At 42.7% G+C, this 1080193-nt stretch overlaps 1 protein-coding gene and 1 long non-coding RNA gene across 5 annotated transcripts; one reads left to right on the top strand and one right to left on the bottom strand.

Moving 5' to 3' along the window:
- Positions 1 to 151457: 151457 nt before the first annotated feature.
- On the top strand, positions 151458 to 159702 carry LOC141124216 (uncharacterized). Its single transcript, XR_012240801.1, has 3 exons — positions 151458 to 151549; positions 155722 to 155964; positions 158802 to 159702. It is a non-coding gene; the product is annotated as an uncharacterized lncRNA (long non-coding RNA).
- A 95438-nt stretch (positions 159703 to 255140) lies between these two features.
- DLC1 (DLC1 Rho GTPase activating protein) lies at positions 255141 to 857694 on the bottom strand. Of its 4 annotated transcripts, XM_073608297.1 has the most exons (18): positions 857045 to 857694; positions 833619 to 834684; positions 733018 to 733167; positions 705438 to 705563; positions 606384 to 606417; positions 291036 to 291107; positions 282570 to 282651; positions 275287 to 275350; positions 272376 to 273775; positions 268471 to 268647; positions 264878 to 265037; positions 264590 to 264788; positions 263437 to 263650; positions 261653 to 261767; positions 261025 to 261243; positions 260413 to 260630; positions 259961 to 260134; positions 255141 to 258720 (listed from the first exon to the last, which is right to left on the bottom strand). In XM_073608297.1, the coding sequence occupies exons 2-18, from the start codon at positions 834636 to 834638 to the stop codon at positions 258600 to 258602; spliced, it is 4545 nt and encodes a 1514-aa protein (XP_073464398.1). In that variant the 5' UTR covers positions 834639 to 834684; positions 857045 to 857694; the 3' UTR covers positions 255141 to 258599. The 4 variants fall into 4 exon arrangements, with proteins under 4 accessions (XP_073464398.1, XP_073464407.1, XP_073464415.1 ...); XM_073608306.1 differs by lacking the exons at positions 606384 to 606417; positions 705438 to 705563; positions 733018 to 733167; positions 833619 to 834684; positions 857045 to 857694 and adding an exon at positions 522860 to 523096; XM_073608314.1 differs by lacking the exons at positions 606384 to 606417; positions 705438 to 705563; positions 733018 to 733167; positions 833619 to 834684; positions 857045 to 857694 and adding an exon at positions 321061 to 321434.
- Between the last annotated feature and the right edge of the window lie 222499 nt (positions 857695 to 1080193).

The raw sequence follows: 1080193 nt of genomic DNA, 5'->3' as shown, positions 1-1080193 counted from the left end.
GCATTTATATTCTACTTAGGTGGTTGCATCGGTAGGGGCAGCAGTTCTCTCTTCATTCAATTCCGTAAGTGCGGGTCCATGAACATATATTTTTTCTTTGCTTTTACCCATCATGAGATGTTTTTTTGTGTGACACCTTGGTAAAGAGACAAGTTTTTATAGGCCATCAGTTTAGACTGAACCAGCTGATATTAATTTGCACTAGCAAGGGGCATGATTGCTTTCTATTTACTGATAGATTTCAGCTGGTGTCTTTGCTTTCCATGCCTTTTTGCACCTCCATTTCTTCATGTGTTCAATACTTTTTTCCCTGTGCCACGCCATTTTATTACACATAACTTAATTTCTAAACTTATTTGTTTTGGTTTCTTTGTAAGCATGGATTGCATGGGTTGTTGCCAACATGTGGTGAAAAGTTCATGTCAATAGCACCTTTAGAAATAGATTTACCTAGAAAAATGGTGACATGTTCCAAACTTATTTTACTCGCTGTGTATATGTATGAATATAACATTTATTTTATTTATCAGAAGCACTGTTTTGCCTAATGCTGAGCTGCAGCCCAACACGACAAGATAAAAACTTAAAGAAATGAAAACATTTTTTCTGCAACATGCACCTACAATCCAAAGTTATCCCCTGTTTTACCTATTTTCTGCCACTAGATGTCCTGTCTGACATCCAGCATCATTCCGCTACTTTCTCTGACCTAGGCTGTCATGGACCCATGTCAGCCTATAACTGGAGAGTGAGCTCACTTCTCTGTCACTCAGCTTTCTCTTCTTATCAGCATGAAGATTGTCGGTACATGAACTGATTTTATCTTTGTACTGCTTCTTTCTCTCCCTCTCAGGGTTTGGTGAACAGAAACTGCAGCAGACTGATATCAGTTCAAATTCAGGTACTTGCACTGCTTGAATTTAAAAAGTATGTTTAATGACATATTAATGATTATAGAGCAGATGCATCTGAGCATCACAAAGCAAAAATGCTTTTTAATTCATTTTTAATATTCAAAGCAAACTCCCCCATCCATCCATGTCTCTATGCTTTATTTTGCTGAGAAATCACTTAGAAAAACATAGCATTTCTGGCCATGGCCATCTTGAGGAAGGGCAGATGATTAATGTAGCATTGGTTTCCTGGGATCCATCTGCCCTTAGTTCAGACATACAAGTTTCAGCGCGTGCTTAGCTGCGAAAAACCCCCCTCCCCTCCAGAAGACTCCTGGGATGTATGACATCATGTGCCTAGGCAAGAAATCAGGAACCAAGAAACCAATAAGCAACTGAAGAAACGTACAAAATTGTTTAAAACAAGTAATTTAGGGCATAAGGGGAACTAGGAAAAAATTAATTTTCGTTCCCACACTTGGGCACTACTTTTTAAATGCATTTTTGCATAGACAACACCCCTATGGACTTTATGTTAAAAGTTCTCCAAAAAATATCCTGCAGTTTTTTTGTCACCATCCATAAATTAATGTAATTGTGAACCAAAAAAAAAAAAACGAAAATCTTATGGTGCTGGTTTTGCTTGTAACTTTATTTCTATTCATTTTAGCAACACAAAATATCTCTCAAACTGACATTTACACAGGTGTGTAACATTTCAGACAGGTATTGGTGCATTAGTATACTCAAGAGGGAATGTAGACCATGAAATATGGCAAAGTTGTAGAAAATATGCTTCAACTTTATAAATTGGCACCAAGCAAAATTAAACATACACAATGTAAATGTATCAAAACTGAGATGTTGTATTCATCAAAATTTTCAGTAGGCACTGTGTAATCAAATAAAGTTAAAAAAAAGCGGCACACTTTACCACAAGTTGCCTGAACTTACTCAAAATGCAACCCCACCCCCCTTAATGCGAAATAATGCCAAAAATTGACAATTCTACAATAGATTCTTTACAGCTCAAAAATCACCCTAAAATATGAAATGGTGTCTTCACTCATCAGTCCAATTCCTATCACTGTCTTCAGAGCTATCGTCCAATGTAGCTCCTTCCTCTTTTTCTTGGGAAACATTCACCGACATAGATCAGTACAAGACAATCTTGCAGACTTACAGGAACCCATACATACAGGTCACCCGCACACCCCCCCGGTGCGGTCGGGTCATCAGTACCCACCCCAGCTGGTCGGTCAGTTACGAGCCTGCCACTTACCTCATCTATGGCGTGGGCAGTGCTTCCCTCCGGACGGCAGCTTCCGCCGTGCATCTCCTCCCTCCTCCTCCTAGACCAATTGGAACGCTTCTCCTTTCGGCCAATAGGGAAACACTTCCTGATTGGCCGGGAGGAGAATCAGTGTGACAATAGCGAATATTCACAACACCCTTTTTTGAAGCCTATTAGAGCCTCTGGCTCAAATCACGTGCTTCCAAAAAAAAAAAAAAACCTTTGGAATCCATGTGTTTGGCGGGGCAGGGATAATAGCAACATGCGAAGCATGCTACACCATATGTTTGGTGTGGCTAATTGTGCTAATAGTGGGAGTTGCTTAAAGGGGTATGGTTTAATAACACTTAAGCGTACTTTACCCTGGGTCAAGAGTGCGTAACACAGAATATAGAGGCCAAAAGTAAGTAAAGTGCTTCCCAAACAAACATTCCTCCCTCCTCCCAATAGAATTCTCCCCATAGCACTTTTACAGCTGCAGAATTCACCATATTATTATTATTATTATTATTTTACAGGATTTATATAGCGCCAACAGTTTGCACAGCACTTTACAATATAAAGGGAGACAATACAGCAACAATACAATTCAATACAGGAGGGTCCGGAGGGCCCTGCTCGTGTGAGCTTACAATCTAATAGAGAGGGGCTGGTGAAACAAAAGGTAGTAACTGTGAGGGATGAACTGATGAGGGAAGTAGAAGATATCGTTGTTAGCTGAAGGCAGGATAGGCCTCCCTGAAGAGATGGGTTTTCAGGGATCGCCTACAGAGTGGACAGAGTAGGAGATAGCTGGACAGATTGTGGTAGTGAGTTCCAGAGGATGGAAGAGGCTCTGGAGAAGTCCTGGAGACTAGCATGGGAGGAGGAGACAAGGGAGCTAGAAAACAGGAGGTCTTGGGAGGAGCGGAAAGGAAGGTTTGGGTGATATTTGGAGACAAGATTGGTGATGTACTCAGGGCAGAGTTGTAAATGGCTTTGTATGTTATTGTTAGTTTTTTAATTTTATTCATTGAGCAATGGGAATCCAGTGGAGGGATTGGCAGAGAGGGGTGGCGGACACTGAATGGTTGGTAAGAGGTGAGACATAACAAGTGAGTAAATAAGTTGCTTAGTGGTTTCAACGGTTAAAAAGGGGTGTATTTTGGAGATGTTAGAGAGGTAAAGTCTGCAAAATTTGGACAGCAATTGGATTTGGGGCTGAAAGGATAGGTCAGAGTTCAGGATTACACCTAGCACTCTTGAATAAGGGGAGGGACAGATGGATGTATTATTGATCCTAATGGAGAAGTCAGGGGAGAGGGCACAGGCCAGAGGAAATATTATGAGCTCAGTTTTAGAAAGATTGAGTTTGAGGAAGTGATGTGACATTCATACTGATATGTCAGTTAGTAAGTTAGTAAAGCACCATATGCTTGCAGGATGGGGAGGAGTCTGTGGCATCAGACGGAGCATGCCACCTCTTCAGCAGCCCTTTGCCTTTCTATGCACAGGCAGTAGCCAACATGCTCATGTGACAGGTCATGTCCCAGGCAGCTTTTAAAAGTGGCTTCCAGCAGAGGGCTCTCCAAGTCATAATCCATTTCAGTATAGTACTGTCACAAAGTGCCATTGGAGTCTATTGCTACTGATTTACTGCTTCACATGGCACCCCCCCCCCTTCCCTCTTCCCTCACATTAAAACACTGTGCACAGGGCAGCTGCTCCTCATTGGTGCCCATCCACCCCCCTGTTCCTGCCCTGTACTCTAGTATAGTGTTGAAATACTGTCTCCAGGCCTACCACTGCAAATCACCATCACAAAGAAGAGCAATGTGGCAAATACTCCATATTCTTAACCTCCTGTAAATTATTGACACAAGCTTAGGGGGGCAGGACCTGATAGACCACTTGATATCAGCATGTGACATCATTAATAACCCTGGACATAGCCAGGAGCAGACACACTCCTCCCCTCCTCTTCCTGCTCCAGGCCAATCACAGAAATGTTGCTAAGACATATTTCCTTGTACGCATCTGGGCCGGGGACACTATTAAAGTTGCAAATAAATCAGATTATTTAATGGGGACAAAATCTGGGACACTGTTTCCCAGGGACAGCCTACTAAAATCATGGACTGCCCCCTGAAACTGGGGATGTCAGGTCACGCTACTGTACAATCACTCCTAATCTTTCTCTATACTAAATTCACATCACTGCCAGTAATTGAAGTTGATAGTGGTAGTGTTTAAGGAGGTACAGAGCAGCAATAATTACAAATTTGAGGAGAGTGCGTAGGCGCCCCTCTAGCTGCAGCATATAGCTGAACCCTCCAGCTAGTGGTCTACAGGAAAATGAGCCACCTAGGGGCAGGATCAGGGCTTTTTTTCAGCAAGAAGGCTGGGGGAACGCAGTTCCAGCACCTCCAGAACTGAATGTATGTAATGGCAAGGGGTGCTGGGGTGTGCTGGAGAGTCTATTGATGCTGAGAGGATCTGTTTTTGCAGAGGAAGTGGGGATCTATTGTGGCTGGGGTGGATATTATGTTGTTGGGGGTATGTTGTTGCTGGGAGGGATCTACTGTTGAGGGAAGGTCTATTGATGCTGGCTGCTGGGGAATCTATAGTTTCTGGAGGGAAACTATTTTTGCAGGGGGGTCTATTGTTGCTGGGGAGGGCTATTGTTGCTGGTGAGGGATCTGTTGTTGCTCAGGGTGGGAGTTATGTTGCAGGGAGTCAATCATTGCTAGGAGGGATCTACTGTTGAGGTAGGAGTCTAATGTTGCTGGCTGTTGGAGGGTCTGTTGATACTGGCTGTTGGGAGTCCATTGCTGCTGAGGTGGATCTATTGTCACTGAGGTATCCATTGTTGCTAGATTACTATTTTACTGCCTTTCTTGTTATCATTAACAAATTCCATACAAAATACTTAGCACCACAAAACGATACTTGGTTCTCTATTCTCTAAAAGGGGTGGTACTGGGAGGTGGGTAAGGTGTGGAACAAAGGAATGGTGCTCGGAGGTGGGTAGGGGGCAGAGTCAAGGGGTGACTCGGAAGGGAGTTCCTGCACCCATTCTCTGAGAAAAAAAGCCCTGGGCAGGATTGTTTAGCTTGTTTCTAGCCCAGGCATTACATGCAGACTGCCATGTCTGTTACATGTGCACCGATATGACCTTTTCCACTACCTTCCTTCTAATCTGTATTAATGTTAACTCCTTTTAGGCCTGGAGCACACTCTCACTCAGGACCCTGCATTCTACATATGGTTGAAGGTTCTCTGTAGGTCCAACCAAATGGGAAGGGGGATCTCTTCCTTTACCCACCACCAGCTCCTAGGCAGATCAGGTTTGAACTCGTCACATAAAGACACACTTTCCCAGGTATTTGCTGTCCATATTAAACTACATCTTTAGACCCACACATTATTCCCTATTCATGACATCACCCTACTTGGAAACGTATTTTTGTGATTAAATTCTTCACGTGAAAAGTTGTAAATGGTCCATGGCAATAGGATGAACACAGTTTATGGTTTTATATGGTAAACTGTAGCATTAAAACTGTCAATAGAAATGGCAAGCAGGCCCAAACAAAGGTTGTTCTCTTACAATGTCCAGTACAATTCCAGGGGGAAATGTGGTACTCACAATTACTATTGCATCAGCTTCTTCGTAGTTCCCATTATAGGGCCACCTCTCCCTTGAAGGTTAGAACACACACCCAGCTTCTCTTCTACATCTTGGGTACTCTCTTGCTTCAACCTCCCACCTCTAAGTTTCTCCCATACCTAAGAACCTCTCTCTTTGCCTACAGGATGGATTTTACAGTGGAGGGGAAAGAACCATTTCCTACACGTTGGTGGGGTGCTTTGCCAGTACAGTTGTAGTTGAGGCTTGTCATAAAGCAGGCTATTTCCTATATAGAGAAATACAATAAACTCACATTACATAATCCTTTATCCTGTATAAAATAAAAAGAGAAAATGACATTATGTTTCTTATCAGAAGTATTTTAGGTTTCTTACACCCTTTCAGCTTTACACCATCAGGGAGCGTTCTTCTCTGCTCTCTTCAGTGTGGAACGCCTACAAACCTCCACCCCTGTTCTTCACATTACATGTGTAATCCTTCTGCTGGAGCTGTGTATTTACAGGCCCCTGCAGATAGACACTGAGGGATTTTTTACTTTTATAGAGTAACAGCGCTGATTGTTTATTCATAAGAGTAAAATAACAGTCAGCTTAAAGAGGGGACAATAGCTCAGTGCTGACCATGCCTCTCTCACATGAACACCCATAAATTGGGCTTCAGAATGGGGTAGAGCTAAAGCCTGAAAAAGAGGTGCCTTTAACCCACAATGGGGCCACTGATTGGATCAGGAGCAAGTGCAAATAAAAAAAAAATTTTGGGAGAATTCTCTTGGGGTCCATGCACACTGGGCATAAAAACTGCTACTTATACAAGTGTTTTGTGTTTACTTCAGCCTGTGGAAGCAGCTCTATGTTAGTCTATGCGTCCATGCACATTAGGGAGTTTCCGGGCATATTTTCAGAGGAGTGTTTAGAGGCAGAAAAAAAACCCCTTCAGAATTGCATTTTTGGAAGAGCTTTCGGTCAGAAAAAACAAGTAATTGTAAATGACCACCTTGTAAAACAACCCATTCAGTTTAAAAGAGAAATAAAAGGCAAAACATTTTTGTATAGAAATAAAAAAAATATATAAATACCTTTTTTCCATTTTTTTCAAGTGATGTCATTCCCTCTGTTCTCAGCTGCATAGGAGCTGGGGAGAGGAGAAGCAGAAGCACACTGAACTTCCCAGTGAATGGCTGTGCAGGGGGAGGGGGGGTGTCAGGACAAGTCTGATCATTGGAGGAAAGCAGGCTAAGTTCCCAGCACAGATAGAGAACTGACCATGCTGTGCTCTTCTGCTTAGTATGGTCAGTTTTTATTAGAAGCAGAGGGACTGACAGGAACACCAGGGATTTCACACAGGAACCAGTACAAAGATGACAGGATACTTTCTCATACAAATACATAGTACAGCAGGCACATATCAGGAATATGAAAACGTTGCGGTAAAAAAAACTCTTATGCCACGTACACATGGTTGGACTTTCCAACGGGAAATATTAGATGTGAGCTTGTTGTCGCAAAGTCCGACCGTGTGTATGCTCCATCGAACATCTGCTGTCGGATTTTCCGCCAGCAAATAGATAGCAGGTTCTCAAATTTTCCGCCAACAAAACTTTGTTGTCGGAAAGTCTGATCGTGTGTACACAAGTCTGTCGCACAAAAGTTTACGCATGCTCGGAATCAAGCAGAAGGAGCCGCACTGGCTATTGAACTTCCTTTTTCTTGGCTCGTCGTACGTCTTGTACGTCACCGCATTCCCATGTTCATAATTGTTGGCCAACATTTATGTGACCGTGTGTATGCAAGACAAGTTTGAGCCAACAACCTTCCAACAAAAAATCCACGGTTTTGTTGGCGGAAAGTTTGATCGTGTGTACGCGGCATAACACTTATAAAGGCGGCATTTAGAAGTGTTCAACGTTTTCAAGTGTGGATTGAAAAATGAGCAGAGGGGAATGTTTTGGAAAAAACACTTTTAAAAAGCAAATGCCCATAAACTTTCCTAAGCTCTTGTGCAATATGAGCCACTATGAGTATTTTTAATGCCGTTTTTTTTCTGCTAGAGGTTCTTCCATTATTTTTGCTCCTGTGCATGGACCCTTAGTCTGGAAAGGTACATTTTCAGATGTTTTTATTTAAGGAAGAAACTGGAGATTATCCACAGTATAAACCTATGGTATAGAAAACATCTCCTTGTGGTAACACCTGGGTGATATGTGTAATAGACTATGTCTGTCATATTAGGAAGGATTAGAATCTGAAACAGTCTAGAATGTTCCACTCGTCATCACTAGGGGCTTGACCTATTTACGGCTTGTCACTATTAACTACCTTGTTTTACAGTCTCATATAGTCTTCACTGCATTTAGAGGGTTTTTGTGTGGGAAAAGGCTGACACTATGTCAAGGGCTCACAGTGCGTTCATCGTTGGATTTTATTGCTGTTAAGTCTTCCCTCAAACAGACATTTTAGCATATTTGTGGACAGACAGATGACAGAAGTGTGTTTTCCAGTCATCGGGGAAACATTCAGGTGGTTATACATTTGCCCACGCTTGTTTTCCAGCCGAATGTAACTAAGACTGGTCAGAGCATGCCTTCCATTCACAGTCATGGTGGCAGACTATTTTTACATGTATGAATACAACAATAAGAATGTACTAAAGCAGAACGCTTGGACGGTGCATTGTTTCATTATTCTGTTACTATTTCACATTTACTATAAAAACGTATTTGTGTTAGACAATAGAGGGCAGTCAGATATGAACAGGCATGGTTCAATTATTCACTTGCATGGCCAGTTCACCCATACAGCTTGACTTAGCATTTATGTTTATGGGTGTAGAGAAAATGGAAGGAGCCTACAAAGGCAAGAAATTCCCCTCAATCAAGAGCAGTCAAGTTGTGGTCATTTGGCTGACCTATAAACATGAGAGCATTGGCCCATCCATCTCTCCAAAGGGAATTAAGGGTAAATCTTTCCAACAAGCACAGATAAAAACTGACAACAGTTCTAGCCTTTCCATAAAAGCTTGGTTGCATTACAGCCTTTTGTATGCTGCTATTTGTACTGTTTTTTATAATTAGGGGCAGAAATTATTCCAATAATATATGATATTTATTTATTTCAGTTACTTATATAGCGCCGTCAATTTATGCAGCGCTTTACATGTACATTCACCCTACCCTCCAGGAGCTTACAATCTAAGGTCACTAACTCACATTCATACATACTAGGGGACAATTTAGACAGAAGCCAATTAACCTACCAGCATGTCTTTGGAGTGTGGGAGGAAACCGGAGTACCCAGAGGAAACCCACGCAGGCACAGGGAGAACATGCAAACTCCAGGCAGGGAGGGTAGTGTCGTGGTTGGGATTCGAACCAGCGACCCTTCTTACTGCTAGGCGAAAGTGCTATCCACTACACCACTGTGCCACCCATATTTATCCTCCTACCATCTAATGCCTGCATTGTCCTAGCGATATCAGGGAGACCGCCTCTAATGACAACAGGAAATGGGTGGCGTTGGGAATTGAAATGTACACTCCAGTTGAACAAAAAAAATGCAGACAGACATTGGGGGTTATTTAGTAAATGCAAATCCACTTTGCACTACAAGTGCGTTTGGAAGTGCAGTCGCTGTGGATCTGAGGGGGACATACAAGGAAAATGAAAAAAACAGCATTTTAGCTTTCACATGATTGGATGATAAAATCAGCAGAGCTTCCCCTCATTTCAGATCTTCCCCTCAGATTTACAGCGACTGCACTTTCAAGTGCACTTGTAGTGCAAAGTGGATTTGCCTTTCGTAAATAACCCCCATTGTGCTTGTTACATTTATTTGGCTGTTATCTTCCTTATTTTCTGACTGGTTCAGAACCAAGATGCATGTAGTGCGCAGGAACAAAGGATATTCAGTGAAGAAACTTGTAACAGTAATCTGGAAGACCATGCTGAAAGACTATAGATTTACTAGAGATTATATTTGAAATAAATTCACATATTGTTTTAAAGAGTTTTAGACCTCTATGACCTCCTTAACTGTATGTACTGTGAAGTAATTCCTCCTAAAGATCACAACAGTTGGGTTTCAGTTGGTTTCTAGCATCTTACAGCACCTACTATTTAGTTTAGAAGGCTTACAGACTTTGGAAGTCTCTGCTGTCATAGAAATAAAGGACAAAAGAGCTGCGATCTCAGTGCCTCTGCTGTGAACTTTAAAAATGTATTTTCCACAGTGCCTGCCTACAGAGGTCAGTGATACCTTGTATTAAAGCTCAGTTACTGCTTGTTAAAGAGGAAGTAAATCATGATAGGTTTTACTTCCTCTTTATTCCTCTGCAAAGTAAAAGCATAATGGGCTAGTATGCATCACATGCTAACCCATTAGTTTGCACTTACCTGCAAACGAAGCCTGCGATATCCCAGAGGTCCCAGCTGGTGGGCGCGTCCATCTTAACGGCTCTTCCATCCGGGGCCATGGACTCCGGCCCTGTGACTGTCCTGAGTCGCGTGACGTCACTCCCGCGCGTGCGGGCGGGAGCCGACGGTTATGGCACGGGTCCTTTAGAAACCCATGCCCTTTCTTCAGTGTGCATGCGCCAATGACGTCGGCACAAGCGTATATGGTAAATATCTCCTAAACTGGAGATATTTCCAGTACCTACAGGTAAGCCTTATTATAGGCTTAACTGTAGGTAAAAGTGGTGTGTAAGCGTTTACAACCACTTTAAGAATATGTAAATACCAGAATATCCATGGTCTGGGCAAAGGTGTATTTTAAAACTGAATTCCAGGTATCGTTTTTAGCATAGTTACATTGGTCCAGCTTGGACCAATGTAAGTATGTTTATTCTATACCTATGGGATCTCTGTGGAAGTAGGGTATCACTGTAGTAGTCAGCATGCAGCATGGTAGCTGCTTGGCATGGGCCTCAAAAAATAATGAGAACCACTGTAGTATCGGTGGCTGTGAGTATTACGGTTCATCCCCACAGTGGCCCCCTTAATTATGCAGCAAGGCAACTGCTTGGCATGGGACTTGGAAGATAATGAGGATCACTGTAGTCGCGGTGACAACTATGGTGATTCTCCGCTTCCGCAGTAATACCACAGGTATGGCATATGCATACTTACATTGGTCCAAGCTGGAGCAATATACCTGTGCAACAAAAAGTCATACCTGAAATTCAGAGTTAAGGAAAATTAGGTTGATTTTCCTACTTGAGCACAGCTACAGGGCTTACTGTATAGCATCATCAGTGTTCTTGCATTTATTTTACTAGCTGTCTAAAGTGCAAAGTGCCCAAGACATAGAGGAATGTGATTGGTGATTCAGCCCAGTTGCATTCATCCAAACTGTAATATTATTTTTGTGTAACATGTCCATTTAAAGCCAAGAGCAAAAATATGTTTGTTTTTTTTTTTTTTAATATTTAGCCTTGATGAATTATTGTCAGGCACCAGAGGATATACCAGATGTTCATTACAAGGACTTCATATCATCCTACCACAGCAAGAACTAGAATGTGTTTCCTTCCTTGCTTTGTTTTAGTTTGTGTGGGTGAAGCTAATTCATATACAGCATGCAATCATTAATTAGATTTTGGTATTATCACAGAAAAGAATAACATAAACTATAGATGAGTCTTTGAAGAGAGCAAGCATATACAGTTACATGGAATGCACAGCCATTTCTGGAATTTGGTATTTGGGCTGAAATGTCAAACGTTATTAAGTATTTTCTTGGCAAGATAAGCAAAACAAATTATGAAATAAAACATCAAACCACTCATATTTTCTGCTGTCATGTATGAAATATATTTAATGTGAACCTGTCATAGGAGAAATATGAAGGCTGTCTTTTTGTTGACCTCTTTCAGTATATGCTAGTTAACAGGCTGCTATGCTGACCTGGTGGCTTTAAAGGCAGTGTGTAATGGTATTTTGTACATAATGTATTCCTTTTTCATTTTGGCCATGGCTAATTATAAGATATTTAAATTATACAGTATAATATATATTTTTAAAGCAGGTAATTATGAAATATCAAATATTAATATATTGCAGTCTTCTATTCAGCCAGTAGGTGGAGATTTAAGCTCCTTTTTAGATGTTTTTCTCTATCCTTTGTAAAAAGCCTGAATTTACAGCCAGAATTTAAAAACAATTAAAAAAAGAAAGTAATTAAATCAAAGGAGTGACGTATCCCTTATTGGTTGGCTTTGCCGAAAAAGGTTTGAATCAGACAGAACGAGACTGAAGGCAGGGAGCTTCTGCTTTGCTGTCTCTTTAGATAACCCATAGTGCTTTAGGAAGCCTTTGTGATGCACTATTCAAGCAAAAGTAACCATTAAAAACACAGATTACATCACATTAGAGAGTTTGAATATCTTTATTCAAACTTAATAATGAGTACCCAAATCAGCCACAATGTCAGGAAATAAAAAATGTACTATTTATTATTAACATGTACAGTTGTATAAACCATTCAATGAAAACCAAAGCTAAATAGCATTACTGTACACATAGGTGAATACTCTATATTGATCAGTACTCATTGGTACAAATTACCTTCATATATCTTCCTGTCAGTAAACTGTGAATGTGTTATTGGCCTGGGGAAGATACATTCATTGTTATTCTTGTTAAAGCTGGGACTCCCTTCTCACCCCACTACCCTTTACCTTTACCCTTCTCGAACGAATTGCTAGGTTTAAAAAATTACGGTATATAAAAAGCCTCTAAAATCCTCTTTTAGTTAGCTAAACATGGTCACGTGAAGCTCTGGGTCCTGAGTTCTTCTTCTGCACTGCAGAAATTTACATGGGTCCCCAGACTCCCTACTTGCCCCAGAAGATCCCAGTGGTGTAATGACGAGGGGCAATAACAACGCTGGTCAGCAGTACGCTCAACTACAATGGTGGATAGGTCTCCACTACCAGAAAAGGCACAGAGGAGCATCATGTGAAATACACAAGTATTACATACAAAGAAAAGATCAAGTAGGTACATTTTACATTTGATATTGTATTTATAAGAAAGGGTTTATGACAACAGATAATATAACTATCTCAGTAGATTCCCCACTTTCAATTAGCTAAATAGCAGCCCTATCTTAACCATACTAAAAAGTGTCAAAGAACAAACAACACAAAAATAAAAATTATACTTCACCAATATTCAAATAATAATAAAAAACACACCCAGTGCTGAATGTGAAGTTAAACAAATCACAATAACAATGTCCACATAAACGAGATCCTATAATGGGGGAATTGGCACTGTTCAAACAGGTGTACAATAAATATTAAATAATATGTAATGAAAAAAATGAAAAAAATGAATAAAAATAGATGAATAAAATAATATGAGAAAAATATAATCTAAGTGAGAATGTACCAAAATATTATACTAAGGTGTGATCTGGAATGTATCAATGGAATATAGTACACAAAAAATTATTAATAAATAAAGATTTAACTAACGGTGATATAAAACACCAAATGACATGTTGTAAAAAAACGTCTAAAACCACATTAAACCACATTAACCTACACGCCTATTACCCCTGCAGGGGTTAGGCGCTCTGGTGAGTGAGGGCACGATTGGGGGTGCAGTGGAAGATGGGGAGCACTTGCTACATCACTACATCAAGAATTTTCTTATTGGATTGATACATTACGGTTTTTCTGAGACTTTATGGATTTTGTTTCAGGACACTGAATTTTTATTATCAATTTTTATTATCACTTTTTACACTTAGTATTTTTTCACTATTTTGGTGTTTTTGTTACCTCTTCACAGTGGTTTAATGTGGTTTTAGACGTTTTTTTACAACATGTCATTTGGTGTTTTATATCACCGTTAGTTAAATCTTTATTTATTAATAATTTTTTGTGTACTATATTCCATTGATACATTCCAGATCACACCTTTTCTAGCACTTTGCACTTTACAGTTTAGTATAATATTTTGGTACATTCTCACTTAGATTATATTTTTCTCATATTATTTTATTCATCTATTTTTATTAATTTTTTTCCTTTTTTTTCATTACATATTGTTTAATATTTATTGTACACCTGTTTGAACAGCGCCAATTCCCCCATTATAGGATCTCGTTTGTTTGAATTTCACCAAGGTGATATTCTGTGTCGGGGGGCTGCAGTTCCTTTTTTCTTCCTAAGTGCGGAATCATTGATTTTCAATGTCCACATAAAAGTTCACTAGCCATATACAGCATCTAATGCCCACGAGGGTTATTGATCATAATATTGATTATAATATAGGTATTTATATATATATATATATAGGATGCTCGGGGCCACTGTGGATAGAAGGGACTAAAGTCTATTTGTGATATAGTGGGTGTGGATTGATATTTAATTTGGTATGGTTTAGATGCTAGCCCAGTTAAAAAAAAAAAAAATACTACTTCGCTAATCATTTTTCTCTTTTTATTTTCTATTATGAATCGAAGGCTGATATGTAATGTGATTGGATCTTGAAATTGCATTAATATTTTGCAATGTGTATGATGTTTTGTTTTGTTTTGTCTCTCTGTTTTATTAAAGAAATAAATAAAAAGATTTATAAAAAAAAAAAAAAAAAATGTCCACTTTAAATTAAATAATCTCCAAAAAATGTGTTTCTGTAAGTATCTTCTATTATATCATGCATGCAATCTTCACACCACACCTCATGTTTGACATGCCACTACTTCCCCATAAGGCATATGCCCACCAAATTAATTTGCCTTACACTCTCATGTCGGCAAAATGCGCTTTTAACCTTGAGGTTAATCACTCCACCATCGACAATCTCCAGATCACGTTTTATAAGCTGAGACTAAAATCACTAATGTCTCCTTTTTTCTATTCAAGGCTCTCTGCCCAAGGCAAGTGTACTCCTAGCGACACTTCTCAGTGTGACAGAGAGTCTTGAATAAAAAAAAGAAGACATTAGTGATTTTATTCTCGGCTTATAAAATGTGATCAGGAGATTGCTGATGGTGGAGTGATTAACCTCAGAGTTAAAAGCGCAATTTGCCAAACATGAGAGTGTAAGGCAAATTAATTTGGTGAGTATGCACATGCTTTATGGGGAAGTGGTGGCACATCAAACACGAGGTGTGGTGTGAAGATTGCATAATATAATAGAAGATACTTACAGAAACACATTTTTTGGGGATTTAAAGTGGACTTTTGTATGGACTTTGTTATTGTGATTAGTTTCACTTCACATTCATCACTGGGTGTTTTTTTTTTTTTATTACTATTTCAATATTGGTGTAGTAATTTTGTTTTTGTGTTGTTTTTTCTTTGATACTTTTTAGTATGGTTCAGATAGCGCCACTATTTACCTAATTGAAAATGGTGAATCTATTACTATTAGTAGAGATACTCTAGTAATTTTTCTTGTGCAAAGAATTTTATTGCAAATATATATCAACAGAATAATACAAAACAGTGATGGATAGATATAGAATTAACAGGTATAAAACTGCCTGCATCCGTCAGGTAATACTGACATTCAAAGAATTAAGCCAGGTCTCAGGCCGCTCAAGGCCAAGGCCAGGCGACATACTAAGAAGAGGCATCCCATGTTTACTAGCCTAGCGATAAACTGCAAACACAGAATATTATGTTTGCAAAACACTCTTGAACATTTAAAGGATGTCTAGCGAAATGTTATTGTAATACGTAACATTACATAGATAATAAAAGAAAAGAAAAAAAAAACAGAAACAAAATCAGATTAAATTGTTTAACCTCAAAAAAGATAACCTAGCTTTGTATGAAGTAATTTTTTTTTTTTTTTTTTCTTCCTCCACTTCGCTACCTTAAGTATCCAGTCTCTGTAGACTTAAGCCCAAGGGCCTGAATAAGAAAAAGGAAAGAGGAATTGAAAGTGGGAGTAGAGGGGGGTGGGAAAAGAGGGGGGGAGGACCCTGGGGTGGGGGGGGGGGGGGACGGAGGCTCATTATAGGGAAAGAAGCTCTAGGTCAAATCTTGATGGACGATTATGGGTCACCCAGGGGTGCGATAACCTGAGGAATTTATCATGCGTGTCCAATAATATGGCCATAAGTTTCTCGTTTACCATGATATCATTTAACTGCCTCAAAACTGAGGTTCAGAGTTTTCCAGGCCCTTGCTATGGTCAATTTAGTTGCGGTAAAAATATGTGCTGCTAGTTGGCATTCAGGACGAAGAAGTTCTGCAATTGGTTTCCAAAAGAGGGCCTCAAAAGGGTCCCGCTTTATAGTGGTATTAAAAAGATTGCGTAGTAGTGCGTATACTCTGACCCATAATCTGCAAACCCTGGGGCAGGTCCACCAGATATGCGCCATCGTGCCCTCCTGTGAGCACCCACGAAAACAGAGGGGGGAATAAGATGGGATGAAGCTTGCTAATCTAGCCGGGGTATAGTACCATCTATAAAAGACTTTGTAGGCGTTCTCCAAGAAGAGAACATTCTTAGAGCATTTGGATAGCATAATAGTCATACCTAGCCAATCCTCCGGGTCTAATTGTTTTCTGAGTTCGGCTTCCCACTGAAGATGATAAGGTCTCAATGGTGGCGTCTTGGAATTAATTATAGCAATATATATGAGGGAAATCAGACCCGAGGATTGGGGGCGCGATCTACAAAGACTTTCAAATGGGGTCATGGTAAAGGGGGCCGATTGGGATTTTGTAAGCTGTTGGAGAAAATGCCTAATTTGCAGATAACTATAATGTTCCTTAAGGGGGATATCGTGTGGGGAACGTAAAGCCACGAAAGGGATGATCTTGGTTGGGGTGAATAACGAATGGATATCTGTAAAGCCGTTATCAGACCACCATTTAAACTGCAATGGATTACCACAACCTGGTTGAAATAAAGGGCAGTGGAGGAGGCGAAGTAATGGGAGATGAGGAGAAATTAGGCCTGCTGAGTACTTGACCGCATACCACAGTTTAAGGGAGTGAGCCAGATAGGGACCTATGGTAGAGGGGCGATGTGCTTTAGGAAGCCACGGAAGAGAAGCTAGAGGTGTTGGGTGTGCGTTAACTAAATCCATGGTGGCCCATAGTGGCATTTGTTTACTCTAGTAATTTTTAAATCTGGAGTGATCATGATTTGTTCATTTTTTGTGATTTATAGTATTCCATCTGTGGCGCATTGGTGTACAACAGGTGACGGGTCACAATTCTTTTGACAGACAATATAATTAATTACTATTCCAATAATATATTTGGATTTTTTGAAAAATCTATATTTTTATTTCCGGAATTGTTCGGAATAATGCCCAAAAATAGAAAATCTTGCCCATTTAGCATATTTACTTTAGAAGGAGCATACATTTTGATGTACCTCAGTCACACTTTTAGGAGGAAATCAATTGCTCTATCTGCATGCTTTCACCTGGGGGAAACCTACTTAAACATTTGGGTAACATAGCAACCCTGTGAAAAAAGTGTTCCTGTGGAAGCTGAAATTACAATATTAGCAAGCTCAGGCCCCAGTGTTAACCATTAAAAGAGAAGAAAGGGATTATAAAAGAAAAACATACATACTCACTTCCAGGTTGCAGCATCTCCAGGGTTTATCTGGCCTACACTGGCTTTAAGACCTAGAACTAAGTGAGCACATGGCCGCTGATTGCTCTGCTCTTGGTCTACTCCAAGCAGAGAGTAGTGATTGTCAGTCACAGCTCTCTACTCTGCTCTTCCCATGATCACTGGAACACCCGGCTGGGGTGGGGGCGGCATGGCTGGCTCTGGCTCTCAGCCACAGGCTGAACTGCAGAGGCACCTGTCAATCATGCAGCTTGGTATTGTTGGAGTCCTTCCCAAGCTTGGCTCTGCCCCATCAGCCTATAACAGGCAATAGACCACTGTGACAGACTCACCCGGGACAGAGGCTATTGGAGGGGACTGAACGCAAGCCTCTTGCCCACCGATTATGGGCCCTGGCATTTGGGGGAATGGTGCTCTCTGTGAGCTGTATGCCTGGGGACCCTGGGGTTGATGTTACTTTGGATTCAGCTCCATGTCCCCCCAAGACACACGGACTCTAGGAACCCTTTATATGCCATATTAGAATGGTGACTGATTCATACCGTTGGGACTCCTTCTGGTAAATGCTAATGTCATCAATTCCAGCTACCTGTCTGTTGTCTGCTATAATGTGTTTTTTTGTAAATAAGTCTAGTGTGCCTCTAAGAGTCTTTTCACCCATTGTTTGTGTTAATTAACTCTGTTACTGTGTGAAGCTCGGTGACCACAAGTCTGGGCAAAAGGTCATGTCTCAGTCACCTAGGCTGTATAAAGGATTAGATAATTAGCTCATGTAATTAGTTTACAGTTGTATTGGTAGAGGAGGTTCCAACGGCATATAAAGTCTTGTAATTTTGATTCTTAATAAAACAGTCCATGTTAGCAGTGAAGCAAGTCTCGCCTTGTTTTATGCTGAGAGCGGTTGGAATATCTGATATCTGTATCCAGACTACAAGGAAGTGGTATACTGACGGAAGCACTCAAGCGGAGTGTGGGACGTTCCATGACAACCACTATCAGCTGATTCTGGATCACAGGTAAACATAAGAAAATGCACTCCTGTGGCCCTAAAGAGCTTAGGCCATACTTCTCTTTTAAGCCACAATATTGGCCAAGCTTATTACAATAGCATATGTCACAGTACTAGAATTATTGATTGAAACCACAATTAATCAAAATGTATGTAAGCCCTAACAATGAACGTTCCTTATTTGCTCTCGTTTGATCTGTTAAATATACCACTGAAAGCACTTTGTTTATGTTTGATAAGTGCAAAAAAAAAAAAAAATCTGTCCTGCCAAAAATCCAATGCTGTTCTGTGCAACCTGCTGTGTTACCTCAAATAGTTTTATCAGCCCTGCCCAGGGTACCTATGTGAATATAGAATACCTTCCCCTATGTAATGAAGATAAGCAGAGGCAGAGGGGTTCTGTTGTCCTAACAAACATCCTGTCCTAGTGTGACTCCTCCATAGTTACAGTATAATGAGTGAGTGTTGGCACCCAAGAATAAAAAGTGGGCTACTGGCAGGATCACCAAAAAATAAAACTAATGTAGCAACCAAATCTAAGGACTGGTAAGCTGCATTATTTTACATTGCTGTTCTTGAGTTCAGATACACTTTAAAGCCAACTTGGTATCATATGAGACAAAATTTAGGTTATATAACTTCTGCACAGCAGAAATCACTTAAAGTGGCTGTAAACCAAATGTGCAGCAATTAGCAAAGACATGCATCATGTTTTAGCTTTTGTAATATTAATCCAAAACGCATTTGTTTTACCTCTGTTTTTTCTCTGAAAAACTCTGGTCTGTGGGCCACAGCTCTGGATGCAGAGTGGTGACGTCACAGGACTCTCCTCACATCTGTGCAGTCCCCCTGGCAATCACACTAGCTTGGCTTAGCATTAGTCTGCTCCTAACGTCTGTCAATCAAAGGTGATGGGGTGTGGTGCCACCATTTTTTTGCTGGTGTCTGGATTTTTTTCATTATCAGAGCAGGGAGGATTGGAACTGACAGGCTGCTCTTTTCACAAGCAGACTAAGGTCAAGTGAGTTGTGATCTTATGCTGTAATAGATAAACTGTTCGGTTTACATTCTGTTTTTTGGGTTTACAACTACTTTAAAGAGGAGCTCCAGGCTCCTTTAGAAAAAATTAAAAGTCAGCAGCTACAAATACTAGGACACTTACCTGTCCACTAATCCAGCGGTGTCTTCCCCCGAGCCGATTTTATAGTCGGCTCTCTGGTGCTGCCACCGCCATTTTGGGTAAGGGAAACCAGTAGTGAAGCCTTTTGGCTTCACAGCCAGTTCCTTACTGTGCGTGTGCGAAGCGTGGGGAAGGAGGAGGGGGGCCGAACTTCCGCATGTCTTTGCCGCAGTGAAGTCACCCAAGAGTGGGAGCAGGTACCTGGTTTTGACAATCCCCCCTGAAAGGTGTCAAATGTGACAGCGGAGGGGGAGTAGGAAAATAAGCAGAGCTTCCCCTTTTGGGTGGATCTCCGCTTTAAGCTTTTTAAAGAAAATGTATAATGCTTTTATATATATTTTCTGTAATATGGTCAGGACTAAATGTTACAACTTTTTTTATGTGACTCTTCCTGTCTGTTGGAAATTGCCATTGTATAGGGAGCTCAACAGCTCAAGCTGAAATTTACACAACTGATTGAGTTAAAGGAGTGACACTTCTCCCTCCATCTTTCTGGCCTTCTCTCTTTGTACTGGACTGTACATAGTTTCAACTGGAAGGAAAAAGCCTGAAGGCAAACAGCTTCTGCTGTTCTTTCTTTGTAGAAAACCCATATTACTCTATGAATTCAGTTTTATGACTGTATGTTGTAATAATTATAGATTTTAAATTTCAAAGAATAGTAACAACCAAATCAACACAGCTTCCCCTTAAATTGATGTTGCCTTTGCCAGTTATTGTGCAGCTCTTTAAAGCCATTGCAGAAAGCTAAATAGAAGCGGCAATATAGTTGGAGCTGCAGACGTTGCTCTGTACTTGTATGCTTCCGATAATTATTCAGCAAGGTTGCTCCAAGATGTAATTCCTTTGCTACACTGTAAATGTAATCTGTATTGGAAACTCATTAGTGAATTGCTGCATTTTCAAATGCTCTTTTGTTTGTGACAGATTCCCTTTATGCTATTGAAGACCTCCATTTACCTTTGTGTTCAGCTGCCCAGACTTAGAAAGTTTAGGTGCATGGTATCCAATATCTGAATAAGTGAACTCTGATCTCCACCTGTGTCTTAGTGGTGAAGATATGAATCGTTGAGATGAAATGTATATGATAAAGAGGATCAAGAGACATAGGAAATGAAAGGAGCTCGTTAAAGCTGGATATTTGAGACAGAAAATTCACTCATCTTGAAGCAACAGGATGAGAGAAACAATAAAAGCTCTAATGGCTGAGCAGTCTTCAGTAATCAATACAGAGTGAACAGAATGCCAATGCAGTTCAATGTGTTCACAAGCAAAAATCAATGCTGAAACAGAATGTATAACGTGTATATATACAGAGTGTGTATATACAGTGTCTTAAAAAAGTATTCATACCCCTTGAAATTTTCCACATTTTGTCATGTTACAAAAAAAAACGTAAATGTATTTTATTTGGATTTTATGTGATAGACCAACACAAAGTGGCACATACAGTATCTGTGAAGTGAAAAGAAAATGATAAATGGTTTTCAAAATGTTTTACAAATAAATATCTGAAAAGTGTGGCGTGCATTTGTATTCATCCCCCTTTACTCTGATACCCCTAACTAAAATCTAGTAGAACCAATTGCCTTCAGAAGTCACCTAATTAGTAAATAGAGTCCACCTGTGTATAATTTTATCTCAGTATCAATACAGCTGTTCTGTGAATCCCTTGGAGGTTTGTTAGAGAACCTTAGTGAACAAACAGCATCATGAAGGCCAAGGAACACACCAGACAAGTCAGGGATAAAGTTGTGGAGAAGTTTAAAGCAGGGTCGGGTTATAAAAAAAATATCCCAAGCTTTGAACAACTCACGGAGCACTGTTCAATCCATCACCCAAAAATGGATAGGGTATGACACAACTGCAAACCTACTGTCACGGAATGTCCCACACTCCGCTTGAGTGCTTCCGTCATATACCACTTCCTCCCAGTCTGTATACAGATATCAGATATTCCAACCTCTCTGAGCAGAAAACAAGGCGACACTTGCTTCACTGCTAACATGGACTGTTTATTATGAATCAAAGTTACAAGACTTTATATGCCGTTGGAACCTCCTCTAACAATACAACTGTAACTTAATTAACATGAGCTAATTATCTAATCCTTTATACAGCCTAGGTGACTGAGACATGACCTTTCGCCCAGACTTGTGGTCACCGAGCTTCACACAGTTAATTAACACAAACAACAATGGGTGAAAAGACTCTTAGAGCCACTCTAGACTTATTTACAATAAACCCATTATAGCAGAATTGATGACATTAGCATTTAACAGTAAGAGTCCCAATGGTATAAATCAGTCACCATTCTAATATGGCATATAAAGGGTTCCCAGAGTCTGTGTGTTTTTGGGGGGACATGGAGCTGAATCCAAAGTAACACCAACCCCAGGGTCCCCAGGCATACAGCTCACAGAGAGCACCATTCCCCCAAATGCTAGGGCCCATAATCAAAAGGCAACAGGCCCGGACCCAGTCCTCTCCAACAGCCTCTGTCCCGGCCAGATCCGTCACATTTCTCCCCTTTCGGCAGGAGACTAACACAGGAGGAGACCCCAGACGGGTTGACTCCGAAGTTAGTCAGTAGTTCCAGTCCTCTAATGCCTGTACCCACACAGTACCCCAAATAAATTATTCCAAACAGAGTATTACTCACCCAGCCAACCTCTGCCTCTCTCAGAGAACATATCTGCCGCTGGGGAGAGGCCTGGACTGGCCCTTCTCCCTGGAGTCCTTTCTGCCGCTGGAGAGAAGACAGGGGGACTGGGCTCACTCCGTCATGCTGTTGGGGATCTGGGCCGACTGCCCACCATCCCTGGAGTATACAGGTGGAGACTGAAGTCCCATCCACCTTCACAGGAAATCCATCTCCTGTTAGTTGAGGGCAGAGTCCAGCAGTATTCAGCCCTGTTGCCAGCCCTCCTGCTGGAAACCCCACACCATCTGCTCTGGCTACCTGTTGGGGAGGGAGGCCGACTGCCCCACCTCCCTGGAACTCTGTAGTTGTTGCAGGTGATGGCCAGAGGTTGGTAGCACTCTGCCCGGTTGCCGGTGCTTCAACTGGGGAAGTTCCCTGTAACTCCACAGATACTGCTGTTGGTGCGGGGCAGAGCACAGTGAAGTTTGGCCCCAATAGCAGCTCTTCTGCTGGAGGCTCATCAGGTTGTTCTTCCTCAGCAGAAAAGTCTATTACATCCCCTACCTCTATAACTGGTGTCTGTGGATAGAGGTTCACCATCTCCTGTCCATGGAACTCAGAAGATGCCATCAGTGCTGAGCAGAGCGCAATGAAGTTTGGCCCTAATCCCAACTCTTCTGCTGGGGGCTCACTCGATGGTTCTTCCTCAGCAGAAAAGTCTATCAAATCCCCCGTCTCTGCAACTGGTGTCTGGGGATGGAGGTTCACCATCTCCTGTCCATGGAATCCAGAAGATGCTATCAGTGCTGGGCAGAGGTTAGCAGAGCTCTGCCCTGTTGTCAGCACTTCAGGTTTGGGGATGGCAATCTCCAGATTTTCCACTGCAGATTCTCTGGCATGCTGCTGGACAGGCACATTCCTCCATCCAAGATCATCCCATGCAGAAACAGGATCATCAAGGTCAGTCAGCACTTGCTGTATCCGCCATAAGACCTCCACCTCCATAGCTGCGGGGGCAGGTTGGCAAAGCACACTATTGCTCTGCCACATTGCCGACTCTTCAGCCAGGATTTCAGGGTTGTCAGCTGGTATTTCCTGATAGTCCCAGGCAAAGGGAGCCCAGCCCTGGCACCGAGCAATGTCTAGCAGCCGTCTGTAGGTGATCTCTAGCTCCCATTCCTGAATGGCCAGAAACTCCAAATCTTCCTGTGCCCAGTGCACTTCCGAAATGTTCAGTAGCCCTTCTCTGAAATCCATGATTTCGTCCACCCGCCACTCCAAATCACTCCCAAAGTTAGGGTCCCCTGTCAGCTTCACAAACAACAATCCCAAGCCGCCGTAGCTTAAGCCTTCCGTTGGGCTGTCATCCGCTATCCAGGGACATGCTTGGGATATATGCCACCGGAGGGCTCTGTAGCTCTCATCCAGCTTTATCTCTGCCCAGACCAGCCTGCTTAATTCAGCTGTCTGCTTCTTGTGTGGTTTTTCTCCCAAAAACCGCACCCGCAGTCCGTACTGCGACCAGTACCTTTCCTCGATGGAGGGGAGAACTTTTCCCTGGTGTCGCTGCTCACGGGCTAGCGCTTCCTTCCAGAGTTTGCAGCGAATAGAATCACACCATCCCAGCAGGACCTGCTCCGATACTGGTCCTCTGTGCTGTATCTGCATCTCTCGCAACCTCCTTCTGAATTCCTCATCCATGGCGGCTGGTATCTGTACCTCTCCTCTCCTGCTATCTGGACCTTGGATCCAGATGGAAGTTTGGATGTCCCAGACTGTAGGAAGCTTTCCCGCTGCTTGCCACCAATGTCACGGAACGTCCCACACTCTGCTTGAGTGCTTCCGTCATATACCACTTCCTCCCAGTCTGTATACAGATATCAGATATTCCAACCTCTCTGAGCAGAAAACAAGGCGACACTTGCTTCACTGCTAACATGGACTGTTTATTATGAATCAAAGTTACAAGACTTTATATGCCGTTGGAACCTCCTCTAACAATACAACTGTAACTTAATTAACATGAGCTAATTATCTAATCCTTTATACAGCCTAGGTGACTGAGACATGACCTTTCGCCCAGACTTGTGGTCACCGAGCTTCACACAGTTAATTAACACAAACAACAATGGGTGAAAAGACTCTTAGAGCCACACTAGACTTATTTACAATAAACCCATTATAGCAGAATTGATGACATTAGCATTTAACAGTACGAGTCCCAACGGTATAAATCAGTCACCATTCTAATATGGCATATAAAGGGTTCCCAGAGTCTGTGTGTTTTTGGGGGGACATGGAGCTGAATCCAAAGTAACACCAACCCCAGGGTCCCCAGGCATACAGCTCACAGAGAGCACCATTCCCCCAAATGCTAGGGCCCATAATCAAAAGGCAACAGGCCCGGACCCAGTCCTCTCCAACAGCCTCTGTCCCGGCCAGATCCGTCACATTTCTCCCCTTTCGGCAGGAGACTAACACAGGAGGAGACCCCAGACGGGTTGACTCCGAAGTTAGTCAGTAGTTCCAGTCCTCTAATGCCTGTACCCACACAGTACCCCAAATAAATTATTCCAAACAGAGTATTACTCACCCAGCCAACCTCTGCCTCTCTCAGAGAACATATCTGCCGCTGGGGAGAGGCCTGGACTGGCCCTTCTCCCTGGAGTCCTTTCTGCCGCTGGAGAGAAGACAGGGGGACTGGGCTCACTCCGTCATGCTGTTGGGGATCTGGGCCGACTGCCCACCATCCCTGGAGTATACAGGTGGAGACTGAAGTCCCATCCACCTTCACAGGAAATCCATCTCCTGTTAGTTGAGGGCAGAGTCCAGCAGTATTCAGCCCTGTTGCCAGCCCTCCTGCTGGAAACCCCACACCATCTGCTCTGGCTACCTGTTGGGGAGGGAGGCCGACTGCCCCACCTCCCTGGAACTCTGTAGTTGTTGCAGGTGATGGCCAGAGGTTGGTAGCACTCTGCCCGGTTGCCGGTGCTTCAACTGGGGAAGTTCCCTGTAACTCCACAGATACTGCTGTTGGTGCGGGGCAGAGCACAGTGAAGTTTGGCCCCAATAGCAGCTCTTCTGCTGGAGGCTCATCAGGTTGTTCTTCCTCAGCAGAAAAGTCTATTACATCCCCTACCTCTATAACTGGTGTCTGTGGATAGAGGTTCACCATCTCCTGTCCATGGAACTCAGAAGATGCCATCAGTGCTGAGCAGAGCGCAATGAAGTTTGGCCCTAATCCCAACTCTTCTGCTGGGGGCTCACTCGATGGTTCTTCCTCAGCAGAAAAGTCTATCAAATCCCCCGTCTCTGCAACTGGTGTCTGGGGATGGAGGTTCACCATCTCCTGTCCATGGAATCCAGAAGATGCTATCAGTGCTGGGCAGAGGTTAGCAGAGCTCTGCCCTGTTGTCAGCACTTCAGGTTTGGGGATGGCAATCTCCAGATTTTCCACTGCAGATTCTCTGGCATGCTGCTGGACAGGCACATTCCTCCATCCAAGATCATCCCATGCAGAAACAGGATCATCAAGGTCAGTCAGCACTTGCTGCATCCGCCATAAGACCTCCACCTCCATAGCTGCGGGGGCAGGTTGGCAAAGCACACTATTGCTCTGCCACATTGCCGACTCTTCAGCCAGGATTTCAGGGTTGTCAGCTGGTATTTCCTGATAGTCCCAGGCAAAGGGAGCCCAGCCCTGGCACCGAGCAATGTCTAGCAGCCGTCTGTAGGTGATCTCTAGCTCCCATTCCTGAATGGCCAGAAACTCCAAATCTTCCTGTGCCCAGTGCACTTCCGAAATGTTCAGTAGCCCTTCTCTGAAATCCATGATTTCGTCCACCCGCCACTCCAAATCACTCCCAAAGTTAGGGTCCCCTGTCAGCTTCACAAACAACAATCCCAAGCCGCCGTAGCTTAAGCCTTCCGTTGGGCTGTCATCCGCTATCCAGGGACATGCTTGGGATATATGCCACCGGAGGGCTCTGTAGCTCTCATCCAGCTTTATCTCTGCCCAGACCAGCCTGCTTAATTCAGCTGTCTGCTTCTTGTGTGGTTTTTCTCCCAAAAACCGCACCCGCAGTCCGTACTGCGACCAGTACCTTTCCTCGATGGAGGGGAGAACTTTTCCCTGGTGTCGCTGCTCACGGGCTAGCGCTTCCTTCCAGAGTTTGCAGCGAATAGAATCACACCATCCCAGCAGGACCTGCTCCGATACTGGTCCTCTGTGCTGTATCTGCATCTCTCGCAACCTCCTTCTGAATTCCTCATCCATGGCGGCTGGTATCTGTACCTCTCCTCTCCTGCTATCTGGACCTTGGATCCAGATGGAAGTTTGGATGTCCCAGACTGTAGGAAGCTTTCCCGCTGCTTGCCACCAATGTCACGGAACGTCCCACACTCCGCTTGAGTGCTTCCGTCATATACCACTTCCTCCCAGTCTGTATACAGATATCAGATATTCCAACCTCTCTGAGCAGAAAACAAGGCGACACTTGCTTCACTGCTAACATGGACTGTTTATTATGAATCAAAGTTACAAGACTTTATATGCCGTTGGAACCTCCTCTAACAATACAACTGTAACTTAATTAACATGAGCTAATTATCTAATCCTTTATACAGCCTAGGTGACTGAGACATGACCTTTCGCCCAGACTTGTGGTCACCGAGCTTCACACAGTTAATTAACACAAACAACAATGGGTGAAAAGACTCTTAGAGCCACACTAGACTTATTTACAATAAACCCATTATAGCAGAATTGATGACATTAGCATTTAACAGTACGAGTCCCAACGGTATAAATCAGTCACCATTCTAATATGGCATATAAAGGGTTCCCAGAGTCTGTGTGTTTTTGGGGGGACATGGAGCTGAATCCAAAGTAACACCAACCCCAGGGTCCCCAGGCATACAGCTCACAGAGAGCACCATTCCCCCAAATGCTAGGGCCCATAATCAAAAGGCAACAGGCCCGCACCCAGTCCTCTCCAACAGCCTCTGTCCCGGCCAGATCCGTCACACCTACCAAGGCAAGACTTGGCTGTCCACCTAAACTGACAAGCTAGACAATCAGAGCATTAATCAGAGAAGGTGCCAAGAGGCCCATGGTGACTCTGGTGGAGCTGCAGAGATCCACAGCTCAGGTGGGAGAATCTGTTCACATAACAAATATTAGTCGTACACTCCACAAATCTGGCCTTTATGGAAGAGTAGCAGGAAAAAAGCCATTGTTGAAAGAAAGCCATAAAAAGTCCCGTTTGCAGTTTGCGAGAAGCCATGTGGAGGACACAGCAAACATGTGGAAGAAGGGTGCTCTGGTCAGATGAGACCAAAATGTAACTTTTTGGCCTAACAGCAAAATACTTTGCATGACAAGTGCAAACTACAAGTGCAAAGTGCACTTGGAAGTGCAGTTGCTGTAAATCTGAGGGGAAGATCTGAAATGAACGGAAGCTCTGCTGATTTTATTATCCAATCATGTGCAAGCTAAAATGCCGTTTTTTATTTTGCTTGCATGTCCCCCTCGGATCTACAGTGACTGCACTTCCTGCAATTTCAAGTGCACTTTGCACTTGTAGTTTGCACTTGTAGTGCAAAGTGGATTTGCCTTTAGTAAATAACCCCCTATGTGTTGCAGAAAACTAACAATGCACATCACTCTGAACACATCAACCCCTCCGTGAAACATGGCAGTGACAGCATCATGTTGTGTGGATACTTTTCTTCAGCAGGGACAGGGAAGCTGGTCAGAGTTGATGGGAAGATGGATGGAGCCAAATACAGGGCAATCTTAGAAGAAAACCTAATAGAGTCTGCAAAAGACTTGAGACTGAGGCAGAGGTTCACCTTCCAGCAGGACAACAACTGTAAACATACAGCCAGAGCTTCAACGGAATGGTTTAGATCAAAGCAAATTCATGAGTTAGAATGGCCCAGTTAAAGTCCAGACCTAAATCGAATTGAGAATCTGTGGCAAGACTTGAAAATTGCTGTTCAGAGCCGCTCTCCACCCAATCTGTCAGAGCTTGAGCTAGAATGGGAAAAAATGTCACTCTCGAGATGTGCAAATCTGGTAGAGACATACCCAAAAAGACTTGCAGCTGTAATTGCAGTGAAAGGTGGTTCTACAAAGTATTGACTCAGGGGGGCTGAATACAAATGCACACCACACTTTTCAGATATTTATTTGTAAACATTTTTGAAAACCACTATACAATATATATATATATATATATATATATATATATATATATATATATATATATATACAGGGCTTTTCTTCAGCGGGAACACGGGAGAACGCGGGGGAACGCAGTTCCGGCACCTCCAGCACTAAATGTATGTAATAGCATGGGGTGTGGGGTGTGCTGGAGGGTCTATTGATATTGGCTGCTGGTGGATCTATTGTCACTGGTGGGGATCTGATTTTGTGTGAGGGTCTATTGTTGCTGATGGGGAATTATTGTTGCTGGGGGGTCTTATGTTGCTGGAAGGGATCTACTATTGAGGGAGAGGTCTATTTTTACTGGCTGCTGGAGGATCCATTAATGCTGGCTGCTGGGAGATCTGTTGTTGCTGCTGGGGGGGGGGGGGCGCGTCTAATGTTGCTTGGGTGGATATTTTGTTACTGTGTGTGATATTTTTTTGTGGGTGGTTCACTGTTGCTGCAGGGAATCTATTGTTGTTTGGGTGGAGTCCATTGTTGCTGGGGGAGTCTATTGTTGTGTGGGGATCTATTGTTGGGATTCTATTGTTGCTGGCTGCAGGGGATCTATTTTACTGCTTTTCTTTTTTATCATTAACATGTTCCATACAAATGATTTAGCACCACAAAATGATACTTGGTTCTGTATTCTCTAAAAGGGGCAGTACTGGTAGGTGGGTAGGGGGTGAAATCAAGGGACAGTAGTCAGAGGTGGGTAAGGGGCAGAGACAAGGGGTGACTCAGACGGGGGGAGTTCCTGCACCTATTCTCCGAGAAAATAAGCCCTATATATATAGATATAGATATAGATATATATATATATATATATATATATATATATATCTATATCTATATCTATATCTATATCTATATCTATATCTATATATATAATCTCACTTACACTAAAGCCTAATACACACAATGAGATTATCGGACAAATGATCTATATATGAGTGTATATGCATATACAGTATATGAAGATTCATTTCTAGTTGTTAACACGGGATAGTGTCTTTTTCTGTATTATGAAACACATGTATGAAACACATCTTACTGTAGATATGTATTCAGCTTGTCCTTACAACACTGCCTTAGACCCCATTCACACAGGGGCAACACGACTTGCAGGTCGCCTCAGCGAGGCGACCTGCAAACGACTGCCCGGGCGACTTGCAAAACGACTTCTGCATAGAAGTCTATGCAAGTCGCCCCAAGTTGCCCCCGAAGTCGTACAGGAACCTTTTTCTAAGTCGGAGCGACTTGCGTCGCTCCCCTTAGAACGGCTCCATAGTACAGAACGGGAGGCGACTTGTCAGGCGACTAGGTCGCCTGACAAGTCGTCCCTGTGTGAATGGGGTCTTATACTATGAATGCTTAAAATTCTTTTATGATCTAACATCCTGGTGCCCAACCTGCGGCTCTCTGGCACAACTCCTATATCATATTCACAGTCTCTGACAGTCTCCTGCAGCATGTCTGCAGTCTTTAACCATCTCTTTTATCATGCCCATAGTCTTTGGCCATCTCTTGTATCTTGTTTGTACTGTTTGTATGAAAATAGCCACCCTCTCTTGTTCTCTCTTATGATGGACTATGGGATTTGTACTGTGCATAGGGCAGTGCACATGACCACAACTAACATTCACTGCTCATCCTAAACAAATGGATGTGTGGGGTGAAGTGAGGGGGAAAAGCAGAAGTTCAGGAGCTCACGAAGGACATTATGAGGAGGCAGAAAAACACAGTAAGGAACGATTTCATGAAAAACAGATTTCAGTATAGATGATTTTGGGAGGCTAAAGATATCAATTGTTTGTTTGTGATGTGTGTTGCACTTCCATGTGCACCTTAATGCAAAGGCTAGTGTAGCGGTACCCCCGTAGGGGCTGCTGGTTGTTGTGGTCTGTCTGTCACCCTGCCCAGCCAAGCACAGTCTTCAGACATTCAGTAGTCATGAAACAGTCCAAACACTTTGTTTTTTTATGTTTTATTGGGGGAATTAAACTTGGGGGACTGAGAACTATATACATCTCCAGTATATATCACTTCATCTCTTCCTCCAGCACAAAACTTGCTCGCAGATTATCACTCCCAGGACCATCACTGAATGCAGGCCTGACACTGGCTCAGCCAGGCCCAAAGCAAATGCCCTTTGCAGGAAGGGACCGCAGGCCCCTTTAGTGTAGCAAAAATGAAGGTAGTTCCAATGCTAGCTGTCCCACCTGGCCACTGATTCCAGTACCACCTCTTCAGGCCCTGCCAGCCCTCCAGCTGCAGCTCACTCTCTCTCCACTGCCTGTACCACCACAGTCCACTCTACTGGCTCTGCACCCATCTCAGACTACAATCTCCTAGTCCTCTCAGGCATGCCTCCCCAGTCCTCCTGACTGTGTGTCACTCACCAGCCCTCCTGGTTGTGGCCTGTTGTTCCTCCCTGGAGACTTGCCTGGCAGTGATCTCTGGCTGTCCTCTCCTTGCTCCCGTGCCTCCTGTCCAGGACACCTCCTTGTGTTGTGAGAAGGTCCTGTCTAAATCTGAGACCAGGCCCAAGGTCACCCCCCCAGACTGGGAACTCCCTCCAAGGCCACGGCAGCCTAGCACTTCATCTCCAGCTTCCACCTGAACAAATCCTTCCCAGCTGGGCTGACCCTGAGTATTTAACCCCTTCCTGACCAGCCTTCGCAGTTATACTGCAGCAGGTTGGCTCCCCTGCGCGAGCCATCGTAGCTGTACGTTGGCTCTTCAAGTTGCTTTAGCAGGCGCGTGTGCGCGCATCGTGTCCCCAGAGCCGATACCCGTGCCCGCAATGACCACCAGGCACCGAGAACCAGGATGCCATAAATCTATCCCTATAACTTTTGCGCAAACCAATCAATATACGCTTATTGCAATTTTTTTTTACCAAAAATATGTAGAAGGATACATATCGGCCTAAACTGATGAAGAAAATTTTTTTTTTAATTTTTGGATTTTTATTATAGCAAAAAGTACAAAATATTGTGTTTTTTTCAAAATTGTCGCTCTTTTTTTGTTTATAGAGCAAAATATAAAAACCGCAGAGGTGTTCAAATACCACCAAAATAAAGCTCTATTTGTGGGGAAAAAAAAGGACATAAATTTTGTTTAGGTACAAGATCGGACGACCACGCAATTGTCAGTTAAAGCGACACAGTGCCGTATCACAAAAAATGGCCTGGTCAGGAAGGGGGCAAATCCTTCCGAGGCTGAAGTGGTTAAGGAGGCCTGCCCCCCTGCCAATCCAGGTTGGGGATTGGTCAGGGCTCCTTAGAACACTCCAGCCAGCAACACCTCTCCTCTCCTTCTTCCTTTCCAGAGGATTCCAGCATGTTCTGGAAAGAAGTGGGAGGTTCTAGTGATGCTGCCTGTGAGTCACCCAGCTCTGCCTGAGTCACTCCCAACCCAGATCAAAACAAACAGGCTTGGCTGCCAGCCAAACCTGAAATTTACCTACACTACAGAAAACCTAACTACTGTAGCAACCTAGAGGGTGCTACACTCTCCCCTCCCCCTCCCCTAACGTCCAGCCAGTCACTGAGGGAAATTTGAAAAAAATGGCTCCTGGGCCCAGGAGCAAGGACATCTCATAAAAATACAGTTTTGGGAGGGGGAAGGGAATAAACTTTTTAAAAATCTTTTTATTTTTTTCTGTAATAACACACAAACAACATAACATACATTAGCACAGCCAACACTTGGCACCAGCACCAAAGGAAGGACCCACGCAGGGGTCACAGAGAGGTAATACGTTCCAGTGAGATGTCAGACATTCTACAGATACCAGAGGTGACCATCATCAATCAGCTGATATGTCTCATGCTCCATGGCTAGACCGGCAACAGAAGGGAACAAACTTGGATCGGGCTATGCACAAATATCAGTATAAAAAAATATAGACATTTGGTTTTGTACTATATATACACATTACTAACTACAGATCCCTGTAGCTAACACACAACAACACTGTACATCGTGCTCCAGAGTACCCCCCCCCCCCCCAAAGGGAAGCCCTTTGCCCGCAGGAATTCTTGACTCCATCCGGAACAAAATAGACAGCTGTTCATACTGGAACCCTGCATCGGAAAGGACAGAAGAATACAACATCCTACCTCTAACAACTATCTACACATTACAGCATTTTCTGTCATGAGGGGTTAGCATCCTGCCGACAGAAAATAATAACATCACAACCACATGTATCACTTCAAAACATTTTTTCATTTTGTTCTGTCAGGAGGAGTAAGCATCCTGCTGACAGAAACAATAGAGGGAAAAAAGCACAGCACAAGAAGTGAACAGTTCTCTTTGGAGTTCCTGGTGGGAGGGGCCCCTCCCCGGACTATCAGGCTCCTTAAAGAGTTAAGGGCAGAACTTTGACCTCACCCAGAGTTCATCAGCAGCAACGTCCATCCAATAGGCTCTGATCAGGGTGGCAGTCCGGCCTTAGTCCTGCAAGTCAGAAAAGAAGAAACACAGTCTGCAACCTTCACAGCAGTCCATGTTGCACTTTCAGTGGCAAGCTGTACACTCCAACAGTCCCTCACACATAGAAATGCAGGTCAGGCAGCCTCTTACTACCACCCCCTTCTTCTCTGATGGAGACAGAGTGGCTCCTGGCAGGTGGTCCTGCTTTCATGACCACCACTCTGTCTTTTTAGATCGCTCTCCCCAGCCTCCAGTCCTTTTGAATGTCATCAAACCGAGCCCAGGTCTCCTTACACTCTGGCTCCCGCAAAGACTAGGGTTGTGCAAGTACTCTACACTAGTTCATCCTCCATTCTCCCCGGCAGTTCTCCATGATGTCCATAGTGTCAGGAGGGACATAAGGGTAATCCAGGCCCCACTCCAGATCAACTCTACGCTGAACTTCCCCCTGGAACCTGGAAAACCTGGGCAGTTCTATGGGTTTCCCTTTTCCTGGCAGGATACAAGCATCATTGGACCTCTTGACCCACTGCCTGAATTTAGCTGCTCTGGTCTGGGTGGTGGAAAGTCTGTTGTAGAAAAGTCTGCTGCTGATGGGGGTTCCTACAGTTTCTTCAGCTCCCATAGCCAGATCTTAAACATCTACCACCTCGGACTGTATTTCCTGGACCTGGAAGCCTCTCATCTCCCATACCTCCACCGAGCTGCTGTGGAATGACCAATACGCTATTTCTTCCAGGGACCCGAACTCCGCTGGCAGTCTGGAGGATCCTCAATCTATGGCCCTGTCCTTACCTTCCCCTCCTGGCTCACCTGAGGGCACATCACCCTCCTGCACTGGCTTCTTCCAGGTCAAGCTAGCAAGGGACATAGAAACAGCCGGCATTTCATTGATTTCTACTAGTTCCTGTTGGGCAGTGCTTACAGTTACCAGGTCCCTCTTCCCTTATTTCGCTGGTGTTTGCAGGGGAGTCACCAGGCTCAGACTCCACCCCGCCTTTCCACGTTGTAGTATTGTGGCTCCTGCTGGCTGGATGCAATCCGTGTAAGCGCTTCGCCACAATGACCGCACTGGATCCAGGCACTGACCACCTTGGTCGGTATCCAGCATTCTGGACACAGCAGGCACAGGTGCTCCATCCCCTCGATCAACCCGAGGGCAAATGCCCCACGATGCTCCAATCGGACACCGGGGCCCACCAGTGTCTGATCTGCAAGAGCAGTGCTGGAAACACATGAGCACACTCCGCCATCTTGCTCCTCTGCCTCGTTGGTGTCTGCTAGCAGAAAACACTGGGTCACCTCTAGGGCATGGTGCCGCCCCCTCGTTTCCAGACAGGCTGGTGTCTGCGAAACTGATAGGCAGGCCCCACCCTCTGCGTGCTGCTGTAACCCCTTGTTAGACAAACTGAAGTTTGCAGGGACACTGAAACTAGCAGGACTTGTCTGGGCATGTCGCAGGGCAGATAACTGCTGACTTTCCCGGTGGTTGCCGGTAGCAACAATAAGGTTTGTAGCCCATGCCTCACTGAAGGGAACATTCTTAGCACAGTCTCACCTGCAAGCTTACCCTGATCAACCCAGGCAACAGTAGGCATCTCCAGGCATACTTTACTGTTTAAAGCAGGAGTTTGAAGCAAAAGTTCAAGATGTCCAGCATTTGCAAATTGCTGGACATATTTGTAATCCATGGGCGTGATTGCCTGCCGTAGCTGCCATGGGTGACAGCACATGGTAGAAAAGTCACTGAAAAGCATGTTTTAGCACAAGTGTCTGTCCCAGCCACAAATGGGCAACTGGGTAAGCAAGCAGCAATAGCTCCCGTTGTTTGCTGTAGGCAATGGCACTTGTTGCTGTATTGAACTGTAGCAGGCAGAGCACATAAACCCTTCCCCGGTTCAATCCCTCAATAGTGGTGGAACAAAGTGCAGTTCCCTAGCTCAGTCAACTTCGGTTGCTAGGGGCAATGGCTGGCAGGTTACCTGTGAACAGACGATCCCGGACGAGCCCCCAAATGTACTGGTATCCCCGTAGGGGCTGCTGGTTGTTGTGGTCCATCTGTCACCCTGCCCAGCCAAGCACACAGTCTTCAGACATTCAGCAGTCATGAAACAGTCTGAGCACTTTGTTTTTTATGTTTTATTGGGGGAAATAAACTTGGTTAGGGATAGGGTAATTATGAGATGCCCAGTTAATTGATGAACAGACAATGTAGGGACTGAGAACTATATACATCTCCAGTATATATCACTTCTTCTCTTCCTCCAGCACAAAACTTGCTTGCAGATTATCACTTCCAGGACCAGCTAGCACTGAAAAGCAGGCCTGAGACTGGCTCACCCATGCCCAAAGCATATGCCCTTTTCAGGCAGGGACCGCAGGCCCCTTTTGGTGTAGCAAAAATGAAGGTAGTCCCAATGCTAGCTGTCCCACATGGCCACTGATCCCAGTACCACCTCTTCAGGCCCTGCCAGCCCTCTGGCTGCAGCTGCCTCTCTCCAATGCCCGTACCACCACTCCACTGGCTCTGCACCCATCTCAGACTGCAATCTCCCAGTCCTCTCAGGCGTGCCTCCTCAGTCCTCCTGACTGTGTGTCACTCACCAGCCCTTCTGGCTGTGGCCTGTTGTTCCTCTCTCTAAACTTGCCTGGCAGTGCTCTCCTGTTGTCCTTTCCTTGCTCCCTCGCCTCCTGTCCAGGACACCTCTTGTGTTGTGAGAAGGTCCTGTCCGCACCCGAGCCCAGGCCCAAGTATAACTTCCCTTCAGCTTTGATAAAACGAAGTCGATTATCCAGGGCAGAATATTATCAATTGTTTTGCATCAATCTACAGCGCTGGGATAATTTGTTTATGAATACAGTCGTATTTTGATAATTCAGTTTATGAGTTTAAATCTGGGGTATGCAACCTGGGGCCCTCCAGCTGTTGCAGAACTACAAGTCCCATCATGCCTCTGGTAGTAATTGTAACTGCCAGCCTTGCAATGCCTCATGGGAAATGTAGTTCCATAACAGCTGGAGGGCCCCAGGTTGCCTACCCCTGCTTAAAATGATGGAAACAAAGATGTGATTGATAATGATTGCAAGTGCATCTCTGGTCACAAATGTAAAATCATATATTAATTTCTACATTGTATTTCAATTATTTCTAATCTTCTCCTATTAATCTGAATGATCTTGAAGTTTGCAAACTTATTTTGGGAAGATCCCCACACATTTGCTTCCTTGAATTCTGTGACATGTATTCACTATGACCTGTGGGTAGGCACTGCTATATCATATATATCACAGAGCCTGTGTTCTGAACTGCAGAGGTGCTGAGAGGAGGAGTTTTGGGGGGCGGAGTAAGTACAGGAATCACAGCTTGTAGGCAGCAAGGTGCCATGGGATATGTAGTCCTTAGAATGTGAAAATAAATTAAAGAGGTGAAGCTGCAAAGGGAATCCAAGAAGTTGTGGAAAGAGATGGCCAACAGACAGAACTGACAACATGAAATGAGATTTTTCAAGTGAGCTTATACTGGAACTGTAAAATATAACTACTGTTTGTATTGTTATTACAATGCTTATGTTTTAAAATGAAAGTGTATGATATGACCGTAGATCTCCTTTAACTTTTGATCAAAACCCAATTCCCTGTGTGTGACATATCGATCTATTAGGATGTGGACTACAGATCAGTTATTCCTATTGGAAGAGATCAATTGGAAAAGAAAAAAAAACATAATTTATCAAAGTGAGTATGCCCCCCCCTTCAATTAGACTTAATACTGACAATCAAACAAAACCAATGCACTGTGTTAAAACTAATTGGTGATATCTTGGCCCTTACTGAGGGCACATCAGCTATCATTATATTGTGACTGGTTAAAACTCTTGATGCAAAGTTTGTGGATATTTGCACTGTGCAAAATGGTAAATTCCAAAATAAATTCTGGTTCATGCATGTCAGTTTGCTTTTTTTTCAATCAGAATTACCTATAGGGTAGGATTATAATCTTATTTTTGTTCAGATAAAATTTGTTTGATGGTGATCATATTGAACAAATAGGACAAGGAATTTCCAGCTCAGGTGAAAAGATTTTAACTGTAATGGCTTTGCCTCAGAGAAGAACTATGTTAAGTACACAAGACAATAAACCACTAAAAGAGTACAGGCTGTTCAATAGGAAAGGGAATGTTAGTAATTAAGGTGAACCTGTATTTACTTTAAATGCCTAATCATGCACAAATGAAATAAAAAAAACAGGATTTTTGGTAGCATGTGATTTGGTTAATTTAAGTAAACACAGCTTCACCTTATTTTTCAAGTAAACAATCCGTGCTCCTTTAGTAAATGAACCCCAATGTCTACATGCAAAGGGGGTTATTTACAAAAGGCAAATCCACTTTGCACTACAAGTGCAAACTACAAGTACAAAGTGCACTTGAAATTGCACTGAATTTGCACTTGGAAGCGCAGTGCTGTAGATCTGAGGGGGGCATGCAAGGTAAATAAAAAACAGCATTTTAGCTTGCACATGATTGGATGATAAAATCAGCAGAGCTTCCCCTCATTTCAGATCTACCCCTCAGATTTACAGTGACTGCACTTCCAAGTGCACTTTCAGTGCAATTTCAAATGCACTTTGCACTTGTAGTTTGCACTTGTAGTGCAAAGTGGATTTGCCTTTTGTAAATAACCCCCAAAGTGTCTTTACCATAAAATAGAGTAATCTATACCCAAATAATAGGAACCAATAAAAAGGAAATACCAAGAAAATTATACATTTTAATTGGTTGTGACAAGTTACCGCCCTTTGCATTAAGCCAGTGCAACTCCTAATAATTATATTTGCATTCCTATCTTAAACTGCTGAAACCTCATTCTGATTTTGAAAAAGCTAGCAATTTTTTTTTACAGCAGCTTGGATTGCTTCTGTCAGAAAACAGGAAGATAGTTCAATTGTATTCCTGCATTGTTATGGTTGAACAGGCTAGACCTGAGGAAAACATAAACTATAGAAAACCTTAGGACATTAAACCAGTTCCAGCTGTAGGATCCCAAGTTCCAGTGCCAAAGATCTTCAAACAGCACACAGCCACAGATCACAGGTGTGCATAAAACATACTAATCCAAGGCGTTCTCATTATATCTAATACTCAATATAATAAATGTTGCCATTGCTATCCTGGTTAAACCATACCTCCCAACTTTCTGAGATGGGAACGGGGGACAACTATTATCAAAAGTATGTAGGCATAGGACACACCCCCTGCCACGCCCCCCTTAAAGGAGAATTATACAAAAAATGATAAGTTAAACCTACAAGTGCTTTTGTTTACCACTACTATTCCTTTATATTGGCTTTTAAAATTTACAAATGCAGCAATTTAGAAATTGGATGAAAGGTTTAGCACTGTGAAACACTTTTTGAAAGATAAAAAGTGCATTTTATATACAACTATATAGATCAGACCAAAATGAGGGACAAAAGAGGGACAGAGGGAATTTGTTCCAAATCAGGGACAGTCCCTCGAAATCAGGGATGGTTGGGAGGTTTGGTTAAACACTCTCCATCGTTCCTCCTTTTTGTCAGTAATCTGGATCACACAGTAGGGCTGATGCATTAAGCTGAAAAATGGAAAAGAAGCACAAAATCTGAATTGCTGCCCATGGCAACTACTCTTGCGACTCTTGTTCATATTTTACAAAAAAAAAAGAGAAGATTGATTGGCTGCTTGTGTGTAAGACTCCACCACTGCTATTGTCTGCTTCTACCTCTCTGCAGCATATATAATCCTGTGGTTCTGTGCATGTAGATTCTAGGCTAAGCAGATAAAGTAGGGCACTCACTTAGACCCCATACACACTATTAGATTTTCTGCAGATTTTTGTCTTCAGATTTACCAAAAACATATAATATGAGGTCAAACCTTTATGCCCTGTACACACGGTCGGATTTTCCGACGGAAAAAGTGCGATCGGATCATGTTGTTGGAAATTCCGATCGTGTGTGGGTTCCATTGGACTTTTTCCGTCGGATTTTCCGACACACAAAGTTTGAGAGCAGGCTATAAAATTTTCCAACAACAAAATCCAATTGGTTAAATTCCGATTGTGTGTACACAAATCCGACGCACAAAGTGCTACGCATGCTCAGAATAAATTAAGAGACGAAAGTTCTTGGCTATTGCCCTCAGAATGATCGGATTTTCCGACAACTTTGTGCGGCCGTGTGTATGCAAGACAAGTTTGAGCCAACATCCGTCGGAAAAAATCCTAGGATTTTGTTGTCGGAATGTCCGATCAATGTCCGATCGTGTGTACAGGGCATAAGAGTTTCAATTTGTATGCAGTCAGGCAGGCCCTTGCACTACATGGTTTTGGTAAATCTGAAGACAAAAATCTGCATAAAATCTAATAGTGTTTATGGGGTCTTAAAAAACACATTGTTAATTATTGGCAACTCACCAAATCTGAAAACATTAGGAATATTAGAGTTTCTCCCAAACAAACTTGACCATGGTTTTAGTTTTTACCCCCTACAGGGGCAAACAGCACTAGGGTGAATAGGAATACCATGTTTTACAAATGCATGTAGCAATGATTACCTAGGAAGCTGCTAGAAATAATTGGGTTCTCCCAGTTGTCTCCTGGCTTCCTGCCCTGTATCTGGATCCATCAACTCAACAACAAACCCCTCAAAAAAATCAGAGTCCAGTCCTTAGGGTGTTTTTACAGCAGCAGCAATGACGAGATACCATTTTTTAGTGGCGGCGATTCTAAAGCTGGTAGGATGCAACTGGTGGCATCTGCTTCCTGAGACACAGTGAGAGGAATGGATGTCGTTCCTCCCCTGCATGATGTCAGAAACGACAAGGATTCAATCACTTCCGGCTGCGGTTTTTGTTTACAGTTACCGGCTTGTAAAAGCATCCAAACTGATCTCTGTTTGATCAGATGCTTTGGAGGCCAGAGGAGACATCTGGGATCTAATAGACTCCAAATGCCTCAATAAAGAGGACCTGCTACTGCTTATTGTTATCACAAGGAATGTTTTTATTCTTTGTGATAGCGATATAAGGCTGTTCACACTGGCATTAGGAGCAGGCGCTTGAGAGGTGTTAAAAACGCCCCCAAACGCCTTTGCACAAGATATAATAGATAGCACATTGTGCTGTTCACACGTTAGTGTCGCGCCGCTTCAAAATTGAAGCCTCGTGTTGAGTCAGGAGGCGTTTGAAGCCTTTCAACGCCTCCCATTCAAGTCTATGGTAACGCTGCGCAAATGCTCTGGCAGGCGTTTTCGTGTGGTTGCGGCGCGTTAAAATTTGTTTATTTCTGTCACTTTCCATTGTGGATCAGTTTAATGCTCATCAAAAGCTACGAAACCGCACACAGGGAATTTAGGGAGCGTTTTTAATGTTTGTAAAATGCCCCATACTAAAGCTCATTAACGCCTGTCTGACGCCCATACTTATTCCATACAAACGCTATAGGAGCGTTTGTTGAGTGTCAGAAATTTAGTAAAGTGTAAACAAGCCCTAAGTGATCAAAAAAAGAAAATACAATTAAGAAACTGTGTAAAAATGAAAAAAAAATTAAATAATTTTTCAAAGTGCCCCTATCCCACTGTGCTTGCACAAATGAGAACGCACGTGTCAGTCCAGCACAAATGTGTAAATGGTGATTGCAGCACATGTGAGCTGTCACCACGAACGTCAGAGCAAGAGCAATAATTCTAGCATTAGCCCTCTTGTGTAACTCCAAACTGGTAACCTGTAAAAGCTTTTAAAGCGTCACCTACGCAGATTTTTAGGAAGCTTGGCATCGTTCCACAAGCGTACGCAATTTTAAAGCATGATATATTTGGTATCTAGTTACTCGGTGTAATATCTTTTATATTTTACCAAACAATTGGGTATTATATTATGTTTTTGTGCATTATATTTCATTAAAGTGTATTTTCTTCCAAAAGTTTGCATTTCAAAAACCGCTTCGCAAATACAGTGTGACCCAAAAAATTGTTACACCCACCATTTTATTCTCTGGGGCCTCTGCTTAAAAACTACCGTATTTATCGGCGTATAACACGCACTTTTTTCCCCTTAAAATCAGGGGAAAATCGCGGGTGTGTGTTATACGCCGATCCCCGCCGATCCCCCGCTGACTGTGAGCAGAGGAGCGAGCGCCGCCGACATTCATACATAGCCGAGTGTACTCGGCTAAGTTCGGCTAGCTCCGCTCACAGTCACGCCCAGTCCCGCCCTACGATGGACATAACACTGGGACTGGGCGTGACTGTGAGTGGAGCTAGCAGAACCTAGCCGAGTACACTCGGCTATGTATGAATGTCGACAGCCCTCGGCTCCGCCCACAGGGCTACGAGAGGAGCCGAAAGCAGCCGAGAGCCGCAGAGAGACACAGGACCGGCTCTGTGTCTCTCGGCGGCGCCATATTTAAAAACTGCAGTGACACTAGAAGGCTGCAGTGTCACTGGGCAAGGCTGCAGATGACACAAGGCTGCAGATGACACTGAAATGCTGCAAATGACACTGGACAAGGATGCAAATGACTCTGGACAAGGGTGCAAATAACACTGGACAAGGGTGCAAATAACACTGGACAAGGGTGCAAATAACACTGGACAAGGGTGCAAATGACACTACAAGGCTGCAGATGGACACTGATAAGGCTGCATTGATGGGCATTTAAATGTAAGTTTTTTTCCTTAAAAAGTTTTTTTCCTTAAAATTCCCTCCTATACTTGGGGTGCGTGTTATACGCCGATAAATACGGTATATACTGTAAAATGTTTGGGGGTAAAATTATGGAGAGGAATGTCAGAATTGGCCCAGACTGGAAGTGGTTACATTTCTTACATTTAACATCCTCATCTAATTACTGTCAGTTTTTTGGGAAGGCACATTTTTACTGTAAAAATGTATATGTAGAACTATATAGTATTTATGGTAAAATTCTATTTTAACAATCATTTAAACTGTAATTGTTAACCACAAAATAATCAAAACTAATAGAAATATTTCTGGCAGTTGTGTTTCATTTAAAAAGCAAGCTTAAAGTATAACTAAAGCCATTCTAACTAAGGCCTCGTGTACACTGTTGCTGGTAAACAGACGTTTAGGAGCAGTTGGGCATTTTTTTCAACTGCTCCTGAACTCTCCCCTATGTTATCTTATCAGTACATGTACACAGGGTCGTTTATAGTCGTTTCTAGACAGGTGAGTTTAGAGGCTTTTTTTGAAATCCAAAAAAATGGGTTCAGAAGCTGCGTTTAGAGGCATTTCAAGCTCTAAACGCGGTAACTTGTGAGTTACTGCATTTAGCCGCGTTTCGTTTAAAGGCATTTTTCATTTTTGGCTATTTTGAAAATAAAACGTGGCAAAACGCGGCAAAATGCGGCAAAGCGACACTGAACGCAGCATGTAAACCCTGGCAAAAATCACACTTAGTTTTGTTTTTCCTAGCTGTATCTCATTAGGGAGATTTCCTTCACTACCTGTCGTATAGACTCCACAGGTTAGATTCTAAACCCTCATCACTCTATCCAACGCTAAAAAGAGTTTGCCTTTAATTATACTTTGAACCCCAATTCCAGGAAACTTGAAAATTCTGTCTTGCTGTGGGACTGCGCCAGCACTGCAAAGGTTATTTGGCCATTTAGGTCTAGGAACATAAAAAAAGCTGATTTATTTATGTTATCCTCCTTGCTGCTAGACTGGTCCCTGCAGCATCTGTTCCCCCCATGCTCTGGTTGTCTATGGTCCTGATGTTACCAACAAACAAAGAATTTGCCAGCACACTTACCAGCCAGCCTGCAAACAACCAAATTGGCCTTGTCTAACAGTTTATGTTAAAAACAAAAGGATGTCCATAGCCCTGCACTGGATGTGATGAGGCTGGGGAACAGGAAGTATAGTCTGCCAGAAGATTGGGTAAGTAAAAACCTTTTCCTCTCCCCTAGACCTAAATGAGCAATTAACCCTTGCAGTGCATGCGCAGTCCCACTGCAAGGGAGCTTTTTCAAATTTCCCAGAGTTGGGCTTTAATCATTTACATCTGTGTCTTAATCCTTTTTTCTACATATTAGTTGATGAGTTAGTATTGTGTCCTCACTACAGTTGCAGATTTATAAGAATGACACTAGGTGGCCCCATAACCCCACATAAAAATTACAATGATTCCACACTTATAGCTGTGAATACATCTATTGTATGACAGGAAGATTTTATGAGAATAATTCATACTATTTAAAATGCATGTATTTATTCTTATGCTACATGCTGCATAAAATATGATTGCATATAAAATAATACTTATGTACTCCAGATTATGCACAGATGAGTTTTCAACAATGACTCTTTTAAAAGTATTTATGATAATACTCAGCGTTCAAAACAAGGTTTTAAAAAAAGAAAGAAGTGCATATTCCTTTCTGTAACACTACCCCTGCAAGGGCTGCTGGTAACTAGCTCCTCTACTCCTGCACAGCCAGGCAACACGCATTTCCAACTTGCATGCAGACTCAAGATATCAGTCCATGGGCTTGCTTTGTTGTTTTTATTGGGGAAAACAACTTGGATAACACAAATGAGGACAACCTTCTTCTTACCCTGTTTCCCCGAAAATAAGACCTACCCCGATAATAAGACCTACCTAGATTTTCAGGAAGGGCTGCAATATAAGCCCTACCCCGATAATAAGCCCTAGTTTAAAGTTTAAACTGCTAGAATCCTCACTATTGCAGTGTTGTATAGTGTGGAAGGTGTGTGTTTTCTGTGGTCTGGTTTAATCAGGTGCCTTCTTATAGCGCCGCTAAACTGATCTCCGCTGCTCTTCCCTTCTCTTCTCCTGGCTGTCAGCAGGGGATCTCAACCTCCCTCCCTTTGCATTGCTCAGAGCGGGCCATGGAAGTGCCACTCAGCTGATCTCCGCTGCTCTCCCCTTCTCCTGACTGTCAGTGGGGGATCTCGACCCTCCCCTCCCTCTGCATTGCTCGGAGGGGACCATGGAAGTGCCGCTCAGCTGATCTTCACTGCTCTTCCATTCTTTTCTCCTGGCTGTCAGCGGGGGATCTTGGTCCCCCCTTCTGCAGTACTCGGTGCAAGGAAGACAGCTCAGGCAAGTCATGGAAATGCCGAGCGACGCTATAGGAAGGTGAGACATACACCTTTTGCACTGTATATTGCTGTAGTGGCGAGGATTCTGGCAGTTTACAAGCACTTTTGCTATTATTCACACTGGGTACATTGCATGGCAAGCCCTAGCCTGAAAATAAGCCCTACTGTGTTTTTGGTGGCCAAACTTAATATAAGACACAGGCTTATTTTCGGGGACACACCGTATGTACAGAGAAAAATAGTATTTTTATAACAGCTTACCTGTAAAATCCTTTTCTTGGAGTACATCACGGCACACAGAGCCTTATAGTTATTACTAAGTGTGTTATATCTCACCTTCAGGTGCTGGACACTGGTGTAATCAATTAGACAGGAAGTTTCCTAACTATATAACCTCTCCCATACAGGGAGCACCTCAGTTTTTGTAGCAAAGCAATAAGTGCCCCACAAGAGGGGCGGGAGCTCTGTGTCCCGTGATGTACTCCCGGGAAAGGATTTTACAGGTAAGCTGTTATAAAAATCCTATTTTCTGAGGGGAGGGAAGACACAAATGAACGCAGACTGCCATCACACCTGATAGAAATTAGTGAACGCATGTATAGATGACCAAGTAGCGGCCTTGTAAATCTGAGTCATAAAGGCCTGGTAGCACACAGCCCATGAAGCGCTCACTGCCCTGGTAAAGTGCACTCTAAATGAAAAGAAAAGGAGAAAACTTTTTTTTCAAACCGCAAGCCTAAATAATAACTTGACAAAGTAACATTAAAACAGTTGATTTAAACGCTAATCTGCCCTTTCCTGAAACCTCCTCGTAGCGCCACAAACATCAGTTTTCCGTATCTGAGAAGTCACTTCTGATAGGCCTTGACTGCTCTTACTACAACGAGAGAGTGCAACCATTTTAATAGCCGATTTGAACGCTGCCTGCCCATTTCTAGGGTTCTCTAGCAGCACAACAACATCAGTTTCCCATCTCTGAAACTTTCAGATAGACCTTTAACCGCTCTCACTATATTGAGAGAAAGTAATAACTTTCTTTCCACAGAACAAGGTTCTGGTAAAAAGGAAGGTAAGAAATGTCTTGATTCAAATGACAGCTAGATCCTTTTGGAAAAAAAAAGGCTGGGTGAGGATTTAACATCACCATATCCCTATGAATAATTAAGTATGGCACTATACAAAAGAAAGCTGCCAAAGCCGAAACTCTCGTGTGGAGGCTACCGCAATCAAGAACACCAATTCCCCTGTTAGGAGGATCAAAGGAATATGGTGCATCGGCCCAAGGTGCTGTCCTTGTAAGCCGACAAAACTAGACTCTACCCAACGGGCACAAGTGCGACCTAACTGGCGGATTTATAAGTGTTGTCCCTTATAAAGAAGGCCCGGATCAAAGAATGCGAAGCAAGTGGCCTTTGAAAAAAACACTAACAAAGGCTGAGATCTGACCCTTGATGGTATTCAAGGCTAGCTTAATTTCTACCCCCAACTGTAGAAAGGCAAGAATTCTACCTATGACATACTTCCGAGGATGACATCTTTTGGTTTCACACCAGATAATCTAGGCCCCCCCAGACTCTATAAGAAATGGACCTAGAGGCTGGCTTTCTTGCATTAATCAGGGTAGTTACCACTGAACCTGAAAGCCCTCCGATTCTTTAAAATGTGGGCTTCAATAGCCAGACCGTTAAATTTAGCGATTGTAAGGCCGGATGGAATACTGGCCCTTTGCGAAAGCTGCCAACCTTACGATCTCTGCATACCAGGATCTTCTGGGCCATGCCGGGCTACTAGTATTACCGGCTTCCCTTCCACTTTGATCCTGCGTAGAAGCTGTGGAAGCAGCTGAACTGGGGGGAAATGCATAAATCAGTGAAAACTGATCCTACGGGGTCACTAACGCATCTGTCCCGTGTGCGAGTGGATCCTTTGTCCTTGACACAAAGCTGTCCAACTTCTTGTTGAACCCGGACACCCATAAATCTTATGTCCGGGGCAGCCTTTTTGTGGCATCTGGTCTGAAAAAAGTTGGGGTGCAGAGGCCATTCTCCTGGGAACAATCGTTGAGGGCTCCATGGAGCCGTCTGCCAATTCTCCATTTCACGAAATGAAGATTGTCGATAGGCAAGGTATAAGCTCCTCTGCCCAAACCAGAACATGGCTCACTTCCCTCTGGCTGCATGACTTCTAGTGCCTCCTTGGTAAATGAAGTAAACCACTGGTGTGGCATTGTTGGATTGTACCCTGACAGAACAATCCTGCAATCTAAACGCCCAGGCCATTAAGCCAGACGTGCCATCGGAAGCTATAGAATGTTGACGGTCAAGGCTCTCTCGGAGCTTGACCACTTCCCCTGGGCAGTGGTCTCTTTCAGGACTGGTCTCCATTCCTAGAGGCCAGCCTTCGTAGCCACCACCTCCCAGGTAATCGGCATGAAGGATCTTCCTTTCTGCCAATCTTTTGGTTAAGAACCACCAACTGAGATTCTGGCGTATCCCTGGGACCAGACCCCTTGGATAATGCCTAGGTTAGGATCTACTTGTTCCAGGCAGACAAAATAATGTTTATAGCAGCCTTGAATGAAACTGATAGCAGAAAAACAAACACTCCTGCGCACAAGTGGATTTCAAGACAGTCTATATAATGTCACAGGCCTTGCTGGATGGACTGGGAGGGTACAAGAAGCCTATGGGAATTTTAAAAACCCCAAGGAGGAGACAGAGGCTTTGGCCATCTAAGCGGAGGGTAAGTTATACGCAGTTATATCTCTTTACTAGTGGTGGAAAACAGGTAAGACATGCAACTACTCACAGGAGATAATCCTTAAGATTTCTCTTAGGATTGTCTTCACTTACCTTATCCCCGCCGCAGGATACTGCTGAGCACAGACAGATCCAGCCTTCACCCATCACGGCGGGTAGTGTTGTGCCAACCTTCATGGTTCTGGGTTCCTATTTAAAGGAGACCTCTTCCCAGGAGACCTGTACAAGACTCTGCCAGAAAACCTTTGCGCATTTTTTTAATACGTGCGCAAAGTGCTGGATCCCAGAGCCCAGTCCTACAAGAGAGACATTACAGGCCTCGCTCTTCCACGAGGCCCGGGTACCATCCATCTCTGGCATATTTTGGCCCTTCAGATGGATCCGGTTGTGTAGCTCTTGGACCCCCGCAGGGACCCTTCAGCAGAGCTTTCTTCTTAGCACATCTTTAACCGTGACCAACACCTTAGACGCTGGTGAAATAAACGAGGTGCTCCCTGAAGGTGAGATATAACCCACTTAGTAATAACTATGAGGCTCTGTGTCCCATGATGTACGATAAAGAAAGATCCTGGACTGCTCTCCTTGCTAGAAACACCCAGTTTCTTGGATCAGTGGCAAAGGACCTTACAGGCCAGGAGCTCTCAGCCGCCTTTGGAAAATAGCACAAAATGTTGCAAAACTGCATGCAGGAGTATCTCCTCTCCTCTTGTAGAAGTGCTCCTAGCTCCACTGCCTGAAGGTAGTACCAGCCCTCCTGGCTGCTTGTCTACCAGCCCACCCGGCTGCTCCAAAGATCAGCGTTAAAAGGGTTAAGCACAGCGCTATCCTTTAAAACCTTGCTACATGTGGCAGTCTTTCCCCTTGGGAATACCTTGGTGTGCTGGTGTACTCACTCTGTCTTCCTTGCTCCCTGCTGCTCTTAGGCAAGATTCCTTCTTAAATAGGATGCTAAAAGGATTCCTCCAAGCCAGCCTGAGCCCCCCCCAGGACCTGTGGGTCCCCTCCTAGGCCATCGACAACCCAGGGACGTGCGGTGAGGTCAGTGGCTACTGAGGCACTGGCTAGTATCAGAGCCAGATACACACAGGTTACATACGCCACGAACGTTAGAGCGAGAGCAATAATTCTAGCACTAGACCTCCTCTGTAACTCTAAACATGTAACCTGTAAACAGTTTTAAAGCGTCGCCTGTGGAGATTTTTAAGTACTGAAGTGTGTGCAATTTTAAAGCGTGACATTTTAGGTATCTAATTACTTGGCGTAACGTCATCTTTCATAGTATACAAAATAATCGGGCTAACTTTAGTGTTTTTTTTTTTTTTTTTTATTCATGAAAACGAGTTTCTTTCCAAAAAAATTTTAAAATTGCTGATCAAATATCTTGTAACATAAAAAGTTGCAACGACTAGCATTTTATTCCCTAGGGTGTCTGCTAAAACAATATATACAATTTTGGGGGTTCTAAAGTAATTTTCTAGCAAAGAAATTATGATTTTTACATGGAGGAGAGAAGTGTCAGAATTGGCCTGGGTGGCAAGGGTTTATTAAGTAAATATTATACAAATAATTATTATATATTGTTTTTAAGGTAATTTACTATATTTTCAAAAACTGTACTCAAGCAGGTGGCTTAACGGACAAATTACTGAAGTTTGAAGTTAAAACTTCCAACCGGTAATTTCACAGTAAATAGATAAATAATAAATGATTATGTTATAACATATAATAATATATGATTTTTGTACCGTTTCAGCAGCAGAAGATTATCATTCTCCCTCTTAACTGTGTGAGAAAAACATGGGATTGTGGGTAAATCTTATACACATAAACCCATGTTTTTTCCTTCTAGTTAAAGTGAATGTAAACCCAATGTCCTTTCTAAACTACTGCCATAGGGGTTATCTATAAGGATATACATGCCTCCTGCATGTATCTTTACCTGTCAAATGTCTCCCCTCTGTCTGTTACGAGAGCCAAAAAACTGCAGATTCTGTGGGTGGGTCTGTTGTCTGGAGCTCGGTGGGTGGAGTTGTGATGTCAGTAGACTCCCCGCCCACATCTACACTCCCCTTGTCAGTATGCATTTTCTCCTGTGTATTTCTTACACTGAACTTCTGATATGATCTCTAACATCCAGTGAAAAGACAGGAAAGTAACCACATGACTTCAGCATGCCAAATCATGCTGAGGTGTGGAACAGCCAATCCTTGCAGAGCTGCTGAAGAAAGGAGTGGGGGTGGGAATTAAAAAATAATGGATGTCTTAGGCTAGTGCACGAGATATGTAAATCACCTGTCACTCACAGCAAGGGGGAGGACAAAGTTTTTCTCTATTTGTCAAGTTTTATCTCACTGAACAATAAAAGAGGATTGCTCAGAGCTGGATTAACTCTTTGTGGCAAGACTGGACTCAAATGATAGGACATCTTCTACTCTACATTATGACATCAAAAAAGAAAAAAAAAATTTCGGGTTTACATCCACTTTAAGACGGCTAGTTTGGAAGGGAGTATGTGTCTTTTAGACACATTCCCCCTTCTATGACACTACAGTGGGAGGACAGCCTCCACTGCAGCATTTTTATTGGACAGCTGGGGCCAGTGGTACTTTACCATTGGTTCAAGGCTCCAAGCTGTCCATTGAGCTCAGTACCTCTGACAAGTAGTCACTGTAAACTCATCCTCTCAGTCTGCTGCAAACAGTGTGCCAGTTTGTATTTAAACTGGCCACTCTGTATGTAGCTTCTGATAGACTGCACATGGAGCCCCATATCTCTGGAACCATAGGTCCTAGGAGCCCCAAATTTTGACCAGTGGTGGGGTAGGACTTTGGCTATCTACCCCCCATTTTGAGTCTCTGTGACCTCAGGTTGCTGAGCTACGACCCTCCACCCTCCACTGACTGCATGTCCCTGCGACAACCTCCTCAACACTCCATCTTCCACCCGAATCCCTGTTGCTTAGGCTCCACTATATTTATGTGCAGGTTTAGCCACCCTGACAGGCCCCTTGCCTGGGGATTGGCCCAAACTCCAATGAACATTCTGACCCAGCCTCTTTACCTCCGCCCACTAGCTTTTAGAAGTTTCCAGGGACCTCCAGAACTAGGGGGAGATGATAGAGGACTGGTCTGCAGACCTTTACAGGCTTACACAGTTACCATGAGTCATGCCAAAATAAATGTACCTACACTAACACTAATAGCACACAAGAGGGTGCTACAGGGGAGGCCCTTCCACTAAGGGCGCACTGGCGCCGCCCCCCTATCCATCGCTGCCTCCCCCATCCATGTGTCCAGCCCCTTGCAGGATGCCAGATGCATGGATTCCAGTGGGGAGTGGGTGTTTTTTGAAGCACCTTATTAAAGCCAGAGGCTCTAATAGGCTTCAAAATAGGGTGGGCTCGGGGCACAGAGAATGTGCTCGGAGCCCACCCAGGTGTGTTACAACAGAGAATTATTATTCGCTATTGTAACACTGATTCTCCCCCCAGCCAAGCAGGAAGCACGTTTTGAGACCCGTCACCCGATTGGCTGAAAGGACAGGTGTTCCTATTGGATGCCTAGGAGGAGGGGAGGAGCCGCACGCTGGAAGCCACCGATGGAGGAGAGGACACGCAGCCCACCACCTGCCTAGATGGCAAATAGCGGGGGGGGGGGGGAGGTGCTGCTGGCACCAACACCAACCGCTGCTGGGGTGCTATATTTTCATCCACTTGGCGGCAAGATTCAAATTTACAAGATCTCTGAGCAGCCTTTCCTCAGCACACACTTTGCATTCTGGATATTACCATTTAATGATTTTCTTGATGTTACTTATCGGACTGTTCTTATTCTACAGTCTCTCATCCTCTCCTACACTACTCTGTCAATATGGCTCAAAGTTTAGTTACTTTTTACACCTCTCTTGGCAGACTGATCTCTTTCATTGGCCTCCAATACCACTTGCTCCCAGATTATACCAAGATCAACTCACCCACTCTTGACACTCTTCGTTCTGTTCTAAATTTTATTTTATACTATCAGTCATATCTTTTTGGATACCTGAGATGTGCCTAAAAGTCAAGCTGTATAAAACGGGGTTAAAGTATGCATAGACCTGAAGTGATTAAAGTTTTATTTTCTAAAGCACTGTGTATCAATCACTTACCATGTTTTTTTTTTAAAGAAAAAAATAAATTTCACATTTTTTTCATCATGTTGTATCTTAGTGCAGTCGCTTTGCAGCCACTTTTGTCTATATTCATGCACTCCAGCAAAGGCTGCATGACATTTCTCAAGGACGTTCCTTGATGGTGAGAACAGTGAACAATACCTGCAAAATATATGTTGAAATATGAAACTGATAGTCTCCATTGGACGTCTGTGTCACCCTATAACAAGAAGTGCCTGAACAAGAACCTTCTTGGTAGAATAGCAAGGTATTATTTTAATGAAAGCTTCGGACTTAAATATATTAAAAATACTTTTGAAATTGCACTCACATGTTAAAGCCTGTATGGGCTTTTAGTGATTTTCTTTAAATATTATTTAATCATCTTCCCACCATTATTTCCCAAGCCATCGCTTGAGATGTCTCTAACCATAAATGGTACCAGCAATTTAGCTAACTCACAAGTTCATCCTTGTCTCTTTCCCTACCTTCATTCCTTACATCTCCAATTCCTGTAAATTCTACTTGTGCATTACTAGAATATGCCCCTTCCAAGTCTAAAGACCGCCAAAGTCATTGTATTTTCAGCTACTACTACTACTACTATTTAAAACTATTTTCTCACTTTGGCTACTGCAGTATTTTCTTATAGTCATTTCCAGTAACCAGAGAACATTTCAGTACTAATTGTATCTAGGCTTCTCCCCCTTCCCCCTGCCTACTCTTTACTCTGGTAAATAATTTTTTGATTGGAATGGAATTTTTCCATACTTTCACTATTTTTTTCCCCTGATAAAGATACCCAGAACTTCTCCCTCCTCCTTTCCCTAATTCAAACTTGCGTGTTTGTACAAACACAGTTCTTTGGAATAGTTGGCAGGATCTGGGGGTACTTAGCCAGTCATCAAAGTCTGTAGGTTTCTTTACAGTATTTATCCCTCCCACTACTTCTTATTTACTGTCCCTGTTTGCATATCACTTAAATAGCTTCAAAAGATACTAATCTTTATCTTTAAAACACTTTGAGAAGATCTAAAAAAAAAAAAAAGAAGGGGGGGGGGATTTGGGACTTTAAATGAGGCACATATGTGGTGTGCCTCCATCCCTGAATTCAAGACTAAAAATAGGAAAGTTGGGACTTTGAAATGAGGTTATGGACACTGTGGAAGTGACTGGATAAAAAACATATTTATTGATCGTAATGAAATGCACAATCATATCATATCAATGGTGACCACTACATGGCACCAAGTGGGTATATATTTGATGTACTCTTGATGTCTGTATTACGTTTGCACATACAGATGTGCTTGTAAATACTTTATGAAATGATATTTATTGCAATGTCTTTTATATAAATGTGTTCTATGATATTGATATGATTGTGCATTTCATTACAATCAATAAATATGTTTTTTATCCAGTCACTTCCACAGTGTCCATAACCTCATTTCAAAGTCCCAACTTTCCTACTAAAAAAAAAAATAGGGTATGCAAAGAATTTAACCACCTCAATACTGAACGCTCCCCCCCCCCCCTTTCAGCCAAGGCCAATTTTCAGCTTTCAGCGCTGTCACACTTTGAATGACAATTGCGTGGTCATGCAACACTGTACCCATAAGAATTTTTTTTTCACACAAATAGAGCTTTCATTTGGTTGTATCTAATCACCACTGTTTTTTTTTTTTTTTGCTCTATATCCTAAAAAAGACCAAATAAAAAAAAAAAAAGAAGAAGTTTTTCTTAGTGTCTGTTATAAAATTTTGCAAATAAGTAATTTTTTTCATATATTTTGACCAAAATGTATACTGTTACATTTCTTTTGTAAAAAATAACCCAAATCAGTGTATATTATTTGGTCTGTGTGAGAGTTATAGAGTCTACAAGCTACTGTGTGAAAGTTATAGAGTCTACAAGCTATGGTAGCAATCATTGAAAATTGATCACACCTGACGTACTGAGTCTCATTTCCTGAGGCCCTAACAAGCCAAGACAGTACAAATGTCCCCCAAATTACACCTTTTTTTGAAAGTAGACAGTCCAAGGTATTTAGTGAGGCATGGTGAATTTTTTAGAAGTTGTAATTTTTTCCCACAATTGTTTGGAAAATAAAGAAATTAAATAAAATTAGTTTTTTTTCACAAAAATGTCATAATAACAAGTTATTTCTCACACACGGCATAGGCATACTTACAAATACACCCCAAAATACGTTCTGCTATTCCGCCTGAGTATGGCAATACCACATGTTTAAGACTATTTCACAGTCTAGCCACATAGAGAGGCCCAACTTCCAAGGAGCCCCTTCAGGCATTATCTACTTTAAGACCTGGTCTTCTGACATTTTTGTTTACAAGTAAAAGTCTGTATTATATATTTATTTTTACAGAAGCCCTAGAGAATAAAATGGTGGGTTTTGGAATTTTTTATGTCACACGGTATTTGTGCAGCGGTTTTTGAATGCAATGTTTTGGGAAAAAGTACACTTGAATCAATTTTAACGTACACAAAAACAATATAATACCAATTTTTTAATAAAGTATAAAATATGGTGCTGCACCGAGTAAATAGATAACAAATATGTCACGCTTTAAAAAAATGGAGAACCCTTGTGGAATGGCGCCAAACTATGGTATTTAAAAATCTCCATAGTCGACACTTTATAAGCCTTTATTGGTTACCAGTTTAGAGTTACAGAGGAGGTCTGATGCTAGAATTATTGCTCTCACTGTGATGTTCACGGCAATACCTCATATGTGTGGTGCAATTGCTGTTTACGTATGCGTACAGGATCAGAGCATGTGTTCACCTTTGCACGCAGGTATGGAAGGACAGGGGCGCTTAAAATATATTTATTTATTTTTTATTTTTACACTGTTTAAACATTTGGATTATTTGGTACACTGTGACATATGTTTTTGTGCACTATAAACTGTGACAGAAGTTGATGGGACACTAGTACAGATGTTGATATGCACTTTGGACAGGTGCAGATAGTGCTTGGTGCACTGTTGACAGATGGCTGCAGTCTGTGTGATCTGTGTGTAGCTGAACAGTAAAATCATCAGCTTAAAGGCTGCAAATGTCTATACACATTGTACAGGACGCCAGCAATGGGCCCTTGACAGCAGGTATATTTCCCCACTATTTGGATTGTGGTTCCTTTAGGGATCATGGTTTGAAGGTAATGTTAAATACTCAGGGGTTCTCACCCATGCAGGATAAAGGGATTCCAGGGTAGTCCGAGTGGAGAGGATTGATTTTCAGTCCTTGTTAGGGACCTGAAATTACAGAGGTTCGAAGAGTTTTGGGTGGGAAGAACCTCCAAGCCCTGGTTACAAGGACTCTGCTCCTGAACTGGTTAAGCTACATGTAAGGAAAGTCCTGAAAAGGAACAGAAAACCCCTGAAGCAGCAGAGAAAGCCCGAAAACCCCAGTGTGGGACCAGTAGAGCACCAGTGAGCCATTGCCTTGTTTTCCATTTGAACTGGAGTTATATAATGTTTTGTGTTTGTTAGCTGAAGTAAGCTATTTTGTTTTCTTGACTGGTTGTCTGTTTTGGAGAGACCAATAAAGACTACTTACTTTCACAAGCTGCTTGCTAGTGATCTTGGGCTACCATTTGATATTACCTATTTGTCTAAACTAAACATTTGTAAAGGGGCCTTTGTAGTAATTTTTTTTTTTTGATAAGGGTCGTTCTCTTCATCAATCCCCACCTAAATTTTATACTTTGTACGCATACAATACAAATTGTCCAAATTGTCACTCTCCCACTGCCCTACTAATGTCCTTCTCACTCATTACATCATCTCACGCATGCTTATAAAATCTAGCATACCATATCCTCTTTTCTTCTTTAAATTTAATTTTAGATTAGCATCTAGCTTTATAATCTATAAATTGTTTCTTAAATTCTGCCTACATATGCATCTTCTTTGCTGTTAAACTGTAGGGTAACAGTAGTGACCAGAAAAGTTTTTTTAATTGCTTCCTCTAAGAGCACTTAGATGGACATATGCTGTCGCCAGTTGTATGATCAAGCTTAAAACAGCTGTCATCTCTTTTCTATGGTCAACTTTTTCTTTGCCCATGATGGAGTTCAGACTTCCCTCTTGGGTACATTCCTATATTGGCTATTGTCTTCTCTGTTTGACCTTGACTTCTGACCTTTAGAATTTTAGCCATCTGCAGTGACTCTTTGCTGTCTGACTTCTCTGTCTGGATTGTGAATTAGATTGTTGTTTTGTTGTGGTCTTTTTTGTGTCTGACTTTGGCTCATAACATTTTGAATTACTTTAACTGCTGTTTTCCATATTTTTTAATCATTGAGGGTCACCAAACACCAGTAGGTCTATCAAGCTGCTAATAGTGCAGACTACAGCTAGATTGGTCTGGACTAGAAATTAATTTATTGAAAAATTGGGTAGGAATTGCAATTCAAACAGAGAAAGTCCTTATTAAGTAAGGGTCTGTTGGCTTTTTTTTACTACATATGAAGTATTTTAGTTATCATATAGAAGAAAAATCACAGCTGTTGTGTAAGAGTTTGGTTGATGAGAATGAGGAAATGACACTGTCCATACATAACTCCTTTTCCTCATGTAGAATTTCACAAAATATACTAATGCTTAACAGCAGTGAATTGACCTCTGCAGCCCATATTCACTGGAAATTGCCAGATCCGTTTCTGAGATCATTCTGGGAATAGCTAAAATTTAAATGAGCACTCACAGTTGAACGTTTAAGAGCAGATGGGCCAGTTAGCTCAGAATAAACAAATCATGATATTACATTAAAATGTTAAGCAGCATGTATCACATAGTGACTTAATTTGGGCTCCAGGGTATCACTGAATGCTGGATAGGGATGATATCATCAAGCTTACCAACAGACCCTTCAACCATGAACCACTTTATACTCTGCCCCTGAAATTCCCACTACTTGGAGAAAATCTGCTGCTATGTCAGCACAACCTTCACAAGAGTTGACTGGTTACAAAAGATTGCAATCAGGAAAGCAAAAAAAAAATCAGGAATAAAGAATTTTTTAATGAAAATGTTCCCAAGAAAGCAAAAGTTGTGGCCACAAAAAGCCTCCATATAAAACAGTCACTGTTGGGTATCTCCAGGCTCAGTTCCATTTCTTGACCTTGTATTAATCAGCGCTTCCTATAGTCCTACCACATGGTTTTGTTTTTCAATCCAAATGCGATTAAACGTACACTTGAAAATGTACAATTGAAAACCTGTAAGATACATAGCACAGCCTACACTCACACCACCTTTTAGTTTTTATTATCCAGACAGTAATGTAGTGCACCAGTCTACCTTGGTCCCTTGAAAGTAGTATATTGAAAAAAAAACCCTGCTTGTGATGCAGGAGACACATCCACTTCGGGCTCCTTACTGACTCTCACATTCAGAAAGCCTGTCAGATGCCTTACCTCCACCAATCAAGCTCCAACCTGCTTTGGTAGTTTGTGACTGTAGACACAACAGGAAGTAAGATGTAATCTCTCTTTTCTTCTGTTCCAAGCTCATTTGCTTTATTTTCATCTAGTAATCTTGCAAATAACACACTTCATGTCCTTGGGTAGCTACGTCACTCCCAGTTTCTGTGGAGGAAGCCATGGTTGTAACCAATGCTGCTCTCCTGATATGAACTAAAAACATGTCCGTATCCTTTCATCACCATTAAATTGGTGGCAGGTCACTTGGTGATTTTCAGAGGATAGCGAGGAAGGAAGGTATTTGTCAGTGCAGCTTACAGAAAGTGACAAAGACACTACATTTCTGGCAGGATCAACAGGTACTTTCTGTATTTGCTGAAAATTTTATTTTCTAGAAAAAATAGAAAATAAATGCAGCTAATACATTTAAGGACTGTAAGCTGCAATATATATTACACTTTTGTTCTTGAGTTTAGTTATCCCTTAAGTTAAACTGAGTGGAGTTTTGGGTTTTAACACAACTGCAGTGTTTCTGCAATAGCATTAACTGTCTAGTAGGTAACTGGCTTGCTTTTTAAAATACCTTTAATTAGAGTTACAAATATCTTACCTTATCTCTCAAAAGCTAATATTTTATGATTATAATACAGTGAGGGAAAAAAGTATTTGATCCCCTGCTGATTTACGTTTGCCCACTGACGAAGAAATGATCAGTCTATGATTTTAATGGTAGGTTTATTTTAACAGTGAGAGACAGAAAACCAACAAAAATATCCAGAAAAATGCATTTAAAAAAGTTATAAATTGATTTACATTTTAAAGAGTGAAATAAGTATTTGACCCCTTCGCAAAACATGACTTCGTACTTGGTGGCAAAACTCTTGTTGGCAATCACAGAGGTCAGACATTTCTTGTAGTTGGTCACCAGGTTTGCACACATCTCAGGAGGGATTTTGTCCCACTCTTTGCAGATCCTCTCCAAGTTATTAAGGTTTCGAGGATGACGTTTGGTAACTTGAATGCTCAGCTTCCCCCACATATTTTATATGGGATTAAGGTCTGGACACTGGCTAGGCTACTCCAGGACCTTAATGTGCTTCTTCTTGAGCCACCCTTTGTTGCCTTGGCCGTGTGTTTTGGGACATTGTCATGCTGCAATACCCATCCACGACCCATTTTTCATGCCCTGGGTGAAGGAAGGAGGTTCTCATCCATATTTTGATGGTACATGGCCCCCTGCATCGTCCCTTTGATGCAGTGAAGTTGATTTTGGTCTCATCTGACCAAAACACTTTCACCCAGTTCTCCTCTTAATCATTCAGATGTTCATTAGTAGACTTCAGATAGGCCTGTACATGTGCTTTCTTGAGCAGGAGGACCTTGCGGGCGCTGCAGGATTTCAGTTCTTCACGGCGTAGTGTGTTACCAATTGTTTTCTCTGTGACTATGGTCCCAGCAGTCTTGAGATCATTGACAAGATTCTCTCATGTAGTTGTGGGCTGATTCCTCACCGCTCTCATGATCATTGATACTCCACGAGGTAAGGTCTTGCACGGAGCCCCAGACCGAGGGAGATTGACAATTATTTTGTGTTTCTTCCATTTGCGAATAATCGCACCGTTGTCACCCTCTCACCAAGCTGCTTGGCGAAGGTCTTGTAGCCTATTCCAGCCTTGTGTAGGTCTACAATCTTGGCCCTGGCATACTTGGACAGCTCTTTGGTCTTTGCCATGGTGGAGAGATTGGAATCTGATTGATTGATTGCTTCCGTGGACAGGTGTCTTTTACACAGGTGACAAGCTAATCTCAGCTCATTACCTGTATAGAAGACACCTGGGAGCCAGAAATCTTGCTGATTGATAGGGGATCAAATACTTTTTTCATTCATTAAAATACAAATCAATTTATAACTTTTTTGAAATGCATTTTTCTGGATATTTTTGTTGTTGTTCTGTCTCTCACTGTTAAAATAAACCTTCCATTAAAATTATAGACTGACCATTTCTTTGTCAGTGGGCAAACGTACAAAATCAGCAGGGGATCAAATACTTTTTCCCCCACTGTAATCATTACCTGTCACCAAGTCTAATGAAGATGGCAGGAAAGTTGCTTGACTATGGAAGCCTGAGTGTCCTTGATCAGTCTTGGACTCACTCTTTTTCTTGGGAATTCCGTATAGTTTCTGAATAATTTGAACAATTAATCTTGTTCTGGGTCACTCCCAAAACTCCCCCACCTAAAAATATCTTTTAAAGATTTTATTATTGCAGTTGCTTTGTTAGATGCTCAGACTACATAAACTGGTGCATCTCAGTTTGAGGTAGTAACTCTGAAGTATGTGTGCTTTACCAAATGCCTTATGGTGTCACCCAGTTTAGACATTATGTTACCTGACAGTGCTCAGGACTAGACATGGTTTACCTGGGTGACATGCCATTCCATTAGTGGTTAAATTCATGTGCTGTTAGGACTTGTTTTTTTTATTGATTGACAACATTGTCAAATTCTTTAATGCATTGGGTTGGAGGTCATTGGTGTTTCTTCTTTTTCACAGTGTTACAAAATAATAAATCATTCAAAAGTCATTATAACTTTATAAAATGTAAATTTTTATGGCCAAACCACATGGGCCTATTGTAGCACCTACTTTTTTAGGGAGTCTGTTCCTTACCATTATTCAAGTTTTTAAGGGCATGGTTTATGCCTTTATTTACGGTTGAGTCAGGGGTCCTATAATACTTGTGCTTCCTCTTTTTCTTGGTCCCTGCTAGGATCATTTCATTTTTGAACTACCAAATGCCTTACCTTATTAATGAAAGCAAGCTAAAAAAATAATTCTTTCCAATTATTACTATAGTTGAGGACTGACTGGCAAACTGTAAGCCTCATCCGAAAACTAGATTTTGAAAAACACTTTAGAACGGTTGGTCAAAATATCCATTATTTCTTTTTATGACAATTTTGACAAATCAGTAAGACTGAGTGCACAGTGTTCGGACCTCCAGGAGCTCTAAAAAAGCTTTGAGTGTAATAGTCATATGAGGGGACATGAGTTGTGTTGGTAGACTAAAGTCATCAGTCACCACCTAATCTTTATGGTGATGGAGCAGTACATTGAGAATTGCTTTGCAATCTGCTACATGACCTCCTACCACTTGAATAACAGGATTAAATACATTCCGATGAGGTTTATTGGAGCTTAAAATTGCATTAATTGCCATTAACCTGTAGGATCAAGCCTGACATATCTTATCATATCCTCACACCAAAGAGAGGCTTTGCATATTACTATGAAATATGAGATTTCCAAAGCTCTACAGACTCCTCACTTAATGCACAAACACATAAGGCTCTCTTGTATTTTCTAATTCACACTTGCTTCCTCTTTGCTTTACTTTGTTTTAAAATGTCATTATGAGAATGGTGGAAGTACGCAAGATGTGGCTAGTATGATCTGTCAGGATAACATATTTGAATGAGAGGATTTTCATTTGCAGCAGAAATTGGTAATGATGTAGATATTACATTACAGTGTCCTGTCCCTAAACCCTCTCTCCCACAGTTCTGTTTAAGAGACAGTCAATCTCCTTGCATGCAAGAAGTGTCTGGCGCCCATTAATCTACCTTATATTGCACCCACCATGCCTTGTAACCCACTCTACACAGGAGAGGAGAGGGGGGGTCTAAGGCTTAGTTCACCGCCCCTTCCCCTTGTACTCCCAGTTAACACACAGGGAGCTTCTGCCCCCTCTCACAAGTCACATGACAAGGGGTGAATGGAAGAAGGACAGTCTGAGTTTTCAGTCTCAGTGCAGGCTCTCTATCTCCCCCTACAGGCTAGAGGGAGGAAAAAAACAAATCCTTTCCTCCAGCAGAAGCCGACCAGTGGCTCCTTGTAACAGGAGTGAATCACTCCTGTCAGTGAGGAGTGGCACAAGCGGCTAAGTCGCAAGCACCCCCCTCAGCACGGTAAGCAGGGCAGGTGCCTGTTTAGCCCCTCCCTCATCCCAGCCCTGCTAAAGCGTAAAGGTTTTTTACTTTAATGCATTGTATACTGTACATTAAAATGTTAGGGAGATTTCCCTTTACTTCCTGTCCCAAAGCCAAAACAGTAAAAGGGAGAAATCCCTCGAAAAGGATGTAATCCCTGGTTGTCACCAGAACTAGTGTCCCCATTGGAAAATTTGCAGCATGCAGGATTGTGATTTACTTTTATGAAAATACAGGAAAAATTTGCAGCATGCAGGACTGTGATTTACTTTTATGAAAACACGCAGTCTAATAGAATTCAATGTAAGTGTACCTAAAGCTGCAGGTAAACCACACATACAATTGCGCTGCCACCAAACCACAGCCCACCTGTGTGAACCCGCTATTAGGGTTAAGAAAAGATTGAATAGTAGAGGAGATCGGGGTGGTAAGAGTATGTGTTAATGAAAAGCAGAGTGAAGGAGTACAGAGAATTAGGACAGAACATTTAAGAGTTAAAATAAAACTGAGATGGAAAGGGTGTCAGGCAGACAGCTGTGTGGAATGTCCAGAGCTGAGACCAGAGGCTGCAGGATTTGTGTAGTGGAGATTTATGGAGGGGACAGCTGATAGGAGAAGGGGAGAAGAGCAAGGAGGATGGCTGCTGACTTACTGATCATGCAGGAAAGTTAGAGAAAGAGGTGTAGACAGGGGTGGAGCTGAGATGAGCCAGACCAAGTGAGAGTAACAGGGAAGATGGTGAGGTGTCCTGGGAAGGAGAGCAAGTAGAGGGTGGGAGTGTAGCTTGCTGGAGGAGAGAGTAGATAGATAGTAGTTAATAGCAGAGATAAGGCAAAGTTGGATGGAACAGGGAGTTGGGTAATCAGTATATTGTGCTGTTAATATAAGGCACAGGCCTTATAAGGTCAGTGAGACAGGAGCAGCAGCTGAAACTCCCAGTGCGCCCCCCTCACCACAGCTTAAAACAACACCCAGGGCAAGTGTCCCTTCTGCCCACCCCTTGTCCCAGCCCCATGTGCAGGTGTTCCATGCATCCCTGTGCAGACAGTCCCATTCATGCCAATTGGGATGCAGCAGCTGCACGGGCAATCTTCCAATCTTACATCTGTGAAGGTGTGGGTGCATGATCCCGAAAAAAGACAGTGTGAGTTCAGGGACATGCACCCGGACCCACACGGATGTCAAATTGGGAGCAATGGCTGTGTTGCTACACCCGAAATTACATCAATGGAACTGCCTGCACAAGCATGCATGGAACACCTGTACAGGTAAACACGGCCTTGGAGGGACATATACTGTCTGAACAAGATCTTACTATGCTTTTTTTATTTTGCTTTAATTTTTTTCTTAAATTTTTTTTTTAATATTTTGTGCTTTTCTTTTTTATATTTTGTGTTTTTTTTTTTTTAGGGTGGGGAGTTGGGCTTTGGTTAGATGTCAGAGGTCCGAACATACCCCTGATGTCTCTTTTTTGAGACAGAGAGAGGGACTGAAGACAGCCCCTTTCCTTTCAGTTTCAGCTGCATTGTACATGAATGAATAGGAGTCTGTATAGAGACTCCTATTCACTCACCAACTGAACCACAGTAAACATTGTTTTAATATGCTTCAGTGATGAATGGAAACAGGAGCGATCAGTACTGATCGCTCACTATGTCCATTCAAGGAAAGGAAGGGGGCTGGTAAACACATGTTTATTAACCTCCCCCTCTGTGTGCCCCAGCAGCAGAAAGGGGGGGAGGGAATTCTGTCCAGCAGCACAGCGAGGATGGATGCCAGTCGATCAGTGAGGGGGCCACTGCTGGGGGGGGGTCAAAGTGATGGGGGGTGTATGTAAGTATTTTGAGAGCCCCTGTAGCTGCCCTGCAGCACCTGAAGCCAGTGGGAGAGGCAGGTAGCCAGGGTAGTCACAGGGGATCGGGGCTGCGAGGAGAAGAGATTGGTGTGGGAAATCAGTGCTGGGGGGTTGAATCATCGGGGAAAGGGCCGAATGAGTGGGGGGAGGCAAAGAACAGCAGCAGGAGGTGGAGAGGCTGCAGATCCAGGGAAGCAGCAACATCAGCGACATCGGTGAGGGGTGGTTACATTTTAGGTGAGTAGCTCTGATCAGCGTATTGTCATCTGCTGATCAGAGCTACTGGTTTGCTCAGCAGAGTGTGCTGACCAGCTCTGCTACAATTCATGGTCACTGAAGTGACCATGAGCTTATAGGAGAAGGAGGAATGTTAGGTCCGTACGCCGTACGGAGCTGGCAGTGAAAGCGTTAAAAATTAATATACTTGTTAATATAGAAATAATCATATATCTAGACATAATCATAAAAACTAATGAACAAAATATAATAGCCCCTGAAAGCTGGTTACAGCGGCACTTCCAAAGGATGGTGATAAATACTGTGTACTAAGAATAGTCTGGTGTGGTAAGTGGGGTACCACAAGGCTCTGTCCTGGGACCAATTCTGTTTAATTTATTCATTAATGTTATTGAAGATGACATAAATAGCTCTAATCATTTGTTGGCGATACAAAGACAATAACTTCACAGCAGATTACAGAAACCTTACAAGAAGAGGGGCAGGCAACTACATGGCAAATGAGGTTTAATGTTGAAAAATGTAAAGTAATGCACTTGGGGGCCAAAACATTAATGCAAGTTACTAGTTAGGGGGAGAACCATTGGAGGATTTCAGGATGGAAAAAGATCTGGGGGTCCTAGTAAACAGTACAGGCTCAGCATTGGCATGCTATGCCAAGCTGTATCAAGCAAAACAAGCAGAATATTAACATGCATTAAAAAGGTATTTACTCAAGGGATAAAACTATAATTATGCCACTTATGCCCCCAAGGGTCAACGCATTTCGTGGGTATCCCGCTTCTTCAGGACCAGGACACAGCAACAGATTTTTTTAATTCATGGCCAGATTGAATAGCTCTCAGTGATGTATATGATATGTGTAGCTGATGCAGCTAAAACGCACAAATGATAGCTATCAGCCCCAAAATGTGTACAAGACAAAATCCACAAGGGAAATGGAGAAAAAAGAACACCGGGGTTTTCTGATACCAAAGGAAAATTTAACACGTCATATAGCATAAAAAAAAGTATTTTATTGAAAATGGTTAAAATTACCGCTGTATTTTTTTTCCCTCCCTTCCATTTTTTTTTCTTTTCCTCTCTTTTCAGTTGCTGATCTTCCCTGCACAGTGCTTAAAGTGATTGTAAACATTGGATTTGTTTTTCTTTTTTACACACTTGTCACACTTACCTGCTCTGTGTAATGGTTCTGCACAGAGCGGCCATGATTCTCCTCTTCTGAAGTCCCCCGCTGGTGTATCTGGCTCTTCCTGCCTCCCGAGCGCCCCTTTAGCAAGCCACTGTCAGGTCACTTGAGTCCAGGTGACAGATGCACCCCGTTGGGGTCAGGAGTGCACCACTAAGATAGTGGACCCTAAGGCTGACTGCTGCGGATGGAACTCGGGGTGGTTCAGGAAGACAGGTCCCCTGGAGCACCAACACGGATCCCACAGGGAGTTAGAGCATAGATTCCCCAGGGCGCGGAGTTTAAGAGCCAGCAGGTGTTCACCAGAGCCTCTAGTAGTGAGGATGGACTGGGCTGCAACTGGCTCCAGGTCGCGCCCCCCAGGGTCTCCCAGCTCACGGTAGGCTACAGGAGGATGGAGATGAAACAGCAGCCCAGGACAGCAAGGGATAGTAAGAAGGTAGCCAAATGTCGGGGCGACTAGCAGACAAGGATAACAGAGAACACGCCAAAGGTCAGGGTCACAAGCAGACAGGGATAGTCAGGAACACGCCAAGATCGGTAACAGAGACAAATTTAGAGCACACGGCAAACAGGAAGCCAAACAGACAATATTGCACGGCAAGGCAGGCTTGGAGAATACAGTGTTAAATAGTGGTTCCTGTTGAGGCTAGGGTGGAGCCACACTGAGGGAAGATTACTTAAGCATGCAGGTGTGAGAGTACAAGCCTCAAGGCTGATACACAGACCAGGTAAGAGACAGACAGGTCATGAATGTATTACTGCAAGGTCATGACAGTACCCCCCTCTTACGAGGCCTCCCCCTTTCCCGCTTTGGACCAGGCTTTGAGGGGAACTTCAAATGGAACTTTCTCAGAAGACGAGGTGCGAAGACTTCAGATGCAGAAATCCACGATCTCTCCTCAGGACTGAAACCTTTCCAATCCACGAGATATTGAAGGACACCTTTACAGAAGTGAGAATCCAAAATTTGACTAACCTCGTATTCCTGATCATCTTCACGGACTGGAGCCAAGGTAGGGAGAGGACGAGAGAACTTATTGAAAACTAAAGGTTTCAGAAGGGATACATGAAAGGAGTTTGAGATCCTGAGGCTTTTAGGGATCTGGAGTTTAAAACAAACAGGATTCGGTTTAGAAATTATATTGTAAGGACCAATGAATCTCGGGGCAAACTTGAGAGAAGGAACCCGGAGTCTGATGTTCCTGGTAGAAAGCCAGACTTTGTCTCCTGGCTGTAGAGAAGGCGGCTTACGCCTGCTACCATCAGCAAAACTTTTGAACTTGTTGGCAGCTTTTTGGAGGGAATTATGAACGTCAACCCACATGGAATTGAATGATTTCTGAACAGTAGCCAAAGCTGGGATGTCAGAAGAACAGGTCATAGGAAGAGGGAGCTGAGGATGTCTTCCATAAACAGTGACAAAGGGTGTCTTCTGAGAACTGACGTTGACATGATTGTTGTGGGAGAACTCTGCCCATGGGAGTAATGATGCCCAATCATCGTGATGAGCCGAGACCAAGGTACAGAGAAAGACCTCCAACTCCTGATTAAACCTTTCAGTCTGGCCGTTGAATTGGGGATGGTAAGAAGATGTAAAATCCAAGGTAATGTTGAGGGATTTGCAAAAGGCTCTCCAAAAGCGAGAAGTAAACTGAACACCCCTGTCCGAAACAACATGGGAAGGGACACCATGAAGACGGAAAATCTCTCGTACGAAAATGGGAACCAAGGCAGGAGCAGAAGGGAGACCAGGAAGAGGAACAAAATGGGCCATCTTGGAGAATCGATCAATTACCACCCAAATGACCGTATTCTTCTTAGAAGGTGGAAGATCGGTGATGAAGTCCATGGCTATGTGAGACCAGGGCTCCTTGGGAATGGGCAAGGGCATGAGAAGACCAGCAGGAGCCTGCGTGGAGGACTTAGACTGGGCACAGACATGACAAGCCTTAACATAGTCTTTGGCATCCGAACGGAGAGTAGGCCACCAGTAGTGGTGACTGTGGAGGAGGAAGGATCGAAGAAACCCAGCATGACCTGCCACCTTGGAGTCATGTCCCCAACGAAGGATCTTAGCTCTTAGGGGACGAAGGTCTTGCCAGGAGGAATTTTTGACTTCAGGGTGGTAGAATGGGCAAGGATGCATGAAGTAGGGATTATCGGCTCAGGTTCAATGGTAGGCTCCTCATCCTGAATGTCAAAAGATCTAGAGAGTGCATCAGTCCGATTGTTGCAGGAACCAGGTTTGAATGTAATGGTGAAGTTAAAACGGGAAAAGAAGAGACTCCACCTGGCTTGTCTGGGATTCAATCGTTTGGCATTCTGTAAGTACTGCAGATTTTTATGGTCAGTGAAAATTGTTATGGAATGTGGGGAACCCTCCAAGAGATGACGCCACTCCTCCATTGCCAATTTAATCGCAAGAAGTTCCCGATCACCAATAGTGTAATTCTTCTCCGCCTGAGAAAATTTTCTGGAGAAAAACGCACATGGTAGACATTTTTTCCCAAAGGATTGAAGAAGCACAGCTCCCACCCCAGTTGAGGAAGCATCCACTTCAATAAAAAATGGATCCCCCGGGTCAGGTCGCCTCAACAAAGGTCCAGAAATGAAGGCCTGTTTCAAATTATGAAAGGCAGAGACAGCTTCGGGTCAAGGCGATAATTGGCGCAGTAATAGAGCAGTAATTCCTAATGAACTGCCTGTAATAATTAGTGAACCCAAGAAAGCGCTGCGTGGCCTTGAGGCCGGCAGGAAGAGGCCAGTTGGTAATGGCTGAGACCTTCCCAGGATCCATACGAAGACTGAAGTTAGAGACGAAGCATCCCAGAAACAGGACTTCAGAACATTCAAAAGAACATTTCTCCAGCTTGACGTACAGATTATTTTATCGAAGGCGCTGAAGTACAATCCGGACATGGTCTCTGTTAACCGACAGACTATCTGAAAAGATGAGAATGTCATCCAGGTAGATGACAACAAATTGGTAAAGCAGATCCCTGAAGATTTTGTTAACAAAGTTTTGGAACACCGCTGGGGCGTTACACAAACCAAAGGGCATGACCAAGTACTCGTAATGCCCATCTCTAGTGTTAAACGCAGTTTTCCATTCATCCCCTTCCCGTATTCGGATCAAATTGTATGCACCCCTGAGATCCAACTTGGTAAAAATTGCGGCACCTTTCAACTTGTCAAATAGTTCCGATATTAGGGGATATCGATTTTTGATCGTTACTGCATTTAGGCCTCGGTAGTCAATGCAGGATCTTAGGGTACCATCCTTTTTGGCAACAAAAAAGAACCCTGCTCCTGCAGGCGATGAGGATTTCCGGATGAATCCCTTTTTTAGATTTTCCCCAACATACTCAGACATGGCCTGGGTCTCTGGGATGGACAGAGGGTAGGTACGACCCCTGGGTAGAGCTGCTCCGGGAACAACAAGGTCAATGGCACAGTCAAAGGACCTGTGAGGAGGAAGCACCTCAGCTGACTTTTTACAGAACACATCCCGGAAATCGCTATATGCAGCAGGAAGGGCAGAGGATACTGAGGTGGTAGCCATGGGCAGTCTCCCCTTAGGGGCAACCTTGAGTAGGCAGGAAGAGAAACAGGAGGGACCCCAAGCCAGGATCTGCCCAGAAGTCCAGTCAATGTGTGGAGAGTGGAGCTGCAACCAAGGAAGCCCCAATACAATAGGGGTTGAGACCTTAGGAAGGATAAGAAAGGATATCCACTCCTGGTGGAGTATCCCTACCGACATCTTAACAGGAGGGGTCTGGAAGCGGATAGGGCCCCCTGGAAGAACAGTGTCATCAATCGCTGAGACCACCAATGGAGCTGTGAGGGGTAAAAGGGTAAGGTTCATGGAAGATGCAGTTCTCCAGTCCATAAAGTTGCCAGCGGCTCCCGAATCCAGATAAGCCAAGGCCGAGTGGGAGGAAACGCCAACATGAAGAAACACTGAAAGAAGGAGACGAGAAGATGACTTTTCTGGGTCCAATACTCCACCTTCCAGATGTATTACCCAAGCTTTTCCTAGACAAAATGAGCAGGTGTCACGAAAATGACCTTTGCCCCCACAGCAGAGACACAGGCCCAGAGTTCTGCGCCTAGAACGTTCCTCGGGGGATGGCCTGGTCTGGCCCAGCTGCATGGGTTCCTCAGTCGGCAGGAAATGCTCCACAGGACAAAAAGGGGGGAGCTCAGACTGACTAAGGACCAAGGAATGCTGGCGTCGCTTTTCTAGGGTCCTTTCCTGAAAATGAATATCAATCTGGTTACACAGGGAGATAACATCGTCCAGATCAGTGGGGATGGTTCTTCCTGCTAATTCGTCCTTCACTCTATCAGAAAGGCCATGCAGAAAGGTTGCGACTAAGGCCTCATTGTTCCAGCTCAGCTCAGCCGTCAGTATGCGGAAACAAAGAGCATACTGTCCCATTGAAGCAGACTCTTGGCGGAGACGTAAAAGGGCTTTGGCTGCTGAAGAGACACAACCTGGTTCCTCGAAGATGTTCCGGAAGAGTTTCAAAATATTAGAGAGGCTGGAAACCACTGGGTCTTTCCTCTCCCACATAGGGGCAGCCCAAGCTAAAGCCTCGCCGGACAGGAGAGAAATAATATAGGCTACCTTTGCCCGATCAGACTGGAAGTTTTGGGGCTGGAGTTCGAAATGAATGGTACACTGGCTAAGAAACCCTCTGCAGGCCTTGGAATCCCCAAAGTAATGGGACGGAGCTGGTAAGTGCAAAGGGTTAGCGGCTGCAACTGTCAGCGGAGCTGATACGGCAGCCGATTGCGGCTGTGGAACTGGGGAGCCTAAGGAGACTTGAAGTTGTTCAAAGCGGGAAGCAAAATCCTGAAGGAATCGCATCACCTGGGTCTGATTAGATTCCTGGGTCTTGAGTCTGTGGACTATGCCCTGCAGCTGATCATCGGCAGGTAATGGCACATCAGCCGGGTCCATGGTCGTGCAAACTGTCAGGTCACCTGAGTCCAGGTGACAGATGCACCCCGTTGGGGTTAGGAGTGCACCACTAAGATAGTGGATCCTAAGACTGACTGCTGCGGATGGAACTCGGGATCGGATCCCACAGGGAGTTAGAGCATAGATTCCCCAGGGCGCGGAGTCTAAGAGCCAGCAGGTGTTCACCAGAGCCTCTAGTGGTGAGGATGGATTGGACTGCAACTGGCTCCAGCTTGCGGCCCCCAGGGTCTCCCAGCTCATGGTAGGCTACAGGAGGATGGAGAGGAAACAGCAGCCCGGGACAGCAAGGGATAGTAAAGAGGTAGCCAAATGTTGGGGCGACTAGCAGACAAGGATAACAGAGAACGCGCCAAAGGTCAGGGTCACAGGCAAACAGGGATAATCGAGGACGCGCCAAAGGTCAGGGTCACAAGCAGACAGGGATAGTCAGGAACACGCCGAGATTGGTAACAGAGACAAACTTAGAGCACACGGCAAACAGGAAGCCAAACACACAATATTGCACGGCTAAGCAGGCTTGGAGAATACGGTGTTAAATAGTGGCTCCTGTTGAGGCTAGGGTGGAGCCACACTGAGGGAAGATTACTTAAGCATGCAGGTGTGCGAGTACAAGCCTCTGATACACAGACCAGGTAAGAGACAGACAGGTCATGAATGTATTGCTGCAAGGTCATGACAGCCACAAAGTATAGTATAGAGTGCCCCCACAGCAAGGTAAAAAAATCTTCTGCCTTTTAGAATCACTTTAAATTGCTTCCTCCTCCTGCCCAGGACTACATGTCCCATGAGGCATTGCTCCACACTTACAGTACTGACTTGTATGTGCTGCACTGTATTTTATGATATGTAAACATATAATACATTTTGTATGCAGGCCAACTAATCGGCTGACCAAATAATCGATTATGAAAGTAGTGGACAGCTATTTTCATGATCTATTCTAAGTCCTAGAACCTAGGAACAGAGGAGACAACCCATTTATTACTGGCAAGGGTGCATACAAGGTAAGCTTTTATTGTTTGCTGTGAAACCTTTATCTCATATCCACCTTTATCTTGTGGTTATGTATTTTTTATAATAAAGGAGTATTTTTCATTTTAAAAAAAATGGCCCCTGTAAACAACATTATAGGGGGAAGTAGATGTGAATGTTGTTGACAAACAATACAATAAAAGAAAAGTTTCATACAGCATATAGCAATATTCCTGATTGTAAGATTCCAAGAAGCCAAAGATGCATTTCAACCTTGATAGTCTTCCTCAGGGGATTTCCCTTGCATAACAAATCAAGAAGCTCTCTAGGGTACAAAAATACAGTGATTATGCACATAAACAGAGGTAGAGACATGCCTATAAACAGTCTCTTGCAGAATGAAGATCATAACACAATGCACTTACATGGTTTTATACAAAATGGGCTTATGGTTTTATACAAAATAAGAGCAGGTTGCGTGATGCTGAAGGTCCACAGAAAAAAGCGGAACTGGGGGGGGGGGGGGGTATATGTCCACATATCTCCTCTTTGTATATGATATAATCTCAAGGATCATCTCACATAGAGATTGCTGGGGCAGTTGTTCAAACTCATGCTATAGTATGGGTTCTTCGTTCTGTGAAACTGTAATAATGAAAGAAACTTAAGAAGTGTTATTGTATTCCAACTTCTTAAAAGGTTTATAGTATGTATACAAAAGCACAAATAATTTTTCTTCAAATGGAAGGACCATTGACGTGTGGACTGCCACCACACCTAGCCTCCCCTAGCCAAGCCTGTGTCCCTTTCCGTACTTATTGCTAATAGGTGTTCTTCTTTCCCATCTTAGAAATTTGGGTAGGTAGTCAAGCATATCAATACCAGCAAGTAAGAAAAAATAAAAAAACACAACACAAAATCCCAAAAAGTAAAAAAATAACAAATAAACCTTTAAAAACTGAAAGTAAAAGTTTAGCTAAAAATACCATATGTTTACAGCTTTATACAGCAGCCCTCAAAATTTCCACTCAGCTGCTCGCATTTGGCTAGTGGAAATAAGCTGAGGGCGAGTATGGATGGAGCTGCATCGGGGGGGGTCGGGTGACGGTTGCCAATTCTTCTCCCAGTCATCGGCCAGGAAACTGTAGGGAAGGGAGAGGAGAGGGGAACTCCGCTGTCAAAGTCCCACCTCCTGTACTGGCTCCTATATTAGACAGCAAACTGATCCAATGCTGGGAAATTTAAATAGAGTGACGGCTGTCATAGGAGCCGGTCCTGAAGGCTGGACTGTTTGACAGAGGCTGTCGTTTCAGATCCGAGTTGTGTCACAGAAGGAGATCCCCTCTCTCTATGACCTGGCCTCTCTCTCCTCTCCCTCTCCTCCCGTCCCCCCGATGTCAAATGCGAGCAGGCGAGTGCAAATTTTGAGGGCTGGCTGATCGCTGGGAGGAGAATTGGCTCCCATGAGGCTGCATTGATGGACACGATGAGGCTGCATTGATGGGCACTGATGAGGCTACATTGATGGGCACTGATGAGGCTACATTGATGGGCACTGATAGGCTGCACTGATGGGCACCAATGAGGCTGCACTGATGGGCATTGATAAAGTTGTTAATATTTATTTCTGTAACTTAATTCTGCATAAAACATTTAACAGTGTCATTTCATGAGATAATTTACGACTGCGTGTTTAGGAGCAGAATTAGGGGCGGGCAGGGTAGGAGTTGGGTGGGGAAATTGGTGGAGAGGCTGCATTGATGGGTACCGATGAGGCTGTATTGATGGGTGCTGATGAGGCTGCACTGATGGGCACTGATAGGCTGCATTGATGGGCACTGATGAGGCTGCACTGATGGGCACTGGTAGGCTGCGCTTATGGGCACTTATAGGCTGCATTGATGGGCACTGATGAGGCTGCACTGATGGGCACTAATGAGGCTGCACTGATGGGCACTTATAGGTGGCACTGATAAAGTTGTTGTTAATCTTTATTTGTATAACTTAATTCTGCATAAAACATTTAACAGTGTCATTTCATGGGATAATTTACGAGCGCATGTTTAGGGGTAGAATTAGGGGCAGGGCAGGGTATTGATTGGGTGAGGCAACTGGTGGCGAGTAACTCTTAAGGCCTGGCTAGTAGCTCAGGACTTGAAATTCTGAGCCCTGGTCTACAGAATAACGGAAAATTGACTACAGAATAACGGAAAATTGTTACCAATACTTACTGTAATTTTCCTTTCCTGGCCTGCCCTCACGTCAGGTAATGGAGGAGGGAGGAGCCTGGTAATGACTCTGTGCACGGCGTGAGGATCCTGAGAACCCTCTCCCTGCAGCTGAGAGGAATGATCGGCCTGATGGGAAGGTGTAGGTAGCTTCCCTCCCCGCCCCCCCTGCTCATCACTCTCATCACTCTCTGAGCTGTCTTGCGGTGTAAGCCAGAGGAAGTTTGTACCTGCGTCTGCCTGCATCCCCCCCCCCACCCCTCCGTAGTCGGACGGGCTAGAAGGCTCATCGAGGACGGGGGGTTAGGAGAACTGGAAAACTGCGGAGATCGGAGCGCTTCGGAAGCGACGGCAGCAGGGAAAACGGTGCGCTGCTGGGGGCTGTTTCAAGTCCCCAGCGGTGTTGCCGGCAGCGGAGAGCGGAGGAACCAGCTGAAGTGCACCGGGAAATTTCGGAGGAGAGAGCCAGGAAGGTGGGTGAGCAGAGCAAGGAGCAGCGGCAGCGGACACTGAAGAGCTGAGAGCGGAGAACAGCTGCGACTTCAGCGGGTCAGACAGACCTGGGCAGATTGATAACATCAGAGACAGCACCTGAGCGTTCGCAGCATCAGAGAGCAGCAGCAAGCAGTAGTGAGCGTCCCTTTGTGTCCCAACTTCAACAACAACTAAAAGATAAGTACCGTGTTTTTTTTTTTTTTTTTCCTCTTTTGGCTTTTTTCTATTGCAATCAGGGCCGGACTGGCCCACCGGGATACCGGGAAATCCCCCGGTGGGCCGGCTGTCTGGCTGCCCCTGGTGTCGCTGTGAGGGCAGCGGCGCCTGAAAGAAACATGGCCGCGGGGCCGCCAGGCTTACATGCAACTGCGCATGCGCCAGAGCTACTGTCGGAAGTGTGTAGGGCTTTCCCGAGCTAGCTGTGCTCGGGAAAGTCCGTACACACTCGGCAATTCTCGGAAATGCGGGCGCATGCGCAGTGACGATGGCGCCGATCGCGCCATTTTTAAAAGTACCGCAGTGAGTACTCGTCTGGTGGCCTCTTCCTCCTGCCCCCACTGCAGCCTCTGACCACCTGCCCCCACTGCAGCCTCTGACCACCTGCCCCCACTGCAGCCTCTGACCTCCTGCCCCCCCTGCAGCCTCTGACCTCCTGCCCCCACTGCAGCCTCTGACCACCTGCCCCCCCTGCAGCCTCTGACCACCTGCCCCCACTGCAGCCTCTGACCTCCTGCCCCCCCTGCAGCCTCTGACCACCTGCCCCCCCTGCAGCCTCTGACCACCTGCCCCCCCTGCAGCCTCTGACCTCCTGCCCCCCCTGCAGCCTCTGACCACCTGCCCCCACTGCAGCCTCTGACCTCCTGCCCCCCCTGCAGCCTCTGACCACCTGCCCCCACTGCAGCCTCTGACCTCCTGCCCCCCCTGCAGCCTCTGACCACCTGCCCCCACTGCAGCCTCTGACCTCCTGCCCCCACTGCAGCCTCTGACCTCCTGCCCCCCCTGCAGCCTCTGACCACCTGCCCCCACTGCAGCCTCTGACCACCTGCCCCCACTGCAGCCTCTGACCACCTGCCCCCACTGCAGCCTCTGACCTCCTGCCCCCACTGCAGCCTCTGACCTCCTGCCCCCCCTGCAGCCTCTGACCACCTGCCCCCCCTGCAGCCTCTGACCACCTGCCCCCACTGCAGCCTCTGACCTCCTGCCCCCCCTGCAGCCTCTGACCTCCTGCCCCCACTGCAGCCTCTGACCACCTGCCCCCACTGCAGCCTCTGACCTCCTGCCCCCCCTGCAGCCTCTGACCTCCTGCCCCCCCTGCAGCCTCTGACCTCCTGCCCCCCCTGCAGCCTCTGACCACCTGCCCCCACTGCAGCCTCTGACCTCCTGCCCCCCCTGCAGCCTCTGACCACCTGCCCCCACTGCAGCCTCTGACCTCCTGCCCCCCCTGCAGCCTCTGACCACCTGCCCCCACTGCAGCCTCTGACCTCCTGCCCCCACTGCAGCCTCTGACCTCCTGCCCCCCCTGCAGCCTCTGACCTCCTGCCCCCCCTGCAGCCTCTGACCTCCTGCCCCCACTGCAGCCTCTGACCTCCTGCCCCCCCTGCAGCCTCTGACCTCCTGCCCCCACTGCAGCCTCTGACCTCCTGCCCCCCCTGCAGCCTCTGACCTCCTGCCCCCCCTGCAGCCTCTGACCTCCTGCCCCCCCTGCAGCCTCTGACCACCTGCCCCCACTGCAGCCTCTGACCTCCTGCCCCCCCTGCAGCCTCTGACCACCTGCCCCCACTGCAGCCTCTGACCTCCTGCCCCCCCTGCAGCCTCTGACCACCTGCCCCCACTGCAGCCTCTGACCTCCTGCCCCCACTGCAGCCTCTGACCTCCTGCCCCCACTGCAGCCTCTGACCTCCTGCCCCCCCTGCAGCCTCTGACCTCCTGCCCCCCCTGCAGCCTCTGACCACCTGCCCCCACTGCAGCCTCTGACCTCCTGCCCCCCCTGCAGCCTCTGACCACCTGCCCCCACTGCAGCCTCTGACCTCCTGCCCCCCCTGCAGCCTCTGACCTCCTGCCCCCCCTGCAGCCTCTGACCTCCTGCCCCCACTGCAGCCTCTGACCTCCTGCCCCCCCTGCAGCCTCTGACCTCCTGCCCCCCCTGCAGCCTCTGACCTCCTGCCCCCCCCTGCAGCCTCTGACCTCCTGTCCCCCCCCCACTGCAGCCTCTGACCTCCTGCCCCCACTGCAGCCTCTGACCTCCTGCCCCCCCTGCAGCCTCTGACCTCCTGTCCCCCCCCCCTGCAGCCTCTGACCTCCTGTCCCCCCCTGCAGCCTCTGACCTCCTGTCCCCCCCCCTGCAGCCTCTGACCTCCTGTCCCCCCCCCTGCAGCCTCTGACCTCCTGTCCCCCCCCTGCAGCCTCTGACCTCCTGTCCCCCCCCCCTGCAGCCTCTGACCTCCTGCCCCCCCTGCAGCCTCTGACCTCCTGCCCCCACTGCAGCCTCTGACCTCCTGCCCCCCCTGCAGCCTCTGACCTCCTGCCCCCCCTGCAGCCTCTGACCTCCTGCCCCCCTGCAGCCTCTGACCTCCTGCCCCCCCTGCAGCCTCTGACCACCTGCCCCCACTGCAGCCTCTGACCTCCTGCCCCCCCTGCAGCCTCTGACCACCTGCCCCCACTGCAGCCTCTGACCTCCTGCTCCCCCTGCAGCCTCTGACCACCTGCCCCCACTGCAGCCTCTGACCTCCTGCCCCCACTGCAGCCTCTGACCTCCTGCCCCCACTGCAGCCTCTGACCTCCTGCCCCCCCTGCAGCCTCTGACCTCCTGCCCCCCCTGCAGCCTCTGACCTCCTGCCCCCCCTGCAGCCTCTGACCACCTGCCCCCACTGCAGCCTCTGACCTCCTGCCCCCCCTGCAGCCTCTGACCACCTGCCCCCACTGCAGCCTCTGACCTCCTGCCCCCCCTGCAGCCTCTGACCTCCTGCCCCCCTGCAGCCTCTGACCTCCTGCCCCCCCTGCAGCCTCTGACCTCCTGCCCCCCCTGCAGCCTCTGACCTCCTGCCCCCCCCTGCAGCCTCTGACCTCCTGTCCCCCCCCCACTGCAGCCTCTGACCTCCTGTCCCCACTGCAGCCTCTGACCTCCTGCCCCCCCTGCAGCCTCTGACCTCCTGTCCCCCCCCCTGCAGCCTCTGACCTCCTGTCCCCCCCCCTGCAGCCTCTGACCTCCTGTCCCCCCCCCCTGCAGCCTCTGACCTCCTGTCCCCCCTGCAGCCTCTGACCTCCTGCCCCCCCTGCAGCCTCTGACCTCCTGCCCCCACTGCAGCCTCTGACCTCCTGCCCCCCCGCAGCCTCTGACCTCCTGCCCCCCCTGCAGCCTCTGACCACCTGCCCCCACTGCAGCCTCTGACCTCCTGCCCCCCCTGCAGCCTCTGACCACCTGCCCCCACTGCAGCCTCTGACCTCCTGCCCCCCCTGCAGCCTCTGACCTCCTGCCCCCACTGCAGCCTCTGACCTCCTGCCCCCCCTGCAGCCTCTGACCACCTGCCCCCACTGCAGCCTCTGACCTCCTGCCCCCCCTGCAGCCTCTGACCACCTGCCCCCCCTGCAGCCTCTGACCACCTGCCCCCCCTGCAGCCTCTGACCTCCTGCCCCCCCCCCCCTGCAGCCTCTGACCTCCTGTCCCCCCCCCTGCAGCCTCTGACCTCCTGTCCCCCCCCCTGCAGCCTCTGACCTCCTGTCCCCCCCCCCCTGCAGCCTCTGACCTCCTGTGCCCCCCCTGCAGCCTCTGACCTCCTGTCCCCCCCCTCCGCAGCCTCTGACCTCCCCTGTACCATCGGCAGCCTCTGACCTCCCCTGTACCATCGGCAGCCTCTGACCATCTATTGTCTTATATCACGTCTGCAGTCTGGAGTGGAGTCAACAGTGGGAGTGCCTCAGGGATGGGGGTCATGGGAGAAGTCATACATGTATGGACTATGGAGAGGAAACTATGGGATAAAACCAGAGCCACCGAGCTGGAGCCGACTGACTGAGCCCTGCATGGTGCACCTGAGAGGAGGTCAGTGACAGCGCCACCAGGTCAGCCTGAGAGGGGGGGGTCAATACAATATTGTAAGGGGGCACTGATATAAAGGTTTACCCCTTATATCAGTAAACCCCGTACCTTAGTGTTTTCTTTCTGCAGAAGGTGGTCTCTGGTCACCAGAGTCCTCCCCACATTCACAGAGTTCCCCTTTACATCATAGTCTGCAGGATTCCACCTTACAGTGCAAGGGGGAACTCTGATGTAAAGGGGAATGCAGTGGACTCTGATATAAGTGGGGTCTCTGGTCACCAGTGCCCCCCTTTTATATCAGAGTTACCGCTTAGATCATGATCTGCAATGTTCCCCTTTATGTCAGAGTTCCCTTGCACTGTAAAGGGGAATCCTCCTGATATATGGGGGAACTCTGTGTTGGGTTATATTAATCTGACTTTCATGTAAATGGAGAAATATGGTTTTTGACTTTTGTTTAACTTAACACATTGCTAATAGCAGTTTATAGCTTAAATATTGATATTTGCACTGAAAACTGCCATTTACGGCACCTTTTTTTTGCAGTGTCAATAAAAAATGTGCCAGTAAATGGCATGATTTTTACCTTGAAAAAAATTGCTGCTGTTTGTAAATTCCATGTCTCTCTTATCTATATATAATACACTCTTCAAATGTGCTTTAAAATGTATGGTTTTCCCTTTTGTGAACAAGAAAATAAAGACGTTATGCGATTGGGCTGGTATAAAAATACTATGGGGCTGGTATGAAAATATTTCCAGGGCTGGTTTTTATTCCCAGTCCGGCCCTGATTGCAATTGTCTTGAAGTGAACAAGCAAAGGAAAAGTAATAGAACAAAAGAAAGGGAAAGGGAAAGAGCACATTGAAATAAAATTGAATGAAAAGCGAAAGTAAATGAAAGTAAACGAAGGCGAAAGAGCTGAAAAAGTAGAATCAAGTGAGCTAAGAAAAATAATAAAAACAGGGGAGAAGAGAAGGAGAAGGTGAAAGAGAGACAAGCCAACGGAAGAGTTGTCTCCCAGCCCCCACCTGTTTGCTGCTGCTGCTGCTGCAGTATCTCCCTTTCTTGTGATTTTTTTTTTTTTTGTTTTTTTTTTGTTTTTTGTTTTTGGTTTTTGTTTTTTGCAAATGGTACTAACTATAGGCTTGATAGTACAAACTATAGAATAAGAACAAATTTCATAGTAACAAAAATGTGGAACATATAAGCTCATACTGGAACTATATAAATCATCTTGCTGAATACTTGAATTAGATTACATTATATCGCTAAAACATTTGAATTATTTTGCTGAGCACCTGGGCCCTCATGTACACGGGCTGTTGGGAGAACGTTGTGAAAATGCCAGTGTCTTTGCAGTGACTTTTTTTTAACTTTTTTCAGCTTTTTTCAGCGTTTTTGCAATAGCGTTTTTTGAGCGTTTTTTTTTTTCCTCTTTTGGCTTTTTTCTATTGCAATTGTTTTTTTGAAGTGAACAAGCAAAGGAAAAGTAATAGAACAAAAGAAAGGGAAAGGGAAAGAACACATTGAAATAAAATGGAATGAAAAGTGAAAGTAAATGAAGGCGAAAGAGCTGAAAAAGTTGAATCAAGTGAGCTAAGAAAAACAATAAAAACAGGGGGGGGGGGAACAGGGGAGAAGAGAAGGAGAAGGTGAAAGAGAGACAAGCCAACGGAAGAGTTGTCTCCAAGCCCCCACCTGCTTGCTGCTGCTGCTGCTGCAGTATCTCCCTTTCTTGGGATTTTTTTTTTTTGTTTTTTTTTTTTTTGCAAATGGTACTAACTATAGGCTTGATAGTACAAACTATAGAATAAGAAGAAATGTCATAGTAACAAAAATGTGGAACATATAAGCTCATACTGGAACTATACTGCTGAATATATAAATCATCTTGCTGAATACTTGAATTAGATTGCATTATATCGCTAAAACATTTGAATTATTTTGCTGAGCACCTGGGCCCTCATGCACACGGGCTGTTAGAAAAGCGCTGTGAAGACGCCGGTGTCTTTGCAGTGACTTTTGTTAACTTTTTTCAGCTTTTTGCAGCGTTTTTGCAATAGCGTTTTTGAGCGTTTTTTTTTTTTTTCTTCAATGGATCAAAAACGCTGGAGGACGTTGGAGAATGATGTTTTTGGGCGTTTTTGAGCGTTTTTTAGCGATGGAGCGTTTTTGCAGCTGAAAAACGTCTCTCAGAACCCATTGGGCCTGGGTTTTTTTTTTTTTTGCAGCTTAGGAACGCCTATGCCACTTGCAGCTCAGAGACGCCTAGGTGGGCATGAAGCCATAGACTAACATAGACAGGCCTTTTTGAGCTGCAGAATGGGCTTAGAAAAGCAGCTGTAGAGATGTCCGTGTGCATGGGGACTTAATACTATGGTTTAAACAATTGAACAGCACCAAGGAATGCTTAATGTACTTAAGGTAGTAACATAACTTCTGGGAAACGGAGACTACTCATATCTCATTAATTATCTCTATTATTGGATTGTGAGGAGGATGGTGGGTATGAGAACGGAACAAAAGAAATATTAGTAAAAATAAGTCAATTTAAGAAGGCTGGGAGATTTTTTCATCATTAAGAGACCCCAACCAAGGGGTATTCTGGAAGGCAGCTTCGAAGATCTTATAAATCCAGCCATAGAAACAAACATGAAGGGGAAAACAACAAGAAGTGCGGGAGCAATACCGAAATCACCTAGGACCAGCCTAGGCCCAAGTCCAGGCCCTATGAACAGGTATATACAGCAAGGAATCGGAGAAGGAGAGAAACAAGTGGGTTCAAAGGGCAGACAAATAGATACAAAAGAGAAGGACAACAAGGATAAAAAAGGCCAGTATAAAGTACAAACAGAAACCAGCCACCTCTCAGAACCCAGAATGGAGCCAGAAATGGGAGAGGAAGACAGAGGAAAGGAGGAAGGACAACAAGGGCCACAGTTGCCAACAAAACAGGATATGGAAAAAATGTTCGCGGCACTAGAGAATTCCCTAAAAGCAGAGATATCAACACTCCATAAAGACATGGGATATATGTTAAACAGAGTGGAAGAAGTAGAGATCAAAGTAGACCTACATCAAAAAAACATAAAGGAACTGGAAGAGGAAATAAAGAAACTAAAACGGGAACAACAGGAACAATCATATAAAATAGAAGAGCAAGAAAATAGAGATAAAAAGAAAAACTTGAGAATACGCGGGTTACCGGAAACAGAACAAGCAGAAAACCTAATAGAAAAAATGAACAATCTCTTCAACCAAATCTTGGGAAAGGATGCAACCAACATAATAGGAATAGAAAGTGTCTTTCGAGTAAAAAAACCTCAAAGGTCCTCAAGGGAAACACCTAGAGATGTAATAGTACGCTTCGAAAAATGGGAAGAAAAAAAACAGATCTGGATAAACCTAAAGAGGAAAACACAAATAGAGTTTGCGGAAGGTAAATTACAAATATTTCAAGATTTGTCTCAAGAAACGTTGAAAAGACGACGGACATTAAAACCACTATTAGGAATCCTCCGGGAGCAAGAAATTCAATACAACTGGGGTTTTCCAGCATGTCTAATAGCAAGGAAAAACGGAATAAGTGCGAGGCTAAGATATGTGGAGGAGATTCCGGACTTTTGCAACAAACTAGAAATCCCCTCCCCAGAACTGGAAAAATATGCAAATAGACAGGAGCGAATAACGGCAGGAGATGACCTGCAATGGCAATTAAATTCAAGGAACAGACATCAAGATGTGGAATCTCGAGGAAATTAATAACTGAGAAAATACCACACATTAGTGCAAGGGGCCTTAGAGTGGAGAGGGGGGGGGGGGCTGGGGTTGATGGGATGGGAAAAAAGGAAAGTAAAAGGATTGGTAAAACACAACAAAAATGCAGGGAGAGGAAGACAGGGACTCACGGAGTGGACAGGGGGTCGCCCTATTAGTGCTTAGGCGAGGGGGGAATAGGGTGTCTCACAGAGCTCCGCCTCACAATAAATAGAGCAGAGGGGGCAGGGTGTGCCCCACAAAACAAAGTAAAATGCTCTCAGCTCTAGAGAATATGGGGGTAAAAAACCCATATCAGAAAAAAGGGAGGGGGAGGGTGGGAGGAGGGAAAAGGGAGGGAAGGAGGGAGGGGAGGGAAAGGTCTGATCCACATGAGTGGTTACATAGGCGCACCTATTTTGAGACAAGAGATGAGGAGACCCCGTGCGTCCGCTGGGTGTCCCCTCCACCCGGCCTTCTAAGAGGATCGGGTGGGGGGGAGGGCCGGAGGACGGGCGGGGAAGAAAAGGCACAAGAATGGAAAACGTGAACAGCATAAAAATAATCTCCTATAATGTCCGAGGACTAAATTCCCCAGGGAAGAGAAATATCATTCTCCGAGAACTAGAAAAAAGTAAAGCAGAAATAATTTTCCTACAGGAGACGCATATAACCCAAAACTCAAATACCAAAATTTATTCAAGAAACATACCAACATGGTATCAAGGAGACTCGCCAATAAGAAGGGCCAAAGGAGTAGCCATCGGTTTAGGGAAAAATGTACGTTTTCTAATAGATCAAAGGAAAATAGATCCGGAGGGTCGATATCTTTTTATTACAGGAACTATACAAGGGGTAAAATATACATTGGCTAATGTCTATTGTCCTAATAAGAACCCTAAAAAATATTTGATAGATATCATTAAAATACTAATGGAATTCAAACAAGGAAAATTAATACTAGCCGGAGACTTCAACTTCAGCATGGATAACAAAATGGACAGCACCTCAATAGTAAGGGACAAAGAGGTAAAACAACTAAAGAAATTAAAAAGAACACTATATGAACAGCAACTAATAGATCCTTGGAGAATTCAGCACCCCAGCACAAAGGACTACACATTCTACTCAACAGTACACAAAAGTTACTCCAGATTGGATTACATCATAGTCGAACATAGAAACTTGGAAGAAATAGAAGAAACAAAAATAGGTATAATAACCGCCTCAGACCACAGCCCAGTAACGTTGAGAATGAAAATAAAAGGAGAAGTCTTTGAAAGGGGTCCATGGAGAATCAATGAAACTTTATTAGAAGACAGCGAGACCGAAAAAAGTATCATAGAAGAAATTAAAAGATATTTTGAGGAAAACGATACACCAGAGGTATCGAAAGCAACTATATGGGAGGCGCATAAATCTGTTAATAGGGGCAAATTAATAGCCATAGGGGCAAGAAAAAAACAGGAAAGGAAAACAAACATGCAACAAATAATTAAAGAAATTTATGAATTGGAACGAAAACACAAAAATCAAGTAAACAACAAAATCTTCGGCCTATTATCTCAAAAGAGAGAGCAATTAAAAGACTGGATGGAACAAGAAGAAAGGAAGGAGTACAACAGAGTAGTACAAGAAAAATACAAATGGGGTAACAAACCAGGAAAATACCTAGCAAATTTGGTAAAAAAAAAGAAGTCTTTGAATTACATTGAGAAGATCAAAAATGAAAAAGGAGAAGTGGTAAATAAAACTACAGATATAGCGATAACATTTCAAAAATACTTCAGCTCCCTATATGCAATAAAAGGACAGGAAAGTTGGAAAGAAGCGAATACAAGAACAAAGAGGATACAAGAATATCTAAAAAAAGCAAATTTACCAAAAATAAAAATAGACCAACTAGAAGAATTGGAAAAAAATATTACGCAAGAAGAGGTAAAACTGGCATTAAAGGAAACTCCCGTAGGAAAAAGTCCAGGACCAGACGGGTTCACGGTCAAATACTATAAAAAATTTGAAGAACAGCTGACTCCAAAACTATTAGAATATATGAATTCCTTAGGGGAAGATGAAGAAATAAGAAGTGAATCGCTACTAGCTCATATTACAATACTACCAAAAGAAGGGAAAGACAAAGTTAACTGCTCAAGCTACAGGCCAATAGCCCTATTGAACGCTGATGCGAAGCTGTACTCCAAGATCCTGGCCACTAGGATAAAAAAACTAATCCCACAGTGGATCAACCCGGACCAGACTGGTTTTGTCCCGGGGAGAGAGGGGCGGGACAACAGCCTAAAATCATTACTGTTGTTGCACAAGAAGGTGCAGAATGAGACCCCAGTTCTATTCCTGTCATTGGATGCAGAAAAAGCATTCGACAGGGTAGACTGGGGTTTCATGATGGATACATTGCGGCACTTGGGTATCGGGACAAAAATGATGAAGTGGATAACAAATTTGTATAATGGCCCGACAGCAGTCGTAAAAGTAAACGGTAGACTCTCTCCAAACATTAAGATGCAGAACGGAACACGGCAAGGCTGTCCACTGTCTCCACTATTATACGTATTGGCTTTAGAACCATTATTAGCAACACTCCGCAATAACAAAGAGGTAGAAGGAGCGAGACTAGGAGGAAAAGAGCATAAGATCGCAGCTTACGCGGACGACATCTTGATGTACGTATCCAACCCAAGAGTGTCACTCCCAAACATATTGAAAGAAATAAAAAAATACGGAGAACTGTCAAACTTCAAAATTAATCCAATAAAAACGGAAATATTAAACATAGGACTAGAGAAAAAGGAAGTTCAGTTTTTACAAAAAGAATTCCCATTTACGTGGGTAAAAGAACTAAATTACCTTGGAATTAAAATAACTCCTAGAGTCGAAAAAATTTACCAGGCAAATTTTATCCCATTGATCAATGAGGTCAAAGAAGAAATGAAAAAGTTAAGAATACAGCCACTTTCATGGATTGGAAGAATAAAAAAAAAACCAAGAATCAAATACATGCTGATTACAAGGAAAAAGGAGCACGGAGGTCTGGCCGCTCCAGATATAAGTAGGTACTATAAAGCCATAGTTTTAACACGAATGTTAGAGTGGACAAATGAGAAAAATGAAAAAAAATGGGTGGAAATGGAAAACATAATAAGCGGAGTCACATTACATAAGAATATTTGGATTCCACGGAAATATAGAACATTGGACACTGACACACACGAAATAACAAAACATGTATTTAAAATTTGGGACACTATTCACTTAAAGAATGAATGGAAATATAATTCACCACTATTAGCACTCACAGGATCGAATTTCTTCACCCCTGGGAAGGAAATATTTGGAATTCAAGGAATACGTAACCCACAATTGAAAGATATCACTAGAAATGGCAAAATAAGAACACGCGTAGAAATAGAGGAAAGGAATGGATGGAAGATGAATGAATGGAATTATAATCAACTAAGGCACTTAGTAAGCACAATACCACACCCACTGAGAGACGAAACGAAATTAACCGCACTGGAAAAGCTATGTAGCAATGAAATACCATTGAAAAACGGAACATCAAAAATTTATAGTACACTGACAGATTTGGAAGCACAAGAAAGACCAGAATACATAAATCAATGGGAAAAAAAAATGAATATAAAAATAGATAACCAAAAAGTGGAAAAAATGATAGAAATGGGATATAATAAGGCCTGGGACATGAAGACTATTGAAATGAATTATAAACTAGTAGCAAGATGGTATATGACCCCAGTAAGAATACACAGATTTCATCAAGACAAAACCTCTTTGTGTTGGAGAAAATGTGGCCAAATAGCAACGATCATACACATATGGTGGGAATGCCCAATAATAATGGAGTACTGGAAGGAAGTGTTAAATAACATAAAAGAAATAACTGAAGAAGAAATAGAACAAAACATCTGGACTTGCCTCTTCCATATCTATAATAAACCTAAGAAACAATATAGAAAATCAATAGTACCTAACCTCCTGAATGCGGCCAAGGCCTTAATTTCCAAGAATTGGCTAAAAAGTGGAAAACCAGACATTAGAAACTGGCTAAAGGAAATAGATTATCACTACAAAATGGAAGGAGGAGAGAAAAGGGATAATAGTAGATGGGAAAGTTGGAAAAAATACAAAGTCTCAGACATTTATTTAGATAAGATAAAAGAAAGAATAGGTGCAGAGCCAAGTGGATAAATAAATAACATAAAGGAACGGACCAAACACAGGGGAGGGGGAGGGGGGTGGGGGGAAATAAGAGGGACTGAGAGAGAATAAGATAATAGTCGGTTCATATTTATAGGAGGCGTTTTGTCGTCGATTTTTAAAATTATTAAATAATATCCTAGAAGGGGAAAACAATAAAGATGTGACGGAAACAATCCACAATGATGTGAAAAATGAGAAGAGATAAAGTTTGACATATAAAGTTGAAATAATGTCTCTCAGAAAAATTTTCGCTGAAGTGGAAAAAAAAAAAAAAAGAATAACGGAAAATTGTTACCAATACTTACTGTAATTTTCCTTTCCTGGCCTGCCCTCACGTCAGCACACAATGGGTTAACCCCTTCCTCCAGTCTCTCATTACCACCTTCTCTTAGCTGATAAAAGGGAGCCCCTCCTCCCCCGCCCTTGTTCCATTCACTAGCGGACGACAGGCTTGTAGGGAGGGAAAAAAGATTGTACTGATGTGAGGGCAGGCTAGGAAAGGAAAATGACAGTAAGTATTGGTAACAATAATTACAATCCTGCATATGTCTTCAACCGATATTTTAGCAGAAGCTATCCATGAGGCTGCCACCCCTCTTGTTGAATGAGCTCTAATAACCTGTGGAGGCGTCAGCCCCTGTTTCTCATACGTGAGGCTTATCACCTTGGTGATCCAGGAAGCTATGATTCTAGCTGATACTGCTTCTCCTCTTCTAGGTCTTGACGGCAGGACAAACAAGGTATCCATTTTGCGCATCTGTAGAGAACGGTTTAAGTAGGTTGAAAATAAGTTGACCATGTCCAATGGTCTGAGATCTAGTTCCTCCGCTTCTCTCGGCGGTTGCGTGAAGCTGGGTAGGACCGCCTCCCAATTTACATGGAACTTGGAAACCACCTTAGGGGTTAAAGCTGGCGAGGGCCTTAGGATCACTTTGTCCGGGAGAATGATGCAAAAAGGATCTTTGCAAGATAGAGCTGCCAGCTCTGAAACTCTCCTCACTGATGTTATGGCTGTGAGGAAAATCAGCTTGACTGTCAGGAACCATAGTGGGCATTTCTCCGCAGGCACGAATGGGTGTTGGAGCAAAGCTTTTAGCACTGTGCCCAAGTCCCAGGCTGGCAACAAGGACTTCCTTAGTGGTCTTATTCTTATGGCCGCTCTAAGAAATTGCTTTATTAGCGGTTCGTCTGCTCACTTGTGGCCTGTGAAGCCAGACAAGGCTGACACCTGCACCTTTATGGTGTTGTATGCTAAGCCCATACTTAGAGCTGACTGTAAAAACTCCAGCACCTGCGCAATGTTTGCGGACAATGGGGCAAATTTTTGTTCTAAAGTGAATGCTGTACACTTTCTCCAAATCCTGGTGTATATGGCATTAGTTGTGGCCCTTCTTGACTTCAATAGTGTCGAGATTACCTCCTCTGAGATGCCCTGAGACTGCAGTCTGTCTGATTCAACAGCTATGCTGTCAGTTGCAATCTGCGTGGGTTTGGGTGACACCATTGGTCCTGCTGTAGGAGGTCCCTCTTCAGCGGCAGCCATATTGGGTGAACTGCCACCATCTGCAGGAGCAGTGGGAATCATGGCCTTCATGGCTAGAAGGGTAGGATTGCAATTGCATGGACGTTCTCCCTCGCAATTTTTAATTGGGTTTTCATTATCAGAGGTACCGGTGGGAAAAGGTAGACTAAGGGAAATTCCCACGGAATTGAGAAGGCATCTTGAGCTAGCACTTCTTTGCAGTGGAATCTGGACACAAACTGGGGTATCTGTGCATTCCATGGGGTCGCCATCAGATCTACCGAGGGTGTACCCCACCTGTAAAACATTGTTTTCAGATAGTTCTTGTTGAGTGCCCACTCATTTTTTGTTGGGAAAATCCCGACTCAGATGGTCTGCTATGTAGTTTTGACTGTGTAGGCTGTATGTCACGGCTTCCAAATGTGCCTCGGCCCAGATGAATATCTTGGTTGCCAACTGCAGTAGAGGCAAGCTCTTGGTTCCTCCCTGTTTGGTTATATAAGCAACCGCCGTCCAGTTGTCCAACCTAAGCTTGACCCAAGCTCCCTGAATCAGGTTCTTGAATGCCAGTAGGGCTAGGTATGCTGCCTGTAACTCCAACAGGTTGGAGTGTCTGGTCTCCATCCTGCTCCATTTGCCTTAAACCCGTTTGCCGAGGCAGTGAGCGCCCCAGCCCCGGAGACTGGCATTCGAGGCTATCTGGATCCAATCTCCGGGGCTGAGAGAGACAGAGTTCCTGGCGCTATCCACCACGTCAAGCCCTGGCGGATCCATCTTGGTATGAAGATTTTTTGGTGGAGTGATACGCCATCCCACTGATTCAGAAACGATGTTTGGAATGCCCTTGTATGGAATCTTGCACAGGGAACAGCTGGGGTTGCTGCGGTAAACATTCCCAGAAGCCTCATACAGTCCCTCGCTAACAGCAATGAGGACTCCATCACGCTGTTCACGCAGGCTACTAGCTCGGCTATCTTGCAATGTGGTAGCGAGACCTGCCCTTTGCTTGTGTTGAAAACAAGCCCTAGGTACTCCATCTCTTGGGAGGGAATCAACTGGCTCTTCTGCTTGTTGATAATTCAGCCGAATTCGGATAGAATTTTCAGCACTACTTCGCTTTGTGCCGTTAACTCCTCGTTTGCACCGCCACTACCAAGATGTTGTCTAAGTAGTGGAAAATTTTTATGCCCCTCAAACGTATAACAGCGATGGTAGCTAGCAAGATCTTGTAAAAAACTTGAGGTGCTGTGCTGATTCCGAAGGGCAGACATTTGAACGGGAAATGATCTTCCCCTACCATGAATCTCAGGTATCTTTGGTGAGGCCTGTTGATTGGGACATGAAGGTAGGCATCTTCTAAATCGCCTGATATTAGCCAGTCCCCTGGTTGCAGAATTTATATAACTGTAAATATTGATTCCATTTTGAATGTCTTGGGATCGATGTAGTGGTTTAGAGATCTTAGGTCTAAGACCAGTCTGAGATCTCCGGACGCTTTGGGCACCAGAAAAATTGGGGAGTAAACCACTGTTCCCTGCTGCTTTAGAGGAACTGGCGAGATTGCCTCTTTCTGAAGTAATTCGGTCACATATTCTTGCAAGCACCTTAATTTCTTCTGATTTTGTGGCCATTCTGTCTGGACAAGGATGTCCGGTGGTTTTTCATGAAACATTATCTTGTATCCTCGTTTGACTGTTTTCTGGACCCATTGGTCTATGACTTTCTCCACCCATACCTTCCAAAAGGACGCTAACCTGGCACCCACCTTAGGGGGATGGGCGGTCAACCCGTCAAAAGGACTTCTCCAGTTTCTTAGTGGTCTGAGCGGCCTTAGACTTCACGTTTCGAAGAAAGGAGCTTTGTGAGCCTCTCCATTGGAGTCTCGTATATTCTTGGCCTGGTCTATATGACCTGGCCTCCTGCGCCCTTCTGAACTCTGATTGGCCTGACCGAGCGGTTTGCTGTCTCCTTTTGGGTCTCTGGTAGCAGACCCGACTTCACTCCAGTAGCTCGTTTAATAGCTTCCTCCAGGGTGTCCCTGAATAGCATCTTGTCCTTGTATGGAATGTTACAAAGTGCCTGTTTCGTGGTACTGCCTGCCACCCAATGGCGTAACCATAGGGCCCTTTTCGCCGTTACTGAAAACTTCATAATTCTTGCAAGCAGTTTTACTAGGTCTATAGAGGCTTCTGCCATAAAGGTGGCTGAGAGATTAAGTTCCTCCATTGCCAAAATGATTCTGGCCGTCTCTATGTCAGATTTCAGGGCCGTCTCCACATTTGTGACCCAGACCTTCAGATCCCTGGAGATCGAGGTTAGGGCTATGGCCGGGTGGCAAGCTGCACCAGCAGTTAAATAGATCTTCTTTAGATCTGTGTCTGTGCGCCTGTCCATTGTGTCTTTGAAGGTTTTAGAATCCTGCAATGGCAGGGACACCTGCCTTGCTAAGCGCTGCAAGGCCGCATCTACCCCTGGAGGTGACTCCCACAAGGCAGCAGCTGGAGTGTTAAATGGATATAGCCTTAAAAAGCGATTTTGTACATTTGCCTTCCTTTCTGGCTTTCCCCATTCCTTATTGAATAATTTGCGGATCTCCGTCATGAACGGGAAGGTTGCCCCTTGCCTTTTCAAGTTAGGGAAATATCTTTTAATTTTTTCCGGAGGCAGAGTGTCTTGTTCCCAGTCCATGGCCTCCCTCACTGCTACAATGTAAGGGTCTATGAGTTGGAAGTCGAATAAATATTCTGACAGTTCATCAGAGTCTGAAGAACCTCCTGAAGATATTTCAAGCCCCGGTGATGAGTCTTGCTTCTGCTTAGATGGGTTCTTGGCTGTAGGCTTAGTCCCGGAGGCACTTACGCCTGCGACCGCCTGCATACTCTCCGTCACCACCTTCTGAATATAGTCCTTTATCCTACGTGCCTCTGTTTCTCTATCTGTGGCTACATCTCTTATGCATTCTGCGCACAAGAGTTTCTCAGGGGAGGATGGCGCTGAACAGACCCAGCAGGCCCTTTGGCGGGATGGCCTCTTGTCGCACTTGGTTCTGCCACCATAGCGGTCTGAGCATTTTTGCGGCGTGGACTGGTCATTGCTTGGGATCTATGTCCTGTGCGTGACCCAGATGCACGCAGAGATTTTGAGCGGTGGCTGGACTTTTCCTTCCGCGACTCTCTTTTTTTAGGACTTCTACTCCTTTAAAGACAAAACACCTTATTATAGTGGTGTTGCGCTTTTTGTTTTGTGGCCCTGTAGACCCCTCTTACCTTTCCGACAATCCTCATGCACTTTGGGGCTGTGGTAAGCTCATACTACAGCAACAAAAAACAGGATATAGAAATAAGTAAAAAAAGTTTTATTCTATCGCTTTTTTTTTTTTTTTTTTTACTTGTTCTTTAAAGGAAATTACCTTAATACTGGATACGGAGTCACTCGGGGTGGCAGCAGGTTTGTAGGGTATCTGAAAAGCTGTAAACACATGGTGTAATGCATTTTGTTATCATGGCTCAGTAAACACTGACAAAGCCCAGCCACCCCTCCCCCTCCCTCTGTGAAGGAAACTCACCAGTAACTTCCCTCACTATCTGTGGCAAACAGCACTGGAGCTTCTGGCTCTCCAGGCTTTATGGTGAGCATTGCTAGGTGACGCCTGACACCTCTGCCCCCACAGCCCCACCCCCCTGTGAGGTCATCACCGACCGACAGGTGGGTAGTATGCCCGCAGGGGAGGTGGGTAGTATGCCCGCATGGCTCCTGCACATAGAGCGTCCAGTGTGATAAAAGGAACTACCTTTATTGTTCTGGACCTTCTGATCCCAGGAGAGGCTTGAACCTGGGTGGGTGGGTAGGTTCGGTAGGGGGGTGTAGTCTAATCTACGAGCATGGTAGCCTGGAGTCCGACCAAAAAAAAAGGAACAAGGGGAGGAGGGGCTCCCTTTTATCAGCTAAGAGAAGGTGGTACTGAGAGACTGGAGGGGGGGGGGGTTAACCCATTGTGTGCTGACGTAAGGCTGGCCAGGAAATGCCCATTGTACATGCCTCAGACAACAATAATGGTGGTGTGTCCTTTGCCTACATACTTTTTGCTAATAGGTGTCCCTCTTTCCCATCTCAGAAAGTTGGCAGGTATGCCGTCTGTATTTTAGCCAAGCAAAGCTGGGCTGCAGCAAGAGGGGCCATGAATAATTTGTATGAAAGAAAAATGTTGTGGGATGTTGTGTAAGCAAGTACAACTGAATTATAAAAAATAACATTTTATTAGCACTCAACACCAGTACAGCACCCAATGCCATTAAAATAATCACGGCTTTTCTTTTTTATTAAACACTCTGAGTCCCTGGTTGTTAAAATGTTTGTGACAATACTGATTCCATTGACAGAATGATTCAAAGCTGATTCATTCTTAGTAAATCTTCTTATCCATACTATGCATCATGCCTTGGCTGTGATTGCAGACCCTGCTTTGTGCACCTCATGCTCCATAATACTTTGATTTCAATTCATCAATATATGCTGATTGAAGAGTGAAAGCCATGACTGACACAATTTTCCATACTTTGGTTGAAGCTTTTCAAGCATCTTAGCACCCTTTCACACCTTACAGAAACATGGGATGGAAATGTGCAGGAACCATCTTGCCTCTTGTTTCTCACATGGGCCATTATGGCAGTCCAACAACAGCAGATTTCATAAAATGCACATACCATTTAATAAAGTATGTCAACTGCACAATTACTAAGGAGCCTTTCAAGCTGGACTCTTAATCTTGTCTAAATGGAAGAGATTGCATATTTCATTATAGTTTTTGACAAGGAGAGGCAGGGGGTAAGGAACGGCCACGATTGGCTGCTTCTGTCGGCCGATATCCCAACCCCCCATACAGGGGAAAGCAAGGGGGGACTATTACGGTACTTTATATAGCTGGGTATTTAGTGAGAAAAGGTAGAGGGAGAGATAATAGTACTAGACATTTGGGATGATGGTACTTTTATCTGGTAATCAAATTCTTCTAATTTAGGCGCTCTTCTTTATTATAGTTTTTGAGCAAAAAATCCTAAATGTGATTTCACTTGATGTAGTCCCTATTCTATACCACTTATTTATTTAAGCATATGTTTCTGTTAATTTACATTTTTATTATTATATCAGCAGTTTATATGAAAACAGTTCTGTAAAACTTTGACTGCTCCATCCAATATTTTATGTCATAAATGTTCATATTTTATTTTGGAAGTCTGCCTATTGCTGTCTACTGTCATCTAAGGCAGAGGACCTTCAATCATCAAAATATAGTAAAACACCTTTAAAAATTTTGTAGAAAGTCAATAAAAACACATAATTACCTGTCACTGCAGGCTTTAGTTTCCTGCAATTCTTTAAAGCTGAATTCCAGTTATACATATTTCTGCATAGTTACATTGATCCAGGTTGGACCAATATATGTATGCATGTGTCATACCTGTCTGATCCTCACGGAACCTGCTAGTTCCTGGGTCCGATGCTGAGCAGCTGTAAACACACGATGGTTCACTCCATTCAGAGAACACTTTCTCAAAGAATTCAAAGCATTCTATGATTAGACATGGTGGAGATTGTGATGTCACCTGCCCGCCTGTCCACCTTGTCAGGGCCGAGCAAGCCAACTATGATATTCACTAAGCAGCGGGACAGCTGCTTGGCATGGGACCCAGAAACTAGCTATGATCACTGTAGTAAGGGTGACAACTATAGTGATTCCCAGCCTCCACTGGGATTAGCCAGGTATGACACATGCATACTTATATTGGTCCAAGCTAGACCAATGTAACTAGGCAAGATTATGCATACCTGAAAGCTTTAATTTTTCTTATCTGTAGCACTTTTCCCCAGGTGACCATATCTGGTAAGGGCAAAAGATTCCCATTCCTTTAACTTCCTGGAGTTATAATCTGATCCCCTATGACAATGCACATAAACAGTAGTAAGAGGGATAAACAGACTGATGAATTGCAGGATTTTGTTCATTTGTGAATAGCTTTGTGTGTGTTTCCTTAAACATGTGACAGGAGTCGGGACACTTCATCTGAGAGAAAAAAAAAAGACTTCCCCTGAAAGGCACTAGTGACGTAGTCTTCCTGGGGGCACATGTGAGTCCCTGGCTATGACACCAGTGCTTCAACAGACCAGGAAGAGACATTCAGTTATATGTAAATAACAGACAAAATATTTGATTTAAAACATGACTTGAAAAGTTGCAAATGTTTTTCTATCAGCATGCAGAGGGGCAAACGATTTTAGTCTAGGGGCAAGATCCACTTCAGAGCTGAACTCCTGGCTGTCATATGCAGTGGCGGCCGGTGGACTTTTTTTTTTTGGGGGGGTGACAGACAATATGCCAACACCCCCCCCTCCCGTCGGTCAGTCGGTAGGTCGATAGGTAGGTAGCACTTACCCCATCTCTGGCGGCTTCCTCTGCTTGGTGGCGGTGGCCTCCTTGTCATTACGGCGACGGCAGCGGCTTCCGTTTCCTCCCCCCTCCTTGGCAGCCAATCAGGAGTCCTCTCTTTTCGGCTAATCGGAAAACGGGTCTCACACCCACTTTTGATTGGCCGGATTGAAGATCAGTGTTTCATTCGCTGTTGTAACACACCTGGGTGGGCTCCAGACGCATCCTCTGCGACCCAAGCCCACCCTATTTTGAAGCCTATTAGAGCCTCTGGCTCTAATCAGGTGCTTAAAAAAACAAACAAAACCTGGCTACTGTAATTCATGCGCCCGGTTCCCTGAAAGGGGCCGGGAGCATGAATAAGGGGTGGCCTACAGTGGCCATGGATAGATTCATGCGATGCATGAATCTATCCATTATGCATATAGGGGTGTGGAGAGGAGAGAGGGGGCGGCACCCAGGTGCCCCTAATGGACGGGCCACCACTGGTCATATGTAAAAAAGGCAATGACATTGTAGAGGAGAAATTGCTAATACAGTATATGGTGTCACTGTAGTCAACAGCGGAATATCAAGTTTGGAGCTTTTTAAAAATCAACATCTTTACGAAAGCCATAAAGAATTTGAAGATTCTGACACTGTTTTATACTTGGATCCTGCAGATAACTGTTCAGAATGGACCGTTTTAGAGTAAATTTAGTATTATGCTTAATGTTCTACCAGACACAGATGTTATTTTATCTAATTGTTGGGCTGAAGCATGTACAAATGCACTTTTTCTTTTGAGCTGTACAAAACTGTACTGCAACTTTGTCACAGTCATAAAAGCCCTGATATATTGTTGCACAATTTAGATCTACCACACGCTGTTAGATTATGTTACCAATATCAATAGGAAGGAAAGCAAATTAAAAGATTGTTATCAGACAGAACAACCTGTATAGCTTGCAACATTCTCCTTCCTTCTCTATCATAATTTAAAACACTTCACATGGCCCAACTGCAGGAAATCCATCGATTGCTTGAATTTACAACTTCTTCCTCTAAATAGCCATTGTGACAACTGTCTGTTTTACTTCATTCCTACAGCAATCTAGGGTTCTTCATATACAGTGCCTTGAAAAAGTATTTATACCCCATTGACATTTTCCACATTTTGTCATGTTACGACCAAAACCATAAATGTATTTTATTGGGATTTTATGTGATAGATCAACACAAAGAGGCACATAATGGTGAAGTGGAAGGAAAATGATAAATGTTTTTCCTAATTTTTTACAAATAAAAATCTGAAAAATGTGGCGTGCATTTGTATTCGGCCCCCTTTACTCTGATACCCCTAACTAAAATCTAGTGGACCCAATTGCCTTCACCTAATTAGTAAATAGAGTCCACCTGATGCAAGGCACTGTATCTCAAAGAGAGTCTTGTATTTGATTTCCAAGATCTGCACACCTTCCACCGCATTTTTGAGTAGTTCCCAATCTTCCTGAAGCATTCTCAATATATTGCATATTGTTAAAGCGGAACTCTAGCTATGTAAAAAATACCGGCTCCCCTATTTTTCCAGGTCTATTCCATTAGTAGCATGATTTTTTATATGAGTGTTCTGACAACAAAACTAATAAAGGGACTGGAGGATATTAGTTATGAAGAAAGGTTAGGAGCACTGAACTTGTTCTCTCTGTAGAAGAGACGCTTGAGAGAGGATATGATTTCAATGTACAAATATTGTACTGATGACCCCACAATAAGGATAAAATTTTTCCGCGAAAGGGAATTTAATAAGACACGTGGTCATTCACTAAACTTAGAAGAAAAGCGGTTTAACCTTAAACTACGTAGAGGATTCTTTAATGTAAGAGCGGCAAGGATGTGGAATTCCCTTCCACAGGCAGTGGTTTCAGCGGGGAGCATCGATAATTTCTAAAAACTATTAGATAAGCACCTGAACGACCACAACATACAATGTAATACTGACATATAATCACACACATAGGTTGTACTTGATGGACTTGTGTCTTTTTTCAACCTCACCTACTATGTGACACCTAGTAAAACTAACCTTAACGTATAACTAAAAGCAAAACTTTTTTTTTTTTTAGTTTTGGGTACAGTGAAGAGCACTATAGCAGCTGCTTGCAATAATCGGAAGCGAATCCAGCAGGCTGGTTGTACCCAAGTTGATTGGTCGATCAACTTGGTACATTCAGCCTGCCCATTATTGGTTCGAATCTCGGCCAGTTCAGCAGGAACCGGCCGAAATTCGAACCACGTACGGCTGGCCTAAGTAGGGCTGATCTAATCATATTTATAATTTCTGGACTGCACTTTTAAAAGCTTGGCAGCTGTGTTCTAGATGGATATTAAGAGATTAGACAAGATAAGAAAAGAAAATTTGAATGAACGCATGGCACTAATATTTGGAAGCTGAATTTCCAACACATTCATGAAAGTGTCACTAAATGCAACATTTTTTAGTTTAGTTTTTGATACAGTGGAGATGGATTAAAAATCTTGTCAGGTTTCTGGACCCCCACTGGTCCTGTTATCAAATGCTTTCCCCACATGGGGCGAAAGCACAAAGGATAAATGCTTCACAGTCAAAATCATCAGATGCTCCAGGTAATGTTCTAGTCAATGTTTTGCACAGGTCTCATTTGTGCATTGAGCCAATCTGAATAGTCAATCTTTTTAAACCGATCCAAGAAAGCACAGCACCTGTTTTTTCCCATATAGAAGGAACATAGCACTGGCGCATGAAGGTGACAAAAGCGTCATCAGCCCTGGGTAAGCTCAGACTAGAAGCAATTTGGAGCTTACACAGGTTTTCAAAGTCTTCTGGTGATTGCTCGGACCGCCTAGCAACCAATCACTAGCTTGTTAATAGGAAAAGTTAACTTTGGCAGCTCCCGTTCCCCTGTCCAGTGCTCTGCTCCACTGCAAGTCTCTCTGGACGCCTGCCTTTACACGCACATGAACAATTATGGCATCCCAGTCTTATGCCCCGTACACATAATAGGATTTTCCAACGGAAAATGTTTGATAGGATCTTGTTGTTGGAAATTCCAACCGTGTGTAGGCTCCATCGGACATTTTCCATTGAAATTTCCGTCACACAAAATTTGAGAGCTGGTTCTCAAATTTTCCGACAACAAAATCCGTTGTCGGAAATTCTGATCGTGTGTACACAATTCCGACGCACAAAGTTCCACGCATGCTCGGAATCAAGCAGAAGAGCAGCACTGGCTATTGAACTTCATTTTTCTTGGCTCGTCGTACCTGTTGTACGTCACCACGTTCTTGACGTTCAGAATTTCCGACCAACTTTGTGTGACCGTGTGTATGCACGACAACTTTGAGCCAACATCCGTCAGAAAAAAAACATGGATTTTGTTGTCGGAACATCCTATCATGTGTACAGGGCATAAGTCCGTAGGGTTCAATATTGAGTTGGCCCACCCTTTGCAGCTATAGCAGCTTCTGGGAAGGCTGTCCACAAGTTTAGGAGTGTGTCTATGGGAATTTTTGACCATTCTTCCAGAAGTGCATTTGTGAGGTCAGGTACTGATGTGGACGAGAAGGCCTGGCTTGCAGTCTCTGCACTAATTCATCCCAAAGGTGTTCTATTGGGTTGAGATCAGGACTCTGTGCAGGCCAGTCAAGATCCACCACCCCAAACTTGCTCATCCCTGTCTTTATGGACCTTGCTTTGTGCACTGGTCCAAATCATTTGGTGGAGGCGGGATTATGGTGTGGGGTTGTTTTCAGAAGTTGGGCTTGGCCCCTTAGTTCCAGTGAAGGGAACTCTTAAGGCGTCAACATACCAAGATATTTTGGACAATATCATGCTCCCAACTTTGTGGGAACAGTTTGGGGATGGCCCCTTCCTGTTCCAACATGACTGCGCACCAGTGCACAAACAAGGTCCATAAAGAAATGGATGAGCGTATTTGGGGTGCAGGAACTTCCTGATCTCAGTCCATTAGAATACCTTTGGGATGAATTAGAGTGGAAACTGTAAGCCAGACGTTCTCATCCACATCAGTACTGGACCTCACAAATGCGCTTCTGGAGGAATAGTCAAACATTGGCTGTTAGGCGGTCTGAGCAACCAATCACCAGAAGACCCTATAATTCATTAAAAAAATATATATATCAGGTAACAGCACAGGGAGATCAAGTATTTTAAATGCTTATTTGTAGTGTTTTTCCTTTCCAGTAATGATTTTACGTGTAATGTGTCTCTGAACTTGCTAGAAAATGTGACTCTTATAGGAAAGGTGAATTACTGTCTGTACTGGCCTAGCTCCTCCACCTTTCTGGTTCTTGCATAGCCATTTATGTAGCTGTTGGGGGAGGAGCAAAGTGAATACTATAGGGTGTCAGAGCTTTGTCTGCTGACATCACATTAAAGATGGCGACAACAGCAGTCTTAGGACCTTTGAATGTCTTTGCAAGAGAGGCTTTTACAGCACTTGCACAATATTTGTTAAATGCACACATAATCTTAGAGGATTGTTGTATATGTTTTTAAAATTTTTTTTTTTTGCATTTTTGTGTATGTAAATTTATGTGATAATATGGACATAATATGTCCTGTATGATTTTTTTGATTTACGTGTTTTCTCTGTTTGTTTAGTAGTAACTAGGGATGAGCCAAAGACCCCAGGTTCGGTTCGCAGCAGAACATGCGAACAGGCAAAAAATTAGTGGAAACACCATTAAGGTCTATGGGACACGAACGTGAACAATCAAAAGTGTTAATTTTAAAGGCTTATATGCAAGTTATTGCCATAAAAAGTGTGTGGGGATCCGGGTACTGCCCCAGGGGACATGTATCAATGCAAAAACAGAAAATTGTTTCATACTTACCGTAATTTTCTTTTCCTGGTGCCTATCCATGGCAGCATACCTGTGACAAGCTCCGCCTTGGCTCCTCCCTCAGGACCAGTGAATATTATAAAAGAAAGGGATTAGTGCACTCCCAGCATTCTACGTAATATAGCATAGCGGGGGTGGGATTGTATGCTGGCACGGATAGGCACCAGGAAAAGAAAATGACGGTAAGTATGAAACAATTTTCTGTTTTCCTGGTGCCTACCTGTGAAAAATAAGCAGCTGAAATGGGTGGAATGATGCATAGTAAAAGATTTTGTTGAAAAAGAATTTAAAATAGGCAAATGCCGGCCTGATAGCCTGTCTGCCAGTTTCTACAGATGAGAAAGCTGCTGGGTCTACTTTGTAACATCTTGTAAATGCATGTTGGGATGACCATGATGCTACCCTTTAGATCGTTTTGATGGATACGTCTGCTCTGGCTGCCGTGTCTACCTCCGGCGGACCGTCTGGCATTGGAGAATCTTGTCCCGACTGTGGATAAAGTTTTCCTAGGCAAATGAGAGGAAAAAACATTATTCTTTTTTCGTTTCCAATGTCTCTGATATCATCCATCAGAGTAAGCCTATGTTTCCACTATTGCGACCTGAAATTTGCACACTTTTGCCACAATTTTGATGCGACTTGAAACAATGCCTGTGTATTCTTGAGGTCTATGGACCTCAAGTCGCTTCAAAGTGGGACCAAAGTAGTGCAGGGACTATTCTGAAGTCGCTGCGACTTGAAATCGCACAGATAAATGGTACTCATTGGAAATCATGGGGTACGACTTTGTCATGCGGCTTTGCAAGTCCCAAGTAGCATGACAAGTCGCACTAGTGGAAACCGAGCCGAAAGAAGGAAACCTGCTTCTTTAGAAATGGAAAGTACATCTTTTAACTACTCAGGTGTAGTGTCGGCTTTCTCCCAGCCAATATCTGGCTTTACAGGCTGGACATAGGGCTAAACTAGGAAAAAGTTGAAGTCCGAAGGCCAAGCTCTTCTGAGGTATCCTCAGGGCCCCCCATCATCCAGATGTCTAGGAGGGATACTTGCTGTGTGGTGAGAGGATTTTCTTGAGGATGGGCCAGGAAGAGTTAACTTCTCTGGAGGAGATTGAGCTAATTGTTGCAATGGAATTGCTGTTGCTTGTTCCGCTATATATCCCCTGCCCATCTTTTGAGTAGGACAGCTTAGCTGTTAACCCTCTGACTCTGTCTGCTGCATAGACTCTAAAAAAGGTTTTGCGGACCAATTGGCTGGTAATGGGATAACCCCGCATGCTTGGCATTTAGGGACTTGAGAGTTGGTAAATGTGAAGAACTATGCCTTTTCACTGATGAACCCTCACTGCTTGCATGGTATCCTGATCTGGATGGTGTGCCCTGGTTGGGGGCCTTTATAGGTTTGTTTATGTCGCCTTGATGTCCGCTTGGACTTCTTCTGGCGTACAAGGCTGAAATACATAAACGTACAAGCATAAGTGCTCTCTTTTTTTTTTTTTTTTTACTCACCTGGACGACGATTCCTACCTTAAATGTTGAAGAGGGTCTCGTTCGGGTGGCGTACTGATTATTTTAGGCAGCAGACAGAAAAAACAGCTAGAGAAAGATAAAGGAGTTAGCGACTGGTATTTCAGCTGGATCAAGGGAACGGTATTCCTGAGTAAAAAAAAAAGAAAGAAATTAAATTTACGGTTGGCAAAAAACAGGGTCCCCTCCAGGGGCTCCTCGCATAGGCAACCTCCTCAGATGACAGCAGGCTGCCATGTTGAAAGCCCCCCAGTGATAAACAATGGAGAGGGGAGCAACATCTTGTAGAAGATACAACCCTCTAAAAAATTATTTTGACAAACAAGGGCAAAAAAATGTAAAATTTCCCCCTATTCAAGATGGCCAACACAACCTCAGGCCAGACCCCACATGTGTGGCCAGCGGCACTAGGACCTATGCGGCCTGCCCGACTCAGCACGGCCCACCGGGCCGGCTCCTGAAGTCCGCGCATGCGCAGAGCAGGCAGGAAGACGTTGAGGGACTCAGAAAAGCTAGTGCGAGGTGCGAGCTGCCCACTATAGTAACCAGGAATGAAGGTACAATATCACAAGGAGAGGAAGGTGGTGCGGGAGGAAGAAAGCGAAAAGAGAGAGGAACGCAAAGAAAGGAAAGCGAGAGAGAAATGGAAGGCTAAGGCGAAGTGAAAAATAGATATAGCTGCTTTCTCTGCTGCAGGCTTGAGCAAATGCCAGTATATAAATGCAGATAGGAGCTCTTAGTTAAGAGACAACTGCTGTCCCAAAAGACCCACAGAAGGGACTCCCTATCTTATCAGCGCATTTAGCATAGAATAGGGACTGCATCTGGGAGAGGCTTGAACCCAGCTGGAAGCTGCCGACTGCAGAGTTAAGGGACATTTGACCACCATTCACTGACCATGAGGTATGAGGAAAAAAAAAGGAGAATGCTGGGAGTGCACTAATCCTTTTCTTTTATAATATTCACTGGTCCTGAGGGAGGAGCCAAGGCAGAGCTTGTCACAGGTATGCTGTCATGGATAGGCAGAAGGAAAAAAAAGTTTTTAAAACCTGACGTTTTTTTCAGGAGCAGTGATTTTAATAATGCTTAAAGTGAAAAAATAAAAATGAAATATTACTTTAAATATCGTGCCTGGGATGTCCCCTTAGTCTGCCTGTAAAGTAGTGCCCATGTTCATAACAGTCCCGCAACAAAATGACAACAAAATGACATTTCTAAAAGAAAAAATGTCATTTAAAATTGCTCGCGGCTGTAATGTATTGTCAGATCCCGGCTATATACATAAAAAAATCATTGAAGAAAACGGTGTGGGTTTCCCCCAGTCCATTACCAGGCCCTTCGGGTCTGGTATGGATATTAAGGGGAACCCCACGCCAAAATAAATTGGGGTCCAGCCTGGTAGGGGCAGCACAGTGGTGTAGTGGTTAGCACTTTCACCTAGCAGTAAAAAGGTTCGCTAGTTCGAATCCCAACCATGACACCACCTGCCTGGAGTTTGCATGTTCTCCCTGTGCCTGCGTGGGTTTCCTCTGGGTACTCTGGTTTCCTCCCACACTCCAAAGACATGCTGGTAGGTTAATTGAATCCTGTCTAAATTGGCCCTATTATGTATGAATGTGAGTTAGGGACCTTAGATTGTAAGCTCCTTGAGGGTAGGGACTGATGTGAATTTATAATATATATATGTAAAGCGCTGCGTAATAAAATACCATAAAATAATGGTTCAGGAGGGGGTGCATTCTCTCATCCCTCCCCCCTTTTCCTGTGGCCTGCCAGGTTGCGTGCTCAGATAAGGGTCTTGTATGGATTTTGGGGGGACCCCCATGACATTTTTTTAAATTTTGGCGAGGAATTCCCCTTAAAATCCATATCAGACCTAAAGGACCTGGTATAGATTGGGGGGGCACCCCATTTTTTTTTAAATGGGGGCCCATCCCATTTTTTTAAAAAATGTTGGCGCGGGTTCCCCTTAATACACTATATTATATATACTACACTGCCTGAATATAGATTCTACACTGAATATCTAATCTACACTAAATGTAGAGTGTATATATATATACATACATATATATATATATATATATATATATATATATATATATATATATACTAGGCTGTATATATATATATCAAATACACTGCCTGCACGCCACTAACCAAGCTGCCTAATCTCTCTTCATTCATTACACTATATACGGCCGCCGTGTAAGCAGCAGCCTTATATAGTGTGGGGCGTGGACTTAGGTCCCAGAGCCATAATTGGCCAAAGACACCCTGCCTTTGGCCAATTATGGCTCTCTCAGCAGAGCGCGCTGTGATTGGTCAAAGCATGCAGGTCAGGTGCATGCTTTGGCCAATCATAAGACGCCAATGGATTGCGATCTCGCAGTGCATTATGGGGCGTTCCGCTGCGCTCAAATTTGCCCCGAACGCCCCATAACGTTCTAAATTCGGCGAACGATCGAACACCTGATGTTCGAGTCAAACTTACGTTCGACTCGAACATCGTGCTCATCCCTAGTAGTAACTTTACCACGCTTTTTCCTGAAGAAGCCGGAACGGCAAAACATTTTGAAATGTAAGCGTAACTAAAGAGAAAATGTTTCCCATACTAAATGGATAACAATATGTGTTTGTACAAATGTTTTTAATCTATTTTTTGTGACTAAATACTGTTGTTTTTAAGAATGTTTGGTGTACTTACTTGTTCATGCACCTAAAAAGTTCTGCGTCCCCTATCCTCGTTCTAGTGTTGTATATATTCACCCACAGCTATCATACGGACCACACACAAGTTTTTCCCTGTGAGAGTTTGACAGATTATTAGAAGACGAGGTAAATGTGTCAGGAAGCAGCTGGTTACAGGAAGAATGTGAGCTGAGAGGATGCTGTGCGACAGAATGTAATTATTGTTATGTGTATATCTCACTTCTATCTTCTGCAGCATTGAACAATGGCGACTTCATGGCATTTCACAGACAAACACAGACAAAATGGGCCCTATTTACACATTGTCAGTAGAGTGAAAAAGACACCTATTACTGGCCTTGAGCAAGTGATAATTATTTAACAAGCCTTTCATTACCCTGGTACACATATCCTTACTGATCTTATAATGAACTGGAAAAAAGACCATTTACATATAATATGTAGAATGTTTACTCATCTAAGGAACCATTCACACCTGTTTGTTTTCCTGCAGTTAAACATACATTTTATTGCATGAAAAAGTGTTTGAAGTAGAAACCCCATTTAAAATATTTTGCACCTAGTTTACAATACCACTACAGTTTTCCAGGCATTAAAGTGTAGGTCAGGTCAAATTGATTATTTTTGGATTTGAATGGAGTAGAAGAGGATTGACTTGGTATTTTAAATGAACATAACTTTCCTTTATTCGCTAAGCTAAATGAATATTCTTTAACAATTTAGCAGGTAACCTAACAATAAAATGGGAAATCCAACATCAATCACATTGTCCAGCAGTCTAGATTCATCGTCTGTTGTAATGAGCTGTGGTCACAACAATGATCCTGTCCCTCCAGACTCCTGTCGCAAATGACAGCTCCCTGGTCAGCTGCTGAATGCCAACAAACTGATGCTGGCTGATGTCACTGACCACGTATGGTCATGACCACATGCGATCAATTATGTTACCTGGTATCCCATGGCCTTCTTGTTACAAACAGAATTGGGCCAGGGAAGAAACTGACAATAGTGGCAATAGGAAATTAAATAAGTAATAAATCTCGTAGAGTGGTCTATTTTTTCTTTTTCTTTTTTGGTCGGTTTGCCTTTTGAGTAGTAGTTGCATGCTTGATCTACCAATTCTTTCGGATATTCCTTATGAGAAAATTTATTTTTTAATGATATACTTAATGTATCATAATCAGTTTCAAGGGTACAGTTTTGTCGTAAATTACAGAACTGACCTTTAGGTATGTTTTGTGTCCATTTAGGGTAATGGCAACTCTTATAGTGCAGGAAAGAGTTGCCGGCCGTAGGTTTGGTGTAATTTTTGGCCATAATGGTCTCACCCGCGTGGCCTAATTCTAAATCCAGAAAGGCCAGGCTAGTGGAATCAGAGACGTGAGTAAAAGATAAGCCATAAGAGTTATGGTTACAATGATCCACAAATGAAGGGATCAAGTCAGGGGAACCATCCCAGATGACAATTAGGTCGTCGATATAGCGACCAAAAAATACAATGTTGGCAGAATGGGGATTGTGATTGCTGCTCTTTAGGCCCTATTATAAGACCCAGATATGCACAAGCTTGCAAATGACCTTGAAAAAGATCAAAAAACAAACAAACATTTGGCTCCCATATAATTCAAATGGTAATGGGTTCGGGCACCATGTGTGAGGTTTGCAGATTTCAGGCTGAATTTGTGAATCCTCCTGCAATAATCATTAGATACTGCCTTGTGCTGTTGTTCACACTGTGCTGTGTCCAGGGCTATTTTTATATCAGTTTAGTCCCCTTTCACACAGGTGAGCTGTTTGTCCGTTTTTCATCCATCCGTTGACGGATGAAAAACAGACATCAGTGCATCTTCATTGAAAAACACTCCAAAGACATGCTAGTAGGTTAATTGGCGTCTGCCTAAACTGGCTCTAGTATATGAATGTGAGTTAGGGACCTTAGATTGTAAGCTCTTTGAGGATAGGGACAGATGTGAATATACAATGTATATGTAAAGCGCTGCGTAAATTGACAGCGCTATATAAGTACCTTATGTAGCACACTCTACCATCAAAGCAAAACAATCGTTAAATAATTATATATATATATAAAGAATCTTATAGAGCCGTGAGCTGTTATACTGTGACTCAAGTATCTACAGTCTAACTCCATTAGAGATATTTCCATAGGTGTCAATAAAGATCTTAAAGTTCTTGGAGAAGGTATCGAGAAGCAATGCCCAGTAGGCAATCAATTTGAAAATGCAATTTCACTGAGTTTTACCGGAGGAAAACCCTCGCAAAAAGGGAGCAAAAGAAATAGATTCATTTAGGCTCGGAGGCAGCATGGCCTGTAACTGGAAGATCCATTTCTGCTCCTTCTGGAGCAGGACCTTATTCCAGTCGCCTCCTCTATCTGGTATATGCATTCTGTAAAGTGCTGTGAACGTTACCTTAGGTACTGTATCTTTCAATGGTTCGGTAGGGGTCCTCTAGGAGGTTTTCCTTTTTTCCTTTCTCTCTTTTCCCCCCCTCTCCCACTTTTTTTTCTCTTTCCCCCTCCCCCTTATGCGCTCCATTGCAACTCTCATCACATGTTTACACCTTCACTTACTTTTTACTCAGACTTATATTTTCCCACTTTTTCACATAGGTATTCTCAATTCTATATCTGGCACTTCCCCCATCTATTTACAGTGCCTTGCAAAAGTATTCACCCTCCTTGGCATTTTTCATGTTTTGTTGCCTCACAACCTGGAATTAAAGCAAGGTTCCACTCAAATTTTTAACTTAATCTTACCCCCTTCAGTTAATTGCATAGATGTTCAAATGCCGCACGAAATTTTTTTTTATCGCTGTAATTACCTTTATATTGTACTTTATTGTGGCACTTCCTGTCTCTCCTCCCATGGGAGGAGGCGTGTTTATTGCCTTTCCCCGGCGTCTCCTGGGAGCTTAGTGTTAGGCTTCCCAAGATTCAGTGCATGAACAATGATCATGCACGTCAACAAGCTGTGAATGAACAGCATTCACTGCATCCCGGAAATCATTGCTTGTGGGCTTCACATGCCCACAAGCAAGATGGAAACAGCCAGCATCACATTTTTAAAGTTATTCTTCAGTACGAACACAGACAGAGGCAGAAATATTACACCCAAACTGTGAGTATTATTTTGGGATTAGCAAAGTGTCTCAATGACCTAAAAAAAAAAAAAAAAGATTGGTCGCTGGACTCCCACTTTAACATGGATTGTTTGAGGATTTGCATCATTTAATTTACAGAACATGCCCACAACTTTGAAGATATTTTTTTTGTATTGTGAAGCAAACAACAAATAGGACAAAATAACAGAAAAAAGTCAATGTGCATAACTATTCACCACCCTAAAGTCAATACTTTGTAGAGCCACCTTTTGCGGCTATCACAGCTCCAAGTTGCTTTGGATAAGTCTCTATGAGCTTGCCACATCTTACCACTGGGATTTTTGCCCATTCCTTGCAAAACTGCTCCAGCTCCTTCAGAGTGGATGGTTTGTGCTTGTGAACAGCAATCTTTAAGTCTGACCACAGATTTTCTATTGGATTGAGGTCTAGGCTTTGACTAGGCCATTCCAACACATTTACATGTTTCCCCCTAAACCACTCAAGTGTTGCTTTAGCAGTGTGTTTGGGATCATTGTCCTGCTGGAATGTGAACCTCCATCCTAGCCTCAAATCACAAACAGAGTGGTACAGGTTTTGCTCAAGAATATCCCTGTATTTAGCACCATCCATCTTTCCCTCAACCAGTTTCCAGTCTCGACTGCTGAAAAAGATCCCCACAGCATGATGCTGCCACCACCATGTTTCACTGTGGGGATGGTGTTCTTTGGGTGATGTGATGTGTTGGGTTTGCGCCAGACATAGCATTTTCTTTGATTGCCAAAAAGTTAAATTTTAGTCTCATCAGACCAGAGCACCTTCCTCCATACATTTTGGGAGTCTCCCGCATTCCTTTTCGCAAACTCAAAACGTGCCATTTTGTTTTTTGCTGAAAGTAATGGCTTTCTTCTGGCCACTCTGCCATAAAGCCCAACTCTATGGAGCGTACGGCTTATTGTCATCCTATGTACATGTAGCGGTCATATATTTGGTATATAATGTAATGTATGTTATATCTTAGTATCTGGCGCCATCTAGCGGCCAAAATATGAAAGGACTGCATCTTTATTTTTCACCATTTAAGAAGTTGACATGGAAGTGTTTTGTTTGTTTACATTTGGACATTAACTTGACCTACCCATAAAGCCCATTGACTCCCATGAACATCAGGAGAACTGAACTGCATTGTGGGAAGGTTATAAAAGGGCTGGGAGCGGCCATCTTAGGGCTCTTGGACACGCAAGGTCAGCCTGGGAGGATCTGTGTGAGGTCTCCAGCACAGCATGGCCTACCTCCACGGAAGAGCGATCCGAGCAGCAATATTGCAACATACCAGTGAGCTGGGCTGATGACGGAGCAAGACTGGGAAGGAGCCAGAGGAGCTTGTCGGATTCATCTGAGAGTGTGGGAGCGTCTCGTTGTGTGGAGTGGAGAAGCGGTGCCGGCCGGCTGGAGACAGAACCTTGTACATCAGAGCAAAACCTCGAGTGCAACGTTGTCCTGGTTGGGTGAGAGGGCTGTTGCCCAAAAGCTTCTTAATGCACTTTTACACATTCATCTGTACAATACAGAGTTGTTGGAACCCATAGTCCCACAAGCAAAGTCAAGAGGATTAGACTGAGCTAAGATTAGGCTTCGGGCCTGTGCCACATTGAGGATTTAGTGCTGTGTTATGGGCATCAAAGATAGTTGCAGTGCTGCTGTGCAGAAACTTTGACTCAATATTCAGCCTGCTTTTATCTGGAGTCTTTAACCCCTTGGAATACAAATTCAATTTATTCTTTGCTAGAAGAAGAAAGAAGAAAAGAAGGACTAATCTAATAAAACACAAGGCATTGTGTTTCTTTGCCACATTGAGGTTGTTGTGATACTAAATAATGGGGGCTTCCTATATGTTGTACTATCCTTTATTAAATTAGTCTCAGATTTAGTTATAGTTATAAAGCGCGCACAGAATAGGATAGTGCTCATAGTGAGATCAAATCAAATCACTCTGTCACTTATCCTATGTTCCTTTAGCACATTAATAATAAGTTATTTCAAACACTTTACATCTGTGTAATATCTTTGTAGCTGAAGTCAGTTGACTGTCAGACTACGTTGGTCTGACAGTACAACCATTGTAGTGTTTACTTTGAAGCAATTACAGTAAACAAAGTTCTTATTTAAGTACGACTGTGTAAGTGTTGTTTTCCTTTGCAACAAGAAGCAAGTGGAGGCCAAGGTAAAGACAAACAGGTATATTACATTGTGTATTGTGAACTTGCCATTAAGGTTTTGTCTTGACTGCACACTATTACACCACAGCTGTGTCAGGGGCACTGACATAATTTGAAGGGGAAATAAAGCAGAGTACCAGCCCAAATAAATCAGCAGCTCCTTCGGGGGTCAGTGCTACACGTGGGGGCTCCTCTGGGATATCTGTTACTCTGCAAGCAAACCCACCCTTTGGCGCAAGTATGGACCCCATCACAGTGGTCCAGTGGTGCGAAGCAGAAGGTGGTCGCTCAGAAGCGAGCGTGGCAATTGATCTCCCAGGAGAAGACTGGAAAGAAAAACATGTAAAAGTTGTGCAGGCACTATCCCCCAGAGAGGAAGGCCTGGGTGATAGCTGTGAGGCCAGACTATGGGACCTCCCGCACTTATGCCCTACTAGAGTGGAGGAAGGGTGTCCCTGCAAATTTCCAAGGTAACAGTGTGAAACTGTCTGACAGAACCAAATTCTGTCTGACGCACCCAGAGAGGCCAGGTGAGAACCCTATCAGATCCACACAAGTGAAATCAGTCAAGACAAAAGTTCCCTCCCAGACACGTCTGACCACAGTTGAACCAAAAGCAAAACTTTTTAGGGAACTTTGTGGCAAAATGTCAGAAGGGCAACCTCACATATCTTGGAAATGCATACCAGAAACTCAGCATTTTCTCTGGAAGACAGCCTGTACCCCTAGAGGAAGGCAACTTTGAGGAGTGGTTGGAGCAAACCACCCAGGCCCTGGATGAATGGGACATGCCAGAGGCGCACAAGAAACAGGGGATCGCAGAGAGCTTGAGAGGGCCTGCTTCGGAAGCCATCCGAAACTTGAAGCTCAGCAAGCGAGATTGCATGGCTCAGGACTACTTAGACATCTTACAGGATGTGTTTGGACGGACGGAGAAGGTTTCTGACCTGATCTACCAGCTGGAACATGCTTATCAAAGTGAGGGAGAGAAGCTATCGGAGTATATAAGGCGTTTGGACAGTATCATACACTAGATTTTGTTGAAAAAGGGACTAGACCCTCGGAAGGTGGATGAAGTCCGAGCCAAGCAAGTCCTTAGGGGTGCCCAGCCATTGGACCCTATAATGCTCCAGTTAAGAACCCGTCAAGATGGTGGTGTCCTGAAGTACCCGGACCTGATCGGAATTGTGCAGGAAGAAGAAGCCATCCTTGAGAAGAAGAAAGAAAAGATCCAAAGGCCAAAATCAGTCGTTGGAGTTAGGACGGCTAGTGCAACTAATGGCGACCCTCAGATTGAATTTCTTCAGACCCAGGTGGCACAGTTGATGGAGATGATGGCCCTGTTGACCGCCAAGCACGTCACTCCACCTGATGGAGGAGTTCAAGCACCCAAAGAACTGGTAAGCCCCACAGTTGTGGAAAAGTCCTGTTTCAAGTGTGGAGGAGTTGGACATTACAGGCGGCTATGCCCAAGCCTAAAAACAGAAACAGAAACAAAACTTCAATGGCCGGTGGAAAACTTCAGAGGGCCCCAGTGAAGGAGTCAACTTGGCGCCCTACTACAATAGCCAACTCCAAACCGAACTATACACCCCAGACCCCTACAATCACAGCTAGACCAAAACGGAACAAAAGGAACCCACGGAAGCAAGGCGTGAAGGTACAAGCCACGGGGTAAACATGCTAAAGCAAAATGGATTTCCTCCCAAGCTAGTGGGACCTTCCCCGATTGTCCCAATTCAAATAGAAGGCATATACATGAAAGCCCTGCTGGACACTGGAGCTCAACTAACTCTGCTATACAAAGACTTTTATGAGAAATATCTCAAACATCTCCCCTTGAAGCAGCTGGAAGAGCTGGAGATATGGGGTTTAGGGACACAGAACTTCCCCTACGATGGATACATACCCATCAAGCTTACCTTGTGGCAGGAAAGGCTGAAACTTTCGACACCTTGGCAGTGGTGTGTCCTCGCCCTCCAGGGGCTGACAGAAGTTCCCTTATTATTGGGACCAACACTGACTTGGTAAGAAGACTTCTAACTCCACTTGTACAGGAGAAGAACACTCCAACCAAGGGAGTGCACCCCATGCTAACACAGGTGTATCAGGATCTTGTGCAGGAACAGAAGGCCCCCCCCAGAAGGAGTGGGAAAAGTCTGAAGAAGAAGATAAATCCTTCTCTATCAAGTTGAGTTGGAGACAGCCTGGTCCCTTCGTCATTCTTGAGATGGAAAGACAGAAAGAAGACAGGGGCCTGGAAGTTGTCCCTGAAGTGTTGTCAACTAAAGCGCTGAAGAGAAGTAAAGGACGTATCTCGGTCAGTATTCGCAACACAACAGCCTTGCCTGTAATGGTACCTGCCAGACTACTGCTGGGGCAGGTCAGTCCAGCAACCCCAGTCTCACCGTGTGGCATCATGGGAGAACAGGATGGAGAGATTCCCTTGGAAGAGTTCTACCCAAAGAACACACCTCTTACTCCTGACTGGAGGGAGAGAGCGAAGAACCAGCTTCTGAGATGGAGGACTGCTTTCTCAAGAAGTGAGTTCGATGTGGGGCTTGCAAAGAGTGCCGAACACAAAATCAGGTTAGAAGAAGATAAACCCTTCCGTGAGAGGGTAAGGCAGATCCCGTTGGGAGATCTGGAAGATCTACGGGAGCAGCTGGCTGAACTAAAACGGACGGGGATTATCCAAGAATCCCGGAGTCCATATGCCTCTCTGATAGTAGTTGTAAGGAAAAAGAATGGCTCTTTGCGACTATGCATTGACTATAGGACACTAAATCGGAGGACCATCCCAGATCAGTACACCACACCTTGGATAGAGGATGCCCTGCAGAGTCTAACAGGAGCAAAGTGGTTCAGTGTGCTAGATCTTAAGAGTGGGTACTATCAGATCCCCATGTGCTCTGAAGATAGAGAGAAAACCGCTTTTATTACCCCTGTAGGATTCTTCGAGTTTAATCGAATGCCTCAAGGTCTGTCTGGAGCCCCAGCAACTTTCCAGCGATTAATGGAGAAGACAGTGGGTGACATGAACCTCATTGAGGTGTTCGTCTATTTAGACAATGTCATAGTGTTTGGCCAGACACTGGAGGAGGATGAAGAGCATTGGAGAAGGTCTTGAAGAGATTACATGACGAAGGCCTGAAGCTCTCCCTGGAGAAGTGTCACTTTTACCAACCCTCAGTGAATTACTTGGGCCACATCGTATCCGCTGAAGGAGTGGCAACAGACCCACAGAATTTGTAGGCCGTTACCTCCTGGCCTAGACCAACTAACGTGACTGAACTTAGATCCTTTCTAGGTTTCTGTTCTTATTACAGGCGGTTTGTGGAAGGGTTTGCTAAAATAGCCCACCCACTCACCGAGCTGTTGAAGAATCAAGAAGGAACTGGCTCAGATTCAGAAGGCTTGGGGAAGCCAAAGGAAGGCCCCAGAAAGAAGAAAGAGTCCATCCAAGAAGAATGGACTTCACAGTGTGAAGAGGCTTTCAGACAGTTGAAATGGAGCCTTACCACTGCTCCGGTTTTAGCCTATGCAGACCCTTCTAAATCCTATGAATTGCATGTGGATGCCAGCCGAGACGGGCTGGGCGGAGTGCTTTATCAGGAACATGATGGACAACAAAGGCCCATCGCTTATGTGAGCAGAAGTCTAGTCTCCGCTGAGTGGAACTACCCCACTCACAAATTGGAATTCCTGGCTTTAAAATGGGCTATGGTAGATAAACTCAAGGATTACCTGTATGGTGCAGAGTTTGTGGTTAAGACAGACAATAACCCACTTACTTACCTTCTTACCACAGCAAAGTTGGATGCCACAGGCGGTTGACTACACTCTCAGCGTTCACATTCAGCTTGAAATATAGACCAGGAGAGGGCAGAAGGCGGAGCCTAGCAGAGCAGACATGCATTGTTAGAGCTCCACACCGCTGAGGAGAGAAGAGAAGGACAAAGCGGAGCCTGCAGGCTCAAAAGGTATCCATTTGAACCTTTTTGCCCCAGGGAACAAACTGTGAAAGTTTGGGCAGGAAATATGGTACTGGGAGGAAACCGTGGCAGAAATAAAAATCACCTCACAAAGAGCTCACAGGCACTCACTGCAGCTGAAGCAGCTCCAGTCACCTCACAAGATACAGCATCAGGGCACTCTCACAGACAGAAAATGTCACAGCAAGACTCTCCATTTGAGTCAGATACAGAACAAATCCTCTCACAAACTTCTCCACAAGCCTCCTCAGTATCCCCAGTAATATTATTACAATTTGAAAAGATGCTTCATAAGGCTTTAAAACAAACCTCAGACCAAATAACAAAAAGCCTAACCAAAGAAATAAGAGAGCTGGGAAACCGCACCGCAGCCTTAGAAATAAAAATGGATGAAATTGAAATTACAACCCAAGAAAATATAACAGAATTGGAACAATTAAAAAAAGAGAATTTAATACTTCAAACTAAGCTCGAAGATTACGAAAATAGAGCCAGACGTTCAAACTTGCGCATAAGGGGAATACCTGAAACTGTGACAGACCTGCAATCTACTATTACTGCTCTATTACAAGAACTAAAGCCAGATATCCCTATTGAACGTTTAGAACTGGACAGAGTACACAGAGCCCTCACAGCCAAAAAGAAAGATGGACCCCCACGTGATATAATCACAAAATTTCATTATTACAGAACGAAAGAACAAATACTAATTGCTGCAATAGAAAAAAAGGAACTTAATTTTCAAGGACACAATTATCAAATTTTTGCTGACCTATCCCAACTTACTATTACTAAAAGACGATCCATGAAACCCCAACTAATGGAACTGCAACGCCACAACATTATGTATCAATGGGGCTTCCCCTTTTCAGTCAGATTTAACTACCAAGGTACAATTTACAGAAGCAGATCAGCAGATGAACTACAACAAACCCTTTTAAAATTAAATCTGACAGAACCCACAAGCAGCAACACTCCCACACGCAGAAGAATAGCGTCATCTTCACCTTCAGGCAGCACCCAGAAAATTTCAGAACAAAATGGGAATCATCATTCTCACAAAAGAGGCCGTTATGCCACATCATCCATGGACCAAGAAGATTCAATGGACTGACATCCTAATTCCTGATATCTCTTCATATATTATACTAAGAGATGGTTCTCTATAAAAAAACCTATATTTATAACTGAATGTAACTGCATTCTGATAGTCACACACTGTGTGGGATCATGTTACATTCCAGTTATATTTCTTATTACTTCTGATTCATATAGCCTTAGAATATATAAGTGAAATAAGGAAATTCTTGTTCAGTTATATATTATCAGGTAATAACAATAGATTTATTACTTTTTAGGACAAATATGTTCAATAATCCAGAAGTAATGGAAGCTTTTTCTTTCTTTTCTTAAAACAAATATATTATTACCTAACTAGTTCCTAGAATTATGTTTTTGTTTATTCTAATCTGAAGCAATACAACCTCAATTTTATGAGTTAACATATCTAAACAGTTACATATGAATAAAATATGTAATTGTTTACTCTAAAAGGGTTAAAATCCCAAAATAATTCAAACTATCGTCATCAATACCAAAGTTATTAACAGTACCTTTCTAACTGAATTATTTAGCCTAGGGCAAGACTAAACATATACAACCACCCTGGAATAAATAATTTCAACAAAAACTATATTCTGCACTCCAATTAATGAATCATCATTTTGATGTCTTTTGACATAGCACTTCTCTCCTGTAAGCGGAAGATCCGTGTACCCCCATTAGCCCTCCTCATTCTCCCAACCATATTATGTGGGAGTGTGACGAAGGCACTTATTCCCCTGAGAGAGATATTTATTCTCTTTCACGGGTAAATTGTGATTACTTGCAAAAAATAATTTATACAATGTATCATCTAATCTCATATGTTTTTTGTTTACTCTTTACTCCAGAATTCACTGGTTTCTTTTCTATCTATTCATCTCTTCAGTCCACACAGGTTGATCTGCGCAGTCAGCTCTGCATAACAAAAAGTAAGTCAAAACTATTTGATCTATTGCCATGGCACCACTGAATATACTTTCCCTGAATGTTCAGGGAATAAATGTCCCTCAAAAAAGGACCAAAGCCTTCCGTACTTTCCATAACAAGAAGGCTCACATAGTATGCCTCCAAGAAACACACTTCACCAAAGATTCTACTCCAAAATATATTTCTCCTTTTTATCAACAAATTTACACGGCTTCTGCCTGTACCAAGCAAAGGGGAACTCTAATTGCATTTCACCGATCCACACCATTCACCTTATCATCAGAAATTAAAGACCCAGAAGGTAGATACCTGATACTCATGGGTTATATAATGGATACAGCAATCACGGTGATTTCCTACTACGCTCCTAACAAACAACCTACACCATTCCTCTCACATATATTACAAGTGATTAATACACACAAAATAGGAACAGTGATAATGTGTGGGGATTCGAACCAGGTCCTCCTCCCATTTCTAGATAAATCACCTTTTACACCATCTAAAATAACCTCTAGATTACCTTTTTCTCAACTTCTTTCCAAATACAATCTGGTAGATTCATGGAGAGAAAGTAACCCAATGAAAAAGAAATTCACTTATTTCTCGCACCCTCATCAAACCTTCACCAGAATAGATCATATTTTTCTAACAATAGGAATGATACCAGAAATTATTGCATCAGATATAATTCCGATTCCGTGGTCTGACCATAATGCAGTATACACTACTATAGCCTCAGCCATACCAAAAGCGCATGACCCAACGTGGTACTTACCGGACATAATGCTCAAACACCCACTACATCAGATGGCCATTGAACAAGCTTTAAAGGAATACATATCAATTAATAATACAACAGACATCTCCCCAATAACACTGTGGGAAGCTCATAAGCCTGTCTTGCGTGGTACAATACAAAGACAAATGGCACTATTTAAACGGGAACGCAAAAATCTAGCAAAAAAACTAGAGCTCAATTTTAATGCAGCCTGCATATCATTTCAAGATAATCCATCTCAGAGTACAAAATCTCATCTGGAAAAATCTAGATTGGAATACGATCTATTTCTCACTGAGTCAGTTGATAAATCCCTCAAACGCTCCAAACACAATTTCTACATGAATACAAACAAACCAGGTACATATTTGGCTCGGGCATTAAATTCAACTAACAAATCTTTCAAACCAATACGTTTGAAATTATCAAAAAATGTTTACACTTGTAATCCAGTTAAAATAGTCCATAAATTTCACTCACATCTCGCAACTTTATACAAGACAAACAATGAATTTAATCCTACAGAAGCTGAATCCTTCTTCTCAAAAATAACCTTACCTGAGTTATCTCAGAATCAAAAAAGCAGTTTGGATGAGCCTATAACTATAGATGAAGTTGCTAACGCCATAAAAGACCTAAAACTTAACAAAAGACCAGGCCCAGACGGCTACTCGGCTTTATACTATAAAACATTCTCAGAAATACTCTCTCCCATTCTCACTGAAACTTTTAACAAACTTCTAGATGGACATTCTTTTCGGCAAGAAACACTAATGGCAATTGTTTGTATGATCCCAAAACCCCTTTCTGATGATACTTCCTGTGTGAATTATCGGCCTATCTCTCTGTTAAACCTCGATATTAAATTATTAGCAAAAATAATAGCAAAACGCCTCAATAGCATTATAGGAAAATTAATACATAGAGATCAAGTAGGCTTCATGCCAAATAGACAGGCAGGCGATAATATACGCAGGGCAGTGTTATTGGCACATATTGCTAAAAAACGGAAAATCCCTTTATGTTTTCTATCTCTCGATATTAAGAGGGCATTTGACACAGTATCCTGGCAATATATGCAATATTCATTACAAAAATGGGGTTTTGGACCCCACTTTTTAACATGGATCAAAGCATTATATAATAAACCCAAAGCCTATATAAAATATGCTGGATACAAATCTGAAGCCTTTAATATCGAAAGAGGTACCCGACAGGGTTGCCCATTATCTCCCTTATTATTTGCCCTTATACTCGAACCCATGGCCCAATACATCAGAACAAACCAAACTATAACTGGCATTGAAGTAGGAGGTATTACACACAAATTATGTATATTTGCAGACGATATATTACTTTTTCTATCATCACCACAGGTCTCTGGTCCTAACTTAATACCAGCTCTTGATGGATTTGCAGCCCTATCCGGCCTTATGATTAATCCTAAGAAATGCCTAGTGCTTAATATTTCACTCACAAACATGGAATTGATCCCGGCTAGGGCTGCACTCCCATTCACATGGGCAGAAAAATCAATCCCATATCTTGGAATTCATTTAACAGCATCTCATTCTGACTTATTCTCAACCAATTATCCTCCTGTATTAAGACAGATCACAAATCTAATAAAACAATGGTCGCAACTTCCTTTATCCTGGATAGGGAAGATTAATGCAATCAAAATGACTATTCTACCCAAATTGCTTTATCTATTCAGAGTCCTCCCTATTCCAATTCCTTCCTATTTTTTGAGAATAGTACAAAAAAGAGCAACTTCGTTTATATGGGGATCTTCTAAACCACGTATACCTATACACACACTACATCTTCCCAAAAATAAAGGAGGCCTGGGATACCCTAATTTTACTAACTACTACAGAGCAGCACATTTGGCCAGTCTGTCCAAATACCATGCAAAACAGGAAATCCCATTATGGGTATTTATAGAGGCTTCAGAAAATGACCCTCTATTAATATCAAATTTATTATGGCTTGATCCTAAAGACCGCTTTAAAATTCATAATCCCATAACTAAACACTTCTTATCTCTCTGGGATAAACTAAAAACCAAATATCAGTTACAATCTCCACACAATCCTCTCCTTTCTTTTATCAGAAATCCGGCCTTTTATCCGGCATGGATCTACCCAAATTCTTTTAAAGCTTGGACAACATCAGGCATTCAGACACCAAATGACTTCATAGCATCTAAATCATTCCTTTCATTCCCATCGCTTAGAGAAAAATATGATCTACCAAACTCTGAGATATTTAGATATCTCCAAATCAAAAATTTCTATACACCATTCCTAAAGGGGGATACACCATTATCCCAATTATCCATTTTTGAATCAATCTGTACAAAAGATCCATTTGCTAAAGGTACAATTTCATCACTTTATAATCAATTATATGGAGTAGCAAATCTTAATAGACCCTCTTACGTTCAGAGGTGGGAGGAGGACCTGGGACGAACTTTAGAAGACACGGACTGGTCTAATATATGGCTCACATCTAAGTCATCTTCACCCAACATCTTGGCACTGGAGACAAATTATAAAGTCCTAACTCGCTGGTACCTTGTACCCGCTAGAGTGGCAAAATATTCACCTAATACCTCAGCTCTTTGTTTTCGAGGATGCCCAGAAATAGGCACATATTTACACATATGGTGGACGTGCCCAGTAATCCAAACCTTCTGGAAGGAAGTCTTCGTGATTGCATCTAAAATATTTAAAAAAATAATACAACCAGATCCATATTTAACTTTACTTAATCTAAAACCGGAATGGTTAACACTCTCTCAATTCAAACTTATGATCCAACTAATAACGGCTGCAAAACAAACAGTGGCCAAGGCATGGAAATCTCCTACATTGGTACTAGCAGAAACAATTCACAGAATGAATAATACAATGTCCCATGCTAAGATGGTAGCCATCGATCAAAATCAAATTCCAAAATTTGAAAAACTTTGGCATCCTTGGATAAAACAACAGTTCCTGTCAAATTTCAATGACTCTGTCCTGTTGCCATGGTAACAGATTAAATGACTTACAGAGACACCCATTCTAAGGCTTCAAAGAGAACTAAAAAGAATAATAAACTGACGAGCGGGACAACCTTGTGGACCATACCTCTACCTTTCAACCCTTTTTCTTCTTTCTCTTTCCTTTTCTCCACCTTACGATTAAAGCTCATTATCAGAATTTATTTGACTTATATACACTCTACTTGTAAACAATATGTATAGTAGGTATAAATCATTTAAATACCTACAAAAGTAACTAAGGAAATGATATATATCTTTAATTTAGGTTTACGTGAACCCAATGTTTAATATTTGAAATTTCATGATATTTACCTATATAAACCCTACTGTAAAACAATGAGCTTACTTTATAGATCCTTGTAAACTTACTTTATGTATCTTTATGTATCTTTATAACATTGTATACTCAATAAACTTCTTTTGACAAGGAAATATAGACCAGGAATTGGAAATAGAGATGCTGATGCATTATCAAGATGACCTCACTGTTCCCAGGGTCAAGAAGAAGAATGGACTCAGCTCACCTCAGAAGGAGTGAGAGCCCTTTGTGATGGAGCACAACAACAAAATAAAGGGCAGAAGAAGTTGGAGTGTCTGCTGCCGGAGTGCCTAAGTGTTACTGTGATGTCACTCAAATTGAAGAGGAAAGTTTACCAAAGCTGTCAAGGAGGGATCTTCGGTTGGACCAACAACAAGACCCACTTTGTAGCCTGGCGCTGAAGGCTTTGGAGAGCAAACACCCTGACTTGTTTCTCAAAAGCACTGAAAAGGAAGCTCGTGTCTTACACAAAGCGTGGGATCGGCTACAGCTCAAACAAGGGGTGGTCTACCGAAGGGGACCCTCTGATGATGGTGAAGAAAAGCGGCAACTGTTTTTACCGGAGAAGCACCGAGAGAAGGTACTGATTGCTCTGCATGACCATCATGGCCATTTGGGAGTGGAAAGGACTTTCCAGCTGGTGAAGGACAGGTTTTAATGGCCCTATATGAGGACTGAAGTAGAGGGCTATTGTCACTCATGTCTTTGATGTATACAGAGGAAGACCTTGCCTCAGAGAGCTGCCCCAATGGGCCATTTGGAGAGCCAAGGACCGATGGAGCTGGTTTGTATAGATTTCCTGTGTGTGGAATCCGACTTAAGTGGAAAGGGGAACATTCTAATAGTTACCGATCACTTTACTCGTTATGCTCAAGCATTCCCTATTAAAGACCAACAGGCCTCCACAGTGGCGAAGGTTCTGGTGGAAAAGTTCTTTGTCCATTATGGTCTACCACAACGAATTCATTCACTCAAGCTGTTGGATCTCTTAGGTATTTGGAAATCTAGAACCACCCCATACCATCCACAAGGTGACCCTCAGCCGGAGAGATTTAACCGGACTCTTTTAAATATGATGGGAACTCTGACATCTGAGCAAAAACCATATTGGAGCCAGCACATTACTCCATTAGTACATGCATATAATAGTACAAAGTGTGATGCAACAGGATATTCCCCCTACCGGCTAATGTTTGGAAGAGAAGCCAGACTACCGGTGGATTTGGCTTTTGGAACCAGTCTAGATCATACCTAAGCGACTTCTCACAGAGCATATGTGGATAGGTTGAGGAAGAGTCTGAAAACTGCTTATGATAAAGCCCAAGTCACATCAGACTACAGAGGATACAGAAACAAAAAGAACTTTGATCTCAAAGTACGGGTTCAAGATTTACAACCCGGTGACCGAGTTCTATTGAGGAATTTGGGAATTCCAGGCAAGCACAAACTGGCTGATCGCTGGAAATCACAACCCTATACAGTGTGCAAGAAACTTTTAGGACTTCCAGTATATGAAATTCGGCCAGATGGAAGCACTGGACCAATAAAGACTTGGCACTGTAATCACCTCCTGCCTCTCACGTAAGCAGTCAGGATTACCGCACAAGAGGAGCTGCCATCCACATCCACTGTTGTACACAGACGAGTCTTAGGCCTGAACCTTCTGTTACTAAAGAAGAAGAGGAGATGGAGATAAGCTGGCTGTGGCCATCTGAGATATCGGAATCTGAAGTGGACCTTCCATTCCAAGCAGGGGGAGAGGATGGTGGAATTCTTAGACCGGAGGCTCCTGAATTCATACCCAAAAGTGGATCAAGGAAAGATACAGAGGAGTCTCAAGTTTTTCTACCAGAAACAGATTTGGGAAATCTAAGCACTAATTCCGATGCTGAGACACAAGAAAAGGAAGGAGTTGAGGAACAAACCAACTTGCCTGAACCGCCAAAAGCACAGAGGACCAAAAGAGTTATTCGTCCCACAAAGAGGCTAACGCATGAGACATTGGTTCTGTGTTCTGAAGGAACTAACTTTACTGCCAGAAGAAACTCTGAAAGGCCTGATACTCTTGCTTTTGACTCAGAAAACCAAAACCCTGTCTCACCTCTTGACACACCTGTACATGACATTAAAGTGTCGACTGTGAATGTACAGGACAGCTCCCCATCATGTGAAAATTGGTGGGAAGCTCCCCTGTCGGTTTTTTGTAACCGTATAGAATCAAAAATGTGTTACAGAAACAAAAATCTTACATCTCTTTGGGGACCAAAGAGTTCAAGCAGGGGGAGTGTGTAGCGGTCATATATTTGGTGTATAATGTAATGTATGTTATAATCTTAGTATCTGGCGCCATCTAGCGGCCAAAATATGAAAGGACTGCATCTTTATTTTTCATCATTTAAGAAGTTGACATGGATGTGTTTTGTTTGTTTACATTTGGACATTAACTTGACCTACCCATAATGCCCATTGACTCCCATGAACATCAGGAGAACTGAACTGCATTATGGGAAGGTTATAAAAGGGCTGGGAGCGGCCATCTTAGGATTCTTGGACACGCATGGTCAGCCTGGGAGGATCTGTGTGAGGTCTCCAGCACAGCACGGCCTACCTCCACAGAAGAGCGATCCGAGCAGCAATATTGCAACACACCAGTGAGCTGGGCTGATGATGGAGCAGGACTGGGAAGGAGCCAGAGGAGCTTGTCGGAGCCATCTGAGAGTGTGGGAGCGTCTCGTTGTGTGGAGTGGAGCAGCACAGCGGTGCCGGCTGGACACAGAACCTTGTACATCAGAGCAGAACCTCCAGCGCAACGTTGTCCTGGTTGGGTGAGAAGGCTGTTGCCCAAAAGCTTCTTGATGCACTTTTACACATTCATCTGTACAATACAGAGTTGTTGGGACCCATAGTCCCACAAGCAAAGTCAAGAGGATTAGACTGAGCTAAGATTAGGTTTCGGGCCTGTGCCACATTGAGGATTTAGTGCTGTGTTACGGGTATCAAAGATAGTTGCAGTGCTGCTTTGCAGGAAATTTGACTCAATATTCAGCCTGCTTTTATCTGGAGTCTTTAACCCCTTGGATCTTTGCTAGCAGAAGAAAGAAGAAAAGAAGGACTATCTAATAAAACACAAGGCGTTGTGTTTCTTTACCACATTGAGGTTGTTGTGATACTAAATAATGGGAGCTTCCTAGATGTTGTTATATACTTTATTAAATTAGTCTCTGATTTAGTTATAGTTATAAAGCGCGCATAGAATAGGATAGTGCTCATAGTGAGATCAAATCAAATCACTCTGTCACTTATCCTATGTTCCTTTAGCACATTAATAATAAGTTATTTCAAACACTTTACATCTGTGTAATATCTTTGTAGCTGAAGTCAGTTGACTGTCAGACTACGTTGGTCTGACAGTACAACCATTGTAGTGTTTACTTTGAAGCAATTACAGTAAACAAAGTTCTTATTTAAGTACGACTGTGTAAGTGTTGTTTTCCTTTGCAACAAGAAGCAAATGGAGGCCAAGGTAAAGACAAACAGGTATATTACATTGTGTATTGTGAACTTGCCATTAAGGTTTTGTCTTGACTACACACTATTACACCACAGCTGTGTCACGGGGACTGAGATAATTGAAAGGGGAAATAAAGCAGAGTACCAGCCCAAATAAATCAGCAGCTCCTTCAGGGGTCAGTGCGACATACAGATACTCCAGTCTCTGCTGTGGAACTCTGTATCTCCTCCAGGGTTACCTTAGGTCTCTGTGCTGCCTCTCTGGTTAATGCCCTCCTTGCCCTCATATGTAATGACAGATCATGTGACACTTAGATTGCACACAGGTGGACATCATTTCACTAATTATGTGACTTCTGAAGGTAATTGGTTGCACCAGAGCTTTTTATGGGCTTCATAACAAAGGTGGTGACTACATACGCACAAGCCAATTATCAGTTTTTTTATTTCTGAAAAATAGTTTTATGTATATATTTTTCTAATTTTACTTCACCAACTTAGACTATTGTGTTCTGGTCCATCACATATAATTCAGATTAAAAAAACACATTGAACTAAAGGCTGTAATGTAACAAAATAGGTAAAAAGCCAAGGGGGGGGGGGGGTGAATACTTTTGCAAGGCACAGTATCTCTATAAATTTATTTTATTTTTACATCTAATTTTATTAGATCTTTACAACATGCAGTTTGCCTATAATATCGGGCTGTCACTCATTTTATTTCATTTAATACTCCTGTATTAAATTTATGAAATTTTCCATATGTATTAGCTATAATGCACTTATAGCATTGTTCCTTGACACTTCAATCGCAGGTGCTGTTTCTCCGTCCCTGCACCTTGAACTGGCATTTGGGAATTTCCATTTGTGAGACTCCTCGTAAGCCACGCATGAGCAGTCTGGGCTCCCCCTCTGATGTGTCGGCCGACTGGAGATTCCCGGTGGGATCAAGTTAAGGGGTTCTAGAGAACCGTAGGATCAGGAGATACTGTACAACACAGTGTGATTAGTAATTATACATTATGATGTTTGCTATTATCGCTATATTTATATCTATGAATTCCAATATATGAAAACATTTTTTACAGCGAACAAATCCTCTGAAGAAGACCCAGTGGGGTCGGAACGCATCAGAATTTGTGTACCATCAACATTTTTGTGTTCAGTTATGCACTATTGTGTTTAGCCTCATTTGTGTTGCATATGCAGCTCCTGTACCACAGCTCATATTTTAATTGTCAGTGTCATTAATGTCATTAATAAAAATTAAGAAATTTTAAACTTCATGTAGTATATATCTTTTATATAATTGGCTGCCTAGAAAACCCCATATGGGGGACATTTCCTTTCTGTTATATTAGTTACAGCCCTCTGCTATAGTCTATACTGTGCTCCCTAGAGGGACCTTATATCAGTTACTGCCCTCTGCTATAGTCTATACTGTGCTCCCTAGAGGGACCTTATATCAGTTACTGCCCTCTGCTATAGTCTATACTGTGCTCCCTAGAGGGACCTTATATCAGTTACAGCCCACTGTATAGCTATATGAAGCAGGAAGTGGCTGGAAGCGCCCTGAGTCTACATGAGACTACGCAGACTGTCACATGGTACAAAGCCAACACTAAATCCAGAATATCAGGAGATCTGCAGACAACATAGCAACATGGTACAGAGGAATGGATGTGGAGTGACCATTCAGTGGTGTTTGAGAAGATGTCACAGGAAATGTCACAGCGCACCTCCATCGGTACATAGAGGGACAGACTGCACTGAAGATTCCCCTATTGCTGGGACTACATTTATGTCCATTTTACAATTCCTAAATGTGAGTTGCCATTTGTTTATTAATGTTTGTTAAATGTTTTTTAAGAAAAATCTGCACCCAGAAGCGCCTCTCCTCTCCTTCTTGTTGTTTTAGTACAGTGGGAACTTGGATTCTGTTCCCCCCTGGACGGCTGCCGTGAGCGTGGATCCTCTTCCCCCCCTCCCCCTTTTTTGCTCCACCCTTCCTTTGGTTTCCATCATCACCCTGATTTTCCTTGTCAAAAGAAGTTTATTGAGTATACAATGTTATAAAGATACATAAAGTAAGTTTACAAGGATCTATAAAGTAAGCTCATTATTTTACAGTAGGGTTTATATAGGTAAATATCATGAAATTTCAAATATTAAACATTGGGTTCACGTAAACCTAAATTAAAGATATATGACATTTCCTTCGTTACTTTTGTAGGTATTTAAATGATTTATACCTACTATACATATTGTTTACAGGTAGAGTGTATATAGGTCAAATAAATTCTGATAATGAGCTTTAATCGTAAGGTGGAGAAAAGGAAAGAGAAAGAAGAAAAAGGGTAGAAAGGTAGAGGTATGGTCCACAAGGTTGTCCCGCTCATCAGTTTATTATTCTTTTTAGTTCTCTTTGAAGCCTTAGAATGGGTGTCTCTGTAAGTCATTTAATCTGTTACCATGGCAACAGGACAGAGTCATTGAAGTTTGACAGGAACTGTTGTTTTATCCAAGGATGCCAAAGTTTTTCAAATTTTGGAATTTGATTTTGATCGATGGCTACCATCTTAGCATGGGACATTGTATTATTAATTCTGTGAATTGTTTCTGCTAGTACCAATGTAGGAGATTTCCATGCCTTGGCCACTGTTTGTTTTGCAGCCGTTATTAGTTGGATCATAAGTTTGAATTGAGAGAGTGTTAACCATTCCGGTTTTAGATTAAGTAAAGTTATATATGGATCTGGTTGTATTATTTTTTAAAATATTTTAGATGCAATCACGAAGACTTCCTTCCAGAAGGTTTGGATTACTGGGCACGTCCACCATATGTGTAAATGTGTGCCTATTTCTGGGCATCCTCGAAAACAAAGAGCTGAGGTATTAGGTGAATATTTTGCCACTCTAGCGGGTACAAGGTACCAGCGAGTTAGGACTTTATAATTTGTCTCCAGTGCTAAGATGTTGGGTGAAGATGACTTAGATGTGAGCCATATGTTAGACCAGTCCGTATCTTCTAAAGTTCGCCCCAGGTCCTCCTCCCACCTCTGAACGTAAGAGGGTCTATTAAGATTTGCTACTCCATATAGTTGATTATAAAGTGATGAAATTGTACCTTTAGCAAATGGATCTTTTGTACAGATTGATTCAAAAATGGATAATTGGGATAATGGTGTATCCCCCTTTAGGAATGGTGTATAGAAGTTTTTGATTTGGAGATATCTAAATATCTCAGAGTTTGGTAGATCATATTTTTCTCTAAGCGATGGGAATGAAAGGAATGATTTAGATGCTATGAAGTCATTTAGTGTCTGAATGCCTGATGTTGTCCAAGCTTTATAAGAATTTGGGTAGATCCATGCCGGATAAAAGGCCGGATTTCTGATAAAAGAAAGGAGAGGATTGTGTGGAGATTGTAACTGATATTTGGTTTTTAGTTTATCCCAGAGAGATAAGAAGTGTTTAGTTATGGGATTATGAATTTTAAAGCGGTCTTTAGGATCAAGCCATAATAAGTTTGATATTAATAGAGGGTCATTTTCTGAAGCCTCTATAAATACCCATAATGGGATTTCCTGTTTTGCATGGTATTTGGACAGACTGGCCAAATGTGCTGCTCTGTAGTAGTTAGTAAAATTAGGGTATCCCAGGCCTCCTTTATTTTTGGGAAGATGTAGTGTGTGTATAGGTATACGTGGTTTAGAAGAGCCCCATATAAACAAAGTTGCTCTTTTTTGTACTATTCTCAAAAAATAGGAAGGAATTGGAATAGGGAGGACTCTGAATAGATAAAGCAATTTGGGTAGAATAGTCATTTTGATTGCATTAATCTTCCCTATCCAGGATAAAGGAAGTTGCGACCATTGTTTTATTAGGTTTGTGATCTGTCTTAATACAGGAGGATAATTGGTTGAGAATAAGTCAGAATGAGATGCTGTTAAATGAATTCCAAGATATGGGATTGATTTTTCTGCCCATGTGAATGGGAGTGCAGCCCTAGCCGGGATCAATTCCATGTTTGTGAGTGAAATATTAAGCACTAGGCATTTCTTAGGATTAATCATAAGGCCGGATAGGGCTGCAAACCCATCAAGAGCTGGTATTAAGTTAGGACCAGAGACCTGTGGTGATGATAGAAAAAGTAATATATCGTCTGCAAATATACATAATTTGTGTGTAATACCTCCTACTTCAATGCCAGTTATAGTTTGGTTTGTTCTGATGTATTGGGCCATGGGTTCGAGTATAAGGGCAAATAATAAGGGAGATAATGGGCAACCCTGTCGGGTACCTCTTTCGATAATAAAGGCATCAGATTTGTATCCAGCATATTTTATATAGGCTTTGGGTTTATTATATAATGCTTTGATCCATGTTAAAAAGTGGGGTCCAAAACCCCATTTTTGTAATGAATATTGCATATATTGCCAGGATACTGTGTCAAATGCCCTCTTAATATCGAGAGATAGAAAACATAAAGGGATTTTCCGTTTTTTCGCAATATGTGCCAATAACACTGCCCTGCGTATATTATCGCCTGCCTGTCTATTTGGCATGAAGCCTACTTGATCTCTATGTATTAATTTTCCTATAATGCTATTGAGGCGTTTTGCTATTATTTTTGCTAATAATTTAATATCAAGGTTTAACAGAGAGATAGGCCGATAATTCACACAGGAAGTATCATCAGAAAGGGGTTTTGGGATCATACAAACAATTGCCATTAGTGTTTCTTGCCGAAAAGAATGTCCATCTAGAAGTTTGTTAAAAGTTTCAGTGAGAATGGGAGAGAGTATTTCTGAGAATGTTTTATAGTATAAAGCCGAGTAGCCGTCTGGGCCTGGTCTTTTGTTAAGTTTTAGGTCTTTTATGGCGTTAGCAACTTCTATAGTTATAGGCTCATCCAAACTGCTTTTTTGATTCTGAGATAACTCAGGTAAGGTTATTTTTGAGAAGAAGGATTCAGCCTCTGTAGGATTAAATTCATTGTTTGTCTTGTATAAAGTTGCGAGATGTGAGTGAAATTTATGGACTATTTTAACTGGATTACAAGTATAAACATTTTTTGATAATTTCAAACGTATTGGTTTGAAAGATTTGTTAGTTGAATTTAATGCACGAGCCAAATATGTACCTGGTTTGTTTGTATTCATGTAGAAATTGTGTTTGGAGCGTTTGAGGGATTTATCAACTGACTCAGTGAGAAATAGATCGTATTCCAATCTAGATTTTTCCAGATGAGATTTTGTACTCTGAGATGGATTATCTTGAAATGATATGTAGGCTGCATTAAAATTGAGTTCTAGTTTTTTTGCTAGATTTTTGCGTTCCCGTTTAAATAGTGCCATTTGTCTTTGAATTGTACCACGCAAGACAGGCTTATGAGCTTCCCACAGTGTTATTGGGGATATGTCTGTTGTATTATTAATTGATATGTATTCCTTTAAAGCTTGTTCAATGGCCATCTGATGTAGTGGGTGTTTGAGCATTATGTCCGGTAAATACCACGTTGGGTCATGCGCTTTTGGTATGGCTGAGGCTATAGTAGTTTATACTGCATTATGGTCAGACCACGGAATCGGAATTATATCTGATGCAATAATTTCTGGTAGCATTCCTATTGTTAGAAAAATATGATCTATTCTGGTGAAGGTTTGATGAGGGTGCGAGAAATAAGTGAATTTCTTTTTCATTGGGTTACTTTCTCTCCACGAATCTACCAGATTGTATTTGGAAAGAAGTTGAGAAAAAGGTAATCTAGAGGTTATTTTGGATGGTGTAAAAGGTGATTTATCTAGAAATGGGAGGAGGACCTGGTTCGAATCCCCACACATTATCACTGTTCCTATTTTGTGTGTATTAATCACTTGTAATATATGTGAGAGGAATGGTGTAGGTTGTTTGTTAGGAGCGTAGTAGGAAATCACTGTGATTGCTGTATCCATTATATAACCCATGAGTATCAGGTATCTACCTTCTGGGTCTTTAATTTCTGATGATAAGGTGAATGGTGTGGATCGGTGAAATGCAATTAGAGTTCCCCTTTGCTTGGTACAGGCAGAAGCCGTGTAAATTTGTTGATAAAAAGGAGAAATATATTTTGGAGTAGAATCTTTGGTGAAGTGTGTTTCTTGGAGGCATACTATGTGAGCCTTCTTGTTATGGAAAGTACGGAAGGCTTTGGTCCTTTTTTGAGGGACATTTATTCCCTGAACATTCAGGGAAAGTATATTCAGTGGTGCCATGGCAACAGATCAAATAGTTTTGACTTACTTTTTGTTATGCAGAGCTGACTGCGCAGATCAACCTGTGTGGACTGAAGAGATGAAAAGATAGAAAAGAAACCAGTGAATTCTGGAGTAAAGAGTAAACAAAAAACATATGAGATTAGATGATACATTGTATAAATTATTTTTTGCAAGTAATCACAATTTACCCGTGAAAGAGAATAAATATCTCTCTCAGGGGAATAAGTGCCTTCGTCACACTCCCACATAATATGGTTGGGAGAATGAGGAGGGCTAATGGGGGTACACGGATCTTCCGCTTACAGGAGAGAAGTGCTATGTCAAAAGACATCAAAATGATGATTCATTATTTGGAGTGCAGAATATGGTTTTTGTTGAAATTATTTATTCCAGGGTGGTTGTATATGGTTAGTCTTGCCCTAGGCTAAATAATTCAGTTAGAAAGGTACTGTTAATAACTTTGGTATTGATGAAGATAGTTTGAATTATTTTGGGATTTTAACCCTTTTAGAGTAAACAATTACATATTTTATTCATATGTAACTGTTTAGATATGTTAACTTATAAAATTGAGGTTGTATTGCTTCAGATTAGAATAAACAAAAACATAATTCTAGGAACTAGTTAGGTAATAATATATTTGTTTTAAGAAAAAAAAAGAAAAAGCTTCCATTACTTCTGGATTATTGAACACATTTGTCCTAAAAAGTAATAAATCTATTGTTATTACCTGATAATATATAACTGAACAAGAATTTCCTTATTTCACTTATATATTCTAAGGCTATATGAATCAGAAGCAATAAGAAATATAACTGGAATGTAACATGATCCCACACAGTGTGTGACTATCAGAATGCAGTTACATTCAGTTATAAATACAGGTTTTTTTATAGAGAACCATCTCTTAGTATAATAAATGAAGAGATATCAGGAATTAGGATGTCAGTCCATTGAATCTTCTTGGTCCATGGATGATGTGGCATAACGGCCTCTTTTGTGAGAATGATGATTCCCATTTTGTTCTGGAATTTTCTGGGTGCTGCCTGAAGGTGAAGATGATGCCATTCTTCTGCGTGTGGGAGTGTTGCTGCTTGTGGGTTCTGTCAGATTTAATTTTAAAAGGGTTTGTTGTAGTTCATCTGCTGATCTGCTTCTGTAAATTGTACCTTGGTGGTTAAATCTGACTGAAAAGGGGAAGCCCCATTGATACATAATGTTGTGGCGTTGCAGTTCCATTAGTTGGGGTTTCATGGATCGTCTTTTAGTAATAGTAAGTTGGGATAGGTCAGCAAAAATTTGATAATTGTGTCCTTGAAAATTAAGTTCCTTTTTTTCTCTTGCAGCAATTAGTATTTGTTCTTTCGTTCTGTAATAATGAAATTTTGTGATTATATCACGTGGGGGTCCATCTTTCTTTTTGGCTGTGAGGGCTCTGTGTACTCTGTCCAGTTCTAAACGTTCAATAGGGATATCTGGCTTTAGTTCTTGTAATAGAGCAGTAATAGTAGATTGCAGGTCTGTCACAGTTTCAGGTATTCCCCTTATGCGCAAGTTTGAACGTCTGGCTCTATTTTGGTAATCTTCGAGCTTAGTTTGAAGTATTAAATTCTCTTCTTTTAATTGTTCCAATTCTGTTATATTTTCTTGGGTTGTAATTTCAATTTCATCCATTTTTATTTCTAAGGCTGCGGTGCGGTTTCCCAGCTCTCTTATTTCTTTGGTTAGGCTTTTTGTTATTTGGTCTGAGGTTTGTTTTAAAGCCTTATAAAGTATCTTTTCAAATTGTAATAATATTTCTGGGGATGCTGAGGAGGCTTGTGGAGAAGTTTGTGAGAGGATTTGTTCTGTATCTGACTCAAATGGAGAGTCTTGCTGTGACATTTTTTGTCTGTGAGAGCGCCCTGATGCTGTATCTTGTGAGGTGACTGGAGCTGCTTCAGCTGCAGTGAGTGCCTGTGAGCTCTTTGTGAGGTGATTTTTATTTCTGCCACGGTTTCCTCCCAGTACCATATTTCCTGCCCAAACTTTCACAGTTTGTTCCCAGGGGCAAAAAGGTTCAAATGGATACCTTTTGAGTCTGCAGGCTCCGCTTTGTCCTTCTCTTCTCTCCTCAGCGGTGTGGAGCTCTAACAATGCATGTCTGCTCCGCTAGGCTCCGCCCATCTCCCCCCATCACCCTGATTTTCATTCATTCATTTGTCTTAACCTTTTTTGGACTTCCTGCCCCAACCATCATATTGATTGTGAACTTGAGGTTCCTTCATCTGTATGTATACATCACTATGCTCATTCAGCACTTTTACCTATTAACCTGGGGATAACAATTGTTTTAGTTTGGCACATTCTACTTATATATACTCTGCTATAGTCTATACTGTGCTCCCTAGAGGGACCTTATATCAGTTACAGCCCTCTGCTATAGTCTATACTGTGCTCCCTAGAGGGACCTTATATCAGTTACAGCCCACTGATATAGTCTATACTGTGCTCCGTAGAGGGACCTTATATCAGTTACAGCCCACTGCTATAGCCTATACTGTGCTCCCTAGAGGGACCTTATATCAGTTACAGCCCACTGCTATAGTCTATACTGTGCTCCCTAGAGGGACCTTATATCAGTTACAGCCCACTGCTATAGTCTATACTGTGCTCCCTAGAGGGACCTTATATCAGTTACAGCCCTCTGCTATAGTCTATACTGTGCTCCCTAGAGGGACCTTATATCAGTTACAGCCCTCTGCTATAGTCTATACTGTGCTCCCTAGAGGGACCTTATATCAGTTACAGCCCACTGATATAGTCTATACTGTGCTCCCTAGAGGGACCTTATATCAGTTACAGCCCACTGCTATAGTCTATACTGTGCTCCCTAGAGGGACCTTATATCAGTTACAGCCCACTGCTATAGTCTATACTGTGCTCCCTAGAGGGACCTTATATCAGTTACAGCCCTCTGCTATAGTCTATACTGTGCTCCCTAGAGGGACCTTATATCAGTTACAGCCCTCTGCTATAGTCTATACTGTGCTCCCTAGAGGGATCTTATATCAGTTACAGCCCACTGATATAGTCTATACTGTGCTCCCTAGAGGGACCTTATATCAGTTACAGCCCTCTGCTATAGTCTATACTGTGCTCCCTAGAGGGACCTTATATCAGTTACAGCCCTCTGCTATAGTCTATACTGTGCTCCCTAGAGGGACCTTATATCAGTTACAGCCCACTGATATAGTCTATACTGTGCTCCCTAGAGGGACCTTATATCAGTTACAGCCCACTGCTATAGTCTATACTGTGCTCCCTAGAGGGACCTTATATCAGTTACAGCCCACTGCTATAGTCTATACTGTGCTCCCTAGAGGGACCTTATATCAGTTACAGCCCACTGCTATAGTCTATACTGTGTTCCCTAGAGGGACCTTATATCAGTTACAGCCCTCTGCTATAGTCTATACTGTGCTCCCTAGAGGGACCTTATATCAGTTACAGCCCTCTGCTATAGTCTATACTGTGCTCCCTAGAGGGACCTTATATCAGTTACAGCCCTCTGCTATAGTCTATACTGTGCTCCCTAGAGGGACCTTATATCAGTTACAGCCCACTGCTATAGTCTATACTGTGCTCCCTAGGGGGACCTTATATCAGTTACAGCCCTCTGCTATAGTCTATACTGTGCTCCCTAGGGGGACCTTATATCAGTTACAGCCCTCTGCTATAGTCTATACTGTGCTCCCTAGAGGGACCTTATATCAGTTACAGCCCTCTGCTATAGTCTATACTGTGCTCCCTAGGGGGACCTTATATCAGTTACAGCCCTCTGCTATAGTCTATACTGTGCTCCCTGGAGGGACCTTATATCAGTTACAGCCCTCTGCTATAGTCTATACTGTGCTCCCTAGAGGGACCTTATATCAGTTACAGCCCTCTGCTATAGTCTATACTGTGCTCCCTGGAGGGACCTTATATCAGTTACAGCCCTCTGCTATAGTCTATACTGTGCTCCCTAGAGGGACCTTATATCAGTTACAGCCCTCTGCTATAGTCTATACTGTGCTCCCTAGAGGGACCTTATATCAGTTACAGCTAGAGTTACCACCTCATCCCTTTAAACCCGAACACATATTAATTACACAGGTTCTAAGGCTAATTTAATGCAGATAAGGCACCAAGTGAGTTTAATTACCACCTTAATCAGCCACAGAACCTGTGTAATTGATATGGGTTCGGGTTTAGAGGGATGAGGTGGCAACCCTAGTTACAGCCCTCTGCTATAGTCTATACCATTGTTTCTCAGCTCCAGTCCTCAAGGCGCCCCAACAGGTCATGTTTTCAGGATTTCCCTCAGATGAAAAAGCTGTGGTAATTACTAAGTTAGTGAAACTGATCAAATCACCTGTGCAAAATAATCGAAAGCCAGAAAACATGACCTGTTGGGGCACCTTGAGGACTGGAGTTGGGAAACACTGGTCTATACTGTGCTCCCTAGAGGGACCTTATATCAGTTACAGCCCTCTGCTATAGTCTATACTGTGCTCCCTAGAGGGAGCTTATATCAGTTACAGCCCTCTGCTATAGTTTATACTGTGCTCTCTACAGGGCCGTTGCAAGGATTTTTGACACCCTGACTCCCCCCCCCTTTGCCAGTGTTAAATGGTTTGATTCAACCCTCTAACTGCTACATCTGCAAGACAGCTCGTTCTTTCGAAAAACAACAGACTTACTAGCAGGATCACCAGGTGAATATAAAAGAGAAAACCTAACAACAAAAAACAAAACTAATGCAGCCACCCATCTAAGAATTGGTAAGCTGCAGTATAATAAATATTTTTCTTTGCTTTAATACCACTTTAAGTGGATAAAGTTAATCAAATAATTCTGTTATACATCAATGTATAGGCAGATGATGGGAAGGAAGGAGTTAAAACAGGAGATAAACAGATTGGAGTAAAGCTACTTCCAGTGCTGGCAAAGAGAGAGAGGGGAGGGGGCAGAGAGAGAAAAAGAGAGAGCAAGGGGGGTCAGGGAGAGAGAGATGGGGTGGGGGTCATGGAGAGAGAGGGGTCGGGGAGAGGGGGGGTTAGGGAGAGGTGGGGGTCAGGGAGAGAGAGATGGGGGGGTCATGGAGAGAGAGGGGTCAGGGAGAGAGAGATGGGGGGTCATGGAGAGAGAGGGGTCAGGGAGAGGGGGGGTCAGGGAGAGAGAGGGATCAGGGAGAGAGGAGGGGTCAGGGAGAGGGAGGTCAGGGAGAGAGAGGGATCAGGGAGAGAGGAGGGGTCATGGAGAGGGGGGTCAGGGAGAGAGGAGGGGTCAGGGAGAGGGGGGTCAGGGAGACAGGAGGGGTCAGGGAGAGGAGGGTCAGGGAGAGAGGTGGGGTCATGGAGAGGGGGGTCAGGGAGAGAGGAGGGGTCAGGGAGAGGAGGGGTCAGGGACAGAGGAGGGGTCAGGGAGAGGGGGGTCAGGGAGAGAGGAGGGGTCAGGGAGAGGGGAGTCAGGGAGAGAGGAGGGGTCAGGGAGAGAGGAGGGGTCAGGGAGAGAGGAGGGGACAGGGAGAGGGGGGTCAGGGAGAGAGGAGGGGTCAGGGAGAGGGGGGTCAGGGAGAGAGGAGGGGTCAGGGAGAGAGGAGGGGTCAGGGAGAGAGGAGGGGTCAGGGAGAGGGGGGTCAGGGAGAGAGGAGGGGTCAGGGAGAGGTCAGTCAGGGAGAGAGGAGGGGTCAGGGAGAGAGGAGGGGTCAGGGAGAGGGGAGTCAGGGAGAGAGGAGGGGTCAGGGAGAGGGGGGTCAGGGAGAGAGGAGGGGTCAGGGAGAGAGGAGGGGTGAGGGAGAGGGGGGTCAGGGAGAGAGGAGGGGTCAGGGAGAGAGGAGGGGTCAGGGAGAGGGGGGTCAGGGAGAGAGGAGGGGTCAGGGAGAGAGGAGGGGTCAGGGAGAGGGGGGTCAGGGAGAGAGGAGGGGTCAGGGAGATAGAGAGAGAGATAGAGGGGGGTCAGAAAGAGAGAGAGAAGGGAGCAGGGTCTGGTCAGTGAAAGTGCTCACTCACTTGGAATGGTTCCCAGGGGGCTCACTGGTTCATTCAGCAGTTTTTCAGTGTGGCTGTTGGCTGCTTGTTTTTAATCTTCCTGCCCACCTCCCTTCACAGACGGAGCACACAGGAGGGACGGGACTCAGGAGAAGTGTAAAGTGTGAAGCTGCTCGGGGTAGACATGCTGGAGGTGGATTGGATGGAGCACACAGGAGGGGCGGGACTCGGGGTAAGTGTGTAGCTGTTCAGGGCTGGCATGCTGGAGGTGGATTGGACGGAGCACACAGGAGGGGCGGGACTCGGCGGGACTCGGGAGAAGTGTGTAGCTGTTCAGGACAGACATGCTGGAGGTGGATTGGACAGAGGTCTCTTGGGAGAAGTGTGTAGCTGTTCAGGACAGACATGCTGGAGGTGGATTGGATGGAGCACACAGGAGGGGGCGGGACTCGGGAGAAGTGTGTAGCTGTTCAGGACAGACATGCTGGAGGTGGATTGGATGGAGCACACAGGAGGGGGCGGGACTCGGGAGAAGTGTGTAGCTGTTCAGGGCAGACATGCTGGAGGTGGATTGGACAGAGCACACAGGAGGGGCGGGACTCAGGAGAAGTGTGTAGCTGTTTAGGGCAGACATGCTGAAGGTGGATTGGACAGAGCACACAGGAGGGGCGGGACTTGGGAGAAGTGTGTAGCTGATGTGACATCATGATCTCAGAACGGAGGGGTGGGGATTGCTGGACACACATCAGAGCGTAGAGTGCCCTGCTGGGGGGAGGCTGGGTGGTTGCTGGACACATGATGTCAGAACGGAGAGCCGAGCGGGGGGTGGCGCTGCTTGACACATGTCAGAGAGGCTGCCTGGTGGATACTTGCAAGCTCTGTTGACAGTGCAGGAGTAGAATAAACAGCAGCTGGGCGCCCTAGGCGGTTGCCTAGTCCGCCTATTCGTAGCACCTGCCCTGGCTCTTGAGAAGGACCTTATAGCAGTTACTGCCCTCTGCTATAGTTTATACTGGGATAGTCTAGAGGGACCTTATATCAGTTACTGCCCTCTGCTATAGTTTATACTGGGATAGTCTAGAGTGACCTTATATCAGTTACTGCCCTCTGCTATAGTTTTTGTCTAGATGCACTTTTATATCAGTTATGGCCGTCTGCTATTGTTCATACTGTTCTCTGACCATGTTGTCATCCCCCTATATGTAATGTGATAGCAGACACGAGTCTAAACAAGGCTTGGGTCAGGAAAAGGCCACTCTACAGATTTGTTAAATAGTACATTTAGAAAACAGTGAAAAATCTTTCTTCCTTTATCTTTGTCTCTTCAGTTCTGAATTGCACTTCCTCCGAATCTACTGCTGCAGGGCAAATTGTTTGACAAGGCTACTCCTTTACTTATCTGATGACCCTAAGCTGGCTCAAGGTGCTGAAAAAGTGGTATGTCCTTCCTTTTGAGGATCTACAATATTATCACATATCTAGAATACATGTCCTGAACATGACACCCTTTATATATACACTGCTAGCCACTACGTTTCTTCTATATAAAGTCATTGCTCAAATAAATCATCACTGTCGCTGAATATAACTCAGAGTACAATTGCAATGAAAACTATGTTATGTACAGTTAAGCTGGCTATATATATGTATATATATATGTGTGTATATGTATATATATATATATATATATATATATATATATATGAACTTCTGAACTACCTGCTGAACCAGCCAAATTTCAATCCATGTATGGGCAGGCTGGTTGTACAGAAGTCAATCTGCTGCTCGATTGGCACCGCTGGCTATAACTGATTAGTGTATTCTGATGGCAGGGAAATCTCCCCCATCAGAATACAAAAACTCAGTGGGGAGGATTCCCTCTAGGGTTGCCACCTGCCACCTTTCACCCAGACAGTTCGTGTTCTGAATCATGTGTCCGGGTTCCAGTCCACCTGAAACCCGGACACAATATTCAGACAGGAATGTAGCTCAGAACAGTGCATGATAGGAGGGTGAGGGGGCAATATGCACCCCACATTACTATTCTCTTTGGAGCGCCCAAAGGTGTCCCAGGTCTTTTACAATCCTATAGAGTATGCAAAAAAAATTTTATTTGCTGTGCGCCGCTAAAGTGTTCAGGCTTGGCTTGAAGAAAAAGTGGCAACCCTAATTCCCTCATCCACCTCAAATGTGAGTAATTTTTTTTTTTCGTTCAACCTGCTGGTTAAAGGAAAAAAATGACTAATCTTTGGGCTGCTTTAGAAGTGAAAAATTCTATTGACAATAGCAGGGGTGATCACTTCAGTATATATTATGTACTAAGATTTCCAGCATGTTGATTGTGATTAGTCTAGATCAGCAGTCATCAACCTGTGGTTTGTGGACCACTGATGGTCCACGAGAAGGTTTTGGTGGTCCCCAGGAGTTCTTCTGCAAATCAACATCAATGTTGTTTCCAGTGTTGTTGTCAATGTGCGCTTACAGTCAATATTGTTAGTGCACTATGATACCTGATGCCTCCTCTGTAGTTCCGGCTCCTGTGAACTCAGAGGGAGGCACCAGGAGTAGTGCAGAGACCAGAAGGTGAAGGAGGCGCAGCGCTGATCTGTGACTGTGGGAGCAAGCATGGAGCTTTAGCACATGGCTAGATAAAGATGTAAGATTCAATGATGAGTCTGTGTAAGGCAGCAGTGTGATGCAGGGGGGGGGAGAGGGGCCAGAGAGCCAGAACATTGTGTGTATAAGGCAGCAGTGTGACCCAAGGGGAGGGGGGCAGAGAGCCAGAACAATGTGTGTATAAGGCAGCAGTGAGATCCAGGGGGAGAGGGGCAGAGAGACGGAACATTGTGTGTACAAGGCAGCAGTGAGATCCAGGGGGAGGGGGACAGAGGGCCGGAACAATGTGTGTATAAGGCAGCAGTGTGATCTAGGGGGAGGGGGGCAGAGAGCCGGAACATTGTGTGTATAAGGCAGCAATGTGATCCAGGGGGAGGGGGGCAGAGAGACGGAACATTGTGTGTATAAGGCAGCAGTGAGATCCAGGGAGAGGGGGACAGAGAGCCAGAAAAATGTGTGTATAAGGCAGCAGTGTGATCCAGGGGGAGGGGGACAGAGAGACGGAACATTGTGTGTACAAGGCAGCAGTGAGATCCAGGGGGAGGGGGGCAGAGAGACGGAACATTGTGTATACAAGGCAGCAGTGAGATCCAGGGAGAGCGGAACAGAGAGCCGGAACAATGTGTGTATAAGGCAGCAGTGTGATCCAGGGGGAGGGGGGCAGAGAGACAGAACATTGTGTGTACAAGGCAGCAGTGAGATCCAGGGGGAGGGGGCAGAGAGATGGAACATTGTGTATACAAGGCAGCAGTGAGATCCAGGGGGAGGGGGGCAGAGAGCCAGAACATTGTGTATACAAGGCAGCAGTGAGATCCAGGGGGAGGGGGGCAGAGAGCCGAAGCATTCTGTGTATAAGTGTCTGCAGGATTCAAAATTGTGAGTTTAGTGGTCTGTGAGGCCTGAAAGGTTAGGGACCATTGGTCTAGATTGGTCTCTAAGCTGCAGCCTGAGGGCCGGACTTGGCCCTTTGCTAGCCTTTTTTCGGTCCTTGAGACACTATTCCTTCCACTTATTTGAGTCACTATTCCTAACACTGTCAGCAACAGTGGGGCATAATTCCTGCCACTGGCACCAATAATGGGCATTATTCTTCCTGGTAATACCAATGACGGGGCACTATTCCTCCTTCTACTGATCACAGGTACTATGTAACTGATGTTGGGCCTGGGACATTTTCTACCTTCACTGGCCACAATCCGGCCCCTCTAAAGTCTGAAGGAAAGTAAAGTGGCCCTTTGTTTGAAAAGTTTGGAGACCCCTGATGTAGATGGTGGGACACATACATTTGTAACAGGTCCATTTTTGTTGCAATTTTATTTTCCTAGTCCATAATTCAGGCCCAGTGAATTGTATACTCTTGTGGACATAGAGTGCTATTTTGCCTTGGATCACTAGCTGCCTTTTCTTTCCATTGCAGAAACACTGTGATGCATTAGTGATATGACAATCACATTGAATGTTCTTAACTTGTTATTTCGTGGTTCATGTAAAACATGTATTTATTTCCTCAGAATGGTGTCACTTTAAGTGCTTTATGTTTGCAGTTTACGACAATGTATTCACTTGCTGACTTGTTAACTGCCGAAGGGGATAAATAACTATTTCCTATGTCCATCTCCAATGATACACTTCATTACATCAGTCCTGTCTTCTGCACGAAAAGACTCTTTACTCCCATCACTCACCAAGTACTCCAGAGAGGCTGCAAAGCTCATTTGTAATACCAAGACAGAGGGAAAACATTGCAATGATTTATTCAATACATTTGACAAAGTCATGCTCCTAGTTTAAGTGGTTTGGCGCAAAGGTTCCTAAAAACATGAGACATCTTTTATTCCTTGGAAAGACAATGCTGTTGACATTCCAGGTTGACTTTCTGACAACTGAAACAGCAAGTAAAGAGCTGGAGGGAAATACCTGAAATCCTTTTGTAATAATCCCTGTAAGGAATATGGGATGCTTTCTGAATGATTTCACCGCGAAGTCTTCCGTTGCTACAGGGACACATTTCTGCTATGTGCTCATTCACTGCAGTTATGCAAAGTATTTCTTTCTTTCTTTTTTAAGATATATAATGACTTTTATTGGCATTTAAATCAGACTCCTGAGGGCATCTGTGCAGAAAAAATACTTTCTTTCAGCCATGCCACTGTTGTCCCAGTTGTCTACCATCTTGGAAAGTTGCCCCTTCTTAGGATGTATGTGTCACAAACATTTACATTTTTTCGTGTCTTGTAATCAGAACCAGAATCATATTTCCTGGCCAGCTGTCTTGTGCTGTCTCCTTCCTAGCCCAGTTGGTTGGCTAGCCCTATTGTCACACTAACTAGATCAGCCACCATAACCAAACAAGAATAGGCGTGTGCAGGGGGTGTGCTGGGTGTGCTCGGGCACACCCTAATCACTCCATGAAGTACAGATTCCCCAGTGCTACACACTTCTACAAACTTGAAGGTTCTTTTCTTGGCACAACAAAGTATATCTGGTTTTCTTCAGAACAGATTTTAAACTTTAGGACATGTACCAGCCAGGAGAAAGTTAAATACACGTAAGTATTTCAGGCACCCCAGTGTGGCAGCTTTACCATGGGATGCAGGTTTTCCAAAGTGCTATCTACTCTTCACAGAAAACCTCATCCCTGCTTCTCTGAGCTTATCTGTTTAATAGGAAGCGCTGTAGTGGAATTTTCAGCCCGATTCTCTAAATATAAGTCTATACATTTTTATTGCTAGTTTTAAAGCGATCAGAGCAGCTGCAATTGTTGCTTTTTTCATATATTGATCCTGAATCCTGAATCCTGAACCTACAGTGCCTTGCAAAAGTATTCACCCCCTTGGCTTTTTACCTATTTTGTTACATTACAGCCTTTAGTTCAATGTTTTTTTAATCTGAATTATATGTGCTGGACCAGAACATAATAGTCTAAATTGGTGAAGTAAAATTAGAAAAATATATACATAAAACTATTTTTCAGAAATAAAAAAATGATAATTGGCATGTGCGCATGTATTCACCCCCTTTGTTATGAAGCCCATAAAAAGCTCTGGTGCAACCAATTACCTTCAGAAGTCACATAATTAGTGAAATGATGTCCACCTGTGTGCAATCTAAGTGTCACAAGATCTGTCATTACATATACACACCTTTTTGAAAGGCCCCAGAGGCTGCAACACCTAAGCAAGAGGCACCACTAACCAAACACTGCAATGAAGACCAAGGAACTCTCCAAACAAGTAAGGGACAATGTTGTTGAGAAGTACAAGTCAGGGTTAGGTTATAAAAAAATATCCAAATCTTTGATGATCCCTAGGAGCACCATCAAATCTATCATAACCAAATGGAAAGAACATGGCACAACAGCAAACCTGCCAAGAGACGGCTGCACACCAAAACTCACAGACCGGGCAAGGAGGGCATTAATCAGAGAGGCAGCACAGAGACCTAAGGTAACCCTGGAGGAGATACAGAGTTCCACAACAGAGACTGAAGTATCTGTACATAGGACGACAATAAGCCGTACGCTCCATAGAGTTGGGCTTTACGGCAGAGTGGCCAGAAGAAAGCCATTACTTTCAGCATAAAAAAAAATGGCACGTTTTGAGTTTGTGAAAAGGAATGTGGGAGACTCCCAAAATGTATAGAGGAAGGTGCTCTAGTCTGATGAGACTAAAATTTAACTTTTTGGCAATCAAAGAAAATGCTATGTCTGGCGCAAACCCAACACATCACATCACCCAAAGAACACCATCCCCACAGTGAAACATGGTGGTGGCAGCATCATGCTATGGGGATGTTTTTCAGCAGTTGGGACTGGGAAACTGGTCAGAGTTGAGGGAAAGATGGATGGTGCTAAATACAGGGATATTCTTGAGCAAAACCTGTACCACTCTGTTTGTGATTTGAGGCTAGGACAGAGGTGGTTCACCTTATAGCAGGACAATGACTCCAAACACACTGCTAAAGCAACACTTGAGTGGTTTAAGGGGAAACATGTAAATGTGTTGGAATAGCCTAGTCAAAGTCTAAACCTCAATCCAATAGAAAATCTGTGGTCAGACTTGAAGATTGCTGTTCACAAGCGCAAACCATCCAACTTGAAGGAGCTGGTGCAGTTTTGCAAGGAGGAATGGGCAAAAATCCCAGTGGTAAGATGTGGCAAGCTCATAGAGACTTATCCAAAGCGACTTGGAGCTGTGATAGCCGCAAAAGGTGGCTCTACAAAGTATTGACTTTAGGGGGGTGAATAGTTATGCACATTTTCTGTTATTTTGTTGTTTGCTTCACAATACAAAAAAAAAACATCTTCAAAGTTGTGGGCATGTTCTGTAAATTAAATGATGCAAATCCTCAAACAATCCATGTTAATTCCAGGTTGTGAGGCAACAAAACACGAAAGCTGATCACATACTGATATTCAATACGGTAGTGCAGTCCTAGTTTGCTGTGCATATTAACCATCCAAATAAAACCTACTGTTCCTAAAAGATTCACCAATAACCTTGCATGTTTTTCTGAAAATGAATAAAAAAGAACAAATGTAACTGGCTCACTAAGTAGTTACATTTGACTAGCACCAATCTAACCAGCATGACCAAAAGCCCCTGCTACGCTGTTGGAGGAAAAAGGCAATGTATGGATAGGTATTTATTGTACTTATCACTGGAATCTCTTATCCAAGCACATGAAATCTCATAAGCTAGCTGGTGATAGAATTTCTGTGCATGAATAATACAATAACCCTCCATGTATGGCTCACTTAGACTTTTTACTACAGACTCCTTCAATGACAGCCATGGGCACTTGATGCAGTTTTATTCCTACATTTAAAAATGGTTGCAATGGTTAGACAAAAAAAAAAATAGAGAAAATTCATATTTTAGGCACACCTTAGCTGCTGTTTGTTCTGCTTGTTCGCTTTGCGCTGGTGCGTACATTCTATAGCAAATCACACTTGGTAAATTCTGCATTTAGCTGTAGCCTGTGCTTATGGATATATGTATTACGCATGTGGTTGCTAGTTAAATTCTGTAAGCATATAATTTTTTGGTTTTTGAGTAATCGATGGATTAGTGTACATGTACTGTATAGTCTTTAATAAATCAGGTGTTCTAGAAATCTAAAAGTGCATCAAGATTACCCTGTATTTTGTAGAGTAAGAAACTATCATATGACCTCCAATTCCTTTCTTTTGATTCACATCCAGGTGAGGGGACAGCCATCTAATTAGTCTGAAATGATGACCCGACAGATAATACTTTAGAGACTTAAGTGCCCACTTAATGGCTAAGCAGTCTCTCTCTCCAGTATTACAGTATTTCAGCAATAAGTAAGCTTTCTGTTTAAGCATACCACTGGGTGTTTCTCCCCACTGGTCATTTGTGACAGTACTACTCTAAAAGCATATGTTTGTACTAGGATTTTTTTAATTAATCAAGGGCTGACTTTAGAGGGAAACTATAATGGTTTTGGATCAATTTTATTTAATGATTTAGTGTTTTAAAACTGATATCTTATATGTATAAGAAAACTTACATAGTTTGTTATGTATTGTATAGTAACAATTTAATTTGGTGTAACAGAGCATTATGGGGTTTCTAAAGAGAGAGTGCAGCAGAAGCTATTTGACTTCAGGCTCTCTCTCTGATTGAAGGTTCTAATGGAGCTATTTGAAAAGAGCAGGCAAACAAGAAGGATGGATGAGCATCAGCACAGGATTGTTTTGTTTTAAAGAAAAACAGTGATGCAATTATACTGTACATTATGTTGTACATTACTTAAAGTGGTGTTCCGGCCGAAATTATACTTTTTAAATAAAAATACCCCTATAATACACAAGCTTAATGTATTCTAGTAAAGTTAGTCTGTAAACTAAGGTTTGTTTTGTTAGTTTATAGCAGTAGTTTGTTATTTTATAAGCTTACAGCAGGCTGTGGCCATCTTAAGTGTGGACATCTGAAGCCAGACTGTATTTCTTCCTGAATCTCATCTTTGCAGATCTCGCACATGCTTAGTGCAGCACAAGCAGTGTAATAGGTTTCAGGTCAGGTTTCCTTAGCAACGGCAGTTTCAGTTTCAGCGAAGTTGCCTCCCCTTCCCAGAAGGCATTACAAACAGGAAATTATGCTATGGACCGCGGCCAGGGAGAAGGAAGTGAAAAATGAATACAGCAGATATACAGTAGGTGCTGAGAAAAAAAATAAAAAAAATCCAATTTGTTTACAGTCCACAGTTTAGTGAGGGATGCTGAAGAGTTGTAAAAGTGGGTAGAACTCCACTTTAACACCAACAATTTTATTTTACATAGTTCTGAACAAAATGCAGTGCATTCCTGGGGGGTGGGGGCATTGGCAGGCTCAGTCTGCTCTGGTACAACCACTTTTAAACAGTGTGTTGGTGCAGTTGCCATTGAAATGCAGAGTAGCAGTAGTGTCCTGGATGCTGGAACTCAAAAGTATTCCACCAAAAAAGATATATTCTTTCCCATGCATTTTTGTCACACAAATATGCTCTTCATGTCATATCTTCAGGACACACTAGTCAAGCAAATAGTAACAAACCCTTGGCAGTGCAAAACTCTATTTGCTCAATAGAAAGAGGGCAACTAGCAGAAACGTGTACAGTTATGATACACCCCCAGTACTGTATTTGGTGTAGTTGCCCACTAGATGTACAAATCAAGGTTTTTAGCTCCTTGTAGCCTGCTTCTGTGCTTTCATCTGCACCACTCTACACCACTCTACACTTAGGCCTCATGCACACGAGACGCCGGTGCAAACTCTGCTGAACACATGTTTTTAAAAGCTGAAACTGGTGTTTAGAAACGTCCTTTTTGCCATGTTTGCATGCCGCCTTTTACCACGTTTGCGTCTAGAAGCGTCTGCAGAGCAGAGAATGACATTTTGTGACCCAACTTTGAGGCCCCGTATCTCGGGGCCACTTGGTGCTAGGAACCCCAAATTTGGTGTGCTAACATATTGGAGCTAGCACTACAACATATCTATGTATATATTTGGGGTTCCTAGCACCAATTGGCCCCGAGATACGGGGCCCCAAATTTGGGTCGCAAAATGTCAAGCACTTTTTTGTAGCAGAGAATGACATTTTGTGACCTGACTTTTCCCCATATCTCAAGGCCACTTGGTGCTAGGAACCCCAAATTGCACCAGACCCCTGCTGTGAACCGCATCCGAACACCATGTGAACCTAGCCTAAAGCTGCAGGTTTAACTTAATTCTTGGTGGTCAACTTCTGCACCACCTTGGCTAAAATGTTTAGGGCTTTCTCTGCTATTCCTGCAAATGCTTGTTCACAGACTAGCTGGGAGCCAGCTGCTTATTTGAGCCTCAGCATTTTAGACACAGTTAGTAAATGGAATTATAACCCTTTTAATGTTTCTGTGCTTACACATTTTTGTGCCTTACTCATACAGTGCCTTGCAAAAGTTTTCACCCCCTTGGCATTTTTCGTGTTTTGTTGCCTCACAACCTGGAATTAACATGGATTGTTTGAGGATTTGCATCCTTTAATTTACAGAACATGCCCACAACTTTGAAGATTTTTTTTTATTATTGTGAAGCAAACAACAAATAGGACAAAATAACAGAAAAAGTAAATGTGCATAACTATTCACCCCCCTAAAGTCAATACTTTGTAGAGCCACCTTTTGCGGCTATCACAGCTCCAAGTCGCTTTGGATAAGTCTCTATGAGCTTGCCACATCTTACCACTGGGATTTTTGCCCATTCCTCCTTGCAAAACTGCACCAGCTCCTTCAAGTTGGATGGTTTGCGCTTGTGAACAGCAATCTTCAAGTCTGACCACAGATTTTCTATTGGATTGAGGTTTAGACTTTGACTAGGCCATTCCAACACATTTACATGTTTCCCCTTAAACCACTCAAGTGTTGCTTTAGCAGTGTGTTTGGGGTCATTGTCCTGCTGGAAGGTGAACCTCCATCCTAGCCTCAAATCACACACAGAGTAGTACAGGTTTTGCTCAAGAATATCCCTGTATTTAGCACCATCCATCTTTCCCTCAACTCTGACCAGTTTCCCAGTTCCGACTGCTGAAAAACATCCCCACAGCATGATGCTGCCACCACCATGTTTCACTGTGGGAATGGTGTTCTTTGGGTGATGTGATGTGTTGGGTTTGCGTCAGACATAGCGTTTTCTTTGATGGCCAAAAAGTTCAATTTTAGTCTCATCAGACCAGAGCACCTTCCTCCATACATTTTGGCAGTCTCCCACATCCCTTTTCGCAAACTCAAAATGTGCCATTTTGTTTTTTGCTGAAAGTAATAGCTTCCTTCTGGCCACTCTGCCATAAAGCCCAACTCTATGGAGCGTACGGCTTATTGTTGTCCTATGTACAGATACTCCAGTCTCTGCGGTGGAACTCTGCAGCTCCTCCAGGGTTACCTTAGGTCTCTGTGCTGCCTCTCTGATTAATGTCCTCCTTACCAGGTCCATGAGTTTTGGTGTGCGTCCGTCTCCTGGCAGGTTTCCTGTTGTGCCATGTTCTTTCCATTTGGTTATGATAGATTTGATGGTGCTCCTAGGGATCATCATAGATTTGGATATTTTTTTATAACCTAACCCTGACGTGTACTTCTCAACAACATTGTCCCTTACTTGTTTGGAGAGTTCCTTGGTCTTCATGGCAGTGTTAGTGGTGCCTCTTGCTTAGGTGTTGCAGCCTCTGGGGCCTTTCAAAAAGGTGTGTATATGTAATGACAGATCATGTGACACTTAGATTGCACACAGGTGGACATCGTTTCACTAATTATGTGACTTCTCAAGGTAATTGGTTGCATCAGAGCTTTTTATGGGCTTCATAACAAAGGGAATGAATATATACGAACATGCCAAATATAAGTTTTTTATTTCTGAAAAATAGTTTTATGTATATATTTTTCTAATTTTACTTCACCAACTTAGACTATTGTGTTCTGATCCATGACATATAATTCAAATTAATAGAAAATTGAATTAAAGGCTGTAATGTAACAAAAAAGGTAAAAGCAAATGGGGGTGAATACTTTTGCAGGGCACTGTATTTGCAAGATCAAACTTCAAATAGAAGGCAGAAACAGTAGGATCAATCCACAAAGAGTCTTGCTATTTCTAAGCAATTCCAGATTTCCACATGCAATTTATTAAAAGGAGATCACAACTCAAGTGCATAACAGAAGCTCTACACTGGCAACAAAACAGTTTAACAACAACAAAAAACCTCCAAAGCGAAAATAAATAATGCTGGTCCGAGCAGTAAACATACAGGTTTCTTCAGGGACATTTTAAGACATGGGTGGGCCCAGAATAAACATCTCGTGAAGATGCAAAGTCTTTGAGATCCATAATTTTAAGGTAGGGATGGGAAGGCAAGACCACCATGTAAACTGCTAAGGTGTTCTGGTTCCCTTTACCACTACACTAAGCAGACTGGATTTTCTGGCAGATCGGTGGGTTGCAGCAAGCAAACCCTGAATAAGGTGATTCACACTCTTTAAAAAGGTAAAATGTAACAGCCTGTCTGCTTTATGTGGACCTAGACTGGGCAAACTTATCTTTCAAATAATGTGAGAATTACTGTTAACTAGTTGTAAATAATATAGCATGTACAGTAAGCATTCTGGAACTGCTATTTTGCCCAGGCTTACTTCGACATCCATTGGAGAGTGTCAATTAAAAGGCTCTTCTTAGTCTTATGCCGCAAACACACAACCAGACTTTATGGCATACTTTGCCCGGCGGACTTTTCGACAGACTTTACGATGGACTTTCCGAATGAACGGACTTGGCTACACACGATCAACCAAAGTCCGACGGATTCATATGTGATGACGTACGATCGGACTAAAACGAGGAAGTTCATAGCCAGTAGCCAATAGCTGCCCTAGCGTCGATTTTTGTCTGTCGGACTAGCATACAGACGAGCAGACTTTTCGACCGGACTCGAGTCCGTCGGATAGATTTGAAACATGTTTCAAATCTAATGCCGCGTACACACGACCGGACTTTACGGCATACTTTGCCCTGCGGACTTTTCGACGGACTTTATGACGGACTTTCCGAAAGGAACGGACTTGCCTACACACGATCAACCAAAGTCCGACGGATTCGTACGTGATGATGTACAACCGGACTAAAACAAGGAAGTTCATAGCCAGTAGCCAATAGCTGCCCTAGCGACGGTTTTTGTCCGTTGGACTAGCATACAGACGAGCGGACTTTTTGACCAGACCCTAGTCCGTCGGATAGATTTGAAACATGTTTCAAATCTAAGTCCGTTAAACTTTTGAGAAAACAAAGTCTGCTGGAGCCCACACACGATCGAATTGTCAGACGAAATCCGGTACGCAGGACCAAGTATGCTGTAAAGTCCAATCGTGTGTACGCGGCATAAGTCCGTCAAACTTTTGAGAAAACAAAGTCCGCTGGAGCCCACACATGATCGAATTGTCTGACGAAATCCAGTACGCCGGACCAAGTATGCCGTAAAGTCCGATCGTGTGTACGCGGCATTAGACTCACTGGCTCCTGTGAGGCTAGGAATACATAGTGCGCCTAGGCATAGATTCCGGAATCTGAAAATGGCAGGACAGTGTTAGTGCTCTGCTTCCTGTGAGGTAAATTTATGTACTATGGAATGGAAGTCTCAAATGTCCTCCAACATATGCTTTGCCACGCAGACAAGAGGAGAAATGTTTAGAGTACACAGGACAGAAAATCATCTTTATGCCGCGTACACACGGTCGGAATTTCCGGCAACAAATGTTCGATGTGAGCTTGTTGTCGGAAATTCCGACCGTATGTAGGCTCCATCGGACATTCCGACAACAAAAATTTGAGAGCTGGATCTCAAATTTTCCGACAACAAAATCCGTCGTAAATTCCGATCGTGTGTGCACAATTCCAACGCACAAAACTCCATGTATGCTCGGAATCAAGCAGAAGAGCCGCACTGGCTATTGAACTTCATTTTTCTCAGGTCGTCGTATGTGTTGTACGTCACCGTGTTCTTGGCAATCGGAATTTCTGACAACATTTGTGCAACCGTGTGTATGCAAGACAAGTTTGAGCCAACATCCGTCGGAAAAAAATCCAGGATTTTGTTGTCGGAATGTCCGATTGTCTGTACGCGCCATTAGAATCAGCAGCTCATAAGATAGCAAGTGGAGAATATGAGCAAGCATTAAATTAGGGCAGCATTATTACAAATCTCAGGTCCCTATAGCAACATCTGTACAAAATCGGTGCAGAGAGCATAGGAATACACTTAGAGATAAACAAGAAACACAGGCTGGGAGTGCACAGGTGCTGACAAAGAAACTTTAATGAAGCTTGGCAAATGCCCCGCGTGTGCTGATTTTCTATTTATCTTAAAGGGGCCCAGTAGAACCCCGGGTCAGTAGTATCCACACTCAGCATATCCCCAGCTCATTAGTACCCTCATTCAGCAGATCCCTAGCTTATAAGTACCCTCGTTCAGCAGATCCCTGCTGGGTAGTAACCCCCAGCTCTGCTGATGCTCCACTCAGTAGTAACCCCCAGCTCTGCTGATCCCCCACCCAGTAGAAACTCCCAGCTCTGCTGATCCTCTGTTTTGCTGATCCTTCTCTCTCTCCTGTTCCTGCTCACCTCCTGCTATATTGCTCCTACACTGCTCACCACGTGTGACATCTTCTAGTTTCTCCTGCTCTTGTCCCCCAGCTCTGCTAATCCTCTGCCGCTCAGTCCTCTCCCTCTGGTACCCGCTTCTGCCATGGCATACCCATGTTGCACACCATGTGTGCCAACTGCTCTGCTCCAGTCTGAACCCCGCTCACCTTCCAGCTGTACCACACTGCACACCGGATGTGACGCCTGCACCAAACACTTCCATAATTTATACACATGAAGTTACTTCTAATGACATATTTACGGTTTTCTTGTTGGTTTCCTAGTGCATCCTGGGATATCTTATACCTGCAATACCTCCAAAACAAAGCGAAGCTAACGCTGAATTAAAAGGCCCCTCAAAGGTTTCAGATGCTGTAAGCAAGCATTGTCATAGACTTTTATTATTATTATTATTATTATTATTATACAGGATTTATATAGCGCCGACAGTTTACGCAGCGCTTTACAACATTAGGGCAGACAGTACAATTACAATACAATTCAATACAGGAGGAATCAGAGGGCCCTGCTCGTTAGAGCTTACAATCTAGGAGGATCAAGTTATACAAAAGGGTAATAGCTGTGGGGGATGAGCTAATGGAGAAAATAGTGCAGTTATTAGATGGAGGCAGGATAGGCTTCTCTGAAGAGGAAAGTTCTCAGGGATCGCTTAAAAGTGGATACATTTGGAGACAGTCTGACAGATTGGGATAGGGAATTCCAGAGGATGGGCTAGGCTCGGGAGAAGTCCTGGAGGCGGATATGGGAGGAGGTGATGAGGGAGCTAGAGAGCAGGAGGTCTTGGGAGGAATGAAGAGGGCGATTAGGTTGGTATTTTGAGACTAGGCTAGTGATGTAGCTGAGGGCAGAGTTGTGGATGGCTTTGTAACTTATTGTTAGTATTTTGAATTTAATTCGTTGGGCGAGTGGCAGCCAATGGAGGGATTGGCAGAGAGGGGTAGCAGACACTGAGCGATTTGTAAGGTGGATGAGTCTGGCAGCAGCATTCATGATGGACTGAAGGAGGGATAGTCTATTTAAAGGTAAGCCAATGAGGAGGGAGTTGCAGTAGTCAAGGCATAGACTTCTATGGAGGCTTTGGAAATGCTTTGAAGCACCATAAAAGCGACATGGTATGGAGTATACTTTTTGAAGCAAAGCAAAGCAAACGCAGCATGTGAACAGGACTGTAAGGTTCCCATTTTATTTAGTGACAGGAGCTTTGATTGGTATTTAGAGTGCTTTAAAAAATCACGTCCAATGCCACATTCTTAAGCGAGTGTAAGCAAGCCCTAAAAGGAAAGGAGAGACATGATCAGGATACCGACTGAGGAACACAAAGCTGAGATAAGCTGGGACATGCTGGGAACACACCGGGCTGGAAACAGGCTGGACATACTGGGAGCAAAAGGCTGGAATCTAGATGGGACATCATGAAGACACTATGAATGCTGGGAATCACTGGAGATACAGGAAAACATTTGATGAGAACAGTAGAGTGAGAGGCAGAAAGTGTCAAGCCAGGGACTGTACTAACTAGCACCAAACTCCGGGGGAGACAGGGGAACATATCAAGGGTGCAAATATGGAAAAAAAACAGGTGCTGTAACAGCACACTCCCTGCCTGGTATCAGTAGATTCCACTATAATATTGAAATTACATTACAACAATATGAAATATCACATAAAAAAATATAAATGTTAATGATGAACCTAAAAAACATAAAAGAAAGAGAAAGGCTTACAAATTTATGTAAGTCCAAAAAGAAAATGAAGGATAAGCTTTCAGATAAGTCTTTTGTTTCCTGAACTTGGCACATCCTAGAACAGTCCATGAAGACATCACGTCACTTCTCCATAGGTGGTAAAGCTCCAAGGTCTATTATGGGTAGGAGTAAGACTCTCTAGTTGGTTGAAGGAACATCTTGACAAGTTGATCTTTAGGAGACTCTGCTTCTTGTTTGCGAAGAAAAAGACTTTCACAATGGCTGGTGTAGGTGACACTAATAAGCATCTTATGCCCTTCATGGGTAGTAGGGTTTCTGGTGTGATAGCTGTATCAGTTTGGGTCTTGAATGATGTATCTGAAGATGAATTACATTAGGTCAAGACTGTTGCAGTAATGTAAAGTCAAAGTCTTTGGAGCTCTCACTGGGATTCTCTAATGCCGTGCACACACGAGCGGAATGTCCGAGAGAAAAAGTCAGATGGGAGCTTTTCATCATATATTCCGATCATGTGTCTGCCCCATCAGACTTTTTACGTCGAAAATTCTGACGGACCTAGAAAGAGAACATGTTCTAAATTTTTCAGACGGAACCAATTCCTATTGGGAAAACCGCTCGTCTGTATGCTGCTCCGTCGTACCAAAAACGACGCATGCTCTGAAGCAAGTGCAAGATGGAAGCTATTGGCTACTGGCTATTGAACTTCCGTTTTCTAGTCCCGTCGTACGTGTTGTACGTCACCGTGTTCTGGACGGTCGGAATTTGGTGTGACCGTGTATATGCAAGACAGCTTGAGCGGAATTCCATCGGAGCTCCGTCGGAAAAACCTTCAGAGTTTATTCCGACGGGAAAACCGATCATGTGTACAGGGCATAAGTGAAGTCATGTAATTGTTTTGTAGTTGACAGCTTTCGTTTCATCAATGACAGGACCAGCCTGAGGTTGCAGTTGGTCTGCTGTGAACTGATGAACATCAGAATTGTCATTCAGGATCTTGATATTAGTAGATTCCTGATCACCTGTTGAAGGCTTAGTCCTGCTACTGTCAGTGGCAGTTTGAGATGTTGTCCCACTGATGCTGCTGTTGGATGATTCTCTAATTTAGACTTGATTGCTTATGGCAAGGGTCTTCAAACTACTGCCCTCCAGTTGTTCAAGAACTACAATTCCCATCATGCCTAGTCATGTCTGTGAATGTTAGCGTTTTACAATGCCTCATGGGATGTGTAGTTCCGCAACAGCTGGAGGGCCGTAGTTTGAGGATCCCTGGCTTATGGGAAGTCTCATTTTCAGAGTGGGTGTTTTGTGAGATGAAATGGGTGTCTTGAAGGTGTAGGATACTACTTCTCTCTTTTCAATACACATTGAAGAAGTGAAGTGGCAAATGAATGATCGCCCCGTTGTCTAAAACAACATACCTGTACATTCTGACAGCTTAATCTGGCTGTCCCCGAGTAAACACTTTCACCTGAAATATTTTAGCACTGGTTTTCTCTAAACTCACTGCATTTCTGAACTTCACTGCTCTCCCAGCCATGGTCTGAAATGGATGTAAGATCTTCAGTGGATAGTCTAATGCCACATACACATGAGCGGACTTCTCGTCGGACTGAACTCCAAAGGACTTTTCGACAGAGTTCCGACGGAGTTCCAATGAAACAGACTTGCCTATACATGATCACACCAAAGTCCGATAGTTTCGAACGTGATGACGTACGACTGGACTAGAATAAGGAAGTTCATAGCCAGTAGCCAATAGCTGCCCTTGTGTCGTTTTTGGTCCGTCGGACTAGCATACAGACTAACTGATTTTTCGATAGGAATCAAGTCCGTCGGAAAGATTTGAAACTTGTTCTATTTCTAAGGTGCGTCAGATTTTTAGACAGAAAAGGTCCAGTAAAGCCCACACATGATCAAATTGTCCGACGGATTCGTTCCGTCGGACCTTTGATGCCGAAAAGTCCGGTCGTGTGTATGCGGCATTAGGCTGAAGTGTGAACATCAATGTCACTTTCTGCGCACTTAATTGTAGTCTTGAAGTCTCTTGGGAAGGGCTCTGTGGATGCACAACTGAAGCAAATGGTATGGCTTCTAAGAAACGTTTTGCATTCTTTAAAGGACTTTCTCTTAAAGTGATTGTAAAGTCTAGTTTTTTTTTAAATAACAACCATGTTATACTTGAGTGCCCCCTCAGCCAGTAGCTTTCCATGGGGGCACCCAAAGGGATTCAGAGCTCTGTGTATCCATTCAGACCTGGAGCCGCAACCTGGCCCTGCCCCCTCTCTCCCCTGATTGGCTGACTGACTTTGAATGACAGCCACAGGAGCCAATGGTGCCGCTGCTGTGTCTCAGCCGATCAGGAGGAGTGTCTTGTGGACATCACTGGAGAGAGAAGGGGCTTAGGTAATTAGGGGGTGCTGGGGGCTGCTACACACAAAAGGTTTTTTATCTTAAATGCATTAGAATAAAAAAAACCTTCTGCCTTTACAATCCCTTTAAACATGCAACACTTTCTGAGAGGGTGTGGTTTGTTTTGAATGGGACAGTTTAGGTCCTTTATCCTTTCTTTGCAGTTGCTGTTGATAGTGAGCTGAACAGTGGAGAGTGTAAACAAGTTTTGCTTTTGACTGCTGGTGATTGCTGTGTTGCATTTTGCTTTTTTAACACCCTTTCTGTCACTTTTTAAACAGCCTTTTTTTTTTCTTTCCTTCCTTCAGCCCACTAATTAAGGGGAGTGGTTAATTGGTCACAGGTGCTCGAGGCCTATATAACTTTCTGTAGAACTCATTTTGAGCCTGCCACCTTTTTTGCTTGCTGGAACTTAGACCAAGTGGAACTGGACTAAGTGGTGAGTTAAAAACAAGAGGTTATAACAGGGGTCAAAGTACCTGTGTATTGTAAGTACACAAGTCCTGCGAGTGCATGTGGGCTGTATTGAGTATTAGTGTCAGGTAGTACCTGAGTATTGTGAGTGCATGTGGTCTGCAAGTGCATATAGGCTGCGAGTGCACGTGAGCAGCGAGTACTTGTGTATTGTCTTTTCGAATACCTGAGTATTGTATTGTTGAGTATTACTGCCAGGCAGATAGTTGTTAGGTAATTTGAACAGGGTATAATCCCCAATCTTCATTAAATTAGTAGGTACAATGCCCGGCAGGTGTGGAGATGTGACTTGGTGTACATCTTGCGACATGTATGCGTTCCGTGATCATCTGATGATAAAAATTTTCCGCAGAAGGGAGTTTAATAAGACATGTGGCCACTCATTAAAATTGGAAGAAATTAGATTTAACCTTAAACTGCGTAGAGGTTTCTTTACTGTAAGAGCGGCAAGGATGTGGAATTCCCTTCCACAGGCAGTGGTTTCAGCGGGGAGTATCGATAGTTTCAAAAAACTATTAGATAAGCACCTGAACTACCCCAACATACAGGGATATACAATGTAATACTGACATATAATCACACATATGTTGGACTTGATGGACTTATGTCTTATTTCAACCTCACCTACTATGTAACTATGTAACGTCAGTCCTCCTAAATGAGACTTTTTTAAAGTCTGTATTTAGTGGTTAGGTTTTCTCTTCTTGTAGTTAGAGGGTTGGGAATGCTTAATCAATATTATCAAAGCCAATAATTGAGAAGCTTGGATTGTTCTTACAGTATCTCACAAAAGATACTCATCCCTCACATTTTTGTAAATATTTTATTATATCTTTTCATCTGACAACACTGAAGAAATTACACTTTGCTACAATGTAAAGTAGTGAGTGTACAGCTTGTATAACAGTGTAAATTTGCTGTCCCCTCAAAATAACTCAACACACAGCCATTAATGTCTAAACTGCTGGCAACAAAAGTGAGTACACTCCTAAGTGAAAATGTCCAAATTGGGCCCAAAGTGTCAATATTTTGTGTGGCCACCATTATTTTCCAGCACTGCTTTAACCCTCTTAGGCATGGAGTTCACCAGAACTTCACAGGTTGCCACTGGAGTCCTCTTCCACTCCTCCTCCATGACGACATCACTGAGCTGGTGGATGTTAGAGACCTTGCGCTCCTCCACCTTCCATTTAAGGATGCCCCACATATGCTCAATAGAGTTTAGGTCTGGAGACATGCTTGGCCAGTCCATAACCTTTACCCTCAGCTTCTTTAGCAAGGCAGTGGTCATCTTGGAGGTGTGTTTGGGGTCGTTATGTTGGAATACTGCGACCCTGCGGCCCAGTCTCTGATGGGAGAGGATCATGCTCTGCTTCAGTATGTCACAGTACATGTTGGCATTCATGATTCCCTCAATGAACTGTAGCTCCCCAGTGCTGGCAGCACTCATGCAGCCCCGGACCATGACACTCCCACCACCATGCTTGACTGTAGGCAAGACACACTTGTCTTTGTACTCCTCACCTGGTTGCTGCCATACATACTTGACACCATCTGAACCAAATAAGTTTATCTTGGTCTCATCAGACCACAGGACATGGTTCCAGTAATCCATGTCCTTAGTCTGCTTGTCTTCAGCAAACTGCGGGCTTTCTTGTGCATCATCTTTAGAAGAGGCTTCCTTCTGGGAAGACAGCCATGCAGACCAATTTGATGCAGTGTGAGGCATACAGTCTGAGCACTGACAGGCTGACCCCCCCTCCCCTCTTCAACCTCTGCAATAATGCTGGCAGCACTCATACATCTATTTCCCAAAGACAACCTCTGGATATGAGGCTGAGCACGTGCACTCAACTTCGTTGGTTGACCATGGTGAGGCCTGTTCTGAGTGGAATCTGTCCTGTTAAACTGCTGTATGATCTTGGCCACCATGCAGCAGCTCAGTTTCAGGGTCTTGGCAATCTTCTTATAGCATAGGCCATCTTTATGTAGTGTAGAGCAACAATTCTATTTTTCAGATCCTCAGAGAGTTCTTTGCCATGAGGTGCCATGTTGAACTTCCAGTGACTGGTATGAGAGAGTGAGAGCTAAAGCACCAAATTTAACACACCTGCTCCACAGGTGTATTTAACCAAACTGGAAAAGCTAGAATCTGGGGAAATTGTGCATGGCAACCAATCAGCTTCTATCATCAGCTTGTTCAGTTGGGCCCCTTTCACATGGGCTGGATCCGGTATTCTCAGCAGGGGATCTGTCCATTGATTCCTTGCTGAGCTGAGCAGAGCAGGCGGGTGACAGGTCTGTGTCCTCTCCACCCGAGCGGACAAGGACACAGCCCACTTTGTTCCATGAGCAGTCGGATGCAAACAGACCAGCTGTCCATTTACACTCAACTGCCCTCCAATCTGATCAGATCGGATTGGAGGTAGGCGGGTGTAAATGGACACAAGTCCATTTACGTCCTCAGCTCCATAGTGGAGAATGGAGGATCAGATTGGGTTCGCCTAAAAAAATTGATCAAAAGATCGGACCACTGATGTGAAAGGAGCCTTAATGTGTTATTAAACCCAGAACCTGCATTCGCTATAACTGGTCTCACACAGTACACAGAACATGGAAATGCAATAGTTTTAGTAAAGTATAAACTGGTAAATACCCTTTTTCATCAGCTGTATATAACAATTAGAGCAATCTTGTGCATATAGATTGTAGGAGGAGTTTTCATTTCTCCCACAATTGTCCTATCAGGCTTCAAGACCCCTGACCCTGTGTCTGGACATGTCTGAAAAGTGCTGATTGGCCCTATGCTGATCACATGCACCCTCCCAAGAAAAAAAAAGAACTCTCTAGCTATACACACCGAAATTAAAACTCTGTAAATATCAGGTTTTTTTTTTTGAGTCTCTGGAAGAAGGGGAAGATCAGAGAAGACGAGATCAAAGAGCCTTTTTACACAATGCAGGGGATTAACCCCTTAGGTTCCACACTAAGGGGTATAACAAGCATGCTATACTGCATATACACACTGATTTTACTGTTGTGGGTTTAGGAACACTTTAATCATTCACCTGGGGTGGCATCTTTATTGTTAACATAGTGTTCCATATTTCAATAAGCCCCTGTCCACAGACCATGTTACCCACCACCACACATTTGTAGGGATGTGACCCTTGTCCTCTCAACATTGGAATAGGTTGCTTTGTCAATGCAGGTGTTTGGAAGCTGGCAGTGGGTTATAGGGAGGGGGGGATGAGAGGGGGTAGGGTGTTAGCAAGGTTGCAGTGGGGTGCCAGTGTAATGAACAGGATGAGAATGACAGGTGGTAGGGTTTTAGCAAGGTTGCAGTGGGGTGCCAGGTGTGATGAACATGAGGATGACAGGGGGTAGGGTGTTAGCAAGGTTGCAGTGGGGTGCCAGGTGTGATGAGGATGACAGGGGGTAGTTGTTAGTTGCAGTGGGGTGCCAGGTGTGATGAACATGGGGATGAGGATGACAGGGGGTAGGGTGTTACCAAGGTTGCAGTGGGGTGCCAGGTGTGATGAACATGGGGATGAGGATGACAGGGGGTAGGGTGTTAGCAAGGTTTCAGGTGGGAGTAGGATGACAGGGGGTAGTGTGTTAGGAAGGTTGCAGTGGGGTGCCAGGTGGGAGGAGGATGAGGATGATAGGGGTAGTGTGTTAGGAAGGTTGCAGTGGGGTGCCAGGTGGGAGGAGGATAAAGATGACAGGGGGTAGTGTGTTAGCAAGATGGCAGTGGGGTGCCAGGTGGGATGAGGATGACAGGTGAGAAAGAGGAAAGGCACAGAAAGTGAAAGAAGGATCACAAATATGAAAAAAGAAAACAACACATTTTTGGCACGATCTGTATTATTTATGAATTTATAAATTGGGAAATAAATGTATTTTTAAAAGTTTAGAAATATCTATTCCCTCATATGCACGTCTGCAGGCTGTAACTGATGCTTGGAGAGGTCAAAAAAAGAACAGTGCAGTAGCATGTATGTATAGTGGTGTTATCTAGTTCATGGGAATCACTGCCTCTTGAAATCCACTATATCCTGTGCCCTCATGCTGTTATGGGAGGTGGAGCATCCATCAATCAAGATGTGATATCTCATCCACTGTGTTCTTTTTTAGTTACTGGGCATGGAGGAGGAGGGAGGGACTCAATCAATACCATGTCAATACCATGTGACCTGAAAAGCTCAACTGAAACAGGAAATGTTCTCTCCAGCAATAGAGACCAAACTGAGCATGTGCAGCAGGACTACTCTGACTGTGTCTTATCTGGACTTGTCTGCAGGAGGGGGAGGATCTGTGCATACAGGATCAAACAGCCTTTTTTACACAATGCAGAGGATAAATCACTTAAGTTCCACAGTGAGTATAACAAGCATGCTATTCTGCACATACAGACAGATTTTACTGTTGTGGGTTTAAAATCACTTTAAGCTTTAAAAAATGAAGCATAATATAGAACTCATTGAGTCCCTAATGGAACGTCTGACTGATAAGGTAGACCATCACCATGCAGTTTGGGAACCCTGTCATCTCAGAGAGATGTCTACCTTACTTTTGTTTCCTCTTATTTCTTTTCTCGCTGCTTTCTAAATAAATAAATAAACTAGTTGGCATCGGATCATCTCCTTTGGGTTTGATGTTGTTAGGAACACTTTCCTCAGGAAACTACTACAATGTTATTGTACAACTAGTTTGATTGACTTTCCTGTAGTTTATGCACTATACTGTAGCTGACCCTAGCTGCAGATTTGAAGGCTTCATTCGTTATCTAAGTGAATTAATGTAAGTACTCCATAAAGGACTGCTATTGGATTCTTGTAAGATTTCCAGTGCTTGTTATTCTCCTTTTTATATTGAAAAAATACTAAAATGTAATAAAAATTGTCAATTCTAAAAAAGAAAAAAAAAATGAAGGATAGAAGCTGATTGGTTGCCTTGCCCAGCTGCTCCAGCTGTGCTCTAAAGGTTAGTGGCAGAAAACAAAGCTGGAGTAATAATTAACCACTTAAGGACTGAGCCTCGTTTTGAGATTTGGTGTTTACAAGTTAAAAACAGTTTTTTTTTGCTAGACAATTACTTAGAATCCCCAAACATTATATATATTTTTTTCTAACACCCTAGAGAATAAAATGGCGGTCATTGCAATACTTTCTGTCACACCATATTTGCGCAGCGGTCTTACAAGCGCACTTTTTTTTTGGGAAATTAATTAATTTTAATTAAAAAATAAGACAACAGCAATATTTTTCCAATTTTTTTTTTATATTGTGAAAGATAATGTTATGCCGAGTAAATTGATACCCAATATGGCACACTTCAAAATTGTGCCCGCTCGTGGAATGGCGACAAACTTTTACCCTTAAAAATCTCCATAGGCGATGTTTAAAAAATTCTACAGGTTGCATGTTTTGAGTTACAGAAGAGTTCTAGGGCTAGAATTATTGCTCTCACTCTAACGATCACGGTGATACCTTTACATGTGTAGTTTGAACACCGTTTTCATATGCGGGTGCTGCTCTCCTATGCATTTGCTTCTGCACTTTTTATGTTTTATTTTTACACTGTTCTTTAAAAAAAAATGTGTCACTTCTATTCCTATTACAAGGAATGTAAAAATCCCTTGTAATAAAAAAAAGCATGACAGGACCTCTTAAATATGAGATTTGGGGGCAAAAAGACCTCAGATCTCATATTTACACTAAAATGCACAAAAAAAATGCCCCTTTAAGAGCTATGGGCGGAAGTGACTTCACTTCCGCCCTGCAATTCTATGGAGCCAAGCGGGGGCCATCTTCCCCTCAGTCAGCTCCATACCATAGACTGAAAAGGATCCGATCGCCTCCGCCGCTACCGACGGCTCTGGTAAGTGGTGGAGGGCACTGGAGCATGGCGGGAGGGGGGGGCCTCTCCCGCCACCGATAAAAATGATCTTGCGGCAAATCCACCGTAGAGAACACTTTTATCTGAAAGCCGACTGCCCGCTAAAGAAGAGGATACTGGGGTTATGGCAGCTAGCTGCTGCCATAACAACGATATTCCTCTTCAAACAGCCAACGTATAACGACGGCGAGCGGTCGGCAAGTGTTTAAATATGTACATCAGGGCAGCCATATTTGCTTAATGCATATGCATAGAACCTCATGCACACTGGACATTATATAAAAACCTTAGAATGAGTTCTGCAAAGTTTTTGCAGTACCTTTTTTTTTTTAGCGTTTTTTTTTTACCTGTAGCGTTTTTTAGATTTTTTTTTAGCAAACTATACTCCCACAAAAGGTTATGGCTCAAAAACGCTGATAAACGCCAAGAAGCTACGCTTTTCAGCATTGTTTAGCTTTTTAATGCGTAATGTACACACCGGGCGGACTTTTCAGCATCAAAGGTCCGACGGTCTTTCCGACGGACTTTTGACGGACTTCCAATGGACTTTCTAACGAACGGACTTGCCTACACCATCACACCAAAGTCTGACGGATTCGTACGTGATGACATACAACCGGACTAAAATAAGGAAGTTGATAGCCAGTAGCCAATAGCTGTCCTAGCGTCGGTTTTCGTCCCTTGGACTAGCATACAGACGAGCGGATTTTTCGACCGGAATCGAGTCCGTCGGAAAGATTTGAAACATGTTCCAAATCTAAAGTCCGCCTGATTTTCGCCCGAAAAAGTACGCTGCAGGTCCGAAGAAGCCCACACATGGTCGGATTGTCCGACGGATTCGTCCCGTCGGACCAGTCTGGTCCAAAAGTCCGCCTGTGTGTACATGCCATTAGAGTGTTTTTACAGCTGAAAAACTCCTCTTAAAACCCACTAGTTCTGAGTTTTTCTCCAGCCAGAAAACGCCCCTGCCAAAAAATGCTGATAACAGCCTATGTGTGCATGGACACATACGATAACATGCTGGGGGGGTCTAGTGTGTATGAGGCCTTATGTTTGTATTTTCATGCTCATTTTCACAATAACAATCTAGGAGTCAATTGAAAACAATGCACTCGATGTGCAGCTAATATGTTTCAACAAAATGTTTTATTTAAAACAATAACAAAAATATAGAAAAAGAGATCTGGTAAATATTCTAGTCATATCACAAGCTATTTCCTTCACACTGCATGCCTACAGAAGGCATTCTTTGGACTGTTATGCTAATTTAATACTCACTATACCATTTATACTTTTTTCTCTCCAAAATCCTCCAGATTTGTGCATGATAAGGAACTGTGTCGTGATCGATAAGTAACAGCAATTTGTCAGAAGAGGATACAGTTCATTTGACTGAGAAGAACTTGTATTATTACCAAGGAGAGGTGATGGAGAAAAGCTTTGTTTTTTGCCAATGACTACCATCTCCCAAGGTGCTGATAGGAGCACTATGGCACACCATGTGAACTCCTTTAACAAAGGACTTTTTTTCAGATGGAATTATTGTTGATAGACTACAGACAATGTTCTGCCTCATGAATTGCTGAGTGCAGGGAGGGCCGTGCTGCCACTCTGAATCATTACTACGCACCTCTAGAAGTTGAAACCTCTCCAAGACTATCTAGTTACAGCTAAAGCTTGACATGAGCCATTTAGGAATTGAATCACAAGGGGCACTGATAAAATCTAAAACACTACTTGTCTATTATTTTCCAGTGCCTTAAATATTAGGTTGCATTTATTTAAAGTGTAATCTTACATCCACACCTCTAGGATTTGTGTTGAAAAATACAAGATAAATGCTATTTTCCTTACAAGTGCTGACAGTGCTGGCATGCATGCAATTGTTCAAAATGTTTTAATAAAGAAGAAAAAAAAGGTCAGGGTCTGTAATGGAGCCAGAAAATATTGTGTTCTTAATAAATATTTGCACAGTGTAAGTACAGTCGGTGTGTGAGATGGTGACAAGAAAGTGATGGAAGGAAGTGACATTTCTAGGATGTTATCATGTATAAAATACCCTCCAGAAAGTAATAAGTGGTGACAAAACATTTAGTTTTTTAGGTGCTTGGCTTTAAAGGCATAGTAAGTGTACCTACCTGGACCTTAGGTTTTTCACCTGCATAAGATGTGTATTGAACGTGTAGTGTTATTTGTTGATAATACTCACAGCCTATAATAAATTTTCATATCCCTGTATCTGCAGTTCCAGCTTGTGTTGAAACATTAGGCATTTGCCAGCACACCATGAATCAACAAGATAGCATCCAAATGGATTGTTTATTGCATGATCACATCACAAGAACAGTGCAACATTTCAGAGTCACGCAGGACTCCTTCGTCAGGCCCCGTGCACTGTTCTTGTGATGTGATCATGCAATAAACAATTTGTTTGGACGCTATCTTGTTAATCCATGGTGTGCTGGCAAATATTTCCTTTGTGACTTTCTGAACCAGTTTCCAGCTGTGTTGCTGCGGCACCCAAACTTTTAAGGGCTTATCCAGGATAGTGTGCAATGGGAACATAGAGTATTATATGAAACATGAGGCATGACGCATGGCACTGCACAGGTTAATGCATGACCTTTGTCTGTAGGGGTGGATCCAGAGTCTAGTCCCGGGAGGGGCACTGCCACAAAATAAGGTGTTGCTTACAGAACTGGATTTAATGTATCATACAATCCTAACCTTGTTTAAAACAGTGACACGTTTATCATTCCAGATTAGATTATTACATTACAAGCTTTATTATTACACTTGTCCCCTCACTTGTGTCACCTTTCCTCTTTATTACTGTCACCCACTTGTGTCACCTTTCTTCTTCAATACTGTCACCCATCTTCATTACTGTCCCCCACTTGTGTCACTTTCTTCTTCATTACTGTCGCCCACTTGTGTCACCTTCTTCTTTATTACTGTCCCCCACTTGTGTCACCTCCTCCTTCATTACTGTCCCCCACTTGTGTCACCTTCTTAATTACTGTCCTCCTCCCCCACTTGTGTCACTCACCTTCTCCTTCACTACTGCATACTACTATTCCACCCAATCCTCACCCTATCCCCTCTCTGGGGCTGGGCTCTAGTGAGTGGTCCACTCTGGTCCCTCAGACAGTCGCTCAGGCAGGCCGCGGGCAGGAGGAGGAGAACTCGGGCAGCTGTGGATCTGAGCCAGCCCAGCCAGCAGTGCAGCAGCAGCACACAGACCGAAAAGGTGGCTCAGCTGCTGAAAGTCACTCGCTCTGCATGCAATGCTGCCGGGTGGTGGTGGGCCATGGGTTCCAGAGATTGAGCAAAGTGGTGAAGACACTGGCATGAAGAATATCACACACACCAACCAGTCCTTTCCTACTGCCAAGTCACTCCCTCTCATGCTGCTGCGGGCCGGAGCAGGAAGAGGTGGGTGGCGACAGCAGTGCAGTGCACTCTGAGTGAGGCGGAGACGGTGACATCACCGGTTGCTAGATGCCAGGCAGGGCGGCCCTAGCATTCTGTTCTGGCAATCTAGTTTAGAAGGGTGGCTGTGTCCCAGATTTGGTAATATTTTCTCGGGGGGGGGGGGGGGGGCAATTGCACTGTTGCCCCCCCCTGGATCCGCCCCTGTGTATGAGCTAAGAATTCCTGTGAGAAAAACAACATATTCCACAATCCATGGTTCTCTTAGTCCAGCCCTGGTGCAAGTAAGAGTTGCACAGTTATTAGATCTGACAAACACAAGCAGGCAGAGCATTCACAGGCACACAGAGAGCTCACTTGCAGTTTGGAGATGATGTGTTATATCATATTAGCACTCCCATATTTTGTAATGCAATACGGAGGGTATGAAGAGGCAAGCATTGGATGCTGTGTGACCCAGAATAGGAACTTGCTCTGTCCCTTTGATGGATAGGGACCAGCTAGCTGAAACAATGCATGGACATAAGGGAATTGATCAGCCGTGAGACTACGAACTGCAGCCAAAACATGTGAGTCCTTCATTACAAGGAAAGGCAAACAAACAACACCGGGATATATAACTACACTAATGCCTAGTTAAAACAACAAAAACAATTGAAAGTGAATTCCAACCACACCAGTCTATGTCCATTTAACTTCTATGTTCCCAAATAAACTCTGACCTTGTGGTTGTGGGGGTCTGCAGGTTAGAGGCATATAGGAACATAGAAGCCCACTTTAAAAATAAGGAAGCTCCCACATACTGCCCCTCCCAGGTGAATGAGTAAGGGATACATAGCACCCCTACTTATTCACAAAAAAGGATTGAAATAGTAAATATACACATCACACTTTTTTATAAAAAAAAGAAAAAAAAAAAGAAAAAAAGAAAAGCCTACTGATAGACATGTCCAATTCAGTTTCACCATTTTCTGCAAATGCAGCTCGGATCCCTGCCACAAAATGTAAACATGGAGCAGGGTATACCAAGTAACGTCATTGATGAAATATGGCCATGGCCTGGCCCCATATGAACAATGCCACTGCCCAAATATGGCCATGTAAGCCCTATTTAGACTGTGACGTCAGGCACTGTTCCTGCCCCTTTGTTTATATCCCTGGTCCACAAATGAATGGGGCTGTGTGACATCACTGGTTCCTAAGGACACGACAGGTCTCAACAACCACTGCTTCCTTAACAGCCATTGACAGCAAAAGAAAGAAGCTGAAATATTGGCAGGAACATTGTGTCAGCTATTAAAATTATGCATTTTGCCTTAATAATATCGTAAGTGTATGTCCACCACAGATACTGGTGTAACGCAGGCTATTTATAAGTTCTGCATAGGATAATTGCTGAAATATCACATGATTCTGCTTATTGACTTGGTAAATCACTGCTTGCACATTGAAAACCTCTGCTTGTTCTTGACACTGATCCTACATATGATTTGGTGCCTTCCTGCTCAGCCGTTACTGAAACCAACTTGTGACTCGACTTTACTCATAGCTGAATGTTCTGTATCCATGGTGTACCACTAGCTGTATTCCTGATCATCTGATACCAGCACTCTCAAGTTCCAGTCTTCAGTGTCTGCAACCTGGCACTTGTGCCTTTCCATCACTCTTGGAGACCAGCATCTCATCTTCCAGTGTTGCTAGGACAGGAATTGTGCAGGAAGCCACACTATCTCAGGATCTGTATACAGGTATGTGACACAAATATAATAGAGGTAAAAAAACTAACTTAAATGTGTGGCTACTGCCAAATGAGCTAGAGGTCCGATATTCAGGCGAACACCTAAACAAGCAGCGTTCGGTCTGAACCCAAGAACTCATCCCTAAATATCAGATAACAGATACCACTGCCTCCACAAACAGTAAAGGAGTACCAGTCACAACAAGGCCTGGAAGAACTAATATGTCAAACCTTCTAAAATCCATGACCCAGAGAAGTTATTAATACTGATCATAGAAAGTTCGACAATCACCCAGAAAACTACAGGAGCTGGAAGTCAATGTTCTAGTCAGTAGTTCGGGACCTTAGCATCCCACCTATGCAAGAAGTGGATTTGCTAATCACATGGTTAAGCCCTCAGTCATCGTATTATGTAAGGAGACTTAAAACTGTTTGCATCACCCAGAAGCTGAACCCTGAAGTTACTAAGCTTGCGCTGTGTAAGAGAATGCAGAGCTTGAAATTGCAAAGAAAGACCCATATCTACATAGACACTGCATATTGCTTTGCAATATCAAAGAAAAATGAGCAACAGTGGTAACAAGGTATGAGGAGAAAACATTTCTATTTTTTTTCTTCCTTCTTCTCGAAGTTCATCAGAGACTTAGAGCTACAGTATCTCACAAAAGTGAGTACACCCCTCACATTTTTGTAAATATTTTATTATATCTTTTCAAGTGACAACAAGTGAAGCAATGACTTTCAAGTGAAGCAATGACACTTTGCTACAATGTAAAGTAGTGAGTGTACAGCGTGTATGAGAGTGTACATTAATGTCTAAACCGCTGGCAACAAAAGTGAGTAGACCCCTAAGGGTCGGTTCACACTGGGGCGACTTGGGATCCGACTTGTACGCCCTCAAGTCGCCCCAAGTCGCCCCAAGTCGCTTTGCATTTAGGTTAACATGGTAGGCAATGGGAGCGTCTTAATTGACACTACTGAAGTCGCTCCGACTTCAGAAAAGACTCCTGTACTACTTCTATCCGACTTGTAGGCGACTTGTACCCATTCAACTCAATGTAAGTCGCCTGCAAGTCGGATCTCTCTGTAAAGTCAAGCGACTTTGCAGAGAAAACCCCTCCCTCCCCCCCTCCCTCCCAGAGAGGTGATTGGCCACAGGCGAAGTCGCCTGTCATGGAGGCGACTTCAAGTCGCCTCGTAATGTGCCGAAGTCGCGCTGAAGTCGCGCTAAAGTCGCGCTGAAGCCGCGTTGAAGTCGCGGTACAAAGTCGCGCTAAAGTCGTGTTGCCCATGTGTGAACCGACCCTTAGTGAAAATGTCCAAATTGGGCCCAAAGTGTCAATATTTTGTGTGGCCACCATTATTTTCCAGCACTGCCTTAACCCTCTTGGGCATGGAATTCACCAGAGCTTCACAGGTTTCTACTGGGGTCCTGTTCCACTCCTCCATGACGGCATCATGGAGCTGGTGGATGTTAGAGACCTTGCACTCCTCCACCTTCTGTTTGAGGATGCCCCACAGATGCTCAATAAGGTTTAGGTCTGGAGAAATGCTTGGCCAGTCCATCACCTTTACCCCCAGCTTCTTTAGTAAGGCAGTGGTCATCTTGGAGGTGTGTTTGGGGTCCCTATCATGTTGGAATACTGCCCTGCGGCCCAGTCTCTGAAGGGAGAGGATCATGCTCTGCTTCAGTATGTCACAGTACATGTTGGCATTCATGGTTCCCTCAATGAACTGTAGCTCCCCAGTGCCGGCAGCACTCATGCAGCCCCAGACCATGACACTCCCACCACCACGCTTGACTGTAGGCAAGACACACTTGTCTTTGTACTCCTCACCTGGATGACTCCACACACGCTTGACACCATCTGAACCAAATACGTTTATCTTGGTCTCATCAGACCACAGGACATGGTTCCAGTAATCTATGTCCTTAGTCTGCTTGTCTGCAGCAAACTGTTGTGGGCTTTCTTGTGCATCATCTTTAGAAGAGGCTTCTTTCTGGGACGACAGCCATGCAGACCAATTTGATGCCGTATGCGGAGCATGGTCTGAGAACTGACAGGCTGACCCCCCACCCCTTCAACCTCTGCAGTAATGCTGGTAGCACTCATATGTCTATTTCCCTAACCTCTGGATATGACGCTGAGCACGTGCACTCAACTTCTTTGGTCGACCATGGCGAGGACTGTTCTGAGTGGAACCTGTCCTGTTAAACCGCTGTATGGTCTTGGCCACCATGCTGCAGCTCAGTTTCAGGGTATTGGCAATCTTCTTATAGCCTAGGTCATCTTTATGTAGAGCAACAATTCTTTTTTTCAGATCCTCAGAGAGTTCTTTGCCGTGAGGTGCCATGTTGAATTACCAGTGACTGGTATGAGAGAGTGAGAACAATAACACCAAATTTAACACACCTGCTCCCCATGTGAGGGGTATACTTACTTTTGTGAGATACTGTATATATATATATATATATATATATATATATATATATATATATATATATATATATATACACACATACACACACACACACACATACACAGTATATATATACAAATACAACGTAATATAAAGTCATGGCCAAAAATATTGGCACCCCTGCATTTCTGTCAGATAACGCACCACTTTCCCCACAACATTTTTGCAATTACAAATGTTTAGGGATTCTCATGTTTATTTCTTTTGTTTGTATTGGTATGACACAAAAAAGTGGAGAAACAAAAAGCCCAATCTGACACATTCCACGCAAAACTCCAAAAAGGACTGGACAAAATTATTGGCACCCCCAATTTAATATTTGGTAGTACATCCCTTGGAAAAAATAACTGAAATCAGTTGCTTCCTGTAACCATCAATTCATTTCTTATACCACTCTACTGGAATTTTGGACCACTCTTCTTTCGCCAACTGCTCCAGGTCTCTCAGATTGGAAGGGCTCCTTTTCCCAACTGCTGTTTTGAGATCTCTCCACAGGTGCTCTATAGGATTTAGATCTGGACTCATAGCTTGCCAGTTCAGTACTGTCCAGCGCTTTGTCTTAAACCATTTATGGGTACTTTCTGACATGTGCTTTGGGTCATTGTCCTGCTCTCTCCTCTGACGTAGACCCAACTTTCTGACACTGGGCCCTACATTGCACCCCAGAATTCTTTGGCAGTCTTTAGATTTCATAATGCCATGTACATGGTCAAGACATGCAATGCCTGAAACAGCAAAGCAACCCCAAAACATCAGTGAACCTCCACCATGTTTGACTGTAGGGACTGCATTCTTTTCTTTAAAGGCCTCATTTATTTTTCTGAATGATGGGCTTTTACCAAAAAGCTCCAATTTTGTTTCGTCTGTCCACAGCACGTTCTCCTAAAAGGATTTTGGTTTCCTCAGGTAAGTTTTGGCAAACTCTTTGATCGATTTTTCTCTTTTGTTCATGTCCAGGGAGATTAACTACAGTGCCATAGGGTGTAAACTTCTCAACAATTTTGTGCACAGTGGACACAGAAACATTAGGATCTCTGGAGATGGACTTGTAACCTTGAGATTGTCCATGCTTTTCCACAATTTCTTCCATATGGCACACAAAGACACACAACAGAAAGGTTGAGTAAATTTTTCAGCATTTTAAATGGTTGCCGGTGTGATTTCTATATTGTCAGCATCTGTTAATTGATACAGGTGAGTTTAATCACCAATTACAGGAGCATCACAAACTTGGAATGCAATTATTTCTTACAATTTTGAGAAGGTGCCAATAATTTTGTCCAGTCCATTTTTGGAGTTTTGTGTGGAATGTGTCAGATTTGGCTTTTTGTTTCTCCACTTTTTTGTGTCATTCCAATACAAAAATGTTTAAACAACTAAAGATTTATTTAAAAAGCCAAATAGAAGCTTACATAAATTGGATTAAAAACGCATATAAAATGAAACAACAGCATTACAGACGCCTCTCACATCACTTCCAGTCCGCTCTTTACTTCTGGCCACACCCTACACATTGCGTCACATAACTTCATCAGGGGAAATGGATTGGATCTCAAGTGATCATTCAAGCCCTCAGGTATAAGAGTTCTCAAGGTGTGGATCCATTTGGATTCCTTCTGGCTTATGGTTCTCACCTTGTGTGCCCCCCTCCATGGTTTTATATATTTTTCTATCCCCCAAAACTGTAAATGTGTGGGGTCTTTGTTGTGGACCTACGCAAAATGTCTTGATACATTGTGTATCCGGAACCGGAGTGTTCTGTGAGCACTAAGCAGTTGTGTGCAGTCACTAGAACACTGATTGTGTGCATAAAAGTCTAACTTGAAGGAGTGTTTAATACACACTTGGAAAAAATTTTTTGGACTGTAGTTCACTTTTGTACTTTATTGGTTGTGATATTTAGGTTGTCGAATGTCACTTATATTTGATAACTCTATTTCATAATTTATACTTATAATTTAGAAATTGCACTGATCATTTTATATTTACATTTATTCAGGTGCACTGTGTAGACTATAGGTCTAGCAGCAGTTTCATTTACCACTTTTGTAATTAGTTTATTCACTTGGTAGCGCGAGGAAATGCAAGAACAAAACAATTTAAAGCAAGCTGATAATTCATCAAGGTGATCTTTATTTTTTTTATTTTTTTTTTACACTTTTATCAAAAAATTCTAAATAAAAGCTATCCCCTTCCTTTAAAGCATTCATTTTTTCAATCTTAGGCAACATTCACTGAGACTGTCATTGTTTGAGGATTCAAGGAATTATGGAAGTTTAGAACTACTATTTTAAAAATGAATAAAGTGAAAATAATCTTAATGCCCCATGCCTCTACATAACTGATGACAAGCACAACAGGAAAAGCTGAACACACAATAAACTGTAAATCTCACTGAAAGCTTTGAGACTCAGTCAAGGAGAAAAGTAAGAAGATTGACTTGAAGAGCAAATTTCATGGCTACGCACAATATTTTAAAATCTTCTTTTCACCACATCAAGCAATTTGCCTCTCTTTTTTTACTTTAGACGGTGGAATGATGTGGTCATAATTGAACTTCTAAAGATGCCATAGCAAAGAACTGTCTCTCTAGGGATTATTGTATGTTCTCATATAATGTAATGGTCTAATGAGTGCAAGCTGGTCCAGACTGTGAGAGAAATCTGGTTTACAGCTCATATTTCATCTGGTCAAAGCGAGCCGTCCCATCCCTTGCACTAACTTGTATAATTGCAGCATTCTGATCCGTTAAGCCATGCATTACAGATTTACATTATAAATATACAATTGTTTTCCTAGAAACAGAGCCAGGGTTTAAATATATTATAGAATTTTTTTCTCACAGTAAAGAGAAATACATTTTTCATAAGGCTTGGTGTAAAAATGTCAATAGTGTCCCAAAAAGGGCTAGTAAACATAAGCAAAAGACAGATTTGCTTTGTTTTCATATATCTGTAGAAATGTTCAAAACGCATATCAAAAACAAGGATATATACAGTGCATTCAGAAAGTATTCACAGCGATTCACTTTTTCCACATTTTGTTATGATATAGCCTTATTCCAAAATAAATATTTTCCTCAAAATTCTACAAACAATACCTCATAATGACAACATGAAAGAAGTTTGTTTGAAGTCTTTGCATATTTATTAAAAATAAATAAACAAAAAAAATCACATGTACATACTGTAAGTATTCACAGCTTTTGCTCAAAACTTTGTTGAAGCAACTTTGGCACCAATTACAGCCTCAAGTCTTTTTGAGTATGATGCTACAAGCTTGGCACACCTATTTTTGGGCAGTTTCTCCAATTATTCTTTGCAGGACATCTCAAGCTCCATCAGGCTGGATGGGCAGTGTCGGTGCACAGCCATTTTCAGATCTCTCCAGAGCTGTTCAATTGAGTTCAAGTCTGGGCTCTGGCTGGACCACTCAAGGACATTCACAGAGTTGTCCCATACCCACTTCTTTGTTATCTTGGCTGTGTGCTTAGGGTCATTGTCATGTTGGAAGATGAACCTTTGCCGCAGTCTGAGGTCCAGAGTGCTCTGGAGCAGGTTTTCATCAAGAATGTCTCTGTACATTGCTGCATTCATTTTTGCCTCAATCTTGACTTGTCTTCTAGCTCCTGCCGCTGCAAAAACATCCCCACAGCATGATGCTGCCACTACCATGCATTACTATAGGGATGGTATTGGCCAGGTGATGAGTGGTGCCTGGTTTCCCCCATACATGACGCTTGCCACTCAGGCCAAAGAGCATTGTTTCACATGGTCTTAGAGTGCTTCAGGTGCCTTTTGGCAAACTCCAGGTGGGTTGTCATGTGCCTTTCACTGCGGAGTGGCTTCCGTCTGTCCACTTTACCAAACAGGCCTGATTGGTGGAGTACTGCAGAGATGGTTGTTCTTCTGGAAGGTTCTCCTCTCTCCACAGAGAAACAATGGAGCTCTGTCAGAGGGACCATTGGGTTCTTGGTCACCTCCCTGACTAAGGCCCTTCTCTCTCAATTGCTCAGTTTGGCCTAGCAGCCCACTCTAGGAAGAGTCCCAATGGTTCCAAACTTCTTCCATTTACGAATGATGTAGACCACTGTGCTCATTGGGACCTTTAATGATGCAGACATTTTTCTGTACTCTTCCCTAGATCTGTGCCTCAATACAATCCTGTCTCAGAGGTCTACAGATAATTCCTTGGACTTCATGCCTTGGTTCTAAGGGACCTTATATAGACAGGTGTGTGCCTTTCCAAATCATGTCCAATCAACTGAATTTACCACAGGTGGACTCCAATCAAGTTGTATAAACATCTCAAGGATGATCAGTGGAAACAGGATGCACCTGAGCTCAATTTTGAGTGTCATGGCAAAGGCTGTGAATACTTATGCACATGGGATTTTTCCTTTTTTTATTTTTAATAAATTTGCAAAGATTTCAAACAAACTTCTTTCACGTTGTCACTATGGGGTATTGTTTGTAGAATTCAAAGAAATTAATGAATCTAATCCATTTTGGAAAGATGCTGTAACATAACAAAATGTGGAAAAAGTGAAGCATTGTGAATACTTTCCGGATTCACTGTAAGGTAAAGTTGGAACTGTAAGCTTAGTGGGATATTTTGTTCATTAATTCCATTGAAAAATTAATTTTAGATCTGAATGAATATCTGCAGATACATAATTCTTTTATCCAAGGGCAGAGCAATACAACTCCTTGTGCTAGCTGCCCACCAGCGAAAAAGCTCTGTTCATTTGTGGTCGTCCACAGCTTTGTTTACCAGACATCTAAAATCGAATGCAATCAAAATCTCTTGTCACCATTCTGAAGTAGTGTGATGATTTGAAATTCTTTGTGGTGGTCATAGAGTGGTACTGGATATGGGGTTTTCATGGGTTATCAAAATGTGGACAAAGTCATTACTTGAGCCCAGTTGGTCTGCATTTGGAAGCTCACCACAAATACAGGGGCCCACCAGGAGAGGACATTAATCTGAAATGAGAAATCCAAGTGTAAAGTCAGAGTGCCAAATGAAAAATCTTTAGGAGTCCAAAGTCTTTGTTGTTCAACTGATTACACCAAGCAGGGCAAAAGACAGCCAATGCATTCTGGGGTCCACACAATCCTCCTTCATCAAGGCTCAGTAAAATTGCAGAACGTTAAAGGATAGGTTCACCTTTGGAACATGTTCCTGACCCCCTCTCCCCCTGATCCCCCCCTCACTTTTTAAAAACAGCATGGCTGTGTGGGGCTCCACCCACACAGTCATGTCATTCATTCAAAGGATCCTGTGAATTAATAAACTGCAAGTACCATCTGCCACTGTGGTTTCAATTGGCTGCAGGGCGCTGAGGGGCACTCTCATAGTCCACTGACATGTCCTCCGGCTTTCAAATAGAAAGCCCATATATAGGTACAGCCTGAAAGCTGGAGGACATGTCTGCAGGAGCTCACATTGAACCCATGACCTACTGGTCACGGGTGTAATGGTTTTTCAGGCTCCTGCAGGAAAAAGTATTAAACGCATATTTTTTTCTGTAAAAATGTGTGCATTTTATTATATCTTCTGTAAAAATGATTTTAGCTTTTAAATGCACTCAAATGTAGTCCTAGGCAGATTATTTTTTAAACAACAATCAGTGCTTGTGTTCACAGTCGATTGGCAAGAGGTGCCTTGCCACTTCTAATTTTCTTTGACCTATTACAATTTTATAAATAGTTATACTAAAGGTGCAAGTAGTAATAAAAAGTCCATTGACAAAGTATAAAAGTTCGTAAGTGAAGATATCCGTATGGAAATTAAATGATTCTGGATCAAAACTCTTCCACCAGTGTTACCCGTCACCTGAAGGTAAAAGATGGAGGCTTACCAGAAAGCCTGCAACCGCCCTTATTCAGGGGGTCAAAACAGGCTCAGTAGATCAGTCAGGAAACACAAGAACACTTTAGGATCTTTTAAACTTCCCTCCAAGGCAGCCGGTTAGTGTGAATAGAAGGCACCTAAATAGCACGTTCCCAGGAAGTCATCCCTATGTTACATGTTATCCGACAGGTCCGGCATGGAACAGGAGAAAGAAGAAGGGAAGGCTCCAATTGTGTAAAACTTCTTCAGTAGTTTATTAAAATACTCAAATAAAAAAACACTCCTTGCAAGGAATAAAATGGCTCTGCTAGTATTAAACACAAGACTTCTTTGGGGATTTGAAGGGTTTCTTCCCCTGTAGGAGGTGTAAAGTCTGTAAGGTTAATGCGTTACAGGAGAGGAGACTCACCGAATTTACTTCACAGGGCACTGGTGCCACATATTCCATCAAATCGTTTATATCGTGCACCACTAAGTGCGTTGTATACTTATTGAGGTGCCCATGTGGGTTGGAATATGTGGGTCGCACAGTCTGGATGCTGCAGGTCAGGCTAGGGGAACACATCACGAACATAAAGAAAGGCTTTGACAAACACAATGTTTCCAGGCATTATGATCTTAAACATAGTAGAAATCCTGAAGGTACCACCTTTATAGCCTTGGAAAAATATGTTCCTCATTGGCGTGGTAGTAATGGTAAAAGAACTATATCAAGATCTGAAACTAATTGGATCCATAGATTGGGATCCCATGTCCCTAATGGCCTAAATGTGGAGTGGGACATCAACTGTTTCATTAATAATTGTTGATGTCCCCTCTAGCCATTTTTTCTATTTCCTAATAGGTGGGTTATTAATGTCATTTTAATAGGGCTCATACAATATGCTGTTTATTCTCAATGGTCTTTTGGTCATATATAAGATTGCCTTCTTTGCTCAATTAGGCTTATTGTATATAAAGGGCTTTTTTAATAATTAAGTTTTATAGTAATCTTCCCATTTTCAAGGGTTGTATTATTTGGCTAAATAGTTAATATTTACTTTAATGTATGTGTTTCACTAGTTTAGTAGATATCCACAAGATGGCACTGTCCATTATTTCCACCATTACCTTTTTAGGCTTAATCCGAGCAGTGTTACATCTGCTGTGTGGACATCAGAGGGGAATTTAAAATCCTTTAACTGAATTAGTTTAACTTAGTTCTGACGATTAAGGCCATCTGTGTTTTGACCAATAGGCTCTGGGTGTCATTCTAGTTACCAGTGGATGCGTTTCTTGTTTTCGCCGTTTGGTTATATAAAGCGCATGCGCGTGCGTGCTTGCGTACCCCTGATGACGTCAGTTGTGACGAAACGGTCGTAGGGTCATCACGTTTGTACGCATCGCGCATGCCCTTGTGTTTGATACTAGCAGAGCCGTTTTATTCCTTGCAAGGAGTGTTTTTTTATTTGAGTATTTTAAAAGACTACTGAAGAAGTTTTACACGATTGGAGCCTTCCCTTCTTCTTTCTCCTGTTTCATGCCGGACCTGTTGGATAACATGTAACATAGGGATGACTTCCTGGGAACATGCTATTTAGGTGAGGGCGGCACAGTGGTGCAGTGGGTAGCACTCTCGCCTAGCAGTAAGAAGGGTTGTTGGTTCGTATCCCGACCACGACACTACCTGCCTGGAGTTTGCATGTTCTTCCTGTGTCTGCGTGGGTTTCCTCCGGGTACTCCGGTTTCCTCCCACACTCCAAAGACATGCTGGTAGGTTAATTGGATCCTGTCTAAATTGGCCCTAGTATAGGTATGAATGTGAGTTAGGGACCTTAGATTGTAAGCTCCTTGAGGGTATAGGGACTGATGTGAATGTATAATATATATATATGTAAAGCGCTGCGTAAATTGACGGCGCTATATAAGTACCTGAAATAAATAAAATAAATAAATAAATTTAGGTGCCTTCTATTCACACTGACCGGCTGCCTTGGAGGGAAGTTTAAAAGATCCTAAAGTGTTCCTGTGTTTCCTGACTGATCTACTAAGCCTGTTTTGACCCCCTGAATAAGGGCGGTTTCTGGTAAGCCTCCATCTTTTACCTTCAGGTGACGGGTAACACTGGTGGAAGAGTTTTGATCCAGAATCATTTAATTTCCATACGGATATCTTCACTTACGAACTTTTATACTTTGTCAATTGACTTTTTATTACTACTTGCACCTTTAGTATAACTATTTATATGGTATTACTATTTGTTATCACTATATTGCTATCAGTACATCTGAATAGCATCACAATAATATTGTATTTGATTAGCACTACTGCACTTTATTATACACCTATTTCATTATTTATGGCACCTATCTAGCGCTGCACTTATATTATTTATTGCAATTATCATTGCCTCACAGAGCCTATATTGGTGCGATCAAGTGATAATCCTCATCACTATAGGTTTAGGCAAACTACGCCAAAAAACACCAGCAGACCAAGTTTGGGGGACCATATTGGATGTTTTCAGCTACACTTGATGTTTTTCCCCAGGTTAGGATGGGGCTGGAGGTGTCAAGCTAGGCTTTGCATTTAATGGATTAGTCTGTCCATTCTGATATTTTATTTTTTTTTTGTAAATTCTTTTCTCAGCATTTGTCTGCTGGGAATTCAATTTCTGTACTTGAACTTCTAGGTCATAACACGTGCTGCGTCCATTATGGTGGGCACAACTTGCCCTGTTGTCTTTTTGCATTTATTTTATATTATAGAGAATTCAGCAGGAGATGCTGGAACACACAAAGATGGGCAGGAACATCCACAATTCCCTGATGGACTGGGAATTATGACCTTGACATTTCCCTGCTGGGACTATCGAATGTAAGAAGGCAGGGGTTAACTCAGCCCATGAAGATCCACCAGTTGGTGATAAAATATCATTTTTAGGTGGATTAACCCTTAAGCATACATATTTAGGTAAGTATCTGTTTGCAAGGAACTTTGTGTCATCTGGGTCATATATGCACATGTCAATTTTTCTGTGCTCTCCTTTTGACAAATCTTAAACGATTTCCCTTTACACATCTGCTTAATACTGGTTTGCTGTTCATAAGTCAGCCCCGCTGCTGGCTCTTGTGTGCACTGATTGTGATTTTAGTTTGAAGCAACATCTTGTGTGTACTTCATCCAAAACAAATTCAAATGAAATTAATGTTTGTGTTTCAGCAGGGAAAACCCATACATGTAATTTTTGGTGTTTCCTGAGGTTACGTGTTGTTTTCCTACAAGGAATTCCTGGCAAATTGCAGTTCTGCTTATGATATCTTTCCATCTTGCTGTGTTCCCCAGTATATCAACATCCCTCTGTATTAGGGCAAGGATAGCTTACCTTGTTGAGGAAGCACATTTTAAATAAACCTTAAATGTTACTTATTTGAAAGGTAAAACAAGCAATGGCCACATTAAAATGTAAAATGACTGTAGTTCCCCCTATGAAAGTAAACTCTTCTGGCATTCCCATGATTCCTACTACAATCCACATATGCAGGGATCTGATGTTCCGATCCTATATGCAGCTACTTTTCCTTATCTTAGCCTGTTGAAGTTGGTCTGAGCTACAAAATCAAACAATGATACAAGAAGAGCTTCCCCTATACCTTGTTTTTTATACAACATACTGCTCTAACTAGACCATATGGGTCTTGGTTCAAAGTGAACCTGACTGTCTTTTAAGCATTTAAAAGTAAAAGACCATGAAAACTTTCCGATGTGTGTCTCTCTTAAACCATACCTCCCAACTTTCTGAGATGATAAAAGGGGACACCTTTTTAAGAGAAAGTATGTAGGCATAAGACATGCCCTCTTTATGTGGATCATGAAGAATTAATAAAGCAGAAATGATTGCTTAACCACTTGCCGACCGCCAATAAACATCGGCACAATGGCAGCGGTGAGCAAATGGGCGTACCTGTACATCCCCTAGTGGGCGCGCTCGCCGCTGCATACTGTGTGACCGTGCTCGCAGGTCCCGTGGAATTGATGTCCGCCGGTGTCCCGAGATCGTGTCACAGAGAGGCAAAACGGGGAGATGCCTATGTATAATGAAATATGAGTGGTGTATCCGCGCAACAGAACAGAAAATTAAATTAAACTGGAAAATACCGCATAAAGGACTGGACTGCTGCCTCCACAGATGTAATCTCCACCAAAATGGAAAAAACAGAGGGTGAATGAAAGGTTAATATGTGGGTGTGGCGCTGTCCTAGGTATTAAGGATACCTTGTGAATCGTGTATAAGTAAATTACCATGTGAATAAACAAAATCACATATAGACAAAAACGCATATAACAAAAACAAAATAAGCAAAATAAGCAAAATGACCCACTATAGGTGAAGGGGAGGGGGGAAAGGGAGGGAAAGTAAGAGGGAGTGGGGTGGGGGTCAAGCCAGGAGGAGTGACTATGCTAGTGAAAAATTTGTGAAAATTTTCCAACCACGTATAATATTGATATAAAAAGTCTTTATCAACATAAAATGCTAAATAGATTGAATAAATTGAATGGTGACTGGTGCTCGGTGCAGTATAGGTGAAAATCTTGATATTCCTGTAGACCTAGGCAGGTATATTCATACATGCATCCACTGCCTATATTAATCTTGGTAACCAGGTGCTCCTGTCTTGTGATCATGCAGACACTCACCAGCTTCTTTAACCCCTGCGGGGGTAACACGCAGTCACAGTGTATGCCACTGTGCGGCAATCCACAGGCAGTCTCTGGGTCACGGTGACGTTTTAGGCATAAGAGAAGAAAGAGGAGATTTCCATAGCGTAAAACCATAAAACACTCTTTATTGAACGCAGATGACAGAGTGGTACTCACATTTAAGCAGTTTATAGTAGACAACCAAGTGTCATCAAACAGGAGAGCGTCAGGTTTAAAAATTGCGATCCTCTGGGAGGTGGTGCAAAGGCGTCAGATAGGCCACGCCCCAATTTATTCAATCTATTTAGCATTTTATGTTGATAAAGACCTTTTATATCAATATTATACGTGGTTGGAAAATTTTCACAAATTTTTCACTAGCATAGTCACTTTGGATGTTATGAATCAGACACTCCTCCTGGCTTGACCCCCCACCCCACTCCCTCTTACTCCCCCCCCCCCTCCCTTTCCCCCCTCCCCTTCACCTATAGTGGGTCATTTTGCTTATTTTGTTTTTGTTATATGCGTTTTTGTCTATATGCGATTTTGTTTATTCGCATGGTAATTTACTTATACACGATTCACAAGGTATCCTTAATACCTAGGACAGCGCCACACCCACATATTAACCTTTCAGATGCCTATGTAAACAAGACATTTCCCTGTTCCTGCTAGCAACATGACAGAGGCCTCCTGCTCCCTGTCATCGGGAGCAGTGATCTCTGTCATGTTGTAGTGAGCCCACCCCCCCCACAGTTAGAATCACTCCCTAGGACACACTTAACCCCTTGATCGCCCCCTAGTGTTTAACCCCTCCCCTGCCGGTTTACATAGTAATCAGTGCATTTTTATAGCACTGATCGCTGTATAAATGACAATGGTCTCAAAATAGTGTCAAAAGTGTCCGATGTGTTTGCCGCAATATCGCAGTCTGGATAAAAATCGCAGATCGCCGCCATTACTATGAAAAAAAAAATGTATAATAAAAATGCCATAGATCTATCCCCTATTATGTAAATGCTATAACTTTTGCGCAAACCAATCAATATACGCTTAATGCGATTTCTTTACCAAAAATATGTAGAAGAATACATATCGGCCTAACCTGAGGAAAAAAAATTTTTTTTAATATTTTTTGGGGGATATTTATTATAGCAAAAAGTAAAAAATATTGCTTTTTTTTCAAAATTGTCGCTCTTTTTTTGTTTATAGTGGAAAAAAAAAAAAAAAAAACACAGAAGTGATCAAATACCACCAAAAGAAAGCTCTATTTTTGGAAAAAAAGGACGTCAATTTTGTTTTGGTGTAACGTCGCACGACCGCGCAATTGTCAGTTAAAGCAACGCAGTGCCGAATCGCAAAAAGTGCTCTGGTCAGGAAGGGGGTAAATCCTTCCAGGACTGAAGTGGTTAAACCAATGTACAACTTTTTGAAACTTATTTTTCCTTCATGTGTTTTTAAAAGCAATACGTGCAGTAATATAGAGGCTGAATGAAAGATTTAGTGTATAAAACTTTTGACAGTTAAATAATGCATAATACATAATCCGTATATGAGACCAAAAAAAGGAAATAAGAGCATACTAGCTCATTATGAATTACTTACCTGAGATCGAAGCCCCCACAGCGGTCCATGTTCACCGCTCCGGCCGGTGACATTGCTCCCAGAGTTTCCTCCGGGTATTGCGGGCTCTGGCGCTGTGACTGGCCGGAGCCGCGATGACGTCACTCCCATGCATTGCGCGTGGGAGCCGCCGGTAACGGCACAGTCTAATTGAAGCAACGGCACGTACGATGACGTCGGCACATGCAAACACAGGGGATATCTCCTAAACCATCCAGGGTAGCTACATGTAAGCCTTATTATAGGCTTACCTATAGCAAAAAGTGTCTTGTAAGGGTTTACAACCACTTTAAACTAGTTTTACTTTGCAAGGCCTAAGCCTTGTCCACAGCTACCCCACTGTCCAGTGATAGTGCCTTGGTGGCCAGTATAGACACTATAAATGTATAGGGGAATGGCAGTGGGGGGACAGATTTAAAATAGCTGACTGGTTTGTTTTAAATACACAATAGTAGGCTGTGCTTGGTTATATACTACACACAAAAAAAGCTGCTGGAAACACAACATAAGAAAAACTTTTATATCATAGGTGCAGCGGTAAAAAAGCAAAATCAGATTGTAAAGTCTGATTTACATATGACTTAACAGTCCATTAAAAATAATTCTTTATTCTGCATGAAAATTAATTGAAATAGCAATCAGCATGGATAGACAAGGTGTATCCAATGAAAATCCGTCACCAACACCTGTCCACACTGCCTCTTACTCCTTGGTATGGACCTTCACCAAGGAAGGTCAGACATGCATTTTCCAAAGCAATCCTGGAAAAGGTAGTACACTCGCTTGGTTAAAATCAGAAACCAACAATATAGAATGAAACTGAATTTTCCTACAAAATGGCTGCCTTGTTCCATTGCACGATGCCGTGATGTGTGACGTCATTGCGCATCAGGACGCGGAGGACATTTTGTTGGTTGTAAACTTCAGTTTTATTCTATATGGCTGGTTTCTGATTTTAAACAAGTAAGTGTACTTCACCTAAAAAACACTACACTATGTTACGTTCCTTCTATTCTTCCTCACATATCTGTGAGTAATTAAGGAAAATGCAGGCAGCGAAGAAGTGTTCCAGCAGGAAGAGCATGGTGGTTCATTTCCAGGGACACCAGTTCAGGATTGCTTTGGAAAATGCATGTCTGACCTTCCTTGGTGAAGGTCCATATTAAGAAGCAAGAGGCAGTGTGAACGGGTGTTGGTGACGGCTTTTCATTGGATACACTTTGTCTCTATCCGTTCGGACTGTTATTTCAATTAATTTTGATGCACAATCAAAAATGATTTAAATGGAATGTTAAGTCATATGAAAAGCGGACTTTACGGTTTGTTTTAAGGGTTGGTCAAAATGCCCCTTTTAGCCAGGAAATTGCCTCTGTATGAGCAAACCTTACACTTTAATTTAGTAAAGAACCACACATATAAAAAGTATATAAATAATGTGACACAGCATATTTAAATTAAAGTATAACTGAAGGCAAAACTTGTTTTTTGTTTTGGATAGGGCGGAGAGGGATTAGTACACCTGTCAAGTTATTATCGCTGCCTGTGCCCCCGTTGGGGCGATATACCCTCTCATTGGGGGAGATTTACTAAAACTGGAGCTCAGAGAATCTGGTGCAGTTGTTCATAATAACCAATCAGCTTCTCAATTCAGCTTGTTCAATGAAGCTTTGACAATAACACCTAGTAGCTGATTGGTTACTATGAACAGGTGTGCCAGATTTTCCATGTTCCAGTTTTAGTAAATCTCCCCCTATATGTCATCTTTACCATTATCACTGAGAGTAAAAGTGTAAGAAAAACCCAAACTTTGGATTGCCACCAGAACAGCTAAAGAAAGTAAATCTTCCAACTGGGAGACCAGTTCTGGTGACCCTGGTGACAACCAGGGATTTCCTCACTTTGAAGGGATTTCCTCTCACTTCCTGTTTTGGCTCTGGGACAGGAAGTGAAAGAAAGTCTCCCAAATGTGGGCACAGACGGCATAAAAAAAACCTGACAGGGGTTATAACCCTCTTTTATTCAATCCAAAATGAAAACAAAACATTTAGATTTTAGTTCTACTTTAACTGTACACTGTGCACATTTAAAGCAGTTGTAAATCATAACTCAACATTGTGTATCATAAATAACATTTTTAAATAAAATATTTGTTTTCTTTTTTTCACCCATTACTGCATTACAGTCCTGCTAATCTCCCATAGCACCTATGCAGCAATGTCTTGCCTACATATGCTTCAGTGATGGCTGAATGGCATTTCTCATGGTTGGTTCCCTGATGGTGGCAACAGCGAACCATGCCTGAGTAATGATGATTGAAACAGACATTTTTGTCCGTCCAATGTGACAGGGTGACAACAAAAGGAGACTATTGGACGTTAGGAATAGAGCATTAGTCTAGAGGAAATGTCTGAATGAGGATTATCTTGGCAGCATTACCAGGTAATATTTTACTAAAAGCAGCATATTTTAAAATATTGAAAACTACTTTTATAATTCCATTAGCACGTTAAAGCATATGTATATGAGATTTTAGTGAAAAAAGGCATATATTATGGAAAATTGTTATCAAATACTTACCGTAATTTTCCTTTCCTGGTGTACCCTCACGTCAGCACGCCATGGGTTAATCCTCAGTAGGTAACCCCAAGGACCACCGCCAATAGATAGAATAAAAGACCCACCCTCCTAATCCCCGGTGTTCTTTAACTAGATAGCGACAGGCCACCAGGGCAGGAAAGTTGTGCTGACGTGAGGGTACACCAGGAAAGGAAAATTACGTTAAGTATTTGATAACAATTTTCCATATTCCTGGCTTACTTCACGTCAGCACACCATGGGATATAACTAGCAATAAAGAAGAAGGGCAGGAAAAAACAAAAGGACACTTAGCCAAGATATGCTGCATAATAAGGAAAAACTAATTTTATTACTCTTGTAAGGCTGCCGAGACCACCGCTGCCCCGAACTTTGTGGATGCTGTGGCCTGGATATCCAGGCTATAGTGGCGCTATAGTGGCGCGGAAAGGTTGTGCAGGAACTCCAACTGACAGTCCTACAAATGTCTTCTAGCGGAACTTTAGCGTATGCTGCCCAGGAGGCTGCCATCCCTTGCGTTGAATGAGCATATGTCACTTCCGGAGGAGCCAGACCTTGGTTCTTGTAGGCTAGGGTGATGACCCTTGATACCCAGGAAGAGATAAATCTTGACGTTGCCGCCTCACCCTTTTTGGTGCCCACTGGGAGGATAAAAAGGTTATCCACCATCCTAATAGGAGCAGATCTTTTCAGATACATGGCCAGCAGGCTCATCAGATCCAGTGAGCTGAAATCCTCTGTTAGTGCAGATGAAGGTATTTGGTCAAAACTTGTGAGGATTGCCTCCCAATTCTCATGGAAGCTAGATGCGACCTTAGACCTCAGACTTGGAGCAGATCAGAGAATGACATTTTGTGGAAGTATCACACAGTAAGGTTCTTTGCAGGACAGAGCCGCCAATTCTGAAACTCTCCTTGCTGAGACTATGGCGGCCAAAAACACAATTTTTAAGGTCAGGGACCATAAGGAGCAAGAGTCTGGAGGTTGTGTGAGTGACCTGAGGACCAAGCCGCAACCCCAGGAAGGTATAAAGCATTTCCTTGGTGGTTTAATGCAAATTGCAGCCTGCAGAAAATGCCTGATTAGGGGATCTTCAGCCCACCTATGCCCGGTGAGAGATGATAGGGCAGAGACCTGCACCCTATTCGAGTTATATGCTAACCCCTTATCTAGGGCTGACTGCAGGAAATCCAGTATGTTTGGCCGAGAAGGAGATTGAGGAGAAAAGTGCTAGCGTTCAGCGAACTCTACAAATTTTGTCCAAACACGTTCATACATGCGGTTGGTTGAGGTTTTTCTGGACTTCATTAGAGTCTGTACCACCTGTGAGGAAGATCCCTGAGCCCTTAATCGGGCCGATTCAGCAGCCATGCCGCTAGTTTTAGTTTTGCCAGGTTGGAGTGTCGCCACTAGTTCTGGGTCAAAAGGTCCCTCTTGGTTGGAAACGGGATTGGTGGGACTGACAACATCTGTATGATTAAAGGAAACCAAGGCCTCCTCGGCCATTGGGGAGCCACCAACACCGTGTGGACCTTCTCTGCTCTAATCTTTAACAGGACATTCAATAATAATGTGATTGGTGGAAAAATGTACACCATCGGAAAGGCCCAGCGGATCAAAAATGCATCCTGTGTTAGTGCTCCTGCGTAACTGTATCTCGTCACAAACAGGGGAAGCTGAGCATTTTGTGGGGTCGCCATCAAATCGACTGTGGGCATGCCCCACTTCCTGAAAACTGTCCAGAGGTACCTCGGTTGGAGTGACCACTTGCTGTGTTTGGGGAAATGTCTGCTCAGCTGATCTGCCAGTTGATTCTGACTTCATGGGAGATATGCTGCTGTCAGGTCCTGAAGATGCTCCTCTGCCCAGGCAAAGATGTCTGCCGACAGGGGAAGGAGCGTTAGACTCCTTGTCACCCCTTGGTGGGCAAGGCATGAAGATTTTGGCACCAGGAAGATTGGGGAATAGAATCCTCCCCCTCTCTCTTCTGCCGTTACATCCTTGATGGCCCCTTTGGAGAAGAGTTCGTCTACATAGGTTCACAAGGACTGTCTCTTCTCGGGACACTCTGGCCACTGAGTTCTCACAAAGGAATTTGGAGGGTGGTGTAAAAACTCTATAGAGTATCTGTTTTCTACAGTGTCCAGGGTCCAGCGATCGGTAACCTTCGCCGTCCAGACCCTCCAATAGGAGCTTAGCCTTGCTCCCACCGGACAAGCCTGGGTGGACGCACCCTCAAAAGGACCTTTCATTTGTCTTGGCTGCCTGTGCTGCCTTAGACTTGATGCCCCGGAGAAAGCAAATTTGAGTCCCTCTACATTGAGGTCTCCCCCGTCCTGGCCTGTACCATTTTGCCTTCTGGAAGTGTTTGTAGGTTGACTGACTGGGTTGTCCAAGTGGTTTCTTTCGGCCAGGCTGAGGGAGAAGAGCCAACTTACCTCACGTGACTCTTTTAATTGCATCATCCAAGGTCTTTCCAAACAGTAGTTTACCATTGTAAAGTATGTTGCGCAAGGCCTGTTTGGAAGTTCCGTCTGCCGTCCAAATGCAGAGCCACAGGGCCCTCCTTGCTGTAACAGCACTGGCCATAGATCTGGCTAACAGCTTTACTAAATCTACCCATGCCTCCGCAAGGAAATCCACTGAAATGTTTGGCTCCTCCAATGCAAAGTAACCGAGTTCTCCAAAGGTAAGGACACATGCCATGCCAAACGCTGCAAGGCTGCATCCACATTTGGTGGGGTCTCCCAAAGGCTAGCCTGTGAAGAAGGCATAGGATACAGTTTTGAGAGTTTGTTTTGCAAATTCAGTTTTTTATCCAGTTTCTCCTATTCGTCCTCGATTAATTCCTTAATCTCTGTAAATACTGGGAAGGTAGGTCCCTTCCTTTTCAGGTTAGGAAAGAACCTACGGATCTTTTGTGGTGGGAGTAACTGTGACTCACACTCCAGGGCTTCCTTAATTGCTTGCACAAAGGGGCCTACCAGATTATAATCAAAGGTCCCAGGCCCAGCATCCTCTGGATCTAAGGATAACTCTGATACCTTCTCTTCAGGTGAGGCGCGAGATGTCTTGGGCTGTGTAAGCCTATGGGAAGAGTGTCTCGTTGGAATCGCCATGTCCTGGAGGCTCTCCTGTAGCGCCTCGCAGATACAGTCTTTAAACCTCCTTGCATCATCCTCTTTATCTGCTGCCACTTCCCCAAGGCAACCCTTGCAGATAAGCTTTCCAGGCAACGCTGGGAGTTTGCAGGCCCAGCACAGACCCTGTGGAGGATGTTGCGCTTGAGTCTGGACAGGGGTAGATGTCTTGACACCCAGTTCATGCGGGTCAGGAGAGAGCGAGAGCCTCCGTACAGATGGACAGGATTCATGGCGCTGCGGTGACACAGGACAATTGCGGGACTTATGCTTGGATGAGCGTCTACTCTTTGGGCTTCGGCTCGTGCAAAACAGCCAAGACAGACAACCGTGAGCGAACGGTTAGCACTCTTTTCCCCATCGTCCCACGCCTTGTACCTTTCTTTAGATCTTTATGCCTCTGACCTGTGCGGTGTGCTCATCTAAAGAAAAACAAGAATCACTGCATGTGACAGGGAGCACAGAGAGAAACTCTCTTCCTACCCCCTGTTTTTCTCCTAAAAATATATATTTTTTGTGTCATGTCCCCTTTAAGCAGCTTACAATGAGGGAAGGCAGCAGGGTGCAATGGGTGGGTTGCTTGCTAAGTCCACAGGCAGGTCACTAATCAGTAAAAAACTAAAAGAAGAAAAGAAAGATTACTTACACTACAGCCTCTCTGATAAGAAAAAGGAGGAAGAGAGAGACTATCTTACCTGGAACTGACATGCAGAGAAAACAGGAAGCATGGCCGCTCAGGCCATCTGACTCTCTGCCTTTTGTTTAACCACTTGCCGCCCGCCATATAGCAAAATGACGGTGGCAAAGTGGTTTCAATATCCTGCTGTCCAATAACGGCTGATCACGATGTAAACAGTAAGAGCCATTGATCGGCTTTTCCTCACTCACATCTGTCAGACATGAGAAGAGGAGAGCCGATTGGCTGCTCCTCTGACAGGGGGGTCTGTGCTGATTATCAGCGCAGCCCCCCCCCCGGGCATGCCCACACTGGACCACCAGGGATGCCACCAGGACCACCAGGGATGTCACCACCAAGTATGCCACCCTAGACCACCAGGGATGCCAATCAGTGCCCACAATGGGCATCATTGATTGGCAGGCATTATTGTTTGGCACTGATTGGCATCAATCAGTACCATACATTACAGTACATCAGTGCCCCCTATCAGTGCCCATCCATTCCCATCCGTGCCGCCTATCAGTGCCCAACCGTGCCGCCTATCAGTGTCCATCAGCGCCACCCATGTGTACCCATCAGTGCTGCATATCAGTGCCACCTATCAGTGCCCATCAGTGCCGCCTATCAGTGCCCCATCAGTGCTGCATATTATTGCCCATCATCAGTGCCCATCAATGCCACCTCATCAGTGCCACCTCATCAGTGCAACCTCATTGGTGCCACCTCATTGGTGCCACCTCATTGGTGCCCTTCAGTGCCGCCTTATCATACCTGTCAGTGCAGCCCCATCAGTGCCCATCAGTGAAGGAGAAAACTTATTTATTTACAAAGTTTTGTAACCGAAACAAAAAAAAACATTTTTTTCAAAATTTTCGGTCTTTTTTTCATTTGTTTAGCATAAAATAAAAGTCCCAGAGGTGATCAAATAAAACCAAAAGAAAGCTCTGTTTGTGGGAACAAAATGATAAAAATTGAGTTGAAGTTTAAAAGTGCACCAGTGAATATTCTAAATGAGTCATCACTACAGAGTGTTTCTCTCCTTCCAAACAGGCTGCTAACCACAGATTTTGACCTATTGAAAATTAGGTCATTATGTGCCTTGCCCTTTAAATAGGCTTTGTATCCATGCAAACTTTCACTTCATCCATTGAACATAGAAGCGATTGCCTCTTTAAACAAGCATTACCCCCTTAAGGTTAGACTTTGGCTTCAGATAAATATCCAAGATGGGTTAAATCATCTATAAACCTCCTATAAAACAGCATTTCAGGCTTGCTGACACATGCCTGTCTTCCCAGTCACTCATAAACAGGTTTACAAGGGTTGGCGAAAATTTTGCGTCCATCGCCACCCCACTCTTTTGTTGGTAAAACACACCAGAATACCAAAAATAACTGTGTGATAAACAAAAAATCCAAAATTTTACCTAAAAAAACTTTTTGGGTGGGATGGGATATCATCCCTTTTGCTGAGCGCCCAATTAAGAGCTAGCATGGCATCATCATGATCAATCACAGTGTACAATGATGCTTCATCGGCCGTTACCAGCCATTCAACCTCATTTCCATACAATTGCATTTCATTAATACATTTTGTAAATTCTTTAGTATCTTTAAGATAGACTTTTGTCTGCAGAACGCTGGTTTGTAAAAATGTATCTAAGTACTCCCCCAATCTTGCGGACACTGATCCAATTCCATTCACAATCAGCCTGGAGGAGCCTCAGCATTATTATGAATCTTTGGTAATGTATAAATCACCAGAATTCTGCTGCAGACACTAGGAATTAACTAACGCTTTTCTTTCTTTGTTAGTATATTATTTCTGTATCCATATTCTACTAATGGTTGCAATTGTTCTTGCCGTGCACATGAATGGCAGCCAGAGTGTTAACTCACAGCAGGAGAAGGATATTTAAGTACAGTCACTGCGCCATGCAGCCACCCACTGTGACGAAGTCGGAAGTGATGAAATGCATCAGAGCATGGCTACATGGCGACTGTAGGAGACACCAGGGTGGAGATAACGAGTCCGGAGTTGGTGAGATGAACTAATCTAGCTCCAACACAATACCTGATGCTAGTCTCATAGCTAAAGCGCATGAATTGTTTTAACGAATGTGAGGTGCTTTCTAATTTTTAAATAAACATTGTGGTGTGGTTATTGTACCATTGGGAGTCTCTTTTTCTCTTATATGACATCTGGTCATTCGTGATCCAAAGCGAGGCATTGAAAAACACTTATTTGGAACCAGAATTGATGTATTGATATACAAAACTGTTTTGCCAAACATGAGAATGGGAGGCAAATTGATTTGGTGAGTTCTTTTCTGATGGGAAGAGGGATCACTGGTGCACGCGAGGAGGTGTTTTCGATTTGAGGTTACTTAAATAAAGGAAGATTGCACTATTGTAAATTAAAGAAACGAGCACTTTGGTGATTTTCACTAATATCAACATTGGGTGATTTTTGCTCATGACTTTGTCATGGATTATGTTTATTTTAATTAAAATTTTTAATTTGTTTGAATAATATATATATATATATATATATATATATATATATATATATATATACATATGTACACACCAACACATCACAGCACTACTTTTGAAAGTGAATCGTTTTTTACTTGATCATTTTTGTATATGTTTATATTACATGGTGGCAGCAGTGAAAATATTTTATGTTTATAATTTTTGCTTGGAACACATGGATAAAATTGAGATATAGTCATAGTAGTTTGAAAGATTTGCTCTTTAGCGCAGAGTTTTTTTACACATGAATAAAATGAACATGTATTCTACCTGAAAAAGAGGTTATATTATTAAATTATTATATCTTATAATTAAGGGGTTATATTCAATGAAACATAAAAAATGTGGGGGAAATGAATTGTATATACTCCCAGGGTGAAGAGTAACTCCTCCGGGAGGGCCAAACATTTTTTTCCTTTTTCACACTTGTTTTTGTATTGAACTTTTCCTGTGTCAACTTTTTTTTTCCTGACCCCTAGAAAATCAATATACTGTACACAATGATTTACAAAACAATGAATCTGACTGACAGTAAATTCCAGATCAACATTCTACACACAAGTAAAATGAGTATAGAGGTGAATGTGTGTTTAGTCCAAAGAAAAACAACAAAGAAAAATACAGAGAAAAAAAAAAACATTGCCTGCATGTAGCCCTTCCCCAGTATTTGCTCTTCTGTAAGCCTGAACTGAACAATGGGCCTTCTCTTGGGAAAAACAACTACTGGAAGTTTTTTGTTTGGTACATCAGTAGGCAGCGCAATATAAGCCTGACCGTGCATGGACAGATTTCTCATCGACCATTAAGTAACGATCACAATACATCTGAACCTATAGTAAATTTTATCTTGAATTGTACATTATTTTTTTTAAACAGGGGCATTTCCAAGGACAAAACTTTAAAATCAGGGAATGCCTCAAACATCTGGACAATTGGCAGCCGTGACAGCATCATATCTGCAATTCCCAAACCTCAGGATTACATAGAACAGAATAGGAAAGGTTATTCTAGCACATGTGCTCAATACAGAACGAGTTGTTCTGTCCCTGTTCCTTTGTTGCTCAATATCAGATATTAACTGGATGTGACAACAATTTAACTCTTATATATGGAAAGCGTTTGCAGATTGCGTCTCAGGCTCCATTCACACCAATGCATTTTTTTCATGCTTTTTCGCAAAAACGCAAGACATTTTTTTAACATGGGTTCCTATGGAACACATTCACATCAATGCATTTTTGTGCCTCTGCGTTTTTGCAAAGGGTCAGGGACTTTTTTTCATTTTTGGTTCAACAGAGAAGCTGCAGAAAAGCATGTAGTGCATTTTTACATTGATTTTGCCACGATTTGCATTCTGGGTTTTTTAATGTGCTCTACAACAAATTTGCCCAAAAAAAGCATAAAAAAAGCTAAATGCAAGTCGCAGCAAAATTTTGGTAAAAAAAAAAAAAAAAATGCAAAAAAGCACTGCAGAGACGCTCAAAAGCAAACTGCATAGGTGTGAATGGACCCTAAAACTGACTAGTGCCTGGTACACAGGGTGAGATTATTGGACAAATGATCGTCCGTATGTTTTTGCATGCTGGTCTCATATCGAAAATGAGGAGGTTACTAAAGTTACGAAAATTCAAAAAAATCTTGTATGGCAGAAAAAACATTCGGAAGTGATGTCATGTATTTGTATTATATTTTTGGACGAAAACTGTACTGATTAAATGAAAATCGTACGATTTTCCTGCTTGTCCCATTGGATAATATCGGATTAACTCATGTTTGGCTCTCAAAAACTGTTTACTAACGTTCAGCTAATCATACAATCGCTTTGAAAGTGGTATTTACGTACGATTTTCTGATCGTGTGTACAGGTCATAATGAATCTTTCCAGGATAAGAGATACTTATACAGATTACATAATCGTTGTTTCTTTTACCTGATTTCTGCTGTGTTGGACAGCAAGTGTCAGTTCAGTACTTTATAAAAGACCCCCTACTAATCTTTTCTGGTGGGAGAAGTTGATCTGTTGCAGTGGATTTTTCAGCAAATCTCTACTGTTTCCTTGGGATAAAAGTAGCAATGGTTTGTTTGCTTGGTACATGATAGGCATATCATTTTGAGTGACTTACTGGTCAGGATCCATTCTGAACTCCCTTTGTATGTCTGGGGTTCATGTAATTCTGTATGCATTTAATAACTAAAATCCTAATCATAGTACATATATATTAGTAAGCCCTGTCAGTTAGAAATAGGCACCATGTGATGGTGTTGGAAAGTATGATCTTTCATGTCCCTAGGGTGTAGAAGATGTGTTTGACTGCAGGGAAGGATGTGGTGTACATTAAATACCTCTGTTGTAAAAAAGGTTTAGTTCTGTGAGCTGGTCACTGCTCTTTTTTTTCTAGAGATGAGGTCTGCTGATCCCTTCAACCTTTCTTTTAGCTGTTTGATGACATGTAATGTGGTAGCCTTTATTTTTATGGTTGTTCCTGGAACACTGGGGGCTTTGCTGCAGGGTCTCTCTGTGTTTTGATCTTTTATAGTAGAAGGATACGGTTGCACAGCTCAAGTGGTGTGTCTGTTTGACATCTGCTCTTTCTTTCTCTCTCTATTTCTGCACACACAATTTCTTACTATAAAGAAACTTAAAAGTGATACTCAACACACACTGTTTGTTGCATCGCAGTATCCTGGGGAAGTTACTTACCTTGTCCCCAGGATCCTGTGATGTCTTCCCGCTGTGTCCGCGGGCTGTGTACTCCGCTCAATCTATCACTGTGCCGGGCTCCGTTCCCTGCGAGCGTCATGAAGCATGGGGGCGGAGCCTGGCGGCAAATTCAAAAAGTGAAAAAAAAAAAACCACATACAGTACACTCTACTCTTACAGATTAGGTTACTGTATCAAATCATTTCACCTCTCTTTTGTCCCTAATGTTTTTTCCAGTGCCATGCATGCAGTTTTATATTATAAATACTGTTCTTTCTGCCTGGAAACTTGAGAATGTCCATGGCAACCAAAAAGTGTCCCTTTACATCAAAAGCGATAGTAAATTAGAATCACTTGCAGAATTGAGCGATAGTGATTTGTGGGGAAATTTGTCATCAAACACTGAAAGTGACAACAGCAACAATTCTGCAACTGAGAACATTTCAATGTTTTTGATTTAATTATATTATTGAATACATTTTATTATTATTATAATGCATTTATCCCTGTGTATGGATACTTTAAGTTGCTGCAAAACACACCTAGTAGGGTGCTAATCAGATTTTACACTCAATACAAAATAAGGCATTGCATAAAAGGGGCAGAGGTTACACAATGTAAGCTTTTACAACTGACAGACAAGGTTGTCCATGAAGGATTTTCATTTTAAAAGAGAAGTATGACCAAAGCTCTTTTGGCCATACTTCTCCTGTGGCTCACAGGAGTGCACTTAAGCAGATCATAGACGGTGCTGTTAAGGAAAAAGGAATTTGCATGATTCCCCCATCAACACAGACAGTGCTCACAGGGGAATTCTTCTTGCAATGACATTGTCTTCTCTGGGAGAAGACAGATATTATTGCTAGCGATATTCTCAAGTAAATCCAGCAGACTGGTTGTACCCAAGGTGATTGATTGATCAACTTGGTACATTCAGTCTGCCCATACACCGTTCGAATCTTGGCTGGTTCCTGCTGAATCAGCCGAGATTTGAACCGTCTATGGCTGGCCTTAGTTAGGACTAAAGTCCACTGATGGCCGATGTCACAGAGCTGGTCCAGGCTCTGCAGGGATCCTGAAAATAATGTTGGGATCCACCCAGATGCCTGACCGCCAGCTGGCACAGCCTTTCAGCCTGTAGCCACTGCCAATAATCGTATGATAAATCTGACATGCTGGTTGTACCTAAGTCAATCAATAGATAAACTTGGGTACAGTCTGCCTGCCCATACATGGTTTGAATCTCGGCTGGTTCCTGCTGAACCGGCTGTGATTCAAACCGTCTATAGTCGGCTTTAGCTGCAGTGAGGTCTTTAAGGATGTCCAAGACCAGTGTGTGTTGTCTGGTAAGTATGCCTAGATGGCAGTTAGCAATGAATTAAATTGAGAGGTAAAGTGACATGGTGAAATTATAAACTAAGGTGAAATCAGTAATTGAGCAGCAAAATCATCCATAATGACAAGGTAAGCTGAACAGAATTAAAAACCACTTACAACAATTACAAAGGCATGTCAGCTTACATATATTTGTTCAAACTCTGTATTTAGCTTTTTACCTGGAGCATTAGCGCAAACAGATTCCGCATTTACTGATACCAGGGAAATGAACACCGAAAAAACAAATGAGGAACGTCAGAGTGACATTAAAGGGAAAGAAAACAAGAGTTCACAGATCCTCTGCATTTTTTATGTCAAGACTAATAATCAGTTTCAAATAGATCTCAGGATAATCTTCTCACTTGTTTTGACTTTAATCAGAGGTGTCACTTATGCCGCAATTTTCAACATATTTTCTAATTTGTTATTTAGATGACGAAGAATGCAAGTGTTTCCTGAACTGTCACCATGGCTTCCTGATAAATGCAAGACCAGTCTAAACGTGTTCTTTTATCTCTGCTGAGCTTTGTGTTTTTCATTCCTTTATTGAAATGTTTATGATTTTTGTAACAGGATAGACATTGCAATGTATAGGATGTTTCTCATTCTATATATTAAAAAAAGGTCAGGATTTTCATTGTGTCTGCACAAGCACTGATCCTTTTACCATGTCTGCTCCTCTCAATAAACAACCACCAAAAAGCAAAATTTGTGGCTTTCCAGCAGACATGCTCTCTTAGGGACTGTCTTCCTTTGTCACATGATCACTCTTGGAGCACCTACAGAATTTATCTGCTTAGAATTTTGTTGCAGTGAATTCAATTGCTAAGTAATTACATTTTTGCAGCTTTTGAAGCTAGCTGCAAAATGGCCAACTTCAGTAGCTGCTAGCATTATTTAGCCGCTTAGCGACCACCCACTGTAGATATACTGCGGCAGGGCGGCTGCTCTACACCAGATCAAGTACCTGGCACGTGATCTGACACTTCTGGCTCTGGGGAGCTTGTACATGTTGCCGGCCACCCGCTTCCGCTGAGATTGGACACAGTGGGAGCCAATCAGTGGGTCCAGTGGATGCATTGTCCGCCGGGACCCACAGATTATTCAAGAGAAAGGCAGAATAGCAATCTGCCTATGTAAACAAGGCAGATCGCCATTCTGTGAGACAGGAATGTGCTGATCCTGTTTTCCTGCTAAGCAGGAGCACAAATCTTTACATTCCGCCAGTCAAAGCACTCCCCCCCACACACACAATTAGTAATCACTCCTAGGGAACACATTTAATCCCTGCCAGTGTCATTAGTACAGTAACAGTGTTCTAGACTGTAAGCTCTAACGAGCAGGGCCCTCTGATCCCTCCTGTATTGAATTCTATTGTAACTGTACTGTTTGCCCCCATGTTGTAAAGCACTGCACAAACTGTTGGCGATATATAAACCCTGTAGAATAATAATAATTATAATAATAATAATAATAACAGTGCATATTTTTGGCACTGATCACTGTATTAGTGTCACTGGTCCCCAAAACGTGTCAGTTAGGTGTTCGATTTGTCCGCCGCAATATCGCAGTCCCGCTATAATTCGCTGATTGCCGCCATTACTAGTAAAAAAGAAAAAAAAAGAAAGAAAAATATACCATAGATTGTAGACGCTGTAACTTTTGCACAAACCAATCAATATTTACGTATTGGTATTTTTTTTTTTACCAAAAATTTGTAGCAGAATACATATTGGCCTATATTGATGAAGAAATTAGATTTTTTACATTTTTATTGGGAATGTTTTATAGCAGAAAGTAAACATTATTTATTTTTTTTTCAAAATTGTCAGTTAAAATAACGCAGTGACGTATCACAAAAAATGGCCTCGTCATGAAGAGGGGGGTAAACATTCCGAAGCTGAAGTGGTTAAAACAGGAAAGTGCAAAATCGGGTGCATATGTGCATAGTAGTCAATTAGCTTTTAACTTCAGCTGATTGGTTTCTGTCCAGATCTGCACCGGATTTTGCACTCCAGTTTTAGTAAATCAATCCCATAGTCTCTATAAGGACATTTGTATTGAGAGTATTTGCTACTACTCTGCTATAGAAACACAGAGCACTGGAGTGTAAGAGCAGGGAGCAGTTTTTAAAATGCAAGCAAACAAATAACAGAGAGTATAAATAATTCTTCTTGGAAGTGGAAACAATAGTGAGCATGGTATAGGTTATTTGGCACATATTTGTATTAACCCTTTCGCTGCTGGGCCCTGTGCTCCATTTTTACACTCAGGTGGCCAGACCATTTTTTGCCATCTTTCCTTTGCTTTTTTATTTTTCGCTTATAGCTTTCAGAGTTTGTAAAAGACCCCCCAAATCATACTATTGATTTTTAAGGTCCCACAATATTTGCGCAAATGTTTACCAAAACAATATTTTTGCTAAAAATCCACTAAAATCATTATTAGCAGATAAAAACACAGCAAATTTTACAAAATTCCTACTAAATATAAAAGCTTAACCTGTATTGAGTTAATAAATAACAAATATTTGTAACTTTTAAATTTCTGCTATTTTGCAAAATGGTGAAAATCGAACAGACGCAAAAGTGTAAATATCCAAATTTCTCTAAAAATCTAAAGGTTTTCATTGTTCCTTTACAGCTTTAAGAATTTGTGAAAGACCCCCAAAATATATTTTCTGAAAGCATATGACCTCTAGAATAAAAAAAGGTGCCACTGATTTTTTAGACCCCGCGGTATTTGCGCAAATGTTTATCAAACGATATTGTCGCTAAAAATACACTTAAACCATTATTAGCCAATAAAAACACAGCTAATTTTACTAAATTCCTGCTAAATCCCTACTAAATATAAAAGCTTAACCTGTATGTAATTAATAAATAACAAATATTTGTCATTTTTACATTGTGCCTTTTTGCAAAATGGTTAAAATTGAACGTACGCAAAAATTTAAATATCCCAATTTTTCTAAAAATCTGAAGGTTTTCATTTTTCCCTTACAGCATTCAGAATTTGTGAAAGACCCCCCAAACCATATATTTTCTGAAAGCACATGACTAGTAGGATAAAAAGAAGGTGCTACTGATTTTTTTTTTTTAATCAAAAAGGTGTTTATTGAACAAGTAGCTTCCATTATACAAGCATAGCTTCCATTATACAAGCATCATACAGTAATATACATGTGAACGGAACATTTCAATCATCATTTATTACCGAAAGTTCTATAACATTCCAGTGCTTCACCACTCTATGATCAATAATCTTTCAAAGAGCCTCATGGGCCCCCCCCCCCAGGACATTGTAACAATCTGGACATTACCAGTTCCTTAGGACTCAGTCCAGGGGTGTCCAACCATGGTGCCCAAATCCTCTCAAATCTATTAGAGCTGCCCCTATGTTGGTAAATGCATTTTTCCATATTCAAGGTGTTGCCCATATGCATTATCCAAGATTTCACTGATGGCGGCGAAGCCGATTTCCAGCCAAGCAATATAAGTTTGCGTGCCTGGAACAGTGCCCTAGTGAGTGCTATTCTAGTCATCTCTTCCGGAACAATATCTTCTAGGACTCCTAATATACAATGAATTGGGTCTAGGGGAATGTTAGTCTGGAACACTTGATTAAGTGTCCCCAGAACCTCACTCCAATACCTATGGAGTTTTGGACATCTCCAAAGTAGATGAATGAGATCTCCTTGATGTCGTTCACATCTACTACATAAAGGATCTGGCCTTCTACCCATATTATAAAGTTTAAGTGGGGTGTAGTGCACTCTAAGTACTATATATAGTTGGGATACCTTTTGGGCCACATTGAGAGAGCATATATTAATAGATTGAAGAGCTTCTTCCCATTAATCTCCCGTAATTGGACCTATATCCTGCTCCCATAGGGATGGTGCCTAGTTGGGTGCGTTTTTACAAGTTGCATCAGTAACATTTGATAACAATATGAGATAAATCCTTTAGTTTCTGTGCTAGACTGTATCAAATGAAAAATAGGGGTGGTTGACAGAGTCCAGGGAGTAGCTTTTCCCTGTGTGTCCACCGCATGCTTGAGCTGGATATAGGAATAGTACATAGTATTTGGCAAGTTATACTTGGCTTGTAACTCTGAGAATGTCATCAGCCTGCCATCTCTAAATATATGGGATAAGAGAATAACACCAAATGAGCGCCATTTGGGACCCTGTTGCAACTTTGCTAACTCAGCGTACGAGAGATTCCCCCATATTGGACTATATTCCGTAAAACCTGTCACTTCTTGCAGCTGCCTTCCCTTGTTCCAGATTTTCTGTATCAAAGTGAGAGTGGGTGTCAGTTTGTTGGACTTGTGAAACAACTGGGCCTCAAGGCCCATCGGAATTGTTTCCGCTCCTGTCCCAATCAGCATTAACTGCGCCGATAAGCCAGTTGGATCCCGGGCCATGGAACCAACCAGATGCTGCAACTGAGCTGCTATATAGTACAGCCAAGGGTTGGGTACTGCCAACCCTCCGCTGTCCTTGGGGTTTTGTAATTGTTCCAACTTGATTCTAGGGGTGCCCGTACTCCACTGTAGTCTTCGGAAAAGAGTGTTAACCACCCTAAAAATCTTTAAATGTATCACCACTGGAGAGTTGTGTAAAAAATAGAGTAGCTGTGGCATTAGTATCATTTTTATTAAATTTGCCTTACCCGCCAGTGAGAGTTTGAGCCTGTTCATTGTATTAATTTTGTCCCTAAATCTGGACAGCAAGGGATGTATATTTAGATGACAATATTCCGCTAGTTTAGGTGAAATTTGTATGCCTAAATATTTGAATGATGACGTTACCGGAACCGAGCAGGAATCTGGCAAATTCACCACTCCCCCCTCGTCCAACAACATCAGAGCCGACTTAGACCAGTTAATTGTCAGGCCAGAAAAGTGGCCAAATCCGGCAATGATTTTTGTCACCTCCACCAGAGACATTGTGGTGTCCCCCAGGAATAGCATCATGTCGTCAGCATACAGCATAATCTTTTCGTGGAGGTTCCCATATTTAAATACTGTAATCCCCTTACTGGCCCTTACTGCAGCAGCCAATGGCTCAATGGCAATGGCAAAGAGCAGGGGAGACAGGGGACATCCCTGCCTTGTGCCCCTGCTCAGAGCAAACGCATGAGACATCCTACCTGACATCCTAATGGTCGCCTTCGGGGAGGCATACAGCAGTTTAACCCAAGCTATGAAGCGATTTCCGAACCCAAACCTGGATAGTACCGCCCAGAGATATCACCAGCCCACACTGTCAAACACCTTGTTGGCGTCTAGGGATAGCAAAGCCCTGTTCCCCTCATTATCCGACTGTAACTGCATATTGAGGAATAGGCGTCTGAGATTGGTGGCTGTGGATTTTTGCGGCATAAAACCGGCCTGATCGGGACGTATTATAGAATCAATGATTCGGTTGACCCTAAGTGCCAGGACCTTAGCCAGGATTTTAACATCACTTTGAAGTAGAGATATGGGCCTGTATGAGCTCGGGTCAACCGGATCCTTCCCAGATTTCAGTAATAAAATTATATTAGCTCTAGTCATGGAGGTTGGTAAACTACCTTCCCTAAGAGAGTCATTGAACACTTCCAACAGGTGTGGCATTATCCACTCGCCATATTGAGCAAAAACTTCCATGGGGATACCATCCTCTCCTGGAGCCTTGCACGTGGGAAAGGAGCATGCTGCATGTTGTAACTCTTCCAATGTCAGGGGAGCTTCCAGTGATTGTCTAGCCTCCTCAGGCAGAGAAGGCAGATCAATCCCTGAAAGATAAGTCTCTAGCTCGTTATCTGTGTAATCATCCCTCGCTCCATAAAGATCCTTGTAGAAGGATGCTAGCTCTGACAAAACTTAATCCGGGTCATTGACCACCTTCCCACTGGCTGTGCGAATTGCTCCAACTGCCGGGGACAGTTGCTGTGACCTGGCTATTTTTGCCAACAGACGTCCCATTTTTTCCCCTTCTTCGTAAAATGCCTGCTTGCTAAAAAACCTTTTGCGTTCTGCGGCAGAGGATCTCAAGCGGTCCAGTGAATCCTGGGCCGAAATCCATGCCTCCCTCGCAGAATCTGTGGGGTCAGTAACATAGATTAGTTCCAGCCGACGCACCTGATCCCCAACCTGTTCCAATAGTGCTGAGGAGTTTCTTTTGACTGTGGCTATCTCAGCAATAAACACTCCCCTAAGGTAGGCCTTAAAGGCTTCCCAGTTTTGAATTTTGTCTGATATATGTTTGTGAGAGTTAAAGAATCGCTCTGGCTGGAAATTCGTTCTGGGGAATTAAACAGTTTCAGCCAGAAGGCATTGAGCTTCCATGGCGCCCTAGGTAATGAGGTTGGGGGTTGGGCAATCAGCCACACAGCCACTGGCGAGTGGTCAGATACTCCACGTGGGAAATACTCTATCTTAGATATCTTAGATATGCATTCTAGCAAATTAGGGGTGCCTATACTAAGGTCTATACGGGACAGGGAACCATGAGTTTTAGAGAAGCATGAAAACTGCTTTACTTTAGGGTTACGTATGCGCCATAGGTCGGTCCAACCTAGTTCCACAATTACGACTGAGCGCTGTACCCCTGCCACCCCTAGGAGAAGGGACTGGGGGATGTCTATCCAATTTGGGATCTAGGTAGCAATTAAAATCTCCCATGATCAGCAGTGGGACATCAGGTTTGCCTGCCAGGTACGTCAGCAACAACTGCAACACCTCCCGCAAAACGGGGGTGGGATATATATAAAGGCTATCAGCAATGTTAAAGTATACAACTTACAGTAAATGAATACAAATCTACCAGCATTATCCACTAGCGAGTCCAGTTCCTGGTATGACAGTGCTTTGTGTATCAGTACACTCACCCCACGGGAATAAGCGGTGTGAGTGGAATTATATGACTTCCCCCCCCCTACATACTGCAAACAACTCACATTGTCTCCCAGGAGATGTGTCTCCTGAAGGGCAATAATGGCTGGATGGAATTTGCGCAAACCAGAGGAGATCATGGTCCTTTTTAAAGGGTCATTCACTCCGCGCACATTCCATGAAACTATGGGTGTGGATACCATTGCAAACATTCAAAAATACATTGGAAGGGAATTCCTCTGGAGATCAGAGCAGTTCGGGCTACATGGTTGCCTTAGTGCATTGGATTATGTTGCATCAAAGAGCACTTTTTCGGCAAAGGGTTTGCACAATGGAAGCTCGGTGTTCGTAAAGGGTGGATATTCTCGCGCAACTGCGCGGCAAAGCAGTAGAAAACAAAACAAAAGTAGAAAGAAACTGTATTGAGAGCCCTGGATCCAGCCATGCCATAGCGCACACAGCTAAAACTGTCCAGGAGCTGTAGGGTATGTGGTCTGTTCTGAATATTAACGCCAACAGGGCTTTGTAACAGTAGCCATGCAACCCATGACTTCATACATCTTTTAAGCACCCGGCACGGTATTATCACCCGTGAGGGCCTGCGCTTCAAGTGAAAATAACTGGTGTGAAAGAAAGAACAATGTTTCTGCGGTTTTCACTCGCTGTGTAAGCAACTAGTATAGTTCGCCTTCAGACTGATAAACATAAAAGGGGAATAGACGCCCTGCTATCCCCTGCAACTCTTCTGCCATATCTGGTTTATCCGGCTCCGTCATCACGGCCCTGGCGACGCAGAGCTTGCTCATTTTGATCCAGCCATGTTGCAGCCTCTTGCGCATTTTCAAAAAAGTGGTTCTGTCCGTTGGCCGTCACTCTTAGCTTGGCTGGGAACATCATTGCATAGGATAATTGTGGCCTTTGTAGCCTTTTCTTAACATCTGCAAATTTCGATCGCCTGCGTTGTACTTCGGCTGAGAAATCTGGGTGAAATGAGATTTTGGTGCCGTTATGTTTGATCTTGCCCTTTTCTCTGGCCAGTCTTAGTATCACCTCCCGGTCCTTGTAATTCAGGAGCCTGGCCAACATTGATCGCGGGGGGTTCCCAGGAGGCAGAGGGCGTGGGGGCACCCTGTGTGCCCTTTCCACTGTGTAAATGGGAGAGAAAGGTTGTGGGGTCACGTCCTTCCACTTTTTCAGGAAATCCCACTATGCGCACATTGTTGCGTCGCAGACGGTTCTCAATTTCGTCAGTTTTACTAAGGGCTTGAAAGGCATTTTGAGTGGCCATCCTGACATCTCTGTGAAGGGGGGGCAACTGGTCCTCCACGTCGCTCACCCGACCCTCCACTGCTGTGGTTCTTTCCCTGATCTTTTGTAGATCTTGGCGCATAAGGGACACTGTTTCTTTCAGCCCTCCAAATTTCTCCTTCAAATCATCTACAGAGGCAGTACATTTGTGCACAGCATGCAGGATTTCACTCAGAGATGGCTGAACATTGTCCTCTGTGGGGGAGTCAGATGGATCAGACATGAGATCCTGCTGCATGTCTAATGGCATTGTGTCATCTAGCATGCTTGTATCTGCCCTGTTAGCCAGCTCAGAGGTGTATAAGGGCTGGGGGGAGCCATGAAGAGGGGAATCAGAGCGCCCAGCCAGCTTTTGAGCATAGCAAAGCATGTCTCTGGATTGCTCCTTGTTTTTAGGGAGTTTGCTGGACTTACCCCCCTGTTCGGATCTCTTCTCTAGGCCGCGCTGTGCTTTAGGAGGCTGAGACTGGCCGGCGCCATCTTGGTCAGCTTGGGACTCCCAGGCCTCGGTCTCCGTTCGGTTCCCCCGGGTCATCATCAGCTCAGGACGGTTAGCCAACAGCACCGGATGTCTCCAGGAGGTATCAGGCAGCGAAAACGGGCGAAAACGATGGTGAGGAGAGGATATTAGACAGGATCATCAGCGGGAGCTCCGTGCAGCAGGTCTGCTCACATGCCTCGTCAGGCCACGCCCCCACTAATTTTTAAGGCCCCACAATTTTTGTGCAAATGTTTATCAAATCACTATTTTCACAAAAAAAAAAAAAAACTCACTAAAATCCTTATTTGCACACATAAACACAATATACAGTGGGGACAGAAAGTATTACCCCCTTAAAATTTTCACTCTTTGTTATATTGCAGCCATTTGCTAAAATCATTTAAGTTCATTTTTATCCTCATTAATGTACACACAGCACCCAATATTGACAGAAAAACACAGAATTGTTTACATTTTTGCAGATTTATTAAAAGAGAAAAACTGAAATATCACATGGTCCTAAGTTTTCAGACCCTTTGCTCAGTATTTAGTAGAAGCATCCTTTTGATCTAATACAGCCATGAGTCTTTTTGGGAAAGATGCAACAAGTTTATCACACCTGGATTTGGGGGTCCTCTGCCATTCCTCCTTGCAGATCCTCTCCAGTTCTCTCAGGTTGGATGGTAAACGTTGGTGGAAAGCCATTTTTAGGTCTCTCCAGAGGCTCAATTTGGTTTAAGTCAGGGCTCTGGATGGGCCATTCAAGAACAGTCACGGAGTTGTTGTGAAGCCACTCCTTCATTATTTTATCTGTGTGCTTAGGGTCATTGTCTTGTTGGAAGGTAAACCTTCGGCCCAGTCTGAGGTTCTGAGCACTCTGGAGATGGTTTTCGTCCAGGATACGTGGCCGTATTCATCTTTGCCTCGATTGCAACCAGTCGTCCTGTCCCTCCAGCTGAAAAACACCCCCACACCATGATGCTGCCACCACCATGCTTCACTGTTGGGACTGTATTGGACAGGTGATGAGCAGTGCCTGGTTTTCTCCACATATACCGCTTAGAATTAAGGCCAAAAAGTTCTATCTTGGTCTCATCAGACCAGAGAATCTTATTTCTCACCATCTTGGAGTCCTTCAGTTGTTTTTTAGCAAACTCCATGCGGGCTTTCATGTGTCTTGCACTAAGGAGAGGCTTCCGTTGGGCCACTCTGCCATAAGGCCCCGACTGGTGGAGAGCTGCAGTGATGGTTGACTTTCTACAACTTTCTCCCATCTCCCGACTGCATCTCTGGAGCTCAGCCACAGTGATCTTTGGGTTCTTCTTTACCTCTCTTACCAAGGCTCTTCTCCCCCGATAGCTCAATTTGGCCGGACGGCCAGCTCTAGGAAGGGTTCTGATCCCAAACATCTTCCATTTAGGGATTATGGAGGCCACTGAGCTCTTATGAACCTTAAGTGCAGCAGAATTTTTTTAGTAACCTTGGCCAGACCACAATTCTGTCTCTGAGCTCTTCAGGCAGTTCCTTTGACCTCATGATTCTCATTTGCTCTGACATGCACTGTGAGCTGTAAGGTCTTATATAGACAGGTGTGTGGCTTTCCTAATCAAGTCCAATCAGTATAATCAAACACAGCTGGACTCAAATGAAGCTGTAGAACCATCTCAAGGATGATCAGAAGAAATGGACAGCACTTGAGTTAAATATATGAGTGTCACAGCAAAGACCATGTGATATTTCAGTTTTTCTTTTTAATAAATCTGCAAAAATGTCAACAATTCTGTATTTTTCTGTCAATATGGGGTGCTGTGTGTACATTAATGAGGAACAAAATTAAAAAAAACTTAAATGATTTTAGCAAATGGCTGCAATATAACAAAGAGTGAAAAATTTAAGGGGGCCTGAATACTTTCTGTCCCCACTGTAACTTACGTAATTCCTGCTAAATTCCTATTAAGGCCTCGTTGAGTGGGGTGTGCTAAAGCGTACGCCCATGGAGGGCCGCGTTTACCTGCACAGGCATACACAGGTATTCTGTGCATCCTTGTGCAGGCAGTCCTATTCATGTCAAATGGGACACAGCAGCTGCAAGGACAGATCTAACATCCACGTGGGTGTTGGTGCATGGACCCAAATGTAGACAGTGTAAGTTAAGGGACATGCACCCATACGGATGTTAAGGTGGGAGCAGTGGCTGTGTCCTTGCAGCTGCTGCATCTCAATTGACATGAATGGGACTGCCTGCATAGGAATGCACGGAACACCTGTGCATCCATCTACAGCTAAACACGTCCCTGTAGTGGTATGCCCTGCGTGAACAAGGCCTTAGACTTTGTTTAGACTTATGGTTGGGGAGGAGGCATGCAGTTGTGGCACATTTGTTGGCAAAAATGGGCCTAAAACAGGTGGTGAGGAGGCATTGCATCGCTCCCTCACCGCCTGTCAGTAGCCTCTGGAGGGTAGCCTTGAGCTTTAGAGGCAAGGGCAATTTAGACACATGAAAGCTATGGGGTAAAAATGAGTGCTGGGGGGACAGATGGTGTAGGAAGAGGACAGCGTGGGGGGGGGACAGAGCAGAGAGCAGACATTTTGGGCAGTGCAGGAGGGGAAGAAGCAGTGGGTGACAGATAGAAAGGCAGCAACCGCAGGGGGGGGGGGTCATTTTATCTGAATAACTCTGATCAGCAGCTTGTTAGCCGCTAATCAGAGCTATATTTTTGCTCAGCAGAGTCTGCTGAACATTTTTGATATATGTTTATGGTCACTGTAGTGACCATGAGCTTATAACAGAGCAGGAATGTAGGTCCGTATGGACTTGGCCACCTGCAGGCAGTTCTGTAGGTCCATACGGTGTACAGACCTGGCAGAGAAAGGGTTAAACTCTTTGGCTTACCACACACATTACAATTTGATTATCCAGTCTGCTTTAGATCTACCAAGTATGTAGTGCAAATGCCTGCCTCCAATTGATTGGACAGTTTTGGTAGAAGTTAATTGTACAGAGATGTTCCAGATTTTGGAACATGCCAGTTTGTGTAGATTTTACTAAATTTCTGGGGGTACAATGGTGAGACCTCCCAGCTATGACATCCAGCATCCTGAATTCTTATGCACATGCAAAGGAGAATGCAGCAGTGGGAGGGAGGCCCTTCATTTTGGTCAATTTAAGTGGACCTAAGTGGAATTTTTCAGTAGGAAAGCAAAAAAACTATTTAGTTCACCACTCACCATAGCTTTTTCCTTTTAGATTGTAAGCTCTAATGAGCAAGGCCCTCTGATTTCTCCTGTATTGAATTGTATTGTAACTGTACTACTTGCCCTAATGTTGTAAAATGCTGCACAAACTGTTGGCGCTATATAAATCCTGTATAATAACAATAATAATTTGTAAATGCATTTTTACTTCTGTTGTATTCCCTATGTCACCATTGATTTCCCTATTCCCTCAAGCAACACCTTTACTAGTATTACCAATGCCACTAGCATCACATTAGATGATGTTGCTAATACTGGCAGACCCTTAGGAATTGGGTCTTACCTTAGAATGGCCCAGAAAATTGGCAGTGACAAGCAGGATGCTCCTATCATAATAACGATAACAAGAGAGGGGTGCACCGACCTAGCGCATTACCACAATACATTTTATTTCAAAATAAAATAGCAGTCATTATACTCACAAATGCATGGTATAAGTAGGCTTATCACAACAAATGGAACCAGTCGTCTTCAGAGCTGCTGCGTTCTACCAGTAAATCGCTTTCTTGGCTCTGAGGAAATAGGCTCGCCCTCTAAATACATCAACCAAAACCACGGAGACCTCCTGTTCTCCACATACCACTGGTAGAATACAGCAGCTCTGAAGGCGACTGGTTCTATTTGTTGTGATATGCGTACTTATAACATGCGTTTGTGTGTATAATGACTGCTGTTTTATTTTTTTATAAAATTTATTGTGGTAATGTGCTAGGTCGGTGTGCCCCTCTCTTGTTATTGTTGTTTTGCAGTGTATAAGGATACCCATTGTCCCGGGAGGGGGGCAAGGTCATAGGCGCCAAGGAAGAATTCCTACACCACACATCTCACAGTTCACTATTTGAGCGCAGGAGAAGGACTTTTGCATGTTTCAATCTTTTTTTTTAGGAAGCTTCTATCTCCTGTCTGACTGGACTGGTTATTTATATCCACAGTTTTCTGTTGATTTGTCTTTTTTTTTGCACATTTTGTAGCAGTACAGGAATGAACGAATCGCCCAGGGTTTATTGCATGGGCTATGCATAAAATTCACGATATTGTCTAACAATTACAAACTTTAATCTGAACCCCATCAAAGTTAATGAGGAAAGGGGGAAAGGGCAATAATAATAATAGGCAAGTGATTGTCAAACAAAATGCATGGGGAGCTGGGCACTGCCATAGGGTACATATGCTATTGGCCAAAATATTTTAAAATATCATACAACAGGTGGAGAACTCTTAATGCGACTTGAAGGTTGACACCGGAAAAACACCATTCCTTTATGTGGGGATGTGGAACAGTGTGATCCTCACGTAGAGTGTCAACGACAATGTATACCGGCATCACATATTTTGGATGAGTAACTGATTTTTTAACTTTTACATTTATCTTGACTAAAATACAGCAGTAGTATCCCAAACGGATTAGTTCCAATAAAAAAAAAAGTTTTGGCTGCAACACCTTTGAATTGTATGGAAAATAGCAATATGGGTAGGTGACAATGACTGAAAAAGGGAAAAAGGGGCACCGACATCCCTGTAAATAAATGTACAGAGGGGGATTTTTGGTGGGACTTTTAAGGTGCCAACAAAGGAAATAAATAATTTCAATCCATAATAGATATAAAAAAAAATAAATTACAAGATTTTTATTGATACATACAATACATAAGAAGATTGGATATAAATTGTATACACATGTGCACGGATACATCCAGAATTCAGAATCTAGCCAAGAAAATAGTGTACAAATTAGTAAGATAATGAAGTGAGGTTAGGGGAAATAAATCCACTAAATAAATAGGTGAATTAGAGGAGGGGGTGGAGGAAGGGAGCAGGAAGAGGTGACTGAAGGGGAGGGGGGGAAGGGGCGGGAAAAACTTCCCCCTGTTCCATTTTCTATCTTTTCCCAATCCCAATTCCCCCTCCCCCCCATATTTGGCTATGGGACAGGACATGAAGGTAAATCTTCGCAATGGGACACAGATGACGAAAAAAATTCCAACAGGGGTTATAATCCTCTCTTGCTCTATCAAAAATACTCTATTCAAAATGAAAGAAAGAAAGGTTTTCCCTATAGTTCTACTTTGAGATTTTGCTTGTTGAAGCCATCAAACAAAAGGTATGTAATCAGTACTGAATTGAAAACAAAATATATTTCCCAAAGAATAGCCAGAAATTTTGTACAGTTGATGCCTAGCATATAAGCAGCTTATTGTAGTGGATCTATATAGCCCTTTTTTTATATCAACAATTCCCAAGCAAGGCCATGCCATTCAGAGTTAATGCAGGCTCCTCCTCTGGTCGGCAATGTGACCAATCACACCTTGAACCTCCCTGGGTGCTCCTCCTATTTATATGTGTGGTGGCAGAGTGTGTGCCCCTGACGATGTCATATGTGGCAAAATGCGTAGTGATGAGCTGGGATACACACCTACCATGCATGTGGAATCTGGAATGTGAAAGACTTTTCATGTGACTGAAGTGCAGCATAGTCTGCATGATCTGTGAGTGTACTTTGAAAACAAATATTTCTTTTTAAATGGGTCTTCACTATGGATAGTGTCTTTCTTTTGTCCTTTTATGTGGTACATGGTACCACATAAAGGGACATAAGAAAGACACTATCCACTATCCAGATGTTACCATATCTTGGTAACATATCTGGAGGGTCGTGAAGTGTGGTAATTTTCTATCACATTTTAGTGGTGCACTTTTTGGTTTTTCATTTATAATTTATAAAGAACTAAAAATTAGAGTGTATTATTTTATAAGCAGTAGCCAAAAATATTGTACAGTTGATGCACAGCATTTAAGCAGAGTTATCTGGCCACCATTTTGTAGGGAGAGATGAGAGAGATTTTAGCATGCATTACAACTTTCAGTGTATTTTTCCAGTAACAATAGCCAGAAATATTGTATAGACTCAAGGCACACAATGTAAGCATCTTTAGTAGGCTGCAGTTTAAGAGGGATACGCCAGCAGCTTTTAAAGAAGAAATTAAAGTATAACTAAAAGCAAAACTTGAGAGGGATTAGAACACCTGTCAAGTTTTATTGCTGTCTGTGCCCCCATTAATGAGTTACACCCTCTCTATTTGTCCAATTTACCGTTATCATTGAAAGTGAAAGTTGTCCCCAAAAAAGTAATAGAGAGGAAATCCTCCAATGGGAGCGCTAGTTATGGTAACCTGGGGGTCCCCAAAGAATTCCCTTAGTTTGCAGGGATTTCCTCTCACTTCCTGTTTGGCTATGGGACAGGAAGTGAAGGAAAATCTCTGCAATGGGACACAGATGGTGAAAATAAATCTGATACTGGTTATAACCCCCTCCCTTGCTGTATCCAAAGTGAAAAAAAAGTTTTGCCTATAGTTCTACTTTAAAATTAGAGAGTTAGCTTGAAATATTGTACTGATTTCATACACTTTAAGCATGTTTTCTTGGGTGCATTTTCAGAATTAGAGACCAGAATTGGGTGCATATTCAGAATTAGAGACCAGCCAGGTTTACAATCAAGAAATCAAAATTACAGGGTACTATTTCATAGAAAAAAAGACAGAAAAATTGAACTGACTCAAATGACTGCAATTAAATTAAATCAAAATCAGAGTGTATTTTTTCAGAAAAAGCCAGAAATATTGTACTGACTCTATGAATACTATGTGAGCACTTCTACTAGGCCTCATTTTTTGAGTAAGAGACCAGCTAGGTTTGTAATCAAGATATCTAAATTAGTGTTTATTTTTTACAGAAAAAAGGAGGAAATAGTGTACTGACCCCATGCAAACACAGTATCACAGGGAGAAGATGCGGCAGGTTTTGATTGAGTATTTCAAATTAGAGTTTACTGTTTCACAGAAAAATCCAGAAATACTGCACTGACTCCATGCAGAGTATTTAGGCACTTTTACTAGGCTACATTTTTACAGTGAGAGTTCAGCCAGGAATATAAAATATGAAAATTAGAGTGTAGTATTTTTAACAGAAGAAACTGCTAGAAATATCGTACCGACTCTATGAACAGTACAGACTTTCAGATGGAACCACCAAGTAGTTTTTAATCAATAAACCAAACTTTGACATTTTTTTTTTAGAAAAAGCCAGAGTATTTACGCACTTTTACTATATCAAATTATTGCAATGATAGACCAGACAGCTTTTAGTCAAGCAATTTAAAAAAAAAGTATTGTACTGTCTCCATGCTCCAAGCACAGTATTTAAGCACTTTTACTAGGCCACATTTTAGGAGTTAGGCACCAGTCAGCTTTTAATCAAGAAATTATATATATATATATATTCTATTATTTTATAGAAAAATGCCACAAAAATTGTACAGACTTAATGAAAACTATCTAAAAAGCTTTTGTAAGCCACATTTTCAAAGGAAGAGACCAGGCAGGTTTTATTGTGAAATAAAAATTAGCACATACTGTGCAAACTATGGCCAAGGTTTTAGCCTTGACACTCATTAGTTCATTGGGTTCTAATGGACTTTGAAAAGTAAATTATATTGTTTAGGTGCATTTTTTCATTTTTTTTGTAATTCCTTTATTTTCCAAAAAATGTTACAGTTCAGTGGACAAAAAACACAAGACAGCGTATATGAATATAGTAAAAACAAAAACAGAAACAAGTCACTTAAAGGGCTAGATGCCATATTAGTAGTGTAGAGCAACATTTCCCTCGATTATACTATCTGCAAAACATATATAAGGAATGAGCCACGCGTGATAGCTGTCTGTGTGCCAAACCGGGAAAGTTTTCTGAGAGTGACCCTATTTACTCACTTAGACTGTATAGCTATCACGGCCAGACAGTGAATAAAATATTCTCAGCTGGTTAGGAGGGATACCCCCTAGGGAACCAGCGGAGTCCAGTTATGGGATACAACCAAAATGTAATGCAAACCATGATATTCATCATATCTGACTAAACCTTCCCAAAACTGGGGGATTGTGGAGGGAGATATAGAAAAGGGAATGGAGGAAGAGAGGAGGGAAAGAATCACCACAGAAGGGGGAAGTGACATAGGGGAACGGGTAGACCAGTAGTGAACGTAGAAGGTTAAAGGGAGGATGGATGAGGAGGGTAAAAGGAAGGAAGGAACGGTGGCGGAGCCCCCGGACCAGGAGGTAACCCCAATCCAGGAGTCATTCAGTCTGTGCCACCTCACGGAGGTATGCCTCAGAGTAGATATAATGTTGCCATGGTCGCCATGTCTCCCGAAAGGTCTCCTCCCTGCTGTACAGGGTGGCAGTGAGATCTTCCATGTCTAGCAATTCATTGACCTTGGCATATCACTGGGATTTCGTTGGTGGGGTCTCCGATCTCCAACACAAGGGTATGCATGCCTTGGCTGCATTCAGTAGCTGAATAGTAAGGGAGGCTTTATATTTCTTGATTGGTCATCTAGAGAGGTGCAGCAAGCATGACCCGGATCCCCCTCTAAAGTGACATTAGTCAAGTGTCTGATCGTGCGTGTCACCTCCAGCCAGTAGGGTTTAATTTTAGGGCAGTCCCAAAAGATGTGAAACATTGTTCCCTCTCCCACTCCACAGTGCCAGCAGAGACTAGGAACTTGCGGAAAAAAAACGGTGCAGAGTGGAGGGCACTCTGTACCAATGAGTCACAATTTTATAACAGGTCTCTTGGACTCTGGTGGCCAAGGATGATTTCTGGGCGAAATGTAAAATCTTTTCCCTCTGTGATTCATCAAAACAAACTCCCAAGTCTTCTTCCCACTTAGAGAGGAAGCGGGGGATAAACCCCTCAACTGGTGAGATCAAGGAGGAATAGATTAGGGACAGGGAGTGCGGATTGGTTCTCTGCGGTGACATATTTGTTCCAGCTCCGTAAGCAGACGCAATATGCCCTGAGCCTGTGTACATCGGCGTAAAAAGTTACGCAGTTGGAGACCGCTCAAAAAATCCAATGGTGGGTTTGAGGCCTCCAACCCAGCAGCTGCAGTGAGTTAATGAGAAGGTTAATGAGACAAGGTTGAGCTACTTTAACATTGTACATCGGCGTAAAAAGTTACGCAGTTGGAGACCGCTCAAAAAATCCAGTGGTGGGTTTGAGGCCTCCAACCCAGCAGCTGCAGTGAGTTAATGAGAAGGTTAATGAGACAAGGTAGAGCTACTTTAACATTCGAAATGGTACCCGACAGGGCTGTCCTTTGTCCCCGCTGATCTTCATACTTACCCTAGAACCCGTTTTATGCAGCATAAGGGCAAACCTGGGCGTTGTCGGTTACCACAAATCTTCCGGGGCTCATAAAGTTGCCGCTTTTGCAGATGACCTCATCTTCTTCCTAGCGGACCCACTTGCCTCGCTCCCTATGTTACTTCACTCCCTTCAGGAATATGGGGCTCTCTCCCTCTTTCAAATCAATATGACCAAATCCTCCCTACTTAATATCACGGTGGGCTCAGACATAATACGCTGACTGCGCTCAGAATATCAATTCCACTGGGCAACCAACACTATCCCCTATCTAGGGGTAGACATTACCCCCGACCCTGCCAATCTCTATCAAGCAAATTTTGCCCCATTACTTCTTTGTCTCAAAACGGATTTACATCACTGGCACCATTTCGAATGTTAAAGTAGCTCGACCTTGTCTCATTAACCTTCAGCGCGGCTGTGGGATGGGAGTAGAGGGACAATATCCAACTGAGCATCGACGAGCGTAGACCAATATGCTCTAAGGTGGCCCATATAAAAGACCAATCTACCCGGTCGAAAGCCTTCTCCGCGTCTGTTGACAGCAGGAGAAGGGGTCACCGTGAGGTCCGGGCTGCATGGATAAGGTTTACCACTCTAATGGTGTTGTCATGGGGTTCTCACTGTGGTACAAAGCCTGCTTGGTCTTTATGGATTAGGCTCGGTATATGTAGGAGTAACCTATTTGCCAGTATCTTGGCAAACAGTTTCAGATCAGCATTCAGGAGAGCTATCGGTCGATAGCTCCCACAATGCAGGAGATCCTTCCCCTCCTGTGGAATGAGGGATATGTAAGCTCTAAGGGTGTCTATGGGAAAGGAATTGCCTTTTGTGATCGAGTTAAGTGCAGATACCAATGGCTTGGAGAGCGTCTCAAAAAAGGTCCTGTATTATGCTGGTGTAAGACCGTCAGGGCCTGGGGCTTTCCTTGGCTTTGAGTTAGCCAGTGCTACGCCCAACTCCTCTGATGTAATGGGCTCCTCTAATTCTTCCTGAACAGTGGTCGGGAGGGAGGGCATGTCTGAAGTAGCTAAGTATGTGCGCGGAGTAAATCCCCCGGCGGAATTAGGGTCCTCGGGCAAGGGCCTGTCTAAGTTGTAGAGACCGTCATAGAATGACCGAAACTTCTCTGCCATACCGGAGGATGTGGACACCCTCCGGCCGGATGATGCCAAAATGTGGGAAATGTAGGTTTTGGTACGGGGGCCTCGCAGTGCTCTAGCTAGGAGGGAGCCAGGTTTGTTTGAGAACTCGTACATCGTATGGCGTGCCCATGCCAGCTCTTGTTTCGTTTTATGAAATAGAAGTGAGCGAAGTTCTTCGTGAGCTTTGAGTAGTTCCTGGTAGGTGGAGCGAGCAAGGCTAGCCTTGTGGGAGCACTCTAGGGTCCGGATCTGAAGGAAAAGTTTGTCAGTTTGTCGTGTTCTCTCCCGTTTAAGACGGGCTCCTATGCGAATTAAAATGCCCCTTACAACCGTCTTATGTGCCTCCCACATCACTAAGGGATTGGGGACCGAGGCTTCGTTTATGGAAAAATATTCCTGTAACTTGGCCTGTACCTCCGCGCGAATCTCCTCTGACTGCAGCATAGCCTCATTTAGTCTCCACGAGGGTGGGGTTTGGGTCACCGGTCCCAATTGAAGTGTTAAGTGTATCGGTGCATGGTCCGAGAAAGAGATGACATTTATGGAAGTGGCCACCACCCTGGCTAGATCCTTATGAGATAATAACAAATAGTCCAGTCTCGAGTAGGAGTGATGGACTTGGGAGAAATAGGAATAATCTCTATCATGAGGGTGTAGCAAATGCCAAGGATCTATCAGGCGCAGGGTATGAAGGTCTGTTTTCAACCGTTTAAGGTGTGCATATGAAAGATGGGAAGCGCCCCGTGAGGCGTCTAATGAAGGGTCCATCGTAAAGTTAAGGTCTCCCCCAAAGATGAGCATCCCCTCCGAGAACTCTAGTAGCCGGGGTAGTAGCCCCCGCAAGAATTGTGGGTGATCCACATTAGGAAAGTACACATTGGCGAAGGTGACCTGCACGTCAGATACCTTCCCCTTAAGCAGACGAAAACGGCCCTGTGGGTCCACCCGCTGCGCCTTAAACGTCCACGGTACCGATTTGCTACAAGGATGCTGACCCCCTTGGATTTGGAGATGGGCGATAGGCTGTGGTATGCCGTCGGGAATGACCCGTTAGTCAATTTAGGAATATGATCGCCATGTAAGTGCGTTTCCTGTAAAAAAGCAACTTGAGCTTTGCCTCTGCGTAACTCAGCTAAAAGTTGAGAACACTTTTCTGGAACATTGAGGCCACGTACATTGAGGGAGGTAACCTTTAGGAGACTCATTGCGTCGTCTGTCGTCAAGGCAAACACTGTTAATAAGATGAGGAGAGCAATCCTCCTCAGCCCACGTCCCCACCCAGCCGAGGGGCAACACCACCTAGGGAGGGAGAGGGGTAGGGACAGGGGTGGATAGAAGGGGAGAGTGGAACGTGTGCTTGAAGGGGGGGAGAGAGAAAGGTTTAAAGAAAAGATTGATCTTTAAATAGAATTACTCTATGGACCCCCGATTAGCACTAAGAATTCCAATCGGGAGACCGCCCTAAATGGGGGTGGTTAGAGCAGCGAGGATCGCTATTCGGCAAGTAGATAAATAACCAAAAGTTAGACAGAAAAAAAATCATTCTGTTAGGTGATGCACTAGATGAGGACAGTGAGAACCATAAAAAAGATATAACATTAGAACCAGCTTAATATCAGATAAACTCTAACGTACTACTGTCATTTATGTGACATATGGATATACCTGTTTTCTATAGCCGCATAGCGCTGATGCACTCGTGGGAAGGCCCTAAAACAAGAGGGTCCCGCACATGCCATGTGTACCAATGGGTAGAGCCTGTACAGAACCCCCCGCCTCCCACCCCCCAGTGCATCAAGACCGGGCACCATCTCTCCTGGAAAGGAGATACTCTCCACAGACGGATGGAAGAGCAAAGGTAAGAGAGCCGCAACACAGGATAAATAACCTAAAAATAACACAGAAAGAAAGAAACCCACAAAAACACAAAAAACCAGGCAGCCTGTATTGTGTCCCTGACGGATAGGCCCCGTTATACCAAAACATAGGTAGATCCGCACATGACGCCCACTGGCGGATGAAGGGACAACCGACGGGGGTGAAGTCTAGCGCGAAATCCCAACGAGCCCCGGCATCGTGACCCACCGGGGTGCAAATAGGCATAATCCCAAAATTGACAGTCAGAGGATGTCAAATATGCCCCAGAGTTAGGGGCATAGGGCCAGTGCACCGGACCCCATCCCAAGCAGCCAACCACCCCACCACCCACCACGGAAAGAGGTCAGACCGGGGGAGTGATGTGCAGAGAAACATATGTCGATTCCTATTGCGGCCTGCCAACATTGTGTGTACAATTTCCCCCCTCCCCCTCCCTGCCCAGTGAACCCCAAAAAGAAAAACAAAAAATCTCTCAGGGTGGAGACGTCTTCTTCTGTGGGAGATATATCTGGCCAGTCAGTAGTGGAAAAGGGGAGAGAAAGCCCACAAAAACATGTCTCCTAGATATAGTCAAGTTCTTGTTAGTTGACGGAGATGTTCCTGAATAGGTCACCAAACAGAGGGGAGGTGATGAAAGCTGCAAACAGAGAATGCCGCATAGTCTTACCAGTTCTTGTAGGTTGGAATGCGGTCAGTCTTCAGGGGATGTCGGATGCGGTCTGAAGGCTTCTCGGTTTGGCGGGCGGGAACGCGGGCACCTGACCTGTTGTTGCCTGGGTATAGCTGGACCTGGTGTCTCCTGAGAAAGCAGATAATCAAACCAGTTAGGCACACTGATCGCAGGTTTGGCGATGAAGTGGAATAGGTCAGGGAGCTGGTCAGGTGTGCGGAGATGGAATTCTGATCCTTGCTTTTTAACAATCAGGAGAAAGGGTTGGCCCCAGCAGTATGTGGCATCGGCTTCCCGTATCACCTCCAGCAGGGGCCGCATCAGCCCTCGCATGACACGCGTTTGCCTGGATATATCAGGGAAGATCCGTATGGGGGCCCCGTCAAAGTCAATCGGGCCCTTCTCCCAAGCTAGGCGTAAGATGTCCTCTTTAATTGTGAAAAGTGCACCCTGCACAGGACATCCCGGGAAGATCGAGGTCGACCGATGTCCGCTGAACGGGAGGGGGGCCCTGGGACCCGGTATGCGGTGCACCCTATCCAGTTCCAAATCTGCAGTAGATGGTTTGCCCAAAACCTGGTTCAGAATAGCAACAACAGTGGAGCGGAGATCTGGACCCATGGTGGCCTCCGGAATACCTCTGAGGCGTAAGTTGTTCCGCCTGCTCCTGTTTTCGCCGTCATCGAGCCACAGGTGGACATCCACAAGATGGCGACGAAAAGCCTTATGCTCTGTCTCTAGGGATGTAATGCGGGCATCAAGGGTTGCATTGGAGGACTCAATAACAGTTACCCTCTCCTCCACTGTGTCTACTTGCTGTTTCAAGTCATGCAGTTCTCTTGTGAGAGCATTTACAATTGAGGTTGCCATGGCGTTTAAGTCCTGCTTGGTGGGTAGGCCCGAAACTATGTCCCTTAGGGATCCCTCCATAGGGCCACTCAGTCCCCCTGTGCCCTCCGATGACAATGGAGTGTCCACAAACGGGTTGGCAGGGGACTGTATGGGAGAGTGTGCCCTGTGAGGGAGAGATGGAAAATCCTCCTCCGCTGCAGTGACATCTACCTGCATGCCCTTCTTACTTGTTGCGGCGGTACTCACCGGAGGAAGTCGTGGCAGCGCCATCTTGCTCCGGCCAGCCGGTGAGGAGATTTGATGTTGCCTCAGGAAATAGTGGGAGATTTCGGGTCCCCTCCATTCCTCGATGGCCGGCGGGTGTGAAGCTGGCTTGGCTGGTAGGCTCTACGGGTGATTCTCACCCCGTTCCAGTGCAGAGCTCCTAGCGGTGCGTCCTCATGCTTCCATAGTTAAGCCACGCCCCCTGCATTTTTTCATTTGCAGATGCAGAACCTGCTCACCCCCTACTAGCTGTGCATGCAGAATATCTGCCTCTCCCTTTAGTTATATAGTAGGGGAGGTTGAAAAAAGACACAAGTCTATCAAGTCCAGCCTATGTGTGTGATTATAGGTCAGTATTACATTGTATATCCCTGTATGTTGCGGCCGTTCAGGTGCTTATCTAATAGTTTTTTTTAAACTATCGATACCCCCCCCGCTAAAACCACCACCTGTAGAAGGGAATTCCACATCTTTGCCACTCTTATGCCCTGTACACACGGTCAGACTTTCCAACGGAATATGTGCGATCGGAGCTTGTCGTCCGAAATTCTGACTGTGTGTGGGCTCCATCGGACTTTTTCCATTGGAATTTCCGACACACAAAGTTTGAGAGCAGGCTATAAAATTTTCCGACAATGAAATCCGATCCTTTAAATTCCGATCGTGTGTAGACAAATCCAACGGACAAAGTGCCACGCATGCTCAGAATATATTAAGAGAAGAAAGCTATTGGCTATTGCCCCATTTATAGTCCCGAAGTACGTGTTTTACGTCACCGCGTTCAGAAAGGTTGGATTTTCTAACAACTTTGTGTGACCATGTGTATGCAAGACAAGTTTCAGCCAACATCCGTCGGAAAAAATCCATGGATTTTGTTGTCGGAATGTCCGATCAATGTCCAACCGTGTGTACGGGGCATTACAGTAAAGAACCCTCTACGCAGTTTAAGGTTACTTGTAATTTTAGTGAGTGGCCACGTGTCTTTTTAAACTCCCTTCCACAAAAAAGTTTTATCCCTATTGTAGGGTCACCAGCATGGTATTTATAAATTAAAATCATATCCCCTCTCCAGTGTCTCTTCTCCAGAGAGAATAAGTTCAGTGCTCGCAACCTTTCTTCATAATTAATATCCTCCAGACCCTTTATTAGCTTTGTTGCCCTTCTTTGTACTAGCTCCATTTCCAGTACATCCTTCCTGAGGACTGGTGCCCAGAACTGGACAGCATACTCATGGTGCAGCCGGACCAGAGTCTTGTAGAGTGGGAGAATTATCACTTTATCCCTGGAGTTAATCCCTTTTTAATACATGCCAATATTCTGTTTGCTTTGTTAGAAGCAGCTTAGCATTGCATGCTATTGCTGAGCCTATCATCTACTAGGACCACCAGGTCCTTTTCCATCCTAGATTCCACCAGAGTTTCTCCCCCCAGCGAGTAGATTGCATTCATATTTTTGCAACCCAAATGCATTATTTTACATTTTTCTACATTAAAACTCATTTGCCATGTAGTTGCCCACCCCAGTGATTTGTTCAGATCTTCTTGCAAGGTTTCCACATCCTGTGGACAAGTTATTGTCCTGCTTAGCTTAGTGTCATCCACAAATACAGAGATTGAGCTGTTTAACCCATCCTCCAGGTTGTTTATGAACAAATTAAAAGGATTGGTCCCAGCACAGAACCCTGGGGGACCCCACTTCCCACCCCTGACCATTCCGAGTATTCCCCAGTTATCACCACCCTCTGAACTCGCCCTTGTAGCCAGTCTTCTTTTTTTTTTTTTTTTTTTCAAAAAGATTTTATTTGATTTTCAGAGAATACAGTAATAATGCAGTCTTGTGTACAGTCTTGTTTTGTAGCATAAACATAAGCAAATAATAGAAGAACTACTTGGTTACAAACTTGGTTTTTTACAGTAAGAGAGGATTTCCAGTGTATGTACCCATGCAGGTTACTGCGTGGCATGTTTACCAGATCATAGCAGTGCAATAAATGGTAACAAATAGTGGAGACCTGGATGGATCTGTTAGTAGCCCTGAATACATTGCATTTTAGAACCTGAAGAAAAAAAAAAAAACACAAAGAAAATAGTACTAAGAGGAAATAACGAAAACAGGGGGGGGTGGGGAATGGGAGGGTAGATGGGGGGGGGGGAGGGGAGCCCTATATAGATTGAGAGAGTTATTGTGGTATAATGTAATGTCGTACAAAAATTGTCCAGCATTAATATTTATTTCTATATGAAGTATATAATTATTTATAATTATTTATGTAGACCCACTGACGTTGATGTTGGCTCTGGCGTTAGGTTGGCTGGTGTCAGAGATTGGAGTGTGATTCCGATTGTAGTCTTGAGCTGACGTCGGGGGGAAGGAATTGTAGTAGGAAAAGGAAGATGAGCTGATGTTTGATATTTCTTCTTTTGAAAGAGATGCCTGCATGAAGGCTTGCCATTTGGAGTAGAAGTGATCTGAGGAGTTTTTTTGTTTGAAGTCCGTGTTTAGGCGGTCTTTGAGTAGAAGTTGCATGAGGTCCCGTTTGACTTGAGTGATATTGGGGCTTACAGGTGTAATCCAGTTTTTTAAGATGGTTCTTCTTGCAATTAATAGGCAAGTCAAGGACCACCCTTTGTGTGATGTGGTGTCCTTCGGGTTCTTTGTAGAGCCGACCCTGGTGACGGCCGTTTTGGACCATGGCAGTAGGATTGGGTCCCAGTAGCCGAAGATAAGAAGCAGAGGATCCTTGGGTAGTTTAATTAGAGTCACTTTAAATATGTAGGCTATAACTTGGTCCCAGAAAGTGGATATGTAGGAGCAGTGCCAGAAACGATGAGCTAAGGATGGTTTCTGGTGTTTACAGAGTGGGCAGATGGCTTTGTTCTTGTCCGTTTTAGAAGATAAGAAAGGCATATGTGCCCTGTGGGCTATTTTCAGTTGTGTTTCTCTCCATATTTCGTTTGGTGTTAGCTTTTTGACTGCGTTAATCCCTTGTAAGATTTTTTCTACTAGGTTTGGATCAGGGAAGTCTTTATTCCAGTTTTTAATTGATGATGACGAGAGAGGTAGAGAGGATTTGTTGAGGAGTGGTTTGTATATGTCTGAGATTTTGTATGTGTTACTCATTATCATTTGGTCCGTGACATTTGTTTGGAACCTTTTGACGTCTTGATTGCACGCCTCCCTTAAGAAACTGATACATTGCCCATAGTAGAAGTTGTGAATGGAGGGTAGAGAGAAGGTTTTCGCGATGTTGGCGAAGGGTAGTGGTTGACCCGTCTGGATGTTGCAGAGATGAGAGAATTTAGTTAGGCCTTTCTGTTCCCATGTTTTGAATGATATGTGCTCTAGACTCGGCGGAAATGCCGGATTTCCTTGAATCGGGAGGTGTATTGACATAAAAGGGGATACCTTTAGTATTTTCCGTGATTCTCTCCAAGCTACTGCTGTGTCCCTTAATAAGAGATTATGTTGGTGGGGAGAGGGGACTGACTTCCATCTGCAGTGTAAGAGGGCTACAAGTGAGTAGGGATGGGCCATGTGGGATTCCAAAGAGAAGTTTGAGTATCGAGAGGACTGGGTTATCCAGTCTAGACTTGTTCTTAGCAAACATGCAAGGTTATACATTCTGACATGCGGGAGACTGATGCCCCCTTCGCGTCTGGGAAGATAAAGTTTTTTTAAAGCTATACGTGGTCGTTTGTTCTGCCATAAGAATTTAGATATAGCGTTGTTGAGTGAGGTCACATCTTTATGATGGAGAAGTAGTGGGATGGTTTGCATGGGGTAAAGTAGTCTTGCAAAACTGACCATTTTTATTAAATGACATCTTCCCAGAAGCGAAAGGGGCAGATCCATCCAGGTATTTAATTCCTGAGTTATTTTTGATATCAAAGAAGGGTAATTGAGGTGGTATAGCGAAGAAGGGAGTTTTCCTATTTTTATTCCTAAGTATGTAATGTGGGATTTAGCAACAGGGAAAATTGATTGTTGGGTCCATTTAGGTGCGGAGTGGGAACCGATGGGAAGAATTTCGCTTTTGGTGTAATTAATACGGAGGCCCGAGCATAAGCGAAATTCATCGAATACATTTTTTATGGTTAGCATATCTGACGAGGGGTTGGCTGAAAATATAAGGACGTCATCTGCAAAATGTGAGGTACGTAAGTCGTGTGGGCCTATCTTTAAGCCATGTAGGGGGGCTACTGATGTTAGATATCTGGAGAGTGGTTCTAGTGCTATGTTGAAGAGGAGTGGCGATAGGGGGCAGCCCTGGCGTGTGCCCTTATGGAGGCGAAATTCTTCTGATAGGAGACCTGCCGCCACTAACCTTGCTGTCGGAGCTGTGTACATGGCGGTAATAAGGTGGTGGAAGGGGCCAGAGAAACCTATTGCCTTCATTTTCATGGATAACCAGTCGAAACTGACGTTATCAAAAGCTTTTTCCGCGTCTAGCGTGATAATGGCATGATCCGTGTTTGGGTGATGTATTGCGTGTTCTAGGGCCAGCATAACTTTGCGGATGTTAAGCTTGGCTGTACGTCCTTTAATAAAACCTGACTGGGCGGGGTGAATTAGGGAGGGCATGATGTCTGCTAGTCTGGTGGCAACGATTTTTGAGAGGATTTTAACATCTAGGTTGAGAAGTGATATGGGCCTGTATGATCCTGGTTCTTGGGGGTCTTTACCCTTTTTTGCCAGTAGTTTTAGATGGCTTGGTTCCCCGAATGAAGGTATGAACCCCCTGACCATATATGTTGGTATACTTGGAGGAGAGTAGGTTCTAATAGGGGTTGTAGGGTCTTGTAGAATTCGCTGGTGAGGCCATCCGGGCCTGGGGCTTTAGACAGGGTTAAGTTGCGGATAGTTGCCGATATTTCGGGGAGAGTGATAGGTGCGTTTAGGGTTTCTAGTTGTGTTGGGGAGATTTTGGGAAGGGTTATTTTTTCTAGAAAAGCGCGTGCTGTTTGTGGATCTATCGGGTCTGAGGCATAAAGAGTGGAGTAGAATTTTTGCATGACTTTGTTAATTGGGAGTGGAGTGGCGTGGAGGGTACCCGCTTTATCACGTAGGGATGTGATATGGGTTGGGCGGTATGGACCCTTGCAAAGTCTGGATAGGAGTTTTCCTGCTTTATTCCCAAATTTATGGAAAGAGGCATCTAAATAGGCCTTCTTGGTATTTTCTAGATTGTTTACCCAAATGTCAAATTCCCTTTTCGCTATCTGCCATTCAGAGCGTGTTGTTGGAGAGTCTTTGGTGTACATATCTCGTTGTGCCCAGTGTAAACGAGAGCTGGCCTCTTTGTACTTAGTTAGGGTGTTGCGTTTGAATGAGGTTGCATAAGAAATGATACGGCCCCTCAGGAAAGCTTTACCAGCGTCCCAAAATAGGTTGGGGTCGTGTATGTGTGGGGCGTTGTTTGAGGAGTATTCAGCCCATGCGTCGGTGATGTAATTTTGGAAGTCAGTGTTGTTATGTAGATAAGATGGGAACCGCCATATATTGGGGTGTGGAGGTAGGTCTAGATTATCTAGTGTCACCTCTATAGGGGCATGATCTGAAATGGTTATGTCGTGGATGGTGGAGTTTTGGAGGTAGGGTAGAAGGTTGTCAGAGCCGAAGATGTAGTCTATTCTGGTGAATGTTTTGTGTGGATTAGAGTAGAAAGTGAATTCCCTGTCTGCTGGGTGGGAGAGGCGCCATAGATCCTGGAAATGGATGGATTCCATGGTACTAGCCAGGAGGGAAGGGGGTAGTGGGTTAGTGTCCTTTTTTGGTCTTTTTTGTGAAGATCTGTCATCCATCTGATGGAGGGTGTCATTGAAATCTCCTCCGATTAGATGAGGGAGATGTGTGTTTTCTAGAAGCCAACTGGATAGTTCAGTGTAAAATTGTCTGCTTGGATTGTTAGGGGCATAGACATTTGTTATAGCTAGTTCTTTGGAGCCTATTTTGATGTGTACCGTAAGTAGACGGCCCTGGTCGTCGTTTGTTGCAGACAAGACTGTGCACGGGAGGTTCTTGTGTATGAGTAAGAGAATGCCAGATTTGCGTCCTGTTGCCTCTGAGCCTAGAACAGTGCCAACCCAGAGTTTCTTCATGCGATGAAAGTCTGAGGCCGGTAAATGTGATTCCTGAAGAAGTGCTATATCGGCTTTGAGCCGCTTGAGATGCCTAAGGATTTTCATTCTCTTTTGGGGGGATCTGAGACCCTTTACATTCCAGGAGAGTATTTTCATATTAGGGGGGTTGAAAAGGGATGTGTGTTATTAAGTGTGTTTTAATATTGTGTGGAAGGTGTGATAGTACGTCAGCTGTGTCTGGATGTCTGAGGTTGTTATGTGGGAGGTGTATAAGTACGAGAGTGGATTTGATTTGGCTAGGGCCGTATGAAAGAGAGGGGGGGGGGAGGGGATGTAACCTGTAAGGAAAGCAACATAGGGAAAAGTATCACCAGTAAAACATACGAACATGGAAACTTCGCTTTTTTCCGCATGGAGTCACTGTGTAGGTCAACTCCCATCTCAGGACGGAGGTGATATAGCCCCAGAGAGCCCTTTGCCGTGAGACAAGTGTTCATGTGGGCATCAAGGGGTCTCATATGAGGGGGGGGGGAGGGAGTGCAGTTGTCCGCACACAGTGAGGCCAGGAGGATGTAAGAAAAACAAGAAAAACGTTGACATTTACGAAAAGGAATATCTTGCTAGGAAGGGACCTGTAAGAAAGGGAATACAATGGAGAGGCAAACATATGTATATGAAAAATATTGTACATTACGTGTAGATGAGGTACAGATGGTACGTGGAACCTGAGGGAGGACAGAGAGGATTTTACTGTCCAAAATTTTGGGACCGATGGAGGTGGGTTTCAGGTTTTAGTTCAGCGGTGCGTAAAGCGGTGCTGGTCCGGGATCGAGGATCTAAATCGCTTGGGGGAGTCTTTACGCGGGCTTCGTTGATCCAGGGAGCGATTGATTGAAGTACCTTTCGACGGGGTGTGTTGTTGAGTGTTGGGGAACAAAGACCGCATGTAGGCTTCTGCTTCTGAGGGTTCCTGGAAGGAGAGCTGGTCCCCGTTAGGTGTCTTGAGGCGTAGGGTGGCCGGGAAGGCTAGGGTGAACTTGATCTGTTGCTTAAAGAGTTCAGAGCATATCTGTTGAAAGGCCTTGCGTTTCTTTGAAACTTCGATGGAGTAGTCAGCAAAAATCAGGACTCTCACTCCGTCAATTTGTAGCGAGCGAGATTGTCTAAATTTTTGAAGAATGAGAGCCTTGTCGGAATAATTTAGATATTTGGCTATGATGGGCCGAGGATTCTTGCGTTCTTCATTATACGACCCCATCCTGTGAGCGCGTTCCACTGTGCAGGGGCTAGTTAGGCCTAGCGCCTCAGGTATGCGTTGGGAGCAAAAGTCCATTAGGGCAGATGCTTGGAGGGATTCCGGAATCCCTACGAATCGCAGGTTGCTCCTTCTAGATCTATTTTCAGAATCGTCAAGTTTTTGGATTATATATTGGTTCGTTTTGTCTTGTGCTTGTTCCGTGGCTTGAGCTTGGTACATCTCTTCCTCCATGCTTGATAGGCGGTGCTCTAGCTCGTTTAGCCTAGTGTTGTGTTCTCCTAGCTGGGCCTTTATCTGTTTCATCCCCGCATTTACAGCCTTTTCTACTGAAGCAGATATCATGGGGGACAGAAGTGCTGCCACTGCCTGTGCTATGCGCTCGGTTTTGTGGTCCCCGGCAAACTGTGGGGAAGTAGCTGGCATGGAGAAGGCCTGAGGAGAGGGTGCTTGAGGAGAGGAAACCTGGGAGTGTGGCTGAGCAGGGGATATCTGAAGGGATGTGTGTGGAGCTGTGCTTCCACTTACTTCCATCTCCGCTGTGTGTTGCTGCTGCTGCTGGTGCTGGTGCGCGCCTGTGTAGGCTTCCGTGAAGGCCGAAGCCGGGGCCTCGATTTGCGGCTGGGCCGGCGGCGCCAGGGCCGTGTTGGAGCGGGAGCCGCGGACCTCCACGAAACGGTCCATAGAGCGGGTGTAAGTGCCCGAGGTGGCCGATGGAGGTTTCTGGCTTCTGGGCCGGATTTTTAGGCAGGTTTAGGTGTCCTCAGAGCGGGAGCTGTGAGAGAGTGCAGCTACTCCATGCGGCGCCAGAACCGGAAGTCGTAGCCAGTTTTCAATCCATGTACTCACCCTATGGTCCATGCCAACGGACCTTACTTTGTACAGTAAACGTTTATGGGGAACTGTGTCAAATACTTTTGCAAAGTCCAGATACACCACGTCTATGAGCCTTTCTTTATCTAGATGGCAGCTCACCTCCTCATAGAAGGCTAATAGATTGGTTTGGCAAGAACGATTTTTCATGAATCCATGCTGCTGATAAAGTTTTCATTACTAAAATCTTGTATATAGTCCCTTATCATCCCCTCCAAAAGCTTGCATACTATTGATGTTAGGCTAACTGGTCTGTATTTCCCAGGGATGTATTTTGGCCCTTTTTTAAATATTGGTGCTACATTGGCTTTTCTCCAATCAGCTGGTACCATTCCGGTCAGTAGACTGTCAGTAAAAATTAGGAACAATGGTCTGGCAATTACTTGACTGAGTTCCCTAAGTACCCTTGGGTGTAAGCCATCTGGTCCTGGTCCTTATTAATGTTAGGTTTCCCAAGTCTATTTCTAATTCTGTCCTCTGTTAGCCATGAGGGTGTTTCCTGGGATGTGTCATGAGGACAAATACTGCAGTTTTGTTTACTAAAGCCCCCCAATTCCCTTGTGAAGACTGAGGAGAAGAATAAATTCAATACCTTCGCCATATCCCCATCCTTTGTAACCAGATGTCCTTCCTCATTCTTAATGGGGCCAATATGGTCTGTCCTCCCTTTTTTACTGTTTATATACTTAAAGAATTTCTTGGGAATTTTTTTGCTCTCCTCCACTATGTGTCTTTCGTGTTAAATCTTAATCGCCCTAATTGCACCCTTACAAATCTTGATGCATTCTTTGTAAAGTCTGAATGCTGACGATGATCCCTCAGTCTTGGATTTTTTGAAGGCCTTCTCCTTTGCTTTTATATGCATTTTTACATTAGAGTTAAGCCATCCAGGACTTTTGCTCGCTCTTTTAAATTTATTTCCCAAAGGGATGCACTGGCTAATGCCCTTATTTAGTATGCTCTTAAAGCAAACCCATCTCTCCTTCATGTTCTTTGTTCCTAAGATTTTATCCAAGTTTATATCTTCTACCAAGGATTGTAGTTTGGGGGAGTTGGCTCTTTTGAAATTCAGTGTCTTTGTGTTCCCCTTGTGTTTCCTATTTGTGTGATTTTTACTGAAGCCAATTGACCTGTGATCGCTGTTTCCTAAATTGCCCTGTATTTCCACATCTGTGATCAGTTTTGTATTGTTGGTAATCAGTAGATCTAGTAACGCCTTGTTTCTAGTTGGTGCGTCTACCATCTGACCCATGAAACTGTCCTGCAAGACATTTAGGAACTAGCGAGCCTTAGACGAATGTGTGGTTCCCTCCGCCCAGTCTATGTCTGGATAATTAAAATCCCTCATTATGATAACACTTCTCATCCTTGCTGCTAATCCACATTGTGATAGGAGGCCCGTCTCCCCCTCCTCCCTCAGGTTAAGGGGCCTATAGCATACTCCCAGCATTATTTTCCTCTAAGCTTCATCCCTTTGGAGCTCTACCCATAAGGATTCCACCTTCTCCCTAGCTCCCTTATTGATGTCATCTCTCACATTCACTTGTACATTATTCTTGATATACAGGCATACCCCTCCCCCTTTTTTACCCTCTTTATCCCTGTGATAAAGGGAATACCCTCCTTGAATGGTTGCCAGCCAATCATGAGAGCTGTTGAAACAGGTCTCTGAAATTCCTACAAAATCTAAATCCATGTTCAATAGTATCTCTAGTTCACCCATCTTGTCTGCCAGGCTCCTGGCATTGGTAAACATGGTACATTTAGACTGGTCGCATATTTTCCTTTTATTGGGTGTTCCGAGATTGCAAATAGGACTTGTTACTATACTTACCTCAGGTTTATGTGCTTTAGTCAACCTACCACTAATGCCCCCAATACTACCCTCTGGACAATGTTCATTGCTGACTATCTCTACCTCTGGACCCTCCCCACCCGTTGCCTAGTTTATAAACCCCTCTAACTTTTTGGCCATCTTTACTCCCAGCAGATCTGCACCCTCCTCATTTAGGTGCAGTCTGTCCCTTCTATAGAACTGGTGACCGACTAAGAAGTCAGTTCAATCCTCCAGGAAACCAAACCCCTCCTTACTACACCAGCTCCTCAACCACTTGTTTGCTTTCCTAATCTCCCTCTGTCTTTCTGGTTTGGCTCGATGTACCGGTAGTATTCCTGAGAATACTACCTTGGAGGTCCTTTTCTTCAATTTAGCTCCTAAGTCCTTAAAATCGTTCTTTTAGGACAATCCCCCTGCCTCTGACTTTGTCATTGATGCCAACGTGCACGATGACAGCCGGGTCTTCCCCAACCCCTCCCAGTAATCTGTCCACCAGATCTGTGATGTGCTGAACCTGAGCGCCCAGTAGACAGCATACAGTTCGGCGCTTCAGGTCTTTGTGACAGATTGCCCTCTCTGTCCTTCTAAGAAATTAGTCCCCTACCACCAGAATCTGTCTATCCTTTCCCTTCGCATCCCCCCCACTCTCACTGGAGGAGTTCTTCCCTTGGCAGCTAGGAGAGTCCCTCAGCTCCAGCAGTTCTGGTCCCTGACCGGTTTCACCAATGTCACTCAATAGAGCGTACTTTTTAGGATACTCCAGCCCAGGATCAGCCTCCCTGGCACTTCCCCCTCTATCCTTTCCTGACTGTCACCCATCTACTCGTTTCTAGTGCCTGCACCACTTTGTTTCCACTCGCCTCTGTGCTGGCCCCTGGGCTTCCAGGGAAACAATGTGCTTACATATTGCACAGCAGTATTCACCCTCGATCAGATGATCAAGGAACGCATACATACCACAAGATGTACACCGAGTCGTAGCTCCACATCCGCCGGGCATTGTACCTACTAATTTAATAAGGATTGGGGATTATACCCTGTCCAAATTACCTAACAACTAGGTTCCTGACACTAATACGCAACAATACAATACACAGGTACTCAACAAGACAACACACATGTACTCGCCACCCACGTGCATTAGCAGACCATGTGCACTCACAGACAACATGCACTCGCAGACCACGAGTCCTGTCTAACTTTATTTGCAGCTATATCAATAGGGGGATTGAGTATTTGGTGTTTATGTGCACTTCACAATGTGGAGATTTGGTCCACTAAACTGTACTGCAAACAAATTTGCCCTGCCAAACCCCTAAAAATATAATTGCAAAACTATTAAAATAAAATGCGCAAATTCTATTTTTTCTGTGTGTTCGATTCCCCCACCTTGCTGAACTGCTGTGTAAATAGATGGCTGTGTGGCTGCAAAACGGGCTGCATTTTGTGCCTACTTGCTCTTCTCCCCCTTGGCTGTGCTACTGGCTGTGTAAAATCCCCCTAGCCCCCTGCCCCCCAGCTTACAGTGCTTGAGCAAGTGGAGAGTCTGTGAGAAGAAGACTGGATGACACAACAGCCCCAAGGGACTCTGGTAATTGTAGTCCTTAAAGGAGCATAGTGATATTCATATCAATGGAAGCTAATGAAGTGGCAGACTTTAATACTCAGGATTCTCTGCATATCAGAAGGAGAGAGGACAGGGTTTTTTACTGGCCAATTTACTGGAGATTGGAGGAGTTTCAGAGAGAGAGGGCGAGAGAGCGAACCTGCTACTGGCACCTGTCTGCCTGCTTCATAGAGAGCCAGAGGACTGAGTCTTGTGAGGATATGCTACCCAGGGTGTCTGCATTCGTACACACCAAAGACTGAGCCACTGTGGGTCTCCTGTGTGCAGGGACCTGGAGCAGTGCAAACCCATTACTGGTGTGTCTGTGCCCACACTATGGACCAAAGGACTGAGACACTGAAAATTTACCTGCTGTGCCAGAACCCAAAGCTGAAGGGACCCATTGCTGTGTATACTTACAGTCAGGGAGAGCCAGTGAGAAGCCAATCTTGAGGACTGGGACTTCTGGAACAGCTGATTGCCAGTCATATGGGACGAGTCCTGTCACCTGATACACTCACAGACCTGTCCCTTGATACACACAGTAAGTGCAATAGAGACTACACTTTACTTAGCAGCCCATGGGCCATCCATTACACTTTCTTAAAGAGACAGCTTTATGTGCACCACCTTAGAGAAGGGACCCAAATATAGCTAGCTAACAGGGACAATTATGTGCCAGCACTTTATAGTCACCCTCAGGGGTACCCCTTTTTCAGGAACACATATGCTCACCAGCTACTGGGGCTGTACACGTAGTGTACACACAAAGACCCTTTTATTTTTTCTGAGTTAGTTGATGTCAATATTTTAAACCTGTTCGAACCAGTTATAACTTGGTTGAACATTGCTATAGTTCAGTCGATTGCCAGTTTATGGACCAGTGCTTATTTATCTAGTACAGAATCTTTAAATCTTTTAATTTATCTGTTTAATGATTTATGTATTGTTTAATTAAAATACCATACTACATCTAATTAATCTACCACTAACTTGCATGTGGCCTGTATCTGTGTGTTATTATAGCGTGGTAGAATAATAATGATTAAGTTACACAGGTAACTCTGCATAGTGGAGCAGACACGGACCTGTCATCCGCCTGCTCAACGGTGATCAGTGGAGAGATCCTCCGCTGAGCAAGTGGATTATACTGAGTGGAGGCACCCATGTGAAAGGGGCCTAAGAGTCGTGGCAGAACAGAGAAACTATCATTACCAGCAGCTCCTGTGGGAGGTAAGCGCTAGGAAAATATATCTCCCTTAAAGAAAGAAAACCTAAAGCAGTAAACCCTAAACTTTTAACACTCATTTCCTAACCCCAACCTGTTTTTTTGAGTTTTTTAAAACCTAAGTGAAAGTTAAAAAAGAAATATGAAAATGTGAAATAAAAAACATACAAAGAAAAAGGTCTTTTGGGTCTATGCACTGTGAAAGAGAGGACTCAATACTGTGAAACTCACTACTCTGCATTTCACAATAATGTAGCACACTACATCACTAGGTTTAAGAGCCTGTACATTAGATTCTGTGGGCTGAAATCACACCCAAGTCAGACCAAAGTAGTGCAGGAACCTTTTCAAAAGTCAGAGCGACTTTTGTAGTATCACTTAAAATGTCTCTCATAGGGAAACATTGAATTTGACATGTCATGCGACTTGCGGTCTCACAAGTCGGATCTCATGTTGCACCAGTGTAAACCAAGCCTAATACTTTTTGGCCAAACTATATAATACAATAGCAACTCTTTCTCTCTCTACAGATACTGTGTGGTTGTCCCTAACTTCTTCAGGTCTCTCCAACACACATTGACAAAAGACTACTAACTTTGATAGAGGACTATCTAAGCCACCTGGCTTCATTTCAGAGGCGTGGAATTACAGTGTTAATAATTTGCTGCTAGAGTGATGAACGGCCACATTAGTTTACCATTTTCCCAAACTGCAAATAACTTGCGTTTGGGTTCCACTCATGTTCAACCTGAAGCCGAAGCTTATCCCTATAGAAGTACTGGTTGCACTGACATGTTCGTCCCTGGATGAATGAATTGTGTCTCAAGAAGAAAAGCACAATTTTCCGTTTTATATTGTCTCCGTTGTATGTTATAATCTATGTCAAAGATTCATACAGAAAACAATTTCACAAATTAGGAAAACCAGTGATGATCACCATAGCAACAAAACCAATTTTCATTTTAACAGCTTCTAGTACTAGCCTTTTCCCCAAACTATTAAAAGGGCAGAACTCCCCATATATGATTTGCCATAAATCACAACATCCCTGCATAGAGCAGACTAGAATTTTAGTGGATTAAGGTGGTGGCAATGAAACAGAACATCAGCAGTCATTTTTTTCCTATAGTAACCCATAAAGTTGATGTACCGTTGACATGTTTTTGGGGCATAGGGGAAGGAAATCAGACTGTGCACATGAAAAATGCTTGCAACTGCAATAATTATATAGGCATATAACATTAGAAAAAAAGGCAGCTCACTCCCCTCTTGGTACACACAAATATTGTATGCTAAATACAGTGCCTTTCAAACATATTCACCCCCTTGGCTTTTTACCTATTTTGTTACATTACAGCCTTTAGTTCAATGTTTTTTTAATCTGAATTATATGTGATGGATCAGAACACAATAGTCTAAGTTGGTGAAGTAAAATCAGAAAAATATATACTTAAAACTATTTTTCAGAAATAAAAAAAATGATAATTGGCATGTGCGTATATAGTCACCCCCCTTTGTTATGAAGCCCATAAAAAGCTCTGGTGCAACCAATTACCTTCAGAAGTCACATAATAATGATGTCCACCTGTGTGCAATCTAAGTGTCACATGATCTGTCATTACATATACACACCTTTTTGAAAGAACCCAGAGGCTGCAACACCTAAGCAAGAGGCACCACTAACCAAACACTGCCATGAAGACCAAGGAACTCTCCAAACAAGTAAGGGACAATGTTGTTGAGAAGTACAAGTCAGGGTTAGGTTAAAAAAAAAAATCCAAATCTTTGATGATCCCTAGGAGCACCATCAAATCTTGGCAAACCTGCCAAGAGATGGCCGCACACCAAAACTCACGGACTGGGCAAGTAGGGCATTATTCAGAGAGGCAGCACAGAGACTTAAGGTAACCCTGGAGGAGCTGCAGAGTTCCACAGCAGAAACTGGAGTATCTGTACGACAATAAGTCGTACGCTCCACAGATTTGGGTTTTATGGCAGAGTGGCCAGAAGAAAGCCATTGCTTTCAGCAAAAAGGCATGTGGGAGACTCAAAATGTATGGAGGAAGGTGCTCTGGTCTGATGAGACTAAAATTTCACTTTTTGGCCATCAAAGAAAATGCTATGTATGGCGCAAACCCAACACATCACATCACCCAAAGAACACCATCCCCACAGTGAAACATGGTGGTGGCAGCATCATGCTGTGGGGATGTTTTTCAGCAGTCGGGACTGGGAAACTGGTCAGAGTTGAGGGAAAAATGGATGGTGCTAAATTCTTGAGCAAAACCTGTAGCACTGTAGTGTGATTTGAGGCTAGGATGGAGGTTCACCTTCCAGCAGGACAATGACCCCAAACACACTGCTAAAGCAACACTTGAGTGGTTTAAGGGGAAACATGTAAATGTGTTGGAATGGCCTAGTCAAAGCCCAGACCTCAATCCAATAGAAAATCTGTGGTCAGACTTAAAGATTGCTGTTCACAAGCGCAAACCATCCAACTTGAAGGAGCTGGAGCAGTTTTGCAGGGAGGAATGGGCAAAAATCCCAGTGGTAAGATGTAGCAAGCTCATAGAGACTTATCCAAAGCGACTTGGAGCTGTGATAACCGCAAAAGGGGGCTCTACAAAGTATTGACTTTAGGGGGGTGAATAGTTATGCACATTGACTTTTTCTGTTATTTTGTCCTATTTGTTGTTTGCTTCACAAAAAAAAAAAAAAAAAAAATCTTCAAAGTTGTGGGCATGTTCTATAAATTAAATTATACAAATCCTCAAACAATCCATGTTAATTCCAGGCTGTGAGGCAACAAAACACGAAAAATGCCAAGGAGGGGGGGTTGAATACTTTTGCAAGGCATTGTATTTTAGATGGTGCAAGAAGATACAGAAAGCAGGGCATATACACTCACTGGCCACTTTATTAGGTACACCTAGCTATTCCCGGGTTGGACCCCTTTTTCCTTCAGAACTACCTTAATTCTTCATAGCAGAGATTCAACAAGGTGTTGTATACATTCCTCAGACATTTTGGTCCATTGTACCATATGAATGTTGCAGCTGAAATCAGCACTCATTAGACCAGACAAAGTTTTAACAATCTTCTATTGTCCAATTTTGGTGAGCCTGTGCAAATTGTAGCCTCAGTTGCCCGTTTTTAGCTGACAGTAGTGGCACCCAGTGTGTTCTTCTGCTGCTGTAGCCTATCTGCCTTAAGGTTCTATGTGTTGTGCATTCAGAGATGGTATTCTGCATACCTTGGTTGTAACGAGTGGAGTTACTCTTGTCTTTCTATCATCTCAAACCAGTCTGCCCATTCTCCTCTGACCTCTGAAATCAATAAGGCATTTTCGTCCACACAACTGCCACTCACTGGATATTTTCATTTTTTTGGACCATTCTCTGTAAATCCTAGAGATGGTTGTGCATGAAAATGCCAGTAGATCAGCAGTTTTTGGAACACTCAGACCAGCCCGTCTGGCACCAACAACTACCACATCCAAAGTCACTTAAATCCCCTTTCTTTGCCATTCTGATGCTCAGCTTGAACTTCAGCAAGTCGTCTTCACCACGTCTATATGCCTAAATGCATATAGTTGCTGCCATGTGATGTGCGGATTAGCAATTTTGTATTAACAAGCAATTGAACAGGCTTACCTAATAAAGGTGAGTGTATATAGTATATAGTGTTGTAATTGAGTGTTGATCTAAAATCTCTATATAAGAAGACAATGCAGTGCTTTTTAGTTTTAGAACAGAGTGAATTTTGGTTTCTATTGCCCCCTCGCAGTTATCTTTCTGACTATACAGTGTTCCACAGTTTTTCAGATCTGTTCTATTAACCATATGATACTCTGCAAACATGCCTCGGGCAATATTCATAGTAACAATAAAGTCAATAATGAGTCAACAAAGAAATAGTAGATGACTAAAAAAATCAGGAACATATTGGGCATTGCAAATCCTCAATCAAATATTTGTAAGTATTGTCATCTATTCAGATCATTCCACATTTTCAAGCTCAAAGTTCAATCCAAGTTTAAATTAAATGCATGTATTATAAAGAATTATTCGTAGCATTGGATTTCAGTTCTAAAGAACCTTCCTAATAGTGATATGCAAACCAGAAAAGTTTGAGTCACAGGAGGTTCAGCAAACCTAAAAAAAAAAAGTCCCTTCCACTTGTACAGTATTAAAACCCCTTATAGCACATTTTAGGATGTACCACTCTTTCTCCTTTCTTTTACTTTTATCTATCTCTCTCTATCCTAATTTCTTGTTTTTTTTTTCCCCTTTCCCTCTCTCTAGGCTGGGAGAGCGGTGCGGGATTCAGGAACAGACAGGATTCGGTGACCCCTGGCAAATTGTCATTCACCCCACAGGTTGAGAACCATTGTTCTACATATTTTTGGTAAAAAAAAATCGCAATAAGCGTATATTCATTGGTTTGCACAAAAGTTATAGTGTCTACAAATAAGAGAATAGATTTATGGCATTTTATTTATTTTTTTACTAGTAATGACGGTGATCAGCGATTTTTAGCGGGACTGCGACATTGCGGCGGACAGATCGGACACTTTTTTGGGAGTAGTGAGATTTATACAGCGATCAGTGCTAAAAAATGGCCACTGATTACTGTATAAATGACAATGGCAGGGAAGGGGTTAACACTAGGGGGCGATCAAGGGGTTAAGTGTTCCCTAGGGAGCTGATTCTAACTGTGTGGGGAATGTACTGACTCTACTAGGAACAGCAGATCTCTCTCTACTTCCCGGTCAGATGCCTCTCTGTGGAGCGATTGTGGGTGGCCGGCGGACATCGCGGCCACACTGATTGCCTCTGGCCACGTAGGCGCCTGCTATAGGCTTTAAAGGGACTGTCGTACCGATGCGGCGATTTGCGCAGCCGAGCCATTGTGCCGCAGTATAACTGCAGCGGCTGGTCAGCAAGCAGTTAAGATCCTCACAGAGGACAAGGGGGCTCTCTTTACATTTGGAGGAAAAGAGATTTCATCTCCAAATACGGAAAGGTTTCTTCACAGTATAATGTTGTGAAAATTATAAGTGTCTACAAATTACGGTATATACTGGAGTTTATGTAGCTATAGACGCTAAACTAGTAATGGTGGTGATCAGCAACTTAGACTTAGTGTGGCGGCTAATTTGGCACTAACTGACACTGTCTGGGAGGGACACTCACTGACACTGACGTCACTAGTGACACTAATACATTGATCAGTGATAATAATGTACACTGTACTAATGACATTAATGGGTGACAGGGGTGATTAGAAGGGCAATCAAGGGGTTAACTGTGTGCCTAACAAGTGAATGTGTGCTGCTTTTACTCACAGGATCTGGCTGTCTTTTCTCCCTAAACTCAGAGTTGATTTCAGGGAAGAAGAAACAGCCAGATCGTTGTTCGGTGTTCTGTGTGTTTGTAAACACAGAACTCTGCTCTGTGATTGGCCACAGCCGATCAGCAGGTATAGAGCGAAAATCATGGGCTGTAACCTGCTGACAAACTTGTGCTGTGTACAATGACAGCACAGTTATAAGTTGGTGGGCGCATGTTCCTTAGATAACACATTATTTACTGACCTATGCGGTGCTTCTCAGGGACGCTGTGGCTGCACTACTTGTTTTTCTCCCATACTGTGTCTCCTTAGCAGCATGCTGGGCTCTCTCTCTCTTCCTTATCCTGTTTGGAGGGCGGTTTCCCTCCAATCACCTGGTAACTGATTAACCACTTCAATACTGGGCACTTATACACCTTCCTGCCCAGACCAATTTTCAGCTTTCAGTGCTGTCGCACTTTGAATGACAATTGCGCGATCATACAACCCTGTACCTAAACTAAGTTTTTATTATTTTGTTCCCACAAATAGACCTTTCTTTTGGTGGTATTTGATCACCTCTGCGGTTTTTATTTTTTGCTAAACAAATAAAAAAAGCCCGAAAATTTTGAAAAATATAAAAATTTTGCTTTTGTTTCTGTTAAAAAAAATTGTAAATAAGTAAGTTTTCTCTTTCACTGATGGGCACTGATAAGGCGGCACTGACAGGCACTGATACGGCGGAAACGATGAGGTGGCACCAATGAGCGGGCACTGACGATGGGCACTGATATGCGGCACTGATGGGCACTGGTAGGCGGCACTGATGGGTGGCACTCATATGCAGCACTGATGGGCATTGATAGGCCGCACTGATGGGTGGCACTGGTTTGCACTGATGGGCACTGATAGGCGACATTGATGGGCAATGAAAGGCGGCACTGCTGGGCACTGATAGGGTGGCGCTGATAGGCAGCACTGATAGGCAGCACTGATGGGCACTGATGGGCACTGATACGTGGCACTGATGGGCACTGATACGCGGCACTGATATGAGGCACTCATGGGCATCCCTGGTGGCACTGGCAGTGGTAGGCATTGAAGTGGGCACTGATTGGCAGCTGCCTGGGCACAGTGTGGATGGCTTCCCTGGTGGTCCTGGGTCGAATCCGATAAACTGATAAACAATCAGCACAGACCCCCCCTGTCAGGAGAGCAGCTTATCGGCTCTCCTCTACTCACGTCGGCTCTTTCTATTTACATCATGATCAGCCGTGATTGGACATGGCTGATCACGGGGTAAAGAGTCTCCGGCAGAGACTCTTTACCTAGATCGGTGTTGCGGGGTGTCAGACTGACACCCCGCAACAACGTTCGCCTTGATGCGCGCCCCCGGGGGCGCGCAGCGGCTCGATATCCTGATCATATGACGTCCGGTCAGGAATATCAAACCACTTTGCTGCCGTCATTTGGTAATAGGGTAAGCGGCAAGTGGTTAAATGACAGATCCTCACTGGCTCCTACTTGTAAACAAACTGGCAGGGATCCTAGGTCACCTCATTGACCAAATATGGTCATGATGTGGAGCTTCATTGCTGTACAACATGATTGATGCTGGATTTTCGTGGGGTAAATTGTTTATTCTTTTTTCTAATAAAGAACGGTGTGTTTACTATTCACATTTTCTTTGTGAATGAGTAACAAGGTGTTCTATGCATGCCTTACGGATTTACCTGGGGGTGTGGCAAATATCTGGGATTCCCCTTATTCTAAAGTGTTCGAAATTCCAGAGAATTTGATTAATCCCCCTTTCGCAGTCTCCAAGATCCCTTTTGAGGTACAGGATGAGGGGAAGAGGCCTTGGTCTCCAACAACATGGGGAAAGGTGCCTTGCAAGGGGGAGGCTTTGCTGCCTCCCCTTGCAAAGTACACCACAAATATTGAGGAAACGTGGCTTGCTATGGTTTAGGATGTGGAAGTCATACAATCACTGCCCCCTCCCTCCCTTTTTTGAACAGTCAGGCTGCATGCCTAGGTAAGAATTTTTTATTAATTTTAGGGGGACCCCACACTTTTTTTTTGTCAGCTAACCATTTAAATAAATACTGGTGTGGGGTTCCCCTAAAAAGTCATAAAACACACTTATCCAGGCATGCAACCTGATCGGCTAGGAAAAAAGGGAAGCTAGCATGCAGGTCCTCTTCCTGAACCATACCAGGCTACATGCTCAACTTTTGGGAAGGCATGTGGCACAGAGGCCTCCTCCCCACATCCTGTCCCCCATAAAGAATGTAGGGGTCTTCAGGGGGAATTTATTGAAATCTGGAACTCTCCTTTAGAAGTATCGTCCCTCAGATATTCGACTCCCCTTATTAAAAAAAACAAAAAAACATGTATATAGTATCCAATACTTCATATGAGGAAGGAACAAGTTAATTTTGAAGATTACTGATGGTCCCTATAGTACTGTAAAGTTGGCAGCATTCCAAACCACATAGAAGGCTAAAATCATATAGTATGAGTTTTAATTAAAAGATTCAGCAAAATCCCAATAATTACCCAACGTCTAAGAATATCTCAGGGAGGAACATTGTTAAACACATGGGAAACTATATATTCTTAACCACAACATGCACTTCTATGAGTGGTTAAATACATCTCTCATGTGAGTCGGAGATGTATCCAGGATCGTTTCGTTAATGATTTGTTTTAAAGCTATCTTTTTCTTTCCTTCGCAGCGAGCTGAGCTTTTTTTTTTTTTTTCGGGTCCCGTGGGCATCGTGATTAATGAAGGATCTACACTGGAGGACATTGTTTTTTATTTTTTAATAAAGGACTTGTCAAAAACTCATGTAGTGTCTTTATTCACTTTTTATGCTTTTAATGAATGGGTAGGATACTCATTTGCATAGGAGGGGGCTCTGTGGGGTCCCCTTGTTAAAGGAAGATTCCAGATTCCGACAAGCCCCCAGACCCCCACCACTACCAGCCAGAGTTGTGGGGAAGAGGCCCTTGTCCCCATCAACATGGGGACAAGTTGATTTGGGGCGGGGGGGGCAGAGCCCCCACCCCAAAGCACCCCCCCATGTTGAGGGCATGTGGCCTGGTATGGTTCAGGGGGGGTTCGCTCGTCCCTTCCCTTTCCTGACCTGCCAGGCTCCATGCTCGGATAGGGGTCTAGTATGGATTTTGGGGGGGGGGCCCACACAATTTTTTTTTACATTTTGCCATGGGATTCCCCTCAAAATCAATACCAGACCTGAAGGGCGAGGACCACGCGCCGTTTTGCCGATATTTCTTTTTGATGGCAATGCTTATTTTTACAGTCATCTGTCAGCGGGGAAGCCCGATGACAACTAATGACTCATCAGTTATTAAGGATGCAGTGGCTGGCTTCCCAGCCCATTCCTTAACAACCAGCTATACACAGTTTGTTAAAGAGAAAAAAAAATGCAAAACGCATCAAAAACGCATGTACAAAATGCACTGTAGAAAGCATCAATCGCAAACTGCATAGATGTGAACCGAGCTTAAATGTTCAAATAAAGAAAAGCCAAGATGAAGCATATATGAGTGGCTGCTATGTTTGTTCTGGATGGTGTAGATCAGGGGTCCTCAAACTTTTTAAACAGGTGGCCAGTTCCCTGTCCCTCTGACCGTTAGAGGGCCGGTCTATAGTTTAAAAAAAAAAAAACTATGAACAAATTCCTATACACATTGATAGTGTCCACGCAAATTGTATTCTTTGAACACAGACACTATATTCTGGCATATGAGACCCACAGATCTTTCCTTGTACTGCATGAAAAAGTAATCATAAGTCCATTGTTCTTTGTATATCCTACACTCCGAGTCAATTTTTCTTTTTCTTGACATTATTGTTTCCAAGGGGATCCAAATTGCTATTAGTAAAATACCTATATATATATATATATATATATATATATATATATATATATACAGCGCTACAAAAACAATATACTAGCAATAACTTTGCCCACACAGAGACATACAGACTGCACTGCCCATCAATGCTCGCCAACACAGCCCAATCAGTGCCCGCCTCACTATCAGTGCAAGCCCCCCCACCTTCATTGCAAGCCCCCCTCACAGCCTTACTGTGCCAAACAATGTCTCACCAGTCAGTGTGTGTGCACATCGGGCATCTCCTGCTGCTGTGTCACAGCTCACTGTGAAAAGTTCGGGCGCGCTGTGATAAAAGTCCCGCCTCCTACCTAGACCAGCTCATGTGATAGACAGAACACTGCCTCTATCACACGAGCTGGTCTAGGAGGAGGGCAGGACTTTTATCACAGCGCGCCCAAACTTTTAACAGTGAGCTCCATGACACAGCAGTCTCCCGCTGTGTTACAACCAGCCCGCGGGCCATAGTTTGAGGACCCCTGGTGTAGATGCTCACAGGGGGTGTAAGAACTGCTTTTCTCCCCATACAGATCAATGGAAATGCAAAATCAGCTTGATGCAGCTCATAAGGAGGTCAACTGCAATTCATACACAGCTGTAAAGAACTCTGACTTATTTCAGAAGAGCCTCAAACTTATCTAAAATGCAAGATGAATGGATTTGAATCCATACTGCATATCTTTTGAAGCTAGCATAGTGTGTTGTCACAAATTTGAACAATTTCTTGACCGGAAGTAATTGAAGCCTAGATGCCCAGGCCAAATTCAGTTTCAATATGTGTCTGTTACCTTGACTAACTCTGTGACTAAAGCAGGAAGGAATAACTTAGACGGATGTGGCTACCTCCAAGGTAACTTCTCCCAAAATATTCAGTACTATATTCCCCAGCTTGGGTGCTCAAGTGGTTTAGAGTTAAAGTAGAAACTATGGACTCCCTATTAAAAAAATAAAAAAATAAATGTGCCTCCAAACACCAGCATCATTTGAACATACTGTATATGCTTATGTGACCCTACAGCTAAGGGGGTTATCTCAAATATCTATGCCCTAATTTTAGAAGGTGAAGCACCCCACCCCCACCCCTATGTGGCAAAATGGGAAATGGACTTGGGAAGTGGCCTGGACCAGGGGTATTGAGAACAAATATGGCAAACCATAGCTCTCTGCTCCATTAAAACATCGGCCATAGAATCCACATATAGATTGCTTTTGCAGTATTTGGTCCCACAACACCTAACAAAATTTATACCAACCACTTCAGACTAATGTTTTCAGGGATGCCAGTCACCAGGCACCCTCTTACATATATGATAGGAATGTCCCAAGATTAAGAGTTTCTGGACTAGTATGTACTAATTAGCATACACAATATCAGGCAAAGGAATAGGAAAATCATCTAATGAAGCACTGTTGAACTTTAAAAGAGGAGTATAGGTTTAAAAAAAAAAAACAACTGAGCAATCACATGACCACTGATTGATCAGTTCTCAGCTTTCAGTGAGCAGAGAGCAGTAACTCTCAGTCACCAGCTTTCTGCTGTGCCCCCCAGCACTCACTGGAGCCCTGGGCTGGGGAGGGGGCGGGAGCAGCGGGCTCAGTCTCTCAGCAGCGCACTGATAGGCTGAGCCAGCTGCGGCCAGTCATCTCGGCAGATCCTGACATTATTGTTGAGATCCCTGCAGAGCCTGAACCAGCTCTGGGATGTTAGCCGACAGCAGACTTTAGCCCATTGTTGGCTGATTCTGGGTCACAAGAGTGCACTTGAGAAGTATGGCCAAAAGAGCTTTGGCCGCACTTCTCCTTTAAACCTTCAGAATGCACAAGGTTGCAATTTCGGCTTCTGATGTTTCTGCTCAGCGCAGCAAGGCAAACTCTTGCAAAGTCATAGTGGTCTTCTACCCCAGTAATCTCTCAGGTGAAGCATAAAATGGTATGGTTTCTGATCCATGAGAAATTGGCTGCAATCCTTAAGGATACAGCCTGTAAATTTGAGCAGACATGGACCGCATGGGTAGTCCTTACTGACTTTATGAAGAGGACCACTCCTACGAATTCCTCCCACGACACTGCTTTCTGGCAAGTAGTCACTACCGACATGACCCCCCCATTTACTCCCTTCCCTATCGCTGTCAATACCTTTCCACCAAATCGTATTTTCTTCTCCTCTTTTCTGTCTTGACTTTTCTTTCATCCTGTTGCTCACTGCATCGTCAACCATAATCTCCCCTAAATATGGTTCTTGTCTAATCACTCACTCAGTAACTCATCATTAGGACACTAAACAGAACTGAGCCCAACTTTACATTCATCTTATTACCATTTCCCTACATGGCTATCCCCATTTCGGGTGCTAGAGAAAATGTATCTGTTCACATAACTGTGTTGTGCTGATTGTAAGGTGATAGATGGTTGTATGTTTTCCTCAGATGGCAATGTACCATTATACGTATTACAAGTGTTACAAATTCTTATGTTGTAATGGTACTATAAACCTTCAATAACATTAACTGAAAAAAATTAAAAATAAATAAAACAAAAAAAATATGCTGGGGCACTAGTGCATCTTTACTTACAGTTTTCTCCCTTGTTGCTATTGCGTAATATATTTAATGATACTCTAAATCATGTGTGGGAAACCTTATCAATATACATTGGCTATATCCTCAAAAATATCAAAATGTGAAAGTGAATGAATTTCCTCATGTACCCTGCATCAGGAAAGATCATGAGGAGGTGGGGATATATAAAATGCCCAAAAGAAACAAAGAAAAATTGTAAATTAGTTAAAAACATACATGATATTCAAAACATTGATATATAAAAAAAAAACATATATTAGCAACTGCACGCTCTAATAATTAATATATCCAATGAGGATAACTATGAAGATGTGTATAGGGAGTCAGAATTGTTGCGGTTCGCATATCTTGAGGCTTCTTCAGGATCCTTTTAATGGTTAATAATGAATCAGAGATGCAACTAATAAAGAACAAAATATATATTAAAAACAGACATCAAAAAGTACATAATATATCATGATGAATAAAAAAATGTTTATATATAACTTTGGAAAATTTTATATAAGTCAATGAGAAAAAAAAAGAGAAAAAAAATGTAATATTATAATCAGGTGATTTCATGAGAAGACAATATTCAGCACTAAGGAGGGAAACAATGTGTAGGGCGGGATACAAAACCCACCACTGCTTAATGTAATTCTAGAAAATAACTTACCGAAAAACAAATACACACTGACCAACTAGTCTCTATTGGGTAGTTTATACTGGGGGTCAGCAACCAGTAGATCACAGACAGGTGACTGGCTTGCTAACTCGCCATTTCAGAGCATCAGAGTGCAATGCAGAGGGACTACTTGTAAATGTGTAGCTGTAGTAAGGAGCAAGAGCTGCATAAACCGATGCCTCCTCTGTATTGCCGGCTCGTGTCCCATGCAGAGTGATACCAACTGCACTCCACCTCCTATCCTAGCTAGCCGTCGAAGAGTGGTGCCAGCAGCAGGAAAGAAGAGATACAATACACTGGGCATAATAGTATAGGGCTGCTTTCACACTGATTTGCTGCGGTTTACCCACACCGAGGGTGCAGTGCAGTGTACCTGTCACTTTCCTGCTCTTAGCCATAGACTTCTGTTATATCCTGCAGGTTTGCTGCACTTTCTGAAAGCGCACCAAAACTCATGAATGCAGGTGTTTTGGTGAGCTTTCAGAAAGTGCACCAAACCTGCAGGATCTAATAGAAGTCTATGGCAAAACTCTAACCCAGGAAAGTTGCAGATGCATTGCGCTGCACCCGCAGTGTGGGTAAACCGCAGCACATCAGTGTGAAAGCAGCCTTAAAGTGGTTGTAAACCCTTACAGACCACTTTAACCTACAGTTAAGCCTAGATTAAGGCTTACCTGTAGGTACAAGAAATATCTCCTTAACCTACACGGTTAAGGAGATATTTTTCTAAAAAGGGGCACCGAGCATGCCGAAATGCAGAAATGGCACAAGCGCACCGAGCATGCCGTTAGTGAAGGCTAACATACCGTCACTGACGGCTGCCGCGCGCATGTGCCGGAGTGGCATCATTGCTGCTCCGGCCACTTACAGCGTCGGAGCAGCGATACCCAGAAGGAAGATGGACGCTTCGTGGAAGAGGGGACAGCGGTGACATCGCAGGCTCCTGTGTCAGGTAAGTGACACATAATGGGCTACTATGCAATGCATAGTAGCCCATCATGCTTTACCTTTGCAGGGAAACAAAGAAGAAGTAAACCCATCAGGGTTTACTTCCTCTTTAAAGAGGCCTCAGAACAATAAGGGTTTTTTTCACAAGTGCAGCAGGCAGTGCTGCATCCCTGAAAAGCGTTCAGAGTGTGTTTGACAGGTGCTAAGGAGGCGATATGTTGCCTCCTCACCCCCTGATTTAAACCCATTAATGTCGCGCAATGCGTGCGATTTCTACGTGGTAGTATGCCAATTAGAGGTTAAAATCAGGTGTGAGGTGGTGGCACTGTACCTGGTGATCTTTGGCTTCTCCCATGTTGTTCAGGTAGATCTCCACCTCTTTAAGGTTGCCTACCCCTGGTTTATACTATGTCCATTGTGGAATGATGAAGAACTTATCCATATATTATACCTATGGATAACCATGCAGATAGAATGCAAGTGTCAGTACACCTCTATTAATATTCCCAGTATTAAAGTGTTTGCTAACCTAAAAGAAAAAAAAAATATTGGATCCTGTTCCCTTAAAGCATGTTATACAGCACAGTGCTTGTGCTGTGTTATTTGGTCCCCTGTAACACCTGAAATACCTGGCTGATCCTGCCTGGCTATACCCTCCCCTCTGTAAATTAACCACGGTTTATCATGGCTGCTGAGCCCTGACACCGTGGTCAGTTTACGTGCCTCTGCCATCCGCAGCCCTGCTCTCTGCTCTCCTCTGTGCTCCTGTGTCCTCCTCCCCCTTCCCCTCCCTGCCTGTCAGCTTGTAACAGTGCCCGTCCCTCCCCTTACCTACTGCTACAATCCCCCGTTATAATAAATGCTGTGCCCCACTGTATGTGTTTTCTAAAAAAATCTGACGATAAATACCTTATTTTATAGCGCCGCTCATGTGACTGGCCTTCTATCTCTCACTTTGCTGCCAGACCCGGAGAGGAGAGAGACGTCCGGTCACTTGACCGCCAAGCGGCACTATAAAATAAGGTATTTATCGACAGATTTTTTAGAAAAGACATACAGTGGGGCACAGCATTTATTATAACAGAGGGGGTGGTATCAACAACAATAAGTGGCTTACTAACCACTTTAATGAACCATAATCTGATGTTTAATAGAAAAACCACAGTCCCCACTCACCTATGTAGCGGTGATATACACTTGACAAAGGTATGTGGAATACATCTGCCAGCTAGCTGGACAAAATGGCACAATATGAAGTTTGGGCATTTTAAATATCCCCATCTCCTCATGATCTTCCCTGATTCAGGGTACATGAGGAAATTCATTTAATTTCACAAATATATTTAAAGCGGACCTTCAGTCATTTTTTCAACTTTCCATCTACTAAATCTTCTGCCCTTGTTGTATTAACTTTGGATAGTTTTTTTTTTTTTTTTTCTGCCAGTAAATACCTTATACAGCCCACTTCCTGTTTCTTGTCTGGTCATTTGTCTAGGCTTATGGCATCATTCACAGCTCTTACTCTCTCACTCTCTTGAGAGTTTGCCAGGAAGAGAGGGGGGGGTCATAAGAGGGCCAATGAGAGCTGCAGGGCTGCAGAGCTGGAGGTCTGCCTGTGTGAGTCTGTGTAAATCCAGGAAGTGAACAGGCAGCAGCTTCAGCTGCCCACAGTTAAAATGGTTGCTGCCAGACTCTGTGGAGGGAGATTTCTGCAACCTATTTGGCAAGTACAGAATCACAGTGTATATAAAATAATATGCAAATTGGTTGGAGGGAAGTTCAGAATGGCAAAGATGTTTTTATTCCAAATTATGTGAGCAGACCGCAGTTCCTCTTTAATGGGTTTAACACCTGGAAATAAGAGAATTGATTTGTGATTTCCTGCAGTTAGTGTTAGATACGATACGTTCCTGGAATTTATGGGTTCTGTGATTTGTAGCATATCGGGTGAAGAGGCATATGAAGTTTACATACCTCCCAACTTTTTAAAATGGGAACGAGGGACACCTATTAGCAAACCTATATAGCATAGGACACCCTTTTAAAGGAAAATTATACTAAAAAAAATTAGTTAATTCCACAAGTGTTTTTTTTTTCTACCACTACTATTCCTTAATACTAGCTTTTGACATTTACAAATGCAGCAATTTAGAAATTTGATGAAAGGTTTAGCACTGGGAAACATTTTTTGAAAGATAAAAATGTGCATTTTATATACAACTATAAAGATCAGACCAAAATGAGGGACAAATGAGGAGGAATGAGGGACATTGTTCTAAATCAGGGACAGTCCCTCGAAATCAGGGACAGTTGGGAGCTATGGGTTTAGGAGAGTTTGCTAAATGCGGTTGGCCTCTAAAGTATCAGAACTACACAATTCGCCTGTTTTTCAAACTGAATTCCTTTTCTCTGCTTACTGCTTATTGGTTGCTATGGGCAGAACTCCAGTTTTCCTTCCCCCAGATCTTAGATATCAGCCCCTGGGTTGCACACAGAATTTCCTCACGCCTCGAGATTAACAGCAAACTAACATCTGGAGCCTGAGAAAACATTCCACACCAGTGAGACTGTCAGGTGTATTACATCACGTCAGTTTCCTTGGCAGGCCTGCAATGATTGATTTCACACTCCTTCACAATGAAATCTGCTAATTATCATTGCATGTTCCACATGTTGTAATAAAACCATGCTGTCAGGAGAAAAAGCAGGTAATTTGCTTAGTAGATGTGTGAGAGGACGCACAACACAAATGTGGATGGGTGGATGAGAGCACACTGTGAAGGAGTCTATTCCCTGAGGGGTGGGTGGCCAAATGAAAACTTGAATATAGATTACATAAATGTCATGCATATGTTATTGAACACAATGTGCACATTGTATAGTTGTTACATCAAGCACCAGTAAAGCCGTGAGCTTTATGGAATATTATAGTGTAAAAGAGCAATACTCTTCAGTAACCCAGCTAAAGTTCATTGTAACTACACTAAATGAGACCAATAAGACTCATTCTTATTTTGATTGGTTGCCATGGCTGACAGTAAGCCATTGTTTTGCACTATACTTTCAAACCTCATATAATTTGAATACTACTTTTTCTTTGGCTGTTAAACAGATCTGAACATGTCTAAAGACGTGGGGTTACAATAAGAAGCATTTTGATGAAGGTGGTGCCAGATAAGATGGAACAATTCTTAAGCTGTACCCAGACAGGGGGAAAAAAGATGACTGTGTGTGGACATATACAGTATATATATATTGTGACATGGAATAATTAGCTCTTGTGGTAGATGTGTTTATACAGTGAATTCATGGCAGACGGGAACTATATTTAAGGGCCTGGTAGACCATTTTTATTAAAAAGGCAGAAAGCAAAAACATCAGTCCAACATAAAGTTTCCCATGTAGGGGATCTTCTCCAGCTTCAGAAGAACATAAACAATGGAAAATGTCAAGACACCTGGCTCATAAAGTCACTTAGTTTTCATTGCAGTGTCACGCTGCACCACTTACCAGTATCTCTGTGTTGTCCAGCTCTCCTGGATAGTTGGCTCTCTAAGCCTTTAGTCACAGCGCCCTGCTGCACAGCTTATGGATTTGGGTTCTCCTGACACCCCGATAGGAGCCAACCTGGCTCCTGAAACAAGACCTGCTGTCTCCTGCCTGGGGCACCTCTGACCCCTCAGTGAGACCCTCTTTCTCTTAACTGGGTACCTCCGACCCCTTGATAAGACCCTCTGTCTCTTGGCTTCTGGCTGCGGGCCCCTGACGCCTGGGTGAGACCTTTCATCTCCCACATTGAGAGCAGTCTCCAAACTGGAAGCTCTGAGCTATCCTCAGACCCATGTATATAACGTCCCTGCACACCTCTGTACTCAGCCAGGTTGCAGGCATCTAGTAAAACCCAGGCACAGGATTGAATGTTCAGATCCAGAACTACAAAAATCCAGAGAAAGACAAATACACTAGTCTGGAATGTCGCAGTCACCCTAAATGCAAATCATGTGTCACATTTCCTATATACTTACAGTGACAGGGCCTCTCAGTCACTTTTATATACAGTGATACCTCGGTTTGCAAGTAACGCGGTATACAAGCGTTTTGCAAGACCAGCTATATTTTTTTTTTAAATCCTAACTTGATTTGTGAGCGCTGTCTCACAAGACAAGCAGGGCTCAAGCCGCTGGTGTATGTATTACCGTATGTGGCCAGAGGTCTGGGGTGCTGGAGAACTCGGAGACGCTGGGTGGGGTGGGCGTAACGTGTGCCCGGAGCACCCGAAAGTGTCAACAGTTCACGAGTGTCTCCGAGCGTCACCAGCACCCCCACACCTCTGGCCACATACAGTACTGCATACACCAGCAGTGGTTGTTGAACGAATTATGAGGAAACTTGCTTTGATATACGAGTGCTTTGGATTACAAGCATGCTTATGGAACTAATTATGCTCGTAATCCAAGGTATTACTGTGTATGTATATATTATATATATATATAGGATAGATAATCGACCTATACGAATGATATCTGTTTCAATACTTACAAGCCTATGCTGTTCGTGCAGTGTAATAAGAAACACATCAACCCTTGTATAATTCCATTTTTGCAACTGCCGAGTGTCTGGATCAGTCAGATTATTATCATCATCATGAATAGTCTCAGAGGAGTTCTAGGATCACACCATACACTTTCATTTTATAACATCAGCATTGTAATAACAATACAAACAATAGTTATTTTTGACAATCCAATAAAAGCTTTTTCATCCTGCGTGTCTGCTGGCCATCTCTGTCTACATCTTCTTGGATTCCCTGAATACTTTTCAGCGTCTCCTCTGCTGTTTTACTTTCAATTTCTATGGACTACATGTCCCATGGTACCTTGCTGCCTGCAAGCAGTGATTCCTGTACTCACTCCTGAAACTCCTTCCTCTCAGCACCTCTGTATTTCAGAAGGCAGGCTTTGGGAAATGTGTGACACAGCAGTGCCTACTCACTGGGCAAAAATTATTGAAATACAAAGTGGAAATTAATATATGATTTTACATTTTGAACACAGATACACTTTAATGAGACATTGCTTTTCTATTTATTCTGTATAGCAGTCTTTCTCAACTTGGGTTCCTCCTGAGGTTGCTAGTTCTGTGAGCATTAGTACACCGATCTCCTATTTACACTGATTACCAGCACAAGTTGTTGCTTCTACACACTGACTGTTATTAGGGGACACCACCAATTTGTACTGGAGCCGGTCACAATCTTCTGACATCCAATTTGCAATAGTGTGAACCCAGCCTCAGGTGAAAAAGGCTGGAATACAGCATTCCTCTGCTTCTATTAGAAGAACTTCAGATAACGACCTGAGAAATGGAAACCCAGATTGTGTACATGAGCTTGGTTTCATTTAATATGTCTATTGCTCATTGCAGTTAGGAACAATGCTGACAATATTCTTTTGATTAGCACTTTAATGTTTACCTCTAGATGCCTGCTCTTGCTTTTTTTTTTTTTTTTAATTTCTTGTAGAGTATTTAGGACCCCTATAAAAAACAGGGGTTCTTTGACAGGCAAACGTTAATCACCTCCTATGGTTGTGGAATCTATGCCTCTCTCTCAAGTCACTATTGGTTAGTGGAACGAATTGTAGAGGCATTCAAATTAGGCAAGAGGGGTGGGGCAGAGCCATCTCCTAGAAGTAGTAGTTGCCACTTGAATGGAGTTGATCTGAAGTAAAAAAAAAACAAATGCATTTGGGTACCTGGCATGAGGAACTATTGATTGTTTTTTGGGTTTGCTTTAAAAAGAACCTATGGACATTTAAACGCATTGTACAATTTCAAATGATTTTGTGGGTTTTAAATAATTATTGTAGTTCTATTCCCTGTTACTTGCCTTACCTTGTACTGATGGGCTCACATGTAGTGGCTGTAGTTGGTACATAGCTGATCTTACCGCAATGTTCATGTATTCATTCACCTAGCTTGCCCCTATTCACTCAAGAGACAGGTCACAATTTCTACCTAACCACTTCTTCTGTCAGTGGTCATCAACTCCTGTCCTCAGGGCCCACTAACAGGCAGGTTTGCAAGATAACTGAAATATATCACAGGTGATATAATTTGCTGCTCGGTGATTGCAGTATTCTAGTCTGCATCTCCCCAAGGTAATACATAAAACCTGGCCTGTTAGTGGGCCCTGAGGACAGGGTTGATGACCATTGTTCTATGTTCAATCACAAAAGTGGGAGTGCTAATGTCATTAAACTGCATGGTGAGCTCTCTGGTAATTGCTCTGCCTGATTGTCTGTTTGGATCCTTTCACATGGGCGATCCACCCCACGGACTCCGCTTTATTCAGCGGAGAAACGATCCGCTGATCAGGTGGAAGACAGGTCTGTCTCCGCTCACTGTGCTGAAATGGACCTGTCAGAGCCCCACTCTCCTCTATGGGGAGATCAGATGAAAACGGACCGCCTGTCTGTTTTCATCCGATCCGCCAGAAGGATAGAAAATAGGGTCACCATCCATCTGGTTTTCACAGACAGGATCAGATCGATTAGCAGCGGGTGTTAGCAGGCCTGTCAGTGATGACATCCGCCGCTCCATAGGGTGCTTTCAGATCGAACACTTTCCCCTCGCCTCATCTCTATATACATATGAGAGTGTTCTAAAGTCCTGTAGTACAATTGGGAACAACTCTGTTGGGGCCGACAACACTGCATCGCATTTCAGTGTGGCAGTGAAAATGTTGTCAGCTCATTTCACGAAGTTAGCCAAGTTAGATTTCAGGCAGGATCAACCTACACAATATTACCAAAAGTATTGGGACACCTGCCTATACACACACATGAACTTTAATGGCATCCCAGTCTTAAGCTGGCCATACACCTATAGATTATCTGCAGATTTTCTATGGTTGGATGGAAAAAGTGGGAGATTCCTCCGTCCACACAGTTTAGCGAACATGGAGAAATCTGTTACACTTTTTCCATCTAACCATAGAAAATCTGCAGATAATCTATAGGTGTATGGCCAGCTTTAGTCCGTAGGGTTCAATATTTAGTTGTCCCACCCTTTGCAGCTATAACAGCTTCAACTGTTCTGGGAAGGCATTCCACAAGGTTTAGGAGTGTGTCTATGGGAATGTTTGACCATTCTTCCAGAAGCGCATTTGTGAGGTCAGGCACTGATGTGGATGAGAAGGCCTGCAGTCTCCAATCTAATTCATCCCAAAGATGTTCTATCGGGGTGAGGACAGGCCAGTCAAGTTTCTTCACCCCAAACTCGCTCATCCACATCTTTATGGACTTTGCTTTGTACACTGGTCCAAATCATTTGGTGGAGGAGGGTATTATGGTGTGAGGTTGTTTTTCAGTTCCAGTGGAGGGAACTCCTAAGGTGTCAGCATACCAAGACGTTTTGAACAATTTCATGCTCCCAACTTTTTGGGAACAGTTTGGGGATGGCCCCTTCCTGTTCCACAATGACTGCACACCAGTGCACAAAGCAAGGTCCATTGCACATAAATTGCAAACTGAATTTGAATTGAATTCCGATGTTCATCAGTAGCTGGTTCAGTGGTGATAGAAAATGCACTGTGTGCAGAAAACCGGTTCTCTCTGCTGTGAAATGTTGTCCACCCCCAAATAATTCAACTTTAGTCTTATCTGACCCCCTTAAATGCAGCTCACCATCCAAATAACACTATTCCTACAGTAAAGTATGGGGGTGGTAGTATCCTGTTATGGGGGTGTTTCTCTGCAGTAGGGACTGGAGCACTTGTCAGGATAGAAGAAAAATAGATGGGGCAAAAAAAACATCAAATTCTTGAAGAAAATCTGCTACCCTCTACCAAAAAATTGTCAGCTGGAAGAAAGTTTACCTACCGATGTGACAATGACTAAAGTAAACAGCAAAAATGACCACACAGTGGTTGAAGGAGAAAAAGGTGAATGTCCTTGCATGGCTTAGTCAAAGCCCAGACTTAAACCCCATTGAAAATCTTTTGAATGACTTGAAGACTGCAGTCCACAAAGTCACCATCAAATTTAACTGAACTTGAGCAGTTCTGCAAAGAAGAATGGGCAAACATTGCAAAATCTAGATGTGCAAAGTTAATAGATATATCCCAGCAGACTAAATGCTGTAATTGAAGCAAAAGGTGGTTCAACAAAATACTGACATATGGGGGGGAGGGGGTGATCCTTTTTCCAACTCAGTGATACTGTTTTTGAATTTTTTTTCTGACAAAAAAAAAAGGTGTCCGTCTTCATTTCAGGCTGCAAAGCAACAACATCTGATTATTTTAAAAAGGAGGGCGATTTTTTTTTTCTATGCCTACTGTATATAGAATTATTTTATTACTTTTTTGCATATTATATTGCATTTTATTGTAGTTATAGAAACATCTAGAAAAAAAAGTATATTTTTAAAACAAAACTGTTGGTACAAGGAGTACAGTTTACATCCAGTGAGTGGTTTTAGTAAGCTGTGTCTCACATCAAAGGAAGAGTTATGTACAACTGATACTACTGTCTCAATTTCACTTGTTGCCTGGAAATGCTCTTTGTATGGGCCCTAACCTCAGATAGGTCTATTCATGCACATGAAAATGTACACTACAGATATTTATTACCTCTTGAAGGCATCAAAGTACTCTTCCTGATACCTTCATCTTTCCTTCTCTCCAAAAGGCCAACACATATTTAATTAGACATTATGTACTAAGTTGATGGCCCAGATGGCACAGTCTTGTAAATTCCGACATCTGTGAAGTTGCCTTAAAGTGGTTGTAAACCCTTACATATGAAAGATATTAAAACACATCCTCCTACATTGATTGTACCTGTTTATCTGCAGTCTCCTCTTCTCTACCATTCAAAGTGCAGAATTTATAAAGCTTGTCTGAGCTTCCAGAAAAAAGGGGCAGAGAGCAGAAGTTACACACTGCAGAGCTCGGTGAAAGTTGATTGGAGGGAAGAGAACACACCCTCCTTCACACAGGAACAGAGCTGAGACTGTTAATCGGCTGGAGGTCCCTTCCTTTGTCACCTTTTTTCTCTTGGCATCAGGAAAACTTTTCAGAAGTGATTCATGCTGATAGCAGAAGAATCAAACAGCAGACAGAAACGACACTTGGTGCTCTTACCCACTTAGGGATCGAGCCTCTTTCTGAGAGTTGTTGTTTACAAGTTAAAAACTGTTTTTTTTGCTAGAAAATTACTTAGAACCCCCAAACATTAAACATTTTTTTTTCGAACACCCTAGAGAATAAAATGGCGGTTGTTGCAATACTTTGTCACACCGTATTTACGCAGTGGTCTTACAAGTGCACTTTTTGTGGAAAAAATACATTTTCTTGAATTAAAAAATAAGACAACAGTAAAGTTAGCCCAATTGTTTTATATATTGTGAAAGATAATGTTACGCCGAGTAAAGTGATACCCAATATGTCACGCTTCAAAATTGCGCCCGCTCGTGGAAAGGTGACAAACTTTTACCCTTAAAAATCTCCACGTTTAAAAAAATTCTACAGGTTGCATATTTTATGTTACAGAGGAGGTCTAGGGCTAGAATTATTGCTCTTGCTCTACCGATCGCAGCGATACCTCACGTGTGGAAAACACCGTTGTCCTATGCGGGCGCTAGTCACGTATGCGTTTGCTTCTGCACGCGAGCTTGTCGGGACGGGGCACGTTTAAAAATTTTTTTTTTCTTATTTTACTTTTTTTTAGATTTTTACACTGTTTTTTTTTTAAAAATAGGAGTTTTTTTACAGCTTACCTGTAAAATCCTTTTCTTGTAGTACATCATGGGACACAGAGCCTTAAGTAATTACTTAAAGGGTTATAGGCTACCTTCAGGTGCTGACACTGGTAAACCCAATCAAGGAAGTTTACTTCCTATATAACCCCTCCTCCTTCCAGGAGCATATCAGTTTTTGCAGCAAAGAAATATACTTAATCCCAAAAGAGGGGCGGGACCTCTGTGTCCCATGATGTACTCCAAGAAAAGGATTTTACAGGTAAGCTGTACTAAAAATCCTATTTTCTTATCGTACATCATGGGACACAGAGCCTTAAGTAATTACTTATTGGGACGTCCCATAGCAATGCTACTTGAGGGGAGGGAGAAACAACCCACAGGGTACACACAGACTTGAGGATTTATACTGCTTACACTGCGCCCGAAGGCAATATCCTTATACCTCCTTACATCCACCTGATAAAATTTTGTGAATGTAAAACTCACTGAAGACCAAGTTTCGGCCTTACCGATCTGAGCCATGGAGGCCCAAGAAGCACTAACTGACCTGGTAGAGTGGGCCTTAACTTGAAATGGGGGAATTTTACCCCTTAAATCATAAGTTTGAATTATCACTTGCCGAATCCACTTAGCGACAGTGGATTTCGATGCTGCCTGTCCTTTCTTAGGACCCACTGGCAGAATAAATAAGACATCAGTCTTATGAATCTGAGCAGTTGCCTTAAAATAGATTTTCACTGCTCTCACCACATTTAAGACAATGTCAATGTAGTGACTTTTCTTCCCTGAAACATGGTTTTGGAAAAAACGATGGCAGGACAATATTGGTTCAAGTAAAAACCTGAGATCACTTTCGGCTGGACGAGGGCGTAACACCACTCTGTCCTCATGAAAAACCAAATATGGCTCTTTACAAGAAAGAGCAGCCAATTTCGAGACCCTCCTTGCTGAGGATATAGCAACCAAAAATACCAACTTCCTTGTCAGAAGGACTAGGGGAATATGCTGTATTGGTTCAAATGGCTGTTTTTTGTAACACAGACAAAACTGAGTTCAAGTCCCAAGGGTTCAAGGGAGGTTTGACGGATGGAATAAGCCACGTCACCCCTTGTATAAAACCCCGGACTAAGAATGAGTAGCAAGTGGTCTTTAGAAATAAGACCGATAAAGCTGAGACTTGGCCTTTTAATAGTACTCAAGGCCAATTTCATTTCTACCCCTAATTGTAGAAAGGCAAGAATTCTGCCTAGGATATATCTCCAAGGTTGCCAACCCTTGGATTCACACCAGGAAACATAAGCCCTCCAGATTCTATAATATATAGTTCTGGAAGCTGGCTTCCTTGCATTAATCAGGGTAGAGATAACTGACCCGGAAAGCCCACGCTTCTTCAGAATGTGGGTTTCAATAGCCAAGCCGTTAAATTTAGAGACTGTAAGGTAGGATGGAATATTGGTCCCTGTGAGAGCAGATCTGGCCATAGTGAGAGGGTCCATGGGCCCTCCACTGCCATCTTTACAATTTCTGCATACCATGACCTTCTGGGCCATACTGGTGCCACTAGAATTACCGGCTTTCTTTCCAGCTTGATCCTGCAAAGAAGTCGAGGCAGCAACTGAATAGGGGGGAATGCATAGATCAGAGAGAACTGATCCCATGGGGTCACCAACGCATCCGTTCTGCATGCGAATGGATCCCTTTTTCTGGCCACAAAGTTGACTAACTTCATGTTAAAGCTGGACGCTAGAAGATCTACGTCCGGAGTCCCCCATCTTTAGCAAACAGCCCAAAATATGTCGGGGTGAAGAGACCATTCCGCTGGGAATAACTGCTGGCGACTCAAGTAGTCCGCCTGCCAATTCCCTACTCCCGGAATGAAGACTGCCGACAGGCACGGAACATTCCTTTCTGCCCAAGTTAGAATATGATTAACCTCTCTCTGCGCTGAGAGACTTTCGGTGCCCCCTTGGTGATTGATATAGGCCACAGCTGTGGCATTGTTGGATTGAATCCTGACAGGACAATCCCGTAACCTGAAAGTCCAGGTCTTTAGAGCCAGACGTACTGCCCAAATCTCTAGGATATTGATGGACAAGGTTCTTTTTTCAGTTCTTGACCACTGTCCCTGGACAGTTGTCTTTTCTAGTACTGCTCCCCAGCCTGAAAGGCTGGGATCCATTGTTACCACCTTCCAGATGACTGGTCTGAAGGATTTTCCTTTCAGCAGATTCTGGGTTAGTAACCAAGTGAGGCTTTGGGACACTTTTGGGGACAGCTGCATTGGCAAGTCTAAAGCTTGAATTGTTTTGTTCCAAGCAGACAGGATACTGTTTTGCAACAGTCTTGAATTAAACCGGGCATAGGGAACTGCTTCGAATGAAGCCACCATGTTTCCTAGCAACCTCATGCAAAGGCGAATCGAGGGATCGCCATTTCACCTGACCATGCACACCAATTCTTATGGAATTGATCTTTGCCTGAGGCAAGAACACTTTTTCCTGGGCTGTGTCTATGACCAGACCCAAGTATGCCAGCTTTTTTAGCGGTATTAAGGAAGATTTCTCTAGGTTGAAAATCCAACACAACTCTTCAGATAGTTGGTTGTAGTGCATACACTTTGCTCCAAAGGAGCCACCGACTGATCTATTAGTAATAGATCGTCTAGGTATGCTACGACTGTTATGCCCTGGGCCCTTAACTTGGCTAGAGGTGGGGGCCAGCACTTTGGTGAACACCCAGGGTGCTGTGGCTAGCCCGAAGGGCAGGGCTACAAATTGAAAATGTTGCTGTTCTAACTCAAAGCACAGAAACTTTTGATGAGCGGGAAATATAGGGACATGCAGATATGCATCCCTGATGTCGATTGATGTCAGAAGTTCTCCTCCTAGAAGGATAGAAATTGACCGGATCGTCTCCATGCGAAAGGAGCGGATCTTCAGGAACTGATTTAAATTTCTTAGATCTAGAATGGGTCTGACATCTCCATTTGGTTTCAGTACCATAAATAAGTTTGAAAAAAAAACCAAAACCTTGCTCTTTTGTGGGGATCTGTATGATCACTCCTTGAGATATTTATCGGTCTAGTTCCTGAAACAGAGATTGTCTTTTCTCTGGATCTTTGGGAATGCTTGACCTCAGGAAGCGAGATGGTGGAAAGTCCTGAAATCCCAGCTTATACCCCAGCGTTACCGTGGAGATGACCCATCTGTCTTGAATTTCTTCTTTTCCGACTTCTGAAAACTGCAGAAGTCTTCCCCCCCACCTTGGTAAGGGGGGTTGCCTCTTCATAATGCTTTAGGATTCTGGCTTGCAGGTTTCTGACCCCAGGACTTCTTTTGAGCCTGGGTCTGACTCTGAGATCCTCCTCTAGAGTGTGACGGTGGAGGCCGTCGCCCCTGCCTAGAGGCGGAAGCCCCTGGCGTAGGGGAAAGAGCCCATTTAAATGAATGGTGTTTATACTTTCTTTTGACTGGCAAAAGAGTACTTTTCCCACTAGAAATTGTTTAGATATATTTGTCCAAGTTTTCTCCACATAGTCGCTCCCCATGAAAAGGAAGCCCAGTTAGGAGGTCTTTACATGGTGCTTCAGCTGACCAAATGTTTTAACCATGGGATTCTACGCATATGCACAAGCATAAGCGTAAGAAGGGATGCCTGGTGAATAGAATCTTTAATAGCATCTATGGCAAAGCATAATGCTTTTGGTAGTTCAGCCAAATCCCGAGCTTGTTGTGCAGGAAGCTCTCTAAGGGCCTGTTTAAATTGGTCCTTTAGGGATTGACAGACGCTTATTACAGCGACTGCAGACTGAGTAATGACACATGCCATGGAAAAAGTAGATCTTAACAGGGGTTCCAACTCCTTATCTGTTGGATCTTTAAGCATCTGTGCATTGTCTACTGGACAAGTTAGGCCTTTATTAACATTGGAAATCGCAGCGTCAACTGCTGGTATGTTCCATTTTTTGGAGAATTTCTCCTCCAGGGGATTGCAATTTTCTTAGGAGGGAGAAAATGCTTATCTGGGTGTTCCCATTCAGCAAACATAAGCTGTTCTAGTAATGCATGTGCAGGAAATGCATGCAAAGGTTGAGAGGTTTTCAAGGAACCCAAGGAAGAAACTGAACTTTCAGGAGACTCCGTTAGGGGTAGCATGAAAGTAGAACGAACCATCTCCATAAGAGATTGTATCAGCAATTTCTCAGATTTGAGAGGCTGAAAAAGGCTCATCTACCATTGTTTCCTTCGCAGAGGAATCATCATCGGTTTGTTTTTCCTCCTGATCGACTGAGGGTAACACCTCATCCTGTGCCCACTTGTTCCCCTTGCAAAGGTTCTGAAGTGCGGGAGGGGGATCTAGCATGCTTCCTATCCATCTGAATGGAGGATGCGATTAAAGCCGCTAATCTTTCTTCCAGACCGTGCAGGAAGGAGGAAAGGACATCTGCAGTCACGTATACAGTGGCTGAGATGTGAGAAGCAGTTGCACCATCAATTTGTTCCAATTGCCATAACTGGTAATTCAGGCAAGGATGACAGAATGGAAATGCGAATCGGGATCCTAGCTCCTGGGGGTGAAATCTTTATGTGGTATCTTTTTTGGTAAGCATAGTCCTAAATACAAAAACAGAGGCACTATACAAATTGCACTTAATCACTGAAAATAGTCATGACATTTAAAGCCGCTATAAAATTCAGCCTAGTGCTGTGAAAAAGGTCGTTCCTGTATCAGGAATACCAGTTTGCAACCCTCACATGTCCCATAGCTTTTGTGTCCTTGTGTTGCAGGCTGCTTGTTTTCTCCTTGTCTGCCCAGGAGACTCGTGGACATTCACAGCATAGCGCTTCGGCCCCACCCCCTCCGGGAAAAAATTCTGCCTCTTTTTACTTTTAAAATGTTCCTGCGCTTGTGCGCGTCATTTTTGGGACCAAACCAACACGGGGGGGGGGGGGGGGGGGGGATAGCAGGGACCCATCCAGCAGCAGGCACAAACAGTGAAATCAGCCACAGTTAAAACAATAAGCGGTCTTAGCGGGACCTCCGCACCCCCCCTGCGGCGGGAGGGGGGGGGAGATAATGTAAGGGGCGTACAGCACTGCCGTCCCCCTAACCCTATGGTCCCATCGGGGGGGGGGAGAAGAAAACATTTTTGCAGCTTTATTTTACTTTGCAAAGTCTCCCTCCACACGCTGCTGCAACCAGACACGGACTGAGTTTAAGGCATGACAACATTTTTTCCCTAAAGGAAGAAATACATAGATGTTTTTAATACACAAGTTTCTTCCCTTACCTTATCCTTGTCGCAGGATTTGCTGAATTAACAGATAATCCAACCTTCACCCATCATGGCGGGCTGTGTAGCAAACCTTCAAGGACTGTAAAGAGCACCCATCAGGAAGTTTAGGTAATGTAACAAGACCTAAGCCCTGGGTTCCTGGGGTCCAGCCCCACAAAGAGGAGTTGCAGGCAAAACCTGATGAAAAAACTTTCTTCTGTCTGTTTTTTTCATAAAAAGATATTTTTTGGAAAAATTATACTGTTGCTGTGACATGTCATAGTGGACAACTGCAGTCCTCCAGCTGCTGTGGAACTACATGTCCCGTGGAGCATTGCAGAGGCATGATGGGGCTTGTAGTTCTGCAACAGCTGGAGGACTGCAGTTGCCCACTCCTGTTGTAAAGCAGCTGAAAAATCTGCTTTACCATGCGTGTATTTGTAAAATTCTCACTACAAGCATACCCAGCAATCTCTCCTGTAGCATGGTTTGGACTTAATAAAAGACTCCAAGAAAGCTTCTTTTGAGACATTTAATAGTGCATTTGGCTATATTTTATAAAGACATATGCATCACGATATAAATCTATTTTCTATGCTCTTTCACTTTAATGTTTGCCATGTTTAGCATATTTAAAAATCGAGGGAATGTATCCAGGTACAAAAATGAAACATATTTGAGGTATAAATACATTTATATCTTAAATAATTACCTTTGCCATGCATTTACTATAATGAACATTACACATAACATTAAAGTGGTATGTACAGTGAGGCTTTTATACAGTCAAAAAGATTACAATGCCTATACAAAGGTTTAGATATTTACGATATATATGGAAACACTGATAATGAAAAACACTATTATTTTGCCCATTACATAAAACAAAATTCTTCATTAAAAAGCATTTCAATTAATACTGACAATGGTAAAAACACGTCTTGCAACAACTTTCATTCACCAAGGTTCTCTCTTCAGTCTCCATGCAATTAAATTACCTTAAAGTTTCAACATTCCTCTTCTACCTGTACAGTTTAGCTCAGTGGCTCCTCCCAAATCCAGAGCCTCTTTCCACTTCATTCTGCCCTCAGCTACAACAGTATTTGCTACATGTTAAAAGTTATATTTCAGATTAGCAAATACAGCCGCTATTAACACAAGCAACCCCATAAAAGTATTTAAATTGGAGATAAGAAATGAGTATAGCACTCACGAGCCAGCATGGACCATCTGAAGGCCAGCAGGCACTTCTGAGGAACTAGGGAATATCATGTAGTCCTACTGACAAACTACAGCAATAGAAAAGGCATAAAAATATTTAGAAGGCAGCCAAAATGTATCTGGGGTATTGCCTACCTTACTCTGGGACATGACCAACTCTATTCTGAATAAACCTTTGCCTTGTTGAGCCTAATTTTAGCACAACAAACATTAACCTTATACAAATAGATAATAAGCTTTTTCTTATGCTTCACGCATACTTGCCAACATCCATGCAAAAATGTAACTGACCTATTCACATGTATGCATTTTAACACTTGTCAATGTATGTACCCATTTAAGCCATAGTTTTAAATGGTGTTCGTTCACATAGATATACTTTGATGATGTGTATTGCCCATACACCTATTGATAATAGCAGCATGTGAAAATGCATATCTGTTAATGCACATAGAACATAGAATTCTAGGATTTGCAACACTTTCACGTTGCTGGCTTATAATGCATTAAGTCCAAGAATGTGTATGTCACCTCGTAGACTTATGTCTTATTTGCATTTTACATTATTACTGAGCACTAGGAGAACAGCTATAGTTACACTTTTAGCATTCCAAACTGGACCTTTACAGCAACTAAAGAGTGGACTGCAGCTGCTCTGCCTGCCTCTCCTCTTGTCCAGTCACAGAAGGCTTTGTAATATGTTACAAAGTATTCTGTGAATGAAAAGCAGAAGGGCGGGCAGTCTCACAGCAGCCGTATCTTTCCTGTCGGAGCATCGGGAGCATAGCAATAGCTGTACTCCTGACGCTCAGTACAAAATTTAAATAATTAAAAGAGATCAGACCATAAGGTAGCATACACCTTGGTGGACTTAACCCCTTATAAACAAGCAGATTTTTAAAAGTGCTGCAATTGCTTCTTTAAATCCCACTCAGGGGAATTTTTTTTTTCCTTTTACAACAGTCAGGACAGGAAGGGAGGGAAAATCAATAATTGGACTAGTTCACAATTTGTTTTCCTGCTTTGCTAGAAATTTTTATTTAAACCTCTCAACCTGTTATTGCAGCCTTTGTCCCTTTAAGGCTCGCCTGTGACCTGAAAATCACGCTACTAATGGTGCGACTTTGACAGGTGACTTCCTGGTGATTTGCTGGTGACTGGATTACTACTTTGATGTGACTTTCGGGGAGTGCCTAGGAAATCATCCTGTAATGTCAGATCCAAATCACATCAATATAGATGAGAATCCGACTTCCATTAAAGTCTACGGGCACAAGTCAGATAGAAGTCGCTTTGAAGTAGTACAGGAACCTTTTCTAAAGTCGGAGCGACTTCAGTAGTGCCAATTAGGACAGCCCTCATTGACTAACATGGGATTTTACGTCATACGACTTGGGGTCTCACAAGTCAGATCCCAAGTCGCAGCAGTGTGAACCAAGCCTTAGGAGAGACTTACTCCCCTTTGTTGGGACACCTGTCAAGATGTGAAGAGACCGCTCCTCAATGGGGACATATAATATTAAAACTTAGGTTTGGCAGAAGTTAGACTTATGTCTAAGTGTCCTAAGTCAGCACAGCATGGGGGTTTTGTGGGTTAAAACCAATACCAGAACCTTGAATCAGTTAAAAAGACTTCAGTGAAACCATAGACACCTGAGTTCCACCAGGAACTTGGGTTTTAAAATACATATACTGTAGAATGATGCTAAGAAGCCATAGATCTTTCACATCCTGGATGCCAAGAAAGATGAACGGTGTTCCTAAATGGCCAGAGATAAATAATTCAGGCTAATTAAATATGGAATTGCATGGAGGCTGACTGCCTATTCACATATAAAGTGGGCTAAATCAATAAAGCAGTGCCAATGGCAAATAATAATATTGCCGATTCCTAATCAGAAGACCTCAATTATATATTCTAGATGGCTGCTAGGGTAACTGCACACTGCATTACTTCATTAACTCAGTTAATAAACCCAAGGTAAGCATGGTTCCACTAGGCTTGAATGTTGAAAAGTATGGGTTTATTGTGCAATGAAAAAATAAAAAAAGTCAGTTCATCAAGTTATTTTGTATAATGCAATTTAAAGAGCGTTCACAGTCCTGATATGGAACAGCAAGACGGCTCAGACAAGGGATCCCGAGATGAAATTTAAAACCACAGCAATTAGCAAATGTGCATCAGACTTGTGTCATACAGAAAGGACAGTTTGACCACTTTCATAACTCTAACCATTACAACGAAACCTGAGATTAAAACCAATACAAGTAATCTATCAGTGTACCAGACACTAGATGACTGGACTAAATTCACAAGGGGGACACACATTCACACATGTTCACTGTGCAAATATTTCTCTTCTGAACATACAATGTTTATAGATATGCATATAAGCGTAAGTACCAATTATTCCAGTGGATACACCAGTCCCTCAGTATGCTTAATTAACACAATGACAATATACAAGATAACTGCATATAGGAATGTGGCATTATTTTAACAATACATACTTTCCAATAAAATCCTCTTGCTTCTCAGAAGCAGTCAATTGATATGTACTAAGACATATATGATGGAAGCCTAAAGGCTGATGAATTCTAGTCCATGGCACTAAGCACCATAAAAGACAAAAGCAGCTTCATTTCTTGGATTTGACTTTTTTCCAAGCAACTTTCAAAAGTCCAGGATCTTCCATTTTGCCCTGACATCTTTCATTTCACTTCCTTGGGAACCCTGTCGAGACAATTGTGCGATGTCACCTTGACTTTGCGTTATTGCTTTCTGGTTGTGGATTGATAAACGATTCTCGAATCCTAACTACCTCTGCAGCGCATAACTGTCCAAAAACTTTATTGTACCATTCCGGCATGTGGCCCCTGAAACATGAAAGAAGAGGTCTGATTAAATCTATATATTCAGCATAATAGCCGTTATGCATTTATAAGTCAACAAAGCTAGCGTGAAAAAAAAAAAAGATTTAAAAGCTGAATTCTAGATATAAAAAGATACAAATTAATGTAGCTTTGTAAATATTAAAATGTAATTTTTGGCAAGAGTTCTGCTTTCACCTAGCCTTATAAAGTTGTATGATTCAAATGATCCAGAAGATAAGAACCACTATTTCATTCTGCTGATAAATTCTAATTACAGCTGGATATTTAAATTCAACGAAGAGTCTTTTAAAGAGACAGTTTATTGGCTGAAATTATATGACCAAAAAATTATGCCTATTGGCACTTTTCGTGGCAAGTTCCTTGCAAGTAATCAATAGAGCTGAAATGGCCATCGTTAGATGATTCCCACACTGTGCTGGGCAAATCACTTATTTTATTAAGGGTAACCGTAGCACTGTTACTCTTTGGCAGGATGGTAGCAGAGCAGGATAAAACCAGTAGAGAGCTCACTATCTGGTGATTGCTGGATTATCAGTATCTGCTGAACTTTAAACCTATTCTGCTGAAGAAAGTGTAGTCGATATCTAGACGTAGACAGTTTGAACATACAGAAGGTACTCAGGAGGTGAAGCATGTGATGAGGGATGCTTGTGACAAGCCTAGTCATGTGGACTGAGTGAAAGACACTCTAAGGAAGTCTCATTCATATAGTTGGAAGTGCCAAACCAAATACAAGATTAAGTCAGTCACATTTTTTTAAAACAACATGTTCCCTTGGAGACAACTGACTGCTTACACAAGTGCAAATTTGTTACGTCATTCTTGCAAAGAATGTAACTTGATTTTGCTTTAACACAGTAATGCTAATAAATCCTTCGGAACCCTAGCAAATAGTTTATGGAATTTCTTTTGAATGCAAGCTAGTATATACAGAGTGTGTACCTGGACACAAGTAAATATTTCATTTTTTTTTTTTTTCTTTTAACTCCAGGGTATCTGGAAAACTCAGTCACTCAGTGACCTATGCTGGAGGGGAACATGCAGCTTACACCAAGATTTTGAAGGTATACCTCACCACAGTGTTTGCACATACCTTCTTGATACACTGAAAACTGGGATTCCTAGGAGTCATTCAAGCATGCTGAATAAAGGGGTTTTCTACTACTTTAAAGGTAGAAAACCGCCAAGTTGGGCGTCTAGACATTTACTGAGTGGTGCTTACCTCAGATCAGCTCTGCACAGGTAGGTAAGCTTGGATTTTCCTGTGCCACAAGGCTCAATGAGGTATTTGGACTGAAGTACATTGACTCTTACTCCAAGTAAAGGAGCTTGTTCATGGTCAACTGATATAAACTGTAGTATGTAAGCGCCTTTTGGTAAATTGCTTCTCCATGATCTGTAGAAATTAAAGCATATATATTAACCTTTTAAAATCCATAATACACTAGAATTAAATTTGCATTAAATACAGGTACACAATTTTAAACCCAATAAACATAGCAAGATAAAAAAAAACAAAACATAGCACTGAAATGCTAAGTCACATGTCTTTAGCAGGTGTACACTGGAATTTTCTATGTGGCCTTTTTATATTTGTTAATGGATAACCATTCATGGATGACTACAGTAGACACTGGATGTTCAGCAAATTGGTTTGGTTTTGTGAACACTCACCTTAAAACAACAAAGTCTCTAGCTGGATGTGGAGCCATGTTGTTCTGTACATATTGATAAATGTCGGTGTGCTCATCTAAAGTCTCTACAACTTTTGAGTCCAACAGATCCTCGTCCCATAGATGCTGCTCCCTCAGTAGGCGCTGAAAGACATCCTCTGGCTGAGCTGCAATCTCGATAGTGCTTTTCCACAGCCGAAGGGGAGGGCCATCAGGGACCTGAGAAATAAATACATAGCGGTAAGAAATTGGGAAACAACTTACTCAATGACTATTAAACTGTATGATGCCAGTGAGACAAGTCACTACATAACCATCAGTCATCCATTCTACACTATGGTAGCCATACTATGATAGATATGAAATGCAATAGCAAAGCAAAACCTGGTTAACTGCACCTTAGGGGCTACAATTTGCAAAAAGTTAAGGTCGAGAAGAGCTGAAGGAGGAATAAGCTTTTGACTTTCCTCATAAAAAAAAAATTATGCATTTTGCAAATAGGAACTGTGTTGTGGGCTACAGAGTGCATTTTCTTTTTTAGATGATACTAGTTGTAATAATGACACACACAGGATTAGGTGTACTTAAATCCCAAAGTTTAAGCATGACTCACTTTTTTGTAGGCAAGGTCAGCCTGTTCTGATGTGGAGCAGCTGACCCAGCCTTTGAACTTGTCCTTGGCTTCTTTCAGCAAACTATCAATTCCCTCCTGAAGGAAAGCTTGATAGTCACAGAGCCCCTCGCTATTCCCATTGACCAGCTCATCCAGACACACTGGCCTGAGGTCCTGTTCCATGTATGAATTACGACACTTGCTCATTTCTTCAGGAATCTGAGTGGAAAAAAAAAATGGAAATAAATCAAGATCAGATTAGCTAAGCCATCTAACAATAACACAGTTGTAAAGATTTAATGTGTTTAGGAAAAGATTGAGAACATACTTAATAAATCACTGACATACGATTATTATGAGTACACAGGGAAAAGTATTGGACAGTGTACTGTGTGCAGTATTGCATAACAATGCAAAAATTCAGTTAATCCAGGACTTTTAAGCCATTATATAAGCAGAATGGCAGAAACGGGTTTAGTAAATGAAAAACAAATTGTGACGCTGAATTCTGGTGACTAGATATGCAGGTTTAGGAAGTAATCAGAAAGCAGGGGATGGTATTAATTTGCAGTTATACAATATGCTACGAAGATTTGAGTAACTCTGAACACAAAGTGACAGCTGGTACCTGAAAAAGTTTCTTGCACTCAGCAATCATATGTGCCAGGCCTTGGGTGGCAGCAAGGTTTTCGTTCAGGTCTTTCTGATCAGGTTTCCCCAAGCTTTGTTTCCTCTGCATGACCCTGGAACAATGTATACAAAAAAGGTACAGTTAAGATTTTGTGACCGATACAAATCAGTTACTTCGGTAGGTCAGTACAATGTGGGAATTAGACCGATAACTTAACCATTCCCAAATCATCTCTTAAAGTTTATGTAAACCCCAACAATGAACATTTTCTATTTACTCGCTTTAGGTCTGCTAACTATACCATCAAAAGAATTGTGTTGTATCTGTTTGCTAAGTGTAAAGAAATACCCGCCAATCCTGCCAGAAACGTACATCAGGAAATATGTTAGGACTACAGAATCTACCCTACATGTTATTCGGTGAGGGGGAGCGGTTTTGTTTTCCTAGCACTTCCTGCGCTAGGGTCACAATGTTGCTCTTCCATAGCTATAGTATAGTGAGTATGTGCAGTCAGCCTAGGACAGGAACTGTGTTACTAGCGCAAGGCCACTAGTTGAAAGTAAGCTTGGAAAAAAAAAAAAAAAAAAAAAGAAGAAGAGAACCAGTTCACCAAACCCATCTATGGGTTTAGATACGCTTTCCCCTCTCTAACTAGAGCAGACTGAACTGGGACCAGATGCTTTTCACTTTGCATGTGGGCACTGCTCTATAGTGGAGAGCTGGAAGAATATATTACCCAACATATATTCCTGATATGTGTCTGCTGTACCATGTACTTGTGGTAAAAAGTATCCTGTTCTCTTTGTGTGAAATCTTTGATGTTCTGGCCAGTCCTCCCGATTTCCTGTTCTAAACTGGCCACGCTAGGCTAGAAGCACATCCTTCCTAGCGTGGTCAGTTTTCTGGTTGTGTTGGGGGAACAGCCTGCCTCATCTCCAATGAAAAAAGACACAGCCTTTCACTGGGAAGATCAGCGTACTGCTGCTTCTCCACTCTCAGCTCTCAAAATCCCTTCTGCAGTTCAGAACAAAGATTATGTGACCACTTATAAAAATAGGTATTTATGATGGTTTTATATACTGAAATATGCCAGTCATGATGGTTTTATACATGGAATGGGTAAAGATTCCCATTTACTTTAAGTAGGCAGTAAAGTCAATCTCTCCTACTACAACAGAAAGAGCTGAGCACTAAGATTTTACCAGAGCAGACAGTGCTCAATTTTATTTTCCAATACCAAACACAAGTAAACACTGTCCCACTAAAAACATGACAATTGTAGATTGATAGGTTCACTTACTGTAATAAGGTAGTGCAAAGTGCAGTAAACCATAGCAACTAGAGCATCAGTTTATTGTAGACAAATGATAAAAAAACTATATCTGCTTGGTTGCTGTGTATTAAAGCAAATTTAGATTGCCTTAAACAAAACCTGTATATTACTTCATAGTGCTCTGTAAATATATATTTTTAACAATGGATGCAAACTTTATAGTAAAGCTCCGCTAGCTTTGTATCATTTTGAAAAAGAAAATTTCTACAATTCAAAAAGTCAAGCCAGCTCTATTATACATAATAGGCATCAGGGCAGGTGTTATTGCTGCAATTACATGCTAAACTGTAACATTATTTCACTGATGCGTTTTGCTTTTAAACGCAATACCTCTCTGCAGCTGCATCAGTGTTCTGCTAATCATCATTACTGGAGGCAACCATTCTGTGGGAAGAGGCTACCAAAGTACATTGCTGGACAAATTGACAGAAAGTTGCTGTAAACATACCTAGGAGAGGAGTTCTCTCTCTTTAGGGTATTAAGGTGGAATAGAGAAGGAGCCAAACATACAGCCAGATTGGTGGGTGTCATCTGGTTTTCATCCACAGCTGCAGCAACATCGCTCAGGAAGTACAAGAGAGTCTGCAGAACCTCCCTGTTCTCATCAGGCAACAGCATAATGGCAGCCTTGATTGCCTGGAGACGCTGGTCTTTTGGAACATCTACAGAGAAAACCACCAAAAAAAAAAAAAAAAAAAGAAAATCAATGTAGAAGAACACATCATGCATACAGCTGTGCACAAGAATACACCATGCATGTAGCACTGTAGGCCTAATACAAAGGTTTCAATTCATAAAACTAGGCCTAAAAAATAAGTTAATACATGGAAGTTTCTTCTTAGCATGTCATAATAGAGCTATCCGAACCAGAAAAAAAAAAAAACTAAAGATGAAGTGACTGTCAGTAGTTTGCCACAGCAGTGTATGGCAAAGGTGGGCACAGTCATTTTGTCAAGGGCTAAATTTCTCACCTGTGGCAAAGTGGGGAAATGTCTTAATATTTATTGAATCCAATAGGGTTTTTTATTTTTACTTTTTTTTCCCCAGGAGATCGGACTTCCATTCTAAGAGAACACAACAATCACATGTAAAATCCAGCAGGTTGGTTGTACCAAAGTTGCAATTGCTCAACTTGGGTACATTCAGCCTGCCCATACATATTTCGAATCTCGGCTTGTTCCTGCTGAACTGCCCGAGATTTGAACTGTCTATGGCTGGCTTAAGGCCCAAGTAATCGCCTATGACCATCAATCCCTAGGAAAAAAAAAATTAGTGCTCTAACAATCAAAAGTGCCTACTGATACATTTTCTATCTGTTTAGAATCAATTCCTCCCTTTACTGTGGAGAAAATGGAAAGAAATGCTCATCACATATACAATTCATGGTTGTAGCACTATTGCTGTGCCTGCCATAGGATTTAAAAACAGACAGGTCTCACCACCTGTCTACGGGTACTCTTAGGCATGGATATATTCTAAAGGCCAGGTTTTATTTATATCACTGTCAGCTCTGGAGTCAAGAATATTTTGAGCTTTGCAGTTATTTGCACATCTGCTTGGTCAATCTCTATGAAAATGTTTTAACAAAAACAACTACTTACATTGATAGATTTGAAGAAAGGTTTCAGAGAGTTTGTTGGTGAGTAGAGGTTCAGGTAGATCCCTGAAATACTGCTTCAGCATGTCAGCCACATCATAAGCAGACTGTCCCTCATATAAGGACCCATCAGCATTGCTCTCAATTATCTCTCTCAGTGCCAGGATCCGAGACTTGACTCCTGATTTTCGGAACAGCCCCACCTTTAAAAAAAAAAGCAAAAATGTAGAAATATTCCTATGTATACTTAGAGGGAAAAACAACTACTCTAATAATGTTCCCTGAGACGCACCTGATCCAAGCACTGACTACGCAGGTAGCGCATGGCTTGCTGTATGCACTGTGGCAATGGCTGGCCAAACCTTTGTACATTGATCGTTAGCGGAACACCAAACACATTCTTGTCCTTATAGTCTGGAACTCTAACCCGTTTCATAAACTTTGGTACAGCCCTATGTAACAAAATCAGTAAAGCAAATGTTAGATTACACAATAAATGCACATTTAAAAAAGTAATTTATACTAATCTAAGTAAGGCAAAATCACTAAGAATATTTAAAGTTAAGAGTACTTGTCTGTGATACCTTTTTTTTATTTTATTTGCATTAACAGTTAAATCTACAGAACAACCTTTCATGGGTACCTGAATACACAAATATTAGTACTGCTTAGACTTATGCCTCGTACACACGGTCGGATTTTCCAACGGAAAATGTGCGATCGGAGCGTGTTGTTGGAAAATCCGACCGTGTGTGGGCTCCATCGGACTTTTTCCATCGGATTTTCCGACACACAAAGTTTGAGAGCAGGCTATAAAATTTTCCGACAACAAAATCCGTTGTCGGAATTTCCGATCGTGTGTACACAAATCCAACGCACAAAGTGCCACGCATGCTCAGAATAAATAAAGAGATGAAAGCTATTGGCTACTGCCCCGTTTATAGTCCCGACGTACGTGTTTTACGTCACTGTGTTCAGAATGATCGGATTTTCCAACAACTTTGTGTGACAGTGTGTGTGCAAGACAAGTTTGAGCCAACATCCGTCGGAAAAAATCCTAGGATTTTGTTGTCGGAATGTCCGATCAATGTCCGACCGTGTGTATGGGGCATAAGATGGAAGGAGTAGGTCCCTGAAAAATTGTCCTAAAAACTTGAACTGCTGGTTGAAATAACAAAAGTATCACGGAGCGATACTCAACCATGTTGTTGCAAGCACACCAATATGGCTACAATCACTAAGAATATTGAAGGAGAAACACAATCTTCATATCTCTTGTCATTGGCAAACCCACAAGAGGAACAGTCAAATGGCCTGATTGGGCGTTTTCCGTTGATTGCTACTGTTTCCTCTCATATTAACGCTGCTAACCCCCCCTTAATACCACGTATTTATAATGATTGTTTGCAAAAAAAAAAAAAAGACCTGTTTATAAGCCTTCTCATCCAACCTCCATTTAAGATCGTTGGCCAGCTATTAGGAAGGCAAGGTCTTTTCTACTTTCTTTACCCCTTTAATTAAATATAAAAATAAAGAATAAAAGCAGCTATAAATCACACAATCTACAAAATTCACTGAGTAAACATTTAATTGTTCAGGATTCTATTTAGGCAATGAATTCATTTCAGAGTTCGCTTAAGAGTTTCAGCTAAACTTGTAAGAAGAAGATACTGTTCTATTAACTGTGGCAAATAATGAAGGCTGTGCAGAAGCCAAAAGGAAAGTCAATAAATCCTGCTGCGAAAGACCCCTAATAATGTCATTTCTTCACTCTTCTCTTCATGAAGTCAAAATAGCCGGGTTAACAAAGGAGGTTTGTGCATCCAGCTCGGCCTTTAACAAAGCCTCAAAGTGAGGTCTGCCACCCAGTACTATGCAGAACAGCAGGAATCTGGTGTAAAGCTTTAGGGGCTGTCAGCCAGAAACATCACTTCTACAAATGAGTTCTTTGAAAAAGAATAAGGCAATTGAAACAAACATGACCAGTACCACAGTAAAACAATGCTCAATAATTCCCCTTTATGTTTGGAACAATTTAAATTGCATCCAACACTTCAGTGTTCAACAAAAAAATAAATAATCAGAATAGAACTAAAGACTAACTGAAATCTCTCTTCTTGGACTGTCATATTGGTTCATACTAGAATTACTGAAAGGAAATAATGTTCCCTTTGTACATTGGAGTAAAAGCTCACAACATTATGAGTCATATTAGGAATCTTAAACATGCATGAACTTTTTGCAAATCCCCTGTATGCTGCGACAATGACCGCCTTTCTGGGAATTCAGATAATTATGACTTTGAACGTTGATGCCGTGGGTTACACATATTTGTGGTGAAGAGGAAGATGGGACACTGTTACATGTTTTATTGTGCCACTGGCAAACCCATGAGCAATTTGCAAGTTATCCACACTTACAATCTGTGACAATTAGGTATCTAAAACAATAGGCTTTATTTTGTAACAAAGTATTACTGCGATGCATTCCATAGCAGCCCAGGTCGAATACTACGTTAATGTAGACGGACCAATATTATGTAATGAAATGCTGTATATTTGCATGTATGCTCCTCTTAAACATTTTCTTAGTTGTTCCAGGATATGTAATATTTACAGCAATAGCTTTTTTGTTAGCTTGTCTTGAATGGCCATGCAAATTTTGTACTTGTGTCTACTTCTATAAACAAAGTTTGGATGACACACTGCTAACTTCTGAGATTGAGAGTCATGTTCTTCAAATAATGAAAGGCTGCAGGAAACAGGCGAGTACTTAAAAAATAAAAAGTAAAAGGATTTTTTTTTTTTTTTCAGATTCATACTTACCTAGGTGGATGCAGCATTGGTCTCATGCTGCATCTCTCCCCCAGCGCCTCTGCACTGAGAACGAGCGATCGAACACCACTGATCGCTCGGTTTTCAGAGCACCGTGAGCAGAGAGGTGGTCAAAGCTCTCTTCTCCCTTCTCGCTCACTAAAGCGCTGGGCTGTGGAGGGGCGAGGGTGGCCAGCTCAGGCCCTCAGTGGCCTGGGTGCGTGAGTGACCAATCACCAGAGATGGAAGTGAACAAATGCCTTGGAATCTGGTCATGAAACCAGCAGACATGGTAGACGCCAGCAGTGGTTTCTGCATTAAAAAGATATTTCATGGCTTTTGTCAACTTTTGAGACATAAATGGAGCAGGTCAGTAGGGAGCTTGTATTTGGCAATATCTCCACTTTAAAGAGCTTTAAATAGAAGTTGCTCTAGCCATGATCCAACAGACCCAAAATGTTGTTTTCCCCATTAATAAATGCCAAAATCTGTATTTTCTATGCCTTTCGGTACAATAACACTTTTTTCACATTATTATGCGTTCCATCTCTCAGAATTCGAACATGGCAAATTAAAGCGGAACTTGGGGGGGAGTGGGAGTTTGGCCCCCTCCTTCTCCTCCAGCCTTCTGGGACACATCTCAGGTCCCAAAAAGCTGCGGGACCATTCACAAAGTGCAGCGCGGCTCGTTCATGCGCAGAGCAGGGGAAGCTGGCTGTGAAGCTGCAAGCAGTCACAGCCGGCTTCCCAAAGTAAACATACCGGCGCCTGGTTCCGAAGGTGGCCAACAAGCCGGCTTGGGTGAGGAGAGCACTGGACCCCTGGACAGGTAAGTGTCCTATTATTACAGTACAACAGCTACAGCATCGGTAGCTGTTAACGTTTAATTTTTTTGTTTTCAGGGGGAAGAACCACTAAGTAAAAATGTTTAAGGTAATACAATAGAAGGTACACAATACAGTTTAAGGCAAAAAAAAAAAAAAAACACAATCCAAAAACACACAACAACCATTCCTAACTTTGGGCAGCTCCTACCCTCTCTCCTGGTCTGTCATATATGCCATTTACTTACCAGCTGAATCCATGTTTATTTGAAGGGGTATACTTCTCCAGGAGGGCAGTTAACTTCAAAAGTGAGAACTTCTGCAGTAAATTGATTTGAGTCACCGACTGGCTGTTTATTTGCAAAGATGCAGATCTCAAGCTGGGGCGGTGTGAACTTTGGAAGCTATGCCATCTAAATCGATGCCTGCAGCGTATAAAGACATAATATGGATGTGAGTGGAGCTTACAGTTCTCCAGATATTTGCCAGGATTAGGTTAACACGCCTCAGCATACATGTATGAATCACTCTGACTGATCACCATGAAATTCCCATAAGAACTCTCTACCTAACACAGTCTGGATTTCAGTTAATAGTAAAGTATACTAGAATGCAAGCTAGGGCACAGATGTTTATAAAGGCTGGCCAGACATGTCCCAACATTCACTAGTGGTGTGACTGATCTGGGCATCATTGGTGATATATTGGCAGTGTGTGGGTTAACTCCTGAGTAACCTCGAGCAAAGTGGCAAGCGTGCTGTAGATTGGCTTAGACAAAGAATATGGATCACGTCTCAGTGGTGTGTGGTTTCAGAGATGCCCAGCAATACTCTCACCAGCTGTCATTGTAAGCTCTGGTTTATACAGGCTTTCGGCTTGAAAACATTCGTCTGAAGAGCAATGTGCAGAGCTAACACTTAAAGGAATTTCAGCAAGTACTGAGCAGCTTTCTAGAATCCCATAAAGCACTCTTCAGCGCCAGTTTGGGAGTATTTACCATAATGGCACTGCTGGCTGTCACTTTAAACAAGCCGTTAGACATAACAGCACTGCTTGTAGCTTTTTTTAAAACAAACTCTTTTAAAAAACCCTTTTTTAAAACTCTGCTCTCACAGAGTTCTGTGTTCCATGTTTCAGATGAAGATTGTTTACAGGGACATTGTCATGTGTGATAGAAGCTGCAATTGCTAAACTTTCAGCCAGCTCCCTGGGAGTTATAGCTGATGTTTTAGGTCAATGCTGCCTGAGTCACTGACTTGAAACATGTATAAGGATAAGGAATTCTCATTTACAGAATGCTTGTTTGTCTGGTACTCAAGAATACTGAAGTCAGGCACAGAAGGAAACTAGCATTTCCAAAAGGAGGCCAATAATGGTAGCTCACCCATACTTTTCATGGCAGATTCACTTTAAAGACTTCAAGAATGCTGGTTAAAGTTTGCTCATTCCTTTATATAATGCCTCGTAAATTAGTTGCTGTATACACCACTTAAAAGAAAAGTGCGAGGTAGAAAAAAAAAAAAAAAATCATACCTCACCTAGATGAATGCTGCATCTATCCTCAACTGTCTCTACACTGAGCGAACAAAGGCTACCGATCGCTCGGTTCTTGGTCTTCAGTGAGCCGGTGACTGTAAACTACCCTCTGCTCCTCCAGCACTCACTGGAGTACCAGGGCTGTGGTGAGGGTGGGAGTGGCTGACTCAGGCCCTCAGCGGCACACAGAGGCTGAGCCAGCTGCTGGTCCCGGCATCTGGGTGGATCCTTCCATTAAAGTTGGGATATCTCTAGAGCCTGGACCAGCTCAGTGGCATCAGTTGACAGCCAGCTATCAGCTAAATATGAGTCACTGGAGTGCAGAACAATGTGCACTCCTGTGACACCCAGGAGAAGTAGGGCCAAAAGAGTTTTGGCCCTGCTTCTCCTTTAAAAAAAACAAACAATCTTGACTCAGAGCCACTTTGTCTCAAAAACAAGGGCCCATTTATACTAGTGCATTGCAGTAAGGGCTGGGCTGTCAAACCACCATAATGCAGCACACTGTGCTTCCTGCACTGCAGTAACATGCGTTCCTACTGCAAGGTATTGCAAAGTACTGGTAAAATTGGGCTGCCAGGAATTAGGCAGCATGTAAGAAATGCAGAGAACTGTGCGAAGTAGGTCTAAGAGATATACCTATACAATTTAAAGCATAGTGGCAAAACAAAAATTCCTGTATCCCACCGCCTTTATACATTTACAGACTTTAGATACAGAAAGGTTAATGGTTTCACAATCATGGCCAGCCAAAGCCCATGAAAAATGTACATTCTGTGGCATGGGGGCTATGCACTAAAATATTGCACATCTGTCTTTGAGAATTTTGGGATGACATAATTGAGTGCATGAGTGCCAGCAATCATGGGCAGACACCCAGTTAACCCTCGATAAGCCTGCACCAGAGATATCCAGCCAAACTCTCTCTCTCTGTTCTAAAGCCATAGAAACACACATTTTGGTAATCTGAATGTAAACGCAACACGTTGATCATGCTTGCACATTCCTTCTCTATATTATTATTATTTTTTTTAGGACAGCTAAAGATATACTTGGCAAAGCAATTTGTTCATCGTCAAGGAGGTCCCACTTTGTTCTTCCTGGCGGTACACTATCAATTCCTGTTCTGCAAACAGGAAGTCAAGTGAGCAAGGTCATGATGCTTTCCTGACAGATAACCCTGGTTTCACATATTTCACACAAGACTTATAAACATTTCCACTTTTAACAGCATATGTATGCATGTTACAATTAGCCCTATGGGAAACAGCTGCTTTTAGTCAAGTTAGCGTTCCATATATTCTAAACTTTATTCAAGACTAATGTTACACATGTGCAGGTAGCTTTTTTCTCGGAAGAATGACTGATTATATTTGTTGCTGTACCAAAGGATTACCAAGCACCAAGAAAAGCAAGTAAACCTTCCAACACATGTGAGTTTCCTCCTTGTGCTCTACTAAACAGAATACTTTTCAGAGCTACTTTTTACAGTCAAATGTTGGCACAGTGAAAAGCCCATCACACCCGACCACCGTTTGTATGAACATAATTGGCAGTTTATTGCTGTTCAGCAACTCAAGTTTTAATGATTTTGTTGAAGGGACAGCCTTTTCTGATTGTTACCCAATTATGTACAGATTAATTCAAGAAAGTCCTTATTGCCTATGAGCACTATGAGTCTAAGAAACTTTGAGCACAGGGCATCAATGCTTTATTTACTATCATGTCTACTTTTCTCCTACCAGTGTGATGGATCTGAACATTAGTATCTAAAGGCAGGTTATGGGTGGCACGAAGTGCTGGAATCCAATATTCCAAAATTTCATGACTGTTCATTTTCATGTGAAACACATACTGCACTTTCTCTGTGCAAAGGCATTTTGGCTCCTGGTTATCTTTGCAAAAATGGCAGATGATTTAGTCATTAAAAACTGGTCTGCTTCCCTGTACCAGGGTTAAAGGTACAAGGAAGGTAAGAAGGAAAAGACACACAGCACCAAACTATTCCAAACCACAAGTCTATATGTTGAGAAAAGAAGTGACATCACACTAAGGATTTCTAGCTTGTTTATAATGTTTTACTCCACCAACAGAGCTTAATCAAAGAGTGTCCACGTACAGCAGAAGAATAGGTGAACTGAAATACCAGGAGGAGGGCGGCACTTGGCAAAGCAGAGTTCTTCAGTGCAATGTAATCTCCTGTCAAAATACTCAGACTGAGGAGAATAATGCAGCATGAAGAGCCAATCAGATGTGCAGTAGCAGTGCCAATAAGAGGAAAGAGCAGAGTGACAGACTTCCATCTGCTGCTTCTCCATTCGTTGTCCAGTCACAGGCTGGAATTGGGAAGGAGATCTATAACTGCTACCTAAACTGCAGCAGAGAGATTTCCTCCCCTTCCAGAGCCATATAAACCTCAGAACCAGGTGGACAGAAATAGAAATGCTTTGGCAGGCAAAATAGCCTCTTTTATAATGTATGTTTGTTATTTGAGTAATTAGCGGTTTACCAGGAAATCTGTTTTAAAGTAGCTTAATACAACACATAGGATGATTTAGAGTATTAGCCAGCTACTGCTAATCAATGTGAAAATAAAAAAAAAAAAAACACAACCCACCTGTTGGATCGGGTCAAGGATGCCACTCCAGAATCCCTCCTTCCTTGGATTACTGTTGTCTCATCACATTCATTCAGCGAGTTCCCAGTGCTGTCCAGATCACTAAGCACACTGCAGTCATTATCAATATCTAAAAGGATCTGCTTTGGAGAAGAAGGGCAAGGAGACACAGAGTCTAGAGCAGAATCTGAATCCCCCTCATCATAAAATTTCTCTGTCCACTGGTTGACTATCCTCTGCATTCCTTTTACATGATATAAGATGTCATCCAACTCTGGGAAAATATCCTCACTTTCCAGATCAGCCATATCACTGTTACTGGAATACAAAAAAGTGCCTGGGACATTGTCATAGATACTCAAGCGGTTACCTTCAGAACAACAAGAATTGCGCCTTCTGCTGCTGAAAGAACTTTTGCAACTGTTGACGCTGGTGACGCTGTTTTCCCTTGTGAAGTCATGTCCATGAAAACTGCCATTTCTCCAGCTTAAAGAACTGCTGTCCGTAGGAGACAAATTTCCATTAGAAAGTGCTTTGGGAAAGGTTCCAGGTTTGTGGTCATCAGGAATAAAAAAAACATCCTCACCAAAACTCTGGTTCTTAAAGTTTTGTTCCAGAACATCACTGAAAGTTGATTGGTTGAATGGATCAAAGCCTTCTAGGTACATTCCAACTCTCTTGTGGCATGCGCTTAAGCTTCGTGTTCTTGTAACTGGACTAGGGGTGCTGACAGCACTGCTGGTCTCAGACTGACTACTACTGCTGCTTGTCTGTGTGGAGTTTGATATACTCCTCTTACGGATTTTTGGGGCATTTATATGATTTCCATTCAAAGAAGAAATTTCCACACAGTTGAGTTGTTTTAGCTTATCGTCATCAACGCCTTCTTGTAAGATAGGTTCGCTTATTGTTATACCAGTTTTAGCCTGAGATTTCTTTTTGCTGTGAGACGTTTTGATTTTAAGACTTTCCATTCTCTTTAGAAGGCTCTTTGTTCTAGACCTTGAGTTCTTTTCATTTGCTTTGATGTTGAAATTAAAACTGGAAAGTTCTTTCGGTGATGGAAGGCTACCAAATGAGTCATCATTGGCAAAAAGGTTTCCAGATGAACATACACTGACAACAGAGTTTGTTCTTGTGTTGCTTGCCTCACTGGGAACATGTGCTCTTTGGCTGTCACTGCTGGTACTGTGAATGGAAGAAACTTCTTGGTGTTCACTTAAATCTGTTAGAATGCTGTCTTGGCTTGCTGCATTTGCCAGCTGGTGTGATTCTCCAAGTAATGCTTTATGTCCCTGAAACACATCAAGTTCTTCCAATCTCGACCACCTCTTGCTGTCCCTCTGGAATGTCCATTTACCACTGATTGCACAAGGCTCATCTTCATCTGAATCTTCACTCTGTGTAGTGAGCAGGAAGGTAAAAAAAATGAAAAATGGAAAAACAGTGTGATGTCCATAGTAACTAAATGTTCTATAACATGTTATATAACCCTTTCTGTGATGTGACTGCAATTTGTTTAATCTGTTGGACATTTTTATGCTGTTTTTAACTTGCAATTTTAAACCGGTTCCATTGGGTATTTTTGTGCTGACTAGATAGACTGAAAGACACTTTTGTATTGTTCAGTGTCCTGTCCTACCCATGTGCACTTTTTTGTTCTACTTTTTCAAGTCATCTGTAATTGTTTTACAGTCTTATTTATTTATATATATATATATATATATATATATATATATATATATATATATATATATATATATATATATATAATATAATATAATATATATATACATACATACACACACACACACACATATATATATACACACACACACACAAAAAGTAGGATTACTAAACCTCTTTGAAAAAGGGATCTCTTATTGACTAGATGAGAAAGGCTTGCTGAGATAAAGTATTAATCTGTACCAGAGCTACCCCTTATAACTAATACCAACATCCAATGTATTAGAGGCTACATTGAAGTGATTGAAGTGAACAGTTAGTTAGGACCTTAGTTATTATTAAGAGCCAGGGAAGATACGACAATCAATCATCTGAAAAGTATCTACAGCCCAAACTTCCCCCACTAGGTGAAATTACTAAATTTGTCCTTGGGACTACTTTTACCAGGACAGGAATATAGGTAAAATCCAAAATACGGAGCCATTACCAGAAATGGAATGGATGGGAACTCTGCCAAGATAAAAATTGGCTCCTGTGACCATCTAAGAGGGGATTTCCTCTCACTTGCTTTTGCAATAAAGAAAAAAAAAAAAAAATCGATCCAATGGAACACATGACAAAACTCACACGGGTTTTAATCTCTCTCTACTCAAAGCAAAATGAAAAAAAAATGTTTTGGCTCTAGGATATATGTAAAAATTACTAAGATCACACAATTTATAAATGTTAGACAGGCCTCATGAATACTTGTTAGGATAAGAGAATATATGTTCTTTATACAATCTATGCTCTACTATTATCTTTGTTTTAGCAATCATCCTTTAACCTCACCCAGAAAACTGGTCAACGGAAAGAACCAGGACATCATTTTGATACACATATTAGTTTTACCTATCTTTTATACCTAACTGGAAGCCATTTAGATTGTATATGTCATTTGAAGTTTCCATCCTCCTGCTGTGCTTCCACTGGTGTATTTCCCCCATAACCCCTCCTCCCAACTTGAATTAAAAACATCTCCTTATCTTCAGAGGGTTCATTAAAATTCTTGTAAAATTAGAAGGTGATTTCAAACGTGACAAGCCATTTCATTTGCATTTCAATCTAAAATGGATTATCACTTGTAAAGGGAACCACCAATTAACTAGCTGACCGTAATATGGAAAGGGTTACATTCTTCATTTAAAAGGCTATCAATGGTTTTAAACCTTTTTGTAAAACTTACCCTTTTTCTGTTTGGGCTGATTTCAAGTTTCATCACCGCACACTTATTCAGAGTGTTCAGCCGCCTGCAAAATAATTAAAAGATATAAATATAAAATGCTTGCTCTCTATGCTATGCTAGGTCTTTTTTAAAATAATAGAGAAAAGTATTATTTTATTAAATAAAATATTTACATGACACCTAATCCATCTCCCAGAGGGCAGCTAAAAAATCCCATCAAAAAAAAAAAAAACCCTCAAAAATATTTCAGCATAACACACACTTAGTAGGTAACAACTTTTTTTGGGTTTTTCTACAGCATTTAAAATAGAACGTCTGTACACCTAAAATACCTGCTTTTAAATGCACACTCAAACATGTAGCTATACAAATTACTTCAAAAAGCTCCTTATTTCTTATTAGCTAGGAGGCAACTGGCAATACAAATCCCCTTTAAGACTATTCTTAAAAAACAAAAAACAAAACACAAACACACAACCTGAGAATTTGCCAAAATAAGCAGCCCTATGTTTAAGGAAATCTCTCTTTATTTACAGATAAAATATGCTGGACTAGCAAAAATCTTAATATCATCTTTGTACGAGAAGGCAAACAGGCATTGGTTTAAATTCTTTATAATGAATACACACTACACAGCTTACAGTGCTCTTTATACTCCTTAACTTCTCATATTTTGCTATCAAGTTCAGAGGTATGCGCTTACAGGATTTGTATATCTAACTGGCCAAGTAAGTCCTAGTTGCATTTAGCAGGGGATTAAATTGCAAAATTCACAAACTTGTTTTTTGTTCAAAAATGTTACTACTTTTACTTCCAAGAAACCATCCATGATGTTTCTCCGTACTGAACCTCAGGAGAATATTAGTGGTCAGTAAGTGAGTAGGACTGTGTTGCTTTTATACTGGTCACAAATACAAAGGTCCTTGCAGTACAAAGGTTTATACGTTTATGCTTTTCAATAGGTGAAATGTTATGAGGGCATCTAAAGTAATGTTGGACAAATCCATCAAGACCTGTTTCTAACTTGGTATTGTGATTACTAATCACTTGTCCAGCATCTATTATTTATGATGACCACACATGGTTCAATTTGAATGTATTATAATTCTATACTTCAATCACATTTAAAAGAATAGAGAAAAAAAAAAAAAAAAAGTGTATAAGCCTTATACAATCTTCTGTTTAGTTTTCATTTTGAGTCTGCATAAAACGTAACAGGTTGGATGTAAAAGTGATGTTTGTAACGTGTAGTATAATATATTTGTTTTATTTTTATTTCACCTTTTACAAAATGAATAAAAAAGTCTTAATGAAAATTTTATGAAATTGACTGCAACTTGATCTAATCAAATCTAAAAGAAATCAACGTGCATCCACTATCAGAGAAAGCTTTAGCTTTTCTTTATATGGATGGCATGCAAGTTTGGATGCAACTAAGAGAAAAGATATCTAGCTTAAAAAAGAAAAAAATAAATAAATAAATAAATACGCAAGCAAACAAACCACATTTCTCTGACATTCCCTAACTGGTAGCAAGAAGATGGCTCCACAATTTATAGTCCATGCTTGCATCCACTAACAAGCATAAATGGCTACAAAAGTGTTGATGGAAAGATCCAACCACCATCTGAAATTTCACTTTTGGTTTTAGAATTTTTAATAAGCTTAGGAAAAACTGAGCCTGAATAATCACTTTTGGGTGAACATGTATAATTTTTACCTATATATATTCATTCAGAGCTACTGTATTAAGTTAGAGCTCAACTCCAGGCAAATAACTGAATAGAAAGATGACCAAAAAGGATTTGTATTTGTGTACATCCAGTCTGGAGATTTACATAGCCCATGTGGATAACACCACTTTGGTAATGGTAATGCTGTAAAAGGAATACAGCGGTGTCCCTGCTACAGCTCAACGACTTACTAACTGGACAGTGAGAGAGCAGCAAGCAGACTGTCAAGGTCTTCCCTCTGCTCTCACCTCCTAACAGCATGTTCCTAGTCAACAAACTGGAATGCAACATACCTGATTGGCTACCAGTCACCCAGTTTGAATGCTGCTATATTTGGGATTAGGAAGATACTTAGGATATGGTGATGTGGAGATCAGAGCTGGGAGGTGGCTGTTTTTAATATGAAATATACAGGGACGAGATAAGACTGGACCCTTTTTTATAAGCTCTGTATTAATAAAATATAAAAAAATATACACTTGATAAATGTACGCGTGTCCTTTAGATGTGTTTAAATGGCACACTTTAGCATCTACAAACATGTTCATTTATCACAGGGAAACATTTTCATTTTGTACAGAGAAAATGTTGGCCCCAAGACGTCAGTCTCTAGAAAACATAGGATACTCACAAAAAGCACAGACTGGCCTTTCTTCCACATTTAAACATCCAAATGCTAAATCCTAAGCAAACAAGTTGTGTGGTTGATTCATGTTTTTTCCCCTGCCAAATATATACAAACTATTTCAAAAATGCATTTGGTATGCACGGCAGAAAAAAGGCCCTTTTAATGCTTTTTAAAAGTCTAAGTAATCACTAAAATAGAACATGGGTGAGTTGCTTGGCTCTACACTGAATGTATCCTTATTTCCTTGATCATACCAAGTATTTTGTGTTCAATGAGTGGAAGATGGGGTGACCAGCTAGTGCTGACCTATTACCATCTGATAACCTGGTCAGTGCTGTAAACGTTAATGAGTTCTTGCAATAAACTTTTTGCTTTAGGGGAGAGCTGCACGTGACATACTTGTTAAGACTGCTTTTATTCTCTAATGGAAACGTTATAATTAGAGAAGCTGATTTTCTTCCAACTTGAGCTAGTCAAACACTACACAACCCCTTTCATCTGAATTCAACAGATCTGGCATTTATGGAATCCCATATTCACCACATTAAAAAAACAATGTTCTACATTTTGCAAAGAATATCTCCTTAAATTTCACCATGAACAAATTAGAACTTTTTTTTATTTTCACTATTATGAAGACTAGACCTAGGATGGTGACTGCCCAGATCTGTCTGTCTTAACTGGAAATGAACTCATAAGATTTAAATTTGCCATAATGTGTTGCCATTGACAAACTGTTTTAAAGGAACGGGCTCCTGCATTGTTATCCTAATCAGCTCCTGGTGATTTGAAAAATGGTGGAGCCACTGTCTAAAAAGTCTAGACTCCCTCCTTATATACTTGCTTTGGGGGGTCAGTGGTAGAAACACTATGATTAAGAGGACAGCCCCAAAGCCTGGCAATGCAGATATTTCCATTATCAAGGGTTTACTTAAACCTGTGCCCAACCGTTCTTTTTCAGTGGCTTGGCTGACATATGGATGCACAGTAGCTTCTGCATGTAATTCCTTCTGATTTGCTGCTATAAAGGTCACTTGACACAAGCATCTGCTGCCCAGCAGCTCCTTCTGCTTAGGGAGCCTGCACCAGCTAAGCATGTAAAAAAAAAAAAAAGTCAAGTATAATTCCAGTGAGAGCATGAAAAGCGCTTTAACACAGACCAACCAACGATTCATATTTCATTGTTCTGATTACAACAGTGGAGATCTAATTTGTTTCTTTAGGGTGCTGTGCTTTGTGCGTCAATGTTACATAGTAGGTGAGGTCGAAAAAAGACAAGTCCATCAAGTCCTACCTATGTGTTTGATTATATGTCAGTATTACCTTGTATATCCCTGTCTATCCCTGTATGTTGTGGTCGCTCAGGTGCTTATCTAATAATTTCTTGAAACTATCGATGCCCCCCGCTGAGACCACCACCTGTGGAAGGGAATTGCACATTCTTACCACCCTTACAGTAAGGAACCCTCTACGTAGTTTAAGGTTAAACCTCTTTTCTTCTAATTTTAATGAGTGGCCACGTGTCTTCTAAAACTCCCTTCCACCAAAAAGTTTTATCCCTATTGTGGGGTCACCAGTATGGTATTTGTAAATTGAAATCATATCCCCTCTCAAGTGTCTCTTCTCCAGAGAGAATAAGTTCAGTGCTCACAACCTTTCCTCATAACTAATATCCTCCAGACCCTTTATTAGCTTTGTTGCCCTTCTTTGTACTCCATTTCCAGTACATCCTTCCTGAGGACTGGTGCCCAGAACCAGACAGCATACTTTAGGTGCGGCCAGAACAGAGTCTTGTAGAGTGGGAGAAGTATCGTTTTATCTCTGGAATTAATCCAATTTTTAATGCATGCCAATATTCTGTTTGCTTTGTTAGCAGCAGCTTGGAATTGCATGCCATTGCTGAGCCTATCATCTACTAGGACCCCCAGGTCCTTTTCCATCCTAGATTCCCCCAGAGGTTCTCCCCTAGGTGTATAGATTGCATTCATATTTTTGCCACCCAGATGCATTATTTTACATTGAACCTCATTTGCCATGTAGCTGCCCACCCCATTAATTTGTTCAGATCTTTCTGCAAGGTTTCCACATCCTGCAGAGAAGTTATTGCCCTGCATAGCTTAGTATCGTCCGCAAATACAGAGATTTAACTGTTTACCCCATCCTCCAGGTCGTTTAGGAACAAATTAAACAGGATTTCATTTGACTAAAATAAGCACTCAACACTCCTTGCCAAGATTTTGAAAGGAAATATTTGGGGCACAGCAAAACTATGTCTGGCCTGTCATGTGAGGTAGTTCTTACCACTTGAAAATTAAGAACAATTCCACACCAATTCATTAATATTCTTAAACAGGGGCATAGCTATACAAGCCATAAAAAGCACAACAGTAAAAAAGGAAAAAAATAAAAAATCTTAAACCACATATGTTATTTAACCTTCCCTTAGCTGTACAAGGTAACAGAAATATAACAATGTATGATGTTTGAACAACTGGAATTATCTAGTCCTATCCAGCTGCACACAATTCACTTCCACAACCTGCACATAACTTTGATCTGCAGTAGAGAATCTTCAGTCTTGCTGATAAGGCCATCTAATCTCTGCAAGACTTTAATATTAATGTGTCTACACAAAAAAAACTGCACAGTTGGCTGAAAAAAGATACAGCCCAGTCTGTTTCCAGGAAGATAAACTTTTACTGTTGTAAGTGTAACTGAATAGTTCTGGAAATCCAAGCTAAAATCTGTCTGATACGCCTGGTGTCAGTTACAAGAAAAATCATGTCTGCCCAGATTACATTTCTGGTGTGTCACATTTTATGGGTACCAAAGAACAAAACAAGGGAAGCATGTTGTCCTTTAGTGACCTTCAGTATTGTCCGGGCAGCTCCGAAGAAACGTGAGTCTCTCCTAAACATTAGTTCATAACATTGTTTTAAAGCAAAAAAGGAGGAGAAATTTAGTTAGAATTCCCTAATCTTTGTAAAAAAAAAAAAAAAACACAGATCTCAAGTAGATAAGATTTATACCAGTACTAATTGAGGAATGAACTGCAGTCTCCAGCTATGAATTTGGCTCAGCATCATCATAAAAAAAGGGAGACCTACTTCTTTTGGGGTTCCCCAAGCTCTGTCTACAGTCTTATTATACTAGCAAGTGATGAGCACAGGAAACGCCTGTGCATCAGCGTCTTAAAAAAATCCCATTTTAATAACTAATGCATACGAATCTAGTTAGTGTGCCAACTACACTCCACTATCAAAATTCTAGGATAAAAAAAAAAAAAAGAAAAAAAAGGTTATGACAAAGCCATTAAAAGTGCTTATTTTACCCAACATGGAAGTTCACGAGGCAAAGAATGTTAGATAAGCTCCCTAGAATGTATGATACACTGTATTTGGTAATTTCATTCCATCAGGCAAGAAAAACCCAAGAACTGCACAGAATATTCCAGACCAATTACACGAGGCTAAAAAAAGACTGTCTAATCGGTTGAGTGGAGCTGCCAGATTGCTATGAGATGAATGTAGGAAGTTTTCATCTTCCAACAGTTGAATTAAATGAGATCTTCAAAAAGGGTACATGTGCCTGTGACTTGAATAGCAAATCTGAACACTGGAATGCAATAGGAATAATGCTCAAATTAGCTTTCAATATATTATCTAAAAATATTTATGGAACTGTTGGTAGCAGTTTTTAAATGTAGCTAGCAAGGGATTAGGTAAAGCCAAAAGCACCATCAGGCAGTACTGTATTAAAAAACAAAGTCTGTTGAGGGGCTTTGGCTAATGAATGTAATTTATGACAGAAGAACTAAAACCAAACACAAATACTTCTTTATGCCTTTGTGTGACAAGGGTCAGCAGTTTTCAATATGGGACACCTTAGGTCCTTGCTCAGGCATTCTTGGAGAGTTTGCACACAGATCATCTTAAGACACATGACCGGCTACTTCTTTATAGCCATTAGGCCATGAAACTGTTCTACTCTGTAAATGTATGCCTGAAAAGCTACCGGACTTTTAACATTCTTTCCCTGTGGGGATTGTTGGTTTCTACAAATACACATCAAATTAGTCTTTTCCTATAATGCAGACAGCGTGCTAATAACCAGTTAAGGTTAGTACAATTTAATACCTGGTCAAACAACAGCTGTAGTGATAACTACAAGTGCCTTCCATTTCCAATAAACTCCCCGGTAAGATGCTGTGTTATGCATAGTTAACAAATGAGTGACCATAAAAGGCATCAATTAAACGGAATTGTCAGTGTTAGATTTTAGTTTGTTTTTGCTTGGAGAGTAATTTGCAAGCTATACACAGGGGCAGCACAGTGGTGTAGTGGATAGCGCTTTTGCTTAACAGTAAGGGTTGCTGGTTCGAATGTCAACCACGATACTACCTGCCTGGAGTTTGCACGTTCTCCCTGTGACTGCGTGGGTTTCCTCCAGCTATTCCGGTTTCCTTTCACACTCCAAAGACATGTTGGTAGGTTAACTGGATCTAAAAATTGTCCCTAGTATGTATGAATTGAGTTAGGGGCCTTAGAGTGTAAGCTACTTGAGGGTAGGGACTGATGTGAATGTACAATGTATATGTAAAGCGCTGCGTAAATTGATGGCGCTATACAAGTACCTGAAATAAATAAACTTAGCTAATTATGGCCACCACTAAGAAATGTTGCTTTCAGCCCACATTACTGGTTTATGTTGGAACGGTTTGCTACTTTTACTTCTTGTAAGGATTATCTGTATGTGGTTTTATAATTTAGTTATATTGGGCCAAGTATCGGTCCATCTGCTATCGGCAAAAAAGTCAATAACCAGTGTCAATATAAGGTAAGAGAGATAACTTGGCTTTAATCAAATATATACGGCATATATATTTTTTTCTCCATGAAAAAACTCATTCCATTAGCACCAACCTGCATAAGGCTTCGATTGCATCTCTATCCAGGAAATCATGGTCCTTCTTCACAGCAGAGATGTCGATGGGAAACAGAAGATCTGAATGAGGTACAGATAAACATAAAAAAAAAAAATATAGTATCATCTTAAAAGATGGATCTTGTCCTTCAGATAATAAATGTAAATGATGGTACAAAATATTGCAATCCATATAAAAAAAAAAAATAAAAAAAAACACCTAGGTCTAAAACATGCCTGTACAAAAAGAAAAAAATAATAGATTTATATTTGCCTCACCCCCACTTTTCACAATATTGGATGTGACATCATCATGAGGAAGATTCTAGGGCAATGCAGAGCAAGCAAAATTTCACACTAAGCCTCCCGAGTCAATTGTGCCCTGGATCTAGCCGAAATGGAAGGGGCATCATCTTTTCCTAGGCATCCTGGGCAGAAGATTAGGGTGAGGCAAGTATAAAGATGACCATACATGGGACAAATCAGCCAAGATTTAATCTATTATTAATCTATGGGCAGGCTGACTGTGCCCATCCATTCATCAACTTAGGTATAACCAACCTGTTGGATTTTTGACATGCTATTACTGCCGTCGGCTATAGCCGCTAGCAGTAATCGTGCTCTGATGGCCAGGAAGGTTCCCTGTCTCCCCCTGCCGGCAGAACATAATGGTGTTGCAGAAGGCATTCCCCCATTAACACCGGATATGTTGATTAGGGAATTGAGTGATATTCTTTCCTTCCATCCATGGTCATCTTTGGTCTTCTTAACCCCTAACTTTTTTTTCCCACAGGTACCTTTTATACCTACCAATAGCAGGTCATTTGGAAAAGACAAGAGGGTTGCAACAGTGAAAGCAGACCTTGCATTTTACTGCTTTAAAGTAGATCTAAATCCTGATTGGGTGATGTTTAGTCTGCAAAAGGATCATGCATCAAACAATTGTCATGTTCTCTCTTTCTTTACAAAATACCATTTTACCATTTTTGCGTTGCTTCTCTGCAGCAGCCCCTTTTAGCTACTTCCTGTCTACATGTATGCACTTTGATACTCCATTGTTCCACACTGATGGACAAGTGACAACCATAGAACATGCCTGCACAATATTTCAGCACAGCCATTTGCACTGTCCACCAGGGGAGCATGTGACGGCTGACTCTCAAATCTGACAACTCAATATGTCTTTTCTACCTCCAAATTGTAGCAATATTCTGTGCAACTGGCCCATTCCTTCTTCAGATGAGAAAAAGGAAAAAGGACACATTTAGGGTCCATGCACACTGGGCTTAAAAAAAAAAAAACACTGCTTCTACAGGAGTTTTGCAGGGTTTTTTTTTTATCCTGCCTGTAGAAGCAGCTCAATGTTATCCTATAGGTCCATGCCAATTAGGGAATTTAGAGGCAGAAAAAAAGCTCTTCTGTATGTGTTTTTGAGAGAAGCTTACAAGCAGAAAAAACATTTAACACTCATAAACGTGGTGTTTAGGAGCATTTGCATTTTTTAAGTGTACATTAAAAAATGAGCAGAGGAGAAGGTTTTGGAAAAAATGCTTGTAAAAGCAAAATACCCAGAAACTCCCCTAAACTTTTGGGCAATATGAGCTTTTATGGGTATTTTTTTCTGCCGCCTTTTCTGCCAGAGTTTCTGCTCCTAGTGTGCTCCCTTAAAGTGAAGATGTATTTCCCAAGTAATGACAACTTTCAGTGAGAACTTTATAATTCTGTAAAGAGTTAAAGGAACCAGATGCTTCCTGGACACAACTATGAAAGAAAAAAGTAGGAAGAAACTCCAAGATAAATGATGGCTGGTGCCATCTCAAATACCACTGCTAAGGCATAACTTCATAAGGATGGCGCCTTTACATGCAGCCTTGATAAAACTCACATGGGACACGGTGGAAAGGTCATTGAAGCTGGGCAAAGCAAAGATAAAAGCCAAAAGAAAGGGAACAAGCCAGCTGAATTTAAAACATCTGCAAAGGATCAAAGCTTAATATGATGCTATATATCCTACTTAAAAGATAAATATTTGCCCAGTGTGACCACATGTTCCTAGTATCTTGCAAAACAAAACAATCAGCAATCAATTATTTACCACACAAGTGGGACTAGCACAGGGAGTAGACAACCTTTAGTGCTCCAGATGTAACTGAACTACAACCTTTGACAGTTAGCTGGTGGGGAATTCTAGAAGACGTACCCCCTATGGGTGAAAAGAATTGCATAGCACAATGGGGACAAGTGTAGGAGGAAATTAACAAAAAAAAGGCCAGATTATTAAAGAGGTCTGGATAATCTACTGGTCTGCCTTACCTTTCCGGTAACCAGCTATAACAAACAAAACACTCTCACATGCATGATTATATTATTTAAAGTAATGTTTTGAGCAATTGAACACCTCAAAGGAAGTTAACCTGTCAAGCACTAGAAGGCAACTACAGCTTAGAACTACTATATTAAATGAAGATGACACCAATGTTGCTCATTTCAAATTTTTATTATTTTCGTACAGATTTTGACGCACCAAATAAATGAGCAACCTCCTCGACAATTAATTTATGAACATTTTTCAGTAAATTAAAAGAAAAATAAATCCTTTCTACCATAAATATTTAGAAATCTGGAAATCAGCTGTGATCAAGGGGGTTGTGCCAAAACGTTAGCCCCTTGTGCCCTCTTATGTGTACCTAATAAACCATTTACTAAGGATTTGGAGTGCTGGCTTCTTCTATTGGAATTCGCTGATTACTTGCTGTCGTGAGGACATCATAGCCTGAGCACCCTCCCGTGGTCTGCAACTGATATGTAGGATATTTCCTTGTAGAGCGCTGCATTTTTTGACTGTTAACTATCCTAAAGTGGTTTTAACGCGAGAAGGTTTTTACCTTGTATTACCTGCATTAAAGGTAAAAAAACCTTTCACTAGTTCGCTTCCACCCTAAATACTTACCCAAGTCCTGTATCGATTCAGTGTTGTGCTCATCTCTAGCAGGGCTGGTCTCTGTTCTTGGTCTCTCAGGACAGAATGATAGCTGTGGGAGCCATTGGCTCCTGCTGCTGTCAATCAAATCCAGTGAGAAGGGGGGGCTGCACACACAGCCCAGATCATTTAGCGAGCCTGCACATGTGCCCCCATAGCAAGGGGCTTGCTATGGGGGCATGTGGAAAAGAAAAGGAGTGGACAAAGCCAGTAGGGGACCCCAGAAGAGGGGGATCCGGGCCATTCTATGCAATACCAGTGCACAGAGCAGGTAGGTGTAGCCGCTCTTATTTTAGGTAGAAAAAAAAAAGGGGAGCCTTTACAAATCACTTAAAAATTTTTTTTGTCTTTATACTGAGTAAAATAAAAGTATGAAAATTAGGTTTAAGGTGGGGGTGCACTTGCTTTGTAATTTGATGGGTGGGAGTTATCAAAAAGGTTCAGGAAAGACAGAGCTCAACCTTGCTTTTTTTGCAGGGTGACAATTAAGTCCCTACTGGGCAAAGGGGGCTATGGGTAGGAGACCAAGTTGAAGCCATTTTTTTACTAAGAGGCACTCATTATATGCCAAGTGCGGACGAGCATTATATGTGCGGATGAGTGCCATTTTGTTGTAGTTATCGATGTGTCTTATGAACTAGGTTTAAAGCGGTGTTCTACCCTGAAAAAAGTTTTTTTTTTTTTTTTTTAAGTCAGCAGCTACAAACACTGCAACTGCTGACTTTTAACAAGGTAACTTACCTGTCCAGGGAGCCTGCGATGTCAGCCAGCCCCCCCCCCCCCCCCCAGGCCGATCCGTCCATTGGATTGGGTGCAGGCGCCACCATAGTAGCTAAGGGGAAACCGGCAGTGGAGCCTTCAGGCTTCACAGCCAGTTCCCTACTGGTCATGCGTGAGTCGCACGGTGCTTTCTGAATGGCCCTGTCGTCTTCTGGGACACACACAGGTCCCAGAAGGTAGCGGGGGGGGTCTTTTCTTTAAGAACAAGTTCTAAAAGTTGGGTGGAACTCCGCTTTAACTACAAAAAAAAAAAAAAAAGGTGTTCCACCTTATACTATGCACAGTAACAGCACAGCAAAAGTGTGTGTAATATTTTATCTTCCTAAAAAAAAACTGAAAAGTGAAAAATGTTTTGGTTGCATAGAATTTTTTCATGGCTGGAGTTAACCTTTAAATTAAGTTTATTTGATTTCCATAAACAATAAGTTCCCCTATCCAGATCTAATACATAAGACCCACCTGGTCAACAATATAACAGGAAGAAAGAAAACAAGTGGAAGAACGGCTCATTGGATTTAATGAGGAATTTGTTGTTTTCTTTCAGAAATAAAGGGAAAACTGGGAATGGCAATAAATTTGCCTGATAGCCATCTTAAATATAAAAGAAAGCTTAGAACTTGCTTGTTTGCTACATGATTACAATGAAGTAGTAAGCAGACTAACTCTATTCTTTTAAAAAGATAGCTCATTTGGTAAGTATTCCCATATGGATACACAACTCTATTTATATAATGTTAAAATTTTGAAAGAACTGTAAAAGTAATTTCAGTAATTGCGTTCCATCCGGGTTTACCGACCATCCCATATGTTTCCTTCTTTTTATGTGATGTTTGGGTATTCTATATTCACACTTCCTCTTATTGATGGTGAAAAGCTTTTGCTGCAGAATGAATTTTACGTGATATACTTGGCAGTAACCAAACTTTAAACAGCTGGTTAAAGCATTTGTCAAGCTCTGAAAAAGCATAATGCAAAGCAATGGGTTTGTATGGACAGTGCAGAAAGGGGCAGCAGAAAAAGAGGGTCTGTATTAGAAAGAATGAGGAATGCTGGTCTGTTACCTTGGGTTAGGCTTTAACAGTGTACACAAACTATGGGTTAGGCCAATACAACTTTAAGAGTCATGTGGCATACATAATAGGGTCTATTAGAGATCATGAAGTCGAGCCTCGTTTTCCTGCATCTGCCATGCACTTGACGCGCATGCCAAAACACAAGTCTGCAGAAATGGATTCAATGGTGTAGTATGGATACATTCCAAGGCCAGCCATACACAGTTAAATATTTTTCAATCGGCTGAACCAAAAAAACAAAAACAAAAAAAAAACAAAACACACGATTCCTCAATCCATGCTATACTGCAGACAAAACTTCCACTGCTACTATTGTATTTGGACAGCTGGCTTCAGCAGCTGTCTGAATACAATACCCAAACAGCAGCTGCATTTGAATGGATGCAAATGCTGCTTGGCCAATAACTTTCCATCCAGCACCTTGAAAAATCAGGAGGAAAGTTGGCAACAGGATTATCCACGTAGCAAATTTTGGCCGGTTCTTCAGGAAATGGACAAAATTCGCATAGTGTATGGTAAGCTTTAGGCTGTGTTAGACCTGCTTTGCATTGCATTATGCAGCAGATCCAGTTGAGATTGGTTTACATTATAGGCAAAGCAGGTCAATTGCAGCTGTATGTTGTATTTTGTCTTCAAATGCATACATTTGAGTAGAGCTGTTTTTAAATGCAAAAGGTAGCATTCAACAATACCTTTTTACATGAGCCCTAAGCATTATTCAAAAACAGCAGTATCCTATTGCAACCAACACTGTACATCAGCACCTATTTTTTTCTCTATTTTCAGGCAAGCATCAATGCCCGCTTAAAGTGACTTTGTCACAAAGAACATAATGAAAAAAATAAAATAAAAAGAAGAGGGGTGGCATGTTCCCTTCAGCTGCCTCTGCTATGGTCCAATGCCAAGCTGTTACGAACAGGCAAAACTCCTAGTGATCATGGTGGGAGGAAGGAAGCAGCCCAGCATTAGGACATAGCAGTGAAAGCTGTCGCAGGTAGGTACAGGCACCTCTAGTGATAGTGCAGAACCTCTTTAAGAAGTTGTGTGAGAATATAAGAGGTCATGCTCGCCAGTTTTACAAAATAGCCAAGTATTTAATAACTTTACAAAACATTCAAGTGTATGGATAATACCATTAGTGAGGTTTAACAGACTCAAACCACAGGGGTAGATGAGAAACTATGATTACCAGGATTCCAAGCATAAAAACTTGCTGCTCCCTATAGTATAAAAATATAACTTTACTATCTTAAATGATAATCTTCCGTATCAAATCTGTAGAAGCAGTAAAAACATAACTATCATGTGACAACAAATGCAGACACATTTAAAACATTAAGATTTAATTCTCAAGGTCAAAGTAATACATGTCCAATTGAGAAGTTGCATTTCTCTAGTTTATTCAATATGCAGGAAATACAAAAGTAACAATATGAAATAGCAACTGTTTAGAGCATAGCAAAAAGAGCATCAAAACTGTTGTTACTTCATGCTGTTATTTTCTATCTCTTTCTGGAGCGTTGTCATGCTATCAACCTGCAAATGCTGCCTTCTACAGATCATGTGTGTATTATGCAATTTTTTAAGGATTCATTGCCACTGTCACATAAAAATTTAAGTCAATTAAAATAAAGTAGGTATATTTTCTGATGCAGGTTGACATAGAAATAAACTCCATTATCATTCAATATTCAGCAAAAAACAATAGAATGGGAGAGAGCTATTTTTAACAAAAGGAACACCAACTGAAAAGCTCTACAGTTAAAGCCTTGTCCAGGAAGTGGCCTTTACTGACCTACATCTGCAGGCAAATCTCCCTTCTAGTTATTTTTGGCTCACAAGACGTTGTTAACCTCTTCCCAGCATGAAAGATTTCCAGGATTTACAAGATCCATTCTTCTCTTCAGTTTAGAGAATTTCAGCTGTTCTTAAAATTACTTTTAAAAAGGTCTCAAAAGATTTAAAAAAAAAACAAAAAGAAAAAAAAAAACACTTCTCTAGAATGAATGTCCAAGAACTTAGTCACTTCCGCCAAACTGCATAACAGTTTTCCACCAAGTCAAACTATTAACCTAAGAGCCTGTTTCTTTAATGATTGGGTATAATTGTAGGAAATGAGGTTTTTCTTCTCCCGCAGAGCTGGCAAGTACGTTCATTGACACACACACACACACACGACCACCTCTGTGTGTCCCACTATCCTTTGTGTATGAGGAAGACATGGAGTAGACACAACAGAGGAAACGAAACCTGGACTACAGGTATTTGGCTGCGCTGGACATCCCAGGGATCCAAGAATGCATCCGTTTCACGTCAAACTAATTATTTGTGTTAGAAATGCTTATTGTGTAGCGATTCATTTTTGAAATGCTATCATTCAGTTGCTGGACCAAAACTTTTATTTCTCACAGTACAGCAGCTTTCTTCTTTAATTTTGCCAAGTGTACAAGAGGAGAACTATTAAAAGATAATACTGTGAAGTCTGCACAAGTCTTACAAAAGAAAAAACATGTTTTTTTTCTCAATTTTTCCTAAAGCTAGAAGCTGTATTTGTAGCTAGTTCAGAGGCTAAAGTTTGCTATACAAATGTAGATTTCTCTTCTATAGTGTGGATTGAGAGATCTCCCCTGAAGACTAACAGCCAGTACCCGTTGCTGTCAGGATTCCCAATCAGTAACTGCATCTGACTGTATGTATTCACTACTCAATCTTCCACCTGGCTCCTTCGACAAAAGTTGATTTTTCAATCGACTTTTGTCAAGCCACGGTTGGAGTCACCACAGCTCATATTCCATCCAATTCAGCACAAACTGGTTGAAGTTTGAGCCATCCATGGCAGTCTTTTAAAAAGGCAAAGCTTGTATTGCTTTTAATTGCCCAACCCTGAGTAACAATAATACGTATCAGATTTCACAAGTCTTTTGTGGAAAACAAAAGCCTGACTGTCCTGGTGTCAATGAGACTCCCAATGTGGTTGTCAGGATGCATGTGTCACAATACCAGTCTGGATAAAGCCAGGTACACACTGGCAGTGTTTTGTGGGGCAACCCCCCTGGGTTGCCCAAAGAAAAAAACAAAAAAAAACAACCTGACAGCTCCAGTCGGGAGCCGCTGTACTAACCATGCAAAGTTAGTTCAGCGATCTCCCCCCGATAAGCGCTTCCACCAGAACACTCCGATCAATCTGCCATTGGCTGAGAGCACTGATTGGGAGTCGGTCGGCTGATGGTTTTCCAGCATGCACGTCTGATAGAAGCGGTCCAACATACAAACAGGCCGAATGTCGGCCGGCTTTTTTTGAACCGGACGTTGTCTCCTGACATTTGGTCTGTGTGTATGGGGCTTAAGTCACATTTGGCCCATAGATGGATAGTTGTAAACAAAGTATGAATCAAAATGATCTATACAGTTACTAAGATAAAAACTAACAACTAACCAAGTTTTTTTTTTTTTTTTTAACAAGATTTTTTCTTACTTAGTTTTTAACAGTTTTATTAGACATTTGATATTAGTGTGAGGATTTAGTATGAACACAGAATACTTCTCAAAGCCAATACAAAATAAATTTGACCATTTAAAGTAAATAAATAATTTAAAAGAAATTTTGCATGTCCATGCTATACAACACCAACCTTCATAAAGTTGTGCATACTGAGGAAATCCTGCTGCCCGCAGCCAATCACATGCTTCCTTTGCTTCTATTTCTGCAAGAAAACAAAAAGAGACCCCACTGTTAGCGATTTGCAGAGTAACAAGTTCTTTAGCACAACTCCTACTCTCTCTATAGAAACAGTATTAACATGCAAATGTGCTACAAGGGGGACATAGCTTTCTCCATTGTCATTCATGGTCATTTCTCTTTTTAAAAAGGGGATTACTTTTCACTATTTCCTTTATTAATTAAATCACATTTTATACACGTGTCCCGTAACAGTGAATATCATTCAGTTTTTTCAACAGTCTGACAAATGCCTAAAGGTTTTATGAAAATCAGACTTTGCTTAAGGATGACGCTGTCAACAAGTATTAATAAAATGCTGTACCATCTTGTAAATAAATGTTAATGCATGACGAACCTTGTAATAACTGGAGAATTTACATTAAAGACTTTACACAAACAGGTTTTAAAAGACCTAAGTAAGAGTACAGAGCTCTTGTATGAACTGTATAGGACACCATAAGGATTAAAAAAAAAAAAAAAAAAAGGGAAAAAAATTGAAGTAGTGAATCATAGGCCAAGACACCCAATCATACATTTTTTTAATAATTCAAAAACACCCATAGCCACATATGAGAGGTCAGCTGTGCAGCCTTAACTTGAAAACCAAGAGAGCAGAGTGCCCCATAAAGTGTATGTATCACTTTTTGAGCCATCTTCAGATTTTAGGAAAAGTTAACTAGCCTATCAAATTAATGTTCCCGCAAAAGTTTATAACAAACTGGTGTCTGCCTATCCCCAAATATAAGAAAATGTCTTACCCAGGCAAAAATTCCCCCTCGCGGCGGAAAAAGGGTTAAAACCGCCCGCAAAGCGCAGCTGCAGCAGCGCTATGTCAGCTGTATAGCGGTGCTGCCCCATTGATTTCAACGGGCAGGAGCGGTGTATACAGCGCTCCTTCACCGTTTCAAAGATACTGCTAGCAGGACTTTTTTCAGCGTCCTGCCAGCGCACTGCTCCAGTTTGAAAGCCCTCAGGGCTTTCACATTGGAGAGACTGCAGCGGCTGTTTCAGGGCACTTTGCAGGCATATTTTTAGCGCTGTAACACCCCAGTGTGAAAGGGGTCTAAATGCTGCTAATGCATAGAATGCATTAAGATGAAAAACCTTCTGCCTTTGCAATCACTTAAAGCCTCATTCACACAATGAGAATATCAGAGGAATGATCATCCGATCTTTTTTTTTTTTTTTTTTTTGCATACTAGTCTCATATTGAAAAATGAAGAGGTTACTAAGTTATGAAAAAATTCATGGATGACAGAATATGACTTCAGAAGTGATGTATTGTGATGTGTCTGAGTACGAAAATCGTACGTTCTGGTACCATATAAGAAAAAATTTTGCGTTTGTCCCTTCGGATCACTTCACATGAACTGCCGTGATCGGCTCTTAAAAGCTGTGTACTAATGATCAGGTTATCTTACAATTGCTTCAGAAGCAATTTTTTTCTTCTGATTTTCTGAACAAGTGTACTAGGCACTTGTCCTCCACGGAAGCAAATGTTCCTTGGCTACTGGACTGGAGAGAGTGGAAAGAGCAAATTGATGAATTCAGGACCCTGTTTAAAAACATGAATATCCAAAGGGAGTTAGGGGATGCACTGCACCAGCATAACTTAAATGCCACATGTAGAGAAAGTTAAAAAAAAAAAAAAATTGGCATTTTAAAGGCTTGTTTCACTTTTTGTTCCGTCTATAAAGAAATTGAAGAAAAATCATTAACTGCTGGTCATTTTGGAGGATAAGTTGACCCTCCACATTTATCTTTTCTCTGTAGTTTCTACCACCTACCATTGAAGTAAACAAATGCTAGAATATGTCAACCTTGATAACAGAATGCATTGCATTAAGTACAATGTGCCTGAGTGTATCAACTTTAAAAACCAATTAAATGTTTTCCAATATAATTTTTTTTTGTATATAACAGTTGATTGTTTTCTGAAGGTAACACATTCAAATATCTGTCCTCCAGATTTTATATATCAAGTCTTCTTAGGAGGAATGTCTAAATCTGTGGATTTAAGCCAAGCCTGTGGTATGGTGTAAAGTAAATTTCTATTGAGTGAAATGAACACTGACTCTTTCACATTTTGCTTAATCAAGCAAGCAGGTGGTGAGCAATCAAATTCACAATGTTTATCCAGCCTTGACTACATTCAGTTTTCTTGATGGGCCAGAACAAAAAGACTTAATTAGACACAATTGACTAGACAATTTTACCACCTACTTGGTTAGGATACGATTACTGGCCAATGTGACACTTCACATTTTCCAACACAATCATGTTCGGGGCTTTAAGAAAAACCCTCAGACATTTGACCTTTCAAATCTAACACTTAAAATATGTAATAATAGGCAGGTCAAGGTCAACTAACTTGTAAGTCCACGGAATGCTACAAAAGCAGAATTGCAGTCTTTCTAAATGGTCTAGTACTAATTAGCATGGTGGATTTGCACAGTACAGAAAGTGTTGTAGTAATAATCCCTGGTTTGGGGTTCCAGCTCTGCAGCTAAAATGATTTACACCTTGGACAAGACAGAGAAATTGGAGGAATGAAGGGGCTTCTAAATAACAGACATGTATTTACAGATTGTCTGCCATTTACTCCTGCCTCAGGTTAAAAAAAAAAAAAAAAAAAAACACATGAGAAGTAGCACGTAGGACTGCTGCATGGGCACCACTATTGAAAACTGGCCCATTCTAGGAGTTACGACAAATAAAAGAGAAAAGACCTAGGAATTCCATTTAGGCAGTCTGTAGACATACATGAAAAGAATTGTTCAATAAGAAAAATAGAGAGCCCGGAAAGAAAAAGAAAAATTTACAAGTCAGTATTTCTTCGTGGATTACAGCCAACAGCGTAGTTAACGGACAAAAGCTCTCCGATAGTACAAACAGGAAAAGACTTGAGCATTTCCACCAGTTGGTATCAGATTCTCCTCTGCCACAACTACAGTCAACCCACACCAAATTGCTTTATTTTAGCCAAGAATAGAATGGAGGAGAAAGACACAAATGATAATATGGGGGTTACCATTTAGAATTAAAGTATTATTGGAAAAAAAATCCCTTTTTGAAGCTGATAATTGCACACTGGAGCTGCTATGGTACACAATCTATTATCAAAATCAAAGCTACCATCCATAATACTGCTTGCTATCTCCTGAATATTAAAATGACCTTTCGGTATTTATAAAAAGGTAAAAATGTTTCTTTAGCCTTGATAAGATAGAGCACCAAAACCATACCCATCAATATCCTAGTCCTGGGGCACATTTGATAAAACATTTTAGAATAGGCTATCCTCTTTAGAATCTGAAAACTAGATATGCCCTACAGTATATGTTCTGCTTTTAATTTCATACTTAAGGGATTTCTAAACCACAGAGTGGTTTTAAATTGGTAAAGAATGCTTATGGTGAACAGGACACGTTTGGAGTGAATGTTTTTAAAAATATATTAAGAAGCAAAAGCAATTATTGGCCCTGAGAACATCCGGTCTGCAAATCCTTACTTTGGATTTATATCTTCCATATTGGAATGTGGCAGATAACATCTCATTGTGTGAACAGGAATTCTGGAAGATGCAGCACGGTGCATGCAGCAGGAAATCTCTCACGTAATGTTGTATTGTAAAAAGCATGCAACAGGCACAGGAGGGGGAAGGAAACAGGAAATTTTTATTGGAAGCAGCCTTGTTTGTTAGCTGGGTTCACAAAGCTGTCCTGCTTGTTTCAATGAAGGTTAGCAGATCTCCTTTGTATACAGAGCTGGGAACCATTAGGCAATATCAAGCTATTTCCGTGGACTTTAGCATGCAATTAATCTAAAGGATAAAACATTTAGGTATTTCATCAGTAAACCTCCCGGCCTCTAAAATACCAAAGTACACTGCCTGGGTATGTAAGGGTTAATGAGAGCACTCACATCAAACAGATGGCTCTACAACCTTGGAACTCAGACATCCTCCTGGTCATCCTGGCTCCTAAGAACAGCAGGGGAAGCTTTTCTTATCAGCACCTCTGGCTCTTTTAGGGACATTGCCCTGCCAGCTGCTGTGAGGATGTGCAGATTCACTGCTGTGTAATATCAGTCTACCTCACCAGGTGTTAAAGTTCTATTGCTAAAAGTGTCACCATGAACATAGCTAAAATTTCAAACAGTGGAGAAACCCATCTTTCAAAAACAAAATTACAAAAATGATTTCTAAGTTGAAGCTACAGTTTGCTTTAACCAAAAAACACAGTGCCTATTAGGGATTGACTGATACGATACCGATATTTCTGCAACCTCTCAGGCCAATAGCTGATATGGTCTGCCGATATTTTGTACATTTAAAAAAAAAAAAAAAAAGAAAATTTACTTTTTTTATATTACTGTTATTGCTGTAAACATCCCTTGTGACAGTAATAGGCAGTGACAGGTACTCTTTATGGAGGGATCGGGGGTCTAAGACCCCAAAACCCCTCCACTGCACTTGTAAGTATTCAAAACGTCAAGATCTGCGTTTTTGAATACTTTCTATTTTTTAAAACTGGCGCCTTTAAAAGTGGTCGTAAACCCACAAACAAAAAGAAGAAGAAAAAAAAAAGAAAAAAACCTTCAAGACAAAAGGCATAATGAGCTAATATGCATAACAGATCGAAGCCCCCGTAGCGATCCCCGTACACTGCTCCGGCCGGCGACATTGCTCCCGGAGTTACTTCCGGGTATTGCGGGCTCCGGCGCTGTGACTGGTCAGAGCCACGATGACGTCACTCCCGCGGGGGCCGCCAGTAACGACACACTTACTGAAGCAATGGCAAGTATGTGCCATTGCTTCAGTGCGCATGTGCAGATGACTGACTTCGACACATGAAGATACAGGGGATATCTCCTAAACCGTGCAGGTGAAGGAGATATCTGGGGTAGCTACAGGTAAGCCATATTATAGGCTTACCTGTAGCAAAAAGTGGTTGTAAAGGGTTTACAACCACTTTAAAATGCTAGTAATCCGGGAAATGATGTCATGACACCGCTTCCAGGTTACTAGATCCGAGACCCGAACAAAGCATCGGCTTTGTTCAGGTCTTCGGCCAGCCGGCGATCGTGTCGGCTGGTTGCTTGGGCCTCCCGGGGGGGATAAGAAAGCCCGGGTGAGCGTCAGAAGGGGGGGGGGTCCCCTGCAGCTGCATGCATCAACCCGATCTGGCCTTCCCGATAATCGGTCGATCCCTAGTGCCTATTTTTCAAAATCCAATAGGGTCTACTGTTTGTTTATTTTCCAAAGTTGGCCAAAGATGGATCGAAACTCCTCCAGCTCAGCAGGGACCAACCGAATTTTGATCATTGTGTGGCTGTCCTTGTTTGACAGAATTTGATCTTTAGCAACTTCAGTTGAACAGACATGTTGGAAAACTATTGTCTATTAGCAGCTGTAGCTTGTTAGTATGGATAAAGGAATCTATGGCCAGCTTTATAAACGTGCTATTTAATGTGTGCATATTTATCATATTTACATGTGCCCTAAATTTGATCTCTTAGCTAAAAAAAAAAAAAAATTACCAGCACCTATGAAGTGTGAGGGACTGCCTGATGGAATAATTAAAAAGGTATGTCTAAAGCAAACTAGTCAACAGTGGGTGCCTGCATGGTTAGCTATGCGGTCCTCAACTGGAATCATGGACTGGATGCTATTTGCATAGACTTTGCATGTTTTCCCTATGTTTGCTTGGGTTTCCTCAAGGGTATTTCATATTCGAAGACATGCTGGGAGGTTTCTTGGTTTCAGTCTAAATTGACCCTAATATGTATGCATGTGAGTTAAGGAACTTGGACTGAGGGTAGGGACTGATATAAATGTATATACTGTATGTGAGTACGTAAAGAGCTGCGTAAATTGGCAATTCCACTCTGCTGTTCAATACACTGCCAATGAATGCCAGAACTTTAGCTCATATTTTAAAGCTGGACATATATGGACTAAAGTTCAGCTGCATGTTCCGGTTTATAAAGAAGTCAACCTATCAACTGACTTCTCATGAATCGGCTTGTAGGCAAATTTTTCCTCAATCAGCGCATGAAGTTAAAATCAGCTGCAGTGCTCATTAGTGTATTCGGACAGCTGGGAAGTCCTGCTGTCAGAATACAATGACACTATGGGAGGGGGGATTTCCACATCCACATCGAATGTGTGGATGGGGGGGATCGTTTCAGTCTTTTTTTCATTTATCTGGCTAGACCAAAAACCTGAACCTTGTATGGTCAGCTTAAAGGGAAATGTATGATGCACGATCAGCCTCCTCCTTGGACAGCTGCTCAGATCAAATCAATTAGCTACATAGGAGGTCCATTGTTTTGAATGCATCTGAGTAGACTCAAGCCAAGTACACACGATCAGAAAGTCATACAAAAAATACCACTTTCTAAGAGACTGTACGATAATCTGATCGTTAGTACACAGCTTTCTTCCGAAATTATCCGAAGGGACAAAAATGAAAGATTTAGCTCATGCAATACCAGATTGTAAGATTAACGTTTAATCAGTACAGTTCTTGTCTGAAAATACAATACAAATACATTACTTCCAAATTTTTATTCTGTCGTACGAAAATTTTCAGACTTTAGTAACTTATTCCTTTTCGATATGGAAAAAAAAAAAAAGAAAAGGGACGATCATTCGTCCGATAATCTCATCAAGTGTAGTAGGCTTAACAACCTTGAAATGACAGAAAGAAAAAGCACAGTAAAGCACAGTCAAAGAATAAAGCAAGGTCTACATGTATCAAGAGGAATTATGGTTTCCTCCTGGTACACGTGGGTTTGCCTTCACATTTTGTCCTGGTGACAAAGATGCTAACCCTTTCTGACTCTACCCAAGATTTAGAAAAATGGTTTTGCTGAAATTCTGCTTTTGGTAAATTATTAGTTTACATTTTTCATTATAAAAAGACAAAACTACATTTTTTTGCTACTATTACAGGTGGACTCCAGAGCACAATTAAAAAAGTGAACAGATGCTGAAAGTGTACATAAAATGGAATATATTTTTTTTCTGCAGAGCTCTGGACAAGTCAACTCTTCATGACCCCCTCTGGAAACTACCCGATTCTAAGGATACAATTCTGCTTAAGAATGCCTAAGATTGCTGATAATTTTCCCCAATATGCTAGAAAGCCAATGTTTTCTTTCTGACATTTCCTCTCCGTTTCCTTCTACTCCTTTGTACTTGAGCATACTTATGATGAGATTAGAGATTTCAATAAAGGGGCTTTTGTACGCCTTTGAGAGTCAGATGTGCAGAGCCAGCTCCTGGAAGAGGAAGGCACACTCTAATAACACGATCCCTAGAAGGAGATGGCATGCCAGCCCTTTCACAGAAACGTGATGACAGTTGAAGAATTACTTCATTTGCATCAATGACTGCGGCTTTTGTACACAAAGCTGACATTTTCAAAAGCTACCCAGGCATGTAAAGCTTTCTAGCAAGACTGTACGTGTACAGTTAAAAGTAGACAACAAAATTAGTGCTATACAGTCCAGTGTGTAAGGAAGTTTGCATACCACTGTATTACAGCTACTCAACACCATCTCTTACAATGGGAAGTGTCTGATGAACATTTGTAATTGCATATAGAAAAGCATCCAGGATAAAATGCAATAAAAGAACAGTAACCCACATACCAGAGTTCAAGATAAAATTAGGATGCTAGTGGTCACTGCACTTTGCATTGCTGCACTACACTGTTAAAGATGTGTAACATTTTGCAAAATACCTACATACTTTTTTTTGGTACAAAAAACATAAAATATACCAACCTCAATTCAGTAAGCTATAACAATTTCTATTTGCCACAAAACTATTTTATTAATATAAACATTTTTTTTAACAAGAAGCTACTGTAAAACGCACATGAATGTTTAAAGTGTATATAAAAAGGGAAAAAAAAAAAAAAAAAAAGAAAAACAAACATGCAGTACAATACAAAAAAACTACCTGTTCATTATTATTATTGTTATTATTATAATATAGGATTTATATAGTGTCAACAGTATGCACAGTGCTTTACAACACAAGGGCAGACAGACAGAAATGTACTCAGTTCCTAGGTTCTATTGGACCAAGCGTTTTCAGCCCTTCCCAAACTACTCGACTACTTACACTCTCAGATCTATACAACAGAAAGGCTAATAATTGTATAGCTTTAGGACTGTTCCGAATTTCAGACAGACAAGGACAACCACACTTTTTTTTTTTGCAACTACCAAAATGCTTCCAATGGTATATTTAACATACCGAAAGGGACCAAAAAGATAAGTTAAATGTTGGGGTTTACATGGGCTTTAATTATTAATATTAGTGAATTATATAATCATGGGCTTATTAATTATTCCTGTTGCATGTATCCAGCCATCTTATCCATTCAACCAATACTCCTTCAGAATTCTCACAAACCACAACTTGCCGGTGAATTCACTGCATTCTCCGAAATATTGATTAAGCGCTTTAAAAGGCTATATGCCATTGAGCTGCTTTTGGAAAGACACACACTGGAAATCCTTACTGACAAACCATTAGGACAGCCAAATTCCTGGAGAAAAATTGACATGGGGGTACTCAGCCATGCAAACACAATCTGGCCATCCTCTCTTAAGGACAGAGGGTTCTAGGAACATTCCAGATGAATTCTCAAAAATGACTGACAGACTTTTGCCAAACCCAAGACAAAACGTTGGCAAAAAAAGGCACCAAATGTAACATTCAATTACTGCCTAATTAACACCATTGCAAGCATCTCCCAGTAGGCATCTAATGAATAGCCAACACCATGCGCATTGTTAGCATGTTGTGACAATCTCTACGCTCGATTACTAACACATGGATGCTTATGCAGGAAAAAAAAAAAAAAAAAAAAACAGAAACCCCAGGGATATTTTTCTGCTGCTCTCACCTGGGTTAAACTGCTACTTTGCACATTTTTTCTGGCTTTGTATACATAGAACTGTACCTTTCCCGTAAAATTAAAGTTCTGCTTACACTGTTCAAGTCCCTTCCCCCTTCACAAATCATTACTAGTAGTTGTAAAATGTACAGGTGAAAAACAAAAAAAAAAACAAAAACTAGGGTTTGTACTCGCCTTAGCCTCATTTTCTGCCTGTGGCACCTAGGCAAGGATGACATTGCACTCTTCCCAGCTAAATCATGAGGAATACAGAGCAGTTGGAATCTCATAAGGCTGGATTCACACCTATGCATTTTTAGTGCTTTTTGCATTTTGCACTACAGAACGTGTTCCATAGGAAACCATGGTAAATGGACTGTAGTGCAAATCTGCAAAATGCAAAAAGCACCAAAACTGCATAGGTGTGAATCCAGCCTAAGAAGACTTTCCTGCAATGACCGGGTGTGTCTTCTCCTGAGATTTTGCTTGCTCTGCATTGTCCAGGAGTGTTCCTGGAAGAATTACAGGTACATTTTTCATCTAACAGTAGGTGATTTGTACAGTGGGGTGGGAGTGCAGACAATTTGAGTAGACCTTGCATTTTACTGTAAGGTCCACGCTAAGCCCGCAACACACACACACACACACACACACACACAGAGTAATTTAGCCAGTGCTGTGCCAGAAAACATCCACAATGGCCAGTACTGAGGCTACTGTGACCCCTTCAAAGCACACTGATAACCTGGGGGGGGTTAAGCGAAAGGGAGGGAGAGGGTGGTAGAGGGAGAGGGGGAGAGAGGGGGAGAGAGGGGGAGAGAGGGGGAGAGAGGGGGAGAGAGGGGGAGAGAGGGGGAGAGAGGGGGAGAGAGGGGGAGAGAGGGGGAGAGAGGGGGAGAGAGGGGGAGAGAGGGGGAGAGAAGGAGAGATGAGAAGGAGAGATGAGAAGGAGAGAGGAAAAAAAAAAAAATCCAGCCACTTATGGTTGGCCTATCCCACCTAAGCACATGGTCAAACTGCTGTCATTTGCCAAGTATCGCTTTGTGATTACAAACTTTGCAGACAAAAAGCTTTCAACCTGGATATGAAAATTATTAGATATGAGATAGTAGCTGGAAGATTAATCCATTAAAATGCAGGATCATTTAAGCCAAACATGACACCAGACACACCCCTGGTACTGGGTTGTACTATAATAAATAACACAGTACTGACCACTTTTTTTTATCCTGGGCTGACTCAGTGATAACAGACATATGACTTGTTTCCTGCTAGGATCGTTCCTGGCCAAATTGGGCTATGACTATATTTTATGTGTAGCCTGTGTGAAGCATATTACTCAGATATCAAAAAAATAAAGAAATTATATACAAGTCGTATACAACCAAGGACACAAAGCTGCTTGTACATCTAAGTCAGAATGCACTAGGTCTTCCATTCTGTAATGGGACATATTTTCATTGCCATAACTGTGTGATACACTGGATGGTAACATTCTTCAGAAACCATTTGTATGGGCTGGTGAAAGCAGGAAGTCATTCACTTGTAACACAGATATCAGTGTTTTCAATAACCCACATAGAGGAATAGGACAAATAAATAAACAGAGCCATTCATTGAACTGCCAGGCCCCGTCTACCCATTCATTCTTCATTAGCCCCTGCCCTCCTTTCTACCGACTCATAGCGCCTGTCACTGCTGGAGGGGAGTGCCTGCCTAGACTGAGAGGAGCCAGGTGTTTGGGCTTACATGCTTCCTGGACAGGCTCCACAGCCAACGTCCAACCATCTTGAACTAATGAACATGACAAAGGCCAATACAGATTAACGTTTCACTACCCTTTACTAACAAATTCAGGGATCAACAGTGAACCCCCCCATTTATCCAAACACCCAACTCTGTTTTTGAAGCAAGAATTTCTCTAAGCATCTTCATCTATTACGTCTCCAACATTTAGGCCTTATGCACACTGGGTAATATAAGTGCTGCTTTTAGGAGCGTTTGATGTTTTTTTTTTTTTTTTTCTGCCTCTAAAATTCCCCTCAGTGTTAGCCTATGTGTCTATGCACACAGGCTTGGGTGTTAAACTAGACAAAAATCTAATTGTTTTGATAAAAACAAAGCTTTATGTTATGATATGACACATACAAAAATTACAATTTTTCTTTATTGTAGTATTAAAAGCATAACCAAAAAGGTAAAACGTTTTTTTTTTTTTTTAATTTTGGAAAGAGTGGAGAGAATTAGACCCCCTGTCAGTTTGTATTGCTGTCTGTGTCCCCGTCAGGGAGATTCACCCTCTCCATTTGTCCTGTTTAGCATGGTTATTGAAAGTGAAACTAAAAAGAAAAATCACAAATTGGGTTGTCCCCAGAAGAAGGGAAATCATCCAAAGGGGACACTAGTTCTGGTGACGTGGGGGTCCCCAAGAGATTTCCTTAATGAAGGGATTTCCTCTGACTTTGTTTTGGCTATGGGACAGGAAGTGAAGGTAAATCTCCCCAACGGGACAATGAGGGCAAAAATAAACCTTACAAGGGTTTTAAACCTCCCTTACTCTCCAAAATGGAAAAAAAATTGCCTACAGTTCTACTTTAAAGATTATGACCTTTATTGATACACTGTTGTACGTTGCCTGAATGGTTATTATGCACTTCCTCTACGCAATTGTTCATGTTAAGCTTGCATAAAAAGATTGAAATATAAATATAAAAGCTCAATAGAAAAAGGAAACTCACATCCCAAGGTACACAAAGCACTATTTTAAAAGGGGAAAATAAAAAAAGCTCTGAAATAGACATCTTACTTCCCACCTTGATCTTCAGTAAAAGCCTCAGTATCTGGTACTTCCCAGAAAGCCCCAGCCTAAGGCCCCTTTCACACGGACGGATAGAATTGTGCTTTTAGCTGCGGATTTTCTAGTTTAAAGCAAAAGCACACAATGCTTTCCTATGGCCCCATTCACACACTGCATTTAGCTGCGATTTAGTTACATGTGGTTTGGTGCGGATAGAAAAAATAGAATTGACTGCGTCCAGGAGCAATTTAGCGCAGCTATCTGCACATAACTGCAGGTAATCGTAGTGTACTATTTCTCCTGTGAATAGCAGCGGCAACAAGGAAAGAAAAGCAACAGGAAGCACATCAGAAATGACAAGAATGTTCCAAACGCAGCTAAACGCAGCCGCATGTAAACGCAGGTAATCTCACTGTACAAATGCAGCTGATTGCAGTGTCTGGAGTCTTGAATTTCACAGAACATATTATATGCTTTTAACTGTGGCAGAACAGCTGTCCGCGTGAAAGGCGTCTAAAGCTGACCATACATTAGTCCCTTTTTTTTTTTTTTTTTTTGACTCAATTTCCCTATCCACATAGTCGATGTGGACGGGGGAAAACCTCCCCGCTACACTATTGTATTCTGACAGCAGGTAGACTTGCCAGCTATCAGAATACACTGATCAGTTCTGCCAGCCATAGCCAGCGGTGCTGATCGAGCGGAAATTTTCCGGTAGGGCGGTTGTACAGAAGTTGATTGGTAGATCAACTTCTGTTCAACCACCCTGTCCATTCATGGATCAGAATTCAGCCGGTCCCTGCTGAACTGGCCAAATTTTGATCCATGTACGGCCGGCTTGGGATAACACGAACAGCGTGGATGGAGAAATCTGCAATGCTGGCTATCGTATGCCGACAGCCTGAACCCATGTCAGAATACCTTAACAGTGACTGAATCTCATTGGATGAAAGCGCTGTTTGCCCAAGAATCTTTTGTCCAGCTCTCTCAGAAGATCACCCAAACTTTAGAGCTTTTTATGTAATAAGCGTATATGTAACATTTTTTTTAAATAGAAAAGTAGCATGTTTATGGCAAATACATCAAGCTTAAAATATGCGTCAGAGTGCTCTAAAATTAAAATGTCAAAGTTCCACAGTTTTGAATAAGTATGCCTAAAACAATAGTTCATTAAGAACATAGCAATGGGGTAATATAGTAGATGTAGGTCACAGGATTCCACAATGGGTGAACTAAAAGCCAGGAGATGCTTTTCTCTTGGCACCGATCTGCTAACTCAAATAGCCCTGTAGAAATCTCACAGCTATAACATTCTTCCATATTCGTCAACCTTGCGGTCAAACATAATAAACAATAAGAAAGACAATCCTGACATCCTGTGCACCACACACATGGTTATTTACACTACACCCCGCTTCCCTGTCTGTCAATGTTTAAGAACAAGTAAGAACTATTTTAGGAATGACAGAGACCAGCAGAATTTAGGTTGAGTTTAAAGAATAAAATAGAAAGTAGTCTCCCCTAATCTACAAGATAAAGTTGCAGACAGATTTTTTTTTTTTTTTTTGGCAATCAATTTTGTCAACTGAAAATCAGGACATTATGAGATTTAGGAGATACTAATCAGACCAAAATGAGATTCACAGTGCGTTATTAACAGGAAGATTACCAAATAAAACCTTGAAAAGTGTCAGCCACACATTTTACCTGATGGATTGTACTTATTAAGTACATTTACCACCAGTATATTCACCAGATCGGGTCTCATTCACTGCGAATCTGGATTTTCCATTTTTTAGTGGGAATGCAAGCCTCTTTTGGGGCTCCTTTTACAAAATATGTAGTCAAACAGGTTTTTAAACTTTAAACTCTGTACATGTGCATATGCAAGAAAAATGAACGCATTTCAACAAGCCTAGTTTACACCATTATTACAGCATATTGTATTTTTTTTTTGTACTGGGACTCACATGAATGCATAGCAAAGGCAAGTAAATGCAACTCTGAATAAAAAAAAAAAAAATAAAATAATGCGCCGGAAACACATGTAAACGTGCATGCAGAACCCCACATTTAATGCGGGGATTGTGGTGTAAACAAGTCCTTGGAGAGAAAATTGTCAATGATATTTAACAGTGATTTTTCCATTCAACAGTTGACACTAGCGTGTTCTCCAGAGCAGGTCGCATTCATGGTAAAGCTGGAATTTGCATTTTTTTTAATGCAGGTCTCAGTAAAATTAGGCTAATGTTACAGCCACTGATCCATTTAGGCCTCACACACAATGAGAATATCTGACAAATGATCCTCTTTTTTTGCATGCTGAAAATGAAGGTTTCTCAACTTAAAGCGGTTGTAAAGGTAATTTTTTTTAAAAAAAAAAATAACAAACATATCATACTTACCTTCACTGTGCAGCTCGTTCTGCACAGAGTGGCCCCGAACCTAGTCTTCTGGGGTCCCTCGGCGGCTGTTTCAGCTCCTCCCCGCAAGCATTCACCACCTTAATGTGAGCTCCCTCGCATGGTGGTGAGTGCTTGCGGGCGCGCTCCCGTGATACAGCCGGCGGCTATAGCCGCTCGCTGTATCACTCGGCCCCGCCCCCCGGCGCGCTGCGTCATCGGATGTGATTGACAGCAGCGCGAGCCAATGGCTGCGCTGCTTTCAATCCATCCACTGCAGCCAATCAGCGACCAGGCTGAGCTGCAGCGAAGATGACAAGAACGTGCAGCGAAGATTCGAGGCGTCAGGTAAGTAAAACGGGGGGGGCTGGGGGCGGCGGTACTGTCAAAAGTTTTTTCACCTTAATGCATAGAATGCATTAAGGTGAAAAAATTTTTACCTTTACAACCCCTTTAAGAAAATTCTCGTAGGACAGAATACAACTTCAGAAGTGATGTAATGTGTTGTATTCTTTTGTTTCGCATGCATGGTCTTGCGCTTCCAATTTTTTTCAGGCGAATACTGTACTGAGTAAAAACGGAAATCACACGATCTGGTATTGTTCGAGAAATATTTGTGTGTTTGTCCCTTCAGGTAATTTTGTATGAACTGTCATTATCAGCTCTTGAAAGCTGTGTACTAATGATCAGATTACCATACGGTCGATTAGAAAGTGGTATTTTTCATATGATCGTATGTATTAGGCTTTAGGGAGAGAAAATTGTTGATGATATCCATCAGTGATTTGTCCATTGATCACCATGGAGGGCCCACTGTGCTTGCTCCCAAGTTCAACTTATGCTCACAGTCAACAGAACAGATGTTCAGGTCAAGACCATAAGCTCAAAACGACCAGTGGCATTTGCCTCCTGCTCCATATCATAAAAGCAAGATGGGATGCTGCATTCGTATAGCTGGACTTGTTCACAGCTTGTGCAAAAGCCAAGTGGGGGGAGGGAATAGGGAATTCAGCAGTTCTCTGTGTAGAGCCTCTACTGATCTGTGCCACTGATAACCTGAGAGTAATGGTCTCTCATGCAGCCAAACATAATCCAGGTGGCCTGTCTGCTGCACAATACACATATGGTGGATGGTCTCATGTAGATTTATACTGTTAATTGGAAATATTCAGCGTGAGTAAATAAAGGAAAGGGTAGTTTAGCAGCTGAAAACCACAGGTTGCCCAAACTGAATTTCAGTCCACAGTTGGAACTTTTGTTGCTTTTGTTGACAATTTCACCTCCTCCTCAATAGGGCTCCTGAACACAACAATTTACTTGCAATGTATTTCACTGGGTGCAAAAAGCGGCTGTTGCTATTATTCAGGCTAAGAAGTCATTGACACAATGCAAAAAAACAAAATTGTATAACAAAAGGTAACTACATGAATCCTAATATTACACATGCACACATCTCAATTTTTACTGTTCTTATACAAAAACAATGTTTGGTCCATTTGAAAAACCTAGCCAAGGGTAAAACCTTGGACCTCACAAGCACAATATATAATGCATTTTACAAATATATTCCCTATTACACCACTAGGCCCAGTCAAACAATGTCCTCTTAGAATCAGTGCTATGCTACAAATCCAAAAAGTACCATGCATCCCAGCGTAGGTAATGGGCAGGAAGGAAACCGTCCAGTCACCAGACTGTTTTCCTTAGTTGTCTTGCCAACCAGGATTATCCAGCTCTGGCAGAAACACGCAGAAGACTTCTAGAACTATATCAGAAGGGGCTTCCAAGGGAATGTCTTAAGACCCTTAAGAGAGTTTCATACCCATACATTTCCCCAAAATAATTCCTATGTATCTCTCCATCAAGATGCAAACTAGAACAGGCCTAGTCTATGGAGAAGGGGCCCAGCCCAAGCAGAATTGGCCCAGCCTATGGAGAAGGGGCCTAGCCCAAGAAGAACGAGCCAAGCCTATGGAGAAGGGGCCTAGCCCAAGCAGAACGGGCCTAGCCTAAACATCCATATGTAGCACAGCCTGGTATAAATGAGCGCTAACACAATAGCATAGGTGACTGGAATCTGGGTGCTTGCCACATCACTTTCTATGACTCTTTTTTTGTGGGTATTAGCATGTAATTTTTTTTTTTACAATCTCTGCACAGTATTGAGAACTTGCAATCCTTGAAAGCGCATGTTATGGCTCCCTACATGGAGCAATAGCCAAAGTGCCAGCAATGTCCGAATCAGCTGCCTTGTTGGTCATATACAGCTCAAATTTAGACCAATTCCTCTAAATTGATCAAAGTTTAAGCTGTGGGTGGGCCCTGCTGACACAATCCAGCTCAACAAGGGGCTGAGTGGAACAAAGTTGGCCGAACAGTAATTGCACTCAATTTAGCTGCAGTCACTCTGACAGCTGCAAATACTGGAGCTGTCTGAATACAATAGCCGACAGGGGAGATTTGTACACCCACATTGTTTAGCATTGATGGGAGACTCATTGAATTTCTTGTATGACCTGCTTTAATCGTAGACCTCATGCACACAGGACATTTTTTTTATTGCCTCTAAATGCAGTAGGCAGAACCCCCCCCACACCTCTTCAGTGCAACGCTTTGCTAGAACATACATATTAATGTTAGGGTGTTGTGGTGCCTTTCATTGTCATTGGTTCTAATAACCCAACACACCTCTGAGGCACACGTGTTGCAGCACACTACGGCACAAGGTAAAGCACTACTGTGGGTTGTGGTGTATCTGCCAAACTGCGGCAGGTTGAATTGTTTTGTTTATTCTGGCCTGTTGGTAGTTTAACTTGAATGGATTGCCTTAATGCAACGCATATTAAAACAAGACCAAGGTGTGAATGTCCCCAATAACTACCTACCTACCTACTACCTACCTACCGGGGGGGGGGGGGGGGGGAGTGTTCTAACCATTACCCACTAAATCCGAGAGAAATTAAAAGAAGTTTGGGAGTTTTAAAACAATATTACCAAATAACCAATGATAAACCCAAAACCAAAAATGTACTACACTGCAGCTTACTAAACATGAAATGTGGTGGTTGCTCTAGTTTTATTTTTTTAGGCTTTTCCCCCCCCCATTTGTTATCACCTGGTAATGTGGCCAGTAACACACTTCCTGTATTAGACTGTCTACAGAAGGAGCAACAAGACACCTTTGAACAGTAGCAATGTCAGTCTGGGGGGAGGGGAGAGTTAGATGTACTAGCAGATTTAGATATACTAAACAAATTGAAGCCAAACTCCAGCTAACACTTTTAAGCAATAACAGCAACAGTTTTGTTCCTTTAAGGATTAAGGTTTTACATGAATCATTAAAAGCTGAACATTGTGTAGCATTGTGTAGCAGTCACAAGCCCTCCCTTCTACACAGGCTCTGGTCTTGTCCTTCTATCCTACAGTTCTGGAACCAAGTTGAGGCTTTTGTGGTGACAATCGTAAGCCTTCGCCCTCACAAGAACATTTTCCTCTTACTATTCAGATCCTTGGATGCTACCAACCAAGACTTGCCTAGGAATCAGATTAGAATTCTACAACACAATAAGGCTTGGCTCTCTTCTTACTACATGGCAGCCAGGAAAGCAATTCTCAAAAAGTGGACGTCCCCCCTTCCATTACAGACTTGAAAAACGACCTACTGAACCTCCTCAGGTTGAAGAGGCTGAACCAAGTCTTCCCTACCCACCAGAAATCTCCACGATTCTATCATAAATGGGCTGCTTTTTATTGATAAACTCTTACACTGGCAGACCGACAGGCTACTATGGACTCACCATACAACACAAGGCAGTTACAACAGACATTGGGGGTTATTTACGAAAGGCAAATCCACTTTGCACTACAAGTGCAAAGTGCACTTGCTGTAGATGCGAGGGGGACATGCAAGGAATATAAAAAACAGCATTTTAGCTTGCACATGATTGGATGATAAAATCAGCAGATCTTCCCCTCAGATTTACAGCGACTGCACTTCCAGTGCAATTTCAAGTGCACTTTGCACTTGTAGTGCAAAGTGGATGTGCCTTTCGTAAATAACCCCCATAGTGTCTTTTTGGTTCTACGGCAAGGCCACATCTATACCAACACAATCGTTAAACCAGCTTTACACTTACGTCCATGGATCTTTAAATGTGATGACTATATAACTACCGCCGTATATCTATTAAGAATTTAATGGTGGAATCGCAGGAGCAAGGAAACCTCTCTTGAAACCATCAGAGCCAATGTTCTAAGTCCCATTTCATACTTTTAAAGTTATGCATAAATGTCTTTATGAACATATGTTGGACTACCCGAGCTCCATGATAGCTCAGGTGATGTAAACCTGGCCAGGGTTCACTCCCCCCCCCCCCAAATATCTTGCGAACCCTCACTTTTATAATGTTGTGTCAGGTATCATCAATTGCATTTCGTGATGTCAAATTTATCGCTTTATTGCACTGAACCAAACTCACCAAAGATTGAAACGCTTTATTGAAAAATCAAAATACATTTTCTTAAAAAAAAAAAAAAAAAAAAAAAGAAGAGCTGAACATGTAAGCACCTCTGTCAGTGTTAAATGGTTTGCCTCAAACTACTACATCTGCAGGACAGCTTTTTTGTGTGAAATATAATAGGACTTACTGGCTGGATCACCAGGTGAAAATAAAATAAAAAGGAAAGTAATGCAGCCATCACATATAAGTATTGGTAAGCAGCAATATAAGAAATGTTTGCTTTTAACACAGTTTTAAATTGACTTTAACAATCACAATCATGTACTGCAGGCAAGAAAGATTATTGTATATGGCCATTCGTTTTTGCCTTATGAATGCAGTCGGTCCAGTGTGTTCTATTATACCAGCAAAGGAAAAGGAAACATCTGAAGTTATTATTACTGTATGTTTAGAATGCTTTTTTGTCACATACATTGCATGTTAGGGTGGATCTGGCATTGTCTGGAGCAGTTAGGAGTCCAAAAGCATTGGCTCATTTCCTTCTTCCTGTCACTAGGGAGGACACAAGTACAAGACCCCCTTGTTTACCTCTGCTGATCATCCTGTTCAAAGCAGCATCCTAATTTCCAAGCCAAAACAGAGACACCACCCAAAAGCTGAATGCTGCCTATAGTCACAATAGGACATAGACATCATAGTGCCATTAATGACGGACACAAACGTAACCGAGCAGGAACTGCCTTATACTACACAAGTGCAAAGAGCACACGGCTACGTGCCTAATTAAAGAATTTACGTTTAAAGGAAAGCTGCCAAGTGAGAAATATGTAGGCAGCCATTGCTGACCTCTCCCTCTGATAAGGCTAATTGGCTGCCTGTCTCTGGGTTCAACGCTAGGAGCCAGTGACCCAACACAAATCAGCAGCAACTGAAGTCAAAGTGAAGTCAGAATTTCTAATCTGCATCCTTCTTCTAGTTCAGTGACTCAGAAAACATTGAATTCAGAAGATCAGCATTACAACCAGACCAACAGCATTTTAGCAGGCAGGCAGCAATAGAGGAGTTCCAGCCCGTATTAAAAACAAAATTAAAAGTCAGCAGCTACAAATACTGTAGCTGTTGACTTTTAATATAAAGATACTTCCTTATTCAGGGAGCCTGAAATGTCAGAGGAATGGAAGAGGGGCTGTAAATGACGTAGGTCGCTGCGCCACCCTTACATGGAAGTGGGAGCGAGTACCTGTTTTAGGTATTCAAATGTGGCACCAGAGGGGGGGGGGGGCAGATAACATTCCACTTTTGGGTGGAACTCTGCTTTAAGCCAGCCATAGATTAATATTTTTGCAATTATTTCCAGCGGCTATATCCTCTAGCAGTAATCATTGCGTTCTGCCGGCCGTGAAGGCTCCCTGCCAGTAGAACACAATAGCGCTGTGGGAGGGATTTCCCCATCAACATAGTGTTGATGGGGGAAGTGGGCAATTTTTGCTTTCTTTCCACCCATGGTTGCAGGAAAGAAAATCAAAATGATCTATGGGCTACCTTAAGGGGCTGATCAAATGAAAGTATTCCAACACTCCAGTTGGTGAAAAGTCGATTGTTAGATTGACTTCTGTCAAGCAAGACTGGCCATAAACGGATAGAAATCCATCCAGTTTCCCATGAACTAGCTGAATTTCAATCCATTTAGGCCGGCTTTTAGCTGGTTATACGTTCTCATCAGTACACTGGATGACATGACAAATGTTTGAAAGTGCTCAAAAAAAAAAAAAAAAAAAGTTAAAAGTTACTTTTAACATTTGATTTTGGAGTGATTGGACTTTCCAGAATGAAAACCACATTCACTGTTGCTTTCTCAAAATTTTTGTCCATTCTGCTCCACTAAATTTTCCCATTACTGGGGTCCAACATGAACATCGATTATCTAATGTTGGGTACTTGTGTAGATCCCAAGTGTAATCTGGTAATAAACTGCTCTCACTTACAGAAGCTGGACTGGCTGCCTATATGTAAATGAGCTAACCTACTAAATTAGATACCCAGAAATATTTGCTGCAGGAATACTTGTTCTTCATATTATGTCATTGGGTTAGTTTAGATAGAAATAGTGCCAAGTGGAAGACTACCTTAAAGCGGAACTTCAGCCACAAAAATGTTTCTTTCAATATATTCCTCAAAAGCATCAAAGGCCATAAATTCACTTTGTGTTCATCAAATGATTTTGCATATTCAAGATATTGCTTGTAAAAAGTAGCAATGACAAGCCTTGGCAAAGAGCAGAGCTGTGGGTGGGGCCATCAGGCTCCATCCACTATAAGCTTTACAGAAAACCACAGGAGGGGCAGAGACAAGACCAATCACGGCTGGTGTTTTTTTTATTTTTTTTGGGGGGGGGGGGGGGGGGGGGCGAAGAACCAGCACCCCGGGGTGGCGGCATCTAGGTGGTGGAGTGCGGGCAGCTGCTTTGGTGTCCCCTTCAGCACGGCAGGCGGGCCCCATTTAGGTGGCGAGGTGTGGGCAGCTGCTCCGGTGTCCCCTCCAGCATGGTGGACAGGCCCCATCTATGTGGTGGAAGGCGAGGTGTGAGCAGCGACTCCAGTCTCAGCTTCTCCAGCAGCTTTTGCCGTTCTCCACTCTCTTCCTCCTAAGCGCTAGGCATCCAATAGGATCACCCGACATCAGTCAATCGGGATACAGGTCTCACAAGCGCTTCCTGATTGGTGGGGAGGAGATTTAGTGAGAAAATAGCGAATACTCATTTGCAATCTCACAAATGGGTGGACTTCGGGCACAGTGCTCTGCGCCCGGAGCCCACTCTTTTTTGAAGCCTATTAGAGCCTCTGGCACTCCCCCCCCCCCCCCCCCCCCCCCATTGGAATCCATTGTCCAGTGTCCTATATGTAGATCAGGGGGCCAGACGACACCCGTGCAACCCTAATGGATGGGCGGCCACTGTCAGTCACCCTGCACTAGGAGAGAGAGCAACAGTGAGTGGTCTTTATTACAGAAAGCTTCTGCTCAGAGACCATGGGGTTGATTTACTAAAGGCAAAAAGACTGTGCACTTTGGAAACTGCAGTTGCACATGGCAAGAGCAGTTGCTCCAGAGTTTAGTAAATGAGCAGAAGCTCTGCTGACTTTCATCAACCAATCATGTGCAAGCAAAAATGCTGTTTTTTTTTTATTTTCCTTGCATGTGATTGGGTATTCTTTGCAAAGTGAAGCTTTACCTCATTTACTAAGCTCTGGAGCAACTGCACTTGCAGAGTGCAATTGCACTTTCCAAGGTGCACAGTCTGCTGGCCTTTAGTAAATCAACCCAAAAGTATCACACTGGATTACTGCACAAATCTGGAAGAAATACACAAAATACGCCAAGATTTGTGGAAGAATACACATGCTTCTTGTATTTAGACAATATCTTTTTATCCTGGAGTTCAGCTTTGAATAGAAACATGTGTATCCGAAAATGTAAATGTCGTAGAGGACCTTGGATACATAACTCATTCACATTTACAGCTTCAAACTACTGCCACCCATTTACACTGCAGTGCACTTTGGGTTGACATTAGCCTGGTAATAAATGGTGTAGCTTGGCCACCTTTTCTATATGGCACACGAAAGACATCTTAGTGTGACGATTTACACGGTCCTATCCACTCCTGAAAAAAGTCAAAAGCTTTCCTGGGTTCTCAGGAGGAATGATGACAGCAAGGCAGCCAACAATTTCAGGAGGGGGTCAGCCATGGTAGCCTCTATATTTTGTCAGTACAGGTTTCCTTGAGAAGGAAAAAAAACAAACAAAAAAAAAAAAAACACACCAACATTTTTCTGTAGGTACTGTACAATATAAATACATGTATCTCTTTTAGAGTTCTACAAATTCTAAGACATTCAGACATGTATTGGCGGGTACATGATCACGTTTAGGCGGAGTGTGACTCAGGTACACATGGTATGGGCTGCCCAATTATCCCAAGCGCAAGATCTCATGAGGCCATCAGCATGTAAAAGACAAAATGGTAACTGAACCAAATGCTTGGTGCTTACGCTACACAACTAACCCATTTAGATAGACAAGCTGACATAGTACAGTAATTAAGATTAGAAGAAATGCACAAAAATGTAAAGTGTTGGGCCAGCCATACATGGTTCAAATCGTTAATGGGCAGGCTGAATGTACCAAGTCGATCAAATTGATCCACTTGGGTACAACCAGCCTGCTGGATTCTCTTGCGATTATTGCTAGCGGAGGCTGTAGAGGCTGGCGATAATCACGGTCTTCTCCTAGCGGGGACAGCTTCCCCTGCCCAGCCCTGACCCCCGCCAGGAGAACATAATGGCCTGTGGTTGCAGGAAAGAAATATGCTTTGTGTATGGCCGGCCTAAGAGAAAACTTAAACAATGAAAGGCAATTGACTGCCATTGCCAAGCTCTCATTTTAAAAATACCTATAGCCTGGTTGGTGTGTTAATCCAAAAGGCATCATAACTTTATTTCACGGATTTGACATATGTATGTAGATCAGCTGTTTTTCCAGCTTTCCTCTGACTTTTCTAGGTGCATGCTAGTTACCAGTCAGTGACTCAACGTACTTAAATCAAAGAGGCAAGAACTGGAATTTTCAGAAGGAGGTTCCCATTGGCAGCCTCCACATTTCGCACAGTACATGTTTCCTTTGTATTCACCAAATTGGTCTGAACAGTTATACAAAGCTGTTGTCTGTAGTCTGATCCTATATTACTCATTGACTGCTGTGGCATTATACACATAACAGCCAATTAGTTCAACAGAATGGAATTATAATTTTTTTTTTTTTTTCAAATGCAAAAAAGGATTAGACTGATAAGAATCAAACATCCATGGAAGCCATCCAAGTCGTATATTTTTTGTTACTTTATGTTTTTTTGTTATAAGAAAAGGAAACATGTATACTAAAAATTAAACCTAAAACACTAAATATTTAAAAAGTGGAAAGAAACAATGCCCCTAGTGGACAAACTACTGAATAGCATTAACACTGGTCTTTCCTAAAGAAATACTATTGAACAGATTTGTTTGGTTTGTTTTTTTGTAAACCAGCCCTGTGAAAAAGTTTGATACATGGTCACAATCAAACAAGGAAAAGTACAAAAAAAAAAAAAATTTTTTTCAAAATTCCACACTGCAAGTACTGAAATCTGAGCAACATAGTAGGAACATACCATATTTTTACAGAAGTAGCGATGATAAATGCTTGTTAAAATCTAAACAGAGGAATGCAATGTAAGCACATCTGCTAAACATTTTCTACCATTCTTTTCATGCCAGACCTGTCACTGACATGCATGGAGGAGAGGGGCCAGGTAAAGTGAGAGACACTGCCACCATCTGCTACCATACAAAAGGGCAACGTGGCAGAACAAAGTTGGACAGTTAAAGTGAAGTTAAAGACATCACCTAACACCAATTAGCCACGCTAAGAGCCAGCGATGGCCTGTGGACCAGATGGATGCCGAATTAGGTAACCCCTCCAGGCCTGCTGACAGATTTATACTTGTAGGATGATCTACAATCTGTTACGGTATTATTTTTCCCTTGGTTCAGACGAGGCACACAAAAATGATGTGACAAGCTGCACCCCATCCTCTGCTGGGAATAGAAAGGCTTACAAACACACATAAATGTCCTCAGACAAGCAAAGAAAAAGTTGTTATTTATAACCAATTCAAACCTTGGCATAAAGTAATGAAGAAGAAATGCAGTAACCTAAAGCAACCAATCAGATTTCACTTTTCATCACTCTAGAGCCATGCAGGCTATAAAGCTGACCTTACATGTCAAACTTTTCAAGCAGTTTTTAAACCATGACTGGGAATCCAACATACGGCTGAAAGAGGTTACCAGAAAACAAGCCTCCTATCACCCACGAATGATTGACCTGGGCTATAAAATGACAGCATCAATATAAGATATTGAAAATATCAATTGAAACCGGAAAGACTACAGCAATTTCGACAAAAGTGATCAGATTATTTAGGCAGGGCTTGATCAAGGCAATATCAGTTTGATCTCCTTCCATTTCCATGCTCAAGCAGTGTTGGGCCAAAATGGTTGAAGCCGCTGCAATGTGTATGGTGGGATGAGTGCTAATTGGCTGCTGCAAGTTGTTCTACTCTTTCACTTAAGCTGGATAGAAGTTCGAATGAAAATTCTTAGGAAAAGTCTTTGGCAAATTTGTACAATTTGTAAAATTCTTGGATTATTATCAGAACATTTAAAAGGAAGCGCCACCCAAAAGAGGAAGCTCTGCTTGTCTGCCTCTTCCTCCCCCCCCCTCTGCTGCCACATCGGGGGTGCGGGTACCTGGTTTTGACAGGTACCTTGCTTCCACCCCCCGGTGAGTTTGCTGCGGCAAACTCAGCCGGAATCTCGGCCTTCTCCTCCTTCCCCCACCACTAGGCCATCGATAGTTTCCCTCAGCCGAGATGGCGGCGGTGGCAGCACCCGTGAGCTGATTGAAAAAATTGGCTCGAGTGAAGACGCCGCTGGATATGTGGACAGGTAAGTGTCCCAATATTAAAAGTCAGCAGCTACAGTCTTTATAGCTGCTGACTTAATTTTTTTCTGAAAGAGCCTGGAGCTCTACTCTAAATATCGTTGAAAGATTTTGTGGGGTTATATAAGGCTGGCCACACACACACAGAAATTTTTTTCCTGCAAAAGAAGTTTGCTTGATTCCCCCATCAACACAGACAGGGTTGATGAGGGAATCCCTCCTGCCGGGCCATTGTCTTCTCCTGACGGGGGAGCAGGGGAATGCCGTCCCCGCTGAGAGAAGACAGTGATTATCGCTAGCAGCCTGCCCAATAATGGTTCGAATCTCGGCCAGTTCAGCCAGAGTCATACCATGTATGACCTGGCCTTGCCTAAAGTCCAAAATCTGGTGCAGTTCTGCATAGAAACCAATCAGCTTTGAGGATTTTTTCAAATCCTAATTGAACAAGCTGAAGTTAGAAGCTGATTGGCTACCATGCACAGCTGCACCAGATTTTGCACTCTAGGTCAGTGATGGCAAACCTTGGCACCCCAGATGTTTTGGAACTACAATTCCCATGATGCCAAGGTTTGCCATCACTGCTCTAGGTTTTAGTAAATCATCCCATGTGCCTTCAACATTTGATTTTGGGATGACTAAAGTGGGGTACACACTATGAGAAAAATCAGAAGAAAAATTCCATATGAGGCGTGATATTCCTATAGTGTGTATACAACTTTCGACATCCGATTCAAACAAAAAATTTCTGAAGGGACAAACCCAAAAATGTTTCTCGTACATGAACAGAACTATTAATTTTCATTTAATGTGTACTGTTTTCGCATGAGAAAAAAAAATTAGATATGAAAGACTGCGCATGATCAGAAACAAACAAAAAAAATAAAGCCTTTGTTCAAGAATTTTCGTACAATTAGTACCATCCTCGGTGTCGTCCTGCTGTGAAATATCGAGGAAAATGGGATGATCATTTGTCCAATTTTCTTACGGTGCGTACCGGGCTTAACACAACATAAACTGTTGGAATACCATTTGAGAAAAAATTTCCATCTTGCTCTCAAATTTTCCCATCACTGTGGTCTAAAAGCAAAGTCAATTAGACCCACCAATGCTTAGAAAAACAAATTAACTTTCTTAAAACCTTTTCCTAAGAATTTTCATTCTAAATTCTACCCATCTATGGCCAACTTTATATTACAAGCCCAATAATGTTCAATTTCCAAGCCATTTACCTGATGATGCTTCCAAGAACTACATCAATGAATCTTAGTAGTTAAACAGATACTTTTCACAATTATTTACTTTTCTCTGAAGAAAGGGAACAAGTATTTCATCACTCATGCTGATAACACTGGTTGGATCCAACAGTCCATTCAATCGAAATCCTCATAGCAGTCACAATCTCCTTTTAGGCTTATCAACAAGACTTGGCCACCTTAAAGATAGTGTCTTAGATACTGGCTCCAAGGCTGGCCCATTACAGAATATACCTGTGCTAGACTTGGCCTCACTGAAGCATTTTAGCACCACCAAAAGACCCATATGTTTTGCTCACAGGAAAGCAAACAGGCATGACAGCTCCACGACAGAAGGAAAATGTGTTTTCTATTTGTATAAGTTATATATGGGATTTTTACTGCCAGCAGGAGGTGTTGCTTTTAGGGTGGGATCAAAAGGCAAAGGTATGACATCATGGGCACCACAAACAGGAGGGGGTCATTTGCCTTCTAAAATCCTGCAGACCAATTAGCAAGAACTTCAAAAGAATTTTCTTGAGTCTGCACCCTTAAAAGAAACACATGCCCATAAACTTGCTGAAGTCTGGTTTACAGAACGCGACCCTTGCATAGATCATACATAAACGCACACACTTTTTCTTTGTTTAAGGTTGCATTTTTTAGTATAACAGTCAGTTATGAATTAGGAGTTTATAGTGATGAGTAACCCAGGAAATGCATCATGACTGATGTCAAATGCTGCCTAAATTATTTTTGTAAAATATAAGTCATCTATGCTAAAACTGTATCCAAATCCAAAAAAAAAATGCATTTAATTCCCTATATACTGGAGTAGCTGCATTAGTTTTCTTTTTCAGGCTTTTTATCCTTTTCCCTTTGCAACTTGTGATTCTACCACTAACACTTCAATACATAGAGTACATTTAATGTATTGAATCAATGGAGGAGCAGTGTTGTCACCCTAGGATGGGACTACAAACTCTTCTCCTTTTCAATACTACAAATTTTTAAGAGGTAGGTGTCTGTAGTCTTCAGAGATAGCTACTAAAAGGGTGCCTTCCTGTCCTATTCCGACAACACTTACTGTATAGCAGCAGCATGCCCCCCCCAAGGACAGGAAGTGTGATGAGACTACACAACACCTCCCTCTTGCTTTAACTCCATAACAGTGTGAAGGTGTTCTATAGACCACAAAGGGCAGGGCTGATAATATTTGAAATTTCAGAGCAGCACTGACAGCTCACTACAGAAAATTAGACACTTCTGGCAGAATCAGCCATTTTCCTTTTCTGCACTTATACCCCCTTCACACTTACACTCCTATTTACATGTTGATTATGATTCACAAAAATGGCAAAAGAAAACAGTTGGTTGACCCTGTACAATGGATATTTTCCTGCCACCACTGATTGGCTTGGATTTGTGTGAAACTGTCTTGGAATTAGACATTGATCGCATTTTATTGCACAGTGCATGGGCACCATTGGAGTATACATACACTAAAGTGAGGTCTGATTAAATGCACGCATGCTCCATCAAATAGTGAAATCAAATGATCAAACACTCCCTGTAAACACAAGGAAAATATAGCAACCAATGTGAAATATAAAGTAGGTTTGCTGGAAAGGTGGAAGGGGTCTGTGGATTAGTAGAAGCCCCCAACCTAGGATAGGAAGGATGGAAGGGGTCTGTGGATTAGCAGAAGCCTCCCAAGTTTAGGATAGGCAGGATGGAAGGGGTCTGTGGATTAGTAAAAGTACCCCAGCGGTTTATAGGATGGATGGAAGAAACTGTGTATTAGTAAAGCCCCTCAGCCTAGGATAGATGGAAGAAGTCTCTGGATTAGTAGAAGCACCCCAAGCTTAGGATAGGATGGATGGCAGGGGTCTGTGGATTAGTAGAAGCCCCCCCAGCCGGAGATAGGAAGGGTGGTAGGGGCTGTGAATTAGTAGAAACCCTACAAGTCTAGGATGGGAATGATGGAAGGGGTCTGTGAATTAGTAGAAGTACCCCAACCAAGGATAGGATGGATAGAAGGGGTTTGTGTATTAGCAGAAGCCGCTCCAAGCTTAGGATAAGAAGGATGGAAGGGGTCTGTGGATATGTAGAAATGCCCCTAGGATAAAAAGGACAGAAGGGGTCTGCTGAGAAGTAGAAGCCTCCCAAACCTAGGCTAAGAAGAATGGAACAAGGTCTGTGGGTTAGAAGAAGTCCCCCAGCCTAGGGTAGGAATGATGGAAGGGGTCTGCAGATTAGTTGAAGCCCGCCCACCCCCCCCAAGCCTAGGATGGGAATGATGGAAGGGGTCTGGTGATAAGAAGAAGTCCCCCAATCCTTCGGATGGATGGATGGGGGTCTGTGGATTAGTAGAAGCCTCTGAATCCTAGGATAGGATGGATGAATAAATGCGGGCTGTGAATTAGTAGAAGCCCCAAATCCTAGGATGGATGGGGTCTGTGGATTAATAGAAGCCCCCTAGCCTAGAATGGGAATGATGGAAGGGGTCTGCGGATTAGTAGAAGCCCTCTATCCTAGGATGGGAATAACGGAAGGGGTCTGCGGATTAGTAGAAGCCCCCTATCCTAGGATGGGCATGACGGAAGGGGTCTGCGGATTAGTAGAAGCCCCCTATCCTAGGATGGGCATGACGGAAGGGGTCTGCGGATTAGTAGAAGCCCCCTATCCTAGGATGGGCATGACGGAAGGGGTCTGCGGATTAGTAGAAGCCCCCTATCCTAGGATGGGCATGACGGAAGGGGTCTGCGGATTAGTAGAAGCCCCCTATCCTAGGATGGGCATGACGGAAGGGGTCTGCGGATTAGTAGAAGCCCCCTATCCTAGGATGGGCATGACGGAAGGGGTCTGCGGATTAGTAGAAGCCCCCTATCCTAGGATGGGCATGACGGAAGGGGTCTGCGGATTAGTAGAAGCCCCCTATCCTAGGATGGGCATGACGGAAGGGGTCTATGGATTAGTACAAGCCCCCCTATCCTAGGATGGGAATGACGGAAGGGGTCTATGGATTAGTAGAAGCCCCCCTATCCTAGGATGGGAATGACGGAAGGGGTCTGCGGATTAGTAGAAGCCCCCCTATCCTTGGATGGGAATGACGGAAGGGGTCTATGGATTAGTAGAAGCCCCCCTATCCTAGGATGGGAATGACGGAAGGGGTCTGCGGATTAGTAGAAGCCCCCCTATCCTTGGATGGGAATGACGGAAGGGGTCTATGGATTAGTAGAAGCCCCCCTATCCTAGGATGGGAATGACTGAAAGGTCTGTGGATTAGTAGAAGCCCCCCAGCCTGAGATGGGACATGGAAAGCCCATTATTAGGTTGCCCCATCATAGACCATCTCTCACCTCCCAGAAAATAATGAAATCTGGGCGGAAGGTGGGATGAAAAGCTCAGTGTATGCCCCCAGTCTCCAGCAGCTTTCTTAATGAAGTGCGGCCCCTCCAGCTGTCAGGGGCCACACTCCACACAGACATTCCCACGCTGCCTGAGAGCCCCGAGGATGAGGAGGATGAGAAGGATGAGGATGATGAGAAGGATGAGGATGGCCCATAGAGGAGAAGATGGGATCTTACGTGTAATGATCATTATCTCCAGCTTCTCTCTGCACATAGGTGGATCCAGTGCTGGGGGAAGGTCCGCTAGAAATCTCCTATGCAATCCTCCCGGGGTGATGGGAGCCAGCTGGAAGCAGTCATTGCAAACAGCCAGAATGGTGGAAAGATCCAAATTCCAAGGGGATCCACACTGCCTGGGGTGTCCGGCCACAAGTCACAGGACGGGGGTAGTAATCCAGAGAGTGTCCGCGGAAAGTGCCATGTTCTATGGAGGGCTCTCCGTCCTGATCACACTACGCCCGGCCACTCAGCGCCTCCTATGATATGAAGCGGCCAGCTCGGCACACACTACATTCATACAGCGTGCCTCTCCCACCACACCGAGGCGTGTCATCCTCCACTGCTCTCCACACACACAGCGCCATCTACAGGGCAATGTGCTAACCGCAGGAGGGGACCACAAAAGGTTCATAGAGGAAAGCTACAGCTCGGATTTCTCATCATCGGAAAAGATTTCTCCAGCCTGGCAAAGCATGGAGCCTGGATACTGGAGCTACTCACACATTCCTCACCAGGCTAGATGTTTTCACAAATGTGTCATGGAAGGTGTGGAACCATGAACACTATAAAGCAAGGAGTTCTTAAAACATGAAAAGTCAGCAGCTACAAGCGCTGTATCTACTGACTTTTAATATAAGGACACTTACCTGTCCTGGGATCCCGCGATGTTGGCGCGGTTGCAGGCACCAGCATTGCGGGTAAGGGAAACCGACACTTCAGGCTTCACAGCCAGTTTACTACTGCGCATGCACGAGTCAAGACTGCACTTTCTGAATTGTCCCATCATCTTCTGGGACACACGCAGGTCCCTGAAGGTGGGGGGGGGGGGGAAGGAGGGGCCGATACAAACGTGAAAATGATGTACCTTTCCGCCGCGAGGTAGGACAGAAGTCCAGCTTGAAAACAACAGAAAATTTACAAAACTACTAAAAAATAAAAAAAAAAGATATCCAAAAAGGAGAGGGGGGGGGGTGTTGGATGCTCTATTGTTGAAGACCTGGTTGAATTTAGCCTGGAACTCCACTTTAAAGTGATATTAGGGCTCATTTACACTTGCTTCGGCTTCAGCACACATTAATGGCTAGTTTACACTTGCTTCAAAACATGGCTTCGGACAGGCTTTGTTAAAGCTCTCTGAATGCCAGTCAAAGCTCCTGTCACTAAATAAAATGGTTAGCTTACAGTCCTGTTTACACCTTGTTTTTGCTTTGCTTCAAAAATTATACCCCATGTAGCTTCAGTGGTGCTTCAATGCGTCTTCAAAGCCTCCATAGAAGTCTATGGAAAAGCTTGCTTGAAATCCCACCTGAGTCTCATCGAAGCCCCACCAAAGCCTCATCAAAGCCCCACCAAAGCCTCATCAAAGCCCCACCGAAGCCTCATCAAAGCCCCACCGAAGCCTCATCGAAGCACCAAGCAATAGTAGGGTGTAAACAGGACTGTAAGCTAAATATTTTATTTAGTGACAGGAGCTTTGACTGATGTTCACAGAGCTTTAATAAAGCGTGACCGAAGCCATGTTTTGAAATGTAAACTAGCCCTAAAGTGTTACTAAACCCAGGACCCTGCATTCGCTATATCTGGTTTACCACAGAGCATGGAAATGCAATTTTTTTTAGCAAATATAAATTGCTGAATAACTTTTCTCATCAGCAGTATATAGCTGTCTCATGACTTCTATGAGCAGGCCTTTTTTTCAGTGGGAACACGGGGAAACGCAGTTCAGGCACCTCCAGCACTGAATGTATGTAATGGCAAGGGCTGCTGGGATGGGGCATGCTGGAGGGTCTATTGATGGCGGCTGTTGAAAGATCAATTGTCACTGTTTTTCCGGGGGGGTCTATTGTTGCTTGTGGGGGATCTATTGCTGCTGGGGACTATCGGTTATGCATTATATGTAATGATGTCAGCGAACGACCTCCAGCCAGAACACCTTAGGGAAGAGACTCAGAGGGACAGGTCACACAATTTCTTTTGTGAATGAATAGCCAAGGGCATTATGTATTCCCTATTCATTCATGATGAGGGGGGCGGTTATATAGAAGCAGTAAAACCTTGACTCAGTCACCTGATTTTACTGCCTCCTGATTATCTGTGTAAATGAGCCCCAACACACTTTCATGCTTCCTGTCCTAGAGGGACAATGCTCATTTACTATACTATATTTATGAAGATGCAGTGTTGTTACCCAAAGATAGGAAGTGTGTTAGGACTACAGAACACTCATCTCCTCATCTCTATAACAGGGAGGTGTGTGTGTGTGTGGGGGGGGGGGGGCGGTGTTGTTCTGTAGTCTGTGAACTGGGCTAAGCTGATAACACTGTTTAGGGTATCAATTAGTGGTGGCTGGTGTTCCATCGGTCGGAGGGGGGGGCCGCAGGCGGACCTTGACCCCCCGTCACTCCAGCCCACACCAGCACCACTCCCCCGTCACCAGCTCACTCACCCCGTGCTGACAGGCGGCGGCAGCGGTGGCTTCCTCCCACCCTCAGTCTCCACTGTGTCCCGGACTGCCCTTGTGTCTCCTCCTCCTCCTTCCTTCCTCAGCCGTACATCTTCTCCTCCAATCAGAAGGCTTCTCCTTTCAACCAATTGTCACACAACTGGGTAGGCTCGGAGCGCAGTGCTGTGCGCTCCAAGCTCACCCATTTTTGAAGCCTATTGGAGCCTCTGGTCTTTAATCATGTGCTTAAAAAAAAAAACACCCTGCATCTAGATCAGGGGTCCGGACGCATGGATTGGGGGAGGGGGGTACCCATGCGCCTCTAATGGACGGGCCGCAACTGGTATCAATGCACCATGGGCAGACTGCACAGGAAGTTAGGAACACACTGGATTTCTGGCAGGATTAAATGTATTTTTCTGTATGTGCAGTAAATTTAAAGAGCATGGGTAAATATGCATGTATTGTGTAGATGTACTCTTTTTTTTTTTGGCTGTACGTTAATTTTCAATATAATCAAAAATAAAAACCGTTATAGCACATAACGTTTGCTCTACAGCTTAGTGGTTTCAACCTATTAGCTTAGTGAATACTGTACAACCCAATTATAATCCCGATAACGATTTAAAAAATGTAAGAGAATCCAGTTTATAACAATTTAGACAAAGGCGGCCAAGAACATATACAGTACATATATAAAGAATGATCTGCTAGTACAATATGTACATTGTGCCAAAGTATGTCAGCTCCGTAAGTGATTCATGTGAATATCTTACTAGATCAAATTCCTTGGCTCTGCATTAATACAATTACACAGTAAATAAATTGTGCTATTTAATTTAAACATGTAGTGATGTAATCGGGATATAGGAGTACAAGATTGACTTCCTCTCTTTTATTTTGTGATATTATAATCTGTTATGAAACCACTGTGAAGGAAAGCCAGTAAATGAAATGTTGAATGATTAAATATCTATGTAATGTCTATGCGGTGAGAAGTGCCTAAACCGAATATAAAAACTGATATTGTTACATTCTGACGACAGTATGTAGACCAGGAATGACTCTAACAGCCAAAAATTTGACAATCTGTAATTTGTTTGGCAGGTTCCTCATTGTTCTCCATTGAAGTGTGGAGATAAGCCGCATAAACATTGGAAAATGTCCTCATGTGCTAATGATTGACTCCAGAGAGGATGGTCATATTGCCTAGGACATCACAATCACAAGTGATACTAGATGTCTAAGAAAATATGTCCAGTCTACCCCAAGTGTAGATTATTATCATTTACACCACAATCCCTGCATTCAGTATGCAGTTCCACATGCGCATTTACATGCATTGTAATGCATTTGCAGTGTGTTTGCCTCGTGTTTTCAGTGCAGTTGTGGTGCCATTTTTAGGTATTATTTTTGACTTGTTTTCTTACTGAGTTGCATTTACCTGTGTTTGTTCATGTGCATCCATATTTACTTACAAAAAATGCAGCATACTATACTTTTTTTAATGAGAAGTCAAACCAAAATAATAAACACACATAGGGGTTGATTTACTAAGGGCAAATCCACTCTGCACTACAAGTGCACTTGAAAGTGTACTTGTAAGTGCAGTCACTGTAGATTGCTGTAGATCTGAGGGGAAGCCCTGCTGATTTTATCATCCAATCATGTTCAAGCAAAAATGCACAGGGACTATTTATCACAGCGCTCCTTCAGTGTCACCTACAACTCTGTCTCCTCCTCTCCATTGCCCCTTTCTGTGGGGGTCCCCCAAGGCTCGGTTCTTGGACCCCTTCTCTTCTCTATCTACACCTCCTCCCTTGGTCACTTAATAACTGCCCACGGCTTCCAATACCACTTATACGCTGATGACACCCAAATCTATCTGTCTACTCCTCACATCACTCCTTCAGTCTCCTCTCGCATTACTAACTGACATATCAGCATGGGTGTTGCTCCACTTCCTTAAACTAAATCTCTCTAAAACTGAGCTATTAATATTCCCCCCCGCCCGTGCCCCCCTCCATGACTTTTCCATCAAAATCAACAATGCAACTATCAGTCCCTCCCCTCACGCCAGGGTACTAGGTGTAATCCTAGACTCTGACTTGTCATTTCAGCCTCAAATCCAATCGTTGTCAAAAGTTTGTAGAATTCACCTCCGTAACATCTCTAAAATTCGCCCTTTTTTAACAAATGAAACCTCCAAGCTCCTCATTCACTCCCTTGTTATCTCTCGCCTTGACTATTGCAACTCCCTTCTCATTGGCTTACCTCTCCATAGGCTATCCCCTCTTCAGTCTATCATGAATGCTGCTGCCAGACTTATCCACCTTACCAACCGCTCAGTGTCTGCCAACCCTCTACTTCAATCCCTACACTGGCTCCCAATCACCCAGCGAATTAAATTCAAAATTCTAACCACAACATACAAAGCCATTCACAACTCTGCCCCGAGCTATATCACTAATCTTGTCTCCAAATATCACCCAAATCAACCTCTCCGCTCCTCTCTCATCTCCTCCTCCCATGCTCGTCTCCAGGATTTCTCCAGAGCCTCTCCCATCCTCTGGAACTCGCTACCTCCATCTATCCGGCTATCCCCTACTCTTGCTACCTTCAGGCGATCCCTGAAAACTCATCTCTTCAGGAAAGCCTATCACGTCTCCAACTAATCTCCTACCACTTTCACCAGCTCATTCCCCACAGTTACAACCTTTTATACCACCTGCCCCACCCTATTAGATTGTAAGCTCTTCTGAGCAGGGCCCTCCTAATCCTATTGTATTGTATTGTATTATAACTGTATTGTCTCCCTTTTATATTGTAAAGCGCTGCGTAAACTGTTGACGCTATATAAATCCTGATTAATAGTAATAATAATAATAATAATAATAATAATAATAAATGCTGTTTTTTATTTTCCTTGTATGTCCCCCTCAGATCTACAGCAACTGCACTTCCAAGTGCACTTGTACTGCAAAGTGGATTTGAGTGGACTGAGTGATCAAAGACAGCTGATCGCTCAGTTCTTGGGCCCACTCTGAGCACAGAGAGGTGACAATCAGTCACCAGCTCTCTTCTGTGCCCCTCCAGCACTCCATGGAGCACTGGGATTTGGAGGGGGAGGGAGCCTTTGGCTTAGCCTCTCAGTGTTGTGCTGAGAGGCTGAGCCAGCTGCCAGTCAGGCATCTGCACGTATTCTGACATTATTTTCAGGATCCTTGCAGAGCCTGGACTGGCTCCATGACATCAGCTGGCAGTGGATTTTAGCCCGCTGTCAGCTGAATCTGGGTCACAGGAATGCAGAAATATGTGCGCTCCTGTGACTCACACGAGAAGTATGGCCAAAAGAGTTTTGGCCACAGTTTTCCTTAAAGGCTTATTAAAATACATTCATTTTTCTTGCATATGCGTTTGTACTGCGATTAAAAATGCATGTGACAGCATCTGGTGTAAACGAGTCCTTAATGTCTGAACCCAAACGTCCCTATAGGAAATATAATAAAAATGCAAAACATACCCTATCTCCTGTGTTGTCCCCAACAGATTACTTTTAAAAAGAAAAGCACTGGTGGGTGCTCCTCCAGGGAAAGGCGGTTGAATGGAGCTGGGGCAGAAAATGGGTTTGTGGCTTTAATTTGAGTTTCATATGATTCATTACAGCCAAATTCAACAGATGTTTTGCAGTCCCTGTGGTGCAGTGTTTATCAACTCCAGTCCTCAAGGCGCCCCAACAGGTCATGATTCCCCTCCAGTGAAATGGCTGTGGTAATTACTAAGGCAGTGAAACTGATCAATTCATCTGTGCAAAATAATGGAAAGCCCGAAAACATGACCTGTTGCGGAGTTGAGAAACACTGCTCTACTGTATACTGCAACCGTGTGTCATATCAATGAATAAATTATAGACAGCGCTCGCTCCACCTTATACTATTATAAAGTGCCACTAATATAATGGTATATACTGCGTATCTATTACTAAACCATTCAATGTCATAAACCAATCATGTGCTGAATTGTTTACAAATAAATCAATAAAAATTTATACAAAATTAAAGTGACAAACAAAGTTCATAAGTGATAGCTGTGCAAAACAAAGTCTTTTTCCTTGTAATGAAGTGCTGTTGTGCTCCGTTTCCAAATGATATCTATGCATCCACCTCGTGAGGGACTGTAAACACTCCGCACTCACCAGATATGATGGACTCCTTTACCATATAGCAAGGGGAGTCTGCTGAGCTTGTAGGTCTTTTTTTGGGGACCTATCCCACCTATCCCAAACGCGTCAAGATGAATCTCCTGTACTTCATTACCGGCCCAGAGAGTGGAACGCACGCCATGTAACAGGCAGCGACCACTACTCTCACACGTACAGAGGCCGTTTTTGTCATTGTGATGCCCAGTTCGGTTTTATATGATTATTTTTATAAGCAGCTCACTTTACAAATTTTTTAATCCATGTAAAATGCCTACATTCAATAAATTGTTTAAGGATTTTACACCATGAAGAGTTTTTTTTCTCCTTGCCTGTCATATCAATCTGTGATTAGCAACCTTAACAGAGGGTGATGCTTGGAATCTTTGAATACAGGCCTGCATTGTTGAATCTTTTATTGGCAAAAAATCATTTATGTTGAATCATTTAATGACTACATTTTGGCATCAAATTTAAATCCAAGCCTCCCCACCAAATAAAGAAAAACATTGGAAGTTAATCTGGCCATACGCTGAACAACAGTCCACCCATGGAACCAATGGTAGGAATTTCAGATGATTTAGCAAGAACCAGTCAAAATACATTTTTTGGGTGGCCCTGTCAGCACCGCCTGGCTCTACAGAAGTACATTTTTTCAGTTGATTTTGTCAAAAGGTGCAGGTGGAGAATTCTTAGCCAAACAGTCTCTTCTTGCATTTAGATGCATTGTTTGGGTATTCTGACAGCCGCAGGGCCCAGCGGTCACAACACAAAAGCCAGCACTGCAGATTTATTCATCCATGCTGTTTAAAGTGGATTGAGGTAACAAGTGATTTCACATGGATGGGGGTAACAAGATTTCTCTCAATGAGCTTGCAGGACTGGATGAGAGAAATCTTAACGTGATTTGCAAGTTTTGGAGTTTTTTGCTAGTAGTGACATGTAAAGTCACTACTGGCAAAATATTTTTTCCTCTTGCTCCTATTTTTTTGTACACCATATGTGCCTTATGCACCCCCAGCTCATGACCAGCATCTGAGAGATGCTTTTAATGGAACCGGGTCCTGGGACAATGTAACTCCAGACCAGCAAAAGATGTCAGCAGCCATGGACTGAGTGATGAGTGGGGGCGCAGAGATCTGGAGGAGGTCACACTAGAGCAGACTTTCTCAACCTTTTCAACATGGAGGAATCCTTGAAATAATCTTTCGGTCTCAGGGAACCGCTGTTGAAAATGTCTATATCTGCAACTCATGATACATTGGTGTGATGGTCAGTGGAAGAGTGCTTCTTACATCTGTTGTCTTCGGGAAGAATCCCCCCCCCCCCCCCCACAGATAGCTAAAAAGATTATTGGCGTCACTGGGAACTTATCTGAGAGACAAAAATTGGTCATTGCTCAAGGAACCCCTAGCAACCATTGGAGGAACCCTGGTTGAGAAACCCTGCACTAGAGGGTAAGTGAGCATTAAAGTGCAGGTATACTATGCATAATTGCACACTGTGGCATGTCTCAACATCTATCCCACGCATACTCGCCTTTCCTATGCTCCCCCTCTGTAACAAATATAAAGTAGGTGTTATCCCAATTCGGCTGCAATGCAAATATTTTCTCCTGGGCTCTCAGAAAAAAAATATGTTTGGCTGAAGTGTTCAGCAGAAGATGACCTTATTAGTCTGTTACTGTTCTTACATTGTCCAATCACCAGGCTAGGGTTGATAGACATCCCTTTACACTTTATTCCTTCTACAGTCTATAATTGAAATATCTTTATATTTATTTTATCTGTGTATTTTGGTCGTTTGGAACTCAGCTTTAAACCCGTCACTCCTGTCATGGCCAGGACATTTCCAATCCTTATCTTTTCTAATGCTCATCCTTGCACGTGACCGCTAGAGTTTTTTGCTGAACTTTTCAACTTCTAATGAAGATATACTATTAGACACATAACATGTGACCCTATTTAGCCTCAAGTCTTCATCTTCATTACGGCTCTTTAGGAACAATGGCTCACTTGGTCATATGTTTTTTGGTAAATAATGTTCCAAGAGGTCACCCTCATAGCATTACCTCTAAATTGACAGCTTTCATCATCTGGGAATGAATCTGAGTACATTGTTAAATATTGGGGCCAAATGTATATTATCACTTGTTATTTTTTATTAACAATAAAACAAAAAAGTAAAACAACCCTATGAAACCCATGAATGACTATCCTTCATTGTTCAGACATCTTTAAAAACGATGAAAAAATTACATAGCACAGTTTTATTGTTAAAATTAATATAAACCCTAAAAATTAGTTTCTCTTTTTTGCTACTTTTTGGCCTGTTAAATATACCATTGAAATTACTTTGTTACAGCATATCTGTTCAATACGTTCAAAAATAACCTGGTGATCATGTCAGAAATTCAAAGCTCCCCTTTATCTTGTTCACACTTCTTGTTTTTTTTATATTTCAATCTATTATTAATACATTTCCAAAGAAAATAATTTTTCAAAGCAAGTAATACAAAGGTTGCAAAGCAAATAGGAAACAATTGCATGTGCACATTGCACTTATTATGACACTGGTTGGTGAGTTAGGCCCCTTTAAAATGTAGGGTTGCCACCTCATCCCTTTAAAACCAAACTCATATTAATTACACAGGTTCTGTGGCTGATTAAGGTGGTAATTAAACTCACTTAGTGCCTTATCTGCATTCAATTAGCCTCAGAACCTGTGTAATTCATATGTGTTCAGGTTTAAAGGAATGAGGTGGCAAGTCTATTCACACGGGCGCCTACATTTGCCAGACTCTGCTTGCTTAGCAGGGGATAGCTGCACTGATCCCCACTGAGCAGGCAGATGACAGGTCCCTCTATGGGGAGATCAGATGAAAACGGACCACCTGTCCATTTTCATCCGATCATATCCGATCCCCCAGACGGATGGAAAATAGCACCACCATCCGTCTGGATTTTGTGGACAGGATCGGATCGGATAACGGTGGATATCAACAGACATGTGTCTGCTGCTCCATAGGGGTGGATGGAGGGAAAAACTGACAGGCGGACCTGATCAGACAGCCCGTGTGAAAGGGCCCTTAGGCATTTAATAATAATTATGATAGTGTTGTATGGGGCAACCATTAGTAAGATAATAATAAGAAATTGCAGTGTGTTTCAAAAAGAATGACCCGATTTTATATAGTTATATGTAATAATGAAAATGGGCAGTGCCTCATACACACGGTTGGATTTTCCGACGGAAAATGTGTGATAGGACCTTGTTGTCAGAAATTCCGACCATGTGTAGGCTCCATCACACATTTTCCATCGGAATTTCCGACACACAAAGTTTGAGAGCTTGCTATAAAATTTTCCGACAACAAAATCCGTTGTCGGAATTTCCGATCGTGTGTACACAAATCTGACGCACAAAGTGCCACGCATGCTCAGAATAAATAAAGAGATGAAAGCTTTTGGCTACTGCCCCGTTTATAGTCCTGACGTACGTGTTTTACGTCACAGCTTTTAGAACGATCAGATTTTCCAACAACCTTGTGTGACCGTGTGTATGCAAGACAAGTTTGAGCCAACATCCGTCGGAAAAAATCCTAGGATTTTGTTGTCAGAATGTCCGATCAATGTCCGACCGTGTGTACGGGGCATTACAGTTACATAACAAACTATTAAAGTGGTTGTAAACTCTCCCCCACAACTTTATCCCATGTAAATCTTACTTGCTTAGTATTGTTGTAATACTTTTTGTTCTTTAGAATGAAGTCACTGAGCATGCCCATATCTCCCCTGATTTACGGCACACTCTGTGTGCTTGTCTGTCTATTATCAGGACTTCCTACGGTACAACACTGAAATCCCACGAGACTGTATTATCACTCAGAGCTTCCTACTACACCCCATGGGACCATTTCCTGGGCATTGGACAGCATTACTGCAGTCTTATCAGCTGAAGCTGATAAGACTGACATAGGCAAACACTAGTTAATCAGCGCAAGAAAATACTATGAAATAAAATAAGTCAGCTATGAGCAGGGAAGCAGGGTTGCCATAGAAATGTTGGATTGAGAAGGAGGCTTGGTTAACAGTACAGGAAGTGCTCAATTTAAGGGCGGAAATACACCCTACTGTGGACTCAGAAAACAATACTTAAGATGGTGCTGCCTTACCCCTGGAAACAAGTTTTTTAAAGTTTCTTTAAACAGTAAGTAATATGTGATTTGGACTGGATTACAGTGACTATAGTTTGATAATTACTTATTAAAATGGACTAAATGAAATGAAGCATCAGAGTGGGAGAGTTTACTTCCTCTTTAAGTAGGTCCTCAAGTTTTACTTGTTATACATGTTCTATGTGCCCACCACCTGCTGGTACAGATAACATGAAGACGATAGCTGCATTCGTCCCTAATGTGTCTGAGAGTGTAAGGCCTCATGTACACTGCTGCTGGTAAACAGACATTTAGAAGCAGTTGGGCATTTTTTTTAGCTGCCCCTGAACTCTCCTCTATGTTATCTTATCAGTACATGTACACAGGGTCGTTTATAGTAGTTTCTAAGCAGTTGAGTTTAGAAGAATTTTTTGGAACGCCATAAAATGCATTCAGGACAGATGTTCAGAGGCATTTGAAATGCTTGTAACAGCTTGTAAACGCTGCTAAATGCAATAACTCTTGTTTATATATAAATATATATATTTTTAAACGCTTCTAGACACAAACGCGGCTAAACACGGCATGTGAACGCACCTAAACGGACATTTTTAGACATCGGTTTCTAGCTGTCAAGTTAAATAGTTCAGGAGAGGTTAAACAACATCCTGTGTACATATAGCCTGATGCCGCGTACAAACCATCGGACTTTCCGCCAACAAAACCGTGGATTTTTGTTCGAAGGTTGTTGGCTCAAACTTGTCTTGCATGCACACGGTCACACAAATGTTGCCCAACAATTCCAAACGTGGTGATGTACGACGAGCCGAGAAAAAGGAAGTTCAATAGCCAGTGCGACTCCTTCTGCTTGATTCAGAGCATGCGTGAACGTTTGTGCGACAGACTTGTATACACACGATCGGACTTTCCAACAAAGTTTTGTTGGTGGAAAATTTGAGAACCTGCTAAGAAACATTTGTTGGCGGAAAGTCCGACAGCAAATGTTCCATGGAACATACGGTCGGACTTTCCGACAATGAGCTCACATCCAACATTTCTCGTCCGAAAATCCGACCGTGTTTATGCGGCATTAGATGAAATGTTGCTTCATCACTAAAAATCAACCACGGTATGAATCTGTCGTTTGCCATGTCGGCTAAGAGCATATGACAGAAATCTAAACGTTTTCTTCTGTCACTTACACAAAGTGCTTGCACCAGCTGCAATCAGTATGGCCTCAGAAGCAAACGTCGTGTTAAAGTGATTGTAAAGGTAAATAAAAAAAATTTAAAAATGTGTCTCTACTTACCTGCTCTGTGCAATGGAATTTCACAGAGCAACCATGAATCTCCTCTTTTCGGGTCTCCCGCCAGCGCTCCTGGCCCCCCCCTTTGTCCAGCACCTGGATTCCCATGGGGGACTCGTGCATACTCGCACCCAAGCCCTGCTGTTGTGTTTATTGACACAGACAGTGGGACTCGGCCTCACCCCCCCCCCATCACTGGCTTTGATTGACAGCACTGGGAACCAATGGCTCCCTCTGCCCCAGTAAAGCCAACGAGACCCAGAAGTCAGGGGAGAGAAAAACTGCAGACATAGTTACATAGTAGGTGAGGTCGAAAAAAGACACAAGTCCATCAAGTACAACCTATGTGTGTGATTATATGTCAGTATTACCTTATATATCCCTGTATGTTGTGGTCATTCAGGTGCTTATCTAATAGTTTCTTGAAACTATCGATGCCCCCCACTGAGACCACCACCTGTGGAAGGGAATTCCACATCCTTGCCGCTCTTACTGTAAAGAACCCTCTACGTAGTTTATGGTTAAACCTCTTTTCTTCCAATTTTAATGAGTGGTCACATGTCTTATTAAACTCCCTTCCGCGAAAAAGTTTTATTGCATTGAAATCATATCCCTTCTCAAGCGTCTCTTCTCCAGAGAGAATAAGTTCAGTGCTCGCAACCTTTCCTCATAACTAATATCCTCCAGACCCTTTATTAGCTTTGTTGCCCTTCTTTGTACTCGTTCCATTTCCAGTACATCCTTCCTGAGGACTGGTGCCTAGAACTGGACAGCATACTCTAGGTGCGACCGGACCAGAGTCTTGTAGAGTGGGAGAATTATCGTTTTATCTCTGGAGTTGATCCCCTTTTTAATGCATGCCAATATTCTGAGTGCATTTCTGTTAGATCAACAGGTATTTTTTTATACTTGCTGGGTCACCTGACAAGTCGCCTCCCGTTCTGTACAATGGAACCGTTCTAATCGGAGCGACGCAAGTCGCTCCGACTTAGAAAAAGGTTCCTGTACTACTTTGGGGGGGACTTGGGGCGACTTGCATAGACTTCTATACAGAAGTCGTTTTGCAAGTCGCCCTGGCAGTCGTGTGCAGGTCGCCTCGGTGAGGCGACCTGCAAGTCGTGCCGCCCCTAATGTGAACCGAGCCTAAAGGAATATGATTGTGGGAAACGCACATGAATTGCAAAGATCGCATATTTGTTATTATTTTTCCCCAGGTATAAACCTTGATAAAGGAGAACTAAAAAAAAAAAAATAAAATAAAATAATAGAGTATATAAAATTGCTATACAAGCCATTTGGTAATTTAATAGTTTTATTTTTTTAAATACCTTTCCATTTCAATCTGAAGGCAATGACATTTTTTTAAAATATTCAAAAATTCAATGCCATATGTTAACCTGAAGGTGTTCTGTACATTGGTGTACAGAACACACCCAGAAATGTCGTTTCCTGCTTGTGCCTCTAAGATAGAGTACATGTATAGTTTTAGGCATCCACTGCAATAGGCATTTCAATTTTGCTAAGGAACCTCCTAAGGGTTAGTTACTTCTAATAGGGATACCAACATACCAATACTACAGTTTTTCTCATTAAAACCCTGAAAGTGCACCATGTGGTTATAATGGACACAGACTCTCTCATTCAAAAAGCAGTCTGGAAAGGACTTTGTGAAACAAACAGCTTTTTCTTCAGAACAGGACTTTCCTACAAAGTTTTTTAACATCGGTGCAATGTATATTGATCACCCAGAAGAGATTTTTTTTTTTCCTAAATAGGTGGATCAATACTTTAAATATGAACTCCATCCAGATCGGATGTTTCAGGTTATTGAATGGGTTGAGTTACCCACTGACTTCTTGTATATCTAAAGCCTCCTACACACGATCCGATTGTTGGCAGGGGATAGTGTGATGACAGACTGACTGCCTAAAATCCGATCGTTAGTACGGTCCTTCAGACAATTGTTGTCCAACTTTCGGCCAACAAATGTTGGATGGCAGGCTAGTAAATTTTCGGCGGACAACGGTCTGTTGTCAGATTTTTGTATCCTCTGTACACAAGTCCATCACACAAAAGTCCAAAGTACAAACACACATGCTCAGAATCAATGCTCACCAAACATGACATTAGCAGAAGGTGCCCAATGGGTGGCGCTCAAGAGCTGAAATTCCACGCAGTACGTCGCTTGGTTCGTATTTGTTGGCCGACAATTGCTTGCCGTTAGTATGCAAGAAAAGTTCCTGGCACACCCTTCGGACAAAATTCTGACGCTCTGTTGGCCAACAATCTGATCGTGTGTAAGAGGCTTTAGGGATTCCACTGGTGAGTTTAATTCCTTAGTTACAACCTAACCCCTGTCCCTAAACTGTTTACCATCTTACTTTCAAGAACATGTGTAGTGATGTAAAATGTGCCCCTCAGCAAATAAATGATTTCCCCTGGGCTCCCATGAGATAAAATAGGTTTGGCAGAAGTGTTCAGCAGAGGGATGACCTCATTAGCCTGCTGCTGTTCTCACACTGTCCAATCACCTGGCTGTAGGGATATAAAATATACTAAAATATCTTTTAAAAATCTGCAGTGTTCATAAAATAATACCCGGGGGTTGATTTACTAAAACTGGAGAGTGTAAAATCTGGTGCAGCTGTGCATGGTAGCCAATCAGCTTCTAACTAGAAGAGGCAGTCTTACCACATTCTATGCGGACACAATGGGGTTGATTTACAAAAGGCAAATAGGCTGTGCACTTTGCAAAGTGCAGTTGCCCTCTGCGAGTGCAGTTACTCCAGAGCTTAGCAATTGAGGTATGGCTTCACTTTGCAAAGAGTACCCAAGCATAACCAAGGAAAATAAAAAAAAAAGCATTTTTGCTTGCACATGATTGGATGATGGCAGTCAGCAGAGTTTCTGCTCATTTACTAAGCTCTGGAGCAACTGCACTTGCAGAGTGCAACTGCACTTTGGAAAGTGCACAGTCTTTTTCCCTTTAGTAAATCAACCCCATTGTCAAGTTGTATTCACAATTTCTATGTGGATTTCTTTCTTTCTATATTACTTTTGTAATTTCTGAAAAACTTGTTAATAAAAATAAATTCAACCTTTCCACAAATAGAGCTTTCATTTGGTGGTATTTAATCACCACGGGGGTTTCTTTTTTTTGCTAAAAAGACAAAAAAAAAGTTTTTCTTAGTTTCTGTCAGTAAATTTTGTAAATAAGTAATTTTTCTCCTTCACTGATGTGCGCTGATGAGGCTGCACTGATGGGCACTAATGAGTCGGTACTGATAGGCTGCACTGATAGGTGGCACTGATGAGCACTGGTGGGCACTGATAGGTGGCACTGATGGGTACTGATAGGCGGCACAGATAGACGGCACTGATGAGAAGGCACTGATGGGCACTGAAAGGCAACACTAATTGGTGTCACTGATGGGCACTGCTGGGGCTGCACTGGTGATCAGTGCCCTGATTACCTGTACAGTCTCCCCTGTGAGGAAATGCCACTGATCGACTCTCCTGGCCTCACACTCTATCAGTGTGAGGCCAGGAGAGCCGATAAATGGCACTTGCGTGTTCACATGTGATCAGCTGTGATTGGACACAGCGGATCACATGGGTAAAGAGCCGCGTCATCGGCTCTTTACCGAGATTGGGGTCGCGTCATGTCCTAGGGACAAGGAGCAACCGCGATCACTGCGCGCCCCTCTGGGTGTGCGAGAGCGGTGACAATGGGGCGACGTCATATGACATTGCCTGTACGGCGGGCGGGAGGTAGTTAAGGAGGGTAGTTTTATACAGGGCAAAGACTTGCATGGGACCTAGTTTTACACCACACTGGCTCATGAGTATAGCTATGTTGTTTGAGAAGTCTAGTGTCAGTTTTCCAGAATTATAGCAGTCAGGGCCTATTCCTGCATGTAGCAAGGGGAGCAAGTGTGTCCGGATAGAAAGGGAGTGAGCTCTTGTAAATAGAAATTGCCAGGTCAGGACAAAAGTGAGATTTTTGTCAATGAGGTTGTCAGTAGCAGATAAGAAAAGAGATGGGGTGAAGTGGCAAAGGTTTCTACATGTAACTGCCTGTCTAGTGAAGGGATAGGAACTTGAAGACCGCGCGAGTGTGAAACTGATAAGGTTCTGATCAAGGAGAAGAAAAGGGTGTTGGAGAGTTTGCAAGGAGTGCAGAGGTAGGAGAATACAAATCAAGGGTGTTGCTGTCAGAGTAAGTAGGAGTGCAGGTTTACACCTTTTTTAAACTGACATAAAAAACAAGTTCTGCTGTAACATCTGAACAAATGAGGCAGAACACACAGGGGAGTTTATTTACTAAAGGCAAATCCACTATGCACTACTGCAGATCTGAGGGGGACATACAAGAAAAATAACAAAAACAGCCTTTTTCCTTGTACATACTTGGATGATAGAAATCAGCAGAGCTTCCCCTCATGTCAGATCTACAGTGACTTCCAAGTACACTTTTAGTGCACAGTGGATTTGCCTTTATTAAATCAACCCCAATGACTTATAATATCAGAAAAGTCCACACTGAAATGTCAACTAAGGTGGACCTGTGACTGTGCTTTGTAGGTTCTTTGTGTGCCCGCAGATTTCAGCTACACTATGCCACCCTTGGTCCTGTGATATTACTAAGCAAACATTTATTTTCTGTCATCTCCTTTGAACACTATTTCCTTGGTAGACTATAAATCACATAGTTTGCATCACAGCTAATTAAGGGAATATGTCTGCAGAGGAGTCAAAATATGACCTCCAAGGTCAGACTCTTCAAGGCTGAGCTAGCTTACAGTCTTGCGCAATCACAATATTTTGCATTGCTATACTTCACTAAAAACCAAAAATAGATGGAATCTGCTACAATAAACTGCAGCAATGGTTAAAATACTGAAAATAATGAATGTTTACATACATAATAAATATTTCTTTTTGCCAACAAATCTGAGTTAGATAGGCAAGGAATGTTTTTTAATACAATTCAAGCATATTTAAACCCTTATATCAGGAATTCCTTTACAAGTGTAGTCCACAACACCAACATAAGATTGCATAACACATCTGTGGCACAAAAATGGAATTAAAAGACTGATGCTATCATAGAAAATGATTTTTATTTATCTTCCATAATAGTAGGGGCAGTAATGGGAACAAACTGACTGTACATGGGCATTTACAATTCATGTATGTTTCATATGTTGGGAGCAGACCAAAAATACTTTATTTAAAGTTGCTTCCTGATTCTCCTACCAGAGGAAGCTTTTTGGAGATGTTAGGACCCCTCAATGCATCTTTTTTCACTCTTTCTAGCTTGGGCGGTCAATACTGTAACTCACAATATTTAAGTGGAGGGCTTTTTGGTTCCATTTTGACACACCTTACATCATACACTAATCAGTTATTCTATAAAATTGCATACAAAGTTACCCGCACATGGGATACATATTTGACAATGTAAAGTACCGTATTTATTGGTGTATAACATGCACCAGCGTATAACACGCATTCCCAATATAAGAGGGAAGTTTCAGGAATTTTTTTTTTTTTTTTAAATAAGCCACTTTGAAGCAAAATAATGGTCAGTGAGAACCAATGCAGCCTGATTAGTGCCCATCTGCAGCCTCAATGCAGCCTAATCTGTGCCCATCTGCAGCTTCAGTGCAGCCTGATCTGTGCCCATCTGCAGCCTGTTCTGTGCCCATCTGCAGCTTCAGTACAGCCTGTTCTGTGCCCATCTGCAGCCTGTTCTGTGCTCATCTCCCCCATCAATGCAGCTCACCATCTCTCATATGAAATCACCGAGCTGTCATCTGTTTCCTCGGCTCTCATTCAGCAGTCACATACACAGTCCCGCCATCGGCATTAGACCAGCTCCTGTGACAGACAGAACACTGGTCCAATGCCGGTGGCGGAGGCGGGACTGTGTGTGTGACATGCGAGCCGAGTTAGAGCTGAGCAGAGAGTGAGTGGAGAGGAGATGACGGCTTAGTGATTTCCAGCAGCACTCGTCCCCCTCCTTCCCCTCCGAGGTACGCTGTCAGCGTATAACACGCACCCGCGATTTTCCCCATTTTCAGGGGAAAAAAAGTGCGTGTTATAGGCCAATAAATATGGTAAATCTAAACTTAATTACTAAAATCACATTAAGGCTACTTTCACACTGGAGTGCTTTTCAGGTGTTTTTGCGCTAAAAATAGCGACTGTAAAGCGCCTGAAAAGCGCCTCTCATGCCTCCCCAGTGTGAAAGCTTGAGTGCTTTTACACTGGGGCGGTGTGCCTGCAGGATAGAAAAAAAGTCCTGCAAATTTAGCAGGCAAATTTCCCTGCCCCAGTTGCTGAACCGTAAAAAGAAATTCGGTCCCAGCCATACACATGCTCAGGGTCTAAATGCTAGCTTGGCCAAATTGCTAGCACTGCAACTGCTGCCTTTTCAGCATGTAGACTCTGCCCCCTTTCGTGAATTTGTGGAATGTTCTGTACCTCAGTGGCAGGTTCCAAAATGCTGTTTCTTTTCACGGAAGGCCATTCCAGCTCTCTACCGGCATGTGGAAGGCAATGTTTTTGCCTCGTTGGACAGGGAGGTCAGTAGTAAGGTGCATATTACTGCTGACTCATGGTCCAGCAGGGCAGGGACGTTACCTTTCCTTCATGGCAGACTGGGTAACTGCTGGCAGCTGGGAAGGATGCAGGACAAGGTTGAGTATTGTTGGAGCTTGTTCCCCCACCATGCCTCCAAAATGCTAGTGGTGATTTTGCCACAGCTCTCTTCTCTACCCCCTCCTCTTCTTCTTCCTCTATGGCCTCTTCTGCAGATTTGTCCTGTGAACCAGTGGTGCTCCGTAAGCGTTCAAGGGGCTACACAAGCAGTCCGGCAAAAAGATGCCATGCAGTGCTTGAGTTGGTCTGCTTAGGGGACAGGCGCCACATTGGAGCAGACATTCTGTCAGCTCTGCAGGGGCAGGCTCAGAGGTGGTTGACACCACGCCAGCTTAAGCCAGGAATGGTTGTATGTGACAATGGCACCAACCTTCTCTCTGCCCTCCAACAGGGACACTTGACCCATGTTCCATGTTTGGCACACGTCCTGAATTTGGTGGTGCAGTGGTTCTTGAGCAGGTACCCAGGCTTACAGAATCTCCTGAGGCAGGCCAGAAAAGTCTGTGGTCATTTCCACCAGTCATACAATGCCAGTGCTCGGCTGGCTGACATTCAAAGGGAATGCAACCTTCCCACCAACCGTCTAATTTGTGACATGCCCACCAGTTGAAACTCAACGTTGGCAATGCTGCAGTGGCTGCGCATGCAGCAGAGGGCCATCAATGAGTACCTGTGCGATTATTGCACCAGGACAGGGTCAGCAGAGCTTGGCTTCTATTCACCACGCCAGTGGCTACTGATCAAGGAGGCATGCACTGTCCTGTCACCATTTGAGGAGGCCACAAGGATGGTGAGCAGCGACAATGCATGCATCAGTGACACTGTCCCTCTAGTCTTCCTGTTGGAGCACACTCTTCGTGGAATAATGGACAGGGCACTTGAGGCAGAACAGCGGGAGGAAGAGGAGGACTTCCTTACCTCTCAAGGCCCCCTTTATCCAGATAGTATTCCTGCGCGCCCGCCAAACACACAGGAAGAAGAGGAGGAGGATTGTATCAGCATGGATGTAGAGGATAATACTCAGCAGCAGTCTTCAAGGTATGGTTTTCAGTCCCCAGAAATCCAAGGAGATGTACGTGGCTGGGAGGAGGTAGTTACGGATCATGTGATCCTTAGTGGCCCAGAGGACTCAGAATTGAATGCCTCTGTAAATTTACGCTGCAGGGCCTCCCTGATTCTGCAAAGCCTGCGAAAGGACCCTAGAATTCGGGGTATCAAGGAGAGGGATCATTAATTGCTGGCAACCCTTCTTGATCCACGTTACAAGGGTGAGGTTGCAGAATTCATCCTGCCTTCGTAGAGGGAGCAGAGGATGAAACATCTTCAGGAGGCCTTGAAGAAAGGTTTGTGCAATGCATTTCCAGAACCTAGGAGGTTACAATTTCCTGGTGCTGGAAAACGTGTTGCTGAGGCTTCGTTCAGTCAGAGGAAGAGCGGTGGAGAAAGTGGCCGGCTGACCGATGCCTTTAAACAATTTTTCAGTCCTCAGCACCAAGGTCTGATCAGTTCAAGCAACCATCACCAGCATCTGCATTACATGGTGCAAGAATATCTAGGGGCAAGAGCAGACTTGGGGACCTTTCCAACAGAGCATCCACTGGGTTACTGGGTCTTGAGGATGGACCACTGGCCAGAACTTGCTCAATATGCAATTGAGCTACTGGCCTGTCCTGGATCCAGCGTTCTTTCTGAACGCACATTCAGTGCTGCTGGAGGGTTTGTAACGGATCATATAGTGCGCCTGTCCACAGACTCCGTTGATAGGCTCACATTCATAAAAATGAATCAGTCTTGGATCAGCAGCTATCAAGCACCTGATGCTGATGTAACTGATTGAATTCGCTATGGATGTGGGATCCCTTGAAGACTGTCTATGCTGACTATCCTATTCCTCCTCAGTCTTGATGATGCTAGCTTCCAACAGTATTTTTGGTTTAGGGCATCACCACCACCACCCAAGGCCCAATTTTTCTGCCCCTGTTTAACAATTTTTGATATAATATTTCAATGTAGGGCCCGTTCCTGCGGCCAACAAGAGTATCTGTGAGGGGTTACAGTGTTGTGGCACCACCACCCAAGCCCCAATTTTTCTGCCCCTGTTTAACAGGGGCATGTAATTACAATTGTTATATAATATTTCAACGCAGGGCCCATTCCTGCGCCCAACAAGAGTATCTGTGAGGCGTTACAGTGTTGTGGCACCACCACCACCACCCAAGCCCCAATTTTTCTGCACCTGTTTAACAGGGGCATGTAATTACAATTCTTGATATAATATTTTATAGCAGGGCCTATCTCTGCACCCAACAAGCATAACTGTGAGGGCTTACAGTGTTGTGGCACCACCACCACCACCAAAGACCCAATTTTTCTGCCTCTGTTTAACAGGGGCATGCAATTCCAAATCTTGATATAATATTTCATAGGAAGGCCCTTTCCTGCGTCCAACAAGAGTAACTGTGAGGGCTTACAGTTTTCTGGTACAACCACCAAAGGCCCAATTTTTCTGCTCCTGTTTAACAGGAGCATGTAATTACAATTTTTGATATAGTATTTCACAGCAGGGCCCGTTTCTGCGTTCACCAAGAGTAACTGTGAGTGCTTACAGTGTTCTGGTACCACCAACACCCAAGGCCCAATTTTCTGCAGAGTATATAGGGCAGGCCATAGAGTATATAGTGCCTGGGGGACCCCCACACCAGTGGCGTAACTAGAACCTTCAGGGCCCCGATGCAAGAAACCATGAAGGCCCCCCTGAGCCCCGGACAGGGCCCTTTCCTCCGAGCCCGGTGGAGGAACAACGGGGCCCGGTCTCAAGTGGGTGGCTGCATATAAAGAAACCGATTTCTCCATTTCCCCCTGCTTCTCCACTTCTCCCTCCCGCAGGCATTCAGCGGCTGTAGGAGGAAAATGGAGAGATGGGTTCCTCTATGTCGGAGTTTCTCAATCTTTTTTCAGGACCCGACAATACATTACAGCCGCGAGTAGTTTTAAATTAAATTTTTTCCTTTAGAAATGTCATTTTGCTGTGGTATTGTTCTAAACATGGGAAAAATGTGCTACTTTACAGGCATACTAAGGACACTCCCCAGGCACAATATTTAAAGGAATATTTCAATTTTATTGTTTCACTTTAAGCATTATTAAAATCACTGCTCTCGAAAAAATGGCCGTTTTTAAAACTTTTTTTTGCATTGATACATGTCTCCTGGGGCAGGACCCGGGTCTCAAAACACTTTTTATGGCAATAACTTGCATATAAGCCTTTAAAATTAGCACTTTTGATTTCTCACGTTTGTGTCCCATGGACTTTAACGCTGTTTGCGTGTTCGATCAAATTTTTTGCCTGTTCGCATGTTCTACTGCGAACTGAACTGGGGGGTGTTCGTCTCATCCCTACTGGCTACCATAAAGGTGGTCAAGAGCAAAGATGTGCTGCTGACACTTGAGCAAATGTACATAGACAGGAAGTGGCTGAAAGAGGCCAGATGAGATAAGCAGCCTGAGATGCAAAAGAATGAAAAGAAAGGTGAACACATTATTCCATGACAAAAAAAAAAGACACTGGCAATTGTTTATGATACACACTGCTTTAGCTAATTAAATACTGTCTAGTAAGGGTTTACATCTATTTTAGGTTCATGTAGTCTGTAGGTTCATTAATTCACAGATGACCTCACAACCAATCAACATTAGAAATTTGTACCATGAGTGGCTCTGTCGGCGCCATTGGTCTTGACAAAAGTTGGTTTCACAAATAAATTTTGTCAAAGGAGTCAGGCAGAACTTTCTCATACAAACAGGTCTGGATTCCAATCAGGTGCAGGCTCTGTTCAGATATTCTGACAACTGGCTATCAGAATACAATACTCAGCCCTACAGATTCATGCATCCCTGCTGTTTAGTTTTGATGGGGGAATCAAGTGGTTTTTTTTTTGTTCAGCCCGCTGGGCTAAACAAGGAAAATCCTAATGTGTGTAGTCAATTTTGGGATGGGAAATGAGGTTACATAAAAACCAAATTGGAGAGCATATGCAGTAAGCATACAATGAATTCCATTGTTTCCCACAGAACTGATCTTAAGCCTCGTACAAATGATCGGATTGTTCGCCAACAAAACCATGGAATTTTGTCCAAAGGGCGTTGGCCCAAACTTGTCTTGCACAATTGTGCACAATTGTTGGCCAGCAATTATGAATGCAGTGACGTACTACGTTGTTTTTAAGCTCTTTATCGCCACCCTTTGGGCTCCTTCGTGCTTTTCATTTTGCACTTTTCATTTCGCTCTTTTCAGTTTGTTTCTGAACGTCAGTTAGTCAACCAAGCATGTTGGGTAATTGGAGGAGATAAGGTGTTATTTATTATTGGCCTTGGAGTCATTGCTTTGACATTATTTTTTTGGTTGAATAATGATTTGCTTTGGTATTTTTTCTATATTTTTGGATGCATAGAATGCACTTTTTGGTTAAGTTCTATTGGCAGATAGCATGTCTAATTTTATTTGTTTTCTTTTTGTAATGCACAATAAAAAAAATTGTGTAGAATAATACTTGGCTATGTGTTTTACTTCAAATTACATTTTGTGAGTAGGCAGTTACATTTTAAAAAATACAATGTAAAATTGACAAGGGACACCAACATAGTTAATAATAAAAACTACGGGATAATGGTGTTTTGGTAACTTGCCCAAATAAAAACAAAAAACAAAACAAAAAGCATAATAATATTATTATTGATATCACTAGAAAAAAAAGCCTTTGAAAATTAGTTTGAACTCCATCAGTATCACCAGCAAAGCAGCTTTATTATTATCCCATTAAAGAAGAAGAGAATTGTGCACTGCATTTCGAGATTTCATAATTTGCTGCGTCACAAATGTTAATTCTCCATTACGAGTGCTAGCTTACAAAACCGACCGCTTCTGGCTTGTCCTTGCTTCCGAGCGTGTTTGTACTTTGGACTTTTGTCCAATGAACTTGTGTACCAACGTTCGGAAAATCTGACAACAGACATTTGTCCGCGGAAAATTTTAAAACCTGCTAGCCAACATTTGTCCGCAGAAAATCCGACAACAATTGTCCGATGGAGCATACATACGGTCTGATTTACTGCCAACAGCCTGTCATCGAACATTTCCCGTCAGAAAGTCCCATCGCGTGTATGAGGCTTAAGTCTGGATCATGACAAATGCGTGCACAATCAAAACTTAAAGATCCCACAACTTCCTAGCCAGACTAGAAGATTTTAATGTGTATGGCTAGCATTTGTCCCATGTAGTGTGACCCTAGCTCACAATAAAGCTTAATAAGATTGATGGTATAACTGAAAAAAATAACATTTATTATGGGGGAAGGGGAAAAGAATGTAATTAAATTAGCCAGACGGATTAAAGGACTTGAATAGATGAGCTGCCCTGTCTCCACTAAATCTTTAAATAAACATTATATAGTTAACACTAAAGGCCACAAAACGGATCAGAAGCCTTAATTGAGAGATAATCTTTTAAGTAAATGTACAGAGAACATAATGCTTTTTTATTTTATGTCTTCTTTTAAAAATTTCAAAGGGTGACACATTTGCCTTTACCCTAAATTTTGGTATATGTTCAGTAATCTAGCCTTCGTATAACCCTCTACACAGCTAATTTCTAAATTGTTCTAAAATGGAATGTATGCTAGTCACTGAAGGTCATACCATTGGACTGCATACTGTGTACCTAGTGTAACCTTGTGCTGAAGTACCGTAACTCCTAGTTCTGGTACACAGGATGTGGTGATACATTAACTTAATGAAGCCTGCCTTTATAAATTGAAGACACTTTTAAATACAATGAGGCATGTTTGTGGAAATGCAAAAACCACACTGGCTTAAATAGTGTGACAGTTATGTTCTAAGAGGTTCCTGTAAACAACACCTTTTCAACAAACATATAAAAACTGGTCAGGCACTAAATACACATTCACACTAGACGTTGTTCAAGCTACATTGCACATTAGTGTCTACAGTTAGCTAGGGAATGTTTACATCATTGGGGCTCCATGGTGCTTCAACAATCATGGAAACAAAACATTAAAAAAGTATTATCAAGTTTGGAAAATGGTTTTGGCCTAAAATCCACCAATTTTAGCTGCACTACCAATTCTGTTAAAAGAAGATTCACTGAGAGATTCACTAGAATTAAGTTTCTGACCTTTCCTTCTAAAACTGCTTTCTGTTGGAGTTGTAGCTTTAAAATGTTCTGAAGGTTCACTAACCTTGAACAAATATAGAAAGTAACCTCTCTGATCCTAATTTACAGCATGCTTGTTCCAGAGCTCTGACTTAAAAGTACCGAAGCCTGACACAGCTGGTCAACTAACATTTTCAGAAGAAGACCAGCTATGGCAGCCTCTGCATATCTCTGGTGTCAGGTATCCTTTAAGCCTTATACACACGGGCCTAATGTCGGCCGGCATTGGCCGGCTCAATGAGAACCGGTGTTCTGCCGAGAAAGTTCCGCTTGGCGGATAAGGACCCCCCTCTACTGCGCAGGCGCTGCGCCTGCGCAGTAGGATCCGGCGGAAATAGCCGAAGGGGAATAGGTCCAAATCAGCTGTACACGGCGCCTGTAAGAGGGCCCCTCGCGGGCTCGCTTCGCTCGCCACGCTTCGGGCACGGCCTCGCTTCGCTCGGCTCTTTTAGATTCCCCCTCTAGGTCCACTTGGATGGTAGGGAAGGAACCTGGACCCAGAGCGCAGGCGCCGTGTACAGCTGATTGTCGATCTTGAGCTTCGGCTATCTCCGGCGGGTGTTAGTAGTTCATACTGCACAGGCGCTGTGCCTGCGCAGTACAGGGGGGGAACTTATCTGCCGAGGGAACTTATTCGGCAAGACACCGGCCATCATTCAGCCCGTGTGTATGGCAGCTGGTCTGACAGAAGCCGACAGTTCGGCCGGCTTCTATCGAAGACTCATGACTGAAAAAGGTCTGCCAACCGGCTGAGAGCGCTTACCAGAGTGTTCTGGCAGGGAGGTTGCCCCCCTGTCAGAACACAATAGCACAGCAGGGGAGATCGCTGTACTAACATTGGATTGTTAGTTCAGCAGCGCTGACCTGAGATGTCAGGTTTTTTTTTAATTTAACCCGCTGAGTTGAATGAAAAAAAAAAACACTAGTGGTGTGTACTAGGATTTAGGCGTAACCTCTAAAACTGCGACTTTTCTACTACTAGGAGCTGTGAGACTCCCCTTTAGATTCTTTAGGTATTTTGACATCAGACATACATTTTTACTCATAAATAGGTTCAGATAGAGTTCAGATAAATGAACAGATATCTGCTCTTATAATAAATAGTCATTATTGTCTTTATGGTCATTATATGATGATGTCATCTTTCCAAAAGAATGGTCTCTAGGCCACTGTAACTATTTGTTTGTAGTTTCTTGCATGGGGTTGTATGTTTGGCTTTGATTATGAATATAATGTGGTGGTAGCACTTGTTAAAAAGTGGGTCACACCAGTTAGTTTGGATGGCCCAATTTCTTTTAAAGGAAGATCACTCTTTAGCCTCTTAGTTTAAGAACTTTACCTTTTCTACCATGAGGCTGGCCACTAGGAAATTTGGAACTCCCATTTAGTTTCTTTAGGTGTTTCCATCATCAGACATATTGTTTTTATAGATTGACTCTGCCCATAAGTAGGCTGCAGATAGAATTCAGATAAATGGACAGAGATTTGCCCATATAATAGTCATCAAAGTCTATATAGTCATTATACGATGATCTTATCTTCTCAAGTGAGTGGTCACTAGGTCACTGTAACCATGCTCCGTAGTTCCCTGTATGGCTTCCAAGTTTGGCTTTGACAATGAATAAACAATAATTAATTTTAGAATAAATGAGTTTAGAGAAGTATTGAGATGAGCAAGAGCAATGACTTTAATGATAGCAACCAATCATGTTTTGGTATATTGTAGTCAGATCAATTAAAAGCAGATTTCTGAATAGTTGCTATTAGCTACCTAACTTTGCACAACGTCTCTGATTTCTGCACTGAATAAGGCAGTTAGTTATAACGTTGAATATGATAATGACCAGCATCTACAGTAAGTGGAATTCAGAATAATACTTGGAAGTTGTAGACAGAGAAAAGAAAGTGAGCAGGGCAGTGAAAGCAATTTCCATTTACCACACAAAATCAGTTTAAAGTATGCACCAGGAATTTATAAAAAAAATGTGTTTCCAACAACAAACGGCAGACATGTTAATCTGCAAGGAGCAGGTGCTGGTGGTACACAGGAGCCGACGTGTGCTCCCTTTCAGATAACAGCCACAACCTCTATTGTGTTTACAAGAGAAGAAAAGTTGAAAGATCAAAGCAAGTTTGAAGTGTTCTTCAAAATTCTGTTTTTCTAATCCTGCTATTTGTGAGAATAAAGTACATGGTACAGAGCAACAGAAGGCAATGACAACACAAGCCACTGTCTCTCCATATTTTCAGTGCAGTATCATATGACATATTCTCAAGGTTTGGAAAAATCTCGGGATTGTCCATAAACTGGGGAAAATCAGTTCTATTGCCATTAGACCCCGTTAGTGTAGACACTCCCTTAAATAATAATAGGTTAGAAATAACAGCGTTAGCAAAATATCTGGGTATTAAAATATCCAAGGACCCAGAGAACTACCTAGATAATAATTTAACCCCCTTGTTAAAGAAATTCAAAAGCAAGACTGAAATATGGAAGGGCCTCCTGTTATCAACAGCGGGCAGGTGTAATTTAATTAAAATGCTATGGCTCCCCCAATTACTGTATATAATGCAGAACTCGCCAATATGGATACGTAGGAAATGGTTTAATAAAATAGAAACAATATTTAGAGACCTTGTATGGAAGGGGGGATCCCCTAGGATAAGGTTTCAGACCCTACAACTCCCTTCGCGAGAAGGGGGGATGGCAGTACCCCACCCACGTAGTTATTTTTTGGCAGCCCAGCTGCAGCACTTGGGGAAAAATTCGACCATTAGGGGATGTAGCAATGAGAGATTGATGATCACGGGAACCCGCCATAGGACAGTGATAGAGACATTGGAGGCGGACTCCTTTATACATAAAACGCCTACGGTCAAATTAATAATAAAAGTTTGGAGATCCATTAAAGCCTTGAAGGGAATGAATGGATGGGCCAAATGTACTCCATTGTGGAATAATAGGAACTTACAAGAACTACAAGCAATAGGAATAATTAAAATATGGGAAAAAAGAGGAATAAATAAATTAGTTCAGCTATATAATCAGTCTTCCCTAAAACCCTTCTCCTTATTGCAGGAAGAATTCGATACACCAGATCGGTCATTATATAACTATATACAAATTAAACATGCCCTTAAGACACAGTTTGGGGATCAGGGACCCTCCTGGAATGAGTCCACTGTGCTTCAGAAGCTGGGTGACCAGGGGGGCCACTGCGGGTTTATAGCTGAAATATACCCACATATCTGTAAAAACAGTATAGAGGCCCCGGGAAAACTCAAAAGTAGAGGTAAATGGGAGAAAGAGTTGGGTGTGTTTTCAGACGGGCAGTGGAGGGAGATACTAGCGGGGGGATATCGGGTGTCGGTCTCACCTGCCCAAAAGATGTCACACCTGATGTTACTCCATAGGACGTATTACACCCCTAAAAGGTTATTTGAATTTGGGGGGAGAATAGATGCCAACTGCCCTAGATGTCAAGATGTGGGGGACTTGTTACATATGCTATGAAAGTGTCCGAAATTATTTCGGTATTTGTCAGAGATAGTAGAAACCCTCAATAAGACTTTCTCTTTAGAACTTAAAATGGACCCGAAATTATGTATTTTAGGAGTAGGGGAGAGTATAATAGTTCAGAGATGTCTCTTTCAGGCAAGAAAGTTAATTGCTCAAAGATGGCAGGCAAGAACCCCCCCTCGGAAAGATGAGTGGATTAAAACGGTGACTGAAACAATGTGGAAGGAAAAGGCAGTATATATAAAAAGAAGGAACCTGAAAGAATTTAAAAAACTCTGGAGACCCTGGTTGGAGGAAATGGGATACCCGCTGTAGGGAAATATAGAGATAATGTCCTTACGAATAGGGAAGTTAATATGTGATAGAATGATTTGTACTGGGTAGGTTGGGCAGGGGGGGGGGGAGCAGGGGAGTCGGGGAGGAGGGGGAGGGGAAGGGGAAGGGAAGAGAGGGAAGGTATAAGGTTAAAACAATAATAGAGCACTTTTGTTACGGGGTTCTTATGTACATCTAATAGTGGTGATTTTTAGTAATATGATATTGCATGAATATTGTATACTATGATGTATTTTGTATGAATATAAATAAAAATTATCAAATTTAAAAAAAAAAAATTCTGTTTTTCTAATCCTGCTATTTGTGAGAATAAAGTACATGGTACAGAGCAACAGAAGGCAATGACAACACAAGCCACTGTCACTCCATATTTTCAGTGCAGTATCATATGACAGGGCAATGATGGCTAGATATTCCTCCAACCTGGACAATTCAAAATAGGCTTATGTTACAGTGAAACTAAATTGTATCTGACCACAAACTGAAAACACTATTTAATTTATCTTTAATATTCAAACCAAACTCACCCACCTATCCATGTATTCCTGCTTTATTTTGTTGAGAAATCATTTTGAATCCCCCTCCCCCCAGCTGTGTTTTCTTCCCGGAATCCATCTGCCTTTAGCTCAGGCATGTAGCCAGGAAGATGTGCTTAGCTGAGAAGAAAAAAATTGCTCTAGGCCATTAACCAGCAACTGAAGAAATGTAAAAAAAAAGTTTAAAGCAAGTAAATAATAATATACCTTCCTATTCTATTCACTAATGCAGCCTAAGGATTAAAAATTGTTAATGTTGATTGAGAGAGTTTAGTTCTGCTTTTAAAAAGTTTATTTTCAGTAAAACCACAGCTATGTGAGATATCTTGTAGAATATAGACAGCAGAAATTATATAAAAATCTCAACTTTCACTGTCAAAGTTGAGTTTGGCCCTACCTCTTCCCACCTTCTAAATCCCCCTATCAGTCACTGATCTGCCAATCCTATTAAAGGACCAATAGGGGGGCCTTGTAGGTGGAAGGGGCTGGGCTAAGTTTGACATTAGCAGGAAAATAGTGATTTGATATAACTTTAACTTGTCTACTGATCACTAATTGTAACCTTTTCTATTTAATTTATTTCAATTTTTTTATTGTATATAAATTTTATTGTATTTTTATTTTCTTATCTCACGTGCCTGGGGTCGATTATCCAGGATTGTGACAAGTTTCCTTTAAATATATCGCACTGCAGAGGTTTACAAATTTTAGATTTCATCAGCTTGGCTGAAGGTTCAAAAGATTATTTTCCACCTATTTCATCACTGCTCTTGTCAGGCTTTTCTAAACTACAAGGCTAAAACAACAGGATAATCTCTAGTATCCGTTAATCATTGACCCCAACCTACCCATAGTCACAACTTGACAATGAAAGAAAGAAAACCTTAATAAAAGATCAAATTGTACATATTATACATCTTGTAATTATCCACATTCGTAGTCACGATAAGTAATATCCACAGCTGAAAACCTCTGAATCAATGTTAAAGTATCCCTGTTATAGGAGAAATATGAGAGCTGCCATTTTTGACCTGCTTCTGGAAATGCTAGTTTCCTGGCTTTAATACTTTTGAGTTTTAAAAAGCATGCAAAAAATAAGAGAAAAGAGAAAAAACTGAATTTCTAATGACTATATTTGTTTTAGGCCAGTGACACAGACAGTACTAAAAGAAAAGTATCGGTATGAAATCCAAGCAACTAGTATTTTCAGAGGGAGAGGTTAGCAATGCTGCTGGAGGAAAACCACCCAACCGATGTTCCACAATCTCTTGCCAAGGTGTTTCACTTCTCCATGTGCAGCATTTTTGAGTGGACTGATTTCAACAAGTAAATATTTCAATTAACATGTGAGTATAAAGGTATGAAAAGTATGTGAGTCACCAGTGTTGCCTTGTTTTCAAAGGTGCAGGCTCCAGGGCTGTCATTTTTATCTTTGCCACACTAAAGATGCTACCAACACTGCTCAAATTTTGGCCAATTACTGCAGAAATGGACAACATTTGAGTCATAGGTCTAGCTAGCTGTTGTATACAATATCTGGCAAGGAAGATTTTTTCATGTATGCTTTTTAGTGTGGTTGGGAAAATCGGTTGATTTCTCTTGTTCAGTCTATTGGGCTGAACAAAAAAAATCGAAAGGTGTATGGCTTGCTTAACTAGTGATTGTCCTGAGGCAAGCCTGCAATCAATGAATACTGAAAAGTGTAAACTCCCATTCTGCATTCTTGTTGCAGATAAGCGACTGCATAGGATGTGAAGTCAGGATGGTATAATCCAGATAAAAATGTAAAAGTAAACTTTGAGAAGAATACAGGGAGCACAGCCATCATGTTTGGTATTTTAGGCTTTCAGCCATGCATTACTGTTTTACACTAGTTCACCCACTCACTTTTGTTGGCTGTCTACTGATCTGAGAAACCCAGTTCTTGATGCATAAGAGCTATTCCTAGACAGTCGCCTTGTAGGCTTCTTGATGTCTTTCACATACAGAAAGCTTTCAGAAAGTATAGTCCAAGAGATGAGCTTCACAGAGGACTGACTATTAGATTACAGGGAATGTAGATGAAGGTAGATTAAAGTGGAACTTTATTCAGAAAATTAAGTCCTGCTAGATCACCTCAGGTTGGCCCATTTTGCAGGTATAGCTATGTAAAACATTAAAAAACAAGTGTCTATACTGTTTAAAATCCAGAAATACACTGTCTCACCCTGCTCTGCACATGCTCAGTTGTTCTCCATTTTTAGGACATTTTTAGGCACTGCTGAATTTGTAGAGGTAGATCTACTGACAGCCTTAAAGCAGAATTAAACCCTCCTATATTTTACAGCCAAAGAAGCTGCTTCTGTTTGATCTGCAACTGCCATGGTGTCAGTTATGACACCAGCCATTTGATGGTTTGACAGTTTGGTTGAGGACACAAACAAATGTGCAGTTTGTATTTCCCAACATTCCAGAAATGTAACTGTTTTCCTAAACCAGTAAATCGATAGGTTTAGTTCAACTTTATGATTTGCTGCTGTTAAGGGGCTCTGGGCTTCAGCAAAATGGCAGCCACCAGCAAGAAGAAACAGTAGCAATGCTGGAGGCAATTTACAGCACACACTAATGTAGAATGTATGTTCCTTGCTAAAGAACATTATTTTTTATCAAGTTGTTATGGGTAAAGTTCCACTTTAAACTTGGACACCATCTTTGCAGCATGGGAGAGTGTCTGCACCTCAGGGTCTGGGAGCTTAATTAGTGCTCAGTACAGAGTCTCTTTAAAAGTCCTTCAGATCCTGTCTGGGAGTGCTTTATGCAGGTTTGAGGAAAAAGTAAAATTGAAAAGCAGACTGCCACTGTAAAAATTTTTTATATATACCATTGAGTAGTTTTTTTTCCAATTGGGATTACAGTGGCAGCCGTTAAAGTGCGCTCTTCAATTTTACTTTTTCTACATTTACATTCTTGGATGTGGTGCCACGCAATACGGGTGTTGTATCTGCTTCCCTTAGGTTTTAATATAGACTGTAAATGTAAACAAATTTTTAGCAGGCCTCGGCAGTTTCTTTTAGCAAGCTTTAAGCTATGCTAAAAGCCTGCTGAAAGTGAACGTTAGCCTGTCCCTTGAATTTTGCAGCTCAGTTCTTATACAGTATTTCCTTTTTAATGTAGACTTCCATATGCTAAAATCTATGGTCTCGGTAAAATTGTTTTTTATTTTATTTTAAAGGTATATAACCATAAAAATGTTGATGATTCTTTGGACACGTAGAACGTGACAGAACTCACCAGTAAACAATAATTAGAATGTACTATATTGCACATGAATCTGAGAGTGTTACTTGTGAAGGGCCTAGTTACAATAGTCAGCTATGTTTGGATTTCCTCCTGCGGAAATAACCATTTTAAACCACCTGGGCTGTGTTGCCAATTACATAAAAGGCTTCTGTAGATTAAGCCTTGGGGGGCCTGCAGAAGAGAGGAAATCTTTCTAAAGCAATTGCTCAGTAAAGCATGATATCTATTACTCCCAGAGCACAAGTATGACCTTGGATGTGTTACCACCTAGAATGTAAATTGCACAGAAGTTTATATAGATAAAGCCTGATGACCTCATTTATTAAAGTGTTTGAAAGAAGATCTGTCTGTATTGACCACAGCAATCGATAAAATGTATAATTTTTCAAATCCTGGTAAAAATGAAAAGAAGAATGTGACATTGCAAATGTCCTTTTTGGACACTATAATAATCATGCCCCATGTTTTTCATACCAGTTATTATCTTTTTAGAGGGTCATCCACTCTTTTCAACCCAAATCCTTTTGTCCCTTTTTCCTCCACAACTGTTGCTCTTTTAGGATCTGATTTAGAAAAAATACATGAAGTGACATTTGGAATTGTGGCCGATAGAAGCCTATCAAACGTCTTTAATTTATCCGTAAAATGTAAAGCAAAACCAAACTGGTAGCTTTTCTGTTAGTTTTAGTTTAGTGTTTACTATCTTCTCTCCAATTTTCAGCTCTTTAGGGCTCTTTCACACCATCACGTTGCAGTAACATGCAGTAAAGTGTTCATAATGCACCAAGCACGGTGCAATGCGTTTTAGTGCATTTACCATAGATGATGCAATTTTCTTTTCTGCAACCATAGGAAGAAAAATATATTGCTCAAATCCCTCCCATGGAGCTATTGTGTTTTCCTGGTGGGGGGCGCTGGGAGCCATCACTGCCAGGAAAATACAGTGATTATAGCTAGCAACTATAGCCACTGGCAATAATTGCATGTAAAAATTTGACATGCTGGTTGTATTGATGGGTCGACTTGGGTACACCTAGCCTGCTCATAGATGGTTTGAATCTCAGCCAGTCCCTGCTGAACTGGGTGCAATTTGAACCATCTATGGCTGGCTTAAGGGTACCTATGCTACCATGGTGAACAAAAACAGAGCAGTATTGATTTTAACGACAACGAGCCCTTAGTTCTGATGTATAAAACAGTACATATCTTTAAAGTCTTATTTCTTCTCATGTTGTTGAAATATTATAAGAATAACATAGTAAATACTGTATATTTTACCCATAAATGTAAATGTGTCCCTTTTTAAATTCTCAGAAAACTGAGGTGTGGGATTGTGTGGCCACAACTAAACTAATACAAATTCAGTGAAGCCTAAATACAACACTATAATTATGGACCAAAGAATTCAAAAGTTGAATGTGAAGTTGTGTTCCAGAGAAACACGGTGGCGTAGAGGTTAGCTGTTTTGCCACACATCATTTAAATTGGAAGTTCTTCCTGTATGTGTGGGTGTCCTGGTTTCCTCACACAGTCCAAACAGCAATGACAAAATAGACCCTAGAGTGGGTATGGCTTATTAAGGGCCCACTTACACTACAACTTACCGAAAAACATGACTGCATTCAATGGTGCCATTTCTGTGCATGTTTATGGGTGTTTCAATGCATTTTTATGCACTTTTTTCATGCATAAGATGTGTTTGTGCATGTTTACACACATTTTTGTGCATCATGGTGCAATTTTATGCAAGCATGTTGCATAAAACCACACAGATCTGAAACTCAAAGAAACCCCGCATTCTAGTGTGAACATGATGCATAAAAAACTATTATGTGTAAAAATACAAGCAACTGCACACGGGCCTTAAAGGGCAAGGATTGATGTAAATGATTCAGTGCTCTCAGTTAACGACTGCACCATATATTGACACTACATAAATGAGTAAATACTGTAGGCTTCTTTAGCTAGGTAGATTAAAGCAATTGGGGAACTGGCGCTACCCAATATGGCCCTAACTAGATTAAAGAAAATTCTAAGATGTTTCGGCTCAGTTCCCAAGCCTAATTTATAATACGTATAATATCGGAGTGTGGGTCTCAAAAATAATCGTGTAAAAAAGGTGACACCTTATAAATACTCACTAAGTGTGTGTGTTAGGAACTTTTAAAGTGAGGGTAGTAATGACAGGAGTTAGGGTGCAGCTCCACTAAAAAAGTACTGGGATGCACACCAACCCTCATCCATCCACCCAAATGTAAATAATATAAATCAATCCAATAACGAAAAATTATAAATGAAAAACATAAATATTCTAAAGTACAGGACTCTCTAACCTTGATATAAACATTAATTAATATGTGCACACCCTAATTTGACATGCAAAAAATGTCCGCAATGATTGCATAATATAAATGATTGTCCAATGTGTAGTCCAAATCCTTAAGCAAACGTGAAACCATAAAAGCAATAGGTGAACAGAAAAAATGTTTCAAGATTCAACAGGATCAGGTGACTTCAGTGCACAGCAGGTATGGTGACTTGGTGCTCCCCCAATGCATCCCCACTCACCAGATGTAGTTACCCCTACAGGGGTAATAGGCATAGAGTGGGCAGCTGTATCCAGATCTCCTCCTTGGGTAGCTGTGTTACCTCATCTGTACCTCCGACAACCTGTTCACTTAATCAATGGGGTTCCGGAATATACTCCAATTAGGGCTCCACCTCGGCAGCAAGCAGCACGATCCTCATGGGAAAAAACAAGGGGCTCCCATAGTGTAGTAAAAAGGATTTATTTAAAAATTAAGTGTATAAAAAACACAATCGCTAATGGCGATAATAGGCTGAGCGATTTCGTCACTGGACGGAACGTCCAGTGACGAAACGCGTAAGATGAAGCCAAGCCACGCTCTTATGTCACACCCGGAACTTCCAACTTGGAACGCAGTTGGTACGCACGCCACGGACTGGCTTCCCGTACATTGTCCCTGTGTTTCCTCGCTCAGCCTATTATTGCCATTACACCAGAGAAGGACACTTACTGTGCAGCAGGGAATCATGGGGCATGTAGTACCTAGGCAGCCTTATGCAATGGAATTGCATGATTGCAAGAACTACAGGGGCCAAAATCCCTGCATACAAAGAAGGAGAGACACAGGACTGTTTTCCAGGCACATCTAAAGGCTGAAAGACCGCTACACTTGCTCCACCTACAGAAGGGCCCCACCGTAAGCTAGCCAATGGGGACAACTAGACACCTGCTATTGGGGCTGTATGCATAGTGTGTGCGCAAGGACCTTTAATTTCTTGAATGAGTTGATGCAAACACTTTAACCCTTTCATGCCTAAGCCTATTTCTGATATTTGTTGATTACAAGTTAAAATTTGAATTTTTTGCTCGAAAATTACTTAGAACCCCAAACATTATACATATATATATTTTTTAGCAGAGAATCTAGTGAATAAAATGGCGATTGTTGCAATATTTTATGTCACATTGTATTTGCGCAGCAGTCTTTCAAATGCAATTTTTTGGGAAAATAGACACTTTCATGAATTAAAAAAAAACTATGATAATGTTATACTCATGATCTCCATCCCAACCCTCTCCTTACTGGCAGTTCAAGAAATTTTCCATCAGTACCGTGTCCTATTACAAACTTAACTCCACTAAATCCTTGATCCTCCCCCTGCATCTCTCATCCCACTTAGAATCCCTCCTGCGAAAAGATCTCCCCATACACTTGGACCATACAGGCTATTCCTTACCTAGGGATTAAAATCTCCTCTTCCCCCCACCCAACGCTATGATTTAAACTAACTTTTTTTGTCCAGAAACAACCTCAACTACATGATCAAATGCGAACCTCCGGCCTGTCTAAATTGGGAAGAATAGCCTCCTTTAAGATGATTGTTCTACCTAAGATAATATTTCGTACAGTAATGTTACCGGTTACTCAAACTTTCTTCTCTTCAATGCAAACAGGCTGATCACAAAATTCATTTAGGACAATAAACCACCCAGATGCGCTCACCATATATTAGTTAGGCACTGCAACCAAGATGGAGTAGGAATTCCCCACATTCATACCTATTATTATGCCTCTATGCTGGATCAATTATATTTTCGGTAGAGAACACCGGCTCCTCCTTAACAGGGGGGAGAGTGGTTAGTATCTCCTGAATGTAATTAGGTAGGAGTGACGGGAACAACAGTTGAGCCTTCTGGTCAAGGGCTCTCTGTAACCTCTCAGAACTCCAGGCCTTCCTGGCTGGGGTGGGAGCCGCGCTGACTGGGCTGTTGGTCAGGGTTGTGACGAAAAGCCTGTGGTGAATGTGCCCCTGAAGTGGCAGTTGAGGGGGTGACATATAATCACTGTAAGTGAGGGTCACTTTGATTTATGGCACCGTGGTCACTTTACCAACACACTTTTTTCACACCTTCCTCTAGGGCTGAGCCTTTTGGCTAGGACCAGGGGACATTTTTATTCCTGGCCGAAGGGCCTGGCCATTGCATTGCACAATGGTCACTCTTTCACTTTTCCCACTTCCTTCTCCCCACTTTCCTATTTATTTTACCCCGTGTTTTGTCACTTTTTTGTATTTTTTTGTTTGGTGTTCACGTTTGTCACTGTGTGATTAGTAGGGTGTGGGTCCTCGGGCCTACCCTGAATGTCTTAGGATGGGGGTGGACATAGGCCTTTTGACTTGGTTCGCCCCCTCTCATGGGGTCTCCCTTCGGGGGAGTCCCACCGAGTACTTGGGTGGGTCTGTTTCGGCAGACCTTCCAGAGAAAGGGGGTCCATCTGGTTTCGGACAGATGGACCCAAGTGAAGTACTTCAGTCCCCATCTGGAGCCTAACGCCCCGGGGGATCGGGGTAAGGTCCTTCCTAGGGAGGATCAGTGTAACATCCATTGCATGTTTTGTGTCACCTCTTTATGTGTGTGCACTTTTTTTGGCACCGGGTGGAGTTTTTGGGTGTGTTTCACACACCATGGGCTTTTCAAAAAAAAAAAAAAAAACTGGTGGCACCCATCCTCCAATAAATCTTGGTCAACTATGGAACACTCGCCTTACAAAAATATTAGCTTACTAGATACCCTCCTACTCACTACTGCAGGCTCCCCCCTCCCTACAACATCCCTCTCCCCATCAGCTAGAGCATCACTCCTAGCCTGGAGGAAATATACCCATGACACACCACCTAACCAACCCTCTCATACTCACCCTATCCCTCTTAGTGTTCTATCGAGTCAAATATCAAACCTTAAAATCCTACACTGGCATACATATGGAATCAACACTCTACTGGATCTCACCTCCAACCACTCTTTGAAAACTTTCAGGGACCTCCAACATGATTTCCATCTGCTAGACACAAATAACTACACTTATTTGTGGATCAGTCACTTCCTTAAAACTTCTAAATTTCCCTTTATATCCCTGAAACATTACATAGATTCTATTCTCAACCCACGTACCCTAAACATAGGATATCCGTAATATACGCAGCCTTAAATGACCAACAACCCTACTCCCAAGTCACTACTCTCCCAAAGTGGATAGAAGAACTGAACATTATAGAAACTCCCCTTATGTGGCATCGGGCTTTCAAAACTAAATACACAGCATCTCATTGCTCCAACCACTGGGAAGCTTATCAAAAAACCATACACAGGTGGTACTTGACACTCTACAGGTTGTCAAAAATATACCAGGGTCGTTCCACTACTTGTTGGAGGTTTTGTGGCAGCATAGGCACCATCTCCTGTGGTTTTGTAGATCTCTTAGCTCCTTTTGGAAACAAATTTTCTTCCTAATCTCTTCAATATCATACATCTCCACATTGCCCAACCCATCACTAGCTCTACTCCACCTGAGGGTAGAGAAATTCCCTCCGAGATCACAAGTGGCTATAATACACCTTCTACTAGCAGCAAAGCTAAATATCACCAGACTTTGGAAAACTTTGGAAACCCCTTCCATGGCGTTCACACTCACAGACCTTAATCTTCAATCTGAGATGGAGAAACTAATATCTATGCATAGGTTTTTCCTAGCCAAGTTCCTTTTTTCAATGGTCTTCACATCCTAGCTGCACTGTACAAATGTAATGTTTTCTCGGTTAACCCAAGTTCATTAAAACTGGTTTGTCGTTTGACGTTGTGGCGTTGCTTTCATGTTTACACAAAGATAAATGAAACAAAGCCGTTTCCAGCCTCCTCCCAGTCTCACTCTAGCCGGCGGAAGTGGCGGATCTTGGTTCGGGTCTCCCGGTGGGACGGGAGGCCCTGGAAGAGCATCGGAAGGCGGCGGGAGGGGAGGAGGTCCCATCTCGCTCCTTCGGGATATCAGCTGAGCGGCTTTTAGCCGCATCGGTTGTTATCCCTGAAGAGCCAACCGCCCGCTCTAAAAAACAGTCCCCCTTAAAGCCGAGGCCGCATATGTGCGTACAGTCGGCGCTAAGGGGTTAACCCTGTTGCTCTGGTTATAACTTTGCTAGAAAATTGCTATAGTTAAATTTACTGCCAGCTTATAGGTTATAGCTCGTTTACCTAGTATGGTATCCATGAATCTGTTTATTTGCTTGTGGAATGATTTGTTAACTGTTTAACTGCATTTTTTCAATACATTCATTTAATCTACTACCAGTCACTTGACTTATTTCCTGTGTAGTGTTATAGAGTGTAGCATACTAACTTAAGTTACACAGGTGTGAGCGGCTTTCTACCTATAACTGGGTGTGTCAGAAGGGATGAGCAACTTTAAGAGTCGTGGCAGAACAAAGAACCCATCATCACCAGTGGCTTCTGCAGGGGTAAGTGCTACACTTTAATTTAATGGTGCTGTTGGATAGTACCAGTTTTAAAAATTGATCATAAATTATTAAAAGACAGGTTCGCTTTAGAATAAATTAGCTTCCCAACCTATTGTAGGTGCCTATTTTTTTGATGGCAGTGATTACAGTACAGAAAATTTGTATGAAGCTGACAACGCCTGTGCAGTAGCTTCCCATAGACTCAAATGGACCTTACTCTAACTGTATTGGTGCAGCCCATTCACGTCTATAGGAAATTACTGCTAGGCTAGGGCATCACTGGACAAGAATACCACACAAGGGCCCCCAGCTGTCCGGGCCACACATGGTATATTGATCTCATGCAGGGCTAATTTATGGCCATTCATATCTAGCTTTCAGTATACCCACATATGCTTTCAATACTACCTGCTGAATTTTTGGGTGGGCGCACTGTTCACATTGGGTCTGTCCTGCCTGGCTATCCCCTCTGATCCCTTGTGGGACCTGTGGCTCTACCGTTCTGACTTGTGATCCCCTCAGGATGTGCTGCAGCAGTCTGAGGCTTTTGCAAATCTGGTCCATTTGTGCATGCTCCACCAGACATCCCCTTAATAAGATTGTTCACAAATAAAACGCATTGGGAAGATCAGTGGCAACACAATTTTCCATTTATGTACGGTGTTTGTACATTAATTTCCTGTTAAGAGGAAAGCTGATGAGTAATTGCACTTAGAGACCAGAGCATTTTATGTATATATTGATTTTTTAACCATTTTTTGTATAAATAAACGTTTCTACTTTTAAAAAATTGTCTGGAATAACATTTTCTGGCTGCAACTAAGTCCCATGGCAGGTGCATTTTTTTCATATAGTATTTAAGGGTGGAGCAGCCCTTAATCCGTGATATACTTACCTCAATTCACAAAACCACACAAGGGCTGTACACACAGCAGGAGGCTGCCACTGGCAGACAGTGGTAAGTAGGCACCTAGATGTGGGTTTAGCTTGGAAAAAGTTAGAAGGCTAGGAACATGGGCAGGGGTAGTTTTTATACTAAACTGAACCTGTTCTTTAAATACTGTCTCTTTTCTCACAGCTTACATATTTTATAGAATAAAGCATACAAATGTCATATGATTGCATTACATTGAAACATTTGACTTAAAGGATTCAGTTTGAGATACTTTTAAAATAACTTTATAATTATAATAGGTGAAGGTTTCATGTAACAATGTATATCATTTTTTTATTATAGATTAAAAAAAGTCTGCTTTTGAAGGTAACTTGTAATTCAGCATACTTGCTAATATAATCTATAGCTATGGAAACAACGGAAAAGAAAACAATATTATTTGTCGCTATAATTCTTAAATAACCTAAGTCCTTCAGATTGGTCTCAGTCTGATGATGTGGCTGAGCGTGCAGATGGCCCGTGTTCCTGAAAGCTGCTGAGAAACTGACCAGATGGGGATTGTTTTTCTGAATAATGCAGGTGCTGCAAATAATACTTGTATATAATTATCATTAATAATCAGAGCCACCCTGCAGATACTGCTTGGAAAGATTGATGAAGTACAGCGAGAGTGTAATAAAATAATAAGATTACATCATGGAAATGCATAATGAATTAGAGGATGTAAACATAAGAGGTCTACAAAGATAAATGGGCAACATTATAGAAAGGCAGCTTGCATACATGAATAGAAATGTTATTTATTTTTAAGGAATTAAAGCTGTTATCTCATCTGTCATAAGGCAGGCTAAAAATACACCTAGTATTAGTGCTGCCCTAAGGGTTTAACTAGATAATGTCAGGCAATGTCAATGTGGTTACAGCATCTATAATCATGTGCAGCTAATATCAGACAATAAAATTTTTTAGAAGCCAACCTAACATTTATCATTGGTTTTAAATTTTTAGGAAGTGTGCTGTTGGCCCAGCCTATCTTAGGAAGTGTGCTGTTGGTCCAGTCTGTATTAGTAAGTGTGCTGTTGGTCCAGTCTGTATTAGGAAGTGTGCTGTTGGTCCAGTCTGTCTTAGGAAGTGTGCTGTTGGTCCAGTCTTTCTTAGACTGGACCAACAGCACACTTCCTAAGACAGACTGGACCAACAGCACACTTACTAAGACAGACTGGACCAACAGCACACTTACTAAGACAGACTGGACCAACAGCACACTTCCTAAGACAGACTGGACCAACAGCACACTTCCTGTCTTAGGACGCTGTCTAGTCTGTATTAGGGTTCATGGACATAGAGATTTTAGAGGCACAGAAGCTTTGTTTTCAGACAATACATTGGACGTGCATGCATAGGTAAGAGCCATTGCAAAGAAGAACCAGTGTTTACAAAAGTATAGCCACATACAGCCATTTCTATGTTTGCCTGGATTTACACGACTTCTGCAGCTCCGCAGCCGCGGTAAAATTTTGGGAAAGTATGATAGGCATACTGTATAAAATACCTGTAAAATCTCTGAGTACATGAACCTTTAAAATTGTGTTCTCCAACTGTTTTTTTTCCAGGGCAGGTTTATTCTGGTCATTTATAATAATGGCAGGTAGATAACCAAAGTCTCTGGCATCACTCCATCCCACTTTTTCATGTGTGTCAGCAGCTCTGGGCACAGAAGTGTGCCTGAGGCCTGGTTAACACTGATACGACATGTGCTCAGACTTTGAGAGCACGTGTCGCATGGCAAGTTCCACCTCATTAAGTGCAATGGAACCGTTCTAATAGGAGCGACTTGAGTTGCTCCAACTTAGAAAAAGGTTCCTGTACTACTTTTGATGCGACTTGGACATCACTTGCATTGACTTCTGTTAAAGAAGTCGTATGCAAGTCGTACCAAAGTCACACTGGGATATCGGCTTCAAAGTTGCGCGACTTTGCGGCAGTGTGAACCGGGCTGGAATCTCAAGAGTCAAAAACAAACTGGGTTTGATTTGCTAAAACTGGAGAGCGCAAAATGTGGTGCAGCTGTGCATGGTAGCCAATCAGCTTCTAATTTCAGCTTGTTCAATTAGGCGTTGACAAATAAAACCTGGAAGCTGATGGTTTCTTTGCAGAACTGCATCAGATTTTGCACTCTCCAGTTAGTAAATCAACCCCACTGTGTTTTAAATGTTGTCCTGGCTATCCTACTTACTGTATCTGTAATTTTATGGCCTTGAAGGATGAATGTAGGACTTCAAGTAAGAAGAGAAGAGTGCAGATTTCTCAATAATTAAACTTTGTGAGTCTCAAGCTCTAGTGACAGGGGCTCCATTCACAAAGCGGTATTTTACTGCATCTGAGTATGCGGTAAGGTACTGCACAGCGTTTTTCAAAAAGTTTTTTGGCATTCACTAAAAAACTCTACTAAAATACCGCATGAGTTATTTTATGAAGTCATGCAGCAGTGTAACGCCTGGCGGCAGCTGACGTATTTATTCACATTGATAGACAGGCGTTGTTAAGGAGCGGGCCTCCGTGTCCTTAACAACCGATGAGTCATCAGCTGTCAGCAGGATTCCCCTCTTGACAGCTGAATGTAAAAAAAAGAATTGCTGGCAATAAAAAAAAATCTGAAAAAAAATGGCGTGGTCTCCTGTTCCTTAACAACCAGTACACATTCAACACATACCACATGCCTGGACCACTACTTAATTACCGCATGCATTTAATTATTTATTTACTTTTGTGAATTGAGTTTAACGCCTCTTCATGTGGCATTTACCCAGCGTTACAGGGTTTTGTGGTAAATACCGCAGAACAGTATAGTGAATTGACTGTTACAGGATTGCATGTGATATTTAGGCAAAATATGTCTGGAAACCTAAGTATCGCATGCAAGTTCCTTGTGTGAATGGAGCACAGTATCACTGTTAAAGAACATACAGTAATATATTTATGGTCTGAATCAGTTTTGCCAAGGTCAGAAATTGCAGTAGCTAGCCACATAGGTAAGATCAAGAGCACGGGGACAAACTAACAGGAGAAAAGTTCAAAACTAATCTTAGAAAGTATTATTTTACCAAAAGAGTAGTTGATGCTTGGAATAGACTTCCAGCAGAGGTAGCGAATCAGTCAACAGCAAGTTGATTCAAACTTGTTTGGGACAAACATAGATCTATACTCTGACAAAAAAAGTTAAAAAAATGGAGGCAGACTCGATGGATCACGTGTTTTATTTTTCTGCTGTTTCATATCACTGTGACCACATCATTCAAGAAGAATTAGGGCACTTTCACACTGGGGTGGATGGGCTTTGGTGGTAAAGCGCGGCCATTTTTAGCGTTGCTTAACCGTTGTTTTTGCTGCGCTTTTCAGCCTCTAGCGGGGTGCTTTATCACCAGATAACGGCCGAAAAGGGTTAAAAGTGCCTGCAAAGCGCCTGCAAAACGCCGCTGCAGCGGCTCTTTGCCGCAGATCGATTTCAATGGGAAGGGGTGCTTTAGGAGCAGTGTATACACCGCTCCTGCAGCTCCTTAAAGATGCTGCTTGCAGGACTTTTTTAAGAATCCTGCCAGCGCACCGCTCCAGTGTGAAAGTACTTTGGCTCAGAAGTCCATAGCTCTGTGCAAACCATGACTTCAGCTAAGCCTAGTGCACACGGGCCGAATGTCAGGCGGCATCGGCCGGTTCAATAGAAACCTTTCGGCCTGTGTGTATGGCAGCCGTTACAACAGAAACCGTTGATGAAAAAGAAATTGGAATCCGGATGGCCGCACTTCAACGATAATATCTTTATTGGTAAAAATCCATACAGAAAAAGATGAAGTAGATCGCTAACATGTTTCACACCATAACTACTGGTGCCGACTGGGTTCTGTCTAAGGGTCAGGACCAAAAAAGATATGCCAGCTGGCTCCCGATCAGTGCTATGCTAACATTGGATTGTTTTTACAGTGGCTGTGACCACTTTTTCCTTCATGAAAAAAAACAAATAGTGTGTACAAGGCTTTACTCACAACTTAATACAGGACTTTCAATTGCTCTTAATGGCTAAAGGACATAATGGGAGTGCGGAAGGAAAGTTAAGACTTAGTTAAGGTTAACCAGTTGCTTTGCAAAGTATGGGCAAATCACAGGTTTACATTAAGCTAAATAAATCCAGTATAGTGAAAGAGAAAGCAAACAATGAACTACAACAATCTCGGTTAAGTTTGAAGTTTTCCTGGTAAGGACAATCGTAAGTGTTGTTATATTGGTTCCTAAACCAAATATTTTCTAGGCTAACCCTAGAAACTTTGATCCCTTAGCTACAAATTAAAGGCTTAATTCTTACCTGCATCCCAGAGGAAACCTCTAAAAATCTTTAGTGTTGGAAATATTCAGGAAAAGAAAAGCATTTACCTTTTTGCTCTCTTCTGCCCCAACATTTTCAATTTTCTGACTTGGCTGACAATACCTCGGTGGATATCAAAGAGCAAATCTCTAGAACGCAGGACTCACTTTATAATGGACTCACAGCAAGCTAAGCCACCATGTCAGCTAATAAAGGGATTTCTAATGAATCTTGGCACTCCGCCAAAGTTTTTTCTTTCTTCTTCTAGTTCATAATACAACAGCATGCCATTCTTAATAAGAGGGGGGAGGAAATGCATAAATAATATTGGAGCACACCATTGGAATATAACTAACCAAGTTGCAGACATTTTTGGTCCAGTCTTGTGCTAGTCCAATAACAATTTTTGAAAAATCAGATCACAGTATTACAGTCAGGGCCTATGCTCTTGTGTTTTAAAGGGTTAAAACAATGATCTGTGGATCATGTGAGGATGATGGTGAATTGAAACAATGATAAGCTTCTTTTGGTTTATGTGGATGCCAGCAGCAAGAGCTCCCCATTGGAGTCCTTCAAGCCTCATCACAGATTTTTACTCGAGCTCTAGCATAAGGAACCTCAGTCATGTAAACGAAATAAAAAATTCCAAAAATGAAAAACAAGTACACGTTGGCACACTTTTGGATGGTGGAAGTCAGCAGAGCTTCACTTCATTCATTAAGCTATTGTAAAATTCTCTTGTGAATACTTGCCTTTAGTAAATCAACCCCAATGTGCTTAACCCGCTTGCGCCTGTGCCCCCCAGGCCCTTGGAAAATTCCCTTGTGATGTGAACAGCCTACTTGCCTTTAGTAAATCAAACCCAATGTGCTTACCCCCTTGCGCCTGCGCCTCCCAGGCCCTTTTATGGGATTTCAGGTGTCGGGAGGTGAGGAGGGGTTCATGATCACGTAACCGCCATGATTGGTTGTCACATCGGTCACATAATTGGAAAGCTCCCGATCGCAAAAAGCAATCAGGAGCTTTCCGTTAGCCACCCGTAATTATGCCGGCAGTGCCCAGGGCGCACGGTCTTGGCACAGCTGTGTCTGCTAATCGGTACGCATATATGCGGCCTCTCTGTGCCATGGCCCACCAGCCAAGAGGCCGTATATTTGTGTGCCATCAACACCTAGGGATTAAACCAATTAGGGGCAATTTAGGAAATTTACCACTTGCTGTCACAGCATAGGCATTTTACAACAAAAGGTTGGGGACTTTAAATATATATGATTAATTTTGCTAGTTCATGGCATATTTCATCAAACGAAAAAATATGCAAGAAACTTAAACTGAAAAATTCATTTTAAGCAACTACAGTATTTTTTTTACTTGTGCATATTTGAAGAGCCTGGGGATCCTTGCTGCAAAATTTTCCATTCTGGCTCTGACTGACTTTAGTGAAGAATGCTCTGGAGCACAATGAGGTACACACAGCTAAACCTGCACAGGAAAGAGCCAGATGTTGAAAATGTTTAACATAAATTTCTCAGTAGCACACTGAGCATTTCATACTGCTTCCTCCTCTAGAAAAGTATCTGTCTGCAAATGTGAGTCCCTGGCTCCCTGTTAATAAACCTGATTCCAAACTGCCTTCTGAAAAAGACAAAATGGCTATGATTCTATAAGTGAGGGAATCATCTTTTCACATTCACTGTACTGTTTCATTTACCTATATATGATGGGTTTTTAGTAGCATAAATTTGAAGTAGGTGCCATTTCACTAATCAACATGGTATTACATGAATTGGATCAGAAAGAAGGAGACACATTTTGTACTCGTAAGTGTATGTATACGATTTACTGTATACTACATCTCAATACACAACCTACCAGCTTACCAAGGATGGTAAAGATCAAGAGGGAGTTCAACCCTTTATAAAAAAAAACAACACTACAGGTTAACTGCTTTGCATGTTCAGAGAACTCTATGTGTACTAGTGGTGCCAACAGAACTCATAAGAAATCAAAACTCTATTGTGACTTACCTTGATATATTACATTGGGGGAGATATTATCCGGATCGGGGCTTTTTTTCTCAGAGGAAAGGTGCAGGAACTGCCCCCTTCTGAGTCACCCCTAGCCTCCGCCCCCTACCCACCTGACTGAGAACAATCCTTTGCTTCCACCCCTACCCACCTCCCAGTACCATCCCTTTTGGATGAATACAGAACCAAATATCGTTCTGTGGTGCACCCCTCTATCTACCAACAGCAGATCCTCCTGACAACAATAGACCCCCAGCAACAATGGACCCCCTGCAACAAAATACCACCCCAGCTACAATAGACCCCCAGCAACAACAACAGATCCCCCAGCAATCAACATCAACAGATCCTCCAGCAGGCAGCATCAATAGACCTTCCAGCAGCCAGCATCAATAGATCTCTCCCTTAACAGTAGATTCCTCTTGGCAACAATTGACCCCCAGCAACATAAGACCCCCGGAAAAAATAGACCTCCATGCAAAAATAGATCCCCTCCAGTGTCAATAGATTCCCTCCAGTTATCCCCCCAGCCCCAGCAACAATAGACCCTCCAGCACACCCCAGCCCCTTTTGCCATTACATACATTCAGTTCTAGAGGTGCCGGAACTGCATTCCCTGTGTTCCCACTAAAAAAAAAGCCCCGATCCTGTTAAAAAAACATAAAGGCATTATGTGAAGGTGTGTGTATGTGTGTTGGGAAAGGGGCTGGGTGGGTTTAATTAAAGTATATCCAAATCCAAAAACAAAATGTTATGTGATATATTGCAGCTTAACAGTTTTTATATGTGACGCCTGCATTTGTTTTCTTTTTGTCCACCTTGTGATCCTGCTAGTAACACACTTCTGGGTATCAGCACTTACTGGGGTTGGTTTACTAAAACTGGAGAGTGCAAAATCTGGTACAGTTCTGCATAGAAACCAATCAGCTTCCTGGTTTTAATGTCAAAGCTTAATTGAACAAGCTGAAGTTAGAAGATGAATGGCTGCACTGGATTTTGCACTCTCCAGTTTTAATAAATCAACTCCACTATATTGTATCTATGAAGGATCAGTCTTGTCAACCGTGGACAGGACTACAAACTTCAAACCTTCTCTTCTTAGGGGTAAGTGTTCTGTAGTCCCCAGAGATAGTGGAGCACAATATGACAGAAAGAATGAGCGGAGGGAGCTCAGGAACTTATCAGCTCATGATTTCTGGCAAGATCAATAAGTATTTTTGTACTTACTGAACAAATATTACAAACATTTCTAACATTATGTATTATAGACCAAAAGTGAGCCAATAAAAGAAGTTCATTGTTAGGGTTTACATACACTTTAATCGAAGATAATTAACAATGAAATCATTGAGGCTGCCATTTGTGACATCAAAAACTCTTCAGTACTTTCTGAGGGTGATCATAGAAAGATCAAGATTTGGCCGATTTAGCAGGAACCGGCCAAATGTTGATCAGCGTGTGGCCATCTCTCTTCAGCAGAAGTCAATCAAATAAATGGAGAAGGTCGGAAAACTGTTCTCGATCAGTGGCAGCTGTTCAGTGTATTTTGACAGCAGCGAGTGCAGTTGTCAAAATACAATGTCCAGGCAGGGGTATTCCTCCATACACCTCCTTTGTGTGGGTGGAGGAATCTGCTAGTTCTTTTGGTTCAGCCCACTGGTTAAACCAAAAAAAGAAAACTGACCCTGTACAGCCTGTTTAAGCAAATGCCTCAGATCAATCATGCCTAATCAAGTTAGGAATTCTGACAGCATAATCAAAGAATTTAAATGAGACATTCAATTTGTACTTTCAAGGTCAAAAAAGGTATCTGCCACATTTCCTTCTATTATAGGTTTTCTTAAAATAAAAAAAAAAGGATTTTTATGTAGCACACTGATGTTTAGGCACAGTTGCTAGTAAATTTACCTGCCAAGTGATAGTTGCCTTGGCCAATTGATAGGAGGTCAATTGATTCCACCCTAATTCTGTAATTGCTGCACTTCTCTCTTCTGTCATTAGATAGCCAAGTATCTGGTGGCATTAGATAAGACAAGGGCATTGCAAGGACAGATTAGGAATAGATAGTGTGTCTCAGCCAATGGGCAGGGATTTTCTTGGGTCCCTTGGCCTACTGGCAGAGCCTATTTATTTGGGTGAGGTCAGGTGTCTGGGTGGACGTGTGTTGTATTGCCTCGGGCTGCTAGGCCAGAGCCTGAGGCCTGTCCCGGGGACATCTGGCTGCTAGGCTGTCTGAGGGCCTATACAGAAGCAAGAGAGGGTTGGGACTGCGGCTTGCAGTTCAACCAAAAGTGATTGTTTTGCCAGCCGGAGAACCTGTCGTAGTCAGAGGCAGAGGGGAAGCTCTACACAGAAGGATGTCAGCTGTCCCTTACTCTGGAGGTCACCATTAAGCCTGGAGAGGCCCAGGACTTGGCTACATTTATATGAACATTTTGCTTAGGAAGTTCTTGGCTGCCATAGCAGCCAGTCAGAATCCTTAAATCCAAAGCTGTAAAATGACAATTGGAAAGCTGATGGCTTGCTATGGATGACAACTTTTTTCCGTTGATATCTCAGCCCTGTTGTGTGTTCAGAATATCCACTTTACATATATAGTTTATAGGTAGTACTACTTCATGAAAAGTGTGTATTATATTATGTTATAAACACTAGATACATTTCAATAAAATTTTATATGCTGCACACTAAACAAAGAAAGAAAATATGTCTCAGGGCCTAAATTCTTTTTTTTATGCTCTACTGGCTGATGTTCGTATGCAGGAACAACTGGCTGTTTGGGAACCCTCCGTGCAGAAATAGAGCATTCCTGTGTTCAGTTCCTTTATATTACTTTTATTTATTTAATTCAGGTATTCAAATAACTCCAAAAATCCCTGCCCTCAAGGAGCTCGCAATCTAGGGCACTTATCTCACATGCATACATACACTCACACACACTAGGGTCAATTAAGATTAGCCAATTAGCCTACTAGCATGTCTTTGGAGTGTGGAAGAAACCCAGAGTAACCAGAGGATACTCACAGAAGCATATACAAACTTCGTGCAGATATAGGGTTTTGATTTACTAAAGGCAAAAAGACTGTGCACTTTGCAAAGTGCAGTTGCACTCTCCAATTGCAGTTGCTCCAGAGCTTAGTAAATGAGGTAAAGATTCACTTTGCAAAGAATACCCAATCACATGCAAGGAAAATTTAAAAAACTGCATTTTTGCTTGCACTTGATTGGATGATGGAAGTCAGCAGAGCCTTTGCTCATTTACTAAGCTCTGGAGCAACTGCACTTGCATAGTGCAACTGCACTTTGCAAAGTGCACAGTCTCTTTGCCTTTAGTAACTCAAACCAATAGTGTCCTGGCTGAGATTCAAACCAGATACTCCAGTATTGCAAGACAGTAGTGCTAACCACTGAGCCACTGATAGTTAATGACAATAAATTCCACCTCCACCGCCACCTGCTGGTGGCTTTAATTGTGTGTTTTATGACATTTTCTTTACTATGTTCAGGATTTAAAGTGGAGTTCCGCTTACAAAAAAAAAAATTAAGTCAGCAGCTACAAATACTGCAACTGCTGAATAATGGGACACTTATCTGTCCAGGGTCCAGCGATGCGGGGGAACGAAGCCCTGCTCGTCTCCCCCTCCTCTTTGCAGTGTCGGCATTGTCACTGTGGGTGCCCGGCTGCAAGCACTGTGCATGCGTAAGCCGCGCGGCGCGCCGTGACTGGCCGCGCAATCATCTGGGACCTGTGACGTGTCCCAGATGATTGCTGAGAGGGAGGGGGGAGAGGTGATCTCCTTCCCGGTGCTGCGGTGCGCTAGGAGGAAGTGGGAGCTGGAACCCTCTAAAAAAGAGGGTATCCGCCCCCCCCCCCCACAAAAAAAAAATGACATGCCAAATGTGGCATGTCAGGGGGTCACCTTCCCTTAAAGCGGAAGTTCCATTTTTGGGTGGAACTCTGCTTTAAGAAACATTTTTACCATGTTGGCTTCTACTATGCTGTGAATAGCCTATGTATTAGGTCTCCTGTTATTCTAGTTATTTCACACATACCCTGGAACAAATCACTATAGGAACACACATACCCTTCCTGTTTGTTAGATCATATGAAGCTGTCTTGTTTCTCAATAGAAGCAGTGAACACCGCAGCAGGTAGTGCTGGACTTTCTTATCAGAAAGTCCAGCATGTTTTGCATACAAATTGTATTAGAAAGCCTGTGTGTGATACATTATTAGTAAAAAAGAATTCTAACAATGAAAAAAAATGTCAAAAATATATTTTAATCTTGTAAATGAAAATGACCATAAACAATTATTGTTTTCCTTTAAAATGCATTGATTTCTTCGGGGTTCTGTTAGCGCCACTAGTACACGTGTATACAGTTGTTATTTGATAACTTCTTCCTCTGTATAATCCACACATTTGACAAAGATGCATAGCATTCATATTGTTCACCGTGATGGTTTAAAGGTGTGACAGATTAGGTTGTCCAGTTTGCTTTTATATTGCGTCTTTAACCTGGCCATAATCTTTAGAGAAATCTAACAGATTTCTCCATCCACACTACACAGTACAGATGGATGAATCTCCCGCTGTGGCTGTCTTCTGACAACTGACCCCACCAGCTGTAAAAATACCAGCACAGTGGCTGTATTTGCTTGGATGCAGGTGCTGCTTTTCAGCCCAGCTTCTTACATTTTTCAAATGAGGGATGTCGGGCAGGAGACAACTGATATGGCCACCAATTGAGCAAATTTAGATCGGTCAGAAACCAGCCTAAACTCACTCCGTGTATGGTCAGCTTCAAGGTTACTTGTTGATAATAGACTGCGACTTTGGTATCAGTGACCAAGCATGATCAGATATGGAGTAATACACACTTAAGCCCGGTATACACGAGCCGAATGTTGGGCCATCATTCGGCTCGTGTGTAAGGCACCCGGTCCGACACATGCCGGCTTCTGTTGGGCGAGCTTGGAACCAATGCCAGAGAGCACTAATTGGGGTGTTCTGGTTGGGGGGGGCGTCCCCCTGTCAGAACACAACAGCTCAGCGGGGGAGATCGCTGTACTAACATCAGATCATTAGTACAGTGACTCCGACCGGAGCTGTCAACCTGCTGGGTTGAAAAAAAAAAAAACTAGTAGTGTGTACCAGACATAAGGCGAATTTCCATGGGTTACAGGAAAGAACTTTGCACGATTTTCCAATCAACATGGACAGTGTTGACAGGGAAATCAGCAATTTTCTTCTCCTGGTGGGGGTGGGGGGGGGGGGGTACATTCAGCCTGCCCATTAAAGTGGAAGTAAATCCATCCATTTAACAGTTTCAATAAACAGTTACATTTCCGGCACATGCCGGGAATGTAACACTCCCATTGGTTGTGCTCTCAACCAAACTGTCAAACCATCCAATGGCTGGTGTCATAACTGATCACACGTGCAGCAACATGGCAGTTGTGGATCAGAGGCCAAGATGGCAGCTTCCTTGGCTGAAAACGATAGGAAGGTTTACTTCCACTTTAATGGTTCAAATCTCAGCTGGTTTAGAGGGAACCGGCCGAGATTCAAAACATGAATGGCCTTAGAATTAAATGGTCACATACTCTTAGATTTTTCTCATAAACCCTGAGGGCAAAATAGAAAAAAATTAACAGACTCCTTCATCATGGCTACATGAATCCCCCACTGCACCTATTGTATTTACGACAGCCACTGCCTATTCTGTGTCAGAACACCCGAACAGCAGCTGCAACTGAATGGATTTAGCCGTTGTTCAGCCAAAAATGTTCCATCCAGCTCCTTTGATCATCCAAATCAAGAATATCCACAGAGCAACCCACAGAATGAATTTCTTCTGTTTCATCTGCAATTAGCCGAAATTTGCATAGTCTATGCGCAGTGGTCTCCAAACTATGGCCCGCCAGTTGTTCAGGAACTACAATTCCCATCATGTCTAGTAGTGTCTGTGAATGACAGAGTTTTTCAATACCTCATGGGACGTGTAATTCCGCAACAGCTGGAGGGCCATAGTCTGGAGATCCTTGGTCTACTGTCAGCTTAAGTTCTTTTGAAAAAGAGCAGGGAATTTTAAAGAATAAGGGTGTTATATTATGAGTTGGGAAGATATTTGTTATCACAAGTTCACAATCTGTGGCAGAGGAAGCAGGAAATCACTATCTATGGCAGACAAATATATGTAAACATTTTTAAGATTATCGTAAAATAATATTGTTAACGACGATAACTTAAACATGATTGTAAGAAGTCTCTTCTAAGATTATTTTTATAACTGCATATAGTCTGAAGGTATTCCACAGTGCTTCAGAGAACATAGGATCATTTAGCTCCTGCCCCAAAGCATGAATACAATGTTATCTTCTTACTACGGTAATACAGTCACATACATTTTAGGCGGGCAAGCTGTAAGTCAGTCAACTTACCAGCATGTTTCTACATTTGGGTAGGAAATGGGAAACCCCAGAGGAAACCCACACAAACATGAGAGAACATACAAAGTCCATGCTGTCTCTCTGGTGGGAATTGAACCCTGGAGGAGCACAGACCTGAAAGTGGTAACCCCTTAACCACCATACTAGCCACTAAAGAGACAAAAACTTTTTTATTAGTAGAACAGCATATCTGTATTTTAATCCATTCATATACCAACAGTATATTACACAATAGAAGAAATGAAAGACGTCTACAAAGCTCTACCTGTCCAAAATCAAACATTACAGACCGAATCATGTTTATGCAGGCATGCCGCCAATTCATTGTTAAGCTATGCAGAAAAGGAAGACACATTTGGCGTATTTTTTAATTCTTTTTTTTTTCTAAGTCTCACAACAATGCTGTTCTATTTTCATTGTTCCTGTTATGTAAGTGAAGTATTCGCACGTTCCAGACAACTAACGTTTGTAAGTTATTAGGCAATATATGGGGAGAACGGCTGCCAATGCAGGAAGGGTGAGGTGAAGGGTGTTTGGGGGTGGATGGGTGGGATGAAGGAATACAGACTAAAAACCTCAAAGGAAGATGCAAGACACTGTGGCTTTTGTTTTTTGTTCCAAGATGGAAATAACTGTCTCCAGCTCTGATAAGCTGTCCTTTTGATCTCCCATTCTTATAATTAGCAATAGACACTAGGCCATTTTATGCAGCTGTTTTAATTCAGATTTTAGACTATATCTCGCTGTGTTGTGGTCATAGTGTTGCAAAACATGCATATTCACCTTTCACTCCGGTGACCCTGGTTAATCATATACGGTTACGTTTGTGCTACTGTTTTGGTTCATTTAAGGGTAATAGATTTAACCACATTTGTAAATATTTTTGCTTGCTGCCAGTGTTACCTGATAATCCCAGTCTAAGGAATATCATATGATAAGATCTTGTTATATAAATATCTACCATAGGGTCATGTCCTCAATGCAAAGGTGGTCGATTTATGACTAAGCAGCTGCAGAGATGACAACCTTAAAGTATTACTAAACCCAGGACCCTGCATTCACTATATCTGGTCTCCCACAGTACACAGAACATGGAAATGCAACTATTTTATTAAATATAAACTGCTAAATAACTTTTCTCATCTGCAGTATATCACAGTCTTGTGACTTCTATCAGAGTCTGGTTAAAGCTTGTAGGAGAAGTTTTCATTCTACTCTGGCTGTCCTATGAGGCTGCAGGACCCCTGACCCTCTGTCTGGACAGTGCTGGTTGGCCCAGTGTTGATCACATGCACCCTCCCAAGAAAAAAAAAACTTTCTAGCAATACACACCAAACTGAGCAGGAGATGAATTGGGAACTGTGGAAGAAGGGGAGGATCACAAAAGACAGGATCAAACAGCCTTTTTAGACAGTGCAGAAGATTAACCCCTTAGGTTCCACAGTGAGTATAAGAAGCATGCTTTACTGCAAATAGGAGACTGATCTTACTGTTGTGCGTTTAGTAACACTTTAAGCAGACAATAGATAGCTCCGTTTTTTTGTTCAACCAGTGGGTTGAACAACGAAAAAAAAATGGACTTGATTCCCACATCCACATACTCGATGTGGATGGGGCAATCCTTCCTGCTGAGCTATTCCTGGGGCAATCCTTCCTGCAAGGAGACTTCTCCGCTGTCAAAATACACTTATCAGTGTTGCAAGCTATAGCTAGCAGGGCTGAAAAAATCCGACAGGGTGGTTGTACAGAATATGATCGGTAGAAATTTAACTGGTCCCTGCTGAACCCGCCTAATTTTAATTTATGCATGGATGGCTTTAGAGGAAGGTTTTTTGGGAACTATCTATACTGTACTTTGTGTGCACACTGCATCTCTTAAGCAGCCCATACATTAATCATTTTTTTTTGTTCAACCAGCGGGATGAACTAAAAAAAACTGATACAATTCCCCCATCGACACATTCAATGTGGATGAGGGAATCCTCCCCACTGAACTATTGTATTCTGACAGCAGGGAGACTTCCCCTCCATCAGGATACACTGATCAGGGTTGCAGGTTATAGCCGGCAGCACTGATCGTGTGGAAAAAATCCAACAGGGTGGTTGTACAGTATTTGAACAGTAGTTTGAATTCTGTATAATTACTCTGCACATACATGAATCAAAATTTGGACAGTCCCAGCTAAGCCCGCCGAATTTTGATTCATGTATGGCTGGCTTTAGCTGGAAATAGCAAATCCTAGACTTAAAAGGGAAGGGATGACTAGTAGATTAAACTACAACACAAGTAAGAACATTGGAACAGTGCTAAACCATATGAATAAACACAAACAAAAAGTGTATATAAAAAAATATAAACAAACAAAAAAAATATGAATGATGTGTGGTTACACCGTAGGATATCACAGTAATTGATACTAAAAATGTCCCAAAGTAGATATTATAAGTGAATTTATAAAAAAACGTCCAACAATGTTGATAATGTTAAATAAGGTCCATAAACACAAATGTGCATAGGTAGATTATAATCAGTGAAGAGTTCCACCACTACAAACAATGTGCCGACACCACAAAAATTGCGCGCTTACCACAAGGCAAGCTAGATGAGCTTGCGGCTAAATACCCAGCCAGGGCCTTTATCCAGAGGGTTCTGAAACGGTAACTCCAGATGGATATATAGAAACTGAAGGCTAGAAAGATGGACCTTAAAGGCACACAAGTAGATCATATAAAAGTAATTATATTTTTTATTTTGTAGAAAATTGTTAAAAAAGGGAAATTGTTACATATAGATGTATATAAAATTCATGAAACTAATATTGTATAACCTATGGTTGAATAGTTCAACCCAATGGTTGAAATTCCCATAATAGTATCCAAGTAGGGATGTAAACATGGAATGATGTGGGTCAGAATGTGAATCCAGGCACAAAATATTCACTTATTCGCTCTAAATGTTGCGCGTAAGGATACGCTTCTTCAGGAGCATAAAGATAGATAGGGTACTTTATGTGAACATAAATGGCATTGGACTTATTGGAAGGTAAGTAAAAAACTAACCAGTCCCGGATAAAAGATCATATAGTCATCAAATCGCAGGGATAGTTGCATAATAGTTTGCTGGTAAGCAAGAATTATATGGATATATCCAGGGAAGAGTAGTAACTAACACATAGCTAAAGAGACACAGATACTGGTAATATAGACCAGCCTGTGTATATTTAGGTTACAAGACCTGTTCAAACCTTGTGGGGAAACAGGCTGAAGGCTCAAAGAGGCTGATACCTCGAAGTTTAGAGCCGCGCTGTGTAGTGTGTTTGTCTCCTGGTATCCAGTTAGCGCCTGCAAATCCATCTTTCTAGCCTTCAGTTTCTATATATCCATGATCGGGACGTTGGCACACTGTTACCTGTGTATTCACAGTGTCACCCTGTGAAAATACTCGTTAAATTTGTAACCTTTCTCGGTAACTCCAGATGGTCGATATGGTGGAAGAGATATAAGCAGCAGATGGCTGGGATAACTCGATCAGCTGACCTAAGGGGAGGAAATGACATGCTGACATCATTGCGTTTATCTGTCTAAGCGGACGGGCGTTCGCAAGCCGGCCGGCTATTTGCAGTTTTATCTTCTTATTTCTGTAAGTGTATTTTTATTTCCTATTAAATGGTACTTTACCGGATTTACGCTATGGTGAGTTCCTTTTTTCCCTTTGGGTAAACGTTTGACTACTTCCCATGGTTCCTGATTGATCGAGTTATCCCGGCCATCTGGAGTTACCATTTCAGAACCCTCTGGATAAAGGCCCTGGCTGGGTATTTAGCCGCAAGCTCATCTAGCTTGCCTTGTTGTAAGCGTGCAATTTTTGTGGTGTCGGCACATTGTTTGTGGTGGTGGAACTATTCACTGATTATAATCTACCTATGCACATTTGTGTTTATGGACCTTATTTAACATTATCAACATTGTTGGACGTTTTTTTATAAATTCACTTATGATATCTACTTTGGGACATTTTTAGTATCAATTATTGTGATATCCTACAGTGTAACCACACACCATTTTTTCATATTATTTTGTGTTTGTTTATATACATTTTTTGTTTGTGTTTATTCATATGGTTTAGCGCTGCTACATTCTTTTCCAATTTTATCTAGTGTGTATCCAACTTTTAGCAGCTGCTTATTTTTATTCTTTTTATTTTATTTTATTTTCACTATTAGAGGTTCTTAGTAGCGCGGTATTTTTCCCACCGTTTACAGTAAGAACATATTTTCCAACTGGCCCTCATTTGATGGGACTGACTGTCACAGCCACTTAGCTGCCTCGCTCCAGTGCTGGTCCATCATTTTTCTCTTGCAGCTAGGTTTTGCAGGGAGTGCCCTGGCCATGTAAATAATCCCAGGGACTGTTTAAACCTAAGTGGGACTAACGGTTACTGCTTGAGCACTGAGTCAGAGGTACTGCCCAGTCTCTGTGCTATATTCATGCTCCCAGCATTAGTCTGTTTCGCTCCAGTATTTTGTGCTACAGCCCAGTCCAGTCTGCTACAGTCCAGTCTGTTACAGTACAATTACAGTACAGCTTGCTGCCAGTTCAACGTCCAGTACAATTCTGCTGCCAGTCCTACTACAGGATCTACCTAGTCTCTGCTCAATAGCCACAAAATGCTAGTTGACTGGCTGTAGGGCTAACCCACCTGAATGAGTGACTTGGAACATGTGTGCAGTCTGGAGAAGAATTGATAATATCTCTACACACTCATCCCTAATAATTTGCTGTTACGCTGGCCATACACTGTGCAAGTTTCTGAGCAATCCTGATGAACCAATCACAATTCACTACGTGTCCCTGTTAGCCGCTCCCACCTGATATTTTTCGATTAATAATCAAAAGAACCAAAACAGAACATTTTCTTCCAAACAATGGCTGCATCCAGTCATTCAGACAAACATTTACAGTTCTGGAATACAAAAGGAACAGGAGGAGATTTGTCTATCCATGCTGAATAGCTTGGTTGATGGAGTCCATTCATTTTTTTTTATTCAGGCCACAGGTTGTATGGTCAGCTTTAGAAGGTGGTCATATCTGTTTGACCTTGTCTGGACTACAGATCCACTTAGGCTGGTCATACACGGTTCGAATCTCGGCCGGTTCCTGCTGAAGCGGTCAAAATTCGAACCGTTAATGGGCTGGCTGAATGTGCCAAGTTGATCGATTGATCAACTTGGGTACAACCAGCCTGCTGGATTCTCCTGCAATTATTGCTAGTGGCTATAGCAGTTTCTGTCTATCACTGTCTTCTCCTGCCGGGGATGGCTTACTCCACTCCCCCGCCCCCCCCCCCCCCCCCCCCACTAGATAATTGCTTGGCAGGAGAGATTCCTCTGTCAGCACTGTCTGTGTTGATGGGTAAATCATGCAAATTCACACTTTGTATGGCCTGCCTTAGACTAGGTTCACACTATGAATCGCCTACGAATCGCACAATTCACATACAATTCAGTGTCGTGAGATTTACCCCCAGTAATTTTGAATGGGCTCAAATCACATCGCACTAAAGTAGAACACTGCTTTTGGAAACACACAACACTGGATTCTATGGTACTTTTGTACCATGTGATTCGGAGCAGGCAAATGCACTGTGCTTGAGTCCTGCATTTGGGGTGTTGTTAACATTGCACTGACACCCACTGCAGATTACAAGGGCAGTGCATTTTGAACGCTGTGTGGGAAATGCGCACGGATCGTGGGTTTCCCGCACTGCATTCTAGCATCAACTGAGGCAAAATACACGTAAGATTTTTTGCCTGACCTGACACACCAAGGCATGCTTGTAATTATCAGCATAGGTGTGCACAGCTTATTGCATTGGGGTGTGCACCCCAAAGCTGTGTGTGCGTGCTTGTGTATGTGCGTGTGTATGTATGTATGTATAAATATATATATATATATATATATATATATATATATATATATATATATATATATATATATATATATATATATATATATATATATCTCTCAATTGTCCCTGATTTTGAAGGAATGTCCCTGATTTGGAACAATGTCCCTCATTCCTCCTCATTTGTCCCTCATTTTGGTCTGTTCTATATAGATGTATATAAAATTCACTTTTTATTTTTCAAAAAGTGTTTCCCAGTGCTAAACCTTTCATCCAAATTCTAAATTGCATTTGTACATTTTAAAAGCCAATATAAAGGAATAGTAGTGGTAAAAAAAGCCCTTGTGGATTTAATTAACTTTTCTTTGGGGTTAATTCTCCTTTAAAGGGGTGTGGCAGGGGGGCGTGTCCTATGCCTACATACGTTTGGTAGTAGGTGTTCCTCATTCCAATCTTAAAATGTTGGGAGGTATATATATATATATATATATATATACACACACACACAGACATGGACGGTGTCAGTAGAGTAGAGGTCGGTGTCAGCAGGGCACAGATTGGTGTCAGTAGGGCAGTGGACGGTGTCAGTAGTTATTTATTTTAATGATTTTATTTATTTTTTTTTACAATTTTTTGGGAGCTTCATTAAAATATCAGCTTTAGTGAAATATCAGCACCAGACAGTGGGGGGAATCTGCCTTACACAGGGTGATTAGGGTGTGCCCAGGCACACCCGGTACACCCCCTGCGCATGCCTATGATTATCAGTAAGTTTTGGGGCTGCTTAGGACAAATATCACATTACTTTAACTAGTACAATTCTCTAGTCTCATGCTATTGCAAATCATACTACATGCATGCCTTAGAAGATCCACCAAGATCTTTTTTTAGTTTTAAAGAACGCAAATGCATTTAAAGAAAATGTAAAGAAAGCAGAGAGTTGGGACTTAAATTATTATGTAGGTATGCATGGGGAAGTCAGTATGAGAAAAGCAGATTAAATGTACGTACGTCAGAAATATTTTAAAGGTGATGTGGAACCTTGGATAGTACAATCAAATACTTGACTTGTGATGATTGGCATGGTTACAAATACTACTTTAAGGAGAACCTTTAGCTCAATGGTCTAAAGAAGAACATATTTAGCATTCAGCAGATTTACAGAATATTTTCCACATATTTCCAAGCACCATGAATATTTTATTTGCCCATCCACCTTCTGAAAACATTCCTAGGTTTGTTTTATATAAGTATGGGCTTTTGTAAATAAAACATTAAAATTAATTAAATATTTGTCTAAAAAAGTGTGCAAGCCTCTGTACAGAGTGGCTGGTATGTTAAGTGGTATGTAACTATTCAGTATGTACAGTTTGATGCAATCTTCACAGCTACTCGTCTCCTATTTATCAGTGGACCAGAATGCTAAATTGGAGAAGAATCAAATATTCATCTGAGGTCCAGTGAACAGTTTCAGATGTGACATGGATGCCAGAAATTATGGTCACAAATAAGAAGAATACTAATGTAATTTTTATATCCTAACCCTGTGAATAATTAAAGCATATCTAAACAAAAACAAATATGCAATATAATACAGCTGATTTTCCATTATTATTATTATTACTATTCTTTTTCAGAATTTATATAGCGCCAACATTTTGTGCAGTGCTTTACAATATAAGGGAGATGGTACAGTCACAATACAATTCAATGCAAGAGGATTAGAAGATTGCTGCTTTTGAGAGATTACAATTTAACTCTGCGCTATAGCCGAATGACAGCTACAGCGTGGATCTGCTTTGCTGGGGGGGGGTCAATAGACGTCCTCCCCTTGGAAAGTTGGTCTCACCCCCGTGCAGGGCGCGCAGGGCGCGCTGTGATCACTCGAGTCAATGAGACTCGGGTGATCACAGATCGGAGTACGGGGTCGATGTGAAGTCTACAAGATACGGATAGCATTTCGATTTGGGAATGACAGACTATGCTGCTTCCATGAACTTTAAAGCGTGTCTTTCTATCCTCATCTCCATTACATGAAGGGAGGGAAACTTGCACTTGCACTACAAAAGAAAGCTCGAAAGGAAGATAACACTGTTTAAGATTTCAGTAGAATTCCCAAGAAGTGATAAGGACATTGCATTTTTGGCAACATCAACAGTTCTTTGGTTTAGATATCCTTTAAACAGAACTAAACTGGAGTCCAATCCATATAATAGTAAAATACACTGTTTCTAACTATATTTAGTACGTTTCTTCCACTATTATACAAGGGAATTTAACTTTGTAGCATATATTTTGCATACGTGCTGCATATCAGTGCAGCCTCATCAGTGCCTCCTCAACAGTGCCCATCAGTGCCGCCTCATCAATGCTCATCAGTGCTGCCTTATCAGTGCCACCTTATCAGTACCCATCAGCGCAATCTATCAGTGCCCATCAGCGCAGCCTCATCAGCACACATCAGTGAAGAAGAAAAATTATTTTTTACAAAATTTTATAACAGAAACTAAGAGAATTTTTTTTTCTAAATTTTCTGTATTTTTTGGTTTGTTTAGCAAAAAAATTAAAACCCAGTGGTGATTAAATACCACCAAAAAAAAGCTCTATCTGTCTAAAAAAAATGATAAAAATTTAGTTTGGGTACAGAGTTGCATGACCGCGCAATTGTCAAAGTGCAACAACACTGAAAGCTGAAAATTTTCCTGAGCAGGAATGGGATGAAAGTGCTCAGTAGGCAAGTGGTTAAAGCCCTTATATGAGATACTTATTATTATTATTATACTGGATTTATATAGCGCCGACAGTTTACGCAGCGCTTTACAACATTAGGGCAGACAATACAATTCAATACAGGAGGAATCAGAGGGCCATGCTCGTTAGAGCTTACAATCTAGGAGGGAGGGTCAAGTTATACAAAAGAATAATAGCTGTGGGGGATGAGCTAATGGAGAAAATAGTGCAGTTGTTAGATGGAGGCAGGATAGGCTTCTCTGAAGAGGAAAGTTTTCAGGGATCGCCTAAAGGTGGATAAATTTGGAGACAGTCTGACAGATTGGGGTAGAGAATTCCAGAGGTTGGGCGAGGCTCGGGAGAAGTCCTGGAGGCGGATATGGGAGGAGGTGATGACGGAGCTAGAGAGCAGGAGGTCTTGGGAGGAACGGAGGTGGCGATTAGGTTGGTATTTTGAGACTAGGCTAGTGATGTAGCTGGGGGCAGAGTTGTGGATGGCTTTGTAACTTATTGTTAGTATTTTGAATTGAATTAGTTGGGTGAGTGGTAGCCAATGGAGGGATTGGCAGAGAGGGGTAGCAGACACTGAGTGGTTTGTAAGGTGGATGAGTCTGGCAGCAGCATTCATGATGGACTGAAGGGGGGATAGTCTATTTAACGGTAAGCCAATGAGGAGGGAGTTGTAGTAGTCGAGGCGAGAGATAACCAGGGAGTGAATTAGGAGCTTTGTGGTTTCATTGGTTAGAAAGGGACGTAGTTTAGAGATGTTGCGGAGGTTGAGGTTGAGAGTTCAGAGTCCAGGATAACACCTAGCACCCTGACATGTGGGGACGGGTGGATGGTTTTGCCATTGCTCTTGATAGAGAAGTCAGGGGAAGAGGCACGTGGGGGAGGAAATATTATAAGCTCGGTTTTGGACAAGTTGAGTTTGAGGAAGTGGTGTGACATCCATACAGATATGTCGGTTAGTAAGTTAGTGATGCGTGAGGAGACTGATGGAGTGAGTTGAGGGGTGGAGAGATAGATTTGTGTGTCGTCAGCATAGAAATGATATTGAAAGCCATGAGAGGCTGACCCAGGGAAGAGGTGTAGATTGAAAATAAAAGAGGTCCAAGAACAGAACCTTGGGGGACCCCAACAGAGAAGGGAAGAGGAGTGGAGGAAGTAGAATTGTAAGTGACACTGAATGTGCATTGGGATAGGTAGGATGAGAGCCACTGAAGAGTCACGGAGACCAAGGGAGTAAAGTTTTTTGAGGAGGAGGGGGTGGTCAACCGTGTCAAAGGCAGCTGAAAGATCCAGAAGTAGGAGTACAGAATAGTGTCCGTTGGTTTTTGCAGTTAGTAGGTCATTTGTGAGTTTTAAAAGAGCAGTTTCTGTGGAGTGTTGAGGGCGAAATCCAGATTGAAGGGGATCAAGAAGGTTGTTTTTAATGAGGTGGTCACTCAGTTGGTTGTAAACCAGGCGCTCAAGTAGTTTAGAGGAAAAGGGGAGCAAGGAGATAGGGCGTAGGTTGTTAAGATTGGTAGGGTCCAAGGACGGCTTTTTAAGTATGGGAGTGGCCAGTGCATGTTTTAGAGCATGGGGAAGATGCCAGAGGTGAGGGAGAGATTGAAGATGTGGGTTAGAGAGTGTAGGATGGGGTCAGAGGGCGACCATAGCATTTGAGAGGGAATAGGGTCCAGGGGACAGGTGGTTAGGTGGGCGATAGAAAGGAGTTTAGCAACTTCGTCTGTAGTAGCAGATTTGAATAGGGGTAGTGTCAGTTGTACCTGTTGACATGGGGTCTTAGCTAGGGGAGATACCTGTAGAGTGGAGATTTCATCACGGATTGTATCAATCTTGTTTTTGAAGTGATTAGCGATCTCCTGGGCAGTAAGTAAGTCAGTGGGTGGAGGCGGTGGAGGACAAAGTAGAGAGTTGAAGGTAGAGAAGAGTTTACGGGGACTGGATGAAAAGGTGTTAATAAGAGTTGTAAAATAGGTTTGCTTGGCAGTGTGGAGGAAATAATAGTATTTTTGGAGGGCAGATTTGTATTGGTTGAAGTCTTTGAGAGACCTAGTCTTGTGCCACAGACGCTCAAGAGCGCGACTACGTTTTTTGAGAATTTTAGTGTCATCTGTTTGCCAGGGTTGTAGGGGTCGAGGCCTGATTCTGCGTGTAGTGAGGGGAGAGAGCTTGTCCAGGGTGGAGGACAGGGATTTGTTGTAGATGGACGTGGCTTGGTTGGGGCAGGACAGGGGAGAGATTTTGTCATAGAGGTGGTCAGTAGCAGAATAGAGGAGAGAGGAGTTGAAGTTGCAAAAGTTTCTACGGGTGATGGGTAGGTGATTGGAGGGAAAGGTGGTGGAAGACAGGGGGAGAGAGAAACTAATAAGGTGATGGTCAGAGAGAGGAAAAGGATTGTTTGAGAAGTTGCATGGAGTGCATAGGTAGGAGAATACAAGGTCAAGGGTGTTGCCATCAGAGTGAGTAGAAGCTTGTACCCATTGCTTCAGGTCAAATGAAGAGGTTAGACTACGAAGTTTAGAAGTAGCAGAAGTGTTTGTATTAGCAGGGATGTTGAAATCACCGAGAAGGATTGTGGGAATTTCCGAAGAGAGAAAGTAGGGTAGCCAGGCAGAGAACTCATCAAGGGTAACAAGACACTGGTCACCGCCTGGGCGGCCTCCTGGCTCACCTGTCTCACACCTATCCATTCAATGCATGTGCTTCCACTGTGGAGACACTTATAAATTTAGTGTTAGGACTGCAAGTAATACAGGGTGCCTTGACGAGGCCTTGCAGCTTTCACATGCGTTTGCAAATGTGTGCTAACTAAACCCCTGCCTTTAACATACGGTTAGACAGGTAAATTTGGTTGGTCAGCAGACTGGTTGGTGAGTTGAGCTATGGAATTGTCTTTTTCTTGTAGAGAACTCATCAAGGAAAGTCGATAATGGTCCAGGGGGACGGTAGATCACAGCAATTCTTAGGGAAGTAGGAGAGAATAGACGTATACAGTGGGCTTTGAATGAAGAGAAAGAAAAAGAGGGAGGAGAGTGAATAACCTGGAAGGTGCTCTGGGGGGATAGGAGGAATCCCACTCCACCTCCTTTGCGTCCATTAGGCCTAGGGGAGTGAGTCCAGTGAAGGCCACCCTGGGATAGGGAAGCAGGAGAAGGGGTGTCAGATTCATGGATCCAGGTTTCGGTGAGAGCAAGTAGATTAAAGGAATTAGTGACAAAGAGGTCATGAACAGCAGTGAGTTTGTTGCAGACACAGCGGGCATTCCAGAGGGCGCAGGAGAGAGGGAGGTTGGTGTTGGGAAGAAGAGGAATGGAGACTAGATTGCGTCTACTGTCAGATGGTGTAGGGTGATGGGTGTGCTGGGTACAGTTAAATAAGGGAGGTCCAGGGTTTGGGGAAATATCTCCAGCGATTAGGAGAAGCAGCAGAGTAAGGGAGGTAGTATGAGAATGTGATTTGTATCAGGGGACATGCTTCAGTGTCCTGGGGGGGTTGTTAGCAAGTGGGCTTAGAGTTAGAAAGAGGTGATGAGTGCAGTAATAGGGGGAGGGGAGAAGTGAGGGTGATATGTACAGATTGTGGGGTGGAGCAGAGGGGTGAAGAAAAGAGACTTTGTGGAGAGAGGCAGCAATTGTGAAAAAGAGGATAGGTAAAGAGTGCATGTTTCAGAGAGGAAGGAGAGATATTTTGAAACTGGGGTCACCTGCAGTCTTTTGTAGTTTGCTTTGTGCAAATCGCTGAAGTGCAAGAGCAGAAGTGCCACTTATTTAAAGAACCTCACTTCTTTAGAAGGACCCCTGTATGTGCAGACCCCTGTATGTGCTCCCCCGTTAAGAAAGCCTTGTTATATACTGTGTTGGGTGTGGATGGAATCTGGCAATTAATCAATTAGGAGGTGATATAAAGGCACACAGCTAGTAGAGCAAAGCTTTCACATCACAATCAAATTGCAGGACGACCAAGAGGACAAAATTGTAAAGATAAGGCAGCCCATAATTTAGGTAAGACTTAATAGCTAAATAAACATTGAAATAATGTGAACATGGCTACAGATGGAGTTGAAACAGCGGTGACAAACAGATTTACCAAGTATATATGTAAGCAGTCAGTCAATTTTCAGTTTGTAGGACATGGGGTATAAACGCAGATTACCAAGTATATATGTAAGCAGTCAGTCAATTTTCAGTTTGTAGGACATGGAGTATAAACGCAGATTACCAAGTATATATGTAAGCAATCAGTCAATTTTCAGATACTCGTTTTAACTAAGGTCTCCACTACTTTGGCAGTAATATTGGGTTCTTTAATGTATTACCTATACAGGTAATCTTTTGAATGATCTTAGAGGATCTCCCTGCTCTTTGAACCCCATCTAATTCTATTTGCAGGTCTTTATCCAAATAAAAAAGCGGGTACAAAAAATGTTATAGGAACTCAAATAAAATGGAAGCAGATGGTGCTGTGGTAACCAGTAAATGTTTAGTTCAACTTGTTAATCTATAGTACAAGTTGGTTGTTATAGGAACAAGTCCAGAGGGTTGATCTTATGTTACATGCATTATTATGAGAACGATTTCATTTGCAAAATAACAGGTGCCTGCAATGATGAGCAATTTGATACGCCATGTAAAACCGCGCTGCCAGACTCGTTATGTCATTTTCCACTCTCATTACTCTAGAAAAATACTGGTCTTAAGTAACATAATTCTTCCATGTCATGTAAATATTTTGAACAAATGAATATAGGAATCAAATCCGACAGCTGTGCTAAAATTAAGACTCATCTGATAAATTTTGAATATATGGTGTTAGGAAAAAATTAGATGATAGTATATGAAAGCCTATTTATTAGGGTTAGATTTCATTTTAATATTCAATTTGAAATCACTTTATATGATAGTTTTTTTTTAAATAAATCTTTTGTGCAAAATTGAAAAAACTACAACTACTACAATAGAGCCCAATAAAATCTGAAATACCTGAGAAATATTAAAGGTTAAATTCTCATTCTTCCCTTTGTGTGAGATGTTTTGGCAAGATCTGTTTATGGCTAATAACAGCCAGAAGACTCTATGCTCATTAATTACCACCATAATGAAGGTACTTTCAGGCCTTGCTCCCCCTAGAACTGATATTTAGTTTTCAAGTGGTCACTACTTGACTAGACCTTCCTCTATATTTCTATATCTTTTTCAGAGGAATAAGGACTTAAAAAAGGCAAAATACAACTTGCAAGAGTTTTTTGATATGATGTAGCATAAAATCCTTCCTGCTGCACTGACTTTTATGCAAACTAAATGAAGAATCCAGAGAGTGCTCAAATATGAATAAAGGAAATGCAGCTCTCCCAACCTACACATGCAGCATGAGAGTAAATCCAGTTGTAGAAGTGAGACTCTTTTAATGGTCACTAAGTGAATGGAGCTGGGAATTCAGTGCACAGATCTTATTATCGTAGTCCCCAAAAGATAAAGCATGACATGTTTGAACATTTGAAAACTAGCCAAAATGACATTCAGTGGTCCCATACTTGAACCCAATAATCAGGGCCTTATCTGATACCTTTTGTGGTAAGAAAAGATCAAATGGGTCTACACACCTATGTGGATAAAGTAAGGTGTATGTTTGCTGAATGTTCACAGAAACAGATGAAACATGCTTTTTTGTGATTTCACAAATCATTTTAATGGGCTTCCTAATGTGTGTAGGCACAAAAAATGCAAAAAATATAATTTCCCCCTCAAAATATGCTCAACAGCAGTACATGGGTGGATTACATTGGAAACATGACATGCCTAAGACATATGGCTATCTAATCGTAGTGCATAGATGGATTTTATTGCATCAAAAAACAAACAAAGCTGCAACAATTTGGACACCCCAGGAATTCTTCAATCCACTTATTTACTACATTTTAAAGCGGAGTTCCACCCAAAAGTGGAACTTCCGCTTTAAGTACTCCTCGCCCCCTGACATGCCACAATTGGCCTGTCATTTTTTTTGGGGGGGGCTGGGTACCTGGTTTAGAGTGGGACTTCCTGTCCCACTTCTCCTTCCGACTTCTGGCCGCCTAGGCGACTCCTAGGCGGCCCCTCCCTTCTGGCAATGTTCTGGGACACGTCACAGGTCCCAGAAGATTGCCTGGCCATTGACGACGCGCAGCTCTACTCGCGTATGCGCAGTGCGTGCCCGGCTGTAAAGTCACAAACTGTCACAGCCAGGCATCCACACTCACAATGTTGGCGTCATGAAGAGGAGGGGGAGAGAACGGAGGCTCTGGGGGCGGCCGTATCGGTGGACCGTGGGACAGGTAAGTGTCTGTTTATTAAAAGTCAGCAGCTATACTTTTTGTAGCTGCTGACTTTTAATAAACTCAAAAACCAGTGGAACTCCTCTTTAATGTGCTGATGACCTATTACAGTATATGAATGTTATTGATAAAGCTGTATGTCGTTACAGTACCCAAAAAAGGGAGACTTCTGCTCTGGTGTTTGATAGGAATATAGTTTGAATATGGCTACATAATACACATGTCATGTTATACATCCATTGTCTGTTTGCCTTCATTAATTGTATCCCTACCTCTCTCTGTAGCAAGGGAATGCTCTATATACAGTAGCTAGTCTCACTCTGTTTTCAGTGTGTCTAGTTTCTGTTCTGAGCACATATTATTGCTGGAGCTAGACATACTGTGATTTTTATCTGATGTTCATCTGTGAAGATTTGCACAAGTTTTGAATTAAAGCTTTGTATGATCTGCAATATGTTATTTGGATTGGGTCACTGAGGTTGATTTACTAAAGGCAAATATATTGCACTGCAAGTGCATTTGCTCTAGATCTGAAGGGAAGCTCTTAAATGAGGGGAAGGTCTGCTGATTTCTATCATTCAGTCATGTACAAGCAAAAATGCTGTTTTTTTGTTTTCCTTGCATGTAATTATTATTATTATTATACAGGATTTATATAGCGCCAACAGTTTACGTAGCGCTTTACAACTTGAGGGTGGACAGTACAAATACAATACACTTTGATACAGTAGGAATCAGAGGGCCCTGCTCCTTAGAGCTTACAATCTAAGAGGGAAGGTCAAGAGATACAAGAGGTAATAACTGTGGGTGATGTGCTGATTGAGAAGATAAATGTACAGTTGTTAGGTGGGGGCCAGATAGGCTTCTCTAAAGAGATGAGTTTTCAGGGATCGTCTGAAAGTGGATAAAGTAGGAGAAAATCGATGGATTGGGGTAGAGCATTCCAGAGGATGGGGGAGGCTCTGGAGAAGTCCTGAAGGCGAGCATGGGATGAGGTGACAAGGGAGTTTGAGAGCAGGAGGTCTTGGGAGGAGCGAAGAGAACGATTAGGTTGGTATTTTGTGACTAGGTTAGAGATGTAGCTGGGGGCCAGGTTGTGGATGGCTTTGTGTGTTATAGTTAGTATCTTGAATTTAATTCGGTGACTGAGTGGCAGCCAGTGGAGGGATTGGCAGAGGGGTGTAGCAGACGCTGAGCGGCTTGTGAGGTGGATGAGCCTGGCAGCAGCGTTCATGACGGACTGAAGTGGGGATAGCCTATTTAGAGGTAAACCAATGAGGAGGGAGTTGCAGTAGTCGAGGTGGGAGATGACCAGGGAGTGGATTAGAAGCTTTGTGGTGACACTGGTTAGGAAGGGGCGTATCTTGGAGATGTTGCGGAGATTGAGGCGGCAAGTTTTGGATAGTGATAGAATGTGGGGTCGAAAGGTTAGTTCAGAGTCTAGGATTACACCTAGGACTTTGGCGTGGGGAGATGGGTTGATAGTTGAGCCATTGATATTGACAGGGAAATCAGGGGAAGTGGCACCTGAGGGAGGAAATATCATGAGCTCGATTTTGGATAGGTTGAGTTTGAGGAAGTGATGTGACATCCAGGCTGATATGTCTGCTAATAAGTTGGTAATGCGTGAGGAGACAGATGGAGAGAGCTGGTGGGTGGAGATAGATAGATAGATAGATTTGGGTGTCATCAGCGTACAGATGATATTTAAAGCCGTGGGAGGCAATCAACTGACCCAAGGAGGTGGTATAGATTGAGAAAAGGAGAGGTCCAAGAACAGAACCTTGGGGGACCCCAACGGAGAAAGGAAGAGGAAAGGAGGAAGTAGAGTTGTAAGTGACACTGAAGGAGCGGTGGGATAGGTACGATGAGAACCAGCAAAGAGTACAGTCACGGAGACCAAAGGAGTGGAGTTTTTTGAGGAGGAGGGGGTGATGTAAATAAGTATTCTTTGCAAAGTGAAGCTTTACCTCGCTTACTAAGCTCTGGAACAAGTACATTTGCAGTACACAGTAGATTTGCCTTTAGTAAATCAACCGCACTGTCTGCTAATTCTACTGAGACTGTATGTTACAGCTATCTTTCCACAAATGGATCAGTTAAAGATCAAACTTACAGTTCTTACATTAGACGGGCAGAAAAGCACACATTTTATAAAACCTACCAAATGCCCTGCAACCAGAAAGAATGAAAGACTGAATGGCTTAGTAGAAATTTCCTCATTCATCAAACATAGTTTTACAGTGACCCATGGACCCTATTATTCAATTCATTTCAATGACTACCCAAACCAAGCCCTTTTGTGAAAGAATGAGAGAATGCTGGCAATGCGGACTAAACCTCAATCTCCCATGTGAACATGGCTTAAAGTATATGTAAACACAATCACAAACTGTATAATCTTTAGGATGTTACTGTCATTTTCAATATTTTTTAATCTGTAGCTTTCATAAAAATAATACATTTCTACCATGTCCAGGCACTTGCTGTTAGTACTTCCTCTCTCACAGTTGTGTTCCTATGTTATCACCCTGTCACATCTGTGTCCAATTGAAAACGTAATTGGTCATCTCAACACACGTTATGCAAGTATGGTCCACTGTTGTCACCATCAGGAAACCTGACCAGAGAAATGCAAAAATGTTCAATTCGTAAGGGAATTTTCACTTAGCTTAGTGAATGTGGTGAAAATTCACTTTGTAACAAATATTCAGTTACGTGCAAGGAAAAATAAAGTATTATTTCTTGCACATGATTAGATGATAGAAGTATACAGACCTTCACCTAATCCCTTGCAAAGTGAGCAGCCTATTTTGGATTTAGTAAATCAACCCCTGTATATCCTGGGCTTTCAAATGCAGGAATTTCTAAAGTGGCTCACCAGAACCATGTCTAAACCCTAACGCAAAGCAGATGCAGCTGTACTGACAGTGTGCTCCTACAAACAGGTACTTTCTGACAGCCTAATTGAGTTTTCATAGGCTGTGATCATTAAGTCATAAAACTCTGATATCTCCATCTAATTATAATAATTGGTTGTTTGTTTTAACAAATATTTGTTTTAAAAGACAGGAGTGTGATGGATAGATCTTGAGAGGAGCACGGAACCAGCAACTGCCAAACCATTATTCTGAAAATGCATTGTCATTCTGCCCCTCACGCCTCAATACTTTAAAGTATAGACCTGAAGCAAGTATGCAAATTAGGATTTCTGACCATCTGTTTCAGGTTTCCTTAAAAGCCCAACTTTGGGAAAACTGTTTGAAAATAAAGTAGAACCCCATCAGGTTCTTAAAGTAGTAGTAAACTCTGCTTAGTCATATAATAAAGCTTACTAGTAGGTAAAATGAATAACATCCAAACATGCACTGTTTAGGAGACAGTCCCATGTTTTGCAGCTGGTGACAGCACCGGTGCATGCGCACTGCACTCTGAATTGAGGGCACAGTAAATGTGTTGCTGCCGCGACTCTTATGTGCATGGGCAAGAGTGACATCATCGTGGCTGGGCCTTTCAAATGGCCAGAGCCCACAGACCCAGAAGGAAGACCAGGTGATAATGACAGCGCACCGCTCAAGGGTTTAATTTTAGCGTAAGACCTTCATAATGTGCTCGTATGCAATGCATACGAGCACATTATGCCCTTAACTTGTAGAGAGACTTGATTTTTGTCTTCTTTTATTAGACTTTACTATTGCTTTAAAACAAAAGGTAGCTAAGGCTGTAATACTCATCTTCATTTGGGAGTTTCCCACAGTATCTATTCTTCTCTATAAGATAGTTTTCCCAGTTGAGTGACACCCGCATTACTTAGCCCAGAAGACTGAGGCTTTACTATAAATAGAGCGTGTTATTGGCCCCTCCATGTCCAATTATTCACTATGTAATGTTGCAGAGAGTGTGCATTGATATCATCTCATCAAACATGCTCTTTGTATCATTGAGGACTGGCCACTGCTGAAATAAGACCAAAGAGAAAGGAGACCCAGCCAGTCCCAGTACTGACCTCACAACTTCAGAATAGTATAAATATACTAGAAGGCCCTGGAGGGGAAGGGGTTACATTTGGGAGTGGGGGGGTTTAATTCCTAGGACCTCTGGTCTACTTTTGCATCACATGGGAATCAAAAATTTCCTTATAAATATCTACTGGATTGTCAAGTAGTAAAACGAGGAGCCAACCAAAGGGCTTTAGGTGGCTGATTTAAAAAACATTGAATTTAAGGTGTGTGCTTCGTGCATTCTAATGTCAGTTTCCATGGGTCTCTGCTCGCCCCTTACTCCATATACCAGCTGTCACTGTGAAAACATTCAATTTAATAATGGTTGAACGTATGCCAAAATACTCTAATTCTAATTATTTAAACATACAATGTTCCATAGCACTGAAATATTGTTTAAACAGGATATATTTTGTAGTTATTTGATTTATTGTTGCTAGAAATCAGGCATAGTAGGAACTGTTAATCTGATGGATTTGGGATTCAGTAAAATGATGTAATGTACGCAATAATGGATAAGGTGTGGACTGCATTACTGTGTGCAGGGATCACTACATTTACGCAACTTGATTATCCTGGAGACAGAGTTTAGAGAGCAGTGAAACATAGCATAACTATGACCAAAGGCTCGGTTTTATTGGCCTCATTTCACCAGAGGAGACAGAGATTTAGAGCAATGGGAGTTTTGTCTTATTTGGACCCATCTCACATCTGCAGAAGGGCGGTTTCTCAAAGTTTTATAAAGAGCTTTATAATCTCACTTTCCTCTTCCAACCACATGAAGTCACTTGGACAGCTTCCATTTCAGCAGCTTTTACACATTTTTCTTGTTTCTTATACCACAGCTGAGGCATGGACTTTACAGAATCAAAACACTCTGGGGGTAGTAGTGACATTTATTTTGTTATTTTTTAAAATATCGAATGTCTAATAGTAACGCCAGTATATAGGCAGCACTGGGATATGACATAAATCAGTTCACATAACCTATGTTTATCCTACTCACAAACCAACTGCTGACCACATAATATTTTAGTCCACCTGTGAATTGTTTAGTATATTTGATTTACTAACTTTGGAATGCTTAGATTCTAAGCTCCTATAAGCAGGTCCCCCATTACAATTTTACTACTATAGAAGTTAAAACAGAACTCCCGGCAAACAGCTAAATACACATATGAAAACATATAAAGGAATCTGTTTTACCTGAGCTTTATACAGCTCTGCTACAAAGCATAGCCCTGTGTGTCAGAGCAGAAGACCTGACTTGACTCTGCTGCAGTCAAGTAACAATTAGGCCCCTTTCACTCGACGTTCCAACTGTATGTTTTTCATTCATGCTGTTTTGGATGAAAAATGGACAGCAATGCATCTATATGGGCTAACAGATGTATAAGGATTGGAATCTGTTTACATTTTTTTCTGTTTCAGTCCATTTTTTAAACAGGACAAGTCTCTGTCTTATTCTGCTTAAAAGGACCTGAACAGAAGTATACAGATGTAAACAGACAACATCCATTTTTACATCTGTTTTTGCATCTGCTGGGGACTCATCCCTGCTGTCAGCTGGTTGTTTTAAGGAGCCGACACCTGCCCTTAAGTCTGGTATGGATTTTAAAGGGGACCTCATGTAAAAAAAAAAGGCATGGGGTCCCCCTCCAAATACCAGACCCTTATCCAAGCATGCAGCCTGGCAGGCCAGGAAAGAGGGGACAAGTGTTGCTCCCTCTTGAACCATACCAGGCCATATGCACTCAACATTGGGGGTTGCACATTGTTGTGGGGCACCCCCCCAGGCAAAGAACCCACGTTGATGAGAACAAGGGCCTCCTTTAACATTAAGGGGGCCCCCAGATCCCGGCCGCTTCATGTGAATGAGTAAGCGGTACATACCCCTACTCATTCACCAAACAAAAGTCAACTGTAAACAAAAACGCAACACAGTTTTGACAAAAAAGCCCAATGTACATTGGTTGTAGGGGTCTGTGGGCTGGGTGCTTATCAGATTTTGGAAGCCCTCTTTAACATTAAGGGGGCCCCCAGATCCTGGCCTCTTCATGTGAATGAGTAAGGGGTACATACCCCTACCCATTCACCAAAAAAAAGTCAACTGTAAACAAAAACGCAACACAGTTGTGACAAAAAAAGCCCAATGTACATCCATCGCCAATCCCCTTGTACAGTGATGTAGGTCCACATCAATCACAATGAACGACGGTCGCTGACTCGCACAAAAAAAATGCCGCACACCAACACCTGACTGCCCCATTGCTTGCTGGTGTGGAATGACAATTTCAACCCCACCCCCCCTGTCACTGAATTAAACTGAAGTTCTCACATCTAACTGAAGTGCAGTTGTATTCACAGGTATGAATGCACCCTTACCTAGGGAGGAGGGCATGGATAGTTCACAGAAAATATCTGGCAAACTAATACACTTGTTTGAGAATTCTATTAGGATCTGGGGGTATTGTTTCTGTGCCTACAGAACATGTATTGATCCTGAAAAAAGAAAACACCTGCAGCCACCAAATCTAAGGAAGAATTGGTAAGCTGCAATATAAACTTTTTTGTTCTTGGGCTTAAATATACTTCAAAGGTTACTTACAGTTGGCAATTATTTCTAAATAATTATTTATTTAATAAATTACACAATTGCATGCTTTGCAACAATGTCAGGAAATGGTAGACCACACTCCTATATGTATGAAAGGAACATATCATTCAGTATTTATAATTTTTAGTGCCAACAAAATGCTTAATTTTTTGTTGTCACTTTGCCTTGTTCTAAGCATTAAATTTAGATGATTTGATCATATAATCCACAAGGCAGGAAAAATGTGTCTATATGTTCTACCAAACACAGAAATAAACGAATAACATATCCATCAGAGGGTTGGTTTGGTAGACACCATGGTGGTGGTGAGTGTGTGTATGTACATTGGTGAAAATATGATTATTACACAATAATATTATCATGTGGATGAACAGTATTGAGGAACATATATTAAAGCTAAGGCATTTTGTCTTGATTTACAGTGCCAGGCAGCAGGATTATTTGCCTGCACACACCTGCAGCAATTGCTATTATTTTTTGTTTCTCCTCTACCTGAACAGATCACACTATGCCATAGACATTAGAAAGTCTATAATTCTTGTTTTTCTTTACCTATTAATTTACAGACATTTTTGTTTGCATTAAATAAGCATGTATATATAATTAATGACACTCAGCTACTCTCTTATTGAACACAGTAGTGTACTGGCTAGAAAAATACAACCTAAACTCCTAAACTATAGACAGAAACCACTAAGATATGTAACCAGGTATGTTGACTAAGGTCTGATTTTGCTCCTATCTTGGCTTTGTACATGCTAAAACTCTTAGCTCTGAAGACAATAATGTGTGTGATAATCTAAAAGCTGGTCACACACATAAGAGGACAGTTGGATTTGAAGGCATAGCCCAGTTACCCTTTAGCTGGTCCATTGACCAGCTATCATTTAAACCTAAACAGCTGTTCAAACTCGGCTGTGGATGCCGAACAGGGAAGCCATTGTCTACCCCTACAGGCCTTATATTATGGGACAGTCCAGTAGCATGTGCTTCTGCCCATAGGCATGAGGCTATGGATAAATCTAGGAAAAATGCTAGATTGCTAAAAAGTAATCATGTTTGTTGGTACCTTTCACAGTATACACAACAAAGTTTTACTGTTAATTATGAGAGATAGTTTTCTGTAGGCAGTGCCTAAGCAAAGTACCCAAGGATTTACAGTTTACAGCAATGACACTGCATCATTCTTGACTGCTTTCATTTCCAGAAATGAAGCAGCCATCTGCAGCTTATCCCCCTACCCAAAAATTATTTTATTTGAGGGGTGAACATTTTTGAGGCGTGGGCCTCTCTTACCTACAATTGCCTACAATGCCAAGAGCTCTAAACCATGCCGTGGCTCCTCCAATGAAAATTATTTCCATATGACAATTTGGCAACCGCTGTTTAACAGCTGTCACCTCCTGCTTAATGGCAGTCATGGACTCTTTGAATTCTTTGATAGCCTCATCCAACACAGACATGGGAGAGGGAGCTCATAACCCATTGTTGCAGATTTTACAATCCTTTGGGCAGCTCTTACCCAAGCTCCTTCATCCTGTCAATCTCATTTTGTAGCCCCCTGGAGAATCCTTGCGTTCTGTCCTCATTAAGTTCTTCAAGGCTTGTTTCAGCTACCTGGACCAAATCTCAGAAATCAATTTAATACAGATCACCTGATCAGCATCGAGTATAGTATCGCAGCCAGGCCCATCTTTATTTTGCAGGTGGTTCCAAAGCTCCTGCATGGCCACTTCCTATTGAGGAATAGTTACCCTCTCTTGTTGATCTCATGTAAACAATCTTATGTGGAGTTCTACCAGAGAGGTAATGTCACCGGGACCTCCAAGACTCAGGCAGGACTATCACTGCCTGATAGGCCTCACCTTCCAAAAAACGTATGGATAAACCAGGAAGGTATGCCACAAGGATCTAGAACATACATGCAGAGCTCTTCAGACATTCTGTCTAACCTGTCAGCGGAATATTCATGCTATTAATTTTTTGGATTAACGCGAGTGCAGCTCTATAAGGCACTATTGCGCCCTTCTCCCCACACACACCACTGGGGATGATAACTCCATCATCCTGCAGGCTACGTTAAGTGTAGACAGGGCCTAACCAGGTAACCCAAGCATTGGGAGGTATCAACACAGGTGAATACTTAAATGTTGTTTATATTGTAGAAAATTAATGCTCAGAGAAATAAAGCAGTTTACAATGCAATTAATGCATTATTTGGCTATATTAGCCTTCTTTTCTGGGATCCTTTGCCGGTGTTCTGTCAAAATGGCCAATTCATCGAGATCTCCAATCACGTCACTTCCGGTTACTGTAAACTGTCAGTAATTGAAGATTTTGATGAATTGCTGTTTTGACACAATACTGGCAACCGTGTACACTTCGGTACACGATATTATGAGCGGACATTGTTAGTCCGCTCTGATACAAGCCAACAAAATGGCTACCTGTGAGGCGGAGAGACATTTTTCCTCCTTACTCACTGTTCTGTCAAAAAATCGAAATCTTGTGTACTGGAGTGTACACGGTTGCCAGTGTTGTGTCAAGACAGAAAGTCTTGTGTGGGTTTCCACCATGTATCCCAGTTTCCTCCAACACTTCAAAGACATACTAATAGGTTAATAGGCTTCTGTCTAAATTAGCTCTAGTATGTATGCATGTGAGATATTGACCTTAGATTGTAAGCTCCTTGAGGGCAGACACTGATGTGAATTTACAGTATGTAAAGAGTTGTGTAAATTGCCTGTAATTAATAAAGATAAAAAAAGATTTACAACTGTCTAGGTCCTCAGGAAGCAGGTAAAGTGAAAGTCTATCAGATGCCACCCTGAAACTGCCCAACCACCACTGTCTAAAAAAAAAAAAATATCCAAAGCACGAGGTCTTTTTCAGTATAAGTCATAAAATAAAAAAATGGCAAAAAATGGCAATTTGGCATTCTTGTCTTTTTACTATATAGAGGTCAAAGAGTTAGGGACTCTTCCCAGATAGCAAGGATAACTTGCCACAAATTTGTGGCAGTGCTCAATTGTAAGTCTTGTTAACTTGCTGCACATTTTCACTGGAAAGCTGTACACTTGCAGAGCACTTGAAACACAAGTTCTAGTTGACACTTTTCCAATTTGTAGAAAATTTGCGTGGCAAGTCTCTAGCAAGCGCAAAGTTGTAGTGGTGAGTCTACAGCAAGAGCTCTGCAAGTCTACAGCATGAAAATTCAGTCACAGTGACCCCTGTGGTGGGATGACTATTGCACAACATAACTGAACCAGAACTTGCAGAAGACTTGCAGAATGCTTGCAAAGAAAGATGATCTGGAGTCATGTAATGCAGACTTGCTGCAATTGTGTGAAGCCTGGCAAATCTAGCAATAGCTTAGCAAGTCCTTTTCAAACTTTCAGCGCAATTCCTTGCTATCTGGGTTGTTAATCCCCTACAGTATTGTTTCTAAATGATACGTGTTACAAGCTGTTACGGTTATCATTAAAGTGTTACTAAACCCAGGACCCTGCATTCACTATATCTGGTCTCCCACAGTACACAGAACACGGAAATGCAATAATTTTAGTAAATATAAACTGCTAAATATCTTTTCTCATCAGCGGTATATAGCAGTCATGTGACTTCTATTAGTGTCTGGTTAAAGCTTGTTGGAGTTTTCATTCTCCAACAATTGAGAATGCAGGACCCCTGACCCTCTGCCTGGACAGTGCTGATTGGCCCTGTGCTGATCACATGCCAGATAGCAAGGATAACTTGCCACAAAATTGTGGCAGGCTTGAATTGAAAGTTCTGTTAACTTGCTGCACATTTTCAATGGAAAGTTGTAGACTTGCAGAGAACTTGAAGCACAAATTCTAGTTGACACTTTTCCAATTTGTAGCAAATTTACGTGGCAAGCCTCTAGCAAGAGCAAAGTTGCAGTGGTGAGTTTACAGCAAGAGGTCTGCAAGTCACAGTGACCCCTGTGGTGGGATGACTATTGCACAACATAACTGAACCAGAACTTGCAGGAGACTTGCCGAATGTTTGCAAAGAGAGTTGATCTGGAGTCATGTAATGCGGACTTGCTGCTATCTGGGTTATCATTTAAAAATCGGTCATTTTATAAGTGGATGGGCAGATCTATGGATAAAGTTTGATACCCCTTTAAATCTGTGAATAACAAGTCTGTTTTTCCTCTCAGCAGTTATGACATCTTCAGATTACTTTCCCTTCCATTTTCTGTGTGTAAAAAAAGTAATTCTAGCCTTCTATTTCTGACAGGACACGAAGCATGAAAACAATTTTGTGTTTTGGGATGTTGTTAGGCATTGTGGGAAAGAACACCATTATGAAGGAGAGATATTAACATGCCTGACATAAAATGTACAATCTTCTCTTTGATAATGCTAAAACTAAGTGCATACTAATTTACAGAGAAAGGAACATTAAGTTCTAAACAAGGAGCAGTATACAAAATATAATAGGCTCCAGCCTTGGGACACTGGAATGACCAACATTACATGGCTGCTGTCTTGTACTGTCAATGGAGCTTTGTCATTCTTTCCCTAGGCTGCTGTAAATACACATTCCAGGCTGAATTTGGGATGAAAAAACATGTGTGATTCACTCATGGGGGAGTTGTTGAAAATCTGTAATTACTTAGCTATGCAGTTGTAAGATTTCCACAGAATGCCACACACTGTTCTAATCTGGGTCAATAAGGAATATGGACCTGCTATCTGTGGGTTCTAATTTCTTCAGCAAAACAATTTGACATAGTTAATGTGAGATGACTTCAGAATAGGTTGTTTTCTTTATTTTTTTTATTATGGGAACAACTTTTGTCTGTTTCATTTTTTTTCCCCTTATCTCTAGAGGAAATGGAAAATGGCATTTATTCTTGCTGGATGTGTTTTCTCGATATTAAAGCGGAGTTCTGCTTAAAAAAAAAATTAAGTCAGCAGCTACAAATACTGCAGCTGCTGACTTTAAATAATCAGACACTTACCTGTCCCTGGATCCAGCGATGCCCCTCTTGTCTCCCACTCCTCTCTCCGCCAATGGCATGGTCTCTGTGGGGGCCCAGCTGTGGCTTCACAGCCGGGCATGCACTGCCCCTTCCTTAAGATAGGCCCAGCCCAGTGGAGTCACTAATTCTGTGCAGTCCTGCTCTGTATGCAGTGTACACATGATTGATATGTAAATTGCAGTGGCATTGATATGTAAAATATGCATTGATATGCATTGCAACGTCCATCGCCACCATATTACTACCCTATTAATTCTACCCAAAGGCACCCTCTCTCTCATTCCCCCTTTCTCTCTCTCTCAACCCCTCCCTCTCTTTATCACCCCTCTTTCCCCTTCTCTCTTTGTCCCCCCTCTTCTCTCTCTCACCCCCTCTCTCACCCCCATCCCCCTCTCTCTCACACCCTTCTTTTCTCTCTCACCCCTCTCATCCCCCTCTCTCTCACCCTCCTCTATCTCACCCCCCCTCTCTCTCACCCCATCCCCTTCTCTCTCTCTCACCCCCCCTCTCACCCCCATCCCCCTTTCTCGCTAAGCTCCCTCACCCCCTCTCTCTCACCCTCCTCTATCTCACACACCTCTCCCCCTCTCTCACCCCCCATCCCCTTCTCTCTCTCACCCCCTCACTATTTTATTTAATTTGTTTAAATATTTAATTTCTTTTAACAAAAAATTGTCTGCGCTTTCATTTTATTTATTTCCATAAAAAGGCCCACCAAAATCATGAGCACCAGGCTCATAATGCTCTTAATCTGGCCCTTCCTGTGTGTCCTAGGACAGTTACAGACATAGTTTGAGCTCAACGTTTAGAGGCAGGAAAAAAAAAAAACCTTCTGGTTCGCGTTTCTGATTGGAGCAGAAAAAATTCAAAACTTTTCTAAACTCGTATAAACTTTGTACACAAAATGCTCTATATGAGCTTTTTTTTTTTTCCTGCCAAGGGAACTGGAGTTTTTTTTAAGCCCAGTTTGCATGGAACCTAATTTACCTTTTTACTGAGTGACCAGAGAACTGGTAAAGAAAAACTCCAGCCAAAAATATGATAAAAATGAAAAGCCAGTTAAAAGATAAAATAACAAAACATGCTTTTGTTGCAATATTCACCTTCCATTCAGAGACTTTCCCCCAGAGTACCTTTTTGCCACTAGTTGTCCTCAGTCTGATGACCAGCATTATTGAACCAACTTCCTTTAAGCTCAGGTCTTACTGGACCTGCCCCAGCCTGTGAATGGACCATCTAAGCAAAAGCAGCACAGTAATCAGCTCATCTGTCACTTTGCACTCTCCTCCTATCAGCATGCTTTTTGTTAGCACATGAACTAATTAGCTCCATGCTAATTCTTTTAACATTTCAGCTCTTTTGAACATGGACTGCAAGAGGCTGATGTCAGGTCAAATTCAGTTACCTTGCTTGCATTTAGAATACATTTAATGATCTATTCTACGCTCCCCCCAGGACCCCCTGCTCTCAAGCTCCCTTGTTACCTCCTCCTATGCTCGCCTACAGGTCTTCTCCCATTCTCTGGAACTCCCTGCCCCAGTATGTCCGGTCAGCTCCTACCCTGTCCATCTTTAGACGATTCTTGAAAACTCACTTATTCAGGGAAGCCTACCCCACCTCCATCTAAGAACTCTACTTGAGTCAGCTCCATCAGATCATCCCCTGCAGCCATTACCTTTTGTACCACCTCCACCTCCCTTTAGATTGCAAGCTCCTTAAGCAGGGCCCTCCTACTCATGGGTGTCCACAGGTAGGGGCGGGGGGGCAATTGCCCCACCGGAATCGTTAAGAAGGTGTTGCAGTTGCCAGCTGCAGTTCCCGCCATGGCCGCCGCTGACTTTTTCTGAGTCAGCCAGCTGCTCTCTGTTCTGACACATCTGATGTCCCTCCCTCACCCCCGGCCCGATTATCAGATGAGATAGCTCGGCCACTCGAAAGTTCCGCTGCTCCTCTTCTGTGATTGGCTGCCTGCCTGTGTAAGTGTTGTGTAGATCTGGTCGGCGCCGCCCACTCAGTGCAGTCAGTGGCCGAGCCACTGAGTGATACACTGCCCGCGTCTACTCATCATCACAACACAGGAAATCCTAGCCTGAAGCGAGGGGCATATACAGTTGCAAGCAACAGAAGAAGAACCACAGGTAACAGCAGTTAGGATGAGCATTTTGATTTATATATTGCTGGAAAGTTGGACAGCTATTACCGGAAAGATATGTCTGTGTATGTTAAAGCGGAGTTCCACCCAAATTTTGAACAATATCTGTATGTATTCTCTTCCTTGCCTAGATGTTGACATGCCGTTTAAAAAAATGTAAATCGCCGTAATTACCTTTTATTTTTCTATTCTTCTTTGCACTTCCTGGTTCTCCTCCCGTGGGAGTAGGCGTGTTTCTAGCCTCTCCCAGACTCCTGGGAGCTAGTCTCAGGCTTCCCAGGATGCCACTGAGCATGTGCGGGAACGAGCAGTGAATGCTGGGAGCACAGCATTCACCACATCCAGGAAATAAATGCTTGTGGGCTTCAAATGCCCACAATGAAGATGGAAACTGCCTGCAGTGAATAATATTAGTTATACTTTCCGACGAAATCTGACACAGGCGGACATATTACACACAATATGTGAGTATGTAATGCTGAGAAGAAAAGTTTGTGAATGAACTCAAAAAAAAAAAAAAGGATAGATAGGTGGACCCCCGCTTTAAGAGATAATTCATCTTCTTCACTTTGTATAGGTTGTTTTCATCAAGATCAAAATATGGCCAAAACAGATGTATTGCAATACATTGCAATATAAAAAGATGTACATTCTCTAGGATATATGTATATGGGCATGGACTGGGGGTACGCCAGGCCTGAGTAACTTCCAATACAAAGTAAAGCTGAATTATCTCTTATATAACACTGGAAAGATATATGTGTTATATAAGAGATAATTCAGTGTCACTTTGTATTGGAAATTACTCAGGCCAGGCATACCATGCCCATCTAAATATAGCCTAGAGAATGTACATCTTTTTATATTGCATGGGTGACCTTAAAATGATGCCCCCCCCCCGAAAAAAAGTTCTTTCGGACGCCCATGCTCCTATTCCTTCTGTATTGAACTGTATTGTAATTGTACTGTCCCTCTTTTTTTTGTAAAGCGCTGTGTAAACTGTTGGCGCTATATAAATCCTGTATAATAATAGTAATCTATTACAGAGCTGAAAAAATCTGTGTCTTTTATATCTGCCTGGAGTTCAGCTTTAATTTTTCCATTAAACTTCAACAGCACCAAGGTTAGAAGTTCTTCTCAGAATCCCTTGCAGTTATATTCAACAGTCTTCTAAAAGATGTTATGTACAGGGCTGTAACCCTTTGTCACATACTATAGTTCTGTGTTGTCCATCCTCCCCCTCCAGTATAAATGTATGTGAAGAAGGCCATAGTAGACCAGACAGAGGACAATGTATAAACCCGTGTCTGTGTCTGATATACTACCATTAGTAACGGGTGGAATGGTGTTGACATTGTCTTTCATCACATGTTTCAGTCTAAATGCTAAATATTGAATTGGTACATTTAATGTGCTACATTTCCATATTTAGGGGTATATTTGTAATTGTGTTTGCCCATGATTCGCACAACCTTTGTCCAAGATTTGCCTATTTTTCACAAAGATTTGATTGTTCGCTTTTAGGCTCCATGCACACTGGAGCTCATAAACGGCCGTTCTGAACGTCAGATTGCCGGCAGGAAACCACTGCTTTAAAAACGCGATTTTATCAGCGTTTTGCATTGCCGTCAATGCACGTTTAGCGGCGCTAGCTTTTAACCGCATTTCTCTGCCTCTATTCTCCCCTATGGGAGCCCATTGATTTGAATAGAAGTTGCACTGCAAGTCGGATCATCGTGCTGAGGATGAAGGGGAACCCTCGCCAAAATGAAAAAAAAAATTGGCGTGGGGTTCCCCCTCAGACAATACCAGGCCCTTCAGTCTGGTATGGATTTTAAGGGAAACCCCCTTCGCCGAAAAAACTACGTGGGGGCCACCCAAAATCCATACCAAACCCTTTTCCGAGCATGCAGCCCAGCCGGTCAGGAAAGGGGGTGGGGACGAGCGAGCGCCCCCCCCGAACCATACCAGGCCGCATGCCCTCAACATGGGGGTAGGTGCTTCGGGGCAGGGGGGGGGGGTCCCCATGTTGATGAGGACAAGGGCCTCTTCCCGACAACCCTGGCCGTTGGTTGTCGGAGTCTGCGGGCAGGAGGCTTATCGGAATCTGGGAGCCCCTTTAATAAGGGGGCCCCCAGATCCCGGCCCCCCATCCTATGTGAATGAGTATTGGGTACATCGTACCCCTACCCATTCACCTGGGGAAAAAAGTGTAAAAAATAAAACACACTGCACAGGTTTTTAAAGTAGTTTATTAGTCAGCTCCGGGGGTCTCTTCCGACTTGGGGGGTCTCTTTCTTCTCCGTGATCTCCGGCCTCTTCTCCCTGTCTTATATTGGCATGGGGCGTGGTTATGATGTCACAGTCCCGGTGCATGATGGGAATGTGACGTCATAAGGGGCGGGGTCACTGGATGACATCACCCGGTGACCACGCCCCATGCCAATATAAGTTGTTGCGCACCGCTCACCCGGCATTACAGCGGGAGAGAGCGTCGTGTCAACATCGGAAGAAGACCGGAGGGAAGAAGACGACGGAGAAGACCAGGCCACCACTAGCAAAGGAGCGGCAAAAGAGCAGAATATATCGGAGGAGCCCGGCAGAAGAAGTGGAGAGCGGCAGAAGAACTGGAGACCGGGAGAAGAGGCCAGAGAGCGCGGAGAAGAAAGAAGAGACCCCCGAAGTTGGAAGAGACCCATGGAGCTGACTAATAAACTACTTTAAAAACTGGTGTAGTGTGTTTTATTTTTGACACTTTTTTCCCCAGGTGAATGGGTAGGGATACAATGTACCCCATACTCATTCACATAAGGTGGGAGGCCGAGATCTGGGGGCCCCCTTATTAAAGGGGGCTCCCAGATTCCGATAAGCCTCCCGCCCACAGACCCCAACAACCAATGGCCAGGGTTGTTGGGAAGAGGCCTTTGTCCTCATCAACATGGGGACAAGGTGCTTTGGGGTGGGGGGGCGCAGCGCCCCCCCTGCCCCGAAGCACCTACCCCCATGTTGAGGACATGCGGCCTGGTACAGTTCAGGGGGGGGGGCGCTCGCTTGTCCCCACCCCCTTTCCTGACCGGCCGGGCTGCGTGCTCGGATAAGTGTTTGGTATGGATTTTGGGGGGACCCCACGTCGTTTGTTCGGCGAAGGGGGTTCCCCTTAAATTCCATACCAGACCGAAGAGCCTGGTATTGTCTGAGGGGGGAACCCCACGCCATTTTTTTTTTTATTTTGGCGAGGGTTCCCCTTCATGCTCAGCACACAAGTCACACCGCAAGTCGGATCATGATGATCCAATTTGCAGTGCGACTTCTATTCAAATCAATGGGCTCCCATAGGGAACCATTGATTTTGAATAGAGGCAGAGAAACGCCGAACGAGGCTTAGCGCTCTTTTTACAGCGTTAACTAGGGTTGTCCCGATACCGATACTAGTATCGGTATTGGCACCGATACCGAGCATTTGCCCAAGTACTTGTACTCGGGCAAATGCTCCCGATGCTTCCCCCGATACCTAGAAGACAGCTGTGATCGGCGTGTGGGGGAGTTACAAGATTCTCCCCCAGCGGCTTTCACCAGCTTTAGTGACATACAGCGGTGATCGGTCACCGCTGTATGTCACTGCATCCTCCTCCATGCCCCCTCCGTTCCTCTGTGCCTCTCCGCTGTCCCCCTCCGTTCCTCTCTCCTTATCTGTGTCTCTCCGCTGTCCCCTCCGTTCCTCTCTCCTTATCTGTGCCTCTCCGTTCTCCCCCTCCGTTCCTCTCTCCTTATCTGTCCCCCTCCGCTGTCCCCTCTGTTCCTCTCTCCTTATCTGTCCCTCTCAGCTGTCCCCTCAGTTCCTCTCTCCTTCTCTGTCCCCTGCGTTCTCCCCCTCCGTTCTTCCGTCCCCCTCCTACTTCCTTTGTGTATGGACAGAGTCAGCTGACTCTGTCCATTCACATAACTGAAACATGGTAATCTCCTGTGATTACGATGTGTCAGTTTATGAATGGAGAGGAGCCGCTGTCTTCTCTCCATTCATTCTCAGTGCAGCTGAGGCTGCAGAGAAAGGGACTGGGGAATCTCTATCCTCTGTCTCTTTCTCTGTCTCAAGGGGGAGATATCAGAGGTCTGTTAAGACCCCTGATATCTCACCAAAACCCCCCAAAAGGGCCGATTAAAAAAAAAAACAAAAAAAAAAAAAAACAATAAAGAATAAAAAAATATTATTGTAAAAAATAAAAATTGTAAAAAAAAAAAATAACACACACATACAACGTTCACCCCCTCCCCCCCCCCCCCAAAAAAAAAGCAAGCACTGTTAAAAAAAAAAAAAAAACTGTCACGTGACATTAAAAAAAAAGTATCGGTAATCGGTATCGGCGAGTACTTGAAAAAAAGTATCGGTACTTGTACTCGGTTCTAAAAAAGTGGTATCGGGACAACCCTAGCGTTAACCCTCGTTTACCACCTTTTACCGGTGCCTGGCGTTTCCAGTACTACTCTTGAACGCGAATTTCTGGCGTTCAGAAAAAAACCCATAAACTCCACTGCTCATTAAAGCTAAAAAACGTCCATGTGTGCATGGACACATAGGCTAACATAGAGTGGAGTTTATGGGCTTTTAAAAAAAACACCCAAACTCCAATAAACTGCAGTTTATCAGCTCCAGTGTGCACAGAGCCTTACTCTGTTACAGTATTTGTTCCCATTTTCAAACAAGATCTGCCCAAACATTCACCCAAAATTCAACCTGAAATAAGGAAATAACCTCTATTGTACACCCATCAGCTGCCTGTATAATAAAGTAAATGTCAGCTAAAACGGATGGGCAAATCCTATGAGATATGGGGGGAATATTTATTGTACTAATTGCCTAGTGAATCTTTGACAAGTTTACCCCATGATGTGGCCAATGTTATAAGGTGGCTGTATGCATGCAATACCGCAATACTAAGTAGCATTTGCATGTGATGTCCTGTGAAATTCATCATCACTGCTTATGTAAGTTATATTTAGAGGGGGGGTGGGCAGGATGCCTCCCTACAATGGCTATGGCTTTAGGATTCTTTACAGAATCCCTGCCCATGGATCAGGCAGCACTACATGTTGACTCTTTAAAAAGAAAGGAAAATAAAAGCAACAGTAATTTTATTGTTAGCCAATCATTTCTGTATCCATTTTGCTGTGTTTTGCACAGTTAGGCTGGCCATACATCATGCAATTTTCTTTCCTGTACCCAGGGGTTGAAGGAAAGTAAATCACTAGATTCCTCCATCAGCACAGTCAGTATTTATGGTGGAATCCCTCCCACATTCTGACAGTGGGAGGTTTCCCCGCCATCAGAATACAATGATCACTGCTGCTGGCTATAGCCACCGGCAGTGATAAACACCGCCCCCCCACCTAAAGGCAGGTTGTACTGAATCGATTGATAGATTGATTTCAATACAACTAGCCTGCCCATAGAGAAAAATCCAGCTAGTTCAGCAGGAACCATCTACGGCCGGCTTTATTGTTGTTGTTTCTGATCCTAGGTATTGTGTAGTAAAGTTTTTATTGTCAAATCAATGCCAGAAAGTTTTTTCTTGAGAAACAAAAACAATTACATCCAACCAGCGGCGTCACTAGGGGGTGGCTTTTGGGGCTATAGCCCCGAATCTTTCTCCCATAGCCCCGAGTCTCTGAAGGGGTCCCCAAGGGGAGGGGAGGCTCTCTGGGGACCCTGATGTAAGTTGGGGGCTCTCTGGGGACCCTGATTTAAGGGGGAGGCTCTCTTGGGACCCTGGTTTAAGGGGGAGGCTCTCTCGGGACCCTAATGTAAGGGGGGCTCTCTGGGGAGCCTGATGCAAGGGTGAGGCTCTCTGGGGACCCTGATGTAAGGAGGGCTCTCTGGGGATATACATACACACACACATGTATATTATATACATGTGTATGGCCGCCCAAGCGTATGACTTTCTTCACTACGCTGCTATGGGCTCTAGCCCCATATCTTTTGTAGACCTAGCAACGCCCCTGCATCCAACTAAAGTAGAAGCAGGCATATAAAGGGTTTTCCAACAGCCTAGAAATCAGGTTATTACACCTCTAGGGAAATATTACTATAGAGATACAGTATGTTGGGCTAGTGGAGATACTTCACCATACAGACCCTCAGTTACTAACACATGCAGTATATATATTTACAAGCATATCCATACACACTCACCGGTCACTTTATTAGATACACCTAATTGCTTGGTAACACAAATTGCTAATCAGCCAATTACATGGCAGCAACTCAGTGCATTTAGGCATCTAGACATGGTGAAGGCGACTTGCTGAAGTTCAAATGGGGAAGAATAGGGAAGAATGGGGAAGAAAGGGGATTTAAGTGACTTTGAAAGTGGCATGGTTGTTGGTGCCAGACAGGCTGGTCTGAGTATTTCAAGAACTGCTGATCTACTGGAATGTTCACATACAACCATTTCTAGGGTTTATAGAGAATGGTCCGAAAAAGAGAAAAATATCCAGTGAGCGGCAGTTGTGTGGACAAAAATGTCAGAGGTCAGAGGTGAATGGGCAGACTGGTTCCAGATGATAGAAAGGCGACAGTAATTCAAATGACCACAACCAAGGTATACAAAATACCATATTTGAACTCACCACACAACAAGCCTTGAAGCAGATGGGCTACAGCAGCAGAAGACCACACCGCTTACCACTCTTGTCAGCTAAGAACAGGAAACTGAGACTACAATTCGCACAGTTTAACCAAAATTTAATAATAGAAGATTGGAAAAAACGTTGCCTGGTCTGATGCGTCTTGATTTCAGCTGTGGCATTCAGATGGTAGGGTCAGAATTTGGAGTAAACACCATGAAAGCATGGATCCATCCTGCCTTGTATCAACAGATCAGGCTGGTGGTGGTGGTGTAATGGTGTGGGGAATATTTTCTTGGCACACTTTGGGCCCCCAATTGAGCATCGCTTAAACGCCACGGCCTACCAGAGTATTGTTGCTGACCATGTCAATCCCTTTATGACTACAGTGTGCCCATCCTCTGAGGGCTATTTCCAGCAGGATAACGCACCATGGCGCAAAGCTCAAATCATCTCAAACTAGTTTCTTGAACATGACAATGAGGTCACTGTACTCCAATTGGCTCCACAGTCACCAGATCTCAATCCAAGAGCACCTTAGGGATGTGATGGAATGGGAGATTCACATGGATGGGCAGCTGACAAATCCGCAACAACTGTGTGATGCTATCATGTCAATATGGAGAAAAATCTTTGAGGAACGTATGCAACACCTTGTTGAATCTATGCCACGAAGAATTAAGACAGTTCTGAACGCAAAAGGGGGCCCAACCCGGTACTAGCAAGGTGTACCTAATAGCGTGGCTGGTGAGTGTATATATTTACAAGCATAAAAGTGAGAGAGTTACCTGATCCGGGGAAAGGTCTTGGCTGGGTTTTAAGCCATAAGCGCAAACGACCCTTTGAAATGAGGGCTCTATAGGAGCTGGTAAGCAAGTTTTTAGCTTTTGGTGGAGGCACTGGTGCATAAGATCACTAAAAGGTGGTGGATGGTGGAGATCAACACCAGTAGTGTATAGGATCTATCATCACAACACTTGTGGACTGTTTTGTTATCTGCAATCATTTTTATTTTGGTTTATTTATCGCAATACTATATATTTTTTATATCTACAAGCATATCACTTATGCCATGTCTTATGCCACGATCAAATTTCTTGTCGGAAAAAGATATGACGGCTTTTCCGACGGGATTCCGCTCAAGCTTGCCTTGCATACACACGGTCACGCAAACGTTCGCTGAAATTACGATCAAGAACAAACGTTCCGAGAAATTAAGATCACTTACGTCAAGAACGCCGTGACGTACAACACTATGGCAAGCCGAGAAAATTAAGTTCAATGCTTTCGAGCATGAATTGAATTGTTTACGAGCATGCGTAGGGATTTTGCGCGTCGGAATTGCCACAGACGATCGCATTTTCGGATAGGAACTTTTCCCGACCGAAAAATTGAGAGCATGCTCTCAATCTTTTGCTGGTTGGAATTCCGTCAGCAAAAGACCGATGGAGCATACACATGGTCGCATTTTCCGATGAAAAACTCTCATCGGTCTTTTGCGGCCGAAATTCCGATCGTGTGTACGCAGCATAACTTATTTTCCAGCTCTGAGAAGTCATATGGCTGAGAGCCAAAAGCAGCAAAGAAAGCTGATGCTGGAAGGTGTGGGGGTGAAATACTGCGTACACACGGTCGGATTTTCTGATGGGAAATGTTCAATGGGAGCTTGTTTTTAGAAATTCAGACCATGTGTAGGCTTCATCGGACATTTTCCGACAAACAAAATTTGAGATCTGGATCTCAAATTTTCCGACAACAAAATCCGTTGTCGTAAATTCCGAGCGTGTGTACACAATTCTGACGCACAAAGTTCCACGCATGCTCGGAATCAAGCAGAAGAGCCGCACTGGCTATTGAACTTCATTTTTCTCGGCTTGTCGTACGTGTTGTACGTCACCACGTTCTTGGCGATCGGAATTTCTGACAACATTTGTGTGACCGTGTGTATGCAAGACAAGTTTGAGCCAACATCCGTCAGAAAAAAAAACATGGATTTTGTTTTCGGAATGTCCAATCGTCTGTACGCGGCATTACACTAAATCATGTCTGTAAGAATACCTACCTTTCACAAGGCCCACCAATAACTGAGGCACTATGGCACACTTTATTTTGTACACTTTAGCCCACAGAAATCTGTCCCAACCATGAAAGTGCCACTAGGTTAACGTTTCCCCAGTCTTCCCTTGTAGGGATACATATGATAATATTGCCTTATTATATTGTTAGGCCCAAACTCGTTTTCATGGCCTCATTTAACAGAATAATGGTCAATGTCAACGGGCATTGTTTTCCTGCATTTGGAATTCACAGCAAATACAGGTCAGCTAAGTTCTACTGACTTGTTTGAGCGGTACACACGGCAGTTCAGAGGCATTTCTTATTATAGTGTGTTTGATCTTCAGGCAAAGCAGGTCAAATGCAGCTTTTTCTTGTCAAACTCTGGGTTTTCTATTCAAATGCAGCTGCAGGCATTCTAATGGAAAATGCAGAGTCTGACTACAATGTACTTTGACAGAAAAAGTACCCTAGAGCCAACGCAATGAGGCACTATTTAACATTCATGAAAGAAAAGATTGCCATGACCAACTGGTAACATAAACATTTAGTACTTATGACAATTAATAGGTCAGCCAGGGCCAGCCCTACCATGGGTCCCAGTGGGTCTATTGAACCCAGGCAGCACTTTGAGAGGGGCAGCAAATTGAACCATGACTGCCTTTCCTTCTCTTCTATTTACCCAACAAATTGACGACCACAATTTTTTTCCCCAGCAGTTTTGCGTGTCATGATGACAAATGCCCCCGGGCTGCCCCGCCTGCCCCTATACTACCCTAGCTTGCCCCTATACTGCCCTAGCCTGTCTTTATACTACCCCAGCCTGTCTTTATACTACCCCAGCCTGCCCCTATACTGCCCTAGCCTGTCTATATACTACCCTAGCCTGTCCATATACTGCCCTATAGCCTGTCTATATACTACCCCAACCTGTCCATATACTGCCCTATAGCCTGTCTATATACTACCCCAACTTGCCCCTATACTGCCCTAGCTTGTCTATATACTACCCCAGCCTGCCCCTATGCTGCCTTAGCCTGTCTATATACTACCCCAGCCTGCCCCTATACTGCCCTAGCCTGCCTATATATACTACCCCAGCCTGCCCCTATACTGCCCTGGCCTGTCCATATATTACCCTAGAATGTCTATATACTACTCCAGCCTGCCCCTATACTGCCCTGGCCTGTCTATATATTACCCTAGAATGTCTATATACTACCCCAGCCTGCCCCTATACTGCCCTAGCCTGTCTATATATACTCCCCCAGCCTGCCCCTATACTGCCCTGGCCTGTGCATATATTACCCTAGCCTGTCTGTATACTACCCCAGCCTGCAATAATACTGCCCTAGCCTGCCCCTTGGAATTGAACATAATGGTATATCATATAATTTTGCATATAGACAAGGTGCTGTTGCATGTAAATCTGACTTCCTGATAAATTTAAATTTTGTTTTAATTATCATGATATAAAATAATGGATGTGGGGGCCTTTTGGTGGCCGTGGTGTTTTTTGGGGGGGGGAACATTCCATTCTTGGACCCAGGCAGCACAATGTCTTGGGCCAGCCCTGAGGTCAGCCCATAATATTTTAGCTTTTTGATAGACATTGAGGCTTGGTTCACATGTCTGTGCAATACAAATTCAGCCATACAAACTGTATGGCTGAATTTGCATTGCATTAGGACCAAACTTGTGCAGGAATTTTTTTTTTCCGCACCAGAAATTGGATCACATGGGTGTTCACACCCATGCGATCCAATTCCTGCACTATTTCACAGTTTACACTGCTATCTGCAAACCGATCTGGGGGTGTTAATAACTTTGTATTGACACCCACACCAGTTTGCAGAGGGCAGTGTGAACCGCCGGCGACTTAGGTGTGATGCGGGTACCCACGCTGGATTTGCAGGGTTTCCCGCATCGCACCAGTGTGAACCAGGCCTTAAAAGTTAAATTGTATGCAAACCTTAACAATTAATTGTTATTACTTAGTCCCTACCAGCCCACTCCCTCCTCAATGGATTTGACTGACAGCAGCAGGAGCCAATGGTTCGCGTTGCTCTCAGCCAAGCTTGTGAGAGCACAGAGAGGGAAGAGAAGAACTGAAGACAGGTACAGCACAGGATGCAGCAACTGTTTGGGTATTCTGAAGCCACTCACACAGGCTTTCAGAATACAATAACTGGGCCTGCAGATTCAGTTATTTGCACTGTATAGCATTGGCTGGAAGAATCTGTTAATCTGGCCATGCGTGGGTCATTTTTTTACCATTGGGTTGAATGAAAAAAACTGACCCTGAGGTGGATGGGGGTATACTCCCCATAGCGCTTGTGTATTCTGACAATGGGAAGACTTCCACGCTGTCAGAAAACACAGATCAACGCTGCTGCCTATTGCTTGTCTTTCTGATCGAGCAGCTTTTTTACGACAGCGGCCACATATGAATCAATATTCGGCCAGTCCCTGCTGAACTGGCTGGATTTCGATCTATGTGTGGCCAGCTTTAGATGTTTTTCATTCAGACTACAGGATAAATGAAAGAAACCTATGACTGTATGGCCAACGTTATGCCACCTAATTTCTTTATAAACTCTGATCAGCATATAAATAATCACACCTATTTCCATGACACATTAATTAGTGCTATAAAACACACAAGTTTTAACTCTGTCAACACCTATGGGAATTAGGACAAGAAGACCATAATTACTATACAATGGATTGGAAATGCCTAAAGGTTTCTTGGTGTAATAGAAACTAATGACGGAGCTCCTACAGTTTATGGCTACATGGATATCATTACCAGTTTCAATTGTAGCATTCTTGACTATTGTCAGGAAATGGAATATTGGAAGAATACCAGTTGGACACTCCCAATAAATAGAGCTGTTACTGCAAAAGAAGTGACACGCAGATGGCCATGGAAAATGCACCAATGTTCTTTTCTTAAAGAATCAGAACCCATCTGCAAATTTATATATATACATTTCCACAATTCAAATATAATGTACATGTGAACCATTCCATCTGCATTGCTATCCTTAGGGAGGTATGGAGGGAGGGGGTGTTGGCAGCGCTTACAGATCATCAGGTATTACTTTAGTGGAGGATTCAAAAAGAAGAAAAATTCAAAATACATTAACGGAATAACTCTTTATATGAGATTTTAGTGGAAATATAGCCAAATATACACCTGTGCAATTTAAAGTAGAAGTCCACCCTAACACTAAAATCCCTGCATCTACAGACATCCACAATCTAACACTAACCAATCTAGCCCTGTAAAAAAAAAAACTTGCACCACCACCCAGGGCCGGGACAAGGGGTGGGCAGGATGGGCGGCTGCTCTGGACACTGTGGTATCATGTGAGGTTCGGGGGCACCACAAGGAGATTAGGGGGAGGGGAAAACTGTGGGGGTGGCAGAAGGTAAGAATTGTTCTAGGAGGGAAATTTGGGGAGGTGTGTTCGGAGTGGTGATTTGAGGGGGGATTTGTGTTGAGAGGGGAGATGAGGGAGGAGGATTTATACTAGGATAGGAGATTTAGGGGGTTTGTGCTAGAATAAGGTAATATAGTGTGTGTGTGTGTGTGTGTGTGTGTGTGTGTGTGTGTGTGCGGGGGGGGGAATCTGTACTAGGAGGGGATTTTTTTGGAGGAGGGGGAGTTGTGCTAGTAGGGATGATGGGGGGGGGCATTTGTGCTATGAGGGGGAATTTGGAGAGGTGTGCTAGGAGTGGTGATTTGAGGGGGGCGGGGTGTTTGTGTTGAGAGGGGAGATGGGGGAAGAGGATATATACTAGGATGGGAGATTTGAGGGGGGTTGTGCTAGAAAAGGTAATATGGTGGGGGGGAGGGGTTTGGGCTAGTAGGGATAATTGGGGGGGGGCATTTGTGCTAGGAAGGGAAATTTGGGAAAGGGGGATTTGTGCTAGGATGAGAGACTTTGTGCTGGGAGAGGGGATATGGAGTGGGGGGGTGGATAGGGGGTAGAGAATTTGGGCTAGGAAGGGGGGATTTTTTTCTGGGGGGTTGAGAATTGTGCTGTAAGCATATGTGGAATGAGAGGATTTCAGCTTGCAGATTAGCGCTCATTTTTTTTTGGGGGGGGGGGTGTTTTGCTTACACATATTGCTCATACATCTTGGGGGGCGTAATTTGGCATGTTCTCCCTGGGCTCTAGATGACCTTGTTCCAGGACTGCCACCACCACCCCCGAAACCCCCCTCCCGTGGGAGACAGATGGGAGTCTGCGATCCCCCCCGCGTGTATGTGACCGTTGGGAGGCCGCAATTGCAGGCCCTACGGCAAGGAGGCACAGATGGGATCCGAGCCAGGAGCCAAGCCAAGATGAAGAGATGAGCTTGATGAGGGAAGAGCCGGGGCTTCTCTTCCCGGCTGAAGAGGAAGTGGGTGCTGATACTCCCTAGCCAATTGGATCTCAGAACCAGCTTCCTGATTGGCTGGGAGGAGAATCAGGAAGACAATAGTGAATATTAATTCACTATTGTCACACAACTGGGTGGGATCAGGGCACAATGCTCTGCGTCCCGAGCCCACCCTTTTTTTTAAGCCAATTAGAGCCTCAGGCTCTAATCATATGCTTAAAAAAAAAAACATTGGAATCCATGCATGTAGATTTGGGTCCAGGCACATGGATTAGGGGGGCATAGTAAGTCTATGGGTGACGTCACTCCCCATTCATTTCACAGCCGTTGTCGGCCGTGTCCTCTGCAGGGCTTCTGCTGCTGGAGACCGAAATGCATTGGCTTCAAAAAAGGTATGTATATGGATTTCTTCGTTACAGGGTTAGGTTAATGTTAGATCGTGGATGTCTGTAGATGCAGGGATTTTAGTGTTAGGGTGGGCTTCTACTTTATTGTGCGACAACGCATGACAAGAGGATTTCCAATGCTTTCCATGGGGCCCGATCACACCTGTGTGCTGCGCTTCTGTGTGTCAGGAAAAGAAACCCCCGGGTGTTTTTTTTGAGCATCAATGAGTGTTGGCTCCAGCAAGTTCAATGGCACCACACAAAAAAATGCAAGAAAAAATTATGAAAAATGTGTAGCTGCTAACTTTTACTATTATGCAGTGTACACACAGTCAGACGTTTTGACGGGACTGGTCCGACGGACCGAGTCCGGCAGACAATCCGATCGTGTGTGGGCTTCATCGGACCTTCAGCAGACTCTTCCAGTCGAAAATCTGACGGACTTTAGATTTGGAACATGCTTCAAATCTTTACGTCGTAACTCCGCCGGACCCAGAAATCTGTTTGCTAGTCCGACGGACAAAAACTCACGCTAGGGCAGTTATTGGCTACTGGCTATCAACTTCCTTATTTTAGTCCGGTGTACGTCATCACGTACGAATCCGTCGGACTTTGGTGTGATTGTGTGTAGGCAAGTCCGTTTGTTAAAAAGTCAGTCGGAAGTCTGTCAAAAGTCCGTCGTAAAGTCCGTCGGACCAGTCCGGTCGAGAAGTCCGACCGTGTGTACGCTGCATTAGGGTACTTACCTGTCCAGGCATCCAGCGGTGTCCTCACCCGAGCCGATTCTTGAATCAGCTCTCTGGCGCTGCCACCACCATCTTTGCTGAGGAAAATTGGCAAAGAAGCCTTGTGGCTTCACCGCCAGTTTCCTACTGCGCATGCACGAATCACGCTGTGCTTTCTCAGTGGGGTGGCTGTGGGGGAGGAAGGAGGAGGGAGTCGAACTTTCAGCTCACTTTGCACTGGCAAACTGAGTTAAAAGTGGGAGTCAAAATCAGGTATCTGCTCCCCCCCAAAAGGTGCCAAATGTGGCAGCAGGGGGGGGGGGGGAGGAGGCAGACAAGCGGAGCTTCCCCTTTTGGGTGAATCTCCGCTTTAGAGTGTTACCAAACCCAGGACCCTGCATCCCATAGTACACAGAATATGGAAATGCAATAGTTTTAGTAAATATAAACTGCTAAATACCTTTTTTCATCAGCAGTATATAGCAGTTTTGTGACTTCTATCGGTGTTTGGTTAAAGCTTGTAGGAAGATTTTTCAATTTCCCCTGATTGTCCTATGAGGCTGCAGGACTCCTAACCCCCTGTCTGGTCAGTGCTGATTGGCCCTGTGCTGATCACATGCACTCGCCCAAGAAAAAATAAAACTCTCTAGACATACACACAAAACTGAGCATGTGCAGAATGCCCCAAGGCTCTGTTCTAACAGGAGATGGATTGAGAACAGTGGAAGAAGGGGAGGATCAGAGAAGACAAGATCAAACAGCCTTTTTACACAATGCAGAGGATTAACCTCTTAGGTTCCACAGTGAGTATACCAAGCATGCTTTACTTCATATACAGGCTGATGTTAGTGTTGTGGGTTTAGTAACACTTCAAGTGTTACTTCTCTGTGCAGATTCAAGTGTTGTTACCCTCTTCTCTTATTTTTTTCTCTTTCCTATTTCCACAGTTGTGCAGATTTAGCTATTCAAGGCACATATTAAACCATTAAGATATCACCTACAGTTTTTTTACTAATTAGCCACTCTATTCAGGGAAACATTTTTTTTCTTAGAGTTTAATGCATTTGGGAAGGTTAGAGTTCCTGTCAGGTTTTTACTGCTATCCGGGGCTCAGTTAGAGAGATTTACCCTCACCTCCTGTTCTACCGACATTTTACCAGACAGGGAGTGATGCAAACTCTTCAACAGAAATACAGACAGAAATAATAATGCTTTCCCGTAGTAGAGTCCGGAACAGGAGTTCTAATCCATGCCTACTCTACTGAAAAGGAGGAAAAAATATATGGTTTGGCATACACTTTAAAGCTGATCAACAACCTTGGAGAAGATAAATGCATTAGTGGTTGATAATACAAGAAACAAGGAACAAGGAAAAATTCATAAGAATCCTACAAAAACAATTGTATACACATATTCTTAAATACTCATAACAGACACAAAATGATTCATGAGTTTATATTACTTGTATTTAATTGACTTTGTTTAAATAATATGTCTGTATTGTGTGGACATCAGTGAGTTGAATCACTTCCCAGTTTATATTTCTCAGAAACTTAAAGTGTTACTAGACCAAGGACCCTGCTTTCACTATATCTGGTCTCCAACAGTACACAGAACATGGAAATGCAACTAGATTTGTGAATATAAACTGCTAAATATCTTTTCTCATCAGCAGTATATAGCAGTCTTGTGACTTCTATCAGTGTCTGGGTAAAGCTTATAGGAGGAGTTTTTATTCTCCTCTGACTATCCTATGAGGCTGTGGGACCCCTGATCCTCTGTCTGGACAGTGCTGATTGGTCCTGTGCTGATCACATCCAAGAACAAAAAACCTCTAGCAATACAAATCAAACTGAGCAAATGAAGAGTGACTCCAAAGGCTCTGTCTTATCAGGAGATGGATTGGGGACAGTGGAAGAAGGGGAGGATCAGAGAAGACAGGATCAAACAGCCTTTTTACACAATGGCGAGAATTAACCCCTTAGGTTCCACAGTGAGTATAACCAGCATTCTTTACTGCATGTACAGACTGATTTACTGTTGGGTTTAGTAACACTTTAAGTGGAGGCATTCCCCAGTACTTTGTGTCTCCTCCCCAACTACAAGACTATAATATAAGGTGTTACTGGCTTGTAGCTGTTAATTATTTATTATGCAGAATCCTTTAAAGTGGTATTAAACCCAAAAGCAAACATTTATTATAATGCAGATTACCAATTCGTATATGTGATGGCTGCATTAGTTCCCTTTTTTAGGCTTTCTTTCTTCTAGTTTCACTTGGTGATCTGGCCAGTGATTTGGTTGTTTTTCTACAGAAAAGCTCTCCTGCAATTACAGGGAAACAGACCATTTAGCACTGACACGAGTGCTGAAAATGATCATCTTATGTAAAAACTTTACCCCAAAAGAAAAAAAAAACATTAAATCTGCTAGTACTTCTAAAACTTCCCTCTCCCTTCACCCAGACTGACAATGATGCTGTCCAAATCTGCCCCCTGTGGTTCTTCATCCAGAGTGGTGTCTGTATAATACAGGAGGTGTGTTACTGGTCACCTCCAGTAAATAAACCTAATACGCCCACTACATCTAATGATTGGTAAGCTGCAATATATAACATTTTTGGTTTGGGGTTTAATACTGCTTTAAGGGAACATTTGGCTTTCTAATAACCACAGCAATTGAGCTGAACAGGGAATTATTTACTGTTGGACTCCTTGAGATATACTTACCTGATCTTTGTCACTCACAGACTAGGGTTGCCACCTCATCCCTTTAAACCTGAACACATATGAACTACACAGCTTCTTTGGCTGATTAAGGTGGTAATTAAACTCACTTGGTGCCTTATCTGCATTTAATTAGCCTCAGAATAATTCAAAGGTGTTCGGGTTTAAAAGGATGAGGTGGCAACCCTATCACAGACTCACCGATTCAGTGACATAACACTGCTCCTTCTCCAGGTTGAATAATTGCCTAGCGTTATTCAACCCACTTCCTGAGAGGCCAGGGCGTCAAGGCTCCACCCCTCACAGGAGAACACTGCAGAGAACAACACCTTGTTATTACATGGATGCAGCATTTAGGATTTCTGTCAGTAGAGTGATGGTCCTTAAAGGTGTGCAGAGGAGAAAAAAAAAACTCCTAGGTATCCACCAGAACAAAAGAAATAAAAGGAGAGGCAGGAGAGCCCTTATGGTGTAGCAGAGACAGTGACATTTGTTTTATATGGCAGTGGTCATCAAGCCTGTCCTCAGGGCCCACAAACAGGCCAGGAGAGCAGCAAATGATATCACTTGTGATGTATTTCAGTTATCTTGCAAACCTGGCCTGTTAGTGGGCCCTGAGGACAGGGTTGATGACCACTGGCATATGGTGTTGTGGAAAATAGAATAATATATAACAAGGTTGGAAAAGATCAATTTATAGCAAATGCAACCTTCCGACTGCGCATGTAGAGGACACCACCGTCTATATACAGAACAATATCAATGCCTTTGGAAACCTAATCCTAGGTCCTTATGGAGAACATCAGGTGTGATGAACTTGTTAGGCCTCATGGACATTTTTAACACTGCTCTTAGGGGCATCTGGCATTTTATTTTCTGCCTCAAAATAACTCTGCATGTTATCCATGTGTCCATGCACAAACAGGCATTTAGAGGCAGAAAAAACCCTCACTGGCAGTGTGTCCAGGAGCAGCAGTGTTTTGGCAGAAAAAACACCTGACATGTGTAAATGTGTCTATAAACGTAAGTTAACCTTAGGCATATTTAGCACTTGATCGATTAATTGAGTTAACTATAACTACACAAACCCACAAGCTCCTCTGCCAAACCAGTTTTTGATGGGTGTTTTGCTCTACCACTAATGTGTATTCAGGACCAACTAACTCCCAGAAAAAGAATGGGGCGAAAAGGACCATCAAGTCAATGGACTCAGCCGAACCGACACCTGGAAATAAAGTAACTGTACAACTTGTTTTTAATTATGACTACGCTCCTCCTGTAGACCCAACAGAAAGTTAGAGGAAATATTTCTGAAGTGAGGAATTCCCCCTTGGATCCCCCCTTATTATTGGAACAAGTGTCACCATTGGATGACTTCCCCTTTATTTCAGTGATAACCCATAACTTTGGCTTTTCCCTCACCTTGGGTATTGGTGATAAAGGTCAGTGGGACTAATAGAGAAGGAATCTCTCCAGGGGTGACTAGGGTTGCCACCTCATTCCTTTAAACCTGAACACATATGAATTACACAAGTTCTGAGGCTAATTGAATGCAGATAAGGCACCAAGTGAGTTTAATTACCACCTTAATCAGCCAAAGAACCTGTGTAATTAATATGTGTTCAGTTTTAAAGGGATGAGGTGGCAACCCTAGGGGTGACACAGACAGTAATAAAAACCTAACAGGGGTTCTACACCTTCCACACTTTATATATGCTTTACATGATAGTCTTGGGTGGATTTGGCCTCCAGAGACTGGAAAAGATCTATGGTGTCTATGGGAGATGCTGGCGCATGTTCTGTGGAAAACGTAGACGACGCCATGAGAGACCATAGCTGTCAGCTCACCACATATGAACATCTTAGGTGTGTAAAAACATTTTGATGAGCAGACAGGGAGGAGGAGTGGTGTAAGGATACTTTGTGTAAAGTGCACTTATTCTTCAATTTTCATTTCATCACACATTTTTTATTTAATCTCTCTGTGCTCTTTGAAAGCAGCTAATCTGTATTGCCACAGAGCAGACGTCTTCCCATTAGGAGAAGTATTCCTGACATATTTGTAGGCAGAGAGAAGTGTTCCCATATGAAGCAAAAATGTGAGCCAAGTCTGAGTTTTTTTTTATCCTCTTATAAATCTATAAGCACTCTCGTTCAAGATATAATCCTACTTACTGTATATATGTCAACATTCCACAATGAGGTTATAACACAAATCACATGCTGCACTATTCAGGCCATAGCATAACAACTGTGCGCTTTATTACTGTATGTCTGCTTTTCATGTGTTCAGCACACAGCTATGAACAGCTGCTGCTAAGAGGAGCTGACAATATGTTTCTTTTATTTTACAAATCTGCAACTCTAAGCTGCAATTTAGATAATTGTCCATTTCGTTATGGATCTACTATGTACTTGGTGATCTAATTTTATACAAATAACATTTTATGGAAAGTAGAATTGCAACCAAATGAGAGCAGAAGGATTAGGTTCTCTCCAGTTTTTTTTTTTTTTTACTTGCTTTCTATGTCCCCGTTGGAAAGATTTTTCTTAATTCCCGCCATGACCCTGAGACAGGAAGTAAGGGAAAATCTGGCAAATGGGAATGGGAAAAAAAACGAAATATCAGAATTTTTACAGCTGAACTGACTTTTGGACCATTTATGATACTATAGGTTAGTTTTTTAAAGTAAAAATATGAAAAATGTTATGCTTACTTGCTCTGTGCAATGGTTTTGCACAGAGCAGCCCTAGTCATCTTATTCTGGGGTTCCCAGCCAGTGCTCCTGGCTCCTCCCCCTTGACCAGTGTCCCCAATAGCAAGCTGCTTGCTATAGGGTCACTGGTGCATGCTCGCTCCTGAGCCCCGCTCTATGTGTCCATAAGACACATAGAGCTGCGGTTCAGCCACACCCCCTGGTCTCCCCTCATTGGCTCACTGGCTGTGATTGACAGCAGTGGGAGCCAATAAGGAGAGAGAGACCGGGACAGCCGAAGCTCCCATGCACATCGATGGATCGAGAAGGGGCTCAGGTGAGTATTAGGGGGGCTGTGGGGGAAGCAGAACACAGAAGTTTCTTTACTTTCATGCATGGAATGCATGAAGATAAAAAAAAACTTCAACCTTTACAACCACTTTTAAGCATGTGACATGTTTGACTGCTGCAGTAGGGAAAACTTTTACTTTAAACTCATACAGTACATTAAGCACAGAACTGCCAGTGCTGAAACTTACAGATCCAGCCGTAGCACACAGGTAGTGTCTGTCACTTATTTGGCACCTCTTCTATTCAGAAAACGATTTGCATTCTTTTCACTGAATACAAGCAGTCCTGTTATTGGAGGGGAAATTGTGACATTCCACCCCTCCTTCATTCACAGAACCCCTTGTATACTGTGGTAGAATGCAAGACATTTTCTGAATGGAAAAGGTGCTGAGTGAGCAACCTGCTATGACCTGTGCACTCCAACCGCATTTGTAATGTTCAGCACTGAAACCTTGAAGATTACTGTACTGTATGGAAGGAAATGTTTTCCCTAATGCAGCAACAGCCACACACACATCATACATTGTGCTTGTGGTAATTGATTTTTACAGTGCAAATGTCCAAAATCACTTTTGGACGGAGTTCAATACCGGACATTTTCACCCCCTTCCTTCCCAGACCAATTTTTAGTTTTCAGCGCGTGTTGCACTTTAAATGACAATTGCGTGGTCGTGCGACGCTGTACCCAAATAAAATTGGTGTCCTTTTTTCCCCACAAATAGAGCTTTCTTTTGGTGGTATTTGATCACCTCTGCGGTTTTTATTTTTTGCTCTATAAACAAAAGAAGAGCAACAATTTTGAAAAAAAAACACAATATTTTATACTTTTTGCTATAATAAATATCCCAATTAAAAAAAAAAAAAAAAGTTTCCTCAGTTTAGGCCGATATGTATTCTTCTACATATGTTTGGTAAAAAAAATCGCAATAAGCATATATTGATTGGTTTGCGCAAAAGTTATAGCGTCTACAAAATACGGGATAGATTTATGGCATTTAAAAAATTTTTTTATTTATTTATTTTTTTTTTACTAGTAATGGCAGCTATCTGCGATTTTTTTCGTGACTGCGACATTATGACAGACACATCGGACACTTTTGACACATTTTTGGGACCATTCACATTTATACAGCGATCAATGCTATAAAATTGCATTGATTACTGTATAAATGTGACAGGCAGGGAAGGGGTTAACCACTAGGGGGACACGAGGGGTTAAATATGTTTCCTAGGGGAGTGATTCTAACTGTAGGGGGTGGGGACTCACAAGAGGAGGAGACCGATCGGTGTTCCTCTGTACTGAAAACACAGATCGGTCTCCTCTCACCTGACAGGACGTGGATCTGTGTGTTTGCACACACAGATCCATGGTCCTGCTTGGTTAACGGGCAATCGCGGGTGCCCGGCAGACATCGCGGCCGCCGGGCACACGCACCGGGTCCCGAGCAACGCAGCGGGCGCACGCGCGCCCCCTAGGCTACCAGGAAGCCCAGGACGTCATATGATGGCCACCCAGGATAGAAGATCCCATCTGTGGCCGTCATTTGACTATGGGCCGGTGTTGAAGTGGTTAATTAGATAGCGTGTACTAGACTTGTGCACTGCCGAAAAATGAATTTGTTTTCGTTTTCATTTCATTCATTTTTTGTTTTTGTTTTTTGGGTCATTCGTTACGACCGCAATTCGAAAATTCGTAAATTCGAAAATCCGAAAATCCAAACATAAGAAAGAAAATTCGAAAATTAACTAACTAATAATAACTATTAAATTATAAGTATTGGAATTTCCTTTCAAATTTGGCTGTTAGTGAATGTAAGAAATACAAAATTTATCCAAAGTTACGAATTATTCTAAATAACGAATGCCACATATAAACGAATGATATGGAATTAATTCATAATAAATAATAATAATAATATTAAAAAGTTTTTATTATTATTATTGTTATTTATTATTATTCATTTGTTACGTTTTATTATTATAGATACGGCATTCGTTATTTTGTATAGTTCATAACTTCGGATAAATTTGTATTGGTTACGTTCACTAACCCAGCCAAATTTGAAAGGAAATTCCAATACCTATAATTTAATATGTAGTAATAGTTAAGTTATTATTAGTTAGTTATTTCAGATTTTCGAATTTTTCGGGTTTTCAAATTTCGAATCTCTGAATTTTCAAATTTCTGAATATTCGAATTATCGTATATTCGAATGATTGAATATTCAGAAAAATTTGTTAAACGGGTTTTCGTTAATTCGGATACTTCCAAATTAACGAGTTTGTCGAAATTTGTTAAACGAATTCGGAACAAAACGAATTGCACATGTCTAACATGTATCACCTTTTATTCTTGCCTAAATTTCTCTTGGAGAAGTTGTCCCCACTGGGGAGATTTCCCCCTCACTTCCTGTCCTGGCCACCACAGTCGGTAGATCAGGAAGTGAGGGGGGTCACAGACAGCAATAAAAAATCCCAACAGAGGCCCTAAATTTTACTTATGCTGTCTAAAACAAAAAAAAATGTATTGGCCGGTATTGAATTTTACATTTTTAAATGGGAATTCTGTTATATTTGAACAAATATCCATTCCTCACCTTTAACGTGCCAGAAAAGCCCTTTCCTCTTTGTGATTTTGTTTCGCTTTGTTACTTGCACCGAGTAATGTTCGCTTTAAATAAATCCAAGATATAACAATAACACCATCTGCATTTAATTCACTCCACATAAAGTAAAAAAACAAATCCAGATGTCTATCTTAGAAGAATCCAAGAATATAATTTACTGTATGAAGCTTATTTTGTAAAGGCTGGAGGAATATCTGTATTTCACTCTATTTTCCTTATTATTGAAAAAATGATTAAATAGCAAAACTGTTGGAATATACTGTATATTATACCTCAGTAACAGCAAAGTAGCACAATTTTATTCTTTATAAATACGTCTCTAAATGTCATAAGATACAGTATAGTGCAGTTTAATTGTCCCATAAACAAAAACACATTTTTATCATACTTGCAAGCTGGAGGCTGTAGAAATAGGCAGTTGCGCTGAGGTTTCCACCCACTGACCATCCTAATAATTCAACACTACAGCCAGAGGGCCATGGCAAAAATTCCACCCCCCTGGGGTGTTTGGAAGGCAGTACCGCCGCTGAATGTGACCCATAGACATGTTCGGTTCGTTTCGTTCCAAATTAAAATTTGGATTAATTGTAGTTTTTCGGCAATTCGGATGTATCCGAATTTCTGAATTAAAATAGTACAGAATTTAAACGAATCCGAAACAATAGAAAAAAAAAAAAATCGGACGTAATTCGAATTGTTTTCTAATCTTTTTCGAATACTTTTTGGATTTGAATCGTTTTCAAATTTGAATACGAAAAGTTTTCAAATTTGAATAGTTTTCAAATTAGAAAAGTTTTCGAATTTAAAAAGCTTTCAAATTCAAAACGTTTTCCAATCTCCAAAGGGGATAGAATAGAAAAAAAAAATAATAGAATAGAAAAGAATATAACATTAGATAAAAGAATATAATAGAGTAAAACAGAACAAAATAGAATAGAAACTAAAAGAACAGAATAGACTAGAATATAATAGAAACTAATAGAATAACATAGAAAGAATATAACCATCTTCTGAAATTCGAATTTCAAATAGAATAAAATTGAAAAAGAATAGAAAAAAAAAGTCATAGTCTTTTGGCTAAAATGCCATTTTAATTCTAGTCGTATTTTAGTGATCTGAATAGTTTTCGTTTTAGTCATATTTTAGTCAACTAAACCGGAATGGGTTTAGTTAAATTGTAATGCATCGTTTAAGCATTTTTTTTAGAATTGCCAAACTCATTATATACTCTTGGGGTAAAAATTGAATAACATGTTATTTATGGTATTAAGGTTTGAACATGCACTACAGACACAGATTTAGCAAAACAAAGTGCAACTCTATTGGTTGTAATGCTATTGCACATATTACCGGAATATATTACCAGCATTAATTATTAAGAAAGAAAATAATTAATATCTTTTTCTTTCAGCAACATAGTAGATGCCCCCTACTTATTCTTATGTGGTAGTGCAGTATTAATTTTGATGTCAAATTTAGTTTTAGTCATAGTCTTTTGACTAAAATGCCATTTTAGTTTTAGTCATATTTTAGTCATCTGAATTGATTTAGTCATATTTTAGTGGACCAAAATCTCCAGTACCGGTGTTAATTTTGTTGATGAGAATATTTTCGTTGACAAAATTAACACTACTCCCTACACTGTTTGCATTAATAGAAACACACAGCTCTGTAGCCTAGGATGACAAGACACTTCCTGTCTCCTCCCTCCTCCTTCCCCATTCCTTTTCCCAGCTAACAGACTGACTGGAGACTGCACTCTCCACTGTTAAAGCGTTAACTTCATATTCCTGATAGGTGCCTGCTGTACCATCTACTTGTATGAGAAAGTCTCCTGTTCTCTTTGCATTGCTTCCTTTATGGGAAATCCCCGGTGTTCCTACCAGTCCCTCTGCTTTCCTATTAAAAACTAACCGCACTAAACAGGAGAACACACCGTGGTCAGCTTTTTAGCTGTGCTGGGAACTTAGAATGCTCTCCTCCAATGATCAGGCTTGTCCTGACACCCCCCAATGCATAACCATTCACTGGGAAGCTCAGTGTGCTGCTGCTTCTCCATCAGCTCTTATGCAGCTGAGAACAGAGGGAATGTGATCACTTATAAAAAAAAATGAAAAAAGGTAAAAGGTATTTGTAATATTTTTTTCTATCTATAGAAAAATGTTTTGCATGACATTTCTATTTTAAACTAAATGAGTTGTTTTACAAGGTGATCATTTACGATCACTTTAACTCTTTCAGGAAAGCAGCACTGAGAGAGTAGGAGCCAGCGGCTTTGAAAGTCGTACACTGCTGGGATAAGAACTTTAACAAATAGTTTACTGAGGAATGTTTATTATATTGTGCTCAATGTGTTAAACTAAAAATACAGAAGGTTTAATAAGTGATCAGTTGCTGATAATGGTCTTACCAATGTAAAATTCAGCCTGTTAGAAGTAAGAAAAAAAAAAAAAAAAAAAGTTAAATGACTAAACAGATCTCAAGAACACATGTGACTGCAAAATAATCAAATGCCTTAAATGTTTTTTTTTTTAGAGTTTCTGTAAAACATTACCATATGCAGCCTTTTATGGAAATAAAACCTACATTTAACAGCCCCCAAACTTCCGGCCTAAATATTTTGGCTTAGAGCCTCTGAATGTCATCACTTCAGAAAATAAAATAGAAACTATGACCCAAAGGCTTTAAGTAGATCAAATCATTGCTGCCTGCTGTTTCTATATAAGTTTGTTATATTTGGAGGGAATTTTATTTTAATATGTACTTTAAGATCGCTGGAAGAATTACTTTTTTTTTTTATATGACCTGATTTAAAAATTAAATGGACCATAATATTGTATTTGTATGGTGGGACAGAAGTCGGAAGTGACATCTGGAACTGTTTAATATAGCTCATCCTCTTCACAGTTCAGTGTGATGTGCCATACAGTAAGATTATTATAGTTTTCTTCTCCCTCCCAAAAGGACACAGTTATATTTCCATTTAGGAAGATTAGTGATATTATCTACATACAGGAACTCAACCATGACCCCTCAAAGCCCCCTCACACACATACCCTCCAAACCTCATCAATTAGTGGCTGTGGTCAAATTTCACTAACAGTGGGAGGGTCTCAAGAGGCATTAACCACTTTCCGCCCAGCCCATAGCAGATGACGGCCGGGCGGTGGTTCAGTTATCCTGACTGGGCGTCATATGACATCCAGCAGGATAATATGCCACCACGCGCCCGCGGGGGCGCGCATCGCGGCAATCGGTGGAGCGGTGTGTCAGTCAGTCCGTGTGTCAGTCTGACACACCGCTACACCGATCTTGGTAAAGAGTCGGAGGCTCTTTACCATGTGATCAGCCGTGTCCAATCATGATGTCAATAGGAAGAGCCGTTGATCGGCTTTTCCTCACTCGCGTCTGACAGACGCGAGTAGAGGAGAGCCGATCGGCAGTTCTCCTGACAGGGGGGTCTGCGCTGATTGTTTATCAGCTCAGCCCCCCCTCAGATCACCACACTGGGCCACCAGGGATCGTCACTAGGCTCACCAGGGAAGGGGGCAACATGTGGATGGCCAGGTATGTACCCCATGGCCATCCACATGTGCCCAATGTGCCCAGCCAGTGCCCAATCTGTGCCAACTGATTAGCACCATTATATAGCACTGATGCCCAGCAATGCCACCCTTAGGGGCATCAGTGCCATCAATCAGTGTCATCAGTGCCACCCATCAGTGTCCATCGGTGCCACCTGTCAGTGCCCATCAGTGCCCACCTATCAGTGCCCATCAGTGCCCATCCGTGCCACCTATCAGTGCCACCCATAAGTACCCATCAGTGCCACCCATAAGTACCCATCAATGCCACCTACAAATGCCCATCAGTACCGCCTATGAGTGCCCATCAGTGCCACCTATCAGTGCCCATCAGTGCCGCCTATCAGTGCCCATCATCAGTGCCCGTCAGTGCCACCTCGTTGGTGCCACCTCATTGGTGCCCATCGGTGCCGCCATATCAGTGCCCGTCAGTGCAGCCATATCAGTGCTCATCCTTGAAGAAGAAAACGTACTTATTTCCAAAAATTTTTAACAGAAACAAAGAAAAACTTGTTTTTTTTCAAAATTTTTGGCCTTTTTTTATTTGTTGCGCAAAAAATAAAAAAACTGCAGAGGTGATCAAATACCACCAAAAGAAAGCTCTATTTGTGGGAACAAAATGATAAAAAAATTGTTTGAGTACAGTGTAGCATGACCGCGCAATTGTCATTCAAATTGTGACAGCACTGAAAGCTGAAAATTGGCCTGGGAGGGAAGGTGTCTAAGTGCCTGGTATTGAAGTGGTTAAATACCAGGAGTGCTTTACGTATAGAGCGCAGAGTTTGGAGGGGGTTAACACAGAGAGTGCAGAGTTCGGGGGCGCGTTATGTACATAGTGCAGATTTCAGGGGGTGCGCTACATACATAGTACAGAGTTCAGCCTTCTTCCACAGTCACTTACCTCTGCATCCCCCATCCACATTTCACTTTCACCCCTCTTCAGGTCTGACTTCTCCATGTAACCCCCCTCCTCTTCCCCCCTCCTTAAAGCGTTTGTTATCCCAAAAAAAAATGTATCCTGATCCTTTAAAGCATGTTATATGACACAGTGCTTGTCCTGTGTCATTTGGCCACCTAAAAAACCTGGCCGATCCTGACAGTTTCTCCCCACCGCTCTGTAAACTGACCACAGTGTATCATGGCTGCTGAGACCAGACACCGTGGTCAGTTTATGTGCCTCCGTCATCTGCAGCCTGTTATCTCCTCTCCGCTCTGCTCCTGTGTCCCCCCTCTCTGTCTGTGTGTGAGACGCCCCTCCCCCTCCTGCTGCTCTCATAACACTAACCTGTATACACCATAAGCACTTCCCCCTATTGCAGTGTCCCCCCCCCATGAATGATTTATAAATATAAATGCTGTAAATATCTCATTTAAGAGCCGAGATTGCGATCACATGACCAGCCAGCTCTCTCCTCCTCTCCTCCTCCCCTCCTCCCCTCCAGACTGACATCAGCCGGGACTCTCAGCCCCTCCCGCTGCATCTCTCAGAGGAGGAAAGGAGAAAGCTGGACAGTCATGAGATCGCAATCTCGGCAGTGAAATGAGGTATTTGCAACATTTATTTTTATAAATCACACACAGAGGGGGATACTACAATAGAAGGCAGTGCTGATGGTGTATACAGGTTAGAGTGGCTTACCAACCACTTTAAAAGCTCCACTACCTTCCACATGTATTACTTTTGTTGCTGTATTAAGCTGAAGCACCCAACCAACTCTGGTATCTCCCCACACACTGTAGGTGGCTCCACCTCTCTCACTCAGGGAGATCATCTGGGGGGTGTCGGCATTTGCACTGCACCCCGGGCACCTGCATCTCCCTTGTACCCATCCTGCACTCAGTGGGAGCCGCACAGGAGATCAGATCTGTGGGAGCTGTTGGAAGACAAGCTGTCACTTCTAAACACAGAAGCCGGAAGTGTTAGCGGTAGGCAGGGAGCAGAGGGCCTGAGTAAGAGGTGGTGGAACTGAGTTCCACCAAGTTCCAGCTGAAAAAATGCCCTGTCTACAGCTATAGTTTAAATGCTATGAGACAAGAGTATAAGCAGTACAGTTGCATCGACTAGCATTCTTGCCTTGGGATTCTATATTCAGATCCCACCATTGGCCATATCTACGTGTAGTTTTTCCAAATTATTAAAATGGTTGTAAACCCTTACATATACCCAGTGGAGTGATTGGCCTCAGGTGATACACAGAGATAGAATAAATCCTCCTACATAAGTTGTACCTGTTTATCTACAGTAATCTCTCCTCTACAGCCATTCCAGAATTTATAAAGCTTGTCTGAGCAGTCAGAAAAAAGGGGCTGAGAGCAGAAATCACACACTGCAGATCTCAGTGAGGAGAGCTCTGACAGCTGATTGGAAGGCAGGGACACACCCCTCTTGACACAGCACACTGTAACAGAGCTGAGGCTTTCAATCAGCTGGAGCTCCCTCCTCTGTCATGTTTTTCTCTTGGTGTCAGGAAAACTTGTCAGAAGGGATTCATGCTTCTAGCAGAGGAACAAAGCAGCAGACAGACATAACACTTAGGACTCTTAATAGAGAAAAGTACACACTATAGAGCAGGGATATGCAATTAGCGGACCTCCAGCTGTTTCAAAACTACAAGTCCCATCATGGCTCTGCCTTTGGGTGTCATACTTGTGGCTGTCAGAGTCTTGCTATGCCTTATGGGACTTAGTAGTTCTGCAACAGCTGCAGGTCTGCTAATTGCATATCCCTGCTATAGAGGTATATGCTTTGTTCATATTTCATGTCTGAGGTTTACAACCACTTTAAGTATTTTCAGTGTGGATGATGCTATTTTCTTCCACAGTTCAAAAGGGCACAGTCAGATTAAACCTAATCTACAGGCAAGCTGATGTTTTATTTAAAATCCTACCACCGCTCCCTCCCCCACTCAAACAGCACAGCCAGGTCTGTGCCCTACCTGCAGACTACACAGCAGTTAAATAATACACGCTGGTCTTAGATCCATTTCACACTGCGACTGGACAATATAAGAGCAGAAGCACCATTATGATGTCATTCCTTTTGTATTTTGTCAGCTTATTGAGGGTTTTTGTAAAGAGCTGCATTAAACCTCATAACAGCTGAACATGGGAAGCTGGTCACAACTGATAGGGAAAAGGCAAACTTATTAAATAATTTTTCACTTCAGCTTTTACAGATGACAAAGACAGGTTTGATATTTGTAACAGTAATACTACCAATGTTTCACCGAAAGTACCACTGTGGTTGACTGAAAACCAGGTACAGAGAAAGAGGGGACTAGAGAAACATAATGTAAACTAATCACCAGTTCCAGATCGCTTACACCTGTGAGTCCTTAGGGAACTCAGTTATAGCCAAGCCACTATTTCTAATTTTTAAGACAGCTACCACAACTGATTGGTGTAGAGCAAATGTGGTACCAATTTACAAAAAAGGAGATGTATACTAGGAAACTACACACCAGTCAGCCTAACATGAATAGTATGTAAGGTATTTGAGGGAATTGTAAGGGACTCTATACAGAAATTTGTCTGTGATAAAAGTTATCATAAGTGACAATCAGCATGGATTTATGAAGGATTGTTCTTGTCAGACCAATTAAGTGAGAAATTGGATGGTGGAAGTCCAGTTAATGTAGTTTATCTAGATTTTGCTAAAGCAGTTGACACTGTACTTCATAAACATTTATTCTACTGTATAAATGTAGCACCCTCTACCTTAGGTAGGTTGCTAGAGGAATTATTTTTTTTGTTTCAGCCAGTGCAGGCAAATTTAGGCAGGCCTAGCTGTTTGTTTTTGATCTGGGGGCTGGGAGTGGTTTGAGAGCAGCAGCAGGTGACTGACATGTGGCTTCATCATTCTGTCACCTCCCTCTTCTGGAAAAGAGGTGGGGAGAGAGGAATGGAGTGGCATGAGGTGTATCTGGGAGCAATGACCAACCCCCAACTAGGATTTGCAGGGGGCAGGCCCCCTATATATATCCTAGGTTAGCCTGCTGGGGAGGAGTTGTCGGGTGGAAGAACTGAGTGATGGAGTGTTAGGCTGTCGTGGCCTTTGAGGAGCCCCCTATCTGGGGGGGGGGACTTGGGCCAGGGCTTGGAGAGCTGGGAAGAAACCCCTCCATACAACCCAAATGAGGGGTGTCCTGAACAGGAGCAGGAGAGGGCAGTGGGGAACATTGCTGGGCAAATCATCAGGAGGGATCCATCTGTTGTTTGGTGAGTGACAGAAGATCTGTGAGAGACATGCCAGGAGTGGATGTAGAGCCAGAGGGAGAGACTGTGATGTTGTTGGCGTTAGAGACAAGCTGCTATAGCCAGTAGGGTTGGCCGAGTTTGCACAGGACTGACTGGAACCAGTAGTCCACATAAACCACAGCTAGCACAAAAAGACTCTTTTCAGTTGCTATTGGTTGCTACACCAAAGGGGACTGCAGACCCCTACCAGCAAATGGCAAATCCTTAACTGTTGGGTCTTATTCAGAGTGGGGCCTAACCATGTGCTAGCTGTGCCAGGAATCAAGCATTGTGCAGTAGAGAAAGCAGCGTTGACTCATAAGTAGGGATGAGCCGAACACCCCCCTGTTCGGTTCGCACCAGAACATGCGAACAGGCAAAAAAGTTTGAACACGCGAACACCGTTAAAGTCTATGGGACAAGAACATGAATAATCAAAAGTGCTAATTTTAAAGGCTTATATGCAAGTTATTGTCATAAAAAGTGTTTGGGGACCTGGGTCCGGCCCCAGGGGACATGGATCAATGCAAAAAAAGTTTTAAAAACGGACGTTTTTTCGGGAGCAGTGATTTTAATAATGCTTAAAGTGTAATATTCCTTTAAATTTCGTACCTGGGGGGGTGTCTATAGTATGCCTGTAAAGGGGCGCATGTTTCCCGTGTTTAGAACAGTCTGACAGCAAAATGACAGTTCAAAGGAAAAAAAGTCATTTAAAACTACTCACGGCTAATAATGAATTGCCGGTCCGACAATACACATAATAGTTCATTGATAAAAACGGCATGTGAATTCCCCAAGATAGAAGAAGCATTTAAATAAAGGAATTGTCAAAAACTGTCTCTTGTCATTTTTAACATTTTTGACACTTTTTCTTGTGAAATGGTAGGGGTACCCCTTACCATTTCACACGGGGGGAGGGCCGGGATCTGGGGGTCCCCTTGTTAAAGGGGGCTTCCAGATTCCGATAAGCCCCCCGCCCGCAGACCCCCACAACCACCGGGCAAGGGTTGTGGGGATGAGGCCCTTGTCCCCATCAACATGGGGACAAGGTGTTTTGGGGGGCTACCCCAAAGCACCCTCCCAATGTTGAGGGCATGTGGCCTGGTACGGTTCAGGAGGGGGGGCGCTCTCTCATCCCCCCTCTTTTCCTGCGGCCTGCCAGGTTGCGTGCTTGGATAAGGGTCTGGTATGGATTTTTGGGGGGACCCCACGCCATTTTTTTTTTAAATTTTGGCGCGGGTTCCCCTTAAAATCCATACCAGACCTGAAGGGCCTGTTATGGAATTTAGGGGGACCCCCACATCATTTTTTTGTTAAATTTTGGCTTGGGGTTCCCCTGTGGGGAATTCCCATGCCGTTTTTATCAATGAACTTTTATGTGTATTGTTGGACCGGCAATTCATTAATAGCCGCGAGTAGTTTTAAATTACTTTTTTTCCTTTAAAATGTCATTTTGCTGTCAGACTGTTCAAAACACAGGAAACATGCGCCCCTTTACAGGCATACTATAGACACCCCCCAGGTACGAAATTTAAAGGAATATTATACTTTTATTTTTTCACTTTAAGCATTATTAAAATCACTGCTCCTGAAAAAAATGGCCTTTTTTAAAACTTTTTTAGCATTGATCCATGTCCCCTGGGCAGGACCCAGGTCCCCAAACACTTTTTATGACAATACCATGCATATAAGCCTTTAAAATGAGCACTTTTGATTTCTCCCATAGACTTTTAAAGCTTTCGAATTTGCCGCGAACACCCCAAATTGTTCGCTGTTCGGAGAACTGGCGAACAGCCGATGTTTGAGTCGAACATGAGTTCGACTCGAACTCGAAGCTCATCCCTACTCATAAGTGATGTGCTGGAGGAGTATGGAGCTTTAGAGACTGAAAATACAGATTCTAAATATCTTTCGTTCGTTTAAAGTCAATTATCTGGGCATCCAATGTCCTCTTTACCCCATCCAAGTTAAATTCCTCAATAAAACAACAAAAACAAGATGATGGACTGTTAATTGTTCAATAAGAAGTGACTGGAAGATAATGCTGGGCTGCACAGGGTGACAGGTGGAACTACTACACTCCGCAACCCCACGGGTGGCACCGCTACATAAAATAAGGTATATTGGAGTTGGTGGAATTGTATGTACATGAATAATAAACTGGTTGAATGAATGGGTCCAGAGAATAGTTATAAATGACTCATTCTCTGAATGAACTAAAGTTGTGAGTGATGTGTTCTGTCTTGGGGCCAATGCTGTTCAATTTGTCTACTAATGATAAAGAGGTTGGAGTCAAGAGTTCAATCTCAGTGTTTGATGATGATACCAAATTATGCAGGAAAATACCTTTGGCATCATTACAAGACTTTGAGAAAATATGGGGTTTGGCAGCTACAGAGCAGGTGAGGTTCAATATTGAGAAATATAAAGTAGTATTTTTTCGACTTGGGTGGAAAAAATACACATGCAAAAAATAAATAAGAGGGAGCTCCTATGGGGGACTCAGTGATGGAAATGCATCTGGGGGTTCTTGTAGATCACATACAATGCTGCAGCTAACAAAATACTCTCATGCATTAAAAAGGGCATACATTCAAGTGATAAATGAACACTGATTCGGCCTCATCTTGACTATGCAGTTCAGTTTTGGTCACCTATCCTCAGGAAAGGTGTTGTTGAATTAGAAATAGTTCAGCGATGGGCAGCAAAATTAAAAAGGGGAATAGAGGCCTTCATCTATGAGGCTTGATTACATAGATTACAGTTACTCTGAAGAGACACTTTGGTGGGGATATGATTACAATGTACAAATATATCAAAGGTGACTTCAGTAACTGTAATAACCTGTTTACTCTAAGGTCCCTCAAGAGAACACATGGCCATAATTTAAGCTTAGAAGAAATCAGTTTTGACCTTAGATTGTGGAAAGGGTTCTTTACTGTTGGAGAAGTAAAAATGTGTAACTCCCTTCCCCCAGGAAGTGATACTAGCTTAAAGAGTCAACAACTTAAAAAATCTTTTAGATGTCTTTCTCAAGAAACAGATCATACAGGGCTATAGGAATTATTAGAGAATAAAAATAACACACACACACACACTCATAGGTTAAACTAGATCAGGATAATATGGGCTCATCTGAGGTGCAGAATCCTAACCGGTGTTCCCCAGAGATCCTGATGGTGGGGATGGGTTTTGCTGCATGCTAGTATCAGGTCGCTGTCTAGTAGCAGGTAGGGATAAGCAGAAGTGTAGTCAGTAAACAAGCCAAAAGTCGGTAAGGAGTGGTTGCAGGTTGGGAGGAAGCAGAAGCGTAGTCAAGGAACCAGCCAAGGGTCGGTAACGAGTGATAGCTAAGATATAGGCAGCAGGACTGACAAGAGCAAGATATTGGCTAAATGGATCACTATAATCTGGCAAACAGGGCAAAAGTATGTCTTTAATAGGAAGTTCATGGGAGGAGACAAGGGCTCAAGGTTCAAGACAGACAAGGTTCAAGGCAGGATCATTCAAAGAATTGTCCAGGGGGCTGTTCAGCATTCCAGGTGGCTCAGCAAGAAGAGACATCACCAGATACAACAGAGTTTAGAGGTTTAGATCTGGGCCCTAACAATTAGTGTTCCCATTGGAATATTTCCTCTGTGTTACTGTTCTGATGTCAACCCAAAATTTGGGTTTTTCTTTTACTTTCAATGATAATGGTAAACAGAACAAAAAGAGCTGGAAATCACCCTAACAGGGGCACAGACAGCAATAAAACTTGACAAAAGTTCTAATCCCCACAGAGATTATTACCATTTCAAGCCCAAATGAAAATGCTGTGGCTGAGGAAAAAACCAAGTGGAAAAAGCACATTAGAGAAAGATCCCTCTAGGAACAATTTTTAACTCCAGCAAAGACTATTACACTGTCAAGCCAAAGTGAACATGCTGTGGCTGAGGCAAAAACTGTTGGTTAGGGGATTACTGGTGCCATACAGGCTGTGAATTCAGAATCTGTCTCTCAAAGGGTACACGTTTATGCCCAATACAAGCTTACAATAAGAGATTCATCTAAATTGCAATGAAGAACTGCACATAAACCAAGCAAATACTGCTTCAGGTGTACTTCAACACAGCACACTGCAAACTATATTGTCTGCCCTGAAAAGATGAACGGTGCCATAAATGAAAAAAAAAAGTGCTGTACTTCCACTGCTAGACAGCTTTGTGAATTTAGTGCTATGGGTGTTATAGCTTAATTGCAAATAAATATGTTGCTCCCATTCCAGATAAACCTTTGTGCAGTAAATTCACACTTAGTGGATGGTCCAATTGCCTCTATACTACCAGTGTCCAAAGTTTCACCACTCAGTGAAACCTTACTGGGCTGTGCAAAGAGCTTTGTACACAAAATTTAAAGTGTGATTAGATGTGAAGCCAGTGTGTTAGAAATTGAGATCCTGACCTGTCTTTGTAAAGGATACATTCTCCCAATAACTTAAAGGGGTTGTAAAGGTTTGTTTTTTTTTTTTTTGTTAAATATCAAACATGTCATACTTACCTCCTCTGTGCAAGGCTTTTGCACAGAGTGGCCCTGATCCTCCTCTTCTGGGGTCCCCCGGGGTTGCTCCTGGCTCCTCCTCTTCTCGAGTGTACCCATGGAGAGCCGCATTCGATTGGGGCACTTATGCGGGCGGGCTCCCGAGTCCTGCTGCTGCGTCCATTGACACAGACAGCAGGACTTGGCCCCGCCCCCCGGCTCCCGTGTCACTGGATTTGATTCACAGCAGCAGGAGGCAATGGCTCCTGCTGCTATAAATATATCCAATGAGGACCCGAGACAGCGACTGGAGCTGCTGTGCTCATCTCCGTTGATGGAACAATCAGGTTCAGGTAAGTAAAAGGGGGCTCTGGGGGGCTGCTGCACTACAGAAGGTTTTTCACATAATGCATAGAATGCATTAAGGTGGAAAACCTTGAGGATTTACTACACCTTTAAGAAATAACTAAAACAAGATGTGACTGAAAACATTGTTTTCAAAAACTGATTTTTTCAATCCTCAGTAACAAACCTGGTATAAAATGCTATCCTCGGCATATTTGTATATGGCCCAGCTCTGGATCTTTACGACAAGGACCTTAAAGTTGTTCGAAATTACGAAATTACATTGAATCTGCAGGACTGAATAGATAATTTTTGAAATGCTGCTTTAGATAAATTCAGCTTTTTTTTGGATCACAATGTATTACAAGAAGGACTATTGCCAGGTACTGAGCATGTTCCACCTAACTTTTGGACCCTATGTGCTGTCTTAGGTCTTACTTTATATAATATCTAAATATTATCTAAATTTACTGGAAATGCAGACATGGTGTACATGGTCTGGTTAGAGGCCGTCAAGTACAACTTTGAACCAGGTAAAGAGCTTATCATGAGTAGTCCAGAACTAGCATTGCTTCATCCTTCTTTACCTATTATTGTTACTACAGATGCTTCAGACTATGGCCTTGGTGTACCACACAATTTCATGCAGAACAGATAGAGGAAACTGCTGCTTTTGCAAACAGAGCCCTTACAGAAGCAGAAAAAAGTAATGCACTGTAGAAACAAGTGGTCCTAGCAAGTATTTGGACAACAGAAAATAGATAACATACATGTGAGTCAACAGTTTAGCTTGTGGACTGATCATAGTTCTTTAACTATTTTGCTTAACTCCAAGGGACTAGGGCAAGCAGGAATGCATGCATATACCGTATATACTCGAGTATAAGTCGAATTTTTCAGCCCTTTTTTTTGGGCTGAAAGTGCCCCCCTCGACTTATACTCGAGTCACTGCCGTCTGTCTGCATGATCAGCGTGTCATGCAGGCAGACGGCTGCTGGCGTGTGATAATTCCTTCGGAGGCTATTCCAGCTTTCAAAAGCTGTGCCACCTGCTTGTCTGTGATAGGCTGAACAGCTGTCAGTGTACAGCCTATCACGGACATTCTCTCATCCTCGTCCGTGGTATGAGAATGAGAGAATGTCCGTGATAGGCTGACCACTGACTGCTGAGTGTTCTGCCTATCACAGATGAGGAGGAGGCGTGGCTTTTGAACAGTGGAATGGCCGCCGAACATACACGCTGATCGGAGGATGGAGATCGCCACAGGGAGGCTGCACAGGACACAGGTAGGCTGCACAGGGACACAGGACACATGCACACAGGACACATGCACACAGGATACATGTACAGGACACAGGGACACAGGACACATGCATAGTTGCCAACATTGAAAAAAAAATATGTGGGACACTTTTTTTTGCTGTAGGCGGAGCCAATCAATAATTAGGAGGCGGGGCATTCGTTTGTAGGCGTGGCCTAGTAAAAAATAATAGTTGCGGCGCGCGAAGCGCGCCGCGGCGAAAAATGGGCGTGGCTTACGCGGAAAGTGGGCGTGGCTTACGCGGAAAGTGGGCGTGGCTTACGCGGAAAGTGGGCGTGGCTCAAGAGGGTATGGTTAGAGTCTGAGATGAATGGGGGAGAGGGAAAGGGGGAGAGAGGAATGACGGGACAGCAGCCCCAGGTCCTACACAACAATAGAAATATGTGTATTCTAGAAAGTTTAACAATCAGCAGATAAAGATACTCCAAACACCTGGTGTTAACGCTTCAATCATCCCGGCACCATGGTTGTTATGGTGTCAGGATGATTGAAGCGCATTATTTCTATTATTACATTGTAATATAAAATTAACCACTTGCCGACCGCCGCACGACTATATACGTCGACAGAGCGGCACGGGCAGGCAAAAGGACGTATATGTACGTCCTTGCCTGCCCGCGGGTGGGGGGTCCGATCGGACCCCCCCCCGGTGCCAGCGGCGGTCGGCAAATCTCCCCCGGCGATCGGAGGTGAGGGGGAGGCCATCCATTCGTGGCCCCCCCCTCGCGATCGCTCTCAGCCAATGGGATCATTTCCCTGCCTCTGTATTGTACACAGAGGCAGAGGAAATGATGTCATCTCTCCTCGGCTCGGTATTTTCCGTTCCGGGCCGAGGAGAGAAGACTGCAATGTAAGTGCACCAACACACTACACACACAGTAGAACATGCCAGGCACACTAAACACCCCGATCCCCCCCCCGATCGCCCCCCGATCCCCCCCCAATCACCCCCCCCCTGTCACAAACTGACACCAAGCAGGTTTTTTTTTTTTTTTTTTTTTTTTTTTCTGATTACTGTATTGGTGTCAGTTTGTGACATTTACAGTGTTAGGACAGTTAGTATTACCCCCCTGTAGGTCTAGGGTACCCCCCTAACCCCCCCTAATAAAGTTTTAACCCCTTGATCACCCCCCGTCACCAGTGTCGCTAAGCGATCATTTTTCTGATCGCTGTATTAGTGTCACTGGTGACGCTAGTTAGTGAGGTAAATATTTAGGTTCGCCGTCAGCGTTTTATAGCGACAGGGACCCCCATATACTACCTAATAAATGTTTTAACCCCTTGATTGCCCCCTAGTTAACCCTTTCACCACTGATCACTGTATAACTGTTACGGGTGACGCTGGTTAGTTTGTTTATTTTTTATAGTGTCAGGGCACCCGCCGAATAAAGATTTAGCCCCCTGATCGCCCGGCGGTGATATGCGTCGCCCCAGGCAGCGTCAGATTAGCGCCAGTAACGCTAACACCCACGCACGCAGCATACGCCTCCCTTAGTGGTATAGTATCTGTACGGATCAATATCTGATCTGATCAGATCTATACTAGCGTCCCCAGCAGTTTAGGGTTCCCAAAAACACAGTGTTAGCAGGATCAGCCCAGATACCTGCTAGCACCTGCGTTTTGCCCCTCCGCCCGGCTCGGCCCAGCCCACCCAAGTGCAGTATCGATCGATCACTGTCACTTACAAAACACTAAACGCATAACTGCAGCGTTCGCAGAGTCAGGCCTGATCCCTGTGATCGCTAACAGTTTTTTTGGTAGCGTTTTGGTGAAATGGCAAGCACCAGCCCCAGGCAGCGTCAGGTTAGTGCCAGTAGCGCTAACACCCACGCACGCACCGTACACCTCCCTTAGTGGTATAGTATCTGAACGCATCAATATCTGATCCGATCAGATCTATACTAGCGTCCCCAACAGTTTAGGATTCCCAAAAACGCAGTGTTAGCGGGATCAGCCCAGATACCTGCTAGCACCTGCGTTTTGCCCCTCCGCCCGGCCCAGCCCAGCCCACCCAAGTGCAGTATCGATCGATCACTGTCACTTACAAAACACTAAACGCATAACTGCAGCGTTCGCAGAGTCAGGCCTGATCCCTGCGATCGCTAACAGTTTTTTTGGTAGCGTTTTGGTGAACTGGCAAGCACCAGCCCCAGGCAGCGTCAGGTTAGTGCCAGTAGCGCTAACACCCACGCACGCACCGTACACCTCCCTTAGTGGTATAGTATCTGAACTGATCAATATCTGATCTGATCCGATCAGATCTATACTGGCATCCCCAGCAGTTTAGGGTTCCCAAAAACGCAGTGTTAGTGGGATCAGCCCAGATACCTGCTAGCACCTGCGTTTTGCCCCTCCGCCCGGCCCAGCCCAGCCCACCCAAGTGCAGTATCGATCGATCACTGTCACTTACAAAACACTAAACGCATAACTGCAGCGTTCGCAGAGTCAGGCCTGATCCCTGCGATCGTTAACAGTTTTTTTGGTAGCGTTTTGGTGAACTGGCAAGCGCCAGCGGCCTAGTACACCCCGGTCATAGTCAAACCAGCACTGCAGTAACACTTGGTGACGTGGCGAGTCCCATAAGTGCAGTTCAAGCTGGTGAGGTGGCAAGCACAAGTAGTGTCCCGCTGCCACAAAGAAGACAAACACAGGCCCGTCGTGCCCATAATGCCCTTCTTGCTGCATTCGCCAATCCTAATTGGGAACCCACCGCTTCTGCAGCGCCCGTACTTCCCCCATTCACATCCCCAACCAAATGCAGTCGGCTGCATGAGAGGCATTTTCTTTATGTCCTCCCCCTAGTACCCCTACCCAACGAACCCTCCCAAAAAAGATGTCGTGTCTGCAGTAAGCACGGATATAGGCGTGACACCCGCTATTATTGTCCCTCCTGTCCTGACAATCCTGGTCTTTGCATTGGTGAATGTTTTGAATGCTACCATTCACTAGCTGAGTATTAGCGTAGGGTACAGCATTGCACAGACTAGGACACACTTTCACAGGGTCTCCCAAGATGCCATCGCATTTTGAGAGACCCGAACCTGGAACCGGTTACAGTTATAAAAGTTACAGTTACAAAAAAAGTGTAAAAAAAAAAAAAAAAAACACAAACAAAAATATAAAATAAAAAGTAATAGTTGTCGTTTTATTGTTCTCTCTCTATTCTCTCTCTCTCTATTCTCTCTATTGTTCTGCTCTTTTTTACTGTATTCTATTCTGCAATGTTTTATTGTTATTATGTTTTATCATGTTTGCTTTTCAGGTATGCAATTTTTTATACTTTACCATTTACTGTGCTTTATTGTTAGCCATATTTTTGTCTTCAGGTACAGCATTCACGACTTTGAGTGGTTATACCAAAATGATGCTTGCAGGTTTAGGTATCATCTTGGTATCATTCTTTTCAGCCAGCGGTCGGCTTTCATGTAAAAGCAATCCTAGCGGCTAATTAGCCTCTAGACTGCTTTTACAAGCAGTGGGAGAGAATGCCCCCCCCCCCCCCCATCGTCTTCCGTGTTTTTCTCTGGCTCTCCTGTCTCAACAGGGAACCTGAGAATGCAGCCGGTGATTCAGCCAGCTGACCATAGAGCTGATCAGAGACCAGAGTGGCTCCAAACATCTCTATGGCCTAAGAAACCGGAAGCTACGAGCATTTTATGACTTAGATTTCGCCGGATGTAAATAGCGCCATTGGGAAATTGGGGAAGCATTTTATCACACCGATCTTGGTGTGGTCAGATGCTTTGAGGGCAGAGGAGAAATCTAGGGTCTAATAGACCCCAATTTTTTCAAAAAAGAGTACCTGTCACTACCTATTGCTATCATAGGGGATATTTACATTCCCTGAGATAACAGTAAAAATGATTAAAAAAAAAAAAATGAAAGGAACAGTTTTAAAATAAGATAAAAAAGCAAAAAAATAATAAAGAAAAAAAAAAAAAAAAAAAAAAAAAGCACCCCTGTCCCCCCTGCTCTCGCGCTAAGGCGAACGCAAGCGTCAGTCTGGCGTCAAATGTAAACAGCAATTGCACCATGCATGTGAGGTATCACCGCGACGGTTAGATCGAGGGCAGTAATTTTAGCAGTAGACCTCCTCTGTAAATCTAAAGTGGTAACCTGTAAAGGCTTTTAAAGGCTTTTAAAAATGTATTTATTTTGTTGCCACTGCACGTTTGTGCGCAATTGTAAAGCATGTCATGTTTGGTATCCATGTACTCGGCCTAAGATCATCTTTTTTATTTCATCAAACATTTGGGCAATATAGTGTGTTTTAGTGCATTAAAATGTAAAAAAGTGTGTTTTTTCCCCAAAAAATGCGTTTGAAAAATCGCTGCGCAAATACTGTGTGAAAAAAAAAAATTAAACACCCACCATTTTAATCTGTAGGGCATTTGCTTTAAAAAAATATATAATGTGTGGGGGTTCAAAGTAATTTTCTTGCAAAAAAAAATAATTTTTTCATGTAATCAAAAAGTGTCAGAAAGGGCATTGTCTTCAAGTGGTTAGAAGAGTGGGTGATGTGTGACATAAGCTTCTAAATGTTGTGCATAAAATGCCAGGACAGTTCAAACCCCCCCCAAATGACCCCATTTTGGAAAGTAGACACCCCAAGCTATTTGCTGAGAGGCATGTCGAGTCCATGGAATATTTTATATTGTGACACAAGTTGCGGGAAAGAGACAAATTTTTTTTTTTTTTTTTTTTTTTGCACAAAGTTGTCACTAAATTATATATTGCTCAAACATGCCATGGGAATATGTGAAATTACACCCCAAAATACATTCTGCTGCTTCTCCTGAGTACGGGGATACCACATGTGTGAGACTTTTTGGGAGCCTAGCCGCGTATGGGACCCCGAAAACCAAGCACCGCCTTCAGGCTTTCTAAGGGCGTAAATTTTTGATTTCACTCTTCACTGCCTATCACAGTCTCGGAGGCCATGGAATGCCCAGGTGGCACAAACCCCCCCAAATGACCCCATTTTGGAAAGTAGACACCCAAAGCTATTTGCTGAGCGGTATAGTGAGTATTTTGCAGACCTCACTTTTTGTCACAAAGTTTTGAAAATTAAAAAAAGAAAAAAAAAATTTTTTTTTTTGTCTTTCTTCATTTTCAAAAACAAATGAGAGCTGCAAAATACTCACCATGCCTCTCAGCAAATAGCTTGGGGTGTCTACTTTCCAAAATGGGGTCATTTGGGGGGGGTTTGTGCCACCTGGGCATTCCATGACCTCCGAAACTGTGATAGGCAGTGAAGAGTGAAATCAAAAATGTACACCCTTAGAAATCCTGAAGGCGGTGATTGGTTTTCGGGGTCCCGTACGCGGCTAGGCTCCTAAAAAGTCCCACACATGTGGTATCCCCATACTCAGGAGAAGCAGCAGAATGTATTTTGGGGTGCAATTCCACATATGCCCATGACCTGTGTGAGCAATATATCATTTAGTGACAACTTTGTGCAAAAAAAAAAAAAAAAAAAAAAAAATTGTCACTTTCCCGCAACTTGTGTCAAAATATAAAATATTCCATGGACTCAACATGCCTCTCAGCAAATAGCTTGGGGTGTCTACTTTCCAAAATGGGGTCATTTGGGGGGGGTTTGTGCCATCTGGGCATTTTATGGCCTTCAAAACTGTGATAGGTAGTGAGGAGTAAAATCAAAAATGTACGCCCTTAGAAATCCTGAAGGCGGTGATTGGTTTTCGGGGCCCCGTATGCGGCTAGGCTCCCAAAAAGTCCCACACATGTGGTATCCCCATACTCAGGAGAAGCAGCTAAATGTATTTTGGGGTGCAATTCCACATATGCCCATGGCCTGTGTGAGCAATATATCATTTAGTGACAACTTTTTGTAATTTTTTTTTTTTTTTTTTTTTTTTGTCATTATTCAATCACTTGGGACAAAAAAAATGAATATTCAATGGGCTCAACATGCCTATCAGCAATTTCCTTGGGGTGTCTACTTTCCAAAATGGGGTCATTTGTGGGGGTTTTGTACTGCCCTGCCATTTTAGCACCTCAAGAAACGACATAGGCAGTCATAAATTAAAGGCTGTGTAAATTCCAGAAAATGTACCCTAGATTGTAGGCGCTATAACTTTTGCGCAAACCAATAAATATACACTTATTGACATTTTTTTTACCAAAGACATGTGGCCAAATACATTTTGGCCTAAATGTATGACTAAAATTGAGTTTATTGGATTTTTTTTAGAACAAAAAGTAGAAAATATCATTTTTTTTCAAAATTTTCGGTCTTTTTCCGTGTATAGCGCAAAAAATAAAAACGGCAGAGGTGATCAAATACCATCAAAAGAAAGCTCTATTTGTGGGAAGAAAAGGACGCAAATTTCGTTTGGTTACAGCATTGCATGACCGCGCAATTAGCAGTTAAAGCGACGCAGTGCCAATTTGTAAAAAGTGCTCTGGTCAGGAAGGGGGTAAATCCTTCCGGGGCTGAAGTGGTTAAATCATTCAACTCACCATAATGCAGAATCAGTGGGATCCCTGAGCGTGTCACTAGCCACGTCGCCTGCCACCAGCAGAGTCTGTCCTTGCATCAGGTGCCCCCGCCAGAGTCTGTCCTTGCATCAGGTGCCCCCGCCAGTGCAGCCCCCCCCTCAGTTAGTGCAGCCCCCCCTCAGTTAGTGCAGCCCCCCCTCAGTTAGTGCAGCCCCCCCTCAGTTAGTGCAGCCCCCCCTCAGTTAATGCAGCCCCCCCTCAGTGCAGCCCCCCTTCAGTTAGTGCAGCCCACCCTCAGTGCAGCCCCCCTTCAGTTAGTGCAGCCCACCCTCAGTGCAGCCCCACTCAGTTAGTGCAGCCTCCCCCCCTTAGTGCAGCCCCCCCAGTTAGTGCAGCCTCCCCTCAGTGCAGCCCCCCCCAGTTAGTACAGCCTCCCCCCTCAGTGCAGCCCCCCTCAGTGCAGCCTCCCCTCAGTGCAGCCCCCCCCTCAGTTAGTGCAGCCCCCCCTCAGTTATTGCAGCCCCCCCTCAGTTAGTGCAGCCCCACTCACTGCAGCCCTCCCTCAGTTAGTGCAGCCCCCCTCACTGCAGCCCCCCCTCAGTTAGTGCAGCCCCCCTCACTGCAGCCCTCCCTCAGTTAGTGCAGCCCCCCTCACTGCAGCCCCCCCCTCAGTTAGTGCAGCCCCCCCTCAGTTAGTGCAGCCCCCCCTCAGTTAGTGCAGCCTCCCCCCCTCAATGCAGCCCGGCCCCCGCTCAGTGGAGGAGCGGCCGGTGTTCTGCCGAGAAAGTTCCCCTCGGCAATGGCGGACCCCCTGTACTGCGCAGGCGCAGCGCTTGCGCAGTACGGGGCTGGGGAACTTTCAGGAAGACACGGCGCCGGCGCCGTGTCTTCTGCTCGCTTCAGTGGAGAGGGGAGGGGCCGTGCAGCCAAAGAAGCCGCTTCATTGGCTGCACGGATCGAGCCCCCTTCCCCTCTCCACTAGAGGCAGCTAGAGCGGCAGCGCCGGCCGCCATTTTGCTGGAGCCCGCTGCTCCAAAAAAAAAAAAAAAAAAAAAAAAAAAAAAAAAACCAACATTCCCGATTTTCCTTATGGAAAATCCCGATTCGGGACACTCTCCAATCGGGACGAGGGTCCCAAAATCGGGATTGTCCCGGGAAAATCGGGACTGTTGGCAACTATGCACATGTACAGGACACAGGGACACATACACATGTACAGGACACATGTACAGGACACAGGGACACATACATATGTACAGGACACAGGGACACATACACATGTACAGGACACATGTACAGGACACATACACATGTACAGGACACATGTATAGGACACATGCACAGGACACATACACATGTACAGGACACATGCACATGTACAGGACACAGGACACATGCACACAGGACACATACACATGTACAGGACACAGGGACACATACACATGTACAGGACACATACACATGTACAGGACACATGCACACAGGACACATACACACAGGACACATACACATGTACAGGACACAGGGACACATACACATGTACAGGACACATACACATGTACACATACACATGTACAGGACACATGCACAAGACACATGCACATGTACAGGACACAGGACACATGCACAGGATATAGGTAGGCTGCACAGGACACAGGGAGGCATGCAGCTGCAGATGGGCATGGTTGACCCTCTGCATTTCTCACCCTCGTCTTATACTCGGGTCAATAAGTTTTTCCCAGTTTTTTGTGGTAAATTAGGGGCCTCGACTTATACTTGGATCGACTTATACTCGAGTATATACGGTAGATAGATGTTCAGAAAGGCTACTCAATTTTACCTGCCTAATACATTACAAAACTGGGTTTAAAAAGAGTTACTGTCATGGTAACCCGTACCTGGAGCTCCTACTACAAAGGATAAGTACGTTGAAGTCATTACATTTACTGATATAGATGCAGTTACAACATTTAAGCTCCAACAAGCTTGTCTTGCATGTGCAGTACAAGTACAATTACAGGACCTTATACAAAGTAAATGGCCAAGTTAAAAAATGACGTCATGTTCTACAGCCTTACTACAGTATTAGATATGAACTGTTCTTAGTTGATGGCTATATTGTCTGTGGATGTCATTGCTTACTAGTAGTACTAGACTTGGAGAGTACCTTATACAACTTGCATATGAGAGTCACCAAGGGCTTGTAATAACAAAGAACTATACTGGTGGCCAAGCAAGGATACCCAAGTACTAACTGACATTCAATCTTGACAGTGTCATGACAAATCTGCTGTCACACACACTCCACCACTCCAGCCATTGCCATTTTCTGATTCTGTTTGGGAGAAGCTTGCTATTGATATTTTAGGTCCTTTCACTTGTGGACTGATTTGTTATAATATGAGTGAATTATTACAGTAAATAGCACTTGTCCCAAATATAACATCTGCTACTCTAATTACTTTACTGTGGCAGCACAGTGGTTTAGTGGTTATCACTTCTACCTTGCAGCATTGCTAGAATAAAGTGTTACTAAACCCACAACAGTAAAATCATTCTGTACATGCAGTAAACCGTGCTTGTTATACTCACTGTGGAACCTAAGGGGCTAATCCTCTGCATTGTGTAAAAAAGGCTGTTTGATCCTGTATGCACAGAGCCTCCCCTTCTTCCACTGACTCCAAAACAGGACCGGATAAGACAGAGTGAGTGGAGTCAGGCTGCACATGCTCAGTTTGGTGTGTATTGCTAGAGATTTTTTTTTTCTTGGGAGAGTGCATGTGATCAGCACAGGGCCAGTATGAAAACTCCTCCTACAAGCTTTAACCAGGCACTGATAGAAGTCACAAGACTGCTATATAGTGCTGATGAAAAAAGGTATTTAGCAGTTTATATTTACTAAAATGATTGTATTTCCATGTTCTGTTTACTGTGGGAAAACAGATATAGTGAATGCAGGGCATGCAGGGCCCTGGGTTTAGTAACACTTTATTGGCTAACCTGTCTAAATTGACCCTAGTTTGTGTGTGTGTATATATATATATATATATATTTATATATATATATATATATATATATATATATATATATAAACAACATTACCAAATGGGACATCTGCCTTTATATGCACATAAACTTTAATGGCATCAGAGGGTAGTCCATAGGGTTAAATATTGATTTGGTCCACCCTTTGCAGCTTCAACAGCTTCAACTTCTCTGGGACAGCTGTCTACAAGGTTTAGGAATGTGTCTATGGGAAAGTTTGACCATTCTTCCAGAAGAGCGTTTGTGAGGTCAGGCACTGATGTTGGACTGACTCACAGTTTCCACTCTAATTCTATTATGTTGGGGTCAGGATTCTGTGCAGACCAGTCAAGTTCCCCCACCCCAAACCCGCTCATCCATGTCTTTATGGACCTTGTGTGTGCACTGGTGCGCAGTCATGTTGGAACAGGAAGAGGCCATCCCCAAAATCTTCCCAAGAAAGTTGAGAGCATGAAATTGTCCAAATTGTCTTGGTATGCTGATGCCTTAAAAGTTCCCTTCACTGGAACTAAGGGGCCAAGCCCAACCCCTGAAAAACAGCCCCGCACCATAATCCTCCACCACAAGATTCAACAGTAAAGAGTTGAAACTTATTCCAGTGACCTCTTTAGTCACTGTCACATTATGTAATGGATCCTGTTGTCCCTGTTACAGAAAGTGGAGGGAAATCTAAAATGTTAAGTGTCACAAGAACATGAGATGGGGGATATTCTTCTAACAGGGTGACCTGTTTTAGTGACAAGCTTGAAATGTTGGATTTCCTCCTCACTTTGGGGAGATTACTACTTATTTCCTGTTGTGCCTCCAGTACAAAAAGTAAGATCAGCCTTCCCATGTTCTACATCTTTAAGTCACCTATGATTTGCTGTGCTTTTCCATGTGTGCATGTGTTTTCTTCAGTTTAGCACAGCAACCATAGTTGTGATATGCTTGCTGGCTTCTCTTGGATAGCTAGCCGTAGTACAGACCTATCTTTGAGTATCAGCACTGAGAAAGGTTTATCCTGTGCCCAGTGTGAAAACGCAGAACCGCCCCCCCCCCCCCCCCTTCGTCGCTGTTAATTTATGACGTAGAATAGGCATACCGTACTACATTCATTCTTCGCCTTCTTGTTCTTGCTGTCTATGGTGTGCATAAAGTGTTCACTATATATGCATGGTCTGTCACTTGCTTTCTAAAAGCTGAGAGGTGTTTGAGCATGCACAGTGTGTTTTTGTTATGTCAGTTCTGGGTGGCTGAGGCAGAGAATAGACATGTTGGGGGATGGTGTGACATCAGTAGCTGTTGCAGCAGACATGAAGCCTTGGCCCACTGATTGTCCACCACTAATCTGGAGCATACATGCAGTGAGGTGAGCACATGTCCCTACTCCCCCCATCCCTAAATATTAGAGCAGCTGGGGACCCAGGAAATGAGACCTACATGGAATGGGTAATATAAAAACAAAATACCGACAAGGCGCTCCTAGAGTGACATGTGGATGTTGGCTATGTGAGTAGTGCAACCGAGGGCTAGGTAGCAAGGGGTCCAAGAGCACCAAAAACACAGAAAGCAGTAGCTCCAAAAAACAGTTTTACTTTATTCCACAATTGGTTAAAAGCCAACCATGAATCATAGCGATGGTTACCAGTAGATGATTAGCCGCAACCCTCGGGCATTCAGGATATACCGGGGGACGGATGTCAATCTGGTCCCAGTGATCTGTGTTGGAGCAAACCCGCCGGCCGCGGCAAGGAAACGGAGGGAATACCTGGAAGTCTGTGAAGGTGGACACAAAACAATGGAACACACCAGAAATACAAACGGATTGCCAGGATAACATGTTTAGGGGCACGACCCAGGAGGATTTGACAAAGGGGCATGTCCCGAAACATGTGGATCACCTCAACCACATTGACATTCTTGTCCCCTGGTATATCTTGAATGCCCGAGTTTTGCGGCCGGTCATTTACTGGTAACCATCACAATAATTCAGTGTTGGCTTTTAACTAGTTGTGGAATAAAGTACATTTTATGGAGATACTGCTCTCTGTGTTTTTGGGGCTCTTGGACTTCTTGCTAGCTAGCCCTTGGTTGCACTACACACGTAGACAACATCCACATGTCACTTTAGGAGCACCTTTAGTTAGTGTTTTGCTTTTACATTTTCTTGCCACTATCCCAGTGGTCACTCTGAGGCTGGCAATCAGCATTTTTTTTTTAAGTTTAATGATATTTATTTGTAAACTAGAAAACGTTTTGGCTGGAGTTCCACTTTAACATTTTCTTGTACATATGGTTATTAAAGTGTACATAAGCATATGCGTCTTGTATGCATTTCTTTGACATGCAATACTAGCAGTTCCGAGAATGACATCTACAGTATATATTGTTATCATCTTTACCGGATTCCCCCTACACATTCCGTACATTCAGGATCTGTTTCTGCACTATGTGTGGAGCCACAGGACATATTTGTCTGTTTACCAGCAATGAGCAAGAAAGATGCTTTATTACAGCATAACTGTCACTGATCAAAGAGATTTCTGAGAAAGCCGCATTTTCACCTATTTACAGGGCTTCTATTAACCTGAGCAGTGTTATTAGCTGGAGTAGCAAATTTACTTCAGGCAACCAGATCATCAGAAGCAGATACAGCCCAGAGGGATCAAAGGTAGCCCACTCTTAGAATGATTCCCGTACATCTGTTTGTTTTTATCCCTCATGTTATTTTAATAGCTCCTTGGAAACATCAAAGCTTTTTAGAACTGACCCTTCTCTCTGGCCTTTTCAGTCTTGGATTGGGTTGCATTGTTCAGCAGGAGCTACCACCGAAGCATAATTGGTGTTAAAATAATAATGGACTGTTGACTTGGTCACTGGTCATGGCACATCTGAAAGGAGGAGGGGCAGTGCTAGAAGGCAGCAGTACACAATATTATGTAATTAGATCTTCAAGAACTGACCTCATAAGAGTTGCCAAAGAGTGTTAATGGTACTCATAATGGCTTTTTTTTTTAGCCAATTAGCTTTGGTAATTATGAAGCATTGAGTAGTTCAGTTTATAAGAAAAACTCTATCCCTCTTTGTAACAGCATCGCCGGCACAGAGGCCATAAATACAGGTTAGGAAATGATATACTATCATTGATGACAGTACCGTTAACTGCACCAGGTAACTGATATGATAATAGACTACTTGTTTAATTCAACCTTCATTTAAAGGCAATTAGGTGTTTGAAAACAAACTTGAGTATTACGGGCTTAAGGATTGTTTTTTTTAAGAGCAACCGATTCAGATTTAGATTTCCCATAATGGACTTCTATGAGTGACTCCACCATTTTTCCCACTTGCCTACTAGGTCAATTCTGACTTCTCTCACGTATGTAGAAATCAGTGTTTTTTTGCTAGAAAATTACTTAGGACCCCCAAACATACATATATATATACACGCACTGTAAATATCTAGCAGAGGCCCTAGAGATATATATATTAGCGATCGTTGCAATTTCTTATGTCACACAATATTTACGCAGCGATTTTCCAAACGCAACCTTTTGGGAAAAAATACACTTTAATGAATTAAAAAAAACCCCACAATATATAACCCAATTGTTATGCCGAGTAAATAGATACTCAACATGTCATGCTTTAAAATTGTTCTCGCTCATGTAATGGCGCCAAACTACGGTACTTAAAGATCTCCATAGGCGACGGTTTAAAAATTTCTAGTTTAGAGTTACAGAAGAGGTCTAGTGCTAGAATTATTGCTCTTACTCTGACATTCGGGGCAATATCTCATGTGGGGTTTAAACACCGTTTACATATGTTGGCATTCACCACTGTACACGAGTATGGGGGGGGGGGGGGGGGGGCGAGGGCTTTTCACATTTTTTATTTATATACGAGGTATGTCTATTAAATAACGAGACTGTGATCCCACCTAGTAAACAAAGCAATCAGAACTGCATGCGTGGTGACCTTCAACAGGTTTGAACCTGCATGACAAGCAGCAACACTCTATGACGTTCAGTTGATTGTGAGTCGGCATTTAGTTTGGTTGTGTTTTCTGTGGTGTGCCGAACAAATGCTAAGTTTAAAAGTTGAACAATATGTCAATTTGAAATTTTTTGTAAAATTGCACAAAACACCAACAGAACGTTTTCAAATGCTTAATACAGCTTATGGGGATGACCGCCTGTCTCATGCGCATGTGTTTGAGTGGCACAAAAGATTCAGCGAGGGACATGAGAACGAATTCCCAAAAGTTAAATCAGTGCTTAAAGGAACACGTTTTGAGTCAGTTGATGCTGTAAAGAAGAAAATGGCGGATGTGTTGAAACAGCTGCCAGAAATTGATTTTCTCCATGCTTTTGACCAGTGGAAAACAAGACTGCAGCAATGTATTAGTGCAAGTGGGGAGTATATTGAAGGGGACAAGCATTACATTTGTAATACATATAATGACCGCAACATACAGGGATATACAATGTAATACTGACATATAATCACACACATAGGTTGGACTTGATGGACTTCTGTCTTTTTTCAACCTCACCTACTATGTAACTAAAGGTGAGTTATTTAATCAGTCTCGTTATTTAATAGACTCACCTTGTATATAGACGCGTCTTTCTTTTTGACCATTTACAAATAAAACTTTATGCTTTTTTAATCATGTGTTTGTAATCCTTGGGTATCGAGATCCATTTATTCCCCTTTGGGGGCTCAGTTGGGGCGCCCCTAAACCCTTTTGATGACTACATTTATTAGGATGATGGTACCCCCCCTCCTTACCCTTGGTATTTGTTGAAACCTTCTAAGGCCTATACCCTATTTATTACCTCACGTGTGGGTTGAACAGCGTTTACATATTTGGGCATGACCTATGTATGCGTTCACCACTGCGCATGAGCACAAGGGGGGGGCTTTAAAAAAATGTATTATTTATTTTATAACTTTTTTTGGTTCTCAGTGCTACTGGTCAGCCCAAGAACCATCGAAAAGTGGCAGGAGTGGGGGGGGGGGGGAGCAACCCCTTTTGCTGCTTCTAAAAGTGATACAGCTGCTAATAAGCCGCTTGGATCACTCTTTTAGCGGTTAGAGAATCGCCATCTGAAAAAAACAATACCGAGGTTATGGCAAATTGCTGCAGCCATAACCCAGGTATTCCCCTTCCATCCAAGGAGGTCATTTGTCTATGGCCCAGTTGGTAAGTGGTTACATTATTTATTTATGTGTTTATTAATTGCAAATTAAACTGCAATCGTGCTTATCAATAATAGGATAGTTATTACTGCTATTAAAGTGGTTGTAAACTCTTACATATGTATATACCCAGAGAAGAGACTGGCCTCAGGTGATACACAGAGATGAAACAAACATCTCCTACATAAGTTGTACCTGTTTATCTGCAGTCTTATCGTCTCTACAGCCATTCAAAACGTATAAATCTTGTCTGAGCTGTCAGAAAAAAAGGGGTCGGAGAGCTGAAGTTACACACTACAGAGCTCAGTGAGAAAAGCGGACAGCTGTTTGGAGGGACAGGACACATCTGCTTCACACAGCACGCAGGAACAGAGCTGAGGCTGTCAAATAGCTGGAGGTCCCTCCCCTGTCACCTTTTTTCTCTTGGTGCCAGGAAAACTTGTCTGAAGTGAATCATGCTGAAGCTGATAGCAGATAAACGGGGTAGTAGACAGAATGACACTAGTGCTCTTAGCTGAGACACACTAGAGGGATGTGCTTTGTTCAGTTTTCATCTCTTTAATGTCGTGGTTATTATTATTGCTTTAATATTGTTATCATCATCACCAGGTATGTTGCTCTTCTTATTATGTCGGTGTACACAAGGGCTAGAATCACTACAGTACCAAGTTAGCAGCAAGTTCTTTGCCGCTTACGTTTGCTATTATTCCTGCTGACATTTTCTGTTTTCACTGGCCTTTCTAGCTCCACTGTCTAAAAATATATGAGTTACAGTGGATATAAAAAGTCTACATACCCCTGTTAAAATGTCAGGTTTCTGTGATGTAAAAAAATGAGACAAAGATAAATAATTTCAGAACTTTTTCCATCTTTAATGTGACCAATAAACTGTACAAAATTGAAAAACAAACTGAAATCTTTTAGGGAGGGGAAGTAAAAGATAAAAAAATAAAATAATATGGTTGCATAAGTGTGCACACCCTCTTATAACTAGGGGTGTAGATGTGTTCAGAATTAAGCAATCACATTCAAACTCATGTTAAATAGGAGTCAGCACACACCTGCCATCATTTAGAGTGCCTCTGATTAACCCCAAATAAAGTTCAGCTGTTCTAGTAGGTCTTTCCTGACATTTTCTTTGTGGCATCCTACAGCAAAAGCCATGGTCCGCAGAGAGCTTCCACAGCATCAGAGGGATCTCATTGTTAAAAGGTATCAGTCAGGAGAAGGGTACAAAAGAATTTCCAAGGCATTAGATATGCCATGGAACACAGTGAAGACAGTCATCATCAAGTGGAAAAAAATATGGCACAACAGTGACATTACAAAGAACTGGACGTCCCTCCAACATTGATGACAAGACAAGAAGAAAACTGGTCAGGGAAGCTGCTTAGAGGCCTACAGTAACATTTAAAGGAGCTGCAGGAATATCTGGCAAGTATTGGTTGTGTGGTGCATGTGACAACAATCTCCCATATTCTTCATATGTCTGGGCTATGGGGTAGAGTGGCAAGACGGAAGCCTTTTCTTGCAAAGAAAAACATCCAAGCCCCGCTAAATTTTGCAAAAACACATCTGTAGTCTCCCAGATGCAGGTGGAAAAATATGTTATGGTCTGATGAAACCAAGGTTGAAGTTTTTTGACTATAATTCCAAAAGATAGGTTTGGTGCAAAAACAACACTGCCCATCACCAAAAGAACACCATACCCACAGTGAAGCATGGTGGTGGCAGCATCATGCTTTGGTGATTTTTTTCTTCAGCTGGAACAGGGGCCTTAGTCAAGGTAGAGTGAATTATGACCAGTTCCAAAAACCAGTCAATATTGGCACAAAACCTTCAGGCTTCTGCTAGAAAGCTGAACATGAAGGGGGACTTCATCTTTCAGCATTAGAACGACCCAAAACATATATCCAAATCAACAAAGGAATGGCTTCACTAGAAGAAGAGTAAAGTTTTGGAATGGCCCAGCCAAAGCCCAGACCTGAATCCCATTGAAAATCTGTGGGGTGATCTGAAGAGGGCTATGCACAGGAGATGCCCATGCAATCTGACAAATTTGGAGTGTTTTTGCCAAGTCAAGATGTGCCATGCTGATAGACTCATAACCAAAAAGACTGAGTGCTGTAATAAAATGAAAAGGTTTCAACAAAGGCTTCAACAAAGTATTAGTGTAGGGGTGTGCACACTTATGCAACCATATTATTTTATTTTTTTATTTTTACTTCCCTCCACCTAAAAGATTTCAGTTTGTTGTTCAACTGAGTTGTACAGTTTATAGGTCACTTTAAAGGTGGAAAAAAATCTGAAATGATTTATCTTTGTCTCATTTTTTTTCATCACAGAAACCTGACATTTTAACAGGGGTGTGTAGATTTTTTATATTCAATGTAGGTTACTTATATTTGCTTAAATATTATAAGTAAAGAAATCACTCAAATTAGGTTATTAGCTGTAATTTGGGTTTGTAAGCACAGGACCTTCCTCTTCGACATCTGCTGTTTCCTTGAGGCATAGTTATGTTAGTTGTAATTGTCTGGTCTATAGCAGGAACTATAAATTTTGTATGAAAAAATACTGGTCTTCATGTCCTTTTCATATATTAGCCCACTTGTGGCAAACTAGGATTGCAGAGTGAGAGCACACAGAGGCAATTCACATGGAACCTGACGTGCAAGCTTTTATTAAGAGATTTGGGGGTACAGGAAAAGTGGCTTTAGGATATAACTCAGACAGTCCATGGAGTGGTAATGGGCTCAGCTCTAATACAAAATTCACAGCAATGGGCTCAGTTATACGCCATTCATGGGTAGCTACAGTGGGGACGGAAAGTATTCAGACCCCCTTAAATTTTTCACTCTTTGTTATATTGCAGCCATTTGCTAAAATCAAAGTTATTTTTTTTCCTCATTAATGTACACACAGCACCCCATATTGACAGAAATACACAGAATTGTTGACATTTTTTGCAGATTTATTAAAAAAGAAAAACTGAAATATCCAATGGTCCTAAGTATTCAGACCCTATGGTCAGTATTTAGTAGAAGCACGCTTTTGATCTAATACAGCCATGAGTCTTTTTGAGAAAGATGCAACAATTTTTTCACACCTGGATTTGGGGATCCTCTGCCATTCCTCCTTGCAGATCCTCTGCAGTTCTGTCAGGTTGGATGGTAAACGTTGGTGGACAACCATTTTTAGGTCTCTCCAGAGATGCTCAATTGGGTTTAAGTCAGGGCTCTGGCTGGGCCATTCAAGAACAGTTGCAGAGTTGTTGTGAAGCCACTTCTTCATTATTTTAGCTGTGTGCTTAGGGTCATTGTCTTGTTGGAATGTAAACCTTCGGCCCAGTCTGAGGTCCTGAGCACTCTGGAGAAGGTTTTTGTCCAGGATATCCCTGTACTTGGCCGCATTCATCTTTCCCTCGATTGCAACCAGTTGTCCTGTCCCTGCAGCTGAAAAACACCCCCACAGCAGGATGCTGCCATCACCATGCTTCACTGTTGGGACTGTTTTGGACAGGTGATGAGCAGTGCCTGGTTTTCTCCACACATACCACTTAGAATTAAGGCCAAAAAGTTCTATTTTTTTTATTTTTTTATTTTTTTTAGCAAACTCCATGCAGGCTTTCATGTGTCTTGCACTGAGGAGGGGCTTCTGTCGGGCCACTCTGCCATAAAGCCCCGACTGGTGGAGGACTGCAGTGATGGTTGACTTTCTACAACTTTCTCCCATCTCCCGACTGCAACTCTGGAGCTCAGCCACAGTGATCTTTGGGTTCTTCTTTACCTCTCTCACCAAGGCTCTTCTCCACCGATAGCTTAGTTTGGCCGGACGGCCAGCTCTAGGAAGGGTTCTGGTCGTCCCAAACATCTTCCATTTAAGGATTATGGAGGCCACTGTGTTCTTAGGAACCTTAAGTGCAGCAGAATTTTTTTTGTAACCTTGGCCAGATCTGTGCCTTGCCACAATTCTGTCTCTGAGCTCTTCAGGCAGTTCCTTTGACCTCATGATTCTCATTTGCTCTGACATGCACTGTGAGCTGTAAGGTCTTATATAGACAGGTGTGTGCCTTTCCTAATCAAGTCCAATCAGTATAATCAAACACAGCTGGACTCAAATGAAGGTGTAGAACCATCTCAAGGATGATCAGAAGAAATGGACAGCACCTGATTTAAATATATGAATGTCACAGCAAAGGGTCTGAAGACTCATGGCTGTATTAGATCAAAAGGGTGCTTCTAATAAATACTGACCATAGGGTCTGAATACTTAGGACCATGTGATATTTCAGTTTTTCTTTTTTAATAAATCTGCAAAAATGTAAACAATTCTGTGTTTATTTCTGAGAAAACTGAACAGAAGTAATTGTTTAAATGGTTTGCTACATCCAGGTCCACTTTAACATAAGCGTCGTGCCTAGTTTTCATTTTATCAAGCTCACTGTACAGTATTTTTTCCTTTCATCTCTGATATACCTAAAAAAGGGGTTGTCTCTTAAAAAAAGGTTGTGTCTCCTTTCTCCTATATATGCTAAAAGGTTGAAAAAAACATAAGTCCCTTTGATCAGTCACTGTTGTCTCTCTAACTCCTCCTTCCTAAGTCACTATGATTGAATGAAGCCATTAAATGAAGATCCCCAAGCCTCTGGGATATTACACCCCCTGGGACCTATCCTTACCCCCTCCACCCCCCTCCACTCCTAGTTCCCCTATTCCTATCCCCATCTTCCCCAAATTACCCCTTCCCCCCCTGCCCCCCCTTCCCCACTCCTCCTCAAGCATCTTCTGCCCCCTTCTTTTTCTCTCTTTCCTATGCTCGTTCTTCATCAGATTACACAGTCTTAGTTTTAGCCCACCATGGACTATCCCAGATGGGGAGAGCCCATATATACAATAGCATGTATAAGTAGATAGCAACACCCCACACCACATGATCTTCACTTCTCTCAATCCCTCTAAAAGCAGCCCATGCTGTTCTTCTAAACTGTCCAGCCTAATATCCCTGCCTAAACAACTTAAGGGTTACCTGTTGTTCTTGTTAGATTACAAAGCACCTTAAACGTGCCCAATTGTCCTGATAGGTGATCCTTTCCCCCCTGCTACCCATGTTTGTTCTAGGAGACATGACAGAGATCTACTGAGTGATTGGGAACAGTGATCTCTGTCATGTCCCTGCCAGTCCATCCCCCTACAGTCTGAACACACCCAGGGAACACAGCTAACCCCTTGATCGCCCCTACTGTTAAACCCTTCCAGCGTCATTTTTACATTGATCAGTGCATTTTTATAGCACTGATCAATGTAATAATGTCACTGGTCCCCAAAAAGTCTCATTTGGGGTCAGATTTGTCCGCCTCCAATGCAATACTGCCAACGCACACATTCCTGCGCAAACGGCTGTATCTTAGATTGGGTGCTGAAATGACCAACGGCTGGAACCGACTGCAATCATGAGAAGGAAGTGTTACCAGCACATCAGGATCTCCAAAATTGGGTCCAAAACTTTAAACACATAGTATCAAAAAATAAAAGCGACATTTTGGAGCCACGCAGGACCTCTTTATCACGCATGTGACAAATTGTGATACAAACAGTCCACTATATAAAGAACCATTCACCAATCAGTATAAAGAGGAAATAACCCCCAGCCCGCCCCGACATCCAGTGACATCATATCCTGTCCATAAACTTGTGTGTTTGCTTCCTATTTACATAAAACAGCCATCAGGCTGTCATAACCACTTTGGCCAGAGTGGATCAGTGTACTAGTATTCTGTTCATACTACAATGAATCCTATTTACACAGAGAACTAACCTGCAATTGCAGCCTCATCAAACGTGTCTGTTCCTTTCCTTAATTGTGTACTTCTACCTGGCCGTTTACTACCGTTGCTAGGTGACTGTTAAGGGCTTGCCTTTCTACTCCAATCCGGTGACACGCTATGCACATGCCCTAGGGGATCAATACGTCAATGCAGATGTCCGCAATTGCCATGCCACTTCATGACTCTGGCGGCAGTCTGCAATTAGACAGGGAGCACACTGGGGCTAAGTGAAGTGAAGAGAAAAAAAAAGTGAAAACCGAGTGTGAAAGTGAGTCATGGCCACTGCACCTCGAAGATATGGAAAGTGAAAAAAAGACGAAAATTGAAATAAAATATGCAAAATAAAGTAAAAAGAGAAAAAAAGAAGAAAAAAAAAAGGAGAATAGGAAAAACTAAAAGAAAAATATACAAGTTATAAAAAGGTAACAAAAACCAAAACAAAAATTAAAATAAAAATAAAAATATATGAAAATAAAAATAAAATTAACTATAGAAAAAAATTAATAAAATAGAATAAAATAAAAAATGAGAAATGAAAAAAAAAAAAAAAATCATAGATCACCGCCATTACCAGTAAAAACCATAATAAAAAAAAGTCCCTAAATCTATCTCATAGTTTGTAGACACAATAAGTTTTGTGCAAACCAATCAATATATGCCTATTGTGGGTTTTTTTTGCCAAAAATATGTAGAAGAATATATATCAGCCTAATAATGAATAAATGTGTTTTTTTTATATATTTCTTTTGGATATGTATTGAAGCAAAAAGTAAAAAAAATGTTTTTTTTTTTTCAAAATTGTCGGTCTTTGTTTGTTTATAGTGCAAAAAATAAAAACCACAGAGGGGATCAAATACTCTGCTGCTGTTCTAGTACAGAAAACATGCTGTTGTTCTGCTCCTGGGCAGTAAATAAGCAAAGCAGACTGTACTATCAGTAGGTAAGTTTTCCTGATTAGTAGCAAGTATGTTACTAAAACATATAAAGCCACGCAGTAAAAGACATTGCAGGCTCACCAGGGTGTGTAAGAAAAGGTGCAGGCTGCTTTACAAATAGATCAAGCATCCTCGTCGTTGATCGTTTTGTATCGCAAAGTCTTGGAGGCAGCATGGTTTTAGAGTGCCTTATTAACAAGTTCAGGCATCCGCAAGTATATACAAAACAGGAACAGTAACAACCTTGTACAGATTATAGAAAATATAATACATGTAACAACTGTAAATAGTGACATCTATGGGCCAGAGGTATGAAAAACACACTATTTTACTACAGGCTGCCAGCTGAAAACTAGCAGAGGGGGCGGAAACAAGACCAGTCACCCTGCACAAGGAGTGAGAGAGCAACAATGACTAGTCTTTATTACAGGAAACTCCTGCATAAAGGTAAAATGTTATGCTAAAACAGTGCACAGACCTGGAAGAAATACAAGATTCTTTTATTTAGATGACATTTGCTTACCCCAGAGTTCAGCTTTATCTACATTTCTTGATGTACTGTATATTCCTTTCAAAGCCTTGGAGACATTGTGTAATGCCAGGCAGGAGTCTACTAACAGTCATTATATATGTTCATCTTAATTAAAATATTTTTTAGTCTGGTAAACATGAATTCATGGTAAAAATAATCACTCCATTTCATTAGGTAATACACCACATGGGAACAAGCTTGGATCTAATCTGCTAAAACATGTGTTGGTAACAAGAGATTTTATCACTTATCGGACAAATTATGGCACATACTTCAAATGTAGCTTGAAAACAAATTGCTGGACAATTTCCACATTCTAAAGGGGAGGGAGGTTATGTTACTGGAAGGATGAGCAGTCTTTTAAATTGATCAGGCACCATGCCAGATATGTACATGTCTTTTCAGAGATAATTTCAGGTTTCTTCATAAATTCCAATCTATCACCAAACAAAGTTATTTTAAAAGTGTGATTAACAGCATAGTACACTACTATATGTTATTGCATTTGTCAAACATACACTAATCACATTCCAAAGCTCAAAATCTTACAAACAAACTCAAATGTTAAATGTCAAATACAGCACACTATCTTTAGAATTAAAAGGAGACAACTTCATCTATGAAAAAAATATACTGTATATTAATATTAGACTTAAGCTATGACTCTGGAGCTTCCATCCATAGCTTCCATCCATTAAAGGTTGCCACTTGTGAACAGCTGCAGAATCTAAACCAATGGTGGCAGAAGCCACTTCTTGCCGTCCGAGGTGTGGACTGCTGGGACAGTCCTCCTTATAGCAGGAAGAACCAAATCAGAGGGCTGGTTTACTAACACAAACTATCATAATGATTTTCAGAAAAGCATTCCAATTTAGAATTGCAGCCATTTCATTTTCCTGCGTCTATCCAGTGTTGTTTGTGAGATATCTGGGTATATTTGAGGTTGGTCTCCATACAGGTGTTTCAATTCACTGGCTTATCGCTTATCATTGGAAATCCTCATCGCTACCAATAACCCAACTGAAAACTAGAATTAATAATATTTATCTCATGGCAAAAAAATTTCCACACTTTACACAATACCACATATTTACTTGAGAAGAAATGGAACCCTTGGTTCACACACTCAGACTATATTTAAATCCTGTTTAGAGAATCCTTCTTCAACTAATATCACTCAGTGACATTAAAAAAAACATACCGTACTTTAAAATTACTACCTGATTATTTGTTTACCACTTGTATCAAATATAAGAAATAATTATTCATCTACGTTTTTATATTGCCACAATCCCTATATTTTGATGACTTTTATATACTGTATTTTACTGGACTTATGTTATAATGTTTTGTACCATTATTTTGTACCTAATAAAAAGTTTGTAAACAAAAAAAGAATTGCAGCCATTTGCCCATGACCTTGCAATATTACAATAGTTTTGCAATAAGGTTATCACAAAGATACAGAATCCACCAGTCTGAGAAATGAACACCTTGCCTAGTAACCCCAGAGGTTGAGCAGTCCATGACCCTCACAAGGTCCCACCACCCACTTATTTATTATTACAGGTACTTAAACAGCACTGTCAATGTATGCAGCACTTTTCATATATATTGCACATTTGCATCAGTCCCTGCCCTCAAGGAGCTTACAATCTAAAGTCCTTAACTCACATTCATACAATGGTCAATATAAACAGGAGCCAGTTAACCTACCAGCATGTCTTCGGAGTGTGGAGGAAATTGTAGTACCTGGAGGAAACCCACACAGGCACAGGGAGAACATGCAAACTTCAGGTAGGTAGTGCCATGGATGGGACTCAAACTGAGAACCCTAGTGCTGCTAGGTAAGAATACTAACCACTTAGCCACTGTGCTGTCCAGAGAACAGCAAATGCTGAAGGCCTGAAACTCAACCAAAATAAGTCCTGAAATCTTTGCAGCACTGCAACAGACACAAACATATCCTGTTACAATGTTACAGCCATTTACAATGGCCATATATTTGTTGGAGCAGATTCAAATTTAACAAAGAGCACTATGGCCACACTATGGTTTAGCCTGACCCATAAAGCAGATTCAGTAATTGTTTGTGGGATGTCCTGATATATCACAGGTTATTTGTGGTTAATGTGGGTGGCATGGATAAATGTCATTTGTGTAGTTTGGCCTTATACTCTTCTAAAAACCACAGAGGAAGACAAGAATAATAAAACTAAAATTTAGCAAAAGTTGCAAGTGTATGCACAGTTGAAACTCATATAAAGATAAATAAAATGTTAAAATAAATCGGAGATACATTTAGTATTACGTTAATATTGCTGTGACCAGTATTTCAAATTGGTGTCATTATAAAATTATTCAACATCTCCAATTACCAAGGATGTTTATGGGTTGGAGTAACATAATATATAATAGTCGCATCAGCTTCAAATTCTTGCTGCTCATTTTGTGTTTCTTCCATGTAGGTCCTCAGTATTACTAAATTAGATGTAAAGAAGGATTAAAGTTTCTAAGCCCTAGGAGCTTAATGTCATCACAATCATTACACAATCTTCACTGAAGGGTGTTATTTGAAAAACTTTCTGTAATTTTGATACCGCAAGGCATATGTCAACACGAGAAGATCAGAAATTATAAATCAATGTAAGTCACATTGTTAGGAGCCAGCTCCAATAGTAATACGCAAGAAAGAAAAATACACCAATACTTCAAAAAATAATCAGTTATACAACAAATATGCAATAGAAAAGAGGAACTCGTTCACAAACAATGGACCGCATTCAATAAAAATTGTACAAAATACAAACATTTTAAAAAGTTTACACATAAACCTTTGATTTGTCAAGGCTGGGTTCGCCCAAGTGTGCAATTTTAGTTGGCTGGGCTGAAAATAGTGATCTGGCTACATAAATAGAATAATTTAACTGGGATGGGGCATGCTAGTTGTTGAGTATTCTTGAGATAGTATGTTACATAATACTAGAACACTAGAACTATCTGTATTTAAGGTACACAGCAGCCAATCAAAATTTTCACTTAAACTTACTCCCAAGCACCTCTGGATTTTTGTATAGCCAACATAGGACAGCAGTGGAGCCAGGGATGGCACATAGTTAACCACACATGTTGTTACTGTCCCTAAAATATATCTAACCCCACAAACAAAAGTGAATATATTGCAGTACATCATTCTCTGCAACAGCAGTGCCCCCCAAACTTACCTGAGCCCTGTATCATTTCAATGCTGTGCCCGGCTTCAGTTTTCTCTCCCCTCTCGCTGCTCTCACAAGTTTGGCTGAGAGCAGCAAGAGCCATTGGCTCCTGCTGCTGTCAGTCAAATCATGAGAGGAGTGGGGGTGGGGCTGAGCTGTGCTGGGTGTGTCAACAGGCGCAAACAGACTGGCTCAGGATTGAGTCTGCAGGTGTGCCACCATAGAAAGTGACTTCCTATAGTGGCACACTGAGAAGAGAAGGAGCCAAGAGCACCGGTGAGGGAGAGAAGAGCAGATTTGGGGTAGCTCTGTGTAAAACCATTGCACAGCGCAGGTAAAAACCTGTTTGTTTAAAAAAAAATTAACATTTACAATCGCTTTGATCACCAGGGCCAGATGGCTTACACCCAAAGAACCTCCAAGAACTTAGCTATGGTAAAGCCAGACCGTTAGTCCTAATTTGTAAGGACAGCTTACTGACTGTAATGGTACCAGCTGATTTGCGAAAAGCTAACGTGGTACCAATATATATAAAAAAAAAGGCCAAATATATACCTAGAAACTACAGACTAGTCAGTCTAACATCAATAGGATGTTGGGACTATTGGAGAAGATGATGAGGGGCCATATCCATTAATTTGCTGATAAAAAATAGTGTCATTAGTAGTAACCAGTATGGATTTATTAAAGGTTGTTCTTGCCAGACCAACCTTAACATTCTATGAGGAGGTGAGCTGTAATTTGTATAGAGGAAGGCCTATGGTCATGGTATATCTGGATGTTGTCAAAGCATTACATAGAGTACCCCATACATTCTTAAAGTGTGATTAAATGTTCACTTTTTATTTTTCTAAAATAACAAACATGTCATACTTACCTGCAATGGTTTTGCACAGAGCATTCCAGTTCCTGCTTTTCTTGGGTCCACCGCGGCACTCCTGGCTTCTCCTCCTTTTGAGGGTCAATAGAAGCACACAGTGTGGCTCTAAGTCAAGCCCGCATGAGTATCTTCCCATCAAGCGGCTTGCTGGAAGGGTACTCATGTGGGCAAGATTTTGAGCCGCACTGTGTGCGTCTATTGACACACATAATGCAACTCGGCCCCACCCACCACTCCCTCATCACTGGATTTGATTGACAGCAGGAGGAGACAATGGCTCTCTCTGCTCTTACAGAATCCAGTGAAGAGAAGGTGAGGAGAAAGAGAGTGAGCAATACTGCTGCTCTCGTGCACAACGCTGGATCAAGATCAAGATCAGGTAAGAATCTAGGAGTGGCTGCGGTGGGGAGCTGCATCTAAAGGGTTTTTTATCTTAATGCAGAGAATGCATTAAGGTAAAAAAGCTTTAGCTTTGAGAACCACTTTAATTTACAAATTGAGGTCTGTTGAAATTGCCGATAGTTTATGTACCTGAAGCTATTAGCCATAACCCCGGTAAACCACTTCAAAGCTGCAATGAGTATATTTGTATTCATGTAATTAATAAATGGTGCTTAAGGTAATGCACAACACAGGTGCACCCTTCTTGTGTCTTTTTGATGTACAGTCAGGCTCAAAAGTTTGCATACCCTGGCACAAATTGTGAAATTTTGTCATTAATATTGAAAATATGACTGATCGTGCCAAAAATGTATTTATTAAAGGATAGCAATCACATGAAGCCATTTATTATCACAACAAAAAAGAGCTGCATGGTTGAGCTGCCAGAAGGAAGCCTTTACTGTTGTTGTTGGGCATATTGTAACCAGGCTTTTTTGTGGAACTTGTACAGTAAAGGCTTCTTTCTGGCAATTTGACCATGCAGCTCTTTTTTGTTCAAGTATCATTGTATTGTGCTCCTTAAAAACAACCACACCATCTTTTCATCAAAGACTGAAACAGACTTAGAAACACGCATCAAAAATAGCTTTTCCAAAAAACCATCAAGCTGCATCGGAAAGATTTTAAGAACAAGAGCTGCAGTTCGAACTGCATAGAGAAATACAACTTTCAATGAATAAATTCAGATTCTTGTTTGTCAGAGATGTAGAGGACTTGGTCAGTGGCTACAGTTTTGTGGCCAATACACCAATCATTGGAGGCAAAATATGAGCTCCTTTTTTCAGTTAAGACAAGCTTGCAGTTCTATCAGTCTATTTAATCAATTAATTAAAGCGTTTGTTAACCCAAAAAGAAAATGGATCCTGCTCCTTTAAAGCATGTAATATGACACATGTCCTGTGTCATTTGGTCGCCTGTAACACCTAAAAGACCTGACTGATCCTGCAAGTTTCTGCCCTCCCCTATGTAAATTGACCATGGTTTATCATGGCTGCTGAGCCCTGACATCGTTGTCAGTTTACGTGCCTCTGTCATTCGCAGCCCTGCTATCTGCTCTCCTCTCTACTCCTGTGTTGTCCTCCCCCCTCACCTCTCTGCCTGTCTGCTTGTGACAGTGCCGCCACTCCCACCTCCTGCTTCTCTCATAACACTAACCTGTATACACCATCAGCACTACCTCCTTTTGCAGTGTCCCCCTCTGTGTATAATTTATGAATATAAATGCTGCAAATACCTAATTACACAACTGAGATTACAATCACATGACCAGCCAGCTCTCTTCTCTCCTCCTCCTCCCCTCCTGACTGACGTCAACAGGGGAATCTCGGCCCCTCCCGCTGCATCTGTCAAAGGAGGAAAGGAGAAAGCTGGCCGGTTATGCGAACGCAATCCCGGATGTGAAATGAGGTATTTACAGCATTTATTTTTATAAATCATACACAGAGGGGGGGCCTGCAATAGGAGGCAGTGCTGATGGTGTATACAGGTTAGAGTGGCTTAACAACCACTTTAAGATTAGTTATGATAATTGCATTTTACATTTTGTCTTATAATATTGTTTTCCTGAATATGTTATAGATATTTACCTATCAAAAGCTTCAATTTCATGGTTTGTTTTAATGATACTATGTTTTTCTTCACTTTAAATAGCTGAGTTTCCCTGATCTCCTCATTAGACACCTAAAAGAAACTTCAAATGATCTCCACTCAGAAGACAGTGATACCTTAAGAAGCAATAACCTGTGTAATGATCATTATGAATGACCCTTTAAGGCATGTTCCAAGTAAACCTACCTATGGAACCTACACACACTGGCCACTTTTTAAGGTACACCTTGTTAGTACCAGGTTGGCCCCCCTTTTGCCTTCAGAACTGCCTTAATTCTTCATGGCATAGATTCAACAAGGTGTTGAAAACATTCCTCAGAGATTTTGGTCCATATTGACATGATGGCATCACGCAGTTGCTGCAGATTTGTCGGCTGCACATCCAGGATGCAAATCTCCTGTTCCACCACATCCCAAAGGTGCTCTATTGGTTCGAGATCTGGTGACTGTGGAGGCCATTGGAGTACAGTGAACTCATTGTCATGTTCAAGAAACCAGTTTGAGAAGATCTGAACTTTGTGACGTGGTGCATTATAATGCTGGAAGTAGCCATCAGAAGATGGGTACACTGGAATCATAAAGGGATGGACATGGTCAGCAACAATACTCAGGTAGGCCGTGGAATTTAAACAATGCTACTGGTACTATGGGGCCCAAAGTGTGCCAAAAAAATATCCTCCACACCATTACATCACCACCACCAGCCAGAACCATTGATACAAGACAGGATGGATCCATGCTTTCATGTTTTTTGCGCCAAAATCTGACCCTACCATCTGAATGTCGCATCTGAAATCGAGACTCATCAGACCAGGCAACGTTTTTCCTATCTTCTATTGTCCAATATTGATGAGCCTGTGCGAATTATAGTCTCAGTTTCCTGTTCTTAACCGACAGGAGTAGCACTCGGTGTGGCCTTCTGCTGTAGCCCATCTGCTTCAAGGTTCAATGTGTTGTGCGTTCAGAGATGGTATTCTGCATACCTTGGTTGTGACAAGTGTTTTTTTGAGTTACTGTTGCCTTTCTATCATCTCAAACCAGTCTGCCCATTCTCCTCTGACCTCTGACATCAACAAGGCATTTTCGTCCACACAACTGCCACTCACTGGTTATTTTCTCTTTTTTGGACCATTCTCTGTAAACCCTAGAGATAGTTGTGTGTGAAAATCACAGTAGATAAGCAGTTTTTGAACTACTCAGACCAGCTCGTCTGGCACCAACAACCATGCCACGTTCAAAGTCACTTAAATCCCCTTTCTTCACCATTCTGATGCTCGGTTTAAACTTCAGCAAGTTGTCTTCACCACGACTAGATGCCTAAATGCATTGAGTTGCTGCCATGTGATTGGTTGATTGGCAATTTGTGTTACTAAGCAATTGAACATGTGTTTCTAATAAAGTGGCTGGTGAGTACATATCAGGCACACCAGCTGGACTGAGGCAAATATGTTGCCAGGGCTATATCAGATGGCTGACCCTGGAACTAATTTGTATCACACTGGAAAAGTTGAAGTGATTTTGAGCCAACCTAATAGGAAATTAGTAGTTTGTAAATTCTCATGCACATTGGCAAATTAAAATATTCTTATGCATGGTGGATCTTATTGCTAGAAGCTGGCAGAAAAATGCAGCTTAAAATTTTTAATTTTGACATGCAATTACGCACATTTATGCATGTTTGCAGGCATATAGAAGCATACGCGTGTAAACTCATTCTATTGGCTAGAATATTATTATTTATTCCAGCCACTAGAATGCATTTATAAGTGTGTGTAGCACCCTGGAGTTTAGGCAGGGTTGCTCCTCACAAATTTACTTGCCAGGAGTAGTTATACTGGTTGATTGTTAGAGATCCATTGATTTCTCCCTAAGTTTGGCCTTATCGCACTTTTCTCTTCTACCACTAGGTGGCCGGGTACCTGGTGGTACTAGATACGAGAAGGGCAACCCCTGGTCAGGTTATGGGTATATAGGGTACCTCAGCCAATGGGCAGAGGTTTTCTTGTATCCCTTGGCCTGCTGGGAGAGCCTAAATATTTGGGTGAGGTCAGGTGATCTAGGTTCTGTGCCACCTGGACATTTGTCTGGGTGGACATGTGTCGTGCTCCCCACTTCTCCCGGCCGGAGAACCTGTCAGTGGTCGGAGGTAGAAGGGAAGCTGTCGCCACGAAGGGACCAACAACCTTATTACCAGGGATCACAGTGAGTAACTGAAGCAAGTCCCGGAGCAGCATTCTCACTAGACGGGGACAGTGAAGAATCGGGAAACTTCACTGGGAATCAAGTCAGGGACCAAGCAAGCGGAGGAGACGCTTGCAGAGCAGCCTTGTGTGTCAAGCTAGGGACTGAGCAGGCAGCGTGGCTGAAGCTTGAGAGTTATCTAGAGTGCCATGCTAGGGACCCAGCAGAGAGGCGGGGTGACGCTTGAGGAAGATACCACCGTGAAGATTGGAGGAGCTCAAGGGATTCAGTGGCAGTGAATCAGAGGATCTAGTGAGAGACCAGGAGCTCAGTGTATGGAAGAACTACAAGGAGAAGTTGAATGAAATTGAAAGAACTGTTATGCTTTGTGTTAGGAACTGTTAAAAACTGTTGGAGACAGCATTCCTGCAGGTGCAGATGTGGCTTCTTGCTGGAGGCCTTTCCCTGCACAGCTGTCCTCCTATTGAAGTCTCGGAGTCTGATAATTGAACTTGCAACTACCTAAGGGTGTCCTAGCCCTAACCCTGTCTCCCCCAAAAGTACAAAAAGGACTGTTAAGAGAAATAAAACCTCTTTTACATCCAAGAAGTGTCTGGTGCCCAATGACTTTCACCATCTTTGAAACACACTACATACAGAAGGATCTCAGCTATCTCTGGCTCTGGAGGTCCTCATTAGACCGAAGGAGGCCTTGGACCTTGCTACATGTGTTTATCCTTTCTATGCATGTTTATGAGCATTTACGTGCAAAAAAGTGCAAATACATCCCTAAACGCAGAGTACATGGGAACTTTAGCTAACATGCAGCTGTGTTCAGAGGCAGAAACAAAAAGCAAGACACCTCTGAAAGTGGCATTTTTTTTATGCACGTGTACATGAGGCCAAGCACTATTTTATAGAGATGGAGTCGCTCGAGGAATTTAACATTGGCTACTTCTGTAATCAAGGGAGCAGTAATTGTTTGCTCTGGCCTGTTCAGGGTCTCACAGGCTGAGTGTTTTACTACGTCCCCCGCCTCTGGAAGAAGCTTCCAGAGCTTAGGATGGGAGAGTCAAATCAACCAGCCTGAATATTTATTGGGTTCTGGCAAATCCCTGGAGGGGAAGTGTCCAGAAGAGGACCAGAATGTTGATAAAAAGTTTTAGGCACTGGAGAGCAGGGTTCCTCTTCCCCATAAAGGTTCCAGATTTGCAGGGGCTGCTGCTGCCAGGCCTTGGAGGTACCAGGATCAAAGGATGGACTTTGCTCAGAGATATAATGTACTAAATGCACTTTAGGCATCTTTATGCTGCTCAGGTAAGTGTACCTATGTGCATGTAGCCTTATTGTTAATTGCAAGACAAATAAAGATAATACTTTATCATAATATTTTTCTTAACTGGTAAGGCCTTTTCTATATACTGTATCATGTTTTTCACCCTACTTCCAATTTTTAATATCTAACATCAAAAACAAAAATGTAATATATTACAGCACCAGTGAAGTAACCTCACATATGCCTTCCAGGAATGCCTTGTCACCAGGGCCCTCCATGGAGATCTTGAATCCTAACTGCGAGATCTTGGGCAAAAAAAAATGTTGACTAGTGTAATGTCGTACAGCACAAGCGCAAGATGAAGGTCATGACATTAGACATCTGACAACATTACTATCATCTGTTTAAAAAGAAAAAAAGTGTTATTCCTAGCAGAGTAATGTAATAATGTAGCCCACAGTTGTATCTCTTGACCTTCCCTCTTAGATTGTAAGCTCTAAGGAGCAGGGCCCTCTGATTCCTACTGTGTTAACGTGTATTGTATTTGTACTGTCTACCCTAAAGTTGTAAAGCGCTATGTAAACTGTTGGTGCTATATAAATCCTGTATAATAATAATAATAATAATAATAGTATGGTGCAAGCATGAGATGAGGTGCTTCTTCCTTCTCCTCACAGCTCACTGATGATGCCATAAGTCTTGCCTTGCGCTGTACCTTTTTTCTTTCAATGGTGGTGTGTGTTTCTGGCTGACAGGGGACATGGACAGACTGGGGAACCATGCAAAAATGAGGCAGGAAAGTGCTACTAACTTTATTTGTTTTAGTTAGTTGAATTTAGTTAGGTGGTCAGATTTATTAGGTTGGGGGGTGGGGGTGGGGAGGTCCAGTTTAAAAACATTTTCAGTTCAGTTCACAGACAGTGACAAAGGCATTGCATTTCTGTCAAGAGGAACCAATGAAGCCACCACATCGAACATCACCACACCACATCATGGGTACAAACGGACTGAATGTCGGAAAACATTTGCTAGTTCAAAAAAAAAAAAGAAAACAGCTGACATTCGGCCCGTGTGTATTTCAGTTTATTGGACAAGAAAACCAGCAGCTGCCCAACTCCTGATTAGCGCTCTCAGCCAATGGCAGAGAGCCCTGATTGGAGTGTTTTGGGGGGATCCCCCTGTCAGAACATGACAGCTCAGCGGGGGGAGATTGCTGAACCAATGTTGGATGGTTAGTACAGCGGTTCCGACTGGAGCTGTCAGTTTTGCCATTGGGTTGCATTAAAAAAGTGTGTGCCAGGACTGGTAAGCTGCAATGAGTTACATTTTTATGTATGGGTTATCCTTTAAGACAGTGGTTGTATACCTTTTTTTTTTACTTTTACCTACAGGTAAGCCTATAATAAGGCTTACCTGTAGGTAAAAAAAATATTTCCTAAACCTGTACGGTTTAGGAGATATTCCCCTCGCAATGAGCTGAATGAGCTGAACCAATGTTGGATGGTTAGTACAGCGGCTCCGACTGGAGCTGTCAGTTTTGCCATTGGGTTGCATTAAAAAAGTGTGTACCAGGACTGGTAATCTGCAATGAATTACATTTTTATGTATGGGTTATCCTTTAAGACAGTGGTTGTATGCCACTCACAGCGCCGAAGCCGCGATACCCGGAAGACACGCCGAGGGGAAATGTCAGCTCCCTCGGCGTGGATCGGGTGAGATACCGGCGCCTCGTTCTAAGGTAAATATCTCATAATGAACTCGAATGCGGTGCATACTAGCTCATTATGCCTTTTCCCTTGCAGGTGTAGGAAAAAAAAAAAAAAACAGCGGGTATACAACCGCTTTAAACCCTGCTAAAGAGTTTCACAACCTCATCCTGAATTTCACTTTCTTTTGCAAGATGATGAACTGGCATACAAGCTGCTTCATAAAATATTTTTTTTAATTTTAAAGGGTAGTAAGAAAAGTGATGGAGCAGACAAACACTGGAATAGATATCTGCAGTTTAGCAAATTTGCTTACAAGTAACAAGTTTCATTTGTTTACTTTAAACAGTTTGCCGAAGATAACAATGTTTTTTCGGGTTGCTGCACTGAACCTTTATAAAAGTCACTGACCCTTTCATAAACCAGGTGAAGAGTGCTTTCAAAATGTCAAGGTCTTTTTTTTGTGTTGGTGAAGCTCACTGTGCTAAGCTTCTACATAAATCTTTTTATATATTGACATGGCAGAGTCACCTGGCTGCTTCAATGTCCTTATCTATGAGAAAGATATTCGTGTTTGACTAAGAAGCAGGCTTGAGCCCACCACACACATTTAAACCAGCACTGTACAGTACAGAGTAACGTATTGCTTCTGGATAAAATTTTCCACTGTAATGTAGTGTTTAATTTTGTTTGGCCACAAAGTCAATAACAGTTGCTGCCTTCACAGATGAAGTAAGAAGAATTCATTCTTAGCCTTCCTTAGCCGGAGGTTAAGTATTTTAAGGTTGAAAATAAAATGTTACATAGATATGTATATTAGTAGATCAGCTATATTTGCTTCCATCGGCAATTTAATTTATTTTTTTATCTTTTGTTTTTTGTTTTTTTTAACATTCAACATTTCTCAAGGTTAACTATTGTATGTATGGGAAGTTTGTTTCATAAGATTTATTGATTCAATTACAACTACTAATAATAAGTATAAATCTCTACTAATGGTAATACAGTATATCTAATCCAATTTAAGCCCATTAATAATCATATACAATAATAGTATTACATTTGAACCTGTTCATAATATTATTGTAATGTGTTTCCCTTAAATTAAAAAGGCATTACCATTTTTTAATTTCTTTATTTTGTACATTGAGTCAAGATGAATTCAGAGCTTCAAGGAAGACATTCCTACAGAAAGAAGCCCAACCGTACCTTATAGGTGTATTTTGCAATAAACTTTGCATAGGAGGTATATGCTGTAGTCTTGATTCTTCATTGTATGCACTAATGCCGCGTACACACGAGCGGATTTTCCGTTGGAAAAAAACATGGATGGTTTTTCCGACGGAATTCCGCTCAATCTTGCCTTGCATACACACGGTCACACAAAGTTCTCTGAACTTCAGATGGTCAAGAACGCGGTGACGTAAAACACTATGACGAGCCGAGAAAATGAAGTTCAATGCTTTCGAGCATGCGTTGAATTGTTTCCGAGCACGCGTAGGAATTTTGCGTGTCGGAATTTGTACAAATGATCGCATTTTCGGATAGGAAATTTTCCCGACCAAAAAATAGAGAACCTGCTCTCAATCTTTTGCTGGCTGGAATTCCGCCAGCAAAACAGCATACACATGGTCGCATTTTCCGACAAAAAGCTCTCATCTGAGTTTTTCTGGCGGAATTTCCGATCATGTGTACGCGGCATTAGACTGGAAAAGCCTTGTGTGTATAGTGAACCCAAGGTGAGTCCGAAAGTGTTTTTTCAGAACAGTAACAGAAAACTAATTTTGGGGGGTAGACTGGTAGAAGATTGAATACTATGATACGGAGGTTTGGGTTGGTGGGGGGAATTGGAGAGAGGTGAGAGGGAGGGGTGTAGGGGAGGAAAAGGAAGCGACAAGAATTAAGGGGTGAGGGAGTAGGAAAAGAGTGTGGAAGGGGGTAGAGGGGCGGAAGAGTGATGGGGGAAGAGAAAGAGAGGCTTCGGGGGTATGGTTGCTCATCTTAGAAGGAGAACATGCAACCACAGAGAAGAAAACCATTATATAGCGGGAACTCAAATCTCAAGGAGGATATAGCTAAGAGAGGTTTGTTGCCTCTGTAGTCACCTATTCAGTATTTATGGAGGTCACAGGAAAATATGAAGCCAATCCATGGAAACCATATATGGTGGAATTTTTGTTCTGTATTGTGTAAGGCTTCCATAGTCAGGGTTTTGTTTATTTTGGAAAACCAGGGTCGTTTGATGGGGTAACGGGCTGCTTCCAGAGGATAGGAATACATGCCTAGGCAGCACAAAGTAAAGAATGCATTACTATTTAATGGAGATGATACAGTACTCCACAGTCAAGATCTCAAGAGTGGGGCTAAAGGTAAGTATTTAGGTATGTGCCTTAAACTGAGGGGGCGCAGTAAAAGAAAACTTCAATTAAATTTGGTTTGGGCTTGCAGTGGATGCAGAATGTGGCTAGGACAATTCTGTTAATGTTGCACAGTTAAGAACTCAGGAGCAGGACTGGAGGTATATATTTTAGCAAATAGCTGCCAGGGAATGGCTGCTTCCATCAACACCTAGTTGTTTTGTTTCATGATGTATTTACTTTATAAGAATGTTTATTTTTATTGTGTTCTGAGTACAGTGACACTTTGGGTCGGGTATGGATATTCAGGGGGACTCTACACAAAAAAACAAACAAAATTCTCGAGGTCTCCCTAAAACGTATATAAGACCCTTAATGGAAGCATACAGCCTGGCTGGCCAGGAAAGGTGGGGTGAGCTTTGTGGAGAGGTTGCCTTTTCAAGGGGAACCCCCTAGCAAAGCACCTTGTCCCAATGTTGATGAGGACAAGGGCCTCTTTCCCACAATCCTGGCTAATGGTTGTGGGGGTCTGCAGGCAGTGTCTTATTGGAATCTGGAAGCCCTTCCCCACATGAATGAGTATTGGGTAGAAAGTGAAAAAAAAAAAAAAAGAAGACCCGCCACACACGACTGATCCCAACATTGCACATATCCAAATGATAGCTCTCTGAGCTGTCATCACCTATATAAGAGAAGGGGTAGGGATAGTTGTGGCACCATTGCCCAAATATAGTCATGGCTACATTTCATCATATAAAGTTAAGGGAAAGCTCCCTTGCCAATTGAAAATTCCCTTGCCTTTAGTGAATCAACCCCTTGTCGCTTTAATATACACAGTAAGCTACATGACAACTGGAAGAGAAAATGCTCCATGCTTGACATCTAAATGGCGGAAACAGGCTTGCAGAGGTGAAATTAACAGTCCTAACCCTTAAATTCTCTCCACAGAATGTTTTTCAGTGGAGCTTTTTTTCAAATTATTCCTCTACCTCTATTCACCTCCACTGAATGTCAGACCTACTTATCACAAATCTCTGGTAACTAGGAAGAGCCCAGAAATTCCAGTAATGTTCACAACAGGACATAAAACAGCAGAAAGTGGGAAACAGGTACACACCTATACTTATCTCAATTTACTACATTAATAACTTTACTGATCTGACAGATTTGTCAACTTTTATTTAAATGTACAATACAACTTAAAGTGGAATTCCAGGCTAGAACTAACCAAGCTTAAAACTGCATCCACTCGCCATCTAACATCTATACTAACTATCCTGTAGAAGTAGAATGTATATACTTACTTATTCTCAGGTCGTTCCAGTCTGGCCACGTGATCGGCTCCCTGTGGTTGATTTCAGGGAGAGGAGAGATAGTTGACAATGGATGCCTCATAGTAAGCCTATGGGTGATTTCGCCGCCCAGGCATGCCATCCATTTTTGGAGCTCCCTCCTCTTCCCTGAAGCCGGACGCTGGAGATATCACATAACCGGAGTGCTCTGAGACTAGATAAGTATATGCATATTCCCTCTACAGTGTAGTTAGTATAGGTGTTAGAAGAGGGGTGGGGACAGTTTTAAGCTTAGTACTAGCCTTGAATTCCACTTTAAGTTTCAAAGGAAACATTTACTGACTTCTAAGCAAGATCATAAATAAGTCTGCAAAATCATCAAAACTTTGCTGATGTAACAGTCACTTTTCCATTGTCTCTCCACAGACTTTTTTTCAACTATGCTTTTTGAGCAGTAAGAGTACAGCTTGACTTTGAAAATAAAAACAAGGTAGCCTGAGTTATATAAGCTTGCTTGACGCACACAGCTACCAGATAAAAGCTATCAATTTACCAAGACTTAGAACATAATCTCTATTGAGCGGACATGGAAATGTTGACACTGCAGGCTGGGACAGATGCCAACAAGACTGTGTTTTATTATTGCTTACTCCACTGATTCAGAATGCTTTTTCTGCTGTGTACTAGTGTACTTAGTGTTAATGCACCATCAATTTATCAATTTACCACCGCAGCATTTGCAAGGCAGGAGGCTAATGGACTACAACTTTTGCTGGGTTTCCATATTAAATCCATACATACTGTACATCTGACTTAGCTGTCCATAAGAAACTCAAATTAAATATATATACACATATATATATATATATATATATATATATATATATATATATATATATATATATATATATATATATATATATATATATATATATATATATATATATATACACCCCTCACATTTTTGAAAATATTTTATTATATCTTTTCATGTGACAACACTGAAGAAATTACACTTAGCTACAATGCAAAGTAGTGAGTGTACAGCTTGTATAACAGTGTACATTTACTGTCCCCTCAAAATAATTTAACACACAGCCATTAATGTCTAAACCACTGGCTACAAAAGTGAGTACACACCTAAGTGAAAATGTCTAAATTGGGCCCAAAGTGTCAATATTTTGTGTGGCCACCAATATTTTCCAGCACTGCCTTAACCCTCTTGGGCATGGAGTTCACCAGAGCTTCACAGGTTGCCACTGGAGTCCTCTTCCACTCCTCCATAATGACATCACAGAGCTGGTAGATGTTAGAGACCTTGCGTTCCTCTACCTTCTGCTTGAGATGCCCCACAGATGCTCAATAGGGTTTAGGTCTGGAGACATGCTTGGCCAGTCCATCGCCTTTACCCTAAGCTTCTTTAACAAGGCAGTGGTCGTCTTGGAGGTGTGCTTGGGGTCGTTATCATGATGGAATACTGTCTTGCGGCCCAGTCTCTGAAGGAAGGGGATCATGCTCTGCTTCAGTATGTCACAGTACATGTTGGCATTCATGGTTCCCTCAATGAACTGTAGCTCCCCAGTGCCAGCAACACTGATGCAGCCCAAGACCATGACACTCCCACCACCATGCTTGACTGTAGGCAAGACACACTTGTCTTTGAACTCCTCACCTAGTTTCCACCACACCCGCTTGACATCATCTGAACCAAATAAGTTTATCTTGGTCTCATCAGACCACAGGACGTGGTTCCAGTAATCCATGCCCTTAGTCTGCTTTTCTTCAGTAAACTGTTTGCGGGCTTTCTTGTGCATCATCTTAAAAAGGGGCTTCCTTCTGGGGAGCCAGCCATGCAGACCAATTTGATGCAGTGTGCAGCGTATGGTCTGAGCACTGACAGGCTGACCCCCCACCCCTTCAACCTCTGCAGCAATGCTGGCAGCACTAATACGTCTATTTCCTAAAGATAAACTCTGGATATGACGCTGAGCACTTGCACTCAACTTCTTTGGTCGACCATGGCGAGGCCCGTTCTGAGTGGAATCTGTCCTGTTAAACCGCTGTATGGTCTTGGCCACCGTGCTGCAGCTCAGTTTCAGGGTCTTGGCAATCTTCTTGTAGCCTAAGCCATCTTTATGTAGAGCAGCAATTCTTTTTTTCAGATCCTCAGAGATTTCTTTGCCATGAGGTGCCATGTTGAACTTCCAGTGACCAGTATGAGAGAGTGAGAGCGATAACACCAAATTTAACACACCTGCTCCCTTTTCACACCTGAGACCTTGTAACACTAACGAGTCACATGACACCATGGAGGGAAAATGGCTAGTTGGGCCCAATTTGGACATTTTCACTTAGAGGTGTACTCACTTTTGTTGCCAGCAGTTTAGACATTAATGGCCGTGTGTTGAGTTATTTTGAGGGGACAGCAAATTTACACTGTTATACAAGCTGTAAATTACTTTACATTGTAGCAAAGTGTCATTTCTTCAGTGTTGTCACATGAAAATTCTTCTGCTCCGTGACACAATCGCGGGCTCCCGGCGGACATCGAGTCTGCGGGACCCGCAGTCACGGAGTGCACGGCGGGGGCTTGCGCGCCCACAATGCTGTGATTTAAAGGGGACGTACCTGTACGCCCATTTGCCCAACCGTGCCATCGTGCCGACGTACATCATCGTGTGCTGGTTGGCTATTGGTTAAAGTGGTTGTAAACCTCAGACATGAAATATGAACAAAGCATATCCCTCTATAGTGTGTAATTTCTGTCTGCTGCTTTGTTCCTATGCTATCAGCATGAATCACTTCTGACAAGTTTTCTGACACCAAAAGAAAAAATATGACGGGAGGGTTCTCCAGCTGATTGACAGCTTAAACTCTGTTCCTGTGTGCTGTGTGAAGGGGGGTGTGTCCCTTCCCTCCAATCAGCTCTAAGAGCTCTCCTCACTGAGCCCTACAGAGTATGACTACAGCTCCCCACCCCCTTTTTTGGGAACACTTAGATAAGCTTAAAAAAAAAAAATACTGTAGCTAGATAGGTACAATTTATATAGGAGGATTTGTTTCATGTCTGTGTATCACCTGAGGCCAGTCACTTCACTGGGTATATGTAAGGGTTTACAACCACTTTAAAAGAGAAGCTTGACCAAAGCTTCTTTGGCTATACTTCTCTTGTAGGTCACAGGAGTACAATTACTTTTGTTCTTCTGTGACCCCTGATAGCTGATGGGGCAGAGCTGCCCCAGGCTTGGGATGGATCCAGACAAAATTGTTTGGATCCACTCCACTGCCTGATTGACAGCTGGTTCCACCTTTCAGCTTGCGGCTAAGTGCTGGAACCAGACCCTTCCACCTTCTTTCCAGCAAGCTCCAGAGTGGAAAACATTGACTGACAGTTACTACTCTCTGTTTGAGTGATCACATGACTGCTCCAGTTTTCAGTTTTGAAACAGTTGTGGGACAGCTGCAGCATCACAAAGATGCTGCAGCATTGGAGGTGAGTATGTTTTTTTTTTTTTTTTTAATCCTACACTTCTCCTTTAACTTCTGTGTATAATCTCTATATATTTATCTATTGCAATATGCTGGCTCTCCTTTCTGCTTACCAATACTGAACAGTTACTGTGTTTCGCTGCTAATCTTTCAAAAGATTGTCAATAATCAAAATACAGAACAGTAGGAAGTAAAAATGTAAAACGTCACATAAATATTACTTTTTAGGTAAATAATATAATAATATAATATAATAATCACTACAAAAAAAATACACTATAGTCACACTATAGATTTTTTTAACTGCACTTCCCCTTTAGCTCTGCATTTGTAAAATCGTGAATTGAATAAAATGTATTGTAGCTATAACAATCAACAAGTAAAACAATAAAAGTAAAACTAATGGAAGATATTAAACACAGAAAGTAAAAAAATTTGAGCCCGGATAGCATGAAATTGAAACCATTTACCAGGATAGTTCATATAGCGCAATGCATGATACCATTTGTGTTCAGGCCTAATTGACACAGAAAATAATATGCCCATAGGGTCTTAATATGTGTCAGTAGCCAGATGTATGCTGTAAAAGCAAATCATTACCATAATCAAAATGTAACAAAAAGAATGAGCTGAAAGAGAAATAACTAGAGGGAAGTGAGGGGGAATGAGCAAAGACACTAGTGGCAGAAGCTTTCTCTTGAGGACATTCTTATTCTCATTCTAAGTAAATGAATATTACATTGTTCCGTCTGGAGGGAAATTCGTTGATTTATTTATATAACTCTGTACTCAAAGAGGCCTATCTCTTTATAAATCATAAAAAAGAACAGTATGTTCATATTTTTTTCTTTCACAATAGCTAAAATAACTTCCCATCACAAATGTTATAACCTGGTCGTCGGAGAAAGCGAACATTTGTCAGTCGGATTGTGTTAAGACATGTGAGGCTACATCTGACATGCTTGTTCCACAATCGGCACTTGTCAAACCCATAGGATTAAAGATGCCATCAGCAGCAGCTAAAGGTCTTGTTTAGAATCTAAATTGAAGTGGCCTGGTTATCATTTTTTATTAAAAGCTGCAGCAAACATTAAATTTTTTTGGCATCAAAGGCTCAGTAGGGAAGCATTGTTTGGCCCCTTTACAGTGGCAGAGCACTGGAATAGGTCACAAACTTCAAAAGGTAGTGCGGGATTTATCCTGCAGCAAACAGAAATATGGCATCTGAAGTCTAGGTGCTGCAGAAACATTGGATGCCACCTTTTCAGTGCCAGAGCACTGGAACAGACCACGAGAGATAGCAGGAGCTGGTAATAGTGGCAAGTATCATTTATTTATTTTTTTGTTTGAGTTGACAATTAAAAGTTTAGACTGTAACATCGGTAGCAGGAGTTTTTTTAGTTATTGGTAATCCAAAACTGGTTTATTTTAATGAAACTAAGCTGATCCACATTGTCAGGGGAAAGCTGATTTGCCACTTCATAACAAACAGTCCTGGTACACTGAACCCCCTCTCAGACAGCTCACTAATTTCATGGAAACCCAGAAGCTCCTACCTACTGTGCAATCTCCAGTGTGTGCTGTGGCTGTGTAGATAGAAAAGACAGACCTTTAGATGGTGTGGCCCAACCACTGCTTTATCCGGCAGAACCTGCTCGCCTCTGCTACTTTCATGTGCCTCATTTTGGCCTGCCTAACATGTTTAATAAAGGGGTTTGCCTAAATTTAGGGGGGAAAAATAAGTAGTGCTTTTGTGCACACTACTTTACCGCACAATAACGTGCTGCAAACCAAAGGTAACTCTGTATTTGTCAGCAACAATTTAAAGTGACATTAAAGGATCATTTAAAAAAAAACAAAAACATTACTGTACTTACCTGCTCTGTGCAGTAGTCCCGATCCTCCTCTTTTTGGGTCATCCACAGCTGCTGCTGGCTCCTCCTTATCAGCCAGGGCCTCCATTAGCAAACCGCTTATGAGTCCATAAGACACACAGAGCTGCGGCCTGGCCCCATCTCCTGCTCTCTCCTCATTGGCTCACTGGCTGTAATTGACAGTAGCAGGAGCTAATGGCTCCCACTGCTGTCTCAGCCAATGAGGAATGAGAGACCCGGGAGAAGCTCAGTTCTCGTGCACATCACTAGATCGAAAGGGAACACAGGTGAGTATTATGGGAACGGCACAAAGAAGTTTTTTTTACCTTCATGCATAAAATGCATGAAGGTAAAAAAACTTTGAGCCTTTAAAACAATTTTAATAATGCTGCACACCCCCAAAACAGGCATTAGAAAAATAAAGTCAAACAAACCCACAAGAAATATACCCCAGCCCATTTTTAGTTGAATCACAGAGCAAAGCATTGCAGCTGTTGCATGTGTACACCTCCGGCTACTGCCTCTGCAGCTAAGAGGGGTAGCGGTTGAACTGTGGCTCAACAGCAAGAATTTACCAACCTCACTTGTGAATGAGCCCTAATAGTGCAGCCAGTAACAGCACCTCCGACCACCATGCCAGCCACAGTGTTGCCCGATCAGTGTAGTTAGAATCAGTGTTCCTGAATGCTACCATGCCAGACCAGTGCAACAAGCAACAGTTCTTTATCACCACTACACTAGTTGCACTGTCACCATAACAGTGTAAGCCAGTAATGTTTGTTTGTTGCCACACCTGTCCCAGTGTCACCAGACTAGTGTAAGTCAGCAGCAATGTTCCTGAATGCTGCCACAATAGTTCCTAGTGTCACCAGACCAGTGCAACCAGCAACAGTGTTCCTGATCATCCCCACACTAGTGCAGTTGTTGCCTCTGCCTGCAGCCTGTACTGACCCTGGCCTGTTTAATGACAACATTTCTGCCTGCTGCCTGAACCAATCCTTTGCCTGTTTGCTGACCATGCCTCTGACTGCTGCTTAACTGACCCATCTGCACGTCAGGCTTACTGTGTTCCTGCGAGACATCAGTCCCAACCATCTTGACAACTGTACTCCTGGAATCACAGGAACTCTTTTGTTCTTCCTATCTCCAGCCTCCTGTACTTCCTGGCCATTGAACATGGCATTCCTGGGGGTAGTTACATACCAGTAGGTTAGGCTTGCTTGGCTTATAGGAACTGGGACTGCTATAGGCGATGCTACACTAAGCTATATTCCCTGACCACTCATACAGCGATAACCATTACAGCACATTGTTTTTGGCACAACTGGTTGATTTGTGTGATACACAAGATACAATGTCCAGTATATCTTCAGTCCAGACACTAAAAAAGACTCACACATACTGTATGGCATTGCCATACTCGGGAGGAGTAGTAGAATGTGTTTTGGGTTATGATTCTAAGCATGCCCATGCTGTATGTGAGAAACATCTTATTAAATTTCCACGTTTTCTAAAAACTTATGGCAAAAAAATTAACTCTTCAAAAGATTTACTATGCTTTAAAAAAAAAAAAACAAAAAAAAACCTTGGAGTGTTTACAAAATATGGTAATTTTGTGGGTGTTTCCAATGTCTTTGTGCCCCAGGGACTCCAAAAACATGATAGGTAGTCTGGAAATTACATGCGTAATTTATGTCCCTAGAAAGTCTTAAGGTGCTGCAAGGGCATTTTGAGCCCATGCAGCACTTTAATGGTAATTGCAGCACTTTAACCTATGTGGTTAGGCTGTGAAAAAGTCTCACACACATGGCATTGCCAAATTTGGAAGGAATAGCAGAATGTGTTTTATGGTGTAATTCTAAGTATGGCTATGCTGTGTGTTAGAAATACCTTATGTATGCATATGCTGTATGTGAGAAATATCTTATTAAATTGAGAACTTTGTGTAAAAAAAATATTTTTGCTTTCTTTCCACATTTTTCAAAAACGTATGGCAAAAAAAAGGCTTCAAAAGACTCTCCATGCCTTTTAATAAAAACCTTAGAGTGTTTACTCCAAAATATGGTCATTTTGTGGATTTTTCCAATGCCCTGGTGCACAAGGGCCTCCAAAAGGTCAGGAAATTAGATGTGTAATTTATGCCCCTGAACACCTGAAGGTGCTGCAGGGGCATTTTGAGCCCCTCTATGTGGCTAGGCTGGGAAAAATCTCAGACATGTGGTATCACCATACTGGGGAGGAGCAGCAGAATGTGTTTTGGGGTGTAATTCAAAGTATGCCAATGTTGTGGGTTAGAAATATCTTATTAATTGACAACTTCACATTTTCCAAAAATGATTCACTATGCCTTTCAGAAAATACTTTGGAGTGTTTTGCTTTCCAAAATGGAGAAATTTTGTGGGTGTTTTCACTGTCTTAGTTCTCCGGGGCCTCCAAAATTGTGATAGTCAGGAAGTGAGATGTGTAATTTACGTCCCTGGAACGCCTGAAGGTACTCCTTGGATTTTGGGCCCTTTTTTTGCACCTAGGCTGTGAATAAGTTTCACACATGTGGTAGCCTCATACTTGGTAGGTGTAGCATAATGTGTTTTGCGGTGTAGTTGTATACATGCCTATGCTGTGTGTGAGAAATAACTCGTTAAGATGACAACTTTGTTAAAAAAAATCTTTTATTGCATTTCTTCCTTTTCCAAAAAATGTGACTAAAATTATAACTTAAAAAACTCACAATGCCTCTTATTACATACCTTGGAATGTCTACTTTCCAAAAAAAGGGGTCATTTTGGGGGTATTTGTACTGTCCTGGTATTTTAGGGCCTCAAGAAATAAGAGAGTCAGTACATCAGGATTGATCAATTTTCAAATATATACTACAGTTTGTAGACTCTATCAAACTTTTACAAAGACTTTGATTTTTTTTATCAAAGAAATGTAGCAGAATGCATTTTGAATATATTTGCATTTAGAAATATTTTTAATTTGCAATATTTTAAGAAAACATTTTCTTTTCAAAATTTTTGATCTTTTTTTGCTTATATAGCAAGAAATAAAAACCCAGTGGTGAATAAATACCACCAAGAGTTATTGTCATTTAAAGTTTCATAGCACTGAAATCTGAAAAAAATGGCCTGGGCAGAAAAGGGGTGAAACAGACCGGTCTGTGGTTAATGTCCCCTTTATCTAGTAAGTGGGCCACCACTGCAAATGATAGTTGACCAACCATAACGCTAGTGGAAATTAACTTATATCTTGTTACAATCTTCATATGTCTATGGCCCACCTTAGTTGCTACTTAACAAGGCCCATCATGTTTGCTTATTTTTTTTTCCTAAATTGTCATTTTCTTTGGAATTTGGAATTAGAAGGCTAACTATTTAATTAGGACATTAAATATATATGAAGTTCTTGCACAACTTTCCATTGAGTAATGTTTCTGTATATGCTTTACCAAATTAACCAAAGTATTCAGTTTTTTCCAGCTTACAGCCATGTTTTGTAGTATACAAGAGCAAATACTAGGCCAAGTCAATATGAGGTTAACAATTCCCAAGCAGGGTGTAGGAATTCAAAGTGATAATCAGCCTTTGCTTCCACCATGTCAGATAGGATTGCATTAGACAGCTCCACGGAATTATTTCATCATAGGTCTACAGCTGAGGCCAGTTGGTCATCATTAACAGGATGAAGTTCTTCATGACATCAGGAAAATTCTGTATCCAATTTCAGCATTTGGAATGATTTCAGAATGACTTTATATGATTTTAAACTACATGATTATTTATAATGGTATCATAGCTATTGTTCATAGTAGGGATTTTTTTCATCTGATAAGAAAAAACATGGTAATTGAATTCCTTAATAGTCTGGGGTTCCAAACTTTTTGTATGGAATGTCTGCTGTTTAGTTTTTCTAAGTTAGAAAAACAAGCATAAATGTAAAAAAATATATAATCCTGTAGCATATCAGGAAGGATATCAACAGGTGTTCTCAGAGCTAGATATAGCTTTGTCTAAAACAAGCAACTGGTTATACAGTTTCTTACTTCATTGTAAGATTTCTAGTATAAACATATAACAATGCTAAATTAATGCATATCATTTCCAAAGAGAAAAGAAATATGTTGTCCACAACTCCTTTACAGGGTTAAAGGTGGCCTCACTACAATTCTGTCTGATTTGCCCTCTCGTAGTATCCACTTACCGCACCCCTACCTCCTCCATATTATACCTGCCAGCATTATCACAAATATCTGTAAAACTGGAGACTATCAACTTCATAGAGTAGTAGGAACTTATGAAGTGCCCACCTTGTGAGTCTAACAATTGCCTGCTGGCAATGGTTGCATCACTAATGCCCCGTACACACGAGCGTATTTTCCGTCGGAAAAATCTTGGATGGTTTTTCCGATGGAATTCCACTCAAGCTTGGCTTACATACACACGGTCACACAAATGTTCTCTGAACTTTCGACCGTCAAGAACGCGGTGATGTACAACACCACGATGAGCCGAGAAAATTAAGTTCAATGCTTCCGAGCATGCGTCGAATTGTTTCTGAGCATGCGTTTTTTTTGCGCGTCGGGATTGCATACAGACGAACGGAATTTTCGTCAAGAACTTTTTCCATCGGAAAAATAGAGAACCAGCTCTCAATCTTTTGCTGGCGGAAATTCAGACAGAAAAAGTTGGATGGAGCATACACACGGCTGGAATATCTGACCAAAAGCTCCCATCACACTTTTTTTACGGAAATTCCGACCGTGTGTATGCAGCATAAGATACTGTTTTGAAGACAGCTTACTAATTTCAGGGCTTGCCTACTCTTTTTGCCTACAAGACCCTTATTTTTTGTATATACGATATATTTATTTGTATTTATAGGTTTTCCTTGTTGACAAATTCAAAGTGCCCACTTTAGGAGATTGTCTTTGGTCTTTCTTACAAAGAAAAGTTATTATAGAGGTTAATTCCAAAGAGATGGAGCTCAGCGGAGAAATTTTAAGTTAATTCATTCTAAACATTCACCTAAAAAAAAAAAATGTGAAAAATACCGTAAAACTGACTTTTAAAATCAGTTGACATGAGTCTATTCTGATTTCTCTATCAAAAGCTGTAGCCTAGAAAGAGGGATGCATTTTTTTACATAACATTGGGAGTAGATTCGCTTAGTGTAACACTTAAAAGGCATAACAAAGGCAGGTACTATACTATCAACTAATCTATATGGGCAGAAGGAGAGGCACTGATTGCTTGGTCCTAAAGCTAAGCTGTATCGTAATTGGGATCATCATACCTAATGCTATATAAACAAAGTATATTCTAGCCATATCCTCACAAAGTCTCTGCTGTAGTCCAAGCTGGAAGCACTCATGCAAGGGTTGCTATGGCAGGACTCCATGGGGCTAACCAAAAAAAAAACCACATAGCAAACATGGTAAGTGCTGAAGTCAGCTCCACTATATACAGTACAGTGCATAAAATAAGTATTGAACATATCACCATTTTTTTTTTTTGGAAATATATTTCCAAAGGTGCTATTGGCATGAAATTTTCACCACGTCGATAACAATGCAATGCATACATACAAATAAACCAAAACAAATAAGTTCAGAAATTATGTCTGTAGCCAAGTCCCGGGCCTCTCTAGGCCTAATGGTGACCTCCAAAGTTAGGGACAGCTGACATACTTCTATGTAGAGTGGGTTACGAGGCATGGTGGGTCTAATGCAAGATAGATTCATGGCCACCAAACACTTCTTGAATGCAAAAATATTTATTGTCTCTTAAACAGAACTGGGGAGAGAGGGTTAGGGCCAGGACACCCTTTAGTAGTTGCAATGTTAATTGGCAGACTCCGAGATCTCTACAGGTAGACAGCCATGCAGGCAAAGGCATCCAGCAAGACACCACATCTGCACGGGTAGGATAGGATTGCTGTCTCCTATGGCAACAGTCTTGTAACAGTTTCTAACATAAGCTGTAACAAACTCCTTTACTTCCTCTACAATCTTCCCTTGTAGATCTTCACTCAACTGAGCTCCCAGTCTCTCTCACTAGACTTGCTGATCCACTGCCACTGGATCCCTTGAGCTCTTCCAATATTCGCACACAGCATCTTCCTCAAGAGTCACCACTGCGTCTCTGCTGGGTCTCTAGCTTGGGACTCACAGATACTCCTCAAGTGTCACCCCACTGGCCTGCTCTGTCCCTGACTTGGCACACAATATTGCTCTGCAAACATCACCTCTGCTGGCTGGGTCCCTGGCTTGACACCTGCTGAAGTTTCCCAATTCATCACCGTCCTCGTTTGGTGAGAATACTGCTCTGGTACTTGCTTCAGCTACTCACTGTGGTCCCTGGTAATAAGGTGGTTGGTCCCTTCATGGCGACAGCTTCCCTTCTACTTCCGACCACTGACAGGCTTTCCAGCCGGCAGAACCGGGGCACACAACACATGTCCACCCAGACAAATGCCCAGGTGGCACAGAACCTAGATCACCTGACCTCACCCGAATATATAGTCTCTCCCAGCAGGCCAAGGGATTCAAGAAAACCCCTGTCCATCTCTGGCCACACTGCTCTCTTGCTTCTGGATAGGCCCTCAGACAACCTAGCAGCCAGATGTCCCCAGGATAGGCCTCAGGCTCTGGCCTAGCAGCCTGGGGCAGTACAAAACACGTCCACCCAGACAGCTGTCCAGGTGGCACAGAACCCCGATGACCTGACTCCACCCAAATAAATAGGTTCTCTCAGGAGGCCAAGGGATTCTAGAAAATCCCTACCCATTGGCTGAGATACCCCATGTACTCCTAACCTGTCCTTGCAATGCCCTTGTCTTACCTAATGTCGCCAGGTACCCGGCTGCCTAGTGACAGAAGAGAGAAATGCAGCAATTCCAGAATTAGGGCGAAGTCAGTGCAGCAATTCCAGAATTAGGGCGAAGTCAGTTGACCCCCTAGCAATTGGCCAAGGCAACTATCACTTGGCAAATAATATATATCACCTGGCAAATTATTTATATATATATATATATATATATATATATATATATATATATATATATACACAGTAAAACCTTGGTTTGAGAGTTACTTGGTTTGATAATGTTTTGCAAGACAAGCTAAATTTTTAAATACATTTTGACTTGATATACAAGCGATATCTTGATATACAAGTAGTGTCATGTCACAACTGAGTATAAAAGAGAAGAGAGGGGCCTCTAAGTGTAGCAATATGGTTATATTTAATGAAGGTACAACATTTAGCAACTCACATGGTTGATGACTATGACAGGCACATCTAAGTATGCAGGCATCTGGGGTAAAGCTGTCCTCATAGACTGTCCTCCACACCACCATCAAAATCATCCCTTCCACGCTGCGCTCCACGAGGGTTTCAAGCCTCACCTTCAAGATAGTCTTCCCGGTCACGATTGCAGACTGACATCGGTGAGAGCCGGCGGTGCTGAGGGTGGTCTATGTGGACAGCTTTAACCCAGATGCCTGCATACTTAGATGTGCCTGTTTTAATCATCAACCATGTGAGTTGCTAAATGTTGCACCTTCATTAAATGTAACCTTATTGCTACACTTAGAGGCGCCTCTCTTCTCTTTTATACTCTGTAGCTCCTGCTGGATTTTGCTTCCAATCCCCTTGAGGAGGCAGCCATTTGTGGATGGACATTTTATTGTTACACAACCACATTGTTATAATCTTTTTATATGGACTATAAACTGAAAGACCTATGAATAAATGGTTGTGGAACGAATCACCTGAGTTTCCATTATCTCTTATGAGGAAATTTGCTTTGATATACAAGTGCTTTGGATTACAAGCATGTTTCCGGAACGAATTATGCTCGCAATCCAAGGTTTTACTCTATATATATATATGACTGAAAGAGATGTGGATCAAATAAACACGTGACAAGACTTACAACATAAATAGACCTGAAGTGTGCCTTGGTGGTCTGGTCGGTATGCCAAGAAAAGGGGGCAAAAAACTCAGATAGGGGAATAACTCTTTATTGATTCTTGTGGTTATTGAGCCAGTTTGGTGAAGGTTTGTGCCATTTCTTCCTGATGATTTGGGATGTGGCAAAACAAGCGGACTTCCATCGACCTAGTTTCTTAATTACATGGTCTGGTACTCCCGGCTAGGAGGCAGCTGAGGCTGCTCCAATCCGGAAGGAATGTCGAGAGAACTGACTGGGGTTGAAGCCCAAGTTGCTTAGGATGATCCTGACATGCTTGATAAACTGGCTGCCACTCAGGGGGCTGATTAGAAAGAGTAGCAAGGAGCTACCATCCGATTGGCTGGGTAGATGGGACAGTAGTTGGTCGAGCACCGTCACTGGGCACCAGGCGTTGTTAGTTTAAGACAGGTTGATGTCAGCCCCGGGACCAGTTTGTTGCTTTTTGCAGATTGTGAGTTGAAGGGTGTAATGGTTCGAAAGCAAGTCAGGTGGTGTCGGAGCAGTGTCTGACTGCCGGAGTCGCTGACGGTAAATTCACTAGGCTGTAGGATACCATGCAAAGCCTGGAAGATGGCCGCTTGGACAACTAGGCTGGGCAAAGTCCCAAACGGAGAATGAGTAAGGATTTCAGACATGTCTCTGAAGAGGGCACTCATGATTAGGGATGAGCCGAACACCCCCCTGTTCGGTTCGCACCAGAACATGCGAACAGGAAAAAAGTTCGTTCGAACATGCGAACACCGTTAAAGTCTATGGGACACGAACATGAATAATCAAAAGTGCTAATTTTAAAGGCTTATATGAAAGTTATTGTCATAAAAAGTGTTTGGGGACCTGGGTCCTTCCCCAGGGGACATGGATCAATGCAAAAAAAAGTTTTAAAAACGGCCGTTTTTTCAGGAGCAGTGATTTTAATAATGCTTAAAGTCAAACAATAAAAGTGTAATATCCCTTTAAATTTCGCACCTGGGGGGTGTCTATAGTATGCCTGTAAAGGGGCGCATGTTTCCTGTGTTTAGAACAGTCTGACAGCAAAATGACATTTCGAAGGAAAAAACTCATTTAAAACTACTCGCGGCTATTGCATTGCCGACAATACACATAGAAGTTCATTGATAAAAACGGCATGGGAATTCCCCAAAGGGGAACCCCGAACCAAAATTAAAAAAAAAAAATGACGTGGGAGTCCTCCTAAATTCCATACCAGGCCCTTCAGGTCTGGTATGGATATTAAGGGGAACCCCGGCCAAAATTAAAAAAAAAAATGACGTGGGGTTCCCCCTAAATTCCATACCAGACCCTTCAGGTCTGGTATGGATTTTAAGGGGAACCCCGCGCCAAAAAAAAAAAAAAAAACGGCGTGGGGTCCCCCCAAAAATCCATACCAGACCCTTATCCGAGCACGCAACCTGGCAGGCCGCAGGAAAAGAGGGGGGGACGAGAGTGCGGCCCCCCTCCCTCCTGAACCGTACCAGGCCACATGCCCTCAACATTGGGAGGGTGCTTTGGGGTAGCCCCCCAAAACACCTTGTCCCCATGTTGATGAGGACAAGGGCCTCATCCCCACAACCCTGGTCGGTGGTTGTGGGGGTCTTATCGGAATCTGGAAGCCCCCTTTAACAAGGTGACCCCCAGATCCCGGCCCCCCCCTGTGTGAAATGGTAAGGGGGTACATAAGTACCCCTACCATTTCACGAAGAAAGTGTCAAAAATGTTAAAAATGACAAGAGACGGTGACTTGACGGGACTTCCCTGTGGCATTCCCCGTGACGTCACAGGGAAGTCCCGTCAAGTCACCGTGCGTCAGAGGGGGGCGGGGTCACCGGGTGGCCCCGCCCCCGTTATTTAAGAACTGTCAGACGAGGAGCGCCGTCACACAGCGGGAGCCTCCCTCCATGCCAGCATGGATTGCGGAGCGGCCCGGAGAAGAAAAGAAGAAAAGAAGAAGAGAAGAAGAGAAGAAAAGAAGAAGAGAAGAGCGGGAGCCTCCCCCCCATGCCATGGGTGCGGAGCGGCCCGAGGAGAAGAAGATAGAAGACGCCGCGGAGGAGATGCTGGACGAGAACGCCGGAGGAAGAACCAGAAGAGCCAGAAGAACCAGAAGAACCAGAAGATGAAGGAAGATAGAAGAAAGAAGAAGCATTTAAATAAAGGAATTGTCAAAAACTGTCTCTTGTTATTTTTAACATTTTTGACACTTTCTTCGTGAAATGGTAGGGGTACTTATGTACCCCCTTACCATTTCACACAGGGGGGGGGCCGGGATCTGGGGGTCACCTTGTTAAAGGGGGCTTCCAGATTCCGATAAGCCCTCCGCCCGCAGACCCCCACAACCACCGGCCAGGGTTGTGGGGATGAGGCCCTTGTCCTCATCAACATGGGGACAAGGTGTTTTGGGGGGCTACCCCAAAGCACCCTCCCAATGTTGAGGGCATGTGGCCTGGTACGGTTCAGGAGGGAGGGGGGGCCGCACTCTCGTCCCCCCCTCTTTTCCTGCGGCCTGCCAGGTTGCGTGCTCGGATAAGGGTCTGGTATGGATTTTTGGGGGGACCCCACGCCGTTTTTTTTTTTTTTTTGGCGCGGGGTTCCCCTTAAAATCCATACCAGACCTGAAGGGTCTGGTATGGAATTTAGGGGGAACCCCACGTCATTTTTTTTTTTTAATTTTGGCCGGGGTTCCCCTTAATATCCATACCAGACCTGAAGGGCCTGGTAAGGAATTTAGGGGGACTCCCACGTCATTTTTTTTTTTTAATTTTGGTTCGGGGTTCCCCTTTGGGGAATTCCCATGCCGTTTTTATCAATGAACTTCTATGTGTATTGTCGGCAATGCAATAGCCGCGAGTAGTTTTAAATGAGTTTTTTCCTTCAAAATGTCATTTTGCTGTCAGACTGTTCTAAACACAGGAAACATGCGCCCCTTTACAGGCACACTATAGACACCCCCCAGGTACGAAATTTAAAGGGATATTACACTTTTATTGATTGACTTTAAGCATTATTAAAATCACTGCTCCTGAAAAAACGGCCGTTTTTAAAACTTTTTTTTGCATTGATCCATGTCCCCTGGGGCAGGACCCAGGTCCCCAAACACTTTTTATGACAATAACTTGCATATTAGCCTTTAAAATTAGCACTTTTGATTTCTCCCATAGACTTTTAAAGGGTGTTCCGCGGCATTCGAATTTGCCGCGAACACCCCAAATTGTTCGCTGTTCGGTGAACTTGCGAACAGCCAATGTTCGAGTCGAACATGAGTTCGACTCGAACTCGAAGCTCATCCCTACTCATGATAGGTAGGCGTTTGCCACTGACTACGGGTTGGTGCTTCAGTATGCCCCGTAGGAGGGACTTGACTGCATGGGCCAAGAATACTGATGGTTTACTGGGGTCCTGTAAGGACAGGAAATGCTGGTCGCTGGCTAGGTATAGCCTGATAGTATAGTGAGAAAGGGCCAGCTGTGTGTGGCAATATGATATAAAGGCTAGGACGTGTCTAACGTCTCCTCTCACTGCTCCGGGGCAAGAGGCCAAAAACTTGCAGTAAGTGTTCTAAGCAGTGCGATAGGCCTTCAGTGTGTTGCATGCCAAGGAGTAGTTAATGAGCTGGGTTGGGTTGGCAAGATGCAACTTCAGTCCATCATCAGCAATGACCAAGGTGGGACAGGAGTAGTTGCTGGGCCAGCTCCAGGCTCCTGCTGGAAAAACAAAGTAAGGTTGAAATAGGACAATGCATCAGCTGCGATTTTACATTTGCCTGGAATATGTCTATAAAAGATATTAAACTGGTGACAGAGTGACAGCTGCGTGAACCTGCGCAGGAAGGACATGATGGGGAGGAACTTGGATCTACCTTTATTGATGATGTCGGCTGCGGCCTGATTGTCTGTGGTGAAGAGCACCGTCTGTCCTGTCCAAGTGTGGCCCCAGACCTGGGCAGCTGCCACAATGGGATACAGCTCGAAGAGTGATGAAGACTGGGTGAAAGCAGAAAGCAAGGTTCGGCGAACCAGTGGTGGCCGGAAATGGCCGCGAAGCCCGTGGAGGCTGCGGCATCGGTGACCACCTGTGGTGGCTCGGCTGACACTGCCAGGATGAACATTGAAATGCCGTTACAGTTGGTGAGGAACTTGTCCCACATATCTAAGTCTGCTACTGCTGCTTGGTCTAGTTTGAGAACTGTTTCTTGCACTGGTGTGAGAAAAACTAAAAGCTGTGATATAAAGGACGATCCTTGAGGAATAATCCTCATCAAGAAGTTCAGCATCCCTAGTAAGGATTGCGACTGCCTCATTGTGCACATTTGTGACTGGGTGAAGTCATGGATAACTGTCTTGGTACGGGCTAGTTTGTCGGGAGGCACGCTAGCCTGTATGGCATGCTCGTCCAGGGTGACACCTAGGGAGGTGATAGAGTGTGCCGGGCCTTCCACTTTATGCTCGGCTATGGGCACATTGAGATTGCTAAAGACTATTCTCAACCTGTCTAGACCTGCCAGTGGTGTGCCTGGTTGTTCGATGAGCAGGAAGTCATCGAGGTAGTGGATAACCATCTGACGGTGGGCCTGGTGTGACTTTACCTGAAATGAACTGGCTCACCCCTGTCATGCGAATGACCCTGGTGAAGATGCGAACTGTACATTCTTCCCCTCCTATTTTTTACCTGTGGAGATAAAGTCCAACCTGGTGCCGGATGGAAACCTGAACTAACCTCAGGGAGAAAGACAGAGAAAAGATGAATGGCTCGCGTGCCACTGGAGATGAATGGCCAACTGGGTGCCGCTGCGTGTTTGTGTGGCTGATTGTTTGCCACCTAGGTGTGTTTGCAAGTTAGTTTGTGTGTGGGTTTGCACGTAGGTGTGTGCCGCAAAGTGTTTTATACTACTGGAGACTACATTGCATGGTTGCAAAGGTGTTAGTGAGTGTCAGGTTGCAAGGGTCTCAGTCTGGTTTGCTGAGACGATATTGCGTGATTGCAAGGGCCTCGATGAGTATGAGGTTTGTTTTGAGACGGCATTGCGTAGTCGCAAGGTTCTCAGTCAGGTTGCTGAGATGGTATTGCGTGCTTGCAAGGGTCTAGATGAGTATGAGGTTGTGTGAGAAGATATTGCGTGGTTGCAAGGGTCTCAGTCAGGTTGCTCAGACGATATTGCGCGGTTGCAAGGGTCTCTGTCAGGTTTGCTGAGACAGTATTGCGTAGTTGTAAGGGTCTCAGTGAGTGTCAGGGTGCTGAGCCGATATTGTGTGATTGCAAGCATCTCAATGAGTATGAGGTGTTTTTTTTTTAATATATATATTTTTTCTTTATGATGATATTGCGTGATTGGAAGGGTTTCGATGAGTGAGGGGTTGCTGAGTTCATATTGCATTTTGCATGGGTCTCAAATGAGTGTCAGATTGCTGAGACGAGATTGCGTGGTCGCAAAGGTCTAGACGAGTGTTATGCCCTGTACACATGGGTGGACTTTTTTGGCAACAAAGGTCCGACAGTCTTTCCGGCAGACTTTCGACTGACTTTTCAACGGACTTCCGTCGAATCGCACTTGCCTACACACGATAACACCAAAGTCCGACGGATTCGTACGTGATGACGTACGACCGGACTAAAATAAGGAAGTTCATAGCCAGTAGCCAATAGTTGCCCTAGCGTTGGTTTTCGTCCATCCGACTAGCATACAGACGAGCAGATTTTTCGATAGGAACTGGGTCCGGTGGAGTTCCGACGTAAAGATTTGAAACACGTTCCAAATCTAAAGTCCGTCAGATTTTTGACAGAAAAGGTCCGCTGCAGGTCTGCTGCAGCCCACACATGACCGAATTGTCCGACGGATTCGTTCCGTCAGACAAGTTTGGTTGAAAAGTCCGGCCCTGTGTACACGGCATTAGGCTGCTGAGATGGTATTGCATTTGCAAGGGTCTCAACAGGTGTCAGGTTGCTGGGCCGAGATTGCGTGGTTACAAAGAGGGTTTTATTTATTATTATTATTTTTAATTAATTTATTTATTTATTTATTATTATTTTTTTGTATTTTTTTTTGTGACAAGTGAGAGGTTGCTGAGATGAGATTGCTTGGTCGCAAAGGTCTAGACGAGAGTTAGGCTGCTGAGACAGTATTGCCTTTGCAAGGGTCTCAACAAGGGTGTCAGGCTGCTGATAAAAATTTGCATGGTTGCAAGGGTCTCAACAGGTGTCAGGTTGCTAGGTTGAGATTGTGCGGTGGCAAAGGTTTTTTGATGAGTGAGAGGTTTGCTGAGACAATGTTGCGTTTTGCAAGGGTTTCAACAGGGGTGTCAGGCTGCTGAGACGATTTGCATGGTTGCAAGGGTCTCAACAGGTGTCAGGTTGCTTGGCCAAAATTGCGTGGTGGCAAAGGGGTTTTATTTTTTTTAAGTTAGAGGTTGCTGAGACGATATTGCTTTTTGCAAGGGTCTCAACAAGAGTGACAGGCTGCTGAGACAGTTTTGCATGGCTGCAAGGGTCTCAAAAAGAGTGACAGGCTGCTGAGACGGTTTTGCATGGCTGCAAAGGTCTCAACAAATGAGAATTGGGTTACTGAGAAAAAGGATAGAAACACCTGGTTTGTTTGGCGGCTTACTGTACCCCTAAGCGAGCAGTATAAGTGATAAGAACAACGTCCATTTGATTTGTAGGTACCGTAGGGGCAACTAACAAATGATATGGGAGACAATGAATGGTAACGAATTGATAGGGCATAAAGAATATGGTAACGAATCTTACTTGCGACAGTGGGCCATGCGAGTGGTTCGCGGCAGACTGTGGCGGGAGTGCAACATATCGGGAAGGTGTGGCGTGATGCTGTGCACAAGGCAAAACAACAAGGTTTGGTGTAGAAAATAGAACGCGAGAAGTGCGTACGAATGATTCATAAGTTCCACTGCGGGAACCGAACACATGGTACGGGCGACAGCACGAGTGGCCACAAATTTTGACATGACAAAGCACGGTAACGAATGCTACCTGTGACAGTGACCATGCAACTGGGTTCACATTGGACAGGAGCGGGTGTGCAACACATCTGAAGAGTGTGGTGTGGCACCGTGCATGACGCACAGAAAATAACTTTGGTTTGGTAAATAAATGAGAGGAGAACCGTGTACAAACGATTCGTAAGTTCCGCTGCGGGAACTAAAACACACGGCATGGGGGATAAAACGAATGGCAACGGTAGAAAGTATGCAATGTATCTGATACGAATTGGTTGTAAAGAGAAATGACTCTGATATGAATCGGTTGTAAAATGTATGAAATTAATCCGATACAAATTGGCAGTAAGCAGTATTAAATGAATCTGATACAAATTGGTTGTAGAGTGTATACCACCCCTTGCTCTGAAACCAAACACATACCAACTACCCAGCCCCCCAGGCTAATCAAGTGCAGACAAGGCACCAGGTGGGTCTAATTACCACCTCAATCCGCCACAAAACCCATACAAACAATACATGCTCATCTCCAAATGGACGAGACGGCAACCCCATGGACAGTGAATCTTATAACCAGTGAAGCCTATGGCGAATGATATCGGACAATGACTGTCAGCGGCTCGGAGGCTTGGATTTACAAACAAATCGTATGTATGGCAGAAGGAACTTACAAATGTACTATGCCTGTGCCGAATGATGTTGGGACATGAGCAACAACAACTCGGAGGCAGGCTTTTTTATGAAAGGGATACAGGATAGGAAGCATAATGAATCGCAAGATTGCACATGTTGTAACGAAAAGGTTCGAATACTACCCGCGACAGTGATCGGGAACCGCCAACGAAGACCATGAATGGAGAAGCCGCAATGCACTTGCGATCGAATGCAAAGACTCACGAACATGAGGTGAGCTGGGAAGAGTTGGCCCAGTGACGTGTAGTATCGCGGACTGAACCGTCAAAGAGCATGGGCGAACGGGCTGCTTAAATACCCTCCGGGCTCCACCCATAAATTCAGGCCACCATACTGGCCTTTATATATATATATATATATATATATATATATATATATATATATATATATATATATATATATATATATACACACACACACACACACACACACACACTTTTTTTTTTAAATGAAAGGGTTTAAAAACACTTTAGCCTCTCTCGCTGAAGTCACACGATCATGGATCATGACAACATCACAAGGCCCACTGAGATCTACCATTAACAGCATGCACTGGATGTGTCAGAGTGTTATGCCACCACTACAGCCCATAGGAACCATTTTCTGATATTTTGTGCCTAATATATCAAGAATGCTAACTGTGGAGCAATAGTGTAACAAAGTAAAAAAATTGCCTTGGCCTCCGCTTTCAACCAAAGCATACAAAGCAACACAATTACACAAACAGCACATACTTTTCTGTTCTTAAAGTTTTTGTAAATCCTTACATATACTCCTTCTACATAAGTGGTTCATGTTTATCTGCAGTCTTTTCTTCTCTACATATGTTCAAAGTCCATCATTTATAAAGCTTGTCTGAGAATTCAGAAATAGGGAGTAGAGAGCTGAAGTTACCCTCTGCAGACATCAGTGAGGAGAGTTCTGAGAGCTGATTGGAGGGAAGGGACACACCCCCTTCACACAGCACACAGGAACAAAGCTGAGGCTGTCACTGTGCTGGAGCTCCCTCCCGTCACCATTTTTCTCTTGGTGTCAGGAATACTTGCTAGAAGTGACTCATGCTGACAGCAGAGGAACAAAGCAGCAGACAGAAATAACACTCAGTGCTCCTAATTAAGACATGTACACACTATAGAGGGATATGCATTTCATGTCTGAGGTTTACAACAACCACTTTACCTCCCTGATTGTTCCAACCACACACCTGAAACAAAGAAAGTATTGGTGACTGTCCCACCAACGTCACATAAATTAAAGAATTTCCCATATTGGTTTTGGACTCTCCCTATAAATGTGGTCAACTCTAGAAATTCTGAAATTAACAAAGTAATGGCGAGATAGACTCAGCTCCAAAATGTATCATATCCTGTATAGAAAGATAACACAAAATTAAGTTCAGCATTTGCATCTTCTTGTCCTAGGCGCATTAAGTGAGAAAAGCTTTGAGGGTAGAGTATTTTAATAAGCTATATCATCTGGAATTTATCAACACCAACTCAGTGTAATGAAACATTCCAGATGTTAATTGATGTATTATGGCTTTAATCACACTAAAAAAGTCATACAGACGCACCCAATCCATAAGCACGCGGGAGTGCTAGCATGACAGCCTACTTTTAACCACATATTTTTGATGAATAAAATAAAAGCCTGGGGGAGTAGCTGGAGATAACCTTCCTTTTTGTGTGCTCTGAATATTCTGTAGCCAGTCAAACTTGAACAAGATGTTGTATAGGAATCTGTTTATGCTAGCACTATGCTAGCAAGGCCAAAAAAAGACATAAGTGCTGAAGGTGCAGTATATTTCAATAACCACTTACAGCTGTTATAATTTACATAGGAACTTGAAAAACAATTTGTTCTCTATAGATATATATTTATTATATATGCACAGATCATCATGCAGCTCAGACTAACATGTTGATGTAAAAATAGTTCTACAAAATCTGATCTTTACCTCCCACAAAAAAACCCCAGATATTCCACATTGGAAGCATTTCTAATACTCTCTGACCGCCAACCTTAAATGTGACATGGTGGTTTGGATCTTTTTACATTGCTGCATATCTTTGCTCTGCAGTGCGACAATTTTAACTCGGCAGTACCACTTGTCAAACGTATTTTTTTCGGTCAATGGGATCAGTTCTGGTGTTGTAATTTAATCTTTAATCTAAAATCCCCATGGGGATTGAAAAAAATAGGCTTTTAAGAGGCAGTAGCAGGTGCCCCCAGAATGCCTGCTAAATTGGCTTTCAAATGCCTCTGAAAAAGCAATTCACCTTGAGTCGCTTTTCATAGAGGTGTTCGAGTCCTAGGAGAAAAAAAAATTCTGTATTGTTCCATGATTCTAATTGCCAGGTCTAACTCAATTATGTCCTCTTAGGTCTCATTCACATTTGCAAATGGGGCAATTTGTGATTAGCTGTGGGAGACAGCAGGGATCCCTGTGATTAGCTGTGGACAGCTAGCCCCTTTGAAAGCAATAAGAGGTAGGGTGCCCACGTGTCCCGGATTGCCTGGGACTATCCCGCAATTGCCATGTATGTCCCAGGTCCCGGTCACCTTCATTCCGGGACAATACAGTGTCCCGGAATGAAATAGAGGACACAGCCTGTCAGCCAGTGCAGCCACCCTACATTTCCTGGACTGGTTGCTAAGGCCAGCCCTGCCTGGCGTCTAGCAACCAGTGATGTCCCAGACTATCAGAGTCAGACAGGCCAGGAGCGAAGCCCACGCTTAGTGCTGCACAAGTCTCTGCACCCACCACGGCCCCTCCTCCTCCGATGCCCAGCGTCATTTAGCAGGGACTGGTCTGGTGTGATCTTCACTCTCCAGTGTCAGCCCACGCTGACACTGGAATGGATGTGGCAGACTGCTGCTACTGCTCAAGTGACAGGTGGGGGGCCCGGTGATGGCATGAGAAAGCAGAAGTGGCAGAGTCTGTCAGGCTGCCCGAAGAGGAGCATCACATGCAGTGTCCAGACTCCAGTCCCAGATCTTCTCCTCCCCCCTCCTCCCTGCACTTCACCGCAAAGACCGAGGACATGTGCTGCAGAAAGAGAGTGACACCTACTACAAGGAACTGCAGTAATTCAGGTACAGATAACATGGGGACATACACCACAGGCTGGACCGGGCTTATGTCAGGGCTGTGGCAGGGAGAGAGCAAGCAGTACTGGAATAGGGCAGCCATGAGGTGGGTGGCGTGCTCTGCTTTTCCTAACATTGACCTGGCATGGATTAATGGCCATCACTTCTCAGGACTCTCTGCAGGGGGCACTCTGGAGGTACTATCTGTGTGCCTCCAGAGTGCCCCTTAACTTTCTCCATAGTACCCCTTAGTACAGTAGTACTAAGGGGGCACTCTGGGGGGGGATGTAAGGGGGCACTTTGGAGGAGGATGTAAGGGAGCACTCTGGAGGAGGATGTAAGGCACACTCCAGAGGATGTAAGGAGGCACTAAGGGGGCACCCCGGAGGATGTAAGGGGGCTCTGACCCTTACACCCCCCCTTATAACCTCCAGGGTGCCCCCTTAGTGCCTCCAGAGTGCCCCTTTACTTCCCCCTGAGTGCCCCCTTAGATCCTTCGGAGTGCTCCACCACCAAGGTGGTATAGCAGTGGCTGACAGACTATCGGGAGGTGGTATTGCACTCCTCTCCTGTGTATATTACCCACCTCCATACACTCCGCACTCCTCTCCTGTACATACTACCCATCACCATACATTCCGCACTCCTCTCCTGTACATATTACCCACCGCCATACACTCCATACTCCTCTTCTGTACATATCACCCACCACCATACATTCTGCACTCCTCTCCTGTACATATCACCCACCACCATACATTCCGCACTCCTCTCCTGTACATATTACCCACCTCCATACACTCAGCAACCCTCTCCTGTACATACTACCCACCGCCATACATTCCACACTCCTCTCCTGTACATATTACCCACCGCCATACACTCCGCACTCCTCTCCTGTTCATATCACCCACCGCCATACACTCCGCAATCCTCTCCTGTACATATTACACACCGCCATACATTCCGCACTCTTCTCCTGTACATATTAACCACCTCCATACACTCCACACTCCTCTACTGTACATATTACCCACCGCCATACACGCACTCCACTCCTGTACATACTACCCACCATCATACATTCCAAAATTTTCTCCTGTACATACTACCCCCCACCATACATTCCGCACTCCTCTCCTGTACATACTACTCACCACCATACATTTCGCACTCCTCTCCTGTACATATTACCCACCGCCATACACTCCGCACTCCTCTCCTGTACATATTACCCACCGCCATACACTCCGCACTCCTCTCCTGTACATATCACCCACCGCCATGCACTACGCAATCCTCTCCTGTACATATTACACACCGCCATACATTCTGCACTCTTCTCCTATACATATTAACCACCTCCATACACCCCACACTCCTCTCCTGTACATACTACCCCCCACCATACATTCTGCACTCCTCTCCTGTACATATTACCCACCGCCATACACTCCGCACTCCTCTCCTGTACATACTACCCACCATCATACATTCCACACTCTTCTCCTGTACATACTACCCCCCACCATACATTCCGCACTCCTCTCCTGTACATACTACTCACCACCATACACTCCGCATTCCTCTCCTGTACATATTACCCACCGCCATACACTCCGCACTCCTCTCCTGTACATACTACTCACCACCATACGCTCTGCATTCCCTATTTAACATTACCACATTCTGCACTATATAAGTAATCTCAGACTCTCTTTAACAGCACCCCCTTTAAGCCAATATTTATCGCAATTTAAGACATGTCCACTGTTTACCATGATGCGCTTTGCATGCCATATTGATATTGTTCTTCTTCTTGATGCCTAGGGCCCACTTTTGATCTTGCACACGGGCCTGCTGATTTCATGATATGCCCCTGCCCCAAAAATCGGCAAAAAAAGATGTAAAATATTATCTTTTTTTTTTTTGTGGGGGGGGGGGGGGGTGTCCCTGAATGGCAGTTTAGAAATGTGGTCAACCTAATAGGTTAACCACAGCTGTGTATAGCTTCCACAGCTATACACAGCTGATCGCATGTAATCGCTCATGTAGTGATTTACTGCCAATGATCAGCCCTAGACGCAGACAGTCTGTTAGCTTTTCATTACTTTCAATGGATTTTCCCACCACTAGTCCCATTGGATCTCCTGCAGCTAATCACAAACAGCCCCTTTTTGCAAGTGTGAATGGGGCCTTAGTTTTGGACATTACTCATCAGCATAACATATATGATTAAGGCTAAACCAGGAAAACAAAAACTCAGCTTCTATAATGCAGCTGTGGCTTTTCCTACTATATATGCTAACTTCTGTTAACCTGGTCTAAAAAAAAAAAAAATTCCAAGAGACTGCAACTTCTGGTGTCTGGACCCTTCTTCATTCAACACTGCTAAAGATGGCCATGCATGGATCAAAATTCAGCAGGGACTGGGTGAATTTTAATCCATGTATGGGCACTATGGTCAGGGCCGGGACAAGGGGTGGGCAGAAGGGAAGGCTGTCTTAGGCACAGCGTGTATTATAGGGATGGGGGCACCACAAGTTCCTTCTACTATAAGGCTGACAGAAGTAATAATTGTGGCATTACTACTTCTGTCAACCCAGCACTGGAAGTGGCAAGGAGATGAGGAGAGAGCTGGGAGGAGGTGCAGGCTGTGCTCTATTCCCCTCCTCTTCATAAGCTTGCATATAATGAAGGGGAGTGGGAAGGGCAAAATTTGGCATCTTTGCCCTGGACACTGGAAGATCTTGTCCCAACTCTGACTATAGTTGTACAGAAATTGCTCTACTGATCTGTACAACCACCCTGTCAGGTTTTCCCTGCTCGATCGATTAATGTATTCTGATGGCAGGAAAATCTCCCCACTGTCAAATTACAATAGCTCAATGTGAGGATTCCCCCATCAACCTAGAATCTGTAGAATGTGTTGTATGTAGTATTCATTGGTCTGTCCATTTCTATGACATTAGTAATATATATATGCAGCCCTCAAATTTTTCACTCGCCTGGAAAATGATGGCTGACAAGCGTGGGCTGCTTCGGAGCACCGCCAGCAGGTGGGGTTGAATGGGAGCCATTCTCCTAGCCAGGGGAAAAGAGGAGAGGAAGAGTCAAGCTTGCTAATTATCAGAGGATGGGGATTACCCACTGTAACAGGTTTCATTTGAATTGTTGGGTTTCCGACGCCGCTCACTATCACATACAGCCCCGCTTCCTCACCCGGCGCCACTCAGGTGAGATTGTACTGATGGGTACAGGTGAGACTGTACTGAGGGGTACAGGTGAGACTGTACTGACCGGCACAGGTGAGACTGTACTGATGGGTACAGGTGAGACTGTACTGACCGGCACAGGTGAGACTGTACTGATGGGCACAGGTGAGACTGTACTGAGGGGTACAGGTGAGACTGTACTGATGGGCACAGGTGAGACTGTACTGACGGACAGAGGTTAGACTGTATTGATGGGCACAGGTGAGACTGTATTGATGGGCACAGGTGAGACTGTACTGACCGGCACGGGTGAGGCTGTATTGAGGGGTACTGATAAAGTTGTCGCTAATATTTATTTTTGTAACTTTGTAACTTAATTTTGCATAAAACATTTAAGTGTCATTTCATAAGATAATTTATGAGAGCGTGTTTAGGTGCGGGATTAGGGGCGGTACATGGTTGGGGTTAGGTGGGGCAACTGGTGTCAAGTAACCCTTAAGGCCTGGCTAGTAGCTCAGGAGTTGAAATTTTGAGTTACACCGATATCGGTATTGGTGCCGATACCAGGCATTTTTGCAAGTATCGGTACCCACGAAAATGCTCCGATACCCAAAGCCGATACCAGAAGTGATGTCAGCTTGGAAACAGAATGCCTTCTCCTCCTCCTCTGGCCGGCTGTCTCCTCTGGCGGGTACCATCCTTTCCAAGTGGCATCATTGGGGGGGTGCGTACTGCACCCGGGTTACACCCCAGGAAAAGCCTGCGCAAGTGGCAGTCCCAGCTCGTTCAAGTCCTGCCTGTGAAAATGATTGGTTGCTGGGCCCGCCTAACATCCCAGCAACCAATCAGGTGCATGTAACTACCTCCTCCTGAGCTGCTCCACCTCCACCTACATCCCACTGACAACAGAAGGGGCCTGAAGTCTATCTGGACCGGGACACTGCTGCTGAGCTGGATGGCTGGGAGTCTGAGGGGACCTGAGTGCAATCTGGACAGGACACTGCTAATGTAAGTGAGCAGGACTCCAGGGATGGCTGCACACTGAGGAGGGGGGAGGGGGCAGGGATCACACAGGTGTATTCTAGAGGAAGGGAGAAAAGGCTTCCCCAGAGCTGTCTACATCCCTATTTTACCCCACCCTCACTTACCCTTCTATTCCCCCCCTGCTCTTTACCCAACTCCCTAACAACCCCCCCCCCCCGACTTCCCAAACCACCCCTCTATCTACTCTTCCTAGGTGATAGGTATCGGTAAGTGGTATTGGTGAGTACTTGAAAAAAGTATCGGTATTCGTACCCTGTGAAATGGTATATATATATATATATATATATATATATATATATCTATACAGTATATAGATATATATCTATATATATCTATATATATATAGATATATATATATATAGATATATATATCTATATATATATCTATATATATATATCTATATATAGATATATATATAGATATATATATATAGAGAGAGAGAGAGAGAGAGAGAGAGAGAGAAATCTATATATCTATATAGAGATATATCTCTATATAGAGATATATCTCTATATATCTCTCTCTCTCTCTCTCTCTATATATATCTATATATATCTATATATATATATATATAGATATATATAGATATATCCATACAGTTGTACTCATAAGTTTACATACCCTGGTAGAAATGATGATTTCTTGGCCATTTTTCAGAGAATGTGAATGATAACTAGGGATGAGCTTCGTGTTCGAGTCGAACCCATGTTCGACTCGAACATCGGCTGTTCGATCGTTCGCCGAATTGCGAACGTTATGGGCCGTTCGCGCTAAATTCGTGTGGCGCGTCACGGCCCATAATTCACTGCGGCATCGCAGTGCATTGCTGGCTGATGATTGGCCAAGCATGCACTATGACCCGCATGCTTGGCCAATCACAGCGCCGTCAGTAGAGAGAGCTGTAATTGGCCAAAGCCAGGGTGGCTTTGGCCAATTATGGCTCAGGGGATTTAGTACACACCCCACACTATATAAGGCCGCCTGCACGGCGGCCCTGTGTAGTGTGTGTTCCGGTGTGCTGAGAGATAGAGAGAGAGAGAGACAGTGTCATTTGATTTGAGTTAGATAGATTAGGCAGAACAGTCAGTCAGTTAGCTGCACTTACAGTGTATTGTGTATATATATGCATCCCAGGTGTTGCATATATATATATACACTGTATTCAGTTTAGCTAGATCCGTTCCTGTTATCTTCTATCTAGACTATTTACATTTAATGCAGTGCGTCCTGCTCACAGTGTTCAGCTAGATCCGTTCCTGCTATTTACATTTAGTGCAGTGCGTCCTGCTCACAGTGTTCAGCTAGATCCGTTCCTGTTATCTTCTAGACTATTTACATTTAGTGCAGTGCGTCCTGCTCACAGTGTTCAGCTAGATCCGTTCCTGCAATTTACATTTAGTGCAGTGCGTCCTGCTCACAGTGTTCAGCTAGATCCGTTCCTGCTATTTACATTTAGTGCAGTGCGTCCTGCTCACAGTGTTCAGCTAGATCCGTTCCTGCTATTTACATTTAGTGCAGTGCGTCCAACTCACAGTGTTCAGCTAGATCCGTTCCTGTTATCTTCTAGACTATTTACATTTAGTGCAGTGCGTCCTGCTCACAGTGTTCAGCTAGATCCGTTCCTGCAATTTACATTTAGTGCAGTGCGTCCTGCTCACAGTGTTCAGCTAGATCCGTTCCTGCTATTTACATTTAGTGCAGTGCGTCCTGCTCACAGTGTTCAGCTAGATCCGTTCCTGCTATTTACATTTAGTGCAGTGCGTCCTGCTCACAGTGTTCAGCTAGATCCGTTCCTGTTATCTTCTAGACTATTTACATTTAGTGCAGTGCGTCCTGCTCACAGTGTTCAGCTAGATCCGTTCCTGCAATTTACATTTAGTGCAGTGCGTCCTGCTCACAGTGTTCAGCTAGATCCGTTCCTGCTATTTACATTTAGTGCAGTGCGTCCTGCTCACAGTGTTCAGCTAGATCCGTTCCTGCTATTTACATTTAGTGCAGTGCGTCCTGCTCACAGTGTTCAGCTAGATCCGTTCCTGCTATTTACATTTAGTGCAGTGCGTCCTGCTCACAGTGTTCAGCTAGATCCGTTCCTGCTATTTACATTTAGTGCAGTGCGTCCTGCTCACAGTGTTCAGCTAGATCCGTTCCTGTTAAATTCCTACTGACCGGCAGGCTTGTCTGGTTACAGTATATAAAGCTACCTGAAGAAAATTACAGGTGTTCTATTTGATCCTATTAGTACCACGGTCAGGCAGCTAGACTATTTACATTTAGTACAGTGCGTCCTGCTCACAGTGTTCAGCTAGATCCGTTCCTGTTATCTTCCTACTGACAGGCAGGCTTGTCTGGTTACAGTATATAAAGCTACCTGAAGAAAATTACAGGTGTTCTATTTGATCCTATTAGTACCACGGTCAGGCAGCTAGACTATTTACATTTAGTACAGTGCGTCCTGCTCACAGTGTACAGCTAGATCCGTTCCTGTTATCTTCCTACTGACAGGCAGGCTTGTCTGGTTACAGTATATAAAGCTACCTGAAGAAAATTACAGGTGTTCTATTTGATCCTATCAGTACCACGGTCAGGCAGCTAGACTATTTACATTTAGTACAGTGCGTCCTGCTCACAGTGTTCAGCTAGATCCGTTCCTGTTATCTTCCTACTGACAGGCAGGCTTGTCTGGTTACAGTATATAAAGCTACTTGAAGAAAATTACAGGTGTTCTATCCCAGCTTAGTGCAGCTACAGGCCATTAGTATGTCTGGAAGGCCAAGAAGGAGAGGCAGACAGTCACAAGCCAATAAGAGAGGGCAAGCAGGCTCTGTGTCTAGTGCTGGTCGTGGAGACGGTGCATCCTCATCAGCACGTGGCCATGGGACACGCTTGGCCTTTTTTTCGGCAGCTGGCCATGTTGAGCCGCAACATGCGGAAGACTTGGTCGAGTGGATGACCAAGCCGTCCTCATCCTCCTCATCCTCTCTCACCCATGCCCAGGGTGCTTTGTCTGGCAAAGCAGCGGCCTCTTCCCTCAGCTCAATGTCATCAGTGACTCCTTCCCTAGCTCCACCATGTCCTCATGAGGATTCCCTCGAACTGTTTGACCACAGTGTTGGGTACATGCTCCAGGAGGATGCCCAGCGTTTGGAAGGCTCTGATGACGATACTGAGCTCGATGAAGGCAGTAACATGAGCGCGGACAGAGGGGGTGCCCAAGAAGGACAGCAATCTGGCAGTCATGCTCCCCCTGCTGCAGCATACTGCCAGGTTTGCTCCAGTGATGAGGAGGGAGGGGATGATGAGGTCACTGACTCAACGTGGGTGCCTGATAGGAGAGAGGAGGAGGAGGAGGAGGAGGAGGAGGAGGAGGAGGAGGAGGAGGAGGCGGCAGCACATCACCAACGAGGCAGGATGCCCTCCAGGGGCCAGCCTAAGGGCAGCACATTGACTGCATCACACCCCAAAGCTCCACATGTGCAGGGCGCTGCAGTCTCTGCGCGTTATTCAAAAAGTTCTTTGGTGTGGGCCTTTTTTGAGACGAGTGCATCAGATCGCACCGCTGCTATTTGCAACATATGTCTCAAGCGTATCTCGCGTGGCCAAAATATCTCCCGCTTGGGTACCACATGCTTGACCAGACATATGTTGACCTGCCATGCAGTTCGTTGGCAAGCGTATCTAAAAGACCCACACCAAAGAACAAAGAGGATCTCTCCTTGCTCCTCATCAGCTGAGATTTCCAACCCCACTAGACCTTCAGTCCTCTCTGAGACCTGCAGTGAGAGGAATGAAGGTGTAGAATTAGGTGTGTCACAGCCAAGTACTTGTGGGCAATCTGCTTTTGGTACACCGACGTCAGATTGTACCAGGCAAATTTCCCTGCCCCAGCTGCTGCACCGCCGAAAGAAGTTTGCTCCCAGCCATCCACATGCCCAGCGGTTGAATGCTAGCTTGGCAAAATTGCTAGCACTTCAACTGCTGCCTTTTCAGTTGGTAGACTCTGCCCCCTTCCGTGAGTTTGTGGAATGTGCGGTTCCTCAGTGGCAGGTACCCAAACGCCACTTTTTCTCACGGAAGGCGATTCCGGCTCTCTACCGGCATGTGGAAGGCAATGTCCATGCCTCGCTGGACAGGGCGGTCAGCGGTAAGGTGCATATTACCGCTGACTCATGGTCCAGCAGGCATGGACAGGGACGTTACCTAAGTTTCACGGCGCATTGGGTGACTCTGCTGGCAGCTGGGAAGGATGCAGGACAAGGTGCAGTAGTGTTGGAGGTTGTTCCGCCACCACGCCTCCAAAATGCTGATTGTGACACACCTCTCTCCTCCACCCCCTCCTCTTCTTCTTCCTCCATGGCCTCTTCCTCGGAACCAGCGGTGCTCCGTAGGCGTTCAAGGGGCTACGCAAGTACGCAGGCCAAAAGATGCCATGCGGTGCTTGAGCTGGTGTGCTTGGGGGACAGGAGCCACACTGGGGCAGAGGTTCTGTCAGCTCTGCAGGGGCAGGTTCAGAGGTGGTTGACGCCACGCCAACTTAAGGCAGGAATGGTGGTTTGCGACAATGGCACCAACCTCCTCTCTGCCCTCCGACAGGGACAAATGACCCATGTGCCCTGTTTGGCTCACGTCCTTAACTTGGTGGTGCAGCGGTTCTTGGGCAGGTACCCGGGCTTACAGGATGTCCTGAGGCAGGCCAGGAAAGTCTGTGTGCATTTCCGCCGGTCATATAATGCCAGTGCTCGGCTGACGGACCTCCAAAAGGAGTTTAACCTGCCCAAGAACCGCCTAATCTGTGACATGCCCACCAGGTGGAACTCAACGTTGGCCATGCTGCAGCGGCTGCACACGCAGCAGAGGGCCATCAATGAGTACCTGTGCGACTATGGCACCAGGACAGGGTCAGGGGAGCTTGGTTTTTTTTCCCCACGCCAGTGGGCCATGATCAGGGATGCATGCACTGTCCTGTCACCATTCGAGGAGGCCACGAGGATGGTGAGCAGTGACAGTGCATGCATCAGTGACACTGTCCCCCTTGTCCACCTGTTGGAGCACACGCTGCGTGGAATAATGGACAGGGCACTTGAGGCAGAACAGAGGCAGGATGAGGAGGACTTCCTTAGCTCTCAAGGCCCCCTTTATCCAGACAGTGTTCCTGCGTGCCCGCCGATCACACAGGAAGAGGACGAGGAGGAAGAGGAGGAGGAGGAAGATTGTGTCAGTATGGAGGTGGAGCCTGGCACTCAGCATCAGCAGCAGTCTTTAAGGGATCAGTCCCAAGAAACACATGGACTTGTACGTGGCTGGGAGGAGGTGGCTGCGGACCATGTCGTTCTTAGTGACCCAGAGGACTCCGGACCGAATGCCTCAGCAAACCTACGCTGCATGGCCTCCCTGATCCTGCAAAGCCTGCGTAAGGATCCTCGTATTCGTGGTATCAAGGAGAAGGACCAATACTGGCTGGCAACCCTCCTTGATCCACGTTACAAGGGTAAGGTTGCGGACCTTATCTTGCCATCGCAGAGGGAGCAGAGGATGAAACATCTTCGGGAGGCCTTGCAGAAAGGTCTGTGCAACGCGTTCCCAGAGACTGGGAGGTTACAAACTCCTGTTTCTGGACAACGTGTTGCTGAGGCTTCGGTCAGTCAAAGAAGGAGCGGTGGAGAAGGTGGCCGTCTGACCGATGCGTTCAGACAATTTTTTGGTCCGCAGCCCCAAGGTATGATCGGTTCCAGCAACCATCGCCAGCGTCTGTTTTACATGGTGCAGGAATACCTAGGGGCAAGATCAGACTTGGACACCTTTCCCACCGAAAATCCTCTGGGTTACTGGGTCTTGAGGATGGATCACTGGCCAGAGCTTGCACAGTATGCAATTGAGCTACTGGCCTGTCCTGCATCCAGCGTTCTTTCGGAACGCACATTCAGTGCTGCTGGAGGCGTGGTAACCGATCACAGGGTGCGTCTGTCCACCGACTCGGTCGATCGGCTGACCTTCATAAAAATGAATGAGTCTTGGATCACCACCAGCTACCAAGCACCTGATGCTGATGTAACCGAATAATTTTTTTTGAAATCTCAGATCCCTTCAAAGACTGCCTATGCTGATGCTGAGTGACTATCCCTGAGTAATTATCCTCTTCCTCCTCAATCATCACGCTGATAGCTTGTAAGAACATTTTTGGTTCTGGGCGCCACCACCAGTGCCTAAGGCACAATTTTTCAGCCCCTGTTTAACAGGGGCGTGTAATTACAATTTTTGATGTAATACTTTGCAGCAGGGCTCGTTCCTGCATTCCAACTAGAGTGTCTGTGAGGGGTTGCAGTGTTGTGGCACCAGCACCAGTGCCTAGGGCCCAATTTTTCTGCCCCTGTCTAACAGGGGCGTGTAATTACAATTTTTGATGCAATACTTTGCAGCAGGGCTCGTTCCTGCGTTCCAACTAGAGTGTCTGTGAGGGGTTGCAGTGTTGTGGCACCAGCACCAGTGCCTAAGGCCCAATTTTTCTGCCCCTGTCTAACAGGGGCGTGTAATTACAATTTTTGAAGCAATAATTTGCAGCAGGGCTCGTTCCTGCGTTCCAACTAGAGTGTCTGTGAGGGGTTGCAGTGTTGTGGCACCAGCACCAGTGCCTAAGGCCTAATTTTTCAGCTCCTGTTCAACAGGGGCATGTAATTACAATTCTTGATCTAATATTTCACAGCAGGGCCCTGTGAGGGCTTACAGTGTTGTGGCCACAGCAACACCTAAGGCCCAAATTTCTGCTGAGTATATAGGGCAGGACCCTACTTTCAAACATCTAACTTACAAACGACTCCTACTTGCAAACGGAAGGAGACAACAGGAAGTGAGATGAAATCTACCCCTAGGAAGGGAAATTCTCTCCTGTAAGAGTTAATATGGGAAAACAATTTCTCCTTTCCACTGATGCTTTCCAATCCTTGTTCCACAAAAAAACCCAAATTTTCAAAAAACATTTTTCATTGGGACAAAAAAGTGAGGTGAAATCTTCTGAAGAGGAGGAAAGACAGCAAAACAAATGTCACAGGGGTGATAACCCTTCCCTATGTTTTCCAAAAAGCTTAGAAAAGATTTTTTGGCTGGAGCTAAACACGTTAAAAATGTTCAAAATTACAAACAGATTCTACTTAACAACAAACCTACAGTCCCTGTCTTGTTTGCACCGCCTGTATACTGCTGTTCAGAGTATATAGGGCCTGGTGGCCCCACACCTTTCCTTATTTTAATTTGGGTGCGGGGTTCCCCTTAATATCCATACAAGACCCAAAGGGCCTGGTAATGGACTGGGGGGTACCCATGCCGTTTGTCTCACTGATTTTCATCCATATTGCCATGACCCGACATGACATTAAACCCGCAAGCAGTTTTAAATGAGATTTTTTCCTTTAAAAATGACATTTGGTGCAGGGACTGTTCTAAACATGGGAAACACGCGTCACTTTACAGGCATACTATAGACACCCCCCAGGTACGATATTTAAAGGAATATTTCACTTTTTTTTTTTTACTTTAAGCATCATTAAAATCACTGCTCCCGAAAAAACGGCCGTTTTTAAAAGTTTTTTTTGCATTGATACATGTCCCCTGGGGTAGGACCCGGGTCCCCAAACCCTTTTTAGGACAATACCATGCAAATTAGCCTTTAAAATGAGCACTTTTGATTTCGAACGTTCGAGTCCCATAGACGTCAATGGGGTTCTAACGTTCGTGCGAACTTTCGGTCCGTTCGCGGGTTCTGGTGCGAACCGGGGGGTGTTCGGCTCATCCCTAATGATAACACAAAAACTTTTCTTTCACTCATGGTTAGTGTTTGGCTGAAGCTATTTATTATCAATCAACTGTGTTTACTCTTTTTAAATCATAATGAAAACAGAAACTACCCAAATGACCCTGATCAAAAGTTTACATACCCCAGTTCCTAATACTGTGTATTGCCCCCTTTAACATCAATGACAGCTTGAAGTCTTTTGTGGTATTTGTGGTTGAGGCTCTTTATCTTCTCAGATGGTAAAGCTGCCCATTCCTTTTGGCAAAAAGCCTCCAGTTCCTGTAGATTCTTGGACTGTCTTGCATGAACTGCAAGTTTGAGATCTCCCCAGAGTGGCTCAATGATATTGAGGTGAAGAGACTGAGATGGCCACTCCAGAACCTTCTCTTTATTCTGCTGTAGCCAATGACAGATTGACTTGGCCTTGTGTTTTGGATCAATATCATGTTGGAATGTCCAAGTACGTCCCATGGGCAGCTTCCTGGCTAATAAATGCAAAATGTTCCTCCAGTATTTTTTGATAACTTATGCTGTGTACACACGAGCGGACTTGCCAACGGGCTAAACTTCGTCGGCAATTCCGACGGAAAGATTTAGAACATGTTCTATATCTGAGTCCGTCGGAAATGCTGACAGAAAAAGTCCGATGGGGCATACACACGGTCCTATGCTATTCACAAAGACAGTATAGGAGGGTGCATGGCCAAGCATGGCACTGTATAAATTCAAATGAATAATGGAATGTAATAACTCCTATGAATTAAAACAGAGGTGTTGGTTGCATATTCACATATCCAACGAGTAAAGGATGTTTTCATGGTTTCCAACAAAATGGATAGAGCATTGGAAAATTAAATTAATGCTGCTGGGGCATTAAGTTTTAAAGTGAAACTGTTTCTTTACTTTACCCTGCATCAACAAAGTTGATCAAACTTTAGTGGTCTTTCTTGAAATAATATTTAAATAAATTATAGATAATTATAAATTATACAGTATATAACTATAAATAATAAATGAAACAATATAGATTTCCTTCCTACTGGATATTTTATGTATGTAGGTGATGCTTTACTAAGCCACATAGTTTGTATAGGGTTAGTGTCCTTGTTTATATTTGTTCTGATTAACATGGTCTGTTGGTGAGTGCAGTCTGATTGCGGGATATGCTTTTATGTTAAAATAATTTTATGATAAACAAATTGCTAAATTCTTCCTATGCATAGTATACTACATTATGTTCCATGATCTATGAGTTTAAAAGAACCCTAGAAGTGTTTAATTATACAACTGTTTACTACATATGAAAAAAATGTATTATGAAAACAAAGAAAGTCCCTTTAATCTCCATTATGTAAAGGGTATTGATGCAAAATCCAGTATTTTTGGCCTTTACCTTTTATTAGAAGGAACGTTGACAGGCAAGCATTCCTTAGAGTGTAGGCAAACAGCTTTAACACAATAGTAGAGCCTTCATTTCATTCCTGCACTCCTACACAAAGCTCCTTCTAGACTGAAACATTGAGCAAAGCAATCCATCCCAAGTAGTTTTACAAAAAAGGTCACTTTTATTGATCCTGTATTGTTAACCTTTACATTCTATTTTATGTTTTAAGCTATTTCTGAAATGCTAGAAAGGAATTAAGACTGACAGTAAAAGATAGCATTATTTAGCCTCTCATGATATATGAAGCTCATACAGCAGGTGCCCTCCACTGAAACTAAGTTGAGTAAAGGTTATCTTCATTAACCTGTTCTGAAATATATAAATTATCCTGCGCTGTATATTGTATAATACCAGCTTGATAAATGGTTTCAGTGCAAATATTAAGTACAAAAATGTTTACTTAATATAAAAACACATCTGTATGTGCTGCAAAAAAAAAAAGAAAAAAAAAAAAAGAAGAAGAAGAAGAAGAAGAAGAAGAAGAAGGTATTATTTCTGCAGACAAATCCAAGAGATCAAAATCCCTTTAAATTAAAAATAAAATAACTATATCATTTTTTTTTTCGATGAATAAGTGATGGAAACATGAATAATGACAATTTACCTATGCATAAATTTTATAAAATGTGGCTAAGCAAATCGACCTGAGTTCAGGTCACAAACAGTTTTGCAAAATCTTGCTTGAAGTTCATGAACCTTATGGCAAACTCCCTTTAAAGTCTATGGGGCAAATTTTGTTTTCTCATTCATTCATTGACAGACGCAGCCTTCTTATTCAGAACCATAGGGTTATATTGGGTTATATACTCATGGCCGACAGCCCCCCACTTCAGTGGCGAGGAGGATCTGTCTGGTTGCATTACCCGCGCACTTCGCTGGAGCGGTAAATAGGGGGCCCCCGCCTCTCCTTTCCTGGAGGGGTGGGGGGTGCGGGTACTCCCTGGGTGGTCGGTCCCTCCGGGGTTCTCCTCCATCCCTCCGCCCCTCCTTTCCTTCCCAGGTGAGGCCCAGGCTTCTGGCCTAGGGGCTTTGTGGACACACTGCCCCCCCTTCCACCCTTGGGTTTGCTATGGGGGGGTATCCCATGGGCCCACCTGCTGCATTTTGAGGCCCAGGAGGTGAGTGACTGGACATCCATGCTCGGGTGACTGGGCGCTGGGGGGGTGGCCCCAGAGTGGGTGGCAGAGGCCACCATTGTCCTTTTGGGGTCCGGGGGCCACACACTACTGGACTACCTACCAGCTCTGTACCGCGTGGGGGTCCCCGAGGCCGGCTGTGGAGGCCACTGCTTCCATAATTTAGGCCGCGGCTTGCGGCAGATGAATCGGCACGATCCCCCCACTCGCGGCAGATGACCGAAAATTTAGGCCGCGGTTTTTACGGCCTACTAGGCCATGGTTTTTGTGGCCTACTAGGCCGCAGCTCTTGTGGCTTGCTGGGCCATGGCTTCTGCGGCCTGCTGAGCCTGGTGGCTGCCTACTGTGAAGGGCCTTGGTCGGTGCCCCCTGTGAGGGGCCTTGGTCGGTGCCCCCTGTGGTGGGCCACGGTCTGTGCCCCTGTGTGTGGGGGGGCCATGGCCTGTGCCCCTGTGGGGGGCCACGGTCTGTGTCCCTGTGAGGGACCGCAGTCTGTTCCCCCCTGTGAGGGGCCGCAGTCTGTCCCCCCCTGTGAGGGGCTGTGGTCTGTCCCCCCTGGGAGGGGCCCCAGGTCTGTCCCCACTGTGAGGGGCCCCAGGTCTGTGGAGGGGCTTCGGTCTGTGCTCCCTGTGCGGGGCCTCGGTCGAGGGGCGCTGGCTTTCGCACTTATTGCATCTGTGCAGGAACCTTTTTTCAAGATGGAGAATGCAGAGGTGGCTGTGGCAGAGGGCCAGTGTCCCTTTGGATAAGCGGTTTTGTGGGGCAAAGGCGTTCCCTTTTCCCTCTTATTTTGACAAAATTGTCCATGAGGACTGGGAGTGTCCAATGTGTTTTTTATGTTTCCAAGAACACTTGCTGTAAGCAAGTTCCTCCTTCAGTAGTGGATTGTTCCAACAGTAGTGGATCCCCCTGTCTCTAGGTCCTCAGTGGTGCTAAGACATGTATTTTGGGGGGGCGACACTGAATGGCATCATGTCATGTCTTGATCTTGTCCGGTTACAAGATAGTTTTCCGGCTGTGTTCCTCCAAAGAGTTTTTTTGCTTCCAAGGGCGTTTGTTGTCAGACTGCTGGCTATTCTCCGTGGGGGGCTGTGCAAGCCCCATTTCTGTAGAGTGTGATGGCCCCGGTTCCCGTGCTGAGAACGGTTTCAGGGATTTTATTCAAACCTGTTCACAGTCTACAGGATGGAGGGTATGGTGCATATAGTGCATTTAAATCTGGACTTCAAGGCCTTGGCCTGCCGTGTGGGGGGTACAGTAGTTCAGGATGGAGTCCGTCCGCACATCGGTGGCACTCCATCATGGGGAATTTCTGACTTCTATAGACATCACGAATGCTACTTACGCATTCTGTCCTGTACCCGACTCCAGCACTTCCTCCGTTTGTTGCTGTGAGTGCGGAGCATTACGAACGTGTGGTGTTGCTCCTTTGGATCTGGCCACTGCTCCTCGGGTGTTCACGGGGTGTTGGCCCCGGATCTGGCCTGCTTACGTTGGTGGAGGTTTGCGATCCTGGGCTGCCTGGACGATCTTCTTTTCCGACTCATCGACTACTCAGTGGAGCAACGTAATTCTTGACTGATTTCAGGGGAGTCTATACTATTGGAAGTCTGCTTGGCCCTGCCAGATAGTTAGATTATCTGAGCCTGACCCGGGCTTCAGCTCTGGCCGTTGTGTTCTCCTCCCGGACAATACAAGTTGCAGACTGCGGTTTTCATTTACTGTCCGGCAGATGAGCTCCTCTGTGGATCTGCATGTGGGTGTTGGGTCTGATGGTATCTATTTGTTTGAGGCATTTTCATTTGCACAGTTCCATACAAGCTCCCTTTGGGGAGATCCTGTCATAATGGGACAAATACCCAAGGTCTCTGGACAATCAGATTCGGCTGAGTTAGGAAAGTATGATGGCTTCACTCTCCGGTTCTTCGGTGGGGTAAATCCTTTCTCCCCTTGTATTGAACAGGGTGACCACCAATGCCTGTCTGTCTGGGTGGGGAGAGGTCCTGGGACTATGCTCTGCTCAGGGTCGTCGGACGTTAGTGGAATCCGGACTACCAAGTAAGATCCTGGAACTTCATGCGGACAGACTAGTTCTGGATCATGGATGGATTGACTTCGGGGGCTCCCGGTACTAATCCAGTCAGACAAGGCAATGGCGGTGGTTTATGTCCTTCACCAGGGCGGGCCTAAGTAGACTGTTGGTGGCCCTGGTTGTTGCCAGTATCCTCCGGTGGGCAGAGTGTCTCGTTCCGGCCCTTTCTGGCGTACGCTTTCCAGGAGTTGAATACTGTAAAACAGATACCTCAGTTGGTTAGGGCTGGACCACGGGGTGGGCCCTTCTATGGGCCGTGTTTCATCGTATTTGGCTCCGCTGGGGGCACGCCTGAGGTAGATCTGTTTTGCGTTCTAGCTCAACAGGACGGTACTAAGGTTTTTGGCAAGGTCACAGGATCTTCTGGCGGTTTTAGTAACCCACGTTTGCTCTATGCCTTTCTTCCTCTCCAACCTCTGCTGTGGCTTTTTGGCAGGATCATGGCTGTGGGGATTCCGGTCGTTCTTTTGGCTCCGGATGGGTCCCGGTGGTCTGGGTACGCTGGCCGGTTGCGCCCGGTTGCCAACGTTCCTTGACTACTGCCTCTCAGGAAGGACCTACTGTCCCAAGGACCGTTCTTCCATCCTGCTTTAGAGTCGCTGGTTATTAACGGCCTGGCTGTGATGGGCCAGGTGTTGCAGTTTCCAACACTGCGGATGGGGGGAAGGGAATATCACCGCTCCAGTTAGGTCAGCCAAAAATGGGATAAAACCTCTCCTCCAGTGTAGAAGCCACAGGTGCTGGCAATGTATATAGCAATAAAATAGGAAGAAATTCTGGACAGCTGCACTCCAAAAATTGCCTTTTATTCAAAAAACAGGATTAAAAAATACATGCCACAGCAGAACGGACAGAAAAGCTGATGCATTTCACACTATAAACAGTGCTTAATCACTGCGAATGGGGGGATGAGAAGGAAGGGGCCTTGAGTACCATCATGGCCCAGGTGTCAGCCTGTGTGGTCTTCTTCAGCATCTCCTGTTCTCGCACTTCCTGGTGTGTACCTTTTATTCCAGGGGTTAGACGTCTGTTTCCACCAGTGCATTTTTTTTCAACCGCCGTGGGATCTGATATTGATGTTTTGGTTCTCCAGAAACCTCTCTATCTCTCCCTCAGAATATTCGGGAGATTCCACTACTTACTCTGTCTCGGAAGGTGGCCTCTTGGTGGGTATCACCTCCACTCACAGGGTGTCAAAAAGGGTGGTGTTATCTTGTCGTTCATCTTACTCAGGTTAAGGTGGTGCTTTGCCCCTTTTTACAGAGTTCAGTCCTTGGATTTCCATTTGAATAAGGACATTATGTTGCCTTTCTTGTGTTCCTGGTCAGCACTTTCCAAGGAATTTGTCTTATTGGCCCTGAATGGGTTTTTGCGAATGGGCCAAGAGAGGGGCTGTCTGTTTTTTTCTGCGACTCTTCTGTGGATGGAGGGCTATTCTGTCAGGGATCGGGTGCCTCCTTCCCTGTTATGGCGCATTCTTCTTGGCGCTTAGTTCTTCTTGGGCCTTCTGTCATCATGCGTCCATTGTGCAAGTTTGCAAGGCGACCACTGGTCGTCGGTGTACATTTTCACAAGTCTATGAAGTGGATGGGTTGGCATCTGCAGATGCCTCTTTTGGCCACAAGTTTTTGCAGGCTGCTGTTTGGAGGGTCTATTCCCTCTTGAAGGGGTAGCGTTCAGGTTGGGGTCCAGCTGGTCCTGTGTTAAGCTCTTGGTCTAATAAGCAATTTTCTTGTCAAACCAAAGGCATTATACGCCTAACGCTGTCTTGGGGAATATGCACCTAAGCCAAAAATAAAATGAAAAAGAAGTCTCCTCCTACAAAGAATTGTCACCTCTCCCTAACCGCCCCAATTCACACTGACAATATGGTTCCTGTAAGCACAACCTTTAATAGAAAGAGGGTTGGGTTATTAATTTCTTCAAATTACTGGCTCTTGTGACTCAGCTGACCATGGGCAAAGGCTGTGGGCTGCATTATAGGTGTTCCTTATTTCAAATGGGGAACCTGCAAAGTTTTTGGACAAAAGCTTGTGATTTATGAAATTTTCCAAGTGAATCAATCAATCACTCAATAAATAAGTACATTAATAAAATAATAATAATAATAATAATAATAAACAGACTTAATAAATGGTAGCGGCAAACCTGAACCTCATTTCTGGTATGGAAAAACTCCTTTTACATGTATCTAGTACATTTCTTGACGGCAAGAATAATATTCTTTCCAGAAACTAATCACTAGCAATACTCTAGTAAAAAGTTGAAAGAGGACCTATACCATGGTTGTGCCCAAATAAAGTCTTGCAGAGGAACGAAGACGTGGTGCTAGTATTGTCTGTAGCTTCCCTACAGTTGATCTTTTTTCCAAGACTGACTTGCTTTTCTTTGTTTTGCACTGTGCCTGTGTGGCAGTGGCCATTTTGGTACAGGAATAGGCTTGCTTCTTCATGTCAAATGCAGACCCCTGTTCACTGGCACTCTAATGAACTAATGAACTGTGGACTCATGATTGGTGGGAAAAATGATCAACAGGTGCAGCAGAGGTGCAAGAACCACAGATCAGCAGCAGCACATGAGGAGATAAACATCAATGTGCATCAGGAGAGGGGGGGGGGGGGGGTATTAAGGATCTATAGAATGACAATAAATGGAATAGAAGCAAAGAGATCCCTGCATTGCAGGTCCTTAGATACAGCTTCCTCTTCAGCAGCCCAATGAGACTTATAGTAGTGATATTACTAATGGTCACTACAGTGTTCAGGAAGCCACTTCAAATCTTGTGATAAATGCAGTCATCAGAGGAAGGAGTGAGCAGGATATATGTTAAATGGCCTCACACTTCAAACAAAGAAGTGCCTAGGTACTGTCACATGTCAGGAAATGTACTTCAAATTTTCATGTAGAATTCAAGGCAACAGTCAGAGTTTTTTAGGGTACTACTAAACCATTAATAAAGTTGACTTTCACCATCTTTAATCATGTTGCACAATTCTCCTCTTCCTAACGCTGACTCCCGTTACATAATTAGATGCTGATATCACAATCATAGAAGGCTTTGGGGCATCTCCAGCACATTGCATATAAACAGCCAAATGTCATCAATGCCTAGCTGCAAAAACCTGGAAGAGACAAGTAGCCCCCTAATGATGTCAGAAGGGAAGAGGGTGGCACAGGACCCAGCAGGCTTCGGTAGTGCAGTGGGTTACACCAAACAATGTTGGATTCCCTAGGTGTGTGAGTATGTTTATTGAGGACAACCAAGTGTCAAGGTAAGAGGAAGGAAAACAATTCTAATGGAGGGATGAAGTTCCTTTTTAACCATTCTTTATATTTCCCTTTAAAATTTACTTTTTGAGTAGATTAAAAAAAGGACACAAGAACCTTGCTTTCAAAGTCTCTTAGAATTCTATTGTAATGACTAAATAGCCTTTCTATTGTTAGCCTTATTATCAAGCAAATATCATCAACTAAATTACTGCCCACCCAGAAGCAAACCATTAGTGGGTCATCAGTACTGTAGAATGACCAGATTTTTAGGCCTCAGCTGTTTCCATTGCTTTTAGAACTAGGGGACCTTTTTCCTGATAAGGCTTAATGTCTGGTTGAATCCAGCCTGTTTTCTAGTGGAACTGAAAAGAAAGCCCTTTATAGTTACACAATGTGACATTGGCAGATCAAGACAGCAGGAAACCCTAATTCAGAGATAACACATTGACATCCAGTATTGTTTGACAAAGTGCCCAGAGTATATGGGCAAAACATCTGCTATACTTTGCCACCAGTTCTGCCTCTATGATATTATCTGACTTTGGTATACAGTGTATAAGAGCAGGTTCACACCTGTACTGTGTGGTCCGGGTGCAGTGTGATTTATGAGAGTTTTATGCTCTACTTTAGGTGCGCTCTCATTGACTTCTATTGGACGGTGCGTTTTATGATGGCGTATCAAAGTCCTCCCTGCTGCATCTTTTATGCGCTTTCAGAAAACTCACAGACTGTATGCAATGGAAGTAAATCGGAATGCACCTAAAACCGTATGTAAAAATGCAGATACAATCTCGCTGTACCTAAACTGCACACTGGTGTCAACCTGGCCTCAGTCTAGACCTGATGGGAACATGAATCCACAGCTACCCCCAAGACTGAAAGCTCATTATGAAAGAATTTTTACTTTTTCAGTATTACATACCCTCTTTTCCCTTCTTAGGTTCACAGTCTCAGTACTTTAAGCTTGTAATAAACTCCGAAACATATTGGGTTAGTATATTTTTTGCTCAAGTTTTCTCTATGTACATTAACTTTACTTTATCATCTTAAATAACTGTTAATTTATTAAATCCTTAAAATCATTGAAACTTAAAATTCATGCTTCCTCATCAAGAAAGATATAATGAGAGCAGGCAACCGATAAGGCAAAGCAGAAGTGAGCAATATCACATTGCAAAGCAAAAAAAAAATAAAAAATTGCAAAAAATAAATAAAATGCCAGTGCTGGCCCAGTGACTTAGTAACATTGTATTAGAATAATCACTAACAAAAGATGCAAATGGGGCACGGTGTTATAAAAATGCATTCAAAATATCTAAGATAAAAAAGGAAGACAAAGCAGTTTAACCTTTTAGAGAACACAGTACCAATGGCATAAATCTCAGCATTTGCACACTGCAGTAGTTACATTCATGTAAACATACAGGAGTTGATTTACTAAAGGTAAATAGGCTGTCTACTTTACAACAGAATTTTCACTTAGCTTAGTAAATGAGGTGAAGTTCTGTTGACTTCCATCATTCAATTATGTGTAACTAAACATACTGTTTTTTTCCCTTGCAAGTGATTGGCTATTTTTTACAAAGTTCATTTATACCGCATTCACATAGTTAAGGAAACATTCCCTTGCAAGGCGAACTGTCTATTTGCCTTTAGCAAACCAACCCCTCTGTGTTTATTTCTAAATAAAAACTATCTTATATTAGAAAACAATGATAAGGTACAAAATATACAAAATTAAACTGTATCATTGCTAGAGCTCTTAGCCCATTGTTCATCTTTAGATTCATCCCTCATCTTGCAGATGCTGAGGTCATACATTTAAATAGTAAAAGCCTGGCCTTGGCAAAGTCAACAGTACCCTGGAATTGAAAGCACTGGGGAGCTGCCAGAGGAAATGCCATCAATTTCTCACTACATAGCTCATGTATGCCAAATGACACACACTCCTTGGCAATAAAACAGATTCGAGTTATTGCGAGTTGTAAATCACTACAGTATCCCTCCTCACAAGGGTACAATAAGGCTTTATAAATCATCTCAAAATAAAACCACTCCTATATAAGCTATGCACTGCTTATCAAACTGAACCAAATTCTACCTATACACAGACTGCACCATGAAAAACACCTGCTCTCGGGCCATGGAAATGCTTACTTAGCACACCTAAATTATTATAAACAAACTGGATTACTGGTGCTTACAGGGGTTTTAAATCCTCTCACCTGCCAGTCGTTTTTCTCTTGCATTTTTCCAGATAACATCCAGAGCTTTAGCAGTGGAATTCCTAATATGATCACTCAGCGATCTCCTGAGTGGATTTTTTAATAGCTTCTCCATTTTATGTGAACTTCCAAAAAAATTGCATCAGTCCATGTCACTGCACCAAGTTCACAGCTGCGATCAGCTCCTGCAGTCCTCCTAGACAGAGAGCTTATCCTTCAGGAATCAGGCAATGCAGTCTTCACTGCAGACACAGGGTAGCTCATACTGCAGGCAAAATGCTGACAAGCTGCCAAGTTTGCCACTCTTAGTACATCTGGAATATGTTTCAAAGGATGCAAGACACATTAATGTAAATGCACTGGACTCTCACTCTGCACAATTATTAAGATTGTGTTTAAATCATAAAAGATGCAATATATTTTTAATGTATAGATTTATTACAATACATGTCACAAAATCTTATACCCAATTTAGTAATATAATTATAACTTATATTTTGCTTTCTCTATGATATTTTTGGGCATAGTCAGTAATGATGAAGGAATGAAGATTCAGCATGTCTACTCTTCCCAGTGGCAGAAGCAGAAGCTTAACTATTACCTGCACAAAAATGAGCAAATCCAAAGACTAAACATATACATGGCAGCATAATAGGAAAAAATAAATATATACAGTGTATATAGTGACAGTGCAAAGAAGGCAAAAGGCAAAAGTAATACAGTGTTCACGTGAGTGCAGGATGTGGTGCTACAGAATAATACTTTTGAGTGGAAAAAACTGGCTTTTCTGTTTTCTCCAGGTTTTGTAATTTCCAGATTGGGTTTCAGAGTTTGGAGGCATCAAAAAGCTTTGGGAGGGAAGAAGCCTCTAACCCAGTGTCTAGGTCTTGCTGGAGACCAGCAGGATGCATGTAGAGGTGTGCACAGCCTTTGTATTTACAGGCTTGGCCATAGCTATGGGCCCAGGAAACAGGTGTGCTCCACCTAGGAGCCAATGCTCCACGTTGTAGACAGGAAGTACCTTGTCTAGAGGACTGAAGGAACCTAGAGTCCTGACAGAACTGAGAGAGCCTGCAGAGCTGGGAGGGCTGAGAGAGGGGCCCATGCAACAAAGAGCTGCAACCAAAGAGAACTGAGAAAGCTGCAACTGTTGTACGTGAGCACAGGTGTGCTGTTAGTCAGTCTTGATAACGAAGGCAAAAAGCCTGAGCAGAGGTATTACAAAGAGAAGGGGCCAGGAGGCTTTGTGTTATTTTGGCCTTTTTGTGTTTTTCCCTTGAATGCTATGTAAAGCTGAAACACAGTTCTGAGTTAGATTTTCCCTATATATATATATATATATATATATATATATATATATATATATACACACAAACACATACAGTAGTATCTCACAAAAGTGAGGTAAGTACACCCCTCACATTTTTGTAAATATTGTATTTTATCTTTTCATGTGACAACAATGAAGAAATTACACTTTGCTACAATGTAAAGTAAGGAGTGTACAGCTGGTATAACAGTGTACATTTGCTGTCCCCTCAAAATAACGCAACACACAACCATGTCTAATCTGCTGGCAACAAAAATGAGTACACCCCTAAGTGAAAATGTCCAAATTGGGCCAAAGTGTCAATATTTTGTGTGGCCACCATTCTTTTCCAGCACTGCCTTAACCCTCTTGGGGATGGAGTTCACCAGAGCTTCACAGGTTGCCACTGGAGTCCTCTTCCATACTTTCATGACGACATTACAGAGCTGGTGGATGTTAGAGACCTTGCGCTCCTCCACCTTCCATTTGAGGATGCCCCACAGATGCTCAATAGCGTTTAGGTCTGGAGACATGCTTGGCCAGTCCATCACCTTTACCCTCAGCTTCTTTAACAAGGCAGTGGTCGTTTTGGAGGTGTGTTTGTGTTCGTTATCATGTTGGAATACTGCCCTGCAGCCCAGTCTCCAAAGGGAGGAGATCATGCTCTGCTTCAGTATCTCACAGTACATGTTGGCATTCATGGTTCCTTCAATGAACTGTAGCTCCCCAGTGCCGGCAGCACTCATGCAGCCCCAGACCATGACACTCCCACCACCATGCTAGATTGTAGGCAAGACACACTTGTCTTTGTACTCCTCACCTGGTTGCCGCCACACATGCTTGACACCATCTGAACCAAATAAGTTTATCTTGGTCTCATCAGACCACAGGACATGGTTCCAGTAATCCATGTCTTTAGTCTGCTTGTCTTCAGTAAACTGTTTGCGGGCTTGCTTGTGCATCATCTTTAGAAGAGGCTTCCTTCTGGGACGACAGCCATGCAGACCAATTTGATGCAGTGTGCGGTGTATGGTTTAAGCACTGATAGGCTGACCCCCACCCCTTCAACCTCTGCAGCAATGCTGGCAGCACTCAAATGTCTATTTCCTAAAGACAACCTCTGGATATGACGCTGAGCACGTGCACTCAACTTCTTTGGTCAACCATGGCGAGGCCTGTTCTGAGTGGAACCTGTCCTATTAAACTGCTGTATGGTCTTGGTCACCGTGCTGTAGCTCAGTTTCAGGGTCTTGGCAATCTTCTTATAGTCTATGCCATCTTTATGTAGAGCAACAATTCTTTTTTTGAGATCCTCAGAGAGTTCTTTGCCATGTTGAACTTCCAGTGACCAGTATGAGAATGTGAGAGCGAAAACACCAAATTTAAACACACCTGTTCCCCATTCACACCTGAGACCTTGTAACACTAACGAGTCATGTGACCTTGGGGAGGGAAAATGGCTAATTGGGCCCAATTTGGACATTTTCAGTTAGGGCTATACTCACTTTTGTTGCCAGCGGTTTAGACATTAATGGCTGCGTGTTGAGTTATTTTGAGGGGACAGCAAATTTACACTGTTATACAAGCTGTACAATCACCACTTTACATTGTAGAAGTGTAATTTCTTCAGTGTTGTCACATGAAAAGATATTATAAAATTTTTATAAAAATGTGAGGGGTGTACTCACTTTTGTGAGATACTGTATATATTGTATTGACAATACTAGGCTCAATTGGTATTGTCAATGGTAAACCATGCACCAGACAGGGACACCCAGAAACAGTCCAAGCAGGTTTGGCTTGTATTTTTATTCAACAAGGCAGCAGAGAAAAACTGTTTTGGTGTAGGAGGGCTCTGTACAGGAATTTAATAGCATTAAACAAACAAAACATCTGCATGTCCAAGCCCCTAAACTCAAGTCAGTTCTTAACTAACAGGGTACCCCCAATGGGTTTCCAAAAACAAAAAGACAGCTCTTTTAGTGTTCTGTCAGCAGTCAGCGTTTTCACCCAGCAGCAGGCTCACTCAGAAGACAGAGTAGGTGAGAGAGAGAGAGAGTCTTAAGTATCAGCCAGCTTACATGTAAATAAGAACCAGTGGAAAGCTCTAACTTATTAGTGAGGTCTGACTTCCAGGTGAGATGTAGACGTACGAATAAAGGCTTTTTTCCCACCAAAGCTTTACAAAGCATATGGGCTCCAACCGTCATCAAAAAACTATATTTAAACTGGGAGCAATGGGGATCTCTGTACATACTCACATCATCATTTGCTGCTTTTCCAAGCACTTTTATTGCATTTCAAAAACTGGGACTAATCATGTGACACAGGACAACGCACAGACCCTTCTACACAGGAACATAACACCCTTTGGCACACAGTTACTTAACACCACTGCTAGCAAGAAAATTGCTGCTTTACTAGCAAGCACCTGTCCCTGGCTTCCAACACTTGCATGCTGCCAAGCACTGGCAGGAGGAATGCAGAGGGAAGTTAAGCATGTCAGGCACCCATCCCTCTGCATTCCTTCTGACATCACTTTCCTTGGTGAAGTGCTGGAAGATGGAGACAGGTGCTCACTCTCAAAGCAGCCATCTCCATGCTAGCAGCAGTGTCAGGCAGCTGTATGCCCGAGAAGGGTAAGGGGGGGGGGGCTGTCCAATGTAGCTAGTGTTACAGGGCATCTTGGGAGATGGGACAAAATACTACATGTATGTTGTCTCATGGAGAATCAGAAAATGTAAAAAAAAAGTTATAATTCTTCTTTAGCAATCTCCATCCCCCCCCCCCCCCCGAATATTATACTCATCACTTGCTTGTCTGGAACCCAGTTAGATTTGGGCTGTGCAGGCTTCACTGTGTCACACAGCTGTGCCACACAGCCACTTGACAAAGTATTTTCGGTGGCCATACATACACTTTGCTTGATTCATTTAATGGTAATGTGATGAGAGTTCTGGGGAACTAACTGTGAATGACCCAAGGAGGTTGCCCAGCCAATATCTCACCAGACCAAGGACAGGGATGATTGGAAGGGGATTTACATAGCTTTCACCCAGGATTCACACATTTCCCAAACAAATCCAATCAGAAAAATGTGTGAATCTTGAGTGAAAGTGGTGTGAATCTTGAAAAAAGACGCCTCAGATTTCAGTTGCTTTTATAAAGTTATTTACTGTCCACATATGCACAATATGTATTTTATTCTTTCTATTTTAGCATGACGTGTTGTAAAGTGTAAAAATTTTGCCTGTTTCTGCAGTTCCGTATTAGAATTTTGCCAGTGATTCAACTGAAATGGTATTTTCCAATACTATGGGCTAGCTTTCAGCACAGATTTCAGCAATAAATCTCATCTACGTGAAATGTTGAGGATATTTCAGGCCAAGCATTCCTATTGTAAGATTTCATTGTTAATCGTTTGAGATACCTTGGCCTCCACCTGGACTTAATTATAAGACCACTCGACTCAGCAAATGAAAAAAAGTTACTTTACTAAAACCAACAAGCACACAGAAACAGCTTGCAGAAGGAACTATTCTTTCTACTTTGCTTTATGCACGTTAATTAGAAAGTCTTTCTCCCAACATAACTCTATTGTATACCACATTTCCTGGGGAGAGAGGGCTTTGACCCTTTTAAAAAGCTTCTTGAGTGAGTTAAGTGGATCTTTCTTTTAATTTCAAATGGTGCATTTGCAAAATCATGTGTTTTCAAGGCTGGCAGCACCTTTTATGCTATCATCATTAAACAGAAAAAAATAAAGTGTATCTCTCCCAAATCTATTATTAGGCATTTTTTGTTTTGATAGGTGAGCCAAAAGGAACCAAAAGGTTCTTCACTGAAGTAGTGTGCACCTTTGCACAACAGAACTTCTCTTTCCATCCCACATCCCAAGAAGAATATTGTTTAGTTTTGGAAAAGACTGTGTCTATTCCTTTATGCAAGTTGCCCCTTTATGCTTCAGGATCAACTGTGCATCCAGAACTCCTGAAAGCTTAGCAAAAATGCAGCCTGTCAAGTTAGACCTTTTTTGTTGGTCCCCAAATTCCTACTAATTCCTAACCCATTGAATTCATTGCTTGCTATGCACTGCACTAATGATAGCCAACAAGTCTGAAACAGTTTGGAATAGATTAATCTGTAATATTATAATGAATCTGTACCTTACAACAGTTCTGGATGCCCAATTGGCTGATTAGCAATGATTTTCATTGCTTGCACACTATCCCAATATGAGGGATAATAACTTTATTTTTGGATATGTGAAGAATGACACAAGTAAACACCTTCAGCATTAAGAAAGTTCTGCTCTGTTTCAATGAAGGGCTTTTTGGTTCATTTTGCCAGCCTCACCATAACCTGTTTACATATAGATTTCCATTCAGATATAGCCAGATGCAGGCTACTGTAGTATGAATACAGCAGATGTTATCTTCATTACAGCAGGCTGCTCCTGCTTCCCTCTAGTGCTGCATGCAGACTGTTTGCATCATACTGCTGAGCCAAGAAGAAATAGACCGTGAGATTTGTAGTCCTGTGTTCAGCCATAACTGGATTGCTGAGTCTCCCTCAGACTACATTTCCTAACAAGCCGCCCACCAAGAAGGGGAATTATGGGAGAGGCTATAAAAGTGGTTTCCGGCAGGCCTGGGACTGATCTGTAAGCACCCAAGCTGCTGCCCAGCCGCTGTGTATGTGGCCTGCCAAGAGCCTGGGAGCCATCGTTGTACCGCCTGTGAGAAATCGCACCGCTGAAGTGTGCTTCCAAGTGCACTTTCAGTGCACTTGTAGTGCAAAGTGGATTTGCCTTTAGTAAATCAACCCCTCTGTATCACTGGCTGTGTGCTGACTGCCTTCAGGATTTGGTGAGCGGGCTAAAGCCCAAGCTGCCTTGTTGTCAACAACATACAACACATGGATACTACATGCAGACATCATAATCTGGACTTCAGAGGAGGTTGTCCCAATTATCATACTCACTGCTTATCTGCTGAATGCTAGAACTCTCTATTTTTTCTTTCAGCATTTCCCTTTTTTACTACACTTTGAGCTCCAAAGTGCCGGTGAAGACTACATCAGGCCTGACACTTGGACTACTTGTATTCCATCATGCAATGTGTGAGTTGACCTGAATACTACCTGAATCCATTCCCAATAGGAGTAGAATTCCCTACAGGCCAGTGTCTTCCCCTAGTCACCACCTTAGTATAATTGAGTTGTCCGGGCCCATCCTATTATCCACTGTTTACTATTTCTGCATATTTAACTGTTATCATCTGTTGCTGTCTGATTATTTTCCTGTATGTACCTCATTGCCGAGTGTTCAACTCAACCAGCTTTGGGTGCTGTCCCAGGGTTTGGCTGACGTACACCTTACTGCACCCACTGTTTGTTTTGCCAATACAGAAAGTCGCTAAGTTCAGCTTATATCCAGCGGCACTCATGGGGAGGAGGGGGGAGTAGCGCTACACAGATATAACAGGTAGTTGTGGGACATTATTCTTAACACATTCCACTTTGTCATACTAGCTAACCCCACACATGCTTTATGTATGATACACAAGGAGCAAAACACAATACACTAAGCAACAAATCCAAAAAAATTATCTTTCGAGAGTCCACTGAAAGTTGGTTTCTGACTGATATGGTTTATTGAACATGTGTTACCATATAATGATTTAACCAAATTTGAACCATTTATCATTAGACATTAAAAGCATTAGTAATTAAATTAAGGTTCTTTTAGCTCACATCTTAGAATCTGTTGTTCCAACAATTTTGAACATGCCTTATCTCCACCTGGTCTTTCTGAACCATCTACCTAGTACAGATACAGCAAAGCATTTTAAAAGGACAGTATCAGTTTCCTTCCCATCAGGTTAAAATATACATTTTCAGATCAGTCTCCCGGTCTTATGTTAGGGTGCACACTGCAGTGCATTCATTATTAGGTTGAGGAGCTGTATAGAATTTTAAAATGCGCTGTTAAAAACAGATTCAATAATTTATAAGTTTAGGGGTAGGATAAGTGCAAATGCAAAATGTACTGGAAAATTTGGATGAGCGGCAACACAGACAATACATAGAGTTTTCACTAGGGGTTGTTCCTTGTTTCTGGCTGAATACACACGTTATCTTGTTATTAGCATATCACATATGAAATATGTACTACCATTTTTAACATGGACATAGATAATAAGAAAAAGGGCAAGCTGCTAAGTTTGTTTATAAATTGGTATATAGTGCCAAAAATGGTGGCACAATCTTCTCTTAATATTATGAAGAAAGGCGGCAGCGCTATGAACAATTGGCATTGTTTTCAGCATCCAATCAGATTCAAAAGTGCCCTGAAAAGTTACAGTAGAAACAGTGGAATAACTAGAAATCACAGGGACCCATAAAAAGTTTTAATGGGAACAGAAAAGCCGCCATGTACAATTCATCCACTGAAGTGGATGCAGTTGTTATACTAAGGTAAGTACAAATCTGGGTGTATGTGTTTGTGTTTGGAGGGGGGGTTATTTAGCCAGGGATCTAGAGAAAAGGGAAAGAGTACATTGTTTAAATAAGTGCAAATGCAAAATGTACTGGAAAATTTGGATTAGCGGCAACACAGACAATACATAGAGTTTTCACTAGGGGTTGTTCCTTGTTTCTGGCTGAATGCACACGATATTATAATATAGATTAGTTTGCACAAAAATTATAGCATCTAAAAACTGTGGGATATTTTTTTTTTTCATTTTAATATTTTATTTTTTTTACTAGTAATGGTTGTGATCAGCGACTTATAGCGGGACTGTGATATTGCGGTGGACAAATCGGACACTAACTGACACTTTTGACACTTTTTGGGACCAGTGACACTAATACAGTGATCGGTGCTAAAAAATATGCACTGTACTAATGACACTGGCAAGTAAGGGTTAACATCAGGGGCGATCAAAGGGTTAAATGTGTTCCTAGCCAGTGTTTGGTTACTGTGAGGGAGGTGCTTTTACTAAGGGAAGGCATAGATCTGTGTCCCTGCTTATCAAAAACACGGGATCAATGTCTTCTCTACTTTTAGAATGACAGTCTGCCTTGTTTACATAGACAGATCGTTGTTCTGCCTGTGTACTAAACAATCGGCGGGTACAGGCGGACATTGAGTACGCAGTACCTGCTGCTAGGCTCCCGGTTTGTGTGATCACAGCGGGAGCAGGTTGCTGATGGTGTGCATGCGGGCCCTGGACCCGGAAGTGTCAGATCAGGTACTAGGTACGTGATCTGGTGCAGAGCGGCCACCCTGCTGCAGTATATGTGCGGTGGGCGGTGGTGAAGCAGTTAAAGGCTGAGTTCACTTTTTTTTCTAAATTCCAGCTTCCCTATGTACCAATATAGCAATAATGTGCCTCTTTTGCAAAAAGGATAACGTGTTGTATAATATTTCACACCAGCAGCCCTTACCTAGGCATCAGTCTGATCTACGGAGACCTTCTCCATTACTTCCTGGATGGCTCTTAGGTTGGGAAAACCAGCGTGACACAGGAAGTAGTTCACCAGCTGACCTGATTAACACACACCATGCCACTGCCTTCCCCATTCCGGGATATTGCTCACACCCACCTGCACAGGTGAAAGCAAGTCTAATACAGTGGTCACCATTCTCACTAAAAATTCAGGCAACATTTTTTTTTCTTACCTCCATTTTGCATAGATGGTTCATTTGGCAGAATGTGCAGGAGAACATAACAGCCTATGTGGATCAGAACTGTAGTTTTGACAACAGAAGTGTGTCCCTGAAAGTCTGTACAGCTCACAATACACTATATCTGATTGTACAGGCATACCCCACTTTTAAGCACACAATGGGGTTTATTTACTAAAGCTGGAAAGTGCAAAATCAGGCTTACGTTTGCAGAGAAACCAAAGGGCTTCTAACCCCAGCTTGTTCAATTAAGGTTTGGTAATAAAACCTGGAAACTCATTGGTTTCTATGCAGAAGTGAGCCTGATTTTGCACTTTCCAGCTTTAGTAAATAAACCCCATTGTGTACTTAAAAGTGGGGTTTGCCTGTACAATCTCCTTTAGATCTATCATCAACTACGTAGTGCAAGGGCCTTCTGGATACAGAATGATTGGATAGATGGTGTGTCCTCATATTACACAGTTTTGGTAAATCTAAAGCAGATTGTACAGAGATTGTACAATCAGATTGTATAGTGTATGGCCATCTTTACATACCTAAAATTAACTAGTTAAAAAAACAGGTGACAAACACAACAAAAAGCACAGAAAAAAAAAAAAACGTGCAAACTGCAACACACCGAAATGTCCCAAGAGCTACTTTACCTTATGTAAGGCAACGCAATGAAATCAACTGTCTTCTCTATGCATGTTGTGAAAAAAAGCTGTGCGCTCCCACTACGATAGATGTGAATGGGGCCTGAAAATGAAATTGGTGTGTTTACCCAAGAACAGTGAGGCTCCTTTCACATCTGTGTGTTTCTGAATGCTTGGCAAACTGCAAAGATGGCCTACAGGAAGTGAATGCTGAGAGATGATCTACAGGAAGTGATGAAATCTGAAAATCATTTTAAAAATTCAAATAAACTGACAAGACTTTAAACCTCCTGTGGATAAGGTAGGTGAGAGAAAAGCACATTGGGGATGGCCGGGCCAGAAATGGCATTGGAAAATGCTTCTATTTATTATGAAAATTGAAATTCATCCCAAAAAGGTGAACTTATCGTTTACATTTTTTGAAGTGGTGGTAAAAGTATTGAACTTGAGTTCTAGATACATCATCCAACTGTATGCTGAGCATAACCAAGACTTCTATATCAATAAACAAACCTGGAATGTGTTTTGGTCAACACTGTTAGGCCCCTTTCACATGGGCTGTTCAATCAGGTCCACCTGTCTGTTTTTCAAGCAGATCTAATCAGGCCATTCATTTACCCCTATGGAGTGGCGGATGTTAGCAGTGACATGTCCGATGACATCATCCGCTATCTGATCCGGTCCACCAAACTCAGACCAATGGTGGTACTATTTTGCATCCGTCTGGCGGATGGGATGGGATGGGATCGGATGAAAACGGACAGGCGGTTCATTTTCATCTGATCTTCCCATAGAGGAGAGCGGGACTCTGACAGATCCTTATCTGCACAGTGAGCGGAGATGGACCTGTCATCCACCTGCTCAGCGGGGATCAATGGAGCGATCCCCTGCTGAGCAAGCGGAGTCCGTCGAAACGGACCTGCACTTTGTGAAAGGGGCCTTAAAGATATTATATAAATCGATGTTTGAAAAATGATGTTTCATTGTTTTTGTAGTATATCTATTCTAAGAATAAGATTGAGCTGAAAACTGCAATGACAGCAGCCTTGCTTTCATCATCTTGTGTCATCTCATGGGGTAGATAACAGGTAACAAGGAATTTCGTCCAAGCAACCGGTCAGGAATCAAACTGGCTGCAATCAGCTTTATTATGGTTCTAACATAAAAAGGGAAGAAAACACATTTTTTTTTATGTAATAACAAATGCAGTTTGTCCAAATCAATAAAAAAAGAAATCACAAAAAAAACATAGCCTGTCCAACTCTAACTGCACATCAAAGGAAAACTTTCTTTTTTTAACTTTGGATAGAGTAAGGGAAGGATATAACCCAAGTCAGTTTGTTTGCCATCTGTGTCCCACTGGAGAGATTTCCCTTCACTTCTTTTTCCATAACCAAAACAATAAAGGAAAGAAAAGCTTTCCAATGTGAAAGAATTTCTGGTTGTCACCAGGGTATCAAAACATCAGAACTAGTGTCCCCTAGAATCTCTCTAATGGAGACTCAGACACAAAACCCCCAAAAAACAGGCAGGTGTTCTAATCTCTTTTTATTCCATACTAAAAAAAGAAAAATCTTGCTTTTAGTTATACTTTAAGTCAATTTCTAACAGTGAAATAGACCTTGCTCCTGCCAAATGCTGAATCTCTCCCTCAAACCAATTGTTTACGCTTCTTCTAGGTTTGTCTGAGTTTACAATACCCCTATGAGGCTCTACTCCTTCTTCTGTAATGAACAAGCACAGGTATGGCATATAAAACAAAAGGAGAAGCGCCTCTTAGTGCAGTAGGACTGGTAATTTTAATACACCCCAAATAAGAGCTACTCACATCGGTACAATAAAAACACACTCATCATGAATGAGGGTCTGGGATGCCAGGTGGAAGAGAAGCCCACAGGAACCACAAGATGTCTTGATTTATGCGCCTCAGGGATGAGGATGAAGCAGGCCCATATCTCAATTGATCCAATGAATTGCAGCATGGAGCACAACACTGGGAGCAGTGTGCGGCGGGAACGAGTCAGCAGGGCCAAGATGCAATGCAGCGCGTTTCAGAGCATGCGTCGTGCTGTATTGGAGCATACATACTCCTTTGTCAAGCATGTTTGACAAAGGAGCGCATGCTCCAATACAGCACAGCGCATGCTCTGAAATGTGTTGCATTGCATCTTGGTCCTGCTGATGTCATCCCACCGCATGCCGCTTACAGTGCTGCGCTCCAAGCTGCAATCCACCGGATTGAGATAGATACAGGCCGGCTTCCTCCTCGTCCCTGTGGCGCTCACAGCAAGACATCTTGTGGATCCTCTGGGCTTCTCTTCCACCTGGCGTCCCGGACCCTCATTTATGATGAGCATGTTTTTATTGTATCGATGTGAGTAGCTCTTATTTGGGGTGTATTAAAATGACCAGTCCTACTGCACTTAAAGGGGGGTTCTCCTTTTGTTTTATCTTCCATTATTCTAGAGCCAGCTTCAGCTTTTGAACTAGCCTGCCCTGATGATGGACTTCTTGGTCTCTTTTTAAACTTATTTTAATAAATATTTGTTTTTACAGAGATAATCAGCCTCTGTGCCTACCATTCCCCCTCTTTCAAAGTTATGGCATATGCAGCCTTTATTAAAGATGTTGCAAACCTGTGAAATATGAACAAAACATATTCTTCTATAGCATCTGCTTGATTTAATCCAGAGAACTAAGTGTCATTTATGTCTGCTGCTTTGTTCCTTTGTTATCTGCATTGGTCACTGCTAACAAGTTTTCCTGACACAAAGGAGTGACAGGGGAGGGAGCTCCAGCACACAGCCTGTGATTGACAGACTCAACTCTGTTCCTGTATGCTGCGTGTGGGGGGTGGGGGGGGGGGTATGTCCCTTGCCTCCAATCAGCTCTCACTGAGCTCTGCAAAGTGTGACTTCAGCTCCCCACCCCCAGCTTTCTAAAAGCTCAGACAAGCTGTATAAATTCTGTACTTTGAATGACTGTAGAGATGACTGAAGATAAACAGATACAACTTATGTAAGAGGATTAATTTCATCTCAGTGTATCACCTAATGGCAGTCACTTCACTGGGTATATGTGAGGGTTTGCAACCACTTTAAGTCATCTTTTCAAAACTGGATTTTACTGTGCCACCCTTACAATACAAGAAGATAGATTGGGCAAATTATATATCAATTATTTAACATAGTTTGTAAAGAAGGCCTAATTTACTGAAGATAAATGAAGTAAAATGAAAAATGTGCTTGCTTCAAATATACAGCCATATGTAGTGGGTCTTCCTTATTTTAACTCCACAGCACACGATTGAACATGAATTCACTTCACTTTTCTTTAGTATTTCACCTCCACAATCTGTAAGATCAGGACAATATACAATCAAGGACATAATAGAGTATGAAGAGTCATGACTATATGTATACATGATTGTTCTCATTCTCTTTCACAAGCATAGAACACTGTTCTGTGAATGATGGCTCAACCTATCATGTCAGAGTAAATCGAGAACAAAAGATTTCTAACATATGTTCAGGAAATTCTCACCTGCTAACATAAAGCACTCTACTCTTTCCAAAAGTAGAACACTGATTGCAAGCTCTGGACTCATACAAACTAACAAAACTTACACAAATACAACACTTGTGTACACATCACCAAATTACTCATGTATGCAAACACTGCAGTAGGTTAACAGTACATAGAAGTTTTGCTATGTTCACAAAGTAACAAAAATACGACTTATGAAGCTACATAGATATACAAAACATTACAGCTAGTAGATATTACTGTAAGTCATTTTCTAAGGGAAAGTGCTGGGCAGCCGCATGTGGATTTCAGCAAACCTGAGACCATAAGAAAAATTAAGCTTTGCATTTATTCCTTTTTTTAAAGTGATGTCCCCCTCCAGAGCCATCTGTCGCCCTGCTGAAAAGGTTGCGAATAATGGCTTTTTCTGTTGTTTTTTTTTGCAGCACACCCCATGTCCAGACAGGGGACATGCCTCTCCTTCTTTTCTGCTAAGAGAGCATTTGGGATGTACTTTAATTGACCATGGAGGGGAAAACTCTGTGTGTAAACATGCATGAGCTGAGAGCTTGTCTGCCATCAACAGAAGCAATTTGTAGATCTTATAGAAAATTGCCACAGGTTTACTTTAAAGGGTATGTCAATAATCTCAGAAGGCTTGCAAAACGTAGACAACAGAAAAGGCACCAGGTAAGTGGTGTTTGCTCTTGAGGGATTCCCACACATTGTTGAGGAGCCACCAGTGACTGTGTTTTTTCTTTGCCTACCTCTGGAGTTGTCCATTTGATCACCTCACCTTCCTTGCTCTCCAGCCCTGCATGGACTTCATGGACCTTGTTATTACCTAATCCAATCTCCTGTCGGTAAAGTTCTTACTTACTAATCATTAGTTTGTGCATTGCTTGTTTGCAAAACATATGTGGCTTTAACATCAAGTTCACAAGGAGCTTGATTCAGAAGAGTATTCAATCAGGGAGGTGCTCCCTCTTACAAACCATCTATCCACAAATGTACTGAACGGTGCAGATTCTATCAGCCTGAGCATTTAGGGGGATCTGGAGGGGGGGGGGGGGGGGTGTCTGGTGAATCGGCCAAGCTCCCCATTTAAACATCTTTTAGACAGAGTCTAACCATTTTGTAGATGGCTTGTTAAACTCGCTTTGTCATCCGTCACAGTACAGTTACATATGAAATTGACAAGAAAATTAGAAAATGAAGGTTCGATATCTTGCTAGGATTGAAAACATGCTGAAATAACTGAAGCTGACAAATCATGTAAAAGTTTTCCCATGAGGTCCTTAGGCTTCTGACAGCTTGACTATGATTTAATTTTCATATAAGGGGGAAAAGTGCTAGAAAATTGCAATATTCTATATTTGCATATTGTATTTCAAGTCTTTTTCTATAATCAGGCTAACATTTAAAGTCAAAGTTAATTAACATGGAAGCATTGACCTTATATTTTCCAAGGCTCCTTTCTGTAACTGATTAGGCCTCAGGTGCACCCATCAAGCAATGTTCTCAACATCTTTTGAGTGAACAGGCCTGGTAATTAATATGCTGCTTACTCTGATTAGCTTAGGAAATCTCTTTTAGGTATGTGTAGATTTAAACTCAGGACTACTTTTCTGTCCTTGAGGACTGAACTTGAGGAATCCTGATTTATAAGACAGCATCTGGACACAACAGATCAAAAGGCCTCTACAAATCGGTCATTCTGAAATGCTTCAACTCGTTTCTGCTGTCAGAACTCAAGCTTTCATTGAACTTCAAGCTAGCTAACATGTCTTACTTGTGCAAATGCCTTCACAGGCAGGGTCTGTACTTTCTCATGACCACTGAAATAACATTCTTACTCATCCAAAACTCCGCATCAGCTGTTTTACTTCTCTACACATTAGCCTACTCAATGCATGGAGATCTTTACAATGTCTTACAGTGAAGATGTCACAAATATGTAAAAAAAAATATGTAAAATGCCTTTTAAAGCTCCTTTATACATAATTATCTTAGATTGTAAGCTCTAACGAGCAGGGCTCTCTGATTCCTACTGTATTAAACCGTATCGTAATTGCACCGCCTGCCCTTATGTTGTAAAGCCCTGTGTAAACTGTCAGCGCTATTAAAATCCTGTATAGTAATAATAATTAGTGATTCTATTCTGGAGATACAGAGTAAAGTCTTATTTATTTAGTTTTTTTTGTGAAAAAAAACTGTGAAAAAAACCTAGATGCCCCCTATACTAGCAAACCAGATATATTTACTGAAAAGTAAAGCGGAGTGTCTATAAAAAGCCTTCTGTGCTTTAGAACTACAGAGTCAGAGCAGAAATCGAAGCAGATACGTTATCTTGTACTCTTTTTGGTTCCTCAGCATCTTATAATTCAAGTAAACAGGCTGTGTGTAAGTCTGACATTCCACATCTGGAAAATATTTGGGACAAATGTGTACAGGTTTTTTGCTGAATGTGGTCAGTTCCCAGGACTCTAGTTTACCTTTGTGTTAAAGCAGATCTTGCACTAAAATGCAAGGTCTGCACATATGGTTGCTCCTATCCCCTGTTGACAAAACACTGCATTAGAGAAATGAAAAAAAGAAAATGCAAAAAATTACTCAGAATACATGGGACTTCAGAAGAAGTCATTGATGTCACCCCAAGCCCACCGGAATCCTGGGAGTAAGGCAAGTATTTTTTATGATTTTTTTCCAAAGTGTTGATTAATTTCTGTAACACAGCGTTTTGACCTTAGGGGGTGGGGATAGCCACATTAAGACCCCTTTCACACTGAAGCGGTTTTCAGGCGCTTTAGCGCTAGAAATAGCCTTTAAAAAGAGCCTGAAATGCGCCTCCCATTCATCTTTTCACACTGGGGCGGTGTGCTTGCGGGACATTACCAGTAAGTCCTGCAAGCAGCATCTTTGGGGCGGCTTGGGAGCGCTGTAAAAAGCACTCCCAAAACACCCTGCCCATTGCAATGAATGGCCTTAATAGCGCTTTGAAAGCGATGCAAAACATGACTTTTTACCATTTTGTTTTGGTAAAAACCGCCCTGCTAGCGGCCGAAAAGCGCCGCTAAAACATCGCTAAAGCACCCCAAAAAGTGGAGCTTTACCACTAACGGCACAGGTGCTCAGTGTGAAAGGGGTCAAACAGGCTTTGCACTTTAAAGCTTTAAACTTTTAAGATGTGAAAACTTTTGTTGCTTTCTAAGTACTCTTCAGGCAGCATTCACCGTATGGCAGTGTGTGTGCGAAAAACCGCTCTAAATGCTCAGTTAAGAAACATGCAATGCTCGCAGATTAAAAAGGTGCATGAGCTTTTTTGCCATATTTGTTGCGTACAGGGCAGCCCATTGAAATTAATGAGCTGCCCTATGTGTGAAGCACAGCAATGCACTAAAAAAGTACATATGTGCGAAGCCGTGTGAATGGGAGCTTAGTCTTATAAAATAACTACTTCTGTGGTTTCTATAGAACAATATATATTTTTTTTTTTTTGTAAGCAATATTGCTAATAGATGGGCCAAAAAACTGTGTGCACATCCTAAGATAGAGAATATCGACACTCTCTGTTTAGACCTAAACACTTGTAATGACAAAGGGGCATACAACACTGAACAAAACAGAGATCACATACAGTGCCTTGAAAAAGTATTCACACCCCTTGAAATTTTCCACATTTTGTCATGTTACAACCAAAAAACATAAATGTATTTTATTGGGATATTATGTGATAGACCAACACAAAGTGGCACATAATTGTGCAGTGGAAGGAAAATGATAAGAGGCGCAGAGGCGCTTTGCCGGCGGTATAGCCGCGCTGTCCCATTGATTTCAATGGGCAGGAGCGGGGAAGGAGTGGTGAATAAATCACTCCTTCCCCGCTCCAAAGATGCTGCTGGCAGGACTTTTTTCCCATCCTGCCAGTGCACAAAGCAGCGGCACTTTCGGGTCGGTTTACAGGCGCTATTATTAGCTCAATAGCGCCTGCAAACCGCCCCAGTGTGAAAGGGCCCTAAAGCAGGGTAAGGTTATAAAAAAATACCCCAAGCTTTGAACATCTCGCAAAGGACTGTTCGATCTATTATCAAAAAATGGCAGAACTGCAAACCCACTAAGACATGGGGGTATGAATACTTTCTCAAGGCGCTGTATACACACTGGGGTTGATTTACTAAAACTGGAGAGCGCAAAATCTGGTGCAGCTCTGCATAGAAACAAGTCAGCTTCCAAGTTTTTTTTTTGTCAAAGCTTAATTGAACAAACTGAAGTTAGAATCTGATTGGCTAACATGCACGGCTGCACCAGATTTTGCACGCTCCAGTTTTAGTAAATCAATCCCACTGTGTAGAGAACTGTTGAATACAGAAGTTCTCAGGTGGCAAATACTTAGTCATAAACACAAAGTTAATAGGCCACTTCATCCAAAAGTGATATATTATTTATAGGTGGAATCTACTGGTCTGAGTAAGCCAGTTCTGAATACTTCACCTAATAGTTTCTTGAGAGACATCTTCCAAGTGCTGAAATATTCGTTTTGGATGGTCTAACTCATTGTATAAGAAAAGATTTATGTTCATCATGCAAGCCAAACTTTTGAAAGAACATAAGAAACACACCGACAATGACAAAATACAATCAGAAATGTAGTCAACCCCACTACTGACTTTTTAACATCCAAATGGATATTGTGAGGTCTAAAAAGCATTAAATGTATTACTATTGCATATACATTTTCAATGCTATATTATTGTTGTACTATTACTCACATTTTTTTTTATGTGAAAAATGTTAAAAAAAAAAAATTAAAATGTTGAAAAATTTGGTGGTCATTACAATAAAACAAAAAGTACAAAAATGTACAAAAATCTAATTATGACTAATTAAAATATTAATGAATCTATAGAAATAGTAAGGTATGATATCACATGATGACATCATTAGTAACATATGGAAAGTTACATATAAAGCAAAACTGTTTCTAACTGAAAAAAGGAAACCCTGCTTTCAATGGTGTACTAGGTGCCTTCCAGTGTCTGAACACTTTTGGAGCACCATTGCTCACTCTCGCCATTTCCCACTGATGCCCCACAAAAATTCTGTACATACATTGCCCCCCCCCCCACACTTTATATGTGACAGTTCTCAGGGCTAGCGATTGGCAACTCAGACACTGAACACAGCAACGGTTTGATTATTCAGTGGAGGCCTTCTACTAGTAGTAGATGTTGAGTCATCCTATTTATATATGTATTTCACTCTACTCAGGTATTTTCAGAAATGCAAAGCAGATTTATGAATAAAGTATTTGTGGCTAATGAGAGCGTTCTTTCCCAGGTATCTGCATGTCATAACTAGGAACCGTTCTGCTGTCTGTCAATAAAGCCTGTGTAAGGACTAAAGGAATGTAAATAGGCATGAAGGACCAGACAAACTTCAAAGAAATCCCTTTTCCCCTTCAAGTATTTAGTGAAAGAGAATGTTCTACTTACAGAAGTGGACTTTGACAGCAAATAGACAAATACTTCATGCAATTAGATTTACTATAATCTGGGGGAAAAAATAGATTTTGTTTTATTCTGCGATGTTTGCATTGCTTAGAGCATAGCAGTCTTATATTGTTTTACATTAAATATTGCAACTTATGAATAGAACAAAAGTAACAGTGCCTAAAAGAAAAATACATTGCACATAAAAGTGCTTTATAGCTGCAATGTACTAAAATGTTTGTCACTTAATGTGTGATATGTTCTTCCATCCTATAGATGTCACTCTTCCAAATGCTGTTGAATGAAAGCTGTGATCAACAAATAGATTTCAGCATAAACATTGTTTTTTTTTTTTTTGTCTCATCGAGGCCAGTAATTACCAACCTCAGTCCTTAAAAGGTAACTCAAATTTCATGGAATTTCATGCAATTACTACACACGCCATATTTTAATTTAATATGCAATTACTACACACGCCATATTTTAATGCTAGTCTAATTTTTCATTTCATTTCAATCTGCAGTTCTGTAATTATCTGTAAAATTCAATGCAATATGGCAACATAGAAGAGTTCTGTTCACCATCTGTGTACAGAATGCCTTCAAAAAATGTAATTTCCTGCTTGTGTAATTAGTTTTTAGATTTAATCAGAAATTTGCATTAAGATACAGGTCAGCTTTAAGGCATCATCTGCAACAGAAATTTCATTTTTGGTGATATACTCCCTAAGGGTTAATTATTTCTAAAAGGATACAGACACTGCATTGTTTCTTATCAGTAACTGAAACTGCACCACCTGATTATAATGAACACCAAACCTCCCACTGAGAATCAGTGTCCAAACAACATGGTCAAACAAACAGCTATTTACTCATAACAAGTCAATCCACCATGCATATTATCTACAGTTTACAATCTTCTGTTTCTTATAACTGCCACAGATGTTTTGCCACTAATTTCTTAACCTCTAAATGTTTAATTTCACAGTTTTTCCACAAATACTTGATGACTTTGCCAATTTATAAACATTTTTTAATTTGGAGAGACAATCAAGGTAATTGATAAAGGGTGTCACAGAGAATTCCTTTAGAATTCCGCTGAGGCACAACGCCTATGCGGTAAACTGTCACATACATGACACCTTTCCAACACAGGCATGGCCCGCTCTGAGTATTGGCATTCTATGTCAGTTAAGAGTTGGACTTAATTACCAGCTTCCTAATCTGACAACTGGCGGCAATTCTATAAAAATCAGTCGCTGCCATATCGACAGACTCTTGAATTGATGCTAGTAAGAATTACCTGAATTTGCTGCATGTGCCGTTAATGCTACCAACACTTGCTTGCCTGAATTAGGTGCAAGTAGTTCTTAAGGGAAATACCACCAGAAAGGTGACGTTAGGGCTGTTTTGAATTTCCCTGGCTGTCCTTTCCTCATTCAGGGTAAAGTAACCCTGTCATTGAAGAAGAAGGCCCAACCAACCCACTAAAACTCACCCAATCATTGCTCCCCTGCTGCTCCTTCCTTAATCATAACCATAATTAAGATTTCCAGTGTCAGTTGGTCTCAAAAGGTAAGTTGAGCAGTGACATCAATAATTCTGTCATGTGTGCTCAGGAATAGCAACTGGCTGCTAGACTAATGTCCCATGGAAGGAGGTCATGCTCTCCCCTATACCCTGAAGCACTGCGCTGCATATTGATACCATGGATATTGAACATGGTGTAGTGAGGGAGTGTCTCTTTTAAATTTCTTCATAGTTAACTGGCCATATGTTGCCATTTCAGGGTCATTTCAAGGTATTTTTCAGAGGGGGAATTCTGTGGGCCGATGTTTCATTTTGGGGCAATTCTTTTTATTAAAGGGGTTATAAAACTGTGCTGGTGCTACTAGCAGGGTTCACTAAATGGTCCTAAAAAGAATGAACTACGCCAAATTGTATAGACTTCAAAATGGGAATGGCTTGACTACTGTGGTATAAGGTTTCTGACTGTATTTTGAGGTATTCAGAAGAATATAAAAGCAGCTGTCTTGCCCAAAGCAGCTATTCAGAGTTGCAAGGAATCTGGTTACTTATGAGCAATTCCTACTTTTTGTCTACTCCTCCACCGTTCTAGTATATAGACTACTCCTATACAGTGTGTAAAGAAGACTGATTTTACTTTGTCCTCACTATGGACTTTTCCTTTATGGAAATTAGAAGAACATGAAAGATTGCTATATGTCAGAAACTGCTGTGATCAGAAATAGAAAGCCTGAAGACAGACAGTACAGAATAGATGCTGTGGTAAACATTCCATCTGTTTCGAATATGATCACCCTGATTTTATGCTATGAGGTCAGGCATGTCAGCACTCTGAAAATTATTAGGACAGTTAACAGATTCCTCATAAATTCTATACAGATTTTTTGTGGAACTGTAAAAGAAAATACCTGAATAATTCTGCAGTGGCAGCTTTTCCAGACATAAGATAAATTGTTTGCACCAGTAACATTTTGAAGGTGTTTCCAGGTGAAAGTATCACATCTGAGAAGACTTTTATTCTGGGAAATGTTTCAGATGTTTTGAAACCCCAATAACTGCCAAACTATTGTATGACTTTTTGTAAGCCAATTTCTTGTGTTCTTGTGTTAAGTTCTTAGATTCAATATTGCTAGTGAATTAAGACTAGCATAATAAAAACTGTTAAAAATGTCCTCAGTGGTGTGCAAAAAAAGGTTTTAATGCTGAAATGTAGCTATTACATTTTGTAAAACAATATAATTATTCACTCAAACCTTGAAAGGCCTTTTGAACAAAGTCTCCTTACCCTTTTGCTCACATTTCCCTGAGCTAATGAAGCCCACACCCAAGCTCTATACTTACCAAGATTTCACTGCCAACATCTACTGCATTGTTTACAAACCTCATGCCGCGTTTTTCAACGAATGTTTACTTACCTTTAATCTATAGCTGTATTTCTACCAACATTCTAAATTAAAGTCTTTGTTCTCGGAGTTCAGCTTTAAGTTCTTACCCTGTTACATTCAATTTACTCCTCCATGTTTATGGTCATATCTGACAAATATGGGGCTTCAGCCAAATGCTAACCAACTCAAGCAGAGAACAATGAGATTGGTGGTTCAAAAGGTGCATACATAAACTGTTATGGTCTTTCAAGAATGACATTTCACCAAAATCATATCACAGTTGGGTGGGACAGTTAAGTGTGTGTGTATATGTGAATTATTAGAGACATCCAGAGAGATTGAGAACTAATATTGTTTTTTCTCTAAAGTGTTCCTGTCACCAGATCATTTATTTCCACAATCTCCCCATAAGATTATATGGTAATCTAACATATTTTAGGCATGTCATTTACCTGTAAAGGTCTCAATTGTGTAGACGTCTAAACGCCCTGAGACTGCTGCTAAGCCCTGCTATTTTGAATGTCAGCAGTCCCAACAGACTCAGACCTGTCACTCAAGTGACACTCTATAGTATTCTGCTTTGCTCCTGCCTTGAGAGCTACAAAAAGGTTATTTAGGGATGGAAGGGGAGGACTCAGAACAGATCATAATTAGACACTCCCATAAGAGGAGAGGGCTATTACACAAAAGGAAGTTCCCTGGAAGCTTAAGATGCATTTTGCAAATCAATAAAAATTGTTTATGGCAGGAAAAAACTCTGCAAGCAAGCATACAAAATACTTGATTGTTCTGTGCTTTTGCCTGCTATTTTGTAAATTGGTGACAGGGACTTTTTCGGCTGGGTTCACACATATGCGAATTGGATGCGGCTTTCCCTGCATCCAATTTGCATGACAGGAGAGTGTGACCTGCTTTCAATGGAGCCAGTTCACACAGGTCCAGGGAGGCCGCGGTCTGAAGTAAAAAAGGGTCATCTGCGTCTTTAGCTCTGATTCAGGTGCAAATTCAGGCAAAAATTTGGACCTGATTCGCACCTGAACCAGTGAACAGTGAATAGGGACGCACCGGACCCCATGCTGGGAACCCGTCGCCGCATATGTGTGAATCCAGCCTTAAAGTGAAGTTGCCGATACAAAGCTCTAATTGTTGTTTGTGCTTTACAACCACAACTCATTCAGTACATTAAGAGACATAGAAAAATCTTCTATCAATAAATTATTAATAGTGATTGCAAATAGTTCATCTTGATATAACAGCAATGTTAACCGGTTCAATACAGGGCATTTTCACCCCCTTCCTTCCCAGGCCAATTTTTAGTTTTCAATGCTGTCGCATTTTAAACAACAATTGCGCGGTCATGCGACGTTGTACCCAAAAAAAATTGACGTCCCTTTTTCCCCACAAATAGAGCTTTCTTTTGGTGGTATTTGATCACCTCTGCGGTTTTTATTTTTTGCGCTATAAACAATAGAAGAGTGACAATTTTGAAAAAAACACAATATTTTTTACTTTTTGTTATAATAAATATCCCAAAAAAACTAATTTTTTCCTCAGTTTAGGCCGATACATATTCTTCTACATATTTTTGGTAAAAAAAAATCGCAATATGCGTATACTGATTGGTTTGCGCAAAAGTCATAGCGTCTACAAAATACGGGATAGTTTTATGGCATTTTTGAAAAAAAATGATTTATTTATTTTTTTTAGTGGCAAACGCGATTTTTTTCGTGACTGCGACATTATGGCGGACACATCGGACACTTTTGACACATTTTTGGGACCATTCACATTTATACAGCGATCAATGCTATAAAATTGCATTATATATAAAGAAACGTGATTTTGCGCTAACCATACAAATAAAAATTTTTTTGTGCTGCTGCTCGTGTTAGTCCATAAATACAAAAGACCCAAAAAATAAATAGTAAATAGTGTAACCAGCGCGTATCATATCTTAGTGTGTATTAAATATAAGTGATCCCGATAGTTATGACTTCTATTGGTATACCACACTTAAAACCATTTCAATACGGCCAAAACTCATGAAAAACGTTATTACTATAGACATATAAAAAAAAAAAATCATGAAATTAACTTATTTTCCTATGTTAGGAACATTTAAATCCTATAATCACACCACGTGTTCAACAGTGCAACAAAACGTGTTATTAATTACAATGTTACTTATGAAAATCAGTCCGCAACAATGTAGTGAGCACCCTGAAACATGTGTTGCTAGTAACAATGTTACTTGTGACTATCAATTCGCAACAATGTGGTGAACACCATACATATCCAAATTAGTGCTAAAAATGTTTATCAGTGGGACACTTATTCCACTTGAACATCTTAGATGTAGAAACACTGATCAGTCCTTGATGGAAATATGCTAGGTTAATGTTAGCACCAATCTTCTTTATAGAAAGAGACACACCGATATTCCTCCTTTTCACAAATATGGTAAAAAGTCCGCTTACCGGATCAGATGGATCTCAGGTTAGTGAGATCAGATGAGCATGTTGCATTAGCCTGCCGGCCTTAGATTATCACCTGGGCCTTTTCCTGGGAGATTTCCTCAGCCACTGCGCTCCCATACACAGGCAGATCTATCCTCACTGATACAATGTATCCGGTTTCAAAATATTAGTTCATCCATACAGAAGATACACCTCAGTGGGAATAAAACGAAAAAGGCTCCATAGTGCAAATGTGTTTTATAGATTTATTCAAAATCTCTTTCACAGTCACTTTAAAACTATTTTTTCCACTGCAAATGTTCACAGCAACACTCCACTGCACATCAGGAACTACAGATCAAAAAAATTCCCAAGTATACACCAAACGGAACTCAGATAAAAAATGGGAACCAGATAAAAATTAGCTAAAAATCAGCATACATGCAGAGCGGGAGCAAACCGGCTGACTGCATGGAGAAAGACCAGACAAACGTGATGGCGTCACAGACTCTAGCTCCGCCCAATGCGTTTCCCCTAAACAGGCTTCCACTGGGAACGGAGACATCTTCCCATTTTTTATCTGAGTTCCGTTTGGTGTATACTTGGGAATTTTTTGATCTGTAGTTCCTGATGTGCAGTGGAGTGTTGCACAGATCGCTCTCCTCACAACTGACAGGACGTGGATCTGTGTGTTTACACACACAGATCCACGGTCCGGCCCGGTTAACGGGCAATCGCGGGTGCCCGGCAGACATCGCGGCCACCGGGCACATGCACCGGGTCCCGAGCAACGCGGTGGGCGCGCGCCCCCCGGCGGCGCGCCCCCGGCGGCGCGCACCCCCTAGATGGCCGGGAATCTCAGGCCGTCATATGACGTCCACCCAGGATGGGAGATCCCATCTGTGGACGTCATATGTCTATGGCTGGGTAGGGAAGTGGTTAAACAGTTCAGTCCATGAATTAATATAACAGAACTAGATCAGTTCCTATATCTACAGGATTTTCTTGGAAGAAACTCTAAGCTGGCTGGCTGGGGTCTAGTTATATTTTTGTCCATAAGAGTTTTGATAAAGAGACAGGTTAGGTAGTTAGGTGTATTTACTGCAGTACCCAACATTCTAAGGGCTCCCCTCAAAACCTAGTTGGAGAATTATTACTAAAAAAAACTGTAGTAGAGGGGGCTCCACCAGGCATCATGGTATGATGGGCCGTTAGTAACTGAAATGGGACCAGTGAGATTCATAGAAGATCGGGGATCTCTTCCATGAGGGTTACCTTCTCTATGTGTGACCTTGGGCATCCGCAAAAGGGGGCAAGGGGGGGGTCAAGTGCCCCCCCGGAATCGGCAAGGTGACAGTGCGGGCAGTGTCGGCTAAACTATGCCCAATGGCAGATGAACATGTGCCCTTGCAGAGCTGCAGCGGGGTGCCGAGTGCTGGAACGCTCCCTGTGCTCCTACACTCAGCTGAGTAGACATCAGTTACACTTCTCTGTCAGGAGGACTGAACTTCGCCGCACAGATCATTTCTAGTCCCCGCCTCTGACATGATGTCATTCAGAGGCCAGGGCAAGAAGAGAGAGGCACTGCGAGGTGAGCGTGCATGTTGCTGGAAATAGGTAAGCGAGCAATGGCAGACAGAGGAGGATTACAATATATGTTGCTTAACAGTGTAATGTTGCAGTGAATCTTTCCCAGTGCACTGGATCTCTTGGGAACAGTGTTGGGTTTTGTGATTGGTGGTTAATTAAGCCATTAGCCAGTAATATGCAGCATGAAGGGGTTAATGTACTGAGCCAGAGCCTAGGTTCCGCCCCTTCACTGTCGTCACCGTGACGTTTCACTTTCTCATTGCGCATGCGCCATACTTATTACTGTATTTAGATGCGCGCGCACATTGCTGCGCTGTACACATCTCCACTACGGATCACTTAGATATTCCATACCAGTTCATCTTTTGACACTTTATACCCTCCATGTATTAATTCATTTACATGAATTAATACGTTTGGTCTTTTGGCGTTTTATATCCCATTGTCTTTTCCCCACTTCCGGCGTCTATCAATGTGAGGCGTGGAACGCACGCCGGTCGGCCATCTTGCCTCGAAACCGGAAGTGATGGTTTTAGTATTCGTGGAGCTGATTCTCATGTATTTTGATGGACCATCTATATATATCTTGGTGGCTACAGTGGGGGAAACCCCCCAGACGACGTCTATGAAGACGAAACGCATCGGGTAGGACCCCACTGTCGCCACTTTTATTACAGCGCTGTTTTGTATGGATCTACATGTGAGTATATACCAATTTTAATAAAATTTTCAGTTTTATACGGATTCACACTATTTGGCCCTTCCTTCCTTTTTTTCTATTTGTTACTGCCACCATTTGGTTTTCAACTGAGGGATATTACCTACGTGTCAGTTGTTCCATACCCCCTGGTTCTGGCATCTGTTTGAGGGACACAGCAACGTGAGAGTTACCCTACAACATCGCCCCTCCGGGCCACCTGCAGCCACTCACCACCATAGCCTATCTGACCCTACTCGGTGTATGCCCTGTTGGGTCCATACATTCCGGTAAGCCTCTTCACTTTTGGTGGTGTTGTGCATGTTTCCACTCCAGATGGTTTATGAATTTGAAGTGTCCAGCTCCTGAAGACTTTCCATCTTATTCCTCAGGATGACTCTTCTTTGTTAACTTTATTTGGAACTGTTAGTTTAATGTCTTTTACATTGGACTTTTTCATATTCTCATAGCGCTACACCTATTTTTGTTTTTTATTGTCATTACCCTTGTTGGTCGTGTCAGCTGCTTGTCTTTTCTCTGGCAGCGCAGAATTATTTTTGTTTATATTTCAATGTACTGACACTGGCCCCTAATTTGGCACGAGGCGTTAATGAACACTGCCATTGATTTCTAATGCATTAGTGGCCAGTAGTAGTTAATTAACCCCTTTGTGCTGCATTAGTGGTCAGTGTCAGTGTTAACCTATTCCTGCTGCAATACAAAGGGGTAATTAACACTGTCACTGGCCACTGCTGCATTAGTGATCAATAGCAGTATTCATTAACCCCTTGAGCTGAATTAGTGGCCAATGTCAGTGTTAATTAGCTTCTTCATGCTGCATGGTCTTAAATTAGCATATCACCACTGACCATCTATGCTGGGGCTAATATTGCAGCTACTGCACCAACACTGGGGATTATTATTGTAGAAACTGACACCAACGCTGGGGATTATTATTGTGGAAACTGACACCAACGCTGGGGATTATTATTGCAGAAACTGACACCAATACTGGGGATTATTATTGCAGAAACTGACACCAATACTGGTGGTTATTATTGCAGAAACTGACAAAAATACTGGCAGTTATTTGTGCAGAAACTAACACCAATACTGGCGGTTATTATTGCAGAAACTGACACCAATACTGGCGGTTATTATTGCAGAAACTGACACCAATACTCAGGCCCGGACTGGCCATAGGGCACACCGGGCATTTGCCCGGTGGGCCGGGGCCACTGGGATTAACCTCGGGGCTGCAGTCCAATACCTGTTGATGACCGGGCCGCACAACGAGAGGTAATCGGTGACCACGGCCTGGAGAGGGTTAACACAGGCCGCGGTCACCGCTCACCTCCCACTGTGAGGCTGTGCCTGTGTCTCCTCTCCAGGCTCTCCTGCCGTGCCAACAATGTCATCTATCAGCAGAGCAGGGGCGGGAGGAGCCGGAGACACTGAACAGCGCGAGTGCAGGGATCCGTGGTTGCTAGGCAGCAGGTCGGATCCAATCAAAACAGCGATTGCATTTTTGGTACACTCCCCCCCCAAAAAAATGTGGCCGTGGAAGGGGGAGGGTTATCACGCTTTATGTGATAATGACTAAGCCCCTCCCCTTCATGATATTATCAAAAAGGGGCGGAGCATGGGTGACCTTAAAATGATGCCCCCCCTGAAAAAAGTTCTGCGGAAGCCCATGTGTTACTACTGAAGGCTAAAGGGTTAAGCTAGGGACAGAAGATGAATGAAGTGGTAAGTTAGAAAAAAGAAGAAAGGAGAGGATAAAGGGGGGAATGGTAAGAGGGAGGCTAGGGCCCCCAGACTCCCATAGCTATGTACCTCAGTGTAGCACTCCAATTGGGGCAGAATCTCCCTGTATGGCCCAGCTGGACAGTCAAGAAATAGAGCAAGAGAAGCGCCATTAAAGGCCATGCGATCTGGACTACACTACAAACCCTTCTCACCGTAGGTCTTCACTGTATTTTGGTCATTCAACTTCTGAGAGGAGGCTTTGATATATAGGAGTCGTAAGGTAATGCATCCAACAGGAACATGTTTATGAGAATTTAGACACTTTATCTTGTGAGATACATATCAGTTATTCCATCTTTGCTATTTGGGCGACCCTTGTTAGCCATTCTTTCAACATGGGAGTATGTTTGGACCAGCTTGACTGCATTGACCATATGCATCCCTAAGGATGGTAGAGTCACTCCGACATGGCAGAGGGTGGAGATTACCACAATCATGTCATGGACCTTTTTCCAGATAGGTTTAATCGCATGACATGACCACCATATGTGGAGTAATGAACCTATCTCTTTTTCACAGCACCAGCACAGGTTGGAGTTCGTTTGGGAGATTTTGTGCAATAAACATGGTGTCCCATACCACCGGGACCGCAATTTGTAACAGTGTTTCTGAATGGTAACATTCAAGTTAGTCGTATGGGCTGAGAGATTACTCCCTGTCCATTCATCATCTGATAAAAACAGACCCAAGTCCCTTTCCCATGCCAAGCACGCTTAGTCCAAGCTCATCGGTTGAGCATCAAATTGGAAATGGCAAATAGAGGCTATTAAATGTGTCTGTGGTGAGTGTCTGTTACAGAACAAATCCAAGGATGTGAACGCCTGGGAGAAAAGCAGAGGGAGATTCAGTAGCATCCAGGAAGTGTCAAATTTGGACATATGACCAAAAGGGAAATAATTTTATTTTTGAGGATAGTGAGAGAGCATCCATTTTTCCAAAGCGAGTATTTTGGAAGAATTGATAAGTGATCACACCTTTAAAGAGGTCAGTTATGTGTTACTGGCCTATAAAAACGATCAACGCTTTACCTCATCTGAAAATGAACATAGGGACAGATACTTGATACAACTGTTACAGAGAATCTTCCTGAATCTGCTCTCACTCTATTTAACAGCTGGACAGATACCCATAAACTGTAGCTCGTTTTGGTCTGCGTGTATAAAGCAGGGGGCATAACTACAAATCACGGGTCCCATAGCAAAATAATAATGGGGTTCCTAATGGTGTTCTGTTTTTCATTTGGTGGTTAGTTATTGACTTGCAGCTATGAAAATTGCTTTGGGTGGAAGTCTTCTTCTAGTATGTTGAGTGAATGTTTTCCACCAACATTCTGTTTTCTAGCCCAGTAGCTCTTCCTATACTTTTGTTATAGCCTTCTTGGCTGATATCTCCTATGGGAATTCTCCTCTTAGCAACACACAGACAAGCAAGATACTTCATTGTTGACATACTTATTTCTAACCATAGTCTTGAGAAAATTAAACCAGTTTTGATCAAATATATTTGGGGATTTGAACATTAGAACTGCTCCTCTAAAAGAAGGCTAGGCTGAAGGTATGCCTCTGGGAAACCACAGCTATTTATATGGTACTATCAAATTCCACAGTATTTTATGCTTCATAACAAGCCTGAAACCTTCTTATAAGTCCTTGCCCTAGGTGGAGTATATACAAACTCCATTCAGACAGTATGCCATATGGGAACTGATCTCAGAACCCTAGCGCTGCATGCCCAGATAGATAATGACTTTACCATTATTCTGTCAGAGGGTATTTCAACAATTATTCAAGTTTTTATTTCCATTCTCAGAATATATGTTAAAATTTAAAACTGCATTTTTGGTCTTAATATGCAGCCAAGAAAAAATGTTTACCTAATAAATTTAGTTTTGAAAAAGTAGCCATAAGGATAGTTTCCAAATTCCACATTAGGAGAAATAATGTGCGTTACAGTACAAAAGTTAGCTTTTCCATTTCATTATTATGTTTTCAAAACCACAGTCAGAATATTTTGGAACTGGTGTTTAATATTTAATATATTTTGGTGACTAACACAAATAAAGGATTAATGAGTCCAATAAGCCAGTTTTGCTCGTGGGAGATCTAGAATTTGCAAGCTTTGCTAACATTCACATTAAAAAATAGAATCTAAAGATTTTATATTTAAAAAAATAATTTTAATCTGATAGAATTTGTGTTTTGGTATCAGAACTGGGAGATGGCCATGTAAACAAAGGTGGAGGTAATGTGACATCATTGACGAAATATGGCTGTGTACTTTGGCGGTGGGTACCAGGAGGTGTTGTTTGGTGTGAGTGAAGTGACAAAATCAGTTGTGTCACCAGACAACGGTCATTGTTCATTATTATTATTACTGAAATCCCAGATTTATATAGCGCAAACAGTTTTATGCAGTGCTTTAAAACATTAGGGCAAACAGTACAGTTACAATATGAAAGTACAGTTGTTAGGTGGAGGTAGGATAAGCTTCTCTGAAGAGAAAAGTTTTCAGGGATCGCCTAAAAGTGGATAGAGTAGGATATAGTCAGACAGATTGGGATAGGGAATTCCAAAGGATGGGAGATGCTCGGGTGAAGTCCTGTTGGCGAGCATGGGAGGAGATAACAAGGGAACTACAGAGCAGGAGGTCTTGGGAGGAATGAAGAGACAGATTTGGTTGGTATTTTGAGACTATGTTAGTGATGTAGCTAGGGGCCGAAAACTGTGTATGTGTTTATTTACGTTTTCCTTTTTTGTGAATGAGTGGGGGTACTATGTAAGAGTCTGTTCATTTGCCAGCAATTTAAACATACCTTTCCATTCTTTGAAAATGTAGGTTTAACTGCAGTTGGTTGCATTAATCTTAAAGATGTGCCACTTCACAGATGGGTTAAAGGCAACTCCCAGACATAATGTTTAACAACTTAAGGACCGGGCCTATTTTTCTAACTCGGTGTTTACAAGTTAAAATCATTCTCTTTTTTTTGCTAGAAAATTTCTTAGAACCCCCAAACATTATATAATTTTTTTCAGACACAATAGAGAATAAAATGGCGGTCGTTGCAATACTTTATGTCACAATGTATTTGCGCAGCGGATAACAGTAAAGTTAGCCCAATTTTTTTTTATATTGTGAAAGATAATGTTATGCTGAGTAAATTGATACCCAACATGTCATGCTTCAAAATTGTGCCCCCTCGTCAATTGGCGGCAAACTTTTACCCTTAAAAATCTCCATAAAAATCTCCATAGGCGACGTTTAAAAATTTCTACAGGTTATCAGTTTTGAGTTACAGAGGAGGCCTAATGCTAGAATTATTGCTCTCGCTCTAACGTTCATGGCAGTCCTTCACATGTGTGGTTTGAACACTGTTTTCATATGCAGGCGTGCCTTACATATGCGTTCGCTTCTGCGCGCAAGCCCGGCAGAATTGCTTTGAATTTTTTTTTTTATCAATTATTTTATTTTTTTATCTTTACACTGTCCTTTAAAAAAAAAAATTGGGTCACTTTTATTCCTATTACAAGGAATGTAAACATCCCTTGTAATAGAAAAAAGACCTCAGATCTCATATTTACACTAAAATGCAATAAAAAAAATCTTTTTTTTACAGAAAAAACTAATTTCCCCTTTAAGACCATTGGGCGGAATTGACCTTTGACGTCGCTTCCGCCATCCAATGATGTGGAGCCAAGTGGGGGCCATCTATCTCCCACTCGGCATCCAGCCTGTGAGGGAAGAGAACCTGATAGTCTCCGCCACTGCTGACGGCTCCGGTAAGCGGCGGAGACAACTGAAGCGTGGCGGGAGGGGGCCTGCTCCCGCCCCAAATAAAAGTGATCTTGCGGCGAATCCGCTGCTGAAATCACTTTTATCTGAAAGCGGACCACCCGCTGAAGAAGAGGATACCGGGGTTATGTCAGCTATCTGCTGCCACAAACAATTGTATTCCTCTTCAAACAGATGACATACAACTGCGGCGGGTGGTCCGTAAGTAGTTAAAGGAGTTTTGTATTTTTAATATTGCCCTTAAATCATTATTAAAATTGTTGCTCCTTGCCAAACAGCATTTTTTACATTTCTTTTGCTTTGGTACATGTTCCCAAGGGCAACATTTAAAGTGGAACTACATTGCATCTGTGCACCACAAACCAAAAACCCTATTTAATTAATTTTTAATATTTAAAGCAAATTCACTCACCCATTCATGTATCCTTGCTTTATTTTGCTAAGAAATCATTTTGAAAAATCTATAGCAATTCTGGATGTGGTCATCTTGAGTAAGGGTAGATGATTCATGCAGCATTGACTCCCTGGAATCTATCTTCCCTTAGCTAAGGTATCCATGCAGAAGTGTGTGCTTGGCTGAGAAAAGCCTTCCTCCACGTCTCACCTCCTTCCCTGCTGAAGATGCCCGTGATGTATGACACCATGCCTTAGGTCCATAAAGGCATGGATGAGTGAGTTTGTGGTGGGGAACTTGACTGGCCTGCAGAGTTCCCTTCACTGGAACTAAGGGGCCAAGCCCCACCCCTGAAAAGCAACCCCACACCATAATCCCACCTCCACGAAAGAATTCAGACCAGTGCACAAAGCAAGGTCCATAAAGACATGGATAAGTGAGTTTGGGCGTTGAGAAACTTGACTGGCCTGCACCTAGAACACCTTTGGGATGAAATAGAGTGAAGACTGTGAGCCAGGCCTTCTAGTCCAACATCAGTGCCTGACCTCACTAATGCCCTTCTAGAAGAATGGTCAAACATTCCCATAGACACACTCCTAAACCTTGTGGACAGCCTTCCTAGAAAAGTTATAGCTGTTATAGCTGCAAAGGGTGAATCAACTCAATATTGAACCCTACGGACTAAGACTGGGATGTCATTAAAGTTCATGTACGTGTAAAGGCTGGCGTTCTAAATACTTTTGACAATATAGTGTACATTTCCTTTGTTCAGCCTGTGGACTGAGTGAAAGAAATCCAACAGATTTGCCCATTCACGCTAAACAGCGCAAATGGATGAAACTCTCACTGTGGTTCTCAGAACAGGTTCAGATGACAATTTTCAGCCTGGCTTCTTTAATTTTTCAATCAAAGGATGATGGGTGGAGTGGTGGAGTGGGGCCAACAGCGCCATTCACTGATCGGATTTTGGCTGGCTTCTAATGAATCGGCTAAAACTCACCAGCGGGTGGCCAGCTTAGGACTCTGGGAATATAATTGTTTATGTGAAGAAAGTGTTGCATTTATATTGCCAATTTAAGAAAGCTAATTACAATAATATTAAAATTTAGCTACCGGGGTCCAGGGACCTCTCCTGTACTCTTGTAACTTTTAGACAGTGTGTAGCTAGATTTGTATGATCTGTAGTATGGTAAAATGTTCTTACTGCTCTGTAAAGCACTGAGTAATGTGTCAAACTGAATATAGGACATAAATAAAAGTGTTCTGTTGAGGATGGGCACAATCCATTTGTCTTACAGGTCAACCCTGTGTACGAAAATATCTCTTCCAGAACCAGATTCCTCTGCCACTGATAATCCCTTGAAATATTTTCATATACAATATATCTATAAACCCCTATTAATTACCTTTTAACATAAAACAAGCTGGGTTTAAGTCACTACATTTTAACTTTTTAATTAAATTTTGCCAAGAAATTAGCAGTGCCAGGCAAGAACTCAAAGTACACATGGCGCATTATAATGACTGTGAGTAGCAGGACAGACATGACTCAACTTCTCACAGAAGTTTAAATATTTTTTTTTCCAGCAATTGTGGATATTTACTAAAATGTCTGGCTTATATTTGTGAAAGAACAGTCTCATGTATAGACCTAAGTGTGAGATTACATTCATCTATAAACATTATTAGTTTTGGGCTCTTATAGGAAAGTTCTCTTGGCATCAGTCTTGCTCAGAGGCATGTCCTTCTGACTGCAAATGTGTATATTTAAATTACCTATACCCTAGCACAGAGCAGGGTTTATGATATTTTACATACCTAATTTATTAATGTAACCCACAATTTATGATATTACCATCAAAGCTTGACAAGAAGCTGAAAAGACTTATGTTCGTATAAGCAACATAACATAAAAAAACACACAAAAAAAAGACATGCTGGTAGGTTAATTGGCTCCCGTCTAAACTGGCCCTAGTATGTGTATGTAAGAACATGAGTTAGGGACCTTAGATTGTAAGCTCCTTGAGGGCAGGGACTGATGTGAATGTATAATATATGTGTGAAGCAATTAAGTAAATCGGCAGCGCTATATAAGTACCTGTAATAAATAATTAAATAACTAAATATTATTATTATTATACATGATTTATGTAGCCCCAACAGTTTATGCAGCACTTTACAATGTAGAGGGGGGCAGCACAAATTCAATACAGAAAGTACAGGAGGACTCTGCTTGTAGAGCTTACATTCTAAAGGGAGGGGAGTGGTGGTGGTAAAAAAGGTAATAGCTGTGGGGGATGATTTGATGGGGGTGGCTTGGGTACAGTTCTTAGGTGGGTGTGGGATAGGCTTCCCTGAATAAATGGGTTTTCAGGGATCTCCTGAAGGTGGACAGGGTAGGGGCTGATCAGACATACCGGGGCAGGGAGTTCCAGAGGATGGGAGAGGCTCTGGAGAAGTCCTAAAGGCAAGCATGGGAGGAGGTAACAAGAGAGCTAGAGAGCAGGAGGTCCTGAGAGGAGCAGAAGGGATGATTTGGGCAATATCTGCAGATGAGGTTGGTGATGTAGCTGGGGGTGGGGGCGATGTTGTGGATGGCCTTGTATGTTGTGGTTAGCATTTTAGTAGTACGGTGGGGTAGTGAAAGCCAGTGAAGGGATTGGCAGAGAGGAGGAGTAGTCACGGATCGGTTAGTAAGGTGTATTAGTCTAGCAGCATAGAATAATAAGATAGGAATAGCACAGCTGGACCTGTTTTTTTTTTTACCTGCTGTGGGATCCATTGTGTTTATTTTTATCTGGTTCAAGCTAGAATTGGGCTTTAAAGCCCAGTTTTAATAAAAATATTTTTTTGGGGTAGACTTGGGAAGACTAAATGCTTCTGTCAAGTTTTAATTGTTGTATGTGACCCTATTGGAGAGCACTTGCTGTCCCTGTAACGATAGCACAAAAAATAAGAGAATGGTTATCAGGAAGACACACTCAGCAAAAAGAAAAAAAAAAACCCTGACTATAGTTCTAATCCTATCCCATTTTTTGTTGCAGTCTCCACTGCACCCACTTCTGACAGGAAGGGACAGCAAATCTTCCCTGAGGAAAGAACTATATTGCTAGCACACTGCAGACTTCTTGAAATAAAGTAAATGTATTGTTTGCCAGTTGTCACATAAAAATTGCAACATTTCAGAAACTACATTCCTTCATCAGGCAAATAACAACATGTGCCAACTGGGTGTAAGCCTGAAACATTGCAATTTGTATATGATTGCCTGACAAATATTAAAAGGGCAGTTTTAAAAAAGAAGTAAGGGATTTTTTTTTTTAGTTTCATACTTACCTCGGTAGATGCAGCATCGGTCCGATGCTGCATCTGTTCCGCTCCGGCTCTGAACACTGAGAGCCGAGCGATCAAACACCGCAGATTGCTCAGTTCTCAAGGCTCCCTGAGCAGAGAGCTGCTGACTCTCAGTCAGCAGCTCTCTGCCCCCTCCTCGTTCACTGGAGCGATGGGCTGTGGAGGGGGCGGGATCGGCTGGCTCATGCTTTCAGCGGCTCGCTGAGAGGCTGAGCCGGGTGTCAGTCTAGGCATGTGGGCGGATCCCCGACATCATTGTTGCGATCTTGCCTCAGCCTGGACAAGCTCTGTGACGTCAGCAGACAGCGGACTTTAGCCCACTGTCTGCTGAAAATGGGCGACAGGAGTGCAAAACGATCTGTACAGCCAAACGAGCTTTGAATTCAAGCTTTACAGCTGTGTGCTGTCAATATATTACTTCTGTTGGTTTTGTGCCATCCACACATTGCTGCAGCAACAGTGGACTTCCCAGTCGGGTCTGAAGTGCAGTGGAGACATATACATGATCTCCCCTAAGAGTGTAAATAAACTAGTTTTGGCTGGAATTTAATTGTAAAATGGCATGGTATTTTAACATGTTTTAATCTATAATAACACAACATTTATCTATTTATCACATAACACAACATATAACTAAATCTATACCATTTTAGTTCTCTTCTGCCTTGCACATTCCAAAAGTTCACCTTAAGCTCTAAATGGTAGATGATCCAAGTGATGACCCAAGTGTGTGTATGTATGTAAATCACATCTGAGAAAGTTTCAGCAAACATGATTGGCATTGTGGACACAGAATTACAGAGGTACAGCTAGATTTGGTTATCCATGCCAAAAGTGAACTGTGGGATGGTAATCATTTAGTCAGGATAAAATTGCAAGCAGGTCTTCCAGCACAAAAAACCTGGTTGGGGGCTGGAGACCTAAAACTAAACTTTGGCAAACAGCTAAATACACAGATAACATGCATATACAGGAGGGATTTTACCTGAAATTTTTTTTATTTTTTTATTTATTCAGTTCTGACATTTAGACAGCAAAACCAGGAGGATAACACAACTTTCATGTTACAGAATGAAATAGGAAAAAAGTGTCATCTATCCAACCCAGCCTGCTCACTGGACAGTAAAAGAGCAGCCTTTTCTTACTCCGCACATTTGCATGCCACAATAAGCATCGGCTCTAGACTTGTGCAATTAGTTTCGTTAGTTAATTCAGAAATATTTAAAATAACGAAAACCCATTTAACAAATTTTTCCAAAATTCGAAAATCCAAAAATTTGAAAATCCAAAAATGGAAGATTCGGAAATTCGAAAATCTAAAAATCCGAAAATGGAAATTTGAAGATTCGGAAATTGGGAAATTCGAAAATTCGGAAATGTGAAAATCGAAAATTCGGAAATTCGAAAATCTGAAACTTCGAAAATCCGAAAATCCAAAAACCTGAAACTTCGAAAATAAGAATGAAAATTTTAAAATTAGAGAACTCTAAAATTTGAAAATCTGAAATAACTAACTAATAATAACTATTACTAACTATTAAATTATAGGTACTGGAATTTCCTTTCAAATTTGGCTGTTAGTGAACGTAATGAATAAAAATTTATCCTAAGTTACAAATTATCCAAAATAACAAATGCCACATCTAAACAAATGGAATGTAACTAATTAATAATAATAATAAATATTAATAATAATAAATAATAATAATAATAATAATAATAAAACGTTTCTATTATTATTATTATTAATTTGTTACATTCCATTCGTTTAGATGTGGCATTTAACCACTTCAGCCCCAGAAGGATTTACCCCCTTCCTGACCAGAGTACGTTTTACAATTTGGCACTGCGTCGCTTTAACTGCTAATTGCGCTGTCATGCAAAGCTGTACCCAAACAAAATTTGCGTCCTTTTCTTCCCACAAATAGAGCTTTCTTTTGATGGTATTTGATCACTTCTGCCGTTTTTATTTTTTGCATTATAAACGGAAAAATACAGAAAAGTTTGAAAAAAAATGATATTTTCTACTTTTTGTTATAAAAAAAATCCAATAAACTCAATTTTAGTCATACATTTAGGCCAAAATGTATTCAGCCACATGTCTTTGGTAAAAAAAAATGTCAATAAGTGTATATTTATTGGTTTGCGCAAAAGTTATAGCGTCTACAAACTAGGGTACATTTTATGGAATTTACACAGATTTTAGTTTATGACTGCCTATGTCATTTCTTGAGGTGCTAAAATGGCAGGGCAGTACAAAACCCCCCCCAAATGACCCCATTTTGGAAAGTAGACACCCCAAGGAAATTGCTGAGAGGCATGTTGAGCCCATTGAATATTATTTTTTTTGTCCCAAGTGATTGAATAATGACAAAAAAAAAAAAAATTTACAAAAAGTTGTCACTAAATGATATATTGCTCACACAGGCCATGGGCATATGTGGAATTGCACCCCAAAATACATTTAGCTGCTTCTCCTGAGTACGGGGATACCACATGTGTGGGACTTTTTGAGAGCCTAGCCGCGTACGGGGCCCCGAAAACCAAGCACCGCCTTCAGGATTTCTAAGGGTGTAAATTTTTGATTTCACTCTTCACTGCCTATCACAGTTTCGGAGGCCATGGAATGCCCAGGTGGCACAAACCCCCCCAAATGACCCTATTTTGGAAAGTAGACACCCCAAGCTATTTGCTGAGAGGCATGGTGAGTATTTTGCAGCTCTCATTTGTTTTTGAATATGAAGAAAGACAAGAAAACATTTTTTTTTTCTTTTTTCAATTTTCAAAACTTTGTGAAAAAAAGTGAGGTCTGCAAAATACTCACTATACCTCTCAGCAAATAGCTTGGGGTGTCTACTTTCCAAAATAGGGTCATTTTGGGGGGGGGGGGGTTGTGCCACCTGGGCATTCCATGGCCTCCGAAACTGTGATAGGCAGTGAAGAGTGAAATAAAAGATTTACACCCTTAGAAAGCCTGAAGGCGGTGCTTGGTTTTCGGGGTCCCGTACGCGGCTAGGCTCCCACCCATTTCTAATGATGGGCATACATGCACTATCCCCATACTCAGGAGAAGCAACGGAATGTATTTTAGGGTGTAATTTCACATATTCCCATGGCATGTTTGAGCAATATATCATTTAGTGACAGTGCAAAAAAAAAAAAAAAAAATTGTCTTTTTCCCACAACTTGTATCACAATATAAAATATTCCATGGACTCGACATGCCTCTCAGCAAATAGCTCGGGGTATCTACTTTCCAAAATGGGGTCATTTGGGGGGGTTTTGAACTGTCCTGGCATTTTATGCACAACATTTAGAAGCTTATGTCACACATCACCCACTCTTCTAACCACTTGAAGACAAAGCCCTTTGTGACACTTTTTGTTTACATGAAAAAATTATTTTTTTTTGCAAGAAAATTACTTTGAACCCCCAAACATTATATTTTTTTTTTAAAGCAAATGCCCTACAGATTAAAATGGTGGGTGTTTCATTTTTTTTTCACACAATATTTGCGCAGCGATTTTTCAAACGCATTTTTTGGGGAAAAAACACACTTTTTTAAATTTTAATGCACTAAAACACACTATATTGCCCAAATGTTTGATGAAATAAAAAAGATGATCTTAGGCCAAATACATGGATACTAAACATGACATGCTTTAAAATTGCACACAAACGTGCAGTGGCGACAAACTAAATACATATTTAAAAGCCTTTAAAAGCCTTTACAGGTTACCACTTTAGATTTACAGAGGATGTCTACTGCTAAAATTACTGCCCTCGATCTGACCTTCGTGGTGATACCTCACATACATGGTGCAATTGCTGTTTACATTTGACGCCAGACCGACTTTGCGCAAGAGCAGGGGGGGGGACAGGGGTGCTTTTTTTTTTTTTTCTTTATTTTTTTTTGCTTTTTTATCTTATTTTTAAACTGTTCCTTTCATTTTTTTAAATCATTTTTATTGTTATCTCACTGAATGTAAATATCCCCTATGACAGCAATAGGTAGAGACAAGTACTCTTTTTTGAAAAAATTGGGGTCTATTAGACTCTAGATCTCTCCTCTGCCCTCAAAGCATCTGACCACACCAAGATCTGTGTGATAAAATGCCTTCCCAATTTCCCAATGGCGCTGTTTACATCCCGCAAAATCTAAGTCATGAAATGCTCGTAGCTTCCGGTTTCTTAGGCCATAGAGATGTTTGGAGCCACTCTGGTCTCTGATCAGCTCTATGGTCAGCTGGCTGAATCACCGGCTGCATTCTCAGGTTCCCTGTTGGGACAGGAGAGCCAGAGAAAAACATGGAAGGCGGTGGGGGGGGGGGCATTCCCTCCCACTGCTTGTAAAAGCAGTCTAGAAGCTAATTAGCCACTAGGATTGCTTTTACATGAAAGCCGACCGCTGGCTGAAAAGAATGATAGCAAGATTATACCTAAACCTGCAGGCATCATTCTGGTATAACCACTCAAAGTCCAGCAACATACCAGTACGTTGCTGGTCCTTGTTGGGCATATATTGTAATCTTTTTTTTTCATGTAGCCTGTGGGCTGAACGAAAAAAAGAGATTGATCGGTGGGTATGCCCACCATTAGAATACCTCCCTTCATCCACCCATTTCTAATGATGGGCATACATGCACCATTTATATATGCCGAAGCATGGGGGCATCCTCCCGCAAAACGTAGGAGTAAATCGCTCCTCCGCCCCTGCTGCCCCCATGCTTCGGGCATATATCATCTCCGCTGGAGTCACAGCTTTATATATCGTGGGAGCAAACGCTGTTGCTGTCAAGATAAACAAATCCGCGCTGCAGCTGAATGGCATACCTGAAGACAAAAAAATGGTTAACAATAAAACACAGTAAACGGTAAAGTATAAAAAATTGCATACCTGAAAAGCAAACGTGATAAAACATAATAACAATAAAACATTGCAGAATATCTGACCCTAAAACCTTACTTATATCACCGCCGGGCGATCAGGGGGCTAAACCTTTATTCGGTAATAGACGGCGGATGCCCTGATACTATAAAAAATAAACTAACTAACCAGCATCACGCGTAACAGTTATACGTTGATCACTGGTGAAAGGGTTAACTAGGGGGCAATCAAGGGGTTAAAACCTTTATTAGGTAGTATATGGGGGTCCCTGACGCTATAAAACGCTGACGGCGAACCTATATATTTACCTCCCTAACTAGCGTCACCAATGACACTAATACAGTGATCAGAAAAACGATCGCTTAGTGACACTGGTGACGGGGGGTGATCAAGGGGTTAAAACTTTATTGGGGGGGGTTAGGGGGTACCCTAGACCTAAAAGGGGCTAACAGTAACTGTCCTACCACACTAACTGTCACAAACTGACACCAATGCAGTAATCAGAAAAAAAAAACTGCTTGGTGTCACTGTGACAGGGGGGGGGGGGTGATTGGGGGGTGATCAGGGGGTGTACAGTATGCCTGGCGTGTTCTAATGTTTGTGTGTGTGTTGGTGCACTCACATATGTCTTCTCTCTTCGGCGCCGGAACGGAAAATACCGAGCCGAGGAGAGATGACATCACTTCCTCTGCTGCTGTTTACTATACAGCAGCAGAAGAAGGATTTCATTGGCTGGGAGCGATCGTGAGGGAGGGGCCACGAATGGATGGCCTCCCCCTCACCTCTGATCACTCCCAGACAGAAGCCAACCGCCTCAGGCACCGAGGGGGTCCGATCGGACCCCCCGCCCGCGGGAGGCAGATCACGTACAGGTACGTGATTTTGCCTGCCCGTGCCATTCTGCCGACGTATATCGTCGTGAGGCGGTCGGCAACTGGTTAAAGTTAGTTATGATTAGTTAGTTATTATTTTGGATTTTCGGATTTTTGAATTTTCAGATTTTCGCAATTATTTCCAAATTTTCAAATTTCCGGATTTCGAACTTCCAAACTTGAGAATTTCCGGATTTCGCATTTCTGATTTTTCGAATTTATTCGAAATAACGAATTTCGATCATAATGAATGACCCGGAAAACGAAAAAAAAAAAAAACAACAAAAAATGAATGAAACGAAAACTAAAACAAACACATTTTTTGGCAGTGCCCATGTCTAATTGGCTCTCCTGCCCTACCCTTGACCATCTCTAATGCTGCGTATGGAGAATTGCAAAAGCCTGATACCAAGTTGAATTCAGGCACTTGCACTATCAGCATAAATCTATAAAAATAATCAATCTAGAAAATGATCTGCATAAAGATTTAATACATTAGGTGGGGCCACGCTGTTTCAATATTTGTGATGGCAGGTTGAACAGCCCTTCAAAATTCTATTAGAGTTTCATTTTTAAAGAGGAAGTAAACTTCCCTGGTTTGTTTGTACCTATAGGTAAGCCTTTAATAATGCTTACCGTTAACTTGCACCGTTTAGGAAATATTTACTGTATACACCGCCGATGATGTCATCGGTGCATGCGCTCTGAAGGAACGGCTGCCCGTGCCGTTTCTTCAGTGCCCTGTGCCATGACCGGCGACTCTCGCACGCATGCGCAGGAGTGACGTCATTGCGGTGCCGGCCACTTACAGCGCTGGAGCCCGGAGCCTGTGAACCCAGAAGAAATGCCTTTTTCACTGTGGCAGGGGTTGTCTAAACATTACTGCTATTAATGTTACCATGGGTGTAAATCTGTCTCTTCTCTGTAGTTAAGGATAAAAGTAATCAATACTTGTTGGCACTTTACTAACTGCTTACAGTATAAGTAACACAGCAGTGCAGAGGTGTGCCAGAAAAGTTTCAGTGGGCACTGACACCCACCCATATGCACTGCCCAAAAGCAATAGACAAAACTCATATGTTCCTGGGCAACATATAAGAGATCTATTTATGGCCTAAAATGTAAATGAAATTGCAATGTAATTATATTATTGCTGATAGAAATCACAGTAAGAATATTACTAAATCATAAAGAAAATTTGGCTGCAAAAGACAAAAGGAGTATCATTATGGAGCGCCCAAAAGATAGCTTTGCTTTAATGAAAAAATATCTTGGCAAAACAAATGGGATTTGGATAACAGAAAGTTGACTCCAGTTGAAATGTTTATGCAGTGAGAAAAAGTTATCCTGAAGAAGCTTGAACTCTCTGGGAAAACAAGCTCCTCCTGCCAAGCTCGCCAATTACACCATGTTTATTCAAGAGATAGTTCTGGGAATTATTACAGACTGAATACACTGAAGGGCTGGTGACATCCTGACATTGAGCAGCTGTTCTTGCTGGAGCCTTTAAAGCAGTTTTAAATTAAAGTGACATTGTTTTTTTCATTGGGAAATGAAGCATTTTTTAATAAGTAAGAAAGCAGTATGATTTTTGTTTTCCTTTTTAAACAGTAACCTTCAACTTTTAAAAATGATCATATTAATGATTATTAAACAGCAAAATTAAGTTTGTCAAGAAAGTGGAAACTGTTACCTCCAGGTAAATGAAGTTTATAGTTTAAAAATCAGTTATTATTATACAGGATTTATATAGCACTTTACAACATGAGGGCAGATAGTACAGTTACAATACAATTCAATACAGGAGGAATCAGAGGGCTCTGCTCATTAGAGCTTACAATCTAGAAGTTATGAGGTAATGTATCTTTCACTTTTAGTAAGAAAACAGGAAACTCGTTTCTCTTAGAGGACACCATCCGGGGTTAGAGAACCTTGGACCTTCACAGGAACCAGCTAAGTTAACCAGGGTGTTTGACCTATTTTTTTTTTTCTTTTCAGGAGAAATTCCTATTTTTCTATTTTAGGTAATGTGCAGAATTCCATTCATTTCTGTAAACAATGTTTAGTTGCTAGAACAGTGAAGGCTGAGAATGATAAACCCCAAAACCTATTGGTACAGTAGGTTAACTGGCATCAGTTAACATCTATCCATACTGGAAGGCAGGGCAGATTCAGCTACCGATGGAGATGGTCTCTATCTTCCTCATCAGAGTTTCCGACTTAAAATGAGGACTAAACTCCTTATTTTGTGGATTTATGTTAGAAGGCTATTTGTTTGTTTTTTTAGCCCATCTTACCAAAACTCTTATGCCCCGTACACACGAACAAAACCGTAGATTTTTGTCCGAAGGTTGTTGGCTCAAACTTGTCTTGCATACACACGCTAACACAAATGTTGGCCAACAATTACAAACGTGGGAACATGTGACATACAAGACGTATGACGAGCCGAGAAAAAGGAAGTTCAATAGCCAGTGCGGCTCCTTCTGCTTGATTCCAAGCATGCGTGAAGTTTTGTGCGACAGACTTGTGTACACACGATCGGACTTTCTGACAACAATGTATTGTCGGCTGAAAATTTGAGAACCTGCTAGCAAACATTTGTTGGCGGTAAGTCCAACAGCAAATGTTCGATGGAGCCTACACACGGTCAGACTTTCCGACAACAAGCTCACACCCAACATTTCCCGTCGGAAAATCCGACCGTGTGTAAGCGGCATTACAATTATACTTTCCTTATACCTTATTTTTGTTTCCTAAACCCTATATAACGAGTTGTATACATTGTACTGATAATGGCCAAAAAAACTTTAACTGTTTTATTTGGTTTGGTTGTCTTATATTAAAGCGATATTAAAGCCTTGTTTTTTGCTATTTTTTAAAATAACAAACATGTTATACATACCTGCTCTGTTCAATGGTTTTGCCCAGAGCAGCCCGGATCCTCCTCTTCTCAGGTCCCATGCTGGCGCTCCTGGCTCCTCCCTCCCGCCGGGTGCCCCGGCAGCAAGCAGCTTGCTGTGGGGGCACCCAAGCAGGCATGCTCCCGAGCTGTGGCTCTGTGTGTCCATTCACACACTGAGCCATGGCTTGGCTCCTCCCCCTCCATCTCGTGATTGGCTCACTGGCTGTGATTAACAGCAACAGGAGCCAATTGCTCCCGCTGCTGCCAAAAGCCAATCAGAAGTGCGAGTCGCCAGAGAGGCAAGGCTCTCGTGGACATCACGACAGGGGGCTCAGGTAAGTTTTAGGGGGGGGCTTCTGCACACAGAAGGTTTTTTACCTTCGTGCATGGAATGCATGAAGGTAAAAACCTTGTGCCTTTACAACCACTTTAAGTTGTATCTGTGCTGTAAATCAGTGGTTATGGATGCACAGTTTGCCCAAGAGAATAAAGGTATGATCTGCAGGGCTATGCCTTTTATCATAAGATGAGGAATAAATCCCTTTTTGCGATATAAGGCCGGCCATAGACAGAGCAATTTTCTTTCCTGCAACCTTGGGTTGCTGGAAAGAAAATCGCTGGATTCCCCCATCAGCGCAGTGTTAACAGAGGAATCCCTTCTGCTGAGCCATTGTGTTCTCCCAGTGGAGAGGCGTATTAAGCTGTCCCCACCGGGAGAACACAGTGATTACTGCTAGCAGCTATAATAGTTGGTAGCAATAATTGCATGTAAAATTTGATAGGCTGGTTGTACCCAAGTTGATTGAACGATCAACTTGGGTACATTCAGCCTGCCCATACATAGTTCACTGCTGAACTGGCCGAGATTGAAACCGTCTATGGCCGGCTTTAGTAAGGCATGCATATACATTGTCTTTTAGGAAGAATCTGCTAGTCTTAAAGCTATATGAAAGAAATTGCTTGCCAAACACACATTTACCAATGCTGGAGATTTAAGACATAATTAAAAAGCTCGTAAATAGGAGTGTAACAAGGTTGTTAATTGGCCAAATGATCAGACAGAGAGTAACTGGAACTTGTAGGTTACTAAAATGGTGCAAAGTAATATCAATATTGCAAAATGGCAAAGAGCATGCATGCATTACAGGGTAATGCACAGGAGATTATAAAAGCTGCACAAACATGGATTCTTAAGAGAAATGTCTCTGTGGCTCAAGGAGGGCAACGTGGCTGCATAGCATAGTCTTTAGAAAACTCTATTGCAAGAGGGAATGTGACTGAGAAAGACTACTTAATTAAAACAGTTCAGAACACAAACATTTACTTGCAATTATCCTCATAAACAGTGTCCCTCTCTGTGAAGTCCAGGGTAGCTCTGACAACACAGGTGGATGGGGAGGAAGGAGGGTGAGGGGGGTTCTGGCCTGGCTGCATGCACACCATTTTTGACAGTAGAAAGCCGCTACCTGGGCTGCAGATCATTTGCTTGGTAGCTGGGTAGCAGAGAGGAACAGGCTTCTACAAGGTGCCTTGGGACTTTGTAAATACCAAATATAGCCATACCTGAGGTAAATCTGTTGTTTTTTTAAATACCTGCACTTGTCAACAGAATCAATTTATTTATTTATTGTATTTAAAGCAGAGCTGCACCCAAAAGGGGAAGCTCTGCCACATTTGGCACTTTTGGTGGGGAGGTTTGGTGGGGTACCTTTGCCAGGTACCCACTCCCACTTCCAGGTAAGATGGCTGCAGCGATCTCCGAGTTTTTCCAGCATGCCAACATTGCTGGATTCCTGGACAGGTAAGTGTGCTTATATTAAAAGTCAGCAGCTACAGTATTTGTACTTTTTTTTGCCCCAGACTGGAGCTCCACTTTAACTTGTACAGTGCCTCAAATATCTAAAAAGTGTGTTTTAAGGCACAGTATTTTTCTCTCAAACTTTTCTAATAGCTCACACATTTTAACATTAGCAAATTAGGACATAAAATCAAGTTGAAAACTCTAAACCTTCTCTTTAATGAATCCAACCCTCAGCTGTTCTTGGGCTGTACAGCCATCTGCTCTATATTATTCACATTAACTTGAAACACATTAGCATGGAAAATTTGGTTTCATTTAAAAAGTACAACCATTAGTCACCATTAAAACATTTTCAAGTTATTACATTAATGCCCCTTAATATTTAAATACATTTAAGTTTTCTATTGACCTGGAGAAGCCAGGCATTAACTGTTGATGCATTGTGGAGAATATGCAGAATTACTTTCTGGGTGGCATCCAACAAACCTTGTGTGAGACCATTCATATTCCCGAGCAAGAGGAAGTCGTTTGCTGGGTCATGGTCAAGAAAAGCCACTAACCCAGGAATACTTATTTGTCATTTTAGATGTCTTGTACCATCTTCCTGTATATAAATGATAGGGCAGAGCAAGGCCAAAGAAAGTCTTAAAATAAATCTGCTATATTAGGAACATATTTTCCAACCATGGAAAATAATCCTGTAAGCAACAGTGTTACATAAAAGAGAGGTTTATCCAAAAAGTTACAAACAGAATAAGAATCAGTGGCATAACTAGTATTGTTTTGCAAAGCTCTGCAATAAATTGATCTTTGAATTTGTGAGAGATTTTTTTATTACAATGCAAGCACACCGAAGTGGAAAGTGATATGTTTTATATTGATCTACTGCACTGCGCCATGCTTGTGGTGTGTCCTGGCACCTTCAAGGAGCATTGGGCTGCCTCCAGGTATACTTGCCCTCAATTTATCTATTGCTATATATGCTTAAACATGGAGGCTTTTGTAGACTGGAATTGGTGAATTGAGACTTTACTATACAGAGGGGTCTTTACAAGGAAGTGTGTCGTCCATGCATACTTGCAAATGTTGTGCGCAGTATTACATTTCTACAACTCTGGGATCAATTTAAGGATTATAGTGCTCTTGTAGTAAAGCTGTCTCATAATCTTTTGTTTTGCAGTGCTTTAGGGCTTTATGTCCATCTGATGATCCTGACAAATCAGCAGAATCACTACAATCAGGCAGCCATTAATCCGGTGGAATTGATTCCTCATTGGCCTGGAACACAGCAAAATATCACTCACAAATGTGAAAGCAGTGAGAAGGAATTATTTTGCTGGTCCAGCCAACAAGTGAGCAGCTACAAATGGAAAAGTAAGATGTCACTTAGCAATACATCTAAGTAACAAGCTGTTCCCAACACTTAACCCTTAACATTCACTTTAACATTTTACCCTTAAACTCTGACACTTATCCTAACCCCAGTTTTACCTAACCACTAAAATGATCTATGGTTCCTAGCCTGTCTCCCTCTCCCAGAATCCTCTCTGCTTCCTATGGCCCACTCTTCTATCTGTAACAAACATCAAGGTAATATTGCTATATTATTGTTAGAGATATATATAATAATAATGAGCTATTAAAGCCAGCCATACATGGATTGAAATTTGGCCTGTTTAGCAGGGACCGGCTGAACTTTGATCCATGTATGGGCACACTGGTTGTACAGAAGTTGATCTATCGATCAGCTTCTGTACAACCAGCCTGTCTGTTTTTTCCTCATCAGTCAGTGCCACTGGCCTTAGCTGGCAGCACTGATCATTGTATTCTGATGGCGGGGAAGACTCCCCACTTTCATAACACAATGGCACAGCGGGAGGGTTCCCCCATTCACATCAAATGTGTGGGTGGGGTAATCTGATCATTTTTTTTGTTCAGCCCACTGGTTGAATTAAAAAAAATGATGAATGAATGGGCTGCCTAACACTTAACCTCCATTCAAAACCTATCCATAACCCTAATCTTAAACTGAACCCCTTCCCTAACCTAAGGTAACCTGTATAGACTTAAAAATCAGGGATAACTGTTGAGGTACAAATGTCAATCACACAAAAAAAAAGTTGTGATACTGGAAAGCACTAAAAGTACTAAAGCCAATATATTGTCCCATTGTCTCAGGCTTATTGTGCTTGGGATAGCATTATCAGAATTGCATAATTGGCAGTGTGTCTGAATGATTGCAACTGCATCAAATAGAAAATATATGGTGCACATGCTTTAGGTTGTTTTCTCTTTTTTAATTAATGGGAAGGTTGTGGGAGAAGCTCTGGGGTAGTGGAATGTGGAAGCTGGTGTGGATGTGGAGGGGTAGTAGGATGTGTGCTGTATGAGGGGGTTTCCGATACAAAACCGGGGGTGGGGGTGGGGTTGGAAATCCTGTTATTGAGACACAGAAGAGTGGAGTGGGGAGGGAGAGAAAAAAGAGAAAAAGGAGGAGCTATCAAGTAGGAATGAACCAACCATATCTGTAAGGTCAGCATTAAAAATGAAATTCCTTTAAATGACAGGCATGAGAGTGCTTTTAAGTTGCCTGTGAAGTGGCATATCTGTATGATGTACAGTATACAACCTAAAACAGCAAAACAGAAATTCACAAAGAAAAAAAATGCATATGACATATATCTTAGTCTGCTTCAATTCAGTTTGTAAACAAACGACTGGAGATTCCCTTCATCTATACCAGACACTTATCTTTGATAAGAGTCTGACTATAGTACATGTTAATAGTTGAGCATCAACCAGAAAAAAAAACAGAAAAATGGCATGGAAAGCCCCCATTTCCATACCAGATCCTTTGGGTCTGGTATGAGTTTTAAAGAGGGACCCCAACAAAAAATTAAAACAAAAAAAGCCCCCCCCCCAAAAAAAAAAAAAACCATACCAGACCCTTATCTGAGCATGACATGGCAGCCTGGCTGGCCAGAAAAGGAGAGGTGAGAATGTGTCCTCCTCCTGAAACATACCAAGCCACATGTTCTCAACATAGGTGAGGTACAGGCAAGGGGAAAACCGTCTAACAAAGCACCTTGTGCCCATGTTTTTGAGGACAAGGATCCACTCTTCACAATCCTGGTTGTGGGGGTCTGCAGGAGTGGAGATGACTTATCTGAATCCAAAAGCCTCAGTTAACAATAAGGGGGCACCCAGATACCAGCCCTCCCATATGTGAATCAGTATGGGCACTATGCACTGCTACTACTGCTACTCATTTATAAAAAGTGAATAGTAAATAACTACACTTACAAATTTTTTGACAAGACCTTTTTAAAACAATGAAACACAGCTAATATATATGATGTTTAACAAATGGGCTAAACGTTTGAGGTTCGAACAAATGCCTGAAATGCTGAAGTTTGGTCTCAACTTGTGTTTGGATCAAAACATGAGCTGAAACCTACAGTAGTATTAAGGGGAGAAGTAAGGGAAATGGAGCCTCGAGAAATAATGTGGTTGTTATGCAGAATGGTCTTGCCTTTCTCCAAAAATGTAAAATGTAAAAGGGTACCATGCTGTTCAGCGAGTTTTGTATTTATTTTTGAGAAGAAACGAAGATCCTCCATTTGTCTAATGTCTTCCACTCTGCATAACCCCACAGGTATCAAGTTGGAGAAACATCTCCTTAGTTTAGGGGGGTGCAGTATTTAGCTGCATTTAGGAGCAGTCAGAGGATGGATTTCTGGTAGTTTGCCGTCTAGGATGGTACAGTCAGTGAATTTTTGGAAAATTTCCCTGACTTTAAACTAATAACTATTGGAACTCTTTACCATCTGGAATTTGAAATAGTTTTTTTGGAACCTGGGGAAAATGGAGTACTTAAGAGAAAAGTGTAGTATCTTATGAAACTGTTCTGGTTTGACTGTCTGGAAATCTTTTTCCCATTATTTTAGATAGTGGACAGTATCTGTGGAGGACTTCAGAAGAGGAGGTAAGGGAATACTCTGTATAGGTAATTATAAAAATCTTTAATTTCAATAAAATAAAAAAATGCCTTTACGATCACTTTAGATATATATTTAAATATAAAACATAGTATATGCTTTTCTTAAGGCAGTGCTTAAAATTTTCAGGTGTATACCAGCGTTCAAAGCTGAGCATTCAAGAGTGTTTTCAATGCATTTTCAACCACTAGACATGTTTCATTCAAATTTTTTAAACATTTCTGAAACACATTGGGATGTTTTGGGGGCATGAAAAATGCTAGTGTTTGTAATGAATGCTTGAACGTTTTACAAGCTTGTGTGAGGGTTTGTAGGCATTCCACAGACCACAGTTGTAGGTGAAAGTGCTTGAATACTTGTATGCAGAACATTTTCAAAACACATCATGTAAAACACCCTAGTGCGAACAGTGTCAATTCAAAACAGTGCAATTGCTTATTTCCAAACAATTGTCAGCTGTAAAAAGTTTCAAAATGTCAATGGCATGGGTAGGTCTCTAAGCGATAATACATAAAACCCATCAAGAGAATGACAGATCCAGTGAATTAACCTGACTTTTACTGTTGGGGTCAAAGAGGATTTTTTGACAAACTGTCACCTTGAGAAAGAGCTAACAACTGCCTAAATAGGGTATTTGTTTAGCTTTCCTCTGGATCTACGGTATTAGAATTACATTAACTGGTCATTGGCTTTGATACTTTTTTATTTTTACTCACTAAACTACATACTAGATTACCTATGTAATAACATTTTTAGCAATATAATGAGTTCAAGTTTTTATAAACATCCTGAATATGACATATATACAGTTTATATATATTCGTTAACATTATTAATAACAATTCTGTATAAATGAAACTGTAGCTCATATTTACTTGGCCTGTACAAAAGCTAAATTCTTAGGCAAACAGTTTACTTGAAAGTTCATTCTTTGCTTGTACTGTGTCAAGTGTTTATATTCACATCTTGTGACTAAAATGTAAGTGTTTGAATACTATCTTTAAAATTTCTGTATATAAGAGTCAACATTTACCGCACTAATTTCATTTTGCTTCCAACATTTCAGAAACAGCTGTTCCATGAAATTTCACATTTAAAGAGTAAATCCCAAAACTTTTTTTCTTAGTTTTGTTTAGCATAGATAAGAGATGGAACCTCTCCCAATTTTTCACTGTTGTCTGTAGACCTGTTGGGGAGATTCACCTATACTTCCTGTCCCAGAGAAATTATTGCCACTAAGACAGGAAGCAGAGGCATAACTAGAACCTTCAGGGCCCCGGTGTAATAAACCATGAAGGGCCCCCCTGATCTCTTAGATTGTAATCTCTAAGGAGCAGGGCCCTCTGATTCCTACTGTATTAAAGCGGGGGGTCCACCTATCTATCGTTTTTTTTTTTTGGAGTTCATTCACAAACTTTTCTTCTCATGATTATCTACTCACATGTTCTGTGTAATAAGTCCGCCTGTGTCCGATTTCGTTGTAAAGAATAACTTATAAAATTCACTGAAGGCGGTTTCCATCTTCATTGTGGGCATTTGAAGCCCACAAGCATGTATTTCCTGGATGCGGTGAATGCTGTGCTCCCAGCATTCACCGAGATGTTGTGATGACGCTGTTGCACAATGCATGCTGGGAAGCCTGAGACTAGCTCCCAGGGGACTGTGGGAGGTCTGGGAGAGGCTAGAAACACACCTACTCCTATGGGAGGAAAACCAGGAAGTGCTAAGAAGATTAGGAAAAAAAAAGGTAATTACAGCGATTTAAATTTTTTTACACAGCATGTCAGCATCTAGGCAAGGAAGAGAATGCATAGAGATAATGTTCAAAATTTGGGTGGAACCCCACTTTAAAGTGTATTGTATTTGTACTGTCTACCCTCAAGTTGTAAAGCGCTACGTAAACTGTTGGCGCTATATAAATCCTGTATAATAATAAATAATAATCCCAGGCTGGGGCCCTTCCAACCAGTCCCAGGGCCCTTTACTCCTATTGCGGGGCTCTTTATTACAGTCTTGCAGCAGGACTCTTTCACATGTCTTCCAGTGGGCCCCCTTCCTTTTATCTTGCCCCCAGGGCTAGTGCAAAGATTTTTGTCCACACAGGCGAAGGTGCATTTTGCTGCCTTCCAATTCCTCCATGTCCTAGTCAGTGCTGGGTTTAAAAGTACATGACACACAGAAAGCAGGTTCCATGAGTAAGTAATGCACAGAATGCAGGTGACAGGTGTGTGTAATGCATAATAGGAGTCAGGAGTAAAAAATAAAAAGAGGGCAGGAGTCAGGGGTGGGTAATACACAGTGTAGGGGTCAGAAGGGTGCAACATTTCCACTGCAAGCAATTGTTTCCCCCATTTTATCCTTTTAGCAAAAATCCCCACTCCCTTCCCTTCAAAAAAAAAAAAAAACAGCCTTAATCTGCACGCTTGACCTCCCCCCAAGCACAAATCCTGTCTTTTCCTCCCAGGACAAATCCTCCACCCCTGAAACCCCCCTCCCTTCCTAAGCACAAGTCCTCCTCCACTCTCTCCAAATCCCCCCTCCCAGCACAATCCCCCCTTCTTCCCCATCCCAACACTTATCTCCACCACCCTAACTTCCCCTGCCCAATACAAATTCTCTTTCCCTCCCATCACAAAACCTCCTTCCCCCTAATCTCCCCTACTAGAATAATTCCTCACAACCACACAACCCCCCATTCCAGTACAAATCCTGCCCCACCCATTTCCCCTTTCCAAATCCCCCGAGCACAAATCCTCCTTCCCCCAAATCCCCCCCAGCACAAATCCTCTCCCCACTTCTAGCACAATTCCTCTTCCCCAAATTCCCCCTTCCAGCACAACCTCCCCTCCTTCCTCGAACAAATCCTCTACACTCCCCCAATCCTCTCCAGCACAAATTCTCTTTAACCCCCCTCCAAATTCCCACCTCCGGCACAAATCCTCTACATAGTTCTATCACAAATCCCCCAACCCTAAATCCCATTCCAGAACAAACTCTCCCCGTCCTCTAGTACAAATTTATATCTCCTAACTGTACTGGTTTTGGTTGGACCTTCCCAAGATTTATACAAAATTTTGGTGTCCAATGAATCCGGATTGAGTTCTGGAGGGCAGTTCTGGCACTTGGCTTCAGTAACTTGCCTGACAGGGGTGCGCCAGAATGGGCACCCGGCCACTTGCCTCGTGATTGCTCCCTTTTTTTTGATTTGGGGGAGGGGAATGGTAAGAGGATGTGTTCTGGGGGTGCTTTGGGAGGGGGGAGTACTTGTACTAGAAGGTCGTGTGGGGGATTTCAAATCTGCCCCCCCAGTACAAGTTCTCTCCCCTCCCAAAGCAATCCCAGCACATATCTTCTTGCTTTAGGGCAGGGGTGCTCAACCTTTTGAAGAGCGAGGGCCACTTAAGTGATTTGGTAACCGGTCTATTATCACAATGAAATGGTTCAGAATGTTATTTTTTTATTTTGAATAGCATAATGAAGATTTTAAACAACAATCAGGATCATCATTTTCCCTGGGATCTATTCCCGTTGGATGTTTACCCACTATCAGAAAGTGCACTAAACCCACAGGATATAATGAAAGCCTATGGCTCAGTAGAGCTAAGCTAAAAGCCATAGGTGTAATGCACGGCACCTGTGGATCAGTGTGAAAGCACCTGAATAGTTGTTAACCATTTTTAATATTGCAAACACTATTATGCCCCATGTATGTATTGTTTATTACACTGATCCCCTTGCAGCTGCTGCTGGTATCGCTCTCCAGGCTGCTAGAAAAGGATCAGAGGTGGAGTGCACTTGGTATCCCTCCACCTGGTATAGGGGACAGCATTACAGAGGAACCATTGGCTTATGCGGCTTATGCTATTTGCACAGCCGGCTGCTCCCTCTGCTGCCAGCGCTGGCATTCTAATGCTTTGGGATGGCGGGTTGGCAAGCCCAGATCGCAGTGAATGGGTGGCTGATCTCAGGCATGCGTTTCCCTGGTTTGAGGTCAAGGGCCACATTAGATGGCTCAGCGGGCCACAAGTTGAACATCCCTGCTTTAGGGGAACAACGGTTATCAGCCCCTAATGTCTTTATTTTCTTAAGCCTCATACACACGATCAGATTTTCCGCAGACAAAACCTTGGACTTTTGTCTGAAAGCATGTGCCTGGATTTTGTCTTGCATACAAACGGTACACAATTGTCGGCCAACAAACATGAACGTAGTGACGTACTAGATGTACTACGAGCTGAAAAAGAGGAAGTTTAATTGTCAGGCGCCACCCTTTGTGCTCCTTCAGCTAATTTTGTGTTAGTAGAAGTTTGGTGAGTGTTGATTCACGCTTTTCATTTTGCGCTTTTCAGTTTGTTTCTGAATGGCCGTTCGTCAACCAGCGGAGTCGGAGGAGATAAAGTGTTATTTATTATTATTATGTTATTATCAATTATGTCATATGCCTTTGCTGCGGGAGCTCCAGGAGAATAATCCAGATGTTTTTCGGAATTATCTCTGGATGATGGATCCCTGCTTTCACCAACTATTGGCACTGTTGACCCCCTATATTAAGAAGCAGGACACATGCATGAGGCTTTTATTTTATTTTTTGGTTGAATAATGATTTGATTTGGTATATTTTCTATATTTTTGGATGCACAGAATGCACTTTTTGGTTAAGTTCTATTGGCAGATAGCATGTCTAATTTTATTTGTTTTCTTTTTTTAATGCACAATAAAAAATTGTGGAGCATAATACTTGGCTATGTGTTTTACTTCAAATGACAGTTTGGGAGTAGGCAGTTACATTTTAAAAAATACAATGTAAAATTGACAAGGGACACCAACATAGTTGTATCTTCGATCTTAAAAACTACGGGATAATGGTGTTGTGGTAACTTGCACCAAAAAAATAAAATAAAAAAAATAACAAGTATAATAATATTATTCTTGATATCACTAGAAAAACAAGCCTTTGAAATTTTGTTTGCAATAACTCCATCAGTATCACCAGCAAAGCAGCTTCATTATTATCCCATTAAGAGAATGAGCACTACATTTCGAGATTTAATAATTTGTCGCGTCACGAATGTTAATTCTCCATTATGAATGCTAGTTTACAGTTAACAGCTAGTTTACCGACTGCTTCTGGCTCGTCCTTGCTTCCGAGCATGCGTGTTTGTACTTTGGACTTTTGTCCGATGGACTTGTGTACACACGATTGGAAAATCCAATAACAGACATTTGTCCGCAGAAAATTTTAAAGCCTGCCGACAACAAATGTCCGATGAAGCGTACAAACTGTCGGCTTTTCCACCAACAGCCGGTCATCACACATTTCCTGATTGAAAATCCGATCGTGTGTACAAGGCTTTACTCTACGATTTATTCTTGTCATTAAAACAATTGATAGATACCCTCTACATAGGTCTGCAAACTCCTATGCTGGTATTTGTAAAGCCCCTGGATCTCCACTCACCTCCTTGATGCCCACTTTTTTGGATAAAAGGAGGCAAAGACTATGAGTGTCAGACTGTCAGGAAAGTGTACTATGAAAAATGCACTAAATTGTTAATCACCCAAATGTGGTAAGATGTGGTTAGAAAATTACTCTTTAAATAACCTTTATGCATTAGCACTGATCAGGTAAACCTCAATAGTGAATTATTAGAGTTTTCACAGTAAATCAGAAATAAAGTAGCATTAAACACAAAAATGAACATTTCATATATTGCAGCTTACGCATTCTAATGCTGCGTACACACAGTCGGACTTTCCGGCAGGAAAAGACTGACGGAATCTTTTCATCGGACACTTTTTTTTTTTAAATTCTGACGGACCTAGAAATAGAACATGTTTTAAATCAGTTCCTATCGGGAAGACCGCTCGTCTGTATGCTATTCTGACGGACCAAAAATGACGCATGCTCTGAAGCAAGTACGAGACGGAAGGTATTGGCTACTCACTATTGAACTTCCTTTTTCTAGTTCCGTCGTACGTGTTGTACGTCACTGCGTTCTAGACGGTCGGATTTTGGTGTGATCGTGTGTAGGCAAGACAGTTTCAGCTGAACTCCGTCGGAACTCCTTTGGAAAAACCTTCAGAGTTTATTCCGACGGAAAAAACGGTCGTGTGTACGCGGCATTAGATGTGGTGGCTACATTCGTTTTCTTTTTTAGGTGTTCTTTCCTTTTTCACCTAGTGATTTAGCCAGAAGTCTGTTGTTTTTAAACAGAACAAACTGTAGCAGATAAAGTTTGAGACAAAACATTTAACACTGGCAGGGGTGCTTACAATGGTCAATTTTATTTATTCGTGTAAAACCTTTATTCTAAAAGGAGAAACAAATCTGTTGCTGCAAGTGCTTCAAAAGTGTTAGCTGGAGTTAGGTTTCAATTTCTTTAGTATATGCAAATCTGCTAGTGAATTTAACACCCCCTCCCCCCAGATTAACAATGCTGCTTTCCATAGGTGTCTCTTTTGCTCCTTCATCCAGAGTGTAGGCACTCTAATGCAGGACATGTGTTCCTGGCCAGATCACCAGGGGAAATAAAGGGGAAAACTAATGCAGCCACCACATCACATCAGAATTTGTAAGATGCAAAATAATACATGTTTAGTTTTTGGGTTTAATACTGCTTTGACCGCTTGCCGACCGCTGCACACAGATGTACGTCGGCAGAATGGCACAGGCAGGCAAATGGGCATACCGTACGTCCCTTAGAATTTGCCGCCTATCGGGAGCGTGCCCGCGGGTCCTGGGAACTCGGTGTTTGCCGGCGGCCCACAATTGTGTTGAGGAGAAGCAGAACGGGGAGATGTCTTTGTAAACAAGGCATTTCCCTGTTCTGCCTAGCAACATGACAGGGATCTACTGCTCCCTGTCATCAGGAGCAGTGATTGCTGTCATGTCAGTGGTAGCCCATCCCCCCTACAGTTAGAACACCTCCCTAGGACACACTTAACCCCTTGATCGCCCCCTAGTGTTTAACCCCTTCCCTGCCAGTGTCATTTACACAGTAATCAGTGCATTGTTATAGCACTGATCGCTGTATAAATGACAATGGTCCCAAAATAGTGTCAAAAGTGTCCGATGTGTCTGCCATAATGTTGCAGTCATGATAAAAATTGCAGATCGCCGCCATTAATAATAAAAAAAAAATTATTAATAAAAATGCCATAAATCTATCCCCTATTTTGAAGACGCTATAACTTTTGTGCAAACCAATCAATATACGCTTATTGAGATTTTTTTTTACCAAAAATATGTAGAAGAATACGTATCGGCCTAAACTGAGAAAAAAAAATTGTTTTTTATATATTTTTGGGGGATATTTATTATAGCAAAAAGTAAAAAATATTGCTTTTTTTTCAAAATTGTCACTCTTTTTTTGTTTGTAGCGCAAAAAATAAAAACCGCAGAGGTGATCAAATACCACCAAAAGAAAGCTCTATTTGTGGGAAAAAAGGACATCAATTTTGTTTGGGTACAACATCGCACGTTTGCGCATTTGTCAGCTAAATCGACGCAGTGCCGAATCTCAAAAGATGCTCTGGTCAGGAAGGGGGTAAAATCTCCCGGGGCTGAGGTGGTTAAATAATAAAGTAAAACCTGGCTTGACATAGGCGGGAGAGGGTTATTTGGTAAAGTAAGTTTGGTTTCTATGGGTAACACATACTTTTTCTCTAAGAAACATTTGATACTTGAGGACACTGACTACTGTCTTGTAAATATAGCCTGTTCTGGTTGATTTCATGGCTTTCAGTTGTGTACTGATCCTCATGATTTCACATCTGCACTTCCATAGACTTGTCTGTTATCTCCATGCTCATCATTCATATCCTCTTTCCACACCTCAGCAGAATCTGCACTGTTACAGATCCCAGTCTGACATCTTGCCGTGCCTGGATTCTCACAGCTGGAAATATTTCTCTACTCACATTCCTGTATGTCTGCAAGAACCTTAGTAACCTTCTAACTTTTACCTGCCCCCTGCAGACACCTTTCTTCTCATGTCATCCCTGGATCTCACTATATCCAGAGAGGTCTTTACATTTCATGGCCCTTTCTGCTTTATTTCCATCCCTTTTTCCTATCTTGACCACCTAGTATACCTTGTGGATTAAAATACAAAAGTCCGACATACTCTCACCGTCACCGGCCACTTTATTAGGTACACCTAATTAATTGCTTGGTAACACATTGCTAATCAGCCAATCACATGGCAGAAAACTCAATGCATTTAGGCATCTAGACGTGGTGAAGACTTGCTGAAATTTAAACGGAGCATTAGAATGGGGAAAAAAGGGAATTTAGATGACTTTGAGCGTGGCATGGTTGTTGGTGCCAGATAGGCTGGTCTGGGTATTTCAAAAATTTCTGATCTACTGGGATTTTTACTCACAATCATCTCTAGGGTTTACAGAGAATGGTCTGAAAAAAGAGAAAATATCCAGTGAGTTGGAATTGTGTGGGCGAAAATGCCTTGTTGATATCAGAGGTTAGAGCAGTGTTGCCAACCTACCAGATTGAAATTTACTGACACGACATCCAAAATTTACTGGCACAGTCAAGTTTTTACTGGCATATTTAAAAGTTACAAAATTACAGTTTTAAGTGCAAATTACAGTATTTAGGCTACAAACAAGTACAATATGCAATTGGCAAAGTGATTTAAGGTAGATATTAAGGCAAAAACATATTATTTATTTTATTTTCTATATAGTAAATAAGTAGCTCAGGGACAGGACCCAGGAGGGCAAGAAATTAGAATGGGCGGCACATACACATGCAATTGACTCTCACAGTGACACTGACAGCAGTGTGCAGCAGCACAGATGGTGATGGCACCTTACCAACATGACACGTCCCCTCCTGAGTCACAGGGACCTTCTCTCTCCATGCCAGGTGGTCCCTTCAGTCCACTCCTGGCTTGCCTTCCTCCCATTCCACAGACCTGCACATGAGGCTCCGGCTGCTCCATTCCCTTGCACCGTAACTTCACTCGACACACTGCCGGCACAGTCCGAACACACTGTAGCAGGCACTCGGATGGTCTCGGCCAAGTGTCACAGCCATATTTTTTACTGGCAACCTTTTTCTTTCACTGGCATTTACTGGCAGGAGAAAAGTGCCCATTTTTTACTGGCTGCAAGTAAAAATACTGGCGGTTGGCAACACTGGGTTAGAGGAGAATGGGCAGAATGGTTTGAGATGATAGAAAGGCAACAGTAACTCAAATAATTACTTGTTATAACCAAGATATGCAGAATAACATCTCTGGGCGCACAACACATCAAACCTTGAAGCAAATGGGCTACAGCAGCAGAAGACCACACTGGGTGCCAATCCTGTTAGCTAAGAACAGGAAACTGAAGTTACAATTCATACAGGCTCACTAAAATTGGACAATAGAACATTGGAAAAACTTTAAAAACCACAACCTACCTGAGTATGGTTGTTGACAATGTCCATCCCTTTATGACTACAATGTACTCCTCTTCTGATGGTTCCTTCCAGCGGGATAATGCACTATGTCACAAAGATCAAATCATCTCAAACTGGTTTCTTGAACATGACAATGGTCTCCAGTCACCAGATCTCAATCCAATAGAGCACCTTTGGGATGTGGTGGAATGAAAGATTCGCATCATGAATGTGCAGTCGACAAATCTGCAGCAACTGCGTGATGCTATCATGTTAATATGGACCAAAATCTCTAAGGAATGTTTCCAACACCTTGTTGAATCTATGCCCCCAAGAATTAAGGCAGTTCTGAAGGCAAAAGGGGGTCCAACCCAGTTCTAGCAAGGTGTAGTTAAAAAAAATGTCTGGTAAGTGTAGATCTCCAATTGAAAGTAGCCAAGCAGATCTCTCATGTAGTGTAATAAGTGTAGAAACATTTGCTTATCTTTGAGTATTGTAGTGTATTGTACACAAACTCCTGGTGGGAGGTTTAGTTTTTCAATATATAATATACGATGCAGCAATGACTTTATTCAATGGGGAGGAAAGGCTGAAAAAGGGTATCAAATTGTGAGCAAAGAGGATTTTAAGACTGATGTCAGTTTTTTTTTTCCTCCTCTCGCACAGATGTCTAGCAATTCCTAGATAGCAGCTGTGAAAACTCAAACTGATTTTTGAAAGTAAAATCAATTTTGTAAAGTCTGTATGCATATAATGACACCAGGCTTCCCAACTGGTATGTAAAGAAATAAATACAGCTAATGGGGAGAGTTGTGGAAATAAAGCTAATGTAAATGTAGCTAATATGGATTTTTACACTGAATTTCCATTTTAATTCTTTTTTTATTGTTTAATTTAATGTAATTCTTTTTATGTTATAAGAAAACACTACACTAACCTATATTCTAGTGGAATAAAATGCAAAGGTTTTCTCACCTGCTATCTAAGGATTGCTAGAGAGCGGAGACATGAGAAAAGGAGTATTAAAGAGCCAATAACTGCCTCTATGCATATCACTAAAGAAAAAAAGTACGTTAAAAAAGTAAGTTAAAAAATCAATAGCAGGTAGTGTTTTATGGCAGAAGAGGCTGTCTGCAAAACCTCTTTCCTTGACTTCATTCAATTAAAAAGAACAAAACATATTATTATTAACCCTTTCATGACTAAGCCTATTTTTGAAATTTGGTGTTTACAAGTTAAAATCCATATTTGTTGCTAGAAAATTACTTAGAACCCCCAAACATTATATATATATTTTTTAGCAGAGAATCTAGAGAATAAAATGGAGATTGTTTCAATATTTTATATCACATGGTATTTGTGCAGCAGTGTTTTAAACGCAAATTTTTGGAAAAGGGACACTTCCATGAATTTAAAAAAATAAAGTTACCCCAATTTTTTTGTATAATGTGAAAGATGATGTTACACCGAGTAAAAAGTTACCAAACATGTCACGCTTTATAATTGCACGCACTAGTGGAATGGCGACAAACTATGGTAGCTATGAATTTCCATAGGCGACGGTTTAAAATTTTTTTACGGTTACCAGGTTAGAGTTACAGAGGAGGTCTAGGGCTAGAATTATTGCTCTCGCTCTGATGATCGCGGCGATACCTCACATGTGTGATTTGAACACGGTTTACATATGCGGGCGCGACTTCCGTATGCGTTTTCTTCGCTGCGCGAGCTCGCGGGGACGGGGGCGCTTTAAAAAAATTTTTTTTTAATTTATTTTATTTATTTTTAGATTTATAAATGTGTTTTTAAAAAAAAAAGTTTTTTTTTTTACTTTTATTGCTGTCACAAGGAATGTAAACATTCCTTGTGACAGTAATAGGTGGTGACAGGTACTCTTTATGGAGGGATCGGGGGTCTAAAAGACCCCCGATCCCTCCTCTGCACTTCAAAGTATTCAGATCGCCGAAAACAGTGATTCTGAATACTGTGTATTTTTTTAAATTCGGCGCCATTGGCAGCCGAGTAAACGGGAAGTGACGTCATGACGTCGCTTCCGCGTTTACATTGAGAAGGCTGGAATGAAGCCGCCCACAGCTTCGTTCTAGCCCGCCCCCAGCCGCCGAAGGCAGCCGATTTGACACCGGGCCTCCCGATCGCACGGGAGGCCTGGTAAGAGCGGCGGGAGGCGGCGGGAGGGGGGATGTCCCCTCCCGCTCCTCCGGTATAACAGCCGAGCGGCTTTTAGCCGCATCTGTTGTTATATACGGGTAGCCGATCGCCCACTCGAAACAACGGTACCGGGATGATGCCTGCAGCTGCGGGCATCATCCCGGTATAACCCCGGAAAGCCGAGTACGCACATATGCGTACGTTCGGCGGGAAGGGGAAGGTTTTTATTATTCTTTTATTAATACTACTACTACTACTACTACTACTACTACTACTAATAATAATATATTGACTGCATTGTACCTGCACATAAAGTAAGTGCTGAATGAGCAGAAAAAGTAACTCCCATACACATTTGCTATATCCAAACATTGTACATCGGATACATCGGATACATCGGATGCAATAATACTACAGATCACTTTACACAATTAGAAGACAACAATCGTCTGTGTGCCCAGCATTGGGTATGACAATAAACAAGTTCCATGGACAAACACTAGCAAAGGCTGAAATGTTTCTCAAGTCCATATTTCTATCATAGACGGTTATATATTGCTTTCTCTAGAGTAAGTAGCAAAACTATGTATCTGTTAACCGACTCAGTTAGCTTTACAAAGAACATTCTTTATACAAAAATGTTATGGTTAACAAAATGAAAACATATGTATAAACTTCAGGATTAACAACAGTTATTCAGAAGTTTCCTGTTTAAAGAATCCACTTAAATTTGCTTGTATAACATCATTGCCAGCATTTTAAATTCATTTCCAGGGACACTTTACTGCCAACATGCTGTCCCTAAAGCGTTTGTTACTCCAACACTTTATATTCCTGATATGTGCCTGCTGTACCATGTACTTGTATGAGAAAATCTCCTGCTCTCTTTGTATTGCTTCCTTTATGTGAAATTCCTGGTGATCCTGATAGTCCCTTTGCTTTCCTATTAAAAACTGACCACACTAAGCAGGAGAGCCCATCGTGGTCAGTTCTCTAGCTGTGCTGAGAATTCAGTGTACTCTCCTCCAATGATCAGGCTTGTCCTGACAGACCTTCCCCCTCCCCCCAGCACAGCCATTCAATGGAAAGCTCAGTGTTCTGCTGCTTCTCCTCCCCCAGCTCTTATGCAGCTGAGAACAGAGGGAATGTGATTACTTATAAAAAAGGGAAAAAAAGGTATTTATAATTTTTTTTTTAATACAAAAATGTTTTGCTTTTCATTTCTTTTCATTGCAAACTGAATGGGTTTCTTTACAAGATGATTGTTTACACTATTCACTATTTTTAGTGGCGTTTTACCGTCGGATTAGCAGCACATTTCGGGCGCTAGCGGGGCGCTTTTACCCCCCCCCGCTAGCAGGCCGAGAAAGGGTTAAAACTGCCCGCAATGTGCCGCAATAGCGTCGTTTTGCCGGCGGTATCCCAGCGCTGCCCCATTGATTTCAGTGGGGAGCAGCGGTGGAAGAGCGGTAAACACAGCGCTCCTTCACCGCTCCAAAGAAGCTGCTGACAGGACTTTTCCTGACGTCCTGCAAACGCAGCGCTGTGGTGTAAAAGCCCTCGGGCTATCACACTGGAGACAATGCTGCAGCTGTTTGAGGGCGGATTGCAGGAGCTATTTTTAACGCTATAGCGCCTGCAAAAGAGAGAGGGGTCTTAAGCCCAACTAAACCTTCAGTTTAAATACATGCTATGTACATTAAAACAAAAGATGTGAAAAGTCTTATGCCCCGTACACACGATCGGATTTTCCGACAACAAATGTTGGATGTGAGCTTGTTGGCTGAAAGTCCGACCGTGTGTAGGCTCCATCGAACATTTGTTGTCGGACTTTCCACCAAATGTTGGCTAGCAGGTCCTCAAATTTTCCGCCAACAAAACTTTGTTGTCGGAATTTCCGATCGTGTGTACACAAGTCCGACGCACAAAAGTTCACGCATGCTTGGAATCAAGCAGAAGGAGCCTCACTGGCTATTGAACTTCCTTTTTCTCGGCTCATCGTACATCTTATACATTACCGCGCTCTCACGTCCATAATTGTTGGCCAACATTTGTGTGAATGTGTGTATGCAAGACAAGTTGGAGCTAACAACCTTTGAACAAAAATCCATGGTTTTGTTGTCGGAAAGTCCGATCGTGTGTACGGGGACTTACAGTTTGTTTCCTTCAGAAACCTGTGGTACCCCCCCAAAAAAAATAAATAAAAAGTCAAACGTCAAAGAGGAGCAGAGGAGGATACCTTAAAGCGGAATGTTCCTTTTGGGTGAAGTTCCTTTCTGATAAAACAGCCAAAGCCTGAATTGAAAAGACTGTCCCTGTCAGACAGGAGCAGAAAAGCATCCTTGCTCTATGTGTCTTGGCATGGGGGCACCACTGCTTTCACAAAGAGTGTAGGGGCACTTCCACTTGGAATGCCTAGGTGCTCCTTACCCCCCCCCCCCCGCAGTCTTCTGGGACATGCCACACGGATACCAGAATACTGTGGGATCATTCACAATAAGGCCTCTTTCACACTGGGGCGGTGGGTGTGTCGGCGGTAAAGCTCCACTACTTTTAGCGGCGCTTTACCGTCAATTTTGCTGTGCTATTCGGCCACTAGCGGGGTGCTTTTACCCCCCCACTAGCGGCCGAGAAAGGGTTAAAACCACTGCAAAGTGCTGCTGTCGCAGCGATATGCCGGTGGTGTAGCCGCGCTGCCCCATTGATTTCAATGGGCAGGAGTGGTTTAGGAGTGGTGTATACACCGCTCCAAAGATGCTGCTTGCAAGACTTTTTTTAGCGTCCTGCCATTGCACCATACCAGTATGAAAGCCCTCGGGGCTTTCACATTGGAGAGACAGCAGCGGCTCTTTCAGGGCGCTTTGCAGGTGCTATTTTTAGTGTTATAACGACCGCAAAGCACCCCAGTGTGAAAAGGGTCTAAGCAGCGCGACTCGCACATGCGCAGTGGAAACCTGGCTGTGACAGCTTGTGGCCCACAATTAAGATGCCTGTGCCGGGGACCAAAGATTCTCCCCGACACCCCCTCAGAGGAGCACAGTGCTGGATTCTGGGACAGGTAAGTGCCTGGTTATTAAAAGTCAGAAGCTACAGTTTTAGTAGCTGATGACCTTTAATTTTCAGAAAAATTACTAGATCTCCTGTTTAAGAAAATTACCTGCAACGCTTTGAGGAATTTTGGTTTGAAGCACCTGAAATGCATTTATCTAATTGAAATGGAAGACTGGGCTTTAAATATAATATAGTACAGTGGTATGCGACACTCCATATTTAACAAAGATCTCAACTTGTATACCATGAAAAAGAGGCCTCCGCTGTACAGCCGATCAAGGTATATTTCTTGAAAAATTATTTCTAGGGAGAAATTTAAAATGCTTGAATGCTACCAAAAAACAGATATGCGGCGGTAGTACATGTGAAAATCATGAGTTCTGATGGACCCTAATTGCTCCAAAATTTCACATTTCATTGAAGTAACAATTGGATTGACCAGTCATCTCCAGTCACAAGAGGATCACCATAAATCCCATTGAAAGAGTTCAAGCTAGAAGAGGTGATCGTCATAATCCCTGCTTAGCCAAGGTCTGCACAGCCTCAAAAGTCATAAACAGTACTTAGCAGAGTCTGGCAGAGTGCTCATAGCGGTCATAAACACCCGTTAAGACAAAGACTCACGATTGGCTGTTGCAAAAACTATTCAGAAGCAAAACACATTTGGAGTGTGGCTCCATTGCCCAGACCTGAATTTGCCCTTTTCACACACTTTTGACTCCCAAATGATAAAATTACTTTTATAACAGGTGTCTACCCAAATGTATATATATAAAAAAAAAACAATCAAGTAGGTATCAAATATGCCTATTCACATTAAATCACCCAAGGAAAATAGGCATAAGATCCATATCCTGTCTGATGTCTATGAAATTGTGAGTTATGCTGCGTACACACGATCGCACATTGATCGGACATTCCGACAACAAAATCCATGGATTTTTTCTGACGGATGTCTTTTCTTGCATACACGAACGCGGTGACATACAACACGTATGGCAAGCCGAGAAAAATGAAGTTCAATAGCCAGTGCGGCTCTTCTGCTCGATTCCGAGCATGCGTGGAACTTTGTGCGTCAGAATTGTGTACACACGATCAGAATTTCCGACAACGGATTTTGTTGTCGGAAAATTTGAGGTCCAGATCTCAAATTTTGTGTGACGGAAATTCCGATGGAAAATGTCCGATGGAGCCTACACACGGTCGGAATTTCCGACAAGAAGCTCCCATCGAACATTTTCCGTCAGAAAATCCGACCGTGTGTACAGGGCATTAAAGTGTTACTAATCCCAGCATTCACTATATCTGTTCTCCCACAGATCACAGAACATGAAAATGCAATTATTATAGTAAATTTAAACTGCTAAATACATTTTCTCATCAGCAGTTAGAGCAGTCTTGTGACTTCTATCAGTGTCCAGCAGAACACTGGTTAAAGTTTGTAGGGGGAGTTATCATTCTCCCCTGATTGTCCTATGATGCTGCAGGACTCCTGACCCTCTGTCTGGACAGTGCTTATTGGCCCTGTGCTGATCACATGCACTCTCCCCCCCAAAAATACCTCTCTAACAATACACACCAAACTGAGCATGTGCAGCTTGACCCCAGGCTCCGTGCTATCAGCACATGGTTTGGGGACTTTGGAAGAAGGGGAGGATCAGAGAAGAGGAGAGGATCAGAGAAGACAGTATCAAACAGACTTTTTACCCAATGCAGAGGATTAACCCCTTAGGTTCCACAGTGAGTATAACAAGCATGCTTTACTGCATACACAGACTGATTTCACTGTTGTGGATTTAGTAACACTTTAATTATGTTCAATAATATTTTGGCTGTCAAACTGTAAAATATGGTCATCGGGAAATATTGACATAATTTGAAAAATTTACATTGAGGGAGTGTCCACTGAAACTGCTAGGTCAAAAAACTTTTGAGCTTTGAAAAACTATTGTTTAACCACTTGCTTACTGGGCACCTAAACCCCCCTCCTGCCCAGACCAATTTTCAGCTTTTAGCACTGCCACTCTTTGAATGACAATTGCGCGGTCATACAGCACTGTACCCAAATGACATTTTTATCATTTTTTTCCCCACAAATAGAGCTTTCTTTTGGTGGTATTTGATCACCTCTGGGTTTTTTATTTTTTGTTAAACAAATTAAAATAGACCGAATTTTTTTCTAAAAAAAATACAAAATCATTTTTATATTTTGTTAATAAATTTTGCAAACAGGTAATTATTCTCCTTCATTGATGTATGCTGATGAGGCTACACTGATGGGAACTGATAGGCTGCATTGATGGGCACTGATAAGGCGACACAGATGGGCACTGATAAGGTGGCACTGATGGGTACTAATAGGTGGCACTGGTGGGCACTGATGAGGTGGCACTGGTGGGCACTGATGAGGTGGCACTGGTGGGCACTGATGAGGTGGCATTGGTGGGCACTGAGAGGTGGCACTGAAGGGCATTGATAGGTGGCACTGAAGGGCACTAATAGGTGGCACTGATAGCTGGCACAGATGGGCACTGATGGGTGGCAGTGATGGGCACTGATGGGTGGCAGTGATGGGCACTGATCGGCACTGGTAGGTGACACTGATAGGCAGCACTGCTAGGTGGCACTGATGAGGTACTAATTGGCACCACTGGTGGGCATTGATAGGTGGCACTCGTGGGCATTGATAGGTGGCACTGATTGCTGGCACTTATGTACTGGTGGGCACTCTGGGCACTGATTCGTGGCACTGGCAGGCGGTACTGGTGGGCACATATATGAGGCGGCTTCACCTCTTCCTCTTCAGGACTGATGTCCCTTCAAAAGAAGCCGGTGATCGGCTTTTTTTTCTCCTCATGCTATCAGCGTGAGAAGAAAATAAAAACGATTACCGATCTTCTGTTTACATCACTGTCATTGGCTGACAGCTGATCATGTGGTAAGGGATCGGGATCGACCCCTTACTCCGATCTGTGATCACCCAAGTCCCACTGACTTGGGTAATCACAGCGGGCGCTGCGTGCACCCTTCAGGGTAGCGTGGCCAACATGCAAAGGGGAGGATGTCTTTTGACGGCCTCTATGCATTAAGATAAAAAAAAAAAACGTTCTGTGTGTAGCAGCCTTTCCAGCACCCCCTAATTACTTACTTGAGACCCATCTCTCTCCAGCAATGTCCATGAGTGTCTTATCCATCCGGGACTCTCCTCCTGATTGGCTGAGACACAGCAGCAGTGCCATTGGTTGCCAATCAAAGTCAGTTAGCCAGTCAGGGGAGAGAGGGGGCGGGGAGGGGGCCGGGTCGGGGCTCTGTGTCTAAATAGGCATACAGAGCTGTGACTCAGCTCGGGTGTCCCCACAGCAAGCTGCTTGCTGTGAGGGCACTCGATAGGAGGGAGGGGCCAGGAGCTCCAGTCAGGGACCTGAGAAGAGGAGGATTCAGACTGCTCTGTGCAAAATCAACTGCACAGAGGAGTTAAGTATGATATGTTTGTTATTTTTTTTTTTTAAACTAAACTTTACAAGTACAATCACCTTAAAGTAATTTCCATACTTGTAGGCTTTTTGCAGCACCACTGAAGCTTGGCTGAAAAACGCTCTTTGTTAGCATTCCCCCATTCTGCCTTGTAGCAAGAATGTGCCATATGATGTTCTCTCCCTCCCAATATCACAGGAGCGAGCGCTTTCCCTTGTTCAAGACCAATGTAGGTGCAGTGTTCTGTCTTTTCCCCTGAAGTAGCAGTGGCTGAGCTCAGAGTTACTGCAATTGAGGAGAGAGCACACTACACATGCATGGGTTTTGAACGAGGTGGTATGCTCACTCCTGTGATGCTCAGGGTAAGTGCTCAATATATGGTGTGTCCTAGTAACAAGACAGAATGGAAGAATGCTGACAATAGGAATTTTTAAGCCAGGCTTTAGGGGTGGTGCAAATGGCCTACAGACATGGTAATAACATTAAGCCTTATTTTTCAAAGCTGCACTGTTTTTTTTGCCTACTTGGGCCTCTTAAATGCATAGTCATTTTATTCAAAAGGTGAACTTTATTTTATTGAAGCTTACCAGTCGATAGATGTGGCGGCTGCATTCGTTTTCCTTTTACCTCTATCTTTACCTGGTGATTTGGCCAATAACACACCTCAGCACAGGTGCACCTTTGGACAACAGCATTCTGGGGGGAGAGGGGTGCTAGATGGACTTGCAGATTTAAATACATTAACAAATTGAAGCCAAACTACAGCTAAAACTTTATAAAAAGTTACAGTAACAGTTTGTTCCTTTTGGGATAAAAGTTCTACATAAATAAATAAAAGCTGATAATTATAAGCCCCCTAAGCAGTTTTAAATGGTTTGTTTCATCCCTGTAACTGCTACATCTGCAGGACAGCTTGTCCTGTTGATCACCAGGTGAAAACAAAACAAAGAAAGCCTAATAAAGAAAACTAATGGAGACATCACATCTAAAAATTGATAAACTGCATTATAATAAATGTTTGCTTTTGAGTTTAACCACTTAAGGACCAGAAGGATTTGCCCCCTTAATGACCAGGCCATTTTTTGTGATACGGCACTGCGTCGTTTTAACTGACAACTGGGTGGTCGTGCGACGCTGTACCCAAACAAAATTGACGTCCTTTTTTTTTTTCCCCACAAATAAAGCTTTCTTTTGGTGGGATTTGATCACCTCTGCATTTCGTTTTTTTTTGCACTATAAAAAAAAAAAAATATATATATTTTTTACTTTTGCTTTAATAAATATCCCCCCAAAAATGTAAAAAAACTAATTTCTTCATCAGTTTAGGCCGATATATATTCTTCTACATTATTTTGGTAAAAAAAAAATTGCAATAAGCATATATTGATTGGATGGCACAAAAGTTATAGCGTCTACAAAATAGGGAATATATTTATGGCATTTTTATTATAATTTTTTTTTTTTTACTAGTAATGGTGGGGATTAGGGATGTTTAGGGGGACTGCGACATTGCGGCGGACAGATTGGACACTTTTGACACTTTTTTGGGATCAGTGAGATTTATGCAGCGATCAAAGCTAAAAATAGCCACTGATTACTGTATAAATGTCACTGGCAGAGAAGGGGTTAACACTAGGGGGCGATCAAGGGGTAAGGTGTTCCCTGGGGAGGTGTTTCTAACTGTGGGGGCAGTGTACTGACTGGAAGAGGAGAGAGATCGCTGTTCCTAATCACTAGGAACAGCAGATCTGTCTCTCCTCCCCTGTCAGAACGGGAATCTATCTGTTTACATTGACAGACCCCCGTTCTGTCTCTCTCAGGAGCGATCGCGGGAGGCCAGCGGACATCCTCAGCCGCCGGGTCATGCGTATTGGCTCCGGCGTTATTGGACGTGGGCCGCCCCCTGGTGGTCTTAAATAAGCCGTCGTACAATGATGGCGGCTGGTCCTTAAAGTGGAACTTCAGTCATTTTTTCATATTTCCTTCAATTAAACTTCTGCCCTTGCTGTGTAATCATTGGAAATCAAAACTATAATTTGGTGGAAGTAAATGCCTTATTCTCTGTACTTCCTCTTTCATTGCTGAAAAAATGCATAGGCGTATGATGCTGTTTTCTGCATTGCAATGACTCCCGGTAGAGAAACTTCAAATCTCCCAGCAGTGCTTGTTTCTTCTTATCTGTTCATTCACTCAGAGGTAGCTGGCAGAGGAGGGGGGCGGGGACGAGGGGAGGAGGGGGGCGGGGAGACGCAGGAGAGCTGAATACAACTGAGCACGGCTACAGGGCTAGATGAGGGCAGGGATAGGAGGAGACAGAAAGTATCCATGTGCTTTGATGACATGAGAGGGGTGCAGAGTGTATGGAGGTGGGTAGTATGACATGAGAGGGGGGCAGAGTGTATGGAGGTGGGTAGTATGACATGAGAGGGGGGGAGAGTGTATGGAGGTGGGTAGTATGACATGAGAGGGGGGCGGAGTGTATGGAGGTGGGTAGTATGACATGAAAGGGGGGCAGAGTGTATGGAGGTGGGTAGTATGCCATGAGAGGGGCGCGGAGTGTATGGAGGTGGGTAGTATATACAGGAGAGGGGTGCGGAGTGTATGGAGTTGGGTAGTATGACATGAGAGGGGTGCGGAGTGTATGGAGGTGGATAGTATGACATGAGAGGGGTGCGGAGTGTATGGAGTTGGGTAGTATGACATGAGAGGGGTGCGGAGTGTATGGAGGTGGGTAGTATGTACATGAGAGGGGTGCGGAGTGTATGGAGGTGGGTAGTATGTACATGAGAGGAGTGCGGAGTGTATGGAGGTGGGTAGTATGTACATGAGAGGGGTGCGGAGTGTATGGAGGTGGGTAGTATGTACATGAGAGGAGTGCGGAGTGTATGGAGGTGGGTAGTATGTACATGAGAGGGGTGCGGAGTGTATGGAGGTGGGTACTATGACATGAGAGGGGTGCAGAGTGTATGGAGGTGGGTAGTATGACATGAGAGGGGGGCAGAGTGTATGGAGGTGGGTAGTATGACATGAGAGGGGGGCAGAGTGTATGGAGGTGGGTAGTATGACATGAGAGGGGGGCGGAGTGTATGGAGGTGGGTAGTATATACAGGAGAGGGGTGCGGAGTGTATGGAGTTGGGTAGTATGACATGAGAGGGGTGCGGAGTGTACTGAGGTGGATAGTATGACATGAGAGGGGTGCGGAGTGTATGGAGGTGGGTAGTATGACATGAGAGGGGTGCGGAGTGTATGGTGGTGGGTAGTATGTACATGAGAGGGGTGCGGAGTGTATGGAGGTGGGTAGTATGTACATGAGAGGAGTGCGGAGTGTATGGAGGTGGGTAGTATGTACATGAGAGGGGTGCGGAGTGTATGGAGGTGGGTAGTATGTACATGAGAGGAGTGCGGAGTGTATGGAGGTGGGTAGTATGTACATGAGAGGGGTGCGGAGTGTATGGAGGTGGGTACTATGACATGAGAGGGGTGCAGAGTGTATGGAGGTGAGTAGTATGACATGAGAGGGGGGCAGAGTGTATGGAGGTGGGTAGTATGACATGAGAGGGGGGCGGAGTGTATGGAGGTGGGTAGTATGACATGAGAGGGGGGCGGAGTGTATGGAGGTGGGTAGTATGACATGAGAGGGGGGCAGAGTGTATGGAGGTGGGTAGTATGACATGAGAGGGGCGCGGAGTGTATGGAGGTGGGTAGTATATACAGGAGAGGGGTGCGGAGTGTATGGAGTTGGGTAGTATGACATGAGAGGGGTGCGGAGTGTATGGAGGTGGATAGTATGACATGAGAGGGGTGCGGAGTGTATGGAGGTGGGTAGTATGACATGAGAGGGGTGCGGAGTGTATGGAGGTGGGTAGTATGTACATGAGAGGAGTGCGGAGTGTATGGAGGTGGGTAGTATGTACATGAGAGGGGTGCGGAGTGTATGGAGGTGGGTACTATGACATGAGAGGGGTGCGGAGTGTATGGAGGTGGGTAGTATGACATGAGAGGGGTGCAGAGTGTATGGAGGTGGGTAGTATGACATGAGAGGGGTGCAGAGTGTATGGAGGTGGGTAGTATGTACATGAGAGGGGTGCGGAGTGTATGGAGGTGGGTAGTATGACAGGAGAGGGGTGCGGAGTGTATGGAGGTGGATAGTATGTACATGAGAGGGGTGCGGAGTGTATGGAGTTGAGTAGTATGACATGAGAGGGGTGCGGAGTGTATGGAGGTGGGTAGTATATACAGGAGAGGGGTGCGGAGTGTATGGAGTTGGGTAGTATGACATGAGAGGGGTGCGGAGTGTATGGAGGTGGATAGTATGACATGAGAGGGGTGCGGAGTGTATGGAGTTGGGTAGTATGACATGAGAGGGGTGCGGAGTGTATGGAGGTGGGTAGTATGTACATGAGAGGGGTGCGGAGTGTATGGAGGTGGGTAGTATGTACATGAGAGGAGTGCGGAGTGTATGGAGGTGGGTAGTATGTACATGAGAGGGGTGCGGAGTGTATGGAGGTGGGTACTATGACATGAGAGGGGTGCGGAGTGTATGGAGGTGGGTAGTATGACATGAGAGGGGTGCAGAGTGTATGGAGGTGGGTAGTATGTACATGAGAGGGGTGCGGAGTGTATGGAGGTGGGTAGTATGACATGAGAGGGGTGCAGATGGTATGGTGGTGGGTAGTATGACATGAGAGGGGTGCGGAGTGTATGGAGGTGGGTAGTATGACATGAGAGGGGTGTAGAGTGTATGAAGGTGGGTAGTATGACATGAGAGGGGTGCGTAGTGTAAGGAGGTGGGTAGTATGTACATGAGAGGAGTGTGGAGTGTATGGAGGTGGGTAGTATGACATGAGAGGGGTGCAGATGGTATGGTGGTGGGTAGTATGACATGAGAGGGGTGCGGAGTGTATGGAGGTGGGTAGTATGACATGAGAGGGGTGTAGAGTGTATGGAGGTGGGTAGTATGACATGAGAGGGGTGCGTAGTGTAAGGAGGTGGGTAGTATGTACATGAGAGGAGTGTGGAGTGTATGGAGGTGAGTAGTATGTACATGAGAGGGGTGCGGAGTGTATGGAGGTGGGTAGTATGACATGAGAGGGGTGCAGAGTGTATGGAGGTGGGTAATATGACATGAGAGGGGTGCGGTTTGTATGGAGGTGGGTAGTATGACATGAGAGGGGTGCAGAGTATATGGCAGTGGGTAGTATGTACATGAGAGAGTTGCAGATGGTATAAAAAGGTTGTACATGGTGGTATATGGTGTGAATGAGCCCTAATCACTGCAGAGGCCACCTTGCAGTGGCATGCATAGAGCAACTGAAGTAAGCAGCATAGCACCAGAACTAGCCTCCCAGTCTGCTGCAGACACTGCTCTCACCGCCCCCTCCCTATCTCAAGCCCCTTACTCAAGTTCTGGCATACAAGTCTCAAGTCCTCCAACAAAGCTGCTAGCTCACCTCCCTCCACACCTGACAGAACGAACTCCTGCATCTCTGTGCGTGCATGCATTCCTCCTGGGTACAGCATCGGCCTGCAGCTCCGCCTCCACCTCTGCAATTTGTCTGCAGGTGGCGCTGGAGGACACAGAGGGGGCGCTGGAGAGTGCAGAGAGAGGCAGAGAGGAGACTTCAGGTCGGCGTGGCGGCACTGTCCATATAGCAGCGCTGTATACGAGGGATCCTTTACCAGACCAGCAGGCTCATCCCACCAGGTTGGGCACACTGGCTGGGGGACATTCCCTCCCACTCACACACACAAGTTGGGCAAATTAGGTGGCCACGAGGCCCCTGTGAGTGCGAGGCCTTAGGCGACCTCCTAATTTGCCCAATTGGAGAGCCGCATTTGGTGAAAGGAAGACCGCTCTCTCTCTTATGTGGGGATTTTAGCCCTGTACACTTATTACACCCCCAGGCCAGTCTGCACTATCTCCCCTGGATAAGTTCACAGTCCTTATCTCGTCTGCATAGGAGAGTCCCTCCTCCAGGCAGCTCTCTGCAGTTCCCTGACACAGAGGATTTGTGTGTGAGAAAAGATCCTGTTACAGGACTCGGCTGCAGCTAAGGCTTATCTATTCAGTGTTTGCAGTTTGGATGAGAAATACAGTACATCATGGTAAAATATAAAATACTTTTGTCTGCTGCTTTCCTGTTTGAACAATTATAGTATGTATACTTTCCTCTGTGTTCCGTGCTGTTGACACTTTGCAATAACAGGGCATGAACTTCCACAGAAGCTGCCATTCCTATGGCAACTTATAAACAACAATGTGCACCACCAGTGGCGGCCCGTCCATAGGGGGCGCCTGGGCGCCGCCCCCCCCCCCCCCCCCTCCAGGCAGAAAAAAAAAAAAAAAGTCAAAAAAAAAATAAAATTTTTTAATACTGGCCCTTTAAAAAAAAAAAAAAGGTCCTTAAGTGTACTGTGTTCGGACGCCGGATACAGTGCGACGCCGGACACAGTGCACTTATAGGAAGCGCCACGTCTATGCAATCATGAGACTGCAGACGTGGCGCTGCATTTGCGGGCCAAGAAGCGCAAAGTAGCTTCCGCCCGGCCATAGTAATACATACTACAGGCGCCGGGCGGAAGCTACTTGGCACTTTAGATTTGATTCACATCTGCCCTGAGTCAGATGTCACTTCCTGGTTCTCTCTCTCATTGCGCCCGAGAGAGGAAGCAGGAAGAATGCTGGTGCCAGTGTGAGGAGGACACCACAGGAGACCCAAGGTAAGTACCTCTGTGTGGAGAATGGGGGGGCACCTGCTGTTGGGGGGCTCTGATGGGGACAACTGCTGTGGGGGGCTCTGATGGGGGACACCTGCTGTGGGGGGCTCTGATGGGGGACACCTGCTGTGGGGGGGCTCTGATGGGGGACACCTGCTGTGGGGGGCTCTGATGGGGGACACCTGCTGTGGGGGGGCTCTGATGGGGGACACCTGCTGTGGGGGGCTCTGATGGGGGACACCTGCTGTGGGGGGACTCTGATGGGGGACACCTGCTGTGGGGGGCTCTGATGGGGGACACCTGCTGTGGGGGGCTCTGATGGGGGACACCTGCTGTGGGGGGGCTCTGATGGGGGACACCTGCTGTGGGGGGCTCTGATGGGGGACACCTGCTGTGGGGGGACTCTGATGGGGGACACCTGCTGTGGGGGGCTCTGATGGGGGACACCTGCTGTGGGGGGCTCTGATGGGGGACACCTGCTGTGGGGGGGCTCTGATGGGGGACACCTGCTGTGGGGGGCTCTGATAGGGGACACCTGCTGTGGGGGGGCTCTGATGGGGGACACCTGCTGTGGGGGGGCTCTGATGGGGGACACCTGCTGTGGGGGGCTCTGATGGGGACACTTGCTGTGGGGGGCTCTGATGGGGGACACCTGCTGTGGGGGGCTCTGATGGGGGACACCTGCTGTGGGGGGCTTTAATAGGGGACACCTGCTGGGGGGGGCTCTGACGGAGGACTCTGATGGGGGACACCTGCTGTGGGGGGACTTTGATGGGGACACCTTCTGTGGGGGGACTCTGATGGGGACACCTGCTGTGGGGGGCTCTGATGGGGGACACCTGCTGTGGGGGGACTTTGATGGGGACACCTGCTGTGGAGGGACTCTGATGGGGACACCTGCTGTGGGGGGACTCTGATGGAGACACCCTGCTGTGGGGGACACCTGCTGTGGGGGGCTCTAAAGGGGACACCTGCTGTGGGGGGCTCTAAAGGGGACACCTGCTGTGGGGGGCTCTGATGGGGACACCTGCTGTGGGGGGACTCTGATGGGGACACCTGCTGTTGGGGGGCTCTGATGGGGACACCTGCTGTGGGGGGCTCTTATGGGGACACCTGCCGTGGGGGGCTCTGATGGGGGACACCTGCTGTGGGGGGGCTCTGATGGGGGACACCTGCTGTGGGGGGACTCTGATGGGGGACACCTGCTGTGGGGGGACTCTGATGGGGGACACCTGCTGTGGGGGGCTTTGATGGGGACACCTGCTGTGGGGGGCTCTGGTGGGGGGCTCTGATGGGGGACTCTGATGGGGGACACCTGCTGTGGGGGGACTCTGATGGGGACACCTGCTGTGGGGGGACTCTGATGGAGACACCTGCTGTGGGGGGGACTCTGATGGAGACACCTGCTGTGGGGGGGACTCTGATGGAGACACCTGCTGTGGGGGGGCTCTGATGGAGACACCCTGCTGTGGGGGACACCTGCTGTGGGGGGCTCTGATGGGGACACATGCTGTGGGGGGGCTCTGATGGAGACACCCTGCTGTGGGGGACACCTGCTGTGGGGGGCTCTGATGGGGACACATGCTGTGGGGGGCTCTGATGGGGACACATGCTGTGGGGGGGCTCTGATGGAGACACCTGCTGTGGGGGGGGACTCTGATGGAGACACCTGCTGTGGGGGGGCTCTGATGGAGACACCCTGCTGTGGGGGACACCTGCTGTGGGGGGCTCTGATGGGGACACATGCTGTGGGGGGGCTCTGATGGAGACACCCTGCTGTGGGGGGCTCTGATGGGGACACATGCTGTGGGGGGGCTCTGATGGAGACACCCTGCTGTGGGGGGCTCTGATGGGGACACCTGCTGTGGGGGGCTCTGATGGGGACACATGCTGTGGGGGGACTCTGATGGAGACACCCTGCTGTGGGGGACACCTGCTGTGGGGGGCTCTGATGGGAACACATGCTGTGGGGGGACACTGATGGCAACTCTGATGTAAGGGGACAGAGGCTGTATTGGGGGGGGGGCAGAGGCTGCATTTTGGGGGGGGGACAGAGGCTGCATTTGGATTTGGGGGGGGAGACAGAGGCTGCATTTGATGTGACAGAGGCTGCATGTAAGAAGGGACTGCTGGGGACACCTGATGGCATCTGGTTGTAGGTGACGTGGCTAGTGACACACTCGGGACTCCCACTGATTCTGCATTATGGTGAGTTGAACGATTTCATTTTATATTACAATGTAATAATAGTAATAATGAGCTTCAATCATTCTGACACCATAACAACCATGGTGCTGGGATGATGGAAGTGCTAACACCAGGTGTTTGGAGTATCTTTATCTGCTGATTGTTAAACTGTCTAGAATACACATTTCTTTTGTTGTGTAGGATCTAGGCCTGCTGTCCCTCTCTCCCTCTCCCTCCATCCCTAGTTCATCTCAGACGCTAACCACACCACCTTAGAGCCACGCCCACTATTTCGCTGAAACCACGCCCATTTTCACCAAGTGGGAGGGGTCAAAAAGGAAGGGCGGGGTCTGGCGCCCCCCCATCCTAAAACTTCACCAGCCGCCACTGTGCACCACAGTTTGCTTACTGCACAGGCACGAGACTAGGAAGTGCATATTGAGTGGCCACCAGCAGCACAGAAATCCAGGAAGTAAACAGGCAGCAGCTTCAGCTGCCCACAGTTAAGAGGGATGCACCCAGACTCAGTGGAAGGAGATTTCTGCTGCATATTTGACAAGTACAGGATCACAGTATATATAAAATAATATGCAAAGTGGTTGGAGGGAAGCTTCAGAATGGCAAAGATGTTTTTATTACAAATTATGTGAGCAGACTGCAGTTCTTCTTTAACTGGTTAATACCAGGTTAAGTACTTCTTCCATTTAAATCACATTTATTTTACTATTGCTTGTTGTCAGTTTTGTAATACATTTTTCTGTAAATATTTTCTAAAATTGTTCAGCTAAATCTATAAATGCTCTAATCAGAAATTAAAGAATCCTTGCCTCTTTGAATAGAGCTACTATATTTCAAACTCGGGTAAATCCTTGACTGGCATGGCAGCGAATGTCACAGACATTTTTTAAAGGCCAGAATGGCTATAAGTAATATTGTAAACAGTGCATGTTTCCATTAAAACATGTGGTTGTGGCTACTGTTTGGGGTGCAATAGGTTAACTGCAGAGTTAACTGACCCCAGTGGCAACAGTCTACTGGTGCCTTTATAGTGCTTCCCCCTTTAACCACTTCAGCCCCGGAAGAATTTACCCCCTTTCTGACCAGGCCATTTTTTGCGATACGGTACTGCGTTGCTTTAACTGACAATTGCACAGTCGTGCGAAGTTGTACCCAAACAAAATTTATGTTCTTTTTTTCCCTACAAATAGAGCTTTCTTTTGGTGGTATTTGATCACCTCAGCGGTTTTTACTTTTTTGCACTATAAACAAAAGAAGAGCGAAAATTTAGAAAAAAACACAACATTTTTTACAAAAGTATATAATAAAGTGCTATAATAAATATCCCAAAATTAAAAAAAAAAAAATACATTTCTTCATCAATTTAGGCCGATATATATTCTTCTACAGATTTTTGGTAAAAAAAGCGCAATAAGCATATATTGATTAGGTTGCGCAAAAGTAATAGCATCTACTAAATAGGGGATAGATTTATGTAATTTTTATAATTATTTTTTCTGCGATTTTTAACGCGACTGCGACATTGCGGCGGACAGATCGGACACTTTTGACACATTTTTGGGACCATTGACGTTTATAGAGCGATCAGTGCTATAAAAAAGCACTGATTACTGTATAAATGTCACTGGCAGGGAAGGGGTTAACACTAGAGGACGATCAAGGGGTTAAACGTGTTCCCTCAGTGTGTGTTCTAACTGTGGGGGGATGGGACTGACTTGGGGAGGAGACCGATCTTTGTTCCTATATACTAGGAACAACAGATCAGTCTCCTCACCCCTGACAGAATGTGGATTTGTGTGTCAGGAGCAATCGCGGGTGCCCAGCGGACATTGCAGCCGCCAGGCACGCGCATCGCCTCCTTAGGGACGTGGCTCCTTAAAGTGCCCGCTGTACAGCTACGGCGATTTGCGCAGGAGTGCCATTCTGCTGCCGTCAATCGACGGCAGGCAGTCGGCAAGTGGTTAAAACAGTTGGTTTCTACCCTGCGATTTCAGTAGCCCTCTTTCCACAGTTACTCTGTCCTGAGCCTCCCGTTTTGCTTCACACTTGCACAGCAGGACTGGTCAAAATTGCATCCTGCAGACATACATGTCCAAAGATGCTTTAGCCTTACTCTTATGTTGTAGCAAGAAGCTGTATAAAGTAAGAATAAGGGAGAGCTTTGAGGCCTCATGCACACTGGACGTTTTTGGAGGTTTTTACAGCTGCTGTTTTTGGCTTCAGACGTTTTTTTCTACAGTCAATAAACTCTCCAGCATGTTATCCTATGGGTCTATGCACAACTGTTTTTGTCCGGGGGGGGGGTTTTTGTCTGTAAAAAACTAGTGGGTTCTGAGAGGAGTTTTTCAGCTGTAAAAACACTCCAAAATGCGTCTCACCAGCGTGTTTTAATGTTTTTAAACCCATTAAAAAAAAAAAAAAAACGCTTAAAAACGGTAATGCTAAAAAGCACTACGCTGAAAAACGTTGAAAAACTCACTGCAAAGTTACTAGCGTTTTTTTTTTTTTTTTTTTTATCATATCATTTTTATTGAAAACAAACACAAAAAACAAAAAGCGACAACTTTTTTCATTCTATTATACAGAGCAGATTCTATATTCTGTGAGGACACATAAATATCACTGTTACAAGACCAAACGGTCTAATATACTATGTATGAAACAAACGGATCATCACATTCAAAAATAAAAATATGCTTGTATGGTAAAGTTACTGTGACTATGATTTCCTAGTCTCATTACTGATCAAGTGTGTCCTCTATAGTTCTATGTCTTTTCGCCCCTTCTGCTCCCAGTCCTGTCAGGGCCGGCCAGCAGAACGGAGTACACTCGTCCCCTAACCAGCGGGGAGCGATGTGTAGCATTTTCATGTATTAACCATTAGGTAAAACAACTATATACAGTTCAACCTCTGCAGTTCCCATTATTCTCGTAGCAACTCCCATCTAAGACAGTTGTGTGAATGGGGAGGCATTCCCCCCCCTCTCAAATCCAGCAGAAGCTTCTTAATGCTAAATTCTAAAGTGGTACATTTGACGATGTGGCTCTACCTCCCAGGATTCTATTATGGGCCAGGCGCAGTGGAGCTAGTCCAGGGGTGTCCAGCCAGGGGTCCCATATATTCTCAAATTTTCTCGTACTACCTCGGTGTTTGTATGTAAGCTGTTCTCTAATAAGGGAGTCATTTACGGACGTAATCCACTCAGCTTGTGTAGGTGCCGTCGCAGACAGCCATGTTCTAGCAATAAGTTTCCTAGCCAGGAATAATGTCCTCAAAATGGCAATGTAGGTGAGGGGTGTGTATTGCTCTTCATCTAGCCATCCCAGTAGACACAGTTTAGGGTCAGTTGTAAGTTTGAGGTTCCATATGCTGTTGATAGTGTTTATCACTGCTGTCCAATACCTTTGTAATTTTGGACATTTCCACAGCATATGGACAAGTGTACCATTATCGATAAGGCAACGGGGGCAGAGTGGGTCATCTCTTCTGTGCCATTTGTGTAGCTTCTCAGGTGTGTTATATGTACGGTGAATAACAAATAATTGGGTACGTTTTTGAGAGGAGGACAGGGACACTTTAAGTACGTTATCTAGTATGGTGTTCCACTCCTCATCTGAAATACGCCCTATGTCATCTCCCCTTCCAGCTCTGCAATGCAAAGTCATTGCCTTAGATACATGACAGAGGAGGGAGCTATATAAGGAGGAAATTTGTCCCTTCTGGGATGATGACATTATTAGTTGTGTAAGCACTGTGGGCCTGGTCAGTTCCCAAGTGGACATTGTAGCTTGTGTCGCTATAGCATGCCTAAGTTGTAGGTACTGGAAAAATGCAGTGTTAGGTAAATTAAATTCTGTACGTAGTGATTGGAAGTCTCGGAGAACCCCTCCACAATAAAGTTGTGGGATATAGTTTACTCCGTTCCTTGACCAATTGGAAAAGCCTTGTAGTTTGTTTAGTTCTGGGTAGTTACGATTATTCCATATGCGTGACCAGTTCATGTATCCTGTGTATTGTAGGTGTTGTTTGGTTTTGTTCCATATTTTATCTTTTAGAAATAGTGTGGGGTATTGAGTCAGAGCTCCCAGTTCACCTGCCTCTATGCACTCCACAAGTCCATTACCAGATGTTTGTGTGCACACGATATTCCGAATAGGATCAGAGGACTCAGTGCAAAGCCAGCCAGTTAGGTGCTGCAGTTGAGCCGCCATAAAGTAATAAAATGGGTTTGAAACCGCCAATCCACCCGAGTCCTTTGCCTCCTGTAATGTTTCCAATTTGATTCTTGGAACTTGTTTTCTCCAAATCAATGCACGATAAATGGTATTACATTTCCTAAATACATGGATAGGGATCCAAAGAGGGGCATTGTGGAGTGCATATAATATTTGTGGGTTCCAGATCATCTTTATCAAGTTGCATCTTCCGACAACAGAGAGGGGCAACTTAATCCAGCTGGTCATTTTTTCTTGAAATTTCTTAAGACGTGGGTCTATAGTTAGCTTTATATATTGGTCCAACTTAGGGTGTATGACTATGCCCAGATATTTGAATTTATCCACTATTTTAATCTGTTTAGCTGTCCGAGGCAGGGGTCCTGTCAGTGGGTCTAAGGGTAGTATTGTCGACTTGTCCCAATTTATTTTAAATCCAGAGAATTTTCCGAATGTTTTGAATGTTTGATTAATTCCATAAGTTTAATCGGAGAGGTGGACATGTCGCCTAGAAATAGAAGTGCATCATCGGCATAGAGTGCCAATTTATCTTCCCCTTCACCCCGCTTAAATCCAACTATTTCCACATTCCCTCTTATAGCAGCTGTCAGTGGCTCTATGGCTAGGGCAAAAAGTAGGGGTGATAGGGGACAGCCCTGTCTAGTCCCCCTGAATAAATCAAATGAGGGTGATAAAGTGTTGTTTATTCTAATGCAGTCCTTTGGCGCTTTGTACAATAGTTTAATCCAAGAAATGTTAGTATCTCCCAAGTTAAATTTTTCCAGTGTTCTCCATAAATAATCCCACTCAACACTATCGAACGCCTTAGCGGCATCTAATGAATGGATAGCTCTTTGTCTCTGGTTATCAGTGGGTATTTGCATGTTGAGATATAGGCAAGGTAGATTATTTGCCGTGGACCTGTTTGGTATAAAGCCGGATCTATCCGGGTGTATTAGTTTAGACACCACTTTTGAAAGCCGCATGGCTATAAGTTTCGTAAGGAGTTTCAGATCTGTATTTAGAAGTGAGATGGACCTATAGGATTCGTTTTTATCAGGCTCTTTCCCTGGTTTTAATATGACTACCACCACCGCTTCATACATAGATCTCGGCAAGGAATCTGAGTTAAACGCCTCTATAAGTGTATGGAGTAACCTCGGTAGGAGTAGTCCTCCGAATTTTTTATATAATTCAATTGGTAGGCCATCATTTCCCGGGGCTTTTGAGTTCGGGAACGTAGCTAGAGCAAGCTGCAGTTCCTCAAGGGTGAGGGGGGCATTTAAAAATGTTTTATCTGTTTCTTGAAGTTGGGGCAATGTGACTGAGTCCAGGAATTGTGTCAACTCCTCTACAGGGTACGACACCCTAGAGGAGTATAAGTCCTGGTAGAAGGAGCAAAACTCCTTCAGAATGGAGGGTGTGTCAGTGACAGTTAATGTTGGCGTTTTTTATAACGTTATTATAACGTTCAGTGTTCATGAGGCCTGTTGAACATTTCAGGATGTTGATTTCTACACAAACAAAAAATAAAAAAGATCAAAGCAAAAGTTTTGAAATAGAAAGGTAAGTGGTGCTGGAGGGACAGTCGGAGAAAGAAGAGATCAAGAACATGTAGCAAGTCTACCTACTGTAGGTTTGTTGCTATATGTTGTTCAACTCGGATGTAGAGCAGTCAAAGCATTCAAATAAAAAAAAAGTAAACCAAAGGCACATTTTTATTCAAAACTGAAATCATGCCACTCAGAACTGTAACATCTTATTTTATAATAGAGAATGAATTTGCAGTAAGTACCCTTATCATTTTCCATGCTGTATTACGCTAGTATCTTTTGCTTGGTAAAGGAATTTAATTTTCTGATATTTAAAATAGTGTTTTATAAAATAAAAAATACAATATGCTTCATCATGTGTTTCACAATGTTTTGATCTTAGATGATACCACGTTACATTTTCATTATTTACTAGTCAAACATTTTGCAGAGGCCATCTTGTGCTTAACCAGCCCAGAAGATCGTTTGGTATGTTCAATTGCCAGTCTGGCATTTCCTGCTCATAAAGAGACATTTCTCCTCAAGTGAGCTCTTTTCATGCTTTCCATTCCATTCCAGCAAATAGTCTTGTCAATTACTTACATAGGTGACAATGTAGTATCTCTATGTTACTGTACTTACCAGCCTTCTCTTTTTCAGAAATCACAGGAAGAGCCTAAAATAAAAAACAAAAATACTGTATTATAAGCAATAAGGTATTCAGCTGTTTTCAATAATAATAATAATCTGTTAGACTTTGCAATGTTCCTTTTTATTGAAAAGTGCTAAATTCAATGTTTTATTTGATATACTTATTGTCACTGTTCATTTTTAGATTGCTAGTATTTTTAAAGACAAAAAGCAATTTTCAATTCTGCAAACCAATTAAACAAACAAATCAAAAGCCAAACTTTTTTTATTTTATTTTTGGACAGGGAAGGAAATGGTTAAAACATCTCAAGTATTTTTCTGCTGTCTTTATCAATTGGAGAAATTTTCCTTCACTCCTTGCCCTCTAGACTAAACAGGAAGATAGAGGAAATCTCTGCAAAGTGAGGGAAATCCTCTCCTAAACAGTTGTAACCTGAACAAGTATCCCCATCGGAAGACTTCCTCTTGAATCATGTTTGGAAACAGCTCACAATTTTTGATTTCCATCACTTTCAGTTCTGGTGACATTAGTTATAAGGTCAAAAAGAGAAGGCGAATCTCCCAAGCGCGGTATGGAATGCAATAAAGACTTGATAGGGTTGCCAACTCTTCCCTGCTGTATCCAAAACTAAAAAAAAAAAAGATTGGATTTTGATACACTTTAAGAATTGAACATGATTTAATTGTCTGAGGCAGGGGTCCTAATACATTTCAGTATGAGGGCCACAAGGTATATTTTACACATACTTCTAGGACAAAAAAAATCTCCATCAGTGTCCCCCCATTACATCAGGGTCCCCATAAGAGTCCCTCCCTACATCAAATGTCCCCATCAAAGTCCCATTCTACATCAAGTGTCCCCATCAGAGTCTCCCCATCAGGGTACCCACCAGAGCCCACTCTTACATTAGTGTCCACATGAGTCCCTCTTTACTTCAGAGGCAGTGGCAGAGAATAAAAAAAGTCTTTTAGTGGGCCGAATGTGGCCAGTGGACCATAGTTTGGAGACCTAAGGGGGGCTTTTTTTTAATGGAATCAATAATGTTTATTGGTTGTGAGTAAACAGAAACATTTTCATGTGTACATAATATATTTTAAAATAATACATATTACTTTTTCTTGCAATTAGTATACAGTATGTGATCTATTTTACCTCACAAAATATGTGTGATTCTCTCCAGACTCAGGTGAGTTATGGCAAACAGCTAACTATGATAATTAAAGCTGAACTCTAGTCTTACATTCAGTCTTGCATAGGGATAAGCCGAACACCCCTCCCAGTTCGGTTTGTAGCAGAACATGCGAACAGGAAAAAGATTTGTTCGAACACGTGAACAACGTTAAAGTCTATGGGACACGAACGTGAATAATCAAAAGTGCTCATTTTAAAGGCTTATATCCAAGTTATTGTCATAAAAAGCAAAATGACATTTCTAAAGGAAAAAAGTCATTTAAAACTACTCGCGGCTATAATGAATTGTCGGTCCCAGCAATACAAATAAAAAAAGTCATTGAAAAAAACAGCATGGGATCCCCCCAGCCAATTACCAGTCCCTTTGGGTCTGGTATGAATATTAAGGGGTACCCCGAACAAAAATTTTTTAAAAAATTGCGTGGGGGTCCCCCCAAATTCCATACCAGGCCCTTCAGGTCTGGTATGGATATTAAGGGGAACCCTGCACCAAAATTAAAAAAAAAAAATGGCGCCCCCCAAAGCACCTTGTCCCATGTTGATGGGGACAAGGGCCTCATCCCGACAACCCTTGTGGTTGTGGGGGTCTGCGGGCGGGGGGCTTATCAGAATCTGGAAGCCCCCTTTAACAAGGGGACCCCCAGATCCCAGCCTCCCGCCCCTGTGGGAAATGGTAACAGGGTTGTACCCCTACCATTTCACAAAAAAAGTGTCAAAATGGTAAAAATAACAAGACATGGCTTGGGACAAGTCTTTATTAAAAAATTAAAAAATAAAAATGTCCCACAAAGTCTTCTTCTTCTCTTGCTCCGCCGACGGACCGAAAAAGAAAAAAAAAACGCAACTGACCCGACTTCATGGGAGGCTCCTGCCATATGACGCATCTTCACTTTGACAGTTCTTTTATAAGAATGTTCCCGGGTGACCCCACCCCCCCCTGACGCACGGGGACATCCCAATTTTCCTTTTTTTTCCCGTTTTTGGTCCATCAGCGGAGCAAGAGAAGAAGAAGAGGACTTCGTGGGACATTTTTATTTTTTTATTTTTTAATAAAGGACTTGTCCCAAGCTGTGTCTTGTCATTTTTACCATTTTGACACTTTTTTTGTGAAATGGTAGGGGTACATTTGTACCCCGTTACCATTTCATACGGGGGGGAGGCCGGGATCTGGGGGTCCCCTTGTTAAAGGGGGCTTCCAGATTCCGATAAGCCCCCCGCCCGCAGACCTCCACAACCAAAGGGAAAGGGTTGTGGGGATGAGGCCCTTGTCCCCATCAACAAGGGGACAAGGTGCTTTGGGGGGCTACCCCAAAGCACCCTCCCCATGTTGAGGGCATGTGGCCTGGTACGGTTCAGGAGGGGGGGCGCTCTCTCGTCTCCCCCTCTTTTCCTGCGGCCTGCCAGGTTGCGTGCTCGGATAAGGGTCTGGTATGGATTTTTAGGGGGGACCTCCACGGCATTTTAAAAAAAAAATTTGGCGCGGGGTTCTCCTAAAACCCATACCAGACCTGAAGGGTCTAGTATGGATTTTGAGGGGACCCCCACGCCGCTTTTTAAAAAAATGTTGGCACGGGGTTCCCCTTAATATCCATACCAGACCTGAAGGGCCTGGTATGGAATTTGGGGGGACCCCCACGCAATTTTTTTTTAAATTTTGGTTCGGGGTTCCCCTTAATATGCATACCAGACCCAAAGGAACTGGTAATGGACTGGACTTTTATCTGTATTGCCGGACCCAACAATTCATTATAGCCGCAAGTAGTTTTAAATGACTTATTTTCCTTTAGAAATGTCATTTTACTCTCAGACTGTTCTAAACACGGGAAACATGCGCCACTTTACAGGCATACTATAGACACCCCCTAGGTATGAAATTAAAAGTGAAATATTCCTTTAATTGTTTCACTTTAAGCATTCTTAAAATCAGTGCTCCCTAAAAAATGTCCGTTTTTAAAACTTTTTTTTTGCATGTCCCCTGGGGCAGGACCCGGGTCCCCAAACACTTTTTATGACAATACCATGCATATAAGCCTTTAAAATTATTACTTTTGATTTCTCCCATAGGCTTTCGAATTTTGCCGCGAACACCCCAAATTGTTCGCTATTCGGAGAACACCCGATGTTTGAGTCAAACATCGGGCTCATCCCTAGTCTTGCACAATAGTTTAGATTTTTCTCCAGTACTTAAATTACTTCCATATAATTTCACACTGTAAGCTTCTCACTATGTGCATTAGAAGCTGAAGCAAGTCAGGCAGATCCTGCCTCATTTCCTGGCTTGAGGACATCCAGTATCATCTAGTCTTTTCCTCTCTAGATTTACAGTCTTTGGCCTGCCCCTTTCTGGTATCAAAATAAACCTTATTGCAACAGAAAGTTACAGACTTAATAAAGTGGAGGTAGGTTGAATATTTGTCAAGGAATAAGAAGAATCATGCCCATTCAGGGACTTTGCATACATGATACATCAAAAGATATAGAATGACAGAATGTATGCTTGTACCAGGCATGCCCCTGTCATTCATTTCAGTGTTTTCAATCATAGAGGCTCAGCATTACATGGGGGTATTACCTAGGGCAGTGTCAGGGCTGGGTTCAGCCCTTCCTTCTCTGAGTTGGCCGCTCAGCTGTCGGCTAATTGCCAGCTCCTATCTCTCCACAGTTACTCAAATGTTGATGATATCCTGCTCGTCAGTCCTGCCTACTTAAGCTGTCCAGCCCAGAGGATCTCTGCCTTCGCCTTAGTCAACATCACAGAAACGCTCTCCTGCATTCCTGTTTAAAGACTTGCTTGGCTGACATCCCTTCTGGTTCTAGCTCCTGCTTGCTCCTTTACTACACTTATCTCCAGCTCCCTGACATTTGGCTTGTCTGACTATCCGTTCCGGTTCCTGAACTCTGGCTATGTTTTGACTACATTTGTTCAATTTACTTTTATAATTAAACAAGTGTGATTTAACTGTACTTCAGTTCTCCCACATAGAGGAGTTCAGCTCCCATGGTTGAGACAAAGGTTCTTCCATTCTATTACTAGAGTAGGACCCTCTAATTCGGGGTACTTTATCGCAGTAAGTGGGCTTAGCACTATATGACCATATAGTGTGACCAAATCCCCGTATTTTTTGAATATATTCAGGTATTTTTAACTAGCCTTGCAGGAAATGTCATTCTTAAATGTGTGTGCTGTAATATGTTTTGTACTGTTTGTAGGTCTTACAGCAGCACCATCTTGAATATAAACGCATTATAGGGTGTGCCCCCCAAATATGTTTTTGTATATTGTAATAGACCTTGACCAGGTTTTTTGGGCTGGAGCACCCCTCCCCCTCCTCATTACCTCTTATTTAGAGGCCACCAGTGCATAGGATGTATCCCCTTCAGTTCTCCCACATAGAGGAGTTCAGCTCCCATGGTTGAGACAAAGGATCTTCCATTCTATTACAAGAGTAGGACCCACTAATTCGGGGTACTTTGTCGCAGTAAGTGGGCTTAGCACTATATAAACCATATAGTGTGACCAAACCCCCGTATTTTTTTAATATGTTCAGGTGTTTTTAACTAGCCTTGCAGGAAATGTCATTCTTGAATGTGTGTGCTGTAATATGTTTTGTACTGTTTGTAGGTCTTACAGCAGCACCATCTTGAATTTAAACGCATTGTAGGGTGTGCCCCCCAAATATGTTTTTGTATTATGTTTTTGTTAACTGTACTTCTATCTCGGTCTGATTTCATGGTTTCTGACAGGCAGTCTGCCTATAAATGCAGCCTGCAAAGGAATGTCCTCTCATTCAGACTGACATCCACCTATCAATGCATTTTCAATTTTGCATAACTCCTCCCAAGAGCCAGCCCACAGCTTGCATTAGGGCTGAGGACTCTTGAGAAGTGTACTGTAACATGCTGTTTGTAGGAGGCTAAATACAGCACCCTGCTGGCCCCTCCAACCAGCCTGCATTGCATAAAAAGCACAGAGACCTAGTGATGACATCACTGGCTCTTTAATAAGCTATGTAGTAAAACAAAAATGTTTCATTTGAAAATGTAATTAGCTAACATGTTGATCGGGAGGGGAGGGACCAGAGAAGGTAAAATATAAGAAGATTTAACCTCAGCCTTAAATATATAAGACAACTGTTTCAGCTGCCAAATGATTTGTATTTCCAATAATTTTCTTCTGGGATTTACACAGTTCTACGACACCACATAACCCAGCCTGGAAGGAGAGGAGACATTCTATGCTGCAGCTCAGTAACACTAACTGGTCTTGCCCCCCCCCACAACCTTGTTAAAGGACAATTAAATGTAACTCTATTCTCTCCTATAACCATGCTTCTTGGACTGCAGCACTACTGATTGGTTCCTTGTGTTGCTTCTTCCTCTCCCATTCTTAGCTCTGTTGTACAGGGACAGCAAAATTCTGATATCAAGTCAAATACTAGTATTTTGCTTGCCTTAGAAAAATAAATGTAATAATGTATTAATGCATACAGAGATGCATTCAATCTGATATCTGCCGAGAAGCTAGCTTTAAAGTGCGCCTACACTTGAAAACTAAAGCTGGCCATACAGTATATGTGGCAACTTGTTTGAGTGATTGAAGTTGTGTTTTTATTTTTGGTTGGTAGTTTTGATGGATCGCGAGAAGAACAAAAATGATTCCTACTGAATGTGGCAGAAAAATATATATCTATCACTTGTTGTGGGATTGCCATACTTTTTGCCCATTTTAAAACCAATTTTGACCACAATTTTCCTTTGTTTCAATAAACTTTTTTTGAAGCTGTCATTTTAACTGTATAGATTGAAATATTCATACTAATTGAATTAAATTGCAATAAAAATGATCTAATTCAAATTGTAAATGTTTGCATTTGAATTAAATCTTTAATACAGGCATAATCTTCATTGTTAAATCCTGGATACATTCTTCCACATATACAGTACAATGTTGATGGATGGTATGTTACTACATATACTATATTTGTGGCTTTTTACTACAGAAGCAACCTAAGGCATTTGCTTGTAGGATCTAAGGCCTGTGAGAATGCTTTTTTACTTTGCAGTTTTTGTCTTTATATGGTCAGGAAGATCCCTGATGATTTCTAATATCTCAGGAATTTACAATAAGGGGGTTACATTATAATGCATCAGACATTTTCTACGGCTATTGAACTGCAGACAAACTGTATATTGCAATACATTAACAGTCATGACTATGTATTTTTACATAAATACAAGTAGTAAAGATCTTTGATTATTATCAGCATGTCACTATAGGCTGCCCTAAACAAAAATATTTTTTTTGGAATCTAATTCATATAATGCGTGCATACATAATTCTTAATTGTGCAATGTGTTGCTTTAAAGTGTAAGTCCAGGCAAAAATGAACTAACTCTAAACCTGCTCTCTGTTACATTCTAAACCTAATCTATCTAACCTTGTAAAGCAAAGTACTTACCTATTTTGCAGCCGATCCCGTCCGATTTTCAGCGGCAGAAGCTGTGTGCAGGAGAGGATCAACAAGGGCTGTGAAATGGCTGGGAATTGATGTCACCCATAGACTTACTATGGGACTTCCTTTGCTTACTGCCTCTCCTGCATCTGCCTACACACTTAAGCCACCGCTGACAGCTGATGCTGGGACCGGATCAGATCGGCTGCAGAATAGGTATGTATATTGCTTTACAAGGTTAGATAGATTAGGTTTAGAATGTGACAGAGAGAAGGTCTAGCGTAAGTTAGATTTTGAACTTCCACTTTAACTGAATACCGACATTATACTGCGGTAGGCTGGCTCGGCTGCGCAAATCGCCATAGGTGTACATTGGCTGCTTTAAGAGCAATAGCAGGCACGCGCGCACCTCTGGAGCTGAAGCGCGCAACAGGCGGCCGCGATGTACGCCGGCCACCCGCGATCGTGCCACAGAGAGCCAGAACATGGATCTGTCAATGTAAGCAAACAGATCCCTGTTCTGACAGGGGAGTAGCGAGAGATCTGCTGTTCCTAGTGATCAGGAACAGCGATCTCTCTCTACTCCCAGTCAGTCCACTCCCTCCACAGTTAGAAACACCTCCCTAGGGAACACTTAACCCCTTGATCGCCCCCTAGTGTTAACCCCCTTCCCTGCCAGTGACATTTATACAGTAATCAGTGGCTATTTTTAGCACTGATTGCTGTATAAATGTCACTGGTCCCAAAAATGTGTCAAAAGTGTCCGATGTGTCCACCATAATGTCGCAACCTGATAAAAATCGCAGATTGCCGCCATTACTAGTAAAAATAAAATAAAAATAAAAATGTTATAAATCTATCCCCTATTTTGTAGACGCTATAACTTTTGCGCAAACCAATCAATATACGCTTATTGCGATTTTTTTTACCAAAAATATGTAGAAGAAAACATATCAGCCTAAACTGAGAAACAATTAGCTTTTTTTTTAAAAAAAAAGGGGATATTTATCATAGCAAAAAGTACAAAATATTGTGTTTGTTTTAAAATTGTCGCTTTTTTTTTTTTATAGTGCAAAAAATAAAAACCACAGAGGCGATCAAATACCACCAAAAGAAAGCTCTATTTGTAGGAAAAAAAGGACGTCAATTTTGTTTGGGTGCAGCGTCGCAGGACCGCGCAATTCTCAGTTAAAGCGACGCAGTGCCTTATCGCAAAAAATGGCCCGGTCATTCAGCAGCCAAATCTTCCGGGGCTGAAGTGGTTAAGAAATCATTTGTATGTGTGAAAAAACTGCATCCATAGAATCATTCTTTAGGCCCTTGTTTTAGGTGTATTGCACTAAACTGTTTTTGTGTTTTTGTTTTCAGATAGCTATAGTGGTTGTTGTATTTGTATGCAGTGTATGGCTTATGCACAGGAATAAAAGGAGCTACATTAATACTAACAGGCTCAGAGTATGTTACTTAAGGCTGGCCATATATTATACAATTTTCTTATTCAATTTCCTTTAGATTTACCTTCAACTATGTAGTGTAAGGGCCTGCCTGACTGTATACAAAATTGAAAGTTTTTAGGTTTGATCTCCTATTATATGGTTTTGGTAAAACTAAAGGAAAATTGTACGAGAAAATTGTATAATGTATGGCCAGCCTAAGTTGAAGTATAAATCTAGGTTTAAGTTAAAAAAATGTCCAGATGTTTTTTTAAAAAAACAGCTTTCATTGCAATACTCAACTTGTGTATACTGTCCTCTGCAGAACCGGTCTATATGAAGGATGAATGCTGGCCAGCATCATTCAACTCAGTTCCTGTAAGCCCAGACTATTACACAACCCCAGGTGATTTTCACCATGTTGGCCCCACAGTACAATACTGCATACAGTGGTGCTGATGTTGTAAAACTAGTATCGCTCTTTGCAGTATTATCTTTGCAAGAATATCATGTGGCCCTCCAGAGAATCCCAGAAATAAAGGTATGTTTGATGGATAATTTTAAAGAAAAGGTGTGTAAAGGGAGTATGAGGAGCAGGGCCAAGGGGGAAATTGGTCTATTGGAAAATGGAGTTCTGCTCCCTTCAATACACTTAGGCATTAGCATTTTTGTCTTAATTTTTCTGGTAGACCCTACTATTCTTCTCTTTCTTTTCTTCATTTTCTTTTTCTTCTTGAGTGTTCTTTTAGATCGAATTTACATTTTGCTTTTTTGTTTTCATTGTATTCTTTGTTTGATTGTCTCAGTCCGTCATTCACCAGTACAAACTTACCTCTTTGGAATATTTCTTCCTCTCAGGGATTAAATGAAATGGTTTGATGAGCTAAATATATTTAGTTATGATGGTAAGCTGGAATTGAATATACTTCTACCACATTTGCTGCATTTAGTTTCTTCAAGGAATTAATATTTATTTCTACTGAATATTATGTTTCATGTGCTATTTTGACACTGCACAATACTTTTATGATGGTAAACACATTTGAACTTGTCATATTTCTATCTGTATGCCTTTTGAAAATCTCAATAAAAATATTACTGCGAAACAAAAAAAAAGGAAAAGGAGTTCTTGCTGGAAAAAAATATTTCAAACAACAGACAGCATGGATTCATGAAAGACAGAAGTTGTCAAACAAACCTGATTTCTTTTTATGAGGAGGTAAGTAAAACTTTGGACAGAGGGGTGGCTGTGGACGTGGTACACTTGGATTTTGCAAAAGCGTTTGACACAGTTCCCCACACACGACTAATTTGTGAGGTAAAGTCTACAGGCTTGGAAAGATCAATTTGTAAATAGATAGAAAATTGTCTAAAAGACCAAATTCAGAGAGTAGTGGTTAATGATTCTTACTCTGAATGGTCTAGGGTTATTAGTGGTGTACCCCAAGGTTCAGTGCTGGGACCCTTACTTTTTAATACCTTTATAAATTATATAGGGTCTGGGATTAAAAGTACCATTTCAGTGTTTGGAGATGACACCAAGCTATGCAGTGGAATAACGTCCTTACAGGATGTCTCCAATTTACAAGCCAACCTCAATGCACTAATTGGGCAACTAAGTGGCAAATGAGGTTTAATGTTGATAAATGTAAAGTTATGCACTTTGGGGCTAAGAATATGTATACATTATACATATTGGGGGGGAGTACAACTGGGGGAATCAATGGTGGAGAAGGATCTGGGGGTTTTGGTAGATCATAAGCTCAATAATAGCATGCAATGCCAAGCTGCGGTTTGCAAAGCGAGCAAAGTCCTTTCTTGTATTAAGAGAGGTATGGACTCTAGAGAGAGAGATATCATTGTGCCCCTGTACAAATCATTAGTAAGACCTCATCTGGAATATGTAGTTCAGTTTTGGGCACCGGTTCTCAAAAAGAATATCGGGGAACTGGAGAAAGTGAAGAGAAGGGCAACCAAACTAATAAGAGGCATGGAGGAGCTCAGCTATGAGGAAAGATTAAAGGGAACTGAATCTATTCCCTCTTGAGAAGAGGAGATAAGGGGGGATATGATCAACATGTACAAATACAAAAGTGGTCCATATAGTGAACTTGGTGTTGAGTTATTCACTTTAAGGTCAACACAGAGGACAAGGGGGCACTCTTTACGTCTAGAGGAAAAAAGATTTCATCTCCAAATACGGAAAGGTTTCTTCACAGTAAGAGCTTTGAAAATGTGGAATAGACTCCCTACAAAGGTCGTTCTGGCAAGCTCAGTAGATTTAAAAAAAGGCCTGGATTCTTTCCTAAATGTACAGAATTGAACTGGGTACTAACATTTATAGGTAAAGTTGATCCAGGGAAAATCTGATTGCCTCTCAGGGGATCAGGAAGGATTTTTTTTCCCCTAGAGTAGCAAATTGGATCATGCTTTGCTGGGTTTTTTTGCCTTCCTCTGGATCAACTGTGGGTATAGGTTTGTATTTATTATTTTTTTTTTTTTGGTTGAACAAGATGGACTTGTGTCTTCTTTCAACCCTACTAACTATGAAAAATTTAATGATTTTAATGCTATTATCAATAATAGTAAAAAACAAAAAACAAAGAAAACAATTGCCCTAAACTTTATACAGTTAAAGCAACAATATTGCTGCCAAAGCTAGCCTGAGCTTACTGTAAGTTCTGTATAAGATAGAAATAGTAGAAAAAACTCTGAAAATATAGTGTAAGTGGGATGGGGACATAGAACTATTTATTGCACCTTTTTAACAAAGTTCTCAAAGTGTTGTTTAACTTTCCAAGTTAATCCTTAATCCTGCCCATTTCTAAATAGCTTTCTATATGTAGCTCTGTATACATAACATCTGGATGATCTAGATTGTGCCTCCCACGCTGTTAGTGGAAATTAGATTTAAAGATTACACTTCTGTCTTTAAAAACATTTGTTGCACTATACACAGATATTCAGATATTTCCCATGGCCTTACAAAAATGCTAAATATTCCATCATGTCTTAGTGGGGATTTTACATTTTTGATTAAAGGCTAGACATGTGCATTAGTTTTCCTCCAAATGCATTTTCGTCCGAATTTAGGGTATTTTCGTTATCGTTTCAATAAACGATAACAAACGTGCAGAATCCGAAAACCGAAAGATCCGACATAAACAAATGCTTTATTTTCGTTTTCATTGCGAAAACAGTTCGATATAGATAGGAGATTCGACATGACACTGACAATAACGATCTGTATCCATCGAACCTGTGGTCGAATGTGCCTAACCTTAGCTCTATTAGTCCAAGATTATTCTACATAGAGGGAAAAGATTTGACGTAGAGAGAAAAGATTCAACATTATAGAGACAATAGCAAAAAAGGTCGAATGTGCCTAACTTAACTCTATTAGTCCAAGATTATTCGACATAGGGAGTAAAGATTCGACATGAAGATTCGATGAAGCAGTCGCCGCAAGCAGACATTTATGCTCAGATGCTCCGCCCATAGGCTATAGAAGAATGCTAATGTTGGTTGACTAGTAATAATAATTAATAAATATAATTATTACTAGTGTCATACAACATTAGAATTCTACTATAGCTTGTAGGCGGAACATTCGACTGGAAATGTACTATTGCGGCGTCAAAAAGTTTAGCTGCTCTGTCGAATCTTCTTAGAACATTCGACAGACACCATAAGCCTTCAAAGACAGATTCGACCTTAATTATTTTGGATTTTCGGAAGAATGGGTTTTTTAATGAAACAAAATAAATAAAAATGAATTTCGGGAGTAACTAAGTAAATTTATTTTTCGGACGAAAACTAAATTCCGAAACAAAATATTTCAGTGTGCACATGTCTAGGGCTAAGTTCACCTTTACGTGAAAAATAATATATGCACATCTTTTTTCAGGTAAAAAAATTAGAATTTTTTAAAACCAGAAGCCTGGAAAGCATTGCACCTGCGATCAACAGATCACCAGTGCAATGTCAGGCTCCTGCACACACTGTCTAAAGCTCTGGCCTGTACCCCTGTACGGGCTGTCATTTCAGAGCTGTAGACAGTGTGAAAGCACTACTGGCATGCTGATCAGAGCACCTGCAGTTCATTCAAATTACAAATACTTCTGCCACAGTGGTGATGGTATTTGTAGTTTATTCAATCACAGGAAACTGTGAATGAATGAGTGGCTGTGTGGGCGGGGAAAGAAACGCCTGCCCGCTGTCACAGGGAGGGGTTTGCATTGGGGGAGAAGGTGCAGGAGCTGGAACATGTCACATTTTCCACTCTAAAAACTGGTGAGACATGTAACATGTTCCAAAGGGGAACTTATACTTTAAGGAGCACTTGAAACATGCCTCTATCACCATCAAAAGTAGTAAGTGGGAGAAAGACATCAAAGCTGTATAAACCCATAACCAAAATGTAATATATTGTGGCTTACCAATCATTAGTTGTGGTGGCTGCATTCGTTTTCTTTTCTTTTAGGCTTTTTTCCCTCTTTAACCTGGTGATTTGCCCAGTAACACACCTCCTGTAATAGAGTGCCCCCACTCTGGATGAATGAGCACAGGGGGCACCTTTGCACAACAACATTGTCAGTTTGGGGGGAGGGAGGTCTTAGATGTACTAGCAGATTTAAATGTAGATGTACTAGCAGATTTAAATATCATTTTTCCTTTTGGGATAAAGGTTTTGCATTAAGAAATAAAAGCAGATCCTTGCAAGCACCCCTGTCAGTGTTACATGGTTTGTCTTAACACTGTAACTGTTTCATCTCCAGGAGAGCTTTTTCTTTTGAAAAACAACAGATTTACTGGCCAGGTCACCAGGTGAAATTAAAAGAAGGAAAACTTAAAAAAGAAAACATATTGCAGCCACCACATACTGTATAGGAATTGGTAGGCTGCAAAATAATACATGTTTGAGTTTGGGTTTAATACTGCTTTAATGTTGACATAATATTAACATTAAAGTGTAGTTCCAGCCAAAACATCTTGATTTTGGTTACACAACATATTTTTATTTTGGATGAAGTGGGGAAAATTAGAACTCCTGTCAGGTTTTACTGCTATCTGTGGCTCCATAAAAGAGATTTCCGCTCACTTCCTGACCCAGTGACAATTGTTTAATCAAACAGGAAATGAGGAGAAATCTGTAGCAGGGACACAGACAGCATAAAAAAAAAGCAATATAAGCATTTTCTAGCTAGTTAGCACAAAGACCCCCATGAGGGCCGCTTAAGAATACTGTACCCCAATGGTTACCCTGAGCTTGCAGGTCTCCTGACACCTGTGACACCCTGGGTTCAGACATTTCAACAAAGAAATATGAATGCAGACACAGAATAGTTCACAGTAAACCAAGAAAGGTTGTATTTCTAGCCATCCCATGGCTAACATTCTTTGTGGAAAAAAATTAATTAGTCAGTCAATCCTACTGCTTTTTTTCGTGATTACCAAACATGAGGGGCGTCTTTCTGCTCTGCACTCCTTCCATAACATTAAACATGAATGCTTATTGTAATCAATTCTGAAGAGATTTTTCTTTATAATGTGTATGAATGTACAAGTGCAATTTAACGTCAGTGGATAATTTAACACAAAATCAGTACAGTGCATTGCTAAGCAAAATTCATGTTGTCTCTGTAAAAATTACCATCAAATCAAAATACCCATCATCATTGATTTTAATACATTAGACTGAAAATTTGCATCACTTTTGAACTTCCAAGTTGCTTCTTCCTGCTGCTCTGTGGGATGTAACTCCTGTAGTAGCATCTAGATAAAGTGTATGTCCAGCTAAAACTTTTTTGGGAGGATAACGTGGGGAAGAGCAACAATGGCAACTGTTCAGATCAAGCATGTACTGGCCATCGGGATTACCGGGAGTTTCCCGATGGGCGGATGGCTCAGTGGGCCAGTTTTAGTGACAGTCAGTGGTGTCGCTAGGAGAAGGCTTTTGGGGCTATAGTCCCAAATCTGGGGCCCATAGCTCTGAGTTCCTAGGGTCCCCAACCATAGGGCCATGGCCTCTCTGCAGCTGTGCAGCGAGCAGCATGGGAGAGCCAGAAAGCGGGCAGGCAGCACGGGAGAGCTGGGCGGGCGAGAGAGCAGAGAAAAGACATCATCTCTCACCGCCCACCCTGCATCACCGCTGTTCTGACCTCACTGTGCAGCCTCGGGCAGCAGAGAGATTACATTATCTCTCACTGCCCACCCTCTCTCTGGTGACCCTGATGTAAGGAGCGGCCCTCTGGGGACTCTGAGGTAAGGAGGGGCTCTCTGGGGACCCTACTGTAAGGGGGAGGCTCTCTAGGGTTCCTGATGTAAGGGGGGGCTCTCTGGGGACCCTAATGAAAGGGGGAGGCTCTCTGGGGACCCTGATGTAAGTGGGGGCTCTCTGGGGAACCTGATGCAAGGCTGAGGCTCTCTGGGGACCCTGATGTAAGGAGGGGCTCTTTGGGGACCCTGATGTAAGGAGGGGGCTCTCTGGGGAACCCGGAAAAAAAAGCCATTTATACTTGCAGTGGATTGTTTTTACTTATTTTTTGTATATAGTTTATATACTATTTTTGTGTGTGTTTGCAAAATTAAAGTGGGCCAGTCTGGATGAAGCTCCATGAAGAGCAGGTGTTCTGCAGCCAGGTGAGAGGCTCCCCACTGTCAGAACTGGTGTGTGGGCAGCTGGATCACAGCTGAATAGCATGCAGCTTTCCCTAATGACCAAGCTACTGTTAGAAGCCCCTCCCCAATTGCTACCAGAGTACTCCAGTTCCAGTGGGATGACCCTCTATCCTTGGGTCTTGGATCCCTCCAGCTGTTCATCTGTGTTACCAGAGCTACCCCAGACTCCACTGAGAGAGATGCTGTTTATGAGGGTAATCGTAAATAGCTGTTTATGTTTTATTTTGTTTTACTGAAGTAGTGATTCTCAGCTAGGCCATCTGTTGGTATAGAGTCTGGCCATACACTTATGGCCATACACAAGTCAGTTTTTTTTCTGCTCAACCAGTGGGTTGAGTGAAAAAAAACTGACCTGATTCCCCCATCTACACATTCAATGTGGATGGGAGAATCCCCCCTCTGTGTCATTGTATTTTGACAGCGGGAAGTATCCCCAGTCATCAGATCAAGCAAAAAAACACTGACAGGGCGTTTCAACAGAAATCAATTGGTAAATCAACATCTGTTCAACCACAGTGGCCACACATAAATCAAAATTTGGCTGGTCCCTGCTGACTAGCTGAATTTTAATCCATGTATGATTAGCTTTACATGTTACCCTGATTGAGAGATTTTGCTATGAAGAGTCCATGTTTATGCAGCTTTCATATGTTTGTGCAGCTTTCATTATTCTGTAGTGGCTGCACGTGTTTGCCATCCTGAGTTTTGCATTAGGCCCCTTTCACACTTGTGTGAGTTTACCTCAATTTTTTCCCGCAATTTTTGACGGAATTTTGCAGCGATTTTAATGCGACTTTAACCAATTGCTCACCGCACTATAGCCGAATGACGGCTACAGTGCGCCTTGATAACTCTAGGAGGGCGTACACTGACGTACTCCCAGAGTCTCGCTTCCGCACGCCCCCTGGGGCTCGCATACAGGAACATCCGTGTTCACCGGGTTCATGGGACCCGGCGCAATACGGATCGCGGTAAAGGGCCAATGACAGGGGCCCTTTACCACGTCACAAATGTAAACAAACCAGGGTCATCAGAAGTTCAAAACTCTCCTCTCCTCACACCGATACAGCGTGAGAGGAGAGGAGAGCATTGTGTGATGAACTGTGAGTTTATAATATATATAGCAGTGCCCAGCAGTGCCCAACAGTGCTACATCAGTGCCCAACAGTGCTACATCAGTGCCACCTGTGCCACATCAGTTCCATCTGTGCACATCAGTTCCATCTGTGCCACATCTGTGCCACCTGTGCCACCTCTGTGCTAATCAGTGCCACCAGAGCCACACCAGTGCCACACCAGTGTCCATCAGTGCCACCTGTGCCCAGTGCCACCTGTGCCCATCAGTGCTCATCTGCACCTCTGCAGTGCCACATCAGTGCCACTTGTGCCCACCAGTGCCATCTGTGCCCACCAGTGCTGTCTCTGCCACCTCTGTGCTAATCAGTGCCACCAGAGCCACACCAGTGCAACCAGAGCCACACCAGTGCCACTACAGTGCACATCAGTGCCACACCAGTGCCACCTGTGCCCATCAGTGCCACCTGCGGCCATCAGTGCCACCTGTGCCCATCAGTGCTCATCTGTGCATCTGCAGTGCCACTTCGGTGCCGCCGGGCCCGCCAGTGCCATACAAAGTCCATAAATTCAAGCAGGTAAGAAAAGCAGGTTTGAATCAGCCACAGTGTCTACCAGTCAGCTGTTCAGCGTGGTTAAATAAATACCTTTGCTGGAACATACTGCACCATGAAGCCCTCTTGTATTCCTCTTTACATGAGAATACCCAGATCCTGGCTTTTATGAGAGTGTCCCGGAGAGTGAAGTTTTGTCCTTGCTGATTTCTGGATAAACAGGTGGATTACTCTCTGCTTTCAATCACTGTGAGTTCACCTGCAGGCAGGTTAATGCACAAGCGCTTCTGATCTCTATCATTTGAGATCCAACGGATCTGGTGCACTCTATACTATACTTTGCAACTTGCTATTGGGTCACTCTGAAGGAAGGAGGAGCCAGAAGCATGGGTGGTTGACCACGGAAGAGGGGAATCAGGGCTGCTCTGTGCAAAACCATTACACAGAGCGTGCAATTGTGAATTGGATATCGAGTGTCCCCGTGTGCTGTGACTACAACCGGATCCTCTGTAGAGCACTTCACTTGCTGGTTCATGCTTGATTTGGCCCATTGGGGGCCGCTGCTACAGGTGAGAGGCTAGGGGAAACAGGTGTCGCACTCCGGACTATGATTGGATGAACTCTATCTATCCGAGACACTTTTCATCACAGTGGCTGTCCTTTTACACTTTCACTTCCCTTTATCATCATTATCAGAAGATCGGATCCCGCTGACACTGGGAGTTGCACTATACTGCTTATTGGATTGCACTTAATATTTTTTATGGTCACTTGACAGTGCGTTTGGGACATTCATCATACACATTAGTGTGTCACGTTTTCTTTTTGTTTTGCACATTGCTATCTCACTATCCCATATTTTTTTTTGCACTCATTCTGAATAAGATTTTAACTTCATTCCACATTACTTATTGCACTTTTTATTATTCATTATTGCGTTTTATGTTTGGTTCTTATTGCCTTATATTATGCTCTTGAATTTATGGATTTAATGTGTATCATCATTGCACTTGATTGCACTTTATGATGATTGCACTTTTATTGTGATTTAGAATTTATGGATTGTATATCAATCATTATTGCACATGATTGTTTATTTGTTCATTTTACTCATGGTTAGTTAGCGCAACATATTTTGTTTTTATTTTTTAACTTCGAAAAACTAACCATGCCTCTTACTAAATACATTGGAATGTCTACTTTCCAAAAAGGGGTAATTTTGTGGGTATTTGTACTTTCCTGGCTTGTTAGGGTCTCAAGAAATTAGATAGGCCTCAGTACATCAGGTGTGATCAGATGTGATCAATTTTCAGTGAATGGCATCATAGCTTGTAGACTCTATAACTTTCACACAGACTAAATAATAACCACTAATTTGGGTTATTTTTACCAAAGATATGTAGCAGTATAACTTTTGCCCCAAATTTATGAATAAAAATTACTTATTTGCAAAATTTTAGAATAGAAATGAAGAAAAATGCATTTTTTTTCCCGTAAGTTTTGGTCTTTTTTCATTTATTGTACAGAAAATAAAAAACCCAGAGGTGATCAAATACCACCAAAAGAAAGCTCTATTTGTATGAAAAAAAGGACGAAAATTTCATATGGGTACAGTGTTGCATGAGTAATTGTCATTCAAAATGTGAGAGCACTGAAAGCTGAAAATTGGTCTGGTTAGGAAGGGGGTTTAAGTGCCTAGTGGTCTAGTGGTTAAGCAATGCCTGTGTAAACATGAGGTCTATGGACCTCAAATCGCATCAAAGTCAGACCAAAGTAGTGCAGGGACTACTTTGAAGTCGATGAGACTTGAAGTCGCACAGATATGAATGGTACTCATTGAAAAACATGGGGAACGGCTTGTCAGGCGACTTTGCAGTCCCAAGTCGCAGGGCAAGTCACACAAGCATGAAAGGGGCCTTATTGCTTCTAACACAGATTTTTCTGGCAGCAGCATTCATGATAGACTGAAGAGGGGAGAGCCTATGAGAAGGGAGTAGCAATAGTAAAGGGGAGAGGTAACAAGGCAGGGAATGGGTAGTTTGGTGGTATCATTTGTTAAAAAGGCACAAATTTTAGAGATGGTACAGAGGTGAAGTCTACAAGCTTTTGACAGTGATTGTATTTGGGGATGAAAGGACAGGTCCGAGTCTAGGATTACACCTAGTACCCTGGCATGAATGGAGGGACTGATAGTTGATCTGAGTTGAAACCAGTGTTTTTTATTGGATTTGGTGAAAACATACACAGGGGGTTGTCAGCGGCCTTGAGTTGGGCTTTTCGTGGGTTGCTGTATCTTTAAGGAGGTAAGGGCTATCTCCAGGTAAGGCTGTTCTCATTTTATGTGTAGCCAGGAGATGGCTAAATTGCCTACAGTGACAGATAGGGATGGGCTCGATGTTCGTAGAACAAATGAACATATGGGGCGCTCATGGCAAGTTCACCCGCCGCGGAGCGCCCCATAATGCACTACGAGATCAGAGTATACAGTGCAGTCAGTGTAGTGTATATATAATACAGTTCAGACTATATAGTGCAATCTGTGTAGTATATGTGTATATATATATATATATATATATATATATATATATATATATATATATATATATATATATATATATATATATATATATATATATATAATATATTACAGTTCACAGTATACAGTGCAGTCAGTGTAGTATGTATAATACAATGCAGAGTATAAAGTGCAGTTTGTGTAGTATATATAATACAGTTCAGAGTATATAGTGCAATCCGTGTAATGTAGTATATATAATACAATGCAGAGTATATAGTGCAGTCCATGTAGTATATATAATACAGTTCAGAGTATATAGTGCAGTCCGTGTAGTATATAAAACACAGTTCAGAGTATATAGTGCAGTCTTTATAGTATATATAATACAGTGGAGAATATAAAGTGCAGTCCTTATAGTTTATATAATAAATACAGTTCAGAGTATATAGTGCAGTCCGTGCAGTATATATAATACAGTGCAAAGTATATAGTGCAGTCTCTGTAGTATATATAATACAGTACTGAGTATATAGTGCAGACCCTTTAGTATATATAATACAGTGCACAGTATATAGTGCAGTCCGTGTAGTTATATAATACAGTTCAGAGTATATAGTGCAGTGTGTGTAGTATATACAATACAGTGCTGAGTATATAGCGCAGTCCGCGTTGCATATATAATACAGTGCAGAGTATATAGTGCAGCCTGTGTAGTATATATAATAGAGTGGAGAGTATATAGTGCAGTCCGTGTAGTATATATAATACAGTTCAGAGTATATAGTGCAGTCAGTGTAGTATATATAATACAGTGGAGAGTATATAGTGCAGTCCATGTAGTATATATAATACAGTTCAGAGTATATAGTGCAGTCAGTGTAGTATATATAATACAGTGCAGAGTATATAGCGCCATCAGTATAGTATATATAATACATTGCAGAGTATATAGTGCAGTCATTGTAGTAAATATAATACAGTGGAGAATATATAGTGCAGTCAGTGTAGTATATATAGTGCAGTGCAGAGTATATAATACAATGTAATGAAGTAGTTAAGGGGAACCCTATGACAGAATTAAGAAGAAAAATGATGTGGGGTCCCCCCAAAATCCATACCAGGCCCTCTGGGTCTGGTATAGATTTTAAGGGGAACTCCAAGCCAAAATTAAAGAAAATTGGCGTGGGGTCCCCCCAAAATCCATACCAAACCATTTTCCGAGTAAGCAGCCTGGCAGGCCAGCAAAGGGGGGGATGAGTGAGCACCCCCCTCCTGAACTATACCAGGTCGTTTGCCCTCAACATTGAGTGCCCCCCCCAAAGCACCTTGTCCCCATGTTGATGGGGGCAAAGGCCTCTTCCCTGGCTGGTGTTTGTCGGGGTTTGTGGGTGGGGGGCTTATCATAATCTGGAAGCCCCCTTTAACAAGAAGGCCCCCAGATCCTGCCCTGCCCATGCGAATGGGTAGGGGTACGTTGTACCCCTACCCATTCACCCAAAAAAGTGTCAAAAAGTAAAAACCACAAGAGATTTTTTTTTTTTAAATAAAGGAATTGTCAAAAACGAAGGTGTCCCACGATGTACATCCATCTACAATCACGCCGCCCGACGGGCCCGAAAAATAGAAAAGAATACAAAAGCTCCGCCACAATGGGAGGCCTTCCAGCAACTGCTGTCTCTTGGCTTTGACAGCTGTTATATAGGCAAGGGCGGGGCCACTCGATAACATAACTGTCATAACATGTCATGTGACATCAGAGGGGGCAGGGTCATCCAGTTATGTCAGTGGGTGGCCCTGCCCTTGCCTATATAAGAGCTGTCAAAGCGAAAAGACAGCAGTCGCCCGATTCCCTTGCACCCATCAACATGGGGACAAGGTACTTTGGGGTGCACCCCAAAGCACCCTCCTCATGTTGAGGGCATGTGGCCTGATATGGTTCAGGAGGGGACGCTCGCTCGTCCCCCTCGATCCTGACCTCCAGGCTGCATGCTTGGATAAAGGTCTTGTATGGATTTTTAAAAAAATTTTGGCCAGATAGGCCTGGTATGGACTGGGAGGGGGACCCCGCGCCATTTTTCCATTGATTTTTCATCTATATTGCGTTACAGCCACGAGCAAGTTTAAATTACATTTTTTACTTTAGAAATGACATTATTGCTGCAGCATGTTCTACACATATGCCCCACTTTACAGGCAGACTAAGGCAACCCCCCAGTCATGATATTTAAAGGAATATTTAATTTTTATTGTTTCACTTTAAGCATCATTAAAATCACTGCTCCTGAAAAAAACTACTGTTTTAAAAACTTTTTTTGCATTGATACATGTCCCCTAGGGCAGTATCCAGGTCTCCATACACTTTTTATGGCAATAACTAGCATATAAGCCTTTAAAATTAGGACTTTTAATTTTTTATGTTCATGTCTCATAGACTTTAATAGGGTTTGCTTGTTTGCTAAAACTTTTTGCCTGTTCGAGGTGTTCTGGTGCAAACCAAACCGGGGGTGTTCGGCCCATCCCAAGTGACAGAGGACCCTTTGCAGCAGCTGCCACAGGGAGACTGTTCTCCCTGATGTCCAGTGCAGACTCTGTTGTAACCTCCTGAATGCAGAGCGAGTGAGGACTTGCAAGAGAAGGGCAAATGATGTTGGGACATATAAAAAGCCGAGTTTTTCATGGGAGCCAGCTTGTTGTGGACTACAAGTTCCAGCTGGCTGGAGGGAGAATACAGAATGCTGTGATAGGAGATAAATAGCCTGAAGAGAGGATGAGTCGGTACCTTGGGACCACAGCCTTCATCTGGAAGCAGTGATCCAGACAGTCAGAGAGAGTGCCACTGTGTTGCGGCCTAGGCAGCCTAGGCGGCAAGGGAAAGCCTCCAGGAGTGAGTGTGGGTGCATCTGCTGTCGTCAGGTAGCAGCCGCAAGGTCTCTCTCATCACCTTCATCACAGATCCAGCTGAGCTGTGATTCTGAGAGGCGCAGTGTCGAGTCATCTCTTGAGAACAGTATCTGCAGAGGCCTGCTGCAGGATCTCCATACCATCCCTCCTACAGATTGGTATCACTTGGATTGGATTGCTTTGTTCCCTTTTTAAAGTTCTACCAGGAGACACTCACAATCACTATTGCACTGATTGAATGCTATGCTCATCAAACTCTTTAAATCACACTGGGCCCATTCAATTGAGCTTGCTGAAGACACAAGATTTCTTCATCAAACAAGATTTCATCAAATGTAAACCCCCCCCCCCCCCCGGCCCATATCACCAAGAAACTCTTCTTTTATTTATTGTATTTAGAGACCAAGCAGGTCATAGACTCTAGATATAACCTGTAAGCTGTGATAAGTGTTTGTGTTAAAGGGGCTGTGGCGTCAGGAGGTTTAAGGCAGTAGTCTGACTCAAGACAGGTCATTCTCCTACCCATTTCTGGTCTAAAGCCATAGACTCCGATTGGTTAAACTTGCTGATTCCTTGCTTCAAGGGGGGCTTCGATTGATCAGTCCTTACTTGTTTATATGAAAGTATAACAAAAAAACGTATTTCTTTTTAGGGTTTAGGGCCCTTTAGGGCCCTTTCACACTGATCAGTTTTTGATGGGCTTTTAAAAAGCGGAACAAACATGCATGAAAAATGTATCCCTTTAAATCCTATGGAACCCTTTACACCAAAACACTGTAGGTGTGGTGCATTTTTGAAAGACCTGCATGCTGTATTTTTGGTGCATGTTTAAAAAGTGCACCAAAAATGCACCTCCCCAATGAAATTAATCTGGTCATGCTTTTGGTGAGCTTTTGAGTCATATGTCCATGCTTCACAGGCACATGATTGGAGTCAAACAACCAGACAATGCACCAAAAACACATAAAAACGCAACAAAAACACATATGCGTTCTTAACGCTTTTTTTCAATAGAGCATTGTAAAAGGGCCCTTAGGCTTTAAGTCTCAGTTCTCACCTAAACTAACAGCGTATCGCACAGGAACGTTGTATGTCGCTGTTCTCTGTTTCAGGGACGAATCAGGGCCGAATCTTTGCCTGAATTCGGCCCTGAAATGAAGCCAAAGACACACAGCGTTTCTGTGCAGTGCGCTCTGCAGCTGCCCCAGAAATATGTGAACCGACTCCATAGAGAGCCGGTCATATTCTCCGGCTATGCAAATTCGATGCGGGGAAACCCACATTCAATTCAAATAGGTGTATTCACATAGGTGTAAACCCAGCCTAAGGGTTATTGACAAAACCAGAGATAAGATGTGACCAATATACAAGACCATGCCCATTTACAATACACCAGAGACCATAGAACTATAGAAAAAAAATTAAATAAAACACAATAAATGTCTAAAAGTTATCTGCTCATTCTGAATTATAGAAGCAGAAGAAAAAAATCAGCACATGTATTAGTTTAAAATATGTCTGCTAACACTCAGATCTCTCCCTGGTGTTTAAGTACAAAACAATACAACAAAATATACAGGCCTAAGTTGAACGTATGGGAAAGACTGCAACGTCAAAGCCATTCCCATGAGAAATGCTGGAATGAATGTCTTTTGTTGTGACAAGGACTCATCTGAAATCCATTAAAATGTAATTTGAATACTTGACTGTCTTACTCTCTGATTATGACTCCAGTGTTTGGCAACCATTTAAGTAAAGGGGTTTGTGTGTCCCCTGGGAGTGCATACGTGGAAGGGTGGAATGCCATGTAAAGGCAGCATAGAATGTTTCTTTGTCTTATTAATAAGTTTTAATTAGGCTATGAAATTAAATAAAACATTTAAGTATAAAGAAACATGAAAATAAAATGCCAATCTTTGCATTGCAGTTTAAATACGGTATGTAATGTAATAGCTCATGAGTCAAGACATACGTCACTGACCCCCTCCTCAATACTCCCTCCTAAAAAAATGAATTCTAACCTCCTTCATTCAATTGGTGCTCAAGGTAATAGACAATGGCAATCAGTTAACTATGACTCCTATAAAATCTCTTGCTTACAGTATATGCTGGGGATTTTTTTTTTTTCAGTTTACTTAGCCAATATTATTGACAGGAGGTTCCAAAACTCATTACAAAGCCTGTAGTTCTCAGAGAGTGGCACCTGGTGCTGAGGAACAGCATGAATGGCTTGGCTGACCTGAAGCTTATACCATACTTAACCAACCCTAACTTGAATATGTAACCATCCCAAAAATGTAATTTGATCTCTCTGTATCGATCTTGTAGTCAGGTAATTATTGTAACTGGTTCTCTTATCTTGTAGTATTGCATCCTTGGGTTGAAGTGTCCCCAAGGGAACTGTGCATGTAGGTTGTTTGGATATGCACTTATATATATATAAAGTATATTGGCTTCCACTTTAAATAGTCCTATTGGACTAAAACATTAGAAAAAGAACTAATGTGCTTAAAAGGTAACTCAATTTTCATGGGAAGGGAAGCCGGGCCGCCGCATCCTTAGCAACAGATGAGTCAATCTGCTGTCAGTGGGCTTCCCCCCTGACAACTGAATGTAAAAAAAAATTTGACCTTCAATCTGGTATTGATTTGGAGAGGACACCCCCACACCAAAATTTTTTTTAAAAATGGCGTGGGGTCCCCCCCAAAATCTATACTGGACCCTTATCCGAGCATGCAGGCTAGCAGGTCAGGAAAGAGAGGGGACGAGTGGGCGGCCCCCCTCCTGAACCATACCAGACCGCATGCCCTCAACATGGGGGGGTGGGTTCTTTGGGGCAGGGGGGCCCTCAGATCCCACCCCCCCATGTGAATGGGAGTCGGGTACATCGTAGACCTACCCATTCATCCCAAAAAGCAGTGAAATATAAAAAAAAAAGTCTGTTTTGACAAGTCTTTTATTAAAAAATTAGCTCCAAGCTGTTTTCTCCCCGAGCCGTCTCCTCCTGCTGGCGTCTTCTCCCATTGCCGTCTTCTTCTTGCGCTGTCTTCTCCCAGAACTGTCTTCTCCCACGCTGCTCGCTTCTTCCTTGCCGCCGCTGTCTTCTTCCTCGCCGCTCGTTATCCACCAAAAACAAAAAAGGCCTCTCTTGTCCTGAGGCTGTCTTCCTCCGTTGTGATGTCCCCCGCAGTCTGACACCTCATATAGCCATGAGACGTGGCCATCCGATGACATCACCCGGAGAGCCGACCCCTTGTGACGTCACAATAGGGACCATAGGGAATAAATGTAGTCACCTTCTAGCAGGAAGTTGGATCACAGCAGCAAAACATAGGTTATTTGGAGATTTGAAGGAGGCTGAAAGCAACTGAAGGTACTTTTTTTGAGTTAAGAATAAATAGTTGAATAGATTTTTCTTAAACCAGAATTTAGTTTAGTCACTTTAGGTCTGACAAATTTTAGCAGACTTTATTCTGTCCGAGAAGGGCTATAATGGATAATAACAAAAAGGTTATTTTTTTCCAGAATAAGGGAAATATATTAGACATTCCACACTCCTCCAACACTCTCCATAACATTTTAGATATTTTCACGCATACAACATATACATCTTGTCTTGAAATAGGTTGAGCCAGTGATTTCAGCTAATGGCATGTGTATGTCACGGAGTTATGCAGACTGCGTAATTCAAACACTTTCAGTAGTAGGGCTAGTGGAAGTGTGAGCTCATACTTGGCAAACAGAACCATATTACAAAAGTTGTTGTTACTACGGTAACATAACTAAGGATTAACAACACCCATACCAAAGGGACAAATTACTGCAATACTTTTACTTGACGAAGCGCAAAATGTCACTTGGCTCAGATCATCAAATACCGTTATGACATTCAGTTATGGTATCATAAAAGAGAGCATTGTGCATATTGTCTGGAGGCTTTAATTTTTAAGTATGTTTTTCAAACAGAAAAAAAGGTCTACATGGAAGGTTGGTGTTAATGTCAATGTCTAAACACAGAATTAATATAAATAATAGAGTCGTTTTCATTATGTATCTTTCTAAATCAGAGATTGAATGTTTTAACCACTTTCTGGCCAATGTAAATAAATGGTCAGGTGGATGTTCTGTTGTTCCAGGAGGACTTATCTTATGTTTTCACACTCATGCATGCCTACTGAGGCAGGCAGTGGTGTGATTTGTGACCACCAGACAGAGCAGATCACAGTTTTTGGTACAGGGTGGAGGTGATTGGCCCAGTTACCATGTGATCACTGTGACCAATCACAGCAATCACATGCACACTAGTAAACAACTGTCATGAATGGCATCTATTCATGATAGCATTATCTAGAGAGAATTTTACAACTAGGGATGAGTCGAACACCCCCCTGTTAGGTTCGCACTAGAACATGCGAACAGGAAAAAAGTTTGTTCGAACACGCAAACACCGTTAAAGTCTATGGGACACGAACATGAATAATCAAAAGTGCTCATTTTAAAGGCTTATATGCAAGTTATTGTCATAAAAAGTGTTTGGGGACCTGGGTCCTGCCCCAGGGGACATGGATCAATGCAAGAAAAACTTTTAAAAACGGCCTTTTTTTCAGGAGCAGTGATTTTAATAATGCTTAAAGTCAAACAATAAAAGTGTAATATCCCTTTAAATTTCGTAGCTGGGGGGTGTCTATAGTATGCCTGTAAAGGGGCGCACGTTTCCCGTGTTTAGAACAGTCTGACAGCAAAATGACATTTCAAAGGAAAAAAGCCATTTAAAACTACTCGCGGCTATTGCATTGCCGGTCAGAAGTTCATTGAAAAAACAGCATGGGAATTCCCCACAGGGGAACCCCGTACCAAAATTAAAAAAAAAAAATGACGTGGGGATTTTAAGGGGAACCCCGCGCCAAAGAAACGGCATGGGGTCCCCCCAAAAATCCATACCAGACCCTTATCCGAGCACGCAACCTGGCAGGCCGCAGGAAAAGAGGGGGGGACGAGAGAGCGCCCCCCCCTCCTGAACAGTACCAGGCCACATGCCCTCAACATTGGGAGGGTGCTTTGGGGTAGCCCCCCAAAACACCTTGTCCCCATGTTGATGTCCCTTGTGCCTGAACTGAACCATCTGCATGTGTATAGAGGTGACCATTACAGTACATTGGTTTTGATACAATTGGTTGATTTGTGTGATACACAAGATGCAATGTCTGGTTAATAATCTGGTATATAATGAGCAGGACTGGGAATAAAAACCAGCCCTGGAAAATATATCATACCAGCCCCATAGTATTATTGTACCAGCCCAACATCATAACGTCATTATTTCCTTGTTCATGAAAATGGAAACCATGCATTTTAAAGCACATTTGAAGAGTGTATTTATATATATATATATATATATATATATATATATATACATAAAAGGCAGATATGAAACTTTTATATTCCAGTTAAAAGTGGTAAAATTGGTCCATCATCAAGGGACACCCCAGGAACGTGGGGGGGACTCTGGTTTCCAGAGACCACCTTCCTCAGAAAGAATGGGAGGGGGGTTACTGATATAAGGGGGAAACCTTTATATCAGTTCCGCCTTATATTATTGTATTCACTCCCCCCTTACATCAATGACCCCCCTCAGACTTGCCTGGCAGCGCTGTCACTGACCTCATCTCAGGTGCACTGTGCAAGGCTCAGTTAGATGGCTCCAGGTTGGTGGCTCTGGTTTTATCCTATAGTCTCCTCTCCACAGTCCACACACATCAATGCAGTTTCACCATGCCCATCAATGCAGCCTTGCCATGCTCATCAATGCAGCCTTGCCGTGCCCATCAATGCAGCCTCACCGTGCCCACCAATGCAGCCTCACTGTGCCCATCATTGCAGCCTCACTGTGCCCATCATTGCAGCCTCATGGTGCCCATCAAATGCATATTTACCATGCCCATGAATGCAGTCTCACTGTGCCCACCAATGCAGCCTCCCTGTGCCCATCAATGCAGCCTCCCTGTGCCCATCATTGCAGCCTCACTGTACCCATCATTGTAGCTTCATGGTTCCCATCAATGCAGCCTCTCTGTGCCCATCATTGTAGCCTCTCTGTGCCCATCATTGCAGCCTCACTGTGCCCATCATTGTAGCCTCACTGTCCCATCATTGCAGCCTCATTGTGCCCACCAATGCAGCCTCGCTGTGCCCACCAATTATAATATATATATATATATATATATATATATATATATATATATATATATATATATATTTATGGTTGTAAAATTCACAGTAGAAAATTAGCTGCCCCTCCTAATCCTGTCTGTCTCTCCACACAATGTGTATGTAACTTCCTGCAATTTATCTGTTTAATTATTTAAATATGAAAGCATAAACACTTCCCTTTAATGAACCCATCCATAAAAGCGTTGTTATAAAACTGTTCATAGTTTGGCCTGCCTGAGATGTTTTTATACTGAATGAAAGTCATCCAATGTCCCATCTGCCCTCTTTCCTGACAGATGACCTTTCTTATTAGAGAAATGCAAACATCCTCTCACCTCACCTTGCTAACCCTTTGTTCACTAATCTTTAATTTTGGATCTGAGTCAGGAAGCCTTTTGTGCCGAGACTTGGTAAGTCAGATTAGCACAATACTTTATATTAATTTGTTTTTGCTTCCAGGAAATATTTTAACCAAACACAAAAAAAACAGTCTCTGTTTCTAAATCCTTAGAACAGGCAAAAGCCTCTTCTTCTACTCTGTTATTTTTTTCTCAATTCCTGAAATGTCCATCATTTCTATCCCTTTCTCTTGATGGACAATAAGGGTATGTTGAATTTTCTGATTATTGCAGTGGCTCATTATAGTTTGTTGCACAGTTTTTATGGTGAAGCTGTTCCTCTCTACATGACGAGATATGACCAGCAGGGCCTGACCTTTGTTAAAACAGATTACCACTGCCATAGCTACTATATTTACATATACTGTAGTAGCTACTTTTTGAGGATGCTTTAATTGTTTGCATTGGTACTTTGGTGCCCCCAGAAATTTAAGGAATTTAAGTGCCAGAATACCGAGCTGTAAAAGGTTGAGCCAAAGGACAGAGGGAAATGTAGTCAAGAAGACATGGATTAGGCCATTGCTGGGGGCAACCAGAGCCAAGTGTCAAAACCAGAGAGTGGTGAAGACATGTAGACAAATACACAGTAAAGGTCAAAGTTAGGACAAACAAATGATCAGATACAGGGACTTCAACAAGTCACAGAGTGGGAGAAAGTAGGTTCAGGGGATCAGGAGTAGTAAGGTAGGGACTGGAGAATAGAGAGGAGCCAAAAGTCAGATGATCTAGTCAAGAATAAAGGAAATATAAGCTGAAGCTAAGCAATGAAAACATTAAAAATGAACACCTCTTGAGGACTGAGCAGTATTAGTGCAAGTACAGGTTCACAACAAATCCAAACAATACAATGGGCAAGTAGAATAGGCACAATGGTACCCATTTAAATATGTATAGACCAATTGGGAGACACACATTTTGTCACATCTCTCTATGTGCCCAGTTCACCTGAATAGATAAATAGGGCAAGTGTGCCAGGACATAGGAAAGGAGCTTGAATTGCTGGCAAAGCCAGAGAGGGTTGCAGGAAAGGCAGCCAAAAACACTACAACAAGTTGACCCCAGGACCCCAAAAGGACAGAGGAGGAACATCAACAAGAGTAACGAACAGACAGCAGGACACAAATAAGACAAGAGGAACAAAATTAAAGAAAAACAGAAGACCTAACAAGAAGATAATATAGACACAAGTGGAATGTTGAGTAAGTCCAGGAATAGTAGGTTCCTGACAATAACAACATAGTTGTAACACTAGCTCAAAAAGAGTGGAATAAACGGTTACTAAACCATTAATGCCACAACAGGACACTCTGGGTACGTGCATGCCATTTCTTCTTTCAGAAGCCCCATAAATCAGGGTGCTCGAATATACTGTACAAGTCCCAACTGAAGTTGGGAGCTCTGGCCCACCACTCATGTCTCCCACATTTCAAAGGGAACTAATAAATAGCAATTGGCCAATGTCGTTAATTCACTTGTTCAAAAAAGAACAGTAGCTGGACAGAAATTAATCTGAGAAAACTATGGTGATTAAATGTAACATATTGAAGTGTTTTTTAAGGACGTTTGCAGTAAAAAAGAGAAATTTTGTATTAAAAGTTTATTAATACCCATAGAAACCTTTGTCACTTTAACCCTTCTCTTCTCTATTCTATTTCTGACCAAAATCTCACCCCTAGTCTACCCACTCTAGCCACTTCTGTCTACGGCAGTTCACTGTCATCCTCCGTGGACACATTCACCCCCCTCACTACACACAGAATCAGGCCTCCATCCCTACCACCTCGGCAATCAGATGACACCAGAAGTCTCAAAAAATGTAGCCTCGCTCTTGAGCGTCTGTTGCATAAGACTAAGTCTTAGAAAGACTTCAATCAATAGAAATCTGCCCTCCAAAAATAGAATTCCTGCTTCCGTATTGCCAAGCAGACTTATTTTATCACTCTTTAATCCAGTCCTCATCAACTCTTTTCTACCTTCAACTCTCTTTGTCCGCCACCTCCTTCACCACTAGTTCACTTGCTGCCCAGGAGATGGCTTCAAAAAGTAAGATTGATTTACTTTGTGATGAGATCTCCATTGTCCAGATACTGTATGTCCTTCACTTAATACTCCATGTCCACAGGTATACCCAATACTTCCCTTATTCAACCCCCGCTGCTAAAGATGAGGTTGCTAAACCTTATTTCTAATGCCCATCTAACCACCTGCCCCCTGGACCCTGTTTCCTTGCAAATACTACAGTCACCTTCTGGTACTATCCTAACTTGCATCTTCAATCTCTTTCTTTCTTCTGGCATCTCCCCCAAGTCTCTAAAACATGCACTAATCACCCCCTTACTTAAAAAGCCCTCATTGGATCCCACCAATCTTAACAACCTATGTCCTATCTCCTTGCTCCCCTTTCTTCCAAACGCCTTGAATGCTGGTCTACAACTGACTGAGCTACCATGTCACTGAGAATAATCTTTTCAATCCCCTTCAGTCTGGATTTCACCCTCAACACTCCACAGAAACTCTTCTCCTAAAACTCACAAACAATTTACTAACAGCTAAAACCAATGGTCACTACTCTGTACAGTTACTCTTGGACCTCCCTGCTGCCTTTGATATGGTTGACTATTGCCTCCTCAAAAAAAACTCCACTCCTTCAGTCTCCAAAGACCTCCTCCCCGAGTCAGTTGATAGTATCCCATGGCTTTCAATACCATTTCTACACTGATGACACCTAATCTATCTCTCTACCCCTCAGTTCACTCCTCCAGTCTTCTCACACATCACTCATTTATCATTTACTAACAAACGTATCAGTCCTGATATCACACTGCTTCCTCAAACTCAAACTATCCAAAACTGAGCTCATAATATTTCCTCCCCCATGTGCCTCTTTCCCTGACTTCTCTGTCAAGATCGATAGTGTAACTATCAACCTGGCCCCGCATGCCAGCGTGCTAGGGTTAATCTGAACTCTGAACTCTCCTTTCAGCCCCACTGTCAGAAACCATGAATCAGACTGTGACAGAAGTACAATTAAATCACACTTGTTTAATTATAATAAAAAACATAGGAGTAAACGTAATATTAAACTTAGTCAAAACATAGCCAGAGTTCAGGAACCAGAAAAGCCAAAACGTCAGGGAGCCAGAGAACAGCATAGTAGAACAGCAAGCAGGATCTGGAGCCAGAAAGAATGTCAGCCAAGCAAGTCTTTAACAGGAACACAGCAGAGCGTCTCTAGAGATGTGACCAAGGTGAAGGCAGAGATCATTTGGACTGGATGGCTTAAGTAGGCCGGACTGACGAGCAGGATATCATCAACAGGTGAGTCACTGTGGAGAAATAGGAGCTGGCAATTAGCCGACAGCTGAGTGTGAGCTGCCAGCTCAGAGAAGGAAGGGCTGAGCCCAGCCCTGACAGTACCCCCTCCTCAATGTTCCCTCCCTCTTGGAGGACCACCAGGCTTGAGGGGAAAACATCTATGGAAATCATGGAGGAGGACAGGGGCATGTATGTCCGAGGATGAGACCCAAAAGCATTCCTCCAGACTGTACCCTTTCCAATGCACCAGGTACTGTATGCGCCCACAGAACCTATGGGAGTCAACAATGGATTGTACTTCATACTCCTCATGGTTCTCAACCTGTACAGGGTGAAGATGAGGCACTGAGGTGGTAAAGCGGTTGCAGACCAAAGGTTTTAATAAGGAGACATGAAATACATTTGACATACTCATATTAGAAGGAAGGTCTAATGCATAAGCCACTGAGTTAATCCTGCAAAATTGAGTGCGGAATCGAGTGCTTCAATACAAAGACAGCATCAATTAACAGGCCTGCAGCCCCAGAGTCGATTAGAGCCTGTATCTCGATGGATGACTGAGCCCAAGAAAGGGTAACCGAAACCAGGGGCTTATCCTTCAGGATAACTGGGGGCGAAACAACGCCACCAAAGGGCTGTTCGTGACAGGACCTCAAGGTTCGAGCGTTCCCTGGACGGGTAGGACAAGACTTCAAAAAGCAACCTGCCTGGCCACAATAAAGGCACAATCTCTCCCTCCTCCAAAGGGATCTCTCATCCCCAGAGAGACGCGTGAAGCCCAAGTGCATGGGTTCACCTTCACTGACTCGGTACCAGGAGGCATGGGAGGTGAGGGAGGCAAGGGTGGGACTGCAAAGTTCGGAGACAAATGTACAGGAGGCTTCCGCAAGCGCTCCTTAAAAGAGAGTCTTTCCCTGAGTCTGGAGTCAATGAGGATGGCAAACGTGATCAACTTCTCCAGCTCAGTGGGTATATCTCAGGCTGCTTTCTCATCCTTGATGGTATCTGAAAGACCATGAGAAAAAGCAGCCACGAGGGCCTCATTGTTCCACGCAACCTCTGCTGCCAGAGTACGGAATTCAATGGCGTAATCGGCAACAGTTCTCAAACTCTGTTTGATGGACATGAGGCACTTGGTAGCATAAAAAAAGGTAAACAGAGTAAACATAGTCAAAACATAGCCAGAGTTCAGTAACTGGAATGGATAGACAGACAAGCCAAAAGGGCAGGAAGCCAGAGAACAGTGTAGTAGAGCAGCAAGCAGAACGTCTCTAGAGATGTGATTAAGGCGAAGACAGAGATCATCTGGACTGGACGGCTTAACTAGGCAGGACTGAGGAGCAGGATATCATCAACAGGTGAGTCACTGTGGAGAGATAGGAGCTGGCAATTAGCCGACAGCTGAGCCACCAGCTTTGAGAAGAAAGGACTAAGCCCAGCCCTGACACCCACATCCAATCACTGTTCAAAGATTGCTGCTCCAACCTCCGCAACATCTACAAAATACACCTCTTCCTAACCAAATGACACCACAAACCTTCTAATTCACTCCCTTGTTATCTCTGGCTTTGAATACTGCAACTCGCTGCTCATTGGATTACCTTTATATAGGCTTCAGTAAATATCCCCCTTCAGTAAATCATAAATGCTGCTGCCAGACTCATTCACCTTACCAACTGTTCAGTGTCTGCTACCTCTCTCTGCCAATCCCTCCTCTGGCTTCCGCTCACCCAATGAATTACATTCAAAATACTAACAACATCTTACAAAACCATCTTCAACTCTTCCCCTAGCTACATCACTAACCTAGTCTCAAAATACCAACCAAATCCTTCTCTTCATTCCTCCCAAGACCTCCATCTCTCTAGTTCCCTTTGTCACCTTCTCCAGTGCTCGCCTCCAGGACTGCCTCTACTTAACAACTTTCCTTTTTCTTCTTCATATGCCCATCCCCACAGTTACAATATTACCTTTTGTATCACTTGACCCTCCCTTTTAGATTGTAAGCTCTAACTAGCAGGGCCCTCCAATTCCTCCTGTAATGAATTTTATTGTATTTGACTGTACAGTACTCTCTTCCCTCTGTAAAGATAAATGTGAATGTGGTCTAACAGGGTATCATCCCGAAATGTAGCAAATTAGAAATTGTAATAGGGTGGGATTTTAAATATGCCCAAATAATCCTTCTTAGAACATGCAAGATCACTTGCTCCACTCTGTAGTGGTACTTTGGCGGACACACAGATGTTTTATAGCAGGCTGGGGTATACAATATCTTTCAGTACCAGAATTTCTGCTGAGATTCTCCCTGTGTGTTGCTGGAATCTTCCAGTTGCTCCCTAATGAGATATGATAAGGGTATAGATAAAAGTCCTAGACCTCAGTACTGAAGCAGATTGAGCATGTGATCATGCATCTTCTGAGAAGGATTATTTAGGCATGTGGCGCTGGCTATCCTGGGTTGTCCCTCCCATGGTTCGGCAGGTCTATTGAATCGACAGCAGTTACAACTTATTCTGTCTGGTCCTTGTCCCAGACTCTTGTAGAAGGGGTTTTTTCTTTATTTTTTTATTATAATTAACAACTTTGATTGTATTGATCCTTGTGGGTCCTGAGGAAGCAGCGTTGACCCTGATTCAAGGCTATCGAAAGTGTAACGAACCACAGTATTACAACTTTTTATATGAAGTTTTCAAATATATTTAACGGATTGTCACTAAAATTGTTATTTTTGTATAATGTGCATGTTATTACATTTGATGGTCATCAGAGGTATATTTAAAGTCCCACCCTATTACAATTTCCAATTTAACACTAGTGATGTAGCCTTCCCAGGATACAGCTGTGAGGCCAGGGCTATGTCACCAGTGCCTCAAGAAGCTAGGAAGAGGAAAGGTGCGAAAGGCCACTAAAAAAAACTTTTCATGTTATTAAATAAAAAAAATGACCAGGAGCAGCAAAATGGATGTAAAGATGGTTTTTCAAAAGACTGTCAAGTCAACAATGGATCCCAGTGACTTGCTGCTGACACACCAGATTTTAATGAAGCAAAATTTGTGAAACTGCAGATACAGATGCAATCGCTTGTGCTAATGTTTGAGCACATTCCCATCTATTTACTCTTATTGACATCTGATCTAAATGTAATGCTGCTGCCAGACTCATCCACCTTACAAACTGCTCAGTGTCTGCCACCCCTCTCTGCCAATCCCTCCATTGTCTGCCACTCGCCCAACAAATTAAATTCAAAATACTAACAATAAGTTACAAAGCCATCCACAACTCTGCCCCCAGCTACATCACTAACCTAGTCTCAAAATACCAACCTAATTGCCCACTACGTTCCTCCCAAGACCTCCTGCTCTCTAGCTCCCTCATCACCTCCTCCCATATCCGCCTCCAGGACTTCTCCCGAGCCTCGTCCATCCTCTGGAATTTCCTACCCCAATCTGTCAGACTGTCTCCAAATGCATCCACTTTTAGGCGATCCCTGAAAACTTTCCTCTTCAGAGAAGCCTATCCTGCCTCCATCTAACAACTGCACTATTTTCTCTATTAGCTCATCCCCCACAGCTATTACCCTTTTGTATAACTTGACCCTCCCTCCTAGATTGTAAGCTCTAATGAGCAGGGCTCTCTGATTCCCCCCTGTATTGAATTGTATTGTAATTGTACTGTCTGCCCTAATGTTGTAAAGCGCTGCGCAAACTGTCGGCGGTATATAAATCCTGTATTATAATAATAATAATAATATAAAAGAGGCCAATTAGTGATTTACAACAATGCACAAGCCTGTCCATTGGCATATTGGGCCTTATATCTCTAATAAAAACACATTTTAAAAAACTGAGATCAACCAGTTCTAGTGGTTGAGCGTTTCTAGGTTCAAAGTTGGGAATATCATTCCATGATGATGGATGCAATCATTGTAAGTGAACATACAATATCATTACAAAGGATTTTTTTGGTGAACAACTTTTTGCTGAACAGCTTTTTTTTTTTTTTGCAGCATTGGATATCACCCATTTAGTTATCCATACAACAATTATCATTGAGAGTTACAGAAATTGAAGGTTTTTTTCCTTTTTAGTTAAACGGTTGCATGGTTGGTCTGGCTGAAAAACTAAACAAGTCCATCTTTTTGCCTATGTGGTGCAGTTTTCACTGAAATCTAAAACAATGTGGATTATTTTCTACTTACATTTGTAATAAAACAAAACTAATAAAAAGTGAGTCAAAAAATGTAAGTTTTTACTTAACATTTAACAATTTATTTTTTATTTATGTCTCCATTATGTTTTAAGAAATACAAGGCCTCCTTCACATGGACAATAAGGCCCTAAACTGTGAAATGGCTGTTTGTTTATGTACCTGGAGCATTCAGGCAGCCCATGTAAGTCTATGAGGAATGCAGCAGCTGCATGGACACAGCCTTTGTTCGGGACTGCTCATCTGCACCCACACGCTTGCTTATTGCATGAGCACAGCTGCTGCATCACCATAGACAGCACCTAGCAGCTCCAGCCTCATAAACAGCCTCATAAACAAATTTTTTGATTGAAAAATGTATACTTTATTTTGCAAGAAAATATACAAAAAAACAAATACTTTAAACAGGGTACATCCAATCTGTACTGCGACGCAGCGCATAAATACACTACATTACAATACATCACCAAGCATACCAATAAATTACATTCATCCTGCGGTATGATGCCTAATGTGTTGTGCAGAGTAGTAATACCCCGAAACATCACATCATGCATGACGCCGCATTACCCTGAAAGCAGTACTTAAAAACATTTCACAAAAAGTCCAGTCATATAGTCAAATAACATTCAAATGGGCAACGGGTGTGATGGGGAGGGTGGAGAAGGTGGGGCAGGGGAGGGAGTAAAGAGTTCACAGGCCCGAAGCTTTATTTGAACTGCCAAAGGATACACGGGGGAGAGGGGGGGGAATGGGGAAATCTTCAGACCTCCTCTTCCTCCTTGAAGTCCATCAGGTGATAGTCTCTGAGCAGACTGTGAACCAGTCTGCGACAGTCCTCGATGGACATCCTCTCCCGCTGGTGGATGAGGCGCTTTCTGGCGCACCATAGAGCGTCCTTAAAGCAACACAGCACCCGCCAGGCACCGTCAATGTCCTCCTGTGAATGAGTTCCACAGAAGAGTCCGTTCAACACACCAAAGTGTGTGATTGCAGTCTGTGGTACAAAGTCTTTGAGTTCAGGTTCCAGGGCCCTCAACAGGTCCTGTGCAAAGGGGCACTCCCAGAAAACATGCAGAGCAGTTTCCTCCTGGATGATGCAAAAGGGGCAGTGCCTGTATCTACACAGGTTTCTGGCATGCATAAATGTCCTGAGTGGCAGCCCCCCTTGGATTGCCATCCATGCCAGATCTTTGTGCCTGTTGGTGAGTCTCTTTGAAGAAACATTCCTCCAGACCACTTTACAAGTGGCTGAAGGGAGGCCTGGAACAGTCTCAACAATGTCCGATGCTCTGATCAACTTGTGGATAGTTTTTGGCTTCCACAAGTCGGGCTTCACTCCATGTAGCCCCAGCTCCTTAATAAACTTGAAGGTGTCCAAGTAGTACCAAGGCGTGTCCCAGTTGTAGGGGATGGAGCTGTCCCATTTGTCCCATCCAAGGGTCCTCCAAAGAGGCAGGAGGAAAAAACGGGACATAGAGTTACCACCAGAGTCCACAGTTCTGTCCACCAATGTCCTGCGGATGCAGTTACAAGCAAAGCACACCCTCAATAGTGTAGCGATGTCGGGCACGCCCTTACCGCCCTTGAGGGGTTCCTTGAACATAACCGCCCGCTTCACTCTGTCCATTTTGGAGCTCCAGATGAAGTGAAACACCGCCCTGGTGATGGCCTTACAGGTGTTGACCCGAGGGGGCCAGGCCTGGGCGAGGTACTGCAACACAGGGAGAATCTCGCTGCGGAGTACCAGTGTTTTGCCTTCGATGGTGAGTTCTCTGAGGCTCCAAAGTCCAAACTTCTGTCGCATCTTTGACAGTCTTTCCTCCCAGGACTTCAGGGCTGCGCCCTCAGCTCCAAACCAGACCCCAAGGATTTTGATGAAGTCCGTCTTGACGCTGAAAGGAATTGGTGCAGAAGAAGGCAGGAACCACTTTCCGAAGAGCATGACCCCTGACTTCCCGCAGTTGACCTTTGCCCCTGAAGCTTGGCCGAAGTCCTCACAGGTCTGGGCGAGTGTGTCGATGGAGCGCCGGTCAGCACAGAACACCGTCACGTCGTCCATGTAGAGTGAGCACTTGACCTCCCGTCTGTCCGGTCCTGGTGCGGTGATCCCTCTGATCTCTGGGTTCCGTCTGATGCTTCGGGCGAAGAGCTCTATACAACAAACAAAAAGCAGAGGTGAGAGAGGGCAGCCTTGTCTGACCCCAGACAGGATTGGAAAGGGGTCAGTTTTCCAGCCATTTACCAGCACCAAACTAGAAATGTCAGTGTACATTACATTCACATACGAACAAAACATTTCCCCAAGACCAAACCTGCGCAGAGCTCTGCACATAAACTCGTGGGAGACACGGTCAAAGGCCTTCTCCTGGTCAAGACTGACCAGGGCCGCGTGCACACGGCGGCCATGAATGTACTGGACCGTGTCCCGGACAAGCGCAAGGCTGTCCGCAATCCTGCGACCAGGAATGCCGCAAGTCTGATCCGGGTGGATGATCTGTCCGATGACAGACTTCAGCCTGTTGGCCAGGACCTTGGCGAGGATTTTGTAGTCCACGTTCAGCAGAGAGATCGGACGCCAATTTTTAAGATCCGATCTCTCCCCCTTCCGCTTATACAAAATCGTGATCATCCCCTCCCTCAGTGACGGAGGCATTCTGCCCTCCACCACCATCTCCTCGTACAGCTCGAGCAGGTCCGGGCCCACGAGATCCCACAGTGCTACATAGAGTTCAACTGGGAGACCATCGCAGCCCGGGGTCTTGCCTCGCCTAAAGGATTTAGCGGCAGAGTGCAGCTCCTCCAGCACCAAGGGGGCGTTGACGGTTGATGAACCTGCAGGATCAATTTGGTTAGAGATACCTGACAGGAACCTGTCGGCCGCTTGTGTGTCCGTTTCTTTCGGGGAGTAGAGGTTGGTGTAGTAGTCACTGACCACTTTCATCACAGCCTTCTTCCCCTTCTGGAGTGTTCCGGTCTCGTCGCGCAACTCTGACAAGGGTGTGTGTCCTGAGTGGAGTTTCCTGAAAAAGAAAGAATTACACTTCTCACCTTTCTCAAGATTCTCCACCTTGGCACGGAAGACAATGTGCCTGGATTCTTCCTCGAAGTGTCCTTTCAGGCTCCTCTTGGTGTCCTCCAGGTCCTGCCTAACGTCCCAGCCACAGTGCTGAAGGTCCTGCAGGGACTGCAACTGACGCTGCAGTCTCCTGAGTTCCCTCCTCCTGGCACACACACGCTGGCGTCCCCTTGCCTGAAAGAAGCTACGCAGCTTAACCTTCACAAACTCCCACCAGTCACTTACCCTTCCGAAGAATCTCTTTTCCTCCGTCCAGGTGGCATAGGCTTCTCGGAGTTCCCCCAGCAATTCCTCGTTTTCCAGCAGGGTGCTATTCAGCTTCCAGGAACCCGGTCCGCGGGCAAAGCCCTCGCCCAGGTCACCCCGAAAGTGAATAGCCCTGTGGTCAGAGAAAAAGCAGGGGACCATGGAGAACTCACGATGCTTGACTGTTCTTGAAGTGAGCACGAAGTCAATCCTGGAACGCACAGATCCATCGGGTCGGCACCACGAATAGTTCACGGTCCCTTTCCCTATGGATCCCACGGCGTCCTGCAAGGAGGCCTCCGAGATCATCTCCTTGAGCAGCCTAGAAGTAGCATCAAGTTTTGCGTATATGCTGGAGCTGCGCCCATCCTCCTCGATCGGACAGTTAAAATCACCGCCGATCACTACTGTTCTGGTGGTGACGAGTTGGGTCCGCAGGGTCTGGAAGAGTTCCAGCCGCGCATTCTTGTCTGGGGGGGCGTACACGTTGATGAGCCTAACTGGCTCTTCCGCCCACGAGCCGTCTATGACCAAAAGACGGCCACAGACTAGCTCATGGATAGAGTCAACCGTGAAACGCCCACCCCTGACCAGAATGGCTACGCCTGCAGACTTGCAATCGCCACCCCCGGACCAGTAGGAGGGACCAAGGGTCCACTGGGAGGACAGATGAGTGTACCTCCTCAGGGGAGGAAGGGCGCACTCCTGAAGCATGTAGACATCACTCTGCTGACTTGAAAGAAAGGTCAGGACCGCTTGCCTTCTAGATGTATCCTTGATACTCCTCACATTAATGGAAAAGATTGAGATCTCAGCCATAATGAAGAAGGGTATGAGGGTCTAGTTAACAAGGGTCCGAACTTACCTCCCCGGAGGGGGGGGGTGGCTCTTCCGTTGCGTCTTCTGCCTGTCCTGTGTCCTGGGCCAGGCCCAGCTCCTCAAGGACAGACTCCATCATCTGCTGGCTGATGTGGACGTTGGGGGGGAGGTCATGCTCAGGGTCGACCACGATCTCCTCCCCTTCCTCCTCCTCTCCTGCAGACTCTAGGTCCTCCACTACTTGCTTGGGTCCCTCGCTGTCGCGTTGGACCCCGTTGGGCCGTTTGGTGGAGGTGGCGGGTTCCTCAGCTGTTGGGCTCTCTGGCTTACGTTTCCGGCTTCCTCTTGGGCCGCTGGTGGGGGTGGAGGGGGGTGGGAGGGTGGGGAAGTCCTCCAGGGAGGACAGGTTGGGGGGGGAAGGGGTGGGGAGGGGCTCCTCCGGCACAGAGGGGGTGGGTGGGGGTGTGCTGGAGGTAGGGGCAGGGGCAGGAGGGGCAGGGGCAGGTGGGGCGGGAGTGGACTTACCTTTGGCCTTTCGAGGTTCTTTTGGTTTTTCTGGCAGCTTTCTCCCGGATGGCTTACCCTGGCTTACGGCTCCAGCGTAGGTCCGGGTCCTCTGGGGGCAGTGTCTGAAGACATGCTCTGCCAATCCGCAAAGGTTGCAGGCTTTAGACCTCGGACAGTCCTTGGTCTCGTGGCCTGTCACCCTACAGAACTTGCAAGCAAGTTCTGTACAATCCTTCCCTATGTGTCCCGGCTGCCCACACTTGTTACAGTTGTAGGGTATGCCGGGGTAGAAGAGGATTCCTGCGGAGGATCCCAGGGAGAAGAAAGGCTGCAGGTGCTGGATGTCCCCCGAAGGGTCTTTCCTCAGTTTGCAGAGCACAGACCACTTACCTATCCAGAAGCCGTTTGCATCGAAGATTTGGATCGGGTCCTTCACCACGGTGCAGAACCTCTGGAGGTAGGTGGCTATGTCCTTTCCACTGGTATGGGGGTTCCTCATGGCCACTGTCACCCGCTTTTCGTCCCGAGTTATGGGGCAGTTCGCAGTGAACTTCCGGAAAGGGGATTCAGGGCCACTGGTCTTCACCATTTCCCAGTACCTTCTGCAGACCTGGAACGACACAAAAGTTATAAAGAATATACCTCTTGTGAAGGCCTGCACCGAAAGCGTCTCCGCTTTGCTGAACCCTTGTTCCAGGATCATCTTCTTTCCAAAGATCTCCGGGGTCATGTCGGGGACTCTTCCGTCCACCTCCTTCAGCTGCAGCACGACCGTCTGCTTCATCCATGGCTCCAAAGCTGGGAGCCCGTCTGCAGGCTGGTCTGGCTTGGCTGGTCCCGGTCGGCTGGTGCCGGCCGGGGTAGGGGCGGGGGTTGAGGCAGCGGCATTCCCGGGCTTGGAGGAAGTGGCTGGAACGGGGTTCTTCTTCTCTTTTCCGGTCTTCTTTTCGCTCTTCCCCATCGTCAAGGATTTGGATGTCGCTTCAGATGTTTCTTAGGCGGCTTCCTTCTGGTTCCTCGACGTCTTCGCTCTTTTTCGTAGCCTTTAAAAAGGCTCTAGCATCTACTGCCCGGAGGTAGTAATGCGGAGTGGGGGAGGAGGGAAGACCGCAATCTCGTTCCCTGTGGGGGCTAAGCCTCTAACCCAATAGCAGCAAGTAGGTGAAGCTGAATTTAATCAACGATCCTACCAGGCCGAGCAGAGGGTACCCCACAAGGACCAATTAGCTTGGATAGATACAAGTGGTTCTCAACGTCCTAGCTGTGAAGCAGAGACACCCCTAAGGGCTAAAGTCGATACTACACTTGATCTTAGCCAAAAGGCCGAGAAGCCTCATAAACAAATGGCCAATTCACAGTGTACTGTACCTGCATTAGATCCCACGTGAATGAGGCCTGAGGCTGTGTTTAAAATAATGCTATGTGTTCATATTTGGAGAGTAATAAATAGTTTGCTTGTAGTTGATTTGTTTAAAAGAAATGCAGAACTGTATGAACAAATAGTTACTGTATGTGGTGGTCACATTCTTTGATTCCTAAAATAACTTGTGATTTGTTCTTGGTTTGCAATGTGGTTACACAGCAGATGGGGTGTCTAGACATCATTGTACTTGATTAACATTTTTAGTTGTTTGAATCCAAAATTAATGATTTGACATCATACAGAAAAAGTTTAGTGTCATTACTCACTGTAGATAAAAGATCAATGGCAGTATAAAATAAATTAATAGATTCTACTGGCACAATAAGGAAAAAAATTGCATGGCTTTATCAACCATCATTTGTGACTAATATTTTAGGGCCCATTCGCACTATGCGCAGTTACCTGCACCTTTTCTCTTGGAAATCACAGTAACTGCAATGACACAGAAAACAAACATCATACTCAGAACAGAATTCAGTGTTTTACTACTTTCCAGAGCTGTGTGAACTTCAAATAAAGTTCAGTCAAAAAAAAAAAAAAAAAAGGTTCCACCACTGCAGTCTTTCAGCGAAGCAATGACGTCCTCTTTTTTGAGAGAAAATCTTCATTTATTTTTACGAAGAAATTGTCCATAGTTGAGACGCCTAATAATTGGCCTCTCTGTAAGAATAAATAGGGATTTTCTGCAAATGTGCAGAAGAAGCTGTCCAGCCAGGAGACTGTAGATTGTACAAGAAATATCTGGTAAGTACAACGATATGTGAAACTTTTGGGACCAAAAAAAGCACAGCACTATGGCATATTTATAAGCCAAATTTATAAAACATGCTTGCCATTTTTATAAAGCACAACAATGTCCTTTGCCAATGTACATTGTGCTATAGTACTCATTGGCTGTGCTGTTAAAATCACATGACTTGCTCCACTCCAATCACAATGTTTCCTCTACACTGTAGGGCGCTAGAACTCTGTAAAACACCCAAGGCTACATACAGGCTGAATGGATGAGTTGTAGAAAGCCGTAGCTCTGCAGAGTATAACGGGGTCACTCCACCTTTGGGGGTGTGGTGCTAAGGGGAAAATCAGTAAATGTGACAGTTAGACAAAATATTATACTAACATGGGTCATTACAATGGACAGATTTTATTTATATAGTTTGAACCTTCGGGTGGTGTTCACCCCTTAATGCCCGTAGGATCCTAAGTGGTATCGTTGGCTCTTTTAATTTTATTTAAATTTTTATCTTCAATTGTCTACCCATGACTCTGCTTATTAATGGAATAAAACATTGCTGTTGTTCATGGTTCTATTGACTTTTTCATCTTTTATAGATCCAGTCCATAGAGCGCTGCCTATCAGTATCTCTTGTAAATGCTTAAAGAGTGTTGAGTTGAGCTGAAGTCCATCTCAAACTAGATGTTCATCTAAAACTACTCTGTCCAGAAGGTGACAATGCTGAAGTGGGAAAATAAATGGATCTACTTGCAGGATCAATAGGCAATAAAACTATATAATAGAGGGATTCATTAAAACAATAAATGTCATGTTAATGCTATTGGCATATCTTTTGCACGAAATACCACACGTTAATATGTATGTGTCTGTCAATGCACTACAAATTATTTTGCAGGTGTGAAGGGACCTAAAATCTCTTAAATCTCAAAGAAATGTAGTTGGATACTACAAGCAGCCGAGCCAATACACATTGCATATGCCTTGTCCGCAATGGTCACTATTAGGAAGCTGGTCCAAAACAATGGTGTGCAGCTAACACTGGAGTGAGTGAATGCAGGCAAGAAGTTGCATGCTCCTAGCACATTGACCAAACTGTCTCATACAACTCTCTGTCATGGCTTCTGATTTTCATATGACTGTTGGCCATCTCCCCAGGCAGGTCAGGCTGATGTGAGCTCCATCAGCCTGCCGCCACCAATTCCCCCGTCAGAGGGCCTCTCTGTGTCAGTTCCGACCTCAGCACAGTGTCACCAGGTCTCGCTGATGAGACTTCACCTCTGTGGAGACACGTCCTAGCCTAGCAGCGGTTCCGTTTTACTTCTCAGACGCTACAGCGGCTCCCCTGTGCTGATGTCATCCTCCATCGACACACAGCTCCGGCCAGGCTGTTCTCCGCACGGCGGAGCTACACATCTCCACACGGCGGCCACTTCACTTCTACTTCAGCCCGGATATTCCTCATGGCGCCAAGGTCTTCACCATATGAGGCAGCTCTGAGCCCTCTTACCTGCCTATGGATCTCCGGTGGTAACCTCCTGCTGTTTGATGCCTCTGTCACCTTTTTGATGTCTATTTGATCACTTACAACATCACCAAGAGTCTGTAATTTTTGAATAGTTTTTATCGTGTGCTTTTTTGTTTTTAAACAGAGCCTCTGAACCTGGTTCTTTTGCAGTAAATATTGTTACTTTGGACTATTGCTAATCACTGGCTCATTATTGGTTCTTTAAAAACCATAAACTTTTATACTTGTTGTATTTTGTTTTCCAACAATAGCCTGAGCGCTGGACATTTTATATGTTGCTTCCTGGTATGATCTGTTTTCACCAATTACAGTTTGTCTAGCAGCACGGGATATTACTATTATGTTTATTGTAGTTTCTAGTTTCCTGTTTCATCCCTGTATATGCATTAATAATTTTTGAATGGATGGTACAGGCTATACATCTATTTTATATGTTTGTTACATTCTCTGGGTGACCTACCACTGGCGCTAGGTTACTCTTCTCTGTGTTTTTCCCTGTTTTTCTTTGGTGCTCCGGCAGCCTCTGCAAGGTCACCCTGAGTAACATTGAGGGTCAAGTCCCATTTTATCCAACTATACACCCATCCCAACTCCCCCCCCCCCCTTTTTTTTTTTTTTTCTTCCCCATTATGGGGACCGAGAGAACACATCGGCTACAGGCCATTTTTGAAAATATAAATAACAATAATACTGTTCGATCTAAAATAGACGAAATTTCCACGGGTGCTTCCTCCCAAAGACCACATACGGAAGCTTATGAAATTCGTATGAGGAAAGCCTTCTTACGATTGCAAGATGCAAAACAGTATGAACAGACCCAATGGTGGGATTTAGCATTTCTTAAGAAATATATAGAATTGGGTATCACCCCTAGAGGACTTCGGATCAAGAAGCAATGCAGCTTCTTGGACGAAGATCTCCACAAGGAATGGCGATCGCTAGCAGAATTTTGTACAATCAAATGGATTAAAATTCTTATTTCACAAAGAGAAAGAAAATTAGAACTAGCAACACAACAGGTAAAGGACAAAGAAGACACTGTTCATGAATTTAGTGCTTCATGTTTATATCCGAAGTGGCTTCAGGTTCTTGAGAGAAATGTCAAGAAGGATGAAGACGCTTTGGTTTTTAAGAAAACCAAAAAGCTGGAACGAGACCTGTTTGATTATGGCAATGGCCAGGTATTCGACTGGCAACGCCATAAACAGAGGGCCAATGAAATTGTAGCACATTCAACTTGTTCAAAACCTATAAATACATCTAAGTCTAAAAAAACAAAGTCGAAAAAACACAACTCTAATAATTCTAAGAAAGCCACTCCCAAGTCTATTCCTCATCCACAAATTATGGAAGTTTCCAAATCAACTAGTTCAAGCATACCAATATCTGCTACTAGAGGTGGGATTGTACCGACCACCACTATTTTAGACCTGAATCCTTCCCCCTCAGTGTCATCCTCCTCTTTGATGGTACCGCTTATTCCGTCTGTTGACAGACACGAGATGACCACTGTTTCACCACCTACTACCCAACTTAAACTGGCATACAATTTACCCATTCATAACAGTTTTAGCCCCTTATCCCGAGACCTGGAAAACTACATTCTGTTGGGAGCTAGACCTAAATCCCAAGACACTAGAGACGAACTTCATCCTCAGGATACCAACTGTTGTACTTTATCCCCAAATGACTCCAACCCTCCAAATTTTCAGTTCTCTCCTCCAAAGGGAGTGTCCAAAGAGAAAAGAAAACTAGAAGAGGACGGAGAGGAGGAATCATTAGGAAGACTAAACAAAAAAGAGAGGTCGGAACCAATAGAAATAATAGTACTATAAAAATATATAACCTATCCTCACATACTCTCACTCCGTCTGAAGAAATGCTACTTCGGAAAGGCCTAGGTTTCTCTCCAACTATAGGCCCAAATAAGTTTGGTCTTTTCAAAGATCTACACCGTTTTATACGGTTACTAACTCTAAAACGTCACTATGTCCCTAACCCATTAGCCTTATATAAAAAAGATAGGAAAGAGGCTACGTCCACACAGGATCCGACACCAGAGTGCACATCTTCCGTAGAACTTGATGAAGTGGCATTACAGGCCCTAGAGGATTTATGGGCCGAAGGACATACAGAGGGCTTTGTACCCTCTGCTTGTCTAGAACCATCAGTAATACATACTCCTTTTCGGCCCAAATCAACTTTTTTTACAACTAATTCAAAGGGCCCTTATATTGAAACCTACTACCAAGCGGTATATAAAGATTTTCTATCACTATGTGAGAATCCTAGTAGGCGGAAACATCGGAATTTGAATAGATGTGAGAATTTAGCCTTGAAAGAGCTAATGTCCAATACCAAAATCATCATTAGGCAGGCAGACAAGGGTGGAAGTTTGGTGATACAAAATCGCACCGACTACATCAAAGAGGCCAGCAGACTGTTAGCTGACACTGATACATATCTGAAACTACAGTCTGATCCTCTTCCAGAATTCCAACTAGAATTAAAGTCGCTTGTCCAAGAAGCGTGGCATAATGGAGTACTTACCAATAAAGAAAGACAATTCTTATTACCATCTGAATGCAGTACCCCCTACTTCTACCATCTCCCAAAGGTCCACAAATCCTTGGTGGACCCCCCTGGGAGACCAATTGTAGCTAGTACAAATAGCTTCAGTAATGGTTTGTCAATGTACATCGACTATTGTCTCCAACCCCTTGTGTGCCAGCTACCGTCCTATATTAAAGACTCTAATGATGTAATCACTGCCCTTCAGAACTATTCATGGGAAGAGGGCTACTGGTGGGCATCTCTCGATGTGTCCTCTCTATATACCTCAATACCCCATGATATAGGTTTGAGAGCCGTTCAACATTTCTTGACCAAGAGTGGCGATTTCAATTCGTTACAGTCACAATTCCTGGTACAAGCCACCGAGTTTTGCCTAAGACGGAATTACTTTACGTTTGGAGAACAATTCTATCTGCAGCGTAGAGGTACCGCCATGGGAGTGAATTTTGCTCCGGTTTACGCGAATCTCACTATGGGCTACTGGGAGGAACATAACATCTGGGCTAACAATCCTTTTGCTGAACACATTGTCTTTTTTGGGCGCTACATTGATGACATTGTGGTCATTTGGAGTGGGAGCCCAGAGTTGTTTTCCTCCTTCGTGGCCCATTGTAACTCAAATACACTTGGTCTGGCTTTCACCCATGTTATAGATTCTCGGGAGCTTGTATTCCTAGATTTGGTCCTATTCCATGACCAACAGAGGATTCTCACTAGAAATCATGTTAAGCCAACAAGTGGCAACTCCTATCTTCATTTTAGAAGTTGCCACCACCCAGTATGGAAACGCAATATCCCTAGTGGCCAATTTTATAGACTTAGACGAAATTGCTCGAAATTGGAAGACTATGTTGAACAGGGAACAGTGATGACTAAGAAATTCCAAGAGAAAGGTTATCCACCTGATCTTATTAATGACGCTTTCCTGTCTCATCTGAATCCCCCTATTAGAGACAAGCATTCGAGTGACAATTTAAGAACCAATCAGACAGTCAGATTTATTTAGACTTTTAATGAGAATTACAAATCCATCTCTAATATAGTTAGAAAACACTTTGGTATCCTTCATCTGGACCAACGCCTTGCTCCGGTGCTACCCGAGATCCCACAAGTGACGTTCCGTAAAGCACGCACCATAAAAAACTTGCTAGCACCCAGTAAAATAACAAATAAACCGTCCAAATCTTTCCTTGATATCAGGTCCTATTTTCATGACAGAAAGGGCATATTCCAGTGCAAAAAGAAGGGGTGCCTTACTTGCCAATTTATCACTCATGGCACTAATATCATCACAACCAATACAGGCAAAAAATATGAGATTAGACAATTCATTACCTGTTCTACAGATTTTGTTGTATATGTTTTGCGTTGCCCTTGTGGGTTGGTCTACGTTGGCCGGACTATTCGTGCCTTACGGGCTAGAGTAGGTGACCACCGCAGACTAATTTCGAAGGGGTGCGATGAACATAGTGTACCCCGTCATTTCTTGCGTTTCCATGACAAGGACATCAGGTTCTTGGAGGTCTTTGTTATCGAAACTATCCCCAAAGGCACGCTAACCAATAATGAAAGATTCTCCCTGTTGTGCAAGCGTGAGGTCTTTTGGATCTACATGTTTGACTCGCTTGCCCCCAAGGGGTTGAACGAAGAACTAGAAACATGTAGTTTTGTGTAATTTTAATGAGAGTCTATATATATACCTTTTAGATCATCTCTGTGTTAATATTGATTTTAATAGGTTTTTAATATGTTTGATTATGTTTTTTATAAAAAAATGTTAAGTTTTTATGTTGAAGTATAAACTATGTGTTCCTTGGTTATATATTGTGTTTATTTTCATACTTTTATGTGAAGTAAGGCACGTATACCCATTGGTAAATTGCTTGGAGCTGAGGGGGTTAACATTGGAGATCTTTGTTTCTTCCCTGTGCCTATTTCATTTTTTTTTTCCATTAAGCCCCTCCCCTTTCCCCTCCCCTTAATCCCCACTTACCTATTTAAACCCTGCGAGTTGCCTATTTTCCTTGACTATGACAAAGCGCTCATGCGCGAAACGCGTCGTCAAGGCAACCTCTCTCCCCCCCCTACATGGCAGAGGCCCCAGCTTGAGTTCTTCACTGCGATTTTTCATCCATTCACATTTTTTTTAATTTTTTTTTTATTTTTTTATTTTTTTTTTTTGTTTGTGAAGCCGCTTTTTTCACCAGCAAGCATTTCCTGCAAATTCACCATCTTCACTACCCCATCTGGGTGGGGCAGCTTCGCTTTTACATCCATTGATTCAATTATTTTATTTTTATTATATTTTTTTACCCATTGCAATATCCATTTTTTCATATGACTGTTGGCCATCTCCCCAGGCAGGTCAGGCTGATGTGAGCTCCATCAGCCTGCCGCCACCAATTCCCCCGTCAGAGGGCCTCTCAGTGTCAGTTCCGACCTCAGCGCAGTGTCACCAGGTCTCACTGATGAGACTTCACCTCTGTGGAGACACGTCCTAGCCTAGCAGCGGTTCTGTTTTACTTCTCAGACGCTACAGCGGCTCCCCTGTGCTGACGTCATCCTCCATCGACACACAGCTCCGGCCAGGCTGTTCTCCGCACGGCGGAGCTACACATCTCCACACGGCGGCCACTTCACTTCTACTTCAGCCCGGATATTCCTCATGGCGCCAAGGTCTTCACCATATGAGGCAGCTCTGAGCCCTCTTACCTGCCTATGGATCTCCGGTGGTAACCTCCTGCTGTTTGATGCCTCTGTCACCTTTTTGATGTCTATTTGATCACTTACAACATCACCAAGAGTCTGTAATTTTTGAATAGTTTTTATCGTGTGCTTTTTTGTTTTTAAACAGAGCCTCTGAACCTGGTTCTTTTGCAGTAAATATTGTTACTTTGGACTATTGCTAACCACTGGCTCATTATTGGTTCATTAAAAACCATAAACTTTTATACTTGTTGTATTTTGTTTTCCAACAATAGCCTGAGCGCTGGACATTTTATATGTTGCTTCCTGATCATGTGAGAGCAAATCACAGTTGCCAAGTGATTGAAATTCTGATCCACCTCCCAGCATTAAAGGCCAATTAAAGGGCTGCTGGCAAACATCAGGTAGGGTTTAAGATACACAGTGTTTTATAAAATTAAATGTTTTAGATTTACTTTAGCAGTTGATGGTTCTAGAGAATACAATCTCAAGGGTATTTCTTTTTTATTAGATACTGAGCTTGTAATATTTATTTTATTTTATTTATTTCAGGTACTTATATATAGCGCCGTCAATTTACGCAGCGCTTTTACATATACATTATACATTCACATCAGTCCCTACCCTCAAGGAGCTTACAATCTAAGGTCCCTAACTCACATTCATACATACCAGGGCCAATTTAGACAGGATCCAATTAACCTACCAGCATATTTCCTCCTCCTCGACCCCCTCCCCATGACTTTACCATCAAGTTTAATGGCACAACTATTGGTCCCTCCAGGCCTCCACACACGCCAGGGTGCTGGGTGTAATCGTAGACTCTGACCTCCCCTTCAGCCCCCACATCCAATCACTGGTTAGATCTTGCTGCCTTAACCTCCACAACATTTCCAGATTTCGCCCCTTCCTGACTAATGACACCACAAAAAAAAGTATTCACTCCTTGGTTATTTACCACCTCGACTACTACAACTCTCTCCTCACTGGCCTACCATTACACAGACTATCTCTCCTTCAGTTTATTATGAATGTTGCTGCTAGACTAATTCACCTTACTAACTGATCCGTGACTGCTGCTCCTCCCTGGCAATCCCTTCACTGGCTTCCACTGCCCCACCATATAAAATTCAAAATACTAACCACAACATACAAGGCCATCCACAACATCACCCCCAGCTACATCACCAACCACATCTGCAGATATTGCCCAAATAGATCTAGCTCCCTTCTTACCTCCTCTCATGTTTGCCTCCAGGACATCTCCAGAGCATCTCCCATCCTCTGGAACTCCCTGCCCCAGTATGTCCGGTCAGCCCCTACCCTGTCCGCCCTTAGGCGATCCCTGAAAACTCACTTATGCAGGAAAGCCTACCCCACCTCCACCTAAGAACTGTACCTGAGCCATCTCCATCAGATCACTCCCCCCCCCCGCAGCTATTCCCTTTTGTACCACCTCCCCCTCCCTTTAGATTGTAAGCTCCATGAGCAGGGTCCTCCTGTCCCTTCTGTATTGAACTGTATTGTGATTGTAGTGTCCCCCTCTACACTGTAAAGTGCTGCACAAACTGTTGGGGCTATATAAATCCTGTATAATAATAAAATAATAATAATAATAATAGATATAATAGCATGACAATATTGTGTATAGTTCTTTCTAAATAAATATACAGTATGTGATTACCAAACTGATTGCCATGTTCCAGAAATAGTCTTGCCTGCTATGCATGTTTGACTTCTTTGCACAATTCACAGAATTTGATTAAACATATCCAGTAGCAGCCCCCCTGAGTAGTGTCATACACTAATTTGTTATGGCACGGTATGCTGTATATCGGTACAGACTAATCCTTTGTAAAAACTTAATTGACTGAAACCTCATTTCCATGTGGTGGTCAAAGTTGGAAACAAGACACTGACTCATTGTCCAAACGGCTATGATTTAGTTATTTACATGACTCTTCAGTCTGTCCTGTGTCATGTTACTTACTGAATGAAATGCCTCATAACAACACAGGCAAGCAATTTAAAAAACACTTTATTAGCTAGCTTAGTTTAAATAGTTCATAAGATATTTAACACATACAAACATGATTTGAACATAAAAATGCAAAATATTTACCATGCTCTTTAGAAATGGTATTTTATAAATGTGATTACCCTTTTAAGATAATGTTTATAAAAGGGATATTGGTGAATTTCAACTAATCAGACTGTACCGAAGTCTACTTAGTGGAGTTTACATTTTGTTTTTATTTGGTTAGAGTAGAGTATGGTAAAACCCCTGGTCAGTTACCCTACCATCCTTTTTTTATGAGCACTATAGTACTATTAGTAGTATTAGTACTCTATACGTCTCCTTCTTTATTGTTGCTTGTCACCAATTTTATGACTTTTTATTTCTTAGAATTGACATCATAACTTCTCTGCTGGTTTTTATGCTCGCTAATACTTGCTTAACCACTATACCCCCGGAAGATTTTACCCCTTTCCTGATCAGACCACTTTTTACAATTTGGCACTGTGTCGCTTTAACTGACAATTGCTCGGTTATGCTTTACCCAAACAAAATTTGAGTCCTTTTTTTCCCACAAATAGAGCTTTCTTTTGGTGGTATTTGATCGCCTCTGCGGTTTTTATTTTTTGCGCTATAAACAAAAAAAGAGCGACAATTTTGAAAAAATAAACAATATTTTTTTCTTTTTGCTATAATAAATATCCCCCAATTTTTTTTTTTAAACTAATTTCTTCATCAGTTTTGGCCGATATATATTCTTCTACATATGTTTGGTAAAAAAAATTGCAATAAGCGTATATTGATTGGTTTGCGCAAAAGTTATAGCGTCTACAAACTATGGGAAAGATTTATGGTATTTTTATAGCATTTTTATTATTATTTTTTTCACTAGTAATGGCAGTGATCTACGATTTTTAGCAATATTGTTACATTGCGGCAGACAGATCGGACACTTTTGACACATTTTTGGGACCATTGACATTTATACAGCGATCAGTGCTAAAAAATGCACTGATTACTGTGTAAATGTCACTGGCAGGGAAGGGGTTAACACTAGGGGGCTATCAGGGGGTTAAATGTGTGACATATCGTGGTTCCTGCTTAGTAGGAACAAACTACATGTCCCCTCTGCCCTGACAGCACAGGGATTTGTGTGTTTACACACACAAATCCCCGTGCTGGCGCTCGTGCACGCAATCGCACGTGGCCGGCGGCGATCGTGCCTGCCAGCCATGCGAATCGGGTCCCCTGTCATGCAGCGGCGGCGCGCGCACCCTTTGCTGGCCACTAAGCGGAAGGACATACCCATACGGGATTTCGCCATTGTGTTGCAGTATATCTGCATGAGCTGGTTAAAAGTGTGCCCATTTATATGTCAGACATTGACTAAAAATCTGTATCTGTATATGGATTGCACACCTGGACTGTGAATCATGCATGCATGCTACCAAACATGTATATCCAGGGTATATTCCATAAGTTCAGATAAGCATAGAAAGGCTACATGGGGGAAATTCAATAAAACACCTAAAACACTTTCTGGCAGTGTGGCTCTAGGGACCTGAGAGGCTGAAGAACGTGGAACCAGGAAGCACCATTCTGAGTGTAACAGACGCAAGGAGCACTGATGGCCTGGGCTGCAGAGGTGACATATTCGTCCTAGCACTGGTGATATAAGTATAATACACACAGTCTTGTTTTAAGTTAAAAAATGTGAGTGCACATTTGTTATGTCCTTTTTGAATAAATAAAAAAATCTTTAAAAAATGATAAAGCTACTTAGGGGTCCAAATTACCCAGTCTTATGCATTCTTATATCAAGCCAACTTCCCACCCCTTTTCCGCCACATAAGAGACCTTATACAAAAATGGAAAACCCATCATATTTCCCTTTTGGGCAGAGTGGCGTCTGTAAAGATGACCATTCTCCCCAAACTTTTGTACCTGTTCCAGACACTGCCCATTCCAGTACCATATGGACAACTGCGGAAGCTCCAGGCAGATCTGGTGCCATTTGTCTGGAACTACAAGAGACACAGAATACCCCGATCAGTATTGGTTTCGTCCCAGACAGATAGAGGGCTAGCATTCCCTGACCCGGTGAAATATTACCAAGCATCTCAACTGCGGGCTATTACCTCCTGGTTTCCCCAACGGGCATATAATAAATGGGTGGAAATTGAGAAGATATGGCTAGCTCCTATACATCCAAACAGTCTGCTATGGAGTGCGAGTGCGAAGGTGGACCCGGAGAGACTCTTGGGGTCAATGACCCTACTTAGGTCACTCTGGAGAAGACTGTCTCATGCCCATGGGCTCAGCTCAGAGCAGTCACTTCTCACCTCCTTTCTTTATAATCCTGACCTGCCTGCTGGTTTGACACGCCAGATGTCTCTCCCCTGGGCAACACGGAATCTGTTTCATATGGGCCACTTGGTGGATCCCAGGACACGTAGAATGCTATCGTTTGCCCAATTACAGACAAAACATGACTTACCTGGCCAGGTGTTTTATGGATATCTGCAGATATGTCACTACGCCCAGTCTATTGCCCCGAACCTCCAATTTTCAGCGCCATCCCCCTTTGAGAGCATAGTCTTGGAGGGTACAGTACGCAGAGGCTTGATATCTGATATCTATCGGTTGCTTAACTCTCATTCCATTACCCCCCACGGCAAACATGCGTACATGCTCAGTTGGGAAAAAGTCCTGGGGGAGGTGATCCCAGAGGGGACGTGGCGGGCGATCTGGTCTCAGGCGGCAAAGAGCTCCTACTGTACCCTCTATAAGGAGAACTCATATAAAATTCTCTATTTTTGGTACCTGACACCGGACGTTCTTCATGTCATATATCCCTCATGCTCAGATCGGTGCTGGCGCTGTGGGAGAGAAATAGGCACACTCTACCATATATACTGGAGTTGCCCCAAGATTGGCCCTTTTTGGACGAAGACGCAACTATTGCTGTCCCGCTTACTGGGAGTGCGAGTCCCCATGACACCAAAACTGTTTCTGCTAGGGGTGTCTCCCTTACGGATTTCTAAGTCCTCTAAAAAACTGCTAAGACACATTTTGACGGCTGCTCGATGCCTGGTTGCCCTACACTGGAAAAGACATTCCCCCCCTCCCAGGAGGACCTTTATACCAGAATAAAAGATGTAGAACTAATGGAAAAGATGACAGCTAGACTACAAAACAGGCTAGAAGCACACCATGACAGACCTAGCCGGGAGAGAGACTTTTGGAGGGGACTGTATGCTAGCCTCTTGCCGATCGATCGTAGGCCCTTGCATTTGGGGGAACGGTGCTCTTTGTGTGCTGTATGCCTGGGGACCCTTGAGGTGGTATTACTGTGGATTCGGGTCCTGGTCCCCCAGGACACACAGACTCTGGGGACCCTGGATTTGCCATATTGGAATAGTGACTGATTCATACCGTTGGGACTCCTACTGTTAAATGCTAATGTCATCAATTTCAGCTACCTGTCTGTTGTTTGCTAAAATGTGTATTGTAAATAAGTCTCTAGTATGGGATATAAGAGTCATTAGATCCCCATTGTGGTTTGTGTTTAATTAACTCTGCTATTGTGATAATGTTGATTGGGGGTTCTAAGCTACAAGACGGCCAGTCTGGCCTAAAGGTCATGTCTGAGTCATCTAGGCTGTCTAAAGGGATTAGTTAATTAGCCCATGTTAATTAGGTTAATTAGGTTACAGGTGTATTGTTAGAGTAATATGTGCCGGAGGTATGCACCTCCACTTTTAGTGTATAAAAGAGCCTGTATATTGCAATAAAAGAGATTCCTGTTTGAACTTACATACAGCCTGCCTGGTGTTTGTTCTGAGCTATCACAACTGGGTTAGAACGGCACATAGCTGAAGTTCTAATCCCGGAGCATTGGATGACCGAACAATCAGATGTTGCATTCTGCAGTCTGATGCTATAGCTGCAGAGGAGTGTCGGGAGAGTGGAACCGAGCGAGCAAGGGGCTCATTACATTGGTGGCAGCAGTGGGAATTGCTCTCCAGTTACTGGAACACTCCAAACCAGCCTGCAGGAGAGCCACGCTGAAAGACTTACTTGAGAGTCGTGGAGAGAATGGTGGGATCGTGCTTCCTTGCCGTGAACACATCTAAACCATCACCTGGATCCAAGGTCCAGATAGCAGGAGAGGAGAGATACCAGCCACCATGGATGAGGAATTCAGAAGGAGGTTGCGAGAGAAGCAGATACAGCACAGAGGACCAGTATCAGAGCAGGTCCTGCTAGGATGGTTTGATTCTATCCGCTGTGAACTCTGGAAGGAAGCGCTAGCCCGTGAGCAGCGACACCAGGGAAAAGTTCTCCCCTCCATCCATGTGAGGTACTGGTCGCAGTATGAAGTGTGAATGCTGTTTTTGGGGGAACAGCCGAACCAGGAGTGGACAGCCGAGTTAAGCAGGCTGATCCGGGCAGAAATACGGTTGGACGAGAGCTACAGAGCCCTCCAGTGTTATGTAGCTCAAGTGTGCCCGTGGACAGCGGATGACAGCCCCACGGAAGGCTTTGACGACGATGGCCTGGGATTGTTATACTGGAGGCTCCCAGGGACCCTGACTTTGGGAGTGATCGGGAGTGGCGTTTGGAGGAAATAATGGAGCACAGAGAGCGGAGACTGAATGTCTCAGAAGTGCACTGGGCACAGGAAGATTTGGAGTTTCTGGCCGTTCAGGAATGGGAGCTGGAGATCGCCTACAAACAGCTGTTAGACTCTGCTCAGCAGCAGGGTGGTGCTCCCTTTGCCTGGGACTATCAGGAAATACCAGTTGACAACTCTGAAATCCTGGCTGAAGAGTTGACAATGTGGCAGAGTAACGGTGTGCTTTGCCAACCTGCCCCCGCAGCTATGGAGGCGGAGGTCTTATGGCGGATGCAGCAAGTGCTGACTGACCTGGATGAACCTGTTTCTGCATTGGATGATCTTGGATGGAGGAATGTGCCTGTCCAGCAGAATGCCAGAGAATCAGCAGTGGAAAATCTGAAGATTGCCGTCCCCAAACCTGAAGTGCTGACAACAGGGCAGAGCTCTGCTAACCTCTGTCCAGCACTGATAGCATCTTCTGGGTTCCACGGAGAGGAGATGGTGAACCTTTATCCCCAGACACCAGTTGCAGCGACAGGGGATTTGATAGACTTTTCTGCTGAGGAAGAACAACCTGGTGAGCCTCCAGCAGAAGAAGAGCTGTTATTAGGGCCAAACTTCACTGTGCTCTGCCCAGCACCAACAGAAGTATCTGTGAAGTTACAAGGAACTTCCACAGCTGAAGCGCTAGCAACTGTGGCAGTTTTCGGAGACTCAGGGTGAGAAGGTGGCAATCACTTCCCAGCAGCAGATACAGGGGGAGAAGGGAGAAGGGAGAGGAGGTGTTCGTCGTCCCTCCCCAACAGTTAGCCGGAGCAGATGGTGTGGGGTTTCCAGCAGAAGGGCTGGCAACAGGGCCAAGTACTGCTGGACTCTGCCCTCAACTAACAGAGGATGGATTTCCTGTGAAGGTGGATGGGACTTCAGTCTCCACCTGTATACCCCAGGGATGCTGGGCAGTCGGCCCAGATCCCCAACAGCATGAGGGAGTGAGCCCAGACACCCTGTCTTTTCTCCAGTGGCAGAAAGGACTCCAGGGAGAAGGGCCAGTCCAGGCCTCTCCCCAGCGGCAGATATGTTCTCTGAGAGAGGCAGAGGTTGGCTGGGTGAGTAATGCTTTGTTTGGAACAATTTGTTTGTGGTACTGTGTGGGTACAGGCATTAGTGGACTGGAACTACTGACTAACTTCGGAGTCAACCCGTCTGGGGTCTCCTCCTGTGTTAGTCTCCTGCCGAAAGGGGAGAAATGTGACAGACCTAGCCGGGAGAGAGACTTTTGTAGGGGACTGTATGCTAGCCTCTTGCTGATCGATCGCGGGCCCTTGCATTTGGGGGAATGGTGCTCTTTGTGAGCTGTATGCCTGGGGACCCTTGAGGTGGTATTACTGTGGATTCGGGTCCTGGTCCCCCAGGACACACAGACTCTGGGGACCCTGGATTTGCCATATTGGAATAGTGACTGATTCATACCGTTGGGACTCCTACTGTTAAATGCTAATGTCATCAATTCCAGCTACCTGTCTGTTGTCTGCTAAAATGTGTATTGTAATTAAGTCTCTAGTATGGGATCTAAGAGTCATTAGATCCCCATTGTGGTTTATGTTTAATTAACTCTGCTATTGTGATAATGTTGATTGGGGGTTTTAAGCTACAAGACGGCCAGTCTGGCCTAAAGGTCATGTCTGAGTCATCTAAGCTGTCTAAAGGGATTAGTTAATTAGCCCATGTTAATTAGGTTAATTAAGTTACAGGTGTATTTTTAGAGTAATATGAGCCGGAGGTATGCACCTCCACTTTTAGTGTATAAAAGAGCCTGTATATTGCAGTAAAAGAGATTCCTGTTTGAACTTACATACAGCCTGCCTGGTGTTTGTTCTGAGCTATCACAACTGGGTTAGAACGGCACATAGCTGAAGTTCTAATCCCGGAGCATTGGATGACCGAACAATCAGATGTTGCGATCTGCAGTCTGATGCTATAGCTGCAGAGGAGTGTCGGGAGAGTGGAACCGAGCGAGCAAGGGGCTCGTTACACACACAATAAGGTCTGGGAGGAATGGCACAGCCATGAGGATCCACCTTGAGCTGAGGGTCGAATCCCCTCCCCTATCCCTCATACCTTCCTTTCCTACCCTCTCTCTAGTCCTATTCTTCTCTGCAATCTCTGCACCATCTTTCTTATCCTTTTTCACTTTTTTCCTTCTGCATTTTACTAGCTATATAATAACATGTACTAGATGTTGTTTGAGAATTCATAATTTAAGCATTAGACCAGATATGATGACATGTCGCTTACAATGCTATGCTTTGATACAATGTGTCCATAGGCTGAACTGTGACTGTTATGTCGACATTTGTACACTCCAATACGCAAGCTATGTCTATCTTTTGCTTTATAATGAAAACAAAATAAAAATGTTATTTGAAAAAAAAAAAAAAATGATAAAGCACTATTGCCAGATCCTGATTGCTTTGCATGTGGTAGATGTGATTGGAGTTCACGAGCAGCAGCAAGAAGGTTTAACCCTTTGATTGACCGATGTGACTAGTGTTCATGGGCAGCTTATAAGTAGAGATGAGCCTGATGTTCGAGACAAATGTAAGTTCGACGCGAACATCGGGTTTTTGCCTGTTCGCCGAATAGCGAACAATTTGGGGTGTTCGCGGCAAATTCGAAAGCCGCCGAACACCCTATAAAAGTCTATGGGAGAAATCAAAAGTGTTAATTTTAAAGGCTTATATGCATGGTATTGTCATAAAAAGTGTTTGGGGACCTGGGTCGTGCCCCAGGGGACATGTATCAATGCAAAAAAAAGTTTTAAAAATGGCATGGGACCCACCCAGTCCATTACCAGGCCCTTTGGGTCTGGTATGAATATTAAGGGGAACCCTGAACCAAAATCCTTAAAAAAAAATTGTGTGGGGGTCCCCCCAAATTCCATACCAGGCCCTTCAGGTCCCCCCTCCTGAACCGTACCAGGCCACATTCCCTCAACATCAGGAGGGTGCTTTGGGGTAGCCCCCCAAAGCACCTTGTCCCCATGTTGATGGGGACAAGGGCCTCATCCCCACAACCCTTGCCTGGTGGTTGTGGGGTTCTGAGGGCGGGGGGCTTGTCGGAATCTGGAAGCCCCCCAGATCCCTGCTTTCCCCTGTGTGAAATGGTAACGGGGTAACGGGGTACCCCTACCATTTCACAAAAAAAGTGTCAAAATGGTACAAATGACAAGACACGGCTTGGGACAAGTCCTTTATTAAAAAATAAAAAAATAAAAATGTCCCATGAAGTCCATTCATCTTCTCTCGCTCCGCCGACGGACCGAAAAAGAAAAAAACAAACAAACCTGCAACCGACCTGCCTCCATGGGAGGCACCCGCAGTATGATGCGTCTTTGCTTTGATAGTTCTTTTATAACTGAGGGCGGGGCCACACGGTGACATTCCCGGGTGACCCCGCCCCCCTGTGATGCACAGGACTTCCCTATGGCTTTCCCGGGGAGTCAGAGGGGGCAGGGCCACCCGGTTACGTAAATGGGTGACCCCTCTGACGCCCCGGGAAAGCCATAGGGAAGTCCCCAGGCAAGGGTTGTGGGGATGAGGCCGTTGTCCCCATCACCATGGGGACAAGGTGCTTTGGGGGGCCTGGTACAGTTCAGAAGGGGGGCTCTCTCTCTCCCCCGTCTTTTCCTGTGGCCTGCCAGGTGGCGTGCTCAGATAAGGGTCTGGTATGAATTTTTGGGGGGACCCCCACGCCATTTTTTTTTTCATTTTGGTGCAGGGTTCCCCTTAAAATCCATACCAGACCTGAAGGGTCTGGCATGGATTTTGAGGGGGACCCCCACACCATTTTTTTTTACATTTTGGCGTGGGGTTACCCTTAATATCCATACCAGACCTGAAGGGCCTGGTATGGAATTTGGGGGGACCCCCACGCAATTTAAAAAAAAAAATTGGTTCGGGGTTCCCCTTAATATTCATACCAGACCCAAAGGGCCTGGTAATAGACTGGGGGATCCCATGACTTTTTTTCAATGACTTCTTTTATCTGTATTGCCAGGACCGACAATACATTATAGCCACGAGTACTTTTAAATTACTTTTTTCCTTTAGAAATGTCCTTTTGTGCAGGGACTATTCTAAACACAGGACAAATTTTAGAGGCATACTATAGACACCCCCAGGTACGAAATTTAAAGGAATATTTCACTTTTATTGTTTCACTTTAAGTGTTATTAAAATCACTGCTCCCAAAAAATGCCCGTTATTAAAACTTGTTTTTGCATTGATACATGTCCCCTGGGGCAGGACCCAGGTCCCCAAACACTTTTTATGACAATAACTTGCTTATAAGCCTTTTAAAGCACTTTTGATTATTCATGTTCGTGTCCCATAGACTTTAAAGGTGTTTGCGTGTTCGAACAAATTTTTTACCTGTTCGCATGGTCTGCTGCAAACCGAAGTGGGGGGTGTTAGGCTCATCACTACTTATAAGGAGAAGGAATACTATGAGAAGCATTTCGAACGATTAATCATTTCTAAAGGCACATTTAAAAAGCCTATAAGGTGAGGGCACAACCAGTGAAAGGAGCACTAGGAGTTTGAGAAACACAAATTTGGGTGGATAATTGTTGAGAGATCGTTTATTCACTATGCATATAATGGAGTGGCACGATTTTTTCACCATCGATAGATTTTCATAAGGACACTATATGGACAATATCTGCACAATGCACTTTAATATTTATCATATTGTTTGATTTATATAAGAGCACATTGTGAAAATTTTCAAATTGTACTTTATTTATAATATCGTTTATTGAATGCACTATATATCTCTTAGGGGATACTTTGCATTTAGCACTGCACTTATTCTGATTTTTGTTGGCCATCAGGCCCATTTGCCTTGTGACTGGCAGTGGAAGGAAGTGGGCGGCTATGATATCTGGACAAAAACTTCACGTCCTCTGCACCTGTTGGGTGGGCACAGTCTGATGGGAAACTTAGAGACTAGTTCATCTCAGAGGCTTTGGAGTCTGACCACTGCCCTGCGCAGTCAATCACAAGACGGATGGACCTGATAGAGAACTAGTCTCTCAGTTCCCCTTCAGTCTCTGCCCACCCCACTACTAGGCTCCTCAGCCATGTGTCTGTCTGTGTGCTGGGCACAGTGACCGGGAAGGGGGTTACTAATGCTGAGCCTGTCATTTTATCAGGTTCATTTTTTATAAGCTACACATGGCAAATGTATTTATATCACAAAATATACAAATTTACAAATCCTTTGGCAGCTTTAACAGTAAACATATGTGTATTTCAACTATGTATTTAGCTGTTTGCCCAGTGTTTTACTTTGATGGTGGTAAAGACAAAACAATTTACCATCTTCAGCATTGGTTCTGGAATATTTTATAACCAGCATGGACAATTGTAAGCTCTATATTTGATAAAATGTCAGAATATGTATGGAGTGTGCTTGGGTTCACAATGTGATTTTAATTACCATTTAATTAAAAAAATCTGATTTTTACCTGCACATAACTCTTATCTGTGGAATTAATAAAGAGTATCGCAGAACTCTATTGCACCTTTACACAGACATTTTCAGTATTTGAGACACTCTGTCCTCAGTACCACCGCCTCCCAACAGGTACATAAATTTGTCTCAAATACTGAAAATGTCAGTGTAAAGGTGCAATAGAGTTCTAACCTGAATTGCTGACTGGCTGTACAGTGTAAACATTATGTAGCACCCCGTTATCCCCTAGAGGCTATTAAGGACCCCCAGATGTCAGGTGGGTTGACATCTCCCCTCAGATTTAGGTCCCTGGGAGGTCAGAGCACTATTAACCATGACATCCCCAGACAAAGCCTGGAAGGCAAGACATAGCTCACAAAGTCACCCCTAAACATTTGTATCTTCCCCCAGCCATTGCTACTGGCAATAAATCTCCTAGTGGTTGGCCAGGGACATATTTATAACCTAGCATTTTTGTATCTTCTTTAACTATTGTCGGGGACACTCCCTGACAGCAGGTAGAAGCAAACAATACCACTGGGCTTAGAGAAGACCAAATGAAAAGAGGGCTATCTATTTAGCTTATGCTAATTGCAGCCCATATGGCAGGGTGGCTACATGTGCATAAATCCAAAGATTTCCTGTAAAGCCTTACACATACTTTGAGAAAATTAAAACTATATGTATTCAAATTGTGTAATTATCTGGTTGCTTCTGTTTTAAAATGAATCTGTACTACATTTTAAAACAACAGGCACTACAAGATTCATATTATTACATTTATTAGCCATTAAATCACCCTTCTGTGCCCTTCCTTGATTTAGTTGCACTTTTCTACTGGGGCCTGACTTCCTAGTTTATATCCACAACCCTACCTTACGCTATCCAAAAGGGTAAAAAGGAAAAAACAAAACAAAAAAAAGAGAAGGGTACAGAACAAACCTTTAAGGCTATGCGGTGAACATCTCATGATGTCTCTTCTTAAACAGGACTAGCCAGCAGATGCAGACAGCCACAAAGGTATGCAAAAGCACATTAGCAGTATCAATAATATATAGGAATATTTCCTTTTGTTTAGATGGTGGCAGAGACAGAAAGAAATAACAATTGAATACATAAGAAATGATATACCTGCCACAGACTGTATTTATTGATGAGTCTATAGAAACAAAGATCAGAATTGTCCAGGCTTTAGTATTATGGGTATTTTGTGTCACTCCCTGCAGATGTGAAAGATGGACAATGATGAAGCAACACGAGAAAAGTATTGATACTTTTGAACTTTGGCAAAGAAATATTGTGCAGTGAGGAGAACTAACAGATGGATATTTGGATCAAGCCCATTTTTTCCCTAAATGACCAAAAGACTAGACTGACACTTTTCTGTTTTGGACATATTATAAGATGAAATCAAATATATAGTGGCAATCAGTGCAATCTCAAGTATCTCATATTATGTGACCCTAAAAAACAAACTATATAACTCAAAATAAATAGCTCAAAATTACTTCAAAAAAATGTTGCTAGCTGAACACTTAGTGATCTCACAACACCAAAACAATAATGTATACCTTCATAGTGCAGCACGACAGATGTATATATCTTATGCAAATAAACATATAATATATCATCAAATATCACTCTGATCCTGGGGAGAACTGCTTTCTTTCCTCGTGAGTCTCAGTTAACTCTCACCAACCGTACCATATGAAGCAAAGAGGCAGATACAGTGCTTTCCCGTTTGACTATTTATTAAAACCCCCAATGGAATACACTTACATGATAAAATAGTAAAAAGTGCTTGTAGCAAATCTACATCAGCTGGCTCACCACTCTCCTCGTACACAGCAGTAACAGCATGATGTCACAGGCTCGGCTCCTCCCTCCTAGAAGAGTAGTGCCCTCTCATTGGGTTTCCTCAGTAGACAGCCACAAAGGTACACAAAAGCACATTCGCAGTACCAATAATATATAGGAATATTTTGTTTAGTTTAGATGGGGGCAAAGACAGGAAGAAATTAACAAATGAAAATGTGAGAAAATATATACCTGCCACATACAGTATTTACTGATGAATCTATATAAATAAAGATCAGAATTGTCCAGGCTATAGTATTTTGTGTCACTCTCTACAGATGTGAAAGATGGACAATGAAGAAGCAGCACAATAAAAGTATTGATACTTTTGAACTTTGGCAAATAAATATTGTGCAGTGAGGAAAACTAACAGATGAATATTTGGATCAAGCCCATTTTTTTTCTAGAAGACCAAAAGACTAGACTGACATGTTCCTGTTTTAGACAAATTACAGGATGAACCAACTCACTCAAAAAGACAATAGTATGCTTGCGAAACTTGAAGGAAATTTAGGAAAATGGCCAGCAACCCGATAGATGTACCAGAAAGTACAAATAAGTTGTGAGGAAGATCCTAACAGAAGACAGATCATTCAAGAGAAAGACTATCCAAGTGGTCACAAGGAGTCAACATCAACTTTAAGTCATATAATAAAAATTGAAAATAATAATTTTACTACTACTACTACTAATAATAATAATATACAGTATGTGTGACACATGTTGTAAAAGTTAAAGAGAAAGTTAAAGTTAAAGAGAAACCTTTTGAAGAACCTTCGTATTATCCAAGTGGTCACCAGGAACTTCACATCAAAATAATAGCAATGTAGAATTACGGACATAAAAATGAACATACTTCCAAAATTACTTTATTTTTATAGATCACTCCCAATCACACTAACTAAAGCATACATTCTTAAAATTCAATCCACTATTAATATATCTATTTAAAATAATAAGCCCTCTAGATACACAAAAAAATATTATATCAGTGTTGCAGTTCAGGTGGCCTAGGTTTACCCCAACTCTGGTATATTACATTACTTGTAGAGTTACTCAAATTGCACAATGGAATATTCATAATCTCCATATCTCCCTGGTCTTCTCTGGTCAAATGGCAATACAGTACGTTCCATTTCAACTCGCAATGCTATTATTTCTCATTCTCTAAAACTTTGGAACAAATGTAAAAAAGAGTTGACCTTAATGTCCAATCCCTCTCCCAGTGCATCCTTTCGGGGAGATCCTAGACTTAAATCAGCATTTTCTTCCCCTGATAATTTTTGGTGGATAAATAAAACTTAACTAAGCTATCTGACTTCGATAATGGTGATACATTTATCCCTTTTAACACATTTCAGGTTAACATTGGGGCAATTAAATGGTTAAATGTGCTCATAGGGAGTGCTTTCTAACTGTGTGGGGGATGCTTTGACTGGGGGAAGACTAAGATCCGTGTTCCTGCTTAGTATAAACACAAGATCTCCATCTTCCCCTCTCACAGAATGGCGGTCTGCCTTGTTTACATAGGCAGACCGCCGTTCTGCCTCTCCTGGGAATGATCGGCGTGTCCAATCACAGCAGGTATGTGATTTCGCACAGGAGGGCCACCCTGGCCAGTATATCTGCGTGTAGCAGTCCAGCACCTCTCGCCGGTGCCCTCCGCCGCTTACTGCAGCCATCGGTAGCGATTGGATCCCTCTTCCTGCTAGGCATGGAGACGAGTGAGGGGAAGATGGCCCCAACCAGTCTCCATATCATTGCAGGGCGGAAGCGACATCAAAACGTCACTTCCGCCCATAGCTCTTAAAGGGCCATTTTTTTTCTCAAATGACAATTTTTTTTAAATTTATTTTTAGTGTAAATATGAGATCTGAAGTCTTTTTGACCCCAAATCTCATATTTAAGAGGTCCTGTCATGCTTTTTTTCTACTAAAAGGGATGTTTACATTCCTTGTAATAGGAATAAAAGTGACACATTTTTTTAAAAAAAGAACAGTGTAAAAATAAAAAATAAATGGTAAAATAAATAAGAACATTTTTTTTTTTAAACGCGCCCTGTCCCGCCGAGCTCACGTGCAGAAGCGAACGCATACGTGAGTAGCGCTCGCATATGAAAACGCTGTTCAAACTACACATGTGAGGTATCGCTGCGATTTGTTGCCATTCCACGAGCGGGTGCAATTTTGAAGCGTGACATGGTATCAATTTACTCGGCGTAACATTATCTTTCACAATATAAAAAAAAATTGGGCTAACTTTACTGTTGTCCTATTTTTTAGTTCAAAAAAGTGTATTTTTTCCAAAAAAGTGCGCTTTTAAGACCACTGCACAAATAGGGTGTGACAGAAAGTATTGCAACAACCGACATTTTATTCTCTAGGGTGTTAGAAAAAAATAAAATAAATCTATCTATCTATCTATCTATCTATCTATCTATCTATCTATCTATCTATCTATCTATCTATCTATCTATCTATCTATCTATCTATCTATCTATATATATATATATATATATATATATATATATATTATATGTTTGTGGGTTTTAAGTAATTTTCTAGCAAAAAAAACTGTTTTTAACTTGTAAACAACAAATCTCAGAAAGGGGCTCGGTCCTTAAGTGGTTAAGGTCATCACAGGCACTCTTTACGTCTGGAGAAAAAGAGATTTAATCTCCAATTATGGAAAGATTTCTTCACAGTAAGAGCTGTGAAAATGTGGAATAGACTCCCTCAAGAGCTCAGTAGATTGGTTTAAAAAAAGGGCTGGATTCTTTCCTAAATTTACATAATATAACTGGATACTAACATTTACAGTATAGGTAAAGTTGATCCAGGGAATATCCGATTGCCTCTTGGGGGATCAGGAGCAAATTACTGGAGCAAATTGAATCATATTTTGCTGGGTTTTTTTGCCTTCCTCTTGATCAACTGTGGGTATAGGATTGTTTATATAAGACTTTTTATTTTCATTTTATTGGTTGAACTAGTTGGACTTTTTTCAACCAGACTAACTATGTAACTATGTAATGACAACCATCATCATAATAACATATAGTATGTGTGACACATGTTTTGTTAGAAGTTTTGTCTTTTCAAATATAGCAATAAATGGACACTATCATGCCCAACTGAAAGGCTGGAAGAAGCTTTTATACAAATCCTGGGCCTTATATGAGTTCTGGGAAGCTAAACAGGTTTACATGAATGTGAGGTCTGATGCCTCCAGTCATAGGTAGTACTTTGTCTTAGCTAGGTAACAATGTACAATAAATAACTTCTATAGTGCTCTGTGTTCAGTGGCAGGCAGTCTCATTAAAGAGCCCCTTTGCAAGCCCAATATTTGGGCCTTCCCATGCAACTACTGACCAACTGAAAACACTTATTCTCTGTGCATTAATTGACAGCTAGATAGCAGAAACCCATGTCCAGATCTAAACCACAGTGTGTGGGGTTCCACCAGCCATCAAACCCATATCCAGTTCCTGAGGGGCCCTTGTGCAGTTGCACAGTTGGCACAATTGGTAAGTACACTCCTGTCTTTATTTATAATCTGTGTGCTTGATTTAAATTGGTTCTAAAGGCTTTACCTTAGTGCATTCTTTGCTTTAAGATAAAAGCCCTCTGTGCTGCAGGATCCCCCCCAGCCCCCCTTATACTTACCTGAACCTGATCTCAATTCAGCGCTGTGCCCAAGAGCAGTGGCTCTCTCCTCTCTTTCTCTCCTCACAGGGCAAATTGATATTGTCAATCAAATTCTGTGATGATGGGGGTGGAAGGTGGGGGTGGGGACTGAGCTGCACTGTCTGTGTCTATAGTTCCAAGCAGAGCAACTTGGGCTTGAGCCTGCAGATGTGGCAAAATAGGAAGCAGCTTCCTATGTTGACACACCGAGAAGAGGAGGAGCCAGGAGTGGGGGATCTCAGAAGAGGACAATCGGGGCTGTTCTGTGCGACTCTAATGCACAGAGCATGTAATATCACGATTTCTTTTTTTTTAAATTATAGCCATTTTAAAATCGAACTCCCAGAAACTAAAAAATTCTCCCTTACACTGGGGCTTTGCCCGCACTGCAAGGATTACCTGGTCCTTTCTGTCTAGAGTAGTTTTAAAAAGTAAATTTACTTACCCATTCCTCTGCTCCTGTAGGATTCTTTGCACCCCCTCTCTGCCATGCTCCGGTGATCTTAGATCCTCTGATGCTGGGACCGCAGTTCTACATTGGATGTGAAGATGCTGAGGAACAGTCCACCTTTGGAAGATCAGGTAAGTAAACTGATCTAAACCAGCAATTAATCCTTGCAGTGTGGGTGCATTCCACTGCGGAGAATTGTTTGGTTTCCTGGAAGTAGGGCTTTAAGAGTATGCAGGTATATTAGCCCACTACACTTACCAGTAGAGTAGATATTGTCATAATTTGTCAAAACACTTCAAGAAAACATTTTTGCCACCATCCCTGGATGATGGGTCTCATTGGTAAACATTTAACGACAGTTAGCCAAGATACCATAATCAGTTTACATTATTAAATAGTTCAGGTGTGTTTATGCAAGATGAATATTCACCCCTTATTTTGCTTCATTAACGTTTCCTGAACCTGATTCTTCAGGTTGAGTGTAAGGAGTCCGAGGCCACCTAAAGTCTGACAGCTGTTAACATATCAACTGCCTGGCTTCACACGCTCAATCCAAACTCCTGAGATTGCATAAAAAAGTCAAATAGCACAGCCTTTTTCATAGGTAACTGCTAATCTAATGCCGCGTACACACGATCGGAAATTCCGCCAGCAAAACTCTGATGAGAGCTTTTTGTCGGAAAATGCGACCGTGCGTATGCTCCATCGGTCTTTTGCTGCAGGAATTCCAGCCAGCAAAAGACTGAGAGCATGTTCTCTATTTTTCGGTCGGGAAAAGTTCCCAACACGCAAAATTCCTACGCCTGCTCGGAAACAATTGGATGCATGCTCGGAAGCATTGAACTTCATTTTCTCGGCTCGTCGTCGTGTTGTACGTCACCGTGTTCTTGACAGTCGAAAGTTCAGAGAACTTTTGTGTGACCGTGTGTATGCAAGGCAAGCTTGAGCGGAATTCCGCTGAAAAACCATCCAAGTTTTTTCTGACAGAAATTCCGATCGTGTGTATGCGGCATAAGGCTTGCCGTAATGCCTCACCCCTTATCTCCCCACTAGACACTCACCCTTTCTTTTGTCTGGAGAAGCATGTGATTCATAAAAGTGCAAGGCCAATCATGGCTGTTATATGTTGAGTTTTTAGTACTGTGTAAGCTCTGACTGCAGGGACTTGTAGCCTACATGAATGAATAGAGCCATAGGCAAAGCAGAAGGAGGGTAGGTATGTGTTGTTAGGCAGGACTAAGTTACAGTAAACCTGGTGATAGAAAAGATTGCAATGGGACAGCAGCAAAGGGGGCTCAGTAATATCTGCCTGCAACAGCATTTACCATTTTTTAAACTTTGATGTATGTACTGTATATCAATTAGAACTATATGATTCCTATAAAACCAGTTACCATGCTATAGTGCTTTTTGGTCTTGTTTTCAGCTCACAATATTGGAATAGCTTTTAAAAAGGGATTTGAAGAGCCAAAAAAAATCCTATACCAATATTGGCATGGGTTCTCATAAAATATGTGCAATGATGTAGTAATAACCCTGAATATACAGTGTATTTTTTGCTGGCAATACCCCTATCCCAACACACCATTCTGCAGTGTTTGGATCTCCATCAGTTTGATTAAGATTTTCATTCCATGTAATTTTCTAACCCTCATTTGATCAATTTTACACATGTGTATTGCTATATCATCTATACATTAATGCAATGAATCTCTATTTTGCCATTTGACTGATCTCAATGAATATTTGCAAATGCATATTTTAATGAATATTTGCATGTGCATAGTTAATTTATTGATGTAAATAAACAATAATATGTTTTTATGTAAATACTCCTAATTCAATGTAATAAAATAATATAATAAAGTAACATAATACTATACTATAATAATAATTATTAAATATTTATGTGGCGCAATTGATAGTATTACCATTACTTTGTATAGGCACTGGTCAGCTGTTTCCAGTGAATTGTTTTTGATGCATGACAGGGAAGGAATTTGAGGCCTTGAACAGTAAGGATGAAAGAATGCACATAAAAAATGCACCCTTCAGTGTATATACCCTCTTTTGTAATCTGAAAACTGCCCACTATAATCATTCTACCAATTATGAATACAATATCCGTTTTCACATTATTATTCTTTGTACAGTTCTGCTTTTTCATATGTGGTACTGACCCTCAACATTTTCATATGAACCATGATTTCATTTAATACAGTACTGCATTTAAACGTGTCACAGGTAAGCTTCTGTTTGTGCTCTAGTCCAATTACTTTACAGGATCGTATTTATTTTCTACAAACTGCGCAATGACTTAAAGTGAAAAATTGATACAAGTACACAATCCTCTTTATTAATGAATCTAACATTTTGTCTGAAGTTCTCTAAAATGTAAGCCTCTGCATTTGCAGTGAAAAATGTTTCATATTGGGAATGCTATAATTTGACTTTTCTTGGCATGAAAAAAATTGTACAGCTGCTCCTAAAACCCCATAACTGGATATAAAGGCACTATAGTTAAAGTTTTGTATTTTTTAAGCACCTGAAACTTTAGGAGTAATTTGTAGGAACATTCTAAGTAAGGCATTCAAAAGGAAAGAAAAATGGGTGTAACTTTTTCCAGAAAAGAATCTAATGAAAACAATTTAATGCCTTGATATGTTTTTCTCTTTCCAAAAATGATTAAAATTAGTTAGGAACTGATTTGACTATACAGACTTAAGTACTTTACAAGAAACACAACTGTCTTTTTAAAGGCGACAGGATTACCCAAGGTATGAGATCATAAAAAGCATGGAAAAATACCAGGGAAAAAGAAAAAGCTATTGGCCACTAGATTATATTTTGGCTATTCAGAATCCAAGTGTTACTATTTGTAAAGTTATACTTGCAAAAGAAAATTAAACATGAATATACCATATATATGATCAATTTACTAAAGCATAATATCTAGTGTATCTTAGCTTTCTAAATGGTTTAAATTATACCAGATAAGATATTATATTTACATTCTTTAACATTTAGTTTACATGTGGTACAAGCTTAATGTTAATTTAAAAAACCCTGCCTACACTCCAGTGTTCATGCACTCTAGCAGATATGGATCACTGGTAGTTAAAATTGCGTAATATTGATTCCAGAAGCCATTTTGTCTGTCATCATAGGGGCTACATGTGTTGATAGATCAGTCTTGGCAACCAGCAAACTTTGACACAGAGGGCAGGGCAATAAGAACATAGCAAAGTTGAGGATTGTAAAACACATTCATAAAGCAGTGGCTAAATATAATTAAGTAAAATAAAGAATGCACAGAGTATTTGTCATGGGTGGACATCATTAGAAAAGAGCATTGCACTGTGAAGACCGGTTCTAAAACCAATAACCAGGCTACCAATTACACTACAAAATATGTATGTAAAAGTTACCATTCAGATTCTGAGACATCTGCCATTGCATTTCGAATTTCTAGGCATCACATTTCCAATTCCTGCACAATACTAGGTAGTCATATATTATGAACTGCTATTATACCCCTGTGCAAGGATTTAACCATAGCCAGGAAGACTGTGTGAATATTATGGGGTTGATAAAATATTTACTAAAATACACCTCCACTGCTCCATATTTTAATGTGCCTTTCTCTTGTTAACCCAACCCCACCCCAACCCAACCCCTTCGCAACTGCCCACCATATCAACAGTTCATTAAAAGGAAGAGAACACCACTGTAGCATCCTTTTGCTTTTCAAAAACCATTCTCAATTCCCAAATAATGAAGACATTAAGTTGATGATGGCCAGCCCAGAGCACAGTGACACTTCCCTATGTATCCCCTGCACTTATAAAAACAAACAAGTATATAAGAGCACCAGCATCTAAGTGTAGAGGGTGAGAGAAATGCAGATAAGGAAAGGATAAAAATGCACTCACGGGATGGAGAGGGTTAAGCAGCATGTGCTGTAATGCGAGTAAAGCCCTCTTGGGGGGGGGGGGGTTGTGTGGTGTTGCGTGCTCTACGCGCATTGAAACACATGCTGCTTAACTCACTCCATCCTGTAAGTGCATTTTTACCCTTTCCTGATCTGCATTCCTATTACCCTCTACACTTAGATGCTGGCACCCTTGTCTATTGGTTTTTAAATGTGCCACAGGTTGCTCAAGACCTTGGCTAAGGAGCTGCACACATCTACAGTGCTCTTAAAGAGACTCTTAAAGAAACCTCCATCTTAACTCTCCATCCTTACCCTAAACTCTCCTGTATTTCAACATATCACCATTGTTTTCCCCTTATCCCCTGCACTTATGTACTTGCTTTGTCACAGGACCAAGTGCAGGGGAAGCCTAGAAACCCATGTGCTCTATACCAGCCATTATCAGCTACCATGCACAGCTCTGATGTGGAGGATATTGGTTCTATGAGCAGTAACAGCAGAAGCCCAAGACATAGTTGAGGCTATTGTGATCCCTCATCCTATGCTCCTGCTCAAAGATATTAAACAGGACACTGATCTCCATACTTGTAATAGTGGAAGTGCATGTTAACAGAAATTCATTCAAGGATGACCATTTGTTTCTGAACATTCAGATGCCTTCATATATGACTATCCAAAGCATCTTTTGCTATATGCTATTGGTCATGTATTCAAAACCTTTTCTCAGAAGCTGCATCCAACATGTTACACAGTCAATAGGTAATAAAAAAGCCTAAAAGGTATTTAACCTTTCTCAAAAACTCTAAAGAAAGAAGCCTATCAACCAATGTCTTTTTCCCACATAAGAATGCTGCCAGTTGAGGTCTGCAGTACTCACAGACACACTTATCTGTATGTGTTTATATATAGATCATGTGGTGTTCAAATTGTTAGTAAATGTCAGACTGACTGTAGGCTAACACTTGTCAGCCAATGGTAACTTGTTGCTGTTTAAGAATAGTACCAGGTAGTAATGGCTGCAGTGTTCACAGAAACACAGTATGTGTTTATATATAGATCATGTGCTGGTCAAATTGTTAGTAAATGTCAGATCTCTGGTTTGAGTGCATGGACATTTTATGTGTATATGGGAATTAATTCCCATCAAGACTTTATCTCAGCTTGCAAACAATCTTGAGACATGAGAGGGAAAAAACGTGTTTTAACCACTTGCCAACCGCCTACCGCATAGGTCATTTCATGCACTAGACACTGGGGGTCGCGCGTGCGTCACCGGAGGCACGATCGCACGCTGGTTGGACACAGGGGATGCCAATTAGCGGGTCCGGCAGGCTGATGTCTGCCGGCCACCTGCGCTCATTCCCGGGAGAGGCAGAATGGCAATCTGCCTATGTAAACAAGGCAGATCGCCGTTCTGACAGGGGAGAAGATGGAGATCTTGTGAATCTTGTGTTCCTGCTAAGCAGGAACATGAAACTCTGTATTCACCCAGTCAGAGCAACCCCCTCACAGTTAGAAAGCACTCCCTATGGACATACTTAACCCTTTGATCGCCCCTGGTGTTAACCCCTTCCCTGCCAGTGTCATTAGTACAGTAACAGAACATATTTTTAGCACTGATCACTGTAATAATATCACTGGCCCCCATAAAAGTGTCAAACGTATCAGTTAGGTGTCCGATTTGTCTGTCGCAATGTCGCAGTCTCGCAAAAAATTGCTGATCGCAGCCATTACTAGTAAAAATAAAAATAAATAAAAATGCTATAAAAATATACCATATTTTGGGATTTTTTAACCAAAAATTTGTAGAAGAATACATATTGGCCTAAATTGATGAAGAAATTAGATTTTTTACATTTTTTATATTGGATGTGTTTTATAGCAGAAAGTAAAAAATATTGTTTTTTTTTCAAAATTGTAGGTCTTTTGCTGTTTATAGTGCAAAAAATAAAAACCGCAGAGGTGATCAAACACCACCAAAAAAAAAGCTCTATTTGTTGAAAAAAAAGGACACCAATTTGATTTGGTACAGTGTTGCACTACGGCTCAATTGTCAGTTAAAGTAACGCAGTGCCATATTGCAAAAAATGGCCTGGTCATGAAGGGGGATAAAGGTGGAGTGCAGTTACTACAGCGAATACAGAACTCAAATGAGTGATTATACCATACCTCCCAACTATTTGAGATGGGAAGGAGGAACACCTATTAGCAAAGTAAAGTGCTTTCTTGATCCATCGTTCCATCTAAATTGGCCAGCAAAACTAGGAAGACCTCCATTCCATTTGAGTTGTTTAAGGCAGTGTTTCTCAACTCCAGTCCTCAAGGCGCCCCAACAGGTCATGTTTTCAGGATTCCCCTCAGATGAAATGGCTGTGGTAATTACTAAGGCAGTGAAACTGATCAAATCACCTGTGCAAAATAATGGAGAGCCTGAAAACATTACCTGTTGGAGCGCTTGAGGACTGGAGTTGAGAAACACTGGTTTAAGGCATGTTTCCAGTTGATCTCTGGTGAGTGTATTTGCTGGTGGAGGCTCACTGATGATGGATGTGGTTTTATAACATTGAGTGGAGTATTGATAGTTTGGCTTAAAGCTTTATATTCACACACTTTTGTTGATGATGAATATCATGTGAATTAGCAAGCTACTGGCTTCTCATCCGATACCAGTGTGTGATCTTGCTGACTTATACCCTTAAAGGGAACTGCTGTTTTGACCTGACTGATTTACTCAGGGGTCCATATTTTGAGGTGAGCGGCCATTTCTCTTGGTGGTAGAGGTTGTCACAAAAGTCACCTTATTTGATTGATATATCACCAATTCCACTGGATACTTGCTGGCTTTCTCCGATCAACTTAAGACTATTTTATATTTTTTATTTTATTTAATTATGAAGAACATGGGCTGTTTCTGTGTTTGATTTTTATATTTCTTATTTTAGGATTGTGTTTTATTTGTTTGCGCCTTTTCACAATGAAGGGGGATAAACCTTCTGGGGCCGAGGTGGTTAAGCAACACTGACCTTCAAAAAGGTTATTTATAAAAAAAAAAGAGAGAGAGGGAACCCCCCACAATTTTAGGTTGTTGTCCACTGTGAACAAAAGATTTCAATGTTTGTTCTTTTGGGAAAACAAAATAGGAATCTGAATAACTACTTTGGACAACACAATTTTGTTTTCATTGTTTACTTTTTTTTTTCTTCATAAAGGGCCCCCTAAATTTACTAGTCCCTAAAGGGAATCTGAGCTCAAAGTATTGACATTTCCAGGTACAATTTTCCAAACCTAAACCATGTTCATCTAATTCCAGTTACCAATTGTAAGACCCCATACACATTATACAACTTTTGTTGTCTGATTTCCTCTACATTTACCAAAACCCTTTAGTGTAAGGGCCTGCCTGATTGCATACAAATTGAAACTCTTAAGGTTTGACCTCATATTATATGGTTTTGGTAAATCTGAAGAAAAAATAAAATTGTATAGTGTGTATCTAGCGTAGAGCCTCGTACACACGGTACGATTGTTGGCCAACCGAGCGTCTGATTTTTGTCAAAAGGGCGTGTGCCAGGATCTTGTCTTGCATACTAATGGTACACAATTGTCATGCCACAAACACGTACGTAGTGACGTACTATGAGGAATTTCAGCTCTTGAGCGCCACCCTTTGGGCCCCTTCTGCTAATTTTGTATTTGGTGAGCACTGATTCCGAGCACGCATGTTTTTACTTTAGACTTTTGTGTGACAGATTTGTGTACTGACCATACGAAAATCTGATGGTAAGCCGTTGTCTGCCGAAAATTTACTAGCCTGTCATCCAACATTTGTCGAAAATTGTCTGCCGAAAATTGGACAACAATTGTCAAAAGGAGCGTACTAATGGTAAGATTTTAGGACAACAGTCTGTCAACAGACAATCCCCTGCTTACAATCGTAACGTGTGTATGAGGCTTAAGAGTCAGGCAGGCCTGGGCAGGCAGTCTTGGAACTTGTGTCAGAATATTCCCAGGTTGGTGTCAGCTTTCATAGCTTATTCATCCTCAGTCAACCTTGCTGTAATAAAACCCTGATATGGATGATTCATAAACATGTATACTTCCTGCTAGACATGTGCATTCGTTTTCACCCGAATGCATTTTCGTCTAAATTTCAGATATTTTCGTTATCGTTTTAACAAACGATAACGAAAGTGCAGAATCCGAAAAACGAAAGATCCGCCATAAACAAATGCTTTGTTTTCGTTTTCGTTGCTACAACAGTTCGATATAGATAGGAGATTAGACATGATGATGACAATAACAATCTAAAAGATTCGACAAAGAGAGAAAAGATTCGACGTAGGGGAGAAATATTAGACGTAGGGGAGAAAAGATTTGACGTAGGGGAGAAAAGATAAATAAAAATAATGATGATGATGAATGTTATTGGCTGATTGTAGCCAAAGAGGAGGAGCAGTAAAATAGCTAGAACTAAGTACACACGTACTTTGGCTTATGGTGTCTGTTGAAAGTTCTAAGAAGATTCGACGGAGCAGGTAAACTATACGGCGTCGCACAGTTTAGCTGCTCCGTCGAATCTTCTTTGAACATTCAACAGACACCATAAGCCTCCAATGACAGATTCGACCTGAATTTTGATTTTCGGATGAATGCAATTTTTAACGAAAAACAAAATAAATAAAAACAAATTTCGGGAGTAACTAAATAAATTTATTTTTCAGGCGAAAACGAAATTCCAAAAACAAAATATTTCAGTGTGCTCATGTCTACTTCCTGCTAGGTAATACTGTTTTGCGGTATATCATTTATGTAAGTACGCATTTAAGAGAAGTACTTGGGTGGTGAAAGGGAAATCAAAGGGAAACATTTTAGATCTTGCTTCTTTATGGTGAAGAAAAATATAAACATTTAAATAAGACCTATAGGGGGAAACAGGCTACATTTCTGGACTGGAGGATAGTGAGATTGACTGTATTTACCATCTTGCCCTCAAGCGAGAGATCTTCATCCTTTAAGTTGCATAGCCAATTAACAATTACCCTCTCCAATCTGCAATGCCGGTGATTAGTTGTTGGGGAAACACTTATAGAATTCTATACCAACTACTGTAATTGTGACTGGCTGCAGAATAAAGGGCATGAAAGTTTGTCAGCTCAGCACCTTGAAGGACAAAGATTTGAGGTGTTCCAATCCATTTGTGTAGCTTGTTTGTTTAAAGTGGTTGTAAAGCCATCCCCACCAGGAGAACACAGTGATTATTGCTAGCGGCTATAGCAGCCACTAACGATAGTCGCAAGTCAATCCGGAAGTCTGGTTGTACCCAAGTTGATCGAACTCATGAATTTGGTAGATTGAGCCTGCCCACACAGTTCGAACTGTCTATGGCTGGCCTTAGACCTTCTGTCATGCCTGATTGTTGTCTTTGTCCCCATTGGGGAGATTTACTCTAGCTTCTTGTTTGCCTGTCACTAAGAATGGAAGTGAGGGGAAGTTATCCCAAAGAAAACACAAACAACAAACACACCCAGTTTTATTGCATCTGATGCTAGTTAAGCAACGGTTCTCAGTAACCAAATCCATTAAGATTCAGAATAGATGTACAATATGCGTAATACAGAATGTATAGGAGCGGTCATATAACATCACAACAAAAATAGATCAATAGGCCTAACAATAGCAACAAAGACCTGCGAGGACTAGAATAAACAACAGCTGTACAGAAATGTAAGGGTAAGAAGTCTACCTATGAAATAAAGGCAATAATGAAGTCACTATTGTGCTGGCATTATTCTTAAAGTGGTTGTAAAGGCAGAAGTTTTTTTTTTATCTTAATGCATTCTATGCATTATGATAAAAAGCCTTTGGTGTGCAGCAGCCCCCCTAATACTCACCTGAGCCCCATCTCTATTCAGCAATGTCCATGAGTGCCTCAGCCATCTGGAACTCTCCCTTCTGATTGACTGACACACAGCAGCAGCACCATTGGATCCCACTGTTGTCAATCAAACTCAGTTAGTCAATCAGGAGAGAGAGGGGGCGGGGTTGAACCACAACTCTGTGTCTGAATGGATACATGGAGCTGCAGTGCGCCCATAGCAAGCTGCTTGCTGTGGGGGCACTCAACAGGAGGGAGGGGCCAGGAGCTCCAGCCAGGGACCTGAGAAGAGGAGGATCCAGGCTGCCCTGTGCAAAACCACTACACAGGGCAAGTAAGTATGACATGTTTGTTATTTTAGTAGAGAAAAAAAAACAGACTTTACAATCACTTTAAAGCGTAACTCCACTTTTGTTAAGAAAAAACATTCCCCTCTGGGTGATCTATGTACATTGCAAAGATTTTAACACACTTTGTTGCAGATTCCTACTTTTTGTTATTCTGAAGAAATCCATGTGTGTTTCTCTGTGCTCCTGTGGAAAAGTGAGTCTAATGGGAGTGGTTTCATAATGATCAATCAGCTGTGGCAGCTGCAGGGCTCTAATGAGGAAAGTTGCTGGGCCTGCATCACTTTAGACGTGTTCCTATTGGGAGTATCTCACCAAAAATTACATTTTTGTTCTAGGGGATGCCTGAAATCTAAGTTGCATCTTAGTGCAGACTTCTGGAAAAATCAGTGAGCCAATCACACAGTCAGGAAATGATGTTTCTGGGGATGTTCTGTACACAGAATGTGTACCGAACACCTCTAGGTAGCCATATTGCATTGCATATTCAGAAAATTACAGGGCTGCAGATTGAAAAGGAAAGGTCATTTTTAATAACATTCAATTACAATATGATTTGTGTCGCAATTGTATACGCTATATTGTTTTTTCTTTATTTGCTATTTCTTTCCCGAAACAACTATGTCATGTAAGGGCCTGTCATATTAAATATAAATTGATTGATTAGTTTAGGTAGGTCCTCATATTACACACTTTTGGTAAATCTAATGCTGATTGTACAATGATTGTAGAGTATAATTGTAGTGTGTATGGTGACCCTTAGACTATTTTCACATGAAAAAGCAGCCGGATAAGCTGACAGCAGAAGTGAAGACTCGTATTTCCAAGGTGTTTGCAAGTTTGTAGCATCTCAGCAAGATCCATAACAAAGCAGGTATGTTGAACTGGAGACGGATACCCGCTGTGGATGATGTAATCCAAGAATGGTAGTATTCTCTATGAGAAACTTATTAAGAAGTTCAAATATATGTGCTCCTTGTTGATGGCATCAACCTTTGATCTCATACAGGGAAAGTAGGCTTTTCAATTATCACTGTATGTTCCATTTAAAAACAGAAATTCAATAGAGTCCACAGTGTCCATTCACAAATCTGGACTATGCATGCTTAACAAAAATGACATGTTCTCAGGATACAAACAGGATAATGGAAATATAATACATGCCTTTATATGGCACTTGGGGACATTGTTTTGAGGAAAAGAAAAGCAAAAGAACAGGCAAATGTGACCTTTTACACATCTCTAAACACAGGTGTGTTCAGGTCTCTGTCTATTAAATTTGGATCTGACATTCAATTTGTTTTAATCGTTTCAGTACAAAATGGCAAAGAAATGGGTGCTGTGGTCCTTTTTTGTGTGTGATTCAGACACTCAGCCCAACGGCACAATCAGCTCCTAGACTGCAGACAGACAGTACAGCCTGATCAAATACCCTCCCCAGCCTGGGACTGGATAAAAAAGGAGCAGCTGTTAATCTGACAGCAAAGTACAATGCAGCAGAGTCCTGAATGGATCACAGTGCTGACCATTCTCTAAAGTCTAAAGCTGGCACTACAATAGTAGAATTTTGTTTGATAATTTTTGTTTTAAAGCCGAGTTCCAGCCCACCCCACCAAAAAATTTAAAGTCAGCAGCTACAAATACTGTAGCTGCTGGCTTTTAACATTAGGAGACTTACCCATCCAGGAATCCCTCGATGTCGGCACCCCAGACGATTTTTCAATTGGCTCTCGGGTGCTGCCGCCGCCATTCCTTGTAAGGGAAACTGGCAATGAAGCCTTGCAGCTTCACAGCCGGTTCCCTACTGCACATGTGCGAAGCGTGCTGTGCTTTGTGAATGGCCTGGTGGCGGGGGAAGGAGGAGGGGGGCGAACTCCCTCGGAAGTGGGGACGGGAACCTGTTTTTTTCCCCAAAAAGTGGCAAATGTGGCAGTGGGGGGGGGGGGGGGGGGGGGCAAACAAGCTGAGCTTCCTCTTTTGGGTGGAGTTCCGCTTTAAGAACATCCTTTTGATTTTCAAGTGGGGTGAAATTTAGGTTTGTTTTTGATTGCAACAAATTCAAAGGAGCAGGATGGAAAATTTTTCTAACGGTGGGCTCCATTCACAAAGCAGTATCTACCACTTTAAGAAATGGGGTAAAATACAGATCAGTGTTTTTAGAAAAAATTTTTGGCAATTCACAAAAACCACTACTAAAATACCGCATGTGCTATTTTATGAAGTGATGTGTTATTTTAATAGTGAAAGCTTGCGGTAATTTAACATTGTTCCTTAAAGCGGGGGTCCACCTATCTATCGTTTTTTTTTTTTTTGGAGTTCATTCACAAACTTTTCTTCTCATGATTATCTACTCACATGTTCTGTGTAATAAGTCCGCCTGTGTCCGATTTCCTTGTAAAGAATAACTTATAAAATTCACTGAAGGTGGTTTCCAGCTTCATTGTGGGCATTTGAAGCCCACAAGCATGTATTTCCTGGATGCGGTGAATGCTGGGAGCACAGCATTCACCGAGATGTTGTGATGACGCTGTTGCACAATGCATGCTGGGAAGCCTGAGACTAGCTCCCAGGGGACTGTGGGAGGTCTGGGAGAGGCTAGAAACACGTCTACTCCCATGGGAGGAAAACCAGGAAGTGCTAAGAAGATTAGAAAAAAAAGGTAATTACAGCGATTTAAATTTTTTTACACAGCATGTCAGCATCTAGGCAAGGAAGAGAATGCATAGAGATAATGTTCAAAATTTGGGTGGAACCCCGCTTTAACAACCAGTAACTGTCATGGTTGTTAAAAAAGTGGGCGGCCGCCATGTCCTTGTCCCGCTAATGAGACATCAGCTGTCAGAGGGGTTCCTCAATCCATATCAGGCCCTTTGGATCTGGTATGGGTTTAAGGAGAACCCCACTCCATTTTTTATTTAAAATGGTGTGGGGTCCCTCCCAAAATCCATACCAGACCCTTATCCAAGCATGCAGACCAGCAGGCCATGTAAGAGGGGGGACTAGCGAGCTTCCCCCCGAACCATGCCAGGCCACATGCCCTCAACATGGGGGGGTGCTTTGGGGCAAGTGGGGCTCTGACCCCCAAAGCACTTTGACCCTATGTTGATGGGGACAAGGGCCTCTTCCCCACAACTACCAGCCAGGCATTGCATGCAGGGAAATTATAGGAATCTGGAAGCCCCCTTTAACAAGGGGCCCCCAGATCCCAGCCCCCCCAAGTGTTGAAAAAGTAAAAAGACAAACACAGTTTTTGACAAGTCCTTTATTTAAAAAAGAAATGTCCTCCGGTGTAAATCCATCATCAATCACGATGACTGTCGCCACCTGTGACTGTAACCCAAAAAGAGCTCCACACCTGACACTGGCTCCCACTGTTGGACAGCTCCGCCGCCTCCCGTTGCTAAATAAGGGGCAGGCGAGAGGCAGCAGAGCTGTCAGACAGCAGGAGCAAGTATCGGGTGTGGACCTCGACGTTGGCAGTGGCCATCGTGATTGATGATGGACTTGGTCAAAAATTGTGTCTGCCTTTTTATTTACCTTTTCAGCACTTTTTTGGTGAATGATTAGGAGTACTATGTACCCCGTACTATTTTACTATTTCACACAGAGGGGGGCCAGGATCTGGGGGCCCTCTTGTTAAAGGGGGCTTTCAGATTCTGATAAGCCCCCCGCCCGCAGACTCCCACAACCACCGGCCTGGGTTGTAGGGAAGAGGCCCTTCTCCCCATCAACATGGGGGCTTTGGGGAGCAGAGACCCCCCTGCCCCAAAGAACCCTCCATGTTGCGGGGATGTGGCCTGGTATGGTTCAGTGGGGGTGCTCGCTTGTCTCCCCCCTTTCCTGACGTGCAAGGCTGCATACTCTGATAAGGGTCTGGGATGGATTGGGGGGGCCCAAGCCATTTTTTTTTACATTTTGGCATGTGGTTCCCCTCAAAACACATATCAAACCCGAAGCGCCTGGTATGGATTGAGGGGGCCGACAGCCGCAAAGGATGTTTTCCATTCACAGAGGACTGTGAATGAGTAATGCGGCCAGGCGTACAGGAGTTTTTTTTTAAATTGTGACAGCTAGCAGAGGGGAGAAGATCCTTGCTAGCTTTCATAGCGAGGGCTTGGGGGAGTGGGGGCCAGTCCGTTCGTAACATGTTACATTTTATACCCTGAATATGGTGTAACATGTTAGGAAAGGTGAACTTATCCTTTAAATCATCAATCCATCCCCTTAAAAAACCTTAAATCTTAACCTCCCTCCAAACCCCTAACCTATCCTGCACTTAACAGAATCTCCTAAAAAACGTTTACCACTTAAACTCAAACTTAACTACTACATCCTAACAATAAACCTAAAAGTAAAAATTCCCCCAAATTCCTGACTTATGACCCCAAAACTAAGCTAACCTAGCTCCTGAACCAATTCCTTGTACTAAGCTAAGCTCTATAGCAGAATATTTACCTTATTCCATGCCAGCAGTAGCTGGACATTCCAGTTGCATGCATTCAGGGAAATGATTAAAGTTTAAATATTTGATTAATTATCATCAAAATGTATATTAAAATTGTTAAGTCCTATCTTGTGTCCCTCAAATACCCCCCTTCCTATTTCAACCCTATCTAGACATTTATAACCCATGCTCAGCAAGCCATATCTTTCAACACTTCAGAAAACTTTAGGACTTATTTGAAGAATGGACTGAGAGGGCTAAAATATTTGAGCCCGAACAGCATGGACATGTGGCCGCCCCCCCGTACAGCTGTCTAATTAAAAAAAAAAAAAAAAAAAAAAAAAAAATGTCATGGTCATTGTAAGAAAACAATTTGAATGTCCGGCCGGAAAATCAGGGCCATGTGACATTGGAGAATATTGGGGAATGTCACATGACCGCAGTGGAATGTTCCAGAGCGTCACATGACCAGCGTGAACATTCTGGAAGGGGGGCTCATCTATATAAGGTGCCCCCCCATGAGAAATACCTCACAGTTGGTCAGAGTCAGCAACAAGCCCACCCCCCCCCCCCTTTGTCACAGGCACGTTATGTGGTTCATCACCCTTTACATTTAAAGGGGGAACTAGGGTTGCAGCCTTTTCTTCAAGCCAAACCCAAATACTTTAGTGTTGCATGGCAAACTCTTATGTAGTGTACACTATAGGATTGTAAAGACCTGGAGCACCTTTGGGTGCACTAAGGAGAGCAATAATGCGGCACGCTTTATTGGTCAGTGTTACCCCCCATAACATAGGGGTCAGTGTCACCCCTTTTCATAAAATACGGGTTAGTGTTACCCCTCCATAATTTAGGGGTCTCCCATAAAGGACCCCCATTAGATCAGAATCCCCTTATATCAGTGCTCCCCTTAGAAATTGAAATTGAAAAAATGCAGCACAACTTTGCCCTATAATTATATTCATATATGAAAAAAGAATTGTGAATGATGGTGGAAACCCCCAAGGGTAATCCAAATATTAATACACTCCAATCTTATATAAACATATACTGTGCAATCTCCATACACATATAACACTGTATAAAAATAGTGGTGTAAACCTCCAATCCATTCCAAAATGTGCTAATATCCAATTTTCATTTTGAGTTAGATGTGTTGGATATTATCACAACACATTTTGGAATGGATTTACACCTCTGTGCATACAGTGTTATATGTGTATGCCGATTGCACAGTATATGTTTTTTTTTTTTTTTTTTTTTTTCTTATTGAGTTTTTGTGGAAAGAAAAGAGAAAGAGAAGAGAAAAAAAATATATAGGAAATTACAATAGTGGGCGACTTCAATATGGTCCTCGACGGCCGCCTGGACAGGTTTCCACCTGGGGCTAGGCTGACAGGAGTGACTGAGGGGCGGCTGGCTCAGTTTCTGGAAGAGGTTGGGTGGTATGACCTTTGGAGAGCCCGAAACCCAGGGGCTCGACAGTATTCTTGTTTCTCGGAGTCGCACCACACACTTTCTAGGATCGACTTAGCGATCGGCAATGGGGTGGCGCAGTCGCTTGTGGCCAGGATAGAATACCAGCAGAGGGGGATCTCGGACCATTCACCCCTAACGCTGAAGATAAAGCTACATGATAGACGCACCCGTAGTGCTTGGGCACTGAACCCTGTTTGGTTGGAGATTATGGGTGGAACAGAAGATATTTCTGGGAAAATAGAAGAGTTCATTGGAAACAATCAGGGTACAGCGTCGGAGGGGATGGTCTGGGATTCCCTAAAAGCCTTTCTTAGGGGAGTGCTTATACAGCAGATAGCGTGGACCAAGAAAAAATCACAAGCAAATAGGGAGCGAATTAGGGACGAGGCGTCAAAATTAGAGAGGCAGTATGTTAAAGACCCGAACTCGGAAAATCAGGCACTATGGTTGAAAAAGCAACAGGAGTACAGGATGGATACAATTAGAAAGGCCGAGAATAGGAGACTGTTCCAGAGACAGAAGTACTTTGGAGAGGGGGAGAGAGTGGGACGAACGTTGGCAATGCTGGTCAACACCAACTCTTCCTCCTCATCACTGCCCATGGTCAGGACTCCTAATGGAGAAAATTCATTTGACCCTCAGAAAGTAAAGGAAACATTTTTCAATTATTACAAGGATTTATATAAATCACAGGGTAGGTTAGAACAAAAGATGGCGGAAAGCTTCCTGGAGAATGCTAATCTGCCGACTCTTCCTGACGCAGATAGGGTCGGCCTGGAATCCCCAATAACCCTGGAAGAATTAAAGCAAGCAGTAGCAGATATGCCTAATCAAAAATCACCAGGCCCGGACGGATTGCCCTTAGAAGTCTATAAATACTTTGGGGCGGTACTACTCCCTTTTCTTTTGAAAACATTGAACTGGGCAATAATAGAGGGAAAGCTGCCCTCCTCGATGCTAGAGGCCAATATAATACTGATACCGAAAGAGGGAAAAGACCACCTTGATGTATCCTCATATAGGCCAATCTCACTGCTTTGCACAGACATTAAAATCCTTGCTAAAATAATGGCAACCAGACTAAATAAATGCATATCGGGCTTGGTAAACCCGGACCAGTCGGGATTTATCCCGAATAGGTCTGTTAGTGTAAACATCAGGCGGACTTACCTGTGTCTTCAATCTCCAATCGGGGAAAACGCCTCTAGAGCAATATTGTCCTTGGACATCGCCAAGGCGTTTGACAGCATGGAGTGGGACTATCTGTGGTGGGTCTTGGAAAGATTTGGGTTTGGCCCCACGTTTATTAGGTGGGTGAAAATTCTGTACTCCCATCCAAAAGCTAGATTAAAGATAAATAACGAATTTTCTGAATGGATGCCTCTTGAGAGAGGGACGAGGCAGGGGTGCCCATTGTCACCCCTGTTGTTCGCCCTGGCTATGGAGCCGCTGGCAGAAGCAATCAGAACAACAACCGGAGTGCAGGGATTTAAGAGAAGCAATGGGGAGGATAAGATAGCACTTTTTGCAGATGATGTGCTACTATTTTTGGGTGATACCGGACCATCACTAGAAAAAGCGATCCAGCTGGTGGAAAGGTTTGGGAACCTATCAGGACTCGTTGTGAATTGGGGCAAATCCACGCTCCTACCCATAGATCTAACTGTTAGACCCCCGATCAGTGGTATTCCCCGGCTAAAGACGACCGAGAAAATGAGATATTTGGGAGTAACGATATCCAGTGACCCCCAGCATTATATCGAAGATAACCTAACCCCCCTGCTGGAAAAATTTAAAAGAAAAAGCGATATCTGGGGAAAGCTCCCCCTGTCAATGGCAGGCAGAACCAACTTAATCAAAATGATATGGTTGCCACAGCTTCTGTACGTACTCCACAACTCCCCAGTCTGGATTGGGAAGAAATGGTTCTCAAAAATAAACATCTTGTTTAGAGAACTAATCTGGAGGAAAGGACAGGCAAGGATTAGCCTGCAGACATTACAACGTCCTACTAGTGAGGGGGGACTGGCAGTGCCTCATCCATATAATTACTTCCTGGCAGCCCAGTTGCAGCATATAGGGGGATGCGAGACCCAGGGGTGGAAGAATACTAGCGGGGAAATTATGTTACAGAATAACCCCCATAAGTCTCTGATAGAGGCATTAGAGGCCGGGTCACTGCAGGATGGGCTTCCAACAAATAGATTAGTAAAGAAAGTCTGGCAGTCGATCAAACGGATTATGGATTACAGAGGGTTCACCGAATTTTCACCTATATGGCGAAACAAGTTTCTGCAGGAATTGATGACCTTGGAAAAAAATAGTTTTTGGGAACTCAAAGGAATTAGTAGGCTAGTTCAATTATATGGGGACAATAAAATATTAAAATCTTTTATTGAGCTTAGGACTGAATATGGTATTCCCAAAAAAACATTCTACTATTACCTTCAGGTTAGGCACGCCTTGAATAGCCAATTCAGGAATAACCCGCCTGAGTGGTGTAAGGTCTCTCTCCTTGAAAGCATTGTAAAAACAAATAGCACCAAGGGCCTGATAGCAAAGATATACGGGAAGCTGGTCGGAAAACTACTTGCTCCACAGTCGTCTATGGGAGCTAGGGCAAGGTGGGAGACAGATGTGGGGGAGATCACGGACCATCAATGGAAGAGGATTCTGGAGTATTGCCCGTTGGTGTCCGTCTCTCCATCGCAGCAGGCCTCACACCTCTTTCTATTGCATAGAGTCTATTACACCCCAAAAAGACTACATCAATTTGGTAATAGACTGGACGATAAATGCCCCAGGTGCCTGGACACAGGAGATCTTATCCATATGATGTGGAGATGCCCAAAATTAGCAAGGTACTGGAGAGAGATAACAAAAATCATAGTAACCAGGTGGAAGATTAAACTAGCACTAGAGGCCAGGGTATGTATTCTTGGCCTGACAAGCGAAAATATAGGGTTTACCAGTATTAATATCGCTGTGCAGAGGTGCCTTTACCAGGCAAGGAAGTTGATAGCTCAGTCCTGGCTATCTGCTATACCCCCAACCCCGGAAGATTGGGTTGAAGTAATGAACAAGCTTGTGTGGACAGAAAAAACAACTTATGTTAGAAGGTGTAGCTACGGTAAATTTGTTAAAATATGGAGCCCATGGCTTGATTATATTGGTACTCTCCCTTGAAATTCGGAGGTAGTTAGATGATAAATTACCTCAATGTGAACATGGGAACATAGAGGTATCAGGAAGGGCGGGAGCAGAATAGAGATAAAACTAGTTGGATTTAAGACACTCCTGGTACTTTTACTATATGGGGGTGGTGGGGGAGGGAGACACCTGGTGGGCTAAAGGTGGGAGGGGGGTGGGTAGATACAAGAGCCTTGGAGAGGGTGGGAGGGAAAAGGAAAAGAAAGGGAAAAGGGAGGCTGGAAAACTAATGCAAATGGGATTTATATTTAGCCACGGGGGTGTTTATTAGCTAACAAGGTAAGAACTGCACGTAAAGGGTTATGCTCTGGGTATGTGTGTTTTATATTAAAATTAATGGAAGGGGAAAAGGGAGAAAAGAAAGGGAGAAAAAGGGGAAAACACAGAATTAAAGGAGGAAAACATATACCACAATGATGTGAACTGTTGAAGGCGGCAGCTAATGAACGTTAACCTGATTCTGCCCTCAAGTGGTTTTTGCTGACGTGGAAAAAGAAGAAAAGGGAGAAAGGAAATTACAGAATAAAGCCTTTGGGCATACCCCAGCTTAAACAATATATAGGAAATTACAGAATAAAGCCTTTAGGCATACCCCGACTTAAACAACACACAATATAACAGTCCTATAAGTTTTAATATATATAATGTAACTACTACAACTTAAACTGCTTGTGCTATCAATTTGAAGGGATATCGGAATGGATAATGGGTCATGTACTGTAGGTGACCACTTCAGGGAGGGGTGCTTAGGCTGGGAGAAACGCACATCATATCGGAAAAAAATTAGGTCATCAGTGCTACAAGGCATTTGGTCAAAGTAAACAAAGGGATCTAGAGCTTATTGTGTCGCATTTGAGATGTCTGAATCTAACCACACTTGCCAAATTTGTCAAACGTGGCTGGGCAGCATCTAGCGAGATAAGCCGCTTTGTATAATGGCACCGCTGAGCTGATCAACAATTTCCATGAATTCAAGGTGGGTATCTCTGGTTGTTTCCATTTTATGAGTAAAGCATTCCTAGCGTAAAATAATAGGAGTCATATTAGGGTTCTGTTTGCTCGGCGGTGGGCCAGGGGGCCGACCAGACCCAGCAGGCAGAACGACACCTTCAGGGGAACAAGGATCATGAGCAGTTCTATGAATTTTGTGACCTCCGTCCAAAAGCCTGGATCTTGGGACAGGACAATAACATTTGGTTGAAGTCAGCTTCAGCTATACCACACTTCCAATAGTTGGGGAAGGAATTTGGGTACATTTTGGATAGCCTCTGGGGTGACAAGTAAATCCTGTGGATCAGTTTAAATTGCATCAACCAATCTCTTACGGAGATAAGTTGTAGAAAAGGATACTCCCAGGCATCTTCCCAGTCCTCCAAGTCAAGCCATGCCATTTAGAGAACAAATCCTCCAGACCAAAGTGGACTGAGGGTAATAAGGCCTTGTAAATGGTAGAGGTGGGTTTGAGCAGAGGGACTTTCCCCAATGTGGATTCAAGGTTGGACTGTAGGAGAAGCACTTGGGTGGATCCAAATTGGGCAGTGAAGGCATGGCGAATTTGAAAAAATCTAAAGAATTGTCGATTAGAAAGCCCAAATTTCTCCTTAAAGGTATCAAAGGATAGCAGGGAGCCACTAGTGCAGATATGCTCCAGTTTTTTGATACCTCTGGCAGCCCAGAACCCTGGGTCCGGGACACATTGAAGCTCTGACAAATGTGGGTTGAGCCACAGGGGGGTGTCCAGAGATCTAGTGTGGGGGTCTCCTTGTAGTTTACATACAACTAGTTGCCAAGTCCTGATCACTGCCTTCATGGAGAGTGTGAGAGGAGAGGGGGCCCTAACACCTCTATGTAGAGCATTTCTCAGCTCCTCGTATTAACCGAATGAATGAGCTTCAAGGACTACAGCAGCATTGGTGTCATCTGAGGCTAACCAGTTATGAGCGTGGGATAGTAGAAAAAAGACTAAGAGAATAAAGTTCTCTTAAGAGGGCCAAGACAGAACACTGAGGTAAATACAAACTGGATTTATTAGTACAAAAAGATTCCACAACAAATTAAACAAAAAAGAGGGCAAGGATAAATGGCTGACACAGACCGTTTTAAAACTAAGACAACGTTGTCAAATGGTTAAAAACATAGGGAGCCGCGGCTACACATCCCACACACACACACCAGATATTCACCACTTACATACACTATTGATGGAATAATTTGGCTGTTTGTAAATCAGGAATAGATGTAAAAGTTCTTAGTTAACATAGTATTCCTGTAAATAAGCTCCCAGTAGTAAAGGTCATTAAACACAAGCCAAATACGTGGTATGCTGGTTTAGCGGGTAGATGATCTGAATATACTGATCTTGAATAAAAATAACAATACAGCGGGGTCATTCCGTTGTAGGAGCACAGACGCTCAGCATAAGTTAGTGATCAGGTAATGCAGCAAAGTTCATAATCATCAGATAAGAAAAGCAGAGGCAGAGGCATCAGATGAATATTCATGCAGATATCAGCAGGGGGAGTGCTATAGTCAGTTGGGACGCATCTATACAAATACTGAGTGGGGTATGGATACTCTCACCAGCTGTAAGGAGTCCGTCGTCCACCAATAGCATTACTCTACCCCTGGAAGACTGTAGCCAAGAGCGCCGCTCAACATTGGCCAGTGGATGTATTCGACCGGGGAGAAAGATCCCTCGTTGGAGCCACTTTTGTTTAGATAAAGTTGGCATTTTAGTGGATCTAATTTTAAGGTTAGATTTCCTACTGAGTGGATGTTTTGTTTCCACTTCAGAATCACTGCCCTCGTTCTCATCCAGCAGTGACATGAGATTATCAATGGCCTCCCTCTCATCCTTGTCTAAATTAGATTCTAGGGTTGGTGTGTTTTCAGGACCTCTAGAGTGCCATAGTTTAAAGAGAACTTTCCTAAGAAAGAGACTAATGTCTTTGAAAACTTCAAACTCATTCATGGGAAAAGTGGGAGAGAAGGAGAGTCCTTTCTTTAAAAGTCTTATATGGTTGTCTTTAAGCTGAAAATTAGACAAATTGACAATACTAAGGTCCACAGAAGAAGCACTGGACAAGTCATTCAGCGCCTCCTCTGGCTCTTAAGTCTCCCACTCCGTCGACTCTGAGTCATGTCCCTGTCTCTTCCTCTTCCTTCTATGTTTCCTTTGCCTCCTTCTTTTACAAGACTCTTGTCCACTACTTGTTTTGCATCCTCCACAGTCGTATTGCCCTCGAATTCCTCTAAAAAAGTGACCGACCAAAAGGAGAAGATGTGGACATACTATTTGGACTCTGAATTTGGGAGCTGCAGATGAGTAAAAACTGTTCGCAGATTAATGTTGGTGGATTTTCAGGCAGGACTCTGACCATCTTAGTAGCGAGGGCCTTGGCCAGAATTTTTAGGTCGTAGTTTAATAGAGAAATGGGCCTGTAGGAGGCAGAGTGTTTGAGATCTTTGCCCGGTTTAGGGTTGAGTATAATGTGCACACCGTACATAGTGGGTGGTAAGGAGTTACCCTCTAAGTTGTGGGAGAAAAGTAGCTGAAGCTTGGGAGCTATAAGCTTGGTGTATCTTTTGTACCAGTCACCCGGGAGACCATCTGGTCCAGGTGTTTTGGGAGTGAGGCGATGGCCAACTCTATCTCATGGGTTGTTATTGGGGCCTCTAGGGCCTCGATCTCAGTGGCTGGCAGGCTGGGGAGCTGTAATTTTTGTAGTGCTGAGTCATTAATCTCAGGAGCAGGGCATTTGGGTTGGTGATATAAGTTTCTAAAGAAGGCAAAAAATTCATGGAGAATTGCGTCAGGGTTGGTGACACTGGTCACAACAATTCTTATAGTATTATAGTTTGGAGATGCGGGTCGGCCACCAGATTAGCTAGCAGGCTGCCATTTTTATCGCCCGATTCAAATATTTTACCGGACAGTAGGCTGACATTGGTTTGGGTTGGAGAGGTATAATGTAGAGCTATATTCCTCCTGGCTTGGCTAGTTGTAGATAATTGGTTGGTGTGGGATGCTTAGCAAAGGAAGCAGAGGCGTCTGTCTCCAGACCCTCTAATCTAGAGGTTTCAGCAGCACAATCAGATCTGGTAGCTTTAATGGTCTTGAAGGCATCCCACACCACCCCAGGGGAAGCTGTGTCCATGTTGTGAGACCAGTAGCCTTCTAGTTGTGGCGATATGAGTTCAGCTACACTGTCATTGGTAATCCATCTGGGAGCTAGCCTCCAGGTGCCTGGATCTTTCTGTCTACCCAACCTGAGGCATATTTCAAGTGGAGAGTGGTCAGAGAGTCCCGCTGGGAGATACGAGGCCCCTGAAACTTTAGAGAGCATTGAGGTACTACCAAAAGCAAAGACTATCCTGGAGCCAGATTTATGCATTGAGGACAGATGTGAAAAAACTTTGGAGTTAGTATGTTTCCATCTCCATAGCTCAAGTAGAGCGAAGGTGTCCGCCCATTCAGCGAGGTCAGGGGAAACAGTGTGCTGAGGGTTAGAGGAATCTAGGGCTGGGTCGAGGATTGAATTGAAGTCCCCAGCAAAGATGATATGTGTAGAGGGGAGGGGAGCTGGTTTCACGCTAATGGAGAAAAGTAGGGTGGGATCTACAGGAGGGGGCAAATAGACATTTACAAATGCCCACAGAACTGAGTGGAGTTCCAGTAATAAAATTATATATCTGCCATTGGGGTCCGAAATCACTCTCTCAACTTTACATGGTAGGGCTTTTTATATTAGGATTGCGACTCCTCTTGCATAGGTCGAGTATGTGGCATGAAAGGCCTGCCTTACCCAAGATCTACGCAGAGCCAGTATCTTACTTCGCATGAGATGGGTCTCCTGTAGAAATAGGATATGTGGCTTGTGGGACGCTAAGAATTTGAACATTAAGGAATGTTTAGATTTGTCATTCAGGCCTCGTATGTTACAGGAAACCAGTTTAACATCAGACATAGCCATTGTACAATAACTTCAGGTAGTTAGTGAAGACCATCATTAAAACTTTCAGTGATGACCCCAGAAAAAACTCCCCCAGTGGATAGGAGATGAAATAAAGATAAACATGACAGTGTAATCAGACAACCAAGCAGTTATAACCTTAGTAAAAAAAACTCCCTACTACTTAGCCAATACCCCAACATATCCGGGCTTGTAGTTTAATCCCTAAACTTTAATACCAACAGAAATCGCCTACATGAGGCTCAAAGTTCCAGGGTAGTTCCCTGATGATGTCCGGCCTGTAACAGCAGGCGAGGGTGAGGGAACGTGTGTCTCATCACATCCGGTAGGAGACCGGATACTCCATAGATGCCCGACGTGGGCACATTGTCATCGGGAAGGTGTGTTGATTTATCTTGCTGTAGCTCCGATTATTTATGAGGGGGGAGGGAGGTGAGAGCAGGAGGTAAGGGGGTGGGAGAAAGGGGGGAGGAGGCAGGAGAGAGATAGAGGGGGGTGGGGGTGTGAGAGAGGCGGGTGAGAGAGAGGGGGAGGGGGGTGAGAGAGATGGGGTGAGAGAGTAGGGGTGACAGAGGAGAGCAAGAGAGAAGGGGGCTGAGAGGGAAGGGGTGAGACAGAAAGGAGGTAAGAGAGAGGGGGGCTGACAGAGAGGGGGGCTGACAGAGAGGGGGTAGCCTGACATAGAGGGGGTGGTTGACAGAGAGGGAGCTGACAGAGGGGGGCCTGACAAAGAGGGGGTGGGCTGACAGAGGGGGGTGGCTTACAGAGAGGGGGGCTGACAGAGAGGGGGTGGCTGACAAAGAGGGGGTGGCTGACAGAGAGGGAGCTGACAGAGAGGGGGGCCTAACAAAGAGGAGGTGGGCTGACAGAGGGGGTGGCTTATAGAGAGGGGGTGGCTGATAGAGGGGGTGGCTTATAGAGAGGGGGTGGCTGACAGAGGGGGGTGGCTGACAGAGAGGGGGCCTGACAGAGAGGGGGGTGGCTGACAGAGAGGGGGCCTGACAAAGAGGTGTGCGGCTGACAGAGGGGGGTGGCTGACAGAGATGCGGCATAACAAAGAGGGGGGTGGCTGACAGAGAGGGGGGTGGCTGACAGAGAGAGGGTGGCTGACAGAGAGGGGTGGCTGACAGAGAGGGGTGTGGCAGCTGACAGAGAGGGGGTGGTAGCTGACAGAGGGGGGTAGCTGACAGAGAAGGGGCAGGTGACAGAGGGGGCAGCTGACAGAGGGGGCAGCTGACAGAGGGGGCGTAGGTGACAGAGGGGGCGTAGGTGACAGAGGGGGGGTAGCTGACAGAGGGAGGGGTGGCTGACAGAGAGGGGGGCAGCTGACACGGGGGGGTGCCTGACAGAGGGGGGGTACCTGACAAAAAGGGGGGCAGCTGACAGAGAGGAGGGCAGCTGACAGAGGGAGGGCGCCTGACAGAGGGGGGTAGCTGACAGAGAGGGGTGCAGCTGACAGAGAGGGGGCAGCTGACAGAGGGGGGTAGCTGACAGAGAGGGGGCAGCTAACAGAGGGGGGGGGGGTGGCTGACAGAGAGGGGGGGTTGTTAAGTTACGTTGTTAAGTGTCTTTATTTATTAGAATGCAAAATTTTGGTATTCAGGGAGGGAGAGGTGCGGCCTACATTTCCATGACTTGGCATGTAAAATGTTGCAATAATAAACATATTGGAATACCAACTATCTGGTTTGTACACACTCATAACATTTGTATGGGAACACTGATTAAGATCTGACCATTTACTATACATAGTGACACTTACAACATTCCAAAGGTGCCTAAATGAAACCCACAGACTCATATAATAATTGTGAATCAAATACATTTCATACTTTAGCTGAGCTTGTCTAAATAAACACCAGTGAGAGCAGTAGCTTATAAACACAACTTACTAACGTGTAAAATCAATTTTGGGTGTAAAACAGTGTTTACAAAGAGACCCTTTGACAGCAAGTAAGCATTCACTTATATAAAGCATCATAAAAATGTTTATGTATCCTGCCTAGATTCTGGAGCGATGACCTGTTTTCCATCCTGTAAACAACAAACCCTCTGTGGCCAATGCATGCAAGAACTAGCTATGATGGATTTCATATACAATTTGACACTCAGAAGGTTGCTACAGACACAATGTTTACATTGTGTATTGACAAGCCATGCTTAATGGACAGAATGCATCATCTGTACAATCTTCACTTGGCTGCACATTTATCTCTGTTGTAATGATAAATATGTTTTTTTTTCCTTTATTTGCGTGAAGGAGAAAAAAGGCAACAGAAAAAAAAATGTATTTGGTAAAGAAACCCCAGATATGTGCAATAAAAATATAACCTTGTTAAAATAAATGGAAAAACTACCACCAAAATATCTTCTACAATCCGGTCATGGGATCCTCCTGCCCTGTACCCAAAAGATGCAGCCAATGAGAAAGGATTACTGCGAGGCTCAATTCGGTACAGTTTTGCTCTACAAGATGCTCAGTAGGCATATCATAGGGAATATGCTATGTGCTGCATGGGTTTTAATGTCTAGAAGGTTCACCTAGAGCGCACACTGATTTAACTACTTTCCATCCGGGCCAATTCTGGCACTTTGCTCCTACATGTAAAAATCATCATTTTTTTCTAGAAAATTACTCATAACCCCCAAACATTATATATGTTTTTTTAGCAGAGACCCTAGGGAATAAAATGGGGGTCGATTTTTCAAAGGCGTTTTAAAGAAAAAAAAAAAAACAGTTTAATGAATTAAAAAAAAAAAAAACAGTAAAGTTAGCCCAATTTTTTTTTATAATGTGAAAGATGATGTTACGTCACGTAAATAGATACCTAACATGAACAACAAAAAAATACTGCACTTGTGTGTTAAGTGCAAACAAATAAGCAGCAACAAAAATGTGAGAGATACACAAATGAACAAATATAAAACACAAAAAAGTTGCGCTAAAGAACATGATATGAATGTGAATAAATAATTGAATTCCAACAGATAATTAAAGGAAATGTCAGCAATCAAAACCAGAACCAAATTAATGAGTCCAATTTCTTGAAACATGTGCTGAATAAAGTGCTGGGTGCTATGAACTCCACACGATTTCCTTCACCAGATGCATCACCAACATAAAATAAGGCTGTAGTCTTACCCCACATGGTGGGCCCTCTGTTACAGAAGGTCAAACAAGCATAGGAAATTGTCAGCTCCTGACATCAAAGGGAACAGTGGTATAAGGGATATGCCTCTCTCCGACAGGTCCTCCAGTGGCCAGATCAGAACCTCATGTCTGCCGAGCAAATTCCTTTTTTTCCCCTTTTTTATAGATAGATACCTAACATGTCACGCTTTATAATTGTGCACACTCGTGGAATGGTGCCAAACTTCGGTACTTAAAAATCTCCATAGGCGACGCTTTAAATTTTTTACAGGTTACATGTTTAGAGTTACAGAGGAGGTCTTGGGCTATAATTGTTGCTTTTGCTCTAACGCACATGTGTGATTTGAACGCTGTTTACATTTAAGGGCACAACTTACATATGCGTTCGCTTCTGTGCGCGAGCACGCGGGGACGGGGGCGCTTTAAATTTATTTTATTTTTTTATTCTTTATTTTACTTTTATTTTTTTATTTTACATTTTCTCTTGAAAAAAACATTATTTTTAATCACTTTTATTCCTATTGCAAGGAATGTAAACATCTCTTGTGATAGGAATAGTGTGCGACAGGTCCTCTTTATGGAGAGATGTGGGGTCAATAATACCCCACATCTCTCCTCCAGGCTGGAAAGGCTGAGATAAAAAAAAAACTCTCTCTCCTTCCCAGCCCCGTCCTCGGCTTTGTTTACTTCCACCAGTCCGGACGTGACATCATACCATTGCGCCCGGGCCTCTGAGGGTGACTGGGGACCATCTGGTCACCAGAAATCTCTATGGTAAACTTCCAGCGGCGGCGGATTCTTTCTCACTGGGGAAACACCGCTATGATTGTTCTTACAGTTCATAGAATCGCTGGCGGAAAAAAAATGATATCTGGGTGATGCCTGTAGCTGCAGGCATCATTCAGATATCACCACTCAAAGTCCATGACGTCAAATGACGTACCTTGGGAGGAAAGGCAAATAGGCACTTTTCAAGAACATTTTCCAGCTTAGTGAATGAGTTAAAACCTGTGCTGACTTCCATCATCCAATCATGTGCAAGCAAACATGCTTTTTTTTAATTAGCTCGCACATGATTTGGTAATTTATTTTTAATTTTTATTTATTACAGGTACTTATATAGTGCTGTCAATTTACACAGCTCTTTACATATACAGTATATATATATATATATATATATATATATATATATATATATATATATACAGTATATATTGTACATTCATATCAGTCCCTACCGTCAAGAAGCTTACAATCTAAGGTCCCTAACTCACATTCATACTATGGCCAATTTAGACAGGATCCAATTAACCTTCCAGCATGTCTTTGGAGCATGAGAGGAAACCAGAATAGTCAATTTTCACCACATTCTTAAACTAAACAGAAATTCCCTTGCAAGCTGAAAATTCCCTTGCCAAGTTAATATACTATTTGACTTTAAGGCCTCATGCACACGGACGTTTTTACAGCCGCTTTTTTTAGCATTTTTTGCAGCTTAAAATCGCCTATGTTAGTCTATGGCTTCATGCCCACCTAGGCTTTTTTGAGCTGCAAATGGCATAGGCATTTTTAAGCTGTAAAAAAACCCCAGGACCAGTGGGTTCTGAGAGACGTTTTTCAGCTGTAAAAACGCTCTCACAGTGATAAACGCTCAAAAACGCTCAAAAACGTCGCTCACCAGCGTTTTTTAACGTTTTTGATCCATTGAAAAAAAAAAAAAAAACATTTTGAAAAAAAAAACCCTCTAAAAAACGCTAACGCGGAAAAACGCTACAAAACGTTATTGCAAAAACATTGAAAAAAGCTGAAAAAAGTTAAAAAAACACACTGCAAAGCTACTGGCGTTTTCATAACATTATTTTAACGTCCCGTGTGCATGAGGCCTTATGAATCAAATCAATTATAGTGTCACTGAAAGTGTCCGAATCACTGCCATTGTATTGTAATGCTAATATAATAAATTCTTACCCAGAGCAGGAAAATAAATTCGACTTAGCTTCCATTGTAAATAATATGTTTTTGTTTTACATATGCAGTGTACTACTTTCTTATTAATAATCAACTATTAGTAGAATATTACTGCTCTGATTTTTAGATTAATGTCCCCCAGCTCCTAAAACTTATCTGGGATTAGCAGACCCCCTGATTAAAAAAAACATGTAAAAAAAGTAATTACTCTATACCCCATCTTTCGGTGGACTCATCTCACAGGTGAGGGAGACATCACTGGATCCTAGGAAAGCCAAGGATCACAGATCCTATGAGACTCCAATTCAAATCCTGGACTGTCCTGGAGCATTTTCTCCTTAGATTTGGGATTCTCACTTTTCCCTGGATCTCATGGCAAGGTCCTATTTTATAATCAGTGTCTAAAGGAAGTGGTTGGAAGCCAAGATGTAAGTAGGATTTTTTTTTTGCATTTTTATTTTTTTTGTTTTTTTTGTTTTTTAATTAGTAGGGCGGGTTACAAGGCAAATGGACAATTTTTATACAAGGTCCACTTTAGTTGTAACATGATCTGTACAGCTGTGGATGTTTTAATTGTATATATACTAATATTAGAAGTTTTTTGTATAGCCTTATATGCTTTAAAACATGGCCTTAACATTGTAGGCTAGTCAGATATCTGAGAAAAATCTGATCTAGATAAATATAAAGAAGGATAAAGATGTATAGCCAAACACCTTCAGTGTTGGCTCATGTTTGTAAAAACAGTAGCAGCCAATAATATTCAACATGACTAATATATACATCTCTGTTGGTCAGTTGTTGGGGGCTTGGTGCAGACCGCTGTCAGCTGTAGAAATACGGATTGTCGCCTGATATGGCTGAAACTAAAAAGGTTGGGTGATGATTATATCATGCCTATTAATAAATTTACTCTAGACCTTTCACTTTTCACACAACAATTAGCTGTTAAACACAACCACTCCAGACAGGTTGACCATACAAAGAATAACAGCCATAAAGGAGTAAAGGAGTAATGGTGGCTGACCTTCTGAAGAATGAAAAAGGCACAGTAACTTAAAACCAGCTGAAAATATTTGGCTTGAGTTTGATTTGCATTGGTTACATATTGCTGGTCAGGCTGTGTCAGGAAGGCACTGGCCAAAGTACAGATGAAGCCTCAAGATGTACATGGGTGCCCAGGTGCAGATGTGCAGGTGCCTGTTCTTTTGAGTATAACCGTGCTCAGTGCCCATTGCTAATGTTGGCGCCAATGGGACTATTTAAACTGCAGCAGAGCAGTTCTATTAGCCAGTGCTGTCTGATCTACAGCTATTATCCTTTTTCCTGTATCTGTTCCTGTGTTGACTTCTGTTATTGACCCGGCATGCCCTGACTTTGCTTGAATGCTACCTGTTTTGACCTTGGCCTGTCTCTGGATTTGCTCTGCCTCCTGCTCATCTGTCTGATTCTATGTTACTGATTTCTGCTTATATCCTGAATATTCTCTGCCTGCGTTTATATCTGTTGCTGACCTGGCTTGTCCTTCTCTGCATGCTACCTGGTCCTTGCTGGTCCTTCACCTTCTGAGAGCTACCAGTTTTCCCACACCTTTCAGCTGTCAGCTGACTGTCAAGCACCTGATGCCTGCTGTTTGCCCAGCCTAGGGTCTGCTGTCTCTGCTGCCATCTGCTTTTCCAGCGATCTGACCCATCTCTAGCAACGCTACCTCTATCCACTGCTGTGGCTGCCGAAACATCTTACAGGCACTCATACCTCGTCACGCTTCCGTGGCCACTGTCGCAACATCAGTGGTCTCAGAGCTGGGGCTGTACGAGAGTCCTCCCTCTACACGTCAGGCTCTGCCACAAGGTATGTGAAAGGCTACTACAAACATTTCAAAGATTATTTTTTTCTGCTTTTGATGAGACACATCAGTCATAATGATGCTTTTTTGTTTTTGATTGGCAAATGTATTTTACTTACCGAAATCTTTGGTTTAGCTCCATGGCCATATACCTGAGCTGATGTACAATCTGCAGTGTAAACCTGAGATATATTCCTTGGTGAGTGACATAAGGGAGAAACATCTCCTGCACCAAAAACGGTGGCCTAAGGAACAAACACAAAAGGTACATGCTTAGAATCTGACAGTTGGCAATCATTGCAAACTACTATCAATGTCTAGACAGCCGTGAGATGTTCCCATTTCTGGAGTTAAAAATCAATACTTAAAACAGGCTGGCAGTAAGTCAGTAATTCTGATTTTTAGCCATTCCATCTTTCACAGATGATACCTTGGAATCATCCATTCTATAGATTGTATGGAAAATCTATAATTGATGTAAAAGTTGGATACAAAGGTTGGGTCACACCAGGCACATTGGCATGCATTTTGCTGAGTTTGCAAATGCAATCCCAATTTATATTGCAAATTCTTTCATGCCTCATTAGTATGACAAGATTCACTTACCTTACTGACTAAAAATCATTACGCCTAATCATAAAATTCATACCATAAAATGTATTGGTTTAGTGCAAGTGTAGGATTTGTACCCTTCATACCCACAGATTTTAGTACAGTTCTGCATATCTCAAGTTAAGTGTATTATACATGTTTTCAAAATCTAAAAAGAATTTCTGCTAAAAATAATTTCTTCTGATTATTACCCCCCCCCCCACGTCCCATCCTTTTTTTTGGTAAATGCTGGGTCTATATGGGTCTTGATGGGCACTTTACTTTCTCCTGTTATCGCAAGGGAGATATATTGTTGGTTACTGTACTTATGCTGTATGCACCCTTTTTATACATGTTTTTATTCTTCTTTCTTCATTATTTGCTCTGGGAAGATTGCTGCTTTCATTTATTTGGGAGCTACATTGTACGCTGGTGCTGTTAAATGGTACTGCTGAATGTTTTTCTTGTTTTTTTTTTTGTACTGTTATCTCTCTGATGGGCCATGGAACAGCTGAGCAGCCAATTGTCCCATTACTTTTGGTCCCTTAAAAAGTGGGAGGCACATATACAAACTGTTGTAATTCCTACACCGTTCACCTGATTTGGATGTAAATACCCTCAAATTAAAGCTGAAAGTCTGCAGTTAAAGCACATCTTGTTAGTTTAATTTCAAATCCATTGGGGTGGTGTATAGAGCCAAAAAGATTTGAATTGTGTCGATGTCCCAATATTTATGGACTTGACTGTAAGATAGACAATTAGACTTGTCAACTAACCCTAGACTCCAGGAAGTCACTCTGTTTTTATGCCTCTGTCACCCTGACATTATCTATTCTTATTCTTGAAGTATGGCTACTGCACAGTACCACTTCTGTTGTCCTGTATGCTGGGCGTAATTCTCAGTATCTGTGTATTCTGTGTACATGGACATTGCACAGTACCACGCCTCTTTTTCTGTATGCTGGGTGTAATTCTATGCGTATATCATTAGGCCTGCATTGATGTTGCACTTTTTCTGCATCCTGTAAGTGATTCTTGGCATCTGTTTTAAGTTGTAGCATCTGCACATCTTCCTACGGATTTTCAACATCTTGTGTGCATTTGTAAGTCCCTTTATCAGTTACACCCCATTCCAGTTTGTGCCACAGCATGTGCCACTTGCTTATCACCCTTTAAAATCTTCCCAACATAACATGACATATTCAACGACGTTACATATTCATTGAGACAGTGAACAGAGAGGTGTTGATGTGTAGGATGTTCAAAGTCATAGCAGCCAGTCATAGTTCACTGTAGTTAGGTGTAATTATTTAATTGAATATATAATGAAAATATTATTTAGTGTCAGGTTGCCTCACATAAAAATACCTGCCAACTTTCTTAAATAATAAAGAGGGATATCTTTTAGAACACAGTATGTAGGCAAAGGACATGCCCCAGCCATGGCTCTGGTTACATGAACTCCAAAGATCTAATACGCAGAAAATGATTGACTGACCTACAAAAATGCGTTTTTTTTTTACCTCTATTAAGAGGTATATATACAGTATCTCACAAAAGTGAGTACACTCCTCACATTTTTGTAAATATTTTATTACATCTTTTTATGTGACAACACTGAAGAAATGACACTTTGCTACAATGTAAGGCAGTGGTCGTCTTGGAGGTGTGTTTGGAGTCGTTATCATGTTGGAATACTGCCCTGCGGCCCAGTCTCCGAAGGAAGGGGATCTTGCTCTGCTTCAGTATGTCACAGTAGATGTTGGCCTTCATGATTCCCTCAATGAACTGTAGCTCCCCAGTGCCGGCAGCACTCATGCAGCCCCAGACCATGACACTCCCACCACCATGCTTGACTGTAGGCAAGACACACTTGTCTTTGTACTCCTCACCTGGTTGCCGCCACACACGCTTGACACCATCTTAACCAAATAAGTTTGTCTAGGTCTCATCAGACCACAGGACATGGTTCCAGTAATCCGTGTCCTTAGTCTGCCTGTCTTTAGAAAACGGTTTGCTGGGCTTTCTTGTGCATCATTTTTAGAAGTGGCTTCTTTCTGGGACGACAGCCATGCAGACCAATTTGATGCAGTGTGCAGTGTATGGTCTGAGCACTGACAGGCTGACCCTCACCCCTTCTACCTCTGCAGCAATGCTGTCAGCACTCATATGTCTATTTCCCAAAGACAGCCTCTTGATATGATGCTGAGCACATGCACTCAACTTCTTTGGTCGACCATGGCAAGGCCTGTTCTGAGTGGAACCTGTCCTGTTAAACCGCTGTATGGTCTTGGCCAACATGCTGCAGCTCAGTTTTAGGGTGTTGGCAATCTTCTTATAGCCTAGGCCATCTTTATGTAGAGCAACAATTCTTTTTTTAAGATCCTCAGAAAGTTCTTTTGCCATGAGGTGCCATGTTGAACTTCCAATGACCAGTATGAGAGAATGAGAGCGATAACACCAAATTTAACACACCTGCTCCCCATTCACACCTGAGACTTTGTAACACTAACAAGTCACATGACACTGGGGAGGGAAAATGGCTAATTGGGCCCAATTTGGACATTTTCATTTAGGGGTGTACTCACTTTTGTTGCCAGCGGTTAATTAATGGCTGTGTGTTGAGTTATTTTGAGGGGACAGCAAATTTCACAAGCTGTACACTCACAACTTTACATTGTAGTAAAGTGTCATTTCTTCAGTGTTTTCATATGAAAAGATATAATAAAATATTTACAAAAATGTGAGTGGTGTACTCACTTTTGTGAGATACTGTATATATACACTATATTATCAAAAGTATTGAGGCGCCTGCCTTTATACGTACATGAACTTTAATGGCTTCTCACTCTTAGTCCAGAGGGTTCAATATTGCGTTGCCCACCCTTTGCAGCTATAACAGCTTCATATCTTCTGGGAAGGCTGTCCACAAGGGTTAGGAGTGTGTCTATGGGAATGTTTGACCATTCTTCCAGAAGCAAGGTCCATAAAGACATAGGTAAGTGAGTTTGGGGTGGAGGAACTTGACTGAGTCCTGACCTCAACCTGATAGAACACCTTTGGGATAAATTAGGGCGGAGACTGCAAGCCAGGCCTTCTTGTGCAACATTAGTGCCTGACCTCACAAATGCACTTCTGGAAGAATGGTCGAACATTCCCATAGACACACTCCTAAACTTAAACCTTGTGGACAGCCTTCCCAGAAGATATGAAGCTGTTATATCTGCAAAGGGTGGGCCAACTCAATATTGAACCCTACAGACTAAGACTGGGATGCCATTAAAGTTCATGTGTGTGTAAAGGCAGGCGTCCCAATACAGTGTATATATATATTTTATTTGTTGTTATATAACAAATGCAGTAATGCAATTTTGGAAGTCAATATTAAAGGTATATACTTCTACAAATTTGTTCTTTCTTGTATATTTTGTAAAACCCAATAAAAATATTATGTGGCAAAATAACAAATACAGTAATATAGAGGATGGAGCAAAAGTATAGTGCAGTATAACACATGGGTAGTAAAATAGTGCATTTTGTATAGAGATGTACACTTCAGACTAAAAGAGGGACTATTGAGGCAGGAGAATTTGGTCTCAAAAGAGGGACAGTCCCTCCAAATGAGGAATTGTTGTGAGATATCAAAAGCCTTTGAAATGTCCTCTTTATAATGTTATATATGCAGATTTGTGAAATCACAATTTTCTCTTCAGTAAACAGAGCGTTTAATGTTCCTGTAATCTTTTATTAACCTGCAAAGTGTTTACAAGCTGTAGACATCTGTAAGAGATTAGGGATGTGCAGTGATGTCATTGCGCAGACATTTATGGCTGTGTGAAAGCTGTGCTTATAGAAAAATAACATGGAAAAAGCTGTATGTTAAAGGCATTCATTTTTCTCCACTGCATCAGCAGTAAGGAATTAAAATAAAATGCACAATAGTTCAGTTAATAACAAGGCAGCAAATGTCGCATGAATGTATGTTAGACAAACAGAAATGTGTTTTAATAATGTTGTGAAAGGTGCTAGACACAATTTACATGTTAGGAATAGAAGCTGACTATTTTCACTGAATGCAGTGCGACCTTCCAAACACTGTTTTCCTTTTGGATGGCTCCCTCTGCTGCTTGCATGCTGCAATGGAAGTTTTGTAGCTGCTAATTTAGTTACTTAGTAATTCAATTTGTAAAGCAATACTTTGCACACTGCAGTTATTTTATTATGGGTTCTGAATAAATCCAGGTAAGGCGCTGAATGAATTTAATCAGCTACACATTGTGTATGAAATTATTTATCCTCAAATGTTAAATCTGATAAGCTAATGACGCTATGACAAACACTGGTAATATTTTGATTTACTAAAAAATCAATTGAGAAAAAAAAATCTGCTTCCTGACCCCCAAGCCTGTATTTGCTAGAACAGCATTTGTGGAGCAGTGCCTATAGTGGCAGGATTCATGCCTTATCAACAGTTCTTAATATTAAGATACATGAAATGTATTATCATTCTACAAAAAAATGAATTACAAATGTAGTCCCATCCAACATATTACATACAAACATCCAATGCTGCACATACAAAACAGATGGAGCCACATAAAACATACACACAATACCCTGATACCTCCAGACTTCAAAAGCCATACGACCCGGGGGAAGATTTTCTGGGGCATTTTGAAGCCTGGTGGTACGAGAGACAATGTTTCTGAAATGTCTGCCAGGAAGTAGCAGTGTAACCACTTCAGCTCCGGAAGATTTTACCCCCTTCATGACCAGGCCATTTTTAGCTATTGGGTACTGCGCTACTTTGATTGGTGAGTGGGCAGTCATGCATGCTGTGCCCAAATTAAATAGAGCTTTCTTTTGGTCGTATTTGATCATGGCTGAGTTTTCTTTTTTGAATTATAAACGGAAAAAAACCCAAACATTTTGAAAAAATAAAAAACAAATATTTTTTACTTTCTGCTATAAATTTCACATTTCTTCATAAAGTTCGGCCAAAATGTATTTTGCTACATGTTTGTGATAAAAAAAATCCAAATAAGTGTATATTGATTGGTTTGCGTGAAAGTTATAGCGCCTACAACTATGGGATATAAACTGGAATTTAGTTTTTTATACTACTAATGGCAGCAATCAATGACTTATATTGGGATTGCGAAAGTGCGGCAGCTGATCTGATACTAACTGATGCTGGGGGGAACTGACTAACTGCCACTGACATCACCAGTGACATTAATACAGCGATCAGTGACAGTGATAATACTATACATTGCTATTGCACTAATGACACTGGCTGGGAAGGGGTTAGCATCTAGGGTGATCAAGGGGTTAAATATGTGCCTAACCATGTGTAATGTGTGTGAAGTGAGCTGCTTTTACTAACTGGACTCTAATGCCGTGTACACACGAGCGGACTTCTCGACGGACTGAACTCCGAAGCACTTTTCGACGGAGTTCCGATGAAACAGACTTGCTTACACACGATCCCACCAAAGTCCGATCGTTCCGAACGTGATGACGTACGACCGGACTAGAAAAGGAAGTTCGATAGCCAATAGCTGCCCTTGCGTCGTTTTCGGTCCGTCGGACTAGCATACAGACAAACTTTTTTTCTGATAGGAATTGAGTCCGTCGGAAAGATTTGAAACATGTTCTATTTCTAAGGTCCATCAGATTTTTTAACAGAAAAGGTCCGATGAAGCCCACACACGATCGGAATGTCCGACGGATTCTTTCCGTCTGACCTTTTCTGCCGAAAAGTCAGGTTGTGTGTAGGCGGCATAAGTTTCTCATCCCTGAGAAACACATCAAGGATGAAAAAGGACCTAGGGGTCCTAGTAGATGATAGGCTCAGCATTAGCATGCAATGCCAAGCTGCTGCTAACAAAGCAAACAAAATATTGGCATGCATTAACCACTTCAGCACTGGAAGGATTTACCCCCTTCCTGACCATGCCCTTTTTTGCGATACGGCACTGCGTCGCTTTAACTGACAATTGTGCGGTCCTGCAATGTTTTGCCCAAACAAAATTGACATTCTTTTTTTCCCACAAATAGAGCTTTCTTTTGGTGGCATTTGATCACCTTTGTGGTTTTTATTTTTTGCGCTATAAACAAAAAAAGAGCGACAATTTTGAAAAGAAAGCAATATTTATATTTAATAATATATAAAAACACTAATTTCTGCCACAATTTAGGCCAATATGTATTCTTCTATATATTTTTCATAAAAAAAAACTCAATAAGCGTATATTGATTGGCTTGCGCAAAAGTTATCACGTCTATAAAACAGGGGATAGATTTATGGCATTTTTATTAATAATTTTTTTTATTATAAATGGCAGCGATCCGCAATTTTTATCGTGACTGCGACATTGCGGTGGACAGATCGGACACTTTTGACACTATTTTGGGACCACTGGCATTTATACAGCAATCAGTGCTATAAAAATGCACTGATTACTGTGTAAATGTCACTGGCAGGGAAGGGGTTAAATAGTAGGGGGCAATCAAGGGGTTAACTGTGTTCCCTCAGCATGTTCTAACTGTAGGGGCTCACTAGAACATGACAGAGATCACTGCTCCTGATCACTGGGAGCAGTAGGTTCCTGTCATGTTGCTGGGCAGAACAGGGAAATAAACAAATTATTCCCTGAAAACAAATTAAATAAATAAAAATAAAGAAATGATGATTTAGTCCATAAACCACAGTGATTGTGTATGAATCTCAAAAATCTTCCGACTTATGTGTTTTATAAATTCAGTCCATATAACATATGCACCAGTGTATAGTCTTGCAATAAACACCACCAAAAAGATATGCACCTCCACCGCATAGAGTGTGTGCTTACCAGAAGGCAAGCTCTCATGAGCCTGTGGCTATAAACCCAGCCAAGGCCTCTGTCCGGAAAGTATTGAAATGGCAGCTCACAGGTACTGGGTAGGAAGGAACTTTAACTGCACAACAGGTGACCAGGGAGACTCGATCATCAGTCAATCAAGGATATAGGTCAAACGTTACCCAAAATGCAAAAAAACTTACCATAGTGTGAATCACACGATACAGAGTTTATTAAGAGCTAAAAAGTTGCACTTACAGAAATGCAAGATAAAAACATCAAAGAAACAGCCGGCCAGCTTGCGAACACCCGTCTACTATGTTACAATGCAATTACGTCAGCACGCCAATCCTCCCGACGTGTGTTTCGTCACAAACTGATGAACTCTTGGGGAACGGGCGACGAACGAGTCATCGTGTTATATATTGCACACAAGGAACCACGCCACGATCTGAGTCCTAGGCGGGATCCAATTCTCCAAATTGGGAGGCTAAAAAACACTTATTGAGGATTAAAAAAAAGGCTTATTGAGGATTAGAAAAAAATATAAAACACACCAAAAACTTAGAAGGCACAGGAACATTGTAAGGGGGGTTAAACAATACCGATCAAATTAATAAAACTTTACAGCATTGCAGTAATATTGCACCAATGTTTAAAGGGCTAATCCTTGTGTGAAGAGGTAAAGACCAAACTGTTATATTCCAGGGGCAAATCTATAATCATCTATTGACACCAACTAAGCTTGTATGATGATAAGCCGTCTAAACTGCACATCAAGCCATTCCGGGCTCACACCAAACAAAAAAGAGTCAACACACCACTAACCATGGGCCCCGTCTCCCGGAAGTGAACAGGAATTAGAGCTAGGGGGACACGGAGAGTCAATTCATACATGCCTCCATTGGTAAAAGGCAGGTATTACACCTTATGTGTTTCAAACAAAAAAGGTATACGTACCACATAGTGACTAAAATCATATCCAAAAAAGGGGAGGGCCTCAATTTTCGCATAATTTCAATATCACCAATAACTAATTGAGAAATTGGTAAACTCTTATAGCTGGAGACACTTCCAAGACATAGACATAGAAGACACTTCCAAGATGTCCATACTGGCCTTCAATAACAGAAAACCAACAGGAAATCTCAAAAAATAAAATAAAATAATAAAAATAAAAAATATATAATTTTTTAAATAAATAAATAAATAAAATGAGCAAATAAATATTACTTATAAAATCTTCTTTATGAAGAAAGATTTTTCTTATAAGGTAAGGAAAATATAATTAGGAAGGTATTGCCACCAAAGACTCACATCAAGTTCACATCACTATTTATATCATTGTATGACCACACAGTTAAGAGTTATGAAATGAAAGCATTTAGGTCCACGTCCACATTTAACCCAAAGGGGACGTAACTCTTAATCCTATGTATCCAAGACATCTCTAATCTAGATATACCATGCACCAAAGAACTCCCTCTCCACTTGTCAATTCCCAAAAATATTGTCTTGGAGGGATTTTTGTAGTGGACTACTAGATGTTTGGAAACTGACTGTTTAAGAAAACCATTTTTAATATTTGTGATGTGTTCATTTAATCTCACCGAGAGGGGACGTTTAGTCCTGCCCACATATTGAAGTCCACAGGGACACTGGAGCAGGCAGACAACCTCCTCAGTGGTACATGTGATAAAAGGTTTTTATCTCGTATTCAACAGAGGTGCTGAATGAGGTGAACTTTTGTGTTCTTCTATGTGTGCATCCATTTAGGGAGCACAGCCTGCATCTCCTACACTGATAAAAACCAGTGAGGTTCTGGAAGAAACCTCTCTTAATGGATGGTGGATTATGAATATTGGGTGCCACTCTATCCTTAAGGGAAGGGACTCCCTTATAGATAACCTGAGGTTTGTTGGGCAAGACTGCATTTAAAATCTGATCATTACCCAAAATATGCCAATGTTTATTTAGCAGTTTTTTACATTCATGTGTTGCACGGAGTAGGTAGTAATAAAGGGAACTGAGGGTACTCTATCTTTACGAGAGAGCTTTTCCTTGAGCAAATCCCCTCTTTCCATGACAACAATTTCATCAAGAGTATTTCTTAAAAATCTCTTGAATAGCCTTTTTCCTCAAAGCGCTTCGTTAGAGTCTCTGCCTGCATCAAAAACTCTCCCTTATTTGTGTAATTGCGCCTCAACTGCATATACTGGCTTTTCGGGACAGATTTAAGCCATGACGTATGGTGGCAGCTATCAACGGGAGTATATGAATTCCTGACGGTACTTTTGAAGAACGTTGAGGTGTTAAACTGGTGATCTTTTACTGTAATTCTATGGTCTAAGAAATGTATTTCTGAATGGCTTCATAGTTGAGAATGATACCCCTAATGTTGTTATTTAGATCCTCGATAAAAAGGTCCAGATCTATTCGGCTGCCATCCCAAAGGAGGAGGATGTCGTCTATATATCTTTAGCCAAACTAGGGGCATATTTAGCCCCCATGGCAACACCTCTATCCTGATGAAAAAACTGACCATTGAACCAAAAATAATTGTGTGAGGCCGCAAACTCAAGCAACTCCATAATGAAGAAAATCTGTTCACCAAGAAAGCCAGAGTCGCACCTCAGACAATATTCCACAGCGAACAGTCCCAAGTCATGTGGTATGACAATATAAAGGCATGTGACATCTGCTGTCATCAGCCACATTCCAGAGTAAGGGGTATACCCTGACAAGAGGTTGATCACATGATGGGAATCTTTGATGTGGGAGGGCATTTTTGATACCAAAGGCTGTAAGTAAAAGTTGATATACCTGCCCACCCGGGACGTGATGGAATCTATACCACTTACTATTGGGCATCCCGGGGGGCAGGTAGAGTGTTTGTGTATCTTTGGTAAATAGTACACAATAGGTGTACGTGGTGCCCTAGGCACCAGATACAATTTCTCTTGCGCTCCAGACTCCGATTATCGACGTGACATCACCGCGATACACGCAAGTCCCGGAACCACGGGCTGCAATCGAGAGCCAGCCGGCTCAGGGTTTTATACTGCATGCTTTGCTTTTAATAAATGTAAGTGCAATATTTTTACTTATCTTAACTAAATAAAATATCCAACGATTTTAGGCTATGGAAGCCTTTATTACTTTTTTATGGGAAACATCTGACAATACATACCTGTAAGGGCTATACCCCTTGTGAAGACGCTAGAATCCTGGCTGTGTGAATTAAAAGGCCCGGGCTGGGTAATAAGCCAAAAGCGCTTGTGATCTCCTATAATAAGAAATCAACAGGAGTCGAGTTAACTATAATTGCTGTTCACTTCCAGGAGACGAGGCCCATGGTTAGTGGTGTTTTGGCTTTTTTTTGTTTGGTGTGAGCCCGAAATGGCTTGGTGGGCAGCTTAGACAGACTTATCATCATACAAGCTTAGTTGGTGTCAATAGATGAATATAGATTTGCACTGGAATATAACAGTGCGGTCTTTATGCCCTTTAAACATTGCTGCAATATTACTGCAATGCCGTATAGTTTTTCTTTGATCGGTATTGTTTAACCCCCCTTACAATGTTCCTGTGCCTTCTATGTTTTTAGTGTGTTTTATATATTTTTTTTCTAATCCTCAGTAAGCCTTTTTTTAAATCCTCAATAAGTGTTTTTTAGCCTCCCAATTTGTAGGATTGGGTCCCGCTTCCTAAGACTCAGATTGAGGCGTGGTTCTTTGTGTGCAATATATAACGAGAAGACTCCGTGCATCGCCTGTTCCCCAAGACATCGTCAGATTGTGACGAAACACGCGTCGGAAGGATTGGCGTGCTGACATTATCACTTTGTAACGTAGTAGATGGGTGTTCACAAGCCGGCCAGCTGTTTCTTTGATGTTTTTATCCTGCATTTCTGTAAGTGCAACTTTTTAGCTCTTAATAAACTCTGTATGGTGCGATTCACACTATGGTGAGTTTTTTTGCATTTTGGGTAACGTTCGACCAATATCCTTGATTGGCTTATGATCGAGTCTTCCTGGTCGTCTGTTGTGCAGTTATAAGTTCCTTCCTACCCAGTACTTGTGAGCTGCCATTTCAATACCTTCCGGACAGAGGCCCTAGCTGGGTTTATAGCTGCAGGCTCATGAGAGCTTGCCTTCTGGTAAGCACACACTCTATGCGGTGGAGGTGCACTTCTTTTTGGTGGTGTTTATTGCAAGACTATACACTGGTGCATATGTTATATGGACTGAATTTATAAAACACATAAGTCATTTTTGTGTTGGAAAATTTTTGAGATTTATACACAATCACTGTGGTATATGGACTAAATCATTATTTCTTTATTTTATTTTATTTAATTTGTTTTCAGCGCAGCTTTATCCAACTTTATATCTGTATATGTGTGTATCTCACGTTTCCAGCTGCTGCTTGTTTTGGGTTTTTTTTATTGTATTTTTTTTTTGTTTTTTTATTTTTACTTTTCATTTAGCGCAGTAATTCCTATTTTTAAGAACAGGTAAATGCCTTGTTAACAAAGGCATCTCCCCGTTCTGCCTCTCCGTGCCACGATCATGGGCCACCGGCGGACATTGAGTCCGTGGGCCCTGCGGGCACGCTCCCGGGGCGTATATCGGCGTGAACCGATCAGTAAGTGGTTAAAAAGGGGATTAACTCCAGAGATAAAGCGATAAGTCTCCCACTCTACAAGACTCTGGTCTGGCCTCACCTGGAGTATGCTGTCCAGTTCTGGGCATCACTCCTCAGGAAGGATGTACTGGAAAAGGAACGAGTACAGAGAAGGGAAACTAAGCTAATAAAGGGACTGGAGGATATTAGTTATGAAGAAAGGTTACAAGCACGGAACTTATTCTCTCTGGAGAAGAGACGCTTGAGAGGGGATATGATTTCAACTTACAAATACCGTGCTGGTGACCCCACAATAGGGATAAAACTTTTCCATGGAAGGGAGTTTAATAAGACACATGGCCACTCATTAAGATTAGAAGAAAAGAGGTTTAACCTTAGACTGCGTAGAGGGTTCTTTACTGTAAGATTGGCAAGGATGTGGAAATCACTTCCACAGACGGTGGTTTCAGCGGGAAGCATCGATAGTTTCAAAAAACTATTAGATAAGCACCTGAACAACCACAACATACAGGGATATACAATGTAATACTGACAAATAATCATACACATAGGTTGTACTTGATGGACTTGTGTCTTTTTTCAACCTCACCTACTATGTAACTGTGTAACAGAGATCGTTCTATATGTTGAATGTCAACACAGAGCTTTGGGTTGTGAATTTACACAGCCAGTCAGCATGTCCCAGCCATGGACCATTGGCCAGGACTTGCTGACAGGCACCCCCTCTGTACAATCACAGCAGGTGCTGGGGGGGGGGGGCACTCCTCCTAAACTTGGAAGTAGGCAGCAATGTATAGGTACGTCACTTTGCCTACAGTGGGGGAAATAAAGAAAACATGACCTGTTTGGGGTGCCTTGAGGACTGGAGTTGAAAAAACACTGGGTTAGGCAAACAATTAGTCAGGTAGGAATACTGTGGGCTTGCCCGATACATGTCTTTATTTCCCTGTTCTTCTACTAGGTAGACCTGCATCTATAATAATGTTTACTGACCATGATAATTTCCCATGCACCACCAAACCTCAATAAATGTAAGTTGGGATAGCTTTTCCTTTTGTTTCTCCTCTGGCAACCTTTGGGACATTTCCGTCTAAATTCAGCAACAGAACTGCATGAAGAAGGAGGTGCAGGGGATGTTGAGAGGAATCAGAAGTCTCTTTTTAGTTTAGAAAACATTACCACCTTTCTTAAGTCTCCCCCCACATACCTCCGCAATCCCCAGGCCAGGGTTGTGTGAAAGAGGTCCCTGGGATCTGACATTATTTTTTTTGTGCAGGGTTCCCCATTAAAATCTGCACCAAATACAAAGGTTCTGGTATGGATTTGGGGAGACCAATGTAATTTACAGTTGTGCGAAAAAGTTTGCATACCCTGGCAGAAATCATGAAATGTTGGCATTGATATTGAAGATCTGACTGATCATGCCAAAATTTTTATTTTATTTTAGGGTAGTGATCATATGAAGCCATTTATTATCACATAGTTGTTTGGCTCCTTTTTAAATCATAATGGTAACAGAAATCTTCCAAATGGCCCTGGTCAAACGTTTACATAACCTGGAATGTTTGGCCTTGGTACATACATGCAAGGTGACACACACATGTTAAAATGGTAATTAACCTCTTCGCGCCCACGCTATAGCCAAAAGACAGCTACAGCGTGAGCCTAAATTGCCGGGAGGGTGTCTATGTACATCCCCCCCATGCATGAGCTGCCTGCGGGGCATGCACGGCGTGCTCTGTAATCAGCGAGTCCATGAGACATAGATCAGAGTAAGAAGCTGATCCCGACTCCTTACCACGTGATCAAGTGTCATTCCCCAGTTTCTGATTGCCTTGTCTCTTGCAGCAGGGCTCTTGTCTCCATCAATCCTTATAGCAGGTCTGTAGTCTCTGACCACCTCCTCTAGTACATCTGCAGTCTCTGTCCTCTGGAGCATTATATATATATTGAATATTATGTGAGGCCTGTCACGGAACGCCCCACACTCCGCTTGAGTGCTTCCGTCATATACCGCTTCCTAAGTTCTGGAACACGAGTCCAATGGATCTGGCTATAGGAACCCCAAGAACTAGACAACACCAGTCTTGGAGTACATCAGAACTACCTTTATTTTGAGATCTCACAGACCTTTATACAGCAGGGATGACTCAAAGCTAACCTAATTAACATGACCTAATTTACTACAAAATGTACCCAGACCAGATGACAGTCTTGTGGGCACCGAGCTTCACACATTAATACAATTAACAATACAAACAACAATCTCCCCCCTCCTCAGCCTAGACCATTCGTCTATTAGCCAGGGCTGGTGGCTAATGTGATCAGCTCTCTCAATTAACATAAACACATGTTGATAACACCAGCATCTCCTCACAGGATGTGTCCCAGCAGAATGAATCAGTCTTATCAGCAGGGGGCTGCTGGAGGAATCCCCCCTCCCTCTTCAGGGACACAAATATACAGTAAGGAGTCCCCATACAATATATACATGACTGAGTCCGATTAATACAGTTCAGACTGGATTTCTCATTCACCTCAAATGCTAGGGCCCATAATCGGTGGGCAACAGGCTTGCACACAGTCCTCTCCAACAGCCTCCGCTCTGGCCATGCCCGTGACATTTCTCCCCTTTCGGCAGGAGACTAACACAGGAGGAGACCCCAGACGGGTTGACTCCAAAGTTAGTCCACAGCTCCAGTCCTCTACTGCCTGTACCCACACAGTACCCCAAACAAATCATCCCAAACAGTGCATTACTCACCCAGCCATCCTCTGCCTCTCTCAGAGAACATATCTGCCGCTGGGGAGAGGCCCGGACTGGCCCTTCTCCCTGGAATCCTTTCTGCCGCTGGAGAGAAGACAGGGGGACTGGGCTCACCCCATCCTGCTGTTGGGGATCTGGGCCGACTGCCCAGCATCCCTGGGGTATACAGGTGGGGACTGAAGCCCCATCAACCGACACCAGATCAAGCTGCAGTTGTGAGGTGATGACTGCATTCTCTCCTTGGATCCTGATCTGCAGCTCGCGATAGACTGCAACCTCCTCACCTTGGGCCTCCACAATTGCTGCAGGTGTGGGGCAGAGGTCTTGGACCCTCTGTCCGGTTGCCAGCACTTCTGCTGGGGGTTTGCCAGGTGGTTCCTCCTCTACAGAAACGTCTATTAAATCCCCAGTCTCTGGAATTGGTAAAAGTGTGGGACAGAGGTCTTGGACCCTCTGTTCAGTTACCAGATCTTCAGCTGGAGAAGTTTGTTTTAACTCCATAGATGCTGCTGGCAGAAAATCACATGTCCCTGTCATTGTTGTGGGAGAAAGGCTGACTACCTCTTCTCTCAGGAAGGCTGAAGCCACTGTTGGTGCTGGGCAGAACACAGTGAACTTTGGCCCTGATAGCAGCTCTTCTGCTGGAGGCTCATCAGGTTGTTCTTCCTCAGCAGAAAAGTCTATTAAATCCTCTACTTCTATAACTGGTGTCTGTGGATAGAGGTTCACCATCTCCTGTCCGTGGAACTCAGAAGATGCCATCAGTGCTGGGCAGAGGTTAGCAGAGCTCTGCCCTGTTGTCAGCACTTCAGTTTTGGGGATGGCAATCTCCAGATTTTCCACTGCAGATTCTCTGGCATGCTGCTGGACAGGCACATTCCTCCATCCAAGATCATCCCATGCAGAAACAGGATCATCAAGGTCAGTCAGCACTTGCTGCATCCGCCATAAGACCTCCGCCTCCATAGCTGTGGGGGCAGGTTGGCAAAGCACACTATCGCTCTGCCACATTGCCGACTCTTCAGCCAGGATTTCAGGGTTGTCAGCTGGTATTTCCTGATAGTCCCAGGCAAAGGGAGCCCAGCCCTGGCACTGAGCAATGTCTAGCAGCCGTCTGTAGGCGATCTCTAGCTCCCATTCCTGAACGGCCAGAAACTCCAAATCTTCCTGTGCCCAGTGCACTTCCGAAATGTTCAGTAGCTCTTCTCTGAAATCCATGATTTCGTCCACCCGCCGCTCCAAATCACTCCCAAAGTTAGGGTCCCCTGTCAGCTTCACAAACAACAGTCCCAAGCCGCCGTAGCTTAAGCCTTCCGTTGGGCTGTCATCCGCTATCCAGGGACATGCTTGGGATACATGCCACCGGAGGGCTCTGTAGCTCTCATCCAGCTTCATCTCTGCCCAGACCAGCCTGCTTAATTCAGCTGTCTGCTTCTTGTGTGGTTTTTCTCCCAAAAACCGCACCCGCAGTCCGTACTGCGACCAGTACCTTTCCTCGATGGAGGGGAGAACTTTTCCCTGGTGTCGCTGCTCACGGGCTAGCGCTTCCTTCCAGAGTTTGCAGCGAATAGAATCACACCATCCCAGCAGGACCTGCTCCGATACTGGTCCTCTGTGCTGTATCTGCATCTCTCGCAACCTCCTTCTGAATTCCTCATCCATGGCGGCTGGTATCTGTACCTCTCCTCTTCTGCTATCTGGACCTTGGATCCAGATGGAAGTTTGGATGTCCCAGACTTCAGGAAGCTATCCCACTGCTGCCACCAATGTCACGGAACGCCCCACACTCCGCTTGAGTGCTTCCGTCATATACCGCTTCCTAAGTTCTGGAACACGAGTCCAATGGATCTGGCTATAGGAACCCCAAGAACTAGACAACACCAGTCTTGGAGTACATCAGAACTACCTTTATTTTGAGATCTCACAGACCTTTATACAGCAGGGATGACTCAAAGCTAACCTAATTAACATGACCTAATTTACTACAAAATGTACCCAGACCAGATGACAGTCTTGTGGGCACCGAGCTTCACACATTAATACAATTAACAATACAAACAACAATCTCCCCCCTCCTCAGCCTAGACCATTCGTCTATTAGCCAGGGCTGGTGGCTAATGTGATCAGCTCTCTCAATTAACATAAACACATGTTGATAACACCAGCATCTCCTCACAGGATGTGTCCCAGCAGAATGAATCAGTCTTATCAGCAGGGGGCTGCTGGAGGAATCCCCCCTCCCTCTTCAGGGACACAAATATACAGTAAGGAGTCCCCATACAATATGTACATGACTGAGTCCGATTAATACAGTTCAGACTGGATTTCTCATTCACCTCAAATGCTAGGGCCCATAATCGGTGGGCAACAGGCTTGCACACAGTCCTCTCCAACAGCCTCCGCTCTGGCCATGCCCGTGACATGGCCCTTTGGTGCTTTCAGGGACTTTATCTGCGGCCTGTCATACCTCATCAGTTGACAACTATACACACTGGGAAGATTCCCCTCAGTAATAAACGCTTGCCAGATTGTTCTGACCATTGCCTATACTATCCAGAAGAAAAAAGTTGTAGCTGGATTACTACTTTAATTTGTTAATTATTATCTTTACAATGTATAGTATTTCTGCTTTAAAGCATTGCAAAGATTTGCCCTAATTTTTGAAAACGCTTGCCAAAGGTGTGTCATCTCCAATAATTATTTGCCCAAAGCTCTCTTGCTACCTTGTAAATGTTTGACCAAAATATCATCCTAATTTAGCATGATGAAGTGAGCGGGAATTCGGATTCAAACACATGGGAAAGAGTAGAAATGGCAGGATAATTATCTAAATGATGCTGTATCATAAGACTTGTCAGCATCTGCCAAAACAGAGATGTTTAATGAGAGGTAAATCTCAAGTCTTTTAATCTGCTATGGGAAACACGGATTTTGAGTTTGACTCTAAAATATGGCTGGTATTAAGCAACATTCATGGAGAGACTCCAAATTGATCAGTGATAGTGCAAGATAATTGGCACACAGCAGTCAACTAGATACATAATTAGTTTAATATGTTGAATGATTAAACTAGACTTAAAATTACCTTGACTTTTCTTATTTAAAAGGTAACAAAATCTACTTAAAAAAAAAGTAAAGTGCCTAATTCATAGAAGCAAGTAGAATGACATCCAAAACAAATGCCCTCTGAGATGCTGTCTTTGGAACTGTGTCAAGCACCATCTGCAGGGTGAAGGACATGAGGCAGATACAATACTCACAGATACGGAATCATTTTTGCTCACAAGACATCTCCGAATGCCTCAAACATATGAATAAGCAGAACATACCCAGGTTTGGTTCAATGCAGGCTCAGTAACCATTACAGAAGTTTGGATCCTGAATCCCATTAAAGTCAATGGGAGTCAAATCTTAGAATGAGTAATTGCAATTTTCTGGGCTAATAGGCAAGGGACTGAAAAACTAAGGATACAGGGAGCTGTTCAGTGGCCTTGGGGACATGTGCCAAAAGAAAAGAAAAAACAAAAACATATTGTTTAGCATCAGGATGGGTCTTTACAGGTGGCCAAAAGGACAGCATTGAAAATAAAAAAAATCTTGCAAATTACAATATCTTAAAGTATATACTTTGGAAAAAAATAAAGCTAACAACATCAACTTCTTACAACTTACCAAACAGTGTCAAAACAAGGTATTTTAGTATCATACTGTATTATGTACAAAGTTAAACAAAATGTCAACACAAAGTGCACAAAAACACCTCAAAACCACAAACTCGCATGGTGGTTTTTAAGGTGAGAAATTACCGTGCCATATTTCAGCATAGGGATGGTCCCGATATTCGAATCAAATGTAAGTTTGAGTCGTACATCGGGTGTTCGTTTGTTCACGGACGAACCAAACATATGGGGCGTTCGCAGCAAATTTGCCCCATAATGCACGATAATGCAGGATGCCTTTGGCCAAACATGGCTCAGGGGGCTAAGTCCACGCCCCACACTATATAAGGCTGCTTACACGGCTGCCGTATGTAGTATGATAATGTGGAGATTGAGAGAGCTTGAGCTAGATTAGGCGGGTTAGTTAGTGGCATGCAGGCAGTTTAATATATATATATATATATATATATATATATACAGTGGGGACAGAAAGAATTCAGACCCCCTTAAATTTTTCACTCTTTGTTATATTGCAGCCATTTTCTAAAATCATTTAAGTTCATTTTTTTTCCTCATTAATGTACACACAGCATCCCATATTGGCAGAAAAAAACACAAAATTGTTGACATTTTTGCAGATTTATTAAAAAAGAAAAACTGACACATCACATGGTCCTAAGTATTCAGACCCTTTGCTGAGTATTTAGTATTTAGTGGAAGCACCTTTTTGATCTAATACAGTCAGTCTTTTTGGGAAAGATGCAACAAGTTTTTCACACCTGGATTTGGGGATCCTCTGCCATTCCTCCTTGCAGATCCTCTCCAGTTCTGTCAGGTTGGATGGTAAACATTGGTGGACAGCCATTTTTAGGTCTCTCCAGAGATGCTCAATTGGGCTTAAGTCAGGGCTCTGGCTGGGCCATTCAAGAACAGTCACGGAGTTGTTGTGAAGCCACTCCTTTGTTATTTTAGCTGTGTGCTTAGGGTCATTGTCTTGTTGGAAAGTAAACCTTTGGCCCAGTCTGAGGTCCTGAGCACTCTGGAGAAGGTTTTCGTCCAGGATATCCCTGTACTTGGCCGCATTCATCTTTCTCTCAATTGCAACCAGTCGTCCTGTCCCTGCAGCAGAAAAACACCCCCACAGCATGATGCTGCCACCACCATGCTTCACTGTTGGGACTGTATTGGACAGGTGATGAGCAGTGCCTGGTTTTCTCCACACATACCGCTTAGAATTAAGACCAAAAAGTTCTATCTTGGTCTCATTAGACCAGGGATTCTTATTTCTCACCATCTTGGAGTCCTTCAGGTGTTTTTTCGCAAACTCCATGCAGGCTTTCATGTGTCTTTCACTGAGGAGAGGCTTCCGTCGGGCCACTCTGCCATAAAGCCCCGACTGGTGGAGGGCCACAGTGATGCAGTGAAGAAAAAAAAATAAAAATATTTATATATATATATATATATATATATATATATATATATATATACACACACACAGTATCTCACAAAAGTGAGTACACCCCTCACATTTTTGTAAATATTTTATTATATCTTTTCATGTGACAACACTGAAGAAATGACACTTTGCTACAATGTAAAGTAGTGAGTGTACAGCTTGTATAACAGTGTAAATGTGCTGTCCCCTCAAAATAACTCAACACACAGCCATTAATGTCTAAACCGCTGGCAACAAAAGTGAGTACACCCCTAAGTGAAAATGTCCAAATTAGCCATTTTCCCTCCCAGGTGTCATGTGACTTGTTAGTGTTACAAGGTCTAAGGTGTGAATGGGGAGCAGGTGTGTTAAATTTGGTGTGACGGGAGTCACTTTTTTAATATGGGCATTCCCGGAAGTTCAATGTAAGAGACCCACTGTCTATTGCTTAACGATATTGCGTTTGTGTGAATAAGTAAATTGTGTTAATCTTGTCTGAGGCAGTTTTCCCTCACCTATTATTAAGTGTGCTAATGAACTCACCTGTTGTCTGCTAGGGGTGGTATTGACACCCAGAACAATGTGTATTGGGGCCTCGTTATGTAAACGTTGTGTGATGTTGTGGGTGGATCCGGGTCATTGTTCATGTGGCGCCTGCAGTATTCTCAAGTGTATAAAAAGAGCCTGCATTTGTTTCAATAAAGAGTTTGATTCCTGTTTGACCTTCCGTACAGAGCCTCGTCTTGTATTTGGGGGGGGGGGGAGAATTATTCATATGGGTTTCTTGTTCGGCTGGTTGGAGTATTCGGTAGCTGCCTTTGTGTTCGGAAATGGAATGTCCTAAAACAGCTTTAACCCCTTTCATAGCCGGGGTGTCGTTACATTTGGTGTTATTGCTCTCACTCTCTCATACTGGTCACTGGAAGTTCAACATGGCACCTCATGGCAAAGAACTCTCTGAGAATCTGAAAAAAAGAACTGTTGCTATACATAAAGCTGGCATATGCTATAAGAAGATTGCCAAGACCTTGAAACTGAGCTGCAGCACAGTGGCCAAGACGATACAGCGTTTTAACAGGACAGGTTCTACTCAGAACAGGCCTCGCCATGGTCAACACAGGAAGTTGCTCAGCGTCCAGAGGTTGTCTTTGGGAAATAGATGTATAAGTGCTGCCAGCATTGCTTCAGAGGTAGAAGGGGTGGGGAGATCAGCCTGTCAGTGCTCAGACCATACAACGCACACTGCATAAAATTGGTCTGCATGGCTGTCTTCCCAGAAGGAAGCCTCTTCTAAAGATGATGCAAAAGAAAACCCGCAAACAGTTTGCTGAAGACAAGCAGACTAAGCACATGGATTACTGGAACCATGGTCTGATGAGACCAATATAAACTTAATTGGTTCAGATAGTGTAAAGCATGTGTGGCGGCAACCAGGTGAGGTGTACAAAGACAAGTGTGTTTTGCCTACAGTCAAACATGGTGGTGGGAGATTCATGGTCTGTGGCTGCATGAGTGCTGGTGGCACTGGGGGGCTACAGTTTATTGAGTGAACCATAAATGCCAACATGTACTTTGGCATAACGACCCCAAGCAGACCTCCAAGACGACCACTGCCTTGCTAAAGAAGCTGAGGGTAAAGCTGATGTACTGGTCAAGCATGTCTTCAGACCTAAACCCTATTGAGTATCTGTGGGACATCCTCAAATGGAAGGTGGAGAAGCGCAAGGTCTCTAACATCCACCAGCTCCATGATGTCGTTATGGAGGAGTGGAGGAGGACTCCAGTGGTAACCTATGAAGCTCTGGTGAACTCTATGCCCAAGAGGGTTAAGGCAGTGCTGGAAAATAATGGTGGCCACACAAAATATTGACACTTTGGGCCCAATTTGGACATTTTCACTTAGGGATGCACTCACTTTTGTTGCCAGTGGTTTAGCCATTAATGGCTGTATGTTGAGTTATGTTGAGGGGACAGCAAATTTACACTGTTATACAAGCTGTACACTCATTACTTTACATTGTAGCAAAGTGTAATTATTTCAGTGTTTTCGCATGAAAAGATATAATAAAATATTTACAAAAATGTGAGGGGTGTACTCACTTTTGTGACATACTGTATATATATATATATATATATATATATATATATATATATATATAAATATATATATTGTAACCTGGGGACAGTTTTTCAGGCACAGATACCAAATCCAGTGAGGTAGTGACAAACAGTGCGGTGTTTATTTGTGTTATATACAAGTCTATATACAGGTGCTGTACAGTGTTCCAGAAAAAAAAATAGGAACGAAAACAGCAAAACAAAACCTAGGTGTGTCTCGGCACTAACTTTACGATATTTACAGGCCCTAACTACGAGGCTGAGCAAGCCTACAGCTTGTCAGCTTCCGCGGATACAGCTTAACAGCTTTTTACCAACATTTTGCTCTCACAGACCAGTGTTGTCTGTGTTTCCCAGGCCGAGAGCACTGGCTGTCTGTCTTAGGTGAGTTTAAATTAGTCTTGGGGAAAGGACAAAGATCCGAACTGGATCATGGATCAGAGATCCCTGAATGTGTATGAGAGGAGCCTGGAAGATGTATAAACCCCGAACAGGACTTTTCCCAGTGCTCTCTCTGGGACGGTCTGCTACATATCCTCTCACCTTGTTTCAACCCAGGGTTGGAACACCTGTGACCCAACAGGAGTGAAAACGGGACAGGGCATCTACATTCCCCATCTCAACACCTGGCCTGTGTTTTACTGTGAAAGGGTAATCCTGTAGAGCCAAAAACCACCGGTTCACCCGTCTATTGGTCTCCTTCTTTTGAGCTATCCATTTCAGGGAAGCATGGTCAGTTATTGGTCAGAGTCAGCAGTGGTCAGAGTCAGCAGTGGTTGTAGTTGTGGGGACTTCCTCTGGCTCCTCCAGTTTTCCTGCCATAACTGAGAAAGGAAAACCCTGGGAACCCTGAGAGGAGTCCCCTGAACCCACATTGTCAGTGCTGGCCAGGAGTTCTGGCTCTGCCACTGAGTCAGTTACTGTGATCGGGTCGGGATGATCCCACAGTTCCCAAAATTTAGGGAAGTCCCTACCAATGATGGCTTTGTGCACCAAGTGGGGCACAAGTCTGACCGAATGGGTCACTCTACCTAATTCCCAGTTATCCCCATGTACACAGATCACAGAAACTTTTTTATGAAAATTCACAGTTTCAACCATCTCAGCTTTAATCAAAGTCACTAGACTTCCATAATAGGCTTATTATTAACAGTCATGTGGCACATGTGTTTTCCTACATTTGGTGCTCCAGCGCATAAAATGGACAGTTTGCTGCAACATGTCCCAGTTCCTGGCAACAAAAACACCTGATGTTGCCCCAGTTTGGTTTGCTGACAGGCAGTGGCTTTCCTTGTTTGGGATGCCAAACTTCAGTCCTGGCACCAAAAATCTCCTTGCCATGCTTACCACACACTTTCCCTGGAACAGTCTTACCGGTTGCCTGGGGAGACCCTGGCTTTGGGTGGAAGGTCCGTGCGGCTGTAGGGGTGGTGACTAGGCTCTCTGCAGCAAAGTACCTTTCAACGAGTTCCACCAGGTTGTCTGCTGACTTGGGGTCTCCTTGACTCACCCACTTGTGCAGGGGAATTGGTAGTGACCTCAGGAATTGGTCCATGACCACACGCTTCACTATTTGTGGCCCAGACAGGGACTCCGGCTGTAACCAATTCCACACCAGGTGGATTAGGTCAAACATCTGCAATCTTGGGGGCTCTCATCTTGGAAGAACCAGCTATAGACCCGCTGTGCTCGAACTGCCAAGGTGACACCGAGTCGCACCAGGATTTCCTGCTTGACCTTCTCAAAGTCTCCCACTTCTGCTGACTCCAAATCATAGTAGGCCTTCTGCGATTCTCCAGAAAGCAAGGGGGCGACCAGTCCTGCCCACTGGGTTTTAGGCCAACCTTCCCTCTCAGCAGTCTGTTCAAATGTTAGCAGAAAGGCCTCTGGATCATCATCTGCAGTCATCTTAGAAAGAAAGCGACCCACATGGATGGCTGAGGGATTGTCTCCAATATCATCCATTTTAGCAGGTGACCACTGTGCTAGCGTCTCCACAACTTCAGTCAGGGTTTCCCTATCTGCTTTTGCAGCAGTGGCTAGCTGTTCAAACAGCCTCTGCGATTGCTCCTGTACAGCACCAATCTGTTGGCACAGCGCCTTGGTTTGCTCCTGTGCAATAGCATTGGCTTGCTGTTGTGGAGCGTTGGATAACACCAATTGTTTGAGGATTTCCTCTATGTTTAGTCACTCTAGGTACTGGCCCTTTAAGTAGTAACTTACTACAGCTGGTCACAGCCTCCACCATGTGTAACCTGAGGGACAGGTATCAGGTACAAAGCTCCCAGAGCTTTGTGAGTACCCCTGCTCTTGGGGTGCATTCTGTCCTACCAACACCTCCGTCACAAGACATTATAAATACTACACAGATTTGCTGCAGAGAATCTCATTCTTTTTAATGGGAGAGAAATTTGAGGCAGAGATTAGGCCTATTTCAGCCAGTGATATTGCCTGAAATTGCATTGTTTCAAACACAGGTTTTAAAAATTGCACATCTTTGCAGAACAACATATCATGCTTTTTTACAGGAGGCATATTTGGAGTTAGAGAGTTGGGTTCTTTCAGCCAAAATTATGAATAACAAATGTATTTTCTAAAAAGATCCTATGAAATAGTATGGATTAGCTACAAAGAATCCCGTTTTAATGAGTGGTTTTCTTGGAGAGAGGGAGTAGTCCTATTTCAGCATTGAAAAACAAATGAAAGTGTATTTTTTTGACGCCGCATGTTAAATGTATGGATTTGTGTAACAATATGGGAGACAATTTGGGAGGCAGGGAGCTGCCATGTTTCAGTCATAAGTACTAAACAAAAATGTATTTTCATTTGAAAAATATAATTGAATTATTTACTGAATTAAATAACATACTTCAGTATGTGATTGGGTTTTGGAAGCAGAGAGTAGGCGTATTTCATATTTCATATATTTCAGCATTATTATGTAAAACTTTAATATTTTTCAGAGACACTGTATATATTTAAGGCACAGAATGTCATCCTTTTTAACAGGATGCAACTTCAGAGGCAGGGAGTAGTCATTTCACAGGCACAGATATAAAAGTAAAATGTAGTCAAATATTGTATAAAATGTAACAGATTTGATGCAAGGAGTCACATATTCTTAATCGAAGGACATTTCTGAAGCAGGGAGAAGTCATATTTCAATTAGAAATAAGCAAATATACTGTTATTTTTTTGAAGACAGTATATTATAATTGTAATAATGTGCTGACAGTAATTTATTTTTGGAGACATGTGAGCAGTTTAAACTATTTCATGCACAGAATATCATCTTTTTAAATAATACATAGTAGAGAAAAGTCATATTTCAGCTCAAAATATTCAACTGTACTGTTTTCTTTTTGGATGCATAATTTATAAATTACACAGATTTGCTGCACAAAATCAAATTAATTTCCATATGAGGCAACTGAAGAAGCAGGGAAAAGTCTGATTCTTTCTTTAGTTAAAAAAAACTAAAATGTGTATTCCTCCTATGGCAAAAGGAGTTAGGGAATAAGAATGAGTGTCTTTTTTTTATTTAAAGAATCATTGTTGAGCCAGACTACTTTAAAGAGAGTGTATCCAAATGAATTCTGAATCATGGCCGGATACTCAAGTTGGGTAAAAGATTGATACAAACAGCATGATCTAGCTCGCATGGAAGCAGAAAATGTTTTATAAAGTAGAGAATGATGCAGGAAACAAAGTATTGTCCATTTTTAATGACAAAGCACCACAATGAAATTCAAACATTAACTACCCAGACAAAAAATAACTACAAATGTTATCTTTGGGAAACAGCTGTCTAAAATTAGGTTTTCAGTACAAATGTTCTTGAAGAGCATAGGATGTCAGCTGTTCAAAAATTTCAATTCTTTGCAATGGCGAAACAGGGCTCAGTATGGGATGGTTATGGTAGCAGGACTACAGTGGTGGCAGTAGATGTTAACATTGTCAGGCCAGCAGTGGTAGAAGATGGTTAATGGTGGCCAGGTTTGTCAAAAAAGAAAACTATATTGCCCCTGGAACTTTGATGAGTTGTGCCAAAATAAAGTGATTAACCAAATACTAAGAAAATATAAATTGTATTCCACATGAAGTTTTAAAAATCCAATAAAGTAGACACTACATGTGGCCAGGTCTGCTTAGGGGGCAGGAGATGGCAATAGTGGCAGGAGGTGAGATTTTTTTCCAGGCCTGCACAATAAGAAAAGAAGCTTGTCTGTACAGAAAATATATACTTTAGGTGGTAGAAACCTTAAAAAATGTAATTTGCATTATTTGCAGCAGGTGCTTGGTAGTCATCCCTGATAAAGGGCTGCTTCCCTTTAACACATGTCAACTGTGTCTGTGGACAAACTAACTCTTTTATCTATTACAAAACTCCCACAGGACTAAATGTTTGTACAGAGAGGACACTGCAGGGCAGCCTGGCAACTTGACTGTGTACTGGGCAAGCTCTGGCAATTGGTCAATACTTGTTACCCAGTAATTAAGGGGTCATCCATTAGAATGGTGTCAACATCTCCCCTTGACCCTATATACTCCCTTAAAATATTATGCAGGTCTGATAGCTGCAATTCTGCCTCTGTCTTTGGGCCTCCCATCGTGTTGTTAATGTGGGACTTATTTCTTATCTTTAATAAAAGCTATAGCAAGAACTGCATATGGGGGATGCGGTGCTTGGGTGCCCTAGAAACTGTGATTGTTTTATGGACTAAACTGTACCAGTATAATATGAGGTGCTCCACTGCAAACAAAGGGCAGCTTTTTTGGTGTCACCAACAACTTCATGATACTAAAAATTAAACACAATAGAGCAAAAGGAAAAAAAGTAAAAATAGCTAAGGAAAACCCAAACAGCAAGGCAAAAACTGTACAAGAAAAATGAAAGTTTTTAATTGCAGAAAAAAAGGAAAAGACTAAAGACAAATAAAGAGAAAAAAAAATGCCCCCCCAAGGAACAAACAAAGGGGGGAACAGCAGCAACAGAAGTTATTGCTGACACCCTATGTTCCCTGTTTCCCTAGCCATGTAAGTTGCAGTTCACTGCAAAGTATTACTGGAAATATATAGTATAGAGTATAGTGCTGTACATAGCATAGTATGGCTGTAGTAATACACTACACTCTCCATACAACTCTCTCTCCCTACAATCCTGTCAGCTGTCCCTCACACTAAAGTTCCACACACTGACAAAGGGCTGCTAGTAAAGCTGCAACTGTGTTAAAAACCATCATTGGCTAAAGTCTTGCACCTGAACAGAGGTCATTCGAATTACAGCTTTTACAATGCATTATGGGACATTCGCTGCTGAATGCCCTTAAAGTTCTGGTTTTATCTGAACACTTGAACACCCAAAGATACTCAGTTACTCAGTAAAGAAAAATGTAATCTGGCCTGCTGTCCCAAAATGTCAGGGCTGGGCTCAACCCTTCCTTTTTAAAGCTGGCCGCTCAGCTGTCTGCTAATTGCCAGCTCCACAGTGACTCACCTGTTGATAGCTGATGGTCATATGTGTTTTTAGAACCCAGTTTGTAATTGGATGTGAAGAAAAGTGAAAGTTTAAAAAGAAGAGTGCTAAAGGGTTTTGGTTAATTTACCCTTCCATTTTCCTACCACATTGTAGAAACTTACTTGTGCAGCTTGGAGATCGAATATTTGTTTGCAAGATGGAGATGGAGAGGATGGAGAGCAGAGAGCATTATCTATATCTCTGTCCAGCTGATCTAGTTTCATTATTAGAAGCACCATAGAGTCCAGTCTTGACTGACCTTGTCTAAATTTCTGGAAGAAAAATTAAACATTTACATTAGAATGAATATTGATTTGACAGACTAAAAGACAATCATATGTTAACAGATTTCTGCTCACTGTGGTCAGATCATTTCTACTAATTGCTCTGGGTTATTTTATCCTGTTTAGTATGCCCATAGAAAGGCCAGTGCATCAGAGCAGCACATGTATTAAATAGATAGCGAATAATTAAAATATCCCATAGCACGCAATATTGTGTTTGATATTGTCTTTTAAATTTAACATGGAATAAAATATCTGCCATAAGCTTTCACTTTTTTAGAACTACCTTTAAAATTGTACAACCTATGTCTTCAAAAAACTTCCAAAATGTCCCCATCTTTGCCCTGTGATAGAACCTGGGTAATACCTTCACTGAATACAATTGTTACCCAGAGGGACTCGGGGGCTTCTAGTTTTGACTGGCATGTTGATATTCTCATCCGGTGTATGCCATCTCTGTAGTCATCTTTGCCTATGAGGGGTAAAGTCAATGTGACAATGTTTCCCCCATCAACTGCTGAACTTCAGGCTGGTCTACAGTACAGTCCTCTCCCTTGGCTGGTGGTGTAATATAAATGAAATTGGCAACACATCCAATGTTGCCAGTGGGTGGAGGGAAGCAATATGTTTTCTGGTTGGCCTAAACATTAAAATCTCTACCCACGGGCTGAAACAAGTTGTCATGTTAGTTATATAAAATTTTCATGGTTTTACCCAAACTCTTTCCACATACAAACTCCCTACACACCTACCTAATCAGTTAAAGCAAGCCTAGTATAAAAAAATGTGAACTTTTTTCCACCAGTTGGATCGTTCAGTATGTGCAGAGATATGGGTACTGCTGCTATTTAACACTTTTAGAAGTGTGAGAAAATGTGTACCCCACTGCACACTGTGGTTTAACCCACTGGTTGCTAAATCACAACTGTGTCATGCAGTGTTAAGACCAGCAAGAGTAATCAGAGTACAGAGACAGCAAACAACATGCTATCCAACACGCCCAAACATTTTAGATACAACCCATTCCTCTGCAATAGAGCAAAGATTGAGAAAATTTTTTACTAGTAACAGGGTTGCTTTAACTTAAAAGGGAGGCTGGGCAAGTATTTCAGAAAAATGTGCTGACAAGCAAGAGCTTTTTTGCATGGTTGGGATACACATAATTTTTTTTTATGTTCTGCAGCTTTTGCATTGCATCATGTATTCCAGACTTTGAGAAAGAAAATAAACCACTAAATGTATTTTCATTAAATTTTTTACTATTGCCTTATCCATATGAGTTTACCTTTTTTATTTAAAGAACCTGAAGTTCAGCTATAATGTGAGCATGTACCCTAACTATGCTCAATAAAGTATTAACATATTCCAAACAAGCAGTAAAGGCACTTAAAAAAGCAAGCCCTCATTTACCTCTGTAGCTGTAGGCATTGTAGAAAGAACTGAGATGTCTCCAAATTGGGACTAATCAATCCATAAGTTAGGATTATTTATTTGCCCTTAATATATATATACAGTATCTCACAAAAGTAAGTACACCCTCACATTTTTGTAAATATTTTATTATATCTTTACATGTGACAACACTGAAGAAATAACACTTTGCTACAATGTAAAGTAGTGAGTGTACAGCTTGTATACAGTGTAAATTTGCTGTCCCTTCAAAATAACTCAACACACAGCCATTAATGTCTAAACCGCTGGCAACAAAAGTGAGTACACCCCTAAGTTAAAATGTCCAAATTGGGCCCAAAGTGTCAATATTTTGTGTGGCAACCATTATTTTCCAGCACTGCCTTAACCCTGTTGAGCATGGAGTTCACCAGAGCTTCACAGGTTGCCACTGGAGTCCTCTTCCACTCCTCCATGACAACATCACGGGGGTGGTGGATGTTAGACCTTGCGTTTGAGGATGCCCCACAATGATGAATTACTTTACAGTACCTGCAGAGTTCAATAAGTTTGTTTTAAAGTTCTTTTTCTGCTTGTTGAGAGTATGCTAAAACTATATTTTACCTGGGCCCTGCAAATTTGTGTTCAGAGACAAAACTGGGTTAAGGCGTATTGTATTAAGTGGAGATTTCTCCAAAACTGGATGTTGGCTTAAATAAAGCATGACCCCATTTCCCATTTCAATGCATTCATAAAATAATCATTGGTTTCTAATAGGAATGTAAAAGTGCTAAGTCTTATTAGACTTTACAGACTTATGTGGTACAAACAACAGTATAAAAGGGAACAAAAGTATATGATTTGTCTGAGCCTATAGCAATGAACAAGCTTTGCAACACAATAGCAACATTTTCTAACCAGAGGATCACAGCTCTGTAAGATGTCAGTTAACACTTAGCAAACCATCCTGACCTTGATAGATCTATTTGTTAAATTCATTAGGACGTAGTCTCAAAACCTAATTGTAGAACTATTATTAGATATTGGTCTTATGGTAATCCTAGTTTGAATTTATGCAGAGTTACAATACTGGGTGGCAGTTAGTTTATCCAGAACCAGCATCATGGGCAGGCAATGGGATGCAATGTCTTCTCAGAATAAAAACATGCCCCCTGCATATCCTACATGCATGCTTTCCTATTGCTATTAGTTCTTAAATGGAAAGGGTCCCCACTAGTGATGAAAATACTTGGATTCAGTTGACCAATGATGGTGAACCTTGGCACCCCAGATGTTTTGGAACTACATTTCCCATGATGCTCATGCACTCTGCAGTGTAGGTGAGTATGATGGGAAATGTAGTTCCAAAACATCTGGGGTGCCAAGGTTCGCCATCACTGTGATAGAACAACACAAAGGGGCACATAATTGTGAAGTAGAAGGAAAATGATAAATGGATTTCCAAATTTTTTATAAATAAATATGTGAAGTGTGTGGCGTGCATTTGTATTCAGCCCCCTTTACTCTGATACCCCTAACTAAAATCTAGTGGAACCAATTGCCTTCAGAAGTCACCTAATTAGTAAATAGGGTCCACCTGTCCATTATTTAGTCTCAATATAAATACAACTGTCCTGTGAAGCGCTCAGAGGTTTGTTGGGGAACCTTAGTGAACAAACAGCATCATGAAGGCCAAGGATCACACCAGACAGGTTAGGGATAAAGTTGTGGAGAAGTTTAAAGCAGGGTTAGGTTTTAAAAAAATATCCCAAGCTTTGAACATCTCACGAAGCACTGTTTAATCCATCATGCGAAAATGGAAAGAGTATGGCACAACTGAAAACCTATCAAGACATGGCTGTCCACCTAAACTCACAGGCTGGGCAAGGAGAGCATTCCTCGGAGAAGCAGCCAAGAGGCCCATGGTAACTCTGCTGGAGCTGCAGAGATCCACAGCTCAGGTGGGAGAATCTGTCCACAATTAATCGTGCACTCCACAAATCTGGCCTTTATGGAAGCGTGGCAAAAAGAAAGCCAATGTTGAAAGAAAGCCTTAAGAAGTCCCATTTGCAGTTTGCAAGAAGCCATGTGGGGGACACAGTAAACATGTGGAAAAAGGTGCTCTGGTCAGATGAGACCAAAATTGAACTTTTGGCCAAAAAGCAAAACGCTATGTGTGGCAGAACACTAACACTGTGCATCACCCTGAACACACCATCCCCACTGTGAAACATGGTGGTGGCAGTATCATGTTGTGGGGATGCTTTTCTTCAGGAGGGACAGGGAAGCTGCTCATAGTTGATGGAAAGATGGATGGAGCCAAATACAGGGCAAACTTAGAAGAAAACCTGTTAGAGTCTGCAAAAGACTTGAGACTGGGGTGGAGGTTCACTTTCCAGCAAGACAACGACCTTAAACATACAACCAGACCTACAATGGAATGGTTTAGATCAAAGCATATTCATGTGTTAGAATGGCCCCGTCAAAGTCCAGACCTAATGGGTCTGGTCTCAGATGAGTCTGATATAGGTGTTAATGGGGTGCCCTTACAAAAAATATGTGTGAGGTCCCTTTCATAACTGGTAAGGTTTTTAAAGTGGTGGTAAACCCAAAATCAAACATTTATTATATTGCAGCTTGCCCATTCTTAGTTATGGAGGGGAAAAAAAAGGTGCTGGAAATCAGGGCATGCAGGTAGTAATTAAAGCTACTGCAGGTGTGTGCAGAGTCACTTCAAGGGTTGTTCCTCACCTTTGTTCAATGAGTCTTCAGAATCATTGATGTTTATTTATACTACTGAAGTGGTAATACGAATCTTTCGCATGGTCTACGGTGGTATATCTATCAATGTGGAAGTCGTGTTGACCGATTCTTCCTCCCCATGGTTTGTGTGACGATAACTTCTGACCGGATAATACGTCTAGACCTGTTGGTCACTAAGCCTTTTTGACCTGTATGGCATACGCCATTTCAGGCCATACCTTCCGTCGTGTTGACCGATTCTTCCTCCCCATGGTTTGTGTGACGATAACTTCTGACCAGATAATACGTCTAGACCTGTTGGTCACTAAGCCTTTTTGACCTGTATGGCATACGCCATTTCAGGCCATACCTTCCGGTAAGCCTCCATAGCTTCTGGTGATGGTCCTGGCACTGTTTCCAAACTTCCGTGCACCTCGGGTCTTCTATGGTCCACGTACCTACCAGGCTACTGGGTTGAAAGCTCTTCTACACATATAAGAAAACACCTGCCTAAAATTGTTCATGCACTGTTGTCACGAATTTTTTTGGTGTTTTGGACTTTACATTAGATAACTGTTCATGCACTGTTATCACATATTTCCTTTATTGTTTTAGATCATATCCAATATTTGTATTGAACACATATATTTATTTATTATCTCTGTTCATTAGTCACTGTCACTTGTGCTCACGTGTCAATTTTGTTTCACATTTTTATTGTGTGATATTACCTAATGCTTAGTTTCATATATTGCTACTATTAGCGCCACACTTTGTATTTTTTCGTTAGTTATGATGGCTGCATTAAAGCTCTTTTTTGTCCTATTTTTAGCTGGTGATCCAGCCAATAAGACTACTGTTTTTCAAAAGAACAAGCCCTCTTGCAAAATGTATCAGTTAGAGGAATGAGACAAACCATTTAATACTGACAGGGGTGCTTACAATGCTTTTATTAATGTAAATCTTTAGCTGGAGTTTGGCTTGTGTAGTGTATTTAAATCTGCTAGTATATCTAACACTCCCCCCCCCCCCCAGACTGACAATGCTGCTGTCCAAAGTTACCCCTGCTGTGCTCCTTCACCCAGAGTGGGGGGCCTCTAATACAGGAAGTGTGTTACTGGCCAGATCACCAGGTGAAAACAGAGGGAAAAGTCTAAAAAAAGATAACGAATCTAAGAAAAACTAATGATTGGTAAGCTGCAACATATTACATTATTGTTTTTGGGTTCCCCCTAAAAATCAATCCAGACCATTATCTGAGCATGCAGCCTAGCAACCCAGGAAAGGGAGGGGTGGCCAAAGCAGCACCTTGTCCCCATGTTGACGAGGTGAAAAAAGGCATTTTCCCAATAACCCTGGCCCAGTGGTTGTGGGGGTCTGTGCAGGAGAGGGGGGCTTATGAAACCTGAAATCCCTCTTTAATAATCAGAAGGCCATCTGATACTGATCCTTTTCCTATGTGAATGAGTAAGAGTTAAAATGTACCCCTACTCTTTCACAAAAAAACCAAGTCACCAAAAAAAAAAAAAAAAATGCAATATACATTCACTGCCAATCATGTTGTACAGCAATGTAGATCCATGTCAATGTTTTTAACTATGCCTGGTTCCTTTGCTTACATGTCTGGGGATGCCCCACCATTTTAAAGGCAAAGTTTACCTCTGTGAAAAAAAAAAATATTATTAAATGCACATATCCACATCAGTAGATGGTGGGTGCAATGTTGGGCTCATACAGTTATATCTTCCAGCTTTCTTGCCTCTACCTTTGTACAGGCTTTCTACTAGAAAGCTGGAGGACAATAAGTGGACTACGAGGGTGCTCATCAGTGCTCTCACAGTCCATTAAGAGTTACAAGCTGCCTGCTGTGCTGGTAGATAGTGATGAGCCGAACACCCCCCGATTCGGTTCGCACCAGAACATCCGAACATGCGAAAAAGTTTGTTCGAACATGCGAACACTGTTAAAGTCTATGGGACATGAACGTGAAAAATCAAAAGTGCTAATTTTAAAGGCTTATATGCAAGTTTTTGCCCTAAGAAATGTTTGGGGACCCGGGTCCTGCCCCGGGGGACATGTATCAATGCAAAAAAAAGTTTTAAAAATGGCCGTTTTTTCGGGAGCAATGATTTTAATAATGCTTAAAGTGAAACAATAAAAATGAAATATTCCTTTAAATATCATGTCTGGGGGTGCCTATAGTATGCCTGTAAAGTTGCGCAGTTTTCCCGTGTTTAGAAAAGTACCACAGCAAAATTACATTTCTAAAGGAAAAAAAGTCATTTTAAACTGCTTGCGGCTGTAATGTATTGTCAGGTCCTGGCAATATAGATGAAAAACATTGAGAAAAATGGCATGGGTCCCCCCCCCAGCCCATTACCAGGCTCTTGGGGCTGGTATGGATATTAAGGGGAACCCCGCACCCAAATTTTAAAAAATAATGGTGTTGGGGGCCCCCCAGGCACTATATACTCTGAACAGAAGTATATATACTATACGACCTGCCCTATATATTCTGCAGAATATTGGACCTTTGGTGGTGGTGGTGCCACAACACTGTAAGCCCCACACAGTTACTCTTGGTGGGTGCAGGAACAGGCCCTGCTGTGAAATATTAGATCAAGAATTGTAATTACATGCCCCTGTTTAACAGAGGCAGAAAAATTGGGCCTTTGGTGGTGGTGGTGGTGCCACAACACTGTAAGCCCTCACAGTTACTCTTGGTGGGCGCAGGAATGGGCAATGCTGTGAAATATTAGATCAAAAATTGTAATTACATGCCCCTGTTAAACAGGGGCAGAAAAATTGGGCCTTTGGTGGTGGTGGTGGTGGTGCCACAACACTGTAAGCCCTCACAGTTACACTTGTTGGGTGCAGGAACGGGCCCTGCTATGAAATATTATATCAAGAATTGTAATTACATGCCCTTGTTAAACAGGGGCAGAAAAATTGGGCCTTTGGTGGTGGTTGTGCCACAACACTGTAACCCCTTACAGTTATGCTTGGTGGGTGCAGGAATGGACCCTGCTGTGAAATATTAGATCAAAAATTGTAATTACATGCCCCTGTTAAACAGGGGCAGAAAAATTGGGCCTTAGGCAGTGGTTGTGGTGCCCTAAACCAAAAATATTGTTGGAAGCTAGCATTATCAAGATTGACGAGGAATAGGATAGTCACTCAGCACAGGCAGTCTTCAAGGGATCCCACATCCATAGAAAAATCAATCAGTTACATCAGCATCAGGTGCTTGATAGCTGCTGCTGATCCAAGACTGATTCATTTTTTTGAATGTGAGCCTATCAACGGAGTCTGTGGACAGGCACACTATCATCCGCTACAAACCCTCCAGTAGCACTGAATGTGCGTTCAGAAAGAACGCTAGATGCAGGACAGGCCAGTAGCTCAATTGCATAATGAGCAAGTTCTGGCCAGTGGTCCATCCTCAAGACCCAGTAACCCAGTGGATGGTCTGTTGGAAAGGTCTCCAAGTCTGCTCTTGCCCCAAGAAATTCATGCACCATGTAATGCAGACGCTGGCGATGGTTCCTTGAACTGATCAGACCTTGGCGCTGAGGACTGAAAAATTGTCATCGGTCAGCCAGCCACCTTCTCCACCGCTCTTCCTCTGACTGAACGAAGCCTCAGCAACACATTGTCCAGCACCAGGAAATTTAAACCTCCCAGGGTCTGGAAACACATTGCACAAACCTTTCTTCATGGCCTCCTGAAGATGTTTCATCCTCTGCTCCCTATGCAAAGGCAGGATGAGTTCTGCAACCTTACCCTTGTAACGTGGATCAAGAAGGGTTGCCAGCCAGTAATGATCCCTCTCCTTGATACCACGAATCCTGGGGTCCTTTCGCAGGCTTTGCAGAATCAGGGAGCGTAAGTTTGCAGACGCATTCAATTGTGAGTCCTCTGGGTCACTAAGGATGATGTTGTCAGGAATAGGGATGAGCTTCGAGTTCGAGTCGAACTCATGTTCGACTCGAACATTGGCTGTTCGCAAGTTCGCCGAACAGCGAACAATTAGGGGTGTTCGCGGCAAATTCGAATGCCGCGGAACTCCCTTTAAAAGTCTATGGGAGAAATCAAAAGTGCTAATTTTAAAGGATAATATGCAAGTTATTGTCATAAAAAGTGTTTGGGGACCTGGGTCCTGCCCCAGGGGACATGGATCAATACAAAAAAAGTTTTAAAAACGGCCGTTTTTTCAGGAGCAGTGATTTTAATAATGCTTAAAGTCAAACAATAAAAGTGTAATATCCCTTTAAATTTCGTACCTGGGGGGTGTCTATAGTATGCCTGTAAAGGGGCGCATGTTTCCTGTGTTTAGAACAGTCTGGCAGCAAAATGACATTTTGAAGGAAAAAACTCATTTAAAACTACCCGCGGCTATTGCATTGCCGACAATACACATAGAAGTTCATTGATAAAAACGGCATGGGTATTCCCCAAAGGGGAACCCCGAACCAAAATTAAAAAAAAAAATGACGTAGGAGTCCCCCTAAATTCCATACCAGGCCCTTCAGGTCTGATATGGATATTAAGGGGAACCACGGCCAAAATTAAAAAAAAAAAATGACGTGGGGTTCCCCCTAAATTCCATACCAGACCCTTCAGGTCTGGTATGGATTTTAAGGGGAACCCCGCGCCAAAAAAAAAAAAAAAACGGAGTGGGGTCCCCCCAAAAATCCATACCAGACCCTTATCCGAGCACGCAACCTGGCAGGCCGCAGGAAAAGAGGGGGGGACGAGAGTGCGCCCCCCCTCCTGAACCGTACCAGGCCACATGCCCTCAACATTGGGAGGGTGCTTTGGGGTAGCCCCCCAAAACACCTTGTCCCCATGTTGATGAGGACAAGGGCCTCATCCCCACAACCCTGGCCGGTGGGGGTCTGCGGGCGGGGGGCTTATCGGAATCTGGAAGCCCCCTTTAACAAGGGGACCCCCAGATCCCGCCCCCCCCCTGTGTGAAATGGTAAGGGGGTACTTACCCCTACCATTTCACTAAAAAACTGTCAAAAATGTTAAAAATGACAAGAGACAGTTTTTGACAATTCCTTTATTTAAATGCTTCTTCTTTCTTCTATCTTCCTTCATCTTCTGGTTCTTCTGGCTCTTCTGGTTCTTCCTCCGGCGTTCTCGTCCAGCATCTCCTCCGCGGCGTCTTCTATCTTCTTCTCCTCGGGCATGGGGGGGAGGCTCCCGCTCTTCTCTTCTTCTTTTCTTCTCTTCTTCTCTTCTTCATTTTCTTCTCCGGGCCGCTCCGCATCCATGCTGGCATGGAGGGAGGCTCCCGCTGTGTGACGGCGCTCCTCGTCTGACAGTTCTTAAATAACGGGGGCGGGGCCACCCGGTGACCCCGCCCCCCTCTGACGCACGGTGACTTGACGGGACTTCCCTGTGACGTCACGGGGAATGCCACAGGGAAGTCCCGTCATGTCCCGTGCGTCAGAGGGGGGCGGGGTCACCGGGTGGCCCCGCCCCCGTTATTTAAGAACTGTCAGACGAGGAGCGCCGTCACACAGCGGGAGCCTCCCTCCATGCCAGCATGGATGCGGAGCGGCCCGCAGAAGAAAATGAAGAAGAGAAGAAGAGAAGAAAAGAAGAAGAGAAGAGCGGGAGCCTCCCCCCATGCCATGGGTGCGGAACGGCCCGAGGAGAAGAAGATAGAAGACGCCGGAGGAGATGCTGGACGAGAACGCCGGAGGAAGAACCAGAAGAGCCAGAAGAACCAGAAGAACCAGAAGATGAAGGAAGATAGAAGAAAGAAGAAGCATTTAAATAAAGGAATTGTCAAAAACTGTCTCTTGTCATTTTTAACATTTTTGACAGTTTTTTAGTGAAATGGTAGGGGTAAGTACCCCCTTACCATTTCACACAGGGGGGGGCCGGGATCTGGGGGTCCCCTTGTTAAAGGGGGCTTCCAGATTCCGATAAGCCCCCCGCCCGCAGACCCCCACAACCACCGGCCAGGGTTGTGGGGATGAGGCCCTTGTCCTCATCAACATGGGGACAAGGTGTTTTGGGGGGCTACCCCAAAGCACCCTCCCAATGTTGAGGGCATGTGGCCTGGTACGGTTCAGGAGGGGGGGGCCGCACTCTCGTCCCCCCTCTTTTCCTGCGGCCTGCCAGGTTGCGTGCTCGGATAAGGGTCTGGTATGGATTTTTGGGGGGACCCCACAACGTTTTTTTTTTTTTTTTTGGCGCAGGGTTCCCCTTAAAATCCATACCAGACCTGAAGGGTCTGGTATGGAATTTAGGGGGAACCCCACGTCATTTTTTTTTTAAATTTTGGCCGGGGTTCCCCTTAATATCCATACCAGACCTGAAGGGCCTGGTATGGAATTTAGGGGGACTCCCACATCATTTTTTTTTTTTTTAATTTTGGTTTGGGGTCCCCCTTTGGGGAATTCCCATGCCGTTTTTATCAATGAACTTCTATGTGTATTGTCGGCAATGCAATAGCCGCGGGTAGTTTTAAATTAGTTTTTTCCTTCAAAATGTCATTTTGCTGTCAGACTGTTCTAAACACGGGAAACATGCGCCCCTTTACAGGCATACTATAGACACCCCCCAGGTACGAAATTTAAAGGGATATTACACTTTTATTGTTTGACTTTAAGCATTATTAAAATCACTGCTCCTGAAAAAACGGCCGTTTTTAAAACTTTTTTTTGCATTGATCCATGTCCCCTGGGGCAGGACCCGGGTCCCCAAACACTCTTTATGACAATAACTTGCATATCAGCTTTTAAAATTAGCACTTTTGATTATTCATGTTCGTGTCCCATAGACTTTAATGGTGTTCGCGTGTTCGAATGAACTTTTTTCCTGTTCGCATGTTCTGGTGCGAACCGAACAGGGGGGTGTTCGGCTCATCCCTAGTCAGGAACTACCTCCTCTCAACCACGTACAACTCCTTGGGTTTCTGGGGACTGAAAACCATCCCTTCAAGACTGCTGCTGAGTGTTATCCTCTACATCCATGCTGATACAATTCTCCTCCTCCTCTTCCTCTTATTCCTGTGTGTTTGGCGGGCCCACAGGAATGTTATCTTGATAAAGGGGGCCTTGAGAGGTATGGAAGTCCTCCTCTTCCTCCCGCTGTTCTGCCTCAAGTGCCCTGTCCATTATTCCACGAAGCATGTGCTCCAACAGGAAGACAAGAGGGACAGTATCACTGATGTATGCATTGTCCCTGCTCACCATCCTCGTGGCCTCCTCAAATGGTGACAGGACAGTGCATGCATCCTTGATCAGTAGTCACTGGCGTGGCCAAAAAAAGCCAAGCTCCCCTGACCCTGTCCTGGTGCCATACTCACACAGGTACTCATTGATTGACCTCTGCTGTGAGTGCAGCCACTGCAGCATTGCCATCGTTGAGTTCCACCTGGTGGGCATGTCACAAATGAGGCGGTTGGTGGGCAGGTTGCATTCCGTTTGAATGTCAGCCAGTCGAGCACTGGCATTGTATGACCGGCGGAAATGACCACAGACTTTTCTGGCCTGCCTCAGGAGATCCTGTTAGCCTGGGAACCTGCTCAGGAATCGCTAAACCACTAAATTCAGGATGTGTACCAAACATGGGACATGGGTCAAGTATCCCTCTCAGAGGGCGGAGAGAAGGTTGGTGCCATTGTCACATACAACCATTCCTGGCTGAAGCTGGCATGGCGTCAACCACCTCTGAGCCTGTCCCTGCAGAGCTGACAGAATCTCTGCCCCAGTGTGGCTCCTGTCCCCTAAGCAGACCAACTCAAGCACCGCATGGCATCTTTTTTGAGTGCTTGCGTAGGCCCTTACGGAGCACCGCTGGTTCAGAGGAGAAATCCGCAGAAGAGGCCATAGAGGAAGAAGAAGAGGAGGGGATGGAGGAGAGAGCTGTGGCAGAATTACCACTAGCATTTTGGAGGCGTGGTGGCGGAACAAGCTCCAACAATACTGAACCCTGTCCTGCATCCTTCCCAGCTGCCAGCAGAGTTACCCAGTGCGCCATAAAGTAAAGGTAACGTCCCTGCCCATGCCTGCTAGACCATGAGTCAGAGGTAATATGCACCTTACTGCTGACCGCCCTGTCCAACGAGGCCAAAACATTGCCTTCCACATTACGGTAAAGAGGAGGAATAGCCTTCCATGAAAAGAAATGGCATTTTGGAACCTGCCACTAAGGTACAGCACATTCCACAAATTCACGAAAGAGGGCAAAGTCTACCAGCTGAAAAGGCAGCAGTTGCAGTGCTAGCAATTCTGCCAAGCTAGCATTCAGATGCTGAGCATGTGGATGGCTGGGACCAAATTTCTTTATACGGTTTAGCAACTGGGGTAGGGAAATTTGTCTGCTAAAATCAGATGGAGGTGTACTGATAGCAGATTGGCTGCAAGTACTTGGGACACCTATTGCTATACCTTCATTCCTCTCAGTGCAGGTTTTTGAGAGGACTGGAGGTATAGTGGGGTTGGAGATCCCAAATGAGGAGCAAGGATGAGGAGATGGGTCTTTCAAGTGCTGTTGCCAACAGACTGCATGGGAGGTCATCATATGTCTGGTAAAGCATGTGGTGCCCAAGCGGCTGCTGTTCTGGCCATGCTTGATCCGCTTCAGACATAGGTTGCAAACTGCAACGGAGCGATCTGCTGCACACGTGTCAAAAAATGCCCACACCAAGGAACTTTTCAAAATCATCGGGGAGTCAGCAGCGCCCTGTCCTGAACCTGCGGAACTCTGCGGTGTGATCCAGTAGGGTGTATGCCCTTAAGCTACCCCCTAGAGGACATCCTGCCTCGTTGGAGTTGTGCCTCCTCCTCCTCTCTTCTATCAGGCACCCCAGTAGAGTCAGTGACCTCATCATCCCCTCACTCCTCATCACTGGAGCAAACTTGGCAGTATGCTGCAGCTGGGGGCCAGTTTCTTGTCCTTCTTGGGCACCCCCTCTCTCTAGTCTCACGTTACTCCCTTCCTCAACCTGGGAACCAACATCGGAGCCTTATAATCGCTGCACATCCTTCATCAGCATGTACCCGACACTGTGATAGTTCAGGGTACTCCTCCGTGCATGATGGTGGGGCTACGGAAGGAGTGACTGTGGACAAGTAGCTGGTGGAATAGGCCGCTTTGGCAGCTGCATTTGAAGGCAAAATACTCTGAGCCTGGGTGACAGATGATAAGGAGGATGAGGATGGCTTTGTTATCCACTCTACCAACTCTTCTGCATGTTCTGGCTCAATAACACGGCCAGCAGTGGAAAAAAAAGGACAAGCGTGCCCCACGGCCACCTGCAGAGGATGCACCATGTCCATGACCGGCACTGTTGACTGTAGACACAGAGCCTGCTTGCCCTCTTTTAGTGGCCTGTGAGCATCTGCCTCTCCTTGGTGGCCTTCTGGACATGATGTATATTTTGTTTTGCAACACCATACTGCACTGTATTGTGTACTGTGTACACCACCAGAAAAGTAGTAGCAACTGCACTACGGCTGCATGTATTGTATACTGTGTACACCACCAGAAGTGTAGTAGCAACTGCACTATGGCTGCACTGTATTGTGTAATGTGTACACCACCAGAAAAGTAGCAACTGCACTACGGTTGCACTGTAGTGTGTAATGTGTACCCCACCAGAAAAGTAGTAGTAACTGCACTACGGCTGCACTGTATTGTGTACTGTGTACACCACCAGATAAGTAGTAGCAACTGCACTACGGTTGCACTGTATTGTGTACTGTGTACACCACCAGAAAAGTAGTAGCAACTGCACTACGGCTGCACTGTATTGTGTGGTGTGTACACCACCAGAAAAGTAGTAGCAACTGCACTATGGCTGCAATGTATTGTGTAATTTGTACACCACCAGAAAAGTAGTAGAAACTGCACTACGTCTGCACATTATGGTATAATGTGTACACCACCAGAAAAGTAGTAGCAACTGCACTACGGCTGCACCGTATTGTGTAATGTGTACATCACCAGAAAAGTAGTAGCAACTGCACTAAGGCTGCACTGTATTGTGTACTGTGTAAACCACCATAAAAGTAGTAGAAACAGTACACCATGGCATGCACTGTAGATATAGGCTACACTGGAAGCTGCAGAGTATATATATATATACTAGACTGTCTGTATATACAGTATATATATATCTATATATATATACACTGCCTGAAGTAGATTAGAAATAGTACACGGAATGCACTGTAGAATGTAGATCTAGGCTACACTGACTGGATGCAAAGTATATATATAAGAAGGCCAGTATGGTGGCCTGAAATTATGGGAGGAGCCCGGGGGGTATTTAAGCAGACCACCCATGATGGTCTGTGTTGGTTCCAGTGCGCGGTATTACGTCACCAGGCTGACTCTGCCAACTCTCTGTGTGTCTGTGAGTTGGTGCTTTCGAGACCCAGGGTGTTGCAATTCCCCGTTCGTAGGTTTTCGTCAACGCTCGCCATCGCAGGTAGGACTTGTTGTTACCGTTCCTACTGAATCGTTGGTTATCATGTTCCCCTTCGTAAACCACCCCTACGGCTTCGTATGTCTTACTATGTCATTTGCATGTATTCGTACTTACTGCCTAGCTCTGTTCCTCATTCGAGCCCAGTCGCCGCTGCGACGGAATGACTCATGGCAGCCCTCAGATCAGCACCATTCGTATCTAGCCGACTAGGCGATACAAACTATATGAATAGCACCTAAAGCCACTTAAGAATCAGGTCGCGTCACCGGCGCATGGTCCCGAACCTGCGTCCCACACACCACACCTCCTACTAAACCCCACTCCACCTACTGACCCCCTACACCTCCTACAGAACACTCACTTCACCAAACTGACGCTCTACACCTCCTACTGGATACCAAGCACTCACCAAACAGCCGTTTTGAATCTAGTCGCAGCATCGGCTCTATGATTCAGATCCTCGGCAAAACAAGCCCCTTCAACCACCATCACTGTCAGACGATCGGAGTCTAGTCATATCATCGGCGCAACGATTCGGATCCGGAACACAAACCCCCTGGTCACCTTACATCCACAAGTAATCCGAGTCTAGTTGCATGATCGGTGCATGATTCGGATTCTCAGCAATACAAACTTCAAAGTATCAGATCCATTTGAAACTACTTACTACTGGTTCATACCGGATTAGTTTTATACATTTATAAACTATTCGTATCAGAGTCATCTCTCTTTACAAACCGATTCGTAGCAGACATCTATGTTCAAACCATTGTCTATCATGTTCCCCATTTCATAAAACTGTCGTCATCTCATATCGTAAGTCCCTTGCCTCATTCTCACTGCTTCGTAGTAATTGCACAATATCATTCGTATGTATTTGTACGCGTTCGCTGGGATTTGTACCTTATTCGAGCCCAGTCGCGACTCAAGGCAGCCCTCTGCTCGGGACCATTCGTTTCTAGCTGCCTAGGAGGCACGAACGTTACGAATCACGTGACCCACTCACACTACAGCTGCTTCTCAATCAAATCGCATCAGTGGTGTATGTCCCAAATCCTTTTGCCCTAAAGTACCACTCCTCCTATAACATCTCCTACAAACATACTCACACCATACAGTCGATCCGAGTCTTGTCGCATCATCGGCGCAACAATTCGGATCCTCGGAACTACAAAACACCAACAGCCGATCCGAGTCTAGTCGCATCATCAGCGCAACAATTCGGATCCTCGGCAATACAAACTTTACCAACTGATCCGAGTCCAGTTGCATCACCGTCTCAACGATTCGGATCCGTCACAAAACAAACCCCACCGGTGCTCACACCCCAGCCCAGTTTAAACTAGTTGCATCACTGATACGAATACAGTAGTACTTACGATTCAGATACCCGGCAATAGGAACTTCACCAACCAATCCGAGTCCAGTCTGATCACCAGCTCAATGATTCGGATCCACGACAAAAACAAACCCCACTGGTGCTCACACCCCAGAAACTGGATGCATCGCTGATACGAATACAGTGGTACATACGATTCAGATCCCCTGTTCTTTATCAAGCATAAACATACACATTTCACTCCATCTATTTGTACAATCTTGCGCACGGTCATTCCTACATACTCAAAATTCCACTAACTTTGTTTTCGCCTTTCTAATAAGGCCGCTTACTTGCAATCGCTGCATTTCTGCAAGTGGCTCAAATCGGCTACTCATCATCTCCAGTAGCAACTCGGCACCTCACCTATTCTCTGTCCCTTTGCCCTTTTGGGTCAATAGAGCTCCAGTTGGTCCATCCTGCACCAGGTTTGGACAGTATTTCCCTCAAAAAAAAAAAACTATTGTTGAGAGCTTGCATCTTCACCAGGGGGCAAGCTACTGCCCCGAACAGCTCTTTGCAACCCCCCTTCTCAAAACAAACTTCCTATGTCACCTTACTACAGGTTCCCGGTCAACCCAGTTCTCGACCCCAACCAAGATTTCACAACTAGGGCATCAAGTCAGGTGTGTAGTTCAAAGGAATACCCCTTTCTCTTAAACACTCTTTTCACAACATATTTTTACTTCACATACACAATTCGACTTGCTCCTGAGGCATTAGTAACTGTCACATACTTCTGTGCACTTCACTCTGTTTTCGAAGCGAGATCCTTCACCACGCAGACAAGGTCGCCTAACGTCCAGCTTGCTGGCAGTGCAGACCGAACATACGTCAATAAACTACAGATCGCAACATTCCTACTTAGAATACCAGACTTCAGCTACCTGCCCCAGTCCGCCCTGGGGGGCTCTGGTTCATTAGTCTGTGCCGAGCACAGACCGACACCTGAGCTATCGGTTACCTAGCCAGTTACCTCCTGGCTCACCTCGGTTGTCGCCCATTCTTTTGAGTTTTCTAAAGTCACACTCAACAGCGCTCACACCCAAACTAGCTGTCACTACGCCTGTCGTTCCTTGTCCTGTCCTTGTTTATCTTCTGCCTTTCCATCTTAACTACTCAAACGCATCTATCCCCTCCTATCTTTGCAAACTTACCTTAAACATATGCGTTTCCCCTCCTTGTTTTTAGCTGATGCCATGTCACAGGCCGACAGCGATGACTTCGCCTCCGCCCTGCCGTCACCCTTTGCGAGCTCAGCAAGCGGCAGCTAGCAGTCTCACAGAGCTTGGACCATTTCCCTAGCTCACAGCAGAACTGCGTTGCAGGAGTATTTCCTACCCTGCCACAGCTAGGAAAGCCAAGCTTTTTAGGCTGCTCTTTCCACCGCCAGTGGCAGCCCTACCGGGCAGGCATCCAGGCATCACTGCAGTCTATTTTCTCGGCGACTACTCAGCTGCACTCCTTGGTGACCACACTGCCAACAGCAGTCACCGATGTCCAGGCCAGAGTGGGAGCCTTGGAGGTACGCCCAGCTGCATCCCTACCAGCTCCAGTCACCACAGTCATCCCTGTGCCTTCACTTACAAGTATTCGCCCGACATCTGCACCACTGTCTTCCCTGCGCACCTTGTCCCAGCAGGGCATCAGGAAGGACATCTTGGATGGCAATGACGTTAACTTAGCACCCCTCCTCATATCAGTACACGACTTGGCCGAAAACAAGTCATATTCGGGGGGAGACATCTCCGTCGTCCTGAGGGCCAAAGACCCTAGAATTAATCGCAAGTTCACCATCACAGAGTTTGTGCTGGCCTTGGGATGGTCAGAGATGTGATATGCATGGTCAACCCCAACAGGAAGGAAAAACTGGACCCGTATCTGCATGCAGTAGTGGATCTAGGTCACAGGGTGCTCAGTCTATGACTGTCACTGGTCATTCAGCTAAGGCAGCAGCCAGACTTGGGGTGATCCTTTATCTCACGACTCTTATACTCCGTACACACGGTCAGACATTGATCAGACATTCCGACAACAAAATCCTAGGATTCTTTCCGACGGATGTTGGCTCAAACTTGTTTTGCGTACACACGGTCGCACAAAGTTATTGGAATTTCCGATCGCCAAGAACGCGGTGACGTTAGCCACGTACGACGAGACTAGAAAAGGCCAGTTCAGAACCAAGCGCGGCACCCTTTGGGCTCCTTTTGCTAATCTCGTGTTAGTAAAAGTTTGGTGAGAGATGATTTGCGCTTTTTCAGACTCGTGGTTTTCAGATCGTTTTCTGCTGTTCAGTTTGTGCTTGTGGGTTTGTATCTGCTCTTCAGTGCGTGCAAGCAAGCTACGCGTGACTTGTCATTGTGTTCTTGTTCGTTCGTTACTGTTTTTCAGGTCGCTCTTCACAGACCTTGCTGTTCTTCAGTGCGTTCTGTTACTTCGTTCTGAGCAGCCGACCGTTTTCTAGCTATGTTGCGTATACGTACTCCTCGTAGAGTTCGTGCTGTGCGGGGGCTTGGTGTTGGGGTCCTGACCTTGACACAAGTCCAGTCCATGAACAGGGTGGGGAGGAGTTCATGGACCAAGAATTGGTTGCTTCAGCGTGACCAGTTCTGTCGTATGCCTTTGCTCCGTGAGAACTGTGAGAATAATCCTGATGAGTTCAGGAACTTTCTCCGGATGACGGACCCCGTATTTCACAGTTTGTTGGCTTTGCTGACCCCCTATATTAGCAGGCAGTATACCTGCATGAGGCAAGCCATCACTCCGGAGCAGAGGCTCATCGCCACCCTGCGGTACTTGGCGACGGGGAGAAGCCTGCAGAACCTCAAGTTCTCGACAGGCATCTCCCCCCAGGCTCTGGGTATCATTATTCCGGAGACCTGTTCTGCCATCATCCAGGTCCTGCAGAAGGAGTATATTAAGGTAAGATTTTTATCCTTTAACCTCACATTTTATTGTATTTAATGTTTGATAATGTATTGTATTTCTTTCCTCGTTCCCTAATTACCATGATTGTAATATGCTGTCCCCTTTGTCCTCATGCATGCTGGATTTTTATGTAATTAATTTTTTTCTCCTTCATACATATTTGCCTTCACTTACCTCCCCAGCATGCTCTCCTGGCCCTATATTCACCTCATGTAATCAGTTAACAATGTATTTTATCAGCTCCATAGTAGTGCTTTACCCCAAACACCCCTTAAAATGTTTTTAAATGTGATTTGTGGTTTAAATTCAGGCAGAGTGCCAGAGGCTTTTTGTTAGGGGTCCCCAAATCATTTGGAACCCTCCCTCCCCCCAACTGCTAAGTCAGTTGATACCAATTCTCTATCTATCCTCAATCATCTATCTACTGACTTTGCCAAACCCATACACACTATACCCATCTCTTTTGTGGTGAGATTTATGGATGAATTCCCCAAAGCATGTAGTGCAAGGGCCTGCCTGTATACTTTAAAATGGGACTGTTTAAAGTTTTTTTATTCTATTATTATCTTGATAGGTAATAGCAGAATATCCAAATGTGCTCAAATGTGTACAATGTGTATTTATATCTTTGTATTGTGACATTTCTTACCTGTCCAGTGGGCTGTCAATAGTGTAACTAAGGAGGGGCTGTTCAAAGTAATACCCATTATTTAGGCATTCATCTCTCAATGAAGTGGAGAGGGTTACCTGTCCAAGAGCTCCCCCCCATAATGTTAGAAATGGCCCAGGAGAGGGGGAGAGGGGGAGAGGGGGAATATGATATGCGTTCCCATAAATAAATGTTATCTTGATGTTGGCCAAGAATGTTTGTGTCTAATCTGCTTTCCATGTTTTTATGTGCAAAAAGACTATTTTTTTTTTGTTTTCCTCAACAGTTTCCTTCCACGCCACAGGAATGGCAGACTGTGGCCTCCCACTTTGCCCAGCGGTGGGACTTTCCTAACTGCGGAGGGGCAATTGATGGGAAACACGTCCACATCATCCCACCACCCAACTCGGGGTCATACTATTATAATTACAAGGGGTTCAATAGTATTGTGATGTTGGCGGTGGTGTCGGCTACTTATGAGTTCCTGTATGTGGACGTGGGGAAGAATGGCCGAATGTCAGATAGTGGAGTCATCGCCCAGACCGAGTTCTACAGGCGTCTCCAGAATGGCAGCTTGGACTTGCCACCTCCAGAAGACAATGTGGAAGGACTCCCATTCGTCTTCATTGCGGATAAAGCTTTTGCGCTGGGGACCATCTTATGCGGCCATTCCCGATGAGGACCCTCACCCCGGACCAGAGGGTTTTTAATTACCGGCTGGCCAGAGCCAGAAGAGTGGTGGAAAACACGTTTGGAATCATGGCCAGCCGGTTTCGCCTATTTCTTACACCCATACATATGGCGGAGTACAAACTGAATCACATTATCCTGGCGTGCTGTGTTCTACACAACTTTTTATGGCAACATTCTGCCAACTATGCTGGCTCAGTTGGGTCTGAAGCCGGAATTCAAAACGAAACAACCCTGATGGCGCTTGAAAGTGGCCGTCCTGGCTTGCCCTCCCTGAGTGCCCGTGATGTCCGGCTAAGATACCTTGAATTCTTTGCGGGTAGGGGGGGCTATCAATATGCCAGACAATGTGTGAAACCTTTATCAAATAAAAAAAAATTAAGCAAATCTTTGGTGACATTTACTGCTTGTGTTTGTTTTAGCTGACCCTGACAGAAATGTGTGGAGTCCTGAAAATGGCATGATTGTGTAACCTTACAAAGCACTGTTGGGTGTTATTTACTAAAGGCAAAGACACTTTGCACTACAAGTGGATGTGAAACTGCAGTTGTAGTGCAAAGTGGATTTGCCCTTTTAGGAAATAACCCCCATTGTCACAGAAAGCAGCAATTAGAGCACAACATAAGTGTTGGAGCGTTGAGACAATTATCCACACATTCTTGATTAACAATCTTTTTAATACCTGCACAATCACATGTGCATTTAGAAAAGGTTTTTAAAACAAACCAACATGTTTGTTGTATAACAATTTTTGGGGTCACATTAGAAAAAGTAAAAATGTCCATTTAAGATAAAACAGGCATGTTTCAAACCAACAAGAAAGACACAAATCTTGAACTTACAAAGTTCACTTTTGGTAGAACTTGAAGGCAATATCAGACATGAGTATTTAGGAACTGTGTTTGATATTGCGTTCAGATGGGATGAAGTCACCCCAGAAAAAGCCAAATTTTGATGATGCACACAAATTTAACAATGTCAACATGTGCTACCTGCCATCATGGGGGATCAAGGGGCGTGTTTTGGGGGAGCAACCCCTTCCTCTCAGCTACTTTATTATTGAGGAAGAGGTTGCACCCCCAAAACGCGTCCATTGATCTCCCGTGATGGCAGATAGCACATGTTGACACACTGTGTGCCTCTTCAAAATTTGGCTTTTCTACAATTCGACAAAAAATGTAAAAATTGTAGCACACCATAAAAGAAAGGGCTTTGGAGGGGTTTTAAACTCTCCCCAAAACATCAATGATGTTCTTATTTTTTTGAATAACATCATTGATGTTTTTCTTGATGTTTTCCAATGCAACATTACACCCCCATGATCTCCCCAATCAGGATCTGTGCACTTTCCGAGGTGAAATGCCCTGGATCCACAACATCACGATCACCTAAAAAGATAGAAACAAAAAAAAACATGTATTATAAATATGTCGGCATCCATCTCTTACCTGAGCCTGTGGTTGCAGACACTCACCTGTTGTAGTGACTAGTTCCACCACGTCCTCCTCCTCCTGCTCTTCTTGTCTTTGGGGGATTTCCCCTTCTTCCAGAGGTGGGGGGTCTCTGGTCTCCTCGGATGAGGGGTGTCCTCCGAGTCTTTTCTCCCCATGTAAAAAAAAATGGTATACTTAGCACACAGATATTTTATGGCAGAACTATAAATATGAAACATTGCTTGGAAGTGGGGTACAATTGTCTATTTTGGCAGAGTTCCAAGATGTAAAATTTTTAGTGTCCTTTGTCAAGCTTCAATACTTTACCTGTTTTGTCCAAGCTTCACAGATGGAGACACCCCTATAGTATACACTGGAGCACCTGTGTGGGATAATAAAAAGGGTGTTCTTGTGTCCCACACTAGTGCTCCAGTGTCCAGATGTGAAAACTGCTGCTGAGTGTCCTCTCCTTACACAGAATCTAGTTTGCATTTCATTCTAGTAACAAACCCATCTACACAACCAAATTATTTTCATACAAGTAGGCCCTAAAAAATGTGGTCAAATGCATATGGCCAAAACAATGGTGTTTTATAGGCCGAAAGAAAAATGTTTGATACGAATGAATAATGTGCCCATGAACATGAAAGTTGCCATTTTAAACTGTACAACAGTTAAGAAAAGCACATGGATCAGCACGAACGTAATAAACACAAAAAGAACAAATACTTATTTTTTTGCCGCAACCTCCGGATCTTTCTGTACTGCTCGTGTTCTCTTAATTTCAGGTCCGACCACCGCTTCCTGAGTTGATCTTTCGATTGTCTTCCCCCGAAATTCCGGTGCAGGCTCTTGACCACTTTCGCCATTATCTTGGCCTTTCGGACATTGGGGTTGGGGTAAGGTTCATACTTTCCATCATAGTCGGCCCTCTTCAGGATGTCGACCATCTCCAACATTTCCCCAAAGAACATATTTGAGGCCTTAAATCGTCTCCTTCTGGATCGGGACGTTTCCGGCTCCGGGCTTTCCTCCTCCTCGTTGCTGTAATTAGCACGCACCTGCTGTGTCTCCGCCATGTGCTCTTCCCCCACTGCGCCGAACAAAAAGGGGTGGGGAATAGACTAGAAAGAACATCAGGGGCGGGCAGAGTTACACGCATGCGCAGTGTGTATAAAGCATAACACGCGTGCGTAGTACATACGATCTGTGAGCGGAGGAAGGAGTATAGGAGGCGCCGATCGTGATAACGAAGGTAAGATCTAAACTTGGGCCTATACTGCTTCTAGATTGAGGCCTATATTGTAACAAGATTAGGAGAGTTTTGCCTGACATTAGGGTTTGTCTTGTGTTGTGTCTTGCAGATAAAATGGATGGCTTCAATGACCACAACTTCCTCCCCCTGTTCATAGACAAGTACAGGGAGCTGCCCTGTCTGTGGCAGGTGAAACATCCACATTATAATCATAAACAAAAGAGGCAGGCAGCCCTGGAGAAACTGCTGGAGTTGGTGAAGCCGGTGGTCCCCACAGCAACTATCCCCTATTTAAAAACCAAAATTGGTGGCCTGAGGAGCACTTATCTTAGGGAGCGCAAGAAGGTCACGGATTCCCAGAGATCCGGAGCTGCAGCAGCGGACGTTTATGTCCCCAGACTGTGGTACTATGAGAGACTTCGACTTCTGTCAGACCACACTGGAGTCAGGGAATCCCTCTCAACCCTTCCTTCCACTCTTCCTTCCACCCCAGCTGAGGCTTCTGATGTCCAACCTGGGATTTCCAGCCAGGAAGAAGTGGAGGAGCCCAGATGGAGTCAGGTATAGCATTGTTCTACAGATTTCTGGTCAAGAAATAAATGATCTTTACTAGATGTTATTATTGATCACTAATTGCTGATTTAATAAAGTGTTTTACATATCAATAGACAGTAGTGGGCAAAAATATTTGGGACAAGAATGAAAAATGCTGGGCTCAGAATGATCATCAGTTATATTTCTTAACATTCAATTTGCAACAGTCATGAGGTGACAATTGTGTGTGATTGATGAATCAAAAACTCAAACTATGTCCCTTTTTCATACACAGGAAGATCTCAGCCAGGACGAGGCTCTGGAATGTGGCACACAGGAGGAGGCTGTGGAATGTGGCAGCCAGGAGGAGGCGGGGGTTAGTGGCAGCCAGGAGGAGGCAGGGCTAAGTTGCAGCCAGGAGAAGCCTGGGACCAGTCGGAGCCTGACCGAATCGCAGGTTCCTCCCCTCCGCCTTCCATAAAAAAGACCCAGGAAGGGGAGTCACGTGCAGGATTCAGCACTCAGGCCCATTCAGGAGGCTTCTGCGTCCCTCAGAGCCTTACCCACTCCTGAAGAGGCCTTTGCCTGCATGGCTGCCACCAAACTGAAGGGCATGCAGGAGGGTCAACGCCTCATGTGTGAGAAACTTATTTATAAAGTCCTAACTAAGGGGGTGAGTGGCGAAATCACACCCAAGACCGACGTGATTGAGTTGGACCATCCTCCTCTTCCTGCTGCCACAACTCCACCACCACAGCCACAGCGTTGAAGGAAGTGTGGAAGGAAGACCAGAGAGTGATGACCCTGAGTTCAGTCTGGTCTGGCAAAAGATGCAGGCTCTTGTATGACCACAGCCTGGGGACACAGATGTCATCTGCTGCTTTCAGGATCTCTGGGACTTCTGGACCAGACTGCACTCCCTTAGATAGGGACTCCTCAGGCCACCAATTTTGCAGTAAAATAATTGATGTGTGCCCTGGGGGCCAAGGGCTTCACCAATTTCAGCTGTTTCTCCAGTGTTGCCTCCCTCTTTGTTTGGTTGTGAGCCCTTAATAAAGGAATTTTTGGTTCAATTATACTCGCCTATGTGTGTTTTCCTAAAAAAAAAAACAGTTAGTTTGTGAGGAGGCAGGTACATTTCAAAAATACAATGTGAAATTAACAAGAGACACCAACACCAAACAATCTCATTGAGATTAAATAATACAAGATAATAATGGTGTTGTGGTAACTTGACACACAAAACACACCCAAAAATATTCTTGATTAAAAAGCAAACAAAATTAGAAAAAAAAAACAGCTTTGAAAAAAAAATTTTTACAATTAAAAACAAACAAAAAAAAATTGGTCAGATATGACAAATTAAAATTTATTGAGGGAATCACAATAAATAATAAAGAAAGAAGTTTGTGAGAAGTCTGTTTGAATATAAGCAGCAAAACTACTTCATTCTTCTCACATTATAAAGAAGAAGAGAAGAGAGAGCGCTGTATTAAACCATTTTTTACATTGCAGAGTGACGAAAGTGCTGTATCCATTCCGAACACTAATTTTAGACCGAGCTGTTCAGTCTCGGAATTTCTTCTGAGCATGCATGGCACTTTGTGCGTCGGAACTGGCCACACACGGTCGGAATTGACGCGATCGGATTTTGTTGTCGGAAAATTTTATAGCCTGCTCTCAAACTTTGTGTGTCGGAAAATCTGATGGAAAATGTCCGATGGAGCCCACACACGGTCGGAATGTCCGACGACACACTCCGATCGGACATTTTCCATCTGAAAATCCGACCGTGTGTACGGGGCATTAGTGTTTATCTCCCAGGTACAAGACCCTGACTAAAACCTCAAATTAGTCATGCCAGCAATAACGGATCTGCCCATGTGGGACAAATTTCTCACAAACTGGAATGGCATATCATTGTTCGTTCCGTCAGCATCTCCCTATTCACCTTTGGCCATCTTTGGTTTGCAGGGCCATGGACACCAGAAATCCTCTTGATTCCCGTGTTCAGTCAGTCCTACCCTTTGTTCGAGCTCTACCCCATTGTTGCAGCAGCTCAAGTCTGGAGCAGCACCTGGGCAGGACAAACAGTGACGTTTGCCACAGACAACACAACCACAGCCAGTATTGTAAATTAAAGCAGGTCCAAGTCGCTGGCCATCATGGCTTTCCTGCGCAGGCTGGTGCAACTATCCCCACAGCACCAATTTAATGTCCTCTGCGTCTACATCCCAAGCAAATGCAATTTTCCGGCCAACGCAGTACCCCATTTTAATTTGCATCATTCTTTTCGCAGGAACCTGGAACTGGTCCGAGCATGTCTCTTATCCCACATTGGTCGCAGATAACTTTGGATTGAAACAACACCTAACAATACTACCTGCCTTGTTAATCTATCATTATCTCACAACACCCTGAAGGCCTACCGTACTGCCTGGAAGATCTATGACAGGTTCCTAGCCTCAAACCCCTGGGCAGTATCAGGAGATCTCTATCACATCCTGGCCTTCATATCATACTGCCACACACAGTTGGCATTGTCACACAATACCATTAGACTCTACTTAGCTGGCATCCAGCATTTCATCTCCTTACAAGATCCTACCAAACCATCTTTGTTCGCAGGCCATGTGGTCAAGACCATCCTGCGTGGTATTCACAGGCAACAACCCCAAATCGGTAGTAAACGCCTACCTGTGACCAGCGCCATCTTCCAAGACATGTCTACCATCCTCTCACGTTCCCCTTTGGGTTATTATCCAGCCTGGTCATTCAAGCAGCCATCTACCTGGCTTTCTACAGCTTCTTACGCCCCAGCGAATTCACAGTCACCGGCCCCAGTTGTAAGATGTTACATAGGCGCCACCTGACACGCCACCAGAGTTACTTCATCCTGCACCTCATGCTGTCCAAAACACAACAGTCCGGTCCCGGGGTAGATATCAAACTTTTCAGACTCGCAACGCCTGGTGGCCATTCTAGACCAGTTATTAGCTCATCTGTCTGACCTCTCGGAGGACACCCATTACTACCTTTCCCTACTAGCCCTCTAAGTAACAACCAGTTCACTAGACACGTCAGGATTCTTTTGCGCAACTTAGGCCTTGACCCTGGCCGATTTTCTGCACATTCTGTCCTCATTGGAGCAGCATCAGCAGCCTCACGAAACAGGGTCCCAGACCATGGCATCAAGAAGATGGGTAGGTGGAAATCCACTTGCTTCGCTCGATACATCCCCAATTCGCAAACAGAAATGTCACGAGCCTTCAGGAAGCTTGCCCTGTAGTATGTTATTATACTTAAATGAATAATTACCTCCCTAACCGAGTCTTTTGCGCCCTTCTCAGGTATACTTTATGTTGTTAGTCTTTTGACGTGTTTATGTGGTTCATATCTCTCCGGGCAGAGGGCCCAGACCATAAATAGGAAGGCCAGTATGGTGGCCCGAATTTATGGGAGGAGCCTGGGGGATATTTAAGCAGACCACCCATGATGGTCTGTGTCAGTTCCAGTGCGTGGTACCCACCCACCCATTCCCCTTCTCAGGGTACTTCCCTTAAAACAATTTCTCTACAGAAACATCCATTTACTTTCTTAGGGTATGCGCCCTTCTCTTGGCATACCGTCCAGCAGACAAGGGCACACTTCAGGTCAACTTTATGTTGTTAGTCATGTGACATGTTTATGTGGTTCATATCTCTCCGGACAGAGGGCTCCGACCATAAATATATATACTAGACTCACTATATATATATATATATATATATATATATATATATATCAAATACACTGCCTGAAGTAGATTAGAAATAGTACACCACGGAATGCACTGTAGAATGCAGATATAGGCTGACTGGATGTAGAGTATATATATATATATATATATATATATATATATATATATATATATATATACAGTATCTCACAAAAGTGAAGATTTACATTTTTGTAAATATTTGAATGTATCTTTTCATGTGACAACACTGAAGAAATTACACTTTGCTACAATGTAAAGTAGTGATTGTACAGCTTGTATAACAGTGTAAATTTGCTGTCCCCTCAAAATAACTCAACACACAGCCATTAATATATAAACCACTGGCAACAAAAGTGAGTACACCCCTGAAACCCATGAAAATGTCCAAATTGGGCCCAAAGTGTCAATATTTTGTGTGGCCACCATTATTTTCCAGCACTGCCCCCCTTGGGCATGGAGTTCACCAGAGCTTCACAGGTTGCCGCTGGAGTCCTCTTCCACTCCTCCATGATGAGATAATGGAGCTGGTGGATGTCAGAGACCTTGCTCTCCCCCACGTTCCGTTTGAGATGCTCAATAGGGTTTAGGTCTGGAGACATGCTTGGCCAGTCCATCACCTTTACCCTTAGCTTCTTTAGCAAGGCAGTGGTCGTCTTGGAGGTGTGTTTGGAATCATTATCATGTTGGAATACTGCCCTGTGGCCCAGTCTCCAAAGGGAGGGGATCATGCTCTGCTTTAGTATGTCATTAAAGAGCCTCAGAGAGTTCTTTGCCATTAGGTGCCATGTTGAACTTCCAGAAACCAGTATGGGAGAGTGAGAGCGATAACACCAAATTTAACACACCTGCTTCCCATTCACACCTGAGACCTTGTAACACTAACGAGTCACATGACACCAGGAAGGGAAAATGGCTAATTGGGCCCAATTTGGATATTTCCACTTAGGGGTGTACTCACTTTTGTTGCCAGCGGTTTATACATTAATGGTTGCATGCTGAGTTATTTTGAGGGGACAGCAAATTTACACTGTTATACAGGCTGCACACTCACTACTTTACATTGTAGCAAAGTGTCTTTTCTTCAGAGTTGTCACATGAAAAGATATAATAAAATATTTACAAAAATGTGAGGGGTTTACTCACTTTTGTGAGATACTGTATATATATACTAGACTGACTGTATATATATATATATATATATATATATATATATATATATATATATATATATATAGATAGATAGATAGATATCAAATACACTGCCACTAACTGAATAACCTGCCTGCTTAATCTAAATCAAGCTATCTCTCTGTCCACGCCAACAACACTACACAGGGCTGCTGTGTAGGCAGCCTTATATAGTGTGGGGCGTGGACTTAGTCCCCCTGAGCCATGATTGGCCAAAGGCACCCTTCCTTTGGCCAATTATGGCTCTCTTAGCAGAGAGCGCTGGGATTGGCCAAAGCATGCAGGTCAGGTGCATGCTTTGGCCAGTCATCATACAGCAATACACTGCGATCTCGCAGTGCATTATGGGGCATTCCTCAAATTTTCCGCAAACGCCCCATGATGTTTGTTCTTCGGCGAACAGGCGAATACCCGATGTTTGAGTCGAGCTCATGTTCGACCTGAACATCAAGCTCATCCCTACTGGTAGACGAGACTTCTAGTTTTCTCATTCGCAGATTCCTGTGAATGAATTACATGGGTATGCAGGCAGAGCCCTAACAGTCCTGCCATTTTCAAATGTGGCAGTGGGTGCGGGGAGAAGAACCCATTCTTGCTGTCACAGGGAGCAGGGGGGAGAGATGCTGGAGCATGTTACACATTACACCCTAAATATGGGGGTAACGAGTATTATGCTCCAAAAAGGTGAACTTATTCCTTAAGTGAATGGGGCCAGTGATGTCACTGGTTGTTATAGAGTCAGCGGTGTATGCCAGAGTCTGCACAATCATTAACAGTGGGAAGGTGTCATGTATAATGTATAATGATGGTAATAATACCACTATTATACATGATATGCAGCTACACCAAACAGGTCACATACCTTCATATGTTATTGCCCCTTATTTGTAATGTATGAATGTATGAACATACTCACACACTACATTTTACTCAGGAAACTGCATACAGTATATTTCTGCATTACAAAGAATACATAGTAAAATGCATACAATCTATTGGTTCATACACACATGTTAGAAGCAGGTAAGGAAAAAAAAAAAGTAAGCAAAGCAGGCCCCACATTTTTTTTTCCCATGGGCACTGGACACCTGCAAGGAATCAAAACATGAGATAATTTCAAAAATCATCTGAAGTCATTATCTGTTCCCTTGAAGGGAGCTAAGTTTTAGCTTTGATTCACACACTCCTCTTCCAGCAAATATTCATGTGACCAATAATTACTCTCATGCAAACATAGAATACCTAAAGTGCACAAATCTACTCTACATTTATGTTTGGTGTGATGGATAAATAAATACATAATTATAGCCCAACAGCACCTTTGAGACAGATTTTATGTTCTAAAGCAGCAGGACAAAATAAACAGATTTTATTTTTTTTTTTCTTTGTTTCTATATGTTTAGTTAGATTCCTGTCTTGTCCATCCTGCCTTATGGGAAACAATTAAATTTTCTATGATACAGTTTATTCAAGCATCTTGTAGACAACTGCAGATTATTGTAAATATGTATGCACTACCCATGTCTTGCTAATCCTGATTGTTCTTCATATGTTTGTGTGATACACATCCCACTTTTAATATATTATAGACATGTGACACCCCTCCTCCCCACGAGTCCCTGTTTTGACAGCTAGCGGAGGAGTCTTCTCCTCCTGCTGTCACAAACTCCAAAAAACACAGCCATAGGGGGCTCCACCTGCCCACGTCATTTATTCACAGTATACTGTGGACGGGAAAACTACAAGTCCCAACAGCCTTTGCGGCTGCCGGCTTGTAGTTGTCAGTGAACTACCAGAGCACTGTGCTCTTGGTAATTCACTGAGCCTCCTGTCAGCGTGTAACTGCCTGCCTGTATCGGAGGTATGGGCAGACATATACACGGACTGTCTGCAGGACTGTGGCATTACACCCATGATCTGCTGATTGTGGGTGCATTGCTTTAAAGGGTTCTAACAAAAAATAAATAAATGCATATTTTTTTTTACCTGCAAATTTACCTGTTTATTATTTTTTGTAAAAGTAAACTTATACTTTAAATCCTTCCCATTTTTTTACGTCTCTTCCCATGTTTTATGTCAGGCATGACTTGTTTTGATAATTATCAAATCATCACTATGCCATTTAACCTTTTCTATTTTTTAACATTTTTGTTTTTACCTTGATTGTATGTTACTACTTAGGCACTCAAAACATGATGAGAGGTAGGGTAGAATATATGTTAAAACTCAGTAATCAGAATTTAAAAAAATACATTTTCACTGGACACATAGCTCTAAATTATCATCATAATGGAGTAAAAAAGTGCCAGGAAAGGCACAGAATGCCAAGGAGCCCGGTCCATGACCAATTCGCAGGTGTGCGAACAAGTGCGTGTACAAGTGTGCGAGTGTGCACAAAATATCAGACAAGCTATTTAAACTGCACTATGGCCTTGTGAAGGAATTCAAAAGAGTTTCAACCTAATCTCAAAGCAAACGTTGTACATGTGATACTACACCGTATAAACAAGTTTCTTTTGAGGTGTAGCTGCAGGTACAGAAACTTTTTCTACCTCAGATATGACTTCACCAGATGGGCCAGCAGATCACAGACAAGTAAAGGAATGGTAAGGCTAGGCACTCAGGGCATTCGGCTCCTTCTACAGGCCTGCCTGCCTCTCTACACACAGATGAGCCCATTATCTATGCACATCTTGTAAATGTCCATAATCCTGCTTTTATCCATTCAAGCTATTGGGATACTACACTTAGTTGGCTCGTCCTTCTCTCTCTACTATGCTTCCTTTTGGTCTATACAGAGCCATCACAACTCTGAGGACAGCAGCCGCAGGTGGTCCCCCATGTATACCATTCCAGCATATGATTCTAATCACAGCCCAGTGATTTCTATGGACTTCCCATTTATATCAGCCTGCATTATTGTATTGTTTTCTTTGGAGACGTTGTTTTTTGGCTGGCTGGATTGCTCTAAACATTACTCTATGTGCCAGTAATTTTATTTCCTTTGTACACACTAGGGTGACCTAGGATTGCCACCTGTCCGGGATTCACCCGGACAATCTGTTTTTTACATCCTCTGCCCTGGTTTCTGACTGCCTGTCACCCGGACACCAGCCACCGGGGCACCCTCAAAAATTATTATAACACCCCCATAAAAGCTTAATCAGAATTTATGATCCATAACATGTATTAGAATGTCACATATCTTTACATATATGTAACTGTCTTGATGGAAACAGCTCCTAATTACAAGGGACTTGTTTCTCTCTGTGGAGGGATACAGAACCTCCTGGCCGCATTTCCCGATGCTCTGCTTCTAGTCCCGGCTACTGGAGCCCTGTCGGGACTGTTCACTGTTCACAGACTGATTTAGTGGAGAGAGCTGTGAGTGTGTGGGTGGCCAGAGGAAGGAGCTGCATGGAGTGTGAGGGGACAGCAGGACAGAGAGGGGAGGAGAGAAGCTGGCTGCCCATTACCAGGCTACATATGTATGGGTTCATCTCACAGTATGTTGTGTCTAATGTATTTATGCATGTTTATGTGTATCTGAATGCATGTATGTATCTCAGTGTGTGTGTGTGTATGTATATAATTGAGCATATGTACAATATATATCTGAGTGTGTGTATACGTGTATCTGAGTGTGTAACATAGGCGTGCGCACAGGGTGTGCCAGGTGTGCCTGGGCACACCCTAATCATGCTGTGCTGTACAGATTTCCCCTGCTGCTTGGATGCAGAGAAAGAGACTGAGGAATCTCTGTCCTCAGTCCCTTTCTCTGTCCTAAAAGTGAGACATTAGGGGACTGATATTTCACCAAAGCCCCCCAATGGGGCTCCTAAAAAATTGTAAAAAAAAAATAATAATAATAATAATAAATGATTGTAAAAAAATATTGTAAAAAATAATAAAATTGTAAGAAGGTTATAATAAAAAATTATAAAAATAAACTACTGACACCAATCTCTGCCCTACTGACACTGTCCACTTCTCTACTGACACCAAGCTCTGCCCTACTGACATCATCCACTGCTCTACTGACACCGTCCACTGCCCTACTGACACCGTCTACTGCTCTACTGACACCGTCCACTGCCCTACTGACACTGTCCACTGCCCTACTGACACCGTCCACTGCCCTACTGACACCGTCCACTGCTCTACTGACACCGTCCACTGCTCTACTGACAGCGTCCACTGCTCTACTGACACCATCCACCGCCCTACTGACACCGTCCACCGCTCTACTGACACCGTCCACTGCCCTACTGACACCGTCCACTGCTCTACTGACACCGTCCACTGCTCTACTGACACCGTCCACTGCCCTACTGACACCGTCCACTGCTCTACTGACACCGTCCACTGCTCTACTGACACCGTCCACTGCTCTACTGACACTGTCCATTGTCCTATTGCCCATATATACACACGCATGTGTGTTTGAGCTTTGGGGTGCACACCCTAATACAGTAGGCTGCGCACACCTATGGTGTGTAAATATGTGTGTATGCATGTTTCTTAGTATATATATCTTAGTGTGTGTGTGTGCATGTGCTGTATGTAATTGAGCATATGTATATATCTGAGTGTGTGTATATATCTCAGTATCTGTATGCATTTGAGTGCAGCTGCTGATTAGCATTTTCTTGACAGGGTCTAGTGCTGCTGTCGGAATCCAATAAGGAGATTCCTCCATCTACATTACTTCATTTGCTTGGATCAAGTTAATTTTTTTTTTTCGTTCAGCCCACTGGCTGAACGAAAAGTACCTGTGTATGGCCAGCTTAACAGACTCCTGCACTTTTCACACTATTGTACATTACATACTTCTGACCAACGTGATCATTGTCTCCACAGTTGCTGGTTGCTAATCAGTCCCTGACTATTTTAATGACGGTCTTCTTTAAGGTAGGCTCAAAGAGTTAGCTGTCTGTTTATATTCAGTGCACATGAAATCGTATGTAATGGTAGCGTTTCATTTTTTTTAAATGATAGTGCTGATGAGTATGCATATCTGTGAGACTATTTCTTGTGGTAAAGCAAACAAAGCCTATTTCATGAGTTCACAAAGGTTTGATTTATTAAACCATACTCCTTTAAGCCCATTCACGGTTCTCTGTAATTGGGCCAGCACCCAGTGTTCGCTGTTACGCGCTGTGCATGCCACATTGCTGCTTAAGTTTGGGTGCTCAAAGGTGCCCCAGGTCTTGTATAGTTCTAGCAACACCCCTGTATTATACCCAGGCCATCCACAATGACCACCAACCCCATAAGGTGCACAATACTCCACTCCTGGGCTGATTTAAGATAACATTTAAACAGACTGTTTGCAAAGTATTCATTGAATTTTTTTTAGAAGCATTGTCCATCTCACTACACCCCTGTCCACTCCCACTCCAATGTCTTTAACATCCTATTGTCTATAGTGTATACTAAAAAAAAATGCCGTGCGCCAGTAAAGTGTTCGGGTTTGGCTTGAAAAAAAGGTGGCAACCCTAGGGTGACCACATTTCCAAACTGCCATTCAGGGACACCCCCCCTAATAAAGATGATTGTTTATACCTTTTTTTTTATACTTTTTTTGTCACATCTTCAGCTCTGGGGGGTTAATGATGGGACCTGTAGTCCTTCACTTTTGGGGGTCACATCCCCCAAAAGTAAGGGACCACAAGTCCCAGTGTCACTATTCTCCCCAAACTGGAGGTTTTTGAAATTGACAGAATTCTATATTCCTGCCTAAATTCTGTTGCCATCTGGAGTGATGTCTAGCCACTCCTTTTTATTTCCAGGAGCAAAATCAGGGGCCGCTCCCCCAGAGTCTCCACCTGTTTCTGGAAGCCCCGTGGAAACAGGGCTTGGCTGTGCTGCACCAACACACACACACACCAGGGTGGCAGGCACCAGAGCCTGGGGGGCTGGGGATGAGAGAGGCAGGCTGTGAGATGTCATACAGTGGGATGGAGGCTCTGCTACAGCCAGAGAGGGGGTGTAAGCAGAGGGCGTATCCTGGGCGGGGCTGTTTGGCTTCTCGGTGTCAGTTACATGTATTATGTAGGGAAAACATAGTTCCACCTGGCACAGTGGGTGCCCCCCCAGCCTTATCTGCAGTGACAGCTTGGATACCCACTGTATTCCAGCACACAGTATTGTACTGGAATGAAGGTGCCCGAGACCTGGGACAGACCTGCAAAATGCGGGACTGTCCCAGACAATCTGGGACACATGGTCACCCTAGTATACACCATAATGCATGTGTTACAGTATTTTCATATGTTAAGGTACATTGCATTAGACAGCCAAGCCCAGGTCCGTCGCTGAGGACGTCTATGACGAAACTCGTACGACGGCGCCATGCACGCTATGTCACTTCCTGTTTTCCGAGTTGGTGGAACGCAGCTGGAACGCAGCGAACCACTGCTGTCCCCACCTTGTGTTCATCTCTTGCTGTTCGTTTTGAGGCTTGACCACCATTATAGGAGTCTGCCATATACATATATTGTATATATATGTTATTTGGAATGCCCATCTGAAAGTTTTTTCTTCTTTGGATTTTTTACTGTTTTTCAATAAATGTACATAATTTTACTACACCATGGGAGTTTATATTTTTTTTCTCCTATGAAGGACTCATTAAAGATCATACTTAATCTACCTGAAGATAGAGCTCTACCTTTGGAACAACATTAATGCCCTGTACACACGATAGGATTTTCCGATGGAAAATGTGTGATAGGACCTTGTCAGAAATTCCGACCGTGTGTAGGCTCCATCACACATTTTCCATAGGAATTTCTGACACACAAAGTTTGAGAGCTTGCTATAAAATTTCCCGACAACAAAATCCGTTGTCGGAAATTCCGATCGTGTGTACACAAATCCGACGCACAAAGTGCCATGCATGCTCAGAATAAATTAAGAGACGAAAGTTATTGGCCACTGCCCCGTTTATAGTCCCGACGTACGTGTTTTACGTCACTTCGTTCAGAACGATTGGATTTTCCGACAACTTTGTGTGACCGTTTGTATGCAAGACAAGTTTGAGCCAACATCCGTCGGAAAAAATCCATGGATTTTGTTGTCGGAATGTACGATCAATGTCCGACCGTGTGTACAGGGCATAACAGTTACGGTGGTGGACTGGTCACAGTAACTACATCTACACGCGCATTGCCCCGCTGGGGTGATTGGATTTGGTGAGTGGGGACCCTTGAGGGGGAGCACAAAAGTCACCTGAGGACATTGCGAGCACTTAAGTCACCATCTGATTCCTGTTACATACCTGAGGAACATCAGACTTACACCATATGGACTGTCATTCGCTTATTTATGTGTGAAATTTTTTTCCCAATTCTTACTTATTTACATTATGCCCGCTTAGTGCGGCTCTATTTTAATTGTCTTTTTGCACTTTGGATATGTACATGGGATATTTCTGATTGTGGTTGATTTTCACTGGGATATTATTATGTAATTTTTATTTTTAGTTTTTAGTTTTATTTGTATTTTTATTACTGTCACCCACTTTTACATTCTGGTAGCTGGAGCAATCGCTACCAGGAAATCATCAGGGAATCACTATATGCTATACTGTGCAATTGTGTCCCATACTCCTTTTGGCTTTTTAGTTATTGGGACATATATGCCACGGTTCTACGTTTTCATCATACACCCATAAGCTGTGCTCTGTGACTACCCGGGGGAATCCTGTATGGTCACTCAGGCACACACTCTAATGCCCCGTACACACGGTCGGACTTTGTTCGGACATTCCGAAAACAAAATCCTAGGATTTTTTCCGACGGATGTTGGCTCAAGCTTGTCTTGCATACACACGGTCACACAAAGTTGTCGGAAAATCCAATCGTTCTAAACGCGGTGACGTAAAACACGTACGTCGGGACTATACACGGGGCAGTGGCCAATAGCTTTCATCTCTTTATTTATTCTGAGCATGCGTGGCACTTTGTCCGTCGGATTTGTGTACACACGATCGGAATTTCCGACAACGGATTTTGTTGTCGGAAAATTTTATATCCTGCTCTCAAACTTTGTGTGTCGGAAAATCCGATGGAAAATGTGTGATGGAGCCTACACACGGTCAGAATTTCCGACAAGGTCCTATCACACATTTTCCGTCGAAAAATCCGACCGTGTGTATGGGGCATTATGGTGCATATGATGCTAGTGTATCACTCACTTACACGTTACAGACACATCTATACTTGAAGCACTGTAACTTTATTTGAGGTTGGGATTATATGAATTGAGCATTGTTGGGGTACACTTATCTGTGGTGCAGTTTTTCTGCTCCCCCTTCTCCCCTCCATCTTGTTATCAATCACCAGTAGGTAGCATCACTTACCCCATTTTTCTGTTTTTCATCATTTAGAGTTCCCTAGGGGAGCTCTATTAGGGGAAGCAGCAGACCTATCTTTTATCCTAAGCGCGGTTATATATTCTTGTACGTTATAGCCCTAAATAAGTTGTCAGCAAACATTAATACACTCTAAACATGTCCTGTTCTATTTTTTGCAATGCAGCGCACCACAATGTACTGTAAATGTGCCTCTGTTTGCAATTAGAAAAGCATTGCAAGTAATTGATATTTTCTTAATAGGGGAGGAAGGTTACATTAAAAAAGAAAAAAAAAAAAGAAAAGATGAGAAAATAAAAGCAAGAAGAAAGTCACGATCAAGAAAAGAACAGAAAAAGAAAAAAACATGATAATGGAAGACAGTGCCCTACGGTTTGTTTGGCTGTATACAGGAAGATGTACATTGGGTATAGAAAGTCTACACACCCCTGTTAAAATGTCAGGTTTCTGTTATGTAAAAAAATGAGACATTAAAATCATATCAGAACTTTTTCCACCTTTAAAGCGGAGGTCCGCCCAAAAAAGAAATTAAAGGCCAGCAGCTACTCATACTGCAGCTTCTGGCTTTTAACAATAGGACACTTACCTGTCCTGGAGTCCAGCGATGTTGACACTGCAGCTGATGTTTCCATCAGCTGTCGGGTGCTGCCACCGCCATTGCGGGTAAGGGAACCTGGCAGTGTAGTCTTACGGCTTCACATCGGGAACCCACTTTTGGGTGGAACTCTGCTTTAATGTGACTTATAAACTGTACAACTCAGTTGAACAACAAACTGGAATCTTTTAGGTGGAGGGAAGTCAAAATAAAAAACTAAAATAATATGGCTGCATAAGTGTGCACACCCAAAACTAATACTTTGTTGAAGCACCTTTTGATTTTATTACAGCAGTCTTTTTGGGGATGAGTCTATCAGGGTGGCACATCTTGACTTGGCAATATTTTCCCACTCTTCTTTGCAAAAACACTCCAAATCTGTCAGATTGCAAGGGCAACTCCAGTGCACAGCCCTCTTCAAATCACCCCATGGATTTTCAATCGGATTCAGGTCTGAGCTCTGGCTGGGCTATTCCAAAACTTGAATCTTCTTCTGGTGAAGCCATTCATTTGTTGATTTGGATGTATGCTTTGGGTCATTGTCATGCTGAAAGATGAAGTTACTCTTTGGCCTAATGCACACTGGACATTATAATAATGTAAAAAAAATGCCAGTAGCTTTGCAGTGAGTTTTTCAGTGTTTTTGCAAAACCTTTTGAAGCATTTTGCAGCGTTTTTTTTTTAATCAATGGGATAAAAAACGTTGAAAAACACCAGCGTTTTTGAGCGTTTATCTGCGTTTATCGGCGTTCATCTGCGTTTTTAGACTTTCAAGTGTTTTTACAGCTGAAAAACTGCTCTCAGAACCCACTAGTTTTGGGTTTTATTTACAGCCAGAAAATGCCCCAGCCAAAAACAGTCGATGACATGCTGGAGATTGTATTGACTGTAGAAAAAAAGTCTGAAGCCAAAAACAGCAGCTGTAAAAACGTCCAAAAATGTCCAGTGTGCATGAGGCCTTCATGTTCAGCTTTCTAGCAGAAGCCTGAAGGTTTTGTGCCAACATTGACTGGTATTTGGAACTGTTCATAATTCTCTCTACCTTGACTAAGGCCCCTATTCCAGCTGAAGAAAAACAGCCCAAATTCATGATGCTGCCACCACCATGCTGCACTGTGGGTATGATGTTCTTTTGGTGATGTGCAGTGTTGTTTTTGTGCCAAACATATCTTTTTGGAATTGTGACCAAAAAGTTCAACCTTGGTTTCATCAGACCATAACACATTTTCCCACATGCTTTTGGGAAACTTCAGATGCGTTTTTGCAAAATTTAGCCGGGTATGGATGTTTTCCTTTGTAAGAAAAGGCTTCCGTGTTGCCAGATATTCCTGCAGCTCCTTTAATGTTACTGTAGGCCTCTTGGCAGCCTCCCTGACCAGTTTTCTTTTTGTCTTTTCATCAATTTTGGAGGGACGTCCTGTTCTTGGTAATGTCACTGTTGTGCCATATTTTCTCCACTTGATGATGACTGTCTTCACTGTGTTCCATGGTATATCTAATGCCTTGGAAATTCTTTTGTACTCTTCTCCTGACTGATACCTTTTAACAATGAGATCCCTGTGATGCTTTAGAAGCTCTCTGCAGACCATGGCTTTTTCTGTAGGATGTGACTAAGAAAATGTCAGGAAAGACCTACTAGAACAGCTGAAATTTATTTGGGTTTAATCAGAGGCAATTTAAATGATGGCAGGTATGTACTGACTCCTGTTTAACATGAGTTTGAATTTGCTTAATTCTGAGCACAGCTACATCCTCAGTTATAAAAGGGTGTGCACACTTATGCAACCACATTCCATGTTTTTTATTTTTCCTCCCCCCCCTAAAAGATTTAAGTTTGTTTTTCAACTGAGTTGTACAGTTTATAGGTCACATTAAAAAGGTGGAAAAAGTCTACAATGATTTTTGATCTTTGTCTCATTTTTTTTACGTCAAAGAAACCTGACATTTTAAAAGGGGTGTGTAGACTTTTTATATCCATTGTATGGGGATTTTAAATTGCTCAAAGTACAGAATGTAATTTTAAGTAAATGTACTTATATAACTGTATAAAATGTACTGTATTGTAATGTGTGCATTGCATTGTATTGAGTGTATTGCAATGTATATATATAGCTATATATCTAGCTATATATCTAGATATATAGATAGATATATAGATATATAGATATCTAGATATATAGATATCTATATATATATAGGGGGTTATTTATGAAAGGCAAATCCACTTTGCACTACAAGTGCAAACTATAAGTGCAAAGTGCACTTAAGATTGCACTGAAAGTACACTTGGAAGTGCAGTTGCTGTAGATCCGAGAGTGACATGCAAGGAAAATAAAAAACAGCATTTTGGCTTGCACATGATTGGATGATAAAATCAGCAGAGCTTCACCACATTTCAGATCTACCCCTCGGATTTACAACTACTGCACTTCCAAGTGCACTTTCAGTGCAATTTCAAGTGCACTTTGCACTTGTAGTTTGCACTTGTAGTGCAAAGTGGATTTGCCTTTCGTAAATAACCCCATAGTATATATAGTGTTATGGTATGTTGTCTTATGTGTGATGTTATAACTGAGCCCTAAATGGTGAGCAGGGCAGGATTTGTATTGCTGCAGTGCTACTTTAAAACAGCAGAGGGTGTGATTTTATTGTATACCCAATTCACATTTTATTTTACTTCTGTAGTTTTGTACAGTCTTTCTTTGTCACAAAGCTGATCATTCTAACTCCCGGTAGTTTTGTTAACCTTATTTTTTTATAATCACATTTGTCAATAAGGAGCTTGTTATTTTAAAGTATTTAGTTAAAAGTATTAGAAAGTGATTTGACCCTACAAATGGGTAATCCTTGTTTCTCAAAACATTTTACTCATCTTCTCCTTAATTACCTCCCAAAGGAGTCTTCGCTTTTTTTTTTAACAAAAGAAAACAACACTAAATATTTTCAGTTACTAATCACTACACTGGGAGCAAAAAAATCAGTGACTTGGAATGCACTTAGAGTAACTAGCCAGTGGTTGATCTATTTTGTACTTTACAACTTAGCATAGCCATTTTCCATGATGTCATTAAATAAACTAAGCTTGTCTATCTGAACTGTCTGCTATAATGATTTAATTGTCGTTTTCTATTAGCATTTTATGGGCTGGCACAATAAAAGCCCTAAAAGGAAACACATCACGCTATATAAGGTGTGCATTAGACCAAACAGCTCTCACACCATCAGTAAATAGTTCAATTTTTTTCACAGAGCTGAATTAAGGCCTGATACACACCTATGCATTTTTTTGTGCATTTTCAGTTTTGCGGAAACACACTAAAGTCCATTGAACATGGTTTCCTATGGATGTAGTTCACATCTGTGCATTTTATGGAAAGGGTCAGGGACTTTTTTTGGTTTTTGGCTCCATAGACTTCAATGGATTAAACGCGTGTATTGAAAAACACAAAATGCACCTGTAATATGCAAACTGCAACCTGCATAAGTGTCAGGCCTTAGTGATGACGGCAGCACTGGTCTACATTGATGCCACATCCCTTTATCTTTCTAAATAGCTCCCCTTTAGGAAGTTGTTGATGATACCATTTTTTTAGCATCTGCAGTGTAGCAACTCACCCTAGAAGCAAGGCTTTCAGCAGCACCAAGAACCAATGTGAACAGCAGCTGATTAGCCTTTTACTCCTCTGCCGAAGAATCCTAGTAATACTTAATTCTCCCCTACTTCATAATCCTCCTAACACTAATTCTTATCCCAAAATAAAATTCAAATGATAGCTTTACATTTTACTAACCTAACTCTGAAATCTGCATTCTGAACATCTGTCCCTGGGTGAATACTGCCCTAAATGTTGATCCCACTTATACAGCGTCCAGCCTCATCCAGCCGCAGCAGCTTTCAGCTTCTCATAGACTTTTACAGGAGGAATTCCGGGGCTAAACGCTGTGCACCGGTGCCTTTTACCTGCACAAAAATGTTGGAATCTCAGGCACAGGTTATAAATGCCCAGTGTGCATGATGCCTTAAACCAGGGTTTTTCAACCTTTTTACAGTCGAGGCACCCTTTACAATTGTGCAGGGCACACCAGTCTGAGGGCTTGTTCACAGCAGGAGGTGTGTCCGAATGCACACTTTTTTTGTGCGTTCCCTCGTGCATCTTTTTTTTTAATGGTCTGCGCTATTTGTGTGGAACATGCAAAAAAGTTGTCGGCAAGATTTGTAAAATAACGCTGTACCAAAACGCATAGCAGGCATGAATGAACACACATTTGCTAGATAGGTGGGGGTGTCATTTATAAACAAAAGGCAGCACATTTTGTGTGGTGCGGGAAAACATCTGATTTTGCATGCATTACCGCACCTGGTGTAAACAAGCCCTAATAGCCTGATGCAGAGCTTGTAAATCCTCTCCCCCTTAACCACCCAGCTAGCAACCTCCCCCCACAAGTCCCTCTTCTAGCACAAATACCCCACCCCACAATCCCCTCTCTTAGCACAAATCCCCTCTCCTAGCATAATCTCCCCCAGTCCCATCTTCTAGCACAAATCCCCCCCGCTCCCCACAATACTCTCTCCTAGCACAAATCCCCCAAACCCCCTCTCTTAGTACAACCCCCCCACCCTAAAATCACCTCTTCTAGTACAATACCCCTCCCTCCCCCCCGGTCCAATCTCCTAGCAAAAATCCTCCCCCCAATTTCCCTCTACTAGAACAAATCCCCCTAGCACAAAATATGTTCCTCCTCTCCTCTCCAGATGACCCCTCCTAACACAAAAGCTCTCATCCCAACTCATCCCTCTTATCACTACACGAAGAGTAAGAGAGTGCAGTGAGAAGTTGTGAGCTATATTCTCCCAACCCCCAGCAGTCTGGGGAGCAGACAGGGGGCTGTAATGACATTATATACAGTCTGAACTTGGCACACTCTGCATATTTACCAGCTGCTTTATTTTGGTGCTTTGCAAACCTGTTTTGGAGTGAATGAATCTCTTTGATGCCTACAATCATTTGGCTTTATGTTGTTTATGCTCAGAGTTGGACAGCATATTAGATGGCCCCAGGAGTCTAATGCCGTGTACACACGGTTGGATTTTCAGATGGGAAATGTTGGATGTGAGCTTGTTGTTGGAAAGTCCGACCGTGTGTATGCTCCATCGAACATTTGCTGTCGGACTTTCCACCAACAAATGTTGATAGCAGGTTCTCAAATTTTCCGCCAACAAAAGTCCTATCGTATGTACACAAGTCTGTCGCAAAAAAGTTCACGCATGCTCGCAATCAAGCAGAAGGAGCCTCACTGGCTATTGACCTTCCTTTTTCTCGGCTCGACGTACGTCTTATACGTTACAGCGTAAACTGGAGTTAACAGATGCCACCTCTGTTAAGAAACGCTGCCTTATGCCGCGTACACACGAGCAGACTTTTCGACCAGGCTGGTCCAATGGACTATCCGACGGACTTTCGACGGACTTCCAACTGACTCTTCGAATAAACAGACTTGCCTACACACGATCACACCAAAGTCTGACGGATTCGTACGTGATGACGTACAACCGGACTAAAATAAGGAAGTTGACAGCCAGTAGCCAATAGCTGCCCTAGCGTCGGTTTTAGTTCGTTGGACTAGGATACAAATGAGCGGATTTTTCGACCAGACTCGAGTCCGTCGGAAAGATTTGAAACATATTTTATTTCTAGGTCCGTCTGACTTTTGGGAAAAAAAAGTCCGCTGGAGCCTACACATGATCGAATTGTCCGATGGAGTCCGGTCCGCCAGACCAAGTCTGCCAGAAAGTCCGCCCGTGTGTACGCGGCATTAAACTACTAAAGCAAAGTCATCAGTAAGATATACCTGCATGTGCTATCAAAGACTTTGCAGAGCACCTGGCAGTTCTGAATGCTATTCTATTAATTGGCTATACCCATGGTCAAAATATATAGCTTGTTTTATTTTTTTGCTTGCACAAAAGACTAAAGCAGTACCATCAAAGCTATGGTCCCTATTTTCTATAATTCTTTGTGTTTATTGGTGATATTTGTTGGTGTTCCCAGGAAAATTATTACAAATAAGTTTCACAGCTGTAGCTCTATTCCCTTAGTTGCTGCTGTTGTCTATTTGTTTATCAACATCTGTGCATTCCGTTATTCTCCAAACAGGGTGTATATTACACAAGCATTCTGGCTCTCCAAATCCCAAATGCAAATATATTTTTTTAGATGTACTTATATTACTGCCCATGTGTGTTATTTATACTCTACAGAAATATAATTTGTATCTTAAAGAATATGTAACCTTTGTTTATCCTTTTTTCTTTTGCAAGAATTATATTCATTTTCTCAGGATAATTACAACAAATTAATGCCATATATGCAATTCAACATGCATATTGTGAATGATCATACATTATATTAGATGCTGAAAATGTAATGATTACATATGAAGTGGTATTTCAGAACTGCAGAAAGAAACATCTATGAGACACAGTTGTTTCATATACCTTAGACCAGTGGTCTCCAAACTGCGGCCCGTGGGCTGAATGCGGCCCTTTGCTTGCCTTTATCTGGCCCTCGGGGCACCATTCCTCCCACTGACATCAACAAGGGGCACCATTCCTTCCACTGACACACCCAGTGGGGAACAACTCCTCTTACTGACACCAACAATGGGGCAATTTTCCTTCCACTGACACTAGCAACGGGACACTATTCCTGCCACTAATACCAATGATGGGTCACTATTCCTCCCACTAATACCAATGATGAGCCACTACTGCTCCTTCTACTGACTACAGGCACCATGACATTTTTTTTTTACCCACACTGACGCTGGGGCATTTTCTACTTCCACTGGCCATAGTCCGGCCCTCCCTAAAGTCTGAAGGACAGTAAACAGGCCCTTTGTTTAGAAAGTTTGGAGACCCCTGTCTTAGACTATAGATTTTCAGTGTACTAGATATGAAAATGAGAGTAAAGGTTATGTGATTATGGCAAGGTGTGTTTGGTAGTGAACCTACGGTAAGGTGCAGCAATGGTAGTCATTTGTGCATGTTTAATATTAAAAGGGTTATTGCAAGTAGAGAAATATAGAAAGGGAGGAGGAAAGAAAGAAAGAGGGGGAAGGACAGAAGGAGAAGAGAGGAAAAAAAGGGGTAAGGGATTGTAGAGGGAATTTAGGGGCACCCTTTCCCTCACCCCACACAAATGCCCTGGCCTAATTTGCAAAAGTGAGTGTTGGATGCCACCTGGGTGTGTGTAAGCTATCCAGAGTCATCAAACCTTTAGGAATATATCATGTGAGGCCTGAAGAATAGTAGTCATCTTTTTTTTAAATAGTGCCCATTATTCTTAGTAGCACTACCTGGTAATTAAGGGTAGATGTTCTCCAAGCCCTTGCAATTGTCGTTTTTGTGGCCACAAATATAAGGGTTCAGATTTGGTTAGAACTCTAATGGGTAACATGGCTTCCCATGAACTCTTATATAGGTTTTCGTTTAGTATAGTCCTAATAACGGGATATATCCATATCCTCAGACCCTGTGTCTCAGGGCAAGTTCATTATATATGGTAAATTGTGCCTTGGTCTGTGCATCCCCAAAAGCACAATGGGCTATAGGACAGAACTTACTTGGGAATTCTCATAGGCGTAAGATACCTTGTGTCATTTTTGTAAGGATGGTAAGGCTACTACAGAGTGATCTGACAACACTGCTATAAGGATCTTAACACCTGAACACTTGAGGGTCCTCACATGCTGGGGAGGAGGGGGGGTTAGAGGACAGAATAGCATACTGAGTCCCAACATTTTAAACAATATTGGAGTATTGGGAATAAGGAATAAAGATGTAGAGCCCATGGGAACCATAGCAGTGATGTGATGTATGTTGGGTGGCTATCAGCCATATTCAGGAAGAACCACTATGGGATGTTGTCATTTGCATATTATGCATATATATTTGGGACTCCAAAGTCTATTCAAGCTTCCTTCTCTTGGATCTATTTTCAGCTCCCTCCACCTTATCACTTAATTCCTTCAGTGAGGCTTAAAGGGTACTGTTTATGACCTTCAAGTGTTTTGGTACAGGCATCCATATGCCCCTCCAAAGAGGCTATGCGTTGACTTGTATCCTTTAATTCAGAGATTACCCAAAGTTTGGCAGAATGTTGCTGCTACCTCCTCCTGGATGATTATTTAGTAGGAAAGGACTATCAAGGTCACAGTAATCATCCATGGGTTACTGAAAGGTGGATAGAAACTGCTTCTAACTATCTGAAGAGTGATTTCAGTGCTTCGAGTAGTGTGGAGAGGAAGCTGCTCTGCCAGTGGTTGTGATTACCATCTTGGAAGGCCCCCAGGTTGCTAGGTATCTGGCAAGGGGCTTTGTCTTGTTTCCACGCTGGTGAATCTGTGTCCAGGGATGATGGGGTACAGGGCTGTGCCCTAATGTATAAATAGCCCTAACTGTATGATGCAAAGGTGGGAATTAATTGCTGGGGTAGAGCAGAGCAGCCCTAAAGCATGTCTGCTTAGGCTCACTGCACACATGGGCCTCTTTTTTTTTTTTTACTTCTCCATATCAGCGTTGTTCATAGCTTATCTAGTACAGTTGCTCTGAACCACTTGTTGATTAAGGACACATAACAGGTCCTATTATGATGTGTTTGTATTGTAGACTAAGCAACAAAAGAGTGCATTTTGCACTCAAACACAGAGTGGCTCTGTGCCTTGTGATCGCTATGATGGGCAAATGTAAACTTAGTCTGTACTTACATTTGAGAGCTCTCTCTTTCCTCCCCATGTCACCCATCCTTTTATGTCTCTCTCCACTGGCTGTTACTTTGCCTGTCCTGTGTGTAATGCCCTGTACACATGATCGGACATTGATCGGACATTCCGACAACAAAATCCATGGATTTTTTCCGATGGATGTTGGCTCAAAATTGTCTTGCATACACACGGTCGCACAAAGTTGGCGGAAAATCCGATCGTTCTGAACGCGGTGACATAAAACACGTACGTCGAGACTATAAATGGGGCAGTAGCCAATAGCTTTCGTCTTTTAATTTATTCGGAGCATGCGTGGCACTTTGTGCGTCGGATTTGTGTACACACGATCGGAATTTAACCGATCGGATTTTGTTGTCGGAAAATTTTATAGCCTGCTCTCAAACCTTGTGTCTAGGAAATTCCGACAGAAAAAGTCCGATGGAGCCCACACACAATCAGAATTTCCGACAACACAATCCGATTGCACTTTTTCCGTCGGAAAGTCCGACCGTGTGTACAGGGCATAACTGCACCCACTCTCCACCAATGAATGAGGGGGTACACTAAACAGAAAACACCAATTTAAGGGGGCACAAACACTGACCACAACTGTAAGGGGGCACAGACATTGACCACCAATGTAAGAAGGGCACAGATACTGACAGCCATTGTACAAAGGCACAGACACTGACCGCCAGTGTAAGGGGGGTACAGATCCTGGCCACTAATGTAAGAGGTGGAGTAGCATAGATGCTGATTGCCAATGTAAACTGGCAAAGACAATGACCACCAATGTAAGTAGGGCACAGACCCTGACTGACAATGTAAGTGGGCACAAACACAACCACCATTGTAAGAAAAGCACAGACACTACCAGTGTAAAGGGGGCACAGATGCTGACCACTAATTTAAGAGGGCACAGACACTAACCACCAAAGTAAGGGGACACAGACACTAATCACCAATGTAGAGGACACAGATACTGACCACCACCTCTAGTTATTCCTTCCTCCTGTTAAGCACTGATACCAGGCATTTTCACTGACTGCTTATGTTAACCATTTTTCCTCCCTCTGACCACTAACTCCGGATATTTTTCCTCCCCCTGACAACCAACACTGTGCATTTTTTCCTCCCCAGATCACTTATCCTAGAACGTTTTCTTCCCCCTGACCATCAATTCCAGTGATTTTTTTATCCTGCTGATCACCAACGCTGGCTAATTTTTTCCTTCTGTTGATCAAACATGCTGCCCATATTTTCCTTCTGCTGATCAGCAGTATTACTCACACTCCTGACCAGTCCATTTTATTTAGTGTTGTACATAACACAGTGCTTAACGCTGTACATTACATACTCAAGTCCTGACCTACTTTTAAGGTCTCAAGAGTTGCAGGTTGCTAAATAGTTTTTAACTATTTTGATGAAGGCCTTCTTATTGTAGGCTCACACAAAATGTCCATATTCTGTGTATTTTTTTAACCACTTGCTTACTGGGCACCTAAACCCCCCTCCTGCCCAGACCAATTTTCAGCTTTTATTGCTGTCACTCTTTGAATATCAATTGCGCCGTCATACAACACTGTACCCAAATGAAATTTTTATATTTTTTTCCCACAAATAGAGCTTACTTTTGGTGGTATTTGATCACCTCTGTTTTTTTTTTTTTAATTTAAAAATGACCGAATCTAAAAAAAAAATACAAAACCGTTTTATATTTTGTTAATAAATTTTGCAAACAGGTAACTTTTCTACTTCATTGATGTACGCTAATGAGGCTACACTGATGGTCACTGAAAGGCTGCACTCATGGGCACTGATAGGCTGCATTGATGGGCACTGATAAGGTGAAACTGATGGGCACTGATAAGGTTGCACTGATGGGCACTAATAGGCGGCACTGGTGGGCACTAATAGGCAGCACTGGTGGGCAGTGATGGGTGGCACTGATGGGGGCACTGATGGGTGGCACTGAAGGGCATTGATAGGTGGCACTGAAGGGCACTGATAGCTGGCACTGATGGGCACTGATGGGTGGCAGTGATGGGCACTGATTGGCACTGGTAGGTGACACTGATAGGCAGTACTGCTAGGCGGCACTGATCAGGCACCACTGGTGGGCATTGATAGGTGGCACTCATGGGCATTGATAGGTGGCACTCATGGGCATTGATAGGTGGCACTGATGTACTTGTGGGCACTGATTGGTGGGCACTGTGGGCACATATGAGACGGCTTCGCCTCTCCCTGCTCGGGACAGATGTCCCTTAACAGGAGCTGGTGATCGGCTTTTTTTTTCTCCTCACGCTGTCAGCGTGAAAAGAAAAAAAAAACGATTACCGATCCTTTGTTTACATCACATGATCAGTTGTCATTGGCTCACAGCTGATCACGTGGTAAGGGGTCGGGATCGACTCCTCACTCGGATCTGTGATCACCTGAGTCTCATTGATTTGGGTGATCACAACGCGTGCCCTGCAGGGGGGCGCGGCCAGCTTGCAAAGGGGAGGATGTCTATTGACGCCACCCGGCAAAGCAGATCCATGCTGTAGCCGTCATTTGGCTATAGCGCGGATCTGAAGGAGTTACAGATAATCCTTTAGGTTTATGTGTGTCTGTGAATCTCTCTCTCTCTCTCTCTCTTTCTGTCTTCTGGGTACTAAATGACTGTGACATACTGTATGTGTGTCATGTAAACAATGAGTAGACTTAGGTTTTATTTAACAATACCCCTGAAAGGCCCTCTCACTGTTAGTACAGTTCAGACAATCTCACCATTTGTTGCAACATGCCACTTCATTGCCTTTCTCAGGATGCCCAAGGGTACCCAAGACCTATCACAATCCTAGTTAGGCATTTGTTTTAAACTATGGCCAGCTGGTTTAGAAAGGCCAATACGTGGGCTTTGGGATAAGCCAGGCCACTTACTATAAACAGGAGCAGACACAAATCACCTATTGTATCAATAAATTGGTGACTGTTATAGGGACATCATAGGAAAAGCTGACAAACTACATCAGGAGAGATTGGGACCAATTAGTAAACTTTACTTTAAATCCGACTGCTGGATTTTTGGGTAATCAACCCCTTTATTACCCCTTTTGCTCTTATTATTGTCTGTTTTTTGTCATTACTTTTCTATTGTGCTTGATTTGAGGTCAGTTGTCACTTTTAGTTGCTGTAAGTCTTTCATTCTAAAAGGTGGGCTTTTGTTTTGGGGTTTTCTTTTCTTTTGTGGATTTTGTATTTATTTTTCAAATTTTTGATAGGTCCTTTTTTAAATTTAGGGTGTTTAAAGTGGAACGTTAGTTTGTTAGTACTGTCCATCTGTTCTTTAAGCTGCCTTTTTGTTCGGGGTATGCCGCTACATCGTTAGAAAGGAAAAAAAAAGTGCAAGAACATTATTCACCTAAACTGTCTAACATTAAATCACTTACATTTAATCCATACCCCATCCTCATAGTCAAAAGAAGCATTAGGCATACACAAGTTAGATCTATTATCCCTGATTATAGCTGTCTTATTGCTGGCCAATATCTTCTGCTGTATCTTAATTCTTGTAGTAAAACCCCAGCCTGTGCTCTTTATCTATAGTGAATTTGAGATTTTGAGCCTAACCTTACTGTTTAAAATTATTCTGCTGCAGGCCAATTTTACACTGTTGTGTTATCTGCAGTCTCATAATTCTTGTAGCAAAACACCTGCTTGTACTCTGTTCCTTTAGACCAGAGATCCCCAACACCTTGGCCTCGGACTGGTACCAGTGCATAGCTTGTTAGGAACAACTGGGCCACACAGCAGGAGGTGAACAGCGGGCGAGTGAACAAACAAAGCTTCATCTATATTTACAGCCACTCTCCATCGCTTGCATTACTGCATGAGCTTTGCCACCTGTCAGATCAGCGGCGGCATTATACTTAGTGTAAAATGCACATGCAAGGGATCTAGGTTGCCCGAGCAGCTGCAAATAAAGATTATCATTTGTGATTAAGCCAGGTGAATTGACTTTGTCTGTGCTAAAAAAGGATTACATGCCTGAGATTGCAAATGACAGTGGACTAAAAAGTATGTTTGTTCAAATCTGCATACACTCTGGATTAAAGTCAAGATGGAATATCCTGGGATTGCCACAAAAGCTCTAAAAAGCCTGCTTCCATTTCCTTTCTTTGTGAAGCAGGGTTTTCTGCAGTGACAGCAACCAAAACAAGATTATGGAGTAGGGTAGACTGGTCATAAGCAATACACTTATGCCCTGTACACACGGTCGGACATTGATCAGACATTCCGACAACAAAATCCATGGATTTTTTCCGTGAAAAATCTGAAAATCCGATCGTTCTAAACACGATGACGTAAAACACGTACGTCGGGACTATAAACTGGGCAGTAACCAATAGCTTTCGTCTCTTAATTTATTCTGAGCATGCGTGGCACTTTGTGCGTCGAATTTGTGTACACACGATTGGAATTTCCGACAACGGATTTTGTTGTCGGAAAATTTTATAGCAAGCTCTCAAACTTTGTGTGTCAGAAATTCTGATGGAAAATGTGTGATGGAGTTCACATACGATCGAAATTTCTGACAACAAGGTCCTATCACACATTTTCCGTCTGAAAATCCTATCGTGTGTACAGGGCATTAGGGAGTCAATGTCTCCCATCACCCCCAAATGGGACCATCTAGTTGCAGGAAAACAAGCTCAGGGCTCCCACTGATTCTGCATTATGGTGAATTGTATAATTATTTCATTATATAATATAATGTAATAATAATAGAAATAAAATGCACAATAAATGTAATGCGCTTGAATCATTTTGAAACCATTACCTCCCCACCCCTCTGGTCCATAGAAAAATTGTCATCCATGAAACCTGGTGTCAAAAAGGTTAGGGACCACTGCTCTGGACCATTTCAGCTGATTCTACCTTATAAAAAAGGGTTCTGCTACTGCCCCATGTTATACCGCTGTATCCTCTACAATATCTCAATTCTTGTAGTACAGTCACAGTCTTTTATTTTTAATGTCAGTCAAAGCAATCTGCCGCATGCCAATCTGCCGCAGTGTAACTGCGGTGGCTGGTCGGCTAGCGGTTAAGGAATCCCCCAAGCATTTAAAGTATTTGTGTATTTTAAATCCAGTAGACAAATGTAGCACTAATCCAAAAGAAACACAAGTATTTAGGTGCATTAATAATAAAAATGAGTGCCAATACAATGTAAAAAAGAATATGAGACTCGTGATATTATAATATTTATGCACCTGAATATTTGTGTTTCTTTTGGATTAGCACTACACTTGTCTACTGGTTTTAACATATTGATATAATATATCAATATTGTGTAAACAGCTTTTCCATTTAGTAGTATTATTATCAACATTTTTTTTTGGTGACCATTAGTGCGATTTTATTTTAGTTTTCATTTGGGTATTTTCAATGTTGCCCTAGAAGCTATATAAAAAGACCCTCTCCCTGCTGTACTGTATTTTTTAAAATGTGTTTTGCATTCATACATGAACCCCATGGTAGTGTCCAGCTTCCCATGCTTTTATGACAGTAGTTTGTTGTTTGTCTATTAGCCCTAAAAATAGAAATACAAATAAATACAAGAATTGCCCCTTCCTAAAATTCTGTGAGATTTGCCCCTAAGTTTAGGTTTGCCAAATTGTGGGCAAGATTAGCTGAACTTTTGACAAATCAAATATGGGCAGATTCAGCCATCACTAATGCCTGATCATTGGCCTTAGTAAACATCTTCCTAAATTGGCACAGAAAAGTCTTATTCAATTACACAAATACCTAAATACATTAAAGTGATTCTTGTTTTTTTTTTTTTTTTTAATAACAAACATGTTATACTTACCTGGTCTGTGCAGTTTGTTTTGCACAGAGTGGCCCGGATCCTTCTCTTCTCAGGTCCCTCTTCTGTGTTTCTGGCCTTTCCCTCTTATTCAGTGCAACCACAGCAAGCAGCTTGCTGTGGGGGCACCCAAGCCGAGTCTCAGACATAAGCAGGGACCCGCCCCTGCCCCCTTTCTCTCCTGATAGGCTGGCTGACTTTGATTGACAGCAGCGGTAGCCAATCGTGCCGCGCTGCTGTCTTAGCAAATGAGGAGGGGAGCTAAGACACTCCTGCAACATCGCTGGATAGAGATGGGCTCAGGTAATTATTAGGGGGGCTGAGGGGGGCTGCTTCACACTGAGGTTTTTTTTATCTTAATGCATAGAATGCATTAGGATAAAAAAACCTTCTGCCTTTACCATCCTTTTAACTACTGGGAAGAAACCTTACAAGGCTTTACTGTATTAAAAAAGATTGCTGTAGTAAACATTTTTTTTTCTTTTGACTTATTTTCATTGCTGCTAAGGAAATAATAGCCAAAAAGTCACTAAAGAGGAGCTTCACGTTTGGGTCAATGAAGAGTTTACCCTAAACTCTAGCTGTTTCAAGTCTGCTGAATCGGCACATTAAATTGCCAGATTTAGCAAGTTTGACCTCCTGACCCTCGTGATTCATTTAATGAATGATTTTCCAGCCCACCTGTCATGCTGTTTCACACAGTAAACAGGCTGGTGTGCATCCCAGGTAATGTCATTGACCAAACATGGTCATGACAATATTTGGTCAATGACATCAGCCAGTATCACCAGCCTTTTTTGCTGACATTCAGTTGCCTGCCAATGTACTGTAACTTGCTGCAAGAGTCTGGCAGGAACAGATCTTCACACGCGGGTCTTTGTGGCATTATTTGAACGATTGAGGATACATCTACATTGCCGAACAACATGATTGATGACCAATTTACCCTGAGACTTTTGTGATAATAGGAATACATTTATTTAAATGTTTCTTTTTTTCTAAATGAATAACAAAGTTTATGTACCCATTATTCATTTACATGGAGGGATGGGAGGATATCTGCGGGCCCTCTTTTTCTAAAGGGTGCTTCCAGCTTCCGATAAGCTCTCCCCATTGACCCAACATCCATTACATAGTTACATAGTACATAGTTATATAGTAGGTGAGGTTGAAAAAAGACACAAGTCCATCAAGTCCAACCTATGTGTGTGATTATATGTCAGTATATAGTTACATAGTAGGTGAGATTGAAAAAAGACACAAGTCCATCAAGTCCAACCTATTATTAGGCTAGACATATGGGGATGAAACCCTTGTCCCCATCAATATGGGGACATGGTATATTGCCAGTTACTCTCCCCATGTTAAGGACATGTAGCCTGGTATGGGAGGAAGTGCATACTCACTGGCCTCCCTTTCCTGGGCAGCTAGCCATTCCTGGGAAGCCAGGCTGCATGACTGGATAAGCATCTAGTATGGCTTTTGGAAAGGAACCCAAAGTCTGAAGAGTATGATGGGTGGGATTTACAATGCTTCCTAGTAATATTCGGGAACCATGTAAATTACTGTCCAAACTACATTTAATACCATTCTGTTTGTTATTTCCATCTAGTGGGTCATGTCCAGGCATAGCTGAGTGGGATTAGGTGGGGCTAGGCGTGTACTAAAGATGAGTGAAACTGTAATGCCCTGTACACGCGATAGGATTTTCAGATGGAAGATGTGTGATAGGACCTTGTTGTCGGAAATTCCGACCGTGTGTAGGCTCCATCACACATTTTCTATAGGAATTTCAGACACACAAAGTTTGAGAGCTTGCTATAAAATTTTCCAACAACAAAATCCGTTGTCAGAAATTGCGATCGTGTGTACACAAATCCGACGCACAAAGTGCCACGCATGTTCAGAATAAATTAAGAGACAAAAGCTATTGGCTACTGCCCCGTTTATAGTCCTGACGTACGTGTTATACGTCACCTCGTTCAGAACGATCGGAATTTCCGACAACTTTGTGTGATCGTGTGTATGCAAGACAAGTTTGAGCAAACATCTGTCAGAAAAAATCCATGGATTTTGTTGTCGGAATGTCCGATCAATGTCTGACCATGTGTACAGGGCATAAGTCTTGGGGGCCAAACTATTCTCAGAGCTCATGGCTTTGTGACTTTACTTTATCATGATGTAGTTCTATCCAGTGCAGAAAACACAAAGGATGTCAACAGAGTATTTTGGAAAAGTGTTTCAGCATCATCATCAGACAAAAGTAAATGAAGTAAAGCTATGGATGCCGAAATTAGAGGTCCATTTACATTTTACAAGTTATGTTGTGCATTAATGAGCATTGTTTTAATGCTCCAAATGCATTAGGATAAAAAAATGTCCTGCCTTTACAACCACTTTAAGGTTGCCCATTGAAAAAAATAAAAAATCAAACCATTCCAAAAAATTGGATATGTCACAACATTTGTAACACACCCCAAAGTATTATGGTGTTACCAAGCATTGCAGCATGCTGCAATGCATTGCCTTTGTATGTTGGGGTGCCATTCAAAATGGGTGACATTGTAACATGTTACTGCAACACACAAGTCTAACTGGCCTTTAACATATATTGTTTAATTTATGGACAATGGAAATGAAGACAGCTTGTGATGTGGCAGCACATATTTTTTAACCTATAGTTCTACTTTACTTTTATCTTATCATGTGCAAGCAAAAATCCTTTTTTTTTTAACTCCCCTTACACAAAATTGAGGTGAACACTTATTTTGTTAAAGCGTTTGTTAACCCAAAAAAACAATCCTGTTCCCTTAAAGCATGTTATACAGCACAGTACTTGTGCTGTGTAATTTGGCCCCCTGTAACACCTAAAAAACCTGGCTGATCCTGCTTGGCTATGCCCACCCCCCTGTAAACTGACCACGGTGTATCATGGCTACTGAGCCCTGACACCGTGGTCAGTTTATGTACCTCCATCATCCGCAGCCCTGCTCTCTGTTTCCTGTGTCCTCCCATCTCAAGTTAGCATGTGGTAAAGCTTTTGCAATCTGTAGTAATGAGTATTTATGATTACAAGCAGCATTCTATAGGGCTTGTATAATGTCTTGCAAGTGTGTTTTTATTCACTATTTTTTTTTTTTTTACTAAACGTATGGCAATCAATCAGTGGACCAAGGAATGAACACAAACAGTTGTTAATTTAGTTTGTTAACTCAATGGGGGGGATTTACTAAAACTGGAACACACAGAATCCGGTGCAGCTCTGCCTAGTATCCAATCAGCTTCTAGGTTTTATTGTCAAAGCTTATTGGAACAAACTAAAGTTAGAAGCTGATTGGTTACTGTGCACAGTTGCACCATATTCTGTGTGCTTCAATTTTAGCAACCCCCCCCCCTCCCGGGGCTGAATTTTGATCCATGTATGGGCAGGATGGTTGTAGAGAAGTCAATCAGTAGATCGACTTCTCTACAACTATCCTGTCAGATTTTTACCGCTGGCTCAGTGGGGAAGATTCCCTCATCCACATCAAATGTGTTGATGAGGGAATCAAGTCCTTTTTTTATGTCGTTCAACCTCCTGGTTGAACAGACAAAAAAAAAAAAAAACTCATCTATGGCGCGGAACTACACGGTATCTGAGCACCACAAACCAAAAGCGTTATTTATGTCGCCATGCCTTTGCTAAGAAATCACTAACACAAAGTGGTACATAATTGTGAAGTGAAAGGAAAATGATAAATGGCTTTCAATTTTTTTTACAAATAAATATCTGAAAAGTGTGGTGTGCATTTGTATTCAGCCCTCTTTACTTTGATACCCCTAACTAAAATCTAATGGAGCCAGTTGCCTTTAGAAGTCACCTAATTAGTGTGTAATTTAATCTCAGTATTAATACAGCTGTTCTGTGAAGCCCTCAGAGGTTTGTTAGAAAACCTTAGTGAACAAACAGCATCATGAAGGCCAAGGAACACACTAGACAGGTCAGGGATAAAGTTGTGTACAAGTTTAAAGCAGGGTTAGGTTATAATTGAACATCTCACAGAGCACTGTTCAATCCACCATCTGAAATTGTAAAGAGTATGGCACAACTGCAAACCTACCAAGACATGGTCGTCCACCTAAATTGACAGGCTGGGCAAGGAGAGCATTAATCAGAGAAGCAGCCAAGAGGCCCATGGTGACTCTGGAGGAGCTGCAGAGATCCACAGCTCAGGTGGGGGAATCTGTCCACAGGACAACTATTAGTCCTGCACTCTACATATCTGGCCTTTATGAATGAGTGGCAAGAAGAAAGCCATTGTTGAAAGAAAGCCATAAGAAGTCCCTTTTGCAGTTTGCGAGAAGTCATGTGAGAGACACAGTAAACATGTAAAAGAAGGTGCTCTGGTTAGATGAGACCATAAAGGAACTTTTTGGCTTAAAATCAAAATGCTATGTGTGGTCAAAAACTAACACTGCACATTACCCTGAACACACTATTCCTACCGTGGCAGCATCATGTTGTGGGGATGCTTTTCTTCAGCAGGGACAGGGAAGCTGGTCAGAGTTAACAGGAAGATGGATGGAGCCAAATACAGAGCAATCTTAGAAGAAAACCTGTTAGAGTCTACAAAAGACTTGAGACTGGGGCGGAGGTTCCCCTTCCAGCAAGACAATGACCCTAAACATACAGCCAGAGCTACAATGAAATGGTTTAGATCACAGCATATTCATGTGGTAAAATCGCCCAGTCAATGTCCAGACCTAAATACAATTGAGATTCTGTGGCAAGCTTTAAAATTGCTGTTCACGGACGCTCTCAATACAATCTGACAGAGCTTGAGCTATTTTGCAAAGAAGAATGGGCAAAAATGTCACTCTAGATGTGCAAAGATGGTAGAGACATCCCCAAAAAAGACTTGCAGCTGTAATTGCAGCAAAAGGTGGTTCTACAAAATATTGACTCAGGGGGGGCTGAACACAAATGCACGTCACACTTTTCACTTTTCACATATTTATTTGTAAAAAATGTGGAAAACCATTTTTCATTTTTCTTCCACTTCACAATTATGTGCCACTGTGTTGATCTATCACATATAATCTCAATAAAATACATTTAAGATTTTGGTGGTAACATGACAAAATGTATAAAATTGTTTTAAACAAGTACATATTATATACGTTCCTATCTATTTTCTAATGTTAGCAGCATAAGGATTCAAAAGAGTCAATGTTGATTGAGATAGTGAAGTTCCACTTTAATGTGCTTTATCAACTATTTCAAAAACAGCTGAATCCAATAATGTATATTTACCATAAAAAGTATTCATTATGCAGGTGGGTAAACATGTTTTGCAAAGTTTGGCTTTTTAAAGGCAATAATATAATTGATTGTGTAGTTAATGAATAAATGAAATCTGGGGAGGAATTCTAGCTTTCTCATCAGTGCTGGAAATACACATGGAGGCACTAAAAAAGAACATTATGGTCTCACCTACAGTTTTGCTTGTATACCATACTGGATGTTGAGGCTAAATGTTACAGGGAATAATTGTTAAAATGGTTTATGGTATTAATAGGAAATGCAGTTACACATACACATGCAATCAAGTACATACCCAAATCACAATAAATGGTATAAATGAAACAATGACATGGAGAGACTTGGCAAGTTGCAGAGTGTAATACATGAAACAAATTTTGGCAGATTTTACATGATAGAGACATTTTTCCCAGAAATGTTTAATGCAACAGAGATGTATTTACCACCTGCAAAAACTTTCCATCTCTATGTAGACTTACTCATCCTCCTACATGCTTTTCATTTGTTATCATAGTCAACATAAAGAGTTGTTTATAGTTTACGACAGCCTGTTCTTGTTGAAATTTTACTTTGGACTTAAGATGGCTTAAAACATGAGAATCTTCCACAGGGATTTTATGATAATTTTTAAGATGATCAACAGAAAAGAACATCTTTGTTATTTATACTATCAATGTGCAGGCCTAAAATGAGTTACAATGCACCACATGAGAATATTAAATCCCAACCCCAAAGCAAAGAACCATATTTTATAACCACACAGCTGCATAATGAAACTGATCAGCTATTTTATTCACTCTTCCTAAAGCGAAATATAATAAACATAAACAATAAAAGACCTAGAAAGGCACACACCATCTGGACCGAAAAAAAAAAGTTCATATCGGCAGTTTTCATCTTTTACAAAGTACCAATTTTAGGATCTAATCATTTTAGATATATTTGTTTAATACGAAAGAGCGGTGATGTCTTTATAATTCATAAATACCACAAGAAGTGTGCGTGGGTCCCACATATTCAGATACCGTAAACAAATATAGCAAATGTTCCCTGTATGACTGCCACACTCTTAACCAATCAATTTAACTGCATGCTGTAACTTATCCCCACATTCCTCCCCGCCCACTTACAAACTGGTCTTGCTTAATGCACTCCAATGAAGAAAAAAGATTCCAAGAGGTGCTGGGATTTTGATGTGAGTTCATACAAAGTAGTAAGAGGACAACAACATTCAAAGAGCTTACTGGCTTGAGTTAGGCTGCTCACAAAAGAGATTCTGGTGCTGACGTCACATCGCTGCACAATCCAAGGTCAGCAGTGGCTGTATTTGAAAGTGTTTTTGCTGCATTTATGTGTTTTTATGCTATACACCAAGCTTTTATTAAATACTACATTATTGAAGACTATCTTTGGCCCCGGTGAGCTATATTTATCCTAGTTGTTGTTTGTTGTTTGTTTCTATATTTATCCTAGCTACATCCCACTGAGAGGTGCCATTTAATACAGAGATTGGGAGAGTTTAAGAGCACGCTGTGGAACATAAGCTATTGTAATGACAGCCATCTATTCCAGTGAGTGTTGACTCCACAGGGAGATGGTGACCGGTCTCTGAACACTTTCTGAGAAGAATTATTTACACGTGTGAAGGTGTTAGATCTTCTCTTCATGTTTTTTGCACTGAATTTCATTCTTTCACTGGGACTTTTTTCTTTTATTTTCGTTTACTGATATAGTGTATTGTTTCATTTATTAATGGACTTTTTGCACATTGCTTTGCTAAGTTATAAGTCGCACTTTGTATATCATTTATAGTGGTGCACCACCAATACCAAACAGTGTAAATAAACCAACAACCAAACAGTAACCCACACAGAACAACAGCCTAACAAGCATATACAGCAAACGGGGATACCAGAATAGTTATCTTAGCCAGGCCAGGCTCATAAACAGGAGATCAGCAGATGGTGGACGGGATCAGGCTGCAGGGCAGGGGAACAGGAATGCAGGATAACAGGAAGGACAGGAACAGGTACAAATACAGGATCAGGATCAGGTTTGCAGGTTCACAGGATAAAGGTCAGGGCTCAAGGACAATACCAAGGCAAGGATGTGTGAGCTTGCCGGTTATTTATACCATTTCCTGCAATCAGGCTCAGGTGATGCCTGACTGCAGGAGGTGATATTGGCTCCATACTGCCAGGATCCACCCGCTGGTGGACACCAGTACTGCGGCCCAAAGATCACATAACACCAGCAGGGGAAAGCTCTCCTGACAGTTCCAAACACCTGCTGATGGACGTTAGTACTGCACGCCAAATGTCAGATAGTATTACCAGCGGGATTTTTAGTTGTTATTTTGCTTTATTGAGTATTCACAAAAGATAAGGCTACCCTCCAGTAGGTATCCTAGCGGGTTACCAGAAAAAACATTCACAAATGGAAGGAGCGTCAGACCAAAGGATAAAAAAGTCCAAACTCATTTATTCATTTGTGTTAATAAACATCCAACATGTTTTGGGGGTCAGGGAAAACTCCCTTTCATCAGAGCTTCAGTTAAAATAAGGGAAGCTAATTGCTGAATCGGGAGAGTTATGGGCCACCAGTATCTGCATGAGAAATGAAGATAAGAGGCCTTGTCTTGATTACTCAGGCAGATACTGCTGGTCATTAACTTTATCTATTTTGAGTGCATTCAAGGTTCTGTTTAATGCAGTGGTCCTTTAAACTCTCTTCCCTGTACATCATTTACCATCCTTCTCCAAATTCTTCATAAAATCTCTATGTGTCCATCTTTGTGATTGCCCTGTGCCCACCCTCACCACCTCCATCGCCTGTAGTCCTCCATTCCCCAAGATTAGTTCCTGATGTGTTCTATGCTCTTTTGTTCCACTATTCATTTCTGCCTTCTCTACCCTCACTTTCCACCTCCCCTCCAACATTATCCAAGATCTTTCACCCTACCATCAATACCTGTCAATCACACCCCTACACTATCACAACTCCTATATTAACTTTTGCTTCCTTCTACTGATGGGACTGTACACACTGTATGAGAACACAACAATATTTTTGAAAACCAAATAAAAAATGTGCACACATGATATTTTTCTGTTGGCTATTGTCATCCTGAACACACACACATTTGACTAAACCAAAATAGCTTATAACTCTTCAGTCTGCAGGGTGGTTAAATCAAACTTTAAAGGATAATTGTGCTTTGTTTTACAAATCAATACTGTAATGCACCATGCACACTTACTAAAACTGCAACATACCTGCTATACCCTTTTCAACATAAATTGAGATTTTACCATAGTCATTCTACCTAATTTTGCTTACATCATCACTAAACTGGCCATATAGCAGGGACAGACTACATTTTGATTTGATTTTCAATCATGGTCACCAAACTTATGGAATGCAGGTCTAACCATCAAGGCTCCTGTGGTGGAATAAGTACACAGAAAGTACTATCAATTGTTCTTCAGGTTCCACCATTTAATGCACCAATCAAGACATTTAGCTGACAAGTCGGCTAACAAGTGGTAGCCAATTGATTAAAACTCAAACATTAACAAAATCTTGCTTGCTTTCTGGGAATTGTAAGCTCTACCAGAGTGAGTAATTCTAGAAATGGATGTATTACTTTTCAGTTCAGTACTGCTTAGGTACAATAGTGAGCATGTGAATGCTGCTAAATCTCCTCAATATGTCAACCAATTAGCTGACAGGTGGGCAGGATGAGCAGAAGAGGAATGGACAGTTGACAGTTTTCTCAGGTATATTGAATTTTGGAAATTGTGGCACACAGGATAGTACTTTCTCTTTATTTGTGTACCACCCACAGAAGCTTGGATGGCTAGTTATTGATAATACTGTATGAGGTGCCACCAATTTGATTGTTTTTGACAGCAAAGTTGGGCAAACTAGACATGGGCGGTCCAAATAAATATTTGGACACATTTTTAGTTATTCAGAGATTCGGATATATCCGAATATCCGAAATACAGTATAAACTAAGTTTAACGAATGCTCTGAATAAAGAAACAAAAATTTGAATTGAAATTCAGATCTAATTTTACATCCAATTCGAACTGTAAACATATTTCTGAAATCAAAGACTGTGTGTGTTATCAGAGTACCATTTCAAAATAATGCTGTTTTTTTTTTAGCCAAAGGTGATTTAAAGAGTCATTGTAATCATTTGATGAAGTTTTTTTTTTGTTTGTTTGTTCACTTTGCCACATTCGAATCCCCCCCCAAAAAATCTAAAGTTTGTGATTCGACTGATTCAAAATTTATCGATTTGAACGTTTCTAATCGAAAAAAATCAGTAAATTCTAAGAAAATTCGAGAAAGACATAAAACGAATTCCGAATACGAATTCCGAATACGTATTGAACTAGTCAACCAAATTTAATGGAACAAAATAACTAGATTAACTAATCTAAACGAAACTAAAACAAAACAATTTTTTTATTCATGCACATGTCTAGGGCAAACCATTGCTTAGTTTATGTAGAAAGAATGCATAGCATTCATATTGGTGATTTAGGCTCCTTTTCCACTAGTGCGTCTTGTCATACAACTTTGGACACATACAATCACAGGACAAGCCACAGCCCATTGATTTCAATGGCACCCGTTCCAATCTATGCGACTTAAAGTTGCAGAGACTTTGAAAAGGTGCCTGCACTACTTTGATGCAACTTTTGATGCAAATTTGATTCAGAGAGTGAAAATTGGATCAAAGTTGACTCTTCTAAGAGTTCAAAGCAAATTCTTCTTAACAAAAATCTTTGTGACAAAGATTTTTGTAAAGAAGAATTTACTTTGATCTCTTAGAAGAGTCGTTTCACTAATTTTGGATATTTTGGATATTTTGGACTTTTATCACTCATTTCACCGTTTAAATTGTTTTAGCACATGTTTGATTCATTGATCTCATTTATTATTTAGAAATTTGCTTTGATCACTCCTACTTATATTGCTAGCTTAAACTAATATGTACTTATATTTGAATAGGGAAATATCATTGGTATATGACCATGTTACTACTGTATTCACAGCATAAATAAGCATACTGTAAGGATGAGCTGAATTTTTTTTATAAAAAACAATTAGCTTTCTAAGAAAAGAACTTTGATAACCTTGAGTGAGGTCATGAGCAAATATAATAGATGTATTCCCATTTATGGTCTCTTAAAATGATGTAGAGGAATGGTCTAGACAAACTTGGCAGCCTCTGAAAATTGCAGTTTCTGCCAGAAAATGTATTGATGGTAAATAAGCTTTAAGATTGCTCAGTTTTAAAGTAATCTGGCACGCATTGCTGCAACATAAATATGAAGAAATAAAAGGAATATTTCATTCTAAGTGGGTCTGGGTTACGTGACGTTCTAAAAGAAGAGAAAAAAAATGCTATTGCAAGTACAACAGATATATAAAAGGAAAACCCAAAATAGCATTTTGAAAATCATGGCCAGATTACCATGTATCTGCACTGAAGTTACTTATTGAAAACATAACCTATTAACCCATTTGCAGCTACAATAAATATTAAGATTAACTTCATATAACACAATTTTCACTAGTTGTCTGTCCAGTTAGAGCAGTGGTCTCAAAACTGCGGCCTGGGGGCCGAATGTGGCCCTTCGCTTGCAGGCCCTTGAGGCATTATTCCACCGACTGTCAGCAACAATGAGACATAGTTCCCGCCACTGACACCAACAATGGGGCACTACTAGTCCTCTCACTGACACCAACAATGAAACACTATTTCTCCCATTGATACTAATGATGGGGCACTATTTCTCACACTGATACCAGTGATGGGGCACTATTCCTCCTATTGATACCAATGATGAGGCACTATTCCTCCCATTGATATTGATGATGGGGCACTATTCCTTTCATTGATACCAACAGCGGGCACTATTTCTCCCACTGATATCAATTATGAGGCATTATTTCTTCCACTTACACCAATGTTGGGGCACTATTCCTCCTATTGATGGCAACGATGGAGCACTGTTACTCCCCCTAATACCAATGATGGGGTTTTGTTTACTCCCACTGACGCCAAGACATTTTTTTTTCCTCCACTGGCTACAGTCCGGCACTCCTAAAGTTTGAAGGACAGTAAACTGGCCCTTCGTTTAGAAAGTATGGAGACACCTGAAGTAGAGTATAACAGAAATATGAGATATTGTGTAGATTGCACCACAAGTGACTCATATGTAGGGATGGTCCGAACACCCCCCCTGTTCAGTTCGCACCAGAACACCACAAACAGGGAAAAAGTTCTAGCGAACATGCGAACCCTATTGAAGTCTATGGGACACGAACATGAAACATCAAAAGTGCTAATTTTAAAGGATTATATGCAAGTTATTGCCAGAAAAACGTGTATAGGGGCCCGGGTACTGCCCTAGGGGACTTGTATCAATGCAAGTATTTAAAACAACCATTTTTTCAGGAGCAGTGATTTTAATAATGCTTAAAGTGAAACAATAAAAATTTAATATTCCTTTGAATAACGTGCCTGGGGGTCCCCATTAGTCTGCCTGTAAAGTGGCACATCTGTGCAATGTGTAGAACAGTGCAGCAGCAAAATTAAATTTCCAAAGGAAAAAATGTAATTCAAACTTGCTCGCGGCTGTAATGTATTGCTGGCTCATGGCAATATAGATGAAAAATCAAGGAAAAAAACTGTGTAGGGTCCCCACCCCCCAGTCCATACCACTTCGGGTCTGGTATGGATTTTAAGGGGAACTCCATGCCAAAATGTAAAAAAAAATTGCAGTGGGCTCCCCCCCCCATTTCATACCATACCAGACCCTTATCCGAACATGTAGCCTGGAGGTCAGGATGAGGGGACGGACGAGCGAGTGCCCCCCCTTTCTGAACCATACCAGGCCACATGCCCTCAACATGGGGAGGGTGCTTTGGGTCCCTCCCAAAGCACCTTGTCCCCATGTTAATGGGGACAAGAGCCTCTTCCCAGTCACCCTGGCCATTAGTTGTCAAGGACTGCGGGTGGGGGGCTTATCGGAATCATGAAGCCCCCTATGTGAATGGGTATCAGGTACATTGTACATTGATGATAGAAAAAAAGAGTGAAGAAAATAATAATAATCATAAAATACCAAAAAAAGGGGGAGGAGGTGTGATACCAAAAACTCTATATATCCATGACTATATGTGTAAACCCATGTTGGCCAATAGAGAAGTGTAAAAAATAATAATGAAAATAATGATAATAATAGTGATTTTAAAATCTATTGTATATACACTGAAAAATTGGGAAATAACAATTGTTCAAAAGATATGCATCACTTTACAATTGTGTATAATATAAAGCCAGGAAATCTCTCAGAGTACACATATAAATAGCAATATCAAAAGGTTTGGAAACACAACTATACTTTCATAAGCAAAAATGTGTAGCATTACCATGATGTGTAAAAAGTATATAAAATAGGACAAAAAATGTGTACGGTAACCAACTATTTAGAACATTGCTAAGTACAAAGAAGAGGAGAGGGTATTAACCCTCTTCTCAAATAATGCTAAGGAGAGCTTTGTAAAACATTATGTAGAATAAAAAAGTTCTGCATATGTAACGAACATTTGTAATATACAAAGACATGCGCTGAAAGTCATCACCATCATTGAATAAATGTAGGACTAGGGTTCGGAATTACAAATGACAAAATCTAATAACATATTAAGTTACATATTATATGAAGTTTTAAATAATATATTTAGTGGTGAATGGTGAGCGCATGAATGTGTAAAAAAGTCACCAGGACTCCAACTATTGTAATATATTGTAATATAACACAATGTAATAGATTCGAAAAACAACTGGAAAAGACAACTGGAAAAAACAGCCAGGGGGACACGGTCAAAAACAAGGAGATCTAGAAAAGGGGGCCGTATGGACAGGATTGTGGGGAAAAGGAAAGGGAGACATGAACGCTTCCATCATGTGAGCTTCCATTTAGAGAGCCAGACTGCTTGCTCGCAATAAGGGTCTGGTATGTATTTTGGGGGGGGACCCCTCGCCAATTTTTTTTTAACCACTTGCCGCCCGCCCTATCATCAAATGACAGCGGCAAAGTGGTTTGATATTCCTGACTGGACGTCATATGACGTGATCAGGATATCGAGCCGCTGCACGCCCCCGGCCCCCAGGGGCGCGCATCGTGGCGATCGTTGTTGCGGGGTGTCAGTCTGACACCCTGCAACACCGATCTAGGTAAAGAGTCTCTGATGGAGACTCTTTACCATGTGATCAGCTGTTTCCAATCACGGCTGATCATGATGTAAATAGGAAGAGCCAGTGATCGGCTTTTCCTCACTCGCGTCTGACAGAGAGAGAGCAGAGGAGAGCCGATCGGCTGCTCTCCTGACAGGGGGGGTCTATGCTGATTGTTTATCAGCACAGCCCCCCCTCGGATCCCGCCCAGGACCACCAGGGAAGCCGCCCAGGACCACCAGGGAAGCCATCCACACTGGACCACCAGGTATGCCCCTAGACCCCCAGGGAAATACCACTATGTGCCCAGGCAGCTGCCAATCTGTGCCCAGGCAGCTGCCAATCAGTGCCCACTCCAATGCCTACCACTGCCAGTGCCAACAGGGATGCCTATCAGTGCCTCATATCAGTGCCGCGTACCAGTGCCCATCAGTGCCACGTATCAGTGCCCATCAGTGCCCAGCAGTGCAGCCTATCAGTACCCAGCAGTACCGCCTATCAGTGCCACCCTAGCAGTGCCCAGCAGTGCCGCCTTTCAGTGCCCATCAGTGTCGTCTATCAGTGCCCATCAGTGCCAACCAGTGCCACCCAGTGCCACCCATGAGTGCCGCCTATCAATGCCCATCAGTGCTGCATATCAGTGCCTCCCATCAGTGCCACCTACCAGTGCCCATCAGTGCCGCATATCAGTGCCCATTGTCAGTGCCCGTCAGTGCTTGCTCATTGATGCCACCTTATTGGTGCCGCCGTATCAGTGCCTGTCAGTGCCGCCTTATCAGTGCCCATCGGTGAAAGAGAAAACTTACTTATTTACACATTTTTTTAACAGAAACAAAAGCAAAACTTTTATTTTTTTCGGTATTTTTTATTTGTTTAGCAAAAAATAAAAACCGCAGAGGTTATGAAATACCACCAAAAGAAAGCTCTATTTGTGGGAACAAAATGATAAAAATTTAGTTTGGGTACAGTGATGGATGACTGCGCAATTGTCATTCAAACTGCGACAGCGCTGAAAGCTGAAAATTGGTCTGGGCAGGAAGGTGTATAAGTGCCTTGTATTGAAGTGGCTAAATTTTGGTGTGGCATTCCCCTTAAAATCTATGCCAGACCCAAAGGGCCTGGTATGGATTTTGGAGGGACACCATGCTGCTTTTTTTTTATTTTGACGTGGAGTTCCCCTTAAAATCTATACCAGACCCAAAGGTTTTTTTTTCTTAATTCTGTCATAGGGTTCCCCTTAACCACTTCAATACACTGTATTATATACTCTGCACTGCACTTTATACTCTGCACTGTATTATATATACTACACTATATACTCTGCAATGTATTATATATACTACACTGATGGCACTATATACTCACCACTGTACTACACCCTATCTTATACCCCCTACGTGGGTATAATTATATATATATATATATATATATATATATATATATATATATATATATATATTTATTATATACCCCCGTAGGGGCTGCTGAGTGTTGTGGCCCACCTGTCACCCTGCCCAGTCACTCCAAGGCAAAGAACAGTCCATTAGCTTTATTTTTACTTTTATTGAGGGGATTGAACTTGGATAGGGTATAGGAAGTATGGGATGCCCAGTGAATTTTAGATCAATTAATTTGTGAATTTTAGCACAATCAACTGGTGAATTTTAGAACAATCAGTTGGGACAACTTATATACTCTCAGGTATATACAGGCCTCTCTTCCTCTAGGAAAACCCTTAATGCAGACTATTACTCCTCAGCTCCTCCAGCACTCTACTTGCATGAGCTCCCGGGCACAGCTAGCACCGGTTAGGTCTGATGCTGGCTCAGCCAGGCCTTAGTAATTGCCCTTTGCAGGCAAGGATCGCAGACCCCTATAGTGTAGCAAAATTGAAAGTCTCTGGTGCTAGCTGTCCTACATGGCGGCTACTGAGCCCAGTAAGCCATCTTCAGGCCCTGCCAGCCCTCCTGGCTGCAGCTGCTCTTCCCCACTGCCCATGACACCACAGTCCATTCCTCTGGTTCTGCATTCATCCCAGACTGCATCCTGCCAGTCCTCTTAGGTGTGCCTCTGAACTCTGAACTGTATTATATATATACCACACGGACTGCAATATATACTCTGAACTGTATTATGTATACTATACAGACTGCACTATATACTCTGAACTGTATTATATATATACACTATACGGACTGCAATATATACTCTGAACTGTAATATATACAGTATACTAGAAGGACTGCACTGTATACTCTGAATTGTATGATATATACTATACGGACTGCACCGTATACTCTGAACAGTTTTATATACAGTATCTCACAAAGTGAGTACACCCCTCACATTTTTGTAAATATTTTATAATATTTTTTTTTATGTGCCGACACTGAAGAAATTACACTTTGCTACAATATAAAGTAGTGAGTGTACAGCTTGTATAACAGTGTAAATTTGCTGTCCCCTCAAAATAACTCAACACACAGCCATTACTGTCTAAACAGCTGGCAACAAAAGTGAGTACACATCTAAGTGAAAATGTCCAAATTGGGCCCAAAGTATCAATATTTTGTGTGGTCCCAATTGTTTTCCAGCACTGCTTTAACCCTCTTGGGCATGGAGTTCACCAGAGCTTCACAGGTTGTCACTGGAGTCCTCTTCCACTCCTCCATGATGACATCACGGAGCTGGTGGATGTTAGAGACCTTGTGCTCCTCCACCTTCCGTTTGATGCCCCACAGATGCTCAATAGGGTTTAGGTCTGGAGACATGCTTGGCCAGTCCATCACCTTTACCCTCAGCTTCTTTAGCAAGGCAGTGGACGTCTTGGAGGTGTGTTTGGGGTTGTTATCATGTTGGAATACTGCCCTGCGGCCCAGTCCCTGAAGAGAGGGGATCATGCTCTGCTTCAGTATGTCACAGTACATGTTGCCATTCATGGTTCCCTCAATGAACTGTAGCTCGCCAGTGCCGGCAGCTCTCATGTAGCCCCAGACCATGACACTCCCACCACCATGCTTGACTGTAGGCAAGACACACTTGTCTTTGTACTCCTCACCTGGTTGCCACCACACACGCTTGACACCATCTGAACCAAATAAGTTTATCTTGGTCTCATCAGACCACAAGACATGTTTCCAGTAATCCATGTCCTTAATCTGCTTGTCTTCAGCAAACTGTTTGTGGGTTTTCTTCTGCATCGTCTTTGGAGGAGGCTTCCTTCTGGGACGACAGCCATGCAGACCAGTTTGATGCAGTGTGCGGCATATGGTCTGAGCACTGACAGGCTGACCCCTCACCCCTTCAACCTCTGCAACAATGCTGGCAGCACTCATACGTCTATTTCCCAAAGACAACCTCTGGAAATGACACTAAACACGTGCACTCAACTTTATTGGTTGACTATGGTGAGGCCTGTTCTGAGCGGAACCTGTCCTGTTAAACCTCTATATGGTCTTGGCCACCATGCTGCAGCTCAGTTTCAGGGTCTTGGCAATCTTCTTATAGCCTGGGCCATCTTTATGTAGAGCAAAAATTATTTTTTTTAGATCCCCAGAGAGTTCTTTGCCATGAGGTGCCATGTTGAACTTCCAGTGACCAGTATGAGAGAGTAAGAGCGATAACACCAAATTTAACACACCTGCTCCCCATTCACACCTGAGAACTTGTAACACTAATGAGTCACATGAAACTGGGGTGGGAAAATGGCTAATCGGGCCCAATTTGGACATTTTCACTTAGGGGCGTACTCACTTTTATTGCCAGTGGTTTAGACATTAGTGGCTGTGTGTTGAGTTGTTTTGAGGGGACGGCAAATTTACACTATTAAACAAGCTGTACACTCACTACGTTACGTTGTAGCAAAGTGTCATTTCTTCAGTGTTGTCACATAAAAAGAAATAATAAAATATTTACAAAAATGTGAGGGGTGTACTAACTTTTGTGACATACTGTATAACCTGTCTAATCTATCTCAAGTTCTCCACGTTAACACACTACATATGGCCGCCATGTAAGCAGCCTTATATAGTGTGGGGCATGGACCATGGCCAACCATGGCTCTGACAGTACATTGCGCTGTGATTGGCCAAAGCATGCAGGTCAGGTGCATGCTTTGGGCAATCAGCAGTGGTCAATGCACTACAATGTCGCAGTGGATTATGGGAAAATGAGGGTGGGGAGAACAGTTGCTGAAGCTGTCCAAAAATCTAAACCCAGACTCAATACGTTGTGGTGGACTGTCTTGGTACTGTCTCGGTACTAATAACAAACAAGATGAATAATATAAAAAACTATTTATTATATAAAAATGACATACAGGGTGCATTAAAACAACAACTAGGAAAAAATTGTATTTCAAAAGGTAAATACTCAGGGTACTCCCAACAAGTATCTGCTGTTGAAGCAAATCTCGAAATTGATATGGTTCTCTACTAGTTTTGCGGGTGACTGCTTCTTCAGGAGAACTAATCTACAAGATAAATAATGAAATAAGGCATAGATCGAATACAAAATATTCAAAATTGCAAACCATAGGGTTCAGCAGGTTATACAAGGTAATTGGAGAATTATCATCAAATTGCTCACCAGGCTGCAGAGATGGCATACGTGTCAAACCACTAGCCCGAACTAAAGGCTCCCCCCGTGGCGGACAAGGGGGATGTGTGCAGGTATGAGTCTAAATGAAAAAATGATAAATGATAGTAATACACAAAAATGATAAAGAAGGTCACAATCCACTTAGTGCAAAGAAAAGAGAGAAAAGAACGAGAAAGTAAGAGGGGGGGAGGAAAGGGGGGAATGAATAAAGGAGAGGGAAGCGGGTAAGGGAAGGATGAAAGGAGGGGAAGGAGAAAAAGGAGGGGAGAAGGGGGAGGCGGTGTTGGGGGGGAGGGGGTGTTGTGGGGGTGTTTGGAAATGGTGGGATTAAGAGGGGAGGGAGAAAGGGGAAGGGGAGGGGGGAGAGAAGAGGGGGAAAGTAGAGGGACGGAGGTGAGGAAGGGAGGAGAGGAAAGAAGGGGAAGGAGAGGAGGGGGGTGTAGGGGAGGAGAAGTAGGGGGAAAAGGGAAGGGAATGGGGGGGAAGGGAAGACGGAAGGGAGAAGGGGGGGAGGGGGAAAGGAAAGGGAAGAGAAAATGAAGGTAGGGATGGGGAGGTGAGGAAAAAGAATGAATGGATATGTGGCATAAATTAACAAGGGAGCAATGGGTAAAAAGCTTACCCGTGGGTAAATATAACCATATATAATGATTTTTATCAAACCTCCAGGGGACATAAGAAGACCATTCAGGTATTCGCACAACTAGTTAAGCAGACAGCAGTGTTGAGCAAGCTAGCTCAGAGCTAAACAAGCTCAAAGAGTGCTAGAGAGCTGTGGATAGAAAATTGATGTTCAGTGGTATGGTATGGTATCTGTGCTCCTGCACATTACTCCAGATTTTAGATCAGCATTGAAAAGGGAACGGTCTGTAAACGTGAAGGAGTACAGTGTATGTAAATTTAGCCAAGGGTTTGCTAATGTAAGGCATTACAGTTGTTATGGTTGGAAATGAGTTTGGCTCCCTCTAGTGTCCTTTTTAATGCTGTTAGGACTTTCTTTTCATTCCAGAGAAGCAGCGCTGCAAAGCATTGTGGGAGATGTAGTTTGGAGGAGGAAGTGACTCTGTTAGCTGGATCAGCCCTGAACTACAATACAGACAATGCAAAGCGCGCAGCACTGCATGCTGGTCACACACTGCTCCCAGCATGCAGCACCGCATGCTGGGAGCAATGTGTGACCAGGAGACTGCGGCCTATACAGTGCGGAGTGGGACTGACAGCTTCTGAGGTGATTCAGAGTACAGCCCGGCCGGCCTAGCAAGCAGGTTTGCAGAACCAGGGCATCTGGAGGTTTTCCTGTATTTCAGCCATCCGAAGGAACGGTACAGCGCGGTGGAGACATCTTTTCATCAGACTGAGACATGAGGAGGGGAGTCTGGATGGAGTCTCACAGCCTCTGAGTCTATTGTGGTGAGAGGGCACCTGCCCATTTCAATAAAGTGCACTGTTTGTTGAGCGAGTTATTTACAGGCTGCTGGTGAGACTTGTAGTTCCACAGAAGTGATACTTATTCACAGGCCACACCACATACAGCTCAATTCTGGGGTTTATTATTCCCTGTGCTGTAAAGTCAGTACTGTATTACACTCACACATAAGGAGGACATGTTACAAGTGCCCTATTTCTTCAGTTAAACAGTTATCAACTTACCATTTATTCTACAGTTTGCTTTCTCTCTGTTTCCCTGTTGGATTACAAATACTGCAGTTGAAACTACAGGCTAGCTGAAGATATCTGGAGTCAAGGAACTTTTATCATCTTTTGCAAAGCATCACGATTCTACTTTGTAGTTTGAACATTGAATTACAACCTAGGGGGATCCCTTGAGTACAGGTTAAATATTGCATTGTATTACTGAATGTAAGAAACATTATATTACAATTTGGTGTGTGTATTGAGGCTTCAGTGGGAAGGTGTTTAATATAGGGTTTGGAGAACATTGAACATTTGTCCCACTGTACACCTGTCTACATATACTCCCTACGGTGATTATTGAATCCACAGTTTTCATATCTATACCGACTGCTATCAACTGTCATTTATTGTTTGTGTTTAATTACATTGTTCATTGTGTTTAATGTTCACTTAATAAACTTTCTGAGTGGTTCAGTGACATTGTGTGAGTTTCTCATTGATAACATCCCATTACAGAATGGAACCCAAGGTTTCAGAGGTAAGAGGGGATTTGCAGAGTCGGGGTAGCCAGTGGGATATAGAGTCAATCAGCAGCCCTCATGGGGGTACCACTACATAAAAATAAATAGATGACCAGAAAACGCTGATAAAAGGCTGCTGCTATAGGGATAGGATCCCTATCCCTATAGGGATAGGGATCCTATCCCTATCCCTATAGCAGCAGCCTTTTATCAGCGTTTTCTGGTCATCTACAGTATCTATTTTTACTCACTCCTTCACTTTTACAGACCGTTCCCTTTCCAATGCTGATCTAAAATCTGGAGTAATGTCCAGGAGCACAGATACCAGGATTCCATTGAACATTAATTTTCTATCCACAGCTCTTTAGCACTCTTTGAGCTTGTTTAGCTCTGAGCTAGCTTGCTTAACACTGCTGTCTGCTTAACTAGTTGTGCCAATACCTGAATGGTCTTATGTCCCCTGGAGGTTTGATAAAAATCATTATATATGGTTATATTTACCCACAGGTGAGCTTTTTACCCATTGCTCCCTTGTTAATTTATGCCACATATCCATTCATTCTTTTTCCTCACCTCCCCATCCTTACCTTCATTTTTTCTTCCCTTTCCTTCCCCCCTTCCCCCCCCCTTCTCCCCCATCCACTATTCCCTTCCCCCCCTTCTCCTCTCCCACACCCCCCTCCTCTCCTTCTTTCCTCTCCTCCCTTCCTCTCCTCCGTCCCTATCCTTTCCCCCTCTTCTCTCCCCCTCCCCTTTTCTCCCTCCCCTCTTAATCCCACCTTTTCCAACCCCCCCACAACCCCCCCAACACTGCCTTCCCCTTCTTTTCCCCTCCCCTTTCCCCTCCCCCTCCTTTTTCTCCTCCCCCTCTCCTTCCCCTCCTTTCATCCTTCCCTTACCCCCTTCCCTCTCCTTTATTCATTCTCCTCTTCTACCTCCCCCCTTTCCCCCCCTTACTTTCTCATTCTTTTCTCTCTCTTCTTTGCACTGAGTGGATTGTGACCTTCTTTATCATTTTGTGTATTACTATCATTTATCATTTTTTCATTTAAACTCATAACCGCACACATCCCCCTTGTCCGTCGCGGGGGGAACCTTTACTTCGGGTTAGTGGTTTCACATGTAGGCCATCTCTGCAGCCTGGTGAGCAATTTGATGATTAATTCTCCAATTACCTTTTATAACCTGCTGAACCCTATTGTTTTCAATTTTGAATATTTTGTATTTGATCTATGCCTTATTTCATTATTTATCTTGTATATTAGTTTTCCTGAAGAAGCGGTCACCCGCAAAACTAGTAGAGAACCAAATCGGCGCTCGAATTTGCTACGAATTCCCCATATGTTCATTCTGCGAACAAAAATTTGTCTTTGGGTGTCAGAGGTGCCTTCACACCATAACCCTATAGAGGTACTCTTGATGAAAGCAAGAATTGCTTTGCTGTCAAAAATTGAAATGATATGCATCTGTCAAACAGGTGCGAAAAAATTGGTCTTTGGGTGTTAATTGTGCCCATGAAACCTACACCTAAAAATTCCAGATGAAATCAGCACCCACAACACTAGGCAGTCTAGAAGTCCTGCAGAGATTCCACATCCCAAAAACACTTAATCAACAACATTGGCATCAGGGGCTTCATAGCTGCTGGTAATCCAGAACTGATTAATTTTGATAAATGTCAGATGGTCCACGGAGTCTGTCGACAGACGCGTTCTATCATCAGTAACAAAACCTCCGGGAGCACTGAATGCCCATTTGGAAAGCATGCTGTATGCAGGGCAGCCAAGCAGCTCAGTTTCATACTGGGTAAGTTCTGGCCAGTCTATTCTCATGACCCAGTAACCCAGTGGATCGTCAACTGGAAAGCTGTCCATCTCTGTTTTCGCCCCTAGATAATCGCCCACCATATGATGCAGATGCTGCCGGTGAGATGTGGAATCTGACAGCCCTGGGCTGTGAGGACTAATAAAATTGTGAAATGCATCATTTAGGCAGCCGCCTTCTCCACCACTCCTCTCTTGCCCAACAAAAGCCTCAAAACTACGGTTTTCATGACACTGTGACCTACCAGAGTCAGGAAAAGCATCAGATAAACTCCTCTTTAAGGTGTCCTCAAGAGGTTTCATCTTCTGCACCCTCTGTGGGGACAGGATGAGTTCTGAGACTTTCACCTTGTAATGGTGGTCAAGAAAGGTTGTCAACCAATAGTGATCCTTCCCCTTTCTGCCACATATTCTTGGGTCCTTTCGCAGGCTTTGAAGCATGAGGGAGCCCATGCACCGCAAGTTTGCGGAGGAATGAGAAGAAGACTCCTCGGGGTCACTGAGGATTGCAGTATTTGGAACTGTCTCCTCCCAGCCATGTTCTACTCCCCAGGATTCTGGGGAGAGATAACTATCTCTTAATGTTTGACGTAGGTCTTCTTCTGCTTCAATGCCTTCAAAACTGCCAGAATCCTCCTCCTCCCTGTCCTCTTGTGTGTCCTGTGGTGTAGGAAAAATGGTGTCTGCATAAAGGGGACCTTGAGGAAAGGAAATCCTCCTCTTCCTCCCGCTGCTCTTCCTCGAGTGCCCTGTACAACAGGGATTGTGTCACTGACGCATGCATTGTCACGGCTCACCATCCTTGTGCCTTGTAGCCTCCTCAAATAGTGACAGTACAGTGCATGCATCCTTTATCAGCAGCCATTGGCGTGGGGAAAAAAAGCCGAGCCGGCCTGAGCCTGTTGTTGTGCCATACTCACACAGGTACTCGTTGACGGCCCTCTGCTGCATGGGCAGTCGCTGCAGCATTGCCAAAGTTGAGTTCCACCTGGTGGGCATGTCACAAGTCAGGCGGTTTACGGGCAGGTGGTATACCACTGAATTTCAGCCAACCGAGCACTGGCTGTGTATGACCACTTGAAATGGCTACAGACTCTTCTGGCCAGCTTTAGCACATCTTGCAACCTTGGGTACATATTTAAGAAACGAGGCACCACCAAACTGAGGACATGTGCCGGGCATGGCACGTGTCAACTTTTCCTGTCTAAGGGCGGACAGGAGGTTTGTGCCATTATCGTACACCACCATTCCTGGCTCCAGCTGGCGTGAAGTGAACCACCTCTGGGCCTGCCCCTTCAGAGCTGCAAGAATCTCTGCTCCGGTGTAGTTCCTGTCCCCTAGACACACCAGCTGAAGCACTGCATGGCACCTTTTAGCCTGACTCATTGAATAGCACCTTGAACGCTTAGGGGTACTTGTGGTTCATAGGACAATTCAGCAGAGGAGGGCATGGAGGAGGAGTGGGGTAGAGATGACAAATCTTGCATCGTCACCACTAGCTGTATAGATACGTGGTGGCACAACAAGCTGCAGCACTGAGCCCTGTCCTGCATCCTTCTGAGTTGCAAGCAGAGTAACCCAGTGTGCTAAGAACAAAATAAATTGTCCCCGACCATGCTTGCTGGACCACATGTCAGCAGTAATGTGGACTTTGCGGCTGACTGCCTTGCCCAACAATGCCTTCCATGTGATAATACAGAGCTGGAATGGCCTTACGTGGAAAGAAAAAGCGACTGGGAACCTGCCATTTTGGCACAGGACATTCTGCAAATTCAGGGGACAGAATCCACCAGACGGAAAGCAGAAGTGGTAGAGCCAGAAGCTTTGACAACTTTGAATTTGGACGCTGGGGATGTGGGTGACAGTGACTATATTTTTTTTTCCGCTGCAGCAGATGGGGCAGGGAAATTTGCTGGCTATAGTCTACAGCTGGTGGTGTGCTACTGACAGATGTCCTGCAAGGACCTAGGACACCCTGTGCTATACCATCATACCTGTCAGTGGAGGCCGCTGAGAGGTCATGAGGTATAGTGGGGCAGACCAAGGTGAGTAAGGAACAGAATTGCGTCCCTTTTTTGTGGCTTTTAGGTGCTCTTGCCAATGAGCTGAGTGGCGGGAGGTTAAATTCTTTGTCAAGCATGTGGTACCCAAATGGCTGGCGTATTTGCCACGCTTGATGTGCTTGAGACAAAGTTTGCACATTGCAACAGTGCGATCAGCTGTATATTTGCTAAAAAGGGCTCAGACAGTTGAGCTGTGGGAATTGGGCTGGGAGATAAAAGCTCCACAATGTGATGGAGTAGGGTGGCTGGTCTCTACTCTTCCATGATGGCTGCCTCATTGGGGTTGTGCCTCACCCTCACTTTCCTCATCTGCTCTATCCGGCACCCAAGTTGCATCAGTGACCTCATCTTCATCTCCTCCATCCTCATTACCACTGGAGACAACTTGGCAATACACTGCGGCAGGGGGAACATGCTTCCAATTTGTGTACCAGTGTTCTCCCCTGTTTGTAGGCTCGTGTTCCCCTTTTTCTCTCCTTTTTTTTCCTTTTCCTTTTTCCTCCATCCCCACCTCTCTGCCATCCCATCCAATTCCACTTCCTTTTTCCCCCCTTTTCTATTCCCCATCCTGATGCGTTGCTCCCACACATTGGCATGTTCTCTCTATCCCTGCTGTCAGCTTAACCACTTCAGCCCCGGAAGGATTTACCCCCTTCCTGACCAGAGCACTTTTTGCGATTCGGCACTGCGTCGCTTTAACTGACAATTGCGCAGTCGTGCGACGTGGTTCCAAAACAAAATTGATGTCCTTTTTTTCCCACAAATAGAGCTTTCTTTTGGTGGTATTTAATCATCTCTGTGATTTTTATTTTTTGCGCTATAAACAAAAAAATAGCGACAATTTTGAACAAAAAAATAGCATTATTTTTTACATTTTGCTATAATAAATATCCCCAAAAAATATATAAAAACATTTTTTTCCTCAGTTTAGGCCGATACGTATTCTTCTACATATTTTTGGTAAAAAAAAAAATCGCAATAAGCGTTTATTGATTTGTTTGCGCAAAAGTTATAGCGTTTACAAAATAGGGGATAGTTTTATGGCATTTTTATTAATCTTTTTTTTTACTAGTAATGGCAGTGATTTTTATTGTGACTGTGACATTATGGCGGACATGTCGGACATTTTTGGCACATTTTTGGGACCATTGTCATTTATACAGCAATCAGTGCTATAAAAATGCATTGATTCCTGTATAAATGACACTGGCAGTGAAGGGGTTAACCACTAGGGGGCGGGGAGGGGTTAAATCAGTACTGGGAGTGATTACTAACTGTAGGGGGGATGGGCTGTGTATGTGATGTCACTGATCCCTGCTCCGATGACAGGGAGCAGAGATCCAGTGACACTGTCACTAGGCAGAACGGGGAGATGCTGTTTACATCAGAATTTCCCCGTTCGTCCTCTTCGTGAGGCAATCGCGGGTATCCCCGCGGCGATCGAGTCCGTGGGACCCACGACCCGACTCATGGAGCTCGCGGCAAGCGCGCGTGCGCACACGGCGGCAAATTCAAAGTAACGTACGGGCACGTTACTTTGCGCAGCCGTGCCATTCTGCCGGCATAAATGTACAGGAGCCGGTCGGGAACCGGTTAATACTTCACGTTTTTATGACTGACACCTGCATACGATTTTTTACCCCCATATTTACCTTATTCAGACTTTGGCCGGTGTTTTATATCCCTTATCAATCGCCGGGGGAGACCCAGCCCAGTTACCTCATTGCTGAACACCCACCGAGGCTCAGGTAAGCAGTCCCATTACCTTATATTATCTCCCCCATTCTGTAATTGTTTGGAATTTTGTATATGGCATTTATCTTTGTATTCTGATATATTTTTACAGATGTATTGCCCTGATGAAGCGGTAAAACCGCGAAACATGTCGAAATATCATGTCATCTGAACTTTTTAAATTATATGTCTTGTTGGTTTTTTTGCTATTTTTGTACAAATAAATATTGTGAAATTTTTATTAGTGATGTATAATATTAGCTATACCTCTTGTATATGTACCGCAATAGTCCACTTGCTGTCTTTCTCTTGGTGAGTCGGGGGTGGGGCCCATACTCCCAAATTTCTCTCCTTCCTCAACCTCAGATCCAACATCTGAATCAAGTAATGACTATGCATCATCAAGGAGAAAGTGACTGATGCTGTGTTCAAATAACTCAGATGACTCCTCCATGACTGATGCTGGGGCTATTGCAGGAAAAGCTGTTGACAAGAAGGCAGATTTAGCCACTCTGGCAGCTGCAGTGGACTGTGCACTAGTCTCTGCTTGGGTGATGGAGGATGAGGAGGATGATGATGGTTTAGTAAGCCAGTCCACCACCTCCTCTACATGCTGTGGCTGGATAGCACAGGCAACATCCTTAAACAGAGGAAATGAAGCTCTGCCTGAGGACTGACCACGTCCACCTTTGCCTGTCGGCACATACACTGCTGACCCTCTCACAGTGCCATGGGAACATCTGCCTCTCCTTGTAGGCCTCCCAGACATGATGGGGGGGAGCCTATTAACAAAATCTAATAAATATGTGGAAATGTGTATCTAGGTGCAGTTTAATTAATGTAAAGTAGTGTTTGGTGCACTTTCACCTGAGTACTCACTCCCCTGATACACTACAATATACTGCAGTGCAATATACTGCGTTGAACATGCAGTAACACACAGAAATATACTGCGATAAATGTGCATTAATGCACTGAAATGTACTGTGTTAAGCGGCACGTAACGCACTGAAATATACTGCATTAAACATGCAGTAATGCACAGAAATATACTGCGTTAAACATGCACTAACGCAGTGAACTATACTGCAGTAAACCTGCCCTGACAAAATAAACTGACAATAATGTAAAAATGAATGGCCGCTAAACTCACACTGACTGAACTATCACTAGATTTGCACTAAACTGATATTCAACACTGACAATAGAATCACAATAGCACACTATAGCACATTAACTCTCTAGTAGCACTGAACAGAGCCCTGTTCTATCTCTCTTTACACCAATATCACACTACAAATGGCCGCTATTGAAAGAATACTTTTATATTGTGGGGTAGGACTAATAGCAATGAGCCATGATTGGATAGATTACTTTCTTCAATTATGGCTCTGATGGTGTATTTCAAAGGAGAACAAGCTGTCTACAAGCCCCTCCACCATGTAGGTGTGTAATGGAAACAGATACCATGCCCTGCCATGCCACTTTTAGAATTTTAAAAAGAAAGTGTAGCAGATTGTAAAAGCTATTGCAAAGTCTGATTCTATTTTGTGTAAATCTAAAAACATATATTTAATTTTTAGTCAGGTAATGAAGAATAGCAATATTTTATATTTACCACTTGGAGTCAGAAGGTGGCATGCTCTAAGAAAGATCACCAGCTTTCTGGTAGATTGGATAACAGTTGCTGCTAAACCTAAATCACAAAAAGATCAGAAGCACATGCTGTGGAATTACTCACAGAAGAGCAAGACAATTTCTCTTGCTCCTAAAAAATATATAGACATTATTTAATCTTAGCAGACTAATCAGAGTCTGAAGAACATCAGATTTTACAAGAATTTAAAAAAGCAGCGAACAGGCCTCAAGCCTTTAACCTTGTTGCTGCCACCAACATAAGGGTTGTGCTATAGCGGCTGGTAGCTTGTTTACAATTTTCCTCCCAACTGGAAACTCTAAAATAGACGTGACTTGAGTGGCTGCAAAGAATACTTCCCCTTCCTGTCAGAATACACTGACCATTGGCTACAGTGGCTGGCCAACTGCTGGTTTTCCACAACCAGCCTCTATTGAACAGAGATGGCTACACACAGACTGAAATTCATCCAGTTCCCTCTCAACCAGCCAAATTTCCATACATTTGTACCTAGCTTTAGAAACATGGAACAAAATACTAAATGTATTTTGTTCCATAGGGGATGGATCTGTAAATAAAAATGATGATAGATCTTCTTTAAAAAACCTTTTGGTTTATAATGTGCATTTTACCTGACATTGAAATGGTTAAAACACAGTATGTGAAGGCTACAGACTTCAATGCAAATATTGTCTTTAGCTTCACACAAGATTTCAGAAGGCTTCAACGGGGCATTAGCAAGCTACAGCTCTGATCTTCTTATGTTGTGCACAGGGGGTCATCAGTAGTCTATTTAAACCCTTGGTGTGTCCCTAAAGTTGACCTGTCACTACTGTGTAATAAAGTAAGGTGTCTAAAAAGAAATTTTAAATCAATAAATTATCAAATCATTTTTAAAAATCAATATACACCTAATACTTGGTCACACATTAAAGTGGTTGTAAAGGCAGATGGTTTTTATTTTAATGCGGTCTATGCAATAAGATAAAAAGCCTTCTGTGTGCAGCAGCCCCCTTGATACTTACCTGAGGTCCATCTAGATCCAGCGATTAGAGACTCAGCTGTCCGGGGCTCCCCTCCTCATTGGCTGAGACAAAAGCGGCGCCATTGACTCCGGCTGCTGTCAATCAAACTCAGTGAGCCAATGATGAGAGAAAGGGGTGGGGCTGGGCCATGGCTTCGTGTCTGAATGGACACAGGGAGCTTTGGCTCGGCAGCCCTTAAAGCAAGCTGCTTGCTGTGGGGGCACTCAACAGGAGGGAGGGGGCCAGGAGCGCATAAGAGGGACCCAAGAGGAGGAGAATCTGGGCTACTCTGTGCAAAACCACTGTAAGTATAGACATGTATGTTATTTTTAACAAAAAAAACAAGACTTTAGTATTACTTTATTTTAAGTATGTTGGTAAATAGATGAACTAGTAAGGTTTTTAATTTAAATTACTTATGTACAGCTTACCTGGGTACCTTTCATATTCACTGTTTTGAAAGTTTACTCACTTATAAATTTACAATATTTTATTCATTAATATGATACGCTTTTCATATTTAATAGGAATGTTGGAAATGATTTATTTGTGTGCACCAATAACGACTTTAGGACATTTTTATGAAAAAAAAAAAAAAAATTAAAACTTAAACACAACTATCATGGGGTGTAAAAAATCATCAGTACTGTCTTTTACGTTTATAGATTCTGTACTTTCTGAAATAGATAGTTCAGGAAGTGAAGGAGGAGGGGGATTTGCAAAGACTATAATATGGCCCAAGGAAACATAATCTATATGTCATGTCATATGGGCATGTACATAAAAAAAGCATTCCCAGAGAACCAAAAAAGGATCCCTTGACGCCTGCATTTTTCCTACTATATCACAATTCAATCCCCCTCAAGACATATAAAAGGTATTTGTTATATCTGATCAAAGCAGTACTGGTCCCCATAATCCAACTGTGGTTTCAAAATAAGTGAAATAAAACTCATGGAGGACCTCTTCAGCCACTCTAAATGCAACATTAAAATGGCAAAATGAAAGGTTTGAACTCTCCCAACAAACATTTAAAGCCTTTAAAACCTTTGCTGCCTTCTGGCGGATGTAGTATAACTCCAGGAAACACATTTTGCAGCTCATTCAATGCCTAATTATTGTAGCCCAAGTTACTCTCAAGTATACTTGGCCTCCATGCAAGCTAAGCACAGAGGTGTCCTCCTGTATTGTATTGATTCCCCCTGTATTAAATTGTATTGTAACCGTACTGTCTGTCCTGTTGTAAAGCGCTGTGCAAACTGCTGGCGCTTTATAAATCCTGTATAATAATAATAATAATAATAATAATAATAATAAATAATGCATTGAGGTCAGCTTGTAAGTTGGAGACATGCTGCAAGGACATAATTTCACTGCATAGCATGGTGTCATCTGCAAATGATGAAATGGTATTTTTGATCCCAAACTCTGTACAACTTATAAATGATAAGGGTCCCAACACAGAATACCACTAATAACCGTAGACTAGGGATGAGCTTCATGTTCGAGTTGAACCCATGTTCGACTCGAACATCGTGTGTTCGGCCGTTCGTTGAATTACGAACGTTATGGGCCGCTCACGCCAAATTCAAGTAGCGCTTCACGGCCCATAATTCACTGCGGCATTGCAGTGCATTGCTGGCTGATGATTGGCCAAGCATGCACTATGAGCCGCATGCTTGGCCAATCACAACACCATGTGTTCAGAGAGCCGTAATTGGCCAAAGCCAGGGAGGCTTTGGCCAATTATGGCTCAGGGGGTTTAGTACACGCCCCACACTATATAAGGCCGTCTGCGTGGCGGCCTTGTGTAGTGTGTTGCGGCGGAGAGAGATAGATAGACAGGGAGACAGCATTAATTGATTTAAGTTAGATAGAGTAGGCAGGTCGAGTCAGTTAGCTGCACTTACAGTGTATTGTGTATATATATGCATCCCAGGTGTTGTATATATATATATATATATATATATATATATATATGCACTGTATTCAGTTTAGCTAGATCTGTTCCTGTTATTCTCTTCCTAATGTACTGACAGGCAGGCAGTTTTTTTTTACAGTATTTCCAGTTAGTGTACTGTGTACCCTGCACAGTTGCACCTACAGTATAGCTACCTGAAGCCAAGTGCTTGTGTGCTTCTTCTGATCCTATTAATGGCACAGGCAGGCTCTTGAAGTATTTACAGTTAGTGTACTGTGTACCCTGCACAGTTGCACCTACAGTATAGCTACCTGAAGACAGGTGCTTGTGTGCTTCTTCTGATCCTATTAATAGCATAGTCAGGCTCTTGAAGTATTTCCAGTTAGTGTACTATGTACCCTGCACAGTTGAACCTACAGTATAGCTACCTGAAGCCAAGTGCTTGTGTGCTTCTTCTGATCCTATTAATAGACAGGCAGGCTCTTGAAGTATTTCCAGTTAGTGTACTGTGTACCCTGCACAGTTGCACCTACAGTATAGCTACCTGAAGCCAAGTGCTTGTGTGCTTCTTCTGATCCTATTAATAGCACAGGCAGGCTCTTGAAGTATTTACAATTAGCGTACTGTGTAACCCTGCACAGTTGCACCTACAGTATAGCTACCTGAAGCCAAGTGCTTGTGTGCTTCTTCTGATCCTATTAATAGCACAGGCAAGCTCTTGAAGTATTTCCAGTTAGTGTACTGTGTACCCTGCACAGTTGCACCTACAGTATAGCTACCTGAAGCCAAGTGCTTGTGTGCTTCTTCAGATCCTATTAATAGCACAGGCAGGCTCTTGAAGTATGTCCGGGTAGTTACTGTGTACCCTGCACAGTTGCACCTACAGTATAGCTACCTGAAGCCAAGTGCTTGTGTGCTTCTTCAGATCCTATTAATAGTACAGGCAGGCTCTTGAAGTATGTCCAGGCAGTGTACTGTGTACCCTGCACAGTTGCACCTACAGTATAGCTACCTGAAGCCAAGTGCTTGTGTGCTTCTTCAGATCCTATTAATAGCACAGGCAGGCTCTTGAAGTATGTCCGGGTAGTTACTGTGTACCCTGCACAGTTGCACCTACAGTATAGCTACCTGAAGCCAAGTGTTTGTGTGTTTCTTCTGATCCTATTATTAGCATAGGCAGGCTCTTGAAGTATTTACTCATAGTGTACTGTGTACCCTGCACAGTTGTACCTACAGTATAGCTACCTGAAGACAAGTGCAGGTGTTCTCATACTAATAATACTACAGGCAGGCAGTTGATTCTGCTAGCTGCAGTGTAATCGGTATATATATACAGTTTTGTGCAGCTACATCTCACTGCAGGCCATTAGTATGTCTGGAAGGTCAACAAGGAGAGGCAGACAGTCACAAGCCAATAAAAGAGGGCAAGCAGGCTGTGTGTCTAGAGGCAACAGTTCTGGTCGTGGACACGCTGCATCCTCATCAGCACGTGGCCGTGGGACACGCTTGGTCTTTTTTTCGGCAGCTGGCCGTGTTGAGCCGCAACATGTGGAAGACTTGGTCGAGTGGATGACCAAGCCATCCTCATCCTCCTCATTCTCCCTCACCCAGGCTCAGGGTACTTTGTCTGGCAAAGCAGCTGCCAACGCGGCCTCTTCCCTCAGCTTAATGGCATCAGTCACTCCTTCCCTAGCCCCATCATGTCCTCCTGAGGAGTCCCCAAACTGTTGGACCACGGTGTTGGGTACATGCTCCAGGCGTTTTGAAGGCTCCGATCATGGTACTCAGCTAGAGGAAAGCAGTAACGTGAGCCCAGACAGGGGGGGTGCCCAAGAAGGACAGCAATCTGGCAGTCATGTTCCCCCTGCTGCAGCATACTGCCAGGTTTGATCCAGTGATGAGGAGGGATGATGAGGTCACTGACTCCACATAAGTGCCTGATAGGAGAGAGGAGGAGGCACATCACCAACGAGGCAGGATGCCCTCCAGGGGCCAGCTTAAGGGCAGCACACCGACTGCATCACACCGCAGAGCTCTGCATGTGCAGGGCGCTGCTGTCTCTGCGCGTTATTCCAAAAGTTCTTTGGTGTAGGCCTTTTTTGAGACGAGTGCATCAGATCGCACCGCAGCTATTTGCAACATATGTCTCAAGTGTATCTCGCGTGGCCAAAACATCTCCCGCTTGGGTACCACATGCTTGACCAGACATATGTTGACCTTCCATGCAGTTCGTTGGCAAGCGTACCTAAAAGACCCACACCAAAGAACAAAGAGGACCTCTCCTTGCCCTCATCAGCTGGGATCTCCAACCCCACTATACCTTCAGTCCGCTCTGAGACCTGCACTGAGAGGAATGAAGGTGTAGAATTAGGTGTGTCACAGACAAGCACTTGCGGGCAACCTGCTATCGGTACACCAACGTCAGATTGTACCAGGCAAATTTCCCTGCCCCAGCTGCTGCACCGCAGAAAGAAGTTCGCTCCCAGCCATCCACATGCCCAGCGGTTAAATGCTAGCTTAGCAAAATTGCTAGCACTTCAACTGCTAGCTTTTCAGTTGGTAGACTCTGCCCCCTTCCATGAGCCACTTTTTCTCACGGAAGGCGATTCCGGCTCTCTACCGGCATGTGGAAGGCAATGTCTTGGCCGCACTGGACAGGGCGGTCAGCGGTAAGTTGCATATTACCGCTGACTCATGGTCCAGCAGGCATGGACAGGGATGTTACCTAAGTTTCACGACGCATTGGGTGACTCTGCTGGCAGCTGGGAAGGAGGCAGGACAAGGTGCAGTAGTGTTGGAGGTTGTTCCGCCACCACGCCTCCAAAATGCTGCTACTGGTGATTCTGACACACCTCTCTCCTCCACCCCCTTCTCTTCTTCTTCCTCCATGGCCTCTTCCTGTGCTTTGTCCTTGGAACCAGCGGTGGTCCGTAGGCGTTCAAGGGGCTACGCAAGTACGCAGGCCAAAAGATGCCATGCGGTGCTTGAGCTGGTGTGCTTGGGGGACAGGAGCCACACTGGGGCAGAGATTCTGTCAGCTCTGCAGGGGCAGGTTCAGAGGTGGTTGATGCCACGCCAGCTTAAGCCAGGAATGGTGGTTTTCGACAATGGCACCAACCTCCTCCCTGCTCTCCGACAGGGACAACTGACCCATGTGCCCTGTTTGGCTCATGTCCTTAACTTGGTGGTGCAGTGGTTCTTGGGCAGGTACCCGGGCTTAAAGGCAGGCCAGGAAAGTCTGTGTGCATTTCCGCCGGTCGCATAATGCCAGTGCTCGGCTGGCTGACCTCCAAAAGGAATTTAACCCGCCTAAGAACCGCCCAATCTGTGACATGCCCACCAGGTGGAACTCAACGTTGGCCATGCTGCAGTGGCTGCACACGCAGCAGAGGACCATCAATGAGTACCTGTGCGACTATGGCACCAGGACAGGGTCAGGGGAGTCTGTTTTTTTTTCCTCACGCCAGTGGGCTATGATCAGGGATGCATGCACTGTCCTGTCACCATTTAAGTAGGCCACGAGGATGGTGAGCAGTGACAGTGCATGCATCAGTGACACTGTCCCCTTTGTCCACCTGTTGGAGCACACGCTGCATGGAATAATGGACAGGGCACTTGAGGCAGAACAGAGTAAGAAGAGGAGGACTTCATTAGCTCTCAAGGCCCCCTTTATCCAGATAGTGTTCCTGCGTGGAGGAGGAGGATTGTCTCAGCATGGAGGCGGAGCCTGGCACTCCGCATCAGCAGCAGTCTTTAAGGGATCATTTACAATCTCAAGAAAGCCATGAACTTGTACGTGGCTGGGAGGAGGTGGCTGCGGATCATGTCATCCTTAGTGACCCAGAGGACTCCGGACCGAATGCCTCAGCAAACCTACGCTGCATGGCCTCCCTGATCCTGCAAAGCCTGTGGAAGGATCCTCGTATTCGTGGTATCAAGGAGAGGGATCGTTACTGGCTGGCAACCCTCCTTGATCAACGTTACAAGGGTAAGGTTGCGGACCTTATCTTGCCGTCGCAGAGGGAGCAGAGAATGAAACATCTTCAGGAGGCCTTGCAGAAAGGTCTGTGCAATGCGTTCCCAGAGACTGGGAGGTTAAAAACTCCTGTTCCTGGACAACGTGTTGCTGAGGCTTCGGTCAGTCAAAGAAGAGCGGGGGAGAAGGTGGCCGTCTGACCGATGCGTTCAGACAATTTTTTAGTCCGCAGCCCCAAGGTATGATCGGTTCCAGCAACCATCGCCAGCGTCTGTTTTACATGGTGCAGGAATACCTAGGGGTAAGATCTGACTTGGACACCTTTCCCACCGAAAATCCTCTGGGTTACTGGGTCTCGAGGATGGATCACTGGCCAGAGCTTGCACAGTATGCAATAAAGCTACTGGCCTGTCCTACATCCAGCGTTCTTTCGGAACGCACATTCAGTGCTGCTGGAGGCTTTGTAACCGATCACAGGGTGCGCCTGTCCACCGACTCGGTTGATCGACTGACCTTCATAAAAATGAATCATTCTCGGATTACCACCAGATACCAAGCACCTGATGCTGATGTAACCGAATATTTTTTTTTAAATGTCAGATTCCTTCAAGACTCCCTATGCTGATGCTGAGTGACTATCCTGTTATGCTGAGTGACTATCCTCTTCCTCCTCAATGATCATGCTGATAGCTTGTAAGAATATTTTTGGTTCTGGGGGCCGCCACCAGTGGCTAAGGCCCAATTTTTCTGCCCCTGTTTAACAGGGGCATGTAATTACAATTTTTGATGCAATACTTTGCAGCAGGGCTCATTCCTGCTCTCCAACTAGAGTATCTGTGAGGAGTTGCAGTGTTGTGGCACCAGCACCAGTGTCTAAGGCCCAATTTTTCAGCCCCTGTTTAACAGGGACATGTAATTACAATTCTTGATCTAATATTTCACAGCAGGGCCCATTTCTGCACCCACCAAGAGTTACTGTGAGGACGTGTTGTGGCACCAGCACCACCACCACCACCACCAAAGGCCCAATTTTTCTGACCCTGTTCAACAGGGGAATGTAATTACAATTCTTGATCTAATATTTCACAGCAGGGCCCTGTGAGGGCTTACAGTGTTGTGGCCACAACAACACCTAAGGCCCCAATTTCTGCAGAGTATATAGGGCAGGCCCCTACTTTGAGGGCTTACAGTGTTGTGGCCACAACAACACCTAAGGCCCCAATTTCTGCAGAGTATATAGGGCAGGCCCCTACTTTCAAACAAATGTCACAGGGGTGATAACCCTTCCCTATGTTCTCCAAAAAGCTTAAAATAGATTTTTTGGCTGGAGCTAAACACTTTAAAAATGTACCAGTTCAAAATTGCAAACAGATTCTACTTAACAACAAACCTACAGTCCCTGTCTAGTTTGCACCGCCTGTATACTGCTGTTCAGAGGGCCTGGGGCCCCACGCCTTTCCTTTTTTTACTTTGGGTGCGTGGTTCCCCTTACTATCCATACAAGACCCAAAGGGCCTGATAATGGACCGGGGGGGGGAACCAATGCCGTTTGTCTCATTGATTTTCATCCATATTACTGGGACCCGACATTACATTAAAGCCGTAAGCAGTTTTAACCACTTGCCGATCCACCTCACGCAGATATACTGTGGCAGAATGGCACGGGCAGGCAAAATCACGTACCTGTACGTGATCTGCCTCCCGCGGGCGGGGGGTCCGATCGACCCCCCCCCCCTGGTGCCCGAGGCGGTCGGCTTCTGTACGGGAGCGATCATGACTTAGATTTTGCCGGATGTAAACAGCGCCATTGGGAAATTGGGAAGGCATTTTTTCACACCGATCTTGGTGTGGTCAGATGCTTTGAGGGCAGTGGAGATCTCTAGGGTCTAATAGACCCCAATTTTTTCAGAAAAGAGTACCTGTCACTACCTATTGTTATCATAGGGGATATTTACATTCCCTGAGATAACAATAAAAATGATTAAAAAAAAATGAAAGGAACAGTTTAAAAATAAGCTAAAAAAGCAAAAAAATAACAAAGAAAAAAAAAAGCACCCCTGTCCCCCCCTGCTCTCACGCAAAGGCAAACGCAAGTGTCGGTCTGGCGTCAAATGTAAACAGCAATTGCACCATGCATGTGAGGTATCACCGCGAAGGTCAGATCGAGGGCAGTAATTTTAGCAGTGGAGCTCCTCTGTAAATCTAAAGTGGTAACCTGTAAAGGCTTTTAAAGGCTTTTAAAAATGTATTTAGTTTGTCGCCACTGCACGTTTGTGCGCAATTTTAAAGCATGTCATGTTTGGTATCCATGTACTTGGCCTAAGATCATCTTTTTTATTTCATCAAACATCAACAAAAAAATGTGTTTTTTCCCAAAAAAAGCATTTGAAAAATCGCTGCGCAAATACTGTGTGAAAAAAAATGAAACAACCACCATTTTAATCTTTAGGGCATTTGCTTTAAAAAAATATATAATGTTTGGGGGTTCAAAGTAATTTTCTTGCAAAAAAAAAAATGTTTTCATGTAAACAAAAAGTGTCAGAAAGGGCTTTGTCTTCAAGTGGTTAGAAGAGTGGGTGATGTGTGACATAAGCTTTTAAATGTTGTGCATAAAATGCCAGGACAGTTCAACCTCATGTTGAGTCCATGGAATATTTTATATTGTGACACAAGTTGCGGGGAAAAAGACACATTTTTTTTTTTTTTTTTTGCACAAAGTTGTCACTAAATGATATATTGCTCAAACATGCCATGGGAATATGTAAAATTACACCCCAAAATACATTCTGTTGCTTCTCCTGAGTATGGGGATACCACATGTGTGAGACTTTTTGGGAGCCTAGCTGCGTACGGGACCCCGAAAACCAAGCACTGCCTTCAGTGCCTTCTAAGGGCGTAAATTTTTGATTTCACTCTTCACTGCCTATCACAGTTTTGGAGGCCATGGAATGCCCAGGTGGCACAAACCCCCCCCCCAAATGACCCTATTTTGGAAAGTAGATACCCCAAGCTAAATATTAATATATATAATAAAACTAACCCCTATTTTGTAGAAGCTATAACTTTTGCGCAAACCAATCAATAAACGCTTATTGTGATTTTGAGGAAAAAAAAACGTTTTTTTATATATTTTTTAGGGATATTTATTATAACAAAAAGTAAAAAAATTTTTCAAAAATTATTGCTCTATATTTGTTTATAGCGCAAAAAATAAAAACTGCAGAGGTGATCAAATACCACCAAAAGAAAGCTCTATTTGTGGGGGAAAAAAAGACGTCATTTTGTTTGGGAGCCACGTCGCACGACCACGCAATTGTCAGTTAAAGCGACGCAGTGCCGAATCACAAAATGTGCTCTGGTCTTTGGCCAGCCAAATGGTATTTATTAATGACTGCGACATTATGGCGGACACATCGGACAATTTTGACACATTTTTGGGACCATTGTCATTTTTACAGCGATCATTGCTATACAATTGCACTGATTACTGTAAAAATGACACTGGCAGTGAAGGGGTTAACCACTAGCTGGCTAGGAAGGGGTTAATTGTGTCCCAGGGACTGATTCTAACTGTTAGGGGGCATGGCTACGTGTGACACATCACTGATCATAGCTCCCGATTACAGGGAGCTATGATCAGTGACAGTGTCACTAGGCAAAACGGGGAGATGCTTGTTTACATCAGCATCTCCCCATTCGTCAGCTCCGTGAGACGATCGCGGGTATCCCCTCAGATATCGAGTCCGCGGGACCCGCGATCCTACTCACGGAGCTCGCTGCAGGGTTGCGCGCACGCCGGCGGTGGCACGCATGTGACCACACAGCGGCAAATTCAAAGGGACGTACCTGTACACCCATTTGCCCAGCCGTGCCATTCTGCCGACCTAAATGTACATGCGGCGGTCGGCAAGTGGTTAAGACTCACACGTCTCACCACAAACACTCCTACACCAACACACATGGCAGGATACATGGAGGGAATGCAACCCAGCACGCCATCAATACACCTTCTACTTCTACCCCCACCACGCCTTTTCTAGGATAGAACACATCTTAGTCTCTATAGGAACAAACCCGATGCTACTTTTGTCTACCATCTGACCAATTGCATGGACAGACCATAATGCAGTTCTTACGACTATATCCTTGTTTTTTTTTTGTTTTGGATAGAATGATGAGGGATAAGAACACCTGTCAGTGTTTTTTGTTCTCTGTGTCCCTGTTTGGAAGATTCAACAACTTGCCATTATTATTAAAAATGAAAGTAAAAGAAAATACCAAATTTTGAGTTGTCCCCAGAAAATTAATACAAGTGAAATTTTCCAATGGGGGCATTTGTTATGGTGACCTGAGGGCCCCAAGGTGATTTCCTTAAAGTAGTTGTAAAGGCACAATTTTTTTTACCTTTGCATTCTATGCATGAAGGTAAAAAACCTTCTGTGTGAAGCAGCCCCCCCAGCCCCCCTAATACTAACCTGAGCCCCCTCTCGATCCAGCAATGTCCACAAGAGTGATACAAAAAGGGTACGCCACTTGCCCCCATCTATAGCTGGCTATCACAGTAAGAAGCATTGGAAGGCTAACAACAGTTATAAACAAGACCAAGGATAAATCCAAGGAAAAAATCAAGCTTAACTTACCGACCAGCCCGCAGACAACCAAGTAAACCTGTCTAACAGTATGCGTTGAAAGCAGGGGTTTAGTCTGCATGCATTTACAAATGCATGCGTAAGCCACAGAGCCTCGTCAAGGCACCCTGGTATCTATGGTACCTAACACTAACTTACAGTGGAGGCACATGCATTCTGATGGATAGGTGAGAGCAGGTGGACTGAAGGGGAACCACCCGTTCTTAAAGGTACACTGAACACCCAGCATATAGAACATTGGCTGCAAAGGTGTCAGTGCGTTGCCTGATCATAAAACACAACAGTTTTAACGCATACTGTTAGACAGGTTTACTTGGTTGTCTGTGGGCTGGTCAGTAAGTTAAGCTTGTTTTTTTCCTTGGATTTATCCTTGGCCTTGTTTATAAATGTCCACAACAGCCTTGCCTCTCCAGGGGCTCGCACTCCTGATTGGCTATTGGCAGCAGCGGATCCATTGGCTCTCGCTGCTGTCAATCACAGTGAGTCAAAATTATGAAAATAATTTTTTTTTTACTTGCTATTTTTTTCTCTAGGAAAGTGGAGTTACTCTTTAAGGTCCAACAATTTATATACAGTGGGGACGGAAAGTATTCAGACCCCCTTAAATTTTTCACTCTTTGTTATATTGCAGCCATTTGCTAAAATCATTTAAGTTCATTTTTTTCCTCATTAATGTACACACAGCACCCCATATTGACAGAAAAACACAGAATTGTTGACATTTTTGCAGATTTATTAAAAAAGAAAAACTGAAATATCACATGGTCCTAAGTATTCAGACCCTTTGCTCAGTATTTAGTAGAAGCACCCTTTTGATCTAATACAGCCTTTGAGTCTTTTTGGGAAAGATGCATCAATTTTTTCATACCTGGATTTGGGGATCCTCTGCCATTCCTCTTTGCAGATCCTCTCCAGTCCTGTCAGGTTGGATGGTAAACGTTGGTGGACAGCCATTTTTAGGTCTCTCCAGAGATGCTCAATTGGGTTTAAGTCAGGGCTCTAGCTGGGCCATTCAAGAACAGTCACAGAGTTTTTGTGAAGCCACTCCTTCGTTATTTTAGCTGTGTGCTTAGGGTCATTGTCTTGTTGGAAGGTAAACCTTCGGCCCAGTCTGAGGTCCTGAGCACTCTGGAGAAGGTTTTTGTCCAGGATATCCCTGTACTTGGCCGCATTCATCTTTCTCTCGATTGCAACCAGTCGTCCTGTCCCTGCAGCTGAAAAACACCCCCACAGCATGATACTGCCACCACCATGCTTCACTGTTGGGACTGTATTGGACAGGTGATGAGCAGTGCCTGATTTTCTCCACACATACCGCTTAGAGTTAAGGCCAAAAAGTTCTATCTTGGTCTCATCAGACCAGAGAATCTTATTTCTCACCATCTTGGAGACCTTCAGGTGTTTTTTAGTAAACTCCAAGCGGGCTTTCATGTGTCTTGCACTGCTTCTGTCAGGCCACTCTGCCATAAAGCCCCGACTAGTGGAGGGCTACAGTGATGGTTGACTTTCTACAACATTCTCCCATCTTTGGAACTCAGCCACAGTGATCTTTGGGTTCTTCTTTACCTCTCTCACCAAGGCTCTTCTCCCCCGATAGCTCAGTTTGGGGTTCTGGTCCTCCCAAACCACTTCCATTTAAGGATTATGGAGGCCACTGTGCTCTTAGGAACCTTAAGTACAGCAGAAATGTTTTTGTAACCTTGGCCAGATCTGTGCCTTGCCACAATTCTGTCTCTGAGCTCTTCAGACAGTTCCTTTGACCTCATGATTCTCATTTGCTCTGACATGCACTGTGAGCTGTAAGGTCTTATATAGACAGGTGTGTGGCTTTCCTAATCAAGTCCAATCAGTATAATCAAACACAGCTGGACTCAAATGAAGGTGTAGAACCATCTCAAGGATGATCAGAAGATATGGACAGCACCTGAGTTAAATATATGAGTGTCACAGCAAAGGGTCTGAATACTTAGGACCATGTGATATTTCAGTTTTTCCTTTTTAATAAATCTGCAAAAACATCAACAATTCTGTGTTTTTCTATCAATATTGGGTGCTGTGTGTACATTAATGAGGAAAAAAATTAACTTAAATGATTTTAGCTAATGGCTGCAATATAACAAAGAGTGAAAAATTTAAGGGGGTCTGAATATATATATATATATATATATATATATATATATATATATATATATCTATCTATCTATGGATGAGCCGAACACCCCCCTGTTCGGTTCGCATCAGAACTTGCGAACAGGCAAAAAATTTGTTCGTACACGCGAACACCGTTAAAGTCTATGGGACACGAACATGAATAATCAAAAGTGCTAATTTTAAAGGCTTATATGCAAGTTATTTTATAAAAAGTGTTTGGGGACCTGGGTCCTGCCCCAGGGGACATGGATCAATGCAAAAAAAAAGTTTTAAAAAAGGCTGTTTTTTCGGGAGCAGTGATTTTAATAATGCTTAAAGTGAAACAATAAAAGTGTAATATCCCTTTAAATTTCATACCTGGGGGTGTCTATAGTATGCCTGTAAAGGGGCGCATGTTTCCCGTGTTTAGAACAGTCTGACAGCAAAATGATATTTCAGAGGAAAAAAAGTCATTTAAAACTACTCGCAGCTATTAATGGATTGCCGGTCCGACAATACACATAAAAGTTCATTGATAAAAGCGGCATTGGGAATTCCCCACAGGGGCACCCCGAATGAAATTTTTTTAAAAAAATGACGTGGGGGGTCCCCCTAAATTCCATACCAGGCCCTTCAGGTCTGGTATGGATATTAAGGGGAACCCCGGCCAAAATTTAAAAAAAAATGGCGTGGGGTCCCCCTCAAAACCTATACCAGACCCTTCAGGGGAACCCCGTGCCAAAATTTTTTTTTAAATTTTGGTGCGGGGTTCCCCTTAAAATCCATACCAGATCTGGAAGGCTTGTTATGGAATTTAGGGGGACCCCACGTCATTTTTTTTTTTAAATTTTGGTTTGGGGTTCCCCTGTGGGGAATTCCCATGCCGTTTTTATCAATGAACTTTTATGTGTATTGTCGGACCGGCAATTCATTAATAGCTGCGAGTAGTTTTAAATGCCTTTTTTTCTTTTGAAATGTCATTTTGCTGTCAGACTGTTCTAAACACGGGAAACATGTGCCCCTTTACAGGCATACTGTAGACACCCCCCAGTTATGAAATTTAAAGGGATATTACACTTTTATTGTTTCACTTTAAGCATTATTAAAATCACTGCTCCCGAAAAAATGGCTGTTTTTAAAACTTTTTTTTGCATTGATCCATGTCCCCTGGGGCAGAACCCAGGTCCCCAAACACTTTTTATGACAATACTAAGCATATAAGCCTTCTGACCACTTGACACACAAGCTGAGGAGTCAGTGCCAAGCAGTAAAAAGGTTAAAGAGGAACTTTAGTACTTTTGCTGTATTTTAGTATGACAATAATATGCTTAATATAGAATTTTTTTATTAGTGAGTGTTTGTTTTTCTCTTTAAACTGTATTATGAGCATTGTTTGTAATTATATATGTACATTAGGGCAGCCATAATGGGATGCCGTGCTTAACTTCTTATTCCTCAAAGTCTCATAGACAAAGTGTACATGTAAACATAAGGTCTCTAATGGCATGACATACAGATAATGGTCCATTTAAGCAGAGACCAAGTGATCTTAACCTAGGCCATATATATATATGTATATATATATATATATATATATATATATATATATATATATATATATATATATATATATATATATATATATATACACATATTTATATTTATATATTATATATTCTATTCTAAATGTTCAGATAAACCCTATGCTTAGAGTCACTGTTAACCTACATCTGAAATTTAATTCTTGCTGTCTCTAGCTATAGTGTCTTCACTAAGGCCCCTTTCACACTGGGGCGGTGGGGGCGTCGGCGGTAAAACAGCGCTATTTTTAGCGCTGTTTTACCGTCGTTTTTGCGGCGGTATTCGGCCGCTAGCAGTGCGGTTTTAACCCCCGCTGGCGGCCGAAAAAGGGTTAAAACCGCTCGTACAGCGCGGCTATAGCCGCGGTATTGCCGCGGTATAGCCGCGCTGTCCCATTGATTTCAATGAGCAGGAGCGGTTTAGGAGCGGTGAACACACCGCTCCTTCACCGCTCCAAAGATGCGGCTGACAGGACTTTTTTTACCGTCCTGCCAGCGCACCGCTTCAGTGTGAAAGCCCTCGGGCTTTCACACTGAACAAACAGCGGAGGCTGTTTAGGGGCGGTTTGCAGGCGGTATTTTTAGCTCAATAACGCCTGCAAACCGCCCCAGTGTGAAAGGGGCCTAATAATCAAGATGGGAAACATGTGTATTGGATTATGTATAGAAGTTTTTGCTACTAAGTAACTATGAAATGTGTGCAGGTTGGAAGATCAGAGTGAAGTTAAAGAGGAACTGCAGTCCGCTCACATAATTTGTTTGCTTGGTTGGATCTCTGATTCGCTGAGAGAGAAATACAGACGTTCCTCACCTATGGTACTGGATGGCGTACACCAGGAGGTTCACAGCAACTAAGAATACATGATGCAGTATTAGGAAGCCTTGATAGCAGAATGTACGAGACAAAAGGACTCCACATAGTGTGATACTGTCTCAACACCTGGTATATTAAACAGTACACTTACATAAAAGTCCAAGCTATGACCATGTCACAATCAACAGATCAAACAGATAAATTCTTTGTGAGTTTCAAGCAGCAATCGCACAGGCACAGCAGCATGTGTACGTAACTATCCTAGGGATATTTTCTACTCCCACTGGCCACAGTCTGGCTCCCCTAAAGTCAGAAGGACAGTAATCTGGCAAGTTTGGAAACCCCTAATTTAAACCATTGCCATGGAAGGTATTCATTGTAAACACCCTTGACAGTGTTATAGCTTGTCCCCTTTCACAGTTACCTTTGCTCAACAACATTGCATGAACTTTAATTGTGGAGAAAAATATAAAAAGGCATATGAAATAAAAAGTACATTTACAAAATATTATCATTACACAATATATTTACACGTGAATATCAATATGTAGTAATTTCACAATAGTGGTCCTTTGAAACTGAACTCTATGCAAACAGCTAAATACACAGATGAAATGCATATACGGGAGCTATTTTACCAGACAAAACCTTTGTATTTCTGTCCATCCAGACCTGAGATTTACACAGTTGCCAATAAGTGCAGCCCTGTCTGGCAGGATGGAATACTTAAATTATATCTGCTGCTGTTTCACTTCTACTTACAAATCTCCTCTCCTTCCAACCCTCACCTCTACACAGCAACTGGACAGTGAACAGAGAAGCAGCACACTAATGAGCATATCTATTGTTCAACTGTCTCCTACTCTCAACATGCTCCTTGCCCTACAGCACCCCTTGATTGGTTCCTTGTGCTGTTTCTCTCTCTCCCTCTCCAAACTTTGCTGCACGAGGACTGCAAGATGCTAATATCAGGTCGGAATCATGTTCTTGTATTTGAAAAATGATTTATTATTGAATACAGAATCGCTTTAACTGGTTCCCGATCGGCGCACGCCGATGTACGTCGGCAGTATAGCATGGCTGGGCAAATGGGCATACCCGTACGTCCCTTTAAATTTGCCGCCATGCCATTGCTTGCTTGCCGGGGGCGGCGCGCGCGCCGGCCGGGATCTCCGTGAGTCGGATCCCGGGTCCCGCGGACTCGCTCACCATGGGGGTTTCCGCGATCGCCTCATGGAGAGGAAGAACGGGGAGATGCTAATGTAAACAAGCATCTCCCCATTCTGCCTAGTGATAGTGTCACTGATCTCTGCTCGCTGTGATTGGGAGCTATGATCAGTGATGTGTCACACGTAGCCACACCCCCCCCACAGTTAGAAACACTCCCCAGGACATACTTAACCCCTACACTGCCACTAGTGGTTAACCCCTTCACTGCCAGTGTCATTTACACAGGAATCAGTGCATTTTTATAGCACTGATTGCTGTATAAATGACAATGGTCCCAAAAATGTGTAAAAAATGTCCGATGTGTCTGCTATAATGTCGTAGTCACGATAAAAATCGCTGATCGCCGCCATTACTAGTAAAAAAAAAAAATCAATAAAAATGCCATAAAACTATCCACTATTTTGTAGACGCTATAACTTTTGCACAAACCAATCAATAAACGCTTATTGCTTTTTTTATGTTTTTTTTTACCAAAAATATGTAGAATACGTATCGGCCTAAACTGAGGAAAAAAAATGTTTTTTTAAATATTTTTTGGGGATATTTATTAAAGCAAAAAATAAAAAATAATGCGTTTTCTTCAAAATTGTCACTATTTTTTTGTTTATAGAGCAATAAGTAAAAACCTCAGAGATGATCACATACTACCAAAATAAAGCTCTATTTGTGGGAAAAAAAGGACGTCAATTTTGTTTGGGAGCCATGTCGCATGACTGCGCAATTGTCAGTTAAAGCGACTCAGTGCCGAATCGAAAAAAGTGCTCTGGTCAGGAAGGGGGTAAATTCTTCCGGGGCTGAAGTGGTTAAAGAGATCTATGATCAAAATTTAAAACATATAATCATTCCACAATGCATTGTCAATTATTGTAGCCTACTCCTATTATTCTGAAAGATCTTGAAGTCTGCAAACTTACTTTGTGAAAAATCCCACACTTTCTGACTCACATTTATCTTGTATTCTGTGACACTATGTCCTGTGTGTAGGCACTGTTATATCACACACTTCACAGAGCCTCCCTTCTGAATTACAGAGGTGCTGAGAGGAGGAGTTTCAGGAGGTGGAGACAGTACAGGAATCACAGCTTGCAGGCAAGATTCCATGGGATATGTAGTCCTTGAAATGAAAAGAAAATGCCCACCAAGCTACTGTATAGAGCTTTAGGGTGCTGATGGTTAATAAAGGTATTCTCCTAACACTGGAGGGTGTAATCCTTTATAGGGAAATTTGATCGCAATAAGCTTCTATGTTTTGGGACTTTACTTATGAGGCTCGAGCCGTTCTGTTTTACCTTAAATGTACGATATAGCAAAACCTCGAGTTCTCCTCTCCAGAAGCTGTTTGACTTTTATAATAATATTACATGGAGCTCGGAACTCTGACAACATTCTTGTTTTATCCCATTGTGGAATCTACTTTTCTGTTTTTTGCTATACACAATGTAACCATCTCATTGTTTATTTCATTACCTGTTCATTCTACTATGCAAATAAAATCTTTTGTAAAAGAAATGAAAAGAAAACTGCAGATGGTAGGTGCAAAGCATGCAGGAATCAAGAATGTTGTGGAAAGAGATGGCCAGCAGACAGGCAGCACTCACAACATGAAAGAAGATTTTTCAACTAGGCTTAAATGGATTGTCAAAAATAACTATTGTTTGTATTGCTGTTACACTGCTGATGTTATAAAATGAAAGTATGTTATGGCCATAGATTTCTTTTGATTTGTGCTGATTATATTTGCCTGGAGTGCAGCTTTCAGGAGCATGTCTGTTTAAAATCTTTAATATTGAATATCTCTACATAAGGAGAATTATTCTTCCAGCTCATGCACCATCATCAATATAACACATGATTTGTATTAAGAGAAAATACCACAATGGTTCTTATTGAGCTGACAATACACTTATGTGATTTATTAACAGTAAATAACACTGCCAAAATATGAAAATGATTTCCAGCATCCATCATAAGAAACTGGACATCATACTTAAGGATGCAAACAGGTTATACCCAAAGATACAAATGATTCAGGAGAATTAAAGGCTAAGTTCATCTTTAAACAATAAATGCACCTATTTTTGCAGGTAAAAAATGTGCATTTATTATTTTTTACTGGAGCCTACAGAGCATTGTACCCTTGACCAGCACTGGGAAGGCCAGGCAGTAAAAATGGAGGGGGGAAATTCTATGGCCAGGGGACTAGGTAGGCAAAAGCAACAAGTTAATCATTGAACCCTGTGACCATAGGCTGCCCACTTTTCCTCAAAACTTTCTTCAACAGCAAACATTTCAGAAAAGCAATCTGGAGCAGTTCTTGGGAGCTGGATTTTTTTCAACCCATCAGGAGATATTAAAATACCTGACAAAACTTTTCTTGTCCTGCTCCTCCCAGGCACAAAACAGTAACTTGCCTGCAAGTGCTGCTCTTGCGCCCCTTTCCTGCTTCGTAAGGGAAAGGTTCACCCATATTTATGGTGTAGCATGTAATATGTTCAAGCAAATGTTCTCCTCATCCCCCTCACCCCTTTCCCTATGACAGTTATAATCAGCTAAATACATTCCAGGTGCATTTAAATAAAAGGTGTGCAAAGTTTAAAGTTTGGTTTCTTTAGAAGCAGCAACATCCTGAGTAAAAGTACAAACAAATGGCAACTGTTCTAACCTATAACTGGCCTTAACAGCAAGGAGCACGTAGAAGGACGCATGTCAAACTAAAACAAATAACAATTCCCAGCTCAACTTAGCAGCCAACCTGCAACCAACCAAATTTTCCCGTCTAACAGTTCACATTAAAAACAGGGGTTTAGTTTGCACACATTTGCAAATACATGCATGAGCTGCAGAGCCTTTTCACGGCACCCCAGTATTATATGCAGTCCGAACTCTATAAATTTTGAGAGCCTCTACAGTAGGAGTCCAGCATGCTGGACACCTACCTTAGCTGCCATTGTGGTATTTACTGGGTGTCCAGTGCGTCCCTATGCCTTTAAGAAGAAGTGAGCTTCCTGCAGGCATACCTGCCCTCAATCGCTTACTATATATGTGCTCCTACTATGTGTGTGCAAACTAAATCCCTGCTTTTAACATGAATGGTTAGATAGGACAATTTGGTTGTTGCAGGCTGGCTGGTAAGTTGGCTGGTAATGTTTCTTTGTTTTTTTTAACATCCTAAATAAAGCCAGTCCATTGTCAGCAGTTGCAGATTGGGATACATGCTCTCTGTGTTGAAGCAATGGTCTTATTGAAGAGGTCTGAGATGCCCCCAACTGAGTCAGACTTATAGCTCTACAATCAGCAAAACTCTTTCTATCAGCTGATTGGAGAGAGCTTGCTCTGAATCATTAGAGAGTGTGTGTCAGATTACATACAATGCAAACACTACAGCTAGACTTTAGGTCCACCGATGGCTTTATCCTACAACTTTAAATATTTTATTCTGTTGTCTTCATGTACAAGTTATGATTGCTGTAGCAGCATGAATGCATATTTCAGTCAAATAATTTTTGTAGCCATATACAAACATAATAAGTGCATTTCTTACCTTTTTTCTGCGCAGCCTAACTTGGCCATAAATATCCTCATAAGCAGAAATATTATCTTTACGTTGTATACAGTGGACATTATCTTTTGAACTTGCTCCTTGAAAGTCTTCTTTTGAAACATGTAACCCATCATGTATAATATTATCATAAAGCTGAGCATTATCCCCTTCTTGGCAGAGAGAATGAGACCCACTGCAAATTTCAGATCCTGTTTTTGTTTCCAGCTGAGAAGAATCACAAGTAAATGGATTGTCAGATGGGTCATCTGACTCTTCATCACAGATGTTTTGTCCTTTACCATCAATTGAAACATCAGATTTTCTTCGCTGTTGTGCAACTCTAGCAGAACGTAACAGCTGTTCTCTACCCGGCAAATCAATTTCCTCCAAATCTCTATCATTGCCTATTATTTCTTTTGCTGAAACTTTTATAGACATTTCTTTTAAAACATCCAAATCATTGATTTTGGTTTCATCCACATGTTTCTCTTCTGCAAGCCTGTTCTCTTCCGCACTAACAATGATATCATTAAGTTTACACTCTTTGTCATAATCCTCAGTAGTGTTGTTCTCTGATAAAGTCCTGTCCAGTGGGTTTCTTTCTTTGTGACAAGGAAGATATATGTCATTCTTTAGGTTATGTTCTCCATCATTAGCTGAGAAGCAAGACATAGCTTCTTGGTTGATTTTAGAAGATGCACATTGATCTTCCATATCTAGGTTATCATTTTCATCAAGTTCTTTGAAGACCTGGGGTCCAAGAAGGCTACCACGGTCCAGTGAATCTCTATCGTCTGTTAAAAAAAGCTTCTCCTCTTGCTTTTCTGTGGAATTTCCAAGTTCTTCCATAGCTGACATTAAATTATGCTCTTTAAATCCATTGCAGCATAGAATATCACAGCCAAAACTAGTAGAAGAAAGTCCTGTCCATTGTGTTACATGGTCTTCCCAGCTTCTCTGAATAACTACAGACATATCACAAAACAAACCTCCAGATAAACTTTGCAGACAGCAAAACATGTGACTGAAATATGGGAACCAAGGAATTGACCGGGTAAAGTATCATCTGCAAAAAACAAGAAGATAAATTAATTATGATCGAAATGTTGACAAACTATGAACTAGCAATACAGAAACCTTTGTTTGAATGAAAAGAGCCTGTTTTTGTGGTGCCACATACTGTATATTGCTGTATGCCAACTTTTCCACAATATGATTCATTTTAGTCATAGGATAACTAATTGTATGCATTTAATTTCTATAAAACCTTATGACTCTGTACAAATAATCTAGTTACTACTAGCCTGAAAAGTAACTAAACAAACCCAGTGAGTATTCCATTCATGTCTTGCATACATTTCCTTTATATTTAATGGGAGACATTAAGGTTTTATAATAAAATATGTAGCATTTGTCTGACATACATACTATTTATAATAGAATAACAAATTATATTAAAAAGGTTCTTCCTTGAATTTACAACATAATTGTTCTTAAACAGAAGAAAGGTCCTTCTTGGAAGAGGTGTTCAATTCTGCATGTAAACGGCAATGTGTGGTTGATGAAGAACATGTATATTGAAAGCCTATGAGTTAAAACACCAGTTGCTTAAGTTAGGTTGTAAATATAAATAATAAAAAATAAACTGATTTGCAAATCATGCAAACTTGAAAAAAAGCTACTTTTTTGATTTGGCAGAATACAGTATATTAAGGCAGAGTTATCCACTGTGCTGAGAATCATACAGTGCATAATTCATGATTACTAATGTTCCTGATTTGCCTGATTACTGCCAAGTGAACAGATATGCATGCAAATATTGAGGCAAATCAAATATGATTAATTTACTGTACTGTTTTAAATATGATTATTCTTAAATTCAGTTCAAAGAGACACCCTAAAGTACATCTAAAAACAAAACGTTTTAAACTTTTTGGAAAAAGTATCAAATGGTTGGAATTTTGTCACATCTGCAACCACACTGGAGAGATTTACCTTCTCCATTTGTCAGGCTCTGTGGGCCTTTATTGGGTAGTGGATTCACTGACTAGAACTCTGGATCTTCTATGTCCATTAACTGTCATTCCCATAGGAAGAAATGCTTTAATAAAAAAAGTAAAGAAAAATAAAAAAGCAAAAAAATAAATAAAAATTAAAGTATACTCTCTAAGGCCTCATTCACACTGGCACTGTCAAACCTTCATTTATAAGTCTTTAGAGGACATGTATAAGTGCATATAAATACATGTAATGATTTTTCAATGGTTCCATTCATACTTTGCGTTTACCTGCATTTAGGCGCAGCCAGTTTAGCTACATTTAAAGAAAATAGAATTATGTAAGCCCAGGATCTGATTTGAAACGTAAAAGTTGCTAAATGCATGTAAACAGGACTAAATTCTAAACCTACTTTAACTCAGGGACATTGAAACACAGGAAAAAAGTGATATGCTACGCATAAAATTTGTTTATACTTCCCAGATCATTTAGAAAAGAGGAGTTGCCAGTGTAAATGAGGCCTTATCCTAAGAAACCATTTAGGACCCATTCACACCAGCAACCATGTTATAACTCAGTCTTTGGTGTGCACTGTGAAGTAAACAGTGCTAATGAGCTGTTTAACTTTTATTTGTATAACGTTAATAAATGTCAAAATGACATTTCATTCACCTTCATGCATTGCAGTGCATATGTGTCCTACTTTTTTTAGTGAACACCACCACAATGCAGTAGTATAAACTAAACACACAGGACACAAGGCAATTGCCCTGTCTATGCAGCGGGCTGTGCTTGGCAAGACTGCCAGGCTGCAAGTCATTTGGTATGAATGGGCCTGTGATGCCAATTGCAACCTTAAAGTATAACTAAAGGTAAAACTTTTTTTTTTTTGGTTTTGGATAGAGTGGAGAAGGATAAGAGCACCTGTCAGGTTTTTATTGTTGTATGTGCCTCCGTTAGTGAGATTCACCCTCTAATTTTGTCCTGTTTACCATTACCATCGTAAGTGAGTGTAATAGAAAACCTCAAATCTTGGTTTATTATGAGAACAGGATCGGGGGGGGGGGGATCTTCCAATGGGGACACTAGCTATGGTGACTTTGGTGAAAACCAGGGACTCCCTCACTTTGGGGGGCATTTCCTTTTACTCCCTGTTTTGGCTATGGAATAGGAAGTGAAGGGAAATTGATACGGAACTTTGATACGAAAAGGAAAACAGGGGCTATGGCTCCCCTTTACTCTATCCAAAATGAAAAAAACACGTTTTTCCTTTAGCTTCACTTTAACAACCATCCAAAACTACCTTCTTTAAAAAAGAAAAAAAAATTTTTACTTTCTGCTATTAAACAAAAACATAAACATAAACATAAACAAATTGAAAAAAATCAAAATCTTCATAAATTTAGGCCAATATGTATTCTGCTACATATTTTTGGTAAAAAAATTCCAATTATTGTATATTGACTGGTTTGTACAAAGGTTATAGCGTCTACAAACTATGGTATTTTTTTTTTCACTAGTAATGGCAGCGAACAGCGACTTATAGTGGAACTGCAATATTGCGGAGGACATTTTGACACTCAGGTCTGGTTCACACTGACAGCGCAAATGAAATCGTGCAAGGTCAGCTGAACTCGCACAATTTCATTCACACAAGTCAGTCCTGACTTTGGGGGCGATTTCAGAGACATCTGTGCGGGTTCCTGCACAGATGTCAATGGAAATCGCACCCTGAAATCGCCAAAAGCAGTACAGAAACAACTTTTGGGAATCGATTCGAACGTTGCCATTCCCAGCAATTGCCACCGATTTGGCATGCAATTTGACCAGGGCTAATTAACACTTTTTTTCGGGACCAGTGACATTAGTACAGCACTGTCACTGTACTAATAACACTGGCTGGGAAGGGGTTTACGTCAGGGGCGATCAAAGGGTTAATTATGGGCCTAGCCTGTGTTTTACTACAGTGCGGGAGGTGCTTTTACTAGGGGAAGTCAGGGATCCATGTCCCTGCTTTACAGAGACACAGGATCCATGCCTTCCCTCCTGTCAGAGCGGTGATCTGCCTTGTTTACATATACAGATCGCCATTCTGCCTCTGTGCTGGATGATCAGTGGGTGCTGGTGGACATCAAGTCCATGGATTCAAACTGCTATGGGGTGGACGATAAGTGGTTAAAGTGCACAAGAAGTGTCTTTGTTTATGAGAAGGTCCAGTGGATACTGAGCATGTGAACAGTCTATTAAGATGACAGTATTTGCTGGTTTAAAAGAAAATCTATTTAAAAACGTATCTTAACTCAAAAAGGACCTTCTGTTGCTCCCAGCCTCTTCCAAATCTCCAAATTCCTTTTTTTGTTGCAGTGATCTGACTTCCTGTTAGAAGGTGGCTACGTTTTTTTTACATGGTCCCACTGTATGTACTGTAGGAACATAGCCATCCTCTCTTTCTCACTCCTGAGATGGATTAGGGACTATGAATTTATAGTGTACATAGGGCAGGGCACATGCTTGCTGCTAGCTGCTCAATCCAAACAAAACGGAAGTTACAAAGGAAACATAGGTTACAGGGCCATTCAGTAGTGGGTGTGTTTGGATTATTTTTGGAGAATAAGGATATTGTTCAATGACACTTTAAATGCAGCTGTACATGTTTTCTGAAGTGCGTGTCTATGAAACCTTCAAGCTGTGTGGCAGGAGATCATACAACACAAATACAGGAATTTTATTAATCAGTGTAAACAAAATGACATCTGACTCTGAGTTACACCTTCAGAATCTAAAAACTGCTCATTGACTATTGCCTAGTGTAAGTATTACATAGTTATTTGTTATGGGTCATTTTAGTTCACTGAAATAGACAGATTGCCCATCCAGCCACAGTATCACATTTCTAAGCGAACAAAAAACTTGATTTCTGTAAAACTAAGCTGTATATCTAAAAGAAACCATGCTAAAATGCTTAGGTTATTTACAGGGAATCTTTTGAGTTCTTGGAGCAGAAGTTTATAGAAGTTCATAACGAAACAGTTAAAGTTATATGCTTTTGCCAAGTCTTTCAGAGTCTGAATTCAAGTTTCAATATAATAAAAAAATTCACTCCACGCGGAATGAATTTAAATTGCTTGTAGTGTCGAGAGTTACATATTATCCAGGAAGAATAAATTTAATGTTTGTAGCCATTTTTCATAACTGAGGTCCTCCATCCCCTTTGATCACAAATTTTAATAGAAGGTAACAAAACAATAGACTTATAGATGCTGACTACTTGGTATTGTTGTCATAAATTAAAAATATAAAACCAATTTCTTAAATATATCTACCGGCTACACAACATTGGAATGTTGTTTCACACGTGACAGGTTTACTTTAATAATCAGAGGCATAAAACAACAAAAACACTATCAGACAAAAAAAACAGTCAAAAAGAATGCTATTGCTTGGCAGGTGACATCCTACAACAAAGCAGGTTTCTTTACCATCTTAGCCTAAAGTGGTCAACAGGCTGCATTATTCCATGGCACAATCTTTTAAGCCGCGTACACACGAGCAGAATGTCCGACAGAAAAAGTCAGAAGGAAGCTTTTCATCGTATATTCCGATCATGTGTGTGCCTCATCTGACTTTTTTTCGAAAATTCTCACGGACCTAGAAATAGAACATGTTCTAAATATTTCCGACGGAACCAATTCCTATTGCGAAAAGAGCTCGTCTGTATGCTGTTCAGACGGACCAAAAATGACGCTTGTTCTGAAGCAAATACGAGATGGAAGCTATTGGATACTGGTTATTGAACTTCCTTTTTCTAGTCCCGTCATACGTGCTGTACGTCACCGCGTTCTGGGCGGTCGGACTTTGGTCGGACTTTGGTGTGACCGTGTGTAGGCAAGACCGCTTGACTGGAATTCCGTCAGAGTTCCGTCTGAGAAACCTTCGGAGTTTACTCCGACGGCAAAACTGGTCGTGTGTACGCGGCATAAGCCATACCATTGAGCTGACAATGGATTAATCTGAAGAATAGAACTGACATCAAAGAATTTGTGTGATCACAAATATTCTTCCAGTAACTTGGACATCAACAATGATTGGCAGACTCCTAAGGCCCTGTTCACATTGGCAAGAGAAACAGGCATTTGAGGCACATTTTGCAGATCCCTGTATGCCTAGCAAAGCAGTCAACAGTGGATAATATCGAAAGAGGACAGAGCTGTTCACATTTGAAAAACATTTAGCTTTTGCATCACTTCTTGTTGCCAAAAATGAAGCTATAAGTCTGGGAGGAGTTGAAACTTCCATTCAAGTCTATGGTAAAGCACCGTAAACACACCTGTACCCTGGTATGTCACATCTACAATTTGTTTGACAAGCATTTATCAAGTGAGGTGGAAAAAAAGCCACTTCCCCCTTAATAAAAAAAGTCACTCAAAGGGTGTCTAGGGGGCGTTTTTTTAAATGTTCCTTAAAGCCATGTTAAATGCATATAAAATGTGCATTAACCCTAGGCGTGTGTTCGCATTAGTGTTATTGTTATAATTTTTTGCAAGTGCCTTACTCAAGGTCCTTAATCTTATTCAAGGGAAAAATACTACAATGCATATTAATAAGTATACGTGAGGACATATTTTAAATCATTACTTTAGTGCTAAACATGAAGTAATGTTAGGTATGACATATTTGCAACCTTTATTTTATTTATTTTTTTTTAATTATTTTGTTAAAAAGTGAAGATTTGTATTTTAGCCATTCTTTTAAGCAGTCAATGACTCATAGAGTTTTTTTTATGCTAAAGGAGATAAAACAAATTTCCTTCTACTTCCTGTCCATGTGTCAGACAGAACAGTGATGAAAAATGGCCTTTAGTGGTTTCAATGGTGAGACAGAGAACAGGAAAATCCCAACAGAGGTTCTAACCTCCTCTCTACTGTATCCAAACCATCTAAATCATGTGTGTCCAACCATTTGTCCTGGGCTACATTGGAAGAAGAGGAATTGTTTTAAGACCCATTTGAGCAGGCATAGCTGCCCATTCATGGGCTGCTGTGCCTGCGTTTCATGCAGGAAAAAGGTTCCTGCACCATATTTGAACCTCAGGGGCCGGCAAATCTCACACCTGAAAACTCATCGCGTTTTTAGATGTGCGGGGGTTCCAATAAGAATGACTGGCAGTCCCATGTGTCTATAAAGAACAGCACCTTTTGGCTGCGGGTGGTTCCCCACAACCACCCGCAGTAGTGTCAACCTAGTCTAAATTCATGATTTTTACATCTGTCTGTGAATATCCATTACAGACATGCAGACTACATGTCCGTAACAAACATTCATGGATATTCATGGATAGATGTAGAAATAATGGATTTTACAAAATGTCCTTGAATTTAATGATGGTTGGCAACCCTGGTATGTGCTGTGTGGGGAGGTAGAGGTGAGGTTGGGGGCGCAACTGAAATCTGGGGGGACCCCAGCACCCCCCTGATAAAGTCATGCATCTGTTACTTCCCTGCATTCCCTGTTACTGTTGCATTTACAAAAATGGTATCCCTGGCATCCCTTAAGCCGTGCCTGTTCCTGCATTCTCTGCCTCTGTGCATACTGTATAGGTATATGACATCCCTTGTGTCACTACATAAAGCAGGCGACTGTGGCTCTTTATTCTTGTGCAGCCCCTTTTTTATTTGGCTAGTGCTGGGCTTTAAAGTTACACTGTAATTAATTTTAAATCATCCAAAACAAATATCCTAAAAAACAGGAGTTTAAATACTTAAAGTGATTGTAAACCTCCACCTATAACCAGTGAAGTGACTGGCCTTAGGTGACACACATGGGTGAAACAAATCCTCCTACATAAGTTGTACTTGTTTATTTGCAACCATTTGTTCTGTACTTTCTTGTAAAACTCAGAGATAAAAAATGATTTTTTTTACAGACTCACAAAGCAGGGGATGAGGTGCTGCAGTAACACACTGTGCAAGAACTCTGAAAGCACACAGGAACAGAGCTGGGGCTTTCAATCACAGGCTGTGTGCTGGAGTTCCCTCTCCTGTCACCTTTTTTCTCTTGGTGTTAGGAAAATTAGTCAAAAGTGACTCATACAGATAAAAGAGGAATGAAACAGCAGAGAGAAATTACATTTAGTGCTTTGGAGAAAAGCAAATAAACACTATAGAAATATGTGCTTTGTTCCGATTTCATGTCTAAGGTTTAAAACCACTTTAACTTTCCTGCTGCCTGTACCACTGAACATTGTTCCAGGGAAACATTATAGAGAAGTGTTAGTTTCCAAGAAAATTGTCAGGGACTATTCCTCTGGAAATGAGCAAGGGTAACTACCCCAAATAACAGGGAAGGTAAATACTAACACTCTTCTTTTGCATGGTATTTGTTTTAAAAGTGTAGCACCCTCTAGTGTGCTAGATGAGGTTGCACATAGGTTTTTGTAGTGTAGGTAAATTTAGGCTTGGCAGGTAGCCAAGCCTATGTTTTGAATCCGGGTCAGGGTAAATGATCCAGGGAGGCTGGATGACTGATCAGGCAGCACCTCTGGTACCTCCCCCTACTTGTGGAACCTTAGAGAAGCTTCCAGAAGAATGGGAGGGAAGTTAGGAGGAGCTGCCTGGAGTATGACGAGGGCCCCAACCAATCCCCGGCCAAATTGGCTGGCAGGGGGAGGACACCTCTTAAATACTCAGAGTCAGGCCAGCAGGGGCAGAGTGGAGTTCTGGTGGAAGCTGGAGATGGTGTGCTGAGGAGGCTGTCAGAGGCAATTGAGTTTTAATTTTAATCAATATCAATTAATCAATCAATCAATCAATCAATATTTAATCAATATCATTGGTCCAATCTGCCTTCAAAGTCTGACTTAGTGGTTTTCCCTCTTTTTAGTTCTGGAAGATAAAGTAAAAAAGAGCAAGGGTTCCCTTAGAGACCTCAAAATGATAAAAATGTCTATGCCTTGAGTTTCACTTGAAGATTTCCATGCCTCCCTATACTGTCTCTACTTTTACAACAATGGTCTGGTCCCTAATATAGATGTCAAAATCCTGATTGAACTTCCCATTCAGTGAAATGAGAAAGGTTTGCTGCGATTAACCACCCATAATTCTTGTCTTGTTACTCTTTTCTGTAATATCAAATCCTGTCATCATACACATCCCAAAAAAATCTCAAAAAGCATATGTTAAACATTATTATTTTGGAAGCAAGACGCTGTTAGATCATGTGCCACGGAAACAAGAACAAACTGCTATAGTAGCATAAACATTACTGGGCCACCATACTGCCATCACATGTTTGGCTTGCCATTTATTGCATTAAAATAAAATGGTAATGTGCTGTGCGGTGAAACTATTTTTAAATTTAAAGAAGAATGCAAAGTTTGGCCTTTGCAATTTTTTTTGCAGGCTGATTAACGCCTTTTGTGATTTATAGAACATATAAGCTATAAAGGAAAATATCTATCAAACAAAAAAGCCTGCTACCGTGTATTAGAGATAATACTTAAATTGAACCCGTGCCTGGACAATGCACAATAAAGTATTTACATATTGTAAACAAGCAGTAAAATTACATTAAGGACCCATTTACACTTATGGGGGTGTGTATTGCCCTCTGAAACATGTGTTTGACTGCTTTTCATAGGCATTTCACAGGCATTGTAGAGGCACTATGTCGCCTCCTGAACTCCTGTTTTAATCACTAAAAGCCCAAAGCACCACACCACAACTGTGTGCGTTACATTTGGTTGCAGGGAAGTTGCAGCGTGGTCTCATTGACTTGAATGGGTGTCATTTAGTCGTGGTTCCGCTTGAAAATCATGAGGTGCTGTATAATTTTTGCTGTGCCGTGAAGCAAAGCATCACAATCAGGTCAATATGGACTACCCCTTCTGGTCACCTTTACACATTTTAGGTGGGGGACAGGCCGGTACAGTGGATACTACCCCCCAGCTGGGCCTAAAGCATTGACTAATTCTCTGTTGTAGCTATAGATATTGTGAAGAAAATCCAGACCATTATTCAAGTTTGCAGATTTTTTTTGCTTGGGATCTTCCATTAACATCTATAATAGTTCCCCATCTAGGATAAAGATCTGGTATAGATCTAAAAACAGAACAAAGCACCCCAGAAATGTCATTTATCAGAAATTTAAACTGCATTGTTTTTCTTAGTAAATGCCAGTTTTGCTGCAGTAGGTTGTATATATTATACAGATATACCACCTAACATATAGGTGAAGAGCAACGCCCAGGCCTGTTATTTAAAGGATTTTTCCATTGTTATTGAGTTACTTTAAGCATTAATAAAATTGCTGCCCCTAGCTAAACAGAAAAAAAAAATCCTACTTTGTTAAATGTCCCCTAGGGCAGTCCACAGCCCCCATGTGATTTGTTTGACAATTCCTTGCCTATTAGCTAAAAAATAGTCATCAAGGATTTCTAAGATCCCGATCCCATTGACTTGAATAGGGATCGGATTTGGCACAGCTTGCCAAAACTGTTTAGGACCAAACCCAGGTATGTTTGGCTCATCACTATTTCTAAACTGTTAGAAACTGCTTGTAGACTGACTTCAGAGTTTTTGTTGTAAAATTTGAGTATATTTGAGAATGAGTTACTTCACACTACAAGCAGCTAGAGAGGTCAAGGATAGCTTATTTTAAAGCTCCTTTACTGCTGGCCAAGACTATGTACTGTGGAAAAAATGATCCACACTCCGGTTGTTGCTCTTAAAGTTTCTTCAATTTGTTGAATAGCCACAGTAAACAAACTCAGATTAAGTCAGTTGACGCGTTTCAGCCTATAAGGCCTTAGTCATAACCATGGTGGTTATGACTAAGGCCTTATAGGCTGAAACGTGTCAACTGACTTAATCTGCGTTTGTTCACTGTGGCTATTCAATAAATTGAAGACGTTTTAAGAGCAACAACTCAACAAATCATTTTTTCCACATTACTCTACTTAGTCAGCGACTGTAGATTGAGCACCTGGGAGCTCTGCTATCTATGTGGTGTATGGGTAGTAGCACTGACTTTTCTGTTTATACTCAAAACTATGTACTGCAGCTAAAAATAACTAGATGAAAATGAATATCCCAGAAATAGATAAAATAATAAAAGTAGTTCTTAATGAAACATACAGCCTCAATGCAGAGATTTCCCCTGCAGTACTTTATTTACACTGCAAAATTCTCAGTCTGATCGCCAGCAATATTCAACCCATTTCCTCTGATCTCAGGTATTCCTTGAGCCACCTCAGCCCATTGCTGGAAAGTGAAAGGAGAAGCAGCATGATGATGAGTTCATGTCTGTCACCATGCTTTCTCTTAATGTCAGAATGCTTCTTCTCAACATATGAACTGATTAGCCCCTTGGACTTGCAAGAGGCTAATAACAATAATCAAAATTAGGTACTTGCACTGCTTGCTTTTTAAAAATTAATTTATTAACGTATTATTGATTACAGATTTTGCCATTGATATCTGCCTAGAGTTCAGCTTTAATGTTCGTAGTCTTAGCACAGGTTCACTTTTTATTTTATAAATGTCCTGCACTGATCATAAACTTACCTCTCAAAAAATAGGGCTCAGACTTTATAACCATTTCTGCAATGCTTCGTACCTTTGAAAGCTTGCAGTTAAGAGCCATACTTATGCATGTACTGATACTCTTACCTCTTGTTACATATGCAGGAAACTGTACAGCCTGGGCAGGATGGCTGTGACCACAAAGTAGAAAGTTACAGCAAACAAGAGGATCAGAATTTCAAAAATGGGCCAGAGCACCAATACCGAGCTAGAGGATTAGTCAGAGAGAGGGTTGTCACCCTTCTGGGATTTACCCCTACATTCTGGGTTTTGAATCACGTGTCCGGGTTTCATACAATAGGTATGTGCATGGGGTGTGCTGGGTGTCCCTGGGCACACCCTGATCACCTCCTGTGGTGCAGATTCCCCTTGCTGCCCCCCTCCCCTTGCTTCCCTCCCCGCAGTGCTGCTGGCATCTCTCCTCCCCTGTCCCCCCAGCTGGTGCTGTGGAAACAGAGGGGGGTAATTTAGGATGGAGCAGGGGAAGAGGTTGGTAAATATGTCATTTACTGACCCCTTCCTTATCTGAATGAACACAGTGAGTGATTGGTACCGATCAACCACTGTGTCCATACATAACATAGTGGACTGTGTTTACTATGAATCTGTTTGTGAATGAACAGGAAGCTGCTTAGCACAAAGCGCTTAATATTCATTCACTGTCCAGTGCAGTTGAGGTTGCAGAGAAAGGCACTGGGGTACCTCTGTCCTCAGTCCCTTTCTCTGTCTCAAAAGTGAGATATCACAGGTCTGTTTAACCACTTAAGGACCGCCCCACATACATTTAAGCACAAAATCACGTACCTGTACCTGATTCCTCAGATCGGCTCTGGCGCACGCTCGCGCGCTGATGGAGCAGCGCTTCTGCTGTGATTGGACACAGCGGAAGCCAATCAGCGGGTCCAATGGCCGCGATGGCTGCCGGCCACCAGCGATCGTTGAAAGGAAAGGCAGAACAGCGGTCTGCCTATGTAAACAAGACAGACTGTATATCAGTCAGACAGGAAGAGAGAGATCTTGTGTTCCTGCTAATCAGGAACACAGATGTCTCTCTTCCTCCAGTCAGTTCACCCCCCACACAGTTAGAAATCACTCCCTAGGAACACACTTAACCCTTTGATCGCCCGATGTTAACCCCTTCCCTGCCAGTGTCATTTATATATTGTGAGGAATCAGGATATTTTTTTTAGCACTGCTTACTGTATTGGTGTCACTGGTCCCCAAAAAGTGTCACTTAGTCTCAGAATTGTCCGCCGCAATGTCACAGTCCCACTAAAAATTGCTGATCCCCGCCATTACTAGTAAAAACAATAAAAAATTAAAAAGTCCAAAAATATATCCCATAGTTTGTAGACGCTATAACTTTTACGCAAACCAATCAATATATTGATTTTTGTTTATATTGATTTTTTATGTAGCAGAATATAAATTGTCCTAAATTGATGAAGAAATTTATCTTTTTACATTTTTTTTATTGGGTATATTTTATAGAAGAAAGTAAAAAATATTGTTTTTTTTTTTTAAATTGTCTGTTTTTTTGTTGTTTATAGCGCAAAAAATAAAAACCACAGAGGTGATCAAATACCACCAAAAGAAAGCTCTATTTGTGGGGAAAAAAGGACAGACATTTTATTTGGGTACAGCGTCGCATGTCCACGCAATTGTCAATTAAAGCAACGCAGTGCTTTATCACAAAAAATAGCCTGGTCAGGATTGGGGTAAAACCTTCCGAAGCTGGATAAACCTCTGATATTTCACCAAAGCCCTCCACTGGGGCTCCAAAAAAATTGTAAAAAAAAAAAAAAATAATAAAAAAGAATATTGTAAAAAAATAAATTAAAAAAATGTAAAAAAATAATAAAAATAAAAAGTATTGACACCATCCACTTCCCTACCAGTCTCTGCCTTACTGACACTTTGTTGAGACTGGATTGTTGGTCCCCAAGTAACTGACTTGGCGCATAGGCATGTGCATGGGCCAGGAGTGCCTCACCCCAGGGTTGCCAAACATCTGGCTGCAGTTGTCTAAGACAAGTGTCTTTCTTTCACACTGCCAAGAGCCAGCACAATCGCCCCCCCCCCCCCGCACAGGTGGGAGAGGAGAGAGGGCTTGATCTGCTCCTCCTCTTTCTGCCCCTACCCCTGCCTGTCCACAGTCCAATCCTCGGCAGATACATTGTGGCTAAAGGTGCTGATGCCTGAGCCTCCATTCTCGGGTGAGTGAGCTCACCAGCCACTATCTGTGACTTATGTCTCCCCCCTCCTTTCCTTTTTCTCCTGCTTCCAAGCAAAGTGAGTACACTAAGTTAAAGCGTAGAGATAGGCCAGACACCCCCCTGTTTGGTTCGCACCAGAACTCCCGAACAAGGAAAAAGTTTGGCTTAAAGCCCATTTTGAAGCCTTATATGCAAGTTATTGGCCATAAAAAGGGGACCCGGGTACTTCCCTGGGGAACATGCATCAATACAAAAAATGTTTTTTAAACAATTGTTTTTAAAGGAGCAGTGATTTTTAATGATGCTTAAAGTAAAAGAATAACAATGAAAAAGTCCTTTAAACAGTGCCTGGGGGGTCCCCTCCGTGAGATTGTTAAAGCTTGGAATATTTTTTTTAAAACCTAACCCTGCTTTAAACTTCTCCACAACTTTATCCCTGATTTGTCTGGTGTGTTCCCTGGCCTTCATGATGCTATTTGTTCTCTGAGGTTCTCTAAAAAACCTCTGAGGGGTTCACAGAACAGTTGTATTTATACTGAAATTAAATTAAACACAGGTGGACTCTATTTAATTAGGTGACTTCTTAAGGCCATTAGTTCCATTAGATTTGAATTAGGGGTATCAGAGTAAAGGGACTCTACAAATACAATACATGCCACACTTTTCAGATATTTATTTGTAAAAAATTGTTGAAGACCATTTGTTATTTTCCTTCCACTTCATAATTATGTTTAGTATATTTATGTTTGAATTTTTGGGCAGATTGGACCTTAAAACCTAAAATGGTTCAAGCTGACCAGACCCTGGCCCTTAGATGTGTCTTCTAACATATTGCAAACAAAACATTCTTTTATGTACTTCTGCTTTAATTAGCCAATAAAAAGGACTGTCTTTAGGAAAATAAACTGTATTTTGTTTGGAAGAAAGCTCTGGAGCCATTATGTGTGTATTTCTTGTGAGCAGAAGAAGTTGGATTGATAACCTATGTTAGAGGTTCACAAAATCTTTATTTATGCGGAAGGCAAGCAGAAATAATGAAGGGATTCTGTTGATGTTTGGAAAGGTTCATAGAGCATCTCTCCAACAATTGAATTCAAGATACACTTTTTTTTATTGATGCTTAACAGTGAAATGCAGAGACAATTTATCTTGATCCAATGGTTATAAAACAAAGAAAAAAAATTAATATTTGGTTTTACTGCTCCATATGTTTACAAGCAAGGAAATAAACACTTTTGAAAACCTACTCCACCTTCTCAGGAAATGTACTACTGTAAGACTGGCCGGTCATCTGCATTGTATTATTTATTAAGTGTTTTGATCCTATTTTACAAGCTCTTGTGGTAGTCTAGGAGGGGAGGCATTATTACAAATAATTTCTCAATGACATTTCAGAATAAATTTGGCAACTAGAAGGTTACCCCCTGACCTTACATATAAAAGGAATGGTGAGGACATCTAAATTCACTGTATGATCTGGTACCTCTAGAGTGCTTTAAGACCCCTTTCATACCGGGGTGCTTTTCAGGCGTTTTAGCGCTAAGAATAGCCTGAATACTTTCACACTGATAGTAAAGAAACCAGCAGTCTCTGGCATCCTTAACACCAAGTAAAGAACATTGTAAGGAGGGGGGTGGCTGCTGCGTTCTTAACAACCAGGGAATCATCATCTGTGAGTAGGGTTTCCCACTGACAGCTGAATGTAAAAAAAATTGCAGTGGGGTCCTACTTAAAATCGACCCATATCCGTGTATGCAGCCAGGCAGGTCAGGAAAGGGGGAGGCAAGTGAGTGCCCCCCCCTCCTAAACTATAACAGGCCACATGGCCTCAAGATGGAGGGGGGGTGCTCTGTAGCAGGGGCTCTGCCCCTCAAAGCATCTTGTCCCCATGTTGATGGGGGCAAGGGCCTCTTCCCCACAACCCTGGACGGTGGTTGTGGGGGTCTGCGGGCAGGGGGATTATCAGAATCTGAAAGCTTCCTATAACAAAAGGGCCCCTAAATCCTGATCCCACCATGTGAATGAGTAGGGGGTACCCTACTCATTCCCCAAAAAAGTGCAGTATAAATGAAGGCATTTTGACAAGCTCTTTACTTAAAAATAAAAAATGTAAATCACAATGACCCAAAAGAGAAAGTTGAATGAGAGCTCTTCCGCCTCCCGCTGCTAAATAAACCAAAGGGCAGGGAGTATGTACCCCATACTCATCCAAATAGGGGGGACCAGGATTCTGATAAGCCCCCCCGCCCGTAGATCCCCACAACCACTGGCCGGGGTTCTGGGGAAGAGACCCTTTTCCCCATCAACATGGGGACAAGGTGCTTTTTGGGGGCAGAGCCCCCCATGTTGGAGGCATGTGGCCTGGTATGTTTGGGGGGGGTTACCCCCCCCTCTCTTTTCCTGACCACTGCATACTCAAATAAAGGCCTGAAATGGAGTGAGGGGGACCCACGCCATTTTTTTCTTCATTTTTCATTGCCCCAATTCTTTTTACAGCTAATGACTCATCGGCTGTTAAGGACACGTTGGCTGCCCGCTCCTTACCAACCATGTAGTTTACTGGTTGTTTAAGGATGCTGATGGCCACTTGCTCCTTAACAACCAGCTATTTACACTGTTTGTTAAGGACGCTGGCTACCTCTAGTGGTAAATTACTCACTACTAAAATAAGTCTTCATAAAATAGCGCATGCAATATTTTAGTAGCCTTTTTAGTGAATGCCAAACATTTTTTTAAAAAAGATTTGCGGTATTTTACCACATACTCGGTTGTAGTAAGATACTGCTTTTTAAATGGAGCCCATTGTATCTATGTGTAGCACTACTTCTGAAGGATCCGCTGGATTTCAAGCCTATTTTCCTCCTCACAGCACCCACAGGCAGGCAAAAGTGATTTAGCACTTTCTTCCAAATAAGTCAATAAACAGTCTAGGGTTTTTTTGGTATTTATTTGGGAACAGTTAGCTTGAATGGGAATTGGGGGCGCATGGGATACCCAGAACTGAAGAAAAACTGTAAATTCCAAACAAACGGTTGGGGACCTGCTAAGTCCCTGGCTGCTCTAATCCAAACTGTGCTGCACAACAGTGGGAGTAATAGCACAGCAGCAACAAGGAATAAAAAGTTCCAAACTGTTTTGTTAAAAACACAGCAGTTGGCAGTATTGCATGACACCTGGCTGCTCTAGTCTCAAGATTGGAGAACATAGCATGCTCCTGGCTGTCTTGCACTGCACTTGAGCTACACTCTTTTCCCAGACACGTGAGGTATGGCACTTTACTGTCCTCTCCTTCCCTTAGGGGTGACGGCTGGTTTGTACCCACTCAGTCCCTTTAAGAACAGAACAGAGGGCTATAAATAGAATAAGTAAGAGAAAGTAATAGAAACATCAGCCTGTATATATAGTAAGTTACATTTCAGACATGAGTGCACAGGAAGAAATTTTTAGATCCAGCTAAACACTGGCTCACTAAATATCACAAAAGAAATATAGAAGGAATTTAACTGGATTTCATCATCTTGCTTGTTTCCAGGGAAGGATTTGCTGCAGTGTAATAAACAAACACTCCAACCAAAGTCTATATATTTTTGATTAGCAATGAAGAGTTACAGCCTAGCCCCAGCCAAAACTGTTTTCTTTTTATTGTGGAGATAAAATTGCTATCCTTGTCTGTGATCATACTGTAAAAATAGTCATTTACTTGTTGATCCTGTGACGGTAGTACAAAGATGGGGTTAGTGACTGTCACTGGGGCAAAAAAAATGAAATACTTTGTCAGAAGTTGTAACTTCAACCCACTCTATTAAAAATATGTTTTTGTTTGTGTCCCTGTTGGAGAGAAAGCCAAGCACAATATTCCCCACGCACACGTACAGGAAACTGGCTGTTCAATAGTGCTGGGTGCTGTAATGACCATAGGCTAGAAACCATAGATGATCAAAGTGAAAAAATGTCATCAGCACACCAAGGGTTCCTTGAAAGGGCCCAAAGCTTTATTTTGGTGGTCACATGATAAATATACAGCAATCTTTCGTAGCCACACCGGGTAGACTTGTGCACAGTGGAGAATTTTGTTTATTTTAGTTTCGTTTTCATTTGTAAAATATATCATTTTGTTCTGTTATATTCATTATGTTACGTTAATTTGTTTTTTTGGATAATTTGTTATTTCTGTAGAGTGTCAATTTTAGTTATACCGAATCGATTTGTTTTGTATGCATATAGATTCAATTCGATATTTATGCATATACAGTATCTCACAAAAGTGAGAACACCCCTCTCATTTTTGTAAACATTTTATTAAATCTTTTCATGTGACAACACTGAAGAAAATTACAATTTTCTACAATGTAAAGTAGTGAGTTTACAGATTGTATAACAGTGTAAATTTGCTGTCCCTGCAAAAATACTCAACACACAGCCATTAATGTCTAAACCGCTGGCAAAAAAAGTGAGTACATCCCTAAGTGAAAATGTCCAAATTAGGCCCAAAGTGCCAATATTTTGTGTGGCCACCATTATTTTCCAGTACTGCCTTAACCTTCTTGGGCATTGAGTTCACCAGAGCTTCACAGGTTGCCACTGGAGTCCTCTTCCACTCCTCCATGATGACATCATGAAGATGGTGGATGTTAAAGAACTTGCGCTCCTCCACCTTCCGTTTAAGGATGCCCCACAGATGCTCAATAGAGTTTAGATCTGGAGACATGCTTGGCCAGTCTATCACCTTTACCCTCAGCATCTTTAGCAAGGCAGTGGTCGTCTTGGAGGCAGGGGCGTAACTAGAAATCACAGGGAACCATAGCAAAATGTTGTATGGCCCCCCCCACAAAAAAATGTCGGGGCTTAAATTGAATAGTAGGCGTGGCTCAAAGGGTGTGTGGTTTGAGTCTGAGATGAATGGGGGAGGGGGGGAGGGAGGGAGGGAGGGAGGGAGGGAGGGAGGAAGGAAGGAAGGAAGGAAGGAAGGAAGGAAGGAAGGAAGGAAGGAAGGAAGGAAGGAAGGAAGGAAGGAAGGAAGGAAGGAAGGAAGGAAGGAAGGAAGGAAGGAAGGAAGGAAGGAAAGAAAGAAAGAAAGAAAGAAAGAAAAGGAAAGAAAGAAAGAAAGAAAAGGAAAGAAAGAAAGAAAGAAAGAAAGAAAGAAAGAAAGAAAGAAAGAAAGAAAGAAAGAAAGAAAGAAAGAAAGAAAGAAAGAAAGAAAGAAAGAAAGAAGGAAAGAAAGGACAACAGGCCCAGATCCTACACCACAATAGCAATATATGTATTCCAGAAAGTTTAACAATCAACAGATAAAGATACTCCAAACATCTGGTGTTTGCACTTTAATCACCCTCACCTGTGCCCAATGCAGCCTGACCAGTGCCCAATGTGGCCTGTGTGTTCCCAATGCAGCGTGGCCTGCCCATGCCCAATACAGCCTCACCTGTGCCCAATACTGCCTCACCTGTGCCCACTTGTGCCCAATGCAGCGTGGCCTGTGCCCAGTGCAGCGTGTCCAGTGCCCAATGCAGCTTCACCTGTGCCCAATGCTGCGTGTCCAGTGCCCAATGCAGCATGTCCAGTGCTCAATGCAGCATGACCTGCCTGTGCCCAATGCAGCATGTCCAGTGCCCAATGCAGCCTCACCTGCACCCAATGCAGCCTCACCTGCGCCCAATGCAGCGTGGGCTGCCTATGTCCAATACTGCCTCACCTTGCCCACCTGTACCCAATGCAGCCTCACCTGTGCCCAATGCAGCATGACCTGTGCCCAATGCAGTGTGACCTGCCTGTGTCCAATTCAGCGTGACCTGCCTGTGCCCAATGCAGCGTGTCCAGTGCCCAATGCAACCTCACCTGTGCCCAATGCAGCCTCACCTGTGCTCAATGTAGCCTGCCTGTTCCCAATGCAGTGTGGCCTGCCCGTGCCCAATACAGCCTCACCTGTGCCCACCTGTGCCCAATGCAGCCTCACCTGTGCCCAATGCAGCATGACCTGTGCCCAATACAGCCTCATCTGTGCCCACCTGTGCCCAATGCAGCCTCACCTGTGCCCAATGCAGCCTCACCTGTGCCCAATGTAGCGTGACCAGTGCACAATGCAGCATCACCTGTGCAGAGAAAGAGGCGAGCCAGTGGCGGAACTACCGGGGAGGATGAGGAATGCATACTGCAGCCCTCAAATGGCTGTTGGTGAGCTTGGGGCTGCCTTAGAGTGGGGGGGAGAGCACCGCCCACACGGTCCCCCAGACACGGGAAGTGAGGAGAGGTAGAGGCAAGCTGTCCGTGTGAGCAGAGAGTTGTAATGGCTTTCATTTGCATTACCTGCGTTCCCGGGGCTCCCTGTCACATAGCCCCACCTCTTGGCCCAGCGCCTTTGATGACGTCACCTGTCCCGCATTGGACCGGTGTTCTGTATATCAAAGGCGCTGGGCCAAGAGGTGGCCATGTAACGGGGAGCCCCGGGAACACAGGAAATTCTAATGAAAGCTCTGAGCTCTCTGCTCGTATGGACAGCTTGCCTCTTCCTCTCCTCACTTCCCCTGGCTGGGGGACCGTGCGGGCGGTGCTCGTCCCCCCGCAGTATGCATTCCTCATCCTCCCCACGGCCCCTCTCGGCTGCGGGCCCCATAGTGACCGCGTGGCTCGCTATGGCGGTAGTTCCACCACTGCTTGGAGGTGTGTTTGGGGTCGTTATCGTGTTGGAATACTGCCCTACAGCCTAGTCTCTGAAAGGAGGGGATCATGCTCTCCCTCAATGAACTGTAGCTCCCCAATGTAGCTCCCCAGCAGCACTCATACAGCCCCAGACCATGACACTCCCACCACCATGCTTGACTGTGGGCAAGACACACTTGTCTTTGTACTCCTCACCTGGTTGCCGCCACACGCGCTTGACACCATCTGAACCAAATAAGTTCATCTTGGTCTCATCAGACCACAGGACATGGTTCCAGTAATCCATGTCCTTAGTCTGCTTGTCTTCAGCAAACTGTTTGCTGACTTCCTTGTGCATCATCTTTAGAAGAGGCTTCCTTCTGGGATGACAGCCATGCAGACCAATTTGATGCAGTGTGCGGTGTATGGTCTGAGCACTGACAGGCTGACCCCCCCACCCCTTCAACCTCTGCAGCAATGCTGGCAGCACTCATATGTCTATTTCCCAAAGACAACCTCTGGATATGAAGCTGAGCACGTGCGCTCAACTTCTTTGTTAAACCATGGTAAGGCCTGTTCTGAGTGGAACCTGCCCTGTTAAACCACTGTATGGTCTTGGCCACCATGCTGCAGCTTGGTTTCAGGGTCTTGGCAATCTTTTGATATCCTAGACCACCTTTATGTAGAGCAACAATTCTTTTTTCAGATCCTCAGAGAGTTATTTGCCATGAGGTGCCATGTTGAACTTCCAGTGACCAGTATGAGAGAGTGAGAGCGATAACACCAAATTTAACACACCTGCTTCCCATTCACACCTGAGACCTTGCAACACTAATGAGTCATATGACACAAGGAACTATCAAATTGGAATAAATGTATTACAATGCATATTTTAATAAACCATACAAGAAACAAATGATCTATGAAGATGCCAAAGAGATCTGTACTTATGTCCTTCTTAAAGTGATACTAAAGTCTTGTTTTTTTTTTTTTTAAATAATAAACATGTTATACTTACCTGCTCTGTGCAGGTTTTGCACAGAGCAGCCCAGATCCTCCTCTTCTCGGGTCCCCATTTGGCGTTCTTGGCCCATCCCTCCCATTGAGTGCCCCCACAGTAAGCAGCTTGCTCTGGGGGCACCCGAGCCGAGCCACAGCTTCCTGTGTCCATTCAGACACAGAGCCATAGCCCATCCCCACCACATCTCTCTCCTCATTGTCTCACTGACTTTGATTGAGGCCATTCAGCCAATGAGGAGGGGGAGTCCTGGACAGTTGAGTCTCTCGTGCAACATCGCTGGCTCGGGATGGGCTCAGGTAAGTATTAGGGGGGCTGAGGGGTGCTGCTGCACACAGGAGGTTTTATATCTTCATGCATAGAATGCATGAAGGTAAAAAACATTCTGCTTTTACAACTACTTTAACGTTCATGTTTGACTGTTTTCTGATATTTAAAGGTTGATTATAGCAAGTTTTTTTTTTTTTTTCGTTTGTCTAAACCTTGATATGTAAGCATTTGAGTCAGAGAGATTCAGGCAAGTCTGGGATTGGATTGATCATCTATCTCATTAAGTATCATAAATGCTTGTATGAAAGCAAGCCTATTTTATTTTGTTACTTCTATACAGACTCTGAAACAGTCATAGTTTGCTTGTAAAGTTTTTATGGTCCACAATAGTCAACAGTTACCTAGATACATGGAAACTGTTCACTTCAAACATCCAGTCACATACAAGGAAATGTTATATTTCATTAAATCATCAATGTGGAACAAAGAATACATCAATACTAATTATTTAAAGATAGGTATTTAAAGGTTTGTTATTTTTGCATCCATGCCTTAAAATTTGCCATAATCCAGAAAGGTCCAAAAAGGAAAATGTAGAGTTATACTTTAAATGTTTTTTTTCCTAAACATAAAGATTTGAAAATGTAATAACAATGCTTGCACATCTTTGTGTCCTTTGGGAAGTATATACTTAAAGCACAGCTTACTTCTCCCTTTAATTATGCACTCTTAGATCTCTTTAACGATTCTATATTCCTTTTCTTTTTTAATATGTTAAACCACATTATTCACTAAACAGTTTACAGTGTGCACATGGAACAAGCAAGGTCTTTTTCATACAACTTATGAATTAGTTACAGATTGTTATGAGCAATAAGCATTAGCAGAACATTTGTGGAAAGATTGCACAATAGTCTTACCTATAGAATGTACAATGGTGCATGACGACGATCTTAGGACAGACGAAGAATCCTATAGCTGGCTAGAGAAAGCATGCAAGTGTTATGCCAGATTGCTGTTGTGCAGCAAGCATTTTCCTACAGACTGAGTAAACACCCTTCCTAGCTGGAAAGAACTTTAAATCGTGTTGCAGCCTCTGAAGCTTTTTCTCCCCAGTACCTTCTGTCTTTTTAAATCAGAAGGATTTTTTGTAGAAAAAGGGGCCCTCAACAAACAGATTGCTTAGAACGAATTTCCTGCCTTGAAGAAGTATGCACTAGAATATTTACTAAAAGAGAACAGCAAGGATGGAAAAACTAGAAACTAAAAATGGAATCTGCAAAAAGAAAATAAGAGAAGAAAAAGATATTCTCTGCTGAGTCTAGAGGTTTGATTTAGGAGACTGTGGCGCTTACGCCTACGAGTCTAAAACAGCAGAGCACAAAAAGGAAAAAAAAAATGATTCTTAGACTCTCTACTGTTCAGCTCAAATATTTTATATAATAGAATAATTAATGAATTAAAAAATCAAAACACAATGTTCTGTTTTCAAAGATATTAAAGTTCTGCTATTCCAGAAGTTTCTTTATATACTATACTAGGATATCTTGTGTTCTCATCTCCTATGTAGTGGAGACAAGAACAGATGTATATAAACATATACATATTTTTACTGCATCCCCTTTTTTAGAGTTATCAAAGCATAAATATTTCAGCACATAGGAAAATAATATTTCATGAGTCATTTAATACATCAGCTTACAACATTACCTCTCGATGAGATGTTGTCAAAACGTAAAGGGAAAGGTCCTCTTAATGATCCCTCTAGAATTGGGCTGACACTGTTCTAAGTCCTGTAATATGTACAGCAAGTTTTCCGGATAACCTCTCTGTCTCCAGGCTTTGTAAAACTGTCAACTATTATCTTTTTTTTTTTTTTTTTTTCACTCTTGTGTCTCCGTTGAATTACTTCCTTCTGACTGCTCTGGTCTAGGCTGAGAACTTGGATCCTCATTTGGTTTTGATTAAATCCAGACAGGCTGCTTAAATGTTCAGATGTAAGCATAGGAAAAGAAATAGCACACAGAAATATAACCACCAGATTTATTTGATAATTACTGTAGCAAAAGCTGGTATCTGCTAGTGTGATACTATTATAAACATTTTTTCTTCAATACATGGCAATACAATATTTTTCTCTCAAGTGGTTAATGTAGTAGTTTTCTTGAAATGTATTACAGTAGGTTTATTTTTTCCTTCTAGTTAGTTTATTTCTTCAAATTTCTAAATATATAGCCTATTTATATCTACGTTTACATTATGTTTCTTATATATTGCCCTTTTAACGTAAGGAATGAAGAGAAAGATTTGATATACAGTACTGTTCAAAAGTTTTAGGCAGGTGTGAAGGAATGCTGTAAAGTAAGAAAGCTTTCAAAAGTATATATACTTCATTGTTTTTTTTTATCAGTTTACAAAATGCAAAGTGAGCTAACAGAATAAAAATCTAAATCAAATCAATATTTGGTGTGACGTTTGGCTTCAAACCAGCGTCAATTCTTCTAGATACACTTGCACTCAGTTTTTGAAGGGACTCGGCAGGTAGATTTTTTCAAACATCTCAGCGAACTAACCACAATCTTCTGTGGATCAAATCCTTTTGTCTCTTCATGTAATCCCAGACAGACACGATGATGTTGAGAACATGGCTCTGTGGGGGCCAAACCATCACTTCCAGGAATACTTGTTCTTCTTTGCTGTCCTGCTGCAGTATACATTTGGGGGCAATCACATGCCTCCCTGATGGCATGGCATGATGGATAAGTATTTGCCTATATTTTTCAGCATTGAAGACATCATCGATCGGGCAACATAGAAGGCAGTAGATGCAGTGATTGGTGAAGGAAACTTAATGCAGCAGATTAAATACACATCATGCTTACTTCCTTTCAACATCAGAAGATGTCCAGCAGTGCCATCAGTACAGAACTTGCGGAAACCAGTGAGACCCAGGTTTACCCATCTACTGGCTGGAGAAGTCTGGCTAGAAGTGGTCTTCATGGAACAACTACAGCCAAAAAAACATCTCCAATGTGGAAACAAGGCTAAGCAACTTAACTATGCCCAAAAACATAGGTTTTTGGGCAGAAAAATGGCAGCGGGTGCTCTGGACTGATGAGTCAAAATCTGAACTAGCAGAAGACAGTTTGTTTATTGTACAATGAGTGTCTGCAGGCCATAGTGAAACATGGTGGAGGTTCCTTGCAAGTTTGGGCCTGCATTTCTGCTAATGGAGTTGGAGATTTGGTCAGGATCAATGGTGTCCTCAATGCTGAGAAATACAGGCAGATACTTATCCATCATGCCATACCATCAGGGAGGCACGTGATTGGCCCCAAATTTATTCTGCAGCAAGGCAATGACCCCAAACATATAGCCAATGTCATTATGAACTATCTTCAGAGTAAAGAAGAACAAGGAATAGTGTAAAGAAGAACAAGGAGACCTGGAATTGATGGTTTGGCTCCCACAGAGCCTTGATCTCAACCCCATCAAGTCAGTCTGGGATTACATGAAGAGTCAGAAGGATTTGAGGCAGCCTACATCTACAGAAGATCTGTGATTAGTTCTCCGAGATATTTGGAACAACCTACCTGCTGAGTTCCTTCAAAAACTGTATGCAAATGTACCTAGAATAATTAATGCTGTTTTGAAAACAAATGGTGAGCATGCAAATATTGATCTGATTTGGATTTCTCTTCTGTTCATTTACTTCATAAATAAACTAATGACACTTCTATTATTGAAAGCATCCTTAAAGCGGACCTTCAGTTATTTTTTTCAACTTTCCATCTATAAATCTTCTGCCCTTGTTGTTTTAACTTTGGATAGTAAAACATCTTTTTTCTGCCACTAAATACCTTATACAGCCCACTTCCTGTTTCTTGTCTGGTCATTAGCCTAGGCTTATAACATCATGCACAGCTCACTCTCGGGAGAGTTTGCAAGGAAGGGAGGGGAGTTGAGTTATAAGAGGGCCAATGAGAGCTGCAGGGCTGCAGAGCTGGAGGTGTGACTCTGTGTGTCTGTGTAAGATGTTACACTGGGCATAATAGGGCACAGTAGTTGAACCAATGGCTGTATTTTCTTCCCTCCAGCAGTTGTCCTCCTCCCCCTCTTGCCAATATTCAGCTGCTGCAGGGAGGAAAATACAGCCATTGGTTCCACTAAATGACACCCCCACCACTCTTCCTCTGCAGGTTTCTCTTCTTTGTGTTGACTGGCACTGTGTGCTCTATTGGACCCCCACAGCACTTCCAGGTTCCACTCCTTTCCTCTCTCGCCAGCTGCTGTGGGGGATTTGTCAGCATGGAGAGTGGGGAAGGGGCTGGTAAACATGTCATTTACTGGCCCTTCCTTTTCTGAATGAATACAGTCAATGATTGGTACAGTTCATAGCTGAAAAGAAAGGGACTGTGGAATCTCAAAAGTAAGACATCTGTTTAGACCCCTGATATTTCAACAAATTTCAACAAAAAAAAAAAAATATAAAAAATAAATAGATAGTTCTGTAAAAAATAATTTAAAATATTGAAAATAAAAAACTAAAATACAAATAAAAAACTACTGACATCGTCCACTCCCTACTGACACTGTCCACACACCATCCACTGCCCTAGTGACACTTTCCACACACCATCCACTGCCTTACTGACACTGTCCACTGCTCTTCTGACTGACACCATCCAAACACCATCCTTTGCCCTGCTGACACTGTCCACTTCTCTACTGACTGACACTGTCCACTCTTAAGGTAGGCTAAGTTTTAATTTTTACAGTGACATTTGTTTTAATATATTTTTACAAGTTTTCCTTACTATTTAGTTAGGTCTTGCTAGTTAATTTCCTTTCAAAAAAAGGCGTCAAACCCAGGTGATCTTTGATCTCTTTCATGCTGTTCAAGTAGAACTCCACCTCTTAACGGTTGCCTACCCGTTCCCTAGATGGTATGGTAGGCTTTATTGTTGGGTAAAAAAAGATTGGGCACCAGTCACTATTTTACTTTTAAAGTTTATTTTGCTCAATAAATTCTGGAGGGATGATTATTGGCACAGGATGCCAAAACAATAGAAATAATATCTCAAAATCACTAGTGGCAGTTAAGGTTTGTGCTGGCCCTTTAAAAGAATCTATACTAATTCTGCTGACCTTATCAGAGCAGTCACTGTCAACTTCTAAATGCCAATTTGAATTCTTCTCTTTTTCTAAGTAGTCTTTAGGCCCTTGACCCTATGCGATCAGTCACCGGTACCTTTGTTAATGAGCATTGTTCACTGGTAGCAGCTTCTACCCAGCTCTCCAGGACACTGTACAGCACAGAAGATTTCTCCTAAGACACTCTGTACAGGTAGTCATCTTCCTGCTCCACTCCCTCTGAATGTGCCCTCCAGTAGGGCAGCTGAAATCCCTTAAGTTTTTATTATAGGCTCCTAGCTATGGTAGGTGCTTTCACTGTGGCATCCTCACTAGGCAGAAGCCTAAGATGGAATGCCCTTCTAGAAGTCTGTACCAAATATTTATTATCTTCCCTCAGCTCACACGACTGGACAAAAACCCTCATTCATTGGCTAAGGCAGATAAATATTCATAACTCATACACTGGTACTTCTCACACTAACTACTGAAGGCAACTCAATAGCAGTAGGCAGAAATAACCAATGTTCTGAAACCTATAGAGCACAGAAATTGCAAACAAGCTCAGGTTGGCTACAGCCAATTCCAAAAAAACACTAAACTTAAATTGAGACACTCCAATTTAAGGCAGGGTCTCAACAGCATATCCATATAGTGCTCAATTTTCATTTGTCATATGTTTGTTTGCAAGCGATTCTTGTGACCATTGGGAGAGGTAACAAGTGACCAGGAGCAACAGTGTGAAAAATGTCTGAAGCATCTTACTAGGATTGAAAGGAGGTTTAGGAGATTATTTTTATTTAAATTTGTCCTTACTGATAAAGAGCATATTGAATACAGAGGTTGTACACTCAACAACAAAGACAACATACAAATCTAGAAATATTTATTTTCACTATTATTTTAAGCATCTGCTTAGCCCCATGTACATATACATTGGAATATTATGAAAGCAATTTTCTTTCATAGGTAATTCAATGCTTTCACGTGTGGAATTTTTGGAACATTAGTGAGTCTTTCTTTAAGGTTCCTAGCAGTAGGTTACTTACAAGACTTACATTCGGAACCTTATTGTATAAAGTTGAAGTTATACAAGTTGGAGAGAGATAGTGTGGCGACAATACAGGCACAAGATGAAACTGTCCCGGATGTTCTATGTCCATGTACTCTATCTTGGTTTGAGATTAAATGCCTAATAGGTGAAGGGGGATATATGGTTTATTTAAAACGTCCAGCAAAAGTAAAGGCAAGCCAAGAAAAGTTGAGTTTTTTAAAATGTTGGTGGCACCTTTTATTATTGTGCACATTGCATTTATCCTGTTGATTTCATTAAAAAGATGCTAGCCTTGTTTACATAAAGATTTTTTTTTTTTTTATCAAGATGCTAATGTACCAGACTAGTTTTTCTGAAGCATTGGTCAGTCAGGTATCTTGACAGCACCATAACAGCGTTTTCAGCCTCTGAATACCCCTTTATTAGCCAACTATACTTTCAGCAAACAGTAGATTCTGCCTTCTCAAAAATGTCTAAATTTTTTTAAATGTATGTCTGGCTGATGCCTATAAGCAGCATGTACCTAAAATCCTAAAACATGTGAATCATAGTTATATAGTATGTCAGTGTCAGGAATAGTGTTGGGCGAGCGGTTCGGACCGAGCATAAGTTCGTTCCGAACATCACCCATTCGGCTAACAACTGAATTTGCGGGGCGCTCGGCGGGATGTTTGCATCCCAAGCACCCCACAATGCACTGCATGCTGCACAGGGCATTCTGAGCCGTGATTGGGCAAACAGGGCATAGTGAATAGTTGGTTGTTAAGGAACGGGACAGAAAGCCGGTGTCCTTCACAACGAATGAGTCATCAGCTATCACTGACAGCTGAATTGAAAAAGTGTAGGGGGGGCTGGGATCTGTGGGCCCCCTTGTTAAACGGAGCTTCCAGATTCCGCTAAGCCCCCTGCCTGCAGACCCCAAAAACCACAGCCCAGGGAGAGGCCCTTGTACCCATCAACATATGAACAAGGTGCTTTGGGGTGGGGGGGCCTGGTATGGATTGGGGGGGGACCCCCACGCCATTTTTAAAAAACATTTTTGTATTGCCGACAATGATATTGTAATGCTGGCAATTTAAATGTAATTTTTTTTATATATATGTTAGTTTTGCTGCAGCAGGTTCTATACACAGTACAGATGTACCACTTTACAGGCAGACTAAGGGGACCCCCCCCCCAGGCTCTATCTATCTATCTATCTATCTATCTATCTATCTATCTATCTATCTATCTATCTATCTATCTATCTATACAGTATCTCACAAGAGTGAGTTCACCCCTCACATTTTTGAAAATATTTTATTATATCTTTTCATGTGACAACACTGAGGAAGTGACACTTTGCTACAATGTAAAGTAGTGAGTGTACAGCTTGTGTAACAGTGTAAATTTGCTGTCCCCTCAAAAGAACTTAAGCCACAGCCATTAATGTCTAAACCGCTGGCAACAAAAGTGAGTACACCCCTAAGTGAAAATGTCCGAATTGGGCCCAAAGTGTCAATATTTTGTGCGCCCACCATTATTTTCCAGCACTGCCTTAACCCTCTTGGGCACAGAGTTCACCAGAGCTTCACAGGTTGCTACTGCAGTCCTCTTCCACTCCTCAATGACATCACAGAGCTGGTGAATGTTAGAGAGCTTGCGCTCCTCCACCTTCCATTTGAGAATGCCCCACAGATGCTCAATAGGGTTTAGGTCTGGAGACATGCTTGGCCAGTCCATCACTTTTACCCTCAGCTTCTTTAGCAAGGCAGTGGTCATCCTGGAGGTGTGTTTGGGGTTATTATCATTTTGGAATACTGCCCTGTGGCCCAGTCTCCGAAGGGAGGGGTTTGTGCTCTGCTTCAGTATATCACAGTACATGTTGGCACTCATGGTTTCCTCAATGAACTGTAGCTCTCCAGTGGCGGCAGCACTCATGCAGCCCCAGATCATGACAATCCCACCACCATGCTTGACTGTAGGCAAGACACACTTTCCTTTGTAATCCTCATCTGGTTGCCGCCACACTTGATTGACACCATGCTTGACACAATCTGAACCAAATAAGTTTATCTTTGTCTCATCAGATCACAGGACACGGTTCCAGTAATTCATGTCCTTAGTCTGCTTGTCTTCAGCAAACTGATTGCGGGCTTTCTTGTCCATCATCTTTAGAAGAGGCTTCCTTCTGGGATGCCAGCCAAGCAGACCATTGGGCCATTTATCCTTCTCCATGTTGCCCATTCTTTTTACTTGGGCCATTTATCCTTCTCCATGTTGCCCATTCTTTTTTACTTTGGGGCCATTTATCCTTCTCCATGTTGCCCATTCTTTTTACTTTAGGGCCATTTATTCTTCTCCATGTTGCCCATTCTTTTTACTTTGGGGCCATTTATCCTTCTCCATGTTGCCCATTCTTTTTACTTTGTTGTGATCACGTTTTATTATAAAGTTTTTTTAGCAATAAAAAACATCCCCTTTTATCTGCACGATGTGGAGGCATATTTTTTCTTTCCACATCCGAACGGGAGTGAGTGTTTACTCCAGTTCCACGAGGGATATTCTATCTTCCGGATTCATAATTTAGCTATCTATTGCGGAGACTTGCCTGGTGACCCCCGGAGATCTACGCAGAGTCCAGCTGAGAGGATTCGATTGTTGGGATATCCTTCCAATGCCCTGGGTGGCACACTGCTTTCCAGACTCCCTGTCGCTGACAAGGGAGTCCATAGGATCTGGTAAGAGTCTCTATATACCACCTTTACCATGATGTCCTTGTTGGGTTGATGTGCCTTCTCTTCACGGATCCATATACCATTTCCCCATCCTGGGCTGTTCTCACCCCATGCTCCTTTCCATTCAGGAAATGGCTCACAGCTTCTCCCCAGCCAATGAGAACAGAGGGGTGTGGACTGTGGAAGGCAAAGTGGAAGCCCAGTACTGGAGCGTGGCTGGGGATTTTGCCTTTCTGGCTACAAAATCAATGCGATGAGCTAATATCCGGGCACATATAGGATCATTGGATAACAACGGTGAATATTTCTGTATTATGTGCTTGATTTGTTAGAACTCCAGGTCGTAGGAAAGTACCAATGAGGGTTTTTTGGGGGAGCTCACTCTATTCCTTTTTTTATTATCCAAAGAAACCACTATCCACCAGCACTTGTGTCACACTTTTGAACTTGCTCTCCCTGTCCTCATACCTATAGGTGCTTTTACTGGAGCAGTAAGAGAGACTGCCCTCATCATTTTATGCCCTGTACACACGACCGTTTTTGCCGTCGGAATAAACTCTGAAGCTTTTTTCAACGGAATTCCGCTCAAGCTGTCTTGCATACACACGGTCACACCAAACTCTGACCGTCCAGAATGCGGTGACGTACAACACGTACAACAGGACTAGAAAATGGAAGTTCAATAGCCAGTAGCCAATAGCTTCCATCTCGTACTTGCTTCAGAGCATGCGTCGTTTTTAGTGCGTCGAAACAGCATACAGACGAGCGTTTTTTCCGATAGTAATTTGTTCCGTTGGAAAAATATAGAACATGTTCTCTAAGTCCGTCTGAATTTTAGACGGAAAAAGTCCGATGGGGCATACACAGTGTCGGAATATATGATAAAAAGCTCCCATCGGACTCTTTCTGTCGGAAATTCCGCTTGTGTGTACACGGCAATAAACTTAGTATTAAGGTACTTGACAGGATGAAAAAAAAGACTTTATCTTTTGATCTGACACAATGGACACACACTCCTACACTTTTGCACTTGTAACTTCCCACCTCTGCACTCTTTGAAACCTCTCCAACACTCCGTTTCCTCTTTCTGATCACAATCTTATCAGTTCCACACTCACATTGTCCTTAACCCCCTATCCCTCCAACCATCACACAGTAAGCGCTAGAAACCTTCACCGGTTTATTTATTTAACATTTTTATTTTCTCTATTCTCTTACTGACTATCTCTACAACAAAATATCACCCTTGTCCTGCCCTGACCTGGCCACTTCTGGCTTCAACAGCTTACTCTTCCCCTCCTTGAACACACCTGCCCCCTTTTCACACACAGAATTAGGCCTTGGACAACTACAATCCTGCCCAAAAAACAACTAAAAAAGTTTCAAATGGCATAAGCATGCTCTTGAGTGAATAAGGCTTAAAACTAGGTCCCTGGAAGACTTCACTCTGTATAAAGCTGAACTCCATAAATGTAACTCCTCCCTCCATGCTCCAAAACAGACATATTTTATCACTCCCATTAATACCCATTAATAACCTCTCATCCATTCCTCACCAGCTTTACCTCTTCATTTTGTCCCCACTCACCCATCACCCACTAACTCATTCACTGCCCAGGACATTGCCAATAATTTAATAAACAAGATAGATGCAATTTGCAATAAGATCTCCACTGTCCAGTTACACCCCCTAATTAAAGTGCCATGCCATTACACCCTCTTGCTCTGATCTACACTACTTGCTAATATCTTCAGTCTCTCATTCTCTATTGACATCTTCCCCTTCCCTCTAAAACATGCACTGGTCATCTTCATACTTAAAAAGGCCTTGCTGGAACACAATAGTCTGAATGACCTAAGACACATTTGCTCCTGTTCATTTCCAAATGTCTAGAATGCCTTGTCTACAACTGCCTGAACTTCTACCTTAGCACAACAACCACCTTCTGAATCCCCTTTAGTCTGGCTTTCATCCAATTCTTGCCACCTTCTAATTGGAAATATGGAAATATTGGAAATATTGGAATATTGGGAATATTAGCACCATGCTAATAATTCAATAACTTTTTACTTTGTTCCTCGACTATGACAACACCTTCCTCAGTGGCTCACCTCTTTGTAGGCTATCTCACCTTCATTCTATCATTAATGCCACTGCCAGACCCATCCACCTTAGCAACGGCTCAGTAGGGTTGATTTACTAAAGGCAAATAGGATGTTCACCTTACAGTGGAATTTTCCACAGAGATTAGTGAATGTGATGAAATTTAACCTTGCAAAAATACCCAATCATATGCAAGAAACATAAAAAAAGCATTTTTACTTGCACATGAATGGATTATGGAACTCAGAGAGGCTTCACCAGATTCACTAATATCTGGGGATAGTTCTCTTTCAAAGTATAGTTTCCCTCGCAAAGTGAACAGTCTATTTAACTTTAGTAACTTAACCCCCATTTTCACCATTCCTATCTGCCAATCCCTCCACTGGCTTCCAATTGCAAAATGTATAAAATTTAAAATTTCAACAACATAAAGAGCCACCCACAATTCTGACCCAGCTACATCACCAACCTCTCAAAATATCACCCAAACCATCTTCTTCACTATTCCCAAAGCCTCCTGCTCTCCCCTCTCTCTAGCTCTCTTTACAACCTCCTCCAATGCACACGTTCAGGATTTTCTCATAGCCTCTTCTATCCTCTGGAACCCCTACTCTGTCTGAATTTACGCAATCCCTAAAGAACCAATTTCTTCAAGAACGCATAACCTGCCTTTACCTAACAACTGGAATTTTAATTCTCAAACAACTCATCCCCACACAGTTATTACCTTTTGCTTTACTTATCCTTCCTTTTTAGATTATAAGCTCTGGCAAGCAGGGTCATTACCTTTCTCTTTTTATTTTGTAAAATGCTGCACAAATTGTTGGTGCTATATAAACCCTGTATAAAAATAACATATTCCTCACGTCCAACCAATAGACAAATAAAAATCAATTAAAAACCTGCATCATAAATGCTTCATTCGATGTGTGGTCACTATAAAGAAAAATGCAAACGCAACAATATTTAGAACAAAATAGAAAAGAAATGAGCAAAATGACTTTTTTTATTACTTAGATATCACATTTTGTAATGCAGCAAAACAAATTAGCTTTCATTAGGAAGACTATATTAATTTTCAAGATGAAAGTTTCAAGATTCTGATCTGGTCTTAACAGCATATAAATATTCTATTCATACCTAAGTGATGCTTTCTTCCTCTTTTTTTTTAGCTCAGTATTTTTTTTGGCAAGTGTCAACCTTCTCCTGGTATTCCTGAACAGAGAATTATTCTGCAGATTTTTGCTTAGTAAACCCTTTTCTTTCTCATATTTCCAAAATGCCTTGCATTGACTGCCACGATTGTTCAAAATATAGAAAAGTGGCCTTTTAAAATGGCAAGATTGACAATGATAAAGGTTATTTTCACAGCTTTGGGGAAAATCGAAATGTTTAATGTAGCCCATGTTAATCAAACAATTCTGTTTTTATTTCAAAACAGTTAATTGGGACAGTAATATCTCTAGGTTTTTATATATGAATAAAGGTCCAAGGCAATGAAACACAAGAACAATGCTACCATTTTTAATCAAGCTATCTAGTTACTCTGGATACCTTAAAATCAGTCTAATAAAATTTGATTTTTCAAAGATAAATACACTTTGTTATAGGTGGCGAAACAAGGTAATGTTTAAGAAACCTACATATTTTTCAGGAATAAAAGTGTTACTGTTCTGTAGAGGTGAAACATGAGCTATAATAATATTGTAAAATGTTCATGTCTATCAGTTGAACATTGCAGTTACAAGACATTTAATAGAACATTGTACTTGGAATAAACAGTACTGTTTTTCCATACGCCAATAATGAAATGGAAAGAATGGCAAATAATGTGAATTACACATGAACCCTAAAACAAATCTGAAAATATTACATTTACTAAACTGCCACTAACAGGTAGACTGCATACAGAAAACTGAAGCAGGCTTTAAGCTAGCTTTAAAAATGTATTTGTCAATAAGCCATCCTTCAGTTTGGCCCCGCCGCCCTCTGACGCCATGGGGAAGCCATTGGGAAGTCCCCAAGCATCAGAGGGGGTACGTCACCGTGTGGCCCTGCCCTCAGTTATAAAAGAACTGTCATCGGCGCTGAAGCGTCATACAGCGGGTGCCTCCCATGGAGGTGGATCTTTTTTATTTTATTTTTCGGTCCGTTGGCGGAGCGATAGAAGAAGATGAATGGACTTCGTGGGACATTTTTATTTTTTTATTTTTAAGTAGTGGACTTGTCCCAAGGTGTGTTTTGTGTTTTTTTAACATTTTGACACTTTTTTGTGAAATGGTACCAGGTACAATGTACCTGGTACCATTTCAAACAGGGGGGGTGGGATCTGGGGGTCCTCTTGTTAAAGGGGGCTTCCAGATTCCGATAAACCCCCCACCTGCAGACCCCCACAACCACCGAGCAAGGGTTTTGGGGATGAGGCCCTTGTCCCCATCAACAAGGTGCTTTGGGGGGCTACCCCAAAGCACCCTCCCCATGTTGAGGGCATGTGGCCTGGTATGGTTCAGGTGGGGGGGAACCCTCCCATCCCCCATCTTTTCCTGCGGCCTGCCAGGTTGCGTGCTCAGTCTGGTATAGATTTTTGGGGGGACCCCCCACGCCATTTAAAAAAAAAAATTGGCAGGGGGTTCCCCTTAGGTCTGGTATGGATTTTGAGGGGGATCCCTATGCCATTTGTTTTTTTTTTTAATTGGCGCAGGGTTCCCCGCAATATCTATACCAGACCTGAAGGACCTGGTATGAAATTTGGGGGGACCCCCACGCAATTTTTTTTAAATTTTGGTTCGGGTTCCCCTTAACATTCATACCAGACCCAAAGGTCCTGGTAATGGACTGGGGGGATCCCATGCCGTTTTTTTCTGTATTGCCAGGACCCGACAATTCATTATAGCCGCAAATAGTTTTAGATGACTTTTTTTTTCCTTTAGAAATGTCATTTTGTGCAGGGACTATTCTAAACACGGGAAAAATGTGCCACTTTACAGGCATACTATAGACACCCCCCAGGTACGAAATTTAAAGGAATATTTCACTTTTATTGTTTCACTTTAAGCATTATTAAAATCACTGCTCCCAAAAAAACGTCTGTTTTAAAACTTTTTTTTGCATCGATACATGTACCCTGGGGCAGGACCCAGGTCCCCAAACACTTTTTATGACAATACCATGCATATAAGTTTTTAAAATTAGCATTTTTGATTTCTCCCATAGACTTTTAAAGGGTGTTCTGCGGCTTTGGAATTTGCCGCGAACACCCCAAATTGTTGGCTATTCGGCGAACAGGCGAACACCATTGAACTTATGTTCAACTCGTACATCAGGCTCATCTCTAATTATGAGTGCTGTGCTAAGACTGCAAAGGTAAATAATATCATTATATTGCTGCTTTCATGGTATTACCGGAAGTCCCCTTGGAGAGGAGATAACAGGATAGGTATCAGACTGGATACATCTATTGGCCTCCTAGACAGAAAAGAAAGGGGTCTAAACATTTTTTAAGAGACCACATATTTGTGTGATCTGCACAGACTGTGGAACTACATGTAACATGACATAGTATCCCTTCCCTAAGATAAGTTTAAAGTAGTGAGAACTGCATAGTTATATTCTACGACACAGCAAAAGTTCGCTCATTTACTTTGAAACTCACTTTTGTGATGTTTGACACATGGAAATAAAACAAAGTGGTTTACTGTAAGAAACCTATACTATATTCTATCACTGGGCTCCTACCTATTATTAATAATGTCTGAATAGAGCTCCCATCACTAATAAGGATATTGGGGTTGATTTACTAAAACTGGAGAGTGCAAAATATGGTGCAATTGTTCATGGTAGAAAAACAGCTTCTAACTTAAGCTCGTTCAATTAAGCTTCGACAAAATAGCCTGGAAGCTGACTGGTTTCAATGCAGAGTTGCACCAGATTTTGCACCCTCCAGTTTTAATAAATCAACCCCATTGTCTTGCACTCCCAAACACAGTAGAGTAGGGGTGTTAAACTGGTGGCCCTCCAGTTGTTGCAAAACTACAAGTCCCATCATCTCTCTGCCTGTGGGAGTCATGCTTGTAACTGTCAGCCCTGCAATGCTTCATGGGAATTGTAGTTCCGGAACAGCTGGAGGGCCACCAGTTTCACTCCTGTGCAGTAGAGCTTCAGTGATTTCAGTTACCACATAGGGGGCTCCACAATGCTCCAGTGGCCTGAAGAGTTTTACAAAGTGAACTATAAAAAGTGTTTAATTAAACCCTACACAGATGGTACCTCACACCCTTCAAAAATCTACCTGGGATATTATGCGACCTGTTGAAGAACCTGTGGAAGTATTGGCACTATTGCACATATCCTGTGGTTTTGCAGATCTATAATTTCCTACTGGAGACAAACATTTTCTTTGATTTCTTCAATATCACATACTCCCTCAACCCCCAATCCCTCATTAGCACTACTAGATCTCGGCATAGAGAGATTTTCTCCTAGGTCTAGAGTACTAATAATACACCTATTGCTTGCGGCAAAACTAAATATTACAAGGCTTTGGAAAACATCTGAGCATCCTAACATTTCCAATACAATTGCAGACCTAAACCTTCAGTGTTAGATGGAGAGAATAGTTGCTAGAAAGAATTTATGTATGGCAAAGTTTCTTTCAAAATGGTCACCCTGGCTAACACATCCAAAATGCACTGTGATTCCATGATCTATCCCCCCCCCCCTCTTATCCAACGAACTGATGATCCAACTTGTTCCTTTGGTTGTTCAATATAATTGCTCATACTGCTGGTATTTCCTATCCCTTTTAACACCCCAACCCTATCTCTCCCCCTTCCATTAACCCTTCCCCTTCCCTCCTGCTCGTCTGGAGTTAACATTGTTAGCACAGTTGCCTTATGAGTTTATGTGAAATCTCCATTAATAGCTGTACAACATTGTAATTATGAATACATTTCAGTTAGCTATGTACCTATGTAACATAGCATCCCAGAAATCTATGTTAGACAGACAAGTCTGTGCCTAGACTTGTGTATCTAAACAATGGGAGCCAACCCTGTTTGTTCTACACATATTCACTTCAAAGTATCCCATGTTTAGATATGCAATGAGGGTAGTCAACCCATCATCAATACCTAACTTTCCTGTACCTACAAGTTAAGTCTCCCACTCAAAATAGTCAGTGCCAAAGATTTGCATTAAAGGGGGCTGACTTATGCAAAGTATAGGGATTGGAGATGTAGCCAATCCTGAACCAGGAATAGGGAAGCCCACCAATCAGAGCCACGCCATGCCAACCAATGAGGCATCAGCCTGTAATGATATACACAGACTAGATGGGAGGGAAACACACACTCTCTGGTAGAGCGGTGACCTGAATGGAATCTTTGTGGGTCATAGCCTGGTATGGGAAATGTCTGCCTTGTACTTGTAACTAAATATGTTTGTCTTATGTCTTTTATGTCCTACTGTTTGTAGATTAATGTTTTAAGGAATATACTCTGTATTTCTTCATGTAATCCATGATTTTTACCCTTTCCCTGTACAAATAGATTGATTGTGTGTATTAGTCTAGGCCTCTTTACTATATGCCAATACATTTTTGTTATTGTGTTAAAGCTTTCACTCATGGTCAAAGAACTCTTATTTAACCCAAATCATATCTGAGAGATATGAAATCTTGAATATAGTAAACAGCTAACAGCACTTAAAGCTTGTTTTGTTATGCTTGCTCATTTTTTTTTTTTTTAAACAATCTTTTTATTGAATTTTGCACAGAAAAACTATACATTTATATTAACACAGACCAGACGGGCAACGTACCCGTCCTCGATATGGCCACGCAGGGCCCAAACCTTAAGAACTAACATAGTTCAACTACCCCCCCTTCCCTCCCTCCCTCCCTCCCCAACCCGACCACTGCCACGACCTAGTAAGTTTATTTATAATGCAAGTCTAGATATATTCGCCATGTAATCATGCACTGTCCTCAACCTTTATAGTTTGATCATTTTTTACTGTCTGTAAAAGTATGTCAGAAAGCAGTAACCTCTGAGGCATAACAGTGTAACAGTTATCCTGACCGTTTCCCCTTTAACTCAGTTAAAACACCTCTATCAATATATATTCAGTAAGTTTAGCCCACCGTTTCCGATGAGTCTAACCATGCTTGCCATACTTTAGTAAATTTTTTAGGACAACCTCTGGCTCTATATGTAGCTTTATACAAAGGGATTGCTGAGTTTACCAAACCCTTCCAAAAGGATATTGTGGGTGCAGCTGAGCTTTTCCATCGCAACAGTATGGCTTTTCTGGCATAAAATAGCCCTATGTTCAAAAGTGTGCGGTGGGCTAAAGAAGGTACCACTTCTTCCACTAAACCAATCAGGCATACCCTGGGCGATAATGGTACTGGGATACTAAGTACCTCTGACAGACAACCCGTGACCTCTGACCAGAAGTTTTTAATTGTTGGCCATCCCCGTAATATGTGCTCGGCCTTTGCCGGAGAGTGCACACATCTCCAACATTTGCCGTCTATTGATGAATATATGCGCGAAAGCCTAGCCGGGGTGAGATAGATTCGATGCAAAAATTTGAATTGGATTAACCGATCCCTGGCTGACACTAAATGTTTAAAAGGGTGGTCCCACATATCATCCCAATCTTCTCCCTGAATATCAGGAATCTCCATCTCCCATTTTTCCCTGCATCTGGATATCCCCTTTGGAGTTTCCTTAAAAAGGGCTTTATATATTGTTGATAACGGTTTAGTTAACTCTTCCTCCGTTAGAATGCCCTCAAGTGGTGAGGGGAGACATTCCACCCTTTTGTCACCAAACTGCGCCCTGAACGCATGGCGCAGTTGTAGGTATCGGAAAAAAGTGGAATTCGGAAGACTATGTCTTTCTTTGAGCTGATCAAAGGGTAGAAGTTCTCCCTCCCGTGTTATATCTTTCAATTTTTTAATGCCCTTTTCTGCCCATATTGTAGGATCCGGGATGGAGCAAAAGTGCTCTAAATTTGGGTTAAACCATAACGGTGTTGATGGTGAGACTCCCACGTAACTAGGTGAGACCAGGGTAGTAGTAACATCCCAGGCTCTCATGGTGGCTTTCATTGAGACTGTTATAGGAAGGATTGATTTTGAACCTCTGTAGAGGGCCAGTCTCAAGCCTTCATATGAGCCCATGTGCGCCGCCTCCAGCACTGTAGCAGAGTCTCCAGCATCAGCCATCAGCCAGCGTCTGGCAAACACCATCTGACCTGCCAGATAGTATTTGTGCCAGTCTGGGAGAGCCAACCCTCCCTGTCCCCACGGCTCTTGTAAGGTTTTTATATTGATTCTGGGTGACTTTGGATACCAGATAAAAGATCCTATTATTCCATCAAGGGTGGAGCAGAAGGCCCTAGAGATCCAAGTGGGGGAGTGGCGTAAAAAATATAATATAACTGATAAAAATTTCATCTTTATCAGACTAACTCTTCCCATTAGCGAGAGGGGTAACTTTTTCCATGTTTGCGTTTTTTGCTTTAACCTGGTCACCAAAGGAAGGAGATTCAGTTTCATATAATCCTGAATATTTTCCGTTATTTTAACCCCTAAATACGTGATAGAGGAAACCCACCTCAATGGAAGAGTATCATCCCGCCTGGCCTGTGCCTCCGGTCCCAGTGGTAATATAGATGACTTGGTCCAATTCACTCGTAATCCTGAATACGTGGCAAATGTATCCAAAATTTTAAGGGCTGCTGTAAGAGAAGGCCCCGGATCCTTTAAGAATAGCAACAAGTCATCTGCATATAGTGCTACGCACTCAGTAATAGATCCCACTTGAACCCCCCCTACCTCACCGGATTGTCTTAGTGCCCTAGCAATAGGTTCCATCATCAATGCAAAAATAAACGGGGAGAGCGGACACCTCTGTCTAGTGCCCCTCCCAATATTAAAAAATTCTGAAACTGTTAACCCCAACCTAATTGCTGTCTGGGGGGCCTTGTATAGCATCTCTATCCAATGACAGAAACTAGGGCCAAACCCCATAAATCTCAGAACCTCGCGCATATATGACCAATCCACCGTGTCAAATGCTTTCTCTATGTCTATGGAGACTACGACCTTGGCTGGTGTCTCAGAGGTGTCTAGTTGGAGATGTGTGAACAATCTTCTCAGGTTTGTGTCTGTGGACATGCCAGGCATAAAACCCGTTTGGTCGATATCTACCACAGTAGAGATAATCTTTGCTACCCGAGATGCTAAAACTTTTGCAAGAATCTTCAGATCCATATTTAACAAAGCAATAGGTCTATACGAGGAACATTCTTGGGGGTCCTTTTCTGGCTTCAAGAGGAGCACCATATATGCCTCCATCATTGAATCCGGCAAGGATCCCTGCTCCCAACAATACCTAAAGAGTTTTGTCAGTCTCGGAGCCAGTTGAGATAAGTACGTCTTGTAAAAGTCTGCAGGAAACCCATCTGGACCCGGTGCCTTTTTTGGGGGGAATGCTAATATGGCTGCCTCCACCTCTAGGACAGAGATTGGCTCTTCCAGAGCTGCAGTATCTTCATCTGACAGTTTTGGCATAGAAAGACTTTGTAACAGTTCAGTCAACTCTATTTGGTTATAAGGAGGCAGGGGCGAGTACAACCGCGTATAGAACCCTACAAATTCTTCCAGGATAGCTGTTGGTTCAGTAATCAGGTTCCCATTCTCCCCTTTTATCACTGGAATATTAACCGGTGTCCTTTGTTCTGCAACCAGATTGGCCAAAAGCTTACCATTTTTATCCCCCTCAGCGAAAATGGTCTCCTCCCTCTGTCTTATCTCATTGCAAGCCAGTGTTTTGAAATGTATGTCAATTGAGCGTCTAGAATCCAGCAGGGATAAATACTTGTCCTCCGAAGGAGAATCCGCATACAGTTGTGCAGCTTCTCGTTCCTTGGCCAGGAGGGACTCACCCTCATATGTCTGATCCTTTTTGGCCGACCCGATTGCAGAAATGCACTCCCCCCTCACCACCGTTTTAAAGGCATCCCACTCCACCGGGGGGGTAACTGAGCCCTCATTTGCTTTCCAATATACGTCTATCGACTTTTGTACCTGAGTATATACCTGCTCCTCCAACAGCCACCCTGGAGACAGCTTCCAACCCCCTTTTTTTGTACCCGAAGGAAAGGCAAATGTAATCAAAAGAGGGTTATGATCAGAGACCCCACCTGATAGATATTCTGAGGCAAAGACATGTTTTAGAAGGAGGTCATTTCCAAAAGCTAAATCAATTCTTGCTGAGGATTTGTGTGTGGAGGAAAGGTGGGAATATGAAACGGTATCTGGATGTTTCCATCTCCAAATTTCTGTCATACCCGCCATGGCTGCCCAGGAGCAGAGATCCACCGATGCCGCCCTAGCGGCATTAGAGGAATCCAACACCCCGTCCAGAATGGCGTTGTAGTCTCCCATAAGGAGCATAGGAATATGAAGAAATGGAGCCAGTTGCACCATCAAATCATATAGAAGCTTGACCTGAAAGGGTGGAGGCAGATAAATATTCACCAGTAGAAATTTTTGATTACACACTTCCAGAGAAACCACCACATATCGACCCCCCGGATCAGAAATCACCTGATGGATCGTACAGGCTATTGTTTTACTTATCAAAATGGATACACCTCTTGCGTATGTTGAGTATGTGGAGTGTATCGTCCTTTGGATCCAGTGTTTGCGTAAAGACAAAATTTTGCTACCCTCCAAGTGTGTCTCCTGCAGGAGGACGATATGTGGTTTCGTTTGTCTAAGACAGTGAAAGACCGCTGCTCTTTTAAACTTATTATTTAAACCCCTTACGTTCCATGACATAATTTTGATTTTGCTATCCATTAGAAAATATACCAAACCATAATATCTTCAGGTTAAGTAGTGAGCAAGAAAAATTAGGCAACCACACCCCATATGATGACACGTGCATTAGTGCAGACTTACATGCATATATTAAAAAAGACCCGTGGCAGTGGTCTAACAGAACCCCCCCTGCTACCATACCGGAACCTATAACCAACCAAAACAAAAATTTAAGACCCAAAAAGAAAAGAAAAAGAAAAATTGTCCAGTATGTAGCTTGATCCCGATAACAAACCAACTTGAGAGAGTTCCACCCCGTGAATCGAGAGTTCGGCATTTGTTGAAAAATCCGATGACTTCACCAGAATTCCGGTATCAGTCTGTTTAAGGTGAGAACTTACACCTGACCATTTTTCTCAATGAACTAGCAGGTGACTCAATTGTGCGGATGTAGAAAATATTGTATTGATTCCCTGCACAATGTAAATTACCATAGTACTCCTTAATGTGGGAAAAGAAATAAAAAATATATAGAAACAGCCTGTACCATATGTAAGACCCAAAGCTCTAGATTAAGAGAAAAAATGAAAAGAAAAAACGATCTTGCTGAAGGGTTTAATCGCAGGCTGTGAAAAATGTAATACACCCTGATATTAATTCTTGCTTCTTCAGAGCCAACAATCCCCATGCAGACATAGCAGTCAGATTAATAAACGACACTAGACCTCCAAAAATAAGTGATTATGGCTATTCCTGAGGTAACAAAAATGAAGAAAAAAGGAAAGAAAAAGCAAACAAAAAAGAAAACTCAGCTTACAGTTGCCATCTTGCCTGGAAAAAGCTTCATGGATTCGTATCCAGCCAGTCACACGCTTCTTGCGGTGTGTCAAAGAACTTTACTGAACCTTTGAACTGGACCCGAAGACGACTTGGGTACAACATGCTGTATTTCAACTCCATTTCTCTGAGCCTTCTCTTGACCTCCGTGAAAGATCTCCGTCTGCGCTGTGTCTCCGCTGAGAAATCAGGAAACAGCATTATACGTGCGTTTTCATACTTGAGATCCTGATGTTTCCTCGCTTCGGCTAACAACATGTCTCTGTCCTTGTAATTCAGGAACCGTACCAGGAACGGGCGAGGTGGGGCCCCAGATGGCCTTGCTCCTGTGGGGACTCTGTGTGCTCTCTCCGCCACATAAGTTGGGGGGAGGTCACCCAACGATAATAACGATTTAAAGAACTGTTCAGCAAAGGTTGACGGGGTTGACCCCTCCACCCCCTCAGGGAGTCCCACCACTCTTACATTATTTCTGCGTTGCCGATCTTCCGCGTCGTCTGCTCTACGCTGTAATGCCCGGACCATATCCTTCAGCTCATTTAATTGTGAGCCTTGCGTGTGAGAGACATCCTCCACCTCAGAGATTCGATCCTCAGCCGTCGTCAGCCTGCCCCTGATTTTATCTAGATCATGGCGTATAAGGTTGCACTCTGACGCCAAACAGTCTATGCGACTGACCAGTTCCGTTTTTGAGGCCGCTATGGCTTCCAGGATGGGCCCTGTGATGGCATCTGTGTCTACCTCTATCTCCTGTGATGGCATGGCAGGGATCTCCAGAGCTTTTTTTGAGGGAGACTCACGCTGTGCCATCCTCCCTGTGTGTGTCTGAGCGCGCTGTGCTGCTGACACAGGAACCAAGATGGCGTGGGCAGAGCCAGATGCCATGCTCTCTTGAGAGCGCAGCTGCCTCTCACCTGACGGCGGCTGGGGATGCTGTTTGCCCTGCTTCTTCGATGTTGAGGAGGGCATCGTTTTGTTCCTCTTCCCTTCCCCCAGATCTTGGTCACACTTGTGAGGAATAATGTCTAAGCGGTCAGGCGCAAAACAGGATACTTGAGCGGATGGCTACCGGAGCTCCGGGAAGACACTTCCTGCCGCGATCACATCCGGCCACGCCCCCCATGCTTGCTCATGTTTAACCAATTTATTTACTGACCTGTATTTTCTTATTCACTGTTCATTGTACTCAAGTCGGAAAAAACTGACTTGACGTGACATTTGTACACCAATTCAATAAAGAAATATTGAAATATAAAAAAAATGTTTAATTGCCAAAAAATATAGCCAAAGACAGCTTCTAGGAAAAACTAAGAGAATAAAGTTCTCTTAAGAGGGCAGAGAAAACCCAAACACTATACAAAATTCAACTTAAATTTTATTATTACAAAAGTTATGAACACCACACTAATTAATCAAATAAGGAAAAAAAAGGGGGCAAAGATAAGTGGCTATCAGAGACCCATTAAAATAAAGACAATGTCGTCTAAAAATTAAAAACAGGGGGAGTCGCGCCTGTACATCACGCATGCATAACACAGTCGCCATACACAACTGACGATGACACAAGGGTTAAATGGATAGAAGTGTACAAATCAGACTCCTGATGGTAAGGGTTCCCTTAATTATCGGTCATGAATGTGGTATATAGAGTATATGGGTGAATGGATGGAGTGTGCTAGTGGAAGTTCATAAACGGTATGAGTTCAGCACTGTCTGTTAGGCATAAAAACCAAAAGACAGTAATTAATGAGCAGAGTTAACAGCAGATACAATCATCAGACAGCTAGTTTGAAGTGCAGACATTGGGTAAGTAGCAGAGAGACAGTGGCATAATGGTTATAGCAAAAGCAGCAGGGGGAGTGCTAAGAGCTGACACATCCATGTAAGCAGATGTAAACTGGATCAATACTTTCTCACCAGCTGGAAGGTATCCGTAGTCCTCATATAGCAAGACTCTACCTCAGGAAAGTTGTTGCTGAAGGTATCAGTCCGTATTTAGCCGTGCTGCTGCCAAAAAGTATCGCCCCTCGCTGTGTGTTGATTACCACACGTAAGGTTGCGCAACCATCCGAGATAGGGAAAAGCCGGTCGTCAGCTGTTCATATCATGCTGACACTCCATCCAGTAAGTCCGCGGTTCCGGAGTGATGTGCTGACATCACGTAGCTGACGTGTTTCACCAGCCAATAGACGCTGGTTTCTTCTGAAGAAACCGGTGAAACCGTTTTTGCGGTGCTATTTGGCCGCTAGTGGGGCGCTTTTAACCCCCGCTTGCGGCCAAAAAAGGGTTAAAACCTGCCAGCAAAGCGATGCTACATCGGTGCTTTGCCGGCGGTTCGGCAAAGGTTGAATAATGATTTTTGGATGCATAGAATGCACTTTTTGGTTAAGTTATATTGGCAGATAGCATGTCTAATTGTATTTGTTTTCTTTTTTTTAATGCACAATAAAAAAATATGTGGAGAATAATACTTGGCTATGTGTTTTACTTCAAATGACAGTTTGGGAGTAGGCAGTTACATTTAAAAAAAATACAATGTAAAATTGACAACGGACACCAATTTGATCTTAAAAACTATGGGATAATGGTGTTGTGGTAACTTGCCCAAATAAAAAAAAAAATAAAAAAAGCATAATAATATTATTCTTGATATCGCTAGAAAAAAAAGCTTTTGAAAATTTGTTTGCAATACCTCCTTCAGTATCACCAGCAAAGCATCTTCATTATTATCCCATTAAAGAAGAAGAGAATGTGCGCTGCATTTTGAGAATTCATAATTTGCCATGTCACGAATGTTAATTCTCCATTACGAACACTAACCGACCGCTTCTGGCTTGTCCTTGCTTCCAAGCATGCGTGTTTGTACTTTGGACTTTTGTCCGATGGAGTTGTGTACACACGCTCGGAAAATCCAAGAACATTTGTCTGCGGAAAATTTTAAAACCTGCTATCCAACATTTGTCCGCGGAAAATCCGACAACAATTGTCCGATGGAGTGTACAAACGGTCGGATTTTCCGCCAACAGCCTGTCATCACACAATTCCCATCGGAAAATCTGATCATGTGTACAAGGCTTAAAGGCTCCATTCACACCTGAGCGTATCGATTTACTGGCATTTTTTGGACGTTTTTTTAAAGCTTTTTTGCAGCTTTTGTCATACTTGATTTGATTGTATCCGTATTAGTGCAATTGTGACAGAGAAAATTGAGTACTGTCCGTGATACTTTTTTTATTTGCACTAACATACAATTTTTCAGGACACGCTTTCGGGGTATGTCCCCTTCTTCAAGGTCCAAGCAGTACTGATTCACAAATTTTTAAGCAGAATGTTAAAGAAGAAGAAAAAAAAAAAGAGAGAAAACCAAACACATACAATTCAATGGTAATAAAGATAGCAGCAGAGTTAGTGAGATAAGACAGAGGGAGAGCTAGGGGGGAATGCAGGGGGGGGGGGATACTAATCACAGAGCGGTCGTAAAACTTTAGCATAATGTGTAAGGAAACCAATATCTAAATTCAGGCCATTATTCTTCGTGTCAAAAAGAAGTATCATTCTTAGTTCAAACGTTTTCCTTTCCTGGATAGTTCTGAAATTCCCTTTAAGAACTAAAACATTGAGGTCTTCTATGGTGTGGTCCGATTGTGAGAAATGATGTCCCACAGGTGTGCATAAACTGTCTTCTTTATGTACTTTGATGGTATGTCTGTGCAAATTCATCCTCGCTTGCAACTTCTGTCCTGTTTCACCAACATAAGATCCTTTGCTGCAGCAAAGGATCTTAAAAAAATACTATTGCCTAGTGTCATCCTTAGCCTTACCCTTTGTTCTTTTTTTTATATCAAGAAAATGTACCATGTAATGTACCTCACAATGTAACATTATTATCATATGTAGAATAATGCAGATCTATTGTGAAGATATATTTAGCACAATATTGTGCCATGTCTGCAAATATACTCCTGTTTGAAATTGCTTAGTAACTGTGACAGTTTCAAAGAGCAGGTTGGTGGTTGTAGGACTAGCATAACCTTCACTGGTTAGCAGCGGGAATCCTGTTCTTGGCTTTCCCACTATCTAGCTGGGATTGAAGAGGTTTGTCTAAATTAAAAGTTAGAAGAAGGGAAAAAAAGAGGGGAGGGGGTTTGGAAAAACACCCCAGGGACTTTTAAGGTGCTTAAAATGAATAATAGACAAAGAGGTAGAGAAACATGTACGATGTATTTAAAAAAAATATATAATTTTTATTGAAAATTAACTCTAAAACCATGTGTCGCTATAGATAAGACACCATCATAAAAAGATAGTACATATATCTTAATAATTAAACCCTTCGTGGGCACACAGAAACAGAGCCACTTAATTCCGTAACAATCTGCCGCTCGACATGTTTCGCTCTGTACGAGCTTCTTCAGGAGTTTATGGCAAGGATTGTAGTAAGCTCTAAACAATGAATAGAAAAGACATATATGAGACATTATATTGAATCAATTAACAATAAGAAAAGCTGACCCACTGAGGTTTAGCAAAGTGATATATAAGAATAAGTGTAAACTTTTAATCATACATGCATAGGGCAGTAATAATATATTTTGAACAAAATATGTATAAAAGAGAAATAGTAAAGTATTGATATTCATAGTCTTACCAGGATGTCATGTTCAGGTAATGTATTGAGATTAAATAGAATAGCTTGCTGCAGTACTCTCAATATAAAGGCTCTCATAACATGGATTTTCTGTCTTGATATGGCCACAGAGGGATATAAAGTTTTGTATATCCTTAAATAATGAAATTATCAGAAATTAGCAAAAAGAATAGGACAGGGCACCCCAACTGGCCTAAGATTTAAGGAAAAGATTTTTACCTTAAATAGAATCAATAATTAATTGCTCGAAGTGAAAACACCTCCTAGCACAGGATGAGGGCAATAACAGTGGTGAATCAGTAAGTTATAAAGGAGCCCTGGTCAAGGATTAAGGAGTCAGACAGGGGAAGAATTCCCATGCAGCAGATTCTGAATAATGACGATAAAAAAATATAGTACCAATTAGAAAGGCTTATTAAGTGCAGTTCCTGTCACAATTTGACATAGCTGCACATGAGACAGATGTAGAGATCAAAAGGCAAGTAGGCTTGGGAGCTATCCACACACTCCCTACGGTGTGGCGCCTGTAACAGAGGAGATGCGGTGTCTATCTGCCTTTATAAGCCCTCCATCCCGGCGGCGTCTGACATCACTGCCGGGATGCGGACGTCTATTAAGAATGCCCAGGCTGCAGCTGAATGGGGAACGCAGTGGCGTTATTAACTGATGCTCGCTGCATGCGCTATCGGTAGTGCGCATGCGCAAAGCGATATAATGTAATAGAGCCTAAGAAGCCAGCGACGCCATCTTAGAAGGGAGCAAGTGAGTAACAAACGTAGTGGCGTCAGTATTAGATGTCGGGTGTGTCAAAAATCAATTGAGCACAGGTATATAGTGAAATATAATAGTTTATATTAACGATGGCATTGAACAAAAAGAAGAATATAGTCACTGACCAACCATCTATTATTCAAGAATGGGCGCAGCATTATATGAAAATTAAAATCAAAATACTACTCCCATATATGTTGCAAACGGGACTAACATCTCTAGGGCTCCCAATAGAGGAGCGATTGATTACTCACTCGTCGGATTGGGTGCCCCTGGCGTCCGTGTGGACCTGAATAGACAAGAATAGCCATAAATGAGAAACCAAATTTGTAATGAATTTTGTTAATTTGTGATTAAATGCAAATACATTATTAAAGTAAGGACAGCCTGTAAGATAATAATATCTACTAAGTGAGGAGTTATTGCATAAGGAGCCATAATATACATACAGATAAACCTAAAGAATATATTTGCCATATGCATATGTATTCAAAAGAAGCGAAAAAGTAAAAGAACAGAAGAGAAAAAGGGAAAAAGGATGGCATGATGCTGAGGAATGAGGAAAATAAATTTACAAAAAGGGTTTGAAGCTGAATGCGTCATTCATGCTCGGATATTTCAAAGCTGACAATTCATGTATCCAGCTTGCCTCCTTTTGAAGGAGTAGTTTATCATAGACTCCTCCCCTGTCACCGGGGGGATGTGTTCTAGGGCAAAGAAATGCAGACAGCTGCTATCAAAATTATGTTGTAAGCCAACATGACGGCTGATGGGGGTTTCCATTCTCTTTTTTTGTATCAAGGAAACGTGATCCTTTATCCGGCATAAAAAAGGTCGCTTAGTCTTGCCAATGTAGAACATTTGACATTCACATTGCATGATGTATACAATGCCTACTGATTGGCACGTTACTGCAAAGTTAGGTCTAAAGAGGCGGCCACTCGGGAGCAATAAGCTTCGTGCCGCCAATATAAATCTACAAAAATTGCAATGATGACAAGGTCTACTACCCTTATTGGCCTCACTGGCAATTCTTGTATGGCTTTCGTAGTGACTGTGTACCAGAGAGTCCCTCAGGGAACGAGATCGCCTGAAAGTAATCTCCGGATAAGGTTTTAAGTGCTTTGCAACCTTTTCATCCCCCATCAGCAAGTACCAATATCTTTTTAGAATTTCTCGTATTTGCTGGTGCTGGCTGGAAAAACTGGTAATGAGTCGAACACCAGGGTTGACTCTTGTTGATTTTGGGTCATGTATAAAGGAAGCTCTATTGTGGTTTTATGCCCTAAGATAAGCTTTCTTAAGGCATTTTTAGCTATAGCCACACTTAAGAAAACGCGATCGCAGCAGACAAGCTTCTCTTTCGAAATCCGAGTCGGCACTGCAATTACGCCTGATTCACAAGTACTGTCCACAGGGCACACTTGTGATGAGAGGAGTGGGATGGGAGCTGGTGGCGTGGAGCAGGGAGTTCCCTGCAGATGGCTTACGATACAGGGTCATTCCTATGCTACCATCAGGGTTGACTAGAATTTGGATGTCAAGAAAGGTAAGATTTTGTTAGCTAAACTCAAATGTGAATTTGAGATTAAAGTTGTTAATCTTCAGACTCTCCAAGAAGGAAAGAAGTGAATGCTTAGTACCCGTCAAGATGAAGAAGATATCGTCTATGAATCTTCTCCATACAGGAATTTGTTCAAGGTAATTTTGCATATCATCCCTAAAAAAGAGTTCACGCTCCCACCCCCCCAGATACATGTTGGCATAAGAGGGGGCACATTTGGTCCCCATAGCCAATCCCTGTATCTGGAGGTAGTGGGAGCCACCAAAAAGAAAAATATTGTTGGAAAGAATAAATAATAACAGGTCCAGAATTAATCTGTTATAATGGTGAGATGCCTCCGGGTTCTCAGAAATAAAGCCCTCCACAACGCTAACACCCAGGAGATGGGGGATAGAATTGTAAAGGGCCTCCACATCGAGGGCCACTAACCACAAACCCCCAGGAATTGAAATTCCATCAAGGGTGCGTAGAAGGTCATTGGTGTCCTGAAGATAGGACACCAATCCACGAGGAATTGGTCCCGTTTGCAACATATATGGGAGTAGTATTTTCTATTAATAGATGGTTGGTCAGTGAGTATATTCTTCTTTTTGTTCAATACCATCGTTAATATAAACTATTATATTTCACTATATACCTGTGCTCAATTGATTTTTGACACATCCAACATCTAATACTGACGCCACTACGTTTGTCACTCACTTGCCCCTTTCTAAGATGGCGTCGCTGGCTTCTTAGGCTCTATTACATTACACCGTTTCGCACATGCGCACTACCGATCTCGCACGCAGTGAGCGTCGGTTAATGACGCCGCTGCGTTCCCCATTCAGCTGCAGCCTGGGCATTCTTAATAGACGTCCGCATCCCGGCCGTGATGTCAGATGCCGCCGGGATGGATGGCTTATAAAGGCGGATAGACACCGCATCTCCTCTGTTATAGGCGCCACACCGTAGGGAGTGTGTGGATCGCTCCCAAGCCTACTTGCCTTTTAAGTGTCTCATGTGCAGCTATGTCAAATTGTGACAGGAACTGCACTTAATAAGCCTTTCTAATTGGTACTATATTTTTTTATTGTCATTATTCAGAATCTGCTGCATGGGAATTCTTCCCCGTCTGATTCCTTAATCCTTGACCAGAGCTCCTTTATAACTTACTGATCCACCACTGTTATTGCCCTCATCCTGTGCTAGGAGGTGTTTTCACTTCGAGTAATTAATTATTGATTCTATTTAAGGTAAAAATCTTTTCCTTAAATCTTAGGCCAATTCGGGTGCCCTGTCCTATTCTTTTTGCTAATTTATGATAATTTCATTATTTAAGGATATACAAAACTTTATATCCCTCTGTGGCCATATCAAGACAGAAAATCCATGTTATGAAAGCCTTTATATTGAGAGTACTGCAGCAAACTATTCTATTTAATCTCAATACATTACCTGAACACGACAACCTGGTAAGACTATGAATATCAATACGTTACTATTTCTCTTTTATACGTATTTTGTTCAAAATATATTATTACTGCCCTATGCATGTATGATTAAAAGTTTACACTTATTCTTACATATCACTTTGCTAAACCTCAGTGGGTCAGATTTTCTTATTGTTAATTGATTCAATATAATGTCTCATATATGTCTTTTCTATTCATTGTTTAGAGCTTACTACATTCCTTGCCATAAACTCCTGAAGAAGCTCGTACAGAGCGAAACATGTCGAATGGCAGATTGTTACGGAAATAAATGGCTCTGTTTCTGTGTGCCCACGAAGGGTTTAATTATTAAGATATATGTACTATCTTTTTATGATGGTGTCTTATCTATAGGGACACATGGTTTTAGAGTTAATTTTCAATAAAAATGATATATTTTTTATAAATACATTGTACATGTTTCTCTACCTCTTCATCTATCATTCATTTTAAGCACCTTAAAAGTCCCTGGGGTGTTTTTCCAAACCCCCCTCCCCTCTTTTTTTCCCTTCTTCATGCATTCAATATGGGATGTGGTGCTCTATGCTGACTATTTCTGCCCTTATTAATATTTAAGTTAAAAGTTAACTGAACGGGGCATGGCCTGGACATGGCTGAGTGAGGACACACTTCTCCCGAGCTCCCAACCCTCTCCTGCCTAGCTAAGCCTATTTTGCTCTAATCTACCCCACTGTACGCGGTATGTACCCTAAGAAGAGGAGGTCAAAGGGGAAATCTAAAGCTGTAAAGACCTGGGGAGATATAGAACAATATCTTATGCACTCCAAGCTAGCCTCTCCTACTCCTAAGATGGCGGAGCTGCATGGGGGGACAGACGAGGCCCAGGACTTGGACAACTGGCCAGCGTCCCCTGCTGCATCTATGGAATCTGACTCTTACTCAGACACCCCGCAGCTCTGCAGTCAGGATCACAGATCCCGCTACACAGATCACGGGGTGTCAGAGTGGATACAGAACTGTGGGCACTCTTAAAGGCCCTTCCAACCAAAGCTGACATCAAATCCCTCATTGGTCATCTGGAGGCACAGCACTGCAAAGATATACAGGAGGTAAGGGGTGAGATGAGATCCTTGTCCACTAGGCTGTCCGCGGGGAAAACCTCAGTGTCAGATCTGGAGCATCGGGTATCTACATTAGAGCATCTACAAGACACCCATATAGATGCCGCGACAATGCTGCAACTACATATGGAGGAAATGGAGGACAGAATTAGACGCAACAATCTACGCCTACGAGGTCTACCGGAAGCGACAGGATCCGAAGACCTCGCTGCCACTGTGGCTGACATCTTTCACAGACTCCCGGGAGATACGCTTCCCCCAAGACTGGAGTTTGACCAGATCCACAGAGCGTTGGGCTGTGATCTGCAGACCCCAGCAGACCAAGAGACATCATCTGCCGTCTACACCACTACTCCCACAAAGAAAATATAATCCGCAAGGCATGGGAAGCCGGTGACATGGACTTTGATGGGGCACATGTAAAAATTCTACCAGACGTCTCCCTGGCTACCTTGCAGAGATGTGCAATGCTCCGCCCCATCCTGGAACTGGCCCGTCAACAGGCAGCTACCTATCGCTGGGGATATCCACTATCAGTCTTTTTCAAAAAAGACCAACACACCTCCAACCTCCGCTCCCCAAGGGATCTGCCAGCCTTATTTACATTCCTGGGAATGGCTCCCAGGATGTAGAACTGGCTGATGTTCCTCCCATAATCGGGTGGCTGCTCTGGCCCGGCGACTTTACAGAGCAATTCCCAACCCAGACCGCAGAGGCATCGCTGGAGATCTAGGGCGCCAACGCCAGATGGTACACGTGAGTCCTAATGCGACCCCCTTTGTCCATTAGAAACTATAAGCACCATGCCCTAGCTCACATTAAAGCTCCCCCCAGCAGGACTTTACCCCCCCCCGCTTTACACCCCTTCAGGTCCTCCCCGAGGTCCATCTGAACACCTGGACCCACCCACAGAACACTTACCCTCCTCCAACAGATGACTCTGCTGCTTCGGGTCCCCGGGTGCTACCCCTCCCCACCCCCGCGAGGGACAAGATTCAGTAACACTGTGCAGATGTTTCCAAACTCAAGTACACTGACTCTGTACCTCTGTGAGTAAGCCGAGCACGGATGCCTCCTCCTCCTCCTGTTCTGCAAATGCTGCCTAACAAGCAGATCATCCCAAAATGTTAGCAATACTGCTTAGACATGTTGTCTTTGGGACAGGACCGATGGGAGTCACTAGACCAGGACCCAACAAGGTATGGGGAGACTTGCGCCCCAGCTCGGTGGCTCTGGGGCGATGACAGATATTTTGTACTAGGGGGATGGGGGTCCGACTCCCTGTACATATCAAGGGGGGTCGGGCCCCTTGTTCCTCAGTTCTTCCTTTACCTGACCTCTAGGCAGAGTTATAGGCCAAGTGGGAGGTGAACATGACCATGTATATGCTTTTAAATGTCTACTGTTTTTTATGCCCTCATGACGACAGTATGTTCCAGTCCAATGTCCCTAGCTGAGGTGGCTTCTACACACCAAACTTCCTAGCAACCAGGGGACACTGAGTGTTGCCATACAATGGCCTCAGTCTCATACCCCCTCCCTCCCCCCTGTGATTCGTGGGGAGGGGTAGGGGGGAAAACAGAGAGGGACGAGTGTCTGCAGGACTGGGGGCAGGGCCCCTTCCTACCGCGAATGACATAGACCCTGGAATTCTAGCTCCACTGGCTGGGCTGGGTGGGTTGGGTTGAGAGCACCTCCTCGCAGTTCATTCTAGCCACTACCCCACATAGGCCGGCACATCTCTAGTCCGGGCTAGGACGAATTGTGCTAGTGCAAGCTTGCTGCTTGCTACATTTAGTTGTTCCTTCTCCCCCCACCCTACTTTAGTTTATTGTTTTATTTTCTTTTTTCTTTTTCTTTTCTTCTTTTTTGTGATTTTTCAGTGTTAGTGCTGTGTTATTGCCAATAGAGTTGTAGTTGTGAAACCTCACTGTATAGGCCTCTGACAATATCTTCACACCTGCACCTTTCCCTTTACCCCCCTCCTTTCTACTCTCCCCGCTAGATACCCCCCTCTTTCTCTATAACCCTGGTTGAGGATGGACGGATTACAGATATACTCCATAAATGCGAAAGGCCTAAACACGCCAGAGAAATGGCGCAAGCTCATGAATGACTTAAAACGTGCTCGGGTAGATATAGCCTTCATTCAAGAAACTAATTTTAAAGAGGACCGACTTCCTATCCTCAAGAACAGATTCTTCCCCCTGACTTACCATTCTAACAAAACTAAGTCTAGAGGGGTCTCCATCCTTCTATCCAGTAAACTACCATGGACCCTTCGGGACTCTAGGTTAGATGTGGAGGGACGCTTCTCATTCATCAAAGGTCTCATAGGTAATGTACAATTAACGCTGGTGACTATATATGCCCCGAATGACCACCAAGACACTTTTATATGACACACTCTGTCCAAGCTCTCTGACTTCCAAGAAGGCCAACTGGGGGAGACTTCAACGTCCCTCTCGCCCCTATGGTAGACACCTCCTCAAGCTCCTCTTGCATTCCGATAGGCTCTTGCATTCCGATAGGCTCCTTTAGGTACACACTTAATTCAATAGCTTCATATGAGCGAATAGGAAACCTCGCTTACCCTGCACCCTTCTGTCCCTCCCCAAGCTTAACGTGGCCTAGCAATTCCTGATGTGAGGAAATATTACAAAGCCGCCCACTTAGGTAGAGTCATTGATTGGTGCCGTCACACAACTGGACACAACTGGAGCAGGCCCAAACACAAGTGCCGCTAAAGGGAGCTAACTGGTGTTATGATCACCTGCCACTGCACCTAAAGAAACACCCAATAATAGATGCAACACTTCGCACTGGCTTGCAAGCTTGCTTCACACACTCCCTAGCCACGCCTGACTCACCGTTGTTCCCCATTATAGGAAACCCACAATTTCCTCCTGAGCTAGACCCCCAAGTAAAGCTGCGTACACACGAGCGGAATGTCCGACAGAAAAAGTCAGACGGAAGCTTTTCATCATCTATTCCGATCGTGTGTGTGCCTCATCGGAAAATTCTGACGGACCTAGAAATAGAACATGTTCTAAATATTTCCGACGGAACCAATTTCTATCGGGAAAACCGCTCGTCTGTATGCTGTTCCGACGGACCAAAAAGGACGCTTGCTCTGAAGCAAGTACGAGACGGAAGCTATTGGCTACTGGCTATTGAACTTCCTTTTTCTAGTCCCGTTGTACGTGCTGTACGTCACTGTGTTCTGGACGGTCGGACTTTGGTCAGACTTTGGTTTGACTGTGTGTAGGCAAGACTGCTTGAATGGAGAGAAAACCTTCAGAGTTTATTCTGACGGCAAAACCGGTCTTGTGTACGCGGCTTTAGAGATAGGCTACATACAACTAACCGCACGAGTGCACAACACTTTCGGAAAAATGGTTTGTGGCCTTCTCTAGAGACAGTACGATGCAACACAGGTTCATTTAAGTTGCCCTTTTGGACTGCCCTCCAACTAAGACACTAACTCACATCTATACCTAATCTGCAACATTTCAATAAACCCTTAACAACATTTGAGGAACACTGCACGACAGAGGGTACTCTTCCATGTGTTCTATCTATAATGTACAGCCACCTGACCTCCCGGCGGAAAACACGACCCTGCACTTTATAAGTAAATGGGAGAGAGACCTAAATCTTAACAAGGTGTTACCTCACCCCACACGCTTTACACATCTGCTATCCGGACATGTCCGAACTCTGCTGGAGATGCCAGGGGGATAGAGGCACGATATTACATGTATTTTGGTCCTGTCCAAAGCTTTCTCACTTTTAGTCCACAATCAGAACAACTATTCAGAAGTTCACGGAATACACTGTCCCAGATGATTCGGCCTTCTTCTTATTCCACCATATCGGCAAAATTGTACAAAAAGTCAATTGTACGTCACCTATTTAATGCCGCAAAGGCCTGTATTCCACTTTGCTGGAAGAGGCAATCCCCACCAACGGTAGCAAGCTGGATCCGGAACATAGAGAATATTAGTAAAATGGAAGACCTGGTGCTCACCGCAAGACACCAACAGGAAAAATATACCAAGACGAAGACATGGGTGCTATTGAATCAGTTCATTCTCTCCCCAGAGGGCATTGCCATCAGAGCCTCCTGATAAGGCAGATACCTCTGTAAGTCTGAACTCAAGGGCCGTCCTGAATCAACCAGTCCTAACCTGCCCCTGCCCTAACAGCCCCATCCCTGCACCCCTTTCTTAATAAGTCCTTTTCTCATCCCCCAACCCCCTCTCCCCTCTTTATTTTCCCCCTTCTATATCTCCCTTCCTCTGTTTTCTAATGCAGACCCACACCTAGATTTTATGGAAGACGGTGGGAACAGAGAGGAAGGAAGGAAAACAGAAAAAGGAGAGAAAAATGTGTAAGGGGATAAAAGGCACCTCAGGTTTTCTTTTTCCACTTAATCCCTTAGGTGGATAATTGTATATAAAAGGTGGCTGTTATCACTTACCACCAACTCAGGAAATGTTTTGTATCTGTAACACAACTACAAGATCAAATGTACATATGAGACCTTGTTTCCTCTCCTTATTTCTATGCTGCTGTTAATTATGACGATGTTTTATGCCTGAATTCCACTACCTTAGCTCATGTTGGGCATTAATAAAAATAATATTAAAAAAAAATGAAAATTCACTGATATAAAAGTTAAAAAGCTTTTCCAATTTGAAAAAAGGGGAAAAAACAAGTATATGTATGATATTTTTAGATATAAAACAATAAAGACAAATGGGAAAATGTTTTCCAACATGTGGAGGGGGATTTTCCAGATGTGACTATAAGTAATATACTGATACTATATGACATTTTTATTGATTTACCAGGTGCGATACAACATTTTTATTATATGCACTTGTTCTGGAAAAAGTAAACCAAATACAAATTATAAGTACTGTATGTCCTTCACAGTGGTTTGCCAATACGCAATTCAGTCCCAAGTTACACACTAGTTCCAGTAAAATTTCTTCTCCAATTATTTTTCTGCCCTAAACCTGATTCACACGCCTTTGTTTGCTTTCAACCCTTTCGCTGCCAGAGCTGTTTTTTAATTTTTGTCAACCCTTTCGCTGCCAGAGCTGTTTTTGTATTTTTTGTACACATGTTAAAATAATAATTTTAGGACTGATGATTAAACCTCCAAACAGTATATATTTTCTGAAACCAAAGACCCTGGGGAATAAAATTGTGGTGGTTTCATTTTTTTAAGTTATACAATAATAGTGCAACAGTTTCTTAGGTGCAAATTTCAATTAAAGTGCACTTTTAGTGCACACAAATGCATTATATTATGCATTATATTACCCAATTTTATGTGAAATATTTAGGATGATATTGTGAAGTAAATAAACACTCAACACGTGAAGCCTTAAAGTATATGTGAACTCTTACCTTGTAAAACAACCTGTTCAGTTTAAAATACAAATGAAAGGAAAAACATGTTTGCATATATAAAAAAATAAATACAGTATCTCACAAAAGTGAGTACACTCCTCACATTTTTGTAAATATTTGATTATATCTTTTCATGTGATAACACTGAAGAAATGACACTTTGCCACAATGTAAAGTAGTGAGTGTACAGCTTGTATAACAGTGTACATTTGCTATCCCCTCAAAATAACTCTACGCACAGCCATTAATGTCTAAACCACTGGAAACAAAAGTGAGTACACCCCTAAGTGAAAATGTCCAAATTGGGCCCAATTAGCCATTTTCCCTCCCCGGTGTCATGTGACTCATTAGTGTTACAAGGTCTCAGGTGTCAATGGGGAGCAAGTGTGTTAAATTTGGTGTTATCGCTTTTACTCTCTCATACTGGTCACTGGAAGTTCAACATGGCACCTCATGGCAAAGAACTCTCTGAGGATCTGAAAAAAATAAATGTTGCTCTACATAAAGATGGCCTAGGCTATAAGAAGATTGCCAAGACTCTGAAACTGAGCTGCAGCACGGTGACCAAGACCATACAGCAGTTTAACAGGACAGGTTCCACTTAGAACAGAATTAGGCTTAATTGAGTACCTTAATTAATAAAAGAAAATTAAATTGATATAAATATTGGCAGTGAAGTTAGTGCATAACCAACCAAAACAATACATTGATAACAATGCCAATGATAAATTATCACAATAACAGTGAATAATAATTCTAAAGTGGAGTGATATCTTCCAAAATGTGCCAATTTCTTGATATAAAAAAAGAGGTTCCGTCACCAAAAGAAAGAGGAAAATACACCTTGAAGTAATAGATATCTGCTTACCAGATACCAATGACCCCTTTAATTAAAAAGAGAGTCACTAGCACTTATGCAGGATTGTGCCTGCTCACATGGACGGCTGGACAACTGGATGATGATTTAGGCATGAACCCCTCCGATCCCAATCGTTCAAGCAATGGATATATGGGAAACAAACAAAGTCTCCATAGTGTAAAACCATTTATTAAAATGTTAGGGTAACATTAAAAAGCCAAATGGCCGCTTACATTTGTAGGTGCCTACCCGGCACTGGGGCTGCTCGTTTGTCAGGGTATGGTTGGTGTCAGAGACCCACCGCAACGCATCAATGGACAGCGTGCGTTCCACCCGGCATGAGAGACAACCAGATACCGGATGAAGGTAAACAATCACGTGACCACGTACCGCTCCGACGTACGTTTCGTTATGAATGTCCTCAGGGACGCTTCCCTTGGGACTTTAACATATTATTATATGAGAATAATTGGTGTTTGAATTTTTGCTGAAAATACTTGTAATACACAATACACCATAGCAAAGGGTGATAAACTTGGTCCCGTACTAGGGAGTATATGTCAGGAACTTCTCTGCTAGGCACATAAAATCAGTAATCCTAAGCACCAGCTCACTAGTCACAGCATATAGACCTATCAGGGTACCTCTGGCCTACTAGATATACATAGTTAACAGGGTCCAATCTCCTGTGGTTTCCAACCTGGTCTCTTCAAGGGCATGTCAACCACCTGGTCATAAATGTGAATGTGTAAAGGGATAAATTACTGCGCCAACTAAAATGGATAAGCTGCCAACACAATAAGACTAATTTCCAAAAGTGTATATAAATGTGTTGCACTAGAAATATTATCATGAAAACCTGGAGGTTCCAGGTAAGTGGTTATACAATCGAAAACCATAAATGAATCAAGAAAAATGCAAATCAGTGTGTAAATGGCAGTGCTTCATTCAAATACTTGGTGATCGGAACATTCAAACAATTCAGCAACACCTCGTACTGACTTGTCCGATTTCCACCATCAAGCCATGATCTTAAGGTCATGATTCATAGATAAGGGGTATCATCCCTCCAAGATTGATGAAGCGTTTAATAAAGTATCATTGATAGATAGAAATACATTGCTTCTAAATCAACCTAAATGGGTTCAGGATTCTAAATACAGATGGTCTTTTACCACTTCTTTCTCCTTACAGCATAAACAAATAAAGAATATCCTAAATCGGCACTGGAAGGTTATAAAAAACGATTAAGTGCTAGGCCCAGCACTTCCTGAACGTGCGGGTATCATCTAGAGGGGAGCATTACCTTTGGCAGGACAGATTGCACCAAATGTAATTGATCCTCCCACTATACCCTCAATTTTTACAACCTGAAATGTTATTATCCGTACCGAAAATGTAATGTTTTCTTACATAACACTTGCAGCCGAAGAAAATCAGAAACTTTTGTGTCAACTACAACATCTCATGAATACCAAATGAAACACTTTACTACATGCACCACCCGCTAAATTGTCTACCTAATCACCTGCCCTTGTGAGAAGCAGTACATGAGACGAACCATACGTACCTCTATAAGGGTAAATGAACACATAGCGAGTATCAAAAAAGGACGAATCATTCACAGCGTGCCTAGACACTACCTACACCACCACAATGAAAACCCTACAGGCACCGAGTTTCAAATATAAATTGGGACATTAATGCCTTCATAAATCAAGCTTAATAGTTCTGCCAACTGTTTTATTTATTTCATCTTCTCTGGTTCTCTAGTGGAAAAACTAATACATAATCACATTCCAGATCCTTGGACCTGAGGGTACATTATGAGATATTTTTATTTTAAGATCACTGCAAGCACCTACATTTTTATATTTCAATATTTCCTTCATTTGAGGATACTGATTGTAGATTACGTTTCTCTGTGGTATTGATCATATTACATTTCAGTGTGATCCGGCCTATGGAGTCTGAGGGGTGACTGAGACTGAGCATAGTGATGCCTGGTGTGCGTGAGTCCCTTTGGACCTGTATCCAATTTGATAGATCATGATCCTCTTGGGGACATCTGCGTTCAACCTGTCCATCACAGTGCAATGAATGTGCCTGGTACAGACATGGATCACCTGACGTTTACCTGATTGATGATTGTCGATTTGTTTATGTACTTTGTACTGGTTGTTGGACCAGTTACGCAGCAGGTCACGTGTGTGATACGTCATCAGGGCGGCACTTCTGTGATTGGTCGTTTAAAGCGAGGCATGGAACACAGTTGCCGGCCACTCAGCCATTACGTATTGCATGCCTCACGTGCAGCGCTTTGGTCATGTGTTCCACGCGATTGCTCACATTGGCCATCGAAGGTGAGGCTTGGGACACACATCACTCATATGTGCGTGCATATCTCACACACAACGTGCTTTTGATTGGCTGACGCCCACGAGTCGTGGGACGCACGCTGCCTAGTCCTGGATGTTGCTGGCCTAATCTGCAAACGGGCCATCCAATCAATTAATAATATTTTTGATACATATAGCGCAGTGGTAGCGAGCAACAGTATGCCCCAGCTGAAGTCCGTGCGGTCAAAGCGCGCTGGGTTTAACGCTTGCTTAAGCTCTACCTACTGCGCATTTTTTACATGTTCGTGTGATCACCTTTTTACAGTACCCATCTGTTCTGATGTAGTACTTTTTAATTAAATAAACCTCATCATGTTTGATCTATGCCATGCGGAGGCTTTTTTCTCTTTTTTCACCCTTAAACAACTACTGTTCGCATCATTGCTTGGAAAATATGGTTGGTGACTACTGGCATTCCTGATCTTTAAACCTGATGACCGTCAGAGAAGGAGCCGGAGTGAGTCCTCATTGAAGTTTCGATACCTGCAATCCCTGTTTGCATCTACGCTTGTATGATTCACTGCCGCTAGCATGTGGATCCACAACTCAGGGTAATGCCCCGTACACATGGTCGGACTTTGTTCGGACATTCCGACAACAAAATCCTAGGATTTTTTCAGACGGATGTTGGTTCAAACTTGTCTTGCGTACACACGGTCACACAAAGTTGTCGGAAAATCCGATCGTTCTGAACGTGGTGATGTAAAACACGTACGTCGGGACTATAAACGGGGCAGTGGCCAATAGCTTTCATCTCTTTATTTATTCTGAGCATGCGTGGCACTTTGTCCGTCGGATTTGTGTACACACGATCGGAATTTCCGACAACGGATTTTGTTGTCGGAAAATTTTATATCCTGCTCTCAAAGTTTGTGTGTCGGAAAATCCGATGGAAAATGTGTGATGGAGCCTACACATGGTCGGAATTTCCGACAACAAGGTCCTATCACACATTTTCCGTCGGAAAATCCGACCGTGTGTACGAGGCATAAGAGTACCGAATCCCCTTTATACCTGAATTGTTTGAATGTTCCGATCACCAAGCATTTGAATGAAGCATTGCCATTTCTCTTGAAACCACATTGTGATTGTACTTTGGCGTTCCATATATACGGACCTATCATTATATCGTCCTTATTTGTTTTTATTTTATGGACTGAACACTCTCTTTACACTGTGTTATTCATTTTTTTCCATCATTGAGAAACATTTTTGTTTTATGTCTTTGCACATGATATTATTTATGTGGACAACATAATACTTTTCCATGTGTTCTCAACACTTACATGTGTTTTTTTCTTCATATATTTGTATGTATTGGCACTAGCCACATGCTATTGTGTATTTAGATTGCCCATTTTCTATTTACACACTGATTTGCATTTTTATTGTTTCATTTCTGGTTTTCAATTAGTATAACCACTTACCTGGAACCTTTTCCAGGTTCTCATGATAATATTACCAGCGCTACACATTTATTTATATACACCTGATCTTAAGGCAGCTGGGTTACTGGATCCATGGTGCAGACTGTGGACCCCAGGCATAAGTCACCCTCCTTAATTAGCAAGGAAGAGACTGACTCCATGTTCTTCTTTTTCTTGCTTTACTAAATGTGAACTAGTATAACATAGCATGTGAAGAGGGGAGGAGCTAGTGAATCACTGAAAGACCCCAATACACCTGCCAACATCCCAATATGCAACTATAAAGAAAATTGCCCCAGCATGGACTTTATAGGCAGGTTGGGGGAGTGTGAAAGAGTATTATGGCCCGTACACACGATCGGACATTGACCGGACATTCCGACAACAAAATCCATGGATTTTTTTCCGACGGATGTTGGCTCAAACTTGTTTTGCATACACACGGTCGCACAAGTTGTCAGAATTTCCGATTGCCAAGAACGCGGTCACGTACACCACGTGTGACGAGACTATAGAAGGGCAGTTCGGAACCAAGCGTGGCACCCTTTGGGCTCCTTTTGATAATCTTGTGTTAGTAAAAGTTTGGTGAGAGACGATTCGCGCTTTTTCAGACTCGTGGCTTTCAGATCGTTTTCTGCTGTTCAGTTTGTGCTTGTGGGTTTGTATCTGGTCTTCAGTGCGTGCAGCGAGTACAATTGACTTGTCATTGTGTTCATGTTCATTCGTTACTGATTTTCAGGTCGCTCTTCACAGGCCTTGCTGTTCTTCAGTGCGTTCTGTTACTCCATTCTGGGCAGCCGACCATTTTCTAGCCATGTTGCGTATACGCACTCCTCGTAGAGTTCGTGCTGTGTGGGGGCTTGGTGTTGGGGTCCTTACTTTGACACAAGCCCAGTCCATGAACAGGGTGGAGAGGAGTTCATGGACCAAGAATTGGTTGCTTCAGCGTGACCAGTTCTGTCACATGCCTTTGCTCCGTGAGATCCGTGAGAATAATCCTGATGATTTCAGGAACTTTCTCCGGATGACGGACCCACCGTTTGTTGGCTTTGCTGAACCCCTATATCAGCAGGCAGGATACCTGCATAAGGCAAGCCATCACTCCGGAGCAGAGGCTAGTCGCCACCCTGCGGTACTTGGCGACGGGGAGAAGCCTGCAGGACCTCAAGTTCTCGACAGGCATCTCCCCCCAGGCTCTGGGGATCATTATCCCGGAGACCTGTTCTGCCATCATCCAGGTCCTGCAGAAGGAGTATATTAAGGTAAGATTTGTATTCTTTATCATCACATTTTATTGTATTTAATGTTTGATTATATATCGTATTTCTTTCCTCATTCTCTAATTACCATGACTCTAATATGCTGTGAATGTCCCCTTTGACCTCATGCATGCTGGATTTTTATGTAATTTTTTTGTCCTTCATACATATTTGCCTTTACTTACCTCCCCAGCATGCTCTCCTGGCCCTATATCCACCTTGTGTAGTCACTTAACAATGTATTTTGTCAGCTCCATAGTAGTGCTTTACCCTAAACACCCCCTAAAATGTGTAAAATTGTGATTTGTGCTTTAAATTCAGACAGAGTGGCAGAGGCTTTTTTTTTGGTGTCCCAAAATCATTTGGAGCCCTCCCTCCCCCCAACTGCTAACTCAGCTGATACCAATCCTTTATCTGCTGACTTTGCCAAACCCATACACACTACACCCACCTCTTTTGTGGTCAGATTTATGGATGAATTTCCCAAAGCATCTAGTGCAAGGGCCTACCTGAATACTTTTAAATGGTACTGTTTACATTTTTTTGTATCCTATTATTATCTTGATAGGTAATAGCAGAATGTAAAAATGTGCTAAAATGTTTACAGTGTGTATTTATCTCTTTGTATTATGACACTTCTTACCTGTCCAGTGGGCTGCCAATAGTGTAAAGTAAGGAGGGGCTGACCAAAGTAATACACATTATTTATGCATTCATCTCTCAATGGAGTGGAGAGGGTTACCTGTCCAAAACATCTCCCCCATAAAATTTTGCAAATGGCCCATGAGAGGGGCAGGGAGGAATCTGATAGGTGGACCTTATACCTTTGTCTTTAAATACTCCCTAAAATAAATGTTATACTGATTTTGTCCAAGAATGTTTGTGTCTAATCTGCTTTCCATGTTTGTGTGCAAAATGATTAATTTATTTTTCTTGTTTGACTCCACAATTTCCTTCCACGCCACAGGAATGGCAGACTGTGGCCTCCCACTTTGCCCAGCGGTGGGACTTTCCTAACTTCGGAGGGGCAATTGATGGGAAACACGTCCACATCGTCCCACCACCCTACTCGGGGTCATACTATTATAATTATAAGGGGTTCAATAGTATTGTGATGTTGGCAGGGGTGTCGGCTACTTATGTGTTCCTGTATGTGGACTAGGGGAAGAATGGCCGAATGTCAGATGGTGGAGTCATTGCCCAGATGGAGTTCTACAGGTGTATCCAGAATGGCAACTTGGACTTGCCACCTCCAGAAGACAATGTGGAAGGACTCCCATTCGTCTTCATTGCGGATGAAGCATTTGCGCTGGGGGACCATCTTATGTGGCCATTCCCGATGAGGACCCTCACCCCGGACCAGAGGGTTTTTAATTACCGGCTGGCCAGAGCCAGAAGAGTGGTGGAGAACACGTTTGGAATCATGGCCAGCCGGTTCCGCCTATTTCTTACACCCATACACGTGGCGGAGTATAAACTGAATCACATCATCCTGGCGTGCTGTGTTCTCCACAACTTTTTAAGGAGAAATTCTGACAACTATACTGCCTCAGTTGGGCCTGAGGCCGGAATTCATGTAATTGAACCAACCCTGACGGCGCTTGAAGCTGGCCATCTTGGCTTGCCCCCCCTGAGTGCTCGTGAGGTCCGTCTAAGATACCTTGAATACTTTGCGGGAATGGGGGCCATCAATATGCCAGACAATGTCTGAGACATTTTTTAAATAAAAAAATAATTTTAACTACTAAAATATTTGCTGACATTTACTGCTTGTGTTTCTTTTAGCTGACCCTGACTGAAATGTGGGTAGTCCTGAAAATGGCGTGATTGTGTAACATTAGAAAGCACTGTTGGGTGTTATTTACTAAAGGAAAATACACTTTGCACTACAAGTGGACTTGAGATTGCACTGAAACTGCACTTGTAGTGCAAAGTGGATTTGCCCTTAGGAAATAACCACCATTGTCACAGAAAACACCAATTTTACCACAAGAAAAGTTTGGGAGCATTGAAACAATAATCCACACATTCTTGATTATCAATCTTTTTAATACCAGCACAATCACATGTGCATTTATAAAAGGTTTTTAAAACAAACCAACATGTTTGCTGTATAACAATTTTTTGGGTCACATTAATAAAAGTAGAAATGTCCTTTTAAGGTAAAACAGGCATGTTAAAAAAGCAACAAGAAATACACAAATCTGGAACTTACAAAGTTCAACTTTTGTAGAAATTGAAGGCAATATCAGACATGAGTATTTATAAACTGTGTTTGATATTGCGTTCAGATGGGGTGAAGTCACCCCTGGAAAAGCCAAATTTTGAAGATGCACACAAATTGCCGAATGTCAACATGTGCTAGCTGCCATCACGGGGGATCAAGGGACGTGTTTTGTTGGTGCAACCCCTTCCTCTCAGCTACTTTATTATTGAGGAAGGGGTTGCACCCCCAAAGCGCCTACATTGATCTCCCATGATGGCAGATAGCACATGTTGACACACTGTGTGCATCTTCAAAATTTGGCTTTTCTCGAGTATGTAAAAAAATCTGAAACATTTTTCGATTCAAAAAAACAAAAAAAAGTAAAGGATTTGGAGGTGTTTTAAACTGTTTTTCTGGATGTTTTCCAAGTCCCCATTACACCCCATGATCTCACCGATCAGGATCTGGGCACTCTCACTGGTGAAATGACCTGGATCCACAACATCACGATCACCTAAAAATATAAAAACAAAAACACACCATGTATTATAAATCTGCCGTCATCCATCTCTTACCTTACCTGAGCCTGTGGTCGCAGACACTCACCTGTTGTGGTGACTATTTCCACCACGTCTCCCTCCTCCTCCTCCTGTTGACTTTGGTGGATTTCCACTTCCTCCTGAGGTGGGGGGTATGTGGTCTCCTCGGATGAGTGGTGTCCTCCGAGTCTTTTCTCCCCTATGTAAAAAAAAAATAGGTATACTTAGCACACAGATATTTGATGGCAGAAATAGGAACATGAAACATTGCTTGAAAGTGGGGTACAATTGTCTGTTTTGGCAGTGTTCCAAGATGAAGAAATATTTTTGTCACTTTGTCAAGCTGGAATACTTACCTGTCTTGTACAAGCTTCACAGATGGAGACACCCCTATAGTATACACTGGAGAACCTGTGTGGGCCTCATGATAAAAAGGGTGTTCTTGTGTCCCACACTAGTGCTCCAGCGTCCAGATGTGTAAACAGCTGCTGAGTGTCCTCTCCTTACACAGAATCTAGTTTGCATTACATTCTAGTTACAAACCCATCTAGACACCAAAATTATTTTAAGAGAAGTAGGCTAGCAAAAATGTATTCAAATGCATATGGCCAAAACAATGGTGTTTTCTAGGCCGAACGAACAATGTTTCTGACGAATGAACAATGTGCCCATGAACATGAAGGTTGCCATTTTAAACTGTACAACAGTAAAGAAAAGCACATGGAGCAGCACGAACGTAATAAAGATAATGAATAGGAACACAGGACAACTACTTACTTTTTTGCAGCACTCTCCTGATCCTTCTGTACTGCTCATGCTCCCTTAATCTGAGGTCTGACCACCGCTTCCTGAGTTGATCCTTGGATTGTCGTACCCCAAAATTCTGGTGCAGACTCTGGACAACTTTTGCCATGATCTTGGCCTTTCTGACATTGGGGTGGGGTAAGGTCCATACTTCCCGTCATAGTCGGTCCTCTTCAGTATGTCGACCATCTCCACCATCTCCACAAAGGACATATTTGAGGCCTTAAATCGTCTCCTCCGGGATCGGGACGTTTCTGGCTCTGGGCTTTCCTCCTCCTCCTCGTTGCTGTAATTAGAACGCACCTGCTGTGTCTCCGCCATGTGCTCTTCCCCACTGCGCCGAACTACAAGGGGCGGGGAATAGACTAGAAAGAACATCAGAGGCGAGCGGAGTTTCACGCATGTGCAGTGTATATAAAGCGTAACACGCGTGCGTAGTACGTACGATCTGTGAGCGGAGGAAGGAGTTTTGGAAGCGCCGATCGTGATAACGAAGGTAACATTTAAACTTGGGCCTATACTGATTCTAGATTGAGGCCTATATTGGGACAAGATTAGGAGACTTTAGCCTGACATTAGGGTTTGTCTTGTGTATTGCAGATAAAATAGATGGCTTCAATGACCACAACTTCCTCCCCCTGTTCATAGACAAATACAGGGAGCTGTCCTGTCTGTGGCAGATCAAGCACCCTCAATATAATAATAAACAAAAGAGGCAGGCAGCGCTGGAGAAACTTGTGGAGTTGGTGAAGCCGGTGGTCCCCACGGCAACCATCCCCTATTTAAAAGCCAAAATTGGTGGCCTGAGGAGCACTTATCTTAGGAAGCGCAAGAAGGTCCAAGATTCCCAGAGATCCAGAGCTGCAGCAGATGACATCCCCAGGCTTTGGTACTATGAGAGACTGCGATTTCTGTCAGACCACACTGAAGTCAGGGAATCCCTCTCCACTCTTCCTTCCACCCTATCTTCCACCCCAGCTGAGGCTTCTGATGTCCAACCTTGGACTTCCAGCCAGGAAGAAGTGGAGGAGCCCAGCTGGAGCCAGGTATAGCATTGTTCTACAGATTTCTGGTCAAGAAATAAATGATGATTACTAGATGTTATTACTGATCACTAATTGCTGATTTAATAAAGTGTTTTACATATCAATAGACAGTAGTAGGCACAAATAATTGGGACAAGAATGAAAAATACTGGGCTCAGAATGATAATCTGTTATATTTGTTAACATTCAATTTGCAACAGTCATGAGATGAAAATTGTGTGTGATTGATGAAGAAAAAACTAAAATGATGTCCCTTTTTCATACACAGGAAGACCTCAGCCAGGAGGAGACTGTGGAATGTGGCACACAGGAGGAGGCTGTGGAATGTGGCAGCCAGGAGGAGGCGGGGCTAAGTGGCAGCCAGGAGGAGGCGGGGCTAAGTGGCAGCCAGGAGAAGGCCGGGCCCAGTAGGAGCCTGACAGAATCGCAGGTCCCTCCCCTCCGCCTTCCAAACAAAAAACCCAGGAAGGGGAGTAACATGCAGGATTCAGCACTCAGGTTGATTCAGGAGGCTTCTGCGTCCCTCAGAGCCACCCCCACTCCTAAAGAGGCCTTTGCCTGCATGCTTGCCACAAAAATGCAGGGCATGCAGGGGGGCCAACGCCTCATGTGTGAGGACCTTCTTTATAAAGCCTTAACCAAGGGGGTGAGGGGCGAAATCACACCCAATACCCACCTGTGTGAGTTGGACCATCCTCCTCCTCCTCCTCCTGCCACAACTCCACCACCACAGACACAGTGTGGAAGGAAGCGTGGAAGGAAGACCAGAGAGTGATGACCTGGGTTCAGTCTGGTCTGACCAAAGATGCAGGCTCTTGTATGACCACAGCCTGGGGACATGTATGTCATCTGCTGCTGTTCAGGATCTCTTGGACTTCTGGACCAGACTGCACTCCCTTAGATAAGGACTCCTCAGGCCACCAATTTTGCCTAGAAATAGTTGATGTGTGCCCTGGGGGCCAAAGGCTTTGCCAGTTTCTGCTGTTTCTCCAGTGTTTCCTCCCTCTTTGTTTGGTTATGAGCCCTTAATAAAGGATTTTTTGTTTCAATTATACTCGCCTATGTGTGTTTTCCTTCAAAAAGTGAGGAGGCAGGTACATTTCAAAAATACAATGTGAAATTAACAAGAGACACCAACACCAAGCAACCTCCTTGAGATTAAATAATACAAGATAATAATGGTGTTGTGGTAACTTGACACACAAAACACAGCCTGACGAAAGTGCTATATCCATTCCGAATGCTAATTTTACCAGACCGAGCAGTTCCGTCTCGGAATTTCTTCTGAGCATGCGTGGCACTTTGTGCGTCGGAATTGTCCACACACGGTCGGAATTGACGCGATCGGATTTTGTTGTCCGAAAATTTTATAGCCTGCTCTCAAACTTTGTGTGTCAGAAAATCTGATGGAAAAAGTCAGATGGAGCGCACACACGGTCGGAATTTCCGACAACACGCTGCGATCGTACATTTTCCATCGGAAAATTCGACCGTGTGTACAGGGCATTACAATGGTATAAAATATAACAAAGTTCATTTGTGATTTAAAGTAACAACAATTCCCAAAAGAGGGACAATAAAATACATAGAAGTAGCATGATGATATAAATGAATACAAAGATACAAAACAAGCACCCAATTCTTGAGGTGGGCTGTAACACCAAGCCGGACAAGATGGAGTAATGGCCCAACAGGCTTCATGGTGTTCACAGCTGAACCCAAAACCCAACGTGGATTTTCTTCAGGAGCATGGGACAAAGACTTATAGTTTTACACTGATTTACACATTGATCTGCCACTTTACAGGTTTATATAGTGTCCTCTTTTTCCCATCCCTCCCTTCCTCTCTTCATCTCTTCCTTCATTGTCTCTAGATCAGTGGTCATCAACCCTGTCCTCAGGGCCCACTAACAGGCGACGTTTTATGTATTACCTTGGGGAGATGCAGACTAGAATACTGCAATCACTGAGCAGCAAATGATATCACCTGTGATGTATTTCAGTTATCTTGCAAACCTGGCCTGTTAGTGGGCCCTGAGGACAGGGTTGATGACCACTGCACTAGGTGATTAATCCATATTTCAATACACTGTATGTTCTCATTTAAAACCAATGTGATTTGTTTCTACAGTTATTAGATTCCCTGACTGACTTTGTTCTCTCTCTGATTTAGATTTTCCCTAATACAGACATCTACTACTGTATGTAATTTGCATCTAAGTGTATGTCACAATCACATGTAGATTGTACGTTTTTATTCGTTACAAATGCATGTCACTTTCAGAGTTGTGAGATTCTTTGACGTTGTATGTTACGTCTGTCTAGATTTTTTCCTTACTACAAACTTCTACTGTTTTTGGATATTTTGCATTTGTGTATTTACTTAGGTAATATAACCTCTCTTCCGGCGGTTGACATCATCTGGCTCTACATAGACAGGCGCGTCCCTATCCTTCATCCACTCCATTTGCACTACCAGGCACAGGTGGGCACCCCCAGCCCATTGGTGGGAGCTTAACGGGGGCCATGGGAGGGGATGGTTTCTAATTTACCACCAGCGTTTCCTTGGCCTCGGACCAACACTGTCCCCCCCTTGATGCATCCTCTGGACGCACCAGTGGGAGGGGATGTTTTGGCAGTGTTATCGCCGTATTTATGGCTTTGGACTTTTGGACACACACCGTCTCCTGCCCCCTGTGCTTCTGATGATGCGGCCACTACTCTTCTTTCTCCCGGCTACTGCGTCATGCTGGCGCAGCTGCACTACCGGGAGATGCAGCCGGTGAGACCTATATGGCCCGCTATATGACTACTTTATAATCAGTGTACACAGTGTATGTTCTTCCCTGCACTGTTTCATTACTGACTGGATTTCCTTACCTTGTTTTTTTGTTTTTCCCTTTTTTCTCCCCTCTCCCCTGACATCGATTTGGTATGTCCAGAGGTAGGGGTGGAGTTACCACCCATTTAGAGACCGAGATTTTTTCTAGAGCTCAGTCAAGTGGATGTTCGATCAGCCTCACACCAGGCAGACTGACGCTCCCTCAGAGTAAGTACTGTTTACCCAATCTTTCCCTTTCTTATGTTGTCCATATTTCTCTTGTCATATCACTTAGGTAAAACTTATTACTTCTGGCACCTTGCTTCTTGTACCCCTATTCTCTCTTTCTCTTTTTCTATTTTCTTTTCTATCCCCTTGTCTCCCCTCTTTACTCTTCCTTTTTTTTCTTTTCTTTTTTTCTCTTTTCTTTTCATTCTTTTAATTTCTTTTCGTTTTCTTTTAGTTCCAGAAAACTTCAAAGGTACAAGTGTGCAACTGGCTAACAAAACAAAGTTTTGCCTGACCCACCCTGAGGGTCCAGGTGAAAACCCTACTAGCTCCAGACAATCAAAGGCCAGCAAAGGCCGTTTTCAGTTGACTCCGAATAAAAGTGAGTCCCTTGCGAAGAAGAAGAGAGACCATACTGAAACACCCAGCACCCACAATAAAGATCTCCAATTGGGGCAGCCATTAGCTGACCTGAAAGAACAGTATCATAGTATACAGAAGAGGTTCCAGGAGACCTCCAGACTGATGGCGAGGCAGATCAGAGAGCTAAATAAGAAGGGTTCAAGTGACAGTCATCCAAAACAAGGTCCTGTTTCGGTCAGGCAGAGACTTCCCCGTGGTAACCTGCCAGAGGTGACGATCAGGAAGGACTTTAAGATTGAAAGTCAGATAGGTGAAAAGGAACAGAAAGACAAGCTGTCCTAGACAAACCTAATGCCTCAGATCGACATGGGATTTCATAGAGGGTAGCCTGAATCCGAGATTGTGGAAGCTGTAGTTAAAACAATTAGCCCCGGCCTAAGTCTCAGAAGTATGCTGAAGATGAAGACTGGCCTGACCCTAGTACAACTAAGGAGAATATTAAAAAGCCATGACAAGGAGGAAAATGCTTCCGAACTGTATCACCAACTGATAAATATGGCACAGGACAGTAGAGAAACTCCTCAGAATTTCCTGTTCAGGGCTATTGAGTTGAAGGACCGCCTGTTGTAAGTCTCACAGGGAGAGGATTCGGATGAACACTTCGGGACTGAGCTGATACAAAAGAAATTCTTAAGGTCAGTGAGTACAGGACTGAGAAGTGATTACATCAAGTTCCAATTAAGGCAGTATTTGGACGATCCCTCCATTTCAGATAAAGTACTCATAGAGGAAACTAATGAAGAAGCCAACATGGAGATGGAAAGGGAAAAGAAGCGGAAGAAAGTTCAGCCCAACAACTCGTTGAAAGGAGATGAATATCAGCCCAATGTCTCCCAGTGTCTTCAAGAACCCAGTGTCCTGACGTGACCACTGACCCAATGGTTTAGTCCCCACGTACCCAACATTCTTCTTGGAGTGATTCCGAATTGGGAAACCTGATGCTTCAGATGCAAAGAGAGATGTTAGAGATGATGGCCCTGGTAACCGCAAAACTAACTATTCCACAGAGTGATGAAGTTTCGGTACCCAAGAAACCCTACCATTGCTCGGGTTAAAAAGCCAGAAAACCAAGGGATCTGTTTCAACTGTGGAGGAGTTGGACATTATCACAAAGTGTGCCCAAGCCCAGTGAAATCTGAGGCACAGCTCCCATTGTTGCCTCTGAGTGACTCACTACCAGCAACCCGGACCACCCGGCATCGGCTTGTCAATGCATACCGGACTCCCAGGGCTCAACCTAGGCCCAAGCTGAATCAGAATCTTCGCAAGAGAGGAGGCAAGATACGACTCACTGAACAGGCCTAACCTGCAACTTCCCACAGGTTCCCTCCCAAGCTAGTGGGACCTTCTCCAGTTGTCTCCATCTAGGTAGAGGGAATCTATACCAAAGCCCTCTTGGATACCGGAGCTCAAGTGACTCTTCTCTACAGGGACTTCTACAACAAGCACCTCAAACACTTGTCACTACAGAAGTTAGAAGAGCTGGAGATTTGGGGCCTCGGGACTCAGAACCTCCCCTATGATGGCTACCTACCAATCAAGCTGGCCTTTGAACCCTCCACAGCAGGAAAGGCAGAGACCTTTGATACATTGGTTGTGGTTTGTCCTCATCCTCCAGGGGCTGGGAAAAGTTCCCTAATACTGATCTTGTGAGAAGACTGCTAGTACCTCTTATTCAAGAGCAGAGCACTTCAAACCCCAGTGTGTACCCTATGCTGAGACATGTCTATCAGCGCCTGGTGCAGGAAGAAAAGGCCCCAGCAGAAGGAGTGGGAAAAATCTGGACCGGAGCGAGAAGACATTACAGCCCGGTGAGATAGTTTGTTTGAGAGCATCCGTCAAGTTGAATTGGAAACAGCCAGGTCCTTTCATTGTCCTTGAAGCGGACATTTAAAAGGAAGACAGAGGGTTTGAGATAATTCCAGAGGTGATCTCAACCTACAGAGAAGCCACAGAAGGTTCTCGGTCAGTGTTTGTAACACTACAGCCTCACCAGTGAAGATGCCAGCTAGGATGTTGCTGCTGAAAGTAAACACAGCCACCCCAGTCTCACTGTGTGATTTGAGGGGCGGCGGGAAAGATGAAATCCCAGTGGAAGAGTTTTATCCAAAAAACACTCCTCTCACACCCGCCTGGATGGAAAGGGCCAAGACTCAGCTCCTTAGATGGCAAGCTGCATTCTCAAAGAGCGAGATTAACGTTGGGCATGCAAAAAGTGCCCAACACCGGATCCGTCTGGAGGAGGACAAGCCTTTCCAAGAAAGAGTCAGACGGATTCCTTTAGGGGACTTGGAAGATCTGTGAAAACAGCTGGCCAAGCTGAAGAGAGCAGGAGTTATCCGAGAGTCTCGAAGTCCATACGCTTTCCCAATAGTAGTGGTAAGGAAGAAGAATGGGTCATTGCGGTTGTGTGTCGACTACAGGACACTGAACCAAAGGACCATTCCTGATCAATATACCACACCCAGGATAGATGATGCCTTACAGAGCCTGTCAGGGGTGAAGTGGTTCAGCACGCTGGATCTGAAGAGTGGATACTATCAAATCCCCATGCACCCTGAAGATAGGGAGAAAACGGCTTTCATTACCCCAGTAGGGTTCTCCGAATTTGACCACATGCCTCAAGCCTTGTCGGGTGCCCCAGCCACTTTTCAGAGATTGATGGAAAAGACTGTGGGTGACATGAACCTGATTGAAGTATTGGTATACCTAGATGATATCATCGTGTTTGGCAAGACTTTGGAGGAGCATGAAGAGCGACTGGAGAAGGTCCTGAAGAGGCTCCATGATGAAGGCCTGAAGATCTCCATGGAAAAGTGCCAGTTCTACCAACCTTCAGTCAATTACCTGGGCCACATCGTGTCTGCCGAAAGAGTGGCCACAGACCCTCAGAAGCTGGAAGCTGTCACCTCCTGGCCGAGACCCACTAATGTGACCGAGCTTAGGTCGTTTCTGGGATTCTGCTCGTATTACCAGAGATTTGTTGAGGGAATTGTTAAGATAGCTCGTCCACTCTTTGAGCTATTGAAGAAGGAGGAAGGCGATGATCCAGACTCAGTCAAGTCTGTAAAACCAGCAAGAGGGGCCAGGAAGCCAAAAGAGTCCATATAAGAGTAGTGGACCACCCAGTGTGAAGAGGCTTTCAAGCAGTTAAAGTAGGGCCTCACAACTGCTCCAGTTTTGGCCTATGCAGATCCAGCCAAGCCATATGAACTGCACGTAGATGCCAGCCAAGATGGGCTGGGTGGAGTGCTGTACCAAGAACATGATGGACACTTAAGGCCTGTCGCTTACGTGAGTCGGAGTTTGGCACCTGCTGAGAGGAATTACCCCACCCACAAGCTTGAATTCTTGGCTTTGAAGTGGGCAGAGGTGGACAAACTGAGAGACTACCTATATGGCGCAGAATTCATAATCAAGACAGACAACAACCCTCTCACATACTTACTCACTACTGCAAAGCTGGATGCCACAGACCATAGATGGCTGGCTGCCCTCTCAGGTTTTACCTTCACTTTGAAATATCGGCCGGGGGTCAGGAACAAGGATGCAGATGCTTTGTCGAGAAGAGCCCACTGTTCCCAGGACTCCCCAGAGGAATGGACCCAGCTAACCCCTGAAGGAGTAAGAGCCCTTTGTGAGTGGGCAGAACAGCAAGTAAGGGGTGGGGCCAGAGCTGAAGAGATTGGAGTGTCAGCTGCTGGGGTGCCCAGAAGCTACTGCAACATCACCCAAGTCGGGGATGAAGGTCTGCCAAAACTTTCAAACAAGGACCTGCGTAGGGATCATCTGGAAGACCCCCTCTGCAGTTTGGCATTGAGAGCACTAGAGAGTCAACGTCCCTACTTATTTCTTACTGACCCAAGAAAAGAAGGCCGTTTACTACACTGAGAGTGAGATCGGCTGCAGTTGCAACAATTGGTGGTCTACCGAAGGGGCCCCTCTGAAGATTCTGAAGAGAAATGGCAGTTGTTCTTACCAGAGAAACACCGGGAGAAGGTCTTAATTGCTCTACACAATCATCATGGCCATCTAGGGTCTGAGAGGAATTTCCAGCTGGTGAGAAACAGATTCTATTGGCCCTGAATGCGGACTAAAGTTGAGGGCTACTGCTATTCTTACCTTAGGTGTATTCAAAGAAAGACGTTACCTCAACGAGCCACCCCAATGGGCCACCTAGAGAGTCAGGGACCATTGGATCTGGTGTGCATTGACTTTCTGTGCTTGGAGTCTGACCTGAGTGGGCAGGGAAACATCCTGGTGATAACCGACCATTTCACCTGTTATGCCCAAGCATTTCCCACAAGAGATCAACAGGTATCCACGGTGGTCAAAATCCTAGTGGAAAAATTCTTTGTTCATTATGGCCTGCCCCAGCGTATCTACTCAGACCAAGGGAGAGACTTTGAGAGCAGTCTGATTAAGAGACTCTTAGATTTGTTGGGCATCCAGAAATCTAGAACTACCTCTTACTCTCCTCAAGGAGATCCTCAACCAGAGAGATTTAATCGAACTCTCTTGAACATGCTGGGAGCTCTAACCTCTGAGCAGAAGCAACACTGGAGCAAGCACATAGCGGCCATAAGTGATGTCACAGGATACTCTCCATATTGCCTGATGTTTGGATGGGAAGCCCGGCTACCGGTGGATCTAGCTTTCGGCACATCTCAGGGCCAGTAAAGACTTGGCATCATAATCACCTTTTGCCTTTTGCCTTTATCAGAATCAGTCCGGGTAACTTCTCAGCAGGATTTACCATCCACATCCACCACCTCTCAGAGACCTTGACCAGTGACTAGGTCCCAGTCTAGGCCTCTTGCTGAAATGATGAAGCCAGTGAGGAAGAAGAGATGGGAATAGGCTGGTTGTGGTCATCTCGCACGCCAGAGGTTGATACCAACCCTTTCCTTCACACAAAGGTAACAGATAGTGGAATTCTTTGACCAGAAGCCCCGGAATTTGTGCCACAAGATAGGTCTTCTGAAGATCCTGAAGACCCTCCACACTCCACGCAGGAAACAGACTCTGAGGGCTCTTTGTCCTCCATTGAAGCTGAGATACAAGATACAGAAGTACCAGAGGCTGAAGTGGAGAAGGACAGTGTCAGGGTGCAGATAGCACCGAAAACCAAAGAACAGAGAGCAAAGAGAATTATCCAACCACCCAAGAGACTGACCTATGACGTGCTGGGCAAATGCTCCAAGGAGATTTGTCCTGCTGCAAAAAGAACTTCTGAAATGCCTGGTCCCTCCTTTGCTGATTTAGTGGAGGACAACCCCATCTCACCCCCTGGCACATCTATACAGGACACCACGGTGTCAGTAACAGGTGCACAGAACAGTCTCCTTTCATGTGATAATTGGTGGGAGGCTCCTCTGTCAGTTTTGTGTCATCGCTTGAATGCAAAAACATGCAACAGGTCACGAATTTTGACTATTTTTGGGGACCAAAGATTTAAAGCAGGGGGAGTATGTAGCGCAGGGGTTTTTGCCACCTAAGTTACTATGTAAAGAATGTGATATTCTTTGAGTTGAGAGTTTGGCTCCCTCTAGTGTCCTTTCTGTTTAATGCTGTTAAGACTATTGTTTGATTTCATTAAAGCCACGCTCAAAAGCATTGTGGGAGATGTAGTAAATGAGGACGTGACCCATGTACTTAAACTCTTAAAAGTCTGTGAACTACTGACCCTCAATGCCCAGTTCACCTACCCACAATGCCAGGTCAGAAAACAGCCTGCTGGGTAGGCAAATAAAAGGGGCAGCATGGCCATTTTGTGGCCTCTGGGGACACCATTCAAAGCCTGCCTGCAGAGAGGTCTGTGTGTGACCGACAGACTGTGGCCTGGAAGGCGTGAAGCGGATGCGTTTGGCCTCTGAGGAGCTCCAGACCACAGTCAGCTGGACCAGTGTGTGGATGGACCAGAGGATTCCTGCATTACAGTCACCGGACATCAGAAGGAGCGGTGCGGTGTGATGACGTCAGCTGGATCGGGACTGAGATATCAGGAAGGGAGCCTTGCAAGCATCGGGACCTGTGTGGTGAGCGGGCACTTGCCTAGATCAGTAGAGTGCACTGTTATTGTGTGATTTGGCTACAGACTGCTGGTGAGACCTGTAGTCCCATAAAAGTGATCTCACTTATTCACAGGCCCCATGCAGTGGAACTTTGACATTTGTTTCTCCATGCTATAAAATCCATGCAGAATTACACTCACTGCTAAGAAGGAAGCGATATCAGGGCCTTATATTTACAAGTACTCAATTATCAGCACCTCCTTATTTTACAGTTTGTTCTCTATTTGTTTCCCCATTTGGATTTACAAATACTGCAGTCTAATACCATTAAGCTAGCGAAGATTCTGAAGACAAGGAACTTTTATCACCATTTACTCTACAATTGGAACATAGCATTATCATCTGGGGGGAGCTCTTGAGTACAGGAAATATTGTATTGTGCTGCAATAGTGATATGTGTGTGTGCTCGGAGGTTTCAGTGGGAAAGTGCTCAGCATAGTTGTTGATTAGTATTGAGTACCTGTCCCACTGTGCACCTGTTTGCATATGCTATCTATGGTGATCCTTGAATACAGTGTCACATTTACATTGACTGTTATATTACCATTTACTATCTTTGAATTATCACACTGTTCATTGTGTTAAACTTCTACCTCAGTAAACTTTCATATGGTTAATTGATATCCTGTGTGAGTATCTATCTTTATTACAGCTGGCGCAGTGACGGGTACCAAGGATGCGGTAAAAATACTGTGTAGTGCATCTTTGCTGTGTTTCTCTATACTGCTGGGTCTTAAACTAATATCACCATACAGGTGTGCCAGAGAGGCCGAGACTGTTCTTGGGGTTGATAGGCAGGGTGCAGAATTGAACATTTATCAGCAGCTCCTACGGGGGTCAGTGCTACACCTGTATGCTACATGATATTTGACAGTGAGGCCCTTTGATTTTCAGGAGGACCTTAATCATGAGCACACTGTCCTCTCCCTCTACTCTCTACTACTGACCACACTTTACCCCTCTAACTCCCCTATTTATATTCTGCTTCATCTAGACATGGAGACCCCTAGTGGCCAAACTAAGGACTATCTCTCAACCCATTAGGTAACCTACACATTACCATTACAAAAACTGTCCCAACTATGACCCCTGGTCAGAATAATAACTAATCAATAGAATAATGGTTGTGTTAATTTTTGATCCAGTTAACCACCGTCGTTATACATCAGCACTTTGAAGAGGAATATCATTGTTATGGCAACAGATAGCTGCCATAACCCCGGTATGCTCTTCTTCAGCGGGCGGTCCGCTTTCAGATAAAAGTGGTCTCTGCAGTGGATTTGCCTGAAAAATAGTCCGAAAAATAAGCCTGGTCCTTAAGTGGTTAAGGTCAGTTAGTTAAATCTTTTTCAATGTGCATAATGGTAGCTATGGGGGGGGGGGGGTGTCCCATTTTAGCCATATAGTGCCTTGAAAAAGTATTCATACCCCTTGAAATTTTCCACATTTTGCCATGTTAAATTCAAAAACATAACTGTGTTTTATTGAAATTTTATGTGACCGACACAAAGTGGCACATAATTGTGAAGTAGAAGGAAAATTGTAATTGTTTTTCATCACTTTTTACAAATAAATATCTGAAAAGTGTGCTGAGCATTTGTATTCAAGTCAATACTTTGTAGAACCACCTTTCGTTGCAATTACAGCTGCAAGTCTTTTTGGGTATGTCTCTACCAGCTTTGCACATCTAGAGAGTAATATTTTTACCCATTCTTCCTTACAAAATAGCTAAAGCTCTGTCAGATTGCATGGAGAGCATCCGTGAACATCAATTTTCGAGTCTTGCCACTGATTCTCAATTGGATTTAGGTCTGGACTTTGATTGGGCCATTCTAACACATACATATGCTTTGATCTAAACCATTTCATTGTAACTCTGCCTGTATGTTTATGGGCGTTGTCCTGCTGGAAGGTGAACCTCCTCCCCAGTCTCAAGTCTTTTACAGACTCTAATGCCACGTACACACAACCGGACTTTCCATCAGAATAGACTCCGATGGTCTTTCTGACGGAGTTCCGACGGAGTTCCGCTGAAACGGACTTGCCTACACAAGATCACAACAAAGTCCGATCATTTAGAACGCGATGATGTACGATGATGTACGTACGAAGTTCAATAGCAAGTAGCCAATAGCTGCCCTTGCGTAGTTTTTGGTCCGTTGGAATAGCATACAGACTAGCAGTTTTCCCGATAGGAACTGATTCCGTCGGAAAGATTTGAAACATGTTATATTTCTAAGTCCGTCAGAATTTTAGAAAAAAAAAGTCCAATATAGCCCACACACAATCGGAATGTCCGAGGGAATTATTCCATCGTCCTTTTCTGTCGGAAAGTCCGGTCGTGTGTGCGCGGCATAACAGGTTTTCTTCTGTTTGGCTCCATCCATCTTCCCATCAACTCTGACCAGAGTTCCCTGTCCCTGATGAAGAAAAGCATCCCCACACCATGATGCTGCCACCACCGTGCTTCACGGGATGGTGTGGTCAGGGTCATGTGCAGTATTAGTTTTCTGTCACACATAGCAGCATCATGGTGTGGGGATGCTTTTCTTCATCAGGGACAGGGAACTCTGGTCAGAGTTGATGGGAAGATGGATGGAGCCAAACAGAAGAAAACGTTAGCGTTTGCTTTAGGCCAAAAAGTTACATTTTGGTCTCATCTGACCAGAGCTGCTTCTTCCACATGTTTGCTGTGTTCCCCCACATGACTTCTCACAAACTGCAAACAGGACTTCTTATGGCTTTCTTTCAACAATTGCTTTCTTCTTGCTACTCTTTCAAGGCCAGATTTGTGGGGTGCATGACTAATAGTTGCCCTGTGGACAGATTCCCTCACCTAAACTCTGGATCTCTGAAACTCCTCCAGAGCTACCATGGGCCTCTTGGCTGCTTCTCTGATTAATGCTCTCCTTGCCCGGCCTGTCAGTTTAGATGGAGAGCCATGTTTTGGCAGGTTTGCAGTTGTGCCATACTCTTTCCGTTTTTGGGTTATGGATTGAACAGTGTGACGTGAGATGTTCAAAGCTTGGGATATTTTTTTATAACCTAACCCTGCTTTAAACTTCTCCTCAGCCTTATGTCAGAAACCATGAACCAGACCGAGACAGAAGTACAGTAAAATCACACTTGTTTATTAATAAAAATAAACAGGTAAATAGAGTAAGCGTAGTCAAAGCATAGCCAGAGTCCAGTAACCGGATCGGGTAGTCAGCCAAGCCAGAGTTCAGTAACCAGATCGGGTAATCAGCCAAGCCAGAGTTCAGTAACCAGATAGGGTAATCAGCCAGGCCAGAAGTCAGGGATCCAAGTAGAGGAACAGCAAGCAGGATAAGGAGCCAGAAGTGATGTCAGCAAAGCCAGTCTTTAAACAGGAACGCAGGAGATGGTTTCTTGTGATGTGACCAAGGCGAAGGCAGGAATGAAATAAGCTGGAGATCTTTAAGCAGGCAGGACGGACGAGCAGATCTACAACAGCTGGTTAACTGTGGAGAGAGATGAGAGCTGGCAATTAGCCAACAGCTGAGCGGCCAGCTCTGAGAAGGAAGGGCTGAGCCAGCCCTGACACCTTTTGCCTGATCTGTCTGGAGAGTTTCTTGGCCTTCATGATGCTGTTTGTTCACTAAGGTTCTCTAACAAACCTTTGAGGGCTTCATAGAACAGCTGTATGTATTCTGAGATTAAATTACACACAGGTGGACTCTATTTACTAATTAGGTGACTTCTGAAAGCAGTTAGTGCCACTAGATTTTAGTAAGGGGTATCAGTGTAAAGGGGGCTGAATACAAATGCACGCCACACTTTTCACATATTTATTTATAAACAATTTTGAAAAAAAATCATCATTTTCCTTCCACTTCACAATTATGTGCCACTTTGTGTTGGTCTATCACATAAAAAAATCCCAATAAAATACAGTTAGGTTTCTGGTTGTAACATGCCAAAATGTGGAAAATTTTAAGAGGTATGAATACTTTTTCAAGGCACTGTACAAATACACAGCTAAAAATTTTACCAAACACAATTTGCATAAATCTGGTAAGGATCAGCTGACGTGTGGGGCTCCCTAAGGAGGAGAATCACAGAGTGTCTGATTGTTGGAGATATTCCTTATAATTGAATTTGTACTGTAACAAAAAAAAAATGTATATGACAATGATGTAAGAAAAACACCGCCACTTTGTAAAATCATGCAAAACACTTAATTGTGCAGTTATACAAGGTTTGATTGGGTACCAAAGGAGTCTGCTCTTGTTTGCTCTCTCATAAAAGGTTTTCATATATCGGATGTGGTATCCCTATTATAACAGCATACTTCTCTTAGCTAATACATTGTACATTATAATCAGTTTAGAGAGTGTATTTTTTATTTATGTATTTAATTATACATGCCTGGAGGTGTTATACAGAGTATATTTTACAGTATATTCTATCAACATTTACCTTGCATTTACCTTACATTTACGTTGTTGATGGGGAGTAGTTAGTGCTAAGCACATCTAAATGATGACACCCTTTCTCAGAGGCTACACCCCTTGTATCACCACCCATGGCACATGTTTAAAAATTAAAACCAAAGACACTATTACAGGCTATACTGCATGTTGAATGGGACACAGTTTTTATGTATAGAACTTCAATTACTCTACAAAGTCTTAGGAGCTCACAAGAAAGAATAGATTGTTGCATGCCATTGGAACAATCTAGTTTAGATGCTTTGTTTCATAAGTGTCTGGTCAAACAAAGCATAATTAAGTAAATATATAATGTAAGAGTTATCTTGCCTGCTACTACAGAAATGGTGGTTATAAGCACATACACACATGTGCGTTAACATAAATATAAACTTGTGAACCAAATTCAAACCTCTATAAATGTGAGAATGAATAGTGGCGCTGCCGTGAATAGAACACATACTGTGAAATCTATATGAATGAAAGAGATCAAACTCTCAGTGAAAATTAGATAAAACCTTAGATATATAAGCATAAAACATCTAAATAGTGTGTTTGAGCAAATATATAACACCCTGTGACAAGCTGTGACAAGTGTAAACTATATATAACACTTCTCAAAAAGTAATAAGTGAAAGGTACAAATACATAAGAACAGTGCATATACAATGTGAGCAGCAAGCAACAAATAAACCTTGTGAGGTAAATGTGTCACTTCTCAAAGAAAAATAAATAAATTAAAACAATCCATATGTAACGTGGATCAAAACAGATGAAATACACTCCGTGACAAGTGTGCAAGGTATACAGTGGGGTCGGAAAGTATTCAGACCCCCTTAAATTTTTCACTCTTTGTTATATTGCAGCCATTTGCTAAAATCATTTAGGTTCTTTTTTTTCCTCATTAATGTACACACAGCACTCCATATTGACAGAAAAACACAGAATTGTTTACATTTTTGCATATTTATTAAAAAAGAAAAACTGAAATATCACATGGTCCTAAGTATTCAGACCCTTTGCTGTGACACTCATATATTTAACTCAGGTGCTGTCCATTTCTTCTGATCATCCTTGAGATGGTTCTACACCTTCATTTGAGTCCAGCTGTGTTTGATTATACTGATTGGACTTGATTAGGAAAGCCACACACCTGTCAATATAAGACCTTACAGCTCACAGTGAATGTCAGAGCAAATGAGAATCATGAGGTCAAAGGAACTGCCTGAAGAGCTCAGAGACAGAATTGTGGCAAGGCACAGATCTGGCCAAGGTTACTAAAAAATTCTGCTGCACTTAAGGTTCCTAAGAGCACAGTGGCCTCCATAATCCATAAATGGAAAACATTTGGGATGATCAGAGCCCTTCCCAGAGCTGGCTGTCTGGCCAAACTGAGCTATCGGGGGAGAAGAGCCTTGGTGAGAGAGGTAAAGAAGAACCCAAAGATCACTGTGGCTTAGCTCCAGAGATGCAGTCGAGAGATGGGAGAAAGTTGAAGAAAGTCAACCATCACTGCAGCCCTCCACCAGTCGGGGCTTTATGGCAGAGTGGCCCAAAGGAAGCCTCTCCTCAGTGCAAGACACACGAAAGCCCACATGGAGTATGTTAAAAAACACCTGACGGACTCCAAGATGGTGAGAAATAAGATTCTCTGGTCTGATAAGACCAAGATAGAACTTTTTGTCCTTAATTCTAAGTGGTATGTGTGTAGAAAACCAGGCACTGCTCATCACCTGTCCAATACAGTCCCAACAGTGAAGCATGGTGGTGGCAGCATCATGCTGTGGGGGTGTTTTTAAGCTGCAGGGACAGGACGACTGGTTGCAATCGAGGGAAAGATAAATGTGGCCAAGTACAGGGATATCCTGGAAGAAAACCTTCTCCAGAGTGCTCAGGACCTCAGACTGGGCCGAAGGTTTACCTTCCAACAGGACAATGACCCTAAGCACACACCTAAAATAACAAAGGAGTGGCTTCACAACAACTCCGTGACTTCTTGAATGGCCCGGCCAGAGCCCTGACTTAAACCCAATTGAGCATCTCTGTAGAGACCTAAAAATGGCTGTCCACCAACGTTTACCATCCAACCTGACAGAACTGGAGAGGATCTGCAAGGAGGAATGGCAGAGGATCCCCAAATCCAGGTATGAAAAACTTGTTGCATCTTTCCCAAACAGACTCATGGCTGTATTAGATCAAAAGGGTGCTTCTACTAAATACTGAGCAAAGGGTCTGAATACTTAGGACCATGTGATATTTCAGTTTTTCTTTAATAAATCTGCAAAAATGTCAACAATTCTGTGTTTTTCTGTCAATATGGGGTGTGTACGTTAATGAGGAAAAAAATTGAACTTAAATGATTTTAGCAAATGGCTGCAATATAACAAAGAGTGAACAATTTAAGGGGGTCTGAGTACTTTCCATCCCCACTGTATATCACTTATCAAGGAATGATAATATAAAAAAAACAGTCCATATGCAGTGTGAACAAAAATCCAAAAAGTGATGAAATATCCGGTATGAAAAATAAAATGTGAATCTTGTAATCATCCACCGCACCTCAGTGATGTGATTCCACTCTTCTCTAAAATGCAAACTCACCAGCTGCTATAGCCTCACACTCTCCTGTTTGGCCAGAATCACCTCAACCCAATCATATGAGGGTTTAAAATACGATCTCCGGAGTCCAATGGTGTATGTATCAAATATTCTTCCTGAAGTAATAGCTCCACATGTGAATAAAAAAGAGCGCTCCAATAGTGTGATACCATTCACAAATTTATTAAAATCTCAATAATCCGTCACCATTGTACTCACATGTGAATAAATCACAGCAGGCAAAAGGCAAATCACATCAAAGCAATCCATGCAGTGGTGTAAACCAAATAACAGCGGTCCAGGCAGACCCAGGGAGTATGGATGCTGGTAACAATCTCACCCGCTCCTAGGACAAATCCTCCACTTCCCACTGCTCCGTATCTCGTCACTCCTTCTTACTTCACACATTCTAGAATGCCGTATAGCCACGCCCCGACATGTTTTGTCACGAGGACTTCTTCATGGGATTGGCTATCCGGCCCAGCAATCATGCCTTTATTCCTTTTGAGTTACAAATGGGCGGGCACAGGTCGCCTTGCATCTGCACACTTCCTGTGTCCCCGTGTCCGCCATACAGCAGTAATGCATCTTATTGATTGAACACATGAGTACATAATACTAAAATCTGGAAGGTAATGGAACACAGCGTCTCTAACTAATACTAGTCATTCAATAAAATTAAACTATTCAATAAAATAATGGTACAAATCTGATGAAAGACATGATAAAAAAGGAAAATTAAAATAAAAATAAATATAAAAATAATAATAAAAATAAAATTAAATAGGAAAATAAGAAAAGACACACAACTATTTTTGGTATAATGGCCATTTTTTTTTCACAGAAGGTGGGCGTGGCTATGGGAGCTAAGTATGCCGTTTTTGGCATAATGGGAAGATAGACAGGTTTTCAGAAACAGGTTGCCACAGTTGAGATTCTACCGCAGATTCATAGACCTCCTATTCATTTGGAAGGGTTGAGGGAGTCTGCGGTAGAGTTTCTAGGACATTTGAATACCAATACCAACAATATCCGATTGGAGTTTGTCATCAGTTAATTTTCTGGATGTGACTATAGTTAAAACAAATAATATATTGAGCACTAAGGTTTACTTCAAGCCCACAGACTGAAACAGTTTCTTGTCCATCAGAAGTGGGCACCATCCAGCTTGGATTAGAAACATACCTAAGGGACAGATGCTTAGGGTTCGGTGTAACTGCTCAGAATTAAGCCTTTATACCTCTCAAGCTAATGTACTTAAGGAAAGATTCCTCCAGAAGGGATATGAAGCAAACACTTTAAATAAAATCATTCAGGAGGTAGCCAACATCCCTAGAGAACAATGTTTGAAAGAAAAAGATAATGCAACACCAATTGATCAACATCAGTTGGGATTCATATCTAATTTTCACCATCAATACAAGGACATTGAAATGATTTTTAAAAAACACTGGCACATCCTCTGTAAAGATAGACATTTGGGATAGGTTTTGCCCAACTGTCCTAAATTTATCTACAGATGAGTGCCAAATTTTGGGGATAGGGTGGTGAAAAAAATCTTGAATCAACCGAACCATCAAACCATCAAAATAGACTTACACGGCTTTTATGCATGCAGAAAGTGTATCTGTTGCAGAACGGTGAAAGTGACCAATAGAGGTATGACCCAAATCACCAATATTGATAATGAGTCTTTTAAAATAAAAGAATTTATCACTTGCAACTTCTCTTTTGTGGTGTACCTCTTGTGGTGTCCCTGCGGATTATTCTATGTGGGACGCACCAAGAGGTTGCTAAAGGTCCGGATTGCAAAGCATTTATCAAACATTAAAAAAGGTTTTCAATATCATAGTGTGTCCCTCCACTTCAAAGATAAATACAATCAGGACCCAAGCCTACTACAATTTTGTGGAATAGACTGTGTGCAAAAATCTTGGAGAGGGTCCAATCGGGTGAGGGATTTATCTCAGAGAGAAACTCGATGGATCTTTCTTTTGAAGTGTTTATCTCCCAGAGGAATGAATATTGAATTAGACCTCAATTGCTTTAACAACTTTTAAAATATCCAGTACCACTGTAGGTGCCCAATTAGTAGATCTATTATGAACATGCTGAGTGGTGGACAGGTATGGACCTATGGAGTTTCATGTATGGATGTGGTTGTAACTCTCATGAGTCCTTGTTGAATAATATACCATTCCTCCTTTGATATTACCTCTACACGGCACCTACTTCTTTTAGTAGCCTTAAGTCCAATGACATTTCTAGATATTATTTTTATTGCCCAGTGTAGGTAGATTGTTTCATGCACCACCCCTGACCACTATTGGGGTGGTTGGTTCAGTTTATGTACATTAGGGTTGCACGTAAGCACTTTCTTGTTTATTTAAAATCATTGTGCCATATAGCTTAATTGAGGTACAACTAAATTATATTCTTTTTTTATTTTCCTATTTAATTTTATTTTTATTCTTATTTTTATTTTCCTTTTTTATCATGTCTTTCATCAGATTTGTAGCATTATTTTATTGATTGGTTTAATTTTATTAAATGACTAGTATTAGTTAGAGACGCTGTGTTCCATTACCTTCCAGATTTTAGTATTATGTACTCGTGTGTTCAATCAATAAGATGCATTACTGCTGTATGGCGATCACGGGGACACAGGAAGTGTGCAGATGCAAGGTGACCTGTGCCCGCCCACTTGTAACTCAAAACGAATAAAGGGATGATTGTTGTGCCAGATAGCCAATCTCATGAAGAAGTCCTCGTGACGAAACATGTCGGGGTGTGGCTATACGGCTTTCCAGAACGTGTGACGTAAGACGGAGTGACAAGATACAGAGCGGTGGGAAGCGGAGGATTTGAGATTGTTACCACCATCCATACTCCCTGGGTTCACCGCGACCGTTGCTATTTGGTTTACACCACTGCATGGATTGCTTTGATGTGATTTGCCTTTTGCCTGCTGTGATTTATTCACGTGAGTACAATGGTGATGGATTATTGAGATTTAAAAAAATTTGTGAATGGTATCACACTATTGGAGCGCTCTTTTTTATTCACATGTGGAGCTATTACTTCAGGAAGAGTATTTGATAAATACACCATTGGACTCCGGAGATCGTATTTTAAACCCTCATATGATTGGGTTGAGGCAATTCTGGCCAAACACGAGAGTGTGAGGCTATAGCAGCTGGTGAGTTTGCATTTTAGAGGGGAGTGGAATCACATCACTGAGGTGCGGTGGATGATTACAATATTCACATTTTGTTTTTCATACCGGATATTTCATCACTTTTGGATTTTTGTTCACACTGCATGTAGACTATTTTTATATTATCATTCCTTGATAAGTGATATATACCTTGCACACTTGTCACGGAGTGTATTTCATCTGTTTTGATTCACGTTACATATGGATACTTTTCATTTATTTATTTTTCTTTGAGAAGTGACACATTTACCTCACAAGGTTTATTTGTTGCTTGTTGCTCACATTGTATATGCACTGTTCTTATGTATTTGTACCTTTCACTTATTACTTTTTGAGAAGTGTTATATATAGTTTACACTTGTCACAGGGTGTTATATATTTGCTCGAACACATTATTTAGATGTTTTATGCTTATATATCTAAGGTTAAATCTAATTTTAACTGAGAGTTTGATCTCTTTTATTCATATAGATGTCACAGTATTTTTTCTTTTCACGGCAGCGCCGCTATTCATTCTCACATTTATAGAGGTTTGAATTCGGTTCACATGTTGTCTTTTTCTAAGTGGCAGCTATAGGATCACTCTTTCCCATTTCCTAGAGCGCAGTGGTGGGATTACGGGTTAGGGCAGACTCACTTGTAAACCAATAGTTTATAAATATAAACTTGACTTGAATTCCAGTGTTTTATGTACCTGTCAGTTCTGGCTTAGGAAAAGCTTACTTGGAGTCTGCTGTATGTAGTGAAATACTATCCATTCATAACCACAGGGTTTTAGTTAAAATATTTTCTGCCCTGATCAGATCATGAGTCAGTAACTTTTACATACTGTATATTGTTAAACGTATTGGGCCGCCTGCCTTTACATGCACATGAACTTTAATGGCATCCCAGTCTTAGTCCATGGGGTTCAATATTGAGTTGGTCCACCCTTTGCAGCTATAACAGCATCAACTCTTCTGGGAAGGCTGTCCCCAAGGTTTAGGAGTGTGTCTATGGGAATGTTTGACCATTCTTACAGAACCGCATTTGTGAGGTCAGGCAATGATGTGGGACGAGAAGGCCTGGCTTGCAGTCTCGCTCTAATTCATCCCAAAGGTGTTCTATCAGGTTGAGGTCAGGACTCTGTGCAGGCCAGTCAAGTTCCTCCACCCCAAACTCGCTCATCCATGTCTTTATGATCCTTGCTTTGTCATGTTGCAACAGGAAGGGGCCATCCCCAAACTGTACCTGCAAAGTTGGGAGCATTAAATTGTCCAAAATGTCTTGGTATGCTGACGCCTTAAGAGTTCCCTCGACTGGATCTAAGGAGCCAAGCCCAACCCCTGAAAAACAGCCCCACACCATAATCACCCCTCCATGAAATGATTTTGACCAGTGCACATAGCAAGGTCCATAAAGACACAAGATGAGCGAGTTTTGGGTGGGGGAACCTGACTGGCCTGCACAGAGTCTGGACCTCAACCCAATAGAACACCATCAGCTCATCCCCCACAGTTACTTTCGTACCACTTGCCCCACTATATTAGATTGTAAGTTCCTATGAGCAGGGCCCTCTTAACCCTCTTGTGTTTTATTGTATTGTAACTGTAATATCTCCCTGTTATATTGTAAAGCGCTCCATAACCTGTTGGCGCTATAAAAATCCTGTAAAATAATAATAATAATAAATGGTTGTTGAAAAGATGCTGTGATTGAAAACAAATTCTTCCCTGGAGCTCTTTAAGTGAAAATCATCATGAAAGGGTTAAAAGGACACTTTTCTTAGCAGACAAAACTGCAAATCAAAAGATATAACTATGAAGGCGAGAAGACAACCAACAAATGCTATCAATAAAAGATTAACATTCAATGTATTAAGTCACAAATTTTCCATTAGTTATTTCCATATCTACAGAAATATAAAATAAAACAACACTGTAATTTCCACAGAGCGGAAAACCCACAGGTCTGCTGCCAGATGAAGTATCCAAGAAAGATCTGTATAAGTTGCTGATTTGATCTTTTACTAAATTACTGATGGAAACCAGCTAGTTTTAGAATGTTAAATATATGTTTAGACCACAGAGTTGGAAAAGGCTGTGACAATATAGTCCAGCAATCTGACCTCTCCAGCCCCTTCATTACATCAGTTATTACTTATTCCAAGAGGAAGGTCAAGCTTGTAAAGTTAGTCATAATCGTAAGCACAGAACAACTCATTTTTTCCAGAGACATTTTAACTTCCCTCATCCCACTTTCTTTACACACACTGAAGTCTTTCATTAAATGTTTTTTTTTTTCTTTTTTCTGCATACCTGCAGTAAATTAACCAGACACTGAAAGCTGCATTTCTTAAACAGGACCTACCCCAATGGGATCTTTTACTGTTTGCATGGTATTTGTCAGTAAACTCACTAGAGAATGCCACTTAAATTCAATAGCACTTAAATATTTATACAAATCAGTTCTTTAAAGTGAACATGTTAATACGCTTGTTTCGTTCTCCAGACCCTGAAACTTGGCCTTCCCTGCAACACACAGTGGCTCCTCCTCCGTCCTTCCTGCTTAGACAGTTTTTTTTTTTCTTTTATTAAGGCCTTCCATCAAACTGATGGAACAAAAATAATGTACGTGAAGTGGGAGAGAGCTGACTCAGCACAAATGTGTTACAGATCTCAAACACCCAAGTTTTTGGGGTGCATGAGTATACTGGTCCATTTTTGTGATGGGTTGCCTCTCTGATCATTAGGATTGCATGAGAGGGGAGTGGGACCGGTAAGTTCTGTCACTGTTAGTAGCTTCACCTGATCAGAACTGCTTGGAATTCTGGCATAGATGGGGCCTTTTAAGGCTAACTAATTTTTTTTCTTATTAATCATTTTGCATTTTAGGAATGGTACAACATTGTGAAATATCAACAACTTAAATCTTATTTACAATTACATTGTGAAGCTTACCACTCTTTTCAAAAGAAATAGAAAAAAATATAATGATTAATAAATTATAGTCACAAAGTGATCTTACCAATTGCAGGGCATAGGTCTGTAATTTGTTTCCAACATTGTAGATAATGTTGGAATGAATACCTGATAAAAATTTGGTTGTACTATAATTTTACGCCTTTAAATTCTATATTGTAATTACTGTATTACATATGTAGCACTAACTCTCGGTGGAGCTGCTGGTTTAAAGCGGGCTGTTACCGTTACCTTCGTTACCTCAATTTTACCGGAACGGGGTCTAGGGTCCCGTTGAGTTTAATTCCAGACAATGTAGGCACCGGACACTTGAGTATCTTTTCCAATGCTTTAATAAACGTAATTGAAGGAAGTAGCAGGAAAGAGGTAGAAGAAGAGTTGCAGGGAAGTTCAGATACCTTTTCTCAGTGTAGTTGTCAGGAAAAGCCCTCTTGCAGTTATCCCAGCAGATTGAGGGTTAAACGAATGCCTGTGCATAGAAGCGCCATCCGGCGCTCGCGCGCACACAATAGCGCCAATAGCGCTAATGGCGCTAACAAACGTACGCGCATGCGCAATAGCGCCAATAGCGCTAACGGGCATACGCACATGCGCAATAGCGCCACTTGGCGCCAAAGATAGGCTATTTAAAGAAGACTGTTCCAAAGCTGCCTTGCTGTCCGGTCTACAGCGTTTCCTGAGACCCCTGATACCTTGTTACCAGTTTTCCTGTATCCAGTACTTACTTGGCTTGTTCCTGACTTACCTGCTTGCTGCCCGCCCCGATCTTGGCTTGGACTCTGACTATTCTTTTGGTTTGCCCTTCTGTACCTGATCTGCCCGCCAGTACCTTGACTCGGCTTGTCTGCACCTCCCTGCTGTCTGCAACCTGCTACAGGACTACAGTGCACCTCCCTGCTATCTGTATCCTGCTACAGTACTACAGTGCACCTCCCTGCTGTCTGCAACCTGCTACAGGACTACAGTGCACCTCCCTGCTATCTGCATCCTGCTACAGCACTACAGTGCACCTCCCTGCTGTCTGCAACCTGCTACAGGACTACAGTGCACCTCCCTGCTATCCGCATCCTTCTACAGTACTACAGTGCACCTCCCTGCTGTCTGCAACCTGCTACAGGACTACAGTGCACCTCCCTGCTATCCGCATCCTGCTACAGTACTACAGTGCACCTCCCTGCTGTCTGCAACCTGCTACAGGACTACAGTGCACCTCCCTGTCTTCATCCGGCTACGGGACTACAGTGCACCTCCCTGTTACCTGCACCCTGCTACAGTACTACAGTGCACCTCCCTGCTGTCTGCAACCTGCTACAGGACTACAGTGCACCTCCCTGCTATCTGTATCCTGCTACAGTACTACAGTGCACCTCCCTGCTGTCTGCAACCTGCTACAGGACTATAGTGCACCTCCCTGCTATCCGCATCCTTCTACAGTACTACAGTGCACCTCCCTGCTGTCTGCAACCTGCTACAGGACTACAGTGCACCTCCCTGCTATCCGCATCCTGCTACAGTACTACAGTGCACCTCCCTGCTGTCTGCAACCTGCTACAGGACTACAGTGCACCTCCCTGCTGTCTTCATCCGGCTACAGGACTACAGTGCACCTCCCTGTTACCTGCACCCTGCTACAGTACTACAGTGCACCTCCCTGCTGTCTGCAACCTGCTACAGGACTACAGTGCACCTCCCTGCTGACTACAGGATCCTGCCTTCTACTTCAGTGTTCCAGTCAGGCACTTGTGCCCCTCTGTACTTTCGAGTCCCTGTTCACACCTTCAGGGGTTCTTAAGTCGGAGGCATATGAGAGGCCGTTCTCTGCATTCCGGGCTCCACCTACCAGGTACGTGACAGTAGTATTAGGAATTGGAATCTTGTAGATGAATGTACTCTCTTTAGAGCTGAATCTTTGCCCACCTGGATAGGTTTCTCTCACTAACCTAGCAGCCAGTACGCAGCACGAACAAAAGTCTCTGCCACAGACTTGATTGGAATAGAAACCCGTACGATCCTCTGCCACAGGATGTAATGGTTTACGATGAATAGCCGACACAGCACTGGAACCTTTAAGCCGACCCGGCAGTACTATGCGGTAGGATTACTTTAGGATACGTCCTCCAACTGAGTCACCAGGCCCCTCTCCAGACCAGCACTCTGCATGATCCTTCCATGACGGGTCCTCCCCTGGGATCTTCTCAGTTGTCCAGCTTCTACCCATAGGACAGACAGCCCAGGACCATTCCCTTGCCGCTGTGGTAGGCCCCAGACAGGCTTCTGGGCCCACCCACACACTGCAGCAACGTGAGCCTCCCGATCGGAGGACCACGAGGTAGTACTCCTAGTACATACCTGACAACGACACCCACAGGCACAGTGTGAAGCTACATGCAACTCAGCCAAGCTGGAACAGAGGCAAATCTGACTATGTATGAACAGATAACCCACTAAATTTATCTATAAGCAGTAGATTGAAAATCTACTAGCGCTACATACTCCCCCCCACTACAATAGACGTTGTCCTCAAAGTCTGTCAAAATAACTCACAAGCCTGAGAGTAGGTATTTGAACTTAAAAACTTGGATGAAGAGGAAGAAAAGACAGTATAGAAATATTACAATTTTACCATTTATAGAACAACACCTTTACATCCGTAAAAGAAAACACATGTAGAACTGCTACAAGTCCCACTATCTATCTAGCTGAAAAGCCTAACAGCTTGATAGGAGATCCAATTGTTCCTGAAAAAGAACAAAGTTAGACACACACTAAATATGTACAGTGCCCTCACTAAACAGTTTAGGAGCAAAGCCTCATTCCAAAAGAAGAATGACACTCTCTTCCCATATATTTTTCCTTTTAATGAAATGAACTGAAGTAACTTGAAAAGTCCATCCCTATCTTTAAATGAATCACATACTTTCAATAAAGAAAATCCAGCTAGCAAAGAGTCTTTTGGATTTGAAAACGCTGGGATGAATATTACTTCTTGACCATGGAGATCTCTGTATACTGACACTCTCTATCTATACACCCCAAAGTTCTTGTTCATAATAACCAATAAAACTGAGGATCAGGCAATGTTAGTTTCTTTCCCAGTTTATCCACTGTAGTGATAAAGTACACAATATCATCTTTTCCAGGTCTGCAATTGACCACTTTGGCAGTATACTGTAGATGTGCTGACCATAGTTCCAGTGTAGGAAACATCCATTGAAGCGTTCATCCATGGCAACAGAACATCCAGTTTTCCGGAAAGGTTTTAGCACAGACAAATAATCCCAAACAGCTTCACTGTACCACAGTTCCCGGTTGGCCTCAATTTCCTGCATAATCTCCTGAGTAACATAGGGAAATTCCAGACCATATTCTGTGGCAACACGTTTGGTAAGCACTCTCTGTAAACGTGCAAGTTTAGGCAAAGATCTATTTTTCCCCAAACCAGGGGGCACACAAAAGTTCGGTGATTTACTCACCATAGACCCGATGGGTGTCGGAAGCAAACTAGCAACTTTAGACAATGTCTCTTTGGTAGTACTGTGCGGCTCCACACAAGGTGATGTCTTCCCAGAATCCAGGGCTGTCCACTCTGAGAAAGTTAAGGCAGAAGCAACATCTTCACCCTGGGCCCACAATATTTCCTGTGACATTGTCTCAAACAAATCATCATCACCGGAGAGATCTGACATGGAATCTATCTCCGAGTCTCTCAACTCTTCTGCTGGCAAATATTTACAAAGAGTCCCAGATATGTTCCCCTTTGATCTCTCACCCGTTCCTGACGTGGACTTCTCCGGTTCTATATATTTCTCCGTCTCCGGTTCAGGTAGTCTCTGGGGTAGGCCTCGACCACGGCCGCGGGAAGCCTTCACATATCCCACCTTCCTCTGGACAGGTGCAACGGGGATAGGTGTAGTAGACGTAGACACAAAGGTAATATCCGCTGAAGAAGCAGTAACAGCAGCATCTTCCTCTGAAGCACTCACGGTAGCAAGCAAAATCACAGCCTGTTGCTCTCCAGCAGCAAGGGCAGTAGTTTCCACTGTGGCAATTCCTGTAGCCCAATCCACACGATAAGCATGGGGCGATATGGTAGGTTGCTCCACTGTGAACAAATATTCTCCGCACTGCAAACAACGGACAAATGGACGGAGATGTATGGCCAGTCCTTCACACTTATGACAAAGCATGCCCAGCCCTTCAATATCTCCAACTATGTATAGCACAAACCTCCCCTGCGGCTTCAGATGAATGCCGGTATCTGTCAGCAGGGTTCCGGTCAACCCGCAGCGGTACTCGTAGGGAACATCTTAGGTCCCATAGTTAATGGTACCAACGGAAAAGAAGACATGGCTGCACCCTGATCTTCTCAGCACAATCACGAGGCCTCTCTTCTCCTCTGGCACCAAACACACACACACGCGTCCCACGCGGTAACAAGTAGGTTAGGCTCCTCCCACTTGTTCCTCTGATCACGTAGCTCCCGGGCTTTTACTTCTCACCCGCAGCTTACACAGTCAGAAATAAAGTCCTGCACTTTAACCCCTTCTTCTCCCCAAAAAAATGACAAAGTCCAGAAATTTATTCCAATGTAAACTCCCGGTGAAATACTTCTCAGGGTTGCGGGAGGTTGACGGCTAACAATCCCGGACGAGCCCCCACATGTAGCACTAACTCTCAGTGGAGCTGCTAGTTTAAAGCAGGCTGTTACCATTACCTTCGTTACCTCAATTTCACCGTAACCGGGTCTAGGGTCCCGTTGAGTTTAATTCCAGACAATGTAGGCACCGGACACTTGAGTATCTTTTCCAATGCTTTAATAAACGTAATTGAAGGAAGTAGCAGGAAAGAGGTAAGAGAAGAGTTGCAGGAAAGTTCAAATACCTTTTCTTAGTGTAGTATTAGGAATTGGAATCTTGTAGATGAATGTACTCTCTTTAGAGCTGAATCTTTGCCCGCCTGGATAGGTTTCTCTCACTAACCTAGCAGCCAGTACGCAGCACGAACAAAAGTCTCTGCCACAGACTTGATTGGAATAGAAACCCGTACGATCCTCTGCCACAGGATGTAATGGTTTACAATGAATAGCCAACACAGCACTGGAACCTTTAAGCCGACCCGGCAGTACTATGCGGTAGGATTACTTTAGGATACATCCTCCAACTGAGTCACCAGGCCCCTCTCCAGACCAGCATTCTGCATGATCCTTCCATGACGGGTCCTCCCCTGGGATCTTCTCAGTTGTCCAGCTTCTTCCCGTAGGATAGACAGCCCAGGACCATTCCCTTGCTGCTGTGGTAGGCCCCAGACAGGCTTCTGGGCCCACCCACAAGCTGCAGCAACGTGGGCCTCCCGGTCGGAGGACCACGAGGTAGTACTCCTAGCACATACCTGTCGGCCAGGAGGGCCAGCAGGTGGAAGGAAACGAACCCTAAAACATGGTGTCTGTCCCATAAATACCCTCTTCCAGAATGCAACTCGGAGGACCACCTCCACCGAGTAATCTCCGGGACAGAGGAGCACTCATACGCTTCAACGTGTTGCCTTTCCAACACCGACCCATGGTGACAACGACACCCACAGGCACAGTGTGAAACTACATGCAACTCAGCCAAGCTGGAACAGAGGCAAATCTGACTATGTATGAACAGATAACCCACTAAATTTACCTATAAGCAGTAGATTGAAAATCTACCAGCGCTACACATATAAAGATCTGTAAACTTTTTATGGTGAATGGAAGCTGTATATGAATGCATTCAGCAGCATCCCTTGATAAAAAAAAAAAACTGCTGATTATATTGGCCACATACATTGTTATTACTTCAACTAGTAGATTTGCTTTAAAACAGAGCAACGGTAAAGCACACTTTTTGTACAGCACGTCTTAAGCCTGGTACGCACTAAAAGTTTTTTTTCCTTTTAACCCAGCGGGTTGAAGGCCACTGTACTAACGATCTGGCGTTAGTACAGGGATCCCCCCCGCTGAGCTGTTGTGTTCCACCAGAACACTACTATCAATGCTCTAAGACATTGGCTGAGAGCACTGATCGGGAGCCGGTCGGCTGCTGGTTTTCCAGCATGCTCCTCTGACAGAAGCCAGCCAAACGGCCAGCTTCTGTCGGACCGACTGACATACACATGGCCGAATGTCTCCCGTCATTCAGCCCGTGTGTATGGGGCTTAAGCAGTCATTGTCATTGTCACAGAAATAAGTGGTGAGTGGAAATCTTAATGAGAGTACCTGTTCTAGTGACAACTGTTTAAAAAGTATATCTTCTTGCTTTGAAGAGATTTTCTCTTACTTTTTTCTGTTTCTTTGGGACAGGAAGCAAAGAGAAATGTATGGAAGACAGACAGTCCTAGCCATCCGCTACAAAAAATAAATAAATGGGGCTTTACATACGTGTTAAGGCTATACCAGATAAATGATAAAATAATTGCCTCACCCATATCGTGTGTGCTTCAAATACCCAACCAAGCTCAGCAAAAACAGACATTACTCAACCCATATAGGTATTTGAGCTGAACTAGGAAGAAAAATGATTCCCTAAATATGACTGCTAATTTGCATCCTATCCAACTGCATTCCAGTACAATTTGAGTCAAATTGTTGGATAGAGTGGGCAAAGGTTAGAGCCTCAGCCATTTTTTTTTTTTTACACATTTTTATTGGGTTTCAGAGAAATAAGAAAAATACAGACAGACAAAGACAGAATGCTCAACATTAAATAGTCAGGCATAACCCCGCAAGACAGAGTAAAGTTATATAGACTAGAGACCTTAGTTAAGGCATAACCAAACATTGGCATTGTAAATAGAAGGAATCACAAGTGACCATAAAGAAAATCTAGACACAGTTGGTAGAACTAGAGGGTATGTGACACGTCCCCCTAGAGAGAAATCCAGAACGATCAGACACATAAGCCATCATATAGGATCCTAGGAAATCTAAAACATATACAGGAAGCATAGATGAGGGCTGCCCTATTTGGTTAACAACCTCAGCCAGTTTTTATCAATAACTTTATATCTGAAAGATCAGCAGAAAATCAGAGGAAATCAGAGAAAAGTGAAAAGAAATCATACATGTGCAGGATTTCACAATGTAAAGTGTTCCTGTTGACTATTGCAAAATCTTGGATTTCCCCAACTTCTGAGACAGGAAGTGAGATGGAATCTCCCCAACAGGGACACAAAAAAGTAATTACAAACATGACGGAGGTCTCAATAGTATTCAAAACTAAAAAAGAGTATTGGCTGTAGTTCCACTTTACAAAGAATCTGTCCAAGTAAAAAGTAACTGGACATGGGTCAAATATTAAATAAATGAACATGTTTCTCACTTAGTGTTTCAATCAAATATAAAATCCACTGTGCTTGACTATAGCAGCATGATTTTTCAAGCTGAATTCCAGGTAGATTAAAGAACACCAATGAATGCAATTATTCATTAAACAAATATAATTTGTTTATATTTATATTTGTTTATAAACAGATCTATTGGCAGCATGTCACTTTTTCATTTCTTTATTATCCCTCAGGAATTTTTTTTCTTTTGACATCATTACAGGATGTCCTACATAATTTCCTACTGACACAGGGCACACCTCAGAAATACCTCAGTATTTTTCCTTCAGCCCTCTGGTTTCAAACAGAGTTTGTGGGTAGGCTGGCTCTTGGGCATATAGGCATTGCTCTGAGCATGTACATAAGCAGTGAAAGGGGACATGACAGTTACCGTAGAGGAGTTAAAAAAAAAAGATATGCAATTAAAGTGATTCCAATTACAATATTGTTTTATAAAATTAAAAAGAGGTTATTGGAACAGCAGGGAATGCATTAAGGTAAAAAGGTTTTGCCTTTAGAACCACTTTAACAACCTAGTAATTTGGTGAATAAAGCTCATGGCTTTATTTATAAATAGTTTATGATCACTTTTTCTTTTAGACAAAATCAAGTTTGTGGAAATTACCCTCTCATCCCTAGTAAACTTGTGAAGAAAATGACTAATAGATAAAGGGACAGGGGATTATAACGGTGCTAGAGTAAAAGGAGTGAAAATGAAAAGGAGATGTAAAATTACAGATATTTTATTTCACAATATTAAATACATAGAACCGTTCCCTCATTTCTAATCTAGCCCTTATTTTATCCTTTTTCAGGACTTATTAACTCCCTGCTATTTTTTAATCTTTCACTCCCATGCAAATCATGTGAACACTGTTCGGTGACAGTCACATGCCTTGCAAATAGCTCATTGGGTAAGCAATTTTTTGTTATCCTTTTTATCCCTTTATAAGATGGTTGCCAAACAATCTCTGCAACGTTAATTCGCTTATGTTCTCCTACACAGATCACTGTTTAACATTTCCACCAATCGTTTGCCCTTGAATCCATCGACAGGCGTTCTCCCCTCTACCAATCAACTTGTTTTCAATAAAAAGTGTGAGTTCTTTTTAGGCTTTTATGCCCTATCTAACTGATGTATAATGCATTACCTTCCCTGTCCTTTAAACTTAATGTTCAATACACACCTAAATTTACTCAGTCACCGTAATTTCCTAACTTTCAATATATTTAACCGCCAGGTTCTCTATGTGCCCCCTGCAGGCATAAATACGGTGCAGCCTGCCCTTCCCCCATCCGGGGGTCCTTTGTCGCGCCTCCCCTGGGTGTCTGTTGTTCAGGTATGTTTGGAATCCCAGGGTCTTTATAGGGTTACCTCCCTGTGTGAGATTGTCCAGCCACAATATTCCAACATCCAGCAATGTGTATCACAGCCCATACTCTAGTGTTTTTGTTTGTTTACATGATGTTTTTTGTATCTCTATGTATAGATCCTTTTATATTGCAAAAAGCTCTTGTTCCCTTAGGAAGCCAATGTCTTGGCGAAACATGTAGGAAACCGAGCCCTTGCTTCGAAGGCCGTCTCCACCTGGCCCACCCTACCGTATTTGGGTCACACGCAATATATATGTTTTTTGTGGCTAATCATTTTATTGCTTTTTCTATGTATTTAATATTGTGAAATAAAATATTTGTAATTTTACATCTCCTTCTCATTTTCACTCCTTTTACTCTAGCACCGTTATAATCCCCTGTCCCTTTATCTATTAGTTATTTATTACTTTGGGATGAGGTGCCGTATCCAATACAACCATCTAGCCACACCTACACTTTGTGAAGAAAATGGTTATCTGCAGCTCTGAAAATGAAAAATATAAATGTCTATATAAAATAATAATTTGTACTGCACCTAGCAGATTTGGGCTTTGAAATTGACTTCATGACTTCATGAGGCTGTAAAGACAGAGGTTGGGGACCACTGGTCTAAAAAACAAAAAACAAAAAACTAAGGAATCAATGTTAGCCTGTAGCAGAGACCTTGGAAATAGAAAGACAGCTGCCCAACTGGAACACCTTCTAAGGAGCATGTTGCTCAACTAGTCAAGATATCTGTGACTATGCTACTGTATAGAATTAAAGGGCTAATCTAATATTGGGAGGCTGCTACTGTAAAATTATAGCCACCAACTTTGCTACTATGGAGAAAACTGCTTTTAAAAGGCCACTATCAGTTTGCTGTTACCCAAAGGTCTCATTTACTAGTATTTTGTTAATCCAAAAGGGTTTTTATTAGTTTTGCAACAGAGATAACAACATCAACCCTGACAAACGCATATACAGTACCTGTTTTGTATATATAATTTGGCACATTCTGTTCCCCTAGCCCTCTATCCTCAAGTCCTTGAGCAAATAAATATTGAAACCTAGAATGAGTCAACAGCCTGGTTGTTGCTACTAGTGGATCGTGTGTTGTTGGCTGCAGCTACAGGGCAGGTACCCATTAGGAAGACAGGGGAGCCCACAAAATTCAGCAGCTCCTACAGGGACAAGTGCCACAGAAGTAACCATATTAGGTCTCTCTTTGATTTTCAAATCTTCCCACATACTAGCATTTTAGCAAAAAAAATCCTTCTGCCTGGGCTTCAATGCCAGAACACATTTTTGCTTGTAAAAAGGTCTGCCAAATTAAATATTAGTGGGATAAAGCAAATTGACTAATATTCACTAGTCTTTGCTACTTTCTAATTTAAATCTCAGACACAGAGTCTCAATTTACTCACCTCTAATAACCTCTACTATGACATCTCCAGTTAACTGTCTTCTATTCTTTCTCATAGTGACTTTGCAGTAGTTGAGGGCACAGTTTTGGTAACAAAAAACAGTTTCTTCTGGGCTATGCCAAATTGCCTTCTGTACTGGGCTCAGAAAGTACTTCCCTACTGACTGCTAATGCACCATTTTATTTTATAAGGCACTGTTTGCAATCCCTTCTTATTATGGATGGTCAAATCTAAGCCTGGACTAGGTTTACAATTATTGCATTCTAATACAGGTAGCTTATAGAAATCCAGGATTCAGCTGTTGAGACCCAAAGTAGATTCCCTGTTAAGTACGAGGACACCAAGAAGGGGCTTGGTGGTACATACTTACAAATATAGTTGGGGCAAATGGTTCGGGCCGAGCAAAAATTTGGCCCGAACATCGTCTGTTTGCCCATTCGGATGTTCACCCGCCAAGCACCCCATAATGCACTGCGCGCTGCAAAGTGCATTCTAAGCCCTGATTGGACAAAACATTGCCCAATCAGGGCATAGTGAATAGCTGGTTAAGGAGCAGGCCAGGAAGCCAACCATGGCGTCCTTAACAAAGGATGAGTCATAAGCTGTCAATGGGCTTCCCCACTGACAGCTGAATGAAAAAAAAAAATTTGCTGGCAATGGAAAAATATGAAAAAAAAACCCAGCATGGGGTCCTCCCCAAAATCCATACCAGACCTGTATCTGAGCCCCCCCACCCCAAAGCACCCCCCATGTTGAGGGCATGTGACCTGGTATGGTTTTGGGGGGGCGATCGCTCCCCCCCTTTTTCCTGGCCTGACGGGCTGCTTGCTTGGATAAGGGCCTGATATGGATTGGGGAGAACCCCACATCATTTTTTTTTTACTTTCTTCTATTGCCGGCAATGGTATTGTATTTCCAGCAGTTTAAATGTAATTTTTTCTTTATAAATGTCAGTTTTGCTGCAACAGGTTCTATTCATGGTACAGATGGCAGACTAAGAGGACCTCCGATGCACTATATTTAAAGGAATTTTTTATTTTTATTGTTTAATTTTAAGCATTATTAAAATCACTACTCCTTTAAAAATGATCTTTTAAAAAAATAAAAATTGCATTGGTATATGTCCCTCATGGCAGTACCTGGGCCTCATACCTTCTTATGGCCAATAACTTGCATATAAGCCTTCAAAATGGGGACTTTTGATTTTTCATGTTTGGGTTCCATAGACTTCAATGGGGTTTATAGTTTGGGTCCAAACTTTTGTTATGTTCTGGAGTTCTGGTGCAAACTGAACTGGGGGGTGTTCGGCCTATCTCTACTTATAAAGGAAAAAACCCACACATTTATATACATCCTACAGATGTAGATGCTTAAGCAACCTCCAGATTTTTAAAGGAAAAAGACATTCTAAATGTTTTACTTTTAGCAATATTAGAATTGCTACGCCCAGTCAAATTAAATTTTTAAAACTTTTTTTTGCATTATTACATGTGCTCCAGGTAAGTGCCCAGCCCCCATGCCATTTGTCCACAATCCCTAGCCTAATAGCCAATGAAATTGCTATTATTGATTATACATGTAGCACCACCCCCGAAGGAGCGCTTGGTGAATTTGGATTCTCTGATCTCCCCCTCAACTCCAAGAATGACCTCAGACCCTCTGACACACCTGGTTAAATAAAATTACTGCAAAAACATTTAAGGACACATGTGGTAAATACCGTTATCCTGGCTGTGGATTATCACCAAAAATTGACACACACCTGGTAGTGATAAACAAGTTGAATATATTAGCACGGTTTAAAGCATATGGAAACTTACAACACTGTTAATCCTTGCTACAAATAACTAATACATTAGAAAAGACAACCTTCAATATTTAGCAACTGCAGGTATAGAAAGGGCAGTAATCTATATGCCCTTAACACAGGCGCTGAGAGGGAGGAGAGAAGACTTGTCAACTTCTCGGCTCCTTCTGGGCCGCAAACACATTTGAGAGGCATACACACAACGAATAGAAGAGCTTTACACAAGTACAGTAAGCATAGTTCTGTAATGTTGCAGGTCCTGAGGTGAAGACTACTAGTGTCTTCTGCTAGCAAATGATGGGGCCCTTGTTTTAAGAGAAGGTTTAAACAAGCTTGCATAAAGCAGTAATCCTCTAGAATGTTCGGTTAGGTAGGGATTTAAAAAGGCAAACTACTAGAAATGGCAGCTCCAAACAAGCATCCCGTGACACTAAAAAGGGAAACTGGTGTCTGCATGCAGTGTCAGTATGGTGTCAAGAAGGATGTTGGGTTTACACCCGGTCACCAGTCCTCTGTGCGATGACACAACAATAGTCCCAGGTGCTGGTTCATGCTCCCGATGCTCCTAGCGATGTTGTAAGGCACTGGATCTATTGCTGATGGCCGTTCGAGATGACTGGTAGCGAAACCAGCGGCCGACCCAATACCCGGTGGGTATCTCGATCCCTGAAAGGCATGGGACGTCTATGCTGAGCTTAGTGGTGCTGGGCTGTTGAGTAGGGTCCCTGGACTAAATGGTAGTGGACCACATGGCTGTCTCTGCTCCTGGCTCCCCTCAGGCATCCATATTCCTCTGTCTCCAAGTAACACTCTCCTGGCAGTCTCTGGTAAAGCTTGGCTTTCTCCCCCTCTGATGCTGCCAGAGTCTCTCTCCCTCAGTCTCCTCAGTCTCAGCGGTTTTCCTCACACCTGTCACCTCACCACAATCTCTCTCTCCCTCACTCTCTCCTCAGGCCACTCTCCTTATTCTCCTCACAGACTGTTTTTCCCAGGCTTCAGGATATCCCTTCTACTCTGTTGAGGCGCACAGTCCCTGGTGTCAGCATGTGTCTCTCTCCTCACTGTGGCTGCACCATCTTTAATGCATCTTTTAGGGTGTGCCCTCAAATATCTTGTTTGTTTTTCTCTCCTCACTCTAGCACCTCATTTTCTTCCCCTCACACACTCCTCCTCTCCTCACTGTTAAGTGTCACTGTGTCCAAACAAAGGACTTTTTGAGCCTTGGTATCTCCCTCTCTTTTAAGCAACCTCCTCTCCTCTGTCTCCTGTCAGCACTCTCTCTTTCTTTTACCTCAGTACTTCCCTCTCTTCCATCCCCTCAGCACTTCCTGAAACTCCCCTTTTTTTCAGTGTTCTCTGTCTCTCTCTCAGTTTTCTGGAAGGACCAGTCAGCAGTGGTGCTGTGCCTTGTGAATGGACCCACAGCCTCCTGGGACTTGTGACATGTCCCAGAAGTTTGCAGGAAGGGTGAGGGGCTGAACTGTTAAAACTAGGTACCCACTCCCCCCCAAAAAAAACAATGTGCCAATAGTTGAAGAGGAACGGTTAAGTAGGAACACTTTTGGGTGAAGTTCAGCTTTAATATATTATTATAAATTTTGACCATAGAAACACTTCCTGTGAACATACCCTTGACTAGGGATGAGCCGAACACCCCCATGTTCAGTTCGCACCAGAACTTGCGAACAGGCAAAAAATTTGTTCAAACACGCGAACACCGTTAAAGTCTATGGGACACGAATATGAATATTCAAAAGTGCTAACCCCGCCCCTTACGTAACCCCGCCCCCTTCTGCCATCACGGGGAATGCCACAGGGAAGTCCCCGTCAAGTCCCCGTGCGTCAGAGGGGGGCGGGGTCACCGGGTGGCCCCGCCTCCCGTTATTTAAGAACCATCAGAAGAGGACAAGCTTCACACAGCGGGAGCCTCCCTCCACGCCATCATGGATGCGGAGCACCCGAAAAGAAGATGAAGGCAAGAAGATGAAGAGAAGAAGATGAAGAGAAAAAGATGAAGAGAAAAAGATGAAGAGAGAAGTGTCACACAGCGGGAGCCTCCCTTCATGCCATCATGGATGCGGAGTGGCCCGAGGAGAAGAAGATAAGAAGCCGCAGAGGAAGATGCCGGACAAAAACACCAGAAGAAGAAGGAGTAAGAAACTGAAGAAAGATAGAAGATAGAAGGTAGAAGAAAGAAGATAGAAGAAAGAAGAAGCATTTAAATAAAGAAATTGTCAAAAACTGTCTCTTGTCATTTTTAACATTTCTGACAGTTTTTTTGTGAAATGGTAGGGGTACTTTTGTACCCCCTTACCATTTCACACAGGGGGGAGGGCTGGGATCTGGGGGTCCCCTTGTTAAAGGGGGCTTCCAGATTCCGATAAGCCCCCCGCCCGCAGACCCCCACAACCACCGGGCAAGGGTTGTGGGGATGAGGCCCTTGTCCCCATCAACATGGGGACAAGGTGTTTTGGGGGGCTACCCCAAAGCACCCTTCCAATGTTGAGGGCATGTGGCCTGGTACAGTTCAGGAGAGGGGGCGCTCTCTTGTCCCCCTCTCTTTTCCTGCGGCCTGCCAGGTTGCGTGCTCGGATAAGGGTCTGGTATGGATTTTTGGGGGACCCCACGCCATTTTTTTTTTAAATTTTGGCTCGGGGTTCCCCTTAAAATCCATACCAGACCTGATTTTGAGGGGGACCCCACGCCATTTTTTAAAAAAAATTTTGGCCGGGGTTCCCCTTAATATCCATACCAGACCTGAAGGGCCTGGTATGGAATTTAGGGGGACCCTCCACGTCATTTTTTTTTTTAAATTTTGGTTCGGGGTTCCCCTGTGGGGAATTCCCAATGCCATTTTTATCAATGAACTTTTATGTGTATTGTCGGACCGGCAATTCATTAATAGCCGCGAGTAGTTTTAAATGACTTTTTTTCCTTTGAAATGTCATTTTGCTGTCAGACTGTTCTAAACATGGGAAACATGCGCCCCTTTACAGGCATACTATAGACACCCCCCAGGTACGAAATTTAAAGGGATATTACACTTTTATTGTTTCACTTTAAGCATTATTAAAATCACTACTCCCGAAAAAACGTCAGTTTTTAAAACTTTTTTTTGCATTGATCCATGTCCCCTGGGGCAGGACCCAGGTCCCCAAACACTTTTTATGACAATACCATGCATATAAGCCTTTAAAATTAGCACTTTTGATTTCTCCCATAGACTTTTAAAGGGTGTTCCACGGCATTCGAATTTGCCGCTAACACACCAAATTGTTCGCTGTTTGGCGAACTGGCAAACAGCCGATGTTCGAGTCGAACATGAGTTCGACTCAAACTCGAAGCTCATCCCTACTCTTGACTTTTATCAGTTCTGAATGTTCATTATCACTTGAAACAAACACGATCACCTACATAGTTACAATAATGCTTAGTCAGTTTATGTTCACCTATTTAATTTCTGTCCCATTAATTTTATATGTAAACCTTTGCTAAATTTATATTTTCCATTCTTATAGATATAGGTATTCTATATCTATCAGGAATTATGGAAAATATATTTGATGTACTGTATTTATTAATTTAGAAGCTTAAAATATTTGCCTAGTTTTTTTACCAACTACTTTAAGAATGCTTACTATTGCTTACTATTGTATGTAGTCCGAGCAGGAAATTAGCTTGCTTCCTTTTTTATTACAAACCTAGAAAGATTCCCATTTTAATTCAAATTCTATATATCAATGCAGCATCTGAAATAAGGCCATATATATTCTGACTGATTAAAGTGGGCCACAGCGGACCAGACCACTAAACTCTGACTTGCTCAAAAGGAGGCGCATATTTGAGTTCGAAGACAAAAATAGAAGATTGCTGGCATACCTGGCCTGACCGGACTATGTCCCGATATATATAAAAAGTGTTTATGATAGGCAGGGGATGGAAGTTTATGACTCAATGGACATTTTAGAAGTTTTTGCTCAATTCTACAGGGAACTTTACATGTTGTGCACCTCAGAGGGAAAGGACACACTGGAGACCTATTTATCGAATATTGATTTACCTGTACTGACTGCTGAAGACAGTACCATCCTGGAAAAAGACATTACTGTGGAGGAGGTTGCGGGGGCAATCTCATCTTTTGCTCCCTGGAAATCTCCTGGGCTAGATGGTTTTGCCTCGGAGTGGTATGACACTTTTGGAGATAGGTTGGCATCCCGTTTGTTGGGAGTGTTTAAATTGGCCAAATCGGAGGGTAGATTGCCACTTTCCATGAGAGAGGCTCTGGTGGTCCTGATCACAAAGGGGGGGGGGGACCCTAAGTTGTGTGACTCCTACTGCCTGATCTCGCTGATGAATGTGGATACAAAAATTCTGGACAAAATTATAGCGGGAAGATTGCAGACAGTTATACTAAAGCTTGTGAATGCGGAGCAAACAGGATTTATCCCAGGTAGGTGCGACCAGATGAATGTCAGGAGGCTCTTCTTGAACCTTCAGGCTATACACGATAACTCCGGGGTACGGATAGTAGCTTCCTTAGACACAAAGAAAGCTTTTGACTCAGTGGAGTGGCCTTTTCTGTTTCAGCTTTTGGAGTCTTATGGGTTTGGCCCCGTGTTTATCTCCTGGGTGAAACTATTAAACACTGAACCATTGGTGAGAATGCAGGTTAATGGTATTATCTCGGAGCCCTTTCCTATTTTTAGGGGGACTAGACAGGGGTGCCTGCTGTCTCCACTCCTGTTTGCCCTGGCCATTGAGCCCCTAGTGGCTAAGTTAAGGACTAGTGATACTTTCTATGGACTCTGAGTGGGGGGGGTGGACATTGTATGCCGATGACATGCTATTATATCTGCAGGATCCAGGTCCCTCCCTTTCAGCGGCCTTGAGCAGATTCAGGAGTTTGGGGACTTCTCTGGCTTCAGAATCAACTGGGACAAGTCATCCCTATTTCCTATTGATGAGAATGTGGTGGTCCCTGCTGACTGTCCTGTGCCCCTTTCTGGATCTTTTAAATATCTGGGGATTCAAGTGCAGCTCCCCATTTCTAGGTTCCTGGTGCTAAATTTGGCACCAAGCATATGGGCTCTTCGGGAGAAGATGTAAAAATGGCAGACGTAGGGCATTTACGGTAATGGGTAGAATAAATTTATCTAAAATGATCTGCCCCTATGGTAGTCGCCTAATAGTCCTCTGTGGTATAATGGAGTCCTAAAGGAGTTCTTTAAAATGGAGGAAGGTTTTGTGTGGGCTAAATTTGGGATTGAGTATCTCCACCACATATATCAGGAAGGTAAGCTGTGCACTTTGGGATACCCAGAACTTGGCATTTCCGATATGCTCAGCTGCATCATGCGACAGTGGTGCAGTTTGGTATTGGGGAAGTCCAGGTGTAAAATACTTCTTTGGAAAAGGTCCTTTTGGATCCTGACCCGGCAAAAACAATTTCCAGATATTATTGAAATATGAGCCCAGGGGACTCCAGACTGATTGATAGGGCCAGGTCTCGATGGGAAGAGTTTGTACCGGAGTTATATACAACAAATAAAAGTGTGCAACCAATAAAAAAAAAAATCTACACATATAAATGCAAACCTGTGCTGTGATTAAGTGAAAATAATATTAAACATAGTAGTCCATAAAGTGCTTGAGACAATGCAAACAACAAGGACAGACTTTTCAGGGGAAAAAAATATTTTTATGTTCCTCAAGAAAGTAAGGCAAAACAGCACCGCTTACCAGATTTGATGGTAGAGATCAGACAGGAACATACAGGAGGGATCACTTGGCCAAAGACAGTGTATCCAGAGGCTCTTCCAATAGCGGGATCCTTCCTCCTATAGAGGTTTTCCACTGCTGCGATATTTCTCACCCAGCCTTTAGCAAGATAAACTCCACCGTGGGATGTATTATGAAATGGAAAAGAGGAGGCTTCATGGTGCAGTACTCGGCTTAAAAAGTATTTATTCTTAAAAAATCGTAGGCACTGACATCCAAACAAAATGGTGTTCAGTATATTTAAACCAGCTGCGGCTCAAACCAGCCAGCTGGTGCATGGGGACATCAAGACCTGTAGCTCCACCCAACGCGTTTCCCCATACAAGGCTTCGTCTGGGAAAAGAGGCTGTGTCTGGACGTCAAAACCACGCTACTTAAATATGCACAAGCAGGACAGACACTGCAAGCACCATTATTTGCTTTGTCCTAGGGTGTCATCGGTATATGCTGACACCCGTACCAATTGTTCTAAAAATTGCACAGATGGTTTGTCTATATTTGTACAGAATATTGGAAACAAAACAAATACATCCAGCAATGATAAAAATTTGCATGTACCCAAATTCCAATATTGAACATCTCATAAACGCATTATGACATCTGATTTCATCAAAATATTTTAAAAAGGAAACACTATATATATATATATATATATATATATATATATATATATAAATATCTCAAAGTGTTGCCTATACACCTGAAAAAAAAAAATAAATAACTAAAAATGAAAAATAAAATATATTATTTGATATCCTCTATTTTCACTGAGATGCAGGAGCACCATTAATAAAGGTTAGGATGAACCTAAATTGATCTGTCTCATCCACCTATGCCCTGCAACTACCAAGAATGATTACAATAAACAAATAAAAAAAATGTATATAAAAATATATACACAATATATGTATATATTAATACAAAAAATGTAACAGCAACATATATTCTATGCAATAGATATAAAATGGGATGATGAGAAAAAAATATATATATGTATATATACATAAAAATGCATGCAAAAAAAAGCATACAAAAGATATGTATATAAGGGGAAAGGGATACATGAGCCCTGAGAGAATCATTCATGGTAAGGAAAGAGATATGAGAGTACTTTGTTATGAAATATGGGAAACATGTCCCCATTAGACATGGGTAAGTATAGCTATTCTAAAAACAAGAAACTGTACATTTGTTTTGAAACCAATGCAAGAAGACATTTGTATTTTCTTTAAGAGAGTTGGAAAAAGATACAGGTCCATCCAGTCCAAACTGCATTATGAGTGTGTTTGTGTCAGTGATCACGTGTGTGTTTGTTTTCTAATTGCATACATGTAGATAGTGATCATGTCTCCGCTTAAGCGCCTCTTCTCTAAGGAAAATAAGTTTAAATGATTTAATCTTTCATCATAGCTGAGGTTTTCCAGCCCCTTTAATATTTTTTTGCCCTCCGCTGGACTCTTTCTAATTACAGAACATCCCTTTTGTTGATTGGTGGCCAAAAGTGAACTTCATACTCAAGATGAGGCCAAATCAGTGTTATGTAAAAGGGGTATGAGTATCAATATATCCCATAAATTAATACTGTTTTTAATGCATTAAATTATTCTGCTGGCTTTTTCTTGCTATTACCAAGTTTGTGGTCCACTAGGACCCCCAAATCTTTTTCCATCACTGATTCTCCCAGTGTGATGCTTCCTAATTAGAATCGTGCTAGAAAACTACCAGCACCCAAATGCATAACTTTGCCTTTTTCATCACTGAACCTCATCTGCCAGGTCCTACATCTTATGTCAAAGTTATTTCTCTGCATAATTTTTTCCCTTTAACAAACATAGAAATTGAGTGCCTAATTCAAAACTCAATGTCATATATAAAAACGTCAAAACAGCATTGGCCCTTGGGGCACAACACTTGTGACCTTAGATCACTCAGAGGCTGTATCATTACCTTATACCCTCTGTACGTGTTCCTAAAGCCAGTCCTCTATCCATATACAAACCATTTTCTCCACTTCAAAAGACCTTAGTTTGTAAATTAAGAATTTGTGTAGTAGTGTCTAATGTTTTTACAAAATCAAGATAAATTACATCTACTGACCTTCCTTTACCTAAACCACTGCTCTCTTCTTTGTAGAATGTTAGCAGGTTGGTCTGACATAAGCAGGCTTTCATAAATTTATGTTGACTGTTACTAATATAGCCTTTTTCCATAACAAAATATTCATTGGAGTCCCCTAGCATTCCCTCAAACACCTTGAAAATTATTGTTATTAGGCTAACTGGTCTGTAGTTCCCTGGCATACATCTAGACCCTTTTTTTTATTATTGGAACCACATTCACGCTATGCCAATTAGTAGGTAGTATTCCTGTCATTAAGGAGTGTTTTAAAATCAGGAAGAGCAGCTTGGATATCACTGAGCTAAGCTTCCTGAGGACTTGTGGGCATACGTCATTAGGCTTTGCTGAATTGTTTAAATTTCTTTTCAAATTTGCTTTCAGACAGCTACAAGGGTACTTCCCTTGCATTTACTTTAGAATACCATGAGATTTTCTCTGTTTACTTGTGGATTACAAATACCCTTGTCTTGAGGGTGAGTGCTTAATGCCAGGTTAAAGCTAACTAGATAGTTCACATCACTATTGGCATTCATTCACATTAAAGTGGTATTATTTCCCCTGTTACACTATATTGTCAAAAGTATTGGGACACTTGCGTTTACACGCACACAAACTTTAATGGCATTCCAGTCTTAGTCCTCAGGGTTCAATATTGAGTTGGCCCACCCTTTGCAGCTAGAATAGCTTCAACTCTTCTGGGCAGGCTGCCCACAAGGTTTAGGAGTGTGTCTATAGCAGTGATGGTGAACCTTGGCACCCCAGATGTTTTTGAACTACATCTCCCATGATGCTCAACTACATTGCAGAGTGCATAAGCATCTTGGTAAATATAGTTTCAAAACATCTGGGGTGCCAAGATTCGCCATCACTGGTCTATGGCAATGTTTGACCATTCTTTCAGAAGCGCATTTGTGAGGTCAGGCACTGATATTGGACAAGAAGGCCTGGCTCACAGTCTCTGCTCTAATTATCCCAAAGGTGTTCATGGATTGAGGTTAGGACTCTGTGCAGGCCAGTCGAGTTCCTCCACCCCAAACTTGCTCATCCATGTCCTAATGTAAATTGCTTTGTGCACTGGTCCAAATCATTTGGTGGAGGGGGTAATATGGTGTGGGGTTGTCTGTCAGGATTTAGGTCCCTTAGTTCCAGTGAAGGGAACTCTTAACCAGTTGCCGACTGCCGCGCGACGATGTATGTCGGCAGAATGGCACGGGCAGGCAAAAGGACTTACATGTACGTCCTTGCCTGCCAGCGGGTGGGGGGTCCGATCGGACCCCCCGGTGCCTGCGGCGGTCGGATTCAGGTCAGGGGTGATCAAAGGTGAGGGGGAGGCCACTCATTCGTGGCTCCCCCCTCGCGATCGCTCCTGGCCAATGACAGGCTTCCTCGGCTTCTGTAATGTAAACAGAAGCGGAGGAAGTGATGTCACTCTCCCCGAGCCGGTCTTTTTGTTCCAGCGCCGAGGACAGAAGACATCCAAGTAAGTTTGCACCAACACTACACTAACAGTAGAACACGCAGGCACACTTGTCACCCCCCATCACCCCCCTGTACCCCCTGTCACACTGACACCAAAAGCAGTTTTTTTTTTCTGATTATTGCATTGGTGTCAGTTTGTGACAGTTATAAGTGTTAGGGCAGTTAGGGTTAGCCCCCTTTAGGTCTGGGGTACCCCCCTTTAGGTCTAGGGTACCCCCCTAACCCCCCAATAAAGTTTTAACCCCGTGATCACCCCCCGTCGCTAGTGTCACTAAGCGATCATTTTTCTGATCGCTGTATTAGTGACACAGGTGACGCTAGTTAGGGAGGTAAGTATATAGGTTTGCCGTCAGTGTTTTATAGCGACAGGGACCCCTATATACTACCTACTAAAGGTTTTAACCCCCTGATTGCCCCCTAGTTAACCCTTTCACCAGTGATCACCATATAATTGTTACAGGTGACGCTGGTTAGTTAGTTTGTTTATTATAGTTTATTATAGTTTTAGGGCACCCGCCGTTTATTACCTTATAAGGGTTTAACCCTCTGATCGCCCGGCGGTGATATAAGTTAAGTTTTTAGGGTCAGATAAGGTCTGCGTCGCCCCTGGCAGTGTCAGGTTAGCACCAGTACTGCTAAAACCCACGCACGCAGCATACACCTCCCTTAGTGCTATAGTATCTGAACGGATCAATATCTGATCCGATCAGATCTATACTAGCATCCCCAGCAGTTTAGGGTCCTCAAAAATGCAGTGGTAGCGGGATCAGCCCAGATACCTGCTAGCACCTTCATTTTGCCCCTCGGCCCAGCCCAGCCCAGCCCACCCAAGTACAGTATCGATCGATCACTGACACTTACAAAATAATAAGCACACATAACTGCAGCGTTCGCAGAGTCAGGCCTGATCCCTGCGATCGCTAACAGTTTTTTGGTAGCATTTTGATACAGTCGCTGACAGTCAGGAGCTTTTTTGCCTGTGAGTCTCACTAGTGTACCCCTAAATTTAGAGCCCAAAATGGCAAATCGAAGGTACACTAGTGAAGAGGCCTATACGTTTCTGAGCATGACAGATAGTGAAGAGGAAGCCACTCATCTGTCAAATTCAGGCTCAGAATACGATCCTGTAGAGGACAGCTGCTCCATGACAGATAGCTCTGACGACGGAGTTGTGGTCCCTGCCAAGGTCAGGCGTACCAGACCCCGAACTTCTTCTGTCCTTGAAGTGCAAGAACCGCAGGTCCCTCATATGGAGCAGAGCAGTACTAGCGCCGCTATTCCTTCTGGTGAACTGGCAAGCACCAGCGGCCTAGTACACCCTGTTCGTACATCCAGCACTGCAGTATCACGTGGTGACGTGGCGAGTCCCATAAGTGCAGTTCAAGCTGGTGAGGTGGCAAGCACTAGTAGTGTCCCGCTGCCACCAAGAAGACGAACACAGGCCCGTCGTGCCCATAGTGCCCTTCCTGCTGCATTTGCCAATCCGAATTGGGTACCTACCACTTCTGCAGCACCCGTACTTCCCCCATTCGTTGGCCCACCCGGAATTCAGGTGGAAACAGTTGATTTTACGCCACTGGATTTTTATTCACTGTTTTTCACCGAAGATCTCTATAGATCTATTGTGGACCAAAGCAATTTATACGCTGGTCAACACATTGCCGCTAATCCCCAGTCCTCCCTTGCCAGAGATTGGAGACCAATTATGGTCTCCGAATTTAAGATCTTTCTGGGCCTTTCCCTCAACATGGGCATAAATAAAAAGAGTGAGTTGCGGTCATATTGGTCCACTGACCCAATTTACCATATGCCCGTGTTCTCTGCTTCCATGGCAAGGGCACGATACGAGCAGATTTTGCGGTTTATGCACTTCAACGAAAATGAACTCTGTCGTCCTCGTGGAGACCCTGAATACGATTGGCTCTACAAAATTCGGCCCCTCATAAACCACTTCAACCAGCGTTTTGCAGACTTGTTTACTCCCCATCAAGTTGTCTGCGTTGATGAGTCCCTGATTAAATTTTCTGTCCGCTTGTCATTCAAACAATATCTTCCCAGCAAGCGTGCCAGATACAGGGTCAAGATGTATAAGCTCTGTGACAGGGCCACAGGCTATACATGTAGTTTTATGGTTTACGAGGGCAAAGATAGTCATGTAGAGCCGACAAACTGCCCTGACTACATAGGAAGCGCTGGCAAGATAGTGTGGGACTTGGTGTCACCCTTATTCGGAAAGGGGTACCATTTATATGTGGACAATTATTACACGAGCGTGCCACTTTTTAGTCACCTTTTTGATCATCAAATTGGAGCATGTGGCACTGTGCGACCTAATCGCCGGGGCTTTCCCCAGTGGCTTGTAGATTCTCATCTTAGGCTGGGGGAGAGAGCCTGCTTGCAGTGTAATAATTTGCTCGCTATGAAGTGGAGGGACAATAAGAATGTTTTCGTTCTTACCTCCCTTCATGCAGACACGACGGTCCAAATTACTACGGCGACTGGTGTTGTGGAGAAACCCCTCTGTGTCCACGAATATAACCAAAATATGGGAGGGGTGGACCAGTTGTTGGTGCCGTACCTAATTGCCCGTAAGGCCAGACGCTGGTACAAAAAAGTGTCTGTATACTTATTTCAATTGGCTTTGCTGAACGCTCATGTGCTATACAGAGCTTCAGGACGGACTGGATCCTTCCTTAAATTCCAGGAAGAGATCGTCAGAGCCCTTCTGTATCCAGACGGTGCTCCACCTCACCTTCCCCAACCAGATGCAGTAAGCCGGCTGCATGGGAGGCATTTTCCTTATGTCCTCCAGAGTACCCCTACCCAACGAGCCCCCCAAAGAAAATGTCGTGTCTGCAGAAAGCACGGATATAGGCGTGACACCCGGTATTATTGTCCCTCCTGTCCTGGCAATCCTGGTCTTTGCATTGGTGAATGTTTTGAGCGCTACCATACACTAGTTGAGTTTAAGCGTAGGGTACAGCATTGCACAGACTAGGACACACTTTCACAGGGTCTCCCAAGATGCCATCGCATTTTGAGAGACCTAAACCTGGAACTGTTACAGTTTTAAAACTTACAGTTATAAAAAAAAATGTAAATATATCGGCAGATCCGCGCTTACAGACTAATTTACACCTGCAGCCCCCCTATGTGGAAAGGGGACACCTAAGTGATCCCCCAAAAAATGAAAATGAAAATCAAAGTATAGGGAATGGCGCTGTGTTAGAACTAGGAGTGGCTATAAATTAAACAAATGTTCAAGTGCATAAATTAATTACTATTAAAATTGAAAAAATATTTTAGTATGATCCAGAAATTTTAAAAAATTTTTGTCCTTATTTAAGTGAAAACACCTTATTAAGTGAAACAAATGCTACTATATGTGCAAAAAGTACCGCAAATATTAAAACGATACCTTTATATAACATATATAAATCTTCACGTTAATAAATATAAAGTGATAAGTGCCAGAAGCAGTGATTCTCAAACAATAGTGCATTAATGTGCAATAACCATTCGCAATAATAAAACATTAGTAGTGTGTCAAATCGCAACTAAGTATCAAAGAAAAAATCCCATATGTTATTTGGTGCAAAAAATGTTCATAACAATTGTGCAAAAAAGTTCTTCTTTGGTGGTGAAATGCCGTGCTGTAATAACTGGTAGTCACCCCCCAATGTGGTTGCACTCACCGGAGCACTCCACCCCTGCAGGGGTACGAGCGTGTGATGTTGGTCCTGTCACTCCGGTCGTGTGGGTGCCAATTTCCTTCCACGCGTCCCAATCCCAAAGGCAACTGCTTGTGCACAAGGAGGTGGGGACTTCCTGTCCCTTGATGTATTAAAAGTCCCCACTGCTTATCCACGGATCAGATGGATCTCAGGTTAGTGAGATCAGATGAGCATGTTGCATTAGCCTGCCGGCCTTAGATTATCACCTGGGCGTTTTCCTGTCCCAGTAATTTTAGTAGTAGACCTCCTCTGTAAATCTAAAGTGGTAACCTATAAAGGCTTTTAAAGGCTTTTAAAAATGTATTTAGTTTGTCGCCACTGCACATTTGTGCGCAATTTTAAAGCATGTCATGTTTGGTATCCATGTACTCGGCCTAAGATCATCTTTTTTATTTCATCAAACATTTGGGCAATATAGTGTGTTTTAGTGCATTAAAATTTAAAAAAGTGTGTTTTTTCCCCAAAAAAATGCATTTGAAAAATCGCTGCGCAAATACTGTGCGAAAAAAAAAATGAAACACCCACCATTTTAATCTGTAGGGCATTTGCTTTAAAAAATATATAATGTTTGGGGGTTCAAAGTAATTTTCTTGCAAAAAGAAATACCGTATTTATCGGCGTATAACACGCACCCCAAGTTTAGGAGGGAATTTTAAGGAAAAAAAACTTTTAGGAGGGAAGTTTAAGGGAAAAAAACTTACATTTAAATGCCCATCATTGCAGCCTTCTCAGTGCAGCCTTGCCCCAGTGCAACCATGTCAGTGCAGCCTTGTCAGTGCAGCCTTCCCCAGTGTCCATTGCAGCCTTATCCCAGTGCAGCCTTGCCCCAGTGCAGCCTTGCAGCTTGCAGTTTGAAAATGGCGCCGCTCCCCTGCAATCCTGTGATCCCATGCGATCCTGAGCTTCAAAATCGCCGACCGCGATTTGAAAATGGCGCCGCCGCCGCTGAAATACACAGAGCCGGTCCTCGGCTCTTCTCGGCGGCTCTCGTTCCCTTTCAGGTCTACTCGTAGTCCCGCTCGGGATGGGCGTGACTGTGAGCGGAGCTATCCGAACCCAGCCGAGTACACTCAGCTAGGTTCGGGCGGCGCTCGAGTGAAGCTGAAAGTGGCCGAGAAGAGCCGAGGACCGGCTCTGTGTATTTCGGCGTCAGAGGCGCCATTTTCAAATCGCAGTCGGCGATTTTGAAGCTCAGGATAGCAGGGGATCGGCGTATAACACGCACCCGCGATTTCCCCCTGATTTTAAGGGGAAAAAAGTGCGTGTTATACGCCGATAAATACAGTAATTTTTTCATGTAAACAAAGTGTCAGAAAGGGCTTTGTCTTCAAGTGGTTAGAAGAGTGGGTGACATAAGCTTCTAAATGTTGTGCATAAAATGCCAGGACAGTTCAAACCCCCCCAAATGACCCCATTTTGGAAAGTAGACACCCCAAGCTATTTGCTGAGAGGCATGTCGAGTCCATGGAATATTTTATATTGTGACACAAGTTGCGGGAAAAGACAATTTTTTTTTTTTTTTTTGCACAAAGTTGTCACTAAATGATATATTGCTCAAACATGCCATGGGAATATGTGAAATTACACCCCAAAATACATTCTGTTGCTTCTCCTGAGTACGGGGATACCACATGTGTGAGACTTTTTGGGAGCCTAGCCGCGTACGGGACCTCGAAAACCAAGCACCGCCTTCAGGCTTTCTAAGGGCGTAAATTTTTGATTTCACTCTTCACTGCCTATCACAGTTTCGAAGGCCATGGAATGCCCAGATGGCACAACCCCCCCCCCCAAATGACCTCATTTTGGAAAATAGACACCCCAAGCTATTTGCTGAGAGGTATAGTGAGTATTTTGCAGACCTCACTTTTTGTCACAAACTTTTGAAAATTGAAAAAAGAAAAAAAAAATACATTTTTCTTGTCTTTCTTCATTTTCAAAAACAAATGAGACCTGCAAAATACTCACCATGCCTCTCAGCAAATAGCTTGGGGTGTCCACTTTCCAAAATGGGGTCATTTTGGGGGTTTTGTGCTATCTTGGCATTTTATGGCCTTCGAAACTGTGATAGGTAGTGAGAAGTGAAATCAAAAATTTACGCCCTTAGAAATCCTGAAGGCGGTGATTGGTTTTCGAGGCCCCGTACGTGGCTAGGCTCCCAAAAAGTCCCACACATGTGGTATCCCCGTACTCAGGAGAATCAGCAGAATGTATTTTTGGGTGCAATTCCACATATGCCCATGGCCTGTGTGAGCAATATATCATTTAGTGACAACTTTGTGCAAAAAAAAAAAAATTGTCACTTCCTGCAACTTGTGTCAAAAAATAAAATATTCCATGGACTTAACATGCCTCTCAGCAAATAGCTTGGGGTGTCTACTTTCCAAAATGGGGTCATTTGGGGGGGGTTTGTGCCATCTGGGCATTTTATGGCCTTCAAAACTGTGATAGGTAATGAGGAGTGAAATCAAAAATGTACGCCCTTAGAAATCCTGAAGGCAGTGATTGGTTTTCGGGGCCCCGTACGCGGCTAGGCTCCCAAAAAGTCCCACACATGTGGTATCCCCGTACTCAGGAGAAGCAGCTGAATGTATTTTGGGGTGCAATTCCACATATGCCCATGGCCTGTGTGAGCAATATATCATTTAGTGACAACTTTTTGTAAAATTTTTTTTTTTTTGTCATTTTTCAATCACTTGGGACAAAAAAAATAAATATTCAATGGGCTCAACATGCCTCTCAGCAATTGCCTTGGGGTGTCTACTTTCCAAAATGGGGTCATTTGGGGGGGGTTTGTACTGCCCTGCCATTTTAGCACCTCAAGAAATGACATAGGCAGTCATAAACTAAAAGCTGTGTAAATTCCAGAAAATGTACCCTAGTTTGTAGACGCTATAACTTTTGCGCAAACCAATAAATATACGCTTATTGACATTTTTTTACCAAAGACATGTGGCCGAATACATTTTGGCCTAAATGTATGACTAAAATTGAGTTTATTGGATTTTTTTTTTTAAACAAAAAGTAGAAAATATCATTTTTTTTTTTCCGTTTATAGCGCAAAAAATAAAAATGGCAGAGGTGATCAAATACCATCAAAAGAAAGCTCTATTTGTGGGAAGAAAAGGACGCAAATTTCGTTTGGGTACAGCATTGCATGACTGCGCAATTGGCAGTTAAAGCGACGCAGTGCCAAATTGTAAAAAGTGCTCTGGTCAGGAAGGGGGTAAATCCTTCCAGGGCTGAAGTGGTTAAGGAGACAGCATACCAAGACATTTTAGGCAATTTCATGTCCCAACTTTGTGGGAACAGTTTGGGGATGGCCCCATCCTTTTCCAACATGACTTGCACACCAGTAAACAAAGCAAGGTCCTTAAAGACACGGATGAGCGAGTTTGGGGTTGAGGAACTTGACTGGCACTTTTGTGATGAATTAGAGCGGAGACTGCAAGCCAGGCCTTCTCGTCCAACATCAGTGCCTGACCTCACAAAGGTGCTTCTAGAAGAATGGTCATATATTCCCATAGACAAACTCCTAAACCTTGTGAACAGCCTTCCCAGAAGAGTTGAAGCTGTTACAACTGCAAAGGGTGGGCCAACTCAACATTGAACCCTACTGAACCCTAAGACTGGGATGCCATTAAAGTGCATGTAAAGGTGTGTTCCAATACTTTTGACACTATAGTATATTTCTCTATCCATAATCTGCAAAAAATTCCAGCTGTGTAAAGCAGGCTTAACAGTGTGTTTTTGGTAAACTAGAGCACATGGAGAAAGCCCATTCAAGCCCAAAGGGAACATACAAACTCCATGCATATGGGTCCTTGTTGGGAACTGAATCCAAAGCCCAAAACTGAAACGGAAGAGCACTAACCACTTAATAACTGTGTTCTAATTGTGACTTTTAGCTATAAACCAAAACAAATATATTTTGTTTAGTTGATTGCTGGCAAGTTAAATCACATACCAGCGTTTCATGTCTATTGCTGAGATTTTCCTATTAGAAATCCCTTTTTCAGCCAACTTTCACCAATGGATTTCCCATAAGTTAAAATGATGGCAAAGACATGCATTACTGCATGTCTTCCCAGACTAAAATCTTGCCATCTTCAATATGATGTTTCTGAAATATACTTCATTATTCATGCTAAAAGTACATTTGAAAAAATAAAATAAATACAAACTATCATCAGCCTGCACATTTGTGAAGGCACAGACTTCACAAATATATAATATTAAATGTATATTTCAAAATACATTTAGAATGAAACCTTCTTCCTTGTGGAAAGGTTCTACCCTGCTGGGCTGGAAATACATGTCAGTCTGTAAATGAACCCCCTCAGGCTTGTCATGGGAGATACCAGTGCTAGTATGGAAAAATGAAAATGTAATACATTTTCACAATTTAAGGTAATATGATGGTTTTGATGTTTTATTGCATTAGTAAAATATTAGGCAGGCTATATTGAATGAGTAGGTAAGAAATAAGCAGACACAGCCTTTTGCAACTCCACACTGCCCATTTTAGCACAGAAAAAATTACAACAAGTATCTCATTGCTTGCCATGCATAAAATACTATTTTTTCATTTACTCTATACCTGGAGTGATCATTGAGATTTTTATATTTTTATTATAATATACTCAATAAAATAAAGCAGAGAGAAAAATGTGAAAATCAAAAATACAAAAAAGGTTCTATCCTCAAACTGGAGATTTTCCAGAGTCCAAAACCCCAAAAACCAGCAATAATTAAGTCAGTGTAAGTGAATCGCAAGGTTAAACCTATTCAATTAGCCTGATACATTAATGCATCTCTTGGGAGAGACAGGCATAACAGCTGATCAATACATGCTATAATAGAAGGAAACACGTCATCTTTACAGGCACAAACTACAACTTTACACATTGCTGTACCTGTTACACCAATGTTTTTTTATCCACTCGCTGTACTTTGGAAACCCTGATTCTTATATAGCAGGCCATATGTATTTAATCAAATTACAGAAAAGCTAGATTAGTATTTGAAATTGCTGTACTTTTTTTATTATTGCTTGTAACATAAGTACAGTAGACTTATTATCATAAAACTGAATTGCAATCCAGATTCCAGACATAAGAGTAATTTGTCATATGTCCAATTACACCTGTTCTGTGTGCTACTCTAAGAGCCTGGACACAGTGTGAATTTATAAACCGGATTGTCTGTAATGCTGATTTGTAGAATATGCTGGGAAAGGATGCATGGTACTTTGATTGCTTTGTAATCATTACTCAAAAACAGTATGTAGTGCTTGTACCCAGCCAGGCTGATTTGCAAAAATATGCTTTTTACCTAAGATAGCAAATCATATTGTGCCTTTAATTCTCTTTCCTACATTAAAAAATGATCATGAGTTCAAATTGGATTAAGTGTATAACATCTCTTCCTTCCAGCTGTCAACGCCTGGCAAGTTTTTTTTCATCTATTACAGCATGATTATATACAAAAACAAGTAATAACTAACTGAAAGTCCCACCGAGTCAATCTCCTCTAGACATATCACTACATCATGTGCAAAAAACAATATCTAGGAGTGCAACATACGAGCATAGAAGTTGTCTTCTTATGTGTCTACTCAGCTAATGTGGAAATGCAAGACATAGAATGTATCTTGCTGCATCCTGTAGTTCCATGACAGCTGGTATTGAGCCATGGTTTGCCATTGTGTAAACACTCTGCTTTAATTTTGCGTCAGTAATTCCACACTGTATATATAAAACTAAGACTAAAACTGCATCCTTCCTATTACAGCAGTGGTAGTGTGTTGCTCAGTAAATACAACTAATAATAAAACCTTTATGCAGAAAAAATATTTAACACATATATATATATATATATTCAATTCTGTATAGGATGCCCTACCTTTTTCAGGTTAATGCATTCAGAGCACGGTTGTCTGGAGCATGTCACTGTACTTCCATTTCTCACTACTTGCTAGGAAATTACATTAAGATCTTGAGCCCAGTTAGACAGGGTGGGTCTCTGTCATGTAGTTAGGAGAGAGCATAAAGGAACATGCCTAGAGATAATGATGTCACAGACATGGGTTGCATGGATTTAATTTTATTACCAGCTTTTAACTGATTGCTTTCCTAATTCTATCACTTGCTAAGCATTGGGTGGGAAAGAAAGATGCAGTTTTTGTTTCCAGGGCATGCTTCGTCTCATAGAAAAAAAAAAACTGTAAGTCAATTATTATATAAACAGCATTAAGGTCCTGATTTACTAAAGATGTAAGCTCATTTTCCCTCGCTGTCAATCCTAGGCGATACCATGAGTATACTTTATGCTTATTTATTTTAATCAAACACATGCGTCCATAAATAAATGCACATTCACTAGAATTGACTATACATCATCATGGTTATATCATCAGATTTCTCAATGTACATTGTACTTAACGCACTGCACAGAAGCATGTGGGTAGGGATTATAAAACAAATTTTACAATTCACGCAGTTTCAGTGCTGAATGTTTTCATTTTCTAATTACTGTAATTTATATTGTCATTTCATTTAGTTCAAGGAAACCTGTAGCAAGCAAAATAGGTAGGTGGGATTTGCTGACCTTGTGTTAAAAATCCAAGCTTGTCATGCTGATCCAGCGGCTTCAATACTTTGTTTATTGACTGTACTGACCTAGACCAAGTGTGCAACTCAGAAGTTCTGACCTCACTATTGGGTCAGTAAAAACAGACAGCCAGGCAACTAGTGTTTTCACAAGCTAGTGAGCCTACATATCATATTTCCTTTGGCAATGATTTCCTTTAGAAATCATTGACAACTCATATTTTATAATACTGAAGATGTGTTATTGTTCAGCTTGGAAAATCTTTAATTTGTAAGGAGGGGTTGGGACTTTAAATGAGATGTGTGATACACAGATGAAAAATGAATGCATGATAGTACATAGGTTTATTCATAAAAGTACACATAGAAAAACATGGTACATTGCAAATATGAAGAGCTGACATGCATATTGACAACAATAGATAAATTCATGATTGCACACAAAATTCCTATATATGATTTAGATGTGAACGCATGATTGAATAAAAGACTGCATCTAAAAAGTTTGACGCGTTTTGTGGATGAGGTTTCACTTCTTCAGGAGAAAGTGCAGAATACATGTCTGTAAAAAATATATAAACTTACTCATATAAAGTTTAATGAAAATAAGGGGGGAGAGGAAATGAGACACCCCAAGGTTACTTACATATCGGCTCCAAAATTTATCATAGGATGCTGAAAAAGGTTGAAGAGGGAAAATGTCCCTGCTGGGAGCTGTGCTGGGACATTTTCCCAGGCTCTTAAAAATTCAGTTTTCAGCATCCTATGATACATTTTGGAGTTGATATGTAAGTAACATTGGGGTGTCTTGTTTCCTCTTCCCCTCTTATTTTCATTAAACTTTATTTGAGTAATTTTATATATTTTTGCAGACACGCATTCTGCACTTGCTTCTGAAGAAGTGGAACCGCATCCACGAAACGCGTTGACTTGGTTAAATTGATGATAGGCAACTCCTATCCTCATATTGATTAGTGATTCCAAATTAATAATAACTACTGCAGTAGGGAACAGACACAAAAGATACGCTCAGCATCTTTCTAAATTACTGTTCTGCTTTATTATGACGTAATTGAAGGTTTTTATGCACATGATTACATAGGTATCACATTAATATTACAATTGTAAATTTATGGTAACAAGGGGCGTTACATAGGCAGGCTAATTCTAATCAGGACTCGAAAGAATGTAAACATGTACTGAAAACATTATTAGTGCCGTGTGCACAGTGATGGCAGAGTGCAATACATACAAAATAGAATACAATTATATACAGAACTTACAAATTTCCATTACAGTCTCCCCTCTTTTGATCAATATTTTGATCACTAACCATACCTGCTATCACCTTTAACCTGGAACCACCACACGCTTAGGTGGAGGTAGTCCTGACCAAAGAGGCAAAAAAAAAACTCCATTGTGGAGAAAATAATAGCTGAGCAACTTTTTCATTACAAAATGACCTTTCATTGTGAAAAACAAATGATTGATAAGACATATTTACAGAGTACTGGCTGTACACTCCTGTGGCCAGAATGGCCTTCTAGCTGAATTGTTGGCATGCTGACTTATCAGCATATGTAAACACAGACAATTCTACATAAAATGGAAGACGTACAAAAGACAAATATGACTTCAACATGGCTAAACTACTTCTCAAATATATATATATATATCCCTTACAATTAAAGTAATTGAATCAAAAAGTACCCTAGACTGTGATCACAAGAGGGAAACAAATCAAACAGAGAGATTTCTTTAATTTGGTCATTTTTGCAGTGTCTGGTGTGGATCCAGGTGACTTTTCCTTCAAGTTTTGCAAAAACTGTACATGAAATAGATGCTGTATTGAGTCTCCAAACATTTCCTTATATATAAATGTCTCTTAACAATCCACAAGTCACCTGGCTTTAGTTTTAGATCCTTCCAAACTTTTAGGATCTGGAATTGGGGAGAAAACACATAAATGAATTTGTCAAAAACCTTAAAAGATCAGCAACATTCTCTGTGAGATCCGAATGGAGGACTTCAGCTGCTGAGACAAAATATAAGCAAGTGAGTAACACGCTCCCGAACAAAATCCCATAGGGAGAGAGTCCAACATCCCCCTTAGGGGCCTGATAAAATATAAGAAAACGTTCAAGCAAAAGTTTTCTAGTTAAGTGTTCTTGCATAGCAAGACCACTTACTGTTATCTCACATATATATTATTCTTATTATTATAGCCAAATTTACCACCCTAACTCCTCCCACAGTTTTTACACTACATAGACAAGTAATATACCGAAACGTGCGGATTGTTCCCGAATGGTGTGCTATTACTTTGTGGAACGTTTCGCCGAATGGTTCACGAAATATCGTCATTTTTGCGGCGAAATTGGTCCCATAGGAATGAATGGGGAAACTAGAGTGGGAGATGACAAAAGCTGAAAAATCAGAACATGATTTCTAAACTGCCGCCACTCCCTCATTTTCAAGCCCACCTACACAAATCTTATATCAAAACGTTCAGCTATCCCTGCTGCCACTAAACATGTCCACGGCTAAGCCATAGTCCTGATAGTTTTCACAATATGACCATTTGTTTGTAACTCACGCCGTCCATTGACATTCATTGAAACTACACTCTAGCCCCCTCCAAATTTGAAGGGCAATTTCTAAACTGCGACCGTGCCTTCATTTTTAATATTTCACAGACATACTATACATCAAAATCTAGGTCTGGGTCTTGTGATTCTCACAATATAAAGATCTTCGCTGTAGGATGTATAGTTTTTAAAATACGGCCATTTGTTTAGAGGTCATTTCAGGAAATTTTAGCCATTAATCAGAGTGTACTGTTAGTGTTTGTTTTGTTGCCATGGTTACCAAAGCTTCTGTTATACACAGGGGGGGAAGGTGGCTGGAGCATTTCAGCTGATTACAGAGCCCGGGGGAGGGGACAGACACACCATGTACTGATTTATAATAGAGGAATATGATGGGGCAGTTTTGATGGGGTAATTCTGATGGGGCAGTTTTGATGAAGTAGTATTTGGGAAGCATAAACAGGGCATGAGTGTTGCTAGGAAACAGTGGTTGTAAACACAAGATGCTGAGACACCCCAAATGCATGTGACTTCATCTGCTAGACTTGATAATGCTTGTAGACTCCTCCCACAGTTTTTACACTACAGAGACAAGTAATATACCGAAACGTGCGGATTGTTCCCGATTGGTGTGCTATCACTTTGTGGAACGTTTCACCGAATGGTCCACGAAATATCGTTGTTTTTGCGGCGAAATTGGTCCCATAGGAATGAATGGCAAAATGTTCAAAAGGAAATGTTGCTAGGAAACAGTGGTTGTAAACACAAGATGCTGAGACACCCCAAATGCATGTGACTTCATCTGCTAGACTTGATAATGCTTGTAGACTCCTCCCACAGTTTTTACACTACAGAGACAAGTAATATACCGAAACGTGCGGATTGTTCCCGATTGGTGTGCTATCACTTTGTGGAACGTTTCGCCGAATGGTCCACGAAATATCGTCGTTTTTGCGGCGAAATTGGTCCCATAGGAATGAATGGCAAAATGTTCAAAAGGAAATGTTGCTAGGAAACAGTGGTTGTAAACACAAGATGCTGAGACACCCCAAATGCATGTGACTTCATCTGCTAGACTTGATAATGCTTGTAGACTCCTCCCACAGTTTTTACACTACAGAGACAAGTAATATACCGAAACGTGCGGATTTTTCCCGATTGGTGTGCTATTACTTTGTGGAACGTTTCGCCGAATGGTCCACGAAATATCGTCGTTTTTGCGGCAAAATTGGTCCCATAGGAATGAATGGCGAAATGTTCAAAACTAGAGTGGGAGGTGACAAAAGCTGACAACCCCATGATCAGCCAAAACATTATGACCACCCCATGATCAACCAAAACATTATGACCGCCCCATGTAAAAAAAAAAATATTTTTGAAAAAAATAAAAATTAATTTTTGAAAAAAAAAATATTTTTGAAAAAAAATATTTTTGAAAAAAAAATATATTTTTGAAAAAAAAATTACTTTAAAAAAAAAAAAAAATTAAAAAAAAAATCATTTTTGAAAAAAACAAAATTCATTTTTGAAAAAAAAATTTCATTTTTGAAAAAAAAAATCATTTAAAAAAATCATTTTTGAAAAAACAAAAAAACAAAATCATTTTTGAAAAAACAAAAAAACAAAATCATTTTTGAAAAAAAAAAATCACAAAGCTCTGAGGGGAATTATAGCTCCTCTCACACAGCTCTAAGGACAATTATAGCATTATAGCTCCTCCCACACAGCTTGGAGGGAAGTTATAGCTCCTCCAATACAGCTTTGAGGGGAATTATAGCTCCTCCCACACAGCTCAAAGGGGAATTATAGCATTATAGCTTAGCATTATAGCTCCTCCCACACAACTCTGAGGGGAATTATAGTTTCTCCCACACCGCTGTGAGGGGAATTATAGCTCCTCCTACACAGCTCTGAGGGGAATTACAGCTTAGCATTATAGCTCCTCCCACACAGCTGAGGAGAATTAGAGCTCCTCCCACACAACTCTGAGAGGAATTATAGTTTCTTCCACACCGCTGTGAGGGGAATTATAGCTCCTTTTAAACAGCTCTGAGGGGAATTATAGCTTCTCCCACACAACTCTGATGGGAAATGTAGCTTCTCCCACCCAGCTCTGAGGGGAAATATAGCTTCTCCCACACAGCTCTAAGGGGAATTATAGCTCCTCCCACACAACACTAAGGGGAATTGTATCTCCTCCCACACAGCTCTGAGGGGAATTATAGCATTATTGCTCCTCCCACACAGCTCAGAGGGGAGTTATAGCTCCTCCCACACAGCTCTGAGGCGAATTATAGCTCCTCCTCCAACACAACTCTGAGGGGAATTATAGCTCTTCGAACAAAGCTCTGAGGAGAATTATAGCTCCTTCCACAAATATCATCATGCCATCTAAAGGAAAGAGATCTAAAGCTGCAAAGATACGCTGGACTAAACTGGATCCGGAGCCCCACAGCAGCATAGTGGATATGGAGGTTTGTGACAGTGAATGTGCCCAGGAGGTACATAGTGAACCTGTGGTGTCATTTTCATGTTCAGCTCAGTGTCAAGTTCAAGAGCACAGTGACAGTGTGATGGGCACTTCTGAAAACCATGGCATGCAAGAACCATGTGTACCAAGTGAGATTTCTGTGCAGGCATCATTTCATCAGGGTCATCATGGCTATGGAAGGTTAAGGAACAAACAGTGTACATGCATGGCTCTGACATTTTTGGCATACCACAGTGAGCTTGATGATGTGAGAAAGGGTGATCTTGATCAAATACTGAAGAAGGGCAACAGCTTGTATGGCTCAACAATAAAACAGCTAAAACAAAGAAATGTCTATCAGCATCAACACTTGACAATGGAAGAAGTGCCCCTCAGAGTCAACACTGACAAATATGAGTATAACGTTGTTAAATCTCCAGTGTTATCGGGATGTATGAGAGACACGGTAGACGGTGACAACCAAGGTTGGTTTGTTGACCTCTCCACAAGACTTCAGTGCCTCAATGCAGATGTTACACATGCACTTTTTATAGTAGTGAGATATTGCATTGCATTGTTCAGAGACAAGTCTGGGAGATACGGACTGTTTGATTCTCATAGTCGAAATAAGGATGGACTTCCTGCCACTGGAAAAGGAAAAGCTGTTATGATCACTTTTACACATTTGAGTGATATGGGGGCAAGGATTTATAAGTTGTATGAATTGCTCCTTACAGACACCAGAGGCCCTATTGATGGACTGCAGTATGACTTCATGCCAGTCTCATGTCATCGTGCAAGACGTCTGTCAGATGGTTTGCTGTCCCCACTGGTGCAATCTGACAAACCACATAATGCAAAGCATGTGGAGAACAAAGTGACACAGATGACCAAAGATGTAACACACACTGGATTCCCAGCCAGCAAGCATTCTCCACGGTCAGTTGATGCGAAATCCTCACAGGGCATATGGAAGGACAGTAAGGCATTGTCCAAATTAAATGCACAGAGACGACAAAAACTGAAGACAAGACACAGAAATGAAAGAAGGCGTGATTTCAAGGCTACAAAGATGTCTGTCACCAATAAGAAAAGGACATACATCACCAGCCGATACAGAGCAGATGCTGATTTTAAGTTGAAGCAGAAGCAATATATCATTCGCAAATATGCAACAGATGCCAATTTCAACTTGAAGCAGAAGCAATACATCACCAGAAAATATGCGACAAATGCAGATTTCAACTTGAAACAGAAGCAGTTCACCACCAGAAAATATGCGACAAATGCAGATTACAACTTGAAGAAGAAGCAATACATCACCAGAAAATATGCCACAAATGTCGATTTCAAGTTGAAGCAGAAGCAATACATCACCAGAAAATATCATAATGATCCTGCTTTCAGAAAACGTCACTTGCAACATTGCATGAGTTACATGAAAATGAAGCGTCAAACTCAAGCAGATTTTCGCATAACCCATAAGATGCAATGTGCCTTCAAAATAAGAATGAAATACAGACGATGGACTCGTGTCATGCGGGAATGCAGTCAACCAGTGGACAACAGCCTAATGCAGACAGCTATATCCACTTTCCATGAATGCATTAAAGCTGGGCCAACATTTGTGTGCACGATGTGTCATCGCACCCTTTTCCCTAACCAAGTGAAACATTGCATTCACAGCAATTACAAGAAGAATCTACACATTGTTGCTGCCTGTTTGACAGGGAAATATGTCCATGTGTGCAACAATCACTGTCAAGGACCTGAACAATGCACCGTACCAGATGAAAGGACCAAAGAATGGATTTGTCACAACTGTGATTTACATTTAAAAGCAGGACACAAATCATTCATCGCTGTAGCTAACAACATGGAGCTGGCGCCCATTCCCCCAGAGCTCTGCGATTTGAATGTGCTGGAAAGACAACTTTTGGCCAAAATACTGCCATTTGCCAAGATCATCACACTTCCCAAAGGTCGACAGGCAGCTATACATGGCGCTGTAGTGTGTGTGCCATCCGAGGTGGAAACCACGGTCAATACTCTACCAAGATCGCACAGCAAATCCCAGTTACACAGAGTCAAGCTGAAAAGACGTCTGACTTACAAAGGCCACCAGCTGTTTCATTATGTCAACATGGGAAATGTAGTAGCAGGTCTGTCAAAACTCATTGACACACACCCCGACTACAGTGACATTTCAATTAGAGTGGATGAGACAATCGCTGATGATGATGATAATGATGATGGGATGGAACTCGACAGTTGTGACGAAACTGAAATGATGGAGATACTTGAACGCATCGAAAATTGTGATCCATCAGAGGTACAGTCTGCATGTTTACCGGCTGCTTCTGAGCAACAGGAAGGCCATGACCAACAACCTCCCAATGCAGAGGATGAGAAGGATACACTAAGACCTGGAATTGGCCTAGACAGTTGTTTGCAGCCATCTGACCTTGGAGAGGAAGCACTGACACACGGTGATGGAATATTCAGCATTGCACCTGCACAAGGAAACACACCTGTCAGCTTCTTTAAAGTTCCTAGGCTTGAGGCAATGGCTTTCCCTGTTCAGTTCCCTACTGGACAGAATACATTGGACCAGGCAAGACAAGTCAAACTGTCCCCGAGCATGTATTTCAATGCAAGGCTTTTTTGTGTTGATACTCGTTTTGCAAGAGACACAAGCTACCTCTTCTTTGCGCAGTTTGTCACAGAAACACACATGGCCAAAAGCAGCATGTCCATCCAGTTAAGGAAAGGAAAACCCAATACCAGGGATGGACGGAAAATATCCAACAAGCTGCTACAGGACAAGTGTGAGGTTGAGAGGTTGGTGCGAAACCGAGATGCCACAAGGTTCATGCAACCACTGAGAGGGAGTCCAGCTTACTGGGATAAAAATCTGAAGAATTTGCTAGCCATGGTCAGACAATTGGGTAAGCCAACATTTTTTCTTACCTTCTCTGCTGCAGAATTCAGATGGCCAGAGGTAATAACGGCAATAAAGGCACAACAAGGTCAAAAGGTGGATTTTGCGGGGCTAGACTGGGCTGAAAAGTGTGACATTCTTCGAGGCAACCCAGTGACCACCATGCGCATGTTTGACAAACGGGTTGATGCTCTGATGCGAGAGCTGCTGTTGGGTCCTGCACAGCCAATTGGTGAAGTTATCGATTACTTTTACCGGGTTGAATTTCAGGCGAGAGGGAGCCCTCATATACATTGTCTCTGTTGGGTAGCAGGAGCTCCTATATTTGGACAAGACAGTGATGACAAGGTGTGTGCCTTTATAGATCATAACATCTCATGCCAGCTGCCTGATGAAGCCAAACAGGCCTTACTTCACAGATTTGTAACAGAACTTCAAATGCACAGCAGATCTCATTCAAAATCATGCAAGAAAGGTAACAGAGTATGCAGATTTGGATTTCCAAAGCCACCTATTAGAAAAACGAGGATAACTTACCCGATGCCAGAAGAACAAGGAGATTGTGCAATGAAACCACAAGCAGCCAAAAACAAACTGAAACCAGTCTGGGATTTGCTTAATAACCCAAAAGTGCAGCTTGAAGACATGTCACAGCTACTGGCACAGTGTGATATGACTTTGAATCAGTACAACTCCTACATTCAGGCATTGACCTCCTCAAGCGTGATTCTAATGAAGCGTGATGTCAAGGACTGCTGGGTGAACAACTATAATCCACATTTGCTGACGGCCTGGAACGCCAACATGGACATCCAGTACATTCTTGATGAGTATGGTTGCATCATGTACATGTTGTCCTACATATCCAAGCCAGAACGGGAGCTGAGTGACTATCTCAAAACAATAGTCAAAGAAATGAGCCCAGAAACAGCGACAGAACGAGAAGAAATGAAAGAGGTTCTTCAGGCTTATTCAAAACACAGAGAGGTCAGCGCCCAGGAGTCTGTGGCCCGTACGTGCAGCCTGAAAATGAAGTCTTGCTCACGTGAGGTTGTTTTTCTGCCAACTGGTGACAACGCACTGAAAATGAGTCTCCCGCTCAGTGCATTGCAGAACAAACCAGCCGATTCTCTTAATGTGTGGATGACGAGTTTTGTCGACAAATACAGAGCCAGACCTGAAACACCAGAGTTTGAGTCCATGTGTCTGGCAGACTTTGCATCCCATTACAGGGTTGTCTATGGCAAGCAGAAGGAAGATGGCAAGCAAAAGGAAGACAGCAAGCGTGTCAGCCTATTGAATGAAATGGGAATGATTCAAAAACGCACGAGAGGGAAGCCTGCAATCATCAGGTACGCACGCTTCTCAGAGAAGAAGGACCCTGAGAACTACTACGGCAGACTGCTTAAACTGTACCTCCCCCACCGTTCAGAGTCATCACTGAAAACTGTAAGGTTCCCAACACACCAGGATTTTTACAAAGGCGCCTGTGTGAGCTTACCAGGAGAAGAAGCAATCCAAGCAGTGTCTGCAATTGTTACCAGCAACCAAAAGAAGTTCGAACAACACAACAAAATTGTGGAACAAGTCTTGGATGACTTTGTAAAAAACGGACCTGTTGAAGATGCTTGGAACACCTTTGCCCCAGAAGCTGAGTTGGATAGGTTGGAATGTGTAGAGGAACGCAAAGAAGGGGAGCCACTTCATGAGAATGAACAAGATGATGTTCCGGAGTATACACGTCACAAACAAACAGGTGGAATTGCGCTTACTGTGAAAGCCCCACAAATGTGCCCTGATTTCCTTCGGAAAATGTACAGAAACCTTAACCGGACACAAGCTCAGACATTCTACTCAGTTTGTGACTGGTGCACTAACCGTGTGCGTGGCCTAAATCCTGACCCATTCTATTACTTTGTCACTGGTGGTGCAGGGACAGGCAAATCACACCTGATAAAGTGCATCTATGCTGAGGCGACAAAGATACTCTGTAAACTTACCAGACTACGTGAGGAAGCAGACATATCCCTGCCCAGCGTTTTACTAACTGCATTTACAGGAACAGCAGCTTTCAACATTTCAGGCAACACATTGCATTCTCTGCTGAAGTTGCCAAGAAGCTTGAAGCCACCCTACCAAGGACTTGGAAATCTAATAGATGAAGTGAGGGCACAGCTGTCAAATGCGGAGATCATTGTTATTGACGAGGTGTCAATGATTTCAAAGCCCCTGTTTGCCTACATCAACTGGAGATTACAGCAAATCAAAGGCAGTAAGAAACCTTTTGGTGGTATGTCAGTACTAGCAGTAGGAGACTTTTACCAGGTCCCCCCGCTGGGAAAAAGTAAGCCACTCTGCGTGTTTGAGGAAAATACCAATGACGTCTGGAAAGACAACTTTCAGATGATCACCCTGACAGAGATCATGCGACAGAAGGAAGACATTTCATTTGCTGAGCTTTTGAATAGAATCAGAGTCAAGCAGAAGACTGGCACCTTAAGCAATGATGACAAAGCTCTGCTTGCTCAGGCTTTTACAGATCCCACCCACTGCCCTAATGACGTGCTACACATATTTGCCACCAACAAAGAGGTTCACAAACATAATGCTGCAACTGTGTCTGTTCTCCATTCAAACGTCACCAACATAGATGCCGACGATTACAGAAAAGACCCTAAGACAGGAGTGATGCTGAGGCAACACCAACCTTTCAAAGGACACAAAGACAATCTGATTGACACACTGCAAGCAGCTGAAGGTGCCCGTATCATGATCACAAGAAACATTGATGTAGAAGACGGGCTTGTTAACGGGACATTTGGCAAGATTGCAAGAATAATCATCCAGACTGAGAATGGTGCTACTACGGTAAACAAGCTTGGGCTTGTGCTGGACAATCCAAATGCAGGACAGAGATACCGTAACAAGTCGTCTTGTGATGCTGACAACTTGGTGTACATAGAAAGGGTAGAGGAAAACCTGAGACAGAAAGGAGTTGTTCGCAGGCAGTTCCCCCTGAAGTTGGCTTTTGGATGTACGATTCATAAGTGTCAGGGGATGTCGATACAGTCGGCAGTGGTCTCATTGAAACGGGTCTTCCAACCGGGAATGGCCTATGTTGCTCTGAGTAGAACGACTACACTACAAGGACTGTACATAACCGACTTTGATGAGAAGAAGATCTTTGCTGATCCTGAAATCACAGCTTCCCTGGATTCAATGAAGAATGCATCACTGGAAAGTGTTATGCCCCTCTTAAAGTTTCTACAGACAACAGACAAACAGCAAACATTAACAATTATCCATCACAACACGGAAGGATTACCAGCTCACATTGAAGATATCAAATCTCACCATGAGTTGACACTTGGAGATGTTTTATGTTTCACTGAAACTCATCTCTCAGGCTCTTCTGTTGCTGAAAGTCTCCAGCTGGAGGGCTACAACCTGTTCAAACGCAACAGACACCTCTCGTACACAAACCTTCCTGACATTGCAAGTAAAAGTGGCGGAGGTGTCGCCTTGTATGTCAGAAACCATTTCAAGGCCTATGAAAAGCAGTATCATCACAATGTGACTGACTTGGAGTTCTTGGTTGTCAAACTGGAGTCCCCTGTACAAGCTTTGATCGCTGTCGTTTACAGGCCACCGGATTACAGTATTGGCCAATTCCTTACTAACCTGCTGGGCCTCTTGGAATCTTTGGAAATAATGGATTGCCAACCTATAATACTCTGTGGAGATTTCAATGAAGATTTTCTGTGCAGAGAAAAGAAGCCAATATCTGACCTTCTTCACTCAAGAGGATATACTCAACTGGTCTGGGCAGCCACCACAGAAAAAAACACACTGTTGGATCACATTTACATCTCCAGGGTGCAGCAGTGTCTCCAGTCAGGAGTACTGCACAGTTATTACAGCTACCATTATCCTGTGTATTGTGTTTTGAGCAGTGGTTGTGAACACGCTTAGAGCCTGCATAAACAGGGCATGAGTGTTGCCAGGAAACAGTGGTTGTGAGACAGTGGTCATCAAACAGATAAAGTGGCAATGAGGGTCAGTTTACGTGGCCATAGTTATGTGGGACCATTTACAATTAGCTAAACATCATTCTCTATATTTCATGTTTGGTGTACTTGTTAGACACTGAACTCACTTACTCCCCCCCATCCATCACAGACATCTGCCCTCATCATATAGTAAGAGGAATACCGCGCTGTAGTGCACCCAAAAAGGGTACCTGTTCGTGAAATATTGTGAATGACCAAATAGGGGATAACCAAAATAGTGATGAAAATAACTTAGTGAAAAAAAATAAAAAAAAACTACATAATAACAAAAGCAGCCACTCTATGTGAGATACACACACTAATACAACAATATAACAAATATAGCAGCGCTGTAAATAGGAGTAAATACTAGTACCAGTGTTGAATAGGACTAATTGGTTAGAACCCAAATTAAATAACTAACACAGTTCTTGAAACCTAAATCAATAAGTGTTCACTGGACAGTCCTAACACAGTGAATAAAGTCCAAATAAATGTTGTGAAAATACATAGGCTCAGACCCCATTTTTTTAAAGCAGGAAATGTAAAATAGAAAAAATTCCTCCACCGCACCACGGTGGTAGCTGAAAATAAAATGCGCGCTTACCAAACGGCAAGCACAAGGGGGCTTGCGACCTTAACCCGGTCAGGGCCTTTCATTGGATGGGCTTCTAGGAAACGACATGCCACTTCATACAGCCAAAGGGTGATGATACCACTAGTCCACCAAGTCACAGGAAATCACTCTTATCATGGAGATTAATAAAAGACTCCTAGCTGGATTTAGGGGTACCCCGGGAAAAGAGAGGGAAACAACATAGCGTAATCCTGGTTTTGAGGTTTATTAAAAGAATTAAAATAACACTTACAGTGTAGCAGATTCAAATAAGCATAAGAAGCCGGCTGGCTAAAACGATCACCCGTCCTACAGACATGTCAGCTCGCCCTATCACACTGTCCTCATCACACTCACCCTCTCCTTCCTGTGCTATAGCCTGCTTGCTGATTAGTAAGACAAAGAAACAGCAAGGAGCAAAACTGCAGAGAAACTGAAAATTTGTAAGGGTTTAAAGTATATGCTTTAATGAATTGCCTTGTATCCAAAAAGTTCAAAAAGTTGACTGTTCAAAATGTTAATGTTAATGTATAACGGAAATATACCGCCAGTTCGCTTGTGATGCAATATATTGAAATTATATGTACACTGTGTAAACTGTTTTTGACACACTTGATTTTGGGACGCGAGTCCGTCAGGTGCTATGCTTTGGCTGGGGCGGAATAAATCCTGGTAACCCTTAAGTCTGTGTCCGACAAAGTCATTTACCGATATTTCTACCTTCTACATCATTAGCACTTGTGCACTTTTTAAATTTGATCAATCAATTGGTTAGTGTAATGTTTACTATCTTTACTCACTACAAACACTCCACACAGTTACTCTGCCCATCTGCCCAGTTCAACCTTTCCACAGTTACTCCAACCACACAACAGTTACTCCAGGCACTCCCCCCAGTTACTCCGCTCACTCCAGATGTAGAGGCAAGAACACTTTTCACAATTACCCCAGAAATTGTACCTTTTCTAGTTTCTTACTCTACTTTTTCCGCTACATTGTAGACAGTAGGGGGTGTAAAAATAAAACCTCAAAACTTCTAGTAAGGACTCTCCTATAAAAAAATGATTTCCTCTGTTACTATCTGTACTTTCTGCACTCTATATTTACAAACTACTTCTGATAACACATTTTACTGTGGCCTTTGCAGTAGCATTTGCCACTGGACATCCAGAAAACATGTCCATACAGACAAAATGCATATTTGTAAGATCCTAACTTGGGCATTGGGATATATCTTTTTGTAATCTCTGGAAGGGATATTCAGCTTTTGGTAACACCTTTGGTAACAGGTAAAACAAGAAGTGGTATGTTATAAAAACAACTGTGGAGAACCCTGGCTCTATCCCAAGCTCATTTACTAAGGCAGCCATAGCTGCTTGTGACTGATGACACGGTCCATGTGTCAAGCTGGAGGGAAAAGAGTGGCTGGCAGACATAAATGATCACCTTTTCCAAAGTCCTGTTTCATAATAAGTTGCCCCCTGTGGACCACTTGTTCTTCTCGTTCTGGGGTCCTTAAAGTTGAATTATTAATCCCAGCTGCACTGGGCCAGAACTAGGGTGGAATCTGTGAGTTGCACAGACCCATCAAGTGTCCGGGGCTGTAAATGCAGCATCCTTAGTCACCTGGTCTGCTTCCATGTGTTAAAGTTAATATGGCTACCTCAGCAAGAACCTGGAAGGCTGAAAACAGCCAATCAAATTAACTTGGCATGCTTTATTGGTTTACCTGCCGAAGTAAAAACAAACTTCTGGCCCTTCAAATGGAACCAAAAGCTCTCTATATCTCGACTATCTATATAAATATACACTCTTTTTATAGCTCACAGGCTTTGCTAAAACATGGAGCTCTGTTTCTTGAGCTGGGGAAAAAGGATCCAATGACTTTGAATACAGAGTATCCCTCTGGGTGATAAACTGCATACTCAAATCTACAAAAAAATTAAATATCTGGGTCTTCAGGGAGTGTGTCCTGCACTGGGCTCACAGCAGCTGATTCCTACGTCATCAATTTAACACATGTCTTTTCCTTTCTTTTGAATAAATGTATGCATTTTTCATTGTTAGATTTGTACATAAACAAACTCATATTTTAAACCTTTCATTAGACAAACATTTAGTTAGCTGTATATTTGCTGCACAGAATGTCAGACCATTAAAAATTAAATGTTTGACCAAAACAATATCTAACTTTGTCTAATAGCACCTTTGCATAAAAGCTGCAGCTCTGATATATCGGGCTGAACCCTTCATTACTGGGTCCAGCTTGCATAAATATATTACAATGGCTTGTTTTCTATCATGCTGTTTGTGTAAGAACTTCAGTTTCATGTTTCAAAAGACAATTTGTTCCTGGCAATATTATAAAAAATGATAACAATACCCTGCGGTCATGGAGAGATGCCCATAAATCCAAAATATTCTTGCTTTTATACCACGGCACTTACAAGGAAAAGGGGCACATCATTTCACAAATCCACACATTCTGCTTTGGATTTCAAAAATAAAAATAAATAAAAACAAAAGGATCAACAATCTGCATGATGCACCAGAAAGCATCAAAAACTATAAAACAACTGGCTGCAGGTGGCATCTATGCTAACAGGGTGTGTGGACTTAATGTGATGGGTCTGTTATATTTAAATGTTATTTATAACAACTCTCACATCATGGACTGACATCAAGTTATTATCAAGAACCTTGAAATTTAATTTTTGTAGAAAAACTTAATCTTTTTTTCTCTCAATAAGAGCTTATTGAATAAATGTAAAATTACAAAAATTGTTATCTTAATCTAAACGAATCCCATTTTTACAAATTTCCCCAATAACCTGGATTTCATTTCCAACCAAAGGTTGTCTAAACCAGTTTCAATATATCTATATTATTAATAAAATTGTTAAACTCATATTAGAAATTAATACTCATTATTACTTAATTTTACTTAATTTCCCTTTTTTAAATGCACTGTTTCCACTATCAAAGGATATTCAATTTGTGTAATACACGGTTAAACGTAACCTTCATTTTACCATGTTTGGAAAACAGATTCAAAATAATTGTGATCACATTGTTTACCATTAGATACGTTAACCCGGCACATTTTATTATAAATGTTTTGTCTAAAAAACTGGAATTGGCATGGTGTCCTTCCAGCTTATCACTGACCTCTCATCTCAGCCACATTTCTTTCATGAGAGCACAAAGGAGGGGATCACATCTGCATACATGACACACACAAGGGATAGAACTAAAGCTCCCAGCATTCGCACACGCATACACCAATATCTCTCTAAAATCGCTTACATTTTTCCCATTTGTGCACAACACATGCATATCATTCTCTCACTTTCTTTTATCTCTTTAATATTTCCCTGCCTAAATTCTGTTTTCCTTATTTTGTTCAGATATCTTTTATATCTAGCTTCTATGATCAGATGGGCAGCCAGAGTGCTCATCCCATCTTCCCTCTCTGACAACATATAAAGTATTCTGTTTTAACTCTCATTTCTCTGTTTCTGACTCTAATAGTTGTAGTGCCTGACCCCAAATTCATCCCACAACTTAACATGAAAATGTCCCTTTCTGTCTAGTGTTAATGTCAGCCTTGATCCATCCTGCTCACATAGATAGCTGTTTCTCTAGCTGTTTACTCTGCATGATTCTTAGTCCCTGTGGATCTTGGTAACCCAGTTACCCAATGTGGATCACTGTCCACTTTAACCATTAATCTAGAGGCTCAGTATAGGCAGAACCACACCTTCGGTTCATATATAGCGCTCCTCTTGCGCTGGGCATTTTTGAGGGTCTCTTACCCTTCATTCCCTTACTTAATTCAATGCCCATAATGACTGGCCAGTCTTCTCTCTCTTCTCTACGTGTGCCTATACCCTCTTGCCTCTAAACTACTTTATCTAGCAGATGTACTACATATACCTGTGAACAGCACTATTCTTCCCTTTCTTATTTATAGCACTCCGATGGACAATAGACAGGGACAACATAACATATAACCACCAATCAATACTGTTCGATTAAGGGGAGTAAAATAGGTACCCTTTGTCCCGAAAATGCCTTACCGATCAAGGAAGTCTGATAACTCAAATGTAAGCAAAAGGCTTACCTCAGCCGGCTGATTATCAGAAATTCCCGGATTGTCTCAAGCTCCTCGTTTCGGATACTCAGGGTCACCTGGAATCCCCTCCTGGCTGGCTCGCCATGCTGACTTGGTTAAATTGATGATAGGCAACTCCTATCTTCATATTGAGTAGTGGTTCCAAATTAATAATAACTACTGCAGTAGGGAACAGACACAAAAGATACGCTCAGCATCTTTCTAAATTACCGTTCTGCTTTATTATGACGCAATTGAAGGTTTTTATGCACATGATTACATAGGTATCACATTAATATTACAATTGTACATTTATGGTAACAAGGGGCGTTACATAGGCAGGCTAATTCTAATCAGGACTCGAAAGAATGTAAACATGTACTGAAAACATTATTAGTGCCGTGTGCACAGTGATGGCAGAGTGCAATACATACAAAAGAGAATACAATTATATACAGAACTTACAAATTTCCATTACAGTGTCAAGCTTTTTAGATGCAGTCTTTCATTCAATCATGTCTTCACATTTAAATCATATATATGAATTTTATGTAATATGTGCAGTCATGAATTTATCTATTGTTGTCAGTTATATGCATATCAGCTCTTCATATTTGCAATGTACCATGTTTTTCTATGTGTACTTTTATGAATAAACTTTGTACTACTGTGCATTCATTTTTCATCTGTGTATCGCACATCTCATTTAAAGTCTCAACCCTCCTTTTTTTCTTTATCAATACATTAGCGATGGAGGCGTGTGCTCTGTCTGACCATACAGTGCCTTGCAAAAGTATTCACCCCCTTGGCATTTTTCATGTTTTGTTGCCTCACAACATGGAATTAACATGGATTGTTTGAGGATTTGCATCATTTAATTTACAGTACATGACCACAACTTTGAAGATTTTTTTTCTATTGTTAAGCAAACAACAAATAGGACAAAATAACAGAAAAAGTCAATGTGCATAACTATTCACCCCCCTAAAGTCAATACTTTGTAAAGCCACCTTTTGCGGCTATCACAGCTCCAAGTCGCTTTGGATAAGTCTCTATGAGCTTGCCACATCTTACCACTGGGATTTTTGCCCATTCCTCCTTGAAAAACTGCTCCAGCTCCTTAAAATTGGATTGTTTGCGCTTGTGAACAGCAATCTTTAAGTCTGACCACAGATTTTCCATTGGATTGAGGTCTGGGCTTTGACTAGGCCATTCCAACACGTGTTTCCCCTTAAACCACTCAAGTGTTGCTTTAGCAGTGTGTTTGGGGGTCATTGTCCTGCTGGAAGGTGAACCTCTGTTCCAGCCTCAAATCACACACAGAGTGGTACAGGTTTTGCTCAAGAATATCCCTGTATTTAGCACCATCCATCTTTCCCACAACTCTGACCAGTTTCCCAGTCCTGACTGCTGGTGTTCTTTGGGTAATGTGATTTGTTGGGTTTGCGCCAAACATCCCTGCAGATGCCAAAGGACAAGGAAAGATCATGTGACTACACAACAGCATTGTAGGAATAAGGTACTTAGAGGATTAAAAAATAAATAAAATACATTGGTATGATATATAATATATGATTTATATAAATTAATTATAGCAATTACCACTGCTCTGTTTAGTATCACTTTAAGCACTTAATCCCCGGACCATTTGGCTGGCCAAAGACCAGAGCATTTTTTGCGATTTGGCACTGCGTCACTTTAACTGACAATTGCGCGGTCCTGCAACGTGGCTCCCAAACAAACTTGACGTCCTTTTTTTCCCACAAATATAGCTTTCTTTTGGTGGTATTTGATCACCTCTGCGGTTTTTATTTTTTGCGCTATAAACAAAAAAAGAGAAACAATTTTGAAAAAAAACGCATTATTTTTTACTTTTTGCTATAATAAATATCCCCCAAAAAATATATAAAAAAAACATTTTTTTTTCCTCAGTTTAGGCCGATACGTATTCTTCTACATATTTTTGGTAAAAAAAATTGCAATAAGCGTTTATTGATTGGTTTGCGCAAAAGTTAAGGCATCTTCAAAATAGGGGATAGTTTCATGGCATTTTTATTAATAATTTTTTTTTTTACTAGTAATGGCGGCGATCAGCGATTTTTATTGTGACTGCGACATTATGGCGGACAGATCGGACACTTTTGGTGCTATTTTGGGATCATTCACATTGATACAGCGATCAGTGTGATTAAAATGCATTGATTACTGTGTAAATGTGACTGCCAGTAAAGGGGTTAACCAGGATGGGGCGCTGCAGGGGTTAAGTGTGTCCTAAGGGATGTGTTCTAACTGTAGGGGGGATGGGCTACATGTGTCACGACACTGATCACCACTCCCGATTACAGGGAGCGGTGATCAGTGTCCTGTCACTAGGAAGAATGGGGAAATGCTTGTTTACATCAGCATTACCCTGTTCTTCCTCTCCGTGAGATGATCGCGGGTATCGACATCGAGTCCGCGGGACCCGCGATCACACTCACGGAGTCCATTTGCCTGTCTGTGCCATTCTGTCGACGTAAATGTTTGTGCGGTGGTCGGCAAGTGGTTAAAGTTATTTGACAAAACACATGTTTGCAACCCGGCTCTATAATATACATTATACAGAAAAAGCTTTTGAACGCTTGACCATCACACCTATATGAGAATTGTGAATGTCCCTTTCCAAAACCATTGGCATTAATGTGAGGTCACCCCTTACCCTTTTTGTATGTAACAGTGTCCAGTTTTCAATGAAGGTTTTTTACAAGATTTAGGAGGGTGTCTGTGGGAATCTCTGCCCATTCAGCAAAAAGAGCATTTGTAAGGTCAGAAACTGATGTAGGATGAGAACAACCAGCTTGCAGACAGCATTGCAAAAAATCCCAGCAGTACGGTACTGCTGAGGAAGTCCTGCATTAGGACAATACGCGTGCAGGAGGACCCTGGAACGTCACTGCAGCCACCTTATCCATCTATAGTGGACCTGTCTTTTTAGAATAAAGAAATTGATTTTAGCTATACAGTGTGCACTATATATTTCTTATTGCATTTCATGGTACTACCGTTGGAAATTAAGAGTAACAACGTGCGGTTGTTTAAAGTGGCGGGACCTCGCATCCTATCTATCTGCCTACTCAAGCCTCCATCTATGACCACTTTTAGTGGCGAATGCCTGTTTGCCCCATGTGTTAGCTCAGGGGTCCAGTGATTGAGGTGAGTGGTTTGGCTAGCTGGTGGAGGAAATACGGATTAAGTCACACCATATGAATGTCTGTGAACACCCTTACCACCACAGAGGAGATTGTTTTCCGTCAACTCTTCTTTTTCATTTCTCTTCACATCAAAGGGGACTTTCAACAATGTTATGCTATATGCATTATGTTGGTCTGCTTTTGTATCATTAGCGCTGCACTGTTATTCATTCAGGTCTACCAGCATAACAATAATATTATTGAACATTTTACAAAGCTGCACAGATTGTTAATATTTACTGGGGACCCTTGACTGAATAGGCCATTTTTTTTGAAAGGTGAACTTTAGGCTTTTTTTCCTTTATTTTCACTTGGTGACCCGGCCAGTAAGTCTGTTATTTTTCAACTACCTTTAACAGACCAAGCTCTGAAGACAAAGGGGTTTATTTACTAAAGGCAAATCCACTGTGCACTACAAGTGCACTTAGAAGTGCAGTCGCTGTAGATCTGAGGGGGATATGCAAGGAAAATAAAAAACAACATTTTTGCTTGCACGTGACTGGATGATAGATTCAGCAGAGCTTCCCCTCATTTCAGATCTTCCCCTCAGGTCTACAGCGACTGCACTTCCAAGTGCAGTTGCAGTGCAGAGTGGATTTGCCTTTAGTAAAACAACCCCTAGGTGTCAGTGATAGCTGAAGTTCAGCTTTAATTTATTAGTCAAGTCCATGTAAATCTGTTCAGATGAACTGGTTTCCCTCTACTGCACAGCTAGGCACACCAAACTTTCACAGGTACTCCAGAGACAGAGAGCAGTCCGTGACTTTGTTTTTGTTATTTATTGAGGGTTAATCACTTGGATTGGGATGGGAGGTTATGGGATGCCCACTTCAGCAAAACTTCAACAACTTCAGGGACATTCTTCCCATATACAGTCTCTATATACAGCTCCAACTTCTTCCTCCAGCACACCCTTGCTTTTTCCAGTTATGTCACTCTGTGAGGATTTAACAGTCTCTCCAGCAACGGCCCATTACAGGCAGGGACTCGTAGCCCCTATAAGTGTAGAACAGTAGAGTGACACAGCTTGTACTTTGCCATCACTTCCTCCCAGTGGTCCCTGGTCCCAGCACTACCTCTTCAGGAACTGCCAACCCACCTGGCTGCAGCTGCCTCTTTCACTATCCCTCCAGGCTAACTTCTCCACACTATTCTTCCAGACTGACTCTCACCAGCCCACCAGGTTGACTCTCAGGAGATCTCCCAGGGAAGGTTGAAGACTTAAGCACACCACTGTCTTCAGAGAGAACTGGCTACATGTGGCTGTCTACCCCCTTGTAAGGCCCCAGTAGTGCTGACCCACTTACACTGTCCTCTCTCTTTCCCCCCGTGCTTCCAGGAAGGGATTCCTCCATGTGTTGTGGCAGGATTCCTTCCAGCACCAGAGCCCTGGCCCAAGGTCACCCCCCCAGACTAGGGAGTACCCCTAAGGGCCACCGAACCCTTGTCAGCACTATATCTCCATTTTACACCTGACTGCCCCTGCTGGCTTAGCTCATGTCTATTTATGAGGTAAACTCTGCCCCTTGCCAGCCCACTACTGGGGATTGGCATAGGCCTCATAAATATTCCTGGCAGCTCCTTCTAACTTCTACTCACTAGCTCTAGAATATTCTCCAATGTCCAGAAACAGGAGGGGGCACCAAAGGCGCTATCAGGATGAGTCATCCAGCTCTGACTCAATGAACCCTAACCCAGATTCAAAAGCTCAGACATAGCCCTGAGCTAACTAAATTTACCTACACTAAAAGACCTACACTAACATCCTACACTACTTCTAGCATACACTAGAGGGTGCTACACACATATTGACAATGGTTCTGTCTAGGGATGAGCCGAACAACCCCCCGGTTCGGTTCGCACCAGAACCTGCGAACGGACCGAAAATTTGCAGGAACGTTAGAACCCCATTGACGTCTATGGGACTGGAACGTTCGAAATCAAAAGTGCTCATTTTAAAGGCTAATTTGCATGGTATTGTCATAAAAAGGGTTTGGGGACCCGGGTCCAACCCCAGGGCACATGTATCAATGCAAAAAAAACTTTTAAAAACGTCCGTTTTTTCGGGAGCAGTGATTTTAATGATGCTTAAAGTAAAAAAAAAACGTGAAATATTCCTTTAAATATCGTACCTGGGGTGTCTCTATAGTATGCCTGTAAAGTGGCACGTGTTTCCCGTGTTTAGAACAGTCCCTGCACAAAATGTCATTTTTAAAGGAAAAAATCTCATTTAAAACTGCTTGAGGGTTTAATGTAATGTCGGGTCCTGGCAATATGGATGAAAATCAGTGAGACAAACGGCATGGGTACCCCCCAGTCCATTACCAGGCCCTTTGGGTCTTGTATGGATATTAAGGGGAACCCTGCACCCAAATTAAAATAAGGAAAGGTGTGGGGCCATCAGGCCCTATATACTCTGAACAGCAGTATACAGGCAGTGCAAACAAAACATGGACTGTAGGTTTGCTGTTAAGTAGAATCTGTTTGTAATTTTGAACGGGTACATTTTTTACGTGTTTAGCTCCAGCCAAAAAATCTTTTTTAAGCTTTTTGGAAAACATAGGGAAGGGTTATCACCCCTGTGACATTTGTTTTGCTGTCTTTCCTCCTCTTCAGAAGATTTCACCTCACTTTTTGTCCCAATGACAAATGTTTTTTGAAAATTTGGGTTTTTTTGTGGAACAAGGATTGGAAAGCATCAGTGGAAAGGAGAAATGTTTTTCCCATATTAACTCTTACAGGAGAGAATTTCCCTTCCTAGGGGTAGATTTCATCTCACTTCCTGTTGTCTCCTTCCGTTTGCAAGTAGGAGTCGTTTGTAAGTTAGATGTTTGAAAGTAGGGGCCTGCCCTATATACCCAGCAGAAATTTGGGCCTTAGGTGTTGTTGTGGCCACAACACTGTAAGCCCTCACAGGGCCCTGCTGTGAAATATTAGATCAAGAATTGTAATTACATTCCCCTGTTGAACAGGGGCAGGAAAATTGGGCCTTTGGTGGTGGTGGTGGTGGTGTTGGTGCCACAACACTGTAAGTCCTCACTCGCTCTTGGTGGGTGCAGAAATGGGCCCTGCTGTGAAATATTAGATCAATAATTGTAATTACATGCCCCTGTTGAACAGGGGCTGAAAAATTAGGCCTTAGGCACTGGTACTGGTGCCACAACACTGCAACCCCTCACAGACACTCTAGTTGGAACGCAGGAATGAACCCTGCTGCAAAGTATTGCATCAAAAATTGTAATTACACGCCCCTGTTAAACAGGGGCAGAAAAATTGGGCCTTAGGCACTGGTGCTGGTGCCACAACACTGCAACCCCTCACAGATACTCTAGTCGGAATGCTGAAATGAGCCCTGCTGCAAAGTATTGCATCAAAAATTGTAATTACACGCCCCTGTTAAACAAGGGCTGAAAAATTGGGCCTTAGGCACTGGTGCTGGTGCCACAACACTGCAACCCCTCACAGATACTCTAGTTGTAACGCAGAAACGAGCCCTGCTGCAAAGTATTGCATCAAAAATTGTAATTACACGCCCCTGTTAAACAGGGGCTGAAAAAATGTGCCTTAGGCACTGGTGGTGGCGCCCAGAACCAAAAATGTTCTTACAAGCTATCAGCGTGATGATTGAGGAGGAAGAGGATAATTACTCAGGGATAGTCACTCAGCATCAGCATAGGCAGTCTTTGAAGGGATCTGAGATTTCAAAAAAAATTATTCGGTTACATCAGCATCAGGTGCTTGGTAGCTGGTGGTAATCCAAGACTGATTCATTTTTATGAAGGTCAGTCGATCGACCGAGTCGGTGGATAGACGCACCCTGTGATCGGTTACAAAGCCTCCAGCAGCACTGAATGTGCATTCCGAAAGAACACTGGATGCAGGACAGGCCAGTAGCTCAATTGCATACTGTGCAAGCTCTGGCCAGTGATCCATCCTCAAGACCCAGTAACCCAGAGGATTTTCGGTGGGAAAGGTGTCCAAGTCAGATCTTGCCCCTAGGTATTCCTGCACCATGTAAAACAGACGCTGGCGATGGTTGCTGGAACCGATCATACCTTGGGGCTGCGGACCAAAAAATTGTCTGAACGCATCGGTCAGACGGCCACCTTCTCCACCGCTCCTTCTTTGACTGACCGAAGCCTCAGCAACACGTTGTCCAGAAACAGGAGTTTGTAACCTCCCAGTCTCTGGGAACGCGTTGCACAGACCTTTCTGCAAGGCCTCCCGAAGATGTTTCATCCTCTGCTCCCTCTGCGATGGCAAGATAAGGTCCGCAACCTTACCCTTGTAACGTGGATCAAGGAGGGTTGCCAGCCAGTATTGGTCCTTCTCCTTGATACCACGAATAGGAGGATCCTTACACAGGCTTTGCAGGATCAGGGAGGCCATGCAGCGTAGGTTTGCTGAGGCATTTGGTCCGGAGTCCTCTGGGTCACTAAGGACGACATGGTCCGCAGCCACCTCCTCCCAGCCACGTACAAGTCCATGTGTTTCTTGGGACTGATCCCTTAAAGACTACTGCTGATGTTGAGTGCCAGGCTCCACCTCCATACTGACACAATCTTCCTCCTCCTCCTCCTCGTCCTCTATCTGTGTGATCGGCGGGCATGCAGGAACACTGTCTGGATAAAGGGGGCCTTGAGAGCTAAGGAAGTCCTCCTCTTCCTGCCTCTGTTCTGCCTCAAGTGCCCTGTCCATTATTCCACGCAGTGTGTGCTCCAACAGGTGGACAAGGGGGACAGTGTCACTGATGCATGCACTGTCACTGCTCACCATCCTCGTGGCCTCCTCAAATGGTGACAGGACAGTGCATGCATCCCTGATCATGGCCCACTGGCGTGGGGAAAAAAAACAAGCTCCCCTGACCCTGTCCTGGTGCCATAGTCGCACAGGTACTCATTGATGGCCCTCTGCTGCGTGTGCAGCCGCTGCAGCATGGCCAACGTTGAGTTCCACCTGGTGGGCATGTCACAGATTAGGCGGTTCTTGGGCAGGTTAAACTCCTTTTGGAGGTCCGTCAGCCGAGCACTGGCATTATATGACCAGCGGAAATGCACACAGACTTTCCTGGTCTGCCTCAGGACATCCTGTAAACCCGGGTACCTGCCCAAGAACCGCTGCACCACCAAGTTAAGGACGTGAGCCAAACAGGGCACATGGGTCATTTGTCCCTGTCGGAGGGCAGAGAGGAGGTTGGTGCCATTGTCGCAAACCACCATTCCTGCCTTAAGTTGGCGTGGCGTCAACCACCTCTGAACCTGCCCCTGCAGAGCTGACAGAACCTCTGCCCCAGTGTGACTCCTGTCCCCCAAGCACACCAGCTCAAGCACCGCATGGCATCTTTTGGCCTGCGTACTTGCGTAGCCCCTTGAACGGCTACGGAGCACCGCTGGTTTCGAAGACAAAGCACAGGAAGAGGCCATGGAGGAAGAAGAAGAGGAGGGGGTGGAGGAGAGAGGTGTGTCACAATCATTAGCATTTTGGAGGCGTGGTGGCGGAACAACCTCCAACACTACTGCACCTTGTCCTGCATCCTTCCCAGCTGCCAGCAGAGTCACCCAATGCGCCGTGAAACTTAGGTAACGTCCCTGTCCATGCCTGCTGGACCATGAGTCAGCGGTAATATGCACCTTACCGCTGACCGCCCTGTCCAGCGAGGCATGGACATTGCCTTCCACATTCCAGTAGAGAGCCGGAATCGCCTTCCTTGAGAAAAAGTGGCATTTGGGTACCTGCCACTGAGGAACCGCACATTTCACAAACTCACGGTAGGGGGCAGAGTCTACCAACTGAAAAGGCAGCAGTTGAACTGCTAGCAATTTTTCCAAGCTAGCATTCAACCGCTGCGCATGTGGATGGCTGGGAACAAACTTCTTTCGGCGGTGCAGCAGCTGGGGCAGGGAAATTTGCCTGGTACAATCTGATGTCGGTGTACCAAAAGCAGATTGCCCACAAGTACTTGGTAAGTAATTCTACACCTTCATTCCTCTCAGTGCAGGTCTCAGAGAGGACTGAAGGTATAGTGGGATTGGAGATCTCAGCTGATGAGGAGCAAGGAGAGGTCCTCTTTGCTCTTTGGTGTGGGTCTTTTAGATATGCTTGCCAACGAACTGCATGGCAGGTCAACATATGTCTGGTCAAGCATGTGGTACCCAAGCGGGAGATGTTTTGGCCACGCGAGATACGCTTGAGACATATGTTGCAAATAGCAGCGGTGCGATCTGATGCACTCATCTCAAAAAAGGCCCACACCAAAGAACTTTTTGAATAACGCACAGAGACTGCAGCGCCCTGCACATGTGGAGCTTTGGGGTGTGATGCAGTCAATGTGCTGCCCTTAGGCTGGCCCCTGGAGGGCATCCTGCCTCATTGGTGATGTGCCGCCTCCTCTTCCTCCTCCTCCTCTCTCCTATCAGGCACCCATGTTGAGTCAGTGACCTCATCATCCCCTCCCTCCTCATCACTGGAGCAAACCTGGCAGTATGCTGCAGCAGGGGGAGCATGACTGCCAGATTGCTGTCCTTCTTGGGCACCCCCTCTGTCCGTGCTCATCTTACTGCCTTCATTGAGCTCAGTATCACCATCAGAGCCTTCCAAACACTGGGCATCCTCCTGGAGCATGTACCCAACACTGTGGTCAAACAGTTCGAGGGACTCCTCAGGAGGACATGGTGGGGCTAGGGAAGGAGTCACTGATGACATTGAGCCGAGGGAAGAGGCCGCTGCTTTGCCAGACAAAGTACCCTGGGCATGGGTGAGAGAGTATATATACACGTATGTATATATACGTATCTGTATGTGCATGTATATATATGTACCAATACCTCTGACTACAATATTGAGCTTTTTTTTTTTTTTATCCTGAAATCCTAGTGGAAGAAGCCTTCAAACATTACCTGCATGGAAAACCACCAAAACCAAAAAATAATCTACCACAACACGATGGGTCTAGTAGGTTCATAACTACCTTCCATAACAAACACAAAGATATGGAGAAGATCCTAGAAAGGCATTGGGGTATTTTAAAAGACCCCCATTTAAAAACGTTGATCCAGCCTCGCCCCAAAGTCACCTATCGCAGGGCTCACAATCTTAAAAACAAGATTGCACCCAGTAAGTTTAAATCTATTTCAACGATACCACCTGTACCCACATTGATTCCCCTGGTAGGCATGTACCAATGCCGAAAGGCCTTATGTAAAACCTGTAGTTTCGTTCAACATGGACAGAGATCCTTTACCACCAAAGGTAAGACCTATATACTGAAAGAATTTTTTAACTGTTCATCCGACTTCGTCATCTATGGCCTATGTTGTCCTTGTGGCCTACTGTATGTAGGCCGGACAATTAGGGCCTTGAGACGAAGATTTGGTGAACACAGAAGGCTTATCGAGGGGGGAAAAGACCCCCATAGTGTCCCAAAACATTTTGCCTCAGCCCATCAGAGTTCCACGGATGGCCTAAGGGTATGGGTCATCGAACAGATCTCGAGTTCCCTCCCAGCCGCTGAGAGATTCAAGAAGCTTGGTGCCCGTGAGACCTTTTGGATCTACACTTTGGATGTACTCTCCCCAGGAGGAATCAATGAGAGCATCGAGATCGCAACCATTCTATAAATACATTATATACTCCCGTAACATCTGCTTATTTACTAAAATCCATTAAACCAACTGGTGGTCCCAATGTCAATCATATACTGTCGTCTAGAGGTCAAATTGTTTTTATTGCATCATACGGCGTTTACAAGTCATCAATTATATATGACCCATTTATATGCATTGGTTCCTTCACATGAGTGCTTCTTTGTTCCCTGCTTTGCATGGGTTGTGTATATATATGGGGGCTATACAGCAGAGGCGTATGCGTGTATATACGTGTATGTATATATACGTATCTGTATGTGCATGCATATATATATGTACCAATACCTCTGACTACAATATTGAGCTTTTTTTTTTTTTTTTTCTTTAATTCATTATTAGTTTTTAACATTATCATTATTACTTTTTAACATCACCATCAATATTTAAAACTTGTTGGCCTTATACTGTGCTCAATATGCATTGATTAATTTTATTACCTTTATTTATTTCAATCATATTCTTATATTTACATTGTCTTTTCCATATTGTTTTTTTATAAAGGTATATCTCATATATATATATATATATATATATATATATATATATATATATATATATATATATATATATATATATATATATATATATATCACCTGTATGTCTGTTATTAATTTAGACATGTACCGTTCAATTAGACTTGACAGAGTGGTTTCCTATAGCCACTACTATTTCCCTTCCCATCCTTCTCCATCCCCTCCCCTTCTCCCCCTTCCTCTCCTCCCCCAATTCTCTTTTAAGTCGCCACTACGATCCATCTGTAGCTTGATGAAGGAGCGCGGCTACCGTGACATCGTAGCCCGTACGCTCAGGAAACGCGTCGCTTTCCAGTGACGTCACAGCTCTGCGTCTGCCTTCCACCAGCGTTCCAGGCCTCGCTTTGAATCACACCACCACCGCGGCCGGCTCGAGCGGTGTCCAGCAAAGCCCTACGCACGGCAGGCAGCAGAGACACCTGTGATCGATCTGATGGACTCCCCCCGTTTTTCATGATGGATCATAATCGTACTACATGCTGTTTTTTTACCTTCTAAATGTGAGTTGTTTGCACAGTGTTTTTAAATAAATTGCCTTACATACTGCACTTAGAGGCGCCTCCCCCCTTGTGTTTTTTCCTGCAGATCTTGGAGCTTGGTTTCAGCTCTTCTTGGAAGGCAGCCCTCTGTGTGGACTTTTTAATATTAGCCTGCCCCTTCATATAGACTTTTATGGACTATATCAGTTATAAGTTTATTTACAACTTTAGTTTGTCAGTAGCATGATGGTAGTATAAGGCTTCCAGTTTTTGCGCCTTTACTTGCTTGTTGTGAGAGAGGATGAGGAGGATGAGGACGGCTTGGTCATCCACTCGACCAAGTCTTCCGCATGTTGCGGCTCAACACGGCCAGCTGCCGAAAAAAAGGCCAAGCGCGTCCCACGGCCACATGCTGATGAGGATGCACCGTCTCCACGACCAGCACTAGACACAGAGCCTGCTTGCCCTCTCTTATTGGCTTGTGACTGTCTGCCTCTCCTTCTTGGCCTTCCAGACATACTAATAGCCTGTAGCTGCACTAAGCTGGGATATATATATATATATATATATATATATATATATATATATATTATATAGTGGCTTGCGAAAGTATTCGGCCCCCTTGAACTTTTCAACCTTTTGCCACATTTCAGGCTTCAAACATAAAGATATAAAATTTTTATTTTTTGTGAAGAATCACCAACAAGTGGGACACAATTGTGAAGTGGAACAAAATCTATTGGATATTTTAAACTTTTTTAGCAATTAAAAAACTGAAAAGTGGTGCGTGCAAAATTATTCGGCCCCTTTACTTTCAGTGCAGCAAACTCACTCCAGAAGTTCAGCGAGGATCTCTGAATGATCCAATGTTGTCCTAAATGACTGATGGTGATAAATAAAATCCACCTGTGTGTAATCAAGTCTCTGTATAAATGCACCTGCTCTGTGATAGTCTCAGGGTTCTGTTGAAAGCGCAGAGAGCATCATGAAGACCAAGGAACACACCAAGCAGGTCCGTAATACTGTTGTGGAGAAGTTTAAAGCCGCATTTGGATACAAAAAGATTTCCCAAGCTTTAAACATCCCAAGGAGCACTGTGCAAGCGATCATTTTGAAATGGAAGGAGTATCAGACCACTGCAAATCTACCAAGACCTGGCTGTCCCTCTAAACTTTCAGCTCAGACAAGGAGAAGACTGATCAGAGATGCAGCCAAGAGGCCCATGATCACTCTGGATGAACTGCAGAGAACTACAGCTGAGGTGGGAGAGTCTGTCCATAGGACAACAATCAATCAGTCGTACACTGCACAAATCTGGCCTTTATGGAAGAGTGGCAAGAAGAAAGCCATTTCTCAAAGATATCCATAAAAAGTCTCGTCTAAAGTTTGCCACAAGCCACCTGGGAGACACACCAAACATGTGGAAGAAGGTGCTCTGGTCCGATGAAACCAAAATCAAACTTTTTGGCCACAATGCAAAACGATATGTTTGGCGTAAAAGCAACACAGCTCATCACACTCAACACACCATCCCCACTGTCAAACATGGTGGTGGCAGCATCATGGTTTGGGCCTGCTTTTCTTCAGCAGGGACAGGGAAGATGGTTAAAATTGAGGGGAAGATGGATGCAGCCAAATACAAGACCATTCTGGATGAAAACCTGTTGGGAGTCTGCAAAAGACCTGAAACTGGGATGGAGATTTATCTTCCAACAAGACAATGATCCCAAACATACAGCAAAATCTACAAAAGAATGGTTCACAAATAAACGTATCCAGGTGTTAGAATGGCCAAGTCAAAGTCCAGACCTGAATCCAATCGAGAATCTGTGGAAAGAGCTGAAAACTGCTGTTCACAAAACGCTCTCCATCCAACCTCACTGAGCTCGAGCTGTTTTGCAAGGAAGAATGGGCAAGAATTTCAGTCTCTCGATGTGCAAAACTGATAGAGACATACCCCAAGCGACTTGCAGCTGTAATCGCAGCAAAAGGTGGCTCTACAAAGTATTAATGCAAGGGGGCCGAATAATTTTGCACGTCCCACTTTTCATTTTTTTATTAGTTAAAAAAGTTTCAAAAATCCAAAAGATTTTGTTCCACTTCACAATTGTGTCCTACTTGTTGGTGATTCTTCACAAAAAATAAAAATTTTATATCTTTATGTTTGAAGCCTGAAATGTGGCAAAAGGTTGAAAAGTTCAAGGGGGCCGAATACTTTCGCAAGCCACTGTATATATATATGTACTGATACTGCAGCTAGCAAAATCAACTGCCTGCCTGTAGTATGAGAACACCACCAACCTTCTACAGGTAGCTTTAGCTGAACACTGTGCAGAGCTCGCAAAAAACTAACTTGTAGCTTTTTTAGCTGCCTGCGGTAGTGATAGGATCAGGAAAACACCACCTGTCAATAAGAAGATAACAGGAACGGATCTAGCTGAACATTGTGAGCAGGACGCACTGCACTAACTTGTACCTTTAGATGAACACTGTGCAGAGGTCTCACTACACTAACTTGTAGGTTTAGCTGAACACTGTGAGCAGGACGCACAGCACTAACATGTAGTTTTAGCTGAACACTGTGAGCAGGACGCACCGCACTAACTTGTAGGTTTAGCTGAACACTGTGAGCAGGACGCACTGCACTAACTGTAAATAGTCTAGCTGCCTGACTGTGGTACTAATAGGATCAAAAGAACACCAGCAATTTTCTTCACGTAGCTGTAAATACTGTAACAAGACAAGCCTGCCTGTCAGTAAGAAGATAACAGGAACGGATCTAGCTGAACACTGTGAGCAGGATGCACTGCACTAACTTGTAGCTTTAGATGAACACTGTGCAGAGGTCTCACTACACTAACTTGTAGGTTTAGCTAAACACTGTGAGCAGGACGCACAGCACTAACTTGTAGTTTTAGCTGAACACTGTGAGCAGGACACACCGCACTAACTTGTAGGTTTAGCTGAACACTGTGAGCAGGACGCTCCCCACTAACTTGTAGGTTTAGCTGGACACTGTGAGCAGGACGCACTGCACTAACTGTAAATAGTCTAGCTGCCTGACTGTGGTACTAATAGGATCAAAAGAACACCAGCAATTTTCTTCAGGTAGCTGTATATACTGTAACAAGACAAGCCTGCCTGTCAGTAGGAAGATAACAGGAACGGATCTAGCTAAACTGAATACAGTGTGTATATATATATATATGCAACACCTGGGATGCATATATATATATACACAATACACTGTAAGTGAAGCTAACTGACTGACTGTTCTGCCTAATCTATCTAACTCAAATCAAATGACACTGTCTCTCTGTCTATCTCTTTCAACGCCGGAACACACACTACACAGGGCCGCCGTGCAGGCGGCCTTATATAGTGTGGGGCGTGTACTAAATCCCCTGAGCCATAATTGGCCAAAGCCTCCTTGGCTTTGGCCAATTACGGCTCTCTGTTCAGACGGCGCTGTGATTGGCCAAGCATGCGGGTCATAGTGCATGCTTGGCCAATCATCAGCCAGCAATGCACTGCGATGCCGCAGTGAATTATGGGCCGAGACGCGCCACATGAATTTGGCGCGAACGGCCCATATCGTTCGCAATTCGGCGAACGGGCGAACAGACGATGTTCGAGTCGAACATGGGTTCGACTTGAATACGAAGCTCATCCCTAGTTCTGTCCAAAGGTGTCTTTGACGCTCCTCTATCCAGAGTGGAGATACCCTGAAACAGGAAGTATGTTTATAGTAGGATCACCAGGTAGAAAGAACAGTAATGCATCCACCACATTTAAATTGGTCCTAAAGGAAAAAGTTTTTTTTATTACTTTAATGCATACTCTGCATTTAGGTAAAAAACCTTCTCTTTTCAGCTACCTCCCAAACCACCCCTTAGGCTTGATTCACACTAATGCGTTTTTTAAATTTTTTTTATGGTATGGCACACGTTCAAATCAATGCATTTTTGTGCCTCTGCGTTTTCGGAAAGGGTCGGGGACTTATGTCTCTTGCAAATGCAGCGTTTTGCATGTAATAGACTTTAGTGGACCCGCATCCAAAATGCAAGTACTGTGTTTTTACTGCGATTTTGCCCTGATTTGCGTTTTGCAATTTGAGGGGTTTTTTTTACATTCACTGTATATAGCTGATTGCTAAGGAGCAGGCTGCTATGTCCTTGACAACTGATGAGTCATCTGCTGGCAACGGGCTTCCCTGCTGACAGCTGAATGTAAAAAAAATTGCAGGCTAAAAAAATTCAAGAAAAAAAAGGTGTGGGGTCCCACCCGCCAAAGTCCATACCAGACCCTTCGGCCGCATGCCCTTAACATGGGGGATGAAATGTATTATGTAACAGCGCTCAAGTCCATAGATATAAATATAAAAAAAAATTGTATATGTGTAAAAATATATAATTAATCGGTAAAAAATAAAAACAATAATCGATAAAAAATATATAGTCCAATGCTATGTAGTAGAAAAGTCTATTGTATATAATTCATCCGTGATGGGGATAGATGTAGGAGCCAGGGGGATCTCTGTGGACACAGTGCTCAGGGCAGCTTCCTGTTGAGTGAAGTCAGCTCTCCATAACAATCATAAGAAAACAAAGAGAAAGCGCCTCTTGAGTATAAGTGTTTAATAGAGTATAAAAAGCACACATAAAAGCACTTACATATGGGTTGGTGGATGACAGCTTCCAAAGAGAACTTATCCGAGTATCGTCAGACATCCATGTGTGTGTGGCTAGATGTAAGCCGGGCGGATGGCTGCGGACCTCCGCACGGAGACGCCGGCTGTAGTGCGGTGAGGCTGGATGGACACTTCCGCGTTCCAGCACGGTTCACGTGGGTAATGACGTCACTCGGGTAGTTCAGGTTAACAGGGATCCACTACGCGTTTCTGAGCATGCGCGAGGCTCACAGCAGGCATGCGCGCTCCTTTATCAAGTGTAAGTAGGACGGGAAGCAGGGAAGCTTAAAAAGCTCTGCATAGGGGACAAATAGTAGCTAGAGCCAATTGAAGGGAGAGGGCGTGTATGTGGAAGATAAATAACGATAAAAAGGATTGATTCTCTATGGATAACAGTGCAATATACATTTTAAAATAATGGAACTTATCACATGACATTATATATAAAAATAAGAATGATGATAATAATAATAAATAGATAAAAATAACGATAAATACATTTTCCATCTATTTATTATTATCATCATTCTTATTTTTATATATAATGTCTTGTGATAAGTTCCATTATTTTAAAATGTATATTGCACTGTTATCCATAGAGAATCAATCCTTTTTATCATTATTTATCTTCCACATACACGCCCTCTCCCTTCAATTGGCTCTAGCTACTATTTGTCCCCTATGCAGAGCTATTTAAGCTTCCCTGCTTCCCGTCCTACTTACACTTGATAAAGGAGCGCGCATGCCCGCTGTGAGCCTCGCGCATGCTCAGAAACGCGTAGCGGATCCCTGTTAACCTGAACTACCCGAGTGACGTCATTGCCCACGTGAACCATGCTGGAACGCGGAAGTGTCCATCCAGCCTCACCGCACTACAGCCGGCGTCTCCATGCGGAGGTCCGCGGCCATCCGCCCGGCTTACATCTAGCCACACACACATGGATGTCTGACGATACTCGGATAAGTTCTCTTTGGAAGCTGTCATCCACCAACCCATATGTAAGTGCTTTTATGTGTGCTTTTTATACTCTATTAAACACTTATACTCGAAAGGCGCTTTCTCTTTGTTTTCTTAACATGGGGGATGGGTGCTTTGGGGCAGGGGGGCTCTGCTCCCCGCACCTCAAAGCACCTTGCCCCCATGTAGATGGGGATAAGGGCCTCTTCCCGACAACCCTGGCCAGTGATTGTCAGGGTCTGCAGGCAGGGGGCTTATCTGAATCTGCAAGCCCCCTTTAACAAAGGGACCCTCAGATCCTACCACCCTATATGCAAAAAAACCAAGAGCCGGTTTTTAATAAGTCCTTTATTAAAAAACTAGCTCCGAGCAATCTTCTCCCTGAGCTGTCTTCTCCCGTCGCTGTCTCTCCCAGAGTTGTCTTCTCCAGTGCCGCTGTCTTCTCCCTCACCGCAGGTGACTTCTTCCTCGACGCTGGTTACCCGCTAAAAACAAAAAAGGCTGCTCTTATCCTGAGGCTGTCTTCCTCTGTTGTGACATCCCCCACTGTCTGACATCTCTTTTATAGCCATGGGGTGTGGTCATCCAATGACGTCGCCCAGAGAGCTTGTCCCCTTGTGATGTCACCCCCCCCATGTTGAGGGCATTTGGCCTTGTATGGTTCAGGAGGGGGGGTGGGCGCTCGCTCGTCCCCTCCATTTCCTGACCTACCGGGCTGCTCGGATAAGGGTCTGGTATAGATTTTGGGGGGACCCCACGGCATATTTAAAACATTTTGGTGTGGGGGTGTCCCCTCCTAATCCATACCAGACTGAAGGGTCTGGTATGGTCTTTGGGGGGGGCCCCACGCATTTTTTTTCGTGAATTTTTTAAGCCGGCAATTTTTCTTTTTTACATTCAACTGTCAGCAGGGAATGGTTCCTGCACTACTTTTGATGCAACTTCAATACGACTTGCATTGACTTCTGTCCCGCAGGTTTGTTGGAGCGACATCACCGGGTGATGTTGACCACGCCCCTAAAACGTCACAGTCCCAGCATGCCCAGGGACTGTGATGTCATAAGGGGGCGGGGTCTCCGCCTATATAAGTCACAGCGGAGCGCTCAGAGAGCAGTCCAGCCGGAGAGAGCGTCATGTCAACATCTGGAGAAGAGAAGAGGGAAGAAGCCAAGAAGACAAGAAGCCAGAAGTCCGGGCCCCCGCTGGTAAAAGAGCGGCATGAAGACAGCGGAGGAGCTGGCAGAAGAACTGGAACACCGGGAGAAGAGGCCAAAGAGAGCGGAGAAGAACCAACCGGACGCCGGGAGAAGAGGAACTGGAGGGACCCCCAAAGCCGGAAGAAGACCCCCGAAGCCAGAGGGAGACCCCCGAAGCTGGAGGAAGACCCCCCCGGAGATGTCTAATAAATTATTTTAAAAACCTGTGTAGTGTGTTTTATTATTGACACTTTTTCCCTGGGTAAATGGGTAGGGGTACCATGTACCCCATACTCATTCACATAGGGTAGAGGGCCGGGATCTGGGGGCCCTCTTATTATAGGGGGCTCCTGGATTCCGATAAGCCCCATCCGCAGACCCCGACAACCAACGGCCAGGGTTGTCGAGAAGAGGCCCTTGTCCTCATCAACATGGGGACAAGGTGTTTTGGGGTGGGGGGGCCCCGCAGGTAGCGGTGGAATCAGGTAGAGGAGTGCAGTATGGAGATGAGACATATTTAAAGAAAACACGGAGAATTTACCTGGTGTTCCACTCATTGTATCCTGTAGCTGGGTCATAAGCTAAAAAGCGCATTTGATCTCCTTACCAGAGATCGAGGGAGCTGGTAAGAGGCAGTTGGTTCATAGGTGGAGGTTCTACACTTATTTCTGCGGTGGTTCTAAGTGTGTTGTCACCTTGATTGAAGATTTGGATACATACCTTTTGTGGACTCTATACAGATTGACAATCTGATACCTGTGTATTTGTTTTGGACGGACTTAAACAATATGTGTGCATACACTGAGTTTTGTTTTATTTAGCGCAGTTTTTTTCTAATATCTTGTTTAATGTGGGTATCCCATATTTTATAACTGCAGCTTAATTACGCATTTAGACAGCAAATTTTGTTTTGCATGTCTCTAAGTTTTTGCTGACAGCGCTGTATTTCTTTATATATTTTGCGTGACAGGACAAGTCTGATCATTGGAGGAGGGCAGCCTGAGTTTCCAGCATAGCTAGAGAACTGACCACGGTGTGCATTCCTGCTTAGTGTGGTCAGTTTTTAATAGGAAAGCAGAGGGACTGGCAGGATTACCAGGGAGGATTTCACATAAAGGAAGCAATACAAAGAGAACAGGATCATTTATCATACAAGTACAGGGTACAGCAGACACATATCAGGAATATGAAATGTTGGGGTAACAAACACTTTAATTTACTGCGTGAACTTGTGACTTGCAAAATGCAGAGCATAGGCACTGAGTGTGCATGTGAATGAATTATTCATGTGTATTTAGTTGTACACATCAGATGACAAGTGGATGTAAAGAAATCTTCTGACAAACACAGCATTTTTACTTGAAAACACATGCACATGCTAATCTTACCTATTCTTACCTGCTGGAAATTAATTTTTAAATTACAACTCTTTCCTGTCCACCCCCCAGAAACATCACAATTCCTGTAAATAGGGGAACAAGGTCCAGCTACTAAATTGCTTTCACAAAAAAAAAAAAAAAAACGCTTTAACTACTTAAAACAGTTATTTCTATATCTGTGTAGATATAAATGATGGGGTTGTGGCATATTAGGTGCAAAGATTTTCTAATCTGACAATACCGGGGCTGCATAGTGGAGCTATGAGAAACAAGGGGAGAGTATGGTAAGAGTGAGCTCCTAATCTAATTTATTGCTCCCCAGTGATCCAGAGAGAAATCAATATGGTAAAAGCAATGCCTAGACACTAATTCAATAAATCAAGTGTGCCGTTGCAAAGCGTTAAAGTGCCCAGCAAATCATATAATGTATGTGCATAATATGAATAGATTTCAGTTAGAAATATGCAGCTGCACTGGATAGCAGCACAGATTTCCAGTGGTTAAGGAGAAAAAGATGAACTTTTTTTGCAGATTCTGTGACCTTGGTAAAACATCCTTTACTTAATGCATCAAAGCATTTAGTTCAACTATAATTGTCATTCAATATAACATGCTAATTAGATCCTTATTCATTATCAATTGGCAAAGAAAAGTTTGTATGCAATGTTGTGTTATAATTACCAGCAGTGCTGTAGCTGCACTCAATTTAAAAGTGTATTTAAAGGAAAAACACTTTTTTTTTCTAATTTTGGATAGAGTTGGAATGCTTAAAACCTCTATCAGTTTTTTTTTTTTTAGTTTGTGTCCTGTTAGGTCTAGGGTGACCACATTTCCAAACTGCTATTCAGGGACACCCCCCCCCCCTTTCTTGAGGGACCTGTTTCATGGAACAAACTTTTGCCAATTACCAGTGGGTGGAGGCAACTGGTGGATGGGTGGTGGTGTGCAAGGTGGTATATAGTCTCGGGAGTTGACGGGGAATTTGGCAGCGGGTGGTTTGTCGGGCGAATGGCTGGTGTTGGCACTTTAATTATCCTGACACTGTGCTTGATATGGTGTCAGAATGATTTAATCACATTATTTCTATTACTGTATTATAATATATAATGAAATAGTTCAACTCACCATAATGCAGAATCAGTGGGAGCCCTGAGCTTGTCACTTGCCACCAGATGCAGTGTGTCCAATTTGTCCACTGCAACATTGCAGTCCCGCTATAAGTCGCTGTTTGTCACCATTACGAGTAGAAGAAAAATAAATACAAATTCCATAAATGTTCCATGTAGATGCTATAAACATATAGGTGCAAACCAATCAATATACGCTTATTGGGATTTTTTTTACCACAAATATGTAGCAGAATACATATTGGCCTAAATTGATGAAGAATTTTTTTTTTTCAATTTTTTTATTGGATGTTTTCTAGCAGTAAAAAAAAAATATTTCTTTTTTCAAAATTGACGCTCTTTTTTGTTTATTGTGCAAAAAATGAAAACCGCAGAGGTGATCAAATACCACCAAAAGAAAGTTCTGTTTGTGGGAACAAAAAGGATATCTTTTATTTTTGTTTGGTTACAGCGTTGCATGACTGCACAATTGTCAGTTAAAATAACGCAGTGACTTTTTGCAAAAATGGCCTGGTCATTAAGGAGGGGTAAATCTTTCGGAGAGCAAGTGGATAATAAGGACCGTTTCTTTAATGGACTGTCTATAACGTGGACCTTCTCTGTACATCGGGGACTGCTTACCATACAGGGATTAGAACTATGATAGTTACACTTGGTAGAGGGACAGAAGACAATAAAAGGACAGAGGGGTTTGTTTATAAAACAGAGACTGTGACTATTATTCAGGGATAATGCCATACACAGTAGTGGGTGAAGGAGAGGGACTGGTCTCCAGGTCAGGGACTGTCTCTCTGTGTACAGTGACATGCTATGAGTGGGTGAGCAGTCTCTCTGCACACAGCCAGTTTTGTCTCATGTTTCAGTGTAGCACACACAGGCAGTAGACATGTACAAACACACTGACAGCTGTACATTCCCCTCTCCCTCCTGAGCACTGGTTTATGGTCCTCTCACAGTGATTTATGATTCTTCTAGCATAGCCACCGCAGAGCATTTCAAGCTGGCAGGTTAGGGAGGGGGGAGGTGAAAAAATGGACTGACAAGGAGGCACAGGCTCATCCATCTAACAGACAGCTTTGTAGAACTTCTACAACTCCCTCTGACAATCCAGTGTGTCCCCAGCGATTCTCCTTATGGTGTGGGCAGAGGCTGGCGGCTCCCCCCCACTAGAATAACACTCACTGTGCGATCACACGGATTGGGGAACATCCCTGGTGTCAGATGCTCTGTGCTGTGAAGGGTCAGGTGCCCTGTAGAGATCCCTGTGGAGACTGGAAGTGCGGTAGCAGAGACTCTTCTTTGGGATGCCCCCACTGTCACCTGACCCAGATGCCGTGTCACTTGCCAGAGGATAAAGGAGGTGGGAGGTCATCCAGGGTGGTGGAGAGCACTAGGCACGGAGGAGGAGGAAGTTAACTCCTCCTCCGCTTTGAGTGCTGAGCAGGGAGTTGCATCCATTATGTCACTGGTTGCTACACGCCAGGCGGCTGTAGCAACCAGTGGCCAGTAGAGTATCAGGTGGAGGCGGAGGTGGAGTGAGCACCAGTGCTACAGCAGGGTTTGCTCACTCTGTCAGTATCATTCCGGGACACTGTATTGTCCCAGAATGAAGGTGCCCGGAACCCGGGACAGACCTGCTAATTGCGGGATTGTCCCGGGCAATCCGGGACACGTGGGCACCCTAGTTCAGGTCTGCCTGTCAGTTTTGATGGCGGACCTGAACGGGCGCTCCATGCTAATCTATGGAGCGAAGAATGTCAGTGGGGACATGTCCACTGACATCCGACCCGGTCCGATCTGCTAAAAGCAGACGGATGCCCCTACGTTCGCATCCGTTGCTGGCGGATCAGATCGGGTGAGATCTGATGAAAACGGACATGCTGTCCGTTTTTGTCCGATCTCTCCATAGGCAGCAGTGGCGCTGGGCAAGCCCCTCCCCGCTCAGTGAGCAGAGAGGGACCTGTCATCCGCCGGCTCAGCGGAGATCAACAGAGAGATCTCCCGCTGAGCTGGCGGACAGAGGCGGACTCCGAGGCAGCGGATCCGCCTCGTGGGAATAATGCCTTAGGGTGTTGGTCCTTTACTTGGTCCTTTACTTTACTTACTAAACACAACAGGAAGTGTAAGTTGTCACCAGAATTATTGTCTCCATTGGAAGATTCCCCTCTCTCTTTGTTCTGATGACAAAACATAATTGTAATTGCCCGGAGATGGTCTTCAGACGAGCCAAACCACTTTGTGATAGACTGGTCTGCAGTCATTATTCTGGGGATTCCAAATCTTCCAAACCCCCAAAAGGCATTTGCAGATGTAGAAAATTCACATTTTATCCCTGGATTAATATAGGCAATAGATTTATCCTTCCTAATGGAGAGGTATTTGTCCCCAACTTCCATGCCAACTGTGAAACACAGGGCATAGTCTATCTTATGCTTTGCAAGTATGGAGCATTTTACGCGGGGAAGACGGCCAGACAATTGAGACAAAGGATTAATGATCACGTGTACTATTCAGTAAATGGCAAAATGCTCACTCAGGTGAGCCGATATTTGGACCTACACCATAGATTTGACACGTCCTTTGTCTCGTTTGTTGTTCTGGCCATTGTCCCCAAATGCCCAAGAGGAGGAGAATGGGATAGACTAATGCCGCGTACACACGAGCGGACTTTTTAGCAACAAAAGTCCGACGGCCATTTCGGTGGACTTTTGTCGCATTTTTGATGGACTTCCGATGGACTTTAGAAGGAACGGACTTGCACACACACGGTCACACGAAAGTCCGACTGTCTAGTACGCAGTGACATACACCAGGTCCGACGAGACTATAAAACGGAAGTTCAATAGCTCGTGTGCCACCCGCTGGGCCCCTTCTGCTAATCTCGTGTTTGTCTCATGTTAATAGAAGTTTGGTGAGAGACGATTCGCACTTGTGAGACTCGTATTTTTCAGATCGTTTGACTGTTTTTCAGTTTGTGCTTGTGAGGTTTGTATCTGCTTTTCAGTGCATGTAGTCAGTTCACATTAATTTATTCAGTGTGTTATTGTCCACTCGTTGCTGATTTTCAGCTCGCTCTTCACAGGCCTTGCTGTTCTTCAGTGCGTTCTGTTAAGTTCGTTCTGACCAGCGGACCGTTTTGAAGCCATGTTGCATGTATGTACTCGTCATAGAACTCGTGCATTGTATGTGCTTGGTGCTGTAGTTCATTCTTCAGCCCAAGCCCAGTACATGAACAGGGCGAGGAGGAGTTCATGGACGAAGAATTGGTTGCTCCAGTGTGACCAATTCTCTCACATGCCTTTGCTCCGTGAGATCCATGAGAATAACCCTGAGGATTTCAGGAATTTTCTCCGGATGACGGACCCCGTTTTTGACCGTTTGTTGGCTTTGCTGACCCCTTATATCAACAGGCAGGATACCTGCATGAGGCAAGCCATCCCTGAGGAGCAGAGGCTAGTTGCGGTACTTGGTGACAATTACCATGATTGCAATATAGTGTGAATGTCCCCTTTGTCCTCATGCATGCTGTAATTTTTTAATGCTCATTTTTGTACTGCATGCATATTAGCATTCACTAACCTCCCCAGCATGCTATGCTGGGCCCATATCCAACTAGTGTAGTCACTTAACAATGTATTTTGTCAGCTCCATTGTATTGCTTTACCCTAAAATGTCTGCAAATGGTCTGTGTGTCCTTAAATTGCTTTAGAATACCCTCCCCCCCAAAATGTCTGCAAATGGTCTGTGTGTCCTTAAATTGATTTAGAACCCCCCCTAAAATGTCTGCAAATGGTCTGTGTGTCCTTAAATTGTTTTAGAATCCCCCCCCTAAAATGTATCAATGTGCCATCAGAGGGGGTGATGAATCAGATAAGTGGGCCTTATATTTTAGTCTTTAAATAATACTTATTACAATTAATGTTATACTGATGCTGGCCAAGAATGTTTTTTGTGTAATGCTCTTGCAATGTTGTGTGCAAAAGTACTTATATGTTTTTTTTCTTGTTTGACTCCCCAGTTTCCTTCAACGCCACAGGAATGGCAGACTGTGGCCTCCCATTTTGCCACCCGTTGGGACTTTCCCAACTGTGGAGGGGCTATAGATGGGAAACACGTCCACATCGTGCCACCACCCCATTCGGGGTCATACTATTTTAATTATAAGGGGTTTCATAGTCTTGTCTTAATGGCGGTGGTGTCGGCACAATATGAATTTCTGTATGTGGACATGGGGAAGAACGGCTGGATGTCGGATGGAGGAGTCTTCGCCCAGACGGAGTTCTACCAGCGTCCCCAGAGTGGTGGCCTGGGATTGCCACCTGATGCGGATAACGTGGAAGGACTCCCCTTTGTCTTCATTGCAGATGAAGCCTCTGGTCTGGGCGAGCACATGATGATGCCATTCCCCCAAAGGGTCCTCACCCCGGAGAGGAGGGTTTTTAACTACCGGCTGGCCAGAGCGAGAAGAGTTGTGGAGAATGCCTTCGGGATCATGGCCAGCCGGTTCCACCTGTTTCAAACAGCTATCCACATGGTGGAATACAAACTAAATCACCTTGTCCTAGCGTGCTGCATCCTGCACAATTATTTAAACAAACATTTGAGCAATTAAATTGCATCACTTGGGCCTGAGGCCGGACTTATAGAGAATCCTATGACGGGCCTGGATACTGGCTGTACTAGCTTGGCCCCCCAAAGCGCCCATCAAGTTCGGGATCAATATGTTGATTTCTTTACGGGTAGGGGGGCCATTGCAATGCCAGACAATCTATAATCTTTTTTAATAAAAAATAATGATCAGATAAAATCTCAAATTGTATTTATTGCCTGCCTTTCTTTTTGTCTGTCTCCTAGGTTATCCTAGTGCACTTGTAGTGCCAAGTGTATTTTCCTTTAGTAAATAAGCCCCATTGCCACTGTAAACACCAAATAACTTCCAAAACTGATATTGAACATTGAAAGAAGAAGCCGTGGGAGATGGGCGGAGCCTAGCGGAGCAGACATGCATTGTTAGAGCCCAGCACTGCTGAGGAGAGAAGAGAAGGACAAAGCGGAGCCTGCAGGCTCAAAAGGTATCCATTTGAACCTTTTTGCCCCAGGGAACAAACTGTGAAAGTTTGGGCAGGAAATATGGTACTGGGAGGAAACCGTGGCAGAAATAAAAATCACCTCACAAAGAGCTCACAGGCACTCACTGCAACTAAAGCAGCTCCAGTCACCTCACAAGATACAGCATCAGGGCGCTCTCACAGACAGAAAATGTCACAGCAAGACTCTCCATTTGAGTCAGATACAGAACAGATCCTCTCAAAAACTTCTCCACAAGCCTCCTCAGCATCCCCAGTAATATTATTACAATTTGAAAAGATGCTTCATAAGGCTTTAAAACAAACCTCAGACCAAATAACAAAAAGCCTAACCAAAGAAATAAGAGAGCTGGGAAAGCGCACCGCAGCCTTAGAAATAAAAATGGATGAAATTGAAATTACAACCCAAGTAAATATAACAGAATTGGAACAATTAAAAGAAGAGAATTTAATACTTCAAACTAAGCTCGAAGATTACGAAAATAGAGCCAGACGTTCAAACTTGCGCATAAGGGGAATACCTGAAACTGTGACAGACCTGCAATCTACTATTACTGCTCTATTACAAGAACTAAAGCCAGATATCCCTATTGAACGTTTAGAACTGGACAGAGTACACAGAGCCCTCACAGCCAAAAAGAAAGATGGACCCCCACGTGATATAATCACAAAATGTCATTATTACAGAACGAAAGAACAAATACTAATTGCTGCAAGAGAAAAAAAGGAACTTAATTTTCAAGGACACAATTATCAAATTTTTGCTGACCTATCCCAACTTACTATTACTAAAAGACGATCCATGAAGCCCCAACTAATGGAACTGCAACGCCACAACATTATGTATCAATGGGGCTTCCCCTTTTCAGTCAGATTTAACTACCAAGGTACAATTTACAGAAGCAGATCAGCAGATGAACTACAACAAACCCTTTTAAAATTAAATCTGACAGAACCCACAAGCAGCAACTCTCCCACACGCAGAAGAATGGCATCATCTTCACCTTCAGGCAGCACTCAGAAAATTTCAGAACAAAATGGGAATCATCATTCTCACAAAAGAGGCCTCTTATGCCACATCATCCATGGACCAAGAAGATTCAATGGACTGACATCCTAATTCCTGATATCTCTTCATTTATTATACTAAGAGATGGTTCTCTATAAAAAAAACTGTATTTATAACTGAATGTAACTGCATTCTGATAGTCACACACTGTGTGGGATCATGTTACATTCCAGTTATATTTCTTATTACTTCTGATTCATATAGCCTTAGAATATATAAGTGAAATAAGGAAATTCTTGTTCAGTTGATATTATCAGGTAATAACAATAGATTTATTACTTTTTAGGACAAATATGTTCAATAATCCAGAAGTAATGGAAGCTTTTTCTTTCTTTTCTTAAAACAAATATATTATTACCTAACTAGTTCCTAGAATTATGTTTTTGTTTATTCTAATCTGAAGCAATACAACCTCAATTTTATGAGTTAACATATCTAAACAGTTACATATGAATATAATATGTAATTGTTTACTCTAAAAGGGTTAAAATCCCAAAATAATTCAAACTATCTTCATCAATACCAAAGTAATTAACAGTACCTTTCTAACTGAATTATTTAGCCTAGGGCAAGACTAACCATATACAACCACCCTGGAATAAATAATTTCAACAAAAACTATATTCTGCACTCCAATTAATGAAACATCATTTTGATGTCTTTTGACATAGCACTTCTCTCCTGTAAGCGGAAGATCCGTGTACCCCCATTAGCCCTCCTCATTCTCCCAACCATATTATGTGGGAGTGTGACGAAGGCACTTATTCCCCTGAGAGAGATATTTATTCTCTTTCACGGGTAAATTGTGATTACTTGCAAAAAATAATTTATACAATGTATCATCTAATCTCATATGTTTTTTGTTTACTCTTTACTCCAGAATTCACTGGTTTCTTTTCTATCTATTCATCTCTTCAGTCCACACAGGTTGATCTGCGCAGTCAGCTCTGCATAACAAAAAGTAAGTCAAAACTATTTGATCTGTTGCCATGGCACCACTGAATATACTTTCCCTGAATGTTCAGGGAATAAATGTCCCTCAAAAAAGGACCAAAGCCTTCCGCACTTTCCATAACAAGAAGGCTCACATAGTATGCCTCCAAGAAACACACTTCACCAAAGATTCTACTCCAAAATATATTTCTCCTTTTTATCAACAAATTTACATGGCTTCTGCCTGTACCAAGCAAAGGGGAACTCTAATTGCATTTCACCGATCCACACCATTCACCTTATCATCAGAAATTAAAGACCCAGAAGGTAGATACCTGATACTCATGGGTTATATAATGGATACAGCAATCACGGTGATTTCCTACTACGCTCCTAACAAACAACCTACACCATTCCTCTCACATATATTACAAGTGATTAATACACACAAAATAGGAACAGTGATAATGTGTGGGGATTCGAACCAGGTCCTCCTCCCATTTCTAGATAAATCACCTTTTACACCATCCAAAATAACCTCTAGATTACCTTTTTCTCAACTTCTTTCCAAATACAATCTGGTAGATTCGTGGAGAGAAAGTAACCCAATGAAAAAGAAATTCACTTATTTCTCGCACCCTCATCAAACCTTCACCAGAATAGATCATATTTTTCTAACAATAGGAATGATACCAGAAATTATTGCATCAGATATAATTCCGATTCCGTGGTCTGACCATAATGCAGTATACACTACTATAGCCTCAGCCATACCAAAAGCGCATGACCCAACGTGGTACTTACCGGACATAATGCTCAAACACCCATTACATCAGATGGCCATTGAACAAGCTTTAAAGGAATACATATCAATTAATAATACAACAGACATCTCCCCAATAACACTGTGGGAAGCTCATAAGCCTGTCTTGCGTGGTACAATACAAAGACAAATGACACTATTTAAACGGGAACGCAAAAATCTAGCAAAAAAACTAGAACTCAATTTTAATGCAGCCTACATATCATTTCAAGATAATCCATCTCAGAGTACAAAATCTCATCTGGAAAAATCTAGATTGGAATACGATCTATTTCTCACTGAGTCAGTTGATAAATCCCTCAAACGCTCCAAAAACAATTTCTACATGAATACAAACAAACAGGTACATATTTGGCTCGGCCATTAAATTCAACTAACAAATCTTTCAAACCAATACGTTTGAAATTATCAAAAAATGTTTACACTTGTAATCCAGTTAAAATAGTCCATAAATTTCACTCACATCTCGCAACTTTATACAAGACAAACAATGAATTTAATCCTACAGAGGCTGAATCCTTCTTCTCAAAAATAACCTTACCTGAGTTATCTCAGAATCAAAAAAGCAGTTTGGATGAGCCTATAACTATAGATGAAGTTGCTAACGTCATAAAAGACCTAAAACTTAACAAAAGACCAGGCCCAGACGGCTACTCGGCTTTATACTATAAAACATTCTCAGAAATACTCTCTCCCATTCTCACTGAAACTTTTAACAAACTTCTAGATGGACATTCTTTTCGGCAAGAAACACTAATGGCAATTGTTTGTATGATCCCAAAACCCCTTTCTGATGATACTTCCTGTGTGAATTATCGGCCTATCTCTCTGTTAAACCTCGATATTAAATTATTAGCAAAAATAATAGCAAAACGCCTCAATAGCATTATAGGAAAATTAATACATAGAGATCAAGTAGGCTTCATGCCAAATAGACAGGCAGGCGATAATATACGCAGGGCAGTGTTATTGGCACATATTGCTAAAAAACGGAAAATCCCTTTATGTTTTCTATCTCTCGATATTAAGAGGGCATTTGACACAGTATCCTGGCAATATATGCAATATTCATTACAAAAATGGGGTTTTGGACCCCACTTTTTAACATGGATCAAAGCATTATATAATAAACCCAAAGCCTATATAAAATATGCTGGATACAAATCTGAAGCCTTTAAAATCGAAAGAGGTACCCAACAGGGTTGCCCATTATCTCCCTTATTATTTGCCCTTATACTCGAACCCATGGCCCAATACATCAGAACAAACCAAACTATAACTGGCATTGAAGTAGGAGGTATTACACACAAATTATGTATATTTGCAGACGATATATTACTTTTTCTATCATCACCACAGGTCTCTGGTCCTAACTTAATACCAGCTCTTGATGGATTTGCAGCCCTATCCGGCCTTATGATTAATCCTAAGAAATGCCTAGTGCTTAATATTTCACTCACAAACATGGAATTGATCCCGGCTAGGGCTGCACTCCCATTCACATGGGCAGAAAAATCAATCCCATATCTTGGAATTCATTTAACAGCATCTCATTCTGACTTATTCTCAACCAATTATCCTCCTGTATTAAGACAGATCACAAATCTAATAAAACAATGGTCGCAACTTTCTTTATCCTGGATAGGGAAGATTAATGCAATCAAAATGACTATTCTACCCAAATTGCTTTATCTATTCAGAGTCCTCCCTATTCCAATTCCTTCCTATTTTTTGAGAATAGTACAAAAAAGAGCAACTTCGTTTATATGGGGCTCTTCTAAACCACGTATACCTATACACACACTACATCTTCCCAAAAATAAAGGAGGCCTGGGATACCCTAATTTTACTAACTACTACAGAGCAGCACATTTGGCCAGTCTGTCCAAATACCATGTAAAACAGGAAATCCCATTATGGGTATTTATAGAGGCTTCAGAAAATGACCCTCTATTAATATCAAATTTATTATGGCTTGATCCTAAAGACCGCTTTAAAATTCATAATCCCATAACTAAACACTTCTTATCTCTCTGGGATAAACTAAAAACCAAATATCAGTTACAATCTCCACACAATCCTCTCCTTTCTTTTATCAGAAATCCGGCCTTTTATCCGGCATGGATCTACCCAAATTCTTTTAAAGCTTGGACAACATCAGGCATTCAGACACTAAATGACTTCATAGCATCTAAATCATTCCTTTCATTCCCATCGCTTCGAGAAAAATATGATCTACCAAACTCTGAGATATTTAGATATCTCCAAATCAAAAATTTCTATACACCATTCCTAAAGGGGGATATACCATTATCCCAATTATCCATTTTTGAATCAATCTGTACAAAAGATCCATTTGCTAAAGGTACAATTTCATCACTTTATAATCAATTATATGGAGTAGCAAATCTTAATAGACCCTCTTACGTTCAGAGGTGGGAGGAGGACCTGGGACGAACTTTAGAAGACACGGACTGGTCTAACATATGGCTCACATCTAAGTCATCTTCACCCTCATCTTAGCACTGGAGACAAATTATAAAGTCCTAACTCGCTGGTACCTTGTACCCGCTAGAGTGGCAAAATATTCACCTAATACCTCAGCTCTTTGTTTTCGAGGATGCCCAGAAATAGGCACATATTTACACATATAGTGGACGTGCCCAGTAATCCAAACCTTCTGGAAGGAAGTCTTCGTGATTGCATCTAAAATATTTAAAAAAATAATACAACCAGATCCATAGTTAACTTTACTTAATCTAAACCGGAATGGTTAACACTCTCTCAATTCAAACTTATGATCCAACTAATAACGGCTGCAAAACAAACAGTGGCCAAGGCATGGAAATCTCCTACATTGGTACTAGCAGAAACAATTCACAGAATGAATAATACAATGTCCCATGCTAAGATGGTAGCCATCTATCAAAATCAAATTCCAAAATTTGAAAAACTTTGGCATCCTTGGATAAAACAACAGTTCCTGTCAAACTTCAATGACTCTGTCCTGTTGCCATGGTAACAGATTAAATGACTTACAGAGACACCCACTCTAAGGCTTCAAAGAGAACTAAAAAGAATAATAAACTGACGAGCGGGACAACCTTGTGGACCATATCTCTACCTTTCAACCCTTTTTCTTCTTTCTCTTTCCTTTTCTCCACCTTACGATTAAAGCTCATTATCAGAATTTATTTGACCTATATACACTCTACTTGTAAACAATATGTATAGTAGGTATAAATCATTTAAATACCTACAAAAGTAACTAAGGAAATGATATATATCTTTAATTTAGGTTTACGTGAACCCAATGTTTAATATTTGAAATTTCATGATATTTACCTATATAAACCCTACTGTAAAACAATGAGCTTACTTTATAGATCCTTGTAAACTTACTTTATGTATCTTTATAACATTGTATACTCAATAAACTTCTTTTGACAAGGAAAGAAGAAGCCACACATCTTGTTATTTAATAACAGATGTTTTAACCTGTGCACATTCACATGTGCATTTGTGAAATTTTTAGAATTTTAAATATATATAATTTTTTGTTCAATAGAATGTTTTTTATTTAAAAAATTATTTTTTATTTTTTAAATTTTTTTAACAAACAGGCCTCTATTTTTGTTTTGTTTTTTAGTTTTTTAAACAAACATGCCTCTATTTTTTTTTTTAAACAAACAGGCCTCTATTTTTTTTTTAAAACAAACAGGCCTCTATATATTTTTTAGTTTTGTTATTTTTTTACAAACAGGCATAAAATGTTTAAAAGACATTTTAAAGCCCAGAATGGGGTCAGCAAAACAGGAAATGAAGAACATGATCAATGTTTTTTTTGTGAAAAAGTGATTTAGATTCTCCCCAAAACATCGATCATTTTCTTCATTTCCTGCTGCATATTGTCCAGCCGATTACACATTAGGTCAAGGCTGGTGTGCATGGCATCAATATCCCCATTCCAGGCCATGATCTGCCCAATTAATCGTTGTGCACTGTCTGTGGTAAATGGTTCCCCTTCCACATCACCTAAAATTAAAGAAAAAAAATGTATTTAGAAATATGCAGCCATACATAGATTACCATAAGCTGGGGTGCCAGACACTCACCTGGTGGGGTGCACATATCGCCCACTTCCTCCACCTCTCCTTCGTCCACACCCTCGCGGGGGGTGCTGGCACTTGGACCTGCTTCCACCGCTTCTTCCCCTTCCACAACCAGATCACCTAAAATTGATGCAAAAAAGATGTATTTAGAAACATGCAGGCATACATAGATTACCATAAGCTGGGGTGTCAGACACTCACCTGGTGGGGTGCACATGTCGCCCACCTCTCCTTCCTCCACATCCTCCATGGGGCTTGGGCTGATTTGCCAAACGGGCTTGTGAGGTCAGGGGTCCCTGGGTTCAGGTTGTCTGAGACTTTTCTCCCCTATGAGAATGAAGCAAAAGGTATACTTAGCACACAGATATTTGAGTCTAGGAATAGAAATATGAAACATTGTATTGAAGTGGTGTACTATTATCTGTAAGGGCAGAGATCCAAGTTGAAGACATAATTAAAATTCCCTAGGAAACAAGCTGGAATACTTACCTTTTTTTACCACATTTCACAGATAGAGACACCCCAACAAATATCCACTGGAGCACCTGTGTGGGTTTACCAAAAAAAATGTATTCTGCTGTCCCACACTAGTGCTCCTGAGTCCAGATGTGTAAACAGCTGCTGAGTGTCCTCTCCCTACATTCCACTGAATGAAGTTTGCTATTCATTCTAGTTTTAAAAGACATCTAGACAACAATGTCCTAAACTTCTTTTAACCACTTGCCGACCGCCTCACGTCTATATACGTGAGCAGAGCGGCACGGGCAGGCAAAATCACGTACCTGGTACGTGATTGCCTTCCCGCGGACGGGGGGTCCGATCGGACCCCCCCCCCGGTGCCATCGGCGGTCGGCATTTGGTTGGGAGCGATGAGGGACGAGGGGGAGACCATCCGATCGTGGCCCCCCCTCGCGATCGCTACCAGCCAATGAGAAACATCCCCTGCCTCTGTATAGTACACAGAGGCAGAGGATGTGATGTCATCTCTCCTCGGCTGGGCAGTTTCCGTTCCAGCGCCGAGGAGAGACGACATGTAAGTGCACCAACACACACACACAACACAGTAGAACATGCCAGGCACACTAAACACCCCCGATCCCCCCCCCGATCGCCCCCCGATCCCCCCCAATCACCCCCCCCCCCCGTCACAAACTGACACCAGCAGTTTTTTTTTTTTTTCCTGATTACTGCATAGTGTCAGTTTGTGACAGTTACTGTGGTAGGACAGTTAGTGTTAGCCCCCTGTAGGTCTAGGGTACCCCCCTAACCCCCCCTAATAAAGTTTTAACCCCTTGATCACCCCCTGTCGCCAGTGTCGCTAAGCGATAATTTTTCTGATCGCTGTATTAGTGTCGCTGGTGACGCTAGTTAGGAACGTAAATATTTAGGTTCGCTGTCAGCGTTTTATAGCGACAGGGACCCCCATATACTATCTAATAAATGTTTTAACCCCTTGATTGCCCCCTAGTTAACCCTTTCACCACTGATCACCGTATAACTGTTATGGGTGACGCTGGTTAGTTCGTTTATTTTTTATAGTGTCAGGGCACCCCCCGTTTATTACCGAATAAAGGTTTAGCCCCCTGATCGCCCGGCGGTGATATGCGTCGCCCCAGGCAGCGTCAGATTAGCGCCAGTACCGCAAACACCCACGCACGCACCGTACACGTACTGTACACCTCCCTTAGTGGTATAGTATCTGAACGCATCAATATCTGATCCGATCAGATCTATACTAGCGTCTCCAGCAGTTTAGGGTTCCCAAAAACGCAGTGTTAGCGGGATCAGCCCAGATACCTGCTAGCACCTGCGTTTTTCCCCTCCGCCCGGCCCAGCCCAGCCCACCCAAGTGCAGTATCGATCGATCACTGTCACTTACAAAACACTAAACGCATAACTGCAGCGTTCGCAGAGTCAGGCCTGATCCCTGCGATCGCTAACAGTTTTCTTGGTAGCATTTTGGTGAACTGGCAAGCACCAGCCCCAGGCAGCGTCAGATTAGCGCCAGTACCGCTAACACCCACGCACGCAGCATACGCCTCCCTTAGTGGTATAGTATCTGATCGGATCAATATCTGATCCGATCAGATCTATACTAGCGTCCCCAGCAGTTTAGGGTTCCCAAAAACGCAGTGTTAGCGGGATCAGCCCAGATACCTGCTAGCACCTGCGTTTTGCCCCTCCGCCTGGCCCAGCCCAGCCCACCCAAGTGCAGTATCGATCGATCACTGTCACTTTTTTTTTGTAGCGTTTTGGTGAACTGGCAAGCACCAGCGGCCTAGTACACCCCGGTCGTAGTCAAACCAGCACTGCAGTAACACTTGGTGACGTGGCGAGTCCCATAAGTGCAGTTCAAGCTGGTGAGGTGGCAAGCACAAGTAGTGTCCCGCTGCCACCAAAAAGACAAACATAGGCCTGTCGTGCCCATAATGCCCTTCCTGCTGCATTCGCCAATCCTAATTGGGAACCCACCGCTTCTGCAGCGCCCGTACTTCCCCCTTTCACATCCCCAACCAAATGCAGTCGGCTGCATGAGAGGCATTTATATGTCCTCCCGAGTACCCCTACCCAACGAACCCCCCCAAAAAAGATGTTGTGTCTGCAGCAAGCGCGGATATAGGCGTGACACCCACTATTATTGTCCCTCCTGTCCTGACAATCCTGGTCTTTGCATTGGTGAATGTTTTGAACGCTACCATTCACTAGTTGAGTATTAGCGTAGGGTACAGCATTGCACAGACTAGGCACACTATCACAGGGTCTCCCAAGATGCCATCGCATTTTGAGAGACCCGAACCTGGAACCGGTTACAGTTATAAAAGTTACAGTTACAAAAAAAAGTGTAAAAAAAAAAAAAAAAAAAAACACAAACAAAAATAAAAAAAAATAGTTGTCGTTTCATTGTTCTCTCTCTCTCTATTCTCTCTCTATTGTTCTGCTCTTTTTTACTGTATTATATTCTGCAATGTTTTATTGTTATTATGTTTTATCATGTTTGCTTTTCAGGTATGCAATTTTTTATACTTTACCGTTTACTGTGCTTTATTGTTAACCATTTTTTTGTCTTCAGGTACGCCATTCACGACTTTGAGTGGTTATACCAGAATGATGTCTGCAGGTTTAGGTATCATCTTGGTATAATTCTTTTTAGCCAGCGGTCGGCTTTCATGTAAAAGCAATCCTAGCGGCTAATTAGCCTCTAGACTGCTTTTACAAGCAGTGGGAGGGAATGCCCCCCCCCCACTGTCTTCCGTGTTTTTCTCTGGCTCTCCTGTCTCAACAGGGAACCTGAGAATGCAGCCGGTGATTCAGCCAGCTGACCATAGAGCTGATCAGAGACCAGAGTGGCTCCAAACATCTCTATGGCCTAAGAAACCAGAAGCTACGAGCATTTTATGACTTAGATTTCGCCGGATGTAAACAGCGCCATTGGGAAATTGGGGAAGCATTTTATCACACCGATCTTGGTGTGGTCAGATGCTTTGAGGGCAGAGGAGAGATCTAGGGTCTAATAGACCCCAATTTTTTCAAAAAAGAGTACCTGTCACTACCTATTGCTATCATAGGGGATATTTACATTCCCTGAGATAACAATAAAAATGATTTAAAAAAAAAATGAAAGGAAAAGTTTAAAAATAAGATAAAAAAGCAAAAAAATAATAAAGAAAAAAAAAAAAAAAAAAAAAAAAAGCACCCCTGTCCCCCCTGCTCTCGCGCTAAGGCGAACGCAAGCGTCGGTCTGGCGTCAAATGTAAACAGCAATTGCACCATGCATGTGAGGTATCACCGCGAAGGTCAGATCGAGGGCAGTAATTTTAGCAGTAGACCTCCTCTGTAAATCTAAAGTGGTAACCTGTAAAGGCTTTTAAAGGCTTTTAAAAATGTATTAATTTTGTTGCCACTGCACGTTTGTGCGCAATTTTAAAGCATGTCATGTTTGGTATCCATGTACTCGGCCTAAGATCATCTTTTTTATTTCATCAAACATTTGGGCAATATAGTGTGTTTTAGTGCATTAAAATTTAAAAAAGTGTGTTTTTTCCACAAAAAATGCGTTTGAAAAATTGCTGCGCAATTACTGTGTGAAAAAAAAAAATGAAACACCCACCATTTTAATCTGTAGGGCATTTGCTTTAAAATAATATATAATGTTTGGGGGTTCAAAGTAATTTTCTAGCAAAAAAAAATAATTTTTTCATGTAATCAAAAAGTGTCAGAAAGGGCTTTGTCTTCAAGTGGTTAGAAGAGTGGGTAATGTGTGACATAAGCTTCTAAATGTTGTGCATAAAATGCCAGGACAGTTCAAACCCCCCCAAATGACCCCATTTTGGAAAGTAGACACCCCAAGCTATTTGCTGAGAGTCATGTCGAGTCCATGGAATATTTTATATTGTGACACAAGTTGCGGGAAAGAGACAAATTTTTTTTTTTTTTTTTTGCACAAAGTTGTCACTAAATGTTATATTGCTCAAACATGCCATGGTGATTTGTGAAATTACACCCCAAAATAAATTCTGTTGCTTCTCCTGAGTACGGGGATACCACATGTATGAGACTTTTTGGGAGCCTAGCCGCGCACGGGACCCCGAAAACCAAGCACCGCCTTCAGGCTTTCTAAGGCCGTAAATTTTTGATTTCACTCTTCACTGCCTATCACAGTTTCGGAGGCCATGGAATGCCCAGGTGGCACAAACCCCCCCCAAATGACCCAATTTTGGAAAGTAGACACCCCAAGCTATTTGCTGAGAGGTATAGTGAGTATTTTGCAGACCTCACTTTTTGTCACAAAGTTTTGAAAATTGAAAAAAGAAAAAAAAAAATTTTTTTTCTGGTCTTTCTTCATTTTCAAAAACAAATGAGACCTGCAAAATACTCACCATGCCTCTCAGCAAATAGCTTGGGGTGTCTACTTTCCAAAATTGGGTCATATGGGGGGGGTTTGTGCCATCTTGGCATTTTATGGCCTTCAAAACTGTGATAGGTAGTGAGGAGTGAAATCAAAAATGTATGCCCTTAGAAATCCTGAAGGCGGTGATTGGTTTTCGGGGCCCCGTACGCGGCTAGGCTCCCAAAAAGTGCCACACATGTGGTATCCCCGTACTCAGGAGAAGCAGCTGAATGTATTTTGGGGTGCAATTCCACATATGCCCATGGCCTGTGTGAGCAATATATCATTTAGTGACAACTTTTTGTAAATTTTTTTTTTTTTTTGTCATTATTCAATCACTTGGGACAAAAAAAATAAATATTCAATGGGCTCAACATGCCTCTCAGCAATTTCCTTGGGGTGTCTACTTTCCAAAATGGGGTCATTTGGGGGGGGGTTTGTACTGCCCTGCCATTTTAGCACCTCAAGAAATGACATAGGCAGTCATAAACTAAAAGCTGTGTAAATTCCAGAAAATGTACCCTAGTTTGTAGACGCTATAACTTTTGCGCAAACCAATAAATATATGCTTATTGACATTTTTTTTACCAAAGACATGTGGCCGAATACATTTTGGCCTAAATGTATGACTAAAATTTAGTTTATTGGATTTTTTTTATAACAAAAAGTAGAAAATATCATTTTTTTTCAAAATTTTCAGTCTTTTTCCGTTTATAGCGCAAAAAACAAAAACGGCAGAGGTGATCAAATACCATCAAAAGAAAGCTCTATTTGTGGGAAGAAAAGGATGCAAATTTCGTTTGGGTACAGCATTGCATGACCGCGCAATTAGCAGTTAAAGCGACGCAGTGCCGAATTGTAAAAAGTGCTCTGGTCAGGAAGGGGGTAAATCCTTCCGGGGCTGAAGTGGTTAATAAGACAAACGATCAAGACCAAAATGTTGTTTAAACCCTGTATCAACTAAATATATCGTATATATATATTTTTAAACAATGTTTACTACGAACGATGTTTCCTACGAACGTTTAACAAGTAAAACTTGTACGGTAAAGAAAACCACATGGAGCAGCATGCAAGGTAATAATCACAATATGAACACATGACAAGTACATACTTTTTATCGGCACTTTCTGGATTCTTCTGTACTGATCCGGCTTCCTGAGTTTGAGGTTGGACCATCGTTTCCTCAGCTGATCTTTAGAGCGCCGTACTCCAAAATGATGATGCAGGGTCTTCACCACTTTCGCCATTTTTTTTGCCTTTCCTAAATTAGGCTAGGCGTACGGTCCATGCTTCCCATTGTAATCTTTTTTTTTTTCAAAATTGCTACCATCTCCACCTTCTCTTCAAAGGCCACATTGGAGGCCTTAAATCTCCTCTTCCTGGATCGGGACATTTCAGGCTCCGGGCTTTCCTTGTTACTTGAGGAATTAGTAGACACCCGCTGTGTCTCCACCATTGTTGCTCCTACTGCGCACCGTAGAGAGAAGGGGCAGAGAATATTCGTTAAAAAAGAACATCAGGGGCGGACGACGCAGGTGGAGTTTCACGCATGTGCAGTGTGTATACAAAGCTATCACGCATGTGCCTTATGTACGTTCTGTGTGTAGAAAAAAAGGGGCAGAGAATATTCGTTAAAAAAGAACGTCAGGGGCAGAGTTTCATGCATGCGCAGTGTGTATAAAGCTATCACGCATGTGTCGTACGTACCTTCTGTGCGCGAAGGATAGAGGAATTGAATTTGCAAGCGTCCGAAATGAAGGTAAATTTTATTAAGTTTGTAGCAGCCTATACTGCTTAAAGATTGAGGCCTATGTTGGGATAAGTAAGATTATGAGAGTTTAGCCTAACATTAGTGGTTTTGTCTTGTGTATTATCTTTGACAGAAAACATGAATACTAAGTTTAAGGACCCTGAATTTCTGACTCAATTTATTGAGAAGTACAGGGAGATGAGGAATCTATGGGAGGTCAAACACCCTGCATATTATATTAAAACAATAAGGAAGTCAACGCTGGAGAAACTTGTTGCATTTGTGCAGACTTTCATCCCAGAAGCAAATTTTAGGTTTGTGGAAAATAAAATTGGGATCTTGCGAAATATGTATAGGAGGAGGCATAACAAGATCCAGATTCCCCTGTACCCAGGCTGTGGTACTACGATAAACTATGTTTTCTTGATGACTAGACTGAAGCCAGGGCATCACTTTCAACCCTTCCCTCCACCCTTCCCTCCACCCCAGCAGAAGCTGATGAGGACCAAGCTGGGCCTTCCATCCTGGAAGAACCAGATGTGACCATCTGGAGCCAGGTATATTATTTTTAGACATATTTAGTGTCCTAGTATTAATGATGTTAACTAGATGTTATAATTGATTACCTATTAAAGGATTTTTTTCTAAAAAATGATGTATACATATCAATTGACAGTAGTGGCCAGAAATGTTTGTCACCAGCTTTAAAAAATGCTGGTGTCAGATTTATACTCTTTTATATGTATTAACATTGAATTTTCAAGTCATGAGCTGAAAATTGTGTGTCATTGATGAACCAAAAACTAAAACTATGTCACTTTTTCTTCTTCTTCACAAATTCAAAAAATTTCTCCAGCGTTGACTTCATCTTTATTTTGTTAACCATAATAAATGGATATTTTAGTTTATGAAAATACTTGCCTGTGTTTTTATTAACATCAATTTTTTAGAGACAATGTCAAACTAACAAGGGACAACAACCTCCTTGAGGTTCCAAAAACAAAAAATTATAGATTAGGGATGAGCCAAACACCCCCCGGTTCAGTTCGCACCAGAACCTGCGAACGTGAAATATTCCTTTAAATATCGTACCTGGGGGGTGTCTATAGTATGCCTGCAAAGTGGCGCGTGTTTCCCGTGCTTAGAACAGTCCCTGCACAAAATGACATTTTTAAAGGAAAAAAAGTCATTTAAAACTGCTTGCGGCTTTAATGTAATGTCGGGTCCTGGCAATATGGATGAAAATCAGTGAGACAAACGGCATGGGTACCCCCCAGTCCATTACCAGGTCCTTTGGGTCTTGTATGGATATTAAGGGGAACCCCCCCACCCAAATTAAAAAAAGAAAGGTGTGGGGCCCCCAGGCCCTATATACTCTGAACAGCAGTATACAGGCGGTGCAAACAAGACAGGGACTGTAGGTTTGTTGTTAAGCAGAATCTGTTTGTAATTTTGAACTGGTACATTTTTAACGTGTTTAGCTCCAGCCAAAAAATCTATTTTAAGCTTTTTGGAAAACATAGAGAAGGGTTATCACCCCTGTGACATTTGTTTTGCTGTCTGTGCTCCTCTTCAGAAGATTTCACCTCACTTTTTGTCTCTTACAGGAGAGAATTTCCCTTCCTAGGGGTAGATTTCATCTCACTTCCTGTTGTCTCCTTCCGTTTGCAAGTAGGAGTCGTTTGTAAGTTGGATGTTTGAAAGTAGGGGCCTGCCCTATATACTCAGCAGAAATTTGGGCCTTAGGTGTTGTTGTGGCCACAACACTGTAAGCCCTCACAGGGCCCTGCTGTGAAATATTACATCAAGAATTCTAATTACATGTCCATGTTGAACAAGGGCTGAAAAAATGGGCCTTAGGCATTTGTGCTGGTGCCACAACGCTGCAACCCCTCACAGATACTCTAGTCGGAGTGCAGAAACTAGCCCTGCTGCAAAGAATTGCATCAAAAATTGTAATTACACGCCCCTGTTAAACAGGGGCTGAAAAATTGGGCCTTAGGCACTGGTGGCGGCGCTCAGAACCAAAAATGTTCTTACAAGCTATCAGCATGATCATTGAGGAGGAAGAGGATAATTACTCAGCATAACAGGATAGTTACTCAGCATCAGCATAGGCAGTCTTTGAAGGGATCTGACATTTCAAAAAAAAATTATTCGTTTATATCAGCATCAGGTGCTTGGTAGCTGGTGGTGATCCAAGACTGATTCATTTTTAGGAAGGTCAGTCAATCGACCGAGTCGGTGGACAGACGCACCCTGTGATCGGTTACAAAACCTCCAGCAGCACTGAATGTGCGTTCCGAAAGAACGCTGAATGCAGGACAGGCCAGTAGCTCAATTGCATACTGTGCAAGCTCTGGCCAGTGATCCATCTTCAAGACCCAGAGGATTTTCGGTGGGAAAGGTGTCCAAGTCAGATCTTGCCCCTAGGTATTCCTGCACCATGCAAAACAGACGCTGGCGATGGTTGCTGGAACCGATCATACCTTGGGGCTGCGGACCAAAAAATTATCTGAACGCATCGGTCAGACGGCCACCTTCTCCACCGCTCCTTCTTTGACTGACCGAAGCCTCAGCAACACGTTGTCCAGAAACAAGAGATTGTAACTTCTCAGTCTCTGGGAACGCGTTGCACAGACCTTTTTGCAAGGCCTCCTGAAGATGTTTCATCCTCTGCCCCCTCTGCGATGGCAAGATAAGGTCCGCAACCTTACCCTTGTAAGGTGGATCAAGGAGGGTTGCCAAGTCAGTATTGTTCCTTCTCCATGATACCACGAATACGAGGATCCTTCCGCAGGCTTTGCAAGATCAGGGAGGCCATGCAGCATAGGTTTGCTGAGGCATTCGGTCCGGAGTCCTCTGGGTCACTAAGGACGACATGATCCGCAGCCACCTCCTCCCAGCCATGTACAAGTCCATGTGTTTCTTGGGACTATAAATGATCCCTTAAAGACTGCTGCTGATGCTGAGTGCCAGGCTCCACCTCCATACTGACACAATCCTCCTCCTCCTCCTCCTGTGTGATCGGCGGGCACGCAGGAACACTGTCTGGATAAAGGGGGCCTTGAGAGCTAAGGAAGTCCTCCTCTTCCTGCCTCTGTTCTGCCACAAGTGCCCTGTCCATTATTCCACGCAGCGCGTGCTCCAACAGGTGGACAAGGGGGACAGTGTCACTGATGCATGCACTGTCACTGCTCACCATCCTCGTGGCCTCCTCAAAAGGTGACAGGACAGTGCATGCATCCCTGATCATGGCGCACTGGTGTGGGGAAAAAAAAACAAGCTCCCCTGACCCTGTCCTGGCGCCATAGTCACACAGGTACTCATTGATGGCCCTCTGCTGCGTGTGCAGCTGCTGCAGCATGGCCAACGTTGAATTCCACCTGGTGGGCATGTCACAGGTTAGGCGGTTCTTGGGCAGGTTAAATTCCTTTTGGAGGTCTGCCAGCCGAGCACTGGCATTATATGACCGGCGGAAATGCACACAGACTTTCCTGGCCTGCCTCAGGACATCTTGTAAGCCTGAGTAACTGCCCAAGAACCGCTGCACCACCAAGTTAAGGACATGAGCCAAAGAGGGCACATGGGTCATTTGTCCCTGTCGGAGGGCGAAGAGGAGGTTGGTGCCATTGTCGCAAACCACCATTCCTGCCTTAAGTTGGCGTGGCGTCAACCACCTCTGAACCTGCCCCTGCAGAGCTGACAGAACCTCTGCCCCAGTGTGGATCCTGTCCCCCAAGCACACCAGCTCAAGCATAGCATGGCATCTTTTGGCCTGCATACCTGAGTAGCCCCTTGAATGCCTACGGAGCACCGCTGGTTCCGAGGACAAAGCACAGGAAGAGGCCATGGAGGAAGAAGAAGAGGAGGGGGTGGAGGAGAGAGGTGTGTCAGAATCATTAGTAGTGGCATTTTGGAGGCGTGGTGGTGGAACAACCTCCGACACTACTGCACCTTGTCTTGCATCCTTCTCAGCTGCCAGCAGTCACCCAATGCGCCGTGAAACTTAGGTAACGTCCCTGTCCATGCCTGCTGGACCATGAGTCAGCGGTAATATGCACCTTACCGCTAACCGCCCTGTCCAGCGAGGCCAAGACATTGCCTTCCACATGCCGGTAGAGAGCCGGAATCGCCTTCCGTGAGAAAAAGTGGCATTTGGGTACCTGCCACTCAGGAACCGCACATTCCACAAACTCACGGAAGGGGGCAGAGTCTACCAACTGAAAAGGTAGCAGTTAAAGTGCTAGCAATTTTGCCAAGCTAGCATTCAACCACTGGGTATGTGGATGGCTGGGAGCAAACTTCTTTCGGCAGTGCAGCAGCTGGGGCAGGGAAATTTGCCTGGTACAATCTGACCTCGGTGTACCGAAAGCAGATTGCCCGCAAGTACTTGGCTGTGACACACCTAATTCTACACCTTCATTCCTCTCAGCGCAGGTCTCAGAGAGGACTGAAGGTATAGTGGGGTTGGAGATCTCAGCTGATGAGGAGCAAGGAGAGGTCCTCTTTGTTCTTTGGTGTGGGTCTTTTAGATAAGCTTGCCAACGAACTGCATGGCAGGTCAACATATGTCTGGTCAAGCATGTGGTGCCCAAGCGGGAGATGTTTTGGCCACGCAAGATACGCTTGAGACATATGTTGCAAATAGCAGCGGTGCGATCTGATGCACTCGTCTCAAAAAAGGCCCACACCAAAGAACTTTTGGAATAACGCGCAGAGACAGCAGTGCCCTGCACATGCGGAGCTTTGCGTTGTGATGCAGTCAGTGTGCTGCCCTTAAGCTGGCCCCTGGAAGGCATCCTGCCTTGTTGGTGATGTGCCTCCTCCTCCTCTCTCCTATCAGGCACCCACGTTGAGTCAGTGACCTCATCATCCCTTCCCTCCTCATCACTGGAGCAAACCTAGCAGTATGCTGCAGCAGGGGGAGCATGACTGCCAGATTGCGGACCTTCTTGGGCACCCCCTCTGTCCATGCTCACGTTACTGCCTTATCTAGCTCAGTATCATCATCAGAGCCTTCTAAACGCTGGGCATCCTCCTGGAGCATGTACCCAACACTGTGGTCAAACAGTTCGAGGGACTCCTTAGGAGGACATGGTGGGGCTAGGGAAGGAGTCACTGATGCCATTGAGCCGAGGGAAGAGGCTGCGTTGGCAGCTGCTTTGCCAGACAAAGTACCCTGAGCATGGGTAAGAGAGGATGAGGAGGATGAGGACAGCTTGGTCATCCACTCGACCAAGTCTTCCGCATGTTGTGGCTCAACACGGCCAGCTGCCGAAAAAAAGGCCAAGCGTGTCCCACGGCCACGTTCTGATGAGGATGCACCGTCTCCACGACCAGCACTGTTGCCTCTAGACACAGAGCCTTTTATTTGCTTGTGACTGTATGCCTCTCCTTGTTGGCCTTCCAGACATACAAATGGCCTGCAGTGAGATGTAGCTGCACTAAGCTGGGACATTCCCACTTCCTTAAACTAAATCTCTCTAAAACTGAGCTATTAATATTCCCCCCCGCCCGTGCACCCCTCCATGACTTTTCCATCAAAATCAACAATGCAACCATCAGTCCCTCCCCTCACGCCAGGGTACTGGGTGTAATCCTAGACTCTGACTTGTCATTTCAGCCTCAAATCCAATCGTTGTCAAAAGTTTGTAGAATTCACCTCCGTAACATCTCTAAAATTCACCCATTTTTAACAAATGAAACCACCAAGCTCCTCATTCACTCACTTGTTATCTCTCGCCTTGACTATTGCAACTACCTTCTCATTGGCTTACCTCTCCATAGGCTATCCCCTCTTCAGTCTATCATGAATGCTGCTGCCAGACTTATCCACCTTACCAACCGCTCAGTGTCTGCCAACCCTCTACTCCAATCCCCACACTGGCTCCCAATCACCCAGCAAATTAATTTCAATATACTAACCACAACATACAAAGCCATTCACAACTCTGCCCCGAGCTACATCACTAATCTTGTCTCCAAATATCATCCAAATCAACCTCTCTGCTCCTCCCAAGACCTCCTGCTTTCAAGCTCTCTCATCTCCTCCTCCCATGCTCGTCTCCAGGATTTCTCCAGAGCCTTTCCCATCCTCTGGAACTCGCTACCTCCATCTATCCGGCTATCCCCTACTTATGCTACCTTCAGGCGATCCCTGAAAACTTATCTCTTCAGGAAAGCCTATCACGTCTCCAACTAATCTCCTACCACTTCCACCAGCTCATTTCCCACAGTTACAACCTTTTGTACCACCTGCCCCACCCTATTAGATTGTAAGCTCTTCTGAGCATGGCCCTCTTAATCCTCTTGTATTTTATTGTATTATAACTGTATTGTCTCCCTTTTATATTGTAAAGCACTGCATAAACTGTTGGCACTATATAAATCCTGAATAATAATAATAATAATAATAACACTGTGCAGAGGACGCACTACACTAACGTTAAAATAATGTAGCTGCCTGTGGTAGTGATAGGATCAGAAAAAAACCACCAACCTTCTACAGGTAGCTTTAGCTGAACACTGTGAAGAGGACGTACTACACTAAAGTTAAAATAATGTAGCTGCCTGCGGTAGTGACAGGATCAGGAAAACGCCACCAACCTTCTACAGGTAGCTTTAGCTGAACACTGTGAAGAGGACGCACTACACTAACGTTAAAATAATGTAGCTGCCTGCGGTAGTGATAGGATCAGGAAAACACCACCAACGTTCTACAGGTAGTTTTAGCTGAACATTGTGCAGAGGACGCACTACACTAACGTTAAAATAATGTAGCTGCCTGCGGTAGTGATAGGATCAGGAAAACACCACCAACCTTCTACAGGTAGCTTTAGCTGAACACTGTGCAGAGGACGCACTACACTGACGTGTAAATAATGTAGCTGCATGCGGTAGTGGTAGGATCAGGAAAAAAAACCACCAACCTTCTACAGGTAGCTTTAGCTGAACACTGTGCAGAGGTCACACTACACTAACTTGTAGCTTTAGCTGAACACTGTTCAGAGGACGCACTACACTAACTGGTAGCTTTAGCTGAACACTGTGCAGAGGTCGCACTACACTAACTTGTAGCTTTAGCTGAACACTGTTCAGAGGACGCACTACACTAACTTGTAGCTTTAGCTAAACACTGTGCAGAGGTTGCACTACACTAAATTGTAGCTTTAGCTTTACACTGTTCAGAGGACGCACTACACTAACTTGTGGCTTTAGCTGAACACTGTGAGGAGGACGCACTACACTAACTTGTAACTTTAGCTGAACACTGTGCACTACACTAACTTGTAGCTTTAGCTGAACACTGTTCAGAGGACGCACTACACTAACTTGTAGCTTTAGCTGAAAACTGTTCAGAGGATGCACTACACTAACTTGTAGCTTTAGCTAAACACTGTGCAGAGGTTGCACTACACTAACTTGTAGCTTTAGCTGAACACTGTGAGGAGGACGCACTACACTAACTTGTAGCTTTAGCTGAACACTGTGAGGAGGACGCACTACACTAACTTGTAACTTTAGCTGAACACTGTGCACTACACTAACTTGTAGCTTTAGCTGAACACTGTTCAGAGGACGCACTACACTAACTTGTAGCTTTACCTGAACACTGTTCAGAGGACGCACTACACTAACTTGTAACTTTAGCTGAACACTGTGCACTACACTAACTTGTAGCTTTAGCTGAACACTGTTCAGAGGACGCACTACACTAACTGGTAGCTTTAGCTGAACACTGTGCAGAGGTCGCACTACACTAACTTTTAGCTTTAGCTGAACACTGTTCAGAGGACGCACTACACTAACTTGTAGCTTTAGCTGAACACTGTGCACTACACTAACTTGTAGCTTTAGCTGAACACTGTTCAGAGGACGCACTACACTAACTTGTAGCTTTAGCTGAACACTGTTCAGAGGACGCACTACACTAACTTGTAGCTTTAGCTAAACACTGTGCAGAGGTTGCACTACACTAACTTGTAGCTTTAGCTGAACACTGTTCAGAGGACGCACTACACTAACTTGTAGCTTTAGCTGAACACTGTGAGGAGGACGCACTACACTAACTTGTAGCTTTAGCTGAACACTGTTCAGAGGACGCACTACACTAACTTGTAACTTTAGCTGAACACTGTGCACTACACTAACTTGTAGCTTTAGCTGAACACTGTTCAGAGGACGCACTACACTAACTTGTAGCTTTAGCTGAACACTGTGCAGAGGTCGCACTACACTAACTTGTAGCTTTAGCAGAACACTGTTTAGAGGACGCACTACACTAAGTTGTAGCTTTAGCTGAACAGTGTGAGGAGGATGCACTACACTAACTTGTAGCTTTAGCTGAACACTGTGCACTACAGTAACTTGTAGCTTTAGCTGAACACTGTTCAGAGGACTCACTACACTAACTTGTAGCTTTAGCTGAACACTGTGCAGAGGTCGCACTACACTAACTTGTAGCTTTAGCTGAACACTGTTCAGAGGACGCACTACACTAACTTGTAGCTTTAGCTGAACACTGTGCACTACACTAACTTGTAGCTTTAGCTGAACACTGTTCAGAGGACGCACTACACTAACTTGTAGCTTTAGCTGAACACTGTGAGGAGGACGCACTACACTAACTTGTAGCTTTAGCTGAACACTGTGCACTACACTAACTTGTAGCTTTAGCTGAACACTGTTCAGAGGACGCACTACACTAACTTGTAGCTTTAGCTGAACACTGTGCAGAGGTCGCACTACACTAACTTGTAGCTTTAGCTGAACACTGTGCAGAGGTCGCACTACACTAACTTGTAGCTTTAGCTGAACACTGTGCAGAAGTCACACTAAACTAACTTGTAGCTTTAGCTGAACACTGTGAGGAGGACGCACTACACTAACTGTAAATAGTCTAGCTGCCTGACTGTGGTGCTAATAGGATCAGAAGAACAACAGCAATTTTCTTCAGGTAGCTTTAAATACTGTAACAACACAAGCCTGCTTGTCAGTAGCAAGATAATAACAGGAACGAATCTAGCTAAACTGAATACAGTGTATATATATATATATATATATATATATATATATATATATATATATATATATATATATATATATACACACAACACCTGGGATGCATATATCTATACACAATACACTGTAAGTGCAGCTAACTGACTGACTGTCCTGCCTAATCTATCTAACTTAAATCAAATGACACTGTCTCTCTGTCTCTCAACGCCGGAACACACTACACAGGGCCACCGTGCAGGCGGCCTTATATAGTGTGGGGCGTGTACTAAACCCCCTGAGCCATAATTGGCCAAAGCCACCCTGGCTTTGGCCAATTACAGCTCTCTGTACAGACTGTGATTGGCCAAGCAGGTGGGTCATAGTGCATGCTTGGCAAATCATCAGCCAGCAATGCACTGCGATGACGCAGTGAATTATGGGCCATGATGCGTCACACAAATTTGGCGCGAATGGCCCATATCGTTTGCAATTCGGCGAACGGGCGAACAGACGATGTTCGAGATGAACATTAGTTCGACTCAAACACGAAGCTCATCCCTACTTGTAGCTTTAGCTGAACACTGTGCAGAGGTCACACTACACTAACTTGTAGCTTTAGCTGAACACTGTGCAGAGGACGCACTACACTAACTTGTAGCTTTAGCTGAATACTGTGTAGAGGTCACACTACACTAACTTGTAGCTTTAGCTGAACACTGTGCAGAGGACACACTACACTAACGTTTAAATATTGTAGCTGCCTGCGGTAGTGATAGGATCAGGAAAACACCACCAACCTTCTACAGGTAGCTTTAGCTGAACACTGTGCAGAGGTCGCACTACACTAACGTGGAAATAAGGTAGCTGCCTGCGTTAATGATAGGTTCAGGAGAACACCACCAACCTTCTACAGGTAGCTTTAGCTGAACACTGTGCAGAGGTTGCACTAAACTAACATGTAAATAATGTAGCTGCCTGCGGTAGTGATAGGATTAGGAAAACACCACCAACCTTCTACAGGTAGCTTTAGCTGAACACTGTGCAGAGGTCGCACTAGACTAACGTGTAAATAATGTAGATGCCTGCGGTAGTGATAGGATCAGGAAAACACCACCAACCTTCTACAGGTAGCTTTAGTTGAACACTGTGCAGAGGTCGCACTACACTAATGTGTAAATAATGTAGCTGCCTGCGGTAGTGATAGGATCAGGAAAACACCACCAACCTTCTACAGGTAGCTTTAGCTGAACACTGTGTAGAGGTCGCACTAGACTAATGTGTAAATAATGTAGCTGCCTGTGGTAGTGATAGGATCAGAAAAACACCACCAACCTTCTACAGGTAGCTTTCGCTGAACACTGTGCAGAGGTTGCACTAAACTAACTTGTAGCTTTAGCTGAACACTGTGCAGAGGTCGCACTACACTAACTTGTAGCTTTAGCTGAACACTGTGCAAAGGTCGCACTATACTAACTTGTAGCTTTAGCTGAACACTGTGCAGAGGACGCACTACACTAACGTGTAAATAATGTAGCTGCCTGCGGTAGTGATAGGATCAGGAAAACAACACCAACCTTCTACAGGTAGCTTTAGCTGAACACTGTGCAGAGGTCGCACTACACTAACTTATAGCTTTAGCTGAACACTGTGCAGAGGTCGCACTACACTAACGTGTAAATAATGTAGCTGCCTGCGGCAGTGATAGGATCAGGAAAACGACACCGACCTTCTACAGGTAGCCTTAGCTGAACACTGTGCAGAGGTCGCACTACACTAATGTGTAAATAATGTAGCTGCCTGCGGTAGTGATAGGATCAGGAAAACACCACCAACCTTCTACAGGTAGCTTTAGGTGAACACTGTGCAGAGGTTGCACTACACTAACTTGTAGCTTTAGCTGAACACTGTGCAAAAGTTGCACTATACTAACTTGTAGCTTTAGCTGAACACTGTGCAGAGGACACACTACACTAACGTGTAAATAATGTAGCTGCCTGCGGTAGTGATAGGATCAGGAAAACAACACCAACCTTCTACAGGTAGCTTTAGCTGAACACTGTGCAGAGGTCGCACTACACTAACTTATAGCTTTAGCTGAACACTGTGCAGAGGTCGCACTACACTAACGTGTAAATAATGTAGCTGTCTGCGGCAGTGATAGGATCAAGAAAACGACACCAACCTTCTACAGGTAGCCTTAGCTGAACACTGTGCAGAGGTCGCACTACACTAACGTGTAAATAATGTAGCTGCCTGCGGTAGTGATAGGATCAGGAAAACACCACCAACCTTCTACAGGTAGCTTTAGGTGAACACTGTGCAGAGGTCGCACTACACTAATGTTTAAATAATGTAGCTGCCTGCGGTAGTGATAGGATCAGGAAAACAACACCAACCTTCTACAGGTAGCTTTAGCTGAACACTGTGCAGAGGTCGCATTACACTAACTAGTAGTTTTAGCTGAACACTGTGCAAAAGTCGCACTATACTAACTTGTAGATTTAGCTGAACACTGTGCAGAGGACGCACTACACTAACGTGTAAATAATGTAGCTGCCTGCGGTAGTGACAGGATCAGGAAAACAACACCAACCTTCTATAGGTAGCTTTAGCTGAACACTGTGCAGAGGTTGCACTTCACTAACTTATAGCTTTAGCTGAACACTGTGCAGAGGTCGCACTACACTAACGTGTAAATAATGTAGCTGTCTGCGGCAGTGATAGGATCAGGAAAACAACACCAACCTTCTACAGGTAGCCTTAGCTGAACACTGTGCAGAGGTCGCACTACACTAACTTGTAGCTTTAGCTGAACACTGTGTAGAGGTCGCATTACACTAACTTGGAGCTTTAGCTGAACACCGTGCAGAGGTCGCACTACACTAACTTGGAGCTTTAGCGGAACACTGTGCAGAGGTCGCACTACACTAAAAAATAATGTAGCTGCCTGCGGTAGTGATAGGATCAGAAAAGCACCACCAATCTTCTACAGGTAGCTTTAAGTGCACACTGTGCAGAGGACGCACTTCACTAACTGTAAATACTGTAGCTAATAGGACTAATAGGATAAGAAGAACACCAGCAATTTTCTGCTTGCCTGTCAGTAGGAAGATAATAACAGGAACGGATCTAGCTAAACTGAATACAGTGTGTATATATATATATATATATATATATATATATATATATATATATAACACCTATGATGCATATATACACAATACACTGTAAGTGCAGCTAACTGACTGACTGTCCTGCCTAATCTATCTAACTTAAATCAAATGACATTGTCTCTCTGTATCTCAACGCCGGAACACACTACACAGGGCCGCTGTGCAGGTGGCCTTATATAGTGTGGGGCGTGTACTAAACCCCCCGAGCCATAATTGGCCAAAGCCACCCTGGCTTTGGCCAATTACAGCTGTCTGTACAGACGGCGCTGTGATTGGCCAAGCATGCGGGTCATAGTGCATGCTTGGCCAATCATCAGCCAGCAATGCACTGCGATGCCGCAGTGAATTATGGGCCACGACGCACCACTCGAATTTGGCACGAACGGCCCATATTGTTTGCATATCAGCGAACGATCGAACAGACGATGTTCGAGTCGAACATGGGTTCGACTCGAACACGAAGCTCATCCCTAATAAAGATGTATTCATCTGTCTTGTCCCTGCTTTACTAATGGACATTATGCTTTTCCTATATGTAATACCAAGTGTATATATTTTGATCTGCACCTTTGTGTTTTTACTACTATGCATGTCATTCTGTTTGCTGTCCCTTCCCCTGTGCAGCCCACATTTCAATTGCTTTCGGTGTTGGGGGCTCCACCCCTTGGCTGTGCACCTGCCTAGCGCCGTATGTGAACCGCACTATGTGCGGTTTGACTGCGGTGCTATAGGGGATCTGTCCTACTCTTGAGAATTGGTCCCTTTCTGCTCCCGTTGCAGGGTCCTGCCTTCCCGCATCAGCGGGTTGGTTGGGCGCATGAACGGTAGTTTCCGGTTTTGGGTATGAAGTATGCCCAGTCGGGACGTATCACTCTGTCTCACTCTGTCTGGAAGCTTATGGACGGCGGGTTTGCTACTTTATACACCAGCACTAGGTAGGTTACTGCTGTCTTCCAAAATTGCATCTGCTGCCCTTGAATACGGCAGGGTCTGGGGAAATATATACACCCTGCGCTTACTTTTTTTTTTTTTTTTTTTTCTCTCTTTTCAGCCTTAAGGGTCTTGGACCCCCACAGGACTTTGTTGTTCATTTTGGATACAAAATAAGGATAGCCCAAAGAGGGCCATTTTTTGTAACCATACGCTATTATCCTAGTGTGATTATTATTTTTGAAAGGTTCTGATACTGGCTGATTAGTCTCTGGTGGTTACCCCCGTCCTGAGGATTTATGAGGAGTAAGCAGATTTTTTGCAATTCCTTGTATTAAGCCCTCTTTGGCCATTATATGCATATAATTTATATGTGATGCGTTTTGGGCTCTTTATATGCAGATTTATACATACTGTTGTACGTTTTTTTTAGATTTATACAGTTCGGTTAAGGCATACGAAGTCTGGGATTGGTGGATTTTTTTCTGCCAGGCCCCCTGCCCATACTACCTTTGTTACTTAACACCATAAGTGGTTTTTACCTAACTATCTATGCTACCTCTGCTACCTGGTATGTTATATGCACCCCTGCAGCCAGGTCTTGTTCCCTTGCAGTCGGGTGCTGCTTTGCTATATAATTAAATAGCTATATTTGATTTTTATGCCTAATTTCATTGTTTGTCTGTTTTTGTTTTTATTTTTATGTACATTAGATTGCAAGCTCCTGAAGAAGCGCCTATGCAGAGTCTTTTTCATTTGGCCTCTGCCACCAACTATCCTCTTTTCCAATACCTTTACTTAAGTTGAATCATCCTTGATCTTAGTACTGTGGTAATCTTTAGTTATGTAGGTGGCGAGAGTGCTGTATAGGTCTAATCATGTTATGTTTTAATATGTATGTTAACAATGTTGTTTCTTAATCATATTTAAATAAAAATGTATATATATTTTCTAATTTGTACAAGTGTGCCTATAAAGTCCACGTTCTTGTATAGAAATTATACAAATAACTTTCCCATAATTGTAATTGTCACCTACTTTCAGTCCTGGTGACAATGATCACTCTTAAAACTATCCAAAGTAAAAAAAAAAAAATACATATACATTTTAAAGCAAACCTGTCATCTTTAGTAACAATCCCAATCTAAAAGTCCTAGAAGCACCACAGAAAACCATCTTCTATTTGCCTGGAGGATTCTGAGTGCATTCGGTCACTTGACTGTCCTGATCTCAACCCAACAGAACGCCTTTGGAATGAATTAGAGCAGAGACTGCGAGCCAGGCCTTCTCGTCCAATATCAGTGCCTGATCTCACAAATGCGCTTCTGGAAGAATGGTCAAACATTCCCATAGACACACTCCTAAACCTTGTGGACAGCTTTCCCAGAAGAGTTGAAGCTGTTCTAACTGCAAAGGGTGGGCCAACTCAATGGTGAACCCTACGGACCAAGACAGGGATGCCATTAAAGTTCATGTGTGTCAAAACTTTTGTTAATCGGGTGTGTGTGTGTGTGTGTGTGTGTGTGTGTGTGTGTGTGTGTGTGTGTGTGTGTGTGTGTGTGTGTGTGTGTGTGTGTGTGTGTATATATATATATATATATATATATATATATATATATATATATATATATATATTCACACACATATACACTTTAAGCGCTCTTGTTCTACAATCTACATACTGTAAATTTCAAACAGTGCATGTGATGGGGTTTATTTACTAAAACTGGAGAGTGCAAAATCAGGCTAATTTTCTCCAAAGAAACCAATCAGATTCCAGGTTTTATTGTCAAAGCTTAAAGCGGAGTTTCAGTTTCCTGTGAAAAAAACTGTAGCTGCTAACTTTTAAAAAACAGCCACTCACCTGTCCCATGATCCAGCCATGTGCTCACCCCAGTAGGTCTCACCTGCTTTCTTCGGTCCTCAGCGCCGGCATCTTCACTATGGGCACCCAGCTGTGACAGCTTGTGGCTTCACAGCCGGGTGCCCACTGCACATGCACGCGTCGTGCTACCGCATCGTGAGTGGTTAATGCAGTCTTCTGGGAAATGTCAGTGTCAGAGAAGAATGCAGGGGGGAGGGAGGGAAGAGAACCTGTCAAAATCGGGTACCGCCCCCCCCCCTCAAAAGTTCCAATTGTCCAAGAGGAGCAGAGGACGAGTCCTTAGGGCCAGTTCACACCAGATGCAGTTCTGTGCGCTTTTTTTCTGCACTAATAATTCTTGCACAGTGTTTTTCATGTATTCCAATGGCTCTAGTTCACAACAATGCAGTCAGTTCCAGTCAGCTTCTGCACCGGAAAGTGACTGGAACTGACTGCATTGGTGTGAACTAGAGCCATTGGACTACATGAAAAACACTGTGCATGCATTTTTTGGGCCAGTTCACACCACAAAAATGCACTCATACGTTCCGGATCAGTTTTTGCTTACAGTTCACACCACATGCAGTTCCAGTGCAGTTCCAGTGCGTTTTTGATACAATTTGCTAGGTTCCAGTACAGTTCTGTGCAAAAAAAATGCACTGTGCATGCATTTTAATGCATCTGGTGTGAACAATTAAAGCAGAACTTCCCCTTTTTGGTGGAGCTCCGCTTTAATTGAACAAGCTGAGGTTAGAAGCTTACTGGATACTATACACAGCTGCACCAGATTCTGAGTGCTTCAGTTTAAGTAAATCTACCCCAATGCGACAAAATAGACCACATTTCTCATATTACAATTCGCATAGTACTTCATTTTAAAATGCTTTCAGTTTGCAGTAGAACTAAACGGCTTGCTGATATTTTGGTAGGGACAGCTATGAAATATATCATGCCCACATCTGAAGGAAAGCGTGGTTAAAAGGCATGTCAGTTTTTGTGTATAGGTCCTGAATATTATTAAAGAATAATATTGAACCTAGGGTGTCTAATCTTTTACTTACATAACACACTCCTTTCAACAAAACTTTTTGATAGCCAATCTTTTCAATGGTGTAATTAAAAGAGCAAAAAGGAGTAAATAAGAGAAGTTCAGGGTTTATACGCAATTTAAAGTATCTTAATTACCTGTTTATTGCAGTGACCCTTTCATGATTGCTGATAATTTGTCTTTGAATTCTTAGGGGTGTTGTGGTCCCAATGTTTCTCTTAATACAAAAGGGGCACTAATAAAATTATTATTATTAGGCAGCCCCTTCCATTCAGCAGATCTATTATTATTATTATTATTATTATACAGTATTTATATAGCGCCAACAGTTTACGTAGCGCTTTACAACTTGAGGGTAGACAGTACAAATACAATACAAGTTGATACAGTAGGAATCAGAGGGCCCTGCTCCTTAGAGCTTACAATCTAAGAGATCTAACACTACTGATATACAGCTTTTAGGCTACACAACAGATCGTGCCTTGCTTTTTTTCAAGTTGAATTTAAAAAGTTTCAATTCAAGTACTGCCCAGGCACAATTAACATTTTTAGATGACCATAGGCGTGCACAGACCATTGCATTAAGGTGTGCACCCCAAAGCTCAAACACACATGCCTTTCTCTGCAGCCTCAGCTACAGTGAATGAATGGGAAGTGCTTTGTGCTGATTGGCTTCATATTCATTCACAAACTGAAGCATAGTAAACACAGTTCACTATGCTTCTGACTATAGATTTATGTTTGTCCAAATGAGAGTTCACTATGCTTCAATTATAATTGAACACAGTTAGTGAGTGTGTTCGCTGTGTTCATTTAGAAAAGGAAGGGGACGGTAAATGACATATTGATTAGTCCCTTCCCCCACTCTCCATCCTGAAACATTCCACGCGGCAGCCGGGGGAGAGGAGAGGAACGGAGGAAAGCTAGCAGCACTGCGTTGGGGAGGCGCAACACAAGAGGAAGCTCCGGCAGTGGGGGGAATCGGCACCGCACAGAGTGAATAGGGTGTGCCCAGGCACACCTGGCACACCACCTGCACACGCCTATGTAGATGACCCTATAAAATAACAAATATTCACCTTTTAAGCTCAGATCTACAACTTACCTTACGTCCTTCTATATGTATAATATATTATATATTTTTAATGAAAGTGGAGTTTCACTTTAGTTAAAGCAATGGCAATGGGCAGTTGTAAACCTTTAAAGTGATACTAAACCCTCGGCTTTTTTCTGCTAATCCTGCTCCTTTTAGGTTGTGTAGTGTGTTTTCACTTACCTTTTCTTTCATTTTTGTTTTTCTTTTCAATACTTTTATTGAGAATTTTAGGAGCAAAGTACAAATGATCGTTACACAATCGTTATCTTATGACCTGGGCCAACATGACCCTATCATGAAGGAAAAAGACGTAATTAGTACATCAGCAATAAACACACAAAAGAAAGAAAAAAGAGAAAAAAACAAAACTGAATAAAACTGAATAAAACTGAATACAAGAGCACAGCTAGGGATCTTGAATACCTTTAAGTTAAACAGCTACTGAGGATGATTCAGAGATCCATAGGGAACAACCTCATTAAAACAATGTAACCAAGAAATTTAGATAGGTCGAGGATGTAAGATAGGGACAATGGGATTTGTACCTGGAAAGATTGAGAGAGTCAGTCTCATAGAAAGTGGGCACCAGAGAGCTTCACGGGTCAACCCTTTGGGATCTCACTGCGACCCATTAAGCTCTTGCTGGGCCCTTTGAGCATCTCCCAACTTCTCTCCCTTATATAAATGAAAGCGTACCCATAACCTGTACACAGGCTCCTCGAGAGGTATCCTTCCCGCTTGTGGAGGTTACCTCTATTCCTTGTGCTCAATAACAGGTATCAGCCCTTGATGTCCCTTCGCATCAGGAGCTTACCTGGTAGGGGATAGGCAGGAGAGCAGAGAAGAAAAGGAGGATAGAAAGAGTGGGGGGGGGAGGGGGGACTGGGGAGGTCACCTCTAGCGGACAGGCAGTTTAGGGCGAAATATGACCAGGATATAGTGAGATGGTGACCCCTCTTCCCCCAGACAAAGGCCACTATTTTAGATTGAAATTTGGCAATGTCCTTTTTGAGAATGGGAATTGGCAGGGATCGGAACAGGTATAAAATCCATGGCATCGGGGTCATCTTTACCGCGTTTATCCTGCCAAGCCAGGACAGATCACATCTAGCCCAGGTTTTAGGTCATACTCCAATTTCCGAAACATCGGAGGGTACTTAGCTTTGTAAAGTTTATTAATATTATCTGTGAGAGTAATCCCTAAGTACGGTATCGAAGTGGAGGCCCAGGTGAGGGGTAGATTGTGTTTTAATTGATTTAGAAGAGATGGAGGGATTGAAATGTCGAGCGCTAGTGACTTTTTGGTATTAATGGAGAGGCCCGAGACTTTGCTAAATTGTTGGAACGTTTTGAGGAGGACAGGAATGGAGACCAGGGGACATGTTATGAATAATAACATATCGTCCACAAATAATGCGCATTTATGTTCCTGGGCACCACATGAGACCCCCTTGATGTCCGCATTTGATCTGATAGCTATAGCTAAGGATTCGATGGCAATTGCAAAGATCAGAGCGAAAGAGGACAACCTTGTCTGGTGTCTTTTCTAATATTTATGCTTTCTGAGTAATGACCTCTAAGTCTGACTTGCGCATTGGGGGTAGAATAGAGTGAGCGAATGGTTCCCATAAAATGGGGGCCAAATCCCTATCTCTCTAGAATCTCAAACAGGTAAGGCCAAGCTATAGAATCAAAGGCCTTCTCCAGGTCTATTCAGAGTAGCACTGAAAATAGACAGGGGTAGGGGAAGGAAGAATAAGAGAAAACTCCTCAGCCCCACGAAAGCTAACCAAAGGGAGAAGCAACCACGTTTGTATGATCAAACTGGTATAAACTTTATTGAAAAAAGCATATGGACATATATATAAAAAGGAGGAGAGCAAGGAACCCACATGCGTGAAAGAAGCCACGCAGGTGGGGTCCACTCCTCCGCTATATCAAAGGTCGGCGGAACACAATTGACAAAAATAGACTGTGAACATAAAACAACGTTGAATGTTAAAAACAGCAACACTGGTGGGTAACCCCTCACTACTAGCCCCTACCCACAGTCTCAAGGTGAACGCCGTTAAGTACACCTACAGAACTGAATATTGGGGAGATGACCCCCTTGCTGGGTAGTGTGGTAAAAGGAAATTCCAAAATAAAGTCTGTATATATATGCCCAATCACGGGCTAAATGATACCACACAGGTGCAGCCTTGGCCCGCATAAGACATAAGATTGAGTGGTGGTGCAGCTATAAAGGCAGAGCAGTGAAAGAGTCACAGAAATAATCCTGCGGTACGTGCATGAAGCTGTAAAGATGGTCCTGAGATTCCTGCAGCGGTATTGGGAAGAAATGTTCGCCTCAATACCCGGACCTCCTCTGGTTTCACCATGTGACCATTGAAGATATGTGTTCTGTCAGGATAAGTCTGTTCACTCATGTAATGGGTAAATGTAGAAGCATGGAAAGTATAGTTAATCCTTGTGAGCTTCTTACCCCTTCTGTCGCTTCATGGTTCAGACAGCGGCTTCCTTCCACGGATCAGGTCTATGTATATCTCATTCGCTGAGATGAGCCAAGGTATTGTTGTTTGTTCTCGGTCAAGGGAACAGCTGATCATGCTGGAGGACGTGAATGACGGAAGCGTCCGAGTGAGGTGAACAGTTCCCTGTGCTGTCTTGCTCTGCTATGACCAGTGGAGGGCACTGGTTTTAGGAAATTATGCTGACGCTGCTACCACAGCTTGTCGTGCGGTATGGTATTATTCTGACAATAATAGAGGCTGCACAAAGACAGGGGAGAGGGGGAGGGAGGCCCACCAGCATCTAGGACATCGAAATGTCGACACGTTTCGTGCTCCAAGCCGAGCACTTCATCTGGACATTGTGCTTAGGTGGTCTGTATCAATAAATAGGGCAAGCTGCCCAATCAGCATATTGATTGCATACTTAGCTATCTATCACCATCTTGTGGAAACAACGTATAATGACAGTCAAACAGTCTAAAAGTGAAATAAGTACATAACTATTGACCGAAAACACAAACCCTACAATATATGAGTGCTCACTGTAGGGTGGAAAGGATAAATTCAAGCTAGGGGCTAGTAGTGAGGGGTTGCCCACCAGTGTTGCTGTTTTTAACATTCAACGTTGTTTTATGTTCACAGTCTATTTTTGTCAATTGTGTTCCACCGACCTTTGATATCGTGGAGGAGTGGACCCCACCTGCGTGACTTCTTCCACGTATGTGGGTTCCTTGCTGTCCTACTTTTTATATATATGTCCATATGCTTTTTTTAATAAAGTTTATACCAATTTGATCATACAAACGTGGTTGCTTCTCCCTTTGTTTAGCTGGGGCTGAGGAGTTTTTTTCTTATTCTCCCTTCCCCTACCCCTGTGTATTTTCAGTGCATTTTTTGCTACATGGGAGGTAGCCTGTCCATTGGACGAAACGTTTTGATCATATGTTACTAATAATTCTCTATCAGATACGAGTTTATTCAATATAGTGGCCTTTTTATTACTATTCCTCTCATTCCCTGATCCTCTTTGGATCACTCTACCACTGTGGATCCCGTGCAGTTTTTTGCTGGACATTACATTAATTCCTTTTTGATTAAAAGCAATATCTTATGTCTGTGGAGGTATATATAACCTGGTGCAAGTATACGCCAAACTAGCATGGCATTTGTACTAGGTGAAGAATTTGACCAGGGGATTAGAGCTACTTTTGACAACGGGGCTTCCGGGGATAAGTCGCAGGCACAAGATGAAATTAAATCCTTATTTAAGGAACATAAGAAAGTTACAATTAAATCCTTGAATCGCAAATGGGATGTCCTATCTCTGGAATCTTATATTCAGAGAGGGATTATCCCTCGCGGTTTAAGAGAGAGAGTAGTGCCTGCGTCTCACCTTCATATGGAAAATTTTCTATTGAAATGGAAGGCAGAATGTATTAAGCATGGCTTGGAGGTTATGAGGCTCATTGTGGAGGAGGAAAAGGATCAGCTAGCTACACTACAACAGCAGATAGCCATTAGTGGCTCCAAATTAGAACCCTTTAAAGATCATGCTGAGTTTGGTAGACTGAATGATATTCTCAAAAAAGAAGTTGATAAAACTCACAGAAATCTTAAACTTACCAAACAAAGCAAATTTAAACGAGACCTGGATGACTGGGCTAGGGATGATATCTTTGACCTGACCATGGGTGGTCGTCGCAGTAGGTCACGTCAACGAAGATATCCCTCCCAAACAGGAACAGATAGCAGTAGTGCCCAATCATCAGGGAGTGAAGATGAAATATCTCACACAGTATCTTTTTTAGACAAAGAGTCACTAGAATCGGGAGATCACTCTCCCCCTACCAAGGGCATCCTCAAGAAATGCAAAGCAGGAGCAACAGGAGGAGAAAGGAATCACGGAAAAGGAAGGGAGAAATAAAAAAACGAGAATCAAAAAGTGGACCGCACAGTCACAAGGAGTCAAAGACAGTACCATTGAGTGGCCCTATGCCGGCAAGTGCTGGAGGGGAGGATCTCAAAGTTATCAATCTCTCCGAATTCAAACTGGAGAAGAGACACCTAGCACTTCTCGGCAGAGGACTATCTTTTTCCCCTCATCTACAATGGAAGAGTTTGAGATCTATAAGGATCTCAATCTGTTCCTTAGGAGGGTGTATTATAGATCGCTATATTCGGATAGCTCCAGTGAAACTACCCAAACAGGCATACTCAATACAGAGGATGCCCAGGCCCTTAAACAGTTAGAATCCCTCTATGAAGAGGGTGAATGTTCCTCCGATGATGAAGTATTTTCAACCAAGTGTAGTTGGAGGAGGGATGCAGGGCTACGTATTCGGTCCACAAAAATGCCCCAGTTCAGGAAAGATAAAAGACTAGGGATCTTCCTGGACTTAGTTCAGGAGGACCTGGCCAAGGTCAACTGGCATATTAAAGATTCAGGCAACCTATCGCTTGATGAACGCCAAGCCTTAAAGGAGTTACGTGAAACTAATAAAATCATCATTAAACCTAGTGATAAGGGAGGGAATGTGGTTTTGCGCCCAACGGAGATGTATGAAGCAGAAGTGCGTCATCCGCTGTCAGATCAGTCCACATATAAGAAATTAGACCGTAATCCTTTTTGCCCTTTGGTAGCAATCATCAATGATCGCCTGCACTGGGCCTTAGAGGCCTCACTCATCACAAAAAAGGAACATGATTTCCTGAGAGTGGAGGACTACAATACCCCAGTGCTCTACATAATACCCAAAATTCACAAAAATATGAAGAGTCCCCCTGGGAGACCTATTGTTTCGGCCATAAGAGGCCCACTAGAGAGAATAGGCAAATATATTGATGGTTTGATCAAGGAACTGGTTGAATTACTGCCTTCTTATGTCCAGGACACCAGGGACATACTCAATAAAATTCTTGATTTACAAATTCCCCAGGAGGCCCTTCTTGTGGGTATTGACGTGGAGTCTCTCTACACGTCAATCCCACATGAATGGGGGACATTGGCAGTACACCACTTCCTTGACCAACGCTTCTCTAGTCTAGCTGCGCAAAATGAATTTGTTTTTGAGCTATTAGACTTGGCCCTCAAAAACAATTTCTTCCAATTTTCAGAGCATTATTATCAACAACTCCGGAGGACCTCCATGGGGGCACCATGGGCACCAGCGTATGCCTGCCTCCACTTTGGATGGTGGGAGGAGGAGACGGTCTACGCCTCGTCGCTGTACCGTGGCCACGCCTACGCGTGGCTATAGTATATCGACGATATATTCATGGTGTGGACCGATACTCGTCAGGAACTCCTGGAGTTCATGGATGAATTGGGACACACGCAACATACGACTAACATTCGTTGCAGACCCTTGCAAAATGTATTTTCTTGACCTCAATATTAGGGCAGTTGAAGGTAAACTAGTTACCACGACATTTCGCAAGGAGACAGCTGCCAACACTCTGCTGCGTGCTGACAGCCATCATCCTCAGTCCCTCATAAAAGGCATTCCAGTGGGACAGTTCCTTCACATCTGAAGGAACTGTTCCACAGAGGAAGACTATAGAAGAGAGTCTGAACTCCTATACAAGCGATTTCGAGAACGCGGATATACACATCGTACCCTCAAAAGAGCTAAGATGATTGCAGGACGTATATCTAGAGCTGATCTACTTACCCCCCTCAAAAAAGACAAGGACAAAGGCAGTGAACCTGTAAGGTTCATTACCCCCTATGGAATGCAATGGCAACAGGTGCGTTCCATTTTATCTGAACATTGGCACATCCTCACAAGATCAGACAAACTAAAAGAAATTGTAGGTGACAGACCCCTTATGGTAGCAAAGAGGGCAAAAAATATCAGAGATGAATTGGTGGAATCGGAGTTTCGACGTCCGATTAACAGGAGCTGACTCACAGACATGCCCAAACTAAAAGGGGATGTTCCCATGCGGCCACTGCCTAATATGCAATTTTGTTGAGCGAGCCAAGACGTTTCGCAATTCAGACTCTAGTCATGAATATACAATTATTTATTGGCGTATAACACTCACTTTTTCACCATGAAAATCGGATGCAAATAGCGCATGCGTGTTATACGCCAATACTTCAATTTTAGCTGCCTCGGAGGGGACAGGGAGGGGGCGGGACGAGCGCCGTCAGATTATATACAGTGAAAATCTCCTGTTTACTTGGCGGTCTCTGTAATAGGAAGTCCCGTCTCCTGGGCCGCCATTGGACCACTGTTCTGTCTATCGTAGAAGATTCTCACTGTATGTAATCTGTCGGCGCGCGTCCCGCCCCCCTCCCTGTCCCCTCTGGGCTGCAGATGGGCATCGATCAGGCTGCACTGAAGGCAATGGTGAGGCTGCTGCATTCATGGCAATGGTGAAGCTGCATTGATGTGGACTGATGAGGCTGCATTGATGGCACTTGTGAGGCTGCAGATGGGCACTGACCCTTATTTTGCTTCAAAGTTCCTTATTTAAAATTTAAGATTTTTTCCTGAAACTTCCCTCTTAAAATGAATGTGCGTGTTATATGCCTGTGCGTGTTATATGCCTGTGCGTGTTATACGCCGATAAATACAGTAATTCATTCATCAATTGCAGTACGTCCAGGGTTCTATACATTTTAGAGTGCCCATGTCACAAGCTGTATGTGGGCAAGACGAAGCGTCAACTGAGAGTCAGATTTGCAGAACATCTGAAAAGCATTCAACTTAAAGAGGAAACCCCCTAACACTTTCTAGATGTTCATCAAGGCACGACATCTGGGCTCAGGGTCAAGGGATTTTATGCCCTTGACTTACCTGATCACCGAGGTGATTTCGATACGGTATTACAACAAAGGGAGAAATTATGGATATATAGACTCCAAACTCTCCACCCCAAGGGCTTGAACACTGAGCTCAGTCTCAAAATTTTTCTGCATCCTTGACTGTGCGTTCCCGTTTGGGTCTGGGTATTCCTGTCAAGAGATTTATATGTAAGCTTTTTTCTCCCCACTGGACCTTGGGTCCCTATTTCTACTATATCCTATATGTTTACAAAATAAAATATATAAATAATAAACAATATTGATAGTTCGGGGACATCCTTGTCGGCCGGGCCTCTATGACATGTATCTTATACATCAATATACTAGATTTCCCTCTCCCCTTTCCTCCCCCCCCCCTGTATGTTGACTAAGCTTGAATTAATCCTTTCCATCCTACAATGAGCACTCATATATTGTAGGGTTTGTGTTTTCAGTCAATAGTTATGTACTTATTTCACTTTTAGACTGTTTGACTGTCATTATACATTGTTTCCACAAGATGGCAATAGATAGCTAAGTATGCAATCAATATGCTGATTGGGCAGCTTGCCCTATTTATTGATACAGACCACCTAAGCACAATGTCCAGATGAAGTGCTCGGCTTGGAGCACGAAACGTGTCGACATTTCAATGTCCTAGACGCTGGTGGGCCTCCCTCTCCCTCTCCCCGTCTTTGTGCAGCCTCTATTATTGTCAGAATAATACCATACCGCACGACAAGCCGTGGTAGCAGCGTCAGCATAATTTCCTGAAACCAGTGCCCTCCACTGGTCATAGCAGAGCAAGACAGCACAGTGAACTGTTCACCTCACTCAGACGCTTCCGTCATTCACGTCCTCCAGCGTGATTAGCTGTTCCCTTGACCGAGAACAAACAACAATACCTACACGTGGGCTCATCTTGGCAAACGGGATATACACAGACCTGATTCGTGGAAGGAAGCCGCTGTCTGAACCATGAAGCGACAGAAGGGGTAAGAAACTCACAAGGATTAACTATACTTTCCATGCTTCTACATTTACCCATTACATGAGTGAACAGACTTATCCTGACAGAACACATGACTTCAATGGTCACATGGTGAAACTAGAGGAGGTCCGGGTATTGAGGTGAACATTGCTTCCCAATACCTCTGCAGGAATCTCAGGACCATCTTTACAGTTTCATGCATATACCGCAGGATTATTTTTGTGACTCTTTCACTGCTCTGCCTTCATAGCTGCACCACCACTCAATCTTATGTCTTATGCAGGCCAAGGCTGCACCTGTGTGGTATCATTTAGCCCTTTATTGGGCATATATATACAGACTTTACTTTGGAATTTCTTTTTACCACACTACTCAGCAAGGGGTCATCTCCCCAATATTCAGTTCTGTAGGTGTACTTAACGGCGTTCACCTTGAGACTGTGGGTAGGGGCTAGTAGTGAGGGGTTGCCCACCAGTGTTGCTGTTTTTAACATTCAACGTTGTTTTATGTTCACAGTCTATTTTTGTCAATTGTTTTCCAACGACCTTTGATATCGCGGAGGAATGGACCCCACCTGCGTGGCTTCTTCCACGCATGTGGGTTCCTTGCTCTCCTACTTTTTATATATATATGTCCTTATGCTTTTTTCAATAAAGTTTATATCAATTTGATCATACAAACGTGGTTGCTTCTCCCTTTGGTTAGCTTTTGTGGGGCTGAGAAGTTTTCCCTTATTCTCCCTTCCCTACCCCTGTGTATTTTCAGTGCATTTTTTGCTACATGGGAGGTAGCCCGTCCGTTGGACGAATCATTTTGATCATATGTTACTAATAATTCTCTATCAGACACAAGTTGATTCAATATAGTGGCCTTTTTATTACTATTCCTATCAAGAGTAGCATCCCAGCTTGTGGAGGGCCTCCATCCAATTGGGATTTCAATAGGGAAGTTATATCTAAAGCTCTTCGCACCTGATCAGGGCCCTGCCCACGTGGTCTTTGCTTATATACTGCGCTATGGGACTAGACAATCAGGTAGCCAAAATTTTTGTCATGATTTTGACATCATTGTTTATAAGCGAGATCGAGCGGTAGTTTCCGACCTCACTGGAGTTCTTCCCTGGTTTTGGGATTACTGAGATAAAGGCCACATTGAGATCTCTGTCCAGGGGGGCTGCATCCCGTAGTGAGTTAAAAAATCGTGTCAGGTAGGGGGCTAGCAGGGGGCCAAACTTTTTGTTATATTATAACCGCTAGAGAAGCCATCAGGGCCCGGAGCTGAGCCTTGTTTAACCTCTTCATATTTGCGCTATTGCCAAATGACGGCAACAGCGCGGACCTACATTGCCGGGACTACATCCATTGACATCGTCCCGTGCATGAGCGGCCTGCGTGTCCCCTGCAGGGCGCGTGCGGCGCGCTCGGTGATCGGCGAGTCTATGAGACTCGTCTGATCACAGATCAGAGTAAGGGGTCGGTCCTGACCCCTTACCACATGATCAGCTGTCAGCCAATGACAGCTGATCATGTGATGTAAACAGAGCCGGTAATCGGCTATTTTTTCTCCTCGCGCTTACAGCGCGAGGAGGAAAAAAGCCAATCAGCGGTGGCCGCGAGAGGGACACCAGTCCCGATCATGGCGATCATCTGTGCCCCCTGCCAGTGCCGCCTACCAGTGCCCACCAGCGTCACCCATCAGTGCCCACAGTGCCACTCATCCGTTCGCTCAGTGCCACCCATCAGTGCCCACAGTGCCACCCATCAGTGCCCACAGTGCCACAACAACAGTGCTGCACATCAGTGCCCCCCATCAGTGGTACCTATCAGTGCCCATCAGTGTCACCTACCAGTGCCCATAAGTGCCCATCAGTGCTGCCCATCACTGCCCATCAGTGCCACCCATTAGTGCCACCCATCAGTGCCCCCCATCAGTGGTACCTATCAGTTCCCATCAGTGCCACCTATCCATGCCACTCATCCGTGCCACCCATCAGCACCCATCAGTGGCCAGCAGTGCCGCCTTATCTGTGCCCATCAGTACCGCCTTATCTGTCCCCATCAGTGCCGCCTTAACTGTGCATATCAGTGCTGCCTTAACTGTGCCCATCAGTGCCGCCTTAACTGTGCCTTTCCGTGCCCATCAGTGCAGCCTATCAGTGCCCACCAGTGCCGCCTCATCAGCGCATATCAATGAAGGAGAAAAATTACCTGTTTGCAAAATTTTATAACAAACTATGAAACACGATTTTTTTTTTTCAAAATTTTCCATCTTTCTTTTGTTTGTTTAACAAAAAATAAAAATCCCAGCTGTGATTAAATACCACCAAAAGAAAGCTTTATTTGTAGGAAAAAAATTATAAAAATTTAATTTGGGTACAGTGTTGTATGACCGCGCAATTGTCATTCAAAGTGCGTCAGCGCTGAAAGCTGAAAATTGGTCTGGGCAGGAGGGGGGTTTAAGTGCCCAGTAAGCAAGTGGTTAAGTGATTTGATAACATCCATAACCTCTGCTTCAGAAAAGGTCTCGTCTAGGAGCTCTCTATGGTTTTCAATAAGTTTAGGTATGGAAGGCGAGGGAGGGAAGCTGTTTGTATATAGATTTTGGTAAAAAGTTTGGAAGGTCTTCATGATGTAAATGGGGTTCTGAGTTAGATCCCCTGTCGCTGTTCGAATTTTTGGGGTACAGATGGTCCGTGTTTTAGGACTCAATCTAGTCGCTAGTTTGGCCCCTATTTTTATTGATTGATGGTAGAACCTGGCTCCTGTCCAACGTAGATGTTTTTCAGCAGAAGTGGTTAGGGCTAGGTTCAGTTGGACGCAGGCAGAATCTAGTTTGGAAGGGATTCCGACGTCGGGCTGCGTTTGTGTGCCTTACTAGTGGCCAGGAAGATGTCAGTGAGTTTTTGGGTATCAGCCTTTCTCTCCCGCTTCAGTTTAGAGGCTAACTGGATCAGACTCCCCCTCAACACTGACATATGCGCCGCCCAAAGTGTTGAGGGTGAGACCGATCCCATGTCATTGGTTTGGAAATATTCCTTAATCGATGTCTCTAGCAGAGTGCAGTGTACTGGGTTGCTCAATAAAGATTCATTTAGTCTCCACTTGTAGGTCTGTTGTACTCCCTGTGTACACTCCATTGTCAAAGACATTATACAGTGATCTAATAGTGAGGTGTCCTTAATTTGGGACTCTATTGCAAGGGGGATTGAGATAGCTGGTAAGAAGATGTGATCTATCCTGGCATAGGTCCGGTGTGGGGCCAAATAGTGAGTGTAATCTTTCGTTCGTGGATTGAGTTCTCTCCAGATGTCTACCAACCCTAGTGCGTTTAGTTGTTTAGCTATTTTGAGGCTCTGTCTAGGGGGGGCGTCTGGCCACGGATCTCCGTGCGCAGGATTTATCAAGGACCCTATCGAAAGAGATGTTCGAGTCCCCACCCATAACCACCGTTCCCCTAAAGAGTGGGCTCAATTTAGAAATCATGTCCTCAAAGAATTTCCCTTGGCCCTTGTTGGGGGCGTAATATGAGAGGAAGGTGTAAGCTTTTCCGTCTATTGTGCCCGTGGTCATCAGGTATCGGCCATCCGGATCCCTGACAAGCTCAGACACTGAGTAGTTAACTCCCCTGGAGAAGCCTACCGCCACCTCTCTAGTTTTGCTCTCAGCATTAGCCAGGTAGAAGTGTGGAAACTTTTGGTGGAGAAAGGTCGGATTATACGAGGAGGGGAAATGTGTCTCCTGGATGAAGATGATATCCGCTTTCAGACTGTGGTATTGGTGGAATAGTTTGCGCCTTTTGATGGAGGAGTTTATCCCCTGGGTGTTGTGAGAAAGGATCAGCAGTTTACACGGTACCTTAGCGGGCTCTGTCATGGATCAGAGAGGTGGGGGCACTGTAAGTAAAATGGAAGCTTACCCCTGGTGGTTAGGCCATCCGAACGGGTAGTGTGTTAGGAAGGTTGCTGTTGTCTCGAGCCTGAGAGTCGATGCCGGGACCTCCCCTGTACGATCATGGATCTGAGGTGACCTGTAGAATGTGAGAGAGAATGGGGTGGAAGGGGAGGAATAGGACAGAGAAAAAAGAGCATGTTAAGTAAGTCTTGTACATATCGTTACATTGAGTAAGACTCAGGGAGAAGGTGTTGCCGCCCTCATCCCCTAAGTCCAGGGGGGAGTGACTTTCCTCCACCCTGGGAATTTCAGAACGTCTCCGAGAGGATTGCAGCGTCCTCACGAAAACCAGTCGAAGAGTATGGCAGCCATTCCGATCCGCCCGCCCTAAAAGCATATAATACTTTCTTATCTAGCCTCTGACAGAGCATAGACCTTCTAGAACATAATAATCTGCGAAGCAAACAGAAAAAAACCAAAGAGGGGGGAAGAGGGGGGGAGAGGAGTTAGTACATTACAACTTCTGACATTGAAGGTACCCTCAGGGCTACCTAGGAGCCATGCCTTCCAGGGACCCCCATAACCCCCCAGGCCCCTCCCCCACCCCCTGTCAAACCACATAAGTGTCCCTGAAATGTAGTAAACAAATATATAAGTATTGCAGCTTATGCATAAATTGCATACACCGTGACAAGGCCTTGGGGAAACTACAAAGTGCCAGTCATGAAGGAGGCTAAAGAAGGCCAACGGGGAAATACAACTAGGTCCAGGGTAAACATTGCCAAAGGCTCAGGTAGGATCTCTGTGGATCCAATGTTTCAGTTCCTGTGGGAGCTGATCGAAGTAGAATCACAGGTGTCATCAGTTGGTGTCATTAAGGGGGTCGCCCGTCCTTGGACCTCATGAATTGTTGTTTCTGCCAGACTGGCGTAATTGGGCTAGGAGTAGGTCGCTTGACTGATGAGGATCCTTTTCCTGTGGACTGGGGTGGCATCTCTTGAGAAATGAGGCCTAACTGAATCAGAAGCCGCTCACCTTCAGCGAAGGAGGAAAAGCCATAGGGTTTATTCTGGAAGGAAAAGTTCAGGCGAAAGGGGAAGGCCCACCTGTATGTAATTTCTTTCTGTGATAGTACTAGTAGCAACGGTTTAAGGGACCGCCGTTTTTGGACCGTGAGGGTGGAAAGGTCCGCAAAAATCTGTATTTGATGCTTCCGAATAGTGAGCTTGGTGTTCGCCTGTGCGGCTCTCATTACTTCTTCTTTCACCAAGTAATAGTGGGGCTTCACAATAATGTCCCTGGGGAGCCCATCTTTCCTCAAAGGCTGGAGTGCTCTGTGTGCTCTGTCTAGCTCCAGTTTGTGATCAGGGATATCTGGGATAAGCTTCTTGAGGAGTATGTGAACCGCAGGCTGGATCTCCTTTACATATTCGGGGAAGCCTCGGATCCTAATATAATATGTGTAGCCGTCTGAGCAAGTCCCCTGGCTAGCTTTGTAGAAAACGCCTCCATTAATGCTGGGAGATCTGTGGGGGGTGGATGAGGTGTATTTCGCTCAATCCCAGAATGATCAGGGGTGCACAGCATGTCGTTCAGGTGGAAGGTGGAAATCCCCCATGGCTCTTCCTATCAGGGATTCAGTGGAGGCCAGTGAGACCGGGGGCATGTAGGGAGAACTCACTGTGGCCATCCAATGGAAGCTGGCCCCTCGTCCTGGTCTGCGATGAAGTTCTCTGGCTCCTGGTGCAGTCTCTGTGTGTGTGTGTGGTCGCGGCCGCCATCTTGGACCGGCCTGACAGGAGAGATGTCTCCTCCAGCTGTTTGGACAGGTCTCTCCTTGCGTGACACCCGCTCATCTGAATGTTCCCGGGAGTATAAGTACAATATTTGTACCTTTACAACCCCTTTAACTGTTTGCTGCCTTCCCACCGTCAAATGATGGCGGGACGGTGCAGCTCTCGTGGGGGCGGGGGTGCACAGCGCAGCGATCGCGGCAGCGCAGAGATCGTGGCCGCGCTGCGTTGCTAGGCCATGGCGCGACCCTGATCTCTGTAAAAAGCCACGTCCGTGGCTCTTTAACAATGTGATCGGCTGTGTCCAATCACAGCTGGTCACATGTAAACAAGGAAGTGCCGGTAATCGGCTCTCCTCACCTCACACTGACAGAGTGTGAGGAAAGGAGAGCCGATCAGGGGCATCTCCTCACGGGGGATATTTAGGAATGTAATCAGGGCGCTGATCATCAGTGCCCTGATTACAATAGTGCAATACAGTATCACCAATCAGTGCCCACCATTGCCCACCAATGCCAGCTATCAGTGCCCACCAGTGGCAGTAATCAGTGCCCACCACTGCCCACAAGTGCCACCAATCAGTGCCCATTAGCAATGCCAGTCAGTGCTGGCAATCAGTGCCACCTATCAGTGCTGCCCATCAATGCCCATCACTGCTGTCAATCAATGCCCATCAGTGTCACCCATTAGTGCCACCCATCAATGCCCATCAGTGCCCATCAGTACAGCCTATCAATGCCACCTATCAGTGCCCACCAGTGCCACCTATCAGTGCCCACCAGTGCTGCCTATTAGTGCCCACCATTGCCACCTAACAGTGCCCATCAGTGCCGCCTATCAATGCTCATCAGTGCCACATATCAGTGCCACCTATCAGTGCCCATAAGTGAGGCATATTAGTGCCTCCTTATCATTGCCACCTAATTAGTGCCCATAAGTGCCGCTTTATCAATGCCCATAAGTGCCACCTCATCAATGCCCACCAGTTCAGCCTATCAGTGCCCATAAGTGCCGCCTCTTTAGCGCACATCAGTGAAGGCGAAAAACTACTTAACTTACTGACAGAAAAAAAACATTTTTTTTTTTTCAACATTTTTAGTCTTTTTTTTTGTAAAAAATAAAAAACCCAGCAGTGATTAAATACCACCAAAAGAAATCTCTATTTGTGTGAAGAAAATGATAAAAAATTTGTTTGGGTACAGTGTAGCACAACCACGCAGTTGTCATTCAAATTGCGACAGCGTTGAAAGCTGAAAAATGGCTTGGGCAGGAAGGGGGTGTAAGTGCCTGGTAGGCAAGTGGTTAAGCCTGCTCCAGAACGCTAACCTTGATGAATATTACTGAACTGCATTTAAAACAAAAGGTACTGTATATATAAATGGACAGATAATGTGATCACTGTAATCAGCTCACTGTAAGCCGTGTCTTCCTAAAGATGTAAACCCACTTTACCAAGTTGATGTCAATTAACCTTTTAAGGGCATCTGTTTCCATCCGGATACCTGTAGGTATTATAAAAAAGCACAGACACAATTAGCCAGAGTCTGACCTTATTATACAACTGGAAACTAGCAATTTTATTTCGCACAGTTGCTAGTAAACAAATGATATTTTTTGTAACAAGCAAAATTTCAGGGAACAAGATTTTTTTTTCTCTAACCAATGCATCCAAAACACAATGCAAAATAATTAGTTATAATTTGAGACTGGGCATTGAATACATTCAGTTGCCTTTCTATTAGGGATTTCTACTTGTTAACAATTAGTATAGCAATGAATCATGAGGCTGATATTCAGTACATAAATCATACATATCTAGTCAGGTTTAGTTGGTTTGAACAGATATTAGGATGATTAGAAAGATCTAGGCAAATATGATTATGGAATAATTGTTTGGGCCAGTTGAAAGGTAGATTACAACTGGTAAGGAAAGAACAATTGGGAAAATACATTCCTCCCCACCGCAGAACGCTATAAACAGTTGTGTGAAAGAGGGAACTACTGGATATACACACTAGACACTTTATCGCCAGGAGGCCTCAATGAAGGCATCAAAATCAACATTCTCTTGTGACCCTAACCACATCCCCGCCCCATCACATCATCTCATCTCAATTTACCATGTATTGTCTCATCCATTGTTTTATCTGTTGTTTTATTCACTGTAGTATTCATCGTTCTATTTATCATTTAAGTCTTTGCTTCATTAGCCTACTTACTATGTGAGATACATGTGTAAATGTATTGTTATTGTAAGTGTATACCCGTATACTAGTGTAATTGTATACTTGTATCTATATAGCCCCATTCACTCTGCAATATGCTTCTAGTGTATAATACATATGCACCCTCTGGCCCTCTCCTATACACCTCCAATATCATGGCCAGCCAGCCCCATACCACTCCACCATTCCCCCTACCCTCCCCCCTTCCCCCCCCCCCTCCGCCATCCCATCTAGGACATATATACCTACTACAATTTCCACATTTCCTTCTGCTATATTTATTTCTTTTATTTCTTTACTCCTATTATTTATTTTTATCTTTACAATTTTTACTATGTTTATTTTTATTTTTACTTTTATTATTATTTTTATTCTTAAGTTTATCTTTATTCTTAATTTTATCTTTATTCCTATTATTATCACTATCTTTATTTTTATTTTATTTTTATTTTTACCTTTCATTTTTATTTTTAATTATATCCACCCAATATTCCCCAAACCCATCTGAAAACACACAGCTCCTTAACCCCCCCCCCCCCTTTCCATCCTTTTTGTCCCAATCTTGTGCGTTTTTTTATTTTTTTATATTTATTTACACATATACATTTTATTTTACATAGTACATATGTTTCCTTCCATTACCATCATTGCGTCATTCCTCTTCATATATACCGCTGACCCCTTACACCACGATCTATATTAACCTCTCCCTATAATTATATATACTTCTTGTGCGTCTTTTTATATAAATTCTTTTCTCATATATATTTACATATATATATTTGATATAGTACACATGTTTCCATCCATTATGATCATTGCATCATTCCTCTTCATATAGACCACCTTTCCCTTACCCCACGATCTACCTCCACACCTCTCTGTAATTATATATTCATATATACATATTTCCTACCAAAACATACCCATTCACACTACATAATTCACCACCTACAATCTCTCCCCCCCCCTCCCTGCCCTCTCCCCGTCCTCTCCTTCCACATTGTGTACAACCCATCACCATGGTTACCTATGCGCCCAGTCATTAGTCATTATACATAGTCCTGCTCTCCACCTAATCACCTCTCCACCCCTCCCCTTGCCTATGATATTAGTTTCAACACTGAATATGGCCACCAGCAAGCCTGATGAAGGAGCACGCATTCATCCGAACGGCACTCCATGGAGGATCCATGACCAACGTCCCAGCCGCCCGGAGGCTCTGAGCACCCACGGCACCACCGGAACAGCTACCAGGACCCAGGTCACAGGATTCACATCCCAGGACCCCCTACACTAGCCCGTGACACCCACACCCCCCGGGAGCACGCAGATGAAACTACTTTACATGCTGGTTTTTAGCAACTCAAATGTGAGTGTTTTTATCTATTGTAATAAATACTTTTATCATACATGCTGCACTTAGAGGGTGCCGTCCTTCTCTCTCTCTTTTATTATTCCAGAGCTCCTTCTTGCTTTTATAGACTGGCTGCCCTCCATATACTCAGCATCTTTTTATCCTTACATGGACTAATACCTGAACTTGTTGTGAAACATTAACTATTACCACCAAGTTCCCCCTTTCAGGAACCCTCTACCCACCCCTCTCCCCCTTACCTTTTTGGTTATGAGTACCCAGCTACATCCATTGTGCGCCATATTAAACCCTTGATCGCACATTGAATACATTCAGTTGCCTTTCTATTAGGGATTTCTACTTGTTAACAATTAGTATAGCAATGAATCATGAGGCTGATATTCAGTACATAAATCATACATATCTAGTCAGGTTCAGTTGGTTTGACCAAATATTAGGATGATTAGAAAGATCTAGGCAAATATGACTATGGAATAATTGTTTGGGACAGTTGAAAGGTAGTTTACAACTGGTAAGGAAAGAACAATTGGGAAAATACATCTACACTATACTACACAATGCATTAAATCCAGGGCTGGAATTAGCCTGTCTGATTTGCGGGTGCAGTAAAATGAAGTCAGAGGGGCAGAGGATGTGAGGTTGGCAGGGCAGTGTATAAGAGTCAGTAGGGCAGTGTCCAGGTGGTTAGCAGGGTAGAGGATAGGGTCAACAGTTGTAGGGCAGTGTACAGAGGCCATTAGTTTGTTGGGCAGTGTACAGTGGGTTATCAAAGCAGTGTACAGGGATAGCATGGCAGAGGACAGGGGTCAGCAGGATTAAGGCTAGGGGTCAGCAGTGTAGAAGACAGGGGCCAGAAGGGGAGGGTACAGGGGTGAGCATGGTGGAAGACAGTAGTTGGCAGAATTAAGGACAGGGTCACTTCTGGTAGTCCACTCAAGAGACCGCCTTCCCACACAGCACATTGCTGTGATCGGTATCCCTCCTACTAACCTGCTACTGCAGATACCAATCAAATCAGGGAATTTCACAGGTCAGAACTGCAACATAGTAGCTTGCTACACATTGTGCAGATCAGGGCTGTCTGTAAGGGAATCTGATATCTGCTATGTGTTATGTGGGAAGGAGGAGATCTGTTGAGTGTCTTGTGTGCGGTGTGGGCAGTGCCAGGACAAGGTCATCTAGCTTCCAAGGTGAAGGTGACAAATTGCACTCCCCCCCCAATGTCTAAGCAACATGTCTTAGCATATGAATCCCCCCTCAAAAAAACAGCACTAGTCAACACGATCACCCATAAGCATAAATTCCCACTTCCAAGCCAAAATTCTTCCCAAAAATGCAAAAATTCCTCATTCTCACTGTCCAAATCCCTCTCTCAGAGCATATCTTTGCCCCCCAACCCCACCTTTCAGCTTAAATCCCCTCCACACAAATCTCCTCCACCCAAAAAATCACCCCTTCTATCACACATTCTCTTTCCTTACAAATGCTACCTCCTAACCTAAATTTTGCCCCCTCCTAATACAAATTCCCCTCTAACTCCCACATCCTAGTACAAATACTCTCCCCCAAATCACCCCCTCCTAGCGTAAATCCCCCCCCCCAAAAACAATCCTCCCTCCCAGCATAAATCCCCCCCCCCCCAAATCCACCCTCCTAGTACAAGTCCTCTCCCTCAAATCCCCCCTCCTAGTACAAATCCTCCCCCTAAGGTGCTGTTCTGTGCAAAACCATTGCACAGAGCAGCTAAGCATGAGATGTTTATTATTTAAAAAAATATATATATGCATTTAAAGGAGTTGTAAAGGCAGATTTTTTTTTTTATCTTAATGCATTCTATGCATTAAGCAGCCTCCTCAGCCCCAGCGATGTCCACGAGTCCCACGGCCGTTCAAGATTCTCCCTCCTGATTGGCTGATACACAGCAGCGGCGCCATTGGCTCCTGCAGCTGTCATTTAAAGTCAGTTAGCCAATCAGGAGAGAAAGCCTTTGACAAGTAAAATAACAACTTTATTTGCATTTAATCTGTGTATTTAGCGGTTTGCTTGGAGTTTAAGCTTTACATTTAAGCAAGGTGTTTTAGATCCAACAATATTTTTTTTAACACAATTTAGTAAAATGCAGCCCTTTCACATTATTCTCTATACGTGTAGCTAATACAAGTGCTACATAATATAGCATTGTGTCAGTGAAGTGAAACTACACAGATGTACTTTACAGTTTCCCATAATGAACAAATCAAAGCCAACATTTTCAGATAATAGCCACCAAGTCCTTAGTTACGGAAACTGTTGCCTTGCAGTGTTGTATGAACAGTTGCCGGTTTACTGACCCCTTAAGTATATTAGTCAGGGATTTGATGTCTGCTTATTTATACAGTGACAAATTGCTTTACCTGCCAGACATATTCGGGGACTTGCATTAAATTAAGAGCTCACTGTTTTTCTCCTCTTTCCACATTAGGCTAATAGAAAATAGCGTGACTGCCGAAGGTCAATTATTCAGGTTCCAGTGAATTTCATTTAGTCTCCTTCCTTGCTGCTATGGGACGAGAAACTGTATCTGCCACTCATTGTATTTCCCTAGAAGGGACCACATCCATTAGTGATCAGAATATGGCTCTCCTCTAATCGCATTACAGCAGTAGACAGTACGAGGAATGCACCAGTTGATAAAGAAAATTCTGTCCAGTAAATTGTCTCTTTCTTCTGGGAAGACATAAATCACTCAGCCCTAGCATTATTTCACAGTCCAACTGGTGTATGTTCCATGTACATCAGAAAGTTGATATTAGCCCAGCTAAGAATAACAAGGGTATATAATTTTCTGTCTGGAGAAGCGTGTTGTGGTATGATATATGGTACCAATTCAGCCAGCAGTATGAAGGTAGAAATCTCTGTGATTTTAGCTGCAGCTTCAATCCTGCCAAACCTAGAGGAGGACCAGGATTGTGGTTAAGGTTATACAGTATATTAATAGTATTTGTTTCATGGTCTAGCATTGCATTTTTGCTTGCGTACAAGTGCCTTAAAGTGGAAGTCCACCTTTTCACCCAAGATAAGATGCTTTCTTTGTGCATGAAAGTTTTATTTAGATGTATAGGGGGTTCATTTACTAAAGGCAAACGGGCTGTTTACTTTGCAAGGCAATCATCCCACGTGCTTAGTGAATTAGGTGAAATTTCACTTTGCAAAGAATACCAAAGGAAAAAAGAACAGTATTTTTGCTTGCACATGATTAGATGGTGGCATTCAGCAGAGCTTCAACTCATTCTATAGGTTCTGGGGAAAATTCCCATGCAAAGTGCAATTGTTGCTTCACAGTTAAAGTTAAACTGTACGTTACCAGCTGAAATAGGTAAAATTGAACTTTCTTGCCTGTGTAAGCACTGGGTTTTTTTTTTTCATTTTGACAGCATTGTGAGGATCTGATCTCTCTTTTCTCTACTGCATCAATACAGCATGGTCAAGTTCATTCCCATTCCATACCTCAGCCCGCAATTGTATTGTGAAAAACTAACAACACACATATGAGGTTCTCCTGTGGTTAGATGGAGCTCCTCTTGTTTGCCCAAAAAAAAGCTCTTTAAGATATGCTTTGAAACGTTTGGCATTTTGTTGTATTTTACTGTTGTCTATGCCTTCCTTTCCAATGGTCCCAATGGCAAAAATAAAAACTTGACCGACAGTAGACCACTTCATCTATCCACTTTTTGGTTGTAATTAAGCTTAAAGTGGATGTAAACCTGATTCATGAAATTTAACCTAGGCACATACAGTATCTCACAAAAGTGAGTGCACCCCTCAAATTTTTGTAAATATTTTATTATATCTTTTCATGTGACAACACTCAAGAAATGACACTTTGCTACAATGTAAAGTAGTGAGTGTACAGCATGTATAACTGTGTCAATTTGCTGTACCCTCAAAATAACTCGAAACACAGCCATTAATGTCTAAACTGCTGGCAACTAAAGTGAGTACACGCATAAATGAAAATGTCTAAATTAGGCCCAATTAGCCATTTTGGTGTTATCGCTCTCACTCTCTCATATTGGTCACTGGAAGTTCAACATGGCACCTCAAGGCAAAGAACTCTCTGAGGATCTGAAAAAAAAAATGTTGCTCTACATAAAGATGGCCTAGGCTATAAGAAGATTGCCAAGACCCTGAAACTGAGCTGCGGCACGGTGGCAAAGACCATAGAGTGGTTTAACAGGACAGGTTCCACTCAGAACAGGCCTCGCCATGGTTGACCAAATAAGTTGAGTGCACATGCTCAGCGTCATATCCAGAGGTTGTCTTTGGGAAATAGACATATGAGTGCTGCCAGCATTGCTGCAGAGGTTGAAGGGGTAGGGGTCAGCCTGTCAGTGCTCAGACCATACGCCGCACACTGCATCAAACTCGTCTGCATGGCTGTCGTCCCAGAAGGAAGCCTCTTCTAAAGATGATGCACAAGAAAGCCCGCAAACAGTTTGCTGAAGACAAGCAGACTACGAACATGGATTACTGGAACCTGTCCTGTGGTCTGATGAGACCAAGATAAACTTATTTGGTTCAGATGGTGTCAAATGTGTGTGGCGGCAACCAGGTGAGGAGTACAAAGACAAGTGTGTCTTGCCTACACTCAAGCATGGTGGTGGAAGTGTCATAGTCTGGGGCTGAATGAGTGCTGCCAGCACTGGGGAGCTACAGTTCATTGAGGGAACCATGAATCCCAACGTGTACTGTGACATGTAGCAGAGCATGATCCCCTCCCTTCAGAGACTGGGCCGCAGGGCAGTATTCCAACATGATAACGACCCCAAATACACCGCCAAGTCGACCACTGCTTTGCTAAAGAAGATCACAGTAAAAGTGGTGGACTGGCCAAGCGTGTCTCCAGACCTAAACCCTATAGAGCATCTGTGGGGCATCCTCAAACAGAAGGTGGAGGAGCGCAAGGTCTCTAACATCCACCAGCTCTATGATGTCGTCATGAATGAGTGAAAGAGAACTCCAGTGGCACCCTGTGAAGTTCTGTTGAACTTCATGCCCAAGAGGGTTAAGGCAGTGCTGGAAAATAATTGTGGCCACACAAAATATTGACACTTTTGTCCCAATTTGGACATTTTCACTTAGGGTTGTACTCACTTTTGTTGCCAGCGGTTTAGACATTAATGGCTGTATGATTTGATTTATTTTGAGGGGACAGCAAATTTACACTGTTATACAAGCTGTACACTCACTACTTTACATTGTAGCAAAGTGTAATTTCTTCAGTATTATCATATAAAAAGATATAATAAAATATTTACAAAAATGTAAGGGGTGTACTCACTTTTGTGAGACACTGTATATCTGTAGTGTTTAGTTATCTCTCTCCAAAGCCCCAAGTCCTGTGTCTTTCTGCTGCTTCATTCCTCTGTTATCAGCATGATAACTTCTGACAAGCTCTCCAACACGGGAGATAAAAACAGCTGAAAATTTGTGTCGGGGAGGTTGCTATAAATAGATTAGCAGAGAGCTAATTTATTCACTGCACAGCTCTGCAAGTTTCTTGCTTCCTCTGCCTCAGCCTATGTGGAGGGGGGGGGGTGCCTTTCCTCCGATCAGCTCACACACAGTGTATGCCAAGACTCTCCTCCCACTGCTAAAAGAGGAAGTAACATTTCTAACACAATCTTAACTTTCCAAAGAATATAGAAAGCTGAAGACAGCAGGTATGCATGTAAAACCTATATAGGGATATTTGTTTAATCTCTGTGTATCATCTGAGGCTGTTCACTTCACTGGGTATAGGAGAGGATAGGATAACTTAAAAAAAAAATGGCAGCTTACCTTTTTTAGATGCTTTAATCTGAATCCCCCCCCCAGTAAGGACAAAAATATAAGTAGTTCTTTGTTTATAAGCGGGCTGGGCAGCTGTGTTTGCCATAATTAAACATGTCTGTACTCTGCAGGAAGATCTTTATTATCAATTGTAACTAGATTTGAACACTAATACCATAACTGATTGGTGTGTAGACAAAAGATTGCAGCACTCTCACCAAGGAAGCCTCCTGGATATAAAGATAGAGCCCACGGTAGGATGCTCTGGCTGTTGTGTCCTCCGGGCAACACTTCAAGTAATAGTAGAAAGGAGAAGAGCCGGCAATTCCATGTCCATATTCAAATGTAGACACTTTTATTGGCACATGTTGAAAGTACAAGGACAGACGCATTTCGGCATTCCGCCGTGATCAAGGCGGTGTGCCGAAAACGCGCCTGCCCTTGTACTTTTTAACATGTGCCAATAAAAGTGTCTACATTTAAATATGGACAGGGAGTTGCCGGATCTTCTCTTTTCTACATAACTGATTGATGCTGCAGACTGATGGGCAGGGATGTGAGCTGAAGCCTATCTTTCATTTCATTCACACAAGAGATAAATACAGTATGCTGTGGTACTTGCATGCTTTATAAGATTTAAACACTCTCAGTCCTGGCAAAAGGTTAAAATATGAATGAGGGCAGACCTGGAACAGGCTCACTCTAACATTGTTCAAAAAACCTTGCAGTCAGCTACAACATCTCCTCCTGAGAAACATCTAAAAGATAAGAAAGGTCAAGTTTTTTTATGTATGCTGTATGAATGGGAACACATAAGAAACTTTTAATAGCGTTTTTTCAAATTTGATTGCAAAAGTAGAAATATACGCTTTAAAGCTTTGATGGTCAATGAAGCTGTAAAATATATTTAACACCTGTAAATTGTAGTAAATTTATTTTAAAATCATTAGCATTCTCTCACATTGGCAGTTCATGTAGTGCATCAGGAGGATGTCTGTGGCCACTATGTGCAGAAACTTCTGTGAATCTTAAGAGTGCAGCCACTGGCATGTCCCTGTGTCTCCTTGAGACCAGGTTCACACTAGTGCGAACACAGACATCGCATGTGATTCAAACCTGCACCGCAGGTGTGGATCACATGCGATATCTGAGCAATGCGAGTTCAGCCATACAGTTGTACTGCATTAGATTCAAACAGAAAAAGGTGCAGGGACTTGTTTTCCTCTGCAATAGAATCGGATCGCATGGGTGTTCTCAGCTATGCGATCCAATTCCTGTGCAAAAATAAGTAAGGCAATAACTTCACATCAGGATATAGAAATTTTACAGAAAGACCTGAACAAAATAATAGGGGAGGGGTGAACTTGATGGAAAATTAGGTTTATTGTGGAGAAATGTAAGGTAATGCACTTGGGGGGTAAAAGCATAAACGCAAACAACTTACTAGGGGGAGAACCTCTGGGGAAATCAAAGATGGAGAAAGATCTGGGGGGTCCTAGTAGAAGACAGACTGAGCAATAGCATGCAATGACAAGCTGTAGCTACCAAACCGGTAGAATTTTAGCATGCCTAAAAAAGGGGATATACTCCAGAGATTAAACTATAATCCTGACACTTTATAAAACTCTGGTTAGGCCACATCTGGAGTATTCTGTCCAGTTCTGGTCACCGGTCCTCAGAAGGGATGTGCTGGAGCTGGAGGGAGTCCAGAGAAGGGCAACAAAATTAATAAGGAGACTGGAGGACCTCAATTACTGGGAAGGACTACAAGCACCAAAATTATTCTTGCTGGAGAAGAGACGCTTGAGAGGAGACATGATAGTGATTTACAAATGCCTCAGTGGTGATCTCAGCATAGGAAAAAAAAATGATTCAGTCTCAGGGAGTGTAATACCGTGTACACACGGTCAGACTTTTCAGCAACAAAAGTCCGACAGCCTATCCGACAGACTTTTGACGGACTTTTGGCGGACTTCCGACGGACTTTTTAAAGAACGGACTTGCCTACACACGATCACACCAAAGTCCGACGGATTCGTACGTGATGACGTACACCAGACTAAAATAAGGAAGTTGGGTCCGGTGGAGTTACGATGTAAAGATTTGAAGCATGTTCCAAATCTAAAGTCCGTCAGATTTGCGACTGGAAAAGTCAGCTGAAGGTCCGGTGAAGCCCACACACGATCGGATTGTCCGCCGGACTTGGTCCGTCGGCGTCTATTGGACCAGTCCGGTCGAAAAGTCCGACCGTGTGTACGCTGCATTAGAGGACATGGGTCCACACAATGAGATGGCCAATTACTTGCATATAAGCCTTAAAAATGGGCACTTTTGATTTTTCCTGTTCAGCTCCCATAGACTTCAATGGGGTTTGGGTTAGAACATTTCCCCTGTTCGGGAGTTCTGCTGCGAACCGAACAGGGGGGTGTTCGGCCCATCCCTACTTGTCAGCACATGAACTAATTGTACTTGTACCACTTCTTCCTCCCACACGCCAACGCTGATATTCAGAGTCTGCAGGCTGCTGACACCAGGTCAAATTCAGGTACTTACATTGCTTGCATTTAAAATACATTAATGATGTAATAATGATTACATAGCTGCAATAATCTGTGTCTTTTTTATCTGCCTGGAGTTCAGTTTAATCATTCTGATCACTATTTACATGTCCTCCTCTACCACTGCATGCCACTGACACGTATTTGACGTACAAATTGTGGTATCACACCCAAGTTTCTGCGTAAATAGTGGAAATATAGCCCACTGGGACTTTGTAATACATACCAAAATATGACTAATAACGGTTAGATATCCAGCATATTCCAGCTGTGGAGCATAAAAAATGATGCCAATGAAATGTGCTAAAATGTTCACATTTCTCTTGAAGAATGTAATGCCTTTTGAATGTACTAAAGTTAAATAATGTTCATGGTTTAAACTAATAGTAATTGTGTTTATTTATGATGAATTAAAGTGACACTAAAGGTTCATCTTTTTTTTTTTTTAAATAACAAACATATCATACTTACCTCCACTGTGCAGCTAGTTTTGCACAGAGTGGCCCTGAACCTGGTCTTCTGGGGTCCCTCGGCAGCTCTCTCGGCTCCTCCCCACATCAGATAACCCCCTGGGAGAAGCGCTCTCCCGGGGGATTACCTTGCGGACGCGCTCCCGAGTCCAGCATTCAGACGCCAAATGCAGGACTCGGCCCCGCCCCCCCGTCAGCCACGTCATTGGATTTGATTGACAATAGTGGGAGCCAATGGCTGTGCTGCTATCAAGCTATCCAATCAACAGCCGAGAACCCCCTAGCAGAGAGACAATGTGTCCCCGTGGGACAACTTCGAGGGTTCAAGTAAGTAAAACGGGGGGGCTGGGGGGCTGGTCACGGACAGGTGTTTTTTCACCTTAATGCATAGGATGCATTAAGGTGAAAAAACATGAACCTTTACAACCCCTTTAAGGTCTGCACACATATAGGTTAAGGTTACAGTCAGGTCATCTTAAAGCACAGCTCCACCAGCAATTTTTTTGTGTTTTGGATAGATTGAGAAAGGGTTACAACTTTTTCCAGATTTTACTATTATGTCTGTCCTCACTGGGGAGGTAGGTTGGGAATTGATGGCAAAACTACCCAAGTGCTGTTAAATGTAGTTGTAGTAAATCACATGCTCTTTCACAATGGGTATTTCCTCTGGCTCCTGGTCCTGAATGGAGCGGGGGGGGGGGGGGGGGGTGTCTTGTACATAAAAATGTATTATGTGATAGGAATGGGGGGATTAAAGCAAACCTAGTGCTTTTCTCTAATTGTGCCTAGCACAGGTTTTCTTTAAAGATATGTCCCTTTTTAGGACTAAATGTGAGTGCAGGGTGCATATACAGGCCCCACCCAGAAGATTTTAACAAGGGACCATGTGATCTTGCTGGTCATGTCGAACTTGAATGCGGTAGATGTGTACACGGATCTGTTCTGGCAGACTTCGGCTTTGTGTTGATGCCATCTATTTGACATCAGAGACATTTCTAAGATCAAAATTTATTGACAGTGTCATTGACAGTATAATGAGACATAGGGATTTATTTTCTAAAGGCAAAGAGACTGTGCGCTTTGCAAAGGAATTTCCCTTATCTTAGTAAATGAGGTGAAGCTCTGCTGACTTCCATAATTCAATCACGTGCAAGCAAAGCCACTGTTTTCTGGAGGGGACAGAGCAGCCGGCTCAGGCTCTCAGTGGCTTGACATTGCTTCTGTCCAAAGGTGTCTCTGTTGCTCCTCCATCCACAGCGGAGACACCTAGGAGAGGAAATGTGTTGCTGGCTGGATTGCCAAGGTTTAAGGCACCTTTAAATAAACAAAAGTTGGGACAAATCATACTAACTAGTAGTGCACATGGAGCATCTACTCACACCTGAAGGTCTGTACTAGGGATGAGCTCAATGTTTGAGTCGAACGTAAGTTCGACTCGAACATCGGGTGTTCGCCCGTTCACCAAACAGCGAACATTATGGGGCATTCGCGGGAACTTAGAGCACTGCGGAACGCCCCATAATGCACTGCGAGATTGCTGTATGATGATTGGTCAAAGCATGCACCTGACCTGCATGCTTTGGCCAATCACAGTACACTCTGCTAAGAGAGCCATAATTGGCTAAAGGCAGGGTGCGTCCACGCCCCACACTATATAAGGCTTCTTACATAGTGGCCGCGTGTAGTGTTGGTGGCGTGGATGGAGAGATAGCTTAAGTTAGATTAAGCAGGTAGGTTATTTAATTAGTGGCATTGTAGTTGATATATATATATATATATATATATATACACACACAGTCAGTCTAGTATATATATATATATATATATATTTATTATATTCCTAGATTGTAAGCTCTAACGAGCAGGGCCCTCTGATTCCTCCTGTATTGAATTGTATTGTACTTGCACCGTCTGACCTAATGTTGTAAAGCGCTGCGTAAACTGTTTGCGCTTTATAAATCCTGTATAATAATAATAATATACACTTTGCATTCAGTGTAGCATATATATATACAGTCAGTCTAGTATATATATATATATATATATATATATATATATATATATATATATATATATATATATATATATACACATACACACACTACATTCAGTGTAGCATATATATACAGTGCATTCAGGGGTGTACAGTATACAGTATATAATACACTTCAGTTGGTGTATCAATATATATATATATATATATATTTATATTTATATTTATGCAGTGGGGATGGAAATTATTCAGACCCCCTTAAATTTTTCACTATTTGTTATATTGCAGCCATTTGCTAAAATCATTTAAGTTCATTTTTTTCCTCATTAATGTACACACAGCACCCCATATTGACAGAAAAACACAGAATTGTTGACATTTTTGCAGATTTATTTAAAAAAAAAACTGAAATATCACATGGACATGAGTATTCAGACCCTTTGTTGTGACACTCATATATTTAACCACTTGACCACTGGGCACTTAAACCCCCTTCCTAACCAGACCAATTTTCAGCTTTCGGTGCTCTCACACTTTGAATGACAATTACTCAGTCATACAATACTGTACCCATATGAAATTTTTGTCCTTTTTTTCACACAAATAGAGCTTTCTTTTGGTGGTATTTAATCACCATTGGGTTTTTTATTTTTTGCGCTATAAAAGAAAAAAGACTGAAAATTTGGTAAAAAAATGAATTTTTCTTTGTTTCTGTTATAAAATTTAGCAAATTAGTAATTTTTCTTTGTAAATTTTGGCCAAAATTTATACTGCTACATATCTTTGGTAAAAATAAGTACAACTTGGTGTATATTATTTGGTCTTTGTGAATGTTAGAGAGTCCAAATGCGATGGTGCCAATATCTGAAAATTGATCACACCTGAAGTGCTGATGGCCTATCTAATTTCTTGAGACCCTAACATGCCAGAAAAGTACAAATACCCCCCAAATGACCCCTATTTGGAAAGAAGACATTCCAAGGTATTTAGAAAGATGCATGGTGAGTTTTTTTGAAATTGTCATCTTTTCCCACAATTCTTTGCAAAATCAAGATTTTTTTTTTTCTTTTTTTTTTTCTTTTTTTTTTTCACAAAATTGTCATATTAGCAGGTTATTTCTCACACACCGCATATGCATACCACAAATTACACCCCAAAACACATTCTGCTATTACTCCCGAGTATGGTGATACCACATGTGTGAGACTTTTACACAGCGTGGCCACATACAGAGGCCCAACATGCACGGAGCACCTCCAGGCGTTCTGGAGCACCCAGGCCAATTCTTATATTTCTCTCCTACATGTAAAAATAATAATTTATTTGCTAGAAAATTACATAGAACCCCAAAACATTATATATATTTTTTTTAGCAAAGACCCTAGAGAATACAATGGCGGTTGTTGCAACTTTTTATCTCGCACGGTATTTGCGCAGCAATTTTTCGAACGCTTTTTTTTGGAAAAAAAACAGTTTTGTGCTTTAAAAAAAAATAAAACAGTAAAGTTAGCCCAATGTTTTTGCATAATGTGAAAGATGAAGTTACGCCGAGTAAATAGATACCTAACATGTCACCCTTCAAAATTGCACACTCTTGTGGAATGGTGCCAAACGTCGCTACTTAAAAATCTCCATAGGTGACGCTTTAAAATTTTTTACTGGTTACATGTTTTGAGTTACAGAGGAGGTCTAGGGCCAAAATTATTGCTCTCGCTCTAACGTTCGCAGTGATACCTCACATGTGTGGTTTGATCACCGTTTTGATATGTGGGCGGGACTTACGTATGTGTTCGCTTCTGCATGCGAGCACACGAATGTGGGCGCTTTAAACATTTTTTTTTTTTTTTTTTATTGTTTATTTTACTTTATTTATTTTAGTTTGACACTTTTTCCCCCCCAAAAAAAATTTTGATCACTTTTATTTCTATTACAAGGAATGTAAACATCCTTGTAATAGGAATATGGCATGACAGGTCCTCTTTACAGTGACATATGGGGTCAATAAGACCCCACATCTCACCTCTAGGCTGGGAAGCCTGAAATTAAAAAAAAAAAAAACGATCTTGGCTTCGATCGTAGCGGTGAGTCGGTAGAAGCACCGGAGGGTGGCGGGAAGGGGGGGGCGTCCCCTCTCGCCTCCCGTAAGAACGATCAAGCAGTGGAACAGCCACTATGATCATTCTTATGGTGTAGGAAATCGCCGGCTGAAAAAGCTGATATCTGAATGATGCCTGTAGCTGCAACCATCATTCAGATATCCCCGCTCAAAGTCAAGGACGTCATATGACTGTGGGCGGGAACTGGTTAAAAATTGCGGGGTATTGCAGAGTATTGCGGAGTAGTGCAGGGTATATTGCTGGGTATATTGCAGAGTATTGCTGGGCATATTGCAGAGTATTGTGGGGTATATTGCAGAGTATTGTGGGGTATATTGCAGAGTATTGCGGGGTATATTGCAGAGTATTGCGGGGTATAATGCAGAGTATTGCGGGGTATTATGCAGAGTATTGCGGGGTATTATGCAGAGTATTGCGGGGTATTTATGCAGAGTATTGCGGGGTATTTATGCAGAGTATTGCGGGGTATTTATGCAGAGTATTGCGGGGTATTTATGCAGAGTATTGCGGGGTATTTATGCAGAGTATTGCGGGGTATAATGCAGAGTATTGCGGGGTATAATGCAGAGTATTGCGGGGTATAATGCAGAGTATTGCGGGGTATAATGCAGAGTATTGCGGGGTATTATGCAGAGTATTGCGGGGTATTTATGCAGAGTATTGCGGGGTATTTATGCAGAGTATTGCGGGGTATTTATGCAGAGTATTGCGGGGTATTTATGCAGAGTATTGCGGGGTATAATGCAGAGTATTGCGGGGTATAATGCAGAGTATTGCGGGGTATAATGCAGAGTATTGCGGGGTATTACGCAGAGTATTGCGGGGTATTACGCAGAGTATTGCAGGGATGGCTGAGCATGGAGGGATGGATGGATGTGACTGCAATTGTCACTGAGCACCGCTGTGGGCACTACACATACAGCCCACAGCGGTGCTGCCATCCGATCCCTCCCCCTCTCCCCTCGCACTGTACAGATCGGTACAGAGAGGGGAGGGAGGAACCGGCGTCATGACATGACGCCGGTCTGTTGACATGTGATCGCTCCGTCATTTGACGGAGCGATCACATGGTAAACGGCCGCGATTAGCGGCCGTTTACCGTGATCCGTGATGCGCCGGGTCCTCTGGACCCGGCGGTCACGGAAGTTCTCGGGTGCGCGCCCCAGGGGGCGCGCGAGAGCAGTATTCTGGGAGGACGTCCCAGGGACGTCCACCCAGAACTAGCCGACCGCGCTGCAGCCGTCTTTCGACTATGGCCCGGTCGGCAAGTGGTTAACTCAGGTGCTGTTCATCTTTGAGATGGTTCTACACCTTCATTTGAGTCCAGCTGTGTTTGATTATACTCATTGGACTTGATTAGGAAAGCCACACACCTGTCTACATAAGACCTTACAGCTCACAGTGCATGTCAGATCAAATGAGAATCATGAGGTCAAAGGAACTGCCTGAAGAGCTCAGAGACAGAATTGTGGCAAGGCACAGATCTGGCCAAGGTTACAAAAAAAATTCTGCTGCACTTGTGGTTCCTAAGAGCACAGTGGCCTCCATAATCCTTAAATGGAAGACATTTGGGATGATCAGGGCCCACACCCTACCCCTATCAGTATATATTTAAGCTTCTCTTGGGGGAAGCATTTGCAGGGGGTACACATTTGCAACTTGGCTCTTTCTCAAAGTGGCGATTTCTACAAGTGAAATGCACTTCTGACTCTGCACTTATCACTCATCATCTGACTGTCTGATCTAAAAATATCATCTTTGTCCTCCCACAGGTATGCTCCTACTGCTACAGCTCCAGCCAGAATCGCATTAGTGAAATCTGTCTCCTATGTCTCTTAACTCTGGTATGCTCCTACTGCTACAGCTCCAGCCAGAATTGCATTAGTGAAATCTGTCTCCTATGTCTCTTAACTCTGGTATGCTCCTACTGCTACAGCTCCAGCCAGAATCGCATTAGTGAAATCTGTCTCCTATGTCTCTTAACTCTGGTATGCTCCTACTGCTACAGCTCCAGCCAGAATCGCATTAGTGAAATCTGTCTCCTATGTCTCTTAACTCTGGTATGCTCCTACTGCTACAGCTCCAGCCAGAATCGCATTAGTGAAATCTGTCTCCTATGTCTCTTAACTCTGGTATGCTCCTACTGCTACAGCTCCAGCCAAAAACTGAAACACTGCTATCTTTTTTTTTTCTTATGTGTCTCTAATAATGCTGGTATGTTATTTTTACTTAACTGTCTGTAGACCTGTCCACATTACAATGCTTTATTATCTCCCTTGTCTTACCCAAAATTATGGCCCTCTGAACTTTAGTGCCCTCTTGCTAGTCTGTTTGTGAATAAAGAATTTTGCCCTATTAACCAGCCAAGCTTTATAACCTCTTGATTGCTGATTGAAATCCGCCCACACCCTACCCCTATCAGTATATATTTAAGCTTCTCTTGGGGGAAGCATTTGCAGGGGGTACACATTTGCAACTTGGCTCTTTCTCAAAGTGGCGATTTCTACAAGTGAAATGCACTTCTGACTCTGCACTTTGAGAAGGCACAAAGCGAAAGGACACAACATAAACACTTTGAAAACCAGCACACAGACATCAGGTGAACTTGTTTACTCCTTTAGCTCTTTTTCCTTGGAACATGCTTTCTCTACCACTGCTTTTGACAACTCTGTCCTCCATCCTAAAACTATCTCTCCTTCACCCCTCTTCTCCCCCCCACAGAATATATATATCACCCTTACTCCTGTCCTGTCCTTATTACTGCACCCACCAACTCCTGCTAATTGTAAATCCACATACACTAAAAATCTCCAAGACCCTGGGGCATGTCACTTGCTTCTCCTAACCTCTGGAGATATATCCCCAAACCCTGGGCCTCCATCATTTAACTGTACCCCATGCGCCCATCACCCTGCACCCTCTGGCAGCAGCCGCCGCAATCAACACAATTTAACTCCCATTTCTATTCTTCCCAAATCCAGACTCCCTTTCTCTTGTGCCCTTTGGAACTCGCGCTCTGTCTGCAACAAGCTCACCTCTCTCCATGACCTCTTTATTGCCAACTCATTTAAACTACTCGCCATTACCGAAACCTGGCTCCACGAATCCGACACTGCATCTTCTGCTGCCCTGTCCCATGGTGGTCTTCTCTGGACTCACTCCCCCAGATCCCGCGGACGTAAGGGAGGAGGTGTCGGAATCCTGCTAGCCCCACATAGCACCTTTCAGGTACTTCAGTCACCTCCCTCTCTGTCACTCTCCTCTTTCGAAGCACACTGTATTCGCCTTTTCACTCCAATTTCTCTAAGGATAGCTGTGATCTACAGGCCCCCTGGACCAGTATCAACCTTTCTTGAAGACTTCTCTGCCTGGCTACCCTACTTTCTTTCTCTGAAATCCCCACAATCATTCTCGGGGACTTCAACATCCCTATTAATACTAACACTCCTTCCACTTCCAAACTTCTCAGCCTAACATCCTCATTTGACCTGAAGCAATGGATACATGCTCCAACTCACTCAGAAGGCAATATCCTTGACCTCGTGTTCTCTAACCTTTGCACTCCATGCAACCTCTCTAACTATCCATTCCCTCTCTCTGATCACCACCTTATTAGTTTCACTCTCTCCCTCTCCTTCACCTCCTCTCCCTCCAACCACCTTAAAGTTACCCGCAGAAACCTACGTCATCTCAACCCTTCTCTTCTCTACTCTGCCATCAACAAACTCTACGACAAAATCTCTCCCCTATCCTGCACCAACCTAGCCACTTCTGTGTACAACGCTTCACTTCTAGCCTCACTGAACTCACTTGCCCCCCTCGAGACACACAGAAAATGGGCCCAGACCCCTTCAACCTTGGCAAACAGATGATACTAGAAGTCTGAAAAAACGTAGTCGTGCTCTGGAGCGCCTGTGGCGTAAGACTAAGTCCCAGAGAGATTTCTACCAATATAAATCTGCCCTCCAAAAATACAACTCCAGCCTCCTCTCTGCCAAGCAGACCTATTTTACCACTCTCATTAGCAACTTATCATCCTGTCCCCGTCAACTCTTCTCCACCTTCAACTCTCTACTTCGTCCTCCACCGCCTCCACCCGCCAACTCACTCACTGCACAGGAGATCGCCAATCACTTCAAACAGAAGATTGATACTATTCGCGCTGAGATCTCTACTGTGCAGACACCCTCCACGCTTTACACTTCATGCCCACAGGCACAATCATTATTTCCCTCTTTCAACCCCACCACTACAGACGAAGTTGCTAAACTACTTGTCCACCTTACCACCTGCCCTCTGGATCCTGTTCCCTCACAAATGCTACGTTCACCCTCTGGCCCTATACTACACTCTCTAACCCACATCTTCAATCTCTCCCTCTCTTCTGGCATCTTCCCTAACCCTCTAAAACATGCACTTGTCAGACCCATACTTAAAAAGCCCTCACTGGACCCATCCAATCTTAACAACCTACGCCCCATTGCCTTGCTCCCCTGCTTATCCAAACTCCTCGAACGTCTGTTCTACAACCGACTGAGCGTCCACCTTACTGATAATGGCCTTCTTGATCCCCTTCAGTCTGGATTTCGTCCTCAACACTCCACAGAAACTGCTCTCCTAAAACAAACGATCTACTAACGGCCAAAACCAATCGACACTATTCTGTACTCCTACTCCTGGACCTCTCTGCTGCCTTTGATACGGTTGACCACCCCCTCCTCCTCAAAAAACTACACGCCTTTGGTCTCCATGACTGTACACTTCCTTGGTTCTCCTCCTACTTATCCAACCGCACCTTTAGCGTTTCTTATAACTCTACTTCCTCCTCTCCTCTTCCTTTCTCTGTTGGGGTCCCTCAGGGTTCTGTTCTTGGACCTCTACTATTTTCAATCTACACCTCCTCCCTGGGTCAACTGATAGCCTCCCATGGCTTCCAATACCACCTCTACGCTGATGACACCCAAATCTATTTCGCTACCCCTCAGCTCACTCCCTCTGTCTCCTCACGTATCAGTAATTTACTCTCAGATATATCAGTCTGGATGTCTCACCACTTCCTTAAACTCAATCTAGCCAAAACCGAACTTCTAATTCCCCCCCCTATGCCTCTTCCCCTGATCTCTCTGTCAAAACCGATGACACAACTATAAGCCCATCCCCACATGCCAAGGTTCTAGGTGTAGTCCTAGACTCTGAACTCTCCTTCAAGCAACACATCCAATCACTGTCCAAATCCTGCCGCCTCAACCTCCGCAACATCTCCAAAATACGCCCCTTTCTAACCAATGACACAACAAAGCTCTTAATTCACTCGCTGGTCATCTCTCGCCTTGACTACTGCAACTCCCTGCTCATTGGCTTACCTCTACATAGTCTATCACCTCTTCAATCCGTTATGAATGCCGCTGCCAGACTCATCCACCTTACCAATCACTCTGTGTCTGCCACTCCTCTCTGTCAATCCCTCCACTGGCTTCCGCTCGGCCAAAGAATTAAATTCAAAATTCTAACAACTACGTACAAAGCCATCCACAATTTGGCCCCCAGCTACATCACTTGCTTAGTCTCTAAATACCAACCTACTCGCTCTCTTCGTTCCTCTCAAGACCTCCTGCTCTCTAGCTCCCTTGTCACCTCCTCCCGTGCTCGCCTCCAGGCCTTTTCCAAAGCCTCTCCAATCCTATGGAACTCCTTACCCCAATCTGTACGCTTATCTCCTACTTTATTAGCTTTCAGAAGATCCCTGAAAACCCTTCTCTTCAGAGAAGCCTATCCTACCCACACCTAACAACTGTACTTTTTTTTTTTTTTTTCCCATCAGCTCACCCCCCACAGTTATTACCTTTTGTCTCCACTTGACCCTCCCTTATAGATTGTAAGCTCTAACGAGCAGGGCCCTCTGATCCCTCCTGTATTGATTTGTATTGTAAGTGTACTGTCTGCCCCATGTTGTAAAGCGCTGCGCAAACTGTTGGCGCTATATAAATCCTGTATAATAATAATAATAATAATCAGAACCCTTCCTAGAGCTGGCTGTCCAGCCAAACTGAGCTATTGGGGGAGAAGAGCCTTGGTGAGAGAGGTAAAGAAGAACCCAAAGTTCATTGTGGCTGAGCTCCAGATATGCAGTCGGGAGATGGGAGAAAGTTGTAGAAAGTCAACCATCACTGCAGCCCTCCACCAGTCGGGACTTTATGGCAGAGTGAACAACACAGTAAGTGCAGCGCTAAAAAGCGCTGTGAAATATGATATCAATTAAGATAAATAAAATTATGAAATGCTCAAACAATGATGTATACAATAATAAGTGAAATTAAAAAATACAGAAATATAAGCCACATAAAAAAGAAAAAATTACCAAAAAAAAAGAAAAAAGGGAAAGAAAACTAAAGCAATGTCCCATAGTGATCAATGAGAAAATCCATAAATGAATATGCCTCCACAGGAAAAGAAGTGAATTGCAGGAAACAAGAGCTGAGACACCAATCTTCCAATTGCAAAACCAACGTGTATTCAGGTCAACACCCAAAAGTGAGGTAGCTTGCTTACCAAAAAAACCATGACTGCTGCTAGCAGTCTCTCCCAGCACAGGGAATTTGGAAGTCTCCCCAGAACTTATAATCCTCCAGATCAGTCGTTCTTTCTATTATTGCTCAGAAATAGAAAATAGAGACTCCCTCTCTCATACTGGTCACTGGAAGTTCAACATGTCACCTCATGGCAAAGAACTCTCTGAGGATCTAAAAAAAGATTGTTGCTCTACATAAAGATAACCTAGACTGGGGGCGCATACGCGTCGCAAACCTGGAAGGAAGCATCTGAGCATAGCTCCGACACAGAGGGGACTTCATCGTCTTCCCGGGCCATAAATCTCCATTAATTGCCTCAAAAACTACCTGCACCCCCGGGGGAAAGATCGGTGCATGCCATCCTCCAAGTCCTGTCGCGGGAAACCAGCTCAAAGGTCCCTTACCAACTATCTTCTCAGGGTTCGTGAGATGGCAGGGATGTCCCAAGATGGCGCTGAGCCACAACACGCTTCAGCCCCTGCACACAGCCTGGCAGCCTCCCCAGCTCACTCGTCTGGAGACGGTGAGTACACGCTACATCTCACCAAGGCCGACTTAGATGACAGCCTAACAGCTATGTACAATAAAATTGCGGAGAAGTTTCAGACTGAACTTCACAAATCCACAAACACTCTGCAACAGGAGATAGCTGTTCTAGGTGGCAGAACGGATCTCCTTGAAACGAAGCACGACGAGCTGCAGCTTGCACATACCAACCTCCGCAGAGATCACGAAGCCCTCACTGAATAAGTCTCCCAGGTCCAGGTCCACTTGGAGGACCTGGACAATAGAAACAGGTGGAACAACCTGAGAATCAGAGGGGTCCCTGAGGTGGTCACCGACTTAACCCCAGCAATTTACAAGCAAGTTGTTTCAGTCCTTACTGCCCGCTTCCCCGGTGGCTGCTTTTGCATGTGATAGGCTGCACAGAGCCCTTCACCCCAAACCGCCCGAGGACAAATCGCCCAGGGATATTATACTATGCCTCAAGGACTATCTTGTAAAGGAGGAGATCCTAAGAGCAGCCCACAACACCCCTAATATCTCTTTAGATGGTGTTAAAATTCAAATCTACCCAGACATATCCCCCGCCCCCCTGCATAAGCGCCGTAAACTTAAAGAGATCACCATGCCACTCCAAGAAGCAAGGATCCGCTATAGATGGGGGTTCCCCTTCAAACTGCAAGTTATTCATAACGGATCCACTTATACAGTGATCACAATACAAGAGGGGAAGGAGCTCCTGGTCAAATTAGGCCTCATGGCTAAAGAGGATCTCCCAAGGATGCCTTCCACTCCCCGCCCTTCGACCATCTGGGCAACCCCTTCATCACAGAGGAATCGCAGAAGACAAAGGCAGGAACTCAGGGGCCATATGATTTAACCAATCACTTCTTTCCCCTCACATCGGATTTCTTGCCCGGTCTTTAACACAGGACCTGGGACTCCAACAAACCTTGATGCACCATACAACTATCTGAAGACTCCCCGCTGTGCTTTCGTACAGTAGCACCCACTTGGTTGTCCCCCCACTTTTGCTATGCAACGCAGGTAAAGGGAGCGAGGAGGAACAGAGAGAGGGAGCAGAGGGAGAGACAGGTTTTTTTTATTTTTTTTTTTTTTTTTGTCTTTCTCTCTCTCTCCCCGGACACTTCTTTTGTGATTTTTGTTTTTGCGTTCTCCTATCTCCATACAGGTTACCAAGAGTGTTGGACACTACTGTCCTATTGTTCAGGAAGTTTTTACCTCTGACAAATTGTTGATTATCCTACAGTCGGGATGGTCTTTCCCCTCCCAACCCCAATGTGTTACACATACTTTATTTTTTATTACTGTTCATTTTTTATTGGTTACGGGACTTTCCTTTTCTTTACATGCACTAAATATGCTAATTTTTTTATCTTTTCTCTTATGATCGCTTCCTATTATAACTAAATGATGGGTTGTACACTGTTACATGTCAATTTGGTTATCCTCAACCACTTGTGGTGGTGGACATTTGAGGCCTACTCGTTGGGACCCCCCCCCCCGGACCTTGTGTGCCTATAGGACCACCCAAATTTAAAATGGGTATTAGATTAATTTCCCATAATGTAAGGGGGTTTAATACCCCCCAGAAGCGCAAAAAAGCTTTCCAAACTTATAAACGCCTACGGGCGGATATTATTCTCTTACAGGAGACTCACTTCTGCAAAAACAATCACCCCATTTTTTTTTTTTTTAAAGATCTTATGGTGTCGGCTACTATACAACCACCACAAAACTAGGACTAAAGTGAATAAATGATTTTGCTCAAAACACAGGGAAGTCACCACATGATAGATAAATGCATCCGATAAATAAAATGTCCAATAGTGAAAATAAGTGTCATAACTTGATCATACCATAATAGTGGATAGGTAAAAAACCAAAAGTTCGTTGGTGAAAATGAAGCAGGAAATATAACATCAGCGGTGCTAATAATTAATAGTGAAAGTTGTATTCATGCTTATAATGAAAATGTGAAAAAATATCCGTGCAGAAATCTTCATGCATCCGTGCTCACAGTGCCCTTACCTTAAGGGGCTTAAATAAAAGCCCTGTAGAAAGTGCTGAGTGCTGATGGAGATGACTTTTCTGGATGCTGTTGGCTAGTGGTGGCTAGCTTGCAGTAGATGAATGTCCTTGGTGAATCCTCATGGGGCTCGGTTCAGGGTTCCGGATATGATGCTGAAGTGGAATGAAACGGTATTTCTATATACCTGACAAGACCCTCCCAGTACTGGTGAGATAGCTTCTTTCTAAATTCAGTCCTATACAACGTTTGGGTCCAGGTCCTGAGGAGTGGCAATATTCGTTAAAAATGGTTTATTGTTAGATGTCCAGAACACTTATAAAGATCCAGCTAGCAGTTTTATTATCTTACAAGGCTCCCTGCAGGGTAAGAATGTTATGATTGCCAATGTATACGCACCTAATGATTCCCAGGCAACCTTTTTTAAGGCCTTTTTCCAGGTTTTAGACAAACACAGCTCCCCACATCTAATATTAGGAGGTGATTTTAACTTGGTGGCTCATTCGGCCCTCAATAGAAGCAGGGTAGGTAGCGCCTCCAATGCCTTCCCCAAAACTCTGAAAACACTGCTGCATAATCAGAGTCTGGTGGACTCATGGAGGGCACACAATGTAGGGGCCCGAGAGTACACGTATTATTCCCACCCCTATGACAGCTATTCTAGATTGGATTACATGTTTTGCTCCCCTATTCTCCTAGCAAACTCTACCTCTGCTGCGATACATTCTTGCCCTTGGTCGGACCACCAGATTGTTTCCATGGACATATCCCATATAGGCCTCAACCCCTCAATTGCTGGCTGGAGACTGAACGAATCTCTCCTCTCAGACCCAATCCTAGTATCCCAGATTTCTAAATATATGGAAGAATACTTTACCATTAATAATACCAACGACATCTCTCGTACTATACTATGGGCAGCCCATAAGGTGGTGATAAGGGGACACTTGATCCAATTAGCCACAGAAAGAAAAAACAGAGACTGACTGACATTACCAGACTCACCACTGAATTAGATACCATCTACGCACACAGAATCACTCCCCAGACCTACTGCAGCAAATTAACAAACTCAGACTAGATCTCGACAAAATACTTTCTGAACAGGCAGAGAAAACCCTAAGATGGTCAAGAGCCAAATTCCTTTTACACAGCAACTCGGCTTCTGCCATGTTTGCGAGAAAGCTCAATCAATCCCTTCAACCCCCTCACTCATACAAGTTGAGAAACCCTAACGATAATTTAGTTTCCCACCCATCTGAGACGCTTCGAATTTTCAATAAATTTTATACAGAACTACTTTCCCCCTGACCAGGCCCTCAAAACATGGTTAGATGACCTACCTCTCCCCGCCCTTTCTCAAGAATAACTCCGGGAGTTGAACGCACCCTGCTTAGAGCTTGAAATAATTAATGTTATTAAATCATTAAAACCCTCCAAAACCCCAGGTCCAGATGGTTACTCAGCCCCATATTTCAAAAAATTCCAGGGTACCCTACTTCCATACCTAAGATCCCTTTTTAACCATGTCCTTGAAGGCAATGTATTTCCAGATGACATGCTTTTAGCCAATATGTCCCTGATCCCGAAACCCAACAAAGATCACTCCCTCCCCCAGAACTACAGACCAATTTCGGTCATTAACACCAACTTGAAGATCTTTGGTCGCATATTAGCTGACAGACTCTCTAATATAATCACTTCCTTAATTGCCCCTGACCAACCTGGCTTTATACTGTCCAGACAAATAACCAACAATATTAGACTTGCATCCAACATCATCCAAGACGCTGACCTACATTCTCGCAGAGTACTACTCCTAAGCCTCGACATTCACAAGGCGTTTGACAGTGTTCTTTGGCCATACCTCAAACAGATCCTGGAAAAATTAGGCTTTCAGGGGCTTTCGTCCACGGTTTCAGGGCTCTTTACCATTACCCACGTACTCGTATTATAGGGCGTACACACGGTCGGACTTTGTTCGGACATTCCGACAACAAAATCCTAGGATTTTTTCCGACGGATGTTGGCTCAAACTTGTTTTGCCTACACACGGTCGCACAAAGTTGTCGGAATTTCCGATCGGCAACCACACGGTCACATACACCACATACGACGAGACTAGAAAAGGCCGGTTCAGAACCAAGCGCGGCACCCTTTGGGCTCCTTTTGCTAATCTCCTGTTAGTAAAAGTTTGGTGAGAGACGATTCGCGCTTTTTCAGACTCATGGCTTTCAGATCGTTTTCTGCCGTTCAGTTTGTGCTTGTGGGTTTGTATCTGCTCTTCAGTGCGTGCAGTCAGTTCGTATCAGAGTTTTCTGTGTGATCTTGCCTGCTCGTTGCTGTTTTTCAGGTCGCTCTTCACAGGCCTTGCTGTTCTTCAGTGCGTTCTGTTACTTCGTTCTGAGCAGCCGACCGTTTTCTAGCCATGTTTCGTATGCGTACTCCTCGTAGAGTTCGTGCTGTGCGGGGGCTTGGTGTTGGGGTCCTGACCTTGACACAAGTCCAGTCCATGAACAGGGTGGGGAGGAGTTCATGGACCAAGAATTGGTTGCTTCAGCGTGACCAGTTCTCTCATATGCCTTTGCTCTGTGAGATCCGTGAGAATAATCCTGATGATTTCAGGAACTTTCTCAGGATGACGGACCCCGTATTTCACCGTTTGTTGGCTTCGCTGACCCCCTATATCAGCAGGCAGGATACCTGCATGAGGCAAGCCATCACTCCGGAGCAGAGGTTGGTCGCTACCTTGCGGTATTTGGCCACAGGGAGAAGCCTGCAGGACCTCAAGTTCTCGACAGGCATCTCCCCCCAGGCTCTGGGGATCATTATCCCAGAGACCTGTTCTGCCATCATCCAGGTCCTTCAGAAGGAGTATATGAAGGTAAGATTTTTATCCTTTTATATCACATTTTATTGTCTTTAATGTTTGCTAATATATTGTATTTCTTTCCTCATTCCCTAATTACCATGATTGTAATATGCAGTGAATGTCCCCTTTGTCCTCATGCATGCTGGATTTTTATGTAATTATTATTTTATGTCCTTCATACATATTTGCCCTTCAATAACCTCCCCAGCATGGTGTCTCCTGCCCTATATTCACCTCATGTAGTCACTTAACAATGTATTTAATCAGCTCCATAGTAGTGCTTTACCCCAAACACCCCCTAAAATGTTTGGAAATGTTATTTTTGATTTAAATTCAGGCAGAGTGGCAGAGGCTTTTTTTTGTGGTGTCCCCAAATAATTTTTAGTAACCCTCCCTCCCCCCAACTGCTAAGTCAGCTGATTCCAATTCTCTATCCTCAATCATCTATCTGCTGACTTTGCCAAACCCATACACGCTATACCCACCTCTTTAGTGCTCAGATTTATGAATTAATTCCCCAAAGCATGTAGTGCAAGGATCTGCCTGTATACTTTCCAATGGTACTGTTTAAAGTTTTTGTATCCTATTATTATCTTGATAGGTAATAGCAGAATGTCCAAATGTCCTCAAATGTGTACAGTGTGTATTTATATCTTTGTATTATGACACTTCTTACCTGTCCAGTGGTCTGTCAATAGTGTAACTAAGGAGGGGCTGTTCCAAGTAATACCCTGTATTTAGGCATTCATCTCTCAATGAAGTGAAGAGGGTTACCTGTCCAAGAGTTCCCCCCCCTATAATGTTAGAAATAGCCCATGGGGGGGGGGGATTTATGATAGGTGTACCTTATACTTTGGCCTTGTTAAATTCCCCTTAATAAATGCTATCTGGAGTTTGCCCCAGAATGTTTGTGTCTAATCTGCTTGCCATGTTTCTGTGAAAAAATCGTAATGTTTATTGTTTTTTCCTCAACAGTTTCCTTCCACGCCACAGGAATGGCAGACTGTGGCCTCCCACTTTGCCCAGCGGTGGGACTTTCCTAACTGCGGAGGGGCAATTGATGGGAAACACGTCCACATCGTCCCACCACCCAACTCGGGGTCGTACTATTATAATTACAAGGGGTTTAATAGTATAGTGATGTTGGCGGTGGTGTCGGCTAATTACGACTTTCTGTATGTGGACGTGGGGAAGAATGGCTGGATGTCCGATGGTGGAGTCATCGCCCAGACGGAATTCTACAGGTGTCCCCAGAATGGCAGCTTGGACTTGCCAGCTCCACAGGACAATGTGGAAAGTCTCCCATTTGTGTTCGTTGCTGATGAAGCGTTTGCGCTGGGGGACCACCTGATGCGGCCATTCCCGATGAGGACCCTCACCCCGGAACAGAGGGTTTTTAATTACCGGCTGGCCAGAGCCCTAAGAGTGGTGGAGAACACATTTGGAATCCTGGCCAGCCGGTTCCGACTATTTCTGACACCCATCCATATGGCGGAGTATAAACTGAACCATATAATACTGGCGTGCTGTGTTCTCCATAATTTTTTAAGAAAACATTCTGCCAACTATGCTGGCTCAGTTGGGCCTGAGGCCGGAATCCTACATCCAACAACACTGACGGCGCTTGAAAGTGGCCGTCCTGGCTTGCCCTCCCTGAGTGCCCGTGATGTCCGGTTACGATACCTGGAGTTCTTTGCGGGTAGGGGGCTATCAATATGCCAGACAATATGTGAAGCCTTTTTATAATAAAAAAACCAAAGAAATTCTTGGTGGACATTTACTGCTTGTGTTTGTTTTAGCTGACCCTGACAGAAATGTTTTGAGTGCAGAAAATGTTGTGATTGGGTAACCTTATACAAAGCACTGTTGGCTGTTATTTACTAAATGCAAAAACACATTTCACTACAAGTGCACTTGCAACTGCACTGAACCTGCACTTGTAGTGCAAAGTGGATTTGCCCTTAGGAAATAACCCCCATTTTTGCATAAAACAGCTATTACATCACCCCAAAAGTGTTGTAGTGTTGAGACAATAATCCACACATTCTTGAGTAAGCCACTTTTTTATACCTGCACAATCACATGTGCATTTACCAAAGGTTTTTAAAACAAACCAACATGTTTGTTGTATAACAATTTTTGCAGTAGCATTTATCAAAAATCGAAATATCCATTTCAGATAAAACAGGCCTGTGTAAAACCAACAAGAAAGCCAAAAAACTTGAACTTACAAAGTTCACATTAGGTAAAACCTGAAGGCTATATCAGACATCAGTATTTAGGAACTGGGTTTGATATAGCGTTCAGATGGGGGGAAATCACCCCTGGAAAAGCCAAATTTGGAAGATGCACACCAATTTACGAATGTCAACATGTGCTATCTGCCATCAGGGGGGATCAAGGAAAGTGTTTTGGGGGAGCAAGCCCTTCCTCAACGCGACTTTATAATTGAGGAAGGGGTTGCACCCCCAAAATGCCTCCATTGATCTCCCGTGATGGCAGATAGCACATGTTGGCACACTGTGTGCATCCTCCAAATTTGGCTTTTCTAAACATTGCAAAAAATTTTAAAATCTTGAACCACAATACAAAAAGTGATTTTGTGGGGTTTAAATTCGCCCCAAAACATCAATGATGTTATTATTTTTTTTAATAACATCATGGATTTTTTGCTGGATGTTTTGCAGTTCGGCATTACACCCCATGATCTCCCCGATCAGGATCTGGGCACTTTCAGAAGTAAAGCGTTGGGGATCCACAACCTCACGATCACATCAAAAGAGATAAATAAAAAAAAAAAGGTCTCAAAAATCTGCCACCATCCATCTCTTTTACCTGAGCCTGTGGTCGCAGACACTCACCTGTTGTGGTGCCAATCTCCACCACATCTTCTTCTTCCTCCTGCTCAGCTTCGTTTGGGGGTATTTCACCTTCTTCCATAGGTGGGGGGTCTGTGGTCTCCTCGGATGAGGGGTGTCCTCCGAGTCTTTTCTCCCCTATGTAAAACAAAAATGGTATAATTAGCACACAGATATCACAGATGTAGCCCCCCCTATAGTATACACTGGAGCACCTGTGTGGCCCCCCTAATAAAAATGGTGTTCTTGTGTCCCACACTAGTGCTCCAGTGTCCAGATGTGAAAACAGCTGCTCAGTGTCCTCTCCTTACACACAATCTAGTTGGCATTTCATTCTAGTAACAAACCCATCTACACAAACAAATATTTGGCATCCAAGTAGGCCCAAAAAAAATGTGTGAAAATGCATATGGCCTAAACAATGGTGTTCTAGAGGCCGAAAGAAAAATGTTGGATACGAACGAATAATGGGCCCATGAACATTAAAGTTGCCCTTTTAAACGTTACAATTAATAAAAGCATATGGAGCAGAACGAACAGAATAAAGACAGAAAGAATAGGAACACAGCACAACTACTTACTTTTTTGCAGCACTCTCCGGATCTTTCGGTACTGCTCTGGCTCTCTCAACTTCAGGTCCGACCACCGCTTCCTGAGCTGATCTTTAGATCTTCGTACCCCGAAATTCCTGTGAAGGCTTTTGACCACTTTAGCAATGATGTTGGCCTTTCGGATGTTGGGGTTGGGGTAAGGCCCATATTTTCCATCATAGTCGGACTTCCTCATGATGTCGACCATCTCCAACATCTCCCCAAATTTGTGGCCTTAAAACGTCTCCTTCTGGATCGGGACGTGCCTGGATCCGGGCTTTCCTCCTCCTCCTCCTCGTTGCTATAATTAGCACACACCTGCTCTAAATCCGACATCATGCTCTTCACCCACTGCGCCAAACGAAAAGGGGCGGGGAATAGACTAGAAAGAACGTCAGGGGCGGGCGGAGTTACACGCATGCGCAGTGTGTATAAAGCGTAACACGCGTGCGTATTACGTACGATCTGTGAGCGGAGGAAGGAGCATTGGACGCGCCGATCGTAAGAACGAAGGTAAGAGACAAACTTGTGCCTATACTGGTTCTAGATTGAGGCCTATATTGTAACAAGATTAGGAGAGTTTTGTCTGACATTAGGCTTTGTCTTGTGTTGTGTCTTGCAGTGAACATGGATATGCTACTCAAAGATAATGACTTCATGTCAGTATTCATAGAGATGCTAAGGGAGCTGCCCTGTCTGTGGGAGATTAAACACCCCCATTTCAAGAACCAAGCAAAGAGGAAGGCAGCACTGGTGCAATTGTGTGAAATTGTGAAGCAGGTGATCCCCACGGCAGACATCACCTATTTACAGATATTAATTGGTTGCCTGAGGCGCACATATCTGAGGGAGCGCAAGAAAGTCCTGGATTCACAGAGATCCGGAGCAGCAGATGACATCTATGTCCCCAGGATGTTGTACTACGACAGGCTGCATTTTCTGGCAGGCCAGACTGAACCCAGGTCATCCCTCTCCAGTCTTCCTTCCACACTTCTTTCCCCCTGGCTGAGGCTTCTGACGCCCAACCTGGGCCTTCCAGGCCACATGTGGAGGAGCCCAGATTGAGCCAGGTATAGCATTCCTCTAAAGATTTCTGTTTGTCCAAACAATGATGTTAACTAGATGTTAGTTGGGAGTACTAATTTATGATTGTGATTGATGATGCAACAACTAAAACCATGTCCCTTTTTCATACACAGGGAAGTCTCAGCCAGGAGGTGGCCGGGCCGAGCCGGCTGGCTGATCTGCAGGTCCCTCCACCCCCCCCTGAAAACAGAAAGTGGCAGTAGGAGGAGTGCCCTAGAGGAGGCTGCTATAGGATTCTTTTGGAGGGCTACAGAGGTCCTGGAAGCACCCCACACCATGGAGGAGAACATTGCTGCCTTCATTGCATATAAAATGCAGAGGATGGAGAAGGGCCAAAAAGTAATGTGTGAGGCCCTCATATCGGAGGCTCTGGAGAAAGGTATGAGGGGCCAAATTACACCTCAGACACACCTTCGCGATGGTCCTCCTCCTCCTCCTGCAGGTCCTCCTCCTCCTCCTCCCTGTCCTCCCAGTCCTCCTCCAGGTCCTCCCAGTCCTCCTCCTCCTGCAGGTCCTCCTCCTCCTCCTCCTCCTGCCACATCTCCAACTGCACAGCCACAGCCCGGAATGAAGCGTGAAAGGAAGACCAGAAAGTGAGGACCCTGGATCCAGTCTGGTCGGCCAAAAAATGCAGCCTTTTGTGGTACCACAGCCTGGGGACACAGATGTCATCTGCTGCTATCCGGATCTCTGCGAATTCTGGACCAGACTGCCCTCCCTTACATATGGACTCCTCAGGCCACCAATTTTGATGTTGAAGAATTGATGTCTGCCGTGGGGGTCCAAGGCTTCACTAATTTCTCCTGTTGATCCAGTGTTGCCTTCCTCTTTGTTTGGTTCTGATCCCTTAATAAAGGATTTTTGTTTTGAATTATACTCTCCTATGTGTTTTACTTCAAAAATGACAGCTTGTTTGTGAGGATTCAGGTACATTTCAAATATACAATGTGAAATGAACAAGGGACACCAACAACAAATAATCTCCTGGAGATTAAATAATTCAAGATATCAATGGTGTTGGGGTAACTTGACACACAAAACACGCACAAAAATATTCTGGAGTAAAAATAAAAATAACATTGAACAAAGATCAGCCTTGGAAAAAATCCAAACATTAAATAAAAAAAAAGGCTTAAAATCCAAAAAAAACAAAACAAAAAAAATATAAAACTGTCAGATGTGACAACTAATAACAATATATTCAGGGAATCCCACTAAAAAAACACAAATAAAAGTTTGTGAGAAGTGTGTGTGAATATGAGCAGCAAAACCACTTAATTCTTGTCACATTATAAAGAAGAAGAGAGTGCGCTGTATTAAACCATTTTGAACATTGCAGCGTGACGAAAGTGCTGTATCCATTGCGAACGCTAAGTTTACCAGAACGAGCTGTCCCGTCTCGGAATTTCTTCTGAGCATGTGTGGCACTTTGTGCGTCGGAACAGGCCACACACGGTCGGAATTGACACGATCGGATTTTGTTGTCGGAAAATTTTATCTCCTGCTGTCCAACTTTGTGTGTCGGAAAATCCGATGGAAAATGTCCGATGGCGCCCACACACGGTCGGAATTTCCAACAACACGCTCCGATCGGACATTTTCCATCGGAAAATCCGACCGTGTGTACGGGGCATTAGACTCCAGGGCCACAATTCCGAATACTTCACATTAGGCAGGGGAACAAGATAAGGGGGCCCCTTATCGCCACTTTTATTTGCCCTGGCCATCGAACCGCTAGCCCGTTCAATCTGTTTGGATCCCAACATTAGGGGTTATATGAAAGATGATCAAGAATTCAAACTTAGTTTATACGCGGATGATGTCCTCTTGTTCCTGCTGGATCCTATAGTTTCCATTCCCAACCTTATCTCCACCTTACGTATTTTTCAGGATATTTCAGCCTAGGGGTTAATCTCCCCAAATGTTCTGCCCTATCGGTAAACCTCCCCCAACATATTACCTCCTTGATCCATTCTAATTTCGGCTTTCCTGCAGATGGACTGACGTTATCATACTTAGGAATCAAGTTGGCCCCTTCTCTTCATAAGTTATACCTTGCTAATTACCCACCAGCATTTACTCGTATCAGACAACTGATACATTCTTGGAGCACTTTTCACATCACTTTCTTAGGCAGGATTCAAGCAGTTAAAATGTCTATTCTCCCCAAACTTTTATTTTTTTCAGAGCCCTCCCTAACTATGTGTCACGACAGACGATCGACCAAATACAGCGCGACATAAACAAATTTATTTGGCAAAATAAAAAACCCCGACTAGGCAAACAAATGATATACAGACCTAGGGCAATGGGCGGTCTAGGATTACCGAACTTCTGGCTATACTACCTTTCCGCAAGACTACTACAATTGGTACAATGGGATACCTCCCCACTCAGAATCCCT

This window comes from Aquarana catesbeiana, linkage group LG01 (assembly GCF_042186555.1).
Source record: "Aquarana catesbeiana isolate 2022-GZ linkage group LG01, ASM4218655v1, whole genome shotgun sequence".
Classification (NCBI taxonomy): domain Eukaryota; kingdom Metazoa; phylum Chordata; class Amphibia; order Anura; family Ranidae; genus Aquarana; species Aquarana catesbeiana.
The sequence above is the reverse complement of the archived record's forward strand: the minus strand, read 5'-3'. Positions and strand labels throughout refer to the sequence as shown.

Bases quoted from the DNA above. Each gene is read 5' to 3' on its own strand.
- DLC1 (XM_073608297.1), bottom strand. From the start codon at position 834,638: ATGTTTTGCTGTCTGCAAAGTTTATCTGGAGGTTTGTTTTGTGATATG. The intron at 260,631-261,024 runs GTGAGTCATGCT...TTTATTTCTCAG, and splicing joins CTGACCTTGCCTACAAAAAA to GTCCCTGATGGCCCTCCCCT. The intron at 260,135-260,412 runs GTGAGTGTTCAC...TAATTTCTACAG, and splicing joins AGAGACTTTGTTGTTTTAAG to ATCATGGAGAAGCAATTTAC.